This window comes from Bufo gargarizans, chromosome 3, assembly GCF_014858855.1.
Source record: "Bufo gargarizans isolate SCDJY-AF-19 chromosome 3, ASM1485885v1, whole genome shotgun sequence".
In the NCBI taxonomy this organism is placed as follows: domain Eukaryota; kingdom Metazoa; phylum Chordata; class Amphibia; order Anura; family Bufonidae; genus Bufo; species Bufo gargarizans.
In genome coordinates, this window is record NC_058082.1 from 382,408,699 (window position 1) to 383,364,670 (window position 955,972).

The 955,972-nt window shown below is 44.4% G+C and overlaps 2 protein-coding genes across 9 annotated transcripts in view; one reads left to right on the top strand and one right to left on the bottom strand.

Annotated features, from left to right (window-relative positions):
* Window positions 1-108,959: 108,959 nt before the first annotated feature.
* UHRF1BP1 (UHRF1 binding protein 1) lies at window positions 108,960-824,781 on the top strand. Of its 8 annotated transcripts, none has more exons than XM_044288179.1 (22): window positions 110,480-110,593; window positions 251,162-251,324; window positions 315,350-315,388; window positions 315,495-315,586; window positions 315,693-315,882; window positions 316,267-316,404; window positions 333,731-333,895; window positions 333,978-334,146; window positions 474,547-474,615; window positions 483,426-483,572; window positions 483,736-483,806; window positions 608,729-608,855; window positions 608,959-608,991; window positions 609,094-609,149; window positions 609,232-610,253; window positions 610,463-610,599; window positions 612,194-612,273; window positions 612,372-612,489; window positions 621,924-622,171; window positions 726,986-727,094; window positions 789,561-789,622; window positions 823,259-824,781. In XM_044288179.1, the coding sequence occupies exons 1-22, from the start codon at window positions 110,550-110,552 to the stop codon at window positions 823,367-823,369; spliced, it is 3,390 nt and encodes a 1,129-aa protein (XP_044144114.1). In that variant the 5' UTR covers window positions 110,480-110,549; the 3' UTR covers window positions 823,370-824,781. The 8 variants fall into 8 exon arrangements, with proteins under 8 accessions (XP_044144117.1, XP_044144114.1, XP_044144112.1 ...); XM_044288181.1 differs by adding an exon at window positions 249,021-249,124 and having other exon boundaries at window positions 110,525-110,593; window positions 608,959-609,149; XM_044288184.1 differs by adding an exon at window positions 125,498-125,543 and having other exon boundaries at window positions 110,541-110,593; window positions 608,959-609,149.
* Window positions 824,782-938,627: 113,846 nt separating this feature from the next.
* TAF11 (TATA-box binding protein associated factor 11) overlaps window positions 938,628-955,972 on the bottom strand; it is a 120,393-nt gene continuing 103,048 nt past the window's right edge. The window contains exon 5 of the mRNA XM_044285683.1: window positions 938,628-939,858. Coding sequence (XP_044141618.1) covers window positions 939,802-939,858 — 57 coding nt within the window. The 3' untranslated portion in view covers window positions 938,628-939,801. The remainder of the gene's footprint in view (window positions 939,859-955,972) is intronic.

Genomic DNA, 955,972 nt, shown 5'->3' on the forward strand with positions numbered 1-955,972 from the left:
TCAGATGACTGTCTCCTCCCCTTTGATTCTTTCCATCGCTTGTTTGCATTGCCGCATACAGAATTTTAAAATTTTCTTAGAATCAGACATTTTTATTTCTAAGATTCAACAAAGTCCACCCTGAAATAACTCAGCTATGTGGAGATTGTTCCAGTACCCATTCCTTTTTAAAAACATACTACGCGATATGTGTATGATATTTTGGGGGGAAAAGCCACTATTGCAAAAATATTGCCCATTGGGAAATGGGAAACAGAATTGGGGAAAACTTTTCTAGATGAGCAGTGGGTTCAAGCTATCAGATTTCTAGTCTCCAATTTCAAATGTGTCTCCCACTATGAAGCAGGGCTGAAGACCCTCCTGCATTGGTACTTCACTCCACAGAGACTGAGCAGAATCTACCCTTCCTCTTCCCCCAACTGTTGGAGGGAATGCGGGGCCAGAGGTTCTTTACTCCATATCTTATGGACATGCCCTGTAATCTCTCAATTCTGGCGCAGTGTTTTTGACCTGATCACTGGGTTCCCCTCCCGGGTTGTGGACCCTTGCCCTGAACTGGCCCTCTTGTTTTTGGGTATCCATAATATCCCACTGGAACACAGGAACTTAGTGGGACACATCCTGCTCAGTGCTAAATTGATCATTACACGTTATTGGAAACAAATTGTTTCGCCTACTGTAGCAGAGGTTATATTAGAGGTTAACAAATCGTGCAGGTATGAAAATCTAGTGCCTTCCACTATTATTCCTCTGAACTCCAGGCTTCTCACTTGGAGATCATGGCTCAATAACTCAAATTACATCCCCTAAAGTGAGGGGAGGTTCCCGATCCTGGATGGAGATTGGGGTGTGGCATCACTGGGGTCCCTTGAATTATAATGGCTTGTGGATTATGATGACTTGCGACAGGGTCTACCCTACCATCCCCCTCTTTCCTCCCCGTTTCCCTCCCCCCTTTACCTTTTTGATGTTACGGTCTTAGGCTACTTTCACACTAGCGTTCGGGCGGATCCGCTCTGAACGGATCCGCTCATAATAATGCAGACGGAGGCTCCGTTCAGAACGGATCCGTCTGCATTAAAATGGCAAAAAAAAAGCTAAGTGTGAAAATAGCCTCGGACGGATCCGTCCAGACTTTCAATGTAAAGTCAATGGGGGACGGATCCGCTTGAAGATTGAGCCACATTGTGGCATCTTCAAACGGATCCGTCCCCATTGACTTACATTGTAAGTCTGGACGGATCCGCACGATCCGCACGCCTCCGCACGGCCAGGCAGACACCCGAACGCTGCAAGCAGCGTTCAGCTGTCCGCCTGTCCGTGCGGAGGCGAGCGGAGGCTGAACGCCGCCAGACTGATGCAGTCTGAGCGGATCCGCTCCATTCAGACTGCATCAGGGCTGGACGGCTGCGTTCGGGTCCGCTCGTGAGCTCCTTCAAACGGAGCTCACGAGCGGACCAGCGAACGCTAGTGTGAAAGGAGCCTTATTGTTACAGACCTTACTCACTATGCAAACTATTAATGTACACCATTGTCCTACTGATTAGCCTACTGCGTAGGCGTACATTGTTATGCTTTCTATTTTTGCGATCTATGGCTTGATTCGCCAATCATTGAAAATGCCAATAAAAACGATTTACTCTAAAACATGCATCCATTATACTATTCTCCTTTACCTAGACCCTTCTAGTATATTCTCAGTCTCCTAGACCCTTCAGTGGCGTACACACAATGCATGGGGCCCCGGTGCGAAACTGATCCATGGGGCCCCCTCCCCATGTCTCTGTGTAGTAGGTATTGTAGCGTCAACGGTGTCTCCTACCTTTGTACGGATGGACTCCTGGCTCACTTGCAATAAAATTGAGTGTGGTCAGTAGGAGTAATTGAGGAATGATTGAGATCCAGACAGGAGATATAATCCAACTTGTCTTTACTGAATGGCAACAGATATCCATACGAGTTACAGCTTTAGTCTTGGGTCCCAGCAGGTATTGGCAATATGTGGCAGGAATCAATATATATTCTGCTTCTTGTCATATGCCTAGAGAATCTGGCAGGTATCTATCTTCTGCTCTGTCTGTCTTCTGCTTGGTGTGGGCCTGAATAGCTGAGGAGGTATTTGACTTCTCCTAAACTCTGGATAAGTACTCACAGGACTGCTCGCAGGGTATGATTTCTTCCTGGAGATCTGTAGTTCTGGAGATGTTGCTTGCTTGTCACCAGCTGAGGTAGATGGCTCAGGCTGGGAAGAGTGATCCTTGGCCTCAGCCGAGGCTGGATCCTAGGTTGGGATCCCTGTAACTGGGAGCTCCTACCAACACAGCCTACCCCAAGGGGGATGGGGGGGGGGGGGCTGGTACACACTAACTTAACTTCCTTCTCCTCCTCCTGAGACAGGATATGGGAACAGCCCACTTCTGCTCACACAGGGGGGACTAGACTGGAATGAACTATTCTAGGCTAGGGATACTAACTGGCTATGGTCTGCTGAAAATATTGCTGCCACCTGCTGGTGTACATGGAAATTACAGCAAAATATATAAAACAGGCCTGGAAAATACATATTGAGGAAAATGCAAAGTTAGATTACACAAGATGACAATACATATGCACCTGACATGTTGTAGCAGGGAAACAGAGTTTAGTAACATAACTCTGGGATGTTACATAGACATGGAGCAGTAACATGATTGACTGTGATCTTTTTACTACAAAATCACAGTGACAACTTTATCTCACTGTGATTTTGTAGTAAAAAGATCACAGAAAGGCACGGAACATTATCAATCATGTTAATGCTCCATGTCTCTGCTGTCCGGAACGGGGCTTGGCACTCTTTCACGCAGCAGATTCCATGCATGGGATCCACTCGTGTGAAAGAGCCCTAAGCCCAATGCATGGCTATACTCAGTCCTAATAAAATCTGGTCCTACCTCATCCAGGGTGTCGCTGGCGTCGGCGTGATGTCCACTAGATCCAGAACAAGGTCCCTGTGGTGAGAAAAAAAGAATAAATCACATAAGGAAGGCTGGCCTGTAAGACTGAGCCGTAACAATGTATAACAGGGTAATCTAGGACATTTCCCCTAAGTGCAACCACACAGTACTAATGCCCACCTTGTGGCCCCTCACAGTAGTTATGCCCACCTTTGTTCCTGTCACAGTAGTTATGCCCAGATATGTGCCTCCCTCACACTAGTAATCCCAGTTATGTGCCCCCTCATAGTAGTAATGCCCAGATTGTGTCCCCTCACAGTAGTAATGGCAGATTATGTGTCCCCTCACAGTAGTAATGCCAGATTACATGCCCCCTCACAGTAGTTATGCCTTCATATATGCCCCCTCATAGTTATGCCTTCATATGTTCCCCCCTCACAGTAGTTATGCCAGATTAGGTGCCCCCTAAAATTAGTTAGAGCAGTAGAGATGCCCACTTTTGTGCCCCCTCACCTCACTCTAGTTATGCCTATCAAACACCCTCCCCCCTGCCCCCAGTCTGCAGCGTTCGGGGAAAAAAACAAAACAACAACATATATCGCAGCGCAATGTGGGGCCAGCACGGGAAGCTCCTGAGCTCTGAAGATCAGTGAAGCAGGGAGCAGAGAGGTTTCCCTGCTTCACTATGGAAAAGGAACTGCCCGGCCGTGTGAGTGAATGAGTTCGCCCCCCCATATTATTCATGTAATAGAGGCATGGAGCGCTCTGATGGGGCCCAAAATTGCCACTGTACTTCATGCTGGGCCCCATCAGAGCGCTCCATTACATGTCTGTACAGTAAGGCCCCTGCCAGCGGCCAGGGGGGATCCACAGGTGGCCGGGCCCGGTCGCAACAGCGACCCCTGCGAACCCTGTATTTACACCAGTGCTTCTAATATATTTTTACAGCATGGATATAGGTATTCCTATAACTAAATATCCATATTTGATTGTTCATATATGCCTCTTGGTATTAAACTGTCAAACTCAAAAATCCTTTTCGACTCCACCCTCGATATATGAGCAATATGGTTGCCTCCCCGCCACGTTTTTTTTTACCCTTTCAAAAGCCACATATGTGAGACTGGAAGGATCACAGCCATGTCTCTCTTTATAATGTTTTGAAAGGGAATGTAGTTCATACCCTTTCTTTATGTTTCTCATGTGTTCAGCTATTCTTTTCTTCAGCGGCCTTTTCGTTGTCCCTATAAATTGCTTTGCACAGGGGCATTGTAACATATATATCACATCTGTGGAGTCACACGTTAATCGTTCCTTAATTTCTAGACTAAATCTGTTTTGTGTTGATTGTATTTTCATTGTTTTCTTCGGAAAGGAGATTAATTTACAATTGGAACAACGTCCACATCTATAAAACCTTTAGCTGTAAACCAATTTCGCTTTCCTACTGGTTTTTTATTTTTTACCAATGGGGCTACTTTAAGTCCTAAATGTGGCACTTTAGTATATGTGATTTGATTGAAATCTCTTTTTATTAAACACAGAAAGATCATCAATTTAGTACATACTCATAATGAGGGAAGTCACGTATCTCATCACAGCAGGGCATAAGTCTTCAAAGGCAAAGCCTAACAGTACAGGCTAGGATACAACAATCCCTCAGCTAGAGCAAAGGCCCTTAGTTGAGTGATCTTACAGAACAGAAAGACATACAGTCTAAAAGACAATAAACCCACCATTGTGTCAACCCCATACCCCAGCTATGATACACTCAGGAGCATCAAGATTGTTTGCAATGGCCACAGCATCTAAGACATGGTATGAGCGGGACTCGTAGAGAGGTCATACCCAATAAATAAAAGGATCACTGGTCTTCAAGGAGGCTGGCCCTGTAATCCAACCATGGTTGCCAGAGTTTCAGAAAGCTATCTCTACAGTGGTACGTCCAACCTATCAGCTCCTCCATTTGACACATTTGGTGGACCCTATCTCTCCACATTTCCAGTGACGGCGGTTCAACTGACCTCCATTTAACTGGAATAAGGAGCTTAGCCGCCATCAGCAAATGTGTGGTCAGATTATGTTTACCTGGACGAAAATTGTGTGTGGGCATCCAAAGCATCACTAACTGAACTGTAAGCTTTAAGTTTGTGGCGCAAATCTTATTTATAGCCCCTTCTACATCATTCCAGAAAGAGCGTACAATCGGGCAGGACCACCAAATGTGGGACAGGGAGCCAATGTCGGCTTTGCACCTCCAACAAAGAGCCTCAGGAAGCAGCTTAATTTTAAAAAGATACTCCGGGGTCCTATACCATCTTAATGCTATCTTGACTGAATTCTCCTGTATCTTTATACATTTGGAGAACCCATGTGAACATTTTTGGATCCACTTTCTATTAGAATCGTCTGCTACCAGATGTAGTTCCTTTTCCCATTCCGTAAGCCATGGTGGAACAGTCGAGTCCCTTGCGTTGAGGATCTGTCTGTAGATGAGGATAACGCATTTATTAGGTATTGGCAAGAGAATATAATTCTCTAACCAGGTCGGATCGTGTGTTGGAGTGAAGCTAGAGCCCACGAATTGCCTACATATAGATTCAAAATCATTTCTTTGGATGAAATCCTTACTTGATATACCACCCCCCGATAAGCCAGTATAGAAGTCCGAAGACGACTGTACTTTCTTTAGATCTCCCACTCTGCAGTGAGATAGGGAAAGCCAAATATCAGAAGGGCACTGTATTTGTGGATGCATCACGATGGGGACAATTGATAAAGGAGCTAAAGGAGAGATCCTGGAGTGGCCAGAGGAGAGCTCCCCAGACCTATGGCATATATGAAGCAAACCCTTGGTGAGCTCACTATCGATTCTAGTCCCTACCCCTGTCTTCCCAGAAATCCACAGCCTGCGGGATGCCTCTTTACCTAGCAAAGCTAACTCTAGATCTATGTGCATACAATGAGTCTCCTGTCTAGCCAGCCTAATCCATCTCTCTAAGCTAATGGCCTGAATATAGGTTGTTATGTCCGGCAGAGATATACCCCCTTGTTTTTTCCTACGAGAAAGAAGCCGTAAGGGTACTCTAGGGCGACCCTTATCCCAAAGGTACCTGCGCATAACAGCCTGTAATTTATTAGTATAAGTGCTAGGGATTAATATGGGAAGAGCTCTTAATGTATACATAATCAGAGGCAGAATATAAGTAGTCAAAACATTTTTCCTACCTAGCCATGAGAGGAAAGGTGAATAGCTTTTTGAGAGGATGGAAGTGACTTTGGAGAGTAGTGGGGGATAATTGAGTCTAAACAGAAGCTTGGGCTCCATTGGGATCATAACTCCTAAATATTTAATCGCCTGCGTTGGCCAATTAAATGGCGTAAGGGCTTTAACCCTTTTACTCAGGGCTGCTGGCAGTGAGATTCCTAAGGCCTCTGACTTTTCAAAGTTAATTTTAAAGTTTGAGACCTCCCCAAAGGTTTCAAAGATCTGCATGATCTCTGGTAAAGCTACCTCAGGGTTTGTCGTCCAAAGCAGCAAATCGTCCGCAAAGGCGGCCATCTTGTGAGTATAACCCCCTAGTTTTACTCCATTAATCAAGGGAGATTGACGAAACTTAAGTAAAAGAGTCTCCAAGGTAAGGACAAATAGGGTGGGGGACAACGGACACCCCTGATGGGTACCATTTCTGATTTGGAAGGCGTTCGATAGGGTACCGTTAACCAGCACTTTCGCAGAAGGAGCGGAATATAAGGAATAGATGGCTCTTATAAAGTCCGCTGGGAATCCAAAGGCGCTTAATGCTTTCCCCATGTAAGAGAAAGGATGTAAGAGGGGACTTAGTTTTGGAGGCATGGGTTATCATATGGATCACTCTACTAATATTATGTCTGCCCTCTCTGCCCGTCACGAAGCCCACTTGCTCTTCTCCCACAAGCCCAGGAAGCAACTCCGCCATCCTACTGTTCAGTAGTTTAGCCCACCACTTCAGATCTGTATTTAGCAACGAGATTGGTCTGTAACTACCACAGCTCTCTTTATCCTTACCCTCTTTGTGTATAATCGTAATATGTGCTTCCTGGGCCTGTGGAGTCAAGGAGCCCCCTGTAAGGAGAAGATTGCAGACATCAGTGAAATGAGGGACCAGGATATCCTTGAACTTCTTATAATATGAAATTGGGAACCCATCCGGTCCTGGGCTCTTGCCAGAAGGGATAGAGGCAAGGACTTTATCCACCTCCTCCACTGTGAATGGCAGAAGTAGTTTACGCCTATCCTCTACCGGCAATTTGGGGATAATAATAGAATCAAGAAACTCCAATGTACGGTCATCAAGCTGTTGCCTAGAGAGGGGGGCTGGGAGGTTATATAGGGACGAGTAGAAGGAACAAAACTCCTGGGCTATTGTTGGCGTATCAGTAAGTCGGGAACCTGAGGGTGATTTAATGGCCGAAATGAAGGACTTGTTCCTCTGACCCTTAACCCCTTAGTGACCACCCATACGTGTTTTTACGGCGGTCACTAAGGGGCCTTGGGCTGGAGCGCCGCCTTTTTACGGCGGCACTTCAGCCCGAGTTAACGCTGAAATCAAGCGTAGTAGCTCCGTGCCCGCAGCTACCGGAGGTAGCTGAGGGCTCGGGGCAGTGATCAGAGACCGTGACAAGCGGTCTCTGATCACGTGATCGCCGTGATACACTTTATCACGGCGATCACCGAAAATGAAGCCTGAACTAAAACTTTCTCCCTCCTCTCATGTGAGAGAGGAGGGAGAAAGTCTCCGGTGCTAGGATCGGGTCCTCCAGCACTTCTATCCCTAAGCTGGGTCCCGATCCTCACCCCCCCACCCCCCTTACCCTCAAGGAAGATGGCGGCGGCGGCTGGCGCATGCGCAGACTGAAAGCCGGCCGCCGCCGCTTACTGTAAGGTCTCTCTCCTCAGGAGAGGAGAGAAAAGTTCAAGTTATGCCCCGATCGGGTCCCCAGCACCCCGATCGGGTCCCCCAGCACCCCGATCGGGGCAATAGGGCCCTTAGATATATTTTAATAAAGTTATTAGGGCCCCCCCCCCCCATCTAATAAAAAAAAAAAAAAAATGGCACAGACATGCGCACTGGTTACTGTGCTGAAGATCTGCCTTCAGCACAGTAACCATCAGGGACCAATAATAATGGTCCCTGATCATGTGGTCTCCATGATAAACCTATCATGGAGATCACATCCATTATATTTACAAAACATGGCCAGGACAGGGGCTGTGCTTCTCTCTCCCCTCAGCGCAGTTGTTCTGTGAGGAGAGATCAGACTTCTGTCCTGGCTCTGTGATTACATACTGTGAAAAAAAAATGAAAAAAAATCAAATTATAAACTGTCCGTCAGTAACTGGCGGTCAGTGGATGTCCGTGATTAGGCGTCCGTCATTAGACGTCTATTAGTTACAGTCATTTATCTTTATTAGGGACCCTGTTCGTCTGTTACTGGCGGTCAGTGGGTGTCAGTCAGTGAGTTGTTGGGTGTCACTCCGTCAGTCGGTGGGTGTCACTCCGTCAGTCGGTGGGTGTCACTCCGTCAGTCGGTGGGTGTCACTCCGTCAGTCGGTGGGTGACAGTCATTTTTAGGGACGGTCAGTTATTTGAATTTTTCTGAGCTGTACAGAAAAAAAAAATGGCTCGGAGATTGTTAAGTGCGGAGCAGGCATACGAATTTCTCTGCTCTGACCACTCTGAATCTGGCACCGCTTCAGAGGCGGAAATATTTTCAGATAGCGGGGACTCTGATTCCATCCCCAGACCCCATAGCCCTATGGTGGTAGAAGTCACCACCTCCCCTCATTCTCCACCCAGCGGTCCCGTCCCTTCTGCTACGTGGGTTCCTGCCACTTGATTTTCCCCCCAAGTACCCCAATTTTTACCCACTCCCCAAATTAATGTGGATGTCGGCAATTTTACCCCTTATGATTTTTTTCATTTATTTGTAGATGATAAAGTCCTGGAGTTAATTGTGCAGCAAACTAATTTGTACGCCACACAGTTTGCTGTACAAAAGCCCACGTCTATTTATGTAAGACGGTGGACCCCCACAAGTGTCCCTGAAATAAAAAAAATTTGGGGCTTACCCTGGACATGGGCATTGTAAAAAAACCCTCTGTCCGATCCTATTGGGCTGCGAGTACTGTCCACTCAACCCCTGTGTTTGCAGCAGTTATGTCCCGTAACCGCTATGAAGTCATAATGCGGTTCATGCATTTTTCAGACAATTCCCAAGTCCCCCCCAGAACTGACCCAGCCTTCGACCGCCTAAATAAATTGAGACCCCTTATTTCCCTCCTTACAGATTTATTTTTGAAATGATATACCCCTGAGAAAAAATTATCAGTTGACGAGTCCCTTTTTAGTTTTAAAGGCCGCCTTTCCTTCCGTCAATATATTCCTTCCAAGCGTGCCAGATATGGGGTAAAGTTGTATAAGGTGTGCGAGAGCACAACCGGCTACACCTGTGGCCTGTCTATTTCTGAGGGCAGAGACTCCCAACTTAACCCCCCAGGCTGCCCCGAAAATATTGGCACATCGGGAAAAATTGTGTGGGATTTATTGGCACCATTCCTGCACAAAGGGTACCACGTGTACACTGATAATTTTTACACTAGTATACCCCTTTATAAATCCCTCCATGCTGCAAACACAGGGGCTTGTGGGACAGTCCGCAAAAATAGAGTTGGATACCCACAACCGCTGGTCTCCAAACGTTTGGAGAAAGGAACATCCTTCGCCCTCGCAAGTGACCAGCTGCTTGCCGTGAAGTGGAAGGACAGGAAGGATGTCTACATGCTGACCACCTTGCATGCAGACACCACAGTGGCAGTTAGGGAGAGGGGGGCTACGGCGGACAAGCACAAACCGGTCTGTGTGACAGACTACAATAAATTTATGGGAGGTGTAGACCTCTCGGACCAAGCGCTTCACCCCTACCTGGTGAAGCGAAAAAACAGGGCCTGGTATAAAAAGGTAGCAATCTACCTCATCCAGATTGCTACCTATAATAGTTTTATTTTATTCAAAAAGTCCCAGGGAAACCTTAACTTCCTCGAGTACCAGGAGAAGGTGATTGAGAGTCTCCTGTTTGAGTCCCCCGCACCTAGGCAAGCCTTCGAATCGGAGGACGTTCGAAGGCTTTTAGAACGCCATTTCCCTCACCCCGTACCTGCCACTACCAGCAAAACGTATCCACAGAAAAGATGCCGGGTGTGTAGCAAACATGGAAGGAGGAGGGACACCCGGATTTACTGCCCCAGCTGCCCATCACAACCAGGGCTCTATAATTACCCCTGCTTTGAAACGTACCATACGGTTGCAAATTATTAATTTTATTTAATACCAAAAAGAACAGGGGGGGGGGGGGGGTCAGGAATTCAATTTATTCTCATTTTCTGTTTAGTTTGTGGGCTTTCCAGGGAGGGAGGGATCCCTTTGGGATGGTTTGTGGAGCTATTTTTATTTTTTTTCACCTTCTTAGCATTAATTTCTACAAAAAACTAGGGGGTCTAAATGCTCAGTACACCCCTAGATGAATACCTTAGGGGGTCTAGTTTTCAAAATGGGGTCCATTGTGGGGGTTTTCTATTGTTTTGGCAGCTCAACGCCATTACAAGTGTGCAATGGGGCCTAAACCATTTTCAAGCAAATTTTGTGTTCTGAAAACAACTGGGTGCTCCTTTATGTTTGGGCCCTGCCGTTTGTCAAGACATAAGATTAGGGCCACAATGGGGGTATTTCTGAAGACAGGAGAAACAGGGTGATACATTTTGGAGTGTACATCTTCATTTTCATGTGCTCTGTAGAAAAAAATCTGTCTTTAAATTGACACTTTTGTGTAAAAAATGAAAATTACATTTTTTTCACCTTCTTAGCATTAATTTCAACAAAAAACTAGGGGGTCTAAATGCTCACTACACCCCTAGATGAATACCTTAGGGGGTCTAGTTTTCAAAATGGGGTCCATTGTGGGGGTTTTCTATTGTTTTGGCAGCTCAACGCAATTACAAGTGTGCAATGGGGCCTAAACCATTTTCAAGCAAATTTTGTGTTCTGAAAACAACTGGGTGCTCCTTTATGTTTGGGCCCTGCCGTTTGTCAAGACATAAGATTAGGGCCACAATGGGGGTATTTCTGAAGACAGGAGAAACAGGGTGATACATTTTGGAGTGTACATCTTCATTTTCATGTGCTCTGTAGAAAAAAATCTGTCTTTAAATTGACACTTTTGTGTAAAAAATGAAAATTACATTTTTTTTCACCTTCTTAGCATTAATTTCTACAAAAAACTAGTGGGTCAAAAAACTCATTACACCCATAGATAAATACGTTAAGGGGCCTAGTTTTTAAAATGGGTTCACTTTTGGGGGGTTTCTATTATTCTGACACTTATAAACCTCTGCAAACGTGGCTTGTTTCAGGAAAAAATATGTAAAATGTAAAGTCTCCTAAATAAAAAAAAATAAAAAGTAAAAATTTTTGTGAGTGCAGCCAAAATAAAGTAAAGATGTGGAAATAAATTTCTGATAAAAAAATATTGAATAGTATTTATGTATGTATATGAAATATTGCAGTTGAAAATAGGAAAATGTGCAGTTTTTTACAAATTTTCATAAAATATGCATATTTTATCTGTAGAATTTTACCACCTAAGTAAAGTACAATATGTGACGAGAAAACAATGTCAGAATTACTTTGATGTGCAAAACCGTTACAAAGTTATTCTAAGCTAAAATGACACATGTCAGATTTCCAAAATTTGGCTTGGTCATTAAGGCCCAAACAGGCTTGGTCACTAATGTGTTAAGGAGGCTGGAAACCAACTTTGAGCCTCTATTTCCATGTAAATATTGTTTAAAGCGCAATACCTTTAGTGCTCTTGCTGAACGCACATTAAGAAGATCAACAACCTCCTGCCTCAATTTCTTAAGAGATCCCAGGACCTCACCCGCTTTCGATCTCTTATGGAGAATTTCAAGCGTGGAGATCTGTTGAAGGAGGGAATCTAGCCGCTTCTGTCTGCTTCTCTTAACTCTCGAGCCCAGGCTAATGAGCTCTCCCCTGACCACAACCTTGTGAGCCTCCCACAACGATGTTCCACTAGAAAGACCACCAGTGTTTTCCTTGAAATAATTATGCAGACATCTCTCAACATTACGCCTGTTCGATTCTTCCTCAAAGAGTGTCTCATTCAGCCTCCAGACCCAGGATCTCGGAGGCAGAGCATGAAACTTAATCTTCACACTCACCGGCGCATGATCCGAAACTACAATATTCCCAATGCAAGCCTCAGTCACCGAGGTCATCAGGTGATTAGATAAAAGTATGTAATCTAGACGCTGATAGGTATCATGCGTCCGCGAGTGGAAGGTGTAGTCATTGTCCTCTGGGTGCAGAAGACGCCAAGCGTCCGAGACCCCTAAGTCCCTAAAAGAGATAAGCAATCTCCTCATCTGCCTCTTGGAGTGCGGCCTATTCCTAGATGTTGAATCTCTGGAGGGATCGAGCGTGAGGTTGAGGTCCCCTCCTATAATGAGAAAACCTTCTCGAAAGGTCTTGAGGAGCTCCAGGGTGCTGATCAACCAGGAGGTTTGCTATTTGGTGCATATAAATTCACCAGGGTATACATAGTATTAGCCACTTTTCCTTTCAAAAACAGGTAGCGCCCCTCAGGATCAGTCAGTTTAGACATCAGTGTGAAGGGGAAATTCTGGCCTAACGCTATTGAAACCCCTCTTGCCGCTGAGGAGTAGGAGGCATGGTGCCACTCAGGGAAGTGCTTATTCACAGTTTTGGGTATGTGCAAGTGCCGAAAATGAGTCTCCTGAATGAGCACCATGTCGGCACACTCCCTCCTAAGCAATTGGTAAATCTGACTCCTTTTCTGTGGAGTGTTCATACCATTCACGTTACAAGACAAAATCTTCAAGTCAGCCATAATAGCAGACTGTAAGTCTGTGCAAATAGGCTAGAGAATCAGGTAAGGGTTGACACATTGGAACAACACAGAACAACAGAACATAAACATTGCTGTTATACAGAGCGCAAAGATTCATACGGAAAGGGTAGTATCTACCTAATGGGTTGTGAAAACCCGATGTGGGGGATTCGTGTGAAAGTACCCGGAGGCCAGGTCTCACACACTAGATCCAGTGACTCTGCAACAGACAGTAGGTAAACATTGTAAAGAGCGAACATGAAGGCGGAAATAAACCCTCTAAGGGGCTAAGCATTACCTTCCACCATCTTGAATAAAAACATAACTGGAGCTAGAGCGTAGCTATAGCAAAAATAATCGAGCACAATTTTTCTCACTACTGAGAGATTGCAGTGACAGAATGATAGGGGAAGAGGATAGGAAGGAAAAAATGATGCGAGAGGGAATGAGAAAGGGTAAGAATAGTAAATGCCAGGAGAAGGGAATCGAGACAGACATAGTCCAGCCATGAAAAGGCAGGCACAAAAAACAGGGCTTGGAACCTGCAGGAAACATAGATCATCCACAGTCTCTGTGTCGAAGGATCTTTAATCTCGGTTCAAAGGGTCCTCAAGTGACCTTGCAAGGATCATATCAGGGGATCCTTTTCTTCGGGGTCCTCTTCTTCTGAGCAAGCTGCCAGCCTTCCGTCTGCGGCAAGCATGGGAGATCAAGCGCCGGATTGCAGGGCAGCCACGATGGTATATCTAGGGCCTCTGATCCCAAGGCCTCCCATATAGGTGGTAAGTCCTCTGGGAACCTTATAGTGAACTGCTTCCCTCCAATCGCCGTGCTGAGGCCGAAGGGGAACAACCAACGGACCAGCAGTTTCTTATTCCTAAGCAGCGCGGTTAACGGGCGTAAGTTCCTTCGCTTGGCCAAAGTACTCGCCGCCAAATCTTGAAAAAAGAGTATTTTATGGCCGTCTAATGAGATATCTTCTTTCTCTCTCGCTGCCCGCAGGACAGCCGCTGTATCAAGAAAGTTCATTAGGGCACATACTACGTCCCTAGGCGGTTCGCCGTTAGCTGGTTTGGGCCTGAGGGCCCTATGGGCTCTTTCTATAATGATGGCGGCCGCCCGCTCTTCCCCTACCAAGGAGGAGAACAAGCGACGCACAGTGTCAGTCAGGTCTTCTGCCTGCACCGTTTATGGTATACCCCTCAGGCGGACGTTCTTCCTTCGTCCCCTGTTCTCCTGATCTTCTAAGTTCAGGTAGGCAGTGTTAACCATCTTGGACATAGCTGATAGATGGTGCTGGACTCCCGCGCCATGACGGACTAGGATGTCCTGGTTGCCTTCCAGGGTTTCCACCCGAAGGCCTAGCTGCTGGAACTCAGCTTTAATGTCAGAAAGTTCTTTCATCACTGGCGTAAGCGCCTGAGCCAGTGACTGCTAGAGGAAGCTTCTGGTGAGTGGTAGGGAATCCGACTCACCTCTGCTGTATGTTTTATTGTCAGAGCTGTCGGCATCTGAATCGGCACACTCCTGCTCCGAGTGATTGCGCGCCTCACGCGACATCTTGCCACTCTCCGGTTGAGACGAAGATCTCCTATTAAGGAACTTATTTAGATCTCCTTGAGTCTTCTTCGCCTTCGAGGCGATCCCCGAGGCTCCCTCTTTGTCCCTGAGGGTTTTTCCCATCTTGAGATCGTTATCTACTGATTATAGCTGAAAAAAGCTGGGCTAGCGGTGAGGAGCTCTGGTGAAGACGTCCTACACCATGGCTTGCTGGCTCCGCCCCCCCCCCCCAGTATATGTGATTTGAGGTATGTTGGGTAATTAGGGTCCTATCAACAGATGGTACCAATGTTTTTTTATTTATTTTTCTATTTTTCTATATTGCGAGTGGCATGTGTAATGCAAGGCACCAACAAAACAGACCAGTAAGCGTGAAGTAAAGGGGGTTTATTAACAAAATAAACAAAGTCCAGGTAAACTTCCCTGGGCAAACAAAAAATTAACTTGCCAGGTAAATGGATGCGTCACAGAAAGTCCCGGGTCCTGGGTCCCACTGGAACAGACGGAGTCCCAGCAAACTTCAGTCAGTAGCTAGCAGTAATGACCTGCACCTGGATAAGGAAGAATAACAGTGGGCACTGACCGACCTGGGAGGCCACCTTTTATGTGCCTGCTAACAAATCCCAGGGCGCCAAGTGTCCACTCCCCATAGGTCATGATCCTACCCTACACCTTGTACAAAGCGTTCAAAGCTTTGGTCTGTCATTAGTCAATTAGACCAACGCCGGCCCCCTAATCTGCTTTGAACTAGCGACCAGGTGCTATTCCCTTCACTGGTTGGTGAAGCTCATAAGAAGCGCGTACATGTATCCCCTTGCAAACCCGTTTTCAAACGTAAATGCGGATGCACGACAGGCTCTGCAAGAGTGTGCGAGCGCGTCAACATGGACACCGGAATGGAATCCGCAATAGGAACCAGAGACAAGCTCGGCCGCAGTGTACTGCCACTAGCCCAGCCAAGCTGTCCCCGAAAGCCATGCGGTCTTCCCCTCCGGCACACATGCGAACGCATCCCCGTGTCGGTTCGCAAAGAGGACGGAGCTTGTGTATCAATGGAGACACGTGTAACCTGTCCCGCAGCTTCACGAGGAGCCTTTTTGGTCACAATGGAGTGCGAGACAGGTGAGGATCTTACAGTATGGCAAAATAATTCTAATTATTTCATCCTGCTCTTTTTTTTGTTTCGGGACAAATGAATCTGTCCTATTCATGGTTTTAACCTTATTTAGTGCACTTTCTAGTATGTGTTGAGGATAATCCTTCTTTTTGCAGCTTCTTTTTCAAACTGTTCATTTTCGGTGCAGTTTCTTTTTAGCCTCCTGAATTGGCTCGTTGGAATATTTGTGACCCACCTAGGTAGGTGACAGCTGGAGAACTGTATGAAACTATTCCTCATTACTGGCTTAAGGTAAGTAATATTTAAGTCTAGGAATTGTATCTCAGTTTAGCTAATCATTGCTGTAAATCTCAAATTCCTATTGTTACTGTTAATGTACTGTAGAAAAGTTTTAAGCAATTCTGCAGTGTCTTTCCAGATACCGTATTTTTTGCCCTATAAGACGCACCTGCCCATAAGACGCACCTGGGTTTTTAAGGAGGAAAATAAGCAAAAAAATATTTTGATCCAAAAGGTGTGCTTTTGGTGGGTTTTTAACTACCGTAATGGTGGTCTGTGGATGGCACTGTTATGGGCGAATCTGTGGATGGCACTGTTATGGGGGCATAAGTGGATGGAACTGTTATGGGGGCATATGTGGATGCCACTGTTATGGTGGCATCTGTGGATGACACATATATAGTATCTTATGTGTCATCCACAGATCACCCATAACAGTGTCCCTGTGTAGTGAATGGGGGCCGGCATCTGTTTATGTAATGGCAGCGGGCTCGGTGCAGTCACTGTATTCTACTACATCGGGCCCCGCTTGCTGTAGTATACGGTAATCATATCTAACTTGTGGGTATTGTTTAAAGTATTCCAATCATCTTAAATCTAGCGCTGTACTATTTACAACTAACTTCTTGGCAGTCAGGAGGCCGGGCGGACGCTCGTAGCGTAGCTCACTACACTCACTGCGCCTGCACCACCCACTTTATGAATGAAGCAGGCGGCGCAGGCGCAGGCGCAGTGAGCATAGTGAGCTACACTACGAGCGCCCGCCCGGCCTCCTGACTGCCAAAAAGTTAGTTGTAAGTAGTACAGCGCTAGATTTAAGATGATTGGAATACTTTCAACAATAGCCACAAGTTAGATATGATTACTGTATACTACAGAGAGCGGGGCCCGGTGTAGTAGAATACAGATGCCAGCCCCCAGCCCCTCCTTCCTCTCAGCATATTCACCGGACGGTCGCAGCATTTGCCCCATAAGAGGCACTGCTATTTCCCCTCCACTTTTTTGGGGGGAAAGTGCGTCTTATAGGGCGAAAAATGCGGTAAATGCTATATTGCGAATATAACTATGCCATAGGGCCAGATCCGACCCCAGCCTGGGCTGAATAATCTCAGCCTCCCATTGCACCATAAACAAATTATCGTAGCTGGGGGCAAATCTAGTCCCCATGGCTGTCCTTTATTGTTGTACATAAAATTCCTTATCAAATACAAAGTAATTATGTGCGAGTATAAATTTTACTCCTTCCAGTAAAAAGGACAGTTGTTCCTCTTCCATTAGTTTTCTATCCATTAGCTGTTTTTAAAGGGCCTCAAGACCTAATGTGTGGTCTATTATCGTATACAAGGAACTTACATCTGGGGTACCTAGGAACCACTCTTTATTCCACTCTACTTGTTCTAGAATCCCAACTATATCTGTTGTGTCCCTAATATATGATGGTGTATTTCTGACGGCTGGCTGTAGAATTTTGTCACTATATTGGGACAAATTCTAAGCTATCGAACCAATCCCTGACACAACAAAGGTCTTCCCGGTGGTGCATTAATATCTTGATTAGGGATGAGCGAACCCGAACTGTATATAATTTTGGGGTGTCCGTGATACGGACCCGAACCCGGACATTTTCGCAAAAGTCCGGGTTCGGTATTCGTCGCTTTCTTGGCGCTTTTTGAAAGGCTGCAAAGCAGCCAATCAACAAGCGCCATACTACTTGCCCCAAGAGGCCATCACAGCCATGCCTACTATTGGCATGGCTGTGATTGGCCAGAGCACCATGTGACCCAGCCTCTATTTAAGCTGGAGTCACATAGCGCCGCCCGTCACTCTGCTCTGATTAGCGTAGGGAGAGGTTGCAGCTGCAACAGTAGGGCGAGATTAGGCTGATTAACTCCTCCAAAAGACTCCATCCAGTGATCGATCTGCAGCTGTGGATCATTGAGCTGCAGATACTCAATTGCTCACTGTTTTTAGGCTGCCCAGACCGTTTGTCAGTCACTTTTTTCTGGGGTGATCGGCGGCCATTTTGTGTCTTGTGGTGTGCCAGCACAAGCTGCGACCAAGTGCATTTAACCCTCAATGGTGTGGTTGTTTTTGGGCTAAATCCTACATCAGGGTGAAGCTGTCACACCAAGTGCATTTAACCAGCAATAGTCTGTTTATTTTTTGGCCATATACTACATCAGGGGCAAGCTGCGCCTGTCACCAAGTGCATTTAACCCTCAGTAGTGTGGTTGGTCAAGCTGTCACACCAAGTGCATTTAACCATCAATAGTGTGGTTATTTTTTGGCCATATCCCAGTCTAATTCTGTCAGTAAACGTATACCTGTCACTCAGCGCCTAAATACTAGGCCTCAAATTTATATCCAGCTAAATCTGTCGTTACTGCTGTAGCTGGGCAAGTTATTTAGTGTCCGTTCAAGCACATTTTTTGTTCTGGGTTGAAATACAATTCCCAATTCAGCAATTTCATAATTTTGTGGTTTCTGCTGTATCAGAGCTATTTGAAATCTATCCCTAAAAGGGTATATCATATTGAAGGTGCACATAGAGTCATTCAGAATAACTTCACACACCCACTACTGTGCATTTCCAAGTCTAATTCTGTCAGTAAACCCATACCTGTCACTCAGCGCCTGAATACTAGGCCTCAAATTTATATTCAGCTGAATTTGAATACAATACATTGGGCCAAATAATATTTTTGTTGTTGTGGTGAACGATAACAATAAGGAAAACATCTAGTAAGGGACGCGGACATGGACATGGTCGTGGTGGTGTTAGTGAACCCTCTGGTGCTGGGAGAGGACGTGGCCACATCCACACGTCCTAGTGTACCAACTACCTCAGGTCCCAGTAGCCGCCAGAATTTACAGCGATATATGGTGGGGCCCAATGCCGTTCTAAGGATGGTAAGGCCTGAGCAGGTACAGGCATTAGTCAATTGGGTGGCCGACAGTGGATCCAGCACGTTCACATTATCTCCCACCCAGTCTTCTGCAGAAAGCGCACAGATGGCGCCTGAAAACCAACCCCATCAGTCTATCACATCACCCCCATGCATACCAGGGAAACTGTCTCAGCCTCAAGTTATGCAGCAGTCTCTTATGCTGTTTGAAGACACCGCTGGCAGGGTTTCCCAAGGGCATCCACCTAGCCCTTCCCCAGCGGTGAAAGACATAGAATGCACTGACGCATAGCCACTTATGTTTTCTGATGATGAGGACATGGGAATACCACCTCAGCATGTCTCTGATGATGACGAAACACAGGTGCCAACTGCTGCGTCTTTCTGCAGTGTGCAGACTGAACAGGAGGTCAGGGATCAAGACTGGGTGGAAGACGATGCAGGGGACGATGAGGTCCTAGACCCCACATGGAATGAAGGTCGTGCCACTGACTTTCACATTTCGGAGGAAGAGGCAGTGGTGAGACCGAGCCAACAGCGTAGCAAAAGAGGGAGAAGTGGGCAAAAGCAGAACATCCGCCGCCAAGAGACTCCGCCTGCTACTGACCGCCGCCATCTTGGACCGAGCACCCCAAAGGCAGCTTCAAGGAGTTCCCTGGCATGGCACTTCTTCAAACAATGTGCTGACGACAAGACCCGAGTGGTTTGCACGCTGTGCCATCAGAGCCTGAAGCGAGGCATTAACGTTCTGAACCTTAGCACAACCTGCATGACCAGGCACCTGCATGCAAAGCATGAACTGCAGTGGAGTAAACACCTTAAAAACAAGGAAGTCGCTCAGGCTCCCCCTGCTACCTCTTCTACTGCTGCCGCCTCGGCCTCTTCTGCTGCTGCCGCCTCGGCCTCTTCCTCCGCCTCTGGAGGAACGTTGGCACCTGCCGCCCAGCAAACAGGGGATGTACCACCAACACCACCACCACCACCTCCTTCACCAAGCGTCTCAACCATGTCACACGGCAGCGTTCAGCTCTCCATCTCACAAACATTTGAGAGAAAGCGTAAATTCCCACCTAGCCACCCTCGATCCCTGGCCCTGAATGCCAGCATTTCTAAACTACTGGCCTATGAAATGCTGTCATTTAGGCTGGTGGACACAGACAGCTTCAAACAGCTCATGTCGCTTGCTGTCCCACAGTATGTTGTTCCCAGCCGCCACTACTTCTCCAAGAGAGCCGTGCCTTCCCTGCACAACCAAGTATCCGATAAAATCAATTGTGCACTGCGCAACGCCATCTGTGGCAAGGTCCACCTAACCACAGATACGTGGACCAGTAAGCACGGCCAGGGACGCTATATCTCCCTAACTGCACACTTGGTAAATGTAGTGGCAGCTGGGCCCCAGGCGGAGAGCTGTTTGGCGCACGTCCTTCCGCCGCCAAGGATCGCAGGGCAACATTCTTTGCCTCCTGTTGCCACCTCCTCCTTCTCGGCTTCCTCCTCCTCTTCTTCCACCTGCTCATCCAGTCAGCCACACACCTTCACCACCAACTTCAGCACAGCCCGGGGTAAACGTCAGCAGGCCATTCTGGAACTCATATGTTTTGGGGACAGGCCCCACACCGCACAGGAGTTGTGGCGGGGTATAGAACAACAGACCGACGAGTGGTTGCTGCCGGTGAGCCTCAAGCCCGGCCTGGTGGTGTGCGATAATGGGCGAAATCTCGTTGCAGCTCTGGGACTAGCCGGTTTAACGCACATCCCTTGCCTGGCGCATGTGCTGAATTTGGTGGTGCAGAAGTTCATTCACAACTACCCTGACATGTCAGAGCTGCTGCATAAAGTGAGGGCCGTCTGTTCGCGCTTCCGGCGTTCACATCCTGCCGCTGCTCGCCTGTCTGCGCTACAGCGTAACTTCGGACTTCCCGCTCACTGCCTCATATGCGACGTGCCCACCAGGTGGAACTCCACCTTGCACATGCTGGACAGACTGTACGAGCAGCAGCAGGCCATAGTGGAGTTTCAGATGCAGCACGCACGGGTCAGTCGCACTGCGGAACAGCACCACTTCACCACCAATGACTGGGCCTCCATGTGAGACCTGTGTGCCCTGTTGCGCTGTTTCGAGTACTCCACCAACATGGCCAGTGGCGATGACGCCGTTATCAGCGTTACAATACCACTTCTATGTCTCCTTGAGAAAACACTTAGGGCGATGATGGAAGAGGAGGTGGCCCAGGAGGAGGAGGAGGAGGAGGAGGAGGAAGAGGGGTCATTTTTAGCACTTTCAGGCCAGTCTCTTCGAAGTGACTCAGAGGGAGGTTTTTTGCAACAGCAGAGGCCAGGTACAAATGTGGCCAGCCAGGGCCCACTACTGGAGGACGAGGAGGACGAGGATGAGGAGGAGGATGAGGATGAAGCATGGTCACAGCGGGGTGGCACCCAACGCAGCTCGGGCCCATCACTGGTGCGTGGCTGGGGGGAAAGGCAGGACGATGACGATACGCCTCCCACAGAGGACAGCTTGTCCTTACCCCTGGGCAGCCTGGCACACATGAGCGACTACATGCTGCAGTGCCTGCCCAACGACAGCAGAGTTGCCCACATTTTAACGTGTGCGGACTACTGGGTTGCCACCCTGCTGGATCCACGGTACAAAGACAATGTGCCCACCTTACTTCCTGCACTGGAGCGTGATAGGAAAATGCGCGAGTACAAGCGCACGTTGGTAGACGCGCTACTTAGAGCATTCCCAAATGTCACAGGGGAACAAGTGGAAGCCCAAGGCCAAGGCAGAGGAGGAGCAAGAGGTCGCCAAGGCAGCTGTGTCACAGCCAGCTCCTCTGAGGGCAGGGTTAGCATGGCAGAGATGTGGAAAAGTTTTGTCAACACGCCACAGCTAACTGCACCACGACCTGATACGCAACGTGTTAGCAGGAGGCAACATTTCACTAACATGGTGGAACAGTACGTGTGCACACCCCTCCACGTACTGACTGATGGTTTGGCCCCATTCAACTTCTGGGTCTCTAAATTGTCCACGTGGCCAGAGCTAGCCTTTTATGCCTTGGAGGTGCTGGCCTGCCCGGCGGCCAGCTTTTTGTCTGAACGTGTATTCAGCACGGCAGGGGGCGTCATTACAGACAAACGCAGCCGCCTGTCTACAGCCAATGTGGACAAGCTGACGTTCATAAAAATGAACCAGGCATGGATCCCACAGGACCTGTCCGTCCCTTGTCCAGATTAGACATTAACTACCTCCCCTTAACCATATATTATTGTACTCCAGGGCACTTCCTCATTCAATCCTATTTTTATTTTCATTTTACCATTATATTGCGAGGCTACCCAAAGTTGAATAAACCTCTCCTCTGTCTGGGTCCCGGGGCCTAAATATATGCCAATAGACTGTTCCAATGTTGGGTGACGTGAAGCCTGATTCTCTGCTATGACATGCAGACTAATTCTCTGCTGACATGAAGCCAGATTCTCTGTTACGGGACCTCTCTCCTCTGCCTGGGTGCTGGGCCTAAATATCTGACAATGGACTGTTGCAGTGGTGGCTGACGTGAAGCCTGATTTTCTGCTATGACATGCAGACTAATTCTCTGCTGACATGAAGCCAGATTCTCTGTTACGGGACCTCTCTCCTCTGCCTGGGTGCTGGTACTAAATATCTGACAATGGACTGTTGCAGTGGTGGCTGACGTGAAGCCTGATTTTCTGCTATGACATGCAGACTGATTCTCTGCTGACATGAAGCCAGATCCTCTGTTACGGGACCTCTCTCCTCTGCCTGGGTGCTGGGCCTAAATATCTGACAATGGACTGTTGCAGTGGTGGCTGACGTGAAGCCTGATTTTCTGCTATGACATGCAAACTAATTCTCTGCTGACATGAAGCCAGATTCTCTGTTACGGGACCTCTCTCCTCTGCCTGGGTGCTGGTACTAAATATCTGACAATGGACTGTTGCAGTGGTGGCTGACGTGAAGCCTGATTTTCTGCTATGACATGCAGACTGATTCTCTGCTGACATGAAGCCAGATCCTCTGTTACGGGACCTCTCTCCTCTGCCTGGGTGCTGGGCCTAAATATCTGACAATGGACTGTTGCAGTGGTGGCTGACGTGAATCCTGATTTTCTGCTATGACATGCAGACTAATTCTCTGCTGACATGAAGCCAGATCCTCTGTTACGGGACCTCTCTCCTCTGCCTGGGTGCTGGGCCTAAATATATCCCAATGGACTGTTGCACTGGTGGCTGACGTGAAGCCTGATTCTCTGCTATGACATGCAGACTAATTCTTCTGACATGAAGACAGTTTCTCTGTTACGGGACCTCTCTCCTCTGCCTGTGTGCTGGGCCTAAATATATAACAATGGACTGTTGCACTGGTAGCTGACGTGAAGCCTGATTCTCTGCTATGACATGCAGACTGATTCTCTGCTGACATGAAGCCAGATCCTCTGTTACGGGACCTCTCTCGTCTGCCTGGGTGCTGGGCCTAAATATATGCCAATGGACTGTTGCACTGGTAGCTGACGTGAAGCCTGATTCTCTGCTATGACATGCAGACTAATTCTCTGCTGGCATGAAGACAGATTCTCTGTTACGGGACCTCTCTCCTCTGCCTGGGTGCTGGGCCTAAATATATGCCAATGGACTGTTGCACTGGTGGCTGACGTGAAGCCTGATTCTCTGCTATGACATGCAGACTAATTCTCTGCTGACATGAATACAGATTCTCTGTTACGGGACCTCCCTCCTCTGCCTGTGTGCTGGGCCTAAATATATGCCAATTGACTGTTGCACTGGTAGCTGACGTGAAGCCTGATTCTCTGCTATGACATGCAGACTGATTCTCTGCTGACATGAAGCCAGATTCTCTGTTACGGGACCTCTCTCCTCTGCCTGGGTGCTGGGCCTAAATATATGACAATGGACTGTTGCAGTGGTGGCTGACGTGAAGCCTGATTCTCTGCTATGACATGCAGACTGATTCTCTGCTGACATGAAGCCAGATCCTCTGTTACGGGACCTCTCTCCTCTGCCTGGGTGCTGGGCCTAAATATCTGACAATGGACTGTTGCAGTGGTGGCTGACGTGAAGCCTGATTCTCTGCTATGACATGCAGACTGATTCTCTGCTGACATGAAGCCAGATCCTCTGTTACGGGACCTCTCTCCTCTGCCTGGGTGCTGGGCCTAAATATATGCCAATGGACTGTTGCAGTGGTGGCTGACGTGAAGCCTGATTCTCTGCTATGACATGCAGACTAATTCTCTGCTGACATGAAGCCAGATCCTCTGTTACGGGACCTCTCTCCTCTGCCTGGGTGCTGGGCCTAAATATATGCCAATGGACTGTTGCACTGATGGCTGACGTGAAGCCTGATTCTCTGCTATGACATGCAGACTAATTCTCTGCTGACATGAAGCCAGATCCTCTGTTACGGGACCTCTCTCCTCTGCCTGGGTGCTGGGCCTAAATATATGCCAATGGACTGTTGCACTGATGGCTGACGTGAAGCCTGATTCTCTGCTATGACATGCAGACTAATTCTCTGCTGACATGAAGACAGATTCTCTGTTACGGGACCTCTCTCCTCTGCCTGGGTGCTGGGCCTAAATATATGCCAATGGACTGTTGCACTGGTGGCTGACGTGAAGCCTGATTCTCTGCTATGACATGCAGACTAATTCTCTGCTGACATTAAGACAGATTCTCTGTTACGGGACCTCTCTCCTCTGCCTGGGTGCTGGGCCTAAATATATGCCAATAGGACTGTTGCACTGGTAGGCTGACGTGAAGCCTGATTCTCTGCTATGACATGCAGACTAATTCTCTGCTGACATGAAGACAGATTCTCTGTTACGGGACCTCTCTCCTCTGCCTGGGTGCTGGGCCTAAATATATGCCAATGGACTGTTGCACTGGTGGCTGACGTGAAGCCTGATTCTCTGCTATGACATGCAGACTAATTCTCTGCTGACATGAAGCCAGATCCTCTGTTACGGGACCTCTCTCCTCTGCCTGGGTGCTGGGCCTAAATATATGACAATGGACTGTTGCAGTGGTGGCTGACGTGAAGCCTGATTCTCTGCTATGACATGCAGACTAATTCTCTGCTGACATGAAGCCAGATCCTCTGTTACGGGACCTCTCTCCTCTGCCTGGGTGCTGGGCCTAAATATATGCCAATGGACTGTTGCACGTGATGGCTGACGTGAAGCCTGATTCTCTGCTATGACATGCAGACTAATTCTCTGCTGACATGAAGCCAGATCCTCTGTTACGGGACCTCTCTCCTCTGCCTGGGTGCTGGGCCTAAATATATGCCAATGGACTGTTGCACTGATGGCTGACGTGAAGCCTGATTCTCTGCTATGACATGCAGACTAATTCTCTGCTGACATGAAGCCAGATCCTCTGTTACGGGACCTCTCTCCTCTGCCTGGGTGCTGGGCCTAAATATATGCCAATGGACTGTTGCACTAGGTGGCTGACGTGAAGCCTGATTCTCTGCTATGACATGCAGACTAATTCTCTGCTGACATTGAAGACAGATTCTCTGTTACGGGACCTCTCTCCTCTGCCTGTGTGCTGGGCCTAAATATATGCCAATGGACTGTTGCACTGGTAGGCTGACGTGAAGCCTGATTCTCTGCTATGACATGCAGACTAATTCTCTGCTGACATGAAGACAGATTCTCTGTTACGGGACCTCTCTCCTCTGCCTGGGTGCTGGGCCTAAATATATGCCAATGGACTGTTGCACTGGTGGCTGACGTGAAGCCTGATTCTCTGCTATGACATGCAGACTAATTCTCTGCTGACATGAAGACAGATCCTCTGTTACGGGACCTCTCTCCTCTGCCTGGGTGCTGGGCCTAAATATATGCCAATGGACTGTTGCACTGGTGGCTGACGTGAAGCCTGATTCTCTGCTATGACATGCAGACTAATTCTCTGCTGACATGAAGACAGATTCTCTGTTACGGGACCTCTCTCCTCTGCCTGGGTGCTGGGCCTAAATATATGCCAATGGACTGTTGCAGTGGTGGCTGACGTGAAGCCTGATTCTCTGCTATGACATGCAGACTAATTCTCTGCTGACATGAAGCCAGATTCTCTGTTACGGGACCTCTCTCCTCTGCCTGGGTGCTGGGCCTAAATATATGCCAATGGACTGTTGCACTGGTGGCTGACGTGAAGCCTGATTCTCTGCTATGACATGCAGACTAATTCTCTGCTGACATGAAGCCAGATTCTCTGTTACGGGACCTCTCTCCTCTGCCTGGGTGCTGGGCCTAAATATATGCCAATGGACTGTTGCAGTGGTGGCTGACGTGAAGCCTGATTCTCTGCTATGACATGCAGACTGATTCTCTGCTGACATGAAGCCAGATTCTCTGTTACGGGACCTCTCTCCTCTGCCTGGGTGCTGGGCCTAAATATATGCCAATGGACTGTTGCAGTGGTGGCTGACGTGAAGCCTGATTCTCTGCTATGACATGCAGACTAATTCTCTGCTGACATGAAGACAGATCCTCTGTTACGGGACCTCTCTCCTCTGCCTGGGTGCTGGGCCTAAATATATGCCAATGGACTGTTGCACTGGTGGCTGACGTGAAGCCTGATTCTCTGCTATGACATGCAGACTGATTCTCTGCTGACATGAAGCCAGATTCTCTGTTACGGGACCTCTCTCCTCTGCCTGGGTGCTGGGCCTAAATATATGCCAATGGACTGTTGCACTGGTGGCTGACGTGAAGCCTGATTCTCTGCTATGACATGCAGACTAATTCTCTGCTGACATGAAGACAGATTCTCTGTTACGGGACCTCTCTCCTCTGCCTGGGTGCTGGGCCTAAATATATGCCAATGGACTGTTGCAGTGGTGGCTGACGTGAAGCCTGATTCTCTGCTATGACATGCAGACTAATTCTCTGCTGACATGAAGCCAGATTCTCTGTTACGGGACCTCTCTCCTCTGCCTGGGTGCTGGGCCTAAATATATGCCAATGGACTGTTGCACTGGTGGCTGACGTGAAGCCTGATTCTCTGCTATGACATGCAGACTAATTCTCTGCTGACATGAAGCCAGATTCTCTGTTACGGGACCTCTCTCCTCTGCCTGGGTGCTGGGCCTAAATATATGCCAATGGACTGTTGCAGTGGTGGCTGACGTGAAGCCTGATTCTCTGCTATGACATGCAGACTGATTCTCTGCTGACATGAAGCCAGATCCTCTGTTACGGGACCTCTCTCCTCTGCCTGGGTGCTGGGCCTAAATATATGCCAATGGACTGTTGCACTGGTGGCTGACGTGAAGCCTGATTCTCTGCTATGACATGCAGACTAATTCTCTGCTGACATGAAGACAGATTCTCTGTTACGGGACCTCTCTCCTCTGCCTGGGTGCTGGGCCTAAATATATGCCAATGGACTGTTGCAGTGGTGGCTGACGTGAAGCCTGATTCTCTGCTATGACATGCAGACTAATTCTCTGCTGACATGAAGACAGATTCTCTGTTACGGGACCTCTCTCCTCTGCCTGGGTGCTGGGCCTAAATATATGCCAATGGACTGTTGCAGTGGTGGCTGACGTGAAGCCTGATTCTCTGCTATGACATGCAGACTAATTCTCTGCTGACATGAAGCCAGATTCTCTGTTACGGGACCTCTCTCCTCTGCCTGGGTGCTGGGCCTAAATATATGCCAATGGACTGTTGCAGTGGTGGCTGACGTGAAGCCTGATTCTCTGCTATGACATGCAGACTGATTCTCTGCTGACATGAAGCCAGATTCTCTGTTACGGGACCTCTCTCCTCTGCCTGGGTGCTGGGCCTAAATATATGCCAATGGACTGTTGCAGTGGTGGCTGACGTGAAGCCTGATTCTCTGCTATGACATGCAGACTGATTCTCTGCTGACATGAAGCCAGATTCTCTGTTACGGGACCTCTCTCCTCTGCCTGGGTGCTGGGCCTAAATATATGCCAATGGACTGTTGCACTGGTGGCTGACGTGAAGCCTGATTCTCTGCTATGACATGCAGACTAATTCTCTGCTGACATGAAGCCAGATTCTCTGTTACGGGACCTCTCTCCTCTGCCTGGGTGCTGGGCCTAAATATATGCCAATGGACTGTTGCAGTGGTGGCTGACGTGAAGCCTGATTCTCTGCTATGACATGCAGACTGATTCTCTGCTGACATGAAGACAGATTCTCTGTTACGGGACCTCTCTCCTCTGCCTGGGTGCTGGGCCTAAATATATGCCAATGGACTGTTGCAGTGGTGGCTGACGTGAAGCCTGATTCTCTGCTATGACATGCAGACTAATTCTCTGCTGACATGAAGACAGATTCTCTGTTACGGGACCTCTCTCCTCTGCCTGGGTGCTGGGCCTAAATATATGCCAATGGACTGTTGCAGTGGTGGCTGACGTGAAGCCTGATTCTCTGCTATGACATGCAGACTAATTCTCTGCTGACATGAAGACAGATTCTCTGTTACGGGACCTCTCTCCTCTGCCTGGGTGCTGGGCCTAAATATATGCCAATGGACTGTTGCAGTGGTGGCTGACGTGAAGCCTGATTCTCTGCTATGACATGCAGACTGATTCTCTGCTGACATGAAGCCAGATTCTCTGTTACGGGACCTCTCTCCTCTGCCTGGGTGCTGGGCCTAAATATATGCCAATGGACTGTTGCAGTGGTGGCTGACGTGAAGCCTGATTCTCTGCTATGACATGCAGACTGATTCTCTGCTGACATGAAGCCAGATTCTCTGTTACGGGACCTCTCTCCTCTGCCTGGGTGCTGGGCCTAAATATATGCCAATGGACTGTTGCACTGGTGGCTGACGTGAAGCCTGATTCTCTGCTATGACATGCAGACTGATTCTCTGCTGACATGAAGCCAGATTCTCTGTTACGGGACCTCTCTCCTCTGCCTGGGTGCTGGGCCTAAATATATGCCAATGGACTGTTGCAGTGGTGGCTGACGTGAAGCCTGATTCTCTGCTATGACATGCAGACTAATTCTCTGCTGACATGAAGACAGATTCTCTGTTACGGGACCTCTCTCCTCTGCCTGGGTGCTGGGCCTAAATATATGCCAATGGACTGTTGCACTGGTGGCTGACGTGAAGCCTGATTCTCTGCTATGACATGCAGACTAATTCTCTGCTGACATGAAGACAGATTCTCTGTTACGGGACCTCTCTCCTCTGCCTGTGTGCTGGGCCTAAATATATGCCAATGGACTGTTGCACTGGTAGGCTGACGTGAAGCCTGATTCTCTGCTATGACATGCAGACTGATTCTCTGCTGACATGAAGCCAGATTCTCTGTTACGGGACCTCTCTCCTCTGCCTGGGTGCTGGGCCTAAATATATGACAATGGACTGTTGCAGTGGTGGCTGACGTGAAGCCTGATTTCTGCTATGACATGCAGACTGATTCTCTGCTGACATGAAGCCAGATCCTCTGTTACGGGACCTCTCTCCTCTGCCTGGGTGCTGGGCCTAAATATCTGACAATGGACTGTTGCAGTGGTGGCTGACGTGAAGCCTGATTTCTGCTATGACATGCAGACTAATTCTCTGCTGACATGAAGCCAGATCCTCTGTTACGGGACCTCTCTCCTCTGCCTGGGTGCTGGGCCTAAATATCTGACAATGGACTGTTGCAGTGGTGGCTGACGTGAAGCCTGATTTCTGCTATGACATGCAGACTAATTCTCTGCTGACATGAAGCCAGATCCTCTGTTACGGGACCTCTCTCCTCTGCCTGGGTGCTGGGCCTAAATATATGCCAATGGACTGTTGCACTGATGGCTGACGTGAAGCCTGATTCTCTGCTATGACATGCAGACTAATTCTCTGCTGACATGAAGCCAGATCCTCTGTTACGGGACCTCTCTCCTCTGCCTGGGTGCTGGGCCTAAATATATGCCAATGGACTGTTGCACTGATGGCTGACGTGAAGCCTGATTCTCTGCTATGACATGCAGACTAATTCTCTGCTGACATGAAGACAGATTCTCTGTTACGGGACCTCTCTCCTCTGCCTGGGTGCTGGGCCTAAATATATGCCAATGGACTGTTGCACTGGTGGCTGACGTGAAGCCTGATTCTCTGCTATGACATGCAGACTAATTCTCTGCTGACATTAGACAGATTCTCTGTTACGGGACCTCTCTCCTCTGCCTGTGTGCTGGGCCTAAATATATGCCAATGGACTGTTGCACTGGTAGCTGACGTGAAGCCTGATTCTCTGCTATGACATGCAGACTAATTCTCTGCTGACATGAAGACAGATTCTCTGTTACGGGACCTCTCTCCTCTGCCTGGGTGCTGGGCCTAAATATATGCCAATGGACTGTTGCACTGGTGGCTGACGTGAAGCCTGATTCTCTGCTATGACATGCAGACTAATTCTCTGCTGACATGAAGCCAGATCCTCTGTTACGGGACCTCTCTCCTCTGCCTGGGTGCTGGGCCTAAATATCTGACAATGGACTGTTGCAGTGGTGGCTGACGTGAAGCCTGATTCTCTGCTATGACATGCAGACTAATTCTCTGCTGACATGAAGCCAGATCCTCTGTTACGGGACCTCTCTCCTCTGCCTGGGTGCTGGGCCTAAATATATGCCAATGGACTGTTGCACTGGTGGCTGACGTGAAGCCTGATTCTCTGCTATGACATGCAGACTAATTCTCTGCTGACATGAAGCCAGATCCTCTGTTACGGGACCTCTCTCCTCTGCCTGGGTGCTGGGCCTAAATATATGCCAATGGACTGTTGCACTGGTGGCTGACGTGAAGCCTGATTCTCTGCTATGACATGCAGACTAATTCTCTGCTGACATGAAGCCAGATCCTCTGTTACGGGACCTCTCTCCTCTGCCTGGGTGCTGGGCCTAAATATATGCCAATGGACTGTTGCACTGGTGGCTGACGTGAAGCCTGATTCTCTGCTATGACATGCAGACTAATTCTCTGCTGACATGAAGACAGATTCTCTGTTACGGGACCTCTCTCCTCTGCCTGTGTGCTGGGCCTAAATATATGCCAATGGACTGTTGCACTGGTGGCTGACGTGAAGCCTGATTCTCTGCTATGACATGCAGACTAATTCTCTGCTGACATGAAGACAGATTCTCTGTTACGGGACCTCTCTCCTCTGCCTGGGTGCTGGGCCTAAATATATGCCAATGGACTGTTGCACTGGTGGCTGACGTGAAGCCTGATTCTCTGCTATGACATGCAGACTGATTCTCTGCTGACATGAAGCCAGATTCTCTGTTACGGGACCTCTCTCCTCTGCCTGGGTGCTGGGCCTAAATATATGCCAATGGACTGTTGCACTGGTGGCTGACGTGAAGCCTGATTCTCTGCTATGACATGCAGACTAATTCTCTGCTGACATGAAGCCAGATTCCTCTGTTACGGGACCTCTCTCCTCTGCCTGGGTGCTGGGCCTAAATATATGCCAATGGACTGTTGCACTGGTGGCTGACGTGAAGCCTGATTCTCTGCTATGACATGCAGACTAATTCTCTGCTGACATGAAGCCAGATTCTCTGTTACGGGACCTCTCTCCTCTGCCTGGGTGCTGGGCCTAAATATATGCCAATGGACTGTTGCAGTGGTGGCTGACGTGAAGCCTGATTCTCTGCTATGACATGCAGACTAATTCTCTGCTGACATGAAGCCAGATTCTCTGTTACGGGACCTCTCTCCTCTGCCTGGGTGCTGGGCCTAAATATATGCCAATGGACTGTTGCACTGGTGGCTGACGTGAAGCCTGATTCTCTGCTATGACATGCAGACTAATTCTCTGCTGACATGAAGACAGATTCTCTGTTACGGGACCTCTCTCCTCTGCCTGGGTGCTGGGCCTAAATATATGCCAATGGACTGTTGCACTGGTGGCTGACGTGAAGCCTGATTCTCTGCTATGACATGCAGACTAATTCTCTGCTGACATGAAGACAGATTCTCTGTTACGGGACCTCTCTCCTCTGCCTGGGTGCTGGGCCTAAATATATGCCAATGGACTGTTGCAGTGGTGGCTGACGTGAAGCCTGATTCTCTGCTATGACATGCAGACTGATTCTCTGCTGACATGAAGCCAGATTCTCTGTTACGGGACCTCTCTCCTCTGCCTGGGTGCTGGGCCTAAATATATGCCAATGGACTGTTGCAGTGGTGCTGACGTGAAGCCTGATTCTCTGCTATGACATGCAGACTGATTCTCTGCTGACATGAAGCCAGATTCTCTGTTACGGGACCTCTCTCCTCTGCCTGGGTGCTGGGCCTAAATATATGCCAATGGACTGTTGCACTGGTGGCTGACGTGAAGCCTGATTCTCTGCTATGACATGCAGACTGATTCTCTGCTGACATGAAGCCAGATTCTCTGTTACGGGACCTCTCTCCTCTGCCTGGGTGCTGGGCCTAAATATATGCCAATGGACTGTTGCAGTGGTGGCTGACGTGAAGCCTGATTCTCTGCTATGACATGCAGACTAATTCTCTGCTGACATGAAGACAGATTCTCTGTTACGGGACCTCTCTCCTCTGCCTGGGTGCTGGGCCTAAATATATGCCAATGGACTGTTGCACTGGTGGCTGACGTGAAGCCTGATTCTCTGCTATGACATGCAGACTAATTCTCTGCTGACATGAATACAGATTCTCTGTTACGGGACCTCCCTCCTCTGCCTGTGTGCTGGGCCTAAATATATGCCAATTGACTGTTGCACTGGTAGCTGACGTGAAGCCTGATTCTCTGCTATGACATGCAGACTGATTCTCTGCTGACATGAAGCCAGATTCTCTGTTACGGGACCTCTCTCCTCTGCCTGGGTGCTGGGCCTAAATATCTGACAATGGACTGTTGCAGTGGTGGCTGACGTGAAGCCTGATTTTCTGCTATGACATGCAGACTGATTTTCTGCTGACATGAAGCCAGATCCTCTGTTACGGGACCTCTCTCCTCTGCCTGGGTGCTGGGCCTAAATATCTGACAATGGACTGTTGCAGTGGTGGCTGACGTGAAGCCTGATTTTCTGCTATGACATGCAGACTGATTCTCTGCTGACATGAAGCCAGATCCTCTGTTACGGGACCTCTCTCCTCTGCCTGGGTGCTGGGCCTAAATATCTGACAATGGACTGTTGCAGTGGTGGCTGACGTGAAGCCTGATTTTCTGCTATGACATGCAGACTAATTCTCTGCTGACATGAAGCCAGATCCTCTGTTACGGGACCTCTCTCCTCTGCCTGGGTGCTGGGCCTAAATATATGCCAATGGACTGTTGCACTGATGGCTGACGTGAAGCCTGATTCTCTGCTATGACATGCAGACTAATTCTCTGCTGACATGAAGCCAGATCCTCTGTTACGGGACCTCTCTCCTCTGCCTGGGTGCTGGGCCTAAATATATGCCAATGGACTGTTGCACTGATGGCTGACGTGAAGCCTGATTCTCTGCTATGACATGCAGACTAATTCTCTGCTGACATGAAGACAGATTCTCTGTTACGGGACCTCTCTCCTCTGCCTGGGTGCTGGGCCTAAATATATGCCAATGGACTGTTGCACTGGTGGCTGACGTGAAGCCTGATTCTCTGCTATGACATGCAGACTAATTCTCTGCTGACATTTAGACAGATTCTCTGTTACGGGACCTCTCTCCTCTGCCTGTGTGCTGGGCCTAAATATATGCCAATAGACTGTTGCACTGGTAGCTGACGTGAAGCCTGATTCTCTGCTATGACATGCAGACTAATTCTCTGCTGACATGAAGACAGATTCTCTGTTACGGGACCTCTCTCCTCTGCCTGGGTGCTGGGCCTAAATATATCCCAATGGACTGTTGCACTGGTGGCTGACGTGAAGCCTGATTCTCTGCTATGACATGCAGACTAATTCTCTGCTGACATGAAGCCAGATCCTCCGTTACGGGACCTCTCTCCTCTGCCTGGGTGCTGGGCCTAAATATCTGACAATGGACTGTTGCAGTGGTGGCTGACGTGAAGCCTGATTTTCTGCTATGACATGCAGACTAATTCTCTGCTGACATGAAGCCAGATCCTCTGTTACGGGACCTCTCTCCTCTGCCTGGGTGCTGGGCCTAAATATATGCCAATGGACTGTTGCACTGATGGCTGACGTGAAGCCTGATTCTCTGCTATGACATGCAGACTAATTCTCTGCTGACATGAAGCCAGATCCTCTGTTACGGGACCTCTCTCCTCTGCCTGGGTGCTGGGCCTAAATATATGCCAATGGACTGTTGCACTGATGACTGACGTGAAGCCTGATTCTCTGCTATGACATGCAGACTAATTCTCTGCTGACATGAAGCCAGATCCTCTGTTACGGGACCTCTCTCCTCTGCCTGGGTGCTGGGCCTAAATATATGCCAATGGACTGTTGCACTAGTGGCTGACGTGAAGCCTGATTCTCTGCTATGACATGCAGACTAATTCTCTGCTGACATTTAGACAGATTCTCTGTTACGGGACCTCTCTCCTCTGCCTGTGTGCTGGGCCTAAATATATGCCAATGGACTGTTGCACTGGTAGCTGACGTGAAGCCTGATTCTCTGCTATGACATGCAGACTAATTCTCTGCTGACATGAAGACAGATTCTCTGTTACGGGACCTCTCTCCTCTGCCTGGGTGCTGGGCCTAAATATATGCCAATGGACTGTTGCACTGGTGGCTGAGGTGAAGCCTGATTCTCTGCTATGACATGCAGACTAATTCTCTGCTGACATGAAGACAGATCCTCTGTTACGGGACCTCTCTCCTCTGCCTGGGTGCTGGGCCTAAATACATGCTAATGGACTGTTGCACTGGTGGCTGACGTGAAGCCTGATTCTCTGCTATGACATGCAGACTAATTCTCTGCTGACATGAAGACAGATTCTCTGTTACGGGACCTCTCTCCTCTGCCTGGGTGCTGGGCCTAAATATATGCCAATGGACTGTTGCAGTGGTGGCTGATGTGAAACCTGATTTTCTGCTATGACATGCAGACTAATTCTCTGCTGACATGAAGCCAGATCCTCTGTTACGGGACCTCTCTCCTCTGCCTGGGTGCTGGGTCTAAATACATGCCAATGGACTGTTGCACTGGTGGCTGACGTGAAGCCTGATTCTCTGCTATGACATGCAGACTAATTCTCTGCTGACATTAAGCCAGATTCTCTGTTACGGGACCTCTCTCCTCTGCCTGGGTGCTGGGCCTAAATATCTGACAATGGACTGTTGCAGTGGATGCTGACGTGAAGCCTGATTCTCTGCTATGACATGCAGACTGATTCTCTGCTGACATGAAGCCAGATTCTCTGTTACGGGACCTCTCTCCTCTGCCTGGGTGCTGGGCCTAAATATATGCCAATGGACTGTTGCACTGGTAGCTGACGTGAAGTCCGATTCTCTGCTATGACATGCAGACTAATTCTCTGCTGACATGAAGACAGATCCTCTGTTACGGGACCTCTCTCCTCTGCCTGGGTGCTGGGCCTAAATACATGCTAATGGACTGTTGCACTGGTGGCTGACGTGAAGCCTGATTCTCTGCTATGACATGCAGACTGATTCTCTGCTGACATTAAGCCAGATTCTCTGTTACGGGACCTCTCTCCTCTGCCTGGGTGCTGGGCCTAAATATATGCCAATGGACTGTTGCACTGGTAGCTGACGTGAAGCCTGATTCTCTGCTATGACATGCAGACTAATTCTCTGCTGACATGAAGACAGATTCTCTGTTACGGGACCTCTCTCCTCTGCCTGGGTGCTGGGCCTAAATATATGCCAATGGACTGCTGCAGTGGTGGCTGATGTGAAGCCTGATTTTCTGCTATGACATGCAGACTAATTCTCTGCTGACATGAAGCCAGATCCTCTGTTACGGGACCTCTCTCCTCTGCCTGGGTGCTGGGCCTAAATACATGCCAATGGACTGTTGCACTGGTGGCTGACGTGAAGCCTGATTCTCTGCTATGACATGCAGACTAATTCTCTGCTGACATTAAGCCAGATTCTCTGTTACGGGACCTCTCTCCTCTGCCTGGGTGCTGGGCCTAAATATCTGACAATGGACTGTTGCAGTGGATGCTGACGTGAAGCCTGATTCTCTGCTATGACATGCAGACTGATTCTCTGCTGACATGAAGCCAGATCCTCTGTTACGGGACCTCTCTCCTCTGCCTGGGTGCTGGGCCTAAATATATGCCAATGGACTGTTGCACTGGTAGCTGACGTGAAGTCCGATTCTCTGCTATGACATGCAGACTAATTCTCTGCTGACATGAAGACAGATTCTCTGTTACGGGACCTCTCTCCTCTGCCTGGGTGCTGGGTCTAAATATATGCCAATGGACTGTTGCACTGGTGGCTGACGTGAAGCCTGATTCTCTGCTATGATATGCAGACTAATTCTCTGCTGACATGAAGACAGATTCTCTGCTAAGGGACCTCTCTCCTCTGCCTGTGTGCTGGGCCTAAATATATGCCAATGGACTGTTGCAGTGGTGGCTGACGTGAAGCCTGATTTTCTGCTATGACATGCAGACTAATTCTCTGCTGACATGAAGCCAGATTCTCTGTTATGGGACCTCTCTCCTCTGCCTGGGTGCTGGGCCTAAATATATGCCAATGGACTGTTGCAGTGGTTGCTGACGTGAAGCCTGATTCTCTGCTATGACATGCAAACTGATTCTCTGCTGACATGAAGCCAGATTCTCTGTTACGGGACCTCTCTCCTCTGCCTGGGTGCTGGGCCTAAATATATGCCAATGGACTTTTGCACTGGTGGCTGTCGGGAAGCCTGATTCTCTGCTATGACAGTGCAGACTGATTCTCTGCTGACATGAAGCCAGATCCTCTGTTACGGGACCTCTCTCCTCTGCCTGGGTGCTGGGCCTAAATACATGCCAATGGACTGTTGCACTGGTGGCTGACGTGAAGCCTGATTCTCTGCTATGACATGCAGACTAATTCTCTGCTGACATTAAGCCAGATTCTCTGTTACGGGACCTCTCTCCTCTGCCTGGGTGCTGGGCCTAAATATCTGACAATGGACTGTTGCAGTGGATGCTGACGTGAAGCCTGATTCTCTGCTATGACATGCAGACTGATTCTCTGCTGACATGAAGCCAGATCCTCTGTTACGGGACCTCTCTCCTCTGCCTGGGTGCTGGGCCTAAATATATGCCAATGGACTGTTGCACTGGTAGCTGACGTGAAGTCCGATTCTCTGCTATGACATGCAGACTAATTCTCTGCTGACATGAAGACAGATTCTCTGTTACGGGACCTCTCTCCTCTGCCTGGGTGCTGGGTCTAAATATATGCCAATGGACTGTTGCACTGGTGGCTGACGTGAAGCCTGATTCTCTGCTATGATATGCAGACTAATTCTCTGCTGACATGAAGACAGATTCTCTGCTAAGGGACCTCTCTCCTCTGCCTGTGTGCTGGGCCTAAATATATGCCAATGGACTGTTGCAGTGGTGGCTGACGTGAAGCCTGATTTTCTGCTATGACATGCAGACTAATTCTCTGCTGACATGAAGCCAGATTCTCTGTTATGGGACCTCTCTCCTCTGCCTGGGTGCTGGGCCTAAATATATGCCAATGGACTGTTGCAGTGGTTGCTGACGTGAAGCCTGATTCTCTGCTATGACATGCAAACTGATTCTCTGCTGACATGAAGCCAGATTCTCTGTTACGGGACCTCTCTCCTCTGCCTGGGTGCTGGGCCTAAATATATGCCAATGGACTTTTGCACTGGTGGCTGTCGGGAAGCCTGATTCTCTGCTATGACATGCAGACTGATTCTCTGCTGACATGAAGCCAGATTCTCTGTTACGGGACCTCTCTCCTCTGCCTGGGTGCCGGGGCCTAAATATCTGACAATGGACTGTTCCAGTGTTGGGTGACGTGAAGCATGATTCTCTGCTATGACATGAAGACTAATTCTCTGCTGACATGAAGACAGATTCTCTGTTACGGGACCTCTCTCCTCTGCCTGGGTGCTGGGCCTAAATATATGCCAATGGACTGTTGCACTGGTGGCTGACGTGAAGCCTGATTCTCTGCTATGACATGCAGACTAATTCTCTGCTGACATGAAGACAGATTCTCTGTTACGGGACCTCTCTCCTCTGCCTGGGTGCTGGGCCTAAATATATGCCAATGGACTGTTGCACTGGTAGCTGACGTGAAGCCTGATTCTCTGCTATGACATGCAGACTGATTCTCTGCTGACATGAAGCCAGATCCTCTGTTACGGGACCTCTCTCCACTGCCTGGGTGCTTTGCCTAAATATATGCCAATGGACTGTTGCACTGGTGGCTGACGTGAAGCCTGATTCTCTGCTATGACATGCAGACTAATTCTCTGCTGACATGAAGACAGATTCTCTGTTACGGGACCTCTCTCCTCTGCCTGGGTGCTGGGCCTAAATATATGCCAATGGACTGTTGCACTGGTGGCTGACGTGAAGCCTGATTCTCTGCTATGACATGCAGATTGATTCTCTGCTGACATGAAGCCAGAATCTCTGTTACGGGACCTCTCTCCTCTGCCTGGGTGCCGGGGCCTAAATATCTGACAATGGACTGTTCCAGTGTTGGGTGACGTGAAGCATGATTCTCTGCTATGACATGAAGACTGATTCTCTGCTGACATTAAGCCAGATTCTCTGTTAAGGGACCTCTCTCCTCTGCCTGGGTGCCTGGGACTAAATATCTGACAATGGACTGTTACAGTGGTGTGTGACGTGAAGCCAGATTCTCTGCTATGGGACCTCTCTCCAATTGATATTGGTTAATTTTTATTTATTTTATTTTTATTTTTATTCATTTCCCTATCCACATTTGTTTGCAGGGGATTTACCTACATGTTGCTGCCTTTTGCAGCCCCCTAGCTTTTTCCTGGGCTTTTTTACAGCCTTTTTAGTGCCGAAAAGTTCGGGTCCCCTATTGACTTCAATGGGGTTCGGGTTCGGGACGAAGTTCGGATTGGGTACATACAGGCTGTGGGTGAGCCAGAGGGGTATGCACCAGCTTCATCTTTGTTTGGTGTGTGAGCCGCTTACAGTTCATTTTTTTTTTTCTCTATATTCATTAAGCATCCTAAAGTAGTGCTCCGTAGCAACAAACATGGATATCTGAGAACACATGGACATGAAGTATAAGAAAATTGATACATTTATGTTTGAAACATCCATCCCTGATCAAGACATAGTGTATAGAAGTATGGATGAAGTGTTTAGAGATTTGGAAAAATTTCTACAAAAACAGATGCGGAATAAATGGGAAATTAAAGCACTTTCTCAGTATATACAGAAGGGCTCCATACCCAAGGGACTAATATTAACAAAAAGACCAGCGTCAGATCTGATAAATGATGAATTCAAAAAGGAATGGGACACAATCACTAGTTCTAATTCAGAAAATCATAGACAAATACAAATTACAAAGGAGCTATCTGAGAAGATCATGGAATCTGTAGAAATCTGGACATATTAGAAAAAGAAATAATAAAAAAATAAAAAAAATGAGGAATTTTAATTATAATAATATAATGAATAGAAGAGATGAGGACAAAGATTCAAGAAATGAAGGAATACAAAATCAACAGGAAATGTATAATGAAGGAAGATCTGATCAATATAATGTACCAGTCACTAACAGATATGAATCTTTGTCCTCACCTCTTTTTTTTTTTTTTTGACCAAACACCTCCACATCACAAGGCAAAAACAAGACGGACATGTTCACGGACTCCACCACAGAGAAACACGAAATACTATGCACAGAAACACGAATACAATCTGAGATAGCGACAAACAAGAGAGGTAGATTACCCCAAAAGAGATATACCACAGAGTTATCACTACAACCATCATCACCAAACGTACGATCACAACACAAGGATACAAACCAGATCACATTAACACAACAGAGAAAGAAAATTTGCAGAGGGAGACACTCAAAAAACAAATACAATTGACACAAGACACAAAAAATATAAGTAAGTAAAATACAACTCACAGATGCCCAATCAGCACTTTTGAACAGAGGTTTAAAATATGCCCCCATTACTATGCTAGACAAATTTACTACATACATAGGGGTAGAAAAATGTATCCGGAAATTATGTTTAAAAAGATATTATATTAAAAAAAACTATAATAAGAGAGAACACAATGTGCCCGGATGTGGCGAGATATACACATACTGATTTGAAGTGAAATCAAAGAAATATCCAAAACAAGAGATTAGCCAAGAAATAGCAGCATTCAGATTAAATGTAGAGAAAGACTTGAGATATGCAAAGATGCAAAAAATGAAAAATAATTTAACTAAGAAAGAAAATGGAAGCGATTGAAGAATTACAAACTAACAATGAGATAGTCATTTGTCTGGCGGATAAAGGTGATGCAGTGGTTATCCTCAATAGTGAAGACTATATGAGGGAGTGTAAAAACTGCTGGATGATAAAGATACATATGAGAAATGTAGACAAGATCCTACAGATAAAGATTATAAACAACTTGTAGAATACTGCAAAAAAGGGAGTGATGCAGGTTTTTTAGTGGAACAGGAGGCAAGATATATCATGGACACACCTAAGAGGATACCGGTATTTTACTGTAATCCCAAGATACATAAAGATATAAATGCACCACCAGGAAGACCCGTTGTGTCGGGGATTGGTTCGATATCTTGCATTTTGTCCCAATATATTGACAAAATCCAACAGCCAGCCATCAGAAATACACCATCATATAATAGGGACACAACAGATATAGTTGGGATTCTAGAACAAGTAGAGTGGAATAAAGAGTGGTTCCTAGGTACCCCAGATGTAAGTTCCTTGTATACGATAATTGACCACACATTAGGTCTTGAGGCCCTTCAAAAACAACTAATGGATAGAAAGCTAATGGTAGAGGAACAACTGTCCTTTTTACTGGAAGGAGTAAAATATATACTCACACATAATTACTTTGCATTTGATAAGGAATTTTATGTACAACAACAAGGGACAGCCATGGGGACCAGATTCGCCTCAAAATACGCAAATTTGTTTATGGTGCAATGGGAGGCTAGGATTATTCAGCCCAGGCTGGGGACAGATCTGGCCCTATGGCTTCGTTATTTATTGACGATATAGTATTTATCTGGAAAGACATGGCAGAATCGCTTAAAACTTTTCTACAGTACATTAACATTAACAATAGGAATTTGAGATTTACGGCAATGATTAGCCAAACTGAGATACAATTCCTAGACTTAAACATCAAAATAGATGGACAAAGACTAATATGCAATACTTACCTTAAGCCAGTGATGAGGAATAGTTTCATACGGTTCTCCAGCTGTCACCTACCTAGGTGGCTCACAAATATTCCAACAGGCCAATGAACAGTTTGAAAAAGAAGCTGCAGATTTAAAACAACAATTTTTAGAGAAGGATTATCCTCAACACATACTAGAGAGTGCACTAAATAAGGTTAAAACCATGAATAGGGTAGATTTATTTGCCCCAAAACAAAAGAAAGAGCAGGATGAAATAATTGGAATTATTTTGCCATACTGTAAGATCCTAACGTGTCTCGCACTCCGGTGTGACCAAAAAGGGTCCTCGTGGAGTTGCGGGACAGGTTACGCGTGTCTCCATTGATACACCAGCTCCGACCCCTTTGCAAACCGACGCGGGGATGGATTCACATGTGCGCTGGAGGGGAAGACATGGCTTTCGGGGACAGCTTGGCTCAGCTAGTGGCAGTACGGTGCGGCCGAGCTTGTCTCCGGTGCCTATTGCGGATTCCATTCCGGTGTCCATGAGTGTCACCCACAGATCCCCCATAAGTGTCACCCACAGATCCCCCATAAGTGTCACCCACAGATCCCCCATAAGTGTCACCCATAGATTCCCCCATAAGTGTCACCCACAGATCCCCCATAACAGTGCGTCACCCACAGATCCCCCATAACAGTGCGTCACCCACAGATCCCCCATAACAGTGCCATCCACAGATCCCCCATAACAGTGCCACCCACAGACCACAATTAGTTCAAAACCCACCAAAAGCACACCTTTTGGTTCTAAATATTATTTTTCTTATTTTCCTCCTCAAAAACCTAGGTGCGTCTTATGGGCCGGTGCGTCTTATAGGGCGAAAAATACGGTAATATTGGAATTATCATCGATACATAGAGAAGGTATACCAAATAAAGAAAGTTCATAGACTATTTCAGCTGATGAACAAGTAAATACAGTTTTTACACATGTGGACATTTGCCCCCCGCTTTTTTTGTGTCAACACTATAATAATATTTTTTGTGTCGATATATTTATATGTCGATTTATTGTTATATTGATATATTCTTATCTTAAATTTTTATATTGATATTTTTTATATTTACTTTTATTGCTAGGGTATGCAATTGTCTACTGCTATTTATCTCCCAATTAGAGGTTTATTGTGTGTCATTTTTAGATTCAATAAATATTTATTTATTATCTTTTTGTTGGTGGTCCATGTGGTCCTAGTATTGAGTGCCCCCCACACTACTTTTCTCTTTTTCCTAATGTGTCCCTTACTGAGACTCTCTTTAATGTAATCCTCCATGGCCTTGCGTTCAGGTCTAGAGAGATCATAGATGCGTCCCTTGGGAAACCTGGCACCCTCTACAAATTCAATGGCGCAATCATAAGATCTATGGGGCGGCAGCGTACCGTAGTGACTCTGGGTTTGAGGAGAAGAATCAATTCATATATTCCCTTAAGACTAAAGGCAATCTATTGGATTCTGCTGAGACCCCCGCTTGCACCACAGACAAAAACGAGCGGCATTCAACCCCCCATTTCACCAGTTCCCCCTTGGTCCAGTCATTAATGGGATTATGTAACTGGAGCCAAGGCATTCCCAGTACTACCTCTACTGGTAAGTTTTCAAGAACCAACAGAGAACATATTTCGGAGTGACACACCCCCACAGTCAAGGATATCTCAGGAGCGGAATACTTCATGGTACCACCCACCAGGGGGGTGGAATCGATAGCCATGATGTGGATGGGAGTAGGTAGTGTCAAAATCGGAATACCCAACCCTAATGCAAACTTCTGATCAATAAAGTTGGCAGCAGAACCAGAGTCAATGAAAGCATTACCAGAACATTTGTTTGTACCCATGGAGACAGTAATAGGTACTAGTAACTTACTCTTGACCACATTAGGAAATACCTGGTTCTTAACCGCCTCCGGACCGCCTAACGCAGGATCGCGGTCTGGAGGCGTGCATCTACGTGTCATATCGAGAGACACAGTCATGCATCTATGTGTCATATCGAGAGACACAAGACTTCCTGTGAACGCGCGCACACAGGCGCGCGCGTCCACACAGGCGCGCGCGTTCACAGCAACTGCCGGTAAGCGAGTGGATCTACAGCCTGCCAGTAGCGATCGTTCGCTGGCAGGCTGTAGATGCAATGTTTTTAACCCCTAACAGGTATATTAGACGCTGTTTTGATAACAGCGTCTAATATACCTGCTACCTGGTCCTCTGGTGGTCCCTTTTGCTTGGATCGACAGGATACAGGCAGCTCTGTAATAAGTAGCACCAAGCACCACACTACACTACACCCCCCCTGTCACTTATTAACCCCTTATTAACCCCTGATCACCCCATATAGACTCCCTGATCACCCCCCTGTCATTGATCACCCCCCTGTAAGGCTCCATTCAGACATCCGTATGTGTTTTGCGGATCCGCGGATCCATGGATCGGATCCGCAAAACACATACGGATGTCTGAATGGAGCCTTACAGGGGGGTGATCAGGAAGTCTATATGGGATGATCACCCCCCTGTAAGGCTCCATTCAGACGTCCGTATGTGTTTTGCGGATCCATGCATCGGATCCGCAAAACACATACGGACGTCTGAATGGAGCCTTACAGGGGGTGATCAATGACAGGGGGGTGATCACCCCATATAGACTCCCTGATCACCCCTTGTCATTGATCACCTCCCTGTCATTGATCTCCCCTCTGTAAGGCTCCATTCAGACGTCCGTATGTGTTTTACGGATCCACAGATCGGATCCACAAAACACATGCGGACGTCTGAATGGAGCCTTACAGGGGGGTGATCAATGACAGGGGGGTGATCACCCCATATACACTCCCTGATCACCTCCCTGTTATTGATCACCCCCCTGTAAGGCTCCATTCAGACGTTCTTATGTGTTTTGCGGATGTGATCCATGAATTAGACATTTTTTGGGCACAAGTTAGCGGAAATTGATTTTTTATATATTTTTTTCTTACAGACATTTATATTCCAGACTTCTTCTCACGCTTTAGGGCCCCTAAAATGCTAGGGCAGTATAAATACCCCACATGTGACCCCATTTCGGAAAGAAGACACCCCAAGGTATTCGCTGAGGGGCATATTGAGTCCATGAAAGATTAAAATTTTTGTCCCAAGTTAGTGGAAAGGGAGACTTTGTGAGAAAAAACAAAAAAAATCAATTTCCGCTAACTTGTGCCCAAAAAAAAATCTTCTATGAACTCGCCATGCCCCTCATTGAATACCTTGGGGTGTCTTCTTTCCAAAATGGGGTCACATGTGGGGTATTTATACTGTCCTGGCATTTTAGGGGCCCTAAAGCGTGAGAAGAAGTCTGGGATCCAAATGTCTAAAAATGCCCTCCTAAAAGGAATTTGTGTCACACATGTGGTATCGCCGTACGCCGTAGGAGAAGTAGGGCAATGTGTTTTGGGGTGTCTTTTTACATATACCCATGCTGGGTGAGAGAAATATCTCTCTATAATGACAAAAAAATTGGAAAAGTTGACTTTTAGAGAGATATTTCTCTCACCCAGCATGGGTATATGTAAAAACACATATAGCTCACATGTCCAGGGTGGAGTACGGCGATACCACATGTGTGACACTTTTTTGCTGCCTAGGTGGGCAAAGGGGCCCACATTCCAAAGAGCACCTTTAGGATTTCACAGGGCATTTTTAACACATTTTGATTTCAAACTGCTTCTCATGCATTAGGGCCCCTAAAATGCCAGGGCAGTATAACTACCCCACAAGTGACCCCATTTTGGAAAGAAGACACCCCAAGGTATTCCGTGAGGGGCATGGCGAGTTCCTAGAATTTTTTATTTTTTGTCACAAGTTAGTGGAAAATGATGATTTTTTTTTTTTCTTGCAAAGTCTCATATTCCACTAACTTGTGACAAAAAATAAAAACTTCCATAAACTCACTATGCCCTTCACGAAATACCTTGGGTTGTCTTCTTTTAAAAATGGGGTCACTTGTGCGGTAGTTATACTGCCCTGGCATTTTAGGGGCCCTAAAGCGTGAGAAGTAGTTTGAAATCAAAATGTGTAAAAAATGCCCTGTGAAATCCTAAAGGTGCTCTTTGGAATGTGAGCCCCTTTGCTTACCTAGGCTGCAAAAAAGTGTCACACATGTGGTATCGCCGTACTCAGGAGAAGTTGGGCAATGTGTTTTGGGGTGTCATTTTACATATACCCATGCTGGGTGAGAGAAATATCTTAGCAAAAGACAACTTTTCCAATTTTTTTATACGAAGTTGGCATTTGATCGAGATATTTATCTCACCCAGCATGGGTATATGTAGAATGAAACCCCAAAATACATTGCCCAACTTCTCCTGAGTATGGCGATACCATATGTGTGACACTTTTTTGCAGCCTAGGTGGGCAAAGGGGCCCACATTCCAAAGAGCACCTTTAGGATTTCACAGGGCATTTTTTATATATTTTGATTTCAAACTACTTCTCACACATTAGGGCCCCTAAAATGCCAGGGCAGTATAACTACCCTACAAGTGACCCCATAGTGAGTTCATGGAAGTTTTTATTTTTCGTCACAAGTTAGTGGAATATGAGACTTTGTAAGGAATAAAAAAAAATCATCATTTTCCGCTAACTTGTGAAAAAAAAATTAAAAGTTCTATGAACTCACTATGCCTATCAGCGAATACCTTAGGGTGTCTACATTCCGAAATGGGGTTATTTGTGGGGTTTTTCTACTGTCTGGGCATTGTATAACCTGAGGAAACATGACAGGTGCTCAGAAAATCAGAGCTGCTTTAAAAAGTGGTAATTCACATTTTTGTACCATAGTTTGTAAAAGCTATAACTTTTACCCAAACCATTTTTTTTTACCCAAACATTTTTTTTATCAAAGACATGTAGAACAATAAATGTAGAGAAAAATTTATATATAGATGTCGTTCGTTTTTAAAAATTTTTACAACTGAAAGTGAAAAATGACATTTTTTTGCAAAAATTTTGGTAAATTTCGATTAATAACAAAAAAAGTAAAAATGTCAGCAGCAATGATATACCACCAAATGAAAGCTCTATTAGTGAGAAGAAAAGGAGGTAAAATTCATTAGGGTGGTAAGTTGCATGACCGAGCAATAAACGGTGAAAGTAGTGTAGTGCAGAATTGTAAAAAGTGGTCTGGTCATTAAGGGTGTTTAAGCTAGGGGAGCTGAGGTGGTTAAGCTCCCCTATCTTGGTAGATTTGCCGGAAGAAAGTTTCTTGGAGCACTGGTTAATCCAATGGTCTGACTCTCCGCAATAGAAACAAGCCTCTTGTCGGCGACGCTGATCTCTACGAGTCATCCCGACCTGCATGGGAAGTGCAGGGAATACAATCAACACAAGCAGCAGAGTAGTAAACAAATGGAGTCAAAACCAAGAGAGCAGTAAGGTACTGGAGGAGCAAGCAGAGGATCGTCAGGTGAAGCCAAAGTCAGAACCAGGAGGACATGCCAAGACAAAGGGATGGGACGGACGGGAAATCAGAAGCCAAGCAGGAACAACACACCAGGTAAGTATATCGCAGGAAGGACCTCAATAACAGGCAATCTGTGGCCAGCAGATTACCTGTTTAAATAGGGTGCTGGTGGAGTCATGTGACTTGGCCAGTGTTGTGTGACTCCTGAGTTCTAAAGCAGCCGAGCGAGCAGCTCGGCACTCAGCCCCATTGTTGTTACCATGGGAGCGGGCAACGCCGGTTGCGCTGATGACGCGATCGAGCCCCGGCCGTCCCCGCTTCCGTACAGAGCGCATCATGACAGTGTAAAGTCGCAATATGAGTCTGATGCGATCTCAGTGCGGTACCGATGAGTGCACTATGTATGGTCACAAAACAACGGGATTTATTCTTAGACCAGGGAGATCTCCGACAGTCCAAATCTCTGTTCCGATCTCCCGTACCACAAACTGTCTATTAGGATGGACAAATTACTCAGCCTACAGGATTTCTCTATAATACTACATGGATTATGTAAAAACCTTAAATCTTTCACCATAGTTTTTGAAAAGTAGCACAAAATGTCAAATGCATGCAAAATAATGCAGTAGAGAATATATAGCGGACCAGTACCTTATGGTGTCCCGTGACAAATAAATTTAAAACCCTAACAGAGGAACATTTTTTTAGACAGGACTTCCCCCACACCACAAATCATGGACACATTGGATAGCATGACAGTACGTCAGTCACCAAACCGAATACCACACTCACCTCCACCACATCAATACAACTTGAGGAACAGGTACACACAACAGAATTGGGAGCACCATTATCCCAGATCACCAACACGGAACCAGCATCTACAACACAGAACCAACTACACAGATCACAACACAGACCATTACCCCATGAAATGGGAAGACTTTGGAGGAGTCTGAGAAAATCAAAAAAATTACATCAGAAGGTAGACAAAAATATAAGGAGCAACCTCCCTAGCCAGGAGATACAAGCAATCAAAAAAATAATATAACTATAAGACCTGCGGACGGGGGGGGGGGGGGGGGGGGGGCTATTGTGTTACTGGAAACAGAGAAATACAATCAGGAATGGAACAGACAACTGTCAGATCATACCACCTACAAAAAATTAACAAAATATTCTACTAAGGAATTTATTCAATCGCTTGTAGAATTCTGTACAGGATCCTTTCAGAACAGGAAGCCAAGTTCATTCTAAACACACAACAAAGGCTCCCTATATTCTATTGTTTGCTTAAGATACATAAGGACCTCCATAATCCACCTGGATGTCCTATTATCTCAGGCATTGACTCAATAGCATCCAACTTGTCACAGTATATCGACAGACTACTCCAACCCATAGTAAGAAAGACAAAAATTCTATATTAAGGATACTACACAAATTATAAAGATCATTGAGGATCTGGACTAAAAATCTGATTGGACACTGGGCACGTTGGCTGTACAATCCTTATATACAATTATTGAACATGAAACGGGACTAAATGCAAAGAAACGACAACTAGAAAAAAATAGCCCCTAACTAACAGAACAAATTGAATACCTAATCAGGAATTATATTTTGACGCACAACTATTTTTGTTTGAGTCTGAATTTTTCCTCCAGACCAGAGGGATGGCCATGGGCCCCCCAGCTATGCTAACCTCTTCATGTCGGAATGGGAGGATCATTATATCACACCAAGGCTGGGGGTGGACCTGGTGCTATGCATCATTATATCAATGATGTTATCTTCATCTGGAGGGGAAATGAGGAAGATCCCTTGTCCTTCCTACAGGATACCAACCATAATTGCATGAACATACGTTATTCATCAAATATTAGTAAGACTCATATTGAATTTCTGGACATACAGATTAGAAATAGCACAGGACAAATTGACCTGTTGTACAGCTAGAAATAGCTAAAAACATTTCTGGAGCTGTCGCTTACCTAATTGGCTCCTTAACATACCGGCAGGCTAATTCAGATGTATAAAAAGAAATTGCACTGACGACGAACATTTTGAACATGAAGTCAAAGAAATGGAGGTACACTCTTTTGCTAAAAATTACCCTATAACAGAGATAGATAAGTCACTCACCAAAGTCAGAAATCTTGATAGAGAATCCTTTTTTTAAGACAGCTAACACTAAAACGAGCAAAGATAAAAAGAAGGATATATACAGGTCCTTCTAAAAAAATTAGCATATTGTGATAAAGTTCATTATTTTCTGTAATGTACTGATAAACATTAGACTTTCATATATTTTAGATTCATTACACACCAACTGAAGTAGTTCAAGCCTTTTATTGTTTTAATATTGATGATTTTGGCATACAGCTCATGAAAACCCCAAATTCCTATCTAAAAAAATTAGCATATCATGAAAAGGTTCTCTAAACGAGCTATTAACCTAATCATCTGAATCAACTAATTAACTCTAAACACCTGCAAAAGATTCCTGAGGCTTTTAAAAACTCCCAGCCTGGTTCATTACTCAAAACCGCAATCATGGGTAAGACTGCCGACCTGACTGCTGTCCAGAAGGCCATCATTGACACCCTCAAGCAAAAGGGTAAGACACAGAAAGAAATTTCTGAACGAAAAGGCTGTTCCCAGAGTGCTGTATCAAGGCACCTCAGTGGGAAGTCTGTGGGAAGGAAAAAGTGTGACAGAAACGCTACACAACGAGAAGAGGTGACCGGACCCTGAGGAAGATTGTGCAGAAGGGCCGATTCCAGACCTTGGGGGACCTGCGGAAGCAGTGGACTGAGTCTGGAGTAGAAACATCCAGAGCCACCGTGTACAGGCATGTGCAGGAAATGGGCTACAGGTGCCGCATTCCCCAGGTCAAGGCACTTTTGAACCAGAAACAGCGGCAGAAGCGCCTGACCTGGGCTACAGAGAAGCAGCACTGGACTGTTGCTCAGTGGTCCAAAGTACTTTTTTTCGGATGAAAGCAAATTTTGCATGTCATTCGAAAATCAAGGTGCCAGAGTCTGGAGAAAGACTCAGGAGAGGGAAATGCCAAAATGCCTGAAGTCCAGTGTCAAGTACCCACAGTCAGTGATGGTCTGGGGTGCCATGTCAGCTGCTGGTGTTGGTCCACTGTGTTTTATCAAGGGCAGGTTCAATGCAGCTAGCTATCAGGAGATTTTGGAGCACTTCATGCTTCCATCTGCTGAAAAGCTTTATGGAGATGAAGATTTCATTTTTCAGCACGACCTGGCACCTGCTCACAGTGCCAAAACCACTGGTAAATGGTTTACTTACCATGGTATTACTGTGCTCAATTGGCCTGCCAACTCTCCTGACCTGAACCCCATAGAGAATCTGTGGGATATTGGGAAGAGAAAGTTGAGAGACGCAAGACCCAACACTCTGGATGAGCTTAAGGCCGCTATCGAAGCATCCTGGGCCTCCATAACACCTCAGCAGTGCCACAGGCTGATTGCCTCCATGCCACGCCGCATTGAAGCAGTAATTTCTGCAAAAGGATTCCCGACCAAGTATTGAGTGCATAACTGAACATAATTATTTGAAGGTTGACTTTTTTTGTATTAAAAACACTTTTATTTTATTGGTCAGATGAAATATGCAAATTTTTTTAGATAGGAAATTTGGGTTTTCATGATCTGTATGCCAAAATCATCAATATTAAAACAATAAAAGGCTTGAACTACTTCAGTTGGTGTGTAATGAATCTAAAATATATGAAAGTCTAATGTTTATCAGTACATTACAGAAAATAATGAACTTTATCACAATATGCTATTTTTTTGAGAAGGACCTGTATACATATACAGATTGTGCGAAAACACTGGCACCTTATGCTTGAAGACAAATTATTAAACTCACTGATTCCCACACATCCACATATAGTTTACACAAAAGTCCCGAATTTAGGGATAAAAGTTTGCCCCCTCAGTGAAATCACACAAAAAACAAGCCAACATAATTAGTAATTAGCTATACTGCGTGGGCAGTATAACTACCCCACAAGTGACCCCATTTTGGAAAGAAGACACCTCAGGGTATTCCTTGAGGGGCATGGCGAGTTCCTAGAATTTTTTATTTTTTGTCACAAGTTAGTGGAATATGAGACTTTGTAAGAAAAAAAATAAAATAAAAAATAAATCATAATTTTCTACTAACTTGTGACAAAAAATAAAAAGTTCTATGAACTCACTATGCCCATCAGTGAATACCTTAGGGTGTCTACTTTCCGAAATGGGGTCATTTGTGGGGTGTTTGTACTGTCTGGGTATTGTAGAACCTGAGGAAACATGACAGGTGCTCAGAAAGTCAGAGCTGTTTCAAAAAGCGGAAATTCACATTTTTGTACCATAGTTTGTAAACGCTATAACTTTGACCCAAACCATTTTTTTTTTACCCAAACATTAATTTTTTTTATCAAAGACATGTAGAACAATAAATTTAGCGAAAAATTTATATATTGATGTTGTTTTTTTTTGCAAAATTTTACAACTGAAAGTGAAAAATGTCATTTTTTTGCAAAAAAATCGTTAAATTTCGATTAATAACAAAAAAAGTAAAAATGTCAGCAGCAATGAAATAACACCAAATGAAAGCTCTATTAGTGAGAAGAAAAGGAGGTAAAATTAATTTGGGTGGTAAGTTGCATGACCGAGCAATAAACGGTGAAAGTAGTGTAGTGCAGAAGTGTAAAAAGTGGCCTGGTCATTAAGGGGGTTTTAGCTAGCGGGTTGAAGTGGTTAAAAATTCATCATAATCAAGACCCTAAGGGTTTAATATTTATGGCAGTAGAACAAGTGACAGAACATTGGAGAGGAGAAAACTACATTAAGCAAATGTCTGGTTTGGAGTCGAAATACATTTTCAGGTTCTGGTTCAGGTTCTGTTAGACAGAGTAGTTGAGAAGACATGTCCCAGAGTCTGTAGCTCTCCATAATTAATTTGCAGCAATTTCAGAGCGCAAGAGCAACATGGAGGATGGCTCAGACACAGTGGGTGAGGAACAATCATCTCCCATGCCTAAAGTATGCAACATTGCAGCCAAAGACAAAAAGGATAAGGTGAGGACTGATAGTAAGCAGCTGTTGGTGGGCGATTCTATCATAAGAGGTGTGAAGTTTGAGGAAAATGGTTTTGTGATATATCTTCCTGGTGCTACCGCTAGCGGGGACAGACAACGTATTCCTAATATTGTTAGGCAAGCAAAGCAAGAAAGGGAGGTGGATGTTCTTTCTCCATCTTGGGACAAATGATCTGTCTTGCAATGAGGTTTCAAAGGTGAAGGCACCTTTTCACACACTTTGTAATGATATACGGGAGGTTGCATTGACTGTTTCATTCTCTGCAGTTTTGCCTGTGCATAACCTTCAGCATGACAGGAAGATGCGCATTAAGGAATTCAATGTATCGCTTGGTGAAGGGTGTCTGAACCAAGGGTTTGGCTTTGTGTCTCATGTTAGCTCTCGTTGAAATGGAAAAGAACTGTACAAGAAAGATGGTTTGCATCTTTTTATCAAGAGAACGAATGTCCTCAGTGAACAATTCAAAGTATTTGCTAAGGAGGATTTAAACTAGTAAAGGGGGGGGGGGCAAAAGAGTGATAATCCAGCAGTCCAACTGCCCCCGGAACAATGCCAGAAGATGCCAGTAGGACATAGGTCAAGAAATTACAAGCTCAGAGTCTTGTCTACAAATGCTCGCAGTTTAGGGAATAAGATCATTAAACAAGTCTATAATGGCATCTGAGAATATAGATTTAGTGGCTGTTACTGAGACATGGTTCAATGGCAGTAAAGACTGGGATATAACAATACCAGGGTTCTCTGTACATGGGAAAGACAGAGAAGGCAATAAAGGGGAGGGGTGGCCCTGTATGTGAAAGATAGCATAAAATCTAGTAAGTCAAAGAATTGACTAGTTGAGGAAATAGGTAAAATGACATTGAAAGGGGAAGTTATCATTATGGGAGACTTTAATATTCCTGATATAAACTTGAAAACCAAAATAGCTAGTTCTGCCAGGAGTACAGATATTCTAAACTCCCTACTGGGATTATCTCTACAGCAAGTAGTTGAGGAGCCAACCCGGAAGGAGCCCATTTTAGATTTAGTATTCACAAATGGGAATTTGGTATCTGATATTATTGTCGGGGAACGCTTGGGATCTAGTGATCACCAGTCAGTGTGGTTTACTGAGTCACACCACACAAAAATAAAAGTTTTAGATTTTAGAAAAACTGACTTTTCTAAAATTTGATTAGTGGTATACAAGTCCCTATCAGATTGGAACAGTTTCAATAAAGTCCAGGAGAAATGTGTACTTAAAAGTGGCACTATTTAAGGCAACAGATAACTGCATTAGGCTTGTCAGTAAAAGCAAAAAAAGGAAGAGACCACTGTGGTACTCAGTAGAAGTGGCCAAAATCATTAAAAACAAAAAGATAGCATATTTAGTAACTATAAAAAACAAACAAAAAAAAACAAAATGAGGATGACAGGCAAATTGATAAGATTAGGCAGAGAGGCACCAAGCAAGTTATAAGAGCTCCTAAAGCACAGGCAGAAGAGAAATTAGCTCAGTCAATGAAAAAAGGTGATACAACATACTTCAGCTACATAAATGAAAAAAAGAAACTAAAGCAAGGAATTACCAAATGAAAAACAAAAGAAGGAAGGTATATGGAAGTAGATAAAGAAATAGCTGACTGCCTCAATGAATACTTCTGTTCAGTTTTTACAAAGGAAAATGAAGGAAAAGCTCCTCAGGAAGGAAAACAAATGAATCTTTTGATGCATGTGTCTTTAAAGAGGAAGAGTCAGCTGTTTAAAATTAATGCAAATAAGTCACGGGGCCTAATGGGATACACCCAAAGCTATTAAAATAACTTAGTGGTGAACTAGCAAAACCATTAACAGATTTATTTAACCAATCACTGGTAACAGATTGGAAATGAGCAAATATTGTGCCCATTCACAAGAAAGGTAGTAGGGAGGAATCGGGCAACTATAGGCCAGTAAGCCTGACATCAATAGTGGGGAAATTAATGGAAACCATACTTAAGGAGAGGATTGTGGAACATCTAAAATTCCATGGATTAAAAGATGAAAAACAGCATGGGTTTACTTCAGGGAGATCATGTCAAACTAATCTTATAGATTTTTTTGATTGGGCGACTAAAATAATAGATGGCGGAGGTGCAGTAGACATTGCTTATCTAGACTTTAGTAAGGCTTTTGATACTGTCCCACATAGAAGGTTTTATCAATAAATTGCAGTCTTTGTGCTTGAACTCCCATATTGTTGCATGGATTATACAGTGGCTGAGGGACAGAAAACAGAGGGCTGTAGTCAATGAAGTATATTCAGACCATGGTCTTGTTACCATTTTGTAACCCATATTGTTTAATATCTTCATCAGGGAAATTGCAGAAGGCCTCGATGGTAAGGTGTGTCTTTTTGCTGATGACACAAAGATTTGTCACAGGGTTGATTATCCTGGAGGGATACACAAAATCGAAAAGGATTTAGGAAAACTAGAGGAATGGTCAAAAATATGGCAACTAAAATGTAATGTTGATAAGTGCAAGATAATGCATCTGGATCGTAAAAACCCAAGAGCAAAATATAAAATCAGTGATACAGTCCTAACCTTAGTATCTGAGGAAAGGGATTTAGGGGTCATTATTTCAGAAGACTTAAAGGTAGGCAGACAATGTCATAGAGCAGCAGGAAATGCTAGCAGAATGTTTGGGTGTATATGAAGAGGCATTACCAGTAGAAAAAGGGAGGTGCTCATGCTGCTCTACAGAGCACTAGTGAGACCTTATTTGGAGTATTGTGCGCAGTACTGGAGACTATATCTCTAGAAGGATATTGATACTTTGGAGAGAGTTCAGAGAAGAGCTACTAAACTAGCACATGGATTGTGCTAGACTCCTGCGTCCCCTCAAGACCATACACGATTTACCCAAACGATTTACCGTGGTTCACGTACAAGCTCAGACAACAACGCAGGCGAAAGGAAACCGTGCATAAATCCGGTAATCAATTAGGGTACAGACTGGCCAAAAACTGCCTTAATCGGGAACTGTGTGCGGCGAAACGGGCATACGCAGATCGCATCCACCAATCTCTATGCTCAAACGACCGGAGGGCGGTCTGGAAGGGCCTTAGGTCCTCGACTAACTACAACCCCCCCGGCACTCACTACCCCCTGTCAGGCACTGGTAGAGGAGCTGGGCAGGTTCTACTGCAGATTCGAGACCTCGACTGAGGTGGGTGTAACTCGGCCAATGTCCCCCAGAGCGGGCACCCCAGTCCCTTCTGCCACATTATCTTGCCCGTTTGCTGACTCCCTTACAGTGAATGTGACCACGGTTCGCACCCTGCTGTCCATGCTAAATGCGAGGAATGCCCCCGGTCCCGATGGTGTCTCTCCTGCGTGCCTGAAATACTGCTCAGGCCAACTGGCCCCGGCCCTCACCCCAATCTTTGACAGATCCCTAAAGGAGGGACACGTCTCTGCCTGCTTTAAGAACTCAACTATCATCCCTGTGCCGAAGAAACAGGGCGTTTCTGATCTAAGCAACTTCCGGCCCGTGGTTCTGACTTCGGTGGTCATGAAGACCTTAGAGAATGTGGTCCTCTCCATCCTGAAGCCTGCCACTCTGGACCGGCTGGACCCTCTGCAATTATCCTACAGGGCAAACAGATCCACTGACGATGCGATTAACATGTGTCTAGAGTACGTCACTGAACACCTTGACAAACCCAACACATACGAGAGAATCCTCCTTCTAGACTTCAGCTCGGCTTTTAATACCATCTCCCCCAGCATCCTGCAGAGGAACCTCACGGCGCTTGATGTCCACCCAACACTACGACATTGGATCATGGACTTCCTCCCTAACAGGTCCCAGGTTGTCAGATTAGGCAATCTGTCCTCCAAACCGAGGGTCACAAGACTGGCGCCCCTCAGGGATGTGTACTATTGCCGTTCCTGTTCTCTCTGTACACGAACGAGTGCAGATCGGCTGAGGCCTCGGTTAAAGTCATCAAGTTGCAGATGACACCACACTCGTGGGCCTGATTAGCGACAACTATGAGCAGGCCTACCGTAAGGAAATCGACAGGGTCAGAAACTGGTGTGGCGCGCACAATCTGGTCCTAAACCCCACAAAGACAGTCGAGCTGGTCATCGACTTCAGGAAGAGAACGGCAAATCCGCCCCCGACCTACATTGATGGATCTGAAGTCGCAAGGGTACCCAGCGCCTGCCTCCTAGGCACGACAATCTCTGAGGACTATCCCGGCGTCCCAATATCTCGTCTATCATAGAGAAGGCTCACCAGCAGCTCTTCTTCCTTCGACAACTAAAGAAGTTCGGCATGGCACAGGACCTACTGAAGTCCTTCTACTCCTGCACCATCGAGTCGGTCCTGTGCTCGTCTCTCCTGGTTTGGTATGCCGGCTCATCAGCCAGTGACAAGCGCAAACTACAAAGGGTCATCAGCTCGTCAGAGAGAACTACCCGACTGCCACTACCACCCCTTGACTCTATCTTCTCCGACAAACTGCGCTCCAGGGCTCTGAAAATATCCAATGACCACTCCCATCCGGGCCATCATCTCTTCAGACGTCTAAAGTCCAGCCGCAGGTATCAGGCCATCCCTGCAAGGACATCGAGGAGGCTAAACACTTTCTTCCCAAGGGCCGTCAGACTGCTGAACTCACCACGCCCCATCACCCGCTCATAATCCCTTGCCCCTGCTGTGCCCATCGCAGAACCTTACCCCCCCCCTCATGTTCCTCTCCACCTCTTGTCAACCACTAGTACTATGCCTGTACCTGTGCCTAACCCAATTCCAGGCACAGATTCTGTTTCTGATTCTGATTGAAGGATAAAACTTACCAGGAAAGATTAAAGGACCTTAACATGTATGGCTTGGAAGAAAGACGAGACAGAGGGGATATGATAGAAACTTTTAAATACATAAAGGGAATCAACAAGGTAAAAGAGGTGAAAATATTTAAAAGAAGAAAAACTGCTACAAGAGGACATAGTTTTAAATTAGAGGGGCAAAGGTTTAAAAGTAATATCAGAAGTATTACTTTACTGAGAGAGTAGTGGATGCATGGAATAGCCTTCCTGCAGAAGTGGTAGCTGTAAATACAGTGAAGGAGTTTAAGCATGCATGGGATAGGCATAAGGCCATCCGTCATGTAAGATAGGGCCAGGGGCTATTCATAGTATTCAGTATATTGGGTAGACTAGATGGGCCAAATGGTTCTTATGTATGTTTCAATACACTCCTACCAGGAGGCCTGAACACTGAACTTGAACTTTTTGGCTTCCTGTAGACTTTCATTGGGGTGGGTGCCTTTGATCGACAGCACCTCGATCCCCCGTCGGACCTGGGCCCCCACTCCTATTCCACTTTCTCTACAATTCTCTTATGTAGGATCACATATATATATATATATATATATATATATATTAGGGGTGCACCGAAATGAAAATTCTGGTCCGAAACTGAAACCGAAAATTCAGGATACCCCTTGACCGAAACCGAAACCGAAACTGCCGTTTTGCCCAAATACTTTTAAAAGACCCCCCACCCCATAACAGTGCCATCCACAGACCCCCCCACCTCATAACAGTGCCATCCACAGACCCCCCCACCTCATAACAGTGCCATCCACAGACCCCCACCCACCCCATAACAGTGCCATCCACAGACCCCCCACCCACCCCATAACAGTGCCATCCACAGACCCCCACCCACCCCATAACAGTGCCATCCACAGACCCCCAACCCATAACAGTGCCATCCACAGACCCCCCCACCTCATAACAGTGCCATCCACAGACCCCCACCCACCCCATAACAGTGCCATCCACAGACCCCCACCCACCCCATAACAGTGCCATCCACAGACCCCCACCCACCCCATAACAGTGCCATCCACAGACCCCCCCACCTCATAACAGTGCCATCCACAGACCCCCACCCACCCCATAACAGTGCCATCCACAGACCCCCACCCACCCCATAACAGTGCCATCCACAGACCCCCACCCCATAACAGTGCCATCCACAGACCCCCCACCTCATAACAGTGCCATCCACAGACCCCCACTCACCCCATAACAGTGCCATCCACAGACCCCCACCCACCCCATAACAGTGCCATCCACAGACCCCCCCACCCCATAACAGTGCCATCCACAGACCCCCCCCAAATTGTACAATTAATAGAAAATAGCGGGGATGGACTGGGAGGAGGAGCTGGGGGCCGGTGCGTTCACTGTGCTCCGGCCCCCAGCTTCAGTAGTTATAAAATGTTGTACAATTAATTCTATTCACGAGGCCCCCCTCTGCAGTATTACATTCAATACAGCCACTTCCTACTCACAGGGCTGTGCTGGCCGGCCGGGCAGAGGAGCGGCAGCGTCACGACTGACGTCATGTGCCCGGCCTACTTTCTGAATGAAGGAGGCGGCGCAGGCATGTGACGTCAGTCGTGACGTTGCCGCTCGTCTGCCCGGCCGGCCAGCACAGCCCTGTGAGTAGGAAGTGGCTGTATTGAATGTAATACTGCAGAGGGGGGCCTCGTGAATAGAATGCTTATTAATTGTACAACATTTTATAACTACTGGAGCTGGGGGCCGGAGCACAGTGAACGCACCCGCCCCCAGCTCCTCCTCCCAGTCCCTCCCCGCTATTTCCGGCCGATATGTAAAAATATCGGCAGAAACAGATTAGGTGCATTTTCGGCCGATATTTTCGGCCGCCGAAATTTCGGTGCACCCCTAATATATATATATATATATTATACATTTTTTTTTATATTTAAAGGTCTGTACCTTGTACATTTGTTGTGGAATATAGACCTCAAGGTTTGGTGGCTTTGCGAAGCCAATGCAGTGCCATTACATGGATGTAATTTTTCCTTTCTTGGCTTTTGAGAAAAAATATATGAGAATTGCCAACAATGGACATTGACAGCAAAACACAATAATATTGCATTTTTGACTTTTCTAAATATTATGGCATAAGATGGGGAGATATAATATATCTATTTCTACACAACCCCTTTTAATTATATCAATGCTGTTTCAACAATTTCCCAAAAATTGGGTTAAAATGACGCAACTGGATTAAGATCCACCTCAGTGTTTCGATTTAGCTCGGATAGGATTTAAAAGTCTTGGGATGAAAAATTGCGGGTTACCACTGATGAAGAAGTCAGAGCCAAGACTTTGAAACACGTTTGGTGAAAGAACAATAAGATATCCGCATGATTGATATAGATAAACTTTAACTTTGGAAGAGCTTCCACTACTTTCAAGTTCCAGGTTACTCTTACCTATCCGAACACCGGGAGTCCATACAAGCACATCAACACACGCAGTGCTAGACACGTGGGACGCCGAACATAGAGGACATCACCTACTGGGCAGTGGATGCGGGAAAGGTACCTACTCCTTGCTAAAACGGACCAGTGAGAATACTGACATACCGAAATATACTAATCCGAATTAAACAAGACGCTAAATACGCGGCTCCCCTCAGCCAGCAGGAGCAGACATGCTACGCGGTCACTATGAAAGTTAACGGCGGCCAATACGCTTAGTTATGGTGAGACGCCACCAGGTACAGGTCCGCTATATATTCTCTACCATATTATTTTGCATGCATTTGACATTTTATGCTACTTTGAAAAAACCTATGGTCAAAGATCTAGGATTTTGTATAATCCATGTAGTATTATAGAGCAAGCCTGTAGGCTGAGCAATTTGTCTGTCCTAATAGACGGTTTGTGGTAAGGGAGACCAGAACAGAGAGATCTGGACTGTCAGAGATCCCCCTGGTCTTAGAATTAATCCCTCTGTTTTGTGACCATACATAGTGCACTCACCGGTACCGCACTGAGATCGCATCAGACTCATATTGCGACTTTATACCCAGACTGCCACTCTGCACAATATAGGGGCTATATCGCAACCTATCTCTAACTGCAAGTACATCAGTACTATACATAGCAAGTGCATCATCATTATTTTATATTCATATATGACCTACTTCATTCAATGTTGCGAAGTTCTGCTCGAATATATGATTTATGATTAATTACTGTAAACTCCACCTGGATCTTTGAGCACTTTTCATCCAAACAGTATCTGGTTCACATTTGTAAAAAAAAACAACTATTTTTTATATTGCTACAAATTTTTATATTGTGAATATTTTTTTGTCTAAATAAATATATTTTTTAGTCTGAATAAATAATTTACCACCATCACTGCACCAGAGTCCGCCGTATCTGCTGATTAGGGATATTGATTTTTTAGGGCCGATATCGATAATCTGTGAACTTTCCGGCCGATAGCCGATAATTTATACTGACATTCTGTGAATTTTCATTTTTTTTAAAATATAAAAATTCCTACTCAAATCTGCTGAAAATGAATGTTTTTTTTGTTAACGTGTAGTATTTTTTTGCAAATCTTTCTTTTTCATTTACAATTGACATTTTTTTATTTTTTATTTTTACACTATTAGCCCCCTTAGGTACCAGAACCCTTGTCCTATTCACCCTGATAGATTTCTATCAGGGTGAATAGGACCTCACACTGTCCCTGCTGCTCTTTGCATAGTGCACACAGCCGCATGGAGCTTACCAAGGCAGCCAGGGCTTCAGTAGCATCCTGGCTGCCATGGTAACCAATCAGAGCCCCAGGATTACACTGCTGGGGCTCCGATCGGAACTGCCACTGAGGAGGAGGGGAGAGGGGACCCTGTGGCCACTGCCAACAATGATTAATACTGGGGGGCTTGGGTGGGGGGAGCACTGCGCCACCAATGATTAATACTGGGTTGGGGGGGCACACTGCGCCACCAATGTCTAATATTGGGGTTGGGGGGGGCGCACTGCACCACCAATGAAGATAAGTCTCTCATTAATTCATATACAGGAGGTGGGAGCTGGCTTCAGAATCACATAGCTGGCTCCCAACCTCTATGAGTGGTAGCTGCGATCAGCAGCACCTGAGGGGTTAACTACCACGGATCGCAGCTACCGCTTATAGAGGTCAGGAGCCGGCTATGTGATTCTGCAGCCAGCTCCCGCCTCGTGTATATGAATTAATGAGAGACTTATCCTCAATGGTGGTGCAGTGGCCACAGCCCACCCCCTCCTCTTGTCCTCCCTCCTCCCATCGGTGGCAGCGGCAGCAGCAGCACAGGGGGAGGGAGGCACTGCTTCCTTCTCCCTTGTGCTGCTGAGGGAACACGGAGAGCGCTGAAAGCAGCGCAATCCTTGTTACCCATACGTTATCGGTATATCAGCAAAATAGATACCGATAACGTTCAAAATCCTTAATATCGGCCGATAATATCGGTAAAACCGATAATCGGTCGATCCCTACTGCTAATTCCATATATAGAGTGCCTGTCTATATTATTTCTTTTTCTTGAATGCCTTTCTGTCTAGACTTTGAGCACCTATACATATTGCTCAAGCAGGTGAGCCGCCACACCTGTCGATGTTCCATTCTGTGCTGCCACTAGTGTTCCATAACTAGTGCCTCTACAATCCCCACTACACAGCCAGACATTATTTCATATTCAAATCCAGCCTTTTCCATGATGTTTCATACTTAACAGTAATTTACAAAGAAAAATCAAATCCAGCTTCCCATAAAAAAAGCTTTATTTCCTTGTAATAAAATCTCCAGACATCAAATACACAAACTTCGTTTACGCATTTCAGACCTTAGACGTAGCGGTCCTTAATCATGACATGCATAAGTTAAAAATGAAAGCCCTCTTATAGCAAGGGGCTTGGTAACCACTGATTGAATTCCCCTTTCTACCTATGCACCTATAACGAGGGGAAAAAAAAACACCTTCTACAAGATCGCAGTTATCTATATTGGAGAACCAAATCATGTTTCTTATTCAGACCGCTTGGAAAACATGTTCCCAGTTTAAACATCCAATAGGTTTCTCTGCTTAATAATTTCTGTGTATTTCCTCCTCTGATCGGAGCAAACACCCTTTCTATGCCCTGTACCACAAAAGCCGACGTGTTTCCCTTGTGAACAGTGGCAAAATGTAGTGAGACTGCTGAAACATTTCTTGTTGTGTAATGGGGGATATGAGATAGATGTTTCCTGATTCTCACTTTAATTTGGTTGGTTGTGGCGGTATCTTTATTTTTGAGGACTTTGTCTAAGTTAGTTAGGCCTTTGGCCTCTCTAAGTTGGCTAAATTTCGCTTTTTTGAAGTTTGGTATTTTTTTCCTCCCTGTAAAAATGCTTGTTTGAAGGATAATTGGAAGGTTATTACTTTATGGTCACTATTTCCCAGGTGTCCCCCGACTTGCACATCTGTTGTTCTGTCAGGTCTATTGGTTAATAGTAAGTCCAGTATGGCCGTCCCTCTAGTCGGGTCCTGAACCAGTTGGGTAAGGTAATTGTCTTTGGCTATTGCCAAGAACCCGTTTCCTTTAAGAGATGTACAGCTTTCAGTTTCCCAGTCTATATCTGGGTAGTTGAAGTCCCCCATAATAACCACCTCATTATGATTTGCTGCCTCGTCTATCTCGTTTAGTAGTAGATTTTCTGTGGACTCTGGTATATTAGGTGGTTTATAAAAAAAACTCCTATTAGTAATTTATTATTATTTTTGCCTCCATGTATTTCAACCCACAGTGACTTCACATGTTCATGTCCCTCACTTATATCTTCTCGAACTGCGGGCTTTAGACAGAACTTTACATAAAGGCAGACCCCTCCCCCCTCTCCGGTTTTGACGATCCTTTCTAAACAGACTGTTACCTTGTACATTGATTTGCCCAGTCATAGTTATCATCAAGCCATGTCTCAGTTGTACCCACTATGTCATAGTCCTCCTCACACATCACTATTTCCAGTTCCCTAGTTGTATTAGTCAGGCTTTTGGCATTAGTATACATACAATTAAGAGGTTTATGTATATTTTTTACCCTACACCTTTCCTTCTGAACTGTTCTAGTCTCTACTTCCATTCCTCCCCCAGTCCCACTACCGTGCCCCCGGTCTCTATCTGCACTATCTTCCCATCCTATAACGTAATTACACCCCCCCCCCCACTCTCTAGTTTAAACACTTCTCCAACCTTCTAGCAATCTTCTCCCCCCACCACAGCTGCCCCTTCCCCATTGAGGTGCAGCCCATCCCTACGATAAAGCCTGTAGCCGAGAGAGAACTCGGCCCAGTTCTGAAGGAACCCAAACCCCTCCTTCCTACTCCAGTTCTTGAGCCACTTGTAAACCTCCCTAATCTCCCACTGCCTTTCTTGTGTGGCTCATGGTACAGGCAGTATTTCGGAAAACACTACTTTTGTGGTCCTTGCCCTAAGCGTTTGACCTAAATCCCTAAAATAATTTTTAAGGACTCTTCATCTTCCTCTAACTCATGTTTAAGGACTCTCCACCTTCCTCTAACTTTGTCATTGGTTCCAATATGGACCATGACTGCTGGATCTTCTACAGCCCCTCCCAGTAATCTGTCAACCCGATCTGCGATGAGAAGTTTTCCTGCTGGTAAGGTTCTCTTCACGCATGGGATTTAGCCTTCTCACAGAGAACTGTATTTCCCATACCCCAGACGGACCTTTTCCATCCTATTTTGTACTAGGGATTATTCATACTGCTGAGGTCTGTTCGAGGGATCCAATTTAGCCATCTCTCACAACAAAATGGCTATTATCCATACTCCGAAATAACTTTTTCCCATCTATTAAGAACTAGGAAGTTGTTACACAAATTTGATAAAAATGTTGTGTCTGTGATCGCAATTATTGTTAAAAAATGAAGAGACCTTCCAAAATATATTCCTTTATGAGGCGCAGATCCTAGTGTTGCCTACATTTCCAATACAGAAGAGATCAGGGCGGACATAACGGCGACAGATAACTGGCTGTGTGATGGTGATAGCAGCAGTGGCGAGTTGTCATCAGCGGTAATACAGTTTGGAACATGATGCAGGCAAAGCAACAGATGTCTTGCTGTGTAGTGGTGGAAGCAGCAGTGGCGCGTCAACATAAATGGTTGTTAAGTATGAAACATCATGGACAAGGCTGGATTTGAATATCAAAAAATGTTTGGCTGTGTAGTGGGGATGGTAGAGGCACTTGGGGTAGTAGTAACTGGTGGCAGCACAGTATGGAACAGGACGGACAAGGTACAGGAGATGTCTGGCTGTGTTGGGTTTGCAGTGGCGGCAGGAGCGGACATGTTACTAGTCGACAAACATAGAAATGACTGTCATTTTCTTTTGCCAAACATTTTGTAACCAAATATGCCTCTGTCTTCTACCACACACCAAATCTCAGTCTGTGATGCAAGATTATTTTCTTAAATACACACATAAATGGTGTTTGTACACAGCCTGATGGTAGAAATTGAATTACCACTGAAAATACAATTCTGAAATGTAAGTTTTCTCAAATACTCACCAAAATAGTGTGTGATGATATATAAAATGCACACAAAAAAAAAAAATCATAGAAAAAGGCAATTTTGTGTGGCATTGCACTAAATACAGTGCGCACAGTCACTAAAGTGTCAGATTTCTTTTGGGCAGATAGAGTGTGTGGGAATTTGTGAATGTGATGCAGCCCAGTCAGTGACACACACAGCCTGCGCAAATGGCTGCTATGACCCTGCCTGGCACACTGTGCAGAAACTGCAGGGGTGAAAGTGTAAATGGCTGAGACTCCCCCCCCCCCCCCCCCTCCCTAAGCACACTTGGTGTCATTTATCAAAATGGTGTAAAGTAGAACTGACTTTGTTGCCCATAACAACCAATTAGGTTCCACCTTTCCCTTTACACAGCTCCTTTGGAAAATGAAAGGATAAATCGAATTGGATGCTAATTCTATTTTATACCAGTTTGATAAATGACCCAAACTATTTTTACTCTCTTAATCTATCTATTAATAAATATCTCTTCTCATTATTTCTGACCGCTCTGTGGATGTTTTATACTTTCTCTGCTGGCAGATTAGCACATACATGATGTGTCTCTTTGTGCGCTGTGGATGTTTTTTTTATTGATTATTAGTATTTTTAATACTTTCACATACCGTATTTTGCGCCCTATAAGACAAAATTTCCCCCCCAAAAAAGTGGGGGGAAAAATGGCAAATGCTGCCATTTTTACTTTGCACTGATACATCACTGACCGCAATGGTGCACAGCGCAGCCTGCGATGCATCAGTGGGGAGGGAGGAGGGGCTGGAGGCCGGCAACTTGTGTTGAAATCGCAGCAGGCCCGGTGCAGTCACTGTTCTCTATTACACTGGGCCCCGCTCACAGCAGTATTTATTAAGTGAAGTCATGGGTAAAGCTTTGTTAATGTATAGCAATCCTCTACAGCAGTAGCACACGTAGTACTCACTATGAAACTCCCGTAGCAGGCAGGCTGGCCGGTCACTCACTTCCTCACGCGCATGCTTTCCAAATGAGGACATTATTTCTATATAAGTCATTACACAGGTTTCTTCAAATAAAGCCATGAATAAATGTGCATAGGACGGGGCCACATTCGACCCCATCGTGGTCCCGCGTTTCTGGAGGTAATAATTATCCCCAAACAATTTTTTTTTTCCATCAGGACAATTCTCTTTTCAAATGGTGCTTCTTGTATTCACTTGTAGGAATATTAAGAAATTCCGATGTTGACGTCACCTGTGAAAGGATCCTTTCTGCTTCTGCAGTATCCAAGCTCAATGTAGAACCCGCAGTATTCATTTGGAAGAAGCGGTGCAACGGTTCAAAAATTCTGAGATAGGTATAAAGAAACCTCCACTCGCTCTGGTGCACAATGCCCGGGAGAAAAGCGTACTCCACGATAATTGAAAAAGTAAAACTCCCAGCAGCTGTGTCTTGATGCAAGTAGTGCAAGTAGTGTTTTTATTCCATAAATAGGAATGGTCCTATAACCATTTGAAAAAGGTTCATTGATGATATTTTTTGCATATGGGTGGGGCCACAATAGACCCTGTCGACGTTCATTGACTACTTAAATACAGGTTGTAATGGTTTACAGTTCACCATGTCATGTGACAGGGACAGGGTTAGCTTTTTGGATATGATGGTTATGAAAAACCAAGAGGGTCAGCTATCCACTGAACTTTACAGGAAGGAAATAGCATCTTGCACTATATGAGTGCACATTCCCCCTCTCTAAGGAAATCAATACCTAAATCCCAATATCAGCGGGTGAAACAGATTGTCTCAGATCCGTCTATACAGTTTTCTATATAATTTTTGTTTGTTTCTCTTTTTTTTTATTAACTTTTGTCATTCTGCTGTTTTCTAGGAGCTTTGTAGCTGTGCATAGAGATAGACGCAGACATCTATAATAGCTAGTGTAGAGGGAAGAGAGTTTTTAGATGCTTCATCCAAAGTCGCTTCAATTAAAACTTCGCAACAATAAGGCCTCATGCACACAACCGTATGTATTTTGCGGTCTGCAAAAAAAAATCCGCAATAAATACGGATGACATCTGTGTGCATTCCGTATTTTGCAGAAGGAATCAGCTGGCCCCTAATAGAACAGTCCTATCCTTATCCGTGATGCTGTTCAATTTTTTGCCGGAATGGAAATACGGACATACGGAAACGGAATGCACACGGTCTACCTTCCGTTTTTGTTGCAAAAAAACTGACATGGAATGACAATACGTTTGTGTGCATGAGGCCTAATACTGTATGGAGATTTGTCTCCGTATAGTATTAGAATGTATGGGCTCGGATGATCTGAAGTAAGTTGTAACGGATCTCCTGGCACCCTGACCGGGTACCTCCTTTCGATAGATGCTCCTAGTGCTTCCCAAGGACTCCAAGCACTCCACTTGACACTGTAAGCGCTGCAGACCCCACGAACCGCCGAAGCTTGGTTGAGGTCTCACCATCTCCTACCCACCCTGGACCTACGACAAGGCTCCAGGCTCCAGTGGGTGAACCTCTCCTAAATCCAGAGAGCAGGAACAGCTCTTACAAGAGCTAGTAGTTACAGCCAATAACCAGCTGATGCAGCTACATTGGTCAGTACAATCTAAGAGGTTCACTTGCGGCACACCAGTGTCTATCAATAGTTTGGACCGTGTCCTGTTATCCTGCTTGCAGTCTATTAACAGCTACTTGCTAGGAATCTAGTCCAGACTTGTAATAGTGCAGAGGGTTATTCGTTAGTCCCTTTCTGCACTCCTCAAGTCTGGTTGCCTGGTGGTCACAGACTGTGACATATAGGCCTTTTGCCCCCCTTTTAAACAGACTTTATGTCACAGTCTGTGACCACCAAGCAACCAGACTTGAGGAGTGCAGAAAGGGACTAACGAATAACCCTCTGCACTATTACAAGTCTGGACTAGATTCCTGAAAGGCCCTTTCATCACTCTATGAGTACAGACCGTACCAAGCTCCTGGTTCCAAAAACTAGCAGTAATGAGGATTCTACACCTAGAATCATTGCAACCTTTGATAAGGCCCATCAAAATGTCTGTGACATTCTACAAAGTCACTGGTCTGTCCTGCAATCAGATCCAGATATTGGCGAATAAATTCCAGATCGCCCCTCAATCACGTATCGACGCAGTTCTAATCTACGTGATCATCTGGTACACAGTTTGTACACATATCCGAAGTCTGAAACTTGGCTTAAGAATACCTTAAATGGCACCTTTCCCTGTGGCTCGTGCATTATCTGTAAAAACATCATGAAAGGAGCATCCTTTACTAGCCAGAAAACAGGGAAGAGATATAATATACGCTCGTTCATTAGATCTACATCTATAGGTATTGTGTACCTTATCAGCTGTCGATGTGGGTTACAATATGTCGGCAAAACCAAACGTGAACTGAGAAGAAGATTTGGTGAGCATCTGTCTGATATTCGCAACCAGCGGGACACATCTGTGGCTCGTCATGTACGTGATATGCATGACGGTGACCCTGATGCATTGAGACTTCAGGGGATTGAACAAGTCAAGATGTCGATCCGTGGAGGGGATATTGACATACCCCTACTTGGCAACGAAGCAATGTGGACTTTTAAGTTACAGACAATTCAACCCAAAGGGTTAAATGAGGCTATCTCATATGCCAGCTTTATTTAATTTATCGGCCTTTTTTATTCCACATAGCACCGCGTGTCATCCTACACAGTATGGTACATTTAATGTCCTGTTCCTTAGTGTATGTGGCTACATTCTTTCTCCTTTTCTCCTGTCAAGGGGTCTTTTGTGTACCGACATATCTATGCATATATATATATATAGTTCAACTGGATTAAGACAGCCTATGTTTGATAGGAATGTACCACCTATATGAATATCAACTCAGGAGAAATTAGTACAAGAATATCCCTTAGGATGAATTTTATTATTGTTTAAATTACATAAAAAACATACATACATAAAACATTTAATTGCAGAAATTTATACAGAGTGCTACACATTGTAGTCAATATCAACATCACTTGTATTTACTGGTAATATATTATATATATGGTTGTGCTGTTGGACGACTGCAATAGGATGCTCAGGTCAGCATATAATATCAGTTAGCTGATTCCGGCGATTATCTGCAGTCCTCTCAGATCACAGCACAATCAATATAGTGTGGGAGAAATGACGATTGTGGTGTGGCATTTTAAATGATGTCATTCGCTGTTATAGTATATTCATGGAAGCCTATCACATTTTCTATTTGTATATCTCATTTCTTACCCTGTTGTTCAGCGTGGTGAGGATATGGGCTAGTCGGTGTAGCGTGCGCTCCTCGACGCGCGTTTCGCCTATTGCTTCATCAGGAGGGGCTCATATATATATTGTGACAGGACCAGGGGAAAAGTGGTAGAAGGAGTCTACATTTCACCTAGGTTCCTGTCTTATACGTTCTAAAAAAGCAGCCAGGGAATTGACAGCAAGGAAACTAGGTTCTCTCTTTGCAAGGGTTTTGTTAAAAACCTGGTTAGAAGGGCCTGGCTGCTTGGAGCAGGGAGAGATAGGTGGGTCCCTGCTCCAATTAGCCACTCCAGGTATTCAGGTAACTGTGGCTAATCACCTTGGAACCTGGATGTGCTATAAAAGGGCAAACAGCTCACTAGCTGCTCTCTCTGCTCCTGGGAAGAACCCTGCTGGGTGAGTGGAAAACAACAGTGTGTTTTGTTGATGGAGCTGGGCACAAGGCTCAGTTTCATGTAGTTAGGGACTACTGCCTGTTTAGACGTAGTGGCCAGACGGCCAGGTATTTCATTTGTTTTGAACTGTTTTGTTCAATATTTATTTTCTGCAAAAGTCAATAAAACTGGCTGAGGCCAGTTGCACCATACTTGCTTGGACTGGACTGTGTTTTATGTGCCTATAGCGCCCGTCTATCCCAGGAGACGGCGGTCCCGTGAGCTAATCCCATCACATATGGTGGAGGCTGCGCTGGCACAAAAAATCCAGCAAGTTTTATGTCCTGGGTTAAGTCTGCTGTTCTGAAAAAAACAAACAGTGCAGATATGGAGGAAGTGCTGAAACAGCTGATCCAGGCTAACATACAGCTCCAAAAGGCGAATGCTAACCAGCAGGAAACCAATCGGTTGTTCATGGAGACTACGCAAGCTGGTTTCAGAGAACAGCTATCGCTTAATAAAAGTCTGGTGGAGCAGATAGCGGTGCTGGCTGAAAAGCCGCATGTCCAGGAGGAATCCATCTCTGTGGGGAGGAGAGTGCAAGCTTCCCTTCAAAAAATGGTAGCAGGGGATGATGTGGAGACCTACCTCACCATTTTTGAAAGAGCCGCTGAAAGAGAGAAACTCCCAGCTGAACAGTGGGTAGACACCCTTGCTCCATTTCTGAGTGGGGAGCCACAGAAAGCCTACTATGATTTGAGTGAGCAGGATGCCAGACAGTACCCAAAACTGAAAGCAGAAATTCTCGCTCGCTTAGGTGTAACATCTGCGGTCAGAGCCCAGCGAGTGCACAACTGGACTTTCCAATTGGATAAACCAGCGAGGTCGCAAATGTATGATCTTTTTCACCTGGCTAAAAAATGGCTACAGCCAGAGGTATCTACAGCCACTCAGGTGGTGGAAAGAGTGGTCCTGGACCGGTTTGTTCGTGGTCTACCAGTTCGGATACAGCGCTGTGTGGGACAAGCGGACCCCAGGGATGTGGATCAGCTTGTCGCCCTAGTGGAGCGGTATATGAACACCGAGGAGTATCTCCAAGACCTCTCTCCTACTCTCCTACTTGGCCGGCCCCAGGGAGCCAGAAGTCTACTGATCGCGGTAAGACTGTTCCTAATCTAAAGGGGGCGAGGGAGGGCCGTAAAGTAGGAACTGAGACTGATCTATTAGCCAGACCTCTTAAGCCAGTTAGCCCTAGACAGCCTCGGGCGGTCAAAAACATTGTTTGCTGGCGATGTCAAGGACTGGGCCACGTGGCTGCCAACTGTCCTTTGGCTGATGAGCCTATGGAGTGTGGCAGTGGGCGGAGGAGGTCATTGTTTGCGGGTCCTGCCTACTCTGCCTTGCCGACCCCAGATATGGAGCGACAAACTTGCAGCTTGGAGATTGAAGGACATTCAGTTCAAGCTCTGTTGGACTCTGGTAGTCTAGTGACTCTTGTGCATGGTAGCCCGGTGGACACTAGGAAGCTGCAAAAGAGACAGATGGGGGTTATCTGCATACATGGGGATACAAAAGAGTACCCCACTGCTATAGTCTCTTTTGAAACCCCGTGCGGGAAAGTAACCCATGAAGTGGGGGTTGTAAATAGCCTATTGCATACTGTCATTGTGGGGTGTGATTTTCCTCTGTTTTGGCAAATGTGGAATATGCTTGATAAGTGCTTAAGTGGGTCTGCTGTAGATCCCCTTCCCCTGGCTGAACCTGAAAATGTGCAAACAGTAGGGGTGACCCAGGGTGAAACCGAGAACTTTCCCTTAGCAGTACTTGCAGGTGATACCGATGATGTTCTGGAAATTGGTCTCCCTGACTTGCCCGTCTCCAATGATAACTTTGGGACAGCTCAACTCAGGGACCCTACATTAACCCATGCATGGCAAAGTGTGAAAGTAGTCAATGGGGTGCCTCAAGAAACTGGGGTAGAGAAAATATTTTCCTATTTTTCTATAGAGAATGAACTCTTATATAGAGTTAATGAGCAAAATGGACAAGTTGTGGAGCAACTTGTGGTCCCAAAATCGCATCGCCAAAAGGTGATGGATCTAGCCCATTCACATGTGCTAGGAGGGCACTTGGCTTATGAAAAAACCAAAGACCGGATTTTGCAGAGGTTTTATTGGCCCGGGGTACATAAAGAGATAAAAGAATACTGTGATTCATGCCCAGAGTGTCAATTACACAACCCGGTAGCAACCTTTAGGAGTCCGTTAGTGCCACTCCCGATTATTGAAACTCCCTTTGAGAGGATTGCAATGGATTTGGTGGGACCTCTTGTTAAGTCTGCCAGAGGTCACCAATACATTTTGGTTGTCCTTGATTATGCTACCCGCTATCCTGAAGCAATACCTCTAAGGAAAACCTCTGCAAAAGTGATAGCCAAGTAGTTGTTCCAGATGTTCACTAGAGTGGGCATACCTAAAGAAGTACTCACTGACCCGGGGACGCCCTTTATGTCAAAGGTTACAAAAGAGTTGTGTAAACTGTTGAAAATAACTCACTTGCGTACCTCAGTTTATCACCCCCAAACAGATGGACTTGTCGAAAGATTCAACAAAACCTTAAAAGGGATGCTCAGAAAAGTAGTGGCACAAGATGGGAAAGACTGGGATTGTCTTTTACCATATCTTATGTTTTCTGTACGGGAGGTGCCTCAAGCGTCTACCGGATTTTCTCCCTTCGAGCTAGTGTATGGTCGGCACCCTCGGGGTCTTTTGGATATTGCCAAAGAGACCTGGGAGAGTGAGACTACACCCTACAAAAGTGTGATTGAACACTTGTCCCAAATGCAGGAAAGGATTGAAAAAGTAATGCCCATTGTAAAAGAACACTTGCTGCAGGCCCAGGAGAGTCAGTCCCGGGTTTACAACAGGTCGGCTAAAGTAAGAAACTTCAACCCTGGGGATAGGGTATTAATCCTTGTCCCCACAGTAGAAAGTAAATTCTTGGCCAAATGGCAAGGACCTTATGAAATAGTTGAGAAGGTCGGAGAGGTGAATTACCGGGTTCACCAACCAGGTAGACGTAAGCCCTACCAAATTTATCATGTGAACCTAATCAAACCCTGGAAGGACCGAGAGGTGTTAGCAGCTTACAGCAGTGGGAAAACGGGATGTAGCGTTGAGATACCAGAGGTAAAAATTGCAGACACTTTGTCGGGATCTCAAACCCAAGAGGCAAAGGAGTTTGTACAGAAAAATAAAGATGTCTTTTCTGAGCTACCTGGTCGAACAGACATAATTAAACATGATATTGTAACCGAACCAGGGCTCAGAGTCAACCAAAAGCCTTATAGAATACCTGAGGCTAGACGTAAGGCTGTCTCCCAAGAAGTCCAAACAATGCTTCAGTTAGGGGTTATAGAGGAGTCCCATAGTGACTGGTCTAGTCCTATAGTCTTGGTCCCCAAACCTGATGGCACCATACGTTTCTGTAATGACTTCAGGAAACTGAACACTGTCTCAAAGTTTGATGCTTACCCAATGCCTCGAGTGGATGAGCTGATTCATAGGCTTGGTAATGCTAGGTTCTTTACCACTTTAGATCTTACAAAAGGTTACTGGCAAGTACCGTTAACTGAAGGGGCCAAAGAAAAAACGGCTTTTAGTGTCCCTGATGGCCATTTTCAGTATGTAGTCCTTCCCTTTGGTTTGCATGGGGCCCCGGCCACATTCCAGAGGATGATGGACAAAATTTTAAGACCACATCGTAGATACGCAGCTGCCTATTTAGACGATGTGATAATCCATAGCACAGATTGGGAAAGTCATCTACCCAGGGTAGAAGCTGTCCTGAATTCTATTAGGGAAGCGGGTTTGACAGTGAATCCCCAAAAATGTGCCATTGTGCAAGAAGAGGCAAAGTACTTGGGGTACACAATTGGGCGAGGAGTTATAAAACCTCAAATAAACAAAGTGGAAGCCATCCAGAGCTGGCCAAGGCCTTTGAACAAAAAACAAGTCAGAGTGTTCCTAGGTTTAACGGGTTATTATAGGCGTTTTATTTAAAATTTTGCCAGCATTGCGAGCCCTTTAACAGACCTTACAAAAGGGAAGGATTCAACCATGGTCAAATGGACCACGGAGGCGGAACAAGCCTTTCAGAATCTGAAGCAGGCTCTATGTGCCCACCCAGTGTTAGTCACACCAGATTTTAAAAAGGAGTTCATTGTGCAAACAGATGCCTCGGATGTTGGTATAGGGGCTGTGTTGTCGCAAGTAAGGGCTGGGGAAGAGCATCCAGTAGTGTACCTGAGTAAAAAGTTAAATGAACATGAAAAGAAATACTCCATTGTAGAAAAGGAGTGTTTGGCAATTAAGTGGGCCGTAGAAGCTCTCAGGTATTATTTGGTAGGGAGAACATTCAAACTGGTAACTGACCATGCCCCCCTTAAATGGATGTGCCAAAACCGTGAGAAAAACAGGCGAGTGACCCGATGGTTCATGTCTATTCAAGATTATAGTTTTACAGTTGAGCATAGGCCCGGGCGTCAGCTGGGAAATGCCGATGCCCTGTCCAGGATGTACTGTTTAAGGGCACAGAGTGTTCCTACCCCAAGGTCGAAACAGGGGGGGAGGATATGTGACAGGACCAGGGGAAAAGTGGTAGAAGGAGTCTACATTTCACCTAGGTTCCTGTCTTATACGTTCTAAAAAAGCAGCCAGGGAATTGACAGCAGGGAAACTAGGTTCTCTCTTTGCAAGGGTTTTGTTAAAAACCTGGTTAGAAGGGCCTGGCTGCTTGGAGCAGGGAGAGATGGGTGGGTCCCTGCTCCAATTAGCCACTCCAGGTATTCAGGTAACTGTGGCTAATCACCTTGGAACCTGGATGTGCTATAAAAGGGCAAACAGCTCACTAGCTGCTCTCTCTGCTCCTGGGAAGAACCCTGCTGGGTGAGTGAAAAACAACAGTGTGTTTTGTTGATGGAGCTGGGCACAAGGCTCAGTTTCATGTAGTTAGGGACTACTGCCTGTTTAGACGTAGTGGCCAGATGGCCAGGTATTTCATTTGTTTTGAACTGTTTTGTTCAATATTTATTTTCTGCAAAAGTCAATAAAACTGGCTGAGGCCAGTTGCACCATACTTGCTTGGACTGGACTGTGTTTTATGTGCCTATAGCGCCCGTCTATCCCAGGAGACGGCGGTCCCGTGAGCTAATCCCGTCACAATATGTATATATAGTACACTCTGATTTGTGGATATATATAGTACACTCTGATTTGTCGATAGCTGCGATCTGCAGTAATACTTCAATGTTTGTGTTCAATAAGAATGCCCCTCTCCGTTAGTGCTGCATACCAGGATGGAGATGGAGGCACCGCGACTTAACTCCTTAGAGGATCCCTAAGGTGGGTCCCTGCCAACAGACCAGCTCTGAATCAGGTGATGGATATGGGCCACGACTTGTATTCTCCCATAAATCGCGCATGAGCAAGCTCCCCGGGAAGGTTAAGGATTCATTGCTGCACTTGCCGGTCAGAGGGCGTGATTTGGAACACGCCCCTAGATCTCATTGGTGCGGATACTGGCACACTTTTCCCGGTAGGCGGGGCTTCTGCCATATGGAGCCGGCGTTTTTTAAGACGCGTACGGCCATCATAACGCCGGAGCCCTAGCACACAACAGTGCGGGCCACTTGTCTTGATATAGGCACTTTCTTATTAAGCTCCTGAAGATACGTGGAGAACATATGTCACATGGAAACACTGATTTGGAAAAGCTGATGTTAATTTTTAGGACACGGCTCTTTAGGCAGGGTGTGCATGAGATGTGGTAACATACCTCCTAGCCACAGTATACTGACCGCAAGAGAGTGGATGTTTGAGAGGCTGGCCTGAACACTGACGTGTATGAGGGCATGTGTGTGTCCACATATACTGAATAGACATCACACGCTGTGGTGAAATCTGAATGAGTGATGTTACAGTTAAGTTGCTCCAGACATAGCGGTGTAGGTTGTATGAGTGTGAAGCACTGGTCTGAATCATAGACCAGACATTGATTGCCCAGTACAGTCAGTGCGGCTAATATAATACAGCCCCATCCGGCCAATAACCAGCTGATGCAGCTACATTGGTCAGTACAATCTAAGAGGTTCACTTGCGGCACACCAGTGTCTATCAATAGTTTGGACCGTGTCCTGTTATCCTGCTTGCAGTCTATTAACAGCTACTTGCTAGGAATCTAGTCCAGACTTGTAATAGTGCAGAGGGTTATTCGTTAGTCCCTTTCTGCACTCCTCAAGTCTGGTTGCCTGGTGGTCACAGACTGTGACATATAGGCCTTTTGCCCCCCTTTTAAACAGAGTTTAAAATTTTTTTTGTTTTTTTCTTTTTATACGTTCATCAGGCTGTGATAATATAAGTATTTAGGAACGTCTACCAGTGTATTAGAATAGTGTGAGAAAATTTTGAATGCTGTTGTGTCCTATTCCATGAAAATGTGCAATGAACAGAGGGGAGCTGTGCTGTGGTATGCATGATTCCCTCTCTTTGCAGAGTAATCCAGTCTTAGGATTCTTCTGCAGTATTGGGAAACACCAATCAGCCATTTCATCGTCAGTAGCTGAGGACTGGAGATCCACAAGCATCTGAGTTAACTCAAGTGAAGGAGGTACTAATTTCACCATTTGCAATGTGGCCGGGGCCATCAGTGCAGCCTTCTTGGCCCCCGCGTCTGCCAGGGCTTTGCCTTGGGACACATGATCTTTACCACCAGTATGCGGGCTGCAGTGGACAATTGCAATCTGTCAGGGAAATATTATGGCTTCTAAAAGTTGTATGACATGTTGTGAATGTGAGATGTTCTTACCATCAGCTGCAATGAATCATCTCCTTTGCCAAATGACCCCGTGGTCCCAGACCACTTCGTGTGCATACCTGCTGTCAGTGTAAATGGTGACTGGCTTGCCTTCATGTAGTATGCATGCTCTCATAAGTGCAATTAATTCTGCTGCTTGTGCAGATTGTTATGTGATGGGTCTGGCTTCCAAGACAATAGGTGTCTCATGTTGAATGGTGTGTATACAATCATGTGCCTCTGTCAAGTGATCCTCAGGTCCTTTAAGTCCTAATAGGGCATTCAAGATAGGTGCTGGACCTGAGGTGTTTGTTGCGTATTTGATTTGGAGGGAGGGATTGCTGAGGAGTAGAATCTCATATCCAGATAGTCTTTGTGCGGACATGTGCTGTGTGTGTCTACGCCTTTGAGAAGGCCTACTACATCATGTGTGGTGTACAGGATAGTCTCATGTCCCATTGTGAGTGGCGTTGCAAGTTCAACCATCATAGCACAGGGTGCAAGAGATCTCAGACAGGCCGGCATTCCTTGGACAGATGCCAGAACCACCTTTGAGAAAAAGGCACAAGGACGTAACTTGCCTCCGTGATATTGTGTCAGCACATCCACCATGGTTTTACAATTTTGTCAAGCATATACGTGGAATGTGAGTTTGTAGTCACGGAGTCCAAACTCAGACTTGTCATTAAAGAACATTTCAAATAATCAAATGCATTAAACATTTCCTCAGACCACCTGATGACATCTGGCATGTCTGCCAGAGTGGCTTGTCTCATTAATTTGTCATAGTAGGAGCAATCAGGAATCCATTGTCTGCAGTAGCTTATCATACCAAGGAAAGATAACATTTCTTTCTTGGTGTGCGGGGTAACCAGGCCCGCTACAGACTGGACTCTTTCTGTGCTGATTCTCCATTCTCCCTTTGTGAGAACAAAGCCCAACTTGCATTTTACACCATTGCATTTTCTTGCGTGACACCTTGTGTCCACATTCAGACAACCATTTCAACAAAGACAAACCATCTGTTACATTGGCCGCCTCTGACATACTACAATAACAAATAATCCACATATTGCAAGAGTACAGAACCCTGGGGGGGGGGGGGGTGCCAGTGTTTTAAACTGGCTTGGAGGGCAATGTTGTACACTACAGGTGAATCAGCATATCCCTGGGGCATCCTGCACCAGGTGAGTTGACGACCCTCAAAGAAAAAATAAAAAAAAACAGTGTCTGGTCTGCTTGTCAACCGGGATAGAGAAGAAAGCATTTTTCAAGTCTATCACACTGAAACAGATAGCATCTGCAGTAAATGGCTGTCAGCAACTGAGAAATGTCTCGGCTGTTTACTCACGTGTTGGCTCCTGAACTTTTGTAACTATGTGTGGGGGTCTGTATCTTCCTGATCTCAAAGCATCCCGCTGTCTCCTTCTTATGTAAATGTTTCTTAAAGTCTTTTTGTCTGAGGTCCATGAGAAAACGCTCTGCTTTACAATCAACATGAGATTGGGAAGGAGAATATCTCGACCGGCGTACCGATCACATACGTGACGCAAAGGGAGGGAAAAGGGAAGGCCCTGTCCAAGGGGGAGGGAAAGGTGGTGACCCCTAACTCACCTTGAGGCTGGCACCTGACTTCCCTGATGTCCCTAGACGGGTTCCTCACCCGTACGCCGATCACGTGCCTAAACCCTGGCTTTCCCTAAGATGAGCCCTAGGTAGTGAATAGGGCGGTGGGAACACTAGTCCGCACCACTAACACTAAAGGAAAACACCAAGGAGAGGACAGACAATACAGACAAAACATATAATCCCAGGTGGGCTACAACAGCGGACAACAGTGGACAACAAAAGCCCAACAGGGATCCGGAGGGTAACACTCTGGAACAACAACCAGGAATCACAGCTACACAGCTCCAGTGGGTCAGTATAGAAGTCCATGCAGGAAGCTCTATATCTGGCAACCAGAGAAGTGGGAGAGGAGAATATAAGGAGGTTGGGAGTGACAGACAAGAAACAGCTGAGGAGAAGAAGCTACGGATCCCTGAGTGAGACAAAAAGGATTGCAAGGCAAACACAGAAAGCTATCATTAAGAAGCAGCATGATCTTTAGACATAGAGTGCGCAGCCACCCGCTGCGACTTCCTGACCCCGGGTATAACGGAGTCAGACGTGGCTCTTGACACCCTCGTGACAGTACCCCCCTTTCCACAAGGGGCCTCCGGACACTCAGGACCAGGTCTCTCAGGATGAGAGGCATGGAAAGCCTGAACTAACCTGTTGGCGTTTACCTCTGACGCTGGAACCCACATTCTTTCCTCGGGACCATAACCCCTCCAATGCACCAGATATTGAAGAGAGCGGCGGACCCGACGAGAATCAATTTTTGATATTTGAAACTCCAGATTACCATCAACAATAACAGGAGGGGGTGGCAGCGGTGACGGTTCTAGAGGTGGAACATACTTTTTGAGTAACGACTTATGGAAGACGTTATGGATTTTAAAAGTCTGAGGTAGCTCCAGGCGAAAAGCCACGGGGTTAATGATGGCTACTATTTTGTAAGGACTAATGAACCTAGGACCCAGTTTCCAAGAGGGAACCTTTAACTTAATATTCCTAGTAGATAACTACACATAGTCATTCACTCCTAGGTCCGGACCTGGCGACCGTTTCTTATCAACCATGCATTTATATTTACCTCCCATATTTCTCAAGTTAGCTTGCACCTTCTGCCATATAGATGAAAGAGATGACGAAAACCGTTCCTCTTTGGGAACCCCTTCTTTAAAAGTACAGAATTGGGGATGAAAACTATATGCACCGAGAAATGGTGACTTGCCAGTGGATTCCTGACGGCGAATATTTATAGCAAACTCAGCTAACGGTAAATATGATGACCACACCTCTTGGTTTTCAGACACAAAACACCTTAGGAAAAATGTATAGTGTTAACTGGTATGAAAATAGACAATAGCAGCGGTGCCCTTAAGGGAGTAGGGTCAAACTCCTAAATAAGATAAAGTTAAAGGGTGCGGGAACCGCGCTCTAAATACAAAGTAAATGTCAGTGAGTCTCTCCTGCAAATATAAGGAAAAAAGTCCAGTTACTGAAGATGGAAAGTTCACCGGACCAAGATGTTCATAAGATGTTTGAACAGTTCCCCTGCTACTGATCCATGAGTGGCATAACTGACCAAAATCCGGACCCAAAAGAGAGGTGAAGGCTGCTGGAAAAATGTCAGTAATTCATCCACAGACACCTCCTACTGATCCACAGATCTCGTGCTGAGTCTCCAGCCTCTGAATCCAACCACCGAACCTGCAGACCCGGATGTGCTTCTACAGAACTCCTGCCGCTGGGGGCAGCTACTCCAGTAATGGGATTGTTACTTCAGCAACTCCCTCACATTCACACATGCGTTTCATTCCTCCTCAGAGACAATATAATGCTTCCATGCTGTATGTACATACAGCATGGAAGCATTATATTGTCTCTGAGGAGGAATGAAACGCATGTGTGAATGTGAGGGAGTTGCTGAAGTAACAATCCCATTACTGGAGTAGCTGCCCCCAGCGGCAGGAGTTCTGTAGAAGCACATCCGGGTCTGCAGGTTCGGTGGTTGGATTCAGAGGCTGGAGACTCAGCACGAGATCTGTGGATCAGTAGGAGGTGTCTGTGGATGAATTACTGACATTTTTCCAGCAGCCTTCACCTCTCTTTTGGGTCCGGATTTTGGTCAGTTATGCCACTCATGGATCAGTAGCAGGGGAACTGTTCAAACATCTTATGAACATCTTGGTCCGGTGAACTTTCCATCTTCAGTAACTGGACTTTTTTCCTTATATTTGCAGGAGAGACTCACTGACATTTACTTTGTATTTAGAGCGCGGTTCCCGCACCCTTTAACTTTACAAAACACCTTAGGTATGTCTCAAGGTTTTGGTTGGTACGCTCAGTCTGTCCATTTGACTGAGGATGGAAAGCTAAACCTTTCTACTACTACCAAGATAACTGTTTTACCCGCAGACAAAGGTAAGTCAGTAATGAAATCCATTGATAGATGTGTCCATGGCCTATTGGGAATGACAAGTGGCAATAAAGACCCTGCTGGACGTGTATGAGAGACTTTCGCGCGTGCACAAGTAGAACAAGTAGACACAAAATCTATTACACCCTGACGCAACCTTGGCCACCAAAAACAACGAGACAATAGCTCCAAGGTTGCTTTACTACCCGGGTGCCCAGCAAGTGCAGAATTATGATGTTCCTTCAATAATTCGAGACACAGATTTAACGGTACAAACAATTTCTCTGAGGGGCAAGAGAACGGGGCGTCCCCCTGGGCCTCTAACACCTTTCCCTCCAGAACAGAGTGTACAGCAGAGACAACCACTTCTCTTTGTAAAATGGGTACCGGATCACCAACATTACCTCCTCCAGGGAAACTACGAGATAATAAGTCTGCCTTGGTATTTTTTGCCCCAGGACGATAGGTGATGAAAAAGTTAAACCTGGTAAAAAATAGCGACCACCTAGCTTGTCTAGGGGTGAAACGCTTAGCCGATTCGAGGTACAGAAGGTTTTTGTGGTCCGTAATCACCGTGACGGGGTGGATTGCCCCCTCTAAGAAGTGACGCCATTCTTCAAACGCTAATTTAATAGCTAATAGCTCCCTATTGCCAATATCATAGTTCTTCTCCGCTGCAGATAGTTTTTTAGAAAAGAAACACGCAAGGACGCCATTTGCCAGGAGACGGACCCTGAGACAGTACAGCCCCCACTCCCACCTCTGACGCATCTACTTCAACAATAAAAGGCTGGGAGACATCAGGTTGAATTAGTACAGGTGCCGAGGTAAACCTCTCTTTTAGAGAGGAAAATGCAATTTTAGCGGCGTCAGACCATTTAGAAAAACCAGTCCCCTTCCTAGTCATGTCAGTAAGGGGTTTGACAATCACAGAATAATTTTTAATGAACTTTCTATAGAAATTCCTCAGGAAGATCCCAATCTAAAATTGCCTGGACTTTCCTAGGATCCATACGGAAACCTGAAGCAGATAATAGATACCCCAGGAACTGTATTTCCTGAACGGCGAAGACACACTTTTCCGTAGGACCTGCAGTACCTGTCTGACATGTACCTCATTTTCAGATCAGACGAATAAATTAAGATATCATCTAGGTATATCACCACAAACCTGCCGATAAGATGACTAAAAATATCATTAACGAAATGTTGGAAGACAGCAGGAGCATTAGTCAGACCGAAAGGCATGACTAGATTTTCATAATGCCCCTCAGGGGTGTTAAAAGCTGTCTTCCACTCATCCCCTTCCTTGATACGAATCAGATTGTAGGCCCCCCTAAGATCAAGTTTGGAGGACCACTTAGCACCCGCAATCTGATTAAACAGGTCAGGAATGAGAGGAAGAGGGTATGGGTCTCGGATGGTTATCCGGTTTAGTTTGCGGAAATCTAGGCAAGGACGCAGGCCCCCATCTTTCTTTTTAACAAAGAAAAACCCTGCAGCCATGGGTGATGAAGAGGGTCTGATGTGTCCCTTAGCCAGACTCTCGGAGATATAATCTTTCATGGCTTGTCTCTCGGGACCCAAAAGATTATATAACCTGGTCTTGGGTAATTTTGCATCGGGAATCAGGTTAACCGGGCAATCATAAGGACGGTGAGGTGGTAACTTCTGACAACCCTTTTCAGAAAAAACGTCCTCAAAGTCTGAAATAAATGTAGGTAGAGTAGCTATGGAGGCGACTAAGCAATTGCTATTTAAGCAATTTTCTCTGCAATGCTCACTCCACTCCAATATCTCCCTGGCCAGCCAATCCACCACTGGATTGTGCACTACCAACCAGGGAAGACCCAATACCACAGGAGAGGGAAGGCCCTCCAGAACGTAACATGAAAGAGACTCGTTATGGTGGTCCCCTACCCGAAGGTGTAAGTTATGGACAATGTGAGTGAGGTTTCTCTGAGACAGAGGAGCAGAATCAATAGCTAATATGGGAATAGGTCTCTGTAGCGTACAGAGAGACAAACCCATAGTGCGGGCAAAGTCGGCATCCATCAAATTTACCCCTGCTCCACTGTCTAGAAAGAAAGAAATAGTCTCCGTCTTAACACAAAAAACAATAACAGCTGGCAACATAAATTGAGATGTTCGTCATCTTCCACAAAGCCTGGGGTTAGTGGTTCTGACGGTCTTTTGTTTTTGAGAAAGGAAGGACAGACATTAATGAAATGACCCCTCCCCCCACAGAAAAAACAAACCCCACGCCTACAGCGAGCCTCAGGAGGACGGACCTGACGAGTAGTTCCTCCTAGCTGCATAGGCTCTTCTAGGTCCGTACAGACTAACTGCTGCTTCAGAGGGGTTACCAATTGCTCAGGATTTTTCAATCTGTCCCTAAGACGTCTATCTATTCTGATAGAAAGGTACATAACCGCATCAAGGGAAAGGGGGGTCTCATACAGCGCAAGCGCATCCTTAACCCTTTCGGATAACCCAGAGCAGAACTGACTGAGAGCCGGGTAGTTCCACTGAGTATCCGTAGCCCATCTACGAAACTCTGAGCAATATTCCTCTGCTGGCCGATCTCCCTGTAGGAGTCTCCGTAACTTCGACTCTACCAGGGCGACTCGGTCAGGGTCATCATATATGAGACCCAAGGCCCCAAAAAATTCATCCACTGGCCGACGAGCCTGGGAATAGCGGGTAAAGAGAATGCCCAGGATTGTGGGTCCCCCTGAAGCAGGGAAGCACCACCCGTTGTTCTTCATTACCATACACACCATACACTTCATTACCATTACATAGAGGAGTAAGGGCGCAGCTTAAAATATAACTTACAGGCCTCACGGAACGTCATAAATTTGTCCCTTCCCCCAGAAAATCTGTCAGGAAGAACAACCTTGGGTTCCGCAGCAACCTGGTTACCCATAGCAACCGCTGGGCTTACAGTCTGCTGCAACTGCTGCTGTTGCTGGAGGACCGACGCCTTCAATCCTGCCACCTCCAAAGACAGGCCTTGAAGTTGCTTTGTCAAAGCAGCAATAGGATCCGTACTGGATTCTAAATAGGTAGAAGAAAAAAAAAAAGAAAAAGTTTTTTATTTTTTTTCTACCTACACAAAATAAGGGCCAGATATAATATCACGCACTGTTTCAAAATAAGGGGTGAAACAGTGCGTGGGTGATATATTATAACAATTCTGTACATGTAAGAGAAGACAAGATGGAGTCACATTTCCCTTCAGGTGGTATGGTGAGGTCATGTACCTCAGAGATTTCTTTAACCGTGGGGGTGTGCCACTTTGAGAAATGTTCCCTCTTAGTCCTGGAGAACTTACCGGTCAAAATGGAACTAGGGTTGCCTTGGCTCCGATTACACAACCCTACTTTTGATTAGTCCAGGGGGGAGTTGGTGAAATGGGGACCGAAGTGTGACTTGTGCTTGTCTGTGGTACAAGCTGGGGTCTCAGTAGAATCTGATATATTACCCACGGTCAGTAAGGAATATTCTGATGTGATGTGTTCTCATCACCTAACCCAGAGGTTCTACCACCCCATAGACCTTAGGATTGCGCCATAGAGTTAGTAGAAGGTGCCAGGTTTCCTAAGGGGCGTATTTATAATCTCTCTAGGCCCGAACGCAAGGCCATGGAGGATTATATTAAGGAAAGCCTCGGTAAGGGGCACATTAGACCTTCTGTCTCTCCTATGGGAGCGGGGTATTTCGTCGTTAAGAAGAAGGATGGTGGTCTTAGGCCTTAAATCGATTACCGGAAATTGAATAAGATCACTATCCAGAATAGATACTCTCTCCCATTGATTCCGTATTTATTTAACCAGGTTCTGGGGGCAACCTGGTTTTCTAAGATTGACCTGAAAGGGGCATATAATCTAATCCGAATCAAGGAGGGAGACGAATGGAAGACGGCGTTCAATACTCCGGCAGGACACTTTGAATATCAGGTTATGCCTTTTGGGCTCAGCAATGCCCTAGCTGTGTGGGGCATGTCCATCTTGACGACATTTTGATATTTTCCCCTGATTTCCAATCTCATGTGTCTCATGTTAGACAAGTATTAGAGGTGTTGAGGGATAGTATCTGTGTGAGCACCAATGTTTATCATTTATGATTGGTTTAACGCTGTTGTTATGCAAACTTTTCTACTGCCTATATAAGGCCAAGCTATAGCATAATAAAATTTGAGTGTTTCTCAGTGATATGTGTGTCTATTTTTGCCAACTGAGAAACATCTCTCCTGACGTCAGTGTCTTATACCAAGGTTGTCGTAGAGGTCCATAAAGGTCCAAATCCTTTCAGTTTGGGGGCTCCGTCCGGGATAGAGAAGGCCATCCTTGTGTCCGGTAAGAGAGACATCCCTTTTGTCCACTGCCCAGTCCGAGGGCACTGGCCACATCTCTACCCGTGAGTTTTTATTATGTATCCGGGATACATTGTTAAGCCTTAAAAATAGACTCCGGGAGTTTATAATAAGTACTTGGAGTACTTTCATGAATAAGGCCGGTACTTTGAGTGCCACACACGGCATAGAGTCTCGGGGAGATCTATTCGTAAGTTGGTTTGTGTCAGGGACACACCATGGGATCTCCGGGAGATCTATTTACTTTAGGGGGTACATGTAATAGAACAGTCTCCGGGAGACTGACCTACCTTGGTTTGACGCATACCTATATTTAGAGTATAAGATACATAGAGTGTTAAGATTCATCTGTTTGTACGAGAGCAATTGTTCTGGTGGTAAGTGTAAGAACACATCTCACTGTAATATTATCACTCTGTCATTTGGTAAATTTTCTTACTGTGGTTGTAATAAAATCTAAGTGTGAGTTTCCCCCTCCCAACCAGGGACTGCAGGCTGCAAATCGTGAGAGACTAGTTCTCCTTCCCAATCTCATGTTGATTGTAAAACAGTGCATTTTCTCATGGACCTCAGACAAAATATAAGACTTTGAGAAACATTTACAGTCATGTGAAAAAATTAGGACACCCTTTGAAAGCATGTGGTTTTTTGTAACATTTTTAATAAAAGGTTATTTCATCTCCGTTTCAACAATACAGAGAGATTAAAGTAATCCAACTAAACAAAGAAAACTGAAGAAAAGTCTTTTCAAGATCTTCTGTAAATGTCATTCTACAAAAATGCCTATTCTAACTGAGGGAAAAAGATAGGACACCCTCACATGTATTCCCTCTTAAATTGGCTCAGATCTCACACAGGTATATCACACCAGGTGCACATAATTAGTAGATCGTTACTCTGCATGTTGAATGAGGCTTGCCCTATTTAAACCTCAGACATTTAGTTTGGTGTGCTCCTGACTGTTGAAGTGAGAGCGAGCACCATGGTGAGAGCAAAAGAGCTGTCAGAGGACTTCAGAAAAAAGATTGTAGCAGCCTATGAGTCTGGGAAGGGATTTAAAAAGATCTCAAAAGATTTTGAAATCAGCCATTCCACTGTCCGGAAGATAGTCTACAAGTGGAGGGCTTTCAAAACAACTGCCAACATGCCCAGGACTGGTCGCCCAAGCAAGTTCACCCCAAGAGCAGACCGCAAGATGCTAAAAGAGGTCTCCAAAAACCCTAAAGTGTCATCTCGAGAACTACAGCAGGCTCTGGCTACTGTTGATGTAGAAGTACATGCCTCTACAATCAGAAAGAGACTGTACAAGTTTAACTTGCATGGGAGGTGTGCAAGGAGGAAACCTTTGCTTTCCAAGAGAAACATCGAGGCCAGACTGACATTTGCCAGAGATGAAGTTGACAAAGACCAGGACTTCTGGAATAATGTTCTTTGGACAGATGAGTCCAAAATTGAATTATTTGGACACAACAGCAGAGGACATGTTTGGCGTAAACCAAACACAGCATTCCAAGAAAAGAACCTCATACCAACTGTGAAGCATGGAGGTGGAAGTGTCATGGTTTGGGGCTGCTTTGCTGCAGCAGGACCTGGTCAGCTCACCATCATAGAATCCACGATGAATTCTACTGTGTATCAGAAGGTGCTTGAAGAACATGTGAGACCATCAGTTAGAAAATTAAAGCTGAAGCGGAACTGGACCATGCAACATGACAATGACCCAAAACATACTAGTAAATCAACCAAAGATTGGCTGAAAAAGAAGAAATGGAGAGTCCTGGAATGGCCAAGTCAAAGTCCAGATTTGAATCCCATTGAGATGCTGTGGGGTGACTTGAAAAGGGCTGTACGTGCAAGAAACCCCTCAAACATCTCACAGCTGAAAAAGTTCTGCATTGAGGAGTGGGGTAAAATTTCCTCAGACCGATGTCGAAGACTGGTAGATGGCTACAAGAACCGTCTCACTGCAGTTATTTCAGCCAAAGGAGGTAACACTCGCTATTAGGGGCAAGGGTGTCCTATCTTTTTCCTCAGTTAGAATAGGCATTTTTGTAGAATGACATTTACAGAAGATCTTGAAAAGACTTTTCTTCAGTTTTCTTTGTTTAGTCGGATTACTTTAATCTCTCTGTATTGTTGAAACGGAGATGAAATAACCTTTTATTAAAAATGTTACAAAAAACCACATGCTTTCAAAGGGTGTCCTAATTTTTTCACATGACTGTATATGAGAAGGAGGCAGCGGGATGCTTTCAGATCAGGAAGATACAGACCCCCACACATAGTTACAAAAGTTCAGCAGCCTTCACGTGAGTAAACAGAGACAGCCAAGACATTTCTCAGTTTCAGACATTTCTCATTTACTGCAGATGCTGTCTGTTTCAGCATGATAGACTTGAAAAATGCTTTCTTCTCTATCCCGGTTGACAAGTAGACCAGACTTTTTTTTTTTTTTTTCCCTTTGAGGGTCGTCAACTCACCTGGTGCAGGATGCCCCAGGGATATGCTGATTCACCTGTAGTGTACAGCATTGTCCTCCAAGCCAGTTTAAACCATGCCCCCCCCCCCCCAGGGTTCTGTACTCTTGCAATACGTGGATTATTTGTTATTGTCTATGTTGAAATGGTTGTCTGAATGTGGGCACAAGGTGTCACGCAAGAAAATGCAATGGTGTAAAAAGCAAGTTGAATACTTGGGCTTTGTTCGCACAAAGGGAGAAAAGAGAATCAGCACAGAAAGAGTCCAGTCTGATTGCAGGCCTGGTCACTCCGCACACCAAGAAAGAAATGTTATCTTTCCTTGGTATGATAAGCTACTGCAGACAATGGATTCCTGATTGCTCCTACTATGACAATGTAATGAGACAAGCCACTCTGGCAGACATGCCAGATCTCATCAGGTGGTCTGAAGAAATGTTTAATGCATTTGATTATTTGAAATGTTCTTTAATGACAAGTCTTGGTTTGGGTCTCCCTGACTACAAACTCACATTCCAGGTATATGCTCGACAAAATTGTAAAACCATGGTGGGTGTGCTGACACAATATCATGGAGGCAAGTTACGTGCCTACGTCCTTGTGCCTTTTTCTCAAAGGTGGTTCTGGCATCCGTCCAAGGAATGCCGGCCTGTCTGAGATCTCTTGCAGCCTGTGCTATGATGGTTGAACTTGCAACGCCACTCACAATGGGACATGAGACTATCCTGTACACCACACATGATGTAGTAGGCCTTCTCAAAGGCATACACACACAGCACATGTCCGCAGAAAGACTATCTGGATATAAGATTCTACTCCTCAGCAATCCCTCCCTCCAAATCAAATACGCAACACACACCTCAGGTCCAGCACCTATCTTGAATGCCCTATTCGGACTTAAAGGACCAGAGGATCACTTGACAGAGGCACATGATTGTATACACGCCATACAACATGACACACATATTGTCCTGGAAGCCAGACCCATCACATACCAATCTGCACAAGCAGCAGAATTAATTGCACTTACGAGAGCATGCATACTACATGAAGGCAAGCCAGTTACCATTTACACTGACAGCAGGTACGCACATGAAGTGGTCTTGGACCACGGGGTCATTTGGCAAAGGAGACAATTCATTGCAGCTGATGGTAAGCACATCTCACATTCACAACTTGTCATACAACTTTTTAAAGCCATAAGATTTTCCTCACAGATTGCAATTGTCCACTGCAGGGCGCATACTGGTGGTAAAGATCACGTGTCCCAAGGCAATGCCCTGGCAGACGCGGAGGCCAAGAAGGCTGCACTGATGGCCCCAGCCACATTGCAAATGGTGAATTTAGTACCTCCTTCACTTGAGTTAACTCAGATGCTTGTGGATCTCCAGTCCTCAGCTACTGATGATAAAATGTCCGATTAGTGTTATCCAATCTTGCAGAAGAATCCTAGGACAGGATTAATCTGCAAAGAGGGGGAAACATGTATACCACAGGACAGCTCCGCTCTGTTCATTGCACATTTTCATGGAGTAGGACACAACAGCAATTTAAACAACACACATGCTGCTAGCACAGAATTTCTATATTACAGGCATTAAACAGTTAGTGTCAGATTATGTGGGAAGGTGTTTCACTTGTTTGGAAAGTAAAATTTGCAGGAGACTTCACCTACGGGCCACCGACTACAGTGGTAGCCGCGACCCACACAGCAGTACACACGGAAGAAGCACCTACTTGGATCCACGCCATCAGAGTGAACCTGCTAAAGGAGGCACCCCAAAAGGAGGTAATAACGGGGACAGACAGTCCTGACCTTGAAAAAGGACAAAGTGAGGTACTAACGGGAGCAGACAGCTCTGACCTCCACCAGGATGCACTCCCTCAATTCTGGAAGATGGCACAGACAGTCCACTTGGACTGTGGGATTACTGATGATCCTAAGGACTCTGCTGGAGGATAACAAAGCTGAAGGTGCTGTACCTCAGAAAGGTGGAATCACTACCTTCTGGTACAATTCCTCCAGTACTCACGTTGAAACTTACTACTTCTGTTTATGCAGCACAATGAAGTGCAGTTTTTCCACAAGATGTGGCAACCACTATAAGAATGGACATACCCTCAGAACCAAACAAACCCCCTCAAATCCTGTATCTTAATTTTTAACAATATAAGAGCAATATCTGACACAACATATGAGGAGGCTCTTGCAGCAGAAACTGGGTTCTCTGATGCCAACCTATGGTTAGAATGGATAAAGTACAGTGCAGCTTCAGTAAATAAAAGTAATTGTTATATATGTGGGACCGCTAAGCCTCACCTAGGTACTGTGCCCTTAATATTTCCCTCTAGTGTTTAGGAATGTTTTTTTGTAATTATTCTCAAATTCATCGAGTAACCAGTCTGCATGTGAAGAATGGAAGCAAAAATACCTACTCCTCATAAAAACTACCCGCCCTGGTGCAGGTATACATATCTATCCTGGTAACTATACCAGCCACAGAGGGGGAGATCAAGGAAGATCCCTGTGTAATTTCACTCATTCAGGGTCATTCGGCACAACTGCGTACATTCTTATATGTGACGTATTAAATACCATAAAAGGATGTTCCGGTAGTATCTGTGTGAGCACCAATGTTTATCATTTATGATTGCATAACAACAGCGTTAAACCAAACTTTTCTACTGCCTATGTAAGGCCAAGCTATAGCATAATAAAATTAGAGTGTTTCTCAGTGATGTGTGTGTCTATTTTTGCCAACTGAGAAACATCTCTCCTGATGTCAGTGTCTCAAACCAAGGTTGTCATAGAGGTCCAGAAAAGTCCAAATCCTTTCAGGTATATGTAAAAATACACCCCAAAACACATTGCCCTACTTCTCCTGAGTACTGCGATACCACATGAGTGACACTTTTTTGCAGCCAAGATGCGCAAAGGGGCCCAAATTCCAATGAGTACCTTTTAGGAGGGCATTTTTAGGCATTTGGATTCCAGACTTCTTCTCACGCTTTAGGGCCCCTAAAATGGGCAGTATAAATACCCCACATGTGACCCAATTTTGGAAAGAAGACACCCCAAGGTATTCCGTGAGAGGCATGGCAAGTTCATAGAAGTTTGTTTTATTTGGCACAAGTTAGCGGAAATTGTTTATTTTTTATTTTTTTTCTCACAAAGTCTCCCTTTCCGCTAACTTGTGACAAAAAGTTCAATCTTTTATGGACTCAATATGCCCCTCAGCAAATACCTTGGGGTGTCTTCTTTCCAAAATGGGGTCATTTGTGGGGTGTTCATCATTAGGAGTTTCTGCTATTCTCCTCATAGTGAGCATACGGGTTATGATATATATTTTTTCCGTTTAGCCTCTGGGCTGAAAGAAAAAATGAACGGCACAGATTTCTTTATTCACATCGATCAATGTGGATGAAAAAATAACTGGGAGGCTAGCGAAGTACAGGAAGCCACTGCATTTGATAAAAAATATCAAAACTGATTTTGTGTAGTGATTGTGCAGTGATAAACAAAAATAAAAAAATTGGTCACTGTGGCGGGGCGGGCGTGGGTGAACGCACATGTGGGCGACCGATCAGGCCTGATCGGGCAAACACTGCGTTTTGGGTGGAGGGCGAGCTAAGGTGACACTAATGCTATTATAGATCTGACTGTGATCAGTTCTGATCACTTACAGATACTATAAAGTACCAATGCTGATAAGCAATACGCTAATCAGCGAATCAGTGAGTGCGGTGGGCTGGGCGCTAACTGAAGCTAACTACCTACCAAAGGGGCCTAAACTATCCTAAACCTAACAGTCAATACTGGCGGGAAAAAAAAGTGACAGTTTACACTGATCTCTTTTTTCCGTTTCACTAGTGATTGACAGGGGTTATCAAGGGGTTAACTGGGGTGATGGGGGGATGATCTGGGGCTAAATATGTAGTGTTTGGTGTACTCACTGTGATCTGTGCTCTCTGCTGGGACCAACTGACGAAAAGGACCCATTTATAAATATAATGTGTTAAATGGCTTGTGATTAGATTTTTTTAAAGTCACCAACCTGCCAGCGGTGATCATTGGCTGCGACTTTTCCCGGCCCGCACTGCGCGTGTGCGGGCAGGCTATGCGCGTAATCTGGCGTCTCGCGAGATGACGCGCCGATGCGTCTATGAGGAACAAACCGACCGCCCGCAGGACGCATCCCTGCATTAGGCGGTTGGGAGGCGGTTAAGGAGTTAAAGGGGTTGTCTGCTTTTTTTTTTTTGCATGAGTGTTGCCTTTTCTGCTTTGTTTACCTGCTCATCACTGCAAATGCTACCACAAGCAGGTGTATAGAACAGAGAAAGCAGCTCTCATATGAGTGCTGCCCTCTATTCAAACAGCTCGGGGCACAGAAGGCATTACTACTACAGGGAGTGCAGAATTATTAGGCAAATGAGTATTTTGATCACATCATCCTCTTTATGCATGTTGTCTTACTCCAAGCTGTATAGGCTCGAAAGCCTACTACCAATTAAGCATATTAGGTGATGTGCATCTCTGTAATGAGAAGGGGTGTGGTCTAATGACATCAACACCCTATATCAGGTGTGCATAATTATTAGGCAACTTCCTTTCCTTTGGCAAAATGGGTCAAAAGAAGGACTTGACATGCTCAGAAAAGTCAAAAATAGTGAGATATCTTGCAGAGGGATGCAGCACGCTTAAAATTGCAAAGCTTCTGAAGCGTGATCATCGAACAATCAAGCGTTTCATTCAAAATAGTCAACAGGGTCGCAAGAAGCGTGTGGAAAAACCAAGGCGCAAAATAACTGCCCATGAACTGAGAAAAGTCAAGCGTGCAGCTGCCAAGATGCCACTTGCCACCAGTTTGGCCATATTTCAGAGCTGCAACATCACTGGAGTGCCCAAAAGCACAAGGTGTGCAATACTCAGAGACATGGCCAAGGTAAGAAAGACTGAAAGACGACCACCACTGAACAAGACACACAAGCTGAAACGTCAATACTGGGCCAAGAAATATCTCAAGACTGATTTTTCTAAGGTTTTATGGACTGATGAAATGAGAGTGAGTCTTGATGGGCCAGATAGATGGGCCCGTGGCTGGATTGGTAAAGGGCAGAGAGCTCCAGTCCGACTCAGACGCCAGCAAGGTGGAGGTGGAGTACTGGTTTGGGCTGGTATCATCAAAGATGAGCTTGTGGGGCCTTTTCGGGTTGAGGATGGAGTCAAGCTCAACTCCCAGTCCTACTGCCAGTTTCTGGAAGACACCTTCTTCAAGCAGTGGTACAGGAAGAAGTCTGCATCCTTCAAGAAAAACATGATTTTCATGCAGGACAATGCTCCATCACACGCGTCCAAGTACTCCACAGCGTGGCTGGCAAGAAAGGGTATAAAAGAAGAAAATCTAATGACATGGCCTCCTTGTTCACCTGATCTGAACCCCATTGAGAACCTGTGGTCCATCATCAAATGTGAGATTTACAAGGAGGGAAAACAGTACACCTCTCTGAACAGTGTCTGGGAGGCTGTGGTTGCTGCTGCACGCAATGTTGATGGTGAACAGATCAAAACACTGACAGAATCCATGGATGGCAGGCTTTTGAGTGTCCTTGCAAAGAAAGGTGGCTATATTGGTCACTGATTTGTTTTTGTTTTGTTTTTGAATGTCAGAAATGTATATTTGTGAATGTTGAGATGTTATATTGGTTTCACTGGTAAAAATAAATAATTAAAATGGGTATATATTTGTTTTTTTGTTAAGTTGCCTAATAATTATGCACAGTAATAGTCACCTGCACACACAGATATCCCCCTAAAATAGCTAAAACTAAAAACAAACTAAAAACTACTTCCAAAAATATTCAGCTTTGATATTAATGAGTTTTTTGGGTTCATTGAGAACATGGTTGTTGTTCAATAATAAAATTAATCCTCAAAAATACAACTTGCCTAATAATTCTGCACTCCCTGTATAGAGGGGGAACAGAGGGCATTACTAATGTGAAGGGGGCACAATGGGCATTTCTACTATGGAGGGGGCACAGAGCCAGAGGGCATAACTACAATGAAGGAGGCACAGTGGGCATTACTACTACTAAGGGGGCACAATGGGCATTATTACTGTGAAGGGGGCAGAATGAGCATTATTACTATGAAGGGGCTAGGGTTGTTTCGGGTATCGAATTTTAGATACCCAATTGATACTTTTGTCCTGGAATCAATACAATACTGGGATTTGCCTTTTATCGATACTAGGCTGTGCTACTGCACAGCCCAGTATCAGAGAACAGGGATTGCGCTGCTCTCTGCACAGCCATGTTCCCTCAGCAGTACAGGGAAGAAGGAAGCAGTCTCTCCCTTCCCCCTGTGCTGCTGCTGCCGCTTCCATCAATGGGAGCGAAGAGGAGAGCGCACTGCGCCACCCATGATAACTAATGTTTAATACATTAGAAATACAGGCGGCAGAAACACATTGTTGGTACCTGACCTATGACAGGGCGCTGCGATCCGCTGCAATTAACCCCTCAGGTGCCGCACCTGAGGGGTTAACTGCCGCTGATTGCAGATCCCTGTCAGAGGTTGGGTGCCGGCAATGTGTTTCTGCCGCCGGCTGTTTCCCCCCCAAATTTTTTTCTTTAAGTCAGTTTAATAAAATAACAAGACTTACAGAAAGAAAAGGTAACAAATGATAAATCATAAAAGTTCCATACATAAAATTAAAAGATACATAAGTTGCGAATAGTACATGTGCTATAGGTATTACATTGCGGGCACACACCTTTCACAGTTTACAACCATGCCACATTTTGTATACAACCATTGTAATTGTGTTTGCGCAGAAAGGCTATATCAGGTATTTTGAAAAGCAACACTGCATATGGGCTAGACAACCTTGTAACCACGAATTGTGCACTACGATTCTAGTTTTCAGCGAGGAGGCGAAAGTAAATTCACATTGCATATGGTGGTTCACTATTTTGAAAACTTCACTGAGTAAAGGAGGCTGTGAACTTTTCCATTGGCGTGCAATCACTTTCTTCGAAGCGAATAAGATGTGTGCTACCGTACCTCTGCTATCACAGGGAATGTTCACCAATCCTATACTGAGGATTGCTAGCTCTGGGGTCAATATTCCCGCTATCCCAGTTATTTCTTCCACAACCTTCGAGATCGAGACCCAAAACTGGGTTAATACAGGGCACACCCACCACACATGATATGGAGATCCTATCCGGCCACATCCTCTCCAACACAATGGGGAATAATTGGGAATGACATGAGCCAGTCTATCCGGTGTTACGTACCACCGCAATTGGGTTTTCCTGTTTTGCTCTGCATGATTTATGCATTTAGAGCATTTCATGGACCAGTACATGGCATTTATCCACTCACCCAGAGAGAATTCCTTTCCCATTTCTGCCTCCCATCTGGACATAAAGGGCAGTTTGTTATCTTTGTCTATCAGCATCTGGTGTGAATACCAGGAGAGGCTGGAATGGGAACGATTATCTGCTCTTAATATCTTGCCAAGTGGGTCACTCACATCTGCTGTGGCATCTAAAATGAGAGGTGAGAGAAAATTACGTATCTGCAAGTATTGATAGAAAACTGAGTTAGGTAAGTTGTAAGTGGAGTGTAATATCTCAAAGGATTGTAGAGTGGACTGGTCGAATAAGTTCCCTAGAGTATCAATCCCGCAGTTCAGCCAGCCTGTGACATGAAGTGTAGGGATATGATATTCTATGGCCGTGATAGGAATATAATTATTTTCCAGGTGTAAAAGAGACCTGTTTTTGAATAAGTGTGCCCATGCGAACATGGACGCTTGCATTGTATTCAGTAGCACGGGAAATGTGGTAGGCTTCAACAAGTAGGCAGCTAGCAGTGACTTAAGAGACCTCCTCTTAACATAAACCTCTTCTATGCTGAGCCACTTATGAGGTGATGAAGGTGACCACCACTCCATAGCTTGATCCATTAGATTGGCTAAGTAGTAATGATATAAATCTGGGACCCCCAGCCCGCCCTTGCTAATAGAGGGATACAACACATTTTTCTTAATCCTGGGGGGGGGGGGGGGGGGGGGGAGTTTCCCCATATGAAATTAAGCATGTCACTTTGCAGCTGCTTGATGTATGTTTTGGGTATTTTCAGAGGTATGCACCGAAATATATATATAGGATTTTGGGAAGGATTAACATCTCAACCGCGTTTATTTTTGCAATCCACGAAAGCAATGCTTTACTGTACTTGGAGTAGTCAGTTTGCAATTCAGACCTAAATTTTTTAAGATTTAGTGAAAGCAGGGTAGACATCGAATTAGTGAGCTCCACACCTAAATGCCGTATCGATTCTGTGGCCCAAGTGAAGGGATACTTTTCGCGCAATACCTGATACAAACTTTCTGGTACATTAATTGGTAGTACATTAGTTTTTCTGACATTTAACTTATAATAGGATATTGAGGAATACTGGTTTAGTATTTCAGTTACAGCCTGGAGTGATGCTAAGGGGCTAGAGAGAGTCAAAATGATGTCATCAGCGTATAAGCCAATGCAATGGGAGCATTTCCCTACTGTTATTCCAGATATTTGCGTGCAGTTCCTTATTTTTTCCGCCAATGGCTCCATCACTATTTCGAATATCAGGGGCGATAATGGGCACCCCTGCCTAGTCCCATTAGTAATTGAAAAAGGAGCTGACAGAAAGCCTGAGGCTAGAACACTAGCCCTGGGCGCTGAGTACAATCCAAGGATAGCTTGCAAGATATGCCCTTTGAACCCAAATTTCTTAAGAGTCTGATCCAGAAACCCCCAGTGCACTCTATCGAACGCTTTTTCAGTGTCTAGGGAGACAAAGATCGTGGGGGCTCTGGACCACTCTGCAACCTGAATCAAGTTTAATTGTTTTCCTAGTGCCATCCCTACATTGTCTACCTGGCACAAAACCCACTTGGTCAGGATTTATAAGAGCAGGTAGCACCTTGTTGAGGCGGGCTGCCAATATCTTAGCAAATAGCTTGAGGTCAGCGTTCAGCAGGGAAATTCAGCAGGGAAATTGACCTGAAATTCTCAGGGGCATCAGGGGTCTTCCCCGATTTGGGTAGAGTGACTACAGTAGCCTGCAACATTTCCTAGGGAATGTCCCCAGAAGTCATAAATGTATTATACAGCTTAACTAGGCAAGGTACAAGCGCAGAGTGGAATGTTTTATAATATTCTGCTGGAAATCCGTCAGGTCCTGGGGCCTTATTAGATGGGGTGTTTTTAATTGTAGTGGAGATCTCCTCTGAAGTAACTGGCCTATTCAGAATACACAAGTCATCCACAGAAACCTTGGGAAGCTTAAGGGATGCTAGATATGCCGAGATTGCTTCTTCGGAGGGCTGTGCCGTATGGCCATCTGATTGTAAATTGTATAGGGAGGAATAATATGCCGCAAAGGCATCGGCTATTTCCTGAGGGTGTGTATACACTTTACTGTTATATTCTAAACTAGTTATCCTGGCTGCAGCAGCTCTACATTTTAATCTGCGTGCCAATAATGCACCTGCTCTGTCCCCTGTGTGGTAGAGGTTTGTCTGCATTCGTTTCAGACCTAGTTCTTGACGGTACAAAAGGATAGTTCTGAACTCAGCTCTGCATTCCTGAAGGAAGGCCAATGTGGAGGAGTTGTTGTTTAACTTGTTGTTTTTCTCTGCAGCCTGTAGCCGAGTTAGAGCATCTTGAATAGCCTTATTTCTGCTCTTGTTCATTCTCGACGCCATTTGTAACAGAATCCCTCTCATATAGGCTTTATGGGAAAGCCAAAGAGTGTGTACACTAGTGTCAGGGAGATCGTTAAACGCCAGAAATTCTTGTAAAGAATCTGTGATCTGCTTGGCTCTTTCAGGACATTTCAATAGATAAGTGTTCAATCTTCATTGTGGGCGCGGGAGATTGGGGAGGCCATCTTCAATTGCAATGCTAACTGGGGCATGATCTGACCAAGTCGCTCCTCCAATGTCAGACCTTGCGACCCTGTGCAGAAGGCTTTTGGAAACTAGAATATAGTCAATGCGAGACTGGGATAAGTGCGCAGTTGATATGAACATGTAATCTAACTCCTCACTGTGCTGATATGGCCAGATATCATGAAAGGCAGACTCATATAAAGTCGCCTGTAGGTCTACTCGGCGATTCACCTGCTTGGACTTATAGTCTAATGCTGAGTTAATTGGTATATTAAAGTCTCCTCCTATTACTACTTCCCCCCCGCCATTTTCTCCACTTTGTTAAACATCCTCCTACAAAAGGCCACCTGTCTGACATTGGGGGCGTAGACAGACACCAAGGTATATGGTTTACCATCTAGACTACACAATAAGATAATATATCTCCCAGCTGAGTCAGTTATACATTTCTGTAGGGAAAAGGCAATCATAGACTTTACACCAATGAAGACCCCTGCTTTCCTCTTTTTACTCGTGTGGGAATGGTGCACCACAGGGAAGCTTCTGTGTTTACATCTGAACGCATCTTTTTCCAGCAGATGTTATTCCTGAACAAAAAGCACGTCACAATTAGCTTTGTGACGTGCTACATACATGTTACATACATTATGAGTATAGGAACCAACCGAAAAAATAAATTAAAACACATATATATAAGGAAAAGTAAAGTGAAAACAGTATGGTCATCAAGGTGTGTCAGGCCTGACCAAAAATCACCGGTCAAGAGACCAGAAAAACCAAGTCCAGTCGGGGCAGAGAACTAAAGCTCTCCACTGCGGACCAACATCAACAAATATGAACAGTCATCCGGCTACTCCCTGCCAGCGTAAACTCACATGTCAGGCAACGTCCCATTCCGGTGGAATCTTGTCAGGATGTGGGGCAGCTTCCTTTGCCCGGACAGAGTCCCCGCTGATGAGGCCCCATTCGGACAGATGACGAGTCGCCACTTGAGGTGAGTTGAAGACTTGCAGGCCCCCATTGTACATGACCAGCAGCTTTACTGGGAAACCCCAGCGGTACTTTATTTGGTGATGCCTCAGCACAGCGGTGACCGGGGCAAACTCTTTGTGCCTTGCAAGCGTGGCTTCGGAGAGATCCGAGTATACCGCAATCCCTGTAAAGTCCTCCGATGGGGACGGGTTCTGCCTCAGAACCCTTAGGAACGCTTCTCTAATGCTGCAAAGGTGGATCGTAGCAATAACATTGCGGGGGAGAGAAGGATCCAGACCTTTAGGCTTGGGCACTCTGTGGATACGATCTATGATCAGGTCCCTCTCTGTAGACTCAAGCAGTGCCGCTTTCAGAAGTTGCTGCAGGAAATGTTCCAGCTCATGTGCATCAACAGACTCTGGGATCCCGCGGATTCTAACATTATTCCGCCTGTGTCTGTCCTCCAAGTCTTGCAGCTTAGCCGTTAGTTTAGCAATATCATCTTCCATAGCTTCATGGGCATCGATGAGGGTATTGTGGGAGGCAGCAAATTCAGCCATCTTCCCCTCCAAGTGCGAGGTGCGGTCACCGATGTTTTGGATGTCCTTTCTAAGGTCCTTTAGAAGCCCCAGCATGTCTTCCTTCATAGAGGAGAGCAGAGTGTCCAGCATGGAGCGCATGACATCTGCAGTGAGCTGAGAGTGTTCAAGGGATTCCCGCTCAGGCCCGCTCCTAGCAACCGGGCTATGCGCAGGCAGCGATGGCGTTCCTGCCGGAGGGGTCAGCGTGCAGGTTGGAGGTGGAGTCCCCCTTAGGCCAGACTCTGCTGGGGTCGATTTACCGAAGAATTTGGTTAGCTTTGCCGGAGCAGGACGCTGTGAGACGCTTTAAAGATGTACAGTCCGGAGCAGAAGCGCTATGCGACCGGCGCCATCAGCGAGCAGGCCACGCCCCCATCACAATACTTTTTTACGTTATCGAAACCGAATCAAAATTTTGGTATCGAAACAAACCTAAAGGGGGCACAGTAGGCATTATTACTATAAAGGGAGAACAATGGGCATTATTACTATGAAGAGGACACAATGGGGATTATTACTGTGAAGGGGGCACAATGGTGATTATTACTGTGAAGGGGCACAAAGAGGACATAACTACTGTGAGAGGGCACAATGAGGGCAATACTGCTGTGAGGGGGTACATTTTTTTTTAAGCATGGGGGATGCCATATACCCATATATCTGCTTTTTTTTTTTTGCATGAGTGTTGCCTTTTCTGCTTTGTTTACCTGCTCATCACTGCAAATGCTACCACAAGCAGGTGTATAGAACAGAGAAAGCAGCTCTCATATGAGTGCTGCCCTCTATTCAAACAGCTCGGGGCACAGAAGGCATTACTACTACAGGGAGTGCAGAATTATTAGGCAAATGAGTATTTTGATCACATCATCCTCTTTATGCATGTTGTCTTACTCCAAGCTGTATAGGCTCGAAAGCCTACTACCAATTAAGCATATTAGGTGATGTGCATCTCTGTAATGAGAAGGGGTGTGGTCTAATGACATCAACACCCTATATCAGGTGTGCATAATTATTAGGCAACTTCCTTTCCTTTGGCAAAATGGGTCAAAAGAAGGACTTGACATGCTCAGAAAAGTCAAAAATAGTGAGATATCTTGCAGAGGGATGCAGCACGCTTAAAATTGCAAAGCTTCTGAAGCGTGATCATCGAACAATCAAGCGTTTCATTCAAAATAGTCAACAGGGTCGCAAGAAGCGTGTGGAAAAACCAAGGCGCAAAATAACTGCCCATGAACTGAGAAAAGTCAAGCGTGCAGCTGCCAAGATGCCACTTGCCACCAGTTTGGCCATATTTCAGAGCTGCAACATCACTGGAGTGCCCAAAAGCACAAGGTGTGCAATACTCAGAGACATGGCCAAGGTAAGAAAGACTGAAAGACGACCACCACTGAACAAGACACACAAGCTGAAACGTCAATACTGGGCCAAGAAATATCTCAAGACTGATTTTTCTAAGGTTTTATGGACTGATGAAATGAGAGTGAGTCTTGATGGGCCAGATAGATGGGCCCGTGGCTGGATTGGTAAAGGGCAGAGAGCTCCAGTCCGACTCAGACGCCAGCAAGGTGGAGGTGGAGTACTGGTTTGGGCTGGTATCATCAAAGATGAGCTTGTGGGGCCTTTTCGGGTTGAGGATGGAGTCAAGCTCAACTCCCAGTCCTACTGCCAGTTTCTGGAAGACACCTTCTTCAAGCAGTGGTACAGGAAGAAGTCTGCATCCTTCAAGAAAAACATGATTTTCATGCAGGACAATGCTCCATCACACGCGTCCAAGTACTCCACAGCGTGGCTGGCAAGAAAGGGTATAAAAGAAGAAAATCTAATGACATGGCCTCCTTGTTCACCTGATCTGAACCCCATTGAGAACCTGTGGTCCATCATCAAATGTGAGATTTACAAGGAGGGAAAACAGTACACCTCTCTGAACAGTGTCTGGGAGGCTGTGGTTGCTGCTGCACGCAATGTTGATGGTGAACAGATCAAAACACTGACAGAATCCATGGATGGCAGGCTTTTGAGTGTCCTTGCAAAGAAAGGTGGCTATATTGGTCACTGATTTGTTTTTGTTTTGTTTTTGAATGTCAGAAATGTATATTTGTGAATGTTGAGATGTTATATTGGTTTCACTGGTAAAAATAAATAATTAAAATGGGTATATATTTGTTTTTTTGTTAAGTTGCCTAATAATTATGCACAGTAATAGTCACCTGCACACACAGATATCCCCCTAAAATAGCTAAAACTAAAAACAAACTAAAAACTACTTCCAAAAATATTCAGCTTTGATATTAATGAGTTTTTTGGGTTCATTGAGAACATGGTTGTTGTTCAATAATAAAATTAATCCTCAAAAATACAACTTGCCTAATAATTCTGCACTCCCTGTATAGAGGGGGAACAGAGGGCATTACTAATGTGAAGGGGGCACAATGGGCATTTCTACTATGGAGGGGGCACAGAGCCAGAGGGCATAACTACAATGAAGGAGGCACAGTGGGCATTACTACTACTAAGGGGGCACAATGGGCATTATTACTGTGAAGGGGGCAGAATGAGCATTATTACTATGAAGGGGCTAGGGTTGTTTCGGGTATCGAATTTTAGATACCCAATTGATACTTTTGTCCTGGAATCAATACAATACTGGGATTTGCCTTTTATCGATACTAGGCTGTGCTACTGCACAGCCCAGTATCAGAGAACAGGGATTGCGCTGCTCTCTGCACAGCCATGTTCCCTCAGCAGTACAGGGAAGAAGGAAGCAGTCTCTCCCTTCCCCCTGTGCTGCTGCTGCCGCTTCCATCAATGGGAGCGAAGAGGAGAGCGCACTGCGCCACCCATGATAACTAATGTTTAATACATTAGAAATACAGGCGGCAGAAACACATTGTTGGTACCTGACCTATGACAGGGCGCTGCGATCCGCTGCAATTAACCCCTCAGGTGAATGTTCACCAATCCTATACTGAGGATTGCTAGCTCTGGGGTCAATATTCCCGCTATCCCAGTTATTTCTTCCACAACCTTCGAGATCGAGACCCAAAACTGGGTTAATACAGGGCACACCCACCACACATGATATGGAGATCCTATCCGGCCACATCCTCTCCAACACAATGGGGAATAATTGGGAATGACATGAGCCAGTCTATCCGGTGTTACGTACCACCGCAATTGGGTTTTCCTGTTTTGCTCTGCATGATTTATGCATTTAGAGCATTTCATGGACCAGTACATGGCATTTATCCACTCACCCAGAGAGAATTCCTTTCCCATTTCTGCCTCCCATCTGGACATAAAGGGCAGTTTGTTATCTTTGTCTATCAGCATCTGGTGTGAATACCAGGAGAGGCTGGAATGGGAACGATTATCTGCTCTTAATATCTTGCCAAGTGGGTCACTCACATCTGCTGTGGCATCTAAAATGAGAGGTGAGAGAAAATTACGTATCTGCAAGTATTGATAGAAAACTGAGTTAGGTAAGTTGTAAGTGGAGTGTAATATCTCAAAGGATTGTAGAGTGGACTGGTCGAATAAGTTCCCTAGAGTATCAATCCCGCAGTTCAGCCAGCCTGTGACATGAAGTGTAGGGATATGATATTCTATGGCCGTGATAGGAATATAATTATTTTCCAGGTGTAAAAGAGACCTGTTTTTGAATAAGTGTGCCCATGCGAACATGGACGCTTGCATTGTATTCAGTAGCACGGGAAATGTGGTAGGCTTCAACAAGTAGGCAGCTAGCAGTGACTTAAGAGACCTCCTCTTAACATAAACCTCTTCTATGCTGAGCCACTTATGAGGTGATGAAGGTGACCACCACTCCATAGCTTGATCCATTAGATTGGCTAAGTAGTAATGATATAAATCTGGGACCCCCAGCCCGCCCTTGCTAATAGAGGGATACAACACATTTTTCTTAATCCTGGGGGGGGGGGGGGAGTTTCCCCATATGAAATTAAGCATGTCACTTTGCAGCTGCTTGATGTATGTTTTGGGTATTTTCAGAGGTATGCACCGAAATATATATATAGGATTTTGGGAAGGATTAACATCTCAACCGCGTTTATTTTTGCAATCCACGAAAGCAATGCTTTACTGTACTTGGAGTAGTCAGTTTGCAATTCAGACCTAAATTTTTTAAGATTTAGTGAAAGCAGGGTAGACATCGAATTAGTGAGCTCCACACCTAAATGCCGTATCGATTCTGTGGCCCAAGTGAAGGGATACTTTTCGCGCAATACCTGATACAAACTTTCTGGTACATTAATTGGTAGTACATTAGTTTTTCTGACATTTAACTTATAATAGGATATTGAGGAATACTGGTTTAGTATTTCAGTTACAGCCTGGAGTGATGCTAAGGGGCTAAAGAGAGTCAAAATTATGTCATCAGCGTATAAGCCAATGCAATGGGAGCATTTCCCTACTGTTATTCCAGATATTTGCGTGCAGTTCCTTATTTTTTCCGCCAATGGCTCCATCACTATTTCGAATATCAGGGGCGATAATGGGCACCCCTGCCTAGTCCCATTAGTAATTGAAAAAGGAGCTGACAGAAAGCCTGAGGCTAGAACACTAGCCCTGGGCGCTGAGTACAATCCAAGGATAGCTTGCAAGATATGCCCTTTGAACCCAAATTTCTTAAGAGTCTGATCCAGAAACCCCCAGTGCACTCTATCGAACGCTTTTTCAGTGTCTAGGGAGACAAAGATCGTGGGGGCTCTGGACCACTCTGCAACCTGAATCAAGTTTAATTGTTTTCCTAGTGCCATCCCTACATTGTCTACCTGGCACAAAACCCACTTGGTCAGGATTTATAAGAGCAGGTAGCACCTTGTTGAGGCGGGCTGCCAATATCTTAGCAAATAGCTTGAGGTCAGCGTTCAGCAGGGAAATTCAGCAGGGAAATTGACCTGAAATTCTCAGGGGCATCAGGGGTCTTCCCCGATTTGGGTAGAGTGACTACAGTAGCCTGCAACATTTCCTAGGGAATGTCCCCAGAAGTCATAAATGTATTATACAGCTTAACTAGGCAAGGTACAAGCGCAGAGTGGAATGTTTTATAATATTCTGCTGGAAATCCGTCAGGTCCTGGGGCCTTATTAGATGGGGTGTTTTTAATTGTAGTGGAGATCTCCTCTGAAGTAACTGGCCTATTCAGAATACACAAGTCATCCACAGAAACCTTGGGAAGCTTAAGGGATGCTAGATATGCCGAGATTGCTTCTTCGGAGGGCTGTGCCGTATGGCCATCTGATTGTAAATTGTATAGGGAGGAATAATATGCCGCAAAGGCATCGGCTATTTCCTGAGGGTGTGTATACACTTTACTGTTATATTCTAAACTAGTTATCCTGGCTGCAGCAGCTCTACATTTTAATCTGCGTGCCAATAATGCACCTGCTCTGTCCCCTGTGTGGTAGAGGTTTGTCTGCATTCGTTTCAGACCTAGTTCTTGACGGTACAAAAGGATAGTTCTGAACTCAGCTCTGCATTCCTGAAGGAAGGCCAATGTGGAGGAGTTGTTGTTTAACTTGTTGTTTTTCTCTGCAGCCTGTAGCCGAGTTAGAGCATCTTGAATAGCCTTATTTCTGCTCTTGTTCATTCTCGACGCCATTTGTAACAGAATCCCTCTCATATAGGCTTTATGGGAAAGCCAAAGAGTGTGTACACTAGTGTCAGGGAGATCGTTAAACGCCAGAAATTCTTGTAAAGAATCTGTGATCTGCTTGGCTCTTTCAGGACATTTCAATAGATAAGTGTTCAATCTTCATTGTGGGCGCGGGAGATTGGGGAGGCCATCTTCAATTGCAATGCTAACTGGGGCATGATCTGACCAAGTCGCTCCTCCAATGTCAGACCTTGCGACCCTGTGCAGAAGGCTTTTGGAAACTAGAATATAGTCAATGCGAGACTGGGATAAGTGCGCAGTTGATATGAACGTGTAATCTAACTCCTCACTGTGCTGATATGGCCAGATATCATGAAAGGCAGACTCATATAAAGTCGCCTGTAGGTCTACTCGGCGATTCACCTGCTTGGACTTATAGTCTAATGCTGAGTTAATTGGTATATTAAAGTCTCCTCCTATTACTACTTCCCCCCCGCCATTTTCTCCACTTTGTTAAACATCCTCCTACAAAAGGCCACCTGTCTGACATTGGGGGCGTAGACAGACACCAAGGTATATGGTTTACCATCTAGACTACACAATAAGATAATATATCTCCCAGCTGAGTCAGTTATACATTTCTGTAGGGAAAAGGCAATCATAGACTTTACACCAATGAAGACCCCTGCTTTCCTCTTTTTACTCGTGTGGGAATGGTGCACCACAGGGAAGCTTCTGTGTTTACATCTGAACGCATCTTTTTCCAGCAGATGTTATTCCTGAACAAAAAGCACGTCACAATTAGCTTTGTGACGTGCTACATACATGTTACATACATTATGAGTATAGGAACCAACCGAAAAAATAAATTAAAACACATATATATAAGGAAAAGTAAAGTGAAAACAGTATGGTCATCAAGGTGTGTCAGGCCTGACCAAAAATCACCGGTCAAGAGACCAGAAAAACCAAGTCCAGTCGGGGCAGAGAACTAAAGCTCTCCACTGCGGACCAACATCAACAAATATGAACAGTCATCCGGCTACTCCCTGCCAGCGTAAACTCACATGTCAGGCAACGTCCCATTCCGGTGGAATCTTGTCAGGATGTGGGGCAGCTTCCTTTGCCCGGACAGAGTCCCCGCTGATGAGGCCCCATTCGGACAGATGACGAGTCGCCACTTGAGGTGAGTTGAAGACTTGCAGGCCCCCATTGTACATGACCAGCAGCTTTACTGGGAAACCCCAGCGGTACTTTATTTGGTGATGCCTCAGCACAGCGGTGACCGGGGCAAACTCTTTGTGCCTTGCAAGCGTGGCTTCGGAGAGATCCGAGTATACCGCAATCCCTGTAAAGTCCTCCGATGGGGACGGGTTCTGCCTCAGAACCCTTAGGAACGCTTCTCTAATGCTGCAAAGGTGGATCGTAGCAATAACATTGCGGGGGAGAGAAGGATCCAGACCTTTAGGCTTGGGCACTCTGTGGATACGATCTATGATCAGGTCCCTCTCTGTAGACTCAAGCAGTGCCGCTTTCAGAAGTTGCTGCAGGAAATGTTCCAGCTCATGTGCATCAACAGACTCTGGGATCCCGCGGATTCTAACATTATTCCGCCTGTGTCTGTCCTCCAAGTCTTGCAGCTTAGCCGTTAGTTTAGCAATATCATCTTCCATAGCTTCATGGGCATCGATGAGGGTATTGTGGGAGGCAGCAAATTCAGCCATCTTCCCCTCCAAGTGCGAGGTGCGGTCACCGATGTTTTGGATGTCCTTTCTAAGGTCCTTTAGAAGCCCCAGCATGTCTTCCTTCATAGAGGAGAGCAGAGTGTCCAGCATGGAGCGCATGACATCTGCAGTGAGCTGAGAGTGTTCAAGGGATTCCCGCTCAGGCCCGCTCCTAGCAACCGGGCTATGCGCAGGCAGCGATGGCGTTCCTGCCGGAGGGGTCAGCGTGCAGGTTGGAGGTGGAGTCCCCCTTAGGCCAGACTCTGCTGGGGTCGATTTACCGAAGAATTTGGTTAGCTTTGCCGGAGCAGGATGCTGTGAGACGCTTTAAAGATGTACAGTCCGGAGCAGAAGCGCTATGCGACCGGCGCCATCAGCGAGCAGGCCACGCCCCCATCACAATACTTTTTTACGTTATCGAAACCGAATCAAAATTTTGGTATCGAAACAAACCTAAAGGGGGCACAGTAGGCATTATTACTATAAAGGGAGAACAATGGGCATTATTACTATGAAGAGGACACAATGGGGATTATTACTGTGAAGGGGGCACAATGGTGATTATTACTGTGAAGGGGCACAAAGAGGACATAACTACTGTGAGAGGGCACAATGAGGGCAATACTGCTGTGAGGGGGTACATTTTTTTTTAAGCATGGGGGATGCCATATACCCTACTCATGCCACTCTCCTCTGCATACAATATTAAACAGGCATACAATATTACACGACAACCCCCCCTCTGCATTCAATACTACCCGGCACCCACGTACATGTACGGCGCAGATGTCTGTGACTTAAGGACCAGCACAGTACATGTACGGCGCTGTGATCGGGCGGGTGCAGGAGCTGCACCCCCCCGATCCGTGGCAGGGGTCCGGCAGTCACTGATAGTTGGACCCCTGCTGCATGCGCCGGCATCAGTGAAATCACCGATGATGGTGCATTAACCCTTCATGTGCCACGGTCATCGCTGATCGCGGCACATGCGATGTCCTCACGGGAACCGGTGCTGCCATTGGGTCCCCATACTGCTGTGACGGGAACCCGATGGCATGGAAGGCAGCCCGATGCCTTCCTTAGGCATAGGAGCTGCCTTCCGGTGCCTTCTCACAGGCAGGGAGCTGTATGTGTAATACACACTGTGTTACACATACAGCCAATGCATTCCAATGCAGAAGTATTAGAATGCATTGTAAAGGCGATCAGACCCACAAAAGTTGTAGTCCCCGAAGTGGGACAAAAAAAAAAGTTACGTGAAAAAAAGTTGAAAAAATAAAGTCCCCCCCCAAAAAATGTTAAGTTTCAAGTAAAAAAAAAATGTAATTTTCCCCAAATAAAGTAAAAACATGTTAGGTATCGCCGCGTCCGTATAGACCGCCTCTATAAACATATCACATGACCTAACCCCTCAGATGAATACGGTCCAAAAAATAAAATAAAAACTGTGCTAAATAAACCATATTTTTGTCACCTTACATCACTAAAAGTACAACATCAAGCGATCAAAAAGATGTATGCCTGCCAAAATACCAATCTAACTGTCACCTCATCACGCAAAAAATGAGCCCCTACCTAAGACAATCGCCCCAAAAAATAAATAAAAAAATATGGCTCAGAATAACACTAAAACCTTGTTTTTTTTTTGTTTTAAAAATGCTGTTATTGTCTAAAACTTAAGTAAATAAAAAAAGTATACGTACTAGCTATCACCGCATCCGTAATAACCTGCTCTATAAAAATATCACATGACCTAATCCCTCAGATGAACACCGTAATAAAAAAATAAATAACAAGCGATCAAAAAGTCATATGCACCCCAAAATAGTATTAAATATTATGTATCCCTGCGTCTGCAATAACCTGCTCTATAAAAATATCACATGACCTAACCCCTCAGGTGAATATTGTAAAAAAATAAAAACGGTGTAAAAAAAAGTAATTTTTTTGTCACCTAACATCACAAAAAATGTAATAGCAAGCGATCAAAAAGTCATATGCACCCTATAATAGTATCAAATTAAACCGTCATCTCATCCCGAAAATAATGAGACCCTACACAAGACAGTCGCCCAAAAAAGTAATAAAACTACGGCTTTCAGAATGTGGAGACATTTTCAAAAACGCTTTGTTATGTAAAACTGAAACAAACAACCCAAAAAAGGTCATATTTGGTATTGTCGCGCCCGTAACAACCTGCTCTATAAAACTACCACATGATCTAACCTGTCAGATGAATGTAGTAAATAACAAAAATAAAAAACTGTGCCAAAACAGCTGTTTCTTGTTACCTTGCTTCACAAAAAGTGTAATATAGAACAACCAAAAATCATATGTAACCTAATATAATACCTGAAAAAAATGCCACCCTATCTCGAGTTTCTAAAGTGGGGTAACTTATTTGGAGTTTCTACTTTAGGGGTACATCAGGGGGTCTTCAAATATGACATGGCAGCTTAAAATTATCCCAGTGAAATCTGCTTTCCAAAAACCGTATGGCATTCATTTTTTTCTGCGCAATACTGTGTGCCCATACAACAGTTTATGAGCATATAGGGGGTGTCTCTGTAAACTACAGAATCAGAGTCAGAAATATTGAGTTTTGCTTGGCTGTTAACCCTTGCTTTGTAACTGGAAAAATGGATTCAAATGACAAATCTGCCAAAAAAGTGAAATTCTATCTCTATTTTCCATGAATTCTTGTGGAACACCTAAAGGGTTAACAAAGTTTTTAAAATCAGTTTTGAATACCTTGAGGGGTGGAGTTTCTAAAATGGGGTCATTTTTCAGTGGTTTCTATTATGTAAGCCTCACAAAGTGACTTCAGACCTGAACTGGTCCTTAAAAAGTGGGTTTTGGAAATTTTCTGAAAAATTTCAAGATTTGCTTTTAAACTTCTAAGCCTTCTAACGTCCCGAAAAAATAAAATGGCATTCCCACAATGATCCTAACATGAAGTAGACATATGGGGAATGTAAAGTTATAATTATTTTTAGAGGTATTACTATCTATTATAAAAGTAGAGAAATTGAAATTTGGAAATTTTTGACTTTTTCAAAATTTTTGGTAAATTTGGAATTTTTTCATAAATAAAAATAATTTATTTTTACTCAATGTCCCACTGTCATGAAGTACAATATGTGATGAGAAAACAGTCTCAGAATAGCCTGGATAAGTAAAAACGTTTTAAAGTTATCACCACATAAAGTGACACATGTCAGATTTGAAGGTGAAAAATAGTCGGTCCTGAAGGGGTTAAATGTGGCACCCTCTGCGTACAATATTACAGAACCCCCTGCATCAGGGGCGTAACTATCAGGGAAGCAGGGGAAGCAGTTGCTTCGGGGCCCTGAGCTTAGAAGGGGCCCGGGAGCAGTAGCAGGGGTGTCAGCAGGGCAGGGTTGCATGTACTATGATGTAAACTTCTGGCCTCACAGGCAGCAGGCAGCGTGTAGTGGAGGGCCGCACTGACGATAACAGCAGCTCTTGTCAGCAGCTGCTACCTTAAAAAAATCTCCCTGGAGCTTCCTTAGGAACTCCCCCCCCCCCCCCCCTTTTGCTCCTCTTCACTTACGGTCATATTACGGCAGGGCAGTAGTGCTCTTTGCTCTGCTGTCAGCGTCGGGACACAGTGAGGGGGCTGCACTGCTCTCTGAGGAGGAGACACCCAGCCATGTGCTCGGGGGGTTAGAAACTCTTCTGGATCCTCCACAGCCTGACAAATCCATCTAGCCTGCCTAAAAGGCAAGTGTATGTGAAAGGTGTGTGTGTGATCATCTATCTCCTATCTATTATACTGTATATATATATATAACAGAACCTAGTTTTCTCACCAGTGGAGGCATTTGGTGGAAATTTCAATGCATATGTGAAATGAGAACTAGGCCTAAGACTATATACTCAATGTCTGTGTTTTTATACAGTCAGCCCCATACTGAGGAGGCACAGGGGAAATACACTGCCCAGTGGATGCTATTCCTGTACTTGCTTGAAATTGGTTATACTATTTTATTCTGTGTATTCAAGTAAGCAAGAGTTCACATCTCCATTTTTATTTTCGGTTCTTCTGATCCGTCAGAAGAACAGAAAAAAGGATCCTGTAAACAAATGGATCCTGTTGCATCCGTTATGCACATTTGGCATCCGTTTGAGCCATTTCTACCTGAGATCCGTTTTTTAGACAGAAAGAAAACTCCTGTACGCAGTACTTTTTTCTGTCTGATAGAACAGATCTCAGAAATGGCTCAAACGGATGCCAAATGTGCATAACGGATGCAACAGGATCCATTTGACACATCAGAAGAACGGAAATGTAAACTCTCCCTATTTATATTTGTTTTGAGTACTTTTTTTTGCATTTTTCTTGTAATTATGGTAACAGACCTTTTTATTGGCATTGTATAGTGTGTATAGCTGTAATATTGTGAAAGGCAGGAGCGTACCTATAGTGGAGACAGGGGACGCAGCTACTGCGGGGCCTGAACTCAAAAGGGGCCCACCTAAGATGAGGACTAAATTGTAAAAGGACCCCCACAATAGTATTATATACAGTAACATGATATGCAGTATATGTGTGGGAAACGGACAAAGTCACAGCCGGGCCTGGTCTGAGTGAATGTTTTTGACTAGCTGCAGGACTGGGGCTTGCATGGGGGGGGGGAGGGGGGGTGGTTTGAAGAAGTTGCCCGTGAGGGGGGGGGGGGGGCCCCCATTCAATAATTTGGTGTGGGGCCCAGTCAGTTCTAGTTACGCCACTGCCCTGCATACAATATTAAACTCCCCTCCCCCAGCATACAATATTACAATACTCCTCACCACGTCTGGATACAGTTCTCGGCTCCCCTCCCCACGTCCACAGCACACACATATTGTACCTCCAGCACTGACAGACACTTCCCCCCTCCCCGAGTGATGAGCAGCCATCCATGACCTGCTCTGCAAACAGCCTGAGTTCTTTGGCTTCCCACCCTTCTATTCATGCTGCAGCCTGCGCTGCCGATTCAGAGTCACGTGACAAGAGAATGTCACGTGAACCAGTGACGTCAGGAGGTCTGTTTCCTGCGTGGAGTTTATTCGCTACCACTTCTGAACAGGGTAACTGGGTTGCAGGTGGAGAGACCTGGTGTTTGGGAAGCATCCGGGACAAATACAGCAGGCGTGATGGCAGCAATCATCAAGAGGCAGATCCTAAAGCACTTATCAAGGTATTACATGGCAGTGGGAGAAGCTGACTAGAGCAGAGTGGGCCACATTTGGCATGGGCACGATACGGACCTGGTCCTTCCTTACCAAGTATGGGAATAGCCGACTCTACAGCAGCTGTCTATTTCCCATGCCTGGTACGGACCTCTTAGCCCCCTGGTGGTCGGGTCCAGAACTATGATAGGATTTAGCTGATTCACAGTGAATTGTCTAAGCTCCATACTCTGTAAGGACCTGCTTAGTGCTTAACTCTTTGTGGTATGGGATCAGTTACAATTAATTTTGCATAATAAATTGAAACAGATGAGCAGGGCTGGCCTTAGGTGTTCAGGCGCCCTGTGTGAGCTAATCTTGTGACCCCCCCCCCCCCCCCCCCGTTCACCTGAACATACTCAAAGAGGAAAACAATCTTTATAACAAACCTTTTTTTTTTATTATAGATCATTTAATTGCAAGTGCTAACAAGTACAATCATACCCAGTGTCACCCATAGCCAGTCTCCTGCCCCCCTTAATCATACCCAGTGTCACCCTTACCCAGTCCCCTGCCCCCTAAATTAGACCCTGCTCCCCTTAAATTAAGGGTAACAGACACTGGGTATGATTAAGGAGGCAGGGGACTGGATAAGGGTGACACAGGGTATGATTAAGGGGGGCAGTGGATTGAGCAAATGTGACAGGGTATGATTAAGGGGGGCAGGAGAATGGCTATGGGTGACATTGGGAATGATTAAGGGATTTATAATGTGCCAGTAAAAAGGAAACCCCATAATTCCCCCCATCATGTGCCAGTATCAAGTGCCTCTCTCCTTCCTCCCAAATGTCCCAGTATCATAGTGCCATCTCCCCCCAATGTGCCAATATCAAGTGCCTCTCTCCTTCCAACCCCCTATGTGCCAGTATCATAGTGCCAAACCCTCCCATGTGCCATTATGAAGTGCCTTTCTCCTTCCCACCCCCAATGTGCCAGTATCATAGTGCCAACCCCCTATGTGCCAGTATCAAGTGCTAAACCCCCCCATGTGCTAGTATCAAATGCCTCCCCCCCATGTCCAGTATCATAGTGCCATCTCCCCCCCCAAAAAAATGCCAGTATCAAGTGCCTCTCTCCTTCCCACCCACCCATGTGCCATTATTATAGTGCCAAACCCCCCTCCCCCCATGTGCCAGTATCAAGTGCCTCCCACTCCCCCCATGTGGCAGTAACAGTCGGGTATTTTAAAAAGGAACACTTATACTTACCTCCATGTCAGCGATGCAGGCCTCTTCCAGCCTGTGTCATGCGCTGTATGTCCATATATGGAGTCAGTGCTTGTGTATTCTAACAGCCTGTATTGCAGAAAAGTTTCTGCTGGCACTTAACCACACAGCTATAAGAGCTGCATAGCCACTTCTACTGTAGACTTGTTTATAGCTTTGATAGCTAGTGTACATCCATACACGACAGCTGCCCCATGTCACAACCAGACAGCTGAGAAGCTCTGACAGAAGCCTTTCAGAACCTCCTCCTTGAGTTTTCTTTGTTGTGGTATTCAGTTCCTCATCTCGTTAGCCTCTCTCAGCTCTCATGTAGTTGGACTGATTGCTTCCCTTTAAATTCCTCCCCATAATGCTTTACTAGGCGGCTTATACTTCTTCATGGAGTGTGTGTGCATGCTGATCCTATTTCCCAGTCTGCTACTAAGTTAAGTGCTGTACATTTATCTGTTATTTTCTGTTTGCTGGATCCCAGGTGACCCTGACTCCCTCCGTGTCTGGTGTAGGGAGCCGGTGGTCATGTCCCCTCACTATTGTAGGGTGTTCAGGTGTTATATAGTATATAGTCGAGCTACATGGATATGCAACCATCCACCTATGGGATTTTTGCATAGGCTGAGCAGCCAGGGAAAGTGCCAGCTCTTGTGCAGGGGTCTCCCTTTTGGTTCCTTAGCTTTGGATCCAGTGAGTCATATATGCATGTTGCATTGTCTTGTTTCCTGTACACCGTCCGTGACATTATAAGCCGCCAAAACCGTCTCAAGCATGGATCCGGTTTCACTTTTGGCTGAACGCTTCCAGGGTCTTTCATTGGAGGTAGCTGATCTCCGTCAGACTTTTTCTCAGCTTCAAGTGACCGGTTCAGCTTGCGTTCATGGAGTTTGTTCTGAGCCTAAGATCTCGCTCCCGGATACGTTCTCCGGGGGTAGTGAGAATTTTGTGCGTTTTAGAGAGGCTTGCAAACTCCATTTTCGCCTTCTTCCCCATTCCTCTGGTGATGAGGAACGGAGGGTGGGGATCATTATATCGCTGCTCAGGGGTAACCCTCAGTCTTGGGCCTTTATGCTGCCGGAGGGGGCACGGCCTCTCCGTTCAGTGGATGAATTCTTTTTAGCCCTGGGTCAGATATATGATGATCCGGATCGTATTGAGTCTAGACTACGTCTATTATGCCGGGGTAAACAATCCGCAGAGATATACTGCTCAGAATTTCAGAGATGGGCAGCTGATACTAGTTGGAATGATGCTGCACTCCGAAGTCAATTTTGCCATGGTCTTTCAGAGGGTTTGAAAGATGCATTTGCCTTTCATGAGAGGCCTATTTCCTTGGACTCTGCTATGTCTCAGGCCGTTCGTAATGACAGGCGTCTTAGAGAGAGAGGAGAGATATCTCCTTCCTGTCATACTCAGTCCCAGGACAGTGCAGCGGTCTCATTCTGTGCGCAGGGGTCTCGGTCGCTGTCAGCCCCTTCTGAGCAGGAGCCCATGCAGCTGGGGTTGATTGCTTCTGACAATAGAAGATTCAGCTCGCATGGGAGGGTTTGTTTTTGTTGTGGAGGTATAAATCATTTGGCAAATGTTTGTCCCTCTAGGAGATTCAGGCAGTTTTCTGGGAGTAATAAAGAAGCAAACAGGAAAAAATCTTTTAAAAATGTTCCGTCACTATTGGCAGGGTTGAGGCGGAAATTGAAGGTTTTCCGTTTGCTTGTAGTTCCCGTTTTGTCCTGCCTGCTAGGGTGGCGCTAGAGAGCAAGAGCATTTTTTGTGAGATTTTTGTGCATAGTGGAGCAGCTGTCAATCTCATTGATAATCAATTTGCAATAACTCATGGTTTCCAGGTGCGCACTTTGGGAAAGGATATTCCTGTTTTTGCTATTGATTCCGCTCCACTTTCTCAGAAATCATTAAAGGGCATAGTTCACAATATTCATTTAATTGTGAGTGATGCTCATGTTGAGGATGTGTCATGTTTCGTCCTTAGCGGTTTGCCTACTCCTCTAGTTTTGGGGCTACCCTGGCTCACTAAACATAACCCTACCATTGATTGGCAAGCGAGGCAAATACATGGTTGAAGTGACTTTTGCAGAGAGAATTGCCTCACGACATCTGTTTCTGAGGTTGCTACTAAGACTGTACCATCTTTTCTCTCTGAATTTTTGGATGTCTTCTCTGAAAGTGGAGTTCAGGATTTGCCCCCGCACAGGGAGTACGATTGCCCTATTAATCTCATCCCAGGCGCCAAGCTGCCTAAATCTCGTTTATACAATCTTTCCCAACCTGAGAGGATCGCTATGCGTGCTTATATATCTGAGAGTCTGAGAAAAGGACACATACGACCCTCGAAGTCACCTGTTGCGACAGTTTTTTTCTTTGTTAAGAAAAAAGATGGTTCTTTAAGACCTTGTCTGGATTTCAGGGAGCTGAACAGTATCACTATTCGTGACCCTTATCCGCTTCCTCTGATCCCGGACCTGTTTAACCAGGTTGTTGGGGCTAAAGTCTTTTCCAAATTAGATCTAAGAGGGGCATACAACCTGGTCAGGGTCAGAGAAGGAGACGAATGGAAGATGGCCTTCAATACCCCTGAGGGCCATTTTGAGAATTTGGTTATGCCTTTTGGTTTGATGAATGCCCCAGCCGTTTTTCAGCATTTCGTGAACAGCACTTTTTATCATTTGATGGGAAAATTTGTATTGGTGTATTTGGATGACATTTTGATTTTTTCTCCTGATTTCAAAACTCATAAGGAACATTTACGTCAGGTCTTGCTCATCCTGCGGGAGAATAAATTATATGCGAAACTGGAAAAATGTGTGTTTGCGGTTGCAGAAATTCAATTTCTGGGGTTTCTTCTCTCCGCTTTTGGTTTTCGCATGGACCCCGAGAAGGTCCGCGCTGTGCTTGAGTAGGAGCTTCCTGAGAATCAGAAGGCGCTGATGCGTTTTTTGGACTTTGCCAATTATTACAGGAAGTTTATTTTGAATTATTCCTCGATTGTTAAACCACTCACTGATATGACCAGAAAGGGGGTAGATTTTTCTTCTTGGTCAGTAGAGGCACGTAAGGCTTTTTCTAATATCAAGGAGAATTTTGCTTCCGCTCCCATCTTGGTGCAACCTGATATTTCTTTACCCTTCATAGTTGAGGTTGATGCTTCTGAGGTGGGTGTGGGGGCGGTCTTGTCTCAGGGTTCCTCCCCTGCCAAATGGCGACCGTGTGCCTTTTTCTCGAAAAAACTCTCCTCCGCAGAGAGAAATTGCGATGTGGGAGATAGGGAATTGTTGGCCATCAAGTTGACTTTTGAGGAATGGCGCCATTGGCTAGAGGGAGCCAGACACTCTATTACCGTATTTACTGACCATAAAAATCTGGCCTACTTGGAGTCAGCCAAGCGTCTGAACCCGAGACAGGCCAGATGGTCTTTGTTCTTTTCTAGGTTTAATTTTGTTGTCACGTTCCGCCCTGGAGGTAAGAATGTGAAGGCAGATGCCCTGTCACGTTGTTTTCCGGGAGGCGGGAATTTTGAAGACCCGGGTCCCATTTTGGCTGAAGGTGTGGTGGTCTCTGCTCTTTTTTCTGAATTGGAGGCAGAGGTGCAGGCAGCCCAGTCAGAGGCTCCTGATCTTTGTCCTCCTGGGAGGTTGTTTGTGCCTCTCGCTTTAAGACACAAGATTTTTAAGGAACACCACAATACGGTCCTTGCTCGGCACCCGGGGGCAAGAGCCACACTGGATCTCATCGCTCGGAGATTCTGGTGGCCTGCGCTTCGTAAGTCGGTTGAGGGTTTTGTGGCAGCCTGCGAGACTTGCGCTTGTGCCAAAGTCCCTCATTCACGGCCATCAGGTCCTCTCCTTCCCTTACCCATTCCTTCCCATCCTTAGACACATCTGTCCATGGACTTCATAACGGACCTGCCTCGTTCCTCGGGGAAGACTGTGATTCTGGTGGTGGTGGACCGTTTTAGCAAAATGGTGCATTTCATCCCTTTTCCTGGTTTGCCCAATGCTAAGACGCTGGCGCAGGCATTTATTGATCACATTGTCAAATTGCACGGTATTCCTTCAGACATAGTCTCTGATAGGGGCACGCAGTTTGTTTCCAGATTCTGGAAGGCTTTCTGTTCTCGCTTGGGGGTTCGGTTGTCATTCTCTTCTGCTTTCCACCCGCAGTCGAATGGCCAGACAGAGCGCGTCGATCAGAATCTGGAGACATATCTGCGCTGTTTTGTGGCGGAGAATCAAGAGGATTGGTGTTCTTTTTTGTCCCTTGTTGAGTTTGCTTTAAATAACCGTCGTCAGGAGTCCTCTGATAAGTCACCATTTTTTTGGTGCATATGGGTTTCATCCGCAGTTTGAGACTTTCTCGGGAGAGGGGTCTTCTGGTTTACCTGATGAGGACAGATTCTCCTCGTCTTTGTCATCTATTTGGCAAAAGATTCAGGATAATCTAAAGAGCATGAGTGAGAGATATAAGCGTGTGGCAGATAAGAGACGTGTGCTTGGTCCGGACCTGAATGTTGGTGATCTGGTGTGGTTGTCTACCAAGAATATCAAATTGAAGGTTCCCTCCTGGAAGTTGGGTCCTAGGTTTATTGGGCCTTACAAAATCCTGTCTGTCATCAATCCTGTTGCCTACCGTCTTGATCTTCCTCAGACTTGGAAGATCCATAATGTTTTTCACAAGTCCTTATTGAAACCTTATGTTCAACCCATTGTACCCTCGCCTTTGCCTCCTCCTCCGATTATGGTTGATGGGAATCTTGAATTTCAGGTCTCTAGGATTGTGGATTCTCGTCTTGTCCGTGGTTCTCTTCAGTACCTTGTTCATTGGGAGGGTTATGGTCCTGAGGAGAGGTCCCATCCTGAGAAGGTGGGTTCTGAGTGTCCGGAGTCCACTCGTAGAGGGAGGGGTACTGTCACAACCAGACAGCTGAGAAGCTCTGACAGAGGCCTTTCAGAACCACCTCCTTGAGTTTTCTTTGTTGTGGTATTCAGTTCCTCATCTCGTTAGCCTCTCTCAGCTCTCATGTAGTTGGACTGATTGCTTCCCTTTAAATTCCTCCCCATAATGCTTTACTAGGCGGCTTATACTTCTTCATGGAGTGTGTGTGCATGCTGATCCTATTTCCCAGTCTGCTACTAAGTTAAGTGCTGTACATTTATCTGTTATTTTCTGTTTGCTGGATCCCAGGTGACCCTGACTCCCTCCGTGTCTGGTGTAGGGAGCCGGTGGTCGTGTCCCCTCACTATTGTAGGGTATTCAGGTGTTATATAGTCGAGGTACGTGGATATGCAACCATCCACCTTTGGGATTTTTGCATAGGCTGAGCAGCCAGGGAAAGTGCCAGCTCTTGTGCAGGGGTCTCCCTTTTGGTTCCTTAGCTTTGGATCCAGTGAGTCATATATGCATGTTGCATTGTCTTGTTTTCTGTACACCGTCCGTGACACCCCAGCACACTCAGCTCTGCTGTATCTCTATAACGCTATCTACTGTATAGTATTACTTAGAGATATATAGATATAGCAGAGCTGAGTGTGCAGGGGCAGCTGTCATATATAGAGATATAGCACTGCTGGGTGTGTTGCGGCAGCTGTCATGTGTATAGATGTACACTGGCTATAACAGAGTCTACAGTAAAAGTCTCAAATGTTTTAGTCAGTGGCTATGCAGCTCTTATAATTGTGTGGGTAAGTGCTTTGCCTCTGATACTGAAGGTTGTGGGTTCGAATCCCAGCAGACACATCTCTCCCTCTCCTGAGGATGGCAATACAGATGACTATGCCTGGGATTCGTTGGATTCGAATCTCGTAAATGAGAAGCGTGCAAGTTGTGACACAGGCAGGGTGTCTATAAAGTAGTAAGGGCGCTGCCGGGAGGTGAAAGAAGGCCACTGCCGTCCTGCATGTCGTTACAGTGTGTGGTGTTTGTGGCAGCGCTACACCGGCCAAGGAGCCTCCTCGCTGTTGGCACAGCCTGGCCGCCCGGTGCCCCTGTTGCCATGGCACCATGTGCAGCCGCACAGCTTGCACTCCCCTTACTGCAGATGAGTAAGGTTTTTATGTGCATTTTTATATTTAAGCCTTATAATAGTTTAATATCACCGTAAAACATGAATCCGTATCATGGATGCATCTCACCCCTCTGAGTCCTGTAAGAACAGTGTTTGGGCTCAGATCATGCCCCAGATAAGCCTCAAATCTCTGGCAAATTTCTGCATTTAACAATAAGTGAAAAGTTGTACAGTGTATGAGAAAAATAAACAATGGGCACAAATTTTCCATTTGTCAAGAGTTATCTGTGAATTGTTCGCACCAAAGTATACATTCAGATTGCAAGACTTTGTCGAAAATCTGTGATTTTATCATTGTCAAAGGAAAGCTCAAGATGTAGCCCCATAATAGTGGTCCACTTCGCTAATCGAGATCCACACCCCAGATTGGCCTTTTCTGTGTGTTATGTACAGAGAAGTTTTCCTGCTGATGAGGTCCTCTTCAGGCATGGAGTTTAGCCTGCTCACAGTGTACTGTCTATTTCCCATACCCCAGACGGACCTTTTCTATGTATTAGGGTACTTGCACACTAGCGTTTTTCTTTTCCGGTGTTCTGTCAGAATACTATACCTTATCAGAATGCTATACCCTCGTCACTTCCGGTGACGTGGCCACACCAGAAGTGACGAGAATCAGCTGGAGGAGGGGGTGTGCGGTGTCAAAATTATAGCACCACCACGGGAGAAGCGCCCACTTAGTGCACATAATACCCTGCGCCTGGAGCCACGGCTGGATAGGAGAGGGTGCGCACCCTTGGCTATATTCTCCTGTCAACCACACACATCAGGAGTACACCGCGCGTGCGCACTCAGGGGTAGGTAGATTTGTCAGTGCAAAATGTTCCATCAGATCTCCCTACCCCTGAGTGCGCAGGCGCAATGTGTCCCGGCCGGTTTCACGCATCCGCATTAAGTGGGCGCTTCTCCTGCGGTCGTGCTATAATTTTGACTTACCCGTGGATCTGCACTTGCGCAGCGCCGCACACCCCCTCCTCCAGCTGATTCTCGTCACTTCCGGTGCAGCAGCGTCACCAGAAGTGATGAGGGTATAGCATTCTGATAAGGTATAGTATTCTGACAGAACACCGGAAAAGAAAAACGCTAGTGTGCAAGTACCCTAACACATAGAAAAGGTCCGTCTGGGGTATGGGAAATAGAGTGAGTGTGAAAGTAGCCTTATAGAGAAGTTTTCCTGCTTGTGTAGTCCTCTTTAGGCATGGAGTTTAGCCTGCTCACAGTGAACTGTCTACATTCAGATTGCAAGACTTTGTCGATAACCTGTGATTTTACCATCATCATTGTCAAAGGAAAGCTCAAGATGTAGCCCCATAATACACATAATAGAGATCCTCTTCACTAATGGGATCCACACCCTAGATGGACCTTTTGGCACGGGTGTGACGGATTTGTTCAGGATGCGTCCCGGGTGTACTGCGGCAAACCCACGCGAGTAGGTACCCAATTGCAGTCAGTTTTGATTTGGTTCCGTTGTTCAGTTTTTATTGCGCGGGTGCAATGCGTTTTGCACGCGCGTGATAAAAACCTGAATGTGGTACCCAGACCCGAAATTCTTCACTGAAGTTCAGGTTTGGGTTCGGTGGTGTGTAGATGTAATTATTTTCCCTTATAACATGGTTATAAGGGAAAATAATAGCATTCTTTAATACAGAATTCTTAGTAGAAGGTCAATTGAGTTAAAAAATACAAAAAATTAACTCGCCTCCAATTGATCGCGTAGCTGCCGTTCTCCTGTTCTTTATTCAGGACCTGTCAAAGGACCTGTGGTGACGTCACTGACATCATCACATGGTCCAATCACATGGCCCATCACCACGGTAATGTACCATGTGATTGTACCATGTGATGTGACGTCACCACAGGTCCTTTAGCCGGCAGCTCATGATTAAAAGAGTAAGAAGAGATTGGCAACTACACGATCAAGAGGAGGAGGTGAGTTAATTTTTTTTTATTTTTTAACCCTCAACTGACCTTCTACTAAGCATTCTGTAATACTACAGTGAATAGACTGTCATCTTTGCAACCATGCGTGAAAATCGCACCGCATCCGCACTTGCTTGCAATTTTCACTCAGCCCCATTCACTTCTATGGGGCCTGCGTTGCGTGATAAATGCACTATATAGAGCATGCTGCGATTTTCACGCAACGCATAAGTGATGCGTGAAAATCACCGCTCATGTGCACAGCCCCATAGAAGTGAATGGGTCAGGATTCAGTGCGAGTGCAATGCGTTCACCTTACGCATTGCACCCGCGCGGAAATCTCACCCGTGTGAACTCAGCCTTTCTGTGTGTTATGTACAGAGAAATGTTCCTTCTGGTGAGGTCCTCTTCAGGCATGGAGTTTAGCCTGCTCACAGTGAACTGTCTATTTCCCATACCCCAGACGGACCTTTTCTATGTTAAAAGAAGTGGCTTTTTTTTTTAAATGTCCTTTCAAAATGTATTCCTTTATGAGACGCAGATCCTAGTGTTGCCTACATTTCCAATGCAGAAGAGATCAGGGCGGACATAACGGCGACAGATAACTGGCTGTGTGATGGTAACTTAGGGATATCCTTCAGGATGCAAAAACTAAAAAGTTAATCTCCGTGGAGGAGCTGGACTTTTTGTACCCCAAACATCCAGTGAATGCTACGTTTTACAGCCTGCCAAAGGTCCACAAGGGGACAACTCCCCTGAAAGGGAGGCCAATTGTTTCGGTGTTAGGTGTATCAGTCATAATCTTGGGGTGTATATAGACAAAGTCCTTATGCCCTTCGTAGTGTCCCAGCCATCTTATGTCAGGGACACTATGGACTTGCATAGGAGACTTGATGGCGTTACTATCGAACCTCAGGTCATCTTGGGGAGTATTGACGTTGAGGCTTTATACTCGTCTATCCCTTATGCAGCTGGTCTTAGAGCAGTGGGTCACTTCCTCAGCATGAGGGGTTGTCAATTCTCTCAACATTGATTTTGTGTTGAGACTTCTTGAGTATTTGCTCACACATAACTTTTTTCATTTTGGTGCAAAGCTTTACCACCAGCTCAGGGGCACCGCGATGGGCTGTTCCTGTGCACCGGCCTACGCTAATTTGCTCCTGGGCTGGTGGGAAGCAACCAGTGTCTTCTCTGATGAGATGTCGTAGAGTACCGGGCCTATAGCCTTGTGGGCCCGTTATGTCGATGACATTTTCATTATTTGGAACGATTCCAAATCATCTTTTTCGGGCTTTGTGGATAAGCTAAACAACAACGTAGGACTGAGATTTACACATGAATCCAATCCAAACAGTCTCTCTTTCCTCGACATCTCTATCTCCAGAAATGGTACTGATGAATTATCAACTACCATTTTTAGGAAGCCTACCTCGACTAACTCGGTCCTACATTGGAGCAGTAGTCACCCTACCCCCCTTAAGAGGGGTATTCCATGCGGTCAATACCTGCGCTTTAGGCGCAACTGCTCCCAGGGGCCAGAGTTTAGGAAAAAGGCGAATGATTTCATAACAAGGGGTACCCAGACAATATACTCAAGCAGGCCTATCACAGGGCGGCCGACACGGCCCGCTCAGATCTTTTGGTACCCAAAGTAAAAACAATTGATGACCAAAAGATCCGGTTGCTAGCCACTTTTGATGGCTGTACTGATCGAACGCGAGGGATCCTTGGGAAACACTGGCCTATTTTAATGATGGATCCGGATATCAGGGATATTATACATGACTATCCCCAGATAACCTTCAGAAGGGGCAGTAATCTTAAGGATCTCCTCGTACACAGCCACTTTACACCTGTTCCTAGACAGGGCATCTGGCTTGATCATAGGCCTACAGGTTGTTTTAGGTGTAGTGGCTGCGTAGCTTGCAGTATTGTCCAAACAGGCAAAACCTTTTATAGCTCCAACCTAAAAAGAACATTTCCCGTCTGGGACTCCATTAATTGTAAAACGCAGGGCGTTATTTACAAAATCATCTGTGATTGCAATATGGGGTATGTGGGCAAGACCAGACGAGAGATGCGCAGGCAACTGGGTGAACATCTCGGCGACATTGCCAACAGAAGGGACAGTGGTGTCCAGGCATGTCCATGATTGTCATGAGGGTAAACCCAGCTGCCTAAAGGCAATGGGAATTGAAAAGGTCGGGCGCCCAATCCGTGGTGGAGACTGAGATCGTATTCTACTCCAGCGAGAATCCCGCTGGATCTATACACTACGTACGGTCTCACCCACGGGCCTGAATGAGCAGCTTAATTTTAGCTGCTTCATCTAGGTAGCCCATGCCCATTTGTATACCGTATAATTAAGTGTTCTTGCATAGCAAGACCACTTAATGTTATCTCACATATATATTATTCTTATTATAGCCAAATTTGCCACCCTAACTCCTCCCACAGTTTTTACAATACATAGATAAAAATTTACCAAAACGTGCAGATTGTTCCCGATCGGATTGCTATTACTTTGTGGAACGTTTCGCCGAATGGTTCATGGAATATCTTGGTTCTTGTGGCGAAAGTTGTCCCATAGGAATGAATGGCAAAGCTAAATTGGGAGCTGGCAAAAGCTGAAAAATCAGGACATGATTTCTAAACTGCCACCACTCCCTCATTTTCAGGCCCACCTACACAAATCTTATATCAAAACGTTCAGCTATCCCCGCTGCCACTAAAAATTTCCACGGCTAAGCAATCCAAGTTTTTCCCATTGACTTTGACAGGGAACATTTTCAAATTGCTCCCAGTCGCACAGATTTGAAACTAAAGTCACCAAACTTGGGTCACTTAGTCATGGGGTCCGACCCTTAGGTGCACCCACTCCGACCCTTAGGTGCACTCACCCTAGTCATTAGGTGCACCCACCCCAACGATTAAACGATTAGGTGCACCCACCCCGACTGTTAGGTGCAACCACCCCGACCCTTAGGTGCACCCACTCCGACCCTTAGGTGCCCCCACTCCGACCCTTAGGTGCCCCCACTCCGACCCTTAGGTGCAACCACCCCAACGATTAGGTGCACCCACCCCGACCCTCAGGTGCACCCACCCCGACCCTCAGGTGCACCCACCCCGACCCTTAGGTGCAACCACCCCAACGATTAGGTACACCCACCCCGACCCTCAGGTGCACCCACCCCGACCCTTAGGTGCACCCACTCCGACCCTTAGGTGCAACCACCCCAACGATTAGGTGCACCCACCCCGACCCTCAGGTGCACCCACCCCGACCCTCAGGTGCACCCACCTGACCCTCAGGTGCAACCACCCCAACGATTAGGTGCACCCACCACGACCCTTAGGTGCAACCACCCCGACTTTTAGGTGCAGACTTTCCACAGTTACTCCAGCCAATCCAACCACACAACAGTTACTCAAGCCACTCCACCCAGTTACTCCGCCCACTCCAGTTGTAAGCTACTGGTGGAGGAAAGAACACTTCACACAATTTCCCCAGAAATTGTAGCTTTTCTAGTTCTTATTCTTATTATAGCCAAATTTGCCACCCTAACTCCTCCCACAGTTTTTACACTACATAGACAAAAATTTACCAAAACGTGCAGATTGTTCCCGATCGGATTGCTATTACTTTGTGGAACGTTTCGCCGAATGGTTCACGGAATATCGTGGTTCTTGTGGCGAAAGTTGTACCATAGGAATGAATGGCAAAGCTAGAGTGGGAGCTGGCAAAAGCTGAAAAATCAGGACATGATTTCTAAACTGGAATAGAAAGAATATTTAAATAAAAAGAATATTCAAATAAAAGGACTGGGCACACCTAGGATATTGGATCGGTCACTTTAATTAATGTAATTAATGTAATTATAATATAATATAAAATATTGAATTAGCAATAAAATAAAACCTTAAATACAACCTTAAATAAATAACTCAGTGTTAGACAAGGGCATCGAATCATCAATAATGGCAACTGCACAATATAAATAGGTTAAAAAATGTATGACTGACATACGAGATTATAGCAGCAAGTTAATAAAATGTATCCATGTAGCAACAAAGTTCATTAGATAAAATGACATAATTCATTAGATGCAATGAAACATATTGATAGCAGCACTGGTATGTCCACCTATGCAAAATGGTTATAAACCTTGTACGGTACTCAGTTCTAAATTAACCCCAAATGTTCCATGAAAAAAGGGGGGGGGGGGGGGGGGGCTGGTTCTGGTGCGGTTTTATAAGAATGCAATTTTCCCACACCAAGTTATTCCAAATGTCCTAAATGTTGATATTGGGTCCTTTGGTCAGACTTTTTATAGATATGGGCGGCCAATACACATTATAAGTGGCAGTGGATAGTCTGTAATTATAGTGAAAGGCGGCAGATACATACAGTGTTCCTGGCCTGGCGGCGTCCCGCTTGCGGTCAGTGTTGAGGCTGAACTGGTATTGCCGGCTTTTAAATTTTAACGGCCTTACCGGTATAGCAGGTCTCCGGTCTTTAGTGTTGGCGGTTTCTTCTGTCCAAGAGAAGCTTGCTCAGGTCCCTTCCTTCAGTCGGGAGGGTGACGTGTCCACAGCGCTCTATGTCCACTCCACATGAGATCACTTGTTTGAGTGTGGGCGCCGTCTATTTCTCACCTCTTGAGCCTAACCTCTCAATTGGCTTCCGCAATATTCGTTGGTGTATATGATGTGGTGCACTCACATATGTTTGGGGGTCTGACCAGACGCGTTTCGGGGTTGGAGTATCCCCTTCCTCAGTGGTAACCAGACCCCCCGAACTTGGTTTCCTTTATACCTAAAAAAGGTATTGGCTGCAAGACATGGACTCCATTCCGGAAGTCGTCTAAATCTGTTCATCTTGTGAATCTGTTCCGTTTTTCATTTTATTCTTTATGGCTAATTAGCCATCTAAGCAATCAATTGCATTAATTCTTTTCCCATACAGGTTCTGTTCGATACGTGCTTGTCCTATTGGTATGGAAAACGCAATTTGTGACTTTGCGACATTGTTGAGGTTATGCTGCGTTTTATTAATAAAATCTACCCTTGCATTTTGGGGTTCATTTCTTGAATATGTAGGTTATACTGTTGGTCGGCATTCATAGAGTATTAATCAACATTTATACATTATAAAATAAAAAAATAAAAATAAAAATGTCATTCTTATACTTATAAATAACATAGCTACATACAGTGCCAATAATGATAAAACATAAATAGCCAGAGGGAAGTAAAAGGTCGAGAAGATCTAAAAATATATGGTTCCAAAAACAGAATGATTAGTAAAAATCATATACATATGTAACCATGGGCTATTTGTGTTAACAACATGGTGTCCCAAACTGTAGATTCTTTATAGTATTTATTCTCAGGATTGGGATGAATGTGTCTGGAGAAACGGTTGGACGGTGTTTATGAGTGGAGGCCCACCGTCGAGGAGGGAAACCGCCGAGATATTAATTCTTTCGGCGGGATTCATCCTCAACGGTAGGTCCCCACCCCCAGTCTTTATAGGAAACCAAATATTTCATATTCCGCATTTAGTCCCCCCGGAATCATGGTTTCCATTTCGAATATACTTTGTGTTTCCATCCTCGACATCCTACTGATGTGATTCCCCTTCCTCCAACTTTTAGGTATTTTGTCAATCGCTGCAAATTTTAAGCCAGATGGGTCACTATTGTGAGTATTTTTGAAGTGTTGTGAAAGTTAATGGGTTTCTACCCCTTTTTTTAATGTTCGATACATGTTCTGCTAAGCGTTTTTTAAGGGTTCTTTTGGTCCTGCCAATATATTGCCTTTTACAGGGGCATTCTATAATATAAATGACACTCTCTGAACTGCATGTTAAAAATTCTTTTATAGTAGGTTTGTGTCCGTTAGTTGTTGAAATTACTTCCTTGGTTTGTCTCCCAAAAGAGGTTAATTTACAAATGCCGCATTGGCCACATCTAAAGAAACCCTTTAAATCCATCCATCTACATAATGATGGGTTCTTCTGTGGTGTATCTTCTTTAACTGTCGGTGCTATCTTATTCCCTAGATTCGGTGCTTTAGTAAATATAATCAGGGGTTTAGTAGGGATTATAGTGCCTATCTCTTTTTCTTTTTTTTATAACATCCAATTGTTTGTATATAATGTTTCTTATCTTTTTATGGTCCCCACAGTAGGGTAATATTAATTTTATTAGATTTTCTCCCTGTTCTTTACTGGTCTTCTGTTTTTCTTTAAAAATTTCTGTTCTTTCCATGTTTCTCACTTTATTTAAAGCTACATTTAAAATCTCCTCTGGGTATTTTTTTGTTAAAAATTCTGTCTTAATTTTATTAGCCTCCAACTCGAATTGTTCCATAGTTGTACAATTGCGTCTTAGAGGTCGAAATTGGCCTTGGGGGATATTTGTGAGCCAACTTGGTAAGTGGCAGCTATTAAACAAAATATAGCTGTTCCGCGTTGAGGGCTTAATGTATGTACAGGTCTTTAGTTTCTTTTCTTCAACATAAATATTCAAATCTAAAAATTCTATATGTTCTTTGCTATTCATGCCTGAAAATTTAAGATTGTGATTGTTTTTAATAATAGACTTTAAAAATGTGTCAAGCTGTTCTGGTCCTGATCGCCAGATAAAAAATACATCGTCGATGTATCTCTGCCAGAGCACCAGGTCGATCCCCAGTATGGGGGCCACGTTCTGGTCCTCCCATTCCGCCATGAATAAATTTGCGTAACTGGGGGCGAACCTGGTGCCCAACCTCTATGATTTCTAAACTGCCACCACTCCCTCATTTTCAGGCCCACCTACACAAATCTTATATCAAAACGTTCAGCTATCCCTGCTGTCACTAAAAATGTCCACGGCTAAGCAATCCACGTTTTTCCCATTGACTTTGACAGGGAAAATTTTCAAATCGCTCCCAGTTGCACAGATTTTAAACTAAAGTCACCAAACTTTGGTCACTTAGTCATGGGTTCAACGCGCAATTTGTTAGAACATTTCGGAGACCCGAAAATGTGGGCGGGGCCACACAGAACCAATCAAATTCTCCCCATTGACTACAATGAGACGTTCAAATTGCTACTCCTCCCACAGATTTAGGAGTATCAATACCGAACTTTGCACTCTTGGTCGGCACATACCCGAGGATCTTGCTTGTGCTTTGTTAACCGATCCCACCCTCCGGGCCCCTGGGGCGGGCCCCCGAAAACCTCTTTTTTTTCTCCCATAGAGTTTTATTGGAAAAATGCAAACGTTTGTCACTCATACAGCTTCGGAGTGAAACTGACCAAACTTGGGTCACTTAGTCATGGGGTCAACCTGAAAATTTCTGTCACATTTTGGGGACATTAAAAAGTGGGCGGAGCTACAAACAACCAATCAGATTTTCCCTATTGACTTCAATGAGAAAATTTTAAATTGCTGCCATTTCAACATTGTTAATGGCAGGGTTGTTACACTTAATATATTCGGTTAATAGGTGACTGGAATTCAAATGGTTTAACCACTTAAGGACCACAGGTTTATACCCCCCTAGTGACCAGGCCCTTTTTTTTTACAAATCGGCACTCCACAACTTTAGCGGTTTATTGCTCGGTCATGCAACTTACCACCCAGATGAATTTTACCTCCTTTTCTTCTAACTAATATAGCTTTCATTTGGTGGTATTTCATTGCTGCTGACATTTTTACTTTTTTGTTATTAATCAAAAAAATTTTTCAAAAAAATGTAATTTTTCACTTTCAGTTGTAAAATTTTGCAAAAAAACCCGACATCCATATATACATTTTTCGCTAAATTTATTGTTCAACATGTCTTTGATAAAAAAAAAAAAATGTTTGGGTAAAAAAAAATGGTTTGGGTAAAAGTTATAGCGTTTACAAACCATGGTACAAAAAAGCAGCTCTGACTTTCTGAGCACCTGTCATGTTTCCTGAGGTTCTACAATGCCCAGACAGTAGAAAACCCCCACAAATGACCCCATTTTGGAAAGTAGACACCCTAAGGTATTCGCTGATTGGCATAGTGAGTTCATCGAACTTTTTATTTTTTGCCACAAGCTAGCGGAAAATTATTATTTATTTATTTTTTTCTTACAAAGTCTCATATTCCACTAACTTGTGACAAAAAACAAAAACTTCCATGAACTCACTATGCCCATCACAAAATACCTTGGGGTGTCTTCTTTCCAAAATGGGGTCACTTGTGGGGTAGTTATACTTACCTGGCATTCTAGGGGCCCAGACCGGTGAAATCCGAAAGGTGCTCTTTGGAATGTGTGCCCCTTTGCCCACCTAGGCTGCAAAAAAGTGTCACACATGTGGTATCGCCGTACTCAGGAGAAGTTGGGGAATGTGTTTTGGGGTGTCATTTTACATATATCCATGCTGGGTGAGATAAATATCTTGGTCAAATGCCAACTTTGTATAAAAAAATGGGAAAAGTTGTCTTTTGACGAGATGCGCAAATGGGCCCACATTCCAAAGAGCACCTTTAGGATTTCACCGGCCATTTTTTACAGATTTTGATTTCAAACTACTTACCACACATTTGGGCCCCTAGAATGCCAGGGCAGCATAACTACCCCACAAGTGACCCCATTTTTGAAAGAAGACACCCTAAGGTATTTCGTGAGGGGTATGGTGAGTTTATGGAATTTTTAATTTTTTGTCACAAGTTAGTGGAATATGAGACTTTGTAAGAAAAAAAAATATATAAAAATCATCAGTTTCCGCTAACTTGGGACAAAAAATAAAAAATTCGAGGAACTCGACATACCCCTCACGGAATACCTTGGGGTGTCTTCTTTCCAAAATGGGGTCATTTGTGGGGTAGTTATACTGCCCTGGCATTCTAGGGGCCCAAATGTGTGGTAAGTAGTTTGAAATCAAAATCTGTATAAAATGACCTGTGAAATCCTAAAGGTGCTCTTTGGAATGTGGGCCCCTTTGCCCACCTAGGCTGCAAAAAAGTGTCACACATCTGGTATCACCGTACTGAGGAGAAGTTGGGGAATGTGTTTTGGGGTGTCATTTTACATATACCCATGCTGGGTGAGAGAAATATCTCTGCAAAAGACAACTTTTCCCATTTTTTTATACAAAGTTGGCATTTGACCAAGATATTTATCTCACCCAGCATGGGTATATGTAAAATGACACCCCAAAACACATTGCCCAACTTCTCCTGAGTACGGCGATACCACATGTGTGACACTTTTTTGCAGCCTAGATGCGCAAAGCAGCCCAAATTCCTTTTAGGGGGGCATTTTTTAGCATTTGGATCCCAGACTTCTTCTCACGCTTTCAGGCCCCTAAAAAGCCAGGGCAGTATAAATACCCCACATGTGACCCCATTTTGGAAAGAAGACACCCCAAGGTATTCAATGAGGGGCATGGCGAGTTCTTAGAAAAAATATTTTTTGCCACATGTTAGCGGAAATTCTTATTAATTTTTTTTTCTCACAAAGTCTCCCTTTCCGCTAACTTGGGACAAAAATGTCAATCTTTCATGGACTCAATATGCCCCTCACGGAATACCTTGGGGTGTCTTCTTTCCGAAATAAGGGGCACATGTGGGGTATTTATACTGCCCTGGTATTTTAGGGGCCCTAAAGCGTGAGAAGAAGTCTGGAATATAGAGACTCAGAAACCTCTGAATAGCGGTCCACTTCCGACATCACCCACCCCACCTCCTCACCAGAAGAGGCGAAAATTGTGACATCATCCGCATATGCTACCACCCTAAAAGACGTCCCCCTTGCCCCCGCCAGTTCCATCCCCACCCCTGCTAACAGTCCACGATCTACCCTTCTAATGAAGGGATCAATCGCAAACACATATAGCAAGGGGCTTAAGGGACATCCTTGACGGACACCGGAAGCCACCTTGAAGGGCTGTCCTGACCAACCATTAATCAACGGGAAACTCTCAGCCCCTTTGTACAAAGCCTTTAGCCAATTCAAAAACCTCCCCAGCACACCATACCACAAAAGGACGGACCTAGGGTTGGATGATATCAAAAATATTCAGACGATAACGATCTAAAGATTTTTATCGCTATAACGATATATTGAGATAAATACCCGATTTAAAGAAAAAAACACAAGGAGATGTTACATTGTATGGGGGCAGCCACAAGGAGATGTTACACTGTATGGGGGCAGCCACAAGGGGACGGTTACACTGTATGGGGGCAGCCACAAGGGGACGTTTACACTGTATGGGGGCAGCCACAAGGGGACGTTTACACTGTATGGGGGCAGCCACAAGGAGACGTTTACACTGTATGGGGGCAGCCACAAGGAGACGTTTACACTGTATGGGGGCAGCCACATGGAGACGTTTACACTGTATGGGGGCAGCCACATGGAGACGTTTACACTGTATGGGGGCAGCCACAAGGAGACGTTTACACTGTATGGGAGCAGCCACAAGGAGACGTTTACACTGTATGGGGGCAGCCACAAGGAGACGTTACACTGTATGGGGTGAGTGGAGTGACATTACACCTTTTAATAGATGCCCGTCCAACAGCTGTGATATATAGGGTCTCTTCTCTCCGCAGGGGGTGGGGGTCGGTCGGAATCGGACGGAGTGTGGGTTCTTCTCTGACTGACTTTCCCGCCACTCGCTGCTAGGGCTGTCCGGATCATGAACGAATCGTTCTTTTTGAGTCCATTCCTCTGACTGAGCTGATCCGAGTGAAACAGCTCAGTCAGATTAGCATAGAAGCAGCAGCAGGCAGTGTAATAGGAGCCTACAGTGGAAGCAAGCCCCGCCCCTCCCTGCCCTTCAACCGATTAGAGGCGACCAGCACTGACTCACAGCACAGGGGGAGTCGTGCAGGGACTCAGAGAATTGTCTGAGAGTTTATTAGTTAAAAGAATCGAATGAGTCAGAGATTCATTTGATTATTTGAGTTAAAAGAATCGTGTCACCGAGTCCCTGCCAGGTTTCCTGCTCTGCGGTTCCCTGTCTCCCGACAAGTCCATTCGGGGAAGGGAGGGCATTAGTACAGGGAGTGCAGAATTATTAGGCAAGTTGTATTTTTTAAGATTCATTTTATTATTGAACAACAACCATGTTCTCAATGAACCCAAAAAACTCATTAATATCAAAGCTGAATATTTTTGGAAGTAGTTTTTAGTTTGTTTTTAGTTTTAGCTATTTTAGGGGGATATCTGTGTGTGCAGGTGACTATTACTGTACATAATTATTAGGCAACTTAACAAAAAACAAATATATACCCATTTCAATTATTTATTTTTACCAGTGAAACCAATATAACATCTCAACATTCACAAATATACATTTCTGACATTCAAAAACAAAACAAAAACAAATCAGTGACCAATATAGCCACCTTTCTTTGCAAGGACACTCAAAAGCCTGCCATCCATGGATTCTGTCAGTGTTTTGATCTGTTCACCATCAACATTGCGTGCAGCAGCAACCACAGCCTCCCAGACACTGTTCAGAGAGGTGTACTGTTTTCCCTCCTTGTAAATCTCACATTTGATGATGGACCACAGGTTCTCAATGGGGTTCAGATCAGGTGAACAAGGAGGCCATGTCATTAGATTTTCTTCTTTTATACCCTTTCTTGCCAGCCACGTTGTGGAGTACTTGGACGCGTGTGATGGAGCATTGTCCTGCATGAAAATCCATGTTTTTCTTACCTTGCAGACTTCTTCCTGTACCACTGCTTGAAGAAGGTGTCTTTCAGAAACTGGCAGTAGGACTGGGAGTTGAGCTTGACTCCATCCTCAACCCAAAAAGGCCCCACAAGCTCATCTTTGATGATACCAGCCCAAACCAGTACTCCACCTCCACCTTGCTGGCGTCTGAGTCGGACTGGAGCTCTCTGCCCTTTACCAATCCAGCCATCTGGCCCATCAAGACTCACTCTCATTTCATCAGTCCATAAAACCTTAGAAAAATCAGTCTTGAGATATTTCTTGGCCCAGTCTTGACGTTTCAGCTTGTGTGTCTTGTTCAGTGGTGGTCGTCTTTCAGCCTTTCTTACCTTGGCCATGTCTCTGAGTATTGCACACCTTGTGCTTTTGGGCACTCCAGTGATGTTGCAGCTCTGAAATATGGCCAAACTGGTGGCAAGTGGCATCTTGGCAGCTGCACGCTTGACTTTTCTCAGTTCATGGGCAGTTATTTTGCACCTTGGTTTTTCCACACGCTTCTTGCGACCCTGTTGACTATTTTGAATGAAACGCTTGATTGTTTAATGATCACGCTTCAGAAGCTTTGCAATTTTAAGAGTGCTGCATCCCTCTGCAAGATATCTCACTATTTTTGACTTTTCTGAGCCTGTCAAGTCCTTCTTTTGACCCATTTTGCCAAAGGAAAGGAAGTTGCCTAATAATTATGCACACCTGACATAAGAGGATGATGTGGTCAAAATACTCATTTGCCTAATAATTCTGCACGTAGTGTATAGCATGTAGCGGAGCTGTGTGTGTACAGGGTGCATGCAGCAGTGTAGCATGTAGCAGAGCAGAAAGTCTGGCAGGGACTCGGTGACACAATTCTTTTAACTAATAAACTCTCAGACAATTATCTGAGTCCCTGCAATAACTATACATTGTAATTACATCACAGTCTGCTCCACTGCATTCACTGCAGCAGAGCTGTGAAGTCCCTCCTGACCTTTGGTTCACTTGAGAGCTGTACTGAGCTGCTCAACTCGGCCTGGGGGCGTCACCTGATTCCGACGTGAGACGTCGGTCGGTGGGCGGAGACAGCACATTCAGAGCAAGCAGGAGGAGCCGCTGCTGGAAGAAATTGGTAGATAATGATGGGGGAGGGCAGCCGTGGAGTCGGTTTTTAAAGCGAGGACATCACAAAATATGCCGCTGTATTTAGGAAACAGCAAAATCGCCATATTGCTGTTTTTTTAATACCGCGGTATATCGTGATACCGATATATCGCCCAACCCTAGACGGATCACAGGTACTCGTGGTTCACTCGGTCAAAAGCTTTAGCCTGATCCAAAGTCAAAAGAAACCCTTTCCAAAGGCCCATGCTGCCTCGCTCCACACCCCTGTCGGACACTGAGAACGGCACTAAAAGTGCTCCGACCGGGAACTGTGCAGCGCTGAGCCCCTGAAAGAAGTCTCGGTGCAAACTTCACCAATCTATTAAAAAGTATTTTTGCCAGGATCTTTCTGTCCATATTGAGAAGCAATATCGGTCTCCAATTCTCAATACGGGATGGATCTTTGCCCTTTGACAGAATAATCAGAGCTGACTTACCCATTGACTTTGGTAAAGTGCCTGAGGAAAGACACTCATTAAAGGAGGTACTCAGTCAAAGGAGGAACTAACTTTTCCTTGAAAGTCCTGTACCATTCAGATGTTAAGCCATCTGGACCTAGCGATTTCTTGGGCCTAAGCCCTTCAATGACTTCCTCTTCCCTGATTAGCTAGTTAGCTAGAGTAGAAATACCTGACCACCTCCAGGATCCCTGATTTGGACCTATTCAGGGATCCTGTACTATCAATCAGGCCTGTTACCAGCTTACGTTTTACTGACATCTTACAGCTGCCGTAAGAGTTGGGCGAGTGGTACTTCCCAAAATCCCTCTCGACAACCAAAGATATCCTCACGGCTACTTCCCGTGGAGACCAGACTTTCAAGTTTCTTCCTAAGTTCCTGGTACAAATTATTTCTGTCTTGGCACCTGAGGTACGTAAGCTCTCGGAAAAACCTTGCCGTCCTTATTTTAAACATCTCCCACCACTCTGACTTACTGTTGTAGAGGGCCACTAATGGTTCCTGGCCCTGAAAGAACTCCTCAAAGGATTGTCTTACTGTTGCATCTTCCAGGAGAGATGAATTCAACTTCCACAAACCTCTGCCCATACAGGGGGTCTCTGCAACATTCAAAGAAAAACAAATTAAACAGTGATCGGAAAAAAACACTTCCTCAGTCTCCAAGATTGAGAAAACAGCTTCCCCTTTTAAATAAAATCTATCTATCCTAGACCTATGGCTACCTTGATGAAAGGTAAAGTCCACGTCGTCTGGCTTATGCTTTAAATGAGCATCCACCAGACTAGCTTCCTCAACTATCTTACTCAATACGACGCTATCAGTGTCCAGCCTGAATTTGGAGCCTCCCCTATCACAGACTCTTGTCACATTGTTGAAGTCTCCACCAAAGATCACCTGACTGCTGTAAAAAAGGTAAGGTTTAATCCTCATGAGGAGACATTTACAGTCCCACACAGTTTGTGGACCATAGATGTTAATGAGCCTCACCTCTTGTCCTTCCATGAGCACATCCAGGATCAGGCACCTTCCCATTTCTAGTTCAATTACTTTTCTGCATTCCACTCTTCCAGCGGTTTTAAAAAGTACCGCTACCTCGCTACGTGGTTCGTCCGCAAGAAACCAGAAAGATGGACCATGCCTCCACTCTCTCTTTGCTTTCTCCATCAACTCCGTGGAAGTCAACCAGGTCTCTTACAAAAATAAAATATCAGCATCAAAATGGCTGAAAAGAAAATCAAAGGCCACATAACGAGCCACGTCTGACTTAATGCTAGCAACGTTAATGCTTGCCAGCGGCAACGGGGTGAGTTCAGCCATCATAAGTGATTGAACCCCACCTCCACCCTCACCATCACAACCATTTGACTCCCCACTTTCTTTCTGCCTTTTCAGGCATTTGGAGACATCCATATCGCATTTCTCTTTGCCCACAGGATCTGACTTGGCCCCCCCTCCAGAAAGTATCCCTCCTGAAGGGCAGGGCCCAGCAACCCGCGAGGAGGCCTTCTCACCCTCCGGCACTGCATCCCCCGCTTCCCCCAAGCCAGCCTCGGAGGTATCGCCTAGGATGCCATATTGGTTGGAGACCTCCACAAGAGGGGCACCAGCCGAAACCTTCCTTGGTATCTGGTCAAGGGAGAGTGGGATGGACGGATCCCACTCAAGAGAGGCCTTCCTGCCCTCTTTCTTGCTGTTTCTCTTCTTACCCTGCTTGTTCCTCCTCCTCACCAACCATTCACTGTTCTCCTCATCAACACTATCCCCACCGAAGGAGACAGAGACAGCGGAGAGGTCGGCCTCTTCGGGATGAACTCCGGGGTTCCCATCATCATCACTGTCATCTTGGCCACTATTGGCCGTATTCTCAACTAGGGTACCAGTTGAGGGATTAGCTGCCTTCTGCTCCCTCTGTTTGCGGCGTTGTTCCTGCCGCCTGGCCCTGGCTGCCGCAATTTTTTTTACCTTATCAGAATCCTTTTTGCTTCCTCCAGTGGTAGGATCCCCGACACTTGTCCCCTCACCAGCCTGCCCAGTCCTGGCAGCAGACTCTTCACCAACTGCAAGCCCAGCCATACGGCTAGTATCTGCCTGGTTCTGAGCCTGTCCCTGAGCCTGGTTGGCAAAAGCAAGTGGACAGCGACTAAACGGGTGACCCAGGTCTCCACACAGGTTACACCTGATCTTCCGACAGGTTGCGGCAAGATGATCACTCCCTCCACACCTCATGCACCTCTGGGTCTTACATTGTGCACTGAAGTGTGTGGGGTCGCCACACCTGTGGCAGACTTTTGGCTGCCCCTGGTAAAAAAAACATTATCCGATCCCTCCCTATGAAGGCCGATGAGGGGATATGGGTAACAGAATTTCCCTGGGCCCTCAACATCACGTTAAAGGTCCAGGCCCCTGACCAAATACTGTGCTCATCAAGGACCTTGGCTGGGTAGCCCACTTCACCGTAGCGACTCAGCCAGGTCGCTATGTCTACACTAGAACGAGACTCATTACAAGTTAACACAGTCACTTTCTTCACCTTGTTCTGGCGGGTGATAGCCTGGACGGCAAAACCCTGCCACTCCGGGGTGCTCTTTATCAGCTCATATCTGGACCAGAAGAGCTCAAGCCCCTCTGGTCGGACAAAGCTAACATCAAAGAACTTGGTCCCGTAGGGATGGATGAGGGCATAGATGTCTTTCGCCTCAAAACCCATCTGCAGGAAAAGCTCCACAACAGTCTTCCTGGAAGGTGTTGCTTCCTCACCTTTCCAAAACAAACGGGCCACATTCCTACGGTCCCCCCGGGTGTGGGGTGAGTCCAGACGGTCTCACCCCCCTTCTGCTCTCGGAAGGTTCTCAGCCCGTGTCTCTCCATCCAGAAAGACAGTTGAACCGATTCGCCCTCTACTTGTATGGAGGTCTCCGCACCCTCTTTCAAGGCCCCCAAGAGGCGCCGTTGCAAGTTACCCTTGCCAGATCCTGTGGGCAAAGAGTCCCTTGTTCCCTGCTGAACGATATTTGAAAACGTACGTTTTGCATTTTTCCTTTCTCCCCCTTTCTCCCCTTCTCCCCTTTCTCCCCCTTTCTCCCCCTTTCTTCCTCCTCCTCCTCCTCTTTACTCAATTTCTCCATATCCTCAGCAGTCAAAATCCTTTCATCATATTCTTCCATATCCACATTTTCACCGCCTACAACATTCCCACTCACTTCCATATTTTCACTTACTTTTGTATTCCCACTTGCATCCACACTTGGTCCTGCATTACTGACTCCATTATCCCCTTCTTTCATATTACCTTTCATATCTCTTTTTGCATCATTCACTCCACTTTTTCCCACATGCTTATCACTTTTTCCCGGGAACCACCACTCACTCCCCCTAGACTGGCCGGGTTCTCCCCACACCTCAGTGATGCCTTTGCAGGCACCACCACCCCTTCTACCGCAGAAGGAGCTACCTTGTCCGCAGCCAAACAACTCTCCCACTCTGTATGGCCTAGCTCCAATACAGGAGCAAGGCTGGGCCCAGCAGCGGGTTTTAGAGGCTCATATACCAGGAGCTCCCCAGTCTTGCTTTTATTTTATTTTTTACCCTTTACTGTCTCATCTTTAGGAATCTCTTCATTACAAAAGTAAAATTTCCCCATTGGGGATTCCAACTGTTTTATTTTTTTTAGAATCAGCCCTCCACCAGATCCACTTTCTTCTCCAGATACTGCTTTCTTCTCCAGATACTGCTCCAGTTGCACCTCACCTTGGCCACCTTACTTCTGGACTGGGGCACATCAGTGCAAGATACACCAACCTCCCCTGGGGGAGATACGCCGGACACACCAGGGCGAGGCATACCGGACCCACCGGGGCAAGATACAGTCTTATAGTCTCCAGACTCACGCACCTCAGCCCTAGGCACCACATTTTTTTATACCTTTACCGGCGCCTTCCCCACTGATTTCTCTGTCGCCACTTTAGGGCTAACCATAGCTCTCCGAGTCGCTTGCTCAGCGGCAGCCACCTTTTTCCCTGCACCCACTACTTGTTCAGCAACAGGCATTTTCGCACTGCAAGGCTTTACCGGATGGACGCCAGCCCGATTCAAGGATGAATCCAGGCTGCTTCCCTTCCTAATGTTACCTCGACTCTATTTACTGTGCTCCTTACTGGAGCGCTCGATGATGTCACACTGGTCAGCTGACAGGAAGTGATGCAAGCAGGGTAGGTCACTGTGTGACAAAGGTTAAAATTTCTAAAAAGTGAGTCTACAACAGCCAATCAAATTTTAGTCAGTTGTTTTAATTTAGAAATGTAAAACTGCTGCTGATCTTACACTCTTAATGGCAGGGTCCCCAAACTTGGTGCAGTTGGACAATTTTGGATTAGGATTAAAATTTAGAGTAGTGGGTGGGGCCAAAAACAACCAGATTTCTTTGATTGAATTCAATAGGAAAATTGAAAAATGCTACCATTATTAATGTCAGGGGCTTCAAACATCAGAAAACATTGGGAAATATTAAAAAATAAAACAAAAAGAAAGTGCGCTGGAGTACAACAATGACTGGGTGAGGCCGGTATACAGGGAGTGCAGAATTATTAGGCAAGTGAGTATTTTGACCACATCATCCTCTTTATGCATGTTGTCTTACTCCAAGCTGTATAGGCTCGAAAGCCTACTACCAATTAAGCATATTAGGTGATGTGCATCTCTGTAGTGAGAAGGGGTGTGGTCTAATGACATCAACATCCTATATCAAGTGTGCATAATTATTAGGCAACTTCCTTTCCTTTGGCAAAATGGGTCAAAAGAAGGACTTGACAGGCTCAGAAAAGTCAAAAATAGTGAGATATCTTGCAGAGGGATGCAGCACTCTTAAAATTGCAAAGCTTCTGAAGCGTGATCATCGAACAATCAAGCGTTTCATTCAAAATAGTCAACAGGGTCGCAAGAAGCGTGTGGAAAAACCAAGGCGCAAAATAACTGCCCATGAACTGAGAAAAGTCAAGCGTGCAGCTGCCAAGATGCCACTTGCCACCAGTTTGGCCATATTTCAGAGCTGCAACATCACTGGAGTGCCCAAAAGCACAAGGTGTGCAATACTCAGAGACATGGCCAAGGTAAGAAAGGCTCAAAAACGACCACCACTGAACAAGACACACAAGCTGAAACGTCAAGACTGGGCCAAGAAATATCTCAAGACTGATTTTTCTAAGGTTTTATGGACTGATGAAATGAGAGTGAGTCTTGATGGGCCAGATGGATGGGCCCGTGGCTGGATTGGTAAAGGGCAGAGAGCTCCAGTCCAACTCAGACGCCAGCAAGGTGGAGGTGGAGTACTGGTTTGGGCTGGTATCATCAAAGATGAGCTTGTGGGGCCTTTTCGGGTTGAGGATGGAGTCAAGCTCAACTCCCAGTCCTACTGCCAGTTTCTGGAAGACACCTTCTTCAAGCAGTGGTACAGGAAGAAGTCTGCAAGGTAAGAAAAACATGATTTTCATGCAGGACAATGCTCCATCACACGCGTCCAAGTACTCCACAGCGTGGCTGGCAAGAAAGGGTATAAAAGAAGAAAATCTAATGACATGGCCTCCTTGTTCACCTGATCTGAACCCCATTGAGAACCTGTGGTCCATCATCAAATGTGAGATTTACAAGGAGGGAAAACAGTACACCTCTCTGAACAGTGTCTGGGAGGCTGTGGTTGCTGCTGCACGCAATGTTGATGGTGAACAGATCAAAACACTGACAGAATCCATGGATGGCAGGCTTTTGAGTGTCCTTGCAAAGAAAGGTGGCTATATTGGTCACTGATTTGTTTTTGTTTTGCTTTTGAATGTCAGAAATGTATATTTGCGAATGTTGAGATGTTATATTGGTTTCACTGGTAAAAATAAATAGATGAAATGGGTATATTAGTTTTTTGTTAAGTTGCCTAATAATTATGCACAGTAATAGTCACCTGCACACACAGATATCCCCCTAAAATAGCTAAAACTAAAAACAAACTAAAAACTACTTCCAAAAATATTCAGCTTTGATATTAATGAGTTTTTTGGGTTCATTGAGAACATGGTTGTTGTTCAATAATAAAATTAATCCTCAAAAATACAACTTGCCTAATAATTCTGCACTCCCTGCACAAGGTACGGACAAGTCCTGTGGGATCCCGGCCTGGTTCATTTTAATGAACGTGAGCTTGTCCATATTGGCTGTGGACAGGCGGCTGCGCTTGTCTGTATTAACCCCCTCCTGCCATGCTAAACAAATGTTCAGACAATACACTGGCTGCAGAGAAGGCCAGCACCTCCAAGGCGTAAAGGGCAAGCTCAGGCCATGTGCCCAATTTGGAGACCGAGAAGTTGAAGGGGGCTTATCCACCAGTCAGTACGTGTAGGCTTGTGCACTCTGCTCCACTCTGCTCCACCATGTCGCACGTCCCTATGACGTCCACGATCCAATTGAATATCTTCCCTATCAACTTTTGATGTTCTTTTATGCGCCTACCATGGTGGTCAATGGCTGAAATGTGTATTCGGTCGGAAATGTGGGTAAAGTTATTAAAGCGGAAGAATCGAATGAAAGGAGGTGGGTGCGCCGACTCAGGGAGGTAGTGACGATAAATAACAATACAGGACTCCTGTATTGTTGCCCTGTTTTTGGAATGAGTAATAAAAAATTACAGGGAATGTCACTGCAGTATTTTGGATTAGGAAATGTTATGCAGATGCACTGCTGCCGCTTTGTTGACTCTAGATAACTTCTGCCTGATTGCACGTTCCTGTGATCCACGATCCAATTGGATATCTTCCTTATCATCTTTCAATGTTCTTTTATGCGCCCACCATGGTGATCACGGGTTATGGGGAATCAGGGTTCCATGCTGGAGAGGGAGCCTGATAAAGGGATACCACATCCAAGGGAGGTCAATGACTGAAATGTGATCGGGCGGAAATGTGGGACACGTTATTAAAATAAATTCAGCACATGCGCCAGGCAAGGGATGTGCGTCAAACCAGCTAGGTCCAGGAGCCGCTACGAGATTTCGCCCATTATCGCACACCACCAGGCCGGGCTTGAGGCTCACTGGCACCAACCACTCATCGGTCTGTTGTTCAATGCCAGTCCACAGCACCTGCACAGTGTGGGGTTGGTCCCCCAAACAGATAATTAAAAAAACTGCCTGGTGTCGTTTACCCCTGGCTGTGCTGAAGTTGGTGGTGAAGGTGTTAGGCTGACTGGATGAGGAGGCGGTAGAGGATGAGGAAGCAGAGTAGGAGGAGGAAGCAACAGGAGGCAAAGAGAAACGCCCTGCAATCCTCGGTGGTGGAAGGACATGTGCCAAACTGCTATCCGCTTCAGGCCCAACCGCCACTGCATTTACCCAGTGTGCTGTTAGGGAGATATAACGTCCCTAACCATGCTTACTGGTCCATGTATGTTACTTGGTTGTGCATGGAAGGGATGGCTCGCCTGGAAAAGTAGTGGCGGCTGGGCACAATGTACTGTGGGACAGCCACCACCATCAGATTCTTAAAACTGTCTGTGTCGACCAGACGGAATGACAGCATTTCAAAGGCCAGGAATTTTGAAATGCTGGCATTCAGTGCCAGGGATTGCGGGTGGGTAGGGGGTACTTCCTCTTTCGCTCCAGTGTTTGGGAAATAGCTGAACTCTTCCATGGGACATTGTGGAGATGCTTGGTGACCGAGGTGCTGGTGTTGCTGCCACATTCTCTGTTTGCGGGGTGGCAGGTGCCACTGTCACTCCGGAGGTGGATGAATAAGCTGATACTGCAGCAGAAAGCAGGAGGAGCCAGAGACCTTTCTTGTTTTTTGAAGTGTCTACTCTTTGACGAGGGTACACCAAGTAGAGTCCCCTTTTAAATACACACACTCGCAGGCCTAGAGGCCCCCTTTATTCTGCTTTAAAAGAGAAATATTCCCTTGCTTGGAGCTGTGTCCTAGTAATTGAAAATGGCACTTCCCCGTCATAAAGATAAGGATGGGAGCTTCAAAAGCAACCCTGCTGAGGATCTTCGTGAAAAAACTCTGGATCCTGGGATAACATTAGCCAGACATTCTGACTACAGTCCCAGCAGGGGACCAGAGAGAGATGGGAAAGCGACCTATTGAACCTTTGAGGGACTCAAACATAGTCATTTTTCATATCTCTGGTCGTAGGCATATTCTGCACTGGCTAAGGCCAGATTCAACCTCAGTGGACCAGTGCGATCACGGAGATATCAAACTGTATGTTCTTGTGCTCTTGAAAGGCTGAAAAGCCAGCTTTAAGTCAAGTTTGGTCTTGTTAGACTCGTCAAATCATAATGCCTCATTCACACATCATCGTTTTGGTCAGTGATTTCCATCCATGATTGTGAGCCAAAACCAGGATCGGAGCCTCCACAGACATAAGGTATAAGGGAAAGAACTGCTCCTGTTCTGTGTTTAGAACCACACCTGGCTTTGGCTCAAAATCACTGAAGGAAATCACTGACCAAAACACTGACGTGCGAATGAGGCATAAGGGTTATTAATACATAAGGAAATTCTGAGCTGACCTTAGCTGGGTCATAAACCTTGCTGACAGCTCCTCGACCCTGCCCACACGTTTCTACCATTCGTGGGCAGAACTGCTAGCACCTCCTGTTTTAGAACTGTTATAAGATGCTGTCAGGGCATTTTATTGTAACCCTGCCTTGCCTTAACACCTGGATTTGTATTGCATTCTGAATGTCAGTGCTCAGGGTCCACTGATATTATACCAATTGGATTGCACAACGGCTTCAAGGACTGAAACAGAGGAACTTAAGTATACTTTTCATCCATTATCCCTTTTATTATAACTGTCGTGAATTACTATCACCTTGAATTATTATCTAGAATACGGTAGTCATTTTTCTGTAAATGTATATATGCACTGTTTTTCCTTTCACCTTTTATTATAAGATTGAAAAACCGTATTTGCTAAGTCTCCCGTGTTCTAAGCAAAGAAATTAACAAATTGGTTTGTCGCCCACCTAACTAACAGACGGATTAAGTATTAAATTATTAATGTTTATTTTAGATGTTGCATTGCGCCCACCCACAAATTGCTGTAGGAAGGTCAGCCACAGAATGAACAGACAGATAAATTATCTTTCTGTGTCCGGGGTGTAAAAATTATGTATTGCACATGTGCCCTGGCTGGACAATTGTGTACCTGGCCTATGTTGCTGCAGGAACCCACCCTCCGAGCCACTTGTGAATGACTGGCCTGATAACTATGGAAATGTCACCCCACAATCCTACAGATGGATTTACTGTATTTATGTGCCTGGATGTCAGATTTGCAGTGCAGGCCGCAAAGGTACTTTATGGCCAAAAAGTGAGTTTTTTTCAACCGACAATGTAACAGCAGTATTTAGCGGTCATGAATGAAGCAGGCGGCGCAGGTGCGTGATGTAGTGAGTCACACTGCCAGCGCCCGCCCGGCCTCCTAACTGCTCCCAAATGAGTAGTAAGTAGTACATGCACTGGGTTTCAGATAATTCGAATATTAATACCTACAAGTTAGATATGATTATACTACAGTGAGCAGGGCCCGGTGAAGTAGAATACAGTGACTACACCGGTCCCCGCTGCCATTACAAAACCAGATGCCGGTCCCAATTCACTACACAGGGACACTGTTATAGGGGGATCTGTGGATGACACATTAGATAAGATGCTATATATGTGTCATCCACAGATCTTCAGATAGCCGTGTCATGCCATCCACAGATGCCCCCATAACAGTGCAATCCACAAATGCCACCATAATGATCCCCCATAACAGTGCCAGCCACAGATGCCCCCATAACAGTGTCATCCACAGACCACCATTAGTTCAAAAAATGTTTTTTCTTATTTTCCTCCTCAAAAACCTAGGTGCGTCTTATAGAGCAAAAAATACAGTAACTGTTTTATTGGACTGTTAGAAATGTAGCGCAGGCCGCAAATGTACTATCTAGACCAAAAAGTGTGCTTTTTTCTACCAACAATGTAACAGCAGTATTTAACGGTTTTATTGGACTGTCATAAATGCAGCGCAGACCACAAATGTACTATCTAGCTCAAAAAGGATGTGTTTTTTTCAAACAACAATATAACAGCAGCATTTAACGGTTTTAATGGACTGTCCGAAATACAGCGCAGCAGGCCGCAAAGGTACTTTATGGAAAAATATATTATTTTTTCACCCACAGTGAAACAGATAGATTTACAGATTTTACTTCACTATCAGATTTGCACCACAGGCCGCAAAGGTACTTTATGGAAAAAAATATATGATTGATAGATATGGATTTAACAGATTTTCTTTCACTATCACAAATGCAGTGCAGGGTGCAAATGTACTTTTTAGCAAAAAAAATAAAAATTATTTGTCCCCCAAGAATCTAACAGATGGATTTACTGAATTGATTACACTCACATATGCAGCACAGGGGTACTTTACAGAAAAAAATTTGAAGGTCACCCCCTGGGTCCCTGAACTCACAAACATATGCAGTGCAGGTACACTTAAAAAATGGGTATATGTTGCCCACTGGACTAAAAGAACAGGGTAAATTCTTGCACAAAATGACCGCCGACGCCTACCTAACTAACAGATGGATAAAACTTATTTTTCTGTGTCACTGGGCTCAGGGCAGGGTGCAAAATGTTGCATTGCACCCACAAATAAATAATAAAAAATCTGTTGATCGCAGCGTTAACAACAAGTTCTTATATCAGATTCTTTCCTATTCTCTCCCTCACAGCAGCAGCATTCTATCCGTACATTAGTAAGAGCTGAGTGACGTGCAACGCTACATGACTCCAGCTTATATAGAGGCTGGGTCACATGCTGCACTGGCCAATCAAAGCCATTCCATTAGTAGGCATAGCTGTGATGGCTTCTAAGTGCATACGAGTTCAACGCTTGTTAGTTGATTGCCCTGTAGCCTTTCAAAAAGCGCCATTAAATCGCCGAACACCGAACTCGAACTTTTACTGAAATGTCCGGGTCCAGGGTAAAAAAAATTGTAAAGTTCGGTACGAACCACGAACTTTACAGTTCAGGTCAGAAGCATGCTCTGAAGCATTTCCATGGGCTTTCAGGTCAGCGCTTCCGCATTGCAAAAGATAAGACATGTACTACTATCTTTTGCTGTAATTTGCAGATCCCAGTCCCATTCAAGTCAGCGGGTCCGCGCCACAAAACAGGATTTACATGGTCGGTGCCCATGTAGCAACATGGGCACTGCGACCATACGGTTGTGTGAATGAACCCTAACTGAAAAATGCATTCATTCCTGACCCTCACAGTACATGTACAGCGCAGAGGAAAGTGACTTTCTGCCCCCCAGTGAAAAATGGTAACTGTTCTTAGTTGCACAGTGACTGGGCTAAGATGGTCATTGTGTCCGATAGCCAGCCATCGTAGCTACAGGCCCAGGGAGATTGTACCTGTGTACCCCTGATCAGTCTGCATTGACTGGCCAGGTTTAGCTTCCTCACTGTAAAAACCATTGAGGGAGCTGCAGGTGAGCTCTCATGAGGGAAATTGGTGCTGAAATAGACAGTTCCAGACACCTTCAAGGTTATACAGGGAGCACTGTTATACTATACCAGACAATCACAACAGTAGAGGGGCAGAAGCAATAGGAAACGCCTCTCTGCAGGTAACCATTGTAGTTAGTGACTGTGTACAGAGAGATTCTGTGCCCCTCTCTGCTTTGAGTTTGATAGTTGGGACCTTTGGTGCATCTCCTTAGCCAGATTACACCTGTACAGACGTCATAGGCCTGTCCAGGCCATTTTACGTCCTGAAAAAAAAAAAAAGCGTTTATACGCATGATCTTCTTCTAGTCTGGAACGCTGTATCAGCAGCCTATCAGGTCCGGCACACAGTGCGCCTCATCCTTCTCCTGAGAAGCTCTCCCCCTCACTAACATCTCCCTCACCAGGAGCAGCTCCATACTAAACAGCACATTGGGGTTACAGGACCTGTGGTGATGTCACAGTCATGTGATCAGTGACATGTGTCGGAGGAGTTAAACGGGTTGGCCACTTTGTTAGCACTTAAAACTATAGAAAGTAGGGAGATAGTACACTTACTAATATATCTTCTTAAGCAGATCTGCCTGGTTTCCTTGCTATTGGAAGCCACGCCCCCTAGTGTCCTGCCCTCACAGCAGCCTGTCTTGTCCAACCCTGCACGTCCATGGAGGAGCTACCTCGTCCATGCCTGAAACCTGTGCTGCTGTCTGGGTCTTAGAAGCACCCTGCTTGTATCAGAGGTGCCTTCTGTCTCTCCTGGCTGTGCAAAGCTGGAGGGGCTTAGCAGGAAGATAATTAACAGCAGAAATAAATAAACTTTTGCAGGAGGAAGGGATACTGAGTAGAAGCTGTGATGGCTGATGGGAGCTCACTGACTGCAGACTCCGCCCCCTCTTTCTCCTGTACTGAGAGTATCCTGCTGTATGTGAGGATGTACCAGAGCCAGGATGGTGCTGAGGACCACAAAATGTGAGGAATCCAAGTGTCTGTTCTGGTTATGGCCCCTTTGCTCTATGATCTTATCACTGACATTTTTCATACAGCCAGACCAACAGTTCAGGAGCTTTAACCCCTTCTGAGCTGTCAGTATGGCTGAGGTCAGTGATATCAGCAGCAGTCACTAGTCTCATCCGTAAATGTGTGCCCTCTCCTTCCTGTGCTCTGTATATACTGATGTGTGACACACCCCCATACAGTGATATGTGACCCCTACCACTGTATATACTGATGTGTGACCCCCATCACTGCATATAGAGATCCGTGACTTCCTATACACTGTATACACTGATGTGTAACCCCCTGTGACAACCACCCACCAATCCCGTCGTACTATGCCACAGTTTGCCCTACAGGTCTCGTCCACTAGAGACTTCTGGAGGCGAATCCACTGTGAGCACAGTAGACGTTTAAGATTGGTTGGTGTGCCCATACATGATACAATCACGATTGTATGTACAATCGGTAAAATAAAATGATTGATTTCACACCGGAAAGCAAATTCATTTGCTGCCACCACTCTTCGTATTGAATCGGTGCGGCTAGCTAATCCTAAAAGGGAAGAAACTGTTATTTGCAACCTAGCTAACCCATCAACAATTTAATAAAAATAAAACAATGCAGTAGTATGTCTCTTCTGAGGACAAGTTTCTTAACATAGATCAGATAATCAAGTAACCAGGGCAAAACTGGAACGATGCAATCGTTAGTTTTATTGAAAAAACGATACACAAAAGTATATACATTAACACTGACAGATAAATATACCTGCCAGTCGAACAGATTGGTTGGATAGAAATAGGTAAGAGGTGGAAGGGAATAGAATGTCTGTAAGTTCTGAATTACCATGGTAGAGTCCAATAAAAGATAAAGTCTTTGTAAGAAATAATCCAAAATGGCGGTGTGCCCGTGTCCAGCGGGCATTCGTGATGTTAGTCGACGTCAGATGTTAGATGAAGGACCCAGGACCTGAGTGTCACTGTGTTTTACCCACTCTGTAGCTGGAAGGGGCAGTGACACACACAAGTCCCGCCTTGTGTAATTGGAAGAGGGGCAGTTCCTGCCCTGGAAAGAGAAAATCTGGAAGAATCTTTGCTGCGCCAGTTTCTCCGTACCCGATGGTCAAATTAAGAAGTAGAGTTCATATTAATAATCAGTACAATTTTACACATCATCTGATACCAAATATGACTGGATGGCAATACAGTGTGCCTGAGAACCTTTATATCTCAGAGCGGGAATCTGATTTGCCCGCGGCTTTCCTGGAAGGTGGGTTAGAATAAGAATTAAGAGATGGTTCATTTCGTATTTTCCTAACTTATTAAATATGAGGAAATATGGGAAGAATTATGAAATCTATGGAATGGAGGGTAACTGCAAGGTCACCTTTATCCATGTATCATCCAGCTGTCTGATACAGATCTGTCCTTTTTCTTTTGAAGCTTTCTGACGAGGCTTAAGGTGTAAGGATTTATGCGGGGTTGGAGCCGATTCGACTACAGAAAGGGAGTTTTTATGAGGTTCTGTCAGGAGAATATCAGATTGATGGGTACTTAACCTGGCATGGGGGAAGGAAGAGTATTTGGCAAGGAGGTGCTAATTGTACCTCTGATCTGTGAGCAGTAACTGAAATTTAAATTACTTCGGGGTTGAATTTTTTTATTTTTTTTTTAACTCTGTGTGTGCAGTAGAGGGCTCTTGTGATTTTAAAACTGGACCCATTTGCGATTTCTTCGTATTGCTGAGATCGCGAAGCATCACCCCCCCACCACTGTATTGGAGATCCGTGACCCCCCTGTACACTGTATATACAGATGTGTGAACCCCTGTACATATACAGATGTGTGAACCCCTGTACATTGTATATAGAGATCCATGACCATCTGTACACTGTATATACAGATCTGTGACCCCCTGTACACTGTATATAGAAATATTTGACTACACTCGTTCCCCCTTTTTCCCCAGATCAAGGGCAGTCATATTTTCATAGATGATTTTTAGGCTGTCAGCTGGGAGTAAGTCGTGTGATGATAGACAAGAGGCTCCTGGCTATGTGAGCAGATCGATTTGTACACATTTATTCATCTGTGTTCTTGAGCAACAAAGGGTTGTCCCCCCACTCAACAGATCATCCTCCTCCGTCAGTCCATGCACCTAAACATAAATCTCTGACAGCTAAGAGCTGCCATAGATTTCTGGCTTCATTTGAGTCCGAAAACTGGTGAAAAGGTACATAAATTTGTGGGGCCAACTGGTCACGCCCCTCCTTGCCGTTTTAACACCTTTTTTATTTAAAGGCGCAGTTAAAAAGTCACAAACACATGGTTTGCAAGTTTTTAACGCTACTTTTCAGAAACAAGGGAAATTATAAATCTCCCTCCGTATTCATTCTATTCACGGCTTACCCCCCCAGAAACATATGTGTGGGACAGGTAGTAAACTCTCTTTAGTGCTGGACCTGGGGCGTGCCTTCTATTGTCATATCTGTACAGCTTACTGCTGGGACTGGGGCGTTCCTTCTATTGCTATGTCTGTACAGCTTACTTCTAGAACCGGGGCGTTCCTTCTATTACTACAGTATGTCTGTACAGCTTACTGCTAGGACTGGGGCATTCTTTCTATTACGATCTCTGTACAGCTTACTGCTGGGACTAGGGTGTTCCTTCTATTGCAATGTCTATACAGCTTACTGCTAGGACTGGGACATTTCTTCTATTGCTATGTCTGTACAGCAGTTTTTGATAATGTCTGAGGGGCTTTTGTCTCTACGGGAACACAGGTGTCATCTGACTGCTCCTCTGAAGATGCTTGCTGCAGTGCATGCTGGGATTTTTACTTTCACTTTTTACAGCTGCTCCTCCCACACATCCGGTCTGAGGAGCTCCCTCAGGGAAGAGTGTCACGGTGAACAGGTTAGAAAATACTTCAATTACTCTTACCGGTAATATGTTTTCCATGAGCCCATGACAGCACCTGTGAGAGATCCTCCCCCTTCCGGACAGGAAACAGGAACTTCCCAGATCTTTAAATTGGTCCATTGCCTTCCACCACTCAGTATTTGACAAGATTCCTGGGACCAGCAATGCACCTATATATAGTGAAACTAATAACACAAAAAGCAAACCAAAAAGAAACTGCGCCAAATAAATGCCAGGCATATCTCTTCTTTGGCACAACACTAAAAGATTGATTTCTTTTTTTCCCCCTTCATTCTTTGGGTCCTGACAAAAAGAAGGGAGGACTATTTCCTTAGATCTATGGAATACTGACACTACTTTGGGCAGGAATGCAGGATCCGGCTTGAATACAATTCTATATTCCAAAATTTTAGTATATGGTGGGGAAGATGATAAAGCGGATAGTTCTCCTACTCGTCTGGCGGACGTAATGACCAGTGGCGTACCTACCAGGGAAGCAGGGGAGGCAGCTGCTTCGGGGCCCGGGCTGACAAGGGGCCCGGAGCAGTAGTAAACAGTCAGACTGGCCACACCCCCCTCTACTCTCACTTCACTGCTGCTTGGAATATCCTCGGAGCAGAGCAGGGAGCTAAGCCCCGCCCATCAGCACAGACCATTAATAGAGGAGCCTGGCTGCTTAATAGTGCAGCCAGGGCTCAGGACAGTGTGCTACAGGGAGATCCTGTCTCCCCTCCCTCTCCTAACTATTAGTACAGCCCAGCTCCTGCTACAGAGACTGCTCTGTAGTTGGCAGTAACAGGAGGGAGAGGGGAGACTGAATAGTGACACTGGAAGTGCTGCAGAATGAAGATGCTGTGCCTGTCCCTCTCAGGAGCCCATACATTCCAGGCTTATCCCTGCCAACCCTAGCTGTCCTGCATCTCATATAGCCTCCCCAGCTGCATTCATCTGCTGTCCTTTCAGAAGCCCCCCACCCCCCCTAGTTCTGTCCTGTGGGCCCCCTACTTATCTGATGCCCTGCCCTCTAGGCCCCCTATCCATCTGATGCCACACTCCTCTGGGCGCCCATGTGCAGCTTGGGGACACCAGTATGAGGCCAGAATGGGGACTGGAAGATCACGGAGCGGCGGGGAGCAGGCGAGTATGGTTTTTTCCACAACTGTACAATGCACCACTAGTTCACATCACATTTTTGTCCAACATTTAAAGGGGTTGTCCGGGTTCAGAGCTGAACCCGGACATATCCTTATTTTCACCCAGACAGCCCCCCTGAGGCTAGCATCGGAGCATCTTATGCTCCGATGCACTCCTTTGCTCTGTGCTAAATCGCGCAGGGCACGGGCTCTTTTGTTTCCGCCCGGCAGTGTGTTCGGTGACGTCACCGGCTCTGAGGGGCGGGCTTTCGCTCTGCCCTAGCCGTTTTACTGGCTAGGGCAGAGCTAAGTCCAGCCCATCAGTTCCAGTGACGTCACCGGGGTTCCTGGCAGCCCCATGGAGAGCCCCGGTACGTCACCAGATCTCCAAAAAATGCCTTTGCCCTGCACAATTTAGCGCAGGGCAAAGGAGAGCATCAGAGCATGAACTGCTGCGATGCTCATGTCAGGGGGGCTGCCGGGGTGAAAATGGAGGGATGTCCGGGTTCAGCTCTGAACCCAGACAACCCCTTTAAGGCTGGGTTCACATCACGTTTTTCCCATCCGTTTAACGTATACAAAAAAACATATTCGGATGCCTCATACTGATGCCATGACAGTGACATCCGTTCACCATAGAGTTTCATTGTAAAAAAAAAAATATATATATAATTTTTTTTTTCTACCGGATTGTGCAGAATACAAGAACGTGGAGTACTGCATTTTTGTATTGTGTACGTCATAGTCCAGTAAAAACACATGTATGTTAAAGAATCAAATGCCACTGTATGACGCCTGCCTGCCCGTTTAAAAATTTGTTGTGGGGCCCAGTCATTTCTAGCTACTCGACTGGTTACCAGGGGCTCAGACCATGGGGACAGACTACAGTCTGTGTCAGCCCTGCAGCAATACATAGAATGGGTGCCTATGCTACAGCAGGGGTCATACTGTACATACAGTGTAGTGTGATGTCATGTTCACCTCTCCGGGTATATTACCCAGGAAAGCACAATTCTGCAAAAAGGACATGTTCTATCTTTTGGTGGAACGGAAGTGCGGAATGGAACCCCACGGAAGCCCTGCGTAGTGCTTACATAGTGTTCCGTTCCGTGATTCCGTTTCGCACCCTTCTGCATCTCTGGATTTGCGGACCCATTAAAGTGAATAGGTCCGCATCCGTGATGCGGAATGCACACGGAAGGGTGCCCATTTATTGCTGATCTGCATATGCGGTCATCAATACGGGAATGGCTGGCCCCTTTCACACAAACGATACGGGTTGGCTCCAGATGCGTTCAGGGTGCTTTCAGTGAAACTCGCACCATTTTTCAAGAAAGTTCAGTCAGTTTTGTCTAAGATTGCGTTCAGTTTTTTCTGCGCAGGTGCAATGCGTTTTGATGCGTTTTTCATGCACATGATAAAAAACTAAAAGTTTACAAACAATATCTCCTTGCAACCTGGTGGTGAGCGTCGTGACATCGGCGCAGGTCCTGCTGAATGAAGATAGAAGATTTCTATCTTCATTCAGCAGGACCTGCTCCGACGTCACCACGCTCACCACGTTGTGAGCGCGGTGACGTCACCAAAGGTACTTTTCCTGCCAGGTCCTGAAAGAAGACGAGCCGGGCTGCGCGATCAAGTGGATGAGGTGAATAATTAATTATTTTATTATTTTTTAACCCCTCAAGCCACATGTTACTTAGCATTCTGTATTAAGAATGCTATTATTTTCCCTTATAACCATGTTATAAGGGAAAATAATAAAGTTCGGGTCCCTATCATCTCCTAGCAACCATCCGTGAAAATCGCATTGCATCCGCAATGCTTGCGGATGCAATGCAATTTTCAAGCAGCCCCATTCACTTCTGTGGTGCCTGCGCTACGTGAAAAATGCAGAATATAGAGCATGCTGCGATTTTTATGCAACGCACAAGTCATGCGTGGAAATCACTGATCATGTACACAGCCCCATTGAAGTGAATGGGTCCGGATTCAGTTCGGATGCAATGTGTTCACATCATGCATTGCACCCGCGCGGAAAACTCGCCCGTGTGAAAGGGGCCTAAGACTTTGACACAGCCCCCACAACAGTATGATAGAATGATACTACATGACAGATAGGGTGTGTGTGTATGTATATAATATATATAATAGGAAAAGGATGGCATGGCAGCCTAGTCTGGTCTAGATCGTGACTAGCCAAAGGAGCGGGGTTTACACGGGAGGGGGGGGGGGGGGGGCCATACAAAAATTTGCTGTGGGGCCCACTCACCTCTAGTTACGCCCCTGCTATCATGTGTGATATTGTGTACTGAGCTGTGTATCTAATCCTGTAAGATACTGTCTGCTGAGTTGTGTATATAATCCTATCATGTGTGATACTGCCTGCTGAGCTGTGTATCTCATACTATTGATACTGCCTGCAGAGCTGTGTTATGATGCTCTCAAGCTTTAATTGGTTTCTATCTTTCATCATTCCTGTTGGCCAAGAGATGAAAAGTCTATGCTCAGTAATGACGTTGTCAGAGTTGAAGGCAATAGCCATCCATGCTGGTGTGCTGAACCCTGGTAGAATTGCAGGAGACACCTATTCTACCTTTTTTCTGCTATCCAGTCCATTCATTCCAATAAAAACAATAGATGTGACTGGTGAAGTGGGCACAATCTCCTCTTGAAATGTTGCTTTATCCAGCATACTAGATCCATTTTCCTTTACTGTAAACGCTGCAGTATCTCCATTCACAGCACATGTGCCTTCAGCTCACTCACATCCTGAAGAACTTGTCTCACCATCTGAGTGCACTCACATGGATTGCCCTCTGAAACGAGAGGGCAGTAGATTTCGCCTTACCATCTTGGGAGGTGGGCTGTTGGATCGTGGAGTACACTGTGGCTGAAGTGTAAAAATCTGTTGCTCTGCTGCATCAAGTTGTGGAAGTACACTGTAAATCAGCATTAACATCCTTGTATTTGTCCACTGCCTCCTTCACAACAAACTCTTCCCCTAAGATCATGTCCATGCTTTATTGGAGAAGTAGTCCAGTATCCATTGTTTGAACAATGTAATCTCTAGCACACCAGCTATTAATTTGTTTTTAAACTTGGTATTTCTTCTTTGTGGTACAACATTCTCATTTCCTACAGGCTTCTTCTTTGTTAGGGTACAGCTGGGTTTGGGTCTCTGGGGTACCATCTTTGTAAGACAGGAGGCTTTTAAACAGTAGAAAGTCATTTCTTCTGTTATATGATATATGTCTCTGATGTATGTCTAGTAAAGACAATGAATTGGGAGATGTACCTTTTATTCACCTCTCCAAATGCACTAATATTTAAGCATAACGTATGAAACCTGTTTTAGTTCAGCATTTGGGTTTTCTTTTGTTAGCGGAACTGTTCATCCAAGGAATAGGTGGCTCCATGTGACATCGCACATTCACACCTGCAGATGTGTCAAACCAGTGTACAGTATTTAATTTACAGCACTTGTGTTATTGTAAGACTGTACACATTACAGAAAGTTTACTGTTTTCACTGAGCAAGATGGCACTCAAAATCCCCAAGTTTCTGAGCAAGATCATAAGTAGCATTAAGATGCAGCAAAAGACAATAAGAGATATATGCAGGGCTGGAAGAGAGTGGCATTGATGTCAGTGTGGAAACCATCATATGTTACAAAGGACACCCTCTAAATAAACATTAGGTGTTATTTTATTAGTTTTCCTTCTCAATTTTAGAGTGTTGGTGTCACTGCCAGTTCTGTGAAAAGGTCTGACAGACGTCCTTCTCTACCTCTTGCATGATGTTCTTTGTTTTGTTTTGTTTTCACTTTCTCATCTCATTTCCTTCTCCCAGGTGTCACCTATTTAGACTAATCCTCTTTCCTTTATATTCCCTCCCATACTGCCTCACTTTGCGGTTTATACTACTTCCTGGATGAAGTGTTCATTGCTGGAGGCTTCTGCTGCTGCTTGTTCAGATAAGTCCTTTCATGTATTGTGTTTCCTTGCTGGCTTGATTCTAGGTGACCCTGAATAACTCTGTATGAAGTGCAGGGAGCCGGTGGTCGTTTCCCCTCACTATTATAGGGTTTTCATGTGTCACACAGTCTTAGGTACGTGGGCATACAATCGTCTACCTTTGAGACCCTTGTATGTGCTTAGCAGTCAGGGTGAGCTCTTAGGGTTTTATAGGGGTCACCTACAGGTCCTTTTAAAAAAAATTGCATATTGTGATAAAGTTCATTATTTTCTGTAATGTACTGATAAACATTAGACTTTCATATATTTTAGATTCATTACACACCAACTGAAGTAGTTCAAGCCTTTTATTGTTTTAATATTGATGATTTTGGCATACAGCTCATGAAAACCCAAATTTCCTATCTAAAAAAATTAGCATATTTCATCCGACCAATAAAAGAAAAGTGTTTTTAATACAAAAAAAGTCAACCTTCAAATAATTATGTTCAGTTATGCACTCAATACTTGGTCGGGAATCCTTTTGCAGAAATGACTGCTTCAATGCGGCGTGGTATGGAGGCAATCAGCCTGTGGCACTGCTGAGGTGTTATGGAGGCCCAGTATGCTTCGATAGCGGCCTTAAGCTCATCCAGAGTGTTGGGTCTTGCGTCTCTCAACTTTCTCTTCCCAATATCCCACAGATTCTCTATGGGGTTCAGGTCAGGAGAGTTGGCAGGCTAATTGAGCACAGTAATACCATGGTCAGTAAACCATTTACCAGTGGTTTTGGCACTGTGAGCAGGTGCCAGGTCATGCTGAAAAATGAAATCTTCATCTCCATAAAGCTTTTCAGCAGATGGAAGCATGAAGTGCTCCAAAATCTCCTGATAGCTAGCTGCATTGACCCTGCCCTTGATAAAACACAGTGGACCAACACCAGCAGCTGACATGGCACCCCAGACCATCACTGACTGTGGGTACTTGACACTGGACTTCAGGCATTTTGGCATTTCCCTCTCCCCAGTCTTCCTCCAGACTCTGGCACCTTGATTTCCGAATGACATGCAAAATTTGCTTTCATCCGAAAAAAGTAATTTGGACCACTGAGCAACAGTCCAGTGCTGCCTCTCTGTAGCCCAGGTCAGGCGCTTCTGCCGCTGTTTCTGGTTCAAAAGTGGCTTGACCTGGGGAATGCGGCACCTGTAGCCCATTTCCTGCACATGCCTGTACACGGTGGCTCTGGATGTTTCTACTCCAGACTCAGTCCACTGCTTCCGCAGGTCCCCCAAGGTCTGGAATCGGTCCTTCTCCACAATCTTCCTCAGGGTCCGGTCACCTCTTCTCGTTGTGCAGCGTTTTCTGCCACACTTTTTCACAGACTTCCCTCTGAGGTGCCTTGATACAGCACTCTGGGAACAGCCTATTCGTTCAGAAATTTCTTTCTGTGTCTTACCCTCTTGCTTGAGGGTGTCAATGATGGCCTTCTGGACAGCAGTCAGGTCGACAGTCTTACCCATGATTGCGGTTTTGAGTAATGAACCAGGCTGGGAGTTTTTAAAAGCCTCAGGAATCTTTTGCAGGTGTTTAGAGTTAATTAGTTGATTCAGATGATTAGGTTAATAGCTCGTTTAGAGAACCTTTTCATGATATGCTAATTTTTTTAGATAGAAATTTTGGGTTTTCATGAGCTGTATGCCAAAATCATCAATATTAAAACAATAAAAGGCTTGAACTACTTCAGTTGGTGTGTAATGAATCTAAAATATATGAAAGTCTAATGTTTATCAGTACATTACAGAAAATAATGAACTTTATCACAATATGATAATTTTTTGAGAAGGACCTGTATATGCTCCTTAGTTTGGGATCAAGCCAGTCGGACGTTTATTCATAACTTCCAGCTATCTGCAACATCATCCGTGACATTATAAACCGCCATTACCGTCTTAAGCATGGATCCGGTTTCAGCCTTGATTGACCGCATGCAAGGTCTTTCACTGGAGGTAGAAGATCTAAGTAAAACTGTGTCTCAGTTTCAGGTGACCGGTTCTGCTTGCATTCATGGAGTTTGTTCAGAGCCTAAGATCTCGCTTCCGGATACGTTCTCCGGAGGTAGTGAGAATTTTGTTCGCTTTAGAGAGGCTTGCAAACTCCATTTTCGCCTACTTCCCCAATCCTCTGGTGATGAGGAGCAGAGGGTGGGGATCATCTCGTTGCTCAGGGATAATGTTCAGTCTTGGGCCTTTTCGCTGCCAGTGGGGGCACAGCCCCTCCAATCAGTGGATTAATTTTTTGTAGCCCTGGGGCAGATATATGAAAACCCAGATCGTATTGCTCTGGCTGAATCTAAACTGTGTCTTTTATGCCAGGGTAAACAGTTCGCAGAGATATATTGTTCTGAATTTCGGAGATGGGCAGCTGATACTGGTTGGAACGCTGCTGCACTCCGAAGTCAATTTTGCCATGGTCTTTCGGAGGGATTGAAAGATGCATTTGCTTTTCATTAAAAAAAACTGCCTTGGACTCTGCCATGTCTCTAGTTGTTTGTATTGACAGGCGTCTTAGAGAGAGAGGAGAGACTACTCCTTCCTGTCATATTCAGCCCAAGGACAGTGGGGCTGTCTCATTCAGTGCGCAGGGGTCTCAGTCTCTCTCAATCCCTTCTGAGCAGGAGGCCATGCAGCTGGGTTTGCTTGCCTCTGATAGTAGAGGATTCATCTCTCAGAGGAGGGTTTGCTTCTGTTGTGGGGGTATAAATCATTTGGCTAATGTTTGCCCCTCTAGGAGATTCATGGAGTTTTTTGAGGGTAATAAAAAAAATTAAAAGAAAAAAAAAACACTAAAATCTTTCCATTTGCAACTATTGTCAATGTTAAAGGTTTTCCGTTTGCTTGTAGTTCCCGTTTTCTTCTACCTGCCAGGGTGGCGCTAGACAGCAAGAACATTGTTTGCGAGATTTTTGTAGATAGTGGAGCAGTTGTCAATCTCATTGATAATCAATTTGCTATAACGCATGGTTTCCAGGTGTGCACTTTGGAAAAAGTCACTTGACAGATACAGGCAACACAAAGTTCAGAGCAATATAGCATGCAGATATAAGCAGTCTCAGAGGCAGCGCAGGGTCTGGATCCAGGCAGACTTTACATGGGCAGAAGCATAATCAGGCAGTGCAGATATAAGCAGTCTCATAGGCAGCGCAGGGACTGGATCCAGGCAGACTTACAGGAAGAGATGGACTGATGCGTTGTCAGGCAGTGCAGAGGTCTATAATCCAGGAGGTCCAATAAACAGACAGCAGGCAGATGCGTAGTCAAAATGAAGCGGAGGTCAGAATCCAGGAAATCCAATAAACAGACACAGTGGAGTGCTTCAGCGGGAGTCCAGAGGTACAACAACCACGCTTGGGCACTTCATGATGAGTGAAGCTGCCTTAAATACAATTAGTCCCGCCTCCGGGTGGGGATGGTAATCAGGAACCAGCTGCCTACTCCTATAAGAAAGGGAGAGGTGCGCGCGCGCGTGCTATAGCTCATCAGATGACACCTGGCAAAGAGGACGGATGCAACGGTATGCTGGCGGGCACCTGCGTCTCCTACAAGGTAAGCCAGTACTGGGACCCATAGTGCTGCAATGTGTAGACAGCGATCTGCCACCCTGCAGTGGAGATGCAGATCCCATACTGACAAGGATATACTTGTTTTTGCTTTCCATTCTGCTCCACTTTCTCAAAGATCGTTAAAGGGCATAATTCACAATATCCGTTTGACTGTGGGTGATGCTCATGTTGAGGATATGTCATGTTTTGTCCTAAGAGGATTACCTACTCTTCTAGTGTTGGGGCTATCCTGGCTCACTAAACATAACCCGACCATTGATTGGGAAGCAAGGCAAATAAATGGTTGGAGTGACTTTTGCAGAGAGAATTGCCTCATGGCGTCTCTTTTAGAGGTTTCTACCAATAATTTCTCTCTGAATTTTCAGATGTGTTTTCCAAAAGTGGTGTCCAGGAGTTGCCCCCTCACCGCGAGTACGATTGCCCTATTAATCTCATCCCAGGCACCAAGCTGCCAAAATCACGTTTATACAATCTCTCCCAACCTAAAAGAGTCGCTATGCGTACTTATCTCTCTGAGAGCCTGAGAAATGGACACATCCGACCCTCAAAGTCACCTGTTGCCTCTGTTGTTTTTTTTTTTTTAAAGAAAAAAGATGGTTCTTTAAGACCTTGTCTGGATTTCAGGGAGCTGAACCGTATCACAATTCATGATCCATATCCGCTTCCTCGGATCCCGGACCTGTATAACCAGACTGTTGTGGCTAAAGTTTTTCCTAAGTTGGATTTAAGAGGGGCATACAACCTAGTCAGGGTCAGGGAAGGGGACGAATGGAAGACGGCCTTCAATACCCCTGAGGGTCATTTTGAGAATTGGGTTATACCCTTTGGTTTGATGAATGCTCCGGCAGTCTTCCAACATTTTGTGCATGGGCGTAGGGATTACTATAGCAGCCATAGCAATGGCTATGGGGCCCTACGCCACTGGGGGCCCAGGCCGCCGGCTGAGGATTTTATTTTATTTTTTTATTCATGTGGCGTAGCGTCACAGGCCCCTCCAGGACAGACAGAGAAAGCGCTATCTGCAGGGGCGGTGGGCGGTGCGATAGGGGGCGGCTGGAGGCAGAGAGGCTTACCTGCAGTGAGGAGAGGGAGTGGTCCCGCTCCCAGTCTGGGCGGCAGTCCTACCGGCTGTAAGTGGAGGAGGCGGAATGTACAGCAAAGCTGCGCGCTGCTGGGCCTGGAAGCGCTGCTGGAGTTTGGGTGCGCAGACGTTCAAGTGGCTGTGAGGTGAGGGCTGGTAAAACTTACTTTGGAGTCCTGGACCATTATCTCTGGGGAGGAGGGGGGAGTGGGATCCCCGAGGTCTGGACCATTATATCTGGGGAGGAGGGGAAGCAGGACCCTGGAGGTCTGGACCATTATATTTAGGGGGGAGCAGGACCCTGGAGGTCTGGACCAATTTATTGAGGGGGAGCAGGATTCTGGAGGTCTGGACCATTATATCTGGGGAGGAGGGGGGAGCAGGACCCTGGAGGTCTGGACCATTATATTTAAGGAGAAGGGGGGAGCAGGACCCTGGAGGTCTGGACCAATATATAGGGGGGAACAGGACACTGGAGGTCTGGACCATTCTCTTTAGGGGGGAGCAGGACCCTGGAGGTCTGGACCATTATAAATGGGTAGTAGGGGGGAAGCAGGAACCTGGAGGTCTGGACCATTATATAGGCAGGAGGGGGGAGCAGGACACTTGATGTCTGGACCATTATATCTGGGGACTGCTGGTGGGAGATTTAGGATGGGTGTGGGGGTGGGAGGTCTAGGAGTGGTGTGGGGATGTTGGGGTGGGAGGTCGGAGCTCTGGAAGGGGTGGGAGGTCTGAGAGGTATGTGGAGGTGGGAGATCCAGGAGGGGGGCCCATAAATTTTTTTTGCTATGGGGCCCAGTCATTTCTAGCTACGCCCCTGGTAATGGCCACTAAAAATACAGTCTTATATGACAGCATCTTTAAGGGGATGTCCCCAAGAGGCTTAAACGGAGGCTTGGTTAGAGCGGATAGAACCAGGTTAAGGTCCCATGGGGCTGATTTAGACTTAACTATAGGACATAGTCTAGAGGACCCCTTAATTAACCTTTTGACCCAAGGATGAGTGGCCAATCTAAAATCAAATAGGGCACTGAGTGCCGAGACCTGGACCTTGAGAGTGCTAGGCTTAAGCTTCTTGTTAAGGCCTTCCTGTATTTTAAAATTAACGGGATGCTGGGTGAACTCAAATCTAGGCCTGGCCCTGCAAACCGGAGGAAGGTCTTCCATACCCTGAGAGATCTCGGAGGTGACTTTTTTCCTACTAGCTAGAAGAGTCCCAATGACTTGTTCTGATAGGCCTCTAGACCTGAAGAATATCCTCTCAAAATCCAGGCCGTCAGATGGAGGTTCTTGACTTCCGGATGATGTAGAGGGCCCTGATTAATAGGTCCTGTCTTTCTGGAAGTATCCAGGGATCGGCTATTGATAGTCTCCTCAACCAAGCAAACCAGACTCTTCTTGGCCAAAACGGTGCTATTAATATTACTGTAGCTTGCTCCCCCCCTGATCTTCTGGATCGCTCTGGGCAATAGGCTGATGGGAGGGAAAGCATAGACTAGGCCCTTCCCCCCCATGGCTGTGAGAGAGCATCTGTGCCCATTGACTGATCCTCCCTGCTCAGAGAAAAGAAACGTTCGCACTTCCTGTTCTCCACCAAGGCGAATAGATCTATCTTGGGACATCCCCATAGATCTATTTGGTGAAATACTTCCTGGTTCAGACACCAATTCGCCTGACTGAATCTGTGTCTGCTGAGAAAGTCCGTCTGGTGATTCTCCGAGCCCTTCAAATGAACCGCTGAAAGGGAAAGAGCTTTCCCCTGAATTAGCAATAAGATCCTGGATGGTAGCTGCATTAGTTGAGGAGATCTTGTTCCCCCTTGCTTGTTTATATAGGGTACCACCGAGGCATAGGATCCTGACATGTCTTTGGGGCAAAGACTTTCCTTTAATGCGCACAGGACTGCTCTTAATTCCCTGGCATTCTGGGACTGAGCGCTCTGGGTTTTTGACCAAGGTCCTTGGAAAAATCCCAAAACTGAATGGGCCCCCCATCCCCAAGGGCTTGCGTCGGTGGTCATTATTAAGGGGTTGTGCCTCAACCACTCTACTCCCTGACTGAGGTTCTGAATATTTAGCCACCAGGCTAGGGACCGGGTTACTGACCCCGGGACAACAATCTTGCGATCCCGGGATAGCAACCTCCCGTCCCATTTGGACAAAATGTGCCATTGAAGTATTCTGGACCTGAATTGGGCCCACCTCACAGCCGGAATACAAGCCGTCATCAGACCCAGAATAGACATTGCTTTTCTTAGGGGAAACTTCCATGGTTTTGCTGAAAGACTTGATTTTCTGCTGAATAACTTTCTTCTTGTCTGCCGGAAGATAAGATTTCTGTGTCTGAGAATCTAATTGAATGCCTAGAAAAACACATTTGGAGGTTGGAATCAGGGACGATTTGTCCCAATTTATTAACCATCCCAGGCTCATCAGTATCCCCAGGACCTTTTGTATTTGAGATCAACAGTTCTGGGGATTGTCGTACCAAGAGAAGGTCGTCCATTAGATTTGTGAAGAGCCTCGACTGCAAATGGACGATTGCTTCTCCCATCCTCACTGCTACCCTCAGGTATTTCTGAGCCGATGGATGAATAGGCACATGATAGTAGGCATCTTTTATATCTATTGAGGCCATCGCGCAGTTGGGGAACAGATGGAGGATCGTCGAGGAGATGGATTCCATCCTGAATTCCTGGTAGGACAGATATTGGTTGAGACCTTTCAAATTTATTATCAGCCTTGGGCTTGGGAACCAGAAATAGGGTTGAATAAAAAACCGTTCTTTGGAACTGGAACAAGGACTGCCTTTCCCAGGAGGCTGTTTATTTCCTCCATAAGTGCCTCCTGTTTTAGAGAATTTTGGTTTAGGGAAGTCATTTTGAATGTCCTGGGTGGTAGCCTTCTGAAGTGTAGGCGGCAGCCTTCCTCTATAATACCCCTTACCCAGGCGCTTGTGGTAATATTTCGCCAGGCTGGAGAAAACAAAGAAAGACGACCGCCTACCTGGGGCCTGGCGTCATTGTTGAGTGGAACTTGAAGTTTGCGGTCTGGATTTAAACAACACACTTTTTGATTTATCGGATCTCCATTCCCTTCTTTTCTTCTGATCCCCAAAACTTTTCCTTCTCTCATTATTCCGAAATGGCTTCTCTTGTCTAGGAAAGGACGGTGCTGGAAATCCTTTTTTCTTATCGAATGCCTTATCTAGAATCTCGTCTAAGGCCGACCCCCCAAAAAATTCCCTTGGCAAGCGAGGGTACAAAGCTTTGACTTCGAAGCCACATCGCCCTTCCACCCCTTCAACCATAAAGACCCTCTGGCTGAGTTGGACAGTGCGGCTGCTCTAGCGGAAAGCCTCAACGCATCAGTGGAGGCATCTGAGATAAAGTCCACTGCACTGGACATGGTTGGTATAGCCTCCAGAAGCTGATCCCTAGGAGTCTTGTTCTCTATATGAGACTCTAGTTCCTCCAACCAGACCTTTAATGACCTTGCTACCAAAGTAGTCGCTATATTAGGCTTAAAGGCAGAAGTGGATGCCTCCCAATTCTTCCTTAAGTATGCATCAGCTCTTTTGTCCATGGGATCTTTAAGGGACCCTAAATCCTCAAACGGGAGAGCTGATCTTTTATTTATCTTTTTTTAACTGTTTTTATTAAGTTTTCAAATATTTAAAGAATAAACATACAAACAAAGGCAGTGTCGCACTGCTACCATTGGTATCCATTCTTACAAGTACAAAGTAATTTACCAGTTGTAGTGTCCATGAACATACAGAGGCTGACAAAAACCCAACTAAGCTGTCAGTATTAGCCGTCCGCCTCCGTGGGATACAATAGCCGCCATCCCCGAGAGAGCCTTAATATTATAGACTGATATGATCCCCAGTGGGCTCCCGGGGTAGATGCCCTGATATTGTCTCATTCCTATTGTACCCTGTAGTAGTGAATTAGAGAACGACACAGACAAATAAAGAAAAGACTAGAACAAAAACGGAGATGCTCGGGACTGTTTGGGCTCAATGATCCCCCCCCCCCCACCCCCCAATCAGGATAGTAGAACCGGTTCTTCGCCAGCTGTCATCTGTTGCAGAAACCATGTGGTCCCCGAAAAGCATTCGTGTATGGCCTTACGGATATGTAACGGCAGTATATTAATAAAGCTTTCCCACACCTGAAAGAAATGTTCTACTTTTTTGTCTTTTTGGTGTGACGCCTCCACCCAGTCCATGCGCATGATATAAGATAGTTTCTCCAAGAATAATTTAAAAGGGGGAATTGTGGGCTGAAGCCAGACTTGCAAAATTGCCTTGGTGCCCGCCGCTGCCACAAAGTGTAGCAGTTTCCTACATCCCGGGGTGCAGTTGTATTTGTCCTTATCCAAATAACCGAACAGCGCCCAAAGTGGGTCGCGTGGGGTAAAATTGGTCAAGTGTGCGTTAGTGAAGGTGATGACTCTGTCCCAGAACTTTCTTATCATTGGACAGTCCCATAGACAATGGTAAAGTCCAGCGTCCAAAGTCCCGCATTTAAAGCAATTGGTGGTGTCATATATACCCATTCTAAACCCCCTTCTCGGAGTCAGATATGATCTATGACAGATTTGTAGGATCATCTCTGTGTATCTTGCTACAGGTAAATGTTTGTATGAGAATTCCAGTGCCCGGAGTATCACTGATGGGGTGGCTTGTGGTACCTCTGTCTGCCATCTAGTCATGGGAACTGTGGATGTGGAATAGTCAATTGGTACATGGAGGAATTTGTAATTTGTTGAAATTTGTTTCTTCCCCTCATTGGGATTCGAGAACCATTTTTTAAAGTATGGACTCCACTCACGTTCCGTCAAGGCGGAAATCACTTCATTGATATAGCTTTTTGCTTGTAAGTATGGGAAAAAGGGAAAAGCTATGTGTGGGTATTCCTTCTGCAAGTCCTGGAGTGGTTTAACCATTCGTGTTTGCGTGCTTATAAGTTTGTCAATGTTGGTGATGCCTTGCGATTGCCAGCATTTGAACGTTGAGTGGGAAGATCCGTTCTGAAATGAGGGGTTCCTTACTAGTGTCAGATGCACCGAAAATGATGCATGTAATTTACACAGAACTCTTGCCCTGCACCATGCCCGCCATGTTGTCATGAGGAGAGGATTCATTTTTACTATTTGAGGGAGATTTCCGAATGAGATATGCAGTAGGTTTGGTAGTGCTATATGTGGAATAAAGGCTTGGTCCAGCGTAACCAGAGTGTATTTCGACGTAGAGTGTAGCCAGTCTCGTACCACTCTCATCAGAGCCGCAATATTGTATAATCTAATATTAGGAAAGTTTAGGCCCCCATTTAATTTTGGTTGTTGTAGTATGTGCCAAGCTATTCTAGGGCGCCTCCCATTCCAGACAAACATCCTATATAGATAGTTTATCCTTTTTTCGTCTTTAGGCCTAAGGCAGATGGGCAGCATTTGGAGGATATACAATAGCCTGGGAAACTCTGACATTTTAAGAAGGTTTGTCCTCCCCACATATGAGAGTGTGAAATGTTTCCAGGTCGCCAGGGTAGACTCCAGAGAAGAGAGATAGGGTCCTATGTTACAGTTATACAATTGCGATGGTTTTTCTGGGGATAGAAACCCCTAGGTATGTTATGGTCTTATCGTTCCATGAAAATGGGAACGCCCTTGTCCATATCGGCCTCCCAGGTCCGCTCACTAGTAGTGCCTCCGTTTTGTCCAGGTTAATGGTATATCCTGATAAAGTACCAATATCCTGGATCTCAGCCAATAAAATTTCAAGTGAATTTTTGGGGTCGGAGATCATCAGCAGGACATCGTCTGCAAATGCTGCCGTTCTCATTTCCGTGTTACCTATCGTCACCCCACGAAAACTATGCGTGGATTGAAGATGGTATAGGAGCGGATCCAGGGACAGATTAAACAAGATTGGGAAAGGGGGCATCCTTGTCTCGTACCCCTAAAGAGGTCGAGGACTCCAGAGTTTTTCCCGTTAATAGTTATCATAGTTGTGACATCGGTATATGTATTAGTTATGAATTGCCTAAATCCGTTGCCAAAGCCGCGGATATCTAGGACGGTTTGCAGGAAGGACCAAGACACCTTGTCGAAAGCCTTCTCGGCATCTAAGCCGAGAAGGAGTATTTGTGGTTGTGTGGGGTCCTGAGCCGCGACTGTGGCTGCTACTACTCTGCGGACATTGTTAACTGCATGTCTCCCTTGTGTGAAACCCATCTGGGTGGGGTGGATTAGGGTCGGAATAAAGGTTTGCAATCTATTTGCAATGATTTTAGCAAAAAATTTGTAGTCTTGGTTCATTAAGGTTATTGGCCTGTAGGATTGTGGTAGGTCAGGATCCTTATTTGGTTTGGGAATCACTATCACCCTAGATTCGGTAAATCTGTCTACCTCCACACCCTCTTTGTACATTTGTGTGTACAACGTGGTCAGGGTTGGAATAATCTCTGGTGCTAACATCTTGTAATATTCCGCAGTTAGGCCGTCAGGCCCTGGTGTTTTGTGATTGTGAGATTCTGAAATGGCTTGTTTCACCTCATCCTCAGTAATGTCAGCGTCTAAATATGTTTTTTGTTCTTCAGATAGGGAGGGCATGGACAGGGAGTTCAAGAAGGATCGATTTCTCCCCTTGTCTGTGGGGGAGGCCCTATAAAGGTCCTCGTAATATTTAAAAAAGACCTCAGTTATTTCATCTGTCGTAGAGTATAGGCGGCCAGTCTCAGGGCACTTGATTCGTGCAATTGGTTCAGTGCTTTTAAAAGGTTTAGTTAGGGAGGCTAGCAGGGTTCCCGCCCTATTGCCCCAGCGGAAATATTTGTTCTGTATGCACCGGGTAAACCAGTGTGCCTGACCCTGGACGAATGTATCTAATAGTGTTTTGGCATCTATGAACGTCTGTTTTGTTTGAGGTGTGAGGGACTCTGAATGGGCTTTCTGAGCTGACAGAAGGTCGCAATGTAACGTGTTGAAGCGATCCCTCGCCATCTTTTTCTTGTGTGCCATGTAAGCTATTACATGCCCGCGCATAACCGCCTTGGAGGTTGCCCATAGCAATGGGGTGTCTTCGAGATGCACGTCATCGTCATCCAAGTAATTAGTCCATTGGACCTTGAGGTACGTCCTAAAGTCCTCTGACTCAGAAAGGTATGTGGGGAACCTCCATAGGCGGGATCTTATTTGCGGTTGCAAGGCTTGAATAGTGACTGTTACAGGTGCATGGTCCGAAATTAATATCGGGTGTATAGTGGTATCCAGCAGATTATCCAACAGAGTGGTGGAGGTCAGAATCAAATCAATTCGTGAGAATGAATCATGGGTTTTGGAGTAGCAGCTATATTCTCGAGTGTTGTCGTGAATCGTTCTCCATATGTCACATAAGTGTAACCGGTCCTTTAGTTGTAATATCGCGCGGGAAGCCGGTGAGGTTTGTGGTCTATGGTGTGATCTGTCTAAGTGTGGATTTAATGTGGCGTTAAAATCTTCTGCCATTATGAGCCTGCGTGACACTCGATTGGTGAGTATCCCTGATATTTTGGTGAAAAAAGCCGGGCTCGGGGAATTGGGGGCATATATATTTAGTAAGGAGTATGGTACACCTTCTATCAATACGTCCAGAAGGAGGTAACGTCCCGCTGGATCTACTGATGAGTCCTGTATCTCATATTTTAGTCCACGTCTGAACAGAATCGCCACTCCCCTGGACTTAGAGGTGTGTGAGGCTGTCAGACACTCAGAGAGCCAAGGGGCTTTTAGTGTAGACTGGGAGGATTTCTTCCAGTGCGTTTCTTGGAGAAATATAATGTCGGGTTTAAACCGTTTAAGGTGTGTCACAACTTTCCTTCTCTTAGTTGGGGTATTTAACCCTGCCACATTCCATGTGAGCAGTTTTAAATGTGGTGAGGTGTTGTAGGTGGGTGTGGTGGATTCAAGTGTGGTACTCATCTGGCCAAGGGGGTATACGGTAGTCATCGGAAGGGTCAGTCACATTGAGGTCCTCTCCCACCCGTCCCAGCGAGCGAGCAAGAGTGGCGTTACGCGGTAGAGAAGGGGGTCCCAAGTCCCGAGCATCACAGTTAACAATCTGAAACACAAAACACAACTTGTAATATACAAAGATAAACATTAGTGGATGTCAAGTGGCATCCCTTGGTAGGGCATTCAAGTGCAATTCAAAAGGCAGAAACACAGAACAATTGAAATTAGGAGGTTCTCCCCCCAATGTGTGACGAATGTTCATCCCGCATCTGGTTGGCCGAAGAATCTTCTGGCGTCCGCTGGGTCGTCGAACAGGTGCGTGCGTCCCTCGTGTTGGACTCGCAGCCTTGCCGGGTACAGGAGCTGGAAGCGAATGCCACGGTCATGGAGGTAGCTGCATATTCCCACAAACGCTTTTCTTTTCTGTGTCACCAATGCCGAAAAGTCTTGGAAAATGAGTATTCTCTGGCCTTCTATCACCATTTGTCGTTGGTTACGGTAAGCTCTGAGAATCTTTTCTTTGGTGGCCCAGTGGACGTATTTAGCAATTGCGGGTCTAGGGCGACCCCCCCCCTTGGTCTCTGGGTGGTCCTATTCTGTGCGCCCTCTCTACTATCATAGGATCAGCTGGCAGGTTAAGCTGTAGGGCCTGCGGAATTTTTAGTGCCAGATAAGCTGTTAGTGCCTCCCCAGTCACCGACTCTGGAATTCCCACAAATCGGAGATTGTTTCTCCTATCCCTGTTCTCCAGGTCTTCCAGTTTTTCTCTAAGCAGCGTCTCTGTGGCTTCGCACTGTCGTAATGAGGCCAACGCCGCCTCCATATTAGTTTCTCCTGTGACCACCCTGTTTTCTAGATCTGTGATCCTCTGTGTATTAGCGGTGATCTGGGCCATTGCAGAGTTAATGGAGGCGTGTAGGACGTCAAATCTTTTATCAAACAGTGGCAGCAGTAGACGGGTCACTTCTTGGGCCACTGCCGCAGCCTGTGCGTTGTCCTGGGGTGGCTGAGGAGACGGGCTGTGTGGAGGTGAAAGGTTTGGTGGCGTGATATCATCCGTTATCATTTCTTGCGAAGAGTCTTGCGAAGAGAGTGGCGACTCAGGAGCCTGTTCCTCCATTTGGGACGATGAAGGTGTCTGTTTATTCCTCAGCGTAGGTTTATTGGAAACTTTAGTTGGTTGAGATTTGGAAGCCATTTGACTTGGCTGCGTCTTGCGTTGTAGTCTCTGTGGTTGGGGTCCCATGAGGAATTTGTCCATTCCTGTGCCCTATGTAGGGAGAGTGAGGTCGGTCGGTCAAGAGGGGGCCTTAGAAGAACCAGATCTTTACATTAGGAGGGTGGGCCTCTCTTCCGCTGGAGTAATTTATAGCATTTGATGCGGAGGTCTATGACCGCTGGAAAAGTGAGCGATTGGTAAGAAGTTGCTCAGTGTTCTGCGCGGTTGTACGCATTAATAGGTTTAGATGTGCCAGCATAGAAGATATTGGGGTCCCAATTGGTCAGGATTGCTTCGCCTGATTGCAGAGGTATTCTGGAGAGCTATTTCAGTTGGCGTAAGAGATCCGTAGCTCAATTTGCCTTTTATGGGTTAACGGTCACACGGTACGTTCACCCGGTACAATATTTATACCAATAGGAATAAAAAGCAAGGTTTGGCCATAAAGAATTGCAGGAACAGTAGAATTAGTATTAGATGGTGTTATACAGGAATACACCACTAGATGGCACTGTTGGCTCAAAAATTCACCACGTGGAGAGAAGTGAAGAGAACTTCAGCATGGACGGGGAAGCGCTATCTTGGAGGTACTCACAAGTCCCTGTACTGCAGGTAAGGTACCTTCTTCACTCCAGGAGAGGGTTCTGTGTGGGGTCGCTGGTCTCCCTGGCAGATACACTATGTCCCAGCTTCTGGTGTTGTACAGTGGGGGTGGGAGGGTGCCTGCTTCGGTGGTGAGGATTTCCTTCAGGGCTCTGGCAGTGGATCTGTGGCCCCTGCGCTTCCTCCCCTTCCTGGGAAAGTGCCCGCCTGGTGTGCTGCTCTGTTGCTGGCCCAGACGATCGGATGGAAGGGGCCGGGTGGCAGGGAGCGGGTGCAGGCAGCAGCCCCGTGGTCCAGCGGCCTAAACCAGTGCTGTGCAGCTCACTGCTGCGGACTCCGGGCAATGTTATCTGTCTCCCTCCAATCTTTGTGTCCTGGAGGGTTTATGCCTTCTTAGTAGGTATGTCTGACGCCGATGGTGGCAGATTATTTGGCTGATGAGGAGGACGTTGTTAAAATGCGGCCATACTTGATGTCCCGCCCCCGGAAGTCCTCTTTTATTTATCTTAGCTACTCTCGGAACCTCCTGCCAGGCTGACACTTCCTGATCGTCAAAGGGGTACTTTTTCTTAACCGCTCTAGGAATAAATAATTTTTTGTCAGGCTTCTCCCATTCAAGTTTAATTTGGTCTTTGATACAGTCCTGAATGGGGAACACTCTAGACTTTTTAGGCTTTAGGCTCTCAAACATAAGTTCTGGCCTAGACCTGGACTCCTTTTCTTCCTCCAGCTCCATCGTGGCTCTAACCGCCTTTAATAGTAGATCCGTATCTTCTGCTCTGAACAACGGCTTCCCTGTCAAATCCTCAGAGGAGGCGTCCGAATCTGCAATAGTGCCTTCCTCCGAATCAGACTCTATAGTATCCTCCACTACCGTCTGAGCCTTCCTATGTCTGGATGAGCTAGGCATGGATTTTTTAAGTTCTTCCACAGAAGAACGAACTTCATTTTTAACAAACTTTTGGATACTTTGCAATAAAGATGGTGTCACTAACTCCAGACATGGTTGGCAACATGTTTTGGGGTAAAATGGGACCAATTTCCCTTTGCAAATTCCACACTCCTTAGATCTTGTTTTATGTGTGGCCTTTCTTGGGGCTTCTTTAACCTGCATTTAATAAAACAGCCTTATCAGTCTAATGCTGCCATAATAATAACTCCCCTAAGGGAGATGGCGGGGGTTAACCCCTCTTACTCCCAGGAGTGCCGTGCTGGATTCAGAAAGCTGCTCCTGTCTTTCAATGCAAGGTTGTCCTTCCCCTTCTTCCTGCATGATTATCTCTTCAAGGGGGCAAATGGAGGGAAGAACTGGCTGTCCGGTCGGTATTGCCTGCTGCAGCTCCCTCCATGCTGGCTGGCCGGCGTTCCCTTTTCAAATGGGCCGCGCAACGCCCGCCATGTTTAAGCTCCTCCCCTTCCAGCCGGTGGAACGCACGCATCACTTCCGGCGCGACTCGCACGCCCAGACTCTGCATTCCTCAATGAGAGGAGAAGATTCACCTCCCCCCTAACGCCGCAGCTTCGCCGGCTAGGCAGGGACCGAGGCAGCTACAGGCATCCCCCCATGGCTGAAGAAAAGGGAGAAAAACGCCGGGCTTCTCAGCGGCTCCTGGTGGAGACTTACGCTGACAGGTACCTCCACTAGGTTTCCATCAATTTAACCCTAGAGGTCCTGCAGCCCAAAGATAGACCTAAAAAGAAATCCTCCTGTCCCTGGACAGGAAACAGGAAAGAACTGAGAGGTGGCAATGGACCAATTTAAAAATCTGGGAAGTTCCTGTTTCCTGTCCGGAAGGGGGAGGATCTCTCACAGGTGCTGTCATGGGGCGTAATGGAAAATGATATATAGCCAGTACATTTATCTTTAGATATTAATACTTGATAGCTTTAGCTATTGTCTGGGGCACTTTGGTCTTTTGATACTTAGTGTGGCCAACCCCTTTAAGGGAACACATGAGGCTCTGTGTAGGACAGTGCTGAATATGAAGGTACCTTAGTGGAACTTGTGTATGATATAAAGCAGGGCCATGTGCCGTATTTTTCACCCTATAAGACACACCTAGGTTTTAGAGGAGGACAATAAGAAAAAAATATTTTTCATTAGACCTCAGATCAGAAATCAGACCCCTAATGTTAATCAGACCCCCAATGTTAATCAGACCTCAGCTCACAGCCCCAGTCAGATCCCCAATGTTAATAAGATCTCAGCTCAGACCTCAATGTCAATGACCCCCAATCATACCCCAGATCAGAGCCCAATATAAAGAAGACCCGCAATCAGACCTCAGATGAGACCCCCATGCCTCATATCAGCCCTCAGTCATATAATCAGCCCTCAGTCATATGTACTCAGCCCCCAGCCATAATTCAGCCTCAGATCACGAAAAAAAACACTTACCTCTCCTGCTCCTGGACGCAACAGCTCCTCACATCGTGATCCTCTTCCTCCTGCTGTCAGCTGTGCTATGAACTAGCGCGCACAGGGTGAGGTCACAGCCTTGACAGCCACAGCGCAGCCATGGCAGCCGAGGACCAGGAAGCGGTGAGCACAGAGACTTCGCTGCTTCCTGGTCCTCCGGTACTAATGAGCGCTTCCATTATGGAAGTGCTCATTAGTATTCACCCCATAAGACGCAGGGGCATTTTCCCCCCACTTTGGGAGGAAAAAGGTTTGTCTTATGGGGCGAAAAATATGTGAAGTGTAATGAACATATTGTGGAGTTTTCTATGTGTAATGTCCACATAGTATTGCTCTCTCTGTGTAATGGGTATGTAGCAGAGCTACATATCAAGCTTTGTTATTGTTAAGGAGTTTGCTGATTTGTCAATTTAGTTGGGGTTCCAGTCCATTTGCTGCACCACTCTGAGACCGCTGTGAAGAAGGACTGTGCAGTGGCAACACCATCTTCAACTATCCTGCTAGTGGACTGATGGCCTTGTGTGGTAAGCAGCCTCTTATAAGAGGTGCTGTGTGGGCACTAGTAGATCTAGAAGCCCCTGGGTGGAGTGACTGGCTCTGAGGTGCATACACAGGAGGAACTGGGAAGTTATAGCCAAATCATTACAGAATGTTCTTGGGAGCACAGTTAATGGCTCTGTTATGGGGGCATTTAATACAAAATCATCACGTTTTACTCTATGGGGCAACTGTATATAGAAGCACTATGTATGACAGTGTTATGTGAGGATTGTGTATGGCAGTGTTATGTGGGCATTGTGTATATGACTATTTTATGGTGGCAGTGGTCTTATGTTTAGTGTAAAATGTCTGAAGGTTCTCATTTATCCAGGTCATCGTATATCTGTAAAGAATAAATCAAGGCAACTGGACTTACTGTAGATTTCTTGAAAACGTTTCACTCGTTCCTCCAATAAGCTTTCTCAATTCTTAGTGACTGTACAAGAATTCTCTGGGAATAAATATGTAACTGAATCAACATCTGGTAATTTTTTAGTGTAAAATGTTGAATACATTAAAAATGGTCTCAATTTGCTATTTCTACATGGAAGTAATTTTAGAGGAGGCTAGTAATGGTTTCCCTGTATACTAAGCAGTCTCACAACTTTAGAACTCTTTGTAAATTATATATGTAAATTACCACAAAATTCATACTCTTCCTCAGCTAAAAATACTACTTAAAATTGCTAAGAGGAGTGTTTTTACTCTTCAGGGAAAAATGTAGTTGAACCTGTGACCACAGCGATCTGGGATTTCACATTGTATAAAAATAATTTCTGAGACTGCTGCTGTATCAGTGATTTGTTGTACATTTCAGCAGTTCCTGATTCCTGCTCTTAAGACATAATTCAATAAATTGTAAGTAAACGACTGGCACTCACTATGTGGGTCACAACGACAGCATTTATTAACATAAAGGTCACAAGGATAATCACATCAGGTTAAAACATCATGGTTGACATAAAAAATTATACATAAAAATACCCCCTTAAAAGTTAAAGGGGTTATCCCATCTTAGACAATGGGGGCATATCGCAAGAATATGCCCCCATTGTCTGATAGGTGCGGGTCCCACCTCTGGGACCCGCTCCTATAACAAGAACGGAGCCGGGGAGAGTTGTGGCTGGAGGACCCCAGGTTTCCCAGGGTCCGACCACCACCAGGCGCAGCTCCCCGCCTCTCCCATTGAAGTGAATGGGAGTGCACCGCACATGCGCGGCCAACGCTCCCATTCATTTCTATGGGGCCGATGGAAATAGCCGAGCCAGCGCTCGGCTATTTTCGGCGGCTCCATAGAAATGAACGGAGGGCGGCTGCGCATGCGCAGTGCGCCCGCCTCCACTTTCTCTGCTCCGTTCTCCTTATAGGTGCGGGTCCCAGCACCTATCAGACAATGGGGGCATATCCTAGCGATATGCCCCCATCGTCTAAGATGGGATAACCCCTTTAAAATTCTAATAAAACCATTCACTGATATATAATCTGCTGCATATAGTGAGGACTATCCTTTGCTGTTAGATAAAAGTCCCAATGTTCCACTTAGATGGTCAAAGTGAATCTATAGCAGTGTTCCTTTAAAACAAGATGGTATGCGTCCGGATAGAAATATATATAAATTCGGATCCTGGTGTCCACAGAATATGAGGCTTCAAATGCCTCTTCCACAATGCTTAATCTCTGGTGGTGAGTGCTGTAGAGAGATATATTGCTTACCGGTCTATCCGAATGTCCGGTTCTCTCGTTATTCGGCTCTCCTCACCACGCTTCTGTGATCGCTGCCGGCGTCTCCGCTACTCTGGTCTGTGTCACATGATTCTTCAGAGATATCACGGGATTAGCTGGCTCTATTCCAATTCTGTCTCTATTGCAATATTCAAATGCGATTCTGTTCGAGTGCAAGAGAAGAGAAAAATGGAGCGCTCCAAATTGTCTAGATCGTCTTGGTCATATCCGAATTGAAGATCGGAACAGGGATCCAACGCCAGACGCGTTTCAGGGACTTCACTCCCCTTCCTCAGTGAGGAATCAGGTGAGTATTCAGTAGTCCAACAAATAGCCAGGAAACTAGAATTAACAGGCAACCTGTGGCCAGCAGGCTGCCTGTATTTATAGTAAGGTCTGAGGGTCATGTGACGTGGCCAGCGTCACATGACCGACAGACAGACAAGTCGAGCACTGAGTGATCATCTCAGCGCTCAAGGCAGACCTAGGAGCAGGGAGCCTCCCAGCTAGCAAAGCCGCCCTGGGAACGAGGCCAAACACAGATCCTTGCTCCCGAAGCTAAGCAGCAGGTCTGCGGCTGATGGGAGACCGAGTGCGCCTTTGGCGCCCTGTGACAGGCATCTGTGGGGTAAGATATATAGGAAGTTTTTATATTTTTCAAACTGCCTTCCAAGACATAATAGTATCTTTTAGAAGAATAGTAATCTGTCTATTTCTCCATTTAGTCATTTTGTACTTTTTCTGTCACCAAATGAATCAGGTTACTGTAGCGACGTAGCAATCACAATCAATATATTTTCGGCTTATCCCGCTTTCTCTCGCCACCTCATGGAATGAATAGACGTATCAAAATACATTAAATATATATAGGATCACTATATCATAGTGAAACCTTGAATCACATCATCATTATCTCAATTAAATATATACACTTATTATAATCCCTCTCACATTCATTTACCACACTTTAGATTACCTGCTGTCCAAATATGACATGTTTACCTTCTGTTCCCTTAATTATTTCCATAATATAGCCCAATATAAGCTTCATTGGTTTCATATGTCATTTTATTTATTTATTTATTATTTTTTAGTCTTTAATCAGGTCATCTCAAAAAGTCTCATTGTTTCCAGTTTGTGCGATATAAACGCACTGCCCTCTAGCCAGCCTGGTCTGACACTCCCCCTCTCTGACGCAGCAGCAGCGGCTGGTTGCTGAGAGACGGAGTGTGACGCCTCATACCACGTGACCGGCCGCTGCCTCATGCGACCGCCCATCGCCTCCAGTGGCCGCTTCTCCATGGCGCCCGTGATTTTCTCTTTGACGGCGGTCACATGGCATAGTCATGTGAACGCATAACATGACATCACAAGGTCCTGCACCACCAGAAACCTCTCACACGATTTTACCTGTATTCTAACAAAAACTAGAAATCGCACCATTGGGAAAGATCTCCCTTTGAATAGGGACATCAAGTTGATATATTAAAAATAAGTTTGATAGGTAGCAAAGTTTTTAACCCTTTTGTCTGCATAGCTCTGAGAGCTCATCCAGTACCGGCCACTGACCCGCCCCCACCCCGCCCCTTGTGTGTTTTTGGCGTTTTTTTGCACTGTATTTAAATGTATGCAATTTTATCTGTATGTATGCAAGTCAATTGTACCTGAAGAAGGGGTTAAACCCCGAAACGCGTTGTACCACTTGCCCAAATAAACAAGAACCATCATTACTCCAACTACTGGGTGGTTTTTGCGCCGTGGGATATCCTTTCTTTTATTTGAACTACTGGCTTTCTGTGGGATTCCAGGAATCCCTGAACAGAAGTATCCATCCCGGGCTGCACACCATTGCGAGGAGTTCATGTCGATACATTTCCACATTAGAGTTGTGCCTAAACTAGCACAACTCTACCAGGTGAGCCTCCATAGTGGAGATACCTATTTATATTTATTTTAAACGTTATTATCCTATGGTGCGCAATTCTTTTTTGTTCCACAGTGGAACGAAGCCTGTTTCTAATACTAATATTTATATTTATATGGCATAATAGTAGCGGGATAGTCTGCATGGGGTACAGTAGTCTAGCAAAACTCACTATTTTTTGGGAGGTGTGCCTTGCCAAAGAGTGACAGTGGTAGGTTAATCCGCTGCTCCAATTCCTGGGGGTAGTTCAGATTATATAGTGAAGAAGGGTTCCTACCAATCTTTATCCCCAAACAATTTAAGTGATCAGATACAAACTCTACTGCGTATTGTGAAGACAGTTTCAGTCTGTGCTGATGTAGAAATAGCAATTGGCTTTTACTGATGTTCATTTTATAACCTGTCACCGAACCATAGTAAAGTAGCAAGCACCTTTCCTAAATGGAAGTCCAAGTTTTTAAGAATATAAGTAGGTCATCTTCAAAGCATGTGCGCTTCACCTCCTTCCTTCTCACTTTTATCTCCTCACAAATGTCAGATTGTATTAAAAGCTGAGCCACGGGTTCCAAAGCTATGTTAAAAAGAAGGGGAGATAAGGAGCACCCTGTTTTGTACCCTTTCTAAAGGTCTATTGTCCCTGATGAGAAGCCCGTAAGTCTGACCCTTGCCTGGGGGTTGTCATGCAAGGTTCCCAAATAGGTCCGGAAGGGACCCTCTGTTCCCATCCTATCCATGGCGTCCTCCAGCCATCTCCAGCGAATGTTATCGAAAGCCTTTTCGTCATTGATTGCCAGGAGCACTGGGTTGTTCCCCTCTCTCACCCCTTCTCCTTCCCATCCTGTGCCTTCAGGACCGTTCTAATGTTGGCCACAGCTGAGCGACCCTGCATAAAGCCCAGTTGGCGACTACCTATGAGATCTAGTAGAAAAACAGCCAGTCGGTTTGGCATTAATATCAACAGTATCTGTAGATCCTTGTTAATGAACAATATTGGCCTATAGGAGACAGGTTGGGTTAAATATTTTCCCGGTTTTGGGAGGACTTTGATGTAAGTGACCCTTCCCAAGAGCAGGCACCCTGCAAGAAAGAATTGAACAAGGATGCCAATGAGGGTGTGAGTTCCTCACACATGCCCTTGTAGAAACCTGCTGTATACCCATCAGGAGTCTCAAGGACTTCTCCAGTATACAGAGTAGCGTTACCCTATCTAACAGCTCCTGGGCACGGGTCACATTATAGGAATCCTGGGTATACATGGACCCAAAATATAGTCTAAACACCTCAGTGATATTAGCCATCAGTATACAAAGCATCCTTCTCACCTCTCAGTGTATGCGCGCCGGTGTGTGTTGTTCCCTAGCTAGGTTCGCTAGTGACTTTATAGCCTAACATAAACAGTTCTGATCTCTGACCTTGTTGGAATCTGTCGGATCATTCAAAAAGGCTGTGTTTGCTGTGTGCAAATTGGCAGTGATCTTGTCCATAGTGTTGCAAGACAGTTTTTTTTTTGTTTTTTTTCTGGGCCAAAGTATAGGATATTATGCGACCTCTCCAATCTGCTTTTTCTATTTCCCAATATAATTCAGGGGTCTGTTTGTGCTCCGCATTATATTGGGGAAAATTCCCATCACCATCCCTCGTCAGTTGCTATATACTCTGGGAGGTGCCAGATATGGTCAGTCCCCCTTGGTAAGCATTCTGCCACTTCCATAGTCACAGAAACGTGGTCAGAGATAAGCAGGTCAGCTGTCTCAGTCCGCGTCACTCTCTACAATAACCTGTAGGAAGTTAAAGGAGTTGAGTCACTTCAGCTAGTGCCATTTATTATGTAGAGAAAGTTCATTCAAGCCACTTACTAATGTATTGTTATTATCCATATTGCTTGCTATATTGGCAGATTTATTTTTCCATCACATTATATGCTGCATGTTTCCATGGCTACGACCACCCTGCAATCCATCAGCAGTGACCATGCTTCCACACTATAGGAAAAAGCACTAGCCTATGTGCGTCCAACAATCCCAGACACCAGAGAGGCCGGTGCTTTTCCCTATTATTTGTAAGCACGGACACCACTGATGGATTGTAGGGCGGTCGTAACTATGGAAATGAGCAATGTATAATGTGATGGAAAACTAAATCCAGCCAGCAAAGGAAGTAATATGGATAATATCATTACATTATTAGTACTAGGGTTGTTGCGGGTATTGAAATTTCGATAACAATCAATACTTTTGTCCCGGTATCGGGATTTCAATTTTCGATATTGGGCTGTGCTGCTGCGCAATCTAGCATCATAGAACATGAGCGCGCTGCTGTCGGTGCGCTCATGTTCTCTCAGCAGCACAGGGGAGAAGGAAGCAGTCTCTCCCTCCCCCGGTGCTGCTGCCACCAATGAGAAGAGAGGGGCGGGCGCACTGCGCCTCCTGGGTCCAGACTTTAAGTTAGCAGGCTACATAGAGCAGCGCCCAGAGATGTCCCAGCACTTACTAGTATTCCTGGGCGTTGCTCTGTTCGCCCGCTGTGCCCCATTACTGTCTCCTGCTCCATATGCTATCGGAGCAATGGGAAGGAGACATCAGCTTCTCTCCTGGGCGTTCCTTCTCCCTGCGCTGCGATTGGACAGCGCTACAGCCAGGGAGAAGGAACGCCCACTAGAGAAGCTGATTTCTCCTCCCCATTGCTCTGACAGTAATATGGAGCAGGAGACAGTAATGGGGCACAGCGGGCGAACGGAGCGGCTCCCAGGAATAATAGTAAGTGCTGGGACATCTCTTGGTGCCGCTGTGTTTAGCCTGCTACTTAAAGTCTGGACCCATATAAGGTTGTCTTTAACACATAATACAGGAGGCAGTTGCAGCAGAATCACATAGCCGGCACCCTGCCTCTGACAGAGAGCTGCAATCAGCGGCAGTTAACCCTTCAGGTGCGGCACCTGAGGGGTAAACTGACGCTGATCTGCTGCCAGTACCCGCCTCCTGTATTAAGGGTTAATTATCATTGGTGGTTCAGTGCGCCACCCCCCCTCAACCCCCCACCCTATTAAAATCATTGGTGGCACAGTGCGCCCACCCCTCTCAAACCCCCAGTATTAAAATCATTGGTGGCAGTGGCCACAGGGTCCCCTCACCCTCATTGGTGGCAGTGGCAGCTTCTGATCGGAGCCCTAGCAGTGTAATCCTGGGGCTCCGATCCCTGCTGCTGTGTACACAGAGCAGCAAGGAGAGTGTGAGGTCTTATTCACCCTAATAGAGATCTATTAGGGTGAATAGGACAAGGGATTAGAAGGGGGGAAATAGTTATTAAATAAAAAGTGTAAAAAATAAAATAAAAGTTAAACAAAAGCACCAAAATATTAAGTATAAATCACCCCCTTTCCCAATTCCACATATAAAATATATAAACAATAAATAAATAAAAATATCACAAATTGCACGTCAGAAAAGTCCAAACTATTAAAATATTTAAAAAAATCTATGCGGTGAACGCCGGAACAGAAAAAATAAATAAATAAAAACTGCGTGATTTCGCTATTTTTTTAAAATGCCAAATGCACGTGGCTTTTTTGGTTTATTTTTTTTGTGTGGTATCAAGTATCGCAATATTTTTTTTTTTTTAACAAATCTCTTTTTATTAGATTTTCAATAGTACGGAGATTACAGAAGCAAGAAAAATAGTATTGCAGTAATGATACAAACATATTACATATAAGACTATCAATTCGTATGATAGGCCAGATATCCGGACATGCAGACTCTGGCTACAATAATATAACAATATTATTTATAGCAATTAGAATGCATATTAAGATGCAGGAAACAAATATACAAAACATAACGTTCCCTGTGTTAGACAGGCAATTAAAACTCAGATTGGTGATACCATGGGTTTGACCTACCTACCACTAACTTTCCCAAAAAAAGGTCAGGTTGCCGATTAATGAAATAAGCATACTAAGAGCTCTTTTACACTTGCGTTCTTTTGTTCCGGCATAGAGTTCCGTCGTCGGGGCTCTATGCCGGAAGAATCCTGATCAGGATTATCCCCATGCATTCTGAATGGAGAGAAATCCGTTCAGGATGCATCAGGATGTCTTCAGTTCAGGACCGGAACGTTTTTTGGCTGGAGAAAATACGCATGCTGTGCTTTTTGCTCCGGCCAAAAATCCTGAACACTTGCCGCAAGGCCGGATCCGAAATTAATGCCCATTGAAAGGCATTAATCCGGATCTGGCCTTAAGCTAAACGTTGTTTCGGCGCATTGCCGGATCCGGCCTTTAGCTTTTTCTGAATGGTTACCATTAGGGATGAGCGAACCCGAACTGTATAGTTCGGGTTCGTAGGGTTCAGGTTCGGTGTTCGTCGCTTTGTTGGCGCTTTTTGAAAGGCTGCAAAGCGTCATACTACTTGCCCCAAGAGGCCGTCACAGCCATGCCTACTATTGGCATGGCTGTGACCCAGCCTCTATTTAAGCTAGAGTCACGTAGCGCCGCACGTCACTCTGCTCTGATCAGCATAGGGAGAGGTTGCAGCTGCAACGTTAGGTCGAGATTAGGCAGTGATTAACTCCTCCGAAAGACTTCATTCAGAGATCGATCTGCAGCTGTGGATGATTGAACTGATGCTATTGAATTGCTCACTGTTTTTAGGCTGCCCAGAGCGTTTTTCAGTCACTTTTTCTGAAGTGATCGGCGGCCATTTTGTGTCTTGTGGTGTGCCAAGCACAAGCTGCCACCAAGTGCATTTAACCCTCAGTAGTGTGGTTGTTTTTTGGCTATATCCTACATCAGCGTCAAGCTGTCACACCAAGTGCATTTAACCAGCAATAGTGTGATTATTTTTTGGCCATATACTACATCAGGGGCAAGCTGAGCCTGTCACCAAGTGCATTTAACCCTCAATGGTGTGGTTGTTTTTTGGCTAAATCCTACATCAGGGTCAAGCTGTCACACCAAGTGCATTTAACCATCAATAGTCTGGTTATTTTTTGGCCATATACTACATCAGGGGCAAGCTGTCACCAAGTGCATTTAACCCTCAATGGTGTGGTTGTTTTTTTGGCAAAATCCTACATCAGAAATCTTCAAAATCCCACTTTTTATGGACCAGTTCAGGTTTGCAGTCATATTGTGAGGCTTAGATAATAGAAACCTCCCAAAAATGACCCCATTCTAGAAACTACACCCCTCAAGGTATTCAAAACTGTTTTTTCAAACTTTATTAACCCTTTAGGTCTTCCACAAGAGTTAATGGCAGATGGAGAAACAATTTAGAAATTTCTATTTTTGGGAAAATTTTCCAATATAATCAATTTTTTCCAGGAGTAAAACAAGGGTTAACTGCCAAACAAAACTCAAAATGGGTTGCCCTGATTCTGTAGTTTGCAGAAACACCCCATATGTGGTCGTAAACTACTGTTTGGCCAAACGGCAGGACATAGAAGGAGGGGAACACCATATGGGTTTTGGAAGGCAGATTTTGCAGGACTGGTTTTGTTTATACCATGTCCCATTTGAAGCCCCCTGTTGCACCCCTAGAATAGAAATTTCAAAAAAGTGACTCCATCTAAGAAAGTACACCCCTCAAGGTATTCAAAACTGGGTTTACAAACTTTGTTAACCCTTTAGGTGTTCCACAAGAGTTAATGGCAGATGGAGAAACAATTTAGAAATTTCTATTTTTGGGAAAATTTTCCAATATAATCAATTTTTTCCAGGAGTAAAACAAGGGTTAACTGCCAAACAAAACTCAAAATGGGTTGCCCTGATTCTGTAGTTTGCAGAAACACCCCATATGTGGTCGTAAACTACTGTTTGGCCAAACGGGAGGACATAGAAGGAGGGGAACGCCATATGGGTTTTGGAAGGCAGATTTTGCAGGACTGGTTTTGTTTATACCATGTCCTATTTGAAGCCCCCTGTTGCACCCCTAGAATAGAAATTTCAAAAAAGTGACTCCATCTAAGAAAGTACACCCCTCAAGGTATTCAAAACTGGGTTTACAAACTTTGTTAACCCTTTAGGTGTTCCACAAGAGTTAATGGCAGATGGAGAAACAATTTAGAAATTTCTATTTTTTGGAAAATTTTCCAATATAATCAATTTTTTCCAGGAGTAAAACAAGGGTTAACTGCCAAACAAAACTCAAAATGGGTTGCCCTGATTCTGTAGTTTGCAGAAACACCCCATATGTGGTCGTAAACTACTGTTTGGCCAAACGGGAGGACATAGAAGGAGGGGAACACCATATGGGTTTTGGAAGGCAGATTTTGCAGGACTGGTTTTGTTTATACCATGTCCCATTTGAAGCCCCCTGTTGCACCCCTAGAATAGAAATTTCAAAAAAGTGACTCCATCTAAGAAAGTACACCCCTCAAGGTATTCAAAACTGGGTTTACAAACTTTGTTAACCCTTTAGGTGTTCCACAAGAGTTAATGGCAGATGGAGAAACAATTTAGAAATGTCTATTTTTTGGAAAATTTTCCAATATAATCAATTTTTTCCAGGAGTAAAACAAGGGTTAACTGCCAAACAAAACTCAAAATGGGTTGCCCTGATTCTGTAGTTTGCAGAAACACCCCATATGTGGTCGTTAACTACTGTTTGGCCAAACAGCAGGACATAGAAGGAGGGGAACGTCATATGGTTTTTGGAAGGCAGATTTTGCTGGACTGGTTTATTTACACCATGTACCCTTTCAAGCCCCCTGATGCACCCCTAGAGTAGAAACTCCATAAAAGTGACCCCATCTAGGAAACTACAGGATAAGGTGGTTGTTGTTTTGGGACTATTTTAGGGGTAAATATGATTTTTGGTTGCTCTATATTACTCTTTTTTGAGGCAATGTAACAAAAAAATTAAATTCTAAAAATGTTTCTACATTCGCTATTTAGTTTTGTGGAACACCTAAAGGGTTAACATAGTTTGTAAAGTAACTTTTGAATACCTTGAGGGGTGTAGTTTCTTAGATGGGGTCACTTTTTTGGAGTTTCTAGTCTAGGCTACATCAGGGGGGGCTTCTAATGGGACATGGTGTCAAAAAAAAAACTGTCCATCAAAATCTGCCTTCCAGAAACCGTATGGAGTTCCCTTCGTTCTATGCCCTGCCGTGCGGCTATATAGCCATTTACGACCACATATGGGGTGTTTCTGCAAACTACAGAATCAGGGCCATAAATATTGAGTTTTGTTTGGCTGTTAACCCTTGCTTTATTACCGGAAAAAGGGATTCAAATTGAAATTTTGCCCAAAAATGGGTGTTTTGGCACCGTTTTTGTTTTATATTTTTAACACCGTTCATTCGAGGCGTTTGGTCAAATGTTATTTTTATAGCGACGACTTTTACGCACGCGACGATGCCCAATATGTATGGCTCTCAGACTTTGGAGACACTAAGCAGGCATCCTAAAAACTGCGGCCCTCCAGATGTTGTAAAACTACAATTCCCACCATGCCCTGCTGATGGCTGTAGGTTGTCTGGGCATGCTGGGAGTTATAGTTTTACAACATCTGGAGGGCCGCAGTTTGAGGATGCCTGCTATAAAAGTAATATTTTTTTTGGGGAAAAAAATTGTTTCTGTGTCTCCAAAGTCTAAGAGCCATAGTGTTTTATGTTCTCTAGTGGACTGTTGGGGATTATAAAAATTTAGTACTCCATGGAAGTGTGATACTCCCTGAAGCAACCGATAATGCAGAGGCCCGGATGATTGGGGCACGTGTCACATTGAGTTGTGGTGTCCTTCCGTATCCCCCTCTTGTGACACACTCTGCATCTTTTTTGGGTTCGTCCCTTCTTTCCAGTATGGGGGACCACACCTGGAAAGTGTTGGCCAGGGACGATCCGGGCGCCTCCAGTTCCCGAGGTACTCCGGCCTGCTCTTTCCCGGTCCGAAAAGATCAGGTCTTTGAGGACTGCCTCATAGAATTGGAGGAATGTCCCTGTGCTGCCAGCGCTTCGGGATAGTACAAAAGAGTTGTACATGGCAACCTGCACCATGTAGACCGTAACTTTTTTGTACCATGCCCGGGTTTTGCGCATGGCATTATATGGCGTGAGGACTTGATCAGAGAGATCAACTCCTCCCATATACCGATTGTAGTCGACGATACAATCGGGCTTGAGGACCGTTGCCGCGGTACCTCGCACAGGGACTGGGGTGGTGCTGTTACTGTGGATTGTGGACAGCATAAGGACATCCCTCTTGTCCTTATACCTGACCAGCAACAGGTTTCCACTGGTAAGTGCACGGGTCTCACCCCTGGGGATAGGTACCTGGAGGGGGTGGGCAGGGAGGCCGCGCTGATTTTTCCGCACGGTCCCACAAGCGAACGTGGATCTGGCGGCAAGGGACCTGAACAAGGGAATGCTGGTATAAAAGTTATCCACGTACAAGTGGTAACCCTTATCCAGCAGTGGGTGCATAAGGTCCCACACGAGTTTCCCGCTAACACCCAGAGTGGGGGGACATTCTGGGGGTTGAATACGGGAATCTCGCCCCTCGTACACACGAAATTTGTAAGTGTACCCTGAGGTACTCTCACAAATTTTGTATAGCTTCACGCCATACCTCGCCCGCTTTGTGGGAATGTATTGGCGGAAACTGAGTCTCCCCTTGAACGCAACGAGAGACTCATCAACCGCGACCTCCCTTCCAGGTACGTAGGCCTGCTGAAATGTGGCCCCAAAGTGATCGATGACCGGCCGTATCTTATACAGCCGGTCATAGGCAGGATCACCTCGGGGTGGACATGCTGCATTATCGGAATAATGCAGACATTTCCGGATGGCCTCAAACCGGGGACGTGTCATGACCATACTGTACAGTGGGGTCTGGTATAGGACGTCCCCACTCCAGTATTGCCTGACACTGGGTTTTTGGACTAGACCCATATGCAGCACGAGGCCCCAAAATGTCCTCATTTCGGCTGCACTGACCGGCGTCCAGCCACCGGGTCTAGCCAAAAATGAGCCTGGGTTTTGAGCGACGAACTGTTGGGCGTACAGATTCGTCTGCTCCACCATCAAATTCACCAGTGGGTTACTGAAAAAAAAACTAAAAAAGTCTATTTCAGTAAACCCCACTGTGGGAATCTGGATTCCAGGATTGCCAGCGAAATCCGGAATCTCAGGCTCAAAGTCCACTGGGGGACACCAGCTAAGTTCATCGGCAGGGGGCTCCGGTGAACTTATTTGGTGGGCCGGGAAACCAGTACGAACCCCAGGGCGGCTCGTACTAGGGTGGGCCACAGGATCCCTAGCATGTGTGGCCCCTGGCTCCGCCTGGCGGCGTCTCCGCCGCCTTGGTGGCTCATCGTCATCCGATGATGATGAGGAGGATGCGGATGACAGAAGGAATGTGGGGTCATCCTCATCCTCACTGGGGCTCTCGGAGTCGGAGGCAATCTGGGCGTATGCCTCCTCGGCCGAGAACACCCGGCGGGCCATGGGTGTGTGTGCGTGTAGGTGTGCGTGTGTGGAAACCTTTATTATATGTGCGTGTGTGTGGGGGCAACGGGTGTTCGCGTACTAAAAAAAGGAAAATAAAGGGGCAAGTGTTAGGAAAAAAAATAAATAAAGTTCAAAGTTGCTGATCAGCGGTACAACGCTGATCAGCGGTGGGGCGGGCGATGCGCTAACAGTGGACGGACGCTAAAGTGCCGACCAGTCAGCGAACGCAGAAAAATAAAAAAAAAGTGGTGGTAAGGGGGCTAGTGGTGAGGGGGGGGGAAGCTGGGGGAGGGCTGGTGGGGGGATGGGTGGGGGGGGCTGGTGGTGGTGGGGGGCTGGTAGGGGGGGGCAAGTGGCAGGGGGGGCTCTGGGGTCTGATAGATGGATCAAAAAAGTTTTGTGTAAAAGTTCTTTTTTTTTTTTTTTTTCCTAACTAACTTTTCCCTTCTTTCCCTTCCTAATGGTGCCTCTCCCTCACTGACCCTAACCTACCTGGGTGGCGATGGGTGCAGGAGGGTGATGGATGGCGATTAGGGGGACACAGGAGCTGGTGCTGGACGATGCTGCCGGGTGCTCGTGCAGAACAGGAAGAGGAGGGGAGAGAGGAGCGCAGGAAGTTTGAATCTCGCGCCTCTCTCCCCTGCACCAATCAGCACCCTGGACAGCAGTGTTCAGCACCAGGGCCAGCACCGCCTCCTCAAATCCTCGGACTGCGATTGGTGGTGTAAAATTACGCCACCGATCGCAGTCTTTTTCCGGTTCATCGGGTCACAGCACACCCGAATGGACCGGAAACGCAGAAAACCGCAGGTCTGAATGGACCTGCGGTTTTCTGCGATCGTCTATACGGGGGGTCAAATGACCCCCCCCTGCGTTGTTACGGGATGCCGGCTGAATGATTTCAGCCGGCATCCCGTTCCGATTAACCCCCGCGGCGCCGGAATCGCGAATTAAAGCCATGACGTACCGATACGTCATGGGTCCTTAAGGATTCGGGAAACATGCCGTACCGATACGTCATGGGTCCCTAAGGGGTTAAAGGGCTTCTGTCACTCCACTAAAGTGATTTTTTTTTTTTGGGGCTAGTGAAATTAGTTATATTGCGATATATGACAATATAATTGTGTTACTTACTTTGATCCAGCAGTTTCTGCAAAAAACGAAGTTTTATCATATGTAAATTCGGTCTCTAACAGCAAGTAGGGCGGCTACTTGCTGCTAGCTGCTGCAGAAATCCGCCCACTCGTCGTGTTGATTGACAGGGCCAGCCGGGATCTCCTCCTCCGGCCAGCCCTGTCGACATTTCAAAAATCGCGCGCCTCTGTTGATTTGGCGCAGGCGCTCTGAGATGAGGAGGCTCGTCTCCTCAGAACTCCCTCAGTGCGCCTGCGCCGATGACATCACCGAAATAGAAGACGTCATCGGCGCAGGCGCACTGAGGGAGTGCTGAGGAGACGAGCCTCCTCATCTCAGAGCGCCTGCGCCGAATCAACAGAGGCGCGCGATTTTTGAAATGTCGACAGGGCTGGCCGGAGGAGGAGATCCCGGCTGGCCCTGTCAATCAACACGACGAGGGGGCGGATTTCTGCAGCAGCTAGCAGCAAGTAGCCGCCCCCCTACTTGCTGTTAGAGACCGAATTTACATATGATAAAACTTCGTTTTTTGCAGAAACTGCTGGATCAAAGTAAGTAACACAATTATATTGTCATATATCGCAATATAACTAATTTCACTAGCCCAAAAAAAAAAAATCACTTTAGTGGGGTGACAGAAGCCCTTTAACCCTCAATGATGTGGTTGTTTTTTGTCTAAATCCTACATCAGCGTCAAGCTGTCACACCAAGTGCATTTAACCAGCAATAGTGTGATTATTTTTTGGCCATATACTACATCAGGGGCAAGCTGAGCCTGTCACCAAGTGCATTTAACCCTCAATGGTGTGGTTGTTTTTTGGCTAAATCCTACATCAGGGTCAAGCTGTCACACCAAGTGCATTTAACCATCAATAGTCTGGTTATTTTTTGGCCATATACTACATCAGGGGCAAGCTGAGCCTGTCACCAAGTGCATTTAACCCTCAATAGTGTGGTTGGTCAAGCTGTCACACCAAGTGCATTTAACCATCAATAGTGTGGTTATTTTTTGGCCAAATCCCAGTCTAATTCTGTCAGTAAACGTATACCTGTCACCCAGCGCCTAAATACTAGGCCTCAAATTTATATCCAGCTAAATCTGTCGTTACTGCTGTGGCTGGTCAAGTTATTTAGTGTCCGTCAAAGCACAGTTTTTGTTCTGGGTTGAAATACAATTCCCAATTTAGCAATTTCCTAATTCAGTGGTTTCTGCTGTATCAGAGCTATTTTAAATCTATCCCTAAAAGGGTATATAAGATTCAAGGTGCACATAGGGTCATTCTGAATAACTTCACACACACGCTACTGTGCATTTCCAAGTCTAATTCTGTCAGTAAACCTATACCGGTCACCCAGCGCCTAAATACTAGGCCTCAAATTTATATTCAGCTAAATCTGTCGTTACTGCTGTGCCTGTATTAGTGTAATACGGTACCTAAATAGATAGCCAGATAGTGTTAGGTGTCTGTAAAAAATGGCCTGAATTTTAATTCAATACATTGGGCCAAATAATATTTTTCTTATTGTGGTGAACGGTAACAATGAGGAAAACATCTAGTAAGGGACGCGGACGCGGACATGGTCGTGGTGGTGTTAGTGGACCCTCTGGTGCTAGGAGACGACGTGGCCGTTCTGCCACAGCCACACGTCCTAGTGTACCAACTACCTCAGGTCCCAGTAGCCGCCATAATTTACAGCGATATTTGGTGGGGCCAAATGCCGTTCTAAGGATGGTAAGGCCTGAGCAGGTACAGGCATTAGTCAATTGGGTGGCCGACAGTGGATCCAGCACGTTCACATTATCTCCAAACCAGTCTTCTGTAGAAAGCGCACAGATGGCGCCTGAAAACCAAGCCCATCAGTCTGTCACATCACCCCCATGCATACCAGGGAAACTGTCTGAGCCTCAAGTTATGCAGCAGTCTCTTATGCTGTTTGAAGACTCTGCTGGCAGAGTTTCCCAAGGGCATCCACCCAGCCCTTCCCCAGCGGTGGAAGACATAGAATGTACTGACGCACAACCACTTATGTTTCCTGATGATGAGGACATGGGAATACCACCTCAGCATGTCTGTGATGATGACGAAACACAGGTGCCAACTGCTGCGTCTTTCTGCAGTGTGCAGACTGAACAGGAGGTCAGGGATCCAGACTGGGTGGAAGACGATGCAGGGGACGATGAGGTCCTAGACCCCACATGGAATGAAGGTCGTGCCACTGACTTTCACAGTTCAGAGGAAGAGGCAGTGGTGAGACCGAGCCAACAGCGTAGCAAAAGAGGGAGCAGTGGGCAAAAGCAGAACACCCGCCGCCAAGAGACTCCGCCTGCTACTGACCGCCGCCATCTGGGACCGAGCACCCCAAAGGCAGCTTCAAGGAGTTCCCTGGCATGGCACTTCTTCAAACAATGTGCTGACGACAAGACCCGAGTGGTTTGCACGCTGTGCCATCAGAGCCTGAAGCGAGGCATTAACGTTCTGAACCTTAGCACAACCTGCATGACCAGGCACCTGCATGCAAAGCATGAACTGCATTGGAGTAAACACCTTAAAACCAAGGAAGTCACTCAGGCTCCCCCTGCTACCTCTTCTGCTGCTGCCGCCTCGGCCTCTTCCTCCACCTCTGGAAGAACGTTGGCACCTGCCGCCCAGCAAACAGGTGATGTACCACCAACACCACCACCTCCGTCACCAAGCATCTCAACCATGTCACACGGCAGCGTTCAGCTTTTGAGAGAAAGCGTAAATTCCCACCTAGCCACCCTCGATCCCTGGCCCTGAATGCCAGCATTTCTAAACTACTGGCCTATGAAATGCTGTCATTTAGGCTGGTGGACACAGACAGCTTCAAACAGCTCATGTCGCTTGCTGTCCCACAGTATGTTGTTCCTAGCCGGCACTACTTCTCCAAGAGAGCCGTGCCTTCCCTGCACAATCAAGTTTCCGATAAAATCAAGTGTGCACTGCGCAACGCCATCTGTGGCAAGGTCCACCTAACCACAGATACGTGGACCAGTAAGCATGGCCAGGGACGCTATATCTCCCTAACTGCACACTAGGGTAAATGTAGTGGCAGCTGGGCCCCAGGCGGAGAGCTGTTTGGCGCATGTCCTCCCGCCGCCAAGGATCGCAGGGCAACATTCTTTGCCTCCTGTTGCCACATCCTCCTCAGCTTCCTCCTCCTCTTCTTCCACCTGCTCATCCAGTCAGCCACACACCTTCACCACCAACTTCAGCACAGCCCGGGGTAAACGTCAGCAGGCCATTCTGAAACTCATATGTTTGGGGGACAGGCCCCACACCGCACAGGAGTTGTGGCGGGGTATAGAACAACAGACCGACGAGTGGTTGCTGCCAGTGAGCCTCAAGCCCGGCCTGGTGGTGTACGATAATGGGCGAAATCTCGTTACAGCTCTGGGACTAGCCGGTTTGACCCACATCCCTTGCTTGGCGCATGTGCTGAATTTGGTGGTGCAGAAGTTCATTCACAACTACCCCGACATGTCAGAGCTGCTGCATAAAGTGCGGGCCGTCTGTTCGCGCTTCTGGCGTTCACATCCTGCCGCTGCTCGCCTGTCTGCGCTACAACGCAACTTCAGCCTTCCCGCTCACCGCCTCATATGCGACGTGCCCACCAGGTGGAACTCCACCTTGCACATGCTGGACAGACTGTGCGAGCAGCAGCAGGCCATAGTGGAGTTTCAGCTGCAGCACGCACGGGTCAGTCGCACTACGGAACAGCACCACTTCACCACCAATGACTGGGCCTCCATGCGAGACCTGTGTGCCCTGTTGCGCTGTTTCGATTACTCCACCAACATGGCCAGTGGCGATGACGCCGTTATCAGCGTTACAATACCACTTCTATGTCTCCTTGAGAAAACACTTAGGGCGATGATGGAAGAGGAGGTGGTCCAGGAGGAGGAGGAGGAGGAGGAGGAGGAGGAGGAAGAGGGGTCATTTTTAGCACTTTCAGGCCAGTCTCTTCGAAGTGACACAGAGGGAGGTTTTTTGCAACAGCAGAGGCCAGGTACAAATGTGGCCAGCCAGGGCCCACTACTGGAGGACGAGGAGGACGAGGATGAAGCATGGTCACAGCGGGGTGACACCCAACGCAGCTCGGTCCCATCACTGGTGCGTGGCTGGGGGGAAAGGCAGGACGATGACGATACGCCTCCCACAGAGGACAGCTTGTCCTTACCTCTGGGCAGCCTGGCGACTACATGCTGCAGTGCCTGCGCAACGACAGCAGAGTTGCCCACATTTTAACGTGTGGGTTGCCACCCTGCTGGATCCACGGTACAAAGACAATGTGCCCACCTTACTTCCTGCACTGGAGCGTGATAGGAAGATGCGCGAGTACAAGCGCACGTTGGTAGACGCGCTACTGAGAGCATTCCCAAATGTCCCAGGGGAACAAGTGGAAGCCCAAGGCCAAGGCAGAGGAGGAGCAAGAGGTCGCCAACGCAGCTGTGTCACGGCCAGCTCCTCTGAGGGCAGGGTTTGCATGGCAGAGATGTGGAAAAGTTTTGTAAACACGCCACAGCTAACTGCACCACCACCTGATACGCAACGTGTTAGCAGGAGGCAACATTTCACTAACATGGTGGAACAGTACATTTGCACACCTCTCCACGTACTGACTGATGGTTCGGCCCCATTCAACTTCTGGGTCTCTAAATTGTCCACGTGGCCAGAGCTAGCCTTTTATGCCTTGGAGGTGCTGGCCTGCCCGGCGGCCAGCGTTTTGTCTGAACGTGTATTCAGCACAGCAGGGGGCGTCATTACAGACAAATGCAGCCGCCTGTCTACAGCCAATGTGGACAAGCTGACGTTCATAAAAATGAACCAGGCATGCATCCCACAGGACATGTCCATCCCTTGTGCAGATTAGACATTAACTACCTCCCCTTAACCATATATTATTCTACTCCAGGGCACTTCCTCATTCAATCCTATTTTTATTTTCATTTTACCATTATATTGCGAGGCTACCCAAAGTTGAATGAACCTCTCCTCTGTTTGGGTGTCGGGGCCAAAATATCTGACAATGGACTGTTCCAGTGGTGGGTGACGTGAAGCCTGATTCTCTGCTATGACATGCAGACTGATTCTCTGCTGACATTAAGCCAGATTCTCTGTTACGGGACCTCTCTCCTCTGCCTGGGTGCCTGGGCCTAAATATATGGCAATGGACTGTTACAGTGGTGGCTGACGTGAAGCCTACTTCTCTGCTATGACATGCAGACTGATTCTCTGCTGACATGAAGCCAGATTCTCTGTTACGGGACCTCTCTCCTTTGCCTGGGTGCCTGGGCGCCTGGGTCTAAATATATGACAATGGACTGTTACAGTGGTGGCTGACGTGAAGCCTAATTCTCTGCTATGACATGCAGACTGATTCCCTGCTGACAGGAAGCCAGATTCTCTGTTACGGGACCTCTCTCCTCTGCCTGGGTGCCTGGGCCTAAATATATGGCAATGGACTGTTACAGTGGTGGCTGACGTGAAGCCTAATTCTCTGCTATGACATGCAGACTGATTCCCTGCTGACAGGAAGCCAGATTCTCTGTTACGGGACCTCTCTCCTCTGCCTGGGTGCCTGGGCCAAAATATCTGACAATGGACTGTTCCAGTGGTGGGTGACGTGAAGCCTGATTCTCTGCTATGACATGCAGACTGATTCTCTGCTGACATTAAGCCAGATTCTCTGTTACAGGACCTCTCTCCTCTGCCTGGGTGCCTGGGCCTAAATATATGGCAATGGACTGTTACAGTGGTGGCTGACGTGAAGCCTAATTCTCTGCTATGACATGCAGACTGATTCCCTGCTGACAGGAAGCCAGATTCTCTGTTACGGGACCTCTCTCCTCTGCCTGGGTGCCTGGGCCTAAATATATGACAATGGACTGTTACAGTGGTGGCTGACGTGAAGCCTGATTCTCTGCTATGACATGCAGACTGATTCTCTGCTGACATGAAGCCAGATTCTCTGTTAATGATTCCTTACTGGGGAGAGGTGCCTTCTCATGTTTACACATACATTGGCATTGGCTTGTTTTTTTGCAAGTGGTCCAAAAATTATCTAATTTTAAACAGTGCAGTGCGGAACCTCATGGGCATGGCAGGAGATATGCAGCTATGTAGGAGTAGTAGTGGCAGCAGTAGCAGTATAGTATGGAACCTGATGAACAGGAGATATGTGGCTGAGTAGGGTTAGAAGTAGTGGTAGCTTTAGCAGCACAGTATGGAAACGACCGTATTTTCCGCCCCATATGACACATTTTTCCCCAAAAAATTGGGGGGAAAATGCCCCTGCGTCTTATGGGGTGAATATTATGGAAGCACTGATTAGTACTGGAGGACTGGGAAGTGGTGAAAGCTCTGTACTCACCGCTTCCTGGTCCTCGGCTGTCGGCTATGCCGGGCTGCGCACAGTGTGACCTCACGCTGTTAGCAGTCTTCACAGCCGACAGCCGAGGACCAGGAAGAAGAGAGAGAGCGCTGGTGGTCAGGAGCGGTGGTGTCCAGGAGCAAAAGAGGTAAATGGTTTATTTATTTTATTTGCGCTGATGGATGGGGGGGCTGATATATGAGGCTGTGGGGCTGATATATGAGGCTGTGGGGCTGATATATGAGGCTGGGGGGGCTGATATGTTAAGGCTGGGCCGCTGATATATGAGGCTGGGGGATGATATATAAGGCTGGGGGGATGATATATGAGGCTGGGGGGATGATATATGGCATTGGGGTGCTGATATATGGCATTGGGGGGCCGTATGAGGTCTGATTGAGGGTCTTATTAACATTAAGGGTCTTATTGGGGCTATCAGCTGATATCTGATTAACATTGGGGGTCTGACTGCTGGTCTGACCTGAGGTGTAATGTAAAATATTTTTTTCTTGTTGTCCTCCTCTAAAATCTAGGTGTGTCTTATGGGCCGGTGCGTCTTATAGGGCAAAACATATGGTAACTGACAAGGCAGTAGATGTGTGGCTGTGTAGAGGTAATAGTAGTGGCAGCATGGAAAGCAGAAGTTGCGGCTGCAGCAGCAATACAGTATGGAACATAAAGGAAAGACAGACAGACATAGTGGCATCATTGGGCTAGTGATAAATAGCCACTGTCATCTATGGCAGGTGGGTTCATTGGCATCAGCTGAAGGTGTGTGAAAATCCATTTTCAAATGTAATGTTTTCTACACTTTTAAAGGACATTTGGATAACACTACCTGCCAAGCTGCATACTCTCTCGCTATAACACTGGAGGTTGGACACGACAGTACACTGATAGTAAACTGATCTAGTTCTGGACACTGTTCCATTTTGCTTTCCTAGAAGTCCACAGATTTAAATAACTGAGTATGTGTCAAAGAAAGGGCACAGTCCAGGTACAATTAAACTAGGTTGTTCAGGCAGTGCATTTGCCGATGTGCATCAGGTTGGCACACTACTTGAAAAAATGTTTCAATTATGCTCAGCAAACTGTACGGGTTGCTGTTAGTGCTGCTGAAGCTTCTGCAAGTTGGGTACACAATGTTTATTCCCTTTTGGTACCAAGTAAACATTCCCCCATTTTGATTTTATAGCAAAGGTCTAAAAGCATGTCTATCCAGTAGCCCTAACTTCCCTTGATACTAATATGGTTTTAAACACCTTAGCTGCCAGGAATGCAGCTTGCTTTGCTTGCTAGTGTGCCTAAATGCTATGGTTGATTAAGGCCAGTGTCAGCAGCGACATCATCATTATCATAACAAGTGTCAGCCTAGTTCCCTTGCTGTACCTTGGAAACTACATGTTCACCTGCACCACCAACTCCTCAAGTCATAGCTCCTCATCCTTATCCTCTCCGTTCTTCCTCCATGTGATGTCATCTGTGTGGGTCTTTAACAGCCACAGGGTGGCTTATAATATGTGGCAATGCAGTACCCCAGAACAGGGAACTTGCAAACTGTTCTTGTTATGTAATGTTATGTGATGTGATTTAATGCTTTGTAATTTACCCAGTATAGTTCTGTCTGGAACGGTCAGGGATAATAATCCTGACTCTGCCCATGGAGCAAGTTAGGTGTGGGACATATGTTCCCCCCTAGTAGTTTGGAATTAGCAGAGGAAGTGATAGGTTGTTAAATGTGCTTGCTCCTCAGAGGACACGATCTAAGCTCCAGAGAACCATTATCTCTGAGAAATTTACAGAGAAAATCAACTCTATTTCATAGTACTCCAGGAAGAGCGAGAAAGGAAGAACCAAGAAGGTCCAGAATCTGCAAGGCCAATTTTTGGTGTCAGTCAGTAAGGTATTGCTATTTAAGGCTAATTAGACTTTACTGAAGTGAAAGGGACATTGCTAGAACACCCTTACGTTTAGATACAGTATGGTCCTGGCAAATTCTGCACAGAGAGAGAGAGACTTTGGAAAGATAGAGTAAAGGAATACTACAACCTTATATATGCATGCATTCCTATCATATTTGGAACTGTGTTTTAATATTGTTGGATGTACTACAACTTCCATTCTGCACTTAAGTAAAGAGAGACTTGTTTATTTTCTACAACTGACCTGGAAACTATCATCAGACAGAAGTCCCAACATCAGGGTGTGCCCAGAGGGAAGAAAGGTACACCCTCCTATCACTGGCCCTAGGAAGCATCAGTGTCAGGATTACCGCTATGAATAACTATAGCAGCCAGAGCCAATGTCGATCCCATCCTCCGCTCTACTCCTCTAGGGCTTGCGGCAGAAGCTGTTCTTCTACTATCTCTTTCTTGCATCAGCATATAAATATCAGGAGGATTATATCATAAATGCAGCTGTTGTTACTAGTCAGATTTGGTGGTCTCTTCGAAAGGCCTGATTACGTGCTTCCCTGATGGACTTCCACTGCCATGTAATCACTAACCACTTTATTTACGCTCCTTAGATAGATACTCCAGTATATTCAAATTGTAATTGCAGTAAGTTGGATCGTCACAGATTCAGTGGTGCAAAAGCAGACCATACTGTCACTGCAGGTCAAGGAGGACAATTTTAGTCACATACAAAATCTTTGAATTGTGCAGGCAGTCTCCTGGGCATAGCCAGCTTCTTCTGCAGGCCATGATACATTTTTAAAAATAATTGCACCACTAAACTTATCATGTGCATCATGCAGGGAGCATGTCTCCAAAAATAAATCAGCCACAATGTTCCTGCCATTGTCGCTGAACATATTTCCCAGTTGTGACAGGGGGAGTGGAAGCAACACTTTGCCCTGTGCAGTGGTGTACCGCCAATATAGGCAGATCATGCCGTTGCTATGGGGCCCGCAGCACAGTGAAGCCCAGAGCGCATGGAAGGCCTCGCCCCCTACTCTGCACAGACAGTTGAATCATAGATATGGGTTAATATGGATCCCCCCTCATCTGTCGGGAGAGCAGGATGAGAATCGCAGGGCAGCAGAATTATACGTCAGCAGGCACGCTGAGCTAATGAGGAGCCGGCTGTACACACGTGTCTGCTGATGCTTTCCGGTCCGTGCTCAGAAGGAAGCATGCATAGGCAGTGCTCCCTCTCCTAATCCGTGCCTCCTGACTGCTCCTCTCCTGCAGAGATAAGTGACCAATCTGTGTTTGCTATGTGTATATATATATATATATATATATATATATATAATAAAGAAAGCCAGCAGCACACCACGGATTTCAACGGAAAGCTTGTAGTTTATTCACCCAGTGTCAGCAGCGACGTTTCAACAGCTTGTTGCTGTCTTTCTCAAGCTATGTGCACATGTGTTAAAGGCATACAATATGTCATTAAATCAATTTATCCATGCAAGGATAGAAATTCATAAAAACAGCAATTCATCTTGGTGAACAAAATCCATAAATAGTATCACAAGAGTTGCAGGATACAGTACATATAAAGAGTGTAAAATAAAATTACATGGTGTTTACAATATAAAGCAAGTACTTTAATTACCCCTAATTAGTGCAAGTGTGTCCACATGATCCCAAAACATTAAAAACTCACAGTCAGCTGATGGTCTGTACAGAGCCGGCATCGTGGTCTCGGCAGGGTCCCTATTCAGTCTCTGCGCATGCGCGAAAAAATCGACTCGCGCGATACTTCAAGCGCAGAGAGACTGACTAGTGACCACAACAAAGATGGCTGGACCTGTCTCTCGGTCAGTGTGCGCATGTCCATGTATTGGTATCGGCCTCTCATCAGTAGTCACGCGATCCAAGTCACGTGATCGGATATAATCGGGTACATAAGTTATATTAGGGAATCTTCATATTAGATTGTAGGTCTGGACCCATGTGGACCCAGAATTTCCACAAAAGAACAAATGGGGAGATCCAGGACCCAGTGTCCTGTCAACCTTATTGCTGGCCATACAATCACCCTAACGTGCACATAATAGGCGGGATTGGTGTCCCACGGCAGCGATTAACCGTATCAACGGTCCAATCACTGTCGGGCTAAGGAGGTGGCGACGTTGCAAGGGGCCTCCGCGCGAACCGTCGTCCACCCCAATGAACCACCTCACCCTCCAATCCGTACACAGAGTGTGAATGCCAGAACTGAATATAATGGAAATCAAAATATCAGCAACATCTTATTGGGAAAACCGTATACTTATATTATGTGGGTAGGCTCCAAACTGGCATGGATCATACTCCACATCTGAACCGAAGCAGCAGTCGGGTCATCATGTGTGTGGACGTTATAAAGAAAAACTGTGGGTAGCCGACCGGATCAGCGATGTTCCATTCACCATACAGGGCATCAGTCATGACCATGATCAATATACAGGGAGTGCAGAATTATTAGGCAAATGAGTATTTTGACCACATCATCCTCTTTATGCATGTTGTCTTACTCCAAGCTGTATAGACTCGAAAGCCTACTACCAATTAAGCATATTAGGTGATGTGCATCTCTGTAATGAGAAGGGGTGTGGTCTAATGACATCAACACCCTATATCAGGTGTGCATAATTATTAGTCAACTTCCTTTCCTTTGGCAAAATGGGTCAAAAGAAGGACTTGACAGGCTCAGAAAAGTCAAAAATAGTGAGATATCTTGCAGAGGGATGCAGCACTCTTAAAATTGCAAAGCTTCTGAAGCGTGATCATCGAACAATCAAGCGTTTCATTCAAAATAGTCAACAGGGTCGCAAGAAGCGTGTGGAAAAACCAAGGCGCAAAATAACTGCCCATGAACTGAGAAAAGTCAAGCGTGCAGCTGCCATTGATGCCACTTGCCACCAGTTTGGCCATATTTCAGAGCTGCAACATCACTGGAGTGCCCAAAAGCACAAGGTGTGCAATACTCAGAGACATGGCCAAGGTAAGAAAGGCTGAAAGACGACCACCACTGAACAAGACACACAAGCTGAAACGTCAAGACTGGGCCAAGAAATATCTCAAGACTGATTTTTCTAAGGTTTTATGGACTGATGAAATGAGAGTGAGTCTTGATGGGCCAGATGGATGGGCCCGTGGCTGGATTGGTAAAGGGCAGAGAGCTCCAGTCCGACTCAGACGCCAGCAAGGTGGAGTACTGGTTTGGGCTGCTATCATCAAAGATGAGCTTGTGGGGCCTTTTCGGGTTGAGGATGGAGTCAAGCTCAACTCCCAGTCCTACTGCCAGTTTCTGGAAGACACCTTCTTCAAGCAGTGGTACAGGAAGAAGTCTGCATCCTTCAAGAAAAACATGATTTTCATGCAGGACAATGCTCCATCACACGCATCCAAGTACTCCACAGCGTGGCTGGCAAGAAATGGTATAAAGGAAGAAAATCTAATGACATGGCCTCCTTGTTCACCTGATCTGAACCCCATTGAGAACCTGTGGTCCATCATCAAATGTGAGATTTACAAGGAGGGAAAACAGTACACCTCTCTGAACAGTGTCTGGGAGGCTGTGGTTGCTGCTGCACGCAATGTTGATGGTGAACAGATCAAAACACTGACAGAATCCATGGATGGCAGGCTTTTGAGTGTCCTTGCAAAGAAAGGTGGCTATATTGGTCACTGATTTGTTTTTGTTTAGTTTTTGAATGTCAGAAATGTATATTTGTGAATGTTGAGATGTTATATTGGTTTCACTGGTAAAAATAAATAATTCAAATGGGTATATATTAGTTTTTTGTTAAGTTGCCTAATAATTATGCACAGTAATAGTCACCTGCACACACAGATATCCCCCTAAAATAGCTAAAACTAAAAACAAACTAAAAACTACTTCCAAAAATATTCAGCTTTGATATTAATGAGTTTTTTGGGTTCATTGAGAACATGGTTGTTGTTCAATAATAAAATTAATCCTCAAAAATACAACTTGCCTAATAATTCTGCACTCCCTGTATATATATATATATATATATATATATATATATATATCTTCTATATATAAAAATGAGTTACTGTCTGTCTGGATGTTCTTTATGCACGACCAAACGACTGGACGGGCACTGTGGAGGTCACTTTTAAATGGGTGGTCAATGTTAAAGGAGCAGGTACTGTGGAGGTCACTGTTAAAGGGGCGGGCACTGTAAAGGTCACCGTTAAAGGGGCGGCCACTATGAAGGTAATTGTTAAAGAGGTGGTCAATGTTAAAAGGGCGGCCACTGTGGAGGTCTTTGTTAAAGGGGCGGGGACTTTGGAGGTCATTGTTAAAGGGGCAGGCACTGTGTAAGTCACTATTAAAGGGGCGGGCATTGTGTAGGTCTCTGTTAAAGGAGTGGGCACTATGAAGGTCATTGTTAAAGGGGTGGTCAATGTTAAGAGGGCAGGCACTGTGGAGGTCACTGTTAAAGGGGTGGGCACTGTGGAGGTCACTGTTAAAGGGGTGGATACTGGAGGTCACTGTTAAAGAGGCGGCCACAGTGCACGCCCTTTTAACATTAACCACCCCTTTAACAGTGACCTTCATAGTGGCTGCCCCTTTAACAGTGACCTCAACAGTACCCACCCCTTTAACGGTGATTTGTACAGTGCCCGCCCCAAACAGTGACAATAGACAATCAGTCTGCTTAAACTAATAATGCACAAAGAATTTAATGTGACCATGTTTTTTATTAAACACACCATGTAAACATTCACATTACAGGTGGAAAAAGTATGAAAACCCTTGGATTTAATAACTGGTTGAACCTCCTTTGGCAGCAATAACTTCAACAAAACGTTTTCTGTAGTTGCAGATCAGACGTGCACAACGGTCAGGAGTAATTCTTGACCATTCCTCTTTACAGAACGATTTAAGTTCAGCAATATTCTTAGATTGTCTGGTGTGAATCGTTTTCTTGAGGTCATGCAACAGCATCTCAATCAGGTTGAGGTCAGGACTCTTATTGGGCCACTCCAGAAGGCATATTTTCTTCTGTTTAATCCATTCTGTTGTTGATTTACTTCTATGCTTTGGGTCGTTGTCCTGTTGCAACACCCATCTTCTGTTCAGCTTCAGCTGGTGGACAGATGGCCTTAAGTTCTCCTGCAAAATGTCTTGATAAACTTGGGAATTCATTTTTCCTTCGATGATAGCAATCCGTCCAGGCCCTGATGCAACAAAGCAGCGCCAAACCATGATGCCCCCACCACCATACTTCACAGTCGGGATGAGGTTTTGATGTTGGTGTGCTGTGCCTCTTTTTCTCCACACATAGTGTTCAGTACTGCTGTGGAACATCCAGGTGCTCTTGTGCAAACTGTACACGTGCAGCAATGTTTTTTTGGGACAGCAGTGGCTTCCTCTGTGGTATTCTCCCATGAAATCCATTCTTTTTTATTGTTTTACATATCATAGATTTGCTAACAGGGATGTTAGCATATGCCAGAGACTTTTGTAAGTCTTTAGCTGACACTCTAGGATTCTTCTTCACCTCATTGAGCAGTCTGCGCTGTGCTCTTGTAGTCATCTTTACAGGATGGCCAATCCTAGGTCTTCTGTGAGCTCTTTTGTGCAAGGCATCATTCACATCAGGCAATGCTTCTTGTAAAAAGCAAACCCAGAACTGGTGTGTTTTTTATAGGGCAGGGCAGCTGTAACCAACACCTCCAATCTCATCTCATTGATTTGACTCCAGTTGGCTGACACGACACGCCAATTAACTCTTGGAGATGTCATTAGTCCAACAGTAGGGATGAGCGAACTCGAACTGTATAGTTCGGGTTCGTACCGAATTTTGGGGTGTCCGTGACACGGACCCGAACCCGGACATTTTCGTAAAAGTCCGGGTTCGGGTTCGGTGTTCGTCGCTTTCTTGGCGCTTTTGTGACGCTTTCTTGGCGCTTTTTGAAAGGCTGCAAAGCAGCCAATCAACAAGCGTCATACTACTTGCCCCAAGAGGCCATCACAGCCATGCCTACTATTGGCATGGCTGTGATTGGCCAGAGCACCATGTGACCCAGCCTCTATTTAAGCTGGAGTCACATAGCGCCGCCCGTCACTCTGCTCTGATTAGCGTAGGGAGAGGTTGCGGCTGCGACAGTAGGGCGAGATTAGGCAGATTAACTCCTCCAAAGGACTTGATTAACTGATCGATCTGCAGCTGTGGATCATTGAGCTGCTGATCCTCAATTGCTCACTGTTTTTAGGCTGCACAGACCGTTTGTCAGTCTCATTTTTCTGGGGTGATCGGCGGCCATTTTGTGTCTTGTGGTGCGCCAGCACAAGCTGCGACCAAGTGCATTTAACCCTCAATGGTGTGGTTGTTTTTTGGCTAAAGCCTACATCAGGGTGAAGCTGTCACACCAAGTGCATTTAACCAGCAATAGTCTGTTCATTTTTTGGCCATATACAAAATCAGGGGCAAGCTGCGCCTGTCACCAAGTGCATTTAACCCTCAATGGTGTGGTTGTTTTTTGGCTAAAGCCTACATCAGGGTGAAGCTGTGACACCAAGTGCATTTAACCAGCAATAGTCTGTTCATTTTTTGGCCATATACAAAATCAGGGGCAAGCTGCGCCTGTCACCAAGTGCATTTAACCCTCAATGGTGTGGTTGTTTTTTGGCTAAAGCCTACATCAGGGTGAAGCTGTCACACCAAGTGCATTTAACCAGCAATAGTCTGTTCATTTTTTGGCCATATACAAAATCAGGGGCAAGCTGCGCCTGTCACCAAGTGCATTTAACCCTCAATGGTGTGGTTGTTTTTTGGCTAAAGCCTACATCAGGGTGAAGCTGTCACACCAAGTGCATTTAACCAGCAATAGTCTGTTTATTTTTTGGCCATATCCCAGTCTAATTCTGTCACTAAATCCATACCGGTCACCCAGCGCCTAAATACTAGGCCTCAAATTTATATCCAGCTAAATCTGTCCCTAGTGCTGTAGCTGGGCGAGTTATTTAGTGTCCGTTCAAGCACATTTCTTGTTCTGGGTTGAAATACAATTCCCAATTTAGCAATTTCATAATTTAGTGGTTCCTGCTATATCAGAGCTATTTGAAATCTATCCCAAAAAGGGTATATAATATTGAAGGTGCACATTGGGTCATTCAGAATAACTTCACACACACCCGCTACTGTGTATTTCCAAGTCTAATTCTGTCACTAAACCCATACCTGTCACCCAGCGCCTAAATACTAGGCCTCAAATTTAAATCCCTCTAAATCTCTCGTTACCGCTGTACTGTTGTTGCTGGGCAAGATATTTAGTGTCCGTCAAAGCACATTTTTTGTTCTGGGTTGAAGTACAATTCCCAATTTAGCAATTTCATAATTTAGTGGTTCCTGCTATATCAGAGCTATTTGGAATCTATCCCTAAAAGGGTATATAATATTGAAGGTGCACATTGGGTCATTCAGAATAACTTCACACACACCCGCTACTGTGTATTTCCAAGTCTAATTCTGTCACTAAACCCATACCTGTCACCCAGCGCCTAAATACTAGGCCTCAAATTTAAATCCCTCTAAATCTCTCGTTACCGCTGTACTGTTGTTGCTGGGCAAGATATTTAGTGTCCGTCAAAGCACATTTTTTGTTCTGGGTTGAAGTACAATTCCCAATTTAGCAATTTCATAATTTAGTGGTTCCTGCTATATCAGAGCTATTTGGAATCTATCCCTAAAAGGGTATATAATATTGAAGGTGCACATTGGGTCATTCAGAATAACTTCACACACACCCGCTACTGTGTATTTCCAAGTCTAATTCTGTCACTAAACCCATACCTGTCACCCAGCGCCTAAATACTAGGCCTCAAATTTAAATCCCTCTAAATCTCTCGTTACCGCTGTACTGTTGTTGCTGGGCAAGATATTTAGTGTCCGTCAAAGCACATTTTTTGTTCTGGGTTGAAGTACAATTCCCAATTTAGCAATTTCATAATTTAGTGGTTTCTGCTATATCAGAGCTATTTGAAATCTATCCCTAAAAGGGTATATAATATTGAAGGTGCACATAGGGTCATTCAGAATAACTTCACACACACGCTTCTGTGCATTTCCAAGTCTAATTCTGTCACTAAATCCATACCGGTGACCCAGCGCCTAAATACTAGGCCTCAAATTTAAATCCCTCTAAATCTCTCGTTACCCACCGCTGTACTGTTGTTGCTGGGCAAGATATTTAGTGTCCGTCAAAGCACATTTTTTGTTCTGGGTTGAAGTACAATTCCCAATTTAGCAATTTCATAATTTAGTGGTTTCTGCTATATCAGAGCTATTTGAAATCTATCCCTAAAAGGGTATATAATATTGAAGGTGCACATAGGGTCATTCAGAATAACTTCACACACACGCTTCTGTGCATTTCCAAGTCTAATTCTGTCACTAAATCCATACCGGTGACCCAGCGCCTAAATACTAGGCCTCAAATTTAAATCCCTCTAAATCTCTCGTTACCCACCGCTGTACTGTTGTTGCTGGGCAAGATATTTAGTGTCCGTCAAAGCACATTTTTTGTTCTGGGTTGAAGTACAATTCCCAATTTAGCAATTTCATAATTTAGTGGTTTCTGCTATATCAGAGCTATTTGAAATCTATCCCTAAAAGGGTATATAATATTGAAGGTGCACATAGGGTCATTCAGAATAACTTCACACACACGCTTCTGTGCATTTCCAAGTCTAATTCTGTCACTAAATCCATACCGGTGACCCAGCGCCTAAATACTAGGCCTCAAATTTAAATCCCTCTAAATCTCTCGTTACCCACCGCTGTACTGTTGTTGCTGGGCAAGATATTTAGTGTCCGTCAAAGCACATTTTTTGTTCTGGGTTGAAGTACAATTCCCAATTTAGCAATTTCATAATTTAGTGGTTTCTGCTATATCAGAGCTATTTGAAATCTATCCCTAAAAGGGTATATAATATTGAAGGTGCACATAGGGTCATTCAGAATAACTTCACACACACGCTTCTGTGCATTTCCAAGTCTAATTCTGTCACTAAATCCATACCGGTGACCCAGCGCCTAAATACTAGGCCTCAAATTTAAATCCCTCTAAATCTCTCGTTACCCACCGCTGTACTGTTGTTGCTGGGCAAGATATTTAGTGTCCGTCAAAGCACATTTTTTGTTCTGGGTTGAAGTACAATTCCCAATTTAGCAATTTCATAATTTAGTGGTTTCTGCTATATCAGAGCTATTTGAAATCTATCCCTAAAAGGGTATATAATATTGAAGGTGCACATAGGGTCATTCAGAATAACTTCACACACACGCTTCTGTGCATTTCCAAGTCTAATTCTGTCACTAAATCCATACCGGTGACCCAGCGCCTAAATACTAGGCCTCAAATTTAAATCCCTCTAAATCTCTCGTTACCCACCGCTGTACTGTTGTTGCTGGGCAAGATATTTAGTGTCCGTCAAAGCACATTTTTTGTTCTGGGTTGAAGTACAATTCCCAATTTAGCAATTTCATAATTTAGTGGTTTCTGCTATATCAGAGCTATTTGAAATCTATCCCTAAAAGGGTATATAATATTGAAGGTGCACATAGGGTCATTCAGAATAACTTCACACACACGCTTCTGTGCATTTCCAAGTCTAATTCTGTCACTAAATCCATACCGGTGACCCAGCGCCTAAATACTAGGCCTCAAATTTAAATCCCTCTAAATCTCTCGTTACCCACCGCTGTACTGTTGTTGCTGGGCAAGATATTTAGTGTCCGTCAAAGCACATTTTTTGTTCTGGGTTGAAGTACAATTCCCAATTTAGCAATTTCATAATTTAGTGGTTTCTGCTATATCAGAGCTATTTGAAATCTATCCCTAAAAGGGTATATAATATTGAAGGTGCACATAGGGTCATTCAGAATAACTTCACACACACGCTTCTGTGCATTTCCAAGTCTAATTCTGTCACTAAACCCATACCTGTCACCCAGCGCCTAAATACTAGGCCTCAAATTTAAATCCCTCTAAATCTCTCGTTACCGCTGTCCTGTTGTAGCTGGGAAAGTTATTTAGTGTCCGTCAAAGCACATTTTTTGTTCTGGGTTGAAGTACAATTCCCAATTTAGCAATTTCATAATTTAGTGGTTCCTGCTATATCAGAGCTATTTGAAATCTATCCCAAAAAGGGTATATAATATTGAAGGTGCACATTGGGTCATTCAGAATAACTTCACACACACCCGCTACTGTGTATTTCCAAGTCTAATTCTGTCACTAAACCCATACCTGTCACCCAGCGCCTAAATACTAGGCCTCAAATTTAAATCCCTCTAAATCTCTCGTTACCGCTGTCCTGTTGTAGCTGGGAAAGTTATTTAGTGCCCGTCAAAGCACATTTTTTGTTCTGGGTTGAAGTACAATTCCCAATTTAGCAATTTCATAATTTAGTGGTTCCTGCTATATCAGAGCTATTTGAAATCTATCCCAAAAAGGGTATATAATATTCAAGGTGCACATTGGGTCATTCAGAATAACTTCACACACACGCTTCTGTGCATTTCCAAGTCTAATTCTGTCACTAAATCCATACCGGTCACCCAGCGCCTAAATACTAGGCCTCAAATTTATATCCCGCTGAATTTGAATACAATACATTGGGCCAAATAATATATTTGTTGTTGTGGTGAACCATAACAATGAGAAAAACATCTAGTAAGGGACGCGGACGTGGACATGGTCGTGGTGGTGTTAGTGGACCCTCTGGTGCTGGGAGAGGACGTGGCCGTTCTGCCACATCCACACGTCCTAGTGTACCAACTACCTCAGGTCCCAGTAGCCGCCAGAATTTACAGCGATATATGGTGGGGCCCAATGCCGTTCTAAGGATGGTAAGGCCTGAGCAGGTACAGGCATTAGTCAATTGGGTGGCCGACAGTGGATCCAGCACGTTCACATTATCTCCCACCCAGTCTTCTGCAGAAAGCGCACAGATGGCGCCTGAAAACCAACCCCATCAGTCTGTCACATCACCCCCATGCATACCAGGGAAACTGTCTCAGCCTCAAGTTATGCAGCAGTCTCTTATGCTGTTTGAAGACTCCGCTGGCAGGGTTTCCCAAGGGCATCCACCTAGCCCTTCCCCAGCGGTGAAAGACATAGAATGCACTGACGCACAACCACTTATGTTTCCTGATGATGAGGACATGGGAATACCACCTCAGCATGTCTCTGATGATGACGAAACACAGGTGCCAACTGCTGCGTCTTTCTGCAGTGTGCAGACTGAACAGGAGGTCAGGGATCAAGACTGGGTGGAAGACGATGCAGGGGACGATGAGGTCCTAGACCCCACATGGAATGAAGGTCGTGCCACTGACTTTCACAGTTCGGAGGAAGAGGCAGTGGTGAGACCGAGCCAACAGCGTAGCAAAAGAGGGAGCAGTGGGCAAAAGCAGAACACCCGCCGCCAAGAGACTCCGCCTGCTACTGACCGCCGCCATCTGGGACCGAGCACCCCAAAGGCAGCTTCAAGGAGTTCCCTGGCATGGCACTTCTTCAAACAATGTGCTGACGACAAGACCCGAGTGGTTTGCACGCTGTGCCATCAGAGCCTGAAGCGAGGCATTAACGTTCTGAACCTGAGCACAACCTGCATGACCAGGCACCTGCATGCAAAGCATGAACTGCAGTGGAGTAAACACCTTAAAACCAAGGAAGTCACTCAGGCTCCCCCTGCTACCTCTTCTGCTGCTGCCGCCTCGGCCTATTCTGCTGCTGCCGCCTCGGCCTCTTCCTCCGCCTCTGGAGGAACGTTGGCACCTGCCGCCCAGCAAACAGGGGATGTACCACCAACACCACCACCACCACCTCCGTCACCAAGCGTCTCAACCATGTCACACGCCAGCGTTCAGCTCTCCATCTCACAAACATTTGATAGAAAGCGTAAATTCCCATCTAGCCACCCTCGATCCCTGGCCCTGAATGCCAGCATTTCTAAACTACTGGCCTATGAAATGCTGTCATTTAGGCTGGTGGACACAGACAGCTTCAAACAGCTCATGTCGCTTGCTGTCCCACAGTATGTTGTTCCCAGCCGGCACTACTTCTCCAAGAGAGCCGTGCCTTCCCTGCACAACCAAGTATCCGATAAAATCAAGTGTGCACTGCGCAACGCCATCTGTAGCAAGGTCCACCTAACCACAGATACGTGGACCAGTAAGCACGGCCAGGGACGCTATATCTCCCTAACTGCACACTGGGTAAATGTAGTGGCAGCTGGGCCCCAGGCGGAGAGCTGTTTGGCGCACGTCCTGCCGCCGCCAAGGATCGCAGGGCAACATTCTTTGCCTCCTGTTGCCACCTCCTCCTTCTCGGCTTCCTCCTCCTCTTCTTCCACCTGCTCATCCAGTCAGCCACACACCTTCACCACCAACTTCAGCACAGCCCGGGGTAAACGTCAGCAGGCCATTCTGAAACTCATATGTTTGGGGGACAGGCCCCACACCGCACAGGAGTTGTGGCGGGGTATTGAACAACAGACCGACGAGTGGTTGCTGCCGGTGAGCCTCAAGCCCGGCCTGGTGGTGTGTGATAATGGGCGAAATCTCGTTGCAGCTCTGGGACTAGCCAATTTGACGCACATCCCTTGCTTGGCGCATGTGCTGAATTTGGTGGTGCAGAAGTTCATTCACAACTACCCCGACATGTCAGAGCTGCTGCATAAAGTGCGGGCCGTCTGTTCGCGCTTCCGGCGTTCACATCCTGCCGCTGCTCGCCTGTCTGCGCTACAGCGTAACTTCGGCCTTCCCGCTCACCGCCTCATATGCGACGTGCCCACCAGGTGGAACTCCACCTTGCACATGCTGGACAGACTGTGCGAGCAGCAGCAGGCCATAGTGGAGTTTCAGCTGCAGCACGCACGGGTCAGTCGCACTACAGAACAGCACCACTTCACCACCAATGACTGGGCCTCCATGCGAGACCTGTGTGCCCTGTTGCGCTGTTTCGAGTACTCCACCAACATGGCCAGTGGCGATGACACCGTTATCAGCGTTACAATACCACTTCTATGTCTCCTTGAGAAAACACTTAGGGCGATGATGGAACAGGAGGTGGCCCAGGAGGAGGAGGAGGAGGATGAGGAAGAGGGGTCATTTTTAGCACTTTCAGGCCAGTCTCTTCGAAGTGACTCAGAGGGAGGTTTTTTGCAACAGCAGAGGCCAGGTACAAATGTGGCCAGCCAGGGCCCACTACTGGAGGACGAGGAGGACGAGGATGAGGAGGAGGTGGAGGAGGATGAGGATGAAGCATGGTCACAGCGGGGTGGCACCCAACGCAGCTCGGGTCCATCACTGGTGCGTGGCTGGGGGGAAAGGCAGGACGATGACGATACGCCTCCCACAGAGGACAGCTTGTCCTTACCCCTGGGCAGCCTGGCACACATGAGCGACTACATGCTGCAGTGCCTGCGCAACGACAGCAGAGTTGCCCACATTTTAACCTGTGCGGACTACTGGGTTGCCACCCTGCTGGATCCACGCTACAAAGACAATGTGCCCACCTTACTTCCTGCACTGGAGCGTGATAGGAAGATGCGCGAGTACAAGCGCACGTTGGTAGACGCGCTACTGAGAGCATTCCCAAATGTCACAGGGGAACAAGTGGAAGCCCAAGGCCAAGGCAGAGGAGGAGCAAGAGGTCGCCAAGGCAGCTGTGTCACGGCCAGCTCCTCTGAGGGCAGGGTTAGCATGGCAGAGATGTGGAAAACTTTTGTCAACACGCCACAGCTAACTGCACCACCACCTGATACGCAACGTGTTAGCAGGAGGCAACATTTCACTAACATGGTGGAACAGTACGTGTGCACACCCCTCCACGTACTGACTGATGGTTCGGCCCCATTCAACTTCTGGGTCTCTAAATTGTCCACGTGGCCAGAGCTAGCCTTTTATGCCTTGGAGGTGCTGGCCTGCCCGGCAGCCAGCGTTTTGTCTGAACGTGTATTCAGCACGGCAGGGGGCGTCATTACAGACAAACGCAGCCGCCTGTCTACAGCCAATGTGGACAAGCTGACGTTCATAAAAATGAACCAGGCATGGATCCCACAGGACCTGTCCGTCCCTTGTCCAGATTAGACATTAACTACCTCCCCATAACCATATATTATTGGACTCCAGGGCACTTCCTCATTCAATCCTATTTTTATTTTCATTTTACCATTATATTGCGATGCTACCCAAAGTTGAATGAACCTCTCCTCTGCCTGTGTGCTAGGCCTAAATATATGCCAATGGACTGTTGCAGTGGTGGCTGACATGAAGCCTGATTCTCTGCTATGACATGCAGACTAATTCTCTGCTGACATGAAGCCAGATTGTCTGTTACGGGACCTCTCTCCTCTGCCTGGGTGCTGGGCCTAAATTTATGACAATGGACTGTTGCAGTGGTGGCTGACGTGAAGCCTGATTCTCTGCTATGACATGCAGACTGATTCTCTGCTGACATGAAGCCAGATCCTCTGTTACGGGACCTCTCTCCTCTGCCTGGGTGCTGGGCCTAAATTTATGACAATGGACTGTTGCAGTGGTGGCTGACGTGAAGCCTGATTCTCTGCTATGACATGCAGACTGATTCTCTGCTGACATGAAGCCAGATCCTCTGTTACGGGACCTCTCTCCTCTGCCTGGGTGCTGGGCCTGAATATATGCCAATGGACTGTTGCAGTGGTGGGTGACGTGAAGCCTCATTCTCTGCTATGACATGCAGACTAATTCTCTGCTGACATGAAGCCAGATTGTCTGTTACGGGACCTCTCTCCTCTGCCTGTGTGTGTGCTGGGCCTAAATATATGCCAATGGACTGTTGCAGTGGTGGCTGACGTGAAGCCTCATTCTCTGCTATGACATGCAGACTGATTCTCTGCTGACATGAAGCCAGATCCTCTGTTACGGGACCTCTCTCCTCTGCCTGGGTGCTGGGCCTAAATTTATGACAATGGACTGTTGCAGTGGTGGCTGACGTGAAGCCTGATTCTCTGCTATGACATGCAGACTGATTCTCTGCTGTCATGAAGCCAGATTGTCTGTTACGGGACCTTTCTCCTCTACCTGGGTTCTGGGCCTAAATTTATGAAAATTGACTCTTACAGTGGTGGGTGACGTGAAGCCTGATTCTCTGCTATGATATGAAGACTGATTCTCTGCTGACATGAAGCCAGATTGTCTGTTACGGGACCTTTCTCCTCTGCCTGGGTTCTGGGCCTAAATTTATGAAAATTGACTCTTACAGTGGTGGGTGACGTGAAGCCTGATTCTCTGCTATGATATGAAGACTGATTCTCTGCTGACATGAAGCCAGATTGTCTGTTACGGGACCTTTCTCCTCTGCCTGGGTTCTGGGCCTAAATTTATGAAAATTGACTCTTACAGTGGTGGGTGACGTGAAGCCTGATTCTCTGCTATGATATGAAGACTGATTCTCTGCTGACATGAAGCCAGATTGTCTGTTACGGGACCTTTCTCCTCTGCCTGGGTTCTGGGCCTAAATTTATGAAAATTGACTCTTACAGTGGTGGGTGACGTGAAGCCTGATTCTCTGCTATGATATGAAGACTGATTCTCTGCTGACATGAAGCCAGATTGTCTGTTACGGGACCTTTCTCCTCTGCCTGGGTTCTGGGCCTAAATTTATGAAAATTGACTCTTACAGTGGTGGGTGACGTGAAGCCTGATTCTCTGCTATGATATGAAGACTGATTCTCTGCTGACATGAAGCCAGATTCTCTGTTACGGGACCTCTCTCCTCTGCCTGGGTGCTGGGCCTAAATTTATGACAATGGACTGTTGCAGTGGTGGCTGACGTGAAGCCTGATTCTCTGCTATGACATGCAGACTGATTCTCTGCTGACATGAAGCCAGATTCTCTGTTACGGGACCTCTCTCCTCTGCCTGTGTGTGTGCTGGGCCTAAATATATGCCAATGGACTGTTGCAGTGGTGGCTGACGTGAAGCCTCATTCTCTGCTATGACATGCAGACTAATTCTCTGCTGACATGAAGACAGATTCTCTGTTACGGGACCTCTCTCCTCTGCCTGGGTGCCGGGGCCTAAATATCTGAGAATGGACTGTTCCAGTGGTGGGTGACGGGAAGCCAGATTCTCTGCTATGGAACCTCTCTCCAATTGATTTTGGTTAATTTTTATTTATTTAATTTTTATTTTAATTCATTTCCCTATCCACATTTGTTTGCAGGGGATTTACCTACATGTTGCTGCCTTTTGCAGCCCTCTAGCTCTTTCCTGGGCTGTTTTACAGCCTTTTTAGTGCCGAAAAGTTCGGGTCCCCATTGACTTCAATGGGGTTCGGGTTCTGGACGAAGTTCGGATCGGGTTCGGATCCCGAACCCGAACATTTCCGGGATGTTCGGCCGAACTTCTCGAACCCGAACATCCAGGTGTTCGCTCAACTCTATCCAACAGGTTTAAAAAAAAATAATATCCACCTGCAATGTGAATGTTTACATGGTGTGTACAATAAAAACACGGTAACATTTAATTATTTGTGTGTTATTAGTTTAAACCAGGGTTTCTCAACTCCGGTCCTCGGGACCCACCTACCAGTCTGGATTTGAGAATATTCCACAGAATGAATACCTGTGGTAAGTCCTGATGCATTGACACTAATTATATCACCTGCTCAATACTAAGGAAATCCTGAAAACATGACTGGTAGGTGGGTCCCGAGGAACAGAGTTGAGAAACCCTGGTTTAAACAGACTGTGATTGTCTATTGTTGTGACTTAGATGAAGATCAGATCACATTTTATGACCAATTTGTGCAGAAATCCATATCATTCCAAAGGGTTCACATACTTTTTCTTGCAACTGTATATATATATATATATATATATATATATATATATATACAGTGCAGACCAAAAGTTTGGACACACATTCTCATTCAAAGAGTTTTCTTTATTTTCATTACTATGAAAATTGTAGATTCACACTGAAGGAATCAAAACTATGAATTAACACATGTGGAATTATATACATAACAAAAAAGTGTGAAACAACTGAACATATGTCATATTCTAGGTTCTTCAAAGTAGCCACCTTTTGCTTTGATTACTGCTTTGCACACTCTTGGCATTCTCTTGATGAGCTTCAAGAGGTAGTCACCTGAAATGGTCTTCCAACAGTCTTGAAGGAGTTCCCAGAGATGCTTAGCACTTGTTGGCCCTTTTGCTAACCCCAAACCATCTTGATTGGGTTCAGGTCTGGTGACTGTGGAGGCCAGATCATCTGGCGCAGCACCCTATCACTTTCCTTCATGGTCAAATAGCCCTTACACAGCATGGAGGTGTGTTTGGGGTCATTGTCCTGTTAAAAAATAAATGATGGTCCAACTAAACGCAAACTGCAAGATGCTGTGGTAGCCATGCTGGTTCAGTATGCCTTCAATTTTGAATAAATCCCCAACAGTGTCACCAGCAAAGCACCCCCACACCATCACACCTCCTCCTCCATGCTTCACGGTGGGAACCCGGCACGTAGAGTCCATCCGTTCACCTTTTTTGCGTGGCACAAAGACACGGTGGTTGGAACCAAAGATCTCAAATTTGGACTCATCAGACCAAAGCACAGATTTCCACTGGTCTAATGTCCATTCCTTGTGTTCTTTAGCCCAAACAAGTCTCTTCTGCTTGTTGCCTGTCCTTAGCAGTGGTTTCCTAGCAGATATTCTACCATGAAGGCCTGATTCGCACAGTCTCCTCTTAACAGCTGTTCTAGAGATGTGTCTGCTGTTAGAACTCTGTGTGGCATTGACCTGATCTCTAATCTGAGCTGCTGTTAATCTGCGATTTCTGAGGCTGGTGACTCGGATGAACTTATCCTCCGCAGCAGAGGTGACTCTTGGTCTTCCTTTCCTGGGGCGGTCCGCATGTGAGTCAGTTTCTTTGTAGCGCTTGATGGTTTTTGTGACTGCACTTGGGGACACTTTCAAAGTTTTCCCAATTTTTCAGACTGACTGACCTTTATTTCTTAAAGTAATGGCCACTAGTTTTTCTTTACTTAGCTGCTTTTTTCTTGCCATAATACAAATTCTAACAGTCTATTCAGTAGGACTATCAGCTGTGTATCCACCTGACTTCTCCACAATGCAACTGATGGTCCCAACCCCATTTATAAGGCAATAAATCCCACTTATTAAACCTGACAGGGCACATCTGTGAAGTGAAAACCATTTCAGGTGACTACCTCTTGAAGCTCATCAAGAGAATGCCAAGAGTGTGCAAAGCAGTAATCAAAGCAAAAGGTGGCTACTTTGAAGAACCTAGAATATGACTTATTTTCAGTTGTTTCACACTTTTTTGTTATGTATATAATTCCACATGTGTTAATTCATAGTTTTGATGCCTTCAGTGTGAATCTACAATTTTCATAGAAAATAAAGAAAACTCTTTGAATGAGAAGGTGTGTCCAAACTTTTGGTCTGTACTGTATATACATATGTATTTTATTTTTTATATATATAAAAATGAGTTTCTGTCTGTATAGATAACTCTCTGATTATCTGAACGTTCTTTATGCGTGACCAAACGACTGGACCGATCTTCACTAAATTTGGCACACATCAGGTGTCCGGGAAGGTTTTAGACTGGGTCTCAGCTCTCTAGGACTTACCATTTCTGAGAGATTCCCAAAAAAATACCTGTATTAGTCAATAAAAGCCAGCAAGCCTTTCACTTAAATCCGAACTGCCATTACACGGTCACATGTCCCTTATTAGCCAATAGAAGCTTGCCAAACCAATTGATCACAGGTTTTAGCAGTTCGCAGGTCCTTAAATATTCAGTCATATGATGTATGACGACACAACTACAGTGCTACATGCATGGGGGAAGGGGCCACTATTAAACGAACAGCCGCTGTGGAGTTCACTGTTAAAGAAGCGGGCACTGTGGAGGTCACTGTTAAGGAGGCGGTCACTATTAAATGGACGGGCAATGTGGAGGTCACTGTTAAAGGGGTGGGCATTTTGAAGGTCACTGTAGAGGTCACTGTTAAAGGGGCGGACACTGTGGAGGATACAGTTAAAAGGGTGGACTCTATGGAGGTCTCTATTAACCACTTCAACCCTGCTAGCTAAAACCCCCTTAATGACCAGGCCACTTTTTACACTTCTGCACTACACTATTTTCACCGTCTATTGCTCGGTCATGCAACTTACCACCCAAATGAATTTTACCTCCTTTTCTTCTCACTAATAGAGCTTTCATTTGGTGGTATTTCATTGCTGTTGACATTTTTACTTTTTTTGTTATTAATCAAAATTTAACGATTTTTTTGCAAAAAAATTTCATTTTTCACTTTAAGTTGTAAAATTTTGCAAAAAAAACGACATCCATATATACATTTTTCACTAAATTTATTGTTCTACATGTCTTTGATTAAAAAAAATGTTTGGGTAAAAATAAAATGATTTGGGTAAAAGTTATAGCATTTACAAACTATGGTACAAAAATGTATATTTCCGCTTTTTGAAACAGCTCTGACTTTCTGAGCACCTGTCATGTTTCCTGAGGATCTACAATGCCCAGACAGTACAAACACCCCACAAATTACCCCATTTCGGAAAGTAGACACCCTAAGGTATTCACTGATGGGCATAGTGAGTTCATAGAACTTTTTATTTTTTGTCACAAGTTAGCGGAAAATGATGATTTATTTTTTATTTTATTTTTTTCTTACAAAGTCTCATATTCCACTAACTTGTGAGAAAAAATAAAAAATTCTAGGAACTCGCCATGCCCCTCACGGAATACCCTGAGGTGTCTTCTTTCCAAAATGGGGTCACTTGTGGGGTAGTTATACTGCCCTGGCAATTTAGGGGCCCTAATGTGTGGTAAGTAGTTTGAAATCAAAATCTGTAAAAAATGGCCGGTGAAATCCTAAAGGTGATCTTTGGAATGTGTGCCCCTTTTCCCACCTAGGCTGCAAAAAAGTGCACACATCTGGTATCGCCGTACTCAGGAGAAGTTGGGGAATGTGCTTTGGGGTGTCATTTTACATATACCCATGCTGGGTGAGATAAATATCTTGGTCAAATGCCAACTTTGTATAAACAAATGGGAAATGTTGTCTTTTGCCAATATATTTCTCTCACCCAGCTCACCCACCCGTTCGTATTGACAGGCGTCTTAGAGAGAGAAGAAAGATCTCTCCTTCCTGTCATACTCAGTCCCAGGACAGTGCAGCGGTCTCATTCTGTGCGCAGGGGTCTCAGTCGCTGTCAGCCCCTTCTGAGCAGGAGCCCATGCAGCTGGGGTTGATTGCCTCTGACAAAAGAAGATTCAGCCCGCATGGGAAGGTTTGTTTTTGTTGTGGAGGTATAAATCATTTGCCAAATGTTTGTCCCTCTAGGAGATTCAGGCAGTTTTCTGGGAGTAATAAAGAAACAAAAAGGAAAAAATCTTTTAAGAATGTTCCATCTGTTACTATTGGCAGGGTTGAGGCGGAAATTGAAGGTTATCCGTTTGCTTGTAGTTTCCGTTTTGTCCTGCCTGCCAGGGTGGCGCTAGAGAGCAAGAACATTTTTTGTGAGATTTTTGTAGATAGTGGAGCAGCTGTCAATCTCATTGATAATCATTTTGCGATAACTCATGGTTTCCAGGTGCGCACTTTGGGAAAGGATATTCCTGTTTTTGCTATTGATTCCGCTCCACTTTCTCAGAAATCATTAAAGGGCATAGTTCACAATATTCGTTTAATTGCGAGTGATGCTCATTTTGAGGATGTGTCATGTTTCATCCTTAGCGGATTACCTACTCCTCTTGTGTTGGGGCTACCCTGGCTCACTAAACATAACCCCACCATTGATTGGCAAGCGAGGCAAATAAATGGTTGGAGTGATTTTGCAGAGAGAATTGCCTCACAACATCTGTTTCTGAGGTTTCTACCAAGACTGTACCACCTTTTCTCTCTGAATTTTCGGATGTCTTCTCTGAGAGTGGAGTTCAGGATTTGCCCCCGCACAGGGAGTACGATTGCCCTATTAATCTCATCCCAGGCGCCAAGCTGCCTAAATCTCGTTTATACAATCTTTCCCAACCTGAAAGGGTCGCTATGCGTGCTAATATCTCTGAGAGTCTGAGAAAAGGACACATACGACCCTCGAAGTCACCTGTTGCCGCTGTTTTTTTCTTTGTTAAGAAAAAAGATGGTTCTTTAAGACCTTGTCTGGATTTCAGGGAGCTGAACAGTATCACTATTCGTGACCCTTATCCACTTCCTCTGATCCCGGACCTGTTTAACCAGATTGTTGGGGCTAAAGTCTTTTCCAAATTAGATCTAAGAGGGGCATGCAACCTGGTCAGGGTCAGAGAAGCAGACGAATGGAAGACGGCCTTCAATACCCCTGAGGGCCATTTTGAGAATTTGGTTATGCCTTTTGGTTTGATGAATGCCCCAGCCGTTTTTCAGCATTTCGTGAATAGCATTTTTTATCATTTAATGGGAAAATTTGTATTAGTGTATTTGGATGACATTTTGATTTTTTCTCCTGATTTTAAAACTCATAAGGAACACTTACGTCAGGTCTTGCTCATCCTGCGGGAGAATAAATTATACGCAAAACTGAAAAAAATGTGTGTTTGCGGTTGCAGAAATTTCTGGGGTTTCTTCTCTCCGCTTCTGGTTTTCGCATGGACCCTGAGAAGGTCCGCGCTGTGCTTGAATAGGAGCTTCCTGAGAATCAGAAGGTGCTGATGCATTTTTTGGGCTTTGCCAATTATTACAGGAAGTTTATTTTGAATTATTCCTCTATTGTTAAACCACTCACTGATATGACCAGAAAGGGGGCAGATTTTTCTTCCTGGTCGGTAGAGGCGCGTATGGCCTTTTCTAATATCAAGGAGAGTTTTGCTTCTGCTCCCATCTTGGTACAACCTGATATTTCTCTACCCTTCATAGTTGAGGTTGATGCTTCTGAGGTGGGTGTGGTTGCGGTCTTGTCTCAGGGTTCCTCTCCTGCCAAATGGCGACTGTGTGCCTTTTTCTCGAAGAAACTCTCCTCCGCAGAGAGAAATTACGATGTGGGGGATAGTGAATTGTTGGCCATTAAGTTGGCTTTTGAGGAATGGCGCCATTGGCTAGAGGGAGCCAGACACCCTATTACCGTGTTTACTGACCATAAAAATCTGGCCTACTTGGAGTCAGCCAAGCGTCTGAACCCGAGACGCTATCCATGATTCTCCCTACTCCACATAACTAAGGCCGTGAACAAGGTCTACCCTTAGACCGAAACGTTGGCCAGTGGCTATTACTTTTTGGATTGATACACAAAAGAATAAAAAATATATATATGAAATAAAATAAGCAACTAAAAAATTTACAGAGTGCCGTGGTCTTTCGATAATTCCTGAACCCGAGACAGGCCAGATGGTCTTTGTCCTTTTCAAGGTTTAATTTTGTGGTTACGTTCCGCCCTGGGGGTAAGAATGTGAAGGCAGATGCCCTGTCACGTTGTTTTCCTGGAGGTGGGAATTTTAAAGACCTGGGTCCCATTTTGGCTGAAGGTGTGGTGGTCTCTGCTCTTTTTCCTGAATTGGAGGCAGAGGTGCAGGCAGCCCAGTCAGAGGCTCCTGATCTTTGTCCTCCTGGGAGTTTGTTTGTGCCTCTCGCTTTAAGACACAAGATTTTTAAGGAACACCACGATATGGTCCTTGCTGGGCACCCGGGGGCAAGAGCCACAGTGGATCTCATCGCTTGGAGATTCTGGTGGCCTGCACTTCGTAAGTCGGTTGAGGGTTTTGTGGCAGCCTGCGAGACTTGCGCTCGTGCCAAAGTCCCTCATTCACGGCCATCAGGTCCTCTCCTTCCCTTACCCATTCCTTCCCGTCCTTGGACACATCTGTCCATGGACTTCATTACGGACCTGCCTCGTTCCTCGGGGAAGACTGTGATTCTGGTGGTGGTGGACCGTTTTAGCAAAATGGTGCATTTCATCCCTTTTCCTGGTTTGCCCAATGCTAAGACGCTGGCGCAGGCATTTATTGATCACATTGTCAAATTGCATGGTATTCCTTCAGACATAGTCTCTGATAGGGGCACGCAGTTTGTTTCCAGATTCTGGAAGGCTTTCTGTTCTCGCTTGGGGGTTCGGTTGTCATTCTCTTCTGCTTTCCACCCGCAGTCGAATGGCCAGACGGAACGCGTCAATCAGAACCTGGAGACATATCTGCGCTGTTTTTTGGCGGAGAATCAGGAGGATTGGTGTTCTTTTTTGTCCCTTGCCGAGTTTGCTTTAAATAACCGTCGTTAGGAGTCCTCTGATAAGTCGCCATTTTTTGGTGCATATGGGTTTCATCCGCAGTTTGGGATATTCTCGGGAGAGGGGTCTTCTGGTTTACCTGATGAGGACAGATTCTCCTCATCTTTGTCATCGATTTGGCAAAAGATTCAGGATAATCTAAAGAGCATGAGTGAGAGATATAAGCGTGTGGCAGATAAGAGACGTGTGCCTGGTCCGGACCTGAATGTTGGTGATCTGGTGTGGTTGTCTACCAAGAATATCAAATTGAAGGTTCCTTCCTTGAAGTTGGGTCCTAAGTTTATTGGGCCTTACAAAATCCTGTCTGTCATCAATCCTGTTGCCTACCGTCTTGATCTTCCTCAGACTTGGAAAATCCATAATGTTTTTCATAAGTCCTTATTAAAACCTTATGTTCAACCCATTGTACCCTCGCCTTTGCCTCCTCCTCCGATTATGGTTGATGGTAATCTTGAATTTCAGGTCTCTAGGATTGTGGATTCTCGTGTTGTCCACGGTTCTCTCCAGTACCTCGTTCATTGGGAGGGTTATGGTCCTGAGGAGAGGATGTGGGTCCCAGTGACGGACATTAAGGCCACTCGTCTCATCAGGGCTTTCCATAGGTCCCATCCTGAGAAGATGGGCTCTGAGTGTCCGGAGTCCGCTCGTAGAGGGAGGGGTACTGTCAAAAGCAGAGATCTGAGAAGCTCTGACAGATGCCTTTCAGAACCTCCTCCTTGAGCTTTCTTTGTTTTGGTTTTCAGTTCCTCATCTCATTAGCCTCTCTCAGCTGCCTTGTAGTTGGACTGATTGCATCCCTTTAAATTCCTCCCCTTAATGCATTAGTGTGCGGTTTATACAATTTCCTGGAGTGTGTGTGCATGCTGATCCTATTTCCCAGTCTGCTACAATATAAGTGTTGTACATTCATTTGTGATTTTTTGTTTGCTGGATCCCAGGTGACCCTGACTCCCTCCGTGTCTAGTGTAGGGAGCCGGTGGTCGTGTCCCCTCACTATTGTAGGGTGTTCAGGTGTTATATAGTCGAGGTACGAGGATATGCGATCATCCACCATTGGGGTGAACGCATAGTCTGAGCAGTCATGGAGAGTGCCAGGTCTTATGCAGGGGTCTCCGTTTTGTTCCTTAGTTTTGGATCCAGTGAGTCATATATTCATTTTGCATTGTCTTGTTTCCTGTACACCTTCCGTGACAACTACACTACACTACACTTCCCCCTGTCACTTATTAACCCCTGATCACCCCATATAGACTCCCTGATCCCCCCTCTGTCATTGATCTCCCCCCCTGTCATTGATCACCTCCCTGTAAGGCTCCATTCAGACGTCCGTATGTGATTTACGGATCCACGCATCCATGGATCCGCAAAACACATACGGACGTCTGAATGCAGCCTTACAGGGGGTGATCAATGACAGGGGGTTGATCACCCCATATACACTCCCTGATCGCCCCCCTGTCATTGATCACCCCCCTGTAGGGCTCCATTCAGACCTCCGTATGTGTCTTACGGATCCACGCATCCATGGATCGGATCCGCAAAACACATACGGACGTCTGAATGGAGCCTTACAGGGGGGTGATCAATGACACGGGGGTGATCACCCCATAAACACTCCCTGATCACCCCCCTGTAGGGCTCCATTCAGACGTCTGTATCCATTTTACGGATCCACGCATCCATGGATCGGATCCGCAAAACACATACGGACGTCAGAATGGAGCCTTACAGGGGGGTGATCACCCCCTGTCATTGATCACCCCCCTGTAAGGCTCCATTTAGACATTTTTTTGTCACAAGTTAGCGGAAATAGTTTTTTTTTGTTTTTTAGTTTTTTCTTACAAAGTCTCATATTCCACTAACTTGTGTCAAAAAATAAAATCTCACATGAACTCACCATACCCCTCACTGAATCCAAATGCGTACTTTTTTTTAGACATTTATATTCCAGACTTCTTCTCATGCTTAGGGCCCCTAAAATGCCAGGGCAGTATAAATACCCCACATGTGACCCCATTTCTGAAAGAAGACACCCCAAGGTATTCGGTGAGGGGCATATTGAGTCCATGAAAGATTTAACTTTTTGTCCCAAGTTGGCGGAAAGGGAGACTTTGTGCGAAAAAATTAAATAAAAATCAATTTCCGCTAACTTGTGCTCCAAAAAATATCTTCTATGAACTCGCTATGCCCCTCATTGAATACCTTGGGGTGTCTTCTTTCCAAAATGGGGTCACATGTGGGGTATTTATACTGCCCTGGCATTTTAGAGGGGCCCTAAAGCGTGAGAAGAAGTCTGGAATCCAAATGTCTAAAAATTCCCTCCTAAAAGGAATTTGGGTCCCTTTGCGCATGTAGGCTGCAAAAAAGTGTCACACATCTGGTATCGCCGTACTCAGGAGAAGTTGGGCAATGTGTTTTGGGGTGTCTTTTTACATACACCCATGCTGGGTGAGATAAATATCTTGGTCAAATGCCAACTTTGTAACAAATAATGGGAAAAGTTGGCTTTTGCCGAGATATTTATCTCACCCAGCATGGGTAACAAACCACTAAAAACAGGAGGTCTTAATGTTCCTGCTATTAAGCATTATCATACTGCATCTATTTTGGACCAATTGAGATACTTGATCAAAGACGATACCTCAAAAAAATGGGTCTCACTAGAAAAAAGTATTATGGGTTCGTATGACATAAAGTTACGTCTTTCCGCTACAGCGGCCTTTGGTCTCAAAAATACCCTTCAAAAATACCCTTAGCAACCTTGAATGCAATACTTAAATCCTGGTACTCCATTGCCAGAATAGATAACCTAATTCCTACCTCATTATCCTCAATGCCTATGAAAATCTGTGAATTAGCCATCCCAGATCTACGGTTAAATAATTGGATAGACTCAGGTATTACTGACGTCAAACAACTATGGAACGATGGTATATTTGTTGAATTTATCCAATTACATAGGGACTTTAACATCCCCAACTCCCCATATTTGAGGATAAGACACCTTCTAAATTCTCCGACAGTCTTTATCTGTAACACTAATAACCAAGAATTTCTAAAATGGATTCACATGACCCTTAACCTGGACAAAGGCATTACTAAGGGTTATCAAATCTTAAAAGAAACAAACATAAATCCCCTACAACATTCTCTGAACCTTTGGAATTCTGAGTTGAGTTCTGCCCTCACAGACTCAGTGGATAGAAGCCTTTACCACCGTATCCAAACTATCAAAATGTTCTGATCACTTAGAAGGAGCAAGGAAAATATTATATAGATGGCATAGAACTCCTGTATATTTAAATGGAATTTTTCCTGAGATTTCGCCAAAATGTTGGAGATGTGGCCAAGCTCCAGGTTCCTTCTTACATTTGTGGTGGGACTGTCCTAAAGTTAAGGTTCTGTGGGATTCAATATTCAATTTCATCTCTTCGTTAGCTAGTTATCCTATTGAACCTTCATCTAAGATGGCTCTTTTATCTGTTGGACTGGTAGACCTTCCCTGTCACTTTAGGTCTATAGCTAGCCACTCAATATTCATAACCCGTCTAAAAATTGCTGCTTATTGGAAATCTGAGAACCTCCCTAACATTAATAGAATTTTCAGATCTTTAGATAACAGCTGCTTATATGAAGGTTTGTGGGCGTCATCTAGGAATACGAAGTCTTCATTCTTAAAGAGATGGGATGTCTGGTTAAGCCATAGTAGTTGTAAACTACCTCCTGATGCTTCCATCAGGCTATAAGTCCTTTTCTCAATTGTTTTATGCCTTTTATACAAGTACTGACCTCTTTATCTCTTTTCTACATGTACCTGCTAGGTTTCTAATGACTTATTAATGCATGTTATATGCTGTGTAATATCTACTATTCTTTTGAAGATTCATATGTGCCTTACACTCGCGTGTTTCAAACTTGAACATGTGAGTGTTTCTCAAACATTTTGTAACCTATTTTGTAAAAAAATTTCCATAAAAATTATTGTTAAAAAAAAAAAGAAATTACAACTGAAAGTGAGAAATTTCATTTTTTTTAAAAAAAATTGTTAAATTTCGATTAATAACAAAAAAAGTAAAAATGTCAGCAGCAATGAAATACCACCAAATGAAAGCTGTATTAGTGAGAAGAAAAGGAGGTAAAATTCATTTGGGTGGTAAGTTGTATGACCGAGCAATAAACCGTGAAAGTAGTGTAGTGCAGAATTGTAAAAAGTGGTCTGGTCATTAAGGGTGTTTAAGCTTGGAGGGCTGAGGTGGTTAAATGCATGTAGGGTTGTGATCCTGGTCAAGAAAATCTCCTGAACTCCAAACTGAATGTCAAAATGGGAAAGAAAGGTGATTTAAGCTATTTTGAACGGGGCATGGTTGTTGGTGCCAGATGGGCGGGTCTGAGTATTTCACAATCTGCTCAGTTACTGGGATTTTCACGCACAACCATTTCTGGGGTTTACAAAGAATGGTGTGAAAAGGGAAAAACATCCAGTATGCGGCAGTCCTGTGGGCAAAAATGCCTTGTTGATGCTAGAGGTCAGAGGAGAATGGCAACGTTGACTGAAATAACCACTCGTTACAACCGAGTTATGCAGCAAAGCATTTGTGAAGCCACAACATGCACAACCATGAGGTGGATGGGCTACAACAGCAGAAGACCCCACCGGGTACCACTCATCTCCACTACAAATAGGAAAAAGAGGCTACAATTTGCACAAGCTCACCAAAATTGAACTGTTGAAGACTGGAAAAATGTTGCCTGGTCTGATGAGTCTCGATTTCTGTTGAGGCATTCAAATGGTAGAGTCCGAATTTGGCGTAAACAGAATGAGAACATGTATCAATCATGCCTTGTTACCACTGTGCAGGCTGGTGGTGGTGGTATAATGGTGTGGGGGATGTTTTCTGGGCACACTTTAGGCCCCTTAGTGCCAATTGGCCATCGTTTAAATGCCACGGGCTACCTGAGCATTGTTTCTGACCATTTCCATCCCTTTATGACCACTATGTACCCATCCTCTGATGGCTACTTCCAGCAGGATAATGCACCATGTCACAAAGCTCTAATAATTTCAAATTGGTTTCTTGAACATGACAATGAGTTCACTGTACTAAAATGGCCCCCACAGTCACCAGATCTCAACCCAATAGAGCATCTTTGGGATATGGTGGAACGGGAGCTTCGTGCCCTGGATGTGCATCCCTCAAATCTCCATCAACTGCAAGATGCCATCCTATCAATATGGGCCAACATTTCTAAAGAATGCTATCAGCACCTTGTTGAATCAATGGCACGTAGAATTAAGGCAGTTCTGAAGGCAAAAAGGGGTCCAACACCGTATTAGTATGGTGTTCCTAATAATTCTTTAGGTGAGTGTACATATATAATGAAAAGGTTGGCAGCATCGGCAATAAATAATAAAAAATAAAAAATATGTGCTATATCCTACGGTATAGGCTAATAGCCCAGAAAATAAAATAGAAAAATGTACAGCACTCCAAAGGCTTTAAAACAGTACAAAGTTTATTCACTCATGTGGAACAATACAGCAGCAACGTTTTGGCTCATCCATAGAGCTTTTCTCAAGAAAATAACATGTGACTAGTGGCAAATATATAATCCAACCAATCAATAAATCTCATAAGTGCATAAGTGATGATTGTGACAAACCATTAAAAAAAAACATATAAAAAAATGGTTAAATGACATAAAATTAAGTGATGATCACATACTTCCATCATATTAGCGACATATAAGTGAAAACATAACTGCTACAAATACAGTATATTCTTAATGCTTAATTAGTGTACAACCTTATAAGTGTATAATCATTGTCAGGTGATGTAAGTCAAGATCATGGCATAACATGCCGGGATGTGGGAGAGGATTAACGAATGTACATACCCACCAGGTGTGATGGCGACCTCATTTATTCAAAAGCCAAAATCTCGGCGTGCTATGAAGTGCACTGTGCCTGTGCAAAACATGAAATGGTCACACTGGCTCATATTGGAGTCTGCGCACTCCAGCAATGAGCTCGCGTCAGCCATCTTAGTAGTGGTATCTGTAAGACAAAAAGCGGGTGCATGCGCATCTGTGTACTGCTCCACATAACGCCATCTTAAGAACGGCACACTGCCCAAAAGCCCTTTTAATTCAAAGGTATAGATACATATTATGGTGTATACTGGAGCAAGGGGAAGGTGACCGCTTGTCAAAGACATCAAACCTCACCCCTATTGGACCATCCCGATATGCGCGCACAATACGTTAGTACCAAGCGTGCATATTGTTAGGTCCCACACATAGTTCCAGCACCAAATAAATGAGGGTTCTCCTCGCACTATTGGGGCTGTGTGCGCCATCTATCAATATACCATTGGAGCAACCACAGTACACTAAAACAAACATGATTATACCCCTATCATTCCACTCTCACTTTGGTGCATTACGGCATCTATAAAGAGAAATAGAAAAGAAAAACAAAAATGAGAATTATTCAAGTCATTTAATAAAACAACAGTAATTGTGTTTTTTTGCATATCTCCATATACCCGTGAGGTACTTAGAGCAAATAAAAACATGCTCGAGATGGCAAACCACCCTTCATACAAACAATCCTGGATTATACTGAACATTAAGACCCATTGGCTTGAGGCTGCTGAGTGTATTTGTGGTCGGATCGGCTATCAGAAAGGTGAACCTAACCTATCTAACCCTATCTACAACAAGCAGTAGAGTTATGCCATAATTGCTCAACACCTGGGCTCCTTTTTGGCTAGGTCCGGTGGCTGGACTCCGGTCAGTGCAGCCGAGATGAGGATGTTTTGGGGGCTCGTGCTGCACATGAGCCTAATCAAAAAACACAGTGTCAAGCAGTACTGGAGTGGGGACGTCCTCTACCAGACCCCACTCTACTGTATGGCCATGACATTACACTTCGGGCCAGTCCTATGTACCTGGAAGGGAGGTCGCTGTTGATGAGTCTCTCATTCCTTTCAAGGGGAGACTCATTTTCCACCAGTATGTTCCCTCTAAGCGGGCGAGGTATGGCGTGAAGCTGTACAAACTTTGTGAGAGTACCTCAGGGTACTTTTCCAAGTTTTGTGTGTACAAGGGGCGAGATTCCCGTATTGAACCCCCAGAATGTCCCCCCACTCTGGGTGTTAGCGGGAAACTTGTGTGAGACCTTATGCACCCACTGCTAGATAAGGGTTACCACCTGTACGTGGATAACTTTTATATTGAACCCCCAGAATGTCCCCCCACTCTGGGTGTTAGCGGGAAACTTGTGTGGGACCTTATGCACCCACTGCTAGATAAGGGTTACCACCTGTACGTGGATAACTTTTATACTAGTATCCCCTTGTTCCAGTCCCTCGCTGCCAGATCCACGTCCGCTTGTGGGACCGTGTGGAAAAATCAACGCGGCCTCCCTACCCACCCCCTCCAGGTACCTATCCCCAGGGGTGAGACCCGTGCCCTTACCAGTGGAAACCTGTTGCTGGTCAGATATAAGGACAAGAGGGATGTCCTTGTACTGTCCACAATTCACTGTAACTGCATCACCCCTGTCCCTATGCGAGGTACTGCCCAATTGTATTGTTCGACTACAATCGGTATATCGAAGGAGTTAATCTCTCTGATCAAGTCCAGTCATATATCTTCTATATAAAAAGAATCTTCATATAAAAGAGAGGACAAAAAAAAAACATAAAAATTATATTATCCTCAAGGTGGACATAAACCAGCCTCTAAAGTTCTTTTTATCAAGTATCTTACTTTGATTTGTGCAAGCAGTGAAATCAAGAGACAATTGTGTATGCAAAAGTATATAATCGTTTATTATAAAAACAAAGAATATAAAAACAATACAATTGCAAAACAAATGATGAAGTTACAAAATAATGCCCAAAATGTACCACACGGTAGTGTTGACAAACCCCTATCTGACCAGCACAGTATGATTTAATAATTTATGACAACCAGTGTCATACTTTGAACAAACAGACTCATATACCAAGAGAAACTTAGGATCTTCTATTTATCAAACAGGCTATAACAATAAAACACGGATATACAGGAAAATAACTGTTAGCCCTCTCCAAGGGTTTAGTTCTCTTTTCAAATAATGTCAGATCTTCCATAACAATATGCATCTTTGCTAAGAGAATAATCAGCATTATGGAGGCACCTAACACTATATATTCCCACAGTATGGGAACTCTTGGCTATGTACCGAGAGAAATATCTTATTAATATCACGAGTAGTAAACAAAATATACGTTACCGGGTCAAAGGTAGACAGAGTTCAGATGGGACCAGTTCTGAAGAACTTTCCTAGTAATCCAAAAAAAATAATCCAAGTTTCTTCTGGTAAAGTTTTTCTTTTTGATTGAATGGATGGATGGATATATGGCTTACTATGGATCAATATGGATCTTTGGATCTCTATATGGCTTTCTCTTGCTACTCCACACACGAGTAATTATTCCCCCCCTTATCTAAGAATCATCCCCTCTTGATTAGGGATTCAAAATCAGGTAAGGTGGGTGTATTCGCATGCTAATAACACCATGATGTCATATCAACTCCTAATATGGTATAGAACAAATAATGAAATAATATAATATTGTCCATCTGCCTCCAGATGGCACTGCGGTATTGCAGATGAACATCACAACTTGTAAGCATTAAAATTAAATATCTAATAATACGTTCTCATGAACTCGTTGACCTTTGAACATACATCATTGAGGAAGGTCTTTTCCTGACACTTTTAATTACCTATATGCTGGACTTGTTGGAGTTGGCTGTCTTCTCCTATATTTTTGAAATATAGGTTGACTTGATGAAAATTTGATATATTTGATGCTTGGCATCGGAACTTGTACATTTCACTTATCTACATCCATGAATAATTATTGTTTTGAAATAACATTTATTCTTGCTCAGAAATCCAATTAACATAAACTTACTTCAATGTTTCTGTACCTTCTACAATGCCTTCTAAATGATAAATACATGGTATAACATATATATAAATCGATACATTGTTACACATAGATAACACATTATATGAATTATTGATTAACATATGTTGTAAACTAAATATACCATAAAGAGATATATAATATAATTATGAATATATAAATTGAACCTCATACAGCAGGTGTGCCTCAAGGATATGAATCCTTATCAAGTCATTGCTTATCTATGAAATAACCTTGTTCCCTCAAGACAGACATGTCTTAGGAAGTTGGTTTACTCCTCTAGATAGTCCCATATCTTTAGTAATAACTTTTAAATACAATGTCCGTTTATGTTCACAATTATTTTTATATAAACTGAACTTGCCATGAACTCATCTTGGCTTTCTCAGCCACATAATAGAACTTTGGTTCAGGCTGATTTTATTAAAGCATACATTTTGAATATAATGTCATTAGATAATATTTTATACGTATGAAAATGCACAACAGTCCTCAAGCCATAAAACGCCATGCGCAAAACTCGGCCATTGTACAAAAAAGTTGTAGAGGTTCAGGTTGCCTTGTACAACTTTTTTGTGCTGTCCCAGAGCGCTGGCAACACAAGGAAATTCATGCAGTTCTATGAGGCAGTCCTCAAGTCTCTGATCTTTTTTGACTGGGAAAGAGCAGGCCGGAGTACCTCGGGAACTGGAGGCGCCTGGATCGTCCCTGGCCAACATTTTCCAGGTGTGGTCCCAAACTATGGCTCTCATGACTAGAGTTGAGCGAACACCTGAATGTTCGGGTTCGAGAAGTTCGGCCGAACTTCCCGGAAATGTTCAGGTTCGGGATCCGAACCCGATCCGAACTTCGTCCCGAACCCGAACCCCATTGAAGTCAATGGGGACCCGAACTTTTCGGTACTAAAAAGGCTGTAAAACAGCCCAGGAAAGGGCTAGAGGGCTGCAAAAGGCAGCAACATGCAGGTAAATCCCCTGCAAACAAATGTGGATAGGGAAATGAATAAAAATAAAAATTAAATAAATAAAAATTAACCAAAATCAATTGGAGAGAGTTCCCATAGCAGAGAATCTGGCTTCACGTCACCCACAACTGAAACAGTCAATTCTCAGATATTTAGGCCCCGCCACCCAGGCAGAGGAGAGAGGTCCCGTAACAGAGAATCTGTCTTTATGTCAGCAGAGAATCAGTCTGCATGTCATAGCAGAGAATCAGGCTTCACGTCAGCCACCACTGCAACAGTCCATTGTCATAAATTTAGGCCAAGCACCCAGGCAGAGGAGAGAGGTCCCGTAACAGACAATCTGGCTTCATGTCAGCAGAGAATCAGTCTTCATGTCATAGCAGAGAATCAGGCTTCACGACAGCCACCACTGCAACAGTCCATTGTCATAAATTTAGGCCCAGCACCCAGGCAGAGGAGAGAGGTCCCGTAACAGACAATCTGGCTTCATGTCAGCAGAGAATCAGTCTTCATGTCATAGCAGAGAATCGGGCTTCACGTCAGCCACCAGTGCAACAGTCCATTGGCATATATTTAGGCCCAGCACCCAGGCAGAGGAGAGAGGTCCCGTAACAGACAATCTGGCTTCATGTCAGCAGAGAATCAGTCTTCATGTCATAGCAGAGAATCAGGCTTCACGTCAGCCACCAGTGCAACAGTCCATTGGCATATATTTAGGCCCAGCACCCAGGCAGAGGAGAGAGGTCCCGTAACAGACAATCTGGCTTCATGTCAGCAGAGAATTAGTCTGCATGTCATAGCAGAGAATCAGGCTTCACGTCAGCCACCAATGCAACAGTCCATTGTCAGATATTTAGGCCCAGCACCCAGGCAGAGGAGAGAGGTCCCGTAACAGACAATCTGGCTTCATGTCAGCAGAGAATCAGTCTTCATATCATAGCAGAGAATCAGGCTTCACGTCACCCACCACTGTAAGAGTCCATTTTCATAAATTTAGGCCCATCACCCAGGCAGAGGAGAAAGGTCCCGTAACAGACAATCTGGCTTCATGTCAGCAGAGAATCAGTCTTCATGTCATAGCAGAGAATCAGGCTTCACGTCAGCCACCAGTGCAACAGTCCATTGGCATATATTTAGGCCCAGCACCCAGGCAGAGGAGAGAGGTCCCGTAACAGACAATCTGGCTTCATGTCAGCAGAGAATTAGTCTGCATGTCATAGCAGAGAATCAGGCTTCACGTCAGCCACCACTGCAACAGTCCATTGTCAGATATTTAGGCCCAGCACCCAGGCAGAGGAGAGAGGTCCCGTAACAGAGAATCTGGCTTCATGTCAGCAGAGAATTAGTCTGCATGTCATAGCAGAGAATCAGGCTTCACGTCACCCAACATTGGAACAGTCCATTGGCATATATTTAGGCCCCAGCACCCAGACAGCGGAGAGGTTCATTCAACTTTGGGTAGCCTCGCAATATAATGGTAAAATGAAAATAAAAATAGGATTGAATGAGGAAGTGCCCTGGAGTACAATAATATATGGTTAAGGGGAGGTAGTTAATGTCTAATCTGGACAAGGGACGGACATGTCCTGTGGGATCCATGCCTGGTTCATTTTTATGAACGTCAGCTTGTCCACATTGGCTGTAGACAGGCGGCTGCGTTTGTCTGTAATGACGCCCCCTGCCGTGCTGAATACACGTTCAGACAAAACGCTGGCCGCCGGGCAGGCCAGCACCTCCAAGGCATAAAAGGCTAGCTCTGGCCACGTGGACAATTTAGAGACCCAGAAGTTGAATGGGGCCGAACCATCAGTCAGTACGTGGAGGTGTGTGCACAAGTACTGTTCCACCATGTTAGTGAAATGTTGCCTCCTGCTAGCACGTTGCGTATCAGGTGGTGGTACAGTTAGCTGTGGCGTGTTGACAAAAGTTTTCCACATCTCTGCCATGCTAACCCTGCCCTCAGAGGAGCTGGCCGTGACACAGCTGCCTTGGCGACCTCTTGCTCCTCCTCTGCCTTGGCCTTGGGCTTCCACTTGTTCCCCTGTGACATTTGGGAATGCTCTCAGTAGCGCGTCTACCAACGTGCGCTTGTACTCGCGCATCTTCCTATCACACTCCAGTGCAGGAGGCAGCAGCAGAAGAGGCCGAGGCGGCAGCAGCAGAAGAGGTAGCAGGGGGAGCCTGAGCGACTTCCTTGTTTTTAAGGTGTTTACTCCACTGCAGTTCATCGCTTCAGGCTCTGATGGCACAGCGTGCAAACCACTCGGGTCTTGTCGTCAGCACATTGTTTGAAGAAGTGCCATGCCAGGGAACTCCTTGAAGCTGCCTTTGGGGTGCTCGGTCCCAGATGGCGGCGGTCAGTAGCAGGCGGAGTCTCTTGGCGGCGGGTGTTCTGCTTTTGCCCACTGCTCCCTCTTTTGCTATGCTGTTGGCTCGGTCTCACCACTGCCTCTTCCTCCGAACTGTGAAAGTCAGTGGCACGACCTTCATTCCATGTGGGGTCTAGGACCTCATCGTCCCCTGCATCGTCTTCCACCCAGTCTTGATCCCTGACCTCCTGTTCAGTCTGCACACTGCAGAAAGACGCAGCAGTTGGCACCTGTGTTTCGTCATCATCAGAGACATGCTGAGGTGGTATTCCCATGTCCTCATCATCAGGAAACATAAGTGGTTGTGCGTCAGTGCAGTCTATGTCTTCCACCGCTGGGGAAGGGCTAGGTGGATGCCCTTGGGAAGCCCTGCCAGCAGAGTCTTCAAACAGCATTAGAGACTGCTGCATAACTTGAGGCTCAGACAGTTTCCCTGATATGCATGGGGGTGATGTGACAGACTGATGGGGTTGGTTTTCAGGCGCCATCTGTGCGCTTTCTGCAGAAGACTGGGTGGGAGATAATGTGAACGTGCTGGATCCACTGTCGGCCACCCAATTGACTCATGCCTGTACCTGCTCAGGCCTTACCATCCTTAGAACTGCATTGGGCCCCACCATATATTGCTGTAAATTCTGGCGGCTACTGGGACCTGAGGTAGTTGGTACACTAGGACGTGTGGCTGTGGCAGAACGGCCACGTCCTCTCCCAGCACCAGAGGGTCCACTAACACCACCACGACCATGTCCACGTCCGCGTCCCTTAATAGATGTTTTCCTCATTGTTATCGTTCACCACAACAACAAAAATATTATTTGGCCCAATGTATTGTATTCAAATTCAGCTGAATATAAATTTGAGGCCTAGTATTTAGGCGCTGGGTGACCGGTATAGATTTACTGACAGAATTAGACTTTGAAATGCACAGTAGCGTGTGTGTGAAGTTATTCTGAATGACCCTATGTGCACCTTGAATATTATATACCCTTTTAGGGATAGATTTCAAATAGCTCTGATACAGCAGAAACCACTAAATTATGAAATTGCTAAATTGGGAATTGTATTTCAACCCAGAACAAAAAATGTGCTTTGACGGACACTAAATAACTTACCCAGCCAGAACAGTACAGCGGTAACGACAGATTTAGCGGGATATAAATTTGAGGCCTAGTATTTAGGCGCTGGGTGACCGGTATGGATTTACTGACAGAATTAAACTTGGAAATGCACAGTAGCGTGTGTGTGAAGTTATTCTGAATGACCCTATGTGCACCTTGAATATTATATACCCTTTTAGGGATAGATTTCAAATAGCTCTGATATAGCAGAAACCACTAAATTATGAAATTGCTAAATTGGGAATTGTATTTCAACCCAGAACAAAAAATGTGCTTTGACGGACACTAAATAACTTGCCCAGCCAGAACAGTACAGCGGTAACGACAGATTTAGCGGGATATAAATTTGAGGCCTAGTATTTAGGCGCTGGGTGACCGGTATGGATTTACTGACAGAATTAAACTTGGAAATGCACAGTAGCGTGTGTGTGAAGTTATTCTGAATGACCCTATGTGCACCTTGAATATTATATACCCTTTTAGGGATAGATTTCAAATAGCTCTGATACAGCAGAAACCACTAAATTATGAAATTGCTAAATTGGGAATTGTATTTCAACCCAGAACAAAAAATGTGCTTTGACGGACACTAAATAACTTGCCCAGCCAGAACAGTACAGCGGTAACGACAGATTTAGCGGGCTATAAATTTGAGGCCTAATATTTAGGCACTGGGTGACCGGTATGGATTTACTGACAGAATTAGACTGGGATATGGCCAAAAAATAACCACACTATTGCTGGTTAAATGCACTTGGTGTGACAGCTTGACCAACCACACTACTGAAGATTAAATACACTTGGTGACAGGCGCAGCTTGCCCCTGATGTAGTATATGGCCAAAAAATGAACAGACTATTGCTTGTTAAATGCACTTGGTGTGACAGCTTGACCAACCACACTACTGAGGGTTAAATGCACTTGGTGACGGGTGCAGCTTGCCCCTGATGTAGTATATGGCCAAAAAATAAACAGACTATTTCTGGTTAAATGCACTTGGTGTGACAGCTTCACCCTGATGTAGGCTTTAGCCAAAAAACAACCACACCATTGAGGGTTAAATCCACTTGGTGACAGGCGCAGCTTGCCCCTGATGTAGTATATGGCCAAAAAATGAACAGACTATTGCTGGTTAAATGCACTTGGTGTGACAGCTTGACCAACCACACTACTGAGGGTTAAATGCACTTGGTGACGGGCGCAGCTTGCCCCTGATGTAGTATATGGCAAAAAAAATAAACAGACTATTGCTGGTTAAATGCACTTGGTGTGACAGCTTCACCCTGATGTAGGCTTTAGCCAAAAAACAACCACACCATTGAGGGTTAAATGCACTTGGTGACAGGCGCAGCTTGCCCCTGATGTAGTATATGGCCAAAAAATAAACAGACTATTGCTGGTTAAATGCACTTGGTGTGACAGCTTCACCCTGATGTAGGCTTTAGCCAAAAAACAACCACACCATTGAGGGTTAAATGCACTTGGTCGCAGCTTGTGCTGGCGCACCACAAGACACAAAATGGCCGCCGATCACCCAAGAAAAAAGTGACTGACAAACGGTCTGGGCAGCCTAAAAACAGTGAGCAATTGAATTTCCGCAGCTCAATGATGCACAGCTGCAGATCGATTGATTAATCAAGTCCTTTGGAGGAGTTAATCTGCCTAATCTCACCCTACTGTCGCAGCCGCAACCTCTCCCTACGGTAATCAGAGCAGAGTGACGGGCGGCGCTATGTGACTCCAGCTTAAATAGAGGCTGGGTCACATGGTGCTCTGGCCAATCACAGCCATGCCAATAGTAGGCATGGCTGTGACGGCCTTTTGGGGCAAGTAGTATGACGCTTGTTGATTGGCTGCTTTGCAGCCTTTCAAAAAGCGCCAAGAAAGCGTCACAAAAGTGCCAAGAAAGCGACGAACCCCGAACCCGGACTTTTACGAAAATGTCCGGGTTCGGGTCCGTTTCACGGACACCCCAAAATTTGGTACGAATATACAGTTCGAGTTCGCTCATCCCTACTCATGACCTAACCCCTCAGATGAACACAGTCAAAACAATTTTAAAAGGTGTAAAAAATGGCTTTTTATACACCGTTTTTTAAAATATTTTTTTTACTGTGTTTATCTGACAGGTAAGTTCATGTGTTATTTTTATAGAGCATGTTCTTACTGATGCAGCAATACCTAATATGTCTACTTTTTAAAATTTATTTAGCTTTTACACTATAATATCCTTTAAACAAAAAAATATTCATTTTTGTATCTCCGGAGTCATTGAGTCAATTTATTTTTTGTTTTTAGCCTATTGTCTTAAGTAGGGGCTCATTGTTTGTGGGACGAGAGGACGGTTTTATTGGCACTATTTTAGTGTGCATATGATCACTTTCCATTACTCTTTTTGTGGTGTAAGGTGACACCACAAAAAGCAAATTGTCACCTTACCTTACATCACAAAAAGTGTAATAGCAAGCAATCAAAAAGGGATATGCACCTCAAAATAGTGCCAATAAAACCGTCCTCTCATCCCGCAAACAATGAGCCCCTACTTAAGACAATAGGCTAAAAACAAACAAAAAATGACTCTCAGACTATGGAGATACTACATTTTTATTTTATTTTTGTTTAAAAAAGGATATTATAGTGTAAAACCTAAATACATTTAAAAAAGTAAACATATTAGGTATTGCTGCGTCTGTGCTAATCTGCTCTATAAATATAACAAATGACCTAACCTCTCAAAAAAAACGGTGCCAAAGCAGCAATTTTTGGCCAAATTTTCCATTTTAGAAAGTTTTTTTCCGTTAACAAAGCAAGGGTTAACAGTCAAACAAAACTCTATACTTATTGCCCTGATTCTGTAGTTTTTTTTTAGAAACACCCCATATGTGGTCGTAAAATGCTGTATGGCCAAATGGCAGGGCGCACAAGGAAAGGAGCGCCATATGGTATTTGGAACTCAGATTTTGCTAGACTGTTTTTTTGACACCATATCCCATTTGAAGCCCTCCTGATGCACCCCTAGAGTAGAAACTCCATGAAAGTGACCCCATTTACGAAACTACCCCCTCAAGCTATTCAAAACTGATTTAACAAATTTTTTATAACCCTTTAGGTGTCCCACAAGAGTTATTGGCAAATGGAGATTAAATTTCAGAATAAAATTTTTGTAACCGTGCCTCACAAAAATGTAATATAGAGCAACCAAAAATCATATGTACCCTAAAAATAGTCCCAACTAAACTGCCACCTTATCACGTAGTTTCCAAAATGGGGTCACTTTTGTGGAGTTTCTACTCTAGGGGTGCATCAGGGGGGCTTCAAATGGGACATGGTGTAAATAAACCAGTCCAGCAAAATCTGCCTTCCAGAAACCATATAGTGTTCCTTTCCTTCTGCACCCTGCCGTGTGCCCGTACAGTAGTTTACGACCACATATGGGGTGTTTATATAAACTACAGAATCGGGGCAATAAATATTGAGTTTTGTTTGGCTGTTAACCCTTGCTTTGTTACTGGAAAAATGTATTACATTGGAAAATTTGCCCCCAAAAATTAGAAATTCGAAAATTTCATCTCCATTTGCCAATAACTCTTGTGGAACACCTAAAGGATTAAAAAAGTTCGTAAAATTACTTTTGAGGGGATATTGAGTTTTGTTTGGCTGTTAACCCTTTGTTACTGGAAAAAATGGATTAAAATGTAAAATTTGCCAAAAATCTAAATTCAGAAATGTCATCTCCATTTGCCAATAACTCTTGTGGAACACCTAAAGGGTTAACAAAGTTTGTAAAATCAGTTTTGAATACCTTGAGGGGTGTAGTTTCCAAAATGGGGTAGTTTTTGGGTGGTGTCTATTATGTAAGCCCCACAAAGTGACTTCAGACCTGAACTGGTCCTTAAAGGGAACCTGTCACCGGGATTTTGTGTATAAGGCTGAGGACATGGGTTGCTAGACGGCCGTTAGCACATCCGCAACAACCAGTCCCCATAGCTCTGTGTGCTTTTATTGTGTAAAAAAATGATTTGATACATATACAAATTAGCCTGAGATGAGTCCTGTCCCTGAGATGAGTCAGGGACAGGACTCATCTCAGGTTAATTTGCATATGTATCAAATCAGTTTTTTTGACACAATAAAAGCACACAGAGCTATGGGGACTGGGTATTGTGGACGTGCTAGCGACCATCTAGCAACCCATGTCCTCAGCTCTATACACAAAATCCCGGCGACAGGTTCCCTTTAAATAGTGGTTTTTGGAAAATTGCTGAAAAATTTCAAGATTTGCTTCTAAACTTCTAAGCCTTGTAACATCCCCAAAAAATAAAATGGCATTCCCAAAATGATCCACACATGAAGTAGACATATGGGGAAAGTAAATTAATAACTATTTTTGGAATAGTAGAGAAATTGAAACTTATTATTTTTTACTCCATTTTACCAGTGTCATGAAGTACAACATGTGACGAAAAAATTTCAGAATGGCCTGGATAAGTAAAAGCGTTTTAAAGCTATTCACACATAAAATGACACTAGTCAGATTTGCAAAAAATGGCCTGGTCCTAAGGTGTAAAAAGGCTGTGTCCTTAAGGGGTTAAGGTGAAAATGAGCCCGATCCTTAAGGGGTTAAGCAGTGAAGAGACCACAGCCCATCTGATATTTATGATCTATTCTGTATAATCCCTTTAACCTGTTATGTTAAATGCACTCTTCTATGTGCAGGAAGAGCTGAGCTGATCGATATAGTTTTGTGAGAATGGATTTAGTATAAATTTGTTTTTATTCATTATTCATCCCTGCTTTTTCTATACTTAGCAGTCATTTAATGGTCTTTTTAGTGATTGGCAGCTATTTATGTTTGCACGCGGATACGGAAAAACTGTCAGTCATTGAGTCTCTCCACCCACTGGCCTACATTATACTAAATATTTTCCCACTGTATATCAGCTCAGGTTCTCCTGCTCTATAACAGGCTGCCCACAGATCAGAGAGTTTAACATGAGGGACGGACCGGCACACTCCATATCTGGGATTCAGTGAAGGAAGAAGAATGAGAGGCGGAGAAAATCAGTGTATTAAGAACTAATTTATTTACCTAAAATGATATTTACGGATAAAATGCCAGGGGTAGCGATAAGGGTGGGTATACAATTGAGTAATAATAAATATATCGTATAAAAATAGTACAAAAGTCGTACAAAGTAGTACAAAAATGTTGCAAAAATAGTACAAAATTCTGGATATAGATAGTCTTATAGTAGTCCAAAAAATGTATAGTATTAGTAGTATAAATTAATGCATAATGTCAATAGCGGTTTCTGCATCCAAAATAGGTTGATGCGTTTAAATAGCAAAGATTGATGCATAAGATCACAGGTGGTGAGAGTTTGTAAAAAAGTTTGTAAAAAAGGTTATGAGGCAGGCAGGTCAGGTGTACAGGTTTCTGGTTGTGTCCCGCACAGAAGCCTTGCTCTGCCTGCTGTTACCTTTGATGCCTTTGCGGCAGTGGCGACTCTAGGAACAATATATAGGGGGGGCACAAAGATACCACAGTGAATAATAGGGGGGCAAAAACAAAATAAGTCTATATAAATAAGATTACAAAATACGAGAGAATTGCGGTATGCAGGGATAAATTTATAATAAAACAATTTACTTACAAAAGAAGCTATTCAGTCGTCTGCTGTGCCATCCTCTGCTTGCTTCCGTGGATTCTTTCCCCTTCTTTCAGTCTCCTGTCAGTGCGCAGGCGCACTGTTATGGTGGATCTGTGGAAGACACACTGTTATGGGGGCATCTGTGGATGACACTGTTATTATGCCTCTCACCACTCCCATATCAGCCCCCATGCCTCTCATTAGCCCCCATATCAGCCCTTATGCCTCATTAGCCCCCATTATAAGCCCTTATGCCTCTTATTAGCCCCATTATGCCTCTTATTAGCCCCCATTATGCCTCTTATCACCCCCATATCAGCCCCATGCCTCTCATTAGCCCCCATATCAGCCCTTATGCCTCATTAGCCCCCATTATAACTCTTATTAGCCCCCATTATGCCTCTCATCACCCCCATGACAGCCCCCATGCCTCTCATTAGAACCCATATCAGCCCTTATGCCTCATTAGCCCCATTATAAGCCCTTATGCCTCATTAGCCCCTATTATGCCTCTTATTAGCCCCCATTATGCCTCATTAGCCACCATATGCCTCATTAGCCCCATTATTTATCTAATTAGCCCCCATTATGCCTCTCATTAGCCCCTATTATGCCGCTTATTAGCGCCCATATGCCTCATTAGCCCCCATATGCCTCATTAGCTCCCATATGCCCCATTAGCCCCCATTAGGCCTCTAATAGTCTAATTAGACCCCGGGGCTGCAAACAATAACATAGGGGGGGCAATTGCCCCCCCCCACTCACCCTCCTGTAGCGACACCACTACTTTGCGGTGTCCCGTCAGTGCTGCCGATCCTTGTCTGTGTGCTGTAGGTGGGTTCTCCTTGTATCCAGCTTGTGGGCGGAGTGCACAATGGACTCTGATGCCCCACGTGGTCTTGGCGACTCACGTGATGTGTGATCGGCGTACCACGTGGTCTGATATGAGCGGCGTTCCACGTGATTCAGGACCGTTGTGAGTGAATCTTGTAGTGAGGGATATGCCGGCTGGAAAGATGATAGGTAAGCGATTCCTAATGGTGGTCGGTGTCCTCTGTAAACTGGTCTTTGACCAGACGCATTTCGGAGTCTTAGCTGACTCCTTCCTCAGTGGTGACCTGCTAGTTGGATTGGCGCCCTTTTTATCCCCCTCCTTTAATTAAAGGTTATCTCTTTCGATTGGTCCCATGTGTCTTCAATTAAGTGAATGAGTGGTTGTTAACTATTTTGATGCTGAACTAATTTCAATGAGAGAGATGGCATGTGAATGTCCGTTTGGGCGTGGGGCAAATGTGGGGTTGGGACGAGTGGTGTTTCTTATGTGTAGAGTAAATAAGATAAATGGGTAATGTGGTGATATATATTAGAATAGGTAGTATGGTGATATATATTAAAGGTGTAATGACCGGTGTCACACACAGGGAGGAAAACAGGGAAAGGTGGTGATCCCTAACTCACCTTGCGGCTGGCACCTGACTGCCCTGATGTCCCTAGACGGGTTCCTCACCCGTGCGGCGATCACGTGCCTAAACCCTGGCTTTCCCTGAAATGAGCCCTAGATAGTGAACGGGCCGGTGGGATCGCTAGTCCGCACCACTGCGCTAAGAGGGAAACACCAGGGAGAGGACAGACAAACACAAACACCCAGGTGGACGACCACAGCAGTCCACAAAGGTCCAACAGGGATCCGGAGGGTAGCGTTCTGAATCAACAGTCAGAGAACGCAGCAACACAGCTCCAGTGGGTCAGGATAGATGTCCAGGCAGGAAGCTCTATCTTTGGCAACCAGAGAAGTGTGAGAGGGGAATATAAGGAGGTTTGGGAGTGCTGGACAAGGAACAGCTGAGGAGAAGGAGCTACGGATCCCTGAGTGAGCCAAAAGGGTTTGCAAAGCAAACTCAGAAAGCTACCATAAGGGAAACAGCCCTATCTTAAATAGAGCGTGCAGCCAACCGCTGCGACTTCCTGACCCCGGGTATAACGGAGTCAGGCGTGGTTCTCGATACCCTCGTGACAGTACCCCCCTCTCTAAGAGGGGCCTCCGGACACTCAGGACCAGGTCTCTCAGGATGAGAGGCATGAAAAACCCGAACTAACCTGTCGGCGTTTACCTCAGACGCAGGAACCCACATTCTTTCCTCGGGACCGTAACCTCTCCAATGCACCAGATATTGAAGAGAGCGGCGGACCCGACGAGAATTAACAATTTTGGATATCTGAAATTCTAGATTACCATCCACGACAACAGGAGGGGGTGGCTGCAGTGATGGTTCTAGAGGTGGAACATATTTTTTGAGTAACGACTTATGAAAAACATTATGAATTTTAAAAGTCTGAGGTAACTCCAGGCGAAAAGCCACGGGGTTGATGATGGCTACAATTTTGTAAGGGCCAATAAACCTAGGACCCAGTTTCCAAGAGGGAACCTTCAATTTAATATTCCTAGTAGACAACCACACATAGTCATTCACTCCTAGGTCCGGACCTGGCGACCGTCTCTTATCAGCCATGCATTTGTATTTACCTCCCATATTTTTCAAGTTAGCTTGCACCTTCTGCCATACTGATGAAAGAGATGACGAAAAACGTTCCTCTTCGGGAACCCCAGAAGACCCCCCCTCTTTGAAAGTACAGAATTGGGGATGAAAACCATATGCACCAAGAAATGGTGACTTGCCAGTGGATTCCTGACGACGATTATTTATGGCAAACTCAGCTAACGGTAAATATGATGACCACAACTCTTGGTTTTCAGACACAAAACATCTTAGATATGTCTCAAGGTTTTGTTTGGTACGCTCAGTCTGTCCATTCGACTGAGGATGGAAAGCTGAGGAAAAGGACAAGTGTACCCCCAAATGGGAACAAAAAGCTTTCCAAAATTTAGAAATAAACTGGGTACCCCGATCCGAAACAACATCGGAGGGGACCCCGTGAAGCTTCACGATTTCACTGACGAATACCTGAGCAAGAGTCTTAGCATTAGGTAGTGCGGGTAACGCAATGAAGTGTACCATTTTGCTAAACCTGTCCACTACTACCAAAATAACTGTTTTACCTGCAGACAAAGGTAAGTCAGTGATAAAATCCATTGACAGATGTGTCCACGGTCTATTGGGAATGATGAGTGGTAATAGAGACCCTGCAGGACGTGTATGTGAAACTTTTGCGCGCGCACAGGTAGAACAAGAAGACACAAAATCGAATACATCCTGACGCAACCTTGGCCACCAAAAACGACGAGACAATAGCTCCAAGGTTGCTTTACTACCCGGGTGCCCAGCAAGTGCCGAATTATGATGTTCCTTTAATAATTCGAAACGTAGGTTCAACGGTACAAACAATTTCTCTGAGGGGCAAGAGACCGGGGCGTCCCCCTGGGCCTCTAGCACCTTCCCCTCCAAAACAGAGTGTACCGCAGAGACAACCACTCCTCTTTGTAGAATGGGCACCGGATCACTCACAGTACCCCCTCCAGGGAAACAACGAGATAGTGCATCAGCCTTGGTGTTCTTTGCCCCAGGACGATAGGTAATCACAAAGTTAAACCTGGTAAAAAATAGCGACCACCTAGCCTGTCTAGGGGTGAGACACTTAGCTGATTCGAGGTACAGGAGATTTTTGTGGTCCGTAATCACAGTGACGGGGTGGACTGCCCCCTCTAAGAAGTGACGCCACTCCTCAAACGCAAGTTTAATAGCTAATAGTTCCCTATTGCCAATATCGTAGTTCTTTTCTGCTGCAGATGGTTTTTTCGAAAAGAAAGCACAAGGACGCCATTTGCCAGGAGACGGACCCTGACACAGCACCGCCCCCACTCCCACCTCTGACGCATCGACTTCAACAATAAAAGGCTGAGAGACATCAGGTTGGACTAGTACAGGTGCTGAGGTAAACCTCTCTTTTAGAGAGGAAAAAGCAACTTTAGCGGCGTCAGACCATTTAGAAAAATCAGACCCCTTCCTAGTCATGTCAGTAAGCGGTTTTACAATAAGTGAATAATTTTTAATGAATTTCCTATAGAAATTCGCGAAGCCCAAGAACCGTTGTAGTGCTTTGAGGTTCTCAGGAAGATCCCAATCTAAAATTGCCTGGACCTTCCTAGGATCCATACGGAAACCTGAAGCAGATAAAAAATAACCCAGGAATTGTATTTCCTGAACGGCGAAGACACATTTTTCAATCTTAGCATATAATTCATTCGTCCGTAGGACCTGCAGTACTTGTCTGACATGCACCTCATGTGTTTTCAGATCAGACGAATAAATTAAAATATCATCTAGGTATATTACCACAAAACTGCCGATTAGATGACTAAAAATGTCATTAACGAAATGTTGAAAGACGGCAGGAGCATTGGTCAGACCGAAAGGCATAACTAGATTTTCATAATGCCCCTCAGAGGTGTTAAACGCTGTCTTCCACTCACCCCCTCCTTAATACGAATCAGATTGTAGGCCCCCCTAAGATCAAGTTTGGAGAACCACCTAGCACCCGCAATCTGATTAAACAGGTCAGGAATGAGAGGAAGAGGGTATGGGTCTCGGATGGTTATCCGATTTAATTCGCGAAAATCCAAGCAAGGACGCAGGCCCCCATCTTTCTTTTTAACAAAGAAAAACCCTGCAGCCACGGGTGAAGAAGAGGGCCTGATGTGTCCCTTAGCCAAGCTCTCTGAGAAATAATCTTTCATGGCTTGTCTCTCTGGACCCCGAAAGATTATATAACCTGGTCTTGGGTAATTTTGCGCCGGGAATAAGGTTAACCGGGCAATCATAAGGACGATGAGGTGGTAACTTCTGACAACCCTTTTCAGAAAAAACATCCTCAAAATCAGAAATAAATGTAGGTAGGGTAGTTATGGAGGCGACTAAGCAATTGCTATTTAAGCAATTTTCTCTGCACTGCTCACTCCACTCCAATATCTCCCTGGCCTGCCAATCCACTACTGGATTGTGCGCTACCAACCAGGGAAGACCCAGCACCACCGGAGTGGGAAGCCCCTCGAGAACATAACCTGAAAGCATCTCGTTATGGTGGTCCCCTACCCGAAGGTGTATATTATGAACAATGTGGGTGAGGTTTCTCTGAGACAGGGGAGCAGAATCAATAGCGAATATGGGAATGGGTCTCTGTAACGTACAGAGAGACAAACCCAAAGTGCGGGCAAAATGGGCATCTATCAAATTTACCCCTGCTCCACTGTCTAAAAAGAAAGAAATAGTCTCCGTCTTATCACCAAAAATAATAACCGCTGGCAACACAAATTGCGATGTACGTATGGAGGAGACGTATACCCCCCGGCTGACATCCTCCACACAGCCTGGGGTAAGTAGTTTTTCCGACGGTCTTTTGTTTCTGAGGAAAGAAGGACAGACATTAATGAAATGACCCCTCTCCCCACAAAAAAAACAAACCCCACGCCTACGGCGAGCCTCAGGAGGACGGACCTGACGAGTAGTTCCTCCTAGCTGCATAGGCTCGTCTAAGTCCGTACAGACTAACTGCTGCTTGGGAGGAGTTACCAATTTCTCCGGTTCTTTCAACCTGTCCCTAAGGCGTCTCTCTATACGGACTCTCGGGTCTCATATAATGCAAGCGCATCCTTAACCCTTTCGGATAACCCAGAGCAGAACTGACTCCTGAGAGCCGGGTCGTTCCATTGGGTATCCGTAGCCCACCTACGGAATTCAGAGCAATACTCCTCTACCGGCCGTTCTCCTTGTAAGAGTCTCCGTAATCTTGATTCAGCCAGTGCTACTCGGTCAGGGTCGTCATATATGAGACCCAAGGCCCCGAAAAACTCATACACTGACCGAAGAGCCTGGGAATCAGTAGGTAAAGAGAACGCCCAGGACTGCGGGTCCCCCTGCAGCAGGGAAATAACAACCCCCACCCGCTGATCTTCATTACCAGAGGAGTAAGGGCGCAGTTTAAAATATAACTTACAGGCCTCACGGAATGTCAAAAACTTGTCCCTTCCCCCAGAAAATCTGTCAGGGAGAGGGACCTTGGGTTCCGCAAAAAACTGGTTACCAGTAGCAAACGCTGGGCTTGCGGTCAGTTGTAATTGCTGCTGTTGCTGGAGGACCGACGCCTTCAATCCTACCACCTCCAAAGACAGGCCATGAAATTGTTTGGACAGAGCAGCAATTTGATACATACTGGATTCTAAGTAGGTAAAAAAAAAATTTTTTTACTTTTTTTTTTTTTTTTAACCTACACAAAATAAGGGCCAGAGATAATGTAATGACCGGTGTCACACACAGGGAGGAAAACAGGGAAAGCCCTGCCCAAGGGAGAGGGAAAGGTGGTGACCCCTAACTCACCTTGCGGCTGGCACCTGACTGCCCTGACGTCCCTAGACGGGTTCCTCACCCGGTGCGGCGATCACGTGCCTAAACCCTGGCTTTCCCTGAAATGAGCCCTAGATAGTGAACGGGCCGGTGGGATCGCTAGTCCGCACCACTGCACTAAGAGGGAAACACCAGGGAGAGGACAGACAAATACAGACAAACACAAACACCCAGGTGGACGACCACAGCAGTCCACAAAGGTCCAACAGGGATCCGGAGGGTAGCGTTCTGAATCAACAGTCAGAGAACGCAGCAACACAGCTCCAGTGGGTCAGGATAGATGTCCAGGCAGGAAGCTCTATCTCTGGCAACCAGAGAAGTGTGAGAGGGGAATATAAGGAGGTTTGGGAGTGCTGGACAAGGAACAGCTGAGGAGAAGGAGCTACGGATCCCTGAGTGAGCCAAAAGGGTTTGCAAAGCAAACTCAGAAAGCTATCATAAGGGAAACAGCCCTATCTTAAATAGAGCGTGCAGCCAACCGCTGCGACTTCCTGACCCCGGGTATAACGGAGTCAGGCGTGGTTCTCGATACCCTCATGACAAAAGGTCGTATATATTGAAGGTGAAGGTCCGTTGGGGGGTGGGGCAAATGTGATATTGGGATGGGTGGTGTTTCTTGTGGGCAGAGTAAATAAGTTAAGTGGGTAATATGGTGATATATTAAAATAGGTAATATGGTGATATACGTTAGAAGGTGAAAATATATTGAAGGTGAGTTAGGGTATATCTTGTGTGATGCACAGAGGAGTTGATGGGTACACAAAATGTGATTGTGTATAGAGACACAAGGATGCATGTAAATGTAGGGGTTTATGATGTATACAGGGGTATGCTGGACATTGTGATATATATATGGAGGATGCATTGGGCAAATGCTGGACATGTACAAGTCTGTGTTTGATAAATTGGTGGAATGGGGGCAGGGGTTCAAAGCCCAGGGGAGGTCGGAGTGCTGGTAAACAGCCGGACTACGACCTCCCATAAGCACAGAACACCCATCCCAGGTTGCAGAGTTGTTTATAAGTGTGGAATGTGTCTAGTTCAAAAATAAATCTAGATTCTATGCGGGACATTTTTGCTATATGATCGCCTCCTCTCCAGTCTCTAAATTTTTTCTATTGCTGTAAAAGAAAGACCACTAGGGTCTTGGTTGTGGTGTGTTTTGAAGTGGCTAGATAGGGAGCGTTTGTCGTGTCCTTTCTTGATATTGTTGATGTGTTCTGATATATATATTTTTTTATACTACACCCCTCAAAGTATTAAAGAACTCTGAAAAAACGGGTCTCAGAACACATCAACAATATCAAGAAAGGACACGACAAACACACCCTATCTAGCCACTTCAAAATCCACCTACAGCACACAGACAAGGATCGGCAGCAGTGACGGGACACCGCAAAGGCACCAAAGGTAACAGCATGCAGAGCAAGGCTTCTGACCTGCCTGCCACATAACCTTTTTTACAAACTTTTTTACAAACTCTCACCATCTGCGATCTTATGCATTAATCTTTGCTATTTAACCACCTCCGGACCGCCTAACGCAGATGTGCGGTCCGGAGGTGGCAGCCCTGCGCTCAACGACGCATATATACGCGTCATCTCGCGAGGGCCGGGATTTCCTGTGAACGCGCGCACACAGGCGCGCGCGCTCACAGGAACGGAAGGTAAGCGAGTGGATCTCCAGCCTGCCAGCGGCGATCGCTCGCTGGCAGGCTGGAGATCCGAATTTTTTAACCCCTAACAGGTATATTAGACGCTGTTTTCATAACAGCGTCTAATATACCTCCTACCTGGTCCTCTGGTGGTCCCTTTTGTTAGGATCGACCACCAGAGGACTCAGGTAGGTCAGTACAGTCGCACCAAACACCACACTTCACTACACTACACTACACCCCCCCGTCACTTATTAACCCCTTATAAACCCCTGATCACCCATGATCACTCCATATAAACTCCCTGATCACCCCCCTGTCATTGATCACCGCCCTGTCATTGATCACCCCCCTGTCAGGCTCCGTTCAGACGTCCGTATGATTTTTACGGATCCACGGATACATGGATCGGATCCGCAAAACGCATACGGACGTCTAAATGGAGCCTTACAGGGGGGTGATCAATGACAGGCGGGTGATCACCCATATACACTCCCTGATCACCCCCCTGTCATTGATCACCCCCCTGTAAGGCTCCATTCAGACGTCCGCATGATTTTTACGGATCCATGGATACATGGATCGGATCCGCAAAACACATGCAGACGTCTGAATGGAGCCTTACAGGGGGGTGATCAATGACAGGTGGGTGATCACCCATATACACTCCCTGATCACCCCCTGTCATTGATCACCCCCCTGTCATTGATCACCCCCCTGTAAGGCTCCATTCAGACGTCCGCATGATTTTTACGGATCCATGGATACATGGATCGGATCCGCAAAACACATGCGGACGTCTGAATGGAGCCTTACAGGGGGTGATTAATGACAGGCGGGTGATCACCCATATACACTCCCTGATCACCCCCCTGTCATTGATAACCCCCCTGTAAGGCTCCATTCAGACGTCCGCATGTGTTTTGTGGATCCGATCCATGTATCCATGGATCCGTAAAAAATCATGCGGATGTCTGAATGGAGCCTTACAGGGGGGGTGATCAGTGACAGGGGGGTGATCACCCTGATCACCCCCTGTCATTGATAACCCCCCTGTAAGGCTCCATTCAGACGTCCGCATGTGTTTTGTGGATCCGATCCATGTATCCATGGATCCGTAAAAAATCATGCGGATGTCTGAATGGAGCCTTACAGGGGGGGTGATCAGTGACAGGGGGGTGATCACCCTGATCACCCTGATCACCCCCTGTCATTGATAACCCCCCTGTAAGGCTCCATTCAGACGTCCGCATGTGTTTTGTGGATCCGATCCATGTATCCATGGATCCGTAAAAAATCATGCGGATGTCTGAATGGAGCCTTACAGGGGGGGTGATCAGTGACAGGGGGGTGATCACCCTGATCACCCCCTGTCATTGATAAGCCCCCTGTAAGGCTCCATTCAGACGTCCGAATGTGTTTTGTGGATCCGATCCATGTATCCATGGATCCGTAAAAAATCATGCGGATGTCTGAATGGAGCCTTACAGGGGGGGGTGATCAGTGACAGGGGGGTGATCACCCTGATCACCCCCTGTCATTGATAACCCCCCTTTAAGGCTCCATTCAGACATCCGCATGTGTTTTGTGGATCCGATCCATGTATCCATGGATCCGTAAAAAATCATGCGGACATCTGAATGGAGCCTTACAGGGGGGGTGATCAGTGACAGGGGGTGATCACCCTGATCACCCCCTGTCATTGATAACCCCCCTGTAAGGCTCCATTCAGACGTCCGCATGTGTTTTGTGGATCCGATCCATGTATCCATGGATCCGTAAAAAATCATGCGGACGTCTGAATGGAGCCTTACAGGGGGGGTGATCAGTGACAGGGGGGTGATCACCCTGATCACCCCCTGTCATTGATAACCCCCTGTAAGGCTCCATTCAGACCTCCGCATGTGTTTTGTGGATCCGATCCATGTATCCATGGATCCGTAAAAAATCATGCGGACATCTGAATGGAGCCTTACAGGGGGGGTGATCAGTGACAGGGGGGTGATCACCCTGATCACCCCCTGTCATTGATAACCCCCCTGTAAGGCTCCATTCAGACGTCCGCATGTGTTTTGTGGATCCGATCCATGGATCCGTAAAAATTATACGGACGTCTGAATGGAGCCTTACCAGGGGGGTGATCAATGACAGGGGGGTGATCCGGGAGTCTAACATTTTTAGACATTTATATTCCAGACTTCTTCTCACGCTTTAGGGCCCCTAAAAAGCCAGGGCAGTATAAATACCCCACATGTGACCCCATTTCGGAAAGAAGACACCCCAAGGTATTCGCTGAGAGGCATATTGAGTCCATGAAAGATTGAAATTTTTGTCCTAAGTTAGCGGAAAGTGAGACTTTGTGAGAAAAAAACCAAAAAAATCAATTTCCGCTAACTTATGCAAAAAATAAAAAAAATTCTAGGAACTCGCCAGGCCCCTCATTGAATACCTTGGGGTGTCTTCTTTCCAAAGTGGGGTCACATGTGGGGTATTTATACTGCCCTGGCTTTTTAGGGGCCCGAAAGTGTGAGAAGAAGTCTGGGATCCAAATGTCTAAAAATGCCCTCCTAAAAGGAATTTGGGCCCCTTTGCGCATCTAGGCTGCAAAAAAGTGTCACACATCTGGTATCGCCGTACTCAGGAGAAGTTGGGGAATGTTTTTTAGGGGTGTCATTTTACATATACCCATGCTGGGTGAGAAAAATATCTTGGTCAAATGCCAACTTTGTATAAAAAAATAGGAAAAGTTGTCTTTTGCCAAGATATTTCTCTCACCCAGCATGGTTATATGTAAAATGGCACCCCAAAACACATTCCCCAACTTCTCCTGAGTACGGCAATACCAGATGTGTGACACTTTTTTGCAGCCAAGGTGGGCAAAGGGGCACACATTCCAAAGTGCACCTTTCGGATTTCACAGGCCATTTTTTACAGATTTTGATTGCAAGGTACTTTTTACACATTTTGGCCCCTAAATTGCCAGGGCAGTATAACTATGCCACAAGTGACCCCATTTTGGAAAGAAGACACCCCAAGGTATTCCGTGAGGGGCACGGCGAGTTCCTAGAATTTTTTATTTTTTGTCACAAGTTAGCGGAAAATGATGATTTTTCTTTTTTTTTCTTTTTTCCTTACAAAGTCTCATATTCCACTAACTTGCGACAAAAAAATAAAAGATTCTAGGAACTCGTCATGACCCTCACGGAATACCTTGGGGTGTCGTCTTTCCAAAATGGGGTCACTTGTGGCGTAGTTATACTGCCCTGGCAATTTAGGGGCCCAAATGTGTGAGAAGAACTTTGCAATCAAAATGTGTAAAAAATGACCGGTGAAATCCAAAAGGTGCACTTTGGAATATGTGCCCCTTTGCCCACCTTGGCAGCAAAAAAGTGTCACACATCTGGTATCGCCGTACTCAGGAGAAGTTGGGGAATGTGTTTTGGGGTGTCATTTTACATATACCCATGCTGGGTGAGAAAAATATCTTGGTCAAATGCCAACTTTGTATAAAAAAATGGGAAAAGTTGTCTTTTGCCAAGATATTTCTCTCACCCAGCATGGGTATATGTAAAATGACACCCCAAAACACATTCCCCAACTTCTCCTGAGTACGGCGATACCAGATGTGTGACACTTTTTTGCAGCCAAGGTGGGCAAAGGGGCACATATTCCAAAGTGCACCTTTCGGATTTCACCGGCCATTTTTTACACATTTTGATTGCAAAGTTCTTCTCACACATTTGGGCCCCTAAATTGCCAGGGCAGTATAACTACGCCACAAGTGACCCCATTTTGGAAAGAAGACACCCCAAGGTATTCCGTGAGGGGCATGGCGAGTTCCTAGAATTTTTTATTTTTTGTCGCAAGTTAGTGGAATATGAGACTTTGTAAGAAAAATAAAAAATAAATAAAATCATCATCATTTTCCGCTAACTTGTGACAAAAAATAAAAAGTTCTATGAACTCACTATGCCCATCAGCGAATACCTTAGGGTGTCTACTTCCCGAAATGGGGTCATTTGTGGGGGTTTTCTACTGTTTGGGCATTGTAGAACCTCAGGAAACATGACAGGTGCTCAGAAAGTCAGAGCTGTTTCAAAAAGCGGAAATTCACATTTTTGTACCATAGTTTGTAAATGCTATAACTTTTACCCAAACCATTTTTTTTTTTTGCCCAAACATTTTTTTTTTATCAAAGACATGTAGAACAATAAATTTGGTGAAAAATTTATATATGGATGTCGGTTTTTTTTGCAAAATTTTACAGCTGAAAGTGAAAAATGTCATTTTTTTGCAAAAAAGTCGTTACATTTTGATTAATAACAAAAAAAGTAAAAATGTCAGCAGCAATAAAATACCACCAAATGAAAGCTCCATTAGTGAGAAGAAAAGGAGGTAAAATTCATTTGGGTGGTAAGTTGCATGACCGAGCGATAAACGGTGAAAGGAGTGTAGTGCCGAAGTGTAAAAAGTGCTCTGGTCATGAAGGGGGTTTCACCTAGCGGGGCTGAAGTGGTTAAACGCATCAACCTATTTTGGATGCAGCAACCGCTATTGACATTATGCATTCATTTATACTACTAATACTATACATTTTTTGGACTACTATAAGACTATCTATATCCGGAATGTTGTACTATTTTTGCAACATTTTTGTACTACTCTGTACGACTTTTGTACAATTTTTATACGATTTTTATATGATATATTTATTATTACTCAATTGTATACCCACCCTTATCGCTACCCCTGGCATTTTATCTGTAAATACCATCTTAGGTGAATAAATTAGTTCTTAATACACTGATTTTCTCCGCCTCTCATTCTTCTTCCTTCACTGAATCCCAGATATTGAGTGTGACCGTCCGTCCTTCAAACCCATCACTCTGTAACTCTGTCACTGGCTGGGTGAGCCAGTTAGACCTAGAGCACCTTGCATGATATTAGGACTGGTAAGCACCCACACAACCTATTCTCCAATTTAACATGAAAGTTTCCTTTAGGGCTCATGCACACGACCGTTGTTTTGGTCTGCATCCGACCTGCATATTTTGCGGCTTGGACATGGACCCATTCACTTCAGCGTTGCTCCGTTAGAATAGACAGTTATATTAATGGCTGTCCGTGCCGTTCCGCAAATTGCCGCCACGCAAACCGTAAAACACACAGCGGTCTTGTGCATGTAGCCTTAAAATAACAAATTTTATCTGCATTTCTGCAGAATTTTAAAAGGCATGCCTAGTCTTCACCCCAATTTCAGCTCCAAAGTATCCTTTTCAAATCGTTCATTGCAAAATTATAGCACTTCTTGATTATATTTTGTGCTTCCTGAAGGTCAGAATACACCCTCCCCCCCAATCAATCATATATCTAACCCCAGTTGTCATGGTCATTTGCGATTGTGGCATTTGAGCAGTTATTTATAGAATGGGGCTCCTTCCAACATCCGAATGGCGTTGTTGCAGGATACATCATATAGTACATGACAGCCTATTTTTAACAAACCTGGAACTGGCCCTGTACCTCACATGGTCCAAAGCTCTCTCCATTCATTGTTCAAATTGCACTGCTGCATTTATTTCAAGCTGGTAGCTCAGAGGGTATGTCCTGTCTGCTGCAGCCGGTGCTAGTAAAAGGATGGAACTAGGCATGTACGTCCACCTTAAAGGGTTTCTACCACTTCATTTTCACATAATTAGCTTTTAGACACTAGCGATCCGCTAGTGTCTGCTCTGCCAAACAATCCTAATATAATAGCTTTTGGGGCAGCCGTTTTGCTAAAAAAAGAACTTCAATTGATATGCTTATGACCCTCTAGGTGCTATGGGGGCGTCATTAGCACCTAGAGGATCGGTCTACCTTCACAAAATGCCCAGCGCATCCCTCCAGCCCGCCCATCTCCTCCGGAATGCGATCAAGCGGACGAATTCTCGCGCATTCGCCGTGCGCGTCTGTATTCGGCGCATGCACAGTGAATGTCCGACCGCTTCCCTGCTCAGACATCTCCACTGCGCCTGTTCCTCGGAGCACTATGACGTCATCGGCGCAGGCGCAGTGGAGATGTCTGAGCAGGGAAGCGGGGGGACATTCACTGCGCATGCGCCGAATACAGACGCGCACGGTGCATTTGCGAGAATTCGTCCTCTTGATCGCATTCCGGAGCAGATGGGCGGGCTGGAGGGACGCGCTGGGCGGCGGCATTTTGTGAAGGTAGACCGATCCTCTAGGTGCTAATGACGCCTCCATAGCACCTAGAGGGTCATTAGCATATCAATATAAGTTCTTTTTTTAGCGAAACGGCTGCCCCAACAGCTATTATATTAGGATTGTTTGGCAGAGCAGACACTAGCGGATCGCTAGTGTCTGAAAGCTAATTATGTGAAAACGAAGTGGTAGAAACCCTACTGGCCTGGATTTCTTCTGAGTGCAGGAGTGCACAGCGTCATTGGTTGCTATGACGCCGTGCGCTTCCTGCTGCCACTGCAGTACAGTAATACACTGCAGCAGCAGCAGGAAGTGCACGGCGTCATAGCAACCAATGCATGAGGCTTTATTGAGGTTGATAGAGAAATTAAAACAAGCAAACAGCAAGTGGTGCTATAAAGATAGATTTAATTGAATAAATCAGTGGCTATACTAAGTTTTCAATTACATGCAATTGCTAAATTATGCAGATCCAGGAGCAGGTTTGAGCACTGTAAAATATTTTTGACAACCCTTTCAATAAGAATCTTGTGATTTTCATCCCTCCTCCTCGCTCCAGCCAGGCTGCTTTGCTATGACAGTATATTACTTGCAGTATCACATTATTACCATCTATTGTAGAGCAAAGTTCCTGCTTTACAACAGATAGTTAAGCAGTGTAGTGAGATCCCTCTGCCCCTCCCTCCCTAAACAGCTCTAAAAGTGGAAGCAACTGGTCGCTAGAGGTAATTTTTATACGAGTCCTTGATAACCCCTTTATTTTGTGTTTCCTTTTCCCGTTGAAGGTTTACCAAGAACTTGTCACCAGAACAAATAAATTTGAGCACCCTGCGAGGTGAGGGACATTTGACAGACTTGCAACTAGATGAAGAGGCACTACAGAACATGCTTGATTTGCCAACATGGCTTGCTGTTACACGTGTCTACTGTAATCGTGCTGCTATTCGGGTAAGTATTGTTTGATATTTAATATAAACTGAAAAAACTGTTTATTTACTTAAATTACCATATTGTAATATAGTTGCTGCTTGCAAGTATTTAATCCTGTAAAGGGGTTGTCCAACTTTTTAACACTTTTTGGGGGACATGGGACACTGTGACATGGGGAAAAAAACTGCAATTCTGCTATTGTTTCTTAAATTAGAAATTTTGCACCATTCGCTGTGTAGCTTCAATAACGTTACAATTAGAGATGAGCGAATTTCATATTTTGAAATTCGTTCACACTTCATTACAGAATTGTTCATTCCTTCGGTTAAAAATGGATTAAAATGTGATCAAAAAGTCAAATTCACCCTAAAATGGTACAAGAGTAAACTACTGCTTGTTCCTTAAGAGACAAGCCTTTACAAATCTCCATTGACATTTTGTGTTTATGCTGCCCATAAACTTCTATTATGATGGAATGCCTCTAAAGGCATTCCATTATGCATTCCGTTATAGAATTGTGTTATGCTCCGTGGTAACGGAATCCATAAAGCAATTCACCTTTTACCAACAGTATACCAAATGTATATCATTTTTTTGTTTTACTTCATTTGCACAATAAAAACACAAAGGGACAGATTTATCATTAGCTCAGGTCAGAATAATGGAGTGAAAAAGTCCCCAAAAAGTCCCAAACGCTAAAACTGCGCACAAATTTGCGACTTTTTTCTGCTTTGCACTATGCTCGCCAGTTTTCTGAAAGTGAGCGTGTTTTCTTATGTAAATTAATCTCTAGACAGATTTACTATTGGGACTATTTAAAAAGTCGCAAAAAAGTCGCAATTTCACTCCAGTGAGGACCATGCTTATCTTATGAGACTTTTTAATAGAACATGCGACTTTTTCATAAAAACGTGCGACTTTTTCATAAAAACGTGCGACTTTTGCAAAGCTGCTTACTGACGGATAAACTGCTACCGTCAAACCACATTTATTACAGTCTTAAAGGGCCGATCATAAATCTGACTTGGCTAAAACTGACTTTAGCCATATGTGAAAGTGGAGTGAGCTGTCAAAGTAATGATAAATCTGGCCCAAAATGTCAATGGAGATGTGTAGAGGCTTGTCTTTTAAGGAACAAGCAGTAGTTTGCTCTTGTACCATTTTGGGGTGAATATGACTTTTTGATCACCTTTTATTCCATTTTTAGCAGAAGGAATTAACAATTCTGTAATTTTTTTATTTTTATGATCCCTGTTACAGTGTAATTGACTCTTCAGATTTAATTTTGTGCGTTGATACAATTACAATACCAGCAGGGGCAGGGGACAGTCATGTACACAGTTTTTCAGTATATTCTAACCTGAAGTGTCCCCATCACCATGGGAACGCCTCTATGTTAGAATATACTGTTGGATATGAGCTAGATCGTGAAACTCAGATCCAACAGTATATTCTAACACAGAGGCGTTCCCATGGTGATGGGGACACTTCAGGTTAGAATATACTGAAAAACTGTGTACATGACTGTCCCCTGCTGCCTGGCAGGTGCTGCCAGGCAGCAGGGGGCAGACCCCCCCTGTTTTTAACTCATTGGTGGCCAGTGCGGCCGCCCCCCCTCCCCCCTGTAGTTAACTCATTGGTGGCCAGTGGGCCCCCCCTCCCTCCCCTGTAGTTAACTTGTTGGTAGCCAGCCCCCCCTCTCTCCCTCCTCTGTAGTTAACTCATTGGTGTCCAGTGGGCCCCCCCTCCCTCCGCTGTAGTTAACTCGTTGGTGGCCAGTGGGCCCTCTCCCCTCCCTCCCCCTCCTCATTAAAATCTCCCCCCCTATCACTGGTGGCAGGGGAGGGAGGGGAGAGGGCCCACTGGCCACCAATGAGTTATCTACAGCGGAGGGAGGGGGGGCCCACTGGACACCAATGAGTTAACTACAGGGGAGGGAGGGGGGGCTGGCTACCAACAAGTTAACTACAGGGGAGGGAGGGGGGCCCACTGGCCACCAATGAGTTAACTACAGGGGAGCGAGGGGGGGCTGGCTACCAACAAGTTAACTACAGGGGAGGGAGGGGGGGGCCCACTGGCCACCAATGAGTGAACTACAGGGGAGGGAGGGGGGGCCGGCCGCACTGGCCACCAATGAGTTAACTACAGGGGAGGGAGGAGGGGCCGGCCGCACTGGCCACCAATGAGTTAACTACAGGGGAGGGAGGAGGGGCCGGCCGCACTGGCCACCAATGAGTTAACTACAGGGGAGGGAGGGGGGAGGCCGCACTGGCCACCAATGAGTTAAAAACAGGGGGGGTCTTCCCCCTGCTGCCTGGCAGCACCTGCCAGGCAGCAGGGGGCAGTCATGTACACAGTTTTTCACTATATTCTAACCTGAAGCGTCTCCATCACCATGGGAACGCCTCTGTGTTAGAATATACTGTCGGATCTGAGTTTTCACGAAGTGAAAACTCACCTCTGAAAAAGCTTTTATGCAGACGGATCTTCAGATCCATCTGTATGAAAGTAACCTACGGCCACGGATCACGGACACGGATGCCAATCTTGTGTGCATCCGTGTTCTTTCACGGACCCATTGACTTGAATGGGTCCGTGAACCGTTGTCCGTCAAAAAAATAGGACAGGTCATATTTTTTTGACGGACAGAAAACACGGATCACGGTCTCGGCTGCAAAACGGTGCATTTTCCGATTGTTCCACGGACCCATTGAAAGTCAGTGGGTCCGCAAAAAAAAACAACTGAAAACGGCACAACGGCCACGGATGCACACAGCGGTCGTGTGCATGAGGCCTTAGGAGTCTGATCTGAGGTCTGCTGAAAAACATTTTTTTTATTTTTTTCTCTGCTAATGAACAATAAGAAAAAATATTTTTAGCAGACCTCAGATCAGATGAAAAATATATTTTTTGAATCTTATTTTTCTTTGTTAAAACCTAGGTGAATCTTGTAGGGGGAAAATACGGTAACTGTGTGTAAATGTATAGCCTGTGGCTCCTGGTAGTCATACTTTTTTTTTTTGGGCTCTTTGTGTATGTAAGGTTGGCCACCCCTGCTGTAGACTGTAATAGTATATGTTTGCAGTCTATCGGATTTCTATTGGCTTCCTGTTAAACAGGCTGTTTAGTTTCAGGTCTAAACTGGATAACCGTAGGATCTGCCTGGAAATACCCACTTGACAGATCATGAGCTATAGCTCTGGTTTAGTGGTGATGTTATTTACCCAGGTGCAGTGGTGGCAACACAGGGGTTGTTGATGTGATGTAACCACTGCAACGGGTAAATAGAGTCTGGCTAAGGGCACAACGGGATCTGTCAGGTAAGTACTTATCAGGTGGATCCCAGGGGTATATAACAAAAATACTTGGTGTGGGGACGCTCAACAAGGACACAATTGGTAATGACGGCTTTTGTGACTCAGTTATATAGTCTTACTTTCTACTTAGATTGCAATGTTTGTTATTTCCTTCTTCCTAGGTATTAAGTATGCGCCCAATAGACTGTGGCAAGTCTAGGAGCAGATCTCATCGATTTTTCTACTGAGGTTTTTTTTTGGAGTTATCTCCAATGCCGATGTTTGCGCCCAGGTGTCAGCTGTATTACACAGATGGCAATGCCACATATGGTGCAGGGTCAGCTTGTGAGTCTGCTCCATACATTCTATGTGCACCAACTACAAGTAGATATGTTGTGGTGCACATAAAGATTAAAATTAGTTACAGTGAGTAGTTTGCAGCAAAAAAATAAAAAATATTACAGGAGGGATTTATTGTGCTTCCAACGGACTCTAGGAAATAAAAATTTCAGTCAAATAAAGCACAGCATGGGATTTACTAAGCAATGAACTAAGAGGGGGAATATTGCGTCTTGGCTGCTTTTTATAGCACTCTGTGTTCTCTGAATTGCCCAGTGCTTAAAGGCTATGTAAACCTTTGGAGGCAAATACAATAGAATTGAAGAAATAACTACAGCAATTGATATTAGTCAGGACAGTGCATCTCACATCATGGAGTTGAAGACTGGGTCTTGACCATCAGGGGCAAAAACTGATAAGAGAATTTTCTGGTTCAAATTGACAAAACAGGCCACCTAGGGTGGAAAAACAGGAATAGTCCTTGAAATTAGGCAGTCCCCCATGTCTCTCAGGTATGGTTGTCTGCAAGATGACGCCTGAAGTTCACTTATTATGTGAGCAGGAGATTTTGCTACCAGAAACAAAGTTTTCCTGGAGAGGATTTTAAAGTTCACTTCAGATAGCGGAGACTATTTCACAACTAGAGGTAACTCCCAGGAAGACAGAAGTTGATGGATATCTAAAGAAAAACCTTTTTTCTCCAAGTGAGAGTTAATTGCTGAAAAATTAACTTTCAAAGTATTCAGCTTGAGACCTCTCATGAGGCCATACTGGACAAAATGAGGTACTGGCAAGACAGAATGGGGAATGGAGATACCTGTGATCTTTGACTGAAAAGCCTTCCAAGTTTTTGCATGCACTTTTCTGTTTTTTAGTTGTTCTAATAAAGTTTTAATAACTTATTTTGAGAACCTGTTTTGAAGACCATTTAGTTCATCATCCAGGCAGTTAGGCCTGGTAACAAGAGATCTTGGCTCTTTGGAAGTTTACAAAATCTGTTCCTTGATTAATATGAGTGAGAATCTTGCCTGGCAGAGCCAAGATGGAAGTATGAGGAGGACTGTTTTTACTCCCTTAGCTCTCAGCTTCTGTCGAGTTATTAGTCGAGAAAGAGAAAATGCATAAAATGTCTGTTTGCAAGATATTTATAGCCATCTAGGGTTTCTAGCTGGTCCTCCCCCCAATTGTGTGATAAACATATCTGTGTAGTTCTCATCTTGTGAATTCTCTAAAAAGACCAGAGGATTCAGGCTCCACTCACCAGGCAAGATAATTATAATAATTACGTGACTCAAACTGTCTGCCTGAGTGTTTAAGGAGTCCTTTAGGTGAATGGTTCACAAACTTCTGAGGTTTGCGAACCATAACTTCATAGTTATTCTGCTAAATGAGACATGCCTCAGGTTCCTCCTTGCTTCTTTAGATAGAAGACTACTGCAAAATCGTTTGATTGAACCAGAACTTTGAGGTTTTGAAGAACTTTGTGTAAGTGAAACAGGGTGAGTTTGACCAAACTGAATTCTTTCATGTTGGAAGAAATGAATTAATTTGTGCTAAGTAGGGATGAGCGAACCCGAACTGTATAGTTCGGGTTCGTACCGAATTTTAGGGTGTACGTGACACGGACCCGAACCCGAACATTTTCGTAAAAGTCTGGGTTCGGGTTCGGTGTTCGTCGCTTTCTTGGCGCTTTTTGAAAGGCTGCAAAGCAGCCAATCAACAAGCGTCATACTACTTGCCCCAACAGGCCGTCACAGCCATGCCTACTATTGGCATGGCTGTGATTGGCCAGTGCAGCATGTGACCCAGCCTCTATTAAAGCTGGAGTCACGTAGCGCCGCATGTCACTCTGCTCTGATCAGTGTAGGGAGAGGTTGCAGCTGCGACTGTTAGGGCGAGATTAGGCAGTTAAAGACACTTGGAAGGATATCTAACGATAAGTTACACGTAGGAAATAGGTCTGGATTTTTTTTTTTAAATGAACGTGCTTAATTAAGACATTTGATACCTTTATTAATAAATGGGTACGAGCAAGAACGGTCGATATGCTCAGGTGCTCTGATGTATAAAAAAACTAAACTCCTATTATAGATAGGTGGTGGAATGATGAATCACTATGGGAGCGGGGGTGGTCGTGGGTGAATCTTTGGGAAAAATACTCTCCCTAGATGACCCTATGGAACTATGTCCTGAAGCACAGGGATGTCCCCTGATGGTGGAGACACCCATTTATTAATAAAGGTATCAAATGTCTTAATTAAGCACATTCATTTTCAATTTTTTTTTTCGAGATTAGGCAGTGATTAACTCCTCAAAAACACTTAAGTCAGTGAACGATCTACAGCGTGGATCATTGAACTGCTGCTATTCAATTGCTCACTGTTTTTAGGCTGCCCAGAGGGTTTTTCAGTCACTTTTTTCTGGGGTGATCGGCAGCCATTTTGTGTCTTGTGGTGCGCCAGCACAAGCTGCCACCAAGTCCATTTAACCATCAATAGTGTGGTTATTTTTTTTGCTATATGCTACATCAGGGGCAAGCTGCCACCAAGTCCATTTAACCATCAATAGTGTGGTTATTATTTTGCTATAGCCTACATCAGGGGCAAGCTGCCACCAAGTCCATTTAACCATCAATAGTGTGGTTATTTTTTTTTTTGCTATAACCTACATCAGGGGCTTGGCTGTGCTTGCTATTTTATTGAGGGGTGAAATACAATTGCCAAAATAGCAGTACCCTAAATCTGGTGTTTCAGCTGTGGCCAACCAATTGTAATACTGTCTGCTGTCTGGCAAAGGATATATTTTTGTTCTGGGTTGAAATACAATTCCCAACTTAGCAATTCCCTAAATCACTTATTTCTGCTGTATCAGGCCTACTTTAACCGCGTCTGGACCGCCTAACGCAGATTCGCGGTCCGGAAGCGGCAGCGCTGCGCAGACTGACGCATATCGCATATACGCATCATCTCGCGAGACGCGAGATGACGCACTTAGCCGGCCCGCGCATGCGCAATGCGGGCCGGCATTTCTTCAAGAGGGTTCGCGTCATCAGCTTGCCAGCCAATGATCGCGGCTGGCAAGCTGATGATTTTAAAAAAAGCCAATCAAATGCCAGATAACACATCATATTAGTAAATATGATGTGTTATATGCCTGCCCTGCTCCTCTGCTGGTCCTTTTGGTCGGTTGGATCCAGCAGAGGAGCAGGCTTCACAGTAAGTAGCACCAACACCACACTTTAGTCCCAGATCACCCCCTGCACCCCAATTAACCCTTTGATCACCCCTTTGATCGCCCCTGTCAATCACTAGTGAAAGGAAAAAAGTGATCAGTGTAAACTGTCACTTTTTTTTCCACTGGTATTGACTGTTAGGTTTTAGGGATAGTTTAGGCCCCTTGGTTAGGTAGTTTAGGGATCAGTTAGCGCCCAACACACCGCACCGCAGTCACTGATTCGCTGATTAGCGTATCGCTAATCAGCATTTGTACTTTTATAGTATCTGTAAGTGATCAAAACTGATCACGGTCAGATCTATAATAGTATTAGTGTCACTTTAGTTCGCCCTCCACCCAAAACGCAGTGTTTGCCCGATCAGGCCCGATCGGTCGCCCACACGTGCGTTCGCCCAGACATGCCCCACCTCAGTGACAATTTATTTTTTTTTTTTATCACTGCACATTCACTTTACACGCGCTGCGGCGATAAAAAAAATCAGTTTTGATATTTTTTATCAACCGCAGCAGCCTCCGGTACTTCGCTAGCCTCCCATTTGTAAGACAGGCTTGCTTTTTTTCTTGGGTAGTCTCAGGGAATACCCCTAAATTTAGTTGCCCAAATGTCAAACAGGGGGTATTCTTCTGAAGAGTCGGATGAGGAATGGGAACCCTCATCTGACGAATCTAGCGGGTCAGAATATGAACCTGTAGAAAGCAGTGGCACTCTGACCCAAAGTTCGGATGAGGAGGCTGAGGTCCCTGATAGCACCAGGCGTACCCGTCCCCGTGTCGCTAGACCACAGGTTGCGCAGGATCCGCTTCAAGGGCAGCATAGTGGGGCTGGCGCTGTCAGATTACGTGGTGAGGCATACACCAGCAGCGCAGCCCTCCCTGGACCTAGTACCAGCACTGCCGTACAACATGGTGAAGTGGCGAGCACCAGAAGGGCAGTTGAAGCTGGTACGGTGGCACGTGCATTAGTTACCCCGTCGCAGCCACCGCAAAGACGGGCCCGTAGACCCCCTAGAATCCCTGAGGTGCTGGCAAACCCTGATTGTCAGTCCCCAACTTCAGCCGCACCTGTAGTTCCCCCTTTCACCGCCCAGTCTGAAGTTCGGGTTGAGACAGCTCAGATCGGTTTGGCCCTGGGATGTTTTGAGCTGTTCTTGACTGCGGAGCTCTTAGACATAGTCGTGGCCCAAACAAACCGGTATGCCACACAATTTATAACCGCTAACCCGGGAAGCTATTATGCCCAGCCTTTCCAGTGGAAACCAGTCCAAGTTTCCGAAATTAAAATTTTTCTGGGCCTTCTCCTCAACATGGGTCTAACTAAAAAGCATGAATTGCGGTCATATTGGTCCACAAACCCAATTCATCACATGCCCATGTTCTCTGCTGCTATGTCCAGGGCACGTTTTGAGGCCACCCTGCGTTTCCTGCACTTTAGCGACAACACCACCTCCCGTCCCAGAGGCCACCCAGCTTTTGACCGACTCCACAAAATTCGGCCCCTCATAGACCATTTCAACCAGAAATTTGCAGATTTGAATACCAGAGCAAAACATCTGCGTAGACGAGTCCCTAATACATTTTACCGGGCGCCTTGGCTTCAAACAATACATCCCAAGCAAGCGCGCCCGGTATGGGGTCAAATTGTATAAGCACTGTGAAAGGGCCACAGGCTATACCCACAAATTTCGTGTCTATGAGGGAAAAGATCAGACCCTGGAGCCGGTCGGTTGCCCTGACTACCTGGGGAGCAGTGGGAAGACAGTGTGGGACTTGGTGTCACCCTTATTCGGCAAGGGGTAACATTTTTATGTGGACAATTTCTACACAAGTTTGGCCCTCTTCAGGCATTTGTTTCTAGAACAGATTGGCTGCTGTGGCACCGCGCGAACTAGTCGCGCGGGCTTCCCCCAACGGCTCGTTACCACCCGTCTTGCAAGGGGGGAGAGGGCTGCCTTGTGTAGCGAAGAACTGTTCGCGGTGAAATGGAGAGACAAGCGTGACGTTTACATGCTCTCCTCCATTCACGCAGACACGACAATACAAATTGAGCGAGCAACCCGTGTCATTGAAAAGCCCATCTCAGTCCACGACTATAACCTTCACAAGGGAGGGGTGGACTTCAATGACCAGATGTTGTCTCCGTATTTAGTTTCCCGCAGAACCAGACGCTGGTATAAGAAGGTGTCTGTATATTTGATTCAATTGGCTCTGTATAATAGTTTTGTTCTCTACAGTAAGGCAGAGAGAACACGATCCTTCCTCAAATTTCAGGAAGAGATCATCGAGAACCTCCTGTACCCAGGAGGTTCCGTGGCCCCATCCACCAGTGTAGTTAGCCGTCTACACGAGCGACATTTCCCCAATGTCGTTGCCGGTACCTCAACCCAACCGTCACCCCGAAAAAGATGTTGTGTCTGTAGCAGGAGTGGAATAAGGCGTGACACCCGCTATTTCTGTCCTGACTGCCCTAACCACCCTGCCCTATGCTTAGGGGAGTGTTTCCGGAAGTACCACACACAGGTACACCTAGCATAGGGATCACATCTCACCAGGACAGGCACACAGGGCTATTAGGGCCCATTCACACAGAGCTGCTGCAAATGTCTCCTTTCACCTGGGACAAAGTGCATAACCCACTGCGCCACATCTTTGGGCGATTTGCGCTTTGCACATTGACCCATGGGGAAGGAGAGGTTTGTTCTATAAAGGTAAAAAAAAAAAACACCAGTAAGCAAAAAGGTTAATGTTCAGTTCAAAAAGTTAAAGTTTATATGTTCTGTTCCAAAGTTAATAAAATGATTGCGTTGCGGCCTGGTTTTTTCTTTTTTCTTTTTTTATATTTTTTTACCTTCTAGGTGGACCAACCGATCGACTAGCTGCAGCACTGATGTGCATTCTGACAGAAGAATTGCGCTGCTGTCAGATTACACGCAAGTCGGTGTATGCGGCGCTGCAAGACGAGATTTCTCCTCTGCAGTAAAAGATACGTTTGCCGAGGCATATGAGCTGAGGAGGAGGCGGTGTTCCTATGCTTTGGCAAACACTTTGTATATAAAAAAAAATAAAAAATATCCCGGCAATGATTTATTCATCCACATCGATTGATGTGAATGGAGAAATCTGGTTTGCCAGGGCATACGAGCTAAGTGGGTATGGATGGCAGACGCCTTTCCCCTCCTTTTTTTTTGGGCAGAGATTTTTTCATCCACATTGATCGATGCGAATGAAGAAATCTGTTCCGTTCACTTTTTTTCTTTCAGCCCAGAGGCTGAACGGAAAAAAAAAATCTCATTACCTGTATGCTCAATATAAGGAGAATAGCAGAAACTCCTAATGCTGGCCATACATGTAATGATTGCGGAGACCCTCAAATGCCAGGGCAGTACAAACACCCCACAGCTGCCCCCATTTTGGAAAGAAGACACCCCAAGGTATTCGCTGAGGGGCATATTGAGTCCATGAAAGATTACAATTTTTGTCCCAAGTTAGCGGAAAGTAACACTTTGTGAGAAAAAAAAAAACAATTTCCGCTAACTTATGCCAAAAAATAAAATTTCTATGAACTCGGCAGGCCCCTCATTGAATACCTTGGGGTGTTTCTTTCCAAAGTGGGGTCACATTTGGGGTATTTATACTGCCCTTGCTTTTTAGGGGCCTAAAGCGTGAGAAGAAGTCTGGGATCCAAATGTCTAAAAATGCCCTCCTAAAAGGAATTTGGGCACCTTTGCGCATCTAGAGTGCAAAAAAGTGTCACACATCTGGTATCGCCGTACTCAGGAGAAGTTGGGTAATGTGTTTTGGGGTGTCATTTTACATATACCCATGCTGGGTGAGATAAATATCTTGGTCAAATGCCAACTTTGTATAAAAAAAATGGGAAAAGTTGTCTTTTGCCAAGATATTTCTCTCACCCAGCATGGGTATATGTAAATTGTTAGCCTTTGACCAGACTTCAAGGAGGGATTCATCAGGTGTAGGCACAGCAATAACACATGTTTGTATAAGATCCCATGGGCTCTTTAAAGAGGACCTTTCACCGATTATGACAATGTGAACTAACTATACAGACATTGAGAGCGGCGCCCGGGGATCTCACTGCACTTACTATTATCCCTGGGCGCCGCTCCATTCTCCCGCTATGCCCTCCGGTATCTTCGGTCATAAAGTTATGGTAGGCAGAGTCTGCCCTTGTTCTGCTGTAGTGCTGGCCAATCGCAGCGCAGAGCTCACAGTCTGGGAGGTTTTTTTCTCCCAGGCTGTGAGCTCTGCAACCCGATTGGCCAGCGCTACAGCAGAACAAGGGAAGACTCCGCCTAAATTAACCTAGTGACTGAAATCTCCACCTACTATAACTTAGTGAGCGAAGATACCGGATGGCATAGCGGGAGAACGGAGCGGCGCCCAGGGATAATAGTAAGTGCAGTGAGATCCCTGGGCGCCGCTCTCCATGTCTGTATAGTTAGTTCACATTGTCATAATCGGTGAAAGGTCCTCTTTAAAGAGCCCATGGGATCTTATACAAACATGTGTTATTGCTGTGCCTACACCCGATGAATCCCTCCTTGAAGTCTGGCCAAAGGCTAACAATACACAATCTTTTATTCCCTTGTATGACTTCTGTCCTCTTTTAGTCTTTGAGGCACAATGAACTAACATTTAGGGCATTTGCCATCCTGACTATATCATCTGCTCTTGCTCCTGAGCTCTTGTATATACTGACTGATTATTTGGTGCACCGCAGAAGAAACTCATCTCCTCTGGGTGATAAATACATGTAGTAATAAGCCAGACTGGCAAGAAAACACAAAGATTAATAATTATCAGCAGACAAACAGATCTCCCAGAATATTGCGACAGGCAATTTTCAGGGAAATTTATTCTGAGCTCCCCTCTTTGTTCAGTGAATTCACACCTGCTTCACCCTCTTTGTCTTTGTCCATCACTGGAGAAGAAGCCTCAGGTACCCTTTTCACTCTGCTAGCGTGAATCCACATTGGAGCCTCTTCTGTGAGAATCGCTGTTCTGGTGACTGCTACCACTCTATAAGTTCTTTCAAGTTTCTACAAGTTTCCTGCCTGTACTACTTCTAGATTCCCTTTTTCTATCACAGGGGCCTTTGGACCCCAAGGGGTGGGGAAGGGTTTTTCCATTAGCACCTCAAATGGTGAGTAACCAGTATTCTTATTAGGCTGCATCCTAATTTCTGCTAGGGCTATAGGCAAGAACTTTGTCCAATTAGTGAATGTGCCTCCAGTAATTTTTCTTATTTTCTCTTTAATTGTTCTATTCTTTCTTTCTACTACCCCTGAACTCTGCGGGTGATAAGAAAGATGAAACTTCCAGTCAATCCTAAGGGCTTTGGAAAGCTCCTTACATACCCTGGACACAAAAGCTGGGCCATTATCTGAGTCAGTTTGAACAGGACACCCCCATCTGGGGAGGATCTCTTGTAACACAATTTTTACCACAATTTGTGTGGTTTCATTGGTGGTAGGAAAGACCTCCGGCCATCTAGAGAACATATCCACAATTACAAGGGCATACTCCTGCTTTCTTCCTGTCTTTGGGATATGGGTGAAGTCAATTTGTAAGTGAGTGAATGATGAAGTCGGGTAATTCAGATGCTGGTGTTGGGCCTTCTTTGAATTATTTGGGTTGTTTCTGAGACATATAATACACCTGGTACCTTTGATCTAAGACCTGGTATAAAAATATCTCTCTGAATGAGGTCAGACCATGATATTGTGCAATTAAAATCTGGGCACTTGCAACTGGGATACATGGTTTCCCCTCTTTGCAGATAAGACCCGCATTAGGGTCTTGTACTGCACCTATCAACTGCCATTCTATTTTGTCACTACTGGTAGCCAAATCCTGGAGGCTGAGCAATAGATTGTCAGTAAGGGTAATGTCTGGAACAAGGGAGGGCATTTGAACTGTTGCTGCCGTTCTAATAGCAGCCTCTTTTGCTGCCTGACCAGCTAGGGCATTCCCTTTAGCTATGTGTGTTTGGGGACAAGTATGTGCCTTACAATGGATAATAGCAACTTTGCTTGGTAATTGGATGGCGGCCAGGAGATCATGTACTAGGGTGGAATGTGAGATTTGTCTCCCATCTGCAGCTATGAAGCCTCTCCTCTGCTAGATTACCGCATGATTATGTACAACCCCAAAGGCATACTTGGAATCAGTATAAACATTTACATCTCTCCCCTCAAAAAGACAACAAGCTCTAGTGAGGGCAATCAGTTCAGCTGCTTAGGCTGACTGAAAAGGTATAGGATTCGATTCCAGTATAACATCAGGGAGTTGAACCACAGCGTATCCTGCATGATAAGTGTTGTCATTAGGGTGGGAACAGGATCCATCCACATAAATATCAGGTGCTTCTTCAATGGGTGTGGACTGTAAGTCAGGTGAGGTATGTTCATGTATAAGTTCAGTACATGCATGGGGAGGAGACAAATCATCCTGCTCTCCCTTGTAGCCAAGTAGGGCATCAGTATAGCCATTGGTCCGAATGTGGGTGCTGAGTAATTGAAGTTGAGGATTAGATAGCAACAAAACTTCATATCCACTCAGTCTTTGTGCTGACATATGTTGTGTATGTATGTTCTTCAATAGGGCCTGAACATTGTGTAAGGGTATGCAGAGTGGTGGGTTGACCTAGGGCAGTGATGGTGAACGTTTTAGAAGCCGAGTGCCCAAACTGCAACCCAAAACCCACTTATTTATCGCAAAGTACCAACACAGTAATTTACCCTGAATATCACAGTCCAGTAAAGAAAAAGTAAAGTCCAGCTTCTAAAATGATTGATCCTTTATTTAATGCGGTTAAAAAAATCTGTTTCCAAACAACACAGAGTACGCGGTCTACGCGTTTCGGACCCTACAATCCTGGTCCTTACTCATGACCGCGTATCCCGTGTTGTTTGGAAACAGATTTTTTTAACCGCATTAAATAAAGGATCAATCATTTTAGAAGCTGGACTTTACTTTTCCTTTTCAAGTTGATTCATCCGGGTCCGGGATCTGTCCATGCTTCGAGGTTTATACATGCAGGTGACCGCTGCTTTGTTTTAAATTGTACAGTCCACTATAGTATATCTTCCATGTACTTTATCATTTAGCTATAATAGCCTGCCTACATTCAGTGCGCTGCCTGTGCTGTTCATAGTGCGCCCTATCTATCGGTACACCATAGACTTTTTCCAGGGTGCCCACAGAGAGGGCTCTGAGTGCCGCCTCTGGCACCCGTGCCATAGGTTCGCCACCACTGACCTAGGGTGATGGGCGTGGCCATCTCAGCGACCATAGCACAGGCTGCCAAACTCCTGAGACACGCAGGCATGCCCTGAACCTGTACGGGAACCACTTTTGAGAAAAAGGCAACAGGGCGGAATTTGCCTCGATGATCTTGCGGCAGGACTCCTGCCATGGTTTTACAATTGTCCCTGGCAAATAAGTGAAACATCACACCATAGTCGGGTAGGCCCAAACCAGGACTTGAAACCATCGCACATTTTAAATGACTAAAAGCTTGTAACATTTCATCAGACCATTTAACCACTTCAGCCCCGCTAGGTGAAACCCCCTTCATGACCAGAGCACTTTTTACACTTCGGCACTACACTCCTTTCACCGTTTATCGCTCGGTCATGCAACTTACCACCCAAAAGAATTTTACCTCCTTTTCTTCTCACTAATAGAGCTTTCATTTGGTGGTATTTTATTGCTGCTGACATTTTTACTTTTTTTGTTATTAATCAAAATGTAACGATTTTTTTGCAAAAAAATGACATTTTTCACTTTCAGCTGTAAAATTTTGCAAAAAAAACGACATCCATATATGCATTTTTCGCCAAATTTATTGTTCTACATGTCTTTGATTAAAAAAAAATGTTTGGGCAAAAAAAAATGGTTTGGGTAAAAGTTATAGCATTTACAAACTATGGTACAAAAATGTGAATTTCCGCTTTTTGAAACAGCTCTGACTTTCTGAGAACCTGTCATGATTCCTGAGGTTCTACAATGCCCAAACAGTAGAAAACCCCCACAAATGACCCCATTTCGGAAAGTAGACACCCTAAGGTATTCGCTGATGGGCATAGTGAGTTCATAGAACCTTTTATTTTTTGTCACAAGTTAGCGGAAAATGATGATGATTTTATTTTTTTTATTTTTTCTTACAAAGTCTCATATTCCACTAACTTGCGACAAAAAATAAAAAATTCTAAAAACTTGCCATGCCCCTCACGGAATACCTTGGGGTGTCTTCTTTCCAAAATGGGGTCACTTGTGGGGTAGTTATACTGCCCTGGCAATTTAGGGGCCCAAATGTGTGAGAAGAACTTTGCAATCAAAATGTGTAAAAAATGACCGGTGAAATCCAAAAGGTGCACTTTGGAATATGTGCCCCTTTGCCCACCTTGGCAGCAAAAAAGTGTGACACATGTGGTATCGCCGTACTCAGGAGAAGTTGGGGAATGTGTTTTGGGGTGTCATTTTACATATACCCATGCTGGGTGAGAAAAATATCTTGGTCAAATGCCAACTTTGTATAAAAAAATGGGAAAAGTTGTCTTTTGCCAAGATATTTCTCTCACCCAGCATGGGTATATGTAAAATGACACCCCAAAACACATTCCCCAACTTCTCCTGAGTACGGCGATACCAGATGTGTCACACTTTTTTGCTGCCAAGGTGGGCAAAGGGGCACATATTCCAAAGTGCACCTTTTGGATTTTGCAGGCCATTTTTTACACATTTTGATTGCAAGGTACTTCTCACACATTTGGGCCCCTAAATTGCCAGGGCAGTATAACTACGCCACAAGTGACCCCATTTTGGAAAGAAGACACCCCAAGGTATTCCGTGAGGGGCATGGCGAGTTCCTAGAATTTTTTGTCACAAGTTAGCGGAAAATGATTATTATTTTTTTTTCTCTTTTTTCCTTACAAAGTCTCATATTCCACTAACTTGCGACAAAAAATAAAAAATTTTAGGAACTCGCCATGCCCCTCACGGAATACCTTGGGGTGTCTTCTTTCCAAAATGGGGTCACTTGTGGCGTAGTTATACTGCCCTGGCAATTTAGGGGCCCAAATGTGTGAGAAGTACTTTGCAATCAAAATCTGTAAAAAAATGACCGGTGAAATCCGAAAGGTGCACTTTGGAATATGTGCCCCTTTGCCCACCTTGGCATCAAAAAAGTGTCACACATCTGGTATCGCCGTACTCAGGAGAAGTTGGGGAATGTGTTTTGGGGTGTCATTTTACATATACCCATGCTGGGTGAGAGAAATATCTTGGCAAAAGACAACTTTTCCCATTTTTTTTATACAAAGTTGGCATTTGACCAAGATATTTTTCTCACCCAGCATGGGTATATGTAAAATGACACCCCAAAACACATTCCCCAACTTCTCCTGAGTACGGCGATACCAGATGTGTCACACTTTTTTGCTGCCAAGGTGGGCAAAGGGGCACATATTCCAAAGTGCACCTTTCGGATTTTGCAGGCCATTTTTTACACATTTTGATTGCAAAGTTCTTCTCACACATTTGGGCCCCTAAATTGCCAGGGCAGTATAACTACGCCACAAGTGACCCCATTTTGGAAAGAAGACACCCCAAGGTATTCCGTGAGGGGCATGGCGAGTTCCTAGAATTTTTTATTTTTTGTCGCAAGTTAGTGGAATATGAGACTTTGTAAGGAAAAAAGAGAAAAAAAAAATCATCATTTTCCGCTAACTTGTGACAAAAAATAAAAAATTCTAGGAACTCGCCATGCCCCTCACGGAATACCTTGGGGTGTCTTCTTTCCAAAATGGGGTCACTTGTGGGGCAGTTATACTGCCCTGGAAATTTAGGGGCCCAAATGTGTAAGAAGTACCTTGCAATCAAAATCTGTAAAAAATGGCCTGCGAAATCCGAAAGGTGCACTTTGGAATATGTGCCCCTTTGCCCACCTTGGCTGCAAAAAAGTGTCACACATCTGGTATCGCCGTATTAAGGAGAAGTTGGGCAATGTGTTTTGGGGTGTCATTTTACATATACCCATGCTGGGTGAGAGAAATATCTTGGCAAAAGACAACTTTTCCCATTTTTTTATACAAAGTTGGCATTTGACCAAGATATTTTTCTCACCCAGCATGGGTATATGTAAAATGACACCCCAAAACACATTCCCCAACTTCTCCTGAGTACGGCGATACCACATGTGTGACACTTTTTTGCAGCCTAGATGCGCAAAGGGGCCCAAATTCCTTTTAGGAGGGCATTTTTTGACATTTGGATCCCAGACTTCTTCTCACACTTTCGGGCCCCTAAAAAGCCAGGGCAGTATAAATACCCCACATGTGACCGCACTTTGGAAAGAAGACACCCCAAGGTATTCAATGAGGGGCATGGCGAGTTCCTAGAATTTTTTATTTTTTTGCATAAGTTAGCGGATATTGATTTTTTTTTTTTGTTTTTTTCTCACAAAGTCTCACTTTCCGCTAACTTAGGACAAAAATTTCAATCTTTCATGGACTCAATATGCCCCTCACGGAATACCTTGGGGTGTCTTCTTTCCGAAATGGGGTCACATGTGGGGTATTTATACTGCCCTGGCTTTTTAGGGGCCCTAAAGCGTGAGAAGAAGTCTGGAATATAAATGTCTAAAAATGTTTACGCATTTGGATTCCGTGAGGGGTATGGTGAGATCATGTGAGATTTTATTTTTTGACACAAGTTAGTGGAATATGAGACTTAGTAAGAAAAAACAAAAACAAACAAAAAATTTCAGCTAACTTGTGCCAAAAAAAATGTCTGAATGGAGCCTTACCGGGGGGGCGGGGGGCTGGGGGTGATCAATGACAGGGGGGTGATCAATGACAGGGGGGTGATCACCCATTTAGACTCCCTGATCACCCCCCTGTCATTGATCACCCCCCCTGTAAGGCTCCATTCAGACATCCGCATGATTTTTTACGGATCCATGGATACATGGATCGGATCCACAAAACACATGCGGACGTCTGAATGGAGCCTTACAGGGGGGTTATCAATGACAGGGGGTGATCAGGGTAATCAGGGTGATCACCCCCCTGTCACTGATCACCCCCCCTGTAAGGCTCCATTCAGACATCCGCATGATTTTTTACGGATCCATGGATACATGTATCGGATCCACAGAACGCATGCGGACGTCTGAATGGAGCCTTACAGGGGGGTTATCAATGACAGGGGGTGATCAGGGTAATCAGGGTGATCACCCCCCTGTCACTCATCACCCCCCCTGTAGGGCTCCATTCAGACATCCGCATGATTTTTTACGGATCCATGGATACATGTATCGGATCCACAGAACGCATGCGGATGTCTGAATGGAGCCTTACAGGGGGTTTATCAATGACAGGGGGTGATCAGGGTAATCAGGGTGATCGCCCCCCTGTCACTGATCACCCCCCTGTAAGGCTCCATTCAGACATCCGCATGATTTTTTACGGATCCATGGATACATGTATCGGATCCACAGAACGCATGCGGACGTCTGAATGGAGCCTTACAGGGGGGGTTATCAATGACAGGGGGTGATCAGGGTAATCAGGGTGATCACCCCCCTGTCACTGATCACCCCCCTGTAAGGCTCCATTCAGACATCCGCATGATTTTTTACGGATCCATGGATACATGGATCGGATCCCCCAAACGCATGCGGACGTCTGAATGGAGCCTTACAGGGGGGTGATCAGGGAGTGTATATGGGTGATCACCCGCCTGTCATTGATCACCCCCTGTAAGGCTCCATTCAGACGTCCGCATGTGTTTTGCGGATCCGATCCATGTATCCATGGATCCGTAAAAATCATGCGGACGTCTGAATGGAGCCTTACAGGGGAGTGATCAATGACAGGGGGGTGATCAATGACAGGGGGTGATCAGGGAGTGTATATGGGTGATCACCCGCCTGTCATTGATCACCCCCCTGTAAGGCTCCATTCAGACGTCCGTATGCTTTTTGCGGATCCGATCCATGTATCCGTGGATCCGTAAAAATCATACGGACGTCTGAACGGAGCCTGACAGGGGGGTGATCAATGACAGGGCGGTGATCAATGACAGGGGGGTGATCAGGGAGTTTATATGGGTTGATCATGGGTGATCAGGGGTTTATAAGGGGTTAATAAGTGACGGGGGTGGGGGGGGTGTAGTGTAGTGTAGTGTGGTGTTTGGTGCGACTGTACTGACCTACCTGAGTCCTCTGGTGGTCGATCCTAACAAAAGGGACCACCAGAGGACCAGGTAGGAGGTATATTAGACGCTGTTATGAAAACAGCGTCTAATATACCTGTTAGGGGTTAAAAAATTCGGATCTCCAGCCTGCCAGCGAGCGATCGCCGCTGGCAGGCTGGAGATCCACTCGCTTACCTACCGTTCCTGTGAGCGCGCGCGCCTGTGTGCGCGCGTTCACAGGAAATCTTGCGTCTCGCGAGATGACGCATATATGCGTGACTGTGCGCCAGCCTGCCACCTCCGGAACGCACATGTGCGTTAGGCGGTCCGGAGGTGGTTAATGAAGTCAGGCATCTCAGTATTAGTGGCTTGTCTCAGAATATTATCATAGTAGGAACAATCAGCAATCCATTGGCGGCAGTAACCAATCATGCCAAGAAAGGTCAACATGTCATTCTTGGTTTGTGGGCGGGGCAGACCCAGTATGGCGGTAATTCTGGCATGGCTGATTTTCTTTTCACCTTTACTGAGAACAAAGCCCAAATACTCAACACTTTCCATACACCATTGTAATTTCTTCCTAGAAACTTTGTGACCACAGTAACTTATATGGTGTACAAGAGATAAGGCCAACATCTTGGTTAGTATTTGCCCAAACCTCAGGAGGAACCGGATCAAGTAGCGGATCCTAAGGTTGGCATTCCAAATATAAAAAACAATTATCCTTTGGTACATGAATGGGCATAACTGAAGATGTGACATGTAGATGTCCCATCTTGCTAATCCCCAACTGCAACTTTAACAGAACAAACAAATCTCTCCCTAATAAATTCACCGGACAATTTGGAATGATCCTAAAACTGTGTGTGAACATTGACTGGTGCTTGTATGGATGTTGGATCGAGAGGGGAGAAGTTTTATAAGAGCTAGTCAGTATCCCATTAATTTCCACAGAGAGGTCAGCATTCTCTCTTGGACACTATAATAATCCTCACATATAGTACTACTAGTAGCACCAGAATCCACAAGAAAAGTGAGAGGATGTCCCTCTATGGTTATCAGTGGTGATTTCTTATAGTGGTTTGTGATGAGAGTGAATGCTGGGATAAATCACAGAAGAAATGCACCAAACGGATATGCCACTGACTATACTGGCTAGTCATGAATGCAGATATTAAAAGCTGAGACTTTTGCCAATATATTCCTGTCAGGAAGATATCGGAGCCCATCATGCACCACGTCACGGGCCTCAGCATGGCAAGGGGTCCTACCACTAAGCTACCTATGGTGTGAACAAGGTCTGAAGGTGATGTAATCCAGCTCACAGCCAAGCTTCCACACAACCGCCCAGCAGGACAACTAGTGCAATGTGAACAAAGCCAGACTGTAAGCCACACCCATATCAGACCATGTGATGGAGGCTACCAGGTGCAAAGGAGAGTGTTTGAATGCCAGGTAAAGGCACATACACTACTTATAAAACAAGACAAAAACATAGAAATATAGTGGCAAATCTGGGGGAGCTGCTCAACCCCTAACACTGTAGCATGTTTTTCATTGGGGGAGCAGCCCCACCGCATGTGGACCGCAGCAAACGACTATCTCCAGCAAAAAAAATTGCATACGGTGGAGGATGTCGGCACGGTCCACATGCACCACAATGGGCTCCGATGTGCATGATGGGCTCCGATATCTTCCTGACAGGAATATATTGGCAAAAGTCTCAGCTTTTAATATCTGCATTCATGACTAGCCAGTATAGTCAGTGGCATATCCGTTTGGTGCATTTCTTCTGTGATTTATATGATTATATTTTCATCCGCACAATGCTCCGTTTTGTGTAGGATGCCTTTGTGGTGCATGTGGACCGCGCCGACATCCTCCACCGTATGCAATTTTTTTTGCTGGGGATAGTCGTTTGCTGAGGTCTACATGCGGTGGGGCTGCTCCCCCAATGAAAAACACGCTACAGTGTTAGGGGTTGAGCAGCTCCCCCAGATTTGCCACTATATTTCAATGTTTTTGAATGCTGGGATACTGTCCCCGGGCATCCTCATTGTGATGTCTGATGCCCCCAGGCTACGGGAAAACGGGGGGTATTATTCTGGGCCTGTGGCAGTGGGGGAAGTTCTCGGATCTGAGCTTGTGGGTATGGCTGGGTGCCTTGAGCTTGGGTATCATTTGGGGCATGTTGCCTGAGTGGGTAAGGGCATCGACTGATCCAGTGGTCAGTCTTACCACAATTAAAGCAACCTGCAGAACTATTTCTATTATTCCTCCCTCTCACAGGTTGATTTCCAAGCGAGGTCACTGGTTAGAATCCAGGAGCAGCCATAAAGAAGATTTTTTCAAGAAAAGAGAAACAACATCACCCAGCTCCTTGACAGTGGTATGTCGCCCAAGAAAATTGCCAAACTGCATCATGTGAGTGCCATGACAGTTGCAAGAATACAAAATGAAGTCCAACCATCCATTCCAAAGCCAAGAGGTGGACGTCCAGGCAAAATATCGGAATCGGCAAGTCTGCTCATCACAAGGTCTATTAGTTCTGGCGCAGCAAACACAGCAGTGGAGGTGGCTTATGTGCTTCATAATAGTTAGATCACAGACATGCAAAGCACCCTGTGACATACATTACACAAGTCTGGAATGGTGGCCTGAAAAAAGGTGAAGAAGCCTCCACTTCAATATCATAAGAAGAAGAAGAGGTGGCTCAAGTTTGCAAAAAATTATGAACAGTGAACAGTAGAAGATTGAAAACGGGTGATTTGGAGTGATGAGAAGAAAGTCAATAGACTGGGCTCTGATGGGCACAAATGGGTCTGGAAGAAACAAGGGACAAAGGGGCTAACTGATTCCCAAAAATTAAGGAAATGTCAAGTTCCGTGTAGGAAGCCTGATGATATGGGGTTGTTTTACAGCCAAAGGCGTTGGATACTTGACTAGAATTGATGGTGCTCAATGCTGAGCTACAAGACCTAAAAGACAATTTACTTTGTACACTCAAGTACTATGGGTATGACAAGGACAGCATAGCGTTCCAGCTGGACAACGACCCGATGCATACATCGAGATTGGCGAAAAAATGGTTCCATGACAATGAAGTAGAGGTGGTGGATTGGCCCTCAACACTTGTGGCTAGAGTTGAAGAAAAAGCTGTATTCGTACCCAAGTGAGTCGACCACAATGCACAAACATTGGGAACGTGTAGAAGTTACTTGGGAGCAGATTTCAGTCAAGACAAGCTTGAATCGGATTGAGATCATGCCCAGAAGAATTCAGGCAGTGTTGAAATCCAAAGGTGAATTTATAAAATGCTAACAAAATAAAAAATAAAAAAATTTAGATGTTAGGAGCAAATACAGTAACATAACAGTTACATGACAAGTATTTGCATAACTAATCATGTGCTAAATACTTGCAAGTCCAATTTATGTCTGAGATAACCAAGATTGTTTTCAATAAAATGATTGTCTCACATTCGAAGCTGTGGTGGGTGGTGAGATATGGACCCTGAAAGTCAAAAGTGCAAATCATTGCTACCCTTTTGCTCGACCGTGTATATTTTGGGCTCACTACAAGACTTCAAAGAGCTGGAGTGGATTTTGGAGGCCTATTTTTGTATTACTGGCTGTATGGTACCATACTGCCACAATACTGCATTTTGAGATGCTAAAACTTAACTAGCATCTCAAAATAAAGTGAAAGTAAGTGAGGTTTAAATCCAAATCAAATCCAAGGACAACATCTGCATGGAGTTTGCATGTTCTCCTTGTGTTTGCGTGGGTTTCCTCTGGGTACTCGAGTTTCCTCCCACACTCCAACGACATAGTGATAGGGAAGATTGTGAGCCCTATTAGGGACAACTTGATGCTGATGTTTGTAAAAGCCTTGCGGAATATAGTAGAGCTATAGGAGTACATAAAAACATAAACCATCTCAAGGAAATAAGCATTCTGGCTGCTTGAATTAAGTGTGGGAAGATCTTGCTTAGATATTGGTATTATTACAGGTATTATTTGAAAGCAATAGTAAGACCTACTCATGAGAGAGACTAATTTACATGTTACAAATAAGGTTTATCCTGTTTTCAACCTCTGTCCAGTAGTCTGTGTTCCTTCATCCAACTCTCATCTCTAACAGGAGATCACTTAGATCCCTGTGATACCACTGGGTGAGCATCTTATAAAAATATTTTTGTGTGCAAACAAACCTGGAGAAGCCATGTGACCTAAGGTGTAAAATAGTAATCTCCTTTTCTGACAAAGATCTAGCAAGGTCCTTTTCCCAAGTCCTAAAGTAGGCCTGAACACACTGTTGTTTCGCTGCTAATAAATCATTATCCAGCGTGGTTCAGTTTAGGTGGAGGTGACTGAACTTTAAGTAACATTTCAAACCATGTACATTCTGGCAAGGATGAATGCTTAGAGAGAATGAGGAAAAGAGATGACCGTTCAAGAGACCCCAGAAAGTTACCTGAGGAGTAGTACGGAGCAAAACATGAGACATCGGTCTCCTTTTTAGAGCTGGAATCAAGGACATCAGATTTTTATCCCTCCGTTTATCTCAGTCTTGAGAGCAATGTAGGAAATTGGGGAGGAGTATAAAAGGGATTAGGTTACATAATAAGTGTAATAACAGGGGGGACCAATTTGAAATAAAACACATTGCATGAAAGACCAGTTGAGCCACTCAAAGGCAATCTGAAACATAACTGTACACCAGTTAGTAATATATGGAAGCAATATTGTTAGAAACTTCCTATAATGGTAGGCTGGAAGGCCATCTGGACTGGAACACCTCATGCATCGAGATCAGGCACAAAAGATTAACACAATCTTCAGAAGACAGTTTAGGTAATTTAATGGAGTTAAGGAAAGAGTCAATAGCCATCTGTCTGTCTTGTGTTGAACCCTGAGCGCCACTATTCAGATTATATAAAGCAGAATAAAACCTCTGCAAGGCCCTAGCAATATCTTTTGTGATGGAGATGCTGTTACCCTCCAGCATCTTGATTGAATGCATATAAGACATTTCAATCTTTTTTTTAAGGAGAATAAGACTTTGGGCACAATATCTAAATTTGGCATAGTGATAGAGGACTGTTGTTGTAATCAATATGCCATTTAACCAAGCTGTTGTCACATTTTAACAAACTCATTATGTGCCAGCTTAGCCCTAGTTTGTTAATAAAGTCTCTCAATTGCTGCTATTAGTGACAGCAGAGAGTGAATCGTTTTCTGCCTTTCTTTAAATCCCAGTAGAATGAATTCACCCCTCATAACTCCCTTATGAGTTTCCCATACAGTTGTGGGTGGCTGTTTTCCTTAATAATTTGTATTATTTGTGTTGTAGGTTGCGGAAATCAGAATCCCTTTCCAGCAGTATCTCATTTAAGTGTCACACCCAGTGTTTTTTAATAAGGGTACTTTCACACTTGCATTGCCGCATCTGAGGGGTTAATAGCGCAGCGCGCAGTCATAGAGGCTGGGTGCCGGTTATGGGATATGGCCAGCACCCGCAGCGCAGCCTGTGTTTGTATTAAGCATAAACTATATTCATTGGTATATTCACCGCACCCCCCCAACCCCAGTATTATAAAGTAGAATCATTGGTGGCGCAGTATGCCCCCAAGCCTTCTTCCAAGTATTATAGTCATTGGTGGCATTAGCAGTTCCGATCGGAGCCCCAGCAGTGTTATCCTGGGGCTCCGATCGGTTACCATGGCAGCCAGGATGCTACTGAAGCCCTGGCTACCATAGTCGTCTACCTGCTGCTGTGTGCACAAAGCACAGAGAAGCAGGGACAGTGTAACATCCTATTAACCCTGATAGAGCTCTATTAGGGTGAATAGGACAAGGGATGAAATATCCCAGGTTCTAGCCCCTAAGGGGGAAAATTGTTATTAAATAAAAAGTAAAAAAATAAAAAAGGTTAAAAAGAAACAAACACCAAAATATTAAGTTTAAATCACCCCCTTGCCCAATTTTACATATAAAATATATAAACAATAAAAAATTACATATCGCCACGCCCGAAAAAGTGCGAACTATTAAAATATAAAAAAATATCTCCTATGCGATGAACAGAAAAAAAAAATAATAATAATACTTAGCAATTTTTGGGTCACCTTGTCCCGACAAAAATTAGGTTACGACTGTTCTATTATGGTCCAGACCTTCCATAAAATGTGGAATGCACGCAGCTTTTTTGGTGTTTTATTTTTTTCCTGTGGTATCGATTATCGCAATACCTTGGGGACACTGTCCTCTTGGTTTTGACCCGGTCCGTTCACTATCCGTTATTTGTCTTGTCTGTCCTTCCCGCATGTATTCTAAGATAGGGACTGCCGTCCAGTTGTCCCCTGTCATCAGGACTCGTGAGGCAAGTAGGCAGGGCCAGGGGTGAGGGTGGAGCGCAGTGGTCACTATCCTCCCCCCTGTGTGTGTACGTGACTCCGCTTGTGAGTTCCGTTTAAAGGCTCTCATAAGCAGCCCCGAACGCATCCATCCAGCCCTAATGCATTCTGAGTGGATGCGGATCCGCTCAGAATGCATCAGTCTCGGTAAAAGACAACTTTTCTCTTTTTTTTTTTAATACAAAGTTGTCATTTTACAGAGATATTTATCTCACCCACCATGGGTATATGTAAAAATACACCCCAAAACACATTGCCCTACTTCTTCTGAGTACGGCGATACCACATGTGTGACACTTTTTGCAGCCTATGTGTGCAAAGGGGCCAAAATTCTAAAGAGCACCTTTAGGATTTCACAGGGCATTTTTTACGCATTTGGATTCCAAGTACGGCGATACCACATGTGTGACACTTTTTGCAGCCTAGGTGCGCAAAGGGGCCAAAATTCTAAACAGCACCTTTAGGATTTCACAGGGCATTTTTTACGCATTTGGATTCCAAGTACGGCGATACCACATGTGACACTTTTTTGCAGCCTAGGTGTGCAAAGGGGCCCAAATTCCAATGAGTATCTTTTAGGAGGGCATTTTTAGGCATTTGGATTCTCACGCTTTAGGGCCCCTAAAATGCCAGGGCAGTTTAAATACCCCACATGTGACCCCATTTTGGAAAGAAGACACCCCAAGGTGTTCTGTGAGGGGCATGGCGAGTTCATAGAAGTTGTTTTGTGACGCAAGTTAGCGGAAATGGATGTTTTTTTTTGTTTTTTCTCACAAAGTTTCTCTTTCCGCTAACTTGGGACAAAAAGTTCAATCTTTCATGGACTTAATATGCCCCTCAGCAAATACCTTGGGGTGTCTACTTTCCGAAATGGGGTCATTTGTGGGGTGTGTTTACTGTTCTGGCATTTTGGGCAGGGCTAAATTGTGAACAACACTGTAAAGCCTAAAGGTACTCGTTGGACTTTCGGCCCCTTTACGCACCTAGGCTGCAAAAAAGTGTCACACATGTGGTATCGCCGTACCCAGGAGAAGTAGGGCAATGTGTTTTGGGGTGTATTTTTACATATACCCATGCTGGGTGAGATAAATATCTCTCCCCCCAAAATATTAAAAAGTTGTCATTTACAGAGATATTTCTCACACACAGTATAGATATATGTAAAAATACACCCCAAAACACATTGCCCTACTTCTCCTGAGTACGGCGATACCACATGTGACACTTTTTTGCAGCCTAGGTGCGCAAATGGGCCCAAATTCCAATGAGTACCTTTTTTGGAGGGCCTTTTTAGGCATTTGGATTCCAGACTTCTTCTCAAGCTTTAGGGCCCCTAAAATACCAGGGCAGTATTAATACCCCACATGTGACCCCATTTTGGAAAGAAGACACCCCAAGGTATTCCGTGAGGGGCATGGCGAGTTCCTAGAATACTTTTTTTTGGGCACAAGTTAGCGGAAAATGATTTTGTAAGAGAAACAAAAATATAAAAAATTCTGCTAACTTGTGCCCCCAAAAAAAAATCTTCTATGAACTCGCCATGCCCCTCAAAAGTGATCTTTATAGCGCCGCAGCGATTTTACTGTGTTTTTGCAGTGATCAGAAAAAAATATTCTGTCACTGCGATGGGGCGGACTAAACGCAATTGTGCGCACAAGATCAGGCTTGATCGGGTGAACACTGCGTTTTTTGTAGAGCCTATAGAACATGTCCTATTCTTGTCCACAATTGCGGACAAGAAAAGGCATTTTCTATATAGTTCTGGCAATGTGCGGATCCGCAAAATGCGGAAAGCACATTGCCGGTGTCCGTGTTTTGCAGATCCGCGGTGTCCGTGTTTTGCGGATCTGTGGATCCACAGATCCGCAGATCCGCAAAACGCATACGGACGTCTGAGGGGGGGGGGGGGGTGATCAATGACAGGGGGGTGATTAGGGGATAATAAGGGGTTAATAAGTGACGGGGGGGGGGGTGTAGTGTAGTGTGGTGCTTGGTGCTACTTATTACAGAGCTGCCTGTGTCCCCTGGTGGTCGATCCAAGCAAAAGGAACCACCAGAGGACCAGGTAGCAGGTATATCAGACGCTGTTAACAAAAGGATTAAAATAAATCGCATCTACAGCCTGCCAGCGAATGATCGCTGCTGGCAGGCTGTAGATCCACTGGTTTACCTTGCAATCCTGTGAATGCGCGCTCCTGTGTGTGCGCTTCTGTGTGCGAGCATTCACAGGAAAGGAATAATAGGGCCGCCGCCAGGATGCAATCCTGCATGCGACAGTCCTGAAAAGGTTAAAAGTGACTTTCACAGCGACTGCCCCTCTAACTGTGACTTTCACAGCGGCCGCCCCTTCAACAGTGACTTTCACAACGACCACCCCTTTAACTGTGACTTTCACAGCGACCGCCCCTTTAATCACAGTGACTTTCACAGTGGCCGCCCCTTTAATCACAGTGACTTTCACAGTGACTATCACAGTGACTTTCACTCTGGCCGCCCCTTTAATCACAGTGACTTTCACGCTGGCCACCCCTTTAATCACAGTGACTTTCACGCTGGCCGCCCCTTTAATCACAGTGACTTTCACGCTGGCCGCCCCTTTAATCACAGTGACTTTCACGCTGGCCGCCCCTTTAATCACAGTGACTTTCACGCTGGCCACCCCTTTAATCACAGTGATTTTCACGCTGGCCACCCCTTTAATCACAGTGACTTTCACAGTGACTTTAAGCAGTAAAGAAAAATGGCTGGGTTGTTATGGAATCCTGGAGTAAAACTGTGTTTATGGCAGTTGGGATTTGAAGAGAAAGACTTGCAGACTTAAATGTGGGTAATTTTTGGGGAATATCTCAGGAATGGTATGTCCTAAAACCTTTCCGAACACCTGATGTACCTGTGTGCCAAATTGGTGAAGATCCGTCCTGTTGTTTGGTTGCGCATAAAGAATGTCCAGACAGACGTCTAGACAGAGAGATAGAAATTCATATATATATATATATATATATATATATATATATATACAGACCTAGAATATAAATGCAACACTTTTGGTTTTGCTCCTATTCAGCATAAGCTGAACTCAAAGATCTGAAACATTTTCTACATACACAAAAGACCTATTACTCTAAAATATTGTTCACAAATCTGTCTAAATCTGTGTTAGTGAGCACTTCTCCTTTGCCGACATAATCCATCCCACCTCACAGGTGTGGCATATCAAGGTGCTGATTAGACAGCACAAATATTGCACCGGTGTGCCTTAGACTGCACACAATAAAAGACCACTCTGAAATGTGCAGTTTGATCACACAGCACAATGCCGCAGATGTTGCAGCATTTGAGGGAGTGTGCAATTGGCATGCTGACAGTAGGAATGTCTACCAGAGCTGTTGCCTGTACAATGAATGTTCATTTCTCTACCGTAAGCCGTCTCCAAAGGCATTTTAGAGAATTTGGCATTACATCCAACCGGCCTCATAACCGCAAACCACGTGTAACCACACCAGCCCAGGACCTCCACGTCCAGCATGTTCACCTCCATGATTGTCTGAGACCAGCCATCCGGACAGTGCAGCAACAATAGGTTTACGTAACCAAAGAATCTCTACACAAACTGTCAGAAACCGTCTCAGGGAAGCTCATCTACATTCTTTGTCCTCATCAGGGTCTGGACCTGACTGCAGTTTGTCGTCGTAACTGACTTGAGTGGGCAAATGCTCTCATTGGATGGCATCTGGCACTTTAGACAGACGTTCTGTTCACGGATGAGTCCCGGTTTTCACTGTTCAGGGCAGATGGCAGACATCGTGTGTGTGAGCGGTTTGCTGACGTCAACGTTGTGGATTGAGTGGCCCGTGGTGGCGGTGGGGTTATGGTATGGACAAGTGTATGTTATGGACAACAAACACAGGTGCATTTTATTGTTGGCATTTTGAATGCACAGAGATACCGTGACGAGATCCTGAGGCCCATTGTTGTGCCATTCATCCTCGACCATCACCTCATGTTGCAGCATGGTAATGCACGTCCCCATATTGCAAGGATCTGTACACAATTCCTGGAAGCTGAAAACATCCCAGTTCTTGCATGGCCAGCATACTCACCGGACATGTCACCCATTGAGCATGTTTGGGATGCTCTGGATCGGCGTATATGACAGCGTGTTCCAGTTCCTGCCAATGTTCTGCAACTTCGCACAGCTATTGAAGAGGAGTGGATCAACATTCCACTGGCCACAATCAACTACCTGATCAACTCTATTCGACTCTGCTCTGCTGTGGCAGCGGCCCGATGGTTAGCCCCTTCCATACAGTGGTCCCTAAGGACCAGAGCATGGAAGGTGTTATGTCTGCAGTTTGAAGCAGAGTGTCAACTTTATATTACAGCTGACACTCTGCACTGCTCTTCCATTCTGAAGAGGGGGGGGGGGGATAGAAGATGGAGAGGGAGACAGTGCAAGCTGCCATGTGGAGCGAGGAGGAGTTACAGAAGCAGGCTGTAGAACAAAAACAAACAAAAAATAAATAAATAAACACAACCAATTGGAGAAATTATTTACTACACAAACTAAATTAACCACTTCCCGACTGTCCCTTTGACTATAAACTTCCTGGACGGTTGTGTTTATCTCTGATCGGACGTTTCTGAATGTCCTTTCAGAGATGGCAGCTGCACGCTAATTCTGCAGTTGCTGAAGGGGGGGGGGGGGGGGGGCACTGTCAGTGACCGCAGGCACTCCAGAGAGAAGGCAGGGACCATTCCTGGGTGTCCCTGCCTTCTAGATCACTGTATACGTGGCGCTGAACCAGCCGAACCAGCCGGGGCCGGGGGAGTGCAGGAGCTGTCGGTTCTTCCACAGACCTCGATTAGCCCTGCACTGAGGCTGTACACCGCAGTATTATGCTGTACAGCCTCCCTCGCGGATGTATTTCCACTGTAACTGGGGCTATTATGTCAGCTCCAGTTACAGGAGAAATCAATAGTTAAAAAAAATATGAATTTAAATGTCCCCCAAAGGTCTTGTATGATCTTTTTGAAAAGAAAAATCTCCCTCCAAATCTGTTATTTTCAATAATGTTAAAAATAGAAGAAGAAAAATAAAATATATTACCATATTTGGTATCACCATGTCCACAACGACCGGCTCTATAATATGATATGATCTACCCCATCAGGTGAACGCCGTAAAAAATTTTAATGAATAAGTATTGTGACAAAATAGATTTTTTAAGTAGCTCACCTATAAAAAAAATTTAATTCATCAAGTAAAAGGTATGTTTTAAAAGTATATCTGGGTCTTTTTGGGAGAATTTGTATTGAATTGGAGAGAGACCCCACACCTGTACAATATACTACCAACATATGTAAAAAATTAAAATAGTAAAATGACACCAAACTGCTTTTTTTTTATAAAAAGTAACCAGAAAGCCAAATGTACCCCAAAATGCTGCCAATAAAAACTACAGCTTGTCCCGCACAAAATAAGCCCTCGCTCTTGGCAGTACATTTTGTCCCGCAAAAAAAAAGGTTATCGCTCTTAATAACCATGGCAGAGCTGAACCTGGACATATTCCCATATTTACTCCTCAGGCTCCTCTGACATAAGCATCAAAGCATTTCATAATCTGATCTCCCTTGCCCCGCTCTGGATCACGCATGTAAAGGACTTTTTTGTTTATATTATTAGAAAGTTAGGCGGAGGCTTCTGCCTATCAGTTTTTCCAGTGATGTCACCGGCTCTGATGGGTGGGCTTTAGCGCTGCGCTAGATGGTTTACAGGTTAAGGCTGTGCTGAAGCCCTCCAATCAGAGCCTGTGACATCACTGTGAGTAGCTTCCGCCTAGCTTTCTCCATGGAGAGTCCAGTACGTCAACGGATCTTCAAAAATGGCTTTGCCGTGCGAGATTCAGCGCAAGGAAAAGGAGAGCATTAGAGCATTTGATGTCAGTGTGACCGGAGATGTGAAGATGGGGTTATGTCCTGGTTCAGCTCTGAACCTGGACAACCCTTTTAAATCGAGTGTATATGTTTTGTTTTGTCTTGGGTTCCATATTGGCCCATTTCTACAAGCTATAAAACAATGATGTGGTGCAGTGTATTTATGTTCTATTTTGGTTTTCATATTTAGATTTCTGGCAGCTGGAGAGACTTTCACATCCCTGTACTTCCAGTTCCGTATGGGAATTTCAACAGTCACTGTGATTGTAAAAGATACCTGCCATGCTTAGTGGGAGGGGTTGCATGAAGAATTCATACCCCACCCAAATAGGCAACATTGGATTGATCTTGCAGACAAATTTGGGGAAATGTGCTGGTTTCCAAACCGTTTTGGGGAGGTGGACAGGAAACATGATCGTATTATAAAGCCCCAGTACCATTTTGTGGCAATTGATGTAGGCAGAACTTATGGCAGAACAAATGATTCGATGGTATTTTAAAATTCAGCCATGGGAAGCAGGTTCAACAATTTGATTTCACACCTCCCCGACTTCTGCCAGGTACTGATTGTCCTCCCCATGCCCTTTGTCCTGGTTGGCAAATAAGCCTTTCAAATCTGTGCCAACCTAATAAAACCTTGTTCCAACAACGGATTAACTCGTACCAAACGCATCATTCTTGTGTCAAAATGGTGTGTTTTCAAAAAACCCATTCAGTTCAAAATAGAAACAGTCGATGAGGTTGTCAAGGCATGTGTGTGTGTTGTCGCTAGGGATGAGTGAATCCACTTTGGATGAAACATACAAAGTCGATTCGCATAAAACTTCCTTTTAATACTGTACGGAGCATGAGCTCCGTACAGTACTAGAAAGTATTGGCTCCGATGAGCCAAAGTCCAAAGGTACCACTTGAAACCAAACCCGAGTTCGGGAGTTGTTTTTTTTTACAGTACAAATTAATTTATGAAGTTATTACGCAAAGTCTTGCGAGACTTCGGGAAGCAATAACTTCGGCTCATCGGAGCCAATACAGTCTAATACTGTATGGAGCTTGTAACAGAAGCAATCTGTTTGTCTGTTGAGATGATTGGGTTACATACAGTTTCTGACGTAATTATCTTACACGCAGAGGGAGGCATTGTGTGTCCTATATGGGAGTTTTTATAAACAATACGGTTTTACTGTCTGGAGATGATTGGGTTACATACAGTATCTGACCTAATTAACCTCCATGGAGAGGGGAGGCATTGTGTGGGAATGTATCGGATTGTGTGGCTATTTACATTGGTCTGTGTGTTTGTCACCCAGTTCTCCATCAGGTCCAGAGAGGAGGTCCCCTTGCATGGGGACTTGTATATAAGGCCAAGTGTGGCACCAATAAAGGTGAATCTTCTTACCCTCAGCTCACAGCCTCGTCTCGTGTTGTAGGGAACAGCTATATTACTACTATCTCTTGTAAAAGCTGCACAGCTACTGGGAATCACAACTATGCAGCGCCACTATTGCTAGGGGAGAAGGTTGTCACCAACGGTTAATACAGTTACATTGGTGGCAGCAGTGGGATGGTCCTTCTACCCCAGGAGGCATGCAGGTTGAATGGAAACCTGATATGAGCAGCTAAAAGGGACTACCCTCAAGATCTACTGGAAATCCGTAGAGGGAGTGCCAGCAACCAACCGAAGAGGGAGCTTATTGCGGAGTTACAGCAGCTGGATTGGAATTCTGCCATAGCTGAAACCCCTACCCCGTCTGGAGATGAAACGACTCGCATAGTGAGGGAGCGGTTGGCGATCTATAGGTCGAACCCCTCTGAGGAACGTATTGCACAGATTTTTGCCCAGGTAGCAGCGGAGTCTCGGAATACGAGCTGCAATGAATTATTGCCCAGCGACCCTCAGAGCCACCCCCAGTCATCCTTACTCCGGCCTGCACAGAGAAATTGAAAGGTACTGTTGCTGAATTTAAACAGTTCCTGGAGGCATAGGGGGAGATCGACAGCTATTTGGCCAACTTTAAAAGGCAGTGTGCGCTCCACAAGGTACCCCCAGAGTATTGGGATACCATTCTATCCGGCCAGCTATCCAGGAGAGCAGCAGAAGCCTTCCGGGCTATACCAGAGGACAAGGTAAAACAATATCACCTTGTCAAAGACACCTTACTTAAACGGTATGCCATAACTCCTGAAGCATACCGTCGTAAATTCCGAGATACTAAAAAACGGGGATGTGACACCCACATAGAATGGGCTAACAGGTTACACTGCACCGCTATCCAGTGGATTGATGGATGCCAGGCCGTATCTCCCGAGGAGGTTCTCCAACTTTTTCTCTTGGAGCATTTCTTCAATAATCTACAGCAGGACTTAAGTAACTGGGTAAGAGGCCGATGTCCCCATATCCTCACAGAAGCGGCCCGTCTGGCCGATGAGTATGCTGATTCCAGGCTACTGGACCCAGCATTATCCCAACCTCATCCTCGAGTGGATCCCTGGGTCCCCATTGTAGTCTGACCCTTTCCATGATCGGAGCTTAGGGCCGCTCTTCTGCCTGGGCCCCCTCATTTTTCTGGTCCTTCCAGGAATAGTTCAGAGTATTCCAAAGTGAAATGTCACCGATGCCACGAACCTGGGCATCTAGTGGCCAATTGCCCTTTTGGCTCTCCCCGATATTCCTGGAACAACTCACCCCCCGTGTCAACCCCTGCTGCATCACATACCCCAACTGTTTACTGCATGGACATAGACACGCACCCTGAGGAATATCTGGGGGTATTTTATGAGGCTGATTCCGGGGATAATAGACAGCATCACCGACAAGAGGTCAAACTCAAAGGACAGGTCGCCCAAGGATTATTGGACACTGGGGCTACAATTGCACTGGTACAGAGGTACTTGATTCCAGTACATAAGCGTATGGACCAAACCATAGCTGTTGGAGTGGCTGGGGTAGCCGTATTTCACCTGCCTACCGCCCACATGCACCTAGACTGGGGAGCCGGATCCAGTGTAGTAAATATCTGCATAATGGATAACTTGCCTGCAGAAGTCCTTCTGGGCAACGATCTGGGATCCCTCACTTCTGCCTACGACCCCACCCCTACAGCAGCTGCACACCCCGTGACAACCAGGGCCTGAGCTAGAACCAAGCGGACCAGTTCACCAGCTCAGGAGACCCAGTTAAGTCACCCCCTGACTGTGACTAACCCCCAGACCTTGATCCCTTGGGACAACCCTGAGGAGTTTGGGAGGGAGACTATAGTGGATCCGTCCCTCTAGAAATATAGGGAAAAGGCAGGAACAGGAGCTGGGGAGTTGGACAACTAGGTTTTTATGTGGGACACTAATAAATTATACCGGGTCACTGAACAGGCAGGACAGAACCCCTACCAAAAGCGCCAGTTAGTAATCCCCAGCAAGTATTGAAGGGAAATCCTTAGGATCGGGCACAATATTCCCTTGGCTGGACACTTAGAAGTAACCTGTACCTTACACTGGGTAACCCAGGCCTTCTTTTGGCCTGGGGTATACGCAGATGTACAGACTTGCTGCTGAGCCTGCGATGTGTGCCAGCGAGTAGGGAAAAGAGGGGATCACCCCAAGGCTCACTTGGTACCCCTGCCAATTATTGAAGAGCCCTTCAGCAGGATAGCCATTGACCTTTTGGAACCCCTCGCCAACTCTAGTCTATCCGGTAAGAAGTACATACTTATCGTGGTGGACTATGCTACTTGCTATCCAGAGGCAGTTGCTCTGGCAAACATAGACAGACACTGTAGCTACCGCTCTGGTACAGATTTTCTCCCAACTCAGGTTTCCCAAGGCAATCCTCTCGAACAGAGGCACACAATTTACTGCAGAACTGACACAGCAGCTGTGGAAGGTCTGCAGTATTAAATCTCTACTTAGTTCACCCTACCATCCCCAGACTAACATCTCTGTGAGCACTTCAATGAAACCTTGAAGCAAATGGGAGCGGGAAACGGAGAATGAAAGGACTCCAATCTTATCATACGTACTGGAGCTTCGTGACGGAGCAGCTGGCACCGACAGTCAAAGTTTCTTTTTAGGACAAAATGACTTAGTATTGAAGCCCGTTAAGCATGATAAACTGCAGGCCTCTTGGCAGGGACCCTATAAGGTGATAGAGAAGCTGTGCGATACAACTTATGTAATCGCCAGTTGTAAGGATGAGAGGCTAAAAAGAACCTTTCATATTAATATGTTGAAAGAATACTTAGACAGACTGGAGAATGTGTCTGCTGTATGTTACCTTGCTACTGAGGACCTTGACAACCTACCTTTACCTGACATCTTAGAGAAGGGGGTCACCCGCCGATCTCCTAAGCCAGGTTCAGTTAGGAGACAAACTCGCGCCCACTGAGAGGGAACAGTTGCACAACCTACTACAGGCTAAGAGCCTTAATTTTTCTCAAGAGCCTGGGTACACCACTCTCATGACTTACAGAGTAGAAACACCTGGTCAAGCCCCACTCCGACAGACCCCTTTCCGCATCCCTGAATCAGTCAGAGAGGGGATGTGGAAGTAAATTCTTGAGATGCTGAGGTTAGGGAAAATCAAACCCTCAGACAGCCCCTGGGCATCCCCTGTAGTATTAGTACCCAAGAAAGATGGTACCACCAGATTCTGTGTGGACTACCGCAAGTTAAATGACAAGACGGTAACTGATGCCTACTGTATGCCCCGAGTAGAGGAGCTTTCGGATCGCATAGCCAGGGGACACTATCTAACCACCATTGACCCCTGTAAAGGTTATTGGCAAATTCCTCTGGCTGAGGAGGCGATCCCCAAGTCTGCCTTTGTCATCCTGTTTTGTTTGTACCAGTTTAAGGTCATGCCATTCGGGATGAAAAATGCCCCAGTCACGTTCCAGCACTTGGTGGATAGACTCCTTGATGGCTTCCAGGATTTTCTTGTGCGTACCCGGATGACATAGCGATCTATAGTGAGTCCTGGGAGGAATACTTAGCTCACATAGGAACGGTGCTGGATCAGATTTGGGCCGATGGCCTGACTCTGAAACCAGACAAATGCCATAATGGGATGGCTGAGGTCCAGTACCTAGGACACCGGGTGGGGTGTGCGACCTGAGCTTGCTAAGATTGAGGCTGTCACTAACTGGCCCACACCTCGCACCAAGACCCAAGTACTGGCCTTCCTGGGCACAACCGGATATTACAGACGCTTTATACCAAACTATAGCGCCATTGCCAAACCCCTTACTGACCTGATCTAGAAAAATTTAGCCCGACGGGTCCTGTAGTCTCCTAACTGTGAAACTACGTTCCAAGCCCTTAAGACTGTGTTAGTTCATGCTCCCATCTTGGCTGCTCCAGTCCCTAATAAATGCTTTATGGTCAATACAGATGCTTCAATGTTCTGACTGGGGGCAGTTTTGAGCCAGGTGGGAGAAGATGGAGGAGAGCACCCTGTCGCCTACCTTAGTAGAAAGCTTCTTCCCCTAGAGGTGGATCTACGTGGCGGTGGAGAAGGAGTGCTTAGCCCTCGTGTGGACCTTAAAGAATTCATATTTATATGGACAGGGGTTCACACTTGTTACAGACCATAACCTGCTTGTGTGACTAAACCGTGTTGCAGGGACAGTGGCCGGCTACTGAGATAGTCTGGCACTCCAACCCTACAACTTTAACATTCAGTACCGGCCCAGAAAACAAAATAGCAACGCGGATGGGTTATCCCCGCAGACTGATCTCAAACCCGAAAAACAGAGACTGGACAGCCCCAAGTTGCATTGAAAAAGGGTCCAACCAGGTCTTCCAGCGTGTTCCACTAAGAGGGAGCCATGTAACAGAAGCCCTTTGTTTGTCTGTTGAGATAATTGGGTTACATACAGTTTCTGACCAAATTATCTCCCAGGCAGAGGGGAGGCATTGTGTGTCCTGTATGGGAGTTTTTATAAACAATTGGGTTTTACTGTCTGGAGATGATTGGGTTACATACAGTATCTGACCTAATTATCTTCCAGGCAGAGGGGAGACATTGTGTTGGAATGTCCCGGATTGTGTGGTTATTTCCATTGGTCTGTGTGTTTGTCACCCAGTTCTCCATCAGGTCCAGAGGGGAGGTCCCCTTGCATGGGGACTTGTATATAAGGCCAAGTGTGGCACCAATAAAGGTGAATCTTCTTACCCTCAACTCACAGCCTCATCTCGTGTTGTAGGGAACAGCTATACTACTACTAGCTCTTGTAAGAGCTGCAAAACTACTGGATATCACAACTTTGCCTTGGAAGTCACTGGAGCAACTCTACGGTGCCACTCTTACTAGGGGAGAAGGACGTCGCAAACGTTTGATACTGTTACATAGCTCTTGCTCCGTACAGTATTAGAACGTAGTTTTATGCAAATCGACTTTGGATGTTTAATCTGAAGTTGATTTGCTCATCCTTAGTTGTTGCATAACTACCTCCTAATGAAAGACCCATTCCATCTTGAACTGATGTCAGAAGATTGTAATTTGGCCAATCTAGAAAATGTTGGACCAAGGACCACTGTCACTGTTTGAATTTTAGCTCTGTTGCTGGAAGAGTGGACTGGCAGGACCGAATGGTTTATTTCAGTTTTTTTTTTTTTTTTTTTTTTTAGCAAATGTTTTTTTTATTCAAGGAGAATTAGACATCCGAGATGTACAATGACAATGAAAAAAGGTAACATGACATACCATTAATAATTGTACAATCAGTGCTAGTGGAAAAATGCCAGACATGTTCTCCCATATTAATTCTGAAAGTAGAAATCCACCATGGGCAATATCTCCCGTATTTTGTGTTTTTCAAACCCCCCAACTTCCCCCCAACCTCTAACTAAAACCTCTGGTCATAATCCAAAACTTCCCATTCCGAAGAATTCTCCCCGGATGCAGCACAATACTTTACTGTCAGGCAGGCCTCCTCCAGTGACTGCTCCTCTTTGATGCGAAACGGCATAATCTCGCTATTCTGCTACCAACTTTCCTAATGTGCCTTTTATCTGCTCCTCTAGGTTCTTAGAGGTATTTAGTGTCCTGAAATGGTTTCCTCAGATCTTTATTTTCTAACGGAGTTAAAGAGTGGGTAATGAACTTCCTACACTTGCTAAAAAAAACTTTTTGTAGCCCTCTCCTTATTGTTTTCCGCATCTAGCCTATCCATATAAAGGACATGTTTCAATGTTCCTATGGCTTCTTCCAATGTCGGAATGGTGGAATGTATCCAATGTCTAAGTTTTTTTTTTTTTTTTTTTTTTACTGCCAGTAAAAATAAATTAACATCTTTTTACCTATGTGGACTGGGTCATTTCACCTTTATGATCAAATGGTATATAGTGAAAAATGCAATATAACGGTGTAGGTTTTTCTTCTATTCCCCAGACTTATTTTATATAATCTATTGCTCCTTTCCACAAAGGCTGCAGATTAGGGCAAATCCAGAGGTCATGCAGCAGGTTAGCTTTCTGTAAATGACACTTCGTGCACCATTTAAGATAATGCACAGGAACATCTTTATACGACAAATCGAAAGCATAGGTTGCTTTGTGTAGTATTTTGAAGTGCATTTCTCTCCATTTCTAATAGCCTGTCTAACCTGTTTCATCCCCTCTCTAAATTTAGTTGTCAGTTGCCCTTCATCTAGCTCAGGGGTGTGAAACTCAAATTCATCGGGGGCCGCATCAGCAGTTTGGTCACCCTCAAAGGGCCGGTTGTATCTGTAGGACTGTGTGTCCACTCTTTATTATCATAAATTATTGTCACTGCATTCAATTATTACAGTTTTTGGTAATAATGTAAGTAATAACTAGCTCTGAAAGCTTGACCTGCAAGCGCTGACTGGGGTCACATAGCATTATACTGGTTTATGATGCTATGTAACCCTTACAGTTCTGGAATGTGTTGGATAACACTGACATAATGATGTCAGTGTTATCCAACACATTCCAGAACTGTAAAGGTTACCGTATTTTTCGCCCTATAAGACGCACCGGCCCATAAGATGCACCTAGGTTTTTGAGGAGGAAAATAAGAAAAAAAAATTTTTGAACCAAAAGGTGTGCTTTTGGTGGGTTTTGAACTAATTGTGGTCTGTGGGTGGCACTGTTATGGGGGATCTGTGGATGGCACTGTTATGGGGGATCTGTGGATGTCACTGTTATGGGGGGATCTGTGGATGGCACTGTTATGGGGGATCTGTGGGTGACGCACTGTTATGGGGGATCTGTGGGTGACGCACTGTTATGGGGGATCTGTGGGTGACGCACTGTTATGGGGGATCTGTGGGTGACGCACTGTTATGGGGGATCTGTGGGTGACGCACTGTTATGGGGGATCTGTGGGTGACACTTATGGGGGATCTGTGGGTGACACTTATGGGGGATCTGTGGGTGACACTTATGGGGGATCTGTGTATGACACATATATAGCATCTTATGCTATGTGTCATCCACAGATCCCCTCCATAAGTGTCCCTGTAGTAGTGAATGACCCTCAATACACGGGCTAGGGGCCGGCATCTGCTTTTATAATGACAGCGGGGCCCGTGCAGTGACTATTCTACTACACGGGCCCCGCTCACTGTATAATCGTATCTCTAATAGTTAATGGTTACCGTATGTATATAATCGCATAAGGAGCGCTGTGTATTATCGGTACTTACAACTACAATCGCTCACCGAGCGGAGGGAGGAGGCAGGAGGCAGGCCGGGAGGACAGGTGCTGGCAGCGTGAGTCATACGTCTTGCGCCCACGCCGCCTGATTCATTCATAAAGTGGGCGGCGCAGGCGCGTGGCGTATGACTCACACTGCCAGCGCCCATCCTCCCAGCCTGCCTCCTCCCTCCTCTTGGCGAGCGCTTGTAGTTGTAAGTACCGGTAATACACAGCGCTCCTTATGCGATTTATTATCACTTCCTGCAGGGGCCGCCTGCAGGAAGTGATAATAAAAGGTGAAGGCTGGCGGCCGGCGGCGGCTACGCAGGCCACATGACGAGGTCTGGCGGGCCAGATTCGGCCCGCGGGCCTTGTGTTTGACACCCGTGATCTAGCTCCTCTTCCCGTTTCTTAAAAACATACTCCCTTAATGGGATAGAATGAATGTTTTGTATTTTCCTGTACAAATTAGATAGAGAAGAGTCCTCAACCTCTCCAGTTCTCCTAATGTTGTGGCTTGCACCATACATAGTGATCTTATTTAATTATATAGTAAGAAGTGAGAGGAGGGGAAGTGGAACCGAGATTGAAATTCCTGCCATGCCAGGATCTCAATTCCCAAAGGAGACAGTAGTTGTTTCACTGAATTAATCCCTTTTTTTCTACACTGAGCAAACATCTTAGATTGCCCTCCCGACGGGAAAGCTGGCAGGAACCATAAAGGCATATATGGTGAAATATACATAGGTAACTTATAAAGTTTCCTGATCTCTCTCCATGCTGCCATGGTGTTTTTTATCGGAATGCAGTTTTTTTTATGGAAGGGGGGTATCACTAATTCTAGTACGCATGATGGCCACCAAATCCCAAGGGACTCCCAATTCTCTCTCCAACGGTGTGTTTGAAAAATTTTACATCCATCTTATCCAATCTCTGATATGTCTAAGAAGGGAAGAAAGATTGTATTTTCTAATGTTGGGCAACTGCAACCCACCCTCCCATTTTGATAAACACAATTTATCATGATACAATCCGCTGCCTTTTCCCCTGCCATAGGAAATGGGAGAAAGCTCTTTGAATTCTATTGACATCCACGTGCAGTAACAGTAGAGGGATAGTCTGGATGGGATAGAGCGATCTATCAAAGCTCGCCATCTTTAATAGATGAGCCCTACCAAACAAGGATAGTGGAGGCTTATACCACTTCTCCAATTCCAACCCTATCTTCCTTATTAACGGGTCATAATTAAGTTTATATAAAGATGCCTCCCTATTTTTATGCCCAGGTACGTCAGGTAATGGGGTATTACCTCCACTTCATGGGTTTCCAACATCACTTGTGACTCTCGCGAAGGACCACATAAGTAAAGCAACTGGCGTTTACTTATGTTTATTCGGTAGCCAGTGGTTTCACCAAAATAAATCATGGAATCTAGGATCTTTCTGAGATGAACGCTCGGGGAGTTTATAAAAATCAGGATATAGTCAGCAAAACAGATGAGTTTTATTTCCTTATTCCCTACTTTTATTTAGGGATGAGCGAACTCGAACTGTATAGTTCGGGTTCGTACCGAATTTTGGGGTGTCCGTGACACGGACCCGAACCCGGACATTTTCGTAAAAGTCCGGGTTCGGGTTCGGTGTTCGTCGCTTTCTTGGCGCTTTTGTGACGCTTTCTTGGAGCTTTTTGAAAGGCTGCAAAGCAGCCAATCAACAAGCGTCATACTACTTGCCCCAAGAGGCCATCACAGCCATGCCTACTATTGGCATGGCTGTGATTGGCCAGAGCACCATGTGACCCAGCCTCTATTTAAGCTGGAGTCACATAGCGCCGCCCGTCACTCTGCTCTGATTAGCGTAGGGAGAGGTTGCGGCTGCGACAGTAGGGCGAGATTAGGCAGATTAACTCCTCCAAAGGACTTGATTATTGATCGATCTGCAGCTGTGGGTCATTGAGCTGCTGATACTCAATTGCTCACTGTTTTTAGGCTGCACAGACCTTTTGTCAGTCACTTTTTTCTGGGGTGATCGGCGGCCATTTTGTGTTTTGTGGTGTGCCAGCACAAGCTGCGACCAAGTGCATTTAACCCTCAATGGTGTAGTTGTTTTTTGGCTAAAGCCTACATCAGGGTGAAGCTGTCACACCAAGTGCATTTAACCAGCAATAGTCTTTTTATTTTTTGGCCATATACTACATCAGGGGCAAGCTGCGCCTGTCACCAAGTGCATTTAACCCTCAATGGTGTGGTTGTTTTTTGGCTAAAGCCTACATCAGGGTGAAGCTGTCACACCAAGTGCATTTAACCAGCAATAGTCTGTTTATTTTTTGGCCATATACTACATCAGGGGCAAGCTGCACCTGTCACCAAGTGCATTTAACCCTCAATGGTGTGGTTGTTTTTTGGCTAAAGCCTACATCAGGGCGAAGCTGTCACACCAAGTGCATTTAACCAGCAATAGTCTGTTTATTTTTTGGCCATATACTACATCAGGGGCAAGCTGCGCCCGTCACCAAGTGCATTTAACCCTCAATGGTGTGGTTGTTTTTTGGCTAAAGCCTACATCAGGGTGAAGCTGTCACACCAAGTGCATTTAACCAGCAATAGTCTGTTTATTTTTTGGCCATATACTACATCGGGGGCAAGCTGCGCCTGTCACCAAGTGCATTTAACCCTCAGTAGTGTGGTTGGTCAAGCTGTCACACCAAGTGCATTTAACCAGCAATAGTGTGGTTATTTTTTGGCCATATCCCAGTCTAATTCTGTCAGTAAATCTATACCTGTCACCCAGCGCCTAAATACTAGGCCTCAAATTTATATCCCGCTAAATCTGTCGTTACCGCTGTACTGTTGTGGCTGGGCAAGTTATTTAGTGTCCGTCAAAGCACATTTTTTGTTCTGGGTTGAAATACAATTCCCAATTTAACAATTTCCTAATTTAGTGGTTTCTGCTGTATCAGGCCTACTTCAAATACATCCCTAAAAGGGTATATAATATTCAAGGTGCACATAGGGTCATTCAGAATAACTTCACACACACGCTACTGTGCATTTCCAAGTCTAATTCTGTCAGTAAATCTATACCTGTCACCCAGCGCCTAAATACTAGGCCTCAAATTTATATCCCGCTAAATCTGTCATTACTGGTGTACTGTTCTGGCTGGGCAAGTTATTTAGTGTCCGTCAAAGCACATTTTTTGTTCTGGGTTGAAATACAATTCCCAATTGAGCAATTTCCTAATTTAGTGGTTTCTGCTGTATCAGGCCTACTTTAAATCAGGGCTGTGGAGTCGGTAGATAAATGCTCCGACTCCGACTCCGACTCCTCAGTATTTTGTACTTCCGACTCCGACTCCGACTCCGACTCCCCGACTCCGACTCCTCTGTATTTAATATGCAAATGTATTTTATACATTCCTTGAAGGAAAGAAAGAAGTTCTTCTAAGCTCTTCTAGCACAGAGAGGTAGTTGGGCAGAAGCTGCTACCTTCTCCTTTGTGTGCTGATCTTCTGCTGAAGATAGGGCAGTGGGAGGATCCAGGAAGGGACATTTATTTTAAAACATGATTTCCCTAGAATAATCCCATAGTCATGTTTAAAGTTTAAGATAACATTCAGAGTTTACACGTTTTATAGCCTTAGGCCCCATGCACAGTGTATTACTGTACTGTGCCGGCAGCAGGGAGCGCACGGCGTCATAGCAACCAGTGACGCCGTGCGCTCCTGCTCTCAGGAGGGATCCAGGCCGCGATTCCACGGCCCGCACACGGCCGTGAAACACGGCCATGTGCATGGGGCCTTAGCTGAATGACAGCAGTTTTTCCAATGGTTTACAGCTTCAGTCTTGAACTATTGACCCTCCATTCCCTTCACTTATACAAGTGTCTCTAGTCCTGCAAAACACATATTTACTTAATCCCTTATCAGTGAGAGGCTAGGTAAACCATGGGCATTGTGTTCCCTGTAACATCAGAACACAACACAATGGAAAGTATATGTATTGCCACTCCAAATTGTGCATTGCGTGCCATATAGTGAAGCATATGAAAAGCATGCTTCTTCACATCACTGAACGCGTTTGTTTTGCGGTTACGTGAGGCATGCATTGGCCTTTATTCTTACAGTAGAGAAGTCATTAATTATAACTGTTTATGAATTCGGACATTTAAACTTGCTTTTTTTTTTTTTTTATTCCAATTTAAATTTAGTAGGAGTCGGAGTCGGAGTCGGTTCATTTTTTGCCGACTCCGACTCCGACTCCAGGTACCCAAAATTGACTCCGACTCCGACTCCTCGACTCCGACTCCGACTCCGACTCCACAGCCCTGCTTTAAATACATCCCTAAAAGGGTATATAATATTCAAGGTGCACATAGGGTCATTCAGAATAACTTCACACACACGCTACTGTGCATTTCCAAGTCTAATTCTGTCAGTAAATCTATACCTGTCACCCAGCGCCTAAATACTAGGCCTCAAATTTATATTCAGCTGAATTGGAATACAATACATTGGGCCAAATAATATTTTTGTTGTTGTGGTGAACGATAACAATGAGGAAAACATCTAGTAAGGGACGCGGACGTGGACATGGTCGTGGTGGTGTTAGTGGACCCTCTGGTGCTGGGAAAGGACGTGGCCGTTCTGCCACATCCACACGTCCTAGTGTACCAACTACCTCAGGTCCCTGTAGCCGCCAGAATTTACAGCGATATATGGTGGGGCCCAATGCCGTTCTAAGGATGGTAAGGCCTGAGCAGGTACAGGCATTAGTCAATTGGGTGGCCGACAGTGGATCCAGCACGTTCACATTATCTCCCACCCAGTCTTCTGCAGAAAGCGCACAGATGGCGCCTGAAAACCAACCCCATCAGTCTGTCACATCACCCCCATGCATATCAGGGAAACTGTCTGAGCCTCAAGTTATGCAGCAGTCTCTTATGCTGTTTGAAGACTCTGCTGGCAGGGTTTCCCAAGGGCATCCACCTAGCCCTTCCCCAGCGGTGGAAGACATAGACTGCACTGACGCACAACCACTTATGTTTCCTGATGATGAGGACATGGGAATACCACCTCAGCATGTCTCTGATGATGACGAAACACAGATGCCAATTGCTGCGTCTTTCTGCAGTGTGCAGACTGAACAGGAGGTCAGGGATCAAGACTGGGTGGAAGACGATGCAGGGAACGATGAGGTCCTAGACCCCACATGGAATGAAGGTCGTGCCACTGACTTTCACAGTTCGGAGGAAGAGGCAGTGGTGAGACCGAGCCAACAGCGTAGCAAAAGAGGGAGCAGTGGGCAAAAGCAGAACACCCGCCACCAAGAGACTCCGCCTGCTACTGACCGCCTCCATCTTGGACCGAGCACCCCAAAGGCAGCTTTAAGGAGTTCCCTGGCATGGCACTTCTTCAAACAATGTGCTGACGACAAGACCCGAGTGGTTTGCACGCTGTTCCATCAGAGCCTGAAGCGAGGCATTAACGTTCTGAACCTTAGCACAACCTGCATGACCAGGCACCTGCATGCAAAGCATGAACTGCAGTGGAGTAAACACCTTAAAAACAAGGAAGTCGCTCAGGCTCCCCCTGCTACCTCTTCTGCTGCTGCCGCCTCGACCTCTTCTGCTGCTGCCGCCTCGGCCTCTTCCTCCGCCTCTGGAGGAACGTTGGCACCTGCCGCCCAGCAAACAGGGGATGTACCACCAACACCACCACCACCTCCGTCACCAAGCGTCTCAACCATGTCACACGGCAGCGTTCAGCTCTCCATCTCACAAACATTTGAGAGAAAGCGTAAAATCCCACCTAGCCTCCCTCGATCCCTGGCCCTGAATGCCAGCATTTCTAAACTACTGGCCTATGAAATGCTGTCATTTAGGTTGGTGGACACAGACAGCTTCAAACAGCTCATGTCGCTTGCTGTCCCACAGTATGTTGTTCCCAGCCGCCACTACTTCTCCAAGAGAGCCGTGCCTTCCCTGCACAACCAAGTATCCGATAAAATCAATTGTGCACTGCGCAACGCCATCTGTAGCAAGGTCCACCTAACCACAGATACGTGGACCAGTAAGCACGGCCAGGGACGCTATATCTCCCTAACCTCACACTGGGTAAATGTAGTGGCAGCTGGGCCCCAGGCGGAGAGCTGTTTGGCGCACGTCCTTCCGCCGCCAAGGATCGCAGGGCAACATTCTTTGCCACCTGTTGCCACCTCCTCCTTTTCGGCTTCCTCCTCCTCTTCTTCCACCTGCTCATCCAGTCAGCCACACACCTTTACCACCAACTTCAGCACAGCCCCGGGTAAACGTCAGCAGGCCATTCTGAAACTCATATGTTTGGGGGACAGGCCCCACACCGCACCAGAGTTGTGGCGGGGTATAGAACAACAGACCGACGAGTGGTTGCAGCCGGTGAGCCTCAAGCCCGGCCTGGTGGTGTGCGATAATGGGCGAAATCTCGTTGCAGCTCTGGGACTAGCCGGTTTGACGCACATCCCTTGCCTGGCGCGTGTGCTGAATTTGGTGGTGCAGAAGTTCATTCACAACTACCCCGACATGTCAGAGCTGCTGCATAAAGTGAGGGCCGTCTGTTCGCGCTTCCGGCGTTCACATCCTGCCGCTGCTCGCCTGTCTGCGCTACAGCGTAACTTCGACCTTCCTGCTCACCGCCTCATATGCGACGTGCCCACCAGGTGGAACTCCACCTTGCACATGCTGGACAGACTGTACGAGCAGCAGCAGGCCATAGTGGAGTTTCAGCTGCAGCACGCACGGGTCAGTCGCACTGCGGAACAGCACCACTTCACCACCAATGACTGGGCCTCCATGCGAGACCTGTGTGCCCTGTTGCGCTGTTTCGAGTACTCCACCAACATGGCCAGTGGCGGTGACGCCGTTATCAGCGTTACAATACCACTTCTATGTCTCCTTGAGAAAACACTTAGGGCGATGATGGAAGAGGAGGTGGCCCAGGAGGAGGAGGAGGAGGAAGAGGGGTCATTTTTAGCACTTACAGGCCAGTCTCTTCGAAGTGACTCAGAGGGAGGTTTTTTGCAACAGCAGAGGCCAGGTACAAATGTGGCCAGCCAGGGCCCACTACTGGAGGACGAGGATGAGGAGGAGGTGGAGGAGGATGAGGATGAAGCATGGTCACAGCGGGGTGGCACCCAATGCAGCTCGGGCCCATCACTGGTGCGTGGCTGGGGGGAAAGGCAGGACGATGACGATACGCCTCCCACAGAGGACAGCTTGTCCTTACCCCTGGGCAGCCTGGCACACATGAGCGACTGCATGCTGCAGTGCCTGCGCAACGACAGCAGAGTTGCCCACATTTTAACGTGTGCGGACTACTGGGTTGCCACCCTGCTGGATCCACGCTACAAAGACAATGTGCCCACCTTACTTCCTGCACTGGAGCGTGATAGGAAGATGCGCGAGTACAAGCGCACGTTGGTAGACGCGCTACTTAGAGCATTCCCAAATGTCACAGGGGAACAAGTGGAAGCCCAAGGCCAAGGCAGAGGAGGAGCAAGAGGTCGCCAAGGCAGCTGTGTCACGGCCAGCTCCTCTGAGGGCAGGGTTGGCATGGCAGAGATGTGGAAAAGTTTTGTCAACACGCCACAGCTAACTGCACCACCACCTGATACGCAACGTATTAGCAGGGGGCAACATTTCACTAACATGGTGGAACAGTACGTGTGCACACCCCTCCACGTACTGACTGATGGTTCGGCCCCATTCAACTTCTGGGTCTCTAAATTGTCCACGTGCCCAAAGCTAGCCTTTTATGCCTTGGAGGTGCTGGCCTGCCCGGCGGCCAGCGTTTTGTCTGAACGTGTATTCAGCACGGCAGGGGGCGTCATTACAGACAAACGCAGCCGCCTGTCTACGGCCAATGTGGACAAGCTGACGTTCATAAAAATGAACCGGGCATGGATCCCACAGGACCTGTCCGTCCCTTGTCCAGATTAGACATTAACTACCTCCCCTTAACCATATATTATTGTACTCCAGGGCAATTCCTCATTCAATCCTATTTTCATTTTACCATTATATTGCGAGGCTACCCAAAGTTGAATGAACCTCTCCTCTGTCTGGGTGCCGGGGCCTAAATATATGCCAATGGACTGTTCCAATGTTGGGTGACGTGAAGCCTGATTCTCTGCTATGACATGCAGACTAATTCTCTGCTGACATGAAGCCAGATCCTCTGTTACGGGACCTCTCTCCTCTGCCTGGGTGCTGGGCCTAAATATCTGACAATGGACTGTTGCAGTGGTGGCTGACGTGAAGCCTGATTCTCTGCTATGATATGAAGACTGATTCTCTGCTGACATGAAGCCAGATTGTCTGTTACGGGACCTCTCTCCTCTGCCTGGGTGCTGGGCCTAAATTTATGAAAATGGACTGTTACAGTGGTGGGTGACGTGAAGCCTGATTCTCTGCTATGACATGCAGACTGATTCTCTGCTGACATGAAGCCAGATTGTCTGTTACGGGACCTCTCTCCTCTGCCTGGGTGCTGGGCCTAAATATCTGACAATGGACTGTTGCATTGGTGGCTGACGTGAAGCCTGATTCTCTGCTATGATATGAAGACTGATTCTCTGCTGACATGAAGCCAGATTGTCTGTTACGGGACCTCTCTCCTCTGCCTGGGTGCTGGGCCTAAATTTATGAAAATGGACTGTTACAGTGGTGGGTGACGTGAAGCCTGATTCTCTGCTATGACATGCAGACTGATTCTCTGCTGACATGAAGCCAGATTGTCTGTTACGGGACCTCTCTCCTCTGCCTGCGTGCCAAACTACTGTTTGGCCGAACGGGAGCACATAGAAGGAGGGGAACACCATATGGGTTTTGGAAGGCAGATTTTGCAGGACTGGTTTTGTTCATACCAGGAATGCTCAACCTGCAGCCCTCCAGCTGTTGTAAAACTACAACTCCCACAATGCCCTGCTGTAGGCTGATAGCTATAGGCTGTTCGGGCATGCTGGGAGTTGTAGTTTTGCAACAGCTGGAGGGCCGCAGGTTGAGCATGCCTGGTTTATACCATGTCCCATTTGAAGCCCCCTGTTGCACCCCTAGAATATAAATTTCAAAAAAGTAACTCCATCTAAGAAAGTATACCCCTCAAGGTATTCAAAAGTGGGTTTAGAAACTTTGTTAACCCTTTAGGTGTTCCACAAGAGTTAATGGCAGATGGAGAAACAATTTTGAAATTTCTATTTTTTAGAAACTCCATAAAAGTTACCCCATCTAGGAAACTACGGGACAAGGTGGTTGTTGTTTTTGGACTATTTTAGGGGGAAATATGATTTTTGGTTGCAAGGTAACAAAAAAAGTAAATTCTAAAATTGTTTCTACATTCGCAATTTAGTTTTGTGGAACACCTAAAGGGTTAACATAGTTTGTAAAGTAACTTTTGAATATCTTGAGGGGTGTAGTTTCTTAGATGGGGTCACTTTTTGGGAGTTTCTAGTCTAGGCTACATCAGGGGGGGCTTCTAATGGGACATGGTGTCAAAAAATAAACAGTTTATCAAAATCTGCCTTCCTGAAGTTCCCTTCGTTCTATGCCCTGCCGTGTGGCTATATAGCCATTTACGAACACATATGGGGTGTTTCTGCAAACTACAGAATCAGGGCAATAAATATTTTTTTAAATCAAATCATTTTTATTGAAATTGAAAGTTCTGTTTTCTTTTTTCCAAAAAAGACATTTTCAGGATTCACAATCACAATATGACAAAATGAATAACAGAATAAAATTCCATCATGGCTCACAGCAACAAGCATAATAATTATTACCATAGCACAGCAAACTCACACTTGAGTACATGAAATCGCAGAGAGTAAACAACCCCCAAAATCTACCATATCCCTAAACAGGTCAACTTTCCCTCGACCAACAGGACATCTCCCCCCCCCCCCTCCCCTCTCGTCCCCCCCCCCCCCCAACAAAGAAAAAGGAGTATTAGACCTTCAAACCCATTTTATAACATGAGATGAGTATGAGACAACCATTCATTCCACAGTTTTTCAAACTTCTGAGGGCAGCCACGCTTTACAAACACACTCTTTTCCAAGATCAACATGTCATTCACCTTCCTTTCAAACTCTTCTATAGTTGGCGGACTCCCCTGGATCCACCTCTGCGCCACCAGTTTCCTAGCCACATAAAGCAGTCTTCCCACCGCCACCTTAACCAACTCACTCTCTCCAATCTCAGCTACATATCCCAGCACACACATCTTAGGATCTCTTTGCAATCTCAGCCCCATGTTCCGGTTAATCCTATTCATCACCCTTTCCCAATATCCACTTATAACCGAGCACGACCACAACATATGCACCAGATCCGCTCCTTCCACCATACATTTCGGACACCTATCATCAGTCCTGACCCCAATTTTCCGTAAAAACACTGGTGTCTTATACACTCTGTGAATGATAAAAAGTTGTGATAATTTTGCCTGCTCGCTGAGAGACACTCTGGGAACCGCCTCCAATATATCATCCCACTGATCCTTCGAAACTGCACCTAAGTCCCCTTCCCACTTCATCATCCTTGACCGGGGGAATCCCTCCAGAAAGCTATCCAATAACACCGTATATACCTGAGAAATCAGTCCTCTCTTCCCGCCCTTCGGAAGGATAAGTTTCTGCACCACATCCATTGTAGCTATACGACACCCTTTTCTCACCGTGACCTCATATGCATGCCGCAATTGCAGATACTGATAGAACCAATTCTTGGGGACATCAAACTCTTGTTGCAGACCCTGAAAAGATTTGAATACCGTGCCATCAAGTAATTGACCTATCCTCATGACTTCCCTAGACTCCCAGTTCCTAAGTCCCGACAGTGACATGAATTCTGGCAACAGACAGTTGTCCCATATTGGGGAAAGCTCCCCCACTCCTCCCACACCCCTAATTTGCTTCACCGTCGCCCACACTTTCTTCATAAGATCAATTACTAGGACCCTATCTTTCCCCCCATGCATGCCCGCCCCCTCCAAAATGCACATAAGGTCCCTACTACCCACCCAATGCTGTAATATCTTTCCCGTCACATCCACGGCCTGAAAGTCAATCCAGCCCTTAAAATGCTGACACTGAGCCGCCAGGAAATACAACCAAGCATTAGGTACAGCCAAACCGCCCTCCGTCTTAGGGTACTGCAGCGTCTCCAATTTAATCCTTGCTTGGCCATACTTCCAAATAAGATCTCTAAAAATGGAGTGTATTTTCCTAAACCTATCTCGCGGAATCCAGACAGGGGCATTATTAAGCACATAGAGTAACTGCGGCATCATTACCATTTTTAAAAGGTTCACTCTACCCACTACCGACAAAAAGAGCTTACACCAAATTCTCACCTTCAGCCTGAAAGCTACCAGCAGAGGGGTTAGATTAAGATCCTCAAAATCCATCAGTCTAGGCGTTATGTACAATCCTAAATATTTAAACTTAGTCACCCAAGGAATTCTATCATCCTCTCGCACCTCAGGCACACACTGTCCATCCACAGGCATCAAAGCAGATTTTTGCCAATTAATCCTAAGACCGGAGAAGCTCCCAAAGCTATCTATCAGTGACATGGCACCATCCAAGGATGACCCAGTATCGCCCAGAAAAAGCAAGGTATCATCGGCGTAAAGAGCCACCTTATTCTGGACATTACCGTATCTAAACCCCACAATATGAGGAGACAGGCGTATCAAAGCAGCTAGTGGCTCAATGGCTAGAGCAAATAATAGGGGCGACAATGGGCATCCCTGTCTGGTGCCTCTTGCCAATTTAAAACTGTCCGACAACCCTCCATTTGCTCTAATACGGGCTCTGGGACAGGAATACAAAACCTGCACCCACCTCACAAACCGGTCCCCAAACCCCATAACTCTCAGAACACCCCACAGGTACGTCCACTCCACACTGTCGAATGCCTTAGCGGCATCTAGGGAAAGCAAGGCCCTATCCCCGCAGTTGTCAGCCGGGACATTCAGACCAGCATACAGCCTCCTGATGTTGATAGCCGTCGACTTCCCAGGCATAAAACCTGTCTGGTCAGGATGTACAATAGTCAGAATCACCCTGGACAACCTGTTCGCCAACACCTTAGCCAGGAGCTTCACATCAGCCGTAAGAAGCGAAATTGGTCTATACGATTCTGGAAATTTGGGATCTTTCCCAGGTTTGGGAAGTACTACAATTATAGCCTCCTGCATTGAGGGTGGAAGCGAACCAGTCTCCAGTGAGTATTCCAGCACCTTGAGTAATTCCGGGAGAAGCATCCCCTGCATTTTCTTATATACCTCCACAGGCAAACCATCTGCCCCCGGGGCCTTACCATTCGCCATCCCACCCAGTGCTGCTTCCAGTTCCTCCAGTGAAATCGGCTCCTCCAGTCTCTCTCTATCCTCCTCCGACAGAACCGGCAACTGTGCCCCCTCTAAAAAGGCGTTCAGCGCTTCCCCAGAACTAGGGACAGTAGATTCATACAGTGACACATAAAATCCCTTTAATACCTCCAAAATTCCCTTGGTATCCTGCCTACCGCACCCATTACCATCCCTCAGTTCCTGTATACAGGAGGATCCCCGCTGGGCCTGAGAGACGACCGACAGCAAATGCCCTACCTTCTCACCCTCTTCGAAGGACCTTTGGCGGTAAAAACTACGCTTCCGCTCCGCTGCCTGAATTAAGTGACACCTCAACTGCTCCTGAGCCCCCGCCAGCGCCTCACTATTAACCAGGGAAGGCACCCTGCCAAACACTCGCTCAGCTTCTGCCGCTTGTAAATGTACCTTAACATCCGCCTCCCTAGACTTGGTTTTGTGCTTACAAATCTCTTTAATTAACACTCCCCTCAAGAATGCTTTCATAGCATCCCAAACCCCGTGAATTGAGGCCGTTCCTACATTTATTGCAAAGTATTCCTTAACCGCTTTAGAGACTTCAGATAGATCCCCCAATACATTCAGCCAGTGCGGATTGCACTTCCACAACCTCGGTCCCTGTCCAAGCTCCCCCAAGCACAAATCAATCTGTACCAGAGAGTGGTCAGACAACGACCGGGGATGATAAACAACCCCCCGGACCAGAGGTAACATACGGTCATTAACAAGCGCCAAATCAATACGTGATAATGAATGATGCGTAGCAGACCGACACGAATATTCACGCCTATCGGGGTTGCGAACTCTCCACACATCCACCAAACCAACTTCAGCCATAATATTCCTCAAGGCCGCACTACCTGGCGATCCGCCCGCTCCTTCCACCCTACATCTATCCATCAAATCATCCGGCGTGCAATTAAAGTCCCCCACTAGTAGCCAAGGCAACCCAGGGAAGTCCGCCACAAACGACATAATCGCCCTCACCAAGGGAGAAGCAAACGGAGGTGGCACATAAACCGCCACTAATACCACCTGGACCCCATCAATCTTACACACAATACAGACAAACCTGCCCTCACCATCCACACATTGCTGCACATGTTCATACCTGATACTCTTATGCACTAAAACACTCACCCCCCTGGAATGCGAAGAGTGCGTCGCATGAACCACTTGGCCCACCCAATTCTTGCTCAGCCAATGTACAGTATCCCTAGTCAAGTGCGTTTCTTGCAAGCAAAGAACGGCTGGCTGAAAGCGCCCCAAATAGTGAAAAATACTCTGCCGTTTTTTCCCATCCGCCATACCTCTCACATTCCAGCTCAACACTTTAATCCCCCGTGTCATGGTGAAACATACCAACATATCTGAGTCTCACTCCCCGCTCACACCCCATCCACTCACATACACCTCCCTTCATCATACTCCTATCGGTCTTTCTACTCCTACCCCAACCCCCCCCCCCCCCCCCCCCCCTCCCCATCCAATAACAGGTTACTGTACCCGGGGATCTCAGTCCCCCCTCCAACACCCACCCTCCCTAACACAGGGCATACAGAGAGCAACTCGCCCCCAAACCTATTATACTTATAACCTATTACAACTCCTTTTCTTGAGTAGAGAATCCTCCCCACTACAGAGAAAAACATCTAACATTTCGAAACCGCCTACTCCCTCCTCAGGATCTACCGTACGGTAGCATTGCATAACACACTTCATAACTGGTGCAACATCATAGCAACATTAAAGTGCAAACACATGGTATTAATAAGCATAAGAACCATATCCCAGCTGTCTTCAAGTGTCCAGGGCCCCACTCCTCAATTGCCGCTCGTGGACGTCCAGCCACTGCGCCGCTTCCTCCGGATCCTCAAAAAATCTGGTGGATCCCAAAGCCACCACACGCAATTTAGCAGGGAACAGCATAGCATACTGGACTTGTAATCCTCTCAGCCTCTTCTTTACATCCATAAATCTACTTCTTCTCCGCTGCACCTCATTCGAGTAATCAGGAAATATGGACACTTTAGCTCCATTCAGGACCATCTCCACATTGTCCCTAGACTGCCGCAGGATAGTGTCCCGGTCCTTAAAGTGCAGAATCTTCGCCAACATCGGGCGGGGGGGCCTGCCGGGCGGCAGCGGCCGCATGGGCACCCTGTGCGCCCGTTCTACCGCATACAGGGAAGAAAGGCCTTTCTCATGAAATAGCTGATACAACCACTTTTCCACGAACTCCGTGGCATTGTCCCCCTCCGCCTTTTCTGGCATTCCCACAATCCGCAGGTTACTTCTTCTGGACCTGTTCTCCAGATCGTCCGTTTTGGCGTATAAAGCAGCTATGTCCTTAGCATTCATTTTCGCCGCCATTTGCAACGGCTGTACAGCATCCTCAATTGTGGACACCCTTTTCTCTAATTCAGAGGTACGCTCAGAAATCTTATGCAGGTCATGCCTAATTATAGACACATCTGATCTCAGGCTGCCAACTTGCACTGTGAGCACTTTCAGGGTACTGTTACAGCTAGCCACAGCAGCCATGATATCTTTCAGGGTGGGCTCCTCAGTAGCTGCAGCCTTAGGGCCTACTGTATTTTTCACTGCGCCTGCAGGAGTGAGCGGCGGCCAGTTCACCGCATCCAGGGCCTCACCATCAAGGGAACCGTCCTCCTGATCAGACGAGGTTTGTATGTCCACCTCCTTTCCCTCAGCCCAATCGCCCACTCTGCCATCAGCACGAGCATACTTGCTCAGTTTCGCCGCCACACTCTGACTCATCGTCATCTGCGCCGGCTCCTCTCCTCCATCGGCGCCATCTTGGCCCGCATCCAGCCTGTCAGACCTCGGCGCTTTGCTTGACTTCCGCGGCATAACGGGGCACTCACAATCACCGCTGCACTCTCCGGTCTCTGTCTCTCCACCAGGGTACACCAGGAAAGCAATTAGCTGGGTGCTACCATATATTTACTCAGGATATCGGCAGGAGCTGTGAGCGGTGCGTCCTACTCCATGCGCTCTCAGGCCACGCCCCCCCAGAGGGCAATAAATATTTAGTTTTGTTTGGCTGTTCACCCTTGCTTTATTACCGGAAAAATGGAAATGGGAATTTTGCCCAAAAATGGGTGTTTTGGCACCGTTTTTATTTTATATTTTTAACACCGTTCATCCGAGGCGTTTGGTCAAAAGTTATTTTTATAGTGATGACTTTTACGCACGCAACGATGCCCAATATGTATGGTTCTCAGACTTTGGAGACACTAAGCAGGCATCCTAGATGTTGTAAAACTACAATTCCCACCATGGGGGGGGGGGGGGGCTGGTGATGGTTGGGGGTCTGGTGGTGGTGAGGGGCTGGTGGTGGTGGTGGTGAGGGGCTGGTGGTGGTGGGGGCAAGTGGCATTTTAGGGTAAAATGTTTTTTTTTTTTTCCTAACTAACTTTTCCCTTCTTTCCCTTCCTAATTGTCCTCTCCCTCACTGACCCTAACCTACCTGGGTAGCGATTGGTGCAGGAGGGTGATGGATTACGATTAGGGGGACGCAGGAGCTGGTGCTGAACGGTGCTGCACAGTGAGGGTGCTGGACAGGAAGAGGAGGGGAGAGAGGAGCGCAGGAAGTTTGAATCTTGCGCCTCTCTCCCCTTCACCAATCAGCACCCTGGACAGCGGTATTCAGCACCAGGGACAGCACCGCCTCTTCAAATCTTCGTACTGTGATTGGTGGTGTGTAATCACGCCACCGATCGCAGTCTTTTTCCGGTTCATCGGGTCAACGGATACCCGAATGGACCGGAAACGCAGAAAACCGCAGGTCTGAATTGACCTGCGGTTTTCAGCAATCGCCGATACGGGGGGGTCAAATGACCCCCCCTGCGTTGTTACGGGATGCCGGCTGAATGATTTCAGCCGGCATCCCGTTCCGATTAAACCCCACGGCGCCGGAATCGCGAATTAAAGCCATGACGTACCGGTACGTCATGGGTCCGTAAGGACTCGGGATCCATGCCGTACCGGTATGTCATGGGTCCCTAAGGGGTTAAAGAATTCCGCTGGATAGCCATCTGGACCAGGTGCTTTGCCATTTCCATTTTATATTGAACTTAGCTTCTTCCTCCGTAATTGGCTTATTAAGATGAGACAACATTTCCTCCGTGAGTTTTGGCAGAGTGACTTTAGATAAAAGTTCTTCTGCTCTGCCGTGATCATACTTATCTAGGGAGTATAGCTTGGCATAGAAACTACCAAAACACTCTGTTATGCTTTTTGGGTCTATGAATTTTTTCCCCGTTACGTCAGTCATAGTTTTAATACCTGGGTGTTGTACTTTCGTCAGATTAGCTAGCATCTTCCCAGCTTTATTACCAGATTTAAACAGCTTCGCTGATATATAATCTACATATAGTCTCGTCTTTTGCGCTAGATAAAGGTCATAATTGTGTTTCGCCGTATCCCATTCAACTTTATTTAGGTCTGTAGGGTTTATTTAGGTCTGTAGTCTGCTGGAGACTAAGTCATATCTTTTTCTTTTTCGCAGTGGTGTATGATATTATATTCCCCCTGATAACCGCCTTCGCCTTATCCCAGAATAGACGGTAGTCATCCTTATGGCCTATATTATTTTCTAAAAACTCCCACCACCATCCCTTCAACCTATCAATAAACTCACCATCAGCGGCTAGGTAACCGTATGTAGTCTGTCCCTCTTAGAATATTTTCTGCTAAAGTTATGGACACCGGCACATGATCAGATATCACCATATCTGTGATCTCAGACAGCTGTATTTTCTCCATAATTTGCGGGGAGGCTAAAATATAATCCAATCTGGACCATGACTGATGAGGGTAAATTCACTCTCAACTGGGTTAAAAAATCTCCATACATCCGCCAAATCTGTGGATGTCAGGAAGGGTTTGACCCTCTTGTCTAACCTGTCTAAGTCTTCTTCTATATCATGTACCGCATTTAAATCCCCCACTACTAAAATCTGACCCTTATCTTCCTGCTAAATATCCGATTCCAACTGCCTAAAAAAGGAAGCCTGTCCAGAATTCCAATTTTACCTTCAGAATTCTCCCTTGTTCGTCGTTAACAGTAGAGAGAACTTCATGTCTCAACCTTTTGTGTAAAAGTAAAAGCACCCCTGCCTTTCTGCCCTTCAAGGGGAAGCCCAAAACTCGACCCACCCAAAGACGCTGGATGCGCCACAGGTCAGCCTCCTGCAGGTGCGTCTACTGAAGCAATGCTATGTCAGCGTTCAATTTTTTAAGATGCTTAAGAATCATCAATCTTTTCTGAGGGGCTCGTAGGCCCTTAACATTCCATGTAATAATTTTCATAATGTGAAAGTCACACAGTGCAAGGTACACCCTGGAGGAGGCCATCCCCACATATTCATACTATTTACAAACGTAACACTGCATCCATGGATTATGACAAGGTGAAAAACCAATAACTCCCCCTAACCCCATAACATGAACAAAGTGCCTCGCCTGTGTAGGTTGCGGCGACCAGCTAAAATTCTGTCTTTTTTCGCATTGAACTGGTTGGGATAGCTGACATCTGCCCCGCTAGATTCCTCCAGTTGCAAAAACACAATATTCCCCCTCCTACTACCTCGAGTTATCTGACATCCATTATCCTCGTCCCAGTCCCCCCCCCCACCTCGTTATCTCACTTGAAACCAAAAGTACATTTGTAACACGAGACTTTCTTGTCTCATCCTCGCTTGTACCACCATTCCTCACTCCAACCAGTGGGTCTGTTGACCTCGAAACGTCACCTGTGAGTCACTTAGAACGGAGAGGATTGCTTCCAGCACGGCTGGACTCAAGAAGCACGCTTCAGTCCTATTCCGGGCTTAAAACATGGGTCGGGTCTCCCCCCGACAGACGTGGAGAGGCACCAGTGGATCTCGTGCCGAACTTCTCTCCATGATGATTACCACGTGGTGACAGACGTACTCTGCATGGTGTTCCAGTTCCTGGGCTTCTCGAGGGTTCGCTGTCATTTAGGGCAGCTGCCGCATCACTGGATGACAGATAGGTATTGGTTCTACCATTTTGTCCAAAGACTCTCAGAATAGCTGTGTATAATAGGGCAAATTTTATTTTATTTTGTACCTGCTGCGTGCATATATGCAAAAAAGGTCTCCTCTCCTTAGCAACCTCCACAGAATAGTCTCCAAAAAGCAAGATTCTGTGCCCCCTCATCTTGAGTGACTGGTTAAGTCGCCGGTACTTGAGCAAGAGGGATTCCTTATCGGCATAATTAAGGAACTTGACTATGACTGGTCTCGGTCTTGTCGCAGAGCCCTCCGTAGATGCCCCTCTTTGGTGGGCCAATTCTGTGAGCTTTTTCCGTCACCGGAGTTTGGAGCCCCAGCGATTGCGGAAGCTCCACTGCACAGATATGAGCCAGCTGATGTGCTGGGATGTTCTCAGGTAAGCCTATGATCCCCAGGTCTTATACTTTATCCTTCAAAGCCTGGTTTAAATGTATTATGTCTCTGACCTGAGTCTGAGCTTTCTCTAATTCGTCTTCAAAGACCCCGGCTCTCTGCTCCAGTTCCCGTATGTGGGCTGAGTTCTGAGCAACGTCACTCTGCAGCTGTCTCATGGTGGCGGCCATCGTTGCCTCCAAGGTTGCTTTATGTCTGGAGCGAGCAGCTGAGCAACCATTATCGCCATCTCTTTACAAGGCAGCTCCATTCCCTGTAGTTGCTGGGATGGATCCAGCTGAGCACCCCGGGAGTCCCCCCATATCTGGCGGAAGGGGAGGCTGGGACGAGGAATGGGTTACTTTTCTTTCTCCCGTTGGCCATCTTGCCTTTCTGCAGCGATTCAGTCTCCCGTCGCGGGAGAGGAGATTCCGTCTGCGAGGAGCCGCTGCGCACAATAAACTTCTCTATGAACCTCCAGTAAGTGTCAGGAGGTAATATTTCGGGGAGGTAAACCTTGGCATGTATAATAAACCCTTGGCATGTATAATGAGCCCTTGGCATGTATAATAAGAAATGATAGGGAGATTAAAGGTTTTCAATATGAGGGTGGAGAAGAAAAACTACTGATGTATGCGGATGATATTTTATTATTTTTGCACAACACTGGGGAGCAGTTTAATAGAGTCATTGATATAATAGATACGTTTTTTTTTTCTGGATTAAATATTAACTGGGGGAAGTCACACTTGTTGAGGTTAGGCGACGCACAATTACATGATTGATTTAAGGGTGCATGTGTTAGAGAAATATGAGAATTTTAAATACTTGGGTATACAAATTTCTGGAAATATAGCAGAATACGAAAAATTTTATATACTCCCCTTATTAAAAGAACTTAGGACCAAAGTACATATTTGGCGGAGATTACCAATGTCAATACAGGGTCGGGCAAATCTGATAAAGATTATCTTTCTCCCTAAAATACTTTATGTTCTCCAAAATGCCCCATTGAGGTTACCGCAGAGTATTTTTAAGCTACTCGATAGCTTAATGGGGGATTTTCTCTGGAAAGGTGCTATCCCCAGGATAAAGAAAGAAGTGCTGCAGCTCCCAGTAAGAGAGGGTGGATTATCTGTTCCAAATTGTTTTTTTTATTATTTAATATCACAATATGATCATATAAAAGGTACTTTAAACGGTTTGGTGGGTAGACAAGTTATAAATAGATTGGGGTGGAAAGAGGAATGGAACCACTTAGAGGTGTTGGAATCGGGTACACTGGGCAAAAAGAGCACAGGTAATAGAATACTGAATTTATTGGAGTATATATGGGTGGAGATTAAAAAAATATTAGAGATTAAAGGGTTTCTGTATTACACACCTATTTGGAAAAATATAAATCTCAAGGAATTGCAAACGATTAAGATCTACATAGACTGGGAAAAAAAAGGGATGAAATACCTCAGCCAGATATTTGAACAGGGCAAACTGAAAGATTTCAATACGATGGTTAGTGAGTTTGGGATTTCCCAAAAAGATATGTATAAATATTTTCAGCTTAGGAATGCCCTGTGGATAGTCCTTCAGGAGGATAAATAGAAAATAGAAAATCAGATATAATACATAAATTTACTAATGAGGGGGAAAGAGGAGGTATAACCGCAAAAAGATATAAGATATTGATGGAGAATAAAAAGAAACGGATTATAAAAATAAAAAAATGGGAGGATGAACTTCAATCTTTTACGGAAGATAAATGGAAAGATGCCCTCAGAAGTTATTCAGCGGTCTCTAATAGGGGTTCACATAAGATCTCACAGTTTTTTGTAGTGCATAGGTTGCATCGATCCCCACTGTTATTGAAGATAATGGGTGTGAGAGCCTCGGATAGATGTTCAAAATGTGGGAGCGAGAACGCTGATTTAATACATTGTTTTTGGAGATGCCCAAGGCTGTTTAGATATTGGAGGGAAATACTGGAGACTGTATATTTGATTTTGAAGGTCCAAATATCTGAAGATCCGGTGATTTGTATATTAGGGGCAATTGAACATCTGAATCTAAATAGAGATATACGAGTGGTTCTCCGCAAAGTGTTATTTCAAGCTAGACTTCTTATACTTAAGAAATGGGTAGTGGCAGATTCTCCGACAGTGGGACAGTGGAGAAAAGCGGTTGATAACTTGATTAAGGAAGAACGAGTGATGGAGGGCCATAGTAAAAGAGTAAAAAGTATTGATGAACTTTGGAAAAAAATTTTACTTTAGGGCTGGATTGACGACAGATATTATTTTTTTTTTTTTATGTACGTCCTTCCCCCCCTAAGGGTGGTGGGAGGGTAAATGGAAAAAAGTAATACATTCTTCAGGTATAGAAGAATTAGTTGGTTTGGGTAAAATGAAAATGTATTTATTCTTTGTGGATACTGAAATATTTGTTATGTTTGGAATGTATATGTTTCCTTTTATGAAATGAAAATAAAGATAAAAAAAAAAATATTTTGGGGAGGTAAACCTCCGGATCTCGGCTAGCCCCTGGGTAAGTGGCTGGGTAAACAGAGCTCTCCTGTTGCACTACCTTACATGTGCTCGCCGGAAACGGAAGTCCCTTTGTTTCTATGTGATTTTCCTGTCAACATAGGATCCCCCCCCCCCTATATTCTTTCGTTGTAGTGGGGGGGAGGGGGGTTTGTGTGTTTTGGGTGTTTCTTTCCATCTGTAATTAGTGTTTTTTAACTACAGTATTATAAACATTGTTTATCTGAGTCTTTATGTTTTATAAGATTGCTTTTGAACAGTTATTCCAGTTTGTTGATCTTGCAACGCTGGAGCCGCCACGTCAGAGTAGGGAGATTATTTGAGCCCCTTCCTCAGTGTATACTTGGCTACACAATCTCCCCACGCCGGAGGAACAACTGCACTGTTATCGCTCAGTCGGTGTGGGAAGATTAAAGATTTTAGTTGGTACGCGGCAATCATAGGCCAGCTCGCAGACCTTCATCAGACACTAGTCGTATCAAAAAGAAAAAGCTAAATTACCACAACCATACTGTTAAAACATAGTCGTTCGCATTACCCTTCTGGTAAGGTCATGTAAATGACCATGTTTTAACAATATGGTCGTTATAGTGCAGAGTGGCCGCATAAGACAGGGGAGCGCGACTTCTGAAGAGACCGCTAGACTTGGAGCGGATGTTTTTTTATTTTTTTCTGTCTGATGGGGGTCTGAAAGAAAAGGGCTGATGGGGATCTGAAAGAAAAGGGCTGATGGGGATCTAAAAGAAAAGGGCTGATGGGGATCTAAAAGAAAAGGTCTGATCTGAGGTCTGATGGGGTCTGAAAGAAAAGGGCTGATGGAGGTCTAAAAGAAAAGGGCTGATGGGGATCTAAAAGAAAAGGGCTGATTTGAGGTCTGATGGGGTCTGAAAGAAAAGGGCTGATCTGAGGTCTGATGGGGTCTGAAAGAAAAGGGCTGATCTGAGGTCGGATGGGGTCTGAAAGAAAAGGGCTGATAGGGGTTTAAAAAAAAAAAAGGGCTGATGGGGGTCTGAAAGAAAAGGGTTGATGGGGGTTTAAAAGAAAAGGGCTGATATGAGGTCTGATGGGGTCTGAAAGAAATCGACTTATGGGGGTCTAAAGAAAAGGGCGGACCTGATGTCTGATGGGGTCTGTAATAAAAGGGACAATGGGGTCTAAAAGAAAAGGGCTGAACTGAGGTCTGATGGGTGTCTGAAAGAAAATGGCTTATGGGGGTCTAAACAAAAAGGGCTGTTCTGAGTTCTGATATGGGGGTCTGATGTGATGTCCTGATATTTATGGGGGTCTGATATTTTTTTCTTATTTTCCTCCTCTAAAATCTGTGTCTTATAAAGCAAAAAATACAGTTATTTTATTTTTGGGGTCACACAGTGATGATAATCTCACATTTCTATATACGGTATATGTTATTTTTACCATTTTTTCTCTCCTCATGCGGCCTGTCAGCTCTGTAACTGTTCCCTCATTCTTCTTCTCACTGACAGGGAGGGGGGTAGCTGCTTTAACTTCTCATATCTTTGGTTTGGTAGAGGCTAGAGATATTGTTTAGTTGTTATATATTATTTGAAAGCTGATATTCCAAGCTCTCAGACAATACCAGAATGGGAAGATAGCACTCTTAGAAATTGGAACGCATTGAATGTAGCTGAAGGTGAAAGTAAAACCAGTTTTTTAGTAAAAATGTATGGATGGGCACTCGTATATGTAGATATAGGACACAATTTATTCATAACATTTACAATAAAATAAGATCACAATAAAAATAAGCAATATGTAATACAGTACAGTAAAAACAATACAATAGGGAAAATCAATAGATGTGCCGTCTTTGGGCTGAGGCTGATGACTCAGAGAATCCTCACCTTGGATTCTCAAACACAGGTCCGTTGGGTCCTGAGATTTATGTGTTAATTTGAAGGGAGGATGAATGCAGCAGTCAGCCTCTGCTCAATTCGGTATATTCTCATATAATTTCGTAGGCATATTAATCACACACCAATACTAATAAAATTTCCACCTATAGTGGTATGATCGGTCCTATTTATGGATAAAAACACAGAATTATGCTAGAATGCCGCTGATGGTCCTGTGTCAGTTCAACATATACTCAGGAATAGCGTTACGCATATACAAAATTTCCTTGTGTTTGATACTTTTTACAGAATATGACCAGTTCCTTTTATATCTGTGGTATACTGTTGCAATATCATCAGAGTTGGCTTACTGAGAACAAGTCCTTGGTATATCTTTCGGGTACAGTTTGTTGTTTCCCCTTATAATTTCTAAATGTAGCACCTCACGAATCCTTACCCACTATGTGGGCTTACCTTTGCCTGTCGTTTGGTGGGGCTTGCGAATGGATTCGCAAATCCATGGGGGTCTAGATATTCCTATCTATTTTTGAGGGGTGTTCTCAAATTTTGGTTGGTGCACCTACCCTGGGGGAATAGAGGTGAGCGGATCTCTCAACCTTTCTTTTATTCTAAAACCAGGCTTTACCGGCAATTATTCCTGACTCGATTTCTAACACTTCCCTAAATATATCAGTGTCACATTATGTTTTTTAGATACAATGGACAAAGCTGAAAACACATCCAATTTGTTTGGTAAGTTACTTTGTGAGTACATAACTTCTTAAATCAGCTTGCTCTGTATGCCCTGCAATATTGTGCTTTATGTATCCATAACTAAATATTATGGATAATTCTGCAGACGCTTGACAAAGTTGAAATTGAAATGAAAACATGTGAAGATCCTCGACCGCCCAATGGTCCTTCCCCTATAGCACTTGCTGCGGGTCAAAGGTGAGATGCTGTTTTTCTATTCTTTAGCCACAATGATATTAGTGCAGTGGGTGCAGTGATACCAGATTCTCTGTCATTCTGTTTTATTTTTCCTCTCATGTATTAGTGAATATGGGTTTGCAGAGAAGGTGATAGAGGGCATGTTCTTAGAGATTGGCTGTGTGATTATCAAGATCGAGTCACAGGCATTTCATGCATCTCTACAGCTGTGGCAGCTGCAAGGCTACAGTGTTAGTCCAACGTGGCAGCAGAGTGATTTACAATTCACCCGCCTTACCCATCCACAGAGAAGAGAGGTAATTTAAGACTGTCAGACACAAACAAATGTATAGTCAATAATATGTTGACTCAATATACAGTTGATGGTGCCCTCTGTTCTGGTCCCGTCTGATTACTTATAGGATGGCCGCCACCGACTCAGGCTTCTCCACAGCACCGTCGGAAAGTCGGATGGACACAGCATCTATTTCATCCCCAGCATCTGGTCCATCCGCGGGCAGCGAAGAGGAAAGTCGGATGGACTTGTCTTATACTTTGGTCGCCATCTTGAAAGGAATCAGACAGGGGACCAGAACGAAGGGTACCCATTATGTTGACTATACTTGTATGGTCAAATCTTTAGGTTTGGACCAGAGGTTCGCTTTGTATATTAGTGTATTTGAATGTCACTTTGTGTTCAGGTTCTCACTTTTAAGCAAGTAACTTGGCAGACCTTGCGCATTGAAGCTGATGCCTCTGATTGTTGTGATGATGCCCCAAGCACTCCTTTACGTCTACTTACCAATGGTGGAAGATTGAATGTTGCACTTAAAAGAAGGGTAAGCAGGAAAACAAATTCTAATGGTGCACAACAGTGTGCACATTTCTTATCAATTATCATCTACATTACTAAGATGTCTGTGTATGCCTGTTTAATATTTACTTTCAAATAAGTTGTCAGGATTAGAACATCTTTCAGTACAATAGTAGTTTTGTCTTTACCATTGCCAAGCTTACTTGTCAGCTCTCATATCATGGAAACGGTACTTGCAACTTGTAATAGTTATTGCATTAACTTTTCAACTTCAGTTAAGTTTACTATACACATTACACTATTGTTGGTTGAACTTGCTGAATTCAGCGGGAGCAGCCAACCATCTAATGTGTATTATGTGTGTGTTTGGCCAAAGTTCATCCATTTCTCTGTCCCGTGCATGTACGTTAAATTGACACTGTAGCCTCAGAATGCCATATGCACAACATGTTTTTGGGTAGTCTGAGATACATCCTCTGCTCTCGGATGTACAGTACACAAAGCTAGAACAGCTGAGAGAGGGGGGGGAGTTATCTCAGACTACACAAAAAAAGTGCATATGGTAGTCTGAGACTGGTGGCCAACTTACAAACATGCAGAGGGGAAGCTTTGAAACTGAGAACACTATGTATATTTTTAATGCCCATTTAGACAAGAGTGTCTGCTGCCTCCACTGAGTCTTCCATTATGTGCAAGTGAATGTGGTGAATGTGTGTATGTATAGTCAGGTCCATAAATATTGGGACAGCAACACATTTCTAACATTTTTGGCTCTATATACCACCACAATGGATTTGAAATGAAACTAACAACATGTGCTTTAACTGCAGACTGTCAGCTTTAATTTAAGGGTATTTACATCCAAATCAGGTGAACGGTGTAGGAATTACAACAGTTTGCATATGTGCCTCCCACTTGTTAAGGGACCAAAAGTAATGGGGCAGAATAATAATCATAAATCCAACTTTCACTTTTTAATACTTGGTTGCAAATCCTTTGCAGACAATTACATGCATAATTGAAGTCTGGAATGCATAGACATAACCAGATGCTGGTTTTCATCCCTGTGATGCTCTGCCATGCCTCTACTGCAACTGTCTTCAGTTCCTGCTTGTTCTTTGGGAATTTTCCCTTCAGTTTTGTCTTCAGCAAGTAAAATGCATGCTCAATCGGATTCAGGTCAGGTGATTGACTTGGCCATTGCATAACATTCCACTTCTATCCCTAAAAAAACTATTTGGTTGCTTTTGCAGTATGCTTTGGGTCATTGTCCATCTGCACTGTGAAGCGACGTCCAATGAATTCTGAAGCATTTGGCTGAATATAAATAAATAAAGTTATAAATAAATAAATAAATGAAGTAGTGGGGCACTCTCTGTAGTATTGGGATTTTATTAATGTGGGATAACATTTGCATTATAAATACAATTAATGGTATAGATAGGTCAATAAAACAGATACTTAATGTTAAAATTGATGGCAGCAATCATAGAAGGTGAATATATATATATATATATTTGTGGTCATGGCTACGGCCAAGAGGTGTCCGAAGAACCCTAGGGAGAAAACAACAGAAACAACCTAACCCAGCTAGGAGTGTCTTAGCTGACCTGACTAAATGGCTTGTTGTGTGCCCTAAGCCATGATCGTGGGTAGGCCTATAAGTGGGCATACCCTGTGGAAATGAGAAGATAAGGGAGGGAGGGTGGGGCACCTGAAAACACACACCTGTGAGTGAGGGTGTGGCTCGTATATGAAGAGCCTCCGCCCCTCCCACAAATGCAGGCTGACTAATCAGCCTTACCAACTTGTGGTCATGGCTACGGCCAAGAGGTGTCCGAAGAACCCTAGGGAGAAAACAACAGAAACAACCTAACCCAGCTAGGAGTGTCTTAGCTGACCTGACTAAATGGCTTGTTGTGTGCCCTAAGCCATGATCGTGGGTAGGCCTATAAGTGGGCAAAAACCAAGCCAAGTAGGGTAGAAAAGGAATTTGAATGGCATGTACAAACTAATCCCCAAGCCAACTGCAAGGCATCCGGGATCTAGAGCGAAAATTCGGGGTATGTGAGGCAAGACCAGTAGGAAACCTACAACCCATCTTGTGGATGACAAGGCCAGAGACATGATGCTCAATATTGCGGATACTGCACCAAAGCGGAATGGAGGACCGAGAATACGTTGTAAAATGGATCATAAAAACCAACTGAAACTTGTAAAGTTTGGTTCTAGTGCGAGTACTGGCAATGCCCTAGCGTCAGGAGATTGTGGGACCAAAACCTAACTGCCTAGACTATGCAGGAATGAGGGCCAAAATGAACCATGTAGATAGGAAGAGAATCCTTGAATAGTTACCCAGACAACAGCTATCCGCGCTTTGTTCTACTGTGCGCCCCTGAGAATTGTTTTTACGCTTGAGACGTGAAGACCGGCCTACTATCTGTATCTTCTACCGTGAGAAAATGCTGGACCTTGTCCAAAATCCGATTCAACGTGGTTGTAGGGAGTCTGAGGTTAGTGCGGCAAGAAGCTATGAAGCCATAATATACAAGATTCTGTCTATGCCCTCCCATGAGTGAGGGAATGCAATGCAATGAAGCTACTGGCGAAAATGAATTCCTGGTCGTGGTAAAAAGGCAAAGACTTTGCGTGGGGACCTGGTTGACAAGATATGATCGACTACAATCAGAGACTAAAATGCTAGAGCGAATTGCCCTACTTGTTCTTCCTCTGGCAGGACCTGAACGAAAGCATGAACAATTAAAGAAAGACAAAATATCTGCGTAAAACATGACAATAATGCTGTAGGGCGAACCGGACCAGTTTGCGGTCAAAACATAAAATTAGCGATCAACATGGATTATTAGGAAATTAGGGAAGCAGGTATGTATGCGATACATAGGGGCCAAATCAGCCTAGAAGCCATGGGGCCGAAGCAGTCGTGGGGCCCCCGAAGCCATGGGGCCCGAAGCAGTCGTCGGGCCCCGAAGCCATGGGGCCGAAGCAGTCGTCGGGCCCCCGAAGCCATGGGGCCGAAGCAGTCGTCGGGCCCCCGAAGCCATGGGGCCGAAGCAGTCGTCGGGCCCCCGAAGCCATGGGGCCGAAGCAGTCGTCGGGCCCCCGAAGCCATGGGGCCGAAGCAGTCGTCGGGCCCCCGAAGCCATGGGGCCGAAGCAGTCGTCGGGCCCCCGAAGCCATGGGGCCGAAGCAGTCGTCGGGCCCCCGAAGCCATGGGGCCGAAGCAGTCGTCGGGCCCCCGAAGCAGTCGTCGGGCCCCCGAAGCCATGGGGCCGAAGCAGTCGTCGGGCCCCCGAAGCCATGGGGCCGAAGCAGTCGTCGGGCCCCCGAAGCCATGGGGCCGAAGCAGTCGTCGGGCCCCCGAAGCCATGGGGCCGAAGCAGTCGTCGGGCCCCCGAAGCCATGGGGCCGAAGCAGGTCGTCAGGGCCCCCGAAGCCATGGATCAACATGGAGCGATCAACATGGATTATTAGGAAATTAGGGAAGCAGGTATGTGTGCGATACATAGGGGCCAAAACAGCCTAGATGCACAGATGGACAACCAACCAGGCAATCAGCCCCGCAGGTTTGAAAACAGTCATCGGGCCCCCGAAGCCATGGGGCCGAAGCAGTCATCGGGCCCCCGAAGCCATGGGGCCGAAGCAGTCGTCGGGCCCCCGAAGCCATGGGGCCGAAGCAGTCGTCGGGCCCCCGAAGCCATGGGGCCGAAGCAGTCGTCGGGCCCCCGAAGCCATGGGGCCGAAGCAGTCGTCGGGCCCCCGAAGCCATGGGGCCGAAGCAGTCGTCGGGCCCCCGAAGCCATGGATCAACATGGAGCGATCAACATGGATTATTAGGAAAGCAGGTATGTATGCGATACATAGGGGCCAGCCTAGATGCACAGATGGACAACCAACCAGGCAATCAGCCCAGCAGGACTGAAAACAGTCGTCGGGCCCCCGAAGCCAAGGGGCCGAAGCAGACGTCGGCCCCCCCGAAGCCATGGGGCCGAAGCAGTCGTCGGGCCCCCGAAGCCATGGGGCCGAAGCAGTCGTCGGGCCCCCGAAGCCATGGGGCCGAGTTTTTTTTTTTTTTTTTTAACTATAAAAAGTGCCATGAATAAGGTGCACGTGAATTAAACCATGAGCCTGACCGATGTTGCAGGCGATACCCAAGATAAACTACGTGGCCTGAATAACATGCAAGGCGAAATATCGTTAGGAACGAGACCTGACTGACGTGGAAGGTGACCCCAATAGTTCAACTGCATGACCTGAAAAGACGAAGGGAAACGTGACAGAAAATGGAGATAATAACGGACATTAACTAAAATTAACAACATAAGCTGGCAAGCAGGTAAAGATATGAGTCATTCAAAAGCATAGCTGCACAGGTGGACAGACAACCATTGGTCAGACCCCTGAAGCCATGGGGCTGAAGCAATTAAATTAAGTAATTAAAACGTTAGCCGGACCTGATGGCATATGAAGCGACTTGAATGATTGGATTGGCTAGAAGGTGGCCTAAGGAACATCACTGCCGATAGGTGTTAAAAATATAGACATTAGTAATCCGAAGCACGTGCGTACATAAAACACTAACCACCGCGAACCATAAACGTAAACATGAAATGCCTGAGGCATTGCAAGTTCGCTAAGAGAAGTCTCATATCGTGACAAACAAATGAACAGTTTGTGAAAACATAGCAGGAAACGTACTCCTATCGGCCCACTGACCTCTGCTGAGGAGCTGTTTGGTGAACTGGGGCAGGAGACCAATCTGAGTGAATACGAACCAGAAGTAAAAGGAGACCAGTCTGAGTGAATACGAACCAGGATTAAACAGAAAGTAGGCCTATGGAATGTGACAGACCACTGAGGAAGGAAACGTAGCCTGAAAAGAACGCAGTTATGTTTGTCAGGAGAGAGGTACCAGAGCGGTGGGTGCAGACTGCCCCGGTGAGATTGAGCAAAACCATGATGTAGCAATAAACAGGAGAATGCAGCTTTGAGTGGGAGCAGAGTACAACACATGATGTAACAACAAATGGGTGAATGCAGCTTTGGATGTGAGTGGTGCCTAAAAACATGGTATAGGCACAGCTCTGAGTATGGGTAGCACATGAAAAGCATGGTATAAAGCAGACGTGTAAATACAACCTGAAAGCGAGCAGAGTATTGACGTGATGCGAAAGCAGACATGTGGACGCAGCTCTAGTAGTGAAAGGAGTATAGGACAAGATGTGAAAAGCAGACATGCGGACGCAGCTTTGGATGTGAACGAAACATTAACTTGATGTGACCGCAGACATGGAAAGCGTCTTTGGTGAGTGGGGTATACGACCTGGTGTAGCAGGAGAAGTGTGAACACAACTTTGGGTATAAGCAGAGCATGAAAATTGGTATAACCGCAGCTCTGGTTGTGAGTGGAGCAAGGTGGGAACACCAGGGTGGTGCGTCCAGAGCATGAAAACGGAGTAACAGTAGCAGCTATGGCTGTAAGCAGAGTATACAACATGTAATAACAGGCATGTAATACAGATCCGGCTGTCGGCTGGGGACGGAATGAGATGTAACAGCCAACAGGTGAGTGCAGCTTGAATGTGAGACCAATCTGAGTGAATACGAACCAAGAGTAGAAAAGTGCAGTATAGTAAGGATGTGCGGATGCAGCATAAGACATGAAATAAAAGCCGAAAGTGTAAATGCCGCTCAGGATAACAGCAGAGCATGAAAGTATGAGATTGTGGATAAGCTCTGCCTGTATATTTATGTTTAAATGTACTGGAGCTGTCATTTGGCATTCCGGGCACTAGAGGCCGCTGTTTTGCAGCACAGTCAGCATGCTTCTGGGTGAACCAGGAGGCGATGATCTGACATGGTGGAAGGATTGTGCTGTGAGGGGCTGAATCCGATTCCATCCTGGCTTGCAGATGTCCGGCAGTGAATGGACACTCAAAGGAAGGAGAGCGTCTGCTGTACCCTGTCAGGATCCAGCGCTTAGAAAGAGAGGTTGTCCCAGGAAGACCAGTTCCAGTGTATGGACAGAAAACCTTAGCATCAAGCAAGGCCGCACGGTTGCTGAGAGCTTGGTGTCCATCCTGGGTAAGCGGCATCCTAGGGCCCAGAACGGACGCAGGTCAGTACACCTGATTACCAATTGTACTTCACTGTTTGGCGCCTAAAGTAACGAGAGACTAGCCTAGGCCTTGTATTAGCTAGTTAGATAGGGTTATAGCTTTGTTAGGCCTTACTGTACTGGACTGCAGCGCAGTAATTGACTTGCAGGCTCTGCTGCGTCTGCCACCGGTTAGGTGTGTCTTCTATAGCGGCACAGTATGACTTGTAGGCTCTGCTGTGTACGCCAGCAGGCTAGGCCTGTCCCTCGGACAGGGACGGTGACTGTGGGCCTGGGGTATTACTTATACTGTTTGTACTTGTGTTAATACTGTTTTCAAAGTAAAGTTTATATTCTTGCATATAAAGCTGGTGTCAATGTTGCTTCCATGTCTGTGACTTTGCTGTATCCTGGGGAGCCCACCCCGGTACACGGCTTACGAAAGGGAAATACATGAAGTTTAAAGATGGTGGTAGCGGGGAGAAAAGGGGGGGGGGGGAGACACATGGCAAGGAACAGCTACAGCAAAAGGCCTAAACAATAAACACTGCATCCGATCTCCAAACATGACGTCAGGTGCAGCCCGGGTAACTCTTACTTCAGCCGGTTTGCTGTAAAGAAACTTTTCATGCGAGACGAACGAAGCAAAGTGAAACTTGTAAGATTTATAGGAACCAACTCTTATTACCAACAAACAAAAATGAAAAGCAAATGGAAGTATTTAGGCCCAAACGAGCAAACCTGAGGTAGCAGATTCTGAGGCGAAGCCTCCCGTTTGCTAGCAAAGTCGGATCCGACCGGCCTGGAGAGACGGCCCTGGCCCAACCTACTTACGTAATATGGCGCGTGCATGCTATGGTAGCAGAGAGCAAAATAACAAGCTCCATGCTGCAAAGAAAGAATCCTACCACCAGAGAAGCTAGTGTGCTAATGGCACCTGAAAACACACACCTGTGAGTGAGGGTGTGGCTCGTATATGAAGAGCCTCCGCCCCTCCCACAAATGCAGGCTGACTAATCAGCCTTACCAACATATATATATATATATATATATATATACACACGTGTTCACAATACTGTTAAAAATATATAAATTCAATTGACCAATTCATCAGGAGATCTCAATCTGTGGAAAGCAACAGTCAACCAGACCTCTGATGATATGAAATGTTCGCAATACAATAGCAACCCAAAAAACTTCCAAGAGCCAAAGCAGTATACCAGGTAGTTTTTGATCTCAAGCGCAGGCAAGTCCTGATAACATGCAGAGCGGCGTCCCTCTCACTTAACACAAACAGTGGCGTCCCGCTGTATAATCCACAAGATGCGATCGCTTTTTCAAACAAACTGTCACAATCTTACCGGAAGATCTTCAGTGGACTTTGTTGCCTTTGACACGTTAAGCCTCCTTTGGAAATCGGGCTTCCGGTCTCAAGGGCTATTACTTGTGTTCAAATTCCACGCAGACCTTTAAAGTACACGTGACCCCGCGATGAGTCATGGTTTCTTCCGTGTAGTGAAATTTGTCTGAGCGTTTCAATATTTTCAGTAATAGAATCCACGCCTCCTCGGCTGTTCGATGTGCATTTTTTCTTTTATTTGAAGATAAGGGGTAATACCAAACGCATTTTAAGGTTTAGAGAAATGACCCCTTCATCAGCCACTGGTCCCAGTCCCACCCCCCCCCCCACCTCGTTATCTTTCTTGAAACCAAAAGTACATTTGTAACAAGAAACTATCTTGTCTCATCCTCCTTTGTACCACCATTCCTCACTCCAACCAGTGGGTCCATTGACCTCGAAACATCACCTGTGAGTCACTTCGAATGGAGAGGATTGCTTCCAGCACGGCTGGACTCCCATTCCGGGCTTGAAACATGGGTCGGGTCTCCTCCCCGACAGACGTGGAGAGGCGCCAGTGGATCTCGTGCCGAACTTCTCTCCATGATGATTACCATGTGGTGACGGACGTCCTCTGCATGGTGTTCCCGTTCCTGGGCTTCTCGAGGGTTCGCTGTCATCTAGGGCAGCTGCCGCATCACTGGGTGACAGATAGGTATTGGTTCTACCATTTTGTCCGAAGACTCTCAGAATAGCTGGGTATCATAGGGCAAATTAAATTTTCTTTTGTACCTGCTGCATGCATATATGCAAAAAAGGTCTCCTCTTAGCAACCTCCACAGAATAGTCTCCAAAAAGCAAGATTCTGTGCCCCCTCACCTTGAGTGGCTGGTTAAGTCGCTAGGACTTGAGCAAGAGGGATTCCTTATTGGCATAATTAAGGAACTTGACTATGACTGGTCTCAGTCTTGTCGCAGAGCCCTCCGTAGATGCCCCTCTTGGTGGGCCAATTCTATGAGCTCTGTCTACCTTCAACGGAGTTTGGAGCCGCAGCACTTGCGGCAGCTCCACTGCACATATGTGAGCCAGCTGATGTGCTGGGATATTCTCAGGTAAGCCTATAATCCCCAGGTCTTATACTTTATCTTTCAAAGCCTGGTTTAAACGTATCATGTCTCTGACCTGAGTCTGAGCTTTCTCTAATTCGTCTTCAAAGATCCCGGCTCTCTGCTCCAGTTCCCGTATGTGGGCTGAGTTCTGAGCAACGTCGCTCTGCAGCTGTCTCATGGTGGCGGCTATCGCCTCAAAGGTTGCGGTTTCTAAAAGAAAAGGGCTGATGGGGGTCTAAAAGAAAAGGGCTGATGGGGGTCTAAAAGAAAAGGGCTGATGGGGGTCTAAAAGAAAAGGGCTGATGGGGATCTAAAAGAAAAGGGCTGATCTGAGGTCTGATGGTGTCTGAAAGAAAAAGGCTGATCTGAGGTCTGATGGGGTCTGAAAGAAAAGGGCTGATCTGAGGTCTGATGGGGTCTGAAAGAAAAGGGCTGATCTGAGGTCTGATGGGGTCTGAAAGAAAGGGGCTGATCTGAGGTCTGATGGGGTCTGAAAGACAAGGGCTGATCTGAGGTCTGATGGGGTCTGAAAGAAAAGTGCTGATCTGAGGTCTGATGGAGTCTGAAAGAAATGGGCTGATAGGGGTCTGAAAAAAAAGGGCTGATGGGGATCTGAAAGAAAAGGGTTGATGGGGGTTTAAAAGAAAAGGGCTGATATGAGGTCTGATAGGGTCTGAAAGAAAATGGCTGATGGGGGTCTAAAGAAAAGGGGTCATTTCTCTAAACCCTGAAACGCGTTTGGTATTACCCCTTATCGTCAAATAAAAGAAAAAAACTTACATCGACCGGCCGAGAAGGCGTGGATTCTATTACTGAAAATATCGAACCGCTCAGACAACTTTCACTACACAAAGGAAACCCTGACTCATCGCGGGGTCACGTGCTTTTTAAAGGTTGGCACGGAATTTGAACACAAGTAATAGCCCTTGAGACCGGAACCCCGATTTCCATAGGAGGCTTACCGTGTCGAGGGGAAACAAAGTCCACTGAAGACCTCCCGGTAAGATTGTGACAGTTTGTTTCAAAAAGTGATCGCATCTTGTGGATTATACAGCGGGACACCGCTGTTAGTGTTAAGTGAGCAGGACGCCGCTCTGCATGTTATCAGCACTTGCCTGCGCTTGAGATCAAAAACTACCTGGTATACTGCTTTGGCTCTTGGAAGCTTTTTGGGTTGCTATTATATTGCGAACATTTCATATCATCAGAGGTCTGGTTGACTGTTGCTTTCCAGAGATTGAGATCTCCTGATGAATTGGTCAATTGGATATACAGACGTGGACAAAATTGTTGGTACCCTTTGGTCAATGAAAGAAAAAGTCACAATGGTCACAGAAATAACTTTAATCTGACAAAAGTAATAATAAATTAAAATTCTATAAATGTTAACCAATGAAAGTCAGACATTGTTTTTCAACCATGCTTCAACAGAATTATGTAAAAAAATAAACTCATGAAACAGGCATGGACAAAAATGATGGTACCCCTAGAAAACACAGAACATAATGTGACCAAAGGGACATGTTAATTCAAGGTGTGTCCACTAATTAGCATCACAGGTGTCTACAACCTTGTAATCAGCCATATATATATGGCTCCAGGTAATCACTGTGTTGTTTGGTGATATGGTGTGTACCACACTCGACATGGACCAGAGGAAGCAAAGGAAAGAGCTGTCTCAAGAGATCAGAAAGAAAATTATAGACAAGCATGTTAAAGGTAAAGGCTATAAGACCATCTCCAAGCAACTAGATGTTCCTGTGAGTACAGTTGCACATATTATTCATAAGTTTAAGATCCATGGGACTGTAGCCAACCTCCCTGGACGTGGCCGCAGGAGGAAAATTGATGACAAATCTAAGAGACGGATAATCCGAATGGTAACAAAAGAGCCTAGAAAGACTTCTAAAGAGATTCAAGGTGAACTTCATGCTCAAGGAACATCAGTGTCAGATCGCACCATCCGTCGTTGTTTGAGCCAAAGTGGACTACATGGGAGACGACCAAGGAGGACACCATTGTTGAAAACGAATCATAAAAAAGCAAGACTGGAATATGCCAAACTACATGTTGACAAGCCACAAAGCTTCTGGGAGAATGTCCTGTGGACAGATGAGACAAAAATCGAAGTTTTTGCCAAGGCACATCAGCTGTATGTTCACAGACGAAAAAATGAAGCATATCAAGAAAAGAACACTGTCCCTACTGTGAAACATGGAGGAGGCTCTGTTATGTTCTGGGGCTGCTTTGCTGCGTCTGGCACAGGGTGTCTTGAATCTGTGCAGGGTACAATGAAATCTCAAGACTATCAAGGAATTCTAGAGAGAAATGTACTAGCCAGTGTCAGAAAGCTTGGTCTCAGTCGCAGGTCATGGGTCTTGCAACAGGACAATGACCCAAAACACACCGCTAAAAACACCCAAGAATGGCTAAGAGGAAAAAATTGGACTATTCTAAAGTGGCCTTCTATGAGCCCTGACCTCAATCCTATTGAGCATCTTTGGAAGGAGCTGAAACATGCAGTCTGGAAAAGGCACCCTTCAAACCGGACACAACTGGAGCAGTTTGCTCATGAGGAGTGGGCCAAAATACCTGCTGAGAGGTGCAGATGTCTCATTGACAGTTACAGGAAGCGTTTGATTGCAGTGATTGCCTCAAAAGGTTGCGCAACAAAATATTAAGTTAGGGGTACCATCATTTTTGTCCATGCCTGTTTCATGAGTTTATTTTTTTACATAATTCTGTTGAAGCATGGTTGAAAAACAATGTCTGACTTTCATTGGTTAACATTTATAGAATTTTAATTTATTATTACTTTTGTCAGATTAAAGTTATTTCTGTGACCATTGTGACTTTTTCTTTCATTGACCAAAGGGTACCAACAATTTTGTCCACGTCTGTATATACTTTTGGCAGTATTGTGAACACTCGTATGTATATACTGTATATATATACAGTACAGACCAAAAGTTTGGACACACCTTCTCATTCAAAGAGTTTTCTTTATTTTCATGACTTTATTTTCATAAACTTGGAAATTCATGATAGCAATCTGTCCAGGCCCTGATGCAGCAAAGCAGCCCCAAACCATGATGCCCCCACCACCATACTTCACAGTTGGAATGAGGTTTTGATGTTGGTGTGCTGTGCCTCTTTTTCTCCACACATAGTGTTGTATGTTTCTTCCAAACAACTCAACTTTGGTTTCATCTGTCCACAGAATATTTTGCCAGTACTGATGTGGAACATCCAGGTGCTCTTGGGCAAAATGTAAACGTGCAGCAATGTTTTTTTTTTTTTGACGGCAGTAGCTTCCTCTGTGGTATCCCCCCATGAAATCCATTCTTGTTTAGTGTTTTACGTATCATAGATTCGCTAACACGGATGTTAGCATATGCCAAAGACTTTTGTAAGTCTTTAGCTGACACTCTAGGATTTTTCTTCACCTCATTGATCAGTCTGAGCTGTGCTCTTGCAGTCATCTTTACAGGACGGCCACTCCTAGGTAGAGTAGCAAGAAAAATAGAGGGTGGTCCCTAAGGGGAGATAGTGCGGGAACACTCTCCCGGGATGTACTGCTCTGTAAAAGAGAAAGTGAATAGAGATGAGGGGCAGTAACGTATTAAAAAACTAAGGTTTATTAGAATTAATTAAGATCCCAAATTTGGGAAAACAAAACGCCACCTGTAGGAGACATCTCTTGTATAGACGTCTTCCTCAAGCAGACCACCACCGAAATTGCTAAGATCGTCCCCACTCGAACTAGGTCTAATTGTAATAGTAAGGAGAGACGGGCAATGAGGGAGCCATCCGCGGATGCCACCATTGTAATTAAACCCTTCGACAAAGGGGGTAATGTGGTTGTCCTGGATGTCTCCGCATATCGTGCCATGTGCCTCACACTACTAAATGATAAGCAAAGTTATGAGACACTACCATCTGATCCCTCACCCAGACTCCAGCAAGAATTGCTGGACATTTTGACCAAAGCCAAGGGGGATGGCCTCATTAGCAGCAACGAACTTGAGTTTCTTCTTCCAACACATCCAGTCATGGCAACTTTCTATTGCTTGCCTAAGGTCCACAAGGGGACAGTACCCCTCAAAGGGCGGCCAATTGTTTCAGGGGTGGGCAGCTTGCCACAGAACAGCGGGGTGTATGTCGACCGCATACTTGGCCCTTTTGTGCAATCCCTCCCATCCTATGTGAGAGACACGGGGGACCTTCTTTGTAAATTAGAAAATATCAATCTGGAACCCAGTTGGTTTCTAGCATCAATTGATGTCGAGGCATTGTATTCCTCAATCCCCCATGACAAAGGCCATAATGCCACAGCATACTTCCTGAAGGCAAGGGGACTTCAGTTTGCTGCTCACAACAATTTAGTTCTCCAACTATTGAACTTTGTTTTGACCAGCAACTGCTTTCTCTTTGACGGTCGCATATACCACCAGCTCAGGGGCACTGCGATGGGCAGTTCTTGCGCACCATCTTACGCTAATTTGCTCCTGGGCTGGTGGGAAGAGACCATAGTTTTTGGTGAAACACCTAGCTGGTATACTGACTACATCGTCCTCTGGGCCCGCTACATAGATGACATTTTTGTCCTATGGAGCGGGCCAGAGGAGGAATTCAGGAGGCTGGTGGATGAACTTAACAGCAACTCCATCAACCTCCAATTTACGTCAGAGATTGTGCATAACAACTTGCCTTTTTTAGACATCTGCATCTCGAGAGACACCAGGGGGGGTCTACAGACCACCATTTTCCGCAAGGAAACATCCACCAACTCACTTCTTCGGTGGGACAGTTGCCACCCTGTCCCACTGAAACGTGGGATCCCAGTTGGCCAATATCTGAGACTCAAACGCAATTGTTCAGAACCCCGTGAATTTATACGACAGGCAAACGAGCTCAGACAGCGCTTCCGGGCACGGGGTTACCCGGATAATACACTGAGAAAGGCCTACCAAAGGGCACGTCAGGAGACGCGTACCACCCTCCTACATCCCACGGTGGGCTCCACAACTAGTCCACAACAAAAGAAGCTACGTATCATCGGTACGGTAGCTGCTAGAGAAATTAAGGAGATCTTGGCCCGCAATTGGGACACTCTCCTGATGGATCCAGATTTGACCGCTGTTGTAAGCCCTTATCCATCAGTGACCTTCAGGAGAGGGACCAATCTGAGGGGCAAATTTGTACATAGCCATTACAATCCTCCCAAAAAGAAGACGTGGTTGGACCAACCGGTGAATGGTTGTTTCAAATGCGGTAGATGTAGCTTTTTCAAATATGTCACCCAGGACAAAGTGGTTACAGTCGGCCCTGCATACCCAGACCACCGCATACAGGATTTCATCAATTGCCGCATCGCAGGCGTGGTTTACCTCCTCACCTGTGAGTGCGGCATTAGGTATGTTGGTAAGACCCGTAGGGAGCTACGGGTACGCATAGGTGAGCATCTAGGTGACATCCGCAACAATAGGGACACCCCAGTAGCAAGGCACATCCATTCCGCCCATGACGGGAGCTCATCGGGGATTAGGTTTATAGGACTTGAGGCGATCAAGAAGCCACCACGTGGAGGGAACTGGGATAGGAGAATTCTACATCTTTAGGCTAAGGACCACCAACCCCCTTGGTCTTAATGACCAGTTGCAATTCGGCTGTTTTCTGTGATTGCGTCAATATCCCTCCCCCCCCACCGGATTTTGTATAGCCCTATTGATCCCTGCCAACTCAATTACTTGCAATCCCAGTAATTTTTGTATTTTTTGCAATGTTCCAGCTGTAGGTGTGGCTTCATGACCCCATGGTTTGACTCCGATCGCCATATATTAAGGGCCATCCGATCTTTGGACCATAGTATACTTTGCGGATTTTACGACCACACCCCCTGATGCAACGGGTTTCTTATGTCCTGAATCATTTGCGGTTCAGCGGGTTATGTCCCCAAGTGGCCATCCCACTCCATCTGAGCCCATCCACCTGTTGTGGGCATCGTTCGAACGTCACTATCCGGTAGTGGAATAAATTAATTAAATATTGTCTTATTGCCTAATTGGCAATCACACCTTACCTAGGCCTAGGGGGCGGCCTGTCATTTAATGCCCCTCTCTGAGGTCCCACGGTGTTGGTGACCCCCCTATCACCAACACAGGTGTAGTAGTAGGAGTTATCTACATCTATTAAGTGACTCCTCCCACCGTCGCTATCCTCATCTCGCAGCCGATGCCGCGCTCCATATGTGATGACGCATCCGGACAATGACGTCCATTACCGCGTCACTAGAACTACGTGGCAGCCGGGCTGCCCATTGAACCATTGCGCATGCGCCGGAACGGAGGCGGATTGTCGCGTCACCTGACATGCGATTGTCACATGACACGGCCCGCACTCCTCACGCAGGCGCACAGCCAGCCTGCTTCTGGATTTAAACCAATTGGCGCTCAGTGTAGCTCTGACAGATGCCGATACAGAAGCGGTCAGTCCACCTGCACTACCACTTCACATGACACTCGCCATACGCGCTTCATGTTGAAAATCGTAAGTTAACTCATAACTCTTTTGCCATATCTGTTTATGGTTGTTGTTAGACACAGGTTCTGAATGGATTGTATATATGTATATTCTTCCTAGGTATCTGGACTGCTCTGGACTATACCAGTCCAATCAGGTCTGCGCAACACACAGGGCTACCCCTGTTTACCCCTCCTTCCAACCTAGATATTTACTATTTTGTGCTGAGAGCGCCGTCTCTTATGCCTCATGCTTCATGATCAGAACTGTGAGTAAATCTATGATCCACATGACATAGCTATAAAGATTAATGTCAGGCTTGGTATTTGAATGGATTTTTCTCTGTCATTTTTGCTGCTCACAGGTATCTAGGCTGATTTGGACCACACCGGTCGAGTCAGGTTTTTTAACCAATAGGCCCTATAGATCCAGGCATAATATCGTAGGGTGGTAGGAGTTGAGATACTATCCTCCACTCTTTGACCCCTGTCCCCTGAAGAGTTAAGGTGTCTATTTGTAGTAAAGTGGATGCACCCTCTATACTTGGGACGGGACCCTATATACATATATCATACCCATTTCCCTTATCTCACTCTGGCAGCCCTTATCATCATCAGGACTAAATTGTTGTCCCTTTAGCGCTACCTAGGGCGTCTTAATAGGGCTAGGTTCCGGACGTGGCCACCCCTTGCGGGGACTGGACCCCGTGTTAGGAGGATACCATAGGGACTTATAGGCCAAGTAGGGCATCAACAGGGATAGACTCTTCCCTGTAGCCCCTTGGAACCCTGGTATCATGGACAAGAGGACGTGTCTCATAAAACAAGCAGCTCCTCCACCTCCTGTGCACTGGAGTACATCTGTCCTGACTGGCACTCCCGGTAAGATCTACCCTTTACTTTGCCTTATGGCATCACTTTAGGTATACGGCACCCGCCAAAGACCCTCATTTTGTGTTTAACTGGTGGTCAGCTCTGACTGAGGGACCACCTTATGGGGACTCACCCATGTGGGCCCCACATTGTTGTCTGTGTTGTTTCATCTAGATGGGGCTTGTTTTCCCAAATTTGGGATCTTAATTAATTCTAATAAACCTTAGTTTTTTAATACGTTACTCCCCCTCATCTCTATTCACTAGGTAGAGTAGCAGCAGTGCTGAACTTTCTCCATTTATAGACAATTTGTCTTACCGTGGACTGATGAACAGCAAGGCTTTTGGAGATACTTTTATAACCCTTTCCAGCTTTATGCAAGTCAACAATTCTTAATCGTGGGTCTTCTGAGAGCTCTTTTGTGTGGAGCATCATTCACATCAGGCAATGCTTCTTGTGAAAAGCAAACCCAGAACTGGTGTGTTTTTTTTTATAGGGCAGGGCAGCTGTAACCAACACCTCCAATCTTATCTCATTGATTGGACTCTAGTTAGCTGACACCTCACTCCAATTAGCTCTTGGAGATGTTATTAGTCTAGGGGTTCACATACTTTTTCCACCTGCACTGTGAATGTTTACATGGTGTGTTTAATAAAAACATGGTAACATTTAATTATTTGTGTGTTATTAGTTTAAGCAGACTGTGATTGTTTATTGTTGTGACTTAGATGAAGATCAGATCACATTTTATGACCAATTTGTGCAGAAATCCATATCATTCCAAAGGGTTCACATACTTTTTCTTGCAACTTTATATAGGTTAGGTCATTAATCTCAGATCACTGAATTTCCTAACCCTGGTATCCCCAACAGTTAGCTTTTACCTGCAGCTGTGGCTCCAGGAAATAAACACCACAGCTCCATACATTGTGTAATGGCTGTTCTCTTTGGTCCCACACAGTGATGGCCAGTTCGCATTGTTCACAAGCGAACACATGCAGGCTGCCATCTTTTCTCACAAGTCCGGCGAGGCACAGGTAAGCCCTTACCTGTGCCGCGGGCCGGTCTGAAGCAAATGCGGTCAGTGGGAGCAGGCAGTTCCCAGAACAGCCCGGTGAAGGCCCCCGACGGCTGTTCTTGGAACTGCCTGCTCCCGGTGACCGCATTTGATTTCAGACCGGGTCACGCACAGGCACAGGTAACGGCTTACCTGTGCCTTGCCGGACTTGTGAGAAAAGATGGCAGACCGCATGTGTTTGCAGGCGAACACTGCAAACTGGCCATCACTGGTCCCACATCTCATCTTTTATTCAAGTGACTGTTTGCAGAGCAGCAGTACCTAGAAACCTTCTTTGAAAATTACATAGTTATGTCTTTTTTTTTCCCCCCTTTAGACTAAAGATTGTATGGTCCTGTCTTCAAAGCTGACATTCGTCTTAGATGAGCTGCTTTGGGTTCTGACAGACACTCAGCTGCAGTCATTGCTTTCATACACAAAATCCCTAAGTGAAGCTGTCCAAAAATCGGTGAGGCAAAAAGAACAGATAAGTGTGGGGCAGGTAAAGAACTTTTATGTATAAAAGTTTTATGTCAGTTTAGTATTGTACTTGTAAATTGATGATTAAATAAATTATTTTTCAGGTCCCATCCCCCAGTACCACTCCACAGTGGTCATATTCCTCTCCCAGTTCCAGCTCTTCTAGTCTAGGACGGTACTTTGACAGATTTGATGTGCTGGAAACCTCTTATCATCTACTCATCTCACGGCTAGAAATACATGTGTGTGATGACAGCCAAAAAAGGGGTACAGGTACATGTATTTAAGTGATTCATGTTTATGAAAAGCATAACTGCAGTAGTGAAGCTTTAGAAACAGCTACTGTACTTAAAATGGTGATAAATGCCTGTCATAAACATTTACATTTTTTAATCTGCTTCTTAGGACAATAAATCAGAATTTTAACCTCCTAACAGATAAAAATTGTAAAAACCTTCCCAAAAACGTAATTTTTTTTATTGTAGATTTTTAATATGTGTCAGAAGTAAATATTGTTGGCGCACAACTCATGGGACACAATTGCAATTTTAACCCCTTAGTGACATAATTAATTTTAGTTTTAAGTACCAGTAACATTTTACCATTCATGTTCCAGCAGTCATAACTTTTTCTTCTATTTTTATTTTAATGTATTAGGGCTCGTTCAAATGAACATGCCATGTTTAGTGGTCCGCGAATTGTGGATCCGTAAAAACACGGATGCCGTCTGTGTGCCTTTCGCAATTTACAGAACAGGCGGCCCATTATAGAAATACCTATTCTTGTCCGCAAAGCGGACACGAATAGGACATGATCTATAATTTTTTTGGGGGGGGGGGCATGAAACGGAGCAACAGAGGTGGACAGCACATGGAGTGCTGTCCGCATCTTTTGTGGCCTTATTGAAGTCAATGGGTCCGCATCTAAGCCGCAAAAAATGTGGCTTGGATGCGGAACCAAACCACGGTTGTGTGAATGGACCCTTAGTTGTATTTTTTTTTTTTAGGAGCCCTTTTTGGTATATTAGTGTATTAAATAACTTATAATTTTATTTTTAGGATTGAAAGATAAAAAGAATATATATGCAAATTTAACATTGTTTTGTGTAATTTATTTACCAAGCTCACTTATTATGTGGATCAGTACAATGATGATTATGCCCAATTTTTATAAATTTCTTATTATTTTTTCTCTCCTCCAGCCACCTCCTGCCAGCTTCCCAACTGCCCATCCCCTCCAGACTAAAGGGGAGGGGGGCAGCTTCTGTATCTGCTCATATCTCTGTATAGGTAGCATCTAGAGATATGGGCTTTGTATTGTTTGAAAGCTGTCATTCCAAGCTTTCAAACAATACCAGGATCAAAGCATTATCTTTTCACTACATGGGAAGATATGGCTGTTATTAATCCGGATGCAGTGAATTCAGCTGAAAGTAAAAGCAGGTTTTACTAGACTTATTTGCGAATTGAATTCTAACAGTGATATCTCCTGATGATATAGTGCTAATAATGTAATCTTGTATGAAAGCCTGGACTGTGAGCTCCCAAACAAGACCATCCCCTTGTCTCTAACTGCTGCTAATTCAGATATATGAGCAGCTAAAGAACCCCCCCACCCCATCTGCTTTTGCTTGAGCTTGCCTCATGGGCTCGGACAGAACAGTTAAGTGCTTTTCTCAAAGTTTGAGCTGAGTTCAGGGAAAACGGTTAACTGGTTAGAGAGAATATGTCAGTTGGACCACTCTGAACTGTTAACAGCATTAAGCATGAGCTGGGGATAGCAGTACAAAAATGCCTTTTGTGGTTATCATCAAGAGTACAGTGAACATTAAATTTTATTTTGCAGGTTGCTGCTCCCCCACTGCTCCATCTGCAGGTGGAGCTTCTTTGTGAAGTGGTCTCTCTACATTTAACTGCTTCACATTTCCTCCCCTCTGCGATGACTGACAGCTGTAGCATCCATGAGATGCCTACAAATGTCACTCAGCAGAAGGGAGGGTCTCTGAAGCAGCTCCCTGAATAAAGCAGAATACATGTCATAGTGAAGCACTATATAATTGCACTTTAAGGTGTAGAATCTGGCAGAATTCAGGTTATCACTACTCCATCATAAAAACTCCTCAAAAGGTATGTTTCTTAGTGTTGAGCGAGTATGCTTGGCCGAACACTAATTTTACTCGATCATTGCGATGCCCAGCACATTGCGGTGTTCGGCGTGTGCCCGAGCGCAACGCTAGAGTCTCCTGCCTGCACGTTTGTTGGCTGCTACACACACCTTTTTTGAAAGGCCCCAGAGGCTACATGTCACCACCAGACATCTGAGAAGCTCTGACAGACGTTCTTCAGAACCTCCTCCTTGAGGTTCCTTTTGTTTTGCTTTCGTTTTCTCATCTCGTTAGCCTCTTTCAGCTGTCATGTGGTTGCACTGATTGCATCCCTTTAAATCCCTTCCCATACTGCATCACTTTGCGGTTTATACAACTTCCTGGAGTGTGGGCATGCTGGATGCTACTACTGAGTCTTCTACAGATATGTTTTGTTCATTAATTTGTGTTTTCCTATTTGCTGGATCCCAGGTGACCCTGACTCCCTCCGTATCAAGTGTAGGGAGCCGGTGGTCGTGTCCCCTCACTATTATAGGGTGTTCAGGTGTTATACAGTTGAGGAACGAGGATATGCGATCATCTACCATTGAGATTTTTGCATAGGCTGAGCAGTTAGGGAGGGAGCCAGGTCTGTTGCAGGGCACTCCCTTTGGTTCCTTAGCTTTGGATCCAGTCAGTCGGATCTTCATTTTGTGTCTTCTAGCTTTCTGTACACCTTCCGTGACATTATAAACCGCCAAAACCGTCTCAAGCATGGATCCGGTTTCACTTTTGACTGAACACATGCAGGGTCTTTCATTGGAGGTAGCAGATCTCTGTAAAACTGTTTCTCAGTTTCAGGTGACTGGTTCAGCTTGCGTTCATGGAGTTTGTTCTGAGCCTAAGATCTCGCTCCCGGATACGTTCTCCGGGGGTAGTGAGAATTTTGTTCGTTTTAGAGAGGCTTGCAAACTCCATTTTCGCCTACTTCCCCATTCCTCTGGTGATGAGGATCAGAGGGTGGGGATCATCATCTCGCTGCTCAGGGATAACGCTCAGTCCTGGGCCTTTTCGCTGCTGGTGGTGGCACGGCCCCTCTGTTCAGTGGATGATTTTTTTTTAGCCCTGGGTCAGATATATGATGATCCGGATCGTATTGCTCTGTCTGAGTCTAGACTACGTCTTTTATGCCAGGGTAAACAGAGATATACTGCTCAGAATTTCGGAGATGGGCAGCTGATACTGGTTGGAATGATGCTGCACTCCGAAGTCAATTTTGCCTTGGTCTTTCAGAGGGATTGAAAGATGCATTTGCCTTTCATGAGAGACCTACCTCCTTGGACTCTGCCATGTCTCGGGCCGTACGTATTGACAGGCGTCTTAGAGATAGAGGAGAGATCACTCCTTCCTGTCATACTCAGTCCAAGGACAGTGCGGCCGTCTCATTCAGTGCACAGGGGTCTCAGTCCCTCTCAATCCCTTCTGAGCAGGAGCCCATGCAGCTGGGTTTGCTTGCCTCTGACAAAAGAAGATTCAGCTCTCATAGGAAGGTTTGTTTCTGTTGTGGAGGTATAAATCATTTGGCAAATGTTTGTCCCTCTAGGAGATTCAGGCAGTTTTTTGAGAGTAATAAAGAAACAAAAAGAAAAAAATCCTCTAAAAATGTTCCATCTGTTACTATTGGCAAGGTTGATGCGGAAATTGAAGGTTTTCCGTTTGCTTGTAGTTCCCGTTTTGTACTACCAGCCAGGGTGGCGCTATAGAGCAAGAACATTTTTTGTGAGATTTTTGTAGATAGTGGAGCAGCTGTCAATCTCATTGATAATCAATTTGCTATAACTCATGGTTTCCAGGTATGCACTTTGGGAAAGGATATTCCTGTTTTTGCTATTGATTCCGTTCCATTTTCTCAGAAATCGTTAAAGGGCATAGTTCACAATATCCGTTTGATTGTGAGTGATACTCATGTTGAGGATGTGTCATGTTTCGTCCTAAGCAGGTTGCCTACTCCTCTAGTGTTGGGGCTACCCTGGCTCACTAAACAAAACCCCACCATTGATTGGCAAGCGAGACAAATAAATGGTTGGAGTGACTTTTGCATAGAGAATTGCCTCACAACATCTGTTTCTGAGGTTTCTACTAAGACTGTACCATCTTTTCTCTCAGAATTTTCGGAGGTGTTTACTGAGAGTGGTGTTCAGGATTTGTCCCCTCACAGGGAGTACGATTGCCCTATTAATCTCACCCCAGGCGCCAAGCTGCCTAAATCTCGTTTATACAATCTCTCCCAACCTGAAAGGGTCGCTATGCGTGCTTATATCTCTGAGAGTCTGAGAAAGGGACACATATACGACCCTCGAAGTCACCTGTTGCCGCTGGTTTTTTCTTTAAGAAAATAGATGGTTCTTTAAGACCATGTCTGGATTTCAGGGAGCTGAACAGTATCACAATTCGTGACCCTTATCCGCTTCCTCTGATCCCGGACCTGTTTAAACAGATTGTTGGGGCTAAAGTTTTTTCCAAGTTGGATCTAAGAGGGGCATACAACCTGGTCAGGGTCAGAGAAGGAGACGAATGGAAGACGGCCTTCAATATCCCTGAGGGCCATTTTGAGAATTTGGTTATGCCTTTTGGTTTGATGAATGCTCCAGCCGTCTTTCAGCATTTTGTGAACAGCATTTTTTATCATTTAATGGGGAAATTTATATTAGTGTATCTAGATGACAGTTAGATTTTTTCTCCTGATTTCAAAACTCATAAGGAACACTTACGTCAGGTCTTGCTCATCCTGCGGGAGAATAAATTGTACGCTAAACTGGAAAAATGTGTGTTTGCAGTTCCAAAAATTCAATTTCTGGGGTTTCTTCTCTCCGCTTTTGGTTTTCGCATGGAACCCGAGAAGTTCCACGCTGTGCTTGAGTGGGAGCTTCCTGAGAATCAGAAGGCGCTGATGCGTTTTTTGGGCTTTGCCAATTATTACAGGAAGTTTATTTTGAATTATTCCTCTGTTGTTAAACCACTCACTGATATGACTAGAAAGGGGGTTGATTTTTCCTCCTGGTCGGTAGAGGCGCGTAAGGCCTTTTCTAATATCAAGGAGAGTTTTGCTTCCGCTCCCATCTTAGTACAACCTGATATCTCTCTGCCCTTCATAGTTGAGGTGGACGCTTCTGAGGTGGGTGTGGGTGCGGTCTTGTCTCAGGGTCCCTCTCCTGCCAAATGGCGACCGTGTGCCTCTTTCTCGAAGAAACTCTCCTCCGCAGAGAGAAATTACGATGTGGGAGATCGGGAGTTGTTGGCCATCAAGTTAGCTTTTGAGGAATGGCGCCATTGGCTAGAGGGAGCCAGACAGCCTATTACCGTGTTTACTGACCATAAGAATCTGGCCTACTTGGAGTCAGCCAAGCGTCTGAACCCGAGACAGGCCAGATGGTCTTTGTTCTTTTCAAGGTTTAATTTTGTTGTCACGTTCCGCCCTGGGGTTAAGAATGTGAAGGCGGATGCCCTGTCACGTTGTTTTCCGGGAGGTGGGAATTTTGAAGACCCGGGTCCCATTTTGGCTGAAGGTGTGGTGGTCTCTGCTCTTTATCCTGAATTGGAGGCAGAGGTTCAGGTAGCCCAGTCAGAGGCTCCTGATCTTTGTCCTCCTGGGAGGTTGTTTGTGCCTCTCGCTTTAAGACACAAGATTTTTAAGGAGCACCACGATACTGTCCTTGCTGGGCACCCGGGGGCAAGAGCCACAGTGGATCTCATCGCTCAGAGATTCTGGTGGCTGGCACTTCGTAAGTCGGTTGAGGGTTTTGTGGCAGCCTGCGAGACCTGCGCTGTCCCTCATTCACGGCCATCAGGTCCTCTCCTTCCGTTACCCATTCCTTCCCGTCCTTGGACACATCTGTCCATGGACTTCATTACGGACCTGTCTCGTTCCTCGGGGAAGACTGTGATTCTGGTGGTGGTGGACCGTTTTAGCAAAATGGTGCATTTCATTCCTTTTCCTGGCCCAATGCTAAGATGCTGGCGCAGGCATTTATTGATCACATTGTCAAATGTTGACTTGGAAGATCCATAATGTTTTTCATAAGTCCTTATTAAAACCTTATGTCCAACCCATTGTACCCTCGTCTTTGCCTCCTCCTCCAATTGTGGTTGATGGTAATCTTGAATTTCAGGTCTCTAGGATTGTGGATTCCCGTGTTGTCCGAGGTTCTCTCCAGTACCTCGTTCATTGGGAGGGTTATGGTCCTGAGGAGAGGATGTGGGTCCCAGTGACGGACATTAAGGCCACTCCTCTCATCAGGGCTTTCCATAGGTCCCATCCTGAGAAGGTGGGCTCTGAGTGTCCGGAGTACACTCGTAGAAAGAGGGGTACTGTCACCACCAGACATCTGAGAAGCTCTGACAGACATTCTTCAGAACCTCCTCCTTGAGGTTCCTTTTGTTTTGCTTTCGTTTTCTCATTTTGTTAGCCTCTCTCAGCTGTCATCTAGTTGCACTGATTGCATCCCTTTAAATCCCTTCCCATACTGCATCACTTTGCGGTTTATACATCTTCCTGGAGTGTGTGCATGCTGGATGCTACTACTGAGTCTTCTACAGATATGTTTTGTTCATTCATTTGTGTTTTCCTGTTTGCTGGATCCCAGGTGACCCTGACTCCCTCCGTATCAAGTGTAGGGAGCCGGTGGTTGTGTCCCCTCACTATTATAGGGTGTTCAGGTGTTATACAGCCGAGGAACGAGGATATGCGATCATCTACCATTGAGATTTTTGCATAGGCTGAGTAGTTAGGGAGAGAGCCAGGTCTGTTGCAGGGCACTTCCTTTGGTTCCTTAGTTTTGGATCCAGTCAGTCGGATCTTTATTTTGTGACTTCTAGTTTTCTGTACACCTTCTGTGACACTACACCTAACACCTAAGCAAGAGGCATCACTAACCAAAGACTGTTATGACGACCAAGGAACTTTCCAAACAAGTAAGGAATAATGTTGTTGAGAAGTACACGTCAAGGTTAGGTTATAAAAAAAATATCAAAATCTTTGATGATCCAGAGGAGCACTATGAAATCTATCATAACCAAATGGAAAGAACATGGCACAACAGCAAACCTGCCAAGAAATGGCCGCCCACCAAAACTCACAGGCCAGGCAAGGAGAGCATTAATCAGAGAGGCAGCACAGAGACCTAAGGTAAACATGGTGGTGGCAGCATCATGCTGTGGGGATGTTTTCCGCAGCTGAGACTGGGAAACTGGTCAGAGTTGAGGGAAAGATGGATGGTGTTAAATACAGGGATATTCTTGAACAAAACCTGTACCACTCTGTGCGTGATTTGAGGCTAGGATGGAGGTCAACTTTCCAGCAGGACAAAGACCCCCAAACACACTGCTAAAACAACACTTGAGTGGTTAAGGGGAAACATGTAATTGTGTTGCAATGGCCTAGTCAAAGCCCAGATCTCAATCCAATAGAAAATCTGTAGTCAGACTTAAAGTATGTTGTTGTTCACAAGCGCAAACCATCCAACTTGAAGGAGCTGGAGCAATTTTACAAGGAGGAATGGGCAAAAATCCCAGTGGTAAGATGTGGCAAGCTCATAGAGACTTGGAGCTGTGATTGCTGCAAAAGGTGGCTCTACAAAGTATTGGCTTTAGGGGGGTGAATAGTTATGCACATTTACTTTTTCTTTGTGGGCATGTTAAAAAACATTAAATTATGTTAAAATTAAATGATACAAATCCTCAAACAATATCCACGTTAATTCCAGGTTGTGAGGCACCAAAACACAAAAAAAGTCGAGGGGGTGAATACTTTTGCAAGGCATTGTATACCATTTTAACCGCCTCCGGACCGCCTAACGCAGGATTGCGGTCCGAAGGGGGCAGCGCTGCGCACAGTCACGCATATACGCGTCATCTCACGAGACGCAAGATGACGCGCTTAGCCGGCCCGCGCATGCGCATCGCGGGCCGGCAAAAGTTAGAGGGGGGTCACGTCACCAGCCTGCCAGCCAATGATCGTTGCTGGCAGGCTGGCGATTAAAAAAAAACTGAATCACAAGCCATCTAACACATCATATTAGTAAATATGATGTGTTAACCACTTCAACCCCGCTAGCTAAAACCCCCTTAATGACCAGGCCACTTTTTACACTTCTGCACTACACTACTTTCACCGTTTATTGCTCGGTCATGCAACTTACCACCCAAATAAATTTTACCTCCTTTTCTTCTCACTAATAGAGCTTTCATTTGGTGGTATTTTATTGCTTCTGACATTTGAACTTTTTTTGTTATTAATCGAAATTTAACGATTTTTTCACTTTCAGCTGTAAAATTTAGCAAAAAAAAAACTACATCCATATATAAATTTTTCGCTAAATTTATTGTATTACATGTCTTTGATAAAAAAAATAAATGTTTGGGCAAAAAAAAAAATGGTTTGGGTAAAAGTTATAGCAGTTACAAACGATGGTACAAAAATGTGAATTTCCGCTTTTTGAAGCAGCTCTGACTTTCTGAGCACCTGTCATGTTTCCTGAGGTTCTACAATGCCCAAACAGTAGAAAAACCCCACAAATTACCCCATTTCGGAAAGTAGACACCCTAAGGTATTCGCTGATGGGCATAGTGAGTTCATAGAACTTTTTATTTTTTGTCACAAGTTAGCGGAAAATGATGATTTTTTATTTTTCTTACAAAGTCTCATATTCCACTAACTTGCGACAAAAAATAAAAAATTCTAGGAACTCGCCATGCCCCTCACGGAATACCTTGGGGTGTCTCCTTTCAAAAATGGGGTCACTTGTGGCGTAGTTATACTGCCCTGGCAATTTAGGGGCCCATATGTGTGAGAAGTACTTTGCAATCAAAATGTGTAAAAAATGGCCTGCGAAATCCGAAAGGTGCACTTTGAAATGTGTGCCCCTTTGCCCACCTAGGCTGCAATAAAGTGTCACACATCTGGTATCGCCGTACTCAGAAGAAGTTGGGGAATGTGTTTTGGGGTGTCATTTTACATATACCCATGCTGGGTGAGAGAAATATCTTGGCAAAGACAACTTTTCCCATTTTTTTATACAAAGTTGGCATTTGACCAATATATTTATCTCACCCAGCATGGGTATATGTAAAATGACACCCCAAAACACATTCCCCAACTTCTCCTGAGTATGGCGATACCAGATGTGTGACACTTTTTTTCAGCCTAGATGCGCAAAGGTGCCCAAATTCCTTTTAGGAGGGCATTTTTAGACATTTGGATCAGAGACTTCTTCTCACGCTTTCGGGCCCCTAACATGCCAGGGCAGTATAAATACCCCACATGTGACCCCATTTTGGAGAGAAGACACCCCAAGGTATTCCGTGAGGGGCATGGCGAGTTCCTAGAATTATTATTATTTTTTTGGCACAAGTTAGCGGAAATTGATTTTTTTTTGTATTTTCTCACAAAGTTTCCCTTTCTGCTAACTTGGGACAAAAATTTCAATCTTTCATGGACTCAATATGCCCCTCGCAGAATACCTTGGGGTGTCTTCTTTCCGAAATGGGGTCACATGTGGGGTATTTATACTGCCCTGGCATTTTAGGGCCCTAAAGCGTGAGAAGAAGTCTGGAATATAAATGTCTAAAAAATGTTACGCATTTGGATTCCGTGAGGGGTATGGTGAGTTCATGTGAGATTTTATTTTTTGACACAAGTTAGTGGAATATGAGACTTAGTAAGAAAAAACAAAAACAATAAAAAAAATTCCACTAACTTGGGCCCCAAAAAATGTCTGAATGGAGCCTTACAGGGGGTGATCAATGACAGGGGGGTGATCAGGGAGTCTATATGGGGTGATCACCCCTCTGTCATCGATCACCCCCCTGTCATTGATCACCCCCCTGTAAGGCTCCATTCAGACGTCCGTATGATTTTTTACGGATCCACGGATACATGGATCTGATCCGCAAAATGCATACGGACGTCTGAATGGGGCCTTACAGGGGGGTGATCAATGACAGGGTGGTGATCAATGACAGGGAAGTGATCAGGAAGTCTATATGCATGATCACCCCCTTGTCATTGATCACCCCCCTGTAAGGCTCCATTCAGACGTTCGCATGTGTTTTGCGGATCCGATCCATGTATCAGTGGATCCGTAAAAATCATACGGACGTCTGAATGGAGCCTTACAGGGGGGTGATCAATGACAGGGGGGTGATCAATGACAGGGAAGTGATCAGGAAGTCTATATGCGTGATCAACCCCTTGTCATTGATCACCCCCCTGTAAGGCTCCATTCAGAGGTCCGCATGTGTTTTGCGGATCCGATCCATGTATCCGTGGATCCGTAAAAATCATACGGACCTCTGAATGGAGCCTTACAGGGGGGTGATCAATGACAGGGGGGTGATCAGGGAGTCTATATGGGGTGATCAGTGGTTCATAAAGGGTTAATAAGTGACGGGGGTGTAGTGTAGTGTAGTGTTTTGTGGTACTTTACAGAGCTGCCTGTGTCCTCTGGTGGTCGATCCAAATAAAAGGGACCACCAGAGGACCAGGTAGCAGGTATATTAGACGCTGTTATCAAAACAGCGTGTAATATACCTGTTAGGGGTTAAAAAAATAGAGCGATCGCCGCTGGCAGGCTGGAGATCCACTCGCTTACCTTCAGTTCCTGTGAGCGTGCGTGCCTGTGTGCACGTTCACAGGAAATCTCGGCTATCGCGAGATGACGCACGGATGCGTCCAGGAGGAATAGATCAACCACCTCCCGGACGCATCCATGCGTACAGCAGTAGGGAGGTGGTTAAATGGCTTCCCTGCTCCTCTGCTGGTCCTTTTCGTCGGTTGGTTCCAGCAGAGGAGCAGGCTTCACAGTGAGTAGCACCAACACTACACATAGCCCCAGATCACCCCTCTGCACCCCAATTAACCCCTTGATCAACCCTTCTTGCCCCTGTCAATCACTAGTGAAAGGGAAAAAAGTGATCAGTGTAAACTGTCACTTTTTTTTCACTGGTATTGACTGTTAGGTTTTAGGGATAGTTTAGGCCCCTTGGTTAGGTAGTTTAGCGATCGGTTAGCGCCCAGCCCACCACACCGCAGTCGCTTATTCGCTGATTAGTGTATCGCTAATCAATTTTTGTACTTTTATAGTATCTGTAAGTGATCAAAACTGATCACAGTCAGATCTATAATTGTATTAGTGTCACCTTAGCTCGCCCTCCACCCAAAACGCAGTGTTTGCCCGAATCAGGCCTGATCGGTCGCCCACACGTGCGTTCACCCACGCCTGCCCCACCGCAGTGACAAAAAATATATATCACTTTACACGCGCTGAGGCGATAAAATATATCAGTTTTGATATTTTTTATTAACCGCAGCGGCCTCCGGTACTTCTCTAGCCTCCCCTTTGTAAGACAGGCTTGCTTTTTTTCTTGGGTAGTCTCAGTGAATACCCCTAAATTTAGTTGCCCAAATGTCAAACAGGGGGTATTCTTCTGAAGAGGACTACAGGCTTCTGACCCAGTCGGATGAGGAATGGGAACCCTCATCTGACGAATCCAGCGGGTCAGAATATGAACCTGTAGAAAGCAGTGGCAGTCTGACCCAAAGTTCGGACGAGGAGGTTGAGGTCCCCGATACCACCAGGCGTACCCGGCCCCGTGTCACTAGACCACAGGTTGCGGAGGATCCGCTTCAAGGGCAGCAGAGTGGGGCTGGCGCTGTCGGATTACGTGTTGAGGCATACACCAGCAGCGCAGCCCTCCCTGGACCTAGTACCAGCACTGCCGTACAACATGGTGAAGTGGCGAGCACCAGAAGGGCATTTGAAGCTGGTACGGTGGCATGTGCATTAGTTACCCCATCGCAGCCACCGCACAGACGGGCCCGTAGACCCCCTAGAATCCCTGAGGTGCTGGCAAATCCTGATTGGCAGCCCCCAACTTCAGCCGCACCAGTAGTTCCCCCTTTCACCGCCCAGTCTGGAGTTCGGGTTGAGAGAGCTCAGATCGGTTCGGCCCTGGGATTTTTTGAGCTGTTCTTGACTGCGGAGCTCTTGGACTTAGGTGTGGCAGAAACAAACCGGTATGCCACACAATTTATATCCGCCAACCCGGGAAGCTTTTATGCCCAGCCTTTCCGGTGGAAACCAGTCCAAGTTTCCGAAATTAAAATTTTTCTGGGCCTTCTCCTCAACATGGGTCTAACCAAAAAGCATGAATTGCGGTCATATTGGTCCACAAACCCAATTCATCACATGCCCATGTTCTCTGCTGCTATGTCCAGGGCACGATTTGAGGCCATCCTGCGTTTCCTGCACTTAAGCGACAACACCACCTCCCGTCCCAGAGGCCACCCAGCTTTTGACCGGCTCCACAAAATTCGGCCCCTCATAGACCACTTCAACCAGAAATTTGCAGATTTGTATACCCCTGAGCAAAACATATGCGTAGACGAGTCCCTAATACATTTTACCGGGCGCCTTGGCTTCAAACAATACATCCCAAGCCAGCGCGCCCGGAATGGGGTCAAATTGTATAAGCTCTGTGAAAGGGCCACAGGCTATACTCACAAATTTCGGATCTATGAGGGAAAAGATCAGACTCTGGAGTCGGTCGGTTGCCCTGACTACCTGGGGAGCAGTGGGAAGACAGTCTGGGACTTGGTGTCACCCTTATTTGGCAAGGGGTACCATCTTTATGTGGACAATTTCTACACATTTCTAAGTGTGGCCCTCTTCAGGCATTTGTTTCTAGAACAGATTGGCTGCTGTGGCACCGCGCGAACTAGTCGCGCGGGCTTCCCCCAACGGCTCGTTACCACCCGTCTTGCAAGGGGGGAGAGGGCTGCCTTGTGTAACGAAGAACTGCTCGCGGTGAAATGGAGAGACAAGCGTGACATTTACATGCTCTCCTCCATTCACGCAGACACGACAATACAAATTGAGCGAGCAACCCGTGTCATTGAAAAGCCCCTCTCAGTCCACGACTATAACCTTCACATGGGAGGGGTGGACTTCAATGACCAGATGTTGTCTCCGTATTTAGTTTCCCAATGCACCAGAGGCTGGTATAAAAAGGTGTCTGTATATTTAATTCAATTGGCTCTGTATAATAGTTTTGTTCTCTACAGTAAGGCTGGGAGAACAGGATCCTTCCTCAAATTTCAGGAAGAGATCATCGAGAACCTCCTGTACCCAGGAAGTTCCATGGCCCAATCCACCAGTGTAGTTAGCCGTGTACACGAGCGACATTTCCCCAGTGTCGTTCCTGGTACCTCAACCCAACCGTCACCCTGAAAAAGATGTCATGTCTGTAGCAGGAGTGGAATAAGGTGTGACACCCACTATTTCTGTCCTGACTGCCCTGACCACCCTGCCCTATGCTTTGGAGAGTGTTTCCGGAAGTACTACACACAGGTACACTTAGCATAGGGATTGCATCTCACAGGACAGGCACACAGGGCTATTAGGGCCCATTCACACAGAGCTGCTGCAAACCTCTCCTTTCACCTGGGACAAAGTGCATCATGTACTTCGCCACATCTTTGGGCGATTTGCACTTCGCACATTGTCCCATGGGGAAGGAGAGGTTTGTCCCATAAAGGTAAAAAAACAACAACAAAAAAACACCAGTAAGCAAAAAAGTTAGCGTTCAGTTTCAAAAGTTAAATAAAGTTTATATGTTTTGTTCTAAAGTTATTATAAAGTTAATAAAATTTATTGTGTTGTGGCCTGGTTTTTTCTTTTTTGTTTAGTTTTTTTTACCTTCCAGGTGGACCAACCGATCGACTAGCTGCAGCACTGATGTGCATTCTGACAGAAGCATTGCGCTGCTGTCAGATTACACACAAGTCGGTCTATGCGGCGCTGCAAGACGAGATTTCTCCTCTGCAGTAAAAGATACGTTTGCCGAGGCATATGAGCTGAAGAGGTGGCGGTGTTCATATGCTTTGGCAAACACTTTGTATATAAAAAAGTAATAATCCTGGCAATGATTTATTCATCCACATCGATTGATGTGAATGGAGAAATCTGGTTTGCCAGGGCATACGAGCTAAGTGGGTATGGATGTTGGGCGGAGCTCCTATGTCCTGGCAGATGCCTTTCCCCTCCTTTTTTTTTGGGGCAGAGATTTTTTCATCCACATTGATCGATGCGAATGAAGAAATCTGTGCCGTTCATTTTTTTCTTTCAGCCCAGAGGCTGAACGGAAAAAAAAAAAAAAATCTCGTTACCTGTATGCTCAATATAAGGGGCACAAATTCCAAAGAGCACCTTTCGGATTTCACCGGTCATTTTTTACACATTTTGATTGCAAACTACTTCTCACGCATCTGGGCCCCTAAAATGCCAGGACAGTATAACTACGCCACAAGTGACCCCATTTTGGAAAGAAGACACCCCAAGGTATTCCGTGAGGGGCATGGCGAGTTCCTAGAATTTTTTATTTTTTGTCACAAGTTAGCGGAAAGATTTTTTTTCCTTACAAAGTCTCATATTCCACTAACTTGTGACAAAAAATAAAAACTTCCATGAACTCACTATGCCCGTCATGAAATACCTTGGGGTGTCTTCTTTCCAAAATGGGGTCACTTGTGGGGTAGTTATACTGCCCTGGCATTTTAGGGGCCCATATGTGTGAGAAGTAGTTTGCAATCAAAATGTGTAAAAAATGGCCTGTGAAATCCGAAAGGTGCTCTTTGGAATGTGTGCCCCTTTGCCCACCTTGGCTGCAAAAAAGTGTCACACATGTGGTATCACCGTACTCAGGAGAAGTTGGGGAATGTGTTTTGGGGTGTCATTTTACATATACCCATGCTGGGTGAGATAGATATCTTGGTCAAATGCCAACTTTGTATAAAAAATTTGGAAATGTTGTCTTTTGCCAAGATATTTCTCTCACCCAGCATGGGTATATGAAAAAAAATGACACCCCAAAACACATTTCCCAACTTCTCCTGAGTACGGAGATACCACATGTGTGACACTTTTTTGCAGCCAAGGTGGGCAAAGGGGCACACATTCCAAAGAGCACCTTTCGGATTTCACCGGTCATTTTTTACAGATTTTGATTTCAAACTTCTTCTCACGCATCTGGGCCCCTAAAATGCCAGGGCAGTATAACTACCCCACAAGTGACCCCATTTTGGAAAGAAGACACCCCAAGGTATTTTGTGATGGGCATAGTGAGTTCATGGAAGTTTTTATTTTTTGTCACAAGTTAGTGGAGTATGAGACTTTGTAAGAAAAAAAAATAATAATCATTTTCCGCTAACTTGTGACAAAAAATAAAAAGTTCTATGAACTCACTATGCCCATCAGCGAATACCTTAGGGTGTCTACTTTCTGAAATTTGCAAAATTTTTACAACTGAAAGTGAAGATGTCATTTTTTTGCAAAAAAATCATTAAATTTCGATTAATAACAGAAAAAGCAAAAATGTCAGCAGCAATGAAATCCCACCAAATGAAAGCTCTATTAGTGAGAAGAAAAGGAGGTAAAATTCATTTGGGTGGTACGTTGCATGACCGAGCAATAAACGGTGAAAGTAGTGTAGTGCAGAAGTGTAAAAAGTGGCATCGTCATTAAGGGTGTTTCAGCTAGGGGGGTTGAAGTGGTTAATATGCACATGGCGAGCAGTAAGGGATGGGAAAGTGACCATGCTGCAAATGGTGCACGCATAGGCCCTGGGTGCAGTGAAACTGTGCCTGCTGCCAGAGCACAAGAAACACGCTCATCCACGATATCTAGCTTAATGTCCCAGTTTGCAAGGGGTTTAGGACACCACTCTCGAAGTCAGACCAGTGCGACCAGGTGATCAGTTGTATTGCAGCAGATAATGCTTCCAGTCAGTTAAGCACCACCCTGTCTTCCTCAAAGTCCAGTATCCAAGAGTCTGGTCAACAGAATCCTCACCCTGATACTCCTTCCTCCCAACCATGGAGAGTCTTGGCAAACAAGTGATCCCACACTCTTATATCCTGAGGAACTCTTTTCATCGCCATTCCTTAATTTGGGCCTCTCGACAAGCCCCCCACGTGGAGATATTGTGCCCCGATTCCCAAACTCTTGAGCATCCACAGTCACAAACAGATGACGGTGGGGAACGGAAATTAGTGTTTCACGTGGTGGATGAATATAATGAGACACCGTTGCCAATAAGTTAACCGCAATTAGTGTCTGAAAAGGTTCATGATGAGGATGAGACACAGTTGTCAATAACTGAGGTTGTTATTAGGTCAACAAGTCAGGAGGATAACCAAAATGAGGAAGTGGAAGAGGTAGTGGTGGACAAGGAAGTCACTGACCCAACCTGGGAACGTGACAAGCCGAGCGAGGACAGCAGTACAGAGGGGGAGGGATCCGCAGCACCGCAATAAGCTGGAAGAGGCAGTGAGGTGGCAAAGGGGAGAAGGGGGGCCACACCAAACAGGCCCGCAACTGTTCCCCAGAGCACCCCCTTGCGGTAATCTCCTTTGCCAAGGGGTAGGTGTTCCACAGTCTGGCGTTTTTTTGAGGAAAGTGCTAAAAGTATTGTCACTTGCAACCTGTGCCGTACCAAAATGAGCATGGGCATGAACACTAGCAACCTCACCACTACCAGCATGATCCGCCACATGGCATCAAAGCACCCTAATAGGTGGGCCGAACGCTTGGGCCCACAATCAGTGTCTGTGGGTCACACCACTACCTCCTCTTCCCCTTTGTTACTTGCAGGCCAATCCCCTATCCAAGATCGCAGGCCCGGATGCCTCCCGCCATGCACCTGGAGCTTCGCAAGCACCATCAGCTAGCACACCCACTTTTGTGTCCCAGCACAGCGTACAGATGTCTATACCCTAGGCCTTTGAACAAAAGTGCAAATACCCAGACACCCACCCAGAGGCCATAGAACTAAATGCACACCTTTCTAAATTGCTGGCCCTGGAAATGTTGCCATTTAGGCTTGTGGACACTGAGGCTTGTCACAGCCTAAAGGCGGTGACTGTCCGGCGTTACACTGTCCCCAGCCGCCAATATTTTTCATGGTGTGCAGTCCCAGCCTTACACCAGCATGTGTCCCGTAACATCACCCGTGCCCTGACCAATGCAGTTATTGGGAAGGTACATTTAACAACTGACACATGGACAAGTGCTTGTGGCCAGGGACGCTACATTTCCCTGACGGCACACTGGGTGAACGTTGTGGAGGCCGGGAGTGAGTCATACCCTGGGATGTCACAGGTGCTACCGACGCCAACGATTACGGGCCCTACTTCCATTAGGGTTTCCGCTACCACCTACGTTAGTGGCTGCAACCCCCACTTCTCCTCCTCCTCTTTCACCTCTGAATTATCATCTTGCAGCACCAGTGAGACATCAGTAAGTAGCCGGAAGCAGTGTAGCACTGCAGTGGGGAAGCGTCAACAGGCCATGCTTAAACTGATCTGCTTAAGTGACAAACAGCACACCACTGCAGAGCTGTGGCAGGGGATAAGGGACCAAACTGAGCTGTTGCTCTCACCACTCAACCTAGAACCAGGCATGGTTGTATCTGATAATTAGTGTAACTTGATGGCGACTTTGGAGCTCGGCAAGCTCACACACATACCATTTCCAGCTAAAGAGTCAACCCTTCCAAATGACGATCGCTTCAGTTAGTACATATTATTTAATATCTCAACACATATATCGAATGTCCACGGTGGGTCCACCACCTATCTGGCAAACTGGGTTTAGCTGTGGGCAAGGAAAATGTCCCTATTATGGACCCTATGCTAAGCCCTTTGCCCAGGGACGGCCCCTAGTGGTGGGGACTCCCTGTCCTCGAGCCTAAGGCTAACAGTTCCTAGATAACCCTCACTGTTAAGATGAACCTATTCTGTGGGGGACCTCCATGGACAGCGAGACAAAACAAACACAAAATTAATGTGCCATGTATACAACCCTAGTGATATGTGGATATCAAAAAGGTACACGACGCACCGGACTAACTCATTAAAAGACACCCCATTTTAGGGGTGTATGCGGTCACCCAGATATATGGACCAAATCAATACAATACACTAGAACCCCAACACGTTTCCCCCACGGTGTGGGATCATCAGGGGGTGAATGGATCTTTCAGTTTAATTAAATAATGAGGTGTAGGAGATGCTGCGTCAGGTCAGCAGCATATAGCCTACATATCACACTAATAGGATAGAGGCCCAGATAATGGGACCACTCTATTGGTGAATATCTCTCACCATCCTTAGTGTGATACTGTCTGTTACTGCACAGATAGCAGTTCGAACTGGACCTATTAGTCTTGCACGATATTATTAATACCATGCCTAGCCCACGTGTTCAACCTAGTGGTTCAGCGGTTTCTCAAAACCTACCCCAATTTTCCTCGGCTACTGGCGAAGGTCATCGACAGCTTCCGCCGGCCTGGCAACGCTGCAGCAACGCTTGCAATTGCCAGCTCGCTGACTGTTTTGCAACGTGAGCATGCGCTGAAACTGAAAGTTCCACATGTTGGCCAGGCTTTGTGAGCAGCAGAGGGCATTGATGTCTGACCTCTGTGAGTTTTTACGCAACTTTTAGGAATCAACACAGATGGTGAGCGGCGTTAACGCTATTATCAGAGTAACCATCCTACTTCTGTGTCTACTCAAAGGCTCGCTGCTCATAATTAAGGCGGACGCTTTGCATGTGGTAGAGGTGGAAATGGGGGAAGACAGTACACAGGGTGATAGCCAGACTACCCTCAGTTTGTCTGCTCAGCGCAAATTGGATGATAAGGAGGAGGAGCAGGAGACGGTTGCCTTCGCTACAGAGGGTAGTACCCATGGAAGTTTTATTCCATCTGTTTAGTGTGGTTGGGTAGAAGAGGAGGAAGAGGATGAGAAGATTGAGAGTCCTCTTCCTGATGAGGACAACAAAGTCTTGTCTGTTGGGACTCTGGCACACATGGCTGACTTTATGTTAGGCAGCCTTTCCTGTGACCTTTGCATTGTACGCATTTTGGCCAACACTGATTACTGGTTGTTCACCCTTCTCGACCCCCGCTACAAAGATAACTTCTAATCTCTCATTCCTGTGGTGCAGAGGATGAGCAAAATGGTGCAATACCAGAAAGTCCTTGTGGAAAAATTGCTCATAAAATTTCCAGCTGACAACACTGGCTGCAGAGTACTTGGCCAACCGAGGAGGGGATACGAGTGGAACAAACAGCAGTTCCAACAGAGGCAGGGCAACACTCTCCAAGACCTGGGACAGTTTTATGACACCCCACAAGCACCCTCAACCTGATGCCCACCTAGTGTCACAAGGAGGGAACAATTTTGGAAGATGGTGAAGGAGTACGTAGCAGACCGTGTCAGCGTCCTCCGTGATCTCTCTGTGTCTTACAACTATTGGGTGTCCAAGCTGGACACGTGGCACGAACTGGCACTCTACACCTTGGAGGTGCTGGCTTGCCCCACCACCAGCGTTTTGTCAGAGCATGTATTTAGTGCTGCTGGGGGCATAATAACTGATAAGCGCATCCACCTGTCAACTGAAAATGCTGACTGATTGACTCTTATAAAAATGAACAAGGCCTGGATTGCCCCTGACTTTTCTACTCCACCAGAGGAAAGCGGCTAAACATAAAGGCCCTGCTTATTAGGCTGCCACCTGCTCCTTTTAGAGCTGAAGCACTTGGTGTGCCAAGCCATACAGGAAAGTAATATAACACAAATATGTGACGTAAATCAGGTATTTACTAGCTATGTCCCAAAATTCTCAACAACAGTGCCTGACCTGCACGGCTTAAAGAGGTTTACAAAAATAGTAAAGATTGTCACTGCTCCTTGGAATCCTCCTAAGGGACCAATGTATGGGGGACCAGTATATGGGAGACCCCCTCCCACCAATGGTACAGAGGAGGGCCTAGCAGATGTGTCGTTAATGAGCGCGGCGGTGGGGCATGCAACAAATGGCGACAAGACTGAAATGTCTTGTCATCATTTGGTGACAGCTGGCATGCCAGCAGAAAGCGGTCTGTGTGCTGCAGGTTGCCGACCCCTGTTTTAGAGGGTCAGCTCAGCAGCAGGTCCTCACCCATATTGTTTTCGAGGGTCACCAGCAGGCCCTCAACCATAATTTTTTAGAGGGTCACCAGCAGGCCCTCGCCCCCTAATGTTTTAGATGGTCAGATCAGCATCAGGCACTCGCCCCTAATGTTTTAGAAGGTCAGCTCAGCAGCAAACCCTAACCCCTAATGTTTTAGATGGTCATATCAGCAGCAGTCACTCGCCCCTAATGTTTTAGAGCGTCAGCTTAGCAGCAGGCCCTCGCCTCTAATGTTTTAGATTGTCAGATCAGCAGCAGGCACTCACCCCTAATGTTTTAGATGGTCACATCAGCAGCAGGCCCTCCCCCTAATGTTTTAGATAGTCAAATCAGCAGGCCCTTGCTCTAATAGTTTTTGAGGGTCACCAGCAGGCCATCAATCATAATTTTTCAAGGGTGTGTATGTAGGATGTCCTTCTTTATGTGTAATAAAGGGTGTGTAGTAGTGCCAGTTTCTTTTAATTTTTGGCAGCCCTTTCACTTAGTGCATAGGCTTTATGAGTGTAGGAGTCCCATTACCTGAATAATTGTACCACAATGTGAATGATCCCCTGCTTTATGTGAAATACAGGTTGTATCAGAGTGCCTCTTCACTTGCACTTTATATACAAGTAAATATACATGGAAAAATGTTTCCTCTAAAATCGATTTTATCTTTGGTTTTGTGCGTAATATTGTCAGTCTGTAAAAGTGGCGTACTACTCAGACAACATCGTTCCCAGCAGTGATCTGAGAGTCCAAGATGCATCCAGACATCCTCCCCATGCTGTTCCTGAACCATTTCAGTGGTGTTTCTATCAATTTCTGACCTTTTCCTGTGATCCAGACACCCACCCCTCTTTAGAGCAGGGGGTGCCTGGTTTAATGCTCTGGTTATCCCATTAACTTCTATTGAGTTCTGGTGCTCTGCAGAGTACCCGAGCATCCTGAGGTGTTCTACTCGATCCCCTGAACACTTTGAGGGTCGACGAACACAATATTTGTCCTACTCTTCCCAGCCCATACATAGTGCTGTAAGTAATGTATCAGGTATAAACTAGAGTCAGATTCCCTTTAAAAAAGACGCCATATAAAGCCACTTTATTACATTGTGTTACACTTTTAAAATGAGTAGCCTTTTGCACAGCAAGTTTGCAGGGTGTGAGGAAATAATATTCCCTTCCAGGGGCTATCTTAGTTTTTGGTTTGTTAAATAACTTGTATGCAGTTTTTTGGGAGTAGTGAGGGCATTATAAAGATGTTTATATTATTCTGTAGGTCGGGATGATTGCTTTTATAGTTTAGGTTGTTAGGGTGCTGCCACATATTTTTTGTCATGGTGTTTTTGTTTTTGTTCCATGCATCGTTTATTTTTTTTTGTAGGTCTATAAAGATGGGGCCTGCTCCAAGCCTAAGCAGGTGCCATAACTGACAAGTACCTACTGTTTTACACAGCACAGCTGGTTAGCTGTGCTGTGTAAAACAGCCGGTACTTGTCAGTTATGGCACCTGCTTAGGCTTGTTGGAAGAAATGCATTTTCTATACGTGTCCATTCAGTTTATTTTGCAGACAGTATGCAGAACCATTCATTTCAATGGGTCCGCCAAAAAAAGAAAGTTACTCTATATGCATTCCGTTTCCTAATTTCCGTTCCACAAAAAAAATAGAAGATGTCCTATTATAGTCCACAATGCAGACAAGGATAGTACTGTTCTATTAGGCTGTTCTGTTCTGCAAAATACGGAATGCACACGGTCATCTGTATTTTTTGTGGATCCGTTTTTTGCGGACCGCAAAATACATACAGTCGTGTGCATGAGCCCTTAAGGGAATGAATTCCTCAGTGGGTGTGTCTAGGAAAAAAAGGCAGGGGAGGAGGGGAAAACTACGAGCGCCAATATGAAGCTATATTAGTGAAATTAAATAGATACACGGGGGCGTGGCCTGGCGGGCATGGAGTAAGGACGCATGACAGAAGGCTCTCCAAATATCCTGATTGTCCTCATCTCCCTCTACCATATTACTTAACCTTCCTCCCTGGAGAAGACCTTTTGGACGGCCCCTGGTGTTCTGGCTGATCGGCGGCGGGCCAGAAGAGCGGAGATGGGGATGAAAATGGGGCTTAGTGGAGTTACAGGAAATTCACTTGCGAGACCGTACGGTACTGTCTCTTTGCCGACCTTGGTGGGGACTGACTCCATTACTGCTGCAGACGTTTCTGACGACTCTCATGGTGGATATATAATTTTGTATTGTTTGATACGGGGTAGTCCCTTGACTGTAGTGGGATTGTACTTCCCACCTCTCTTCTGTAGGTCCATTCTAGATGAGATCATGACTAAGGTATCACAACTGCCTCAATCTCCTTTCATAATATTGGGAGATTTTAACACAGTACTGAATAATCAGCCAAATAGACTCAAACCCCCAACTAGGCATAACCCATCTCTGGATAATTGGGCAGCAGCACATAACCTAGAGGAGCTGTTTTCATGTCATTCGGCCTCTAGTAATACTATGTCACGCATTGACTTGGCATTTGGTAGCCCTGACTCCTTACTTATGTTTAGGGAAGCAAGTTATCTGCCACTGGGTATTTCAGATCATGCGCCGATGCAGGTGATCCTCTCTCAGCCATTGGAAGCACCAGCCAGAATATGGAGACTTAACCCTATGTGGCTACAGGTACTCCTGGTGGAATCTAGCTGTCAGTAGGAGCTAGAGGAGTTTTGGAGGGTGAATGAAGGGTTGTCTAATCCACTTATGGAATGGGAGGAGGTGATGAGGGGAGTTTGTACGGTATCTCAGCCATTGCCACTCACCAAGCTGAATTGAGGATTACGAGAAATAGATTAGAGGCTGACTTGATAAAGGCGGAGGGGGCTTATATTGAGCACACGAATGAGGACTGTCAGGAAAAATGGTTAACTCTTCAGAGGAACTACAGGTTACATTTAACTGAATATACTCAGAAGCGACTCCTAGCACAACGGCAGACTATCTTTTCAGGTGGTGACAAAAGTGGGAAAGCTCTTGCCCACTTGGCAAAGACTGAAGTCCCCCAAATGGTAGTGGCAGCGATCAGAATGGAATCTAGGGTGGAGGTATCTAAGCCAGAAGAGAGATGTGCCCAATTTGCATCTTACTATAAGAAACTCTATACATCGAGTTACATTCCCACGACTGAAAGGCATACTTAGATCAGATTGAGTTTATGAGACTGTCGGGGGAAGATAGAGAGATACTAGATTCCCCAATATCTGCTGCCGAGATTCATACAGCAATAGGCTCTATGGTCGTCCACAAGACCCCGGGTCTGGGTGGCTTCCCCGCTGAGTGGTATAAATTATACGCCTAGGGTCTTAGTGACCGGTAAAGTAAGCTATTCAAATATGCCTTGGAGACCTCAGAGTTACCATCATCTTTTTATAAGGCAACAATTGTGGTGATTCACAAGGCGGGGATGTCACCGGATCAATGGAGTTCATACCGACCCATCTCACTTAATACATTTTTATGCTAAAATCTTGGCTAAGGTTTTAGGCTTACGACTAACGGGGGTTATCCTATCTATCGTGGGGACAGACCAGTCAGGCTTTATGCCAGGCAAATGTACAGATATTTTTTTTTTTTTTTTTTTTTTTTTTTTTTTTAAATTTTTTATTGGGAAAACTACATAACGTTTACAATAAAAAATTTATTACAATCTCTCAATTCTTAGTAACCCAAGTAATTATATGTGCGTATATTCCACTCATCTTTTCAAAATATTTAGAAAAACCCTCCCCTCCCTCCCTCCCAGTTTGTGGTGCGTCAAAGTAGGACCCCTTATAAATAAAACAACTTGATCTCAGCTAACCAGACCTCCAACCACCCCATATCCTGGTCCATTGGTATTCATTTTCCCTCCGTCTATATAAAAATTTTTCGTAGTTCTTTACCTTATCGATTAAATTTATCCATGTGTTTTTATTTGGAGTGGATCGGGCAAACCAGGTGCGGCTGATCAAAACTCTAGCCAACATGAATACTCTACTCAAGAAAATCTTTTGATAACTATGAATTTTTAATTTGGAGAGATCATTGAGAATAAATACTTGTGGTTCAAAAGGGATTAGAATTTTTAATTTACACATAATATAGTTATTGATACCGTTCCAGTAGTTTATAAGTTCTGGACAGGTCCATATCATATGGAGAAAGTCTGCTCCTACAGTGTCACATTTGGGACAATTGGACGTGTCTCTTAACCCACATTTGTTCATCCACAGTGGAGTAATATATAATCTGTGGCAAATATAAAATTGTATCAGGACATGGTTAAAGTTCTGGGATAGTGAAGATAGATTCCCAAAAATATTATCCCACCCTTCTATTTGTACATTCGGACAGTCCGCCTCCCACGCTTTTTGTCCTGGAGAGTGTATATCACTAAACCGTGCTTTAATTAATAACTTATATATATTTGAGATTTTTATTCTAGAATGTGTACCTCCTACCCAATCATTCAGAAAGGAAACATTATCTATATCCAACAGCCGCTTATCATCCAAGCTGGATAACACAGAACGCAATTGGAAATACCTAAACCATGAAAGATTTTTTAAATTTTGTGTCATTTCCATATAGGATTTAATTTCTCTATCTTTAGCTACCTGTGAAATATATAAAATTTTATTCTTCTGCCAAAATGTGTCAGCTGCAATTTCATCCAGCCTTTTTAAATACAAATTGTGCCAAAGAGGCGTAAATGTAAGTGAACCCTTAACTTTCAACCATGTCCTAGTTGTAGCCCACACCCTAAGGAGTAGTTTTATAGTCTCTCTATAGCCTTGCTCATAACTCTTCAATAGGCCAGATTCCAACAAGGAAAAAATATTATTGTGGGCATGACTAGTTACCAACTTCCCCAGAAGTGCGCTATGCTCTGATTCATAGCACCTCAAGAGCTGGGCTGCAATAAAGTATCCCTTAAAGTAGGGGAGATTTAAACCCCCACACTCCACTGATCTATACAAATACTCCAACTTAAGTCGAACTCGCTTTCTTCCCCATATTAAATCATTAATTAGACTCTCTATAAGTTTAAAATGTTTGTCTTGTATCCAAATAGGTGTATTCCTGAGCACATAGAGCAATTGTGGTAATATCACCATTTTAACTAGTGAAACTCGATCAGCTCTAGATAGGGGAAGTTTCAGCCAAATTCCCATTTTAGCTCTAATCTTTACCATGATGGGAATCAAATTAAGTTCTACAAAATTTTCGACCCGAGGCGATATCGTTAAACCCAAATATTGGAAGGTATCAACAATATCCAACTGTGTAACAGGAATCTCTTTCTGTGGTAGGGGGTCTATTGGAAGCAGACTAGTCTTGGTCCAGTTTATAAGAAGACCAGATACCTCACCAAATAATTTAACCATTTGAATAATCCTAGGGAGAGTGGTTTCCGTATGGTCTATAAAAAACAGAACATCGTCTGCATATAGTGAGATACGATCTTGTGTTCCCAGCGTACCAAATCCTTTGATCTGATCGTCCTGCCTAATGGCCATCGCAAGGGGTTCGATATATATATCAAATAGTAGGGGAGATAGTGGGCAACCCTGACGGGTGCCTCTATTTAACTCGATACTGCTACTCAAAATTCCATTAAGACTCAATTTAGCCCTTGGAGATCCATACAACAACCTAAGAGTGCGTATAAACCTCTCTCCAAAGCCCATCCTAGCAAGAACCTTCCAGAGGAAGCGCCACTCCACCCTGTCAAAGGCCTTAGAGGCATCTAATGACAGGATGGAGCGGGCGGTCCCCCCAGGGGCCTGGATATTAGAAAAGAGCCGGTGTAGATTATAATGTGTACCCTTATTTTTCATATGTACAGATATTAATCTTAGACACCCCTATACTAACCTACAAATCAAGCATGATAACATGGGTAATAGAGATATGATTTAGTAGAGTGGACCTTTTTATGGGAGGTCTTGGAGAGATTCAGAATCCCAGGGAATTTCTTACACTGGATGATACTTTTATACCGACAACCTACAGCCCGTGTCAGTCAATGGATATCTGTCAGAACCGTTCCCCATACATAGAGGCACATGACAGGGATGTCCCCTATCCCCATTGATATTCACTTTGGTAATAGAACCGTGTCATGTCTCCTAAACAGCTGTAATCACATAGAAGGATGGAACATTGTAGGGATAACTGAGAAGATATCCTTATACGCAGATGATTTGCTGGTGTATTTGGGAGACAGGTGGGTCGCTGGAAGCGCTTCTGGAGGTAGTCAATGAATATGGCGGATTCTCTGGTCTGAGGGTTAATTGGGTCAAATCAGTGCTATATTTGGTTGATGAAGGGGGAGGGGACTATGAAGGGGGGTCTAGGTCAAATCTATTAGTGGTTGATAGCTTTAAATATCTAGGAATTATAGTACATAGAGATATACAGCAATTTATTCCACTCAATATTTTACCGACATTGGAATATATCAGCTGAAAGCATAGGAGAATCTTCCTCTTTCCCTGGTAGACAAGAAAAAGACAAAAAACACAGCGCCTCATGTGTGGTACCACCTAATAAACAGTATAATATTAGGTGCGTAATTCACTTACCGAATGCTGTTGTGAGGAGTCACAATAGCTATATACTGTATGCCTTAGCTGGTATCTGTCCCCACCAGCTTCAGGGGATGCCGTGCTGCTGCCTGGGCCTCTTCCTGTCTCGATAGTTCCAGGAAAATTGGTATGCAGATTATCATAAAAGTGGGAGACCACTATCCGGCGCTGCTGGCATATAGATCAGTGCTTAGGTTTAGTAATATTATTTTATTAAAGTCAACGCGTTTCAAGGGCGAATACCTCTGTAAATTGTCCTAACGAAGGAGGCACTTCGCCCTTGAAACGCGTTGGCTTTAATAAAATAATATTACTAAACCTAAGGACTGATCTATATGCCAGCAGCGCCGGATAGTGGTCGCCCACTTTTATGATAATCTTTCCCTGGTAGGGCGTATCAAAATTTTTAAGATGATAATCTTGCCCAAGCTTTTATATGTCTATAGGGCGGCCCCAGTTGTCCTTCAGAAACCCCACTTTGCGGCAATTGATAGATTACTAACTCGATTTCTTTGGACTAATACCAAACCTAGATTGGCCAAGGAAACTCTGAAGGCGCCATACAACCGGGGTGGTCTGGCTCTGTCGGATATGTACAGATACTATTGTGCTGTCCAGTTGACATATGCAAGTTCATGGGTAAGGGCGGACGCAAAGAATCCGGCAATAGTGCTGGAATCAGCACTTTCAGGCTCATATGAGGCCCTTACAAATGTTCTGTACAGATTGGGGAAATATCCAGCTAGGTGTATCACCTCTAATAGGGCGGTATTAAAAGTTTGGAAAGAACATGTCTGGGTGTGGGGCAGCAGAAGGGTGAGGGGAGGCATGGTCCTCTGTGTTGCTATTGTGGATGAATGTAAAACGACCGGAATTAAACACACTACCTGACTTTAAGTTCTGGCCGAAACATGGTATTAAGTATTTGACCCAGTTGTTTTCAGAAGGAGTTTTTAACACCTAAAGGACCCTGCCATTTTTCACCTTAAGGCCACTTTCATACGAACGTGTGCACTCCGTGGCCATATTTCGGACCGCATTTGCGCGTCCGCAATATACTGGTGCCGTTCCGTGGGCATTCCACATCACGGATGCGGACCCATTCACTTCAATGGGTCTGCAAATCCGGAGATACGGAATGGTGCGGAACGGAACCCTACGGAAGCACTACGGAGTGCTTCTGTGGGGTTTTGTCCCGTACTTCAGTTCCGCAAAAAGATAGAACATTTCCTATCTTTTTGCCGGAACGGGCGGATCGTGGATTCATTCACTTTAATGGATCTGCTGTGGCTGCCCAACGGTAGGTGTTCGTGCATTGTGGCCCGCAGCACAGAAAAGGGGTGCACACGATCGTGTGCAAGAGGCCTAAGGACCAGGCCATTTTTTAAAGATCTGACGTGTCACTTTATGTGGTAATAACTTTCAAACGCTTTTACTTATCCAAGCCATTCTGTGATTATTTTGTTGTCATATATTGTACTTCATGATAGTGGTAAAATTGAGTAAAAAAATTTCATTTTTATTTATAAAAAACCCCCCAAATTACCAAAAATCTGGAAAAAGTTGAAAATTTCCAAATTTCTATTTCTCTTCTTTAATAATGGATAGTAATAACTCCAAAAATAGTTATTACTTTACATTCCCCATATGTCTACTTCATGTTTGGATCATTTTGTGAATGCCATTTTATTTTTTGAGGATGTTAGAAGGTTTAGAAGGTTAGAAGCAAAGCTTGAAATTTTTTTTAAAATTTCCAAAATCCACTTTTTAAGGACCAGTTCGGGTCTGAAGTCACTTTGTGAGGCTTACATAGAAACCACCCAAAAAAGACCCCATTTTAGAAACTACACCCCTCAAGGTATTTAAAACAGATTTTACAAACGTAATGGAAAATAGAGATAACATTTCAGAATTTTTGGGCAGATTTTCCATTTTAATAAAAAAAAAATCCACTAACAAAGCAGAAACACTGCATATGTGGTCGTAAACTGCTGTACGGGCACACGGCAGAGCGCAGAAGGAAAGGAACACCATATGGTTTTTGGAAGGCAGATTTCACTTGGATAATTTTAAGCTGTCATATCACATTTGAAGACCCCCTGATGCACCCCTAGAGTAGAAACTCCAAAAAAGTGACCCCATTTTAAAAACGACACATCTCAAGGTATTCAAAACTGATTTTACAAACTTTGTTTACCCTTTAGGTGATCCACAAGAATTAATGGAAAATGGAGATGACATTTCAGAATTTCACTTTTTGGGCAGATTTTCCATTTGAATCTATTTTATCCACTAACAAAGCAAGTATTAACAGCCAAACACAACTCAATATTTATTACCCTGATTCTATAGTTTACAGAAACACTCCATTTGTGGTCGTAAACTGCTGTAGGGGCACAGGGCAGGGCACAGAAGGAAAAGAACGCCATATGGTTTTTTGAAGGCAGATTTCACTGGAATAATTTTAAGCTGCTGTGTCACATTTGAAGACCCCCTGATGCACCCCTAGAGTAGAAACTCCAAAAAAGACCCCATTTTGGAAACTACGGGATAAGGTGGCAGTTTTGTTAGTACTATTTTAGGGTCACTTTTTGTGAGGCAAGGTAACAAAAAATAGCTGTTTTTGCAACCTTTTTATTTTTTGTTATTTACAGTGTTCATCTAACAGGTTAGATCCTGTGGTATTTTAAGAGAGCAAGTTGTTACGGACGCGACAATACCAAAAAGTTTTTGTTAGTTTGTTTCAGCTTTACATAATAAAGCATTTTTGAAAAATATATCGATTCTTTTTTTTGTGTCTCCATATTCTTATGTAGGGGCTCATTTATTTCAGTGTGAGAGGATGGTTTGATTGGTACTATTTTAGGGTGCATTCAACTTTTTGATCACTTGGTATTGCACTTTTTATGATGTAAGGTGACAAAAAACTGCATTTTATTTTACAGTGTCCACCTGAGGGGTTAGGTGATGTGATATTTTTATACAGCAGGTTGTTATGGACGTGGCGATACCTAATAATAAGTAAATTATTATATTTTTTTGCATTTAACACAATAAAAGCATTTTTGAAACAAAAAAAATCATGTTTTTGTGTCATAGTCTGAAAGCTATATTGTTTTTATTTTTTAGGTAATCGACTTAGGTAGGGGCTAATTTTTTTTGGGATGAGGTGACTGTTAGATTTGTACTTTTTGGATGGGCATACGCCTTTTTAATCGCTTGTTGTTGGACTTTGTTATGTAGGGTGACCCAAAAATTGCTTTTTAGCACAGTTTTTATTTTTATTTTTTTGACGGTGTTCACCTGAAGGGTTAGATAATGTGATATTTTTATAGAGCTGGTCGATATGGACGCGGCAATACCTAATATCTCTACTTTTGTGTCTAATTTTTTTAACTTTATTTTGGGAAAAGGTTTTTTCCTACTTGAAACTTTTTTTTATTTTTTGGTAAAACTCTTTCTTTATTATTTGTCTCACTCTGGGACTTCAATATTACAGGGTCGGATAACTGTTTCAATGCAGGACAATACATGTATTGTGCTGTATTGAGTTGTTAGTGTCTTAAACTGTAAGACGCTAACAGTTGCCTAAGAGACCCAGCCTGGTGGCTGGGCCTCTTAGGCCTCCGTACTTGCTGGGCCCCAAGCCTTGCAATGGCTTGGGGCTGCCATGGCAACCTTCGAGTCCCTGCCACAGCAGCTTGGGCACCCGATGGTTGAGTTGAGGGAGCGCAAACCTCCCATTTGCCACAGTCAGCACTGATTGCTGCATACAAGGGGTTAATCCACTGGCATTGGCGTTATCACCAATGCTGGTGGATGCAGTAGGGATCCGTCTGTCAGTAACAGCTGGATCCGTGCTGCTGATCGCGGCACCACACGCAGGGGAGAGGAAGGACCGCAGGACGAGAATGCTGGGGCACTAAGTACCGTTCATTTGGGACGAACATTCTCGTCCTGGGTCCTTAATGTATTAAAACCTTTCATGATTTAAAGGAGGAATTTCAAATACCTAGGAATAGCCTTTTCGGATACTTCCAATTAAGACACGCCTGTATAGAGCAATTTGGTAGTGGCATGGTCAAGATAGAATATGGAGAGATCAAAAAAATTGTTAGATGTACAAATTTATGTAAGCCAGTATCTTATCTTTATTCAGTGCTTATATCCCAGCTAACCTCCCCATTGACCAGAGTCTTGACAAGGTGTCACAGAGATATTCCAAAATTGGAAGATGGCATGAGAAGGAGATTATACATAACTGAAGGAATACTGTCATCTGTGCTAGAGACTAGAGTTGAGCGGACACCTGGATGTTCGGGTTCGAGAAGTTCGGCCGAACTTCCCGGAAATGTTCGGGTTCGGGATCCGAACCTGATCCGAACTTTGTCCCGAAGTCAATGGGGACCCGAACTTTTTGGCACTAAAAAGGCTGTAAAACAGCCCAGGAAAGGGCTAGAGGGCTGCAAAAGGCAGCAACATGTAGGTAAATCCCCTGCAAACAAATGTGGATAGGGAAATGAATAAAAATAAAATAAATAAAAATTAACCAATATCAATTGGAGAGAGGTCCCATAGCAGAGAATCTGGCTTCACGTCACCCACCACTGGAACAGTCCATTCTCAGATATTTAGGCCCCGGCACCCAGGCAGAGGAGAGAGGTCCCGTAACAGAGAATCTGGCTTCATGTCAGCAGAGAATCAGTCTGCATGTCATAGCAGAGAATCAGGCTTCACGTCAGCCACCACTGCAACAGTCCATTGTCATATATTTAGGCCCAGCACCCAGGCAGAGGAGAGAGGTCCCGTAACAGAGAATCTGGCTTCATGTCAGCAGAGAATCAGTCTGCATGTCATAGCAGAGAATCAGGCTTCACGTCACCCAACATTGGAACAGTCCATTGGCATATATTTAGGCCCAGGCACCCAGGCAGAGGAGAGAGGTCCCGTAACAGAGAATCTGTCTTCATGTCAGCAGAGAATTAGTCTGCATGTCATAGCAGAGAATCAGGCTTCACGTCAGCCACCACTGCAACAGTCCATTGTCATATATTTAGGCCCAGCACCCAGGCAGAGGAGAGAGGTCCCGTAACAGAAAATCTGTCTTCATGTCAGCAGAGAATCAGTCTGCATGTCATAGCAGAGAATCAGGCTTCACGTCAGCCACCACTGCAACAGTCCATTGTCATATATTTAGGCCCAGCACCCAGGCAGAGTAGAGAGGTCCCGTAACAGAGAATCTGGCTTCATGTCAGCAGAGAATCAGTCTGCATGTCATAGCAGAGAATCAGGCTTCACGTCAGCCACCACTGCAACAGTCCATTGTCATATATTTAGGCCCAGCACCCAGGCAGAGGAGAGAGGTCCCGTAACAGAGAATCTGGCTTCATGTCAGCAGAGAATCAGTCTGCATGTCATAGCAGAGAATCAGGCTTCACGTCACCCAACATTGAAACAGTCCATTGGCATATATTTAGGCCCAGGCACCCAGGCAGAGGAGAGAGGTCCCGTAACAGAGAATCTGTCTTCATGTCAGCAGAGATCTGTCTTCATGTCAGCAGAGAATTAGTCTGCATGTCATAGCAGAGAATCAGGCTTCACGTCAGCCACCACTGCAACAGTCCATTGGCATATATTTAGGCCCAGCACCCAGGCAGAGGAGAGAGGTCCCGTAACAGAGAATCTGTCTTCATGTCAGCAGAGAATCAGTCTGCATGTCATAGCAGAGAATCATGCTTCACGTCAGCCACCACTGCAACAGTCCATTGGCATATATTTAGGCCCAGCACCCAGGCAGAGGAGAGAGGTCCCGTAACAGAGAATCTGGCTTCATGTCAGCAGAGAATCAGTCTGCATGTCATAGCAGAGAATCAGGCTTCACGTCAGCCACAACTGCAACAGTCAATTGTCATATATTTAGGCCCAGCACCCAGGCAGAGGAGAGAGGTCCCGTAACAGAGAATCTGGCTTCATGTCAGCAGAGAATCAATCTGCATGTCATAGCAGAGAATCAGGCTTCACGTCACCCAACATTGGAACAGTCCATTGGCATATATTTAGGCCCAGCACCCAGGCAGAGGAGAGAGGTCCCGTAACAGAGAATCTGTCTTCATGTCAGCAGAGAATTAGTCTGCATGTCATAGCAGAGAATCAGGCTTCACGTCAGCCACCACTGCAACAGTCCATTGGCATATATTTAGGCCCCGGCACCCAGACAGAGGAGAGGTTCATTCAACTTTGGGTAGCCTCGCAATATAATGGTAAAATGAAAATAAAAATAGGATTGAATGAGGAAGTGCCCTGGAGTACAATAATATATGGTTAAGGGGGGGTAGTTAATGTCTAATCTGCACAAGGGATGGACAGGACCTGTGGGATCCATGCCTGGTTCATTTTTATGAACGTCAGCTTGTCCACATTGGCTGTAGACAGGCGGCTGAGTATGTCTGTAATGACGCCCCCTGCCGTGCTGAATACACGTTCAGACAAAACGCTGGCCGCCGGGCAGGCCAGCACCTCCAAGGCATAAAAGGCTAGTTCTGGCCACGTGGACAATTTAGAGACCCAGAAGTTGAATGGGGCCGAACCATCAGTCAGTACGTGGAGGGGTGTGCACACGTACTGTTCCACCATGTTAGTGAAATGTTGCCTCCTGCTAACACGTTGCGTATCAGGTGGTGGTGCAGTTAGCTGTGGCGTGTTGACAAAAGTTTTCCACATCTCTGCCATGCTAACCCTGCCCTCAGAGGAGCTGGCCGTGACACAGCTGCCTTGGCGACCTCTTGCTCCTCCTCTGCCTTGGCCTTGGGCTTCCACTTGTTCCCCTGTGACATTTGGGAATGCTCTCAGTAGCGCGTCTACCAACGTGCGCTTGTACTCGCGCATCTTCCTATCATGCTCCAGTGCAGGAAGTAAGGTGGGCACATTGTCTTTGTACCGTGGATCCAGCAGGGTGGCAACCCAGTAGTCCGCACACGTTAAAATGTGGGCAACTCTGCTGTCGTTGCGCAGGCACTGCAGCATGTAGTCGCTCATGTGTGCCAGGCTGACCAGGGGTAAGGACAAGCTGTCCTCTGCGGGAGGCGTATCGTCATCGTCCTGCCTTTCCCCCCAGCCACGCACCAGTGATGGGCCCGAGCTGCGTTGGATGCCACCGCTGTGACCATGCTTCATCCTCATCCTCCTCTACCTCCTCCTCATCCTCGTCCTCCTCGTACTCCAGTAGTGGGCCCTGGCTGGCCACATTTGTACCTGGCCTCTGCTGTTGCAAAAAACCTCCCTCTGAGTCACTTCGAAGAGACTGGCCTGAAAGTGCTAAAAATGACCCCTCTTCCTCCTCCTCCTCCTCCTCCTGGGCCACCTCCTCTTCCATCATCGCCCTAAGTGTTTTCTCAAGGAGACATAGAAGTGGTATTGTAACGCTGATAACGGCGTCATCGCCACTGGCCATGTTGGTGGAGTACTCGAAACAGCGCAACAGGGCACACAGGTCTCGCATGGAGGCCCAGTCATTGGTGGTGAAGTGGTGCTGTTCCGCAGTGCGACTGACCCGTGCGTGCTGCAGCTGAAACTCCACTATGGCCTGCTGCTGCTCGCACAGTCTGTCCAGCATGTGCAAGGTGGAGTTCCACCTGGTGGGCACGTCGCATATGAGGCGGTGAGCGGGATGTCCGAAGTTACGCTGTAGCGCAGACAGGCGAGCAGCGGCAGGATGTGAACGCCGGAAGCACAAACAGACGGCCCGCACTTTATGCAGCAGCTCTGACATGTCGGGGTAGTTGTGAATGAACTTCTGCACCACAAAATTTAGCACATGCGCCAGGCAAGGGATATGCGTCAAACTGGCTAGTCCCAGAGCTGCAACGAGATTTCGCCCATTATCGCACACAACCAGGCCGGGCTTGAGGCTCACCGGCAGCAACCACTCGTCGGTCTGTTGTTCTATACCACGCCACAACTCCTGTGCGGTGTGGGGCCTGTCCCCCAAACATATGAGTTTCCGAATGGCCTGCTGACGTTTACCCCGGGCTGTGCTGAAGTTGGTGATGAAGGTGTGTGGCTGACTGGATGAGCAGGTGGAAGAAGAGGAGGAGGAAGCCGAGAAGGAGGAGGTGGCAACAGGAGGCAAAGAATGTTGCCCTGCGATCCTTGGCGGCGGAAGGACGTGCGCCAAACAGCTCTCCGCCTGGGGCCCAGCCGCCACTACATTTACCCAGTGTGCAGTTAGGGAGATATAGCGTCCCTGGCCGTGCTTACTGGTCCACGTATCTGTGGTTAGGTGGACCTTGCTACAGATGGCGTTGCGCAGTGCACAATTGATTTTATCGGATACTTGGTTGTGCAGGGAAGGCACGGCTCTCTTGGAGAAGTAGTGGCGGCTGGGAACAACATACTGTGGGACAGCAAGCGACATGAGCTGTTTGAAGCTGTCTGTATCCACCAGCCTAAATGACAGCATTTCATAGGCCAGTAGTTTAGAAATGCTGGCATTCAGGGCCAGGGTGGCTAGGTGGGAAATTACGCTTTCTCTCAAATGTTTGTGAGATGGAGAGCTGAATGCTGCCGTGTGACATGGTTGAGATGCTTGGTGACGGAGGTGGTGGTGTTGGTGGTACATCCCTTCTTTGCTGGGTGGCAGGTGCCAACGTTCCTCCAGAGGCGGAGGAAGAGGCCGAGGCGGCAGCAGCAGAGGAGGCCGAGGCGGCAGCAGCAGAAGAGGTAGCAGGGGGAGCCTGAGTGACTTCCTTGGTTTTAAGGTGTTTACTCCACTGCAGTTCATGCTTTGCATGCAGGTGCCTGGTCATGCAGGTTGTGCTAAGGTTCAGAACGTTAATACCTCGCTTCAGGCTCTGATGGCACAGTGTGCAAACCACTCGGGTCTTGTCGTCAGCACATTGTTTGAAGAAGTGCCATGCCAGGGAACTCCTTGAAGCTGCCTTTGGGGTGCTCAGTCCCAGATGGCGGCGGTCAGTAGCAGGCGGAGTATCTTGGCGGCGGGTGTTCTGCTTTTGCCTACTGCTCCCTCTTTTGCTACGCTGTTAGCTCGGTCTCACCACTGCCTCTTCCTCCGAACTGTGAAAGTCAACGGCACGACCATCATTCCATGTGGGGTCTAGGACCTCATCGTCCTCAGCATCGTCTTCCACCCAGTCTTCCTCCCTGACCTCCTGTTCAGTCTGCACACTGCAGAAAGACGCAGCAGTTGCCACCTGTGTTTCGTCATCATCAGAGACGTGCTGAGGTGGTATTCCCATGTCCTCATCATCAGGAAACATAAGTTGTTGTGCGTCAGTGCATTCTATGTCTTCCACCGCTGGGGAAGGGCTAGGTGAATGCCCTTGGGAAACCCTGCCAGCGGAGTCTTCAAACAGCATAAGAGACTGCTGCATAACTTGAGGCTCAGACAGTTTCCCTGGTATGCATGGGGGTGATGTGACAGACTGATGGGGTTGGTTTTCAGGCGCCATCTGTGCGCTTTCTGCAGAAGCCTGGGTGGGAGATAATGTGAACGTGCTGGATCCACTGTCGGCCACCCAATTGACTAATGCCTGTACCTGCTCAGGCCTTACCATCCTTAGAACGGAATTGGGCCCCACCATATATCGCTGTAAATTCTGGCGGCTACTGGGACCTGAGGTAGTTGGTACACTAGGATGTGTGGATGTGGCAGAACGTCCACGTCCTCTCCCAGCACCAGAGGGTCCACTAACACCACCACGACCAGGTCCAAGTCTGCGTCCCTTACTAGATGTTTTCCTCATTGTTATCGTTCATCACAACAACAAAAATATTATTTGGCCCAATGTATTGAATTCAAATTCAGGCCTTTTTTTTACAGACACCTAACACTATCTGGCTATCTATTTAGGTACCGTATCACACTAATACAGGCACAGCAGTAACCACAGATTTAGCTGAATATAAATTTGAGGCCTAGTATTTAGGCGCTGGGTGACAGTTATAGGTTTAATGACAGAATTCGACTTGGAAATGCACAGTAGCGTGTGTGTGAAGTTATTCAGAATAACCCTATGTGCACCTTGAATCTGATATACCCTTTTAGGGATAGATTTAAAATAGCTCTGATACAGCAGAAACCACTAAATTAGGAAATTGCTAAATTAGGAATTGTATTTCAACCCAGAACAAAAACTGTGCTTTGACGAACACTAAATAACTTGACCAGCCACACCAGTAACGACAGATTTTGCTGGATATAAACTTGAGGCGTTGTATTTAGGCGCTGGGTGACAGGTATACGTTTACTGACAGAATTAGACTGGGATATGGCCAAAAAATAACCACACTATTGAGGGTTAAATGCACTTGGTGTGACAGCTTGACCAACCACACTACTGAGGGTTAAATGCACTTGGTGACAGGCGCAGCTTGCCCCTGATGTAGTATATGGCCAAAAAATAAACAGACTATTGCTGGTTAAATGCACTTGGTGTGACAGCTTCACCCTGATGTAGGATTTAGCCAAAAAACAATCACACCATTGAGGGTTAAATGCACTTGGTGACAGGCTCAGCTTGCCCCTGATGTAGTATATGGCCAAAAAATAACCACACTATTGCTGGTTAAATGCACTTGGTGTGACAGCTTGACCCTGATGTAGGATTTAGCCAAAAAACAACCACACTACTGAGGGTTAAATGCACTTGGTGGCAGCTTGTGCTGGCACACCACAAGACACAAAAATGGCCGCCGATCACCCCAGAAAAAAGTGACTGAAAAACGCTCTGGGCAGCCTAAAAACTGTGAGCAATTCAATAGCAGCAGTTCAATCATCTACAGCTGCAGATCGATCTCTGAATTAAGTCCTTTGGAGGAGTTAATCACTGCCTAATCTCGCCCTAACGTCGCGGCTGCAACCTCTCCCTATGCTGATCAGAGCAGAGTGACGTGCGGCGCTACGTGACTGTCATGGTCTTACCTTCTTGCTGTTCTCCTTCGTTTGACATGTGCTGGCGGACATCTTGGTTTCTGGGTTTCTTGTAGCCTCCCACCCTGCGGCTTCTCCTTCCCACTGGGAGGAGCTGGATGCCTAGCTCATATATATAGGAGGTCTGTCTCTTCAGTTCCTTACTTGGTCCTCCTGTGTACACATGCTTCTAAGACTGCTGCTGCTTCTGGTTCCTGATCCTGGCTTCGTCTGACTACCCTGCTGGTTCCTGATCCAGGCTTCGTCTGACTACCCTGCTGGTTCCTGATCCAGGCTTCGTCTGACTACCCTTCTGGTTCCTGACCTCTGGCTTCGCAAGACCCTGCTTCGGTTTAGCCATCCGTTTGGACTTTTGCCTTACAGCTTTATTTTCAATAAAGCCTTCTTATTTCCACTTATCTCTTGGTGTACGTCTGGTTCATGGTTCCATGACATTAGGACCAAGCCATGAATTCTGACGGTACAGGGCCATCCTCGCTACCTACGCTGGTTGCCATCAGCAGGATCACCTGTTGGGTCGGTTCGCTGTGGCGTTGCAAACCCTGCTTGAACGCACGGCTCATTTAGCTTCCGTTGCCGATGGGTCGGTTGTCGCTCCTGGGCCCGCTCCTACTACCGCTCCGGTTGTTGCACCAGAGTCTACCCCGACACCTGTTGCTGCGCCTGCGGTGTTTCGGGGTATGACCGGTTCTGCCCCCCTTCCACAGCGCTTTGGGGGAGAGCCAACTCAGTGCCGAGGTTTCCTTAACCAGGTGGGCATTTATTTCGAGTTGCTGCCACATGCCTTTCCTACTGAGAGATCAAAGGTGGGCTTCTTGATCTCGCTGCTCTCGGACAAGGCCTTGGCCTGGGCCAGCCCTTTATGGGAGAACAACAATCCGGTGGTTGCCGAGTTTTCCGGTTTTGTTGCTTCTCTTCGGAAGGTATTCGATGTGTCGGCTCGTGCTGCCTCTGCTGCGAAGCTCCTTATGTCCATCAGACAGGGTTCACGATCCGTAGCTGAATACGCCATTGAGTTTCGTACCCTGGCAGCAGAGGTGGGCTGGAATAATGAGGCTCTGGTCGCTGCTTTCTCTCATGGTCTCTCGGATGCCTTGAAGGATGAGGTTGCAGCTAAGGACCTACCAGTGGAGCTCGATTCTCTTATTTCTTTCCTGATTTTGATTGACACCAGACTCAGGGAGAGACCTTCCTTTAAGGAGAGCCTGCGGAGGCCTTCTAACAGTTTGGCGCCTACGTTTGCTGTCCCACCCGTGCCTCCCTCTCCTCCCACGCCTCCTGGGGATGACTTGTCTGGGGGCAAACCCATGCAGCTGGGGTTTGCTCGCCTGTCCGAGGGGGAGAGGGCACTCCGGAGACGCGAGGGCCGATGCATGTACTGTGGTCTCGGTGGGCATTTTCGGTTGGCATGCCCGAACCGTCCGGGAAACGCTCGCACCTGAGATCCTGTCGGGGGCAGATCTTGGGTGGAGTCTCCTCGTCCCCGGTTTCCCGTGTTGACAAACCACTGATTACTGTTGTCCTCTCCTGGGTCGGGGGCTCGGTGACGACCCAGGCGTTGGTGGACTCTGGTGCTGGTGGTTTGTTCATTGATAGTGTGTTCGCTGCCGCCAATTCCATTCCTCTGCAGCCTCGAGGTTCCCCACTGGCTCTTGAGGCGATAGACGGCAGACCCCTTCTGCCGCCACACGTGACTCATGAGACCCTTCCAGTGGGGATGGCCATTGGTGCCGTTCACAGAGAGTCGGTCTGTTTCCAGGTTATTTCGTCTCCACACTACTCGGTGGTCTTGGGGTACCCCTGGCTCCAGAAGCATAATCCGACTTTCGATTGGAGATCGGCCGAGATCCTCTCGTGGTCACCGCAGTGTGGGGCTAGTTGCATCCATGGGTCTGTCAAGTTGCTGTGTACTTCCTCGGACTCTCTGTTGCCTCCTGAATACGAGGAGTACCGGGATGTATTCGATAAGGTGCGTGCGGTTGCCCTACCTCCGCACCGCCCATACGATTGTGCCATAGAGTTACAATCTGGTGCCGTTCCTCCTCGTGGCAAAGTCTATCCACTGTCGGTAGCGGAGAATGAGGCCATGGAGGAGTACGTGAGGGAGGCGCTTTCACGCGGACACATTCGCAAACCCTCGTCCCCGGCAGGGGCTGGATTTTTCTTTGTAAAAAAGAGGGGCGGTGAGTTGAGGCCTTGCATCGATTACAGGGGTCTCAATCGCATCACGATCAAGAACGCTTACCCGATACCCTTGATTTCCGAGCTGTTCGATCGCCTCAAAGGGGCCACGGTCTTTACCAAACTCGACCTGAGGGCGGCATATAACCTGGTAAGGATCAAGGCGGGCGATGAGTGGAAGACCGCGTTTAACACCAGGACCGGTCATTATGAATCCTTGGTTATGCCCTTTGGGTTGTGCAATGCGCCCGCAGTCTTCCAGGAATTCATCAACGATGTCTTCCGTGACCTGTTACAGCAGTGTGTGGTGGTCTATTTGGATGACATCTTGGTATATTCTGAATCCATGGAGGCCCACATTCTGGATGTCAGACGAGTGTTGCAACGGTTACGAGAGAACAAGCTGTTCGGTAAGCTTGAGAAATGCGAATTTCACCGATCCCAGGTAACCTTCTTAGGTTACATCATTTCCGCTGAGGGGTTCTCCATGGATCCTGAGAAGGTTTCGGCTGTCTTACCGTGGCCCCAGCCCAGTGGTCTTCGTGCCCTGCAGCGCTTTTTGGGCTTCGCCAATTATTATCGGAAGTTCATCAGGGACTTTTCCATGCTAGCCAAGCCTCTCACGGATCTGACCAGGAAGGGCAGTAATCCCCAGGTCTGGCCGCTCGAGGCCATCCGAGCTTTTGAGGCTCTAAAGTCCGCCTTTGTGTCGGCTCTGATTCTGTCGCATCCCAACCCTGGGTTGCCTTTTGTCCTCGAGGTGGACGCGTCTGAGACGGGAGTAGGCGCCCTTCTGTCTCAGCGTAGAACACCAGAGGGTCCTCTGCTTCCTTGTGGGTTTTACTCCCGGAAACTGTCTTCCACGGAGTGCAACTATCAAATTGGTGACAGGGAGTTATTGGCCATCGTGCAGGCCCTTAAAGAATGGAGGCACTTGCTCGAGGGCTCGGTGGTTCCGGTTCTCATCCTGACTGACCACAAGAATCTGACCTACCTCTCTGAGGCCAAGAGATTGACACCACGTCAGGCCAGATGGGCTCTGTTCTTGTCACGTTTTAATTACGTGGTCTCCTACCTACCCGGTTCCAAGAACATCAGAGCGGATGCCTTATCACGGCAGTACTCCGAGCTGTCCGGGGAGGAGTCGATTCCGACTTCGGTCATACCTCCGAATCAGATCCTGGCCGCCATTCGCACCAGCCTGACCTCTCCCCTGGGTGAGCAGATTTTGGCGGCTCAATCTGGTGCTCCCTCTGGGAGACCCAACGGCAGATGTTTTGTGCCTGAGGAGTTGCGCACTCGGTTGTTGCGAACCTACCATAACTCCAAGGCCGCGGGGCATCCTGGAAAGAATCAGCTGTCCTGGGCTGTTTCACGTCTGTTCTGGTGGCCTTCTCTACGTTCCGACATCGCCGCATATGTAGCGGCATGCTCCGTTTGTGCCCAGAGTAAGTCCCCTCGGCACCGTCCGTTGGGCCTTTTGCAACCTATAGCCACCGGGGAGTGTCCATGGTCACACCTGGGGATGGATTTCATTGTGGACCTCCCTGCATCCCGAGGCCATACGGTCATTCTCATGATTGTGGATCGGTTTTCCAAAATGTGCCACTGTGTTCCTCTCAAGAAGTTACCCTCTGCACAAGAGTTGGCCACGATTTTTGCCAGGGAGGTCTTCCGGTTGCACGGTTTGCCCAAGGAGATTGTGTCGGATCGGGGGAGTCAGTTTGTGTCCAGGTTCTGGCGCTCCTTTTGCTCCCAGTTGGGGATTCATCTCTCTTTCTCCTCGGCCTACCACCCTCAGTCCAATGGGGCCGCAGAACGATCCAATCAGGCCTTGGAGCAATTCCTTCGTTGCTATGTCTCCGATCACCAAGACAATTGGGTTGACCTCCTGCCTTGGGCTGAGTTTGCCAGGAACACGGCGGTGAACTCTTCCTCTGGGACGTCTCCCTTCATGGCCAATTATGGGTTCCAACCTGCCGTGTTACCGGAGGTATTCTCTCCCCAGGATATTCCGGCTGTGGAGGATCACCTTTCCGTCCTACGTGCTTCTTGGGTACAGATCCAGAGGTCCCTTGAGGTCTCTGCGCAGCGCCAGAGACTCCAGGCTGATCGCAGACGAGCGCCCGCTCCTTCCTACCAGGTCGGAGACCGCGTATGGTTGTCCACCCGCAACCTCAACCTTCGAGTGCCCACTCCCAAGCTGGCGCCTCGCTTTGTTGGTCCCTTCCGAGTGCTTCGCAGGGTAAACCCGGTAGCCTATGCCCTTGCGCTTCCTCCTGGCATGCGGATCTCCAACGTGTTTCATGTCTCCCTGTTGAAGCCACTGGTGTGTAATCGTTTCACTTCCTCGGTTCCTCGTCCGGTCCAAGTGGGCAATCGTGAGGAGTATGAGGTGAGCAATATCCTGGACTCACGCCTGGTCCGCGGTCGGGTGCAGTTTTTGGTCCATTGGCGTGGTTATGGTCCAGAGGAGCGTTCCTGGGTTCCCTCCGCAGATGTCCATGCTCCTGCCTTGCTCCGAGCCTTCCACGCATGCTTCCCTCAGAAACCGTTCTTTACTCCGCGGAGGAGGGGCCCTTGAGGGGGAGGTACTGTCATGGTCTTGCCTTCTTGCTGTTCTCCTTCGTTTGACATGTGCTGGCGGCCATCTTGGTTTCTGGGTTTCTTGTAGCCTCCCACCCTGCGGCTTCTCCTTCCCACTGGGAGGAGCTGGATGCCTAGCTCATATATATAGGAGGTCTGTGGCTTCAGTTCCTTGCTTGGTCCTCCTGTGTTCACATGCTTCTAAGACTGCTGCTGCTTCTGGTTCCTGATCCTGGCTTCGTCTGACTACCCTGCTGGTTCCTGATCCAGGCTTCGTCTGACTACCCTGCTGGTTCCTGATCCAGGCTTCGTCTGACTACCCTTCTGGTTCCTGACCTCTGGCTTCGCAAGACCCTGCTTCGGTTTAGCCATCCGTTTGGACTTTTGCCTTACAGCTTTATTTTCAATAAAGCCTTCTTATTTCCACTTATCTCTTGGTGTACGTCTGGTTCATGGTTCCATGACAGTGACTCCAGCTTAAATAGAGGCTGGGTCACATGGTGCTCTGGCCAATCACAGCCATGCCAATAGTAGGCATGGCTGTGACGGCCTCTTGGGGCAAGTAGTATGACGCTTGTTGATTGGCTGCTTTGCAGCCTTTCAAAAAGCGCCAAGAAAGCGACAAACACCGAACCCGAACCCGGACTTTTACGAAAAAGTCTGGGTTCGGGTCGCTCATCCCTACTAGAGACCAGTTGATACAAGTGAAGTGGTTACACCGAGTTTTTTTTTAACCCCAGTGAGACTAGAATGAATGCGCAGACTTAATAGCTCACTATGTACTAGATGTAATAGAGAAGTTGGCACTCTGATCCACATGATTTGGGAATGCCCGAAGATTGCAGAATTCTGGTCAGCAGTTCCTGAACCTGAAGTTAGGGTTGCAGGTGGTGTGCTCCCCTGAAAATAGCTTGTTAGGTCTGGTAGAGGATCTGTTGTAAACCAAATACTCTAAGATGCTATATCGACTCCTGATGTTCTATGCCAGGAAGTCTATCCCGTTGAATTGGAAGCCCCCTAAAGTCCCCTCAGTACAACATTGGGTGCAACTTATAGAAGATGCGTTGCCAATGTATAAAATGACATATCTTGCTAGAGGTAATCCAGACAAATTTGATGAAGGGCTACATATATCCCAAAACGTTGCCTGAATTTATTATAAGCATGTCCGGCTGAATAAAAATCACTGATTATTTCACCTGCAAGTCTGGAGTGCTGTCGATTTGTATATTTACATGAAAAGTGTTCCTGAGGTGGAGCTGGGAACGTGTCTAGGTGACCACCCAGAGAGAGCCAATTAATAGATGAGTGCTGTGATCATTTGGATTGCAATACAAAGTCCCTTCAGTACAACATTGGGTGCAACTTATAGAAGATGGATTGACCATGTATAAAATTACATATCTTGCTAGAAGTAGTCCGGAGAAATTTGACAAAATATAGGGATTGTGGCTGGCTGCCAAGACATCGGTAGCCTAAAGGAAGGTGGGGATCTTACGGCACTGCGGTGGAGTGAATGAGTGAGTGAATGATATCAAACTTCACATTACAATTACTAAGAAGCAACGGTGATAACAAAGGCTTGAAAGAATCACACTGATGGACCTTGGTGGAGTTTGTTTAACCCTTTCATGACCAAAGGTCATTGATGCCCCAGTGTCCAGGTCAAAATTTGGTAATAGGTAATAGCTTTGGAACACTTTTATTTATCCAAGTCATTCTGAGATTGTTTTCTCGGGACACATTGTACTTCATGACGGTCATAAATTTGAGTCGATATATTTCACCTTTATTTATGAAAAAATCCCAAATTTACCAAAAATTTTGAAAATTTGCAATTTTAAAAATTTCAATTTCTCTTTCTAAAACAGAAAGTGATACCTCATAAAATATTTATTACTTAACATTTCCCATATGTCTACTTTATGTTGGCATCATTTTGGAAATGTCATTTTATTTTTTTAGGACCTTACAAGACTTAGAAGTTTAGAAGCAATTCTTAAAATTTTTACGAAAATTTCCAAAACCCACTTTTTAAGGACCAGTTTAGGTCTGAAGTCACTTTGTGGGGCTTACATAGTGGATACCCCCCATAAATGACCCCATTGTAGATACTACACCCCTCAAGTTACTCAAAACTGATTTTACAAACTTTGTTAACCCTTTAGGTGTTCCACAAGAATTAAAGGAAAATGGAGATGAAATTTCTAAATTTAACTTTTTGGGCAGATTTTCTCTTTTATTACATTTTTGTCTTTAACACATTGAGGGTTAACAGCCAAACAAAACTCAATATTTATCATTTATCATCATTCTGCAGTTTACAGAAACACCCCACATGTGGTCGTAAACTGCTGTAAGGGCACACGGCAGGGAGCAGAAGCAAAGGACTGCAGCATGGTTTTTGGAAGGCAGATTTTGCTGGACTGGTTTTTAGATGCCATGTCCCATTTAAAGTCCCCTGATGCACCCTTACAGTAGAAACTCCCAAAAAGTGACCCGATTTTGGAAAGTAGGAGATAAGAGGTCAGTTTTATTGGTACTATTTTGGGGTACATATGATTTTTAATTGCTCTATATAAAAAAAATTGTGAGGCAAGGTAACAAAAAAATGGCTGTTTTGGCACCGTTTTGTTATTTTACATTTTTTACAACATTCATCTATTTTTGTGCCATTTTTATAGAGCAGGTTGTTACAGACGCAGTCATATCAAATACGTCTACCTTGTTTCAGTTTTACATAATGAAGCATTTTTGAAAAATAAATTATGTTTTTGTGTGTCCATTTTCTGAACGCCATATGTTTTTTATTTTTCTGCTGATCGTCTTGTGCAGGGGCTTGTTTTTGCAGAAAGAGTTAAGGTTTTTATTTTTTGATCATTCATTATTACACTTTATGGGGACAGGTGACCAAAAAATTGGCTGTTTTGGAACAGTTTTTATTTATTTTTACAGCGTTCATCTGAGGGGTTAGGTCATGTGACAGTTTTATAGAGCAGATCGTTACAGACGTGGCAATACCCAATATGTATAATTTTTCTTATTTATTTAAATCTTACACAATAATAGCATTTCTGAAACCAATAAAATTATGTTTTAGTGTCTCCATAGTCTGTGAGCCATAGCTTTTTAATTTTTTAAGCGATTGTTTTAAATATGGTATAATTTTTTGCGGGATGAGGTGACGGTTTGATTGGTACTATTTTGGAGGTGTATATGCCTTTTTGCGCCTTTTTGATCGCTTGGTGTTGCACTTTTTGTGATGTAAGGTGACAAAAATGGCTTTTTACACAGTATTTTTTTTTATGGTGTTTATTGGACAGGATCGATCATGTGATATACTTATAAAGATGGTCGTTACGGACGCGGTGATACCTAATATGTGTGGTGTTTGTTTTGTTTTTTTTATAGGAAAAGGCAATTCATTTTTTTTATTTACATTTTTATTTATTTATACTTTTATTATTTTCAATTATTTTTTTTTATCAAGTCCCTCTTGGATCTTGAAGATCCAGTGGGGCTGATGGCTGTACTACCAGATTTCCTGTAGGTGGCAACACAGGATGCCTTTGCAAAGCATCCGGTTGCAATGGCAGTGCAGCAGCCCCGATGGTGGAGAGAGGGAGCCCCCTCCCTCTATTAACCCCATGGATGCCGTGGCATCTAAGGGGTTACAGCAGAGTGTCAGCATAGAGCTGACACTCGTTGCTGATGGCGGCGGCTCAGGAATGGAGCCGCCACCATCAAACACAGCAGGGGGACCGCATCGGGGGCAGGGGGCACAAATGGGGCAGGGCTTTGTATATATTCCATTTTACCCCCTGTATATATATATCCATTTTGCCACCTGTATATATATATATATATATATATATATATCCATTATGCCCCCTGTGTATATATATATATATATATATACACACACACACACACACACATTTTGCCCTCTGTATATATCCATTTGTCCCCTGTGTATATATTCAATTATTTTATCCCCTGTGTATATATTAAATTTTTTTCATTACAAATTATTAACCTGCAACTCAGAGAAGGAGGTGGATATGGAGTCGGAGGTTGAGGAGGCGGTGAATGTGGTGTTGTAGGTGGAGGCAGCAATGGAGGAGGAGGAGGAGGTAGCCAACAATGTTTATTTTTTATTTTTTATGGGGGTAGGTAGCCCCCAAAATATTGGGACAAATAAAAATAAAATAAAACAAAGAATCATTGCACTTGACTTGAATACAAGAATGTATGTTTGATGGTGGTATAAATGTCTATTCTGCACAAGGTACAGACAAGTCTTGTGGGATCCAAGCCTGGTTCATTTTAATGAACGTGAGCTTGTCCACGTTGGCTGTGGACAGGCGTCTGTGTCTGTCTGTAATGACGCCTCCTGCCGTGCTAAATACATTTTCAGAGAGTACACTATCTGCAGGGCAGGCCAGCACCTCCAAGGCATACAGGGCAAGCTCTGGCCATGTGGACAATTTGGAGACCCAGAAGTTGAGTGGGGCAGAACCATCAGTCAGTACGTGTAGTCGTGTGCACAGGTACTGTGCCACCATGGTGTTCAAATGCTGCCTCCTGCTAACACGCTCCATATCAGCAGTTGGGGCCGGTTGCTGCGGCGAGGTGACAAAGCTTTTCCACATGTCAGCCATGCTAACCCTGCCTTCTGAGTTGCTGGCGCAGACACAGCTGCATTGGCGACCTCTTCCTCCTCCCCGGCCTTCACCTTTTGCTTCCACTTGTCCTCCGGCGTCAGTCGGGAATGCTCTCAGGAGCACGTCTACCAGCGTGCGCCTGTACACGCGCATCTTCCGATCACGCTCCAATGAGAGAATTAAGGACGGCACAATGTCTTTGCAACGGGGATCCAGCAGGGTGGCCACCCAGTAGTCAGCACACGTTAAAATGTGGGCAACTCTGCAGTCATTGCGCATGCACTGCAGCATGTAGTCGCTAATGTGTGCCAGGCTGCCCAGAGGTAAGGATAAGCTGTCCTCTGTGGGAGGCGTATCGTCTGTGTCCTCCATATCCCCCCAGCCATGCACCAGTGATGGGCCCGAGCTGCGTTGGATGCCACCCCGCTGTGAACATGCTTCATCTCCATCCTCCTCCTCCTAATCTTCCGCCTCCTCGTCCTCCAGTAGTGGGCCCTGGCTGGCCAAATTTGTACCTGGCCTCTGCTGTTGCAAAAATCCTCTTTCTGAGCCACTTCTAAAAGACTGGCCTGAAAGTGTTAGAGATGACCTCTCTTCCTCCTCCTCGTCCTGGGCCACATCCTCTTCCATCATTGCCCTGTTTTCTCAAGGAGACATAGGAGTGGTATTGGAACGCTGATAATGGCGTCATCGCCACTGGCCATGTTGGTGTAGTACTTGAAACAGCGCAACAGGGAACACAGGTCTCGCATGGAGGCCCAGTCATTGGTGGTAAAGTGGTGCTGTTCCGCAGTGTGACTCACCCGTGCGTGCTGCAGCTGAAACTCCACTATGGCCTGCTGCTGCTTGCACAGTCTCTCCAGCATGTGAAAGGTGGAGTTCCAGTTCCATGAGGCGGTGAGCAGGAAGGCCAAAGTTACGCTGTAGAGCAGACAGACGAGCGGCAGCAGGATGAGAACGCCGGAAGCGCGCACAGACGGCCCGCACTTTATGCAGCAGCTCTGACATGTCGGGGTAGTTGTGAATGAATTACTGCACCACCAAATTCAGCACATGCGCCAGGCAAGGTATGTGCGTCAAACTGGCTAGTCCCAGAGCTGCAACGAGATTTCTCCCATTATCGTACACCACCAGGCCGGGCTTGAGGCCCACTGGCAGCAACCACTCGTCGGTCTGTTCTATATTCCCCACCACGACTCCTGTGCGGTGTGGGGCCTGTCCCCCCAAAACATTAGTTTCAGAACGGCCTGCTGACGTTTACCCCTGGCTGTGCTGAAGTTGGTGGTGTAGGTCTGTCGCTGACCAGATGAGGAGGTGGTAGAAGAGGAGGCAACAGGAGGCAAAGAATGATGCCCTGCAATCCTTGGAGGTGGAAGGACATGCGCCAAACAGCTCTCCGCCTGGGGCCCAGCCGCCACTACATTTACCCAGTGTACAGTTACGGAGATATAGCGTCCCTGCTTACTGGTCCACGTATCTGTGGTTAGGTTGCCCTTGCTACAGATGGCTTTGCGCAGTGCACACTTGATTTTATCCGATACTTGGTTGTGCAGGGAGGGCACGGCTCTCTTGGAGAAGTAGTGCCGGCTGGGAACGACGTACTGTGGGACAGAAAGCGACATGAGCTGTTTGAAGCAGTCCGTCTCCACCAGCCTGAATGACAGCATTTCAAAGGCCAGCAGTTTAGAAATGCTGGCATTCAGGGCCAGGGATCGAGGGTGGCTAGGTGGGAATTTATGCTTTCTCTCAAAGGTTTGTGAGATGGAGAGCTGAACGCTTCCGTGTGACATGGTGGAGATGCTTGATGACGGAGGTGGTGTTGTTGGTGGCACATCCTCTGTTTGCTGGGCGGCAGGTGCCAACGTTCCTCCAGAGGCAGAGGAAGAGGCAGAGGCAGCAGCAGAAGAGGGGGCAGGAGGGGCCTGAGTCCTTTCTTGGTTTTAAAGGTGCTTACTCCACTGCAGCTCATGTCTCACATGTAGATGCCTGGTCATGAAGGTTGTGCTAAGGTTCAGAACGTTAATGCCTCGCTTCAGGCTCTGATGGCACAGCGTGCAAACCACTCAGGTCTTGTCATCAGCACATTGTGTGAAGAAGTGCCATGGTCCCTGGTGACGGTGGCCAGTAGCAGGCGAACTGTTTTGGCGACGGCTGCTCTGCTATTGTACCCTGCTCCTGCTTTTGCTACCCTGTTGGCTCGATCTCACCACTGCCTCTTCCTCCAAACTCTGAAAGTCAGTGGCACGACCTTCATTACATGTGGGGTCTAGGACCTTATCGTCCCCTGCATCGTCTTCCACCCAGTCTTCCTCCCTGACCTCCTTTTCGGTCTGCACACTGCAGAAAGACGCAGCAGTTGGCACCTGTGTTTCGTCATCAGAGACGTGCTGAGGTGGTATTCCCATGTCCTCATCAGGAAACATAAGTGGTTGTGCGTCAGTGCATTCTATGTCTTCCACCCCTGGGGAAGGGCTAGGTCTATGCCCTTGGGAAACCCTGCCAGTAGAGTCTGCAAACAGCACAGGAAACTGCTGCATGACTTGAGGCTCAGACAGGTTCCCCGATATGCACGGGGGTGATGTGACAGACTGATGGGCATGGGTTTCAGGCGCCACCTGTGTGCTTTTTGCAGAAGACTGGGTGGGAGATAATGTGAACGTGCTGGATCCACTGTCGGCCACCCAATTGACTAGCGTCTGTGCTTGCTCAGGCATTGCCATCCTGAGAACGGCATTAGGCCCGACCAAATATCGATGTGGATTTTGGCGGCTACTGGGACCTGAGTTAGTAGGTTCAGTAGGACGTGTAGCTGTGGCAGAACGGCCACGTCCTCTCCCTGCACCAGAGGCTCCACCAACACCACGACCATGACCACGTCTCTTATTAGATGTTTCCCTAATAGTTAGCATTTACAAAGCAATGTAAAAAGTGGTTAAGTCTGTTAAAAATAATTAACCGCCAATAAAAACCCTGATGTAGGCTATTGCACAAATTTGTATTTTTTAAACTCTATATGACAGCAGTATTTGTGGCCTAAATATATCACTTATGCTTGTCTAATCCCAGATGTGCAGTATAGTAGAGGGTTTTTCACCCCAGTAACCAAAAAGCTGTATTTCTCACCTAAATGTGACAGTCACTTATGCATGTGTAATCCCAGATGTGCAATATATCAGAGGCTTTTTTCACCCCAGTAATCAAAAAGCCGTATTTCTGACCTAAATGTGACAGTCACTTATGCATGTCTAATCCCAGATATGCAGTATATTAGAGGGTTTTTTCACCCCAGTAAGCAAAAAGACGTATTTCTGGCCTAAATGTGACAGTCACTTATGCTTGTCTAATCCCAGATGTGCAGTATATAAGAGGCTTTTTTCACCACAGTATGCCAAAGCCGCATTTATGGCCTACATGTGACAGTCACTTATGCACGTGTAATCCCAGATGTGCAAAATATTAGAGGCTTTATATCACCACAGTATGCCAAAGACGTATTTCTGGCCTAAATAGACCAAATATCGATTTAGATTTTGGCGGCTACTGGGACCTGAGGTAGTAGGCTCAGTAGGACGTGTAGCTGTGACAGTCACTTATGCTCGTGTAATCCCAGAAGTGCAATATATTGGAGGTTTTTTTCACCACAGTATGCCAAAGCCGTATTTCTGGCCTAAATGTTACAGTCACTTATGCTTGTCTAATCCTAGATGTGCAGTATAGAGTCTTTTTTTACCCTAGTAACCAAAAAGCTGTATTTTTGGCCTAAATGTGACAGTCACTTATGCATGTGTAATCCCACATGTGCAATATATTAGATCATTTTTTTCACCCCAGTAACCAAAAAGCCATATTTCTGGCCTAAAAGTGACACTCACTTATGCACGTCTTATCACAGATGTGCAGTATATTAGAGGGTTTTTTCACCCCTGTAAGCAAAAAGATGTATTTCTGGCCTAAATGTGACAGTTACTTATGCACGTCTTAACCCAGATGTTCAGTATATTAGAGGCTTTTTTCAACCCAGTAACCAAAAATCTGTATTTCTGGCCTAAATGTGACAGTCACTTATGCATGTGTAATCCCAGATGTGCAGTATATCAGAGGCTTTCACCCCAGTAACCCAAAAGACGTATTTCTCGCCTAAATATGACAGTCACTTATGCATGTATTATCCCAAATGTGCAATATATTAGAGGGTTTTTACACCCTAGTAACCAAAAAGCCTGATTTCTGGCCTAAATGTGACAGTCACTTATTCATGTGTAATCCCAGATGTGCACTATATTTAACAGATGTAATTTTTTAACCCCAGTAAGCAAAAAGCTGTATTTCTGGACATGCAGATATGCAGATAGCCTGTGCTGGGTCATTATCGGTGCATAAAATGGCTGCCAATTATGTATTGACATTGACTAACTGAAGAAAAAAAAAGTTTGTTTTCAGCAGTAGTTGATTCAGGGCAGGCTTAAAAAAATTGTGCACTGCACCCACAAACACACATTTGCTGTAGATCGCTGAGTACAGAAAACTGTTCTTGATAAGATTTCTCCCTGATCTCTCCCTCAGAGCAGCTGCAGCCTCTCCCTACACTAATCCGAGCAGAGTGACGGGCGGCGCCACGTGACTCCAGCTTAAATAGAGGCTGGGTCACATGCTGCAGTTGGCCAATCACAGCCATGCCAATAGTAGGGATGGCTGTGATGGCCTTTTGGGGCAAGTAGTATGACGCTTGTTGATTGGCTGCTTTGCAGCCTTTCAAAAAGCACCATAAAGATCACCGAACACTGAACCCGTACCCAAACCTTTACGTAAATGTTCGGGTTCGGGTCCGAGTGCCGAAAACCCTAAAGTTCGGTACGAACCCGAACTTTACAGTTCGGGTTCGTTCAACTCTAAACATAAGTCATAATCACCACAAACTAACATATACAGAATAAAAATGTACATCTATTGTAAGGCATCGCTCTCTCTCAGGGGTCGGCAATGACAGACTTCTCATCAAACAGTGGGTTTTCAAGCTCAACCAGTGCTTTATTTGTCGCACAGCACATCACACTTCCAGGTTTGGCATCACTCAGCACCATGACGTTGCAGCTTCACATCACAATGTGTTACATCAACACAAAGCAATAAACCCTTGCCCATATAGGCACTCACTATATAGAGATCTCCCTAAGAAAGAAAAGTTTCAGCATTTAGGATAAAACCTAGATGTTTTCCTTATTCATAATGGTTACAATTCACATACATGGACAGCTTCTCCCTCCACCGTTAGGTTGACATGTTTCAGACTTGTAAGTCCTTACTCGTAACTCGTAGGTCAGTGTTCACACTGCGGTATTTGGCTTTGGTCAGACAACCTGTTAGCTGTGACCAATGCAACCCACCAGTCCTCCTGGTGGAAGCAGCGAAATACCTTGGGGGGATAATGTCCAGCAGTCCTCCTGACTCTGACTGTGTGACACTTCTCTTCTTCAGGCGTTGCTGAGTCCCCCCAAAACTCAGGCTTCCTCAGCGTTGTGGCCCCCCAGCCATCCTAGCTGGGACCACACAGGCCCTCTGCAGGTCTGTTCCCTGGGGCTGAACTCCTCCTCTCACACACTGAGAACTGCTTTATCCCCAAGTGATTATCACACCTGGCCTCACCTCAAGTCAGGTGAAAAACCTTCTCTAATAGGTTTCCCGCACCATTCTAGGAGACACTTATCTTCTCTCATATATTAGGCCTGTCACTGCCTCACTATATATATATATATATACACACACACACATAAAAACATATACAGTGGGGCAAAAAAGTATTTATTCAGCCACCAATTGTGCAGGTACTTCCACTTAAAAAGATGAGAGAGGCCTGTAATTTACATCTGTGACGGTCACGTACACTACACACAGGGGGGAGGATAGTGACCACTGCGCTCATCCCTCACCCCTGGCCCTGCCTACTTGCCTCGTAAGTCCTAATGACAGGGGACAACTAGACGGCAGTCCCTAACTTAGGATACGTGCTGGGAAGACAGAGAAGACAAATAACGGAACGTGAACATACCGGGTCAATACCTAGAGAGCTACGCAGTACTAAGGAATGAGCAGAGAATAGTCAGGAAAAGCCAAGGTCAAATACCAGGATAGAAACAAATTACAACAGGAGTCCACAAAGAATCGTCAGGTGAAACCCGGGGTCAGGATACCAGGAGAGATGCGCAGTACAGGAGGAGCAGGCAAAGGATCGTCAGGGAACAGGATCAGGTAGTATTCAGTAGTCCAACAAAATGCAGGGAACCTAGAATTATCAGGCAACCTGAGGCCAGCAGGCTGCCTGTATTTATAGTGGGGAGTGAGGGTCATGTGTCGTGGCCATTGTCACATGACCGACAGACCGACCAGTCGAGCACCGAGTGATCAGCTCGGCGCTCAAGGCAGACCTAGGAGCAGGGAGCCTCCCAGCTAGCAAAGCCACCCTGGGAACAAGGTCAACCACAGATCCTTGCTCCCAAAGCTAAGCAGCAGGTCTGCGGCTGATGGGAGACCGAGTGTGCCTTCGGCACCCCGTTACAGTACCCCCCCTTTTACGAGGGGCCACCGGACCCAAGACTTCAGGCGATGGCCTTTCAGGGTGTTCTAAATGAAATTTTCAAACAAGTCTAGGAGCATGGACCTCCCTTCCAGTGAATCAGGTACTGTAAGGAATTACGCACTCTCATGACATCCACTATCTTAGACACCACATACTCGACAGCATCACTAAAAAGAACCGACGGAGGCGAGGCTTTCAACGGTACAACAGGTTCAAAATACTTTTTAAGTAGAGATTTATGAAATACATTATGAATGTGGAACGACTCGGGCAGCTCCAACTTAAACGATACTGGATTAATCACCTCCGTGATCTTATACGGTCCAATAAAACGAGGAGCAAATTTTCTAGAAGCTACCTTGAGAGATAGATTCTTGGAGGACAACCATACTTTATCCCAAACCTGAAAGTTTACCCCCCTTGGAACGTCTCCATACGGCCTTGAGTTTTTGAGAACTTTGAGCCTTTTCTAGGTTCGATTGAACCCGGGCCCAAACTGTGCACAGTTTGGAGGAGAGTTTATCCGCTTCAGGGATAGAGGAGGAGACGGACGACCCAGAATGAAAACGGGGATGAAAACCATGGTTACAAAAGGAAGGGGAGACCCCAGCAGAAGAATTAACACCGTTATTCAAAGCAAATTCAGCCAACGGAACGTATTTAACCCATAATTGCTGGTCATCAGCAACATACGACCTCAGGAATTGTTCCACAGACTGATTAAGGCGTTTACTCTGCCCATTACTCTCAGGGTGATAGGTGGAGGAAAAAAGACAATGAAATATGACATCTTTGACAGAAAGCCCTCCAAAATTTGGACACAAACTGCACACCCCTGTTAGATACAATATTTTCCGGGATACCATGAAACCGTACAATTTCTTTCACAAAAATAGACCCAGAGTCTTGGCATTCGGGAGTTTAGACAGAGGAATGAAGTGAACCATCTTGCTAAACCTATCGACCACTACCCAAACAACAGTCTTACCCTCTTGGGTAGGGGTCGTAGGTTACCAGCAGGGTGAGTCCTAGGTGTCTTAGACCTAGCACAAACCTCACAGGCTGACACGTAGGACTTGACATCCCTAAATAGAGTGGGCCACCAATAAGATCTAGAAACCAGCTCTCTAGTGCCCTCAAAACCAGGATGTCCACAAAAGGCAGAATCATGACACTCACCCAACAGCTGGAGACGAAATTGTATGGGGACAAACAACTTATCTGTTGGGGTGGTTGCCGGTGCCAGATGTTGTTCACCCTTAATGAGAGCCGAGATATCTTGGGTTAAGGCTGCTACGAAAATATTTGCTGGTAGGATGGATTCAGGCGGTGCCTCTGTAGGCTGGAAAGCATGGAAGCTCCGAGATAATGCATCAGCCTTCACGTTTTTACTTCCAGGCCTGAAAGTAATGGAAAATTCAAAACGAGTAAAAAACAGTGCCCATCTAGCCTGACGAGGATTCAACCTCTTAGCAACTTCAAGAAACATAAGGTTCTTATGGTCAGTGACAACAGTTACACAATGCCTTGCCCCTTCCAGAAAATGCCTACACTCCTCAAATGCCCACTTAATAGCCAGCAACTCCCGATTCCCTATGTCGTAGTTTCTCTCGGTGGAAGAAAATTTTCTGGAAAAGAATGCATACAGTCTCAGGTTAGTTAGACTAGCAGGACCTTGTGAAAGGACTGCTCCTGCGCCGCCCTCAGACGCATCCACCTCCACAATAAAAGGTCTCTCCTGATCTGGCTGGATCAGAATGGGAGCGCTACTGAATGCCTTTTTTAGTGTTTCAAATGAAGTAATGGCATCAATAGACCAGTTCTCCAAATCCACCCCTTTCTTAGTAAAGTCGGTCAACGGTTTAGCAATTGCTGAAAAATTCTTAATAAATTTACGGTAGTAATTGGCAAAACCTAAGAACCGTTGTAAGGCCTTTAAGGATGAAGGCCTTACCCATTCCTTAATAGCTAGTACCTTACCAGGATCCATCTTGAAGGCGTGAAGGGTCAGGACATGCCCTAGAAACAGTATCTCCTGTACACCAAAGACACATTTCTCTTTTTTAGCGGACAACTGATTCTCCCTCAACATCTCTAATACAAACCGGATTCCCAAAAAGTTGGGACACTAAACAAATTGTGAATAAAAACTGAATGCAATGATGTGGAGATGGCAAATGTCAATATTTTATTTGTAATAGAACGTAGATGACAGATCAAACGTTTCATCCGAGTAAATGTATAATTTTAAAGGAAAAATACATTGATTCAAATTTTTACGGTGTCAACAAATCCCAAAAAGTTGGGACAAGTAGCAATAAGAGGCTGGGAAAAGTAAATTTGAGCATAACGAAGAGCTGGAAGACCAATTAACACTAATTAGGTCAATTGGCAACATGATTGGGTATAAAAAGAGCTTCTGAGAGTGGCAGTGTCTCTCAGAAGCCAAGATGGGTAGAGGATCACCAATTCCCACAATGTTGCGCAGAAAGATAGTGAAGCAATATCAGAAAGGTGTTACCCAGCGAAAAATTGCAAAGACTTTGCATCTATCATCATCAACTGTGCATAACATCATCCGAAGATTCAGAGAATCTGGAACAATCTCTGTGCGTAAGGGTCAAGGCCGTAAAACCATACTGGATGCCCGTAAATGACACTGCACCACAAAAGGGAATGCTACTGTAAAGGAAATCACAGAATGGGCTCAGGAATACTTCCAGAAACCACTGTCAGTGAACACAATCCACCGTGCCATCCGCCGTTGCCAGCTGAAACTCTACAGTGCAAAGAAGAAGCCATTTCTAAGCAAGATCCACAAGCTCAGGCATTTAAAATGGAGTGTGGCAAAATGGAAGACTGTTCTGTGGTCAGACGAGTCACGATCCGAAGTTCTTTTTGGAAATCTGGGACGCCATGTCATCCGGACCAAAGAGGTCAAGGACAACCCAAGTTGTTATCAACGCTCAGTTCAGAAGCCTGCATCTCTGATGGCATGGGGTTGCATGAGTGTGTGTGGCATGGGCAGCTTGCATGTCTGGAAAGGCACCATCAATGCAGAAAAATATATTCAGGTTCTAGAACAACATATGCTCCCATCCAGACGTCATCTCTTTCAGGGAAGACCCTGCATTTTTCAACAAGATAATGCCAGACCACATTCTGCATCAATCACAACATCGTGGCTGCGTAGGAGAAGGATCCGGGTACTGAAATGGCCAGTCTGCAGTCCAGATCTTTCACCTATAGAGAACATTTGGCGCATCATAAAGAGGAAGGTGCAACAAAGAAGGCCCAAGACAATTGAACAGTTAGAGGCCTGTATTAGACAAGAATGGGAGAGCATTCCTATTTCTAAACTTGAGAAACTGGTCTCCTCGGTCCCCAGACGTCTGGTGAGTGTTGTAAGAAGAAAGGGAGATGCCACACAGTGGTGAAAATGGCCTTGTCCCAACTTTTTGGGGATTTGTTGACACCATGAAATTCTGATTCAACATATTGTTCCCTTAAAATGGTAAATTTTCTCAGTTTAAACTTTTGTTCCGTGATTTATGTTCTATTCTGAATAAAATATTAGAAGTTGGCACCTCCACATCATTGCATTCAGTATTTATTCAGGATTTGTATAGTGTCCCAACTTTTTGGGAATCCGGTTTGTACTTGTCTAACATGAGACACATGAGATTTGAAATCAGGAGAAAATATCAAAATGTCATCAAGATAGACAATGACAAATTTACCTAAAAACTCTCTAAGAATATCATTCATAAGGTTTTGGAACACAGCTGGGGCATTGCTGAGTCCAAAAGGCATAACCTGATATTCAAAGTGTCCTGCCGGAGTATTGAACGCCGTCTTCCATTCATCTCCCTCCTTGATTCGGATTAGATTATATGCCCCTTTCAGGTCAATCTTAGAAAACCAGGTTGCCCCCAGAACCTGATTAAATAAATCCAGAATCAATGGGAGAGAGTATATATTCTGGATAGTGATCTTATTAAATTTCCGGTAATCGATACAAGACCTAAGACCCCCATCCTTCTTTTTAACGAAGAAAAACCCTGCTCCCATAGGAGAGACAGAAGGTCTAATGTGCCCCTTACTGAGGCTTTCCTGAATATATAGTCCACCATGGCATTGCGTTCAGGCTTAGAGAGATTAAAATACGCCCCTTAGGAAACCTGGCACCTTCTACTAACTCTATGGCGCAATCATAAGGTCTATGGGGTAGTAGAACCTACGGGGTAGGTGATGAGAACATAGAATATGGGTAATATATCAGATTCTACTAAGACCCCAGCTTGTACCACAGACAAGCACGAGTCACACTTGGGTCCCCATTTCACCAACTCCCCCCTGGACTAATCAATAGTGGGGTTGTGTGATCGGAGCCAAGGCAACCCTAGTACCACCTCGACCGGTAAGTTCTCAAGGACTAAGAGGGAACATTTCTCAGAGTGGCACACCCCCACGGTTAAAGAAATCTCTGAGGTACATGACCTCACCATACCACCTACCAGGGGAGTGGCGTCAATAGCCATAACATGGATAGGTGTAGGAAGATAAAAAATGTGAATACCCAGTCTAATGGCGTACTCAGAGTCAATGAAGCTGGCCGCTGAACCAGTCAATAAAGGCCTTACCCGGCCATTTATTAACCCTCAGAGATATTGTTATAGGTACCAAAAGCTTACATTTTGTAATATCAGGGTGTACCTGGTCTTTAGGTTGTCTTGCCTTAGGAGACTTAACGGAGAGGGCCTTCTTAGGACACTGGTTGATCCAATGGTCAGGATCTCCGCAGTAAAAACACACTCCACGTCTGCGGCGCAGATTCCTTTGAGTCATGCCGACCTGCATGGGTTCTTCGGTAGAGACCTCAGCGTTGTTTCTGGGATAGACCTCAGGCTGAACTACCACCTGAGGAGAGAACTGTCGTTTCTGTCGTCTCTCTCTAACCCGTCGGTCTAGTCGGACTACAAGGGTCATTATCTCCTCTAGAGTCTCTGGAAGCTGATAACTCACTAGAAGATCCTTTAAGTTATCAGACAGACCTGACCTGAACCGACTCTTAAGTGCTGGTTCATTCCATCCTAAGGGAACACACCACCTTCTGAATTGGGTGCAATACTCCTCCGCAGGTAGATTGCCCTGAACCAGAACCTTTAGAGCAGTCTCGGCTACCCTGTCTGGTTCATCATACAGGGTACCCAGGGCCTGAAAAAACCTCAACTGTTGTTAAACAACTGGCGTCAGCAGATAAAGAAAATGCCCAGTCCTGGGCATCACCCTGTAACCGGGAAATGACAATGACCATGCGTTGACTCTCGGGGCCAGAGGATGCGGGGCGCAAACGGAAAAAAAGTTTACAATTTTCTTTAAAGGAAAGAAACTTCTTCCGATCTCCAGAAAAGGGCTCAGGAAGCTTAATCTGGGGGCTCTAAATGCGGACTGGAGGCCTGAGGGATGGAAGTACCTTGTTCTAGCTCAAAAGAACAGAGTTTCTCCCCTAGCTCCTGCACCATCTGCATCAGGTTAGAGACATGGTCAGTCAGGGTCACCAGAGGATTCATGATACAGTGGTTAGGTTATGGCCTGTTAATCTGTGACGGTCACGTACACTACACACAGGGGGGAGGATAGTGACCACTGCACTCCACCCTCACCCCTGGCCCTGCCTACTTGCCTCACAAGTCCTAATGACAGGGGACAGCTAGACGGCAGTCTCTAACTTAGGATACATGCTGGGAAGACAGACAAGACAAATAACGGAACGTGAACAGACCGGGTCAATACCTAGAGAGCTAAGCAGTAGGAATGAGCAGAGAATAGTCAGGAAAAGCCAAGGTCAAATACCAGGATAGAAACGAAGTACAACAGGAGTCCGCAAACAATCGTCAGGTGGAAGCCGGGGTCAGGATACCAGGAGAGATGCGCAGTACAGGAGGAGCAGGCAAAGGATCGTCAGGGAACAGGATCAGGTAGTATTCAGTAGTCCAACAAAATGCCAGGAACCTAGAATTAACCTGTGCCCAGCAGGCTGCCTGTATTTATATATAACCGATTGAAGGAGTGAGATAAGTAAAATACACTTCAATTCAAAAGATATAGACTACAGTAGTCCAAAAATAACTAAATTTTATTATGACAATCACAAAAAAGACACATGATCAGCACTGGTCACAAATAGGACAATACACACAGGTTACAATACATATTAAAAACCAAGGGAACCGATGGTGGGCTGCCGGTGCATATGTCCAAAGATAAAGTGCAAGTGCATAATTATACCCAATTGGTCATCAATAGATGGACGTATAGTATCCACAAGCTATAGCTATTAGATACCAGAATAATATCCACATATATGTATATCAGAGTTTGCCACAAACTGGTGTGAAGATATACACCAGGTTTGTCAAAGCTAAGGCAATAAAAATAATCAAGATTACATTTGACACATGATGGGATAAATATACTAACCAATTGATTTGAATGTATCGTGCAGCAACACCACCGGTCCACTCCCCAACGCACGTTTCGCGTACAGCTTTTTCAAGGTGCCTGTATTTATAGTGGGGAGTGAGGGTCATGTGACGTGGCCAGCGTCACATGACCGACAGACCGACCAATCGAGCACCGAGTGATCAGCTCGGCGCTCTAGGCAGACCTAGGAGCAGGGAGCCTCCCAGCTAGCAAAGCCGCCCTGGGAACAAGGTTAAACACAGATCCTTGCTCCCAAAGCTAAGCAGCAGGTCTGCGGCTAATGGGAGACCGAGTGCGCCTTCGGCACCCTGTTACAACATCATAGGTACACTTCAACTGTGAGAGACAGAATGGGGGGAAGAATACAGGAAATCACATTGTAGGATTTCTAATGAATTAATTGGTAAATTCCTCTGTAAAATAAGTATTTGGTTGCCTACAAACAAGCAAGATTTCTGGCTCTCACAGACCTGTAACTTCTTCTTTAAGAGGCTCCTCTGTCCTCCACTCCTTACCTGTAGTAATGGCACCTGTTTGAACTTGTTATCAGTATAAAAGACACCTGTCCACAACCTCAGTCACACTCCAAACGCCACTATGGCCAAGACCAAAGAGCTGTCGAAGGACACCAGAAACAAAATTGTAGACCTGCACCAGGCTGGGAAGACTGAATCTGCAATAGGCAAGCAGCTTTGTGTGAAGAAATCAACTGTGGGAGCAATTATTCGAAAATCGAAGACATACAAGACCACTGATAATCTCCCTCGATCTGAGGCTTCATGCAAGATCTCACCCCGTGGGGTCAAAATGAACACAGGAATGGTGAGCAAAAATCCCAGAGCCACACGGGGGAACTAGTGAATGACCTGCAGAGAGCTGGGACCAAAGTAGTAACCGCGCTAGGGACTCAAATCCTGCAGTGCCAGATGTGTCCCCCTGCTTAAGCCAGTACATGTCTGGGCCCGTGTGAAGTTTGCTAGAGAGCATTTAGATGATCCAGAAGAAGATTGGGAGAATGTCATATGGTTAGATGAAACTAGAGTAGAACTTTTTGGTAAAAACATAACTGGTCGTGTTTTGAGGAGAAAGAATGGTGAGTTGCATCCATAGAACACCATACCTACTGTGAAGCATGGGGGTGGAAACATCATGCTTTGGGGCTGTTTTTCTGCAAAGGGACCAGGACGACTGATCCCCGTGTAAAGGAAAGACTGATCCATCAGCAATGGCATTGAAGATGAAACGTGGCTGGGTCTTTTAGCATGACAATGATCCCAGACACACCGCCCGGGCAACGAAGGAGTGGCTTTGTAAGAAGCATTTCAAGGCCCTGGAGTGGCCTAGCCAGTCTCCAGATCTCAACCCCATAGAAAACCTTTGGAGGGAGTTGAAAGTCCGTGTTGCCCAGCGAATGCCCCAAAAGATCACTGCTCTAGAGGAGATCTGCATGGAGGAATGGGCCAAAATACAAGCAACAGTGTGTGAAGACTTACAGAAAACGTTTGACCTCTGTCATTGCCAACAAAGGGTATATAACAAAGTATTGAGATGAACTTTTATTATTGCCCAAATACTTATTTTCCACCACAATTTGCAAATAAATTCTTTAAAAATCAGACAATGCGATTTTCTGGATTTTTTTTTCTCATTATGTCTCTCATAGGTATGAGGTATACCTATGATGAAAATTACAGGCCTCTCTCATCTTTTTAAGTGGAAGAACTTGCACAATTGGTGACTGACTAAAGACGTTTTTGCCCCACTGTATACATACACACATACATTTCAGTCACAAAACATCAAAACTTGGAAATTGTTAAAACGGAATAAATAGAACAAAAAATAGATAATAAATGCTTAATAGGTACTTTATGTATACTGAAAAGGGGTTGTACACTAAAGGACAAGGATTTTTAAAACAATAATTACACAGATATAAGTGGACAAATAAATATACAACCGTCTCTGTTGCCAGAGAACAAACATAAAAGATTATATAAAGGAAAGACCTAAAAGTTAGGCTACTTTCACACTTACGTTCGGGGCTCCGCTTGTGAGTTCCGTTTAAAGGCTCTCACAAGCGGCCCCGAACGCATCCGTCCAGCCCTAATGCATTCTGAGTGGATGCGGATCTGCTCAGAATGCATCAGTCTGGCAGCGTTTGGCCTCCGCTACGCTCAGCAGGCGGACACCTGAATGCTGCTTGCAGCGTTCGGGTGTCCGCCTGGCCGTGCGGAGGCAAACGAATCCGTCCAGACTTACAATGTAAGTCAATGGGGACGGATCCGTTTGAATTTGACACTATATGGCTCAATTTTCAAACGGATCCGTCCCCCATTGACTTTCAATGTAAAGTCAGAACGGATCTGTCTGAAGCTACTATCACACTTAGAATTTTTTCTACAATATAATGCAGATGGATCCGTTCTGAACGGATCCCATCGTCTGCATTATATGAGCGGATCCGTCTGGGCGGATCCGCTCTGAACGCAAGTGTGAAAGTAGCCTAAAAAGGTTTCATGATATTGGGTTTTTAGACGTTACCGATAAATGAATATATATATATATATATATATATATATATATATATATATATATGTATAATATAATATATAATATCAAAAAATGGACGTATGTGTGTATATATGTTCCGCATTCACTAAAATACGCTACCATCGATTTCAACAAAACTTGGTATACACATCCCTTGCTACCTGGAAAGAAATCTTGTGGGGATCTCAGCTCTCTAGGAGGTACAGTTCCTGAGATATTCCCAAAAAATTACCTGCATTAGCCAATAAAAGCCTGTAGGTCTTTATATTGTGAATAAAGAGAAAATTATGGACTGGCACTCTGTATGTGTGGATAAAAACAATCCTTAATACAATATAAAGTGATCACATACATTTAATATTTAAAACAATGAACAATATAGTACACAGTAAAATTCAATAAATGCAATTGTCACCTGGGGGTATACAGATAAATGAATAAATCAATAGCGAAATATAGCTGGGGATCGATGGTATGGAACAAAGCAGACAAATGGTACAATGGTACAATGGTTCTTAGAAAGGATAATAGTCTGTTCCCCAATCCACAGGCCTCTGCGGAAAAGAGAAGTCCTGTCTGACTGCAAATAATGGGTCAATGTCCAAGTTGTTGGAGCAATGTAATGCTGGCTTGTATTATCCTGAACCCTATATAGGGTCTTACCTTCTCCTTGGTCGAGGCAATATATGTAGAATTGCAGCCTTCCAGACCTGAATGTTGAAGGAAATGTTCTTTTGGAACAAGCGCTGCTGCGTTAGTTATCTCTGGCTTGTTCGTACGGACGCCAGCATGTCACGTGGTCACGTCTCAAGCCGTAGCATGTAATTCACCGCTAGAAGTATCGCGGGACTTGGTGCCGAGATTTCGGATGGAAGAAACTGTGACGGAATTCGGAGCGCTCCAATCTTTTCAAATTTTCTGCAGATATTTGTAAAGAGGCCTCTTTATTGTCCAAAGAGAGCAGTACGCTGGTTCACGCCAGACGCGTTTCGAGGACCTCTTACCCCTTCCTCAGTGGCAGCTACTCTCCCATTTTGGACTGGCTATTTATAGACCGCCCAGGTCTGTCCAAATTGATGGTGTGGAGTCAGTAATCCAGGATTCGGCTTTGTTTCTATAAGTGCGGCTTTTTATGCGTTTTTTTCAACTGCATATGATCATGCGTTTTTTATTTCCTATATGCGTTTTTTTGGAAATATTGTATCTTGCAGTGAATAGTCACCACCCAGAAAAAATGGTTATTGTATCATGTTGCATTTAAATGAAAATATATAAATAACTATAAAAACATTAAAATGTTAAAAAATATATAAAATACCTGAAAATCAATAGGTAATAAAATATGAGATATCAAATAATATAAAATCATTATGGAGCACAGAAATATATCAATGAAGAAATAAAAAGCAATAGTTATCAATTCAGTTTCATACAAGGGATTCGATCTGTGGTGATGATGGTAAGGAGGTACAAGTCTGGCCCAGAGGGGGAGTCTCAGTGCTGATAAAACAGCCTTGACATGAGACTCTCCATCGGGTGCCAGACATGCAGCCCAAATCTACAGAAAGCCAAAGATCTCTAATTCGGCGTTCAAACCCATTGGAATGAGACTGCCGAAATCAAAGATGAGTCTTGATTCGGCTCTAGACATTTTTTCAATATGTTTGCCACCACGCCAATGTTTGTCGATTTTTTTGTAGCGCCATAAAGGATATACCTTTCGGGTTTTTGTCATGGAATTCTTTAAAATGCTTCGATAGTGCATGTTTCATGTAACCATTTTTGATATTTCGCAGATGTTCACTTATTCTAACTTTAAGGGATCGTTTTGTCCTCCCAATATACTGCTTGTTGCAGGGACATTGGATCAAATAGATCACACTTGAGGTATTGCAGTTAAGGAAGCTTCTTATAGTCATTGAGAAATTGTTTTGAGTTGAGGTAACTTCTGTGATCTTTTTAGGGGGTTTGGTTATCTTACAACCTTGGCACTTGCCACATCTAAAGAACCCTTTTAATTAAATTGATCCAATTGTTTATATGAGGGGAAATTTTATTAGATTTGTGTTTGATAGAAGGAGCAATTTTGAGTCCTAAATTTTGTGCTCTTGTATATGTAATTTTCGGTTTGATAGGTATAAGTGGACCTATTGTTTTGTCTTGGGTTAACAAATTCCAATATTTGTTGATAATATGTTCAACTTGTTTATGTTGTTTGGAAAAGGGCAATATAATCCTAAAATCTATATTTTCTCCCCTTGTGTTGTTTCTATTATTATTTACAAAAAAGGATTCTCTAGGTATTTAATTTGCCTTACAGAGTGCTCGTTCTAACACGTGTGTAGGATATTCTTTTTCAATAAATCTATTTTTAAGTGTCTGGGCTTCCTCTAGATATTGGGAATTCTCAGTGCAATTTCTTTTGATCCGACGAAATTGTCCGAAAGGTACGTTCATCAACCAATATGGCAAGTGGCAACTTGAGTATAAAATATACCCATTCCTCGCTGTTGGTTTTTGGAATGTTCGACATATATATTTATCTCCCTTTTTAGTAATATTTAGATCTAGAAATTCTGTCTCAAGTTTATTGATGTTAGCTGTAAAAGTCAAGTTGTATATATTGGTGTTTAATTCAGAGATAAATGACTGTAGGGTAGTTTCATTACCCCTCCAGATCAGGATAACGTCATCAATATAGTTATGCAAATTAGTTCCTAGCATATTGGGAGAGCTTGTTCATCGATCCATCTAGAGGGGGCAGCCTGGTACTCTGGCAGAGATATATTGATGACGTTATCCTGATCTGGAGGGGTAATGAAACTACCCTACAGTCATTTATCTCAGAATTAAACACCAATATATACAACTTGACTTTTACAGCTAACATCAATAAACTTGAGACAGAATTTCTAGATCTAAATATTACTAAAAAGGGAGATAAATATATATGTCGAACATTCCAAAAACCAACAGCGAGGAATGGGTATATTTTATACTCAAGTTGCCACTTTAAATGCAACATGATACAATAACCATTTTTTCTGGGTGGTGACTATTCACTGCAAGATACAATATTTCCAAAAAAACGCATATAGGAAATAAAAAACGCATGATCATATGCAGTTGAAAAAAACGCATAAAAAGCCGCACTTATAGAAACAAAGCCGAATCCTGGATTACTGACTCCACACCATCAATTTGGACAGACCTGGGCGGTCTATAAATAGCCAGTCCAAAATGGGAGAGTAGCTGCCACTGAGGAAGGGGTAAGAGGTCCCCGAAACGCATCTGGCGTGAACCAGCGTACTGCTCCCTTTGGACAATAAAGAGGCCTCTTTACAAATATCTGCAGAAAATTTGAAAAGATTGGAGCGCTCCGAATTCCGTCACAGTTTCTTCCATCCGAAATCTCGGCACCAAGTCCTGCGATACTTCTAGCGGTGAATTACATGCTACGGCTTGAGACGTGACCACGTGACATGCTGGCGTCCGTACGAACAAGCCAGAGATAACTAACGCAGCAGCGCTTGTTCCAAAAGAACATTTCCTTCAACATTCAGGTCTGGAAGGCTGCAATTCTACATATATTGCCTCGACCAAGGAGAAGGTAAGACCCTATATAGGGTTCAGGATAATACAAGCCAGCATTACATTGCTCCAACAACTTGGACATTGACCCATTATTTGCAGTCAGACAGGACTTCTCTTTTCCCACAGAGGCCTGTGGATTGGGGAACAGACTATTATCCTTTCTAAGAACCATTGTACCATTTGTCTGCTTTGTTCCATACCATCGATCCCCAGCTATATTTCGCTATTGATTTATTCATTTATCTGTATACCCCCAGGTGACAATTGCATTTATTGAATTTTACTGTGTACTATATTGTTCATTGTTTTAAATATTAAATGTACGTGATCACTTTATATTGTATTAAGGATTGTTTTTATCCACACATACAGAGTGCCAGTCCATAATTTTCTCTTTATTCACAATTTTCTATCTGTATGGGTGATACAGCTTCTTTGGACTAGAGCACCTGATCCGTATCACATAGAAGTGAGCTATTCCCATTACCTAACAAGTTTACACCTTTATCTTTATATGCCAACTGCCATACACATGGTTACATGTCCCTTATCAGCCAATAGAAGCTTGCAAGCCCTTACTCTCCACACATACAGCTTTACTCAAGGTTTCCATAACAACCCTGCCAACCCAAGTCGCACGACACATAGGGCACAACTACACTGCTGCATGCATCCATTTTCTTTTGTCGCTGTCGCATACTGCAGTGCAATACCATATCCTATCATTATAAAAATTGTAGCGCAACACATGTAGTTGTGTAGCCCTAGCCTTAATGGGGCAGGGCCCTGTGGAGGTCACTATTAAAGGGGAGGGCACCGTGCAGGTCACTGTTAAAGGGGAGGGCACTGTGGAGGTCACTGTTAAAGGGGAGGATACTGTGGAGGTCACTATTAAAGGGACGGGCACTGTGGAGGTCAATGTTAAGGGGGTGGGCACTTTGGAGGTCACTGTTAAAGGGGTGGGCACTGTGAAGGTCACTATCAAAGGGGCAGACACTGTGGAGGTCACTGTTAAATGGGTGTGCACTGTTGAGGTCACTGTTAAGGGGGCAGGCACTGTGGAGGTCACTGTTAAAGGGGTAGGGTGCTGTATAGGTCACTGTTAAGGGGGTGTGCCCCTGAGAAGGTCAATGTCAAGGGAGCGAGGTGCTGTTAAACTCACTGTTAAAGGGGTGGGCTGCTGTGAAGCTCAAAGTTAAGGAGACGGGCTGCTGTAGATGTCCCATTGTAAGTAGGCGGGGCACTGTGGGGGGGTCAGTGTTACAGAGTGAGAGGCAGTGGAGTTTACTGTTAAGGGGGCGGGGTGCTGTAGAGGTCACAGCTATGGGGGATACTGTCACACAGAAACATTAAATGAAATATCCCCATGCGAAGACGGGTCCTTCTGCTAGTAAATACATAAAAGTAAATATATATATATAATACCACGAATAGTGCAGCAGCACAGTCAGATGTTGTGCACTGGGTGCAAGATTCCTCAGAGAGGCTGGCTTCTCCTCCAAGACGCTGAACCACACGGCCACGTGGGGAGGTGGACGAGGGACGCACTGCGCGGCGCATGCGCTTGGCAGATGGGGAGACGCTGAAGCAGGTGCACTCGGCTGTTCCATGACGGTTAGTCCCATGAGTTTTTAATATGTAACAAGATACAGCTGTATAATGAACTGGTGATTTTTAACCCTTAATGTTTAGTGCACTTTTTGTTCACTTATGTTAGATTAGATGCCAGATTTAAGGGACTAGAACACTGTATATCAGATTACCGTATATAAACTATATAATGCCTAGGATGTAAGATCCACACTATTGATTGATGTTATAAGGGGTTTTACGATAGTTTTATCCTTTTGATACAAACATTGAATGTACACAGAAAGTCATGTGATATTATGATGTCTGATGGTCATGTGATTTTATTGTTAACATGTGGTTTCACTGATTGCACTGAATTTGTAATGAATTGTGGGTATATAGATCCCACATTTTAGCACTGTTGTAGCTTGACAAAGGCCTCATTGAGAAGGCTGAAACGTTGCTGGGAAGAAAGTTTGGGGTCGTCACCCTCTCACCAAAAACTGGAAGTGCTGCCTCTTCATTCGTTGAATATATATATATATATATATAAAAAAGGAAAGCAATGGCGGCACCGGAATACAAAAAGGGTGCTATGTCCAGGGATGTAGCAGCTTACCCCATCAATAGGAAACGAAAAAAGGACAGCACTCCAAGTAAAAGTGATGATGATTAATCACCCATGTGCAGGCAACGTTTCAGCTCATACAAGAGCCTTTATCAAGCAATGAACACAGTAAAAGAAGGGGCATATATAGGCCAACCCCTATGACATCGCAAAATAATCAATTAACAATAAAGTGCAAATAGTGCATCAATAATGTATAGAAAAAATACACAAAAATGTGAGACAGTGTAAAATACAATGACCAATCAATAATATATCCAATACATTATATAATAAATGCATAATCGCACAGAACTGTATAAAGATAAGTTGATTAGTCAATACATATCAGGTGTATAAGGTATATACTAAGTGGGAAGGACAGAACGATGCTGCAAAAAAAGGAGGAGCGATAGCCTACCCTGTGTTACCAGCCATGTCACACACGCCATGTACCGCCATTGCGGCGTTCGGATGGGTCCAGTGCGCAAGCGCCAAGTCACGTGAAGAGCAAGATGTAACTTCCGCAAATGACGCAGCCCGGGCATGCGCATAGAGGTAAAGAGCTGCGTCGGCCATCTTGGAAATGGTACAAAGCCTCAGATGTAGAAAAAAGCGCAGATAATAAACCGCATTGTACATGCGATAATCGTGTGGCGAAAATATGCGCAAAGAAGTAAAGAAACAATACTGCTAAGCAATATGTAGTTATTCATCAATGTGTGTGCGCCAGCCTGATAATGGACAGAATAGCGCTAAACGGAAATAATGCCGTTTGCTTGTTAGTGTGTCCATGGGGAACAAGAAAGAGGATGCATACATGAGATGCAGCCCATTTCGAGAAGGCACCAACTGGAGCAAAACCCGCAACACAGCTGCAGGCATGTCACAAAAGGGCCCATAGTTCCCAATGGACACACAATCATTAAGGACACACAATGAACAACATAGTGCATTAATTAAGAAAAAAATAAGAAAAAAATGCATCCAGACTCAAAAACCATGGACAATGTTTCAAGACATGTGGGCAATTGTGGAACACATCGGGTACGCTTCACCTCATCAACCTGCAGCATCATTCTTGTCTGTGAAAAAAGAAGAAAAAGGAGAAAATGAGAAACTGGCTTAACTGGTTCATAATACACTAAGTATCCTCAAGAGAAACACATAACGCATATATGACAATTGTGGGGCAAACTAATACTCTAAATATATAACCCCGGATTATAATCCGCATTGAGTCCATTGGGTCTCAGGCTATTGAGAGCATAGATCCAGAAAAGCTCTCTTTTCCTCAGAATCAACACCCTATTGCCCCCACGTCTGGGCATGGGAATGTGGTCAATGGCCCAACATTTAAGATCTCTTTCGGAGTGTTGAAACTCTGTGAAGTGTTTGGCAATAGGGAGAATGATGCTGCAGGTTGATGAGGTGAAGCGTACCCGATGTGTTCCACAATTGCCCACATGTCTTGAAACATTGTCCATGGTTTTTGAGTCTGGATGCATTTTTTTCTTATTTTTTTCTTATTTAATGCACTATGTTGTTCATTGTGTGTCCTTAATGATTGTGTGTTCATTGGGAACTATGGGCCCTTTTGTGACATGCCTGCAGCTGTGTTGCGGGTTTTGCTCCAGTTGGTGCCTTCTCGAAATGGGCTGCATCTCATGTATGCATCCTCTTTCTTGTTCCCCATGGACACACTAACAGGCAAACGGCATTATTTCCGTTTAGCGCTATTCTGTCCATTATCAGGCTGGCGCACACACATTGATGAATAACTACATATTGCTTAGCAGTATTGTTTCTTTACTTCTTTGCGCATATTTTCGCCACACGATTATCGCATGTACAATGCGGTTTATTATCTGCGCTTTTTTCTACATCTGAGGCTTTGTACCATTTCCAAGATGGCCGACGCAGCTCTTTACCTCTATGCGCATGCCCGGGCTGCGTCATTTGCGGAAGTTACATCTTGCTCTTCACGTGACTTGGCGCTTGCGCACTGGACCCATCCGAACGCCGCAATGGCGGTACATGGCGTGTGTGACATGGCTGGTAACACAGGGTAGGCTATCGCTCCTCCTTTTTTTGCAGCATCGTTCTGTCCTTCCCACTTAGTATATACCTTATACACCTGATATGTATTGACTAATCAACTTATCTTTATACAGTTCTGTGCGATTATGCATTTATTATATAATGTATTGGATATATTATTGATTGGTCATTGTATTTTACACTGTCTCACATTTTTGTGTATTTTTTCTATACATTATTGATGCACTATTTGCACTTTATTGTTAATTGATTATTTTGTGATGTCATAGGGGTTGGCCTATATATGCCCCTTCTTTTACTGTGTTCATTGCTTGATAAAGGCTCTTGTATGAGCTGAAACGTTGCCTGCACATGGGTGATTAATCATCATCACTTTTACTTGGAGTGCTGTCCTTTTTTCGTTTCATATATATATATATATATATATATATATATATAAAAAGAAGGATGTATATACAGTTGCAAGAAAAAGTATGTGAACCCTTTGGAATGATATGGATTTCTGCACAAATTGGTCATAAAATGTGATCTGATTGTCACAACAATAGACAATCACAGTCTGCTTAAACTAATAACACACAAAGAATTAAATGTTACCATGTTTTTATTGAACACACCATGTAAACATTCACAGTGCAGGTGGAAAAAGTATGTGACCCTTGGATTTAATAACTGGTTGAACCTCCTTTGGCAGCAATAAGTTGAACCAAATGTTTCCTGTAGTTGCAGATCAGACGTGTACAACGGTCAGGAGTAATTCTTGACCATTCCTCTTTACAGAACTGTTTCAGTTCAGCAATATTCTTGGGATGTCTGGTGTGAATCGCTTTCTTGAGGTCATGCCACAGCATCTCAATCGGGTTGGGGTCAGGACTCTGATTGGGCCACTCCAGAAGGCGTATTTTCTTCTGTTTAAGCCATTCTGTTGTTGATTTACTTCTATGCTTTGTGTTGTTGTCCTGTTGCAACACCCATCTTCTGTTGAGCTTCAGCTGGTGGAGAGGTGGCCTTAAGTTCTCCTGCAAAATGTCTTGATAAACTTGGGAATTCATTTTTCCTTCCATGATAGCAATCCGTCCAGGCCCTGACGCAGCAAAGTAGCCCTAAACCATGATGCCCCCACCACCACGCTTCACAGTTGGGATGAGGTTTTGATGTTGGTGTGCTGTGCCTCTTTTTCTCCACACATAGTGTTGTGTGTTTCTTCCAAACAACTCAACTTTGGTTTCATCTGTCCAAAGAATATTTTGCCAGTACTGATGTGGAACATCCAGGTGCTCTTGTGCAAACTGTAAACACGCAGCAATGTTTTTTTTGGACAGCAGTGGCTTCCGCTGTGGTATCCTCCCATGAAATCCATTCTGGTTTAGTGTCGTAGATTCGCTAACAGGGATGTTAGCATATGCCAGAGACTTTTGTAAGTCTTTAGCTGACACTCTAGGATTCTTCTTCACCTCATTGAGCAGTCTGCGCTGTGCTTTTGCAGTCATCTTTACAGGACGGCCACTCCTAGGGAGAGTAGCAGCAGTGCTGAACTTTCTCCATTTATATACAATTTGTCTTACCGTGGACTGATGAACAGCAAGGCTTTTGGAGATACTTTTATAACCCTTTCCCGCTTTATGCAAGTCAACAATTCTTAATCGTAGGTCTTCTGAGAACTCTTTTGTGCAAGGCATCATTCACATCAGGCAATGCTTCTTGTGAAAAGCAAACCCAGAACTGGTGTGTGTTTTTTAGGGCAGGGCAGCTGTAACCAACACCTCCAATCTCATCTCATTGATTGGACTCCAGTTGGCTGACACCTCACTCCAATTAGCTCTTGGAGATGTCATTAGTCTAGGGGTTCACATACTTTTTCCATCTGCACTGTGAATGTTTACGTGGTGTGTTCAATAAAAACATTTTAACATTTAATTCTTTGTGTGTTATTAGTTTAAGCAGACTGTTATTGTCTATTGTTGTGACTTAGATGAAGATCAGATCACATTTTATGACCAATTTGTGCAGAAATCTATATCATTCCAAAGGGTTCACATACTTTTTCTTGCAACTGTGTGTGTGTGTGTGTATGTCTGTTCCGTGATCACTCAAAAACGCAACCATCGATTTCAACAAAACTAAGTAAACACATCCCTTGTTATCTGGGAAAAATCTTGTGGGGTCACAGCTCTCTAGGACTTACCCTTCCTAAGATATTCCCAAAAAATGACCTGCATTAGCCAATATGATCCTGCAAGACTTTCTCTTCATATCCCAACTGCCATACACACAGTCACATGTTCCTTATCAGCCAATAGAATCTCACAGGCCCTTAGTCTCCACATATACACAGTTTTACCCCAGGTTTCCATAACAACCCAGCCATTTTTCTTCACTTCTGTAGGTCAGCTTTAGACTAGGGCTACACAACGACAACAACAATTTTTATAATGATAGTTTATGGTTTTGCACTGCAACATGTGACATTCGCAGAAAAATCGATCTTGGATGAATTTTTTGCAACTGTCGCAGTTGCAGCATGTCACATGTCGCAGTGCAACACCATAGCCTATCATTATAAAAATTGTTGAGACAAAATGTTGCCTGACACATTTCATCGTGTAGCCCTAGCATTAAAGGGACAAGGCGCTGTGGAGGTCACTGTTAAAGAGGCGTTCACTGTTAATATTACTGTTAAGGGGGCAGGCTGCTTTGGAGGTCACTGTTAAAAGGGCATAGACTGTGGAGGTCACTGTTAAGTGGGCAGGAGCCCCTATTAACGGGGCAACTGCTATTGAGCTCACTGTTAAGGCAACAGGGTACTGTGAGGTCACTGTTAAGGCAGCGGGGGACTGTGGAGGTCACTGTTTAGAGGGCGGGCCCCTGAGGAGGTAACTGGTAAGGCAGCGGGATGTTGTGAAACTCACTGTTAAAAGGGGTGGGCTGCTGTGAAGGTCAAAGTTAAGGGGATGAGCTGCTGTGAATGTCCCATTTTAAAGTGTCGGGGAACTGTGGGGGGTCAGTGTTAAGGGGTGGGGGACTGTGGAGTTCACTGTTAAAGGGGCGGAGTGCTGTAGAGGTCACTGTTATGAGAGATACTGACAATATATTTTAACGGCACACACACAAACATTAAATGTTAAAGAGGACCTTTCACTGATTATGACACTGTGAACTAAGAATACAGACATGGAGAGCGGCGCCCGGGGATCTCACTGCATTTACTATTATCCCTGGACGCCGCTCTGTTCTCCTGCTATGCCCTCCGGTATCTCCAGTCACAAAATTATGGTAGGCGGAGTCTGCCCTTGTTCTTCTGTAGCGCTGGCCAATTGCATTGCAGAGCTCACAGCCTGGGAGAAAATAACCTCCCAGGCTGTGAGCTCTGCGCTGCGATTAGCCAGCGCTAGAGCAGAACAAGGGCAGACTCCGCCTACCAAAGCTTAGTGACTGAAATCTCCGCCTACTATAACTTAGTGGCCGGAGATACCGGAGCTTATACCGGGAGAACGGAGCGGCGCCCAGGGATAATAGTAAGTGCAGTGAGATCCCCGGGGTCCGCTCTCCATTTCTGTATTCTTAGTTCACAGTGTCCTAATCGGTGAAAGGTCCTCTTTAAAGGTAGATGAAATATACCTGTGCAAAGCCGGGTCCTTCTGCTAGCAGATAAATATAAATATTTCAAATATCATAACAGAAGTATGCATATAGTGGGGATCTTTCTTCGTTTCCTCAGTAGTTAGCATAATTAAGGGCTTAGTTTAGACAAAACGGTGTCAGGGTGTTGAAACGGAAGATCCAAAAAATTTCCTTCCAGATTAATTGTTGGAATGAATGGGGGACCCATTCTAATGGTGTTACTTTTAGGTGTAAAGGGTTACCCTCATGAACTCTCGCAAAGTGTTTTGGTATACTATGTGTCTTTATCTGGTGCTTGATGTTGGAGCTGTGTTCATTCATTCTTTCCCTTTGTGTCTGAATAGAGCGACCTACATATCTTAGATTACACGGACATTCTAGCAAGTATATTGCGTTATATTTGCCGCTAATCTTGTGTTACTGTATAGTGATAGATTCATTGGTAGTGGGGATAGTAATCTCTTTTGTTCCATGGTGAATGATATTACAGCATTTACATTGATACCAAATCTATATGCTCCTTCTCTCCTTTGTCTTAAAGCATTTTTGGACAAAAGGGGGCCAAAATGTTTTTAAGGATTTTGGCTCTACGGAAGGTCAGAATTGTTTTTTTTTGGGTTATCTTTGCCTAAAATCAGATCATTTTATAGGATCTTCCAGTCTTTGGCTAGGATGTGTCTGATATGTGGTATGTTTGGAATTATAGCCTGTAGTCATACTGAACTTAAAAATACTGTTATCTTTGCTGCTTATGGTGATGTCTAGAGGTTTCTTATTAGATGGTTTTAGGCTGTCCTTCTGACTTGCAGTGGAAGCTCTCTTGGCTGAGTCTTCAACTCATTTTTTAGGGTAGCCATTTTCTCTAAATCTAGCACTCAAAGTCTTAATTTATTCTTTCATTACTAGATCATTCAAACAGTTCCTTCTTACCCTTTTCACCTGGCTGTAGAGAATATTTTTTTACCCCGTTTTTGCTGGTAACAACTTTTATAGTCTTGGTAGCTATTTGCATCAACATTTTTAAAATGTGTTTTAGTACATATTTGATTGTGTTCAATTCTGAGGTGTATGTCAAGGAAGATGGCTTCCTTGGTGCTTTGTTCAAGGGTAAATATAACTTTCCACATATTGCTGTTTTCTATAAATAGAATCAAATTTCCCGGTTCCCCCTTCCAAATTAGAAGTCTTCTAAATGTCTATGATAAAAAAGGATATTGGGATGTCGTAATAGTCCTACAGTACTTGATCCTCAAAGGCCCCCATAAATAGATTTGCATAGGATTGTGTGAATTTCGTCACTATTGCTGTACCTTTCCTTTGTAGATAAAAAGTATTGTTGAAAATGAAATAGTTGTGATGTAATATAGAACTAATGGATTCTAAAATGAATACTTTGCCTGAAGGGGGCATGTTGGGATCGTTTTTAGAAACCCTTCCACTGCTTTCATCTCTAAGTCGTGTGGAATGTTGCTATAGAATGATGCCATGTCTAGTGTGGCTCATAATAATCCCTCCTCCCATTGGACTGATTCCAAGGTTTCAATGAGGTGAAAAGTATCTTTTAAATATGAGGGACATCTTTGTAGCATGCGGTCTATGTATGCAGATAAATTTGAAGTAAATGAATTAATGTAACGGGGTGCCGAAGGCGCACTCGGTCTCCCATCAGCCGCAGACCTGCTGCTTAGCTTTGGGAGCGAGGATCTGTGTTTGACCTTGTTCCCAGGGCGCCTTTGCTAGCTGGGAGGCTCCCTGCTCCTAGGTCTGCCTTGAGCGCTGAGCTGATCACTCGGTGCTCGACTGGTCGGTCTGTCGGTCATGTGACGCTGGCCACGTCACATGACCCTCACTCCCCACTATAAATACAGGCAGCCTGCTGGCCACAGGTTGCCTGTTAATTCTAGGTTCCTGGCATTTTTTGGGACTACTGAATACTACCTGATCCTGTTCCCTGACGATTATCTGCCTGCTCCTCCTGTACTGCGCATCTCTCCTGGTGTCCTGACCCCGGCTTCCACCTGACGATTCTTTGCGGACTCCTGTTGTACTTCGTTTCTATCCTGGTATTTGACCTCGTCTTTTCCTGAATATTCTCTGCTCATTCCTTAGTACTGCGTAGCTCTCTAGGTATTGACCCGGTCTGTTCACGTTCCGTTATTTGTCTTGTCTGTCTTCCCAGCATGTATCCTAAGTTAGGGACTGCCATCTAGATGTCTACAAGGTGGATTCTGTATGGATTTGTATATTTTAGCTAAAAAAAAAAAACTTAGGGACTGATGGGTGGGGGATTTTCAGGAAATCTCTTTCTCTTTTGTTGATTATTTCCTTATCAAAATTTGAATCAATTAAATCAAAAAGTGATTTTTTTTTTTTTACTTTAGGGTGATCTTTACGGAGAAGTCCATAATAATTTGTATAGGATAAAATTCTGTTTAAATAGTATCTATGGTCTATAATAACCACTCTACCTCCACCCTTGTCGGCATTTTTAATCACTATTTCCTTATTATTTGCTAGATTTTGTAGCAGATTTACTGTTTCTTGTATTACTGGTTGGAGCTTTGCTGAAATTTTCTTGGAAATTATTAATTACCATGTTGTAAAAGCCATTACCGATTAATCGATTTCTATACAGCAACTCATGAATTTCGGTACATATAACGTAATATACTTGCTAGAATGTCCGTATAATCTAAGATATGTAGGTCACACTACTCAGATACTAAGGGAAAGAATAAATGAACACCACTCCAACATCAAGCGCCAGATAGAGATGCATAGCGTGCCAAAACACTTTGCGAGAGTTCATGAGGGTAACCCTTTACACCTAAAAATAACACCATTAGAATAGGTCCCCCATTCCTTCCAACAATTAAGCCGGAAGAAAATGTTTTGGATCTTCCGTTTCAACACCCTGACACCGTTTGGTATAAACAAAGCCTTTGAATATGCTAACTACTGAGGAAACGAAGAATGATCCCCACTATTTATATATTTGAAATATTTATATTTATCTATTTTTTTACTTTTATGCATTTATTCATTTATCAGTAAGGTCTAAAAACCCAGTATCATGAAACCTTTTTACTTTTAGGTCTTTCCTTTATATAATCTTTTATGTTTGTCCTCTGGCAACAGAGACTTGACGACGGTTGTATATTTATTTGTCCACTTATGTCCGTGTAATTATACTTTTAAAAATCCTGGTCCTTTGTTTAGTATATGACTAGAGTTGAGCGGACACCTGGATGTTCAGGTTCGACGCAAAAAAAGTTTGAGTTCGTGACCCGAACTTGACCCCGGACCCGAACTTTTGAGCACTAAAGTGACTCTAAAATGTAATGGAAAGGGCTAGAGGGCTGCAAATGCCAGCAAAATGGGGTTAAGAGAATGGCAAGTGCTCTGCAAACAAATGTAGATAGGGAAATTACTTTAAATAACATAAAATATGTAAAAATAGTTTAGTGCTCTCATTAAGAGAAACAAAATAAGAGTATTGCAGGTTTGATACCTTTTAATGGCTAAAAGGTACGTACTACAAGACTATATGAAGAAACAGCAATATATATACAATAAGAACAGAGGCATGGGGGGAATGAATGGACATTTGAAAAAAAAAACAGAACAACATATTAAAGTAAACATTTTAATGAATGGATGGCACTTGCAGCAAGTGGGATATAACAATATAGTTTTTTTTGATTATAAAGATAAGGGAAATGTAAAAGAATGTCTCTGTCAGATGATATGGATTAATCTCACTTGTCTGTGTAGTTTTAATAAAACTAGTGATGTGTATACTCACTAATAAGTGACTGAGTTTATAAATAGGTGTATAAATGACTTAATAGGAATATAATAGGTGTCCTAGTTAAGGTTTAAATATCCTTAAAGTTATCAATTGGTGTCTATATATATAAAAATAATTCATCAAAATATATATAGTGTCCATCTGTGGTATAAAAATTTTCCACCAGCAAGTTAATACACTCCAGAAAAGTTAATATACTCCAAAAAAGTTAATATACTCCAAAAAAAGTACATTAAAAAAGTCCATAAAAAAGTTTGCAGAAAAATGAAATTGAAATGTCTATAGATCAATAGATAATAGATCCCAATAATTAATAGGTTGTTTTAAGTTCATATAGATAATATTGTCAATCGATCTCAATATTAACTTTCTTAGTATTCACTAATAGTCAAAGGAAGAGATTAATGGATGCTATCAGATCCTTTTATGAATAAATCTTTCATATAGTCGCTCCTCTATTTGAATATATGCCTGTATTAGTAGTAGTTGGATCTCCACCTGGAAGGCAAATTACATAGAGGTACAGTACAGACCAAAAGTTTGGACACACCTTCTCATTCAAAGAGTTTTCATTATTTTCATGACTATGAAAACTGTAGATTCACATTGAAGGCATCAAAACTATGAATTAACACATGTGGAATTATATACATAACAAAAAAAGTGTGAAACAACTGAAAATATGTCATATTCTAGATTCTTCAAAGTAGCCACCTTTTGCTTTGATTACTGCTTTGCACACTCTTGGCATTCTCTTGATGAGCTTCAAGAGGTAGTCACCTGAAATGGTTTTCACTTCACAGGTGTGCCCTGTCAGGTTTAATAAGTGGGATTGCTTGCCTTATAAATGGGGTTGGGGACATCAGTTACGTTGTGGAGAAGTCAGGTGGATACACAGCAAAATCGAGTGGCCATCATTACTTTAAGAAATTAAGGTCGGTCAGTCCAAAAAATTGGGAAAACTTTGAAAGTGTCCCCAAGTGCAGTCACAAAAACCGTCAAGCGCTACAAAGAAACTGGCTCACATGCGGACCGCCCCAGGAAAGGAAGACAAGAGTCACCTCTGCTGCGGAGGATAAGTTAATCCGAATCACCAGCCTCAGATATCGCAGGTTAACAGCAGCTCAGATTAGAGACCAGGTCAATGCCACACAGAGTTCTAGCAGCAGACACATTTTTAGAACAACTGTTAAGAGGAGACTGTGTGAATCAGGCCTTCATGGTAGAATATCTGCTAGGAAACCACTGCTAAGGACAGGCAACAAGCAGAAGAGACTTGTTTGGGCTAAAGAACACAAGGAATGGACATTAGACCAGTGGAAATTTGTGCTTTGGTCTGATGAGTCCAAATTTGAGATCTTTGGTTCCAACCACCGTGTCTTTGTGCGACGCAGAAAAGGTGAACGGATGGACTCTACATGCATGGTTCCCACCGTGAAGCATGGAGGAGGAGGTGTGATGGTGCTTTGCTGGTGACACTGTTGGGGATTTATTCAAAATTGAAGGCATACTGAACCAACATGGCTACCACAGCATCTTGCAGCAGCATGCTATTCCATCCGGTTTGCGTTTAGTTGGGCCATCATTTAATTTTCAACAGGACAATGACCCCAAACACACCTCCAGGCTGTGTAAGGGCTATTTGACCATGAAGGAGAGTGATGGGGTGCTGCACCAGATGACCTGGCCTCCACAGTCACCGGACCTGAACCCAATCGAGATGGTTTGGGGTGAGCTGGACCGCAGAGTGAAGGCAAAAGGGCCAACAAGTGCTAAGCATCTCTGGGAACTCCTTCAAGACTGTTGGAAGACCATTTCAGGTGACTACCTCTTGAAGCTCATCAAGAGAATGCCAAGAGTGTGCAAAGCAGTAATCAAAGCAAAAGGTGGCTACTTTGAAGAACCTAGAATATGACATATTTTCAGTTGTTTCACACTTTTTTGTTATGTATATAATTCCACATGTGTTAATTCATAGTTTTGATGCCTTCAGTGTGAATCTACAATTTTCATAGTCATGAAAATAAAGAAAACTCTTTGAATGAGAAAGTGTGTCCAAACTTTTGGACTGTACTGTACGTTACCCCTCTTCTGTGTGTCTCCAGCTCTCCAGGTAGTCGGCGGCGTCCTCGCTGTGCACGTGGGTTGCAAGACAAAAGTGGGAAATCAAATCACTTAACCAATACCTAACTATGGATTATATTCCAAAAGGACTACTATTAACAAAGGAACCAGCAGAGACCTAATAAATGAGAACTTTCCTAAAAGTTCAATCTAGAACACTAATAGAACTCATAATCAAAAGACGGACAGAAATACTGGAAGAGACAATTGAACAAATATCAAAACTAAGGGAATCAATAGATAGAATACAACATGATGAATATTTTAACATGTGGCAAAAGAGAATATTTACAAGTCTAGATAACTTAGAACAAAAAATTATGAGTAGAAAAAGCAAAAAGTTAAAACAACATAAACAAATATCTTACCAAACAGAATATCTAAATAGCCCACAAGAACGGATAGAGAAAACACAAGTCTGACTCAGTAAAACATTACTACTAAACCCAAGAAGAATAAACAAGATCAAATTAGAAACAATATACAAACAAGATACAACGTTCCCACCAACAATCACTACGAAGCCTTAAAGTCAACTCATTTTTTAGATCAGACTCCGCCACACCACAGAACAAGGTCATATTACCATTCACGATCACCAAAACGACACACGAGAGCACAAACCCCAGTACATCACTACAACTTAAGACACAGAAACAATACACAAAGAGAGACACCCACCCAGGAACAATACGAATCGAGACGAACAAATGTCCCTCACAGACAACAACAATATTGGAATCACCAACAAACAGATCAACCAATAAGGAACACAAACAGAACTCAGGAATACAGACCACAAAGAAGATATGACCAGGGAGACACAGAAAGAGGACCACTGAGATACCACAAGACACACCAGACACATTAAGCAATATAGTCAATCTCAGCAACACGACCGTGACAGATACACAAAAACAACTTTTGAATAAGGGCTTAAAATTTTCACCTACTCACAAGCTAGATAAATTCAATACATACATAGGGGTGGAAAAATTTATTAGAAAATTATGTTTGAAAAAATATTTTCTAAAAAAAACCATAACACATGAACTTACAAAACCCTCTACCTTCTATCATACAGAGTTAAAATTAAAATTAAAATAATATCCCAAACAAGAAATGGGAGATGACATAGCAACTTTTAGGAAATGTGTAGAGACTGACATAAAAATAATAAATACTAAGAAAACATACTGTAATCTAGCAAAAAAGGAAACAATAGCCATCAAAGAACTTCAATCCACACATAACATAGTGATAAGACCTGCTGATAAAGGTGGAGCCGTTGTAATCCAAAACGTACAAGACTATGACTTAGAGTGTAAAAAACAATTGCTGGATCCCCAAACATACACTATCCTCAAAGGTGATCCAACAGAAAAATTCTATAATGATCTAGTAACCTATGGACTACAGGGGAAGGAAACAGGGATATTAACGGAACAAGAATTCGAATTTATAACAGGATCACAAAATAAACTACCGGTCTTTTACTGTTTATCTAAAATTCATAAAAATTGTACTAATCCACCAGGCAGACCAATTGTCTCAGGTATCGGCTCACTTACTTCAAACTTATCACAATATCTAGATCGACTATTACAACCGACAGTTAAAAAATTACCATCGTATATCAAAGACACGACAGACATAGTAAAAACTCTAGAACAACTAGATTACCAACAAACCTGGATTCTCGGCACATTGAATGTCAACTCCTTATACACAATCATTGATCACGAACAAGGAATAATAGCTCTGGACAAACAACTCAACTATCATCAACTGTTACCCCCAGAACAAATAAAATATATAATGGAAGGAGTACGTTTTATTCTGAACCATAATTACTTCTCTTATGGCTCAGTTTTTTATCTACAAAAGCGCGGAACAGCCATGGGTACCAGGTTCGCCCCCAGTTATGCCAATATCTTCATGGCGCAATGGGAACAAGAAACCATAACACCATTACTGGGAGCGAGCCTGGTACTCTGGCGCAGATACATAGATGATATTATATTTATATGGGCAGATACTGAAGACAAATTAAAAGAATTCTTAACAGATATCAACATCAACGAATATAACATAACTCTGACTTCCAACATTAGCAATAAACAGATAGAATTTTTAGACCTCACAATTTCAATATCAGGAACCAAACTCCTTTGCAGTACTTATCAGAAACCAATTGCAAAAAATTCATTCTAGTTGCCATCTACCAAGATGGCTCACAAATATACTGACTAGTCAATACAGGAGATTGAAAAGAAATTGCACGGAAAACAGCCAATTTGAGGTAGAAGCCAATAACCTAAAAAAATAATTTTTAGCCAAGGAATACCCACTGAAAACAATAGAAAATGCATTTAAAAAGGAAAAATTAATGGATAGGAACTCCTTTTTCTCCTCCTCCTCGCCAGATTCATCAAAAACTGAGGACGAGAATATCAGATTAATAATACCCTTTAATGCACAATATAAAAAGGTTGAAAAGATCATTCACAAATACTGGCATCAAGACAAATTGATAGGTAATATGCTTCCAGTGAAACCTCTCATTACATATACCAAAGCCCCGAATTTAGGGCTGAAAATAGCCCCAACCATAAAAAAGAAAATTACAAAAAGCAATCCTAATTGTCTTTCACTAAAAGTTTTTTTCAGATGCGGAAGATGCAAAAATTGCAAAACTACAAAATCTCCTAAAAGAACAAATACAGTTATGTCCACGCGAAACGACTTCACATACCAAATCCGAGAACACCTGTCCTGTAACTCTATGGACGTAATTTACCTATTACAGTGTCCCTGCCAGAAACAGTATGTAGGTAGGACCAAAAGACTTCTAAAAACGAGAATATCAGAACATATGGAAAACATCACGAAGGGATACGAATTGCACACAGTCTCGAAACACTTCAAAGAACACCATAATAGTGAACTATCACTATTGACCTTTACGGCGTTTGAAAGAATTAAGCGCCATTGGAGGGGGGGCAATCACATAGAAAATATGTCAAGTGTAGAATCAAGGAGAATCTTCGAATTCGATACAATGATACCTATGGGCCTCAATGCTGAAATGGAGATATTTGGCTTTCTGTGATTCTAAGATATAATTCTACATTAGGTGGGAGGTCCCCTGGTGATGCGGAGTCAAGCGTCAAGCTGTCTATCAGCACCTTGACCCCGTCTTCCCGGGTGATCTCTCACCCCTTTCACTCTATTCATTACAGACACATTGAATAAGAATAGATACAATCAACAAGAATACTATATACAGAATAACAACTATACAGAAGCCCACTATCCCCAATATCTCATCTTTTGGTATAGCCTCCAATATATATATTAAATATCTCTATATTAAATATCTTTATGTACATATTTTTATATACATCAGCTTCTATTTCCAACCAATTTTATCACTATGTCTCACATGAAGTATTTTTTATATATATTTTTTTAAAATATATATTTTTACATATATATTTTTTATCCGTATTCATTTATTTATTTGTCTATTTCTTATATATATTTTTCTATTTTTCTATTTTTTCTACTTTTATGCCTCGGATATATACATATTTTATTTCTCATATTTTTATACATTAATAAATTAATTAATCAATTAAAACAAAAGAGTATATATGAGCAAAAAGGACTATGGCTACTCACACCCACTGAAGAAGGAGCTGAAGGCTCTGAAACGCGTATGGGGAGAGAGCAGCCATAAGTCCCATAACTGATACTGGCCAGTACATTGAACAAATTTGCGGTAGATACAAAAGAAGATCTCTCCATTTTCTAACAATCCCGCTTCATAGAACACGTGGCACGCCGAACAACTTCAACTACCCGGAAGTGACGTCACTGGAGGATAAAAGCGCGCAACGGCAACTTTCCTGCAACCCACATGCACAGCGAGGACGCCACCAACTACCTGGAGAGCCGGAGACATACAGAAGAGGGGTAACGTACCTCTGTGTAATTTGCCTTCCAGGTGGAGATCCAACTACTACTAATACAAGCATATATTCAAATAGAGGAGCGACTATATGAAAGATTTATTCATAAAAGTATCTGATAGCATCCATTAATCTCTTCCTTTGACTATTAGTGAATACTAAGAAAGTTAATATTGAGATCGATTGACAATATATATGAACTTATGAACTTAAAACAACCTATGAATTATTGGGATCTATTATCTATTGATCTATAGACATTTCCTAGGTACGATTTAAATTAAATTTTTCTACAAACTTTTTTATGGACTTTTTTGGAGTATATTAACTTTTTTGGTAGTATATTAACTTTTTTGGAGTATATTAACTTTTCTGGAGTGTATTAACTTGCTGGTGGATAATTTTTAAACCACAGATGGACACTTAATATATTTTGATATTCCAATTTTTACTTTCCTTTACTTGAAGCTTTTTGGGTTAGCTTCCTCGGACTGAGCACAGCTACCATTCTTTACTGGAAGTGAGCCACCTATATTGTACATTTTTATTTCTTTCAAAACATATTAAAGATCTTGAGAATGAGTCTATAATTATCTTACAGCTAAGGGGTGTGAAAGTTTTATGGTCTCTAAATTGATGTTATCTCAGAGACCTGGACACCCCAAACATATTAAAAAGTCCGTCATCTATAGTCAAGCCGTCAGATATAACAGAATCTGCTCTAGCCCATTAGATAGGGATGAGCATTTACAATATCTGAAAAGGACCTTTTTTACACCAGGGCTATCATCCTGCTTCAATTGAAGATCAGATCACAAGAGCCACCAAGATCCCCAGAAGTCAACTTCTCCAATACAATGAAAAGAAACAGAACCAGCACATACCCCTGGTTGTGACCTACAACCCACAACTAGAGGTACTGAGGAAAACTGCCCAAAAATTACATCATGTACTACGTAAGGATGAATGACTAAAAACAATCTTCCCAGACCCCCCCTTACTAGCTTACCGACAACCTCCAAATCTAAGGAACATTAGCCATGTACCACAGAAAATGAACCCATCCCTGTAATATAAGAAGATGCAAAACATGTTCCCATATAATGACAACAGATAGTATCCGGATCCCCAACACACAGCAGGAATATAGGATCCCTGGGACATTCACATGTTCTACATCTAATGTTGTTTATCTGATTCTCTGCACTAAATGTCCTGTTAGAGGCCTCTACGTTGGAGAAACAGGACAGAGACTCAATGCAAGGATGAGGTCCCACCACCACACAATTAAAGAGAAGAAGCTACACTTTCCTGTGGCTAAGCATTTCTGTAGCCCAGAACACAATGTAGAACACATGAAAGTTCTCATATTAAAAGGTAACTTCAAATCCCAAAAAGCTAGAAGAATTTGGGAATACAAATTTATAACACTGCTTGATACTTTGAATGCTGGACTGAATTTGTCACCGGGATTTATGACACACTACAAGATCTAAAGAGTTTTCTATAGACATACAAACCGGATTCCCAAAAAGTTGGGACACTATACAAATCGTGAATAAAAACTGAATGCAATGATGTGGAGGTGCCAACTTCTAATATTTTATTCAGAATAGAACATAAATCACGTAACAAAAGTTTAAACTGAGAAAATGTACCATTTTAAGGGAAAAATATGTTGAATCAGAATTTCATGGTGTCAACAAATCCCCAAAAAGTTGGGACAAGGCCATTTTCACCACTGTGTGGCATCTCCCCTTCTTCTTACAACACTCAACAGACGTCTGGGGACCGAGGAGACCAGTTTCTCAAGTTTAGAAATAGGAATGCTCCCCCATTCTTGTCTAATACAGGCCTCTAACTGTTCAATCGTCTTGGGCCTTCTTTGTTGCACCTTCCTCTTTATGATGCGCCAAATGTTCTCTATAGGTGAAAGATCTGGACTGCAGACTGGCCATTTCAGTACCCTGATCCTTCTCCTACGCAGCCATGATGTTGTGATTGATGCAGAATGTGGTCTGGCATTATCTTGTTGAAAAATGCAGGGTCTTTCCTGAAAGAGATGACGTCTGGATGGAAACATATGTTGTTCTAGAACCTGAATATATTTTTCTGCATTGATGGTACCTTTCCAGACATGCAAGCTGCCCATGCCACACGCACTCATGCAACCCCATACCATCAGAGATCAACTGAGCGTTGATAACAACCTGGGTTGTCCTTGTCCTCTTTGGTCCGGATGACACGGCGTCCCAGATTTCCAAAAAGAACTTCGAATCGTGACTCGTCTGACCACAGAACAGTCTTCCATTTTGCCACACTCCATTTTAAATGATCCCTTGCCCAGTGAAAACGCCTGAGCTTGTGGATCTTGCTTAGAAATGGCTTCTTCTTTGCACAGTAGAGTTTCAGCTGGCAACGGCGGATGGCACGGTGGAATGTGTTCACTGACAATGGTTTCTGGAAGTATTCCTGAGCCCATTCTGTGATTTCCTTTACAGTAGCATTCCTGTTTGTGGTGCAGTGTCGTTTAAGGGCCCGGAGATCATGGGCATCCAGTATGGTTTTACGGCCTTGACCCTTACGCACAGAGATTGTTCCAGATTCTCTGAATCTTCGGATGATGTTATGCACAGTTGATAAAGATAGATGCAAAGTCTTAGCAATTTTTCGCTGGGTAACACCTTTCTGATATTGCTCTACTATCTTTCTGCGCAACATTGTGGGAATTGGTGATCCTCTACCCATCTTGGCTTCTGAGAGACACTGCCACTCTCAGAAGCTCTTTTTATACCCAATCATGTTGCCAATTGACCCAATTAGTGTTAATTGGTCTTCCAGCTCTTCGTTATGCTCAAATTTACTTTTTCCAGCCTCTTATTGCTACTTGTCCCAACTTTTTGGAGATTTGTTGAAACCGTGAAAATTTGAATCAACGTATTTTTCCTTTAAAATGATACATTTACTCGGATTAAACGTTTGATCTGTCATCTACGTTCTATTACAAATAAAATATTTACATTTGCCATCTCCACATCATTGCATTCAGTTTTTATTCACAATTTGTTTAGTGTCCCAACTTTTTTGGAATCCGGTTTGTAGTCGGGTCACCAGGTCTCTGAGATAACATCAATTTAGAGACCATAAAACTTTCACACCCCTTATCCGTAAGATAATTAGGGACTCATTCTCAAGATCTTTAATATGTTGTTCTGTTTTTTTTTAAATGTCCATTCATACCCCCCATGCCTCTGTTCTTATTGTATATATATTGCTGTTTCTTCATATATTCTTGTAGTACGCCTGATGAAGAGACTGGTGATGTCTCGAAAGCTCGCTATGTAACATCATTACTTCTATTTTTGTTAGCCATTAAAAGGTATCAAACCTGCAATACTCTTATTTTGTTTCTCTTAATGAGAGCACTAAACTATTTTTCTATTGGCTAACACGTTACCAGACTTTTTCCTTTTTCTTTCATACGTAAAAATAAAACATAATCATCTTGATCTAGGGGGGGCGTGGTTCATATGGAGTAGGAGGTTGAGGAGGCAGTGGATGTGGCGGTGTATTTGGAAGCGGCGGTGGAGGAGGAGGTAGCCTACACTGCTTTTTGGTTTTAAATTTATTTTAATTTTTTTAAATTGGGGTACACCCCAAAACATTGGTAAATATAACCTGTGATAACCTCCTCCAGTAGTGGTAAACACACGTTCAGACAGTGCACTGGCTGCAGGGCAGGTCAGCACCTTCAAGGCGTAAAGGGCAAGCTCAGGCCATGTGCCCAATTTGGAGACCCAGAAGTTGCAGGGGGCAGACCCATCAGTCAGGTCGTGTAGGCATGTGCACACATACTGCCCCACCATGTCACACGTCCCCGTGATGTCCACGATAAAATTGGATATCTGGTCTATCAACTTTCGATGTTCTTTTCTGCGCCTACCATGTTGATCATGGTTAGCTGCAAATCAGGGTTCCACGCCGGAGAGGGAGTATGAGAAAGGGATAGCACATCCAAGGGAGCTCAATGGATAAAATGTAATTGTGATCAGGTGGAAATGTGGGAGAAGCTATTAAAAGGGAAGAATTGAAGGAAAGGAGGGGGCGCTCGGCAATTACCCACTCCCGACTCGGGGAGGTAGTGATGATAAATAACAATACAGGACTCTTAAGATGCCCTTTTCTTGGAATGATTAATAAAAAATTATAGGGAATGTCGCTGGGGTATTTAGGATTTGGAAACGTTAGACAGGAGAGGCCCTGCTGCCGCTTTGTTGACTCTAGATAACTTCTGCCTGATCACATGTCCCCGTGATGTTCACAATCCATTTGGATATCTTCGCTATCAACTTTCAATGTTCTTTTCTGAGCCTACCATGTTGATCACGGTTATCAGTGAATCAGGGTTTCACGCCAGAGAGGGAGCGTGAGAAAGGGATAACACATACAAGGGAGGTCAATGGCTGCAATGTGATCAAGCTGAAATGTGGGACAAGTTATTCAAGCGGAAGGATCGAATGAAAGGGCCAATTAAAGATGAATTTTACTAATTTAATTCCCTGTCACCTATGCAGAGCAGAGGTTTTTCATTGCCAGAAATGGGTTAATGTCACCCACCAATGGAACAGATGATTATTTTTTATTTTTTTGGGTCCCTGTCACCTATGCAGAGCAGGGGTTTATTCATGGCAAAAATGGTAAAATGTCAGCCAAGAATGTAACCGAAAAATTAGTGAAATATATTAACCTGTCTACTAGGTAGAGCAGGGGTATATCACAGCCAAAAATTGGTGAATGTCACTCAACTATCTAACAGAAAAATTTGTGAAATTTGTTAACCTGTCTACTAGCTAGAACAGGGGTTTATCACCATAAAAAATTGGTGAATTTCACCCGAAAACGTAACAGACAAATTCGTTAATTTCTAACAATAATTTGTTTTCCCTTAGTCCTAACAGCACCACAGATGGGGTTAACTCAATTTAACAATTAAGTATCCCCTTAAAAGGAGAGAGCCAACCCCCAGCCCACTGTGCTTATAGCAAGAAAAAAAAATAGACTTACGAGGGTGGGATATTTGTGTGCTGCTGTTAGGACTAAGGGAAAACAAACCATCGTTAGAAATTAACGATTTCCTTACGTCCTACAAGCAGCACAGATGGGGAGATAGCAAGAAGAAACCCCTAGGGAGGGCCCTCCTGCCTGGCAGAACTAAGAATAGTCTGCCCAAAGTCCGAAAACTCAGCTAGTCTGGCATCTAGTCTATAATGGGAGCTGAATGTCGATTCAGAGCTCCAGGAGGCAGCTTTACAAATCATGTCAAGAGGCAGAAGACTCCTCTCGGCAAAAGAAGTAGCCACAGCTCTAGTAGAGTGGGCCTTCACAAACTCCGGAGGGTCCAGAGATTGGGAAAGAAAAGATTCCCTAATGGCCTCCTTAATCCACCAACTGATGGAAGGTTTGAATGCCTTACAGCCTTTAAACTTAACGGCAAACTGGATTAGAAGATTTTCATATTTCCTGAACTCATTTGATCTTTCCATATAGATCAGGAGTCATCTCAAGACGTCCAGAGGATGTTTAGCAGGTTCCTCGGAGGAGGTGGAAGAGGTAAGTGTCCAACAACACCAGGGTCTGCTGCGGGGGGAGCCTGCAATATTGTCCTCGACTCATCTGGGTGAGGTGGCTAAACCAGGATCTTTTCAACCAAAACGGTATGATGGCTATCACCGAGGCCTGATCCTGACTGATTTTCATCAATACCCTCGGAATCATGGAAAACAGAGGGAAGATGTAAGCCAGCCTGAACCTCCAGGATATTGACAGATCGTCTATCGCCAGGGGGTTGTCCTCCCTGTAAAGGGAGCAAAACCTCTCAACCTTGGCGTTGAACCTCGTTGCCATGAGATCCACCTCTGGCATACCCCACTTGAGGACTATCTGCTTGAATATCTCTGGATGTAAAGACCACTCCACCGTCGGAAGACCGTTGCATAACCGATCAGCTATCATATTGAGGGAGCCTCGAATGTGGATCGCAAATAAGTGGGAAAGGTTCGACTCTGCCCAATCCAGAATCATCCCGATCTGTGATAGGAGGGGAAGTGATCTTGTGCCACCCTGCTTGTGGATGTAAAGTACCGCAGTCATATTGTCTGACTGGACTTTCTCCGCTTTGCCCAGCATCTGTGTGAAGTGAAGGAGGGCTAGCCGGATTGCTAGAATCTCACAGAGATTGGATGAGAGAAGCCCCTCCTGAGGAGACCAGGTTCCGTGAACTGGAGTGTCATCTAGGTGAGCACCCCAGCATACTTGGGATGCATCCGTAGTCAATATGATCCAGGTTTGCTGGGTCATAGACTTCCCGTCTAAAAGATGGCACCGCCATCTGAGGGAATACCGAGTTCGTCAGGACAGGGAGCACAGCGAGTTTAGCCCAGCAGGGCTGCCATCTCATTTGGAGAGGACCTCCGACTATAGAGGCCATAGAGCCCAAGGGACTGGTTCCGCAGACGCTGACATGAGCCCCAACATCTTCATGAGAGTCCAAATTGGGACTCACTGGGGAACGGAAAGGAACTCTGCCGTGTTCTGAATCCTGGATCTTCTTTCTGGGGTCAACTGGAGAGACATCTCAGAAGTCGATTATAAAGCCTAGATATCTTGCTGAAGTCGACGGCTCACGTTCGACTTCTGCCAGTTAACGATCCAAACTAGGCGGAACAGAAAGGAGATTGCTACATGAAGATGTTGAGTTAGGACCACTAGAGCCTTTCAAAAGCCAGTCGTCCAGATAAGGAATGATGGTCAGTCCTTGAAGTCTCAAAGCCGCCAGCACTGGAACCACCACCTTGGTAAAAGTGTGAGGGTAAGAAGTAATGCCAAAGGGAAGGGCAACAAACTGAAGATTCCTGACGATTCCGGAAACCTGGACCGCGATCCTTAGATACTTCCTGGAAGCAGGATGGATTGGGATGTGCAGATATGCATCCTTGAGGTCCAGGATTGCCATCATGTCCCCAGGATTGATGACGTGAACTACTGACCTGATAGTTTCCATATGAAAATTCACCTTCCTTATGAACCGATTGAAATACCTCAGAACAATAATCATCCGGAGATCTTCTGAAGCTTTGGGAACCAGAAAAACTGGTGAATAGATCCCTAGGCTCCGTTCTTCTGCTGGAACCTCCTCCAGGACCCCCTTGCAGATGTAGTCCTGAATGTAGGACTACAGGATCACCTGCCTGGTAGCTTGTAGAAGGTTGGTCTTGACAAACCTGTCCAGAGGAATAGAGGTGATGTTGATTAAATATCCCTCAGAATTGATGTTCAGGACCCAGAGATCTCTCTATCCACTCTTCCCTGAAAAGGGAGAAATGACCCCCGACAGGTACATGAAACATAGGAATGGGGAAGCTTACTGGCAGGATGGCAGGAGTAACGGGACTTATCCAAGAGCCTCGAAGAGGCTCGTAGTCAGGAGGTGGATTTTCCATAATTGCGACCCAAGGTTTAAGCCATAAAGGCCTACGGGCCACCGACACCAGGATTTGGCTGCTAACTTCAACTGGAGCTGTGCGGTATCGCACAAAATGTCCATAACCAGGTTGATGGTCTTGAAGGCAGCCAGTATGTCGTCCTGGTAAACCCTCTGGTCCACGTCAACTTGGATTTAATTCAGACGAGACCGGAGGAAATTAGACCTCAGAAGCCGCTTTGGCTGTGGAAGCCGTAGCCGCAGCTGCCGTATAACCCCATCTTAGGGTGCACTCTGCTCTCCTGTCAAGCGGATCCTGCAGACTAGACCCATCGCTTGGACAACTTGGCAATAGCCATGTCCATCTTGGAAATGTAACCCCATGAATCCACCAAGGGTGTAGACAATGGGAACATGGATTTAAACTTCTTTGTTAAAACCGGATCTTTCTCAGTTTTTTTCCACTCTGTACGCATGCCTGAGAGGAGGGTCTAATCCGCTTTGAAGACGCAAGGTGCCCGACTAGGATCGGAAGGCTCCCCAGGGTCAACATCATGGTCCCCGGGCCGGATGGACTTGAGCAATTTCTGTGTCTTTTCAGGTAGGAAAAAACACGACCTCAGCTCCTCCTCATCCGATGAGGAAGAACCTAAGGAGACCACAGAAGGTCTCTCCACTGGGACAGAGGTCTCCATAGGGGCTTAGGCAGGCATAGGAAGCCTTTCATCTATTAGGCCTATGACTCCCTTAATAGAGCCATCCACATAAGTCTTCTCCCACTTCTACATCTCCTGCATCGTAGGTTCACTAGAGGGCTTAACCTTCGAACGACAGCTGTCACATCTTGAGTAGGGACAGTTGTCCTCCAGCAGGGCGATACAATTGTAGCAGGATAGATGCTTCCTCTTGGAATTCACTTTCCTGCCTTCCCAATCCTGTGGAGACGACATCACTGCGGGAAAAAATGGGCACATAAGACAATTGTAAAATTGCCTATCTCAGCGAGAAAGGTAGAAAAAACTGATCGGAGGCAGCAGTGAATAAAAACTGGAGGAAAAAGACAACACCAAGCTCTGGACTCTGGTAGCTAGCTTGAAAAGCATGTGCAGCCAGAGACCGAACTGGTACACACTGCTTCCTTAAATAGGGGAAGGGGAGGGCTCAGTCAAAAAGGCGTATGTCCCACAAAATGGTAGCAATAAATCTGTCACCTCATCCCGCAAAAAATTAGCCCCTACATAAGAAAATCTCTCAAAAAGTAAAATAAACTATAGATCTCATCAAATAAGTGGCCTGTTTTAGCGTAAATTTCGTAAGTGGATTGAATGTGAGTTTTTTGTAACACTCCTGTGTTTTTAATTGCCTGAAGGCTTCCTTCTCGTACATCGTGACTGGCCAGATCACAATGTTTCAGTCTTTATCAGCCGGCTTGATGACTACATCTTTCCAACCACTCAGTTCTTTTAGAGCCCTCCTTTCCTCCACACTGCAATTGTCAAAATGCCTCACTGTCGGCATTTTTTTTAATTCCCTACTCACCAATCTGACGAATTGGTCTATATCCGGAAACAGGGAGACGGGCGGAAATTTCATCGATTTAGGGATCAATAATACAGGTAATTTACCACCATCTAATTCTTGCTCATCCAGTAGTGCCATCAGATCCCACAGTGCCTCTTGCTCCGCCGCCGTGCCAAGATTAGGGTCCAATATTTTCTGGTAAAATCTTTTAGAAAACAATCTTCTTGCAAAAAGATGCACGTCTTTTCTAGCTGTAAAGGGATCAAAGTTAGCAGTGGTGCAGAATGTAAGTCCCCTACTCAAAATTCTAATCTGGGCCTTGGTTTGAAAAATAATTACCTGTAAAGTCTGGTGTCCATCATCATGGGTACCCTGTCGTTTTTGTTCCGGACCTGTCTCTCCTTCAGTTGGTATAGCCAAGGATATTGAGGTTAATCTGGATCATGGTTCCTGTTTCTGTGTCTTCCATTTGCATATTCTGTTTTGTGTGGCATCCATTTTATCTCTCTGAAATGTCTTACTTTTCACCAGCTTAATTTGTTTCTCCCAAGAGGTGAATTGAACTTCCATATCCTTTTTGAAGGACTCCAATTCACTTGCATATAGTCGCATCACAACCTGTTCCTCAATTATGTTGATTTCACCCTCCAGGGTAGTTAACATTCTTATATTCAGCTCCATGATAGTTTGCATTAAACCTCTTGAGCAGCCATCACAAATTGCTTCCCATCTTTTAAAAAATTCTTTGTCCTCCCGTAAGTATGTAGGGAAGGTCTGGACTCTCAGACCCCGGGGTATTAGGTCCATTGCTAAATATTTCTCCAAGGTGGCTCGATTCCACCAGGTTTTTGTTCTTTTATGCAATAAATGTTTCAGTTGTCCCTTCATCTCCATAAGATCTCTCTGGCCTGGATCACCCCCAACTGCCACATCGGATCCAAACATGGCATCAACCTGGGATAACCAAGTCGTAGCTCTTGTGCGATAATCCATGACACTTAATACTCACAATGAGTTCTTCTGTAAAATATACAGGCAAAAGTAGCAAAAAGTACTGATAATTCACCAAACAATATACCCACTATAACAACAAGTGTGTGGTCCCAATCAAACATAACCCCACACCACTAATAAATATTAAATAACATCTTTATTCAATATATATCTATAAAATATTACAATGATACACAGCACATGATAATACTAATACTCAGTAAAAATTGGATCCTAATGTGACAGTAGGCGAGGCTTATCATCCGCCGTCGCTGGATGTCTTCAGCCACGCTACCCTGGGGATGCAGCGGTGGCCTAGCGGGCATCAGAAGCGATGCGGGTGCCAGAGAGCGAGGTACGTACAGTCTGTGTGAGGGGTCCCCAGTCATTTGGGGAGGTATTATAGGGTTGGATAACCCCTTTAAAGTTCTGCTTTACCAATACTGATCAAATACTGATGGTGTGAAAGCGGATGTTCACACTACAGGATTTACTTTTTTTGGGCTGTTCTTCTGATGGGTCAGAAGAATGGAAAAATAAACAGTCATGTAAACACAGCCTTACTGCTGACGCCCTCCCCACTGTCATTGGACCACTCCTTAAATTCAGGGTCAGTGTATGGTTAAGTCCACACTGATAAATTAAACCTGACACAAACATTAACCAGTAAGTCGAAGTTCCCACTTCTGTTATTTGGTCAGTTATTTCCATAATTTATTGTGAGGCAAATTCAGGCCAAGCCTTCTCTCTGTTTGGTTATTAAGAATAGATTAGCACTAGAGTTCATCGGACACCTGGATTTTCGGGTTCGACGGGTTCGGCCAAACTTCACAAAAAAGTTTGAGTTCGGGACCCGAACTTGACCCCGAATCCGAACCCTATTGAAGTCAATGGGGACCCTAACTTTGGAGCACTAGAGGGCTGTAAATGGCAGCAAAATGTGGTTAACAGCATGGCAAGTGCTCTGCAAACAAATGTGGATAGTGAAATTACTTAAAATAGCATAATATTCGCAAAAAAATAATAAAAATAATCTTGATCTAGGAAGAGGAAGTCCATATAGAGTAGGATGTTGAGGAAGCGGTGGATGTGGCGGTGTGTAGGTGGAAGCGGTGGTGGAGGAGGAGGAAGTAGCCAACACTGTTTTTTGTTTTTGGTTTTATTTTATTATTTATTTATTTATTGTTTAAATTTGTGTAGACCCAAAACATTGGGAAATGTAAAAAAATAAAACAAAGAGAAATTGCGCTGGAGTACAACAATGGCTGGGTGAGGCCGGTATACATGTCTATTCTGCACAAGGTACGGACAAGTACTGTTGGATCCATGCCTGGTTCATTTTAACCACTTTAACCCCGCTAGCTAAAACCCCCTTAATGACCAGGCCACTTTTTACACTTCTGCACTACACTACTTTCACCGTTTATTACTCGGTCATGCAACTTACCACCCAAATGAATTTTACCTCCTTTTCTTCTCACTAATAGAGCTTTCATTTGGTGGTATTTTATTGCTGCTGACATTTTTACTTTTTTTGTTATTAATCGAAATTTAACGATTTTTTTTGCAAAAAAATGACATTTTTCACTTTCAGCTGTAAAATTTTGCAAAAAAAAAGAAAACGACATCCATATATAAATTTTTCACTAACTTTATTGTTCTACATGTCTTTGTTTAAAAAAAAATGTTTGGGCAAAAAAAAAAAATGGTTTGGGTAAAAGTTATAGCGTTTACAAACTATGGTACAAAAATGATGTGAATTTCCGCTTTTTGAAGCAGCTCTGACTTTCTGAGCACCTGTCATGTTTCCTGAGGTTCTACAATGCCCAGACAGTAGAAAAACCACACAAATTACCCCATTTTGGAAAGTAGACACCCTAAGGTATTCGCTGATGGGCATAGTGAGTTCATATAACTTTTTTGTCACAAGTTAGCGGAAAATTATGATTTTTTTCTTTTTTTTTTTCTTACAAAGTCTCATATTCCACTAACTTGCGACCAAAAATAAAAAATTCTAGGAACTCGCCATACCCCTCACGGAATACCTTGGGGTGTCTTCTTTCCAAAATGGGGTCACTTGTGGCGTAGTTATACTGCCCTGGCAATTTAGTGGCCCATATGTGTGAGAAGTACTTTGCAATCAAAATGTGTGAAAAATGGCCTGCAAAATCCGAAAGGTGCTCTTTGGAATGTGGGTCCCTTTGCCCACCTAGGCTGCAAAAAAGTGTCACACATCTGGTATCGCCGTACTCAGGAGAAGTTGGGGAATGTGTTTTGGGGTGTCATTTTACATATACCCATGCTGGGTGAGAGAAATATCTTGGCAAAAGACAACTTTTCCAATTTTTTTATACAAAGTTGGCATTTGACCCCAAAACACATTCCCCAACTTCTCCTGAGTACGGCGATACCACATGTGTGACACTTTTTTGCAGTCTAGATGCGCAAAGCGGCCCAAATTCCTTTTAGGAGGGCATTTTTAGACATTTGGATCCCAGACTTCTTCTCACGCTTTCGGGCCCCTAACATGCCAGGGCAGTATAAATACCCCACATGTGACCCCATTTTGGAAAGAAGACACCCCAAGGTATTCCGTGAGGGGCATGGCGAGTTCCTAGAATTTTTTTTTTGGCACAAGTTAGCGGAAATTGTTTTTTTTTTTTTGTATTTTGACACAAAGTCTCCCTTTCCGCTAACTTGGGACAAAAAATTTTCATGGACTCAATATGCCTCTCACGGAATACCTTGGGGTGTCTTTCCGAAATGGGGTCACATGTGGGGTATTTATACTGCCCTGGCATTTTAGGGGCCCTAAAGCGTGAGAAGAAGTCTGGAATATAAATGTCTAAAAAATTTTACGCATTTAGATTCCGTGAGGGGTATGGTGAGTTCATGTAAGATTTTATTTTTTGACACAAGTTAGTAGAATATGAGACTTAGTAAGAAAAAATAAAAACAAAAACAAACAAAAAATTTCCGCTAACTTGTGCCCAAAAAAATGTCTGAATGGAGCCTTACAGGGGGTGATCAATGACAGGGGGGTGATCAGAGAGTCTATATGGGTGATCACCCCCATTTAAGGCTCCATTCAGACGTCCGTATGATTTTTTACGGATCCACGGATACATGGATCAGATCCGCAAAACGCATACGGACGTCTGAATGGAGCCTTACAGGGGGGGTGATCAATGACAGGGGGGTGATCAGGGAGTCTATATAGGTGATCACCCCCCTGTAAGGCTCCATTCAGACGTCCATAAGATTTTTTACGGATCCGCGGATACATGGATCGGATCCACAAAACGCATACGGACGTCTGAATGGAGCCTTACAGGGGGGTGATCAGGGAGTCTATATGCTTGATCACCCCCCTGTCATTGATCACCCCCCTGTAAGGCTCCATTCAGACGTCTGTATGTGTTTTGCGGATCCGATCCATGTATCCGTGGATCCGTAAAAATCATACGGACGTCTGAATGGGGCCTTACAGGGGGGTGATCAATGACAGGGTGGTGATCAATGACAGGGAAGTGATCAGGAAGTCTATATGCATGATCACCCCCTTGTCATTGATCACCCCCCTGTAAGGCTCCATTCAGACGTCCGCATGTGTTTTGCGGATCCGATCCATGTATCAGTGGATCCGTAAAAATCATACGGACGTCTGAATGGAGCCTTACAGGGGGGTGATCAATGACGGAGGTGATCAGGGGATGGGTGATCACCCCTCTGTCATTGATCACCCCCCTGTAAGGCTCCATTCAGACGTCCGCATGTGTTTTGCGGATCCGATCCATGTATCAGTGGATCCGTACAAATCATACGGACGTCTAAATGGAGCCTTACAGGGGGGTGATCAATGACAGGGGGGTGATCAATGACAGGGAAGTGATCAGGAAGTCTATATGCGTGATCACTCCCTTGTCATTGCTCACCCCCCTGTAAGGCTCCATTCAGACGTCCGTATGTGTTTTGCGGATCCGATCCATGTATCTGAATGGAGCCTTACAGGGGGGTGATCAATGACAGGGGGGTGATCAGGGCGTCTATATGGGGTGATCAGGGGTGATCGGTGGTTCATAAAGGGTTAATAAGTGACGGGGGGGGGTGTAGTGTAGTGGTGTTTGGTGCTACTTTACTGAGCTGCCTGTGTCCTCTGGTGGTCGATCCAAACAAAAGGGACCACCAGAGGACCAGGTAGCAGGTATATTAGACGCTGTTATCAAAACAGCATCTAATATACCTGTTAGGGGTTTAAAAAATCACATCGCCAGCCTGCCAGCGAGCGATCGCCGCTGGCAGGCTGGAGATCCACTCGCTTACCTTCCGTTCCTGTGAGCGCGCGTGCCTGTGTGCGCGCGTTCACAGGAAATCACGGCTCTCGCGAGATAACGCATATATGCGTGACTCTGTGCAGAGCTGCCACCTCCGGACCGCAGATCTGCGTTAGGCGGTCCGGAGGTGGTTAATGAACTTGAGCTTGTCTACATTGGCTGTGGACAGGCAGCTGCGCTTGTCTGTGATAACCCCCTCCTGCTGTGCTAAACAAACGTTCAGACAATACACTGGCTGCAGGGCAGGCCAGCACCTCCAAGGCCTAAAGTCAAGCTCAGGCCATGTGCCCAATTTGGAGACCCAGAAGTTGAAGGGGGCAGACCAATCAGTCAGTACGTGTAGGTGCATGCACACATACTGCTCAACTATTTCACATGTCCCTGTGACGGCCTTGATCCAATTGGATATCTTCCCTATCAACTTTTGATGTTCTTTTATGCGCCTACCATGGTGATCACGGGTAACGGGTAATCAGGGGTTCCATGATGGAGAGGGAGCCTGAGAAAGGGACACCACACCAAGGGAGGTCAATGGATGAAATTAAATGTGATCGAACGAAAATGTGGGACAAATTATTGAAGCAGAAGCTTCCAAGTAAAGGAGGGGGCACGCGGCAATTACCCACTCATGACTCTGGATGGTAGTGACGATAAATAACAATACAGGACTCTTAAAATGCCCTGTTATTGGAATAATTAATAAAAAATTACAGGGAATGTCACTGGGGTATTTTTGATTTGGAAACGTTAGACAGGAGAGGGCCTGCTGCCGCTTCATTGACTCTAGATAACTTCTGCCTGATCGCACTTCCCCGTGACGTACACGATCCACAGGCAGCGGGGAATCAGAGTGCCACGCCGGAGAGGTAAGGAGAAAGGGATACCACATCCAAGGGAGGTCAATGGCTGAAATGTGATCGAGCAGAAATGTGGAACAAGTTATTAATGCGGAAGGATCGAATGAAAGGAGCGCGCATCAATTAAATACGAATTTTAGAAAATTTAAGTCCCTGTCACCTATGCAGAGCAGGGGTTTTTCATCGGCAAAAAAGGATTAATGTCACCCACCAATGGAACAGACGATTTGTAAAAATTTCGGTCCCTGTCAACTATGAAGAGCAGGGGTTTATTCACGGCAAAAATTGTAAAATGTCACCCAAGAAAGTAACAGACGCTTTTGCAACCTACTCCTTCTTTTGACGTGCTGGTGCCTCTGTGCGACCGACCACCTCCTCTTCCTCCAAACTAGACAGGTCACTCACATGACCTTGATTCCATGTGGGGTCTAGTACCTCATCATCCTCCACATCATCTTCCACCCACTCTTTACCCTTGCCCTCCTTGTCAGTCTGCAGACTGCAGAAAGCCGCAGTAGTCGGCACCTGTGTTTTGTCTTCATCAGAAAAAAGGCTGCGGTGGTCTTCCCATGTCCTCATCCTGAAACATAAGTGGTTAGGCATCAGTGCACTCAAAATCTTCAACTTCTGGTGCAGGGCTATGTGGATGGCCTTGGGGAACCCTGCTAGCAGAGTCATTAAAAAAGCATAAGAGACTGCTGCATGACTTGGGGCTCAGACTGCTTGCCTGATTTACAAGGGGGTGAGTTGAAAAACAGATGGCCATGGGCTGCAGGTGCCAACTCTGATCTTTCAGCAGGAGACTGGGTGGAAGACAATGTGAAGGAACTGTAGGCACTGTCAGCCACCCAATCTACTGGCATGCGCACTTTACTCGACGATGCCATTACCTGTAGTCCGCACGGGTGCAGACTACAGTGTGTATTGCACACGTGCGGGATTTCAAACCGGCTTAGGGATTACGTCAGCGTGCCGGCTCTTGAATATATTATATTAGAGGTGGCGCTGGGCACGAGACCGAGGGGTGCTTCTGGGCACCAAGTTAGGAAAGGACATCTCCTTGGGCACCTTATGTAAGTCATTAGCATATCACTAAAATCGATTTTATAAAGAAATAAATCAAGACTATAAATTTCCTGGTCCGCAATTGTGGACATGTTCTATAAAAAAATTTCGGGAACGATTTTTCGGATCCCGAAAGGACGTATCCCCAAAAAAACTGATACAGATCCCGAAAATGCGGATGCGGATCCAGGAAATGTGGATTTGCATCCGTTCCAGTCCAATTGAAAGTGAATGGGTCCGCAAGTTGCGGAGCGAATGCGGACCCAAATTGCGGACATGTGAATGGACCCTTTTTCTGTGATATATTCCAACACATTTTTTAAATTATATTGTATTTTATTTTAGTTTTACAAAGATCTGAAAATTGGAGCCGTGCTCATAAATTTTTGCATGTAGATTTCTACAGGCTTACATTTTATTTTAATCTCTAATATTTTGTATGGCCCTGTTCACATGATGCGGTTTCTCACACCCTGCGTTTGTGCTTTGCAGACAGATTTCCCCATTTGTGCTGCTTCAGGCCAGGCGTGGGGATGTGGAAGGCGCATCATGGTGTGAGTCTGCGAGCTGATTGATTTGTGACGTCATGGTACCACTAGATGGGGGAGGGAACGTGGGTCTTTAAATTTCTTTAGACTCGCAGACCACTTTGTTACGACTAAGGAGAAGGTCTCCGAAACGCGTAAACAGCTTGCTTGTGATACTGTCCCGCATATGATGTGATTGAATAAAGAGGAAGATTTTATGGGAAGAAAAATAGGTGCTGGAATCGTTTTTTCTATTTCACTTTGTCTACGCCCAGGAACTTGCTGGCTTGACTCCGTGCACACGGGATATTACACGCCGACCAGGTGAGCTGGATAACATTACCTATATTAGTTAATAAGGGCATCAATTAATACAGCTCAGCTACAAGTAGCTATGTTTTACTGTAGGGGGTAAAATGTGGTGACAGAATCCGTTCAAAGCTTGTATTAGACTGTCACAAATGCAGCAAAGACACCAAATCTAGGGTCTTGCACAAAATGGGTGTTTTTTTAAACCCAATATATTATTGCAGTATTTAAAGCTTGTACTTGACTGTCACAAATGCAGCAAAGGCCGCCAATTAAGGGTCTTGCACAAAATGGGTGTTTTTTTTTAAACCAGAATATAACAGCAGTATTTAATGCTTGTATTGTGTCACAAATGCAGTGCAGGGCGCAAATGTACTTTGTTAGCAAAATATAAATAATTTGTCCCTACAGAATCTAACAGATGGATTTACTTGCATTGTACTTTACAGAACAAAATTTGAATACGTCACCCCCCAGGTGCCTGAACTCACAGAACGATTCCCTATAATTGTTTGCCTTCCCCTGGCACATATGCAGTGCAGGTGCACATAAAAAATGGGTATATGTTGCCCACTGAACTAAAAGAACAGGGTTACATTATTGTCCCTGGCACGTATGCTGTGCTGATCCACTGAACTTGCACAAAATGTCCGCCAGTGCCCACCTAACAGACGGAAAAAAGAAATTTTTTTGTGTCGCTGGGCTCACGGCAGGGTAAAAAAATGTTTCACTGCACCCAGAAAACAAAATTGCTGTAGGTTGCAGAGTTAAAACGTTCTGATAAATTATTTCCTATTCTCTCCCTCACAGCAGCAGCATCCTATCCCTACACTAACACTAGTAAGAGCAGAGTGATGTGCAGCACTACACTGGCCAATCACAGCCATGCCATTAGTAGGCATGGCTGTGATGGCTTCTAAGGGCATAAGAGTTAAACGCTTGTTGATTGGCTGCTCTGCAGCGTTTCAAAAAGTGCCATTAAATTGCCAAACTTTTACTGAAAAGTTTGGGTTCGGGGTCCAAAAATTCTGAAGTTCGGTACGAACCCGAATTTTACAGTTCAGGTTTACTCAACCCTAAATAGCACCTGTTCTGTGAGTTTGAACTGCACGTTCTTTGGGCTGACAAATAGGGCTCATTCAGACGGCCGTATGCTGTCCACAAAAATGCGGATCCTTTTTTTGTGGACAGTTCGGCATGTCTGCCCAAAAAATTGATTGCATTCAATTTTTGCGGACCCATAGACTTCAATAGGGCCATATCCTGAGAAGTCAATGGGTCTGCATTTAATCCGCCAAAAAAACAATTTTTTTAGAACAGCATACAGCTGTCTGAAATGAGCTCTTACAGACCAAATAAGTGAATTGGTTTCAAACACTTGTGTTTGCACTGCCATAACATGTATTAAAATAACCATTATTTTTTCTCTACTACTTTATTGGCGCTGCCTTCATGTCCTTATTTTATTCCACTAAAGAATCATTGGGTGACTTGCTTTACTTTTTGCTCTACTGAAGGATGCTGTATGCTTTTTATTTTTTGTTTAGCTAGGGGTTAACTAGAAATGTTGGTGGCTGCACGATCATGTGCACGGCCATATATGTGACCTGCATGTCATTCAGATGCACAGTAACTGTTTCGCTACCAGTAAGGACTAGCTATGTATGTTGCTGCACTGTACAGTGTGGTACAATACCAACAAACCACAGATGAACAAGAGCAAGTGACAGTGATCAACCTGTCATCCAGGATACTCACCCCAGCTCAAGTGAGTGTTCTAAATAGAGGACTTTCTTTTTGTCCCATGTCTTCCTCTAATTGGTTTGACTTAAATGCTAATTTACATGCATTTTTTCGTAGAATCAAGCTCAAAGTTTGGTTTAATAATAAGGTTTAGATCGCGGCGCCTCAGGCTAGCGAGTTCTCCCTGAGACGCCTCAATCTTTCCTTGAAGAGTCATTTTACCCCATTTGTCAATGAGGCCTCTATAGATGCTTTTATCACTGCTGTTAAATCTGATATAGCTACATACAAGTTGAGATGCAACAACAGTGCTCTCAAACATCCAAACCTTTCCAGTTTGGAGATTGAGGCACTGGACCAATTAAGAAATGACCCTTTGTTGACCATTAAACCTGCCGACAAGGGTGGTGCAGTCATCATGGACACCAATAAATATGTGGCTGAGGTCAAACTCAGCCACATATTGTGGCTTTACGATACTGATGTTTATTCTGTTCTTCAGGATGACCCTAAATTTGACATAGCGAAACTTATCAAGAAATGTCTAGCTGATGCTATTATGGTGGGCACTATTGATGATGATTTGTGCACATTTTTTACTGTTGACCATCCGGTCACGCCGGTTCTATATATACTCCCCAAAGTGCACAAATATCTCAGTGACCCTCCAGGACGCCCGATTGTGTCCGGCTCGGATCCGGCTCGGATTCTATTTTTAGCTGCATTGCGATATTTCTTGATAAGGTTCTACACGATTTTGCGGTGGGGGCTGAGTCGTATATGCAAGATACGACCGACTTCCTATGCAAGTTAAATATGATTGAGCTCACTGGTGTCCATGAGGTCCACTTGGCATCTTTTGATGTCACATCCTTGTATACCTCAATTGACCACAATTTGGGTATTGGTGCTATTGAGCATATGCTTGGTCTTTCATCTTACACTATATCTGCTAAGAAATTTATCATCAACCTATTACAGATAATTTTGAGATACAATTATTTCCTGTTCCAGGATAAATTTTTCCAGCAAAAATGAGGCATAGCGATGGGGTCTAAGGTAGCACCGACCTACGCTAACATCTTTATGAGGTGCTTTGAGGAGGATGTCATCTATGTGTCCCACCACTGCAGCCATTTGCTGCGGTGGTAGTGATACATTGACGACATCTTCCTCATATGGACTGGTAGTGTTGTCCAGTTGACCAAGTTCCATATTTTCCTGTTTCAGTGTCAATAAAGATCTACAGTTTACCCTGGTCCATTCTGAGACTGAATTACAGTTTCTAGATACTATGGTTACATTCAGCAAGGGCAAGTTGCACAAACAACTGTATAGCCCACGGATAAAAAATACCCTCCTATGTTTCAACAGTGGTCATCCACGCAATATGCTCAAGCATTTACCCTTTTCACAATTTCTTAGGGTCAAAAGCATAGTTTCTGAACTCTATAGGGTTGATTTGTCTTTAAATACTATGGCTCAAAAATTCCAAAAAGGGGGTATCTGTCCCAGCTATTGGATTCCCATATAATCAAGGTCCATGGATTGGATAGGAGCAGTATTTTGGAGAGGAGGGCATCCAATAGGTCACAGACCAGGATTTATATTTATATATATATATAACTTGTAAAAAGTATTAATCTGAAGGTGTTGGCGCTTCTCAGAGTGATGAGGGGCAAGGGGGGAGTTGCAGAGAGCGATGAGGAGAAAGCAAAACTGTAAAATATTTTTTCTCTACTGTATTCACTGAGGAAAATAAACTCTCAGATGAAATTCAGAATGTAAAAAAAAATCCCCATTAAAAGTGCTCTGACAGATGAAGATGTGCAGCAGTGTCTTAAAAAGATTAAAATAGACAATTCGCCGAGACCAAATGGCATACACCCCCGTATCCTAAGAGAATTAAGTAATGTCATAGACAGAAAAAAAAATCTGGTATTTAAGGAATATATATTGACAGGGAGCATTCCACAGGATAGGTGCTTAGCAAATATGGTGCCAATATTCATAAAGGGGTCTAAAGTAGAGCCTGGTAACTAATAGGCCTGTAAGTTTAACATCTGTCTTGTGTAAACTGATCTCAATGAGAATAAGCATATAACGCTGTAACAGCATGACTTCAGGAGGGATTGTCAAACGAATGTCATCAGTTTCTATAAAGTTCTGCTCTGCTTCTTGGGCAGACATGTGTGGTGGTAAGGACTCTGCTTTTTAATATCATGTTTAATTACCACTGCCCAACCTGTGTAGTACCTGCCATCCGGGCCATACCTCAATCCATCCACAATGTGCACATGAACTGGATTATCTAATAGCTGATTTACCAAATCCCGCTGTCCCTTGTGACATTTATCTGCAAACAGTCATGAGCCTCTTCCTCTGGATCTGGAAGTCTGGAAGAAAATAAAAATAAAGCCCTAAGGCCTCTTTCAAATGGGCTGGAATTCTGTGATAGAGAAACAATTCTATAAAGATAATATTATCTAGAATGGTCCCATATATTAGTAATTAGGACAAATAATCAACAAAATGAATCCAAGATAGTACATAAAACACTTGATCTATAAGCTTCAGGAAAAAGTTTGTGATACGTCATGATCGTCTGTAACCGTGTCAATTTTGATAAGCCAAGAAAGTTAATACAATCTAGAATGAAAGTCCATGACATGATCTTACATGTCAGTAGTAGGTAAAAAAAATCGACACAATAAACATATGGTCGAGATCTGTTATTAACTATTAATTTAGTAACTTTTTGGTGTACTAAAACACATATATACCGTTGAGAAACACACTTTTGTGTACTAGTCGTTGTCTCTCTCTTGCCTTTTTGAGAAATTTGGACTGAATTCCTAAGCTGAGCTGGATGGGCAGATGTCTTTTCTCAGCCCTATAAAACTATGTGAGAACCAATTTGCTTATCCTAACCAGACTTTGGCCTTCTTTCGGCATATAAGGATTTAGCAGAGTTAAACCACACACTTTGTAAGTTATCACATCTAACAAAAAGGTTCTTGGGTTGTACTTTCATGAGGATAGGCGTAATATCACTGTCACTTTGTGGTTCAGAACTAACTCAGAGCCTTTATCAAGCATGGCTTGTACAACTGCTACAGCTCTGATGCGGAAAGGGGCACCTCTGGCCACAGGGTCAAGTCTGGCTGAATAATATGCCACAGGGCGTTGTTGCTGCTGGCCATGCAGTTGGGTGAGGACAGCTGAGGCATGGCCATTCACTTCTGTACAATACAATCTAAATGTGGTAATCTGATAGGCCCAGTGTGGGGGAGCCATGTTGAAAAAAAAGGACAAGAGTGACATGGCTGCAGTATACATACTAGGTGAGTTCTAGGCTCCCTGCGGCAGCACAACCCAGGTATATGGTTTACCCTCATGTGTGAAGGCAAACAACTACCAACTGTCTGAATGTAGTAGTACTCAAAAGAAAACATTTGTCAAATCAATCACAGTGGAGTGGGTAGTTGTAGTGGGAACCTGAGCCAACAAGGTGTGTATTGGGCATAATTAAGCTGTTACAAACTGTGGCTTCATTGACAGCACATAGGTCACGTACCCTCTGGTACTGGGTGTGTTTGCCCTTCTCACTTTTCTTTTTCATAGGGTACAAAAGAGTGTTAGAAGGGGATACATACGACCAACATACATATAGGTCTCTCAGGAGGTGACCACATTAATATTTAAATCGAACATTTTCAGGGGTCTCTAGGACCATCTGTGGCCCTTATTCTTCACTGACTGATTGTTAAAACTTATACTTTTATTGTGTCTTAATTAAAAATTGTCCTATTATGTCAGGAGAACACACTATTAAAATTCCTCAGGATCTGGAGTGGGGTTCTGTGTTTTACACTTTCAAGTACATCCCAGTACATTCACTTTCGCCACTATACAGCCTGTTCTGGAGGTACCTGATATTTCTCAGGTATCCCTCCTATCTCTACTTCTCTGTCTAACTCAGCTTATACTTTATCTCAGCTGTTTGTTTAGCTGTGTGCGTCTCTGGTCTTTTACCCTATCTCCCAGATCTTGAACTAAAATCTACCTACTGCTTCCCTACATGTTTCACCGTTCCATGGCGTCTTCAGGAGAATTGCAGTTTCTGGACAGGGGGGCGGGTCCCGGCCCTTTAAACCCTCTGTTTGTATGGGCGGAATTCAGCGGGCAAATCGGCATTCGTTTCTCTTCTGTGTGCATATCGCTCAGCCAATCAGAGGGCGTCTTCTGATGGTGCTGTACGTCCCTCACTGATAACACTCTGTCTCTTACCTATGACGTATCGACTTCTTCCCTCCGGCCAGTTCTCAGCATCCGACTCCCTGCGATGACCTCATAACGTTGCGCATATCGTAGTGCGCATGCGCCCGGACTTAGAAACATTCCAGATCACTTCCTCCTGTAATATCACTTGCGATTTATCTTCAATGTTTCCGCTATGCCTGCGTCCCTGCTTAGAAGAATGTCAGGTACTCCACTACCTGCCACCTCTTTGGTTATTGTATGTCATTGTATATGTTACCGAGCCTCATTATTTCTATTATATACATTATACCTATCATCTATGTTGTGTATTACTTTATGAGAGAATTATATTTATAGCACCTATTACCTAACTAAACTCTCATATTCTACAATTTTATATAATTGTGTTTATGAATTTTCTTCCTTATTATTTACTTCGTGTCTATTTCTAGTGAATTATTTATTATTTTGTGTTGATTTATTAATTAATCATTCTTTATCTATTTTATTTATTTTTAATTATTGTTTTTATATATGTGTTTTTATATATATACAGACGTGGACAAAATTGTTGGTACCCTTTGGTCAATGAAAGAAAAAGTCACAATGGTCACAGAAATAACTTTAATCTGACAAAAGTAATAATAAATTAAAATTCTATAAATGTTAACCAATGAAAGTCAGACATTGTTTTTCAACCATGCTTCAACAGAATTATGTAAAAAAATAAACTCATGAAACAGGCATGGACAAAAATGATGGTACCCCTAGAAAACACAGAACATAATGTGACCAAAGGGACATGTTAATTCAAGGTGTGTCCACTAATTAGCATCACAGGTGTCTACAACCTTGTAATCAGCCATTGGGCCTATATATATGGCTCCAGGTAATCACTGTGTTGTTTGGTGATATGGTGTGTACCACACTCGACATGGACCAGAGGAAGCAAAGGAAAGAGCTGTCTCAAGAGATCAGAAAGAAAATTATAGACAAGCATGTTAAAGGTAAAGGCTATAAGACCATCTCCAAGCAACTAGATGTTCCTGTGAGTACAGTTGCACATATTATTCATAAGTTTAAGATCCATGGGACTGTAGCCAACCTCCCTGGACGTGGCCGCAGGAGGAAAATTGATGACAAATCTAAGAGACGGATAATCCGAATGGTAACAAAAGAGCCTAGAAAGACTTCTAAAGAGATTCAAGGTGAACTTCATGCTCAAGGAACATCAGTGTCAGATCGCACCATCCGTCGTTGTTTGAGCCAAAGTGGACTACATGGGAGACGACCAAGGAGGACACCATTGTTGAAAACGAATCATAAAAAAGCAAGACTGGAATATGCCAAACTACATGTTGACAAGCCACAAAGCTTCTGGGAGAATGTCCTGTGGACAGATGAGACAAAAATCGAAGTTTTTGCCAAGGCACATCAGCTGTATGTTCACAGACGAAAAAATGAAGCATATCAAGAAAAGAACACTGTCCCTACTGTGAAACATGGAGGAGGCTCTGTTATGTTCTGGGGCTGCTTTGCTGCGTCTGGCACAGGGTGTCTTGAATCTGTGCAGGGTACAATGAAATCTCAAGACTATCAAGGAATTCTAGAGAGAAATGTACTAGCCAGTGTCAGAAAGCTTGGTCTCAGTCGCAGGTCATGGGTCTTGCAACAGGACAATGACCCAAAACACACCGCTAAAAACACCCAAGAATGGCTAAGAGGAAAAAATTGGACTATTCTAAAGTGGCCTTCTATGAGCCCTGACCTCAATCCTATTGAGCATCTTTGGAAGGAGCTGAAACATGCAGTCTGGAAAAGGCACCCTTCAAACCGGACACAACTGGAGCAGTTTGCTCATGAGGAGTGGGCCAAAATACCTGCTGAGAGGTGCAGATGTCTCATTGACAGTTACAGGAAGCGTTTGATTGCAGTGATTGCCTCAAAAGGTTGCGCAACAAAATATTAAGTTAGGGGTACCATCATTTTTGTCCATGCCTGTTTCATGAGTTTATTTTTTTACATAATTCTGTTGAAGCATGGTTGAAAAACAATGTCTGACTTTCATTGGTTAACATTTATAGAATTTTAATTTATTATTACTTTTGTCAGATTAAAGTTATTTCTGTGACCATTGTGACTTTTTCTTTCATTGACCAAAGGGTACCAACAATTTTGTCCACGTCTGTATATATATATATATATTTGTTTTTTTATTTATATATTATTTGTTTTTGTTGTTTCTTTAATACTATTTATGATTCTTTAAATGACTAATTTTCTCTTCTATTATTATTCCCTTTAATTCTCCACATTCCATTTTTACTTGTATCTCTTTTATTAGTAAGTTCTCTCCTTTAGTTCCCCATTTATTAATCTGTGTTCTTTTTTACTCTATTATTTTATAGGCCAGTCTCATTTATGTTCTTTCTTATTTTTTAATTTTATTTATTTTTAAATTTATTTTTATTTTTTTATATTATTCATTTTTTATTTATTTTTTTATTATTATTTTTTTTATGTATGTATATATTATTTTTTATTTATTGTTTTATTATTTCTTTTTTGGTTTGTCATGATTTTACTTCTTCACATTCTTTTGTGGACGCTTCTTTTCTTCATTTTATGTCTCCGGGGTCCTGTGTCTCGGTCATTCTTGATGGTCCACTTTTTGTTTTTGTTGCTCCTGACCACCTCCCTTTTTTCTTTATCTTACAGATGTTATCTTGCCGACCTGTCATGCCTTGTCCGCCCATCTTTTTCTGGTAAGTTGTCATAAACTATTTTTCCACTTATTATCGGTTTTATCTTTTTATACGTATTTTAAACCATATTCTTTTTTTCTCTTATTATTAAATTCACATTATTAATCGGGTTCTCCCCCTTTTTTTCCCCCTTTTTTGGGGTGTTCTCTGAATTAATCCTTACTTAAATATTTTCTATCCTTATACCTATGTTTATTTTTCATGCTATAATCTCCAATTTACAAAAAAGGAGCGAAAGTAAATCCTTCATTTATGCCATTAGGTGCCAGGGAATGGAGGCAGTATATCCACCTTGTTTCCTCTTTTTGTAGTTTCTTATCAATGCCACCTTGTCTCGAGACAATCAAGCCCGAGACAAGGTGGCATTGATAAGAAACTACAAAAGAGGAAACAAGGTGGATATACTGCCTCCATTCCCTGGCACCTAATGGCATAAATGAAGGATTTACTTTCGCTCCTTTTTTGTAAATTGGAGATTATAGCATGAAAAATAAACATAGGTATAAGGATAGAAAATATTTAAGTAAGGATTAATTCAGAGAACACCCCAAAAAAAGGGGGAAAAAAGGGGGAGAACCCGATTAATAATGTGAATTTAATAATAAGAGAAAAAAAGAATATGGTTTAAAATACGTATAAAAAGATAAAACCGATAATAAGTGGAAAAATAGTTTATGACAACTTACCAGAAAAAGATGGGCGGACAAGGCATGACAGGTCGGCAAGATAACATCTGTAAGATAAAGAAAAAAGGGAGGTGGTCAGGAGCAACAAAAACAAAAATTGGACCATGAAGAATGACCGAGACACAGGACCCCGGAGACATAAAATGAAGAAAAGAAGCGTCCACAGAAGAATGTGAAGAAGTAAAATCATGACAAACCAAAAAAGAAATAATAAAACAATAAATAAAAAATAAATATATACATACATAAAAAAATAAAATAAAAATAAAATAATAATACAAAAATAAATAAATAAATGAATAATATAAAAAAAATAAAAAAAAAAATAATAATAAAATAAAAAAATAAATAAAATTAAAAAATTAAAAAGAACATAAATGAGACTGGCCTATAAACAAAAGAGTAATAAAGAACACGGATTAATAAATGGGGAACTAAAGGAGAGAACTCACTAATAAAAGAGATACAAGTAAAAACGGAATGTGGAGAATTAAAGGGAATAATAATAGAAGAGAAAATTAGTCATTTAAAGAATCATAAATAGTATTAAAGAAACAACAAAAACAAATAATATATAAATAAAAAACAAATATATATAAAAACACATATATAAAAACAATAATTAAAAATAAATAAAATAGATAAAGAATGATTAATTATTAAATCAACACAAAATAATAAATAATTCACTAGAAATAGACACAAAGTAAATAATAAGGAAGAAAATTCATAAACACAATTATATAAAATTGTAGAATCTGAGATTTTAGTTAGGTAATAGGTGCTATAAATAGAACTCTCTCATAAAGTAATACACAACATAGATGATAAGTATAATTTATATAATAGAAATAATGAGGCTCGGTAACATAAACAATGAAATACAATAACCAAAGAGGTGGCAGGTAGTGCAGTACCTGACATTCTTCTAAGCAGGGACGCAGGCATAGCAGAAACATTGAAGATAAATCGCAAGTGATATTACAGGAGGAAGTGATCTGGAATGTTTCTAAGTCCGGGCGTATGCGCACTACGATATGCGCAACGTTATGAGGTCATCGCAGGGAGTCGGATGCTGAGAACTGGCCGGAGGGAAGAAGCCGATACGTCATAGGTAAGAGACAGAGTGTCATCAGTGAGGGACGTACAGCACCATCAGAAGACGCCCTCTGATTGGCTGAGCGATATGCACACAGAAGAGAAACGAATGCCGACTTGCCGCTGAATTCCGCCCATACAAACAGAGGGTTTAAAGGGCCGGGACCCGCCCCCCTGTCCAGGAACTGCAATTCTCCTGAAGACGCCATGGAACGGTGAAACATGTAGGGAAGCAGTAGGTAGATTTTAGTTCAAGATCTGGGAGATAGGGTAAAAGAACAGAGACGCACACAGCTAAACAAACAGCTGAGATAAAGTATAAGCTGAGTTAGACAGAGAAGTTGAGATAGGAGGGATACCTGAGAAGTATCAAGTACCTCCAGAACAGGCTGCGTAGTGGCGAAAGTGAATGTACTCCAGATCCTGAGGAATTTTAATAGTGTGTTCTCCTGACTAGGGATGAGCGAACTCGAACTGTATGGGGTGTCCGTGACACGGACCCGAACCCGGACATTTTCGTAAAAGTCCGGTTTCGGGTTCGGTGTTCGTCGCTTTCTTGGCGCTTTTGTGACTCTTTCTTGGCGCTTTTTGAAAGGCTGCAAAGCAGCCAATCAACAAGCGTCATACTACTTGCCCCAAGAGGCCATCACAGCCATGCCTACTATTGGCATGGCTGTGATTGGCCAGAGCACCATGTGACCCAGCCTCTATTTAAGCTGGAGTCACATAGCGCCGCCCGTCACTCTGCTCTGATTAGCGTAGGGAGAGGTTGCGGCTGCGACAGTAGGGCGAGATTAGGCAGATTAACTCCTCCAAAGTACTTGATTATTGATCGATCTGCAGCTGTGGATCATTGAGCTGCTGATACTCAATTGCTCACTGTTTTTAGGCTGCCCAGACCGTTTGTCAGTCACATTTTTCTGGGGTGATCGGCGGCCATTTTGTGTCTTGTGGTGCGCCAGCACAAGCTGCGACCAAGTGCATTTAACCCTCAATGGTGTGGTTGTTTTTTGGCTAAAGCCTACATCAGGGTGAAGCTGTCACACCAAGTGCATTTAACCAGCAATAGTCTGTTTATTTTTTGGCCATATACTACATCAGGGGCAAGCTGCGCCCGACACCAAGTGCATTTAACCCTCAATGGTGTGGTTGTTTTTTGGCTAAAGCCTACATCAGGGTGAAGCTGTCACACCAAGTGCATTTAACCAGCAATAGTCTGTTCATTTTTTGGCCATATACTACATCAGGGGCAAGCTGCGCCCGTCACCAAGTGCATTTAACCCTCAGTAGTGTGGTTGGTCAAGCTATCACACCAAGTGCATTTAACCAGCAATAGTCTGTTCATTTTTTGGCCATATACTAAATGAGGGGCAAGCTGCGGCCGTCACCAAGTGCATTTAACCAGCAATAGTCTGTTCATTTTTTGGCCATATACTACATCAGGGGCAAGCTGCGCCCCGTCACCAAGTGCATTTAACCCTCAGTAGTGTGGTTGGTCAAGCTATCACACCAAGTGCATTTAACCAGCAATAGTCTGTTCATTTTTTGGCCATATACTACATCAGGGGCAAGCTGCGCCCGTCACCAAGTGCATTTAACCAGCAATAGTGTGGTTATTTTTTGGCCATATCCCAGTCTAATTCTGTCACTAAATCCATACCAGTCACCCAGCGCCTAAATACTAGGCCTCAAATATATATCCCGCTAAATCTCTCGTTACCGCTGTACTGTTGTGGCTGGGCAAGTTATTTAGTGTCCTTCAAAGTACATTTTTTGTTCAGGGTTGAAATACAATTCCCAATTTAGCAATTTCATAATTTAGTGGTTTCTGCTATATCAGAGCTATTTGAAATCTATCCCTAAAAGGGTATATAATATTCAAGGTGCACATAGGGTCATTCAGAATAACTTCACACACACGCTACTGTGCATTTCCAAGTCTAATTCTGTCACTAAATCCATACCGGTCACCCAGCGCCTAAATACTAGGCCTCAAATATATATCCCGCTAAATCTCTCGTTACCGCTGTCCTGTTGTGGCTGGGAAAGTTATTTAGTGTCCGTCAAAGCACATTTTTTGTTCAGGGTTGAAATACAATTCCCAATTTAGCAATTTCATAATTTAGTGGTTTCTGCTATATCAGAGCTATTTGAAATCTATCCCTAAAAGGGTATATAATATTCAAGGTGCACATAGGGTCATTCAGAATAACTTCACACACACGCTACTGTGCATTTCCAAGTCCAATTCTGTTAGTAAATCCATACCGGTCACCCAGCGCCTAAATACTAGGCCTCAAATTTATATCCCGCTAAATCTCTCGTTACCGCTGTCCTGTTGTGGCTGGGAAAGTTATTTAGTGTCTGTCAAAGCACATTTTTTGTTCTGGGTTGAAATACAATTCCCAATTTAGCAATTTCATAATTTAGTGGTTTCTGCTATATCAGAGCTATTTGAAATCTATCCCTAAAAGGGTATATAATATTCAAGGTGCACATAGGGTCATTCAGAATAACTTCACACACACGCTACTGTGCATTTCCAAGTCTAATTCTGTCACTAAATCCATACCGGTCACCCAGCGCCTAAATACTAGGCCTCAAATTTATATCCCGCTAAATCTCTCGTTACCGCTGTCCTGTTGTGGCTGGGAAAGTTATTTAGTGTCCGTCAAAGCACATTTTTTGTTCTGGGTTGAAATACAATTCCCAATTTAGCAATTTCATAATTTAGTGGTTCCTGCTATATCAGAGCTATTTGAAATCTATCCCTAAAAGGGTATATAATATTCAAGGTGCACATAGGGTCATTCAGAATAACCTTACACACACGCTACTGTGCATTTCCAAGTCTAATTATGTCAGTAAATCCATACCGGTCACCCAGCGCCTAAATACTAGGCCTCAAATTTATATCCCGCTGAATTTGAATACAATACATTGGGCCAAATAATATTTTTGTTGTTGTGGTGAACCATAACAATGAGGAAAACATCTAGTAAGGGACGCGGACGTGGACATGGTCGTGGTGGTGTTAGTGGACCCTCTGGTGCTGGGAGAGGACGTGGCCGTTCTGCCACATCCACACGTCCTAGTGTACCAACTACCTCAGGTCCCAGTAGCCGCCAGAATTTACAGCGATATATGGTGGGGCCCAATGCCGTTCTAAGGATGGTAAGGCCTGAGCAGGTACAGGCATTAGTCAATTGGGTGGCCGACAGTGGATCCAGCACGTTCACATTATCTCCCACCCAGTCTTCTGCAGAAAGCGCACAGATGGCGCCTGAAAACCAACCCCATCAGTCTGTCACATCACCCCCATGCATACCAGGGAAACTGTCTCAGCCTCAAGTTACTGTCTCAGTCTCTTATGCTGTTTGAAGATTCCGCTGGCAGGGTTTCCCAAGGGCATCCACCTAGCCCTTCCCCAGCGGTGAAAGACATAGAATGCACTGACGCACAACCACTTATGTTTCCTGATGATGAGGACATGGGAATACCACCTCAGCATGTCTCTGATGATGACGAAACACAGGTGCCAACTGCTGCGTCTTTCTGCAGTGTGCAGACTGAACAGGAGGTCAGGGATCAAGACTGGGTGGAAGACGATGCAGGGGACGATGAGGTCCTAGACCCCACATGGCATGAAGGTCGTGCCACTGACTTTCACAGTTCGGAGGAAGAGGCAGTGGTGAGACCGAGCCAACAGCGTAGCAAAAGAGGGAGCAGTGGGCAAAAGCAGAACACCCGCCGCCAAGAGACTCCGCCTGCTTCTGACCGCCGCCATCTGGGACCGAGCACCCCAAAGGCAGCTTCAAGGAGTTCCCTGGCATGGCACTTCTTCAAACAATGTGCTGACGACAAGACCCGAGTGGTTTGCACGCTGTGCCATCAGAGCCTGAAGCGAGGCATTAACGTTCTGAACCTTAGCACAACCTGCATGACCAGGCACCTGCATGCAAAGCATGAACTGCAGTGGAGTAAACACCTTAAAACCAAGGAAGTCAGTCAGGCTCCCCCTGCTACCTCTTCTGGTGCTGCCGCCTCGGCCTCTTCTGCTGCTGCCGCCTCGGCCTCTTCCTCCGCCTCTGGAAGAACGTTGGCACCTGCCGCCCAGCAAACAGGGGATGTACCACCAACACCACCACCTCCGTCACCAAGCGTCTCAACCATGTCACACGCCAGCGTTCAGCTCTCCATCTCACAAACATTTGAGAGAAAGCGTAAATTCCCACCTAGCCACCCTCGATCCCTGGCCCTGAATGCCAGCATTTCTAAACTACTGGCCTATGAAATGCTGTCATTTAGGCTGGTGGACACAGACAGCTTCAAACAGCTCATGTCGCTTGCTGTCCCACAGTATGTTGTTCCCAGCCGCCACTACTTCTCCAAGAGAGCCGTGCCTTCCCTGCACAACCAAGTATCCGATAAAATCAAGTGTGCACTGAGCAACGCCATCTGTAGCAAGGTCCACCTAACCACAGATACGTGGACCAGTAAGCACGGCCAGGGACGCTATATCTCCCTAACTGCACACTGGGTAAATGTAGTGGCAGCTGGGCCCCAGGCGGAGAGCTGTTTGGCGCACGTCCTTCCGCCGCCAAGGATCGCAGGGCAACATTCTTTGCCTCCTGTTGCCACCTCCTCCTTCTCAGCTTCCTCCTCCTCTTCTTCCACCTGCTCATCCAGTCAGCCACACACCTTCACCACCAACTTCAGCACAGCCCGGGGTAAATGTCAGCAGGCCATTCTGAAACTCATATGTTTGGGGGACAGGCCCCACTTCGCACAGGAGTTGTGGCGGGGTATAGAACAACAGACCGACGAGTGGTTGCTGCCGGTGAGCCTCAAGCCCGGCCTGGTGGTGTGTGATAATGGGCGAAATCTCGTTGCAGCTCTGGGACTAGCCAATTTGACGCACATCCCTTGCTTGGCGCATGTGCTGAATTTGGTGGTGCAGAAGTTCATACACAACTACCCCGACATGTCAGAGCTGCTGCATAAAGTGCGGGCCGTCTGTTCGCGCTTCCGGCGTTCACATCCTGCTGCTGCTCGCCTGTCTGTGCTACAGCGTAACTTCAGCCTTCCCGCTCACCGCCTCATATGCGACGTGCCCACCAGGTGGAACTCCACCGTGCACATGCTGGACAGACTGTGCGAGCAGCAGCAGGCCATAGTGGAGTTTCAGCTGCAGCACGCACGGGTCAGTCGCACTACAGCACCACTTCACCACCAATGACTGGGCCTCCATGCGAGACCTGTGTGCCCTGTTGCGCTGTTTCGAGTACTCCACCAACATGGCCAGTGGCGATGACGCCGTTATCAGCGTTACAATACCACTTCTATGTCTCCTTGAGAAAACACTTAGGGCGATGATGGAAGAGGAGGTGGCCCAGGAGGAGGAGGAGGAGGAAGAGGGGTCATTTTTAGCACTTTCAGGCCAGTCTCTTCGAAGTGACTCAGAGGGAGGTTTTTGGCAACAGTAGAGGCCAGGTACAAATGTGGCCAGCCAGGGCCCACTACTGGAGGATGAGGAGGACGAGGATGAGGAGGAGGTGGAGGAGGATGAGGATGAGGATGAAGCATGGTCACAGCGGGGTGGCACCCAACGCAGCTCGGGTCCATCACTGGTGCGTGGCTGGGGGGAAAGGCAGGACGATGAAGATACGCCTCCCACAGAGGACAGCTTGTCCTTACCCCTGGGCAGCCTGGCACACATGAGCGACTACATGCTGCAGTGCCTGCGCAACGACAGCAGAGTTGCCCACATTTTAACCTGTGCGGACTACTGGGTTGCCACCCTGCTGGATCCACGCTACAAAGACAATGTGCCCACCTTACTTCCTGCACTGGAGCGTGATAGGAAGATGCGCGAGTACAAGCGCACGTTGGTAGACGCGCTACTGAGAGCATTCCCAAATGTCACAGGGGAACAAGTGGAAGCCCAAGGCCAAGGCAGAGGAGGAGCAAGAGGTCGCCAAGGCAGCTGTGTCAATGCCAGCTCCTCTGAGGGCAGGGTTAGCATGGCAGAGATGTGGAAAACTTTTGTCAACACGCCACAGCTAACTGCACCACCACCTGATACGCAACGTGTTAGCAGGAGGCAACATTTCACTAACATGGTGGAACAGTACATGTGCACAGCCCCTCCACGTACTGACTGATGGTTCGGCCCCATTCAACTTCTGGGTCTCTAAATTGTCCACGTGGCCAGAGCTAGCCTTTTATGCCTTGGAGGTGCTGGCCTGCCCGGCGGCCAGCGTTTTGTCTGAACGTGTATTCAGCACGGCAGGGGGCGTCATTACAGACAAACGCAGCCGCCTGTCTACAGCCAATGTGGACAAGCTGACGTTCATAAAAATGAACCAGGCATGGATCCCACAGGATCTGTCCGTCCCTTGTCCAGATTAGACATTAACTACCTCCCCTTAACCATATATTATTGGACTCCAGGGCACTTCCTCATTCAATCCTATTTTTATTTTCATTTTACCATTATATTGCGAGGCTACCCAAAGTTGAATGAACCTCTCTTCTGTCTGGGTGCCGGGGCCTAAATATATGCCAATGGACTGTTCCAATGTTGGGTGACGTGAAGCCTGATTCTCTGCTACGACATGCAGACCCCTGATTCTCTGCTGACATGAAGCCAGATCCTCTGTTACGGGACCTCTCTCCTCTGCCTGGGTGCTGGGCCTAAATTTATGACAATGGACTGTTGCAGTGGTGGGTGACGTGAAGCCTCATTCTCTGCTATGACATGCAGACTGATTATCTGCTGACATGAAGCCAGATTGTCTGTTACGGGACCTCTCTCCTCTGCCTGGGTGCTGGGCCTAAATATATGCCAATGGACTGTTGCAGTGGTGGCTGACGTGAAGCCTCATTCTCTGCTATGACATGCAGACTAATTCTCTGCTGACATGAAGCCAGATCCTCTGTTATGGGACCTCTCTCCTCTGCCTGGGTGCTGGGCCTAAATTTATGCCAATGGACTGTTGCAGTGGTGGCTGACGTGAAGCCTGATTCTCTGCTATGACATGAAGACTGATTCTCTGCTGACATGAAGCCAGATTGTCTGTTACAGGACCTCTCTCCTCTGCCTGGGTGCTGGGCCTAAATATATGCCAATGGACTGTTGCAGTGGTGGCTGACGTGAAGCCTCATTCTCTGCTATGACATGCAGACTAATTCTCTGCTGACATGAAGCCAGATTGTCTGTTATGGGACCTCTCTCCTCTGCCTGGGTGCTGGGCCTAAATTTATGACAATGGACTGTTGCAGTAGTGGCTGACGTGAAGCCTGATTCTCTGCTATGACATGAAGACTGATTCTCTGCTGACATGAAGCCAGATTGTCTGTTACGGGACCTCTCTCCTCTGCCTGGGTGCTGGGCCTAAATATATGCCAATGGACTGTTGCAGTGGTGGCTGACGTGAAGCCTCATTCTCTGCTATGACATGCAGACTAATTCTCTGCTGACATGAAGCCAGATTCTCTGTTACGGGACCTCTCTCCTCTGCCTGGGTTCCGGGGCCTAAATATCTGAGAATGGACTGTTCCAGTGGTGGGTGACGGGAAGCCAGATTCTCTGCTATGGGACCTCTCTCCAATTGATTTTGGTTAATTTTTATTTATTTAATTTTTATTTTAATTCATTTCCCTATCCACATAGGGATAGGGAAATGAATGGATGTATTTCTGGAGCGTAATAATATTACAGGCTATAGCTACTAGAGAGATATCGTTGATCCAGGGATTTATTCTGATTGCCTGATTGGAGTCGGGAAGGAATTTTTATTCCCCTAAAGTGAGGAAAATTGGCTTCTACCTCACAGGGTTTTTTTGCCTTCCTCTGGATCAACTTGCAGGATGACAGGCCGAACTGGATGGACAAATGTCTTTTTTCGGCCTTATGTACTATGTTACTATGTTACATTTGTTTGCAGGGGATTTACCTACATGTTGCTGCCTTTTGCAGCCCTCTAGCCCTTTCCTGGGCTGTTTTACAGCCTTTTTAGTGCCGAAAAGTTCGGGTCCCCATTGACTTCAATGGGGTTCGGGTTCGGGACGAAGTTCGGATCGGGTTCGGATCCCGAACCCGAACATTTTCGGGAAGTTTGGCCGAACTTCTCGAACCCGAACATCCAGGGGTTCGCTCAACTCTACCCAAAACACATTCCCCAACTTCTCCTGAGTACGGCGATACCAGATGTTTGACACTTTTTTGCAGCCAAGGTGGGCAAAGGGGCACACATTCCAGAGAGAACCTTTCAGATTTCACAGGACATTTTTTACACATTTTGATTGCAAACTACTTACCACACATTAGGGCCCCTAGAATGCCATGGCAGTATAACTACGCCACAAGTGACCCCATTTTGTAAAGAAGACACCCCAAGGTATTCCGTGAGGGGCATGGCGAGTTCCTAGAATTTTTAATTTTTTGTCAAAAGTTAACGGAAAATGATGATTATTTTTTTTTTCCTTACAAAGTCTCATATTCCACTAACTTGCGACAAAAAAATAAAAAATTCTAAGAACTCGCAATGCCCCTCATGGAATACCTTGGGGTATCTTCTTTCCAAAATGGGGTCACTTGTGACGTAGTTATACTGCCCTGGCATTTTAGGGGCCCATATGTGTGAGAAGTAGTTTGCAATCAAAATCTGTAAAAAATGACCGGTGAAATCCGAAAGGTGCACTTTGGAATGTGTGCCCCTTTGCCCACCTAGGCTGCAAAAAAGTGTCACACATCTGATATCGCCGTACTCAGAAGAAGTTGGGGAATGTGTTTTGGGGTGTCATTTTACATATACCCATGCTGGGTGAGATAAATATATTGGTCAAATGCCAACTTTGTATAAAAAAATGGGAAAAGTTGTCTTTTGCCAAGATATTTCTCTCACCCAGCATGGGTATATGTAAAATGACACCCCAAAACACATTCCCCAACTTCTCCTGAGTATGGCGATACCACATGTGTGACACTTTTTTGCAGCCTAAGTGGGCAAAGGGGCACACATTCCAGAGAGCACCTTTCAGATTTCACAGGCCATTTTTTTACACATTTTGATTGCAAACTATTTATCACACATATGGGCCCCTAAAATGCCAGGGCAGTATAACGACGCCACAAGTGACCCCATTTTGGAAAGAAGACACCCCAAGGTATTCCGTGAGGGGCATGGCGAGTTCCTAGAATTTTTTATTTTTTTGTCACAAGTTAGCGGAAAATGAATATTTTTTTTTCTTTTTTTTTCTTACAAAGTCTCATATTCCACTAACTTGCGACAAAACAAAAATTCTAGGAACTCTCCATGCCACCCACGGAATACCTTGGGGTGTCTTCTTTCCAAAATGGGGTCACTTGTGGCGTAGTTATACTGCCCTGGCATTTTAGGGGCCCATATGTGTGAGAAGTAGTTTACAATCAAAATCTGTAAAAAATGACCGGTGAAATCCGAAAGGTGCACTTTGGAATGTGTGCCCCTTTGCCCACCTAGGCTGCAAAAAAGTGTCACACATCTGGTATCGCCGTACTCAGGAGAAGTTGGGGAATGTGTTTTGGGGTGTCATTTTACATATACCCATGCTGGGTGAGAGAAATGTCTTGGCAAAAGACAACTTTTCCCATTTTTTTTATACAAAGTTGGCATTTGACCAAGATATTTATCTCACCCAGCATGGGTATATGTAAAATGACACCCCAAAACACATTCCCCAACTTCTCCTGAGTACGGCAATACCACATGTGTGACACTTTTTTGCAGCCTAGATGCGCAAAGGTGCCCAAATTCCTTTTAGGAGGGCATTTTTAGACATTTGGATCCCAGACTTCTTTCTCACGCTTTAGGGCCAGGGCAGTATAAATACCCCACATGTGACCCCACTTTGGAAAGAAGACACCCCAAGGTATTCAATGAGGGGCCTGGCGAGTTCATAGAATATTTTTTTTTGGCATAACTTAGCGGAAATTTATTTATTTATTTTTTCTCACAAAGTCTCACTTTCCGCTAACTTGGGACAAAAATTTCAATCTTTCATGGAATCAATATGCCCCTCAGCGAATACCTTGGGGTGTCTTCTTTCCAAAATGGGGTCATTTGTGGGGTGTTTGTACTGCCCTGGCATTTGAGGGTCTCCGCAATCATTACATGTATGGCCAGCATTAGGAGTTTCTGCTATTCTCCTTATATTGAGCGTACAGACAGCTAATGTGATTCCTGTGTGAGAGGAGAGAGCTCAGCTGCTGCATGCACACTACAGCACAGCCCAGACAGCTAATGTGATTCCTGTGTGAGAGGAGAGAGCATAGAGTCTGGAAGCTCCGACGCTGCCTGTGACTGCTAACCGTGGGGTCAGTGAAAAATCAGCGCTGAAGTGGCGGCCTATGCCTTGAGTCACCTTTCCAGCATACTGACAGAGGCCCTTGGAACTGAGGCGGGAGGACGTCTGGCAGCGGCTCTGCCCAGAGGTCTGTATTTGGAGAGTGTATTGGGTTGAGAGCTGCGACTGGAGACGCTGAGAAAGGATTGTATACCCTAAGGTACTTGTGCTCTGGGTTCCGAACTTTTACTGTCCCTGAATTGTATTCAGTAAATCCCCACGGAGTACCTGTACTGTCTGGGATTGTGTTGGGGGAATTCTTCAAACCTGAAAGCCCTTGGTCTGCTGATATGGCTCATTAACCCACCTGTGAGGCCCCATTGATCATACAAAGTTATTCCTATACACAAGCGGCTACAGACTCAATAGTATTTTGCCGCTTATATCGGCAAACCTCTGCTGTTTGTGGGTAATACAAGAGATTCCGCAGCAAATGAATATTCACTTATTATTTTAAACACAGCAACACAATGAATTTGATTCTTATTTTTTGTTGAACAATTATTTACATGGATGGATCTGGATTAACCACAAGTGTCTTTTTTTTGGGATTCCGTTTTTCACCTTTTTATAATACTGGCACTTGGATACCGGGACTGTTCTTCAATATCAGCACATTGGGAATTGGTGTGTTTTTTTTTTTTTTTTCACATTTTGTATAGGTAGTAGATGTATTGATTATATTTGCTCAGATAACACTCCCCTACAGCGGGAGCCTCCAAGCGTATATAGATTGGACGGATCTGACCACTAGCAGCTCCATTCAATCTACAATAGCTTATTATGTACTCTTAGCGACCATCACTAGTTTTATATTTATTGTTTAGTATAATTTTATTGTGTATTTTATTGTGCAGTGACAGGCTTGTATTTTATACTGTCTGAAGATATTAACTGATAGTTCCTACACCAAGCGCTTGCACTTTTGGCACGATTTTGAAATTTTCTCTACTACAACAGTGCGAGAGGCCGCGGTCGGCGGATTCGACTCGGGACCCTCACGCTGCTTACACACTCTGAAAAGGCTTACCCGCACTTACTAAAGTGGCGACCCCTCTTGGGGGCCACCACACCAAGCACTTGCACTTTTGGCACAATTTGCAATTTTCTCTGAACGCACCTGCACTTTGCGGAATCTGCCTAAGAACACCCCCAAGCCCGGCTCCAGCGCTGTGGCACGCTAAGGGGAGGGGCGGAGACGACAGAGGGACGGCGTTCGGCATCTTTACGCCGCCTCACACATAAAAAATGTACATGTACCACGGACGGGTCCGGCGGACGGGTCCGGCGGTCCAGAGGACACGCCCGTCTGAGCCCATATGGGCCAGGAGGGACCAGAGAAACCAGAGCGGTCAACCTGGGTCTCATACCTCAGATCTGCGAATCAAGTACGATTCACAACAACTGTTGGCACTACAAAACAGGGGTACAGATATCCCTGGTACTATTTTAACCAAAGCTTTTAAACTTAAGATTTTAAAAGCACCTATTTTTAACCATTCGCCACAAACCATAGATAGCACAGACCCAAAATATCCAGAACAAAATAAACGGCCCCCGAAAAGAAAATCCCTCCACACTGACTTAAGATGTGCCTTAATAAACGCCAGATCGGCAGTTAAGAATAAATATGAAATTCGCGATTTATGCATAGATAGAAATTATGAATGTCTGTTCATTATGGAATCATGGTTTACAGAAAAGTCCAGGGTAGACATCGGGGAAATGCTCCCACCAGACTACAAGATCATCATAAAGAACAGACCTAACAAACAGGGGGGAGGGATAGCGATTGTACATAAAAACACAATAAAAATAACAGAAATTAACCTTCCTACGGAAAACCCATCATGGGAAACACTCACAGCACGTTTGACGATCGAAAATAAATACACAATAATAATAGCGTTATGTTACAGACCCCCAGGACCCCGCACTCATTTCACAGACAACTTCATAGAATGGGCCACGGATCTCACAATAAAACATCATAGACTCCTTATTCTAGGGGACCTTAACCTTTGGTTCAACGATAAGCAAGATACCCCAGCCCAAAAAGTTACCACACAGCTCGACTTAGCCCAACTCACCTTAAGGGTCGACAAACCCACACATAAAGCGGGTCACCTGCTCGATACGATTTTTGAAAAAAATCTAAACTTAACGGTAGAAGATCCACAAGAATTGCTCTGGACCGACCATAGACTCATAGCCTTCGAACTCCACATCCCAATTAACACGAAGCAGCTAACCACAGGAGAAAAAAAAAATTGGCGAAGAAATAACAACAACCTGACATATGACAAAATCCTACCTACCCTAGAAGAACACATCAGTAAAATCGACTTCAAACTGCCCTGTGAGAAACTCACATTACAATTTGACGACATCGTCAAAAAAACGGCGGACCAACTTGCCCCCTTGAGACTGGTAAAGAAATCAGGGGAAAAAAAGCACCGTGGTATACGAGAGAACTAAAAATAGTGAAAATAGAATGCAACAGACTAGGGAGGGCATGGAGGAAAAATCCGATAGAAGAATCACAGCTAAAATATAAGACCCAACTGACGATTTACCACAAAGCAATCTTTAAGGCCAAACAAGATCATTTTGCTAGCGAGATCGAAAACGCTGCTCAAAAGCCTAAAAAGATCTTTCAGACCATTTTCGATCTGGCTAACCCCGATGGCCTCAATACCACCATCCCCGAATCCCAAGACCTCTGCAACGACATCTCGAAATTTTTTAAACAAAAAGTCAACGACATCCAAAACGACATCCTGCTAGCTCAACAGGCAACTGTCCCCCCCATAGAGAACAACGTGACAAACCCTACTCACACCTTCACCCTATGCCCATTAAAACTTGAAGACCTAACAAAAAGCATGAAAAACATGTCCAAAGCAACTTATCCCCTCTCCAATATCCAAACTAAATCTCTTATTGAATGCACGACCACCATTGCCCCGTTAATTCTAACAATTATAAATGACTCCTTTCTCAGTGGCAACGTCCCTGAGACTCTCAAGTTAGGAATCATAACTCCCCTCCTCAAGAAACCAGGAGCAGACATAAATATAATGGCCAACTTCAGACCGATTACCAACATCCACCTAATAGCTAAAATCATGGAGACAGCAGTGGCAAGCCAACTCCAGCTGCAAGTAGAAAAGCATCGACTTCTAGATGAACACCAGTCGGGCTTTAGGCCAACACACAGCACGGAATCAGCCTTGGTCAGCCTATGGGATGAAGCCCTAGGGGTCGCAGACGAGGGAGGGGGGACCTGGTTGATCCTCATAGACATGTCGGCAGCTTTTGACACTATCAGTCATCCCATCCTCCTAAATAGATTAAAAGCTGACATCGGAGTAGATAGCCACGGACTTGCCTGGTTTGACTCCTTTCTGAAAAACAGAACTCAGAGAGTCAAACTGGGCTCATTCTTTTCCCCAGTCGAGAAGGTGGAGTGGGGAGTCCCTCAGGGATCTCCCCTCTCGCCATTACTCTTTAACATATATGTCCGACCTCTGCTCGCTATTCTGAAGGAGTATAACATCAGCTATGAGTCTTATGCGGACGATACACAGATCCTTTTGAGAGTATCGAAATCCGCTGATGACTACAAGCTCACGCAAGAAGGACTAAAAAAGGCCAGGAACTGGCTAGCACATAACCACCTCAAACTCAACCCGACCAAGACTGAGCTTATTGCACTACATAAAACACCTGAGGCTGCCGCCCGTCTATCTTTGGGGAAAACGTTGCCATCGCCACACAAGGAAAGAGTCTGGGGATAATCTTGGATCAAGAAATGAGCCTCCGTCCCCAGATTAAAGAAGTAATACGGAAAGCAAACTTCGCCCTATTCCTTCTAAAAAAAATCCCTACCGTTTCTCCCCAACACATGCAGACAGGTCGTGGTGGGAGCTCTAGTCAACTCCCACCTGGACTATGGTAATGCAATGTATGCGGGGCTGCCAGAGAAAGATCTGGGAGCTCTGCAACACTGTCAAAACAGAGCCATCCGGCTCATCAAGAAACTAGACTGGACAGATTGTCACAAAAGCACGCAGGGAACTCCACTGGCTCCCAGTGAAAGAGAGAGTGCAGTTTAAGCTGTGCTGCTTAACACACAAAGCTCTCTACAAAACAGGTCCCATCTGCCTGCAAAAAAAGATGACACGTCACCATCCTCCTAGAGAACTGAGATCCACCTCAGCCTCCCTTCTGTCGGTGCCAAGAACCCGCCTCAAGACAAGGGGGACAGACGTTTCTCAGTATTGGCCCCCAAGATCTGGAACTCCCTCCCAGAACACATTAGAACAACATCAAATTACCTGGAATTTAGGAAGTTGGTTAAGACCTGGCTTTTTGTGTAGGATGACGTAGGGGCCCACCAATATAGCCGTCGACAAGCGCTTTGATCGGATTGAGTTCCTCTAGAGCGCTATACAAGGACTTAGTAACATAACATAACATAACATACAGGTAATGAGATTTTTTTTCCGTTCAGCCTCTGGGCTGAAAGAAAAAAAAATGAACGGCACAGATTTCTTCATTCGCATCGATCAATGTGGATGAAAAAATCTCTGCCAAAAAAAAAAAAGGAGGGGAAAGGCGTCTGCCAGGACATAGGAGCTCCGCCCAACATCCATACCCACTTAGCTCGTATGCCCTGGCAAACCAGATTTCTCCATTCACATCAATCGATGTGGATGAATAAATCATTGCCGGGATTTTGTTTTTATATACAAAGTGCCAAAGCATAGGAACACCGCCACCTCCTCAGCTCATATGCCTCGGCAAACTTATCTTTTACTGCAGAGGAGAAATCTCGTCTTGCAGTGCCGCATACACCGACTTGTGTGCAATCTGACAGCAGCGCAATGCTTCTGTCAGAATGCACATCAGTGCTGCAGGTAGTCGATCGGTTGGTCCACCTGGATGGTAAAAAAAAAAAAAACAGGCCGCAACGCAACAATTTTATTAACTTCTGAACAGAACATATCAATTTTAACTTTTTGAACTGAACATTAACCTTTTTGCTTACTGGTGATTTTATTTTTATTTTTTACCTTTATAGGACAAACCTCTCCTTCCCCATGGGACAATGTGCAAAGCGCAAATTGCCCAAAGATGTGGCGAAGTACATTATGCACTTTATCCCAGGTGAAAGGAGAGGTTTGCAGCAGCTGTATGTGAATGGGCCCTAATAGCCCTAATAGCCCTATGTGCCTGTCCTGGTGAGATGTGATCCCTATGCTAGGTGTACCTGTGTGTGGTACTTCCGGAAACACTCCCCTAAGCATAGGGCAGGGTAGTCAGGACAGAAATAGCGGGTGTCACGCCTTATTCCACTCCTGCTACAGACACAACATCTTTTTCGGGGTGACTGTTGGGTTGAGGTACCGGCAACGACATTGGGGAAATGTCGCTCGTGTAGACGGCTAACTACACTGGTGGATGGGGCCACGGAACCTCCTGGGTACAGGAGGTTCTCGATGATCTCTTCCTGTAATTTGAGGAAGGATCGTGTTCTCCCAGCCTTACTGTAGAGAACAAAACAATTAAACAGAGCCAATTGAATCAAATATACAGACACGTTCTTACACCAGCGTCTGGTTCTGCGGGACACTAAATACGGAGACAACATCTGGTCATTGAAGTCCACCCCTCCCATGTGAAGGTTATAGTCGTGGACCGAGAGGGGCTTTTCAATGACACGGGTTGCTCGCTCAATTTGGATTGTCGTGTCTGCGTGAATGGAGGAGAGCAAGTAAACGTCACGCTTGTCTCTCCATTTCACCGCGAGCAGTTCTTGGTTACACAAGGCAGCCCTCTCCCCCCTTGCAAGACGGGTGGTAACGAGCCGTTGGAAGCCCGCGTGACTAGTTCGCGCGTTACCACAGCAGCCAATCTGTTCTAGAAACAAATGCCTGAAGAGGGCCACACTTGTGTAGAAATTGTCCACATAAAGATGGTACCCCTTGCCGAATATGGGTGACACCAAGTCCCAGACTGTCTTCCCACTGCTCCCCAGGTAGTCAGGACAACCGACCGGCTCCAGGGTCTGATCTTTTCCCTCATAGACACGAAATTTGTGGGTATAGCCTTTGGCCCTTTCACAGAGCTTATACAATTTGACCCCATACCGGGCGCGCTTGCTTGGGATGTATTGTTTGAAGCCAAGGCGTCCGGTAAAATGTATTAGGGACTCGTGTATGCAGATGTTTTGCTCTTGGGTATACAAATCTGCAAATTTCTGGTTGAAATGGTCTATGAGGGGCCGAATTTTGTGGAGCCGGTCAAAAGCTGGGTGGCCTCTGGGACGGGAGGTGGTGTTGTCGCTAAAGTGCAGGAAACGCAGGATGGTCTCAAATCGTGTCCTGGACATAGCAGCAGGGAACATGGGCATGTGATGAATTTGGTTCATGGACCAATATGACCGCAATTCATGCTTTTTAGTTAGACCCATGTTGAGGAGAAGGCCCAGAAAAATGTTAATTTCGGAAACTTGGACTGGTTTCCACCGGAAAGGCTGGGCATAAAAGCTTCCCGGGTTGGCGGTTATAAATTGTGTGGCATACCGATTTGTTTCTGCCACAACTAAGTCTAAGAGCTCCGCAGTCAAGAACAGCTCAAAAAATCCCAGGGCCGAACCGATCTGAGCTGTCTCAACCCGAACTCCAGACTGGGCGGTGAAAGGGGGAACTACAGGTGCGGCTGAAGTTGGGGACTGACAATCAGGGTTTGCCAGCACCTCAGGGATTCTAGGGGCTCTACGGGCCCGTCTTTGCGGTGGCTGTGACGGGGTAACTACTGCACGTGCCACCGTACCAGCTTCAACTGCCCTTCTGGTGCTCGCCACTTCACCATGTTGTACGGCAGTGCTGGTACTAGGTCCAGGATGGGCTGCGCTACTGGTGTATGCCTCACCACGTAATCCGACAGCGCCAGCCCCACTCTGCTGCCCTTGAAGCGGATCCTGCGCAACCTGTGGTCTAGCGACACGGGGCCGGGTACGCCTGGTGCTATCAGGAACCTCAGCCTCCTCGTCCGAACTTTGGGTCAGAGTGCCACTGCTTTCTACAGGTTCATATTCTGACCCGCTAGATTCATCAGATGAGGGTTCCCATTCCTCATCCGACTGGGTCAGAAGCCTGTAGGCCTCTTCAGAAGAATACCCCCTGTTTGACATTTGGGCAACTAAATTTAGGGGTATTCCCTGAGACTACCCAAGAAAAAAAGCAAGCCTGTCTTACAAATGGGAGGCTAGCGAAGTACCGGAGGCCACTGCGGTTGATAAAAAATATCAAAACGGATTTTTTTATCGCCGCAGCGCGTGTAAAGTGAATGTGCAGTGATAAAAAAAATAATAATAATTTGTCACTGCGGTGGGGCGGGCGTGGGCGAATGCACGTGTGGGCAACCGATCAGGCCTGATCGGGCAAACACTGCGTTTTGGGTGGAGGGCGAACTAAGGTGACACTAATACTACAAACCGGATTCCAAAAAAGTTGGGACACTATACAAATCGTGAATAAAAACTGAATGCAATGATGTGGAGGTTCCAACTTCTAATATTTTATTCAGAATAGAACATAAATCATGGAACAAAAGTTTAAACTGAGAAAATGTACCATTTTAAGGGAAAAATATGTTGAATCAGAATTTCATGGTGTCAACAAATCCCCAAAAAGTTGGGACAAGGCCATTTTCACCACTGTGTGGCATCTCCCCTTCTTCTTACAACACTCAACAGACGTCTGGGGACCGAGGAGACCAGTTTCTCAAGTTTAGAAATAGGAATGCTCTCCCATTCTTGTCTAATACAGGCCTCTAACTGTTCAATCGTCTTGGGCCTTCTTTGTTGCACCTTCCTCTTTATGATGTGCCAAATGTTCTCTATAGGTGAAAGATTTGGACTGCAGACTGGCCATTTCAGTACCCGGATCCTTCTCCTACGCAGCCATGATGTTGTGATTGATGCAGAATGTGGTCTGGCATTATCTTGCTGAAAAATGCAGGGTCTTCCCTGAAAGAGATGACGTCTGGATGGGAGCATATGTTGTTCTAGAACCTGAATATATTTTTCTGCATTGATGGTGCCTTTCCAGACATGCAAGCTGCCCATGCCACACGCACTTATGCAACCCCATACCATCAGAGATGCAGGCTTCTGAACTGAGCGTTGATAACAACTTGGGTTGTCCTTGTCCTCTTTGGTCCGGATGACATGGCGTCCCAGATTTCCAAAAAGAACTTCGAATTGTGACTCGTCTGACCACAGAACAGTCTTCCATTTTGCCACACTCCATTTTAAATGATCCCTGGCCCAGTGAAAACGCCTGAGCTTGTGGATCTTGCTTAGAAATGGCTTCTTCTTTGCACTGTAGAGTTTCAGCTGGCAACGGCGGATGGCACGGTGGATTGTGTTCACTGACAATGGTTTCTGGAAGTATTCCTGAGCCCATTCTGTGATTTCCTTTACAGTAGCATTCCTGTTTGTGGTGCAGTGTCGTTTAAGGGCCCGGAGATCACAGGCATCCAGTATGGTTTTACGGCCTTGACCCTTACGCACAGATTGTTCCAGATTCTCTGAATCTTCGTATGATGTTATGCACAGTTGATGATGATAGATGCTGGGTAACACCTTTCTGATATTGCTCCACTATCTTTCTGCGGAACATTGTGGGAATTGGCGATCCTCTACCCATCTTGGCTTCTGAGAGACACTGCCACTCTGAGAAGCTCTTTTTATACCCAATCATGTTGCCAATTGACCTAATTAGTGTTAATTGGTCTTCCAGTTCTTCGTTATGCTCAAATTTACTTTTTCCAGCCTCTTATTGCTACTTGTCCCAACTTTTTGGGGATTTGTTGACACCGTGAAATTTTGAATCAACGTATTTTTCCTTTAAAATGATACATTTACTCGGATTAAACGTTTGAGCTGTCATCTACGTTCTATTACAAATAAAATATTGACATTTGCCATCTCCACATCATTGCATTCAGTTTTTATTCACGATTTGTATAGTGTCCCAACTTTTTTGGAATCCGGTTTGTATTATACATCTGACTGTGATCAGTTTTGATCACTTACAGATACTATAAAAGTACAAATGCTGATTAGCGATACGCTAATCAGCGAATCAGTGACTGCGGTGCGGTGGGCTGGGCGCTAAACAATCGCTAAACTACCTAACCAAGGGGCCTAAACTATCCTAAACCTAACAGTCAATACCAGTGGAAAAAAAAGTGACAATTTACACTGATCACTTTTTTCCCTTTCACTAGGTGATTGACAGGGGGGCAGTCAGGGGGGCGGTCAAGGGGTTAATTGGGGTGATGGGGGTGATGGAGGGTGATCTTGGGCTAAGTGAAGTGTTGGTGGGTACTCACAGTGATGCCTGCTCCTCTGCTGAGACCAACCGACGAAAAGGACCAGCAGAGGAGCAGGGAAGCCATTTAACACATCAGAATTTACTAATATGATGTGTTAGCTGGCTTCTGATTCGATTTTTTTTAAATCAGCAACCTGCCAGCGACGATCATTGGCTGGCAGGTTGCTGACGAAATACTCCTTTAACTTTTGCCGGCCCGCGATGCCCATGCACGGGCCGGCTCTGACCGAAATCTCACGTCTCGCGAGATGACGCACGGATGCGTCCAGGAGGAATTGAATCAACCACCTTCCGGACGCATCCGGAGGTGGTTAAAAAAGATTATTTTGGCCAGAAAACAAATGCATCTTGTAAGTAAAAAAACAAACAATACAAATAAAGTGTGTACTGCCATAGACTTATACAGTCAGGTCCATAAATATTGGGACATCGACACAATTTTAACATTTTTGGCTCTATACACCAGCACAATAGATTTGAAATGAAACGAACAAGATGTGCTTTAACTGCAGACTGTCAGCTTTAATTTGAGGGTATTTACATCCATATCAGGTGAACGGTGTAAGAATTACAACAGTTTGCATATGTGCCTCCCACTTGTTAAGGAACCAAAGGTAATGGGACAATTGGCTTCTCAGCTGTTCCATGGCCAGGTGTGTGTTATCCCCTCATTATCCCAATTACAATGAGCAGATACAAGGTTCACAGTTCATTTCAAGTGTGCTATTTGCATTTGGAATCTGTTGCTCTCAACTCTCAAGATGAGATCCAAAGAGCAAGCCATCATTAGGCTGAAAAAACAAAACAAACCAATCAGAGAGATAGCAAAAACATTAGGCGTGGCCAAAACAACTGTTTGGAACATTCTTGAAAAGAAGGAACGCACCGGTGAGCTCAGCAACACCAAAAGACCCAGAAGACCACGGAAAACAACTGTGGTGGATGAACAAAGAATTCTTTCCCTGGTGAAGAAAACACCCTTCACAACAGTTGGCCAGATCAAAAACACTCTCCAGGAGGTAGGTGTATGTGTGTCAAAGTCAACTATGAGGAGAAGACTTCACCAGAGTGAATTCAGAAGGTTCACCACAAGATGTAAACCATTGGTGAGCCTCAAAAAAAGGAAGGCTAGATTAGAGTTTGCCAAACGATATCTAAAAAAGCCTTCACAGTTCTTTAACAACATCCTATGGACAGATGAGACCAAGGTCAACATGTACCAGAGTAATGGGAAGAGAAGAGTATGGAGAAGGAAAGGAACTGCTCATGATCATAAGCATACCACCTCATCAGTGAAAGAAAAAGAAAAATGACTGGTACTGTGTTAGCCAATAGAAAACTAGTTTAGTGCTCTCATTAAGAGAAACAAAATAAGAGTATTGCAGGTTTGATACCTTTTAATAAGTAATGATGTTACATAGCGAGCTTTCGAGACATCACCAGTCTCTTCATCAGGCGTACTACAAGAATATATGAAGAAACAGCAATATATATATACAATGAGAACAGAGGCATGGGGGAATGAATGGAGATTTGAAAAAAAAAAAAAAAAAACAGAACAACATATTAAAGATCTTGAGAATGAGTATCTGTAAGATAATTAAGGACTCATTCTCAAAATCTTTAATATGATGTTCTGTTTTTTTTTCAAATGTCCATTCATGGTGATGTCTCGAAAGCTCGCTATGTAACATCATTATTTCTATTTTTGTTAGCCATTAAAATGTATCAAACCTGCAATACTCTTATTTTGTTTCTCTTAATGAGAGCACTAAACTAACCTCATCAGTGAAGCATGGTGGTGTCATGGCGTGGGCATGTATGGCTGCCAATGGAACTGGGACTATTGTATTAATTGATGATGTGACTGCTGACAAAAGCAGCAGGATGAATTCTGAAGTCTTTCGGGCAATATTATCTGCTCATATTCAGCCAAATGCTTCAGAATTCATTGGACGGTGCTTCATAGTGCAGATGGACAATGACCCAAAGCATACTGCAAAAGCAACCAAAGAGTTTTTAAAGGAAAGAAGTGGAATGTTATGCAATGGCCAAGTCAATCAACTGACCTGAATCCGATTGAGCATGTATTTCACTTTCTGAAGACAAAACTGAAGGAAAAATGCCCCAAGAACAAGCAGCAACTGAAGACAGTTGCAGTAGAAGCCTGGCACAGCATCACCAGGGATGAAACCCAGCGTCTGGTGATGTCTATGCGTTTCAGACTTCAGGCTGTAATTGACTGCAAAGGATTGGCAACCAAGTATTAAAAAGTGAAAGTTTGATTTATGATTATTATTCTGTCCCACTACTTTTGGTTCCTTAACAAATTCCCATCTGGGCCATTTGCCCCCTTCCTGACCAGGCCTAATTTTGCAAAACTGACATATCTCACTTTATGAGGTAATAAATGCCTTTACTTATCCAAGTCATTCAGAGATTGTTTTCTCGTGACACATTGTACTTCATGATAGTCATAAATTTGAGTCAATATATTTCACCTTTATTTATGAAAAAATCCCAAATTTACCAAAAATTTTAAAAAATTGGCAATTTTCTAAATTTCAATTTCTCTGCTTTTAAAACATAAAGTGATACCTCATAAAATATTTATTACTTAACATTCCCCATATGTCTACTTTAGGTTGGCATCATTTTGGAAATGTCATTTTATTTTTTTAGGACGTTTTTTAGGACGTTAGAAGGCTTAGAAGTTTAAAAGCAATTCTTCAAATTTTTTAGAAAATTGCCAATCCCACTTTTTTATGGACCAGTTCAGGTCTGAAGTCACTTTATGGGGCTTACATAGTGGATACCCCCATAAATGACCCCATTTTAGAAACTACACCCCTCAAGTTACTTAAAACCGATTTTACAAACTTTGCTAACCCTTTAGGCGTTCCACAAGAATTAAAGGAAAATGGAGATCAAAATTTTAAATTTCACTTTTTTGGCAGATTTTCCATTTTAATCCAATTTTTTCTTTAACACATTGATGGTTAACAGCCAAACAAAACTCGATATTTATTACCCAGATTCTGCGGTTTACAGAAACACCCCACATGTGGTCATAAACTGCTGTATAGGCACACGGCAGGGCGCAGAAGAAAAGAAACGCCACATGGTTTTTAGATGCCATGTCCCATTTGAAGCCCCCCTGACGCACCCTTATAGTAGGAATTCCCAAGAAGTGATCCCATTTTGGAAACTAAAGGATAAGGTGCCAGTTTTATTGGTACTATTTTTGGGTACATATGATTTTTTGATCATTCATTATAACACTTTATGGGGCAAGGTAACCATAATTGTTTGTTTTAGCACAGTTTTTATTTATTTATTTTTACAGCGTTCACCTGAGGGGTTCGGTCAAGTGACATTTTTATAGAGCAGATTGTTACGGACATGGCGATACCTAATATGTAAACTTCTTATTATTTATTATATTTAAGTTTTGCACAATAATAGCATTTTTGAAAAAAAATATGTTTTAATGTGTCCATGTTCTGAGAGCTATAGTTTTTTTTTATCTTTTGAGAGATATTCTTATGTAGGGGCTCATTTGTTGCGGGAATGAGGTGACTGTTTTATTGGTACCATTTTGTGGGACATACGCCTTTTTGATCACTTGGTGTTGCACTTTTTGTGATGTAAGGTGAAAAAAATTGCTTTTTTTGACAGTTATTTTTTTAAGTCTTTTTTATGGTGTTTATTGGACTGGGTCGATTATGTGATACATTTATAGAGCTGACCGTGACGGACGTGGCAATACCAAATATGTCTATTTTATTTTTTCAATTTTTTTTATTCCTTACTTGGGGAATTAATTTTTTTACATGTGAAACTTTTTTTTTTTTTTTTTTTTTAACACTTTATTTATTTATTTATTTATTTATTTATTACACTTTTCGTCCCCCATAAGGTCATACAAGACCTCTGGGGGACATTTACTTCACCTTTTCTTTTTCTTTTTTCACTTTTGATTTCTCCTGTAACTGGGGCTGACATAGTAGGCCCAGTTACAGGAGAAATGCACCCCCCAGAGAGGTTGTACAGCACTGTACAGCCTCAGTGCAGGGCTGATCGAGGTCTGTGAAAGACCTCATACAGCCCCTGCATTCGCCGATCTCCCGGCGGTCAGATGACCGCCGGGCTGGAACAGAAAGCGCATAACGCTTCCTGCTTTGCATTCACAGCGCTTGGTGAGCGCTGTATATGCAGCGATCCAGAAGGCAGGGACACCTGGGCACTGTCCCTGCCTTCTCTCTGGGTTGCCCTGCTGTCACTAACAGCGGGCAACCCGATCAGCAGCTGCACGATTAGCGTGCAGCTGCAGTTTCTGAACGGACGTTCTGTAACGTCCACTCAGAAATAGAGGACCACCTCCTGGACATTTATAGTCTATGGGTGGACAGGAGGTGGTTAACAAGTTGGAGGCACATATGCAAACTGTTGTCATTTCTACACCGTTCACCTGATTTGGATGTAAATGCCCTCAAATTAAACCTGACAGTCTGCAGTTAAAACACATCCTGTTTGTTTAATTTCTAATCCAAATCCATTGTGCTGGTGTATAGAGCCAAAAACATTATAATTGTGTCGATGTCCCAATATTTATGGACCTCCAAAAAGAGGCTGTGTTTGACTGCAGCCTAAAAGCATATTTTATAGAGAAAAAAATGTTGTGTCATCGCATTCTGAGAGGCATAACTTTTTATTTTGTGTTGATGCAGCCTTATCAAAGGTCTTTTTTGCAGTTTTTACGCAGTCAAGTCACATCACTATTTCCACTTCCTAGTGTAAATCATAATATCTAAACTGCACTTCCCCTGCTCCCCATCTGTACCGTACTTACTGGTACACGTCACACTCCGTCTCCTGTAGTAAGCGTTAGCAGGCAGGCCAGGCTGCAGGCGGCCATAACTTACTGAGGTCATGTGCCTGCTCCACCTGCTTCATTCATAAAGTAGTGTGACAGTAGTGTGACATGTAAGTACAGTACAGATGGGGAGCAGGGGGAGCGCAGTTTAAATATTATGATTAACACTAGGTATAATACAGTACATACTGAGCGGTGGGCCAGAGTACAGTGCCTGCACTGCCCGCCGCTCTCCCCGCCTCCTACAGACCCTCCTCCCTCTTCACTAATACATCGCAGTCTGCGAAGCTGCAGCATCGCAGACTGAGATGTAAAGTGCCAGCATTCGCCCCACTTTTAGGGGGGAAAAGTGCGTCTTATGGGGCACAAAAATACGGTATATACTACTACATTCCACAGTGCTTTACAGACATTAACATCATGCTGTCCCCAGTGAGGCTCGCAATGTAAGTTCCCTATCAAATATATCTTTGGAGTGTGGGAGGAAACCGGAGTAACATAGTATATAAGGCCGAAAAAAGACATTTGTCCAACCAGTTCGGCCTGTTATCCTGCAAGTTGATCCAGAGGAAGGCAAAAAAAAAAACTGTGAGGTAGGAGCCAATTGTCCCCACTTAAGGGGAAAAAAAATTACTTCCCGATTCCATTTAGGCAATCAGATAACTCCCTGGATCAACGATCCCTCTCTATTAGCTAGAGCCTGTAATATTATTACACTCCAGAAATACATTTTGGCCCCCTCACTATCACCACCTCCTCAGGCAGAGTTCCATAGTCTCACTGCTCTAACCATAAAGAGTTCTCTTCTATGTTTGCATGCAAACCTTGTTTCCTCCAGGTGCAGAGGATGTCCCTTTGTCACAGTCACAGTCCTGGGGATAAATAGATGATGGCAGAGATCGCAATACTGACCACTGATATTTTTATACGTAGTAATTAAATCTCCCCTCAGTCGTCTTTTTTTCTAAAGGGAATAAGCCTAATTTTGACAATCTTTCAGGGTACTGTAGTTCCCTCATTACAGTTATTACATTAGTTGCCGTCCTCTGAACCCTCTCCAGTTCTGCTATGTCTGCCTTGTTCACAGGAGACCAGAACTGTATACAGTACTATGTGGTCTGACTAGTTATTTGTGAAGTGGTAGGACTATGTTCTCATCACAGGCATCTATGCCCCTTTTGATGCAACCCATTATCTTATTGGCCTCGGTAGCAGCTGACTGACACCGTTTTTTGCAGATTAGTTTGCTGTTCACTAAAATTCCTAGGTCCTTTTCCATGTCAGTGTTACCCAGTGTTTTACCATTTAGTATGTACGGGGGAACTTGCATTATTCCTACCCATGTGCATAACCTTACATTTGTCAGTGTTAAGCCTCATCTGCCACTTCTTTGAGAACCTGGAGGAAACCCACACAAGCACAGGAAGAAAATACAAACACCATGCAGATATAGACCTTGGTTGGTTTCAAACCCAGGACCCCAGCGCTGCAAGGCACCAGTACTAACTTTTGACGGCAGTACATAGCTCATGAGAAAAGTCACGTGCCATGAGCTGGCTCGGTGGGTATATAAGGTGTGCCATAGACTGTTTGCACACATATCCTTTGTTGCAGTCATAATAAATAAAAAAAAGGGGGAGGGTTATCAGAGTTGCAGAAAGGGATGATTAATGGCTTTCAGGCCAAGAGTGGCAGTATTTCTGAAAATGTGCAGTTTGTCAACTGTTCATGTGCTGCTGTGGTAAAAGTGTATTGTGAGTAGACAAATCACACCATTGTAAATGACCAATGAGGAAATTGCAGAGCACCACGTGCCATTGATGTGCAAAGTGAACATAGGCAACAAAGATGTCGCAGCTCACTGACAAAATAAACCAGTGGGCTATCAGATGTGTATCTAAAACAGCACTTTAGTGAGCTCTACTGTGTATGTGGCTCCAAAGCAGATGGATGGACACTGCACACCTGCTAACAAAGTTGCATTGGCAGAAAAAGCTTAAATTTTCATACCACTTTCAGAATTGGACCTCCCCTGCTTCATCGAACCTTGGCACGTCAGGTGAGAAACATCAGAGAACAAACACCCTGCAACCATTGCTAGAAAAACACAATCTGGTGGTGGCAATGTTATAGTCTGGGGAATGCATTCATGGCATTCTCTGGGCCAAATCATCCATGTGGAAAGCACTCTCAAATGATTTGGGTATGAATTAATTCTTGCAGATCATGTACACCCATACATGCTGATTGTCTTCTTTGGGGCAGATGGGATCTTCCAGCAAGATGATGCAAAATGTCAAACAGCTAGAAATGGTTAGTAGAACATGACCAAGACTTCTAAATACTACTCTGACTCCTTAATTCCCCAGACTTGAATGCAATTGAGCATCTGTGGGACCACCTTCATTGTTGTGTTCACTCTATGGATCCTCACCCATACACCCTCCAACAGCTGTGAGATGGACTGTAGAAATACACTGCCTGTCCACAAAAAAAAAGTCGCCACCTGGATTTAACTAAGCAAATAGTTATGAGCCTCCTATTGGATAATTACTGCATGGGTGATTATCTTTCAGCTGGCAATAAGTTATTTAACCCCAACTGGTGTAATGAGTTGCTTCTCATTTCTTAAACAACCATGTTAAAAGACACATATCGTGGTCGTGGGAAAGATGTTAGTCTGTTTGAGAAGGACAAAATCATTGGCATGCATCCAGCAGAGAAAACATCTAATGAGATTGCAGAAACTACTAAAATTGGGTTAATAACTGTCCAACGCATTATGAAAAACTGGAAGCATAGTGGGGACCCATCGTATTCGAGGAAGAAGTGTGGTGGGAAAAAAATCCTCAATGATCGTGATCGGCAATCACTTAAACATTTGGTGAAATCAAATCAAGAAAAACAACAGTAGCACTTTCAGCGCTATGTTTAATAGTGAAAGTAAGATCATTTTCACACGCACAATGCGAAGGGAACTCACGGGATTGGGACTGAATAGCTGTGTAGCCATAACAAAACCAATAATCAGTGAGGCAAACCATAAAAAAAGCTTCAATTTGCTAGGGAGCATAAAGATTGGACTATGGAACAATGGAAGAAGGTCATGTGGTCTGATGAGTCCAGATTTACCCTGTTCCAGAGTGATGGGCGTATCAGGGTAAGAAGAGAGGCAGATGAAGGTATGCACCCATCATGCCTAGTGCCTACTGTACAAGCCTATGGGGGCAGTGCTATGATCTGGGGTTGCTGCAGTTGGTCAGCATGTATGTGCTCCAAGAATGAGGTCAGCTGACTACCTGAACATACTAAATGACCAGGTTATTCCATCAATGGATGTTTTTCTTCCCTAATGGCACGGGCATATTCCAAGATGACAATGCCAGAATTCATCGGGCTCAAATTGTAAATGAGTGGTTCAGGGAGCACAAGACATAATTTTCACACATGGATTGGCCACCACAGAGTCCAGACCTTAACTCCTTTGAGAATCTTTGGGATGTGCTGGAGTAGGGAACTTACCAGGAACTTATTGAGTCATTCCCAGCCTATCTAGCTGCTGTCTGCTCTGCACAGAACAGTTACTCAGGATGTTAACTGGTGGTCATAATAATGGGACTTGACTGTGTATATCTGTTGTTACATTGGCAGTGCTACAATATATGTTTTTTTTTAATTGTTTTCAATTTTTAAATTAGCAGTCTCAAACATTATTTTCTGTAATTGTATCACTGGCAGGTGATCTCTTAGAACATGCCAGTATATGCTAGATACCTGTGGCAGAACTGGAGACAATTGCAGGCATTTGTAGTTAAAGGGGAGCCACCTCCCCTTTGAAGCTCCACAGATGCAGCTGTCTACAGGAACCTGGCTGCTGTGCCAGTGCAATCTTTCTGATTTATGTGTACAGGATGCAGCCTTTAGGTAAGGGAATCCATGGTGTACATTATAGGGTTAAACAAAATATATTCGGCTGTATGCAAATTGATCTAAATGCACAAATAGGTCATTCTCATGCCCATACCTTTACTTTTTTTCCCCTCATATAAACATGTATGGTTAACATATAGAGAAAATGTTTTTGATCTGCACTGGTGTATGCTAATTAATTGGTATTTTTAGATGGATAACTAAAAAGTGAATATCTTAAACAGTTACTTGGTCTCTTAAATTCCAATTGTGGTAAAAACAAAACAAAAAATAGAATGCTAAAATAATGCAACTTGTTTGTTTTCATTTAGTATCCGGAGGATCCATACAAATGACCTTCCGCAGAATCATGTTGGACTATTATCCTACCCACAAAACAGGTATGAAAGTTTTTAGTTTTTTTTTTTTACAATGTGTTGTTTGAGAGCCCAGAGTAGATTGCCGAGGCACATTTGGCTGAGTGAAAGTCTATAGCCCTTATGGAAACCGTTATGATATGTGCTAAGTTGTTTCTGTCAGTGTCTAAACTTCGAAAGGAGTGGAAAGCTCATGCTTGATCGCCACTTTGTTTCCTGCTTGCCATGGTTTTGCGATGAAAGGGCAAAAATGCAAAAAAAGGACATCACTAATCTGGTATGTGGGGAAGGGTTGGAGTATATGAGCAGGATGAGCTGAGCAGATTGTTATATACTGTATTTTTCACCCTATAAGACACACATTTTGCCCCTAAAGTGGGGAAAAAACATCAGTGCATCTTATTGGGCAAATACTAATGAGCGCTTTCATTATGGAAGTGCTCAATAGCACAGGAGGACCTGAAAGGGGTAAATGCAACACTCCTCTTGCAGGCTCTGTATTCACTGCTTCCTAGTCTTCAACTGCAAGGCTTCTCACATTGTGTAATGTCAGAACACAGCACAGCATGTCAGGAAGGAGAACGCTGGAACTCAGGAGCGGTGGCAGCATCCAGAGCAGGAGTAGTAAGGTTTATTTATTTATTTTTATCTACTTTGATTAACATGGGGGTCTGATCTGAGGTCTGAATGGGGATCATTCACATTGGAGGTCTGATCTGAGGTCTGATTGGGGATCATTCACATTGTGAGTCTAATCTGAGATCTAAGTGGGGGTCTTTCACATTGTGCGTATGATCTGAGGTCTGAATGTGGGTCTTATGAACATTGGGGGTAAGATCTGCTGTCTACATCATGGCCTCTGGACACATCGCTGCGCTCCCTGAGAGGGATCCGATCATCACTAGGCTGCCCTCTCAACACTGTCTGTTTATCGCTAGGCAAGTACTGCGCCCTGATACATAAGTGGAGCCTGGACTAAAGGCTACCACCTTAAGGTATCAATTGTGTCATCCTTTTTCTACCATAACTGTGTATAACTGTGTGTGTTGATCACTAACTAAGGATATCAACACCGTTTGTTATTATAGTGTATTGCCCCTCTGTGTGTGCTTAATACTCCCCTGATGAGTTCTTATACGAAACATGGGTGTAGGGATTAGCTACACTAGGGCACAATAGGGCCAAGTAGCAAAAGGGCAAGGTTCCGGACGGGGTCGTCTTATTAGAACAGGTGCTCCGTGAATAGGATGCTAGGGCCGAGATAGCACCCATATACTAGGGCTGTCTAGGTACCTCTAACCCACTAATACCCCTGCCTAGCCTTAGTTGCTCTTTTTCACTGTAAACTTATATCTACTGGATATCTACGGAAACCGGAGGACCCCGGCTAAAACGGTAGGACTACCGGTTATTTAAGGTGCCACCGTGCACCAATTTATCTTCTATCCCTTGTGTTATCATGCACTTCTTTTTTGTATCTAATCTGAACATCTAGGGACCTTATTCTATCTAAGTAATTAAAAGTTAAGTTTTAACAAAAAATCACCATCCTCATTCTGTTTATATAAATAAAAAAAATAAAAAAGGTGATTAAGTCATCAACCAACATATAGCTTCCCCTTAGAGGTCTGAATATGGTCTTATTAACATTGGAGGTGTGAACTGAGAGCTGAATGGGGTGTTATTAACATTGGGGGTCGTATTTACATTGGGTGTCTGATCTGAAGTTTGATTAACACTGGGTGTTTGATTAGGGCTCTAAGTTGAGGTATGATTTATATTGAGGGGTCTGCTTGATGGTCTGATATGAGCATTTGGGGTGTGATCTGAGGTCTAAATGGAGTCTTATTAACATTGGGGGTCTGTTTCAGGGGTTGATTAACATTGAGGGCCCGATTAACATTTGGTATTTGATTGGGGCTCTAAGCTGACCTCTGATTAATATTGGGGGTCTGATTGGTGTCTGATGTGAGGTCTAATGAAAATTTATTTTTCTTAGGGCTGTTTAATACAGAGAAAGTATATTGTGAGAATTACACTCTGTGTGTGAGCATAATCCTCCGTTCTGGACTTGCAGGAGCGCACAGCATTAATATGATTTATATTACTATGTGCCTATGCTTGACCTTACTTCTACAGGATCATAGTGACATAAACATAGCATTATAAATCATGATAATGCCTTACGCTGCTGCAAGTCCAGATCAGAGGATCACGCTCACACACAGAGCATTATACCCACAGCGGACATGCTCATGTGAAAACAGCCCTTATTTTCCTCCTCTAATACCTAGGTACGTCTTCTGGACAGGTGCGTCTTATAGGGAAAATAAATACAATAGATTTGTGGGAAAAGATTCACTATAACTTGTATTTTATTAATTTAAATTCCTGCTCATTCTGGACTTTGGAGGCAAGCGTCAGTCCATTTCATGTATGACTGTGCAATCGGTAATGGTCACTCCTAGAGCCCAGAATGAGCAGGAATGTAACCCCTTTGTGCCACAACGATTTTCCAGCTTTTCCATTTTTTTATTTACTGCCTTCCTGGAACCATAACTTTTTTATTTTTCCATTCTTATAGCCTTGTGCCCTTGTTTTTAGTGGGACAAGTTTTACTTTATATTGATACTATTTAATATTGAATACAGCAGGAAGAAAATTCCATATGGGGAGGGAATTGGGAAGAAAACATATTTCCACCAGTTTGATAGGTTTAGTTTTTATGGCATTCCCTATGTGGTAAAGCTGACCTGTTAAATTATCTGGCTCAGCTGTACCAAATTTAAATAGTTTGAAAAACTTTGAAAATAGTTTTCTTTGCATCACCATATTTTGATCCTCATAATGTTTTTATATTTATGTCTACAGGGCTTTATGAGGGCTAATTTTTTGTAGGGTGAGATGTTTTTATTGATACCATATTGTATGTGTATGACTTTTTGAACACTTTTTATTACATTTTTGGGGAGTTTAAAGTAACCAACTCCATTGTTTCTGTTATGGCATTCACTGTACGTGTTAAATGTTTTTATTTGATTAGTTTGGTAATGTTGGGACATGGCAATACCTGTGATCTTTTTTATTTATTTTTAATATGGGGGTGTTTTGAATTCTTAGATCTATATATATATATATATATTTGTAAGTATTTTTGTTTACCTTGTTTTAAAACTTAAAGTCCCTTAAGGCAGTGGTCCCAACCTTTTTTGTACCAGGGACCAGTTTTATGCAAAACAATTTTCCCCTCACTTGCACCCTTGCGACTAGGACTTCTTATCCACGATAGGAAACCCGATGAGATAAAAAGGTTCACACCCCCATCATACCTTAGTTCAGGTTTCTTGTCTTCCAGATAGGAAGTACCTGTGGAGCTCTTCTCCTGGTTGTGGGTTTACACTGTGGGACTAGGGAAGGTCTGGGTCTTATACCAGTGATGGGACCTATCCCAGGTGGCGTCAGTCTCCTCGGGATCCGCTGGCCAAGACTGCTGTTTTCCCTACCCCCTCCCAAACCTCCAGGGAGCCGCTGTGTCTAGGTGGCTCCGATCCAGTCCGGCAAGGTACGTTCATGTTTGCCTTCTTCCAATATGGACACTTCTAGCTAAAAGGCAGGGATGCATGTGCAGCGAGAGGACTAGTGCTAGCAGGAAGTCAGATTTTGGCTCTGATAAAGAGGAATTTGATTCTGAATCGCAGAGATCTGTCAGAAGAGGATTCATCATCTGATGGAGAAACAGCAGGAAGGGTCCTCTTTCCAGACAGCAGGAAAGGTCCTCTTTCTAGTAGAAGACACCAAATTGTTATTAAAAGGTAGTAAAAGCAACTATGCAGTTGGAGGATGTCAATCAACCCAAAAGCATAGCAGATCAGGTCTTTGAGGGGCTAGGTCGAAAACATCATAGGGTTTTTCCAGTACATTAAAACATGAAAGCTCTTATTAAGAACAGCCTGACAGCCGAGCCCCTGCTGTATACGTCGGCATCGGTATTAACCCCTTGTATGCCACGGTCAGCGCTAACCACGGCACACATGGGGCTTGTGGAGAGTAGAAATTCCATAAAAGTGACCCCATTTTGGAAACTCCGGGATAAGGTGGCAGTTTTGTTGGGACTATTTATAGGAGACATATGATTTTTTGTTTATCTATATTACATTTTTGGGAGGCAAGGTTACCAGAATAGAAATTCTGAAATTTCATCTCCATTTGCCAATAACTCTTGTGGAACACCTAAAGGGTTAACGATGTTACCTTGAGGGGTGTAGTTTCTTAGATGGGGTCGCTTTTATGGAGTTTTTACTCTAGGGGTGCATGAGGGGGGCTTCAAATGGGACATGGTGCCAAAAAAAAAATCCATCAAAATCAGCCTTCCAGAAACCATACGGCGTTCCTTTCCTTCTGCGCCCTGCAGTTTGGTCATACAGCAGTTTACGACCACATATGGGGTGTCTCTGTAAACTGCAGTATGAGAGTAATAAATATAAAGTTTCCCTTGCTTTGTTATTGGAAAAAAACGGATAAAAATTTGCCCCAAAATTGCTTTTTTGGCTCAGTTTTATTTTTACCGTGTTTATCTGAGGGGTTGGGGGGATTTTTATATAGCAGATTCTTACTGATGCGGCAATACCTAATATGTCTTTTTTTATTTATTTATGTTTTACACTATATTATCTTTTTATAAACAACAAAAAAAAACATTTTAGTATCTCCATAGTCCAAGAGTCATATTTTTTTTTAGTTTTTAGCTGATTATCTTAGGAAGGGGCTCATTTTTTGCGGGATGAGAGGACAGTTTTATTGGAACTATTTTGGGGGGGGCATATGACTTTTTGATCACTTGCTATTACAATTTTTGTGATGTAAGGTGACAATAAAATACCTTTTTTGCACCTTTTTTTTTTAGTTTTTCTTTTTTTTTACCATGTTCATCTGAGGGGTTAAGGGGGGTATTTTTATAGAGCAGATTCTTACAGTAGCGCCGATACCTAATATGTCTACTTTTTTAAATTTATTTATGTTTTACACTATATTATCATCTTTTTTTTTAAAACATTTTAGTATCTCCATAGTCTAAGAGTAAGACGATTATCTTATGTAGGGGCTCATTTTTTACGGGATGAGAGGACAGTTTTATTGGCACTATTTTGGGGGGGCATATGACTTTTTGATCACTTGCTATTACAATTTTTGTGATGTAAGGTGACAATAAAATACCTTTTTTGCACCTTTTTTTTTTTATTATGTTCATCTGAGGGGTTAAGGGGGGTATTTTTATAGAGCGGATTCTTACGGAAGCGCCTATACCTAATATGTATACTTTTTTATTTTATTTATGTTTTACACTATATTATCTTTTAAGAAGAAAAAAAAAATGTTGTATCTCCATAGTCTAAGAGTAATTTTTTTTAAAGTTTTTAGCCGATTATCTTAGGAAGGGGCTCTTTTTTTGAGGGATGAGAGGACGGTTTTATTGGCACTATTTTGAGGGGCATATGACTTTTTGATCGCTTGCTATTACAATTTTTGTGATAAAGTTTTCATGACCGTGTTCATCTAAGGGGTTAGGGGGGATATTTTTATAGAGCAGATTATTACGGACGCGGTGATACCTAATATGTCTATTTATTTATTTATTTTAGTTTTACTAAATATTATTTATTTATATTTTTTTAGTTTTAGTGTCTCAAGTCTGAGAACCAGTTTTTTTATTAGATTGTCAGTGGCCAAATTGGGAAACAAATTTAGTACTCCATGGAAGTGTGGTACTCCCTGAAGCAACCAATAATGCAGAGGCCCGATGATCGGGGAGCATGCCACACTAAGTAGTGGTGTCCCCCCTCCTGTGACACACTCTGCACTTTTTTTTGGAGGGACCACACCTGAAAAGTGTTGGCCAGGGACGATCCGGGTGCCTACAGTTCCCGAGGTACTCCAGCCTGCTCTTTCCCAGTCAGAAAAGATCAAGGTCTTGAGGAATGCCTGAAGGAATGTCCCTGTGTTGCCAGCGCTCCGGGACAGCACAAAAGAGTTGTACAAGGCAGCCTATACCAAGTAGACCGCAACTTTTTTGTACCATGCCCAGGTTTTGCGCATGGCGTTATACGGCTTGAGGACTTGATCAGAGAGATCCACTCCTCCCATATACCGATAGTAGTCGACGATACAATCGGGCTTGAGGACCGTTGCCGCGGTACCTCGCACAGTGACAGGGGTGATGCCGTTACCATGAATTGTGGACGGCACAAGGACATCCCTCTTGTCCTTATTTCTGACCAGCTACAGGTTTCCAGCGGTAAGGGCATGGGTATCACCCCTGGGGGATAGGTACCTGGAGGGGGTAGGTAGGGAGGCTGCGTTGATTTTTCCGCACGGCCCCACAAGCGAACGTGGATCTGGCGGCGAGGGACTGGAACAAGGGGATACGAGTATAAAAGTTATCCACATACAGGTGGTAACCCGTATCTAGCAGTGGGTGCATAAGGTCCCACACAAGTTTCCCGCTAACACCCAGAGTGGGGGGACATTCTGGGGGTTAAATACAGGAATCCCGCCCCTCATACACACAAAACTTGTAAGTGTACCCTGAGGTACTCTCACAAAGTTTGTACAGCTTCACACCATACCTCGCCCACTTAAAGGGAACTTATTGGCGGAAAAGGAGTCTTCCCTTGAACGCAAGGAGAGACTCATCAACCACGACCTCCCTTCCAGGTACATAGGCCTGTACAAATTTGGCCCCAAAGTGATCGATGACCGGCCTGATTTTGTACAGGTGGTCATAGGCAGGATCACCGTGGGGGGAACATGCTGCGTTATCTGAATAATGCAGGTATTTCTGGATGGCTTTAAACCGGGAGCGTGTCATGGCCATACTGTAAAGTGGGGCCTGGTAGAGGATGTCCCTACTCCAGTAATGTCTGACACTAGGTTTCTTGACTAGGCCCATATGCAGCCCGAGGCCCCAAAATGTCCTCATCTCGACTGCACTGACCAGAGTCCAGCCACCGGGCCTAGCCAGAAAGGAGCCCGGGTGTTAAGCAACAAATTGTTGGGCGTACAGGTTTTTTGGCTCCACCGTTAGATTTTCACGTGCCTAAACCCTGGCTTTCCCTAAAATGAGCCCTAGATAGCGAACGGGCCGGTGGGATCGCTAGTCCGCACCACTGACACTAAGAGGAAAAACACCAGGGAGAGGACAGACAATATAGACAAACACATAAACCCAGGTGGGCGACCACAGCAGACCACAAAGGTCCAACAGGGATCCGGAGGGAAACGTTCTGGACCAACAACCAGAGAACGCAGCAACACAGCTCCAGTGGGTCAGTATAGAAGTCCAGGCAGGAAGCTCTATATCTGGCAACCAGAGAAGTGTGAGAGGGGAATATAAGGAGGTTGGGAGTGCTGGACAAGGAACAGCTGAAGAGAAGGAGCTACGGATCTCTGAGGGAGCCAAAAAGGGTTGCAAAGCAAACCCAGAAAGCTACCATAAGGAAACAGCCCTATCTTACTACATAGAGCGCGCAGCCAACCGCTGCGACTTCCTGACCCTGGGTATAACGGAGTCAGGCGTGGTCATCACCAGGTCTGTGGTGTAGCAGAGGAGTCAGTAGTTCTCATCCTGGTGCTCCCCACAGACAGTACCAGATGATCCGAGGCCCGGTCATTGGGGAACTCTGCCCTTGGGGACATAATCATCTGTTTGCTTTTCCCATAGACTGCAATGATTTAGGCTACTTTCACACTAGCGGCAGGACGGATCCTACAGGCTGTCCACCCTGTCGGATCCGTCCTGCTGCTATTTCGCCGTGCAGCCGGACCGCTGCTCCGTCCCCATTGACTAAAATGGGGACGGGCGGAGCTCCGGCGCAGCACGGCAGTTCATGGCGAGAGGCCGCTGGACTAAAAGTACTGCATGTCCGACTTTTTAGTCCGGCGGGCTCTCACCGTGAACTGCCATTCTGCGCCGGAGCTCCGCCCCGTCCCTATTATAGTCAATGGGGACGGAGCAGCGGTCCGGTGGCACGGCGAAATAGCGGCAGGACAAATCCGAGAGGGTGAACAACCTGTCGGATCCGTCCTGTCGCTAGTGTGAAAGTAGCCTCAATCACTAAGGGGGTCATTTATGAACAGATATACGCCACTTTTGTGGCGCATATATGGCGCAGATTCTGTTCCACACCATGTTGCGTCAGAATCTGTGACTTCTTCCCCGATGACGCCAGGCTTACAAAAAGGGGGCGTTGGGTAGGCGGTGAAGTGTACAGGCCGGCAGGCCAGTCTCATTCATCAATTTCTATGCCTGGTTTATATGTAGGAAATGCTCTAAATGTAATATAGCAAGGCAGCTGTCTTACATTTGCGCAGGGGCTTATTAAGACCGACATCTAAAATGTCGGTGTTGATAAATATGCCCCTGTGCTCCTATGGAGCCTTGCCACAGGTACTGTAGGTCTTTATGGGAAGCTGTTCAGGCCCGGGGCGTGCAGTGCTCCTGAGAAAAAATGCAATGGTCGCAATTAACCATGATATCCGAGGGGTTGAAAGTCTATGATCAGCAATAATGTGTAAAACAGCAGGCACATAGGGACTGTGGAGTCCACTCAGCTACAGAGCGAACATCTTTAATGGGTTAGATGAATGAATGGGTTAAATGAATGAAATACAGCCTATACTGGACCTTTTCCCACAAAATTATTTATCATTATTAATCTGTTCAGCTCCTCCTGCTCTATAACATGTTGAAATTATTTAAATGCTGCAGGTTTTATTTAAAGTTAAGTTGATATATAAATTAGCTAACTATCTATAATGGCATGTCATTTTTCTACTAGGGCAGAGCTGTGCCCATTGGAATCGTTATTCTCCTGCAATGAGCACTTGTGAACAGTGGACTCAAGATCTTGCAGAAGAAAGACAAGCTAAGGAAGAAATTAATATCAGTATGTTTGGAAAAATACCTTCATCTAAAAATGAGCAGGGTACCATTATTGTAATGTCTCAGCATTCAATTTATTCTTGTTCACATTTTTGGGCCTCATGCACCCAACCGTATGTATTTTGCAGTTCGCAAAACACAGATCTGCATGTGCATGAGGCACTTCTCTGTAATTTAATTTAGATTTCTTTCTTATATATGAACAGGCAGGACAAGAGAACCATCTCTCTGCTTTCGATCAGTACTCATTAGGATTGATGATATGCATATTCATCAGGTAGGAAAACAAGAAATTATCTTATTAAAACAATACACTGATAGTAGGATATATATGAGACTAGTGTGTTGCGTTCTAACATTACATTGAGAGCCTACATTTGGCTTGTACAACGGGACAAACTTCTGGTATATGCACCATTTACCCAACAGTGTCCAAAAGAGTGTTCTTCTAGCCTCTATTGGGATGGTATGTTGTGGTACTTTTTTTCGTGGGATTCTGTAGAAGGTATGATCATGATATGCAGTCAGGAAAAAAAAAAAAATACACCTTTGAATTGTATGGTTTTTGGTTCTTAAAAGGTCTAGAAAATTAGGTAAATACAGCCTCAGATGAACAAAACACAACAGATTAACCCCTTGGCGACATTTGACATAATAGTACCTCACAGCGGGACGTGACTTTGTGCAAATTGACCTACTAGTACGTCATAATGATCGGGCAGGCACAGAATTCGCTCACAGCCGGGCCTCTGCTTTATCCGCCAATTTCGCTGGCAGATTAGCCCCTTATATGCCGCAATCGACGTTGACGGCGGCATATAGAAGGATCACAGAGGGGGAGGGGTCTCCCACTTTCTTTCCATGCCCTGCTGTGTTGTGGTGACAGGGGGCTGATGGCAGCCATGATGACCCCAGGCTTCGCAAAGGCCTCGGGGTCTGCAGTGTATGGAAGCCTGTGAGACCCTACCCCCAGGCTAGGTTTCACAGGCACACTGTCAGTGTGAAACTCACAGTTGATGTAGTATGTATTCTACTACATTGAAACCGGGATCAGACCCTGAAATGTTTCCCCTGGGAAAAAAGTATAAAAAAAAAAAGTTTTACAAAAAAATTATAATATTAGTTTACAGTAAAAAAAAGTGGCCCTTTGCCTTCATCAGATGAACGCGTAAAAAAAAAAAAAATAATGGTGTCAAAATTACCAACAAATGACTAACAAAAGAAGACAAAATACCTGGCAAGGCCGATGCAATCCGTATGATAAAAATAAGTGTAGTTTTATTGGATAATCATTAAAATAACTAAAACCACACAGGAAACAGGGGGGGGGGGGGGGGCTCACATGAAATCCTTCCCCCACAGCGCATAATACATTTAATGAATGTGGAGGCAAATCATCAGATAAATACAATACAGTGGAAAAATATCATATAGATAAATATAGAGAGACTTCCTTAAGGCCTCTTTCACACGAGCGTGACAGATTGGCTCCGGGTGCGTTCAGTGAAACTTGCACTATTTTGCAAGCAAGTTCAGTCAGTTTTGTCTGCGATTGCGTTCAGTTTTTTCCGTGCGGGTGCAATGCGTTTTGATGCGTTTTTCACGCGCGTGATAAAAAACGTAAGGTTTACAAACAACATCTCTTAGCAACCATCAGTGAAAAACGCATCGCATCCGCACTTTCTTGCGGATGCAGTGCGTTTTTCACTGAAGCCCCATTCACTTCTATGGGGCCAGGGCTACATGAAAAACACAGAATATAGAACATGCTGTGTTTTTCACGCAACACAGGACTGATGCGTCAAAAAATGCTCATGTACACAGACCCATTGAAATGAGTCAGGATTCAGTGCTGGTGCTATGCGTTCACGTCACGCATTTCACCCGTGCGGAAAACTCTCTCATGTGAAAGGGGACTTATTCAATGAACATATACAAGGATTAAAAAAAGAAAATGCAAGGATTAAAAAAAGAAAAATAAGGAAATGTATGTAGGAATAGGATAAAAATAATAAATTATAAACATAATTATTACATGATTTGGGAAATACATAGTGCAAAAATATTTTTGGGTAAACATGACATATAAAGTGCTAGTGCAAATACAACCTGTAAAAGTAAGGCCTCATGCACACGAACGTATTTTGTTTCCGTGTCAGTTACATTTTTTTTGCAGATAGGATGCAGACCCATTAACACCGTGTGCTATCCGCATCCATATGTCCATTCCGTAGCCCAAAAAAAATATATAACATGTCCTATTCTTGTCCGTTTTGTGGACAAGGATAGGCATTATTGCAATGGATCCGCAGGAAAAACGGACCATTCGCGTTTTTTTGTGGATCCGCAATTTGCGTACTGCGGAGCACATACGATCGTGTACATGTAGCCTAAGGCAAAGACCTCCTTGAGTATGCTGTGTGGCTAAACCCCATGCTTATCGCTGTTGCATATTATATAGCTTCATCAGGGGTATCTGCTGTCTATTGATAACTTAATATACATAACATATGACCTCATGCATACGTAATTCATTCCCGTGGGTTGTCCAATCCTCTCTGATTTTAGTACCTATCTCCATTTTTCTTTCCAAAATCACCTACTTCAGTTTCAATTGACAACTACATTTACCTTTGCCAAAAGCTCCATCACTGATGCAAATATTTCCACTTTCTAAAGGTAACACTACATCTTGACCCTTTTAATCGACTACTTAAAGGGGATGTCTCAACTTCCTCTTTGTTCAATTCTCTGCTAGTCCCTGGGCACCGTTTTAGAGCTGGAGGGGGCGGAGCCTCTTTCCTTGGCTGATTGCACAGGCGTGCACGCTCCCGTGGTCCCAAGACTGCAACTTCATTACTGTGCTAGCCTCGGCCTGTTGCCCTAAAGCTTTCATAAGATGAAAGGAGGCATCTGTATTACAGGTCCAGGGCTATTTATGCAAGCTTAGAACCTGTAATAACCTTTATTCTCTAGTGGCATAGCTGTGTAGAACAGCTCTAAGGCTGTAGCGCAAGCCCTGGAGCTGTTCTGTAGGAGAAGGAGCTAAGGAAAGAAGAAATACGAGGTGGCTGGGGATAGGAGATAATGCGCACGTGTTGGCATATGTGCACTCGCTCCCGTGATTCCCGGACCATTGCCGTGGTGGCCGTAACCCGTACAGATGAGGATTGTATAAAAGCATGGAAAATTTAAGGTGATGATACCACAAGCATTATTGGAAACTGATATAGACTTAAAATGTTATACACATAATAAATGGGACATAATGAGGGTAGACAAGTGGTTAAGGCTGATCAGCCTGCGTTTGTGGAAGGGGCGAAGGAGGCCTATTTAGCACCGCCCAGCTTATCCTCATGGACGCCGCGCTCTTACGTGACGTCCCTTCTGCTTACGGGTCTCCTGCGCATGCCGCCGCTCGCCTGAACCTCGCTGCCACCTGAATCGCACTGCCGCTGCCATCTTCTCACCCATCCAGTAAGCTTGCGGCGCCTTGAACTGCTCCCCATTCTGGGAGCCTTGGCGCCCGTTCCTCCGGTATCTTCAGCTTCGGCCGTCCTCTCGCCATACTTGGCCCCCGCCTTCCGCATTGGTCTCCTGGGCAACGCCGACCACGTCATCCAGCTTGCTCAGATTCTTTCCCACAGCAGATCGGCAGCACAGAGCACAATATTATTCGGATATAACAACAGCCAGCATACATCATAGTACTCACATCTCATCACAAGCAGAGATGGTGGCAGGGGACAAAACGTATTCCACGGCTAGGTCAGACACAATAGGCCATTGCAGAAATCCCCATTAGTAGCCCCAGTCCCTAGCCCTGGGAAGACGTGCAGTAGTGTAAAATAAAAATAAATAAAACCGCTATGATCCAGAGTGGAGACCGCTCCAAAGGGTCCATTATGTAATACATGAACCACCATTTATTTCACTGACCATTTTGTGCCAGTTCACGCATAATTGAGCTAAATGTTTCACACATACCAGGTACGCACATTCACTCGCCATCACCTCGCAGTTCCATTTAATCCACATCTACATTCTGAGCACCGACTCAACTTTGCTGTACGCTTACATCCATGCTGAGTTGCCTGACACGCATCAGGCACATGTTTGGTTCAATTTTCTGACATGCATCAGAATCATAAAAAAAATAATAATAATTTATATTTGTCTGACATGCATCAGGTTCCTCTGGTCCGGTATCTGTCACGCAGCAGATTCATGTCATTGTTATTTTCCTGACACGCGCCAGGTTCGTCTGGTCCGGTATCTGTCATGCAGCAGATTCATGTCATTGTTATTTTCCTGACACGTATCAGGTTCATCTGCTCCGGTATCTGTCACGCAGCAGATTTATGTCATTGTTATTTTCCTGACACACATCAGGTTCATCCGGCCAGGTTTCTACTATGCAGCAGATTCATGTAATTTTTATTTTCCTGAATCGCATTAGGTTCATCCGGCCAGGTTTCTACCACGCAGCAGATTTATGTCATTTTTATTTTCCTGACACGCATTAGGTTCATCAGGCCAGGTATCTGCCACGCAGCAGATTCATGTAATTTTTATTTTTCCTGATACGCATTAGGTTCATCCGGCAAGGTATCTGCCACGCAGCAGATTCATGTCATTTTTATTTTTCCTGATACGCATCAGGGTTATCCGGTCAGGTATCTGTGACACAGCAGATTCATATCATTTTCAAGGTTCTTAAATGCATCAGGTTCATCTGCCACCCTGACACGCATCAGGCACATGATTGTTTCAACAAGTTATTTTCTGTCTCTGTTTCACGGTCCTGTCACGCGGCAGGCATATCGGGTCGTCTGACACGTATCAGGCATGTTCAATCGGTTAATTTGTTTATTTTGCCCAGATGCGCATCAGGTGCAGCTTGCCACTGGCCACGCAGCCAGCACACGTGTTCTTGTTTGCCTGCCACGCATCGGTCATTCAATTCTGACTCCAGGTATATGCTCATTTACCTCACATGTATCCACGTCAGGTTCCACGTTGTCTCCAACATCTCTCAAACCGCTTGCCATGTTATCCAGGGTCATCCAAGAGGTCTGTCTGGTTCAGTTCAGTTTCCGTTTAGGTGGTGGTTTCCTCCAGGTATCAGTCTTAGGTCCTTGGTCATCCAGATCATTCAAGTTCCACGGTATCATACGCCCAATCCAGGTAAGTTTCGATGTTTCACTATTTCGTCCTTAAGGATCCTGCTGGAATCATGTATGTCACCTTTCTCTTAGGTAATCTAGGCCAGCTCGTCAGGTGGGTCAGCCTCTTACCCCTTGTGACGACCACCCGCCAATCCCGTCGTACTATGCCACAGTTGCCATACAGGTCTCCACTAGAGACTCCTGGAGGCGAATCCACTGTGAGCACAGAAGACGTTTAAGATTGGTTGGTGGGCCCAGACAGGATGCAATCACGATTGTATGTACAATTAGTAAAAATAAAATTACAGATTTCACGCTGGAAATCAAATTAATTTGCTGCCACCACTCTTCGTATTGAATTTGGGGGAAAAGACCCCGGCTAGCTAATCCTTAAGGGACGAAACGGTTATTTGCAACCTAGCTAGTACATTAACAATTTATAAAAATAAAACAATTTGGTAGTATGTCTTCTGAGGACAGAGTTCTTAGCATAGATCAGGTCATCAAGTAACAAGGGCAAAACTGGAACGATGAAATCGTTAGTTTTTATTCTAAAACTACACACAAAAATATATATATTAAAGCTGACAGATAAATATACCTGCCAGGTGAACAGATTGGTTTGGATAGAAATAGTTAGAGGTGGAAGGAAATAGAATGTCTGTAAGTTCAGAACTACCATGGTAGAGTCCAGTAATAGGCAAAGTCTTTGAAATAATAATCCAAGATGGTGAGGTGCCCGTGTCCCTGCGGGCGGTCGAGATGTTAGACGACGTCAGATGGTAGGTGAAGGACGCAGGACCTCAGCGTGTCACTGTTTTTACCTACTCTCAAGCGGGGAGTGGTTATGACACGTTCAGGTCCAGCCTTGTGTAATTGGAACAGGGGCAGTCCTTTGCCCCATAGGGAGAAAACCTGGCAGCATCTTTGCTTTGCCCATTTCTCCATATCCCGTACGTCCAATCAAGAAATATAGTTGATATTGATAATCAGTACAATTTTACGCATCATCTGATACCAAATATGACTGGACGACAATACAGTGTGCCTGAGAACAGTCATATCTCAGAGCGGGAATCTCTGATTTGTCCGCGGGTTTCCTAGAAGGTGGGTTAGGAGAACCAAAACCATCTCTGAAAAGATGGTTCCTTTCACATTTCCATAACCCATGAAATATTAGGAAAATATGGGAAAAATATGAAGCTTATGGATTGAAGAGGACTTTCAGGTCATCTTCCTTCCTGTACCAACCAGCTGTGTGATAAGGATCTGTCCTTTTCTTCTGAAGCTCGCTGCCCAGGCTAAAGGTGTGAGACCCCTGCTGGTATTGGAGACACTATGGCTGCAGAAAGGAAGTTTTTTATGAGGTTCTGTCAAGAGAATACCAGATTGATGGGTACTCAACCTGGCATGGGGCAGGAAGATTCTTTGGCAAGAAGGTGCTAATTGTACCTCTGATCTGTGAGTTACTCCTTTAGTGAAAGAGAAGATTCTTAGTGAAGGCTCTTTTGTCTTTGTGATTGAGAAATATGGCGCATTTGTGATTTCCTAGTATCGCTGTGGATCGCAAAGCATCACACCTCCCCCCTTTGGAAGATTGGGGAAGGAGTGGTCAGCAAGACTGGGACTGAAGCAATCCCAACTCCCTATTTGAGCTCGTTACAGCGGGAAAGTCCGTCAGCATTCTGATGGCGACTTCCCGGTTTGTGCTGAATCGTGAAATTGTACTGTTGGAGCGCTAAGCTCCAGCGGAGAAGTTTTCCGTTGGTACCAGAAGTACGTTTCAGCCAGCTGAGAGGGTTTTGATCTGTGATGACCAGGAAGGATCGTCCGTATAGGTACGATTGTAGTTTCTGTAGGGCCCATACGATCGCTAGGCACTCTTTCTCAGTGGTGCAGTATGCGGTTTCCCACGGAAGTAGTTTTCGGCTTAGGTAGAGGACAGGGTGCTCATTCCCGGTTGCGTCCACCTGACTAAGGACGGCTCCCAGACCGTGGTCTGAGGCGTCAGTTTGTACTAGGAACTGTCGGGAGAAGTCGGGAGCTTGAAGGACAGGAGCGCTAGCTAGCGCTTCCTTCAGGGCCCGAAATGCCTGTTCTAGTTCCGAGTTCCATGTTACCGTGTTGGGTTGTTTTTTGCCCGTTGCATCGGTCAGCGGTTCAGCCAGAGTACTATAGGATGGAACAAACTTCCTATAGTACCCTGCCGTTCCCAGAAATGCCTGTATTTGTTTTTTGGTGTTAGGCCGTGGCCATGCTACAATGGCATCGACCTTCCCTATCTGAGGTTTCGGGGTCTGGCTGCCTACTCTGTGTCCTAAGTACTGAACCTCTGTCATGGCAATCTGACATTTGTTGGGCTTAACGGTCAGATTGGCAGCGGACAGTCTTTCCAATACCTGTGACAGATGGTCAAGGTGATCTTCCCAGGTTGGACTGTATATGGCTATATCGTCCAGATATGCTAGGGCATACCCTTGCATTCCTTCCAACAGTTCATTCATTGCCCGCTGAAAGGTGGCGGGCGCATTCTTCATCCCAAAGGGCATACGAGTAAACTCATAGAGGCCAAAAGGGGTGATGAATGCGGATTTCGCTCTCGCCTCTGGCGCAAGCGGAATCTGCCAGTATCCACGGCTCAAGTCCATGATTGTTAGATAGCTGGCGGACGCCAGCTGATCCAGCAATTTATCAATTTGAGGCATGGGATACACATCGGTTATGGTGATGTCATTCAGTCTCCGATAGTCGACACAGAACCGGGTTGTCTTGTCCTTTTTGGGGATTAAAACAACCGGGGCGGCCCATGGACTAGAGGATTTCTGGATGACCATTAACTGTAGCATCTCATAAATCTCTTGTTTGATCTCAGCCTGCACTTCGGGTGAGGTGCGATAGGGGTCCTGCCGTAAGGGCTTGTGGTTCCCTGTGTCAACTCGGTGAGCTGCTAGGTTGGTTTGGCCAGGGATGCCTGAGAATGTGGTGCTGTGCGCACTCAGGAGAGTGGTGAGCTGAAGCTTCTGTGGGTACGAGAGGTGGGGGTTGATGTTCCAATCATCTGCCACGTCTCGTAGCTCGGCTAGCAAGTCTATCAGTGGATCTGGTTCTTCGGGTTCTAGCTGGCTACACACTGCTAATGCATACTGCTCTCTTTCCTCGTGTGCTTTTAACATGTTGACGTGGAACAGTTTCTGTCGCTTACCCCCGAGACACACTAGGTAAGTGACTGGGTTCACCTGTTTCAGAATGGTGTATGGCCTGTCCCAGACAGCCTGCAATTTGTTCTGCCTGACAGGGAGTAGGGCGTATACCTTCTGACCTGCTTGGTATGACCGCTCTCTGGCATGCTGATCATACCAAGCCTTTTGTTTGGCCTGTGCCTTTGCGAGGTTTTCCGTCACTATGGTCATGAGGGACTCCATTTTGTCCGGAAATTTTAGGACATATTCAACCACGGAGACTTCTGAGGGGTCACCTTTTCCTTCCCAGGTCTCCCGAATCAGTTTTAAGGGCCCTCGGACATTTCGTCCATATAGGAGTTCAAAGGGTGAGAACCCAGTGGACTCCTGTGGCACTTCTCTGTAAGCGAACAGCAAATGAGGCAGGTGCCGCTCCCAGTCCTTCCCCTGCGATTGCACGAACGTGGCCAGCATTTGCTTTAACGTTCCGTTGAAACGTTCGCAAAGGCCGTTGGTTTGCGGGTGATACGCACTGGAAGTGGTGTGCTTGATTTGCATCCTCTCACAGAGGGCTTCCATTAGCTCCGACATGAAGCAAGAGCCCTGATCAGAGATCATCTCGGCGGGGAAACCTACACGTGAGAAAATCCCGATCAAGGCGTCTGCCACCGTGGCCGACCTAAGGGAAGACAGTGCTACCGCCTCTGGATAACGGGTGGCATAGTCCACGACCGTTAAGATGTAGCGCTTGCCAGAACTGCTAGGAATGGGAAGGGGACCAATTATATCCACTGCCACTCGCCGGAAGGGCTCTGTGATCACAGGCAGTGGCTGCAAAGGAGCTTTGCGGGGTCCTCCAGCCTGCTTAACCCTCTGGCAAGTGGTACACGATCGGCAGTACTTAGTTATGTCCGTTCCCATCGTGGGCCAGTAAAATGGGTTCTGAACACGTTTGTGGGTCTTTCTGATACCCAAATGTCCTGCAAGTGGAATGTCGTGGGCTGCTTTGAGCACCTGTGCCCGAAATTCCCTAGGGACTACCAGCTGTCTCGTGTTCTCACCTGCGCCACCTTTTGTAGGCTGTACAGCTTCACAGTACAGTCGGTTGTTCTCCCAATAGATTTTATATGGAGTGCCCTCACCTGGAGGCTGGCCAGCTCGGGCCCTAAGTGCCTCCAGACTAGGGTCACCCTTTAAGGCCTGCACGAATGCAGCGCCACCGGTCTCCTCCAGCTGACCAGTGACGTATGAAGTCAGCTGTGGAGAGTTACCTTCAATGCTGGGGTCAGAGGTGGGTGGAGGGACGGCTGTTTCTGTCCCCGCAGCCCCCTCTGAGCCCAGGTTACTGGCGACACTGGAAGCGTCTACCAGCGCAGTTACCCAATCATCATCATCATCACATGAAAAGGTCTTTCTCGCATTGTCATCCGCCTGAGGGTCAGAATCGCCCGAGGGGGTCCCTTTGGTCGGTTCTGAGTTCAGGCGGCTGGCCATGGAACGTGTAATGGCCAGAACAGGTACAGCATCATGTATATTACCATTGCTAACACTAACACACGCATTCGGATCAGCAATGACAGGTGCAGAAGTAGGCAAATGACATTCGGTTGCTTGTACATTTAAATCTGATACCTCCCTAGGTGCGTTAGGGACAGTAGGAATAGCAGGCAAAGTGTCCCCGTCTCCCTGTTTCCCCAAAGGGCTGTACAGTACCTGGTTTAGGTCAGGGAGCCCTGCTTGGGCCTCCTGCGCACTTGCAGGGTATTCGTAATGGGAAACAAGGGTGCCCAAATCAGTGCCAAGCACTGTGGCAACAGGAATATCATCCAGGACCCCAACAACCCACTTTTGTCGTCCCATTCCCCAATCAATGGTGACTTGGGCTTGGGCCACATGAGTGCGAGTGCCCCCAACTCCGGTCAGAGCGAGGTACTTTCCTGGAAGGATATCCTTCTCCGTAACAAGATGTGAACGGACCAAGGTGACATCTGCACCGGTATCACGGAATCCGATGACAGTCTGGCCGTTCACAGTGACAGGCTGGTGATTCTGGGATCCGCGGTGCACCTCGGGTCCTCCGACCAGCAATACAGCAGATGAGGTAGGTGTGGAAACGTTGGCCCCCTTAGGGCTTGGCGTCGTCGCGGTGCTAGGAGGTTGGGCCGGCTTCCCTGCGTAAGAGGTTTGCTTGGTGTGACCGGACCTGCGACACAGCTCACACCAGGGCCTGGTTGTCTCACGGTTCCCAGGGCCAGCGGGCCTGCCTTCTCTCCAGTTCTGGGACATGGCTCTGTCCTGGTTGGGTACTGGAGTTTTGCGGCTGTCAGGTACCAGGGGTTTGCGGATGTCTGATACCACCGGCCTGCGGGTGTCCGTCATCACAGGTTTGCGAATGTCCGGTACCCGGGTTGCGACAAACATGTCTGCCAGCTCAGCAGCTTCTTTCACAGACTGGGGCTTGCGCTCCAGCACAAACTGTCTCACATCTGTAGGGCATATTGCAAGGAGTTGGTCATGGATCATCAAATCCTCAAGGTTAGCATAAGTCTTTTCTTTAAGAATTCTAGTCCATTGGCGGAATGTGGTGCCTAAGCGGCTAGCGACATCCGCATAAGAGTCTGTGGATCCTTTCTGGATGGCACGGAACTTTCTCCGGTAAACCTCAGGGGTTAACTGGAATTTAGCAATTATGGCCTCCTTGATAGTCTGATAATCGCAATCTTGGTCTGTGTGTAGTTCCGCAAAAGCATCCAGCGCTTTACCAGTCAGCTGAGGCGTCAGGTGTAGAGCCCACTGGATGAAGAACTGGCGGCACGCTCTCTCAAACGAGCGTAAATATAAATCAATGTCCCCGTTTTTCTCCATAACTGGAAACCTTGCTTTGGGGACCACGGGTAGAGGAATGCCTCCTGCAGCAGGAGTGTTAGGAGAGGAAGACCGCTCGGCCTGTCTCACTTGGGCCAATTCTAGTGCACGCTGGTGCTGCAGCGCTTCTCTCTGAAGCTGGAACTGCCGCTCCTCTCATTGCTGCTGTTGCTGTATCTCCAGGTAAAAACGTAAATCCGCGCCAGTCATGCCTGGTAACAACTGCTGGCTCATAGAGCCCAAGGCAGTGAAGTTCAGTCCAGAGCTGCTTGTTCCTTGCTGAGGGTTAGCAGGAGCTGTGGACATGCTGTTATCCAGGGTACCTGCATCACCCGGAGCTGAAGTAGCAACATCAGCACTCCCATAGCTGGCGATGCTGGGTGACGTTGAACGAAGGGGCAGCGAAGCCTCCGCACGGGATTGGAATCCTCCATCGCTTGGCCGTCTCTCTCCGTCAAAGCTTTGATCAGCTGTGATCGATTTTTGTTCAGAATGGCAATGCCTTGTGACTCACACACGGCTTGTAAGTCGGCGACAGACCAACTTAGGTAATTTGGAACTGAATCAGACATTCAGAAAAGAAGAGAAAAAGAATAGGATATAGCAAAGAAAAGGTGGGGAAAATGTAAACCAATCTATTCCTATCAATGTGTACCGTTTTGCACCCGGAACACAAGTTCCGCAGGACAGGATACTAAGTAACCACTGTCCTATTGTTATGATTGTGCAAAAAGCTGCACTTGTCAGTTCTTTGTGCTCTGATCTCCCAAAAGCGGACTTCTGCCTGGTTTTGGGTTCTGCTATCCCACTAGCTGCCAACAATGTGACGACCACCCGCCAATCCCGTCGTACTATGCCACAGTTGCCATACAGGTCTCCACTAGAGACTCCTGGAGGCGAATCCACTGTGAGCACAGAAGACGTTTAAGATTGGTTGGTGGGCCCAGACAGGATGCAATCACGATTGTATGTACAATTAGTAAAAATAAAATTACTGATTTCACGCTGGAAATCAAATTAATTTGCTGCCACCACTCTTCGTATTGAATTGGGGCGAAGAGACCCCGGCTAGCTAATCCTTAAGGGACGAAACGGTTATTTGCAACCTAGCTAGTACATTAACAATTTATAAAAATAAAACAATTTGGTAGTATGTCTTCTGAGGACAGAGTTCTTAGCATAGATCAGGTCATCAAGTAACAAGGGCAAAACTGGAACGATGAAATCGTTAGTTTTTATTCTAAAACTACACACAAAAATATATATATTAAAGCTGACAGATAAATATACCTGCCAGGTGAACAGATTGGTTTGGATAGAAATAGTTAGAGGTGGAAGGAAATAGAATGTCTGTAAGTTCAGAACTACCATGGTAGAGTCCAGTAATAGGCAAAGTCTTTGAAATAATAATCCAAGATGGTGAGGTGCCCGTGTCCCTGCGGGCGGTCGAGATGTTAGACGACGTCAGATGGTAGGTGAAGGACGCAGGACCTCAGTGTGTCACTGTTTTTACCTACTCTCAAGCGGGGAGTGGATGACACGTTCAGGTCCAGCCTTGTGTAATTGGAACAGGGGCAGTCCTTTGCCCCATAGGGAGAAAACCTGGCAGCATCTTTGCTTTGCCCATTTCTCCATATCCCGTACGTCCAATCAAGAAATATAGTTGATATTGATAATCAGTACAATTTTACGCATCATCTGATACCAAATATGACTGGACGACAATACAGTGTGCCTAAGAACCGTCATATCTCAGAGCGGGAATCTCTGATTTGTCCGCGGGTTTCCTAGAAGGTGGGTTAGGAGAACCAAAACCATCTCTGAAAAGATGGTTCCTTTCACATTTCCATAACCCATGAAATATTAGGAAAATATGGGAAAAATATGAAGCTTATGGATTGAAGAGGACTTTCAGGTCATCTTCCTTCCTGTACCAACCAGCTGTGTGATAAGGATCTGTCCTTTTCTTCTGAAGCTCGCTGCCCAGGCTAAAGGTGTGAGACCCCTGCTGGTATTGGAGACACTATGGCTGCAGAAAGGAAGTTTTTTATGAGGTTCTGTCAAGAGAATACCAGATTGATGGGTACTCAACCTGGCATAGGGCAGAAAGATTCTTTGGCAAGAAGGTGCTAATTGTACCTCTGATCTGTGAGTTACTCCTTTAGTGAAAGAGAAGATTCTTAGTGAAGGCTCTTTTGTCTTTGTGATTGAGAAATATGGCGCATTTGTGATTTCCTAGTATCGCTGTGGATCGCAAAGCGTCACACCCCTCTTCTTGGTGACTGCTTTTTTCTGTCACACTCCGGTGTTTGTATTCAGAGGGTTTCGCAGGTTCACTCGAGGGCGTCAGGTGGCTCTACCACCCTCCTCACTTCCATTTTTCATTTTCCCATCATTTATTTCACAGCACGATGTCCCACGCTTCCGATATCGCCGAGACTCGCCCCATTCCGGAATCACCCGACTCGGCCCATGGAAGCAATCTTTCCTTCAGGCAGTGGACCATTCCAAAGCTAATGACCGAATTAACTAGGCATCCCGCTATCAGAGGCATCCGCTATCCTGCCTCGGTTCGCAAAGCAGATTTGTACAGACTGCTAGCTGCTGAGCCTATCTTAGCTGCAGAAGAACAAGTGTCCCTGTCTACAATCCAGACATCGCTGGCCTAGCTTCACTCAACCATCAACACTCTTTCCAGTTCAGTGTCTGACAACCAGACCAGGTTGCTGGCCATGGAGACCAGGCCGTCAATGCCGGACATACCTACCTCTCCGATTCCAGGCCCCTCCACCACTCGTGCCCCAGCTCCTTTACCATTGCACCATCACACTTCGTTCCTGACAACATCCGGAAGGATATTTTGGCAGGTAAGACGTAAACCTGGCTTCTATCCTCATTTCCACTCGCGACTCCAATGAAAACAAGACCATCGCATGTGGAGACGTGTCAGTGGTTCTTAAGTCCAAAGATGCCCGCTTGCACAAAAAACTCTCCATTCCGGAATTTGTGCTGGCTTTCAGCTTATTCCAGGATATTCTATGCTCTGCCCAACCACACCGTAGGGAGGAACTAGACACCTACCTGTACAGAGTAACTGATTTGGGTCATAAGTATGGAGGTCATGCTTTTTATGATTATCATCGCTCGTTCTCTGCCAAAGCTGCTGCTGCTCTGTCCCAATTCCAGCACATCACGGATTGGTCCACACTAGACATGGAGCTGTTCTGCAGGCATTTTGCGGGTCTTAAAGCGCCCACCTGTGCCACTTGTCAATCCATCTAGCATTCCTCTGACTGGTGTCCCAATTCAGGATCTCTGGCACAAGGTAGGCCCCCTGCCTTCCTTCCGGGTCCTCAAGTTCAGGGCAGAATGTTGACAAGTGGGGCAGGCCCATAGTGTTTCTGGGCAGGAGTCAGGTCTGCAATAATTTCAATTGGTCAGACTGTTATTTTTCAAAATGCAAGGCCTTGCACGTTTGCTCTATTTGTTTCAGGGCCCATCCCCAGTCTTCTTGTCTGCAAAGATCGTCCAAAAATCGAATTACTAGCTGCCCTCCTTCAGCATCACCATGACACCAAATTTGTGCAGTTTTTGATTTCTGGGTTTTCATAGGGGTTCCACACTGGGCTGGTTTCCTCCCCCCTGGCCACATGGGAAGGCTCCAATCTCCATTCCACCTTGGCAGATCCGGAGTCAGTTGACTCTCTCATCCAGTCCAAAATCAGCAAGGGTTTTCTCCTAGGTCCATTTGCAGTGCCCCCCTTTGACATCTGGAGGGTCAACCCCATTGGTCTGGTCACAAAAAAGTTTTCAAATAAAAAAAGGCTGATATTTGAAATCTCTGCTCCTCATGCTTCCAGCACACCTAGTTTAAATTCTCTTAATTCCTTCGGAAGACTTTTCCATGCAGTACTCTTCCTTGGACGAAGCCATTCGGTTGATTCTCCAGCTGGGACCAGGCGCTTGGCTTTCCAAGACAGATATTGGCGATGCCTTTAAATTACTTTCAGTTTCACCTCAATTATCAAAGTTTTATGGCATCAAATGGAGGGACCTGTACTATTTTTCAGACAGATTGATGTTTGGATCAAAAAGCAGCCCCTGACTGTTTGATTAATTCGCCCCAAGCTCTCCACTGGGTCTTGGTCAATCATGGCGGGTGTTACAGGGTCATTCACTACCTGGATGACTTCCTGCTGATTGAAACCTTAGATCAAGCACCCAATCAGCTCCAGGTACTTCTTGACATATTTTCAAAACTGAACGTCCCGGTTTTCCTGGCAAAAGTTGAAGGCCCATCTTCAATCATAACCTTCCTGGGCATCATTTTGGACACTGGTAAGATGGAAGCCAGACTGCCCAACAACAAGCTAATAAAAATCCAAGATTCCATCAGGAAATTGGTCACGGCCAGGACCCTTGCCAAGGTCGAACTCCAGTCACTTCTGGGAATGTTAAACTTTGCCTCAAAGATCTTGCCTCAGGGCTGAGCTTTCATTTCCAGACTGCTGCAACTTTTACCTGCTGCCTCGTATCAGGATGCCTTGATCCATCTCGATACCACAGCAACGGCCGATTTACACATGTGGCACCATTTCCTTTCAAACTGGAATGGCATCTCCCTCTTCGTCCCTTCTTGGGACCATAATTCACCCACAGTCTTTTCCGACGCAGCTTCAAAAGGGTTTGCAGCCATTTTTAACAACCACTGGTTCCCAGGTCCTTGGCCGCTTCAGATTTCTTCAGTTCAGAGTTCCATGAAATCCTCTCCACTTCTAGAAATCTATCCTATTGTCGTAGCTGCCCAGGTCTGGGGCGAGCTTTGGAGGAATAAGCCAGTCATCTTCGTCACAGACAATCAGGCAGTCGTAGAAATCCTCAGCAAATGCCGTTCCTCTTCTCCACAAATCATGCCTTTTGTCCGTAGACTAATGTGTCTTGCTTTACAGTTCAATTTTCATTCCTCATGTAGATTCATACAGGGTTCACCAAAAACGGCGGCTGATGCCCTCTCTCGTTTCAGCTTCCCTGTTTTCTTTCAGGTAATGCCAGATGCCGATCCATCAGGGGTCCCTCCACCCACCCTCGAGACACTGACGATGGACTAAGCAAGCACGTCAGAATGGCAAAGTCACTCATCCATAATTCCTTGTCCCTCAATACACTTCACAGAAATACCATTCATTCTAAAACATAACTTTTAATAAGTCATTAATAAAAGCCAATGGACCCTTATAATACAAAAAATAAATATAAATCAAGAAATAAATCAAAAACCTAAATATGGAAATTATATTCCTCTAGCCTACGTTCGCAGGATGGCAGACAATTGTTTAATAGGCTGTTGGGGCAATGTCCCTGATTTTAGCCCTATTATAGTTGCCCTGCCTGCAAACGGAATAGCCGCCCCGATAGCGGCGATCCCGTGTCTCATGCCTCCTATAGATCCCTAGAAGGCCCTAGCATGGGGAATAGATACAGCAATTTGAGATGCTGGCCCTATATTGAGACCTAGGCTAGTATAAATGCCAAGAAAATAACAAACAAAGTGCATACATAGCCCCCCAGTGAGGTGGCGAAACAGTGCAAAAGCCCCCCAGTGAGGTGGCGAAACAGTGCAAAAAAAATTGGTAAGTGATGTAGCAAGTATACAGGTCATGTGTCAGACTGACACTCCTGACTGTCCCTACGCGTTTTGCCTAGTTGGTTACAGGCTCCTCAGGGGAAAAAACATATATATAACATGACAACAGGGTGTCCCACACCAGAAATCTATCACCAGAGTATAGAGAGGCCTCTATACTGTTATTATTAAACTCTATCACCAGAGTCTTCTCAATTTGCGTCCCAAACCCTTTTAACAAATGTAGATTAATATAACTTTTTATTGGGTCTATACAGTCTTTTGCTATATAAAACTTCACACTATTGAGGAGCAGCACAGTTGCTGAGTGGTTAACAGTAGTGCGTTGCAGCATCGGAGTCCTAGATTTGAATCTGAACAAACACAACATCTGCATGAATTTTGTATGTTCTCCCTATTTTGTGTGGGTTTCCTTGGGGTAGGGTACTCCGGTTTCCTACCACACTCCAAAGACATACTGATAGGGAACTGATAGAGATTGTGAGCCCCACTCCAGTTTCCTACCATACTCCAAATCTCCTTTTAAACTTGTGAAAACCCATTAATCTTGCTATACTTTCTAAGGTAAGTGAAACGCTGTCATTCAGGAAATTTACAAACCTTTATCTCCCTGTTATTGACTCAAAAATGAGAAAATCCTGTAGGGGTCATTTATTAAGACCGGGGTTTTAAAAGTCTGTCTTTATAACGCCTATGCGTCCAGCACCAGTCTGAATGTAAGTCAGCTTTCTTCCTTCTCTACAAAATGGTGAATGAGAGGGGCCTGCCAGCCTGCCACCTTTCCCGCCCACAATTTTAGATCTGGCTTGAGTGGGCATAAGTCTCAGAACCGTCGCGCCGACATCTGCGCCTGAAATACACCTAATATAGGCGTATTTCTGTTTAATAAATGACCCCCTATATGTATAAATAACATTACACAAATGACAATATATCTAGTAAATAATAGTGTTGATCACGAATATTCGAATTTCAAATTTTTATTGCGAATATAGGTACTTTGAAAATTCGCGAATTTCGAATATAGTTGTATATATCCGTAATTTCGAATATTCCATTTTTTTTATATTTTTTTTTCCGATTTTTATATTTTTTTTATATATATTTTTTTTTTAATCAGTACACATGATCCCTTCCTGCTTCTAGCTTGTGGGCCAATAAGAAGGCTGCAATATACTTGACTTTAGGAGTAGTAGTGTTTGCGAATTTTGCTCTATATTAGTTTTTTAGAATATTCGCTATATTGCTATGTATTCTTGTTTTAGAATATTACGAATATTCGAAAAAAAGAAGTTATAGCAATATAGCGAATATTCGAAAAAAAAGAATATAGAGCAATTTAGTTAATATAGTGCTATAATCTTTTTTTTTTATAGTTGTAATTTTTTTCCAATCTGGACTTCAGATGAGAAAAAAATTACAACTATTAGAGAAAGAAGATTATAGCACTATATTAGCTAAATTGCTCTATATTCGTTATTTTTTTTTTTAATATTCGCTATATTGCTATATATTCTTGTTTTAGAATATTACGAATATTCAAAAAAACTAAGCTATAGCAATATAGCGAATATTCCAAAAAATCAAATATAGAGCAATTTAGCTAATATAGTGCTATAATCTTCTTTGTCTAATAGTTGTAAGTTGAAAAATTCACAATAAAAATTTGAATCTGAAAATTTGCATATTACACAATAATTACCTTGCCGATTTTTTTTTTTTTGAGAAAAAAATCACAAATTTTTGAATATTCGACGAATATTCTAAAAAATATTTGCGAAATATCGCGAATTCGAATATGACACCTGCCGCTCATCACTTAAGATTAGATTTTTCCTAAATCAATTTAGACAATTTTGACTTCAGTATACAATTCATGTGCTTAACCATTCCAGAAAACTGCAGAAGACAAAACACATGAATGAAGATGGGGGCTGATTCTCTCTCCTCTCTGCAGCGACGATTGCTAAATCATATGTTCAGTGATAATGATTTCATTGGATACTTACTGAATAGCTTTAACCTTTTTGCCAAAATCTGCCACACCCAAATAACCTGACCTACTCTATCTACATTTTAAATAAGTAAACCATTTACATATTCTAAAACTTTATTTTTGTAATCGGGGGTTCTTACTAGATGAGCGAATCGAAGTTGACAAAGTGGAATTCGATCCGAATTTCAGTAAAAAAATTCAATTTGTCCCGAAGTTGAATTTCCTTGTGATCCATGGTAACGAATCACATTTTTTCAAAGAATTAAGAAGCCTGGGAATGAGGGAGCACCCACAATGTCATGCAGACATACAATCAGCAGATAGCGAGCCCTTGTGATGTCACAGCCCTATAAAAAGCCTCCTTGTGCCCGGTTTCCAACATTTTACAGTGAACTTAGTGCAGGGAGAGACTTTACATGCACTAGGTACAGTGATTAGGAAAGACTTTATAAAAAAAATAAAAATGATTGAGCAGTTCAGGGAAAGATTATTCATAGTTTAGAGAAAGGATAGGGAGGCATTTTCCACACTGTAGGGAGAGATCAGGGGGGCAATAGGAGAGTGTAAAGCCTGGGTAATAGGAGCTATTCTATTGCACCTTGCTGCTCTAATTGGGGTTACTAAAAGTGATCTAATACTACAGATTTTATGTTTTTTAAACAGTAATTGCAGTAATCCTAGCATATTTTATTGGGTTGAAAGTGCTGTCAATTCATCCTTGCTTTTGGGGTGAATTTGCAGTCTGATACAAACAGTTTTGGGGTATTAATTTTAAATACAGGTCCTTAAAAAAATTAGCATATTGTGATTAAGTTCATTATTTTCTGTAATGTACTGATAAACATTAGACTTTCATATATTTTAGATTCATTACACACCAACTGAAGTAGTTCAAGCCTTTTATTGTTTTAATATTGATGATTTTGGCATACAGCTCATGAAAACCCAAATTTCCTATCTCAAAAAATTAGCATATTTCATCCGACCAATAAAAGAAAAGTGTTTTTAATACAAAAAAAGTCAACCTTCAAATAATTATGTTCAGTTATGCACTCAATACTTGGTCGGGAATCCTTTTGCAGAAATGACTGCTTCAATGCGGCGTGGCATGGAGGCAATCAGCCTGTGGCACTGCTGAGGTGTTATGGAGGCCCAGGATGCTTCGATAGCGGCCTTAAGCTCATCCAGAGTGTTGGGTTTTGCGTCTCTCAACTTTCTCTTCCCAATATCCCACAGATTCTCTATGGGGTTCAGGTCAGGAGAGTTGGCAGGCCAATTGAGCACAGTAATACCATGGTCAGTAAACCATTTACCAGTGGTTTTGGCACTGTGAGCAGGTGCCAGGTCGTGCTGAAAAATGAAATCTTAATCTCCATAAAGCTTTCAGGCAGATGGAAGCATGAAGTGCTCCAAAATCTCCTGATAGCTAGCTGCATTGACCCTGCCCTTGATAAAACACAGTGGACCAACACCAGCAGTTGACATGGCACCCCAGACCATCACTGACTGTGGGTACTTGACACTGGACTTCAGGCATTTTGGCATTTCCCTCTCCCGAGTCTTCCTCCAGACTCTGGCACCTTGATTTCCGAATGACATGCAAAATTTGCTTTCATCCGAAAAAAGTACTTTGGACCACTGAGCAATAGTCCAGTGCTGCTTCTCTGTAGCCCAGGTCAGGCGCTTCTGCCGCTGTTTCTGGTTCAAAAGTGGCTTGACCTGGGGAATGCGTCACCTGTAGCCCATTTCCTGCACATGCCTGTACACGGTGGCTCTGTCCACTGCTTCCGCAGGTCCCCCAAGGTCTGGAATCGGTCCTTCTCCACAATCTTCCTCAGGGTCCGGTCACCTCTTCTCGTTGTGCAGCGTTTTCTGCCACACTTTTTCCTTCCCACAGACTTCCCACTGAGGTGCCTTGATACAGCACTCTGGGAACAGCCTATTAGTTCAGAAATTTCTTTCTGTGTCTTACCCTCTTGCTTGAGGGTGTCAATGATGGCCTTCTGGACAGCAGTCAGGTCGGCAGTCTTACCCATGATTGCGGTTTTGAGTAATGAACCAGGCTGGGAGTTTTTAAAAGCCTCAGGAATCTTTTGCAGGTGTTTAGAGTTAATTAGTTGATTCAGATGATTACGTTAATAGCTTGTTTAGAGAACCTTTACATGATATGCAAATTTTTTGAGATAGGAATTTTGGGTTTTCATGAGCTGTATGCCAAAATCATCAATATTAAAACAATAAAAGGCTTGAACTTCTTCAGGTTGTGTGTAATGAATCTAAAATATATGAAAGTCTAATGTTTATCAGTACATTACAGAAAATAATGAACTTTATCACAATATGCTAATTTTTTTAGAAGGACCTGTATATAAAAATACATCCATTCATCCTTGCTTTTGGGATGAATTTGCAGTCTAATGCAACCAGTTTTGGGATATGTTCATTTTAAATATATAAAAGTACTTCCATTTATCCTTGGTTTTGGGGTGAAAGTGCAGTCTGATACAACCAGTTTTGGGGTGTGCTAATTTTAAATATATAAAAGTACTTACATTTATCCTTGCTTTTGGGGTGAATTTGCAGTCGGATGCAACCAGTTTTGAGGGGGTATTTATGTCCTATATAAAAGTACTTCCATTTATCCTTGCTTTTGAGGTGAATTTGCAGTCTGATACAACCATTTTTGGGGTGTGTTTATTTCATATATAAAAGTACTTTCATTAATCCTTGCTTTTAGGGTACATTTTCCACCTGATAAAAACCTTTTTGGGGTGTGTTTAACCCCTTAAGGACACAGCCATATTTCACCTTAAGGACCATGCTATTTTTTGCTAATCTGACCAGTGTCATTTTAAGTGCTGATAACTTTAAAACGCTTTGACTTATCCAGGTCATTCTGAGATAGTTTTTTCGTCACATATTGCACTTCATGACACTGGTAAAATGAAGTAACAAAAATTCATTATTATTTATAAAAAAAATACCAAATTTACCAAAAATGTGTACAAAATTGCAAATTTACAAGTTTCAATTTCTCTACTTTTATAATACATAGTAATGCCTACAAAAATAGTTACTACTTTACATTCTCCATATGTCTACTTCATGTTTGAATCAATTTGGGAATGATATTTTATTTTTGGGGGATGTTACAAGGCTTAGAAGTTACAATCAAATCTTGAAATTTTTCAGAAATTTTCAAAAACCCAATTTTTAGGGACCAGTTCAGGTCTGAAGTCACTTTGTGAGACTTACATAATAGAAACCACCCCTCAAGGTATTCAAAACTGATTTTACAAACGTTGTTAACCCCTTAGGTGTTGCACAAGAGTTATTGGCAAATAGATATAACATTTCAGAATTTCGATTTTTTGGCAAATTTTCTATTTTAATCCATTTTTCCAGTAACAAAGCAAGGGTTAACAGCCAAACAAAATGCTATATTTATTGCCCCGATTCTGTAGTTTGCAGAAACACCCCATATGTGGTCGTAAACTACTGTATGAGCACACAGTAAGGCATAGAGAGAAAGGATTTTGTTTTTTTGACACCATGTCCCGTTTGAAGCCCCCCTGATGCAACCATAGAGTAGAAACTCCATAAAAGTGACCCATCTAAGAAACTACACCCCTCAAGGTATTCAAAACTGATTTTACAAACTTTTTTAACCCTTTAGGTTTTGCACAAGAGTTATTGGCAAACGGAGATGGAATTAGAGAATTAAAATTTTTTGGCAAATTTTCCATTTTAATCAATTTTTCCAGTAACAAAGCAAGGGTTAACAGCCAAACAAAATGCTATATTTATTGCCCCAAATCTGTAGTTTGCAGAAACACCCCATATGTGGCCGTAAACTACTGTACGTAAACTACTGTACGGGCACACAGTAGGGCGTAGAGGGAAAGATGTGCCATATGGTTTTTGGAAGGCAGATTTTGCTGGACAGTTTTTTTTTTACACCATGTCCCATTTGAAGCCCCCCTGATGCACCCCTAGAGTAGAAACTCCATAAAAGTGGCCCCATCTAAGAAACTACACCCCTTAAGGTATTCAAAACTGATTTTACTAAACTTTGTTAACCCTTTAGGTGTTCCACAAGATTTAATGGAAAATAGAGATACAATTTCAAAATGTAACTTTTTTGGCAGATTTTCCATTTTAATAATTTTTTTCCAGTTACAAAGCAAGGGTTAACAGCCAAACTAAACTCAATATTTATGGCTCTGATTCTGTAGTTTACAGAAACACCCCATATTTGGTCGTAAATCGCCGTACGCGCACACGGCAGGGTGCAGAAGGAAAGGTTTTGGAAGGCAGATTTTGCTAGAAACTACAAAAAAGTGATCCCATTTTAGAAACTACGGGATAGGGTGGCAGTATTGCTGGTGCTAGTTTAGGGTACATATGATTTTTGGTTGCTCTATATTACACTTTTTGTGAGGCAAGGCAACAAGAAATAGCTGTATTGGCACCGTTTTTTTTTTCTGTTATTTTCAACATTCATCTGACAGGTTAGATCATGTAATATTTTTATAGAGCAGGTTGTCACGGATGCGGCGATGCCTAATATGTATACAATTTTTTTTATTTATGTAAGTTTTACACAATGATTTCATTTTTTTAATAAAAAAAATCATGTTTTAGTGTCTCCATAGTCTGAGAACCATCGTTTTTTCAGTTTTTGGGCAAATATCTTGGGTAGGGTATGATTTTTGCGGGATGAGATGACGGTTTGATTGACACTATTTTGGGGTGCATATGACTTTTTGATCGCTTGCTATTTCACTTTTTGTGATGTAAGGTGACAAAAAATAGCTTTTTTTACACCGTTTAAAAAAAATTATTACGGTATTCACCTGAGGGTTTATTTCATGTGATATTTTTATAGAGCAGGTTATTACGGACGCGGCGATACCTAATATGTATACTTTCTTTTTTAATGTACGTTTTACACAATTATTTCATTTAGTGAGGTGATCATTTAGTGAGGTGACGGTTTGATTTTGGCGTACATACAACTTTTTTGATCACTTTTATTACCTTTTTTGGGAAGTAAGGTGGGCAAAATTTCAATTTCATCATAGTTTTAAATTTTTTATTTTTATGGCATTCACCGTTCGGCTAAAGTTACATGACCGTTTTTTAGATCAGGTCGTTACGGATGCAGTGTTATCAAACATGTGTAGGGACGTTTATTTTTTTCATTTTTAATCAGTGATAAATGTGTTTTTTGATTTTTACTTTTTTTCACATTTTTTTTTATCGAGACCCACTTGGTTCTTGAAGATCCAGTGGGTCTGATGTCTGTATAATACAGTGAAGTACTCTATATAGTGTATTGTACTGTATTTTAATTACACTTTGTCTGAACAGATCTATGCATTTAGCACAGATCTGTTCAGCACCATGGACAGCAGGATGCCTGAGAAGGCGTCCTGTTGCCATGGGAACCTTCCCCGTCTGCCACAACTGAGCAGACGGGGAAGGGGAAGGAGGGGAGCTCCCTCCCTCTGTCACCCCATCCTGTCTGGGGGCTGCAAAGGCACAGCAGCCCCCCGATGGGAGAGGGAGCTCCCTGTCTGTTAACCCTTTCCATACCGCGGTCCGTACGGACCGCAGTATGTAAAGGGTTAAACAGCTGACATCGCAGCACAGATGTCAGCCGTTTATACCAGAGTGTCAGCAATGTGCTGACACTCTGGTATAACCACTGGACATGAATGAATATTCAAGAGGAGGCGGACGGGGGATCGCGATCACACCTGCCACACCGCCCGCCTCACTCACCGTCCACACCGCCTGCAACCCCCCATGCACCAAATCTATATTTTAGGCATTTTAAAGTTTGGGACCGCAGGGATCAGAAACTGCAGAAAGCGCAGCAAACCGCAGGTCTGAATTTACCTGCGGTTTTCTGCGATCGCCGACATGGGGGGTCACAGGACCCCCAGCGCATCTAGCCAAGGTGCCTGCTCAATGATTTGGCACCGGGTTCCGATCACTGCCCGCCGGACAACATGTACGTACCGGTATGTCATGTGTCCAGAAGAGGTTAAGGAGGACCTTTCACCGTTCTTGACATGCCTGTTTTAATAGCTTCATGTATTCCCCGTGTAATAACAATTCTTGAGCATCCATTCTTATGTCTTTATATTTTGCCATTCTCCATTCTTTATTATTTTGACTAGAGGTTATGAATTGCTAGAAGTCAGCAGTAAGGGTACAGAGGAGTGGTAACCAGTTGGGGGTGTGTACCTGCACAGACTCACTCTATCCAATCAGTGTGTTTATTTCATATATAAAAGTACTTCCATTCATCCTTGCTTTTGGGGGGAATTTGCGGTCTGATACAAATAGTTTTGGACTGTTTATTTCATATTAAAAATTACTTCCATTCATCCTTGTTTCTGGGATGGATGCTAGATGTTGAATAAGGCATTGGTGTACATTTTGGCCAAAGCGTAATAACTAGTTCCTACCTTTTATGGGCCATAACAGCCACACAAAGTCCAGGGAGCACAGGTACAGCATGCACGCCAAGCACACTCTGCTTTTGTAACGGCATACAAAAGAATGCTCCAAACTCCGAACGGAACCTCACGAATAGCTGCTAGCAGACGAATAGGAAATGCACCCAAGCGGCTTAAACTCCTAGCAATCAGTCTCTAACAGCATACAGTGAATCCCCCCAAGAACGAGACGAGGCTCCGTGTTAAGGGTCAAAACAGGAACTGACTGTACTTCAAGTACAGCCTCTTTTATTCACAAAAAATGATAACTGACCAAATGATTGAAGTGTGATGTGATTCTAAGAATGACACTTGTCATCTGCGTGTCATACTGACTTACAGTACTGTTTCACTAGCACAGCGGACTCCCTATGCATGTTTCTGCAATGCACAGTGTTCTATTCTACTATACAGGCTCTCAGCATACAGGAAATAGCTGTTTTTTAACGTGATTCATCTCAAATAAATTAGACAACAAAACCTAAAAAAATTGGTGTATACACCCAACAAATTAGCACATGAGTCCAAAAACGTAGCAAAATGTAATTTATTAGATATCACTTAAAAAAATACATATAGCAAGGGGCGTAAACATGAACCAGTGTGGTAGCAAGAATATGAGGAGAGCACATGGGAATAATAATCATATACAAGTGCAGAGAGTCATATGTGGTAATACTGAATGGAGGCTGGAATGTGCCTGGTCCACTGCACACCACCGGTATGAGGAAAATGTGCAGGGATCAAGCAAGCACACAGCCTACAACTCTAACAGCAGTACTGCACAGGGTTTACAGAATGTAAATACAATCACTGTCAACAAGTTACAAAGTTAGGCCTCATGCACAAGACCGTTGTGTGCATCCGTGGCCGTTGTGCTGTTTTCCGTTTTTTTTCGCGGACCCATTGACTTTCAATGGGTCCGTGGAAAAATCGGAAAATGCACCGTTTTGCAGCCGAGACCGTGATCCGTGTATCCTGTCCGTCCCAAAAATATGACCTGTCCTATTTTTTTGACGGACAACGGTTCACGGACCCATTCAAGTCAATGGGTCCGTGAAAGAACACGGATGCACACAAGATTGGCATCCGTGTCCGTGATCCGTGGCCGTAGGTTGCTTTCATACAGACGGATCCGAAGATCCGTCTGCATAAAAGCTTTTTCAGAGGTGAGTTTTCTCGGTTTTTGGGGACGCTTCAGGTTAGAATATACTGAAAAACTGTGTACATGACTGCCCCCTGCTGCCTGGCAGGTGCTGCCAGGCAGCAGGGGGCAGACCCCCCCCCCCCGGTTTTTAACTCATTGGTGGCCAGTGCGGCCGCCCCCCCTCCCTCCCCTGTAGTTAACTCATTGGTGGCCAGTGCGGCCGGCCCCCCCTCCCTCTTCTGTAGTTTACTCATTGGTGGCCAGTGGGCCCCCCTCCCTCCCCTGTAGTTAACTTGTTGGTGGCCAGTGGGCCCCCCTCCCTCCCCTGTAGTTAACTCATTGGTGTCCAGTGGGCCCCCCCTCCCTCCGCTGTAGATAACTCGTTGGTGGCCAGTGGGCCCTCTCCCCTCCCCCTCCTAATTAAAATCGCCCCCCCCCCCCTATCATTGGTGGCAGTGGAGAGTACCGATCGGAGTCCCAGTGTAATCCCTGGGGCTCCGATCGGTAACCATGGCAACCGGGACGCTACTGCAGTCCCGGTTGCCATGGTAGCTTAGCAATTTGTAGAAGCTTCATACTTACCTGCGAGCTGCGATGTCTGTGACCGGCCGGGAGCTCCTCCTACTGGTAAGTGACAGGTCTGTGCTATAGGCAATGCGCTGCACAGACCTTTCACTTACCAGTAGGAGGAGCTCCCGGTTTAATAAGTGGGATTTCTTGCCTTATAAATGGGGTTGGGACCATCAGTTGTTTTGTGGAGAAGTCAGGTGGATACACAGCTGATAGTCCTACTGAATAGACTTTTAGAATTTGTATTATGGCAAGAAAAAAGCAGCTGGAATAGCATGCCGCTGCAAGATGCTGTGGTAGCCATGCTGGTTCAGTATGCCTTCAATTTTGAATAAATCCCCAACAGTGTCACCAGCAAAGCACCCCCACACCAGGCATGTAGAGTCCATCCGTTCACCTTTTCTGCGTCGCACAAAGACACGGTGGTTGGAACCAAAGATCTCAAATTTGGACTCATCAGATCAAAGCACAGATTTCCACTGGTCTAATGTCCATTCCTTGGGTTCTTTAGCCCAAACAAGTCTCTTCTGCTTGTTGCCTGTCCTTAGCAGTGGTTTCCTAAGCAGATATTCTACCATGAAGGCCTGATTCACACAGTCTCCTCTTAGCAGTTGTTCTAGAGATGTGTCTGCTGCTCGAACTCTGTTTGGCATTGACCTGGTCTCTAATCTGAGCTGCTGTTAACCTGCGATTTCTGAGGCTGGTGACTCGGATTAACTTATCCTCCGCAGCAGAGGTGACTCTTGGTCTCTCATGTGAGCCAGTTTCTTTGTAGCACTTGATGGTTTTTGTGACTGCACTTGGGGACACTTTCAAAGTTTTCCCAATTTTTCGGACTGACTGACCTTAATTTCTTAAAGTCATGATGGCCACTAGTTTTTCTTTACTTAGCTGCTTTTTTCTTGCCATAATATAAATGGCATTTGTAGGACTATTCAGTAGGACTATCAGCTGTGTATCCACCTGACTTCTCCACAACGCAACTGATGGTCCCAACCCCATTTATAAGGCAAGAAATCAAACTTATTAAACCTGACAGGGAAAACCTGTGAAGTGAAAACCATTTCAGGTAACTACCTCCTGAAGCTTATCAAGAGAATGCCAAGAGTGTGCAAAGCAGTAATCAAAGCAAAAGGTGGCTACTTTGAAGAACCTAGAATATGACATATTTTCAGTTGTTTCACACTTTTTTGTTATGTATATAATTCCACATGTGTTAATTCATAGTTTTGATGCCTTCAGTGTGAATCTACAATTTTCATAGAAAATAAAGAAAACTCTTTGAATGAGAAGGTGTGTCCAAACTTTTGGTCTGTACTGTCTATATGTGTATATATATATATATATATATATATATATATACACATATATGTAAATTTTTAGCTAGTGTTGATTTTTTTTATTGTTAACCAAACGTCAGCTTGCGTGTGTTCTGCAACCCTGAGCGCCTATAAGTACCATATTTTTTTACTGGTCGCTTTTGTGCTCAGTTTATTTTTATTTTTTGGTGAAAACAATTATATCTAGTGTTATATAGAAATCAATTTTACGTAGTGTAGATTTTTGCACGCGTGCAATATCTAGGTGCATCCTGCACCTGCTGAGTGCTGATTAGAAACATCAATTCTTCTGACTGGTCTGCTAAGTTTACTGTGCAGTTTTTTCTTCTTTTTTTGGTGTAGAAAAAAAATAAATCAGTGATAGATAGATACATCTATCTATTTATCTATCTATATTTTAGTTAGGCAGTGTTAGTGTAGACTTTTGCACGCAGACAACATGTTTGTGCGTGCATCCTGCACTTTTAATTTTATTTTTATACTTTTTTCCCCTCCTTTTCTCTGTATTTCAAATTTAATACAAGCCCCTTCTCATGTGAAAACACGACATACACAACCCTGACAATAAATAAAGGTTTATACATTTCACTAACCCAATAAAATAAAAATGCCCTGTCCGCCCCAACATGTATACTCAGCTGAAGAGGCATATGCGTATCTTGTCTCTGATACTGAATCTGCTAGTGAGGGAGAAGAGGATGCTACATTTCTCTACCCCCTCATAATCATCATCATCTGGCAATAAGTGACCTTCAGGAAGGCCCCCAAGGGTAGCAGCGGAGGCAATTCCCCAGAGTGAACTGTTATGGGACCCCACCCCCTGAGGATTATCAGCCTCAAATTCTAGATTTTGGAGGGCAGCTTCGGCAATTAGATTGTGCAGACTTCACTGAAATTGATTTTTTCAAAATCATCTTCTCTGAACATTTTGTAAATTTAATGGTGGCCCAAACTAATTTATACGCCCAACAATTCATTGCTCAGAACCCTACATCGCCATATACTAGACCCCTAGGTTGCACCCCAGTAAATGCATCAGAGATAATGAAGTTTTGGAGGCTTGTGCTGCATATGGGCCTTGTTAAGAAGCCAAACGTTAGACAATATTGGAGTTCGGACCTTTTCTACCAGACTCCAATTTACAGTAATAACATGACCCGGAAGCGTTTTGAGTCAATTCGGAAATTCCTACATTACAACGACAATGCACAGTGTTCACCCCATAACGACCCTTCATTTGACTGTCTGTTCAAGGTTAGGCCTGTCCTTGACCACTTTAACACCAGGCTTGCTGAGGTGTACACCACTGATAAAAATGTCTTTGTAGATGAATCCCTATCACTTTCCAAAGGGAGGTTTAGATTCCACCAGTACCTGCCTAGCAAATGGGCAAGGTATGGCATAAAAATTTACAAACCTTGTGAGAGTAACTCTGTTTACACCCACAAGGTCCACATTTACAAAGGAAAAGATTCCCTGATTGAACCCCCCAGAGTGCCCCTCCGTCCTAGGAGTTAGTGGGAAGATAGTGTGGGACTTACTGCACCCACTGCCAGAGGTACTGTGGTTTGCAGCACAATATGCAAAAATCAGAGAGGCCTCCCTAGATACCTCATAGGGCAACCACTGAGAAAGGGTGAAAGCAGGTCTCTCCTCCATGAAAACATGCTGGTAGTTAAGTACAAGGACAAGAGGGATGTCTTTTCACTGACCACCATTCACAGTGCCACCAGTTCCCCTGTCCCTGTACAAGGTGGTGCCACTACCACTGTCCCCAGATCAGTTTGCATCCTTGATTACAACAGGCACATGGGAGGGGTTGATCTTTCAGATTAAGTTCTGAAGCCCTACAGTGCCACATGAAAAACAAAAGTTTGATCCAAAAAGCTGGCCTTGCAGCTTGTACAGACGGCAATGTGCAATGCATATGTTATATTTCAATCAGCAGGCCACACAGAAACTTTCCTTCCTTTCCAAGAGGTGGTTATCAAGGCAATCATTTTTCAAAGCAAGGCCGTGGAGGGCCCCAGTACTTAAGGAAGTCATGATGCCCCTGATGTACCAGGGCAACATTTCCCAGATCAAGTCCACCAGACAGCAAGCAAGAGAAGGACCCCAAAAAGATGCTGGGTGTGTTCCAAAAGGGGGATAAGAAAGAATACCATTTACCACTGCAAAACCTGCCCTGAAAAACCTGCTTGTGAATGCAAGATTGTTTCAGAATCTACCACTCATCCATAGAATTAATTTACATTCGTCTTTTATGTACCCTGTAGTTTTACCACCTTATATCTCTGATTTAGTCTGCAAAGCTTACATATCCACTTTTCACCAACCACTACATATTCATTTCAGTGAAACGCCTGTTTGTTCAAAGGTTCCACTCCTTAGAATGTTCGTACAGTGGTGTACTTTGCAAAATGGGGTCACTTTTTGGGGTTTTCAATTTCAGAAATATTTTACATGCGACATGGCACCTAAAATCCATGTCTGACAATTCAGGCCTACAAAATACATATTTTGCAGTTTGCCTGTAGAGCCCTGCTGTGCGCCCATACAGCAGGCTACAAGCACATATGGGGTGTTTCCATAATGGGGAGAAAATGGGTAACACATACTGGGGTGCATTTTCTCATGTTAGCCCTTGTGAAAAATTGTTTATTTTCACCGCTGTGTGCTTTTAAATCCTAATTCTATAAAACGCCTTTGATGTGAAAGTGCTCACTACACACCTTGAAATATTCCTTGAGGGGTGTAGTTTTCAAAATGGGGTCACTTTTTGGGAGTTTCTACTATAGGGGTACCTCAGGGTGTCTTCATTCAGTATGCGACATATATTCCAATAATCATTCCAGCTAAATCTGCTCTCCAAAAGCCATATGGTGCTCCTTTCACTCTGAAGGCTTTTAATTTTTTCAGTATTAAAATGCAAGAAAACCTATTTCAAGTCTGGTATTGTTGTAATCGTACTGACCTGGAGAATGAAGGAAACAGGTAAATTTTTACCACATAGTGAACGGTGTAAAAACAAAAAAAAAACAACAAAAAAAACAACCTCAGAATTGGATTTTTCACGAATTCCGCCACATTTGGAATTCTTTTGCCATTTCCCGTCATTTTGGCCGGGTGCCTACAGTCGGTACCGACAGCGTATGTAATGGGCTCACTGCTGCAGCCCACTCCATACTAGGGTTGAGCGGTATACTGGTGGAAACAATATACCGCGGTATTAAAGAACAGTGATATGGCGATAAAGCTGTTTTCTAATAACTGCTGTATTTTGTGACGTCATAGGAGCGGTCATGTGCGCTGACCACTTCTAAATCTGCGTAGATAACAGAAGATTTCACAGCAGCATATCCAGTGTGACTTTTATTCTGGACCAAGAGATCACACACAAACACGACGTTTCGGCTACCCAGTAGCCTTTCTCAAGTATACTGGTACAAAATTAATCAAGCATATAAATATCCTACTAAGCCCCCCATGGGACATGATATAGCCAATAAGCAAACATTACTCTTTAACCAGATCAGCTCCCCTAGCTTAAACCCCCTTAATGACCAGACCACTTTTTACAATTCTGCACTACACTACTTTCACGGTTTATTGCTCGGTCATACAACTTACCACCCAAATGAATTTTACCTCCTTTTCTTCTCACTAATAGAGCTTTCATTTGGTGGTATTTCATCGCTGCTGACATTTTTACTTTTTTTGATATTAATAAAAATGTACCGAAATTTTTTCAAAAAAAAAAAATTTTTCACTTTCTGTTGTAAAATTTTTCAATTAAAACGACATTTCTATATACATTTTTCTCTAAATTTATTGTTCTACATGTCTTTGATAAAAAAAAGAATTATTCGTTTGGGTAAAAGTTATAGTGTTTACAAACTATGGTGCAAAAATGTGAATTTACACACTTTGACTTTCTAAGCACCTGTCATGTTTCCTGAGGTTCTACAATGCCCAGACAGTAGAAACACCCCACAAATGACCCCATTTCGGAATGTAGACACCCTAAGGTATTCGCTGATAGGCATAGTGAGTTCATGGAAGTTTTTTTTTTTGTCACAAGTTAGCGGAAAATGATTTTCATTTTATTTTTTCTTACAAAGTCTCATATTCCACTAACTTGTGACAAAAAATAAAATTTTGCATGAACTCACCATACCCCTCACGGAATACCTTGGGGTGTCTTTCCAAAATGGGGTCACTTGTGGGGTATTTATACTGCCCTGGCATTTTAGGGGACCTAAAGCGTGAGAAGTAGTTTGGAATCCAAATGCGTAAAAAAAATGCCCTGTGAAATCCTAAAGGTGCTCTTTAGAATTTGGGCCCCTTTGCGCACCTAGGCTGCAAAAAAGTGTCACACATGTGGTATTATCGTACTCAGAAGAAGTAGGGCAATGTGTTTTGGGGTGTATTTTAGCATATACCTGTCACGGCGGGCGTGCACTCAGACTCACAGATAAACCACCAACCAGGCTCTAGGCGAGAGGCAGGGGAAGGGTCACCTCATAGCTAATCCCTGTGTCATGGGAGAGATGACACAAAACAACCAAGACAGTAAGCGACAAAACTAGAAACCACACTTATCTTTCTGAGCTGGAACAGACAACCTTCCTTCCTAGCTTCTAAGGCCAAAGTGATTCCTATAATCTGCTCAGAGCACTGGGATGGAGTGCTATTTAAACTAATGACCCCACCCAGTGCACCTGATGAGAGGCTGATCCAGCACGGCTCCAAAACAAAACACTAAACTCGTGCTGCTATTCTAGCCGACCTCCGCACATAGTCAGAGTGGGGCATGACAGTACCCCCCCTTCTACAGGTGACCTCCGGACACCCCGGACCAACCTTATCCGGATGGGACCTATGAAAAGCCCTCACCAGTCGGCTGGCATTGACATCCAGCGCCGGAACCCATATCCTCTCTTCAGGGCCATATCCCCTCCAGTGCACCAGGTGCAAAGAGAACCCCGAAGAATTCTAGAGTCGAGAATCCTGGAGATCTCAAACTTCAAGTTTCCCTCGACTAGAACAGGAGGAGGAGGCAATGGCGATGGTTCCACCGGTTTCACGTATTTTTTTTAGTAAAAACCTGTGGAACACATCATGGATCCTCCAAGTCTGCAGAAGATCCAGCCGAAACGCTACAGGATTGATCACCGCAGAAATTTTATACGGACCAATAAATCTTGGACCCAGTTTCCAAGATGGCACTCTCAATTTGATATTTTTAGTGGACAACCACACCAGATCACCCACACACAGGTCCGGAGCAGTCACACGTCTCTTGTCAGCCATTCGTTTATACCTCTAACCCATCTTCTCCAAATTCCCTTGAAGCCTCCGCCAGATGGAGGATAAGGCAGAAGAGAATCTCTCCTCCTCCGGAATCCCAGAGGAACCAGTCCCAGAAAAGGTACCAAACTGAGGATGAAAACCGTATGCGCCAAAAAAATTGCGACTTACCCGTGGACTCCTGCCTATGGTTATTCAAAGCAAATTCTGCTTTGGGACAAGAATGTGGACCAGTCCTCCTGATTCTCAGCGACAAAGCACCTCAAGTAGGTCTCCAGGTTTTGATTAGTACGGTCTTTCTGACCATTCGTCTGCGGATAAAAAGCCGAAGAGAATGAAAGTTGAATGCCAAGCCGAGAGCAGAACGCCCTCCCAAACCTGGAGACAAACCGCGTGCCCCTATCAGAGACCACATCCGAAGGAATACCATGCAATTTCACAATATTATCCACAAAAATCTGAGCAAGAGACTTAGCGTTAGGCAGACTAGTTAGTGAAATAAAGTGAGCCATTTTACTGAAACAGTCAACTACCACCAAAATCACTGTTCTCCCGGAGGAACTCGGCAGATCCGTAATAGAGTCCATAGACAAGTGCGTCCAAGGACGAGACGGAATAGACAATAGAAGTGAACCAGCCGGTCGAGTATGAGCAACCTTTGACCGAGCGCAGGTTTCACAAGCTGTCACGTAATTCTCAATACTCTTACGTAACCCTGGCCACCAGAACCTTCGGGACACCAGATCACAGATGGACTTACCACCAGGATGTTTAGCAAGGACAGTATCGTGATGTTCCTTGAACACCTTGTATCGCAGGCCCTCAGGAACAAACAACCAGGAGCCCCCTCCTGGGCTCCCAACACCTCCATCTCCAATTCAGGATACAGAGCGGAGACCACCACCCCATCCACTAAAATCGGCGTAGGATCGTCTGAATCACCTCCCCCAGGAAAGCTGCGAGACAAGGCATCTGCCTCAACGTTCTTGACCCCTGGGCGAAAGGTAACCACAAAATTGAACCTGGTAAAAAACAGTGACCATCTGGCCTGCCTAGGGTTCAGAAGCTTGGCAGATTGCAGGTAAGCCAAATTCTTATGGTCTGTATATACTGTAACGGGGTGAGACGCCCCCTCCAACCAGTGACGCCATTCCTCAAAGGCCAACTTGATAGCCAACATCTCTATCTCCAACATCATAATTCCTCTCGGCGACCGAGAGCTTCTTGGAGAAAAAGGCACACAGGACCCACTTGCCAGGGGATGAACCCTGTGACAGCACCGCTCCAACCCCCACCTCTGATGCATCAACCTCCACTACGAATGGCTGAGACACATCCGGCTGCACAAGAATGGGAGCAGACACAAAACGCTCCTTAATAGCCGAAAAGGCCTGCAATGCCTCATCCGACCAGACAGAGACGTCGGCGCCCTTCTTGGTCATATCAGTGAGAGGTTTTACTGTGGTAGAATAGTTCAAAATACATTTTCTATAATAATTCGTAAACCCCAAGAACCGCATCAAAGCTTTCTGATTCTCTGGTCGGTCCCATTCCAGAACCGCCCGGACCTTTTTGGGGTCCATACGAAAACCAGAATCAGAAAGCAGGTATCCCAAGAACGGAAGCTCTTGCACCGCAAACAAACATTTCTCCAATTTGGCATATCATTTATTCTCCCGAAGGATCGTCAAAACCTGTCTCACATGATCCTGATGGGTCTTCAGATCAGGGGAATAAATTAAAATGTCATGCAGGTAAACTACTACGAACCTCCCCACCAAATGATGAAAGATGTCATTGACGAATCGCTGAAATACTGCTGGCACGTTCGTCAACCCAAAAGGCATAACCAGGTTCTCAAAATGACCCTCGTGCATATTGAAGGCCGTTTTCCACTCATCCCCCTCCTTGATTCTGATCAGATTGTAGGCCCCTCTCAAATCCAACTTGGAGAACACCTGAGCTCCAACAAGCTGATCAAAAAGATCAGAAATCAAAGGCAGGGGATATGGATCCCGTACCGTAATACGGTTCAATTCCTGGAAATCCAAACAGTCTCAGTGATCCATCCTTTTTCTTCACAAAAAACAAACAAACTGCCACTGGAGACTTAGATGGTCTAATATGACCTTTTGCCAAACTCTCGGCGACATACTTCCACATGGCCTCTCTTTCGGGTTGAGAGAGGTTGTAAAGCCGAGACTTTGGCAACTTAGCCCCCGGAATGAGATTAACTGGACAATCATAGTCTCGATGAGGGGGCAATTCCTGAGCCCCACCCTCCGAAAAGACATCCGCAAAATCTGAGAGATACTGAGGTAAAGCCGTGATGGACACACCAGAGATAGATGTGCCAAGACAATTATCCGAACAAAACTCACTCCAACCAATGATTTGTCTAACTTGCCAGTCTATAATTGGGTTATGTTTAGTCAACCATGGCAACCCCAAAACTATAGGAGCTGGCAAATCCTTCATGACAAAACAAGAAATAATTTCCACATGTGAAACCCCCCCCCCCCCCCTTAAGTGAATACCATGAACAATGTGAGTAAGGCTCCTTTGAGAAAGAGGGGAAGAATCAATTGCAAAAACATGAATCTCATTCTCTAAAGTGTAAGTACTTAGTCCTAGATTTTGAAGGAAAAGAAAGTCAATTAGGTTTACCCCAGCACCACAATCAAGGAATACGTCAACAAAAATATTGCTTGACTCTAGCGCCACCATAGCTGGAAGGAGAAAACAGGAACTGCAGGGAGCTTGCATACCTGCCTGCTCCACCACACCATTCATGCTACCAAGTGTCAGGGAAGTTTTTTTTTTTCTTTTTCTCTTCCACCTGCGGTTTAACATAAGGACAAGCAAAAATAAAATGACCACTCTTTCCACAATGGTAACATAGTTTGTGCAATTTCCTAAAGTCTCTACTATCAGAATGGCAAGAAACCTGACCCAACTGTATGGGTTCCTCAGCTACCCCAGAGTTACCTGTAACACCACCCGGGGAGGCAGTAGAGACTGAAACCACTCACAGAAGGGATCCCTTGCGCGGCGGGTGCCCTACACCTCTCTCTGATACGTATATCTAGCCATACTGCTAAAGACATGGCGTTCTCCAAAGAGTCTGGGTATTCATGAAAAGCAAGGGCATCCTTCAATCTTTCCGATAACCCCTGACAAAACTGACTACATAACGCTGGATCATTCCACTCTGATTCAGTAGCCCATCTCCTAAACTCAACACAGTAAGCCTCTGCAGCATGTTCCCCCTGAAACAAATTATGTAATCTCGACTCTGCCATCGAGACCCGATCTGGGTCATCGTAGATTAATTTCAGAGCCTTAAAAAATTCCTCCACCGACCAGAGGGCCCGAGAACCAGGTGGCAGAGAAAAGGCCCAGGATTGCGCGTCCCCTTTAAGCAGAGAAATAATTATACCTCTCCTCTGACTCTCATCACCTAACGACGATGGACGCAGCCAAAAGTACCATTTGCAGGACTCTCTAAAACGGAAAAAGTCATCCGTACCCCCTGGAAATCGATCAGGAAGAGCCACTTTAGGCTTCACACAAATTTGACCTGCACCAGATGCCAGAGCATTCTGACACTGTGTGACCGAACCACGTAGCTCCGCAACCTCTAGGGATAGCCCCTGACGCTTTAATTGATGCCATCACAAAACTGCTGAGCAATGACAGTCAAAGTTAGGGCGGATTATAATGTCACGGTGGGCGTGCACTCAGACTCACTCAGACTCACAGAAAACCACCAACCAGGCTCTAGGCGAGAGGCAGGGAAAGGGTCACCTCCTAGCTAATCCCTGACCTCTCTCCCTGCACTGCTCAGCCCACATGCAAACCTTGGTGTTAGGTATGATGTGTGCCCGTGCCTGGGCTGGAACACCCTAAATTCCTTGAGATGGTGAATAGGGGAAATAGGAGCAGCCTGCTCGCTCAGAATCTGGATGGGAGAGATGACACAAAACAACCAAGACAGTAAACGACAAAACTAGTAACCACACTTATCTTTCTGAGCTGGAACAGACAACCTTCCTTCCTAACTTCTAAGACCAAAGTGATTCCTATAATCCGCTCAGAGCACTGGGATGGACTGCTATTTAAACTAATGACCCCACCCAGTGCACTTGATGAGAGGCTGATCCAGCACGGCTCCAAAACAAAACACTAAACTCATGCTGCTATTCTAGCCGACCTCCGCACATAGTCAGAGCGGGGCATGACAATACCCATGCTGGGTGAGATAAATATCTCTGTAAAAGACAACTTTTCCAATTTTTTTATACAAAGTTGTCATTTTACAGAGATATTTCTCTCACCCAGCATGGGTATATGTAACAATACACCCCAAAACACATTGCCCTACTTCTCCTGAGTACGGTGATACCACACGTGTGACACTTTTTTGCAGCCTAGGTGCGCAAAGGAGCCCAAATTCCAATGAGTACCTTTTAGAAGGTAATTTTTAGGCATTTGGAATCCAGACTTCTTCTCACGCTTTAAGGCCCCTAAAATGCCAGGGCAGTATAAATACCCCACATGTGACCTCATTTTGGAAAGAAGACACCCCAAGGTATTCCGTGAGGGGCATGGCGAGTTCCTAGAATATATTTTTTTTTTGGCACAAGTTAGCGGAAAATGATTTTGTAAGAGAAAAAAAAAAAAAAAAAGCATTTTCCGCTAACTTGTGCCAAAAAATATATATTCTAGGAACTCACCATGCCCCTCACGGAATACCTTGGGATGTCTTCTTTCCAAAATGGGGTCACTTATTAGATCGACATGTGTAGTACTCTCTAATATTTATACTGCCCTGGCATTTTAGGGGCCCTAAAGCGTGAGAAGAAGTCTGGAATATAAATGTCTAAAAATGTTTACGCATTTGGAATCCGTGAGGGGCATAGTGAGTTCATGTGAGATTTTAATTTTTGTCACAAGTTAGTGGAATATGAGACTTTGTAAGAAAAAATAAAATAAAAACTCTTGTGCCCCAAAAAAAAATCTTCTATGATCTTTTTAGCGCCGCAGCGATTTTACGGTGTTGTGCAGTGATCAGAAAAAAAATAATTCTGTCACTGCGGTGGGGCGGGCTGAACGCAAAAGTGTGTGCACAAGATCAGGCCTGATCGGGCGAACACTGCGTTTTTGTAGAGCCTATAGAACATGTCCGATTCTTGTCTGCAATTGCGGAAAAGAAAAGGCATTTTCTATATATTCTGGCAATGTGCGCATACGCAAAATGCGGAAAGCACATTGCCAGTGTCCGTGTTTTGCAGATCCGCGGTGTCTGTGTTTTGCGGATCTGCGGATCCGCAAAACATATACGGACGTCTGAATGGAGCCTTACAGGGGGGTGATCAGGGGTTAATAAGGGGTTACTAAGTGACAGGGGAGGTGTAGTGTAGTGTGCTTGGTGCTACTTATTACAGAGCTGCCTGTGTCCTCTGGTGGTCGATCCAAGCAAAAGGGACCACCAGAGGACCAGGTAGCAGGTATATCAGACGCTGTTAACAAAACAGCGTCTGATATACCTTCCAAGGGTTAAAAAAAATCGCATCTACAGCCTGCCAGCAAATGATCGCCGCTGGCAGGCTCTAGATAAACTAGTTTACCTTCGGATCCTGCGAACGCACGCTCCTGTGAGCGCGCGTTCACAGGAAATCTCGCGTCTCAGGTGATGACGCACCGGCATGTCAAGGAGGAATAACCCGGCCGCCCGCCCGCAGGACGCAATCCTGCGTTAGGCGGTCGGCTAGTGGTTAATATCCTGTTAGCAGAGATCCGCTCACCCCTGCTCTTTCAAGGTAGGTGCACCAACCAAAATCTGAGACACCCCTCAAAATTGAAACAAATGTATATATATGGAAATATAGGACAAATTTATTACGACATATATTAAAATTGTAATAATCCAAAACAGCAATGAAATGATACAAAAATAGATCGAACAGAGGTCGCCAATTGTTCTATTAAAAAACCCATCTGTGGTTGCAACGGAGAAATATCAGCGGAGAAATATCCCCCATATATAGAAAACTGTGCGAACTTACAATAAGTATATATATTTTTAAACATATTTTTGTGAGTGTATATTTTTAACACATTTTGTAATATTTTGTATTAATTATTTATTGCATATGCATATCACTTAGATTTAGTAATATGTATTTTTTAATGAATAAGTGATGCAGGAGATATGTATTGAAAAGACAAATACAAAAGATATCCTATATCAAGGCTCATAACTTAACCACTTAAGGACCACAGGTTTATACCCCCCTAGTGACCAGGCCCTTTTTTACAAATCGGCACTCCACAACTTTAGCGGTTTATTGCTCGGTCATGCAACTTACCACCCAAATGAATTTTACCTCCTTTTCTTCTCACTAATAGAGCTTTCATTTGGTGGTATTTCATTGCCGCTGACATTTTTACTTTTTTTGTTATTAATCGAAATTTAACGATTTTTTTGCAAAAAAATGACATTTTTCACTTTCAGCTGTAAAATTTTGCAAAAAAAACGACATCCATATATACATTTTTCGCCAAATTTATTGTTCTACATGTCTTTGATAAAAAAAAAATGTTTGGGCAAAAAAAAAAATGGTTTGGGTAAAAGTTATAGCATTTACAAACTATGGTACAAAAATGTGAATTTCCGCTTTTTGAAACAGCTCTGACTTTCTGAGCACCTGTCATGTTTCCTGAGGTTCTACAATGCCCAAACAGTAGAAAAACCCCACAAATGACCCCATTTCGGAAAGTAGACACCCTAAGGTATTCGCTGATGGGCATAGTGAGTTCATAGAACTTTTTATTTTTTGTCACAAGTTAGCGGAAAATGATGATGATTTAATTTTTTTTATTTTTTCTTACAAAGTCTCATATTCCACTAACTTGCGACAAAAAATAAAAAATTCGAAAAACTTGCCATGCCCCTCACGGAATACCTTGGGGTGTCTTCTTTCCAAAATGGGGTCACTTGTGGGGTAGTTATACTGCCCTGGCAATTTAGGGGCCCAAATGTGTGAGAAGAACTTTGCAATCAAAATGTGTAAAAAATGGCCTGCAAAATCCGAAAGGTGCACTTTGGAATATGTGCCCCTTTGCCCACCTTGGCAGCAAAAAAGTGTGACACATCTGGTATCGCCGTACTCAGGAGAAGTTGGGGAATGTGTTTTGGGGTGTCATTTTACATATACCCATGCTGGGTGAGAAAAATATCTTGGTCAAATGCCAACTTTGTATAAAAAAATGGGAAAAGTTGTCTTTTGCCAAGATATTTCTCTCACCCAGCATGGGTATATGTAAAATGACACCCCAAAACACATTCCCCAACTTCTCTTGAGTACGGCGATACCAGATGTGTCACACTTTTTTGCTGCCAAGGTGGGCAAAGGGGCACATATTCCAAAGTGCACCTTTCAGATTTTGCAGGCCATTTTTTACACATTTTGATTGCAAGGTACTTCTCACACATTTGGGCCCCTAAATTGCCAGGGCAGTATAACTACGCCACAAGTGACCCCATTTTGGAAAGAAGACACCCCAAGGTATTCCGTGAGGGGCATGGCGAGTTCCTAGAATTTTTTATTTTTTGTCGCAAGTTAGTGGAATATGAGACTTTGTAAGGAAAAAAGAAAAAAAAAGAAAAATCATCATTTTCCGCTAACTTGTGACAAAAAATAAAACATTCTAGGAACTCGCCGTACCCCTCACGGAATACCTTGGGGTGTCTTCTTTCCAAAATGGGGTCACTTGTGGCGTAGTTATACTGCCCTGGCAATTTAGGGGCCCAAATGTGTGAGAAGAACTTTGCAATCAAAATGTGTAAAAAATGGCCGGTGAAATCCGAAAGGTGCACTTTGGAATATGTGCCCCTTTGCCCACCTTGGCTGCAAAAAAGTGTCACACATCTGGTATCGCCGTACTCAGGAGAAGTTGGGGAATGTGTTTTGGGGTGTCATTTTACATATACCCATGCTGGGTGAGAGAAATATCTTGGCAAAAGACAACTTTTCCCATTTTTTTATACAAAGTTGGCATTTGACCAAGATATTTTTCTCACCCAGCATGGGTATATGTAAAATGACACCCCAAAACACATTCCCCAACTTCTCCTGAGTACGGCGATACCACATGTGTGACACTTTTTTGCAGCCTAGATGCGCAAAGGGGCCCAAATTCCTTTTAGGAGGGCATTTTTAGACATTTGGATCCCAGACTTCTTCTCACACTTTCGGGCCCCTAAAAAGCCAGGGCAGTATAAATACCCCACATGTGACCCCACTTTGGAAAGAAGACACCCCAAGGTATTCAATGAGGGGCCTGGCAAGTTCCTAGAATTTTTTTTTTTTTTGCATAAGTTAGCGGATATTGATTTTTTTTTGTTTTTTTCTCACAAAGTCTCACTTTCCGCTAACTTAGGACAAAAATTTCAATCTTTCATGGACTCAATACGCCCCTCACGGAATACCTTGGGGTGTCTTCTTTCCGAAATGGGGTCACATGTGGGGTATTTATACTGCCCTGGCTTTTTAGGGGCCCTAAAGCGTGAGAAGAAGTCTGGAATATAAATGTCTAAAAATGTTTACGCATTTGGATTCCGTGAGGGGTATGGTGCGTCCATGTGAGATTTTATTTTTTGACACAAGTTAGTGGAATATGAGACTTAGTAAGAAAAAACAAAAACAAAAACAAACAAAAAATTTCCGCTAACTTGTGCCAAAAAAAATGTCTGAATGGAGCCTTACCAGGGGGGGGGTGATCAATGACAGGGGGGTGATCAATGACAGGGGGGTGATCACCCATATAGACTCCCTGATCACCCCCCTGTCATTGATCTCCCCCCCTGTAAGGCTCCATTCAGACATCCGCATGATTTTTTACGGATCCATGGATACATGTATCGGATCCACAGAACGCATGCGGACGTCTGAATGGAGCCTTACAGGGGGGTTATCAATGACAGGGGGTGATCAGGGTAATCACCCCCCTGTCACTGATCACCCCCCTGTAAGGCTCCATTCAGACATCCGCATGATTTTTTACGGATCCATGGATACATGTATCGGATCCACAAAACGCATGCGGACGTCTGAATGGAGCCTTACAGGGGGGTTATCAATGACAGGGCGTGATCAGGGTAATCAGGATGATCACCCCCCTGTCACTGATCACCCCCCCTGTAAGGCTCCATTCAGACATCCGCATGATTTTTTACGGATCCATGGATACATGGATCGGATCCACAAAACGCATGCGGACGTCTCAATGGAGCCTTACAGGGGGGTTATCAATGACAGGGGTGATCAGGGTAATCAGGGTGATCACCCCCCTGTCACTGATCACCCCCCCTGTAAGGCTCCATTCATACATCCGCATGATTTTTTACGGATCCATGGATACATGTATCGGATCCACAGAACGCATGCGGACGTCTGAATGGAGCCTTACAGGGGGGTTATCAATGACAGGGGGTGATCAGGGTAATCACCCCCCTGTCACTGATCACCCCCCTGTAAGGCTCCATTCAGACATCCGCATGATTTTTTACGGATCCATGGATACATGTATCGGATCCACAAAACGCATGCGGACGTCTGAATGGAGCCTTACAGGGGGGTTATCAATGACAGGGGGTGATCAGGGTAATCAGGGTGATCACCCCCCTGTCACTGATCACCCCCCCTGTAAGGCTCCATTCAGACATCCGCATGATTTTTTACGGATCCATGGATACATGGATCGGATCCACAAAACGCATGCGGACGTCTGAATGGAGCCTTACAGGGGGGTTATCAATGACAGGGGTGATCAGGGTAATCAGGGTGATCACCCCCCTGTCACTGATCACCCCCCCTGTAAGGCTCCATTCAGACATCCGCATGATTTTTTACGGATACATGGATACATGGATCGGATCCACAAAACGCATGCGGACGTCTGAATGGAGCCTTACAGGGGGGTTATCAATGACAGGGGTGATCAGGGTAAACAGGGTGATCACCCCCCTGTCACTGATCACCCCCCCTGTAAGGCTCCATTCAGACATCCGCATGATTTTTTACGGATACATGGATCGGATCCACAAAACGCATGCTGCTGTCTGAATGGAGCCTTACAGGGGGGTTATCAATGACAGGGGGGTGATCAGGGAGTGTATATGGGTGATCACCTGCCTGTCATTGATCACCCCCCTGTAAGGCTCCATTCAGACGTCCGTATGCTTTTTGCGGATCCGATCCATGTATCCGTGGATCCGTAAAAATCATACGGACGTCTGAACGGAGCCTGACAGGGGGGTGATCAATGACAGGGCGGTGATCAATGACAGGGGGGTGATCAGGGAGTTTATATGGGGTGATCATGGGTGATCAGGGGTTTATAAGGGGTTAATAAGTGACGGGGGGGTGTAGTGTAGTGTAGTGTGGTGTTTGGTGCGACTGTACTGACCTACCTGAGTCCTCTGGTGGTAGATCCTAACAAAAGGGACCACCAGAGGACCAGGTAGGAGGTATATTAGACGCTGTTATGAAAACAGCGTCTAATATACCTGTTAGGGGTTAAAAAATTCGGATCTCCAGCCTGCCAGCGAGCGATCGCCGCTGGCAGGCTGGAGATCCACTCGCTTACCTTTCGTTCCTGTGAGCGCGCGCGCCTGTGTGCGCGCGTTCACAGGAAATCTCGGCTCACGCGAGATGACGCCAATCGGCGTTAGCGTAGCCTGGGAGCGCCGCGGAGATGACGCCTTTCGGCGTTAGCTTAGCGGTAAGTGGTTAAGAAAAAATTGTTATTTTTGAAAAATAATAAATGGAGCAAACTAGAATTATAAAACTGCAACTATAATAGAAAAAACGCATCTTTATGGAAAATACTGCATACAAACCGCAAGTAAGCCGCAATGTCATATAATGACACTTAAGAATCTGAGCCAGATTGGCTTTTTGGTTGAACCCTTGGTCCGAACCAGATCTTGAAAGAGACCAACAACCAGTATAAAACAAGTGGATCTACAGAATCGGGGTATACCACTGAGGAAGGGGAAAGCGTCTCCCCGAAACGCGCCTGGTGAATATTAGGATACCCCGCTCTCCAAGGATAAAAGTGCACTATAAAGATAAAGGAATCAGGATTTTCTCTATCTTTGAAAGACCTCAAATACGTCACTAACCTGCGCCTGAAGCCACAAGTACGCAACGCTCATATTAAGTCAGCTGTTAGGAAGCAGCTGTGAAACACACGTGGGACGCAACGGACTCCATAGCCGGGACACCGGCTTCCAGCACGGAGTAAGAGTTGACTTACCAGTCCCAGCGAATCTGAGAACCAGGCAAAGGTAGGCCCAAATTATGGTATTAATGAGCAGGCACTCTAATTATGGGTACATGGAGGACAATTTATTATTTAAAAATATATATAAAAATATATAGACATAAAGCAATCACAATGTTCATATAAAAATCACAATGTTCATAAAAATGATTAAATATCCATCGAAATAGTATTAGCAGCAATAGCAATGGTTAATATCAATAATGGCAGTAACAGTTTAAGGATATCAGCAATATTACAATGAATATACAAATAAAAATTAAAATAGAAAGCAGGAACAACTTGGATTAGTGGCTATTAGTTCCATGTATTAGTCCCCATAGAATATATATTGCACTGTTTGGAGTTCTTTGGATAGCTCAGCAAAATAGCAACAATGTTTGTAGCAATTGTAGCAGCTTTGTTATTTACTTGTGGCAGTGTTTGTAGCAATTTTACTAACAGTTGATTGCTAGATATCCACACGCTCAGATGCAGTCTCACTTGTTTTAAGTATAGAGATAGGGAATGTTCCGTCTGTGCACATTCAGTGCTTATGTTTACTCACAGTTCAGCTGTTCTCTGGTGCGGCGTCCCGCTTCTGCTGTGAAAACAGCCTGACCTTAGTATTGCAGATCCTCCGGTCACAGCTTATTCAAAGAGGTCAGCGCGCCACGTGTTATGGCAGCGTCCCTGTTGAGTGTTAGTTTCAGCTGTCGGGGTTCCGTTTAGGTCAGTTATCGTTAGTTCAATGTGTTCAATTCCTCTTGGAGCGCTCCAGTAGTGTAGTTTTAGATCTTCATATGCTTGTTCACCCAAACATGTTTCGGAGCGCAGACTTGCTCCTTCCTCAGTGGTCAAGCATATTCACATCCTATTTCCCTTTTATCCTGTGTCGGTCTGTTGGAAAAGCTGGAGTCTAGTCCGGAATAGTGTATAATCCATTATAAGAGCATCTAAATCATTTCCTATTCCTTGATGTTTTAAAGTGCTATTGTATGGATATTATTCTATACTTTAAAAAAAAAATACCTACAGATTATTATTCCTAGGTATAATATATGAATAAAAATAATTAAAAACACACAATGAATTGAAATAAAATATCAAATATTGGAGGAATATATCATTTGTTAAAATAATAAAACAGTTATAATTATATAATATAAGTTTACACATGTTGAAATCAATTTTAAAAAATTCAGTTTTCATGAAATATCAGATGATGTGTGAATATATAGGGACCTCCAAAAAATACGTTATTTTTTGGATATATGGAGACCTCCAAAAATACATAATTTTGAGTTTTGTAGTTTTTTGGGGGGCCCCTAGTCAAGGGAAGAGTGCTGATAAATAACAGAGACCACTGTCGTCCGTCAACCAGGGGCGTCCCATTTTATAGGAAGCCAAAGATCTCGAGTTCAGCATTCAAACCATTTGGTTGAATGGAGTCGAACTCGAAGATTCTTCTTGATTCCTGTCGAGACATCCTAGAAATGTGATCACCCCCCCTCCAGTGTTTATTTATTTTTTCAAATGCAGCAAACACTAGACCTGAGGGGTTCTGGTTATGGTACTGTTTAAAATGTCTCGACAGGACATGTTTTTCATACCCTTTCTTTATGTTTCCGATATGTTCAGCTATCCTAGTTTTCAGAAGTCTTTTTGTTCGGCCTATGTATTGTTTGCCACACGGGCACTGAATTAGATATAATACATTGTCTGAGTTGCATGTAAGTAGGTCACTAATTTCAATTTTAAAATTATTTTTTATAGATTGTACTTCCATTGTTTTTCTTGGGAAAGTTGTTTGTTTACAGTTTGAACATTTACCCGCATCTGAAAAACCCTTTTAGGTGGTCCCAATATTGTGAGATTCCTTTCTTTTTTATTGGGGTTTGTTTAGTTGTTGGCGCTATTTTGCATCCCAGATTTTGTGCTTTTGTATACACAAACTGTGGATTTTGTGATATTAGAGCACCTTTAGTCTTATCCTCCCGGATATGGTGCCAATAACGTCTAATAATACGTTCCACTTTTTTATACTCTGGGTTGAAAGGTAAGATAATTCTTGGTGTCCCATCTTTCAGGCTCTCACTTGTATTATTTTTATCTTTCTCTTTATCGCCCCCCTTTTCAAAGAAGGACTTTCTGTCTTTTTCTCTTATTTTGCATAGTGATTTTTCAACTATATTTAGTGGGTACTTTTTGTCTAGGAAGCAGATTTTCATATTCTCAGCTTCCTTTTCAAACTGTTCCACATTTGTACAATTCCGTTTGAGCCTACCAAATTGTCCTGTTGGAATATTCAGCAGCCATCTCGGAAGATGACAGCTGCTGAATAGTATATAGCTATTTCTCGAAATTGGCTTTTGGAAGGTACTACATATATATTTTCCCTCTCCCTTCCTGATTAATATGTCCAAATATTCAGTCTCCATTTCGTTCACATTACTGGTAAATTTTAAATTAAACGTGTTTACATTAATATCCTCTAAAAAATATAAAAGTTCCTCTCTTCCACTTTTCCAGATAAAAATAACATCATCTATAAAACGTTGCCAGAGCACCAGATCTGTCCCCAGTCTTGGACCGATGTTAGTGTCCTCCCAATCTGTCATAAACAGATTTGCATAACTGGGGGCAAATCTGGTGCCCATGGCAGTCCCCCTTGTTTGAAGATAAAAATCGGATCCAAAATAAAAATAATTATGTGACAGGATAAAATTTACCCCATCCTCTAAAAAACCTATCTGTTCAGTATGCAGTCCACTATTTTTCTCTAACTGATTTTTCATTGCTGTGACTCCCTGTTCATGATTTATTATTGTATATAGGGAGTTCACATCTAGCGTCCCCATAATCCAATCTGGATTACACTCCAATTTTTCCAGGATTTCAATGATCTGGGTAGTGTCTTTTATATACGAGGCGCTTTTTTTTACAGCTGGCTGCAACATTCTATCTATATATTGCGACAGGTTGGAGGTTAAAGATCCGATCCCTGAAATTATAGGGCGGCCAGGGGGATTTTGTGGGTCTTTATGGACCTTAGGGAGACAATAAAATACTGGCAGTCTCCGTTGTGTTTTTGTAATAAAATCGTATTCCTGCTGTAATAAAATATTGCTGTCTAGACCCTTTTTACAATATTGTAGGAGTTCTTGAAAAAATTGTTCTCCTGGATCCCCTTTTAATTTAACATAGGTGTTTGAGTCTGTCAGTTGTTTCAAACATTCATTATTGTATTTTTCTGCATCCATTATTACTATAGCTCCTCCTTTATCTGCTGGTCTTATTATCACATTTTCTTGTTTTTGGAGCTGTTCAATTGCCTGTATTTCTTGGTTTGTTATGTTATTTTTAATATTTCGTCCATTTTTAAAATTTCCTTATATCTGAACCAACACATTGTCTAAAAGCTGCAATTTCCTGGCCTATCTCTTGTCTAGGAAATTTTTTTGACGTTTCTTTTAGTTCTGTATGTGTGTATTTATGATTTTTCTCCGCCTGTTTCAATGTGTAAACTTATATTATATAATTATAACTGTTTTATTATTTTAACAAATGATATATTCCTCCAATATTTGATATTTTATTTCAATTCATTGTGTGTTTTTAATTATTTTTATTCATATATTATACCTAGGAATAATAATCTGTAGGTATTTTTTTTTAAAGTATAGAATAATATCCATACAATAGCACTTTAAAACATCAAGGAATATGAAATGATTTAGATGCTCTTATAATGGATTATACACTATTCCGGACTAGACTCCGGCTTTTCCAACAGACCGACACAGGATAAAAGGGAAATAGGATGTGAATATGCTTGACCACTGAGGAAGGAGCAAGTCTGCGCTCCGAAACATGTTTGGGTGAACAAGCATATGAAGATCTAAAACTACACTACTGGAGCGCTCCAAGAGGAATTGAACACATTGAACTAACGATAACTGACCTAAACGGAACCCCGACAGCTGAAACTAACACTCAACAGGGACGCTGCCATAACACGTGGCACGCTGACCTCTTTGAATAAGCTGTGACCGGAGGATCTGCAATACTAAGGTCAGGCTGTTTTCACAGCAGAAGCGGGACGCCGCACCAGAGAACAGCTGAACTGTGAGTAAACATAAGCACTGAATGTGCACAGACGGAACATTCCCTATCTCTATACTTAAAACAAGTGAGACTGCATCTGAGCGTGTGGATATCTAGCAATCAACTGTTAGTAAAATTGCTACAAACACTGCCACAAGTAAATAACAAAGCTGCTACAATTGCTACAAACATTGTTGCTATTTTGCTGAGCTATCCAAAGAACTCCAAACAGTGCAATATATATTCTATGGGGACTAATACATGGAACTAATAGCCACTAATCCAAGTTGTTCCTGCTTTCTATTTTAATTTTTATTTGTATATTCATTGTAATATTGCTGATATCCTTAAACTGTTACTGCCATTATTGATATTAACCATTGCTATTGCTGCTAATACTATTTCGATGGATATTTAATCATTTTTATGAACATTGTGATTTTTATATGAACATTGTGATTGCTTTATGTCTATATATTTTTATATATATTTTTAAATAATAAATTGTCCTCCATGTACCCATAATTAGAGTGCCTGCTCATTAATACCATAATTTTAACTATTTAAAAGTGACAAGGGTGAGTCATAATTGAGCAAGAGCACCTGTTTCCAGAAAACCAGTGGAGAGCCGCCTTTTTTTGCTATTTATTTTAAAGGTAAGCCCACACAGTGGGTAAAAACCTATGAGGCATTATATCAAACTAGCAAACGGAGGAATTAATGAACTGCACTCAGTCATTTGTTATGAACATTTTTCCAGCGATTGAACAAAACTGAATAATTATACCTTGCTGATATTACAAAGACTGGACACTTTCCAAAAAAATTTATCTATTGGATAGGAGAAGTTATTTACATATAGCGCTACTTGTGTATTCAGAGTTGGATACACAGTATATTCACTAAGGACAATTAAGCGTTATTCAACACTTATATGTGTTTTTTCAATTGGATATAGGATTGAATCATACTGTTTAATGCATTTTTAGTGGATTGGTTACAATTACCTGTCTTTTTAGAATTGATAAGTTATAGAGGACATACAAATACTTTGGCAGAGGTGGCCCATACAATATATTCTCCCCCCTCTTGACCCATTGAGGATTTTTGGATTGGCGACCTCTGTTCAAAGACGATCTATTTTTATATCATTTTATTGCTGTTTTAGATTATTACAATTTAAATATATGTCATAATAAATTTGTCCTATATTTCCGTATATGAGTGCCCATCCATATTTTTATTATACATAGTGGTTAATATCACCTGTGTGTTAATTAAATTGATCACTGCTGCCAATAACAATGTTGCTTCAAAATCAAATGTACCTGGTATTCATTACACACGCTCCAACCGCATCATCATATTGGCCATGCATGTTGGCGTGTCCATGGGCCCATTGCGCTTGTCCGTGATGTCATCGCGTTGATGCATGGGTGGAGCACCATCACCACTATCAGCAGAACAACCGCACCTATCTACACACAAGCGCCGCTTGTGAACCAATAGACTCTGCTATTGTCAGTCACATGTCAGGTGTTTCATCGATCACGTGACCATCACCTGACCCGCAGAAGGTCCTGGAGCGCTGTAAAAAGATAATGATAGATCTACTATACAAACCACAATTATATATTATATTTAATTCACAAAAGAAGCACAATCATATATCCCATATGTATCTTTGTGTGGTATATATATAAAATAGATTGTCAAGCACACAATCAGCCACTCAATCCCTATATGGAAAAAAATGGCACTACCATTATCCACAAGTGTTACCATGATTCGATGCCAGAAAAAGTATATGTAAAACAATGAGTAACCATGTACATTAGGGAGCAGATGATCATGCAAGTGATATACGGTACATAAAAGTTTTTCATGTGAATAAAGGTGTGTATAACAAATGTATATAGGAATGCCTTAAAAATACACAGTAAAAACATGATATACTGAATTGGACATCAACATATAAAAAAAAATGCTCTACCTGTCTACATTGTTTGCATTAAACTCAATATTCAATACCTGGGGTTGTAGAGCTTGTAAAATAAAAATCAATTTTAGCTCTTTTTTCTTTAGCATACGTTCCCTGTCTCCTCCTCTCTTGGGAATCTCAATTGTCCACAGTCAGCGAAATGTTTGGCCACTGGCTTGTCCAGCATTTTTTTCCTTATAGTACTTTTGTGTTTATTGATATGCTCCCTAACCTCCATGGTCTCATCACCCACATAGATTAAACTACAGGGACAGACGATCATGTAGATGACAAACTTAGATCGACATGTGTAGCACTCTCTAATATAAAATTTCTTACCACTGTATGGGTGAACAAAGGTATTCCCTTTCAACATGTTTCCACAGTTGCAACAACCCAAACAAGGGAAATTGTCTTTCTAGGTTTTAAATATGTCTGACCTCCTTTGTTAACTTCACCTATGTCGGTCTTAATCAGCTTGTCATGTAAGTTAACACTACTTTTGTATGCCATCAATGGCGGTTTATCAAATTCACTTACTGAAGGAAGACCACTGTGTAAAATATGCCAGTCCTTTCTCAGGATCTGTGCAATATCTACACTGTGGTGGCCATAGGTAGATACAAATGGGATTCTTATTCCTAGAGGAAGCCTAAACGGTGGACACCCTGTCAGCCAAGGAGATCCGGGCTTTCGATTTGTGTAACAGTCTGCATGGATATTTTCTATTGGCAAATTTATTGCACATCTCATCAGTACGGTTAACGAATACATCATCGTCTGACACCACTCGTCTCACACGCAGCATCTGGCTCCAAAGTAAGGAGTCAAGCATACGGCTTGGATGATTACTGTCATATCTTAAAAGATTATTCCTATCTGTAGGCTTCTTGTATAAATCGGTTTTTAATTGGCCTCCCTCTAGGTATACCCTGACATCAAGAAACTGTAACTCCTCAGAAGAGGAAGTCACAGTAAATTGCAGCCCGGGTATCCCATTGTTGAGATGTTGATGAAATTCATTCAAATTGTCCATTGAACCACTCCAAATCATAAAAATGTCGTTGATGTAGCGCAACCAGCACAGGACCCACCGATGGTATTCAGACGCATATACCAGTTTGTTCTCGACTTCCGCCATGAACATATTGGCATAAGTGGGTGCCACATTGGACCCCATGGCCACACCGCATGACTGTTGGTAAAAGGTGTTGCCAAAGAGAAAATAATTCCTCTCGAGGACCAACTCTAGGAGATCGAGGACAAAGCGGCACGCCTCACAGGTGAGTCCCGTGCCGGCCAGGGCCACATCGACGACATTTAATCCATAATCATGCATGATAGACGTATACAGAGACACCACATCAAAACTTATCAGGTAAAAATGGATGGGTAAAATGATCCCACTAAGTTTAGTTCAAAAATTTCCCGTAGGAGGGAGCTGAGGTCACATGGACACAGAGTAGTCTATCCAAAAATATGGCAATATTGCTGAAAATAGATCCCCTGCCCGACACTATAGGTCTGCCCTTCTAAATCTGCATCCGTCCACGCCTGCACCTTACATATGGCTGAGTACAAACACATTACTTCCCCTCCTGCCACTCACTCCTGGCTTCTTCTTGCTCCGCCTCCCTTATTCAAGTCTCCAGACTCCACCCACCATCTGACATCACCGTCTGTCACCCGCCTGTGTCAGTTCTATTGTATGTGGTGAACTGTGTGTGAGTAGGGTGTCTCTGGAGAGATTTTTTCTGCGGCTGCCTTGCTCGTGTGCTCTGATGATGAAATTACAAACGTATTACTTGCGCAGTGTGCAGCCCAGGCTCTCCCTCCTCCTTGCTCCCATATTCAAATCTCCACCCACCGACATCTCATGTCAGAATCAGAGCACACAAGCGAGTCAGCCGCGGGAAAAGTCTCTCCAAACTCCCTCCGCAGAAGAGTTCTCCACTTCCCCTGACTTCTGGCCTGCGAGGAGTGTCCAGGCAGAGGAACAGGAGTGAGTGAGAGACCCTAAAAAGCATAGAATAGTGTCAGCACCTTGATCTATAACAGCAGGCATTAGGGAAAAATTTGTCACATGAGTCCCTCAAACATGAACAAGAAGAAGACATTATTATAAGTATGGTGGCCTGTGGCCACAAGACTTTATTATAACATCTCCTTGTGGCCCCCGCCCCCTACAGTTTAACGTCTCCTTGTGGCCCCCATACAGTGTAACGTCTCTCCTTGCGGCCCCCCCCATACAGTATAATATCTCCTTGTGGCCCCCATACAGTATAACATCTCCTTGTGGCCCCAAACAGTATACTGTCTCCTTGTGTTTATTTATTTTTTTCGTTTAAACTGGTATTTATCACAATATATAATATTGTTATTGTCTGAATAGTTTTGATATTGCTCAACCCTACTCAATACATTCCCTCAACCACTGTGAGACATATGGGTACGTCACAGTGGTTGAAGGGGTTAAAACTATGCCCCGTTTTCCAATTCACTGATAAAGTCCCCCTCATGTAAGGATGGCTATTTCATGAATTTTATATATTAAAACCATTAACAGCGGTAGCAGATTTTCCCCATTGATTTAGATGCAGTAACACACAATCGGTTTTCTTAGACATCCACGAATCTGGGAACAAATTTTTCTTAACGTATTTTCAGAGCAGTGGCATACCTACCATATAGGCAGACCACGCCGCTGCTATGGGGCCCGGAGTGCATGGAAGTCCCCGCCCCCTACATCTGCAGTCAGTTTATCAGGCATTGAGACAGCCCGCCCACTTGTCCTCCGTTCAGTCCTGGCCGGGCCCTGCTTGCTTCCCCTATGCTCAGTCAGGGCACTCCTCCGAACCTCCCCCCCCCCCCCATTGTTTACAGAAAGGGAGCACACGCTGCTGAACTTCACCGGCCACGCCCACCTCCACGAAGCCACGCTCCCATCACCGCTGGGAAAAAATACTGCAGCAGGAAAGAATCTCGGGTAGGAAACTAGCTGTCTGCCACCTCCCTCTATCCTGCTGTTGTTGCCTATTACCTAGCTCCTGGCCCCCATAGAACCTCTCTTGTATGCCCCTCTACTACTCTCCCCGCAGAATAGCTGCAACCATCTGTGGCCTCCAGCCACTTTCATCTTCTATGTTACCTGAAGTCCCCAGAGACTCCTTGCCACCTTCTGTGACCCAAAGAACGTGTACCACTTTCTGTGCCCCCTTTTCATAACAGAGCCCCTGCCACCTTTTGTATTACTTGTCACCACCACCCACTCACAAAGCCCGTGGAACCCTTTCTTCCTCCAATCTTTTTCTGTCCATCCATGAGTAACTGAGCTCTTATCACCTATTGGACTTAATGTGCCCAATTCTTTAGCACAAAGCCCTTGTCAACTTCTGCCCCCTGATCTAACAGAGTCTATGCCACCTGCTTCTTTCCCCTTTCATATAAAATAGCCCATGCCAGCTGCTGCTATCCTAATTATAATAACAGATCTCCATCACCTTTTGTCTTTTATGTTCACCCCCCTCATAGAGCCTCTAGCAGCTTCTAATCTCCCACCCACTGCAGTGTCCCTGACATCTGCATCCTCTAACAGTGCCTAGTGGCACTGACTCTGTGGCAATAATGGGACAAAAAAAATTGCTAATAGCTGCCCTGTCCCACTGTGTACAGGATATGGTGGCTTTATCTCTGTACATTGCATAAACAGGATTATTTATCTGTATAGCATAGTATGTTATTATTTGTGCATAGTGTATGGGAGAAGCACTATATGGTGGAGATACTGGTGTGTGCAAGGTTTAACAACATTATTGGTGTTTAACGTGTAATAGATTATATTTTTTGTGTATAACATATGATGTTCACGCTTTTATTTCTTGCATGTTATGACAGAAATATCAACTTAAACTCTAAAGTCATTATTCATGATAAATGGCTATTTTTTCTCATGGTAAACTAAGCATCAGCAGCAAGGAATTAAAGGGGTTATCCAATCCCTATAATGCCCCCCAAAATGCCAGGGCACCTCATACAGGTAATATTTAGCCCGCTCTCGGCACCCGTATCACTGATGCCCACACAGCCACCACTGCATCCCCCTCGTCACATGAATCAAAACATCCAGAGATGTGGGGGGCAGTCATTGGTAGGCCACAATGGGAATGAGCCTCCTTAGAATCACGGGTGATGCTAGGGAGGCTCATTTGCTTCGCGGCCTACTATTGGCTAAAGCCCCCCAGGTATAAGTATTACCTGTATGCGGTGGCCAGGCATTTTGGGGGTCATAATAGGGGTTGGATAACCCCTTTAACAGTTAGGATACCAGAGTTTTTTTTTTATTTATTTTATTTTTTGCATTTTTATTTTCTTCCCCTTCTTTCTTGAGCCATAACTTATTTTTTTTTCCGGTCACATATCCATATAAAGGAGCTTAGTTTTTGCGGGACAAGTTTTACTTTCTAATGCCACCCTTTAATATGGTATACATTGTAGTGGGAAGCAGGCAAAAAATTACAAATTGGGTGGAATTGGAAAAAAAAACGCAATTCCTCCACCATTGTATGGGTTTTTTTTCTACGGCATTCCCTTTGTGGCAAAACTGACCTGTGCCTTTCATTCTCTGGGTCAGTAAAATCACAATGGGGGTGTGGCATGGGAGGAGCCAATGCTCCTGTCACTCTCATTATCCCCCCCCCTTGTCACTCTCATTATCCCCCCCCTTGTCACTCTCATTATTCCCCCCCTCCCTTGTCACTCTCATTATTCCCCCCCTCCCTTGTCACTCTCAATATTCCCCCTCCTCCCCCATAGCCCAGACATATGAAGAATACGGGAGATTGTTGTCACATGTACCACACATCCAGTACTTGCCAGATATTCCTGCAGCTCCTTTAATTTTGCTGTAGGCCTTTTGGTAGCCTCCCAGACCAGTTTTCTTCTTGTCTCTTCATCAATTTTGGAGGGATGTCCAGTTCTTGGTAATGTCACTGTTGTGCCATATTTTCTCCACTTGATGATGACTGTCTTCCATGGTATATCTAATGCCTTGGAAATTCTTTTGTACCCTCCTCCTGACTGATACATTTTAACAGTGAGATCCCTCTGATGCTTTGGAAGCTCTCTGTGGACCATGGCTTTTGCTGTGGGATGTGAATAAGACAATTTCAGGAAAGACCAACTAGAGCAGCTGAACTTTATTTGGGGTTAATCAGCGGCATTTTAAATGATGGCAGGTGTATGCTGACTCCTATTTAACATGATTTTGAATGCTTGTTTCAATTGTAAGTAGAAGATACTCAAGTCCTTATTTCCTAATCCGCCTTTATTTTTAAGATCTGAGTATATAACTATATCTCCCTCATTCCATACCTGTCCCAGTCTGAAAATTCTGTATTTCCACCACATTTTCTGTTTGATTGACTTCAATTCTATAAGATGTATGTTATCCCACAGTAAGGTGTCTGTGTGTAATCTAGTCTGGGGCCACAGTTCTCTTGCTTCTTTATAAATTTTAGTCCACAACCCAAATAGCGGTATTTTACAAATTTGCTGTTGTGACAGAATGTCAGCTTCCACCACTTGAAAAATACTACATTTATCAATTTTTTTATTAATACCTGCTATTATGTTCTAATATCTTTTGTGAGTTGCTCCATATTATCATATTTCTAATGTGGCCAGAGAGGAAATATATTTCCACATCCGGGACCGATAATCCACCCTCCTTCTCCCGGATATGCAGTATTTGTGCTCTTATTCGCTGTTTTTTGCCTCGCCATATTAAATCCGCCAATAAGGAAGCTATTTTTTTAAAAACCTTTTTGGGGATTACTACCGACGCATTCCACATAATATAATTCACGGAGGGTAGTATACACATTTGTAGTAGTGAAATGCGACCTGCCATTGAGACATATAGTTTTTACCATACTTCTATTTTCTTCCTAATTTCTTGTATTTTGGGTAGTACATTTACCGGACATAGTCTTCAGGGTTAGGCGTTATTTGAATTCCTAGGTATTTTACGGGTTCATCTATTCTCTTGATTTCCAATTGGCCCGGTATTAAACCATTCAGGGGGTCAATCGGGATGCAGACCAGTTTATATTGAGTCCAGCATATTTGGTGTACTCATCAAATATCTCAGAAAATCCTAGTAAGTGATCCATGGGAGCCCAGAAACAGCATAATGCAAATAGCAGGGGGGAGAGGGGGCAACCCTGTCTACCCCCCCCCCCCCCTGTCAATAGGTATGTTATCAGAATATTCTCCATTCAGAATCACCCTCAACGATATTTCAGTATATAATAGCTTGACCCACGAAACAAATATATTGCCAAATCCCATTTTCTTCAGGGTTGGCATTAAAAAGGGCCATTCTATAGTATTGAAAGCTTTTGAGGCGTCTATAGTTAGGCTGAGTTCACACGGGTGATATTTCCGTGTGAACTCACACAATCAAGTGCGGATGCGGTGCGATTTTCACGCATGGTTGCTAAGATGACAGTCTATTCACTGTATTATTTTCCCTTATAACATGGTTATAAGGGAAAATAATAGCATTCTTTAATACAGAATGCTTAGTCGGTGGTCAATTGAGGGTTAAAAAATAAAAAATAATTAACCTCCTCTTGATGGCCGTGGTGATGGACCATGTGATTGTACCATGTGATGTCACCACAGGTCCTTTAGTCGGCAGCTCATGATTAAAGACGTAAGAAGAGACCGGCAGCTACGCGATCAAGAGGAGAAGGTGAGTTAATTATTATTATTTTTTTTACCCTCAATTGACCACCTACTAAGCATTCTGTATTAAAGAATGCTATTATTTTCCCTTATAACCATGTTATAAAGGAGAATAATAACATCTACACACCACCTAACCCAAACCTGAACTTCAGTGAAGAAGTTCGGGTCTGGGTACCACAGTCAGTTTTTTATCACGCGTGTGCAAAACGCATTGCACCTGTGCGATAAAAACTGAACAACGGAACGCAATTGCAGTCAAAACTGACTGCAATTGGGTACCTACTTGCACGGGTTTGCCGCAGTACACCTGGGACGCATCCTGAACAAATCCGTCACGCCCATGTGAACTCAGCCTTAGGATCATTATCTCACCACTATTTGTGGGCTCCACTTGGATATTCACAAAATACATCATAATATTTTCAGTTGTGGTTTTGCCTGATATTAATCCCCCCTGGTCCTCATGCACAAGCCTAGCTGCCAGAATCTTTGCCAATATTTTATTATCTGTATTGATCAGTGAGATAGAGTGATATGAATCTGATAACATTGGATCTTTCCCAGGTTTTAAGATGAGAGTGATTAAGGCTTTCCTCAAGGAGTCCGGCAATTTACCTGACTGTCTCGATGCTGTCCAAATATTTAGTAGTTTCGGAATTATTATTTCTCTATATTGGGCATAAACTTCAAACGGGATACCATCTATGCCTGGCATCTTATTCTTAGTTATCTTTGATAGTATTTTATCCACTTTTTTTTTTATCAATTACTTCGGGGTCTATTGGGGTTTCCAAACTTTTCCCTTTGGTCTGGAGTTAAACTAGTGATAGTAATTTTATCCAGAAAATGTTGTATTTGCGCCATATTTTTCTTAGTTTTACTACTATATATATCCTCAAAATATTCCTTAAGTAGTTCTATTTTAGCCATTTGTTCAGTAGCCTTCTCTGCTTCTTACATTGGTAATTGCTTTTTCAGCTCTTGCTAACTTGGGGTTCCAGGAGCCCATTGTGTTGGCTATTAAGGCCTTATATTCTCGTCCCTCTGCAAGGGTTTTGGTCAATGGCACCTTGTCTAGGTCCTTTGATATCATGAATGAGACATGACAGGGGTGCCCTTTGCCTCCCCTCCTGTTCCTATTGGTGATGGACCATCTATATTATACAATCATAGAGCAAGAGTAGGATTTCAAGTTCCTAACCTGATACGCTATTATGAAGCAATACTTCTTAAACAACTCCAACCCGGTGGATGCAGTTCTCCAGTTCTAGCTGGCCTCTGAATTTAATGGAGGTACACCCTTAATGACACTTCCACTCTTCCTTAGGGTACTGCCATGCTGCGGTGAAGAACCATGCTGCCAATTAGTCTGCAGCTGTCTTTCATTTTATAATGAAAACCACCACACTGTATAATCCTCCTGCATTGTTAATGGCCCCACGGCACCTTTAAACGGGGGCTGTTGCTGGTATCGGATTTAGCTGGCTAGGTGAGGGCACAATATACATATTATTGCTGTTATTGCCTGCATTCTCCTGCAGGTTATTTTAAAGTAAACAACAAATATTAATCAGCTCTGGCATATCCACTTCATATCCACTTCTCCAACCCCAGCACTCTCCTGTCCTAAAAGTGGGAGCCCTTATTCTGCCACCTGCTTTTCCTCAATATCATTATCATCTGCTATCGATGAGAATATGTCATCAGGAACATCCAGCAACTCTTCTCTCTGCAGCTTGCTGACTTTTATAGGAAATGGAAACTATGAAGTATGATTTGGAAGAATTAAAGCCAGCAAAAGATGAGGATTGTTATCATTAAGACCTGGCCCCCCACTAAGGGTGCAGGCTGGTTGGCATTGGTTGGCACACTGGCAACATAATAATAAAGGCTTCCATCTTATTAGTGTTTAATTACATTTACGGCTGATGTATGAGTAAGTAAATGTAGGAATAAATAAATAAAACAAACACAACATACATCTCTCTGCCCTCTCCAATATTCTTCTGTTAATGATGTTCAGCAACACTGTCCCTTGCGCATCAGCACTTGCCACAATTCTCCCTATGCTCTGTTCACAGGACAATGGCGGAGACCGTGTGGAATGAGGGTTTTATAGGGCTGTAACATCACAGGGGATGGCTATGTGTGGATTGGCTGGCTGCATGGCATTATGAGTGATCTCGCGTTCCCAGGCTTTTTACTTTCACTTTGTAACATGTGCATCCGCCATTTTAGGAGAAACTGATTCTTTACTACAAAGTGGCACTGACTTTAAGCCATTTCAACTCCATTCAGTATTACCATCTCCTTGGATAGATATTTAGATTTTTTAAGAATTAAGCATTATTTAATACTGAATCCTCTGGTGAAGGATTCTGTCCACACCCGTATTTTCTTTATTTAGCAGCCTCCAGGGATTTTTCTTCTACTAGAGCTGTATATACTGCCCTTCTAAATTACTTAAGGTCTCTATACATTGGATGACAGAGCAGCAGATTGTTGGGAAGGAAGTGTTTTTTCCTGACAATCTGCTGCTTGCTGTTGGATGAGACTGCTGCATTTACATGCAGCTATCTCCTTCAGAGTATTGGGAGGAGCGCTCGCTAATGCCATTACTCTTCCCCATACTGACTCGTTATTTGCTAGCAGCAGCTAGTGTTTACACAGCACAATCTGCTGCCGGCAAATGACGAGTTTTGTATGTGCACAAACAATTGAATTACTCGATGAACGAGTGGTTCACGTGTTCATCGGGCAATCAGTGGTATATTAACACTGCCAGATAATCTCTAATGAGCATTCATATAAATGTTTCGTTAGCGACATCTTTGTGATTCTCGGCCCGTGTAAAGGACCCTAAAGAAGTGCAGAAACTGTCTCATATTCTAAACTGGGAAAAAGATTGAAATGCAGTATTTAGTATAAAGATTGGCAAATGGCTATCTGCTGGACCATGCTTGTCTATTTATGTTCTAATCCACTGGAAGTATATCATAATTTGTTAGTTAGGTGGTATTACACTACTAATAGATTGGTCTGTATCTTTCTGAATACTGAGGATACATGTTGGTGATGCCGAAACATCGCTGGTACTCTTTTTAATATCTTTTGGGAATACCCAATCATGAGACCTCTCTGAATGGTGGTTACCTCACTGCTACAGAAGATTTTAATTATCTCAATAACTATGACACCAGGTTCGGCCATACTTTCTTTAGGCATTGAGAAAATACCTTCTAAATTCAGGAAATTAATTTGTCACATTCTCTTGGCTGCAAAACTCTTTGATAGCCAGAAGTTGGAAGTCCTCTTTGTCTCCTTCTATACACTCTATAGAGGAAATGCTGTCCAATCACTTGTATTTTCAATAAATACACCATTTCAGGTTCAGATAATCTTTAAAGAGAGATTGCACATACTACTTTAAGAATAGTAAAATAAGTAAATGTAATACGGTAATGGTCATAATCAGACAAATATATTTCTTTCGTTTAGCAAATTAGGTAAATACAAAGAATAGAAAACTTGCAATGAATCAGGGTTAGATAAAACACAACATATGATTACTAATTACATACAGTATTGCCAACCACACTTTATCTAGAGTTCTGACTACATCCAGAATGGAAGGTACTTACATCACCAATTGGATTAACCTCATTTGACAGCAACATACATCAAGTGGGAAGCACATTTCAGTGAAATCAGTCAGAGACTTGATTGGGAAAACACCAATTTTCCTACACAGGGAAGGTGGAGCTTTTATACTCAAAGCTTGTGTCATAATAATCCATTTTGATTTGCACCTCAAAGAGGCTCTATCACCAGGATCAGCCCTGTGAAACCAGACATACTGCCTGGTAGGGCTGATCATGCTGATTCAAACAATACCTTTCTTTTGTCTGTATGCTAAACAGAGTTGCTTTGGGTATCGAATTTTTGATACCCAATCAATACTTTTGTCTGGTATCATCCTCAATACCAGGGTTTGCCTTTTTTTGATATTAGGCTAGGCTATTGCGGTCCAGTATCAGAGAACATGGAGCACTCTGCTTTCATCGTGCTCCGTGTTCTCCTCAGCAGCACAGGGGAGAAGGAAGCACTCTCTCCCTCCCCCTTGTGCCGCTGCCACCAATGAGGGGACAGAGGGGAGGTCTCACTGCACCACCAATGAAAGTAAACATTTAATACAAATCAAGGAGGCGTCTCCCCTCAAACCCCCCAGTATTAAAATCATTGGTGGCGCAGTGAGCCCCCTCCCCTCAAACCCCCCCCGTATTAAAATCATTGGTGGTGCAGTGCGCCCCCTCCCCTCAAACCTCCCTGTATTAAAATCATTGGTGGCAGTGGCCACAGGGTCCCCTCCCCTCCTCCTCATTGGTGGTGCAGGGGCAGCTTCTGATAAGAGCCCCAGCAGTGTAATCCTGGGGGTCCCATCGGTTACCATGGCAGCCAGGACGCTACTGAAACCCTGGCTGCCATGGTAAGCTTCCTGCTGCTGTGTGCACAAAGCACAAGGCAGCAGGGAAAGTGTGAAGTCCTATTCACCCTAATAGAGCTCTATTAGGTTGAATAGGACAAGGGATTAAAGAATTTCTGTCACCTGAAAAATCGGCATTAAGCTGGCTGACATTAGCGATGTGCTAATATCAGCTGAACATAACTACATTAGTGCCATCTCACTGCCTGCCGCCGTTATTGAGAAAAACGAACTTCTGTAATATGCTAATTAGCCTCTAGGAGCAGGGGGTGTTGCTCTAGGCTCCATTCTCCCACCTCTGGGCACGCCCTCCTACACTAGATTGACAGGGCCAGGCAGCGTTGGTTTGCTACCTCTGGCCCTGTCTGCAGGGTAAATCTTGCGCAGGCATAGTGAGGAAGCTGGCAGGCGGCGAGCGCCCTTCACTCACTGCGCCTGTGCTGTATACTGAATGGGGCGACTCAGTCGCAAGATTTACACTGCAGACAGGGCCGGAGGTAGGAACACTGCCTGGCCCTATCAATCTAGCAGGGAGTGCCAAGAGGTGGTAGAACGGAGCCTATAGGAGCAGGGGCAACACCCCCGTCTCCTAGAGGCTAATTAGCATATTATAAAAGTTTGTTTTTCTCAATAGGGGCTTCCGGTAGTGAGATGGCACTAATATAGTTATGTTCAGCTGACATTAGCACATCGCTTAACACTGATTTTTCAGGTGACAGAAACCCTTTAAAAGATCCCAGGTTCTAGCCCCTAAGGGGAGAAATACTGTAGTTATTAAAAAAAAAAGTAAAAAAAATGTATTAAGTATAAATCACCCCCTTTCCCAATTTTACATATAAAATGTATAAACAATAAATAAATTAACATATTACATATCACATCCCAAAATTCCAAACTCTTAAAATATTTAAAAAATGTCCTATGCGGTGAATGCACTATTCGCCTTTTTTTTTGGTCACCTTATCCCCCCAAAAATCCCAAAGGATCGGACTGTTCTATTATGGGCCCGATGTTCCATAAAATTCGTAATGCACGCAGCTTTTTTATGGTATAACATCCCAACTTCCTTGGCGCCAGATACCTTTGTCCATCACCTCGGGCATCCCCAATTTCTGTCTTCACTAACTTATCCCGTAAGTTGGCGCCTCTTTTGTACGCCATCATGGGGAAACTTTCAAACACAACAATCGTAGGTGAACCTTTCTGCAAAATATGCCACTCCTTACGTATAATGCGTGCAATCTCTCCACTAAGGGCACCATAAGTGGATACAAAAGGGATACGTTTCTGATCCCTGTCCCTCTTCCTCCCTTGGAGCGTGGACTCACGGTCAACGGCCCCCACCTTTCGTGTCATCTTCTCCACTAGTTTACGCGGATAACCCCTATCTAGGAATTTCCTCCCCATATCTTCGACTCCTACATCAAACCTCTCCTTTCCAGATACCACCCGTCCCACCCTCAACAATTGGCTCCAGGGGAGGGACTTCACCATCCGTCGGGGATGGTTACTATTAAATTTCATCAAATTATTCCTATCAGTAGGCTTATGATAGATATCTGTCGCAATTACCCCATCTTTGAGATATACCATCACATCCAGGAATTGTAATTAGACTGGAGAGAACTCTAAACCTGGTACCATATTGTTGAGGTGCTGAAAAAATAATTGCAATTCATCTCGGGACCCCCCCGCCACCAACACCGAGCCCCCCCCCCCCCCCAAAAGGTTGACCTGTAAATAAGTTTTTCCCCCACCTCCGCCATAAACATGTTGGCATAAGTGGGTGCCACGTTAGACCCCATGGCCACACCACATTGTTGTTGGTATAAGGTGTCCCAAGATCAATTGCAATAATTTTTTCAGCACCTCAACAATATGGTACCAGGTTTAGAGTTCACCATGATGGTCTCTCCAGTCGAATTACAATTCCTGGATGTGATGGTATATCTCAAAGATGGAGTAATTGCGACAGATATCTATCATAAGCCTACTGATAGGAATAATTTGATGAAATTTAATAGTAACCATCCCCGACGGATGGTGGAGTCACTCCCCTGGAGACAATTGTTGAGGGTGGGACGGGTGATATCTGGAGAGGAGAGGTTTGATGTAAGAGTCGAAGAGATGGGGAGGAAATTCCTAGATAGGGGTTATCCGCGTAAACTAGTGGAGAAGATGACACGAAAGGTGGGGGCCATTGACCGTGAGTCCACGCTCCAAGGGAGGAAGAGGGACAGGGATCAGAAATGTATCCCTTTTGTATCCACTTATGGTGCCCTTAGTGGAGAGATTGCACGCATTATATGTAAGGAGTGGCATATTTTGCAGAAAGGGTTACCTACAATTGTTGAGTTTGAAAGTTTGCCCATGATGGCATACAAAAGAGGCGCCAACTTACGGGATAAGTTAGTGAAGACAGAAATTGGGGATGCTCGAGATGATGGACAAAGGTATCTGGCGCCAAGGAAGTTGGGATGTTATCCCTGCCTTGGCTGCTGCAACTGTGGCAATATGGTGAAAGGAGATACCTTTGCCCATCCCTACAGTGGTAAAATCTACAAAATTTAAGAATTTTTCACATGTTGATCCTGTGATGTGGTCTACATGATCACGTGCCCGTAGTCTCATCTATATAGGTGAGACCACGATGGAGGCCCGTGAACTGATTAATTACCAAGAGCAACATTAGAAGGGCCCAAGTGGATAAGCCTGTAGCAAAACATTTCTTGGAGCGTGGACATTCGGTTAACCAGCTTTGGGTCCGGATTATTGATTCAGTTGGTAGAATGAGACGTGGGGGTGACAGGGACCGTATCCTACATAGGAAGGAACTGAAGTGGATCTTTGAATTGAAGGCACTCCAGCCTTTTGGGATGAATATCGAGTTTCATGTGGGGAATATATAGGTGATCCAAGTGACGTTAAGATCAATTTGCACCCTGTATAGTGATTTTTAACTGATAACAGTTTTTTGCGCAAATTTTATATTCACTTATGCGCACTGTGTTTTAGATATTGAATACTGCCTCATGATCCACCTGATTTGAGGAACTGGCCCCCCTCTGTAAGTAAGAGTGCATATACGATCACTGGCGCTTATGAATATGATGCTTTTTTCAGCAGTAGAAATGAGGGCGGGCGGCTCTCTGTGCGTCCCTAGCAACGGCGTGCTGCCTGGCTGAGGAGTGGGAGGAGGCTCGACGCAGGGCCGGTGCAAGGATTTTTGCCACCCTAGGCAAGATAAAAATTGACGCCCCCCCCCCCTTATCAGATCCGGAATTGCGGACCCGGATCCGCAATTCCGATCCTGAAAAAAATAGTACATGTCCTATTATTGTCCCCAATAGCGGACAAGAATAGGCATATTCTCTTAGTGCTGGCAATGTGCGGTCCGCAAAATGCGGAACGCACATTGCCGCTGTCCGTGTTTTGTGCATCTGCTAAAAACACACACGGATGTGTGAATGGACCCTAAATGTGAGGTAAATTAGTTTCCAATGTAGTATTAATAATTAAACAATTAAATAATAAACATATTGCATTGTCTACTTACCACCAGGACAATAAGATGATCTGGTCTCTGGCTGCAGTCTGGCTCTTGGTCTGGCTCTGGGGACTCCCTTGTCACTCTCTCCCCCCTCCCTTGTCACTCTCATTCTACCCCCCCCTCCCTTGTCACTCTCTTCTCCCCCCCTCCCTTGTCACTCTCATTCTCCCCCCCCTCCCTTGTCACTCTCTTCTCCCCCTCCCTTGTCACTCTCTTCTCCCCCCTCCCTTGTCACTCTCTTCTCCCCCCCTCCCTTGTCACTCTCTTCTCCCCCCCCCTTGTCACTCTCATTCTACCTCCCCCTTGTCACTCTCATTCTACTCCCCCTCCCTTGTCACTCTCTTCCCCCCTCCCTTGTCACTCTCTTCCCCCCTCCCTTGTCACTCTCATTCTACCTCCCCCTTGTCACTCTCATTCTACTCCCCCCTCCCTTGTCACTCTCTTCCCCCCTCCCTTGTCACTCTCTTCCCCCTCCCTTGTCACTCTCATTCTACTCCCCTCTCCCTTGTCACTCTCTTCCCCCCTCCCTTGTCACTCTCATTCTCCCCCCCCCTCCCTTGTCACTCTCATTCTACTCCCCCCTCCCTTGTCACTCTCTTCCCCCCTCCCTTGTCACTCTCATTCTCCCCCCCCTCCTTTGTCACTCTCTTCTCCCCCTCCCTTGTCACTCTCATTCTCCCCCTCTCCCTTGTCACTCTCATTCTCCCCTCTCCCTTGTCACTCTCATTCTCCCCCCTCCCTTGTCACTCTCATTCTACTCCCCTCTCCCTTGTCACTCTCTTCCCCCCTCCCTTGTCACTCTCATTCTCCCCCCCCCCCTCCCTTGTCACTCTCATTCTACTCCCCCTCCCTTGTCACTCTCTTCCCCCCTCCCTTGTCACTCTCATTCTCCCCCCCCTCCTTTGTCACTCTCTTCTCCCCCCTCCCTTGTCACTCTCATTCTCCCCTCTCCCTTGTCACTCTCATTCTCCCCTCTCCCTTGTCACTCTCATTCTCCCCCCTCCCTTGTCACTCTCATTCTACTCCCCCCCTTGTCACTCTCATTCTACTCCCCCCCTTGTCACTCTCATTCTACTCCCCCCCTTGTCACTCTCATTCTACTCCTCCCTCCCTTGTCACTCTCTTCCCCCCTCCTTTGTCACTCTCATTCCCCCCCTCCCTTGTCACTCTCTTCTCCCCCCCCCTCCCTTGTCACTCTCATTCTACTCCCCCCCCTTGTCACTCTCATTCTACTCCCCCCTTGTCACTCTCATTCTACTCCCCCCTCCCTTGTCACTCTCATTCTACTCCCCCTTCCCTTGTCACTCTCATTCTACTCCCCCCCCGTGGTCACTCTCATTCTACCCCCCTATCACTCTCATTCTACTCCCCCCCCCATCACTCTCATTCTACTCCCCCCCCCGTCTCTCTCATTCTACTCCCCCCCCCTGTCACTCTCATTTCCTCCCCCTTGTCACCTCTAATGGAGCGTGGCTCGGTCCGGTCCGCGGTACAGGAGCTTTTGTTTCCTGTACCCGGCCGGACTGACAGGAAGTGCTCACTTGGTGTGCACTTTCTTTCAGTCCGGCCGGGTACAGGAAACAAATGCTCCTGTACCCCGGACCGAACAGAGCTCGGCCACGCTACATTAACAACACAGCAGGCGCAGGCAGGCTGCGCAGCACTGAGCCGGCCACTCAGGAGGCGCAGCATGAGGGGCGCCACAGGCCGCCCGCCCGAACCTACATAACCAATTATTATTTTTTTTACCTCCCCTCAACGGGCGCCCCCTGCTAAATGGCGCCCTAGGCGACTGCCTAAGTCGCCTTACTGGTGGCGCCGGCCCTGGCTCGACGTCACCGACGATCGCTTAGACGGGTCAGTCTGCAATCATGTGACAAGTGACGGACATGTGAGTGAACGGCCCCTCCTCTCCAGACATGCGCACTGGCTGCCGAAGGACGCGCTGGAAGCGTGTATCATAGAGGTATGTGCTCTATTTGGTTTTACTTTGCATATGGGAGAACACTGATATAAAGGGTAAGCAGGTTTATAAGTATATATTTTGAGACACTGTGAACAATTATTATATTGTGTAATTATGTAATTGGCCACGTCCGTATCTGTAGGTGTGGCTTACACTTTTTAAACAGGATCTTTTGGAGATCACTTGGTGCTTGATAAATGCTATGTAGTAGCCGAAACGTAGCAATTTTTTAAACATGGTTTTGCATGTAAGCAGTTCCCAATAAAGGGATTTTTTCACTGAACATGCTGCCTCTGTTATCACTTATTGGATTCCATCTGTGACTGGCACTTCTGGCTGTCCAGGGCTGGCAGAGCCTTAGTGGGAATGCTTGCTGGAAAAAGGGATACTGTGAGGAGAAGCTCTGCTCAATGGATGCTGAGCTCACGGACTTACAAACTCCTCCCTCACTGTGTCTCCTGTACTGAGAGGCTCCTGCCTGCATGTGAGTACACAGCAGAGCTAAGGAAATGCTCATCTACTTTGTGAGGCCCACAACCTGTGAGGAGTCCATGTGTCTGTCCTGTTTATGGCCCATCTACACTGTGTTCTCATCTTAGACTTGTTTATTCCAGCCATGGTACTTAAGGACACAGGGCATACCTGTACGTCCTATGTATTTCCGATGGGGTGGGGGGATCCCGTGACCCACCCGTGTCGGCATGCGCCGCAAACCGCAGCTCAATTCAGACCTGCGGTTTGCGGATTTTACATGTTGTGGCGGGTGACGGTGCCATTGGGTCCCTGTGGGGCTGTAGGGGGGACCCAATGGCACCGCCACCCACCGCAGCATGTAAAAGCCGCAAACCACAGGTCTGAATTGAGCTGTGGTTTGCGGCGAATGCCGACACGGGTGGGTCACGGGATCCCCCACCCATTGTCCTGATGCATTGGCACTGCCTTCCTGTGATGAGCCTGTGAGATCCAGCCCCCTGGATCTCACAGGCCGGAAGCTGTATGAGAAGTACACACTGTATTATTCATACAGCTAATACATTCCAATACAGAAGTATTGGAATGCATTGTAAAGGGGATTAGACCCCCAAAAGTTGAAGTCCCAAAGCGGGACAACAAAAAAATAGGGGGGGGGGGGAGTTGACATATTAGGTATTGTCGCATCCGTATCGAACAGCTCTATAAATATATCACATTATGTACAGGTACGCCCTGTGTCCTTAAGTACCATAGTTGGAATAAACAAGTCTAAGATGAGAACACCGTGTAGATGGGCCATAAACAGGACAGACACCTGGGCTCCTCACAGGTTGTGGGCCTCACAAAGTAGATGAGCATTTCCTTAGCTCTGCTGTGTACTCACATGCAGGCAGGAGCCTCTCAGTACAGGAGACACAGTGAGGGCGGAGTCTGTAAGTCTGTGAGCTCAGCATCCATTGAGCAGAGCTTCTCCTCACAGTATCCCTTCTTCCAGCAAGCATTCCCACTAAGGCTCTGCCAGCCCTGGACAGCCAGAAGTGCCAGTCACAGATGGAATCCAATAAGTGATAACAGAGGCAGCATGTTCGGTGAAAAAATCCCTTTATTGGGAACTGCTTACATGCAAAACCATGTTTAAAAAATTGCTACGTTTCGGCTACTACATAGCATTTATCAAGTGATCTCCAAAAGATCCTGTTTAACCGCCTCCGGACCGCCTAACGCAGGATCGCGGTCCGGAGGCGGCAGCTCTGCTCACAGTCACGCATATATGCGTCATATATGCGAGACGCGAGATTTCCTGTGAACGCGCGCACACAGGCGCGCGTGTTCACAGGATCAGAAGGTAAGCTAGTGGATCTCCAGCCTGCCAGCGGCGATCGTTCGCAGGCAGGCTGGAGATGCGATTTTTTTAACCCCTAACAGGTATATTAGACGCTGTTTTGATAACAGCGTCTAATATACCTGCTACCTGGTCCTCTGGTGGTCCCTTTTGTTTGGATCGACCACCAGAGGACACAGGTAGCTGTGTAAAGTATCACCAAACACCACTACACTACACTACACCCCCCCCTGTCACTTATTAACCCCTTATGAACCCCTGATCACCCCATATAGACTCCCTGATCACCCCCCTGTCATTGATCACCCCCCTGTAAGGCTCCATTCAGACGTCCGTATGTGTTTTGCGGATCCGATCCATGTATCTGCACAGAGCCGCCCGCCCTAATTTCTACCGCTGGAAAAAGCATCATATTCATAAGCGCCAGTGATCGTATATGCACTCTTACTTACAAAGGGGGGCCAGTTCCTCAAATCAGGTGGATCATGAGGCAGTATTCAATATCTAAAACACAGTGCGCATAAGTGAATATAAAATTTGTGCAAAAAACTGTTATCAATTAAAAATCACTATACAGGGTACAAATTCACTCAGATGAACTCCGTAAAAAATAGAAACTGTGTTAAATAAACAATTTTTTTTGTCACCTTACATCACAAAAAGTACAACAGTAAGCGATCAAAAAGGCGTATGCCCACCAAAATAGTACCAATTTAACAGTCACCTCATCCTGCAAAAAATGAGACCCTACCTTAGACAATCGCCCAAAAATTAAAAAATAATATGGCTCAGAATATGGAGACACTAAAACATTATTTTTTTTGTTTTAAAAAAGCTGTTATTGTGTAAAACTTAAGTAAATTTAAAAAAGTATACATATTAGGTATTGCCGCGTCCATAATAACCTGCTCTATTAAAATATCACATGACCAAAACTCTCAGGTGAACACCGTAAAAAAAATATAACGGTGTAAAAAAAGCAATTTTTTGTCACCTTACATCACATAAAGTGTAATAGCAAGCGATTAAAAAGTCATACGCACCCCAAAATAGTGCCAATCAAACAGTCATCTCATCCCGCAAAAATCATACCCTACCCAAGATAATCGCCCCAAAACTGAAAAAACTATGGCTCTCAGACTATGGAAACACTGAAACATGATTTTTTTTTTGTTTCAAAAATGATATCATTGTGTAAAACTTACATAAATAAAAAAAATTGTATGCATATTAGTAGAGTTGAGCGGACACCTGGATGTTCGGGTTCGAGAAGTTCGGCCGAACTTCCCGGAAATGTTCGGGTTCGGGATCCGAACCGGTTCCGAACTTTGTCCCGAACCCAAACCCCATTGAAGTCAATAGGGACCCGAACTTTTCAGCACTAAAAAGGCTGTAAAACAGCCCAGGAAAGGGCTAGAGGGCTGCAAAAGGCAGCAACATGTAGGTAAATCCCCTGCAAACAAATGTGGATAGGGAAATGAATAAAAATAAAATAAATAAAAATTAACCAATATCAATTGGAGAAAGGTCCCATAGCAGAGAATCTGGTTTCACGTCACCCACCACTGGAACAGTCCATTCTCAGATATTTAGGCCCCGGAACCCAGGCAGAGGAGAGAGGTCCCGTAACAGAGAATCTGGCTTCATGTCAGCAGAAAATCAGTCTGCATGTCATAGCAGAGAATCAGGCTTCACGTCAGCCACCACTGCAACAGTCCATTGGCATATATTTAGGCCCAGCACCCAGGCAGAGGAGAGAGGTCCCGTAACAGAGAATCTGGCTTCATGTCAGCAGAGAATAAATCTGCATGTCATAGCAGAGAATCAGGCTTCACGTCAGCCAACATTGGAACAGTCCATTGGCATATATTTAGGCCCAGGCACCCAGGCAGTGGAGAGAGGTCTCGTAACAGAGAATCTCTCTTCATGTCAGCAGAGAATCAGTCTGCATGTCATAGCAGAGAATCAGGCTTCACGTCAGCCACCACTGCAACAGTCCATTGGCATATATTTAGGCCCAGCACCCAGGCAGAGGAGAGAGGTCCCGTAACAGAGAATCTGTCTTCATGTCAGCAGAGAATCAGTCTGCATGTCATAGCAGAGAATCAGGCTTCACGTCAGCCACCACTGCAACAGTCCATTGGCATATATTTAGGCCCAGCACCCAGGCAGAGGAGAGAGGTCCCGTAACAGAGAATCTGGCTTCATGTCAGCAGAGAATCAGTCTGCATGTCATAGCAGAGAATCAGGCTTCACGTCACCCAAAATTGGAGCAGTCCATTGGCATATATTTAGGCCCAGGCACCCAGGCAGAGGAGAGAGGTCCCGTAACAGAGAATCGGCTTCATGTCAGCAGAGAATCAGTCTGCTTGTCATAGCAGAGAATCAGGCTTCACGTCACCCAAAATTGGAGCAGTCCATTGGCATAATTTTAGGCCCAGGCAGAGGAGAGAGGTCCCGTAACAGAGAATCTGTCTTCATGTCAGCAGAGAATCAGTCTACATGTCATAGCAGAGAATCAGGCTTCACGTCACCCAACATTGGAACAGTCCATTGGCATATATTTAGGCCCAGGCACCCAGGCAGAGGAGAGAGGTCCCATAACAGAGAATCTGGCTTCATGTCAGCAGAGACTCAGTCTGAATGTCATAGCAGAGAATCAGGCTTCACGTCAGCCACCACTGCAACAGTCCATTGGCATATATTTAGGCCCAGCACCCAGGCAGAGGAGAGAGGTCCCGTAACAGAGAATCTGTTTTCATGTCAGCAGAGAATTAGTCTGCATGTCATAGCAGAGAATCAGGCTTCACGTCAGCCAACATTGGAACAGTCCATTGGCATATATTTAGGCCCCGGCACCCAGACAGAGGAGAGGTTCATTCAACTTTGGGTAGCCTCGCAATATAATGGTAAAATGAAAATAAAAATAGGATTGAATGAGGAAGTGCCCTGGAGTCCAATAATATATGGTTATGGGGAGGTAGTTAATGTCTAATCTGGACAAGGGACGGACAGGTCCTGTGGGATCCATGCCTGGTTCATTTTTATGAACGTCAGCTTGTCCACATTGGCTGTAGACAGGCGGCTGAGTATGTCTGTAATGACGCCCCCTGCCGTGCTGAATACACGTTCAGACAAAACGCTGGCCGCCGGGCAGGCCAGCACCTCCAAGGCATAAAAGGCTAGTTCTGGCCACGTGGACAATTTAGAGACCCAGAAGTTGAATGGGGCCGAACCATCAGTCAGTACGTGGAGGGGCTGTGCACATGTACTGTTCCACCATGTTAGTGAAATGTTGCCTCCTGCTAACACGTTGCGTATCAGGTGGTGGTGCAGTTAGCTGTGGCGTGTTGACAAAAGTTTTCCACATCTCTGCCATGCTAACCCTGCCCTCAGAGGAGCTGGCCGTGACACAGCTGCCTTGGCGACCTCTTGCTCATCCTCTGCCTTGGCCTTGGGCTTCCACTTGTTCCCCTGTGACATTTGGGAATGCTCTTAGTAGCGCGTCTACCAACGTGCACTTGTACTCGCGCATCTTCCTATCACGCTCCAGTGCAGGAAGTAAGGTGGGCACATTGTCTTTGTAGCGTGGATCCAGCAGGGTGGCAACCCAGTAGTCCGCACACGTTAAAATGTGGGCAACTCTGCTGTCGTTGCACAGGCACTGCAGCATGTAGTCGCTCATGTGTGCCAGGCTGCCCAGGGGTAAGGACAAGCTGTCCTCTGTGGGAGGCGTATCGTCATCATCCTGCCTTTCCCCCCTGCCACGCACCAGTGATGGACCCGAGCTGCATTGGGTGCCACCCCGCTGTGACCATGCTTCATCCTCATCCTCCTCCTCCTCATCCTCGTCCTCCTCGTCCTCCAGTAGTGGGCCCTGCTGGCCACATTTGTACCTGGCCTCTGCTGTTGCAAAAAAACTCCCTCTGAGTCACTTCGAAGAGACTGGCCTGAAAGTGCTAAAAATGACCCCTCTTCCTCCTCCTCCTCCTCCTCCTGGGCCACCTCCTCTTCCATCATCGCCCTAAGTGTTTTCTCAAGGAGACATAGAAGTGGTATTGTAACGCTGATAACGGCGTCATCGCCACTGGCCATGTTGGTGGAGTACTCGAAACAGCGCAACAGGGCACACAGGTCTCGCATGGAGGCCCAGTCATTGGTGGTAAAGTGGTGCTGTTCCGCAGTGCGACTGACCCGTGCGTGCTGCAGCTGAAACTCCACTATGGCCTGCTGCTGCTCGCACAGTCTGTCCAGCATGTGCAAGGTGGAGTTCCACCTGGTGGGCACGTCGCATATGAGGCGGTGAGCGGGAAGGCCGAAGTTACGCTGTAGCGCAGACAGGTGAGCAGCGGCAGGAGTGGTACATCCCCTGTTTGCTGGGTGGCAGGTGCCAACGTTCCTCCAGAGGCGGAGGAAGAGGCCGAGGCGGCAGCAGCAGAAGAGGCTGAGGCGGCAGCAGCAGAAGAGGCCGAGGCGGCAGCAGCAGAAGAGGCCGAGGCGGCAGCAGCAGAAGAGGCCAAGGCGGCAGCAGCAGAAGAGGTAGCAGGGGGAGCCTGAGTGACGTCCTTGGTTTTAAGGTGTTTACTCCACTGCAGTTCATGCTTTGCATGCAGGTGCCTGGTCATGCAGGTTGTGCTAAGGTTCAGAACGTTAATGCCTCGCTTCAGGCTCTGATGGCACAGCGTGCAAACCACTTGGATCTTGTCGTCAGCACATTGTTTGAAGAAGTGCCATGCCAGGGAACTCCTTGAAGCTGCCTTTGGGGTGCTCGGTCCCAGATGGCGGCGGTCAGTAACAGGCGGAGCCTCTTGGCGGCGGGTGTTCTGCTTTTGCCCACTGCTCCCTCTTTTGCTACGCTGTTGGCTCGGTCTCACCACTGCCTCTTCCTCCGAACTGTGAAAGTCAGTGGCACGACCTTCATTCCATGTGGGGTCTAGGACCTGGGTGGAAGACCTGCATTGTCTTCCACCCAGTCTTCCTCCCTGACTTCCTGTTCAGTCTGCACACTGCAGAAAGACGCAGCAGTTGGCACCTGTGTTTCGTCATTAACAGAGACGTGCTGAGGTGGTATTCCCATGTCCTCATCATCAGGAAACATAAGTGGTTGTGCGTCAGTGCATTCTATGTCTTCCACCGCTGCGGAAGGGCTAGGTGGATGCCCTTGGGAAACCCTGCCAGCGGAGTCTTCAAACAGCATAAGAGACTGCTGCATAACTTGCGGCTCAGACAGTTTCCCTGGTATGCATGGGGGTGATGTGACAGACTGATGGGCTTGGTTTTCAGGCGCCATCTGTGCGCTTTCTGCAGAAGACTGGGTGGGAGATAATGTGAACGTGCTGGATTCACTGTCGGCCACCCAATTGACTAATGCCTGTACCTGCTCAGGCCTTACCATCCTTAGAACGGCATTGGGCCCCACCATATATCACTGTAAATTATGGCGGCTACTGGGACCTGAGGTAGTTGGTACACTAGGATGTGTGGATGTAGCAGAACGCCCACGTCCTCTCCCAGCACCAGAGGGTCCACTAACACCACCACGACCATGTCCACGTCCCCATCCCTTACTAGATGTTTTCCTCATTGTTATCGTTCACCACAACAACAAAAATATAATTTGGCCCAATGTATTGAATTCAAATTCAGGCCTTTTTTTACAGACACCTAACACTATCTGGCTATCTATTTAGGTACCGTATTACACTAATACAGGCACAGCAGTAACCACAGATTTAGCTGAATATAAATTTGAGGCCTAGTATGTAGGCGCTGGGTGACAGGTATAGGTTTACTGACAGAATTAGACTTGGAAATGCACAGTAGCGTGTGTGTGAAGTTATTCAGAATGACCCTATGTGCACCTTGAATCTGCTATACCCTTTTAGGGATAAATTTAAAGTAGGCCTGATACAGCAGAAACCACTAAATTAGGAAATTGCTAAATTGGGAATTGTATTTCAACCCAGAACAAAAAATATGCTTTGACGGACACTAAATAACTTGACCAGCCACACCAGTAACGACAGATTTAGCTGACTATAAATTTGAGGCCTAGTATTTAGGCACTGGGTGACAGGTATAGGTTTACTGACAGAATTCGACTTGGAAATGCACAGTAGCGTGTGTGTGAAGTTATTCAGAATGACCCTATGTGCACCTTGAATCTGATATACCCTTTTAGGGATAGATTTAAAATAGCTCTGATACAGCAGAAACCACTAAATTAGGAAATTGCTAAATTGGGAATTGTATTTCAACCCAGAACAAAAAATGTGCTTTGACGGACACTAAATAAATTCACCAGCCACAACAGTACAGCAGTAACGACAGATTTAGCTGGATATAAATTTGAGGCCTAGTATTTAGGCGCTCGGGGACAGGTATAGGTTTACTGACAGAATTCGACTTGGAAATGCACAGTAGCGTGTGTGTGAAGTTATTCAGAATGACCCTATGTGCACCTTGAATCTGAGATACCCTTTTAGGGATAGATTTAAAATAGCTCTGATACAGCAGAAACCGCTAAATTAGGAAATTGCTAAATTGGGAATTGTATTTCAACCCAGAACAAAAACTGTGCTTTGTCGGACACTAAATAAATTGACCAGCCACACCAGTAACGACATATTTAGCTGGATATAAACTTGAGGCCTAGTATTTAGGTGCTGGGTGACAGGTATACATTTACTGACAGAATTAGACTGGGATATGGCCAAAAAATAACCAGACTATTGATGGTTAAATGCACTTGGTGTGACAGCTTGACCAACCACACTACTGAGGGTTAAATGCACTTGGTGACAGGCGCAGCTTGCCCCTGATGTAGTATATGGCCAAAAAATAAACAGACTATTGCTGGTTAAATGCACTTGGTGTGACAGCTTCACCCTGATGTAGGATTTAGCCAAAAAACAACCACACCATTGAGGGTTAAATGCACTTGGTGACAGCTTGCCCCTGATGTAGTATATGGCCAAAAAATAAACAGACTATTGCTGGTTAAATGCACTAGGTGTGACAGCTTCACCCTGATGTAGGATTTAGCCAAAAAACAACCACACCATTGAGGGTTAAATGCACTTGGTGACAGGCTCAGCTTGCCCCTGATGTAGTATATGGCCAAAAAATAAACAGACTATTGCTGGTTAAATGCACTTGGTGTGACAGCTTCATCCTGATGTAGGATTTAGCCAAAAAAACAACCACACCATTGAGCGTTAAATGCACTTGGTGGCAGCTTGTTTGTAAAATCAGTTTTGAATACATTGATGGGTGTAGTTTCTAAACTTCTAAGCCTTGTAACATCCCCCAAAAATAAAATATCATTCCCAAAATTATCCAAACATGAAGTAGACATATGGGGAATGTAAAGTAATAACTATTTTTGGAGGTATTACTATGTATTATAGAAGTATAGAAATTGAAACCAAAAAAATTGCAATTTTTTTTTTAAAAAATAGTAAATTTGGTATTTTTTTATAAATAAAAATGATAATTTTTTTTACTCCATTTTACCAGTGTCATGAAGTACAATATGTGACGAGAAAAGAATCTCAGAATGGCCTGGATAAGTCAAAGCGTTTTAAAGTTATCACCACATAAAGGGATCAGATTTGCAAAAAATGGCCTGGTCTTTAAGTTGAAAATGAGCCTGGTCCCTAAGGGGTTTAAAGGGAATCTGTCACTAGCATATTAGCCCAAATTTTTTTTATGAATCCATGTGTAATAAAGTACCTTATTTCCATGTGTCTTGTTCTTTTTATTCTGTGTCTTGTCATTTCTTAAAAAAACGCTTTTTATGATATTGAAATGAAGCTGTAAGGAGCCTAGAGGGGCGTTATTCTTTGTCCCCGGTGCCCAGGAACGCCCCTCTGAAGTGCCGTGCCCGCCTAAATTTGAAAACTAAGAACTCCTCAAAGATCGCCTAAATCGCCTCCCAGAGGCGAGGCTAAGGGCTCCCCCCCCCCCCGATCCTCCTCTTGCCCGCATCAGTGCCGGCGATTGCCTGCGCCATGATAAGACGACTGAGGGCAACAGCTTCAACAGCGTCACTGGGCTGTTGCCCTCAGTCGTCTCATCATCGCGCAGGCGCAGGCAATCGCCGGCACTGTGCCTGCGTGGGATTTCGGATGCCGCCGAGAGGAGGATCGGGGGTGTTTGCCGCAGAGCGCGGCGCTGGGGGGGAGGGGAGCACTTAGCCTCGCCTCTGGGAGGCGATTTAGGCGATCTTGGAGGGGTTCTTAGTTTTCAAATTTAGGCGGGCATGGCACTTCAGAGGGGCGTTCCTGGGCACCGTGGACAAAAAATAACGCCCCTCTGTGCTCCTTACAGCTTCCTTTGAATATAAAAAGCGTTTTTTTTAAGAAATGACAAGACACATGGAAATAAGGTACTTTATTACACATGGATTCATTAAAACATTTTTTTGCTAATATGCCAGTGACAGATTCCCTTTAAGGTATCCTGTCAGTTAGTTTTCGTTTTGTACATGTGCTGGTAGATCGTCTAAATGTTTATTTTATTTATTTATTTATTTTCAGATCGTCACTAGCACATCCACAATATAAATTTTCCATAGCTGTAAATGCTTTCTATTCAGTAAAAAAAAAAGCATTTTATGTAAATGCAAATTAGACTTGTAAAGTGCCCAAGGGGCTGTTACCAAAGTTTCAGGAGCCCAGCACCACGCCCGCATCCTCTGAATCCCCTGTAGCATGTCAGTGCTGGCATAGTGAATGAGCTGCACATGCACTAGCTGTCATGCGCAAGATTACAGTCATTCCAAATCTGTGGCGCTGTACATATTAAAAGGGGGAGACATGCATAATACAAAACAATTGCAGGCCCTGCCTGTGAGGACTACAGTACAGTGATATTCCCCCCCCCCCCCTTCCCCCACTGTATATAGTGATGTCTAACCCCTGTACACTACAGATGGGGATCGCATACTATATACAGTGTACAGGGAAGTGGCGAGGAGTCACATATCTCTATATACAATGTACAGATGGATCAGATATAACTATATACTATTTATAAGACACCCTTGTACACAGTGTTGTGTGCCCCCCCACCCCTGTAAACAGTATATACAGGGAGTGCAGAATTATTAGGCAAGTTGTATTTTTGAGGATTAATTTTATTATTGAACAACAACCATGTTCTCAATGAACCCCAAAAACTCATTAATATCAAAGCTGAATATTTTTGGAAGTAGTTTTTAATTTGTTTTTAGTTTTAGCTATTTTAGGGGGATATCTGTGTGTGCAGGTGACTATTACTGTGCATAATTATTAGGCAACTTAAAAAATATATATATATATACCCATTTCAATTATTTATTTTTACCAGTGAAACCAATATAACATCTCAACATTCACAAATATACATTTCTGACATTCAAAAACAAAACAAAAACAAATCAGTGACCAATATAGCCACCTTTCTTTGCAAGGACACTCAAAAGCCTGCCATCCATGGATTCTGTCAGTGTTTTGATCTGTTTACCATCAACATTGCGTGCAGCAGCAACCACAGCCTCCCAGACACTGTTCAGAGAGGTGTACTGTTTTCCCTCCTTGTAAATCTCACATTTGATGATGGACCACAGGTTCTCAATGGGGTTCAGATCAGGTGAACAAGGAGGCCATGTCATTAGATTTTCTTCTTTTATACCCTTTCTTGCCAGCCACGCTGTGGAGTACTTGGACGCGTGTGATGGAGCATTATCCTGCATGAAAATCATGTTTTTCTTGAAGGATGCAGACTTCTTCCTGTACCACTGCTTGAAGAAGGTGTCTTCCAGAAACTGGCAGTAGGACTGGGAGTTGAGCTTGACTCCATCCTCAACCCGAAAAGGCCCCACAAGCTCATCTTTGATGATACCAGCCCAAACCAGTACTCCACCTCCACCTTGCTGGCGTCTGAGTCGGACTGGAGCTCTCTGCCCTTTACCAATCCAGCCACGGGCCCATCCATCTGGCCCATCAAGACTCACTCTCATTTCATCAGTCCATAAAACCTTAGAAAAATCAGTCTTGAGATATTTCTTGGCCCAGTCTTGACGTTTCAGCTTGTGTGTATTGTTCAGTGGTGGTCGTCTTTCAGCCTTTCTTACCTTGGCCATGTCTCTGAGTATTGCACACCTTGTGCTTTTGGGCACTCCAGTGATGTTGCAGCTCTGAAATATGGCCAAACTGGTGGCAAGTGGCATCTTGGCAGCTGCACGCTTGACTTTTCTCAGTTCATGGGCAGTTATTTTGCGCCTTGGTTTTTCCACACGCTTCTTGCGACCCTGTTGACTATTTTGAATGAAACGCTTGATTGTTCGATGATCACGCTTCAGAAGCTTTGCAATTTTAAGAGTGCTGCATCCCTCTGCAAGATATCTCACTATTTTTGAGTTTTCTGAGCCTGTCAAGTCCTTCTTTTGACCCATTTTGCCAAAGGAAAGGAAGTTGCCTAATAATTATGCACACCTGATATAGGGTGTTGATGTCATTAGACCACACCCCTTCTCATTACAGAGATGCACATCACCTAATATGCTTAATTGGTAGTAGGCTTTCGAGCCTATACAGCTTGGAGTAAGACAACATGCATAAAAAGGGATGATGTGGTCAAAATACTCATTTGCCTAATAATTCTGCACTCCCTGTAGTGATGTGTATCTCCCACCACTGTATGCTGTACAGAGAATTGTGTGATCCCCCTGTACACTGTATATATGTGACCCCCATCACTGTATACTGTATATAGAGATGTGAGCCCCACTCTTGTACAATATATATAGAGATATGTGCCTTCCCATAATTGTATACTGTATATACAGATGTGATTCCCATCCTTGTCTAATATATATATATATATATATATATATATAGATAGAGAGAGAGAGATGTGTGACCCATTGTACGCTGTATATAGTGATGTGTGACACCCCTACATTGTATACAGTATATAAAAGATATGAGATTCTGCATGTAGAGATGTGCAAACCCCCCCCCCCCCCACTGTATGCTGTATTTAGAGATGTGTAACCCCTGTACACTGTTTATAGTGATATGTGACCCCCACCATTGTATACTGTATGTGCCCGCCCCCCACTGTATGTGCAATAGCTAGAAGGTTGTTACAATAGTAAAAACCCGTTTTACTGTCTACAGTATGAGTTAAATGAAGCAAGCATATGAAATTGCTTCATTCAAACCCCTCGGATGGATGGTTTGCAACTTGAAGATCCACATTGCTTCCTTGCGGAGTAAGAGTGTGTCAATATTTCCGCCGCAAATGGATCTATTGATCAATAAAATCCCTTGTACCCGCAAGTTCACCTATTCTCCTCCTTAACTCACGTTTGGTCTTGCCTACATACTGTAGGCCGCACTTGCAGGTGATGAGATATACCACGCCCACTGAGGTACATCTAATAAAGGAATGAATACTGAATCTATCACCAGTCGAATAACTGGTGAAGGAATCTCCTTTCATGATATTCCAGCATATAATGCAGGAACCACAGGGGAAGGTTCCTTTTTCTGTATTTTTCAATCATGTACCAGACGCGGGACGTGTATAAAGGCTGTGCATCAACCGATCACACAAATTGGGGCCACGCCGGTAAGTAACAGAGGGACGATCAGGTATAGATGACCCGATATCTGGATCGGACTGAAGAATGGACTAGTGATTCTGCAAAATCTCACGGACCGGTCGTCAGCTTTATTAAATGTTGCTATAATCTGAGGGGTAGAGTCAACTTTGGTCCTGATGTTTGGGACCAATAATTCACTCCGGTTAGCACTCATTGCATGTTGATATGCCCTTTTCAATGTGTGCTGCAGATACACCCGATTTACAAATCTTGATCTTAAATCAGATGCCGCTGCCTTGAACTCACCTAACTCAGAATAATTCCTCCTGGCCCTGAGGTACTGCCCTTTTGGTATTCCACTTTTCAGGGCCAGGGGATGTCCGCTCTCCCAATGCAGGAGACTATTAGAGGACGTTTGTTTTCTAAAGAGTTTAGTGGTAATTCTCCTGTCCCTACCTATTGAAATAGTAAGATCCAGGAAGGCAATCTGGCTCTCCTGCATCTCTGATGTAAAAAATATGCCCAATTGGTTAATATTTAGGGTTTCCACAAATTGCATAAACCTGGTTCTGGTGCCATTCCACAGTATCAGCACGTCATCTATATATCTAATCCACAATTGGATACAAGATCTGTACTGCTCCATCATATCAGCAAACACGACCTCCTTCTCCCACCAGCCCAGGTAGAGGTTTGCAAAAGTGGGGGCACAAGGGCTGCCCATCGCAACCCCCCTGAGCTGGTGATAGATGTGTTGGTCAAAGAGGAAGATGTTCCGTGTCAGGACAAATCTCAAAAGTTGCATTAGGAAGGCGTTATGGCAGCGACAATGTTCACCCCTCTGTTGGAGGAAGGCCTCGACAGTCTCACACCCCACCCCAATTCGTCGGGTATAGAGGTGTACAGGGCCTTCACATCCAAACTTGCCAGTCATACGCCCTCATCACAATAAATGCCATCCAGCCGCTGTAGCACATCCATAGTTTCACGGCAGACTCACTACAAATTGTGTCCACATACGTACTAATATTTGCAGTGAGGCTGCCAATGCTCGAGACAATTGGTCTGCCCTTCAATTGAGTTCCTTGTTGATGTAGCTTGGGCAGACTGTAAAATGTAGCAAGGACAGGAAACTTAGGTGACAAATATTCTAACTCTGCCTTGCTAATAAGTCTATTCTCATATGCACTATTTAGCAGTGTCATAAGTTGGGTCCTGTACACAGGTGTAGGATCTGTGACAAGGAAAGTATAGGTGTTCCTATCTTCCAGGAGTCTAAGGCACATCATGCAGTATTTATCATGGTCCATGACCACAATATTTCCGCCCTTATCTGAGGGCTTGATGACAATACTGTTATCATGCTCTAACTCCTCCAATGACACCCTTTCCTCATGGCGCACATTATCATACCCCATGGATCGCACATCAAGTTTCTGAAGATTCCGGGTTACCACATTGAGAAAGGTGTCAATTGAGGTGTTATCATTTATTGGTGGAAACATTTTTGATGCGTTCTTTAAATATGTGAACGGGCCATCACCTATATTCCTATCTCCTTCTTCGGATACACCCACCAGAAGATGTACATCCTGGAGGTCCTCTACATCAATCCCAAGCTCCTGACACTGCCGTTTACTATGCATATTAAATAACTTTTTCCACTTAAATCTACGCACATACAACTGTAGATCTTTAATCCAATTGAAGAGATTGAACTTCGGTGAGGGCACACAAGTCACTAGTATCTCTATTGAATTGGAAATGTTTCCTTTCTTTAATTTTGGGATTCCAGCTTTAATTCACTATTAGCTGCCCTGCTGTACAGCGTTAGGTAGGACTGCAATTGAGCGCACCTGTGCCTACTCACAATACATGGATCGTGTCCTTACTCCTTCTCCTGCGGATTATTAGCACCAATGTGCCAGTAGGACTAGGATTTAGTCCAGACTGTTTTTGATGTAGCAGGTCAATATTTAGCCTCGACTACATAACTCCAGTCTGGTGCCTGAATTTCACGAAAGTAATGCACAGAATTTTTCCCGTTTTAACCAGTTACTAATAAATTATTATTTTCTTTTAAATACGTTCTTCAGGCAAATGTGATACGAATTATATTTAGTGAACGTACAACCCAGTATCTTTACCGTGTGAGACAGTATGTCCACAAGTAGCAGAAATCCTGCAGTTTTCGTGTCCAGATTTACAACATAAAATTTACACAAAATGTGGAAAATCAGCAGCACAATACAACTGTGGAAAAATATACATGTGTAAGGATGCTTTCACACTCGAAGGGACAGGGAAAGGGGGCTTGGTTATCTTGACTTAAAGCAGGGAGGCCACTACCCCCTTGACTTTAAACTCTGCTGTTACATAGTGTGTGCAGGGGATTAAGTTCATTTTTCAAGATTTTGGTGCATCTGACCAGAGGAAGAAAAGGATGTTTAGAAACATACTGTTGGCATTGGCTACTTTAAGTTAATGCTGGCAGTTTGGGAGGCGTTTTTTAGGTGACTGTCACTGACTGGTTCCCTTTAAATAATAACTCAGACCTCTGGACAACAAAGACACACAATTTTCACTTAGAGACAAGGTTGGAGTCAGTATCTTATTCGGCTCCAATTTTTGGGGCTGAAGTTGGTTTCTAATTCCCCCGTTTCTTATTCACCTCTTTGCCTGTAATAAATAAAGTTGCAGTGAGCATCCTGAAGGAAAACCAGTTCAAAGCAGTATTAAAATATAAATGACAGGCACACAAATGGGCATAAAATTGAGCACAAAAAGTGGTGTTTAAAAGGTTTTTGAGAAGTTGGAATCACATTGGGCAAACGGACACTTGTCACTGATGTAAATAAGTGGCGGTTGTATTTAAAAGGGTTAAATTCATTTGGTCCACTAATCTCACACTGCCAAGGTACAGAGGGTGGTGCTCCACATCTGATACAGTTGAGATCAGTCTGGCCCGAACAGGTTCTTGGCACAATAAATGGCATCAAAGTGGGCAAACATACACATTTCACTGATTTAAATACATAACTGGTGTTTTTAAAGGGTTATATGAATGTTGGCCACTGATCTCACACTGCCAACATACAGAGGGTGATGCCCCGCATTAGATGTGATCACTCTCACCTGAACAGGTTCTGGACACAAGAACTGGCTTTAAGGTGGGCAAACAGATGCTTTTCAGTAATTTGAATAATAAGTAATTTTCTAAAGGGTTAAATGCATTCAGGCCACTAATCTCACACTGCCAACATACCAAGGGTGATGGTACTTTGGGGTCCATTTATTAAACAGAAATATGCCTATATTTGCGCCGCAGACTGAGACTTTTCTCTGCTCACGCCAGTTCTAAAATGTGGGTGTGGCCTGGGTGGGGAAGGGAACATAGAGAAAATGGTGTAAACGTAAGAAAAAAGTAAGCTGTTTTACATTTAGAAGGAGTTGTAGGTCGGCGCCTCTGCATAACTTTGGCGATCCAGCCATTGTTTTCACATTCATACCAGTTCTGTCAGTGTGGTAATCTATTGCTGTTACTGTATATGTATTCCTGGACTAGTCTGTTACCAGGTGGTCTTTAATATTGATTGGACCCTGGGCAAGAATTTACTTGGGCCCCCTGGATCCCGCCTTCCCACACCTTAGCATGCAATCACGCCCTGCACCACAACACACACAAAAAAAAAATCCACACACCTCGTAGAGTAGTAAACTTTGATAATGATGGGTGGCCACTAGAGGTGTTCCTTGGCAGTAATGTAAATACTGCCTTTTTTTCTGAAAAGGCAGTGTTTACATTAAAAAGCTTGCAGAGACATGCTATAGACACCAGTACTATTATGTTTAGCTTTTCTGGTTCTGGTGACTATAAAAAATCTGCACAAAAGTATCAAATAAAATGGCTGTATCATTATAAAAAAAATTAAAAAAGCACAACTTCTGACACAAATATATTGTATTTTGTAGATTACTTTTTTTTTTTTACAATGTGCAGATAGTACTGTACTACTAACCCCTCCATCCACCCCTACATACAGGGTAATACAGCGCCACATACCTCTTACAGTGACGTCTCTTTGATGTAGATGTTCTCTTTCCTAATCATCTCCTATCAGACCTTCAGACCAGACCACCATTTTTCTGCCATTTCTCATCTCTGCAGTTTGACAAACAAAATCTTAGTTTACTACTGTTCCATCATCCTCCCATCTTCTGGACAAATCATCCTACCACCCCCAATACTGTGCCGCTGTGCTCCCTAATACTATACTATAGAAACAGATAAACCCCTTAAAAATAATAGTACTATGCAGATAGTGCCCTTCTATAATTATTGGCACACCGTGTCCTAAAATAACTGCGCCCAGCAAATAGTGCCCCTGACATTAATAGTGTAAACATAACGTCCCCAAAAAATAATTGTGGTAAGCTGATACTGTGCCAAGGTACAGTATCAATAATAGTGCTCCCAAAAAGTACCACCATTGCCAATAGGAATAATTCTCTGCTACAGCACACATGGTAGTAGTAGTAGTGCTCCTACAGTGCCCCCAACATGTCCCCACTGTGCCCCAGAAGTAATAATGCTCCCATAGTGCTCATACTAGTGTTACGCAAAAGTATTTTGCTGTATTTGTGAGAGGAGAGGCTGATTACACGGCTACTTACTTGCACCTGTGAGGCCAGGCTGGTTGGGTACTACTAGGCTATTTATAGGCTCCTGTAGGCCTAGGCTGACGATGATTCAGCTGATTTCACTACCTGTGAGTCAGCTCTGGGATACAGCAGCATGGTGTGGAGGCTCCTTACGGCTGGGCGCTGGTATTCACGGTAGGATCGGAGTGGTTTGCACGGGACCAACGCTGCGGTCCGCGCCATGTAGCGCTCTGAGATGTAGCAGAGTCGGGTGCTAAACGGTTGAATGATGTTTGTTAGTTGGTTCAAGTCATGCACGCTGTGTTTTTATATCAATGGTTAAAAAAAAAAAAAATGCTGTGGTATTGCACTTGATGGCATGGTGCCTACAGGGCGGCATGCGATGCGCAGTACTCTGGTTCAAAGCAGAGTGGGGTGCTAACGGTCTAGTGAATGCTCGGCTGTCTAGGGGCTCGTTGGGGGTCATTGCATATAGTTGTTGGCCTAGCAGGCGCCTGGTGTAGGTATGGTCGCAGGTTTCCTCTATTAGAAAAAAATAAAAAATAAAATAAAATGTGTGTTTTTAACATGCAGGGGCACATCCGTAGCTAACGCCAAACATGCAAGGAGTTGGGGTATGTATACCAGGGGTCTGCATGTGGGGATCCATGCAGATCAATTGAGGCGCCCGCATTTGAGTTCTGATGCTCCTGTAGGTAAGAGTGGTTTATCTATAAACTGTATGTTATGGGCACGCATGTGTCAGCGGTTCTGTGCTGGGGTATAGGTGCTTTATATGTTGCTTTATTGTCGTTGCTTCAAGGTTCATGTTCATACACGTTTATGTTTCTTGGGTGGTGCTGTGGTGACCATCCCTGAGAAAAGGGAAAAAAAAAAAAAAGCCTGTAGCATTATGTGGAGGCGTTACCTTCAAAGCTATGTCCATGTGTCTGCATTTACAATTTATACTCTGTTCACCACTAGAGCTGCGTTCATGCGTTGCTGTTGCATCACATTGATACCCTGTCATTTCAGATTGCATTCACAGCTGCGTTATACCGTGCTCTTCATTCTCACAGCTGGGCCCATACCATGTTTCAGGCACTACTCACATCCACAGCTGCGTTCACCCACCTGTTCATACATCACTTCGGCTTTCACTTAAGGCCGCATTTTCCTTTTTATTGCTACATCATGGTTACTCTGTATTTTCTCTGGGGGAGTCAGTGCACCGCTCTGATACCGTTCTCCTAATGAACATAGCTGCTTTCCTTCAGGTTTACGTTTCTTCCCTCGCTGGCGCCTGGCCCCACCATTAGGGTCTCTCGCGCCTGGCGGTTAATAAATCCTGTCACGACTACAGGTGATTACGAAGTCCTGTCACGTCTTCAGGCGATTACGAAATCCTGTCACGTCTACAGGCGATTACGTCCCGATCCATTATCAGAGTTAAGCGGCATATGCCATCTTCTAATTTTTGGGTCCTTTATTAATAATAAGAAATAATTTAAGCAGTGGCCTGGGGAAGTATAGGTGAAGTATTTGCTACCAGCAATAGTTGGTGTCCGAGCAGGGCCCTTAGCGAATGGTTGGACTTCATTAAGTCTTCCACCACATTCACCATTGTTATTTCAGTCTGCAGCTCCCGGGTTCAGACCTTCTCGTAATATGTTCATATGATCGTCAACATAGGGGTAAATCGTTTCTGACTACCGACCGCTCTTTCAAAACATCAACTTTAGCTACCTCCAAAAACAACGGCACGTGACAAAGAGGTAAGGTATATAGAAGTCGCTGATATGTACGGTATATTCCGCACCTTCATCAGGTAGAGTTTTCTGCGTTCAAAGCGGGTGTCATAATGGTATGTATATGTTTTACTCTAAATAAGGTCTATGCTTTTTGGCCCCTTTAGGCTGCCCTACAGCAGCAGTTATGGCACAATTCTACTGCTTGTTGCAAGATAGGGTTAGATAGGTTAGGGACACCTTTCTGATAGCCGATCCGAACACAAGTAATCATTAGTGATGTCCCGAACTATTCGCCAGCGAATAGTTCCCGGCGAACATAGCTTGTTCGCCGACGCGGGCGAACATATGCGATGTTCGGTCCGCCCCCTATACATCATCATTGAGTAAACTTTGACCCTGTACCTCAGTCAGCAGACATATTCCAGCCAATCAGCAGCAGAACCTCCCTCCCAGACCCTCCCACCTCCTGGACAGCATCCATTTTAGATTCATTCGGAAGCTGCATTCACAGTGAGAGGAGGGACAGTGCTGCTGCTGCTGATTCAATAGGGAAAGCGTTAGCTAGGGCATTGTTCTATGTTCACAGACTAATCTGCTGTAAGGACAGCGTCCTGACAGCACCCCAAAAAGCCCTTTTCAGGGCTGGTACATCAGTGTGCCATCTCTAATCTCTAATGTGTGAGAGGCTGCAGGCTCAGTCACAGACAGCACGTGCACACCATTCATACAGGGTGTGACAGAAAATACCTTGCAGATAAAAAAAAATTATATTTAATATTTTTCTTCTGTAACATAATCACATTTGCAAGCCCGTGTGTGTCAGGCCCACACAGACTGTATTGTGGCCACTGGCTAGTGTCTAGCCCTTCACTCATACCGTTACAGGGTGTCATTCACTCAAATACCTTGCAGATAAAAAAAAAATTATATAAAAAAAAAAAATGTGATATAATCACATTTGCAAATTGCAAGCCCTTGTGTGTGTCAGGCCCACACAGACTGTATTGTGGCCACTGGCTAGGCCTCCACTCATACCGTTACATGGTGTTATTCACTTAAATACCTTGCAGGGAAAAAAAAGTATATTTAAAAAAATTCTGTGATGTAATCACATTTGGAAGCCCGTGTGTGTCAGGCCCACACAGACTGTACTGTGCTTACTGCCCACCACTTATATAGGTTGGCACAGTACCTTGCACGCATAGTACCACTTCACATAAAAAAAAAATGACAGGCAGGGGCCGTTGTGGTCGCGGTGCTGTGATTTCCACTGGCCCTGGAATAATGCCCAGTGTTCAGAGGCCATGTACCCTGAACCCCAAAAATTCGGAGAAAATAGTTGACTGGCTTACACAGGACACCCAATCTTCAACAGCTTCCGCTAAGAACCTTGACGCACCATCCTCCTCCAGCTCAGCTTTGGTCACCTGCTCTCAAGTTACCACTCTCCCGCACGCCACCACTACCACCACAGCCGATTCACTTGATCCCTCAGAGGAGTTATTTACACATCAGTTGGATGAAATTCGTGATGCACAACCGTTATTGCCAGGGGATGTAGATAACAGGGATATGTCTCAGTCAGGCAGCATTACACACATGGACGTACAGTGTGATGATGATGTTGTACCCGCTGCTGCTTCCTTTGCTGAGGTGTCAGATACAAGTGAAGTGGTTGATGACGATGTGTCTGTGGATGCCACGTGGATGCCTGCTTGAAGAGAAGAGGGGGAAAGTTCCGAAGGGGAGGCAGAGAGAAGGAGGAGACGAGTTGGAAGCAGGGGGAGGTCATCGCAAGGAGCTAGTGGCACAGTCAGACAGCATGTATCGGCACCCGGGGTCAGCCAGACAGCACGCCAATCAACGCATGCTGTTGCCACCACCAGAATGCCGTCATTGCAAAGCTCAGCAGTGTGGCATTTTTTTTCTGTGTCTGCCTCTGACAACAGCGATGCCATTTGCAACCTGTGCCAAAAGAAACTGAGTCATAGGAAATCCAACACCCACCTAGGTACAACTGCTTTGCAAAGGCACATGATCGCACATCACAAACGCCTATGGGATTAACACATGATGACGAGTAGAAGCAGCACACAAGCTCAAAGCCACCATCCTCCTCCTGGTCCAGCATCTTCAGCCACATCAACCACTGCTGTCCTTCTTGCCCCCTCTCAACCACCCGCCACTCCGGCTCTCACCTTTAGAAGTTCCATCTCATCTGCCCACAGTCAGGTATCTGTAAAGGAAATGTTTGAGCGTAAGAAGCCAATGTCAGTCACCCCCCTTGCCCGGCGTCTGACACCTGGCTTGACGGAACTCTTAGCCCGCCAGCTTTTACTATACCAGCTGATGGAGTCTGAGGCCTTCAAAAAATTTGTCGCTATTGGGACACCACAGTGGAAGGTACCCGGACAATTATTTTTTTTTTTCTTAAATAAGGCAATCCCAAACCTCTAATCAGTGATTGAAAAAGAAGTCATGGCATCTCTGGCATACAGTGTTGGGGCAAGGGTCCATCTTACCACTGATACCTGGTCTGCAAAGCACGGTCAGGGCAGGTATATCACCTACACTGCACACTGGGTCCACCTGCTGACGGCTGCCAAGCATGGAATGCGTGGCTCTGCAGCAGAGTTGGTGACATCACCACGACTTGCAGGTAAGCCTACTGCCACCTCCTCTACTCCTCCTACTTTATCCTCTTCCATAACCTCCTCGGCTGAGTCCTCTTCTGCTGCGGCGTCTGGCTCCACATCAACTGAATCCCCCCAGCTCCCCAGGGGCTATTCCATATCCCGGATACGACAGTGTCACGCCGTCTTGGGGTTGACTTGCCTGAAGGCAGAGAGCCACACCGGACCAGCACTCCTGTCCACCCTGAAGGCACAGGTGGATCAGTGGCTGACCCCGCACTAACTGGAGATCGGCAGTGGTGTGTGACAATGGAAGCAATTTGTTGGCGGCATTGAATTTGGGCAAGTTGTTACATGTGCCATGCATGGCACATGTGTTGAATCTCATCGTACAACGCTTTGTGTCTAAGTACCCAGGCTTACAGGATTTCCTCAAGCAGGCCAGGAAGGTGTGTGGCCATTTCAGGCGTTCCTACATGGCCATGGCGCACGTTTCATACATTCAGCGCCAAAACAACATGCCAGTGAGGTGCTTGATTTGCGACAGCCCGACACGTTGGAATTCAATACTCCTAATGTTCGCCCACCTGCTCCAACAAGAAAAAGCCGTCAACGAGTATTTGTATGACCGGGGTGCTAGGACAGCCTCTGCGGAGCTGGGAATTTTTTTGCCACGTTACTGGACGCTCATGCGCAATGCCTGTAGGCTCATGCGTCCTTTTGAGGAGGTGACAAACCTAGTCAGTCGCACCGAAGGCACCATCAGCGACCTCATCCCATTTGTTTTCTTCCTTGAGCGTGTCCTGCGAAGAGTGCTGGATGAGGCTGTAGATGAGCGTGAAGAGGAAGAGTTGTGGTCACCATCAACACCAGAAACAGCCTTGTCATCATCGCTTGCCAGACCTGTGGCAACTCTGGAAGAGGAGTATGAGGAAGAGGAGTCAGAGGAGGAATGTGGCTTTGAGGAGGAGGAAGACCAACCACAGCAGGCATCCCAGGGTGCTCGTTGTTGTCACCTATCTGGGACCCATGGTGTTGTACGTGGCTGGGGGGAAGAACAGACCGTCAATGACATCAGTGAGGATGAGGAACGGGAAATGAGTAGCTCGGCATCCAACCTTGTGCAAATGGGGTCTTTCATGCTGTCATGTCTGTTGAGGGACCCTCGTATAAAAAGGATGAAGGAGAACGAACTGTACTGGGTGGCCTTGCTACTAGACCCCCGGTATAAGCAGAAAGTGGCGGAAATGTTGCCAAATTACCAGAAGTCAGAAAGGATGCAGCAGTTCAAAAACAAACTAAAAAATATGCTTTACACAGCTTATAAGGGGGATGTCACAGCACAACGGGAATCTAACTGGGGAAGAGGTGAAAGTAATCCTCCTCCTACCACGACCACGGCGGCAAGGACAGGACGCTTTACAGATGTGGTGTTGATGGAGGACATGCAGAGCTTTTTCAGTCCTACACATCGCCACAGCCCTTTGGGATCCAGCCTTAGAGAACGACTCGAGCAACAGGTAGCAGACTACCTCGCCTTAACTGCAGATATCGACACTCTGAGGAGCGATGGGTGTGCAGGCTTGACCTGTGGCCTGAACTATCCCAGTTTGCGATAGAACTTCTGGCCTGCCCCGCTTCGAGTGTCCTGTCAGAAAGGACCTTCAGTGCAGCAGGAGGCATTGTCACTGACAAAAGAAGTCGCCTCAGTCAAAAAAGTGTTGATTACCTCACCTTCATTAAGATGAATGAGGCATGGATCCCGAAGGGACTGACAGTGGGGGATACGTTTGACTAACAAAAGGCCTGATGACATGCCTTGGCCATAAAATGGTCCCCACGCTGCTGTATTTAATGTCTGCATACCGGATGACTTTCGTGAATTCTCCGCCACCAACTAGGGTTCAAGCCGCAATGTTATAGTGACCTTTCTGCCTGGAAAACATCAATTTTTTTCCGCCCGGTGCTACAGCAGCGGCTGCAACAATACCTGATTTTTCAGGCATGTGTACATGCTTTAATTTTTCTGGCCTCTAGTGCTGCACTGTGGCTGCAAAAACAAAACAAAAAAAGGCACATACATGTGTCAATTTCCCTTCGTGATTGGTACCTTGTTATGGTGAAGGGGCTTGCATATCACAATGAAGCGATCATCACCTCTATGAGTGTGTTGGCAATGTTGCCACACCCCAGATCAGTTGCTTCATTATGATCAGACTAAACGCGATCTGCTGGATAATTTTTCATAGAAAAAACATAATTTTTTAATTTATTTTTTAGGTTGTATGGGTTTTTAATACATTAAATATACTATTAAGAGACTTGATTATGATTTTTTTATTAGAAATAATGCAGACAATTTAAAAAATCCCCATCAATTCCAATACAAAGCAAGTACAGAGCTCAGAACAAAATTTTTTCAGGATGTCGTTAATTTGACAATGATTAACCACTTCAGCCCCGCTAGGTGAAACCCCCTTCATGACCAGGCCACTTTTTACACTTCGGCACTACACTCCTTTCACCGTTTATCACTCGGTCATGCAACTTACCACCCAAATGAATTTTACCTCCTTTTCTTCTCACTAATAGAGCTTTCATTTGGTGGTATTTTATTGCTGCTGACATTTTTACTTTTTTTGTTATTAATCAAAATGTAACGATTTTTTTGCAAAAAAATGATATTTTTCACTTTCAGCTGTGAAATTTTGCAAAAAAAACGACATCCATATATAAATTTTTCACTAAATTTATAGTTCTACATGTCTTTGATAAAAAAAAAAATGTTTGGGCAAAAAAAAATGGTTTGGGTAAAAGTTATAGCATTTACAAACTATGGTACAAAAATGTGAATTTCCGCTTTTTGAAACGGCTCTGATTTTCTGAGCACCTGTCATGTTTCCTGAGGTTCTACAATGCCCAGACAGTAGAAAACCCCCACAAATGACCCCATTTCGGAAAGTAGACACCCTAAGGTATTCGCTGATGGGCATAGTGAGTTCATAGAACTTTTTATTTTTTGTCACAAGTTAGCGGAAAATGATGAGTGTTTTTTTTTTTTTTTTTTCTTACAAAGTCTCGTATCGCACTAACTTGCGACAAAAAAAAAAATTCTAGGAACTCACCATGCCCCTCACAGAATGCCTTGGGGTGTCTTCTTTCCAAAATGGGGTCACTTGTGGGGTAGTTATACTGCCCTGGCAATTTAGGGGCCCAAATGTGTGAGAAGAACTTTGCAATCAAAATGTGTAAGAAATGACCGGTGAAATCCGAAAGGTGCACTTTGGAATATGTGCCCCTTTGCCCACCTTGGCAGCAAAAAAGTGTCACACATGTGGTATCGCCGTACTCAGGAGAAGTTGGGGAATGTGTTTTGGGGTGTCATTTTACATATACCCATGCTGGGTGAGAGAAATATGTTGGCAAAAGACAACTTTTCCCATTTTTTTTTATACAAAGTTGGCATTTGACCAAGATATTTTTCTCACCCAGCATGGGTATATGTAAAATGACACCCCAAAACACATTCCCCAACTTCTCCTGAGTACGGCGATACCACATGTGTGACACTTTTTTGATGCAAAGGGGCGCATATTCCAAAGTGCACCTTTCGGATTTCACCGGTCATTTTTTACAGATTTTGATTGCAAAGTACTTCTCACACATATGGGCCCCTAAATTGCCAGGGCAGTATAACTACGCCACAAGTGACCCCATTTTGGAAAGAAGACATCCCAAGGTATTCCGTGAGGGGCACTGCGAGTTCCTAGAATTTTTTTTATTTTTTTGTCACAAGTTAGCGGAAAATGATATATATTTTTTTCTTACAAAGTCTCATATTCCACTAACTCGCGACAAAAAATAAAAAATTCTAGGAACTCACCATGCCCCTCACAGAATACCTTGGGGTGTCTTCTTTCCAAAATGGGGTCACTTGTGGGGTAGTTATACTGCCCTGGCAATTTAGGGGCCCATATGTGTGAGAAGTACTTTGCAATCAAAATGTGTAAAAAAAATAAATAAATAAAAATGGCCTGCAAAATCCGAAAGGTGCACTTTGGAATATGTGCCCCTTTGCCCACCTTGGCATCAAAAAAGTGTCACACATCTGGTATCGCCGTACTCAGGAGAAGTTGGGGAATGTGCTTTGGGGTGCCATTTTACATATACCCATGCTGGGTGAGAGAAATATGTTGGCAAAAGACAACTTTTCCCTTTTTTTTTTTTTTATATACAAAGTTGGCATTTGACCAAGATATTTATCTCACCCAGTATGGGTATATGTAAAATGACACCCCAAAACACATTCCCCCAACTTCTTCTGAGTACGGCAATACCAGATGTGTCACACTTTTTTGCAGCCTAGATGCGCAAAGGTGCCCAAATTCCTTTTAGGAGGGCGTTTTTAGACATTTGGATCCCAGACTTCTTCTCACGCTTTAGGGCCCCTAAAAAGCCAGGGCAGTATAAATACCCCACATGTGACCCCACTTTGGAAAGAAGACACCCCAAGGTATCCAATGAGGGGCCTGGCAAGTTCATAGAAAATTATTTTTTTTCGCATAAGTTAGCGGAAATTGATTTTTTTTTTTTTTTTGTTTTTTTCTCACAAAGTCTCACTTTCCGCTAACTTAGGACAAAAATTTCAATCTTTCATGGACTCAATATGCCCCTCAGCAAATACCTTGGGTGTCTTCTTTCCAAAATGGGGTCAGTTGTGGGGTGTTTGTACTGCCCTGGCATTTGAGGGTCTCCGCAATCATTACATGTATGGCCAGCATTAGGAGTTTCTGCTATTCTCCTTATATTGAGCATACAGGTAATGAGATTTTTTTTTCCGTTCAGCCTCTGGGCTGAAAGAAAAAAATGAACGGCACAGATTTCTTCATTCGCATCGGTCAATGTGGATGAAAAAATCTCTGCCAAAAAAAAAAAGGAGGGGAAAGGCGTCTGCCAGGACATAGGAGCTCCGCCCTACATCCATACCCACTTAGCTCGTATGCCCTGGCAAACCAGATTTCTCCATTCGCATCAATCGATGTGGATGAATAAATCATTGCCGGGATTTTTATATATATATATATATATATGTGTGTGTGTATCTTGCCAAAGCATAGGAACGCCGCCTCCTCCTCAGCTCGTATGCCTCGGCAAACGTATCTGTCACTGCAGAGGAGAAAATCCCGTCTTGCAGCGCCGCATACACCGACTTGCGTGTAATCTGACAGCAGCGCAATGCTTCTGTCAGAATGCACATCGGTGCTGCAGCTAGTAGATCGGTTGGTCCACCTGGAAGGTAAAAAGACAAAAAAAAAAAGAAAAAAACAGGCCACAACGCAATAATTTTATTAACTTTGGAACAGAACATGTAACTTTAACTTTTGGAACTAAACATTAACCTGTTTGCTTACCTGTGTTTTTATTTTTATTTTTTTACCTTTTATAGAACAAACCTCTCCTTCCCCATGGGTCAATGTGCAAAGCGCAAATCGCCCAAAGATGTGGCGAAGTGCGTTATGCACTTTGTCCCATGTGAAAGGAGACGTTTGCAGCAGCTGTGAGTGAATGGGCCCTAATAGCCCTGTGTGCCTATCCTGGTGAGATGATCCCTATGCTAATAGTGTACCTGTGAGTGGTACTTCCGGAAACACTCTCCAAAGCATAGGGCAGGGTGGTCGGGACAGTCAGGACAGAAATAGCGGGTGTCACGCCTTATTCCACTCCTGCTACAGACACGACATTTTTTTCGGGTCGGTTTGAGGTACCAGCAACGACACTGGGGAAGTGTCGCTCGTGTAGACGGCTAACTACACTGGTGGATGGGGCCACGGAACCTCCTGGATACAGGAGGTTCGCGATGATCTCTTCCTGAAATTTGAGGAAGGATCCAGTTCTCCCAGCCTTACTGTAGAGAACAAAACTATTGTACAGAGCCAATTGAATTAAATATACAGACGCCTTCTTATACCAGCGTCTGGTGCGTCGGGAAACTAAATACGGAGCCAACATCTGGTCATTGAAGTCGACCCCTCCCATGTGGAGGTTATAGTCGTGGACTGAGAGGGGCTTTTCAATGACACGGGTTGCTCGCTCAATTTGGATTGTCGTGTCTGCGTGAATGGAGGAGAGCATGTAAACGTCACGCTTGTCTCTCCATTTCACCGCGAGCAGTTCTTCGTTACACAGTGCGGCCCTCTGCCCCCTTGCAAGACGGGTGGTAACGAGCCGTTGGGGGAAGCCCGCGTGGTACCACAGGCGCCAATCCGTTCTAGAAACAAATGCCTAAAGAGGGCCACACTTGTGTAAAAATTGTCCACATAAAGATGGTACCCCTTGCCGAATAAGGGTGACACCAAGTCCCAAACTGTCTTCCCACTGCTCCCCAGGTAGTCAGGGCAACCGACCGGCTCCAGGGTCTGATCTTTTCCCTCATAGACACGAAATTTGTGGGTATAGCCTGTGGCCCTTTCACAGAGCTTATACAATTTGACCCCATACCGGGCGCGCTTGCTTGGGATGTATTGTTTGAAGCCAAGGCGCCCGGTAAAATGTATTAGGGACTCGTCTATGCAGATGTTTTGCTCTGGGGTATAAATATCTGCAAATTTCTGGTTGAAATGGTCTATGAGGGGCCGAATTTTGTGGAGCCGGTCAAAAGCAGGATGGCCTCTGGGACGGGAGGTGCTGTTATCACTAAAGTGCAGGAAACGCAGGATGGTCTCAAATCGTGTCCTGGACATAGCAGCAGAGAACATGGGCATGTGATGAATTGGGTTCGTGGACCAATATGACCGCAATTCATGTTTTTTTGTCAGGCCCATGTTGAGGAGGAGGCCCAGAAAAGTTTTAATTTCGGAAACTTGGACTGGTTTCCACCGGAAAGACTGGGCATAAGAGCTTCCTGGGTTAGCGGTTATAAATTGTGTGGCATATCTGTTTGTTTCGGCCACAACTAAGTCTAAAAGCTCTGCAGTCAAGAACAGCTCAAAATCCCAGGGCCGAACCGATCTGAGCTGTCTCAACCCGAACTCCAGACTGGGCAGTGAAAGGGAAAACTACGGGTGCGGCGGAAGTTGGGGACTGCCAATCAGGGTTTGCCAGCACCTCTGGGATTCTAGGGGCTCTACGGGCACGTCTTTGCGGTGGCTGCGACGGGGTCACTACTGCACGTGCCACCGTACCAGCTTCAACTGCCCTTCTGGTGCTCGCTACTTCACCAGGTTGTACGGCAGTGCTGGTACTAGGTCCAGGAAGGGCTGGGCTGCTGGTGTATGCCTCACCACGTAATCCGACAGCACCAGCCCCACTCTGCTGCTCTTGAAGCGGATCCTGCGCAACCTGCGGTCTAGCGACACGGGGCCGGGTACGCCTGCTGCTATCAGGGACCTCAGCCTCCTCGTCCGAACTTTGGGTCAGAGAGCCACTGCTTTCTACAGGTTCGTATTCTGACCCGCTGGATTCATCAGATGAGGGTTCCCACTCCTCATCCGACTGGGTCAGAAGCCTGTAGGCCTCTTCAGAAGAATACCCCCTGTTAGACATGTGGGCAACTAAATTTCAGGGTATTCCCTGAGACTACCCAAGAAAAAAAAAAGCAAACCTGTCTTACAAAGGGGAGCCTAGCGAAGTACCGGAGGCCGCTGCGGTTGATAAAAAATATCAAAACTGATTTTTTTTTATCGCCGCAGTGCGTGTAAAGTGAATGTGCAGTGATAAAAAAATAAATAAATTTTTGTCACTGCGGTGGGGCGGGCGTGGGCAAACGCACGTGTGGGCGACCGATCAGGCCTGATCGGGCAAACACTGCGTTTTGGGTGGAGGGCGAACTAAAGTGACACTAGTACTATTATAGATCTGACCGTGATCAGTTTTGATCACTTTCAGATACTATAAAAGTACAAATGCTGATTAGCGATACGCTAATCAGCGAATAACAGACTGTGGTGCGGTGGGCTGGGCGCTAACTGATCGCTAACTACCTAACCAAGGGACCTAAACTATACCTAAAACCTAACGGTCAATACCAGTGAAAAAAAAGTGACAGTTTGCACTGATCACTTTTTTTCCTTTTCACTAGTGATTGACAGGGTGATCAAAGGGTTAATTGGGTGCTGGGAGGTGATCTGGGGGCTAAGTGTACTGTAGTGGGTACTCACAGTAATGATGTGCTCCTCTGCTCCACTCCTGGAACCAACCGACCAAAAGGAGCAGAGGAGCACAGCAGCCATATAACCCCATCATATTTACTAATATGATGGGTTATCTGGCTGCTGATTCGTTTTTTTGAAAATCATCAACCTGCCAGCCAATGATCGTGGCCGGCAGGTTGATGACGAAGTTCTTCTTTGAATTTTGCCGGCCCGCGATGCGCATGCGCGGGCCGGCATACCCGGAAATCTCGCGTCTCGCGAGGGGACGCACTGGCGCGTCCACCCAGAACAGCACGACCGCCGCGAAGACGCAATCCTGCGTACGGCGGTCGTGAGGAGGTTAATCAATTCGACACACGTCCCCGGATAGGGGACGTAACAGGGATTAAACTGATGAGAATAGTACTACAGAAAATACCACTCATATCGGGTGTGACAGTAAATTGCACGGCGCAGACGCAGTGACCGTGGCGTGGATTCAAACAAAGGGGGGGAGCCAGCGTTTTTTTAACCATCTCCCTGTTTGAAAAATCAATTCAATTCACCTTTCGGGGACCCTTGGTGTTGTACGTGGCTGGGTGGAGGAAGAAACCTTCAATGACATCAACGGAACATGGCGAGCTTGGTATCCAACCTTATGCAAATGGGAAGTTTGCGGTTGGGCAAATGGACTGTTTGCGGTGCATTAAAAGGGGAGTTTGGTCTGTCAATGTCTGTGAAGCGGGCGTAACCCTTACACTACCTGATCGATACAACATCATACCTGATCGTAATACACACGCTGGATGTTTTAAACCACTTTGTTCAAAAAAAAATGGATTGTTAGGTGATTTATGCCCATTATGGATTAAAATCCAACTCTGAGTCAACTATGTAATTTTTCATGGGAGTTTTGCCATGGATCCCCCTCCGGCATGCCACAGCCCAGGTGTTAGTCCCCTTGAAACAACTTTTCCATCACTACTGTGGCTAGAAAAAGTCCCTGTGGGTTTTTAAAATTCGCCTGCCTATTGAAGTCAATGGCAGTTCACCCGGTTCGCGAACATTTGCAGAAATTTGCGTTCGCCAACTGAAAATTTTATGTTCGCGACCTCTCTTGTAATCATGTTCCCCATAGACTCTCAGTACTAAAAAAAAGCCCATCATAATGCCCCCCAGTAGTAATAATTCTCCTTATAATGTGCCATTATAAAATACCCTAATGTCCCCTATATAGTGCCACAATATAATGCCCCATAGTGCTCCTCTCCCCCTTTCCTAGTGCCCCCCCCATAATGTACCAATATAAAATGCCCCAGTAGATGCCCATAATTTGCAAGTATAAAATACCCCTTTTTAGTGCCCCCCCATAGATGAGCCCATAGTACTCCTCTCTCCCATTCCCCAAAGTACCCACCATAATGTGCTACAGTATAAAATACCCCTATACAGAGCCCCCATATAAAATACCCCTTCTTTGTGACCTCAGTAGAAGCCCCCATAGTATTCCTCTCCCTCTTTCCCCATAGAAAATACCCTTTCTTTGTGGCCTCAGTAGATGCTCCCATTGAGCCCCCAATAATGTGCCAGTAAGAAGTGCCCCTATAGATGCCCCCCATTCATGTGCCAGTAACAAGTGCCCACATAGATGCCCCTAATCATGTGCCAGTAACAAGTACTCCCATAGATGCCCCCCAATCATGTGCCAGTAACAAGTCCCACTATAGATGCCCCTTCATATGCCAGTAACAAGTACCCCCATAGATGCCCCAATCATGTGCTAGTAATATGTACCCCCATAGATGCCCCAATCATGTGCTAGTAATATGTACCCCCATAGATGCCCCCAATCATGTGCCAGTAAGAAGTGCCCCCCATAGATGTTCCCAATCATGTGCCAGTAACAATTCCCCCCATAGATGCCCCCAATCATGTGCCAGTAACAGGTGCCCCATAGATGCCCCCCAATCATGTGCCAGTAGAAGTACTGTATAAAAAAATAAACACTTATACTTACCTCCATTAGGCTGGCAGAGATGCGATGCAGGCCTCTTCCGGCCTGTGTTCCGCGCTGGTTGGCTCAGGCGACAAGATTACGTAATCGCCCACCTGCACCAGCCTCTGATAGTGCCTGCAGCCTAACAGAGGAATGGGGAAGGGAGACGCCTCTCACGCCTCTCCCTCCCCTGCCCCACCGCAGCACTTCCATCTGTATCGCTGTGACGGCGATACAGATAACTGAGATGAGCGCTTCCACAATGGAAGCGTTCATCTCCCTGTGCCCTGCTGCTGCCCGCCACATCACCAGTGGCCAGTGGGGCTCAAGAGGCAGCTGCCATGGCCCCCCCAGGAGCAACTGAGCCCAGGGCAGCTGCCCCTTTTGCCCCGCGTTAAAGATGGCCCTGTAGTGTCAGTCTTGTCAGTAACCTTCCCTCTACTTGGTTAGGACTGTAAAAGTACTTGGCCGGTCTCAACTGTATCTGCTGCGGCATATTAACCTCTGTATGTTGGCAGTGTTAGATCAGTGCCCCGAATGCATCTAACCCTTTAAAAACAGTACTTATTTAAATCGTTGGAAAGTGTTTGACTGCCCACTTTGATGCCAGATTTCACGCCCAGAACCTGTTTGGGCCAGGCTGAACTTAACTGGATATGATGAGGGGCACCACCTTCTGTAGGTTTTCTGTACGAGATCACTGGCCCTAATTCATTTAACACTTTAAATACCCTTTTTTTGTGCCCACTTTGATGCCCTTTTATGTGCCATTTCTATTTTAATGCTACTTTTGACTGATTTTCCTCACTTCAACTTTATTTATTACTGGTGATAAGGTATCCTTAAAATTGATTATAAAAAGCAAAAAATACAAATGATGTGAACACAAAACTGACAAATAAGAAACCAACTTCATCCTCATCACAGACAGATTAATACAATTACTCACTGTGGTATCTTGAGGAACAGGTGCCTTCACTTCCAAGATTTGACCTGTTTAGGGTCTCTTTCAGACAAGCGACAAGCATGTCCAGTGTGGAAAATACACTCTGTGTGAGAATGTAATTTCCCACTATGGACACTGCTTGTTTCGCAGGATTGCAAAGCATTATAATGATTTTTACTGAAGTGTGTTGTTGCATGACCTTAGTTCTACACAAGTATACTGACAGCATTATTACAGGAAATCCTGCTCCCACATGGAAAATATGGCTAATGAATTTAGTAGTGGGAGGATCTGTAGGTATGTAGAAACAATTGTGTGGAAAGGCAAGAGTTAATATTCAATAAGCAGAAGAAATGCAGAGAGTGGGAACTGAAGTGTGTGTGTGTGCTGTGAAAACAGCAAGGAGTGCAAAAGTTGCTGTGAGGGGAGGGATGCAAGACAGGGAGAGGTGGAAGTAGGTACCCGCCTAGGACGCCAGAAAACTTAAAGTGAGGGGATGCAAGAGATCTTTACAATTATACTCCATCCACTCCGTGCTACATCTGAACCTCTGGTATTACACTGCATATGTTGAGAGCAAGAAGAGCCCTCCCTCTGCACTATACAGTATATAAGCACTCAGTTGTAAAGAACAATCACATCCTGTAACTTGTGACAGGCACCTGCTTCACCCAGGTGCCTTCTCTTAGTGCAGGTGGAGGCTCTCAGCCTGCAGTTTAAGAAGCACATCCTTTTCAGAATGGAACAAGGCAATAAGTAAGCTGCAAAAACACTACCTGTGCTACAAGTAACTGCTGAATAGGGGAGAAGTTTAAATCTGCAGGACCTGCCAAGATGTAGTAGATACCATGAAACCAATGAACTGCAATGCAGTCCAGCTCCATTTGTTATGTATAGGTAAAATACTGAGATGGCTGCAGCAGAAGAGGACACTGTGACTGCTTGAGAGAGCCTGCATTGCCCTGTATATGGTGTCACATTTCTTGTCTGTAATTGCCCCCTACCCCTTTAACAGTTATCAGCTTTATTGAGCAACATCTGCATTACCCCTCTATCTTCCAGTGGACCAGGACATTGCTTGTGTTGGTTTCATTGTAATGTGTTGTGTGTCTGCGTGGAGAGTACAGATAGTATGTGCATGTTATGTTCGGTGGGTGTGTATGCATGGTGAGTGTAAGTATACACATTGAGTGTGGGTATAAAGTATGAGCAGAGTGAGTATGAGGTATGTAGTGTGTGTATACAGGTGTCCAAACTGTAGAGTGTGTATACATGTATCCAGAGTGTGTATATACAGATGTACAGGAATGCTATTTGTATACAAGTGTCCAGAGTCTGTATTTAGGTTCGATGTGTGTATAAGTATACTGTGAATATACAGGTGTACTGGTATGCTATTTGTATACACATGTCCAGCGTATGTTGATGTATGCTGTGTATACAGGTGTCTGAAGTGTCTAGCGTTTGTACTGTGTGCATACAGGTATCCAGAGTGTGTTCTTGTATGCTGGTGTCTAGAGATGTACGTGTACAACTATGCTTTGTGTATACATATCTTCACATATCCTGTGTGTTTACAGGTGTCCTAAGCTTTGTTTTAAGCATTTACATGAGCCAATAATCATCCAGATTATTGGGAACGACTGTTCCTGCGATCAGTTGTTCCAATCTGTCCTTGAAAATGTGTCGCCGATCACCTGATGAACGAGCTAAACACTTGTGCATTGGGTAATCCTTTTGTTCATACAGGCACCACAGATCATCGTTTCTGGGCAGCAGCAATACAGGTCTAAACAGCAATACAGTAAAGGAGATCGCTGCATGTAAATGCAGTGGTTTCCTTCACTGAGCGAACAGCCGACTGTCGGGAAAGAACACTTCCTTCCCGGCAATTGGCTGCAGAATTGTCCCATCTAAAGCCACCTTTAGTGATAGTAATCAAAAGATGTCCGTCAGACACCTCCTTTAGGCCTCTTTCACACTTGCGTTGTCCGGATCCGGCGTGTACTCCACTTGCCGGAATTACACGCCGGATCCGGAAAAATGAGAGTGTACTGAAAGCATTTGAAGACGGATCCGTCTTCAAAATGCTTTCAGTGTTACTGTGGCAGCCAGGATGCTATTAAAGTCCTGGTTGCCATAGTAGTAGTGGGGAGCGGGGGAGCGGTATACTCCCAGGGCACTCCAGAGTGACGTCAGAGCGCCCCATGCGCATGGATGACGTGCCATGCGATCACGTGATTCATGCGCCTTGGGCGCCCTGACGTCCCTCTGGAGTGCCCCGGGAGCCGCACGGACGGTAAGTATGCTGCTCCCCCACTCCCCGCTACACTTTACCATGGCTGCCAGGACTTTAGCGTCTTGGCAGCCATGGTAACCATTCAGAAAAAGCTAAACGTCAGATCCGGCAATGCGCCGAAACGACGTTTAGCTTAAGGCCGGATCCGGATCAATTGCCTTTCAATGGGCATTCATTCCGGATCCGGCCTTGCAGCAAGTCTTCAGGATTTTTGGCCGGAGCAAAAAGCGCAGCATGCTGCGGTATTTTCTCCGGCCAAAAAACGTTCCGTTCCGGAACTGAAGACATCCTGATGCATCCTGAACGGATTTCTCTCCATTCAGAATGCATTAGGATAAAACTGATCACGATTCTTCTGGCTCCGACGACGGAACTCTATGCCGGAAGAAAAGAATGCAGGTAGTGAAAGAGCCCTTACCAATTCTGCAATATAGTGTTTAAAAATACTTTATTTGAATAAACACTCACTGACAACAGCCCTCTTCAACCATTTTAGTAACCAAATAAATTTCATGGTGTTGCGCTGACATAATGCAGCAAATCTGACATAATCCATTTAATAGCAGTATCTGCAACAAGAAACCTTTAACCCCTTAAGGACAAGCCATTTTTTGCAAATCCGACGTGTCACTTTATGTCGTAATAACTTTAAAACACGTTTACTTATCCAAGCCATTCTGAGATTGTTTTCTTGTCACATATTGTACTTTATGACAGTGGTAAATTTGAGTCAAAACATTTTTATTTATCAGAAAATACAAAATTTACCAAAAAATTTGCAATTTCCAAATTTAAAATGCTCTGCTTTTAAAACGGATAGTGATACTTCCTAAAATAGTTATTACTTTACATTTCCCATATGTTTACTTCATGTTTGGATCATTTTGTAAATTACATTTACTTTTTTGGGGACGTTAGAAGGCTTAGAAGTTTAGAAGCAAATCTTGAAATTTTTCACAAAATTTCCAAAACCCACTTTTTAAGGACCAGTTCAGGTCTGAAGTCACTTTGTGAGGTTTACATAGTAGAAACCACCCAAAAATTGCCCCATTTTAGAAACTATACCCCTAAAGGTATTCAAAACTGATTTTAAAAACTTCCTTAACATTTTAGGTGTTCCACAAGAATTAAAGGAAAATGGAGATGAAATTTCAGAATTTCACTTTTTGGGCAGATTTTCAATTTTCATTCATTTTTTTTTCCAGTAACAAAGCAAGGGTTAACAGCCAAAACTCAATATTTATTGCCCTATATCTGTAGTTTACAGAAACACACCATATGTGGTCGTAAACTGCTGTAAGGGCACATGGCAGGGCACAGAAGTAAAGGAACACCATATGGGTTTTGGAGGGCAGATTTCACTTGGATAATTCTAAGTTGCCATGTCACATTTGAAGACCCCCTGATGCACCCCTAGAGTAGAAACTACAAAAAAGACCCCATTTTGGAAACTACAAGATAAGGTGGTAGTTTTGTTGGTACTATTTTAGGGTACATATACTTTTTGGCTGCGCTATGTTACACTTTTTGTGAGGCAAGGTAACACAAAATAGCTGTTTTGGCACAGTTTATTTTTTGTTATTTACAATGTTGATCTAACAGGAATTTTTACAGAGCTGGTGTTACGGACCCGACAATACCAAATATGACAACTTTTTTGGGTGGTTTGTTTCAGTTTTACATAATAAAGCATTTTTGGAAAAAAATATTTTTGTTGTGTCTCCATATTCTGAAAATCATTTTTTTTTTTTTTTTTTTTTTGGGTGATCGCTTGGTGTTACACTTTTTGTCATGTAAGGTGATAAAATATTGTTTTTTGACACTTTATTTTTATTTTTTTACGGTGTTCTTCTGAGGGTTTAGGTCATGTGATATATTTATACAGCAGGTTCTTACGGACATGGCAATACCTTATATGTATACTTTTTTCATTTAAGTTTTACACAATATCAGGATTTTTTTAAACAAAAAAAATCATGTTTTAATGTCTCCATATTCTGAGAGCCATATTTATTTTTTATTTTTGGGGTGATTGTCTTTTTGATCGCTTGGTGTTGCACTTTTAGTGATGTAAGGTGACAAATATTTTTTTACAGTTTTAATTTTATTTGTTTTTTTTACAGTGTTCACCTGAGGGGTTGTTGTTCCTTAGTCTCCTCAGCAGCACAATATGGAGGTGTCTCCGCCCCTGTGAACCAAATAGGACCGGGAATATTTTAATGAATATTGTCTTTATTTTTACCGCTTCTCCAGCCAGAAGAGGGGGGAAAATAGCGCAGGGGATAGAAGATGGCTCTGAGTTCCTTCATATTGGAGAAGAGGGACAACTGTTCCTTGCTCCAAGTTCCAGCTATTGTTCTCCCTAGAAGAAGGGCTGCCCAACCCAAACCAGAAGCATCGGTTGTTAATAGAATCCACTTGGGTTCCTGGAGAGACTAACTGTCCTGGTTAGTAGCCCACCAAGCCAACGAGAAACGCACACTGGCTGATAGAGTGTGAAGATTTTCCAACGATGACACTCTGCTGTCCCATGACTGGAGAACTTCCACCTGAAGAGGTCTCAGATGCCATAGTGCCCATGGGACTGCCTCTACAGAGGAGGAGAGTAAACCCAGGAACTTCATGAGGACTCAAGGTTACTCTCCTTGGAACTCTGAGGAACTGATATCCCCTGGATATCCTGTCCTTCCTTGCAGGCGAGAGGTGCAAACGCATGCTGTGGGAATCTATGATAAATCCCAGAAAGGTTATCCTCGTGGATGGAATTAGGTGGGAGTTTTCCCAATTGATAATCCATCCTAGATCCTGAAATAAGGTCAACGTAGTGCTGACCTGAACCTCCAGGTTGTCCACAGATCTTGCCAGGATCAGCCAGTCGTCTAGATATGGAAATTTACAGATCCCTTGGACCCTTAAAAAAATGGCTGATACCACCTTTGTAAATATAAAGGGGGCTGATGTGATCCCAAATGGAAGCACCTTGAACTGAAGGTGGTGTAACATTCCCCATATTTTCACAGCCATCCAAATACATTTTCGGTGGGCTTCTAGCATGGGAATGTGAAAATGGCATCCTTTAGGTCTAATGATACCATGTGAGAGCCTGTCATAATGGATTTTACTGACCTTATTGTCTCCATGCGGAACCTTCTTTTCACCAAATGCCGGTTGAGGTAGCGGAGATCTATTATGAGTCTCCATTAACCTCCTGTTTTGGCGACTAGGAAGACAGGGGAATAAACCCCCCTTCCTTCCCCTGGAATGGGAACTGGTTCCACGGCAGCCTTTGATATCAACTCCAAGATTGCATTCTCTATGATAACCTGCTTGTGAGATCTCAGGACTGAGGAAATTAGAAATCTCTCCATAGGAGAGGACTAGAAGGAGAGGGCATACCCTCTCTTTATTATATCCAGTACCTACTGATCCTCTAACACTCTGCCAGGCTGAGAGAAAACTTTGGAGGCGGCCGCCTACAGGGAGACGGTTCGCGTCAGAAGTCACTCCTCCTCTCAGACCTGGAGCGCTTCAGTAAGCGCTTCAAAACACTTTTTCCTATCAATGCTGAACAGTCAGCAGAATGGATCTCTCCTCATAAGGTTGATGTTGCGGTGGCAAAACTATCCAAGAAAATCCAGACCGCAGAGACGGGTAAGAGGTGGATCCTCCAGAAGAGGAGCCTCAGACCTGGAGGCTTCTCTTCTGGAGGATCCACCTCTTACCAGTCTCTGCGGTCTGGATTGACGGTCTGGATTTTCTTGGATAGTTTTGCCACCGCAACATCAACCTTATGAGGTGAGATCCATTCTGCTGACTGTTCAGCATTGATAGGAAAAAGTGTTTTGAAGCGCTTACTGAAGCGCTCTTTTAGGATGTTTCCACTCAGCTAACATCATGTCATTGAGTAACTCCTCCACTTGAAAGGTCCCAGACCCTCCTTTTGAGGTGGTTGGAGCCTCCCCCTGGTCAGGCAAGCCCTCGGCTTGCACCGCTTTAAGTTTGGAGAATTTCTCTACAGGAAATATATTCTTGGATATTTCCTCTTCCTCCTCTACTATCTCAGAGTCTGAAGAGCGTACCTCATCAACGATTCTAAAGTCCTCATCAGACTGCATAGGTGATGGAGATGCATCATATCTCGCCCTTTTCCTGGGCTTAGTTGCAAGACACGCCTTGATCTTCTTCATTTTCTTGGAAGAAGACTCCATATACTGCTTCATCCACACATACATATCCTGTATATTGGGTTCCGTGTTTTGGCGGTAATTTTGGCCGACATCTTGACACCTGATGTAGTCATAATTATCCGGTAAGGGGATGTCACAGGAAATGCATCGCAAATGTCTTCCCTTAGAACCGGATTTTCTAGAGGACATGAAGTTCCAATTTCTATGTGAGACAAGGTGCGGAACCAATAGTGACAAGTGCGTGTAAAGTGATAAAATATAAAGTGAATGTAACAACTGTGAGGCAGTAACAGGAGTCATTTATGATGGGAGATGTGTCACCCAGAATGCTGCAGGAAGCATTCTAAAAGAGGCTTTGTTTGCACCGCGAACATGGTCATGCCCTACCGCAATATGGTATTAGACTTGGCCCACACGAATGTACTGGGAGGTGATCTTGGAGTGAAAAAGACCCAAGAGTGTTTTTTTGTTTTTTTTTTGGGCCCGGGATATATAAGGAGGTTAAGAGGTTCTGTCAGTTATGTCTGGTGTGTCAGCCCCCAGCCCCACTACCATAGTCCATTAGTACCTATGCCAATCATAGAGGTACCATTCGAAAGGATAGCGATGGATCTAGTGGGTCCAATAAATAGTCGGCCAGAGGTCACCAACATATCTTAGTGGTCTTAGATTATGCTACTAGGTATCCTGAGGCGGTTCCACTGCTCCATAAGTCGGCTAAGCTTATGGCCAAAGAATTAGGGTCCATTCACACGTCTGTAGTGTATTGCGGATCCGCAATACACTAGGCCGGCATCCCCCATAGAACTGCCTATTCTTGTTCACAATTGCGGACAAGAATAGGATATGTTCTATTTTTTTGCAGAGCTGCGGCCCGGAAGTTTGGGGCTGCGCTCTAGAAATGCGGATAGCACATAGTGTGCTCTCCTCATCCATTCCTGCCCCATTGAGAATGAATGGGTCCTCACCCGTTCCCGATATTGTGGAACGGATGCGGGCCCATTTGTGGACGTGTAAACGGACCCTTAATGGGCATGTTTTCTCGGGTAGGGATACCTAAGGAGATCTTGACAGACCAGGGGACTCCCTTCATGTCTAAGGTCATGAAGGAACTCTGCCGGTTGTTAAATGTAAATGTAACACTTACGCACGTCTGTTTACCATCCCCAAACAGACGGACTGGTGTAAAGGTTTAATAAAACTTTAAAGAACATGCTCAAGAGAGCCGTGTCCAAAGATGGGAAGGACTGAGATCTTTTGCTACCGCATGTGTTATTCGTTGTACGAGAAGTGCCCCAGGCGTCCACTGAGTTCTCGTCCTTTGAAGACATCCTTGGTGGTTGCTCGACGTTGCTAAAGAAGCATGGGAGCAACATTGCACCCCACATAACAGTGTCATCGAACATATAGAAAAAATGCAATAAAGAATGGGGACAGTTTTGCCGATTTCCCGGGAACATATGGAGGTGGCACAACTGGCCCAGAACCGGGTATACAATCGGGCAGCCCAGGTATGGACGGACGTTTAACCCTGGCGACCGGGTACTGGTACTTGTGCCCACGGTCGAAAGTAAGTTCCTTGCAAGATGGCAAGGACCCTACGAGTTGATAAAGAGAGTGGGGAGCGTAAACTACAAGTTATACCAGCCAGGTCGGCAAAAGCCGGAGCAGGTATACTATGTTAATTTACTAAAGCCCTGGGAAGATAGGGAGTCTGTTTTGGGGACAGCCCACTCTCTGTCTTGTCTGCAGTGAAGATAGTGGATAGCCTGTCTACTAAACCGATTCAGGAGGCCAGGGAGTTTGTGAGTCGGAATAGGGATGTATTTTCCGAACTTCCTGGACGAACATCTGTAGTCCGGCATGACATTGTCACTGAGCCCCAGGTCAAACTTCGCTTAAAGCCATATCCGGTGCCTGAGCGACAAGGCATCTCTGGGGAAGTGAAGTCAATGCTGTGACTAGGGGTCATTGAAGAGTCCCGGAGTGAGTGGGCTAGTCCAATAGTCCTTATACCAAAACCAGATGCAACGTTACGGTTCTGTAATGACTTCTGGACGCTCAATGGGATATCAAAGTTTGACGCCTACCCCATGACTCGGGTCGATGAGTTGATAGAGCGATTAGGGCAAGCTCGATATTTTTCAGTCTTGGACATCACAAAAGGGTACTGGCAGGTGCCCTTAATGGAGGCTGCAAAGAAGAAAACTGCCTTTGTCACCCCCGAAGGGCTGTTTCAATATAAGGTGTTGCCCTTTGGCTTACATGGCGCTCCAGCCACATGCCAGCGGTTAATGGATATATTCCTCCGGCCCCATCATCAGAATGCTTCGGCCTACCTTGATAATATAGTGGTATTTAGCACGGACTGGGAGAGTAACTTACCGAAGGTGCAGACGGTGGTAGATTGTCTCCGGAAAGCAGGATTGACCGCCAACTCAAAGAAATTTACAATACAGTTGGAAGAAACTCGGTACCTGGGTATGTAATTGGACGGGGAGTCATCAAACCCCAGGTAAATAAAATAGAAGCCATACAGAACTTTCCCCGGACCCTTACAACGAAGCAGGTGAAAGCCTTCCTAGGGTTAGTGGGATATTACCAGAGGTTTTTTCCCAGTTTTGCCACGTTGTCAGCTCCATTAACAGACCTCCTGAAAGGGCGGAAGTCCGTAATGGTTCGCTGGGGTGTTCATGCAGAGGAGGCCTTCAGGATATTGAAGTCGGTTTTGTGTGGGACATCTGTCCTGGTTGCACCCGGCTTCAACAGAGTTTATTGTACAGACAGATCCCTCTGAAGTAGGTCTAGATGTTTTGGCCTGCCTGCTGGGTCTCCTGCTTTGTCCCACGCTGCTGGATGCTGGACGGATTTCGGCTGTTCTTGCGGCTGCAATTGTTGGGTGCCGCGTCTCTGCCTCTGATCCTGGATTGTTTGGGGGTCCTCCTAACTTCTCTCTCTGCTGCCTGCTTTGCTCTCCTTCCCTGCCCTGGACTCGGTCGCCGCGTGGATCTGCCTGCAACCCTCCCTTCATCGGTGTGCGACGGGCTGACGTCTGGACTGCTTGCTGCCCTGGGTATTAGGGAGGACGTTGTCTTCTTTGCACAACTTTAATTCTCTGACACGGCTGTAGTGCGCACCAGGACTGAGTTTCTTCTGGACACGTGAGATTAGTTTATTGACTGCCTTTTTTTTTTTTCTCCATATGTTTTGTTCTCTTTTTTTTTTTTTTTTTTTTTTTTTTTTTTTTGTGCGGGTCTGCCGGCTTCCCTGCTGCTTTGCACTGCTCACTGAGGAGATACACTTCTGTTTCTTATGTAATTTTTTTTCTGTGGCGTCTGCCGAAGGGGAAAGAGGAAGAAGGAAGGGAAGAGGGGGGGAAAGAAAGAGAAAGAGAGGGGGAAAGGAAAAGGGGAAGGAAAGGAGAGAAAAAAAGGAAGAAAAGAGAGGGAGGGGCTAAAAGGAGGAAGAACAGAAAGGGGGGGGAAAAAAAGAAGCAAACGGTGATATAAAGCAAACGGTGACATAAAGGGCAAAATAGAGGAATAGGAAGAAGGGAAAAAAATGGCCCCTAAGCGACGGTCTGACTCCACTGTAACTAAATTGGGGGTTAAGACTCCAGAGAACAAAATTGATAAGTTTTTGAAATCACCTTTCCTAAACGAAAAGAATCCAGGTAAAATTAAACCCTCTGTTAATTTGAGGAAATTTGCTAAAACCCCCCCAAATTGCTGACCCCTCTGAGGATGGATCAGGGGTGGTGGATCCGGAGGCAGGAGAGGAAGGTCTCTCTGCACAAATGCTAACTGAATGCGATCCATCTGTTTTGGATAGAATCCTTGGCGCTGTGGAAAATAATGGCATTCTAGTGCAAGGGATGTCCACTCAATTGGGGTCGGTACAGAGTGATATTTCTCTAATAAGAGAAGATTTGTTAAAGATCCGTGACCGAGTCCTCAATGTGGAAAAAACAGTCGACCTTCTGCAAACCGACATGGACATGATAAAATCTAAATTTCTCCTTCTCACAACAGAAAACTAAGCCCTACAAAATAAGTTAGAGGACCTGGAAAATAGGTCTAGGCGAAACAATGTACGCATAATTGGTTTCCCAGAAGGAGTTGAAGGCTGACTCAAAGAGGTGGTCATGCACAACCTTGGCAGCGATAACTTTTCCTCCATGTTTCAAATAGAAAGAGCCCATCGAATCCCAGGAGGGAAACCCACCCCAGGGCGGCCGCCGCGTGCAATTTCAATGAAGCTATTACTGTCCGCAGACAGAGATATGATACTGAGAAGAGCAAGAGAATGCACACCCATTGAATATCAGGGTACCAAATTGCTCTTCTTTCCTGATTTTGCGAGGCAGACTCAGGAAAAAAGAAGAAACTTTATAGAGATAAAGAAACGCTTGGCGGCTAAGGAGATTAAATATTCTTTACAGTATCCAGCGAAACTAAGAGTGATCCATAATGGGACTTCTTTTTTTTTTTTTTGAGACACCACAACAAGCTTTAGACTGGATGGAGCAAAGGGATATTTAAATCTGTGTACTACTATAATCGAAGGGATGGATGGGAGGCGGGGCTAGGATGGGGAGAACGGCCGGAAGTTAGAGGTTCGCCGACGAGATCGGGCGGACCAATAGAGGGGGGGGGGGGGGGTGGGAGGGGGGGGGCGGGAGGGAACCCACCTTGCAGGAACGGGGTTGTTTTTTTTTGTTGTTTTTTTTCTCTTATGATTGATGTCCACTAGAATTGTATCCTGGAATGTCAGAGGGCTCGGGGAAAGGGTAAAAAGGCAAGCTATCATGGATGCATTAAAAAGATATCTCCCAGCAATTATCTGTATAGTAGAAACTCGCCTTACTAAGGAAACCTTGTCCCGCCTGACAACGGGATGGAATGCTCAATCCTATCATTCCACCTTTAGCGGCTCTTCTAGGGGTGTCTCAGTTCTGATTCATAACTCTGTAGATTTCATCCTCATAAAATCCCATATAGATGATCAGGGCAGATTTATTTTTTTGCATGGTAAGCTGTATGGTTAGTTATATTCTTGCTTTTTTTCAATGTACCCACTGATGCCATTTTCAATGTACCCACTGATCCAGTTAACGCTTTTTTTTGAACAGAGACCAGAATGTCGGCTAATCCTGATGGGGGATTTTAATGCGGTTATGGACCCCAAAAAAGACAGATTTAGATCAGATGTAGCACGGGGAAGGAACTTTTGTAATTCGCCGTTGCCCCAGTTCTGCTTGGAGGTAGGAGTGGTGGATATATGGGAACAGCTGGGCGGAGGAAAGAGAGTATACTCCTGTGTTAGTAGGAGTGGTAGAGCAATGTCCAGGATTGATCTAGCATTCACTAATGAGAGCAATCTGAGCAACATCCGGAAGATAAGATATGGAGTAAGAACAGTTTCGGACCATTCACCCCGTACTAATTGAGGTTCGCACTGGGGAGAATAAGGATGGTGGGGGGTTAGGATTCAAGTTGAATCCATACTGGCTCACTATTCTGGACAATCCACAGTCTATCAGGATACTGATATCCTCCTTTTTGGAGGTGAATCTACCCTCTGCTAACATTAATATAGTGTGGGACTCCTTGAAAGCATACTTGAGGGGGGTTTTTATAAGTGAGATCGCGGCAGTAAAGAGAACATTTAGGAAAAAAGAGGAGGAACTGGTCAAGACTGTCGCACTTACAACTGAGCGATTTATCAGCCAACCCACTGAGTATAACAGGGAAGAGTTTCAGAAGGCCGGCTGTTCTCTGGAGAAATATGTAACTGAGAAAGCAAACCATAGAGTATTTTTTAAGGGGACGCCCTGGTAAGCTTTTAGCCAGAATTATTACACAACAAGATAAGAAAAAACAATCCATTACTTTGATTCGTAACACAGAGGGGGTAATTATAACAGATTTAGAAGGAGTCAGAGATACCTTTTTACAATACTTTACTCAGATATATAGATCCTCTCCTGGTTTGTCATCCGAACTGGCGATGCGGTTCTTGGAGAAAGTTCCTCTCTCTACTTTAAATGAAGCTCAAATAGAATGTCTGGAAGAGGAGCTGTCTCCCTCGGAGCTGCAGGAGGCCCTGGGGTCTATCTCGGGGAATTCATCGCCAGGATTGGATGGCCTTCCATATGAGGTTTATCGTAAGTACAGTGAAGTGATTCTCCCTCAGATGCTAGAGGTTTTTACTCAAGCATTAAAGGGAGGGGGACTACCATGCTCTATGATGGAGGCTCTCATTGTTTTAATTCCAAAAAAGGATAAAGACCCGGCAGAATTGAGCTCCTACAGGCCAATCTCCTTATTAAATACTGATGTTAAGTTACTATCAAAAGTTTTGGCAAGGAGGCTTTCGCGGGTAATATCTACTATTATTCACCCAGATCAAAATGGCTTCATGCCAAAAAGAGGCACCCAGCATAATCTCCATAGGCTATTTATGAATATTCAGTCCCCGGAGTGTGGTACCCGCTCCATCCTGTCGCTGGACGCTACTAAAGCCTTCGACAGGGTGGAGTGGACTTTTCTCTGGGAGGTGATGAAAAAAATGGGCTTTGGCCCAAGATTTATGGCGATGGTTCAGCTATTATATAACTCTCCAGTGGCTAGGATTAGGATCAATGATATGACGACAGAGAGCTTCGCTCTAGAAAGAGGTACCCGTCAAGGCTGTCCCCTCTCCCCCCTTTTATTTAACATTTACATTGAACCCTTAGCGGCTAGTATAAGGCAGGATCCGAAGGTGGCCGGTTTTGGTATAATGGGGAAGCACGATCGTGTATCCCTTTATGCAGACGATATCCTGGTCTTTATTCATCAAACAGATACCACTCTCCCTCGTATAATGGACCTGGTTGGTCTCTTTTCTGATCCATCTGGTCTGGAGATCAACTGGGAGAAGACCGTTCTCCTCCCTATAGACGAGTTGCGGGGCGAATGGGATAACCAGTTAACGATCTCGGACTCAATAAAGTACCTGGGGATAACAGTTTCTGCTAAACCACAGGAATATTTACACCTCAATCTGATCCCCTTGCTGATAAAACTGAGGGCTAAAATTAAGATATGGCAAAATTCTGCTTGCAAGAGCGGACAGAATTTCCTTAATAAAAATGGTAGTGCTTCCCCAGGTTCTTTACGTCTTGCGTAACGCGCCTGTTTGGATCGCAGATAAATACTTTAGATTGAGACTGAAGGCACTTTATTTTTCTATGCCCTATAATCGGGGAGGTCTTAACCTCCCCTATTTTAAGGGGTACTTTGTGGCCTCCCAACTCTGCCTTTTTAATGATTGGGAAAATAGCCATTTCTGCAGCAGAGTGGTAAAGGAATTAGGTTTTTCGGATTTTTTTTACCGTATTGGAATCTGACTACTTATTAAATACACTGGGTGGTTACACACTTTTCTGCAGAATGGCTATAAAGACTTGGGCGGCCATAAGGAGTTGGTGCGGAGTCAAGGCATCACTCGTTTGCACCCCATTATGGCATAATTCAAAGCTTATGAACCTGAGTGATTTGAGCTGTAGCCAGTACTGGAGGACCAAAAATTTCCAGTATTTACATCAAGTGGTTAGTGGTGGACAAATCCTGCCCCTTAAGGAACTAAAGCAAAGGGCAAATTTAGGTGAGGTGGCTTGGTATGCATACTTTCAATTGAGGTTAGCACTTTCTAGCACTACGAACAGCCACGTTTTTATTATAGATATTTTATTATAGATATTTTATTATAGATATTTTTACACGATTTAATTTGCAAGAAAACCGTCACGAGAATTAAAATATCACATTGTTATAGTCACTTAATGAAGAAATTTTTTTTTAGATGTTCTCTCTCCAGGACAGAAATCCTGGTCTTCTTTACTTTCAGAGCTGGGCTCTCCAAATTGGGAGAATATAGGGGAAAGTTTAAAGTTGGTTTCACATAATTTTAATCACACGGTTGTACAATTTAATATTATGCACAAAATTTATGTGACACCTGTATGGTTATATAGGAGGGGACTTAGAGCCTCCTCTGACTGCCCATGCTGTGGTGACTCCAAGGCAGATCACTTAAATCTGTTTTGGGACTGCCCAATGGTGAGCAGCTATTGGAGACTGGTCCAATCCAACCTGGCTCGTAAACTCGGTATTGTGGTTCCCTTGTCTCCCAGGATATGGGTCCTGGGAGACCTATCGGAGGTTGATTACCAGCCTACCAAACGCCGTTTGTTGATCAAGGTGATGTTTTTGGCTAGGCTTCTCATTTCTAGATCATGGTTTGGCTCTTCTACTCCAGACTGCAGTAATTGGTTGGGTTTGGTTGAGAAAGTGAGAAACTATGAGAGGATTCTGTACAAACAAAGAGGATCCTGTGCAAAGTGGAGTCAGCTGTGGGAAGATTGGGACACGGATAATTAATTAGGATTTTTTCTTTTTTTTTTTTTTTCCTGCAGGGTGGGGGGTTCGGGGGGTGGGTTGGGGAAGTTCTCATTAGTCCGGTCTTTTCTACATGTCTGTATCGGCAAATAATGTGCAGTTGTTCTGGAGTATTGTAGCATCTGCAGAGATGCTGGGGGATGGCAGGTCCCTCAGGCATTAAATAACGGATGCTGGGGGATTCCGGCCTTCTCCCCCAGAGGGCGGCATCTCCACTCAACTTTCAGTACTCATATTGTTATGGGTACTTGTGTCTATGTAATTATTGCCGAGTATGCTCAGGGTTGGAATCGACGGACTTGTGGACTTTATAGTATTATAAATGTTGTATTGACCTGTATTTTTTGTATTATAATTAATAAAATATTTAAATATAAAAAAAAGTGGGTCTAGATGTAGTGCTTTCTCAGGAGGTTAACGTGGAGGAGCATCCCATTAGTTTCCTGAGCCACAAGCTAATGCCAGACGAAACTAGGCATAGTATATTGGAGAGGGAGTGCCTCGTCATCAAGTGGGCACTCGAGTCTCTCCTCTATTATCTGCTGGGGAGGACATTCCGCCTGGTGACCGATCATTCATTCACGTCTCACGTGGGTTCTGTGGAAGGAGAGGAATGCTTGGGTCATCAGATGGTTCCTCTCTATGCAAAAGTTTAAGTTTACAGCGGAACACAGGGCAGGGACGCTGCAGGGGAATGCGGATGCCCTGTCCAGAGTCCACTGTATGGCATGTGTTCACCCCCACAGGTTTGAACAAAGGGGGGTTATGTGAGGCAGTGACAGGGGTCATTTATGATGGAAGATACAGTATGTGTCACCCAGAATGCTGCAGGAAGCATTCTAAAAGAGGTTCTGTTTGCATCAGGAACGTGTCACCAAGGTGCCCAGCCTTGGTGGAGTAAAGGCCCCTAGATTAGGTGTCCACTAAGGTAGTTGGTGGACACCATGATAGATAGCATAGCTGGTTCCAGCTAGTCTGGGTCAGGCTTTTACTGGGAACAGGCAATGTGCTGGGTGGGTGCCTGTTCCCCATGCTCCAGTCTGGGACTTGGGGCATGCTCATGTCCAGGGATTCTATTTAATCCTGCTGCTGGACTTAGGTGTGTCTCAGTCTGGGGAAGAAGGCAGACAGTGTGAGGTAACACTGTCAGTGTGTGCTGTGTTTGTTGGACCCGGCTGTGATCCGGATTTATCGGCTGTATGTATTTGGACAAGCCTTAATAAAGAAGAATTTGATTAAATGTGTGGTGTCCCTGCCTCTGTACACTGGTCAAGTGAATACAGTTCCTTACTCAACTCTGAAGTGACATCAATTTCAGCTGCAAAATATCTGTATAGAAATGTAAAGTTGGTAAAGACATAATCACAAAAACCATCAAAAACAGCAATTCATGAGAGGTGTGTAAAAATATACTTACACTGCCCTCCTTTTACAATATCTACTCCTAATAAGTTCCTATTTCTATGTGAGACAAGGTGTAGAACCAATAGTGATGAGTGCGTGTAAAGTGATTAACTTAATATTTTATGTAACAACTCTGAAGTGACATAAATTTCAGCTGCAAAATATCTTCAGAGAAATGTAAAGTTGGCAAAACATAACTCAAGCGCAAAGTGTCAAGCATAAAAATAATAAAGATGAAGTGAGTCTCACATTTCCAATTGTGGAGGGATCAGAGCCCCACACATATTACCGATCCTGCAGCTTCGTCAGGGGTGAGATTAAGTGAGTTCATGTGGGGGATATATATCAATGAAGGCTGCATGGTGATGGCCTTTGTAATCAGTTATGTGCCTGTGGAACACTCCAATACTAAAATTAGGTTTGAATACTGAACACTCAGGCACCAAGAAGAGGAGATGTAGATTGTTATTCTTAAAGAGAACCTTTCACCGATTATGACACTGTGAACTAAGAATGCAGACATGTAGAGCGGCACCCGGGGATCTCACTGCACTTACTATTATCCCTGGGCGCCGCTCCGTTCTCCCGGTATAAGCTCCGGTATCTCCGGCCACTAAGTTATAGTAGGCAGAGATTTCAGTCACTAAGTTATGGTAGGCGGAGTCTAACCGTGTTCTGCTCTAGCGCTGGCCAATCGCAGCGCAGAGCTCACAGCCTGGGAGGTTTTCTCCCAGGCTGTGAGCTCTGCAATGCGATTGGCCAGCGCTACAGAAGAACAAGGGCAAACTCTGCCTACCATAACTTTGTGACTGGAGATACCGGAGGGCATAGCAGGAGAACGGAGCGGCGCCCAGGGATAACGGTAAGTGCAGTGAGATCCCCAGGCGCCGCTCTCCATGTCTGTATTCTTAGTTCAGTGTCATAATCGGTGAAAGGTCCTCTTTAAGGCCTCATGCACACGGCCGTGCCGTTTTAACTGCGGATCTGCAAAAAATGGAAGGCGCCCATGTTGCCTTCCGCAACTTGTGGAACGGAACTGGCCCCGGCAATATAAATGCATATTCTTGTCTGCAAATCGCGGACAAGAATAGGACATGTGTTTTTTTTTTTTTTTTGTTTTTTTTTTGTGGTGCCGCGGAACGGAGCCACGGATGCGGACGGCACACTGAGTGCTGTCCGCATCTTTTGCCGCTCCATTGAAATGAATGAGTCCGCATCCGAGCCGCCAAAACGGCGGCTCGGATGCGGACCCATACAACAGCCGTTTGCATGAGGCCTTAACTTTTTTTATTTTTACGCGAGTGAAAAACGCATACAACCTGGACCTGCTTGTGTGACATAGGCCTTATACAGTCATGAAACTCTGCATCGAGTAGGTAGTTTACTAGGACTAGGGGCTCAGATGCATATGTATCTCATTTATTTATGGATATACTTATGTCCTAAATGTTGCACTAATGCATATATGCGCACGCGATTTGCAATGGCGGATTGTAATAGGGGCGTTCGGGTCGGCAGCCCCAGGCCCGGCATCGCTGGGGGGGCCCAACGCCAACCCAAATGCCCACATACTGAGCCACGGCACAGGAGTGCATAGTTTCCTGCCCTGACACCGATCACCGCCATAGGCTTGAGGCCTAGTAGGCCTGAGGTCTATGTGGTAATAAAATCATGGTGCATCATGGACACAGGTAAGTATTAGCTTTAAGTTGAGTTTTTTTTTTTTTTTTTTTTTCTGTGTGCCAACTTTGAGGGGCAGAGTGGGGGCAGATCACTTCCTGGGGGGCAGTGTGGGGTCAGATTATTACATGGGGCAAATTACTTCATGGGGGCAGTGTGGGGGCAAATTACTTCATGGGGGCAGTGTGGGGGCAAATTACTTCATGGGGGCAGTGTGGGGGCAAATTACTTCATGGGGGCAGTGTGGGGGCAAATTACTTCATGGGGGCAGTGTGGGGGCAAATTAATCATGGGGCAAATTACTTCATGGGGCAGTGTGGGGGAAAACTTCTTCAGGGCTCAGTGTGGGGGCAAATTACTTTGGGGGGATTACTATGGGAGCAGTGTGGGGTAAATTAATATATGGGGAAGTGTGAGGATGTTGCTATTGGGGAAGCACTGTAGGGGCATTTCTATTAAAGGGACATATTAGGGGACATTATTTTTGGGGACACTATACAGCGATTATTACCTGGAGCACAATGTTATTACATTATAATTGCTGTAGGTATAATAGGGACCTTTGGAATAAATTATCAAACTGCTGTAAATTTGAACTGGCTTAGTAGCCCATAGCAACCAATCAGTTTCCACCTTTCATTTTTTTTTTTTTTTTTACAGCTCCTTTGCAAAATGAAAGGTGCATTGGTTGCCATGGGCAACTAAGACAGTACTACTTTACATCAGTTTGATAAATGACCCCAATTATGAGAAGGCTAACGTGTCTGTGTAACAAACTCTGCAGAGACGCAATGCGGATGAAAGAATTAGTAATGGCGGTCTGGGTCAAACAGAGGAGAAGAGGAAAGAGAAGGTCTACATGACAGGAGATGTCACTGACTGTAAGAGGTATGTGGTGCTGTATTCTCCTATATGTAGAGCTGGCTCACTACTGTGACCTGCATCTCATCTTATCCTCCAAATCTTTTTTTATCATATATGTATTTTAAATTTGGCAACAAAAATTTTCATTTGTAGATGTCACCTGCAATCCTATGTAACAGCCCAGACAGATAACAGTGATAACTTTCTGTATGCAGATAATGTAGTAGATGTTCCCTGTAGTCCTATGTAACACCCCACATAACACAATAATTCACTGTGTTATGTGGGATATTACATAGCATTGCAGGTAAGATCTATGACATCTGTATTCATAGTTACGAGATAGTGGGGGCCGACTCCTGGCACCCCCGCCAATCAGCTGTTTGATTGCAATGTTCCAGTGAGCGGAGCAGCCTTTTTGTTCCAGCACAGCACAGCGCTGTTCATTTAAAAGCACTGTGCTTGGTATTACAGCTCAGCCCCAATCACTCAGATGGGATTGAGCTGCACCTAGGCATTGTGAACAATGAATGTGTTGTCATATGGCCTAGGAAGAGACTGTGTCGCTCACGAAGCACCATAGCCTCTTCATATAGAGAAAAAATGTAACTAAAATGGAGGGAGGGGCCCGAGTTGGGTAGACAGCCCCGGGCCTATCATGCACTTAATCCGCCCCTGGCAGTGGCGTAGGGATCGCCATAGCAGCGGATATGGGGCCCTACGCCACTGGGGGCCCGCCGCCGACTGAGGTTTAAAAAAATAAATACAATTTATTGTGTGGCGTGGGCCGGGCGTGGCGCTGTGATAGGGGGTAGTCGGAGCCAGAGGCAGTCTGGGCGGCGGTTCATCTAACTAGTCCTAGCCGGAAGTGGAGGAGGCGGAGTCGCGGACTAGGAGCGGGAAGTACAATGAAAAGCAAAGCTGCGAGGCGAGCTGCTGGAGTCGGTCAGTTCAAGTGGCTGAGGACTGAGGTGAGGGCTCAGGGCTGGCTCTGGTCTGGCTGGGGAGTGGGACTGACTGAGTCTGTCACTGTAGTCTGTATCGATGTGTGTCCGACCGAAGCGGCAGCGTCAGTCAGTGGAGTAGTGGAGACTAGTGTAGTGGACAAGTGGAGACTGGAGTAAAAGTTATTTCATCTGTGTGTGTGAGGTATAGCAGGATCAAAGCATATTCCCTAATCCCTATTCACACATATACCTGCTGAAGCCTGGCAGGCGCAGCTGCATTATTTAATAGTGTGGTGTGGTAATGGTTAATGGCATTTTGGCGAAGACACAGCCACCTAATCCTATCTGAGGGGTTACTTCAGGAGCAATCTAAGTTATATTATATGTGTGCTTTTTGTGTATGTGTATAAATATAATATAGAATATATAATTCTCAGTAGACTTTATATAAGTATGTGTGTGTGTGTGTGTGTGTGTGTGTGTGTGTGTGTGTATATATGTGTGTGTGTATATATATATATATATATATATATATATATATATATATATATATATATATATATATATTTATATTATCTCTCTCTATATATATATATATATATATATATATATATATATATATATATATATATATATATATATATATTATATTATCTCTATATATTTATATTATCTCTATATCTCAGTACAGACCAAAAGTTTGGACACGCCTTCGGATTCAAAGAGTTTTTTTTTTATTTTCATGACTATGAAAATTGTAGATTCACACTGAAGGCATCAAAACTATGAATTAACACATGTGGAATTATATACATAACAAAAAATTGTGAAACAACTGAAAATATGTCATATGCTAGGTTCTTCAAAGTAGACACCTTTTGCTTTGATTACTGCTTTGCACACTCTTTGCATTCTCTTGATGAGCTTCAAGAGGTAGTCACCTGAAAAGGTCTTCCAACAGTCTTGAAGGAGTTCCCAGAGATGATTAGCACTTGTTGGCCCTTTTGCGGTACAGCTCACCCCAAATCATCTCGATTGGGTTCAGGTCTGATGACTGTGGAGGCCAGGTCATCTTGCGCAGCACCCCATCACTCTCCTTCATGGTCAAATAGCCCTTACACAGCCTGGAGGTGTGTTTGGTGTCATTGTCCTGTTGAAAAATAAAGGATGGAATAGCATGCCGCTGCAAGATGCTGTGGTAGCCATGCTGGTCCAGTATGCCTTCAATTTTAAATAAATCCCCAACAGTGTCACCAGCAAAGCACCCCCACACCATCACACCTCCTCCATGCTTCACGGTGGGAACCAGGCATGTAGAGTCCATCCGTTCACCTTTTCTGCGTCGCACAAAGACACGGTGGTCGGAACCAAAGATCTCAAATTTGGACTCCTCAGATCGAGGCACAGATTTCCACTGGTCTAATGTCCATTCCTTGTGTTCTTTAGCCCAAACAAGTCTCTTCTGCTTGTTGCCTGTCCTTAGCAGTGGTTTCCTAGCAGATATTCTACCATGAAGGCCTGATTCACACAGTCTCCTCTTAACAGTTGTTCTAGAGATGTGTCTGCTGCTAGAACTCTGTGTGGCATTGACCTGGTCTCTAATCTGAGCTGCTGTTAACCTGCGATTTCTGAGGCTGGTGACTCGGATGAACTTATCCTCCGCAGCAGAGGTGACTCTTGGTCTTCCTTTCCTGGGGCGGTCCGCATGTGAGCCAGTTTCTTTGTAGCGCTTGATGGTTTTTGTGACTGAACTTGGGGACACTTTCAAAGTTTTCCCAATTTTTCAGACTGACTGACCTTCATTTCTTAAAGTAATGATGGCCACTTGTTTTTCTTTACTTATCTGCTTTTTTCTTGCCAGAATACAAATTCTAACAGTCTATTCAGTAGGACTATCAGCTGTGTATCCACCTGACTTCTCCTCAACGCAACTGATGGTCCCAACCCCATTTATAAGGCAAGAAATCCCACTAATTAAACCTGACAGGGCACACCTGTGAAGTGAAAACCATTTCAGGTGACTACCTCTTGAAGCTCATCAAGAGAATGCCAAGAGTGTGCAAAGCAGTAATCAAAGCAAAAGTTGGCTACTTTGAAGAACCTAGAATATGACATATTTTCAGTTTCACACTTTTTTGTTATGTATATAATTCCAATGTGTTAATTAATAGTTTTGATGCCTTCAGTCTGAATCTACAATTTTCATAGCCATGAAAATAAAGAAAACTCTTTGAATGAGAAGGTGTCCAAACTTTTGGTCTGTACTGTATATATTTGTAGTCTGAAGTTGTATTCCGTTTACACTGTGGATCCTGTGATTTGCACATGTTTATTTATTTGTAGATGCGATATGCTAGTTATGCATGAATATGTACATGTACTAATGGTGAGGTACTGGATGTGAGTGGATAAGGGTGAGTTTACATCATCGTTTATCTTTTCGTTCTTCTCATCTGTCAGAAGGAAAGTATCTGCGATGGTGGTATGTTACTCCTGGAGTGTATGAAGGACTGGAGGATGTATATATGATACACAGAGTAAGGGCTCTTTCACAAAAGCGGATGCCATGCAGCATCCAATAGTGTGAAAGAGCCCTAAGTGGGTTATATAGGAAACAAAATCAACAGTCTAGGGATGGAATACAGAGATATAGATAAATCTTCCAGTTCCAAAAGGCAAATTTCCCTTTTTTTTAAATATATTTCTTTATATAGAATACATATATATTTTTAACTCTCTGTTATTACTATGTTATACATTTTTGTTGAGATTTGACAAAAGTGTGCTTGTACATAATGCTGTAGAAATACAGTAATGGTAATGAGATCACAATTACATCAAGATTTGGCTATGCTATTGGGCACAGCTTTGGTACGTGCACATTGTCAAGAATTTGATTGGCCATTATCCAAGTCTCTTGGTATCAGAGTGATCCACAAGCACACTACTGCTTTATAAACACCATTACCTTGCGGCCTTCATGGTATATACTGTATACCCTCACATGATCTGATTTCATCCCTGACAAAGCTGCAGGAGCAATGATGTGTGTCGCTTTGGTCCCTCCACAACAGTTGGAAATGTAAGACTTTTACTTCACCTTTATTTTCTCTGCAGATATTTCACTTCTCAAATTGGTGTTAACTGATGTCACTTAAGAATTGTTACATTCACTTTATATTTTGGCACTTTACATGTGATCGTCGTTTTATTGGTTCAACACCATCTCTGTAGATTTTTTTTTTTACACACCTCTCATGAATTGTTGTTTATAATGGCTTCTGTGATCATGTCTTGGATGTTAATTAAATTATGTGATTTAATCATGTGATTAGGGGTGTGCATCATCTTGCTTTTTTCATGTAGTCCTTGCTATGGTTTAATTTAATAAACTGCAGACTTGACACAATTTCTGAAAACTGTTCCAGAAACTTTTGGCTGCAACATGTAAACCTGGGATTCCTCCCCACTCTCCTCTACAGCTGATAACTGCAGTCGAATGAACTTCAGCAGCAGCCCTGCTGACCGTACTTCCATCTTGCGCTCACAGTAGCTGATTGCCTCTGCCTCTGAGAGATATGGTCTGTGTGCTTGGCCATGGCAGGAGTATCTACTGTAGAGGGACAGAGCAGGCCAGACATCCTGTGTTGTTTTTTTTTTTTTTTTTTTTTTTTTTTTTTTTGGTTTGCTAACTGACTAACCCTGGTGTACTCTGATATCTCATTGTTCAACTAAACTGCCATGATAATTTGCACGTTATCGCACCAAGTATCAGTTTAACTCCTGCTCGATCAGTGTGGCATAAAAACATTTTGATGGTTCTGCAGAAGTGATCCACCTTGCTTCCCCAGTGCTTCTCTGAAGCTTTGATGCCTCATGGACCAATGGGATTCCTGGACTATCAACAATTGTAATGTTTTTTTTTTTTTTCACAGTAATTGCTATTGCTACCTTTTTTTTATTTTATATATAGGTGTCTTCATCTGGACACGCCCTCCAAAGACCACCTCTTCTTTCATGCCATCAAATACCAATTGCTTCTTCTGCTATCCATCTTCAATACATGGAGTATTACTGCCTTCCAGGAGAGGGTCTTCCAGGTAACTGCAATGGTTCATAAAAAAAAAAAAAGTGAATTAAGTAATGGTTTTAAGTGCATTTAGCTTTTTGTGAAGCTTCCCTTTTTTTTCTCTTTTTCTGCAGTGCCTCCACCTGCTCTATACATACAACTCCATGGTATGCTTCTATACCTTGCTACCCAGTCCATTTTGTGGCTGAATTTATTTTTGCTAGATTTGTTTCATCACCTAAAGCATTTAACAAATGTGTGTACATTAGTGAATGAAGGTGCAATCGAGACTAGAGACATCCGCTTAGATGGATTCAATCTTAAGGTGTGTTTTCATTTGTAGTTTGGTCAACTGGGACTTCATACTTTCAGCTTTTGTTTACTGTTTTATATTTTCCTCTTTACAGCTTATCTTCCCTGTGACAGTTCCTACCTACAGTCCCCCTGATCGACCATCTTCTGTTTGTGCTCATCTTTCTTCAGTTACCCTCACAAACACACGCCAGGCTCCAGGTTCTAACCTTGGTCTTCTACAAAGCATATTTCGATCCTTTGCAGCACACAAAGATTTTCATTGCCCTCCAGGACCTCTACATCCAGTATTTCTTTCCCATTTGTATCCTTCTTCTGAATCTCCACCAACATCTCTGTGGACTCTACACAGCCCTGGCTTGTCTATTTATTTTGAAGGAGGGAGTTATAAACGTGAGATACTATTACATCATATGCCATTTACAGCATTGGCCTGTCTTTTAATTCCTGAACTCGAGTTGCAAGTAATGATCAATGTAGACGATATAATACGGCTGCAACTGAATCACTACCACTATCTCACCTTGCTACGTTTCCAAGAGCAGCTGCAACTTTTACTAGAAGGCTTAAAGCATACAGCAAATTCACGGCCAGTTTTTTTAAAGCAGATGTCTTCTTCCTACCATATGAAAATCTGTGTTGGCATGCAAATCCCCATTGTCACTATTTCTCTTTTACTTCCGGGCTCAATCTCCTCCCTGGGACTGGAGGACTCTGAAAGGAGCAGTCTTGTAGGGTCTGAACTGGCAGAAGGGGACATAACTTGTGGAAAAAAGACAAATAAGACACACGTGACAAATAAATGTGAAATTGTAGATTCATTTTTTTGCCCTGAACAAGGAGAAGCTCCTCAGGAGGTATTGGATGTGCAGAAAGGAGAAACTTCTCAGCTCTGTCGCCAGAATAATAAAGAAGAAACAGATGATCTGACAAAAGGCGGTCTGCCGGAGAAGGTTCTAGCTAATGATGCTGTTTTAACAAAGGAAGTTTCTGTAGACCCTTCACTGTGGAAGGAGTTTTCACATAACACATTGCTTAGCACTCTGGGTCTGAACCGTGAGACTTTTAGCCTGGGAAAGGAAAGAATGCATCGCTTTCTAAGTGACACAAAACATAAGTGTGTGGTACTTCAACTAAGCATATTTCACTGGTGTTTACATTTTTGGCATTTCTCTCAATGGTGTTTTTTACATTCCACTATTCTCATCATCTTGATTGTTTTATTAACAGTTGTATCCCTTTCCTTTCTTCTGTAATACTTTATTTTTTACCAATTATGTTTAGTAACTTATTTTCACCATATCGTTTATGTATGTCCTTTTGCAGAGATGATGTTCTACACAATCGGACAAGTTCACATCTTTCTCATACGCAGTCATTGGATACTGTTTCTATAGATGGTCTGGATTTGTTGTCTTTGGACAGTGAAACTACTGAGAATTTCATTTTGAAATTGGATGCAGGCAAGTTAATAACTGAATTTTTTCTTTTTCTTTTTTTCTTTTTCAGTAGACTACATGAATCACACAAAGAGCCAGAAGCTCACTGTCTTTGCATGAAAACTAAACATAGGGCTGTGATAAAAATGGGTTTGATGTATAAACCTTCAGAGCAAATTAAGGATAATGATAGCCTGCTGATGAGAATACACAAATAGTAATCTTGAGTGAATTCAACATGCCTAATGTTGATTGGAACATCCACAGTGCATATGCAAGAGCAGGAATTTAATAGAGGCACTTCATGGAGAAACTGTAAAACATCTTGTTAAAGGAGCTTTCTGAGTTGAGAAAATGTGATAAAAATAATAAATAAAAAAGCATTACTTGCCCATTTGTTCCCTGCCCACCAGGCCGCTGTTCTGGTTTACTTGGCTGCCACTCCATTCATCTCTACGGGAGAGAAACTGAGGTAGCTATCTCCAGAAGTACCATAGTCCATTGTTATAGGGAGACACAGGAATTCCTCATTCCTGTGATAGGTTGGTCCTAGCACCCAGACCCCACCTATCAGACGGTTATTCTCTATCCTGTGGATAGAATATATGTTTAAAACTTGGCACAAACCCTTTAACCCACCATGATGTACCTTTACGTTATGAGCATTAAGGGGAATTATGGAGCAGGTTCAGGCGCTGAGCTCGCTCTGTATGCGGTGGGTGCTGGCTGTATAAATCACCTGCTGGCAGTAACTGGGATCGGAGATAACTTTGTTGGCCATTTAACCCCTCAGATGCTGCTGTCAATAGGCTTCTGTGGAGTTAGACTGTGGGGGAGAGCAGTGTCCTATTTTTCCGTTTTCACAGCTGCATGAGGGCTTGTTTTTTTGCAGTATAAGTTGTACTTTGTAGGCACACTATTTAATATTGCATACGATGTAGTGGGAAGCTGAAAAAGAAATCCACATGTGGTGGAAATAGAAAAAAACATACAATTCCACCACAGTTTTTGGGCTTTGTTTTTACAGCGTTCACTGTCGTAAAGCTGACCTATCACGTTCATTCTCTAAGTCAGTACGATTACCACAATACCATATAGTTTTTCTTGTGTTTTTCTATCAAATTTTAAAATAAAAACTTTGGAAATTTTCTTTCTTTGTATCGCCATATTCTGACCCCCATAACTTTGCAAAAGAGGGCAGCAGCGTCATGCTTGAAGTCAAGCTTGCTGCATCCCCTTCCTGCTCCTTTGCATTTGATTGATGGGCTTTTTTCTTTCCTTCATGCACAATTCTGATTCTTTCTTGGGGGCAGTTTAGGGGCTATTTTGGTGCTGACAGATTCCCTTTAAGGGGTTAAAATAAAGTAACTTGAGAGTTAGCCAGTGTTTTCCTTTAATATTACTTGTTTGTTCATGTGTACTACACATACAAGTAGACAGTTTTGATTTTATTTTACTGAATCCCGATGAATTAGCATAGACAGCCAAAAAAGGTATGCATATGCTAAATGTAGTTCAAAGATGTGTAATCCTTTATTTATAGATATTTTACTAGCTTTTTTTCTTAGTTCAGGTTTTTTAAAATATCATCAAATGTTCATCGTATTTTTTGTAATAGAAATGACTCTCAATGGAGAAAAAGTTTTAACAGAACAAGATGACACCTCGCAAAGTACAGAGGGCCCTGAACCACAGCAGGTTTGTTTGAAATACATGTCCACTTGTAATTGAAGCAAATATTTGGCTTGATGGATCATGGCTAAATGATTTACACTGTATACTGCTTTGCATTGTAGATTATTACAGTGGCTCTTCATAATGTCTCCTCCGTCTCACATGTTTTTGGAGAGGACTTGACAGTTACTGTCAAAGCTTTAGACATCAGCTGTTCTCAAAAAGTGGAAGATTTGAAAGGTAAATATGAAAATGTAGTACATTTAATTAGTTCAGCTTATTCTACTACAGTGTTAATTCAGAGAAAATCAATAATAAATCAGGCTGGCTCACAGTATTTTTGCATGTATAACATTTATTAACCCACTAAATGTTTAAAATATTGAGCAAAACCTAGTTTAATGTCAACATATCAGCATAAATATATATATATATATATATATATATATATATATATATATATATATATATATATATATATATATAATGCGGAGATCACGCATACATCTATATAGCTCGAGTACTCCAAATGAATAAGACCTCTTGGCTGACAGTATTAGCGTCTATCTGCAGGGTTCGTACAGTTAAACCACTTGGATATTCATATAGTTATATACTGGTTTACCGGTAGTTGGAACCTGAGTGGTTCAAGGAGTGTCCTCTCTGCGGTCCCTGGTGAGAGAAACTTTGCGCTCAAATGCTGTTTTCTGATGGTAATTACACCGCCTTCAACTCGTGTTGATTCACTTCCTCCTCTTGACGAGTAGACTCTCGACTCGTTCTACGTGGCGTCTCACGTGACCAACCAGGAAGATGGTTAGTTGGTCAATGATGTGATCCACTTGAATTCGTTGGGATGGCGGAAGTTGATGTAGCAGAGTTCGCTCAGTATACGGTTTAGTTAAGCTTGACAGGGTTACTTCACTATGTTGGGCAAGTCGACATAGGTTGATCCGCTTTACCGATGTTTTACAGCTGGAACCACTTAAAGTTGGTATCAGACTTACTCCTTTCGAAATATATTCAATACGATAATTGAAAGTCATTTTCTTGCAGAATTATAAATAACGCACCAATAGCCGGGTCTGGTTCACGTCACCCACCACTGGAACAGGCCATTGTCAGATATTTAGGCCCCGGCACCCAGACAGAGGAGAGAGGTCCCATAGCAGAGATTCAGATGCCTGGTTCATTTTTATGAACGTCAGCTTGTCCACATTGGCTGTAGACAGGCGGCTGCGTTTGTCCGTAATGATGCCCCCTGCCGTGCTGAATACATGTTCAGACAAAACGCTGGCTGCCGGGCAGGCCAGCACCTCCAAGGCATAAAAGGCTAGCTCTGGCCACGTGGACAATTTGGAGACCCAGAAGTTGAATGGGGCCGAACCATCAGTCAGTACGTGGAGGGGTGTGCACACGTACTGTTCCACCATGTTAGTGAAATGTTGCCTCCTGCTAACACGTTCCGTGGACAAGCTGTCCTCTGTGGGAGGCATATCATCATCGTCCTGCATTTCCCCCCAGCCATGCACCAGTGATGGGCCCCAGCCCCGCTGTGAACATGCTTCATCCTAATCCTCCTCCACCTCCTCCTCATCCTCGTCCTCCTCGTCCTCCAGTAGTGGGCCCTGGCTGGCCACATTTGTACCTGGCCTCTGCTGTTGCAAAAAACCTCCCTCTGAGTCACTTCTAAGAGACTGGCTTGAAAGTGCTAAAAATTACCCCTCTTCCTCCTCCTGGGCCACCTCCTCTTCCATCATCGCCCTAAGTGTTTTCTCAAGGAGACATAGAAGTGGTATTGTAACGCTGATAACGGTGTCATCGCCACTGGCCATGTTGGTGGAGTACTCGAAACAGCGCAACAGGGCACACAGGTCTCGCATGGAGGCCCAGTCATTGGTGGTGAAGTGGTGCTGTTCCGCAGTGCGACTGACCCGTGCGTGCTGCAGCTGAAACTCCACTATGGCCTGCTTCTGCTCGCACAGTCTGTCCAGCATGCGCAAGGTGGAGTTCCACCTGGTGGGTACGTCGCATATGAGGCGGTTACTCTGTAGCGCAGACAGGCGAGCAGCGGCAGGATGTGAACGCTGGAAGCGCAAACAGACAGCCCGCACTTTATGCAGCAGCTCTGTCATGTCGGGGTAGTTGTGAATGAACTTCTGCACCACCAAATTCAGCACATGTGCCAGGCAAGGGATGTGCGTCAAACCGGCTAGTCCCAGAGCTGCAACGAGATTTTGCCCATTATCGCACACCACCAGGCCGGGCTTGAGGCTCACCGGCAGCAACCACTCATCGGTCTGTTGTTCTATACCCCGCCACAACTCCTGTGCGGTGTGGGGCCTGTCCCCCAAACATATGAGTTTCAGAATGGCCTGCTGACGTTTACCCCGGGCTGTGCTGAAGTTGGTGGTAAAGGTGTGGGGCTGACTGGATGAGCAGGTGGAAGAAGAGGAGGAGGAAGCCGAGTAGGAGGAGGAGGCAACAGGAGGCAAAGAATGTTGGCTTGCGATCCTTGGCAGCGGAAGGACATGCGCCAAACAGCTCTCCGCCTGGGGCCCAGCCGCCACTACATTTACCCAGTGTGCAGTTAGGGAGATATAGCGTCCCTGGCCGTGCTTACTGGTCCACGTATCTGTGGTTAGGATGGCGTTGCGCAGTGCACACTTTATTTTATCGGATACTTGGTTGTGCAGGGAAGGCACGTCTCTCTTGGAGAAGTAGTGGCGGCTGGGAACAACATACTGTGGGACAGCAAGCGACATAAGCTGTCTGAAGCTGTCTGTGGCCACCAGCCTGAATGACAGCATTTCATAGGCCAGTAGTTTAGAAATGCTGGCATTCAGGGCCAGGGATCGAGGGTGGCTAGGTGGGAATTTACACTTTCTCTCAAATGTTTGTGAGATGGAGAGCTGAACGCTGCCGTGTGACATGGTTGAGATGCTTGGTGACGGAGGTGGTGGTGTTGGTGGTACATCCCTTGTTTGCTGGGCGGCAGGTGCCAACGTTCCTCCAGAGGCGGAGGAAGAGGCCGAGGTGGCAGCAGCAGAAGAGGTAGCAGGGGGAGCCTGAGTGACTTCCTTGGTTTTAAGGTGTTTACTCCACTGCAGTTCATGCTTTGCATGCAGGTGCCTGGTCATGCAGGTTGTGCTAAGGTTCAGAACGTTAATGCCTCGCTTCAGGCTCTGATGGCACAGCGTGCAAACCACTCGGGTCTTGTCGTCAGCACATTGTTTGAAGAAGTGCCATGCCAGGGAACTCCTTGAAGCTGCCTTTGGGGTGCTTGGTCCAAGATGGCGGCGGTTGGCGGCGGGTGTTCTGCTTTTGCCCACTGCTCCCTCTTTTGCTACGCTGTTGGCTCGGTCTCACCACTGCCTCTTCCTCTGAACTGTGAAAGTCAGTGGCATGACCTTCATTCCATGTGGGGTCTAGGACCTCATCGTCCCCTGCATCGTCTTCCACCCAGTCTTCCTCCCTGACCTCCTGTTCAGTCTGCACACTGCAGAAAGACGCAGCAGTTGGCACCTGTGTTTCGTCATCAGAGACGTGCTGAGGTGGTATTCCCATGTCTTCCACCGCTGGGGAAGGGCTAGGTGGATGCCCTTGGGAAACCCTGCCAGCGGAGTCTTTAAACAGCATAAGAGACTGCTGCATAACTTGAGGCTCAGACAGTTTCCCTGATATGCATGGGGGTGATGTGACAGACTGATGGGCTTGGGTTTTCAGGCGCCATCTGTGTGCTTTCTGCAGAAGACTGGGTGGGAGATAATGTGAACGTGCTGGATCCACTGTCGGCCACCCAATTGACTAATGCCTGTACCTGATCAGGCCTTACCATCCTTAGAACGGCATTGGGCCCCACCAAATATCGCTGTAAATTCTGGCGGCTACTGGGACCTGAGGTAGTTGGTTCACTACGACATGTGGCTGTGGCAGAACAGCCACGTCCTCTCCCAGCACCAGAGGGTCCACTAACACCACCACCGACCATGTCCGCATCCCTTACTAGATGTTTTCCTCATTGTTACTGTTCATCACAATAAGAAAAAAATTATTTGGCCCACTGTATTGAATTCAAATTCAGGCCTTTTTTTAGACACCTATCTAATATACCCTTTTATGGATAGATTTAAAGTTGGCCTGATACAGCAGAAACCACTGATTTAGGGAATTGCTAAGTTGGGAATTGTATTTCAACCCAGAACAAAAACTGTGCTTTAACGGACACCAAATAACTTGACCAGCCACAGCAATAAACACAGATTTAGCTGAATATAAATTGTAGGCCTAGTATTTAGGCACTGGGTGAAAGGTATACGTTTACGGACAGAAGTTATTGAGGATGACACTATCCGCACCTTCAATCTAATATACCCTTTTATGGATCGATTTTAAACTTGGCCTGATACAGCAGAAACCACTGATTTAGGGAATTGCTAAGTTGGGAATTGTATTTCAACCCAGAACAAAAATATATCCTTTGCCAGACAGCAGACAGTATTACAATTGGCTAGCCACAGCTGAAACACCAGATTTAGGGTACTGCTATTTTGGCAATTGTATTTCACCCCTCAATAAAATAGCAAGCACAGCCAAGCCCCTGATGTAGGATATAGCAAAAAAATAACCACACTATTGATGGTTAAATGGACTTGGTGGCAGCTTGTGCTGGTGCACCACAAGACACAGAATGGCCGCCGATCACCCCAGAAAAAAGTGACATAAAAACGCTCTGGGCAGCCTAAAAACAGTAAGCAATTAAATGGCAGCAGTTCAATGATCCACAGCTGTAGATTGATCACTGAATTAAATGTTTTTGCTGAGTTAATCACTGCCTAATCTCGCCCTAACAGCAGCTGCATCCTCTCCCTACACTGATCAGAGCAGAGTGACGTGTGGCGCTACGTGACTCCAGCTTAAATAGAGGCTGGGTCACATGCTGCACTGGCCAATCACAGCCATGCCAATAGTAGGCATGGCTGTGATGGCCTCTTGGGGCAAGTAGTATGACGCTTGTTGATTGGCTGCTTTGCAGCCTTTCAAAAAGCGCCAAGAAAGCTACGAACACCGAACCCAGACTTTTACAAAAATGTTCGGGTACGTGTCACGGACACCCCAAAATTCGGTACGTTCGGGTTCGCTCATCCCTACTCCATAGGTTTTTTTTTTTTTTTTTCATCTTGTTTTGCATTGCCTTTTTCTGACAGCCATAACATTTTTGTATTTCTGTCTACAGAGCTGTATGAGGGCTAGTTTTTGTGGGACTAACATTAGTTTTCTTTTTCAGTACAAAGACTATTGGATAACTTAGGTTATCCAACTATTGGATTAAAAAAAAAAATTGGGGGGGATAAGGTGACCAAAACATGGTGAATCGTGTATTTTTATATTTTAATAGTTCAGGCATTTTGGGAAGTGGCGATATTTGGTTGTCTATTATATTTCCCAAGTTTACATATAAAAATAAACAAAGGGGGGATGACTTAAATTTTTATATTCTTTTTAAAACTTTTTTTTAACTTTTTTTGACACTTTAATTTTAAAGTCTCCTTAGGGGACTTGAATATACCAGTCTGATTGCTTCTCTCATAGACTGCAGTGATTTACCATTGCAGTCTATGGGAGATTTGCTATGGGAACATAGCTGTGGCAAGCCTGGTAGCCTCTAGTAGACTCAAGGCTACCACAGCAACACAACTGCTCCTCAAGGTTGCCGTTTGAGCCCTAGGAGCACAGCACTCCTGGAGAAATTGCCTCAGATGCCATGGTCACAATTGATAGTGGCATCTAAGTGGTTGAATGATTTGGATCAGCATCACCGCTGATCCCTGTCAGTGAGGCCAGGTGCCAGTTTGGCTGTATTATAAAGCCTGTACCATTTGAGCACTATTTTTAGTTTCATAAAAAGCACCTAGGATTTAACAAAAAATATCTTTCATCAGACCCCCCCCCCCCCAAATTATAAACTGAATTCTAATTAGACCTCAGATTAGACCCCCATTGATTATTAGACCTCAGATCAGATCTCCAATTTAGACCCTTGATTATTAGAACTCAGATCCCCATTAGACAGTAAAATAAATATGAACTTACCTCTCCAGCTTCAGACTGCATCAGTATTCTGCAGATCCAACTGCTCTCCCTGCATGTCTCCCTGATCTTCTCTGGGCCCGCGCTGCACAGTGAAATGACATTAAACAGCGACGGAGAAGACTAGGGAGAGGTTAGTACAACCAGCAGCAGGAGTACTGTATTCACCGCTCCCCAGTTCTACAGTGTAGTATTTTCTCCCCCCAAAAAAATGTCTTATGAAGTGAAAAATATGTTATCCTGTGGACTCAGCAAGTGAGAGTGCCACAAACATTTTACACTGCACCACATTCTAACTGTACATGGTGGTGCACTTAAGTGTTAAATGTTGGTGTAAAAACCTTCTTTTCTCTTGATGTAGTAGATGTCACCTAGTTATGATTGCAGTCCTGGGTATAAATAAATCATGGGAGAGACTTTTGTATTGACCTTTATGCTGGGTTCACATGTGTCTGAATACTGAATCCGCATTTTAAGAAATCTCACACACTGCTTACAAAAACTGCTCAGTAAATTTCCCTGCAGTGCGAATATAAAATGGTTACATATCAATTCATGCTGCGGTTCTCCCCAGCAGATGTCCCCCTCTGCAATGGAGAGAGTGATATCTGATGGCTTTTCTGCAGTAAAAACCTAATGTAGTACATGAGGTTTTTGTAGAGAAAAAAAAATCGCTGCAGACTTCTCTGCTACAATTTCTTTTACAGTACGTGTGGTAGCACCCTGAATGTATTTATACATAGTTATTATGTATATCACTCGGCCCTCTTTTTTTTTCTAACGCAAAAAACCCTAAGGGTTATTTGTCCCCAGAGATTACATAGTTAATACGATTGAAAAAAGACATAAGTCCATCAATTTTAACCAGAAGGAAGTGAGACTCTACATATTTTAATAAGCATTAATGTCATTTACTTTTAAGAATTCATCTAAACCCTTTTTAAAACTGTTCACTGTTCTTGCTGTGACCACATCCTGAGGAAGTATATTCCACAGATTCACAGTTCTTACAGTAAAGAAGTTTTGATACTTCTGGAGACTGAACTTTTATTTCTCCAGTCGGATGCAGTGCCCCTTGTCTTTTGAGGGCATTTGACATGGAACAGTTTTTCAGCTTATTTTTTGTATGGCCCATTTATATATTTGTATAGGTTAATCATGTCCCTCTTAGACATCTTTTCTCAAGACTAAATACATTTAATTATTTTAATCTTTCTTCATAACTAAGACCCTCCATGCCCCTTATCAGTTAGTCACTCTCCTCTGTACTTTTTCCAGCTGCAGAGTGTCCTTTCTATGGACTGGTGCCCAGAACTTGATGGACTTATTTAAACCGTATTAACTATGTTACTATGTAACTCCTTACATGGTCTGATTAGTGATTTTTGTAATGTGGTAGAACTATGTTGTAATTTCATATGTTGTGCATTTATGCCCCTTCGTCTGATTTTTTTATTTGGTTTGTCAGCATTGGCTTGACACTGTTTGCTACAGTTCAGTTCACTATTCTTTTCCATGTCAATTTTACCTATTGTTTTCCTGTTAAAGGGGTAGGATCTTCTCCCAATGTCTGATAGGTGCAGGTCCCATATCTGTGACCTGCACTTAGCTCTAGAACAAAGCCTGCAAAGTGACGGAGGGTGAACCGCGCATGCGCGGCTGCCCTTCATTCATTTGTATTGGAGTGCCAGGAATAACCGAGCATCACTCCTGGATATGTTTAGAAGTCCCATTAAAATAAATGGCAAGTGTGGCCACTGCTCTATTCACTTCTATGGGGCTTGCAAAAATAGCCGAGCCAGCACTAGACTATTTTCTGTACTCCCATAGAAATGAATGGAGGGTGGCCACACATGTGGTGCGCCCTCACTTTGCAGGCTCTGTTCTAAGGATAGTTGTGGGTCCCAGGGACCATGTAAGGAGTTACATAGTAACATAGTTAATACGGTTTAAATAAGTCCATCAAGTTCTGGGCACCAGTCCATAGAAAGGACGCTCTGCAGCTGGAAAAAGTACAGAGGAGAGTGACTAACTGATAAGGGGCATGGAGGGTCTTGGTTATGAAGAAAGATTAAAATAATTAAAAGGACCTTGTTCACGGCCTTAGTGTCTTGGGCATCATGGATGGCAGATGTGGTGGCCATCCATGATGCCCAAGACACTAAGGCCGTGAACAAGGTCCATGTAGGACCGAAACGTTGGCCAGTAATTAATTAATTATGCGGATGGATTAAAACAATGAAATAATACTATGAAATAAATAAAAAATTATTACAAAAAAATCTCTTCAGAGTGCTGTGGTTTCTATCATTACTATATCATTATTTTCGGCTTGAAGAGTTGTGGAGAAGTAATAATATTCAGAATACATTATACATATTCAAATGGTGCAGTGCTAACATTTGTTATTCTCCTTACCAGTGGTATCATGGCTCAGAGTGTACTTTAGTGGAATATTTTTTTTTTAAATATCTGGACCGTTCTTTAATGCATAGTTCTGGATTGAAACTGTAAATAATAATCTTAAAGGCATTGTCCCTCTTAAATAACTCTGACAGCAACTCTAAATGTGACCATAAAAACTATTTGGGTCATTTATCAAACATGTGTAAAGTAGAACTAGCTTAATTGCCCATAGCAACCAATCAGATTCCACCTTTCTTTTTTCCAAAGGAGCTGTCTAAAAAAAAAGTGGAATCTGATTGGTTGCTAAGGGCAACTAAGCCAGTTTTACTTTACACCAGTTTGATAAATGAACCCATATATGTACATTTTATCCCCTGCCACTTCGAGTGTTGCGATGGTTCTGCACTGAAGATATCATCTTCCTGTCTGCAGTGACATTCCATCCTGTGCATCCAAACAATGTCCTCCGGTATAGGTAATAGAACTGCTTGAGGCCAGTGGGTGGATGCAATGGTGATGTGCATGGATTGCCACCACTGCAGCCAGGAAAACCTACAGCAACAGGAGGACTGCAGAGTAACACTGAAAGTGGCAGGGGGAAAATGTGATGAGTAAGGCCCCTTGCAGATGAGCGAGTATTCCGTGCGGATGTAATGCATTTTTCATGTGCAAAACGCATTAAATCTTATTGCAGCGGGGCAATAAAAACTGAACGCGACCGCATACAAAACTGAATGACTTTGCTTTTCACTGAACGCATTAGCAACACATCCGGACCTAATCCGCTCACACTCGTCTGCAAGGGGCCTAAGTATACTTTTATTGTTTTATCACATTTACAACTGCTGCCCTAGGTTTTATTTAAATAGTAGTCTGTTTTGTGTCTACGTTTTCTCATAAAACATGTCCTGTAGCACACCCTTTTGCCACATTAGAGTTTATGTACACAATTTTTTATTTTTCATTGCAAAAATATTCCAATTGGTTTTCATAAAAAAATTGTTGTTGGCTTCAGCATCCTGTATGTTAACAAGCTGCAGAATGCTATTTATTGATGAATCTGTCAGATGAGCTTTGACAGTTCATTACCAGACCCATCTTTCTTCTTTGAACAAACACAGAACATGTTGCAGTACAGTTTATAATGTTCCATAAAATCTGTTTCCATGTTTTAATAGGTCTTTTAACAAGTACTCCCACCACAGCATCTCCACGTATGATCTTGAACTTTGATATTGGTCCTACTGCAGCTTCTCTCTCTCCACTTGCTGTACATAATGGATTTTTACAATTACATATTCAAGATTTTAGCTTGGAGATTCCTATATCTGCTCTAACACATATAGGACCTTTTCTAGAGGATGAACAGATTCCCAAAACACTGCCAATGATTATTCAAGTTACCAACAGCAAGCTGATATTGAGAGTGAGTATCTAGCTACACCAAATAATATCCAAATTAAAACAAGTAAGTCTTTCTCTTCATATGCCAACTGCCATACACACGGTCACATGACCCTTATCCGCCAATAGAAGCTCACAGGTTTACTCCAGGTTTCCATAACAACCCAGCCAACTTAAGTCGCACGACACATAGGGCACAACTATGCTGCTACATGCATGCATCTTGGATGGATTTTTTTGCGACTGTCGTGTCGCAATCGCAACATGTTGCAGTGCGACACCATAGCCCATCATTATAAAAATTCTGTCAAAATATCGCACAACACATGTCGTTGTGTAGCCCTAGCCTTAAAGGGGAAGGACCCTGTGGAGGTCACTGTTAAAGGGGCGGACACAGTGGAGGTCACTGTTAAAGGGGCGGGCACTGTGGAGGTCAATGTTAAAGGGACGGGCACCGTGGAGGTCCCACTGCCAAAACTTACCATCTCAATCCAAGTAAAATCCAGCCCTGATTAATAAGGAAAATACCTTCTAACTATATTTACTGAAGCTAGAGTCTTTCTAGATTTAGAGATATACTCCCCTTCCCATGCATTTTACAGTTCATATCTCCATGTGTGTGTATTTATGTATATGTGTGTGTGTATATATATATATATATATATATATATATATATATATATATATATATATATATATGTGTATATATATATATATATATATATATATATATATATGTGTCTTTATGCTTTTGTGGAAGGTGCTGGTTCACAGAAAAGGTGTGGAGACTACATGCTTTGAGGGATAATGTTAAAGTAAATAAATATGTGCTTTCTCATTAATATCATTGGATGACACCGCTCCAGGGGTATACAACTATTTAAAAATTCTCTTCAGGAGAAGTTGTCTGTTGCAGGGGTCTGATGTTGTGTACTCCTGTGGTAAATGGCAAACAAGGAGAGAAAGGCACTCATAGGGTGAGTACATCAATTATCAATGCCCTCACTTAGGGGAGATGGTTTGCTCACCTATTTGTGTTGCACCAGATTGGGCGCAATCACAATGAAGGCCAAATGAAGGAGGTTACTGGTTGGTGCAGCCAAACTTGTCCGATAACCTTAGAGTGGGAGCCAAGCCACCGGTTGGGTAAGTAGTAGTACTAAAGAAACGCTGGACCATAGAAGTCAAGCAAGCAAGAGGACAACACAGGGCACAGAACCACAACCAGGGATTAAATTAATTCCAATTTATTCATAGACGCCGTGTTTCGGGGTGCATGACCTCTTTATCAAGTCTAAAAAGATAAATATATGTACAACAATATAGAGGGTATGAATTCATAAAAAATTCATAAATAATTGAACATGATAAAATAGCATAGAGACATACATCAGTAAAAAAGTAGTATATAAATGAGCACAGTGAAAAGCACAAATACTTCCATATGAGGAGATGGAGACGTATAAAAAAATGGAAGGAATAAATAAATGAATAGAATGATAAGATTGCATCCAAATAAAACTTATAATAAATAACATAAAAAAGACATAAAGACTAATAGTTAATAATTGGTGATTGATAAAAACAATTTCATGACAGAAGGGGATGACCCCCAAGATCCAGTATTATTTGGTATAAAGTGCTAGTGTAAGTACATATGGCACTATAAGATGCTTGTATGTGAATATGGAAGATTTATAGCTAATTTTCATGTAAGGGACATTTCCAATTCAGTGTACTGTAGAATACAATTGTTCTGTCTGGTTTAGTATTCAAATACACTTCTTGGGCAAATTGCGGGTTGTTCTGTTCCAGTATCTTGCCTTGTGTATTGGTATGCTCCCCCCCCCCCCCCCCAGCTACTCCGTGTTTTCCCAGTGATGCCTTGCTCATAGTGTGCTCAGCTTTCTGAGTAGCAGCATCCATTTTCTGAGCTAGGAGTTTATTGTTAGCATAATTCTTGTACCATCTGGATTACCCTGCAATATCTTGTAATACAATCTCCGGATTAAAAGGTTACTTGATTAACGTCTGGGTGTCTGATGCGTAAGCTGTAAGTGGAGAAAGTAAAATTCAACTGTGATAAGACCAGTCTCGCCACATTGCATTGGTGAAGCCTGGTTGCCCGACCTGCTTCCTTTGGACTTTGGCCCCATGCTGAAACGCTTGATTTTCCCCTGCAGAGACATGCAGGCTAGGTCGTTTGGTGCTTGCCCTATTTGAACAGTGATACCCCAGATGGCTATGCCATGGAGCCCATTCGGCTAATGAAAAACTATGTGAAAGAATTTGGCTCCATGGCAATTGAACTGTATGTATGTGATCTGAGCGCCATTTAGCAATAATGTGTGCTCAGATCCAAGCTATCTAGGGATATGTTAAAAATGTCTATGCTTACTGTAATGGTTGTGACATTGTATTTTTGAATAGTGATTTCTGTCCTGTTGTCCCCACGTGTATAAGGGCGATTTCCCTTTGTCCTGAGAGATAATTGAATTACTCAGTGGTTGTCTCCAGGGCAGAGAGGAGGAAACCAGGATGCATTGTGGGGATGTATTAAGTCTGTGTGTCCTGAATTGCTGCTTATCTGTCCTGTGTCACAGTCCTCCATCTGGTCCCTCTAGGGGGGTGTTCACCAGATGGGGACCTGCATAAATACGGGCGGGTAGCCCTGAGTAAAGAGAGATTCTGATTTACCCCCAACACAGAGCTTCGTCTCATTTTTGGGGGGATTTATTGTATGCTGTTCCAGTTTCGACTGCTAGGAGTGTAAACCTTTCATATGGTTTTTCCTATTCGGCTGTATGCAGCATTCATATGGTTTCCAGTTTGGGAGAGGGGCGTCTTTAGTAGCTAGCTTTGCATCTGCAAAGGGAATATCTCTTAAATGGCTTTTACCCCCTTTTATGCCCGGGGTGTCATTACATCAACAAGTCACTCCTGTGCGCATAGAGGTTGCTCTACACAGGTGCGTGATTGTATATAGCTGACTTTTGAAACACCACAGTAAAAAAATTGCCTTAGTACTCTTTCTCCTGCTAAGAATAGAATATTTCCCTCCTCCAAGTAATAAGACATCATCATTAGTCTCCTGTTTGCTGCAGTGGAGGGTAATTGCACCGCTTATGTAAGACTTTCATCCTATCCTGCTCTGCACTGCATTCACTGAGGATCGCAGAAGCTTCTAGCAATTGCAGTTTTCATACAGGCAAGGAACTGCATTTAGCCCTATTTTTCTGAGGCAAATATAATCTGTCTGCTATCAAGTTACTGGGCAGAGCCCATCATATTGATACATTGCAAGACTTAACTCAAAACACCACCTGCACTAGGAGGTCATGTGACTGCCTTTCTGACACCCGGCCAACATTGTAAGCTACTAAAAGACTGAACTACCACTAGAGGTAGCTGCTGTGTTACAAATGGAAATGGAAGACACAGCTAAAAGGATTTCCAAACCATCTTTAAAAATGAAAGAGACCCTCCTAACTAACAAAATTTAGATATTTAATAACTTACCCAGTTTGTGGGAAAAGACTAAGCAATGTATGGATGCAGCACATGGATCAGGCTACAATGAAGATCAATTAAAGGCCATGTATACAAAATTGAATAAGACCTATGAAATTTATAAGAGACTGTCTGAAAAATAATCTTCTCTGTTATCATGTCTTGACTCAGAGGAATTCATCCTGGAATTAAAGACCCACACTGCACTTAACGATGAAAGATATAGCAGATTTGTGGCAGTCAAGTCAATGCTAGAGGACAAGATATCAAAAAAATATAAAACTGTGTCCCGCCATTCTAACTTTTCAAGGCACTCTAAGGCTTCATCCCGTTCCTCGAAATCTATTGCTCAGTCCTTATCGATAAGGTCTCACTCACAGCACTCTTCGCTGAGTAACTCACTGGTGTTACCACGCACAAAAGCGGAAGCAGCGAAGGTACAAGCTCACTGCATTAGAAAGTAAGGCACAAGTCGCAGAGACACAAGCCCAATCTCAAGCTAATCAATCAGCTATACAGGCTCAAGCGCTAGCAACCACAGCCAAGGCCGAACCGGAGTTGGAGGTTCTTCAGAAGGAAAGGGAAGAAGCAGTGGCAATGGCTGAACTCAGAGTTCTAAAAGAAGCTGCTGAAGAAGAAGCATATCGTCCTATGTCCAAGATATCTAATTACTCAGAAAGGCGTACCCTGCAATTCATCCTAAAGCAAAGTCAATGCATGTGCACCAGAAGATTCGGCCTCTGCACGCCAGCCTGCTGAACTCATGCGAGTTGAAAAAGAGGCCGCCGATAACTTTACAGTTGACCCCAGTCCAGGGGACATTTCTCTTTTAATTCTCTGGAACCTTACACAGTATTTCAGGAGCCTTTAGAGACCAAGCCGCTTCAAGCTCATCAAATCACATTAAACCCTGCTGAGACTAGTCGCATAGCGACAAAGACAATGGTGCCAAGGTTACCAGATGTGAAGCCTTCACTTACGCTCAACCCAGCTGCCACTCCATTCCATCTTTCAACCCCCAAACATAGGGTATCAGATGGTGCCAATAACACCAGTGAGGGAGAAGTTCCTGTCGCCATGATTCAGGAAAGAAATGACGCATCATAAATCGCTAAGTACCTCACCCTCAGGGACCTCATCAGTACTAGCCTTACAAACTTTGATGATCGCCCAGAGAACTATAGAAGTTCAGACCCCGGAATTAAGCGACCTTCTTCTTGAGTTTGAAATCGTCAAGGGAGACCAGCAGCTACCAGGTCTCAGCTTTCTTGATACCTCCCATGGTGTGGGCCTGATCGTGGAGAAATTACCCCTCAATGTTCAAGATCAATAGGCAACAACAGGTTCAAAATACAAGGAGCAAGCTCTACTAAAACAGAGGCATGAAACTTTCAGTCCCAGACAGAGAAACCCTAAAGGTTTAATTTCCTGTAAAAAAGACATAGGTTGTGCCCACTATTAACGCAACCACTTTAATTGGAAATTAAAGTCCTAAGGAACCTGATCGTCATTGCCCTTTCCATTATAAACCACATCCTTTAAGGAAGTGCCATGTCTTTATAGGAAAGCCCTTTGAGGAACTTAAGGAGTTCCTAAGGAGTTATAATATCTGCTTCAGATGCTGTGCATCCACTGAGCATTTCACCAGAGACTGTGAGGTTCTAGTCAAGTGTTCTGAATGTAATAGTTATCTACATGTGTCCGCCATTCACCCGGGACCAATCAGGCGGAACCTAGAACCAGTTATCTGGCGCAAGCCCCGTTCCGATCAAGGCAGGGAGAGTGCCTACCGACCAACCACTACCATCACACCCAGATGCACAGAGGTATACGGAGAAGGACTTGTGTGCAGTAAGTCTGTTCCAAGATTTGCCTCGTGGATGTGTTTCCCACTGCACAACCAGAGAAGACCATAAGAACGCATGCTATTCTAGATGACCAAAGTAATCGTTCCCTAGCTAGCCCTAGGTTCTTTGATCTGTTCAGGATAGAGGGAGAAACTACACCCTACACCCTAGGAACATGCTCTGTTCTTGTGACAACCTCAGGAAGAAGAGCTAATGGTTTCACCTTGAAGCCCATCAAAGGAGATAATAAACTCTCTCTCTCTCTTCCAACCCTTATTGAGTGTGACTAATTGCCGGACGCAAGGGATTCCCAAACCTGAAGCCGCACAGCATCACCCTCATCTCAGGAACATAGCCAGAGAGATTCCTCCCCTCGATAACCATGCCGAGATCTTACTCCTGCTAGGTAGAGACATTCTCGAGGCTGATAAGGTCCTTGAACTTCGCAATGGCCCTTACAACGCTCCATATGCCCAGAAACTTACAGTGGGTTGGGTCATCGTGGGAGATGTATGTCTGGACAGAACCCGCAGACCCTGCCAAGTACACTTTTTCAGAACCAATGTATTAAGAGGGGGACCAACTTCTTACTTCAGGCAGTGTCCCAACCACTTGTCATGCCCTGCACAGTATCACGATCGGCGTGACTATCACATACGTGACACAGAGGGAGGGAAAGAGGAAGGCCCTGCCCAAGTGAGAGGGAAAGTGGTGACCCCTGACTCACCTTGCGGCTGGCACCTGGCTGCCCTGACGTCCCTAGACGGGTTCCTCACCCGTACGCCGATCACGTGCCTAAAACCCTGGCTTTCCCTAAGATGAGCCCTAGATAGTGAACAGGGCGGTGGGAACACTAGTCCGCACCACTAGCTCTAAAGGAAAACACCAAGGGGAGTTCAGACAATACAGACTCAACATATAATCCCAGGTGGGCCACAACAGGAGACAACAAAAAGCCCAACAGGGATCCGGAGGGTAGCACTCTGGAACAACAACCAGGATTCACAGCTCCAGTGGGTCAGTATAGAAGTCCAGGCAGGAAGCTCTATAACTGGCAACTAGAGAAGTGTGAGAGGAGAATATGAGGTTGGGAGTGGCAGACAAGAAACAGCTGAGGAGGAGAAGCTACGGATCCCTGAGTGAGACAAAAAGGATAGCAAGGCAAACACAGAAAACAATCACTAAGAAACAACGTGATCTTTAGACATAGAGCGCGCAGCCACCCGCTGCGACTTCCTGACCCCGAGTCAGACGTGGCTCTTGACACCCTCGTGACAGTACCCCCCCTTTCACGAGGGGCCTCTGGACACTCAGGACCAGGTCTCTCAGGATGAGAGGCATGGAAAGCCTGAATTAACCTGTTGGCGTTTACCTCTGACGCTGGAACCCACATTCTTTCCTCGGGACCGTAACCCCTCCAATGCACCAGATACTGAAGAGAGCGGCGGACCCGACGAGAATCAACAATTCTGGATATTTGAAACTCCAGATTACCATCCACAATAACAGGAGGAGGTGGCAGCGGTGATGGTTCTAGAGGTGGAACATACTTCTTGAGTAACTACTTATAGAAGACGTTATGGATCTTAAAAGTCTGAGGTAGCTCCAGGCGAAAAGCCACAGGGTTAATGACGGCTACTATTTTATAAGGACCAATGAACCTAGGGCCCAGTTTCCAAGAGGGAACCTTCAACTTAATATTCCTAGTAGACAACCACACAGTCATTCACTCCTAGGTCCGGACCTGGTGACCGTTTCTTATCGGCCATGCATTTATATTTACCACTCATATTTTTCAAGTTAGCTTGCACCTTCTGCCATACCGATGAAAGAGATGAAGAAAACCGTTCCTCTTCGGGAACCCCAGAAGACCCCCCCTCTTTGAAAGTACAAAATTGGGGATGAAAACCGTATGCACCAAGAAATGGTGACTTGCCAGTGGATTCCTGACAGCGATTATTTATGGCAAACTCTGCTAACGGTAAATATGATGACCACACCTCTTGGTTTTCAGACACAAAACACCTTAAATATGTTTCTAGGTTTTGGTTGGTACGCTCAGTCTGTCCATTCGACTGAGGATGGAAAGCTGAGGAAAAGGACAAGTGTACCCCCAAACGGGAACAAAAAGCTTTCCAAAACTTAGAAATAAACAGGGTTCCCCGATCCGAAACCACATCGGAAGGGACCCCGTGAAGCTTCACGATTTCACTGATAAACACCTGAGCAAGAGTCTTGGCATTAGGAAGTGCGGGTAGCGCAATAATGTGTACCATTTTGCTAAACCTGTCTACTACTACCAAGATAACTGTTTTACCCGCAGACAACGGTAAGTCAGTGATGAAATCCATTGACAGATGTGTCCATGGCCTATTGGGGATGAAAAGTGGCAATAAAGACCCTGCTGGACGTGTATGAGAGACTTTCGCGCGTGCACAAGTAGAACAAGTAGACACGAAATACATTACATCCTGACGCAACCTTGGCCACCAAAAACGACGAGACAATAGCTCCAAGGTTGCTTTACTACCCAGGTGCCCAGCAAGTGCCGAATTATGATGTTCCTTTAATAATTCAAGACGCAGGTTTAACGGTACACAGCAGAGACAACCACTCCTCTTTGTAAAATAGGTACCGGATCACTAACATTACCCCCTCCAGGGAAACTACGAGATAATGCGTCTGCCTTGGTATTTTTTGCCCCAGAACGATAGGTGATTACAAAGTTAAATCTGGTAAAGAATAGCGACCACCTAGCTTGTCTAGGGGTGAGACGCTTAGCCGATTCTAGGTACAGAAGGTTTTTGTGATCCGTAATCACCGTGACGGGGTGGATTGCTCCCTCTAAGAAGTGACGCCACTCTTCAAACACCAGTTTAATCGCCAACAGTTCCCTATTTCCAATATCATAGTTCTTTTCTGCTGTAGATAACTTTTTGGAAAAGAGCGCAAGGACGCCATTTGCCAGGAGATGGACCCTGAGACAATACAGCCCCCACTCCCACCTCTGACGCATCTACTTCAACAATAAAAGGCTGGGAGACATCAGGTTGAATTGGAACAGGTGCCGAGGTAAATCTCTCTTTTAGAGAGGAAAATGCAATTTTAGCGGCCAGACCATTTAGAAAAATCAGTCCCCTTCCTAGTCATGTCAGTAAGGGGTTTAACGATCACTGAATAATTTTTAATGAACTTTCTATAGAAATTTGCGAAACCCAAAAACCGTTGTAGAGCTTTAAGGTTCTTAGGAAGATCCCAATCTAAAATTGCCTGGACCTTCCTAGGATCCATGCGGAAACCTGAAGCAGATAATAGATATCCCAGGAACTGTATTTCCTGAACGGCGAAGACCCATTTATCAATTTTCGCATATAATTTATTCGTCCGTAGGACCTGCAGTACTTGCCTGACATGTACTTCATGTGTTTTCAGATCAGCCGAATAAATTTAAGATATCATCTAGGTATATGACTACAAACCTGCCGATGAGATGACTAAAAATATCATTAACGAAATGTTGGAAGACAGCAGGGGCATTGGTCAGACCGAAAGGCATGACTAAATTTTCATAATGCCCCTCAGGGGTGTTAAAAGCTGTCTTAGACTCATCCCCTTCCTTGATACAAATCAGATTGTAGGCCCCCCTAAGATCAAGTTTGGAGAACCACCTAGCACCCGCAATCTGATTAAAAAGGTCAGGAATGAGAGGAAGAGGGTATGGGTCTCGGATGGTTATCCGGTTTAGCTCACGGAAATCTAGGCAAGGACGCAGGCCCCCATCTTTCTTTTTAACAAAGAAAAACCTGGCAGCCACGGGTGAAGAGGGTCTGATGTGTCCCTTAGCCAGACTCTCGGAGATATAATCTTTCATGGCTTGTCTCTCGGGACCCGAAAGATTTATACAACCTGGACTTGGGTAATTTTGCACCGGGAATCAGGTTAACCGGGCAATCATAAGGACGATGAGGTGGTAGCTTCTGACAACCCTTTTCAGAAAAAACTTCCTCAAAGTCCGAAATAAATGTAGGTAGGGAAGCTATGGAGGCGATTAAGCAATTGTTATTTAAGCAATTCTCTCTGCAATGCTCACTCCACTCCAATATCTCCCTGGCCTGCCAATCCACCACTGGATTGTGCGCTACCAACCAGGGAAGACCCAATACCACAGGAGAGGGAAGGCCCTCCAGAACGTAACATGATAGACACTCATTATGGTGGTCCCCTACCCGAAGGTGTAAGTTATGGACAATGTGAGTGAGGTTTCTCTGAGACAGAGGAGCAGAATCAATAGCGAATATGGGAATAGGTCTCTGCAGCGTACAGAGAGATAAACCCATAGTGCGGGCAAAATGGGCATCTATCAAATTTACCCCTGCTCCACTGTCTAGAAAAAAGAAATAGACTCCGTCTTAACACCAAAAACAATAACCACTGGCAACACAAATTTGAGATGTTCGTATGGAGGAAACGTATACCCCCCGGCTGATATCCTCTGCGCAGCCTGGGGTTAGTAGTTTTCCGACAGTCTTTTGTTTTTGACAAAGGAGGGACAGACATTAATGAAATGACCCCTCCCCCCCCCACAGAAAAAAACAAGCCCCCCACCTACGGCGAACCTCAGGAGGACGGACCTGACGAGAAGTTCCTCCTAGCTGCATAGGCCCATCTGTCAGTACAGACTAACTGCTGCTTGGGAGAGGTTACCAATTGCTCAGGAATTTTCGATCTCTCCCTAAGACGTCTATCTATTCTGATAGAGAGGGACATAACAGCATCAAGGGAAAGGGGGGTCTCATACAGCGCCAGCGCATCCTTAACCCTTTCAGATAACCCAGAGCAGAACTGACTCCTGAGAGCCGGGTCGTTCCACTGAGTATCCGTAGCCCACCTACGGAACTCTGAGCAATATTCCTCTGCTGGCCGATCTCCCTGTAGGAGTCTTCGTAACTTCGACTCAGCCAGGGCGACTCGGTCAGGGTCATCATATATGAGACCCAAAGCCCCAAAAAATCCCTCCACTGACCGGAGAGCCTGGGAACCAGGGGGTAACGAGAACGCCCAGGATTGCGGGTCCCCCTGAAGCAGGGAAATAACAATCCCCACCCACTGTTCTTCATTACCTGAGGAGTAAGGGCGCAGCTTAAAATATAATTTGCAGGCCTCACGGAACATCACATTTGTCCCTTCACCCAGAAAATCTGTCAGGAAGAACAACCTTGGGTTCTGTAACAACCTGGTTACCCATAGCAACCGCTGGGCTTGCGGTCTGCTGCATTTGCTGCTGTTGTTGGAGGACAGACTCCTTCAATCCTGCCACCTCCAAAGACAGGCCTTGAAGCTGTTTTGCCAAAGCAGCAATAGGATCCATATTGGATTCTAAGTAGAGAGGAAAAAAAAATATTTTATTTTTTTCTCCCAAAAAATAAGGGCCAGTTATAATATCACGATCGGCGTGACTATCACATACGTGACACAGAGGGAGGGAAAGAGGAAGGCCCTGCCCAAGTGAGAGGGAAGGTGGTGACCCCTGACTCACCTTGAGGCTGGCACCTGGCTGCCCTGACGTCCCTAGACGGGTTCCTCACCCGTACGCCGATCACGTGCCTAAAACCCTGGCTTTCCCTAAGATGAGCCCTAGATAGTGAACAGGGCGGTGGGAACACTAGTCCGCACCACTAGCTCTAAAGGAAAACACCAAGGGGAGGACAGACAATACAGACTCAACATATAATCCCAGGTGGGCGACAACAGGAGACAACAAAAAGCCCAACAGGGATCCGGAGGGTAGCACTCTGAAACAACAACCAGGATTCACAGCTCCAGTGGGTCAGTATAGAAGTCCAGGCAGGAAGCTCTATAACTGGCAACTAGAGAAGTGTGAGAGGAGAATATAAGGAGGTTGGGAGTGGCAGACAAGAAACAGCTGAGGAGGAGAAGCTACGGATCCCTGAGTGAGACAAAAAGGATAGCAAGGCAAACACAGAAAACAATCACTAAGAAACAACGTGATCTTTAGACATAGAGCGCGCAGCCACCCGCTGCGACTTCCTGACCCCGGTATAACTGAGTCAGACGTGGCTCTTGACACCCTCGTGACACACAGGTTATGTGCGGAGGTCTGCAAGGCTAGCAGCACATGTGTAGTTTGTTTTGTTTTGGGTTTGGATTTGAGCTGTATCTGCCTCCTTCCAGGTGCACTGGGTGGGGTCGTTTGTATGAGTTTTTAAATTCCTCCCTTTCCCAGTGTCCTGTGCGGGTTATAGCTTCTATCTTGCTCTGAGGTAGGAAGGAAGGAATTGCTGTTTCTGCTCTGCTACAGATAAGTTGGCTTTGTTTCTCCCTTGTGTTCTGTCTAGACTGTTAGGGAGACACCTGCTCCCTCCCTGCTTGAGGAAGCAGGCTGTCTCTTTTCCCCTTTTCCACTATCTTAGGGATCTTAGGGTTTCTTCAGTCTTAGGAACGGGGGCACGTTTATTTTCACCGTCAGGGCCTGAACGTGGGCACAGAAGTCCAGGGAGAGTTGGTAGGGATTTGCTAGGAGGTGACCTTTATCCACAGCTTCTGGCCTAGACACTTGTTTCATGGTTTTCTGTGTTTCTATTGTATCTTGTATCCTACCCAGCATGACATTATAACCCCCCAATACTTCGACTGCCATTTCTCAGCTGCTTTGAGATGGAGTCAATGGATGCGCTAGTTGATCGCATGCAGGGATTATCCCTAGAGGTTGCTGATCTGCGTAATTCGGTCAGTGTCGGAATGCTCTGGCATCAGGTGCAATAGGAGGAAGTCAAATTTTTGGGGAGCCTAGAGTCGCTATCCCTGATAGATTTGCAGGGGGTGTGGCTTTAGAGAATAATGCAAGCTGTATTTTCGGTTGCGTCCATCTTCATCTGGTGATGAGAGTCAGAGGGTAGGGATAATCATATCCCTGCTTAAAGGGGATGCGCAATCCTGGGCCTTTTCTCTGGCCCTCCAGTCGGTGGAAGAATTTTTTTAAAACCTTGGGATTAATTTATGATGACCCAGATCGGGTCTCGATGGCGGAATCTAAATTGCGTAATTTAATACAAGGTGAACATACTGCAGAGGATTACTGCATTGAATTTAGGAGATGGGCTAATGAGTCAGAGTGGAATGACCCCGCGCTACGTAGTCAGTTTTGTCAGGAGTTCTCTGAGAGATTAAAAGATGCCCTTGCTTGTCATGAGTACCCAGATACATTGGAGAATGCTATGTCTTTGGCAGTACGGTTAGATAGACGTATTAGAGAGAGGTGTAAGGTTCCCTCTGCATGAGGGATCCCTTCTGTGAATGGTTTCGTCTCACCTGTTCCCCAGGGTGATATGACATGTAACTCTGGGGTAGGGGATGAACCCATGCAGCTGGGTCAGGTGTCTTTCCATTCTGGTAATAGGAACTTTAGGAGGTTGCATAAGCTATGTTATTACTGTGGAGAAAGTAGTCATTTTATTTTTGCTTGTCCTTTAGTTAAACTGCATGTTGATGATAAAGCATCACAAAGAGCTTTACATAAAGGAAAAAAAACCATCCCTAATTCTTGGTAGTGTGAATGGGGTGGCGGAGCAAGCAGGTATGCAAGCTCCCTGTAATACTCGTTTTCTCCTTCCAGCTATGGTGGGGTGGCCCCTTGACTGTGGTGCTGGGGTAAACATTATTGATTTTCTTTTTCTTCAAAATCTGGGCCTTAGTACTTGCACTTTAGAAAGAGAGATTCCGGTTTTCGCAATTGATTCTTCCCCTCTTTCTCAAAGGAGTCTCACTCATATTGCTCATGGTATTCAGTTAAGGGTGAGTGATTCACATGTTGAGATCATGTCTTGTTTTGTCATGAAGGACTTGCCCGCTCCTATAGTCTTAGGGTTAACGTGGTTGACAAAACATAACCCAATTATAGATTGGCAGGCAAGACAGATCACTGGTTGGAGTGAATTTTGTTCAGACAATTGTCTTAGCACATCTATCTCTGGTGTGTTTACTACGGTTTTACCTCAGTATCTCTCAGATTTTGCGGATGTCTTTTCGGAGGGTGGGGCTCAGGAATTGCCTCCTCATCGTGACTATGATTGTTCAGTTAATCTCATCCCAGGGGCTAAGTTGCCAAAGTCTCGGCTGTACAATCTTTCTCAACCTGAAGAGAGGTCATGCGGAAGTATATTGCCGAGAGTTTGGCAAATGGTCATATTAGACCATCTAAGTCTCGGTTGCGGTTGGTTTATTCTTTGTAAAGAAAAAGGATGGATCTCTTAGACCTTGTTTGGATTTCCGGGAATTGAACCGTCTTACGGTCCGTGATCCGTATCCCCTTCCTTTGATCTCTGACCTTTTTGATTAAATTGTTGGAGCCAAGATGTTCTCCAAGTTAGATTTAAGAGGGGCCTACAATCTGATCAGAATCAAGGAAGGGGATGAGTGGAAAATGGCCTTCAACACGCACGAGGGTCATTTCGAGAATCTGGTTATGCCTTTTGGGTTAACTAACGCGCCAGCAGTGTTTCAGCGATTTGTCAGTGACATTTTTGATCAGTTTGTGGGAAGGTTTGTGGTAATTTACTTGGATGACATTCTAATTTACTCTCCTGATCTGAAGACCGATCAGGATCACGTGAGACAGGTTTTGTCGATCCTTCGGGAGAATAAATTATATGCCAAACTGGAGAATTGTGTGTTTTCTGTGCAGGAGCTTTCGTTTCTGGGATATCTGCTTTCTGACTCTGGTTTTCGTATGGACCCCGAAAATGTCCGGGCGGTTCTGGAATGGGACCAGAATCAGAAAACTTTAATGCGGTTTTTGGGTTTTACCAATTATTTTAGAAAATGTATCTTGAACTATTCTACTATTGTAAAACCTCTGACCGATATGACTAAGGGCGTTGACTTCTCTGTCTGGTCGGAGGAAGCATTGCAGGCTTTTTTGGCTATTAAGGAGTGTTTTGCGTCTGCTGCCATTCTGATGCAGCCCGATGTGTCTAAGCCATTTGTGGTGGAGGTGGATGCATCAGAGGTGGGGGTTGGCGCAGTGTTGTCAGTTCATCTCCTGGCAAATGGGTTCCATGTGCTTTTTTTTCCAAGAAGCTCTCTGTCGCCGAGAGGAATTATGATGTAGGAGATAGGGAATTGCTGGCCATCAAATTGGCCTTTGAGGAATGGAGTCACTTGTTGGAGGGGGCGTCTCATCCCGTTACGGTATATACTGATTATAAGAATTTGGCTTACCTGCAATCTGCCAAGCGTCTGAATCCTAGACAGGCTAGATGGTCACTGTTCTTTTACTAGGTTCAATTTTGTGGTTACTTTTCGCCCGGGGGTTAAAAACGTCAAGGCAGATGCATTGTCTTGTAGTTTTCCTGGGGAAGGTGATTCGGAGGATCCTGCTCCGATTTTGGCTGATGGGGTGGTGGTCTCCGCTCTGTACCCCGAATTGGAGATGGAGGTGTTGGGAGTCCTGGAGTGGGCCCCTTATTCTTGTCCCCCAGGGAGGTTGTTTGTTCCTGATGGACTGCGATACAAGGTATTCAAGGAACATCACGATACTGTCCTTGCTGGACATCCTGGTGGCAAGTCCACCTTTGATCTTATTTCCCGGAGGTTCTGGTGGCCCGGGTTACGTAAGAGTGTGGAGGATTACGTAGCAGCTTGTGAGACCTGTGCACGGTCAAAGGTTGCTCTCACTCGACCTTCTGTTTCACTTCTTCCTTTGCCTATTCCATCTCATCCTTGGACGCACTTGTCTATGGACTTTATAATGGATCTGCCGAGTTCCTCTGGGAAAATGGTGATTCTGGTGGTTGTTGAACGTTTTAGTAAAATTGCTCACTTTGTATTGTTAGCTAGTTTGCCCAATGCCAAGACTCTTGCTCAGGTTTTTGTTGATATCATTCTGAAATTGCATGACATTCCCTCGGATGTGGTTTCTGATAGGGGCACGCAGTTTGTTTCCAGGTTTTGGAGGTGTTGTAGAAATATTAATAGTTGTAATCTGCTTGCATCAAAGTTTGTGTAAAGAAATAGGTAAATCTCTTTTCCCTCAGCCAGAGCCAGACCCAGGTGTTACCATCTTGCTTGAATTCTTGCTGAGCACTCCTTCCTCCTCCCTGCCCAGTCTGTTTCTTTTATTTACTCACAAAAGGTGTAAAAGGGGCTGGTCCAAGACAAGGATACAGGAAGTGATGACATACACGAAGTGATGACATGTCAAAGGACAGGGAAGGGCATTAATATGGCTGGACAGACAATGCACACACCCCATCCCTGTATAAGGAAAGATGAGTCATGTTCATTGTCTGACCACCCAGGCGGCCGCCCATCCCCCATCACTCTCAGCATGGATCCCATTCAATACTGCTCAAAAGTGACCAGTATCAAATGAAGATCATTCTACTGGTTCTTATAGGTTTGAGATTATCTGCAAGACATTGTCAGTATACGGTACGAGTAACTGTTTCTATTGCTGAATATTGCAGACACTATCTTGATTTCTTTTGTGTGATCATGTGGTTTGTCGGCCATCTTGAAGACGTGTGGTTTGTCGGCCATCTTAGTTAGTTTGCTATGGAAAGCTATTTGGTTGTTTTTGCCTGAAATGTTTGTTTTGTTAAGAATAATTATCTTGTATTTTTGTATCTTTCTATGTACAGTTTGATTTTGTTTTGATAAGTTTTGTGCTGGATATCAGTTGAGTGTTCGGTTATGGTATAGTGCAGTGACCAGTCTGATACAGGAATCATTGTGTGAACATTAGCGGCAGTTTAGTGGTGAAATCTTCCTATAGTTGATGATTCTGCTTAATGTTTATATATCTGTGGCTGTTACACTGAATTGTAGACTTGTTTGGCATAATTAATACGGGTATTACAGTGAAGAAAGGAGGTGCTTGGTACCAGTGTTTTGTTTTCTTGTGCAATGGAAAGTATTTTTTAAAAGTATAAATTGTTAAATTGAAAACTCTTGTCCAGCAGGCAGCTGAAGCTAGCGCTAATTATGAATGTACTGTGAGGTGTAATACTGAGCTGTGCGAGGAGAATGAATGTTTATCTGAAAGCCTGACGCATGCACAGGGTGCTGTAAGGGAATTGCCATTAGTTATTGAAACAACCATTGGAAAGTAATGTGTCTGGGATTAGAGGAAATGTATGGGCTGCAAGCATGGATAAGTCTAAGGACTGTGGTTCAGATAGTGGAACGGACACAGGGATGGAGATGGTAACGCCTGTGTCTGCCTCTGACTGCGGTTGAGGGAAGGGATATTTGCCTATTTCTTTACACAACGTTTGATGCGAGCAGATTACAACTATTAATATTTTTACAGCAGAGGGCGTTCTGCTCTTGGCTTGGCATTCAACTTTCTCTCTTTGGCTTTTCATTCGCAGTCGAATGGGCAGACAGAGCTTACTAATCAAAACCTGGAGACCTACTTGAGGTGCTTTGTGGCTAAGAATCAGGAGGACTGGTCCTCATTCTTATCCCTAGCAGAGTTTGCTTTGAATAACCGTAGGCAGGAGTCCACGGGTAAGTCGCCATTTTTTGGCGCATACGGTTTTCATCCTCAGTTTGGTACCTTTTCTGGGACTAGTTCCTCTGGGATGCCAGAGGGGAGAGATTTTTGTCTGCCTTGTCTTCTATCTGGTGGATGATCCAAGTGAATTTGGAGAAGATGGGCGAGAGGTATAAGCGAATGGCTGACAAGAGACGTATGACTGGTCCGGACCTCTGTGTGGTTGATCTGCTGTGATCATCTACTAAAAATATTAAACTGAGAGTGCCATCTTGGAAACTGGGTCCAAGATTTATTGGACCTTACAAAATATCTGTGGTTGTCAATACAGTGGCGTTTCGTCTGGATCTTCCGCAGATCTGTAGGATCCATGATGTGTTCCACAGGTCTTTACTGAAGAAATATGTGAAACTGGTGGAACCATCACCATTGCCCTCTCCCCCTGTTCTGGTTGATGAAAATTTAGAGTTCGAGATCTCTAGGGTTCTCGACTCACGTGTTCTTCGGGGTTCCCTTCAGTACCTGGTGCAGTGGAGGGGATACGGCCCCGAGGAGAGGATGTGGGTTCCGGCTGTGGATGTTGGTGCCAGCTGACTGGTGAGGGCCCATTTACAGGGCCCACCCGGATAAAGTTGGGCCGGGGTGTCTGGAGGTACTGCCATGCCCTGCTCAGGTTATGTGCAGAGGTCTGCCAGGATAGCAGCACATGTGTAGTTTGTTTTTTGTTTTGGCTTTGGATTTGAGCTGTATCCGCCTCCTTCCAGATGCACTGGGTGGGGTCGTTTGTATGAGTTTAAATTCCTCCCTTTCCCAGTGTCCTGTGCGGGTTATAGCTTCTATCTTTCTCTGTGGAAGCAAGGAAGGAATTGCTGTTTCTGCTCTGCTACAGATAAGTTGGTTTTGTTTCTCCCTTGTGTTCTGTCTAGACTGTTAGGGAGACACCTGCTCCCTCCTTGCTTGAAGCAGGCTGTCTCTTTTCCCCTTTTCCACTATCTTAGGGATCTTAGGGTTTCTTCAGTCTTAGGCACCGGGGGCACGTTTATTCCCTCCTTCAGGGTCTGAACGTGGGCACAGAAGTCCAGGGAGAGTTGGTAGGGATTTGCTAGGAGGTGACCTTTATTCACAGCTTCTGGCCTAGACACTTGTTTCATGGTTTTCTGTGTTTCCATTGTATCTTGTACCCTACCCAGTGTGACACCACTACTATGTGCAAGAGAGCCCCAAGCTGAAAACCAAGACATCCAGAAAGACAGACCCCTTCGTTAGGCAGGAAGAATTAAATAACGAAATTGGGGAAATGATTTTCCAAGTTACTGCTAAGGATAATACATTGGCTCCTTCAGCGGAAGATAAGGAATTTGTTACCCTCATAGACAGAGAGTTCTTCAAGGATAATACCAAAAGTTGGGTATCACCTCTGCCCTTCCGAAATCCAAGAGCGACCCCTCTGTAGGAGCCAGCAAAACCCTGAAAATACCTTAGACCCTGCAGGACATGATGGATGGAAGAGATGGTATCTGGAGTATATTCCCACAGTCCTGGCTCCTGGACGCAGGTCCCACAAATACGTCATCGATCATTCCAAACCTTCCACAGACATGGAGTATGACCTCATGGTGAACTACTCCACTAGGCACCTCAGCAAGGAGAAACCTAACAAGCCTCTAAAAGAAGTTGAACCCATAGTCAAAGTGAAGCCCAAACAGCTTCTACTGAAAGAAATAGGACCTATAGTCCGGGTGAAGGCCATACAGCCTCTTCTCAAAGGAGTAGAACGTCTAAGATAATGGTGGTAGCTAAATGTTCTTCTGACTCGGATCCTGCATCTCCAGATGTAATTGAAGGAGGAGACATTGTTGCACAGTACGATGTTGACAATGCTGGAAACTCCAAGAAGTCCTTTAAAAAACTAGACAAAGATCTAAAGCCAAAATCCGGGAAGAGCGAGCGTATAAAAGAGCACAACCTTTATAAGTTTCGGTGGAAGCAGGTACAACATCTCTCCAGTCAGACTGCAAAAAGGTGGAGAAGAGAGTACCTCTGCCTCTTGTAAGAACGTAGAAGGTGGCAAGAACCAAGGCCTAATTTAAAGGAAGGAGATTAACAAAAACTTGATCGTTTCGACTGGCCTACTGAACTTATTACTAAAGTCGTTTCCAGTTCGGATGGGAAGGTTCATAAGGTGGAAGTAAGAACCGCGAGAGGTGGAGTAATCTAGACCTTCTTCCACTCTGTTACAGAAGTTGTGTTACTCATGCCTACAGAACTTCCATGTTGAGATCCCTTCTACCAAAGATGCTCAACATCTTCTAAGACTGTTCCATTACCAGCTCTATGGCCCGAACTGAAGACTTCTCCTTTTATTATTTGAATAATGTTCATTGCATGTTTCCTTTTCAGGTAGATTGACATTATTTGCATCTGCAAGCTATTGTTCTTTTATACAATTCCATTGTATGCATATATATTTACAGTACAGACCAAAAGTTTGGACACACCTTCTCATTCAAAGAGTTTTTTCTTTATTTTCATGACTATGAAAATTGTAGATTCACACTGAAGGCATCAAAACTATGAATTAACACATGTGGAATTATATACATAACAAAAAAGTGTGAAACAACTGAAAATATGTCATATTCTAGGTTCTTCAAAGTAGCCACCTTTTGCTTTGATTACTGCTTTGCACACTCTTGGCATTCTCAAACCACTGCTAAGGACAGGGAACAAGCAAAAGAGACTTGTTTGGGCTAAAGAACACAAGGAATGGACATTAGACCAGTGGAAATCTGTGCTTTGGTCTGACGAGTCCAAATTTGAGATCTTTGGTTCCAACCACCGTGTCTTTGTGCGACGCAGAAAAGGTGAACGGATGCACTCTACATGCCTGGTTCCCACCATGAAGCATGGAGGAGGAGGTGGGATGGTGTGGGAGTGCTTTGCTGGTGACACTGTTGGATTTATTCTAAATTGAAGGCATACTGAACCAGCATGGCTACCACAGCAGCTTGCAGTGGCATGCTATTCCATCCGGTTTGCGTTTAGTTGGACCATCATTTATTTTTCAACAGGACAATGACCCCAAACACACCTCCAGGCTGTGTAAGGGCTATTTGACCATGAAAGAGTGATGGGGTGCTGCGCCAGATGACCTGGCCTCCACAGTCACCGGACCTGAACCCAATCGAGATGGTTTGGGGTTAGGGCCAACAAGTGCTAAGCATCTCTGGGAACTCCTTCAAGACTGTTGGAATACCACTTCAGGTGACTACCTCTTGAAGCTCATCAAGAGAATGCCAAGAGTGTGCACAGCAGTAATCAAAGCAAAAGGTGTCTACTTTGAAGAACCTAGAATATGACATATTTTCAGTTGTTTCACACTTTTTTGTTATGTATATAATTCCACATGTGTTAATTCATAGTTTTGATGCCTTCAGTGTGAATCTACAATTTTCATAGTCATGAAAATAAAGAAAACTCTTTGAATGTGAAGGTGTGTCCAAACTTTTTGTCTGTACTATATAGATATAGTGGTATCAACCGATACCAGACTGGGAGTGTTCTGTTCCAGTATCTTGCATTGTGTATTGGTATGCTCCCCCTCCCCCCTGTTTCCAGGTTTCTAGTTAGATTAGCCTAGCCACTTGTCCTGTCCTCGTTACCACGTGTACCCCTGGGGTGTGTATGGACTTGGCAGGCAGATAAACACCCTCCTACTACTCAGTAAATTGAGACCAGGTAATGATCTGTAGCTTTAATGAGCCGAAGTAAGTTGGTGTGAAACTGTGAACCAGTAACATAAAGAATGCAATAAGTACATGAACTGCAAATATACATATCATAGAATAGCATGCAACATGTCTGATACATATCATAGAACAGCATACAACATGTCTGCAAGTGGTAGCTGACTAGGCCCTTACTTTACATCTGAACTGCTAACTAGCTGCCTACACAGAAATACACATAATGCATGTCTATAGCTAGTAATAATCACATAGGCATGAAAGAACAGCAAGAAATAATGCCTTACCGGCTATGCAGCCTATAGTAGAAGTTTAGATAATCTTGTACAGCAGAGCATGTGAAGAAAGATGGCAACTTCTAGAAGACTACTCCCCTTCTTGTAGATAAGTGAGGTCACAAAGGGGAGGAGTAACAAAGAGGCTGAACATACACAGAGAACCATATGGAAGTGGTCAGAAGATGGCGCTAATTGACCATGTTTTAATACAGGACAAACCCTATATGAATTAGCACACATTTGAGAGAAGCTGTATGGAGACATGACACTCCCCGTCTGGTATTGATTAATACCACTATCAGTCATCAGGAGATAACAGGAGAATGAGTTCACACACTGGTCTAAGGAACAGCTTGGTCTCTTGTGATCTGCAGACCTTTACTTCCACTTTACGGACATTCCCATCCTCGCTTGGAAATGTCTTTGTGACAAGTCCTAGGGGCCACTCATTTCTTTGCAACTGACTGTCCTTTAGAAGAACAACATCCCCAAGTTTCAGGTTGGGCCTGACAGTTTGCCATTTGTTCCGTGGTTGTAAAGTGGATATGTACTGTTTCTTCCACCTGTCCCAAAATGTATTGGCAAGGCACTGTACTTGTCTCCATTGACGTTTATAAAGATCTTTGGTGCTGAACTCACCAGGAGGAGTACTCACTTTCCCAATCTTCTGGGTAAGGAGGGTTGCAGGAGTGAGAAGGAATGGTTCCTCTGGATCGCTCAGAACTGGAGTCAAAGGTCTAGCATTGATGATGGCTGTGACTTCAGCCATGAAGGTTACAAGGCTCTCAGTGAGTGAGTCTAGCAGTTCCTACTTGTAAGAAGATGGAATCCAGGATTCTGCGGGCTATACCAATCATCCTCTCCCAAGCTCCACCCATATGAGAGGAGTGAGGTGGGTTAAAAGTCCAAGTGCAATCCTGGTCTCTCAGGTATCTCTCCACACTCTTGCCATCAATATTGGAGGAGATCTGTAGTTCTTTAGCTGCTCCAACAAAATTGGAACCTCTGTCAGAGCAAATGTGCTTTACAGGACCCCTGATTGCAATAAAACGTCTAAGAGCGTTGATAAAGCTTGAGGTATCCATTGATTCGATGACTTCAATGTGAACAGCTCTGATGGTCATACACGTGAATAAGACTGCCCAGCGTTTGCTGTTTGCTTGGCCTCCTCTAGTTTGACGTGTTGTGACAGACCAGGGTCCAAATACATCAAATCCAACGTTGGTGAAAGGAGGATCCATACTGAGTCTATCAACAGGTAGATTTGCCATCTTCTGTGTCTGTAACATACCACGAAGTTTACGACACATGACGCATTTGAAGATAATGCTACTCGCACATCTCTTCGCCCCAACTATCCACAATCCAGCAGTATGTAGAGCTCCTTCCGTAAACAGTCTTCCTTGGTGCTTCACTTGGTTGTGATAGTATTGTACAATCAAAGTAGTAACGTGATGATTCCCAGGAATTATCAGAGGGTTTCTTTCCTTGAGCTGGAGACTTGCTTGCTTAAGACGACCTCCGACTCTCAGTAGACCGTCCTCGTCCAGGAATGGGTCAAGCTTTTTTAAAGAGCTACTTTTAGGGATAGACTTATGGTTGGTGATGCAGTCAATCTCTTTGGTAAAGACTTCATGTTGTATGGTATGAATAATGATTTTCTTTGACTGCTGGAATTCTGTCACAGTGTAAACCTCTTGGCAGTGGTGCCAGCCTTTACACTGCCTAACATCATTACAATTGGTCTCTTTAAAGGCACGAGCTATGTGGGCTAGACAGGTAATGGCTCGTACAAGCGATTTCCAAGCAGAAAATCGTTTAAAGCGATGAGAACCAAGGGAGTCGAATGATGTCACTGTGTGAAGTGCAGACACTTTGGGACGGATCTCAATGTCCGAATCTTCGTCCACTAGTTCGCATATGTTGTTCTGGTGAACAGCTGAACCTGGATTACGTAAGAATGCAGGACCAGTGAGCCAGGTTGTGTTTTTGAGACGGCTTGCTGCAACAGCTCTTGTAGCATGGTCTGCAGGATTATTGTTGGTAGGCACATAATGCTATTGTTCTGGACAGGTGGATTTCCTAATCCGAAGCACTCTGTTATTGACATAAACATAGAATCGTCTGGATTCATTATAGATATAACCCAAGACCACCTTGCTGTCTGTGTAGAATTCAACCTTTTTTAAGATCAATGTCTATCTCAGACGTGATTAGCTCGGCCATCTCAACGGCCAAGACTGCAGCACAAAGTTCAAGTCTGGGTATAGTGTGTTCAGGTTGTGGTGCGAGTTTTGCCTTGCCCATGATAAACCCAACTTGGTATTGTCCGTTAGTGTCCATGGTTCTGAGATAAGCTACAGCAGATATAGCTTTAACAGAAGCATCGGAAAATACGCAGAGTGTATGGTCTTGGACATCAGTAGATGGCACAGGAGCATATGGGCGTGAGACATTAAGGCTAGACAGAGCTGTCAGGGAGTTTCTCCATTCTACCCACATATTCTTCTTTTCAGGGGATAATGGAACATCCCAGTCAGTAGTTTCACGGATTAAATCTCTAAGCAAGGCCTTACCTTGGATAGTGACAGGAGCTACAAAACCCAAAGGATCATACAGGCTGTTGATTGCAGACAGGACGCCTCTGCGGGTGAAAGGCTTTTCTTCCTTGCTAACTTGAAAGGTGAAGGTATCAGATTTCAAGTCCCATAGAAGTCCAAGGCTGCGTTGGACAGGTAAAGTATCTGACCCCAGGTCCAAATCTCTTAGGTCATTGGAATGGTCTTCAGTAGGGAAGGCTTCCATAACCTCTTTGCTGTTTGAAGCAATCTTGTGGAGTCTCAAATTGGAACAGGCGAGCATGTCTTGGGCTCTTTTGAGGAGACTGATTGCAGAATCACTGGAAGGTAAAGATTTCAAACAGTCATCTACATAGAAGTCTTTTTCTACAAACTGTCTTGTATCTGACCCATATTCTTTCTCCTTCCTGAGCAGAACGTCTGAATCCGTAAATAGCAACAGCAGGTGAGGGGCTGTTACCGAAAATGTGTACTCTCATGCGGTACTCTATGACATCTTTTAAAGGGTCATTGTCTTTAAACCAGAAGAATCTGAGGAAGTTTCTATCCTTCTCTCTAACAAGGAAGCAGTGAAACATCTGTTGGATATCGGCAATCAGACCGACAGAATCCTTGCGGAAACGGAGGAGTACCCCTAGCAGTTTGTTATTTAGGTCAGGGCCAGTCAGGAGTACATCGTTTAAGGAGATGCCTTCATATTTAGCACTAGAGTCAAACACGACTCTGATCTGACCTGGTTTTTTGGGATGATATACTCCGAAAATTGGGAGGTGCCAGCATTCTTCATGAGCTTCAAGGGGTGGTGCAATCTCTGCATGATTGTTCTCAAATATTCTCTGCATGAAAGAAAAGAAGTGTTCTCTCATCTCCGGCCTTCTTTGGAAGTTACGTCTAAGAGAAGAGAAACGTTTAAGTACTTGTACCTTGTTAGGTAGGCGTGGCCTTGGAGTTCTGAAGGGAACAGGCGCAACCCAACTGTTAGTGCTGTCCTTCACGAAATCTTGTTCCATTATTTCCAAGAACAGCTTGTCTTCGATAGATAGTGCCACCTGATTGTCATCTTTTGTCCTTTGGAAGACAGTGCATCCTAAGTGGTCTTGGTCGCTGTCACTAGAGACATCTGTAAAGGAACAAGGTAGATGGGAAGCACACGGTAGCTCCTTTATGAGGAAGTTGTTGACACATGGTTGGAAAAGTGAGGGGCGTTCACTGGCTAGTGTGCTTGTAAACATATTATGAACTGACTCTGGCTTGTGCACACTCCCAAGGCAGACTTCTCCTATTAAGACCCATCCTAGATCCAGCCTTTGAGCATAAGGAGCGTTGCCAGGACCATTTATGTGCTGTCTCACTTTATGGACTCGTAGAATGTCTCTCCCGAGTAGCAATATTATCTTAGCCTGTGGGTCAAGTTCTGGGATCAGGTGGGCTATATGCTTTAGGTGTGCATGATGCATTGCGACATCTGGAGTAGGAATTTCAAATCTGTGATCAGGGATTTGATTGCACTCTATTAGAGTTGGTAAGGTCAAGCTGATCTCGCCGTTCATCGCTTCAACTTGGAAACCGGATGCTCTTCTCCCCGCCGTCTCCACAAATCCTGCACAAGTCCTTAGTGAGTATGGGAAGCTGGGGCTTTTAATGTTGAATATGTCAAAATAGGTTGAGGTGGCTAGAGACCTATTGCTCTGGTCATCTAGAATGGCATACATTTTGACTGCTTTGTCTCTTTGTCCTGTTGGGTAGATTCGGACTAGACATATTTTGGAACAGGATCTTCCACTTATGGATCCTTTGCAGATCTCAGTGCACTGTGGAGTGACCTCCAGGGTAGCGACAGCAGTGTTACCCTCCTCTCCACCATGCTGAACAGTATTGTAAGCGTGTTGCAAAGTCCATGGAGCTGGTCCAGGATGCAATGCTGTACTATGGTCTGTGCTATCACATTCTTTACACTTTTCACTAACCTTGCAGTCTTTGGCTAAATGAGTGGTTGAAGAACAGCACTTGTAGCAGATGTTATTTCCTCTAAGGAAGGGTTTACGCTCCTCGATGGGTTTTTCTCTAAAGCCCCTACATGTCAGGAGAGAATGTGGTTTTCGGTGTATAGGACACTGCTTACCAGGGTTTCTAACTTTGTTTGTTGCATGGTAGGAACCAGCAGACCTGTGGAGAGAGTCTGAAGGGAACAGTTCAGTCTTGTGAACCGCCACTGAAGCTCTACGTGAAGGAAGACCTGAAACAGAAGTACATGCCAGTGTAAAATCAAAACTAGGATCATTTCTTATCTTAGCCTGGTCACGTATGAAGTCTACAAACACAGAAAATGGAGGAAATGAAACATTGTGTTTTTTCTTATAGTTAGAACCACATTTGACCCACTCATTTTGTAAGCCGGGGGTTAACTTTTGTACTATGAGGTTAACACCCCTGGCAGTGTCAAAGAATGTGAGTCCCGACAGATCACCTTCAGATTTGGCTACTTGTAGTTCCATTAATAAGTCACTAAGTTCCCTAAGTTTCTGGAAGCCTATAGGAGCTATTCTAGGGAAATCTTCTATCCTTTTAAAGAAAGAGTTTTCTATTGCCTCTGCTGAACCATAACATTCGTCAAGTCTGTCCCAAACCATTTTTAGTCCGATATCTGGGTTTCTTATATTAATGGACTTGATTCTTTTTACATGCTCAGCAGATGCAGTCCCTAGCCACTTAGCTAAGAGGTCTATCTCTTCGCTGGGGGATAGTCCAATGTCTTTGATTGTGTTCTTAAAGGAAGAACGCCAGGCCCTATAACTCTCAGGGTGATCATCAAACTTCCCAAGTCCCTTGGCAACCAGCTCACGCCTTGTGAGGAACTTAACAATGTCCATGCTGGTTTGATCAGGAGGAGAGTAAGCTGGCAGTGTGTTGCGATAGTGGGAAAATGGTGTATAATCATACCTGTCAGTAGTCTCTCTTTTAGGTTGGACTGTATCATACCTTCTAGGCACGAAAAAGGATGTTTCTGGAACATTATGCGCAGGCTGGAACTCCTGATGAGAAGGTGGGTGGTCCCTACTTAGTTCATTTCCTGGATTGTCCTCTGGCCTGCGGGTTAGAGACTTATCCTGGACTTCCGGGGTTGCTGTGAGGCGAGTTCGATGAGGTCTTGTTGAAGATCTTCTGTCGGCTGGAGAGTATCGATCATTCTGGAATGTCGATGGACATACTCTGAAGTGCGCTGCAGGGAATCTTGATGGATGAGATCTAGGTTGGCTGGACCGCTGCATCTTTCGTCGTCTGGGTAAAAGAGTGCTTCCAGGGCCTCTGCTTTGGCAATGGCTGCGGCAGCTTCCTTCTGCGCTGAGAGCTTCTCCAGTGCCGCTTGCTGACTTGCCTTTTCAGCTTCAAATGTTGCTTGACGTAGCTTTAGTTGCATCTCTTGCTCTGCAAAGGCAGCGCGTGCTTTTGCTGCCTCCACTTCTGCACGTGCAATGGCGGCGGCATTGCTGACTGCTGAGGACCTTGCAGAGCGACTGGCCTTAGACCTTGTCTTGTAAGAAGTTTGGCTTTGTGACATGATGCTGCTGTTCAGGATCTTGACTGTGAAGAGACTGCTGTGTTCTCATATGCAGGTAGCTGCGTGGTGGGATAGCGGCCTCTGAAGTCTGTATCTTATTTTCCACTCGCCAGGTCGCAGCCGTTTCACTGGCTAGGTCGCAGCCGTTTCACTGGCTAGGTCGCAGCCGTTTCACTGTCCTGTCCTCGTTACCACGTGTACCCCTGGGGTGTGTATGGACTTGGCAGGCAGATAAACACCCTCCTACTACTCAGTAAATTGAGACCAGGTAATGATCTGTAGCTTTAATGAGCCGAAGTAAGTTGGTGTGAAACTGTGAACCAGTAACATAAAGAATGCAATAAGTACATGAACTTCAAATATACATATCATAGAATAGCATGCAACATGTCTGATACATATCATAGAACAGCATACAACATGTCTGCAAGGGGTAGCTGACTAGGCCCTTACTTTACATCTGAACTGCTAACTAGCTGCCTACACAGAAATACACATAATGCATGTCTATAGCTAGTAATAATCACATAGGCATGAAAGAACAGCAAGAAATAATGCCTTACCGGCTATGCAGCCTATAGTAGAAGTTTAGATAATCTTGTACAGCAGAGCATGTGAAGAAAGATGGCAACTTCTAGAAGACTACTCCCCTTCTTGTAGATAAGTGAGGTCACAAAGGGGAGGAGTAACAAAGAGGCTGAACATACACAGAGAACAATATGGAAGTGGTCAGAAGATGGCGCTAATTGACAATGTTTTAATACAGGACAAACCCTAATTAAAAGGCAACTTTTTTGGGTGTCTGATGTGTAAACTGTAAGTGGAGAAAGTCAAATTCAACAAGTCACTCCTGTGCACATAGAGGTTGCTCTACACAGGTGCGTGATTGTAAGTAGCTGACTCTTGAAACGCCACACTGGTTAAACCGGAGTAGGGAAGATGTTACCTTGGAGGCACGATTGATTCTGGTCGGCGCGTGGATTTTTTGCTGTACACACAGCGCGCGCTTTAGTGCTAGAAGAAAAGGAGAAGTTGTGGGTAGCGGTGGACGCCCAGATTGGAGGGAGTTCCACTGGTTGGCAGGGTTATAGCACACTGGTTGTGTTGATGATTGTACTGAAAATAGACCTGGGTTTATGGCAATGACAGGAGGGAATTGATGACGGATAGAAAGAACAATGATTGTATGGCCGTGACAGGGGGAATTGATGAGGGGCAAGGAAGGGGGTGTGGGGTGATGGGGTAAAGATCTCAATGAACAGAGTGAAACAAAGTGTAAGCCTAACCAATGAGGGGGTATATAATAAAGCTGGGAGTGAAATGGTGTTAAATGTACCAGTATACTTGAATAAAAGTGAAATACTGTCTGTAGACAAGGTCTGATTGACCTGGGAATGATGTAGTAAGACATATAGCTCGCAAGAGAAGAAAATCCAGCACAGAAAAATGGAAATTCCAGCAGTCTTTAATACAGCGTAGAAACAACAATACAAAGCAGTGGCACTTCAACTCCCGACACCTCCCATCAGATTGACATGTTTAATCATGATCCAGAGTAAGACATATACTGTACCAATGTACACATTAGGAAATTGTGAGACTGATATTCTATATATGGATGAGCAATGTAATAAGGTTTGATGGAAAGTGAAATGAGCTAGACTGAATGCTGTAGATATCAGACAAATGGGGGTGGGGTGAGGAAATAATGGTGAGTTTGGAAGGGTATAGAAGAGGGTGTGGGTCCATTGAGTGGGGTGCCTGCTAGATGAACTTCTTGGTTGGCAAATGTGTTAAAAACACTTGTTCTCTAGGCTTTTGTTTAAATTATAAGGTTCAAGGGTCTGTAGCTTGAAGATCCAAAACGTCTCCCACCTATCTGGATGGGTATCATCAATTTGTTCAATGGGTGTAATGGTGAGTTTGGAAGGGTCCTTGTCATGGGTGGAGAGGAAATGTCGAGACACGCTGTGTTTCAGGAAACTGCATGTAATATTCCACCGATGTTGATTCAATCTCTCTCTAAGGGACTGGATCGTGTGACCCACATACTGTAGGCCGCATTCGCATTCTATAAAATAGACAATGTATGAGGATGAGCAATTCAGTGCAGTGTCCCAGGGGGTCAGTAGTGTATGCTGGGCTTTGTAGTGCAGATTGACTCACTAACCTGGGATCCACTGTCGTCTTCAATTGGGGTGAATACTGGAACAGGCAGGTATTTAAAAGTTCGTGACGCCAGTGTCAATTAAACGGTGACACGCCGTGTATGGTATTGTAGAAGAATGAAGCAAGCATAGGATAGCCAACAAAAACTGGAACTTTACTGAATCTCAGTGATTATAATACATGGACGCAGTTGGAAGCGCAGTTCCATGAAAGACAGTTGGTTACTATTGGAATACAGCTGGTTCTTGGAAGTACAGAATGGCCGGTCTTAGCAATGTATTATACAGAGTGTTGATTACAGGAGATGCAGTACAGGCGGCTTGCACACTATTCCTGACTGGTCCTGAAACATGTGACTTTCTCTCCAAGGTCTAATACCCTTTATCTGGCGTACCCTTGAAGCTGTCCTTATCTAGTACCTCCTCTGTTATCTTGAGTACCTCTTGCTTTATCTGATCGGCCTCTGTGGTATTCTGTGTCTTGGCTGGTGGCTTGCTTATGCTGTTTCAGCTAAACGGATGATGACTCAGGAGGGGAACCTTTTCCTTGGATCCGGAACCCGGTTACAGGGCCTTTACTACCCTCTCCTAGTCGGCAGGCTTCAGGCCTGCTCTACTCTCACAGGCCCATAGCCTGGCCTTCACTCAGACACAGGATCATTTCTGACCTCTGCTCCCACTGTCTGTCCTACTACTACTTCCTGACTGGGCCTTATATAAACTAGGGTTCCCTAGCTCCCTCTAGTGACTCAGAGCTGGAATGACACCCTAGCCGGCCTGCACATGCACCTTTCACAGTAACAGGAAGTACATAGCATTACATTTAACAAGATTTTCTATACCAACCTCCCCATAAATACAGGGGGAACGACAATACCCAAGTGACCCTTCTGTAGTGACGGGGTATTACTCTCCCGTACACTACAAGGAGGTGCTTGATGGGGAATTATCCCATTGTCTTTCTCCTGAAGGTTTTAATCCGTTTAGAAATACTCGTACAGCATTTACATAGGGTATGGCCACATTTGTAGCTGCCCATACAACCAGAAGAGCCTCTTGTGGTGGTGGGTTGACAACAGTGTTTTTTTTTTGTTTTGTTTTTTGTCTACTTGGTGCCAGTATGTTCTTCGGGGTTCTCGCTCTTCTGAAGGTCATCTGTGGTTTGGACAGAATGACGTCCTTAATGTAGGGATCACTTTTTAAGATATGCCAATGCTTTGCAAGGATATTCCTCAGGACCTCATGGTTAGTGTTGTAGGTAGTGATGAATGCAGATCTGTACTTTTTACGGTTCCCTGCTTCTTCGGACTTGTCTTTCGTCATTAGGCCCTCGCTTTGTTGGCTGGCCTACAAAAAAGCCCCTTCAATGATCCCCCTGAGGTATTTCTTATTGGAGAATCTTGACCGTAAGATTTGGCTTTGTTCAGTGAAATCACTCGTAGTGGTATAAGTTCTTAGCCGTTTAAATTGACTAAAAGGTATATTATCCTTCAATTTTTTGTAGTGCGCACTCCTATAATCCAAATAGCTGTTGTCATCAACTTTTTTGAAGAACGTCTTTGACATAGTTTAATTTTCTGCATATAAGATTGAACCCAGATTTTCAATGGATGTAATTGAGTTGTTGGCTGTTAAACTGAGATTCCACGTGTTGGTGTTGAGGTGAGAGATAAATGCATGAGCTTATTTACTGTTACCCCTCCAAATGAGGATCAGATCGCCTATATAGTGTATGTAAAAGATGATCTTGTCCTTGCAGTGGTGCTCACCGTAGATGTATTCTTCTTCAAAACTGCCCATATATAAGTTTGCAAAACTCGGTGTGTAGTGCGCCCCCATCGCGGTTGCCTTCCGCTGTCTTTAGATCTGCCCTAAAATGAGAACACGTGTGTGAGAATAAAATGGATTGCATCTGAGTATACTCCTGTGGGCAGCCTGAGTCTTTCTACGTGCAGCACCTCAACCCCAGACCCTTCTAGCATATCCACAACTTCTCTGCTCAGGAATTGACTCCCCTAGTTCGGACCTTTCCACTCCCTGGGCAATGGATGATCTCACCAGGCTCTCCTAAACCTGTGGCTGAGACACTACAGTCGTTGCCTGTTCAAATTGTCACTCAGTGCATTCCCTAAGGTTTATTTACCTCTCTACTTTGCCTCTTTGGAGGACTCCTCTGTTACTGATTCTGAGCAGAGAACTTGATTGTCCTCCACCATGCAAGATCCCATCTGGTGGTTAAGGATACCCTTCCACAAAGGAATGTCTCCACCTCTCCAAGGGCTCATAAGGAGTCAGAAGTAACATAGTAACATAGTACATAAGGCCGAAAAAAGAAATTTGTCCATCCAGTTCGGCCTGTCATCCTGCAAGCTGATCCAGAGGAAGGCCACAAAAAAAAAACCCTGTGAGGTAGAAGCCAATTTTCCTCACTTTAAGGGAATAAAAAAATCCTTCCCGACTCCAATCAGGCAATCAGAATAACTCCCTGGATCAACGACCCCTCTCTAGTAGCTATATCCTGTAATATTACACTCCAGAAATACATCCAGGCCCCTCTTGAATTCCTTTATTGTACTTACCATCACCACCTCCTCAGGCAGAGAGTTCTATAGTCTCACTGCTCCTACCGTAAAGAATCCTCTTCTATGTTTGTGTACAAACCTTCTTTCCTCTAGACGCAGAGGATGTCCCCTCGTCACAGTCACAGTCCTGGGGATAAACAGATGATGGGATAGATCTCTGTACTGACTCCTGATATATTTATACATATTAATTAGATCTCCCCGCAGTCTTTTTTTCTAAAGTGAATAACCCTAATTTTGATAATCTTTAAGGGTACTGTAGTTGCCCCATTCCAGTTATTACTTTAGTTGCCCTCCTATGGACCCTCTCCAGCTCTGCTATGTCTGCCTTGTTCACTGGAGCCCAAAACTGTACACAGTACTCAATGTGTGGTCTGACTAATGATTTGTAAAGTGGTAGGACTATGTTCTCATCACGGGCATCTATGCACCTTTTGATGCAACCCATTATCTTATTGGCCTTGGCAGCAGCTGCCTGGCACTGGTTTTTGCAGCTTAGTTTGCTGTTTATTAAAATTCCTAGATCCTTTTCCATGTCAGTTTTACTGAGTGTTTTACCATTTAGTATTTACGGGTGACTTGCATTATTCCTTCTCATGTGGATAACTTTACATTTGTCAGTGTTAAACCTCAACTGCCACTTATCAGCCCAAGCCTCCAGTCTATCCAGATCCCTCTGTAGTAGTATACTGTCCTCTTCAGTGTTAATTACTTTACACAGTTTAGTGTCATCTGCGGAAATTTATATTTTACTATACAATCCTTCTACAAGATCATTAATAAATATATTGAAGAGAATAGGGCCAAATACTGACCCCTGAGGTACTCCTCTAGTGACAGTGACCCAATCTGAGTGTGTACCACTAATAACTACCCTCTGTTTCTATCATTGAGCCAGTTACTTACCCACATACAGATGTTTTCTCCCAGTCCGAGCATTCTCATTTTATATACTAACCTTTTATGTGGTACGGTGTCAAATGCTTTGGAGAAGTCCAGATACACGACATCCATTGATTCGCCGCTGTCAAGTCTAGAACTTACCTCCTCAGGGGCGGAGCCAACGGAGCATGGTGGACGCTTGAACCTTGAGCTCCTCGCCACAATACCTGGCTTATTAGCTACAACAGCGTTTATCACTGCCAAACCATGGGCAAACCCAGCAAGGAGAGAGGGAAGGAAGCAGAGGCTACCCCGAGGGTCAAGAAGTCGCATGGCGACATGAACAAATTCTTTCAGAAGAAGCTGTCCCTCACGGCCGAGCGCGGCAAAATGGCGCCGGCTGATTACAGTGACGCGGCGCATGAAGAGGAAGGTTCGGACGGCGCAAGTTCATATGCACATTCCGAAACTCAAGACCGGGAAAACCCGATGCCTATAACCAGGTTTTTTTGAAGCACTCTCTGGCGCAAGCCCTCTCTCCAGTTATGAAGGAATTGGCCGATATAAAATCTGAAGTGACCCATGTGGGGCAAAGAGTTGAGGCCTTAGAGAAAGTGCAAGCTGTGGTCATCCAACACAGTAAAGGTATGCAATCTCAAATGCAAGCGCTACGCACACAAGTAAATAATGCATACCTGTATCTTGAGGACCAAGAAAATAGAGGTCGTCGGAAGAATGTGCGGCTGAGAGGGATCCCGGAGACGGTCTCTTCTGAAGACCTGACGGAAACAGTTCGCAGTGTTTTTGCCATGTTGCTGGGACCAGATCGTGCAGCAGCCATTATAATAGAAAGGGCTCACAGAGCTCTGCGTCCAAAGCCTCCAGCAGGCGACCCTCCTAGGGACACCATATGCGCCTTACTTAATTTTCTGGACACTGCAGAAGTTCTAAAAGCGGCGAGAGAAAAGGAAGAAGTTCTTCTTGAAAACAACAAGATCCTGCAGGACTTAGCCGCAAGCACTCTTGCTAAACGGAGGGCTCTGAAACCGTTGACGGCGGAATTAAGGGCGAGGAAGCACCCCTTGAGATGGCTGTTTCCATTCGGTCTCAGTACCACAATAAACGGCAAACAGTTTTTGGTGAAACATCCAGACGATTTGCAAAAGATCTGGGAAGCTTTGGATATCGCACCGATGGAAATAACACCCTGTTTGCTGGTAGCAGATACTGACGAACCCCCAAAGTTAACAGCTCCCTCTCCATGGAACCGAACAGGGAAGTTCAAATCCCCTAAGAAGAGAGCAGGTCCTGCGGACTGAGATTCCTCACGTGAGACGTTCACACCCTTGCCTAACCCTTTATTTTTTAGGGCTACATGAAGGGACTGGAAATTACAGTTATTTATTGTTTGATTGCTGATGCCTATGTATGCAGGTTTATGACGATGACATCTTGGGTCAGGGGATACAGCGCCATTACAAGATGAAATTGTTATCACAGTTGAGGGTTATTGTTCCACATATAGTGTCCTGAGTGATGGCTATGAGGATGATAGTAATTGTATAACCCTGACAGGGGATAAAGAACCCAGAAACAGACCCGCAGTTATATATATACACTGGTATGGTTCCCTTCATGTACCTGGTTTACATAGGGCAGGTAATATTATACCCAAGCCAGGGAGGTTGTACTCCGGATGAGATCGTGGCTCTCACCAATAAGTTACCTCCCCCCACATACATCCACATGTATGTCATTTCTGTTGCCTACGATAGTAGGTTTACAGCTTACCTCATCTTCTATGAGGAACTGATGTTAGTTTTAGTTAACTATTTGTTTTCCCTCCGGTCAGTTCAGGAATGGATGTTAAGGCTCCTTGTGTACTGGTTCCGATTCACATATGGCTAAAGTCACAGTAGTGACTCTGAATGTGAATGGGATGAACACGCCGCAAAAACGCAGCCAGATATATCACATGCTCAGAAAAGAAAAAGCTGACATCACGTTTCTACAAGAAACACACTTCAGGCATTTACATGTACCCAATATGGTGAACAAGCACTTTAACAATTGGTATCATGCTACCTATACGTCAGCAGCCAGAGGAGTTTCTATAGGGATCAACAGTGGTATACCCTTAGTAGTGCTAGATAAAAGAATAGACCCTGAAGGCAGATATTTGTTCATAAAAGGGAGAATTTTGAATTCCATGGTTACGCTAGCTACTTTGTATGCCCCTAATGTTAAACAGGTATCATGGGTGGTCCAGACATTAGAAGATCTTAAGACATTTACCGAAGGGACTCTCATTGTAGGGGGGGATCTCAATCTAGCTTTAGACTTTTCAAAAGATTCCACTTCCAGACAGGCTTCTATCCCCAAGAAACAGATCCGAAGGATTCAAATTAGTCTTGCGGATTTGGGTATCTGACATTTGGAGGATACTCCACCCGAGAGAGAGATTATACGTATTTTTCCCAAGTTCACAGATCCTATCTACGATTGGATTATATGTTTATATCTAATTCGGCTTTATTATCAGTAACTAGTGCTCTGATTGGGAATATTACTGTTTCGGATCATGCACCTGTCAGTTTTTGTTTTGGGCTTCAGGACATCCCACCTAAAGCTTGGTCTTGGAGGCTCAACACTACGCTTATAGAAGATGTGGTTAATAGGGACCTCATTAAAGATAAAATAGTAGATTATTTCAAAATTTATGATACTCCTGAAACATCCAAAACTATACTGTGGGAGGCCCATAAAACTGTTGTGAGAGGGGAATTGATTAGTATAGGAACTAGGGTAAAAAACTAAGAGCAAAAAAGGTAGAAGCACTTTTACTACAAATTTCTGACCTGGAAGTCCAATATGTCAGAAGAAGCCCAAAATAAGTTGAATCTATTACGTTCTCAGTTAAAAGATGTACTCAATGTCAAATCTGCTAGAGCTTTACAAAAGTTAAGGTTTAAATATTATTCCCATGGAGACAAGGGTTCAAAACTAGTGTCGGCTCTTTTGAAGGCCCAGAGAAATAAGACATTTATTAGTGCGGTAAAAACGGGTAATAGAATGACTGCAACCCCTGACATTGCAGAGGAATTCAGCAAATTCTATACCTCGCTGTACAACCTAGAGGATGCCCCTGGAAGTGCGCCACACCACAGGCAGGACCATATTGATAAATTTCTTCAATCTATAAAAATACCTACCCTCTCTGAAGCTGGGAAAGCCAGCTTATTAATGCTCTTTACTATACAGGAGATAGAAACAACCCTCCACACTATCCCGTCGGGCAAAAGTCCAGAACCTGACGGATTCCCGATAGCATATTATAAAAAGTTCAAGGAAATATTATTGCCCCACTTCACTAATTTATGCAACTCTCTGATGTCGGGTTCGTCTCACTCCCCAGGCCCAACTGGCTCATATAACGATTATACATAAAGAAGGGAAAGACCCTGAGGAATGTGGTAGTTATAGACCCATTTCATTTCTCAACACTGATTTTGAAGTGGTGGGTGAAGCTATTGAGTCAACGCATCTCCAAATTGCTTCCTGATCTAATAGGGGAAGAGCAAGTAGGTTTTGTGCGGGGGAGGGAGGGAAGACACAACATCAGTAGAGTACTGCACTCCATCTTCGTAGCTAAGGGAAAAAAAGACCCAGCTACTGCTCCTAGGGACAGATGCTGAAAAGGCGTTCGACAGAGTTAATTGGCTTTTCATGAAAGCCTGCCTGTTTGGTTGCGTTTGGTTTTCCTTTGCAGGTCATAGATGCTATATTTTCACTATACTCAGCCCATTCGGCCAAAGTGTTATATTTTTTTTTTTTTTTTTTTTTTATTTTTTCAAAAATTTATTAGGAAAACTTCAAAACATTTACAGTACAAATTTTTACAATCTCTCAATTCTTAGTGACCCGACTAATTATATATAAATATAATCAACTCATCCTTTCGTTACATTTAGAAAACCCTCCCCTCCCTCCCCCCTAGTCTGTGGTGCGTCAAAGTAGGACCCTTATAAATGAAACAATTTGACCTCAGCTAGTCAATCCTCCAACCACCCCATATCCTATTCCACTGGTCCTCAACTTCCCTCCGTTTGTATATAATTTTCTCATAATTTTTTACCTTATCAGTTAAATTTATCCATGTATTTGTCTGGAGTGGATCGGGCAAACCAGGTCCGACTGATCAAAACTCTAGCCAACATCAATATTCTGCTCAGGAAGATCTTTTGATACTTGTGATTATTTAATTTGGAAAGATCATTAAGCACAAATACTTGTGGTTCAAAAGGAATTCGAATTTTTAGTTTATACATAATACAATTATTAATACTATTCCAGTAGTTTATAAGTTCTGGACAAGTCCATATCATATGGAGAAAGTCCGCTCCTGCAGTGTCACATTTGGGGCAGTTGGACGTGTCTCTTAACCCGCATTTATTCATCCATAGGGGAGTAATATATAATCTATGGCAAATATAGAATTGTATTAGAACATGGTTGAAGTTTTGGGATAGTGAGACCAAATTCCCAAAAATATTCTCCCACCCTTCTATTTGTAAATTCGGACAATCCGCCTCCCACGCTTTTTGTCCTGGTGACTGTGTATCACTAAACCGTGCCTTAAGTAGTAACTTATATATATTTGAAATTTTTGTTCTAGAAGGTGTACCCCCTACCCAATCATTCAAAAAAGATAAATTATCTATATCCAACAGCCGCTTATCATCCAAACTGGATAGTACAGATCGCAATTGAAAATACCTAAACCATGAAAGGTTTCTTATATTATGTGTCATTTCTATAAAAGATTTAATTTCTCTATCTTTAACTACCTGTGAGATATATAAAATTTTATTCTTCTGCCAAAATGTCAGCTGCAATATCATCTAGCCTTTGTAAATACAAATTATGCCAGAGGGGCGTAAATGTAAGTGAACCCTTAACCTTCAACCATGTCCTAGTTGTAGCCCACACTTTCAGGAGTAATTTTATAGTCTCACTGTAGCCTTGCTCATAACTCTTCAATAGGCCAGATTCCAACAAGGTTAAAAATATTATTGTGGGCATGGCTAGTTACCAACTTCCCCAGCAGTGCACTGTTCTCTGATTCATAGCACATCAATAACTGGGCTGCAATAAAGTACCCTTTAAAGTAGGGGAGATTTAAACCCCCACACTCCACTGATTTATACAAATATTCCAGCTTAATTCGAACTCGCTTTCTTCCCCATATTAAATCATTAATTATTCTTTCCATAAGTTTAAAATATTTATCTTGTATCCAAATAGGTGTATTCCTGAGCACATAAAGAAATTGTGGTAATATTAACTAGTGAAACTCGATCAGCTCTGGATAGGGGAAGTTTCAGCCAGATCCCTATTTTAGCTCTAATCTTTACCATTATGGGGATCAAATTAAGTTGTACAAAATTTTCAACCCGAGGCGATATACTCAAACCCAAGTATTGAAAAGTATCAACAATATCCAACTGTGTCACAGGAACCTCTTTCTGTGGCAGGGGGTCTATTGGCAGCAGACTGGTCTTGGCCCAGTTTATAAGAAGACCAGACACCTCACCAAATACTTTAACCATTTGAATAATCCTAGGAAGAGTAATTTCCATATGGTCTATAAAAAACAAAACATCATCTGCATATAATGAGATACGGTCTTGTGTTCCTAACGTACCGAATCCTTTAACCTGATCATCCTGCCTGATGGCCATCGCAAGGGGTTCGAGATAAATATCGAATAACAAGGGAGATAATGGGCAGCCCTGCCGCGTGCCTCTATTTAAATCAATACTACTACTCGGAATTCCATTAAGACTCAATTTTGCCCTTGGAGATCTATACAGTAGCTTAAGAGTACGTATAAACCTTTCCCCAAAGCCCATCCTGGCAAGAACCTTCCAGAGGAAACGCCACTCCACCCTGTCAAAGGCCTTGGAGGCATCCAATGACAGGATGGAGCGGGCGGTCCCCCCAGGGGCCTGAATATTAGAAAAAAGCCGATGTAAATTATGATGTGTACCCTTGTTTTGGATAAAACCTCTCTGATCCGGATGGACAATGGAGGAAATGACCCTAGAAAGCCTTGTAGCCAGGACCCTCGCAAGAAGCTTTACATCTGCATTAAGCAGTGAAATTGGTCTATAAGATTCTAAATCTAAAGGGTCCTTGCCTTTTTTTGGAATTAATATTATTGTAGCCTCCATCATTGAATCTGGCAGCATCCCATCCTCCATTGATTCAGCAAAGACCTCCAACAGTCTGGGAAGAATACAGTCCCCATATTTACTATAAAATTCATATGGAAGCCCGTCTGAACCAGGAGTGGAGTTAGCTGAACATAGTTTAATAGCTCCCTCAAGTTCCTGAATTGAGACCTCCAATTCTAGTGCTTTCTTTTGCGTCTCAGTAATAGTTGGAAAATTGATCCTGTCTAGATAGAAATCTATCTTATCATCTGTGATGTTAGAGTCGGCTTTATACAGATCAAGGAAGTAATCAACAAAGGCCTTCTCCACCAGGCCCTGTCTGGTGACTATCCTACCATCACTCAATCGAACCTTATCTATATGTTTTTTGGGTTGTTGATTGGAGATTACTCTGGACAGGAATTTACCAGGCCGCCCTGACTCGGTAAAGTATTTTTGCCCTTTAAAGAAAAGGTTCTGTTGGGCCTTATCCAATAAAAACTTAGCATATATTTGTGTGGCCCTCTGCATATTTTCCCTGTTCTTCTCAGTCTTGTTCATGTGAAAGGATTCTGTCGCCAACACTACATGTTCTTCTAGATTTTTCTGTTTTTTTCCATATTCCCTTCTAAGGTTCGCGATATTACTAACCATCAATCCCCTCATATACGCCTTAAAGGTATCCCATACCACTTGAATTTTTGCTGAACCATAGTTAATATCCCAGAATCGGCCTATTTCATTTCAAATTATTTCATGTGTCTTTTATAACTGATAGCCAATAAGGATTTAGTCTAAAGGGAGGTTTTGGTGTATATCTTTCCTGAGATAAGCAAAATTCAAGTAATAGCGGAGAGTGATCCGATATTGACCTCGTTTCATATTTCATTCGCTTTATCAGTTTCACATGTTTACTACTTATCAATACAAGATCTATTCTGGCATCGATTTATCTGCTTTACTAAAACATGAAAAAACCCTTTTCCCCTGTCCCAGATGTTCCCAAGCATCCTCAAATCCAGCCTCCAGGCAAAACCGTGCCAGGGGAGACCCCTGGACCGGACTGTCACTCCTGACACTCGTAGAAACCCTGTCACGTAGAGGATCGATGACACAGTTAAAGTCGCCAATAATCAATGTTGGACATTCTGGCCATTTATCCATGAATAATAACAGAGAGTTAAGAACCGAAAAGGAAAATGGCGGTGGAATATAGACAAAGGGCAAAATACATATCTTCCCCCCTAACCTACAATATAAAAAAAATAAATCTCCCCTGTTGGTCGACAGAGGATGCCTCACAAACGAAATCAATAAGTCTATGTATCAACACCGTAACACCTCTCGAGTAATTAGAGAAGGTAGAATGATACGTGTGCGCAGCCCATCCCCTGTCGACCACTCTAGAGGTCTCCTCAGTGAGGTGAGTCTCCAACAGGCATACTATTGCTGGTAAATGGACCTGAGTCAAGTCAAAGACCGCTTGTCTCTTACCTCTATCCCCCAAACCACGTATATTCCAAGCAATAATTCTAGTCAGCATCAACAATGGTTAAATGGAGAAAAAAGGAGAGAGAAAAAAAATAAAATAAAAAAAGGGAAACCACACCTACTTTGACGCACCACAGCCCAACCCCGCCCCCCCTCCCCTCACCCCCCTCATACAGGCAATCCACCACATATTGTAGTAGATTTCTTTCCTATGACCATCCCTCCCACACTCCCCCCACTCAGCCACCCCCATTAGGAAGCAAAGGAAAATACATTTAGGGGTATAAGCCCCTTATAGTAATTATTATTCCCGCCAGATCATAACCCAATTAAATTATCGATTATTTCGATCAAGCCAGTCCGCGGCTTCTTCCGGGGTGTCAAAAAAGAGTTTTATCATTAAAAACAATCCGCAGTTTGGCTGGGAATATGAGAGAATATTTAATATCCCTTTCTCTTAGCCTCTTTTTAACAATCATAAATGTGCGTCTCTTTTCTTGTATATCTTTCGAAAAATCGGGAAAAAAGGCCAGTCTAATCCCGTTATATACAACCGGTGAGGATTCCCTCGCCCTTCTCAGGAGGATATCTCTGTCCCCTGTAGTCAATAGCTTAACAAGGAATGTCCGAGGTTGTCTCCCTGGAATTGATTTTCCCCCTGGGACCCGATGAGCTCTTTCAATCGTAAAAAGAGAAGAAGACGACTCTTTCCCAAAGTTCTCAAGGATTAACTTCTGTATGAATTGGGTTGGATTTTTCTCTTCCACACCCTCTGGAATCCCTATTATTCTCACATTGTATCTTCGTGACCTATCCTCAAGGTCCGCTACCTTTTTCTTCAGAAGGTTATATTCTGATTTAAATGTGGAGACTTCCGTATTTATTTTTTTGGATTCATTCTGTATAAGGGCGACGGAACTCTCAAGGATGTTGACTCTGTCTCGCATTTTTGACAAATCATCTTTTATTAGTCCCACATCAACTTGGATAAACCCAAGTTGGGTTGTGACCGCCTGTATTAAATCCCCATTCTGTTTAACCTCTAGGAGTATTTCTTCTAGCGGAGAGGAGTTGTCATTAGGGATAACTTCCCCCATTATACCATCTTCTTCTTCGGGGTATCTAGAGGCTTTTTGTGTTTCTAACTCAGTCATCTGAGTCATCGTTTTTTTTTGTGACAAGTTCCTTTTGTCCGCCCCTCGTATTAACCCTCGGAGACCTCAGGAACTGATCTATTTTTGTTGCCTCAACAGTTTTGGGCCCGTGTTTCTGACTTGAGAGATCAGTCGAGCGCCTACTAGCTTTTGGGGCCATATCTTTATTCCTGCTTTTTTTTTTTTTTTTTTTTTTTTTTTTTTTTTTTTTTTTCTTTCCCCTTGTTCCGCCTCATTCTCTCCTTTTTGAATATATATAGCTTCTTCTTCACTCTCCTTCTTTCCCTTCTTTTATTTTTTTTATTTTTCTTTCTTCACTCCCTTCTTGTTTGTTCTTCTTTTCTTTTCCTCTTTTTCCCCTTTTCTTTCCCTTTTTTTTTTTTTCTTTTTTTTTCTTTTCCTTTTTCTGCCTTATACTTTATATTCTATAGTTCACTTCTTTTATAATCATAGGCACCTCACTTTTTTATTTTATTTTTTCAAAAATATTGACACCAGCAGCCTGTCAGAGTAGGGTTAATAAAATTAGTCCCAGCAGTATAGAGGAAAAAAGGGGAAGATAATGATCAAAAATACTGGACAAAATCTAAAGGCACAAAACGGGGTTAAATATATCATGGGCATCATACAAGCCCCCTGAAGAGTCCTCCAGCAGCTTATAGATCTCCACTCAGGATTAGTTAGAGTCAACAATCATAGGGAGGTTAGTCACCACGACATCAAAGAGGAGAGGGAACAAATCGGGAAAAGCTGAAGACACGAGGAGAGGGTCAGGTCATGTACAATAACATGAGGAGAGAGCAAGGAGAATCGGCAGCAGTCCTAAGTATGATTCATCAACTTGTCAACTTGTCCAGCAAACCATCGGGTAAGGGAAACACAAGGGTGCTACTCACACTGACACCAGGAGGAGAGCAGCGGATCAACAAGGACTGGAGACGCACTCCACGGAAGAGCTCCACATACCGAACTGATCACGACGGCACGGTGAGTAGGAGAGGAGGAAGCGGCAGGATCAGCAAAAGCTAGAAGCAGGCCCCACGTCCGAGCTCAACAGTCGAGGCAATAGCATGATAGGCAGTAGCGCTGTAGCGCGGTAGCACTTATCACACGGTCATAGAGAGGGTGCGGGGAAAGTTCGGCATGAGAACGCCAGAAAGTTCAAGGCAGCGGGACAGCTGAGCCGTGGGGAGGCGGAGAGCGCGACGTCCTCTACGTCATCACGTCATCCGTGTGGCCAAAGTGTTAGTTAATGGAACTCTGTCGGACGCCTTTCAGATTAAAAATGGAACTAGGCAGGGATGCCCGCTATCCCCAACCCTGTTTTGACCTTGGAGACCCTCTTACTGATATTTAGGCAATCCCCCATTATTGAAGGATTGAGAATTGAAGGTATACATCATAAGATGGTGGCATTTGCGGACGACCTTCTTTTGATGATTACGAATCCAGAGGAGGCCTTGCCTCATGTCTTAGGAATTTTTAACAGTTTGGAGGTGTTTCTAACTTCAAAATAAATATGGATAAATCCGAAGCCTTAAGTATTTCTTTGGACCATGCCAAAAGGAAACAGTTAGAAGCTTTGACCCCCTTTAGATGGCCCTCTGAAGCTATAAAATACCTAGGGATCATGGTGCCGGCAAATCCAGCTCACCTTTTCAGGCTAAATTATACCCCCTTACTTAACAAAATAAAAGGTTTTCTTTCTAAACCTTCATTACCCAATCTCTCTTGGTTAGGGAGAAAAAATGTTCTGACAACATATGTCCTGCCTCAGGTCATGTACACTTTTAGGTCTCTTCCAATCAGGGTACCCAAGTCTTTTCTGAACAAACTGAAATCTTTCATGGGTAGATTCCTCTGGGCCGACAAGAGAGCCAGACTGTCTTATGCACTATTAACCAGACGTAGGAAACAAGGGGGTATATCCCTTCCGGATCTCTCTATGTACATCCAGGCTATCCACTTAGAAAGGTGGCTGACTCTTTCTAGGACGCAATCTATCCCCATACATATATCTCTAGAAAAAGCTCTTCTGGGAGTAAATCACGAACTCCTCCTTTGGAGACATAATAACAAGACCCCCAATAGACAGGCAGTCTTAAGTGACATCACGAGGTGTACAATTGCACACTGTAATAATACATCAGCTCTTAATATGGGTCAAGATCGCCTTTCACCCATGGTGCCTCTTCAGTTTTTCCCACAATTGCTCTCAATTTCACCAGGTAATTGCCCTAAGATTTGGGGATTTTCTCATGATCTCAGATTGGGGGACTTAGTGAAATTAGGCCCGAACATTGATTCCTATACAACTCTTACTAGTAAATCGGTAGTTGAAATAGATATGATCCAGAAATGGGATTTCGAGAGTACTTGCACCAGGTTTTTGAGATCGTCCCTTTTGCCTCTTCCAGATCCTACCTGGTTGGAAAATGATGTCCTTCTCCCTTCCTCCCCCCCAAAATGCCTCTCGGTGATATATAGACAATTACTGTCTGGTAGAGATAAGCAGACTCCGGCTTATTTGAGGGAATGGGAGAGAGAACTGAGTATCGCATTGAATGACCGAGATAAAGCATTTGTGCTATCCCACTCCCATGGATTTTCAACGTGTGTGCGGGTCCAAGAGAATTCGGTTAAGATACTAACTAGGTGGTATCGTACGCTGGAATTTCTCCACAAAATTAACTTAATCCCCTCAAGTGAATGCTGGAGGTGTTCCAACGGGATAGGTAACATCTCACACATTTGGTGGGCATGTCAGTCACTGAGACATTTCTGGCATGAAATTGAAACCACTATTAATAAGGTATGCCATGTCAATATTGCTCTCACTGGCCCGTTGATCTTATTATGGCGTCCAGAGAAAAACTTTAGACCAAATAAATCCTCGCTAGCTACCCACATGATTACAGCTGCAAAACTCCTTATCCCTATTAAATGGAGGGAGGTAGATCCACCAACCTTGGCAATGTGATATGAGAAAATGAATCGAATGACGGATGGAAGAGTTGGCAGGATGGGAAAATAATAATAGGAAATTGTTCCTTAGAATCTGGCAGCCCTGGCTCGTACATATGGAAGAGAAATATGCTCAGGATAAAGGTTAGCACTGCTCCCAACGTGGTGTATAACTGAGACTGCGTGCTTCATCCAGCCACATTCACTCACATTCATTCACATTCACCCACATTCTATATAGATTTCAGAGGAATAGGTACTGAGGTGATAATATGAAGACTCAATATTTGACTTCCTGACTGACTTGTTCCCCCCCCCCCCTCCTTTTTTCATGTCCTTTTGTTTAATGGTTTATATGTATTTGCTTTTATGCTGCCTGAAGTAGGGGAGGCAATGACAAGGGGATGCCTCGCCGGCCAATTTTATGTCTTTAGCCTCAAGATAAAAAACAGCATGAATGGTAGAGCCAGTTGACTCTAGCTTTATAGGCTATTGTATGACTTTTCTTACTTGTGGCTAGAGAGGACTTACCCTACTGGTCAACCCTCGCTCTGCTTTGAAGAACAAAATGATGTAACAGTGTTGGATATGTTGTCTTTAATATCTGATGCATTTAACTGAACACTGTATGTGTATATGCGGAAAAATGTTATAAATAAAGATTTTCAAAAAAAATAGAACTTGCCTCCTCATAGAAACTGATTAAATTAGATTGACATGACCGATCCCTCACGAAGCCATGCTGATATGGCGTTATTTGCTTATTTCCGTTAAGATGCTCTAACATAGCATCTCTCAGAAAACCTTCAAACAGTTTACCCACAACAGATGTTAAATTTACCGGCCTATAGTTTCCAGGCTCTGTTTTTGGACCCTTTTTGAATATTGGCACCACATTTGCCATGCGCCAATCCTGTGGGACATTCCCTGTCAATATAGAATCTGCAAATATCAGAAATAAGGGTCTGGCTATGACATTACTTAATTCCCTTAGGATACGGGGGTGTATGCCATCCGATCATGGCGATTTGTCTATTTTAATCTTTTTAAGTCGCTGTTGTACTTCTTACTGGGTCAAACAGGACACTTTTAATGGGGAATTTATTTCAACATTCAGCATTTCATCTGACAGATTATTTTCCTTATTAGTTTTACTCTCTTTAGCAATCAATCTCTCGGTCTCTAGTTTGGCCGCTTTTATTAGTTTTTTACATGTTCTATTTTTTTCCTTATAGTTTTTCAGTGCTTCCGTGTTACCCTCTTGTTTTAGTGTTTTATATGCTTTCTTTTTGTCATTTATTGCTTTCTTTACAGTTCTGTTTATCCACATTGGTTTATTTTTGTTCCTTAACCTTTTATTCCCATACGGTATGTACATCTCAGTGAGATTTTAGGATGCTTTTAAAGATATCCCTTTTTGTGGCTGTATTTTTATTTGTGAGGACTTTTTCCCATTTAGTTAAGCCTATGGTCTCTCTAAGTTGCCTAAATTTAGCTTTTTTGAAGTTTAGTATTTCTGTTCCTCCCTGTAGAAACGCTCTTTTGAATGATAATTGGAAGGTTATTACTTTATGGTCACTATACCTAACCTGCACGTCTGTTGTTCTGTCAGGCCTATTGGTTAATACTAAGTTTTTCTTTATGCAGGTAAGCCAGTTTGCCAAAGTTCCATCTCCAGCCAACTGCATTTCTCCCTCCCTATATCTTACAGGTCTGTACAATGCTAGATCTAACTAATCTTCTTGGTTATAGTGTGCAGCGAGCAACTGTATTACTTCCTTCATTGGGCGGAGTAACTGTTAGATGCTGTATAATGCAAGCCTCCTGAATTCTGGGGTGCACCAGACTACTGCATTACTTCCTTTTATGGGTAATTGTGCCATCACTGGATGCTGTATCTTTTAGGGTTACATAGTTCTGTCATGTTCTAGGTGATGCTTTTTCACCTTCATTAGAACGATTATTCATGCTATTGCTAGATGTGGTATTTGTGCACTGGACACATACATTTCTCCCTTACTTGGGTGAAGTTATTGAATCTACTGATTCATTATTGGACATGGTCCCACAGTTTTATGCTTCTTTAATCTTTGCATTCTCTAATTCATTGTGGTGAATTCCAGACTCTCAATATGACTTTGCCTCACCATTATTGTGTGCACCTGTCAACCTCATTACCCCCTTCCTTAGGTTGTATATCTGTGCTTTGCTGGTCCCTGTATTTGACATGGTTATGTACATTCTGCCTGCCCTTGATGATCAATCTTGTACCATCCTATTGCTTCAATGGCGTCTAGTATAATTATTCTCCTTTTTTAACTACCAGGCAGGTACATTATCCTCTTAAATGGTGGCAGAATTTTCTGGTTATTGCTATCTGTTTTTCTCTCAAACCCAATTGTTCCTTGCTCATCATGATTTTGTCCAGTCCACTTGGTCAGTCTGCACCTAATCTGGGTCATTGCCTGAGTCTAATCCGCTTGAGTACCACATTCCATAGCATCTTGGATGGTCTGCTTGACCAGTTCCCTCCTGGGAGGCTGCTCATGGCACCTTTGAGTACATTTTGAGCACCTCTTTGCTACAGCCATGTCACATGTGTCAGGTTTGGTTCTACTCTACATTCAATCTACAGGATCCTGTGATGTTTAGGGTGTGGGCTCATTATATGGGACCTTCTTTCTCTTGTGAGAACACTATTTTCCCTGGCACTTCCACAACGGCACTCACAGGAGGGTGTCCCTGCCCCCAGGACAGGAAACAACGTAGAAGCATAGGATTTTAAAAGGCCTCCTCCCCTTACCTAATTCAATAGTTGTTTTCTGTCATCCTGTGCGCGTGCAAGCTCCTCCGAGTAAGGGGAACTAATTAATGTCTTCTGCCTCAAGAGAAACAGATGCTTCTATGCCAAACAATTTCTCTATTTTGCAGTCAGAGAACCTCTTCCATAAGGAATTTGATGACCGTTATAGGGCTTCTAACAGCAGCTATCCCATCTGTCAGGTGGGCCCAAAGCCATACAAGAGTACTTCAGTCTTTCCTCTTGGCTTCCTGGGATGAGACTCTATCCACTGAACAAAAGAATCTACATTCCTCAAGTGAAAAATTCCTTGATATGGGGAGGATAAAAAAATTACTTGCAAACCGGAGTCTGTTGGTGACAAGAAAGACAAATGGTCGTGACCACAGACGCCAACAATCAGGGATGGGGAATGGATGCAGATGGCTGTATTTTTTTAATTGATCCATCTGTGCAGATTCACGACGGATCCGCACCAAACCCTAGTGTGAAAGTAGCCTTAGGCTGTCCAGAGTCCTCTCTCTATTAGCTGTGATTTGTACTTCAATTTTACCTTCTTATTTTTATTTATTTATTATACTAACTTATATAGCGCTGGCATATTCCACAGCGCTTTACAGACATTAGCATCACACTGTCTCCAGTGGGGCTCAAAATCTAAGTTCCCTATCAGTATCTCTTTGGAGTGTGGGAGAAAACCAGAGTAGCCGGAGGAAACCCACCCAAACTCCATGCAGATGCTCGGATTCGAACCCAGGACCCCAGCACTAAAAGGGTTTTCTCTTGCCTTTCATCCATTTTATGGGACCTATGGTTCATCCAGTCTCTATCTTCTCTTGGTTTCTAACCTCACACTAGGAATCTGCAGGACTTTCTTACTTGAAGGTCAGGCCTCATTCCAGCATGTATTAGTGGTGGTCAGGCACATGCCTTTTACGGGCCTTGCATTGTTTTTTTCCCTTTATACATGTGTTAGAAAAGTGCCCCTTTTGGCCTTCAGACTTCTCCATGTTTGCAGAAGAGAAGCCGGGCTGCGCGAACAAGTGGATGAGGCGAGTAAAATTATTTAAATTTTTTTTTTTTTTTTAACTCCTCCAGCCCTATTTTACAAAGCATTCTGTATTAAGAATGCTATTATTTTCCCTTATAACCATGTTATAAGGGAAAATAATTACATCTACACAACTTTGAACCCAAACCTGAACTTCAGTGAAGAAGTTCGGGTCTGGGTACCACATTCAGTTTATCACGCGCGTGCAAAACGCATTGCACCGGTGTGAAAAACTGAACAACGGAACGCAATCGCAGTCAAAATTGACTGAAATTGCGTACCTACTTGTACGGGTTTGCCGCAATGCACCCGGGACGCATCTTGAACCAAAACATGACGCCCGTGTGAAAGAGGCCTAATAGTGATTTCCAAAATAACCCACCCAGTTAACAGTGACCTCCACAGCAGCTGCCACTTTAATAGTGATCTCCACAGTCTCCTGCCCCCTTAACAGTAAACCCCACAGCACCCACCCCTGTAACAGTGACTTCCACAGAGACCGGCCCTTTATTAGTCACCTCCACAGTACCCCGTCTTGTTAACAGTGATTTCCATAACACCCCGCCCCCTTAGTGACTTCTACAGCAGCCCACCCCTTAACACTGACCTCCATAGTGGACAGTCCCCTTAACGGACCTCCACCATTCCCCGCCCTTTAACAGAGACCTCCACAGCATACTGCCCCCTTAACAGTGACCTCCACAGCGGCCCGCCCCTTTGAGTGACCTCCACAGTACCCCATCTCCTTAAAGGGGTTCTGCACTTTCATTTAACTGAAGATCTATCTTCTGGAAAGATCATCAGCTTCTCATCGGCGGGGATCCGACACCCAGGACCCCCGCCGATCAGCTGTTTGAGAAGGCAGCGGCGCCGCGGCCTTCTCACTGTTTACCGCCGGCTCACTGACGTCACGACTAGTATCAACTAGCGTCGGCGCGGCTAAACTCCATTCAAGTAAACAGAGCTTAGCCCCGCCCACCTAGTTGATACTAGTCGTGACATCAGTCGGCCGGCGGTAAACAGTGTATAGGCCACGGCGCTGCTGGAGCACCGCTGCCTTCTCAAACAACTGATCGACGGGGGTGCGGGGTGTCGGACCCCTGCCGATCAGAAGCTGATGATCTATCCAGAGGATAAATTATCAGTTAAATGAAAGTGCAGAACCCCTTTAAGTGATTTCCAAAACAGCCCGCCCCCTTAACAGTGGCCTTTACAGCAATTCGCCCCTTAACTGTGACCTCCACACCAGCCTGTCCCCTTAACTGTGACCTCCACAGCACTCTGCTCCCTTAACAGTGTCATCCACAGCGCCCTGCCTCTTTAAAGCTGATCTACAGCAGTAAAGAAAAATGGCTGGGTTGTTATGGAAACCTGGTGTAAAACTGTGTGTATGTGGAAACTAAGGTCCTGCGAGCTTCATATTGGCTGATAAGGATCATGTGACCGTGTGTATGGTAGTTGAGATATGAGAAGAAATACCTGCAGGCTTCTATTGGCTAATGTAGGTCATGTGATGGTGCCATATTAGAATTTTTGGGGAATATCTCAGGAACGGTACGTGCTAGAGAGCTGAGACCCGGTCTAAAACCTTCCCGGACACCTGATATACCTGTGTGTTATATTGCGGATTCCTTTAGCAGACATACATACACTCAGGTTTATATATTCGATTATGTCCAGCCCACAAATGTTTCTCAGAGTTTTCCTTGACATAACTGTCATGGTGGGGAGTGGGGGGAACCCCCAACCATACAACGTCAGAAATTAAGGAAAGCCACTAGGCCTGGATGCCGGGATAAGGGGGCAGGTCACCTCCTAAAGCGTCCCTAATCCATGCCCTAACTCCTCACCGAATGAGCGGACCTGGATGGTAGGATGGCTCATACCCAGGAAACATAGGACCCTGAATTGCCCTGATAATCCCTCACATAGGAGCAGGGGAGCGAGACCACCTGTTCTTCGAAGACACGGATGAACAGGAATCCCAATCGGCCTAGTACCAGAGAAAAGCCAAGTGGAACGGCACGTAAGTATCCAGTGGCGGAAATAACCACTGATCCATGGTAACTTACCTGCCGCAGCTGCTGGACGGCACAACAGAAGACGCACCAAGGAGAACTGGAACCCAGAGGTACAGACAAACAGGGGAACATATAGCATCCATGCCAGACAGAATACACCAAACACTGACCAGACACGGAACAACTAGACATACAACAACCCTAGAACATATACCCACACCAAACATAACAGGTAAGGTAGGGAAAATGGAGGAGACATGAGGAAGACATCGCTGGAGACATCGATGTCCCACTAGGTGGCCCTAAAGGACTGGGCAGATGGAACACCCCGGACTGCAGCAGAGCTCCAGCACAAAAGACAGCTGAAGTACAACTGACCCCAGCCAGGGAGCCACAGGAGATAAAAACCCACACCCAGCCAGGAAGTTAACCCCTCAAGCACCAGAAAGGGGAGGAACCAGGAGAAGGGGAGAAAAGCACATACAAGCTGACATCAACGCATTGCCCCTGGCAACTAGCATGAACGGCAACGTGTCACGTGCATAACACAGAGGCCATGACAATAACGTCTGCTCATAGCCCCCAATAGGTGTTTGCCACAGTCATGGCAGTCCTTCGGTCTGGGGCATTCTTCCTTAAGTGGTTGTCATCCCAGTAAGGTCTACATCCATATCTCTACCTTACAGGATTGCCCTTCATTTTGTTTGGTTGGGTATTTCTTCAAGGTCATCCCTAAACCCTTTCTCCACAGAGGTAGTTCGTTTTGGTTAGGACTCCTATTCTTCTGGCACTTTCTCTCATGCTGGGTTGTCTTCAGCCTCCCTGGACCATCCTATTTAGATTTTTTGATCTTTTTTTGGGACCCCTTGGCTGTCCAATTCTATCCAGTCTGACAAAAACTCTCGCAGCTTGCATGCATTGACATGGTTATTAACACTCTTGGTAGTCAAGGCTGATGGTTTTATCTGTGAATGAAAGTAGAACAGATTAAAAAGATAATTTAAACCATGTTTGATCTAATTTAAACATAGTTTATAAGGCTAAAAAAAGACATCTGTCCATCCAGTTCAGCCTATAATCCTGCAAGTTGATCCAGAGGAAGGCAAAAATAACAACCTGTGAAGTAGAAGCCAATTTTCCTCACTTTAGGGGACGGAGGGCATTTCTTTCAAACTCCCAATTAGGCAATCAATATAACTCTCTGGATCAACAACCCATCTCTAGTGACTTTAAAGGGACACTGACAGGCCCTATAAACATATTTCGATATTCCAATGCAGTCATAGGTCTATTAAAGTGTATTCCAATGATATAAGAGTACCACCTGTCCGCATTTCAAACCATTTAAAAACAACTTTATATTCATCTGTCAATCCCCTTCCTTTGTGCCCAAGGGGCAGCGTTTCTCCTACCTTCATGCCCAGCCGTGCCCCAACTGTCGTTTCCTACCGCCACCCAGCTCATTATTATTCTCTGCACTGGGTGGCTTTTACATTCCCAGATCCTGTCAGATCCCGCACATGCCCGATAGAGACTTATGGGCATCGGTCTCAATCGGACCATCTGCGCATGCGCAGGAAACCTGTATCTGGCACCCTCCCAAGCCTGAAATTTAATGCGCCTGCGTCCCATTTTCTTCTATGCGGCTGCTCTGTGTCTCCTGCTGCGCCTGCGCCGGATCTCTCCTCCACTCCTCGGGCATGCGCGGGATCTTACAGGATCGGGGAATGTAAGAGCCGCCCAGCACATTGAAAAATAATGAGCTGGGCGGCGGTAGGAAATGACAGTTGGGGGCGCGGCTGGGCACAAAGGTAGAAGAAAAACCACCCCTTGGGCACAAAGGAAGATGAGTATAAAGTTGTTTTTATATAGTATATATAGTAATATCGAAATATGTTTATGGGGCCTGTCAGTGTCCCTTTAACCTATAACATTATAAGAGGTCTTTATTGAAGTAATAATTTAAAGTCCAAGCATAGAACATCTTTTGGAGCCCTTCCCCTTTTTCAATTACAAAGGACAATCAATGCATCCTATCAGTAGTGGTCCAATTGCTGTTTCCTCAGAGGACTCCTTCTCCCCTGGATCTCCAGTGGACTCTTCTGTGGGTTTGGGTAATTATTATGTACATGCTTTCCCTTCTGTACATGTTCAGTCTTCTGTCACATCCTTTCAGTTTCTAAGTGGTTTTGGTTTTATATCTTTTTCCATGATAGTCATTAACCTTCCTTCCGCTATTGAGAGGGGCATATTCATTCTTCTCTTCCTTAGTATTCTAGGGTATTTCTTTTATCCAGCAGGGGTTGGATTGCTTTTTTTTCCCTTAGTTCTTCCCTGGTTGTGGATTTTTTTTCATGCAAGGATGTGCCCTTCAGGATCTTCATGTGGTTCTTTTTAACTCTAACTAGTCTTTGAACCAATCAGTCCTTTCTCTTCTTTTTTTATACTAAATGCATTCTGCCTCTGCTTATAATAGTTGGGGTCATAAGGTTCTACAAGTGGCTGTGCGCTAGGTGGTTGACATGGCTGTTATTTCACCAGCCTTTGGGACTGCTTTTGGGCATCCAATAGAGATTTGTGATATTAACAAAAAAATAAATTTTGTACCTACCATAAAATCTTTTTCTTGCTCGATTCCTTGGAGGACACAGATCCCACCCTCTGTTCTTTTTTTGTGTGTTCCTATTTGTTAACTGTTGGTTGGTGTCCTTTCCTGGTTCAGGAAATGATGGTTCTTAATTCATGTTGCAGTGGGGTTTTTTCACTGCACACTGCATTGTTGATTTAATGTTTTCCCCCTCATCCATGACAGCACCCATGCATGTAGGTTTTCTGTCCTCAGGATGGGATGTCCTGAGAGAGCTTTGGCTCCCTAAGAAGATTATGGAAGTTCATTCAAGGGGGCTGGGGAAGGTTCTGGTCTACTATCCCATAGTGGTGTAAGGACTGTATTACACCAACAGATACTGACCAATCATTGGTCAGATGTCCATTTACACACACAGATATTTTGTTATATCTGTGTGTGTAAAGATATTTTGTTATTCTTAGGTTCTTGTGGGAGTTTCTTGTGGGAGCCACCTTGTAGTCTGCCTTTGTCCTCCGTTCCCCTTCCCAGTCCCTCAGCCTGTGGTATAAGTCACCTTGGCCATGCCAGGTTGTTCCATGTAGTCCAGTGGATAACTTCATGGGGGCCACGTGGAACGACATGGGCCAGTATCCAAAATTGCTGCTGGTCTAGCTTAGGGAGTCCAAACATGCTTAATATTGTTAGTGACATCATGTCCATCATCTTGACATCAATTCCAGCGTGGTCCCATGCTGGACTACATTAGAGGAAGCTGTTGGCTTGCTGAGTCCTTGTGCAGATGGAGAGCCAGGCATGGTATAAATTGGCTATGGAGGTAGGCTGCCAGGCCATACTGCACACAGTGTTGTGCTATCTGCTTTAGTGCTGTAGGAAGCTGTGTTGGAATAGGGAGAGTCTGGTCACGCCAACCCTTCTGATGCCACAAGACCCACCAGGGTAAGGGAATTCTTGCATTATGTTAATTGTTACAAATTGTGCTTTGTTTGCTTGGATATCTTAGATAGTATATGCACCTAGGAAAGCTTCCTTCAAGTGTAAGCATAAAGAATGTGGCATTTTAAGACATGTATTACCCCTGTCCTATACTAGACAAGTGTGTCAGCCATGTGTAGATAAGTTGGTTGTAGAATAATCTTATAACATGTTTAAACATGTTCAAGTCATGGTGAGGGTCAGAGTTTGAAGGCTTCCCTAAAGTCTTGGAAACAGTCATTTCCTCAATGTCTAGGAGTGGCAGAGTAGGAATATGATATGTACTCGTCAGATTGAATCAGATGGGGACTCTTCCTCTGAGGATGATACAGCAGGGAAGGCACAATTCCCAGCTGACGATGCAAAGCTTTTATTAAAGGGGTTGTCTCACCTCATGATTTGAGCACATCCTGGCTGGTCTCTGGCCACCGTTTCAGAGCTGTAGTGGGCGGTGCCACTTCTTTTGACTGATGACTGCGTATGCATACTCCTTAGGTCCCGAAGCTGCAAGTGTATAAGAATCATTAGCAGCCTTGGTGCAGCAGCTAGCAGTGGTAATCTGTTTTAAAGGTCCAGGGCTGTTTTTGAAAGCCCTGAGCCTGTGATATTTTATTCTCTGCTGCCACAGCTGTATAGAACAGCTCCAATGCTACACACATGCCCTGAAACTTTTATATATTAACAACAAAAGGTGGCCAGGGAAAGGTGCATCTGCAAGAAGAGATACAAGGTGGCCGGAGACGGGAGCTACTTTCTAATGGTTGGTAGTGATGAGCGGCAGGTGCCATATTTGATTTCGACGAAATTCGCGAATATTCGATAGAATATTCGTTTTATATTCGTCGAAATCGAATATTCGTCATTATTCTAGTTATCGCGAATAATATGCGATTTAAAAAAATCGCATATGAGATTTATTTATTTTTTGATTTTTTTTTTTAAACTTAAAGGCTACTCTCCTATTGAAATCGCAAATGCGATTAATATAACACGAAATAATCGCATTTGCGATTTCAACGTAATAATCAAATCCGACAGTACATTCTAGTATATGGAGACGTTACCATGGTGATGGGGACGCTCCATGAGCACGGAATATAGCAGGGATCAGCAACCTTCGGCACTCCAGCTGTGGTGCAACTACAACTCCCAGCATGCACACCTCCATGGCTGTTCTCAGGACTCCCAAAGAAGTGAATGGAGCATGCTGGGAGTCGTAGTTTGACAACAGCTGGAGTGCCGGAGGTTGCTGATCCCTGGAATATAGCATTACTAAGGTGAAATCGCAAATGCGATTATTTCGTGTTATATTAATCGCATTTGCGATTATCTATTTTTTATTTTATTTTTTACTATGGTTGGCTTCAATGGTAGAATTAGCGAATATGACGAATATATTCGTTATATTCCACAAAACGAATATACGAATGTATTCGTCATATTCCACAAAACGAAGATAACGAAGTTTTTCTGCGTCTCAGTTATATCTACCTATTCATCAACTTCGCTAATTCTAGCAATCATATAGGAAAGTTGACTATAGAGACAGCTAAGTATAATTCGCTATGCGATTATATGACTGCTTTTTTTTTTTATATAAATAGAATAATTATAATACCTGATAATTATTATAATCTATTTATATAAAAAAGCAAAGTAATATAATCGCATAGCAGAATACTTCGTTATCTTCGTTTTGTGGAATATAATGAATATATTCGTATATTTGTTTTGTGGAATATAACGAATATATTCGTCATATTCGCTAATTCTACCATTGAAGCCAACCATAGTAAAAAAAAAAAAAAAAAAATCGCAAATGCGATTAATATTACACGAAATAATCGCATTTGCGATTTTAACTTAGTAATGCTATATTCCAGGGATCAGCAACCTCCGGCACTCCAGCTGTTGTCAAACTACGACTCCCAGCATGCTCCATTCACTTCTTTGGGAGTCCTGAGAGCAGCCATGGAGGTGTGCATGCTGGGAGTTGTAGTTGCACCACAGCTGGAGTGCCGAAGGTTGCTGATCCCTGCTATATTCCGTGCTCATGGAGCGTCCCCATCACCATGGTAACATCTCCATATACTAGAATGTACTGTCGGATTTGAGAATTACGTTGAAATCACAAATGCGATTATTTCGTGTTATATTAATCGCATTTGCGATTTTTATTTTTATTTTATTTTATTTTTTTACTATGGTTGGCTTCAATGGTAGAATTAGCGAATATGACGAATATATTAGTTATATTCCACAAAACGAATATACGAATATATTCCACAAAACGAAGATTATTTCGTGTTATATTAATCGCAATTGCGATTTCAACGTAATTCTCAAATCCGACAGTACATTCTAGTATATGGAGACGTTCCCATGGAGATGGGGACGCTCCATGAGCACGGATTGCGGCAGAAGCGGCAACGGGCACTGACTGGAGCAGCCAGGAAGCCAGGAATCCAAAGGACAGGTAAGAACAACTTTAGGGAAGAGGGAAAGGAAAAAATATAACAATTAAAAAAAAAAAAAAAAAAAAAAAAAAAGAATATTCGAAATATCGAATTTATAGCACTATATTCGAAATATTCGCGAATTAGCAAAGTGCCGATATTCGCGAAAAAAATTCGCTATTCGAATATTCGCGCTCAACACTAATGGTTGGGAATATATGTGTTCTTGCTCCCATATCCCGGCCACCAGAAAGGCTGGAATTTTTGTCTGTTTAGTTTGAAAGCGTGACCACCACTGCACTACAGTGGTGGCTTTAACCCCCGGGACACGAGCATGGTATGAAGAGAAGCAAAATTCAATGTAGTTACGACAACCATTATTGACAAATAAAGTAAGTTGATAACTAGAGATGAGTTCGCCAATTCGGATGGTTCGCCAAATTTCCCATAAAGATTAGATCCAAATTTATTTTTGATAAATCGTGTTAAAAAACTGTTATTTCCTGGCTGCTGAGAGCCTGCACAGTAAGTGTAGAACACTGTGCATTGCAGAAACATGCATAGGGAATCCGCTGTGAAGTCAAACTGTACTGTGAATCACTTCACACTTTGGTCAGTTACATGGCCAAAACTGACCAAATAACTGAAGTGTGAACTCAGCCTTGCAAGTTAATGTTAGCGTCTGGTATAAAGAACTGTGCAGTGGCCCACGATTCTTCTCTAGAGTGAAATAGTGCACTCCTTTTACACCATCTTTAGCTGATTCCACATAGATTTCTACAGAACCTGTTCTGTTACACGCTGAGACAAGTAGTGTCCCCCTGAGAGAGTGTCAGGAGTAAGTTTGTGTTGATGTTGCAGTTTATTTTGCCCTTCTTATCTGTCATAAGAACAACCCAAAATAAAACAGATCCTGTCTTTTGAGTATCTCCCTTCACACGGTCAGCAATTGCTCAGTAATACATTAGTATTTTTTGGCTTCCAAATCATGGTCCAATCCTGAGGCAAAATAGGCACTTATCAACATAAAATTTTAGTTGCCAGATTTTTGACCTTTCCTCTAGTTTTCCTAAATCCTTTTCCATTTGGTGTATCCCTCCAGGAACATCAACCCTGTTACAAATCTTTTTGTCATCAGCAAAAAGACACACCTTACCATCGAGGCCTTCTGCAATTTCACTGTTAAAGATATTAAACAATATGAGGTACCCCACTGGTAACAAGACCATGGTCTGAATATACTCCATTGACTACAACCCTCTGTTGCCTGTCCCTCAGCCACTGCCTAATCCATTCAACTTGGTAAGAGCTAGAGGGCTGCAAAAGGAAGCAAAATGGGGGTAACAGGTAGGCAGTTGCCCTGCAAACAAATGGATAGGTAAATGACTTAAAATAACATAGACTAGAAAAAATAAAATAACAATTGAACTAGAAAGTGGAGGTCAAAGTGGAGGGGGCGGTGGACATGGCAGTGTAGGTAAAAGCGGCGGGGAAAAAAAAATATGTCTTAATAATATCTCCATCATAACCCGGCATATAAAAATTTCAACATTATTAACAAGGGATACATGATCTAAATCAAGTGCCCATGATTGTGATAGGCTTCTAATATATCCTTCAAGTTCATATCCTACTGTAAGAGAAGATCAAAAGTTAAAGGTGCAAAGTTGCGTCAGTGATCGAGTGATGAAGTGACATGTGATGAACAAAAAAATTGATAAAAAACATGCAATAATACAAATTAATCCTGTGATAAACCATATAAGGTACATTGTGCAATGTGTTAAGGGGATAATTACATCCCTTGTCAATCAATAATAAACCCCGGATACACAGAGACCTAAATAAATATAAAAATTTATGAAGGTCGAGGTAAGAACTACCAATAACTAGATACTTAGTCGAGGCTATATTGCCGTATATGTACATCCTACACTAATACTCCACACAAAATAACCATGAAAATCCATGTGTCCTAACGGCAAAGGTCATTGCCCTTAAATGTCATAGTTCGTACTAAACTGAGCCCGATAACAAAAAGAGTTTAAGAATGATCACAATCCTATTGATGCTTTGGTCATCTTTGGATCAATATTCATTATCTCCATTTCCCAGGTTATCATCACTATCTTTGGTGGGGAGTCAAGGTCTCTAAAAGGGAGAATGAAAATAGGTAAATCAGATGGACACCGTATATACTGTTAAAACCTAATGAATCCAATTAAAATAAAATCAGTTAAAAATGACTATCCCAGTCAGAGGAGTAGAACACAGGGAGTTTATAGAAAAGAGGCAAAGCTCTTACCTTCAAGAGGTGTGATGGTGTCTAGCATAAATATCCATTTTGTTCCTTTTTGACAGAGAAGTTTCTTCCAATTGCCGCCTCTAGGAGGAATAATCACATGATCAATGCCCCTGAATTTAAGATGAGAGCTGTCAAGAGTTATGGTTCTCTTTCAAATGTTTTGGAATAGTTTGTAAATTTTCTATATCCTCAGAATCTTTGGCCGCTTGTATTGCCAATACATGTGCTGTAATTCGCCTTTTAAATTGGTGCGATGTCATCCCTACATATATCATGCCACATGGGCATATGGCCCAATAGATATATATAATATTTCATACTGCTTTTTACATGAGGAATCCCATGCGCTTGCACTCGCGCATCTTCCGATCATGCTCCATTGGCGGAATTAAGGACAGCACGTTGTCCTTGTAGCAGGGATCCAGCAGGGTGGCCACCCAGTAATCAGCACTAGTTAGAATGTGAGCGAATCTGCAGTCATTGCGCAGGCACTGCAGCATGTAGCCGGGCTGCCCAGAGGCAACGACAAGCTGTCTTCTGTGGGAGGTGTATCGTCAGTGTCCTCTGTATCCCCCCAGCCACGCTCCATTGATGCCCATTAGAGATGAGCGAATCCAAGTTGACGAAGTGGAATTCGATCCGAATTTCAGGAAAAATTCTATTCGCACCGAATCCGAATTTCCTCAGGTTTCGTGGTAACAAATCAAATTTTTTCCTACAATGGCTGCTGCATGTGTGAGGACATGGAGCAAGGAATTCTGGAATCACGGGATCACCCATAATGCCATGCATGCAGCCATCCAGCCCTGTGATGTCACAGCCCTATAAATAGCCTCAGCCAACTTGGATTCTGCCATTTTTCCAGTGTACTTAGTACAGTGAGAGAAGTCAGCAGGCGCTAGGGACAGTGCTAGGAAAGACTTCATTGTGCAAAAAAAACAAAAAACTATTTACAAGTTCAGGGAAAGATTATGCAAGATGTAGGGAAAGGATAGGAAGGATACATTCTACAGCATTTATGTAAAACAGGGTTTAGTAGGAGAGGTTACAGCCTGGGTAATAGGAACAATCCTATTACACCTTGCTGCACTGACTGGGGATCCAAATTTCCATTATACAGCTCTGTAATTCCAGCAAACCGTTCTTGTTATTGGGGTGCAAGTGCTGTGTGATACAGCCATTAATTGGGTTTATTACAAGGAAATATTTTTACGTCTTATTTGCCCTTGTGCGGTGCAGTTATACGTTCTAAAGCATTTGTTGGCTTGTATTACTGTGAAAAAAGCTTATTAGCCGTTGTGTGGAGAAGTGCGAAATTTACAGCCCTTTATTTGCCGTTCAGCAGTGCAGTCATTTATTCTAAAACCTTTTGTGTCGTGTAGAAGGGGAAAAAATTAAGGGCCTATTTGCCATTCAGCTGGTGCAGTTATGTATTGTAAAGTCCTTTTTTGCATGCATTAGCGGCACCCAAAATTATTTTGCCGTTGAGTGGTGAAGTGAGAAAATTACAGCCCTTTTTGGCGTGTATTAGTGGGGGGAAAAAAGGGCTTATTAGCCGTTGTGTGGTGAAAAGAGAAAATTACAGACTTTTTTTGTAATGTTTTAATCTCCTTTTCATTTATTTGATCGAACAGTATGTCAGACAGAAGTGCCAGGCCCTGCACAGGTCGCAGCAGAGTATCCCCATATTACTTTACTACCTGTCCTTTCCTCCTCCCACCCTTGTTACATTTATTCGCCCCTTGCAGTTTTTTTATGTTTCTCACTGATATTTAGCACAACACACTGGGAGCTGCATGCATATATGATAATTTGACAAGTGCCTCTTCTGCCCCCTCTAATTATACATGCTTTTGTAATTTATTTTTATATTTTTTTTATATATTTCGTACTTAAAATTCGGTCACTCATCATCTTTGTTACTTTAATTATAGATTTTGACCGCCGAGGAAGGCCATTCTGGCCTAAACGTTCGGTCATCATACTTACCGGTTGTGACTAACATTATAATATGGGGACTGTAACTGGATCATGTTAACAATGTAAAGTGATACTATACAATAAAACCTTGAATAATTGCAAGTCTAAGAAGCTGTGTGCCGCAATTTTCTACTATTGAGTTACGACTACAAAGTTCTTGCGGGCACCAGCCAATACGGAGTGCGGTACTTCACTTAGTGAATACTGGATGTAGCAGCAGAGTAAGAGTGCTTCGTGAGTCGCAGCGAGAGGTCTGAGCTCTCTGTGTCATCTAGCGGTCTCGACCAGCAAACCATAGGTTCTTGAATGGTTGACTCAGTCATCTCTGTTTAGGATCCACTCCTGTTTTTTTGGGGCATTGGCAATAATGATGCATTACTGACCGAATGAAGGCTCAACAGACAAGATCATTTTTGGGGGGGTTATTTGTGGTGAAAGCAACCTCACCACTAGGTTTTGGAGGGGCCTGGATACCAGCTTCTTGCCTCAAGATTATGGCCCATACTAACTTTAAAGGTGAAAACAGACCAGCCGCACAGCTTAAATCTGTCTTTGGAATTGTATTTTATGTTATGTGAGGGGACCCAGATAGCTCATTTTATTGTATTTGTGTAGTCTGAGTGCCATTCACCTAATAATATGCACTCAGACTTGAGCTATCTGGGGATATGTTAAATGTCTGTGTTTACTGTAAGGGTTGTGACATTGTATGTTTAAATGGTGATTTCTGTCCTGTTGTCCCCACATGTGTATTGGCGATTTCCCTTTGTCCTGAGAGATAATTGAATTACTCCTCGGGTGTCTCCAGGGCAGAGAGGAGGAAACCATGATGCATTGTGGGGAGGTATTGTGTCTGTGCATCCTGAATTGCTGCATATCTGTCCTGTGTCAGTCTTCCATCTGGTCCCCTAGGGGCGTGTCCACCAGATGGGGACCTGCATAAATACGGGCGGGTAGCCCTCAATAAAGTGTGCCTGTTTTATCCTTCATCATGTTGAGACTGGTGTTTGGGTAACTGATCAACACTGGGGGATTGCTATACGCTGAATATTTGCTATACTCCCCTGGCATAACTACTAGCTCTTGTAAGAGCTGTTCCTGCTCTCTGGATGTAGGAGAGGTTCACCCACAGGTAGCTGGTCTTTGGTCCAGCGTGGGTGGAGAACGGTGAGGCCTCAACCAAGCTGCAGCGGTTTGTGGGGTCTGCAGTCCGTACGGTGTCAAGTGGAGTGCTTGGAGTCCTCGGAAAGCACTAGGAGCATCTATCGACGGAGGTACCCGGTCGGGGTGCCAGGAGATCCATTACATTTGGTGGCAAGCAGTGGGATGGCATCCTAGTGAGAGGAGAAGCAGCTCGGAGACACCGTTTGTGGATTTACTAAATTGAGGGCAAAGCTAGTATCCGTACAGCGCCCCTGGCTACAGCAGGATGGAATCGGCTAGTCTTCGGACAGCGTTCTATGACGAGGAGGAGGAGGCAGCCGCAGACTACAGGGATGCAGACAGAAAGGAAGTCTGGTATGATGCCCTGGAAAATGCCCAGCGGCGGCGAGGTGAGTCTCCCCAGTTATGAGCAGCGGCTACAGAAGCGTGTGGCGATGCAGATGGGTCTCTTGGGAGAGCAGCCCCTGGATGACTGGGTAACAGAGCTCCAGAACCTGGTGTGTAAGGAGCTTTGGCTAGAGGACGCTTACCAGGCCCTAAGGTGGCATGTCATTCAACATTCCCCCTGGATGGCTGAGCACGACAGACCCGAGGGTGAGGATTATGATGGACCTGGGTTACTATGGGATGGCTTGGAGGAGGACATTGATCTTGACAGCATGGAGGAGTCTAGGTTTTAGACATCTACGACTACCGGATGGGCATGCATGCTTATGCTGACGGAAGGGAGGTGAGCAAAGACATGACCCACCTGGTAACAAGGGAGTGGGAGCTGGAGCAGACCTACCAACACCTGCTCAGCTCCATTCATCCCCAACCTACTCGACAAGCAGAGCCAGATCTGCCCTCATACAACTGGGAAGACTTGCCGGCGATACCCTCTGCTTCCCTACCAACTCCCAAAGTAGGGAACTTCATCGACTGGTTCTGGGAAGACCTCCCGACGGCAGGTAGAGATGGGACCGAAGTTTCTCCACCGGCCCAGATCCCCAACTACAGCCAGCGTTACCTGGAGTCCTGACAGTCGGTCTGACTCCCCATCGCCAGCTTAACTTACAGGGAGAGATGACAACCGGTCTCTCTCCCCAGCGGCAGACAGGATCACAGGGAGAGGAGATTGTCAGTCCCCCGTCCCTGCAGCAACCAGCATTGGGGCTCTTTCACACCTGCGTTCTTTTCTTCCGGCATTGAGTTCCGTCATCGGGTCTCTATGCCGGAAGAATCCTGATCAGTTTTATCCTAATGCATTCTGAATGGAGTGAAATCCGTTCAGGATGCATCAGGATGTCTTCAGTTCCGGAACGGAACGTTTTTTGGCCGGAGAAAAAAATGCAGCATGCTGCGCTTTTTGCTCCGGCCAAAAATCCTGAAGACTTGCCGCAAGGCCGGATCCGGAATCCATGCCCATTGAAAGGCATTGATCCGGATCCGGCCTTAAGCTAAACGTTGTTTCGGCGCATTGCCGGATCCGATGTTTAGCTTTTTCTGAATGGTTACCATGGCTGCCGGGACACTAAAGTCCTGGCAGCCATGGCAAAGTGTAGTAGGGAGCGGGGGAGCAGCATTTATACCGTCCATGCGGCTCCCGGGCGCTCCAGAGTGACGTCGGGCGCCCCACGCGCATGGATGACGTGATCGCATGGCACATCATCCATGCGCATGGGGCACTCTGACGTCATTCTGGAGCGCCCCGGGAGCCGCACGGACTGTAAGTATACCACTCCCCCGCTCCTACTATGGCAACCAGGACTTTAATAGCGTCCTGGCTGCCATAGTAACACTGAAAGCATTTTGAAGACGGATCCGTCTTCAAATGCTTTAAGTCCACTTGCGTTTTTCCGGATCCGGCGTGTAATTCCGGCAACTGGAGTACACGCCGGATCCGGACAACGCAAGTGTGAAAGAGGCCTTACTAGGAGCGGAGATGGTCACACCCACTACCCAGCACCAGGCAGCGTTACAGAGAGTTGAGACAGTCGGTCTGACTCCCCAGCAGCAGTGTGTTGTAAAGAGAGAAGAGACAACCAGTCTCTATCCCCAACCACAGGGGGACAACACCCCTAACTTCAATGGTGCAGATGGGACCGCGGTCTCTGCACCAGGCCTACCGGGAAGCTGGACGGCCGGTTCAGATCCCCCACCAACCCTGCAGGAATGCCAGGAGGAGGAGGTAAGCGATTCCTCCTCTCCACAGCCAATCTGCAACAAGGTCCTGGGGCTAGGATTCCCTGACGACATCCCAGCAGAAGAGCTGGCATCTGGGCAGAGCGTAGTCGGCCTCTGCCCTCCCTTATCCTCTTCTCCAGAGCCGGACTTCCCACAGGCTACCCCAGCGGAAGAGCTGGCAACGGGGCAGAGCGCACTCGGCCTCTGCCCACCAAGTACCTACAGCTCCAAGCTAGAGAGCAACAAGGAAGCAAGGAGTAGCAGATGCCCCCTCAACAGCTGGGGACATACAGAACAGAGCCAGGCCCCAAAATTCAACAGGTCCAGTATTGGGTTGTGGGTGGACTGCCAGACTAACTCAGATACCGACCGGCATGAGGTCAGGTATCTGGTTAGTCTTCCCTGGGAGGGGGAGATGTGTGGCAAAACCAACCTCGCCACTGGGTTTTGGAGGGGCCTGGATACCAGCCTCTTGCCTCAGGATTATGGCCCATACTAACTTTAAAGGAGAAGTCAGACCGGCCGCACAGCTTAAATCAGTCTTTGGAATTGTATTTTATGCTATGTGAGGGGACCCAGATAGCTCATTTTATTTTATTTGTGTAGTCTGAGTGCCATTCACCTAATAATATGCACTCAGACTTGAGCTATCTGGGGATATGTTAAATGTCTTACAGTGTTTACTGTAAGGGTTGTGACATTGTATGTCTAAATGGTGACTTCTGTCCTGTTGTCCCCACATGTGTATTGGCGATTTCCCTTTGTCCTGAGAGATAATTGAATTACTCCTCGGGTGTCTCCAGGGCAGAGAGGAGGAAACCATGATGCATTGTGTGGAGGTATTGTGTCTGTGTATCCTGAATTGCTGCATATCTGTCCTGTGTCACAGCCTTCCATCTGGTCCCCTAGGGGCGTGTCCACCAGATGGGGACCTGCATAATTACGGGCGGGTAGCCCTCAATAAAGTGTGCCTGTTTTATCCTTCATCATGTTGACACTGGTGTTTGGGTAACTGATCAACACTGGGGGATTGCTATACGCTGAAGATTTGCTATACTTCCCTGGCATAACTACTAGCTCTTGTAAGAGCTGTTCCTGCTCTCTGGCTGTAGAAGAGGTTCACCCACTGGAGCCTGGAGCCTTGTCGTAGGCCCAGGGTGGGTAGGAGACGGTGAGGCCTCAACCAAGCTTCGGCGGTTCGTGGGGTCTGCAGTGCGTACAGTGTCAAGTGGAGTGCTTGGAGTCCTCGGAAAGCACTAGGAGCATCTATCAACGGAGGTACCCGGTCGGGATGCTAGGAGATCCGTTACATTATTGTTCTGACAGATCAGAGAAAGGGCAAAATAATCAGTGACGTCAACACAAACATACTGCTGACACCCTCTCCACTCTGTCGGGAGGCTCTACTTGTATAAGCGTTTAATAGAACAGGTTTTGTAGTCATCTATGTGGAATCAGCGGACGACAGTGTAAAAGGAGTGCGCTTCTTCTTGGTGCTAACATCAACCGGTAAGACTGAGTTCATACTTGAGTTATTGAGTCAGTTTTGGCCCAGTGACTGCCCAAATAAGTAAAGTGTTCAGTGATTCTAAGAGCGACGCCTGTCATCTGCATGTCATACTGACTCACAGTATTATTTCACTGCCACAGCAAACTCCCTATAAAGGCTCTCTCCAGCCAGGAAATAGACATTTTTTTAATGCGATTCGCCGCAAATAAATTAGTATCAAACCAAATTTTTTCTAAAAATGTGGTAACCGTCTGAATCGAATTTTTGAAAAATTTGCAATGCCCATAAGCTGCTTTGGGTGCCACTCTGCTGTGAACACGGTTCCTCCTACTCATCCTGCTGTGCCTTGGTTGGACAGTCGTGTACCTGGCCTCTGTTGGTGCAGGGACCCCCACTTCCGAGCCACTTGTGAACGACTTGCCTGATAACCATGAAAATGATCCTTCCTCTTCCTCCTGTGCCACACCCTGAGCCATCAGCACCTGAAATGTTTTTCAAGGAGACATAGAAGTGGGATAGTAATGCTAAGGACTGCGTTATTAGCACTGGCCATGTTGGTGGAGTAATCGAAACAGTGCAACGTGGCGGACACGTCCCACATGGAGGTCCACTCTTTGGTGAAGTGGTGCTGTTCTGCAGAGCGACTCACCTGTGCGTGCTGCAGCTGAAGCTCCACTATCGCCTGTTGCTGGGTGAGGATGCCGAAAGCGCGCACAGAAGACCCCCACTTTCTGCAGCAGCTGTGACATATCGGTGTAATTTTTTCAGGAACCTCTGCACCACCAAATTCAGCACATGCTCCAGGCAGGGGATGTGCGTCAAACCGGCTAGCCCCAGAGCTGCTACCATATTTCACCTGTTATCGCACAGCACCAGGCTGGTCTTGAGGCTCAGCAGCACCAACCACTCATCGATCTGCTGTTCCATGCTCGTCCACAGCTACTGCGTGGTGTGGGTTTCCCCCCCAAACATATGAGTTTCAAAACAGCCTGCTGTCGTTTCCCCCTTGGCTGTGCTGAAATTGGTGGTGAAGGTGTTATGCTGACTGGATGAGGAGGCGGTAGAGGAGAAAGTGGAGGAGGAGGCAACGAGAAATGTCCTGCAATCCTCGATGGCGGTAGGACATGCGCCAAACTGCTATGGCCTCAGAGCCAGCCAATTTTCACCCAAGTGTCACGCCAAACCATTTGAAACCATTTACATCAGTGTGGTCTGCATTTTAGATGACCTGCAAGGGTACCTGACCATAGGCGTCATCGTCTGGCATGGGCCAGGGAGGATCTACACTGCACGAGGGACCAGTGGGCTGTTCACTGATAAAAGATTATTTACACTGAGCAGAAACGATGGCCGCCAATGATGTTGGAGAAGTCAAGGAGAGTGCTATGCATCGGCCACTGTTGTCACCAGACTGGTGGTACAGTGTGGGCAGGTGTGTCTAGTCAATACAGAACCTGCCCTACACTTTGTGAATGGTACAGTGACAAGCCCATACTATTTGAATAAGATAATCTAGTCATTGTGCCTCTGCACGAACAACACAGGCATCATTTTATCATTTTATCACAACAATGCGCCAGTTCATTGAGATTGCCTCATTACGGAATGGCTGCTGGAGCCGGGGGTACCTAAAATAAAAGGACTTGCACTTTCTCCAGACTTGAATCCCATTGAAAACCTATAGGATCAACTATCAGCTGAGTCGCTGTGTAGAGGCTCATAAGCTCATAACTCTGTACCCCCAAACCTCAGTGACCTGAGGGCCACCCTTCAAGAAGAGTGGGATGCCATGCCTCAGCAGACAATAAGTTGACTTCTGAACAGCATGAGACGTTGTCAAGCTGTAATTGAATAAGGCCACATGACAAGTTATTGAGACATTTACATTTTTGTGGGGGTATACCTACCACTGTTGTTGGATGAGGAAATCACCATGGTATGCTTCTACTTAAATGCCCTACTTTCATGGTATAATATTACCGTAGTGTGAACTTTTTAAGTTTTTCTGAAATTTCACCTGAAAGCCAAATATCCCTAATTTTTTGTGAGTAGTGTATATGTTTATTAATGTTTCACGGACAAAGGTTTCTATAGCCTTTAAATTGTTAGGTGGGTTCTACTGGCTACTGAAATGCCATAAATGTCGACCTAAAATGCTGTTTTTTGTGTCCTGCAGTGTTCAAAAGGAAAAGACCATCTTTTGGTTTTGTAGCACAGATTTAGATGGATTGGTTTACGGGGTACATGTTGCTATTATAATAGCCTCTAAGAACCATACATTTATTTTTTATCAAAACTCAGCTTTGTGGGGCCTTATTTTTTGCGGAATGAGTTATCATTGCTCCTATTGTGGGGTACATACCTTCTTGCTTATTTTGAAGCAGGATAAAAAAAAGACAAAATTTTTGCCATTACCTTGCATAAAAAAATGACATATTATCTTTATTCTGCTAGTCACTAAGATTACAGAGATAACAAACAGTGGTGTTTATTCACACATTGGTGTATTACAAAATGCAGATAAGGTGTATCACAAAACGCAGGTGCTTGGTGTTTGTTCACACAAAAGGGTGGATTGAGTTGGTCATAAGAACAAAATAATCCAACAAACATTATGGAACTTTGAATTCATAAGGGATTATGAATAGCCCATTCATCACAAGCATAAACCAGTTGCATATCTGCGACCCTGGGACCAAGGAAGACATACACGTCTGGTCGTGGTTTGGAGGTCGGGTGCCAGGAAGGGGGGCTACAGAGATCTCCCAGTAGCAACCTAATATAACAGCGCCTTGTTTGGTCTCCACTTGTAGCTGGAACCCAGCCGGATACAGCGCTCCAAAAACCACCTACCTGTGATCTTCCGATGAGAAGCTATGATCCATAATGGGTTTTTGGTTTCTGAGTTGCCTCATCGGACACAGGGAAAATGAGGTCCTCCCAGGGGAGGGAGGGGCATGGCCGACTAAAGGTGAAAAGGCCCATCCATGCCAGAGGCCAGCATCTTTCTCATGTAAAGTGTTTGGGGAGACCTGGAAACTACTGACATCACTGCCCCATGTGACTACAGCTAAGGATTATAACAACCAAAAACTCATCATCATAACTAGGGATGAGCGAATCGACTTCGGATGAAACATCCGAAGTGGATTTGCATATAACTTTGTTCTAATACTGTACAGGAGAAGATTAGAATGTATTGGCTCAGATGAGCCGAAGTTATTGCTTCGCGGCTATAAATGTCTCATCTGAGCCAATACATTCTAATACTCCTGCACCGTACAATATTAGAACAAAGTTTTATGCGAATCTACTTAGGATGTTTCATCTGAAATTGATTCGCTCATCCTTAATCATAACCCAAAGGACTACTCATCCACCTGGTAACTGACTTTTGCGGTGTTTAACCCTGTGTGTACCACGTCATCTGTAATTGCACATCCGACTATTATATATTGTCACAGATCAATGGATATGAACCCACTGTGCCACTGACTGGCTATACTCTAGAGGGGCGTGTCTAAGAAACTACCTGGTTTTCTCTAGAGCCTCAGATGGTAAGGATAGACTTGAGCCGTTAGAGTAGTTTCCAGGGGCTACTCTAAAGCAATCCCTGAGTCAGGTCAGGGCAGGCGGCACAGGTACAGGTCAGGCAATCCAGGTCAGCAACAGGAAAGACAAGGCAAGCAGGCAGGGATCAGAAGATAAGCAAAGTCCAGGAACGAAGTATAAATCAGGAACCAGCAAACCCAAGGACGTTGACACTGAGGCATCTGGGCTGAGCCACTTAAATACCTGCAAGAGAGCCAGGGTTGGTCAGTGAGGTCACCTGACCTAACCCACAAAGCCCAGGGAGTGATGCGCTCTGTCCTTAGAGCAGTATAACACAAAAACAGCCAAACTCATGCTGTGTTCAGAGCTGAGTGGAAGCTGTGGAGTGGAATCCTCAAAAACAATACCACATACAAAAACAGAGCCCAGGACCACAGCGGTGAAATAGAAAGCACCAACCACAGGTCACCACTGAGCGTGGCGCCCAGGAATGTGGTGATAAGCGGGGGAACAGCGGCATACAGTACTCCCCCTTACGTCCCCTTTTCTTGAGTCCACAATGGGACAAGAACCTTTTTTTTAAGGTCCGGAGCATGAATATTCTCCTCCGGCTCCCAAGACCTCTCTTCCTGACCGAAGCCCTTCCAATCCACAAGGTAGTACGTTTTCTTACCACATTTTCTGAAATCCAAGATGTCCTTGTCCTCGAATGTCTCTTCTGAGTCTTAAGACACCGGAGTCACCGTAGAGAGAGCTGTAGAGAAGTGGTGAAGGACTACCGGTTTGAGCAAGGATACATGGAAGGGATTGGGGACATGAAGAGAGAGAGGTAGCCGTAACTTATACATCACTTCATTGATCTTCTTCACAACTACGAAGGGTCCCAGGAACCTAGGGGAAAACTTGAAACTAGGCACCATTAAACAGACGTTTCTGGAGGAGAGCCATAACTTATCTCCCGGTGAGAATTGAGGCAGTTTTCTTCTTTTCCTGTCCGCATTAGTCTTTATGCGGGTCACTGCTTTATCGATGCAACACTTGGTATCCTGCCAGATCTTAAAAAAAATCCCTAAAAGAGGAATCCGCCGTTGGTACCCCAGAAGATATAGGAACAGGGAGAGGAGTATGAGGATACTGTCCAAAAGCAACATAGAAAGGAGATGACCCCTGTGGCAATGTGAATAGTGATGGGTGAAGTAAAGTCCCGGGGAAGCATGAAAAAGGGGTGTTATTTGCACCAAGAGCGTGTCACTAAGGGGCCCAGCCTTGGTGGAGTAAATGCCCTAGATATACAGTAGGTGGCCACTAAGTTAGTTGGTGGATACCAAGATAGTTAGCTTAGCTGGCTCCAGCTAGTCCGGGGTGGGCTTTTACTGGGAACAGGCAATGTGCTGGGTGGGTGCCTGTTCCCCATGCTCCAGTCCGGTCTAGCTTCCAGAATCCTAGCCAATATTTTGTTATCAGTATTAATTAATGAGATGGGGCAATATGAATCCAGAAGAGTTGGATTATTTTCCGGTTTTAAAATCCAGTGTAATTTGGGCATCTCTTAATGAGTCTGGCAGTTTTCCTACCTTCCTCGAATCATCCCACATTGTCAATAATTTCGGGATTAATATTTCTTTATATTGGACATAGACTTCGAACGGAATATCATCTATTCCTGGGGCCTTATTCTTTGTGATCCTAGATAGTACTTTATCCACTTCCGAAACATTTAAGGGGGCTTCCAGGGTTTCACATTGATATGTTGTTAACCTAGAAATAGTAATTTCCTCCAAAAACGTATCTTACTGCTGTATATGTCTTCAAAGTATACTTTGAGCTGTTCTATTTTGGCCACTTGTTCAATAATTTTATGTCCTGATTTGTCTACTAAACAATGAATATAATTGATTTTTTTTATCTGGGTCGCTACCAAGGCAGCTAGCTTTTTGCCCGGAATATGAGCATAAATATAATTATCTCTCACATCATTTTCTTTTTGTTGCTCCGCTAATAAAAAACGTTCATCTTCCAGTTTGGACACTTTCTCTATCCACTCTTCATCATTTTTATCTGTGGGTTTTTCAATATACTTTTTTTCATAATTTTTCGCCTCTTGTTCCAAATCCATTCTTTTTTTCCTTGTCCATTTTTTATATATTGCTGTATATTTTGTCAAAATCCCTCTAATATAAGCCTTTGCGTCCTCCCATACTATATTATTTGCTGCTGACCCTTCATTTATATAAAAAAAACCTCTATTATCTCTTTCAAAATTCTATCATGTACCCCCAACATATTTATCCAGCCTATATTTATGTGCACCCCTCTTGTTTTTTGTTTTTTTTCGTGTTTAAACTTATAATAATTGGATTATGGTTCGAAATCCCACGATGTTCGTATTTAACCTGTTTAATATCAAACGAGCCTTTATTATTAGTGAACACTAAATCAATCCGTGATAAGCTCCTATGGGTCTTTGACAAACATGAATATTTTTTTTTATTTGGAGTGCATTATCCTCCAAATATCAATCCAACCCATTTCCTCTAAAAAATTTTAGTTTACAATTGCAAAAATTGTGAGCGTTACCTGCTCTACAACTATCTATTTTACTATCCACAACATTATTAAAGTCACCCATTACTAAAAGTGGTTTATCCCCTACCTTAAGCACAAAATCATGGATTTTTTTGTAAGACATCTATTTTAAAGGGTGGTGGTATATAAACATTTGCTATTATCCATGGTCTTCCTTCCAGTAAGCAATCAATCAAAACATATCGACCGTCCTCATCTATTGCAGTTTTCCCTATTTTAATATCTATATTGCGATGTATTAATACACTCACCCCTCTAGTGTATGATGAATAAACTGAGTGAAAGGAGTGTTGTATCCACGGCCTAGACAACCTATTTATCGTCTCACCTGTCAAATGTGTCTCTTGTAAACAAACTATAGCAGGTAGGGATCTATGTATTGCATCAAAAACCGCCACTCTCTTTACACCCCTGCTCAAACCCCTGATGTTCCAAGAGATAATTCTCATAAAAGCCAATTTATATATCTAGCCATTTCCAGAGTTTAGTAGGAGGTGCCCCGAGGGAAAGGAGAGAGAAGGCAGAGGGGGAGAGAGGAAAGAGAAATAAAAAATCATCGAGAACAAGCGCAGTAACTGTACAGGTTACAACTAGAGATGAGCGAACAACTGGATGTTCAGGTTCGAGAAGTTCGGCCGAACTTCCCGGAAATGTTCGGGATCCGAACCCGTCCCGAACCCGAACCCCAACCCCATTGAAGTCAATAGGGACCCGAACTTTTCGGCACTAAAAAGCCCAGGAAAGGGCTAGAGGGCTGCAAAAGGCAGCAACATGTAGGTAAATCCCCTGCAAACAAATGTGGATAGGGAAATGAATTAAAATAAATAAAAATTAACCAATATCAATTGAAGAGAGGTCCCATAGCAGAGAATCTGGCTTCACGTCACCCACCACTGGAACAGTCCATTGTCATATATTTAGGACCCGGCACCCAGGCAGAGGAGAAAGGTCCCATAACAGAGTATCTGGCTTCATGTCAGCAAAGAATCAGTCTTCATGTCATAGCAGAGAATCATGCTTCGCGTCACCCAACACTGGAACAGTCCATTGTCATATATTTAGGCCCCGGCACCCAGGCAGAGGAGAGAGGTCCCGTAACAGAGAATCAGTCTTCATGTCAGCAGAGAATCAGTCTTCATGTCATAGCAGAGAATCATGCTTAACGTCACCCAACACTGGAACAGTCCATTGTCAGATATTTAGGCCCAGGCACCCAGGCAGAGGAGAGAGGTCCCATAACAGAGAATCTGGCTTCATGTCAGCAGAGAGTCAGGCTTCACGTCACCCACCACTGGAACAGTCCATTGTCATATATTTAGGCCCCGGCACCCAGGCAGAGGAGAGAGGTCCCATAACAGAGAATCAGTCTTCATATCATAGCAGAGAATAATGCTTCACGTCATCCACCACTGTAACAGTCCATTGTCATATATTTAGGCCCCGGCACCCAGGCAGAGGAGAGAGGTCCCATAACAGAGAATATGGCTTCATGTCAGCAGAGAATCAGTCTTCATGTCATAGCAGAGAATCATGCTTCACGTCACCCACCACTGGAACAGTCCATTGTCAGATATTTAGGCCCCGGCACCGAGGCAAAGGAGAGAGGTCCCGTAACATAGAATATGGCTTCGTGTCAGCAGAGAATCGGTCTTCATGTCATAGCAGAGAATCATGCTTCACGTCACCCAACACTAGAACAGTCCATTGTCAGATATTTAGACCCAGGCAGAGGAGAGAGGTCCCATAACAGAGAATCTGGCTTCATGTCAGCAGAGAATCAGTCTTCATGTCATAGCAGAGAATCATGCATCACGTCACCCAACACTGGAACAGTCCATTGTCAGATATTTAGGCCCAGGCACCCAGGCAGAGGAGAGAGGTCCCATAACAGAGAATCTGGCTTCATGTCAGCAGAGAATCAGTCTTCATGTCATAGCAGAGAATCATGCTTCACGTCACCCAACATTGGAACAGTCCATTGTCATATATTTAGGCCCCGGCACCCAGACAGAGGAGAGGTTCATTCAACTTTGGGTTGCCCCGCAATATAATGGTAAAATGAAAATAAAAATAGGATTGAATGAGGAAGTGCCCTGGAGTACAATAATATATGGTTAAGGGGAGGTAGTTAATGTCTAATCTGCACAAGGGATGGACAGGTCCTGTGGGATCCATGCCTGGTTCATTTTTATGAACGTCAGCTTGTCCACATTGGCTGTAGACAGGCGGCTGCGTTTGTCTGTAATGACGCCCCCTGCCGTGCTGAATACACGTTCAGACAAAACGCTGGCCGCCGGGCAGGCCAGCACCTCCAAGGCATAAAAGGCTAGCTCTGGCCACGTGGACAATTTAGAGACCCAGAAGTTGAATGGGGCCGAACCATCAGTCAGTACGTGGAGGAGTGTGCACACGTACTGTTCCACCATGTTAGTGAAATGTTTCCTCCTGCTAACACGTTGTGTATCAGGTGGTGGTGCAGTTAGCTGTGGCGTGTTGACAAAACTTTTCCACATCTCTGCCATGCTAACCCTGCCCTGAGAGGAGCTGGCCGTGACACAGCTGCGTTGGCGACCTCTTGCTCCTACTCTGCCTTCGCCTTGGGCTTCCACTTGTTCCCCTGTGACATTTGGGAATGCTCTCAGTAAACGCGTCTACCAACGTGCGCTTGTACTCGCGCATCTTCCTATCACGCTCCAGTGCAGGAAGTAAGGTGGGCACATTGTCTTTGTACAGTGGATCCAGCAGGGTGGCAACACAGTAGTCCGCACAGGTTAAAATGTGGGCAACTCTGCTGTCGTTGCGCAGGCACTGCAGCATGTAGTCGCTCATGTGTGCCAGGCTGCCCAGAGGTAAGAACAAGCTGTCCTCGTCCTCCAGTAGTGGGCCCTGGCTGGCCACATTTGTACCTGGCCTCTGCTGTTGCAAAAAACCTCCCTCTGAGTCACTTCGAAGAGACTGGCCTGAAAGTGCTAAAAATGACCCCTCTTCCTCCTCCTCCTCCTCCTCCTCCTCCTGGGCCACCTCCTCTTCCATCATCGCCCTAAGTGTTTTCTCAAGGAGACATAGATGTTGTATTGTAACGCTGATAACTGTGTCATCGCCACTGGCCAAGTTGGTGGAGTACTCAAAACAGCACAACAGGGCACACAGGTCTCGCATGGAGGCCCAGTCATTGGTGGTGAAGTGGTGCTGTTCCACAGTGCGACTGACCCGTGCGTGCTGCAGCTGAAACTCCACTATGGCCTGCTGCTGCTCGCACAGTCTGTCCAGCATGTGCAAGGTGGAGTTCCACCTGGTGGGCACGTCGCATATGAGGTGGTGAGCGGGAAGGCCGAAGTTACGCTGTAGCGCAGACAGGCGAGCAGCGGCAGGATGTGAACGCCGGAAGCGCGAACAGATGGCCTGCACTTTATGCAGCAGCTCTGACATGTCGGGGTAGTTGTGAATGAACTTCTGCACCACAAAATTCAGCACATGCACAAAGCAAGGGATGTGCGTCAAACCGGCTAGTCCCAGAGCTGCAACGAGATTTCGCCCATTATCGCACACCACCAGGCCGGGCTTGAGGCTCACCAGCAGCAACCACTCGTCGGTCTGTTGTTCTATACCCCGCCACAACTCCTGTGCGGTGTGGGGCCTGTCCCCCAAACATATGAGTTTCAGAATGGCCTGCTGACGTTTACCCCGGGCTGTCCTGAAGTTGGTGGTGAAGGTGTGTGGCCAGGGGCGTACATACAGGGGTCGCAGGGGTCGCAGTTGCGACCGGGCCCGGCACTCCAGGGGGCCCGGCCGCCTGTGGACCCCTGGCCCCGCCCTGCAGTAGTGCTGTGCCTGCCTGTTTAACCCAGGCAGCCGACCCGGGGCCCGCCGCCCAGTGTTACGTTTCTGCGCTGCATAGTCAGTGCCAGGCCAGCCCTACCCTCCTTGAGTCTCCACCCCCTGATTCTCCTCCCTGTGCGGCCGCATCAGACATGAATGACGCCGAGACACAGCAGGGAGATGGCGCTTTCTGGAGAGCGCGAAGAAGCCGATGCCGGTCCTGAAGTTAAGATAAGATAAGATTAGAAAAAAGTGAGTGAGTTCAGAGTAGGCTCTGCTGGGGGCTGGCAGGGGCTGGCTTTATAACTAGCTCTCCTACATTTCTGTAGCCTGCAACCTCCAACTGCCCAGTTGGGCTGAAACTACTACACCCAACATGTTTTGGCAGTAATAGTAAATGGATATTGGTGCAATTCTGGGCTACTAGTCTATATAATACGTATGTAGGCTACATACGTATTATATAGACTAATAGCTCAGAATTGCACCAATATCCATTTACTATTACTGCCAAAACATGTTGGGTGTAGTAGTTTCAGCCCAACTGGGCAGTTAGAGGTTGCAGGCTACAGAAATATAGCAGAGTTAGGCTACTTTCACACCTGCGTTAGGTGCGGATCCGTCGGGTATCTGCACAGACGGATCCGCACCTATAATGCAAACGCTTGTATCCGTTCAGAACGGATCCGTTTAGCTGCAAGCAGCGTTTTGATGTCCGCCTCCAGAGCGGAATGGAGGCTGAACGGAGGCAAACTGATGCATTCTGAACGGATCCTTATCCATTCAGAATGCATTGGGGCCGAACTGATCCGTTTTGCACTGTTTGTGAGATCCCTGAAACAGATCTCACAAGCGGAGAAACTGGCGTTTCTGGGTCTGCTTGTGAGATCTGTTTCAGGGATCTCACAAACAGTGCAAAACGGATCAGTTCGGCCCCAATGCATTCTGAATGGATAAGGATCCGTTCAGAATGCATCAGTTTGCCTCCGTTCAGCCTCCATTCCGCTCTGGAGGCGGACATCAAAACGCTGCTTGCAGCCAAACGGATCCGTTCTGAACGGATACAAGCATTTGCATTATAGGTGCGGATCCGTCTGTGCAGATTCATTTTGGTGTCCGCCTGGCGATGCAGAGCCAAACGGATCCGTCCTGACTTACAATGTAAGTCAATGGGGACGGATCCGTTTTCACTGACACAATATGGTGCAATTGAAAACGGATCTGCCTCCCATTGACTTTTAGTGTAAGTCAAAACGGATCCGTTTGCATTATCTTTTTTTTTTTTTTTTCGTGGTAATGCAAACAGATCCGTTCAGAACGGATACAAGCGTTTGTATTATAGGTGCGGATCCGTCTGTGCAGATGCCAGATGGATCCGCACCTAACGCAGGTGTGAAAGTAGCCTAACTCTGCTGCTGGTGGAGGGAGGTTGGGGGGGGGGCGGCGACGGGGAGGGGGGCCCCATGATTCAGCTTTGCACCGGGGCCCCATGGATTGTGTGTACGCCACTGTGTGTGGCTGATTAGATGAGCAGGGGGAAGAAGAGGAGGAGGAAGCAGAGTAGGAGGAGGAGGCAACAGGAGGCAAAGAATGTTGCCCTGCGATCCTTGGGGGCGGAAGGACGTGCGCCAAACAGCTCTCCGTCTGGGGCCCAGCCGCCACTACATTTACCCAGTGTGCAGTTAGGGAGATATAGCGTCCCTGGCCGTGCTTGCTGGTCCACGTATCTGTAATTAGGTGGACCTTGCCACAGATGGCGTTGCGCAGTGCGCACTTGATTTTATCGGATACTTGGTTGTGCAGGGAAGGCAGGGCTCTCTTGGAGAAGTAGTGCCGGCTGGGAACAACCTACTGTGGGACAGCAAGCGACATGAGCTGTTTGAAGCTGTCTGTGTCCACCAGCCTAAATGACAGCATTTCATAGGCCAGTAGTTTAGAAATGGCTAGGTGGGAATTTACGCTTTCTCTCAAATGTTTGTGAGATAGAGAGCTGAACGCTGGCGTGTGACATGGTTGAGATGCTTGGTGACGGAGGTGGTGGTGTTGGTGGTACATCCTCTGTTTGCTGGGCGGCAAGGTGCCAACGTTCCTCCAGAGGTGGAGGAAGAGGCCGAGGCGGCAGCAGCAGAAGAGGTAGCAGGGGGAGCCTGAGTGACTTCCTTGTTTTTAAAGTGTTTACTCAACTGCAGTTCATGCTTTGCATGCAGGTGCCTGGTCATGCAGGTTGTGCTAAGGTTCAGAACGGTAATGCCTCGCTTCAGGCTCTGATGGCACAGCGTGCAAACCACTTGGGTCTTGTCGTCAGCACATTGTTTGAAGAAGTGCCATGCCAGGGAACTCCTTGAAGCTGCCTTTGGGGTGCTCGGTCCCAGATTGCGGCGGTCAGTAGCAGGCGGAGTCTCTTGGCGGCGGGTGTTCTGCTTTTGTCCACTGCTCCCTCTTTTGCTACGCTATTGGCTCGGTCTCACCACTGCCTCTTCCTCCGAACTGTGAAAGTCAGTGGCACGACCTTCATTCCTTGTGGGGTCTAGGACCTCATCGTCCCCTGCATCGTCTTCCACCCAGTCTTGATCCCTGATCTCCTGTTCAGTCTGCACACTGCAGAAAGACGCAGCAGTTGGCACCTGTGTTTCGTCATCATCAGAGACGTGCTGCGGTGGTATTCCCATGTCCTCATCATCAGGAAACATAAGTGGTTGTGCGTCAGTGCATTCTATGTCTTCCACCGCTGGGGAAGGGCTAGGTGGATGCCCTTGGGAAACCCTGCCAGCGGAGTCTTCAAACAGCATAAGAGACTGCTGCATAACTTGAGGCTCAGACAGTTTCCCTGGTATGCATGGGGGTGATGTGACAGACTGATGGGGTTGGTTTTCAGGCACCATCTGTGCGCTTTCTGCAGGAGACTGGGTGGGAGATAATGTGAACGTGCTGGATCCACTGTCGGCCACCCAATTGACTAATGCCTGTACCTGCTCAGGCCTTACCATCCTTAGAACGGCATTGGGCCCCACCAAATATCGCTGTAAATTATGGCGGCTACTGGGACCTGAGGTAGTTGGTACACTAGGACGTGTGGCTGTGGCAGAACGGCCACGTCCTCTCCCAGCACCAGAGGGTCCACTAACACCACCATATAATACGACCATGTCCGCATCCCTTACTAGATGTTTTCCTCATTGTTACCGTTCACCACAATAAGAAAAATATTATTTGGCCCAATGTATTGAATTCAAATTCATGCCTTTTTTTTACAGACACCTAACACTATCTGGCTATCTATTTAGGTACCGTATTACACTAATAAAGGCACAGCAGTAACGACAGATTTAGCTGAATATAAATTTGAGGCCTATTTAGGCGCTGGGTGACAGGTATACATTTACAGACAGAATTAGACTTGGAATTGCACAGTAGCGTGTGTGTGTGAAGTTATTGAGAATGACCCTATCAGCACCTTGAATCTAATATACCCTTTTAGGGATAGATTTAAAGTAGGCCTGATACAGCAGAAACCACAAATTTAGAGAATTGCTTAGTTGGGAATTGTATTTCAACCCAGAACAAAAACTGTGCTTTGACGGACCCAAAATAACTTGACCAGACTCAGCAATAACCACAGATTTAGATGAATATAAATTTGAGGCCTATTTAGGCGCTGGGTGACAGGTATATGTTTACAGACAGAATTAGACTTGGAATTGCACAGTAGCGTGTGTGTGAAGTTATTGAGAATGACCCTATCAGCACCTTGAATCTAATATACCCTTTTAGGGATAGATTTAAAGTAGGCCTGATACAGCAGAAACCACTAATTTAGAGAACTGCTAAGTTGGGAATTGTATTTCAACCCTGAACAAAAATATATCCTTTGCCAGACAGCAGACAGTATTACAATTGGCTGGCCACAGCTGAAACACCAGATTTTAGGGTACTGCTATTTTGGCAATTGTATTTCACCCCTCAATAAAATAGCAAGCACAGCCAAGCCCCTGATGTAGGATATAGCCAAAAAATAACCACACTATTGATGGTTAAATGCACTTGGTGACAGCTTGCCCCTGATGTAGGATATAGCCAAAAAATAACCACACTATTGATGGTTAAATGCACTTGGTGACAGCTTGCCTCTGATGTAGCATATAGCCAAAAAATAACCACACTATTGATGGTTAAATGCACTTGGTGACAGCTTGCCCCTGATGTAGGATATAGCCAAAAAATAACCACACTATTGATGGTTAAATGCACTTGGTGACAGCTTGCCCCTGATGTAGGCTATAGCCAAAAAATAATCACACTATTGATGGTTAAATGCACTTGGTGATAGCTTGCCCCTGATGTAGGATATAGCCAAAAAATAACCACACTATTGATGGTTAAATGCACTTGGTGGCAGCTTGTGCTGGCGCACCACAAGACACAAAATGGCCGCCGATTACCCCCAGAAAAAAGTGACTGAAAAACGCTCTGGGAAGCCTAAAAACAGTGAGCAATTGAATAGCAGCAGTTCAATGATCCACAGATGTAGATCGATCACTGACTTAAGTGTTTTGGAGGAGTTAATCACTGCCTAATCTCGCCCTAACAGTCGCAGCTGCAACCTCTCCCTACACTGTTCAGAGCAGAGTGACGTGCGGCGCTACGTGACTCCAGCTTAAATAGAGGCTTGGTCACATGCTGCACTGGCCAATCACAGCCATGCCAATAGTAGGCATGGCTGTTATGGCCTCTTGGGGCAAGTAGTATGACACTTGTTGATTGGCTGCTTTGCAGCCTTTCAAAAAGTGCCAAGAAAGCGACGAACACAGAACCCGAACCCGGGCTTTTACGAAAATGTTCGGGTCCCTGTCACGGACACCCCAAAATTCTGTACGAACCCGAAACTATACAGTTCGGGTTCGCTCATCCCTAGGTACAACCCCCTCCCTTAGTGACCACCGATACCTGTTTTTATGGCGGTCACTAAGGGGCCTTAGGCTGGGCCAGCACTTTTTTACGGCGGCCCAGTCTCGGCACTGCATGGGACCCTGCTGTCACATGAGAGCCGCGGCCTTGATCTAACAGCCTGGACTGACCGGAGTGCAGACCCGGGCTGTTTAACACTTTACAGCGGTGACAGAGTAAGCGGACTCCCTTTGTCTCCCATCGGCACCCCAAAAATACGATTGCGGGGTGCCGATGTGTTTGAAGGCAACCTGGCATCTGTTGTAGGCCCTGGTTCTGGCTGTAGTAATTTCCAGCAGGTTGCGCACGTCTGGCGCAGCCTGCTGGTCAATGTTAAAATAGCATTGCTATTTAAATGCAATGCATTATAGGGAGAATGCTTTGCATTTTAAAAGAAATCAAACTGCTATCTCTTATAGTTCCCTTGTGGGACTATTAAGCAGTAAAAATAAAATAAAAATAAAACACATTTATTAAATAACAAAATATGCTTTTCAATGAAAAAAATAGCAAAAAAATTATAATATTTCCCCCGTATATTTGGTTTTGCCATGTCCATAATGACCCGGACTATATAAATATCACATAAATTATCCCCTACGGTGAACGCCATAAAAATTTTCTTTAAAAAAAAAAAATGACAGAAACTATATGTATTTGCTTTCACTGTAATCGTACTGAACCAGAGAATAACGATATTATGCTATTTATACTGAAAAATGCAGTACAATTTATAACGTAAAAACACAGTGACAGTATTGCTGTTTTTCCCATCTCCCTCCCAGAAAGAGTTAATAAAAAATAAACAGAAAGTTATGTGTACTCCAAAATGGTGCCCTTAAAAACTACAACTGCAAAAAAACAAGCCCTCATAAAGCTATATAGACAGAAAAATAAAAATGTTATAACGTATTTTTCCCCCTATAAGACACACCAAGGTTTTTGGGGAGAAAAATAAGAAAAAAAAATATTTTTAACCAAAAGGTGTGCTTTTGGTGGGTTTGGAACTAATGGTGGTCTGTGGCTGGCACTGTTATTGGGGGATCTGGGGATGGCACTGTTATGAGGGGATCTGGGGATGGCACTGTTATGGGGGATCTGTGGATGACGCACTGTTATGGGGGGATCTGTAGATTGCGCACTGTTATGGGGGGGATCTGTGGATGACGCACTGTTATGGGAGATCTGTGAAGGACACTGTTATGGGGGGATCTGTGGCTGACACTGTTACAGGGGGGATCTGTGGCTGACACTGTTACAGGGGGGATCTGTGGCTGACACTGTTACGGGGGGGGGGATCTGTGGCTGGCACTATTACGGGGGGGATCTGTGGCTGGCACTGTTACAGGGGGGGATCTGTGGATGGCACTGTTACAGGGGGGGTCTGTGGGTGGCACTGTTATATATCTTCCATCCACAGACCCCCCAGCCCATAACAGTGCCATCCACAGACCCCCCAGGCCATAACAGTGCCATCCACAGACCCCCCAGCCATAACAGTGCCATCCACAGACCCCCCACCCCTTAACTGTGCCATCCACAGATGTTCCCCATAAAACTGTCATCCACAGATATAAAATGTCTCATTCAATTAAAAGTGATTAAACATGCCCCCTCACTCCTAATATTACCGTACATCTTAACAGCTTCTGTACAACGCAGTCAGGCAGGCCGGGCGGCCGGGCGGCGCGTCACTCACTGACGTCACTTGCCTGCGCCGCCTGCTTCATTCAAAAAGTAGGGGTGCAGGCACGTGACATCAGGGAGTTACGCTGCCGCCCGCCCAGCCTGCCTGCCTGCATTCTATAGAAGGATGTACCGTACGTACTGTTAGGCTGTATGGTAATATTAAAAGTGTGGGGGGGGCATGTTTAATCACTTTTAATTGAATGAGGCATTTTAGATTTGTATGGTGCAGCACAGGAGCAGCGGGGCCGGACTATAGTGACTGCACCGCCCTGCCGCAATTGCCGGCCCCCAGCTCCTCCTCCCAGTCCCTCCCCGCTCGCATATACATCACAGCCTGCGATGTAAAAAGTCAGCATTCGCCCCATAAGATGCAGGGGCATTTTTCCCCCATTTGGGGGGGGGGGAGTGCGTCTTATGGGGTGAAAAATGCGGTAGCTCTTGGAACGCGGCGATAAAAAAAAACAGAAAAAAAAACGCTTGGTCAGTAAGGCCCAAAACAGGCTGGTCACTAAGGGGTTAATGTACTCAGATATAGCTTGAGTCGCGGGAAGTAAGAGGGGGTAGACTCAACCAGGAGTAGTGACACCAGTCAGAAGGTCAATCGGACAATCATACGGACGATGAGGAGGCAAGGTCTCCGCCTCTTTCTTGCTGAAAACATCTGCAAAACTGGCATACTGCTGCGGTAGTTCAGGCAGGTCTACTGGTACAGGAGGCGAGGAAGCGGGTCGGACCTCCGATAAACAGGTGAACTCGAGAGTACGGACGCAGCTAGGGAAGACCGAGAATAAATAGATTCATGGACGCTGGCAGCACGTAGAATGAAATCATCTCACCATGCAGAACCCCAATTTGCAGCTTGAGGGTTATAGTCATGGCGATCACTGGTTCAGGGAGTGGTAGTCTATTAATGGAGACCACAGACAAAGACCTTTCAAGACGGATGGTAGGAAGCTGGAACTGATGGACCAGAGCTTGCTGAATGAAATTACCGACCGACCTAGAGTGCAGGAATGCAGGCAAAGACAGCGTGACTCCCTAGTGTGAGAGAGTCACCAGGACAGAATGTTTCGGAGAGGACTTCTCTTTGTCTAGGCCAACCTCTCCAACAGATCCTAGACATTGGCGTTTTCTGGCTTCTTAGGACAATTAAGCACGAAGTGGGCCTTGCCACCACAAAGCAAGTTTTATGCTTTGTGACGTAAATGTTCCTGGTCAGACAATCAAAGGCGCTCTATTTGCATGGGATCTTCAGGTGGAATGGACACTAGAGGAAGGAGCGGCCTCTGGAAGGATGGAGCCAACTGAGGTGGCCTTCTAGTGCACGCGATCTCCTTAGCACATTCCTTGAAGCGCATATCTATCCTTGTAGCCAAGGTGATCAGGTCATTTAGAGTAGGAAGGTTGCGACCAGCTACAGGTCCTTTAAAAAAAAATAGCATATTGTGATAAAGTTCATTATTTTCTGTAATGTACTGATAAACATTAGACTTTCATATATTTTAGATTCATTACACACCAACTGAAGTAGTTCAAGCCTTTTATTGTTTTAATATAGATGATTTTGGCATACAGCTCATGAAAACCCCAAATTCCTATCTCAAAAAATTAGCATATCATGAAAATGTTCTTTAAACGAGCTATTAACCTAATCATCTGAATCAACTGATTAACTCTAAACACCTGCAAAAGATTCCTGAGGCTTTTAAAAACTCTCAGCCTGGTTCATTACTCAAAACCGCAATCATGGGTAAGACTGCCGACCTGACTGCTGTCCAGAAGGCCATCATTGACACCCTCAAGCAAGAGGGTAAGACACAGAAAGACATTTCTGAACGAATAGGCTGTTCCCAGAGTGCTGTATCAAGGCACCTCAGTGGGAAGTCTGTGGGAAGGAAAAAGTGTGGCATAAAACACTGCACAATGAGAAGAGGCGACCGGACCCTGAGGAAGATTGTGGAGAAGGACCGATTCCAGACCTTGGGGGACCTGCGGAAGCAGTGGACTGAGTCTGGAGTAGAAACATCCAGAGCCACCGTGTACAGGCGTGTGCAGGAAATGGGCTACAGGTGCCGCATTCCCCAGGTCAAGCCACTTTTGAACCAGAAACAGCGGCAGAAGCGCCTGACCTGGGCTACAGAGAAGCAGCACTGGACTGTTGCATGTCATTCGGAAATCAAGGTGCCAGAGTCTGGAGGAAGACTGGGGAGAGGGAAATGCCAAAATGCCTGAAGTCCAGTGTCAAGTACCCATAGTTAGTGATTGTCTGGGGTGCCATGTCAGCTGCTGGTGTTGGTCCACTGTTTTTTATCAAGGGCAGGGTCAATGCAGCTAGCTATCAGGAGATTTTGGAGCACTTCATGCTTCCATCTGCTGAAAAGCTTTATGGAGATGAAGATTTCATTTTTCAGCACGACCTGGCACCTGCTCACAGTGCCAAAACCACTGGTAAATGGTTTACTGACCATGGTATTACTGTGCTCAATTGGCCTGCCAACTCTTCTGACCTGAACCCCATAGAGAATCTGTGGGATATTGGGAAGAGAAAGTTGAGAGACGCAAGACCCAACACTCTGGATGAGCTTAAGGCCGCTATCGAAGCATCCTGGGCCTCCATAACACCTCAGCAGTGCCACAGGCTGATTGCCTCCATGCCACGCCGCATTGAAGCAGTCATTTCTGCAAAAGGATTCCCGACCAAGTATTGAGTGCATAACTGAACATAATTATTTGAAGGTTGACTTTTTTTTGTATTAAAAACACTTTTCTTTTATTGGTCGGATGAAATATGCTAATTTTTTTAGATAGGAAATTTGGGTTTTCATGAGCTGTATGCCAAAATCATCAATATTAAAACAATAAAAGGCTTGAACTACTTCAGTTGGTGTGTAATGAATCTAAAATATATGAAAGTCTAATGTTTATCAGTACATTACAGAAAATAATGAACTTTATCACAATATGCTAATTTTTTGAGAAGGACCTGTAGTTCATCCTTAATCCAGCCAGAAAGGCCCTCCCATAACACCACCAGCTGAGCCTCATTGTTCCATGCCAGATCGGCAGCCAGGGTACGAAACTGGATGGCGTACTGACCCACAGATGAGGAACCCTGACGAAGCAGAGCTTATGCAGCGGAGGACGCACGGCCGGGCTCTTCAAAGACCAGCCGGAAGGTAGCCAGGAAAGACTGCAGTTTAGTGGTCTCTGGACCTCCATGTTCCCTAAAAAGGATTTGCCCACGCAAGTGCCTCATCACACAGCAGGGAAACAATGAAGGCAACCTTGGACTGCTCAGTGGGAAACTTCTGCCTATGCGACTCAAAGTGGATCAGGCACTGGTTCAGGAATCCAAGACAGGCTTTTGGATCTCCACCATAGTGTGATGATGGCAGTGGGAGTTGCACACCGGCAGCACACAAATTTGGATTCACCAGTGTAGGAATTGTAGGAGTAGCAGAGACTGGCGACCCTGCAGTAGCTGGAGAAAAGATGGCATCTAGACAAGCAGCAACATTTTGCATGAACTGCATCATAACATCCTGACGTTCGCTCTGGCGCGTCGCTTCATGTAATAACTCCTGAACAACAGGCTAGGAATGAACAGCGGGGTCCATGCCCTCAGTGTACTGTCACGGATCAGCGAGTGTGAACCCACTGTGCCACTGACTGGCTATACTCTGAAGGGGCCGCTGCTTTTGCATCTGTCCAGACAGTGTGTCCTACATGTATGGCGCTGAGCAGTAAGTCACTTTTTTGCTGCATGGTACATGTGTGGTGCTGGGCAGGATGGGGATAAGCTGTATGTGCATTCAAGAAAAATGAAAATTTTCGGAGCTAAATAAACAATAGCAAACTGGCAAAATTTTCTTTTCATGGCTTACAGGTGGTCTCTACAGAAATGTCCTTCTTATCACCATCTGTCACCATAATTGTTGGTCCTAAAAAGTGAATTCCAATCTCGTCTTGGTGTATGCTTTTCTGTAGTGTAATGTACTCTATAACACATAAGTGATTAGTGTTTCATCGTACTTAGCCATTGCAAAGTCTGTGTAACATGCTGTACTCCCTGGTTTCAACCAGTCTCTGAAACTCAGATTCCCTCTGTGTTGACACTGCAGGAGGATAAACCCAAAAACTTTGCACAATACTTTTGAGTAAAAGCAGTTAAAATTAGGTTTATACTATTCTCATATAAAGAGGACCTCATAAGGTTAGCTCTAGTCTAATTATTATCCTACCTTATAGGGCAGTGCCCACTGATGATAGGACATTTTATTATTTTTCTAAAGAACCCCCCCGTTCGTCCGATGGCTGTGAGACATCCAATCAGAGCGTCCCGCTCTTAGCCAGGGAGCATGAGCTCAAGTTCTCACGAGAATCACGAGAACTTGAGCGTGTAGACATCCGGAGCGATTCTCGCAAGAACTTGAGCTCATTCTCCCTGGCTAAGAGCGGGGTGCTCTGATTGGATGTGCTCACAGCCAGGGAGAAGATAACTCCCAGGGAAAATACAAGTCTCCGCCTAGTATAACCGAGTTGCCTCATAATATAAGGCGCCAAAATATAAGGGGTCAACAGTGGACGAACAGGGGGTTCTTTAGAAAAAGAAAAAAAAAAATCCCATGGCATCAGTGAGACCCGCCCTATAAGGTAGGATAATAATTAGACTAGAGCTAGCCTGATGAAAGGTCTTCTTTAAAGCAATTAAAAGCCATTACAGTTCCAACTGTTTTTGGCATACCATTTATATTACCTTATATAAATAGAGTAGATTTTAATTTTTTTTACTAATTAAATATTCTGATCATGCCCCTCTTCTACTGTTTATTGCAGCTGATCCTAACTTGAATGCTTGCAGTGCAGCGCCCTTACCCGGAACAATATAAGATCATTAAAATTAACAATTGTAATGATGTGCCTGTTGTGTTCGTGATCAAGTATGCAGTAACATGCTGAAAATTGAAAGCATGCCAGATCTAGATCTATGCTTCAGGAGATAAGGCTACTTTCACACTTGCGTTGTCCGGATCCGGCGTGTACTCCACTTGCCGGAATTACACGCTGGATCCGGAAAAACGCAAGTGAACTGAAAGCATTTGAAGACTGATCCGTCTTCAAAATGTGTTCAGTGTTACTATGGTAGCCAGGACGCTATTAAAGTCCTGGTTGCCATAGTAGTAGTGGGGAGCGGGGGAGCGGTATACTTACAGTCCGTGCGGCTCGCGGGGCGCTCCAGAATGACGTTAGAGCGCCCCATGCACATGGATGACGTGCCATGCGATCACGTCATCCATGCGCGTGGGGTGCCCTGACGTCACTCTGGAGCGCCCGGGAGCCGCATGGACGGTAAGTATACTGCTCCCCGCTCCCTACTACACTTTACCATGGCTGCCAGGACTTTAGCGTCCCGGCAGCCATGGTAACCATTCAGAAAAAGCTAAACAACGGATCCGGCAATGCGCCGAAACGACGTTTAGCTTAAGGCTGGATCCGGATCAATGCCTTTCAATGGGCATTAACTCCGGATCCGGCCTTGCGGCAAGTGTTCAGGATTTTTGGCTGCAGCAAAAAGCGCAGCATGCTGCGGTATTTTCTCCGACCAAAAAACGTTCCGTCCTGAACTGAAGACATCCTGATGCATCCTGAACGGATTTCTCTCCATTCAGAATGCATTAGGATAAAACTGATCAGGATTCTTCCGGCATAGAGCCCCGGCGACGGAACTCTATGCCGGAAGAAAAGAACGCAGGTGTGAAAGAGCCCAAAGCTGTATAAATTACTGAGCCAGTGGCTTAAAAAAAACACAGAAGTATAGATACAATATACACTGACTGATTTGCGGAAGGCAACACGGGCGCCTTCCATTTTTTTGGCGGACCGCAAAAAACAGCATGGTCGTGTGCATGAGGCTTTAGACAGATATGTGAAAAATATTTGAGAGTAATGGGTCTTTTGTGTATGTAGAAAATGTTTCAGATCTTTGAGTACAGCTCATGCAAAATTGGAGCAAAACTGAAAGTGTTGCGTTTATATTTTTGTTCAGTGTATATACTCAGTACAGTAATATTGTTTGATTCCTCCAGAATAAATGATACATTTACAGACTACTATGACAGCTTATACTTTTTGAATGATAACCAAAATTTGATAAATTCATTGAAAGATTCAACAGATCTTTTGTCCCTGGATGTTTTCTGGGCACACTTTAGGCCCCTTAGTGCCAATTGGCCATCGTTTAAATGCCACGGGCTACCTGAGCATTGTTTCTGTCCATCCCTTCATGACCACCATGTACCCATCCTCTGATGGCTACTTCCAGCAGGATAATGCACCATGTCACAAAGCTCAAATCATTTCAAATAGGTTTCTTGAACATGACAATGAGTTCCTGTACTAAAATGGCCCCCACAGTCACCAGATCTCAACCCAATAAAGCATCTTTGGGATGTGGTGGAACGGGAGCTTCGTGCCGTGGATGTGCATCCCTCAAATCTCCATCAACTGCAAGATGCTATCCTATCAATATGGGCCAACATTTCTAAAGAATGCTATCAGCACCTTGTTGAATCAATGCCACGTAGAATTAAGGCAGTTGTGAAAGCAAAAGGGGGTCCAACACCGTATTAGTATGGTGTTCCTAATAATTATTTAGGTGAGTGTATATACAGTGTATATACAGGGAGTGCAGAATTATTAGACAAGTTGTATTTTTGAGGATTAATTTTATTATTGAACAACCATGTTCTCAATGAACCTAAAAAACTCATTAATATCAAAGCTGAATATTTTTGGAAGTAGTTTTTAGTTTGTTTTTAGTTTTGGCTATTTTAGGGGGATATCTGTGTGTGCAGGTGACTATTACTGTGCATAATTATTAGGCAACTTAACAAAAAACAAATATATACCCATTTCAATTATTTATTTTTACCAGTGAAACCAATATAACATCTCAACATTCACAAATATACATTTCTGACATTCAAAAACAAAACAAAAACAAATCAGTGACCAATATAGCCACCTTTCTTTGCAAGGACACTCAAAAGCCTGCCATCCATGGATTCTGTCAGTGTTTTGATCTGTTCACCATCAACATTGCGTGCAGCAGCAACCACAGCCTCCCAGACACTGTTCAGAGAGGTGTACTGTTTTCCCTCCTTGTAAATCTCACATTTGATGATGGACCACAGGTTCTCAATGGGGTTCAGATCAGGTGAACAAGGAGGCCATGTCATTAGATTTTCTTCTTTTATACCCTTTCTTGCCAGCCACGCTGTGGAGTACTTGGACGCGTGTGATGGAGCATTGTCCTGCATGAAAATCATGTTTTTCTTGAAGGATGCAGACTTCTTCCTGTACCACTGCTTGAAGAAGGTGTCTTCCAGAAACTGGCAGTAGGACTGGGAGTTGAGCTTGACTCCATCCTCAACCCGAAAAAGGCCCCACAAGCTCATCTTTGATGATACCAGCCCAAACCAGTACTCCACCTCCACCTTGCTGGCGTCTGAGTCGGACTGGAGCTCTCTGCCCTATACCAATCCAGCCACGGGCCCATCCATCTGGCCCATCAAGACTCACTCTCATTTCATCAGTCCATAAAACCTTAGAAAAATCAGTCTTGAGATATTTCTTGGCCCAGTCTTGACGTTTTCAGCTTGTGTGTCTTGTTCAGTGGTGGTCGTCTTTCAGCCTTTCTTACCTTGGCCATGTCTCTGAGTATTGCACACCTTGTGCTTTTGAGCACTCCAGTGATGCTGCAGCTCTGAAATATGGCCAAACTGGTGTCAAGTGGCATCTTGGCAGCTGCACGCTTGACTTTTCTCAGTTCATGGGCAGTTATTTTGCGCCTTGGTTTTTCCACACGCTTCTTGCGACCCTGTTGACTATTTTGAATGAAACGCTTGATTGTTCGATGATTACGCTTTAGAAACCTTGCAATTTTAAGCGTGCTGCATCCCTCTGCAAGATATCTCACTATTTTTGAGTTTTCTGAGCCTGTCAAGTCCTTCTTTTGACCCATTTTGCCAAAGGAAAGGAAGTTGCCTAATAATTATGCACACCTGATATAGGGTGTTGATGTCATTAGACCACACCCCTTCTCATTACAGAGATGCACATCACCTAATATGCTTAATTGGTAGTAGGCTTTCGAGCCTATACAGCTTGGAGTAAGACAACATGCATAAAGAGGATGATGTGGTCAAAATACTCATTTGCCTAATAATTCTGCACTCCCTGTATGTATGTATGTATGTATATGTATATGTATGTATGTATGTGTATATATATATATATATATATATATATATCGCTGTGTTACCTTTCCCTGTTTGTCATTAGGCTTGAGGAAAACTCCTGTTCGTCCTTCCCTTTGGAGGAACAGGTAGACTCAGTCCTGACATTATGTCCAGGGTCCTATAGGGTGAGATAGGATTCTAGGTATACGGTGTATGAACTTGCCTACTTTTGGGCCTTTTCATACTGGTAGTCTGTCAGGATTGGATTTAGGGTTTTCTCTAGGAGGTGTTCATCTTCCTTCCCTAGTTCCCAGGCCTTATTCCGGTATCCCCTTTCCCTCCTATGCACGGTGTGGAGTTTTCCTCCCACACACGAGCGTGACAGAAAGTGGAATACTGATTAGTCTGTCTAGGGATCATTGTCTCCTGTCCCAATTCTGTAAGATCCATGCTTGCATAATTCTGGTGTGGGCTTGACTCCACGGGATTGAAATTATGCAAGAGGTCAGGAGACCCAAAATACTAATCACATTCCTAATAGAGCATCTATGTGGAGTCTCTGGGACTTTGCTACCTTCTCTTTGAGGGACTTTGCTTTGTCCTGGGGAAGAGAACTTTTCTGGGATACAGAATCTACCATAACACCTAGGAATCTTATTTTTGTGGATGGGGTGAGTACTGATTTTTTTTAGATTTATCAACCAACCGAGATCCGATAGTATGTTTATAAAGTCCTCTGTGACCCTGGAGGCTTCTTCTCCTGAGTCGCCAATTTCAAGGAAACCGTCCAGATAAGGAATTACATTTGCTCCTTTTCCGCGTAGGGAGGCTATAATTTCCACCACAAGTTTGGTGAAAAACCTTCGGGCTTATGATATGGAAGAGCCACATACTATACTGAAAATGGTGGAGGGATCCCTTTGGATCTCTTACTGCAAAACTTAGATACTTTTGAGAACTCTGATGGATCTGCATATAATAATAGGTGTCCTTTAAGCATACTTAAGTCATAAAGGCACCTTTTAGGATCAGGGGAACGGTAGAGGAGACTGACATATTTAACTTTCTGTACAATATTGATCTGTTTAACGTTTTTAGATTTATTATCATAGGATAAGTATTGTCAGGCTTTTTTTACTAAAAAGAGTCTTGAGTAGAACCCTTTCCCTTTTTTGGGTCTGGAACTTTTATGACACCTGATTTGACTAGATCCAGTACTCCCTGCCAGATTTTTGCCTGGACTCCTGGGTTGTGGCAGAAATTTCTTTGGAGGGGTTAAAGAGAATTCTATTTTGTATCCCTGAGCTATGATGTTTAATACCCATGGATGTGACATAATGAGTTCCCACTGATCTAGAGATCTCTTCAACCTTCCTCCGACTCATTATTGTCATTGTCATTATTTGTTACTCTGCTTATTTTGGGGATTGAGCAGTAAACCTCTACCTTTTGACTCCTTTTGCATAGCTTCAACAGTCCGTTTTACCCTTCCTTCTGTAAGAGCTAGACTGGGAGTAATAGGGCCCAAAGGATCTCTTTTTAGCCTCTTTCTCTTCAGGGAACCCCTTCTTTTTATCAGCGGTTTAATCCAATGTTTTATCCAATCCGGAATCCAGAAGAGCCATTTCTGTGTAACGAATATCTCCAAATGACATAGTTGCCGGCATAGCCTGAGGTAGAGAGGAATTATCTTTACCTAGGGCCACCTCTCCAACAGACCCTAGGCTGGGGAGTTTTCCCGGCTTCAGGGGACAAGCACAGAACACATGATCAGAACCACCACAATAGAAACAAAGTCCTTTGGCACGGCGGTGATCACATTCCTGTTCAGTCAGCCAAACTCGGTCGACCTTTATGGGCTCAGGAACTGCAGATAACATGGAAGACTAAGACTAAGGGCAAGGAGCTTGCTGAAGAGAAGACCCCAGACAAAAAGGTCTCCCCTAACGTGCCACTTCACTGGCAAATTCCTGGAACCGCAAATTAATTCGAGTAGCCAGGGAGATAAGGTCATCCAAGGTGGAAGGAACATCCCGCCTGGCCAGCTCATCTTTAATTCTCCCACAGAGAGCCTCCCAAAAGGTAGCCACAAGTGCCTCATTATGCCAGCCAAGTTCAGAGGCTAGGGTACGGAAGTGGACTGTATACCGGCCCACGGATTGGTTCCCTGACGCAACCACAGTAGTATGAGGCCAAGTTGGTGTGTCCTGGCTCATCTAACACCCTGCGATATATGGGGCAATTCCTTTCCCAGAGAGGATTGATCCATGCCAGTGCCTCCCCAGTAAGGTGTGACATAATAAAAGCCACTTTGGCTCAGTCCGAAGCAAATTGGTGAGGCAAAAGTTCAAAATGAAGGGTGCATTGTTTTATGAACCCCCGTCACTGTTTAGGGTCACCATTGAAGCGTGGATGAGCTGATAGACGAGGTTCGGATCATGGTTCGAAGGAAGATGGCGGAGCAGGAGCCGGATAAACCACGGCCGGGAAACCAGATGTCGCTAGGTTGCAAATGTCAGGTTGTTTAGAGGCATATACACATTACGTAAATAGGACAGGATTTGATCCTGATGCTCAAGCTGTTGGGCCATCTCCTGATGTAACTCGGTGAGACTGGGAGGGTTTAGATCAGCGGGGTCCATGGCCTGAGCAAACTGTTATGCAAGCGGGTGTGGACCCACTGCGCCACTGACTGGGTACACTCTGGAGATGCGTAACTAAGCCACTACCTGGTCTTCACTAGAGCCTCTGATGGGGAGGATAGGCTTAGGCCATTAGGGTAGTTGCCAGGGGCTACTCCAGAGAAGTCCCTGAGTCAATGGCAGCTGACCAGAGAGTCAGAGTACTCGGTGCAAGCACTGAGGGGACTTGCGTGGCCAGGAGGTTCCGGGTCTGGACAGGCGGCAATCAATCAAAGTCAGTAAGCAAAGTCCAAGGTCAGAGGCAGGCGGTAAAGAAAGTCCATAGATGAGATCTGAGGTCAGGGGCAGGTGGCAAACAGGCAAAGTTCATAAACAAAGTCTGAGGTCAGAGGCAGGCAGCAAACAGGCAAAGTCCAGGAGCTCAATGAACAAGGTCCGGTACACAAGGAAGCAGATAAGAGAGACACCTTAGCACTTGGAGATAGACAAGCTAAAACCATGAGGTTGCTCAGGCATCGTCCTGTAGTAGGGTAGCGCCTTTAAATACCTGCTGCAATCCAGCCATGGGCTGGTGAGACAGAGGGCATGTGTGTGTGTTGCCTCATAGGTGAAGAGAGACACACCCACGCAAGCTCAAACACGAGAGTAAGTCTCCAGCAGGAAGGAAACTCTGGTATGGAACACAGATACCATATTTAAGGTATCTGCTGCCCACGCTAGTCAACACGGCGCATGGCGGTAGGGAAAGAGGGAGCCTGTCGCCCCTGCCCGCGGTTAGGGGCAGCAGCGCCGGCATGGACCGCAGAGTTAACAGAGGCTTTATCCCCTGACCAGGCTTTCATCCACAAATCCCTTCTGGCAGCATTTTTTAGAGCCGCATCTTTGGCGGCAAACTGTACTGATTCAGCTGAGGCATCAGCCAAAAGAGCTGTGGCAGATTTTAATAAGGGAATGGAATTAATCATATTATCTCTAGGGGTTTTGTTTTTTAAATGTTCGTCCAATTCTGACAACCAGAAATACATTGCCCTGGCAATTGATGTGGCTGAAATATAGTTTTTTACACCAAACATGGAAGATGTCTGTGAAGGTTCTCATTTATCCAGGTCATGGTATATATCTGTAAAGAAAAGATCAAGGCAACTGGACGTACTGTAGATTTCTTGAAAACGTTTCACTCGTTCTTCCAACGAGCTTTCTCAATTCTGAGTGATTTCACTCAGAATTGAGAAAGCTTGTTGGAAGAACGAGTGAAACGTTTTCAAGAAATCTACAGTACGTCCAGTTGCCTTGATTTATTCTTTACACATATATACCAAACATGGAAGCTTCCCAAGCTTTTCTTAAGAGGGAGTCAGCTTTACACTCCATCGGATTGTATAATTTTGATGAGTCCTCAAATGGTAAGGACGTTTTTTTAACTACTTTCGCCACTGTCTATCTTGGGAATCTCATCAAAGATCTTACATTCTGCAGGATCAAATCGTAGCCTATTCCTAAACTCCGTGGATACCCTTAGTCTCTTCTCCGGTTCAATCCACTAGTCTAGGATCATGTCTTTAACATTCTCGTTAATAGTAAAAATCTTAGGTCTCTCGGTGCGTAATCCCCCAAACAGTTCATCTTGGACTGTACGTGGATTAGTGACCCATGGTAGATCTAATGGCCCTAAGTAGTTCCACCATCTTGTCTGAGGAAAATAAATACTTTTTATCATCTTCAACAATCTCTCCCTGTGAGACAAGCGTAAAACAAATTGGCACCAGCAGCATCTGACATCATCCGAATTTTTATTGCGACCTCAAGACATAGTACAAAAACGCAGCATTTTTGAACTATGTCTTGAGGTTGCAATAAAAATTCGGATGATGTCGATGCTGCCAGTGCCAATTTGTTTTTCGCCTATCTTCATGGCCTGCTGGATCGTGGGTCACTGGTGAGGCTGTTGCATCGTGTGATACATCGACCAAGGACCGTGTGGTGCTGCTTCTACCTATGTTTTACTGTCCCTGTGAGACAAGGTCTTCCTCAAAAATCGGTCTAGAGGTGGAGGCATCCTCGTCAATGTCTTCTGAATCAGAGGAGGATGGAGTGGATAAGCTAGGTTCCTTTGGTGGCGGAATAGAGGGACTAGGGGCTCTCAGGGAGGCTAGGAAATTTTTGATTTCTTCCTAAATTATTTATTTTAGTAGTTATCAGGAAGTCTCTTGGCGCACTTTAGAGACCAGGTTTTAGATTTGGCTTCCTTTGCTCCCTATGCAACCAAATATCAGCTATTAGATCTAGATACCACTTAGAAAATATGCAGGTATAAGATCTATATTCCCTATAGGGGAACTCACAAAGGGTGCAGGCTGGAGAGGGGTCAGGGCCCTCCTGGCGGGGTGTGGGAGCTTCAGATGCCGACAAGGGCGCAGAGACGCTGCTTCTGAGCCGCATGAGTCCACTCTCCGCCTCCATTCAAATCCTCCTGGCATCTGACATCATCAAGCGTGTTGATGCGCAGCGCCCCCCCACATTCCAGACGTAAGGGATGTTATACAGTCCAACGTGATCTCGGCATCGACTCAGAGTGGAAAGAAGACCGTCACAGTGGGTGAGAGGATTGCAGGCTCCAGCAGAGGCCAGAGTGAGTGTCCTCGTTGTCCCTGCTGTCTAGCCATAGCCCCTGCAGCGGGACGACAGAGGGGAATAAAGGTAAAATAAAGTAAAGAAACAAACTCTTCACCTTCCAACTGGGAGGCCTCTCTGTATGCTGACCCCATAGGGACAGGAAAACACTGAGGGAGGTCGAAGCATTTTAAACTCTCTCTCTGTGTATTCCTGCCCTACAGAGGTCAAGGGTCATATCTCACTTGTGGATAGAATGGAAAAAAAAAATCGGTAAAAGGTTTTTTACAGTAAAAATGTATTTCTGAAGTTATTACCCAAAGTCTTGCGAGACTTCGCGAAGTAATAACTTCAGGTCATCAGAGCCAATACAGTCTAAGGCTTCATGCACACGACCGTTGTTGTGTCCCGTGTCCGTTGTTCCGTTTTCTGTGATTTTCTGCGGACCCATTGACTTTCAATGGGTCCGTGGAAAGCTCGGCTAATGCACCGTCATCCGCGTCCGTAATCCGTGTTTCCAGTCCGTGAAAAAAATAGGACCTGTCCTATTTTTTTCACGGACAACAGTTCACGGACTCATTCAAGCACACAAGATTGTCATCCGCCTCCACGTCCGTTTTTTCCTATCATTTGCATGGCAAACTTGACTTTTTTTTACATTCCTTGATGTCTGGAGATCCTCCAAAAATAAAGGAAGACACATGGAAACAAAAACGGAACCCCTTTTTGCGGACCGCAAAAAAATACTGGTGTCTATAATCGTATATTATGCTTCTGAATAAAGCAGTAATGCGTAGATTAGATTTCTGAGCGGTGAAACTATACTACACAGAGTATATGATATGTAGATTCTAGCACACAGCTCAGCCCTCAGCATGCTGATGTCTAGCTCCTTTCAATAAAGATGAAAAGTGAGTGTGCAGTGTTACAAAGCCGTGGTTAAATGATTCAGCTCCACCTCCTGGTGCTTGAACTTGCTCATTTGCATATAAATAAAACGCAGATATCTCAGCAGATATTTAATATAAAGACAAAAGAAAGGTATTTTTTTAATCGGTATGAGGAGCCCAACCAGACAGTATGTCTTGTTTTATAGGGTTGATCCTGGTGACAGAGGCTCTTTAAAATTTTTTACCAGTTATAATTAATCATATCATTTAGATTTCTGCTGCACAGAACACCCATGTTTAATTAGGCTGCTAATCTGGTCCTGTTAGCACGAAATGCAGTGCAATCTGAAAGCACCATGATACAGAGCAGGAGAAGCGCAGCAGATTGATTTATACACTGAACGAAAATATAAATGCAACACTTACAGTTTTGCTCCCATTTTGCATGAGCTGAACTCAAAGATCTGAAACATTTTCTACATACATAAAAGACCCATTACTCGCAAATATTAATCACAAATCTGTCTAAATCTGTGTTGGTGAGCACTTCTCCTTTGCCGAGATAATCCATCCCACTTCCCAGGTGTGGCATATCAAGGTGCTGATTAGATAGCATGAAGGTGTGCCTTAGACTGCCCACAATAAAAGCCCACTCTGAAATGTGCAGTTTGATCACACAGCACAATGCCACAGATGTCGCAACGTTTAAGGGAGCATGCAATTGGCATGCTGACTGCAGGAATGTCTACCAGAGCTGTTGCCCGTGCAATGAATGTTCATTTCTCTACCATAAGCCGTCTACAAAGGTGTTTCAGAGAATTTGGCAGTACATCCAACCGGCCTCACAACCGCAAACCACGTGTACGCACACCAGCCCAGAACCTCCACATCCAGCATGTTCACCTCCATGATCATCTGAGACCAGCCATCCGGACAACGCAGCAATCGGTTTGCATAACCAAAGAATTTCTGCACAAACTTTCAGAAACCATCTCAGGGAAGCTCATCTGCATGCTTGTCGTCCTCATCGGGGTCTGGACATGGCTGCATTTTGTTTGAGTGGGCAAATGCTTACATTCGATGGCGACTGGCATGTTGGAGTGGCGTTCTGATCACAGATGAGTCATGGTTTTCATTGTCCATGGTAGATGGCAGACAGCATCTGTGACGTTGTGTGGGTGAGCGGTTTGCTGACGTCAACGTTGTGGATCGAGGGGCCCATGGTGGCAGTGGGGTTATGGCATGGGCAAGCATATGTTATGGACAACGAACAAAGGTGCATTTTATGATGGCATTTTGAATGCACAGAGATACCGTGACAAGATCCCAAGGACCATTGTTTGGAATGCTCTGGATCGGCGTATACGACAGCGTGTTCCAGTTCCTGCCAATATTCTGCAACTTCGCACAGCTATTGAAGAGGACTGGACCAACATTCCACAGGCCACACTCAAAAACCTGATCAACTCTATGTGACAGAGATGTCTTTCACTGCGTGAGGCAAATGGTGACCACACCAGATACTGACTAAAGTGGCTAAAGTCTGCGATTAGCGGTAATGCAGATTGTGGGCTTTTAAGCCTTCAGATACCGTGGTCAAACATGACCACGGCATCTGAATGCTCTAAGACCCAAAGCGTGCCTGCAGCAGCTTCAGTCTTCCAGAATAAATTGAAGCTGCCGCTCATTAGTTCCTGTGGTAAGGCTCCAAAGGAATACATTGAAACTCTCATACACTCCAATGCTAATGCATTGGAGTGTATGACAGAAGCAAACTTCTGTCATACACTCTGTCATGCTTGTTATAGTTTCCTATAGGAACTACAAAGTAGTGCAAAACAAAAAGTTTTTAAATATAAAGTTTAAATCCCCCTTTTTTCCCAAAATCTAAATAAAAAAATGTAAATAATAAAGAAAATACATATCATGGATATTGCTGTGTGTGAAAACGCCCACACTATTAAAATATTAGAATATTTTTCCCATGCAGAAAACTGTGAATCAGAATCTCATCCTTGCTCCCCGACATCAGAAAGCCAGAGCTCCGTAATCTCGCGATGCACAAGCTAGCGCATGCGCAGTTCCTCCCATGAGGCTGTTGCCAGCACAGGGAAGGAACACTATGATGACGCTGCGAATGCGCTAGCTCGCGCATCGCGAGATTACGGCGCTCTGGCTTTCTGGCGTCAGGGAGCAAGGAGGAGATTCTGAGGATGCAGGGTAGTGCTGGGCTCCTTCACGCTGGACTCATCTCAAGTACAGGACACATCTTAGGATAATTTGCATATGGATCAAATCGTTATTTTTTACCACAATAAAAGCACACAGAGCTATGGGGACTGGATATTGCGGATGTGCTAGCGGCCATCTAGCAACCCGTGTCCTTAGCTCTATACATCAAATGCCAGTGTCAGGTTCCTTTTAAAACACAAGTTTGCTTAACACTAGTCGCTGCACCTGAAGTAGAGCCTCAGGGTTTGCACCGCTACTCAGTGCAGCAGCACAGGTGAAAGACTGTCAGGGCCAGGCAAGATGTTCAGCAGTTGGCTTGGTATATTATAAACTCAGCCATACATATTCCACATATACACATATACACACATAACACAGCTATGATATACAGTGGAGGAAATAATTATTTGACCCCTCACTGATTTTGTAAGTTTGTCCAATGACAAAGAAATGAAAAGTCTCAGAACAGTATCATTTCAATGGTAGGTTTATTGTAACAGTGGCAGATAGCACATCAAAAGGAAAATCGAATAAATAACTTTAAATAAAAGATAGCAACTGATTTGCATTTCATTGAGTGAAATAAGTATTTGAACCCTCTAACAAAAAAATACTTAATACTTGGTGGAAAAACCCTTGTTTGCAAGCACAGAGGTCAAACGTTTCTTGTAATTGATGACCAAGTTTGCGCACATTTTAGGAGGAATGTTGGTCCACTCCTCTTTGCAGATCATCTCTAAATCCCTAAGGTTTCGAGGCTGTCTCTGTGCAACTCTGAGCTTGAGCTCCCTCCATAGGTTTTCGATTGGATTAAGGTCCGGAGACTGACTAGGCCACTCCATGACCTTAATGTGCTTCTTCTTGAGCCACTCCTTTGTTGCCTTTGCTGTATGTTTTGGGTCATTGTCGTGCTGGAACACCCATCCACGACCCATTTTCAGTTTCCTGGCAGAGGGAAGGAGGTTGTCGCTCAGGATTTCACGATACATGGCTCCGTCCATTTTCCCGTTTATGCGAATAAGTTGTCCTGTGCCCTTAGCAGAAAAACACCCCCAAAGCAAAATGTTTCCACCCCCATGCTTGACGGTGGGGACGGTGTTTTGGGGGTCATAGGCAGCATTTTTCTTCCTCCAAACACAGCGAGTTGAGTTAATGCCAAAGAGCTCTATTTTGGTCTCATCAGACCACAGCACCTTCTCCCAGTCACTCTCTGAATCATTCAGGTGTTCATTGGCAAACTTCAGACGGGCCTGCACATGTGCCTTCCTGAGCAGGGGGACCTTGCGAGCCCTGCAGGATTTTAATCCATTGCGGTGTAATGTGTTTCCAATGGTTTTCTTGGTGACTGTGGTCCCTGCTAATTTGAGGTCATTAACTAACTCCTCCCGTGTAGTTCTAGGATGCTTTCTCACCTTTCTCAGAACCATTGACACCCCACGAGGTGAGATCTTGCGTGGAGCCCCAGAGCGAGGTCGATTGATGGTCATTTTGTGCTCCTTCCATTTTCGAACAATCGCACCAACAGTTGTCACCTTCTCTCCCAGCTTCTTGCTAATGGTTTTGTAGCCCATTCCAGCCTTGTGCAGGTCTACAATTTTGTCTCTGACATCCTTGGACAGCTCTTTGGTCTTTCCCATGTTGGAGAGTTTGGAGTCTGCTTGATTGATTGATTCTGTGGACAGGTGTCTTTTATACAGGTGACTAGTTAAGACAGGTGTCCTTAATGAGGGTGACTAATTGAGTAGAAGTGTCTAACCACTCTGTGGGAGCCAGAACTCTTAATGGTTGGTAGGGGTTCAAATACTTATTTCACTCAATGAAATGCAAATCAGTTGCTATCTTTTATTTAAAGTTATTTATTCGATTTTCCTTTTGATGTGCTATCTGCCACTGTTACAATAAACCTACCATTGAAATGATACTGTTCTGAGACTTTTCATTTCTTTGTCATTGGACAAACTTACAAAATCAGTGAGGGGTCAAATAATTATTTCCTCCACTGTACATAACACACACATGTACACACACATTACACTTACCATTCCTGTAGATGGCTGGGCATCTGTCTCCAGACATCCCAGGAATTCAGCTGAGGGCAGTGTTATTACTCTCACGTGTATTCTCACTGTCTGCCAGACTACTAGTAGTAAGATGCAGAACCAAGAAAGGGAGGAAGCTGGAGGCTCTGTGTCAGACTGTGTGGAGAGTAGTGAGGACACATGGAGGGGGGGGGGGGGTCTTATCAAACCCCAATCTTGGCTAAATGTTGAAAGGACTGGGCCATGGGTGGTGGTGAAGGGGGGGGGCTGCACAGTTACTACTTATAGCCAGCAGCCATTTCACACTGTACATGAAGAGAGTGGTAGGCGGGGCTTCTGCTGTGTCCAGAAGAACGGGCTGCCTTCCTTAGTGAAGAGGACTGCAGCCCATCAGGAGTGAGTGGGGGGGGGAGGGTGAGCTCTTAGGAGGAGTCCACATACCGGAGAGGAAGAGAAACCAGCTAGTTCCTGCTCTCTGCCCTCCTCCTGCCCAAAGTTGACTGCAGATGCTGCAGATGGGATGGAATCACAGGTCAGTCCAGCTGAGTCAGTGCTGTGGCAGAGGGAAGAGTGCAGGAACTGAGAAGCCTGTCCTGCCGCTTGTGGAAGGTGGAGGCAGGGAGCACCACAGAGGAGGCGCCATTCATTAAAGGGGTTATCAGAGTTATTTTTTTGTTCTTTCTATGTTCCTAACTAAGCAAATGTAACAGCTTTCCAATTAACTCACTTTATCTCCAGAGCCTGCTTTCTCAGATTTCACTGAGGGTCACATGACCTGGGATGTCAGCTTCTCTCCCTGCTCTGATAAAGGTCATTTACAAGCCTGTAAACGAAACGTCACTGTGCTGGCCACGCCCCACCCTTATTATCTGCTCTCTCTCCTAAGATTCTTAACCCCTTCAGCTGCACATACTGGCTATCTGCAGCAGTGACAATTCTGGGCACAGGATCTGACAGACTAGAGAGAGCATTGCACAAGAAGGTAGGGGAAGTTCCTGTGGGTATTAGCAGTGTCAATATACAAGTGGGACTTGTAGTTCTACATTTACAAGTTGCTGTTGATTCTCCCAGCACTCAGGGCAGCTCTTGTATCCACTCCCTTAGCAGTGTCATTATACAACTGGGACTTGTAGTCCTACACATGCAAAATGCTGCTGAGTCTCCCAGCAGGCAGACATGTCACTCAGGGCAGCTCTTGTATCCATTACCTTAGAAGTGCAGGGGGAGGGGCAGAGATTGTTTTTATTGCATGTAAACATAGGGCCAGAAAAAAACCAGGGAAATGAGGATATATATATATATATATATATATATATATATATATACAGTACAGACCAAAAGTTTGGACACACCTTCTCATTCAAAGAGTTTTCTTTATTTTCATGACTATGAAAATTGTAGATTCACACTGAAGGCATCAAAACTATGAATTAACACATGTGGAATTATATACATAACAAAAAAGTGTGAAACAACTGAAAATATGTCATATTCTAGGTTCTTCAAAGTAGCCACCTTTTTGCTTTGATTACTGCTTTGCACACTCTTGGCATTCTCTTGATGAGCTTCAAGAGGTAGTCACCTGAAATGGTCTTCCAACAGTCTTGAAGGAGTTCCCAGAGATGCTTAGCACTTGTTGGCCCTTTTGCCTTTACTCTGCGGTCCAGCTCACCCCAAACCATCTCGATTGGGTTCAGGTCTGGTGACTGTGGAGGCCAGGTCATCTGGCGCAGCACATCATCACTCTCCTTCATGGTCAAATAGCCCTTACACAGGAGGTGTAATTGTCCTGTTGAAAAATAAATGATGGTCCAACTAAACGCAAACCGGATGGAATAGCATGCCGCTGCAAGATGCTGTGGTAGCCATGCTGGTTCAGTATGCCTTCAATTTTGAATAAATCCCCAACAGTGTCACCAGCAAAGCACCCCCACACCATCACCTCCTCCTCCATGCTTCACGGTGGGAACCAGGCATGTAGAGTCCATTTGTTCACCTTTTCTGCGTCGCACAAAGACACTGTGTTTGGAACCAAAGATCTCAAATTTGGACTCATCAGACCAAAGCACAGATTTCCACTGGTCTAATGTCCATTCCTTGTGTTCTTTAGCCCAAACAAGTCTCTTCTGCTTGTTGCCTGTCCTTAGCAGTGGTTTCCTAGCAGATATTCTACCATGAAGGCCTGATTCACACAGTCTCCTCTTAACAGTTGTTCTAGAGATGTGTCTGCTGCTAGAACTCTGTGTGGCATTGACCTGGTCTCTAATCTGAGCTGCTGTTAACCTGCGATTTCTGAGGCTGGTGACTCGGATGAACTTATCCTCCGCAGCAGAGGTGACTCTTAGTCTTCCTTTCCTGGGGCTGTCCGCATGTGAGGCAGTTTCTTTGTAGCGCTTGATGGTTTTTGTGACTGCACTTGGGGACACTTTCAAAGTTTTCCCAATTTCCCTGACTGACCTTTATTTCTTAAAGTAATAATGGCCACTTGTTTTTCTTTGCTTAGCTGCTTTTTTCTTGCCATAATACAAATTCTAACAGTCTATTCAGTAGGACTATCAGCTGTGTATCCACCTGACTTCTCCACAACACAACTGATGGTCCCAACCCCATGTATAAGGCAAGAAATCCCACTTATTAAACCTGACAGGGCACACCTGTGAAGTGAAAACCATTTCAGGTGACTACCTCTTGAAGCTCATCAAGACAATGCCAAGAGTGTGCAAAGCAGTAATCAAAGCAAAAGGTGGCTACTTTGAAGAACCTAGAATATGACATATTTTCAGTTGTTTCACACATTTTTGTTATGTATATAATTCCACATGTGTTAATTCATAGTTTTGATGCCTTCAGTGTGAATCTACAATTTTCATAGTCATGAAAATAAAGAAAACTCTTTGAATGAGAAGGTGTGTCCAAACTTTTGGTCTGTACTGTATATATATATATATATATATATATATATATATATATTTTTTTTTTTTATTTTTTTTGCAAGATGTCCATCACAATGTAGAGAGAAGGGGTATGGGACAGGCTTATCGTGCCTTTAAGCAAGGAGGCTGCTGCCCCCTTGACTTCAAGCCTGACTTGGAGAAGGCGCCAACCGACATTAAAACTGCGATTTTTAACAAATATGAGGAGACAGAATGAAGAAAGAAAATCATGATTAGCAACACACTGGGGGATACTTAAAGGTACTGTGGTTGGTATAATATGGGTTTTCCAGGTGACAGGTTCCCTTTAAACTGTCTGTGAATGCTTGTTTGATACAGTAAACAACTACTGTGCCTCCTTAGAAGTAAAAAAAAAAAATATATAATATGCCCCAACCAGGGAATCTCTTACTACTCAAAGGGTAGATAATTGGCATAAGCCTATGGCAAAACACCATGATACATAGCCTACAAATGACTGCCAGACCACTTATAAATTAGTGCCATTTTATTGCATGATTACACATATTACACAAACATGATAAAAAGAATATAGTGCAGGGAAAGGAACGACATCATCTGGAGGATAAACACAGCGGATACTACATCCATAAATCAGTCCTACTATGTCATATGATGGAAGATAAAGTGCTAATGCAAAGACATGTTCATACACAATCAAAGGACATAGAACGGTTACCCATGCTTTGTCTCTTCCAGGATGGCGTCAACCCCGACGCGCATTTCGGTGAACCTTTGAACCCCAGGCGAAGGTTCGCCGAAACACCCGTCGGGGTTGACGCCATCCTGGAGGAGACACAGCATGTGTAACCATTCTATGTCCTTTGATTGTGTATGAACATGTCTTTGCATTAGCACTTTATCCTCCATCATATGACATATGATGGACTGATTTATGGACGTAGTATCCGCTGTGTTTATCCTCCAGATGATGTCATTTCTTTCCCTGCACTATATTATTTTTATCATGTTTGTGTAATATGTGTAATCATGCAATAAAATGGAACTAATTTATAAGCGGTCTGGCAGTCATTTGTAGGCTTTGTCTCCTTAGAAGTAAGCATTTGTAAGGAGATCCTACCGTTGTAACCTTACTAACAATCTAATTGCTTATGTGTCCATTTTGTGTAACAGGATGATGTTCAACGGATGTATCAGTCTCCAGTTGTTCCCGAACCAATTGCTTTTTTAGTGGAAAACCTCAAAGTTCAGAGGCAAGAAGATGGAGTTTTCTGGCTCACTGGTGGGTGTGTCGACCCTGTAATTTACAGGTTTCTAATCTTATACCTATAATTTCAAAAGTTTGAATCAATCGTGGTCTGGGTCCTTAGACCTTTCCATGATCAATAAAATGAAGGGCTGCAACCACTGTGCCCATTCAGAACCATAGTCTCCCATTCAAGGGTCGTGTGTGTGTGTGTGTGTATACAGTACAGACCAAAAGTTTGGACACACCTTCTTATTCAAAGAGTTTTCTATATTTTCATGACTATGAAAATTGTAGATTCACACTGAAGGCATCAAAACTATGAATTAACACATGTGGAATTATATACATAACAAAAAAGTGTGAAACAACTGAAAATGTCATATTCTAGGTTCTTCAAAGTAGCCACCTTTTGCTTTGATTACTGCTTTGCACACTCTTGGCATTCTCTTGATGAGCTTCAAGAGGTTGTCACCTGAAATGGTTTTCACTTCACAGTTTTTCCCTGTCAGGTTTAATAAGTGGGATTTCTTGCCTTATACATGGGGTTGGGACCATCAGTTGCGTTGTGGAGAAGTCAGGTGGATACACAGCTGATAGTCCTACTGAATAGACTGTTAGCTGCTTTTTTCTTGCCATAATACAAATTCTAAGTAAAGAAAAACGAGTGGCCATTATTACTTTAAGAAATAAAGGTCGGTCAGTCCGAAAAATTGGGAAAACTTTGAAAGTGTCCCCAAGTGCAGTCACAAAAACCATCAAGCGCTACAAAGAAACTGACTCACATGCGGACAGCCCCAGGAAAGGAAGACCAAGAGTCACCTCTGCTGTGGAGGGTAAGTTCATCCAAGTCACCAGCCTCAGAAATCGCAGGTTAACAGCAGCTCAGATTAGAGACCAGGTCAATGCCACACAGAGTTCTAGCAGCAAACACATCTCTAGAACAACTGTTAAGAGGAGACTGTGTGAATCAGGCCTTCATGGTAGAATATCTGCTACTAAACCACTGCTAAGGACAGGCAACAAGCAGAAGAGACTTGTTTGGGCTAAAGAACACAAGGAATGGACATTAGACCAGTGGAAATCTGTGCTTTGGTCTGATGAGTCCAAATTTGAGATCTTTGGTTCCAACCACCGTGTCTTTGTGCGACGCAGAAAAGGTGAACGGATGGACTCTACATGCCTGGTTCCCACCGTGAAGCATGGAGGAGGAGGTGTGATGGTATGGGGCTGCTTTGTTGGTGACACTGTTGGGGATTTATTCAAAATTGAAGGCATACTGAACCAGCATGGCTACCACAGCATCTTGCAGAGACATGCTATTCCATACGGTTTGCGTTTAGGCTACTTTCACACTTGCGTTTGATCGGATCCGTCCTGAACGGATCCGATCATATTAATGCAGACGGAGGCTCCGTTCAGTACGGATCCGTCTGCATTAATAACTTAGAAAAGTTTCTAAGTGCGAAAGTAGCCTGAGCGGATCCGTTCAGACTTTCAATGTAAAGTCAATGGGGACGGATCCGCTTGAAGATTGAGCCATATGGTGTCATCTTCAAGCGGATCCGTTCCCATTGACTTACATTGTAAGTCTGGACGGATCCGCATGCCTCCGCACGGCCAGGCGGACACCCGAACGCTGCAAGCAGCGTTCAGCTGTCAGCCTGGCCGTGCGGAGGCGAGCGGAGCGGAGGCTGAACGCCGCCAGACTGATGCAGTCTGAGCGGATCCGCATCCATTCAGACTGCATCAGGGCTGGACGGAAGCGTTCTGCTCCGCTCGTGAGCTCCTTCAAACGGAGCTCACGAGCGAACAGCAGAACGCTAGTGTGAAAGTAGCCTTAGTTGGACCATCATTTATTTTTCAACAGGACAATTACCCCAAACACACCTCCAGGCTGTGTAAGGGCTATTTGACCATGAAGGAAAGTGATGGGGCGTTGCGCCAGATGACCTGGCCTCCACAGTCACAGGACCTGAACCCAATCGAGAAGGTTTAGGGTGAGCTGGACCGCAGAGTGAAGGCAAAAGGGCCAACAAGTGCTAAGCATCTCGGGAACTCCTTCAAGACTGTTGGAAGACCATTTCAGGTGACTACCTCTTGAAGCTCATCAAGAGAATACCAAGAGTGTGCAAAGCAGTAATCAAAGCTGGCTACTTTGAAGAACCTAGAATATGACATATTTTCAGTTGTTTCACACTTTTTTGTTATGTATATAATTACACTTGTGTTAATTCATACTTTTGATGCCTTCAGTGTGAATCTACAATTTTCATAGTCATGAAAATAAAGAAAACTCTTTGAATAAGAAGGTGTGTCCAAACTTTTGGTTTGTGTGTATACACACATATATATATATATATATATATATATATATATATATAGAACAAAGAAATCGGACTGCACTCCAGTTGAATCTTCAATGAAAAAAGGTTTATTCACCCATAGGTGGCACAAGCGACGTTTCGGCTCACATATGAGCCTTTCTCAAGCTTGAGAAAGGCTCATATGTGAGCCGAAACGTCGCTTGTGCCACCTATGGGTGAATAAACCTTTTTTCATTGAAGATTCAACTGGAGTGCAGTCCGATTTCTTTGTTCCGTATCAGTGGGTAAGCACCATTTACCATACTCGGACAGTGCACCCTCTATATTTGTTTTTTGGCCTGGTGGTGCTGCTGGTAAAAAAAATAATTTCCGTATATATATATATATATATACACATTGTACTTTCTGCAGTCTGAACATGACTCTTCTAGTGGAGTTGGCTGGAACTGGGCATATCCATTATTGTTAGAACCTGACTTACTGTACAGACAAGGTATCAAAACAAGGTTTACTGTACAGATGTAAAGGCAAAACCATTTTTATTGCATAGTTACAGTACCAGAACCAAGATAAATCAGATTTAGATAATAAACAAACACCTTTAAGCGGATGTAATAGACTTCCTATATATGCGCACACATGCATGCTCTCTTGGCTGTGGACTGCATGTCATCACCATGGCTTAATGTGTTTTATGCATTTAAAGGGAATATGCCATCTATACTTATCTTTCAAATTAAAACATACATATTGTTTGAATTATCTGGTTGTAGAATAAAATTGCATGATTTTCCTATTTTATGACGTCAAGTCATGATTTTATTAAGGACACGGAGGCGAGTATTGCTATCTCTTTCTTTACTAGATTAAACAGCAGCAAAGAAAAAATACAAGTCAAACAAGTTGCCATGGCAACAGAACCCTCCCCATATGACCCAGTATAATAGGTCTGGACCCCGAACACTCCTCCTCTTTCTTTGATGGTGATTCCGCAACAGAAGAACTGAACAATCCAACTTGAAGAAAGTCCCAGCTGAAAAGGAAAAACTTAAGACGAAATCCTCATGGAACCGGATTCGCAGAGCCGGAAAACGAAAAGGTAGACGCTGCAGTCAGCCGTCGTAGCGTAATAGGTAAGTTCATCCTGAGAAAGAAAAAACAGAAAACAAAGGGTAATCGACCTTTTTAAGGAAGAATGGCAAAGCTATTAGCAAGATTTTCTGCAGCCAGGGAACATTCAAATACAGTACGAGACTAAAAACATAGCATAATGAAGGTATCAATCTCAGAAGTAAAATGACAACAGAATAAATCAGGGAGGGAAGGGAGGGGCAATACTCGCCTCCGTGTCCTTAATAAAATCATGACTTTACGTCATAAAATAGGAAAATCATGCAATTTTATTACATGACACGGAGGCTCATACTGCGAGTTTAAAGCTGGGAAACAACTGAAGTAAAAGCATGAGAAGAAGGACGAAAATAGAACTCACGGAATGTAGACACCCGGGACCAGTCCGCCAGACGCATAATGTCCTCCAATCGTGCTCCGGCGACTGCCATGGAAGTTGCAGCAGCACCCCTGGTGGAATGGGCGGTGAATACCGCGGTATCCACTCCTGCTTGGGACATAATCCATTTAACCCATCTGGCCAAGGTGACGCTGGTGACAGGTTGAAAAGGGCGGCGATATGATAGGAAAAGGTGAGAACAAGAGGAGATACGATGAGAAGAAGTACGAGACTCATACTCTCTCAGACAAGCGACCGGGCATAGAGATGGAGAATCCGGGAAACATGGGTAAGACACTGAACGAATATTGGTCTTGGTGCAACGGGTGATATTAAACACCACCCCATCCGGAGTAAAAGAACGAGCGTCGTAGTCCAAGGCCCTAACATCAGAGACTCTCTTACAAGAGACTAGACAAAAAAGGGATACCAATTTAGCGGAAATCTGACGCAAGGAAAGTTCTGAATTGGGCGGCCAGGATGAAAAAAGAGAAAGGACAGAAGAAACATCCCAGGTAGAAGAGAAACGTGGCCTGGGAGGCCGCGAAAGGCGAGAGCCTCTAAGAAGACGACACACCAAGGGATGTTGACCCGCAGGAACCCCACTAAAACCTAGATGAGAGGCTGAAATTGCCGAACGATACAAATTGATTGTACAATAAGCCCTACCCTTGTCAAATAGAGATGTGAGGAATTCCAAAATCTCCGTTACAGGAGCTGATAAGGGATCCACGTTCCTAGCCATGCACCAGTTAGCCCAAGATTTCCAGGCCGAACAATAGGACCGTCTGGTTCCGGGAGCCCATGCGTCTTCCAAAAGACGTCTAGCTGAGTCCGAAATTGCAGCGCCCTGCCAGGGTCCCCCGAGACCCTGCAGGCGAGGAGCTGTAGAGATCCCTCCAGGATGAGAGGATGTTGAAGACCCAAAGGATCCAGTAAGAGGTCCGGAAACATTGGGAGAAGTAATGGGCACTGAACCAGGACTTCCAACAGTTGAGGAAACCACGATTGTGTGGTCCAGAACGGGACAATCAGGACTAGTTCGGCCCTCTGTAGGCGAATCTGAGCCAGGGACACTGGGAATCAGGGCAAATAGTGGGAAGGCATACATCAGGTGACCCGACCAGTCTTGCAACAGGGCGTCTATTGCCTCCGCGTCCGGATCTGGACGCCAGCTGTAGAAACGGAGCAGCTGAGAATTCAGACGGGACGCAAAAAGGTCCAAATAAAAGGGTCCCCAAAGGGAGGATATAGAAGCAAACACAGTCGAGTCTAGCTTCCAATCGCTGGAATCGGAAAGAAAACGCAAACTCCAGTCCGCGTGAGTGTTGTGGAGACCGGGTAGGTATTTTGCAACTACGGTGATGTCCCTGGAAAGGCAGAAGGTCCAAAATTCCCGAGCCAGTCGGGACAGGGTTGATGAGTGCGTGCCTAGCACAGTAGAGAGAACCCATGGGTCCGAGGTTATTGCAGCCCAAACGTGGGAAAACACAGGAAACTGAAGAAAGGGATGGGGTTGGTAGACTGCGGTAGACTGCTCTGGCGCATTTCCACTGCATCGCCTTTTCTGCCTGGCGGGCGTAGGCTCTTTTGCGCGGACGAGGCGCGCTATCTAGGGTGGCAGGTAACTCACCAATATTAATGGTTCTGGAGGCAGGTAACTCAGGGGCAGGTGCCCAAGAACTAGAGGGTGCAGGGGTAGAACTATCCTTAGAGGGTGGATTATGCAAAAGGAAAGCTTCAGAGATGGAGTGCGATATGGCCGAAGCCATGGACCCCATAGCGGATTGAATGGCCATAGCAACAGAGCGCTGAATCGCCAGCGCCTGATCATCAGACTGACCAGCAACAGACTCCTGGGCCAGAGACAACTGCTCCAAGTCCCTAGGAGTGGGAGTACGCCGATTGTGATCAGTCATGATAAAAGCAATGAAGCTATAAATGCTTGACTAAAATATGGCCTGGGACAGGATCAGAGCAGACAGTATATTGACGGGGCACTAATATATGTAAGGGCCCCAGCGATAACCAACCTAGAGGCCAGCAGGAATCACTAAGGCAAAAAACAGAGCGCTACTGCCGGAAAACCGTCCGCTCCAATATACAACTGAACAGTCACAAGGGAGATCTCGCGATGCTGGGAGCAAGGAATATACAGTGAACGGTCCCAAGCGAGATCTCGCGATGCTGAGAGCAAGGAAGCGCGAGATCTCGCGAGAACAGGCCAAAGAACGGCACGAAGAATCGGAGAAGAAGCAGGACAGAAGACAAGATAAGAATATGGCGGCCGAAGTCCCGCGAGACAACGGCCGCCGACGGGAGCGCACAGGAGCGAGGGAAGAGCGAAACTTATAAAGTAAGAGGGTAAACAGGAGGGGGGCGGTAGACGGAATTAACCGACCGAATCCTGTGGAATAAAAAACACTTCAGGGGGACCCACAAAGCAATAGAATAACGAAATCAATACAGATATATATATATACCTAAGGAAGAAAATATATGGACAGTAAACCTATACACAGTAAAGGAATAGAACAATTGCCTAAATAAATTGAGAAGGGAGATAATGCCCTTAACAATATTAAGCCCCACAGATTAGCCCACACAAGGTACTTATCTGTGGAAGTAGCAGCAAAGAAAGAGGAGGAGTGTTCGGGGTCCAGACCTATTATACTGGGTCATATGGGGAGGGTTCTGTTGCCATGGCAACTTGTTTGACTTGTATTTTTTCTTTGCTGCTGTTTAATCTAGTAAAGAAAGAGATAGCAATATGAGCCTCCGTGTCATGCAATAAAATCTATTTTCTGTACATGATTATGAGGTTAGGCAAATGGCCTGAGCTGATAACATCATTTAGGGTCCATTTACACGTCCGTGTGTGTTTTGCGGATCCACAAAACACAGACACCGGCTAATAGAATATGCCTATTCTTGTCACCTGGAAGCTGTGACCCAACCAGAACCCAAACCTATACATATAACCAGAGCTTCATTTTACCTTGCAATCCATTTGTGTAGCTCTACTACAATCCCCACAATCCCTAGCTTTTCTACTGTGATATGTGCTTGTTCATGAGTGTTGATGTTTATTGATTGGCTGCCTGATATACAGTCTGGTCACGCCCCCTCTACTCAGTAATCAGCACACACTAACACACCCTTTGTTTCAAGACATTTAGCTAAAGAACTGATAGCAACACACTGAGCATGCTCGACCTTACAAAGGCTAAGAACTACAGGTCGATGCCATGGTAATTTATGAGGAAACACAGTGGGTTGCAGAGGTTACTGCAACCCACTGTTACTTTTATAACTACAGAACAGTAACGGCGCACCCCCTAACCCCTTTGCCATAATGAAAGTGCTCATTGCCCATGGCTCTTCAGCTGCCCCCCTCTTGCCTCTACCTGGTGCTGCCTGATGCAATCGCCTCACCTGGCCTCATTGGTGGTGCACCCCTGCTTGAACTATATCTACAGTTAGCCAATTTAGTATATTACTGGATGTACTAATGCAACACGCCAGACCTGCAGGGTATAGCGAAGTGAGGTCACGGTTATGGGCAATCGAGGGTTGCTCACTGTATTGGAGAACCCTGGGCAAGCATGTGGCAGTGAAGGAGAGGTAGACACGGTTCCTCTGGGGCACACTCTGTATGTAGGGACCAGGCCTGATGGTGGATGAGGTGCCCTGGATGTTACGGGTATTTTGAGTGCCTGGGGCAAGGTCCCTTTAAGGTTCGTGACGCCAGTGCCTGTGACGGTGGCACACCGGCTTATAGTTGGAATAAGTGAGGTACACAGGTGGTATAGTGAACCAAACATTGCTTTACTTAACAGCCCAACTTTGTACATACAGATGGTAATACAGTCCTTTAGAGCACAAGCTTCACAAGCAGGCTTATTTCACAAGATGGCAGGTATTCATTATGCAAGATACTCAGAGGGAAAATCCACAATGCACTCAGAATCAGGTTGTACCTTTTCTCAGAAATAGTGTACACTGTTCTTCCTAGAACTCCTGTCTGGTTTCAATCCCAAGGCCCGGATGCCTAAATGGTGGCTTAAATCCTTGGTAAAATATATATCTTCCTCTCGTATTAAATCCTTGCTTTGCTTTCTAATGCCTCTGCCTATCAGTGTTACTTATCTTTGTTGGAAATATCCTTACTTGAATGGTGAAGGACTGTGGGTTTCTCCCAGGAGGTGCTGTCCTGCTACTGGGGTATCTCAACTGAGCTATCCTTAGCCTCAGAAGCTTCAGGCTGACGAGGTAACTCCTCTAGTCCCCTGGAATACATTCGGTCTCCAAGCAGGCTGTACTTCATCTAGCCCCTTGGTGCAGCTAGAAACCAGGACTGTCCAGCTGCATGTCAGGAGGAGGCCCTCAGCATATCCTGGGCTGGTGCCTTCCTACTTCTGTCTCCACAGACTCCTGACTATGACCTAACCACTCCCTGTCTGGGCCTGGACATTTATACTAGGGGCTCCCTATCTCCCTCTAGTGTCTGGGATGTCTAACTACACCCAACTAGGCCTGCAAAGCATATGACAGGGGAAATATTGCATGTAAAAACACACAGCAATTTACATTAAATGCATGGATAAATACAATATCACGGTCCCTTGTGAGTAGAAGTACACGCTACCCAATTGATCCTTGTGTAGTGCCCACTCCTACCTAGTGGGACACTACACTAACACACTGGCACCACCCATATGTACCACCAATATCAGCTTCTTTCTCTTCTTTTGTATATACAGAACGAAAAAATGTATTATCTATGCCTTTCCCTTATCTTTCCTGACTAGGCCACTTTACCATTGTTTAGGGGGCCGAGCTGCTTTGACCTTGGTTTTATAGCATGTATATATTTAAAGAATTTGGGGGATTTGTTTTGCTCTTTTTTACCACCTGCCATTCATTTTGTATTTTTGCAAATGTTATTTATTTTTTTACATACTTTATTAATCCCTTTGTAAATTTCAAAGGCTACAGGTGACCCCTCAGATTTGTATTTTTTAAATGCCCTTTTTTTATTTATTACACTTTATGCCAGGCATCCTCAAACTGCGGCCCTCCAACTGTTGTAAAACTACAACTCAAACAATGCCCTGCTGTAGGCTGATATGTGTAGGCTGTTTGGGCATGCTGGGAGTTGTAGTTTTGCAACAGCTGGAGGGCCGCAGTTTGAGGATGCCTTCTTTATGCAGTAGTTGTAAGCCATGTGAGGATTAATTTTAACCATTTATACTTGTTACCTACAGGAATACATTTTGCAGTGTAATTACCCAATGTGGATTTAAAGCTCTCCCCTTTATCCACTATACTGTGTCAATAGCAACTCACAGTCTATGCGTGAAATGCTGCTCTCAACCCTGGCAATTCAGTTATGCTTGCCCTCCCAGCCAGGGTTTGCTTTTTATAGATTAGGAGGAATATAATTGTATTGTGGTAACTTTTACCTAGTGTTTCAGGAACATTTCCAACATGCTCTGCATAGTTAGAAATTACCAGATCCAACGGAGCATCAACCCAACCATGACCCCAGTCAATATCTTGAGACAGTAAAATCTCCCATTGTGACCACTGCACTAGACTGTGCAGCCCATTCTATTTGGTTATACAGCTGAACTTCTATCTTCTCTGTGATGTAAGGGGGTCTAATGATTGCACCAAGTAAAAGTATTAGTTTTTCAAAGTTTATTTCCCTCTGTCACTCCACCCAAAAGGTTTAAAAATCTTCACCCACAATTGCCTCTTTCACACTCGCCTTCATATCACTCCTCACATACAGGCACACGCAACTATCTTTTCTATGCCCTTGTCTTTTTCAAGAGTGCAAAACCCTGAACTTGAATCCAACCATGTCTCAGCCAGACTAACTACATCTATGTGTTACTTTAGTACCATAGACTCCATCTCCCCTATTTTGCTTGCTACACTTCTGACATTTGTGAAGATTTTAAGTTACTATTTAAGCTCCTGGAAAGTTAATATTTGAGATTTTTCTTGGGTACCTTTATTGTATTGATGGTTTGTAACAGGTTTACATTACCAGCAGCTATATTTTTCTTGAGTGTACAGTATTCCCAGTCATCTCCCTACGCCCATCACTAATCCCTGTGCTCACTGCCCCCTCCGTATATCCCACTCTCTAGCTACTCTTTCTACCCCCATATCAGTATTATCACCTTCTCTCCTCCAGATCCTAGTTTATAAGCTTCTCCAGCCATTTAACCATTCTTTCCCCCAGAACAGCTGCACCTTCCCATTAAAGGGTTTGTCCAAGTTATATGTATTGACCTATCCCCAGGATATCATTATCAGATCGGCTGGGAATATCATTATCAGATCGGCTGGGGTCCGACACCCGGCACCCCGGCCGATCAGCTGTTTGAAGAGAAGGCGCGCCGTACCAGCGCTGCCTCCTCTTCATTGTTTACCTTCTCGCCGTCGCCTCTGCAGCGGTGAGCAGGTGTAACTACACCCAAGCCGTCCCATTCATTTCAATGGTATGGAGTACTTCTATACGCTTGTGTAGGAGCAATCCATCCCATTGAAATGAATGGGACAGCTTGGATGAAATTTCACCTGCTCACCGCTGCAGATGCAACAGCGAGCAGGTAAACAATGAAGAGGAGACAGCGCTGGCATGGCGCACACCTTCTCTTCAAACAGCTGATAGGTCATCAATAAATATAACTTGGACAATCCCTTTAAGTTGCAGCCCATTAACCCAAATTCTTCCTTTCTGCACCAGCTACTGAGCCACTTATTTATTCTGTTTTTCTAGTGGTGCTTGTGGCACTGGTAATATTTCTAAAAACATTACCTTGGGTTCCTGGACTTGAGCTTCTCTCCTAGATCCCTAAAATAATTTTTAAGGACCTTCCATCTCCCCCTGACTTTGTCATTGGTACCAATGTGTACCATTCCCAGTACCATGATGTGCATCATAAAAATGAGATCACTGCTGCTTTGATGTCTATCAATGAACAAGTGTGCAAAATTGAAAATTAAAAATGTATAACAATGCACTGTCCACAAGGAACCGTATTTTTTGCCCCATAAGACACAACTAGGTTTTTGAGGAGGAAAATAAGAAAAAAAATATTTTTAACCAAAAGGTGTGCTTTTGGTGGGTTTTGAACTAATGTGTCTGTGCATGACACTACTATGGGGGATCTGTGGGTGGCACTGTTATGGGGGATCTGTGGGTGGCACTGTTATGGGGGGATCTGTGGATGGCAATTTTATGGGGGGGATCTGTGGATGGCACTGTTATGGGGGGATCTGAGGAGGCACTGTTGTAGGGGGGTCTGTGGATGGCACTGTTATGGGGGGTGATCTGTGGATGACACTGTTATGGGGTGGTGATCTGTGGATGGCACTGTTATGGGGGGTGATCTGTGGATGGCACTGTTATGGAGGGGGATCTGTGGATGGCACTGTTATGGCGGGGTGGATCTGCGGATGGCACTGCTATATATGTGTCACCCACAGATCCCCCACCCCATAAAAGGTCCATCCACATATTCCCCACCCATAATAGTGGCATCCACAGATGCCCTAATATACCGGAGCTAAACCTGTGGGAGGTGCCGGTGGCATGCAAATGCGGCAGGGCTGGTGCGGTCACTGTACTCCGGCCCCACCGCTCACTCACTGCTTTATTGCCTAAACCTTTTATAATAATAAATTTAATTGAAGTTCTGATCCCCAGCCCCATCTGTACTACTTACTAAATGTCCTGTAGCAGGCAGAGCAGGGCGGCCGGGCGGCCGCAACTCACTGATGTCACGTGCCTGCGCCGCCTACTTTATGGATGAAGTAGGCGGCGCAGGCACGTGACATCAGTGAGTTACGGCCGGCCGGTCGCCCTGCTCTGCCTGCTACAGGACATTTAGTAAGTAGTACAGATAGGGCTGGGGATCAGAACTTCAATTAAAGTTATTATTATAAAAAGTTTGGGCATTAAGGAAGTGAGTGAGCGGCGGGGCTGGAGTACAGTGACCGCACCAGCCCCGCTGCGTTTGCATGACACCGGCCCCTCCTCCCTCTCCAGCTGATGATACATCGCAGTCTGCTAAGCTGCAGCATCGCAGACTGCGATGTAAAATGGCAGCAGGCGCAGGGGCATTTTTACCCCACTTTTGGGGGGGAGAAAGTGCGTCTTATGGGGTGAAAAATACGGTATTACAATATATGATATTTTAACCCCTTAAGGACACAGCCATTTTTTACCTTCCTGACTCAACCAACTTTTGCAAATCTGACCTGTCACTTTATGTGGTTATATAGTTAATATGGTTAAATTTGAATTTCTCTGTGGATGGATAGTGTCACCATACAGTATGTCTGTTATGTTGACATTGTTTTGTAAAACTAATTTTAATCTATTAACCGCCTCCGGACCGCCTAACGCAGGATCGCGTTCCGGTAGGCGGCTGTCTCAGGCAGAGTCACGCATCGGCGCGTCATCTCGCGAGACGCGAGATGATGCTCAAAGCCGGCCCGCGCGTGCGCATCGCGGACCGGCAAAAGTTAGAGGGGTATTACATCATCAGCCTGCCAGCCAATGATCGTTGCTGGCAGGCTGATGATTTTCAAAAAAACGAATCACAAGCCAGTTAACACTTTATATTTATAAAAATAATGTGTTAAATGGCTGCTGTGCTCCTCTGTTGGTCCTTTTGGTCGGATGGTTCCAGCAGAGGAGCACAGTTCACAGTGAGTACACCAAACACTACACTTAGCCCCCAGATCACCCCCCATCAACCCAATTAACCCCTTGATCGCCCCTGGCAATCACCTAGTGAAAGGGAAAAAAGTGATCAGTGTAAATTGTCACATGTTTTTTTTCACTGGTATTGACTGTTAGGTTTTAGGATAGTTTAGGCCCCTAGGTTAGGTAGTTAGCGATCGTTTAGCGCCCAGCCCACCGCACCGCAGTCACTGATTCGCTGATTAGCGTATCGCTAATCAGCATTTGTACTTTTATAGTATCTGTAAGTGATCAAAACTGATCACAGTCAGATCTATAATAGTATTAGAGTGCGTTCACCCACACCCGCCCCGCCGTAGTGACAAAAAATATATATTTTTGGGATCACTGCACAATCACTTTACAAGCGCTGCGGCAATAAAAAAAAAATCAGTTTTGATATTTTTTATCAATCGCAGCGGCCTCCGGTACTTCGCTAACCTCCCATTTGTAAGACAGGCTTGCTTTTTTTCTTGGGTAGTCTCAGGGAATACCCCCTAAATTTAGAGTCCAAATGTCAAACAAGGGGTTTTCTTCTGAAGAGGCCTACAGGCTTCTGACCCAGTCGGATGAGGAATGGGAACCCTCATCTGACGAATCCAGCGGGTCAGAATATGAACCTGTAGAAAGCAGTGGCAGTCTGACCCAAAGTTCGGACGAGGAGGTTGAGGTCCCTGATAGCACCAGGCGTACCCGGCCCCATGTTGCTACACCACAGGTTGTGCAGGACCCGCTTCGAGGGCAGCAGAGTGGGGCTGGCGCTGTCGGATTACATGGTGAGACATACACCAGCAGCGCAGCCCACCCTGGACCTTGTACCAGCACTGCCGTACAACATGGTGAAGTGGCGAGCACCAGAAGGGCAGTTGAAGCTGGTACGGTGGCACATGCAATAGTTACCCCGTCGCAGCCACCGCACAGACAGGCCCGTAGAGCCCCTAGAGTCCCTGAGGTGCTGGCAAACACTGATTGGCAGTCCCCAACTTCAGCCGCACCATTAATTCCCCCTTTCACCGCCCAGTCTGGAGTTCGGGTTGAGACAGCTCAGATTGGTTCGGCACTGGGATTTTTTGAGCTGTTCTTGACTTGGACGTAGTCATGGCAGAAACAAATCGGTATGCCACTCAATTTATAGCCGCCAACCCAGGAAGCTACAGTTGCAAGAAAAAGTATGTGAACCCTTTGGAATGATATGGATTTCTGCACAAGTTGGCCATAAAATGTGATCTGATCTTCATCTAAGTCACAACAATAGACAATCACAGTCTGCTTAAACTAATAACACACAAAAAATTAAATGTTACCATGTTTTTTATTGACCATACCATGTAAACATTCACAGAGCAGGTGGAAAAAGTATGTGAACACCTAGACTAATGACATCTCCAAGAGTTAATTGGAGTGAGATGTCAGCCAACTGGAGTCCAATCAATGAGATGAGATTGGAGGCGTTGGTTACAGCTGCCCTGCCCTATAAAAAACACAAGCCAGTTCTGGGTTTGCTTTTCACAAGAAGCATTGCCTGATGTGAATGGTGCCTTGCACAAAAGAGCTCTCAGAAGACCTACTATTAAGAATGGTTGGCTTGCATAAAGCTGGAAAGGGTTATAACAGTATCTCCAAAAGCCTTGCTGTTTATCAGTCCATGGTAAGACAAATTGTGTATAAATGGAGAAAGTTCAGCACTGCTGCTACTCTCCCTAGTTGAGGCCATCCTGTAAAGATGACTGCAAGAGCACAGCACAGACTGCTCAATGAGGTGAAGAAGAATCCTAGAGTGTCAGCTAAAGACTTACAAAAGTCTCTGGCATATGCTAACATCCCTGCTAGCGAATATACAATATGTAAAACACTAAACAAGAATGGATTTCATAGGAGGATACCACAGAGAAACCACTGCTGTCCAAAAAAACATTGCTGCACATTTACAGTTTGCACAAGAGCACCTGGATGTTCCACAGCAGTACTGGCAAAATATTCTGTGGACAGATGAAACCAAAGTTGAGTTGTTTGGAAGAAACACACAACACTATGTGTGGAGAAAAAGAGGCACAGCATAACAACATCAAAACCTCATCCCAACTGTGAAGTATGGTGGTGGGGGCATCATGGTTTGGGGCTGCTTTGCTGCGTCAGGGCCTGGACGGATTGCCATCATCGAAGGAAAAATAAATTTTCCCAAGTTTATCAAGACATTTTGCATGAGAACTTAAGGCCATCTGTCCACCAGCTGAAGCTCAACAGAAGATGGATATTGCAACAGGACAATGACCCAAAACATAGAAGTAAAGTAACAACAGAATGGCTTAAACAGAAGAAAATGCGCCTTCTGGAGTGGCCCGGACAGAGTCTTGACCTCAACCCGATTGAGATGCTGTGGCATGACCTCAAGAAAGCGATTAACACCAGACATCCCAAGAATATTGTTGAACTGAAACAGTTCTGTAAAGAGGAATGGTCAAGAATTACTCCTGACTGTTGTGCACGTCTGATCTGCAACTACAGGAAACGTTTGGTTGAAGTTATTGCTGCCAAAGGAGGTTCAACCAGTTATTAAATGCAATGGTTCACATACTTTTTCCACCTTTAGTGTCCCACTAGGTAAAGGTGGGCACTACACAGGTTAATGTGTTTCATTGCATTGAATGTCATGTGCATGTTTTTCCCTGTGTTATCTGGGTGTCAGGCCTGTCAGGGTGTAGTTTAGCCTCCTAGACGTTAGAGGGAACTAGAGAGCCCTAGATATATATAGGAAGGCCCAGACAGGAGAGAGTTAGTTCATTCCAGGGGACTAGAGGAGTTACCTCGTCAGCCTGAAGCTCCTGAGGCTAAGCTTAGCTCAGTTGAGACACCCCAGTAGCAGGACAGAACCTCCTGGGAGAAACCCACGGTCATTCACCAGACAAGTCAGGATATTACAAGCAAAGATAAGTAACACTGATGGGCAGATGCTTTAGGAAGTAAAGCAAGGATCTAATACAAGAGGAAGATATAGTTTTTACCAAGGATTTAAGCCACCATTTAGGCATCCGGGCCTTGGGATAGAAAGCCAGACAGGAATTCTAGAAAGAACAGTGTACGCTATTTCTGAGGAAAGGTACAACCTGATTCTGAGTGCATTGTGGATTTACCCTCTGAGTATCTTGCATAATCAATACCTGCCATCTTGTGGAATAAGCCTGCTTGTAAAGCTGTGATCTAAAAGACTGTGTTACCATCTGTATGTACAAAGTTGGACTGTTAAGTAAAGCAACGTTTGGTTCACTACACCACCTGTGTACCTCACTTATTCCAACTATAAACCTGTGTGCCACCATCACAGGCACTGGCTAAGTACCCGCAGCCGATTCTAGGGCCCCTGCCGCCGTGGCACCGCCAAGTCTGATACCGCTAACCATGCCGTACTATTTCGGGGCCCCTTGGTTCCCACGTTATTCAGGGGAAGCCCACAAGTTAAAAGACTTCAGGGAGCAGATACTGGCCTTGTTCCGGCTTTATCCCATAACGGCTGAGCAACAAATGGAGATCCTCTTAGCTCAGTTAGAGGGGGCCGCCCGCAGGGAAGTAATGTCATGGCCCCAGTCTGAGAAGAGTAGCCTGGAACAGATCTTTGAACACTTGGACACCACATTTGAAGCCAGAACGGTGTCAGAAGTTAAAATGCGTTTATTCAGCAGAAAGCAGCAGCCCGGAGAGTCGCTCCGCGATTTTGCCCTGTCCTTACAAGAGACGCTGAGAGCTGTAGTCCAAGTGGATCCTAAAGAAGCTGAGGACCAGGACCGGACTCTTAGAGAGCAATTCATTGCGGGCATCGGTACTGAACACTTAAAGGGCCAGCTACGCATGTTGTCAGCTCAACACCCTCACTGTACATTTTTGGATTTTAAGGAATTGGCCATTAGTATACTAGGCCAGAACCCTGCTCCAGGGCCAGCAGCCTTCCCTGAACCCCAGGCTTCCCAGCTAAAGACTGTTAATGTGGGGTCTGCAGGAGTCGGTCAAGCCACCCAAGCTCCAGTCACGGATGTAGTGGCAGCACTAATGGAGCAAGTAAACTATCTTACTCTAAGTCTAGAGAAGGTGTGCAAGAAAATAGAGGAGTGGGAGAGACCATTGTTACTAGAAGATGAAGGCCCTTTTCCTCCAAGACTCCCACCTGCATATGGAGATGTATATCCAAAAAAGCCTGATGGGCGACCGAAGTACCGACCCAGAAGCAGAAAACAGCCTGTCTGCCACCACTGCAAGAAGTATGGACATACTGAATCAATGTGCTGGCAGTTAAACGGGTAACCCCTGAGGCAGAGGACCGCCGCTCGGGAGGTAGAACAGCAGGTCCAAAAGATCCAAGCTGGATGCCTAAGTATGTAGGATCCCGTCCGAAAATTAATATATGTATCAACGGGATACCCTTTGAAGCCCTGTTGGACACTGGGTCACAGGTCACCACCATTCAACGGCCTTCCTTTGACAAGTTCTGGGATCCAAGTCTCCTCACCCAGCCACCAGAGTCCTGGCTAGATATCATCGCTAGCAACGGTAAGCCAGTGAAAGTGCATGGGTATTGGGAACCTACCCTTCAGGTGGGAGAAGCCACCCTGCCACAGCAAGGCGTGATTGTGGTATAAGCAGGAGATAAAGGAGGACACCCTGTGATCTTAGGGACTAATGTTCTTAAAAATTGTTACTCCGAAGTGCTTGAAGCATTGAATCAATGTCAGCCTCGCCTGCTTCCAGAAGAGTTATTCAAAAGACTATTAGCGTGCTGTGTGCTCAACAAAGAAAGGAGAAATTTGCACTGTCCGGATCCGGGTTAACCGGCCGGTAATTTTGCCTCCAAATTCCCAGATCATCCTGTGGTGCCGTGCTGTATTAGGGATCCAGGGCCAGGACTATCAAGCCCTAGTGGAACCTATTCCCATTAAAGATCATCCCTTCATACGGACAGCCAAGAGTCTGGTGACCGTGTCTCAAGGTAAAGTGCCTGTTCGTTTAATCAACTTTGGTGATCATCCCGTTTCTCTCTTTAAACACTGCCCCATTGCTCAGCTTTTCCAGGTGTCTTTCCAGGATGTGATCCCTCTGCCTGCCGCGGAGGCGTTCCAGAGCACACAGAGCAGCAGCACCCCAATGGCATCCTGGTGGGAAGAACTACATGTGGGGGACAAATCCACCCCAAAGGAGCAAATAGAGGGAGTCCTGAAGCTGGTGAAGGAGCACCACCAGGCTTTCAGCAAACACTCCACGGACTATGGAGAGGTCAGTGTAATCAAACACACCATACCCACTGGCTCTCACCCTCCTATTAAGGAGAGGCACAGACCCATACCACCTACTACCTATCAGTCTGTGAAAGAGATGATACAAGAGATGAAAGACTCTAATATAATCCGGGACAGTCATAGTCCCTGGGCTGCGCCCCTAGTACTTGTCCGAAAAAAAGATGGCAGCATAAGATTCTGCGTGGATTACAGGAAAATTAACCAAATCACCCACAAAGATGCGTACCCCTTGCCACGCATTGAAGAAAACTTGACTTCCCTAGGGTCATCAGCCTATTTCTCCACCTTGGACTTAACCAGTGGGTACTGGCAGGTACCCATGGCCCCAGAAGATCGAGAAAAGACTGCTTTCACTACACCTATGGGCCTGTTCGAATTCAATTATATGCCATTTGGACTGTGTAATGCTCCAGGAACGTTCCAGAGGCTGATGGAACGTTGTTTAGGCCATAGGAATTTTGAGACGGTGCTATTATACCTGGATGACGTCATTATATACTCCAAGACGTATGAGGACCATCTAGAGCACCTGGGTGAGGTGTTTCAAGTTCTTACTAAATATGGCCTCAAAATCAAGCCATCCAAGTGTCACCTGCTGAAACCAGCCGTCAAATATCTCGGGCACGTTGTCAGTGCCGAAGGAGTACAGCCTGATCCTGATAAACTTGCTGCTGTCCGTAACTGGCCTACTCCTACGACCGTGAAAGAGGTGAGAAGCTTTCTCAGTTTTGCAGGGTATTATAGGCGTTTCATCACGCATTTCGCACAAATTGCGGATCCCATCCAGGAACTCTTGAGGGGGCATCCAAAGAAGAGCCAAAAGACTCCTATTCCTGTTGAATGGAATGAAGAACGGGAAATTGCCTTCCAACTCCTAAAGAAGAAGTTGACTCTGTTCTGGGTTACCCAGATTATCAGAAGCCATTCCACCTCTACACAGATGCCAGTAAAAGAGGCCTGGGGGCCGTGTTGGCTCAAGTGCAAGATAACAAAGAAAGGGTAATTGCCTACGCCAGCAGATCCCTGAAGGGAGCTGAGAAGAATGACCAGAATTACAGTTCTTTCAAGCTGGAGTTTCTTGCCTTAGTGTGGGCTGTGACCGAAAAGTTTAAGGACTATCTCGCTGCCACACTGTTTGTTGCCTTCACAGATAATAATCCCCTGGCACATCTGAATACAGCCAAATTAGGGGCACTGGAGCAAAGATGGGCCTCCCGCCTGGCCAACTATGACTTTACTGTGAAATACCGGGCAGGCCGCTCCAATGATAACGCTGATGCTCTGTCATGACTCCCCACTACAGAAGCCCCAGAGGAGCCAAAAGATGCCTGGGAAGAGGTGGAGATGCCAGCGTTCTATAATAAATTTACCCAGCAGGATAATATACGTACTGAAGATTCCCCTGCTGCTGATCCTTCCTCATCAGATGGTCCTGAGTCCAGAGGCGATCAAGAAAGATGGATTAAGCTCCAGTTCGAAAGTAGAGTCCTCGGTGAACTGCTAGACTTCCTTACCAGTGGGAGAATCCCTGAGAGGATCCGCAGGAAGAGTGCAGACCCAGAGCTAGCGAGACTGTGGAGACATCGCCACCAACTATTCCTTCAAAGAGGCCTGTTGCTCAGAAGGAGTCTGGATCCAGTGTCCTATGATAGAGTGTACCAAATTCTCCTGCCATGTCGGGATGCCAGCCTGGTGCTGGATATGTTTCACAACCAGTCCAGACACTTCGGTGTACAAAAGACTGAGGCCACCATTCGCAGAAGATTCTATTGGATCGGGATGAGAGAAGATATTGTGAAATGGTGCCAAGAATGCACTGCCTGTGCTGTGGGGCGGACTGAACGCCATGACCAGAGGGCACCTCTCCATCCTATTGTAAGTAAGACTCCTTTAGAACTTGTTGCCATTGATCATGTAAAGTTGGAGCCGAGTCGCTCAGGGTACACGTATGTCATGACTATAATTGATCACTTCACCAAGTTTGTCGTAGCAGTGCCTGTGAAAGACCTGACAGCCAAGACTACAGCAGAGGCGTTCTGGAAGCATTTCCTGCTGCCCTACGGCTGCCCAGAAAGGATCCTCACCGACCAAGGGTCTGCGTTTGAGTCACAGCTGTTTCATGAGATGTGCCTACTACACAACTGCCAGAAAGTCCTGACCACCGCTTATCATCCGCAAGGTAACGGACTCTGTGAGAAAATGAATAAGACTCTCATTGAAATGCTGAGAGCAGTACCCCCTGAGACGAGAGGTGATTGGCCTACTCTGTTGCCGCAGCTTATGTACACTTACAACAACACCATCCATTGTTCCACCGGTTACACCCCGTTCTATTTGATGTTCGGCCGACAAGGGAGATTGCCTGCGGATCACTCCCTAGGGGTACAAGTGCCGGATGTGATCAACCCACTGCCCAGGACTTGGAGACAAGGTGTGGTTAAAAAACAACCACCGGACCAGCAAGTGGGAAAGGATTCCCTATATCATTACTGCCATCCCCAATGCTGCAGCCCACATCTATCAAGTCTCCAGAGACGGAAAAGGTTCCCAAGTCGTCCACAGGAACCGTCTCAAGCCTTGTATGGAAGGAGAACCAGCGGCAGAGGAGATGGAACCTGAGCCTTCTGAAGAGGAGTTGCCGGCTCCACCTATGGACCCTATGCAGGCTGTGGAGAACTTAATCCATGATAAAGAGCCGCTCCACTGGGCCCTCACGCCTTGGTTGAATTTATTGGTTCCTGCTCCTGTTCCTGTTAGCCCTCAGCCTCAGGACACCTTACCCCAGAGAGCTCCTGAAGAAGCTCCAGAGGCGATGGGCTCCTCTGACATTCCTGAAGCCAGGCAGGAAGAATCCCTGCCAGTAAGGAGGTCCACTCGTTCTACCAGGGGGCACCCACCTGTGAGGTTCGGGGACTACATTATGGGCCCAGGTAGCCCCTCACGGGAAACCCCTGTTTAACCTTTGCAAGCCTGGGTATGGACTCATGTGATCCTTTGAGCCTCCAAGGGCTTATGTTTATTTACGTTTCTTCTACTGTTCTATTATGGACTATCCTGGTATTTATTGATACGCTGTGCCAGGTCAGCGCCCCCGTTCCCTTATGTTATCCTGAGAGAAGAGAACGACGCCCCTTGTCACCACTCCTTTCAGTGTATTTGTCCACTGTTATGTTGTTAATGTGGTGAATGCTGTATATGCATATTATCATCTGTCTTTCAGGTTGCCGCTCCAGATGGGCGGACCCTCCATGTTGCGCCGAGGACGGGCAACGTCATAGCGTGGGGGTATGTAGTGACCCACTAGGTAAAGGTGGGCACTACACAGGTTAATGTGTTTCATTGCATTGAATGTCATGTGCATGTTTTTCCCTGTGTTATCTGGGTGTCAGGCCTGTCAGGGTGTAGTTTAGCCTCCCAGACGTTAGAGGGAACTAGAGAGCCCTAGATATATATAGGAAGGCCCAGACAGGAGAGAGTTAGTTCATTCCAGGGGACTAGAGGAGTTACCTCGTCAGCCTGAAGCTCCTGAGGCTAAGCTTAGCTCAGTTGAGACACCCCAGTAGCAGGACAGAACCTCCTGGGAGAAACCCACGGTCATTCACCAGACAAGTCAGGATATTACAAGCAAAGATAAGTAACACTGATGGGCAGATGCTTTAGGAAGTAAAGCAAGGATCTAATACAAGAGGAAGATATAGTTTTTACTAAGGATTTAAGCCACCATTTAGGCATCCGGGCCTTGGGATACAAAGCCAGACAGGAATTCTAGAAAGAACAGTGTACGCTATTTTTGAGGAAAGGTACAACCTGATTCTGAGTGCATTGTGGATTTACCCTCTGAGTATCTTGCATAATCAATACCTCCCATCTTGTGGAATAAGCCTGCTTGTAAAGCTGTGATCTAAAAGACTGTGTTACCATCTGTATGTACAAAGTTGGACTGTTAAGTAAAGCAATGTTTGGTTCACTACACCACCTGTGTACCTCACTTATTCCAACTATAAACCGGTGTGCCACCGTCACAGGCACTGGCGTCACGAATCCAAAAGGGACCTTGCCCCAGGCACTCAAAATACCCGTAACATGTAGGGCACCTCGTCCACCATCAGGCCTGGTCCCTACATACAGAGTGTGCCCCAGAGGAACCGTGTCTACCTCTCCTTCACTGCTACATGCCTGCCCAGGGTTCTCCAATACAGTGAGCAACCCTCGATTGCCCATAACCGTGACCTCACTTCGCTATACCCTGCAGGTCTGGCGTGTTGCACACCTGCACTGTGAATGTTTACATGGTAACATTTAATTCTTTGTGTGTTATTAGTTTAAGCAGACTGTGATTGTCTATTGTTGTGACTTAGATGAAGATCAGATCACATTTTATGACCAATTTATGCAGAAATCCATATCATTCCAAAGAGTTCACATACTTTTTCTTCTCAACATGGGTCTAACCAAAAAGCATGAATTGCGGTCATATTGGTCCACGAACCCAATTCATCACATGCCCATGTTCTCTGTTGCCATGTCCAGGGCACGATTTGAGCCCATCCTGCGTTTCCTACAATTTAGCGACAACACCACCTCCCGTCCCAGAGGCCACCCAGCTTTTGACCGGCTCCACAAAATTTGGCCCCTCATAGACAACTTCAACACCAAATTTGCAGATTTGTATACCTCTGAGCAAAACATCTGCGTAGACGAGTCCCTTATACATTTTACCGGGCGCCTTTGCTTCAAACAATACATCCCAAGCAAGCGCACCCGGTATGGGGTCAAATTGTATAAGCTCTGTGAAAGGGCCACAGGCTATACCCACAAATTTCGGATCTATGAGGGTAAAGATCAGACCCTGGAGCCGGTCGGTTGCCCTGACTACCTGGGGAGCAGTGGGAAGACAGTCTAGGACTTGGTGTAACCCATATTTGGCAAGGGGTACCATCTTTATGTGGACAATTTCTACACAAGTGTGCCCCTCTCCAGGCATTCATTCCTAGAACAGATTGGCAGCTGTGGCACCGCGCGACCTAGTCGCCGGGGATTCCCGCAACGGCTCTTTACCACCCGTCTTGCAAGGGGTGAGAGGGCTGCCTTGTGTAATGAAGAACTGCTTGCGGTGAAATAGAGAGACAAGCGGTACGTTTACATGCTCTCCTCCATTCACGCAGACACGACAATACAAATTGAATGAGCAACCAGTGTCATTGAAAAGCCTCTCTGTGTTCACGACTATAATTTGCTCATGGGAGGGGTGGACTTCAATGACCAGATGTTGGCTCCGTATTTAGTTTCCCGACGCACCAGATGCTGGAATAAGAAGGTGTCTGTATATTTGATTCAATTGGCTATGTACAATAGTTTTGTTCTCTACAGTAAGGCTGGGAGAACAGGATCCTTCCTCAAATTTCAGGAAGAGATCATCAAGAACCTCCTGTATCCAGGAGGTTCCGTGGCCCCATCCACCAGTGTAGTGAGCCGTCTACACGAGCGACATTTCCCCAATGTCGTTGCTGGTACCTCAACCCAACCGTCACCCCGAAAAAGATGTTGTGTCTGTAGCAGGAGTGGAATAAGTCGTGACACCCGCAATTTCTGTCCTGACTGCCCTGACCACCCTGCCCTATGCTTAGGGGAGTGTTTCCGGAAGTTCACACACACAGGTACACTTAGCATAGGGATCACATCTCAAAGGACAGGCACACAGGACTATTAGGGCCGATTCACACAGAGCTGCTGAAAACCTCTCCTTTCACCTGGGACAAAGTGCATAATGTACTTCGCCACATCTCTGGGCGATATGCGCTTTGCATATTGTCCCATGGGGAAGGAGAGATTTGTCCTATAAAAGGTAAAAAAAAAAGAAAACAAAAAACAAAAAAATCACTGGTAAGCAAAAAAGTTTACGTTCTGTTCAAAAAGTTAAATAAAGTTTATATGTTCCGTTCAAATGTTATTATAAAGTTAATCAATTTATTGCGTTGCGGCCTGGTCCAGGTGGACCAACCAATTGACTAGCTGCAGCACTGATGTGCATTCTGACAGAAGCATTGCGCTGCTGTCAGATTACACAAAAGTCGGTGTATGCGGCGCTGCAAGACAAGATTTCTCCTCTGCAGTGAAAGATACGTTCGCCGAGGCATATGAGCTGAGGGGGCGGCGGTGTTCATATGCTTTGTCAAACACTTTGTATATAAAAAAAATATAAAAAATACCCTGGCAAAGATTTATTCATCCACATCGATTAATGTGAATGGAGAAATCGGGTTTGCCAGGGCATACGAGCTAAGTGGGTATGGATGTTGGGCAGACGCCTTTCCCCTCCTTTTTTTTTTTTTTTGGCAGAGATTTTTTCATCCACACTGATCGATGCGAATGAAGAAATCTGTGCCATTCATTTTTTCTTTCAGCCCAGAGGCTGAACAAAAAAAAAAATCTCATTACCTGTATGCTCAATATAAGGAAAATAGCAGAAACTTCTAATGCTGGCCATACATGTAATGATTGCAGAAACCCTCAAATGCCAGGTCAGTACAAACACCCCACAAATGACCCCATTTTGGAAAGAAGACACTCCAAGGTATTCGCTGAGGGGCATATTGAGTCCATGAAAGATTGAAATTTTTGTCCCAAGTTAGCGTAAATGGAGACTTTGTGAGAAAAAAAATATCAATTTCCGCTAACTTGTGCACAAAAAAAAAGTCTATGAATTCGCCTTGCCCCTCATTGAATACCTTGGGGTGTCTTCTTTCCAAAATGGGGTCACATGTGGGGTATTTATACTACACTGACATTTTAGGGGCCCTAAAGTGTGAGAAGAAGTCTGGGATCCAAATGTCTAAAAATGTCCTCCTAAAAGGAATTTAGGCCCCTTTGCGCATCTATTATTGCCGTACTCAGGAGAAGTTGGGGAATGTGTTTTGGGGTGTAATTTTACATATACCAATGCTGGGTGAGATAAATATATTGGTCAAATGCCAACTTTGTATAAAAAAATGGGAAAAGTTGTCTTTTGCCGAGATATTTCTCTCACCCAGCATGGGTATATGTAAAAAGACACCCCAAAACACATTTCCCTACTTCTTCTGAGTACAGCGATACCACATGTGTGACACGTTTTTGCAGCCTAGGTGGGCAAAGGGGCCCACATTCCAAAGAGCACCTTTTGGATTTCACAGGCCATTTTTTACACATTTTTATTTCAAAATACTTCTCACGCATTAGGGCCCCTAGAATGCCTAGCCCACAAGTGACCCCATTTTGGAAAGAAGACACCCTAAGGTATTCCGTGAGGGGCATGGCGAGTTCCTAGAAGGTTTTATTTTTTGTCACAAGTTAGCAGATTTTTTTTTCTTACAAAGTCTCATATTCCACTAACTTGTGACAAAAAATAAATGCTTCCATGAACTCACTATGCCCATCATGAAATACCTTGGGGTGTCTTCTTTCCAAAATGGGGTCAATTGTGGGGTAGTTATACTGCCCTGGCATTTTAGGGACCCTAATGTGTGAGAAGTAGTTTGAAGTCAAAATGTGTAAAAAACTGCCCTGTGAAATCCGAAAGGTGCTCTTTGGAATGTGGACCCCTTTGCCCACCTAGGCTGCAAAAAGTGTCACACATGTGATATTGCTGCACTCAGGAGAAGTTGGGCAATGTGTTTTGGGGTGTCATTTTACATATACCCATGCTGGGTGAGAGAAATATCTCGTCAAAATACAACTTTTCTCATTTTTTTTATACAAAGTTGGCATTTGACCGAGATATTTATCTCACCCAGCATGGGTATATGTAAAATGACACCCCAAAACACATTGCCCAACTTCTCCTGAGTACGGCGATACCACATGTGTGACACTTTTTTGCAGCCTAGGTGGGCAAAGGGGCCCGCATTCTAAAGAGCACCTTTCGGATTTCACAGGCCATTTTTTACAGATTTTGATTTCAAACTACTTTGCAGGCATTTGGACCCTAAAATGCCAGGGCAGTATAACTACCCCACAAGTGACCCCATTTTGGAAAGAAGAAACCCCAAGGTATTTCATGATGGGCATAGTGAGTTCATGGAAGTTTTTATTTTTTGTCACAAGTTAGTGGAATATGAGACTTTGTAAGTAAAAAAATATATATATAAAAAATTCATCATTTTCCGCTAACTGTCTGGGCATTGTAGAACCTCAGGAAACATGACAGGTGCTCAGAAAGTCAGAGCTGCTTCAAAAAGGGGAAATTCACATTTTTGTACCATAGTTTTACCCAAACCATTTATTTTTTCTTACCCAAACATTTTTCTTTTTTTATCAAAGACATGTAGAACAATACATTTAGAGAAAAATGTATTTATAGATGTGGTTTTAAAAAAAAAAAATTACAACTGAAAGTGAAAAATATTATTTGTTTTGCAAAAATTTCATTAAATTTCAATTAATAACAAAAAAAGTAAAAATGTCAGCAGCAATGAAATACCACCAAATGAAAGCTCTATTAGTGAGAAGAAAAGGAGGTAAAATTCAGTTGGGTGGTAAGTTGCATGACCGAGCAATAAACGGTGAAAGTAGTGTAGTGCAGAATTGTAAAAAGTGGTCTGGTCATTTAAGGGTGTTTAAGCTAGGGGAGCTGAGGTGGTTAAGGGGGAAAAAATTCCTTTCCGACTCCAATCAGGCAATAAGAATAACTCTCTGGATCAACGACCCCTCTCTAGTAGCTATAGCCTGTAATATTATTATACTCCAGAAATTCATCCAAGCTCCTCTTGAATTCTTTTATTGTACTCACCATCACCACCTCCTCAGGCAGAGAGTTCCATAGTCTCACTGCTCTTACCGTAAAGAATCCTTTTCTATGTTTCTGTATAAACTTTCTTTCCTCCAGACACAGAGGGTGTCCACTCGTCACAGTCCTGGGGATAAATAGAATATGGGAGAGATCTCTGTCCTCTCATATATTTATACATAGTAATTACATCTCCCCTCAGTCATCTTTTTTCTAAAGTGAATAACCCTAATGTTGATAATCTTTCAGGGTATTGTAGTTGCCTCATTCCAGTTATTACTCTAGTTGCCCTCCTCTGAACCCTCTCCAGCCTGCAATATCTGCCCTGTACACAGTATTCCATGTGTGGTCTTGACTAGTAATTTGTAAAGTGGTAGGATGCAACCCATTATCTTATTGGCCTTGGCAGCAGCTGCCTGACACTGGTTTTTACTGCTTAGTTTGCTGTTTATTAAATTTCCTAGGTCCTTTTACATATTAGTGTTACTGAGTGTTTTACCATTTAGTATGTACGGGTGATTTGCATTATTCGTTCCCATGTGCATAACCTTACATTTGTCAGTGTTAACCCTCATCCGCCACTTCTCTGCCCAAGCCTCAATGTTAATTACCTTAGACAGTTTAGTGTCATCTGCAAAAATTTATATTTTACTGTGCAAGCCTTCTACAAGATCATTAATAAATATATTGAAGAGAATAGGGCCCAATACTGACCCCTGAGGTATTCCACTAGTGACAGTGACCCAATCTGAGTGTGTACCATTAATAACCACCCTCTGTTTTCTATCATTGAGCCAGTTTCTTACCCACATACAGACTTTTTTTTCCCAGTCCGAGCATTCTCATTTTATATACTAACCTTTTATGTGGTACAGTGTCAAATGCTTTGGAGAAGTCCAGATATACGTACTGTATTCATAGTCATGAAAATAAAGAAAACTCTTTGAATGAGAAGGTGTGTCCAAACTTTTGGTCTGTACTAGACCAAAAGTTTGGACACACCTTCTCATTCAAAGAGTTTTCTTTATTTTCATGACTATGAAAATTGTAGATTCACACTGAAGGCATCAAAACTATGAATTAACACATGTGGAATTATCTACATAACAAAAAAGTGTGAAACAACTGAAAATATGTCATATTCTAGGTTCTTCAAAGTAGCCACCTTTTGCTTTGATTACTGCTTTGCACACTCTGGGCAGTCTCTTGATGAGCTTCAAGAGGTAGTCACCTGAAATGGTTTTCACTTCACAGTTTTTTCCTGTCAGGTTTAATAAGTGTGATTTCTTGCCTTATAAATGGGGTTGGGACCATCAGTTGCGTTGTGGAGAAGTCAGGTGGATACACAGCTGATAGTCCTACTGAATAGACTGTTAGAATTTGTGTCTGTGAAGGTTCTCATTTATCCAGGTCATGGTATATCTGCAAAGAATAAATCAAGGCAACTGGACGTACTGTAGATTTCTTGAAAACGTTTCACTCGTTCTTCCAACGAGCTTTCTCAATTCTGAGTGACTGTACAAAAATTCTGGGAATAAATATGTAACTGAATCAACATCTGGTAATTATACCGAGCATTGGGTCAAAGGTGTTGATTCCATTATCCTAATTGGAGTCAGTAGGTGATAAAGACTTCCCAGAAAAAGCTGCCACATACAATGCTGTCTTGACACCTTTTTCTGGGAAGTCTTTATCACCTACTGACTCGAATTAGGATAATGGAATCAACACCTTTGACCTATTGCTGGGTATAATTACCAGATGTTGATTCAGTTACATATTTATTCCCAGAATTTTTGTACAGTCACTTCAAATTGAGAAAGCTCGTTGGAAGAACAAGTGAAACATTTTAAAAAAATCTATAGTACGTCCAGTTGCCTTGATTAATTCTTTACAGATATGTTAGAATTTGTATTATGGCAAGAAAAAAGCAGCTGAGTAAAGAAAAACGAGTGGCCATCATTACTTTAAGAAATGAAGGTCAGTCAGTCCGAAAAATTGGGAAAACTTTGAAAGTGTCCCCAAGTGCAGTCACAAAAACCATCAAGCGCTACAAAGAAACTGGCTCACATGCGGACCGCCCCAGGAAAGGAAGACCAATAGTCACCTCTGCTGCGGAGGATAAGTTCATCCGAGTCGACGGCCTCAGAAATCGCAGGCTAACAGCAGCTCAGATTAGAGACCAGGTCAATGCCACACAGAGTTCTAGCAGCAGGTACATCTCTAGAACAACTATTAAGAGGAGACTGTGTGAATCAGGCCTTCATGGTAGAATATCTGCTAGGAAATGTAACAAGCAGGCAACAAGCAGAAGAGACTTGTTTGGGCTAAAGAACACAAGGAATGGACATTAGACCAGTGGAAATCTGTGCTTTGGTCTGAGGAGTCCAAATTTGAGATCTTTGGTTCCAACCACCGTGTTGTACGGATGTACGGATGTGGCGATACCCAATATGTATACTTTTGTTTATTTATGTAAGTTTTACACAATAATATAATTTTTGAAACAAAAAAAATCATGTTTTAGTGTCTCCATATTCTGAGAGGCATAGTTTTTTTTTTTTCAGTTTTTGGGCGATTATCTTAGGTAGGGTCTCATTTTTTGCAGGATGAGATGACTGTTTGCTTGGCACTATGTAAGGGTGTGTATGACTTTTTGATTGCTTGCTATTACACTTTTTATGATGTAAGGTGACCAAAAATTGCTTTTTTCACACCGTTTTAATTTTTATTTTATTACGGTGTTCACCTGAGGGGTTAGTTCATGCAACATTTTTATAGAGCAGGTTATTACAGACGCGGCGTAAAATGTGTAAAACTTACGTTTTACACAATTACAGCTTTTTTAAAACAAAAAAAATGATGTTTTAGTGTCTCCGTATTCTGAGACATATTTTTTATTTTTTTGGGGGCTATTGTTTTGGTAGGGGCTTATTTTTTGCGGAATGAGGTGAATGTTAGATTGGTACTATTATGGTAGTGCATACACCTTTTTGATCGCTTGTTTTTTTAGTGATGTAAGGTGACAAACAAATTGTTTATTTAGCACAGTTTTTATTTTTTTATGGTGTTCATCTGAGGGGTTAGGTCATGTGATATGTTTATAGAGCAGGTCGATACGGACGCAGCGATACCTAATATTTCTACTTTGTCCCAGGGTGCCTGCTGATTGATTTCAGCAGGCACCCACTTCCGATCACCGCCCGCCGCGTCCTTAAGTACCAGGACATCATGACGTACCAGTACGCCATATGTCCTCATAAGGGTTAAAGTGCACCCCCATGGAGATCATACAATTAATAAATCAAAGCTAGTGGATCCCATATCAATCCATAAATGTCACATGATATTTAACAAACACACGCTTCGTCTCTTTTTTTTTATTTTTTCGTTCTGAGTTCACATGACTCATCCGCCATAGATGTGCAAAGAACACAGGAAAATCAAAAAAAAATCAATATACCAAAAAGTGCACATTAAATAAAAACTAAATATATACCCCATATATTAAAATTCACGCTTTTACAAAAAGGATTTGAAGCTGTTGCATTCATTCATGCCCCTTGGATGGCATTGTTAGATAAAATAATTCCATTTAGTTTCTTTCCACAACAATGCTCGCTTAATATCACCGCCTCTGGATTCCAATGTTATCCTATCTATACCCCTCACCTTTAAACCTCTTGGGTTACAAGCATGGTACTTGCGAAAGTGACGGGGGATAGATTGTAGACCATCAACATCCTTTTCAAGGACCTGAGATGCAGCTTTAATTCTGTTAACGTGTTCTAAGACACGTAACATAAGCGGTCTTTTGGTCATCCCAATATATATTAGGTGACATTTAGATATATTACAGCTAACGTATTACAGATAATATTGTGTGCAATTTTATATTCTTTTTCTCTAGAGGAGTCCCAAAAAGTTGTGGAACGAATCATATTTACAGTCCGCACATGATCCACAGGAGAAGGATCACCATTTAGGACCTTTACTACCGAATATCCCTCTCGATGTATACACTGTATAGTGGCTGTTTGTCAATAAATCACATACATTTCATGATTTCTTCAATGTAATTTGTGGATAAGATGACAAGGTCATGGAAAGGTCTCTATCCGTTTGAAGTACGGCCCAGTGTTTGCAGAGGATATTTTGAATAGTACGCCATTCACTATTAAAAGGGAATAATAAATAATTTTTTCGCTCTCTCATATCCTTCCTTTACTAGCCTCGTTCAAGAAACCGTTTTGTCAAATGGGAAGATTGTTGTTCAAAATTTTCTTCCTCAGAGCAAAAGCATCTCATTCTTAGAAATTGACCCACAGGGATCGCTTGAATCACCTTTGGATAGTGAAATGATGTAGCATGTAAGAATGTAAGAGAGAGTTTAAATGTTTGTACGGGGGTCAACTTTCCTCAATGGGGTCACTTCTTGGGGTTTTTCATTTCTGGGGACCTCAGGAAATGTTTTAAATGCAACATGGCAGCTAAAATCCATGTCTGCCAATTCAGGCCTGCAAAAACCATATTTTGCACTTTGCCTCTAGAGGCCTGCTGTGCGCCAATACAGCAGGCTACGAGCACATATGGGGTGTTCGCAAAATGGGGAGAAAATGGGGAATATATGCCGGGGTGCATTTTCTTCTTTAATCCCTTGTGACACCTGTTTGCTAAAAAGTACCCCTTCCACGACTTAAAATGTTTGTACGGGGGTGCTCTTTCCGAAATGGGGTCACTTCTTTGGGTTTTTCATTTCTGGGGACCTCAGGAAATGATTTAAATGCGACATGGCAGCTAAAATTCATGTCTGCCAATGCAGGTCAGCAAAATCCATATTTAGCTGTTTAACTCTAGAGCCCTGCCATGTGCCCATGCATTATTTTTTTAGCACATATGGGTAGAGTTGAGCGGACAACTGAATGTTCGGGTTCGATGGGTTCGGCCGAACTTCACAAAAAAGTTCGAGTTCGTGACTCGAACTTGACCCCGAATCCCATTGAAGTCAATGGGGACTTGAACTTTTGAGCTCTAAACTGGCTCTAAAAATGTCATGGAAAGGGCTAGAGGCCTACAAATGTCAGCAAAATGTGGTTAAGAGCATGGCAAGTGCTTTGCAAACAAATGTGGATAGGGAAATGACTTAAAATTATATAAAATACATACAAATAAATATTAATATTGATCTAGGAGGACGAGGTCCATATGGAGTAGGAGGTTGAGGAGGCAGTGGATGTGCTGGAGGAGGAGGTAGCCTACCCTGTTTTTTGTTTTTAATTATTTTTTAATTATTTTTATTAGGGTACACCCCAAAACATTGGGAAATATAACCTGTGATCACCTCCTCCAGCCATGCTAAACAAACGTTCAGACAATACACCGGCTTCACTGCAGGCCAGCACCTCCAAGGCGTAAAGGGCAAGCTCAGGCCACGTGCCCAATTTGGAGACCCAGAAGTTAAAGAGGGCAGACCCATCAGTCAGTACGTGTAGGCGTGTGCACACATACTGCTCCACCATTTTGCACGTCCCTGTGATGTCCACGATAAAATTGGATATCTGCTCTATCAACTTTCAATGTTCTTTTCTCCGCCTACCATGTTGATCATGGTTAGCGGTGAATCAGGGTTCCATGCCGAAGAGGGAGCGTGAGAAAGAGAGACCACATCCAAGGGAGGTTAATTGTTTGAAATTAAATATGATCGAGTGGAAAAGTGGGGGACAAATTATTGAATTATTGAAGAGCAAATGTGGCACAAGTTGTTAAAGTTTAAGCATTGAATGAAAGGAGGGGGCGTGCATCAATTAAAGAAGAATTTTGGAAGTTTAATTCCCTGTCACTTCTGTAGAGCAAGGGTTTGTATACAGCAAAATTGGTAAAATGTCACCTGACAATGTAACAGACGATTTTTTTGAAATTATGTCCCTATCACCTATGCAGAGCAGCGGTTTAATCACAGCAAAAATTGTCAAATGTCACCCAAGAATGTAACAGACAAATTAGTGAAATGTTTTTACCTGTCTACTAGGTATAGCAGGGGTATATCACAGCCAAAAATTGGTGAATTTCACCCGAGAATGTAACAGACAAATTAGTGAAATTTGTTTACCTGTCTACTAGGTACAGCAGGGGTATATCACACCCAACAATTTGTGAATTTCACCCAAAAATGTAACATACAAATTAGTGAAATATTTTTACCTGTCTACTAGGTACAGCCAAAAAATTGTGAATTTCACCCGAATATGTAACAGACAAATTAGTGAAATATTACCTGTCTACTAGGTAGAGCATGGGTATATCACACCCAAAAATTGCTGAATTTTACCCGAATATGTAACACAAATTAATGAAATTTTTTTGCCTGTCTATAGCAGTGGTATATCACATCCAAAAATCTGTGAATTTCACCAGAAAATGTAACAGACAAATAAGTGAAATGACTTACGTACAATTTTTTTTAATTTATTTATGAAGTGGAGATCCATATGGAGTAGGAGTTTGAGGAGGCGGTGGACGGAGCGGTGTAGGTGGACGTAGCAGTGTAGGTGGAAGCGGTGGTGGAGGAGGACGAGGTAGCCAACAGCGGTTTTTGGTTTACATATTTTTTTATTTTATTAGGGTACATTCCAAAAGAGTGTGAAATATCCAAAATACAAAAATGAGCAATGGCTGGTTAAGAACGGTATACATGTCTGCACAAGGTACGGACAAGTCCTATGGGATCCATGCCTGGTTCATTTTAATAAACGTGAGCTTGTCCACATTGACTGTGGACAGACGGCTGCGCTTGTCTGTGATAACGCCCCCTGCCGTGCTAAACACATGTTCAGACAATACACTGGCTGCAGGGCAGGCCAGCACCTCCAAGGCGTACCAGGGTGTTGAAATGCTGCCTCCTGCTAAGACATTCCATATCAGCTGGTGGTGCTGGTTGTTGTGGCGAGCTGACAAAGCTTTTCCACATTTCGGCCATGGTAACCCTGCCTTCTGAGGTGCTGGTGGTGCCCCAGCTGTGTTGGTGACTTCTTCCTCCTCCTCTGCCTTCGCCTTGTGCTTCCACTGTGCCCCCCGCTGTCAGGTGGGAATGCCACAAGCAGTGCGTATACCAGCGTGCGCTTGTACTTGCGCATCTTACAATCACGCTACAGTGACGGAATTAAGGATGTACGTTGTCCTTGTAACGGGGAACCAGCAGCGTGGCCACCCAGTAATCAGCACAAGTTAGAATGTGGGCAATTCAGCGGTCGTTGCGGAGACACTGCAGCCTGTAATCGCTCATGTGTGCAAGGCAGCCCAGAGGCAACGAAAAGCTGTCCTCTCTGGAAGGTGTATCATCTGTGTCCTCTGTATCCTCCCCAGCCACGCACCAGTCATGGCCATGAGCTAGTTTGGGTGCCACCTTGCTGTGAACACGAAGTGGGATGGTAACGCTGAGAACGGCGTTATCGACACTGGCCATGCTGGTGGAGTACTCAAAACAGCGCAACAAGGAACACAGGTCTCGCATGGAGGCCCAGTCATTGGTGTTGAAGTGGTACTGCTGCACTATTGCCTGCTGCTGCTCGCACAGTCTGGCCAGCATGTGCAAGGTGGAACTTTGTGAGCACGTCGCATAAGAGGAGGTGAGCGGGAAGGCCGAAGTTATGCTGCAGTGCTGACAGGCGAGCAGCAGTAGGGTGAGAACGATGAAAGCGCGCACAGATGGCCCGTACTTTATTCAGCAGCTCTGACATATTGGGGTAATTTTTCAGGAACCTCTGCACCACCAAATTCAGCACATTCGTCAGGCAAGGGATGTGCGTCAAACCGGCTAGTCCCAGAGCTGCTACGAGATTTCGCCCATTATCGCACACCACCAGGCCAGGCTTGAGGCTCATTGGCACCAACCACTCATCGGTCTGTTGTTCAAGGCCCGTCCCGTGGTGTGGGGTTTGTCCTCCAAACAGATAAGTTTTAAAACTGCCTGCTGTCGTTTACACCTGGATGTGCTGTAGTTGGTGGTTAAGGTATTACACTGACCGGATGAGGAGCAAGTAGAGGAAGTGGAGTAGGAGGAGTAAGCAGCAGGAGGCAAACTGATGTGCCCTGCAATCCTCAGTGGTGGAAGGACATGCGCCAAACTGCTATCCGCCTCAGGCCCAGCCACCACTGCATTTACCCAGTGTGCTGTTATGGAGATATAACATCCCTGACCGTGCTTACTGGTCCACGTATCCGTAGTTAGGTGACCCTTGCCACAGATGGCGTTGCGCAGTGCACACCTTATTTTGTCCACTATTTGGTTGTGCAGTGAAAGGATGGCACGCCTGGCACAACGTACTGTGGGACAGCCACCGCCATAAGGCTTTTAAAACTCTCTGTCACCACCAGGCGGAATGACAGCATTTCAAAGGACAGTAATTTTGAAAGAACTTCCTCTTCCGTTCCGGTGTTTGGGAGATGGAGAGCTTAACGCTTCCGTGGGACATTGTGGAGTTGCTTGGTGACCCAGGTGGTGGTGTTGCTGACAGATCCTCTGTTTGCGGGGTGGCAGGTGCCACTATCACTCTCAGAGGTGGATGAAGAGGCCAGGACTGCAGCAATAGAGGAAGCATGAGGAGACAGAGACCTTTCTTGGTTTTTGAGGTGTCTACTCCACTGCAGCTCGTGCTTTGCAGTTAGATGCCTGGTCATTCAGGTTGTGCTCAGGTTGAGAACGTTTATGCCTCACTTCAGGCTTTCATTGCACAGCGCGCAAACCACTTGTGTCTTGTTGTCAGCACATTGTCTGAAGAACTGCCACGCCAGGGATCTCCTTGGAGCTGGCTTTGGTGTGCTCGGTTCCTTGCTGCGTAGGGCAGTAGCAGGTGTACTGTCTAGAGGACGGCCGCTCCGCTTTTGCACCCTGCTCCCTCTTCTGCTGTGCTGGTGGCTCTGTGCGACCACCGCCTCTTCCTTTGAACTACATAGGTCACTCGCATGACCTTGATTCCATGTGGGGTCGAGGACCTCATCTTCCTCCACATCATCTTCCACCCAGTCTTCACCCCTGCCTTACCTGTCGGTCTGCACACTTTCGAAAACCCCAGCAGTTGGCACCTGTGTTTTGTCATCATCCGAGACGTGCTGCAAGGTCCTCCCATGTACTCATCTTGAAAGATAAGTGGTTGGGCATTGGCGCAATCAATCTCTTCCACTTCTGGGGCAGGGCTAGGTGGATGGCCCTGGGAAACCCTGCTAAAAGAGTCATCAAAAAGCAGAAGAGACTGCTGCATGACTTGGGGCTCAGACTGCTTGGCTGATTTGCAAGGGGGTGAGGTGAAAGACTGATGGACATCGGCTGCAGGTGCCAACTGTGGTCTTTTAGCAGGAGACTGGGTGGGAGACAATGTGAAGGAACTGGATCCACGGTCAGAAACCCAATCTACTATCGCCTGTACTTGTTCAGGCCTCACCATTCGTAGAGCAGCATTAGGCCCGACCAAATACCGCTGCAGGTTTTGTCGCCTACTCACACCTGAAGAAGGTGTTTCACTTGTGCGTGTAGCTGGCACAGATCGACTACATTCTCTCCCTGCAACAGGAGCTCCACCAGCAGCATCACGACCGGGGCCACGTCCCTTATTTGATGCTCTCCTCATATTTCTCAAATTTAGGATCTTGCCCAAAATAAGTGTTTAGAATAGAACAACAGTCTCTAACGCATGTATTTCAAAATAACAGATGCAGCAAAGGCTGCAATATTAAGTACTTTGCCCAAAATGGGTGTTTTTTTAAACCCAGAATATTATTGCTGTATTTATTGGAATAGAACCAACATTGGAATAGAGCCAGCTAATCCCGCGATATCTCTGGAGAATCACGTGACACAGACCAGAGAGCGGAGATGCCGGCAGCGATTACAGCAGCGTGGTGGGGAGAGCTGACTAACGAGAGAACCGGACACTCGGATAAACCGGTAAGCAATACATCTCTCTACAGCATTGACCACCAGATACTAGTGAATTATTGTGGAAGAGGTATCTGAAGCCTCACACTCTGTGGACATTGGGATCCGAATTTACAGGGAGTGCAGAATTATTAGGCAAATGAGTATTTTGACCACATCATCCTCTTTAAGCATGTTGTCTTACTCCAAGCTGTATAGGCTTGAAAGCCTACTACCAATTAAGCATATTAGGTGATGTGCATCTCTGTAATGAGAAGGGGTGTGGTCTAATGACATCAACACCCTATATCAGGTGTGCATAATTATTTCCTTTGGCAAAATGGGTCAAAAGAAGGACTTGACAGGCTCAGAAAAGTCAAAAATAGTGAGATATCTTGCAGAGGGATGCAGCACATTAAAATTGCAAAGCTTCTGAAGCGTGATCATCGAACAATCAAGCGTTTCATTCAAAATAGTCAACAGGGTCGCGAAAAGCGTGTGGAAAAACCAAGGCGCAAAATAACTGCCCATGAACTGAGAAAAGTCAAGCGTGCAGCTGCCAAGATGCCACTTGCCACCAGTTTGGCCATATTTCAGAGCTGCAACATCACTGGAGTGCCCAAAAGCACAAGGTGTGCAATACTCAGAGACATGGCCCAGGTAAGAAAGGCTGAAAGACGACCACCACTGAACAAGACACACAAGCTGAAACGTCAAGACTGGGCCAAGAAATATCTCAAGACTGATTTTTCTAAGGTTTTATGGACTGATGAAATGAGAGTGAGTCTTGATGGGCCAGATGGATGGGCCCGTGGCTGGATTGGTAAAGGGCAGAGAGCTCCAGTCCGACTCAGACGCCAGCAAGGTGGAGGTGGAGTACTGGTTTGGGCTGGTATCATCAAAGATGAGCTTGTGGGGCCTTTTCGGGTTGAGGATGGAGTCAAGCTCAACTCCCAGTCCTACTGCCAGTTTCTGGAAGACACCTTCTTCAAGCAGTGGTACAGGAAGAAGTCTGCATCCTTCAAGAAAAACATGATTTTCATGCAGGACAATGCTCCATCACACGCGTCCAAGTACTCCACAGTGTGGCTGGCAAGAAAGGGTATAAAAGAAGAAAATCTAATGACATGGCCTCCTTGTTCACCTGATCTGAACCCCATTGAGAACCTGTGGTCCATCATCAAATGTGAGATTTACAAGGAGGGAAAACAGTACACCTCTCTGAACAGTGTCTGGGAGGCTGTGGTTGCTGCTGCACGCAATGTTGATGGTGAACAGATCAAAACACTGACAGAATCCATGGATGGCAGGCTTTTGAGTGTCCTTGCAAAGAAAGGTGGCTATATTGGTCACTGATTTGTTTTTGTTTTGTTTTTGAATGTCAGAAATGTATATTTGTGAATGTTGAGATGTTATATTAGTTTCACTGGTAAAAATAAATAATTGAAATGGGTATATATTAGTTTTTTGTTAAGTTGCCTAATAATTATGCACAGTAATAGTCACCTGCACACACAGATATCCCCCTAAAATAGCTAAAACTAAAAACAAACTAAAAACTACTTCCAAAAATATTCAGCTTTGATATTAATGAGTTTTTTGGGTTCATTGAGAACATGGTTGTTGTTCAATAATAAAATTAATCCTCAAAAATACAACTTGCCTAATAATTCTGCACTCCCTGTAGATGGCTGTATAGTTAAACTGTGGCCAGAGATGTACACTTAGGCTAAGTTCACACAGCAGATTTTTCACACGCAAACCCGTGCGTAAATCTGCTTCAAAATTACGCATGAACTTTAGTCCAATAGACTTGAATGGGATTACGCATACCTGTTCACACTTCAAACTTTATGCATGCATATTTTCACATGTGCAATTCTGCGTAAATTCACACTTAATTTGTGCTATAAAAAGTTGCTCTGCGTTGCGTTTTTTTTTTTTCTATAAAAAGGCCCATTAAAATCTTCTGCACCAGGCCCATGATGCTCTTAATCCGGCCCTGTGCCTACGCCGAGATTTCTAATGTCAGTGGTGGTGGAGGTGACGATGATGACGTCTCGATGGACTTCACATGGGTTCCCACAAGAGAGGAAGAGGAGGGGAGTTCAGAGGGAGAGATGGAGCAGCAGATAGAGAGGAGAAGCAGGCAGAACTCGCAGTGCACAGGAGGCAAAAAGCGGACTGCAAATGTATCTGGAGCGAGACATCCACAATGCACGGTCACATCTTGCGCTCCCAGGATGTTGGCACATGGCTCCGCAGTGTGGGCTTTTTTTAACGTGTCAGATGGTGACAATAGTGTTACCATCTGCAGTCTGTGCTGATAACACATAAATCGCTGTAAGCCCAGCACTCACCTAGGGATGACCGCCTTAAGAAGGCACCTGGCCTCCCATCACTGAGCCCAGTGGGAGCAACACCATCAGAACCCACAAAGCCACACTCCTGGCGCTCCATGTCCTGCCTCTTCTCCTTCTCCTCCCATTTGTCCTCCATTCCATTGTGCTGTCATCGCGTTCATCTGGCAAAAGGCAGGCTTCCGTGGCCCAAATGTTCGAGCGTAAAAATTGGATGACGCTGGATAACCCTCTTGCCCAATGACTGACCACCGGCTTGTCGGAGCTGCTAGCCTGCCAAATACTGCCATGTAAACTAGTGGACTCAGAGACCCTTAGAAAATTTGTGGCCGTGAAGGGCATCCCAGAGCTATATGGCCATGTTCAGCGGCAAGTGAATGTATCTCTGGCACACAGTGTTGGTGCCAAGATACATCTGACCACAGACACGTAGTCTAGCAAACACAGTCAGGGAAGGTACATAACTTTTATTGCCTACTGGGTGAACATTCTGATGGCTGTCAAGCATGCAATTTGTGGCACCCATGTGGATTTGATGTTACCGCCACGAATTGCATGCAGGCCTGCCTCTTCTTCTCCTACTCCCTCCTCCGTCTCCTCCTCGGCTGACTTTTCCACTGTTACCGCCTCTTCTGCTGCACCCCCCCCATCTCTCCAGAACCTATTCGGTGTGCCAGGTGAGACGTTGCATTACCTTGGGGTGTCTTCTTTCCGAAATGGGGTCACATGTGGGGTATTTATACTGCCCTGGCATTTTAGGGTCCCTAAAGAGTGATAAGAAGTCTGGAATATAAATGTCTAAAAAATGTTACGCATTTGGATTCCGTGAGGGGTATGGTGAGTTCATGTGAGATTTTATTTTTTGACACAAGTTAGTGGAATATGAGACTTTGTAAGAAAAGAAAAAAAAAAAATCCGCTAACTTGGGCCAAAAAAATGTCTGAATGGAGCCTTACAGGGGGGTGATCAATGACAGGGGGGTGATCACCCATATAGACTCCCTGATCACCCCCCTGTTATTGATCACCCCCCTGTAAGGCTCCATTCAGACGTCCGTATGATTTTTACGGATCCACAGATACATGGATTGGATCCGCAAAACACATACGGACGTCTGAATGGAGCCTTACAGGAGGGGGGGTGATCAATGACAGGGGGGTGATTAGGGAGTCTATTTGGGTGATCACCCCTCTGTCATTGATCACCCCCCTGTAAGGCTCCATTCAGACGTCCGTATGTGTTTTGCGGATCCGATCCATGTATCCGTGGATCCGTAAAAATCATACGGACGTCTGAATGGAACCTTACAGGGGGGTGATCAATGACAGGGTGGTGATCAGGGAGTCTATATGGGTGATCACCCCCCTGTAAGGCTCCATTCAGACGTCCGTATGTGTTTTGCGGATCCGATCCATGTATCCGTGGATCCGTAAAAATCATACGGACGTCTGAATGGAGCCTTACAGGGGGGTGATCAATGACAGGGGGTGATCAGGGAATGTATATGAGGTGATCACCCCCCCTGTCATTGATCACCCCCCTGTAAGGCTCCATTCAGATGTCCGTATGTGTTTTGCGGATCCGATCCATGTATCCGTGGATCCGTAAAAATCATGCGGACGTCTGAATGGAGCCTTACAGGGGTGTGATCAATGACAGGGGGGTGATCAATGACAAAGGGTGATCAGGGAGTGTATATGAGGTGATCACCCTCCTGTCATTGATCACCCCCCTGTAAGGCTCCATTCAGACGTCCGTATGTGTTTTGCGGATCCGATCCATGTATCCGTGGATCCGTAAAAATCATACGGACGTCTGAATGGAGCCTTACAGGGGGGAGATCAATGACAGGGGGGTGATCAGGGAGTCTATATGGGGTGATCAGGGGTTCATAAGGGGTTAATAAGTGACAGGGGGGGTGTAGTGTAGTGGTGTTTGGTGCTACTTTACACAGCTACCTGTGTCCTCTGGTGGTCGATCCAAACAAAAGGAACCACCAGAGGACCAGGTAGCAGGTATATTAGATGCTGTTATCAAAACAGCGTCTAATATACCTGCTAAGGGTTAAAAAAATCGCATCTCCAGCCTGCCAGCGAACGATCGCCGCTGGCAGGCTGGAGATCCACTCGCTTACCTTCCGATCCTGTGAACGCGCGCACCTGTGTGCGCAGCGTTCACAGGAAATCTCGCGTCTCGCGAGATGACGCATATATGCGTGACTGTGCGCAGCGCTGCTGCCTCCGGAACGCGATCCTGCGTTAGGTGGTCCGGAGGCGGTTAAAATGGCAGACCTGGTTCTGTGCAGGATTTGTGCTTTTATTTCAGATTCCACTCTTCGGAGGTTTGGATGCTGTCTGATCTGTGGACAGCTCTCCGTAATGCAGTGGAAATTGCATTTTAGAAATTAACTGTTACTCAGGCTGGGAAAGTTGCAATGCCAGTGCCACAGAGGCCCCCTAGAAATAGAAGATAGGTTCTGGTAGACTTAGAGTTGTGGATAGAAGACATGTCCCACAGCCTGTGGCTCTCCATAATTCATTTGCAGCACTTTCAGAGCGCTAGAGCAACATGGAGGATGGCTCAGGCACAGTGGGTGAGGAACAATCATCTCCTATGCCTAAAGTATGCAAGACAAAAAGGATAAGATGAGGACTGATAGTAAGCAGCTGTTGGTAGGCGATTCTATCATAAGAAGGGTTCAGTTTGAGGAAAATAGTTTTGTGAGATGTCTCCATGGTGCTACCGCTAGCAGGGACAGACGACTTATCCTTAATATTGTTAGGCAAGCAAAGCAGGGAAGGGAGGTGGATGTTATTGTCCATCTTGGGACAAATGATCTGGCTTGCAATGAGGTTTCAAAGGTGAAGGAAGCTTTTCACACACTTGGTAATGATATACGGGAGGTTGCCTTCAGCATGATAGGCAGATGCGCATTAAGGAATTCAATGTATGGCTTGGTGAATGGTATCTGAACCAAAGGTTTTGCTTTGTGTCTCATGTTAGCTCTTGTTAGAATGGAAAAGAACTGTACAACAAAGATGGTTTGCATCTTTCTCTCAAGGGAACGAATGTCCTCAGGGAACAGTTTAAAGTATTTGCTAAGAAGCATTTAAACTAGGAAAGGGGGGCAAAAGAGTGATAATCCAGCAGTCCGACTGACACCCCCCCCCCCCCGGAACTATGCCAGAAGATGCCAGTAGCACATAGGTTAAGAAATTACAAGCTCAGAATCTTGTCTACAAATGCTCGCAGTTTAGGGAATAAGATCAATGAACTTAAGTCTATAATGGCATCTGAGAATATGGATTTAGTGGCTGTTACTGAGACATGGTTCAATGGGAGTAATGAATGGGATATTACAATACCAGGGTTCTCCCTATATAGCAAAGACAGGGAAGGCAAGAAAGGGGGAGAGGTGGCCCTGTATGTGAAAGATACCCTAAAATCTAATTTAATACAAGTTAGCAAGACCAATTTAGAGTCAGTTTGGGTTATGTTGCAGCTTGATAAACATAAGGTAACTCGTGTAGGTGTGATATTTAGACCACCTGGCCAAGTCAAAGAATTAGATGATCTACTAGTTGAGGAAATAGCTAAAATGACATTGAAGTGGAAGTTATCATTATGGGAGACTTTAATCTTCCTGATGTAAATTGTAAAACCAAAATAGCTAGTTCTGCCAGGAGTACAGATAATGTAAATTCCCTACTGGGATTATCTCTACAGCAAGTAGTTGAGGAGCGAACCTGGAAGGAGGCCATTTTAGATTTCGTATTCACAAATGGGAATTTGGTATCTGATATTACTGTAGGGGAAAGCTTGGGATCTAGTGATCACCAGTCAGTGTGGTTTACTATAAGTACAGTGAATGAGTCACACCACACAAAAACAAAAGTTTTAGATTTTAGAAAAACGGACTTTTCTAAAATTAGATTAGAGGTATACGAGTCCCTATCAGATTGGAACAGTTTCAATGGAGTCCAGGAGAAATGGGACTACTTAAAAGTGGTACTAGTGAAGGCAACAGATAATTGCATTAGGCTAGTCAGTAAAAGCAAAAAAAGGGAAGAGGCTACTGTGGTACTCAGCAGAAGTGGCCAAAATCATTAAAAATAAAAAGATAGCATTTAGTAATTGTAAAAAAAAAAACACAAAAAAAAAAAAACACAAAAAAAAAAACACGAGGATGACGGCAGAAAGAGGCCAAGCAATTTATAAGAGCTTCTAAAGCACAGGCAGAAGAGAAATTAGCTCAGTCAGTGAAAAAAGGTGATAAGACATTCTTCAGATACATAAATGAAAAAAGGAAACTAAAACAAGGAATTATCAAATTAAAAACAAAAGAAGGAAGGTATATGGAAGAAGATAAAGAACTAGCTGACTGCCTCAATGAATACTTCTGTTCAGTTTTTACAAAGGAAAATGAAGGAGAAGGATCTCAGTTAGGAAAGAAGACTAATTAATCTTTTGATGCATGTGTCTTTACAATGGAAGAGGTTCTAAGTCAACGGTCTAAAATTAATACGAATAAGTCACAGGGGCCTGATGGGATACACCCAAAGCTATTAAAAGAGCTTACTGGTGAACTAGCAAAACCATTAACAGATTTAATCAATCACTGGTAACAGGAGGTGTCCCAAAAGATTGGAAATTAGCAAATGTTGTGCCAATTCACAAGAACGGTAGTAGGGAGGAACTGGGCAACTATAGGCCAATAAGTCTGACATCAATAGTGGGGAAATAAATAGAAACCATACTTAAGGAGAGGATTGTGGAACATCTAAAATCCGATGGATTAAAAGATGAAAAACTTCAGGGAGATCATGTCAAACTAATCTTATTGATTTTTTTGATTGGGTGACTAAAATAATAGATGGAGGTGGAGGTGCAGTAGACATTGCTTATCTAGATTTTAGTAAGGCTTTTGATACTGTCCCACATAGAAGGCTTATCAATAAATTTCAGTCTTTGAACTTGGACTTCCATATTGTTGAATGGATTAGGCAGTGGCTGAGGGACAGACAACAGAGGGTTGTAGTCAATGGAGTATATTCAGACCATGGTCTTGTTACCAGTTGGGTACCTCAGGGATCTGTTCTAGGACCCATATTGTTTAATATCTTTATCAGCGGAATTGCAGAAAGCCTCGATGGTAAGGTGTCTTTTTTCTGATGACACAAAGATTTGTAACAGGGTTGATGTTCCTGGGGAGATACACCAAATGGAAAAGGATTTAGGAAAACTAAAGGAATGGTAAAAAATCTGGCAACTAAAATGTAATGTTGCTAAGTGCACCTGGGGCGTAAAAACCAGAGCAGAATATAAAATATAAAATCAGTGATACAGTCCTAACCTTAGTTTCTGAGGAAAGGGATTTAGGGGTCATTTTTCAGAAGACTTAAAGGTAGGCAGACAATGTCATAGAGCAGCAGGAAATGCTAGCAGAATGCTTGGGTGTATAGGGAGAGGCATTAACAGTAGAAAGAGGGAGGCTGCTCTACAGAGCACTAGTGAGACCTCATTTGGAGTATTGTGCGCAGTACTGGAGACCATATCTCCAGAAGGATATTGATACTTTGGAGAAAGTTCAGAGAAGAGCTACTAAACTAGCACATGGATTGCAGGATAAAACTTACCAGGAAAGATTAAAGGACCTTAACATGTATAGCTAGGAAGAAAGATGAGACAGAGGGGATATGATAGAAACTTTTAAATACATAAAGAGAATCAACAAGGTAAAAGAGGAGAAAATATTTAAAAGAAGAAAAACTGCTACAAGAGGACATAGTTTTAAATTAGAGGGGCAAAGTTTTAAAAGTATTATCAGGAAGTATTACTTTACTGTCGGTGTAGTGAATGCATGGAATAGCCTTCCTGCAGAAGTGGTAGCTGCAAATACAGTGAAGGAGTTTAATCATGCATGGGATAGCCATAAGGCCATCCTTCATATAAGATAGGCCCAGGGGCTAATCATTGTATTTAGTATATTAGGCAGACTAGATGGGCCAAATGGTTGTTATCTGCCGACACATTCTATGTTTCTATCTTTTCTGTATGTTGAATGCATAATGTAACTGGCCAACAGTAAAATTGTTATACGGTGACCGCCCAAATGTACCTTCAGCCACATAATCACTTGTTCTTTTCTGTACGGTGAATGAATAATTTTTTGGGGCTGTAGTCCACTGGCCTGCAGTAAAATTGATATCCAATGACCGTCTTATATACCTCCAGTCACATAATCGCTTGATGTTTTTCTGTCCTGTGAATGAATAATTTGGGGGGCCTGTATGCACTGGCCTGTAGTAAAGTCGATATCCATTGACCGTCTAATATACCTCCAGCCACATGATCACCTGATGTTTTGTGTACGGTGAATGAAAAATTATTGGGGCCGGTAGTCCACTGGCCTGCAATAAAATTGATATCCAATGACCGTCTAATATACCTCCAGGCACATAATCACTTGATGTTTTCTGTCCGGTGAATGCCTAATGTTTGGGGTCTGTACTCCTGTGACCTCAAATAAAAATCTTCTAGGCTCCAGCAGGGCACATTTTTGAGAATTTCCTTTTAAGACGCATTAAAATGCATATTTTTTGTGGGAATTTTTGCCATTGATCCCCCTCTGGTATGTCACTGTCCATGTTGTGGGACAGTTTGTGCACTTCTAGTAAGTATTTGGTGGCTACAAATATGACCTGAAGGTTTTTCAGGTTCGCCTGCCATTAAAGGGAATGGGGTCCGCCGCGAACTTGTTTGATTGCGTTCGCGAATCGTCCCGGCTAATGTTTTTTTATCACTAGTAGGAGTCTGTGCAGAGAGAGAATCTAGGCAAGCTACAAGCTACATGCTGAAAGAAATTCACCACATGTTTCTGGATGTTATGCTGTGGTTCAAGTTGCTGCAGTACTTCAGACATTCCGGTTTACAGCCAGCGGGATCCATGGCCCAAGCATACTGATATGACCAGAGAACATTGGTGTTCACACCAGTCACCCAAAAAGCAGCTAACTGCAGGAGTGTGTACAGAGTCCAACAGAGGCAGGTTAACGGAACTGATGATCTTTACTGGCAGAAGGTAGACAAAAGTCACTTGATACAAAGGCAAAACAAAGTTCAGAGTAATACTGGGTAGAGATGTCGCGAACATAAAATTTTCTGTTCGCGAATGGGAATTTCCACAAATGTTCGCGAACGGGCGGACCGGGCGAACCGCCATTGACTTCAATAGGCAGGCGAATTTTAAAACCCACAGGTACTCTTTCTTTGCCACAATAGTGAATGAAAAGGGGCAGGTGTATGGAATAGATTTTAGGAACCGGGAGATGGAAAAAGATGCTTGGTCGTTCCTCTTACTTCCAATTTGGGGCACTGCGCGTGCGCCGTGCATTGTAATGTGCAATCCCAATATAAGTGGTATGTTAAGTAGCACTATTCCTATCAGTTTATTCCCTGTTACGTCCCCTATCAGGGGCCAGTGTATGTAATAGATTTTAGGAACCGGGAGATGGAAAAAGATGCTTGGTCCGTCCTGCAATGTACTGTGCTGCCCTATATGAGTGGTATGTTAAGTAGTACTATTCCTATCAGTTTAATCCCTGTTACGTCCCCTATCAGGGGCCGGTCTATGGAATAGATTTTAGGAACCGGGAGATGGAAAAAGATGCTTGGTTGGTCCTCCTACTTCCAATTTGGGGCACTGCGAGTGCGCCGTACAATGTACTGTGCCACCAGATATGAGTGGTGTGTTAAGTAGTACTATTCCTATCAGTTTAATCCCTGTTACGTCCCCTATCAGGGGACATGTATCAAATAGATTTTAGACAACCGCAAAGAGTTGTCAATAGTTAACACACTCATGACATAAATTTTATTCCTCTATGCGTCAATCTTGGTGTAGTGATGACTGTGCTCGTGCGCACGTTTGGGAGATTCCAGGCGATGGCGGATTTTCAAAGCCTATGGTCCTGCTGAGGTAGTTCAGTGACAGTTAAGTGACCCAGAAAACAATGATTCTGCAGTGTGGGCCCATTGTTGGCCTAGTAGGCTTTAATTATCACCTTAAATGATCACAAAGAAAATTAATGTTTTTTCTATGCAAAATCATCCAGCCGATCGCTTTTGGTCTGTTCACAATGAAGCAACGACCTTATCATCTGGGGTGTGCCAACATTGCTATTGCCAACACACTCATAGAGGTGATCGCTTCATTGGAATACGCAAGCCCCTTCACCACAACAAGGTAACGATCACGAAGGGGAATTGACATATGTGCCTTTTTTTGTTTGTTTTGTTTTTGCAGCCACAGTGCAGCACCAGAGGCCAGCAAAATTAGGCATGTACACATGCCTGAAAAATTAGGTATTGTTGCAGCCGTAGCAGCGGCCGGAAAAATTTATGTTTTCCAGGCAGAAAGTGCACTAAAGCATTGCGGCTTGAACCCTAGTTGGTGGCGGAGAAGCCACGCAAGTCATCTGGCATGCAGAGATAAAATACAGCAGCGTGTGGACCATTTTTAGCCCAAGGCATCTCATCTCATCAGGCCTTTTTTAGTCAAATGTATAGCCCACTGTCAGTCCCTTCGGGATCCATGCCTCATTCATCTTAATAAAGGTGAAGTAATCTATACTTTTTTGACCTAGGCGACTTCTCTTCTCAGTGACAATACCTCCTGCTGCACTGAAGGTCCTTTCTGACAGGACACTTGAAGCGGGGCAGGCCAGAAGTTCTATCGCAAATTGGGATAGCTCAGGCCACAGGTCAAGCCTGCACACCCAGTAGTCAAGGGGTTCATCGCTCCTCAGAGTGTCGATATCTGCAGTTAAGGCGAGGTAGTCTGCTACCTGTTGGTCGAGTCGTTCTCTGAGGGTGGACCCCGAAGGGCTGTGGCGATGCGTAGGACTTAAAAAGCTCTGCATGTCCTCCATCAACAACACGTCTGTAAAGCGCCCTGTCCTTGCCGGCGTGGTTTTGGTAGGAGGAGGATTACTTTCCCCTGTTCCCCTGTTAGATTCCCGTTGTGCTGTGTAAAGCATACTTTTTTACTTGTTTTGGAACTGCTGCATCCTTTCCGACTTCCGGTAATTCTTTAACATTTCAGGCACTTTCTGCTTGTACTGGGGGTCTAGTAGCGTGGCCACCCAGTACAGGTCGTTCTCCTTCAGCCTTTTTATACGAGGGTCCCTCAAAAGGCACGACAGAATGAAAGACCCCATTTGCACAAGGTTGGATGCTGAGCTACTCATGTCCCGTTCCTCGTCCTCACTGATCTCACTGAAGGTCTGTTCTTCCCACCAGCCACGTACAACACCACGGGTACCAGATAGGTGACAACAACGAGCACCCTGGGATGCCTGCTGTGGTTGGTTTTCCTCCTCCTCAAAGCCACATTCCTCCTCTGTCTCCTCTTCCTCAGACCCCTCTTCCAGCGTTGCCGCAGGTCCAGCAAGCGATGCTGATAAGGCTGTTTCTGGTGGTGATGGTGACCACAACTCTTCCTCTTCCCGCTCATCTACGGCCTGATCCAGCACTCTTAGCAGGGCACGCTCCAGGAAGAAAACAAATGGGATGATGTCGCTGATGGTGCCTTCGGCGCGACTGACTAGGTTTGTCACCTTCTCAAAAGGACGCATGAGCCTACAGGCATTGCGCATGATCGTGCAGTAACGTGGCAACAAAATTCCCAGCTCCGCAGAGGCTGTCCTAGCACCCCGGTCGTACTAATACTCGTTGACAGCTTTTTCTTGTTGGAGCAGGCGGTCGAACATTAGGAGTGTTGAATTCCAACGTGTCGGGCTGTCGCAAATCAAGCGCCTCACTGGCATTTTATTTCGCCGCTGAATATCTGAAAAGTGCGCCATGGCAGTGTAGGAACGCCTGAAATGGCCACACACCTTCCTGGCCTGCTTGAGGACGTCCTGTAAGCCTGGGTACTCATGCACAAAGCGTTGTACGATCAGATTCAACACATGTACCATGCACGGCACATGTGTCAACTTGCCCAAATTCAATCCCGCCAACAAATTGCTTCCGTTGTCACACACCACTTTGCCGATCTCGAATTGGTGCGGAGTCAGCCACTGATCCACCTGTGCGTTCAGGGCGGACAGGAGTGCTGGTCCGGTGTGACTATTTGCTTTCAGGCAAGTCAACCCCAAGACAGTGTGACACTGTCGTATCCGGGATGTGAAATAGCCCCTGGGGAGCTGGGGGGGGGGGGGGTGCAGTTGATGTTGAGCAAGACGCAGCAGCAGAAGAGGATTCAGCCGAGGAGGTTAGCAAAGAGGATGGAGTAGGAGGAGTACAGGAGGTGGCAGCAGGCCTGCCTGCAAGTCGTGGCGGTGTCACCAACTCCTCTGCAGAGCCACACATTCCATGCTTGGCAGCTGTCAGCAGGTTTACCCAATGCGCAGTGTAGGTTATATACCTGCCCTGACCATGCTTTGCAGACCAGGTATCAGTGGTCAGTTGGACCCTTGCCCCAACACTGTGTGCCAGACATGCCATGACTTCCTTTTCCACAATAGAGGACAGGTTGGGGATTGCCTTTTGTGAAAAGAAATTTCAGCCGGGTACATTCCACTGCGGTGTCCCAATAGCTCAAAAAATTTTTTTAAGGCCTCAGACTCCACCAGCTTGTATGGTAAAAGCTGGTGGGCTAAGAGTTCCGACAAGCCAGCTGTCAGACGCCGGGCAAGGGGGTGACACTGTGACATTGGCTTCTTACGCTCAAACATTTCCTTGACAGACACCTGACTGTGGGCAGATGAGCAGGAACTGCTCAAGGCGAGAGGCGGAGTGGCGGGTGGTTGAGAGGGAGCAAGGAGGACAGCAGTGGTTGACGTGGCTGAAGATGCTGGACCAGGAGGAGGATGGTGGCTTTGAGTTTGTGTGCTGCTTGTACTCGTCATCATGTGTTGATCCCATAGGCGTTTGTGATGTGAGAGCATGTGCCTTCGCAAAGCAGTTGTACCTAGGTGGGTGTTGGACTTCCCACGACAGGTTGCAAATGGCATCGCTGTTATTAGAGGCAGACACACACAAAAAATGCCACACTGCTGAGTTTTGCAATGACGGCATTCTGGTGGTGGCAACAGCATGCGTTGATTGGCGTGCTGTCTGTCTGACCCCGGGTGTTGATAAATGCTGTCTGACTGTGCCACTAGCTCCTTGCGACGACCTCCCCCTGCTTCCAACTTGTCTCCTCCTCCTCTCTGTCTCTCCTCCTGAACTTTCCCCCTGTTCTTCTCTTCGAGCGGGCTCCCACATGACATTCACGGACACATCGTCATCATCAACTGCTTCACTTGTATCTGACAACTCAGTAAAGGAAGCAGCAGCGAGTACATCATCATCACACCGTACGTCCATGTGTATAATGATGCTTGACAGAGACATATCCCTGTTATCTACATCCTCTGGCAATAATGGTTGCGCATCACTCATTTTTTCCAACTGATGTGTAAATAACTCCTCTGACAGATCAAGTGAAGCAGCTGTGGTGCTAGTGTTGGTGGTGGCGGCAGGCGGACGAGTGGTAACTTGAGAGGTGCCCGAAGCTGAGCTGGAGGAGGATGGTGTGCCAAGGTTCCGAGCGGAAGCTGTAGAAGATTGGGTGTCCTGTGTTAACCAGTCAACATGTCCTCAGAAGTTTTCGAGTTCAGGGTACTCTGAACACTGGGCATTATTCCAGGGCCAAAGGAAAGCACAGCACCACGACCACGACGGCCCCTGCGGGGTGGCCCGCCTCTGCCTGTCATTTCTTTTAGATTAGTTGTACTATGCATGCAACCTACTGTGACACCAGATATGAGTGGTGGCACTGGCAGTAGTGGGCACAGAACACGTTGTAGGCCTGACACACATGGTTGCAGGCAACTGCAATTATATTACAGTCAAAACATATATTTTTTTTTATGCAAGCTACTGTGACACCAGATATGAGTGGTAGCACTGGGCACTGGCAGTAGTTTCCACAGTACACGCTGTAGGCCTGACACACACACTTGCAGGCAACTGCAATTATATTACAGTCCAAAAAAAAATATTTTTAATTTTTTTTATGTAATCTACTGTGACACCAGATATGAGTGGTAGTGATGTCCCGAACTATTCACCGGCGAACAGTTCCCGGCGAACATAGCTTGTTCGCCGCGGTGGGCGAACAAATGCAATGTTCGGTCCGCCCCCTATACATCATCATTGAGTAAACTTTGACCCTGTACCTCACAGTCAGCAGGCACATTCCAGCCAATCAGCAGCAGACTGTCACGAGGGTGTCAAGACCCACGCCTGACTCAGGTATACCCGGGGTCAGGAAGTCGCAGCGGTTGGCTGCGCGCTCTATGTAAGATAGGGCTGTTTCCTTATGGTAGCTTTCTGGGTTTACTTTGCAACCCTTTTTGGCTCACTCAGGGATCCGTAGCTCCTTCTCCTCAGCTGTTCCTTGTCCAGCACTCCCAACCTCCTTATATTCCCCTCTCACACTTCTCTGGTTGCCAGATATAGAGCTTCCTGCCTGGACTTCTATACTGACCCACTGGAGCTGTGTTGCTGTGTTCTCTGGTTGTTGGTCCAGAATGTTTCCCTCCGGATCCCTGTTGGACCTTTGTGGTCTGCTGTGGTCGCCCACCTGGGTTTATGTATTTGTCTGTATTGTCTGTCCTCTCCCTGGTGTTTCCCTCTTAGTGTCAGTGGTGCGGACTAGCGATCCCACCGGCCCGTTCACTATCTAGGGCTCATTTTAAGGAAAGCCAGGGTTTAGGCACGTGATCGCTGCACGGGTGAGGAACCCGTCTAAGGACGTCAGGGCAGTCAGGTGCCAGCCGCAAGGTGAGTCAGGGGTCACCACCTTTCCCTCTCCCTTGGGCAGGGCTTTCCCTTTTCCGTCCCTGTGCGTGACGCTGGTCATTACACAGACCCTCCCTCCCAGACCCTCCCACCTCCTGGACAGCAGCCATTTTAGATTCATTCGGAAGCTGCATTCTCAGTGAGAGGAAGGACAGTGCTGCTGCTGATTCAAAAGGGAAAGCGTTAGCTAGGGCAGTCTTCTGTGTCCACAGACTCATCTGCTGTAAGGACAGCGTCCTGACAGCACCTCAAAAAGCCCTTTTCAGGGCTGGTACATCAGTCTGCTTTCTTTTAAAATATATATATTGTGAGGCAGTGACATGCCTCATGGTTGTTAGGGGAGATATATGGCAGGATTTGCTGTGTCTTTCCCCAGAATCACCAGGTCTGAAGAAAGACCAGGTGCAGTAATCACCTGGGGATAAAGGAATCCTCAGAGTGAGAGGAGGGGGGACTTGTACACAGAAGCCTGGAGTGGCTCTGTGTGGTCTGAGCTAGGAGGGCTCAGAGACACCTATCCCCAAGGAGACATTGTTGTGGGAGCAGCCTGGAGGCTGCTGGAGGTTGGGCTGGGAAAGCCGCATCTCATCACGCGTGTGAACTGTGTTACGCTTTAGGTGAGTCAGGGAAACCTATGTGTTTAGATAGGGCCCTGACGGGCAAGGTATTTTTATTTTGGCTTTGTGTGTTTTTCTTTATGCCGTGTGCCACAATAAAGCACAGTTTGGCCCCTAAATCTTGGTGTCTGTGAAGACGTGTGTGATTGCAACCCCCGGAAAAGAGCTAATCCCCCCCAATATATATATATATATATATATATATATACAGGTCCTTCTCAAAAAATTAGCATATTGTGATAAAGTTCATTATTTTCTCTAATGTACTGATAAACATTAGACTTTCATATATTTTAGATTCATTACACACCAACTGAAGTAGTTCAAGCCTTTTATTGTTTTAATATTGATGATTTTGGCATACAGCTCATGAAAACCCAAATTTCCTATTTCAAAAAATTAGCATATTTCATCTGACCAATAAAAGAAAAGTTTTTTTAATACAAAAAAAGTCAACCTTCAAATAATTATGTTCAGTTCTGCACTCAATACTTGGTCGGGAATCCTTTTGCAGAAATGACTGCTTCAATGCGGCGTGGCATGGAGGCAATCAGCCTGTGGCACTGCTGAGGTGTTATGGAGGCCCAGGATGCTTCGATAGCGGCCTTAAGCTCATCCAGAGTGTTGGGTCTTGCGTCTCTCAACTTTCTCTTCCCAATATCCCACAGATTCTCTATGGGGTTCAGGTCAGGAGAGTTGGCAGGCCAATTGAGCACAGTAATACCATGGTCAGTAAACCATTTACCAGTGGTTTTGGCACTGTGAGCAGGTGCCAGGTCGTGCTGAAAAATGAAATCTTCATCTCCATAAAGCTTTTCAGCAGATGGAAGCATGAAGTGCTCCAAAATCTCCTGATATCTAGCTGCATTGACCCTACCCTTGATAAAACACAGCGGACCAACACCAGCAGCTGACATGGCACCCCAGACCATCACTGACTGTGGGTACTTGACACTGGACTTCAGGCCTTTTGGCATTTCCCTCTCCCCAGTCTTCCTCCAGACTCTGGCACCTTGATTTCCGAATGCAAAATTTGCTTTCATCCGAAAAAAGTACTTTGGACCACTGAGCAACAGTCCAGTGCTGCTTCTCTGTAGCCCAGGTCAGGCGCTTCTGCCGCTGTTTCTGGGGAATGCGGCACCTGTAGCCCATTTCCTGCACACGCCTGTACACGGTGGCTCTAGATGTTTCTACTCCAGACTCAGTCCACTGCTTCCGCAGGTCCCCCAAGGTCTGGAATCGGTCCTTCTCCACAATCTTCCTCAGGGTCCGGTCACCTCTTTTCGTTGTGCAGCGTTTTCTGCCACACTTTTTCCTTCCCACAGACTTCCCACTGAGTTGCCTTGATACAGCACTCTGGGAACAGCCTATTCGTTCAGAAATTTCTTTCTGTATCTTAGCCTTTTGCTTGAGGGTGTCAATGATGGCCTTCTGGACAGCAGTCAGGTCGGCAGTCTTACCCATGATTGCGGTTTTGAGTAATGAACCAGGCTGGGAGTTTTTAAAAGCCTCAGGAATCTTTTGCAGGTGTTTAGAGTTAATTAGTTGATTCAGATGATTAGGTTAATAGCTTGTTTAGAGAACCTTTTCATGATATGCTAATTTTTTGAGATAGGAATTTTGGGTTTTCATGAGCTGTATGCCAAAATCATCAATATTAAAACAATAAAAGGCTTGAACTACTTCAGTTGTGTGTAATGAATCTAAAATATATGAAAGTCTAATGTTTATCAGTACATTACAGAAAATAATGAACTTTATCACAATATGCTAATTTTTTTAGAAGGACCTGTATATATATTGCAGTTGCCTGGCTGCTTTTGTGCGAGAGGCTGCAGGCTCAGTCACAGACAGCACTGTGTGCACACCATTCATACAGGGTGTGACTGAAAATACCTAGCAGATAAAAAAAAATTATATTTAATATTTTTCAGTGATATAATCATATTTGCAAGCCTGTGTGTGTTGGGCCCACACAGACTGTATTGTGGCCACTGGCTAGTGGTTGGCCTCCACTCATACCGTTACAGGGTGTCACTCACTCAAATACCTTGCAGATAAAAAAATATATATATTTCAAATTTTTCAGTGATATAATCACAGTTGCAAGCCAGTGTGTGTCAGGCCCACACAGACTGTATTGTGGCCACTGGCTAGTGGCTAGGCCTCCACTCACACCATTACAGGGTGTCACTCACTCAAATACCTTGCAGATAAAAAAAAAATATATTTAATATTTTTCAATGATATAATCACAGTTGCAAGCCAGTGTGTGTCAGGCCCACACAGACTTTACTGTGCCCACTGCCCACCACTTACATAGGGTGTCACAGTACCTTGCACACATAGTACCACTTATCAAAAAAAAATGACAGGCAGAGGCAGGCCACCCCGCAGGGGCCATCGTGGTCGTGGTGCTGTTATTTCCACTGGCCCTGGAATAATGCCCAGTGTTCAGAGGCCACGTACCCTGAACCCAAAAAATTCGGAGAAAATAGTTGACTGGCTTACACAGGACACCCAATCTTCAACAGATTCAGCTAAGAACTTTGATGCACCATCCTCCTCCAGCTCAGCTTTGGTCACCTGCTCTCAAGTTACCACTCTCCCGCCCGCCGCCACCACCAACACTACCACCACAGACGCTTCACTTGATCCCTCAGAGGAGTTATTTACACATCAGTTGGATGAAATTAGTGATGCACAACCATTATTGCCAGAGGATGTAGATAACAGGGATATGTCTCAGTCAGGCAGCATTACACACATGGACGTACAGTGTGATGATGATGTTGTACCCGCTGCTGCTTCCTTTGCTGAGGTGTCAGATACAAGTGAAGTGGTTGATGATGACGATGTGTCCGTGGATGCCACATGGGTGCCTGCTCGAAGAGAAGAAGAAGAGGGGGAAAGTTCAATAATAGGGAGAAAATGCCGTCATTGCAAAGCTCAGCAGTGTGGCATTTTTTTTGTGTCTGCCTCTGACAACAGCGATGCCATTTGCAACCTGTGCCAAAAGAAACTGTTGTGGGAAATGGATCAACACATGATGACGAGTAGAAGCAGCACACAAGCTCAAAGCCACCATCCTCCTCCTAGTCCAGCATCTTCAGCCACGTCAACCACTGCTGTCCTCCTTGCCCCCTCTCAACCACCCGCCACTCCGCCTATCACCTTCAGCAGTTCCATCTCATCTGCCCACAGTCAGGTGTCTGTAAAGGAAATGTTTGAGCGTAAGAAGCCAATGTCACAGAGTCACCCCCTTGCCCGGCGGCTGACAGCTGGCTTGTCGGAACTCTTAGCCCGCCAGCTTTTACCATACCAGCTGGTGGAGTCTGAGGCCTTCAAAAAATTTGTCGCTATTGGGACACCACAGTGGAAGGTACCCAGACAATTTTTTTTTTCAAAAAAGGCAATCCCAAACCTCTACTCAGTGATTGAAAAGGAAGTCATGGCATCTCTGGCATACAGTGTTGGGGCAAGGGTCCATCTGACCACTGATACCTGGTCTGCAAAGCACGGTCAGGGCAGGTATATCACCTACACTGCGCATTGGGTCAACCTTCTGATGGCTGCCAAGCATGGAATGTGTGGCTCTGCAGCGGAGTTGGTGACACCGCCACGACTTGCAGGCAGGCCTGCTCTACTCCTCCTACTCCATCCTCTTCCATAACCTCCTTGGCTGAGTCCTCTTCTGCTGCGGCGTCTGGCTGCACATCAACTGAATCCCCCCAGCTCCCCAGGGGCTATTCCACATCCCGGATACAACAGTGTCACGCTGTCTTGGGGTTGACTTGCCTGAAGGCAGAGAGCCACACCGGACCAGCGCTCCTGTCCGCCCTGAATGCACAGGTGGATCAGTGGCTGACCCAGCGCCAACTGGAGATCGGCAAATTGGTGTGTGACAATGGAAGCAATTTGTTGGCGGCATTGAATTTGGGCACATGTGCCGTGCATGGCACATGTGTTGAATCTCATCGTACAACACTTTGCGTCTAAGTACCCAGGCTTACAGGACGTCTGCAAGCGGGCCAGACAGGTGTGTGGCCATTTCAGGCATTCCTACACGGCCATGGGGCACTTTTCAGACATTCAGCGCCGAAACAACATGCCAGTGAGGCACTTGATTTGGGACAGCCCGACATGTTGGAATTCAACACTCCTAATGTTCGCCCGCCTGCTCCAACAAGAAAAAGCCGTCAACGAGTATTTGTATGACCGGGGTGCTAGGACAGCCTCTGCGGAGCTGGGAATTTTTTTGCCACGTTACTGGACGCTCATGTGCAATGCCTGTAGGCTCATGCGTCCTTTTGAGGAGGTGACAAACCTAGTCAGTCGCACCGAAGGCACCATCAGCGACTTCATCCCATTTGTTTTCTTCCTGGAGCGTGCCCTGCAAAGAGTGCTGGATGAGGCTGTAGATGAGTGTGAAGAGGAAGAGTTGTGGTCACCATCACCACCAGAAATAGCCTTGTCATCATCGCTTGCCGGACCTGTGGCAACGCTGGAAGAGGAGTATGAGGAGTCAGAGGAGGAATGTGGCTTTGAGGAGGAGGAAGACCAACCACAGCAGGCATCCCAGGGTGCTCGTTGTTGTCACCTATCTGGGACCCGTGGTGTTGTACGTGGCTGGGGGGAAGAACAGACCGTCAATGACATCAGTGAGGACGAGGAACGGGAAATGAGTAGCTCGGCATCCAACCTTGTGCAAATGGGGTCTTTCATGCCGTCATGTCTGTTGAGGGACCCTCGTATAAAAAGGATGAAGGAGTACGACCTGTACTGGGTGGCCACGCTACTAGACCCCCGGTATAAGCAGAAAGTGGCGGAAATGTTACCAAATTACCAAAAGTCAGATAGGATGCTCAAAAGGATGGGTTCAAACCCAAACTAAAAATATGCTTTACACAGCTTATAAGGGGGATGTCACAGCACAATGGGAATCTAACAGGGGAAGAGGTGAAAGTAATCCTCCTCCTACCACGACCACGGTGGCAAGGACAGGACGCTTTACAGATGTGTTGTTGATGGAGGACATGCAGAGCTTTTTCAGTCCTACACATCGCCACAGCCCTTCGGGATCCAGCCTTAGAGAACGACTTGACCAACAGCAGACTACCTCGCTGTAACTGCAGATATCGACACTCTGAGGAGCGATGAACCCCTTGACTACTGGGTGTGCAGGCTTGACCTATGGCCTGAACTATCCCAGTTTGCGATAGAACTTCTGGCCTGCCCCGCTTCAAGTGTCCTGTCAGAAAGGACCTTCAGTGCAGCAGGAGGCATTGTCACTGACAAAAGAAGTCGCCTAGGTCAAAAAAGTGTTGATTACCTCAGCTTCATTAAGATGAATGAGGCATGGATCCCGAAGGGACTGACAGTGGGGGATACGTTTGACTAACAAAAGGCCTGATGACATGCCTTGGCCTCAAAATGGTCCACACGCTGCTGTATTTAATGTCTGCATACCGGATGACTTTCGTGAATTCTCCGCCACCAACTAGGGTTCAAGCCGCAATGTTTTAGTCACCTTTCTGCCTGGAAAACATACATTTTTCCGGCCGCTGCTACAGCAGCGGCTGCAACAATACCTGATTTTTCAGGCATGTGTACATGCCAAATTTTTCTGGCCTCTAGTGCTGCACTGTGGCTTCAAAAACAAAACAAAAAAAAGGCACATACATGTGTCAATTCCCCTTCGTGATCGTTACCTTGTTGAGGTGAAGGGGCTTGCGTATCACAATGAAGCAATCATCACCTCTATGAGTGTGTTGGCAATGTTGCCACATCCCAAATAAGGCAGTTGCTTCATTATGATCAGACTAAAAGCGATCGGCTGGATAATTTTTCATAGAAAACACATTATTTTTCATTAGTTGTACGGGTTTTTAATACATAAAATAAAAAAAATCATAATAAAGTCTCTTAATAGTTTACTTGAAATAATGCAGACAATTTAAAAAATCACCATCAATTCCAATACAAAGCAAGGGTGTCACAGCACATTGCTCCGTGCACGCGCAGTGCCCCAACTTGGGAGTAAGAGGACCGACCAAGCTGCTTTTTCCATCTCCCGGTTCCTAAAATCAATTCAGTTTGGTGTATCAGAATTTGGTCTGTCACTGTGAAGGCAGTCGAAGGTACCCGGTCAAAATTTTTTTTTCACAAAAGGCAATCCCTGATATGGGACGTAACAGGGATTAAACTGATGAGAATAGTACTACAGAAAATACCACTCGTATCGGGTGTGACAGTAAATTGCACGGCGCAGACGCAGTGACCGTGGCGTGGATTCAAACAAAGGGGAGGGAGCCAGCGTTTTTTTTACCCATCTCCCTATTCGAAAAATCTATTTAATAAATGGACCCCAGATTGGGGCATCACGTAACAGGGATAAAACTGATGAGAATAGTACTACAGAAAATACCACTCATATTGGTTGTAACAGTAAATTGCACGGCGCAGACGCAGTGACCGTGGCGTGGATTCAAACAAAGGGGAGGGAGCCAGCATTTTTTTAACCATCTTCCCGTTCGAAAAATCAATTCAATTCACCTTTCGGGGACCCTTGGTGTTGTACGTGGCTGGGTGGACATGGCTAACTTGGTATCCAACCTTGTGCATGTGGTTGTTTGCGGTGCATTAAAAAGGGAGTTTGGTCTGTCAATGTCTGTGAATCGGGCGTAACCCTTACACTACCTGATCGATACAACATCATACCTGATCGTATACACACACTGGATGTTTTTAACCACATTGTTCAAAAAAAAATTTGGATTGTTCGGTGATTTATGCCCTTTATGGATTAAAATCAAACTCTGCGTCAACTATGTAATTTTCCATGTGAGTTTTGCCTTGGATCCCCCTTCGGCATGCCACAGTCCAGGTGTTAGTCCCCTTGAAACAACTTTTCCATCACTACTGTGGCTAGAAAGAGTCCCTGTGGGTTTTAAAATTCACCTGCCTATTGAAGTCAATGGCAGTTCACCCGATTCGCCCATTCGCGAACATTTGCAGAAATTCGGGTTTGCCGTCTGCAAACGGAAAATTTTATGTTTGCGACATCTCTGAGTGGTGGCACTGGGCACTGGCAGTAGTTGGCACAGTACATGATGTAGGCCTGACACACACGCTTGCAGGCAACTGCAATTATATTACAGTCCAAAAAGTTTTTCTTTTTTTTTTTTTAAATGTAATATACTGTGACACCAGATATAAGTGGTGGCACTGGGTACTGGCAGTAGTTGGCACAGTACACGCTGTAGGCCTGACACACACGGTTGTAGGCAACTGCAATTATATTCCAGACAAAAACATATATTTTTTTAATGTAATCTACTGTGACACCAGATATGAGTGGTGGCACTGGGCACTGGCAGTAGTTGGCACAGTACACGCTGTGGGCCTGACACACACGCTTGCAGGCAACAGCAATTATATTATAGTCAAAAAAGTGTTGTTTTTTTTTATGCAAGCTACTGTGACACCAGAGATTAGTGGTGGCACTGGGCAAGTGGGCACAGTATACGCTGTGGGCCTGACACACACGCTGGCAGGCAACTGCAATTAGATTACAGAGGGTAAAAAAAGCAGACTGATGTATTAGCCCTAAAAAGGGCTTTTTGGGGTGCTGTCAGGACGCTGTCCTTACAGCAGATCAGATGAGTCTTTCGGGACTGGAATGGACACTGAATACCCTGGCTTAGCTATCGATTTCCCTATTAAATCAGCAGCAGCTGCACTGTCCCTCCTCTCACTAACACTGCAGCTTCCGAATGAATCTAAGAAGGATGCTGCCCTTGCTTTTTGCTCGGAGGTGGGAGGGTCTGGGAAGGAGGGTATGCTGCCGATTGGCTAGAATGTGTCTGCTGACTGTGAGGTACAGGGTCAAAGTTTGCTCAATGATGACAAATAGGGTGCGGACAGAACATTGCATATGTTCGCCCGCCGCGGCAAACGCGAACAAGCGATGTTCGCTGGGAACTGTTCGCCGGCGAATAGTTCGGGACATCTCTAATACTGGGTGAGGCAGACTTGTAATTCGGCTGTGCAAGGTCAGAGGTCCAGACAAATTTACAGATGATGGCAGGCAGAATTGAAGTCAGGCAATGCAGGAGTCAGTAGTCCAGGTAATCTAAGTAGCAGACGGCAGGCAAGTAGGCAGGGCCAGGGGTGAGGGTGGAGCGCAGTGGTCACTATCCTTCCCCCTGTGTGTGTGTGGACGTGACCGTTACAATAACCATTTTTAAATATATCAGGAGTTGGTACAGAGATCTCTCCCATCACCTATTTATCCCCAGGACTGTGACTAACGAGAAAACATCCTCTACGTCTAGAGCAGGGATGCTCAACCTGCGGCCCTCCAGCTGTTGTAGAACTACAACTCCCACAATGCCCTTCTGTGGGATGATAGCTGTAGGCTGTCAGGGAATGATGGGAGTTGTAGTTTTGCAACAGCTAGAGGCCCGCAGGTTGAGCATGACTGGTCTAGAGTAAAGAAGTAGAGATGAGCGAATTGACTTCGGATGAAACATCCAAAGTCAATTTGCATAGAACTTTGTTCTAATACTGTACAGAGCAGGAGCTTTGTACAGTATTAGAATGTATTGGCTTTGATGAGCCGAAGTTATTGCTTTAAAAAGTTTTGCGAGACTTCACGCAATAACTTAATAAATTAATTCGTACTGTAAAAAAACATTTCCCAAACTCTGATTCGGTTCCTGCTTACCGCTGCGGTCCCGGACGCCATTCTCATCTGTGATCTGCTGCCAGTGCTTCCCATTCACCTCTGCAGTCCTGGGCTCTGTCTGTGTAGGTACTGTTGTTCTGGGATCCACTCCACAGTTTCCTCTCAGCCCTGGCCACAGCATGCTTGCTGCTTGTTCCCTGCAGCACTTACTTAAGGGCTGGTGCGCATCACTCCCTGTGCTTTATGGGTTAGGACATGTGACTTCGCAAACCAATCCTAGCCCTCCTGCACATATATTAGTATCTGCTTGTGTTCCTCACTCGTACTTGTATTCCTGGATTCTGTTATCTGTTTGATCCCTGCCTGCTTGCCTTGACTCTCCTGTTGCCGAACTGGATTTCCTGACCTGTACCTATGCCGCCTGCCCTCACCTATTGCCTGTCTGTCAAGGAACCATGAACCAGACGTACAACAAGAGATAAGTGGAAATAAGAAGGCTTTATTGAAAATCCAGCTGTAAGGCAAAAGTCCAAACGGATGGCTAAACCGAAGCAGGGTCTTGCGAAGCCAGAGGTCAGGAACCAGAAGGGTAGTCAGACGAAGCCAGGATCAGGAACCAGCAGGGTAGTCAGACGAAGCCTGGATCAGGAACCAGCAGGGTAGTCAGACGAAGCCTGGATCAGGAACCAGCAGGGTAGTCAGATGAAGCCTGGATCAGGAACCAGCAGGGTAGTCAGACGAAGCCAGGATCAGGAACCAGAAGCAGCAGCAGTCTTAGAAGCATGTGAACACAGGAGGACCAAGCAAGGAACTGAAGCCACAGACCTCCTATACAGTATATATGAGCTAGGCATCCAGCTCCTCCCAGTGGGAAGGAGAAGCCGCAGGGTGGGAGGCTACAAGAAACCCAGAAACCAAGATGGCCGCCAGCACATGTCAAACGAAGGAGAACCGCAAGAAGGTAAGACCATGACACTGTCGGACTTCGCCTCTGCTTCATCCTTTGTTCCTGCACTGTTGCTCCTGGTTACGCCTGTACCTCTGGTACCTTTCTCAGGTACGACCTGGTCCGCCTGGACCAGCTGCCTTGTGTGCCTATCCTCCTCAAGAGGTAGCGACCTGGTGTTCCCCTTGGGAAAGTCTATCCCCACCATCAGGGGTACTGTGAAGGGGTTCACTTAGACAACACCCTTAGAGGAGGTAGGACATGTGGCACAGTGGGTTCACACCCGCTGGTTCACGACAAGTCAAATTTGAAAAATGAGGCTATGTCCTGAAGGTAAAAACTGTCTGGGTTACAAAGTTACATTTTTCCAATAAATGTGAGTTGAGATTTAGTCTATTATAGTTTGTGGTTAAAATCTCACTTTGTTAACTTTTGGTAACTGATATTCAAAATAAAGTTTTTGGTTTTCTCTTTTCAGGACAAGAATCTTTTAGTCTGTTTAAAAAAAATACTTCTCAAGAACTGCCGGACAGCAAAGAGGTTAGTTAGGTGATGAGAAGTGTAATGTTTTTCTTCCTTAGTACTAGAGATGTTTTCACACTTTTTGCAGTGTCCATTTGTCATATCACTGAAGAAGCTCACAAGGCATATATATATATATATATATATATATATATATATATATATATATATATATAGTAATGGAAATTCAAGGCAGCACTCCTGATAGTAGATTGTGTGGGTGCCAGCGGTGAAGTCACCTTGCCAAGGTGTATCAATTATCTTGCATAATTGTCACTTATGCAAGATAATTAGTCATGACTGCATAAATACCCACAGTTTTCACAATGTTGTATTGCTTGATAATGGTCCCAGCAAGCGGACCGAAACGTCGCATAGGTGAATAAAGGGTCCTACTTTTTTCACTAAACGGATGTGCTGCGGTGTTATTCTTTTATATATATATATATATATATATATATATATATATATATATATATATATATACATATATATTGTAAGGGATCGTCTCTTTTCAGGGGGTCACACTCACAGATATCTCACCAGACAACGGATTTTCATGTCCAAACTGTGCATTTATCTTATAAAGGATAGTCCAGTTATACGTCACTGGGTGGGGTGAGGTTCCCGCACCGCTAACACTTAACACATAAATAAACTCCTGCCCGTCTAGGCGCTACCTAAACACAATACGTCCCTACCTCACTGATAGAGCTCAGTTCACACATGGACATTATATGCGGCTTTCCTCAGCCAACATCAATACTGCAGCCTCAAGGCTGTGGCAACACCAGTACCTTTTGGGGGAGTGTGGCCCAGTAGTCCTCCAGACGCTGGGCGTGCAACCCTCGTTCTCTAGGTGTCGCTAGGTCCTCCAAACCTCAGGCTATTCAAAGCCTTGTGGCCCCTCAGTCCTCCTGACTGAGACCACACACAGAGCCTCTGCTTCACAAAACAGTCTCGCTCTCCCTCCTCAGACTGACCTACTCTGAGGCGCTTTATGCAAGCCTGATTACAGCAGGCCTCAGCTGCGATCACCTCAGGTAGAAAGGAAAACCCATACTGGAAGGGTGTGGACTGGGAACTCCCTTTACCAAGCCTAGCCACCAGTCCAAGTAAAATCCAGCCCAGAAAATGTATACAAAAATGCCTCAGCAAATTATAATAAGACGATGTACAAGAGGCATTATTGTGGGGGGAAAAAAGCAAAAAGTGTCCAGTCCAAAATTATTCATACCCTTCTCAATTATCAATAGAAAAGCCTTAATTGGCTATTACAGCAATCAAATGGTTCCTATAATTGCGGACCAGCTTTTTGCATGTCTCCACAGGTACTTTTGCCCATTCATCTTTAGCAATGAGCTCCAAATCTTTCAGGTTGGAGGGTCTTCTTGCCATCACCCTGATCTGTATCTCCCTCCACATATTCTCAATTGGATTCAAGTCTGGACACTGGCTGGGCCACTCCAAAACGTTAATGTTGTTGTCTGCTAGCCATTTCTTCTCCACTTTTGCTGTGTGTTTTAGGTCATTGTCATGCTGAAATGTCCACTGGTGCCCAAGGCCACGTTTCTCTGCAGACTGCCTGATGTTGTCGTTGAGAATCCTCATGTATTGCTCTTTTTTCATGGTGCCGTTTACTGTGATTAGGTTCCCTGCTCCATTGGCTGAAGAACACCCCCAAAGCAGGTTCCCACGACCATGTTTGACAGTGGGGATGGTGTTCTTTGGGTTGAAGGCTTCTCCTTTTTTACGCCAAAGGAAAGAAACATTATTGTGACCAAACAATTAAATTTTTGTTTCATCTGACCATAACACAGAAGACCAGAAGTCTTCTTCTTTGTCCAGATGAGCTTTTGCAAAAGCCAAGCAAGCTTTTGTGTGCCTTATCTGGAGAAGTGGCGTCCTCTTTTGTCTGCATCAGTGGAACCCAGCAGTGTGCAGTCTCCGTTGGATTGTTTGCCTTGAGACATTGCCACCAGCAGAGCCCAGATTCACCGGGATGGCCTTTCACACTTGCGTCCAGAGTGGATCCGTCTGGTGTCTGCACAGACGGATCCGCTCCTATAATGCAGATGATGGGATCCGTTCAGAACGGATCCGTCTGCATTATAGTTGCTCAGACGGATCCGTCCAGACTTTACATTGAAAGTCAATGGGGGACGGATCCGTTTGAAAATTGACCCATATTGTGTGAACTTCAAACGGATCCGTCCCCATTGACTTAGGCTACTTTCACACTAGCGTTCGGGGCTCTGCTTGTGAATTCTGTTTAAAGGCTCTCACAAGCGGCCCCGAGCGGATCCGTACTGCCCTAATGCATTCTGAGTGGATGCGGATCCGCTCAGAATGCATCAGTCTGGCACCCTTTGTCCTCCGCTCCGCTCAGCAGGCGGACATCTGAACGCTGCTTGCAACGTTCGGGTGTCCGCCTGGCCGTGCGGAGGCAAACGGATCTGTCCAGACTTACAATGTAAGTCAATGGGGACGGATCCCTTTGAAGTTGACACAATATGGCTCAATTTTCAAGCGGATCCATCCTCCACTGACTTTCAATGTAAAGTCTGGACGGATCCGTCTGAGCAACTTTTCTAAACTATAATGCAGACGGATCCGTTCTGAATGGATCCCATCGTCTGCATTATAGGAGCGGATCTATCTGTGCAGACACCAGACGGATCCGCTCTGAATGCAAGTGTGAAAGAAACCTTACATTGTAAGTGTCCGCCTGCTGAGCGGAGCGGAGGACAAACGGTGCCAGACTGATGCATTCTGAGCAGATCCGCATCCACTCAGAATGCATTAGGGCAGTATGGATCCGCTTGTGAGAGCCTTTAAACGGAACTCACAAGCGGAGCCACGAACGCTAGTGTAAAAAGTAGCCTAACTATACTCCTGGCCAGCACAAGTGTCACTTTTGGCTTCCGACTACGTCTCAAATGTAAATAAAAGTTGAGAAATGTTTTTTTTCTACAATAATGCCTCTTGTACATCGTCTTATTATCTTTTGGGAGACACCTATGTCATTTCCCGTCAAAAAATTACTTGCTGGTTGAATAAAAGTAACTTTAAGTCCAAATTTGCCTTGGGGAATTAATAATTTTGGGTAGCACTGTATATATATGCAACATAAAATGCCAAAAGAGTGAAAGGGTCTGAAGTTTTTAAAAATAGAAATAAATTAAAACAGACATATTAGGCATCAGCTCGTCCATAACAACCTGCTCTATAAAAATATTACATGATCTACCTCCTCATCTGAACGGCGTAATAAAAAATAAAAATTAATACCAAGCAATTAAATAGTCATATATACCCCAAAATGGTAACAAACCTTCATCTCATACCGCAAAAATTGAGCCCCTACATAAGACAGTCGCCATAAAAAATAAATAAATAAATGGCAACACTAAAACAAGATTTATCATTTTTTTTATGCTTTATTGTATAAAACCAAAATAAATAAATATTAGGTATTGCTGCATCTGTAATGACCTGCTCTATAAAAATATCACGATATACCCCCTAAGGTGAATGCCGTAAACTTTGTCAAAAGAAACATTGTTTTGGTCACCTTACACCAAAAAGTGTGATATTGAATGATCAAATAATCATATGTACCCAAAAATGGTACCAATAAAAACATCAACTCTTCCTGCAAAAACGAGCTCCTACAAAAGACGATAGGCAGAAATATAAAATAAATATGGCTTTCAGAAAATGGAGACATAAAAACTTGATATTTCTTTATTATGTAAAATGGAAACAAAAAAGTCATATTTGGTATTTTTGCATCCATATCAAGGGTAATATATTTAGACTTTTGTTTGGCCTTTAACTCTTGCTGTGTTACAGGAAAAAAATTATTTAAATGGAAAATCTGCAAATAAAGTGACATTTAATTTACATTTTCCCTTAGTTCTTGTGGAAAACCTAAAGGGTTAAAAAAGTTTGTAAAATCAATTTTAAATACCTTGAGGGGTGTAATTTCTAAAATGGGCCATTTATGGTTAGTTTCTATTATGTAAGCCTAATAGTGACTTCATAACTGAACTGGTCCTTAAAAAAGTTGGTTTTGGAAATTTCAAGATTTGCTTCTAAAAATCTGAGCCTTCTAACTTCCGGAAACTACACCAATCAAGGAATTCATGGAATTTGGTGCGAAAATGAAAAATTTAATTTTTTTTCCTGAAAAAGTTGCTTTACACTCACATTTTTCACTTTCACAAGGGGTAACAGGACAAATGCACGCCACATTTTGTTTCCCATTTCCCCCCGAATACGCCAACACCCCATATGTGCTCAAAAAATTATGTATGTGTGCATGGCAGAGTTCAAAAGGGAAGGCGCGTCATAGGGCTTTTGGAGGACAAATTTTGTAAGATTGGCTTTTGGGAGCTTTGTTACATATGAAGACACCCTGAGGTACCCTTAAAAGTGACCCCAATTACTAGCAGGTGACTTGACCTGGAAAATGTTGCCCTGGTACGATACGGGCGCCATGACTTCCAGAAATACTGGATAACCACTTCTTGGAACTTAAGGAAAGTTCCTCTGTGGCCTGAAGATTGAAATAGGATGTACGCATTGCACACTGCCATCTGTACAATATGTATGGCCAGCTTTTTGTACCACACTTTTGTTTTTCGTGTGGCACTGTAGGGCTTCATAAGTTGATCTGCAAGATCCACCCCTCCCATATGCCTGTTGTAATCAAGGATGTAGTCTGGCATGTTGACAGTGGTAGTGGTATCTCATACAGCAGCAGGGGAGCTGGTGCTAGTGTGAATGGTGGTCAGTACAAGGACGTCACTTTTGTCCTTGTACTTAACCACCAGCATATTCTCATTGCGGAGAGCCCTACTTTCGCCCATTTTCAGTGGTTGCACTACCAGGTATCTAGGGAGGCCTCTCTGATTTTTGCATACTGTGCCGAAAGCCACAGTACCCCTGGCAGTTAGGGACCCGAATAGGGGTATGCTGGTATAATTGTTATCCACATAGAGATGGTAACCCTTATACAGCAGTGGGTGTAGTAATTCCCACATAATCTTCTACTAACTCTTAGGATGGGGGGGCATTCTGGGGGTTCTATCCTGGAATCTTTCCCTTCGTAAATGCGGAACTTGTGAGTGTACCCGGAGCTACTCTCACAGAGTTTGTATATTTTTATGCCATATCTTGCCCGTTTGCTAGGCAGGTATTGGCGGAATCTTATACTCCCTTTGAACAATAATAGAGAAGAGTGATTTGTGTCCGAAAACACACGATAGGGTACCTCTTTGGCGCACAGGGACGACCACAGTTTCAAGGTTTTTTGGTATAAATACTATTTATTGTTCAATTGACAACGCGTTTCGGAGTTTATAACTCCTTTATCAAGTCTAAAGTGAAACAACAAAGAGAAAAAGGGGAAGAATTGCCGAAGCCAAAAAAACAACAAAAAATCCACAGAAAGGGCCCCCACGCGGTTGGGGGGAGGAAATATATATATAGAAAAATACATATATATATATATATATATATGCACATAAAATTCAGTTATAGTAAATAAATCAATTGATTAAAATTACAGCATATAAAAATATAAAAAATAATATGTATAAAAAATATATATTGCACGTTGAATTTTACACATTCTGGATGGTTGGTGGAACTAGTGCTAGCCCAAACGTGAACACAAAGAAAGTTTCTAACCACTTCTATTGGCAAGGGTTTAATGTACTCCAATCTGTCCAATTTAGACGCTGTTTAAGTAAGGTTATTGAAAAAAGATTTTATAATAAAGGGTACCCAGGTGCTGTCGTTAAGGCAGCTCTACGGCAGGCACAAGAATACACTCAGGAAGACTGCCTACCATCAGGAAGTAAACAACCGGCGATGAAACAAACTGACCCAGACATCACCAAGAAGTATAAAACCTCCTTCATAACCACATTCAACACCAACCATAACATTCTGAGAAACATATTTAAGAAACATTGGCAGATATTACAAGCGGATCCGTTCCTATTAAAACACATACAACCGGAGCCACACATAACCTTCAGAAGAGCACAAACAATTAAGAACCTTATTGCCCCCAGCTGTTTGCGCTCTCTAAAGAAAGACCCCCCTCCTATTTTGAGCCTATTTCCCAAGGTGCTTGGCAGTTACAAATGCGGACATGGCAGATGCAAGTGCTGCCTCAACATTTTAACCCGAATTACGAAGTTCTCCAGTAACGTAACAGGAGAAAACATCGAAATAAAACACCTTTTGAATTGCTCATCAACATTTATCATTTATCTATTGGAGTGCACATGTGGACTGCAATATATTGGCCGCACCACCCTCACCCTAAGAGAGAGGATGAACAAACACCGCTGGAATATCACAAACGGCTTCCTCAAACACTGAGTTTCCTGGCACTTCATCCAGGCACACAATAAATATCCATAACTCTCCCTGTTACCTATTGAAGCAATCCCATCTACCGATGGGAACCGTTACCAAAAACTGAGGAGAAAAGAAATGTATTGGATTTTCAAACTCCAAACCATCGAACCATATGGTCTAAATGAATCTCTAGATACCAACTGCTTCTAATCTCCCAATTTACGTAGTTATTCCTCATTAGCTCCACTATGCGCCACTTTCACCATTCCCCTGTCCCACAATTCCCTCTCCCTCATACGCGTCCACACACCACTTCACATCCCAACACTTATCTATTCTCATCATAATAAAAGTTCACCTTACTCTTTCATTTTTTTATTCACTCATTTTTCATTCACTCATATATCCTTTTATTTTTATATTTTATTTTATTTATATTTATTTTTATTTATAATTTTATTTATATGTATATTCATTTTTATTTTCATTTTATTTCTTATTTTTATATCTATCTATATAATCATTTGTCCATTTACCCATCCCATATTCTCCTTCCATCTGTCACCCAGTCTCACCATATTCCTCGCCCCCCCCCCAATCAGCTGCGCTGCACCAGCCTTCAAAACATATACACATATCATTACTACGCTATCAACATATCAGCCTGATCCACCCCTTTTTTGATCTGCTGTGTCCAACTTGCGCTACCCCCGGAGCACCAGCCTGAGCGCCCGATCGACACAATAGTACTGCAGCAGGAGGATCTCCCCGGCCTCCAGCGCACCAGCCGAATAGCGCCGCCCAGAGAGGCTTCCCCCGTGACGTCACTGACCCAGTCCCCGCCCCCTAAGCTTTAAAAGCGCGCGCTCCCAGACACATGGTGAGCGACGCCAGATACAGCAGCAGCACACATCAGAAGGAGTCCCCAGGTAAACCATACAATAGCCCTATAGAACTTCATTGTTACTTTCCTCTGCAGGTTCTCTTCAACTCCCCTTATATATTTATACTTAAATATTAGACATTGGGCCTCTTTACTCATATATTTTATTATTGACTCAATCATTTAATAAGCCGTGCAACAGCTCTGTAGAGCTTCATTGTCACTTCCCTCTGCAGCTTATCCTTATACATTCAGACATTAGGCTTTTTATTCAATTGTGTTATTATCATTCTTCTATTCATTTATTCATCCTTCTTCCTCCTGTAGCCACCCGGCCACCTTCTGCCTGTTGCCCCTTGCTGTTGGCGCCCCTAAGGTAAACCCTATACTTCCCTCCTGTTCCCCAATAAAAATAAAAGGATTAATTATAAGCAGAGACTAGACTACCCAACATCACTATTCTAATAATACCGATAGCTATCTACCACACTCCATTTTATGTCGCCATATCACACCACATAAGCACCACGTCCTACTACATCAGTATAATACCAATGCATATTGTATATTATGGTCTAACATTATACATCCCTCACACCATCCTTGTGCGTATGTACACACACATATATATATATATATATATATATATATATATTACACACTTTACTTAAACAGCCTCTAAATTGGACAGATTGGAGTACATTAAACCCTTGCCAATAGAAGTGGCTAGAAACTTTCTTTGCGTTCACGTTTGGGCTAGCACTAGTTCCACCAACCATCCAAAATGTGTAAAATTCAACGTGCAATATATATTTTTTATACATATTGTTTTTTTATATTTTTATATGCTGTAATTTTAATCAATTGATTTATTTACTATAGCTGAATTTTATGTGCATATATATATATATATATATATATATATATATGTATTTTTTCTATATATATATATATTTCCTCCCCCCAACCGTGTGGGGGCCCTTTCTGTGGATTTTTTTTAGCTTTTTGTTGTTTTTTTTTGCTTCGGCAATTCTTCCCCTTTTTCTCTTTGATGTTTCACTTTAGACTTGATAAAGGAGTTATAAACTCTGAAGCGCGTTGTCAACTGAACAATAAATAGTATTTATACCAAAAAACCTTGAAACTGTGGTCGTCCCTGTGTGCCAAAGAGGTACCCTATCGTGTGTTTTCGGACACAAATCACTCTTCTCACCCCTAACAATCTCTAGGAGTTTTTGACAACTCCATCCAAAGGGACTGAATGGGTACCGGCAGCACGGACCTCCCTCACCCTCCCAACCTATTGTGTGTCCAACCTGTTGTGCGCTTACACCTGCACAACATTCAAAGCTGAGCACATTCAATCCATCACGTTTATCTGCGTAAAATCGCTTACTACCCTATGAGCGCCTCTCCTTTTTCTCTCTTGCCATAATTGCAATTTGAACAATAATAGCGACTCATCTACACTGACATTTTTCTCTGGGTTGTACACCTCAGCAAACTTGTTGCTGAAGTGGTCAATGACAGGCCTAACCTTGAACAGTCGGTCAAATGTTGGGTTGTTTTTAGGGGTGGGCACTGTGAATTGTCATTGTAGCGTAGGAATTTTCGGATTGATTCTAATCGTTTCAGGGTTATGATCTGACTGTAAATTAGAGTCTGGTAGAAAATGTCAGAACTCCAATATTGCCTAACGTTAGTTTTTTGGGCGTACAAATTGGTTTGGGCCGCCATTAAATTTACAAAATCTTCAGAGAAGAAGATTTTGAAAAAAATCTAGCTGAGTGAAGCCCGCACAATCTATCAGAATTCCTGAATTGCGACAAACTCAGGAATTTGGGGCTGATAATCGTCAGGGGGTGGGGTCCATGTGGACTCACTCTGGGGGGCTGCCTCCTCTGCTCGCCCTGTGTGCCTTCTAGAGGGTCCCTCATCAGCGGAGGAAGAGGAGTAGAGGAAGTGGCATCCTCTTCTCCCTCACTAGCAGACTCAGTATTGGAGGCAAGCATGGCCTCTTCAGCTGAGTATAGTCGTTAGGATGGACGGGGCATTTTTATTTTATTGGGGGTGTGATGTGTGAAACGTGTAAACCTTTATTTAGTGTGGGGTGTGTATCTAGTGTTTTCACATGTGAAGGGGTTTGTAGAAAACTTTTAATGAAATTTAGAAGAAAAGTTGTAATAAAAAAATTTCTTGCAAAAAAGAAGTATTTTCTGCACAAAAAAAACTTGCAGTGCAAACTGAGCAGACGCGATTAGCAATGGACACTACTGATCGATGCTCAGTGGTTGCAAAATGCCCGTACGCTGATGCGGTGCGTTCGTGCAAAAATATAAGCTGACACTAACTGAAATTGATATATAACTAACTACCATTAACTGCAGTTATTTTTTCACACACAAAAAAAGTGGAAAAAAACCCTCAAAAATGAGCACACTACTGATCAGTGCTCTGCAGCATGCACGTACACAGATTGTGTGGGCATGCAAAAACTGTAGTATAAAACGTTACTACAGTGAAAAATTTAACATATATATACAGTACAGACCAAAAGTTTGGACACACCTTCTCAAAGAGTTTTCTTTATTTTCATGACTATGAATATTGTAGATTCACACTGTTTGAAATCACTTTTTATTAAATGAACAAAGATCATAGCACATCAAATCAAATCAGAGTTGAGTGAGTCACCTCATTATGAAGGCAGACAAACACCATCAAGGGCAAAGCCAGACAATACACGTAAGTATGAGGTAACCACTCATCTGAGACCACCAGTCCCATTAGACAAGTGATCTTACAGGTACAGTAACATAGTTTGTACAAAACAAGTGAACAGAGCAACGGCTCTAACACTGTGTCACCTCGCATATCAAGCTATAGTCCGTATAACGTTTGGGATTAAAAGATTTAGCTTAACATAATGTCGAAAAGGGGAACAGCACGTATATCTTGCCACTTATAAGTTAAGTAGAGCCAAGTTGTAATGAGTTTAGGTATTCTGCTCTATATTGCAGCCAAGGCTGCCAGATCTGTAGAAAGCGGTCTCTGTTATGGTACGTCCAACCCATCAGTTCCTCCATTTGACATATCTGATGAACCCTATCTCTCCACATATCTAGGGTAGGGGAATCCACTGATCTCCATTTCATAGGAATCAGAAGTTTAGCAGCCATCAACAAGTGTGTGATCAGGCTGTGTTTTCCAGGGCGAAAAGCTGGGGTAGGCAGCCAGAGTAGTACCAATTGGGCTGTAAGCTTCAAAGACGTGCTACAAATCGAATTTATAGTACTCTCGACCTCCTCCCAGAACTTACGGATGCCCGTACACGTCCACCAGATATGAGAAATGGAGCCAGTGGCAGTATTACAACGCCAACACAAATCTGTGGGAAGAAACTGGATTTTATACAAAAATTCAGATGTCCTATACCATCTGAACGCTACTTTAACTGAGTTTTCTTGTATTTTTATACATTTAGAGAAGCCATGTGAACATTTTTGGATCCATTTCCTGTCTGCTTCATTTAAAGTAAGTTGCAGTTCCTTCTCCCAGTCAGCTAACCATGGCGGGGCCTTGGAATCTCTGGCGTTAAGGATTTGTCTGTAAATGAGAGTGGTACATTTATAGGGCAAACGTGGGAGTAAGACAAAGTTTTCCAGCCACGTTTGGTCTGCTAAGGGGATTAGCTCGGAAGACTTGAACTGTCTACACATAGATTCAAAATCATTTCTCTGCACAAAGTTTTTCCCTAGGACTATATCGCCTGAAAGGGTGCTGAAATAATCGATAGAGTCCTCAAGTTTCCCTAGCTCTCCCAATCTATGATTTGACAGTGACAGCCATATGTCAGAGGGATGTTCAATTTGGGGACACAGAAGGGTGGGTAGGACTGAGATGGGGGCTAAAGGGGAGGTCCTGTTTTGCCCCGAGTTAAGTTCCTTTGACCTATGGCAGGTGTGTAGCATACCTCTGGTGAGCACACTGTCAATTTTGGTCTCTCTCCCGGGTCTCTTAGGTAGCCATATTCCATGGAGCGAGCCTTTGCCTAAGAGGGCTAACTCCAGATCTATGTGCAAAGAATGAGATTCACACCTAGCCAGAGAAAGCCATCTTTCTAGATTAATAGCTTGTACATAGGTTGGAAGATCCGGAAGGGAAATGCCTCCCTGTTTTTTCCTACGTGATAGCAATCGGAAGGACATTCTAAGGTGGCCTCCATTCCAGAGGTATTTACTCATGATGGATTGAACTTTATTTATATAGCTATTAGGGATAGATATGGGAAGGGCTCTGATGGTATACATAATCAATGGAAGAATGTAGGACAGGTCAGGACATTTTTTCTGCCTAGCCAGGTGAGAAACGGCGAGGAGCTTTTTGAGAGAATGGACGCCACTTTTGAGAGTAAAGGAGGATAATTAAGCTTAAATAGGAGCTTGGGGTCTATTGGGATCATGACACCTAGATATTTGATTGCCTGCGGAGGCCACTTAAATGGGGTAAGGGTTTTAACTCTACTACGTAGGGCAGGTGACAAAGAAATACCTAAGGCTTCCGACTTATCAAAGTTTATCTTAAAATTCGAGAGTTGACTGAAAGATTCAAATATCTGCATAACCTCCGGCAAAGCCTCCTCAGGGTTGGACATAAAGAGCAGGAGATCGTCCGCAAAAGCTGCCATCTTGTGACTGAACTTCCCCAAACTCACACCTTTAATCACCGGGGATTGGCGGAACTTTAATAACAGGGTCTCTAGGACGAGAATAAACAGGGTGGGGGATAGTGGGCAACCTTGTCGGGTGCCATTTTTGATTTGGAAGGCGTCCGATAGGGTCCCATTCACCATTACTCTTGCAGAAGGTGCCGAATATAGAGTGAATATGGCTTTAATAAAATCTTCTGGAAAGCCGAATGCATCTAAGGCTCTATCCATATATCTCCAGCTGACCCTATCGAACGCCTTCTCAGCATCCGTGCCCAGAAGCACCAAAGGGGACTTGGTTTTGATAGCGTGCGTAATCACATGTATCACTCTACTTATATTGTGTCTGCCCTCCCTACCTGCCACAAAGCCCACCTGTTCTTCACCCACAAGCCCAGGAAGCAACTTCGAAATTCTGTTGTTAAGTAGTTTGGCCCACCATTTCAAATCGGTGTTAAGCAATGAAATTGGCCTATAGTTACCACACGCTTCTCTATCCTTTCCTTCTTTATGGATAATTGTTATATGTGCCTCCTGGGCTTGTGGGGTCAGAGAGCCTCCCTTCAGAAGGGAATTGCAAACGTCTACAAAGTGGGGTGTGAGTGTTTCTCTAAACCTTTTGTAGTAGTAGATGGGGAACCCATCGGGTCCAGGACTTTTGCCCGAGGGAATAGAGGATAGGACTTGGTCCACTTCTTCCATTGTAAAAGGCTGGAGTAGGCCACTTATATCACTTGCTGGCTTCTGAGGGGTGCCGGGAGGTTATACAGAGAAGAATAGAAGGAGCAAAACTCTCACGCTATCGCGGGGGTGTTGATGAGTCGGGAGCCTGTGGCTGATTTAATCGCTGAGATAAAGGATCTGTTCCTTTGGCCTTTTAAAAGGTTAGAGACTAATTTGGAGCCCCTATTTCCATGCAGATATTGCTTGAAGCGCAATGTTTTCAGTGCTCTAGCCGCTCGCACATTCAGCAGGTCAGTGACCTCGTATCTCAGCCGTTTAAGAGAGTCTAATACCTCAACTGATCTCGCTTTCTTGTGTAAGATTTCCAGAGTGGAAATCTGCTGGAGGAGTGAATCTAGTTGTCTCTGCCTATTTCTTTTAACTCTAGAACCCAGGCTAACAGGCTAATGAGCTCCCCTCTAATTACTACCTTGTGGGCTTCCCATAAGGTCGTCCCATTAGTTAAACCTCTAGCATTCTCCAAAAAGTAATTTTTGAGGCGTTGTTCTATCTCTTTCCTATGTGACTCGTCCTCCAGGAGCGTCTCATTTAATCTCCAGACCCAGGATCTCGGAGGAACGTCATGCAATCTCACCCTCACACTCACCAACGCATGGTCGGAAACAACTATATTTCCAATACTGGCCTCAGAAACTGAGGGCAACAGTTGGTTAGTTATAAAAAGATAATCGAGGCGCTGATAGGTATCATGCGTCCGCGAGTGGAAGGTGTAGTCCTTGTCCTCTGGATGGAGAATGCGCCAAACATCCGAGATCCCGAGGTCTGTGAATGCGAGAAGAAGCCTTCTCATTTGCTTTTTAGAAGGAGGGCGGCCCACTGAGGTCGAGTCCTTAGAGGGGTCAAGGGTAAGATTGAGGTCTCCACCTATGATAAGGTGCCCCTCCCCAAAGGTCTTTAGAACTTTAAGAGTGCGAAGTAGCCAAGTGAATTGGCCATTGTTTGGGGCGTAGAGGTTAACTAAAGTAAACATAGAGTTCGCTACCTTGCCTTTTAAGAACAGATAACGGCCCTCAGGGTCTACCAGCCTGGATACCAAAGTGAATGGGAAGTTTTGTCCCATGCCTATTGAGACTCCTCTGGCTGCCGAGGAATACGCAGCGTGATACCATACAGGAAAGTTTTTGCTAATAACATTAGGGACGTGCAGGTGTCTGAAATGGGTTTCTTGTAGAAGAACCAAGTCAGCCCTTTCTTTGCGGAGCAAATGATAGACTTGACTCCTTTTTGCATAAAGTGGAGCTGCATGGTACATTCATAAGCTCAAACATGAGACCCCTGTGTAGAAGAGCATACTACCAATCCCACCGCCTTTATCTCTCTCCCCTTTTTTTTTTTTTTAATCCAACCCCATCTGGATGGGGCAAATCTTCTGAGCTACTGCCCGTACGCAAATGAGTGAAATGAGAGATATAAACCTGAGAGGTAAATAAGCCATACAGGGGAGGTAGGTGAGGGTCAAAGCAGTAAAGAAAAAAAGAAAACCACAAACAGGTTGCTAGTGTGGATAACAGAAGAGCTAAAGAAGGTAACCCCCGGGATAAGGTGCCGGGTTGAATGGTTTGCATAGAACCTGAGTCCTGCCAGGGGGCGATGCAGTCGTACGATCTCAATGACGCTGGATCTCAGAGTTCCTATTCATATCCAAGACTGATTTCTCATCTACGGATAGAGGTAGATCAAAAGGCCCTCTTTTTCGGCGATTTTTTCTTCTGTGCCAGACGCCATTCCTCTGGCTGTGGAAGGCCCGGCAGGTCCACGGATGGGTTGCAGGGGAGCCAAGACGGAATGTCCAGGGCCTCGATTCCTAAAGCCTCCCACACAGACGGTAAGTCCTCCGGTGTTCTGACCGTGAATTGTTTCCCACCGATTGTAGTAAATAGGCCGAACGGAAATAGCCATCTGACCGGCAGCTTCTTCTCCCTTAACAGTGATGTTAGCGGGCGCAGGTTTCTTCGCTTGGCTAATGTACTAGCCGCCAGATCTTGAAATAGAAGAACCTTATTACCATCTAGGGTGGCGTCACCTTTTTCTCTAGCTGCTTTCAAGACGGCCGCTGTGTCCAAAAAGTTCATCAGGGCGCATACCACGTCTCTAGGGAGTTCTCCTGCGGCAGGCTTGGGCCTAAGAGCTCTGTGAGCCCTTTCAATAGTAATGGCGGCGGCCTGTTCCTCACCTACTAGGTTAGCAAATAAGCGGCGGACTGTGTCCATCAGGTCTTCAGCCTGTATTGATTCGGGTATGCCCCGTAGCCGAACATTTTTCCTCCGGCCCCTATTCTCCTGGTTAAAGAAGGCCGTGTTTATCATTTTTGACATGGCTGATAAGTGGCAGTGAACCCCCCTCTCATGTTGGAGAAGAAGATCCTGGCTGTCTTCCAGGCGCTCAACCCGGTGCCCTAACTGCAAGAACTCCGTCTTGATGTCTGAGAGTTCTTTCATTACCGGTGAGAGGGCCTGGGCCAGGGATTGCTGTAAAAAGCCACGGGTGAGAGGGAGAGAATCAACCTCACCTCCAATGTAGGTTTCAGCGTCTGAGCTGTCGGCCTCTGAGTCGGCTCCTTCTCTCTCTGAGTTGATTCGCGCTTCCCGCGCCATCTTGCCTCCGTCCGGGTGCGAGGATGATCTTCTATTGAGGTACTTTGTCAGGTCACCCTGCGTCTTTTTGGTCTTCAGGGCGATCCCTGATGCACCATCTTTGTCTCTAGATGTTTTCCCCATGTTGGATCTGTGTCCACTCGATTTACAAGCTGATGAAGCTGGGATAGCGGTGAGGAGCTCCGGCAGACACGTCCTACACCATGGCTTGCTGGCTCCGCCCCCCTGTAGATTCACACTGAAGGCATCAAAACTATGAATTAACACATGTGGAATTATATAAATAACAAAAAAGTGTGAAACAACTGAAAATATGTCATATTCTAGGTTCTTCAAAGTAGCCACCTTTTGCTTTGATTACTGCTTTGCACACTCTTGGGATTCTCTTGTTGAGCTTCAAGAGGTAGTCACCTGAAATGGTTTTCACTTCACAGGTGTGCCCTGTCAGGTTTAATAAGTTGGATTTCTTGCCTTATAAATGGGGTTGGGACCATCAGTTGCCTTGTGGAGAAGTGATGCCTTCAGTGTGAATCTACAATTTTCATAGTCATGAAAATAAACAAAACTCTTTGAATGAGAAGGTGTGTCCAAACTTTTGGTCTGTACTGTGTATGTATATATATAGATAGATAGATAGAGCTTTATATAAATATATATAGAGTTCTATATATCTATCTATCTCTCTCTAACTACCAGTTCTTCTTTTTTAACCCAAAAAATAAATAAAAAATTGACAAAAAAATCTGCACAAATAATCCCAGGTGATGATCACACAGGTACGCACTGAAAAGTAAAAATACACTAACAGGCAAAGCATTACATTACCGATATATTATAAGGCATTGCAGAGGGGATCAAACCTCCAAAAGTGAATGTCATAAAGTAAAAAAATAAGTATTTTTTATAAAATTAATAAAGTAATAAAATTAATCAAGTAAAAAAGAAAAAAAAGCCCCTTTCCCCTTATTTTATAATAAAAACTGAAAAAACAAACAAAACCCACACATTAGGTATCGCTGCGTCAGTAATGACCGCCTCTATAATTATATCACATGAACTGTGTAAAAAAAAAAGAAGCTATTTTTGTCACCTTACATCACAAAAAGCGCAACACCAAGCGATCAAAAAGGCATATGCCCCCCAAAATGGTATGAATAAATCCCACTTTTGTGCTAAAGTGAAAGAAAATTAAAAAAAAGTATACATATTAGGTATCGCCACATCCGTAACAAACAGCTCTATAAAAATATCACATGACCTAACCACCAATAAAATAAAACAAATGTGTAAAAAAAAAAGAAGCTATTTCTGTCACATTACATCACAAAAATTGCAACAGCAAGTGATAAAAAAAGACGTAGCCCCCAAAATAGTACTAATCAGACCGTCACCTCACCCTGCGAAAAATGAGACCCTACCTGAGAGAATCGGTCAAAAAATAAAAACAGACACTAAAATATCATTATTTTAGTTTAAAAAATGCTATTATTGTGTAAAACTTAAATAAGAAAAAGTAGACATATTAGGTATTGCCACGTGCATAACAATCTGCTCAATAAAAAAAGTCACATGACCGAATAAAGTAAAAAAAGAAGTATTTTTTATATGCGCCGAAATGACGTTTAGCTTAAGGACGGATCCGGATTAATGCCTTTCAATGGGCATTAATTCTGGATCCGGCCTTGCGGCAAGTCTTCAGGATTTTTGGCCGGAGCAAAAAGCGCAGCATGCTGCAGTATTTTCTCCGGCCAAAAAATGTTCCGGTACGGAACTGAAGACATCCTGATGCATCCTGAATGGATTTCACTCCATTCAGAATGCATTAGGATAAAACTGATCAGGATTCTTCCGGCATAGAGCCCCGACGACGGAACTCTATGCCGGAAGAAAAGAACGCAGGTGTGAAAGAGCCCTAAAATTGTTTCTCCATCTGCCATTAACTCTTGTGGAACACCTAAAGGGTTAACAAAGTTTGTAAACCCAGTTTTGAATACCTTGAGGGTTGTACTTTCTAAGATGGAGTCACTTTTTTAAAATTTCTATTCTAGGGGTGCAACGGGGGACTTGAAATGGGACATGGTATAAACAAAACCAGTCCTGCAAAATCTGCAAAACAATGTGGCGTTCCCCTCCTTCTATGTCCTCCCGTTTGGCCAAACAGTAGTTTATGACCACATATGGGGTGTTTCTGCAAACTACTAAATCAGGGCAACCCATATTGAGTTTTGTTTGGCAGTTAACCCTTGCTTTTTTTCCTGCTAAAAATTTATTGTATTGGAAAATGGTTAAAAAAAAAGGAAATTCTAAAATGTTATGTCCATTTGCCATTAAGTCTTGAGGGTTGTAGTTTCTAAAATGGGGTCATTTTTGGATGGTTTCTATTACGTAAGCCTCACAAAGGGACTTCAGACCTGAACTGGTCCATAAAAAGTTGGATTTGGAAAATTTCTGAAAAATTTCAAAATTTGCTTCTAAACTTCTAAGCTATGTAACATCCCCAAAAAATAAAATATAATTCCCAGAATGATACAAACATGAAGCAGACATATGGGGAATGTAAACTCATCACAATTTTGGGGGGTATTACTATGTATTACAGAAGTAGAGAAAATGAAAATTTGAAATTTGCTAATTTTTTAAAATTTTGCGTAAAATGTGTATTTTTTTAATGCAAAAAAATTTACTGTTTTGACCCAATTTTAGCAGTGTCATGAAGTACAATATGTGACGAAAAAACGATCTCAGAACGGCCTGGGTAAGTAAAAGCGTTTTAAAGTTATCAGCACTTAAAATGACACTGGTCAGATTTGCAAAAAATGGCCAAGTCCTTAAGGTGAAATAGGGATGAGTCCTTAAGGGGTTAAGGACCAGTTCAGGTCTGAAGTTCCTTTGTGAGGCTTACATAATGGAAACCGCCCAAAAAAATTATCAAATTTTTGAAACTAGACTCCTCAAGGTATACAAAACTGATTTTACAAACTTTGTTAACCCTTTAGGTGCTCCACAAAAATTGATGGAAAGTGGAGATGAAATTTCAGAATTTCACTTTTTTGGCAGATTTTACTTTCAAATACATTTTTTCCAGCAAAGCAAGGGTTAGCAGCCAAATAAAACTCAATATTTATTACCCTGATTCTACGGTTTACAGAAACACCCCACATGTGATCGTAAACTGCTGTACGGGCACACGGCAGGGCACAGAAGGAAACAAACGCTATATGGTTTTTGGAAGGCAAATTTAGCTGAACTGGTTTTTCGATGCCATGTCCCATTTGAAGCCCCCCCTGATGAACCCCTACAGTAGAAACTTAAAAAAGTGACAACATTTTGGAAACTACGGGATAAGTATTTTATTGGTACTATTTTGGGGTACATATGATTTTTTATTGCTCTATATTACGTTTTTTGTGAGGCAATGTAACCAAAAAACTGTAAACGCTGTAAAAATAAAAATTAAAAAATAAAAACGGTGCCATTTTTTTGTTACCTTGCCTCACAAAAAACGTGATATAGAGCAATAAAAAATCATATGCACCCCAAAATAGTACCAATAAAATACTTATCCCGTAGTTTCCAAAATGTGGTCACTTTTTTAAGTTTCTACTGTAGGGGTGCATCAGGGGGGGCTTCAAATGGGACATGGCATCAAAAAACCAGTTCAGCTAAATTTGCCTTCCAAAAACCATATAGCGTTCGTTTCCTTCTGTGCCCTGCCGTGTGCCCGTACAGCAGTTTACGATCACATGTGGGGTGTTTCTGTAAACCGTAGAATCAGGGTAATAAATATTGAGTTTTATTTGGCTGCTAACCCTTGCTTTGCTGGAAAAAATTCTGAAATTTCATCTCCACTTTCCATCAATTTTTGTGGAGCACCTAAAGGGTTAACAAAGTTTGTAAAATCAGTTTTGTATACCTTGAGGAGTCTAGTTTCAAAAATTTGATAATTTTTTTGGGCGGTTTCCATTATGTAAGCCTCACAAAGGGACTTCAGACCTGAACTGGTCCTTAACCTCTTAAGGACTCATCCCTATTTCACCTTAAGGACTTGGCCATTTTTTGCAAATCTGACCAGTGTCACTTTAAGTGCTGATAACTTTAAAACGCTTTTACTTACCCAGGCCGTTCTGAGATCGCTTTTTCATCACATATTGTACTTCATGACACTGCTAAAATTGGGTCAAAAAAGTAAATTTTTTTGCATTAAAAAAAATACACATTTTACGCAAAATTTTGAAAAATTAGCAAATTTCAAATTTTCATTTTCTCTACTTCTGTAATACATAGTAATACCCCCCAAAATTGTGATTAGTTTACATTCTCCATATGTCTGCTTCATGTTTGTATCATTTTGGGAATTATATTTTATTTTTTGGGGATGTTACATAGCTTAGAAGTTTAGAAGCAAATTTTGAAATTTTTCAGAAATTTTCCAAATCCAACTTTTTATGGACCAGTTTAGGTCTGAAGTCCCTTTGTGAGGCTTATGTAATAGAAACCATCCAAAAATGACCCCATTTTAGAAACTACAACCCTCAAGACTTAATGGCAAATGGACATAACATTGTAAAATTTCCTTTTCTTTTTTACCATTTTCCAATATAATAAATTTTTTGCAGGAAAAAAAGCAAGGGTTAGCTGCCAAACAAAACTCAATATGGGTTGCCCTGATTTAGTAGTTTGCAGAAACACCCCATATGTGGTCATAAACTACTGTTTGGCCAAACGGGAGGACATAGAAGGAGGGGAACGCCATATGGTTTTGCAGATTTTGCAGGACTGGTTTTGTTTATACCATGTCCCATTTCAAGTCCCCCGTTGCACCCCTAGAATAGAAATTTTAAAAAAGTGACTCCATCTTAGAAAGTACAACCCTCAAGGTATTCAAAACTGGGTTTACAAACTTTGTTAACCCTTTAGGTGTTCCACAAGAGTTAATGGCAGATGGAGAAACAATTTTAGGGCTCTTTCACACCTGCGTTCTTTTCTTCCGGAATAGAGTTCCGTCGTCGGAGCTCTATGCCGGAAGAATTCTGATCAGTTTTATCCTAATGCATTCTGAATGGAGTGAAATCCATTCAGGATGCATCAAGATGTCTTCAGTTCCGTACCGGAACGTTTTTTGGCCGGAGAAAATACTGCAGCATGCTGCGCTTTTTGCTCCGGCCAAAAATCCTGAAGACTTGCCGCAAGGCCGGATCCGGAATTAATGCCCATTGAAAGGCATTAATCCGGATCCGTCCTTAAGCTAAACGTCATTTCGGCGCATTGCAGGATCCGACGTTTAGCTTTTTTAGAGTGGTTACCATGGCTGCCGGGACGCTAAAGTCCTGACAGCCATGGTAAAGTGTAGTGGGGAGCAGTATACTTACCGTCCGTGCGGCTCCCGGGGCGCTCCAGAGTGACGTCAGGGTGCCCCAGGCGCATGGATGACGTGATCGCATGGCACGTCATCCATGCGCATGGGGCGCTCTGACGTCATTCTGGAGCGCCCCGGGAGCCGCACAGACTGTAAGTATATCGCTCCCCCGCTCCTACTATGGCAACCAGGACTTTAATAGCGTCCGGGCTGCCATAGTAACACTGAAAGCATTTTGAAGACGAATCAGTCTTCAAATGCTTTCAGTTCACTTGCGTTTTTTCCGGATCCGGCGTGTAATTCCGGCAAGTGGAGTACACGCCGGATCCGGACAACGCAAGTGTGAAAAAGGCCTTAGTATTTATTTTTTTCTGGAAAATTTTCCATTTTAACCCTTACTTTATTACTGGAAAAAATGGGTTAACAGCCAAACAAAACTCAATATGGGTTGCCCATGTTCTGTAGTTTGCAGAAACACCCCATATGTGGTCATAAACTACTATTTGGCTAAATGGCAGGACATAGAAGGGGAACGCCATATGGTTTTTAAAAGGGAGATTTTGCTGGAATGGTTTATTTACACCATGTACCCTTTCAAGCCCCCTGATACACCCCGAGAGTAGAAACCCCATAAAAGTGACTCCATCTAGGAAACTACGGGATAAGGTGGTTGTTGTTTTGGGACTATTTTAGGGTAAATATTATTTTTGGTTGCTCTATATTAAACTTTTTTGAGGCAAGGTAACAAAAAATTAAAATTCTAAAATTGTTTCTTCATTCGCTATTTTTAGTTTTGTGGAACATCTAAAGGGTTAACAAAGTTTGTAAAGTAACTTTTGAATACCTTGAGGGGTGTAGTTTCTTAGATCGGGTCACTTTTTGGGAGTTTCTAGTCTAGGCTACATCAGGGGATGCTTCTAATGGGACATGTTTTTTCTTTTTACACTTTATTTTTATTTATTTTTTAACGCTGTTCATCCGGGGGGGTTGGGTTAAATGTTATTTTTATAGAGAAGATTATATTTACGGACGCGGCGATGCCCAATATGTATGGCTCTCAGACTTTGGAGTCACTGAGCAGGCATCCTCAAACTGCGGCGCTCCAGATGTTGTAAAACTACAATTCCCATCATGCCCTGCTGATGGCTGTAGGTTGTCTGGGAATGCTGGGAGTTATAGTTTTACCTTCATCTGGAGGGCTGCAATTTGAGGATGCCTGCACTAAAACTAATATTTTTGGAAAAAATAATTGTTTCCGTGTCTCCAAAGTCTGAGAGCCATAGTTTTTTATGTTCTCTAGGGGACTGTTGGGGATTATAAAAATGTAGTACTCCATGGAAGTGTGATACTCCCTGAAGCAATCGATAACGCAGAGGCCCAGATGATCGGGGCACATTGAGTGGTGGTGTCCTTCCGTATCCCCCTCTTGTGACACACTCTGCATCTTTTTTTGGTTCGTCCCTTCTTTCCAGTATGGGGGACTGATCCAGGCGCCTCCAATTCCCGAGGTACTCCGGCCTGCTCTTTCCCGGTCTGAAAAAAATCTGGTCCTTGAGGACTGCCTCATAGAATTGGAAGGAATGTCCCTGTGCTTCCAGCGCTTCGGGATAGTACAAAAGCGTTGTACAAAGCAACCTGTACCAAGTAGACCGCAACTTTTTTGTACCATGCCCGGGTTTTGCGCATTGAATTATATGGCTTGAGGACTTGATCAGAGAGTTCAACTCCTTCCATATACCGTTTGTAGTCGACAATACAATCGGGCTTGAGGACCGTTGCCGCGGTACCTCGCACAGGGACAGGGGTGTTGCCATTACCGTGGATTGTCGACAGTACAAGGACATCCCTCTTGTCCTTATACCTGACCAGCAACAGATTTCCACTGGTAAGGGCACGGGTCTCACGCCAAGTGGCGGGGGGGGGGGGGGGTCTAGGGTCTCAAAGCTAGAAAACAATAAATTTAGATAAAGTGTTTTTATTTTTTTTCTAACTTTTCCCTTCTATCCCTGCCTAACAGTGCCTCTCCCTCACTGACCCTAACCTACCTGGAGGGTGATGGGTGCCGACGGGGGGATGGCAGGAGCTGGTGCTGGACGGTGCAGGTGCTGAAACAGGAAGAGGAGGGGAGAGAGGAGCACCGGGAGTTTGAATCTCCCGCCTCTCTCCCCGCACCAATCAGCACCCTGGACAGCAGCCATCAGCACCACGGCCAGCACTGCCTCTCCCAAATGCTTGGACTGTGATTGGTGGTATGTGATCACAGTCCTTTTCTGGTTCATCGGGTCACCGGAAGCCGGAATGGACCGAAAACGCAGCAAATTGCATGTCTGAATTGACCTGTGGTTTGCGGCGATCGCCGATACGGGGGGTCACGTGACCCTCCCCCGGCGTTGTGACAGGATGCCCGCTGAATGATTTCAGTGGACATCCTGTTCCGATTAACCCTCGCCACGCCGCAATCGCGTTTTAAACCCATGACATACCGGTATGTCATGGGTCCTTAAGGACTCGGGAACCATGCCGTACCAGTACGTCATGGGTCCGTAAGGGGTTAAAAAGTGGGTTTTGGAAATTTTCTGAAAAATTTCAAGATTTGCTTCCATACTTCTAAGCCTTCTAACGTCAGCAAAAAATAAAATGTCATTTTCAAAATGATCCAAACAGGAAGTAGATATATGGGGAATGTAAAGTAATTACAATTTTTGAAGGCATTACAATCTATTATAAAAGTAGAGAAATAGAAATTTAAAAATTTGGTAATTTTTCAAAAAATTGGGTAAATTTGTTTTTTTTTAATAAATAATGTTTTTTTGTTTGTTTTTACTTATTTTTACCACTGTCATGAAGTACAATATGTGACAAGAAAACAATCTCAGAATGGCCTGTATAAGTAAAAGTGTTTTAAAGTTATAGTTTTTTTTTATGAAATTAGTCTTTATTTCAATTTCATAGAAAAAAACATCCAAAAAAATACATTAATTTAATATAAAAAAACATAGATATTAACAATTCATAATAGTAATTTATCTTTATTTATACCCTCCCACTACCCATAGGAAGAGGAAGGGGGGACGTGAGAAACAAAAAAAAAAAAAAAAACACCCACATCCAGCCCTAGAGTAGCCAATTTTTCCATACTTCATCCAAATTTTGTAATTTTTTAGCATAACTCTCCATCGCACGTTCTTCTATAATTAAGTTATCTATTGCTTTTTTCCACTGTCCCACTGTCGGTGAATCTGCCATTATCCATTTCCTAAGTATAAGAAGTCTGGCTTGAAATAATACTTTATTCAAAACCAATCGTATTTTTTTTTATCTAACTTCAAGTGTTCAGTTGCCCCTAAAATACAAATGACTGGGTCATTGGGCAGCTGAACTTTCAGACGCAAAAATATGATTTCTACAATTTTTATCCAATATCTAAAAAGTTTGGGGCATCTCCAAAAGCAATGTATTAAATCGGCTTTCTCCTCCCAACATTTTAGACACTTATCTGACTCCCTCACACCCATTCTTTTCAACATCCATGGAGATCGATGTAATCTATGCAATATGAAGAATTGTGAGATCTTATGTGAACCCCTATCAGAGACCCTCGCATAATTTCTAAGGGCATCTCTCCATTTCTCTTCCGTAAAAGATTCTAGTTCTTTCTCCCATTTTCTTACGGCCGGCATTATGATCCTTTTTTTTCCTTCCCTCCATCAAAATCCCATATCTCCTTGCGGTTATTCCTCCTCCTTTCCCTCCTAATAAATTTATCCAGCATATCCGATTTTTCCCTTCTATACCTATAATCTTGGTCCACTGTCCGCAGCGCATTCCTAAGCTGGAAGTATTTATACATATCTGTATGGGGAATCCCAAATTCCGTTACCATTGCATTAAGGTCCTTCAAATTATCTTCCTTGAAAATCTGATCTATATATTTCACTCCTTTTTTCCCCCAATCTATATAAACCCTGATCGTTTCTAGTTCCTTTAAATTAAATTTTTTCCAAATCGGTGTATAGTGCAAAAACCCTTTAATCTCTAATATTTTTTTAATTTCCCCCCATGCATGTTCCATTAAATTTAATATTCTGTTACCTGTATTTTTTTTCCCCAAAAAACCTGATTCCAGCACCTCTAAGTGATTCCACTCCTCTTTCCATCCCCATCTATTTATTTCTTGACTAACCACCAAACTTTCTAAACTACCCTTTATATTCCCATATTGTGTTATTAGATAGTAGAAAAACTGATTAGGAACCGCCAATCCTCCATCCCGCACTGGAAGCTGAAGGACTTCTTTCTTTATCCGAGGGATAGCTCCCTTCCAAATTCCCCCATTAGGCTATCGAATAGCTTAAAAATATTCTGTGATATTCTCACTGGAGCATTTTGCAAGACAAAGTATTTTTGGGAGAAAGACCATTTTTATTAAATTTACCCGACCTTGTATTGACATTGGTAGTCTTTTCCATATGTGTATTTTAGTTCTTAATTCTTTTATTAAGGGGAGGACATTTAGTTTTTCATATTCTTCTATATTTCCAGAGATTTGTATACCAAGATATTTAAATTTCTCATTTTTTTCAAGGACGTGGACCCGTGAATCTCCCTGTGATTGTCCATCTCCTAGTATTAACATGTGTGATTTCCCCCAATTAATATTTAAACCAGAAAACAAACCAAACGTATTATTACATAAAGTGACACATGTCAGATTTGCAAAAAATGGCCTGGGCAGGAAGGTGAAAACAGGCCCGGGGTTGAAGGGGTTAAACAGACAAAAAATAAATAAATAAATGAAAGGAAAGGGGAAAAAATACACAAAAACAGTGTTGGCTTCCTCCTCCGCCTCTTCAACCTAATCTGCCACATTCACAGCATCCTCAACTTCCTACTCCACTTGGATCTCCACCTCCTGGTTCAAGATTATTATCTTTTATTTTTATGTATTTTGTTGTATGTTATTGTAAGTCATTTCCCTATCCACATTTGTTTGCAGGGCAATTTTTCTGCTTTTATCCCCATGTTGGTTCCTTTTGCAGCCCTCTAGCTTTTTCTATGACTACTTTACAGCCATTTTTCATCCCCAAAGTTCGGGTCCCCATTGACTTTGAACCAGAACATCTATGGGTCTGCTCATTCCTAGTTGTAAGGCATAATCATCAACATTAAGGCCCCTTTCACACAGGTGAGATTTCCGCGTGAGGTGAACGCATTGCACCCGCACTGAATCAGGACCCATTCATTTCTATGGGGCTGTGCAGATGAGTGGTGATTTTCACACATCACTTGTGCGTTGCGCGAAAATTGCAGCATGCTCCTCTTTGTGTGTTTTTCACGTAACGCAGGCCCCATAGAAGTGAATGGTGCTGCGTGAAAAACGCAAGCATCCGCAAGCAAGTGCAAATGTGGTGCGATTTTCACGCACGATTGCTAGGAGACGATCGGGATGGAAACTCGATCATTATTATTTTCCCTTATAACATGGTTAGTGTTCTTAATACAGAATGCATAGTACAATAGGACTGGAGGGGTTAAAAAAATAAACTAAAAAATGTTACTCACCTTAATCCACTTGTTCGCGCAGCCCGGCTTCTCTTCTGTCTTCATCTTTGCTGTGCACAGGAAAAGGACCTGTGGTGACGTCACTACGGTCATCACATGGTCCGTCACATGATCCATCGCCATGGTAAAAGATCATGTGATGGACCAAGTGATGAGCGCAGTGACGTCATCAAAGGTCCTATTCCTCAAAGAAGAAGACAGAAGAGAAGCCAGGCTGCGCAAACAAGTGGATTAAGGTGAGTTAAATTTTTTTTTTTTTTAACCCCTCCAGCCCTATTGTACTATGCATTCTGTATTAAGAATGCTATTATTTTCCCTTATAACCATGTTATAAGGGAAAATAATACAATCTACACAACACCGATCTCAAAGCCGAACCTCTGTGAAGAAGTTCAGGTTTGGGTTCCAAACATGCCGATTTTTCTCATGCGCGTGCAAAACGCATTACAATGTTTTGCACTCATGCAGAAAAATCGGTCATTTTCCTTCGACGCACCCGCATCTTATCCGGGCAAAAAACATGACGCCCGTGTGAAAGAGGCCTAACTCTTTCAGCCCCAGATTTTATTTTGTTTTTGAGTTTACGTGTTTCACTCCCTGCCTTTCTGGGGCCATAACTTTTTTATTTTTCCATTTACTTAGCTGTATAAGGGCTTGTTTTATTGTTGTACTAAAATTCCACCATTTAATATTGCATATGATGTAGTGGGGAGCTGGAAAAAGATTCCAAATGGAGTGGAATTGGAAATAATGCAGTTTAGCATGGATTTAGTTGTTACGGCGCTCCCTATACGGTAAAACTGACCAGTTACTTTCATTCTCCAGATCAATACTATTGCGGTGATACATATGTATAGTTTTACTTGCATTTGGAAACTGATTAAAAAAAATATTTAAACCTTGAAACATGTTTTTTCTTTTTATCTCCATATTATGACGCCTATAACTTTTTTGTAGTCATGTCTATGGAACTGTGTGAAGGCTCATTTTTTGCAGGGTGATCTGTACTTTTCATTGATACCTTTTATTTTTTTTGTGTAGAAGTGACCAAAAAATGAAGAATCAGCCATTATATAATTTTTTTTTCATTTTGCCGTTTACCGCATGAGATAAATAATTTGATATAAGATTAGCATCTTCGCACATGGCGATGCCCATGATGTAAATTTTTTTATTTCCATTTTGTGGAAAGGTATGATTTTAATGTTTTAAAGTTTAGTTTTATTTAAATTTCTTTACTTTTTTTTTTTTTTACACTTTAATAGTTCCCATGGGGAACTTTAACAATCAATTATTAAATTGCTTCTTTCATAGACTCCAGTGCATTGGCATTTGAGTCTATGGCTCCATAGGAACTAAGGTGCAGCAGTCTCCTGTCACACAGGAGATCAAGGGCTGACACACACACACTCCAGTTCCCCTAAACCCCACCAATGGGAGCCGGAGCATACCCACAAGTGCAAGCGCCTTACATGTCAGGAAGGGGTTAAAAGAAATAAATGCCTCTGTGTGTAATGATTCTATATAATGAGTTTCACGTTTTGAACTGAATTACTTGAAATAAATGAACTTTTCAATATTTTATTTTATTGAGATGCACGTGTGTGTGTGTGTGTGTGTGTGTGTGTGTGTGTGTATATATATATATATATATGTACACACACAAACGCAATGGGAGTCTATCGGTGACTGATGCCACTCTTTGCACATGCAGTGACATCCTCTCGACTTCTACCAAATGCAGTCTTATCTTCATTCCATTCCCAGCTTTCGGTTTAAAAAGGCACTTCCATTCAGTGCAGTATAATTGCACATTGTAAACAAGGAGTTAGAGGCAGGGGCGTAGCTATAGGGGTTGCAGAGGTAGCAGTCGCTACAGGGCCCAGGAGCCTGAGGGGGCCCAAAGACCCTTGTGCCATATAAGGAGACACCAGTATTATAGAAAGTGCATGCAGGTCAAGTTATACCTCTGGCTGGAGGGAAGGGGTTAGGTCAAGAATGGGCATTGGTGGGGGGGGCATGCCATTTCAATTTTTGCCTCCTGCAGCACGAAGGCTATGTGCTTCCCTTCCCCTGGCCACAAAGCACTGAGGAAAGGGGGGCCCAAGATGAACTCTTGCACCTGGGCCCATGAGCCTTTAGCTACGCCCCTGGTTACAGGAATAAATTAAATAATGTTTATAGAATATAGCATTCATTTGGCGGTCCTGTACACTAAAATGAATGAAGCATCTGACAGAACCCCAGTGATCTAATAGTTATTCCCTATCAACAGGATAACTGGAATATCTTTGATCAGTGTAAAAGAGCTTTCATAAGTAAACTTGTTCCCCAGTGTAAACAGTGCAGCAGTCTGCTGAATTCCAGCAAATATTTGTCAGCTGTTTTTTTTATGTGCTTTAAAAATACTTGCTTGTCAGCAGCACTTCTTTCTGTGTAAACAGGGTATTTGCTGTCAACATAATGTAAACTGCATTAGCGATGCACAGTGGTTCTCCCCTGCACTTTTCATGAAAATACATGTTTTCATTCTGAACAGCACTTTTTATGGGTCTGCATCAGACCATCGAAAAGGACCCCTAGATCATATATATGTACACATGACATCTTGCACTAAATCCATATTAGAACTCATACACAGCCACCTCCGCATGCATATTTAATAGGCCCTCCAGAGAATACTATAGGCATATACAGGTCCTTCTAAAAAAATTAGCATATTGTGATAAAGTTCATTATTTTCTATAATGTACTGATAAACATTAGACTTTCATATATTTTAGATTCATTACACACCAACTGAAGTAGTTCAAGCCTTTTATTGTTTTAATATTGATGATTTTGGCATACAGCTCATGAAAACCCAAATTTCCTATCTAAAAAAATTAGCATATTTCATCCGACCAATAAAAGAAAAGTGTTTTTAATACAAAAAAAGTCAACCTTCAAATAATTATGTTCAGTTATGCACTCAATACTTGGTTGGGAATCCTTTTGCAGAAATGACTGCTTCAATGCGGCATGGCATGGAGGCAATCAGCCTGTGGCACTGCTGAGGTGTTATGGAGGTCCAGGATGCTTCGATAGCGGCCTTAAGCTCATCCAGAGTGTTGGGTCTTGAGTCTCTCAACTTTCTCTTCCCAATATCCCACAGATTCTCTATGGGGTTCAGGTCAGGAGAGTTGGCAGACCAATTGAGCACAGTAATACCATGGTCAGTAAACCATTTACCAGTGGTTTTGGCACTGTGAGCAGGTGCCAGGTCGTGCTGAAAAATGAAATCTTCATCTCCATAAAGCTTTTCAGCAGATGGAAGCATGAAGTGCTCCAAAATCTCCTGATAGCTAGCTGCATTGACCCTGCCCTTGATAAAACACAGTGGACCAACACCAGCAGCTGACATGGCACCCCAGACCATCACTGACTGTGGGTACTTGACACTGGACTTCAGGCATTTTGGCATTTCCCTCTCCCCAGTCTTCCTCCAGACTCTGGCACCTTGATTCCCGAATGACATGCAAAATTTGCTTTCATCCGAAAAAAGTACTTTGGACCACTGAGCAACAGTCCAGTGCTGCTTCTCTGTAGCCCAGGTCAGGCGCTTCTGCCGCTGTTTCTGGGGAATGCGGCACCTGTAGCCCATTTCCTGCACACGCCTGTACACGGGGGCTCTGGATGTTTCTACTCCAGACTCAGTCCACTGCTTCCGCAGGTCCCCCAAGGTCTGGAATCGGTCCTTCTCCACAATCTTCCTGAGGGTCCGGTCACCTCTTCTCTTTGTGCAGCGTTTTCTGCCACACTTTTTCCTTCCCACAGACTTCCCACTGAGGGGCCTTGATTCAGCACTCTGGGAACAGCCTATTCGTTCAGAAATTTCTTTCTGTGTCTTACCCTCTTGCTTGAGGGTGTCAATGATGGCCTTCTGGACAGCAGTCAGGTCGGCAGTCTTACCCATGATTGCGGTTTTGAGTAATGAACCAGGCTGGGAGTTTTTAAAAGCCTCAGTAATCTTTTGCAGGTGTTTAGAGTTAATAAGTTGATTCAGATGATTAGGTTAATAGCTCGTTTAGAGAACCTTTTCATGATATGCTAATTTTTTGAGATAGTAATTTTGGGTTTTCATGAGCTGTATGCCAAAATCATTAATATTAAAACAATAAAAGGCTTAAACTACTTCAGTTGGTGTGTAATGAATCTAAAATATATGAAAGTCTAATCTTTATCAGTACATTACAGAAAATAATGAACTTTATCACAATATGCTAATTTTTTGAGAAGGACCTGTACTATTGGAGAATTTATCAAGAGCATAGTATTTAAAGTCAGTTTTGCTTCAGTCTGTTTTAGTATAATTTATGCCACATTTATCAAATGTTGCATATTTGATAAATTTGTCTCATCCTTAACCCCTTCACTTCCAGCTCCGTAGATGTACAGATGCAGAATTTAAAGATGGTGCCCGCTCATGAGAGCAGATGCCATAGCGCCAGGCGCCTGCTGTTTTAAACAGCAAACACCTGGAGCTAATGTCTATGATGGGCAATAACGCTGATCACAGATATTTAACCCTTCAGATGCAATGGTCAAATGTTACTGAGAGAACTAAAACCAGAAGTGCATACTTGCCAGCCTGGGACGCCTTCCCCTGGCTAAGACTAGGGAAGGCATTCTGTAGTAGTAATAGGCCTGAGCCTGTACACTTTCCCCAAAAATAATCAATATAAAACCAAACATGACAGGCATCACTATGTTCAGGAACACCTGTACTATTAAATTATATATAGGCTCCATATCTCACCATCCACTACAGCTTCAAACGTGAGTCTACCATAATTTTATAGACCATCATCTTGCCTATCTCATACATAAATTTAACTTGCAACTATTTAGCATATTATTAGTTATGCAGATTATTGTCATGTAACTGCATTGTTATTGTTTTGCTCCTAAAATTCTAAATTTGAATTATTTTGTCAGTATTTTGTAAATCCTCCATTAGCTTTCCACTCAGACTGAATCCTCCTGGGCATGCTCTTGATCCAACCATGTCTTGACCGAAATCTGTTCCCAGGTCTCTTCGACACGCTCCTAATGTTGGTGCATAGTGGTAGACTCACTTGGCACAGCTTTTTCTTCAATTCTATACATAAGTGTTCAATTGTGTCTGTGAGGCCCAATACAGCACCTCATTGTCATTGAACCATTTCTTCGTCAATCTCCTTACATCTTAAACCTGCTTTCTCGATACATCCCCACATGTAATCTCAGATCCTCACAGGACCTCCTCAGTTCTCCTCTCATCTGCTCCTCGCAGAATCGACTACAAGATGTCTAACGTGCCCCTCACCTACTCTGGAACTCGCTACCCCAACATCCAACGCTTCAAGAGTAACCTGAAAACCCACCTTTTCAGGAAAGCCTTCCATCTGCAATGAGAATGCTTCCACCACACAACCACAAGAGCACCTCTACTGTGTTCTCCCCTTCCCTTATAGATTGTAAGGTCTTGCGGGCAGGATCCTCTACCCCTCTTTACCAGTCTGTTAATAGTTTCTTGTTTATTGTGTTTTTTATTTCTGTGTAAACCCAGCTGGATGTACAGCAACATGGAATTAATGGCGCTTTAAAATAAATGATAATAATGTCGACATATGCTTCGGGTCGTTGTCCTGCTGGAACACTATGTTGTTCTTTTCATACCCATAATACAAGAGTGTACAAAGTAACTCATATTGTAGGATATTCACATATACCTCAGCATTAAGACCACCATTGATTCTGGTCAAGTATCCAATGCCTTTGGCTGTAAAACAACCCTATATGACCAGGCTTTCTCCACTGAACTTGACATTTCCATCAATTTCTCAGTTAGCCCCCTTTTCCCTTGTTTCCTCCAGACACATTTGCACCCATCAGAGCCCAGTCTATTGACTTTCCCCTCATTTCTCCAAATCACCCATTTCCAGTGTTCTACTGTCCTCTGCTCGTACTTTTTTGCAAACTCGAGCAGACACTTCTTATGACGATACTGAAGTCGAGGCTTCTTCAACTTTTTTCGAGCCACCATTCTAGACTTGTGTAATGCGCATTACACAGTACTTGCATGGATGTCTGATCTCACTATTACCAAGCGTACAAGCTACCTCCACTGCCACGTTTGTTGCACTAGAACTAATAGGATTTGTGATGAGCCAACTTGTTGACTCTTGATATTTTGCCTGGATGTCCACCTCTTGGCTTTGGAATGGATGGACAGACTTCATATTGTATTCTTCCAACTGTCATGGTACTCACATGATGCAGTTTGGCAATTTTCTTAGCTGAGATACCGCTATTGATGAACTGGATGATGCTATGGTTGAAAGGTCCGCACTCACAACTGCGATTTCATAAAAGTAATCCTTTATTCATCCGGGATAAAGTACACAGAGCTGGCAGCGGCAGAATCAAAGTTTCCCATCAGTTTGAGGAGACTTATAGGCCGTATATGCTCCTCCAGAATTCTGGGAGAGAAGGGATGCAAATGAGCTCTTAATAAGCTCTGCCTCTAATGCTACCAGATGTAAGGCAGCTATCCTATAAGTCAATGTTAAGCTCTTAAAATAAGCCTTGAGACATGACTTGGATATTAAATAATCCAGCACCTCATCTGCAGACAGATGTTTCAGGGTGATTGTCCCTCATCAGTGCAGAGCAGAGTGTACTGGCTTAACTGGGTGAGAGGCCTGTGTCCAGGTCAGGGGGGAACTAACTCTTCTTAGGGAGAGAGCACCTTAATTAGTGTGAGGAGACTTATAGGCTATACATGCTCCTCTGGAATTCTGGGATCGCTTCCCTCGGCTCTGCACTGATGAGGGTCAATCACCCTGAAACAGCTGTCTGCAGATGAGGTGCTGGCTTATTTAATATCCAAGTCAAGGCTTATTTTAAGAGCTGAACATTGACTTATAGGATAGCTGCCTTACATCTGGTGGCATTCGAGGCAGAGCTTGTTAAGAGCTCATTTGCATCCCTTCTCTCCCAGAATTCCAGAGTAGCATGTATGGCCTATTAGTCTCCTCACACTGATTAAGGTGCTCTCTCCCTAAGGAGAGTTAGTTCCCCCCTGACCTGGACACAGGCCTCTGACCCAGTTAAGCTAGTACTCTGTTCTGCACAGGGTCAGTCTCAAGGCTTATTTTAAGAGCTTAACATTGACTTATAGGATAGCTGCCCTATATCTGGTGGCATTAGAGGCAAAGCTTGTTAAGAGCTCATTTGCATCCCTTCTCTCCAACATATACAGTACACACATACTTATTGCTGTTCGTAACAGGAATACAATATTGTGGATGGGAATTTTATATTAAAATAGTACAAGGTTTTACAAGGTTAGGAATGGACAAAGCACCAGACCATTGATGATGTGTTATTTTGTTTGCTTTTACAGGCGCTCAAGAGAGAACTGTTGGCTGCACTTTCAAAACTTGAACAACAGCAAAAACAAGAGCAGCGTCTCTTAGAGGAAATCAGAAAATACAACCCCCAATTCCATCTGTGATTGCTCAGTTTCTTAATGCCTTTATAGTACCATTCTACACTATAATGTCCTATGAAAACATTTTACACTCACCAGAATATTTGAGCAGCAAAAAGTGTCTATTAGACCTTATGCACATGACTATGTATTTTGCTGTCTGCAAATTGTAGATCCACAAAATACCGATACTGTCTGTATTGCATCCACATTTTTGTGGACCCATTGACAATAGATCTGCCGTACACATTTTGCAGCCAAGTATAGAGCATGTTGTATCTCTTTGCGCAACAGACACATGGAAGAGGAAAGTGCACAGATCATCCATGTGCTTTCCACATCCGTTTGTCTGTTCCACAAAAAGTTGGAATATGTCCACAAAATGCAGACCATGCACCTATTGAAGTCAATGGGTCTGAAAAATGTGTAATGGGTCTGTAATAATATTTTGCCATGTAAACTGAAAACAGGAGCATTGTTTTTCTCTGGACATCACTTTTTTTGTTCACTTATCTAAAGACTGGCAACCTATAAACATATAGTGGTATTAGCCGCTAAATTGTTGCAATATGATAAACATCAAAATGTTTACAAAGCGATTCTCTTTAAACTTGTGTTTGAAAAAATATACATATAGTTTACTGTTAGTTTTCATACAAATGCATTTGTAATTGAAATTGTGGCAGTAACATTTCCTATGAATTTAATGCAGGTTGCAGTACGTATATATACTTATAATTAAAGATGAGCAAAGTTTTCAAAAATTTGATTTGAACGCTTCGTTGAATACTTCCAAAAAATTTGCTTTGTTCCGAATTAATTAATCAAGTAAGCTCATTAAATTAGCTATATCTCGGCCTGCATGGAGAGTGTATCTTGGTGTGCATCACTCTGCATTTCAGCAACATGCATAGCTAGTCATCTTGTAGTGAAACAGTTACTGTGCATCAGTATGACAGGCAGGTCACATACAGTATATGGATGAGCGCATCGGCAAGTGTCACTATTAGGCTGAGTTCAGACTTCACTTTTTTGGTCAGTTACAGGTCCAAAACAAAGAACAGGGGCAGATCTTTTCATGATATGTTATCTGCCAGTAGGATTGGCTCCTGATTTAGCCTTTAGACTGTATGTAAGTGCTGGAATTAACTGACCAAATAACTGAAGTGTGAACTCAGCCTTACAGGTCAATGTTTGCATCAGTTTTGAAGTACTTAACCATGTTTGCCCAAGACTCTACTGTAGAGTGAAAGAGCAGTCTCATTTTACACCGTCTGCTGTTTCCACATAGATTGCTAGTTAAACTGTTAGCCACTGATTCTACTAAATTGTGACAGAGCCTGGCCATGGAACAGCTGAGAAGCCAATTGTCCCATTACTTTTGTTCCCTTAACAAGTGGGAAGCACATATGCAAACTGTTGTTATTCCTATACTGTTCACCTGATTTGGATATAAATACTCTCAAATTAAAGCTGCCAGTCTGCAGTTAAAGCACATCTTGTTTGTTTCATTTCCAATCCATTTTGGTGGTATATAGAGCCAGAAAATGTTATAATTGTGTTGATGTCCCAATATTTATGGACCTGACTGTAGATGATCCAAAAAAAAGTTGTGTTTTACATTTTTCGGTTGTTCTGACGGATCAGGAGAACGGTAAAATAAACTGTGATATCAACAAGGCCAAACACCTGCTTGTTCAGATTCTGCTCCATGTCCTGCTGCTGCTGGCTGGTTTCTTTAGTAGGCAAATGAAAAAATTTGCTTATCAGAGACTGGAGACTCAAGTTACTGCTGACTGAGCTGATGCTGCTCCTGCACCCCCATCCCCCTCCAGTAGTCATGGCAGTGGAGTGTGAGTGCAGAGGGTCCCCCTGGTCAGATTTTCATGAGGATGGGCGATGGCGCAAATAGGCAGCGAGCAACTGACTACATAGGATGTCTCTATAGTAGTTGAGTTTTTCATTCCTCTTAGCAGGTGTAAAAAAAAGGCCCCCATTTTGGCCTGGTAGCAAAGGTCTAATATCGTACTAAGTGGGATTCCGAATAAGTGGAGTTTAAAGAACCGAAGGTTATGACGAGGAGCAAGAAACTAAGGTTTGATAGATTTTCTTTGTGTGATCGTTGTTGTGCTTTATTCCAGCAAGTTCTCCAATTGCAACAGACAGGGGTCTAAATCTAAACTCATATTTACTGTTTTCTTTCTTTACTGTTCATCATCATTTATACATGTGCTCCATGGACAATGCTACTAAATGTGTGCCTTGTGCAATGTATGCATGCTTTGAAGAGCCATTTGAGGTTGAATACATTTGCACTAGATGCAAGCATGTTGCATATTTGGAAGCCCAGATATTAGATATAAAGAGGAAGCTTGCAATACTTAAGGGCATTGTAGACCTGGAGAGAGGCTTAGATCTCACTGTGGAGGCGCTAACTGGAATCAGTAAAATGGAGGTGGGTGGAGGAGGGCAAAATCAGGATTAATGGTTCAGTAGTTGGGTTAATGTAGGAGGAAGTGGTAGAGGGCCAGGGAGGAGAGTCCTGAGCTGGAACGCCCTAGTAAATATGCCCGTTCGGCTGGTATTAGGGAACAAAGCCCATGGCCAGCAACACTGCAGCATGGCATTTCTTCTAGGATGACTGCTATAAGGAGGGTGGGAAAATGAGTGCAGCAAATGTCAGACAGGTGCTGGTGGTAGGGGACTCTATTATTAGGTGGACAGATAGGGTGATCTGTCACCGAGACCGTAAATGCGAACAGTGTGTTGTCTTCCGGGTGCTCGGGTTTGGCATATTGAGCATCAGATTGACAGATTGCTGGGCAGGGCTGGGGAAGACCTGGCGGTCATGATACACATTGGAACCAATGACAAAGTCAGGGGAAGATGGAAGGTCCTTAAAAACTAGGTGAGAAGTCCAGGACCTTCAATGTAGCGTTTTCAGCAATACTACCAATGCCACAAGCGTCACTAAAGAGACAGCTGGAGCTAAAGGAGTTACATAAGTGGCTCAGAAGCTGGTGCAGGAAGGAAGGGTTTGGGTTCATGGAGAACTGGGTTGACTTCTCTGTTGGCTACATGCTCTACAGTAGAGACTGGTTGCACCTTAATGGGAAGGGTGCAGCTGTTCTGGAGAAAGAATGGTTAGACGGCTGGAGGAGCTTTTCAACTAGGATTTGTGGGAAGGGAGGGGGTCATTAATATTGGGGTAGATAGAGAGTGGGATATGGGAGGGGACAATGGGGTTTAATTGGGTGCTGGGGATAGTGAGGAAAGTAGGTAGATGATTGGGCAGAACTGTACACTGATGAAAAATAGAGCTGCTGGTAACATTGACCTGTTACATACAAACATCAACCAAGGTACCCCAAAAAATCCCAAATATTCACTTTACAGGTAATAGTAATTTAAAATGTATTTTCACAAATGCCAGAAGTCTAGCTATCAAAACAGAGGGATCTTGAGACTATGGTACTAGAGGAACACATATATGTAGTTGGTGTGGCTAAGACATGGTTGGACTCATCGTATGACTGGGCTGTTAATATTCAGGGTTTTAGGAAAGACAGGGTCAATAGAAAAGGCAGCAGCATGTGCCTGTATGTGAGGAGTGATATGAAGGTGAATGTGAAAGAGGCAATTGTGGCTGAGGATGTTGAAACCTTATGGGTGGAATTACAAAGGGATATAAACACTGAAAAAATAATACTTGGTGTAATCTATAGACCGCCTAACATCACAGAGGCGATAGAAGCTCAAGTGTATAACCAAATAGAGACTGCTGCACAGGCTCTGGATCTGGTAATTTGTAATGATGCAGAGCTTGTTGTAAATGTTACTGTTCAAGAAACACTAGGTAATACACAATTTTATTATATACCCCCTGTACTATAAGAAGCAAACTCTGGCTGGTAGATCAAAAACACTGAATTTTAAAAAGGCCAATTTCCCTGGGTTGAGGGCAGAATTTCAGGACATAGACTGGGAGCAGCTACTGTCACATAATAATACTGAGGATAAATGAGAGAGCTTTACATCCACATTGGGTAATTGCACTAAAAATGTATTCCTTTACAGATAAAATTAAACCCCCCATGGCTTACAGCTACTGTAAAAAGGGCAATAAATAAAATAAAAAGGGCATAAAAAAATACAATTCTGATGGGTTAGGTGTAGTCTTTGAAGTCTGAGGGGGTAGGTCCCTTAAATAACTGTAAAGTGAGGTTAGTCAATGAAGATAAAGAAAAGGCAGAGCTCCTCTATGTTTTTTGTTTAGCTCTGTATATACAAAAGAAGAGAAAGGAGCAGATACCAGTGGTGCCAGGGCTGTTACTACATCCAGTAATATATTTAATTGGCTAACTGTAGATATAGCCCAGGCTAGGTTAAATAAGGTAAATGTGAACAAAGCTCTGGGTCCACATGGATTACACCCAAGAGTTCTTAAAGAGCTCAATTCAGTCATTGCTTTCTGGATTTTGATGTCCCTCATAGACGTTTAATAGGTGTAATAAGGTTTATAGGCTTTGAAAGTATAGTTTGAAATTGCATTAAAAACTGGCTGGAGGACAGTGTCCAGAGAGTTGTGGTCAATGATTCCTATTCAGAATGGTCCCGGGTTATAAGTGGTGTACCCCAAGGTTCAGTGCTGGGTCCTCTATTATTTAATTTATTTATTAATGATATTGAGGATGGGATTAATAGCACCATTTCTATTTTTACAGATAACACTAAGCTATATAGTACTGTGCAGTCTATGGAAGATGCCCATAAACTACAAGCTGACTTGAACACTCAGTGATTGGACATCAACTTGGCAAATGAGGTTCAATGTGGATAAATGTAAAGTTATCTTGGTAGTAATAATCTCTGTGCATCATATGTCCTAGGGGATGTAACACTGGGAAAGTCACTTATAGAGAAGCATTTGGGTGTCCTTGTAGATCATAGATTAAATAACAGCATACAATGTAAATCGCTGCTTCTAAGGCTACCAAGCTACCAGAAAACATTAACGAGGCATGGATGTAATATTACCACTTTACAGAGTTTCATCGTCGCTACTTGCACACCTACAGGAGGAAGCAGCAGACCTCTCCTCCAAATCTGCGTTAGGCAGTAGGGGCTGACTGTTCTCAATAAGCTTGTCCTTGCAAAAAAAGCAGAGCAAAGCCCTCAGCATGCTATACTTCCCCAGCAGAAGAAAGGCAGGTTCAGGACAGGTGAGGGCACAGAGCTTTTTCCTGGTTCATGCCAACTAAGTGTGGTGTAAGTTGAGATTATGTTGAAGACAGAGTCAGAATCAAGGCATAATGGATATGCTTGTGTATTAAACAAGGTGGGCACCCCAATATCAGTTAAATTATACTCCTTATTCACCCCAATTTGAGAATCAAGGCATGATAGATCTGCTTATCTATTAAATAAGGTGGACACTGTTGAATTAGATCGCTCTGTGCAGAGATTGATGCAAACTGAGCTGTTTCCTATGGATTCCTTCAGCTTCTGATTACACAGCTTGCACTGCTCTCCCTAAAATGTCCCTACAGTGTGTAAAAACTCATCCTATGATGTCCCTGCAGTCTCCCTACCCAAGATTCTACAACCAAAGCTTTGTTAAACACTGTCCATAGCACTTGTCATGTCTCTCCCTATGTTCAGTTCACTGGAAAAATTGCTGAGACCTGGCGGGATAAGTATTTGTATAAGGCGTTGACTTTACAGGGGCTGGCTAGCTGCTGATTGGTTGGCTTCACTGCTTTTTAGGTGATCTACTTTCACTTTGTAAAACATGTCGCCACCATTTTAGGAAAAAATCCATTCGTTAACATGAAACGCCAGGAAATTCGAATTAGTTGCAAATCGCATTTTTCGTAAACTTTAGATCGAATTCCACTTTGCATGCTTCGATTCACCCAATGCTACTACTAATATACATATTCCTAGAATATGCACAGGAATGCCACATGTATGCTATTGTTAAAATGACTCGCTTAACCCCATTTTTCACCCCACATCCATTTTTCACCTTCAGGACGCAGCCTAATTTTGCAAATCTGACATGTGTCACTTTATGTGGTAATAACTTTAAAACACTTTTACTTATCCAGGCTATTCTGAGATTGTTTTCTCGTCACATATTTTACTTCATGACAGTGGTAAAATTGAATCAAAATATTTCATTTTTATTTATAAAAAAAATACAAAATTTACAAAAAAAATTGAAAAACTAGCAAATTTCCAAATTTCAATTTCTCTACTTTTATAATAGATAGTAATACCTACAAAAATAGTTATTACTTTAAATTCCCCATATGTCTACTTCATGTTAGGATCATTTGCCATATTTTTTCAAAATGACATTTTTTTTGGGTGGTGGGGGGGGAGGGGGGGACGTGAGAAGGCTTTGAAGTTTAGTAGCAAATCTTGAAATTTTTAAGAAAATTTCCAAAACCCAATTTTTAGGACAGGTTCAGTTATGAAGTCACTTTCTGGGGCTTACATATTAGAAACCACCCATAAATCACCTTATTCTAGAAACTACACCCCTCAAGTATTCAAAACTGTTTTACAAACTTTGTTAACCCTTTAGGTGTTCCACAAGAATAAATAAAAAATGTAGATGAAATTTCAAAATAATACTTTTTGGGCAGATTTTCCATTTTAATCCTTTTTTTGCGCTAATAAAGCAAGGGTTAACAGCCAAACAAAACTCAATATTTATTACCCTGATTCCATAGTTTACAGAAACGCCCCATATGTGGCCATAAACTGCTGTACGGGCACACGGCAGGGCATAGAGGGAAAGGAACTCCATATGGTTTTTGAAAGGCATATAATTTTAGGTTGCCATGTCACATTTAAAGACCCCCTGATGCACCGCTAGAGTACAAACTGACTCCATTTTGATAACTTTGGGATAAGGTGGCAGTTTTGTTGGTACTATTTTAGGGTACATGTGATTTTTGATTGCTTTATATTACACTTTTTGTTGGCACCGGTTTTATTTTTTGTTATTTACAATGTTCATCCGACATGTTAGATCATGTGGTATTTTTATAGAACAGGTTGTTACAGATGCGATAATACCAAATATGACTTTGGTTGGCTGTTGTTTTACATAATAAAGCATTTTTGAAAAAAAAAATATTCTGTCTCCATATTCTGAAAGCCATAGTTTTCATTTTTGGACGATTGTCTTATGTAGGGGCTAATTATTATTATTTTTTCATGAGATGACGGTTTGATTGGTAGGATTTTAGGGTGCATATGACTTTTTGATCAATTGGTATTAACACAGTAAAACACCTTACATCACATAAAGTGTGTTTTCAGCCATAGCAACGTGCCCCTGCGCATTGGGATGTGCTGACTGACCCCCTTTTTCTTTGCAGTTTATACTGAAGCTGTGGCTAATACCTCAGTTGTGCACTCCTGACCAGCTTGTCTGCCCCATAGGCTGATTTTAATTAGTGTGAGTATATAGCTTACCCTGCTTTCTCTCATTCACTGGAAGCCATTTGGCACCAGGAGAGGTATAGTGTGGACTCTCATTGCATTCTTTGGTGGCCATTTGGCACCAGGAGAGGTGTGGAGTGGGCTTGTCATGCATGTTGGTACCTGCATTCCTTGGATATAATGGAAGCCATTTTGGCACCAAAGATGACAGAAATTAAAGCAGGCCCAGCATGCATGTTGAACCTACACTCTCTGAATTGTATGAAGAAGTTGCTGGTTTGTGTGCGATTGCACACAGTAGGGTATTTGTTTGGCGCACAAAAGGACGACCTCAGACAGTGGACTTTGGTGAAATGGCTGTTTTTATTGTTCAGTAGACAACGCGTTTCGGAGTTTATAACTCCTTTATCAAGTCTAAAACAAGGGTATAAAAGAAAAAAATGCCGGAGGCAAGAGATGTATCCCCACCTGGTTAGATGGGTGTGGACATGCATTGAACAGTGGAATATTTAGAGAGTTTGTGCGCGTGCCTTTAAGCATTAAAATGTGCATAGTTATATACAAAAAAAAAATAATTTATACATAAAATAATGAAGGCAATAATAAGATCTGTAGTTTGCAGAGAAATAAAAATGCAAATGTCAGTGACAGCAGCAGCAGTTGATTAAAAGCGAAGAAAGTCAGTAAGTATTCGGTGGTCCGCGTATGAGGTCACTATTGGGCCCAGGTGTGTATTATTTCTGCTGGCATAAAAGATTGTGTGCTCAAGTATGTTTCAGGAGGACTGTGGTTATCGGATGAGTGAATGTATATGGCGTGTGAAGGCTGGTGTCCCTAGTGCGGTATGTGTGTGTGTTATGACGGTATTAGGTTGAATGTGGTTGTGGGGGGGGGGGGGGGGTTTACCTTAATCGGGCGTCAGCATAGAGACAGGCCAGAGGGCGGTGGGAATAAAAACACAACAAATGAGACGACGGACACTGGGCAAAGGGGCATGATGATGTATGTGTTTGTGGTGATGGAACTGAGGGGGGGGAGGTTGCGAGGAAAAAATATGACAGGTGGCAGGTTGGGGGGGGGGGGGGGAAACATGGTGCTGTGCAATGTGATGTAGTATGTTGTGTTTGGAATATGGCTGTGGGGGTAATAAAGAAGGTGGGGGTAATAAAATGAAGGGGGCGGGTGGCCGGTGGTGATGAGAAGGGTGGGTGCAGTGTGTGGTGGTATTTTGATGGTGCTGGAGGGAGGAGGAAGGGTGTCCTGTATAATGGTGGGGATTTTGAGCTGCGCTGGTGGAATGTGGCCCCACATGGTGGTTAGATAGGCTGACCAAGTTATTTGGGGTGCAATGGGGGATGTGGACATCACAAGCGCTGTGGCAGTCTGCCTCTTACCTGGAGCGTCTGGTTAGTGCTGGGAACGCCGCTCTCCATGTGTCTGAGCGCGCGCTTTTTGAGTTCGGGTGGCGGGGGCGGGGTTGTGACGTCAGAAGGGGGCGTGGTCGTGACGTCAGAAGGGGGCGTGGTCGTGACGTCAGGCGGGAAGGCTACTGGTAATGCTGCGCCGATCAGCTGATGTGCTAAGGGGGCGGGGGAGGGCGGTGTACATAGTTGTTATGCCGATCAGCTGGTGTGCTGGGGGCGGGGTTGTGGCGTCCTTGAGTGCTGCTCGGCTGACGCTGGGCAGTGAGGGAATATGTAATGTGATGAGTGGTGGACAGTTTAATGTGTTATGTTGGCAGCACGGGGGGGAGAGGGAAAAAGGGGGGGGGGGCTGGTGCTGTGTAATGTTATGTGTTGATGGGGTGTTTTGATGGGGTGGCTGTGATGGGGTGTTTTGATGGGATGTGATGTGATGAAGGGGCTGGTGTGTTGTGGCTGGTTTGATTCATTTGAAATGGAGTGGGGAGTGTACTAGGGTGGCTGGTTTGAGGCATGTATATGACCTAGAGTGGCGCGGTAGTTGGCAGGTGGGCGGAAGGGATGTGGTGGTGGAGAGAAGGGGGGGGGATTATTGGGATGGATGGTGGTAAGGTGGGTGGGAACGGAGAGGTGGGAGCGTGAGTGCTGTGGGTGCTGGAGGTGGTGGGCACGTCGGGGGTTTGACATGGTGGGGTAGGATGATTGGAGATGGGGGAGGGGAGTGGATGGGTGTGGAGGGGGGGCAGTGAAGGAAAGGGCAGTGGTGTGTGTGAAACAATATGGAGTGGTGCGTGGCAGAGTGCGTGGTGTGATTTGAAGGGCAGGGATCCGGGTTTGTTTAGATGCAGTTGGTTTCTAACAGTTCGTTTAGGCAATCTGGGTTTTAGAAGCAGTTGGTTTCTAGCGATTCATTTAGGCCGTATGGTTCTATGGTTTGTAGTTTGAATATCCAGTACATTTCTTTTCTCCTCAATTTCTGGTAGCGGTTACCATGGGTGGCTGGGATTTCTTCAATGGGTAGTAGGGAGAGGTCTCCTGCATCCTTGTTGTGTGCCTGCAGGAAATGTCGGGATACTCCATGTTTGAGGAAGCCGTTCGTGATGTTCCACCGGTGTTTGTTCATCCTCTCTCTCAGAGTGAGGGTGGTCCGGCCAACGTATTGTAATCCACAGCTGCATTCCAATAAATAAATGATGTATGATGATGAACAGTTTAGGAAGTGCTTTATTTCAAAATTTTCTCCTGTTATATTACTGGAGAATTTGGTGGTCCGATTTGAGATGTTCAGACAACACTTACATCTTTGGTGTCCGCATTTATAACTTCCAAGCATTTTGGGAAAGAGGCTCAAAATGGCTGGGGGATGTTTTTTCTGAATGCGCAAGCGACTAGGGGCGATGAGATTTTTGATTGTTTGGGCTCTTCTGAACGTTATGTGTGGTTCTGGTCGTATATGTTTCGTTAGGAAGGGATCCGCTTGTAGTATCTGCCAGTGCTTCTTCAGTATATTTCTCAGGGTCGTGTGGTTGGTATTGAATGTGGTTATGAAGGATGTCTTGTATTTTTTGGTGGTATCTGGATCACTAGGTTTGGTGATTGGTGGTTTTGTTTCTGATGGTAGGCAGTCATCCTGGGTGTATTTCTGTGCTTGCCGTAGTGCTGCTTTGACGACGCCGCATGGGTCGTCAAAATTTGATCTATTCGTCGACCTCAATTCCTATATTCGGAAATTAACATTAGCTAGGCACTTCGAAATCCAGTCCGCAAAACCAAAAATCGCCGAACCAAGTAGCACCGAAAATGCACAACCTGACGAAATCATAAAAGCCATCACCACAGGTCTGAAACCCAAATCCACTTTCAACCCGATATACCATAGGGGGAGCCACATCGAAACCTTCTCTGCACTCGTAACAAAAGACCTCAGAACCATTAATAAAGATCTTAATACAACAAATAACCTAAACAAAAAAGAAAAAATCGCCCTCAAAGAGCTAATGGATAATAACAGCATCATCATCAGAAATGCTGATAAAGGAGGCGGCATCGTGATCCAGGACCGCGAGGATTATTTGGCCGAAGCACAAAAAAAAAATCCTAGGAGACAAAAACTACTATGAAATCCTATCCCACAACCCGATAAAGGAAGACACCAAAAAACTATTGGGCCTTCTGGAAAAAGCAGAATCACAGGGAATATTAACCAAAAAGGAAAAAGAATACATTACCATAGACCACCCGAACCTGCCACTTTTTTACCATCTACCAAAAGTACATAAATCCACCCACAATCCGCCAGGGAGACCGATCATATCTGGCATCTCCTCACTCACATGCAATTTATCACACTACATCGACATTTTTCTACAGAAATATGTCATCCAACTACCCTCCTACCTGAAGGACTCCGCCACTCTAATCACCTTGCTCAAAAGGGTACATTGGAAAAAATCATACATTTGGACCACACTTGACGTAGCCTCATTATATTCCAACATCCCACACAATACAGGGATAGACGCCATACGGCAGTACCTACAACAAGACACGAACCTGCCAACCTCACAGGGACAATTCATTCTGGACGGCATCGACTTCATTCTCAAACACAACATCTTCAATTTTGAGAACAAAATCTACAAACAGACCAGAGGGACCGCTATGGGGACGCGATTCGCGCCCAGCTTCGCGAACCTGTACATGGGAATCTTCGAAAACCAATTCATCTACAACAAACACCCTTGGCAAGACAAACTAGTCTTCTACAAACGTTATATCGATGACTTGCTTTTGATCTGGGATGGCAGCCTAGAAGAGGCCAACAATTTCACCACCCACCTAAACAAAAATAACTTCAATCTCACCTTTACAGCCAACTATTCCGAAACATCTATTGAATACCTGGACCTAGTCCTATCCACTAAGGAAAATATCATCGAAACAAAAACCTTTTTTAAAAAAGTAGATGGAAACAGTTATCTGGACTATAGGAGCGCACACCACAAAAAATGGAAAAATAACATACCATTCAGCCAATTCAAGCGGATCCGTCGAAATTGCACAAAGGATGAAGACTTCAAACTACAAAGCCAGGTAATTGAAAAAAGATTCCGCAACAAAGGATACCCATGCGGCGTCGTCAAAGCAGCACTACGGCAAGCACAGAAATACACCCAGGATGACTGCCTACCATCAGAAACAAAACCACCAATCACCAAACCTAGTGATCCAGATACCACCAAAAAATACAAGACATCCTTCATAACCACATTCAATACCAACCACACGACCCTGAGAAATATACTGAAGAAGCACTGGCAGATACTACAAGCGGATCCCTTCCTAACGAAACATATACGACCAGAACCACACATAACGTTCAGAAGAGCCCAAACAATCAAAAATCTCATCGCCCCTAGTCGCTTGCGCATTCAGAAAAAACATCCCCCAGCCATTTTGAGCCTCTTTCCCAAAATGCTTGGAAGTTATAAATGCGGACACCAAAGATGTAAGTGTTGTCTGAACATCTCAAATCGGACCACCAAATTCTCCAGTAATATAACAGGAGAAAATTTTGAAATAAAGCACTTCCTAAACTGTTCATCATCATACATCATTTATTTATTGGAATGCAGCTGTGGATTACAATACGTTGGCCGGACCACCCTCACTCTGAGAGAGAGGATGAACAAACACCGGTGGAACATCACGAACGGCTTCCTCAAACATGGAGTATCCCGACATTTCCTGCAGGCACACAACAAGGATGCAGGAGACCTCTCCCTACTACCCATTGAAGAAATCCCAGCCACCCATGGTAACCGCTACCAGAAATTGAGGAGAAAAGAAATGTACTGGATATTCAAACTACAAACCATAGAACCATACGGCCTAAATGAATCGCTAGAAACCAACTGCTTCTAAAACCCAGATTGCCTAAACGAACTGTTAGAAACCAACTGCATCTAATCAAACCCGGATCCCTGCCCTTCAAATCACACCACGCACTCTGCCACGCACCACTCCATATTGTTTCACACACACCACTGCCCTTTCCTTCACTGCCCCCCCCTCCACACCCATCCACTCCCCTCCCCCATCTCCAATCATCCTACCCCACCATGTCAAACCCCCGACGTGCCCACCACCTCCAGCACCCACAGCACTCACGCTCCCACCTCTCCGTTCCCACCCACCTTACCACCATCCATCCCAATAATCCCCCCCCCTTCTCTCCACCACCACATCCCTTCCGCCCACCTGCCAACTACCGCGCCACTCTAGGTCATATACATGCCTCAAACCAGCCACCCTAGTACACTCCCCACTCCATTTCAAATGAATCAAACCAGCCACAACACACCAGCCCCTTCATCACATCACATCCCATCAAAACACCCCATCACAGCCACCCCATCAAAACACCCCATCAACACATAACATTACACAGCACCAGCCCCCCCCCCCCTTTTTCCCTCTCCCCCCCCGTGCTGCCAACATAACACATTAAACTGTCCACCACTCATCACATTACATATTCCCTCACTGCCCAGCGTCAGCCGAGCAGCACTCAAGGACGCCACAACCCCGCCCCCAGCACACCAGCTGATCGGCATAACAACTATGTACACCGCCCTCCCCCGCCCCCTTAGCACATCAGCTGATCGGCGCAGCATTACCAGTAGCCTTCCCGCCTGACGTCACGACCACGCCCCCTTCTGACGTCACGACCACGCCCCCTTCTGACGTCACAACCCCGCCCCCGCCACCCGAACTCAAAAAGCGCGCGCTCAGACACATGGAGAGCGGCGTTCCCAGCACTAACCAGACGCTCCAGGTAAGAGGCAGACTGCCACAGCGCTTGTGATGTCCACATCCCCCATTGCACCCCAAATAACTTGGTCAGCCTATCTAACCACCATGTGGGGCCACATTCCACCAGCGCAGCTCAAAATCCCCACCATTATACAGGACACCCTTCCTCCTCCCTCCAGCACCATCAAAATACCACCACACACTGCACCCACCCTTCTCATCACCACCGGCCACCCGCCCCCTTCATTTTATTACCCCCACCTTCTTTATTACCCCCACAGCCATATTCCAAACACAACATACTACATCACATTGCACAGCACCATGTTTCCCCCCCCCCCCCCCCAACCTGCCACCTGTCATATTTTTTCCTCGCAACCTCCCCCCCCTCAGTTCCATCACCACAAACACATACATCATCATGCCCCTTTGCCCAGTGTCCGTCTTCTCATTTGTTGTGTTTTTATTCCCACAGCCATCTGGCCTGTCTCTATGCTGACGCCCGATTAAGGTAAACCCCCCCCCCCCCCCCCCACAACCACATTCAACCTAATACCGTCATAACACACACACATACCGCACTAGGGACACCAGCCTTCACACGCCATATACATTCACTCATCCGATAACCACAGTCCTCCTGAAACATACTTGAGCACACAATCTTTTATGCCAGCAGAAATAATACACACCTGGGCCCAATAGTGACCTCATACGCGGACCACCGAATACTTACTGACTTTCTTCGCTTTTAATCAACTGCTGCTGCTGTCACTGACATTTGCATTTTTATTTCTCTGCAAACTACAGATCTTATTATTGCCTTCATTATTTTATGTATAAATTATTTTTTTTTTGTATATAACTATGCACATTTTAATGCTTAAAGGCACGCGCACAAACTCTCTAAATATTCCACTGTTCAATGCATGTCCACACCCATCTAACCAGGTGGGGATACATCTCTTGCCTCCGGCATTTTTTTCTTTTATACCCTTGTTTTAGACTTGATAAAGGAGTTATAAACTCCGAAACGCGTTGTCTACTGAACAATAAAAACAGCCATTTCACCAAAGTCCACTGTCTGAGGTCGTCCTTTTGTGCGCCAAACAAATACCCTACTGTGTGCAATCGCACACAAACCAGCAACTTCTTCCTTCACAGTCCCTAGGAGTCCCTGGCAACTCCACCTAAGGGACCAAACGGGTATTGGCAGCACCGACCTTTCCAAAATAACCAACGCCCCCCTATTTCTCCACGTGTACCTACCTTCACGGACGTTGAGCTCCAACCAGCACAACACCAAAAGGTGAGCACACTTCGACCATTACGCAGAACAACACAACTGCTACCCACCACCCTATGAGCGCCTCTCCCCTTTCTTTTCTCTCTTGCCAAACTGCTCTCTGAATTGTATGGTAGCCATCATGGCACATTACAGGTAGAATTTAGTGTTAGGAACCCGCCTTACAGAGATCGCCTTGACGTGTGGCAGACGTGATCAAAATAATTTTGTACAAAATGTATTTGCCAAGCATCTCTAATTTATAAGTATAGCATTAGCAATTATTATGCATTTTGTTACTTTATTTGGTTTGCAGAGAGCTGTTGCATTGCATATTTTGTTTTACAGTGTTGTTTGCAGCCATAGCAGCGTGCCCCTGCGCATTAGGATGTGCTGATTAATCCCCTTTTCCTTTGCAGTGACCCAAAAATGTTTTTTTGACAAACTCTTTATTTTATTTGCTTTACGGTGTTCATCTGAGGGGTTAGTACATCTGACATTTTTATAGAGCAAGTTCTTACGGATGTGGCGATACCTAATATGTATACTTTTTTATTTATTAATTTACGTTTTACACAATAACAGCATTTTTGAAACCCCCAAAAATCATGCTTTAGTGTCTCCATATTCTGAGTTTCATTTTTTGTGTGATGAGGTGACGGTTAGATTGGTACTATTCTGGGGGGCATACGCCTTTATTTTTTTTTATGGTGTTTACCTGAGGGGTTAGATCATGTGATATTTTTAGGTTTATTTTGAGAAAAGGACCATTTTTTTTTTTTTTACTTGAAACTTGTAATTTTTATATTATAAAAAAACTTTTTTTTCAGTCCGTCAAAAAAATATAACCTGTCCTATTCTTGTCACGGAGGACGGACCCATTCAAGTCAATGGGTCCGTAAAAAAAAAAAAAATGGATGCACAACTGGTATGTCATCCGTGTCCGCATCCATGTCCGTTTTTTTCTACAAGACCTTGGTGCAATAAAATTACACTTTTCATTAACCTTCCTCTTTTTTTCCCCTGTCAGACAAAAAATAAGGAAGACGCAAGGAAACACAACTGAAGCAAAATCGGACACGGACCACTGAAGCCAAATCACTGACAGTGAAAAAACACTGTCGTGTGCATGAGGCCTTACACTGAGATTATCCTCCTCATTCTACCAGGCAGGGACACAAAGCTTCAACAGGGCCCACTTTCATACTCTTTAATGTCTTCAAGACAAGCCCTATACCCACCACTCATACCATTAGTCTCTCTCAATATACACATTCCTTTTCCCTTTTTTTTTTTTTTAAGGTTTTATAATATATATACATATTAATGCTCATATATGTATAAAAAGTACAATATATGTCCCTTATCTCCATATATACATTTATTTATTTATTTTTAAGGGAGAGAAATAAGTGATGCTGTCGTGGATGTTTTGTGAGAAGGGAATTGTCAGTAAGACTAATTCATTTTTTTACCCTCTCCTCCACAACTGCTCCTTATGCTGAGAATTTACAGATAACTAAAAGTAGTGTGGGACAATTGCCTGAAGAACCTTCCTACAATAAAAAAAGATCCCTTATATCATTAACCTCCACTTTATGATGTTTGACAGACGTGTGAGGGCTAGACGAAAATGCCGCTTTACATATCTTTACAAAGCTGATGCCTTTTCAGCTCATGAAGCAGATACAGCCCTAGTAGCGTGAGCCTTTAAATGGGGGCTCCTTCCCCATTACCTTGTAAAATTTGCAAATAGCAGATTTTAACTATCTTGCAATAGGTCTTGATGCTTTTTTCCCTTTCCTATTCCCTAGAAATTGAGTGAATAGATTTTTAGAAAGACAGCATCCTCTGGATAGATCATCAGCTTCAACGGGCCGCAACGCTGCTGGAGCGCGGCTGCCTTCTCAAACAGCTGATCGCGGGGGACCCGGGTGTCGGACCCCAGCCAATCAGAAGCTGATGATCTATCCAGAGGATAGATCATTAGTTAAATGAAAGTGCAGAACCCCTTTAAGTACACATCTCCTCCCATCCAATTAATTAAATACTTTTTCGGCCTGAGTCTTAGGATTCTCACAGAAGGAAGGAAGAATAACTTCCTCCGACCTGTGAAAATCAGACACAAGGAAGGAAGGAATGATCAAAACTCAAGACTATTCTATCATCTAAAACCCTCAGAAAGGGTTCTTTGACGGAGAACGCCTGAATTTCATTAACCCTCCTTGCTGTAGTTATGGCCACCAAAAATACAGCTTTAAGGGTCAAAAGTCTAATACTACATTCCTCAATGGATTCAAAGGGTGGTCATGTAAGACTAGATAAGACCAAATTTAAGTTCCAGGGCGAAACACGGGACCTGATAATTGGTCTAAGTCTATCCTTGCCTTTAACACCTTAAGGACCCAGCCATTTTTCACCATTTTTTTCAATTCTGACATGTGACACTTTTACTTATCCAAGCCATTCTGAGACTGTTTTTTCATGACACATTGTACTTCATAATAGTGGTAAATTTGAGTCAATATGCTTCACCTTTATTAATAAAAAAAAAATCCAAGTTACATATAAATTTTTAAAAAATTAGCAATTTTCAAAATTTTTATTTCTTTGCTCGGTAACACTGACATGGAAAAAGATCTAGGAATTTTAATAAACAGCAAACTAAGCTGCAAAAAACAGTGTCAGGCAGCTGCTGCCAAGGCAAATAAGATAATGGGTTGCATCAAAAGGGGCATAGATGCCCGTGATGAGAACATAGTCCTACCACTTTACAAATCATTAGTCAGACCACACATGGAGTACTGTGTACAGTTCTGGGCTCCAGTGAACAAAGCAGACATAGCAGAGCTGGAGAGGGTCCAGAGGAGGGCAACTAAAGTAATAACTGGAATGGGGCAACTACAGTACCCTGAAAGATTATTAAAATTAGGGTTATTCACTTTAGAAAAAAGACAACTGAGAGGAGATCTAATTAATATGTATAAATATATCAGGGGTCAGTACAGAAATCTCTCCCATCATCTATTTATTCCCAGGACGGTGACTGTGACGAGGGGACATCCTATGCGTCTGGAGGAAAGAAGGTTTGTACACAAACATAGAAGAGGATTCTTTACGGTAAGAGCAGTGAGACTATGGAACTCTCTGCCTGAGGAGGTGGTGATGGTGAGTACAATAAAGGAATTCAAGAGGGGCCTGGATGTATTTCTGGAGTGTAATAATATTACAGGATATAGCTACTAGAGAGATATCATTGATCCAGGGATTTATTCTGATTGCCTGATTGGAGTCGGGAAGGAATTTTTATTCCCCTAAAGTGAGGAAAATTGGCTTCTACCTCAACTTGCAGGATGACAGGCCGAACTGGATGGACAAATGTCTTTTTTCAGCCTTATGTACTATGTTATGTACTATGTTATAGTGATACCTCAGAAAATAGTTATGATTTAAAATTTCCCATATGTCTACTTATAATGCTGCCATTATTTTTAAAATGTCATTTAATTTTTTTAAAACATTAGAAGGCTTTGAATTTTGCAACTCATTTTTTAAAAATGTAATACTACACCCCCCAAGGAATATTTCAAAGGATAGAATGAGTACTTTGGCCCAACAGGTGTTTTTATAGAAATTAGAAACACATGGCTGTGAAAATGAGAAATGCAATTTTTTACCAGAAAATGTCAATTTTGCCCCAAATTTTTCAGTGTTGCAAGAGGTAAAGGGGAAACTGAACCCCACAATTTGTTGCTCATTTTCTCTTTAATATGGCATCAACCCTATGTGTTTGCAAACTGCTGAATGGGTGCGCAGCGGGGATCAGAAGTGAAGGACCCCATTTTGAAAACTAGACCCTTTAAGGTATTCATCTAGAGGCATAAGGATAATTTTGACGATATATTTTTTATATATATTTTTTATTTTGAATTCCATGGGAACATAAAATGTTTTGTAGCTTTCATGGGCCTAGTTAGGCCAGATTCACACGCCGTGGGACCGTCATGCTGTGCGATCTCTGTATCATGGTGAGAACCCACTGACTTCAGGTCCACAAAACTAAAGCTACAAAAAAGACAGAGCATGTCCTATCTTTTGCGGAGTGGAGGCACGGATTTGGTTACAATTGATATCCACATAATGTGCCTATGTGTTTATATGGAAAGGGTAAAGGAGGTTAAAAAATTTGACAACATTTTTTTATTAATACTTTAAAGAAGAATGGTACACACGAAAACAAGTGTCACATTGATAACCCGTGCCTTTGCGAATTCCGTTTTTTATAACAAACACGCCATTTTTTGTAGGGCAGTCGTTTTTTTTAAGTGGGGGAAATTCAGTCAGGAAATGCTGCCCTGGTATGATTCTGCTGGCCTCACTGGCATATGATGTGCTTGTGTCTTCTGCTTCCTCATCTCCAAACAGTAATTGTTTAATTACTTATTCCTGGTATTCAAGATACGGTCCCTTCATTCCCATCTTGCAGTAAATTATAAAGGAATTGTGCAGAGCTGCCTGTATTATGTGAACTGCAACTTTTTTATACCACACTCTTGACTTTCTGATTGCGTTGTATGGCTGTAACATTTGATCAGCCAGATCCACACCTCCCATGTTTCGGCTATATTCTTGTACACATAGAGGCTTCTGGACTGTGGCATTAGTTACAGGGACAGGGGTGACCGTGTCAGCATGAATTGATGTGAGAATTAAAAAAACATATTTTTTGTCTTTAAATTTTGGAAGCATAAGGTTGTCATTACACAAGGACCTGCTTACTCCACGCCTCAATTTTTGATTTATGAGATTTTTTGGGAGACCATTTTGATTCCACCTTATTGTACCATAGGCCACAGTTCTTTTTTCATATAGACACTTGAAGAGAGAAACAATAGAATAAAAATGATTAACATATAGGTGATAACCCTTGCCTAGCAAGGGGTATCAAAGGTCCCAAACGATTTTGCCGCTTGAATTGAGGATGGGGAGGCATTCTGAGGGATTGATTTGGGAGTCCATTCCCTCATAAATTCGTAATCTGTGAGTGTACCCACTTTAACTTCCACAGAGCTTATAAATTTTGATCCCATATCTAGTTATTTTACTTGGCAGATATTGCCAAAATCTGAGCCTCCCCCTGAATAAAACAGTTCTGGGTTTGCTTTTCACAAGAAGCATTGCCTGATGTGAATGATGCCTCGCACAAAAGAGCTCTCAGAAGACCTACCATTAAGAATTGTTGACTTGCATAAAGCTGGAAAGAGTTATAAAAGTATCTCCAAAATACTTGCTGTTCATCAGTCCACGGTAAGACAAATTGTCTATAGCTGGAGAACGTTCAGCACTGCTGCTACTCTCCCTAGTAGTGGCCGAACCTGTAAAGAATACTAGAGTGTCAGCTAAAGACTTACAAAAGTCTCTGGCATATGCTAACATCCCTGTTAGTGAATCTAGGATACATAAAACACTAAACAAGAATGAATTTCATAGGAGGATACCACAGAGGAAGCTACTGCTGTCCAAAAAAACATTGCTGCACGTTTACAGTTTGCACAAGAGCACCTGGATGTTCCACATCAGTACTGGCAAAATATTCTGTGGACAGCTGAAACCAAAGTTGAGTTGTTTGGAAGAAACACACAACACTATGTGTGGAGAAAAAGAGGCACAGCACACCAACATCAAAACCTCATCCCAACTGTGAAGTATGGGGGTGGGGGCATCATGGTTTTGGGCTGCTTTGTTGCATCAGGGCCTGGACGGATTGCTATCATCGAAGGAAAAATGAATTCCCAAGCTTATCAAGATATTTTGCAGGAGAACTAAAGGCCATCTGTCCACCAGCTGAAGTTCAACAGAAGATGGGTGTTGCAACAGGACAACGACCCAAAGCATAGAAGTAAATCAACAACAGAATGGCTTAACCACCTCTCGTCACACTAATGACGAAAGGCGTGACTGCGGCGGCTCCCTCAGGTCACACGCCGTTCGGCGTCATCTCGTGAGACCTGAGATTTCCTGTGAACTTGCGCTCACAGGAGTGCGCGTTCACAGGATCGTGCAGTTCAGAAGTTCATCTACAGCCTGCAGGCCGCGATCATTGGCTGGCAGGCTGTAGATTTTTTAAATGACCAATGAAATGGGTATGTCAGACGCTATTTTGAAAATAGTGTCTGATATACCTGCTACCTGCTCCTCTGGTGGTTTCTTTTGCTTGGATCGACCACCAGAGGACACAGGCAGCTCTGTAAGTAGCACCAATCACCACATATACACATTACCCTGTCACTTATTAACCCCTTATTAGCCCCTGATCACCCATATTAGACTCCCTAATCACACCCCTGTCATTGATCACCCCCCTGTAAGGGTCCCTCATCACCGCCAGGTAGTTAGCTACTTGCTAGGTAGTTAGCGCCCATCCCACCGCACCGCAGTCACTGATTAGTCACTGATTAGCGTCATCGCTGTTGCTAATCAGCACTAGTACTATATAGTATCTGTAAGTGATCAAGACTGATCGCAATCATATCTATATAAGTACATTAGGGTCACCTTAGGCTCTACAAAAAACGCAGTGTTCACCCGATCAGGCCTGATCTTGTGCGCACACTTGCGTTCAGTCCGCCCCACCGCAGTGACAGAATTTTTTTTTTCTGATCACTACAAAAACACTGTAAAATCGCTGTGGCGCTATAAAGATCACATTTGAGCTTTCTGGATCTTTATTAGCGATCGCAGCTTTACTTCGCAAGCACTCCTTTTTACTAGGCAGTTTTGCTCTTTTTCATGAGTAGTCTCAGAGGAATACCCCTTAAATTTAGTGAGCCCAAAATGTCAAATAAGGGGTATTCCGCTGAAGAGACCTACAGGATTCTGGCCATGATGGATGAAAGCGATGGGGATGCCTCACCCACTGAATCCAGTGGTTCAGAATATGAACCTGTAGACAGCAGTGGCACTCTAACCGCTAGTGAAGATTACAAGGTTGAGGTCCCTGCTACGGTCAGGCGTACCCGATCCCATGTCAGTGTTCTGCATGTTATTTGCAGCAGAGTGGTGCCAGCGCTGATCTTTTTTATCGTGCGGCATACACCAGCAGTGCAGCACATCCTGGACCTTCTACCAGCACTGCCGTATTCCCTGGTGAAGTGGCGAGCACCAGAAGGGCAGTTCAAGCTGGTACGGTGGCACGTGCAGTAACTCAACGTCGCAGCCACCACATTCACAGGCCCTCTACGGAGTATCCCAGAGGTGCTGGGCAAACCGTAATTGGCAATACACTGCTTCTGCCGCACCCATATTGCCCCCTTTCACCGCCCAGTCTGGAGTTCGCATGGAGACAGCTCATTTAGGATCGGCCCTTCAGTTTTTTTTAGCTGTACTTCACCGAGGATCTCTATGACTTAGTTGTGGCAGAAACCAACCGCTACACCACAGACTATATAATCGCCAATCCGGAAAGCTTCTATGCCCAGCCTTCCCAGTGGAAACCAGTCACAGTTTCCGAATTTAATTTTTTTGGGAGCCCTATCCTCAGCATGGGTCTAAATTTAAAAAAATGTATTGCGGTCATATTGGTCTAAAGACCCAATACATTACATGCCCATGTTCTCTGCTGCAATGTCCAGGGCACGTTTTGAGGTCATCATGTGCTTTATGTATTTAGCTGACAATAACACCTGTCATCCAAGAGGCCACCCTGCTTATGACCGGCTCCACAAAATTCTGCCCCTCATAGACTATTTGTCATCCAGATTTGCAGATGCGTATACCCCCAATCAAAACATCTGCATAGACGAGTCCCTAGTACATTTTACCGGGTGCCTTGGCATCAAACAGTACATCCCCAGCAAGCACACCCGGTATGGGGTCAAACTGTATAAGCTCTGTGAAAGGGCCACAGGCTATACATATCGTTTAGGGTCTATGAGGAAATAGACTCAAAACTGGAGCCGGTCGGATGTCCTGACTACCTGGGGAGCAGTGGCAAGATTGTCTGGGACTTGGTGTCACCCTTACTCCACAAGGGGTACCACTTATATGTGGGCAATTTTTACTCAAGCGTGGCCCTCTTTTGGCACTTACGTCTAGTCGGAATTCAATGCTGTGGCACCGTGCGACCTAGTCACTTGGGCTTCCCCCAACGGCTCGTTAGTACCCGACTTGCAGGGGGGAGAGGGCTGCCTTGTGTGATCAAGGACTGCTCGCGGTGAAGTGGAGGGACGTTTACCTTCTGCCCATCATTCACGCAGACACGACAGTGCAAATTGAAAGGGCAACTGGAGTCATTGTGAAACCCCTCTCTGTCCACTACTATAACCTTTACATGGGAGGGGTGGACTTCAATGACCAGATGTTGGCTCCCTATTTAGTGTCCCGCCGCACCAGATGCTGGTATAAGAAGGTGTCTGTATATTTAATTCAATTGGCTGTATATAATAGTTTTGTTCTCTACAGTAAGGCTGGGAGAACAGGATCCTTCCTAAAATTCCAGGAAGAGATCATTTTGGAAATACTGTTTCCAGGAGGGTCCGTGCCCCAAGTCCCTTATGTAGTGAGCCGGCTACATGGCAGACACTTCCCCAGTGTATATCCTGGTACCCAAACTCAACGTTCCCCAAGAAAAAGATGTTGTGTCTGTAGCAGGGGTGGAATAAGGCGTGACACCACCTTTTTTTGTCCTGACTGTCCTGACCAGCCTGCCCTATGCATAGGGGAGTGTTTCCGCAAGTTCCACACACAGATACACCATTAGTTTAGGGATCGCGTGACACAGGATAGGCACACAGGGGTCTTAGGGAGCTTTCACAGAGACCTGCCACAAACCTCTCCTTTCACCTAGGACAACGTGCATAATGTACTTCGCCACATCTCTGGGTGATTTGCACATTGTCCCATGGGGAAGGAGAGGTTTGTCCTCTAAAGGTAAAAAAAAAAAAAAAACAGGTAAGCAAAAAAGTTAATGTTCTGTTTCAAAAGTTAAATAAAATTTATAAAAGTTAATGTTCTGTTCAAATGTTATATAAAGTTAATGTTAATAAATTTATTGAGTTGCGGCTTTTTTATTTTATTTTTTATTACCTTCTAGGTGGACCAAGCGATCAAGCAGCTGCACCACTGATGTGCATTCTGACAGAAGCATTGCGCTGCTGTCAGATTACAAAGTCGGTGTAAGCGGCGCTGCAAGACGAGATTTCTCCTCTGCAGTAAAAAATATACGTTTGCCGAGGTTAATGAGCTGAGGGGCGGTGTTCATATGCTTTGGCAAAAAATATAAATAAATTCCGGCAATTATTCATTCATCCACATCGATTGATGTGAATGGAGAACTCGGGTTTGCCAGGGCATACGAGCTGAGTGGGTTTGGATGTTGGGCGGAGCTTCTATGTCCTGGCAGATGCCTTTCTCATCCTTTTTTTTTTTTGTCCCAAGTTAGCGGAACGGGAGACTTTGAGAGAAAAAACAATTTCGGCTAACTTGTGCCCCAAAAAAAAAATCTTCTATGAACTCGCCATGCCCCTCACGGAATACCTTGGGGTGTCTTCTTTCCAAAATGGGGTCACATGTGGGGTATTTATACTGCCCTGGCATTTTAGGGGCCCTAAAGCTTGAGAAAGAAGTCTGGAATCCAAATGTCTAAAAATGCCCTCCTAAAAGGTACTCATTGGAATTTGGGCCCCCTTGTGCACCTAGGCTGCAAAAAAGTGTCACACATGTGGTATCGCCGTACTCAGGAGAAGTAGGGCAATGTGTTTTGGTGTGTCTTTTTACATATACCCATGCTGGGTGAGAGAAATATCTCTGTAAAATGACAACTTTGTATAAAAAAAATTGGAAAAGTTGTCTTACAGAGATATTTCTCTCACCCAGCATGGATATATGTAAAAATACACCCCAAAACACATTGCCCTACATCTTCTGAGTATGGCGATACCACACGTGTGACACTTTTTTGCAGCCTAGGTGCGCAAAGGGCCCCAAATTCTAAAGAGTAGCTTTAGGATTTCACAGGGCATTTTTTACGCATTTGGATTCCAAACTACTTCTCATGCTTTAGGTCCCCTAAAATGCCAGGGCAGTAAAAATACCCCACAAGTGACCCCATTTTGGAAAGAAGACACCCCAAGATATTTCGTGAGGGGCTTGGCAAGTTCATGTAAAATTTTATTTTTTGTCACAAGTTTGTGGAATATGAGACTTTGTAAGAAAAAATATAAATAAATAAATCATTTTCCGCTAACTTGTGCCCAAAAAAATATTCTAGGAACTCGCCATGCTCCTCACGGAATACCTTGGGGTGTCTTCTTTCCAAAATGGGGTCACTTGTGTGGTATTTATAGTGCCCTGGCATTTTAGGGGACCTAAAGCGTGAGAAGTAGTTTGGAATCCAAATGCGTAAAAAATGCCCTGTGAAATACTAAAGCTACTCTTTAGAATTTGGGCCCCTTTGTGCACCTAGGCTGCAAAAAAGTGTCACACATATGGTATCGTCGTACTCAGGAGAAGTAGGGCAATGTCTTTTGGGGTGTCTTTTTACATATACCCATACGTATATGCTGGGTGAGAGAAATAGCTCTTTAAGATGAGATATATCTCTGTAAAATGACAACTTTGTATAATAAAATGGGCAAAGTTGCAATTTACAGAGATATTTCTCTCACCCAGCATGGGTATATGTAAAAATACCCCCTAAAACAAATTGCCCTACTTCTTCTGAGTACGGCGATACCACATGTGTTTCACTTTTTTGCAGCCTAGGTGCGCAAAGGGGCCCAAATTCTAAAGAGTAGCTTTAGGATTTCACAGGGCATTTTTTATGCATTTGGATTCCAAACTACTTCTCACGCTTTATGTATATAAATATAAATATATATATATTTTGGTATGGGTGGGCCCAGTTTGTATTGTTTGACTCCCTTCTTTTGAGTTATTAAAGAAACGTTGTAGTACGATCGGTCCGCTGGCATGAATGGCGGTCATGTGACTTTGTCACATGAAATGTGTGTGTCAGACTGTCTCCACCCTGTTTTGGGAATGAGCATGCTCTGTTTAAGTCTAGTGCCGGGTCGCCATCTTGGATGTGGGCGCCTATGTGTTATATGTGATAGATAGTCTCACGGGATGAGGAGTTTTTCATGCCTGCACACTACTCAATTCCAGACGCCGACTGAGTCCTGCCGTCTCAAGCTACATGTGAGAATTCTCTATTGGATGAATTATTTGTTTTTAATTAGCAATTAATGATGTCATGCACTGTAACCATATGAATTTATGGATAGAATATTTGGCACATAGCACTTTATGACACATTGTCTGTTTTTAATGAGATATAATGATGCACATTTGCTATATATTGTTTTTAACATTGTTTTTGTAAAAATTGATGTATAATCATGTAATCACCTTGTTAATTATGTATGCTATATAAGCACTTGATTTTGCACTATGTATTATGGCTTGACAAAGGCTCCATGGAGTGAGCTGAAACGTTGCTGTTACCACATGGGTGATTAAAATACCCTTTTTTCACAGATATTTGAGTGCTGCCTTGGCCTTTTTTATACACATAAAAGTTCAAAATTGCTGAGCTCATCAAAAATATCTTAGCCGGTGCTTTGGGTGCGGGGGTTATCAATGAGGGACTTGTGGATTACCTTACTGTAACGCATCCAGTCACTCCTGTGATTTACGTGTTGCCTAAGATCCACAAGTCCCTCATTGATCCACCCGGCTGCCCCATCGTATCAGGTTCTGACTCTTTTTTCAGCCATATTGCCATCTTCCTTGATAAGGTATTACGCAGTTTTGCCTGTGAAGGCAGCTCTTATATACAAGACACTACAGATTTTTTGCTTAAGCTGCGGATGATCGATTTGGTAGGTGTACAGGGGGTGACACTGGCATCATTTGATGTCACCTCACTCTACACCTCAATAGATCATCTGAAGGGGTTAGCTGCGGTTTCATATATGCTAGAGACGTCACTCGATCACTCACTTGTCATTCTCAACAATTTATAACATCTTTACTTGGAATGGTTTTGAGATATAATTACTTCCTATTTCAGGATTCTTATTACATGCAATGTAATGTGGCTCCAACCTACGCCAATTTCATGCGTCGATTTGAGGAGGATGTCGTCTATGGAAGCCACCACTTCCAAAATGTTAGGGCGTGGTGGCGGTACATAGACAACATCTTCCTCATCTGGACCGGCAATGTTGAGCAGCTTCATGAATTTCATAGATTCCTCAATGGAATCGACAATGCACTTCAATTCACCTTAGTGCATTCCCATGCCGAGATGCAGTTCTTGGATACTCGCATGATCCTGGCAGATGGCAAGTTACAGACAGAATTGTTCACCAAGCCAACTGACAGGAACACGCTATTGACATACAGTAGCAATCACCCTAGATCTATGGTGAGATCCCTGCCGTATTCTCAGTTCCTAAGGGCTAGACGTATTGTCTCAGACCCTGAGGTAGCTGACAATAATTTGGACACATTGATGAGTAAGTTTGAGAAGCAAGGTTATCCAACTAAATTATTACATGAGAAAAAGGAACTAGTTACGAGACTAAATAGGGACGACACCCTAAAAAGGAAAATATAACAAACGCAAGTGGTCAGGATCCCCTTTATTTCGACGCATTGTGAACAAAGTGTAGAAATAGGTAACATTATTCAACGTCATTGGAATATACTAAGCGGTTGCCATAATACAATTGAGGAATTTCACTCTCCGCCCATCATGTCCTACCGCAGGTCCAGGAGTATTAAGGACCAGCTGGTTAGGGCTGATGTGGGGACAGATGACACTGATAGGTAGTAGTGTTGGTTGCTTCCCTTGTCTATCATGTGTTAATTGTAAATACATTCTCAAGGGCAGGATGTTTGTGCACCCGCAAACTGGAATCGCACATCAAAAATGACATTATCTGACCTGCGATTCCAGTTATGTCATTTATGCAATTGTATGTCCCTGTAAGTTGGTTTATGTCGGTGAGACTACAACTGACTTTAAGTCACATCTTAATAACCACAGACTTCGCATAAGGAAAAAAACGACTTGACTTACCAGTGTCAAAACATTTTGTTCATTTTAAACATACAGAAAAAGATCTGAAATGTTGTATCATTGATTTTGTATCAATGCCTAGGAGAGGTGGCAACAGGACTAGTCTATTAAAAAAAAGGGAGCTAAAATGGATCTATACACTTAATTCCCTTAAACCGCATGGTCTGAATGTAGACTACAAAATTGGGGGGGGCTAGGTTTTTGGCTTGCCCTCTATCCGTGCATTATGTTGTCGACTGTGCCTGTGTATAATTTGTGAATTGTTTGTACTCGACAAAACACACGTTCTTTATGAATTTCCAAGATTTTAATCATTATCTTCTTCTCTATCTTAATTCTTTACCTAGATGGTATGCCACGGAGTATGGAGAGAGGAAGTTTGAGGCTGCATTCGTGCATGACGTGCGGTCATAACGTGTTGAGGATGTCTGTTTATTTTAAAAAAAATCTTTTTCACATTCAGTGTTTTTACGGTCGCGGTCTGGCATTTACATGGCAGGTGGCTATGAGGAGAACCCTCTTAAAAAGGGTGGCGACAGGTGGGTTATGATCATTGATGCAATGCGACCCTGCACTAACGTGTAGATGCGCAGTTGATCTGTGGTCAAGGATGGAGGCTCCACCTCCATGGTGTTGTGGCAGCCTTTATCCGATCCTACTTAGCCACTTATGTTGTTATTATATGGTTTGTAAATTGCTATGATTCAACACTATGCTATATATGCTAAGCACTTTGTCTGTACACACTGCTTGAGGAAGGCTCCTGTATAGAGCCGAAACATTGCATGACCTTTGTGGGTAAATATAGTATTTTTGCTATTTTTATCTCTTGGAGTGCTGCCCATTTTTACATTTTTATTTATCTGGATTGGCTTCTATCCATATTGGGCCAGTTGCACCACTTTTTTTGCTTTCATTTGGTCATGGTCATGTGTATCTTGATTTAATTAGGTCTGGTCAAAAGATTTAAGGATAAACAAGGTGTTTGACTAAATACAAATGTCATTGTCTATTCGAGAACTTCTCAAGGTTTTGTCTGAAACCTTAGTTAAAAATTATTGCTAGTGAATGAATAAGAGAAATAAGTGAGTGCTTCGACTTTTGTATGGAGTACTAGTGCCATCTAGTGTTAGGGTAACATAAAAATCTAGGGTGTATTTTCCCTAGAGGGAAAATACTAGAGGGAGGTTCTATTAATTATAAAGTGAGGTCACTAGTTAATGATAAAACTTGGCCAAGCCCTTTCTAAGATAGGATAACAATATGGTATCGGCTGACAGATGGGGGCTCTAGATCTCTAGCTCTCTCTCTGACCATCTTCAAAAGACCATCTTCAGAAAGACCATCCTCAAGGGACAATCATCAAGGGAAAAGACCAGATCCAACCCTGCCCACCTTTTCAGTCATTGGAGGCAGCCATCTTAGAACCATTGAAACCGATTTCAGCTAGCTGACATTTTGGTATAGTATGACCTTACCTATATTTTATAGGATAATTAATTAATATAATACATATCTATATATATTCAATTAACCATACCTTGTGTATAGTATCTGTTTTGGAATAAGATTGGGGTGTACCTGCAGCATCATCCTGAAAATGAATCCAATACAGGGAGATTGAAAATATACTGGTGAAAACACGGTATTATCTCCAAGGAATTGAATTCAGTTCTAGACTGGTACGGTTGATTATATATATATATATATATATATACACACATAAAAGATAAACTAGATTTGGGTTTAATCAGACATTTGTCGGCTGAGAGAAATCAAGTATTAAATTGATTTTAAATATAATTGAGGGGTATCATTATAATAAGGCATAATTGTGTATATATACTCAATTATTTTTGCCTTTCTCACTATTTTGCATATCATTGATTGAATATTAGCACCAATTTTATTATATATTATTTTGCACTATAAATTGTATTAATAAATTACATACAGTACAGACCAAAAGTTTGGACACACCTTCTCATTCAAAGAGTTTTCTTTATTTTTATGACTATGAAGCTTGTAGATTCACACTGAAGGCATCAAAACTATGAATTAACACATGTGGAATTATATACATAACAAAAAAGTGTGAAACAACTGAAAATATGTCATATTCTAGGTTCTTCAAAGTAGCCACCTTTTGCTTTGATTACTGCTTTGCACACTCTTGGCGTTCTCTTGATGAGCTTCAAGAGGTAGTCACAAGAGGTAGTCACATCTCTAGAACAACTGTTAAGAGGAGACTGCGTAACTCAGGCCTTCATGGTAGAATATCTGCTAGGAAACCACTGCTAAGGACAGGCAACAAGCAGAAGAGACTTGTTTGGGCTAAAGAACACAAGGAATGGACATTAGACCAGTGGAAATCTGTGCTTTGGTCTGATGAGTCCAAATTTGAGATCTTTGGTTCCAACCACCGTGTCTTTGTGCGATGCAGAAAAGGTGAACGGATGGACTCTACATGCCTGGTGAAGCATGGAGGAGGAGGTGTGATGGTGTGGGGGTGCTTTGCTGGTGACACTGTTGGGGATTTATTCAAAATTGAAGGCATACTGAACCAGCATGGCTACCACAGCATCTTGCAGCGGCAGGCTATTCCATCCGGTTTGCGTTTAGTTGGACCATCATTTATTTTTCAACAGGACAAGGACCCCAAACACACCTCCAGGCTGTGTAAGGGCTATTTGACCATGAAGGAGAGTTATGGGGTGCTGCGCCAGATGACCTGGCCTCCACAGTCACCGGACCTGAACCCAATCTAGATGGTTTGGGGTGAGCTGGACCGCAGAGTGAAGGCAAAAGGGCCAACAAGTGCTAAGCATCTCTGGGAACTCCTTCAAGACTGTTGGAAGACCATTTCAGGAGACTACCTCTTGAAGCTCATCAAGAGAATGCCAAGAGTGTGCAAAGCAGTAATCAAAGCAAAAGGTTGCTACTTTGAAGAACCTAGAATATGACATATTTTCAGTTGTTTCACACGTCTTTGTTATGTATATAATTCCACATGTGTCAATTCATAGTTTTGATGCCTTCAGTGTGAATCTACAATTTTCATAGTCATGAAAATAAAGAAAACTCTTTGAATGAGAAGGCGTGTCTGTACTGTATATATATATATATATATACAAAACACAAATAGTGCAGCAGCACAGTCAGAGCCAATGGACTGGGTGCAAATCCCCACAGAGGCAGGCCGCTCCTCCACGGTATATAGTAAACGAAAAAACGAGGCAGCACTTCCAGCTTTTAGTGTACGGGTGAAGACCCCAAACTTTAATCCAAGCGACGTTTCGGCCTACTCAATGAGGCCTTTATCAAGCTACATAACAGTGCAAATAACTGGGTATATATACCCACACTACATAGACAAGTGAGTGACAATCAGTGATTACACCTGTTAACAATCAAGTCACATGACCTGGGACTGCATAGTCACATGGTGTTCAGATATAATAAACATAATACTTTTACACATTTACGTGCATCAAAGGTGTACATCTTATTCATAAAAACATAAGTGATGTGCACAGCAGTTATAGTGCATATACAATACATAATATATAGAGGATCCAAGCCCCTTTTGTACAGTGACCCTTATACAGTGCAGTACACACAGAGTTAAAATCATATGCTGCAGTTGCAGCTGAACCATATTAAAAATTGGAGGGAGCTCACCATCTACGCACATTATGCTTGTCAACATCGCCATGCCTTCAGCGTTGGCGTCCCCCAGTCGGCAGTGCGCATGCGCCGGACCCGACGGCTCTGGCCGCGCCCCCGACAGCACCACGCCCCCACGTCACGCTCCAATGGACCGCAGCGTCATCCACCGGAACGCACGCAGGAGCCGCAGCTGCTGGGGGAGGGAGGCCAGACCATGTGGTTCAGCGCACGTCACGTCGCAGGCGGGACCCCGCCGTCACCATGGCGACGTAAACAAGCCTAGACAAGCGGACGAGCCCAGCGCGGCCAGGGCAAATACATGCGCACAAATCCAGATTAACAGTATGGTTGGAAATGGCCAAGGGGGAGGAAAATCAAGCCCAGCCATTAGCTCAGGCGATTATATCATCTCCCTTTGCCATCACCAATAACTTCTTGTAGTGTGGCTGTCATGGGACACACTCCTCCCATCAGCATACACAAATTCAAGACAGCGTGTGTGTCAAGTCACTGACCCTCAATTGTGTGGTCAGAGACGCGCACACATCAGCTGTCTATAAGTACAATATGAAACAGTGTTGGACATATAGTGCAATCATGTACTGGTCCCAGGCTGTCTGACGTCGTCCCGTATGTGTCCACATGTAATTTCAGAATCCGATCCTTATCCAAGGACTAGGGTGGCTCCATCCAATACCAAGATAAAAGTTCATCAAGTTAATCAAAACATCCTGGAATAGAAAGAATACAGTGTCAGTATATCATATTAGTATGTTCAAAAAGGCGTGCACTGTTATGTTACTCCTACACCAGACTCAACGAACAAGAAACCCCCACATTGATGAGCTACACACATATTTCCTTTATCCATATAGTTCCCATCTACACTCCGCATTGAGGCCATCAGGCTTCAGTGTGTGTAGTCTGTGTATCCACAGGATCTCACGTTGTTTCAACAATTTCTCCCTATTGCCTCCCCTTTTAAGTGGGGGGATGTGGTCTATGACCCTGAATTTAAGATCCTTTTCTTTGTGTCCTGCTTCCACAAAGTGTTTGGGCACCGGGAGGTCTCTCCTCTTCTGTCGGATCGAATACCTGTGATAGTTCATTCTGGTCTTAACCTCACAAATTGTCTCCCCCACATAAAGTAGATTGCAGGGGCAAGACAGGAGGTATACCACGAATGAACTATCACAGGTCAAAAAATGTCTGATTTCAAACCGGGTGTTCAGTACCGGATGTACAAATTTATCCCCTTTCAACATATAGTTGCAGTTGACACAGTTTAGACATGGGTAACACCCATTTTTCTTACGGCCTATGTAGGTTTGAACTGGGGCCTTACCCCCGGTAACATCAGCCCTCACCAATTTGTCCCTCAGACTGTCCGCTCTCCTGTACGACATCAAGGGGGGCACAGCAAACTCCTTCACCTTTTTGAAGCTATTATTCAATATCGGCCAATGTTTCTTAATGGCTCCCGCTATCTGGTAGCTGCCCTCATTATAAGTGGAAATGAAAGGCACCCTACTCTGTTTGGTAACCTCACTAATCCTCCTAGTTCCGATCCCATCCAACTGTCTGCATACCAAACTCCTCGGATATCCTCTCTGGGTAAATTTGTCTGCCATCTGCAACAACCTTGTCTTACACAATACTGGGTCTTTCACTATGCGTTGCACACGGAGAAACTGGCTCCGTGGCAAAGTCTTAACCATAGATCTCGGATGGCAGCTCTCAAACCTCAATAGCTTGTTACAGTCAGTTGGCTTTGTGTATAGGTCAGTGACCAGTGAGGTACCCTGTTTTCTTACCATGGTATCCAAAAATTGGACCTGCTCGGTGGAGTATACAAGCGTGAACTGGATCTCAGGATCCATATTGTTCAGAAACGTGTGGAACTCAGCCAACTCATCCTCAGTGCCCTCCCAGATGACAAAAACATCATCTATGTATCTCCACCACCCCCGCACTCGGCTGAAGTGGTGGGATACATAGACGTGTTCAGCCTCTAGGGCAGACATGAACATGTTGGCATAAGTAGGCGCCATATTTGAACCCATTGCGGTTCCCCGCTGTTGTAGGTAATACCCATCCTGAAATGCAAAATAGTTGTATCTTAAGACTACACCGAGCAGGTCTAATATGAACTCCCTACATTCATCAGTGTATGGGGATTGAGCCAGAAACCTTCTGACTGCCTCCACACCTCTATCATGATTGATAGAGGTGTAGAGGCTCACCACATCGAAAGAAACCAGCAGCGTATGTGTCGTCACTTGCACATTAGCAATCTTACTCAGAAAATCACCAGTGTCTCGTACATATGATTTTGCCCCAACAGCATAACATCTCAGTATCTTATCTAAGAAGATGGCCAAATTCGAGAACACTGACTCCCTCCCGGACACTATGGGTCTCCCAGGGGGATTCTGTAAGCTTTTATGAATTTTAGGTAACACATATATCAATGGTGTCTTGGGCTGTGTGATCAGTAGATATTTGTACAGGGCTTCATCAATCAGACCCCTTGACAGGGCTCCATCCAATAATCCTGTGATGACCTTAATAACCTCAAACTTGGGGTCATGGTTGAGTCTCCTATATACCAGGGAGTCTCCTAATTGTCTCAATATCTCGGAGATGTACCATTGGGTGTCCATCACAACCACGGCTCCCCCCTTGTCGGCCGGTTTGACCGTGAGGGAGCCGTTGTTGCAAAGTTCACCCAACGCACACATCTCCGCAGACGTCATGTTAGGATGTCTGAGGCCTCCTACAGTTATGGACTCCTTCAATGTCTCAATGTCAGCCCTCACTGCATTGATATATGTGTCAATGGCTGGATTCTTGATCTGTGGTGTGAAGTCCCCCTTGGCGTATAAGCCTACGCCGCGAAGGGAGAGTTCACACCCACGCTGGGTATCGACGTTATTCATTTGTCTATCGGTTTCAGAAAACCACACCTTTAACTTAAGGCTTCTAAAAAATTTTTGCAGGTCTACTTCTAATTGGAACCAGTCCACTCCCACCGCGGGACAAAAGGATAGACCTTTAGATAGAAGATCGGTCTGTGCATTGGTCAGTTCATGGGAAGATATATTTACCACTATGGATTCTTTTTCCTTGCTGGCCGATTCCTTACACTCCGTTGTTCTTTTTCTCCATTTGAATTGTCTCCGCCCACCACGTCTGGTCCTTTTGGATCCATAGCCGGGCCTAAAAAATCATCATGCTGCTGTGTGACTTGAATGGCTCCTTCATCATTGGTAGGTACCATTTTCCTCCTAGGGTTGGGGTTATTCCATTTGTTGTTATTGGAATTACCAGAGAATGGTTGACGTCTCTGTCCTTTTGGTTCTTGCCAGGTATAGACATTTCCTCGTCTGTAGTCCTCTTCTTTCGATGTGGTGAGCCTCTACACCTCTATCAATCATGATAGAGGTGTGGAGGCAGTCAGAAGGTTTCTGGCTCAATCCCCATACACTGATGAATGTAGGGAGTTCATATTGGACCTGCTCGGTGTAGTCTTAAGATACAACTATTTTGCATTTCAGGATGGGTATTACCTACAACAGCGGGGAACCGCAATGGGTTCAAATATGGCGCCTACTTATGCCAACATGTTCATGTCTGCCCTAGAGGCTGAACACGTCTATGTATCCCACCACTTCAGCCGAGTGCGGGGGTGGTGGAGATACATAGATGATGTTTTTGTCATCTGGGAGGGCACTGAGGATGAGTTGGCTGAGTTCCACACGTTTCTGAACAATATGGATCCTGAGATCCAGTTCACGCTTGTATACTCCACCGAGCAGGTCCAATTTTTGGATACCATGGTAAGAAAACAGGGTACCTCACTGGTCACTGACCTATACACAAAGCCAACTGACTGTAACAAGCTATTGAGGTTTGAGAGCTGCCATCCGAGATCTATGGTTAAGACTTTGCCACGGAGCCAGTTTCTCCGTGTGCAACGCATAGTGAAAGACCCAGTATTGTGTAAGACAAGGTTGTTGCAGATGGCAGACAAATTTACCCAGAGAGGATATCCGAGGAGTTTGGTATGCAGACAGTTGGATGGGATCGGAACTAGGAGGATTAGTGAGGTTACCAAACAGAGTAGGGTGCCTTTCATTTCCACTTATAATGAGGGCAGCTACCAGATAGCGGGAGCCATTAAGAAACATTGGCCGATATTGAATAATAGCTTCAAAAAGGTGAAGGAGTTTGCTGTGCCCCCCTTGATGTCGTACAGGAGAGCGGACAGTCTGAGGGACAAATTGGTGAGGGCTGATGTTACCGGGGGTAAGGCCCCAGTTCAAACCTACATAGGCCGTAAGAAAAATGGGTGTTACCCATGTCTAAACTGTGTCAACTGCAACTATATGTTGAAAGGGGATAAATTTGTACATCCGGTACTGAACACCCGGTTTGAAATCAGACATTTTTTGACCTGTGATAGTTCATTCGTGGTATACCTCCTGTCTTGCCCCTGCAATCTACTTTATGTGGGGGAGACAATTTGTGAGGTTAAGACCAGAATGAACTATCACAGGTATTCGATCCGACAGAAGAGGAGAGACCTCCCGGTGCCCAAACACTTTGTGGAAGCAGGACACAAAGAAAAGGATCTTAAATTCAGGGTCATAGACCACATCCCCCCACTTAAAAGGGGAGGCAATAGGGAGAAATTGTTGAAACAACGTGAGATCCTGTGGATACACAGACTACACACACTGAAGCCTGATGGCCTCAATGCGGAGTGTAGATGGGAACTATATGGATAAAGGAAATATGTGTGTAGCTCATCAATGTGGGGGTTTCTTGTTCGTTGAGTCTGGTGTAGGAGTAACATAACAGTGCACGCCTTTTTGAACATACTAATATGATATACTGACACTGTATTCTTTCTATTCCAGGATGTTTTGATTAACTTGATGAACTTTTATCTTGGTATTGGATGGAGCCACCCTAGTCCTTGGATAAGGATCGGATTCTGAAATTACATGTGGACACATACGGGACGACGTCAGACGGCCTGGGACCAGTACATGATTGCACTATATGTCCAACACTGTTTCATATTGTACTTATAGACAGCTGATGTGTGCGCGTCTCTGACCACACAATTGAGGGTCAGTGACTTGACACACACGCTGTCTTGAATTTGTGTATGCTGATGGGAGGAGTGTGTCCCATGACAGCCACACTACAAGAAGTTATTGGTGATGGCAAAGGGAGATGATATAATCGCCTGAGCTAATGGCTGGGCTTGATTTTCCTCCCCCTTGGCCATTTCCAACCATACTGTTAATCTGGATTTGTGCGCATGTATTTGCCCTGGCCGCGCTGGGCTCGTCCGCTTGTCTAGGCTTGTTTACGTCGCCATGGTGACGGCGGGGTCCCGCCTGCGACGTGACGTGCGCTGAACCACATGGTCTGGCCTCCCTCCCCCAGCAGCTGCGGCTCCTGCGTGCGTTCCGGTGGATGACGCTGCGGTCCATTGGAGCGTGACGTGGGGGCGTGGTGCTGTCGGGGGCGCGGCCAGAGCCGTCGGGTCCGGCGCATGCGCACTGCCGACTGGGGGACGCCAACGCTGAAGGCATGGCGATGTTGACAAGCATAATGTGCGTAGATGGTGAGCTCCCTCCAATTTTTAATATGGTTCAGCTGCAACTGCAGCATATGATTTTAACTCTGTGTGTACTGCACTGTATAAGGGTCACTGTACAAAAGGGGCTTGGATCCTCTATATATTATGTATTGTATATGCACTATAACTGCTGTGCACATCACTTATGTTTTTATGAATAAGATGTACACCTTTGATGCACGTAAATGTGTAAAAGTATTATGTTTATTATATCTGAACACCATGTGACTATGCAGTCCCAGGTCATGTGACTTGATTGTTAACAGGTGTAATCACTGATTGTCACTCACTTGTCTATGTAGTGTGGGTATATATACCCAGTTATTTGCACTGTTATGTAGCTTGATAAAGGCCTCATTGAGTAGGCCGAAACGTCGCTTGGATTAAAGTTTGGGGTCTTCACCCGTACACTAAAAGCTGGAAGTGCTGCCTCGTTTTTTCGTTTACTATATATATATATATATATATATATACACACAGAGAGTGCAGAATTATTAGGCAAATGAGTATTTTGACCACATCATCCTCTTTATGCATGTTGTCTTACTCCAAGCTGTATAGGCTCGAAAGCCTACTACCAATTAAGCATATTAGGTGATGTGCATCTCTGTAATGAGAAGGGGTGTGGTCTAATGACATCAACACCCTATATCAGGTGTGCATCATTATTAGGCAACTTCCTTTCCTTTGGCAAAATGGGTCAAAAGAAGGACTTGACAGGCTCAGAAAAGTCAAAAATAGCGAGATATCTTGCAGAGGGATGCAGCACTCTTAAAATTGCAAAGCTTCTGAAGCGTGATCATCGAACAATCAAGCGTTTCATTCAAAATAGTCAACAGGGTCGCAAGAAGCGTGTGGAAAAACCAAGGCGCAAAATAACTGCCCATGAACTGAGAAAAGTCAAGCGTGCAGCTGCCAAGATGCCACTTGCCACCAGTTTGGCCATATTTCAGAGCAACATCACTGGAGTGCCCAAAAGCACAAGGTGTGCAATACTCAGAGACATGGCCAAGGTAAGAAAGGCTGAAAGACGACCACCACTGAACAAGACACACAAGCTGAAACGTCAAGACTGGGCCAAGAAATATCTCAAGACTGATTTTTCTAAGGTTTTATGGACTGATGAAACGAGAGTGAGTCTTGATGGGCCAGATGGATGGGCCTGTGGCTGGATTGGTAAAGGGCAGAGAGCTCCAGTCCGACTCAGACGCCAGCAAGGTGGAGGTGGAGTACTGGTTTGGGCTGGTATCATCAAAGATGAGCTTGTGGGGCCTTTTCGGGTTGAGGATGGAGTCAAGCTCAACTCCCAGTCCTACTGCCAGTTTCTGGAAGACACCTTCTTCAAGCAGTGGTACAGGAAGAAGTCTGCATCCTTCAAGAAAAACATGATTTTCATGCAGGACAATGCTCCATCACACGCGTCCAAGTACTCCACAGCGTGGCTGGCAAGAAAGGGTATAAAAGAAGAAAATCTAATGACATGGCCTCCTTGTTCACCTGATCTGAACCTCATTGAGAACCTGTGGTCCATCATCAAATGTGAGATTTACAAGGAGGGAAAACAGTACACCTCTCTGAACAGTGTCTGGGAGGCTGTGGTTGCTGCTGCACGCAATGTTGATGGTGAACAGATCAAAACACTGACAGAATCCATGGATGGCAGGCTTTTGAGTGTCCTTGCAAAGAAAGGTGGCTATATTGGTCACTGATTTGTTTTTGAATGTCAGAAATGTATATTTGTGAATGTTGAGATGTTATATTGGTTTCACTGGTAAAAATAAATAATTGAAATGGTTATATATTTGTTTTTTGTTAAGTTGCCTAATAATTATGCACAGTAATAGTCACCTGCACACACAGATATCCCCCTAAAATAGCTAAAACTAAAAACAAACTAAAAACTACTTCCAAAAATATTCAGCTTTGATATTAATGAGTTTTTTGGGTTCATTGAGAACATGGTTGTTGTTCAATAATAAAATTAATCCTCAAAAATACAACTTGCCTAATATATTGTATACAACTGTCTTCCTTTTGTCATCAACTTGGCACAGATCAAAGCTCTTGTTAGCTTTTTATTTGTGGTAAAACACGTTGGAATCTCCCAACTTATTTACATAAATAAACTGTTTTCAGAGCAGTATAAATATTCTGACAATCTCAGCTATGTACACAAAAAAGGATTCCATATTTTTAATAAAGACCAATTGAAAAAAATGATTTTTAACTCAAAATAAGTACAATGGAATAAAAAAAAAATGGCCCCAAAGGTGTACATAGCCTTTCAGTAACGTTCTATCTATATTGTTTGTTCAGCTCGATGTATTCAGTCTCTGTAAAGTCACATACAGTCAAAGTAGTCACAGGGTTAACCCCCACACGTCCCTTGCCTTTTTCTTGCACAATAAGCCTTGTTAATTGTACATTTGTTAGTCAAAGGTTTGCGTAAATCTAAATTATCATTGTCAATACATATCTCCTCATCACTGTCTTAGTTATCCCACTCAATTATCAGACTCAGACATTTCTCCTTTCCATTCTCCAGGATTCCATCCTTTCACTCTTACAACAGCATTTTTGTTATGCTTTTTCTTTTTTTTCATTCACCATACGTACAGCTAAAGCACAGCTTTCTTTCATACTCATCAGCTTTATAACAGATTCTACCATCTCTCTTGTGATGACTTTTGTTTCTTTTAATGCACTCATTTGCTCAGACAATTGTTTGCATTTATTTTGCAAATGCTTCTTTGAATCATAAAGGTTTCGGAGAACAATAAGAAAAAGCCACCCCAACTCTCCCACTGTCATTAGCACCGACTTCCCTTGCGATTTCAGCCCTAAACCAACCACAGCTTTATTAACAGCACCAGGAGTGACACCCACCTCTAACTCAGGCCATGCTTTCAGCGTAGTACACCGATTAAGCAACAAAGCCACAGGCATCCATTGACCGGTTATAGACCACTTTGGGCTCTTTGCCTTTACAGTTTGCTTCTAATTGAACTCATGATAACAAATTCTATACTTTGCAGCAACAGACAATACAATGTAATATAATCCCACAATAATCCCAACAGATGATATCATAGGACAATAATCCAACAGATAATATGCTAAAACAATCTGTACTGACCAGAATATATCACACTAACTGCTTTCACAATGACAACAGCTAAGTAAGATTATTGAATTACAAAATAAAAAGAGATCCCATCCTTGTTGCCAATTATATTAGGAAGTGTGAACCTTTAACATCACTCCTGATGGTTCTTTAGGATTTGCAACTCAATTACAAACAGTATTTAAAAATAGCATTTAATGAATAACAATAATATGGAAAATAATGAAAACACAAAAAAGGTGTTATATTGGACATAAACAAAAATGAATCAGAATATAGATACAGCACTTAACAAAAACTGGCAAATACAACAGACACAATATAGAATTTTAGGCAGTAAGCACTGGTGTTATTTAGCTAAGACTTAAACAATGATAATAAACCGCTATAGTTTTTCCTACATATTGCAGGCCACAACGATAAGACTACTTTCACACTCGTGTTTGGTGCGGATCCGTCTTGTATCTGCACAGACGGATCCGCACCAATAATGCAAATGTTTGTATCCATTCATAACGGATCCGTTTGCATTATTCATTCAAAAGAAAGTCTAAGTCAAAACGGATCCGTCTTGAGTTACATTGAAAGTCAATGGGGGACGGATCCGCTTTGCTTGGCATAGTCAGACGGTCACCAGAACGATGCAAGCTGCGTTTTAGTGACCGTCTAAAAAAATGCAACAGAGACCAAACTCAGCAAAATTTAGGCATTCTGAACGGATCCTTATCCATTCACATGTAGGAGAGTCACATTCAGGCTACACTAGGGTGATCAAATTCCAAGGGATTGAGCAAGTTCGACAATTGCCCAGAGGAGGAGATCTGGATAAAAGACTCCTCACAAAAGAATTAGAATGGATTTTCCGCCTCAATACCGAAAAACCCAGGGGATTGAATGACATAAGTGTTACACTTGCTTCATAGATTGATTGGGGGTCCTGATCTCTTTTCACCCCTTCCCGGTTGTTCTCTCATCTCTTTATAGATTGATTATTATCAGCCTTAATACTATATTTCTGACCATTACAGAGATGGTGAATACCATCCTTTCTCTTTCTAAATAATGAGTTTTATCCTTTTATTTCCCCTTGACTTACAATTAGACAAATGTTGGACCATAGAATTGCATAGTATTTCCATCTGTTTAATTTGAGATCAATACTGAGAACATATACAATATTTCTATTATATAGAATATATATGCTGAACAATAATTATATCAGCAGTCCCGCTATTCCTATCATCATAGCCAAGCTTCTTATATATTCTGCATAGAATAGCTGCCTAAGGGTCCCCCAGGCTTTAACTTCAATGATAAAAAGAGGTTACACTTACTATGGTAACGGCACACAGGGATTCAGGGCATTCGCGTCTCTTAATAGCCAAGTCCCCTCTTCTGATTGACCGCACTGGACAGTGCCTACTCCTGGTGTTCCGTTAGATTTCCCTCCCTCGTGAGATTTCCCTACCCTCGTCACTTCCGGCCACACTGGATATGATGTGAGGAGGTGTGCTGTGCTGCGCCGCGCAGGTGAACAACGACAGGGTAGGGAAATTTCGCAGAAGTTAGCTGGACACTAGCCGACACTGAGCATGCGCCGGGAGCCTCACCAGCGGTTAGGGTAGGGAAAAATTACGGGCCAGTGTGCAGGCGTAGTGATGGGATGGATGTTCTCAGCTGGACACCAGCTGACACTGCGCATGCGCTGGGAGCCTCACCAGCGGTTAGGGTAGGGAAAAAGCACTGGCCCATAAGAGATCAGGACCCCCCCAATTAATCTATGAAGGTCTCCTTCCTTCTATGGGGATGGTAGAGGTCTCTTGCAGTGCAGCCTGTAACACTGCCTGCGCTTCTGGGCGGTCAGGGGGGTGTCTCTTCTGAGAGCCGGCTGCGCTCTTCTCATCTTTTGAGCGCAGCACAGCGCTCTGCTTCCAGGAGGCGGGTAGGAGTCCTGTCTCTTTAGCGCCGCACAGCAAGGGTATTTAAACCCGGCCGTGCTCGCTCCAGTCTTCCCACGCTAAGCCCAGTCCACATGGGCTGGCGCGGTGATATGATGTCATCGCACCAGCCCGCGCATACTGGAACGCGCTTCCAGGCGGGGAAATCCTTTGATCCTCCCGCCTGTGAAGTGTCTGCATATCCCAGGTGCTGTAATTACCGCACCGGGGTTATGCAACAAACAGAGAGAGGGGAACATTTGTTCCCCTATCTCTGTTATGTTAACTATCTTCAGTCCTGCTGGGGATGTTTAACAAAAGGCATCGGATCTATTGATCCCTTGCCTTTTGAAGTCACCAGAAACTGGACATAATTGTCCAGCCACCTGGTGACATATCCACCTCCTGCAGGAGCTAGAATGCGGGAGGAGGCTGGGGTGGGGAAGGTGCCGTAACTGGGGGGAATATGCTGGTCGCATTATAAATATACAGTCAGGTCCATAAATACTGGGTCATCAACATAATTCTAACATTTTTGGCTCTATACGCCACCACAATGAATTTGAAATGAAACTAACAAGATGTGCTTTAACTGCAGACTGTCAGATTTAATGTGAGGGTATTTACATCCAAATCATGTGAACAGTGTAGGAATTACAACAGTTTCCATATGTGCTTCCCACTTGTTAAGAGACCAAAAGCAAATGGGACATAATAATAATCATAAATCAAACTTTCACTTTTTAATACTTGGTTCCAAATCCTTTGCAGTCAATTACAGCCTGAAGTCTGGAACGTATAGACATCACCAGATGCTGGGTTTCATCCCTGGTGATGCTCTGCCAGGCCTATACTGCAACTGTCTTCAGTTCCTGCTTGTTCTTGGGGCATTTTCACTTCAGTTTTGTCTTCAGCAAGTGAAATGCATGCTCAATTGGATTCAGGTCAGGTGATTGATTTGGCCATTGCATAACATTCCACTTCTTTCCCTTAAAAATCTCTTTGGTTGCTTTTGCAGTATGCTTTGGGTTATTGTCAATCTGCAATGTGAAGCGCCGTCCAATGAGTTCTGAAGCATTTGGCTGAATATGAGCAGATAATATTGCCCGAAACACTTCAGAATTCATCCTGCTGCTTTTGTCAGCAGTCACATCATCAATAAATACAAGCGAACCACTTCCATTTGCAGCCATAAATGCCCACGCCATGACACCACCATGCTTCACTGAGGAGGTGGTATGCTTAGGATCATGAGCAGTTCCTTTCCTTCTCCATACTCTTCTCTTCCCATCACTCTGGTACAAGTTGATCTTGGTCTCATCTGTCCATAGGATGTTGTTCCAGAACTGTGAAGGCTTTTTTAGATGTCGTTTGGCAAACTCTAATCTGGCATTCCTGTTTTTGAGGTTTACATCTTGTGGTGAACCCTCTGTATTCACTCTGGTGAAGTCTTCTCTTGATTGTTGACTTTGACACACATTCACCTACCTCCTGGAGAGTGTTCTTGATCTGGCTAACTGTTGTGAAGGGTGTTTTCTTCACCAGGGAAATAATTCTTCGGTCATCCACCACAGTTGTTTTCCGTGGTCTTCCGGGTCTTTTGGTGTTGCCGAGCTCACTGGTGCGTTCCTTCTTTTTAAGAATGTTCCAAACAGTTGTTTTAGCCATGCCCAATTTTTTTGCCATCTCTCTGATGGGTTTGTTGTGTTTTTTCAGCCTGCTAATGGCTTGCTTCACTGATAGTGACAGCTCTTTGGATCTCATCTTGAGAGCTGACAGTAACAGATTCCAAATGCAAATTGCACACTTTAAATAAACTCTGGAACCTTTTATCTGCTCATTGTAATTAGAATATTGAGGGAATAACACACACCCGGCCATGGAACAGCTGAGAAGCCATTTGTCCCATTACTTTTGGACGCTTAACAAGTGGGAGGCACATATGCAAACTGCTGTAATTCCTACACCGTTCACCTGATTTGGATGCAAATACCCTCCAATTAAAGCTGACAATCTGCAGTTAAAGCACATCTTGTTCATTTCAGTTCAAATCCATTGTGGTGGTGTATAGAGCCAAAAATATTAGAATTGTGTTGATGTTCCAATATTTATGGACCTGACTGTATAGCTATATGGATGCTTGGGGTACATCCATATACACATACATATATATATATATATATGTTCAATATAATACTGGGGCACATTATATAAATATATATACAGATGTATGCAATAACTGGGGCATACATACATCTCTCTCTCTCATATATATATATATATATATATATATATATCCATAGAAAAGGTTAGGCAGCACTCCTACACATGCAGGGATGGTTGTATGGTGCCCGCGGTAGTCCCTCGATCCAGTACAGGTAAATAAAGAAAGTCCGCAGCACTCCTTGAAAAAAAAAATGCGCAGTTTATTCACACATGTCAAAAATAGACAACATTTCGGTTCTCTCACAGAACCTTTCTCAAGTCAGGTGAAACAAAGTGCAATAGTGCCAATATAAATACATAGTAAGGTTGTTACCAATCAATTCATCAACCAATACAAACATGGTACACTCCCCTTTTGTGGACGAATAACAATTCACTCATCTGTGTCAGTTATCCATGTAGACAGACTAACAAGCCCATTATACATGTGCCATAGTGATATGGCCGTGTTACACACCCATAGTGTATATTACAGTGCCAACAGTAATAAAGTGCTCAGTGCATTAAAATTCCTAATTTCTATACCTTGCTGGGGGTATATATAATAAACTGAGTATATGACCGGCGTCTTTTCTCGTGTAGGTCCGCGGTACCTCTGCGCGTCTCGTCCTCGCTACTGCGCATGTGCCAATCACTCACCAGCTGTTCGGCCGCACACAAACTATATGCGTCACCGACAGGCGGAGTTTAAAGCGCCGTGTCCTCTGGCGTGCTGCGTCACTCACGCGCCAACACATCACGTGCCGACACGTTCGTGGGCGCATCAGCCAGCGTCACTACACTTATCTTTTCCGCCATTTTACAGCAGGGCAATATTTTGGGCAACACATTCTGTAACCGCAATTACCATCCCAGCAAGGAAAGATAACAATGCTACTACACAGTTAGATAAGTAACAAAATCCATGACATAATAATATAGATAAACAATAAACCTTTCCACGGGGTTCACCCCATACAGCGTTATGGACACACAACGGACCATGGTTATTAAGGACAGATATTAACTGACCATTCCCCCTGTCACCCTGAATTCGACATTTAACCCTTTCGGCTTCAGAGTATCCAGTCGAAAGATCCATCTGAGCTCTGCTTTTTTTAAAATATTAAGTCGATCCCCCCTCTATCCAAAGGTTTGACATGATCCAAGATCATAAATCTTAGATCATTTTCTTTATGATTTTTTTCCACAAAATGTTTTGACACAGGCAGGTCCCTTTTCTTATTCCTAATAGATTGTCTATGGTTGTTTAACCTGGTTTTCATGTCACATGTGGTTTCACCCACATAGAGCTTTGTACTAACACTGATGGAGCTGTCCTTGAGGAACAATTACTTTGTGTTCCAGGGACAGTTCTACTTGCAAGTAATGGGCGCGGCAATGGGCTCCAATGCCGCGCCCACTTATGCAAATATTTTTGTGCGGTCATTTGAGGAACGTCTTGTCTATGTATCTCCCCACTTCAATCAAGTTTTGACGTGGTGGAGGTACATAGACGATATTTTCCTCATTTGGCTAGGCACCATGGAGCAGCTGATGGACTTTCACGTATTTTTGAACTCTCTTGATCGGGAGATCCAATTTACGTTAACGGCATCGGTTGACCGGGTGCAGTATCTGGACACTCAGGTCTATATTGAGGAGGACCAGATACATATGGATTTGAACATTAAACCTATGGACAAGAATACATTGTTGCATTTTTCCAGTGGACATCCCAGAAGGATGGTGGATTTGCTTCCGTTCAGTCAAATGCTCAGAGTACGGAGAATAGTTAATAAGGATGAAAATATGAAAGTTGCACTGAGCAATATGGAACAATCATTCATAGACAGGGGTTACCCTAAAAAGCTAGTGAAAAAACATGCGGATAAAGCAAGAGGAATCCCTAGAGAAGAGTTGTTGACCCCAAAAGTTAGACAGACTGGCGATAGACTGCCTTTTGTGTCATCATATAGTGAGTTGAGCCCAGATATAGAAAAGATAGTGAGGCGAAACTGGGGATTACTCAGTAGTGGCCATCCTAGTATAGCCGCCTTCAAGAATACGCCCATGATGGCTTATAAAAGAGCAGGAAACATCAGGGACAAGGTTGTGCACTCCAGATTGCCTGAAAAGGGTCAACTTAGACAGACGTTTCTCAAGACAAAGCATACAGGTTCTTTCCCGTGTCTGGGATGTGTGAACTGTAAACTGATGAACAAAGGATAAGTGTTCACACATCCAGACACGGATGAGACCTTTAACATAAGGCTACTTTCACACTAGCGTTCGATCGGATCCGTTCTGAACGGATCCGATCGTAATAATGCAGACGGAGGCTCCGTTCAGAACGGATCCGTCTGCATTATATTAGCAAAAAAAAGCTAAGTGTGAAAATAGCCTCGGACGGATCCGTCCAGACTTTCAATGTAAAGTCAATGGGGGACGGATCCGCTTGAAGATTGAGCCATATTGTGGCATCTTCAAACGGATCCGTCCCCATTGACTTACATTGTAAGTCTGGACGGATCCGCACGCCTCCGCACGGCCAGGCGGACACCCGAACGCTGCAAGCAGCGTTCAGCTGTCCGCCTGTCCGTGCGGAGGCGAGCGGAGCGGAGGCTGAACGCCGCCAGACTGATGCAGTCTAAGCGGATCCGCTCCATTCAGACTGCATCAGGGCTGGACGGCTGCGTTCGGGTCCGCTCGTGAGCCCATTCAAACGGAGCTCACGAGTGGACACCCGAACGCTAGTGTGAAAGCAGCCTAAGACATTATCTCACTTGTGATTCGTCATGGGTGATACATGTATTGTGGTGCCCCTGCAAAAAGCTCTATGTGGGTGAAACCACATGTGACATGAAAACCAGGTAAACAACCATAGACAATCTATTAGGAATAAGAGAAGGGACCTGCCTGTGTCAAAACATTTTGTGGAAAAAAATCATAAAGAAAATGATCTAAGATTTATGATCTTGGATCATGTCAAACCTTTGGATAGAGGGGGGGATTTATTATATATACCCCCAGCAAGGTATAGAAATTAGGAATTTTAATGCACTGAGCACTTTATTACTGTTGGCACTGTAATATACACTATGGGTGTGTAACACGGCCATATCACTATGGCACATGTATAATAGGGCTTGTTAGTCTGTCTACATGGATAACTGACACAGATGAGTGAATTGTTATTCGTCCACAAAAGGGGAGTGTACCATGTTTGTATTGGTTGATGAATTGATTGGTAACAACCTTACTATGTATTTATATTGGCACTATTGCACTTTATGTTTCACCTGACTTGAGAAAGGTTCTGTGAGAGAACCGAAATGTTGTCTATTTTTGACATGTGTGAATAAACTGCACATTTTTTATTTCAAGGAGTGCTGCAGACTTTCTTTAATATATATATATATATATTTATATTTATATATTATAGATACACACATCTATATACAGTACAGACCAAAAGTTTGGACACACCTTCTCATTCAAAGAGTTTTCTTTATTTTCATGACTATGAAAATTGTAGATTCACACTGAAGGCATCAAAATTATGAATTAACACATGTGGAATTATATACATAACAAAAAAGTGTGAAACAACCTTTTGCTTTGATTACTGCTTTGCACACTCTTGGCATTCGCTTGATGAGCTTCAAGAGGTAGTCACCTGAAATGGTCTTCCAACAGTCTTGAAGGAGTTCCCAGAGATGCTTAGCACTTGTTGGCCCTTTTGCCTTCACGCTGCGGTCCAGCTCACCCCAAACCATCTCGATTGGGTTCAGGTCCGGTGACTGTGGAGGCCAGGTCATCTGGCGCAGCACCCCATCACACTCCTTCATGGTCAAATAGCCCTTACACAGCCTGGAGGTGTGTTTGGGGTAATTGTCTGGTTGAAAAATAAGTTGATGGTCCAACTAAACGCAAACCGGATGAATAGCATGCCGCTGCAAGATGCTGTGGTAGCCATGCTGGTTCAGTATGCCTTCAATTTTGAATAAATCCCCAACAGCGTCACCAGCAAAGCACCCCCACACCATCACACCTCCTCCTCCATGCTTCACGGTGGGAACCAGGCATGTAGAGTCCATCCGTTCACCTTTTCTGCGTCGGACAAAGACACAGTGGTTGGAACCAAAGATTTCAAATTTGGACTCATCAGACCAAAGCACAGATTTCCACTGGTCTAATGTCCATTCCTTGTGTTCTTTAGCCCAAACAAGTTTCTTCTGCTTGTTGCCTGTCCTTAGCAGTGGTTTATAGCATGATATTCTACCATGAAGGCCTGATTCACACAGTCTCCTCTTAACAGTTGTTCTAGAGAGGTGTCTGCTGCTAGAACTCTGTGTGGCATTGACCTGGTCTCTAATCTTAGCTGCTGTTAACCTGCGATTTCTGAGGCTGGTGACTCGGATGAACTTATCCTCCGCAGCAGAGGTGACTCTTGGTCTTCCTTTCCTGGGGCGGTCCGCATGTGAGCCAGTTTCTTTGTAGTGCTTGATGGTTTTTGTGACTGCACTTGGGGACACTTTCAAAGTTTTCCCAATTTTTCAGACTTACTGACCTTCATTTCTTAAAGTAATGATGGCCACTAGTTTTTCTTAACTTAGCTGCTTTTTTCTTGCCATAATACAAATTCTAACAGTCTATTGAGTAGGGCTATCAGCTGTATATCCACCTGACTTCTCCACAATGCAACTGATGGTCCCAACCCCATTTATAAGGCAATAAATCCCACGTATTAAACCTGACAGGGCACACCTGTGAAGTGAAAACCATTTCAGGTGACTACCTCTTGAAGCTCATCAAGAGAATGCCAAGAGTGTGCAAAGCAGTAATCAAAGCAAAAGGTGGCTACTTTGAAGAACCTAGAATATGACATATATTCAGTTGTTTCACACTTTTTTGTTAAGTATATAATTCCACATGTGTTAATTCATAGTTTTGATGCCTTCAGTGTGAATCTACAATTTTCATAGTCATGAAAATAAAGAAAACTCTTTGAATGAGGTGTGTCCAAACTTTTGGTCTGTACTGTGTGTATATATATATATATATATATATATATATATATAAATATATATATACACACACACACATACATACCTGTGGCAAAGCATAGCCACAACCTGGGGGAATGAATGGGCAGTAATAAGCCCGCGTATATACCCATATACTGGGCCCACATACAGGGGACCCATATATACACGGCCATACAGGGAATATATATCCCTATTGGCCATATACGGGGCCTATATATATATATATATATATATATATATACACACACACACATACATATACATATATATATATATATATATATACACACACACACACATCAATGAAGGGGCAGATATATATATATATATATATATATATATATATATATATATATCCCCACTGACTTCCCTCTACAATCTCCCTGTTGTCGACTAACACGACAATAAATCTTGATGGAAGGGTTGGGATATATTTGACCCCTCAACCCCACCATTGGTGACAGTTCAGGAAGGACTGAAGTAATATGGCCCTTACGTACCTAGACATCACCCATCACGACTAACACCTCCGACCTTCTTCCCGCTTTCTTGGCATCTTTCGCAATGATCTTCAGGTATCAGCCACTCCCAATGTAATATAGGGAAATGGCTTCACCTTCACAGTCTCTAGGTCAATCCACGCAGCAACCGTGAACTGGCCCTTCTTTCTTTCCGTCAGTAACGATCTTCAGGTGTCAGCCACTCCCAACGACTCTAGAATGGCCTCACCCTCACAGTTTCTAAGATTTCTGTCAGTGTCGATCTTCTGGCGTCAGCCACCCCCAATGTCAGTGCCAATCTTCCGTCCCATGTAGCACCACCTTCTGGGGTATGGTCAACCGTAGGATGGCTTCTTTTCAACATAGCCACGACTTCCATCTTGATTGAAGAATCAGTTGTTGGAGAGGTTCTCCCATGGACAGATACGTAGGTCTTTACAAGGCAGGTCAGAATTTCTGTTAAGAGGTGATGTCATGGTACCTAAATTCTAACTGCGGGAAAAAACACAGCACTAACTGACATTCAGTTCAACGCTTTCAAACGTCACCGTTCTTGGGGTTAAAGTTGCAAATAACTTGGTAAAGGCCTGTCCCTAGGGAATCTACTCTTCCCCATTCACACAAAAACAGGTCACATCCCTCCCAACACCGCCAAGTTCAATTTAATGTGCGTACCCATAGAGAGGGAAAAAATACAAATGAGCTCTTAACAAGCTTTGCCTCTAATGCCGCCAGATGTAAGGCAGCTATCCTATAAGTCAATATTAAGCTCTTAAAATCAGCCTTGAGACATGACTTGGATATTAAATAAGCCAGCACCTCATCTCGAGACAGCTGTTTCAGGGTGATTGCCCCTCATCAGTGCATAGCAGAGAGTACTGGCTTAACTGGGTAGGAGGCCTGTGTCCGAGCAAGGGGGGAACTAACTACCTGAATCAGTGTGAGGAGACTTATAGGCCATACATGCTCCTCTGGAATTCTGGGAGGGAAGAAATGCAAATGAGCTCTTAACAAGCATTGCCTCTAATGCCACCAGATGTAATCGAATTTGACCACTCTGCTTCCTACAATCTACCAGATTGCACGGGAGATCAAATTGTTTCTGGTTCCTTCTAACAACTAATAAACTTCTGAGATTCGCATTTTAAAGCAAACTCTAATTGCCTTAAAAAATATTGCCCGTGATTGGTTTTAATAAAAATTTAAAGATTTAAAAAACAGAAGCATACAAATATACACAAAACAGTTTTTTAAAATAAAAAGGATGAAAGAAAACTGACACCTACTGTACTCACACAGAGACTTGCAGCTATCAGGTCCTGAGGCAAGACAGAAAGACACGGATCCTCATTTAATCAGATTGGCCTCAAAATGGGGAACTCAGTACAATCTGCTCTGTCCAATTTATAAGAATTAGTCCAGGCAGTCTGTAAACCCACCTTTAGGGCGTGACATATGGGTTGGCTGTGACTTTTATGACCAGTCAGTCACGCTGAAATCTGGTCTAAAATTGATTTCTCCCCATAACTCTACACAGGAGAATGCCTGCCCGATCGATTCATGGGCTTATTTTTCAGCTCTCAGTATTGGGGTCACAGGGGTACCAAACATGGGGTGTCCACGTGACCTAAATCAGAAGAACTGATTTTCTGAGCCAGCATTTAACATAAATGGGTGGTTTATGGTATGTGTGGCACCGTCACCTCCTGACCGTTAAAATTGCATACCTCAATAATCTTTATTGAGCTGTATTTTTGAGTTATGACCGGAGTAAGATTTTTGGATTTTCCCAATGACAGCGAGGCATGGAGAGCAGCTTGCCCCCACCCTCCAGAGGCAGGCCCCTATCATAAAGTAATAAACCCCTTTGAAGCTGTCCACTATACAGGCATGTTTATATAAAGTGTCATGGAGGCCAGTGATCGTTGTCACCTCTGGGTTGGGGACTAAGAAGTTTATGGCGGTGGTCTGGTTTAGGATGTGGGGGAAGATCGAGAGGGAGAGAAGGGACAGTAATTTGTTTGAATAAGGGGGAGCTCCGAGTCCCCAGAACACAGGCCAAGCACTCATGCTCAGTGTGCCACACTTCCCCTTTTAGAAGGTGCCTGGGGAGAATGACTCACAGGTCATTCTCCATGGCACCTGTCACTGTGGGTTCAGCTGCCCTAGACACTTCATCCGCATCCCCATGGTCGCTGCCCTTCTTGTGCTGGATGGTGAAATCATACTGCTGCAGAGCCAAACTCCATCGTAGCAGTTTTCCGTTGTCACCGGCTACACGGTTCAGCCAGCTCAAGGGGTTAAGGTCACCGTAAAGTTGCGCCCATAGAGGTATGGCTAATTTCTTAAGAGACCAAACTATGGCAAGACACTCCTTCTCAATGGTGGCATATGCCACCTCCCGGGGCAGCAACTTCCGGCTAAAGTACAGAACCGGGTGCTCCTCCCCAGCCAGGTCCTGGCTGAGAACAGCTCCTAGGCCATAGATAGAGGCATCCTGTCACGAGGGTGTGAAGAACCACGCCTGACTCCGTTATACCCGGGGTCAGGAAGTCGCAGCGGTTGGCTGCGCGCTCTAGTTAGAAAGATAGGGCTGTTTCTTTATGGTAGCTTGATGGGTTTGCTTTGCAGGGATCCGTAGCTCCTTCTCCTCAGCTGTTCCTTTTCCAGCACTCCCAACCTCCTTATATTCCCCTCTCCCACTTCTCTGGTTGCCAGATATAGAGCTTCCTGCCTGGACTTCTATACTGACCCACTGGAGCTGTGTTGCTGCGTTCCCTGGTTGTTGTTCCAGAACGTTACCCTCCGGATCCCTGTTGGGCCTTTGTGGTCTGCTGTTGTCGCCCACCTGGGATTATATGTTTGTCTGTCCTCTCCTTGGTGTTTTCATCTTAGTGTCAGTGGTGCGGACTAGTGATCCCACCGCCCTGTTCACTACATAGGGCTCATCTTAGGGAAAGCCAGGGTTTAGGCACGTGATCGGCGTACGGGTGAGGAACCCGTCTAGGGACGTCAGGGCAGTCAGGTGCCAGCCGCAAGGTGAGTCAGGGGTCACCACCTTTCCCTCTCCCTTAGGCAGGGCCTTCCTTTTTCCCTCCCTTTGCGTGACGCAGGTCATTACATTATATCTGGCCCTTATTTTGTGTAGGTAAAAAAAAAAAAAATTTTGATTCCAGTATGGATCCAATTGCTGCTTTGTCAAAGCAATTTCATGGCCTGTCTTTGGAGGTGGCAGGATTGAAGGCGTCGGTCCTCCAGCAACAGCAGCAATTACAACAGACCGCAAACCCAGCGGTTGCTACAGGTAACCAGGTTGTTGCAGAACCCAAGGTTGGTCTCCCTGACAGATTTTCTGGGGGAAGGGACAAGTTTGTGACATTTCGTGAGGCCTGTAAATTATATTTTAAGCTGCGCCCTTACTCCTCTGGTAATGAAGAACAGCGGGTGGGGGTTGTTATTTCCCTGCTGCAGGGGGACCCGCAATCCTGGGCGTTCTCTTTACCCACTGATTCCCAGGCTCTCCGGTCAGTGGATGAATTTTTGGGGGTCTTGGGTCTCATATATGATGACCCTGACCGAGTCGCACTGGCTGAATCAAAATTACAGAGACCCGTACAGGGAGAGCGGCCAGTAGAGGAGTATTGCTCTGAGTTCCGTAGGTGGGCTATGGATACCCAGTGGAACGACCCGGCTCTCAGGAGTCAGTTCTGCTCCAGGTTATCCGAAACGGTTAAGGATGCGATGGCGCTGTACGAGACCCCCTTTTCCCTTGATGCGGTTATGTCCCTTTCTATCCGAATAGATAGACGTCTTAGGGACAGATTGAAAGACACGGAGCAATTGGTAACCCCTTCCAAGCCGCAGTTAGTCTGTACGGACTTAGACAAGCCTATGCAGCTAGGAGGAACTACTCGTCAGGTCCATCCTCCTGAGGCTCGCCGTAGGCGTGGGGTTTGTCTTTTCTGTGGGCAGAGGGGTCATTTCATTAATGTCTGTCCTTCTTTCCTCAAAAACAAATGACCGTCGGAAAACTACTAACCCCAGGCTGTGTGGAGGATGTCAGCCGGGGGGTATATGTTTCCTCCATACGAACATCGCACTTTGTGTTGCCAGCGGTTGTTGTTTTTGGCGCTGAGACGGAGACCATTTATTTTTTTCTAGACAGTGGAGCAGGAGTAAATTTGATAGATGCCCATTTTGCCCACACTATGGGTTTGTCTCTCTGTACGCTACAGAGACCTATTCCCATTTTCGCTATTGATTCTGCTCCTCTGTCTCAGAGAAACCTCACCCACATTGTCCATAACTTACACCTTCGGGTAGGGGACCACCATAACGAGATGCTTTCATGGTATGTTCTGGAGGGGCTTCCCACTCCGGTGGTGCTGGGCCTTCCCTGGTTGGTAGCGCAAAATCCAGTGGTGGATTGGCAGGCCAGGGAGATATTGGAGTGGAGTGAGCATTGCAGAGAAAATTGCTTAAATAGCAATTGCTTAGTCGCCTCCATAGCTACCCTACCTACATTTGTTTCGGACTTTGAGGATGTTTTTTTCTGAAAAGGGTTGTCAGAAGTTACCACCTCACCGTCCTTATGATTGCCCGGTTAACCTTATTCCCGCCGCAAAATTACCCAAGACCAGGTTATATAATCTTTCGGGTCCGGAGAGACAAGCCATGAAAGATTATATCTCAGAGGGCTTGGCTAAGGGACACATCAGACCCTCTTCTTCACCCGTGGCTGCAGGGTTTTTCTTCATTAAAAAGAAAGATGGGGGCCTGCGTCCTTGCCTAGATTTTTGCTAATTAAACCGGATAACCATCCGAGACCCATACCCTCTTCCTCTCATTCCTGACCTGTTTAATCAGATTGCGGGTGCTAGGTGGTTCTCCAAACTTGATCTTAGGGGGGCCTACAATCTGATTCGTATCAAGGAGGGGGATGAGTGGAAGACAGCTATTAACACCCCTGAGGGGCATTAAGAAAATCTAGTCATGCCTTTCGGTCTGACCAATGCTCCTGCTGTCTTCCAACATTTCGTTAATGACATTTTTAGTCATCTTATCGGCAGGTTTGTGGTACTATATCTAGATGATATTTTAATTTATTCGTCTGATCTGAAAACACATGAGGTGCATGTCAGACAAGTACTACAGGTCCTACAGACGAATAAATTATATGCTAAAATTGAAAAGTGTGTCTTCGCCGTTCAGGAGATACAATTCCTAGGTTATTTATTATCTGCTTCAGGTTTCCATATGGATCCTAGGAAGGTCCAAGCAATTTTAGATTGGGATCTTCCTGAGAACCTCAAAGCACTGCAACGGTTCTTGGGCTTCGCAAATTTCTATAGGCAATTCATTAAAAATTATTCAGTTATTGTAAAACCCCTTACTGACATGACTAGGAAGGGGACTGATTTTTCTAAATGGTCTGACGCCACTAAAATTGCTTTTTCCTCTCTAAAAGAGAGGTTTACCTCGGCACCTGTACTAGTCCAACCTGATGTCTCCCAGCCTTTTATTGTTGAAGTCGATGCGTCAGAACTGGGAGTGGGGGCTGTGCTGTCTCAGGGTCCGTCTCCTGGCAAATGGCGTCCTTGTGCTTTCTTTTCTAAAAAACTATCTGCAGCAGAAAAGAACTATGATATTGGCAATAGGGAACTATTAGCTATTAAACTAGCGTTTGAAGAATGGCGTCACTTTTTAGAGGGGGCAATCCACCCCGTCACTGTGATTACGGACCACAAAAACCTTCTGTACCTCGAATCAGCTAAGCGTCTCACCCCTAGACAAGCTAGGTGGTCGCTATTTTTTACCAGGTTTAACTTTGTTATTACCTATCATCCTGGGGCAAAAAATACCAAGGCAGACGCATTATCTCGTAGTTTCCCTGGAGGGGGTAATGTGAGTGATCCGGTACCCATTCTACAAAGAGGAGTTGTTGTCTCTGCGGTACACTCTGCTTTGGAGGGGAAGGTGTTAGAGGCCCAGGGGGACGCCCCGGTCTCTTGCCCCTCAGAGAAATTGTTTGTACCGTTGAACCTGCGTTTCGAATTATTAAAGGAACATCATAATTCGGCACTTGCTGGGCACCCGGGTAGTAAAGCAACCTTGGAGCTATTGTCGTTTTTGGTGGCCAAGGTTGCGTCAGGATGTAATGGATTTTGTGTCTTCTTGTTCTACTTGTGCGCGTGCGAAAGTCTCTCATACACGTCCAGCAGGTTCTTTATTGCCACTTGTCATTCCCAATAGGCCATGGACACATCTGTCAATGGATTTTATCACTGACTTACTTTTGTCTGCGGGTAAAACAGTTATTTTGGTAGTAGTGGACAGGTTTAGCAAAATGGTACACTTCATTGCGTTACCCGCACTACCTAATGCTAAGACTCTTTCTCAGGTATTCATCAGTGAAATTGTGAAGCTTCACGGGGTCCCTTCTGATGTGGTTTCGGATCAGGGTACTCAGTTTATTTCTAAATTTTGGAAAGCTTTTTGTTCCCGTTTGGGGGTACACTTGTCATTTTCCTCAGCTTTCCATCCTCAGTCGAATGGACAGACTGAGCGTACCAACCAAAACCATGAGACATATCTAAGATGTTTTGTGTCTGAAAACCAAGAGTTGTGGTCATCATATTTACCGTTAGCTGAGTTTGCCATAAATAATCGTCGTCAGGAATCCACTGGCAAGTCACCATTTCTTGGTGCATATGGTTTTCATCCCCAATTCTGTACTTTCAAAGAGGGGGGGGGGGGTCTTCTGGGGTTCCCGAAGAGGAACGGTTTTTGTCATCTCTTTCATCAGTATGGCAGAAGGTGCAAGCTAACTTGAAAAATATGGGAGGTAAATACAAATGCATGGCTGATAAGAGACGGTCGCCAGGTCCGGACCTAGGAGTGAATGACTATGTGTGGTTGTCTACTAGGAATATTAAATTAAAGGTTCCCTCTTGGAAACTGGGTCCTAGGTTCATTGGCCCTTACAAAATTGTAGCCATCATTAACCCCGTGGCTTTTTGCCTGGAGCTACCTCAGACTTAAAATCCATAACGTCTTTCATAAGTCGTTACTCAAGAAATATGTTCCACCTCTAGAACAGTCACCGCTGCCACCCCCTCCTGTTGTTGTGGATGGTAATCTAGAGTTTCAGATATCCAAAATTGTTAATTCTCGTCGGGTCCGCCGCTCTCTTCAATATCTGGTGCATTGGAGAGGTTACAGTCCCGAGGAAAGAATGTGGGTTCCTGCGTCTGAGGTAAACGCCGACAGGCTAGTTCGGGCTTTTCATTCCTCTCATCTTGAGAGACCTGGTCCTGAGTGTCCAGAGGCCCCTCGTAGAGAGGGGGGGTACTGTCACGAGGGTGTCAACCACGCCTGACTCAGTTATACCCGTGGTCAGGAAGTCGCAGCGGTTGGCTGCGCTCTCTAGGTAAAAAGATAGGGCTGCTTCTTTATGGTAGCTTTCTGGTTTTTTTTTTGCAACCCTTTTTGGCTCACTCAGGGATCCGTAGCTCCTTCTCCTCAGCTGTTCCTTTTCCAGCACTCCCAACCTCCTTATATTCCCCTCTCCCACTTCTCTGGTTGCCAGATATAGAGCTTCCTGCCTGGACTTCTATACTGACCCACTGGAGCTGTGTTGCTGCGTTCCCTGGTTGTTGTTCCAGAACGTTACCCTCCGGATCCCTGTTGGGCCTTTGTGGTCTGCTGTTGTCACCCACCTGGGATTATATGTTTGTCTGTCCTCTCCTTGGTGTTTTCATCTTAGTGTCAGTGGTGCGGACTAGTGATCCGCCCCGTTCACTACATAGGGCTCATCTAAGGGAAAGCCAGGGTTTAGGCACGTGATCGGCGTACGGGTGAGGAACCCGTCTAGGGACGTCAGGGCAGTCAGGTGCCAGCCGCAAGGTGAGTCAGGGGTCACCACCTTTCCCTCTCCCTTGGGCAGGGCCTTCCCTTTTCCCTCCCTTTGTGTGACGCAGGTCATTACACATCTGTTTGTACCACAAACCTGCGGGTGAAATCAGGGGGCTGAAGAATGGTGGAGTGGGATAGAGCGTATTTCAAGGCATTGAAAGACGACTTGCAGTCAGGGGTCCAAGTGACCAGCTTGGGGAGTTTTTTTCTTAGTGAGGTCTGTCAAGGGCTTTGCCAAGGCACTTTAATTGGGCACAAATTTCCAATAATATCCACACGTACCCAGATAAGACATTACTTGTTTTTTGGTCTGCGGGGTAGGCCAGGTAGTAATAGCTTCCACCTTGCCAGTCTCAGGTTTAATGGTGCCTCAGCCTACCAGGTGTCCCAGGTAGCGGACTTCAGTCATGCATTCTGGTCATACATCTGGTGGTATTAGAGGCAAAGCTTGTTAAGAGCTCATTTGCATTTCTTCCCTCCCAGAATTCCAGAGGAGCATGTATGGCCTATAAGTCTCCTCACACTGACTAAGGTGCTCTCTCCCGAAGGAGAGTTAGTTCCCCCTTACCCATAGAGACTCATGCAACCTGACATATGTCTCTCTACACCTCCAAAGACACAGGTAGGTCACAGACCCCCGTGTCAATGGGAAACAATGTCAGAACTATTGGGTATAGATGAAGTCCATGGGTATAAGGCCTGTATAGGATGTATGAACATGAGCCTAAAGGACAACTATTTTGTCTTATTTTAGAAGTGCAGGGTGAGTTCAGAATTTTAACTCTGAATTACTAGCCTAGGATTTAAAGTGTGTACCAAAGTGTTTACCAAAGTCTGTTTTTGTGAGAAAGAGACGTCCCAAGGTCTAATGAAAAGTAATTGCCTAGATAAGACAGTGTATTAGACGTAATGAGTTTTGATGATTTTCAGTGAATAGAAAGACTCTAATCTTTCTTTGGGGTTTTTATATTAAGCAATGTATGAGTAGATTGATTTTTATATCAGCAAATATGTGTGCTGTATATATAGTATATATAAAAGAGTGTGGTCCTTATAGATATATTCAGTTTTAAGGTTAGAAATTAGGTACAACTTCCTATGTCATTTTTAGAATCTCTCTCAGTGTAAAACACAAGTTAATGTTCGCTTTCCTAAAGGTTTCTTGAATGGAGAAATGTGGACACAGGTGATCATAAACAAACCCTGTCTTTTCCCCAGAACAATGACTTAAGAATGGTCATGTGTATCTTGATTTAATTAGGTCTGGTCAAAAGATAAACAAAGGTGTTTGACTAAATACAAAAGTCATTGTCTATTTGAGATCTTCTCAAGGTTATGTCTGAAACCTTAGTTAAAAATTATTGCTAGTGAATGAATAAGAGAAATAAGTGAGTGCTTCGACTTTTGTATGGAGTACTAGTGCCATCTAGTGTTAGGGTAACAAAGATCTAGGGTGTATTTTCCCTAGAGGGAAAATACTAAAGGGAGGTTCTATTAATTATAAAGTGAGGTCACTAGTTAATGATAAAACTTGGCCAAGCCCTTTCTAAGATAGGATAACAAGATGGTATCGGCTGACAGATGGGGGCTCTAGATCTCTAGCTCTCTCTCTGACCATCTTCAAAAGACCATCTTCAGAAAGACCATCTTCAGAAAGACCATCTTCAGAAAGACCATCTTCAGAAAGACCATCTTCAGAAAGACCATCTTCAGAAAGACCATCCTCAAGGGAAAAGACCAGATCCAGCCCTAACCACCTTTTCAGTCATTGGAGGCAGCCATCTTAGAACCATTGAAACCGATTTCTGCTAGCTGACATTTTGGTATAGTATAACCTTACCTATATTTTATAGGATAATTAATTAATATAATACATATCTATATATATTCAATTAACCATACCTTGTGTATAGTATCTGTTTTGGAATAAGATTGGGGTGTACCTGCAGCATCATCCTGAAAATTAATCCAATACAGGGAGATTGAAAATATACTGGTGAAAATACCATAGTATTATCTCTAAGGAATTGAATTAAGTTCTAGACTGGTATGGTTGATTTTATATATATATATATATATATATATATATATATATATATATATACACACACATAAAAGATAAATTAGATTTGGGTTTAACACCTTAAGGACCCGGCTCATTTTCACCTTAAGGACCAGGCCATTTTTTGCAAATCTGACCAGTGTCATTTTAAGTGGTGATAACTTTAAAACGCTTTAACTTATCCTGGCCATTCTGATATTGTTTTTTCGGCACATATTGTACTTCATGACACAGGTAAAATAAAGTAAAAAAAAATAAATGTTTATTTATAAAAAAATACCAAATTTACCAAAAATTTGTAAAAAATTGCTAATTTCCAAGTTTCAATTTCTCTACTTCTATAATACATAGTAATACCTCCAAACATATTTATTACTTTACATTCCCCATATGTCTACATCATGTTTGCATCATTTAGGGAATGATATTTTATATTTTGGGGATGTTACAAGGCTTAGATGTTTGGAAGCAAATCTTGAAATTGTTCTGAACTTTTCAAAAACCCAATTTTTAGGGACCAGTTCAGGTCTGAAGTCACTTTGTGAGGCTTATATAATAGAAACCACCCAAAAAATGACACCATTCTAGAAACTACACCCCTCAAGGCATTCAAAACTGATTTTACAAACTTTATTAACCCTTTAGGTGTTCCACAAGAATGAATGGAAAATACAGATACAATTTCAAAATTTCACTTTTTTGGCATATTTTCCATTTTAATATTTTTTTTTCCAGTTACAAAGCAAGGGTTAACAGCCAAACAAGACTCAATATTTATGGCTTACAGAAACAGTTTACAGAAACACCCCATATGTGGTTATAAACTACTGTACGGGCACACGGCAGGGCGCAGAAGGAAAGGAATGCCATACTATTTTTGGAAGGCAGATTTTGCTGGACTGGTTTATTGACAATATGTCCCTTTTGAAGCCCCCCTGATGCACCCCTAGAGTAAAAACTACAAAAAAGTTACCCCATTTTAGAAACTACGGGATAGGGTGGAAGTTTTGTTGGTACTAGTTTAGGGTACATATGATTTTTGGTTGCTCTATATTACACTTTTTTGTGAGGCAAGGTAACAAGAAATAGCTTTTTTGGCACCGTTTTTTTTGTTATTTACAACATTCATCTGACAGGTTAGATCATGTGGTATTTTTATAGAGCAGGTGGTCATGGACGCGGCGATACCTAATATGTATACAATTTTTTTTTATTTATGTAAGTTTTACACAATGATTTCATTTTTGAAACAAAAAAAAAAATCATGTTTTAGTGTTTCCATAGTCTAAGAGCCATAGTTTTTTCAGTTTTTGGGCAATTATGTTGGGTAGGGTATTATTTTTGCGGGATGAGATGACGGTTTGATTGGCGCTATTTTGGGGTGCATATGACTTTTTGATCGCTTGCTATTACATTTTTTGTGATGTAAGGTGACAAAAAATTGTTTATTTAGCACAGTTTTTATTTTTTATGATGTTCATCTGGGGGGTTAGCTCATGTGATATTATTATAGAGCTGGTCAATACGGACACGGCAATACCGAATATGTATACTTTTTTTTATTTATGTAAGTTTTACACAATAATATCATTTTTGAAACAAAAAAAAAAAATAATCATGTCATAGTGACCCCATAGTTTTTTTATTTTTTGGGCCATTGTCTCATGTAGGGGCTCATTTTTTGCGGGATGAGGCGACGGTTTGATACTATTTCGGCGTACATGCGTCTCTTTTGATCACTTTTATTACCTTTTTTGGGAAGAAAGGTGGGCAAAATTTCATTTTTCATGATAGTTTTTATTTTTTTATTTTTATGGCGTTAACTGTGCAGGGAAAGTAACATGACCGTTTTATAGATCAGGTCGTTACGGACGCGGCGATACCTAATATGTGTAGTGTATTTTATATTTTTTATTTTTATTCAGTGATAAATGTGATTTTATTATCTTTACTTTTTTTCACTTTTTTTTTTTACATTTTTGGGACCCAGACCCACTTGATTCTTGAAGATCCAGTGGGTCTGATGTCTGTATAATACAGTACGGAACAATATTGTACTGTACTGTATTTTACTTACACTGAACAGATCTATGCTTTTAGCATAGATCTGTTCAGCACCATGGACAGCAGGACGCCTGAGAAGGCGTCCTGTTGCCATGGGAACCTTCCCCGTCTGCCACAACTGAGCAGACGGGGAAGGGGAAGGAGGGGAGCTCCCTCCCTCTGTCCCCCCATGCATCTGGGGGCTGCAAAGGCACAGCAGCCCCCCGATGGCAGAGGGGGAGAGCTCCCTGACTTAACCCTTTCCATACCGCGGTCCGTACCGAAAGGGTGAAACGGCTGACATTGCAGCGATGTCAGCTGTTTATACCAGAGTGTCAGCAATGTGCTGACACTCTGGTACCACTGACCACCAATGAAAATTTAGCGGGAGGCGGGCGGGGATCGCGATCCCGCCTGCCGCACCGCCCACAAACCGCACCCCTGCACATAAATGAATTCAGGGACCGCAGGGATCAGAAACTACATAAAGAGCCGCAAACCGCTATGGGGGGGGTCACAGGACCCCCCTCGGCATTGAGCCTGAGTGCCTGGCAGTGTGTAACAGCCGGCACTCAGCGCTGTCACCATGTCTGCAGACATGGTGACAGTTTAATGCGAGGACGAGTATACTCGTCCTGGAGCACTAAGTACCCTTGATCCAGGACGAGTATACTCGTCCAAGGTCCTGAAGGTGTTAATCAGACATTTGTCGGCTGAGAGAAATCAAGTATTAAATAGATTTTAAATATAATTGAGGGGTATCATTATAATAAGGCATAATTGTGTATATATACTCTCAATTATTTTTGCCTTTATCACTATTTTGCATATCATTGATTGAATTTTATTATCACCAGTTTTATTATATATTATTTTGCACTATAAATTGTATTAATAAATTAAATACAGTACAGACCAAAAGTTTCTTCTCATTCAAAGAGTTTTCTTTATTTTTATGACTATGAAAATTGTAGATTCACACTGAAGGCATCGAAACTATGAATTAACACATGTGGAATTATATACATAACATAAAAGTGTGAAACAACTGAAAAAATGTCATATTCTAGGTTCTTCAAAGTAGCCACCTTTTGCTTTGATTACTGCTTTGCACACTCTTGGCATTCTCTTGATGAGCTTCAAGAGTTAGTCACCTGAAATGGTCTTCCAACAGTCTTGAAAGAGTTCCCAGAGATGCTTAGCACTTGTTGGCCCTTTTGCCTTCACTCTGCGGACCAGCTCACCCCAAACCATCTTGATTGGGTTCAGGTTCGGTGACTGTGGAGGCCAGGTCATCTGACGCAGCACCCCATCACTCTCCTTCATGGTCAAATAGCCCTTACACAGCCTGGAGGTGTGTTTGGGGTCATTGTCCTGTTGAAAAATAAATGATGGTCCAACTAAACGCAAACCGTATGGAATAGCATGCCGCTGCAAGATGCTGTGGTAGCCATGCTGGTTCAGTATGCCTTCAATTTTGAATAAATGCCCAACAGTGTCACCAGCAAAGCACCCCCACACCATCACACCTCCTCCATGCTTCACGGTGGGAACCAGGCATGTAGAGTCCATCCGTTCACCTTTTCTGTGTCGCACAAAGACACGGTGGTTGGAACCAAAGATCTCAAATTTGGACTCATCAGACCAAAGCACAGATTTCCACTGGTCTAATGTCCATTCCTTGTGTTCTTTAGCCCAAACAAGTCTTTTCTGCTTGGTGCCTGTCCTTAGCAGTGGTTTCCTAGCAGATATTCTACCATGAAGGCCTGATTCACACAGTCTCCTCTTAACAGTTGTTCTAGAGATGTGTCTGCTGCTAGAACTCTGTGTGGCATTGATCTGGTCACTAATCTGAGCTGCTGTTAATCTGCGATTTCTGAGGCTGGTGACTCGGATGAACTTACCCTCCGCAGTAGAGGTGACTCTTGGTCTTCCTTTCCTTGGGCGGTCTGCATGTGAGCTAGTTTCTTTGTAGCGCTTGATGGTTTTTGTGACTGCACTTGGGGACACTTTCAAAGTTTTCCCAATTTTTCGGACTGACTGACCTTCATTTCTAAAAGTAATGATGGCCACTCGTTTTTCTTTACTTAGCTGCTTTTTTCTTGCCATAATACAAATTCTAACAGTCTATTCAGTAGGACTATCAGCTGTGTATCCACCTGATTTCTCCACAACGCAACTGATGGTCCCAACCCCATTTATAAGGCAAGAAATCCCACTTATTAAACCTGACAGGACACACCTGTGAAGTGAAAACCATTTCAGGTGACTACCTCTTGAAGCTCATCAAGAGAATGCCAAGAGTGTGCAAAGCAATAATCAAAGCAAAAGGTGGCTATTTTGAAGAACCTAGAATATGACATATTTTCAGTTGTTTCACACTTTTTTGTTATGTATATAATTCCACATGTGTTAATTCATAGTTTTGAGGCCTTCAGTGTGAATCTACAATTTTCATAGTCATGAAAATAAAGAAAACTCTTTGATTGAGAAGGTGTCGACAAACATACAAAATCAATATATGTACATAGTAGTATGGTGTTTCAGGATAGCACATAGGAAACAAAGTAGAAAAACCTACAAATGAACAATATATATACAAATGTCCATGAGGTCCCTGGCTTCAGGACTTTGTGGGCGTTATGTCCTGAGCCTCCTACAGTTAAGTTTGTGAAGTTCCGTCTGGCTCTGGTCAGCAAGTCTGTTGACCCTCCGATACACAGTCCCATCTAGATGATGATGACCAGAACCAGAAGAACTTTAACTGGGTTAAACAAGAGATCGCAGCTGAATAAGCTCTTCCACCTGAACATCTCCAAGTCTTTCTCGAGAGCATGAGATACAGTAATGCTCCTGCTGGATTGTGGCACAGTTCTCTCTTGAAGACCTCTGAACAAGGGTCACTTGAATGCCAAAATCCAACTGGGTTCCTCTGGAGCCTCACAAGAGTGTCAGGGCGGATAGCTAGTCTCTTCTGTGGCGTCATCTTGGTTTTTCCTCTGCTCCATAGTAAACATACCTATGACAGAAGAAAATACCAGGTGCTCCTGGGGGATTACTCCCCTCACGGTGCAGTTAATTGTCCTACACCAGCACTAATACCTTTGACCCATGAGTAGAGAAAGGTATTGGGCTGTCCTTCATCTCACAGGACCCCTCGTTATCCTAACACTGGTGTCTGAACACCCTACCTTCAGAGGATCGCGTTTTCCGCTTCACATCCCTCTGCACCACTACTAGGTTAGGATATCAGAGGGGAGCTGTGGACAAAACACCATCTTGTTATTGATGACACTGTATCCCTGTCCACTCATGTGTGCTAAAGCTGATTTCCCCCCGTCATGTGGAGGCCAGCAGAATCCATGGCATGGGTCATGCCCTGGCTCTTCAGGACTCCACAACACAAAAACACAGTCCACTCTCTGCTGCCAATCACTCTGTGTCCAATCCCAATCAGAGCTGTGTTACCTGATCGGAATAGAATTAAGTGCACAGCACAATATTACACCAATGTTGTCTGTCCGCTCCATTCCCCAGTATAACACAGCCCTACTGAAAACCTTGACCAAAACAGTGTTACCTGTATCGATCACAGACCTTGGTTGCTCATCGTTACATCCCACTTTAACTGTGTTCCAATGTCATCCATTCCGCTAACCAACTACTTTCTCGATCCACAGTATAACACTGTTTTACTCAAAGGGGTCACAAGAATGAATCAAAAACAGTAGCAACTGGACTCACAGCAAGGAATGTAAACAACAAATATCAGCCGGGTGGAACACATTTGTAGACCAGGACTACCACCATCAACATTAAGAAAAACATACAGATAACGAAGACATATGACATGGACATACACAGGGAACAAACTGTGTAACAAATAGTACAGGGTGTCAAATGTTGCCTAGCCTAGCTTGGCCATTCTGACCCCTCAGCAGCTGGTGATGCCGCTGAGATGTAACTCTTTTATGGCCAGGCTGACTAGACCCCACTGCACAATTTGTTACCTGGCAATATCTACCGGACACAATGCAATTATTTGCACAAGGGCAATTCCTTGCAATATGTCCTTTGTTCCCACACCTGAAACACCTGACTTGGTTTCCTGTCCTGTGTGTCTTGTTTTTACCTGCTTTGCAGTGTTTCACTTTATGACCTGCAGCCGTGCTCCCTTCTCCTGAATTGTTCAATCCTCAGGGACGCACTTTTCACAACAGTTCTTTTTCCCCAAAGTTAGGGAAAAAAAATCTCTGTTAGTCTGGACAGGCTTGGTCTGATAATTTGACCGATCACAGACTACTTTTGCACAGGGCAAAGTTTTGGGAGATTCCGACCTTGACGTTACAGAAAAAGAATGGGCCGGCACCAAATTGGTGTTGCATGCCAGACATGGCAGCTGGGACCTTACAGCAACCTTAGCCTTCAATTTGGCTACTGTCACGTCAGTAGAGGCAGTCTGCTCCTTGAAGGCCACTTAGTCAACTTAGCCTCAATTTCCTCCTCCTGCCTCTGCAGCTCTACCAACTATGACCCTATACTAGCCACCTGCGCATCTCGGTCAACGGTAGACTGTAAATTCTCCGCCAGCTGTTCCCGCAATACCTAAACCTGGTCCAAATTACTGACACAGTATTGGCAGTGAATGTTCTGAGGAATTGTCTCCGTTGACCAAGACACCAGTGTAACTTCCTTTGGCTTTGAGATGCTAACCTCAAATGTATGAACAAGTTTCGCTAGCATTCGAAGCCGTTTGGTTGCCTTGTTCAACACCGTCCATTTGTTAACACATAGCTTGTCATAACTACAAGACTGTGCTAACAAATCGGACCTCAGAATTTCTGCTGACTGAGTGGTGGGGAGGAATGCGTTAAATGTGCTTAGCTAGGGGGTGTAGTGTGGAGAAGTCCATACTTACGTTTTGACGAGAGGCCATCTTCCTTGGTGCTATCCTTTGTTGTCCCTTGTGTGCTGCGTGGAGAAGGTCCTGTAGTATCCGGAACACCTTCTCCTGCTCAGCCGGACTTCTCTGTTCAGCTCCAACGGTGATGGTCCTCTCTTCAGTGACGCATGTGATGACTTCTCTCCAGCGTTCAGTGGGCGTGCAAGGCAATCAGAAAATCGTTAATACTCAAATATAAAAAAAAAAATTGGCTCTCTGCTGTAGATATTGCCTTGTGTTTGTTACTGATTGAAAAAAATGCTTTACCTGTCCGAAATATCAGGCTCTGGACGCTCAGAATCCCCTGACCACGTCCCTCCTGCCTGACTAGTTCACAGCAAAAGCGATTTTCTTCACCAAAACCAAACACAGATACAATTTCCTAGCAGTGGGCCTGGCTCGCCAATGTTAAGGGAAATATTAATTATTGATATTTTAGGGTAATCTCAATAATTAATATTCATAAAGAGGCGCAAGTCGTCTCTTATACCTAATATAATAGGCCCATAAGCAAATAATCAAATTAAAAACATGCATGCATCAGTGTCAATGCCACACAGAATGGTCAAAATATAGGCAGATGTAGGATAGTAACAAATGCTAAGGGGGCGAATTAGAAGAATAGGGATATAAATCAAGAGGGAGACAGATTCTGGGTCTCTTTCCCTATATCTCCCTATATTCTAACTCCCATTCAAACCCTTTCTCTATGTCCCTGGGTCTCCCTTATAAATAGTGGCAATGACTGCCCAGCTTCATCAGGGAATAAACACACACCAAGGGTACACACTTAAATAATACCAAGAGCACTCGTCCCAACGCTTTTCAATGGCCAAGTCATAAGCCAAATCATCAGGGGACCAGCAAAACTGTAAGTGGTCACAATAGCCAAACCGTTCAGGTCGCTTAACAGTTCACTAAAACAACCAAACCAAAAGTGGCAATATTAGACTGCTAAAAGCAGATACTTAGCCCTCCATGTATGGATGTTCATGGCCCAGTTATAATCCTCTCCTGCGTATGGCAGTGGCGACGGTGAATGCCCAAACTGGTGTTATTTAAAGCCAGCGCGGGTTCATTATGGGTCCGCCTATCTGATCACATGATCCGTCACGCGGGCTGTGACGTAATTAGTCACATGGTATCCACGTCACTGGAGCCGCATGGTGACAGGCGCAGTCGCGCGGACTGTGACAAAATTAGTCATATGATGCCCGCGTCACCCAAGCCACGCAAACAGTAACAGTTTGCGTGATCTATATCAACCACGTGATCGTTCCGACCACATCATCGGCAGCAACCTATGCAAGGGTGTGTGTCTGCGCCGCCTGCAGCTGCCTCCCACACCAAACAGGTGAGGAGAACAATCGGGGCGGTGTAGAGGGGCGGAACTGCGGAACAAAGGGAGATAAAGAGATGGGCTACTCAAATCTCCCTCAGTCAGACAAATAGTTAGGTCTAATGATATTAGAGTACGTAAGTTCTGAGTTGTCAGAAAGAACGCTATTAGGGTTTTGAAGCAGCAGGTTGACCAAGCAATAATCTGATGAGAAAATGTTATACAGTGCAGCTCATCTGGATAACTAGTTAGCCATGACTCGGCATTAATAAACCCCAAGTCAAAGTCTACAGAGACAATCACCCAAATCAAGAAGAAGTTAAAGTACAAGGCATTTTAAACAAAAATAAAATTATATATACAAAAATATGTCCTGGAAGATAGCACCATCGGGGGGATTTTTGTACCATCAAATGTCCAGGCAGTGGTCTAAAACTTATGAAGGTGTGAAGTACTACCACTGGAATGATTTTGTTTCTTTAATGTGGCAACTAAATGATAGTTGCTCTTTGAGGCCCAAGGGTTGGACAGTCTTTAATTTGAAAATCCACCAGGCCTCCCTCGGCAGGATTTTCCAGTCCAAGTCAACCCCTCTTGTAAGTCACCTGTTCATTGGCCATGAATGAGATTCCTGAAAAGTCGCCATTGAGGCCAAGTTCTATATGTTTTGCTAAAGGATTATCCCTCCCATATCGCCAAGGTGTTCCCCAATTAGTCTCTGGAGTTGTCGAGTGGTTTTACTCACATATTCCAGGCCACATTGGAAGGTAGCCTTATAGACAACGCCTTTCGAATGACAATTGAGGAAACACCTAAAAGGTGTAGATCTTACCCATGATATTGCTTCTAAAATCACAGCCCCTGGTGACATATGGGCATGCAACACATCCACTACAGTGATAGCATCCCAGCAACGGTTTTAGCCACATGCCTATTCCCTCATTGATTTCACTACGTACTAAACGGTCCCGTACACTGCGGCCTCTCTGGTAAATGATCTGTGGCGTTACTGCAATGGCTTGTTTAATGTCTGGATCCAATTGTAGTGTACCCCAATGTTTAGATATCACCTGTCTCGCCTCTTTTACATCACCATCAAAGGTCCCTGTCAAACATATGAGATTGGCTGTATTTTGTTATTTTTTTGGGTGAAGGAGCTCCATTCGATTTTTGGAGCAGGCTTTCTGGTATGCTTTTTTTTTTAACCACTTCAGCCCCCCTAGCTTAAACCCCCTTAATGACCAGACCACTTTTTACAATTCTGCACTACACTACTTTCACGGTTTATTGCTCAGTCATACAATTTACCACCCAAATGAATTTAAGACAAAAACACAGAAATATAGTGGCATATCTGGGGGAGCTGCTCAACCCCTAACACTGTAGTGTGTTTTCCATTGGGGGAGCAGCCCCACCGCATGTGGACCGCAGCAAACGACTATCCCCAGCAAAAAATATTTTGCATACGGTGGAGGATGTCGGCGCGGTCCACATGCACCACAAAGGCATCCTACACAAAACGGAGCATTGTGCGGATGAAAATATAATCATAAATCACAGAAAAAATGCACCAAACGGATATGCCACTGACTATACTGGCTAGTCATAAATGCAGATATTAAAAGCTGAGACTTTTGCCAATATATTCCTGTCAGGAAGATATCGGAGCCCACATGCACCACGTCACGGCTCTCAGCATGGCAAGGGGTCCTACCACTACGCTACCTATGGTGTGAACAAGGTCTGAAGGTGATGTAATCCAGCTCACAGCCAAGCTTCCACACAACCGCCTAGCAGGACAACTAGTGCAATGTGAACAAAGCCAGACTGTGAGCCACACCCATATCAGACCATGTGATGGAGGCTACCAGGTGCAAAGGAGAGTGTTTAAATGCCAGGTAAAGGCACATACACTACATATAAAACAAGACAAAAACACAGAAATATAGTGGCAAATCTGGGGGAGCTGCTCAACCCCTAACACTGTAGCGTGTTTTCCATTGGGGGAGCAGCCCCACCGCATGTGGACCGTGGCTCACAGTCTGGCTTTGTTCACATTGCACTAGTTGTCCTGCTAGGCGGTTGTGTGGAAGCTTGGCTGTGAGCTGGATTACATCACCTTCAGACCTTGTTCACAAACTACATGAACTCACCATACCCCTCACGGAATACCTTGGGGTCTTCTTCCCAAAATGGGGTCACTTGTGGGGTATTTATACTGCCCTGGCATTTTAGGGGCCCTAAAGCAAGAGAAGAAGTCTGGAATATAAATGTCTAAAAATATTTACACATTTGAAATCCGTGAGGGGTATGGAGAGATTTTATTTTTCGTCACAAGTTAGTGGAATATGAGACTTTGTAAGAAAAAACTAATAAATATCAATTTCTGTTAACTTGCGCCCAAAAAAAAAGATCTTCTATGAACTCGCCATGCCCCTCAAAAGTGATCTTTATAGCGCCCAGCGATTTTACAGTGTTTGTGCAGTGATCAGAAAAAAAAAATTCTGTCACTGCGGTGGGGCGGACTGAACGCAAGTGTGCGCACAAGATCAGGCCTGATTGGGCGAACACTGCGTTTTTTGTAGAGCCTATAGAACATGTCCTATTCTTGTCTGCAATTGCGGACAAGAAAAGGCATTTTCTATATAGTCCTGGCAATGTGCGGATCCGCAAAATGCGGAAATCATATTGCCGGTGTCCGTGTTTTGCGGATACGCAAAACACATACGGACGTCTGAATGGAGCTTTACAGGGGGGTGATCAATGACAGGGGGGTGATCCTGTGAGTGCGCGTTCACAGGAGATCTCGCGAGATGACGCGTAGATGCGTCAAGGAGGAACAAACCGCCCGCCCGCAGGATGCATCCCTGCGTTAGGCGGTCGGGAGGAGGTTAAAATAAGTTCAGGATACCCTTTATCATGAAATCTCTCCTGTAGGTCGCCTGCTTGTTGTCTATATTCGCTAAAGGTAGAGCAATTCCTCCTCATCCGCAGGTACTGCCCCGTGGGAATACCCTTTTTTAGAGAAAGGGGATGGTGGCTATCCCAGCTCAAAAGAGCCGTTGGTTTCCTAAAGGTTTTAGTTTGTATCTCCACCTCGGCACTTCTAGTGATAGTAATGTCCAAGAAAGGAAGTGTGTCCTTAATTTCTGATGTAAATTTCAATCCAATAATATTGATGTTCCGGATATTAACAAAAGTATTCCAACTCCTCAGTATGCCCCTACCATAACAAAAAGATGTAGTCAATAAATCTGGCCCATGTGACGACATTAACAGTCAAATCTGCCAGTGGGTCTGCAAAGACTATGGTCCTTTCCCACCAGCCCAGGAACAAATTGGCATACTATGGGGCACATGGGCTCCCATCGCAGTGCCCCTGAGTTGGTGGTAAAAGGCCACCTATTTATGCCAAAAATAAGAACCAACTATGTTAATCAGCTAATTGTCAAAATAACTAGCTACATCTGTTGCCTATACACTCCACTGAACATACGTGCGACTTACTGCTACTACTAGGGTGGCGACTAATAAAGACCATACACTGTACAATGAATAATAAAAGTATTTATTACACAATACAATTATACAAGTCTAATAATACGCTATATATATATATATATATATATATATATATAGATAGATAGAGAGAGAGAGAGAGAGAGAGAGAGATAAATCAATGGTTAGCACTAGAATAAACGATACAACACACACACACACACAGTACAGACCAAAAGTTTGGACACACCTCATTCAAAGAGTTTTCTTTATTTTCATGACTATGAAAATTGTAGATTCACACTGAAGGCATCAAAACTATGAATTAACACATGTGGAATTATATACATAACAAAAAAGTGTAAAACAACTGAAAATATGTAATATTCTAGGTTCTTCAAAGTAGCTTTTGCTTTGATTACTGCTTTGCACACTCTTGGCATTCTCTTGATGAGCTTCAAGAGGTAGTCACCTGAAATGGTCTTCCAACAGTCTTGAAGGCGTTCCAAGAGATGCTTAGCACTTGTTGGCCCTTTTGCCTTCACTCTGCGGTCCAGCTCACCCCAAACCATCTGATTGGGTTCAGGTCCGGTGACTGTGGAGGACAGGTCATCTGGCACAGCACCCCATCACTCTCCTTCATGGTCAAATAGCCCTTACACAGCCTGGAGGTGTGTTTGGGGTCATTGTCCTGTTGAAAATAAATTATGGTCCAACTAAACGCAAACCGGATGGAATAGTAGCCATGCTGGTTCAGTATGCCTTCAATTTTGAATAAATCCCCAACAGTATCACCAGCAAAGCACCCCCACACCATCATACCTCCTCCTCCATGCTTCACGGTGGGAACCAGGCATGTAGAGTCCATCCGTTCACCTTTTCTGCGTCGCACAAAGACACGGTGGTTGGAACCAAAGATCTCAAATTTGGACTCATCAGACCAAAGCACAGATTTCCAGTGGTCTAATGCCCATTCCTTGTGTTCTTTAGCCCAAACAAGTCTCTTCTGCTTGTTGCCTGTCCTTAGCAGTGGTTTCCTAGCAGATATTCTACCATGAAGGCCTGATTCACACAGTCTCCTCTTAACAGTTGTTCTTGAGATGTGTCTGCTGCTAGAACGCTGTGTGGCATTGACCTGGTCTCTAATCTGAGCTGCTGTTAACCTGCGATTTCTGAGGCTGGTGACTCGGAGGAATTTATCCTCTGCAGCAGAGGTGACTCTTGGTCTTCCTTTCCTGGGGCGGTCTGCATGTGAGCCAGTTTCTTTGTAGCGCCTGATGGTTTTTGTGACTGCACTTGGGGACACTTTCAAAGTTTTCCCAATTTTTCGGACTGACTGACCTTCATTTCTAAAAGTAATGAAGGCCACTCGTTTTTCTTAACTTAGCTGCTTTTTTCTTGCCATAAGACAAATTCTAACAGTCTATTCAGTAGGACTATCAGCTGTGTATCCACCTGACTTCTCCACAACGCAACTGATGGTCCCAACCCCATTTATAAGGCAAGAAATCTCACTTATTAAACCTGACAGGGCACACCTGTGAAGTGAAAACCATTTCAGGTGACTACCTCTTGGAGCTCATCAAGAGAATGCCAAGAGTGTGCAAAGCAGTAATCAAAAGCAAAAGGTGGCTACTTTGAAGAACCTAGAATATGACATATTTTCAGTTGTTTCACACTTTTTTGCTATGTATATAATTCCACATGTGTTAATTCATAGTTTTAATGCCTTCAGTGTGAATCTACAATTTTCATAGTCATGAAAATAAAGAAAACTCTTTGAATGAGAAGGTGTGTCCAAACTTTTGGTCTGTACTGTGTATGTATATACATATATATATATATACATACATACACACACTCACCTAAAGAATTATTAGGAACACCTGTTCTATTTCTCATTAATGCGATTATCTAGTCAACCAATCACATGGCAGTTGCTTCAATGCATGTAGTGTTGTGGCCCTAGTCAAGAAAATCCCCTGAACTCCAAACTGAATGTCAGAATGGGAAAGAAAGGTGATTTAAGCAATTTTGAGCGTGGCATGGTTGTTGGTGCCAGACGGGCCGGTCTGAATATTTAATAATCTGCTCAGTTACTGGGATTTTCATGCACAACCATTTCTAGGGTTTACAAAGAATGGTGTGAAAAGGGAAAAACATCCAGTATGCAGCAGTCCTGTGGGCGAAAATGCCTTGTTGATGCTAGAGGTCAGAGGAGAATGGGCCGACTGATTCAAGCTGATAGAAGAGCAACGTTGACTGAAATAACCACTGGTTACAACCGAGGTATGCAGGAAAGCATTTGTGAAGCCACAACACGCACAACCTTGAGGCGGATAGGCTACAACAGCAGAAGACCCCACCGGGTACCACTCATCTCCACTACAAATAGGAAAAAGAGGCTACAATTTTCACAAGCTCACCAAAATTGGACTGTTAAAGACTGGAAAAATGTTGCCTGGTCTGATGAGTCTCGATTTCTGTTGAGACATTCAAATGGTAGAGTCCGAATTTGGTGTAAACAGAATGAGAACATGTATCCATCATGCCTTGTTACCACTGTGCAGGCTGGTGGTGGTGGTGTAATGGTGTGGGGGATGTTTTCTGGGCACACTTTAGGCTCCTTAGTGCCAATTGGCCATCGTTTAAATGCCACGGGCTACCTGAGTATTGTTTCTGACCATTTCCATCCCTTCATAACCATCATGTACCCATCCTCAGATGGCTACTTCCAGCAGGATAATGCACCATGTCACAAAGCTCGAATAATTTCAAATTGGTTTCTTGAACATGACAATGAGTTCACTGTACTAAAATGGCCCCCACAGTCACCAGATCTCAACCCAATAGAGCATCTTTGGGATGAGGTGGAACCGGAGCTTTGAGTCCTGGATGTGCATCCCTCAAATCTCCATCAACTGCAAGATGCTATCCTATCAATATGAGCCAACATTTCTAAAGAATGCTATCAGCACCTTGTTGAATCAATGCCACGTAGAATTAAGGCAGTTCTGAAGGCAAAAGTGGGTCCAACACCATATTAGTATGGTGTTCCTAATAATTCATTAGGTGAGTATATGTATGTATATATATATATATATATATATATATATACACACACACACACACACACACACACACACACACACACACACACCCATCTGACTTCCCTCTACAGAAACCTTGCAGGTTAGCAAAGAGTAGAGATGGCCTTGCGGTCCGGCCGGCGGTGGTTTGGCGGCGAACATATGAAGATATTTGCGCCCGCCATATTCTTTTACATTGTGAAGAACTTTGACCCATGACACATCCATCAGGTGGTACAAGACAGCCTATTTAGACTTTTCAGCACATGGACATACCCCCTACCTTATAAATAAACTTGAACTGGCTGCCATTTTACAATGTTTACAGTGTTTTGCCAGTGTAGGGAGAGGTTGCTGTGGGAAGCATGGACAGGCTGTTGTGGCCCAATTAGCTAGTGTTTGCTGTCCCCAAAAGTCTCGTATAGGTGTGCTATCGATAGGTGTGAAACACAGAGGGGTGCGATATACTTATATTATACTTTTATAACGACTCAAAAAGACATAGATCTATATAGTGATCACCTGGAAGTCAGGGGCCTAGGGCAGGGGGTGCACAACATTTTCTGGTTGGGAGCCACATGTTTAGCCTGAACCAATTTCAAGGGCCAAAAATAAAACTTAAAGGGGTATTACCAACTGAAATACTGTATTTATGGCCTATTGAACATACAGTATATATCATTAATGTCTAGTTACACTTCCAGGACTCCCATCTAATGGGAGAACACGTGAAAGATAAATGTGAGCAACCACAAGACATAGACATACATGTCTTTTGTCAGATCATTGAGGGCCGCACAGAATGGTATCGAGGGCCACAGGTTGTGCACCCTTGGGCTAGGGGCTTTTTTTATATAGGGTAAGGTTCCAGACGGGGTCGCTCTTATCAGGGCGGGTGGTCTGTGGATAGGCTCTCTCAGCCAGAATAGCACCCCCCTGTAGGGCAATATCAGGGGCAGTTCTTTGCCCACCCTGTCCTTCAATACCACATCATCATCTAGCACAGGGATAGATGTTTTTTGCTTTCCCTCCGGGATTCATGGATGTGCACTAGAATCCCCCCTTCCTGGATTGTGGTAGGACATATGGTTTCTGATTTGGTGCCGCCGAGCACTTGTTATTGCCTACCACATCTATGCTTTTTGCTTAACTTTAATAATTTAATTTCCTTTTGAGAGATATCTTTTCCATTCACACGTCCGCAAAATGGGTCCGCATCCGTTCAGCATTTTCAATGGGGGCGGAATGTGCTGTCCGCATCCGCATTTGCACTTCCGCATCCGTGCTTCCGTTTCCGCAAAAAAATAGAACATGTGCTATTCTTGTCCACAATTGCAGACAAGATTAGACATTTTCTATTATAATGCCGGCGATGATTATAATTGCGGAATGCTCATTGCCGGACGTGTGATTGGACCTCATAATAACATTATTAAAGGTTACCTTTTATCTGTATGTATATTCTAATGGATTGCCTTCCTTGTACAATGTTATAATATACTTTTTATGTTAGAAAGTAGATTATAGTGTATTTGTTTTGTGCGGCAGTTGTGTGCGGTTCTGCTGCGATACTGCAGGTATATAGAGGGACAAGTTATCAGAACAAATAATTTCTACTGGTGTGATATACCAATCGTCCCCCCAAAAAACTGATTGAAGCGGGGTGTTATATACCAATATACTTTCTTTATAGTGTATTTGGGTACTGTATAGTGCATTAGCGCATGTGCGTACGCGAAAATTATATTGCCGATATTTCGCATTGAAAAAAATAATGAATGGAGATCACAAATTCGAATAATACATCTGGTATGTCACTGTCCAAAGAGGCAATAGTTACAGTGAACAGTTTGAGCTGCCGCCTAATGTGCCCCTTCCTGAATGAGCCTGCAATCATCTTCTGGATGGCTGAGCAGCCCCCCTCCCGCCCCCCATTTATCTTCTGGATGGCCAAGTCGGCTGCCCCACTCCACATCCCTTCCCGCTCAATTAATCTTCTGGCTATCCAAGCGCCCCATTCCCACCCCCCAATTGTGTTCAGGATGGCCAGCGGTGGCAGAATCAGCCAGTGTCAGCTGTAACATACCATAGGGACCGCTGTACGCTGCTGTGGCAGCGTCCTGATGGTAACCATGGCAACCGGACGCCTTGACAGGAGTTATAGTGGTTCCGGAGTTATAGGGGTTATACCTGGGACAAATGTGTATCTGACTTTTGTCAGCTCAATAAAAAGTGATATACAATATATCATATTCTAATGTGCATTAGATCACTTTGATTACTGCGATTTCACTGAGGGATAGCAGAGATGAGTGTGTATCAAACCATTTATAGCATAAAATGTGTACAAAGAGAACTGTGTAGCTCTATATTCTAACAGACAATACCTTGAAAAGGGACACGGAATCCCCCAAAAATCCATCCTCAACACATATTATACAGACACACTGCTAAATATGTATTTGCAAAAAAATAAGGTATATAAAATGTACAGGGTGGGCCATTTATATGGATACACCTTAATCAAATGGGAATGGTTGGCGATATTAACTTCCTGTTTGTGGCACATTAGTATATGTGAGAGGAGAAACTTTTCAAGATGGGTGGTGACCATGGCGGCCATTTTGAATCCAACTTTTGTTTTTTCAATAAGAGGGTCATGTGACACAAACTTATTGGGAATTTCACAAGAAAAATAAAGGTGTGCTTGGTTTTAACGTAACTTTAATCTTTCATGAGTTATTTACAAGTTTCTGACCACTTATAAAATGTGTTCAATGTGCTGCCCATTGTGTTGGATTGTCCATGCAACCTTCTACTCCCACTATTCACACGCTGATAGCAACACCGCAGGAGAAATGCTAGCACATGCTTCCAGTATCCGTAGTTTCAGGTGCTTCACATCTCGTATCTTCACAGCATATGCACCATTGTTTTTCTTGTGAAATTCCTAATAAGTTTGATGTGTCACATGACCCTTTTCCTATTGAAAAAACAAAAGTTGGATTCAAAATGGCCACCATGGTTACCACCCATCTTGAAAAGTTTCCCCCTCCCATATAATAATGTGCCACAAACAGGAAGTTAATATCACCAACCATTGCCATTTTATTAAGGTGTATCCATATAAATGGCCCACCCTGTATATACATACACATATATAGTCTGTATAATATATGTGCATACATAATATACTTTATAACTATCATATTTTTTTTCCCTATAAGACGCACCGGCACATAGGTTTTCGAGGAGGGAAATAAGAAAAAAAAATATTTTGAACCAAAAGGTGTGCTTTTGGTGGATTTTGCACTAATGGTGGTCTGTGGATGGCATTGTTATGGGGGCATCTGTGGATGACACATATATAGCATCTTATCTAATGCGTCATCCACAGATCCCCCATAACAGTGTCCCTGTGTAGTGAATGGGGGCCAGCATCTGGTTCTGTAATGGCAGTGGGCCCCGGTGCAGTCACTTTATTCTACTACACCGGGCCCCGCTCACTGTAGTATAATCATATCTAACCTGTGGGTATTGTTAAAGTATTCAAATCATCTTAAATCCAGTGCTGTACTACTTACTACTAACTTCTTGGCAGTCAGGAGCGCTGCCTGCTTCATTCATAAAGTGGGTGGAGCAGGCGCGTGACGTAGTGAGCTACGCTGCGAGCGCCCGCCCGGCCTCCTGACTGCCAAGACGTTAGTAGTAAGTTGTACAGCGCTGGATTTAAGATTTGAATACTTTAACAATACCCACAAGTTACATATAATTACACTACAGTGAGCAGGCCAGTGTAGTAGAATACAGTAACTGCACCAGGCCCCGCTGCCATTACAGAAGCAGACGCTGGCCCCCCAGCCCCTCCTCCCTCTCAGCTGATACACCCGACGGTGGCAGCATTCGTCCCCATAAGACGCACTGCTATTTTTCCCCCACTTTTAGGGGGGGGGGGGGGGGTGAATGTTATAGGGTGAAAAATACAGTGTATCAGTATGCATTGCTGGGTATCAAAAGCCTTACTAGTGAAAAAAAAAATATGTTAACATAATCATGATTACCATGTCTGTGATTGGAATAATGCTCTGTTTATCACTGCAATATAGCTCTGGAGGAGGTCACAGCTAGAGTACTGGCAAGAAGAAAGTGTAGGGCAGCATGGTGATTTTATCTTTGTGATATGCCTTTTGCAAGTGGATGCTTGCGAATTATAATAAATTAATTTTATTTGAAACGGACGAGGAATTGCTTTACTATCTTGCGACCCCTCGGTATTCTACAGGTTATGTGGATTAGGGGAGAAGATTCTGTGGAATCTATCTTTTTTCCATGTCCGGGTTAACAAGAAGGAACCTTATGGTGTAAAGAGGGATCCCAGAAAATCTGCAGCGCAGTCCTATACAAGAAAGTGTACTATCTAGTACATGAAAACAAACAGCATGCTCCCTGGAATACTAGGCTCTGAATGATGATGTAATGGGTGTAACTTTTAGACTGAGATGGAGGAGTAGGCAAAGAGGAACAAGAGAAAGAGGAGTGGTGGGCGGGGAGCAGCACTGCTGGGAGGGGCAGTGGGAGGATGCAGAGAAGAGCTGCTTTTTCACTGCTGACAATCCCACAACAGGAAGTACAGAAGCAGAAAATGCTGGCTGCATGGGAGAAATGAGAAGCACAGCTTGATCAAAACATGTTTCAAAGTACTCAGGTAGCTTTAGTCTGTCATATTAGAAGCTATTGTAGCGAGTGCTTACATTTTTATTGACCGGGATAACCCCTTTAACCTTAGTATATGGAAATCTATAAACCAAACAGCTTTCACAGACTTTTCCATACTAGTAGCATATAGAGGCTTCACCTGAAAGGTTTTCTCGTTCATTAATTAGTGTGAATGTGACCATTTCTCATGGAAAGCTGTCTGCTCAATGTATAGCCTTTACAACCCCCCCACCCCGCCTAGCTAAGATAATTAATGATGAATGGCCATCTGCTTCCAAGAGCTTGGAACTTCCATCTGAGAACCTAAGTTGGACAAAGGCAAATAGATGTATGTAACAAAATCAGAGTAATGTAAATAGACGATATATATATATATATATATATATATATATATATTTCATATTGTCCTAAAAGTATTATCAATAGCTGATTGTATAGCAGTGGCTGTTGATCTATTAAGTTACCTCCAGGTGCCAGACAGTCTGAAAACTAGGTGAGAGACTCCACCATCTCAGAGGAAGCTCTATTGAACACTGGCCTGTAATTACAAGACATTTGGGCATACCAATGAGACCTGGAAGGGAGATATAAAAAATGCGGCGCAACCCCCAGACATGTTGTCCGCTAGACCAGCGGGTGGTCTAAACCATTCAATAGATTAATGAAATAATATCAGAAGCCATAACTCCAACCTCATAACACCCACATCCTCAGAACCCTAATAATTGTGTTCAGCCTGACATGGGCTTCGGGGAGAGTCTATACATGTCATACTGAACATTAGACATTTCTCAGTATTCAGGATCTGGCCTTCTGGAAATCTTAACTCGATCATATTTGGTGTCTATATGACCGGGACGAGGCGACTCAGATTATGGGATCTTACCCGCAGTCCCTTTCATACAGCGAGGAATAACCGATTCATATTGCGACATCGGTCAGCCTTGTGGGAAGGTGGGGCAAAAACCTGAATAATATCAGATGTCCCAGAAGGCCGGACCGAAAGGAGGAGATAGCCCACCCCCTCGGTTGAGGGGGGATAAAAATGGGTGTTTGGGAACAGGTAATGGTCAGCCATTTTGCGGATCCACATCGTTTGGAGCGACTGCCCGAATCCTTTAGCTGTCCCTACAGCCGGAAAAAATAACTGCTGTATTTCAGTAAGCCAATATTCAGTATTTTATCCCTTTTATTTTATCTGTTCACTGCATGGTTATTGTATGTATATTTTGTTTTCATCTTTTATCTGACACTTTATTTTATATTGCACCGCACTATCGTGTATTACATTTAAACATTAACCACCTCAGCTCCCCTAGCTTAAACCCCCTTAATGACCAGACCACTTTTTACAATGCACTACACTACTTTCACGGTTTATTGCTCGGTCATACAACTTACCACCCAAATGAATTTGACCTCCTTTTCTTCTCACTAATAGAGCTTTCATTTGGTGGTATTACATCTTTACTTTTTTTGTTATTAAGTGAAATTTACTGATTTTTTTTTTTTTGCAAAAAAATGACATTTTTCACTTTCAGTTGTAATTTTTTTTAAAATAAAACTACATTTCTATATAGAAAAAGCAATGTGGGCAGCACCACTATCCGTATTCTGTAATGGGAGTGCCAGCGGCTGAGTCGGCGATCCACCTCCAAATTATAAAATAAAGAAATTCCGCAGCACATCCACGTAGTAGAAAAATAAAAAGACTTTATTCACCCAGCGTGCGACGTTTCAATCCTCTCAATGGGATTTTCCTCAGGCAGTGACATGGTAGGTTGTGCACTGTGCATATTTAAGCACAGACCCATAATTGAACAATTGATGTGCCAATTACAATCATTACAGTTAGTGTACATAAACTATAAAATGAACAATATAAAAAATATAATAACACAGTTATATCATATCAAAAAACTGTACGTGCAATAATGTGACATGAAAAATGTCCCCAATTCATTCAGTATATAATATACAGAGACATTCATTGATAACAATAAAAATCAATTCAGGTGTGTATCATCCAAATAATTAAAGTGTGCAGGTGTACCTTCGAAAATGGATGGACAAAATTGCAGAGGTATGCAGCGGGGGTCAATGCTCGTGGATGTCGGCGTCTCAGGCATACCATTGCGCATGTCGCAAGGACCTTCCTGGGGCTCTCCATCACGTGATCGCATATCTTAGTCATTCCTTAAAGTGCGCATGTCCAAGGACCTTTCAGCATGTGATCAGCCTACGGTCATGTGCCTGGACATGTCACATGATCGGAATGAGTCAGATCGGAATCACAGTGTATGTTAATAGTACAAGTTTGTGTGTAACTGATAACATTAGCAGTAAGTGTGTAGCAGTAATCGCATATAGCCATCAATATACAGATTATATCCATATATACATCCAAGTTTGTATCTGTGGAACATACAATTTTTGCACATACAATTTATACCTCCGTTGCATCGGCCCGTGTCAGAAATAAAGATCTCGCACACAGTCATGGGAATCACAGAGCCAATGAGCAGCGCGATAGGGGGGGATCGACCCCATTCCACAATGTATCGATCCACATGAAGGGCCACATATAAGAACAAACGTCATAAAGGGAGATGTAGGTGGGAATACCATAATAGTATAGGGAGGGGCGGGAATACCGCCACTTCTCTCATTCAGTATTGAGTACAGTATAGTAGTTGTTTAAAGAACCCCTAGTCTTATCGAGGACTTCAGTGTTAGTGGCCAATGTTGTCATCATCAGGTCACAAACTGAGTAATTCCCCCTGTCAGTTGGTTACCATTCCTGGAAACCTAAACATAGCAGACCCGGGAACATCCTCTAGATTACGGGGACTCACTTGTCCATGTCCAAAAGAAATCCCACCCATCTCACCAGAGACAATTGTTCAAAAGGAGGCCAATCATGTTGTGAATCTAGACACGCGAATGTGTCGATCAAACACCCCCGTTCGCACACAGCCCCACTCTTGTTATCACATGCATGTATGCGGATCAAAAGACGCACGGGCAACGCAACGGGGGACATAAGTAAATCAATCGTGTTATGTATTCAATTTTAGATTACATTACATACAAAGTACATTCATGTATTATGCGATATCAACACAATGTCTTGTGAGCCTTCATACTCAAAATTTAATCGTAAGAACAGAAATATAAAAAATCTATATAGAAATGTTATAATGGTAAGTCTCATGATGGTCCAATGAAGAGACCTTCCATCCTTCCCCCTACTGCAACCACGCAAGATGTTCACCCTTAGTCCTAAGGATGAAAAACAATATATAAGATATAAAATCACCCTGTTCGATGAACAGGGGGCACAACCACATATTATTCCTGATAGAAGCAGGAGAGCAGAATCCGAGGCACAAACATCTAAGACAATAACCAGGGTCTATAGTCCACATTTAATCCCTGAGGTTTTACTGTATTGAGTTTGGCAATCCATCTCATCTCACATCTCTTGAGTAGAGCATGTCTATCTCCACCTCTCCGTGGAGTGGGGATATGATCCACCAACATGCATTTGAGGTCCCTCTCCTTGTGACCCACATCAGTAAAGTGTTTGGGGACTGGAAGATCCATCCGTTTTTTGCGGATGGTGTAACGATGTTGGTTAATTCTACTTTTAAAATCCCATGAGGTCTCTCCAATGTATAATAATTGACATGGGCACCACAAGATGTATATGACAAACGAAGATTCGCATGTTAAGAAGTGCTTTATATAATATTTTTTATGTGTTTGCGGATGTATAAAGAAACTCCCCTTTTGCATGTATCTACAGTTGATACAGTGTAAACATGGAAAACTTCCCAACTTAGGCTTATGTAAAAAAGTTTGACCCTGTTCTTTTTGTGGACCTATATCAGTATGGATAAGTCTATCCTTGAGGTTCTTGGTTCTTTTGTATGACATGAGGGGAGGAAGATGAAATTCTTCAATACCCTCATGTCCACATTTTAAGACCGACCAGTGTTTCAAAACAATTTGTCGAATGTGTGAACTGTCTTCCGTGTATACCGTCACCAGAGGAATTCTCTTGTTTTGTTTGTTAATATCATCTTCCCTCCTAGTTAGTAGGGATGCACGTGATTTGTCCTGAATGGTAGTAAGATGTTGTTCTAGTAAAGTTGCTGGGTAATCCCTATCTATGAAGGACTGTGTCATGCCCTTCAAAATCCCTGATAGTTCATGATTGTTACTTACTATGCGTTTTGCACGATAAAATTGACTAAGAGGGAGAGACTTGACCATGGCCCTGGGGTGTGCACTGTTGTATTTCAATAGTGTGTTACGATCGGTGGGCTTAGTGTATAAGCTCGTTGATAACACACCATCAATGGTATTAAGGAATTGAAAAAATTCCATCAGTGCATCCTCAGACCCCGTCCAAATCAAAAAAATATCATCTATGTATCGCCACCACCTCAGAACCTGTCTGAAGTGGGGCGATACATAGATGTATGTCTCCTCGAGGAAGGAGACCGCCATGTTGGCGTAAGTCGGGGCCACATTGGACCCCATGGCGGTCCCCTTCCTCTGGAGATAAAAGTCATCTCCAAAAAGAAAGTAATTACAAGTCAATACCAGATGTAAGAGTTGTAAAAGAAAATCCTGACATTCAACTGAAAAGGAAGATTGGGATAGGGCCCGAGTTACTACCCCAATCCCGAATTCATGTCTAATCGAAGTATACAGACTAGTAATGTCAAGTGATGCTAAGATGACATCTGATGTTAAAGTGACAGTTGCTAGTTTATTTAGAAAGTCTGAGGTGTCTTGAATGTGTGATTGGGCCGACACTGCATATTGTCTCAATACTCTATCTAAAAAGATAGAGATATTAGACAAGAGAGATCCTCGGCCAGACACGATAGGCCTGCCAGGTGGACTGTTTAAACATTTGTGTATCTTGGGTAATAGATATAGTAATGGTGTAACCGGATGTGAAATAGAAAGGAAGGTCCTGAGCTTGTCATCAATGAGGCCAGCAATACTGGCTTCCTGTAACAAGCCCTGGATCTTCCGTTCAATATCCCACTTTGGATCCGTGTGGAGTTTTTGATATACCTCACAGTCCCCCAATTGTCTGTTGGCCTCAGCAATGTATTGATGAGTGTCCATGACCACAATCGCCCCGCCCTTGTCGGCGGGCTTGATGGTAAGACTGTGGTCATGGACCAACTCATCAATAGCACTCCACTCAGTACGTGTAATATTTGGATGAGCAAACTCTTTCCTATCCTTCAATTTCAACAGATTGATGTCTTTCATTACTGCTTCAGTAAATAAATCAATAGCAGGTGATGACATAGGTGGAATAAAATCACTTTTGTTAAACAATTTGTAATCACTTAATTTCAGTTCAGTATTGCTACACATATTCCCCTTAGTAGGATGTGTTGAAAACCAGGTTCTAAGCTTCAGTCTACGAAAAAACTGATGTAAATCAGCCTCGAGTTGTAACCAATCAGTGTGACTATTGGGACAGAAGCTTAAACCCTTAGTCAAGACATTCAACTGTGCATCTGATAAAATATGGGATGAAATATTTACCACAATGTTGTCATTTAATTGCGTTTTTTTGCAACTGTCCTTTTGCTCCTTGTTTTTATGTCGGAAGCGGTGGTGTTTCCTTCCTCCACGTCGCGTTCGCTTCTTCTTGCTGAATTCATTGTGTCCCCTAAAAAAGTCTCTGTAGAGGCATTATTTTGTGAAGTTTGAGTCAAGTCCCTTTTTGTATTTTTCTTCCCAATTTTTTGAGTACGTTGTTGTGATTGATGATTGATTGACCAATTATATACATTTCCTGTATTATAATCCAGCGCGTCGCGCTGCCACTTGCTGCGTTTAGTGTCCTGAATCTCAACCTTTAGTTTGTCCAGGTGTGGCTGTATTATTGGGGGACAATTGGGGGACTGTGAGGTATATCAAAAACTCCACACGGATCCAAAGTGGGATATTGAACGGAAGATCCAGGGCTTGTTACAGGAAGCCAGTATTGCTGGCCTCATTGATGACAAGCTCAGGACCTTCCTTTCTATTTCACATCCGGTTACACCATTACTATATCTATTACCCAAGATACACAAATGTTTAAACAGTCCACCTGGCAGGCCTATCGTGTCTGGCCGAGGATCTCTCTTGTCTAATATCTCTATCTTTTTAGATAGAGTATTGAGACAATATGCAGTGTCGGCCCAATCACACATTCAAGACACCTCAGACTTTCTAAATAAACTAGCAACTGTCACTTTAACATCAGATGTCATCTTAGCATCACTTGACATTACTAGTCTGTATACTTCGATTAGACATGAATTCGGGATTGGGGTAGTAACTCAGGCCCTATCCCAATCTTCCTTTTCAGTTGAATGTCAGGATTTTCTTTTACAACTCTTACATCTGGTATTGACTTGTAATTACTTTCTTTTTGGAGATGACTTATCTCCAGAGGAAGGGGACCGCCATGGGGTCCAATGTGGCCCCGACTTACGCCAACATGGCGGTCTCCTTCCTCGAGGAGACATACATCTATGTATCGCCCCACTTCAGACAGGTTCTGAGGTGGTGGCGATACATAGATGATATTTTTTTGATTTGGACGGGGTCTGAGGATGCACTGATGGAATTTTTTCAATTCCTTAATACCATTGATGCAGATATTAAATTTACCTTAGAACACTCACGTGATAGAATACATTTTTTGGACACGGTTGTGTGTCTACAGGATCGTGTGTTATCAACGAGCTTATACACTAAGCCCACCGATCGTAACACACTATTGAAATACAACAGTGCACACCCCAGGGCCATGGTCAAGTCTCTCCCTCTTAGTCAATTTTATCGTGCAAAACGCATAGTAAGTAACAATCATGAACTATCAGGGATTTTGAAGGGCATGACACAGTCCTTCATAGATAGGGATTACCCAGCAACTTTACTAGAACAACATCTTACTACCATTCAGGACAAATCACGTGCATCCCTACTAACTAGGAGGGAAGATGATATTAACAAACAAAACAAGAGAATTCCTCTGGTGACGGTATACACGGAAGACAGTTCACACATTCGACAAATTGTTTTGAAACACTGGTCGGTCTTAAAATGTGGACATGAGGGTATTGAAGAATTTCATCTTCCTCCCCTCATGTCATACAAAAGAACCAAGAACCTCAAGGATAGACTTATCCATACTGATATAGGTCCACAAAAAGAACAGGGTCAAACTTTTTTACATAAGCCTAAGTTGGGAAGTTTTCCATGTTTACACTGTATCAACTGTAGATACATGCAAAAGGGGAGTTTCTTTATACATCCGCAAACACATAAAAAATATTATATAAAGCACTTCTTAACATGCGAATCTTCGTTTGTCATATACATCTTGTGGTGCCCATGTCAATTATTATACATTGGAGAGACCTCATGGGATTTTAAAAGTAGAATTAACCAACATCGTTACACCATCCGCAAAAAACGGATGGATCTTCCAGTCCCCAAACACTTTACTGATGTGGGTCACAAGGAGAGGGACCTCAAATGCATGTTGGTGGATCATATCCCCACTCCACGGAGAGGTGGAGATAGACATGCTCTACTCAAGAGATGTGAGATGAGATGGATTGCCAAACTCAATACAGTAAAACCTCAGGGATTAAATGTGGACTATAGACCCTGGTTATTGTCTTAGATGTTTGTGCCTCGGATTCTGCTCTCCTGCTTCTATCAGGAATAATATGTGGTTGTGCCCCCTGTTCATCGAACAGGGTGATTTTATATCTTATATATTGTTTTTCATCCTTAGGACTAAGGGTGAACATCTTGCGTGGTTGCAGTAGGGGGAAGGATGGAAGGTCTCTTCATTGGACCATCATGAGACTTACCATTATAACATTTCTATATAGATTTTTATATTTCTGTTCTTACGATTAAATTTTGAGTATGAAGGCTCACAAGACATTGTGTTGATATCGCATAATACATGAATGTACTTTGTATGTAATGTAATCTAAAATTGAATACATAACACGATTGATTTACTTATGTCCCCCGTTGCGTTGCCCGTGCGTCTTTTGATCCGCATACATGCATGTGATAACAAGAGTGGGGCTGTGTGCGAACGGGGGTGTTTGATCGACACATTCGCGTGTCTAGATTCACAACATGATTGGCCTCCTTTTGAACAATTGTCTCTGGTGAGATGGGTGGGATTTCTTTTGGACATGGACAAGTGAGTCCCCGTAATCTAGAGGATGTTCCCGGGTCTGCTATGTTTAGGTTTCCAGGAATGGTAACCAACTGACAGGGGGAATTACTCAGTTTGTGACCTGATGATGACAACATTGGCCACTAACACTGAAGTCCTCGATAAGACTAGGGGTTCTTTAAACAACTACTATACTGTACTCAATACTGAATGAGAGAAGTGGCGGTATTCCCGCCCCTCCCTATACTATTATGGTATTCCCACCTACATCTCCCTTTATGACGTTTGTTTCTTATATGTGGCCCTTCATGTGGATCGATACATTGTGGAATGGGGTCGATCCCCCCCCTATCGCGCTGCTCATTGGCTCTGTGATTCCCATGACTGTGTGCGAGATCTTTATTTCTGACACGGGCCGATGCAACGGAGGTATAAATTGTATGTGCAAAAATTGTATGTTCCACAGATACAAACTTGGATGTATATATGGATATAATCTGTATATTGATGGCTATATGCGATTACTGCTACACACTTACTGCTAATGTTATCAGTTACACACAAACTTGTACTATTAACATACACTGTGATTCCGATCTGACTCATTCCGATCATGTGACATGTCCAGGCACATGACCGTAGGCTGATCACATGCTGAAAGGTCCTTGGACATGCGCACTTTAAGGAATGACTAAGATATGCGATCACGTGATGGAGAGCCCCAGGAAGGTCCTTGCGACATGCGCAATGGTATGCCCGAGACGCCGACATCCACGAGCATTGACCCCCGCTGCATACCTCTGCAATTTTGTCCATCCATTTTCGAAGGTACACCTGCACACTTTAATTATTTGGATGATACACACCTGAATTGATTTTTATTGTTATCAATGAATGTCTCTGTATATTATATACTGAATGAATTGGGGACATTTTTCATGTCACATTATTGCACGTACAGTTTTTTGATATGATATAACTGTGTTATTATATTTTTTATATTGTTCATTTTATAGTTTATGTACACTAACTGTAATGATTGTAATTGGCACATCAATTGTTCAATTATGGGTCTGTGCTTAAATATGCACAGTGCACAACCTACCATGTCACTGCCTGAGGAAAATCCCATTGAGAGGATTGAAACGTCGCACGCTGGGTGAATAAAGTCTTTTTATTTTTCTACTACGTGGATGTGCTGCGGAATTTCTTTATTTTACATTTCTATATACATTTTTCTCTAAATTTATGGTTCTACATGTCTTTGATAAAAAAAAAGGCAATAAGTGTATATTTATTGGTTTGCGCAAAAGTTTCAGCATTTACAAACTATGGTCCAAAAATGTGAATTTCCGCATTTTGAAGCAGCTCATAGAAGTTTATATTTCATAGAAGTTTTTATTTTTTGTCACAAGTTAGCGGAAAATTATGATTTTTTCTTTATTTTTTCTTACAAAGTCTGATATTCCACTTGTGACAAAAAATAAAAAAACTTCCATGAACTCACTATGCCCATCACGAAATACCTTGGGGTGTCTGCTTTCCAAAATGGGGTCAATTGTGGGGTATTTATACTGCCCTGGCATTTTAGGGGCCCTAATGCGTGAGAAGTAGTTTGAAATCCAAATGTGTAAAAAATGCCCTGTGAAATCCGAAAGGTGCTCTTTAGATTTTGGGTCCCTTTGCCCACCTAGGCTGCGAAAAAGTGTCACACATGTGGTATCGCCGTACTCAGGAGAAGGAGGGCAATGTTTTTTGGGGTGTCGTTTTACATATACCCAAGCTGGGTGAGAGAAATATCTCTCTAAAGACTTTTCCCATATTTTTTTATACAAAGTTGTAATTTAACAGAGATATTTCTCTCACCCAGCATGGGTATATGTAAAAAGACACCCCAATACATATTGCCCAACTTCTCCTGAGTACTGCGATACCATGTGTGACACTTTTTTGCAGCCTAGGTGGACAAAGGGACCCAAATTCTAAGGAGCACCTTTAGGATTTCACAGGGCATTTTTTACACATTTGGATTCCAGACTTCTTCTCACGCTTTAGGGCCCCTAAAATGCCAGGGCAATATAAATACCCCACATGTGACCCCATTTTGGAAAGAAGACACCCCAAGGTATTCCATGAGGGGCATGGCGAGTTCATAGAAGATTTTTTTTTTTGGGCACAAGTTAGCGGAAATTGATTTTTTTTCCCCTTTTTTCCCTTTCCGCTAACGTGTGACAAAAAGTTCAATCTTTCATGGAATCAATATGCCCCTCAGCGAATACCTTGGGGTGTCTTCTTTCCAAAATGGGGTCATTTTTGGGGTGTTTGTACTGCCCTGGCATTTGAGGGTCTCCACAATCATTACATGTATGGCCAGCATTAGGAGTTTCTGCTATTCTCCTTATATTGAGCATATGGGTAATTTTTTTTTTCCGTTCAGCCTCTTGGCTGAAAGAAAAAATGAACGGCACAGATTTCTTCATTTGCATCAATCAATGTGGATGAAAAAATCTCTGCCCAAAAAAAAGAGGGGAAAGGCGTCTGCCAGGACATAGGAGCTCCGCCCAACATCCAAACCCACACAGCTCGTATGCCCTGGCAAACCCAATTTCTCCATTCACATCAATCAATGTGGATGAATAAATCATTGCCAGGATTATTTATTTATTTTTATATACAAAGTGTTTGCCAAAGCATATGAACACCGCCCCTCAGCTCATAAGCCTCAGCAAACGTATCTTTTTTACTGCAGAGGAGAAATCTCATCTTGCAGCGTCGCATACACCGACTTTTGTGTAATCTGACAGCAGCGCAATGCTTCTGTCAGAATGCACATCAGTGATGCAGCTGGTTCATCGGTTGGTCCACCTAGAAGGTTAAAAAACAAAACAAAACAAAACATTAACTTTATATAACATTTGAACAGAACATTAACTTTTATAAACTTTATTGAATTTTAGAACAGAACATTTTTATTTATTTTTTTGCTTTTTTTACCCTTATAGGACAAACCTCTCCTTCCCCATGGGACAATGTGCAAAGCGCAAATCGCCCAGAGATGTGGCGAAGAACATTATGCACTTTGTCCCAGGTGAAAGGAGAGGTTTGCAGCAGCTGAGAGTAAAAGGGTCCTAATAGACCTGTGTGACACAATCCCTATGCTAATAGTGTACCTGTGTGTGGTACTTCCGGAAACACTCCCCTAAGCATAGGGCAGGGTGGTCAGGGCAGTCAGGACAGAAATAGCGGGTGTCACGCCTTATTCCACTCCAGCTACAGACACGACATCTTTTTCGGGGTGGCGCTTGGGTTGAGGTACCAGCAACGACATTGGGGAAATGTCGCTCGTGTAGACGGCTCACTACACTGGTCAAATTTGAGGAAGGATCCTGTTCTCCCAGCCTTACTGTAGAGAACAAAACTATTGTAGAGAGCCAATTGAATTAAATATACAGACACCTTCTTATACCAGCGTCTGGTGCAGTGGGACACTAAATAAGGAGCCAACATCTGGTCATTGAAGTCCACCCCTCGCATGAGCAAATTATAGTCGTGTACCGAGAGGGGCTTTTCAATGACACTGGTTGTTCATTCAATTTGTATTGTTGTGTCTGTGTGAATGGAGAGCATGTAAACGTCACGCTTGTCTCTCCATTTCATCGCAAGCAGTTCTTCGTTACACAGGGAGTGTGGCAAAATGGGGGACTGTTCTGTGGTCAGACGAGTCACGATTCAAAGTTCTTTTTGGAAATCTGGGACGCCATGTCATCCGGACCAAAGAGGACAAGGACAACCCAAGTTGTTATCAACGCTCAGTTCAGAAGCCTGCATGTCTGATGGTATGGGGTTGCATGAGTGCGTGTGGCATGGGCAGCTTGCATGTCTGGAAAGGCACCATCAATGCAGAAAAATATATTCAGGTTCTAGAACAACATATGCTCCCATCCAGATGTCATCTCTTTCAGGGAAGACCCTGCATTTTTCAACAAGATAATGCCAGACCACTTTCTGCATCAAATCACAACATCATGGCTGCATGGGAGAAGGATCCGGGTACTGAAATGGCCAGTCTGCAGTCCAGATCTTTCACCTATAGAGAACATTTGGCGCAGCATAAAGAGGAAGGTGCAACAAAGAAGGCCCAAGACGATTGAACAGTTAGAGGCCTGTATTAGACAAGAATGGGAGAGCATTCCTATTTCTAAACTTGAGAAACTGGTCTCCTCGGTCCCCAGACGTCTGTTGAGTGTTGAAGAAGGGGAGATGCCACACAGTGGTGAAAATGGCCTTGTCCCAACTTTTTGGGGATTTGTTGACACAATGAAATTCTGATTCAACATATTTTTCCCTTAAAATTGTACATTTTCTCAGTTTAAACTTTTGTTCCGTGATTTATGTTCTATTCTGAATAAAATATTAGAAGTTGGCACCTCCACATCACTGCATTCAGTTTTTATTCACGATTTGTATAGTGTCCCAAATTTTTGGGAATCCGGTTTTTACATAGATTATACAAGTCCCATCTCTTGTGCAATGCAGTACCTCAAATTGTCACAATCTCACACCCTTTGCCAGTTGCTGGACACAATAGCAGCTTACCTTAACAAAAGGTTATTTAAAAATCACACCTCACATACAATGACAGCAACCTATGACAAGTCATTCAATGTATTAGCATGTAGACTAAACCTGTTCAACATGCAAAATAACCCTTTTCATGTATTCTATATAGCAGATACCAGTATTGTTTAACATCGTTTCAGTTGTATCTTGACACTATGTTCACACCCCTGAATGCCCTAAGTATGTGCTGTGAAATACAGATTTCAGATATTAAACAACCTGAGTTCAGTCTGGGCTGTTCTATCTCCTGATCAGAGCAAATCAGATATTCGTTGCACAGGGAAATATTCATGGGTTGGAGGTTTGATGCCTCATCATATAACCAGCATAAACCTGCCAGAAGAAAAACCGCTAACAGGTGGTACGATAGAAATGCCAGGGAGAGGGTGTACAAGGTGGGTCAGAAGGTATGGGTACTGGTCCCTATGACCCAGAACAAACTCCAGGCGGCATGCGAAGGCCCGTATCCCATCAGATGGATCATGCTCGCAAGAAGCACAAAGTCTTTCATGTGAATATGATCAAAGCGCATCATGACAGGGATACGTCCGTCGCCAGACGAGGGGGAAAGGGACATCCTGACGGATTTAGTGGCTGCAGCACAGGAGGTAGGTTCCCTTGAGGATGCTGTAGTTAGCTCACAGCTGTCAGAGTTTCAGAAATACCAGCTGTGGGAGGTACTTAACCCCCTGGCCACTGGGATTCATCTTCCGATTAGACAAACGGCCTATCGAGTATCCATAGAGGTGAGAGCGGACACGAAGAGAGAGGTAGAGGAAATGTCAGGGCTGGGCATGATCCCAGGATCTCAAAGTGCATGGGCATCACCTGTAGTGCTTGTCCCCAAAAAGGATAAGACCACACGGTTTTGCATGGACTACAGGAAGCTAAATACCATCACCGTTTTTGATGCGTACCCAATGCCCCGCATAGATGAGCTGTTGGACCAGCTAGCCATTGCCCAGTACATAACCATTATGGCATGAAGAATGCCCCTGGCACATTCCAGTGCTTGGTGAACCAGCTGTTGGACAAGTTTGAAGAAGGGTTTGTCGTTGCTTACCTGGATGAAATCAGTCAGACCTGGGAGGATCACTTGACCCACCTGTCACAGGTGCTCGAGTAATTCCAGGATGCAGGACTGATCATCAAGTGTCTAAAGTGCCAGATAGGCATGTCTGAGGTTCAGTACCTTGGGCACCAGGTAGGTAGAGGGACGCTTAAAGCAGAGCCAGGGAAAGTAGATGCCATCTCTAATTGGCCTACTCCTAAGACTAAAAAGCAGGTTATGTCCTTCTTAGGGACAGCTGGGTACTATAGGAAATTTGTCCCCAACTATAGCACCCTAGCAAAACATGTGACAGACCTCACAAAGAAGAAGCTACCACAAATAGTTAACTGGGCTGCAGACTGCGAGAGGTCTCTGTCAGCGTTGAAATCTGCTCTTGCTAGCACTCCAGTCTTGCAGAGCCCAGATTTTACCCGCAAGTTTGTGGATCAGACTGATGCTAGTGCCTATGGCCTAGGCGCAGTGCTCAGGCAAGTGAATCCTGAAGGGGATGAGCACCCCATAAAGTATTTGAGCAGAAAGCTCCTACCAAGGGAAGTGGCCTATGCCACTATAGAGAAAGAATGTCTGGCCATTGTATGGGCTTTACTGAAATTACAGCCGTCCCTTTATGGGCGGAAGTTTACTGTGGTGACCGATCACAACCCCCTCCGTTGGTCACATCAGGTGGCAGGTGACAACGGAAAACTGAGATGCAGTCTGGTCTTGCAACACTATGACTTTACTATCCAGCACAAAAAGGGCAGTGAGCATGGTAACGCAGATGGGTTATCACATCAGGGAGAGGCGGCTGAGCATGGCTTGTGATATTGATTGATTTATATTGTCCTAAAAGTATTATAAATAGCTGATTTTATAGCAGTGGCTGTTGATCTATTAAGTAAATGCAACTTGTAACTCCAGGTGCCAGCCAGTCTGAAAACTAGGTGAGACACTCCACCTTCTCAGAGGAAGCTCTATTTAACACTGGACTGCTAATTACAAGACATTTGGGCATACCAATGAGACCTGGAAGGGAGATATTAAAAATGTGGAGCAACCCCCAGACATGTTGTCTGCTAGACCAGCAGGTGGTCTAACCCATTCAATAGATGAATGAAATAATATCAGAAGCCATAACTCGGACCTCATAACACCTACATCCTCAGAACCCTGACCCTTATACGGGCTTCAGGGAGAGTCTATACGCACACCATACTGAACATGAGGCATTTCTTGGTAGTCAGGATCATTAATAAGTCCCTTCCTTGTGGTTTTATAGAACTTGCTCTTTCGGAGGGAATAACGTTACCAGTAGTGTTTCAGAGGATTTTAGGTCCCATATAGATAACTTGTGTTATGGTGTTAAATTTGGGTTGAGAGAATATCTGAGTATAGGCCTCTATTGCCTTATACAGGGAGTGCAGAATTATGAGGCAAGTTGTAATTTTGAGGATTCATTTTATTATTGAACAACAACCATGTTCTCAATGAACCCCAAAAACTCATTAATATCAAAGCTGAATATTTTTGGAAGTAGTTTTTAGTTTGGTTTTAGTTTTAGCTATTTTAGGGGGATATCTGTGTGTGCAGGTGACTATTACTGTGCATAATTATTAGGCAACTTAACAAAAAACAAATATATACCCATTTCAATTATTTATTACCAGTGAAACCAATATAACAGCTCAACATTCACAAATATACATTTCTGACATTCAAAAACAAAACAAAAACAAATCAGTGACCAATATAGCCACCTTTCTTTGCAAGGACACTCAAAAGCCTGCCATCCATGGATTCTGTCAGTGTTTTGATCTGTTCACCATCAACATTGCGTGCAGCAGCAACCACAGCCTCCCAGACACTGTTCAGAGAGGTGTACTGTTTTCCCTCCTTGTAAATCTCACATTTGATGATGGACCACAGGTTCTCAATGGGGTTCAGATCAGGTGAACAAGGAGGCCATGTCATTAGATTTTCTTTTTTTATACCCTTTCTTGCCAGCCACGCTGTGGAGTACTTGGACGCGTGTGATGGAGCATTGTCCTGCATGAAAATCATGTTTTTCTTGAAGGATGCAGACTTCTTCCTGTACCACTGCTTGAAGAAGGTGTCTTCCAGAAACTGGCAGTAGGACTGGAAGTTGAGCTTGACTCCATCCTCAACCCGAAAAGGCCCCACAAGCTCATCTTTGATGATACCAGCCCAAACCAGTACTCCACCTCCACCTTGCTGGCGTCTGAGTCTGACTGGAGCTCTCTGCCCTTTACCAATCCAGCCACGGGCCCATCCATCTGGCCCATCAAGACTCACTCTCATTTCATCAGTCCATAAAACCTTAGAAAAATCAGTCTTGAGATATTTCTTGGCCCAGTCTTGACGTTTCAGCTTGTGTGTCTTGTTCAGTGGTGGTCGTCTTTCAGCCTTTCTTACCTTGGCCATGTCTGAGTATTGCACACCTTGTGCTTTTGGGCACTCCAGTGATGTTGCAGCTCTGAAATATGGCCAAACTGGTGGCAAGTGGCATCTTGGCAGCTGCACGCTTGACTTTTCTCAGTTCATGGGCAGTTATTTTGCGCCTTGGTTTTTCCACACGCTTCTTGCGACTCTGTTGACTATTTTGAATGAAACGCTTGATTGCTCGATGATCACGCTTCAGAAGCTTTGCAATTTTAAGAGTGCAAAATATCTCACTATTTTTGACTTTTCTGAGCCTGTCAAGTCCTTCTTTTGACCCATTTTGCCAAAGGAAAGGAAGTTGCCTAATAATTATGCACACCTGATATAGGGTGTTGATGTCATTAGACCACACCCCTTCTCATTACAGAGATGCACATCACCTAATATGCTTAATTGGTAGTAGGCTTTCGAGCCTATACAGCTTGGAGTAAGACAACATGCATAAAGAGGATGATGTGGTCAAAATACTAATTAGCCTAATAATTCTGCACTCCCTGTAGTATAGGTGGTGGCAGCTATTGTGATAGAAAATATTGGGGTGTTAGAATCTAGGGAAGTAAGTTAGCATAATTCCGTCATCTAGACTAGGTGGGTGGGAATTTCTGTGGTAACTTGATGAGCTCACTAGTATAATTCACCCCAGTGACGTGACCTGAGAATAGGGATCTTGACATAGACGCACTTATACAAATATATATATATATTTGTATAAGTGCGTCTATGTCAAGATCCCTATTCTCGGGTCACGTCACTGGGGTGAATTCAACAAGGTGCCGATAGCATTCTTTAGAAATGTTGGCCCATATTGATAGGATAGCATCTTGCAGTTGACAGAGATTTTAGGGATGCACATCCAGGGCACGAAGCTCCGGTTCCACCACATCCCAAAGATGCTCTATTGGGTTGAGATCTGGTGACTGTGGGGGCCATTTTAGTACAGTGAACTCATTGTCATGTTCAAGAAACCAATTTGAAATGATTCGAGCTTTGTGACATGGTGCATTATCCTGCTGGAAGTAGCCATCTGAGGATGGGTACATGGTGGTTATGAAGGGATGGACATGGTCAGAAACAATGCTCGTGGCATTTAAATGATGGCCAATTGGCACTAAGGGGCCTAAAGTGTGCCCAGAAAACGCCCCCCACACCTTTACACCACCACAACCAGCCTGCACAGTGGTAACAAGTCATGATGGATACATGTTCTTATTCTGTTTACGCCAAATTCGGACTCTACCATTTGAATGTCTCAACAGAAATTGAGACTCAGCAGAACAGGCAACATTTTTCCAGTCTTCAACAGTCCAATTTTGGTGAGCTTGTGCAAATTGTAGCCTCTTTTTCCTATTTGTAGTGGTACCCGGTGGGGTCTTCTGCTGTTGTAGCCCACCTTTCTTTCCCATTCTGACATTCAGTTTGGAGTTCAGGAGATTGTCTTGACCAAGACCACAACCCTACATGCATTGAAGCAACTGCCATGTGATTGGTTGACTACATAATCGCATTAATGAGAAATAGAACATGTGTTCCTAATAATTCTTTAGGAGTGTGTGTGTGTGTGTGTGTGTGTGTGTGTGTGTGTGTGTGTGTGTGTGTGTGTGTGTGTGTGTGTGTGTGTGTATATATATATATATATATATATATATATATATACATACACACACACACACAGTTGAAACCAGAAGTTTACATACGCTATATAAAAAGTCATATATGCATGTTTTTCTCAATTTCTGACATGAAATCAGAATAACACTTTCCTGTTTTTGGTCAATTATGATTACCATAATTATTATTATTTGGAAAGAGACACAGAGAGAGAGAATGAATGAATATGTATTAAGGCATTTTTTAATACTTTCTGCAATGTCAAAAGTTTACATACCCTAAGATTACTATGCCTTTAAACAATTCTGGACAGCCCATATGATGATTTCATGTGTTTGGAAGCTTTTTTTTAGGTTTGTTGGCAACATCTGAGTTAGAGACACACCTGTGGATGTATTTAAATGCACACCTGAAACACACTGCTTCTTTGTGTAGCATCATAGGAAAGTCTAAAGAAATCTGCCAAGATATGAGGATGGAACTAAAATTGAACTTTTTGGCCATCATTACATTTGGAGGAAAAAGGAAGAGCCCAGAAACACTGTCCCAACTGTGAAACACGGGGCTGGCAGAATCATATTGTCGGGTTGTTATGCTGCACTTCACAAAATAGATTATGAGGAAAGAAGATTATGTAGAAATACTGAAGCAACATCTCAAGACATCAGCCAGGAAGTTAAAGCTTGGGCTGATAAGAGTCTTTCAAATGGACAATGACCCGAAGCATACTGCCAAACTGGTTACAAAGTGTCTTAAGGACAACAAAGTCAATGTTTTGGAGTGGCCATCACAAAGCCCTGATCTCAATTCTATTGAAAATATATGGGCAAAGCTGAAAAAGGCAGGTGTGAGCAGTGGCGTAGGGATCGCCATAGCAGCTGCTATGGGGCCCTACGCCACTGGGGGCCCGCCGCCGACTGAGGTTTTAAAAAATAAATACAATTTATTGTGTGGCGTGGGCCGGGTGTGGCTCTGTGATAGGGGGCAGTCGGAGCTGGAGGCAGAGAGGCAGTCTGGGCGGCGGTTCATCTAACTAGTCCTAGCCGGAAGTGGAGGAGGCGGACTCGGAGCGGGAAGTACAATGAAGGCAAAGCTGCGAGGCGAGCTGCTGGAGTCGGTCAGTTCAAGTGGCTGAGGACTGAGGTGAGGGCTCAGGGCTGGCTCTGGTCTGGCTGGGGAGTGGGACTGACTGAGTCTGTCACTGTAGTCTGTATCGGTGTGTGTCCGACCGAAGCAGCAGCATCAGTCAGTGGACTACTTTAGACTAGTGTAGTGGACAAGTGGAGACTACACTTAATTTTTTTTTGCTATGGGGCCCAGTCATTTATAGCTACGCCCCTGGGTGTGAGCAAGGAGACCAACAAACATGGCTCAGTTACACCAGTTTTGTCAGGAGAAATGGGCCCAAATTCCGACCAACTATTGTGAGAAGCTTGTGGAAGGATATTCAAAAGGTTTGACCCAAGTCATACAGTTTAAGGGCAATGGTCCCAAATATTAATGAAATGTATGTAAAACTTTTGATATTGCAGAAAGTAATAAAAATGCCTTACAACAACATTTTCTCTCTCTCATTATACTGGCATTTGGCAAATAATAATAATTATGGTAATTCTAATTGACCAAAAACAGGGAAGGTTTATTCTGATTTCACTATTTTACACAGACACATAAATATAACTTTTGATGTTGGACACTGATCTTTAACATTGTACACAGCCATAAAATACATAATACTGTTACATCTTAATATGCTGCGCCCGCCCAATCCGCGACAGTTACTGATAGCTGGACCCCTGCTGTATGCCCCGACATCGGTGAAATCACAGATGCCGGCGCATTAAGCCCTGCACGGACTCGGTCAGCACAGACTGTGGCATGCGCGGGCTTCAGACGTGTGCGGGGTGTCCATCGGGTTCCCGTGCTGCTGTGACAGGAGCCCGGTAGCAGGGAAAGCAGCCAGATGCCTACGGAAGAGCCTGTGAGATCCATGTCCTTTTGCGGGTCCTGAATGCAGAAGAAAGATGATGATGCCAGCTGCGCAATCAAGTGGATGAGGTGAGGTAATTATGCCTTGAAGCACCCCTCAAGGCACATTTTAGTTAGCATTCTGTATTAAGAATGCTATTATTCTCCTTTATAACCATGTTATAAATAGTGAATAGACTTTAATGGGGTCCGGGGTTGCTCATCCCCATCATCTCTTAGCAACCATGCATGAAAATCGCACTGCATCCGCACCTGCTTGCGGATGCTTGAGATTTTCACGCAGACCCATTAATTTCTATGGGGCCTGCGTTGCGTGAAAAACGCAGAATATAGAACCTGCAGCGATTTGCACGCAATGCACTACTGCTGCGTGACAAACATTGCTCACGTACACAGTTCCATTGAAATGAATGGGTCAGGATTCAGTGCGGGTGCAATGCGTTAACACCACACATTGCACCCGTGTGAAAGGGGCCTTACACTCAGTAATACACTTACATTTTAAAGGGGATCAGACCCACAAAAGTCCCAGAGTGGGCCAAAAAAGAAAAGTGAAGAAAAAAAATAAATAAAAAATGCATCCTTTTCCCTAGTTAAAAAAATAAAAAATTCTAAAAAATAGGGAAAAAAGAAAAGTTGAGATATAAGTTATTGCCGCATCCATGTCGACAGGCTCTATAAAAATATCACATGACCTAACCCCTCAGATGAACACCATAAAAAATAAATAGAAACTGTGCTTAAAAAAACTATTTGTCACCTTTCATCACTGAATGCGCAACACCGAAGCGATCAAAAAGGCATATGCCCCCCAAAATAGTACCAAACAGTCACCTCATCCCAGCAATTTTTTTTGTCACCTTATATCACAAAAAGTGTAATAGCAAGTGATCAAAAAGTCATATGGACCCTAAAATAGTACCAGTCATCTCATCACGAAAAAAAAGCCAAAAAAAAATAAAAAACTACGGCTTTCATAATATGGAGACCCCTTTTTTTTTTTTCAAAAATGCTTTATTATGTAAAACTGAAATAAAGAACAAAAAAGTAGTCATATTCGGTATTGTCGCTTCCGTAACAAAATGCTCTATAAAAATACATGATCTAACCTGTCAGATGAACATTGTAAATAACAAAAAATAAAAACTGTGCCAAAACAGCTATTTATTGTTATTTTGCCTCACAAAAAGTGTAATAGAGTAATCAAGAATCATATGTACCCTAAAATAGTGCCAACAAAACTGAAACCTTATCCTGTAGTTTCCAAAATGGGGTCACTTTTTTGGGAGTTTCTAATCTAGGGGTCAGAGGGTCTTCAAATGTGACATGGCAGCTTAAAATTATCCCAGTGAAATCTGCCTTCGAAAAACCATATGGCGTTCCTTTCCTTCTGTGCCCTGCCGTGTGCCCGTACAGCAGTTTACGACTACATATGGGGTGTTTCCGTAAACTACAGAATCAGGGCAATAAATATGTTTTTGGGCTGTTAACCCTTGCTTTGTTAGTGGAAAGAAATTGATTTAAATGGAAAATCTGCCCAAAAATTCTGAAATGTCATCTCTATTTTCCATTAATTCTTGTAGAACACCTAAAGGGGTTAACAAAGTTTATAAAATCAGTTGTTAACACCTTGAGGGGTGTAGAATCTAAAATGGGGTAACTTTTGGGTGGTTTCTATTATATAAGCCTCACAAAGTGACTTCAGACCTCAACTGGTCCTTAAAAAGTGGGTTTTGGAAATTTTCTGAAAAATTTAAAGATTTGCTTCTAAACTTCTAACATCCCCAAAAAGTAAAATGGCATTCACAAAATTATCCAAACATGAAGTGGACATATGGAGAATGTTGAGTAATAAATATTTTATGAGGTATCACTTTCAGTTTTGTTTTTTACACTTATGCCCCTTTCACACGGGCGAGTATTCCGCGCGGGTGCAATGCACTAGTTGAAAGCACACCCGCACTAAATCCTGACCCATTCATTTCTATGGGGCTGTGCACATGAGCTGTGATTTTCACGCATCACTTGTGCGTTGCGTGAAAATAGCAGCAAGCTCTATAGTCTGCGTTTTTCACGCAATGTAGCCCCTATAGAAGTGAATGGAGTCGCGTGAAAATCGCAAGCATCCGCAAGCAAGTTTTTCACGCATGGCTGCAAGGTGACGATCGGGCTGGTGACCCGATCTGTATTATTTTCCCTTATAACATGGTTATAAGGGAAAATAATAGCATTCTGAATACAGAATGCAAAGTAAAATAGTGATGGAGGGGGTTAAAAATAAAATAAATTAACTCACCGAGTCCACTTGATAGCGTAGTTGCGGATCTCCGTCTTCTTCTGTAATGTTGAGCTGTCGGCTAAGGACCTGTGGTGACATCACATCACATATCAAATCACATGGTCCCTCACCATGGTGATGAACCATGTGATTGGACCATGTGATGAGCACAGTGACGTCATCAAAGGTCCTATTCCTGTGCACAGCAAAGAAGACAGAAGAGATGCCGGCAGCGCGATCAAGTGGATTAAGGGGAGTTAAAAAAAAAAAAAATATTATTTACTTTTTTAACCCCTCCAGCCCTATTTTACTAATCATTCTGTATTAAGAATGCTATTATATTCCCTTATAACCAGGTAATAAGGTAAAATAATACAATCTACAGAACACTTAACCCAAACCCGAACTTCTGTGAAGAAGTTCAGGTTTGGGTACCAAACATGCCGATTTTTCTCACGCGCGTGCAAAACGCATTACAATGTTTTGCACTTGCATGGAAAAATCGCACCCGTGTGAAAGAGGCCTTAGACTCAGACCGACTTGGTTCTTGAAGATCCAGTGGGTCTGATGACTCTACAATACACTGCAGTACACTGTATAGTGTAGTGCAGTGTATTTTCATTCACAGTAAGCCTGATCAGGCTCTTGCCTCTGGCAGGACCCTGTCAGCCTAACATACCATGGACAGCCTGGATGATTGTGTAAGGCAAGGATGTCAAACTCGTGGCCCTCCATCTGTTGCAAAACTACAACTCCCATCATGCCTGGGCATACTACAGCTATCAGGGAATGATGGGAGTTGTAGTTTTGCAACATCTGTAGGGCCATGAGTTTGACATCCATGGTGTAAGGCGTCCAGTTGCCCTGGTAACCATTGGGACGCTGCCATAGCAAAGCTTCCTCCCTGTTAACCCTTTCCATACAGCGCTCCGTGGCATGGAAGAGGCTAAATGGCCTACATCACCACCAGCACTGATGTCGACAGTTACAGTAGATTGTCAGCTTTAAGTTATAGCTGACAAATCTACTACCACTCAGCCATCCTGGAACATTGTAGGGGTGGGGGGGTCCCACCCCATCCTTAAAGATTGTGGGGGGTCCAGCTCGGCCATCCTGAATGTGTGTGTGTGGGGGTGATCGACACAGCAGCGCAGCCCTAATCTCCTCAACACTCACTGAGGAGCTGCGCTGCTGAATGCTGCAATTGGTCAGTCAAATCTGACTGACCAATCGCACCGATTCAAACGCAGGGACAACGCTGATTGGTCCCCTGCCGGGTGCCCGGAAAGCTCTGCTGTCCGTGACACCAGTTTACATGACGGTGTCACCGCAAGTGTACTTGCGGTGACACTTTGATCTGATGACGTACTGTGTACGTCAAGATGCGGTAACTAACACAGTACTTCATTGGTCTTTAAGGGGTTAAAAAATAAGGAGCGATAGCTTTAAAAAAAAAAAAAAAAAAAAAAAAAAAAAAAAAAAAAGCTTTTGTACTGTCTCCCCCCCCAAAAAAAAAAATTATTATAAGGCCCTATGAGTCACATTAAAATTGTTGCAAAAATTATTTTGGCAATTCAACAAAAAGTAGTTACAACCACTTGAACCATGTGCGATAAATCACAAAAGCGCTTTGCCCGCTAGTAAGGTAAAGTGCTTACTGGTTATTGTATGGCGCCTGTAACTGGATTGGCAGTTGGTGGTAATAACCAGTGAGCACCATTCTCTGCAGTAAAAGAAAGTGTTGATTTATGGAAAGGAAATGTCGCCACTTTCCAATGTGAGGCAGGGACATGCCTCATGGTTGTTAGGGGAGATATATGGCAGGATTTGCTGTGTCTTCCATCAGAATCGCCAGGTCTGAAGAAAGACCAGGTGCAGTAATCACCTGGGGATAAAGGAATCCTCAGAGTGAGAGGGGGAGGGGGACTTGCACACAGAAGGCTGGAGTGGCTCTGTGTGGTCTGAGCAGAGAGGGCTGAGAGACCTCTTTTCATGTTTAGTTAGAGCCCAGCCGGGCAGGTGTTTATTTTGTATTTGTTTGGTTTGCTGAGGCGCAATAAATGCACTGTTTGGACCTGAAACCTGGTGTCCTGAAGCCGTATTTGTGAGAATGACCCCAAAGAAGAGCTAAACCCCCACACCAGTAAAAATGATTTTTTAACACGTTCCTGCAGCATGGTCCCTAAAACAGAAGATTCGTACTTACCTGTCCACACTGTTTCGGTTCTCTGCGCTGCCTCCATCTAGCGGTTCCTGTGCTGTTCACACCTAGCAGTACATTGGCATGGTCACATACACCGCTCATGTCAATGATTGGCCTCAGCGTTGATGTGCTGCTTGTGGCCACACCACTGCTGAAGCCAGTCATTGGCTGGAGAGGTAAATGTGACCATGGCCATGCACTGCCAGGTGTAAACAGCGCAGGAACTGGAAGATCGGGGGCAGCGCAGAAGACTAGAGTGTCAGGGAGCAGGAACGTATAAGTCTTTGGTTTCAGGGGCTATGCTGCAGTTTCAGGGGCTATGGTAAAATCGGTCAGCTGATCAGCCTATAAACAAGGAATCACTCGTTTGTCGGCTGATTTGCATAATTTATCAGGATGAGAGATACACAATTATAGTCAGCACATCTCTGTGTAATCAGGGAAGTGCTACCAATAGTCAATATATAATAAACGAAGGAGGAATAACAGTGATAGCCATCATTCCTCCCCAGTCACTTTGCATTGGCTTGTTTAATAGACTGATGCAAAAGAGTGCTAATATACATTTTTTGCATTGGCGGTTCTATGAAAAAGTGCAATGTGACAATTCGGCCCTCAGACCAAAAAAGGTTGTGCACCCATGGCTTAAAGGCTATGTATACCTTTGGGGCAATTTTTTTTATTATTGCTCATTCTGAGATAAAAATAAATTTTTTAAATTGGTCTTTATTAAAAATGTGAAGTCCTTTTTTTTCTGTACAGAGCAGAGATTGATTTTCTCTCTTCCCTCAGACAGGGAGCTGAGGCCCCTTATCTCTGCTTTCTGACATTATAAACACTCATTAAAGCTTAGTTCTTATCTTACTGGTAAGAATATCGCTTTAAATACATGTTTATGACCTCTTAGTAGTTTAGAGCAGTGTTTCCCAACCAGCGTGCCTGCAATTTGAGGTCTATTGGTTTAGAAAAACCGCAATTAGACTTACCGGTAATTCCGTTTCCTTGAATCCACCATGACGGCCCACATTGAGATTGACCCTTGACCTCTGTAGGGGCAGGAACACATAGAGAGTTTAAGAACCCCCCACCCCTCCACCTCCTCAGTGCTTTCCTGCCCCTACAGGGGCCAACACATACCCTTAAACTCCTAAATAATTATCTGCATGTATATGCAACTTATATCCCTTTTTTTTTTTTTTTTTTTTAGGGAAGGGGAATAGTATGGGCCGTCATGGTGGATTCAAGGAAACGGAATTACCGGTAAGTCTAATTGCGGTTTTTCCATTTCATCCACCATGACGGCCCACATTGAGACATATCAGATAACTAAATGGGTGGGGATATCGCCTGTAGAACCTTCCGGCCGAAAAGAGCTTCATTTGCGTCCGGAAGATTAAGACAATAGTGTCTTACAAAAGTATTAGTGCTAGACCAGGTTGCGACTTTACAGATCTGGTCCAGCGAGACCCCTCCTTTCTCGGCCCAAGAAGAGGCAGTGGCCCTAGTAGAATGGGCTTTAACATTACCAGGACTGTGTTTGTTCTGGATCTTGTAGCAGCATTCAATAGTGGATTTGATCCATCTAGCTATGGAAGACCTGGCTAACTTCTTTCCTTTATTTTTCCCTGAAAACTGAATAAGAAGATTGTCATCCACCCTGAACTCTCTGGTAGAATCCAGGTAACGGATAACTATGTCCCTAACATCCAGGAGATGTAACCTATCACTAGACCCTGAACGTTCGGACCTAGGGATAGCGTGTAGGAAGATCTCCTGCTCTAGATGGAAAGGAGAGACTACGTTAGGGAGAAAACCTGGGTCGAGAGTTAGACGGATGTGGTCTTTGCTAATTTGGAGGTAGGGCTCTCTACAAGACAAGGCCTGGATCTCTCCAATGCGTCTGGCTGAGGTGATAGCGATCAGAAAGGCAGTTTTTAGGGAAAGGTGTTTTAAAGAGATCTCCGACAAAGGAACAAATGGAGGTTTTGTTAGGCCCTCTAGGACGATGTTAAGATCCCAAGTCGGAGTTCTGGATCTCAGAGAGGGTCTCAATCTTGAAACTGCTCTGAAGAACCTCCTGATCCATCTGTGGTTGGCCAGGCTGCAGTCATAGAAGGAGCTGAGGGCAGAAATTTAGACCTTCAAAGTACTAGGTCTCAGGCCTAACTCAAGGCCGCACTGTAGAAAGTCCAAAATTCTGTTGATGGGAGGAGAGGTGGTGTCTGGGTGCTCAACTCCTAACCAGGAACAGTATTTCTTCCAGATCTTAAGGTAGATGGAGGAGGTCACCTTTTTTCTACTTGCCCTCAGAGTAAGTATCACCTTTTCCGAAAGCCCTCTGCTTCTTAACGTCTCGCTCTCAGGATCCAGGCTGACAGTCTGAATATACCTGGGTCTGGATGAAGAAGAGGGCCCTGGACTAGAATCTCCCTCTGGAACGGAATCTCCCACGGATCTTCCAGCGATAGCTGTTTTAAAGTGGAGAACCAACTTCTCTTTGGCCATAGAGGAGCTATCAGGATGAGAGTAGTCTGTTCCTCCAGGAGCTTCTGGACGACTCGAGGTAGTAGTGGTATTGGGGGAAAGGCGTAGGCTAGTTTCCAGTTCCATTGAATAGACAGGGCATCGATTGCCCATGGACTGTCTCCTGGGTTTAGGGAGCAAAAACAGTTTACCTGCGCATTTCTTCTGGAGGCGAATAAGTCTACCTCTGGACAGCCCCATCTTTCCGAGATTTTCTGGAAGATATTCCTGTTCAGGGACCATTCTCCTGGATCTACTGTCTCTCTGCTCAGAAAGTCTGCTACTGTGTTTTCGCACCCCTTAGGTGGATGGCGGACAGAGATAAAGCGTTCTCTTCTGCCCAGGAGAAAATTCTTTTTGCTATCTCGCCAAGAGGCCGTGACCTTGTCCCTCCTTGGTGACGCAGATAAGCCACCGTTGTGGTATTGTCAGACATTATTCTTAGGTGTCGCCCTTTTAGAAGACACTCTCCTTTTAATAATGCTTCCAGGACTGCGTATAGTTCTCGGTAGTTGGAGGATCTGTCTCTTATCTCGGCGGGCCAGGTACCCTGTAGAAGATGATCTCCTATCTTTGCTCCCCAGCCTCCGAGGCTTGCATCCGTGATTACTTGAACGACGGGATGGTTCCGCCACTGAAGGCCTCCTAGCAGTCTACTTTTTACTTTCCACCAATCCAAGTCTGTTTTCATGGCCTGAGGGATCTGAAAAATCCTGTCTAGACTTACTTGTCTTCCGTCCCAAATAGTTAAGATCCAATTTTGGATTACTCTTGTGTGGCTTTGGCACCATGTCACCGAGGGAATGCAGGTGGTTAGGCTTCCCAGGAGACTCATGGCCTTTCTGATGGAGCAGTTGCGAGCCCTCTGGAATGTTCTGATTTTCTCTGTCAGTGCAGTAGCTTTGTCCTGAGGGAGGAAGGTCATCAACAGGGACGAATCTAATTCCACACCCAGGAACTTTATTCTCATGGACGGGGTTAGGGTGGATTTTTTTATATTTATAATCCATCAGAGGTTCTTTAAGAGTTCAGAGAATCTTTGGGTTGCCAAAAGGTTCTCGGATTCTGTCTTGCCCAGAATTAAAAAGTCGTCGAAATAAGGATTGATTGCGATTCCTTCCTGACGAAGGCAGGCCACCATCTCCACCACGATCTTTGTGAAGACCCTGGGGGCCGAAGAGATACCGAAAGGGAGGGCGACATATTGGAAGTGATGGATAGACCTGTCTGGTCCTCTTAGAGCGAATCTTACATATTTTTGGGAAAGATGATGGATGGGGACATGGTAGTAAGCGTCCTTTAGATCGATTGACGATATGAACGCCCCTTTTGGAATCAGAGGGATTGTGGATGGGATGGTCTCCATCCTGAACCTCCTGTATAGGATAGACCTGTTTAGGGGTTTTAGGTTTATTATCGTGCGAAAGGATTGGTCTGTTTTTTTTTACTAAAAAAAGACTGGAATAGAATCCTCTCCTTTCCTCTGGGATAGGAACCTTTCGAATTACCCCTAGCTCTAAGAGGTCCTGGACGCCCTGCCAGATTTTCGGAAGATCTGATCTGCTCTGAGGTGTGATGCAGAATCTTCTTGGGGGGACTGATGTGAACTCTATCCTGTAACCCTGAGAGATTACGTTTAGCACCCAGGGATTTGAAGTTACCTGACTCCAGGAGGATAGAAAACCCATCAGTCGCCCCCCTACCCTGGCGTCATTGCCTGTTTATTTTGCCTATTCTGGGGATTGAGGATGAAACCTCTTCCTCTACCCCCTTTGGGATAGCTCCATCGGCCAGACTTCCCTTTCCCCCTGTAGGATCTCTGCTGGGGTTGGTACTGACGAAAGGGCTTCTTTTTGGGTTCTTTGTCCTCTGGAAAACCCTTCTTCTTGTCTGCTGCTCCCTCAAGGATCTTATCCTGAGTGGGGCCGAAGACAAATTCCCCTGAAAAGGGGATAGAACAAAGCTTGGCCTTGGATGCCTTGTCTCCAGACCAGGCTTTCATCCATAAAGCCCGTCGGGCTGCATTAGCAAGAGCAGCATCCTTGGCGGAAAACCTGATGGACTCTGCAGACGCGTCGGCCAAAAATGCTGTGGCGGAGCGGAGAAGGGGGAGAGAATCCCTGATCTCTTCTCTTGGAGTCTTGTTTTTTAGATGTTCGTCCAGTTCTCCAAGCCATATATACATCGCTCTGGCAACGGAAGTAGCAGCAATATTAATTTTTACCCCAAACATAGCTGCCTCCCAGGATTTTTTTAGGAGGCCATCTGCATTTCTATCCATAGGATCGCCTAGCTGAGAGGAATCCTCAAAGGGTAGGGCGGTCTTTTTTACTACCTTGGCCACTTGCAAATCAACCTTAGGCGTCTGGTTGTATATTTTGCTTTCAGACGGGTCAAAGCAGAGCCTATTCCTAAATTCTTTAGGAACGCCAAGTCTCTTTTCTGGATCTGACCATTCCTCCAATATCATTTCTTTTATATTTTCATTGATGGGGAAAACAATAGAAGACCTAGATCTAAGACCCCCAAACATCTCATCCTGTACCGTACGGGGCTTAGGAGTATCTTCAATGCCCATAGTGGACCTGACTGCTCGGAGCAACTGCTCCATTTCATCAGCGGAAAAAAAGAATTTTTGTATCCTCTTCTAGAATCTCTCCATCCGACAAGGGTTCCTCATTAGGAAATTGTCTGGATGAGGCGGAGGCCACTTCAACCTCTTCGCCCTCAAAAGAAGAAATAACGGATACTTTGCGTTTCTTAGAAGGAATGGGGTTGCTGGAGGGGGTAGATAAGGAGGCTAAAAAGGACTTAATCTCGTCTGAAATAAAAGACTTCATTTCCGAGAGTATATCTGGTTGCTCCTCCTTCCAAATCTCCGAAGTGCAAGGTTTGCATAGCCTCTTTTTATAATTTTCAGGCAGACGCTTGGAACAAGCACAGCATTTTAAGGGTTTTGTTCTTGTTTTTAACTCCTTGCTGCCCTGCAGAAGGAAGCAACCAGATATCCCAGCATTAGTAATTCAGGCAAAAAAAAAACTGAAATATACACCCCCCAGAAGGGGACTCACGGTACTGGTGGCAGAAGGATCAGGACCTTCCTGGCGGGGAGCAGGTGTCTCAGACATCGCGGTATAGCAGGCGAGGGGCCGAAAGGAACCGCGGTCTTCTCTTTAAAAATCCCGGCGTCTGACGTCATCTAGCTGCGCCCTGCTTGACGGCGTAGGCCTGCGCCGCACCAGCCTACTACAAGGGATACGTGCGTCGCCCGGCCCGCCCATAGAGACGCTCCATGTGCCGCACCTGCTCCCCCTGCCGGACGCTAGAGCTCGGCCCTCCTCCAGAAGGAAAGGACGCCGAGCGCGGCGCACGCCGAGAAGCCGGCACCTCCAACTGCTTCCTTAAGGAGGGACGGAAGTATGAAGGTATGGGGAGGACCACAGGCTTCGGCATAAGCCAAGACGAGTGTCCTCGATGCTCCTAGCTGGCCAGCCTTAGCCCCTGCCGCGGGAGGCCAGCTGGAGAACCTATAAGAAAATAAGGTTATTTTATCCTCCATGAAGGAGGAACTCTCCACGTGTTGGCCCCTGTAGGGGCAGGAAAGCACTGAGGAGGTGGAGGGGTGGGGGGTTCTTAAACTCTCTATGTGTTCCAGCCCCTACAGAGGTCAAGGGTCAATCTCAATGTGGGCCGTCATGGTGGATGAAATGGAAAATATAATTTGCAATTGGATTGAAAATTGGTTTTAATATTATATCCAAAGAGTTGTGATCAATGATTCCTACTCTGAATGGTCCCTGGTTATAAGCGGTGTACCCCAAAGTTCTGTGCTGGGTCTGCTGTTATTTAAATTATTCATTACCATCTCACATCTGCCCATAGGCTATAAACGTCCTATGGGTGGATGTTTAACTCTGAATGGCCGTTCTAGAAAGTCCATTCAGAGATCGCAGCTGCACGCTAATCGTGCAGCTGCAGAGCGGGTTGCCCACTGTCAGTGACAGCAGGGCAACCCAGAGAGAAGGCAGGGACAGTTCCCAGGTGTCCCTGCCTTCTAGATCGCAGCATACACAGCGCTCATGCGCTTCCAGTCCCGGCCTGGTGGTCATGTGACCGCCGGGGCCGGGAGAGTGCAGGAGATGTCAGGTCTTTCACAGACCTCGATCAGCCCTGCACTGAGGCTGTACAGTTCTATATTCTCATGTACAGCCTCTCTGGGGATGTATTTCCCCTAGAAATCAATAGTAAAAAAAAAAAAAAGTGCTTTATAAAAAATAAAATAAAAAGTTTCACATGTAAAAAATAAAATTAAAAATTCCACAATTAAGTAATAAAAAAAAATTCAAAATAGGAAAATGTAAATAAAATAGACCTATTTGGTATTGACGCGTCTGTGACGGGCGGCTGTCTCTATAAATATATCACATGATCCATCCTGTCAGATAAACGCAAAAAAAAAAAAAAAGCAGCAATTTTTGTCACCTTACAACACAAAAAGTGCAACAACAAGTGAAAAAGGCGCATGTCCCACAAAATAGTACCAATAAAGCAGTCCCCTCATTCTGCAAAAAATTAGCCCCTACATAAGAAAATCGATCAAAAAATAAAATAAAAATAAAATATAGCTCTCAGAACATGGAGACATTAAAAATGCTATTATTGTGTTAAAGTCAAATACAAAAAAAATAAAAATTGACATATTAGGTATCGCCGCGTCCGTAACAACCAACTATAAAAACATCACATGACCCAACCCCTCAGATGAACGCCGTAAAAAATAAATAAAAATAGAAACAGTGCCACAAAAAAAAAGCATTTTTTGGTCACCTTACATTACAAAAAGTGCAATAGCAAGCGATCAAAAAGTCATATGCACCCCAAAATAGTGCCAATCAAAAATTCATCTCATCCCGCAAAAAATGATACCCTACCTAAAACAAAATAGACTAAAAAAAAATAAAAAAATAAAACTGACTGTCTGTAACGACCGACTCTATAAAAATATCACATGACCTAACAGTAAAAAAAAAAAAAAAAAAAAAAAAAAAAAGTATAGATATTAGGTATCGCCATGTACGCAAGAACTTGCTGTATAAAAATATCACATTACGTAACCCCTCAGATGAACACTGTAAAAATAAAAATAGTGTAAAAAGTCTTTTTTTTTTTACCTTACATCACAAAAAGTGCAATACCAAGCAATCAAAAAGTCATATGCATCCTAAAGTAGTACCAATCAAAACAAGTAATCTCATACCAAAAAAAAAAAAAAAGAGACTCTACCTAAGACAATTGCCCAAAACCACAAAAACTATGGCTTTCAGAATGTGGAGGCACAAATTATTTTTTCAAAAAATGCTTTATTATGTCAAACATAATGGTATTATCAAGTCTGTAACAACCTGCTCTATAAAAATAGCACATAATCTAACCTGTCAGATGAACATTGTAAATAACAAAATATAAAAACAGTGCCAATACAGCGCCAAAACAGCAATTTTTGGTTACCTTGCCTCACAAAGTGTAATATAGAACAACCAAAATCATTTGTACCCTAAAATAGTACCAACAAAACTGCCACCTTATCCTGTGGTTTTCAAAATAGGGTCACTTTTTGGGGGGGTTTCTACTCTAGGGGTGCATCAGGGGGTCTTCAAATGTGACATGGTGTCAAAAAAACTGTCCAGCAAAATCTGCCTTCCAAAAACCATATGCCGTTCCTTTCCTTCTGAGCCCTGCCGTGTGGCCATACAGCAGTTTACAACCACATATCGGGTGTTTCTGTAAACTACAGAATTAGAGCCATAAATATTGAGTTTTGTTTGGCTGTTAACCCTTGCTTTGTTACTGGAAAAAAATAAATTAAAATTGAAAATTTGCCAAAATATAGATATTTGGAAATATCATCTCCATATTCCATTAACTCTTGTGGAACACCTAAAGGGTTACCAAAGTTTGTAAAATCAGTTTTGAATACCATAAGGGGTGTATTTTCTACTGTAGGGGTGCATCGGGGGGGTGGGGGGGTGGGTTGGGGCTTCAAATGGGACATGGTGTCAAAAAACCAGTCCATCAAAAAAATCTGCCTTCCAAAAACTATATGGCGTTCCTTTACTTCTGAGCCCTGCCATTTAAACTACAGAATCAGGGCAATAAATATTGAGTTTTCTTTGGCTGTTAACCCTTGCTTTAAGTTAGCGGAAAAAAATTAAAATGGAAAATCTGCCCAAAAAGTGAAATTCAGAAATTTCATCTCCATTTTCCATTAATTCTTGTGGAACACCTAAAGGATTAACAGCGTTTGAAAAATCAGTTTTGAATACTTTGAGGGGTGTAGTTTCTAAAATGGGGTAATTTTTTGGGGGTTTCTATTATGTAAGCCTCACAAAGTGACTTTAGACCTGAACTGGTCCTTAAAAAGTAGGTTTTGGAAATTCAAGATTTTCTTCTAAACTTAGAAGCCTTCTAACGTCCCCAAAAAATAAAATTGATCCAAACATGAAGTATACATATGGGGAATGTAACGTAATAACTATTTTTGGAGGTATTATTATCTATTATAAAAGTAGAGAAATGGACATTTGGAAATTTGCTAATTTTTCAAAAATATTTGTACATTTTGTATTTTTTTTATACTTTTTTTTTTTTTTTTTTTTTTTGGGACTCAATTAAGTACAATATGTGATAAGAAACAATCTCAGAACGGCCTGGATAAGTAAAAGTGTTTCAAAGTTATTTCTACATAAAGTGACACAGATTTGAAAAAAATGGCTCTGTCAGGAAGGGGGAAATGGCCCGGATGCAAGGTGGTTAATGACAGGGGATGGGATTAATAGTGCAGTTTCTATTTTTGCAGATGACACTAAAACTTTGTAACTTTGACAAACTTACTGCTTGGCAAATGAGGTTAAATAAGATATATGGTAAAGTTGTGGACCTAGGGGCTAATCTGCATTCAACTTATGTCCTAGCGGGGTAAACTGGGAGAGTCACTGGTTAAAAAAGGATAAGGGTGTATTAGTAGATAATAGATTAAATTACAGCATGCAATGCCAGTTAGCTGCCTCTAAGGCCAACAGAATTTTGTGGGCCTTAGAGGCAGTTAACTGGCATTGCATGCTGTATTTTAATCTATTATCTACTAATACACCCTGATCCTTTTCAACCTATTGTCACTATACAAAAATTTAGTACCGCCTCACATGGAATACGCAATCCAGTTCTAGGCATCAGTTCATAACAAGGATGCCCTGGAGTTATAAAAAGTGCAAAGAAGAGCAACTAAAAAACTCAGAGCTTGAGTTAAAACAACTGAATTTGTTTAGTCTTGAAAAAAGGCATCTAAAGAAGGACATAATTAAAGTGTACTCATATATAAACGAACCATACAAAAAATTTGAGAAGCTATTCTGTGTTTAACTTCCTCAAAAGACAAGGGGCTACTCCCTACACCTAGTGAAAAAAAGATTCAGTCATAAGAGATAAGAGTCGAGAAGCATTCTTTACAGTAAGGCCCCTTTCACACGGGCGAGTATTCCGTGCGGGTGCAATGCGCGAGTTGAACGCATTGCACCCGCACTGAATCCCGACCCATTCATTTCTATGGGGCTATTCACATGAGCAGTGATTTTCACGCATCACTTATGCATTGTGTGAAAATCGCAGCATACTCTATTTTGTGCGTTTTTCACGTAACGCAGGCCCCATAGAAATGAATGGGGTTGCGTGAAAATAGCAAGCAAGTGCGGATGCGGTGTGATTTTAACGCACCGTTCCTAGAAGACCATCAGGATGAGGACCCGATCATTATTATTTTCCCTTATAACATGGTTATAAGGGAAAATAATCGCATTCTGAATACAGAATGCAAAGTAAAAAATAGGGCTGGAGGGGTTAAAAAAAAATAATTATTTAACTCGCCTTAATCCACTTGCTTCGCAGCCGACATCTCCTACTGTCTGTCTTCTGTGCTGTGTGCAGCAACAGGACCTGTGGTGACGTCACTCCGGTCATCACATGATCTTTTACCATGGTGATGGATCATGTGATGACTGGAGTGACGTCACCACAGGTCCTGTTGCTGCACACAGCAAAGAAGACAGACAGAAGAAATGCCGGGCTACGCGATCAAGTGGACTAAGGAGAGTTAAATTTTATTTATTTTTTTAACCCCTCCAGCGCTATTTTACTATGCATTCTGTATTCAGAATGCTATTTTCCCTTTTAACCATGTTATAAGGGAAAATAATACAATCTACAGAACATTGATCCCAAGCACGAACTTCTGTGAAGAAGTTCGGGTTTGGGTACCAAACATGCGCGATTTTTCTCACGCGCGTGCAAAACGCATTACAATGTTTTGCACTGGCGCGGAAAAATCGTGCGTGTTCCCGCAACGCACCCGCACATTTTTCCGCAACGGCCCTGTGAAAGAGGCATAAGGGCTGTGAATCTCTGCAATTGCCTGCTGCAGGAGCTAGTGATGGCAAATACAGTAGCTTCAAAAGAGGTTTAAACAACTTTTTATTTCAAAATAACATTGCGGCTCAAGACAATGCATACAAATCATGTTCTACACACCATTTTCCCTTTAGCTCAACCCGTTCTTAATAGGAAGAGGGACGTTGATCCAAGAATTTGTTCTGACTCACATCTGAAGTCGGGAAGGATTTTTTTTCCCCCCATAGGGTTTTTTCCATTTTTTTTTTTTTTATTTGTCTTCCCCTGGATCAATACAGCATGATTGCAGGTTGGACTTGATGGACTTTTGCTGTCTTTTTCCAACCTTAAAGGGGTTGGCCACTTTTTGGTGATGACCAATGTGTAGGATGGTTATATGACACTTATTAATATTGCCTTTGTTGAAATTCTGCACCATTTTTTATATTTCGCAAAGGTTTCCCCCTTGTTTGCAAAGTCTATTGTGCTGGCCACACAGAGGTCTTGTCCATTAAATTGCTGATGGAGGGTCATGTGACCAGGCAAATCACCTCCATTTGATGTCTCTTCTGTTAAAATACACTGCACCTTCCATCTGCACTTGTACTGTTGGGAGCTAAGTGCAGGTGCAGTGTGTTTCAATGGAGGAGGGATGTTTGGTCACAGAACCCTCCTTCAGCGGCCATCTTATGGACAGGACCTATACGTGGACAGCACAGACATTTTGCCTAGCAAGGGGGCATGGTTTATGAAATATAGAGAACTGCACAGAATATCAACAAAGGGTAGATAACTGTCATAAAAAGGGTTGGACAACCCTTTTAATGCCCTAAGGATGACAATATAAAACAAATAAGGGCAATACTGACACTCAACATAATGACCTAAGTCCACTTTCATATGACAATATGTTGCATCGGTATTTGTATATTAAGACTAGGAGTGGATCGAAAACACTAAATAGGTGTAAATATTTTCAATATATGTTTTTCAATAGGTTTCACTTCTTGTTTTGGCTGACAAACACTGATGAAAATACTGACTAAAAAGTGTGAACATGACCCAATAATATAAAAGGGAAAACAGAAATAAACAGTGTATGAAAGGAATGGAATACTTCAAAACACGTTTCATAGCAACATATGTCATGACAATGGTTATACAATACTAGCTGAACAAGATCCGCTTGTATTTAGAATCTGGGATCTGCTCCTTAGATCTGAGTCGTCTGAGTGCTTCCCTCATGTGCCGTGGCTGTAATGGTGGGCTTTCACCCCACTTCTCACAAACATCCAGAGCTGTGAAAATGCAAATAGTGGTTACTATAGGTTATGCAGATGTTAACAAATGCAGGCTATCTGAAAGCCAAAATAGCATTAAGACTCCTTCACCATATGTTCCTCAGAATTGCCTTCTGATCAGGGGAAGTGAGAGCTGTACTTACATACAGCAGTCATTTCCTTTGAATAGGGAAACAATGTTTTTAGTGTCCACATCAAAGATGCTTTCATCTGATGAATGAGAATTTATGGCACCTTTACACAAGACAATCATCAGGAAGGAGAATTCCCAATATTTGTCCAATTCATAGACCTGTGTATGGGGATGTTAGTTAAATGAATGGATCGTTGCTTTTAAAGATCGAGACTGATTGGTTTCCATGGATAACACACTGACAGCAGAGCCCCTGCTTTGGTGAAAATAATGATGCTGGCGCCATCAGCACTGACCGCGGGGTGTGTGGAGGGAGGAAGCTTCCTTCCCGTCCACATCGGGTACCCACACTGCGGTGATGCGTACCCAATGGCTTGGAAGGCACCCTAATGCTGAATGAGTCACTCGCTCTTATTCCAATGTTGAGTCCCTTGTAGTACAGTCATTCAAATCTGAGTTAATAGTAAAAGTCCATTCACTCGGAATAGAAGCACATATAAGAGACCGTGCTTATCACTTCTTCACCACAGCGTCCCGCTGTGGTGAAGTGTCAGCGGCGTCCCGATAAAGCACTCAGTCAACTTTGCTTCAACAGTAGATTTTCTCTTGCCGGCATAAATTTAAGAACATTCTTACCATATGTAGTTGTCTGTGCCCGGATGTCGCGCTAGACGTTGGTCATATACTGTAAAAGACCGATGTCTTACGAGCTGTTCCTGTCTGACCTCCCATGCTGGCAGCTTGTGTGCACGTGGACCTTGGGTCTAGATAGCGGTCTTTATTGCAGCTTCGTTTAGGCCACCTTCCGTGCGGCAGACTGTACTCGAATAGGCAATTCGACAAAACTTATGGCTCCATCACAATATATCAATGGTCATTTGGGGGATTTAACCAGACGCGTTTCGGGGCAAAAATGTCCCCTTCCTCAGTGGTTATCGGTCCCCCCCAGAACACCCCTCCTATATAGGGGTTACGGTACCATACAAACTCTGGTCCGGATCATTTGTGTGGGTACCGGTTGAAAGTACCAGTCTTGTATAGTCACTAGGTTAATATATCAAATCTATAATCCATAAATGATCCCAAGGTACTAATATATATACGTTCACATTTTTAGCTCTTTTGTGGAATGTTATAGAAAAAAAAAACAGTAAAAACAATAAAAGGTTAAAAGCAGGGTCAAAGCAATGTTGCAGATTAAAACCACAACATACAGTTCCACACTCATAATTGTTCTTTCCATTAGTGTAAAAAACGCATCGGGACCAATGCGGTACCGGTGCGGTTTTGCAGATAAAAATGCTAGAGAAAGATCCATTTCAGTATAACTCCTTTAAGACAGGGATTATGTAATATTGTTGCGATTAAATCTGTTACAACCACAAGAATGATAACGTAAATCATTCTGTTGCTATCTTATCATGGGTTGTTATCAGATTGCCGATTTGCATGCTGTACATATGGTGGGAGATCAGCAGCGGAGAATGGGGTGGGAGCTCCTTATCAAGGGAAACCCGGCCAAGAAATAACAAAACTCTGCAAGGTTGACCATTGGGTAAGGGGCGCCCACCGACCCTCTCTAGAGGAAACCAAAGAGTTCAAACTTGTTCAGTCCACCTGAAAGCAGAGTATTCAACTCAAAAATTTGTTGCGTTTCCAACCTGGACATTTTGCCTTCGTGGTTCCCTCCCCTCCAATCCTTTGGAACCTTATCCATAGCCGCAAACTTAAGACCTGATGGGTTTTTGTTGTGGGTAACTTTAAAATGGTTGGATAGTGAATGTGTTTCTAGGCCTTTCTTAATATTAGCTACATCTTCCGAAATTCTCTTCAGGGACCTTTTTTTGTCCTCCCACGTATTGTCGTTAACACGGACACTGTATAATATAAATGACGTCTTTTGAATTGCAAGACAAAAATTATTTTATTGTGTGTCTGTGTTTGTTTGTAGTTGATAGAATTTCACTTGTTTTCCGTGGAAACAAAGTGATCTTGCAATTTGTGCATTATCCGCATCTAAAGAACAATTGTCAGATGCAGAAACTTACTCAAAACTAACAAGACACAGCCCATCAGTTTTATTTGGACTTGGTCAATTTTTGTGAGGAAGGTAAAAAAAAAAAGTGGTATTTTAAATGAAGAGGAGTTTAATTTTATATTAAAGAAACACCCACGTATACCATTGTTTTATTGCATACCCAAAATCCACAAGGATAAAAATAACCCACGGGGAGCCCTATTGTTTCAGGGATTGATTCCTTGACATCTAATCTTCCCCAATACATTGATGTACTACTGCAACCGAGAGTTAAAATCATTATTTCATATACAAAAGATTCAACACAAATTATAATAGAAAATACAGTTTTTGAAGATAATTGGATAAAGGGTTCGTTAGATGTGCAATCGTTATACACGGTCAATCAATCATGAGCAGAGTAAAAGGGCAGTTAATACCCATTTGCAACAAGAAGGCAAGTTGGACCCTAGACAAATTAGGTTTTTAATTGATGGCATTGATTTTATATTGTTGCACAATTATTTTAATGGTGATTACTATTTACGAATTCAAGGAACAGCTATGGGCACCAGGTTTGCCCCCAGTTATGCTAATTTATTAATGGCAGGGAGGAGCAAATTATTACACCCAGACTGGGGACGGACCTGGTGCTATGGCAAAAATACATCAATGATGTATTTTTTATCTGGAAATCAGGAAAGGAAACAATGTTTTTTTTAGAGGAACCTAATGTTAACGATTGTAATCTTAAATTTTCAGGTACTACAAGCAGAGAGAGTTTAGAATTTTTAGACTTGAAAATCTATGTGGAGGACAAACAATTAAAAAGTTGTACTTACATCAAACAGTCAGCAAAAAACAGCTACATTTTATACAGCTGTCATCTCCCTAGCTGGCTCATTAATATCCCTTAGGGCCAATTTCGCAGAATAAAACGTAACAAGCATTTTTAGAAAAAGAAAATCCTGTGGAGCTTGTAGATGGAGCACTCAGTAAAGTGAAAAATTTAGAACGAGCTGATTTTTTGGGAGAAAAGAATACATTTCAAAAGGAACAGAAGGGAGAACAATTACGGTTAATATTACCATACAGTGATAATCATAAAAAAATCTAAACCATTATACAAAAACACTGGCACTTGATGGGCACTATGATCTCCACAAATCCCCTCATCTCATTTACTAAGGCCCCAAACTTAGGGAACAAAGTAGCCCCAACAATTAAAAATGATAAATGGGTTCTTTAGATGCGGACAATGCACAAATTGCGAGATCACTTAAGTTTCCACGGAAAGCTAGTGAAATTTTATCAACTACAAACACAGACACACAATAAAATAATTTTTGTCTTGCAATTCGAAAGACGTTATTTATATGATAGAGTGTCCGTGTAAACGACAATACGTGGGGAGGAAAAAAAAAGTCCCTGAAGAAGAGAATTTCGGAACATGTAGCTAATATACAGAAAGGCCTACAGGGAGTGCAGAATTATTAGGCAAATGAGTATTTTGACCACATCATCCTCTTTATGCATGTTGTCTTACTCCAAGCTGTATAGGCTCGAAAGCCTACTACCAATTAAGCATATTAGGTGATGTGCATCTCTGTAATGAGAAGGGGTGTGGTCTAATGACATCAACACCCTATATCAGGTGTGCATAATTATTAGGCAACTTCCTTTCCTTTGGCAAAATGGGTCAAAAGAAGGACTTGACAGGCTCAGAAAAGTCAAAAATAGTGTGATATCTTGCAGAGGGATGCAGCACTCTTAAAATTGCAAAGCTTCTGAAGCGTGATCATCGAACAATCTAGCGTTTCATTCAAAATAGTCAACAGGGTCGCAAGAAGCGTGTGGAAAAACCAAGGCGCAAAATAACTGCCCATGAACTGAGAAAAGTCAAGCGTGCAGCTGCCAAGATGCCACTTGACACCAGTTTGGCCATATTTCAGAGCTGCAACATCACTGGAGTGCCCAAAAGCACAAGGTGTGTAATACTCAGAGACATGGCCAAGGTAAGAAAGGCTGAAAGACGACCACCACTGACCACACACAAGCTGAAACGTCAAGACTGGGCCAAGAAATATCTCAAGACTGATTTTTCTAAGGTTTTATGGACTGATGAAATGAGAGTGAGTCTTGATGGGCCAGATGGATTGGTAAAGGGCAGAGAGCTCCAGTCCGACTCAGACGCCAGCAAGGTGGAGGTGGAGTACTGGTTTGGGCTGGTATCATCAAAGATGAGCCTGTGGGGCCTTTTCGGGTTGAGGATGGAGTCAAGCTCAACTCCCAGTCCTACTGCCAGTTTCTGGAAGACACCTTCTTCAAGCAGTGGTACAGGAAGAAGTCTGCATCCTTCAAGAAAAACATGATTTTCATGCAGGACAATGCTCCATCACACGCGTCCAAGTACTCCACAGCGTGGCTGGCAAGAAAGGGTATAAAAGAAGAAAATCTAATGACATGGCCTCCTTGTTCACCTGATCTGAACCCCATTGAGAACCTGTGGTCCATCATCAAATGTGAGATTTACAAGGAGGGAAAACAGTACACCTCTCTGAACAGTGTCTGGGAGGCTGTGGTTGCTGCTGCACGCAATGTTGATGGTGAACAGATCAAAACACTGACAGAATCCATGGATGGCAGGCTTTTGAGTGTCCTTGCAAAGAAAGGTGGCTATATTGGTCACTGATTTGTTTTTGTTTTGTTTTTGAATGTCAGAAATGTATATTTGTGAATGTTGAGATGCTATATTGGTTTCACTGGTAAAAATAAATAATTGAAATGGGTATATATTTGTTTTTTGTTAAGTTGCCTAATAATTATGCACAGTAATAGTCACCTGCACACACAGATATCCCCCTAAAATAGCTAAAACTAAAAACAAACTAAAAACTACTTCCAAAAATATTCAGCTTTGATATTAATGAGTTTTTTGGGTTCATTGAGAACATGGTTGTTGTTCAATAATAAAATTAATCCTCAAAAATACAACTTGCCTAATAATTCTGCACTCCCTGTAGAAACACATTCACTATCCAACCATTTTAAAGATACCTACAACAAAAACCCATTAGGTTGGATAAGGTTCCAAAGGATTGGAGGGGGACCACGTAAGCAAAATGTCCAGGTTGGAAACGCAACAAATTTTTGAGTTGAAAACACTCTGCTTCCAGGCGGACTGAACGCAGAGTTTTAACTCTTTGGTTTCCTCTAGAGGATCGGTGGGCGCCCATTACCAACCTTGCCGAGTTTTGTTATTTCTTGGCCGGGTTTCCCTTGATAAGGGGCTCCCAACCCATTCTCCGCTGCTGATCTCCCACCATATGTACAGCATGCAAATCAGCGATCTGATAACACATGATAAGATAACAGAATGATTTACGTTATCATTCTTGTGGTTGTAACAGCTTTAATCGCAACAATATTACATAATCCCTGTCTTAAAGAAGTTATACTGAAATGGATCTTTCTCTAGCACTTTTATCTGCAAATCCGCACCGGTACCGCATTGGTCCCGATGCGTTTTTTACACTAATGGAAAGTACAATTACGAGTGTGGAACTGTATGTCGTGGTTTTTAATCTACAACATTGCTTTGACCCTGTTTCTCTGCTGTTAATCTCCCAGCATATGTACAGCATGCAAATCAGCGATCAGATAACTCATAATAAGATGGCTACAGAATGATTAACGTTATCCTTCTTGTGGTTAAAAACAGATCTAATCGTAACAATATTCCATAATCCCTATGTTAAAGGAGTAATATTGAAATCGATTTTTTTCTAGCACTTTTACATGCAAACCGCACCGATACCGCATTGGTCCCGATGCATTTTTTTACACTACTAGACAGAACAATTACGAGTGTGGAACTGTATGTCGTGGTTTTAATCTGCAACATTGCTTTGACCCTGATTTTAACCTTTTATTGTTCTTTTACTGTTTGTTTTTCTATAACATTCCACAAAAGAGCTAAAAATGTGAACGTATATTTATTAGTACCTTGGGATCATTTATGGATTATAGATTTGATATATTAACCTAGTGACTATACAAGACTGGTACTATCATCCAGTAACCACAAAAATGATCCGGACCAGAGTTTATATGGTACCGTGACCCCTATATAGGATGGGTATTCTGGAGGGACAGATAACCTGAGGAAGGGGCCATTTTTGCCCCAAAACGCGTCTGGTTAAATCCCCAAAATAACTATTGATAAATTGTGATGGAGCCAGAAGTTTTGTCGAATTGCCTATTTGAGTACCGTCTCCCGCGTGAAAGGTGGCCTAAACGAAGCTGCAACAAAGACCGCTATCTAGACCTAAGATCCATGCGCAAACAAGCCGCCAACGTGGGAGGTTAGACGGGAACAGCTCGTAAGACATCGGTCTTTTACAGTATATGACCAACGTCTAGAGCGACATCCGGACACAGACAACTACATATGGTAAGAATGGTCTTAAATTTATGCCGGCAAGAGAAAATGTACTGTTAAATCACTCAGTCAACTTTGCTTCAGTGGGACGCCGCTGTCGATGGTATCCATGGTGAAGAAGTGATCAGCACGGTCGCTTATATGTGCTTCTGTTCGGAGTGAATGGACTTTTACTATTAACTCAGATTTGAATGACTGTACAACGGGACTCAACATTGGAATAAGAGCGAGTGACTCAATCAATGAAGAAATAGACATTGTTTCTATTGGTTACACTAAGCCAATATAGGCAACCACAAACTAGGTGCACCTTACCATTTTCTGCTGGGATTGTGCTGTGTTGTGCTACTATACACACTCCGCCTGGTGTCTAGTAGAAGCTCTGATTTATTTAATGTTTTGATTTTACCATCGACTGCATTTGTGATTTTATTTATTTATATCAACCCATATATTGGTTTTAATATTAACCCTTTCAGGCCTGCCCCATTTTCAAATCTATTATCTGTGTGCACAACTACAATGGTGTGTCAATACCGGGGACGGAGTATTACTATCACATATCCTAGGTCAACGCCAACAGCACGCAAATAACATTTTTAGTATATTGGAATCCGGGCTGCTTCAGCGTGCAGACTACCCCTGTCCCATCGGAGCCGCGCTACAGAAAGTTTGGAATAAAATCAAGGTACTGATTCATGCCCCTCAAATTTTGGACTTCTCCCCGTTATGGGATAACCCCGCGCTAACAGAATTCTTGACACTTAACGAAAACGAATACTGGACTCGAAAAGGTATCACATTAGTTTCACATATATACACGAAAGGGAAAAGCAAATCAATAAGGGAACTGATACAACAGGCACCAATAACTGCATTAGAGCACTATAGATATTGTCAACTACAACACGCATTAGCATACACGCTCAAAAAAACACCTCTGACAAGAGTTACTCCGGGGTTTTTATTATATGTATATAATATAGTAGGGAACAAAGTTAAGATTTAACTAATATATAGGAGATTTATCGAGGAAATAAGCACTATCACTAAATTCAAAAGTGTTGATAAATGGAAGACAGACATTGGGGAATGTAACCCCTCACAATGGCGGGAAATATACCAAAACATTAAGAAGGCTTCTCTTTCACGACAACACCGATTGATACAATTTAAAATAATACATCGTTTATATGTTACCCCGAGTCTGTTATCTAAAATGTATATCAATAAGGGTCAAGAATTTAGCTGTCTGAAATGCTCTTGTGTAGCCGCAGGGCTTGTACACATGCTGTGGGACTGCCCTGCCATTAGGACCTTTTGGGGCTGCATATTTCAGACAATGGCGGCAAACAGCAGGAATAGCCCCCCCTTGACTATCCAAGTAGTTGTACTTGGACTTTTCCCTCCCGAGTACAAAAACAAAACTACCAAAAATGAACAGGCATACTGGCTGAAGGGGTTTCTATTGGCCAAGGTGATAATCCTGAGACAGTGGGTGAAAGATAGACCTCCAATAATAAATGATTGGCAAAGTTTAATGACGAGAATAACACATTTTGAGGGCATGAAACGACGTGGGTTGAGCGATGCCATAGGAATGGGCGTACAGAGAGGGGAAACAGCTAGCAGCAATATTCCGACTAGAACTGACGACCATTAATCGGTGGAGACTACTGCATAAATACATCCTAACAAACCATTATACATTCTTAAAAGATAAATTCTATCAACACAGCCCACGTTAAGCATGCGTGATATTGTAAAGGACTGAAGAAAATATCTATGAGGGGGGCAAGAGCACTCCGCCGCCCCTCGCGGCGGCCGCACCAAGCCAGGTGGGACGGGTGGGGGGTGGTGAGGGGGGGGGGGGGAGGGGTTTTTGTTTGGGTTCTGGAATCTATGCCTGAGAATTGATATTAAAGCTGGACTATCCTGACTATAGATATCTTGTTATATATGTTTGCTCTATGGCATGGACGCAATATATTGTTCTATATGTAATTGTTATATGTGATTAGAAATTTGTTTTTATACTGTTTATATTTGAAAAAAAAACAAAAAAACAATAAAGATATTTAAATTAAAAAAAAACAAAAAAAAAAAACCCTTTCATGACCAAGGGTCATTGATGCCCCAGTGTCCAGGTCAAAATTTACAAATCTGACATGCGTCACTTTATGTGGTAATAACTTTGGAACACTTTTACTTATCCAAGCAACTCGGAGATAGTTTTCTCGTGACACATTGTACTTCATGATATTCATAAATTTGAATCAATATATTTAATCTTTATTTATAAAAACAAAAAAATCCAAAATTTACCCCAAATTTTGAAAAATTCCCAATTTTCCCAATTTCAATTTCTCTGCTTCTAAAACAGAAAGTAATGCATAATAAAATATTTATTACTTAACATTCCCAATTTGTCTACTTTATGTTGGCATCATTTTGGAAATGTAATTAATTTTTTTTAGGACGTTAGAAGGCTTAGAAGTTTAGAAGCAATTCTTAAAATTTTTAAGAAAATTTCCAAAACCTACTTTTTAAAGGACCAGTTCAAGTCTGAAGTCACTTTGTGGCGCCTACATAGTTGATACCCCCATAAATGACCCCATTGTAGAAACTACACCCCTCAAGTTACTCAAAACTGATTTTAAGAAACTTTGTTAACCCTTTAGGTGTTCCACAAGAATTAAAGGAATATGGAGATGAAATATCTAAATTTCACTTTTTTGGCAGATTTTCCATTTTTATTACATTTTCTTTCTTAAAACACATTGAGGGTTAACAGCCAAACAATACTCCATATTTATTACCCCAATTCCATGGTTTACAGAAACACCCCACATTTGTTTTTTTTACAAGATTCATCTGACAGGGTAGATCATGTGCTATTTTTATAGAGCAGGTTGTTTCGGACATAATGATATCAAATATGTCTACTTTCTTTGTTTGTTTCAGTTTTACATAAAGCATTTTTGAAAAAGAAATTATGTTTTTGTGTGTCCATTTTCTGAATGCCATATGTTTTTTTTATTTTTCTGCCGATCATCTTGTGCAGGGGCTAATTTTTTGCAGAAAGTGTTGGTTTTTATTGGTAACATTTTTGGGTACATAGGATAATTCTTTATTACACTTTATGGGGCTAGGTGACCAAGAAATTGGCTGTTTTGGAACAGTTTTCATTTATTTATTTTTACAGCGTTCAAAAATACAGTTAGGTCATGTGACAGTTTTATAGAGCAGATCGTTACGGACGTGGCAATACCTAATAGGTATACTTTACCTTTTCTTATTTAAGTTTTACACAATAATAGCATTTCTGAAACCAAAAAAATTATGGTTTAGTGTCTCCATAGTCTGAGAGCCATAGCTTTTTTTATTTTTTGGGAGATTGTCTTAAATAGGGTATAATTTTTGCGGGATGAGGTGACTGTTTGATTGGTACTATTTTGAGGGTCATAAGCCTTTTTGTTCGCTTGCTGTTGCATTTTTTGTGATGTAAGGTGACAAAAATGGCTTTTTTGGCCCTTTTTTGTTCACCTGAGCGGTTAGGTCATGTGATATTTTTATCGAGCAGGTTATTACGGATGCAGCGATACCTAATATGTACACTTTTTTTTATTTATTTCACTTTAACACAATAATAGTATATTTGAAATATAAAAAACATGTTTTAGTGTCTCAATGTTGAAAGAACTATAGTTTTTTTTATTTTTTGAGCGATTTTCTTATGTAGGGTCTCATTTTGTGACGGTTTTATTGGTACCATTTTGTTTGATATACACCTTTTTGATCGCTTGGTGTTGCAGTTTTTGTGATGTAAGGTGACAAAAATGGCTTTTTACACCGTTTTTATTTTTGATGGTGTTTGTCGGACGGGGTCTATTATGTGATACATTTATAGAGACGGTCGTTACGGACACGGTGACACCTAATATGTGTATTTAATTTTTTTCATTTTTTTTTATAGGAAAATGTAATTTATTTATTTTTACTTTTATTATTTTCACTATTTTTTATCAAGTCCCTCTTGGATCTTGAAGATCCAGTGGGGCTGATGGCTGTACTATACTTTGCATTACTATCAGATGTCCTGTAGGTGGCAACAGCGGACGCTTTTGCAAAGCGCCCGGTTGCCATGGCAAACATCTGGCGCTGCCATCACAGCGCAGCAGCCCCGATGGTGGAGAGAGGGAGCCCCCTCCCTCTTTTAACCCCATGGATGAAGCAGCATCTTAGGGGTTACAGCAGAGTGTCAGCATAGAGCTGACACTCTCTGCTGATGGCGGGGGCTCAGGAATGGAGCAGCCGCCATCAAACACAGCAGGGGGACCGAACCGCATCGGGGCAGCGCTGGAAAGGAGGAGGGGGAAGCCAGCATTGAGGGAGGCAGCACAAATGGGGACAGGAGGAATGTATGGGGAGGGGGCAGACCACATCAGGGCAGGCTGCATGAATGTGGATGAGAGCGGGGGGAACTGCATAAGGGGCAGGCGGGGACAAGGGACAAGGGGGGGCTTGGAGGCGCCCAGATCGGGGGGCATGAGGACACTACCCGATTTCTGAAACTGGCATTTTTTCACTGCCGCGATCCGATTGGTTAGTCTGCACAGACTAACCAATCGGATCTATTGTCGGCAAGGGACCACTCCGATTGGTCTTTTGCCGGCATTACTGCACTGTATGCTGTCCGTGACAGCAACAGTGCCTGGGCCAGAAGCCTTAATCCAAGCGTTTTGCAGCGCTTTGATTAAAGAGCTGGCTTGACGTTTATACACGTGGGAGCTGCACAGGGCATGTGCAAATATAACATACATAAACGTATTGCAGTTGTGAAGGGGTTAAATTAAGTGTTAGTATCAGAGAGTGCCCAGTTGTTCTTTTTGTATCCATTGTAACTCTTGAGTAGACAGGGTGAGCCTACTTTACTGTGAGCACCTCGTATGGTCATCCGTTGCTCCAGTCCCACAAAAAGAAAGATAAGTAGACATATTAGGTATCACTGCGTCTGTATCGACTCGCGCTATAAAAAAAACACATGATCCACCCAGTTAAATGAACGCCGTAAAAAAAAAAACACCATGTACCCCAAGCGTAATACCAAGCGATCAAAAAAAAAATATATCAAATGTACCCCAAAATGATATCAGTCAGTCATTTCATCCTGAAAAAAAATTTGACGCTATCTAAGACAATCGGCAGAAAAATAAAAATTTAATATGGATCGCAGAACATGGCAACACAAAACTAAGATTTAGGTCAGGGACAGGACTCATCTCAGGTTAATTTGCATATGTATAAAATCGTTTTTTTTTACACAATTAAAGCACACAGAGCTATGGGGACTGGATATTGCGGATGTGCTAGCGGCCATCTAGCAACCCATGTCCTCAGCTCTATACACAATATCCCGGTAACAGGTTCCCTTTAAGGTATGATTTTCCTTTCTTCTAAAGGATTCTATCCCTTCTCTTATGCTTTCTTGTTTTATATCTGGGAGATAGGAATGCTGCTTCACCGAATCTAGAAGGGTTCCCAGGAATTTTTTCCTGGTGTCCGGATGCAGGTCAGATTTTTTATTTTTTTATTTATCATCCATCCCAATTCTTTTAACAGGGATAGAGTTTGATGAAGGTGCTCCTCCAGACGTTGTTTTGATTTTGCTTAAGTAAGAAATTGTCCAGGTAAGGTACTATCATTATTAGTTGTTTTTTTTTCTTAAATAGGCCATCATTTCTGTGATCACTTTTGTAAATATGCGTGGGGCTAAAGATATCCCGAACGGAAGACATTGGTAATGGTAAATTCTTCCCTTGCATTTGATCGCAAACCTTAGGTATTGTTGGTGCTGTTGATGAATGGGGAGGTGTTCGTAAGCATCCTTTAAGTCTATAGTGCATAAGAACGCTCCTGGAGTTAAAAGGGGAGTTGTCAATCTTATTGACTCCATTTTGAATTTGTGATATAACACCCATTTGTTCAGGAATTTTAAGTTGATAATAGTTCCAATTGACCCGTCTGGTTTCTTTATGAAGAACAGCTTTGAGTAATGTCCTTTGAATTCCTGCGGATGAGGCATTGAATTGTTGCTCCCAGACTGACAAGTTTTTGTATTTCCGCCAGAAGTCGATTCTGTAGAGAAAGAAGTCGATTCTGTAGAGAATTGCTCTGAAATTCCGTGATCTGAAAAATCTGGGGAGGAAGACAACGGAACTCTATTCTGAACCAATGGATTCTAGATGGAGTCTAGAATCCATTGGTTTTGTGTGAATCGCACCGATCTCTGCCAGAAGTAGCAGTCTCTCTCTCCCCCCCCCCCCACCCCCCCCCCCACTGGCCTGGTGCCATTGTTTTCCTGTATTGGCATTTGAATTGAAGAAAAATTCTCTTCCTCTTCCCCCTTTAGGGTAGCTCCGTCTTCTAGTCTTACCTTTTCCTCTAGCTGTTGTGTTTTGAAATTTTCTAGAGGGATTCCGAAAGGGCTGCGGCTTCTTTGATTTTTCTTCTGGAAAGCCTTTTTTTCCTATCTGCTGCACTTTCCAGAATAGAATCCAGGACTCGTCCAAATAGGAAAGAGCCAGAGAAGGGGATTGCACATTGGAAGCTATGTTCCCTGACCATGATTTAAGCCAGAGCGCCCATCTTGCCGTATTGGTTAGCGACTAATTTCTTGCTGAAAACCGGATAGATTCTGCTGAGGCATCTGCCATGAAAGTAGCCGCCAACTTCAATAATGGTAGCGAATTTCTTCCCTGGAAGTTTTTAGTTTGAGATGATTCTCCAGTTGTTCGAGCCACAGAATCATTGCTCTGGCCACAGATGTGGCAGCAATATTTGTCTTAAGGGACACAGCCGAAGACTACCATGCTTTCTTTAATAAACAGTCTATTTTACGATTCATCGGATCCTTCAACTCGGATGAATCTTCAAATGGGATTGTGGTTTTCTTTGCCACTTGAATATCGACTTTAGGGATATTTTCCCATAATTTTGTCTCTTCCGGATCAAATAGTCTGCTTTTAAATTCACGTGGTACATATAGTTTCTTTTCTGCTTCTTCCCATTAGTCATTTATTAATACCTTCAAATTCAAATTTATTGGGAAAAGCTTATTTTTTTGCTCCCCTGAACATTTCATCTTGAATGGTTCTGGCCTGCTTCTCCTCTTCGACCACCACAGTCTGTCTTATCTCTGTTAGAAGGGGATCTAAGTACTCCTATATAGAACTCTCTGTATTACCGGACAACCAGGGCAGGGAGTGTAACTAACATGACCCTGGATGGGGGAATCTGTACTACCCTCCTGCTTTCCAGATACCTGGACCTCCATGATGTACAACATCATCACTTAAATGGACTTACCCCATTTGGTACGCCTCCTCCACCAACGCGCCTCCTCTTCCCGGGGGACTCATTCCAAGGAAGAGTCGACCCCCATGCGAGGTCTCAGATTACCAAGGCTTCCAGCATGCACTGATGGCCGCCTCCATCTTCTTCCAGCGTACGCGCACTTCCGGTCAAGTGGTATGATCGGCAGTCATGCACCGGGCAGTGCGTACAGAGGAGCGCATGAGAGACGCATCTGAGCACAGCACAGAGCTCCCACAGGAGAAGCGGCAACGGCATCCCCGATACCGCGGCAATGAATTTGACAGTAGAAGGTGCTTTGGATCCAGTCTTCTAAGGTATCGGGGAAGAGCTAGGGGACCCCTTCCCAGAGAGGTGCTAGCTTAGGCTACTGGAAGCTGAGAGGAGAGGCAGAACCCTCCAGCCTCAGCCTCTTTCCTGAAAACATCTCTCTTTATCCCTGAGCAAGGACTCCTCTCTGCTCCTATCCCTCCGTAGGGACAGGAAGAACACTGGAGAGTAGGGGAGGGGCCTTTTAATCTCTCTCGCTTCCTGTCCCTACAGAGACCAATAGGACATCCTCCAGCAGGTGCTGTCATGGAGGGACGTCCTGGAAAACAAGATTTAATTCTGTTCAAAAATGCTTTTACCGTTTAAAATTTAACAAAAATAAACACATTAGGTATTGCTGTGTCTGTAACAACCTGTTCTATAAAAGTATCAGGATATGCCCAATCAAGTGAATGCTGTAAAAAGATAAAAATAAAAACTGTGTCAAAACAGCAATTTTTTGTCACCTTGCCTCACAAAAAGTGTAATACCAAGTGATAAAAAGCTATATGTACTCAAAAATGGTACCAGTCATCCATCTCCTCCTACAAAAACATGAGACCCAACCTAAGACAATCGCCAGAAAAATTTAAATAAAATATGGATCTCAGAACATGGCAACACAAGAACAAGATTTTCTGTTCAAAAATGCTTTTACCGTGTAAAACTTAAAAATAAGACACATTAGGTATTGCCGTGTCCGTAACAACCTGCTCAATAAAAATATCACCTGATATACCCTGACAGGCGAACGCTGTAAAAATAAATAACTGCCAGATCATTTTTTGTCAGCTTGCCTTGCAAAATGCATATCAAGTGATCAAAAAGTAATATATTCCCCAAAATGGTACCAATTAAAACATCACCTCATCCCGCAAAAAATGAACCACCACATAAAACTATCACTCAAAAAATAAAAACCAATTGCGCCCATAAACCAATCCATCAAAATCTGCGCTGTATTCAGGAGAAAATGGGTAACAAATTACTGGGTGCTTTTTCTTCCGTTACCCCTTGTGAAAATGAAAAATTTGGGGCTAAAGCAACATTTTATTGGAAGAAATGAAACTACAGCCAAGTGTTTCCAAATTCCTTAAAACGCTTATGAGGTCAAAGTACTCAGTACACCCCTTAGTATGAGGGGGCTAGTTTCCAAAATGGGGTCACTTTTTGAGGGTTTCCACTGTAGGGGTATGCCAGGTTTTCTTCAAATACAAAATGGTGCCCAAAAACCATTCTAGCAAAATCTGCCTCCAAAAACACCATATGGGGTTCCTTTCCTTCTGACAACTGTCATGTTCCCTGACAGCAGTTTACTATAACATATGGGGTATTTCTGTAAACTGCATAATCAGAGTAACATATATTGAGGTTTATTTTGCTGTTAACCCTTGCTGTGCTGCAATAAAAACTACCCCAAAAAATTAAATTCTTAAATTTCACCTCCATTTTCCTGTAATTCTTATGGAAAACCTTAAGGCTTAAAGTTTGTAACATCATTTTAGAATAATTTTAGGGACATAGTTTCTAAAACCGAGTCATTTATGAGTGGTTTCCATTACAAAACCCCTTAAAAATCACTTTATAACTGAACTGGTGCTTAAAAAATGGTTTAGGATTTTTTTTTGAAAAAACTGCATCTAAAATTCAAAGCCTTCCAACGTCCTAAAAAAATTAAAATGACATACAAAATGATGCAAACATAAAGTAGACAAATGGAAAATGTAAAGTAATAATTATTTTGTGAGGTACCATCTGCCATAAAAACAGAGAAATTCATATCTAGAAAATAGTGAATTTTTCAAGATTTTCACAAATGTTGGGATTTTTTTAATAA

Bases quoted from the DNA above. Each gene is read 5' to 3' on its own strand.
- UHRF1BP1 (XM_044288177.1), top strand. From the start codon at position 110,550: ATGGCAGCAATCATCAAGAGGCAGATCCTAAAGCACTTATCAAG. The intron at 110,594-251,161 runs GTATTACATGGC...TTCCCGTTGAAG, and splicing joins ATCCTAAAGCACTTATCAAG to GTTTACCAAGAACTTGTCAC. The intron at 610,600-612,193 runs GCAAGTTAATAA...TTTTTGTAATAG, and splicing joins CATTTTGAAATTGGATGCAG to AAATGACTCTCAATGGAGAA.